The sequence below is a fragment of the Puma concolor genome, chromosome B3, assembly GCF_028749965.1.
Source record: "Puma concolor isolate L17-30 chromosome B3, mPumCon1.1.hap2, whole genome shotgun sequence".
In the NCBI taxonomy this organism is placed as follows: Eukaryota; Metazoa; Chordata; class Mammalia; order Carnivora; family Felidae; genus Puma; species Puma concolor.
Genome location: NC_141672.1, coordinates 128,183,323 through 129,336,755, shown reverse-complemented (window position 1 = coordinate 129,336,755; position 1,153,433 = coordinate 128,183,323). Strand labels below are relative to the sequence as shown.

General features: G+C 41.7%; 3 protein-coding genes, 3 long non-coding RNA genes, 1 other non-coding gene and 1 pseudogene across 20 annotated transcripts; 3 read left to right on the top strand and 5 right to left on the bottom strand.

The window, feature by feature from the left end:
- The first annotated feature begins 5,714 nt into the window (after nt 1–5,714).
- On the top strand, nt 5,715–254,923 carry TJP1 (tight junction protein 1). Of its 5 annotated transcripts, none has more exons than XM_086711384.1 (29): nt 5,715–5,902; nt 20,694–20,826; nt 172,836–172,892; nt 191,163–191,287; nt 191,911–192,013; nt 197,193–197,469; nt 200,708–200,811; nt 201,412–201,580; nt 203,101–203,248; nt 216,406–216,542; nt 217,648–217,753; nt 220,498–220,648; nt 223,353–223,461; nt 224,440–224,659; nt 225,104–225,288; nt 225,388–225,483; nt 229,106–229,188; nt 229,737–229,947; nt 230,485–230,585; nt 234,237–234,587; nt 234,920–235,159; nt 235,808–236,680; nt 236,835–236,932; nt 239,018–239,245; nt 244,258–244,418; nt 246,855–247,332; nt 249,069–249,286; nt 250,496–250,579; nt 253,376–254,923. In XM_086711384.1, exons 1-29 carry the CDS (start codon nt 5,730–5,732, stop codon nt 253,468–253,470), a joined length of 5,514 nt encoding a protein of 1,837 aa, XP_086567510.1. In that variant the 5' UTR covers nt 5,715–5,729; the 3' UTR covers nt 253,471–254,923. The 5 variants fall into 5 exon arrangements, with proteins under 5 accessions (XP_086567510.1, XP_086567508.1, XP_086567511.1 ...); XM_086711382.1 differs by having other exon boundaries at nt 250,496–250,639; XM_086711385.1 differs by lacking the exon at nt 234,920–235,159 and having other exon boundaries at nt 250,496–250,639.
- Nucleotides 77,831–130,396, top strand: LOC147580372 (uncharacterized). Its single transcript, XR_015252835.1, has 2 exons — nt 77,831–79,026; nt 129,202–130,396. It is a non-coding gene; the product is annotated as an uncharacterized LOC147580372 (long non-coding RNA).
- LOC147580373 (uncharacterized) lies at nt 82,341–84,811 on the bottom strand. Its single transcript, XR_015252834.1, has 2 exons — nt 84,580–84,811; nt 82,341–82,752 (listed from the first exon to the last, which is right to left on the bottom strand). It is a non-coding gene; the product is annotated as an uncharacterized LOC147580373 (long non-coding RNA).
- Nucleotides 254,924–275,356: 20,433 nt separating the features above from the next.
- On the bottom strand, nt 275,357–300,234 carry LOC112855489 (3-oxoacyl-[acyl-carrier-protein] reductase-like; annotated as a pseudogene).
- A 38,158-nt stretch (nt 300,235–338,392) lies between these two features.
- On the bottom strand, nt 338,393–338,528 carry LOC112856764 (U4 spliceosomal RNA). Its single transcript, XR_003223289.1, has one exon. It is a non-coding gene; the product is annotated as a U4 spliceosomal RNA (small nuclear RNA).
- Nucleotides 338,529–377,568: 39,040 nt separating this feature from the next.
- On the top strand, nt 377,569–852,808 carry ENTREP2 (endosomal transmembrane epsin interactor 2). Of its 5 annotated transcripts, none has more exons than XM_086711377.1 (12): nt 377,569–377,802; nt 573,097–573,153; nt 711,788–711,898; nt 767,524–767,658; nt 791,199–791,285; nt 821,570–821,677; nt 831,013–831,173; nt 831,780–831,915; nt 840,611–840,686; nt 846,294–846,500; nt 848,238–848,312; nt 849,424–852,808. In XM_086711377.1, the coding sequence occupies exons 1-12, from the start codon at nt 377,584–377,586 to the stop codon at nt 849,744–849,746; spliced, it is 1,695 nt and encodes a 564-aa protein (XP_086567503.1). In that variant the 5' UTR covers nt 377,569–377,583; the 3' UTR covers nt 849,747–852,808. The 5 variants fall into 5 exon arrangements, with proteins under 5 accessions (XP_086567503.1, XP_086567506.1, XP_086567504.1 ...); XM_086711380.1 differs by having other exon boundaries at nt 849,398–849,541; XM_086711378.1 differs by lacking the exon at nt 791,199–791,285.
- LOC147580371 (uncharacterized) lies at nt 682,099–684,174 on the bottom strand. The gene is made up of 2 exons (XR_015252833.1): nt 684,064–684,174; nt 682,099–683,717 (listed from the first exon to the last, which is right to left on the bottom strand). It is a non-coding gene; the product is annotated as an uncharacterized LOC147580371 (long non-coding RNA).
- Nucleotides 852,809–853,840: 1,032 nt separating the features above from the next.
- APBA2 (amyloid beta precursor protein binding family A member 2) lies at nt 853,841–1,129,692 on the bottom strand. 6 transcript variants are annotated; one of them, XM_086711372.1, is made up of 15 exons: nt 1,129,671–1,129,689; nt 1,082,383–1,082,489; nt 980,185–980,238; nt 920,253–921,258; nt 898,296–898,376; nt 896,927–896,963; nt 877,184–877,329; nt 876,166–876,201; nt 873,032–873,118; nt 870,142–870,327; nt 865,848–866,027; nt 864,592–864,804; nt 862,933–863,052; nt 857,509–857,649; nt 853,841–855,116 (listed from the first exon to the last, which is right to left on the bottom strand). In XM_086711372.1, the coding sequence occupies exons 4-15, from the start codon at nt 921,216–921,218 to the stop codon at nt 855,045–855,047; spliced, it is 2,265 nt and encodes a 754-aa protein (XP_086567498.1). In that variant the 5' UTR covers nt 921,219–921,258; nt 980,185–980,238; nt 1,082,383–1,082,489; nt 1,129,671–1,129,689; the 3' UTR covers nt 853,841–855,044. The 6 variants fall into 6 exon arrangements, with proteins under 6 accessions (XP_086567498.1, XP_086567497.1, XP_086567500.1 ...); XM_086711371.1 differs by lacking the exon at nt 1,129,671–1,129,689 and adding an exon at nt 1,129,080–1,129,245; XM_086711374.1 differs by lacking the exon at nt 1,082,383–1,082,489 and having other exon boundaries at nt 1,129,671–1,129,692.
- Nucleotides 1,129,693–1,153,433: the final 23,741 nt, after the last annotated feature.

Sequence of the window (1,153,433 nt, the reverse complement as noted above, 5' to 3'; positions counted from 1 at the left end):
ATTCATGAAGAGTTTTTTTTTTTCTAATTTCTCTCCTGGTTTCCTTGTTTCATTGGTTATTTAGGGGTGTTTCATTTAATTTCCACGTATTTGTGAATCCCCAAATTTTCTTCTGTTACTGGCTTGTAATTTAATTCCATTGTAGCTGGAGAACATACTTCATATAATTTCAACACTTTAAAATTTATTAAGGGCTTTTTTGTGGCTGAATGTATAATATATCCCATAGAATGTTCCATGTGCACTCAAGAAGAATGTGTATTTTTGCTACTGTTGGGTGTGGTACAGATGTATTGGGTCTACATGGTTTATAGTGTTGTTCAAGTCTTCTATTTCCTTACTGACCATCACAGAAAGTGGGGGTATTGAAATCTTCAATTATTATTGTTGAATTCCCTATTTTCCCCCCTTCAATAATGTTAACTTTTGCTATTTTGGTGCTCAGTTGTTACATAAATATATGTGTCTACTTGTTATATTTTCTTGATGGACGGACCCTTTTGTCAGCATACAGGTCTTCTTTGTGTCTAGTAACAATTTATTCTGAAAGTCTATTTTGTTTGATGTTATCATAGCCACTCCATCTTTCTTTTTTTAAATTTTTTGCATGGTACATGTCTTCCTTCCATCCTTTTACTTTCAACACATTTGTGTCCTTAAAGTTGTCTTTCATAGACAGCATACAGCTAGATTATGCTTTCATATCCATTCTGCCAATTTCTTGTCTTTTGATTGAAATGTTTAGTGATTCACATTTAAAGTCATTACTGATTAAGGTAGGATTTATGGCTGTCATTTAGCTATATGTTCTTTTACATGTCTTAGGTCCTTTTTGTTCTTCTATTTCTCTACTACTGCCACTTTTGTGCTATATATTTTCAAATGTACCATTTTAACTTTCTTCTTGTCCCTTTTTCTATATTCTAAAAAGTTATTTTCTTAATGGTTGTCCTACAGATTACAATTAACTTTTTAATTTAAAATAATCTAATAATCTAAGCAGAATTAGTACCAACTTGATTTCAATAGTACACGAAAACTGCTCCGATATAGCTCCATTCTCAACCTTTTTTGTGCTAGCCATTATATTACATACAAATTACATTTTTATTTTTTTAATGTTTATTTTTGAGAGGGGGAGGGGCAGAGAGAGAGGGAGACACAGAATCCAAAGCAGGCTCCAGGCTTGAGCTGTCAGCATAGAGCCCAATGCAGGACTTGCACCTAAGCCAAAGTTGGGTGCTTAACTGACTGAGCCACCCAGGTGCCCCACAAATTACATATTTATACACTATAAATATATATTCAGTTGTCTTTTAAATCATATAGAAAAAAGTTCCAAATAAAAATATTTTAATTAAAAGATTTTAAAAATAAAAAATATTAAAATATTTTATACTTTCTTTTATATTCAACTATGCAGTTGGTGCTCTTTATTTCTTTGTGCAGATTCAAGTTACTGTCTAGTATCCTTTCATTTCAGCCTGAAGGACTCTTTTGGTATTTCTTGTAAAGCATGTATGCTGGTGATGATTTGTCAGTTTTTGTCCGGCAATGCCTTTATTTCCTTCATTTTTGAAGGCTATGTTGCTAGATGTAGAATTCTTCACTGATAATCTTTTTCTTTCTGTCCTTGAAATGTGTTCCCTTCTGACCTCCATGATTTCTGATGAGAAGTCAGATATTACTCTTACAGAGAATCCCTTGTATGTGATGAGTTGCTTTTTCTTGCAGATTTCAAGATTCTCTCATTGTCTTTGGCTTTCAATAATTTGACTATTATGGGTCTAGGTGTGGACTGCCTTGAGTGTATCCTACTTGGAATTACTTGAGTTCCTTGTATGTGCAGATTAATATAATTTCATAAAATCTGAGGATTTTTCAGTCATTTATTCAAATACTTTTTGTATCCCTTCTCTCTCCTTTATTTCTGGGAATTTATGCACATGTTGGTATGCTTAATGGTTCTTCATAGTTCTCAGAGGCTCTGTTCATTTTTTCTTCATTGTTTTTTCTTACTGTTCCTCATACCAGATAACCTCAATTGATTTATTTTCAAATTCATTGACTCTGCCATTTCAAATATGTTGTTGAGCCCTCCTAATGAATACTTTATTTCATTGTAGTTTTCAACTCCAAAATTTTTAATTTTTAAAAATTTCGATCTCCTTTTATATTATCTATTTGGTGAGACATTGTTTTCAGACTTCCCTATGAATCTTAAGAAATGATTTCCTTTAGTGAACCTATTTATAATAGATGATTTAAAGTCTTTGTCCAATAAGTCTAATGCCTGATTTTCCTGAAGGACAGTTTCTATTGTTCCCTCCCCCCCCCCCCACACTGGCCATATTTTTCTGTTGCTTTCGAAGTCCTATAATTTTCTGTTGAAATTTGGACATTTTGAATAATAGAATGCGGCAACTCCAGAAATTATATCCTTCCTGCTCCACTCCAAGGTTTGTTGGTGGTGGTGTTTGTTGTTGTTTTGTTTGTTCAGTAACTCTGCTGGGCTAATTCTGTAAAGTCTGTATTTTTCTTCATGTTTGGCAGCCAAAATTTCTTCTCGGGCATTTAGTGTCAACCAAGTATTAGAGATTTCCTTAAATGTTTTTGAACCAATAAGTGTCCCAGCCTTTGCTGAGAAGGTGTGTGTGTGTGTGTGTGTGTGTGTGTGTGTGTCAGAACACACCTTCAACATTTTGATAGTTTACATCTCTTCCCTGGCCTTCACATTCTGCTTGCCACTGAACCTCAAGGTCAGCCAGATGTCAGAGATTAGGGCCTTATCAGGTGTTTCCTGAACATGTGCACAGACCTTCATTCCCCATTTGTTCTTTAATTTTGGGTGGGAGGGGGTTAGTCTCTTGTTAGCCCCAACTAGTTTCACTACCTCAGGCAGCTGTAATGTTAAACAATTGTTACTGATTGTTTCTGAACAAATGCCCTAGGAATAGAGCTGTTTGCACAAAGTGAGTTCTGAGCCAGGTCAAATAAAGACAAGCTTTATGAATGGAGCTTTTCAAGGTGCTGCCAACAAGTCAAATAATGACAGTTCTCTGAGGATGGGGTTTTGGAGGAGCTCTAAACCCATTATGTCACCTCCAGTGGCTGCTAGTATACCTGTTTTAAAAACCAATGTAGTTATAAGATTGTTGTTGGTATACAAGGTTACCATTCAGCTGGAGAGGAGATGGGAATTGGGCAAGTCAAATGCTAGAAAGCTCACTGTTCTTACCAAAACTCAATAGTTTTTCATGTCTATGTACTTTTTAGATAGTTGCAAGCCTTTGGTTAATTTCTCAAGTTCTGAGAAGGTTGATTTTGACAATTATAGCCAGTGTTCCCTTTTTATGGAGAAGCAGATTTTCTGCCATTCTGGAAGTGCTTCTACCAGATTTATTTTTGTCTTTCATTATCCTGAATTGATCCCCTCAGCCTCTAGTTGTCTAAATCCTTGAGTACAGCGCGGTATTTTCATCAAATGTCTTACAAGCAATATGAGAAGGTGGTACAAAAAGCCATAGAAAATGATGAATACATAAGTACAGACCCTGACGCTTTTTCAAAGTTTGGCTCCAAGGTCCTCTTCCGTGTGTGGAGATACATTTGAAATGTCAAAGATCTGCCAATTCTTCATTTTATGTGAGAGACGAAACTTCTGGATAAATAAAAGTGAAGTAGGTTCAGACTAGGTTTCCTACCAAAGTGACTATGAAATCATGTTGGGAGCCCCCAGAAGGAGACTGTTTTGGTCTAATATTCTTACATGCTAATTAACTTGAAAATGTAGTGTTTAAGTAGAGGTACAAGAGGGATGTACTGTGGAGGGAAGTCATTAACATTTGATAATTCTGCCTGGTACGCAGGTACTTGTTATCTGTACTCTTTATACATACATGTTATACACACACACACGTGCACACACACATACACACAGAGGTAGTCCTTGCTTTACAGGTTCAGATATGCTGGATGTTAGCTACTCTGGCTTAAATAACACCAGTGTTCCACAATATGGTTCAAATTTCAGTTATCATAGCATATTAAGTGTGAGAAAATGCATAAACCTTGCATGGTAGCTCCTTAGTCCACAAATCACTATGTAAATAACATGTGCATCATGATCAATGAGCAATCAGAGCAGTTCTTTCAAAGTTTGTCAGTTATTGGTTATTGCACACCTGTTGTACAGTTTAGGTAATGACAGCAAAGTGTGCAGTTGTGTTGCCTCCTTTTTTCCCAGTGATAAACCCATGCAGCATTGTATAAAAATGGGTAACTGAGAGAATTGATCAACAAAAGTGATAGTGCAGCAAAGAAACAAAGAAATGATAAAGATGAAAGTGAAGTGAAATTTGAATGGAATATAAATGGTATTATAGAAAAAAATAGGCTACTGTCAAAATACTGACACGGTTGTCTTTCCAGAGACTAGATTTGCAGCCAGAAGAACTTACTGAATATGAACCAGGAGGAGGAAAGTGGTTGTGACAAAAAGAATAAGGATGTCCCAGAATGACACGTTAAAGGAACTCCTATATTTCACAACATTGAAAGCATAGAGGATGAAATGTTGAAAGTGATCCAAACATAATGCATTACCAAGGCTCAGACAAGATGCTTTCTGGGTATTTAACAATTCTATCAGGAGAAGACCGGCATTATTCAAATTACTCTTGATAAGTTTCCCTTACAAAGAAATAAGTTTAATTATCAACGTTTTTAATGTTTCAAACTACAGGCTATTAAATGATTAGTTTTTCTTTCCCCCCGCCCCCTTTCATTTCTTTATACGTTTACAACCATCAGTGAAGGGAGTTTGGAACGTTTTGACAAAATTTTTAAAGATCACGAAACGATCTTAATTTTTCCCATTGATTATTAAGATAGTTTTGCATGGTTCACATTCTCACAGTTTCAAACAACCGTGCAAGCTAGGACTGCATATATATGCTACATACATCATGTATATAATAATATCATATTTATAGTATGTATATGTACTCACGTACATGCACGTATATATCACATTATAGTACGTATATGTACACACGTGCATGCATGTATATAATATATATCACATTATAGTATGTATATGTACACACATACATGCATTTTGTAGAGATGCATTTTATGTAAACAAAATCTTCAAACACTTAAGGCTAGAACCCGTAAATGATCTTGTCCCCGCTCCGTTACAACCATTAACTGGTAACTATAAATTTAAAATTTTTTTTTTTTCTGTCCTGAAAGCTTGTCATGGGATGTTCTTAGACTCTACACGGTTGAAAACGAGTTCCCGTCGGCCGCTGGGGAAACTGAGTCACTCGCGGCGCAGGGCCAGGAGGCGCCAGTGGGCGGGGGCGACAACCGGGCCGCTCCTGAGCTCTGGGACAGGGAGTCCCACAAGGCCCGCCGCCCGCCCAGGACTCACGCGGGGACTGCGTTGGCCGGGCGGAGGGGGCGGAGGGGGCGGAGGGGGCGGTGCGGGAGGCGGCGGGCCACGCACGGCGGCGGCGGCCGCGGCGGCGGGAGCGGCGGGCCACGCACGGCGACGGCGGCGGCGGGAGCGGGAGCCCCGGCCACGCGCGGCCGTAGCGGCAGAGGAGGCAGCGGCGGCGGCGGCGGCGGGAGCGGCGGCAGCGGGAGCGGGAGCCGGGCGCGCACGGCCGCGGCGGCGGGAGCGGCGGGAGCTGTGGCGGCGGCGGATGGCCCAGAGCTGATCTATGCGGCGCTTGGAGGGGCTGTGTCTGCGGCGCCGGCGGCGGCGGCGGGGCCCTGCCCGCGAGCGGAGCGGGGACAAGATGAAGTACCAGAAATACCTGACGGTGCTGCAGATGGCCATCGGCGTCACCCCCTCCAACCGTGGCAGCCTCCTGCCGCTCAAGAGAAAGCTGTGGTGAGGGCGCGGCGGGCGCGGCGGACGCGGGTCGGGGCCGGGGCGGGCGGGCAGCGAGGCCGCCGGCGGCCGGGCCCGACGGGCGCCGAGAGCGGGGAGCGCAGCAGCCATTTCGGAGCCCGTGGGGCCCGAGCGCCGCCGCGTCCCAGGTCCACGCGAGCTCGTGCCGCCGCGACCCTCGGCTGTGCTCCGTGACACGTAGAGCGGCGCGCTGCGGGGAAGGAGGGGCGGGGACCCGGAGGCTCACGGGCACCCGGGCACCGGTCTCCCGCCCGGGACTGTCCTTTCAGCCCCGTCCCCGCCACTTCTGGCTCAGAATTTCCAGCCACGCTCCCTTGGAGGCAGCCAGCAATTTATTAGCTCTGTTTGTGTTTTCTGTTATTTCTCAAAATCCATCTGCTGTGGGTACAGAGTGAAGGGCGAGCCGCTCCCACTGTAAGGGGAGTAAGTTGCGAGATTATAATTGCATTATCGGGGACTACGTTTTATCTGCACGCGTTCCAGTTCCTCTGACCTGGAAACTGTTATTGGGGTAACGGGAAAGGATCGCCCTTAAAAGAAAAATGCTTGGAGGTTTTCCAGATCTGGTTTACACAGTTGATTATCTATCGGATTGTATTGCAGTTTATTAGCGTTAAAATGTGGTATATGGAATCCCCGTGTGCTGCCCTGGCATTCCATTGCCTAGAGACTGAAGTGTAAGGTTCTGTCACGAAAGAAATAGTCCAGAAAAGGGATGGGGGACTATAGAAAAATTATGCCAGAAATTTTGGTGTTCAAGTGGCTATTTTAATTTTAAAATTTGTGGTCCATAGAGATTTACTCACTTCAATTTGAATTTAATTTCAAGGTTATAGAGAAAAGGAAGTGAGGCTACTTTTAGGCATTTGAGAAAAGTAGTTTCTGCTATCTAAGACGAAATGAAAGAGTGATCCAAGGAATAGAAAGATTGAGCAACCAAGAAAAAGTTAAAAAAAAAAAAAAAAAAAAAGAATCCCAGTAACGGAGAATTTTGGAGGTAAGACAAAAATGCATGGGCAGCGAAGTTCAAATTTCAGCTGTGCCACTTATTGTGTGACCTTAAACAAGTCACTGGAGTATCTGTTTCTTGGTGTGTACGGTGTGAATGATGCTATCTACCTCATGGGGTCATACCGGGATCAACTGAGATACTGAATACAGAGTGTCTGCCACTGCCACTATGCCTGGATGAATAATGTGTGCTTACTGAATACTAGTGTCTTCCTCTCTGCCCCACTCCCATGTGTTTAAAAAAAAAAAGAGAGAGATTTATTCTGCAAAAGGTATTTTAATTTGATGCACAGCAAGTGACAGCACATCGAAGACTAGGCTGGCTGGTAAAAGTTAGCAGTGATTAAGAAATGTCCATGGAAAGGCTGGCTTAGTCGGTAGAGTATGTGACTCTTGATCTCACAGTCTTGAGTTCAAGCCCCGTGTTGGGTGTGGAGCCGCTGAAAAGGAAAGGAAAGGAAAAGGAAAACAAAAAAAGGAAAAGTCCGTGGAAGCACGGAAAAATATTTTAGCAAATATATGAAGACTGTGTCTCTATTGAAGCAAGAAGCGGTAACATTTGAAGATGGCTTTTCAGATTGATGGTATACAGGAAGAAAAAAGAAGTCAGCACTAATGGTCTTACCTTCCCACTCTACTTTTCTCCTGAGCACTTACCAATATCTAATCCACTTCAAATTTTACTTAATTTTCATACTCTTACCTCTCCCACCCCTCACTGGAATTTAAGTTGCATGCGGGCAGGGCTTTTTGTCTGTTCAGTTCATTACTAAATTCCCTTTAACTAGTTTCTGGTACAAAATAGGTCCTCAAAAGATACATATTGAATAAATGAATTCCTTAAAAAAATTTTTTTAATATGAAATTTATTGTCAAATTGGTTTCCATACAACACCCAGTGCTCATCCCAACAGGTGCCCTCCTCAGTGCCCATCATCCACTTTCCCCTCCCTACCACCCCCCATCAACCCTCAGTTTATTCTCAGTTTTTAAGAGTCTCTTATGGTTTGGCTCCCTCCCTCTCTAACTTTTTTTCCCCCTTCCCCTCCTCCATGGTCTTCTGTTAAGTTTCTCAGGATCCACATAACAGTGAAAACATATGGTATTTGTCTTTCTCTATATGACTTATTTCACTTAGCATAACACTCTCCGGTTCCATCCACGTTGCTACAAAAGGCCATATTTCATTCTTTCTCATTGCCAAGTATTATTCCATTCTATATATAAACCACAATTTCTTTATCCATTCATCAGTTGATGGACATTTAGGCTCTTTCCATAATTTGGCTATTATTGAAAGTGCTGCTATAATAAACATTGGGGTACAAGTGCCCCTATGCATCAGCACTCCTATATCCCTTGGGTAAATTCCTAGCAGTGCTATTGCTGGGTCATAGGGCAGATCTATTTTTAATTTTTTGAGGAACCTCCACACTGTTTTCCAGAGTGGCTGCACCAGTTTGCATTCCCACCAACAGTGCAAGAGGGTTCCCATTTCTCCACATCCTCTCCAGCATCTATAGTTACCTGATTTCATTTTAGCCACTCTGACTGGCATGAGGTGATATCTCAGTGTGGTTTGGATTTGTATTTCCCTGATGAGGTGTGATGTTGAGCATCTTTTCATGTGCCTGTTGGCCATCTGGATGTCTTCCTTAGAGAAGTGTCTATTCATGTCTTCTGCCCATTTCTTCATTGGATTATTTGTTTGTCGGGTGTGGAGTTTGGTGAGTTCTTTATAGATTTTGAATACTAGCCCTTTGCCCAATATGTCATTTGCAAATATCTTTTCCCATTCCGTTGGTTACCTTTTAGTTTTGTTGATTGTTTCCTTTGCAGTGCATAAGCTTTTTTTCTTCATGAGGTCCCAATTGTTCATTTCTGCTCTTAATTCCCTTGCCTTTGGAGATGTGTCAAGTAAGAAATTGCTGCGGCTGAGGTCAGAGAGGTTTTTTTCCTGCTTTCTCCTCTAGGGTTTTGATGGTTTCCTGTCTCACATTCAGGTCCTTTATCCATTTTGAGTTTATTTTTGTGAATGGTATGAGAAAGTTGTCTAGTTTCATTCTTCTGCATATTGCTGTCCAGTTCTCCCAGCACCATTTGTTAAAGAGACTGTCTTTTTTCCGTTGCATATTCTTTTCTGCTTTGTCAAAGATTAGTTGGCCATACTTTTGTGGGTCCACTTCTAGAGTCTCTATTCTATTCCATTGGTCTATGTGTCTGTTTTTGTGCCAATACCATGCTGTCTTGATGATTACAGCTTTGTAGTAGAGGCTAAAGTCTGGGATTGTGATGCCTCCCGCTTTGGTCTTCTTCTTCAAAATTACTTTGGCTATTCAGGGTCTTTTGTGGTTCCATACAAATTTTAGGATTGCTTGTTCTAGCTTCGAGAAGAATGCTGGTGCAATTTTGATTGGGATTGCATTGAATGTGTAGATTGCTTTGGGTAGTATTGACATTTTAACAATATTTATTCTTCCAATCCATGAGCACAAATGTTTTTCCATTTCTTTGTATCTTCTTCAGTTTCTTTCGTAAGCGTTCTATAGTTTTAAGCATACAGATCTTTTACATCTTTGGTTAGGTTTATTCCTAGGTATTTTATGATTCTTGGTGCAATTGTGAATGGGATCAATTTCTTTATTTGTCTTTCTATTGCTTCATTATTAGTGTATAAGAATGCAACTGATTTCTGTACATTAAATTTTTATCCTGTGACTTTGCTGATGAATTCCTTTTTTTTTTTTTAATGTTTATTTATTTTTGAGAGAGACAGAGCATGAGTGGGGAAAGGGCAGAGAGAGGGGGAGACACAGAATCTGAAGCAGGCTCCAGGCTCCAAGCTGTCAGCACAGAGCCTGGTGTGGGACTTGAGCCCATGAACCATGAAATCATTACCCGAGCCGAAGTCGGACACTTAACTGACTGAGCCACCCAGGAGCTCCTGAATGAATGAATTCTTAATAATGCATAACTGGGAAGGAAATTTTTCTGATATTAAATGTAAAAATTAAGATGTGGGAATAATATTGGAGGAGCTATTAGACATGAATATTAGCATCATTTGGCCACCAAGTCTGGAAACTTAGGTTTATTCTTTTTCATCACTGGAATGCCTCTTCTGAACATATATTCCCCAATACATTTAGTGAGGAGAGGACACGAGAAAATAAAATTCAGATAGTTTAGTACTCTGGAGATTCATATTTCAGGCTGGCAGTGAACTGGGGCCAGCATTAAAAACCATCTTACTAAGAGATGGCCTGGAAGAGGCAGGGGGATTTTGTTTAACTTTTCCACAATCTTAAATGAGCATGTCAGAATTTCTGCTCAATGTTATGTGAGTTTGCAAATACTAATGTAGTTTCTGCAGTGGCAAAGTGAAGAGCATATGCTACAGAAACTCTAGAGTGGATGGTACTTTTTAATGTTTACTTTGAGAGAGAGAGAGAGAGGGAGAGCGAGTGCACATGCACACATGGGGGAGGAGCAGAGAGATGGAGAGAGAGAATCCCAAGCAGGCTCTGTGCTGTCAGCATAGAGCCCAGTGCGGGGCTTGATCTCACAAACCGTGAAATCATGACCTGAGTGGAAATCAAGAGTCAGACAGTCAACTGACTGAGCCACCCAAGTGCCCCAAGTGGATGGTATTGTTAAATATAACATACGTATATAGTTTTGTGGGTTTTTTTAAGTTGAAGAATATTGTGCTGCCTGATCCATCTATCTTATATCTTCTGGAATTTATTTTCTAGATTAACCTTTCATTTTGTTAGTATCAGAGCAACTGCACATGGATAATTGAGACAGAACGCACCTTTACGTAGCAAGAAGATATATAGATATGGGTTATGACTCCTGAGTGGTGGGCGGGAACCAATAGCAGACATCAGAATGGTTGTCAGACCTTGGGATGCAATAGCTTATAGCTGTTTACAAGATGTGAGAGCATACTATGATCATTGGATGTGCTATGTATAAGAATTTATATGAAGGTGCTTCTGAAAGCTTATATGCTATCTGTGTTCTGTTTAAATTTTTGCAGTCTCTGTGGAAAAACTGCATGCCTGCAAAGCCTATGCTAGTGTAAGTAAAGGGTAGGGCTGAATGTTTCAGTGTTTTGGCCCCACACTTCTATCTAGTTTGACCTTTTGTGCTCATCAGCTTCCTTTTGTGCAATATCTTTCTTTCTCATTGACTCTGCAAATCCATTAAGGAATATTATATTTACACACAATTTAAATGGACACTAAAGCAGAAAAACAGCCAGACCTGCATTAGTGGCATCTGCAAAAACCCTCTTCTCCAAGAAATTTAGGAAGTAGGACTGTTGGCAGTGTTTGGTTCTGAATCACTACTGTTTAGGAGCCCGGAACTAAGGCCTGTTAGCTCTGCCTGAGGTGGGTGTGAGTTTGCTCAGCTTGCTTCCTTTGGGGGGTTTCTTCTTATAACTGCTGGTGATGAAAGCACTAAGCTCTATTTCCTAGAGCTGCTACAACATTACCACTAACTCACTAGCTTAAAACCGCAGAAATTTATTCTCCCTCCGTTCTGGAGGCCAGAAGTCTGAAATCAAGGTGTCTTCAGAGCCATGCTCCCTTGAAGGCTCTTGGCAAGAGTCCTTGCCTCTTCCAGCTCCTGGGGGCTCCAGGCATTGCTTGTGGCCAGATCACTCCCATCTCTACATCTTCACATAGTCTTCTTGGTGTGTCTGTGTCTCCTCCTCTTCTGCCTCTTCTAAGGGCATTTGTCATTGGATTTAGGGTCCACCTGGATAATCCAGGATGATCTGATCCTGAGACCCTTGACTTAATTACATCTGCAAGGACCCTTTTTCTAAATGGGGTCACATTCACAGGTTCCTGGCTTTAGGAAGAGTGGAGAGAAAGGGCACCATTCAATCCAGTACAGGTACCAAGGCCAGCTCCTTGCTCTCCAGTGGGTGTGAAGCCCAAAAAATTGTTAACTCCTGTCTATTTTATGTGACATGTGAAAAATATTTTCACAATAATTATATTGTTGTCAGTCTTGATTTTTGCATCGAGTGCTCTTAGGAATATTTATATGGATCTTAGCGGGGGAGAAAGAGTATCATTTCATTTTCTTCAGGCTTCTAAATATATTTCTCTTGGCTATTTGATTCAGTAATTATTGAAGGCCATGTGACATCAATTCACTCACTCATTAAAAATTTTTTAATGTTTTTTTAATTTTGTGAGAAAGAGAGACAGAGTGTGAGTGGGGGAGGGGCAGAGAGAGAAGGAGACACAGAATCTGAAGCAGGCTCCGGGTTCTGAACTGTCAGCACAGAGCTCGACACAGGGTTCAAACTTAGAAACCTTGAGATCATGACCTGAGCCGAATTCAGACACTTAACAGACTGAGCCACCCAGGCAGCCCTCAATTCACTCATTCAAATAGTTGTCCAGTAATCAGATTGTGCAAATAAGAAGAACTGCCATTCATTGAGCTTAGTGCCTGCTGGGCCCAGCATAAGTGATTTCCAAGCATCCTCTCATTAACCTGTAGCACCCCTGTGAGGTAGGTGCTGTATTTTCCCAGTTTTACAGATGAGGTCATTGACCTGCCCAGAGTCACAAATCAGGTCTTACTTATACCAGTGGTTAGGGTTAAAAACACATTTGAGCAGGGACATGACAGTCTAGAAATGAAGAATGATTGAAAACAGGTACAACATGACTGAAAAGTGCCCTATAGGATGTTGTTTCTCCCAGGGTGGCACATAGCCCCCTCATGAGTCATAGAGGTTCCCCTGATGAGGCGGGAATGTCTCTAATATCCAAGTCCTTTCTCACTGTGTTTTGTTTTTTTTCACTTTTTAAAAATTTATTGAGGTATAATTGACATATGATGTATTACTTTCAGGAGTACAGCATAATAATTCAGTATTTATATATATAGCCAAGTGATCAGTACAGTAAGTCTAGTTAACATCCATCCCTTTCTTCGTTTCTTTAGTGAGCAAATTGTAGCCAATTATGCACATTATTATTTACAAGTACAGGTAAGGGCCATTTAGATAAACCTTTTAAGTGAACTCTTCAGGTTTTTGAAGTCTGATACTTACAGACAAAAAATTAGGATTTTACTAGCTTTTACTTAAGTGTCCTTCACAAAGATTCAGTATCCTAAAGTCAACTTCCCTGCTGTACTTAGGCACCTGTTCTTATACCCTTGTTTGGGGGGAAGATACTTTGCTATCACCAATTAGTGTTAATCTTGAAATGGTTTGTGGTGTCAATTGGTGATATATTAAAATTAATACCTTGTAGAAGAATTGTTAGATGTTACCTTTGTTGGTAGTTTCTTCTTGCGTAACTACCTTGTTTTTACCATCTTGATGGTTTTTGCTCAATATTTTGTTATTATTGAGATCTTTTCCACTAGAAATTAGAGATGGGCGAGGTAGATAAGCTTGGGAGTTGTTTGTTCCAAGTGAACCATGGTCAAAAATGATTGTGAGCCAAAGCTCCCGAGTTATAAACAAAGTGAGAGGGTGGACCCTGGGTTTCTGCCTTTCAAGCATGCCAGCCATGCCCACAAAAATTTTCTTCCCAGTAATCCCCTAGGGATGATTAAATGGAATTCGGAATTAGGAAAAGAAAAAACTTCATTGGAAGCTAAATACTGATTTCCCCAGAGTTCAAGGGAAAATATCTAAGATGCCTGTATCTCAGTTACTAACTTTATTTTCCCTACCATCAAGGGCCGTTCTCCTAAGTATTTAGGAAATGAACTCCAAAGTCTGATTTATTCAGTTCAGACCACACCATCAGGTTGGAGGAGAGTGGGGCCCTGGGACTAAAAAATACTCCTTATACTCCAGATCAGGAAGAACTGTCCTTGGTGGGCGTTTTGTATCCAAGTACAGCCCTTCTTACCTGAGTTGTAATATACCTCTGTATTATTATTATTTTTTTTAAGTAGGCTCCACACCCAGTGAGGAGCCCAACATGCGGCTTGAACTCACGACCCTGAGATCAAGACCTGAGCAGAGATCAAGAGTCAGATGCTTAACCGACTGAGCCACCCAGGTGCCCCTATACCTCTATATTCTTATGAATGTCCAGCAGAAATTTGATTTGAACGCACATATCCCTGCCCCAGGACAAATATTAATTCTCAAAAACTGTAGTAAAACAAAGGAGTAGTGACATCTTAAATTCCCTAAACCTCAAGACCCCTTCTGCTTATCTATGATTTGTTATTTACCCTCCCAAACAAATGCTGTCATCTTCATTGATGTTAACAAATAAGTCCTCTTGTTAACATCCTTCTTCAGGCGATGTCAAACTGTATATCACATATGGACTAGATAACAACTGTTGCTGCATAGAAGTAGAGAAACTATAAAACTAAATTGCGCTGTATCACTCAGATTAAATAAGTATTTCCACATGAGTTACTACTGAAATATTCGCTATCTCTATGATTAACAGTCTGTATTGTTTTTTCTTTTTTTTTAATGTTTGTTTATTTTGGGGGTGGGGAAGAGCATGAGCAGGAGAGGGGCAGAGAGAGAGAGGGAGAGACAGAATCCAAAGCAGGCTCCAGGCTCTGCACCATTCAGTGCAGAGCTTGACGCAAGGCTCAAACCCATGAACTGTGAGATCATGACTTGAGCCGAAGTCAGACGCTTAACTGACAGAGTCTCCCAGGTACCCCACCATTCTATTTATTACCTGGAACTGTGTTTATTCCTTTTCTCTTTTTCCCACCAAACAAAAGGGGGTCATTACCGAATCATATGCTTTTTAACAGTTGACCTCCTAGCTTCACAAAGACCTGGTCAAAACTTTACAGTTACTGAAATTACTGGGTAGGAGCCTGGTTCTATGTGTAGACAAGGCACCTTCCTTCTGCCAAGTCTGTGGGTGGGGTGGGTACAGACCTGATGTTCCCCTGCTATGCCCAATTCAGCTTTACTCCTTAATAAATGTTTTTATTATGATCCTGGTAGGGAAGGGAAAAAGCCATCCTTCTAGTTATATTTAGGATGTTGTTTTTTTTTTTTTTCTGTTTTACATTGTCACTGGCCTCAGTATTACATTGAGGTAAGTCTGATGAATTTCTTGGCTGTCATTTATAAATTTGGTATATGTAAATTCTTCTCATAGGTTTTAGATTTGGACAAAAGGTAAATAGTGATGTCTTTCTAAGTCAAATGAGAGGAAAATTTGTGACAGATGTCTTTTGTCAGAAAAGCTTATATTAATATCTTGTAATATGATTATGCCACATAATCAGTGCTATCAAAGTTAAGTGGGAGAAAGGAGACAAAGAAAATTTATGACTTATACAATGTTTTACAACTATTTTTTTTCCTATATGCCCTCTTTTCTTAAGTGAAATTCTTTGTTTTCATGGAAGCTTTTACTTTGCAGAGAAGAGAACAAAACTGTACAGCATACCACTTTTTTTTTGTATTGAAAATAATGAAAGAGACATCATCAGAATTTTATTCTGGGAGGTGACTTAAAAGGTGTTTTCATTGGCAATTCAGTGAAATAACAAATATATGAATTTAAAAAGCCACAAGAAAAATAATAACAATCTGAGCAAACAACAACGAATACCATCAGTGGACCAGCATTTTTGAGGAATCTCTGAAATGTACTTAGTAGATCGGATGAATCTACTAAGAGAAGCCTTGCAGGAACCACAAAGCCTATAGGACTTTTGCACAAAGAGAGGTTGATAGCTTGAAGCAGCATTCAGGGATGGAGGAAGCAGAGGACATTTGGGGAATTAATCAGATTCAATGCACTAGGTTGGTTGACCCCTTTGCCTCACTAATTTGTGATAAGTTGTGGGCAGCAGTGTGGCTTTCTTGCTTACTAAAGCAGTGAATGTGGGCTCTTGGTCCAGGGAGACTGTACCTAAGATGGCTACTGAATCCTTTGACCCAGAAGAGAAGTTGCATGTCCCAGCAGCATGTCCCGTCTCCCTGCCAGAGTTTCCAAAGGTAGGCCACGGTAAATGCTGCAGTATGGAAACAGATGTTCTAGAATAGAAATATAAGTGGGCAGTAAAAATCACCAAACAGTTGGAGGAAGCCAGTATTAACAGAATTACCATACTCAACAAACAAAAGAACTAATCCCTGAGAAAATAGAAAAACCTTGGATTAACATGGTTATTTTCAGAAAGATGCAAGAGAGTACTGTATTAATAAAAAAAAAGCATACTAGACACTTTAGAAATTTAAACTTGACTCACTGAAGTGAAATAAAATGGCTGAATTGACAAAATTGAAAAGCAAGTTAGCAATCTGGAGGAGTAAGCTAAAGAATCCCAAAAGAACAAAGGGATCAAAAGTGTGAAAGAGAAGTTAGGAGACCTTGAAACTATTTCCAAGAAAAGGTAGGGCTTTTGGTAGGGTTGTAATAGTGCTGTAAAAGAAGAGAAGTGAAGGTGTGTTAAATGTCATTTCTTGTGTGAGAGGAGATGAGAATACCAATGAACCCTAGATGTTGATAGAAATATTTCAGATTAAATATATATGTATGTACATATATATTTATGTATGTATGTATCTACATGCATATAAATATGTAAATATTATAGTTAGCTAGAGTCAGAGTTGCCCTAATAAGATGTAGGACTTTGAAATTACTAATTGGAAGGGAGAAGGTCTAGGGGTGGGTAGAGACTAAGAAAACTCAGTCATACTAAAAAGGTAGGAAAAATATGGAAATAGGAAAAGTAGGAAAGAAGAAAGCATTTAAATTAAAAACAAAAACAAAAACAAAAACAAACCAGGGGTTCCTGGGTGGCTCAGTCGGTTAAACGGTCACCTCTTGATTTCGGCTCAGGTCATGATCTCACGGTTCATGAGATCCAGTCCCAAGTTGGGCTCTATGCTGACAGCATGGAGTCTGCTTGGAATTCTCTCTCTTCCTCTCTGTCTGCCCCTCCCCTGCTTGCACACTCTCTCTTTCCCTTTCTCTCAAAATAAGTAACTACAAAACCAAACTAAACCAAACCAAACAGAACAACAACAACAACAACAAACCAAAATTGTGTCTTGATTTCAGCTCAGGTCATGGTCTCACAGTTGTGAGATGGAGCCGCATGTAGGATGGAGCCTTCTTAAGATTCTCTCTCTCCCTCTTCCTCTGCCCCTCTCTCTCACTCACATTCTGTCTCTCAACAATAGCAATAACAACAACAAAATAAAAAACCACCACAAACCGTAAAAGAACATGGCAGGAATAAATCTAAACATGAATAAATTTGAATGGATTCAGTTTCTCTCAAAAGATACTTATTCTTAGATTTAGTAAAAAAGAAAACAGACCCCTGGGTGGCTCAGTTGGTTGAGCATCTAACTTCCGCTCAGGTCATGATCTCAGAGTCTATGAGTTTGAGCCCTGTATTGGCTCAGAGTCTGCTTTGGATCCTGTGTCCCCTCTCTCTACCTCTCCTCTACTTGTGCTCTCTCACTCTCAAAAAATAATAATAACACTAAAAAGAAGAAAGGAAACAGTCCAGCTACATGCTGAAAAGAGTTAACAAAAGTTAAAGTATAAGTTAAAGGAGGAGGGGTGGGGAGAGACAGGCAGATACTTGTCAAGGTTGAAAATATGAGCACAGAAAAAGATAAGCCAAGAAAAGGGTAATATAAAAAATGTAGATGTGGGGGTCACCTGGGTGGCTCAGTTGGTTAAGTGTCCAACTTTGGCTCAGGTCATGATTTCACAGTCTGTGAGTTTGAGTCCTGCTGACATCTCAGAGCCTGGAGCCTGCTTCAGATTCTTTGTCTCCCTCTCTCTGTGCCCTCCCCCACTCACACTCCGTCTTCTCTCTCTCTCTCTCTCTCTCTCCCCCCTCTCCCCCGTCTCTCAAAAATAAATAAACATTTAAAAAAACTTAAAAATATAGATGGGGAAATTATTAGACAAGATAGCATTTAAGGTAAAATCTTTAATTGAAACAGATTTAAAAAAAATTTTTTTTAATGTTTATTTATTTTTGACAGAGAGAGAGAGAGAGAGACAGAGCATGAGTGGGGGAGGGGCGGCAAGAGAGGGAGACACAGAATCTGAAACAGGCTTCAGGCTCCGAGCTGTCAGCACAGAGCCTGATGCGGGGCTCGAACTCACAGACTGCGAGATCATGACCTGAGCCGAAGTCAGACGCTCAACCGACTGAGCCACCCAGGCACCCAGAAACAGAGACTTTTTTTTTTTTTTTAACGTTTTATTTATTTTTGAGACAGAGAGAGACAGAGCATGAACGGGGGAGGAGCAGAGAGAGAGGGAGACACAGAATCGGAAGCAGGCTCCAGGCTCCGGGCCATCAGCCCAGAGCCCGACGCGGGGCTCGAACTCACCGACCGTGAGATCGTGACCTGAGCCGAAGTCGGACACTCAACCGACTGAGCCACCCAGGCACCCAGAAACAGAGACTTTTAATATGTTAAAAGGTTAAATCCCTAAAAAGATATGAATTATAAACATTAAGGCATCTAATAAAACAGATTTGAAATATATAAAGGAAAAACCAATGTATAAAGGTCAGTTGTCAGATCCATATTCACGTTGGGACTGTGTAATGGTCTTTTTTTTTTTTTTTTAATTTTTTTTTTTTCAACGTTTATTTATTTTTGGGACAGAGAGAGACAGAGCATGAACGGGGGAGGGGCAGAGAGAGAGGGAGACACAGAATCGGAAACAGGCTCCAGGCTCCGAGCCATCAGCCCGGAGCCCGACGCGGGGCTCGAACTCACGGACCGCGAGATCGTGACCTGGCTGAAGTCGGCCGCTTAACCGACTGTGCCACCCAGGCGCCCCGGTCTTTTTTTTTTTTTTTTTACAGAAAGCAGCAATTCAGCAAGACAAATATAATGAAGGACATGGAGAAGTTGAGTTATAAAATAATAAAATAAAATTATTAAATCACCCTTATATTTAAGGACAACTGCCCCCCACCCCCCCATAGGAACATTCTTGTATACTGTTGATGGAAGTGTAAATTGCTAAAGCCATTTTGAAAAGCAGTGCCTAGCAATACCTAGAAACCTCTGACCCTGCATTTTACTTCTAGGAGTCTTTCCTAAGTAAATACTGTGTTTGTACCCAAAGATGTAAGATATGTTCATTGCTTTATAATTTGATAGCAAACATTTGGAAACTAAATTAAATACCCATTGGTAGAGGAGTGGTTGAATAAATTGTGATACACCTATACAATGGAATACTGTTTAGCCATTAAACAAATGAAATAGAGCTGGGTTATTATGGGAAGAGCCTCAAGAAAATTAAGTGAAAAAGTAAGGTGCAGGACAATGTGAACAATTTGGTCACTTTGCTGAAAAGTTTTGAAAGGAGATTAACACATATGTGGATAAGCAAGAACATTTATTTGGGAGGTTATACAAAGAACTGTTAATGGTGATTGTCCTTAGAAAAAGGGGTGGGGAGGTGTGCCTGGGTGGCTCAGTCGGTTAAGTGACTGACCCCTGAAATAGTTGGTTAAGTAATTCTTGATTTCGGCTCAGGTCATGATCTCACTGTGAGATTGAGCCCTGAATCGGGCTCTGCACTGAGCGTGGAACCTGCTTGGGATTCTTTCCCCTCTTCTCCAGCCTCTTATGCATGCGTGTGCACACTTGTGCTCTCTCTTTCAAAATAAATAATCAGTTAAAAAAAGAGATGGGGATTTGGGATGGGGGGGGAGAGGAAGGCTTTACTTTTCACTTTTGTATCTTTTCATACTCTTTAAATGTCATAACTATAGGGATATGGCACTTTTACTTTAAATGCAGTCATACCTAGAATACTCTATTTTATGATATTTACTCCCATCTTATAAGTCAAATTTACTTTGCTGATAGTTCATTCTCTGTGTTCTTGTCAAGCAACAAGAGGCCTATTTGATCTCTTTCAGACAACAAAATCTTAAATACAAAATATTAAGTAGGTCAGGAAAGTTAAAAAGTATATGAACATAGGATGTATACAAGCAGGAAACCTGACCATAAAATAAGGAAACTGATTTTGATAAGCCATACTTACCAGTCGGTCTTACTACTTAAAACCTTTGTCATCTCTAAGACGATAATCCACTAAGCAGTTTCCTCCCAGGTTCCCAGGGCACCTGCTAAGGCTGCCAGCAGAAGTGGCACAGAAACGATTGAACACATGACAGTCTTGAGTGTGTGTATACATATACAAGCATGTATGCTGATGTGCATCTGTAGATAACTTAGATTATTTACCACTTCTTTTTATCTGTATTTTCGTTGTTCTGTAATCACGGTGAACTGAGTGTTGACTGTCAATGTTTAAAAATTTTAAAGTAATTTTCCTGATTAAAAAAGCATGCTGAACGGTGTCTGTGGTTGTACACAAGGAGAGCTGACTTGCATTGGGCGTGCCAGGCGCTGGGCTGAGCGCTCCATATAAAGAACTACCCAGCAGGAAGCAGATACCTCCCAGTTACCTAGGAAACTTCAGTCTGGCTTTAATTGCTTCTTTGATGGTCACAGCGTTGACTTTTAGTAAATCTTAATGTAGAAACGTTTGAACACTGTCAAGAAAAATTTCTAAACCAGCAAACTGCTGAGAAATACTTAGAAAGGGTATCTGATGGAAGGTAGCTCGGCTGTGGTTCTTAGCTTCTTGGTTGAAAAAAAGGAGCCTGAGGTTTCCAAAGCTGTCCTCAAGTAAATACTTATTTCATACCCGAGAAATGTGTTTCCCTGTAAACCTAAATGTGTTTCCTCTTCTTTCAGGGTAACGCCATCCTCTGAAAATCCGAATGGTGCTACTTCTAGCGTCAGCCAAGGAAAACCTTCTTTAAGACGAATAAAAGGGAGACTCCACAGAAGCAAAAGCCTTGATAGCATCGATTTCTGTGAACTCACTGTAAGTGGACTGTTCATTAATTTTTTTTTATTTTTCAAAAAATATGAAAATTTTGATTCCATTATTTTTATTTTCATAAAAAACACAACAGTCTTATTTGTTGTGAGCATTTTTTTAATAATGAAAACTGTTTTATCCAACAGGTTACCAATCAGAACGCTTTGTTAACTGGTATCCTTTTGAAACATTTATAATAAATGATTCTGATTCAAAGACCAAGATAAAGAAATACTCCCTGAACTCTACAGCAAAAATTAAATTAAGTTCAGTGGACTGTTAATGTAAATGTCTTAGGAATTTTCAAATCCACAGGTTGGCATAAGTAGAGATCTGAGTATTTGATTAACCCCAGACACCCAACTTCCTGGCAGTGCCAGAAAATAGTGTTACTTTGATATTGTTAGGACAGATCCTGGTTTAGTTAATCCTGGTGCTTTCTATTCTAAGTGATTAACATTAGTGGATACATATATATATATATATACATATATACCTATATATATGTGTGTGTGTATATATATGTGTATATATATATGTACACACATATGTGTGTGTACATATATGTACACATATGTGTGTACATACATACACACACGTGTGTGTATATATATGTACACACACTATATATGTGTGTATATATGTACACACACCTATATATGTGTGTATATATATGTACACACATATATATATGTGTATATATATTCCAGGCCAAATGACAGGTTTTCCTGTGGGTATGTGGTACATTCATGCATGTTTTTAGAAGAACACACGGGCACTGTCAGCCCCCACTGTCCTTTGCTATTAGTTATATTGTCTTACTCCATAAGAGATACTGCAGTGCTATAAAGGACATAGAATTTTCTTTGCAATAAGAAAATTTCAAATTTATGTATTGTAGGGTTCAGTGGCCAGTGAATGGATGTTTATGATGTTTAGTAGACCAGATGTGTTCACTTCTTCCCTTTGAGCTCTGACAGTTTCTGAATTGTAAAAGTACCAGTAACCATACCTGTTTCAAACAGTGGTAACAAGGCCTTTCTTTCTTGAGGATGAGACTTCTGCATCTTTTATCTATAGTTCATGAAAACAAAAGTTCAGTAAATGTGGATACTCTATTTTTTTATTTTAATAATTGCTCTTATTAAAATAATTATACTTGATTTTGTCTGAAAGTGTTCTTGACCATTTTATCACACAAGACATCAGAAGGTGAAACGTGACCTATCAGAAGACATAAAGCAATAACTGAGAAAAGGAATAAAAAGACAGTAAATTTTTGTTAAGTAAACCTAACAATTAAAATGACTGAAGGAAACATAATTATAGTTTAAAATAAAGCAAATTGCTTTTCAAAAGTGAAACACTGAGTTGAGAAGCAAATTTGAATTACTTGTTGGAATATAAAAATGAAAATTGGAATTTCATCAGGTTCTTTTTTATGGTATTAAACATTGTCATTACTGAAGGATAGTCCAATAACTAATAAATTTGGCATGTCATAAAATATGTTTGCTTGCTGAATCAGTCTCTGTGGTTGTGGAAGAGGTTAAAACATCTGTAGAATGTGACAGAAAAAAAGCTTTACTTCATGTAATATTGCTTTCAGTATCCCAGAAATAGAAATAGATTATTTCAGCTATAAGGAAAAGTTGGCAAGTAGAGTTATCTCTTTATCATGATGAATACGTTTTAAAATTATTGATAATTCATTCATTCCCTGCCTTATTCGATGGAAGAGTTGATCTGGCTCAAGTGAGTACACAGTTCAAGCAAGGAAAAATAACACTACCCAGGTGCAGTTAACATCTGCAGAATTAATTTCTTTCTTTTTGATGATCTTTCCTATTTGACTTTATCTCAAAAGTGAAATGTCTTAGTATCCCCAGAGGGAAGGTATTTGACTTTGAGGTTAAGAGAAAGAGGTAAATTGAAGTTTACGGAAGGTCCATTCCAGGGAGGAGCATGTGTTCTGGTGTAATAGTTTATTCAGCTTCAAGGACTGTGTTTGTGGTTTTTGCCTTCTGGAGGGTACATTGGAAGGTCGTGGACTGGACTTTGGTATACTGATATTTCATCTCAGTAATGAGTTTATATTAATGAAATGTAATTACAGTTGGCCCTGGACAATTGCAGAGGTTAGATGCGTCAACCCTCTATGCAGTCGAGAATCCATGTATAACTTCACTCCCCAGAAACTTAACTACTAATAATACCCTACTGTTGACCAGAAGCCTTACCAATAACACAAATAATCCATTAACATGCATTTTGTATGTCCCATGTATTATATACTTTATTCTAATAATAAGCTAAGCTAGAAAAGATGTTATTAAGAAAATCATAAGGAAGACAAAATATATTCATAGTACTGTATTGTAAAAACTGCATGTATAAGTAGACCCATCATTTCACACCTGTGTTCAAGTGTCACCAGTACTGCAATCAATTAGACTTTTTTACAATTTGAGTTCATTTTCCTTCTCAGGTTTTTGCAATAACGGGTGATAGGATAGCAATCTTTGAAGATTTTTAGATTCTTAGAAATTTTTACAATGATCATGTTCCATTTTTAGGAAAGCAATAAACTGATTTTCCAAACAATAAAGAAATTTAAAAAAAAAAGAGCTTAACAGCTTGGCTACTCCCACCCACTGCCTACCATAAGCTATGGCAATTAATATTATAATATCCAAAATACATACGGGCATAGAGCATCTTTGGCATGGAGATGAAAAGGATGTTTTTCCCCTCCACTTTTAAAATTCTGTCTTTTTAAAAGAAGGAAGTACACTTAAGTAGATTAGAAGAGAGTGTCATGGGAGGTGAAAGGGATTCAGATCTGATCCTCTAACACAGTTGACTGTAATGTGATTGTAGAGAACCACATTTTAAAGCCTCAGCCACAGTGTCTAAAGGACAGTTATTTGGTAAATGATGTTCAGTTACACAGGAATAGATAATTCTTGTCCCCTTTAGAAAATAGTTTAGCCACTGTAGGTATCTCTAGTTCAAAAAAGACTGAAAACTTTGTCATACACTATTTTCAAGTTGTAAAACTTTTTATTAGATGTATGGCTTCCTTTGAAAACCTTAAACTAGAAAGACTTAAGCTTAGTGCATGATCTCCTATCATGGGCAAAGATCAAATTTGCATGACCAACTGAATAATATTTATATTTTTATCTTTGCATTTTACTTTTAACTTTGCCTAAGAAAAAAAATACAATTTTTATTGCTTTTGGAAAAAACATAACAAATGGAACAAGAGGTTCAGTTGCTATGCATTCAAGGTTCCAGTTTCTGGCTGAGAAGCCTCAGGTTCCAGCTGAGATGGTTGGCTTGGGTCCCGGGTGTCAGATTGATGCCATTTCACTCCTGGGGAGAGGTGATTGTTTCAGCTTTCTCTGTGGGGATTAAATGGGATGGGCATTCTAGTTCGTTTTGTAAACCCTACAGCATAAATGACTGACTTCCTAGCTCACTGGAGGAGACTGGAATCCATCCAGTCTCACTAGTTCCATGAGACAGTGTCCCAGAGAGACTTGGTAAAATTTTCTTAGGCAAGGCCTGGACTAGACAAGTCTGTTATGAACACATGTTTTGCCTGGAAGACCTGTGCCTTTGTTTAACACTTTAATGGGTGCAATGCTCTAAAACCATGTCACAAGCTCCTTTTTTTTTTCCCCTGGAGGTAATGGAGTGATATATTGATAATCAATATGAAGAAGAAAATAACCATTTGTTTTTAGCTTCATTTAATGTTTAAATGCTTAGCTATTCCATTCCACTCTGGTGTTATTGCCTATTTGTCTTTTTTTAAGTTTATTTATTTGGGGGAGGGTTGGGAAGAACATACAAGTTAGGGAGGGGCAGAGAGAGAGGGAAAGAGAATCCCAAGTAGGCTCCAAGCTGTTGGTGCAGGGCCCGATGCGGGGCTTAATCCCACAGACCATGAGATCATGACCTGATCTGATATCTACAGTTGGACGCTTAACTGACTGAGCCACCCAGGCGCCCCTGTTGTTTAGGGTGATCAGGTTGCCTTTACTCTTCTGTCCTTTCCTCCCTCTCAGATTCTAAGTGTATAGTCAAAACATTTTAAGTGATAATTTAAAAATTCAACAGATTGCTTGAAATTTTACAGCTTCTCTTGATTATACATCCTCCCTAAAACAGGAAAATGGAGCCAGTTGAGTAGGATTCATTCAGTGGGGGAAAGCTATCTTGAATACAGACTTAAGCAATTTATTTCCTGCTTGTGGGTGTAAATCTAGACTGCTAATTTTCCCTGTCTGCCAACAGACAAATACTACAAAAAGTTTTATGCACAATAAAGAGAAACAGTGAACCAATTAATAGTTTATGGCTATGTTCCCTTAGCCTTGGATGAAAGACAGTTTCAGTCATTACTGAGTACTATTAGGCAAAAATGATACATTTCAAAATCTTTAGAGGATTTTTTTTCATGAGAAGAAAAATATATGATAATAAGATATTATTTGGGGTATTATATTTTTGTACATTTCTGGGCTAATAAGTCCCATTTCACTGCTGCCTGAATATAAGGTAGTTCTAAGGTGTTTTTGATGATCAGTGATTTTTCACATTTGAAAAAAAGTACTTTTTCTCATGATGAAGAGGAGTCTCCAATTAGGCCCCTAGAAAATATGTATAGCCTATGGAGATATCAATGATAGATGTTTTCTCCTTCTCCCTCTACCTTCAAGACCTCTTTTATGATCTGTGGGACACTGAGAGATTCTGGAGCCCTGTTTTATAACTAAATATTTATTTGACTTTGAACATATACCAAGTTTGCTTTCTTCTTGGCATTATTGAGTACCTGACTGGTGAATAAGTAGCTGGGTGCTACAAGGTGAGAAAATGGTAGAGGGTGAACATGTGAAGGGACACTGAACACCTAGTTATCCTGCCTCCTACTTTGTTGGGAGGGGACCAGCCACTTCTCCTCTTTCTCATTCCCACTTGATTAGCACTGCCCACATCACCAGTTGGTATGAAAGCCTAGAAGGAACAGCAGTGAGCACTGGAAGCCCCTTTTGTTCTGGGTGCACAGATGTTCTTTCCATCCTGAGCTCTAGTGACTTGGGCATCTTTCTGTTCACTTTTACATATCTCTGTGTCATTACAGGTGCTGGCCCCAAGACCATTGACACATCTCCTCACTGTGCCCTCAACTCTTATTGCTTGTTTTGTTCCTGACTGTATCATGGGCTTCAACTCTGCAGAGACCGGGAACATTTCTTTTATGTTTCCCATAATGCTAAGCATATCAGATTTTATGCCCATTAAATATTTGTTGGTTGACTGACTACTTCATTACTGTAGCAGCTCAGTAAAGAAAAGTTTAGAGACCATTAAATGTTAAAAGTGGTGGGTATTGAGAGAAGTAAGAGGAGATATAAAATAATGTAACTCATTTGATATGGAGTCAAATAAAGTAACCAACTTCCTCTATTCACTTTTCTTTTGGGAAACATGCCTGAATACCAAGGAATAAAGGGGAGCTTTTTTGAATAGCCAAAGTAGATACTGTGGTCCCATTAGAAGTAGTGGAAGTGGAGGTGGAGGTGGTGGTATTGGCGATGGAGGTAGAAGTGATGATGGAGATGGAGGTGGTGGCAGTGGTACTGGTGGTAGTGGTGGTGGGCGTGCGGAGGTGGCAATACTGGTGGAGGTGGTGGAGGCTTTGGTGTTGCTGATGGTGGTAGTGATAGAGGCAGAGGTGGTGATGGAAGTCAAGGCAGTGGTGCAGGTGGAGGTGATGATAAAGACAGAGGTGGTGGAGGTAGATGTGTACACACTCACTGTCACTAGTCTTTTGTTGAAACTTTTTGAAAACAAACTGTAGACATGATGACCCACAACCCCTAAATTTTGAAGGGTTCAGTTCCCCCAAGCATTGTCATTCTCTGCTTAACTACCATGTAACCAGATCAGGAAATCAACACTGACACAAGGATGCTGTTCAATCTATAGTTCTCATCCAACCTTCACTACTGCCCAGTGGGCCTCTCTTTCCTTTCTGTCCCAAGGTGCCATACGGGAACATGCATTGCTTTTAGGTGTCATGTTTCCTCCTTGACAGTTTCAAAGAATCTTCAAACTGGAGCTATTCAGTGTTTCTCATGACTAGATTCAGGTCATGTGTTCTTGGCAGGAACAAGGGCCTGCCCTCACTAGTCCCAGTTCACCAAGCATCTGGCTTCCTTGCTGGTTTGGGTGTTGGTGAACTGGACACCAGTGTGTTCTGTGGCCCGCTCCCAATCTTTCCTCAAGATATGCATTGCTGTAGGTGACAGGAATCTACCAAAATTATCACCCTGATTAATTTTCCAATGTGAGAGGAATCAGGTAGAGTATTGAGGCTCTTCTGCAGAACAAAGGAATATTTAGCTATTTATTATCTTTAGGACTTCCAGAGGCCAATCTGAATCTAGTTTTCCAGTTGATGGCCAATTAATTGTAGATGGTTTGCCTTTAATGGTTACTTTCTTCATTAAACTGAATATCCGGATATTTCTAAGGGACTCTTACAGACAGCCTTGCAAGGACTCTTGTTTTTTGAAAAGGTTAGAAGCACAGTGGCTGTGAGCTGTCTATTCTTGTGGGTATAGTCAGCCTCCATCTTTATCTAACAGGATTTTTGGATTGGTTTTGCAGGTCAGAATTCTGTCTCTGTCTTGGACCTGTGCCAACATCTTCCCTCTTTAGTTTCTTTTCACTAGCAACTGCTGCTTGAGAAGTTTGTTGGCTCAGATTTTAGGTAGGATTTTATTCATCAACACTGAAAGAAAATACAAGCCTTTTAGAAACTTAGATCTTAATGAAAGCAATAGAGAAATATTTCAAAAAAGAGAATGAGGTCTTCAGTATTCTGCCTTAACTCACATTTCATAATCTGTTTTGAAAGCAGTTCTTTGATTTTACCTGACTTTTTAGGGCTTAGACTCCATCCTTGTTGGCCAGGCTGGAGAGCCACAGCCATTGTTCTTTCCCTCCCTCCAGCCACCGCCTTGCTTCTTTTCATGCAGATCAGGGCACTGTCCCCACAGCAAGAACACACCCAGGCCTCATTGTTGATCATCTGGGACCCCTCTCCTTCATATCTGTGATATCTCCTTCATATCACACCACCATCACCACCACTACCCTCCTCTTGTCTGCCATCGCAGTGGTCAGATCTAGTAGGGCAAGCAGGATTGTAGACAGTGTTGCACAATGAACAATAGTGGAGGCAGTCCAAGGTACCTCCAGGGAAAATGGAGTGCTCATCTCAGGCTGGAACGGCAAAGAATCACAAGGAAGGTGCCCCCTGAACTGGATCTGGAAAGAATGCATCTGACTTTGTTGGGTGGAAAAGTGAGAAGGAGGTCATTGGATTGAAGGAGCAGAGAAGGGAATGGAGACAGAGCTGAGAGCTACCAGGGGTGTGGAAGGAAATAGTTTGTTCAGAGCCCTACAGGTCTGCAGAGATGCCCTAGGCTGGACTGGGTGGGTGTTGAACCCCCATCCTTCCCTCCAGCTGAAGTAGCTCTGATTTGTTCTGTTCTCCTGGAAGGTGGGAGGGACACACAGCATTTCTTCTGGAGGGGAGGGGGAGATTTTACCCCTAGGACAGCTTTGTGTACTAAGAAGGCTAATGCTCCAGAGAACCAGAACCAGGGAACACTAGTTCAAGGGCAGTCCAAAGTAGAGGAGTATGCCGAAGAAGTTCATGGATAGATATTAGAGAAGCTGAGGAGGGCGGTTTCCAGAAGGGAGTGAGTGATCCACAGATATATGTGGCCTCAAATAGCTGGGGGAGGGCAGAGGGAACTTGGGCCTGCCGGTGATCAAAGAAGATCATTCAACGAGCAAGAACTAGAATTTATCTTTTCCTTTGTTTTTTATGTTGTAAGGAGGAATAATGTAATTTCTTCAGAAAGTCACAGAACAAAGAGCCATCACCACTTCCAAATCTACAGAGCTGATGTCATGGACTCTGACAGTTATATCACATTTCTGACAGTTACAGCCGCCTCCCCCCAAATTTTTGAGCAGGGCACCCTCCGGATGTTCTGCTTATGGGGGTGAGCAGGCATGAGGGTGGGAGGGGACGTTTAGAGGTGGTTGGCGACATTAGCCAAGGGCAGTGGGGTGGGCGGGCAGGCCTGAAGAGGTTGAAAATATAGAAATAAAAAGAATGCGTTCATGTGTGCTGAATGAGTAAATGTATGGAAATGATTCTTCTTTATCTAAAATGGATCTGCTTCAGGTTCTCAGAGATGATCTTTTTTATTATTTCATGTTTATTTATTTTGAGAGAGAGCGAGAGTGTGAGTGGGGGGAGGGCAGAAAGAGAGAGAGAATCCCAAGCAGGCTTCACGGTGTTAGCTCAGAGCCCACCACGGGATTCGAACTCATGAACCACGAGATCATGTCCTGAGCCGAAATCAAGAGCTGTGTGCTTAGCTGACTGAGCCACCAGGTGCCCCTCTCAAGGATGATCTGATATTATTTCATTATTTTTCACTCAATGAACAGAATCATTCGATTTGCATATTTGTTATTGAACAGAACAACCTCTGAGGAATGTCACAGATCTGTGTCTATGCATGCACACACGTAATTTCCAGTGTACATAGAAAACTGGGCACATTTCTTTTTGGAACAGACATTGTGCTCCTGGATTAAAGCTCCACATGTTAACTCATCTGGTTATTTTGTGACTTCTGAGCTTTAGAACAGAGGTAGAAGTCTCAGAATGTGTTGTTTTCCATCTCCGTAATGTGTCCTATTTTGGGGAAGCTGCACATGTCGTAGTAGCTAACATTTAGCATGGGCTGACTGTGCCTGGCAGAGAGGCGAGTGAGGGCCACACACACACAGCAAGAGCGCCTGCTCTTCACACCGGCTTCGGGGGTCCTGAGATAATAAACCAGGAGGAAAGGAATCCTTCTATTTCCTCAGTGCTTTACTGTTTCCATCTCTGAGGCAAATGGGGGCATGAAATATTGATTTCTCCTCAGTGGTGACTTCATAGCCTGCAGGAAGGCTCTGTCCTCAGAGCCTGATTTGGGTGCTGTCACGAGACCCAGTGTTCCCCAGATGTCCTTGTGGCCTTTTGGTTCTGGATGTCTCTCACATTCTGCATGTTCTGGAAGTCCCACTCTGAGAGTCAATAATGAGCTTGGACAGTGGCTCTGTTTCCAGATTATCAGGGCTAGCTTTCCCCTTCAGAGGCACTGAGAGCCTGCCCCTGAGGTTGGGAAGTAGCCACTGATGGGCAGCCCTGTGTGGGGAAGTCCATGGGGTGGGAACCAGAGAGAAAGGGGACATTCCAGGACAGACTCCAGGCAACTGGGGCTGGGAAGGAATGGTCCCAGACCACAGAATGGGTACCAGACACAGAAGGAGTACCAAGAGCCCAGAGTGCCAAGATGCCCTGTTTGCCCCAGGACGAGAGAACGACTTATGTGATCTTTAAGTACAACTTTAATGTTAGCTGATGGGGTGCCTGAGTGGCTCAGTCAGTTGAGCGTCCGACTTCGGCTCAGGTCATGATCTCACAGTTCATGGGTTCGGGCCCCGTGTCGGGCTCTGTGCTGACAGCTCAGAGCATGGAGCCTACTTCGGATTCTGTGTCTCCCTCTCTCTCTGTCCCTCCCCCACTCATGCTCTGTCTCTCTCATTCTCTCAAAAGTGAATAAACGTTAAAAAAAATTTTTTTAATATTAGCTGAAAGATCATACGTAGTGAAGCATTACCAGCAAAACATAGTCGTGACCAGGGCAGATGTCATTTAAATTGGGCCTCAGCATCATCTCAGAACGTGAATTGTCCCTATTTGTACAAGCCACATGTGAGAACAGCCTCAGTAAGGCACATGCAGGTACCACATGAGTTGTTGGAGTTTCTGTTCTCCAGCAGTTAGTTGTTGCATATCCACATTGTCCAAGACACCATCCCTGGGAAACGTATAGTTTCTGCTTAGGAGAATTTATCCTGAATCTCTTAACAGCCAGAAGTGGGCACTTCATGTGATTGTTTTAGGTGGGAATCTTCCCACTCTGGGCCCCAGGGCAGGCAGCCCGGCCACACAGCAGTTCAGCCGGCCACATGGGGGCAGGGCTTTCTAGCAAGTGCACTCTGGCAGCCTGGGCAAGGCTGTCCAGCTGGGGTCCTCCGTGGCGAAGAACTTCACTCTTTGTGCTTGTCACCCATCGTAACTCTACTTACACTTATGGTGCTTGGACTTCCATGTGGAAATGAAAGTGGCAAACCTGTTACAATTTGAAGTTATTTTGGATGTTTGAATTGCTGGAGGCGATTGGTATTTGAAGAGGTGCAGCCTGGTGGACTTTTGAGCCGCTCTTCGCTTGGAAGGTGATTTCTATGTCAGGGGCTTTGATGATTGGAGGGTTTCTGACAGTCGTGGCTCTGCTTTATTCTTCGGGATGAGTAACAAAAGTGCCCCTACCCTTCAGTAAGGACTTCGGTGTTATCAGAAAGAAGCCTTTTCTGTTGATTTTTTTTTTTTTTTTAAGGAATTTGGTTGAAATTCTTTAAAACTAGCTATGTTCCTGTACTCCAAACGTGATTTTAGTTTTTGATTATAATTTTAAAAATTATGTTTTGGTATTCATTTCCATGTTTAATATAACTAGAGCCAGCTTTGTAAGCATTTATTAGCTTTGTTTCTCCATTTTCTGTTATGTACTAAATTTTGAAAGATTTATTATAATTCGAGAATGAAAACCGTAAACTGGCTTTTAAGGAATTTTACTTTTCTCCTTCTGATCCAACTGTATACTTTGAGTTGCTGCAGTTTATTTAGGTCACTCATAGTCACTGGCATTTTCCTACTATTTTGGCATGAAAATTCATTTTCAGCATCTTGGAAATTACATAATTCAGTATATTCTTGTTGCTACTATTTACATTTTAAAAGTCTGTTTCACCTTTGTCTCCCAGTGTATGTTCCATGTACACAGGAGAATGTTTACAGCGGACTATTTAATTTTAAATGATTTGCAAATGTTAATTTTTTTTCTCCCTTAAAGATGTTAGAAAGGCATGCTAATGCCTTGAGTCAGGGCCATATTTTAATACATCTAAATTTTGTTTTAGTGGAATATTAGATTTACCATTTGATAATTAGATTTTTTTCTGGTAAAGAAACATGTTTTCCATTGTTCTTTCCCATATCTAGGTAGTTTTGGACCAGGGCAAAAGAACAACCTAACTAGAACTACTGAGTTGGCAAGAATGTCATGTAGGAAAGGATTCCAGAGTCATATGTTGCCCCTCCAGACTTACTCTGTCAGTGATGATTGTGTTAAGTATCTTTCTGAATGTCATTTTCTATCTTGGACTCAGTCAGTGTTGTCTATGTTAGGTGGCATGCAGATAGTCTCCAACTTGCAGTGGTTCAACTTAATAATTTTTCAACTTTACAATGGTGCAAAAGTGATGTACATTTCAATAGAAGCCATACTTCAGATTTTGAATTTGGATCTTTTCCCAGGTTGGAGATATGTGGTACAATATTCTCTCCTGATGCTAGGCAGTAACAGCATCGGCCACACGATCACACGAGTAAACAACCAATGCCCTGACCAGCATTCTATCCCTATACCACCATTCTGCTCTTCACTCTCCATATAGTACTCAATAAATTACATGAGATACTCAGCACTTTATTATAAAACAGGCTCTGTGTTAAATGTTTTTGCCCAACTGCAGGCTGTTATAAGTGTTCTGAGCATATATAGGTAGGCTAGGCTAAGCAATGATGTTGGTGGGTTAGGGATATTAAGTGAATTTTTAACTTAACGATATTTTCAACCTACAGTGTGTTTATCGGGATATAACCCCACTGTAAGTCAAAGATCTATACTTGCTTATTACCTTTGCTCATCGTGTGCAGATGGGTATCTGATAACTGCTTTTCAAAGTTATTAAGTACTTCTCTGTTGTACATTCATGAGGAAAATTTTAGTACCAGTTGGTTTTAGCATGCCATCTTTTCTTAGTTTTCATTTCAGAAGATACAGTATATAAATGTACTACTATTTTTTGGTGTGTGCAGATTCTTTTTGGATCACTTCTTTACAACATAATATCAGTTCCTTTGTTTGGATGGTATAAAATAAGAAAGTCAAAAATTTATCTGGTAGAAACCAGCACATTTGTAAGCCTAAGGATCCCCAAATCTTTGTTTAAGATTTGATTTTCCAGTATATCACTCCCTGATACTAACCTTTTTTTCCTTGGTTTTTGACTGAACAGTTTCAGAAATTACTTTCAGAAATGACTTTACTCTTAAAATGCTGATCTTCTCTGAGCCTAAATCTTGGAGCACTCATGTTATATATAATCTCAAATTACAGAATATTATAGGGTCTGTAATAGTTTGGTGACCACTGAAAGAGTTGTATAAATTTCGGAATTTGGTTCTAGTGCTTAAAACAACTTAAAATAAGTTATAAATGAAATGAACCATCTGTTACAACATGCGTGTTTGTCCACAGGTTTGATGAGAGATCTGTTGGAGATTAGTAGAAGATGAGAGGAAACCATAAACAAGGGAGCCAGGGGGAAGGGGGACCGGCCTGCTATCCCGTCAGAATCCAACACAGCAGCCAGTGTTCCTTGTGGGTTCACTGCAGTTCCTGGAGTACAGATACCCGGAGTACAATCTGAAACTAAGCCAGGAGCTGGGTGATCAGAGCTGCAAGTGTGAGAAAGAAAGCCTTAGCTTGGGGGAGCCAGCGGGTGGCCCTCTAGATCCAGACATAGGAAGGCCGGAGGCTCCGTCCGAGTGGCTCAGGAACTTATTGGAGCTGAAGCAGCAGGAATGAGCATCAGGGTCTACAGTAAGATGGACCAGGAGGCAGGTACTAACAATATAAAGTAATATAACGAAAATTTAGCAGACCACTCACTGTGTTCAGGGTGTAGTCATGTATTAACTGTACTGTATGGAAATTTGTAATTTTTAATATATGCCATTTTTTTTTTTAATGGAAGCGTATTAAGCATCTTTATGTGCCTAGGGAGACCTTTGAAGATGCCAGAGGGAGAAGGAAGTGGATGGAGTGTTCTGCTGCTGGGGGGGTGGGGAGTGAATGGAAACCTCCTCCCAGAGGAGGAACTGCATAGTTGAACATAGAGATAAATTCTGGGTTGGGAGGCAGTTTCATTTCTAAGTGGGCTTTGAGACTGCCACTTAAGGAAGAGGTGAGGATTCTAAAGAGGGGTGACTATGTAGAATTGCAAAGGGGGGAGGAAATGACTGGTAATGTGATAGGGACTGCCAGGCCTGGTTGAGGGGCCAGCAGAGTTCTGAGACCATGACTCAGCCTGGGACTGAGCAGTGGAGAGCTGGCCTGGCTACAAAATGAAGGGTGTATACAGCAAGACAAGGAAGGAGAGGCTTTTGAGGGGTCCAGACTGAGAATGCAAGGCAGTGAAATCAGAAGGGCTTGATGTAGAAACCCAGAGCTTTGGCCTGAGTGCTGGAGGCACACGTTTGAATTGTCGGGGGAACAGTGCTGACTTTGGGAATGAACTGATGAAACTGAGTGGCGGGAGGTGGGGGGAGGGTCAAGGTCATTCCAGGATTGGTGAAGCCAGGAATTTTGAAGTCATTTGGAATGACCATGGGTGAAGAAGCAGGGATTCTTTCCAGTTTTCCTGACCTCCTGCTATCCTTTCCTGGGCCTTACTGTGCTGCTTTGGGAGGCCCCTGTAAAGCCACAGCACCCCACAGAAGACAAGAATTTTAAGAAAATGCCTAACAATCATTGCCAAAAGAGATAGGGACTTAGAGAGTCATGTAGTTACTGATAATTGGAACAGAGGAGGGGAGTACAGAGTTTAAAAGGTAAAGATAAAGAATTTAAAATTAAACGAAATTCGAGGAGAGACTGGAGAATAAGAAACCTTTGAAGGATGAGAAAAACACTTTGTGGAGGTAGTTTGAATTAATTGGAGAGTTAAATGCTAAATATTAAAAACACCTAGGAAATCTGCAAGTGTTGTTGGGGGTATGCCAAAGAGCAAATGCTTCCTGTAAGCAAATAGAAGAAACATCTGTGGAATGTGGAAGAATGTGGGTATAGTAATTTCTCTGTGACTTCATTTCTGACAATCATTTTCCAGATACTTCTGAGAAATTAACAGTTTCCTGTTGATGGCATTGCTTTGATATTACCTCAAAGACTTCCACATTTAATTTACTAATTTATTTTAACCTTTACAGGGAGATAAAAAACGATTTCAGAAAATAGAATTGTTGAACGTTTTGTAAATCCACAGTCAAATGAAAATCTCTGCCAGCTCTGCTTCCTCAAATCACCATTAACTCTTCACACACTGCTTACAACAAGGCTAATTAGCTTTGCCTGTAATAAATGTTTGTATTTGAAGTTGAAAACCACTTTAGAGCTTCCAGACATTTCAATGTAGGCTTTAGTTACGCACATACTTAGAAGGTAAACCTCTCAAAAAATTTTTATTACTCATAAATTTTAGATCTCTTTTTAAGGAATAATTAACGAGGTCAGTAAGCATTCTTGTTTCTCCAGTTTGGTGGGTTTGTGACACAAAGAAGTCTACATTCAGGTTTTAATGTGGCATCACTCAAGGTGGGGCTGACTTTTGATGGCATTTGGATGTTGAAGGAGTTGAGAGATCATAGTGACAGCCCAGCCCTGCTTTTCTGTGACAGAGAAACAGCCTCAGTGTAACTTAACAGTACCATGAATCATCACATTTCTTGTTTAATCACAGATGTTTAGGAAAACATGCGTTGGATTATTTCACCTTGAATTGTTTTACCTTTAATTCTATAGGTTAAACTAGCAATTGCTGAATTGACCATGTCGCATGGGAATGTTCATTAGATGCAGCATCCCCAATATTGTGGATAGACTTTTGTGTTATCAGAGAATAACTTTAAAATATATCAACCTTTTCCTCCTTTTAAGGAAATAAGAGCTTGTCAGTCATTTGGGTCAGTGGTTAACTTGTTTGAGAAATTCCCCTTAGCGTCAGTTTGTATGCCATTTCCCTCAAATTCGTATCTTGGTTCTCATGCCATGAATGACTTGAAGTAAAGATGTAATGAGGGATTTATTTTTTAATTTGTAGTAAACTCTCAGAGACAGCTTAATGGAGATGATTCTTGATATAAATACAGAATTTTGTCCCACGCCAGGTGCCAGGTCTCGGTACTGAACTCCCACCCATACCAGAGGTTCCCCCTCTTGTCATTAGCTTGAAACACCAGTTCTTTTCTCCTGTGCTCGGCCACAACTCATGTTTCTCTTTTCCCAAGCACACTGTCTCCCACTGTCTTCAGGCTTTTGTGTCCTTGTTTTCTTCTCTCCTCCAGCGTCTTCAGTCTTGCAGTGTGTTGGGCTTCACTTCCTAGAGAGAAACAGATTTCTGCCATCTTGAAAAACACTTCCACTGATTTGTCACCTTCCTGCCACATTTGTTGACCCATGTGGTCCACACACACATGCCTTTATCTCCTATTTTCTTCGCATTCCAGTAGTCTGATATTTTCACCACAATGCTCTTGATTGCCTTTTCTTGGCACTTATTTGCCTGCAGGCTTTGGCAGTTGAGCTGTATTCTGGCCTTGAAATTCTTCCACAATATCCCGATATTCCTCCCACCTCTATGATTGCACCTTTTCATTTTTAGAGAGTTCTTTAACCCAAAACCTCAATATAGTCTTCATTCCAACATTTAGTCTTCACTCTTATTTTCCTCTTACAGTCTCTTCTTCCTCCAAAGTGGTCCATTTGTGGCTCAAAGAATAATCTGTCCACTCCCCACTCAGCTAACCTTTTTAGGTATTAGCTTACATCTCCAATGTGATGGATGTCACTTCAATGACCCGCCTTCACTTTTGATCCAACTTGTCATGCATATGTACATATGTATACGTTAAGATACATGTACATTTCTGTATATAGTAATGGAAACAAAGTATAGAAAAAAATTCCAAAATATTAACAAGAATGTATGTGCATGAAGGATTATTAATGATTTTCCTATTTTTCTATATTTGTTTCTTTTTAATTTTAATGTTTTAATAATTTAATATTTCAAGTGTATATTTTAATATCTTTACAGGATTTCTACAATTATTTTATAATCATACAACTGTTAAAATACTTGATTTTTAAATTTTTTTCAACAGTACTGTTCAAATCAGCTTTAAATTTTGTGTTGCAAATAACAAAAAGAGAAAAAGAATATTTTCAGAGAAGCCAAATACTTATTTTTCAAAATGGAAACAAAATATGGAGACTTTTCAGACATAGCTTTATTTGGAGAGAAGATTGATTATAGATTTGTAGGAGTTCTTTTTTTTTTTTTTTAAATATTTATTGTCAAGTTGGCTAACATACAGTGTATGCAGTGTGCTCTTTGGTTTTGGGAGTAGATTCCTGTGATTCATCGCTTACATGCAACACCCAGTGCTCATCCCAACAAGTGCCCTCCTCAATGCCCATCACCCATTTTCCCCTCTCGCCCACCCCCCATCAACCCTCAGTTTGTTCTCTGTATTTAAGAGTCTCTTATGGTTTGACGCCCTCACTCTGTGTAACTATTTTTTTCCCCTTCCCTTCCCCCATGGTCTTCTGTTAAGTTTCTCAATTTCCACATATGAGTGAAAACATATGATATCTGTCTTTCTAGGAGTTCTTTGTATATTGTAGTTATTAGTCCTTTGATGGTAAGATGTATTGCAAACATCTTGTCTGTGGTTTATCTTTCACTTTCTGTTTCAGGTTCTTTTAATGTTGTCATATTTAGCAATCTTTTCCTCTGTGATTTTTACTCATTTAATGTCTTGCTTAAACCCTTTCTTCATGGGCACCTGGTGGCTCAGTCAGTTAAATGTCTGGCTTCAGCTCAGGTCATGATCTCACAGTTTGTGAGCCCAAGCCCTGCATCAGCTTTGTCAGTGCAGAGCCCGCTCTGAATTCCCTGTCTCCCTCTCTCTCTGTCCCTCCCCTGCTCTCTCTCTCTCTCAAAAGTAAATAAACATTTTAAAAATCTATTAAAAAAAAAAACCCTCAAGTCATAAAGATGTTCTGCCTTGTATTTTTAAAAATGTTTTAAAAAATAATATTTTAAGGTTTACTTTTCATGTTTGGTTCTTTAATCTTGAAATTTGTTTTTTGGGTGTGGTGAGAGGTAGAGATTGCTTTTTTATCTTCAAGGTGGATAATCAGTCATCTCAGGACCATTATATTGAATGTTTCAACCTTTCCATATTAATCTCTTATACTTTGTCGAATGTAAAGTTTCCATACATGTGTGGATCTGTTTTTCTTTTCTTTTCCACTGCTCTGTTTACCTATTCCTGTGTTGTAACTACAGTGCTTTAATTACTATAACTTAATAACAAATTTTACAAACTGGTAAGGCAGGTACCTTCCTTCCCCACCCTGGTTATTTAAAGTTGCCTTGGCTATGCTTAGCCCTTTGATCTTCCTTGTATATGAATCTGTCAGATTCCAGACAAAACACCCTAGCAGGAGTTCTATTGGAATTACATTGAAGTATAAAATGAAAATGGGGGAGAATTAATATCCTTATAATTTGGACTCTTACTATACTTGGATAGAACACATCTCTCTATTCTATTCTTAAAATTACTTTTTTAAAAAAATGTTTATTTATTTTGAGAGACAGCAAGAGGGAGAGAGAATCCTAAGCAGACTCCACACTCTCAGCATGGAGACCCATGTGGGGTTGGGTTTCACGAACCATGAGGTCATGACCTGAGCTGAAATTAAGAGTTGGACACTTGGGGTGCCTGGGTAGCTCAGTCGGTTGGGTGTCCAGCTTCGGCTCCTGTCATGATCTCACGGTTTGTGGGTTCGAGCCCCGCATCAGGCTCTGTGCTGACAGCTCAGTGCCTAGAGCCTACTTCAGATTCTGTGTCTCGTTCTCTCTCTGCCTCTACCCCACTTGTGCTCTCTTTCCATCTCTCAAAAGTAAATAAATGTACAAAAAAAATTAAAAAGAGTCAGACACTTAACCAACTAAGCCACCCAGGTGTCCCTAAAATTACTTTCAATAAAGTTTTATCTCGTAACTTATTAAATTTGTTATACAGTTAGTTTTTGGCCATTGCAAATGGCTTATGTTTTCTTTTCTTTTCTTTTTTAATGTTTATTTATTTTTGAAAGAGAGAGAGAGAGCATGAATTGAGGAGGGGGAGAGAGAGATGGAGACACAGAATTCAGATTGAAGCAAGCTCCAGGTTCTGAGCTATCAGCACAGAACCCAACATGGGGCTTGAACTCATGAGCTGTGAGATCATGACCTGAGCTGAAGTTGGATGCTTAACCAACTGAGCCACCCAGGCCTCCCTACTTATATTTTATTTTCATTTTCTAACTATGCTAATGTTTACATATGTAATTGACTTTTGTGTTTCCATGTTATAACCAGGAACCTGCCATTTAATTCTAATAACTTGATTATTTCTCGATTATTTTGTATACTTTCCTAGTCTCTGCATGTACAAAAACAAATTTTTCTTGCTTTCTAATCCTTATACCTGTCTTATTTGTCTTACTTCCATTCCAGTAGTATTGAATGGAGGTGGTGATAGTGAACATTCATATCTTCTAATGTTTCATTGTTTAGTATGGTGTTTGCTGTATATTTTTGTAGGTCATCTTTATTAGGTTAGAGAAACCTTTTTCTGGTCTTAGTTTATTAAGAGTTTAAATCATGAATGACTGTTAAATTTTTAAAAATGCCTTTTCTACACCTGTTGAGATCTTAATTGATCTGTGCATGTCAATGTGGTGAATTACAAAATTATACTAATGGGGGTACCTGGGTGGCTCAGTTGTTTAACCATCTGACTCTTGATTTCTGTTCAGGTCATGATTTCATGATTTGTGAGTTCAAGCCCTGCATCGGACTCTGTGCTGCTGACAGTGCAGAGCCTGCTTTGGATTCTCTCTCTCCCTCTCTCTCTGCTCTTCCCTGGCTCTGTCTCGCTCTCTCAAAAAAACAAAAAAAAAAAAAACTAAAAAAAAAAATAGGGGCGCCTGGGTGGCTCAGTCAGTTAAGCGTCCGACTTCGGCTTAGGTCATGATCTCACAGTTCGAGGGTGCAAGTCCTGCGTCGGGCTCTGTGCTGACAGCTCAAGCCTGGAGCCTGCTTCGGATTCTCTGTCCGCCTGTCTCTCTGCCCCTCTGCAGCTCACACTCTGCCTCTTTCTCTCTCTCAAAAATGAATAAACATTAAAAAATAAAAAATAAAATAAAAACAAACTTATACTAATGGATTATTAATTCTTTTTATTGTTTTTAGTTTCATTGTTCTACTTGTTGTTCCTCTAATTTTTTGAGTTGCACAGTTAGATTGTTGATTTTCAGTCTTCTTTTTTGTTTTGTTTTGTTTTTTTTAATTCACTTAAGTAATCTTTACACCCAATGTGGAGCTCGAACTCACAACCCCAAGATCAAGAGTCACATGCTCTTCCAGCTGAGCCCGCCAGGTGCCCCCAGTCTTTCTTGTTTTCAAATATACTCTTAAAACACCACATTTTTCTCTAAGTAGTAATTTAGCTGTATCTCATGTATTCCTTTTATTTTCCCCCTGTGTATGTCAATATTTAGTGCTTTCATTGCCACTAAAGTTTTAAGCATTTTCTAATATCCTTTATGGTTTTTTCTTCTGACTTAACGATTACTTACAACTCTTAATAAATTTCCAAGGAGATGGGCACAAATTACCTCTTCCCTTTTGATTTCTGATTTCATTGTGGTAACAGAAGACAGTCTGATAATAATTCATTGATAATTGTGGAAATTTACATTATTGTCTAGTGGAGTCATTTTTTTTAATGTTATCTATAGGGTTGAAAATAATGGATTCTCTAATAAGATCTTATATTTCCTTTAGGCTTATTACTTGTTATTCAGCTTTTTTTCTATTTGATCAATTAATTTACTGAAATAAGTGTGTTAAAATCTATAATAGTGGTATTACCATTTTTCTTTCTACTTTTCCTTTCTACTTCTACTTTCTTTCTGTTTTTTTACTTTTACTTTTAGAAGTTTTCTTGTATGTGTCTCATGGCATACATGTGCATGAGTTTCTGTGGGATGTATAACCAGCTGTAGAATTACTGCATCTTAGGTTATGCATATGTTCAGTTTTATTAGATAGTACTAAACAGCTTTCTAAAGTGGTTTAAACAATTTATAATCTTAACCAGTGGTACACAAGAGTTCCTGTTAACTCTGTTTGTAGCAACACTTGATATTGGTATTTAAAAAAAATTTTAGCCATCAAGTTGGGACGTAGCAGTAAGCACATTGTGGCTTTAGTATGCATTTCTATAGGTAATGAGATTGGGCCTTTTTGTATATTTATTTGTTCTTCTTTATAGTTTTCAGTGCTCTGCCAAAACAATCAATCTTTTCTTTTATCTTGTTGACAGAGTAAGCAAGATTATTTGAAACTTTATGCCTCATTCTCTAATATCTAGAGGTATTGAGGGTATTTTATTGTTTATGATTTCTTTTTCTTTTATAGAGTCTTGTCTTTTTGTGTGGTCAGTTTTGAGTACCAGAGAATGAAAAAATTAAAAATAAATTGACGTCTGGGATAATGTAGTCTTCCTCCCAAATAGTTTGGTGTTTGTTTCTGCTGGCTACTTGTCAACCATAGCAATCTGGGGTCACTTTGGTCCAATTTCCAGGACTGAGATGATTCAGGCCCTAGCTATAGTGCCTACAGAGACCTGCTGATTTCAGGTTCATCTTCAGAAATGCTCCTTCAGAATTCCAATCCAAATTAAGGAGGATTTGCCTCCTGAATTTGGTGGGCCTTGACTCAAAGTTTCTGAAACTCAAGAACTCAAGTTTCTGACCTTAAGAATTCAGGTTTCTTGAATTTCAGAACTCAGGTTTCTTTCCCTTAATTCCCTGATGGAGTCATAGTGCTGCTTAGTCACACTCTCCAGAATCAGGGGACACCCCTGTGGGAAAGTGGTCCCTGTATGCTTGACTCATTTCTTGGACCTCCATTTTCCCAGCATTTAGCTTGGCAGTACTTTGTTGGTTCTGTGATGTCTTCAAGAAAATGTCCTATATATTTTTCCAGTTATGTTCAGAGGGAGGCTAGGTCTGAATTACTAGTCCATCATTCCTAGAATCTAAATTCCTCCCATACATGTATCTTTCCTCTTTTTATCTTAATCTATGTGTCTCTGTGGATTTTATGGGGTTTTCCTTATTACACAATCTAAATTTTTATCCAATTAAATTGACACATTTCTTATATTCTGATTTATGATATATTCAGATATGTTGCTGTATTGTTTTTTAATGCATTGTTTACCCTGCTTTTTCCAGGATTTTTAATTTTTGGGGGGTCTTTCATTGTCCATCACACATATGGATTTTTGTCTTGTCCCAAATGATTATTTACTATTTGATGGGTCCATACAGTTGTTTATGGGATTTTGATTATTTGTGGGAATAAGGGCAAAAATTATGCAAGAAAGCTCTTTTTAAAAATAGGTCTCAGCTTTTGCTTATAAACACTCAGCTTGGCACCTATACTTTAAAAGTGCACAAAAATGTTTTATTTTTTTCACCTCCTTTTTACCCTTGTTTCTTTGGTTTTCAGTAAAATCATATATTCTGAACCTAGAGCTTGTTCCTCTTGGGGGAGTGTTGGGGGTCATAGTGTAGTGAACTAAGCCTGCTTCCCTAGCTTAAGGCTCCCTCCCAGACTTACTACACCACCAGGTGCTCCTGAGGGGCCAAAGGTGGCCATGGGTTAAATGGGGTGCCTAGGAAAACACAATAGAGGAGGGGAAATTGAAAATGTGGCTGAGAACAGAAAATGCTAATTTACGTTTTATCTTCTTCTCCATGCTGGTCAAGATCTGCCTGTCAGTAATAGACACCACTGAACTTTACCCTTTAAATAGGTGAATTTTATGGTGTGTGAAATACACCTCAATAAAGCTATTAAAAACAAGGAAGATCAGCCTGTCAGAAGAGTTAAAGGAGAATGTGTCAGAAATTGCTGACCTGCTCATAGGTTCCAGAAGCCTGCTGACTCCATGTGACAGGTATTTCCAAGTAGAATTTCCAAGAAGAAAAGTATGTACATGTATATAGGAATGATTTCCTGGGCTTTTGGTGAGTGCCATGGCTTATAGGTTGTATGTCTGCAGCAGCAAGTCGGCATTTTGTTTGTTTGTTTGTTTGTTTGTTTAAAAAAGAAACACCTTTTTTTTTTTTAATAGAAAAGGAAGTAGCACAGAAGAGGGACCAGAGGTAACATTTGATGAATGGCTTCAGTGAGGTGAATGTTGTCCCGCCTCCACATTACAGATGAGAAAACTTGGGTGTGGAGGTGTTGTACAACTTGCTTGAGTAAGCAGGGACAGGAGAGGAGCAGAGCCTGGTCGAAGGGGCCTGAGCACCTGCCCTCTTTCCCTTGCTGTGCTCCTGGGGCAGATTTGTGAGAGCTCTTAGGTCCCCCTCTAGCCTCAGAAGATTTGGGTGCTGTCAGAGAATGTGCTCAGCTCAGAGGATATTGAGAAGACTCAGCTTGATGGATTCCCCTTCACATTTTGTGGTGTTGCTTGTTGTTTCTGCAGTGGTGTCATCTGTGTGCCAGGACACAAGGCAGCTGATAGGAGGCTGGATAGAGTGCAGCCCTGAAATACTGAGGGGGCAGCCCCTGGGTCAGGGAGTGCTTGATTCTCTCAGTCTGCAGGAAATGCAGCAGTAGTGCTGACTGGGATCCGTGGCTATACCTACGAACAGTGCGATTAGAAATTCTAGACTGGCCCGTGTGTATTAGCGAGATCGGCTCTTAGATTATTTACTGTGGTTGGAGCAGGTTAAACAAGAAGATGCTACAGGGAGCTGCTGGCACAGGTGGCCACCAGCCAGCAGTGCTTCCATGGGATTAGCTTTGCTGTTTTCAACCAGTGTGTGCTGGGAGAGTCCCTGCTTCTGCATTCCAGCCAGTTAAGAATGATAGGATTTAGATGCAGCGAGGAAGAGTCAGAGCTGCCCTGGTGGGCCTGGATTTCAGCAGCATTCCTCAGATAACTACAGTCTGCCAGGGACTTGCACTTGCAAACCAGGCCTGGGGTTAGAGCTCTTCAGCTCAGGAGAGCAGCCAGGTTGAATCTCATGGTTTCATTTGCACATTTCTAGGGAAGGGACTGTGATTGCCCACCCATCCCCAGATCAGTCTGTGTCCCTCTGGCTAGGCAGTGTAGTCGTATCACAGTAACATAGTGGTTCTCAAGGAAGGAGATGGTATTTCCAGAAAGCAGTGGATGTCCCCCATTCCCATGTTATAGTTATATATAATGTACATAACAAGGATCACACTCTATATACACTTTGTGTTCTGATTTGTTTCCATGCATAGATCATGAGCACTTTTTCTTTATATTTCTGTGTTCATTGAAGACATTTGAATGGCTTTTCACTATTCCTTACTGGACATATTATAGCTTATTGATTTTTCAGTTATCTGTAATCTGTATCTGTAATGTTTAGATTGCTTTCATTTTTCCCCAAATTGAAGTATTTCTTTGAATATAAATTTCTAAATTAAATGTCCTTATAATAGATTTCAGAAAGATAATATCTGACTCAAGGTAGGAGTTGTTATTTTAGCTGTTGGTATGTTTTGTCAGGTGACTTTCTAGAAAGGTGGAGTAACAGATGAATATAGAGCTGGCTTGTTGTGTACAGGTGGTGAAATTCACACTGTATTTAGCTTTAAGAATGGGAGTATTGAGGTGACAAAGGGGCATGCAAAGATATTCAGCAGTTGGGAGGGCTTTTTATGTCTTTTTTGGGATATAATTTATGTACCCTATACAATTCACCCATTTAAAATGTAGAATTCAGTGGCTTGTAGTATATTTACAGACTGTGCATCCATCATCACAACTAATTTTAGAATATTTTCATTAACCCCCAAAACCCCACTCCCTTTAGCTATCAGTCCTCTGTCATCCCCCCAGCCTCCCTGTATTCTCCCATTTCCAACCCTTCTCCCCAGCCCTGGGCAACCTGTAATCTGGGCTGTTCCTGTTTGCCTATTTTTAGCATTTCTTGTAAGTGGAATCATACAGTGTGTGGTCCTTTGTGACTGCTTTCTTCAACTTAGCATGATGTTTCCAAGGCTCATCCTGTAGACTGTGTCAGTGTTTCATTCCTTTTTACTGCCAATAAGAGGGTTTTGGCTGTGTTAGTAGAAGGGCCTCTAAGTCTGTTTAGAGAAGTTGAGGGCCCATTCGGGAGCAAAGATCATGAATTTATAGTGGCACTAAGTTTCTTTGTTATGTGACTTTCTCCAGCATCCTTATGTTTTTAATGGCAGTAGCAGCAACCCTTTTTGCAAATGTTTATTTGCAAATGTTTATTTTAGTTTATTTACCCTATCCATTGTTAACGGATATTTCAGTTTTTCATGATTTTCACTCTTTTGTACACTGCTTCCGTGGGCATTCTGATGGATGTATCTTTGAACGTTTATTTTCTAGAAGTAGATTGTCTTCTAGACGTAGATTTGGTGGCTGAAAAGGTATGGTCAGGTTTCATTTTGAGCAGAGTACCAACTGCTTTCCTAAAAGGCAGAGAGAATTTACCCATCAACCAATGGTGCAAGAAAGCATTCATTTCCCGTCTTCATGACAGTGAAATAGCCTTCTTAAAAGGTAGTGATCTGACGAGTGAAAAATAGCTCATTAGACTCCTTGTTGACATTTCTTGGCACTTTCCAGGTTGAACAGTTTTGTTTTGGTTTTTTGCCATTTATGTTTTTTCTTTTAAAATATATAAGTTTAGAAGTTCGTAAGAATTTTTAGATAGGTTTTTCAGTATTTCAGGATTTTCTTCTACTGCTTTAAATTTAATTAAGATTTTAATATCTTCTAAATGTCTTCTTTAATATCTTTTTATTACTATTAATTATCATTATTCTACTGTTAACCTGTTTATTATTCCATTATCCTTTTCTTTGATTGTTCTATTACCATTTCCTTTCTGCTACTTTTCCTGTGGCTTTTAATAACCATTTAATTTCTTTTAAAAATGCCACCTTCAGTGTTACTCCTCAAAATATTTATTCTTCTCAAGATACAAGAAACTTACAACCCTCAATTAGACATTTTCCCACACAGCTAACCCTTGCATTTTCACACCAATTATTTCTTTTTACTTTAACTAATTTTAGAAGACTCTCAACTGCTAACTGAAGATTTTCTTAGAAACGTAAAAAGCATGGCCCTTTACAAATGCAATGTTTATGCGTGGCCTATGGGTTAATCTGTTAATTTACAAACTAAATGTCAGATTCGTAGACTAACTTTTGCTGACCTTTGCTTTATTTTCCCTACTTCTATATAGTTCCTTTGTCTGATTTTCCTAATTCCTCTCTTAATTTTCCCTAATTTCCTTCTTACCCCTTCTTTGGAAAGAAGGGAAAGTAACATTCTTTTTATTCTCCCTAGAAAATCTTCCTTTTTATTTCGTGCATTACTTTTTCATGAGTAATCATGGTGAAAAGAGCCTGTCTTTGCAATCAGAGGTAACTCTGGCTTTGAATGATAATTCTGGAATATTGTGATTGTGAAGACAACAGGTAAGAGCTGAATGAGATGACTAAGAATATCATATAGAGGTATCAGTATAATTTACAATGAAGAAATGATAGTTTTCCATATGTGCTCTAAATAGCACAGAAGTGGCTTTCCCAAAGCAGAAACTGTAGAAGATGAAAAGAGAAATAGATAGGCACTAATAAATAGGGGTATTTGACATATCACTCTTTGATTTGTGTAAATCAAGGTGTAAAAAATTAGTAGGGATATAGATGGCTTAAGTGAATAATCAGTAAGGGGATCTGTAGATCTATATTGAGCTGTGTACCCCAATAATAGAGACTGTACCTTGATGTTAAGTGCACATGGATCATTTATACCAGTCAGCCTTGTATTAGTTGATGGTAAAAAAAAACTTCAAGTAATTTTATTGAGAATTGACACACTTAACATTTTATATTGTGGTAAGAACACCTCCCATATCTACCCACTTAACCATGTTGCGCAGTGGATCTCTAGAACTTATTCATGTTCTACAGCAACTGTTACCATTTAAAAATTTTTTCAGTGCACCTGGGTATCTCAGTCAGTTAAGCATCCAATTTCAGCTCAGGTCATGATCTTGTGGTCGATGGGTTTGAGCCCCACGTTGGGGTCTGTGCTGACCACTCAGATCCTGGAACCTGCTTCAGATTCTGTGTCTCCCTCTCTCTTTGCCTCTCCCCTTCTCACACTCTGTTTCTCTCTCTCTCAAAAATAAATAAACATTAAAAAGAACAACAACAACCTTCATTGGGGCACCTGAGTGGCTTAGTTAAGCGCCTGACTCCTGATTTTGGCTCAGGTCATATTCTCATGGTTTCTGAGATCCATCCCTGTGTTCGGCTCTGGGCTGACAGCGCAGATCCTACTTGGGATTCTCTACCTTCCTCTCTCTGCTTCTCCCCTGCTCTCTCACTCTCTCCCAAAATAAATAAATACAAACTTTAAAAAAAGTATATATTAAAATTTTTTTTCTTTTATTTTTTTTAGCTTTGATATATAAGTGACAAATTGTAAGGTTTATTATTGAAGTATAATTGACATAAAATATTTTATTAGTTTCAGGTGTACAGCATAGTTACTCAACATGTATATGCATTCATTACGAAGTGACCACCATGATAAATCTAGCTATTTGTCACTGTACAACGTTGTCACATATTAACTATAAACAACTTCAGATAATTTTGAAAAACAGAAATCAGTCAACATTTTCTGAATAAAATAGAAATTAATGAAAACAAAAGGGTGTTTACACAGTAGTGTAAATATACTTAATATTACTGAACTATATACTTAAAACTGGTTAAAATGGTAAATTTTATGTTACATGTATTTCACCAGGGTTTTTTTTTTTTTTTCTTGAAAGGCCTAACAAAAAAAAAGGGAATAACAACAGCAGAAGAAAACCCAACTACCTTGGGTTTTCATGGTAGAATACATGGTCCACCCTTAATAGATAAGTAGTGCAAAATGGGGCTGACTTTGCCACCATACAGACTTGGTTCAAATCATGTCTAGTTTCTTCAAGTGGCTTGGTATATAAGCAAAGCAATCACCTTTAAAATTTACTCACCTGGGTGTCTGGGTACCTCAATTGGTTAGGCATCGGACTTTAACTCAGGCCATGATCTCACAGTTTGTGTGTTCGAGCCCCACATTTGGTCCTGTGCTGAGAGCTCAGAGCCTGGAGCCTGCTTCGGATTCTGTGTCTCCCTCTCTCTTTCTGCCCCTCCCCCCCCCCCCCCCCCCCCCCCCGTCTCTCTCAGTCTCTTAAAAATAAATAAACATTAAAAAATATATTTTTTAATTTATGTCCCTAATTTCAAAGTGGGTAATATCACTTCCCTTTACAGTGAAGATTTATTTAGAATTTATGTAAAATGCTTGGTGAATTCACATTAAAAAAATAATAGGTTCTTCCTTCAAAGTTTTTGTCATTAAAATAGTTCCATGAAGTGAATCTATAATTAGCAGTCAACATGAACTCATAATTTTCATGAACATTTAAAGAAGATACTAATATGGACGGCAGAGGGAAATGCAAAATGTGGTCACAAGACTCCAGATTTCTCTGCTTTAAATTCAAGAACAGGTGAGGAGCAGCATTTTTACTTGAGTGCCAATTTATTCTAAATAGAAAACAGAAGTAATTATCACTTACAGTGCAGCTATGGAATAGAATTTAGACCTAAAACCTTAGAGTCAACGCCCTACTTAAACAGATGAGGGTATTGAAGCCCAGAGAGGTTAATTACAGCTGATTAGTGATAAAGCCAGGATTTGACTTTGTTTTGTATCAGGAGGGTAGACCAGAAACAGAGGAAAACTAACAGCACCAGACAAAGAGGGATAACAGCATACAAAGAAAACAATAAAGCAATTACAAATAAAAACAAAACTTCCTTAGAATATGTAAATTTTTAGAGTGGAACACCCCTTCGCTCCAAAGTGCAAAGTCTTAAGTAAAAGGTTATTTTATTCATTAAAAAAAAAAAGAAAGCCTCTAAATCTGGTACATTTAAAACCCTATTAAATAATTTTTGGAGCAAAGGGAAAAATGTGAACAAAACTACAAAATTCTGAGAGAATAACAATATTGAAAACATGCTATAGCAGAGTCCGTGTGATGTAGTTGAAACAATGTTTAGGAAGATTCATAACATAAATATCTGTAGAAATAAATTTTAAAAATGAACTAAGCATCAAACTCAAAACACTGGGAGAATAAACAAACAACAAAGTAAACAAAGTAAAGATAGAACATAAGGGATTCAGTAACATAAAAACTGAAATTAACTGTTAGTAAACGTAAAAATAATAAATCAAGAATTTCAATATTGAGATAAAGATCAAGAAAAAGAAAACTACTAGCCCACCTAATTTTTAAAAAACTGGGGAAGAAAATAATATATACCCAAATGAGAGGTGACAAGAGGGAAATAACCATAAAAACAGGAAATTTAAAATAAAACAGGAGACTACATTGCAAAACTCTGTGCAGATATATTTGAAAACCTAGATAAAACAGGCCACCTTTTATGAAAATATAATTTACTAACAGTGATCCCAGTGGAGATAGAAAATCTAAAGGGCCCAAGAATACATGTAGTAGGAAAAATTGCAAAAGAGTTTGGTTAAGCACAATGCCCAGATAATCTCATAGGGGAATTCTTCCGTATCTTCAAAGCTCAGATAATCCTAATACTACTTTAACTGTTCCAGAGCATAGAAAAAGAAGGAAAATTTCCAAATTTTTTAACAAATTAAGATTAATACTAAAATCTGATAATAGCTTTACAAAAAAGGGAAAGTGAAGAACAATATTATCAATATCAGTGCAAAAATTTTAAGTAAAATGTTAACAAATATAATCTGATGGCACAAAAAAAGACACATGATGATCAAGTAGTTTATCCCAGGAATTCAAATGTGACTTATTAATCCATTTGTATGGTTTGTTATACTAAGTCAGTGGATCTAAGAAAAAAAATTAATTATATCGCCGCCTTCTTAGAACCAAAAATGTCATTTAGCAACATTCAACACTTATTCCTTTAAAACTGCTCAGCAAAGTAAGACTCAGTGCAAAGTAGTTTAACATGATTAGACATTCTCACATGTATATATATGTGCCCCAAAAGGAGCATCTTACTTAATGGCAAAAATCTAGAGGTCTTCCCTTTGTGGTCAGGAACATGAGAGACATACAATTGAGAAAGGATTAAAAATCTCCATTTGCATGTCTTAGGTAAAAACTCTGTAATGCTAAATCTTAATTGGAAATAACACAGTATGAGCTGATTTTTTTATTAAAAAAGAAAAACATATTTCTGGCCCTGACCTCAGAGCAGTCCTGGTAGCAGGGATAACTCTAATAACTCCAACTGTAATGTCTAACCAGGGCTACTTAGAAGAATGGCCAGTTCCAGATTTGGCAAAAAAAACTTCCATGCTACTCCTCCATCTTGGCCCCTCCCCCAGTTCCAGATTTGGGGCAGTAAATATTTAAGATGAGCTTGAACATTTTACTGTGCTGGAAAGCAAAGAGATCACCAAAGTCCATTGGGACCATATCCGGAGACACAGGAGCCCGCATGAAAGGGCTGTCATTGGCCAAAGTTAGGAAGATTAGGGAATTACACGTAAAAATGTGACTAGTTGAAACACAAGCATATGTATAAACTTGTTACTTTATAAGAACACTTTAAAAGAGAAAGTCAGAAAACTCATTGAACCTTCTTGGGTGAATCCAGAATAAGGGTCCTAGTCTTACTGTGAAGTTAGCGATTAAAAGGTAAGAATTACATACACACCTATCCTGCCTTTTGTGTATCACCTAGAATATAGGTAGACAAGTAACTGGAGCTCATGCGGAAAAGTTCCTCTTTATAAAGGAATGTCAGCTCATAGCTGTGGAAAGAATGATAGAATTAGAAAATCGTCATTTTACAACCCTTGATGAAGTGGCAGATTGAGGCATTGACTATCAGTGGGTGAAGCCATTAGACAGAAGGGGGAGGGGCATTACGATGCAGAGTTCAGGCTATCAGCACAGGCTATCAGCACCTCTGTCCACTGATGGCTTCCTAAAAGAGGGGCCAGCAAATGCTGTGGGCCTCCTGAGGTACAAGGTAGAGGCACTGGGGAGGACAGTAGACTGGATGACAAGGAATTTGATTTGAAACATTGACTCTTTTATAGGCAGCCCTAAGTAAGGGTAAGGTGTGAGAAGTGAGGGGACTCCCATGGGTATCGAGGGTTAGGAAGCTTGAGGCTGGCCTGTTGAATGCATCATTCACATGGGTATTGAAATTCTCCAAGATGATGGGAGAGCCCCCTGCCTGCATTTTATTATGAAATTTTTCAAAAATACAACAAAGCTGAATGTTATAGTGAATACTTCTATACCCAGTACCTGGATTCTACTTTGATCATTTTGTTTCACTTGTTTTATCACGTATCTGTCCATCCCTCTATCCATCCATCCATCCATCCATCCATCCATCCATTTTACATTTTTGACTCATTTTAAGTTAATTGCAGACATGAGTGTGCGTCTTTCCTGCAGGAGTTTTGAGGATTAAATGCGAGAGTATCCTTTAAAGAGTTAGATGCTGTAGAAATACACAGTATTTTAAATCTGGCTATGAAGAAGTTGCCTGACTTCAGGTTTCAAATGATGACTCAGTTCTTGAGTCAGGTCTGGGAGCAGAGCCAGACCCAGATGGAGACAGGGCCACCCCTACATTTCCTTGCTCAGCAGGAGCATCAGGCCCCATAGCTGCTGACTCCACATGTTGGCCCGCAGCAGCCACTCCTCCCGGCCTGCCCCTCACACGCCCCTGCCTGCGGATGCAAACACTGCTCTGCTGTCAGGTGAAGAAAGGCAAATGCAGTGTTTGCAGTGGAAAACTAAGGTGGCATATTCCAGAAGGGACCTAGCAGTGATGCCAGTAACCCAGCCATTGAAACATTCTTCTTCTTGCAGGTTGAATTTATTCCATCTTTTATGTGCATTTCTTTCCTGAATTGTAGTTGTTTCTAATCTGAGAGGGACTAAGTCTAGCCTACTTTTGGTACTTGTCTCTTACCACGGGTAGCTAGAAAATTACAGCTCGAGGAGAAGTTCCAAGACGACTAGACTTATGTTTTATTACATGCTAAGCTAAAAGATCTTTTGTTCTCTTGAACCAACTTGAGCTTTATGTTCACTTGCATGGATAAAGTGAAAAGTAACAGGAAAAACATTTTAAAAAAGTTTTTTTTAACATTTTTTTATTATTAAGAGACAGAGAGAGACAGCATGAACATGGGAGGGGCAGAGAGAAGGGGAGACACAGAATCTGAAGCAGGCTCCAGGCTCTGAGCTGTCAGCACAGAGCCTGACACAGGGCTCAAACTCACAAATTGTGAGATCATGGCTTGAGCCAAAGTCGGACGCTTAACCGACTGAGCCACCCAGGTGCCCCAAAAACATTTTTAATAGGTCATGTTGACGGGTCTCTGAAACAGGCCCAAACTTACAGTTTGGACTCTGTAAACTAATGTGATCTGTGACCCTGGGCACGTTCCTTACCTGGTAGTGCCTCAGTCCTTTGCCTCACTCTTATTTTGTGAAAAATACACATACAAAGTGACAGAAGTGTAAGGTGGCCTGTCTGCCTTGGCCAGTTTGGAGGCCTGGACTTAGCACGTTAGCATTTAACCTCTTGTGTCCTTTCTGTCTGTCTGGGGTCCCATCTCCCTTGTAAGGTTTCCGCTGGGGAGAGAGAGGATGGATCTGACAGGGCCCCACCCTTGTGGTGGCTGGGGCTGCTCAGCCCTGCTTCTGGGCTGCAGGCAGAGTTACTTCCCAGGGCATCTGGAAGAGATGAGATGGCTGGAGCAAGCGGAAAAGCTTGTCCTTGGAGAGCGCCTGCCAAGGGAGTAGACTGAGGGGGGCTGGGGGGAGGTGTTGGAGTCTCTGCCTGACCGGCTTCCCCCAGAACTCCTCAGGGCTCTGTGCCCCTGCTGCACTCAGATCCCCAAGATGGCCTCCACTCTGTCTCAACCAGCAGGGTCACACTCTGTCTCTTATACTGCTGATTTTGCTCAGCGTTTACCCAACAGGATGTAATGGTTTGTTTGTTGTCCTTCCCCACCTTAGAATGAAAGCTCCATGAAGACAGGAGCTTCATTTTTATCTATCGCGTACTCCCAGCACCTGGAACAGAGCAGTGCCTGGTACATGTTAGACACTCAGGAAAGACTGTGGGGAGAGTGAATGAGTCAGAGGCAAAGCCACAGGAACATAATACAATGCAAGGGCAGACAGAAGCTCCCCATGCCCTGCTCTGACCAGCCATGCTCTCTGAGTCAGCTGACTTCTCTGCCCCTCTCTGAGGGAGACCCTGTTTGCCTCTGGCCTGGTTAGTGGTTTGCTTAGGTATAGAATTCTAACTTGAAAAATATTTTTCTCTGAATTTGGAAAACGTGTTCTATAGTCTACCTTTGAGTGTTGCTATTGAGACCTCTGACACTATTCCACTTTTTTTTTTTAATGTTTATTTTTGAGAGAGAGAGAGAATGTGTGCACGCACAAGCAAATGGGGGAGGGGCAGGGTGGGGGGGCGGGGCCGGCGGAAGTTCTAAAGCAGGCTCTGCACTGACAGCAAGATCTCTACCCTGGGCTTAAACTCAGGAGTGGTGAGATCATGACCTGAGCCAGAGTCAGATGCTTGACTGAGCCACCCAGGTGTCCCGACACTGTTCCACTTTTTAAACATTTATGTAACCTGCATTTTTCTATGAAAGCTTTTAGCATCTTCTCTTTATTCCTGGTGAAATTTCACCGTGATACGGCTCATGCTGTCATGTTTTCCAGGCACTGGGAAAGCCCTTTGAGTGTGGAAGCCAGTATTTTCTAATTTTGAGACCATGTCTTCTGTTTCTTTGATAAACAACTTTCCTCTTTTCTCTCTTGGAATCCTGTTAATTTGATGTTGGGACCATCCGTATTGTCTTGCAATATTTGATCTCTTTTTTTATACAACTCTTCTTCTAAAAATTTTTTATTTATGCTACTTAAACATTTTCTGGATCCCTTTCTCATTATTTTTGGTTTGTCTTTAATGTTGGAAAGTTTTCCTGAAATGTTTCCTAATCCTTAGTTATCACATTATATGTACATGTAAGTCACTAACAAACAATTGGAAGCCCTTGAGCAAGCTGGCTCTTTCACTGGGAGAAAGTCTCTGTGCAGGGTGGGGGTTTGGGCGGGGAGAGACCGAGGGATCCAAGCGCTCCATATAATGGCATCCACTGACTCCAGTTTTCAGCCCTGTACCTGCTTGCCCTGCCCTTTGCAGTTGGTATCAGTGCCTTGAGCCTAGAGCCTTTCCTGGGGCTCAGAGCAAATCGGTTTCTGTGTGGTGGACCCTCTGCAGGCAAGAGGCTGCAGTCTCTGCTTTTTTCGTTTCCTCATTTCCCCGCTCCCAAAAAGTGTTGCCACCTTCCATACACTGGGATCTTTTTTCCTTGTGGCTTTATATCTTTTTTTTTTCTTTTTTTTTTTTTTTTTTTGTCAGTGATTCAGGAGGGAAAGGAGATAATATGCATGTACTCTCCACCTTTTTAATGAGAAGTTTGCAGGTAGATTTTAATAGTTCTAATCATATAATTATGGACATACCACTTTAATCGTTTTAATCCACTCACATGCAAATGAAAAGCAATTCACTTGATCTAACTGTCCACACTGGTACCACCATCACCTGGGAGCTATGATCAAAATACTGAGTCAGCTTTCAAACCCAGGCTGCAGTGTGCAACAGGTCCCTTCAGAGAAGTGTCCGTTCATCTGTAGCTGAAGTGGCATGGCTCTGTGTCCTGATAGCACAAGGCAATTCTTTTTTTTTTTTTAATTTTTTTTTTTTACATTTTATTTATTTTTGAGAGAGAGAGAGAGACAGAGCACAAGTGGGGGAGGGGCAGAGAGAGAGGGAGACACAGAATCTGAAGCAGGCTCCAGGCTCTGAGCTGTCAGCACAGAGCCCGATGTGGGGCTCGAACCCACGAACCGTGATATCATGACCTGAGCCAAAGTCAGCCGCTCAACTGACTGAGCCACCCAGGTGCCCCCCCACAAGGCAATTGTTAAAACAGAAAACAACAATACTGAAACCTGTAGAGAGTTAAATCCTGTATGTCTTATCTTTTTGTCAGCTATTTAAAGAAGGCTAAAAAAATACTTCCAAACTTGTCAAGAGAAATTATCGTTAATTTGGCTAAATTTAAACCACAACTGTATGGCATGAAAAACTAGTATGTGTGTGTCTGTGTGGGTTTTGTGTGTGTGTGTGTGCATGTGGCAGTTGGAAGGTAGATTAAGGAGAGAGCTCGAAAGGAAATGTCACATGATTTCACTTCTCACTGTTTTGTTGATGGTTTAAAAATGGTTTATCCAAATTGCTTAATTGATATTATAGAATGATACACTAAAATAAATTAGTGAGTTGCTTGTAAACCTAAGTTGTGATAGCCACATGTTAACATTTAGGTACATCTGCCCTATTCAGTGTGATTCATAAGGTAGAACTTGTCTTCATCCTCAAACTGACAACAAACCTCAGGATTGTAGGAGCTGATTGTTAACTGTAAGCAAGACTTTGAGCACCAGAGGAAGATGAATTTGTACAAATGAATTTGAAATTCACACAGTTGTGGTAATTTCTAATGTAGCTACCTATCACACAAAGTAAATGTAATTTTAGTAAGACCATTTTTTTCTTTTCTAATTAAAGGTGAAGTTAGTTGGCCTCCAGTGGATTAAATGTAAGGGATCCCATTGCCCATTCAGGAAATTCAGTTCCATTTTCTCAGGTTGCTCTACTACGTTGAATCTTATGTATGAAGACCATCCAGGACATCCCACCCTGCTCCTGAGATCTTACAAATATTCCAGAGTATATTGGATAATAATATAGTGACATTTTAACACATTATGAAGAAAGAGCTACTGCATAGGTGGTATTCGCTAACAGCCTTCTGATAACATGGATTTTAAAGCATCAGTTTTCATTTATTTTATTATTTTTATTAATTTTTATTTAAGTAATTACTATACCCTATGTGGGGCTTGAACTCACAACCCAGAGATCAAAAGTTGCAAATCATCAGTATTTAAAGGACAGCGTTTCCAACTGAATACAATTTTCAAAAAAACACAAGGCAGTTATTCAGCAAAGTGACAGATTCTGTATCAAATTTTAATGTCAGTAGTTACAACTTGAATGTTTTTGTTACTGTATAGATTGTCAAACTGAAATGTGCTAAAACAAAATAACCACATATTTTACATCCAAAAATTAATTTTAAGTTTTTTTTAGATAACCTTCAATATTTGAAATTCTGCAACTGGATTACAGATGATAACAGGCACTAAGAAACTGCTTTGACAGAGCGCGTCACAGAGCTGTTTGGCGTCGACCTCCTTGTCTATGTTACATGAAATCCTATTAGACAAGTTGTAGGAAGATTTGGCGGCAGTTAACGTTCAAGTCTTAATATGAAATTCCTTTTATCAAGGGAAGCCAAATGCAGATTACATAAATGAGATTGTATGGTTTGTGAATCATCTTTGATAATGTCCAGTAACAGAGCCAAGGATTTTCCAGTTGAAAGGGAGTGCAGATGGTCATGGGTTGTGTGGGGCGATGGTGGGTGATTGTGGCACTGATAGCTATTCTGGTTAACTTCACATTGGGGAGGGAGGATTTGGAGAATTGTTGGCGCTTTTGGTTAACTCCTATGGCAGCTGGCCAGCAAATTCCAAAACTGCAAATCAGAGAATCATAAAAAAAAGATCCACATAGCCCTTTAACACTTTTTATTAATTAAACACACATAGATGCACATTCACTTACTGACGTTTGGATGTAGATCCCAGGCTTTTTCTCTGAATATGGATTCGTTCTTCTAACCACACAGCCATGTTGCAGCTGGGGTTTCTTCAAAGTGGAAAGAGCTGGGTAGTCTGGGTGGAAGATTCACTATGACTTTTAGTAATTTCCTTTCTTCTTTTTAGAGGTAATGTCTTCCATACCAAATTTGACACCATTTTTTTCATTTTTAGTAATTTGTCTTCATCAAATGCTTCCAAGGCATTCATTGAACAGGCTTTTTTTAAAAAAATTTTTTAATGTTTATTTATTTTTAAGAGACACAGAAAAACAGATCACAAGTGGCAGAGGGACAGAGAGAGAGGGAGACACAGAATCCCAAGTAGGCTCCAGGCTCTGAGCTGTCAGCACAGAGCCCAACACGGGGCCCGAATTCACAAAGTGCAAGATCATGACCTGAGCCACCCAGGAGCCCCCAAACAGGTTTTTTTAGTAGTTGTTCATCAGTTACATTAAAAAGTACAAGTGAAACAGTACAATTGACTAAGATTTAAGATTGTCTTGTCCATAGAGCTCAGTCGGTGAGAGCAGAAGTGTGTGCATGTGTTTGTGCATGTGTATGTGGTGTGTGTGTGCATGCGTTTGCAAGTGTGTATGTGTGCAAACATGCCTGTGCTTGCCTGTGTGTGTTGCGGAGTGGGGGAGAAGCCTGAGGGCCTTGGGTGGGTGTGGGTCCTCAGTGGGTGTGAATACTTTATGAAGATGAAGAGGGGTAGTGGATCCGGCAAAGCAGCGTTCGTAGCATTCAGGTAAGAGCACCTTACTGTTTAGATACAAGCATTTAGGAAGCCTTGGATGCTCTTCCAAAAGGCCCTGTTCTCAGTCACTGTCATTTCCATGTGGCAGCCATCTCCTTCCTGGAGCTACAGTCCCTGGCCTCCCAGGCCATCAGGTTCTTCTCCACAAGACTGCTGCTCCACATGGCTGAGCATGACTCTACAAATGGAGGGCCCTCACATCTTCGTTTTTTCTGACACCATCATAGCGTCTGGCTCTTGATACCTGTTGGATGAACACAGTTCTCACAGGCCTTCTGCTGTTGGGCTTTTACCAGGCTTCTGAAGGCTAGTTTGAAGCTCTTTGGATTTTGGGTCCCCTGGAGGTGGGTCGGACAGAGCAAGCAGAGCAATTGGAGACGCTCTCTGTAGAACACCTCTTTCTTCTTGGAGATGCTCTCTGTAGAGCACCTCTTTCCGCTTAGGCCACATGAGAATCTGAGGAGTGGGGAGGCTCTTAGAGGTAGGAATGGCCAGGACAGTTAAATCAGAGTGCTGGAGGGCTGCTGGCTTTTGATCTCTAGAAGGCCTCCATCTTCTGGGGTGGAGCATTCCTATTGTCCAGGGCAGGAGAGGGGGATCTCCAGTGTGGCTTGGGGCCCTGCCACCTGGCCAGATACACCATCTGCTTCTGCCCTGTGCTGGGGGGGGGTTTGGCTCAGAACAGAAGAGCACAAACTTTTCTGGAGGTACAGACCCTGGATGGTGTCACGAAAGCTGTGCACTCTTTAACAGGAAAAAAAAAAAAAAAAAAAAAAAAAACAACTCCAGGATCAACAGCCTTTTTATCCAGTTTCACAGAGTTGAAAGACAATAGGAGTAAAAGGAAACCACTCCTAATAATGTCTGCTCTTCCCAGATCCATCCTTTCTCCCATTCTTACCCATCTCCAGCCCACTCTGCTTCTCCTCTTTCCCCTTCTCTTCTACTTGAACCTTACATGTGGACACTGCTGCCTTGACCCTTGCTGACTCCTTTAGCACTCAGGGCTAAAGTGGTTTTACAGCTCTAGAGCTACATGTTTCCTTAGCATGTGCCAGAAAACTGCCTGCAAACAAGCTGTTCTGTGGTAGAAAAGACACTTCAGCAGAGGTGATAATGCAGCCCAGCGCCTCTCAGAACCCTGGCTCTGAACCAGCAGAGCAGTACTGGACACATGGTGGACGTGCAGAATCTCAGGCCCCAGACCTGCTGAATCTGAAACTCTGGGGGTGATGCTCACCCTCTGGGTCATGTTTATTCAGGCTAAAGTGTGAGTACTGCTCACAGAGTGAATGAGGGCTCCACTCCCCCAGTTTTAGTGAACTTTTCCCGGGTTGTGTGAAGTTCTTCGCCAACTCAGCTTCAAGCCCCTTTGCAATCAGACTGTAGCCCCGCAAAGGCCTCTAGAAAGGAACTGTGGACCGTATGGATGCAGTGGCAGGAGATGCCTCCTCTAAAAGGAGTTTCAGTCTCTGGCCCTGAGAATTGGTACGGTGACAGCAGAAGTCCACTACCATCCCCTCCCTCACTACTGCTCGGAAGAGAGAGGGGAGGCCGGGGCCTGATCTCTGCAGGAGGCTGGCAGGTAGCAGTGAGGGGGATGACGGAAGGGTTGCTGTGCGGGCCTCTTCTCTTACAGTCTTTGAGAGATTTTTAAACTTCAGAGCCATGTCTGAGTTAATGGAATCAGAGAAAGTCATAGAAGAGCCATTTAAGAACAGTCTGGAAGGAAAACTGTGTGACCAGTTTCCTTGAATATCGCTAAAGTCAACGTTTTGGCAGTATCGTAACCCCATTTCCTCCCATCAGACATACAGAGGAGTTTGATGTCTTTCTGTCCCTTTCTGAGCCTTATTAATTTTACTATTAGCCTTATCTCTTTGTGTCTCTTTACCACTCACTTCTTAGACCCCTGGCTTTCAGACTTTCTTGCAATCAAGAACCACGTGGGAGACTGTTAAAGTTCAGATTCCTACTCCACTGCAGAGATTCTGATTTAATAATCTAGGTGGGACCCCAGAATCTGCCTTTCTCATACACCAGGACATGTTGATCCCATGGCTGTGGACTGCTTCGCTGGCCCATGTAATGGAATATGTGCCGGGATAATAGTGATTTATTTAAAAAAATGTAGAGTGCTGTCATGCATTAGATAGGTAACAAAAGACGATATTTTAAAAATTGTGTTTTAACTAAAGAAATTTTTGTTTTACTTAGAAATTGAAATGCCAGGGGCTCCTGAGTGGCTCAGTCAGTTAAGCATCAGACTCTTGGTTTTGGCTCAGGTCATGATCTCATGGTTTGTAAGATTGAGCCCCATGTGGAACCTGCTTGGGTCTCTCTCTCCCTCTCTGTCCCTCCCCTGTTCATCCACACGTGTTCTCTCTCTCCCTCTCTCTCTCTCTCTCCCTCAAAATAAATAAATACACTTAAAAAGAAATTGAAATGCTAGATGTGAGCAATTAATTACATTGTATTGGACCCAACTTTTGAGTGCTTCTGTGTATCACTTTTAACTTTGGAGAGAGAGAAAGAAACAAATCAAAAAGAACTTTAAGGCTCTGCTTAACAAATGTTTCACCACTAAAGATATGTAAATTTGTTCCTCGATATATGGTATGTATATAAAGACATGAAAGATGAAGCTATATTAAAGGGTAATCCACACTGGTGGATTACTTAAAGGGTAATCTACACTGGTGAGTCAAACTAATTAGTAAAAATCTCAAGTCCTAGGAAATGTTTTGAATATTTGAAAAAATTATCACTGTCTGTATTGCTATCTTTAGTTTACCTAACTCATATATGCTAAATTCATTGGCTTCTGTCACTGAAGCAAATGCCATGTCCCGAGGTTTTCTGATGCCTTGAGAGTATGGAAAGCAGGCCAACGTAGAGAGGAAGGTCACTGTGAGAAAGACTTTGAAGATTGTTTTCTCATCTGCTTCTTATTTTTATATGCAAACAGGGTCTTCTGTAGTTCATCTTAGCTCTGTCTTTAGCCAGAAATACTTTGGCCCATAAAAATGAGGAAAAAAATCTCCGGCTCAAAGTGACACAGGCGAAAAGGTCAAGTATTTGATTCTTTGAAGTAAAATAATTTATTTTTGTTCTTAGTGTAATGATACCCTTTTCTGTCCCTTTCCCCCCTCTCTCTCCTCCCCACGCTTCCCAGTCACCAAGCTAGAACCTTTATTGTCATCTTTAAATCCTCCTCCTCTCTCACTCCCTAATTAATGGCAAGTCCAGAAATGCAATCCTGATGAAGTGTCTCATGGGTCACTTACATTCATTTTGCACTTACTGCTTCTGCCCCACCACTATACACTTGAACATTAACTTTTTCCTCCTTAATCTTTCTGAGGTTATGGACCCTATGAGCATCTGGTGAAAACCACAGGCGCTCTTCCTGAGGAAATGTGTGTACTCACATGCGTGTGCACACACGCACACAATTTTGCAATCATCGTGAGAGATCTGCAGACCCTGATTAAGAAACCTTCATCAGAGCCATTTTCATGCCTCTAATATATCTCCGGCAACAAATAAATTTTTCATATTTTTACCAAAGTTATCTTCCCAAAAGAGATTTAATTAGGTCACGACCTGCTTAAAGTTTAGTGACTTGTCTTTGACTATAGAATAATGGGCCTCCATAATCTAATTCTGCTTCATTTGACTTCCCTGCTTTCACAGACTTCCTGTTGCCTGCTTTACTGTTCTCCAGATACATGCTGTGGGTTTGTATAACTTTTTGCCTGCTACTGCTGCTCATGTACCTAGAATGCCGACATCCTCACCCCCTCTTCATCTTTTGAAAGCATCTTTCTTTTTCAAGGCTCCAATGAAACAATGGCTGTTCAGGAGACCATCTGTTAGTCCCTTGTTAGTCTCTGCTCACCTCTGCTTCCGGTGCTCCCACAGAACCATCTGCCTGTACTAGAGCATCTGTTAGTTTGAACGATGTGAAATTGCTGATATTCAGCTGCTTTTCACTTTTTACTCTTGAATTTACATACAGCAGAATTCACTCTGGTGTACGGTTTTGAGAGTTTCAACCAATACTTAACTTCTGTAACCATCACCAGTCAAGACCCAGAACAGTTCCATCACCTGCCCCCAGAATATTTATTCCTTCATGCAACCCCTCTGGAGTATTCTATTTTTTAATGTAACTTTTAGTGTTTAATCCATAATGAAATAGTTGTTTATCTTTCTCATTGGATTGTAAACTTTTCAAGAATCCAAGCCATGGCTGTTTTCCCATAGTTCCTAACATATAGCGTGGTGCATTTTGAGTTCCCAGGGCCTGAGTCTTAGTTGCGTCAACACATGAATGCATGGTTAACACAAACAATTAGGAGAGTTGTTTTAATTATGACATTGAACTTTCCTCACCCTCATTTTCCTTCTTCAGCTGAATCTACTAATGGGTTCCACCATGCCCTGTGCAGTTCTTGAGTCAGTCATGATAGAAACAGCAGCCTTGGAGTGCCTGGGTGACTCAGTCAGTTAAGTGTCCAACTCTTGGCTTCAGCTCAGATCTGATCTCACGGTTCATGAGTTTGAGCCCCATATAGGACTCTGTGGTGACATCATGAAGTCTGTTTAGGATTCTCTCTCTCTCCCATGACTCTCCCCTGCACAAGCTTGCTTGCTTTCTCTCTCAAAATAAATAATCATTAAAAGAAAAGAAAAAGAAAACAGCAGCCTTGACCCCTTCAGTCTCCAGATTTTGGAATGAAGTTATGAGAGTAGCCAGGGTACAGGGATGTCAGAGCACCTGGCTCTGAGGGGTCCCAAACAGACCAGGTTCAGCCACTTACCAAAAGTGTCAACATAGAAATAAGTGGTAAGTGAAATAAGAAAAGAATTTAGTGAGGCCAGCACTGGGAAGAGGGCAGACTAATGTCTCAAAGGCAGTCTCCAAAGTGCTAAAAATACTTCCAGGTTTACATAAGGAGAATGTGGGACAGAGGTCAGTGGATACCTGCAGGTGGGCAGTGAAGGCCAGGTCATCATTGTCTCAGGGTCAGTCCTGGGCAGGGTCTTGCTGGCTCAGAGCAGTCCTTATTGCTTGGGGGGGGGGGGGGGACAATAGGGGGAGGTAGTTTTGGTTCCCATCAGGGGATGCTTTGCACTTAGGATCTTTTGCCTTAGTTAGGAGAGAAGCTGGAAAGAAGAACTTACCAAGTAGCAAGTTTGAGGTCAAAATAGAGGTAGTTGAAGTCCTCTTTCAAGATCTGGTGTGCTTCATTCCTGCTCTGGGCCAAGGCATCTGGACAACGTCTCAGTGGCCCTGGTTAGCTGCTGGCTTGGTAGCATGCAGGTAGCTTTCAGGAGACACTCCACTGCAGGTAAATGTTCCGAAGAGGGAGAATATAACTTTATCATCACCACACTCTGTTTGCCTCTGTTCTCTCAAAAATCATCATGGCACAACTTACTTGCCTCCCATGCTCTGAAAGCAACAGAATTATCTGGAGCTGAAAGTGCCGGCTAGTGACCAGACTCCCTTTGATCTCCCATGTCTCTATTACTATGCACATGTGTGCTTTCCTTTGCCTGTCTTCCAGGGTTCATGGCCCATCTGATACCACCTCTGGTCATCTCTTATTCCCTCTCACTTTGCCCCACTAAATATAATTGATGATCTATAATCTGTGTTTGAGCTGGGGCCTCTCTGTTCCTGTAAGATGTTCTTTTCAAGACAGGAGTGATAAGTTTCCTATCTTTGGAGCTCTTAGACCAGGGTTGATATTACTTATTATGCATATCAATCATTATAAGAACTGATTCACAGGTCCATTTTTTACTAGTCTTATTAGCACAGTTTGTTAGAGCTGGAGCATACTACAAGTATTTTTAATAAAATATTATAGAATCGCCTACATGCAGGTAATAAGCATAATCTCTCTTGCCTGATTTAATTAAAATATTTTCCTTCCTATAAACTATTAAAATATAAAAGCAAACATAATATCAGAAAATATTTTAGAAGTGGAAAGGTTAAGGGAGGGTGAAAGTGCTCAAAAACAGGGCTGTGTTTAGGACTTCCTAGCGATAGGCCAAATACTTTGGCAAGGATTCAGGTATTGTAGCAATGAAGTTGGGTGGAGTGAACATATTAAAGTCACTCTTTCCACTTTACTGTTTAAAAATATAAGCAGGCTTTGATGTTAAGGGAGAAAGTAAGTGTACATAGAACATAAGTAATGTATTTATTTTTCCTTGGGTTTCTGTGACATTATAACATTTCTTAGTATAAAAGGCTCTGTCTCCACTGCCTGCTATTGTTTTGCAAGGAAAGCAGGCGTTAGATATCAATTTAGATTTGGGGAGGTGAGTAATAGTTCACATTGTTTTTCCAGATAAGGCGTTTTCTCCAGTGGTTTTTAGTAGTACAAATAAACAAATAATCACGTTGCTTTTTAGAGTGTTTTCCAATTTCAGTGCAGATATCCCAGCCCTTTGTGGAATATGAATCTGGATGATTCTAGAAACTCTGCTTTGACTGAGCTAAATGATGACTTAAAGAGTTAAGTTAGTTTCCCACTACTGCCTGCTGCAGCTTAACCCATACATGGGTTCCAGCTAAAGCCCATGGCTGGCCCTGGAAGGGTTTAGCCACCCCCCATGCCTTGGGGGCCTGAGTTCTAATCTACAGACTCCAGTTTGGCACCATTGTACAGAGATAATTGTATTTTCTGGGAAGGGGCGCTCGGCTCCCCTCAGAACTTTGTGTAAGCATGGTGTGCAAGTGGGAGGTGCCAGGGTGCAGGGTGAGTATCTTGAGAGCAGTAGTGGGTCTTCACATGGTGGGAGACCAGTCTTAAAGCCAGAGCTGTTGAAGACCTAGGCACTGGGAAGGGCAACTTTGTTTTTGACTCCTAAGTATTTTGTTAAGAAATTGGTTTAAAAGCATTAGAATCTCCTTCTCTCTGGTTTATCATGTTGAAATATCGTTTAAAAAAGTATCCGGTATTTTCTTTTAAATGTTTAACACCTCCATAAGGCAATCGCTTGTTTTTGTTTGGGAATTAGTGAATCACTTTTCTGGTACCAGATAGCTGAAACCAGGTCTCTGAGGTTTAGAGGTGAGCAGATATCAGAGGAAGGGAGAGTCTGGAGTAGAGGAAAGAGGGGCCTGGAGAGGGCCAGCTCAGTGGGTTTGGCTCATATGGGTGCTGAGGTGCCTGCAGGGTAGAGAGAGGAAAACTTGAGAACAAAGGATGCTAAGAATAAACTTCGCTTTGCTCACTTTACCTTTGACCAGCTCCAACCATAAGGAAGCTATTAGATACTTGTTTTGAAGAATGTGGAATTAAATGTCCAAGTTCACAGTCTTCCCTGATGGAAATCTTCCTACTCTGGGATAACATTTTAATAGACAAGTCCCAAGAAACCTCCCTTTCTTCATCCTCAGGCAGAATTAAGGTTCCCCATGCCTACATCCCAGGGACAGCTCCATGCTAAGTCCTCTCTGGCCATCTGCAGCACCACCATCCTTGGGGTGGGCCTTCAGACACCCCAAGGATGATTAAGATGATGAGATTTCCTCCTTTCTCCTTTAAAAAAAATTAATTTAGCCAAGTAATTATTCTCTACCAAATCCGATGGGGTATACTGCAATGCCACTTTGGCACTGACCACCCAGAATTGGTGCAGACCCCACAAAGTTAGAGTACCTGGCTCCCAACATAACTGGTCCTTTCCTCAGATGCCAGCTACACTTTGGAGGTCCCAGGCCACCTGCACTCCTGACCAACTGGCTATAAATATGAGGGTTCTCATGGCCCCCTAGGGTTTCATAGCTTGCTAGAGCAACACACAGAACTCAGGAAAGCACTGTACTTACGATTCAAGTTTTATTATAAAAGATGCAAATCAGGAGGACCGCTGAATGAAGAGACCTATAGGGCGACCCCACATTGGGGTCTGGGAAGGAACACCAAGCTTCTTTGCCCTCTCCTGTTGCATCAGGGTGTGTGGCCACCGTGGCAGAGTCATGTGTTCACCAGCTGCACTGAGCTTCAGTGTCCAAAGTTTGTATCAGGGCTTCATCACACAGGTGAGATTGATGAAGTCATAGGCCATGTGACTGAACTCAACCTCCAGCATCTCTCCCCTGGAGATGGAGTGGCTGAAATTCCCAACCTTCTCATCACAAGGTCAGTCTTCCTGGTGGCCAGCCCCTGTCCTGAAACTCTGTAGGGGACCACGACGAGTCCCCTCATTAACATAACAAAGACACTCCTATGATTCCAGAAAGTCCAAGTGTTTTAGAAGCACGGTGCTGGAAATCTCAAAGACAGGACAAATTCTTTATTACACTACAGTAATGTATTCATATAGTTTGCTAAGATAGTATTACAGGATTTAAATACCTTCAACTTTTAACTTTTTCAGGGTGCCTGACTGGCTCCATAGGGAGAGCATGCGATTCTTGATTTTGGGGTCTTGAGTTCAAGCCCCACTTTGGGTGTGGAGATTATAAATAATAAACTTAAAAAAAACACTTTTAATTTTTTCTTTGGAATTTGTTTCCATATTGCTAAATAATATGCTTATTCTGATTTCTCTTGATTCCTCTGCCTTAGATATTTATTATCCATTGACTGTCTGAAAGATGGGGAAGTAGCCTCTTCACCCTGTGCTCTCCCTCCCTTCCACTTCCCTTCCACCCCAAATGCTGAGTTCATATATTGTAACTATATGAATATTGTTCACTGCTGGGCCAAGTAGTATTCTATGACCACTCTTTCTTTCTTGTACAAATTTTCATTTCTCTTGGACTTAAAAACTGCCTCATTTTGTAATTTGCTTAATTTTCTTTGCAGCTATTATTAATGTCTTCTTAAACTGAGAGAACTACAGAATACTTCCTTTAAAATTTTTTTTTATTTTAAAAATTTGGCGGGGTGGGGGGGGGCACCTGGGTGGCTCAGTTGGTTAAGTGTCCAGCTTCGGCTCAGGTCATGATCTCAAGGTTCGTGGGTTTGGGCCCCGCATTGGGCTCTGTGCTGACAGCTCAGAGCCTGGAGCCTGCTTCAGATTCTGTGTCTCCTCCTCTCTCCGCCCCTCCTCTGCTCTCGCCCTCGCTCTCTCTCTCAAAAATAAATAAACATTAAAAAATTAAATGTATTTATTTATTTATTTTCTTCCAGATTTTATTTAAATTTGAATTAGTTAACATATAGTGTAATATCATTTTCAGGAGAAGACTACAGAATGCTTCTTAATGTGATTTTTCACGTCATCACAAAGCTGGTGTCTCTTTTTCCTGGAGGCCGCCTTGGAGCCGCGTGCCCCAGCTCTCGTCTGCAGGTCTTTGCCCAGCTGTGTCCCTTGCTTGTCCTTTTATGGTCATCCTCGGTATTGCCTTCACCTCTCCCATTTCTTGGCTCCAGGGAGGCCTCCTCCATTAAATGTCTGAGGAAGAGTGTATATCTGTTCATGATGCTTGTAGCTACAGGTGATCTCCAACTAAAAGTGACTTAAACAGAAAGGACATTTCTTATATCAGGTAAGTCTGGAATTAGGATGGTACGGAGTAGGTTAATGGTGTTTTCAAACTCAGATCCTTTTAAACTTCCAACTCTTTGAGTCACCCGCCATGTGAGGATTTGGCCTTGTGGGCTAGCTGTGGCGTGGGTGCCTTGCTGCAGGTGTCGTATGCAGACAGCAGTTGTCTGGAAATGAAAAATGAGCCATTTTCTCTAGTGAGCCTCATCTGAATCGTTTCTTTAAAGCCTCCTTCCTAGCCGCCCCATATCACATCTCAGGCCATGGCGAAGGGAATGGAATTACTGTAACTGAATTCTAATAAGGATTCGGCCTTTTGGGGCTTATGCCCCACCTCCTTCAGAACAGGTGACAGATGATCACTTGGGGCACCTGGGTGTCTCAGTCGGTTGAACGTCCGACTCTGGATTTCGGCTCAGGTCGTGATCCCACGGTTATGGGACTGAGCCCCACATCGGGCTCGGTGCTGAGTTTGGAGGCTGCTTAAGATTCTCTCTCTCTGCCCCTTTTCCCCCATCACATCACACTCCCTCTCTCTAAAGTAAAAGAGAAAAAAACAGATGACCACTTAATAAATGAATGAAATTGGGGTTTTTCAGCAAGGAAGAAAGGGGATGGCTGTTGGGTTGGCCATTAACAGTGGCTGCTATGGTGCAAGGGAGTAAACAATGTCTGAGACCATCTATATGTCACCTGCCCACTAGATAGTTTCATTGAGTATAGTATTCTAGATGGAACATTAGTTCCTCCTCATTTTGCAGCAACACTTCCTATCCTGGTTTCCAGTATTGTCACTGAATCCAGTGGCATTCTGATCTCCTATCCTTTATATGTTCCTGTTCCTCCCTTCTCTTTGGAAAAATTCAGGAAACTCTCTTTATCCCAGGTGTCCTGATGCTATGACGTCTGTCTTTTTTTTAATGCTGATGGGCACTTGGAACTAGATAATGCCTTCCAAATTTGGGGAAATTGTTTAGTGGTATTTTCTTTCTCTCTTGTTGGGCCCCTTGGACTGATCTTTTAATTCCCTTTTCTTTTTAATCTTCTATTTCCCACCTCTTTATCCTTTTATTTTTTCTTGCTATATGAGAAAATTTCTCAATTTTATCTTCCAAATTGCCATTTTTCCCCTGTTCTCCCATATTTTTAATTTTCAAGAGAACTTTTGTTCTAGGGATTTTTTTTTTTTTAAGATCAGTAAATGACAAGAGGAACAAATGGGTGATGTGATGTGATGGGTGAAAATTCCAGGAAACTTTATTACACAAGCAAGGGAATTAGAGGTGGTTCATGTGAAATGAATTTCAGCATCCCTGAATAGGTAGGCAAGTTGCTTAGTAAAAGAAAAGGAAGTAGAAGGAACCTGTGGGGATATTGGGAGGAATGGAGAAGTTACAAAGGCCATGAACAGGAGTGTGATGGATAAATGCAAACAACAAAACAGGTGGCATCGAGAGGTTCATTAACGCAGTTTGTTATTTTTTTGTCTCACATTAATGTTCTTTGGTTTTTCAGACCCCTGCATTTGTTATTACTTTTATTTTTTATTTATTTATTTATTTTTTAATGTTTATTTTTGAGACAGAGAGAGACAGAGCATGTACAGGGGAGGGTCAGAGAGAGAGGGAGACGCAGAATCTGAAGCAGGCTCCAGGCTCTGAGCTGTCAGCACAGAGCCCGATGCGGGGCTCGAACTCACGGACCATGAGATCATGACCTGAGCCGAAGTCGGACGCCCAACCGACTGAGCCACCCAGGTGCCCCTTGTTATTACTTTTAAATGACATTAACTCTTTATTCCTGATTATGAAACAACCCACTAGTTTATTGTAGAAATCTTGAATATAAGAAATCACAAAGAGAAACATAAAAATTGTGTATAGTTCCCCCCACTCAGAGATAACAATTATTAATATTTTAGTGTTTTCGGTGGTATATCTAATAATACATGAATATCCTGTATGTTGCTATATAATACTTAAAAACAAAATTAGAATCACACGATAGGTCGTTTTTTATTCTTTGCTTTTACCCATTAATAGTATATCACATCTCTTGAGTACTCTTGATGTCAGATTTTTTTGGAGATCGTTTTTTTCTTTTGAATTCTTTTTAAATTAATAGACTTTATTTTTTAGAGCAGTTTTTAGGTTCACAGCAAAGTTGAGCAGAAAGTACAGGGGGTTCCCATGGACTCTGGTCCAGAGACCTGTTCCAGAGACCCACAGTCCTTTTACACTCATAGCCTCCCCGACTATCACCACCTGTACCTGGGCAGTGTGTTTGCTACAACAGACAAATCTACAGCGACACATTATCACCCAGAGTCCATAGTTTATATTAGGGTTCCCTTGGAGCTGTGCATTCTGTGGGTTTGGACAAATGTATAATGACATGTATCGGCTGTTACAGTACCAAGCAGAATGGTTGACCATTCTAAAATGCCCTGTGCTCTAGCTGTTAATCCTTTCCCACATCCCCATGAACCCTGGCAACTGTCTTTATAGTTATTACTGTCTATATAGTTTTGCCTTTTCCAGAACGTCATATACTTGGAATTGTACAGCATGTAGCCTTTACAATACTGGCTTCTTTCACTTAGTAATACACATTTAAGTTTCCTCCATGCCTTTATATGGCCTTACAGTTCATTTCTTTTTATCACAGGCTAATATTCCAGTGTATGGATGTACCACAGTTTATTTACCCATTCACCTGTTGAAGGACATCTTGGTTGCTTCCTGGTGTTGGCAATTATGAATAAAGCTATTAAAACATACGTGTCAGGATTTTTTTATGTTTATTTTTGAGAGAGAGAGAGTATATCAGGGGAGAGGCAAGAGAGGCAGACACAGATTATGAAGCAGGCTCCAGGTTCCAAGCTGTCAGCACAGAGCCTGATGCGGTGCTCAAACTCATGAGCCACCCAGGTGCCCCTGGTAAGCCTTCTAAAATCATCTTTTTAAAATCTTGTATGTTAACTTCGGCTTCTGCCAGCTGGGTATTTGGGTACGCAGGTATGCGAGTATGCGAGTGACTGCTTCCCACATTATTGATAACACCGTATTGTTACTGTATTCGTTTCCCAGGGCTGCTGTAACAAATAACCTCAGTGGCTGAAAACTACAAATTTATTCTCTCACAGTAATGCAGACTGGAAGTCTGAAATCAGGTGTCAGCAGGCTGGCTGTGTTCCTTCCAAAGACTCTAGGGGAGTATTCTTCCTTGTTTCTTCTTAGCTTCTGGTGGCTTCTGGCAATCTTTGGTGTTCCTTGACTTCTAGCTGCATCAAGTCTCATCTCGCCTTTGTCATCACATTGCCTTCTAACCCACCTGTGTATCTTTGTGTGCTCCGTCCTCTTATGAGGATGCTGGTCTTTGGATTTAGGGTCACTTTAATCCAGTATGACCTCATCTTAACTAATTATATGTGCAAAGACACTATTTCCAAATTAGGTCACATTCTGAAGTTGCTGGTGGGGCAGGAGTTTTGGAGGATACAATTCAACTCACTACAGTTATCTTCAAAAAATTTTTTTCTAATCAGAGTGGAGTGGGGACATCCTATTTTTGTCTTCATTTCTGTAATTACTAGTGATGTCGAAATCTTTTGATAGGGTCATTTGTATATGTTTCTTGTTTTGAAAATTGTTGGTAGCCCTCACCTGTTTTTCATTTGAATAGTTTATCCTAACTCCTCAAGCTATCTCATAGGAATTTATTTTTATTTACAAAAAGAGGTGAGAGCTGTTGCCTTCCTCTGGCACCTGGCATGCTCCCTCTAATTGTGTACCAAATCTGGTCACCCCTCTGCCTCCTCCACTGCCTGCAAGGTCTGAGCCACTCTTGTTTCCCACAAGAATCACTGTAGGACCCTTGCCTGACTCCACCCAGTCTGATGGCCACACAGCCACCAGAACAATCCTTTTCAAATGTAAATCAGACCCTGTCAATCCTCTGCTCACACCCTTCAATGGCTTCAGCTCACAAATGGAACAAAAGCCCAAGCCCTAACTGCCCTAATCGTGGCCTGCAGGTCCTGTGTGATAGGCAGCCTCTTCCTGGTCCTTTCCATCCACTCCCCCCAGCCTCCCTCCCTCCTGTTTATCCAAACACATCTACTGATCCAGACTTCAGGCACTGAAGCCTCCAAGGAGTTCAACTTTGCTGAAATCTGCTCTAGTTATTTTAGGCCTCACACCCAGCAGTAAGAAGTCAAAGAACTGATAATGGAGCTGTCCCCAGGCACTTCTGTTTCCCTACTCTGCCGCTAGTTTTGTGTAAGCCTGGGATTTTGTCTTCAGGTTACCTGTTACAAAAGCATGTGTTTATTTGGTTCCCATGAAAGAATTTCCCATTGCTAGGATCCAGTTAGATTGCTGCCTTACACAGATGTTCGGCTCTGATTTCTGAAGGAGAAAGGACAAATATCTTGAAGACTGTAAAAGGATATTTTCTGATTTTACATTTTAAATATTTTTGAAAACTTGGTAAGATTAAACACATAATATTGAACAGTTACTAATTTCTCAGTGACTAAGGCTTTAATCTCTATCTGCTCTTTTACCAAATGGCAAGGAGATCCTTCTAGATAAAAATACTTACCATGCTATTAGAAGTACATTTGATCCTGGAATAAAACTAAATATTACATTTATGGCATGCTCGGTTTATGCCGTTGTAAAATATTCATCTCGAGCTTTATATAGAACAGATGATACATAGATCAGTTAGAAAGTTTTGCTTCATTCAGCCTCACCCCTGTATGGAGATGGGAGATGGGTGAGAAATGTGTGAAGGGGGCCTGGTAGATGTATTTGTGAACAACCTAGCCTTTACAGAGGCTGGGCTCGCCTGTAAATCACTTAGGTCAAAACCTGGCCTGTTAGAAAAGATACTTTTCATAAATGAGGTTCACAGTTGTGTTGTTTTTCCTCAGAAGCGAAAAGCACATGACAACTGAGATGTTAACTTGCTAAATTGTTGGTTTCTACATCTCTGGTTCTTACTAGTTTCCTTTGACTCAAACTACTCCTTTAGGGGGGAGGGCAAGTGGTACCTCCGAGCAGTTTATTAAGTAAGAAATTCTGTCTTAACTGGTTCATGGCAAAAAAAGGAACATTAATAAAGACTAATTTCTGTGTTCCTGATCCTTTCTTAAAGGTGTTTGTAAATAGGACTAGGACTCTATTCCCATAAACCTAAATCAGTGTTATGACTGGAGAGGAAGTTTCTTTTAAAAATTAAGCCTGACCCTTAATTGTTTTCCATATAGTTAACTGAGTTCATCTTATCCTTAGTTAAGTAAAGATTTCTTCCTCCCTGAGTACGCAGTTAGAATAAAAAACAAACTAATAACACTATTAGTTTATATTTTCTCTGGCTGTGGAATCTGTAACTTTCAAATAACCAGGAAGCAGAAAAAATGGTGTTGCATTTTTTCAGTGGAAAGGTTTTAAACATTGCACTTCCTTATGGGCTATTTCTGTTTGTTTTCCATTTTCCAATTTTTAAGAGATGTTTATTTATTTATTTGGGTGGGGAGTGGCAGGGGCACAGAGAGAAGGAGAGAGAATCCCAAGCAGGCTCTGGCGACAAGGGGCTGGATCCCACCAACAATGAGATCATGGTTGAAATCAAGAGTCAGACGCTTAACTGACTGAGCCACCCAGGCGCCCCTCCAATTTTCTTATAAGATAAAACTTCAGAGATCTTTATGATTCAAGTTAAAGAAACAAATGTGACACTGTCAATAATTTCATTTAATATCTGGATTTTTTTTCCTATTTGTCTTCTGACTTTGGGAAATAAAGTGGTATTCGGAATTGACATGAACTAGGGTAATGCAGAAATTAGGGGCTTATTTTCCCATATTATTTAAAAATTTTTGTAGTTTTAGGGGCGCCTGGGTGGCGCAGTCGGTTAAGCGTCCGACTTCAGCCAGGTCACGATCTCGCAGTCCGTGAGTTCGAGCCCCGCGTCGGGCTCTGGGCTGATGGCTCGGAGCCTGGAGCCTGTTTCCGATTCTGTGTCTCCCTCTCTCTCTGTCCCTCCCCCGTTCATGCTCTGTCTCTCTCTGTCCCAAAAATAAATAAACGTTGAAAAAAAAAAATTAAAAAAAAAAATTTTTGTAGTTTTAAAAATTTTCCCCTTACTAAGAAAAAGCAAATGAAATACAGAATTATTGAGGCTCTTAAAAACTGAGAACAAACTGAGGGTTGATGGGGGGTGGGAGGGAGGGTAGGGTAGGTGATGGGTACTGAGGAGGGCACCTTTTGGGATGAGCACTGGGTGTTGTATGGAAACCAATTTGACAATAAATGTCATATATATATATAAAAAGAAATACAGAATTATAGGCTGGTACTAAATCTGTGTATGGTATAAGAAGATCTGGCTCATGATTGACCAGTAAGCAAACGTGTCACCAATTTAGTAATGTTATTCAGAGTGATACCTATTCACTGCAGAGGATCAGAATGCCCCAGAGGGTTCTGTGATTCTTGGAATCTAGGAAAGAGTAAGCCTAAGGGCATGGATTAGGGATCAGGCAGCTGTAGGCTTCTTTAGTGTTTTGCTTTGGAGGTCTGTAATGCAGTTACACTGCTGATTAGCATAGACTGAAGCAGGTTATAATTGTGAAGGCAAGAGCAGTCAAACCAAATAACAACTTTGTAGTCAAGGAACATTCAGAAGGACTGCACTGCAGTAGTCAGAGACCCACATCTCAGTGTTGTGGTTCACAGAGGACACACTGTTTCTGTTTTCAGTAGTAGATGGTCATTATTCAACATGGGGCAAAATTCTTTCAACATCCTGTCCTTCTCTGTAACCTCTCCCCCAGCTGTAATTCTCCTAGGTTCTTCTCTTGTGAAGGCCACCCCTTACTCTGCTGTCACCTACTCCGGGAAGCCCTCTTAGACTTCTCCCATCAGAGTCAGTCACAGCCTTTCTGCCTGACTTTCATGTCTTATGTGCTTTCCTGTGACTGCTGTTGAGCCTTGAAGTACAGAGGAATATTTCTTTCTCTCACCAGGTTGTGAACTCCTCCTGGAGGGTGGATTCCACATTTTACCCCATTTGTAGCTCTAAACTTAGCAGAGTCAGAGCCAGGCACAAAGTAGACATTCAGTAGGGTGTGCTGATTTGAAACCAAATGTAAGTTGAGAGCTCCTGTACCAGGCACTGGGCTGTGTGCTTACATATAATCATTACTTATCTGATCCTCAGAGGCGGAAGTTGTCCCACGTATGGTGTAGGCAGTAAGTAGAATTTGAATCCCATCTGACTCTCCTACCTTACCACCTCATTAAATGATGGGGCCTGCAACATAATAACATGGCTAAAGACTTGAAGGTTATTAGTAATAAAGGCCATTTTGTACTAAAGGCTATTAAAAAAAAAAAAAAAGGCCCCAAATTCTGTCTTTGACTTTATTTTGAAGGGTTTTGCATGGTAGCCTCTTGTCTTCTGGACTAGACCATTTTGTGTATATAGTTGCCAGTTTTTCCAAATTATCTGTGGTGATTACCCTGGAATATAGAAATTAAAAGTGGATCACACTGGTAGAGGGTGTCTCTTTAACCAGAGTCTCCTCTTTCCGCCTGCACCCATTTATCATAGCTAATCCACACTATAAATATGGATCAGAATGAACATGTCTATAGTATATTTTGTAATGAGTATGTTATATAAAACTTACTTTTGTTTTTCTGAGATCATGGGTCAGTAAATTTTTGTGAATATCAAATAGCAATTATTTAAGGTTTTGTGGACCATGTATGGTCTCTGTTGCTTCTCTTCCTCCTCTTCTGTCTGTCTCCTCCTCCTGTTCCCGCTTCTCCTCCTTCTTCATTAAACCCTTTTAAAAAGTAAGTAAAAAAAAATTCTTAGCTCTTGCTCACAGGTTGTAGTTTGCTGACATTGTTTCTAGATTAAATGAGCACTTTAATTCATTTATTATCTCTTTTAAAAAAATGTTTGTATACTTATTTTTTAAAGAGAGAGAGAGAGAGAAAGAGAGAGAAAGAATCTTGAGCAGGCTCTACACCACCAGCAAAGAGCCCAATGCAGGGCTTGAACTCATAAATCATGAGATCATGACCTGAGCCAAAGTCAAGAGTCAGACACTTAACCAACTGAACCACCCAGGCACCCCTATTTATCATCTCTTAAAGGATATGAGGAAAGATAAAAATGGATCATAGAAAAATAACAAACAATAAAAATTATTCACAGTTTTAAAAAACTGGTGTTGTTTCACAGAGTAGGTTAAATATTTGATTGCTATTTTTTTATAACCATTCTGTTGAGATTATTATTCACATTTACCCATTTAAAAAAATTTTTTTAACGTTTATTTATTTTTGAGACAGAGAGAGACAGAGCATGAACGGGGGAGGGTCAGAGAGAGAGGGAGACACAGAATCTGAAACAGGCTCCAGGCTCTGAGCAGTCAGCACAGAGCCCGACGCGGGGCTCGAACTCACATACCGCGAGATCCTGACCTGAGCCGAAGTCGGACGCTTAACCGACTGAGCCACCCAGGCGCCCCCACATTTACCCATTTAAAGTAAACATTTTAGTGGGTTTTTTAAAAAGACTTATTTATTTTTGAGAGAGAGAGAGAGAGAGAGAGAGAGAGAGCATAAGCGGGGAAGGGGGACAGAGAGAGGGGGACAGAAGATCTGAAGCAGACTTTGCTCTGACAGCAGCGAGCCTGATACAGGGATCAAACTCATGAACTGTGAGATCGTGACCTGAGCCGAAGTTGGACGCTTAGCGGACTGAGCCACCCAGGCGCCCTTCAGTGGTTTTTAATATATTAACAGAGTTGTGCAGCTATCACCACAGTCTAATTTTAAAACTTATCACCTCAGAAAGAAACCCTGGACCCACTGGCAGTCACTCCCTGTTCCCCATCCTAATCCCCACCCCAGCCCTAGAGAACCACTAATCTGCTTTCTGTCTCTATAGATTTGCCTGTTTGGGTGTTTCATTACAATGGAATAGTATAATATGTGTTCTTTTGTGATTGTCTTCTTTCATTTAGCATACATTTTTCAAGGTTCAGTCCTGTTGTAGCATGTATTAGTACTTCATTCCTTTCTATTGACTGATTATATTTCATCCTGTGGAGATGCCACATTTTATTTATTTATCAGTTGACAGACATTTGGGCTGTCCCATTTTTTGGCTATTATGAATAATGTTGCTGTGAACACTTGTGTATGGATATATGTTTTCATTTCTCTTGAATATAAATCTAGGAGTGGAATTGCCAAGTCATATGGCAGTTCTGTGTTTAAGTGTTTGAGGAAATGCTAAACTGTCTTCCACAGCAGATGCGCCATTTTACATTCCCACCAAGCAATGCATGAGGGTTCAATTTTTTCACCTCCTCCCCAACACTTCTTATTGCTTGTCTTTTATTTTATAACCATTCTGGTGGCTGTGAAATGATCTTCCATTGTGGTTTTGATTTGCATTTCCTAGATGATTAATGTTGTTGCGCATCCTTTCATGTGCTTGTGGCCATTTGGGTATTTTCTTTAGAGAAATATTCAGATCTTCTGTCAGTTTTTCAATTGGGTTATTTGTCTTTTTATTATTGAGCTATAAAAGTTATTTCTATGTTCTGGATAGAAGTCTTTTATTAGATATATTATATGTAGATATTTTCTCCCATTCTGTAGATTTTCTTTTACTTTATTGATGCTGTCTCTTGAAACATAAATTTTTATAAGTTTTATGAGATTCAGTTTATTTGCTCTTTCTTTTGTTACTTGTCCTCTTGGTGTCATATCTGAGAAATCATTGCCTACTCTGAGGTCACGAAGATTCACTCCTTTGTTTTCTTCTAAGAGGTTTATAGTTTAAGCTCTTACATTGCAGTGAGCGGTCTATTTGGAGTTAACTTTTTGTGTGGAGTGTGAGATACGGGTTTCCAAATTCATTCTTTTGCTTGTGGGTATCCAGTTGTCCCAGCACTAGTGGTTGAAAAGAATTTCATTTTCCCTATTATATTGTCCTGACACCTTTGTTGAAAATCAGTTGATTGTAAATATGTCAATATAAGGGTTTAACTTTGGACACTAACTTCCATTCTGTTCATATATATGCCTGTATTTATGTCAGTACCACACAATCTTGGAAACTTTGAAGTTGGGAAGTGTGAGTTCTCCCACTTATTCTTTCTCAAGATTGTTTTGGCAGTTTGGGCCCATTGTGTGTCCATATGCATTTAGGAAGAGCTTGCCAATTTCTTTTTTTAAAAGGCAGTTGAGACTTTGATAGGGATTGCGTTGAATCTGTACATTTGTAGAGTGTTACTAACTTAACGATATTAGGTCTTCCAGTCCTTGAACATGGGATGTCTTCCTTTTGTTAGGTCTTCTTTAATTTCTTTCAGTGATGTTTTGTTGTTTTCAGGGTACAAGTCTTGCATTTGGCTTTGTTAAATTTATTCCTAAGTATCTTTTTTATGCTGTTATAAATGGAATTATTTCTTATTGACTATTTAAAAAAAATTTAACGTTTATTTATTTTTGAGACAGAGAGAGAGTGAGAGAGAGAGAGAGAGAGAGAGCATGAACAGGGGAGGGTCAGAGAAAGAGGGAGACACAGAATCTGAAACAGGCTCCAGGCTCTGAGCTGTCAGCACAGAGCCCGATGTGGGGCTCAAACCCACAGACTGCGAGATCATGACCTGAGCCGAAGTCGGACGCTTAACCGACTGAGCCACCCAGGCGCCCCTTATTGACTATTTTTAAGTATATAAAGTGTAACAGATTTTTGTACCTGTTAGAGAAATACAGATTTTTTTTTCTTCCAGTTCATAAAGGACAAAATACAAGGAAATGGAGTTTAGCTGGAAATGAGGAAGTACTTCCTGAGAATTAAGATTAAGGGAGCCTCTGGAGTTTCAGTGTATGGTTAAGAAGAGAATAGACTGGAATGCAGAGGAATCAGCTGAATCTTCACATTCTCTTTTCAATTCACTTAAATTAGGCTCTTACCTCCACTCCTTCCTTGGAACCACTCTCCTGGAAGTCACCAGTGATCTTCATGTTGCCAAATCCACAGTCCTGTTGGTCAGGTTGTTCAATTCACTATCATCCTGCTTGACCGTCCTCATGAGCTTCATCAGCACAAACAAAACTCCCTTCTGGGACATATTCCTAAAACTCTACAGTCCTCTGGTTCTCCTTCTATCCCACTGTGGCTCCTTTTTCGTCTTCCAACATCTTAATTTGGGTCTAGGATTTCATTTTTCTATCTGTACTCATTTCCTTATTGACTTTATCCAACCTCATGGCTTACCAAATACCATCTAAATGCTGTTGACCCTCAAATTCACATCTCTAATATAGACCTCTGCCTTGAGTTTCAGCATTATACGTGTCTAAAACCAAGCTCTTGATCTTCTTCCTACCCCATATCTGTTCTGCCACCCCAGTCTTTCTTATCTTAGTTAATGGTAACCTCATCCTTTTACTTGCTCAGGTGAGAAACCTTGGGATCATCCTTGACTACTTCCTCTCATGCTCTGCTTATATCCCGCTCATCATCAAATCTCACCTTGGCCACACCTTTGGAACAGATCCAGTATATATGACTGCTTCTTACCGCCCACATTTACCACCCCAATCTAAACTGTCATCATCTCTTTCCTGGTTTGTTGCAGTAGCTTCTTAGTAGCTTCTTGCTTTCACTCTTACCCCTCCTACAGCCTATTCCCAGCACTTTCTTCAAAGAACCCGAAGGATCCTGTTGAAAGGTAAGGTGTGTTATGTCTCTCCTCTGCCCAGAACTCTGCCAGGGCTCCCATCTCACTCAGAGGAAAAGCCAAAGTCCTTATCATGGCCTAGAAAGCCCCTTACCTGTCTTTTCCCATCATTTCCTTCTCTTCCCCTGGGTAACTGCTCTAGCCACACTGACAGTCCTGACTCACTGGTGCAAGCTGCTCCATTTGTCTAGACAGCTGCATGGTTCCTCTCCCACAACTTTGCATCACCTTTGTCTGAAACTGTTAAAATTGCATTTCTTATCCCCTCTGAGTTTCCTCCTTTCCCTTTTTTTTTTTCCTCACAGCACCTACCACCATTAAATACACATTTTTACTTATTTGTTGATCATGTTTTCCCTATGAAGATATAAGTGTCACAAGAGCAGGAATATTTGCCTGTTTAAACTGCTGTATCCTTAGTACCTATAACAGAGTCTGGCACAGAACAGAAGGTTAATAAATAAATTTTTAATCGGCGAATCAGCTAGTCCAGCTTCCTGCTAGTAGGTGAGTATTTGTTGGTTTTGTTTTTTGTTTTTTCTTTTGGAAGATCCTCTTATCTATATGTATGTATAAGCTCTTAATGGGCCTTCCAGTGGCTTTAAACCTCACAGCAAACCTGTGGTGATGTAGACATCATTATTTCCATTTTACTGAAGAAGAAGGTGCAGGTCAGAGGGTTTTCACAGGTTGACCATGATTACACTTCTGGTCAGATGGGCCTTGAGTCCCTGTCAGGTGGCCTCCAGCACACTGGTGCCTGTCCCAGGGGGTGCCCTCACAGTTGGCAGGGTAAGGAGGGCCACCAAAGCTCCCAAAGACGATAGTGAGGAAGCAAATGAAGTAAGGAGCTAGATTGGAGAGTAACTTAGCATCATGATTGAAGGGAATACATTGAGTTGTCTTTTTTTTTTAATTTTTTTTTTAGAGAGAGAAAGTGTGACGTGGGGAGGGGCAGAGAGAGCAGGAGAGAGAGAATTCTAAGTAGGCTCCGCACTGACAACACAACCTCATGCAGGGCTCGAAACTATGAGCCATGAGCTCATGACCTGAGCCAAAGTCAGTTGTTTAACCAACTGAGCCACCCAGGGGCCCTGACTTGTCTTAATAATTGAGAACAGAGAAGGCAACAAGACTAAGTTGCAATATAAAAGGAATGATTAAAGTAGAAGACATAAAATAAGCATTTTTAACTTTTCTGTCCATGTATAATTAAAAACAGAAGAGACCTTCACTTCCTCATGCTGGTAGAGGGCCATTTTTCCTTAACAGTTGGGAACATGATGGCTTTTGGGCCTCTTTTCTTTAGGTCATTTTCTGTCTCATGAGACATTGGCTTCATGTTTTCAGGGCTGCTGATTAAGTGTACAAAATAACGCATAGAGGCTTAATAGAATCAGTATCATCCCAGTAATGCTTTACATTTCTGTCCCACAGACCAACCCTAACACTTGTCTTTGTCCTTCCTTTTTCTATACATACTTCATTTCAACCAACTGTTCTAGCTGAAACCTAATCAAAATAAACCAAAAGATTCAAGTATATCTTGTTTTCATATAGTTAATGAACATGTCATCTATTCATCATTTTCTCACTTCAAGAGAATTGGGGGTGCAAATAATTCTTTCAGTTTGAGATGATATTGACATTATGTAACAAATAATGCTGTATTTCTTTTATTGGATAGATATTGTCTGAAACATTATGAGACATAATTAAATATAATTATTCATTGAAATTAAAGAAATTTTTGCTTGTAAAAAATATTTGAAGGGGTTCTGGATAGCTGTTCCCTGTGTTCACATTCCTTCATGTACATACGTTTACAAATTTAGAATCTTTTCTAATCAACCATCCATGGAGTGTGTGGACAGAGTACGTCTTTCATTATGTGTCCTACAAGTGATTTCTATTCATTCATTTCTATTCATCTGGCCCCAGACACAATGTTAATGAAGCTACCAGTGAAAAACTTGCTTCTCAAGACATGATCAGATAGGATTCCTTCCCCCTCTTCCTCTTTTGCAAAAAATCTACCTGTTACATAAATGTTGCTTCATAGAATCTGTTAAAAGTGAGAGGAAAATTGATGGGAGTGGAGCAGAGGATGACTTTATGACTTTTCTTTCACAAGGGAACAAGTATAATAAATCTGTTACTTCAGAAGCTTCTGTTTTATACTCCACTTTACAAAATGGGGAGAACAGAAAACTAAAATACTGTTCAGAGAATGCTCTTTTCTCAGTAGTTCGCTACTGAGTAAGTGAGTGAACAGAGTGAACAGTAAGTTCATTACTGTTGTAAATTGTAACTGCAACAAACAGTTGATGGCCAAAAGGATCTGAGCCAAGAATTTCTGATTTTCAACTCTGGTCACAAAATCTCTGAATTGGAGATCTGGACCATAAAGATCTGATTTGATCCCTTCCAGGATTTTCCCAACATGGAGACAAACACTGTGTTCAGTGCTCCTCATACCTGTTGGCATTTAGTCCTCGCCATCAATCTTGATGCTGACTCACACCCGTGCATAGGAGGACTGAAGCCCAGGGATGGTTTCAAGTTGATGAGTAGAGGATGTAGGATTTGAACTGCAGGCTCTTGACGTCAGGTGTGCATAGGGCCACAAAGCATTGTGGGAATAGATGCTGTCCCTAGGATGACATGGATCTTGCACCAAAGCACACCGTGTGGAGGTAGAGCTTGGGTTGGAGGCTAGCATGCTCTCAGTCCCTGCCCCAGTTTGGCACCTCTGTGCAGGGCACACATTGACCCAAGTCTGAAGCATAGGCTTCAGCAGTGCTACTGTAGAATAAGTAGACATTTTCCCTGGCAGGATCTGTCCTTATTCATAGCTTTTGCAGTCTTCTGTTGCATTGATTTTCTCACGATTCTGCTTTTTTGATGAGGGAGCAGACGAGGGAGCAGTAAAAGAGAATTCTCTTTCCTCTGTTAGCAGTTGTGTAGAGATTTGCTACCACATCAGGTTCTCTGTGAAGGACTAAGAGGGGCCCAATAATTTTCAACATATTTTGTATTGAACATAATATATATATATATATATATATATATATATATATATATATATATATATATATATATATATATTATTCCTTTCACAACAGAACATTTGCCCAACAGTCTGTCCTAGAATTTTGTTAGGGATCGATGCCATATTTACCAGTTTATAATTTTCAGAATCTTACTCATTGCTCTTTTCTAAAAACCGGGGAAATATTCCTCTGGTTTCTATGACCTAACAGCTATCCATTTTTTCCCACTTAGGAACCCACACCAACAATCGCTCCACAGAAACATATGTAATTGCTTTTCATTGCAGTGGGAGTAATTCACTTGGGCCTTGAAGTTGTTAAGAATACCCTTCTTTATCTCCAGCTTTTCTAGTTTGAAGATCTTGCTGAAGGTGTTACAAATTAAGCAAAATAGTGAAGTGGCTCTACTTCTGTTTTCTTAGTCTGTTTCCCCTTAACTCTCGTTTTGCTTCAGATGGCTTCTAACAATCATTTCATTTTAAATGATATGAGAAAAATCTCATTTCCCTGGCAGCGGGATCCTCTCAGTAGACCCAGTTTTGTTGGGCATTTTCACTCAGAGTGGTAGACTCAACATGGGTGAGGCTGCACGGCCACTGTCTGGCCCACTGTGGAACTTCTGTTTTGCTGAGTGGGGTGGGGCCCCGGAGGGTCAGAACTGTATCTGAAGAGAGGAGAAAAGAGACATTAATGAAGCTGGCAGAAAGGGAAGTTGTGAGCAGAAAAGAGGAGATATTTAATGGAAGATAGTATTTTTTTTTCCTCTGTGGTATATATCATATATGGTATATGATTTCCTCCTGAAATCTTTAATAAGACGACTATGCCTTAATAATGCCGTGACATCAGCTTTCTCTGGAGGATGGGACGAATTATTTACTAAGTGTGACCTCACAGTGGGAGAGGGCTGAGGAGGGGCCTGCCCTGCCATTCACAGGAAAGTCTCCCATAGGTGTGGTTTCCAGAGCCTGGGGAATGAGTAAATGATAAGTTGTAATATCCAGGAGGGCCTACCGTCCTTACAAAGAACTGTTGTAGTTACTTGTGTTTAAAAATAATATCTAGTTTATGGAAGTTACACTTTTTAAAAGCCAGTTTTCCTTTTCAATTTACAAAGCTTATTGTTCCATTAACGAATGTAATTATTTTGTATAAAATAAGACGGATTGTTGAATAATTTTAGTTCATTGGGTTTCCACCGAACATTTCAAACTACATTTACAGGTATAGTATATTTTGTTTTTAAGCATTGAAAATGTCTGAGAGGCGGCCGTGCAGGAGAATTAGGTAAGAGGTGGGAGTGTCTGGCCCTGTGGAGCAGGCTCAGCCTGGAGGGTCCCCACATGCCCAGCTCATCACGTGGACCAGGGTGTCAGGCAGCAGTGTTGGCACCCCCCTCCCCCACATCCCATCCATCCATCATTGCAACCTGCACTTCTGCCTTGTCCAAAACTTCTGGTGTTTTCCACTCCCTGCTCCTCCCTGCCCTCAGCCCCAGGTCCTCCTGAACCAGTGTGGATCACAGCTCAGCCTCCCCTTTAGACTCCAGGCCTCCAGACCCCAAAGTGGCCTCGAGTGGATCCTGTCCCTCCCTCTGGAACTTCTCTCTAGTGCCCCTGTCACTCTCAGCCATGGATGTATCTCACCCTCCCATCAGGAAAAGCAAAAGTGATGCAATCTAACCAATATATGCAATTATTTATTTATAAATTATTACATATGCCACTATACGAATATATTGGATAAATCATAAAATACATGCCAAAAAATGAAAACTGAAAAAAGAATGAAAGAAAGAGTAAATAAATATTTAAAAATACAAATAAAAAATAAAAAAAATAAAATGTCTGAGGAGCAAACTTAATCCCAGAAAATAACCCCTAATAAATTAAACTTCTAAGTACAGTAATCAGATTATATCAGACATAACAGTATTTACAAACTTAATACATTTCTGATACATCTTGCAGCTTATAGATGACAAGACCATTATGACAGGTTTCCTAAAATATTAGAAATATAGAAAATACTATATATTAGATTTAATATATTATTAAAATATTAGAAATATTTAAAAAATTTTTTTTCAACGTTTTTTATTTATTTTTGGGACAGAGATAGACAGAGCATGAACGGGGGAGGGGCAGAGAGAGAGGGAGACACAGAATCGGAAGCAGGCTGCAGGCTCCGAGCCATCAGCCCAGAGCCTGACGCGGGGCTCGAACTCACGGACCGCGAGATCGTGACCTGGCTGAAGTCGGACGCTTAACCGACTGCGCCACCCAGGCGCCCCCTTTTTTTTTTTTTTTTTTAATTTTTTTTTTCAACGTTTTTTATTTATTTTTGGGACAGAGATAGTTTTTTTAAAAATTTTTTTTCAACGTTTTTTATTTATTTTTGGGACAGAGATAGTAAAATATTAGAAATATTTTAAATGACAATCACTCAAACATTATCTTGTACTTCACACTAAGATAATACATGTACATACATGCTATGTGTTTGATTTACTTTGAGGCCTCTCCACTTACTTTCTTTCCAGGACTGGTTATTCAACTAAGGGAACAGATTGACCATCTCTTGGTCTTGGGGAGCAGGCGTCCTTGGCCTTGCGCAGAGCATGTTTTCTGGGCATTTTTCAGCTAAAGCACTTGATGAGCTCCAGTCTGTGTCTGCTGCCTGCTTGGGTCCTGCACTGCCTGTTATTCTTGCCGGGCCTTCAGCCCCAGTCCATAGTCCTTTTAATAACATCGCATTGCATCCAGCATTCCTCCCGTGCTTCTGTAAGGGTGTCACTCTGATGACAGGAGTGACAATGCTCGAAGGTGCCATTGGAGCTCTGGGAACCCTGAGCCAGAGCCATTCCTCACGTAGGCAGAGAATGTTGTTTTCAGACGTACGCTGGGGGAAGCAGAAACAATGAAGTCTTCTTACGCAGACTGTTATGTGCTACTCACTCATTGTAGGAAACTAATTAGTTTTACTTGAGCTTAAATGGCTTGTCGTTTTGAATATGAGTACTGTTTAATATATGCTTAATTCATAATGTGTTTCTTTTATGACTGGTGAAAAAAAAATGGGAATTTAGAATACCCTGGAAATTAATTATATTACTCTTGAAATGAGTGGTAATGCTTACGTTAGTGACTTTTGGCCTTACACCCAGTTTTTTTTTTTTTAAGTTTATTTATTTATTTTGAGGGAGAGAGCTAGAGAGGGAGCAGGGGAAGGGCAGAGATAGGGAGAGAGAATCCTAAGCAGGCTCTGTGCTGTCAGTGTTGAGCCTGATGTGGGGCTCAAACTCATGAACCATGAGATCATGACCTCAGCCAAAATCAAGAATTGGACACTTAACCGACTGACCCACCCAGGTGCCCCTACATCCTGTTTTTTGAACAAAGTAAAGATATTAAGCAGGTGATGTGTGTGTGTGTATATATGTATGTTTATTAAAATATATAATATATGTGTACGTATACATACATCATATACGTACATACATAATGATGGGTATATTTGGTATTTTAGTGAAATATTTTAATATTTTATAAATAAGTCTAGATTTTAATGTATTTTTTTTTAATTTTTTTTTTTTTAACATTTATTTATTTTTGAGACAGAGAGAGAGTATGAACAGGGGAGGGTCAGAGAAAGAGGGAGACACAGAATCTGAAACAGGCTCCAGGCCCTGAGCCGTCAGCACAGAGCCTGACGCGGGGCTCGAACCCACAGACCGCGAGATCATGACCTGAGCCGAAGTCGGCCGCTTAACCGACTGAGCCACCCAGGCGCCCCAAGTCTAGATTTTAAAGTAAAGTTATATTCCTCATTAAGTATACAATTAGTATCTTGATTTTTTTACATTATAAAAATTTAAACATTATTACACGTAATTTCTAAGCATCATTTTAAACTTTTTTTTTAATGTTTATTCATTTTTGAGAGACAGAGACAGAGCGTGAGCTGTCCCCACAGAGCCCAATATGGGGCTCAAACACACAAACCTTGAGATCATGACCTGAGCTGGACGCTTAACTGACTGAGCCACCCAGGTGCCCCATAAGCATCATGTTAAATGATTGCATAGTTTACTTAACTGCTCTTTAATGTGTTTCTAGATTGTCTCTGCTTTCTTTTTAACTGTCATGAGCATCTCTGTTTACAGAGAGTATTTATTATTTGTGATTATTTTCTTAGGCTGGATTTCCAGAAATGGAATTACTGGGTCATGGGTAGGAATATATTTAAGATTCCAGTTACATATACTGCCAAATTGCCTTCCCAAAAGTTTGTACTAGTTTACTAGCTACTAGCAAATCTATTACAAATGTTATATCTCTGTTTATTGGAAAGTCTTTTTTTTGATGATCATGATTAACTACAAATATTTATTCCTCTTTGGTGTTTCTTTTCCACAAGTATTTTCTTTTTCTTTTTCTCTTTGTTTTTCTTTTTCTTTTTTAGAGAGAGAGCACGCCAGTGGGGGAGAGGGGCAGAGGGAGAGAGAGAAAGAATCTTAAGCAGGGTCCATGCTCAGCACAGAGCCCAACGTGGGTCTTGATCCCATGTCCCTGGGATCATTACCTGAGCCAAAATTAAGAGTCGGATGCTCAACTGACTGAGCCACCCAGGCACCCCAACATAAATTCTTTTAAGGTAGAAAAATCTATTGGATATTTAAACTACTTCTGGGGGTGCCTGGGTGGCTCAGTTGGTTGAGTGTCCAACCCTTGATTTCAGCTCTAGTCATGATTTCACGGTTTGAGCCACATCGAGCTCTATGCTGACAGCACAGAGCCTTCTTGGGGTTCTCTCTGCTCACGCACATACACTCTTTCTCTCAAAATAAGTAAATAAACTGCAAAAAAAAAAAAAGAATTTTTGTTGTTAAAGTCTTTATTTCACGTGGAGTTTATTTCAGTATATGGAATTGGATGAGGGGGCCTTTTTTTCTGCCTGACTTACTACCCAGTTTGCCTAATCCTTTCCCAATTTTATTTGATTGATTTTTTGATTTTTTTTTTAATATATGTAGGTTTTATTTCTGGGTTGTCTACTCTGGTTTGTTGTTCTGCTTGTCTGTGTTTCCACCACTGCCACACTGTTTAAATAATATAGTATCTGATAGGCGTAATCCCCCCTCCGGATTCTTCTGCAAGTGTTCTTTGTAATGCTTGCCTGTTTGTTCTTTCAGATTAACTTTGGAATACTTATGTTGAATTTACAAATTATTTTGGGAAAAACTGGGTATTTAAACATGTTTAGTCATCCCAGTCAAGCACATGGCATGGCCTGTGTATTTACTCAAATCTTACTTTTCATATTTCTCACAGAATTTTCTAGTTTTCTTTAAATAGGTCATACGCATTTTTCATTATGGTTATTACTACTTATTTTATAGTTTGTGTTTTCATCTCCTTTTTCATGTTTTTGGACTGATGACACCTGGTATTTTGATTTTGTGTATCCTGTGTTCACTCACTTTTAAATTAAATCTGATAGTTTCCCCTGTGATTCTACATCATCCAAAAATAAATATTTTATTATCTTCCTTTGTAATATTTAAGTGGCGGTGTCTGTCTCATGTCTTTTAGCATTGCCCTGAATTTCCTGAAAATTTTTGCAAGAACAAAACATTTTAAATGACAAAACAGTAAAATTTTAAATGAGTAAAAATGTATTGAATGTTGATAGCGGCATGATGTGCTTGAAGTCTTACAGACATTCCACAGAACTTTTATTAAACAGCACCTTTTGACACAACCTGGTTTTCTTGCACTGCTGTTTAAATTTACTAAGAGCACATAGTGGTTTAACCTGGGATCTCATGCAGCTTGCTCTCCTGACTGAAGGATCAGTCAATGAGGGGTTTTTAAATCTGAACCTGGCCACTGGAACTTTTGCATGTTGTCATGTCTTGAAAAACTACAAATGCTTTTGCAAACCTCCTTTGCATTCTTTGAGTCTCTGAGACATAGTTTACATTTCTCAGCTGTAGTCATTCCTAAGTACTACACAATGGGCCACATGATGCAGTTGTTACTAGTCCAGGCAAAACCATAAAAACAAAAACAAAAACAGGTAAAATATGTTTTTCATAATCTGAATTTATTCTGCTTAAAGAATTGCTCTTTTTCTGAAACAGTGGCTTTCCTTCTCTGTATAAACTATAGATATATGCTAGGCTTTGTACTCTAGAAGCATAAGATGCTTTTTTTCTTTTCCCCCAAATATTCTTAGATGCCAAAATAAAAGGTTGACAATTCTAGGTCAGTTCTTTGCTTTCCTCCCTCCACTTCTTTTTTTAATTTACTGGCCCAAGGCTGAAAAGAAAAGCTGATTGTTGATCAGGTTTTTGTTCTGGTTTTAAAGCTTGAAAACACAGGCAGTCTTGTGCTGACTGTCCTCAGCCTCACTGGGGGCATTTGCTGATAAAGAAGCAGGAAGAAGGGACAAAGCTTCACAGGCTGAAGCTCCTCCCCACAGCTTTCAGAAGTGCTCCTTTGTTTGGATTTCCATTTCCCTCCTAGTACTACCTCAGGGAGTTCCCTGACAGCCAGATGCTCAAAGGGAACTTTGTAGTGCAAGAACAGTGGCTTAAGAGTCAGGATATCTAGATCCAAGCCTGGTAGCTGCCGCTCACTTACTTACCAACCTCAGGGAAGCCTTGCTTCCATCTCTAAAAGATAACCTACAAGACACTGCATGTTGGGTTTCCTATCAAAATTGTGGGGTTTGGGGGCAGGATCCACATCAACAACAGAGCCTGAAAAGGAGCAGAGTCTGAGGAGTGAGGAGTCAGGAAAACAGTCCCATCGTGGCCAGCCTGGCAGCCCTGGAGGTGAGGGAGACACCATGCCTGAGCGAGGATCTTGTTTTGTGTCACCTACTGTTCACATTAAACACTTTTGTACAAAGCAGTACCTTCCAAGGCTGCAGTCCCAGTATGATGGAACCCTTCAGTGTTTACTAAACTTGGTGGTGAATGAGAATGGTTAGGTGAGTTCCTCCCCTGCCCTTAGCTGTCAGTCCCTTGCGCAGCCCTCCTTCCTGCCAGGCCAGATCTGCCTTCCTATATGAAGTCTCTTTATCATCTGAAAGAGAAGTGAGGGCTTAGCTACTTAGATCTCTTGGTTCTCTTTAGTTAACCCACTCCTGTGGTGTTTATCACAGGCTGTCTTGAATTGCATCCCCTTGTGTGAATGGTTCACCTCTGCTCACTTGTAAACTACCTGTGGGCACTTCTGTAGCGCCTACTGCTATGACAGCGATGCCTTATGTAATGTGGGCTTTCTGTAAAGATTTGTTGAATAAATGAATAAGCAAGACCTAATATACTACTGTAAGATAGTCGCAGAAAATACAAGTGTTTTTTCTGCCTTTCTATAGTTTGGTTTTTAGTAAATGTTATGTTACAGAATGGTAGTGTGATATTTTGATTATTGGATTAAGTTCTACCTAGCTCTGTCACTCTACTCTTGGACAACCTAGGTTTGAGTTTCTGTGCTTGAAAAGGGAAGAGACTTAAAAAAATTGGGGGGTGCAGGGTGCCTGGGTGGCTCAGTCAGTTAAGTGTCCAACTCTTGATCTTGGCTCTTGATCTCACAGTTGGTGAGATCTAGCCTCAAGTTGGACTCTGTGCTCACAGCACAAAGCCTGCTTGGGATTCTCACCCTCTCTCTCTCTGCCCCTCCCCTGCTCTCTCTTGAGTGTGTGCATGCTCTCTCTCTCTCTCTCTCTCTCTCTCTCTCTCTCTCAAAATAAATAAATTTAAAAAAAAGAAAAGAGAAGAAATAGGATAGCAGAGGTTCTCACAACTTAGTGGATAATAGTATGAAATAAGGTACTTATTAACAGTAGATGTCTTTGGGCGCCTGGCACTCAGTTGGAAGAGCATGCAACTCTTGATCTCAGGGTTGTAAGTTTGACCCCCATGTTGGGTATAGGGATTACTTAAAAATAAAATGTTAAAAAAATGTACATGGCTAGTCTCTGTCCCCTGAGATTTGCCAGGCTTGGGGTAGGGCTGAGAACCTGCAGGTTAAATCTAACCCCCAGATGCTCCAAAGAGCACCTATTGAGAACTAATAAAGAAGGTGATCTCTATGGTTTCTCCAGTGTTACTTTAAAAGAATACTTAAAACATTATAGACATCTATTTGTAAAATTACTTTCTTTCAAAAGATGTTTAATTTTTCCTATTGTGAGTTCAGTGCAGTGGCAAGGACAAATAATGAGCACATGCCACATACTTTAGTAGAAAAGGCATGCCTTCAAATTCTCTACAAGGAGAGAACAGTCAACAGGCTGTCCTTGTTTTAGTAAGGGATGCCCTTGGACAGCTTTGGGACTACAGACTTTTTCCCAGGAATTTTTATCTTTTAGGAATTTCCGTATTTAACATGTGTTTACTTTGTTAATAGCATTATAGTGCTGGAACATGGTTGTGACAGTGCCACCACCAAATACATGAGGCTATCAAGCTCCATGTATAACTTGTCTATTCCTTCATAAATTTGAACTGTTAATATGTTATGAGTAGAATATATCCACACATTCTAAAAGATTTATGAAAACTTACCATTCATTGAAATGCAGTTCTTTTATTGCTAGAGACTTTTTCTCTTTAAAAGAAGGAGGAGGAGGAAGGGAAAGAGGTAAAGGAGGAGAAGGAGGAGGAGAAAACCCCATCTTCACAATTAAAGCCAGAAATGAAAAAAGAAACCCTTCCTAAAAACACCTCTTTCTCTTTGTCATTTGATCCAACATTAAATGGCAGCAATAGAATAAATGATCTCGGGATTAAAAAGGAAAAAAATACCATGTCACCCCTAAAAACTTGTGCGTGGAGGGTGATAGGGAGTTAGTCACTGCAAGGAATGTATGAGATTATATTTATTTTATAATTTTTTCCTCAGTCATGATACAAAAGTTACTCTCCAATTGAGCAGCAAATATAGGTTATTTAATAAGCAAGTGTAAACAACTCAGAATAAAAAAGAACACAGAACATTCTGCATTCCCTGCATTCCCTGAGCATTTTGTGCAGAACTGTCACCAAGCCCTTCCTTAAGAACCTATCTCACCAGCTTTCCAAGTCTGCAGGAAATGGACCCAGCATTACCCTAAGTCCCAAGGCAAGCCTAGATCTTGGCAGAAATCTTTGACTTTATTAGATTCCAAATTAAATTTATTTGACAAGAATTGAAGGAAGCAGACAGATTCCTAGTGGACTTCAAGCTGTATACAGAGGTCTCCACATTTTAGCATGGAAGAAATATTTGTTAGATGTTCCTTTCTAGCAAGAACGATAGTTCTAAAACTCAAGTAGGGGCATATTTTTTCCCCATTAATTAGATCAATTCTTTCAAACAAGTATTTTATTTTTATTTTTTAAGTTTTTATTTAAATTCCAGTTAGTTACCATACATGTAATATTAGCTTTGGGTGTACAAAAGAGTGATTCATCACTTCCATACCACACCTGGTGCTCATCACAAGTGCACTCCTTAATCCTTATCACCTATTTCACCCATCTCCCTACCCACCTCCCCTCTGGAAATCATCAGTTTGTTCTCTAAAGTTAAGGGTCCATTTCTTGGTTTGCCTCTCTCTTTTTTTTCCCCTTTGCTCATTCGTTTTGTTTGTTCAATTTTACATATGAGTGAAATCACATAGTATTTGTCTTTCTCTGACTTAGCATACGATTCTGTAGCTTCATCCATGTGGTTGCTAGTGGCAAGATTTCATTCTTTTTTTGTAGCTGAGTAATATTTTATATATATATAATATATGTATGAAAAATTATATTTATATTATATATATACGTGTGTATATATATATGTATATGTATGTATACGTGTGTGTGTGTGTGTGTGTATATATATATATATATATATATATATATATATATAATTTTTTTTTGTCTTCCCAGATGTATGGTTAGGGTAAGGGTTTTATGACCAGGGTTAGGGTTAGGGTTCGGGCCAGGGTGAGAGTATATGCCTGGTATCCTACAATTTAGAGAACTCTCCAGAGGGCTCTCCAGTAGCGTTAGTTCAAACAACCATTTTAAAAGAATTCAACTGCTTTAGATATTTTTGTACTCCTTCCAGCTAAAAGTCAGTCATAGGACTGGCAGAATCAAAAGGGGCAGAAAGAAAGCAAAGACACAAGTCAGAAGGTATTACTGAGTAATGAAGTCATCACCAAGACCAAATAGGTAAGCAGCCAGCTGGTCAGATTTTGGGTCTATTTAACTTCATCTAGTTACTCTCAAAATCATCCTCTGCCAGATTTATCCAACAGGTTTTTAGGGTTATTTATTTATTTAAGTTTTGGGTTGTTTTTTTTTTTTTTTTTTTTTTAACCTTTATTGATAACCTACAGGGTCCCTCAAGCTGAATTGAACTAATGACTCTGGATTTGGGAAAGGTAATTAGAGAGGGACTTCCTCTGTTACACATGTAGGTATTGTTGTTTTTCATCTGGCCCAGCATGTTTAATCCAGACATCTCGGTCTCTTAGGAATTTCGTATTTAAACCTAGTTACAGATTTAATTTTGGTCCTGTTCCCTCTTCTGTGCATGATATCATGTGCCTCCTGGTCATTTTGTGGCCCATTTTCTTCAGTCTATTGAGTGAGTTGTTTGCCTAACAATTTAGAATGAAAGTCACAAAATCATTTTTAGAAAGGTTATTAATGTCCCTAAAATCTCCATGCACTCCCAGAGAGTCTTTTATTGTTGATACTGGTAATGAGGACATGAGAATCATTTCATGTTTTTGATCTGCCTTGTAGTCTAGCTTTGAGCCTACTGACGTCCTTTCTCCTCTTCCCCCAAACCAAAACACAAACAAACAAAACATATAGTAAAAATTCAAGCCCCAGTGCTTGCTGGTGGGGAGATTGTGTTAGTGAGGGGCTTACTTGGTCTCTTTAGTCAGTGCACTGGAGCAATTTAAGGTTAGCTTGGGCTAATGCTATGAAATATGATGCAAAACACTATTTCATAGTCCAAAAACACTTTTTTAAAAGTCATTTAGTTGACTTTCTGGAAATTACTACTGAATATCCACACAGCTTCCTGAATAGAGGTGAAAAGTTTCTATCCAAAGTATGGGTCAAATTTGAATATGATATAACACACGATGAACATTAGTTGGATTTGGTCTTAATTAATAGATGTGATCCTATGTCTTTCAGTTAATATTATCCCAGATTAGAGAGAGAAATAAACCAGCTAGAAAGAGTAAATTACTTGCCCAGTGTTCAACAGTGAGAGCAAAAGGATTTGAACTCAGGTAATGAAGCTGTAAGCTTCTCCTACACTGGACTACCTGCCTCCAAATGGCACACCAAACCATGGACAAGGACATTTAGTATTATCACAGCTTTGGTTTTAGAGACAAAGCAAAAACCAAAGAAACAGAAAATTCTGAATGTGCATATACAGAAAAATGGTGGAATAAGTTGTAACATATTATATCAAGAAAAAATTATTGAAGATATAGTGGAAGAGGACAGCAATAAATATAATAAAAGCTTGAGTAATTTTGAAATTTACTTTATATTTGTGAGAAACAATTGTTTTCTTAAGGCAATACTCAACATACTTCAAAGTAGCTACCAAGATGAAGGTATTTTTCACTATCATTAGGATACATTCATTAATATTATCACTTGGTCCAAACCACACATACAAGAGTACACTTCTGGTGTCACAATTCTGTTGTTGTTAAAGTCCTAGCAGGTCAGAGGAGTGGGATTTTCTTCTTTCTTTCTTTCTTCTTCTTCTTCTTTTTTTTTTTTATGTGTATTTCCCTGATGAATAATGATGTTGAGTCCCTTTGCACATGCCTATTGGCCATTTGTATGTGTTCTTTGGGAAAATGTCTATTCACACCTTTTGCTCATTTTAAATTTCATTTAATTTTATTTATTTAATTTATTTATTTATTTTAATTATTGAAGTATAGCTTCAGGAGAGTAGGATTGATGGTGATTATGATAAGATTGCCATCTCTGAGAAGGACATTTCCTAGAATTTCCGGACTGAGCTTTTTTTTTTTTTTTTAAGTTTTTATATAAATTCCAGTTAGCATACATACAGTGTAATACTAGTTTCAGGCATACAGTATAGTGATTTGGCACTTCCATACCTAACCCGGTGCTCATCATAAGTGCCCTCCTTAATCTCCATCACCTATTTAACACATCCCCCCACCCCTATACTGAGCTTTTAAACCACTATAAAAACTGAACTGATTGTATCATTAATACAGCATTAGAAATAGAAACCTATGAAAATATTTGAAAGAAAAAAAATACCACCAACAGATCTGGCCCACAGGTCTTGGCTCTGGGGAGGCTCCTGGAGGCAGCTGTCAGGGAAAATGCAGGTGGTCTGAACATGGGCGCAGACAACTAAAGGAGGGGACAGACAAACCTTGAGACTTCTCATCAGTGTCTTCCCAGCCTCAAGACAGTGTGCTGCCTTTCTTAGAAGTTTCTTCCCCACAAACACTGTGTCTGATACTCTCTTTATCCTATTTTAACCACTTGTGTGCAGATGTATGCAGGGGAGAGGAGCCAGGGGGGTAGTGTGGGCATTAACTAACGTGAAGGTGGTGTTTTCTCCTATACTAATTGCAGGCCTACCCTGCCTCCTAAATCAGCTTCCCTGCTGGTCTAGGCAGAATGGGAATATTATACAAGCAAACGTGGATACAAATACATACAAAAGGGAAATAATTTTTTTATTTGAGCTGTTTGCATGCATGATTAGAAATTATACAGAGCTATGGAACTCTAAAATTGTAGGGATGGCTTTTAAAGAATGCCTCTAGAGACTTCCCTTTTTTTTGCAGATTTATTTCTGTTCTAAGGACAGATTGTTGTACATTCTAAGGACAGACAGTGAACATGGTCTGTTTTTCTAAAATGAGATTATATCTGAATGATCTGACGTACAAAAATGAAGTGTTTATTTGAGAATATATGTTACTTCCAAGGAATTCATAATGGTTCTCTTGGGGCAAAGTCCAGAGCTTAATGATGGAAATCAAGTTAGTTAGTTTATTTATTTTAATGTTTATTTATTTTTTGAGAGAGAGAAAGATGCACAGAATGCAAACAGGGAGGGGCAGGGAGAAAAGGGGAGACACAGAATCCGAAGCAGGCTCCAGGCTCTGAGCTGTCAGCACAGAGGCCAACACAGGGTTCGAACCCACAAACCATGAGACCGTGACCTGAAGTCAGACGCTTAACTGACTGAGCCACCCAGGCACCCTGAGATCAAGTTAGTTTAGATTGCACTTGACTAGTCACTGTTAACCAACTTTTAAAAAACTGCACTTAACTATGGAGAGCAAACTGATGCTTAGCAGAGGGAAGGTGGGTAGGGGATGGGTTAAATAGGTAATAGGGATTAAGAAGGGCACTTGTGATGAGCACCGGGTGTTGAATCACTCTTTTGTACACCTGAAACGAATATAACATGTATGGTAATTAACTGGAATTTAAATAAAAACTTAAAAAAAAAACTATACTTTTAGGGAAGACAGTCAAACTGTCTTTTTTTTTTTAGTGAAAAAAGTGTAAATATTATTTTTAAAGACATAATCATACATTTTATGTCCTTGAGTCAAATATTAAGGCAAATGTTCTAAAATCTTTTGCATCTGTCATTGCTTTACATGGAAGTATAAAAACAGTGAATCAGATCTGAATTAGTAAGGATTAGGTGTAGTAGAATGCTGCTGTTATCAGAGCTGCAAAGTAAACTGATGTCACACAGAAAATTGTAACAGAAATGAGGAGAAACTGAATGGACTTCAAACTTAACTGAAATACTTCCATTTTGTGACTTAAGAATTCTAGTTACTTAAGGCTTCACTGTGTTCTCATAAGTGTTTGATGTAAGCACTTGCGAGGTGGTATTGAGCTATCACAGGAAAAAGATGATTTCAGGCTTCAGACCAGAGGGTCTGGTTTCTCAGGTTCGTATTCACAGCTTGGCCGGGTATTACACTGCCCTTGCATTCTTCGGAAAAATGAGGGGCTGTAGCAGTCCACGTCGTTTTTACTCATTTCAGTCTTCTCAGCTGTGTAGGTCCTGGTAGAAAGTGTTTCGTCTTATCCAGGAGTGTGAACAACCTACCTTTCTTCTTGTAGAGCAACGCTGCCCACTAGTATTTTGCACACTGTTCACTATGGCTGCCACTCGTAACACGTGACTGTGAGTCGCTTGAAATGTGCCTTGATTGTGTCTGAGGAACAGGATTTCTAATTTCATATCATTTTAATTAATTTAATAGTCACATGGGGCTAGTGGCTGCCACATTGGACGGCACAGGTACAGAGTTTTGGGTGAAGTAATGGCCTTTTGCCATTGGAGATGCAGCCCACAGGGAAGATGGTAACACTTTCCTCACAAAGGCAGAACCAGAACCCACAACCTGGACTGGGGGCAGAGTTTATGGACTTGTACATAGCATCTCCAGGAAAATGTAGTCCTCAGATACTTGCACGAGTGTTTTGCTTTAGGAATTCCTGTAGCAGGTGGAAAAGGGGACTCCACTAAGTTAATAAGGTCAGCAGCAACTTTCAACTGCAACAAGGTACTTGAGTGAAATAAAATCAAACCAATGAAAATTAAGTTGAAATTACCCTTTAAAAACCTCCCAGGTTGTTGAAGGCACAGTACAGGCTAGAGGCATGCCTTCATCTCCTTCTGTGGATGGGCACGGTGCCTCTTACAGCGGCACACTTACTGGGGAAGGGTGCAAAGTTTGCTTGAAGTCCCCAGTGAGTTCCTAAGCTTAGATTTCCTACTCCTTATTGGGGTCTGCTACATGACTGACGGATGTGGGCACGAGGGGAGTGGGTCTATATTTAAAAGAAGAAATCCTTGTAGAATTGATCTCATCATTCCGTCAGATGAGGTTTTGCTTACTACAACCCAAGAAAGATGCAGATATGCAATAAATGTGACTTTCCACTGAGGAAGAGAAGGAACATCTAACAACTTTTAAAAATCATTTTAAATGGTATTATTTGTTTCTTATAATCCTGAACTCTGTCTTTACCCAGATGGTTCTACTTTATGTTTATGCATGTCAAAATCAATCAGGCAACACTTTTCACATGACGTGTGTGTGTGTGTGTGTGTGTGTGTGTGTGTGTGTGTGTGTTATTAGAAGCATCCAGTAACACTTGTAATATTGATACCACTGTGCATTCAGGTTGTGGTGTTTAAAAGCCATTCCTCATTAAATAAGGAACTAGACTTCTTTGTCTCAAAAGCTCACAGTCAAGTTTGCAGACAAAAATGTGAAATTCTATATTTGCTTAAAACAGTGGTTTTGCTAGTTTGTACTTGTTTTAGGGAATGCCATTAACATGGATTTTTTAGTAATGCCATTGCATCAGCCCAGAAAGAATAGAGACAACGATTCGCTGAGGTTTCTCTTATTTCATAATAGGGGGGATTCCTGTTTTCACCCGGGCATTGTCCCTCTGACTGCCGTCTGTGGCAGGCTTGTCTCACAGTTGACGATGCCAATCCTGATGGTGTCCTGTGACTGAGATAAGCTGTTTGTGAGGTTGGCGCTCCCCACCCCCACCCCCCCCACCCCCTGCCACTGCTGTGTGGACCAAGTTCCAATGATCCAAGTGCCTGATTGATTCCGACAGAGCACAGTGGGGCCTTCACGGGGTTCTCTGCAGCCTCAGCCCTGACACGCTCCCTGCTGTCACCCTGCAGGTCTTTTTTGCCTGTCACCCTCCTCAAAGAGAAAGGACACACGTTACCTCTGAACAGACCCTCCTTGTTTTATTAATGTGGTCGTCCCTCTGTTACTGTTATTTTGGTGTGATGGTGGTGACAGGCATAAATGGGAAACCTGAAAGAGAACATGCAGTATCGTCTGTGTCTAAACACCAAACCGCGTGACTGAGAAGATCCCTGTGGGCTGTACATTTTGGGGGAGAGGATGAGGAGGAGGAAGTGGAGGAGGTGTGAGAGAAGAAAACTGTTTTTCTTTCTGTCCCTTAGTTTTTTAATTTCGATTTTTTAACCTACTAGGTAGGAGCTCTGTCTAATGCTCTACTTTGTGCAATGTCAAATGTTTTTCTTGTTCTCAGCAAAATAAAAAGTTACGATCTGCCTTCCATTTACACCACAAAGATTTCTAGATTTATCTGGAGAAAAATACCTATTTGTTACAACCCCTAAGAAGTCCACCAAAGCCACAAAGCCCAGGGTCTCATCTAGGCAAGTGGAGTCAGCTGAAAGAAAAGGAGTGCCCATGCTTGAAATCTACCAGATGAGAATATGAAAACTTGAAACTGACAAAGAGTATCAAGTATAGAAAATATTGCCATGATCATAAGTGAATAGTCCTCTACGTTTTCTTTACGTTTCTGACTTGATTCCAAAAAAGAAACTGATTCATGACAACAAACAGTTTGCTCTTATACCAAGAAGTATGGCAGGCCATGCTGGGGTCTGGGGAGCAGGGTCCCAAAGAGTAAATTCCTGCAGCAGGGCCTTGGTGATCTTCTTCCGCAAGGTGTTTCCAGCACCTGGATTTGCTGGTTTTGGCTGCGAGGGATGTCACCTTTGAATTTGGGAACAAGTAATATCCAGAATTAGCATTTTATTTCTTATTGAAGTATAGTTGATATACAGTGTTGCATTAGCTTTAGTGTACAACAGTGATCTGGCAAATCTGTACCTTACTCAGTACTCCCCATGGTGGGTATAGTCACCATCTGTCACCTTACACACCACTATTACAGTATTATTCACCATAGTCCTTACGCTGTACTTTTCATCACCATGACTTATTTTGTAACTGCAAGTTTCTACTGCTTAATCCCCTTCACCTATTTGCCCCTCTCCCCACCCGCCTCTTATCTGGCAACCGCCAGTTTGTTCTCTGTATTTATGAGTCTGTTTGTTCATTTGTTTTGTTTTCTAGATTCCACATATAAGTGACATCATGTAGTATTTGTGTTTCTTTGATTAATTTCGCTTAGCATGATACTTTCTAGGCGCATCTGTGTTGTCACTAATGGCAGGTTCTCATTCTTTTTTATGGCTGAGTAATAGCCCATTTATATACATACCACATCTTCTTTATCCATTCATCTGTCGGTGGACACTTACATTGCTTCCATAGCGCGGCTATTATAAATAATGCTGCAATAAACACAGGGGTGCATATATCTTTTTGAATTAGTGTTTTCATTTTCTTTGGGTAAATACCCAGTAGTGGAATTACTGGGTTGTATGGTAGTTCTAGTTTTAATTTTATGAGGAACCTCCATATTGTTCTCCCCAGGAGTTGCACCAGTTTACATTCCCACCAGCAGTGCATGAGGGTTCCCCTTTCTCTGCATCCTCACCCAACACCTGTTATTCCTTGTTTTTTTGACACTAGTCTTTCGGACTAGTATGAGGTGATAGCTATCTCATTGTGGTTTTCATTTGCATTCCTCTGATGATGAGTGACGTTGAGCATCTTTTCATGTGTGCGTTGGCCATCTGTATGTCTTCTTTGGAAAAATGTTCAGGTCCTCTGCCCATTTTTAATCTGATTTTTTTTTTTGTGTGTCGAGTTGTAGTTTTGTTTTTATTTCAGATATTAACCCCTTATTGTATATATCATTTGCAAATACCTTCTTTTATCCAGTAGGTTGCCTTGTTGTTTTGTTAATGGTTTCTTCAGAATTATTTTAAACCTGAAAGATAGAGGGACTCTCTCAGAGGTGTTTAGTATATCTGGCAAAATACAGTGAGTTGGTCTATTCAGTAAGAGTTTTTTTTTTTTTTTTCTAAATAGATATCAAAAGAAATGCTGAGAGCTGCTTGAAATTTCCCAAGTTCATGCTACTCTCAGGACAGAGCGTCACCCATCACCCACAGGTGGCCCCTGTGTATGTGCTCATAGAATGACATGGCCTCTGCAGTTTCCTGCGGCATCCATTTCTCCTGGAAGGTCCATTTGAGATGCAGCTTTGAACCTCAGAAATGACTGTTGAAATGACTGGTGTTCACATCTGCTTGTTAAGGATGAGACATCCGTGGGACTCAGCCCCCTATCGCAAAGTATCAGCTTTCTCCATATCTGAAATATGTTTTTGTTATACTGTCCTTGAATTGTGTTTTTTTTTTTTTTTATTTTCTGTTCTAGCCTGTGCTTTCATCTTTGTTTTATATTTTCAATTGGAATTTGAGTTCAAGGCACTCCATAATCATCTCTGATTGAGATACAGTAAGATTTAAATGTAAAAATTTTTTTAGTTCTAGAGAAAATAAAGAATAAAAGGACATTCCTACATAATCTAGGATAGTACAAGTAATTCTGCATTTATGCTTACCATATAAATACCTCTTTAACCCTAGAGTTTGTAAGAGAAATAACCAGTAGGGCCAAACATGATTCAAATTGAAAGCTAAGTGCTGTTACTGAGTCCTTCAGCTGACAGCCTCCTGGACCCCACTGTGTTCATCATTGTTCTGTTCCCTTCGCATAAGGTTTGTTCTCTCACAGAGGACCCTGTTAACCACCTGCCTTCCTTTCCACAGCTGTGAGCCGCTGTACATTCAGACCTACCCTCCTTCAAAATACCTCAGAAAATAGAGATGCATTTTTTTAAGTTTATTTATTTATTTTGAGAGAGAGAGAGTGAGCAGGGTTGGGTCAGAGAGAGAGGGAGAGAGAGAATCCCAAGCAAGCTCTGCACTGTCAGCACAGAGCCCAGTGTGGGGCTCGAACTCATGAACCGTAAGATTATGACCTGAGCCAAAATCAAGAGTCAGATGCTCAACGGACTGAGCCACCCAGGCGCCCCTAGAGAAGCATTTCTAGGGCTTTTCATTCAGAGAAGCGGCACGAGAACTCAATAATTGTTTATTAACCTTTCTGGTTCACTTTCCTCATGTCTCATAGCAAGAAATCCAGTCAAATATTTTTCCACAGTTTGGTTAGCTAAGGTTTCAGTGATGTATTCTTGAATAAGAAGCCACCCCAGAAATGAGTGGCTTATTTATTATTCCCTCTCTCAGTTCTGGTTCTGTGAGCTAGTGGCTCTCACCAGGGGTCTGTCACAGAACTGCAGTCAGATGGTATTTGGTCTGGACTCCTGTGAATGCTCAGCTGGTCTGTATGTCCAGGATGGCTTCTTGGTGTGTGTGTCTGGTGCCTCAGCTGTGGTGGCTGGGCCAGCGGGGGGCCGACTGGCACCTCTCTCCAGGCTGCTTTCCCATGTGACTGGTGTGCATTTCCTCATGAGGGAGCCTTTCGGTAGTTGGGCTTCTCCCACGGCTGGCTAGCAAGCAAGGGTTCCAAGGGACTCAGGTGGAAGTTGCAAGGCTTCTTGGGAATCCAGTCTCAGAAGTCCCCACGGCTTCCACTTCTGCTGCATTCTAGGGGAAGGGACTGCAGGGGGTAAATGTGGGAGGTCTTGCTCTCCATGAGAACAGTAGAAGTTGAGGGTGTCATCTTGAAGATTAGCTACAGCAGCCAGAAAACCCACTATATATATGTCCACATTTTATAATGTTTTGCACTTTTATTAAAATCTTCGACTTTTACTGTTACTCTCACAGTATTTGAAGTGTCCCTTTTGGGCCTCATTTTCTGCTTTGCATCCTTTTTTAGAAGTGTATGGGAAATAACCTAAAAGTTGAGTAAATGAACCTTAAACTGCAGACCAGCTTCAATGACCAGCTGTAAATGAATGTCCAGTGTCTCCTTTAGAGGAGTATCTTTCATTTCCTTTGTCTAGTAAAAATACTGCGAGTATTCAGGGGAAACTCTTGGAAATGCCTCCTCCTGGCTACTCAAACCAGTATTTGAGGAGGTGGCTGGAGAAGGCCCAGCTGGAGGAGGAAAGCCCTTGATCTCCAGGGCTGGCCACAACTGAGTTCCCTTGTGACTTGGGCAAGTTATCACACATGCACAACCTTGGTTCCTCTCTTTGTCTGAATAGATCAGCCAATAAACTTGTAGGTTGTATTATTTTCCCCATTCTTTCTTCTCCTCTTTGCATTTGCCCTCAATTTAAAATTGTTCTCTCTAGTCTTTGAGCAGGTGTAGGTCGGCTTGTGTTTGGCTGCAGGGTCTTGGAAGCACAGGATGCCTTCCTGAGGCAGAACTTGTTAGGTTTCCTCACATCCCTGTGAGGGACAGTTCCCCTAACAGGAATTGATAAGGGCACGTTATGTAAAATCTGGAGGGCAAGCCTTTCCCTTTTAGGTCAACATTCAGCCGCAAGCTAAAAGGGCTAATCAACAGAAGCATTTTCTGTGTTCATTCCAGAGAATTTCCCAGGGGCACAATAAATCGAGCCTGCCTGTTTACAGGAACATGGTTATTTAACAAGCTAGTCTCCAAAGCTTAAGAGTCTTTGGTTTCATCCAATCTAACCCAACTTGCTAAATTTGTGAGATTCATCACTGTCTACCCTGTTCCTCTATGTATTGTAAGATAATTTTGCATACTTAATATATAAACGGTTTTTACACACAAGACCCATGTTACATTTATTACAGAACTGTTTTAAAGTTTCATGTCTCTCTTTTTTCATCTTTCACCTGTGTTTCAATCCTGTCTCTAATCTGCCCACTGGTATTTCCAGTTAGCTAATTAAACTTATTTACACATTCATTCATTGGATCATTTATTCAGTAAATGTTATTTTTCATACCTGTGCGGGCTGTATAAATATTATATCAGAAAGGTGGTAGGACAGCATACTGCCTTCAACTTGCTGGAGCCTAGGCATCTTTGGCCAAGGCAAGTCAGTAGTGCCACACAGTGAGCTTCATAATCATTTGGTGTCAAGACAGTGCCCATTTGATTTGGCATCGAGGGGTATCATTGGTGAGTATAATCAGCAGTGTGAGTGGGTTGTGGGAAAGAACCTGATTACAGTGTGATGATGACCTGGAAATAGCACTGCTCCTTCTGCAACCTTGACCTCAGAGCGGAACCTCAGACCATGGGAGTCTATTTATAGGGTAAATTCTTTTTGGCCCAGGGATTGCTGAGATTCAGGTTTCCTAAATTTTGATAAACATTGCTAAATCCCCCAGAAATACTGCATGTAATGTTTACTCCCCTCAAGCAGTATCTCAGTGACCCAGGCCCTCCCCAGAGTTTTGCAGTGGGGTGCGGAAAAGAAATAGTATCTCATTATTTGATTTTACCTCTTCAAATATATGTGAAGTTGAGCATTTTTTAATGATTTTTTTGTTTTGTTTTAGAGATTTGTATTTCCTTCCTTCAGATTTTCTGTGATTCATTATTCTGTTAGTTTTTTTTTTTTTTATTTTTTTGTTTGTATGAGCACTTTCTAAATTAAGGAAGTTAGCCCTTTGTATCTGTGGTACAAATATTTTCCCTATTTGTTTTTTTATTTTTGTGTTATGTGTTGCATAGAAAGAGACCATCCTGTCCATCTTTGAGATACTCTGTTCATCAACACTTTCTCTTATAGCTTCCTTTTTATACTTAGAAACTTTGATTCATCTGAAATTAATTTTGGTATAAGGAGTAAAAGAAATCTGGCTTCATTTTTTTCCAGATAGCTACTTAGTTGCATTGAACACTTTGAGTAATCACTTTGATATGCTACCATTATAGTATAAAATATACCTTTACCATGTACCTTTATAGTAAATTAAATTCTCCTACGTATTTTTAGTCTTTTGTTTCTTGTTTATTTCTTCTCTAGTTGCAAACTGCTCTAATACTGAAGCTTCATAATATGTTTTATTATCTGCTAGGACTAGTTTCTACTCATTATTCTTTTCTGGGGGGGGGGGTTCCCTTGATAAAAATCTTTCTTGTCAAAATTTTACAGAGTTTAATAGCACCAGCAAAATCTTTCTCTTATGTCCTCAGAACCAGTCAAAAAACCTTAAATTTGAGCCATTTTGCATAGAGGGTTTATTTTCTCAACAAATACTGGGAATCTGGAGTATGCCAATGCCAGACATGATTAGCCATTTTATTCTCTTGATTTGTTTCTTCCTTCCTTTTCTTCCTTTCCATCAGCCTTTAGTACATGTTGCCACGTGCTGGACACTGTGCTTGGCTGGGGCTTTGAGAGGACAGCCGGCCATTCCCTGATGCACTGATAGTGCGGCAAGCTTAGCCTGGCCTTGTGACTGAGCCGCATGCAGATTCGAGCTCATGTAGATTTTATAAGAAGTCAGAACGCCCAAAAGGGAAAGAAGCCTCCTCAGCAATTTTTTCTACATTTTATCCTAAACCTTTCTGTACAACCACTGGCCAGAATTGGCAAGCTTACAACTGACCAGTTATTTTTAATTCCTGGAAAATTACAAAGAGGGAATTAGGAGCTATTGCTCTAATCCTCTGCTAATTCTTAAAAATGTTTTTAAAACAAATTTTTTACACACTGAGATGATTTTTGAGGGAATATGCATACCTGTATGGAGCCTGTGGAAAGAGGCTGGAGAGCTCCATTCAAAATTCCCACATGGTGGCAAGGGAAAAAAAATGTTTCTCCCCTGCCATGAGTGGACATAGGCTCTGTTGGGATATGCGAAAGGAAAGCAGGCTGCCTTCTTCCAGGGATGCCTGCTGTAACATTTGAACAGACAGGTTTACAGCTTCGCCCTTGGCCCTTCTGTGATGGCTGTCACATAGATGATCCCCACCCCCACCCCCGCAGTTGATTTCTTGCTCACAAATTGCCATTTGCTTTTATAAAACGGCTCCATTCTACTGTTGGCCACAGACAACACATCTGATCTGGGCATTGCTCAACTTTGATGGGTTGAAGTTTCTTATGTCCAGGAGAGTTTGGGTGCCAGTCAGAAATGACTCTTTCCACTTTGTACATTTAGTATAATACATACTTGATTATATTTGTTGTTAATAAGTGTCATAAAAGTCCAGTTCACTGTATTTTGCAGGAAAATAGAGGGAACAGAGAAGCAATAAGAAGCGCAGACACCTTTGAGCATCCATGCTAATAAAATAGGAACCAAGGGACAATGTGATCAGGCTCAGTTGCGTGTTCTCCTTTTCCCAGAAGGCTCAGGGCTACTGGTGGGGGGTTGAGGGGTGGGGAGCTCCCTGCTGCATGTCCTTGTGCACCCGGGGCCCCTGCTGTCTTCCAGGCTGTCTCCAGTTAGGGCAGCCACTGGAGAAAGCCCATGGATGGTCTCTCCATCCACATTCCTTGATAGTTCAGTTCCAACCAGAAGGCTTCTGTATTTTTATGAAGCATACCTTACCCCTTCAGTTAATTTGTTGCCGTGAAAGGCAAATGATATTTTTCAATGGATCAAAAGCATTGGAATACTTTCCAAACATTCCAGAGCACTATTTTCTGATGTGACATTTGACTTACATAAAAGCAGCCTGTTTGTTTCCTGCATAAAATATACACTAAGGACAGCTTTTGTAATATAGTAAATAAGATCCCACACAAATTCCACTTGACATACTGTGTGGGGAGTTCACATAATAAAATGAAGAATGCTGCCTGTTTGTGTTCTAACCAGTGTGGAGTTTTCATCCAACCCCGCATCTGTCAAAACCATGTTCAAATACAGAAATGATGTATTTCAACATACTGATTAAAAATGGACACTTTTTCTTCATCAAGCAAAACACACACGTTATTGCAGCTATCCTTTATATTTTAGTAAGGGTGAAGGCAAGTTCTAAGTATAGCTAATGACTTAACCTAATGCCAAATTTGTGAGAGAAAATGTGTTGAAATTCAGGTGGGTGTTGCCAGAAGGAACAGGAATGTGGGGGGGGGGGGCAGGACTAGGTGACATGGGGATAAAATCATGCCAGACATAGGCACACATTTCAAAGAGAAGACTTAACAGAGAATTAATATGCTGCTATTTTTGAAAAGGAGAAGGTGTCAGATCACTGAAAGAGAAAGAAAAAACGCGGAAAGCTGTATTTACATCAAAGTTTATGTCAGCTCTATGTTTCCTTGCTTCCAAATGCCAATGGTGAAAGTATGCTTTCGCAATTGCTGTTTGCAAATTTATTTCTGTCTCCTTACCGAACAAGGGCAAACAGCTTCTCTTCTTGTGTCCCCCAGTTCTTAGCGCAGTGCCTGGCAATTGGAATTGATCTGAACAGGACTGGGCATCGGTTTCTCTTGAACACTCTGCTTCTATTTCTTTAGCTATTCTGTTTATCTCTCTGATAGAGCCCCTCACTTCTTTTTTTATAAGTCATTTCTCCAACAGCTTTGAGGCTTCTGAGGGCCAGCCACATTTATTGTTTGGAACGAGTGATGATGTCTAGCTCAGACCTTGCATGACACATTTTCAGACGTGTGTGCATCTCTACTAATCCTTGAGGCCAAGGCTCCTATGTGTATTCCTGTTCCTCTTGGTGCATGTGAGAGGTTTTCAGATGCTTCACATATTTATGCATGCCCGTTCATTCATTTGTTTGATAAATATTTATCAAAACAATACTTACAAATAAAAAATGCACTACTAAACATGATATTTTAAGTTCTTTACAGATATTTCAGATTTCTTTCCGTGTAAAAGGCTCTCTAGGGGCCCCTGCGTGGCTCAGTCAGTTGAGCGTCTGATTTGGGCTCAGGTCACCATCTTAGGGTCATGGGATCGAGTCCCACATTGGGCTCTTCTCTGAGCATAGATCCTGCTTCAGATTCATTCTCCCCCCCCCCCCCCCCCACAATGTTCCTCTCCCCTGCTTGTGCTCTGTCGAAAGAAGGAAGGAAGGAAGGAAGGAAGGAAGGAAGGAAGGAAGGAAGGAAGGAAGGAAGGAAGAAAGAAAGAAAGAAAGAAAGAAAGAAAGAAAGAAAGAAAGAAAGAAAAAGAAAAAAGGCTCTTTGAAGCTGAAGGGAGGTGCAGTCCATTCTTTTGGGAAAATGGTGTTTTGAGGTTGCACTGGACCTAGTAGAGTAAAATTTTCAACATGGAACGGAATAAACTGCACGGTTTACATTAACATTGTAAAAATCACCTGTTTCATTCCCATGCACTTAGGCTTTAAATCCATGTTCTTTGTTAATATCTTCTTGGCATTAGCTGCTGTCAGTAACTGCTGAAAGAGTAATTCTTACCCTATTGGAGAGATTGTTGTTGATTTGTGTAGTTAAAACCAAGAAAAACAGCCATCTAATCTTGTCCTTGAATGGTTTCCTGGTCTTGTTACATATTGCTTATCCTGTTAAAATTCACCTGTAGATTCCAATTCAAGCAAATTATGAAGATCTTGGCTCCCATGAGTGGTCATGGTTTCCTGAACCTTCAGATCACAGTTGGAAGGGCCCTCTTGTTGTGTCACTCCTGGGGAAGGAGAAAGAGAGGTTATTTTAAGACTTCCAAATTTAGCTAAATATTTGCTTTTTTATTATATAACTTTTGTTAGTTTAGAAAAGAGATTTGAAAACAAAATACAGGTGTTTTTAAAGCAAAAAATTAAAAGGAGTAAAAAAAATCAGCATACCACTCAGTACTCTGTAAATCAAAGGAAAAACACTGCCATGTATAAAAGATCTGTAGGAGAGAAAGCACCCTGCATAGCTAGCTGATAAGAATTATGGGGATAGTGATAAGACAGGTAGGAAGTCAGACATAATACCAGCACCACAAGAAAGATCTGGAAGCCTTCAAGGTCAGATTCTGGGTTCCTTCTCCTCTGCCTTTTTTCCTCTTATTTGGATGAAGGCCCCATGGAATTGAACCTGGCCCAGAGGCCTGCAGGTAACCCGAGCAAACAAGAGTTTGTAGGTAACAGTCCTGACAATTGGAATCCTGTACAATTCTCAGTAATAATTATCTCCTGAGGACCAGGAACCTCGTTAACTCTTGTGTTAGTAAAACCAAATGAAACATATAGTCTCTCAGAGATTATACTCTGAGAGAAGGATGGGGTGAAGAAAGTTCAGGAGAAAACAAAGGACTATATTGGATCTAGGGTGCAACTTTTTAACCTGAAGAGATAGAAATATTCTGAGAGATATCAACTGAAGACAAAAGGAAATACCACCTCACTGACTAGCACCAGAATCTCCAAACAACTTTGGAAGTTGCAGCCTGTAGTTTAAAAGAACCTTGGCCTCCCAGGGAACTGCAAGTCTACTTGCCAAAGCTTTCTGCCTTAAACCTTCAGTATTTAAAGAAAACACAGTTAGACAAGACATTTTCAAAGACTTTATTTTTGTTATTGCCACAGGAGGCCAGGAACCAGCAGTGCAAGCTGTTTAGAGTAGCAGGTTCAGCAAAAGCTTTGTGGCCACCCGGGGAGATGGGGGTGGGGGGGTGAGTTAGGCGCATGGAAGTGCAGAGATTAACTTCTCTCTGTGTTCTTTCACCACCAAAGAGCCAATAGCAGCCCACTTTCAATTTATCCTGTGGGTTTATGTTTTCTCCTCTCTCTCCCTCTCTCTCCATTATTGCTGCCCTTAGTTTGGGTCCAGGTGGCAAACTCAAATGGCCACAGGGTCCAGGGAGTAACATAAATTAAAAAAAAAGCAAACTCAAATGGCCACAGGGTCCAGGGAGTAACTTGCTCTGCCCCGGGCAAGTCTAAAGAGGGAGTGTTGGGGCGGTGGCAGTCCAGAGGGAGTTTCCCTCTCCCTCCTCCCTAATCAGGTATTCAAGTTCAAGATGGTTTAAAAACATTCTTCTAGCCAAACAACACACAATTGCCACCTACTTCTGAAAACTGATGGTAGGCGGAGAACTCAACTTTGGGCCTGGTCATGAATTGTTTCAAGAGTCTCCTAAAGCCTTCCTCCAGGCTCTACCTCCTATGGCCCATCATCCATGTTGTCAACAATAAGTTTCTAAACGACAGATCTGGTGGTGGCACTTCTCTGCTAAAACACTGGGAGTGACTCCCCATTGCCCACCTGAGAGGGGCAAGCTTAGCCTGGTCCTCAGCATACAGACCCTTTGCAGCTTGGCCTGTTCTCCTATCACTCCCTCCCCCTTTTTTGCTCCCAGTTTATTGACTATATATGCTTTTGACAACATTCCAGTGTCAATACTTTTGTAGTTGAGCTTTTTTTTCTGCCTGGAATAACCCTCCCTGTGAATCTAAAATCACCAGGCAGTTAATCAGTTCCTTCTTTGTGATCCCACAGCACTTTGCATATTTCTGCTCTTGTTCCTGAACATCCTGCATTGTAATGTGTGCCTCCTTTACTAGACTTCAAAATTCTAAGAAGTAGGAACCAAGTGTTCTCCTTTTCTATAACTTCCTTTATTTCAAATGCAGAGCAATTTTAACCTAATCTCTCTGGGCCTAAAACTTCTATCTGAAAAACAAAGATTTTGGAGGCGTTAGACTGGAATTCAGTGGTTCTTGACTAGAGGTGTACATCAAAATCACTTGGGATTTCAGCAAATGGTGCTGGGACAACTGGATATTTACATGGAAAGGAGTGAAGTTGGATCCCTACCTCACACCATAAACAAAAACTAATTCAAAATGAATTATAGACCTAAATGTAAAAGGTAAAACTATTAAACTCAGAAGAGAACAGAAATAAATCTTCATGACGTTGGAATAAGCAATGGTTTCTTAGATATGACACCCAAAACACAAGTTATAAAAGAAAAAATAAATTGGACCTCATCAATAATACAAACTTTTGTACTTCAAGGATATCATTAATGAAGTGAAAGGACACCTAACAAAAATGTGAAAAAGTTCTTGCAAATCATATTTAATAAGAGCCTAGTGTCCAGAATATATAAAGAAGTCTTACAAGTCAACAATTAAAAGGCAACCCAATTAAAAATGGCAAAGGACTTGAATAGGCAGTTCTCCAAAAAAGATATTCACATGGACAATATGCACATGAAAAGATGCTCAGCATCATTAGTCACTAGGGAAGTGCAAATCAAAATCACAGTGAGATACCACTTCACACTCACTAGCATGGCTATAGTCAAGATGAACAATAACAAGAGTTGACTAGAAAGTGGAGAAATTGGAACCCTCAGGTCTTCAGGCGAGAATGTACAATAGTGCAGCTTTTGTGGAAAAAAGTTTGCAGTCCTAAAAACCAGAGTCACTGTATGGCCCAGCAATTCTGTTCCTAGGGATAAATATGTAAGAAAACTGAAAACATCTCCACACAAAATTTGTACATAAACTTTCACGCAGCATTATTTCATAATAACTCCAGTGTCCATCAACTGATAAATGGATAAGCAAGTTGTAGTGTATCCATACAATAGAATATTCTTCAGCCATGAAAAGGAATGAACTACTGATACATGCTAGAACATGGATGGACCTTGAAAACGTTATGCTGAATGAAAGAAGTAAGTCACAAAGGGCCACATATTGTATCATTCCATTTATATGAAATGTTCAGAATAAACAACTTCATAGAGACAGAAAATGTTCATTAATGGTTACCAGTGACTAGGAGGTTGATGAGGGTGTTAGAATGGGGAGTGACTTTTAATTGGTATGAGGGTCTCTATGGGGTCCTGAAAGTATTCTGGAATTAGATAATGATAATGGTTGTGAACAACCTTGTGCATATACTAAACTGCACTGAATTGTACACTTTAAAAGGGTGACTTTATGGTATCTGAATTCTATCTTAATGAGGCTGTTATTGAAAAAATAAATCCCTTTGAGAGCCTTTATGAAATACACATGTAGTACCTACTGTCCTCCAATCTTGATTCAGATTCAGAAGGACTGGAAAGTATCTAGGATTCCACTTACAATACTCTTCTGTGACTTGACAAACCAAAAGTTGTACCAACAATGCACATACTTGGGTTATTCTGTAGCAAATGTGAAGTGTTTTTTAAATATCTAAGTATAGATGTGAAAATCTTTAAAAAATTTTTTTTAATATTTATTTGTGTGTGTGTGTGTGTGTGTGTGTGTGTGTGTGTGTGTGTGAAAGAGAGAGAGAGCACGAGGTGGGGAGGGACCGAGAGAGAGGGGGACAGGGGATCTGAAGCAGGCTCTTCACTGACAGCAGCAAGCCAGATGTGGGCTTGCACTCACAAACTATGAGATCATGACATGAGCCGAAGTCAGATGCTCAACCGACTGAGCCACCCAGTCATCCCTAGGTGTGAAAATCTAAGGGTACCTCTGCATGACTTGAAGAGGGAATGAAAGCAGAGGTGTTCTGTAATTCTGCAACCAGGCAACAAGAAGGAGGAGAGGGAGGCATGTAAGACTGAACAGTAACCTAGGACTCCCAGGGAGAGCGAGAGAACAGAGCACTCTCTCCTGGGATCAGAGTGCAAGATGTGGTCAGGTCTGGGGCAGGTCCCAGGGCAAGGACTGTGATGCAGATAGTAGGTATCATCGTCACCTTCAGTGATGTCTGACACAGGGTTCTGGGTTGGGCACAGAAGGGTGAGACAGAGGGTCTGGTCTGCCTTCAAGGCACATATACCTGTAGTTTCATTTAGTTGGTGGCCAGAATATCTTTGGAGAGGTCCTGCAACTGAGTTTTCCCCCTAATATATTTTCTTTTGAGACATAAAATCATTGGGCATAAATGTAAAAATAAAAAACTAGCCATATAATTCATTAATTCATTTATAATTCATTCTCCCCAATGTAGGGAGAGATGGACAGTAGGAAAAATTGTTTGCTTTCTAAGTTAGACGGTCATTTCAGACCCATAAGCAAGATCATCATAATAGCTGTATGTTACATCTTTTGAATGTAATGTTGGAGCTGATCTTAATGGTAGGGCTTTAGCAAAAGGACACATTTTTTCATTCTTACCTTAAAAATTAAACACTTCACCTCATAGTCACTCATATTTTAGGTATACTGTGATATTGCTGTAAATAAAACCCAAAACTCAAAGATAAAAATGGAAAAATCATGTTGACTATGAAACTGAATTTTTATTGGCCATCTTGTTTTGTCATTTCATACGCTCTGCCAGTGTCTCAGCCTTGAGTGTATCTACTATCTTTGAAAGCTGGGTTTTTTCCCCCACACATTCAGAATCTTGTCTTTTTAAGTTTATTCATTTTGAGAGAGAGAGAGCATGTGCAAATGGAAAAGGGGCAGAGAGAGAGGATTAGAAAGAATCCCAGGCAGACACCATGATGTTAGCAGGGAGCCAGATGTGGGACTCAAACCCACGAACCATGAGATCATGACCTGAGCCTAAATCAGGAGTCAGATGCCCAGCTGACTGAGCCACCTGGGCGTCCCTCAGAATCTTTTAAACAGTTCTTATGGAAACTAGGTGGACTACAGCTCGTATACATTTGTTTCCAACTGAGATGTTAAAATTGGACTGCTAATATGGAGACACTGAGCAAAAAAAAACCCAAAGGCATGAACACTGTTAATAGGGAGATTAAAAAAAATAAAGCCATTGTTGTTAACAGAACATTTTCTAATAATAATAATCTTGGAAATGAAGCAGCATTTGGGAAGAGCCCGCTAACTGAAAAGGCAACATATTATAATTTGTATAGTAAGAGTAAGAGAAGACAAGTCTTATCCATCATCTTTTGCCCTTCTCAACAGAATAGCCTCCTGAGTGGTGTAAGTAGGTGTCTTTAAATGATAACGTACTAGAAAATAGTCCAGTGCTTTGTGGCTACAGCACTCAGAACTTTCCTGAGGCAGCTTTGCCTAAAAACCCTGTCTGTAAAATGATCGCAGTGGTTTTTTTCCTCTGATATTAGCATACATTTTTATTCTGTTAGATTCTTTAAATGATTCGTATATTTTACAATACTATAGTAATAAAATACACAATATGTAATAAGGATTATAACCAAATTGGGCAAAATAGCCTAGATCTGACATGATGATGTATTCCTCGATAAAGGCCATGTTATAACAGGAGGCATATTTTAATGACTGATGGGGTGGATGAACTGAGCTACCTTAAGCATATTTGGGTATAAAGAATGCCTTTGGAGCAGTGTGGCATCATGATAACCAGCATTTATTGACCATCTCTTACATACATGCCAAGGTTTGTATCAGGAGGCTATGTTATTTCTAATCCTCCAAAAAAGGCTTAAATGGTAGATAGTTCTGGTCCCATTTTTCAATAAAAAAACTGATGCTCAGAGTTTAAGCCCATGTCTGCTAGGATCCAGACCCCACATGGGTAAAATATGGCATAGTCCAGAAGTTGAAGGATGCTGGGTTCTAGTCTTGACTTTTCCATTGTGACGTTGGGTGAGTCATTTCACCTCTGGATCCTTTTGTCCTTATTTGTACAATCAGGGATGTGGATTCTACAACTTCTGAATTCCTTCCAAATTTCAAAAGCCTGTGAGAATAAGGAATATTTAAAAGATAACTATTGAAGTACCCTATCATTATTTATATATATATATATATATATATATATATATATATATATATATATAATTTACACATAAAATCTTGGTTGTTCAAAGTCATCAGGAAATGATTAATTATGAACTGCCAAGCACTGAACTTAAATTTTTAATTTCATGAATTCACATTTTTTTAAATGTGTCCAGTGCTTCCTTGGCCTTTTTGAGTGGCATGTACTTTGTGTAACTAGACTTTTGATGTGCGAGAGCATTGTGAACACCTCTTACTGGGGATGTGGGCAGAGGAGGGAGATCTGTACCACAGCTCTCAGGAGCCAGCATGCCCCATTGTCTTATACCTGCACTTTTCCCTTCAAGTTACTGTGAAACCTGAGCAGTATCTAGGTTGTTTTCTACAAACTCTGAGTGCAAAATGAAAACAGCTGCTCCCTGAGAATTCTCCTTGCCCTTTGGAGAATTTCCTTCCCTGATGCTCTTCATATCACTTGACCGGAAGGAACCGTACAGAGCATTCATTAGTAACTCCTGAATCACCTCAGTGATTTGCAGATACTCTAGTAACTGGGTCTCTTTCCTTAAATGAAGTCTCCAACTGTAAAACAGGAGAGGCTCTGGAGGGAAGAGACAAGGAAAAGAGCTTTTGAGCTGCTCTGATTTAGAGAATCAGGCCCAGAAGGTGCTGGAAGCTGGACCTCTGTTCACCTCCTCCCCTGCCCTTTCCAGGTGACCTCCACGGAACCCTGAGGGCTCTCAGGAACACAGACTTAAAGTGACTTCCTGGAACAAGGGCTGGGGTGGGAATCCCCAGGAAGATTGTCACCCCCTGCGTTTTTTCTGGTGCTTTGTTATTCATGGGACAGGAGAGACTATCTCTTTTGCTCAGAGTTGCTGGTGGACTGTGTGGGGTAAGAGACCGCAGATATTTTGTGATCAGATAACACATACCTCTGCTGCCTTGCCTCCTGATTCAGTTTTCTTAAAGTTCTTCTTCGTTTTATTCACTCCCCAAAGTAAGCTTGCTCATTATAGAAAATTTGGAACTTCTACAGCAGAAGATTACTACCATAGCCTCACCATTCAAAGATAGTTAACTGTCAACACTCTGATCCTTCCAATCTTTTGTCTATACATAGGTTTAAAATGTTCTTATATAGTTGTGATTAAGATATATGTTAATATTGGGGAGCCTAGGTGGCTCAGTTGGTTAAGTGTCCGCCCTCAGCTCAGGTCATGATTTCACAGTTCATGAGTTCGAGCTCTGCGTCGGGCTCTGTGCTGACAGCTCAGAGCCTGGAATCTGCTTCAGATTCTGTCTCCCTCTCTTTCTGTCCCTCCTCCACTTGTGCTCTCTCTCTTAAAACTGAATAAAAGTTTTTAAAAAATGCTAAGATGATTTATTTCACTTAACAAAATAATATACTTTTCATTGTTATTACAAATAGCATTTTAATAAGTAGTTTTAATGGAAGTAATGTCCATCAATCCCTGGTTATTGGACATCAACCTTAGGGATTTCTGCTATCATGAATAATCTGTCCATCTGTTTTAGGAGACACTGTACCCATCTTCCATTAAACTGCCTGACAGGTAGTAGAGACTCAATGTATAGTCAGTCACTGGATTAATATTTCTACCTGTAGCTGTTTTTATATTTAACATTCTGGAAAGCAGAATTCCTGAGTCAAAGCAATGGAAACATCTTTAATATAATAAACTTTATTCATTTAGACATCTTTTGTTGTTTACCAAGGCCGGTTTAAGTACTGGAGTATCTCCCAATCCCCAGAAGGAGAATGCATGTACGCCTGGGATAAAGCTAGAAGAGGGAACTTGAATGACATTAATACTCAGTACTGCATAATTTATGTCCTCCCTCTGTGTGTATATCTTTTATTTTTCTTGTTTGTCTGAAGAAAGACCTGCTCTGCTTTTCTTGTCCCCATGTCAGAAGGCATGACTGGTGGATGCATGTGATAGAAGAGGCAGAATGGTTGAGTTGGGGGACTACCCAGAGGGCGTCTGCTACTTTGGCCTTTTAAAATACGTGAATGGAAACGTCTTCTGTGTTTTGTTTGTTTGTTTGTTTGTTTTGTTTTGTTTTTAACCCAGCAGTATCCATTTAGGAAGTCTCTTGCATTGTCTGAGTTTGTAAATTTTATATACTCAAGTCTATCCATCTTTTATAATTTCTTTCATCCGTGCCATGCTTAAAAGTAGCCTTTCCCTTGGGGCGCCTGGGTGGCGCAGTCAGTTAAGCGTCTGACTTCAACCAGGTCACGATCTCACGGTCCGTGAGTTCGAGACCAGGTCACGATCTCACGGTCCGTGAGTCGAGCCCCGCGTCAGGCTCTGGGCTGATGGCTCAGAGCCTGGAGCCTGTTTCCGATTCTGTGTCTCCCTCTCTCTCTGCCCCTCGCCCGTTCATGCTCTGTCTCTCTCTGTCCCAAAAATAAATAAACGTTGAAAAAAAAAATTAAAAAAAAAAAAAAAGTAGCCTTTCCCGATTAAAGATTATAGCAATATTTTTCTGTATTTTCTCAGATATACCTTCATGGCTTTATTTTTTATTTTAAAATCTTTAATCCAACTGAAGTTTATTTCATGACATGTTACAAAGTAAAAATATAACTTTATAATTCCAGAACATTTCTATCGCCTCAAAAGAGCCTCATACTAATTGGTAGTCACTCTGCATTTTTCCTTCCCTTAAGTCCGGCAGCCACCAATCTTCTTTCTGTCTGTATGGATTTGCCTATTCTGAACATTTCATAAAAATGGAATAATGCAATATATGGCTTTTTGCATCTGGCTTCTTTCACTTAATGTGATGTTTTCAAGACTTATTCATGTTGTAGCACGTGTCAGTATTTCATTTCTTTTTATGAGTGAACAGTATTCTATTGTATGAATATACTATCTTTTGTTCATTTATTCATTGATCCATTTAGCTGGTGGACATTTGGGTTGTTTCTGTACTCTTTGGCTATAATGAAATAATGCTGCTATGTATGTTTGTTTACAAATTTTTGTAAGGATATATGTTTTCAATTTCTCTTGGGTGTGGAATTGCTGGCAATTCTATATTTAACATTTTGAGGAACTGTCAAACTATTCTTCAAAGTAGCCAAACCATTTAACATTCCCACCAGCAGTATATGAGAGTTCCAAGTTCTCTGCATCCTTCCCACCCTTGTTTTCATTGGTCTTTTTGATTATAGCCATCCTAGTGAGTGGGAAGGGGTGTCTCATCCTGGTTTTGACCTGAATTTCCCTAGTGACTAATAATGTTGAGCCTCTTTTCATGGGCTTATTGGCCATGTGTACATCTTCTTTGGAGAAATGTCTATTCAAATCCTTTGCTCACTTTTAAATTGAGGTGGTTTTTTTTTTTTTGTCTTTTTATTTGAATTGTAAGATTTATTTCTCATACTAGTTATTAATATCTTTTTCCTGTCTTCTCTCTTTTCTGGTGCCCTTTTCACTGTGAGTGAGTTTATTAGATATTGAGGATATTAATCCTTTTTTCTTATTTATTGTAAATATTTTCTCCAGCTCATTTTTTTCTTTTTTTTTCCACCCTAAAAATTCGGCATAGTACAGTGTATCAATCTTTTTCTTTTTTGGCTTATTCCATTGCATTTACAAGACCTCCTCTTTTCTCACTCTCCCTCCCACCACCCTTGCCTCCAGGTCAGGTCAGTTTTCTCTTTTATATCCTTCTGGCTTATTTGTTGTTTAATTTTTGACACTTAAGTCTTCAGTTCATTTGTAGTTTATTTTCATATATGGTGTGATACAAAGATTTGATTGCTTCCCTACTGCCACTTCACCTTATTCCTATAGAGTTCATTCATTTCATATTACCTTTCCTGTTGCTGGTTTTACATACATTAACTCTCATATAATAAGATTTATTTCTCTGTTATCTATTCTGCTTCATTTAGCTTCTTCCTTATTTTAATAACTATAGCTTTATGTTATGTTTTAGTATATGGCATATCTTGTCATGTTTTTACCCATTAGTTTATAGATCTTTTTTTCTCACTAGAATTTTATACCGTAGGTATATTGGACTCATTTTAAATATCCTCCAAAAATACATGTTTGCATTGTGTCAGACCTGTCAACAAACTGAGACTAACGTGTGTCTTACAGTATTTAGTTATCCACCCAACAACTGGACGTGTTCTACTTATTAAAGACTTCCTGAATAAATTAAAAATTAACAAGTAATAATAAAATAATAATAATTTTTGTTTTTTATAGGTTCATGCGTGGTTGGTTAAAGTTATTTCCTGATACTGTGTTTCGTATTTGCATACTTCTGTGGATGCAATGTTTCTCTATTATATTTTAAACTAGTGTTTCTAGTGTATACAAAAGATACCAATTACCTCGTATTCACCAATTTTATGCTTATTTTTTACAGAATGCTTATTAATTCAGGGAATCACTTATTTGATTTTTCTTTTTTTGGTGGTGATGGTATTGTTTCCCTTTGAACAGAAGTAAAAATTGTTTCTAGGGGTGCCTGGGTGGCTCAGTCAGTTAAGCATCTCACTTTGGCTCAGGTCATGATCTCACGGTTTGTGGGTTCGAGCCCCATGTTGGGCTCTATGCTGACACCTGGAAGCCTGGAGCCTGCTTCAGATTCTGTGTCTCCCTCTGTCTCTGCCCCTCCCCCACCCACACTCTATCTCTCAAAAAATAAATAAAAACATTTAAAAAATTGTTTTCAAACTTTTTTCCCTCCTCCTAATACCTTTCCGTTCAGTTGTTTCTTATTTGTTCTGGATTCAGAACCAGTTTGGAGGTCTCATAGTTATGTAAGTTAGGTTCTGGATCTGTTCTATCGTGAATTTAAAAGAGTGATTCTCATGTTTTGCTTTGATTGGCAAGTATGTGAATTATATTCTCTAATAAAGGGAGTATACTACTTTTCTGTGGCTGTTGTAACAAATTACCATACAGTTTTGGAGGATGGAAGGCCAAAATTTATCTGTTTTCAGAGATCTAGGGGAGAATCTGAGCTCTGTCTTCCAGTTTTTGGTGGCTGTCCAGCATTCCTGGGCATTCTTGGCTGGTGGCCTTTTCAGTCTTTTGTCTTCACCTCCCCTCCTCCTCTTGTGTTTTTGTCAGATCTCTCTGTGCCTCATTATTATAAGGACAGTTGTCATTGGATTTACGGTCCATTGGGATCATCTAGGCTGGTCTCTATCTCAATCCTTGACTTACATCTATAAAGACACTTTCCAAATAAGGTCATATTCACAGGTGCTGGAGGTTAGGATGTGGCCATATCTTGTTGGGGGACACCATGCACCCTACTACAGAAGCCATGGTTTAATTGCCAGTACATAGACTCTGTCTCTTGTTTGTAGTTTTTGATAATTCTCTCTATGTATTTGTCTTTCTGTATTTTCTACATGGTATATAAAATGTGATATTTTGCACATGGTTTTAATTTGGTTAAATGTATATTTTCCAAGTAATCATGGGATTTCCTTTGACAGTACCATGGCAAGAGAATGGCCTTGTCATTTTTCCATGTATTCTACAACTTAGTAAAAGTGCTGTGACATACTGATTTTCTTAAAAATGATTCATTGAAGTCTAGTGGTGATGTGGTGAAGGTAGAAATGCAGATGTACTGTTGCTCCCGTGATGTGATGTGCATCTGTTTGGTGAAAGAAAACCCCCTATCATTTCATTATTACATAATGCAGAACAGCATTATGTAAGTCATTCTCTACAAAGGATATTCATTTCAGAGGGTTTGGGTTTTGATCTAAGGAAATTGCTTTCATGATCCTGAAAATAAACACATTTAGTAACCTTGTAAAATTAACATTTTATAGAGCTTTGAATTTTTTCAATACAAGAATTTACTTGTATTTATTTTAGTTTTGATATATTGATAAATAACCACAGGGTACCAGTTCCTCCTTAGTTTTGATAGCGTGGCCATTGTGTTCATTATGAAGCTCGTGGGGGTAAAAATAGAGCCTTTAAAGTGTATATTTATCCTTACCTAACTTTTATATATTTTTCTCTAAAAAATACTCCAGGAATCTCTCATGTTGCCTTTTTATAACCACACGCAGTTTTCTCCCTTCCCCTAACACATCCGGCTAATCTATCCTCTGTCTCTAAAATTTTATCATTTCAAAGTGTTATATAAACAGGATCAAGGATTCAGTACAGAATGAACCTTTTGGGGTTGGCTTATTTCACTCAACATGATTTCCTAGAGATCCATCCAGGTTGTTGCTTATATCAATTGTTTGTTCCTTTTTATTACTGAATAATATTCCATGGTATGGATAGATCACAGTTGTGTGTGTGTGTGTGTGTGTGTGTGTGTGTGTGTGTGTGTGTGTGTTTAACTCACCTGTTGAGGAAAATCTGGGCTGATTCTGATTGGGGGGGCTATTATAATAAAACTGCTGTTAACATTTGTATACAGGTTTTTGTGTGAATATGAATTTTCATTTCACTGGGATAAATGCCCAAGAGTGTAATTGCTGGGTATGGTAATTGCATGCTTCGTTTTATAAAAAACTCCCAAACTGTTTTTTAGAGTATCTCTACCATATCACATTTCCAGCGGCAATATATGAGTGATCCAGTTTTCCCACATCCTTTCTAAAATTTGATGTTGTCACCAAATAGGTATGTAATTGAAAGATATGCAGGTGATAGCTCATTGTGGTTTTAATTTGCATTTCTCTGAGGTCTAATGATGTTGGACATCTTTTCATATGCTTATTAACCATCTGCATATCACCTTCAATGAAATATCTGGTTTTTGCCCATTTTTAACTTGGATTGTTTGGTTTTTTTGCTATTGACTTTGAAGAGTATGTTATATATTCTAGGCTTTTGTCAGATGAGTGGTTTGCAGATATTTTCTTACAAACTGTAGCTGGTCTTTTCATCCTCTTAACAGGGTCTTGGGCAGAGCAAAAGTTTTTAATTTTGATATTGTCCAATTTGTCAGTATTTCCTTTGGTGAATTGTCCCTTTGGTGTCAAGTCTAAGAAATCCTTCCCTAGATCCTGAAGATTTTCCCTTTTTTTCCTCTAAAGATTTTATAGTTTTACATACAGTGTCTGATTTATTTTGAATTATTTTTTGTATAAGGTATGAGGTTTAGATCCAGGCTCATTTTTTTCTGATGGATATCCAGTTATCCAGTTGTTCAATATCCCTCTTTCATTGAATTGCCTTTGCTGCTTTGTCAAAAATGAGTTAGACATATTTGTGTGGGTCTAATACTGGATTCCACTGATCGTTGCTAATACCATAGTTTGGATTAGTGTAGCTATATAATAGGTCTTAAAATCTTGTAGACTGACTCCTCCCATTTTATTCTCTTTTGTTTTTCAGAGTTGATTTAGCTATTCTAATTCCTTTGCCTTTCCGTGTATACTTTAGAACAATTTTGTTCATTTTAAGTAGGCTTCATGCCCAGCATAGAGCCCAACATGGGGCTTGAACTCACCACCCTGAGATCAAGACCTGAGCTGAGATTGTAAGTCAGGTGCTTAACTGACTAAGTCACCCAGGTGCCCATAGAATAGTTTTGTTTGTATATACAAAAGTCTTGTGGGGATTTTGATTAGTGGTAATTCTTCCTTAGATGTTTGGTAGAAGTGTGCAGTGAATCCTTCTCGCCCTGTAGATTTATCTTTTGGAAGCTTTTAAATTAGATGTTCAATTTTTAAAAATGGTAATAGGCTATTCAGATTGACTATTTCATTTTCACTGAGTTTTGATAATTTGTGATTTTGTAGGTATTGGTCCATTTCTTCTGAGTTATCAAATTTCTGAGCATAAAGTTATTCATCATATTCCCTTATTATCTTATTAATGACTGTGGGATCTGTAATGATACTGCTTATTTCATTTATGATAATTTTTTTGTTTTCTTTTTATTCTTTTTATTCTTGCCAGAAGTTTATCAATTTTATTGAACCTTCTCCCCACCCTCCACACTGAACCAGCCTTTTGTTTTTTTGCTTTCTTCTTTTGTTTTTCTATTTTCAATTTTATTAATTTCTGCTCCTATCTTTATTACTTCCTTTTGCTTGCTTTGTGCTGCTTTTACTCTCTTTTTTTCCCTTCTAGTTTCTTGAGGTAGGAAGTTAGGTTATTGATTTGATACCATTCTGCATTCTTCATATAAGCATTTTTAGTGCTATACGTTTGCTTCTCAGCCACTGCTATAGCTGTGTCCACATGTTTGATACGTTGTGCTTTCATTTTCATTTAGTTCTATATATTTTTAAATTTCCTTTGAGGTGTTTTTTTGCACACTGATTATTTAGAAATGTTTTATTTCCACATAATTATTCTTTTCTCGTTTGATTTCATTATGGTAGCGAACACACTTGTGTGATTACAGTTACTTTAAATTTTTTGCAACATGGTTTATGGCCCAACATAAGGTCTCTTCTGATGAGTGTTCCATGAGTGCTTAAAAATAATTTATATTTTACTGAGATTGTTTAGTGTACTGTATATGTCAGTAAGATCCTGTTAGGTTGTGTTGCTCAGATCTTCTCTATCCCTGCTGATTTTTTTATCCAGTAGTCCTCAGTTACTGAGAGGGGGATTGCAGTCCCTAACTATAAATGAGGATTTAACCTGTTTCTCTTTTCAGCTTCATCAGCTTCTGCTTCATGCATTTTGAGGCTCTGTTGTTCGGTGCATACTAACATTTATATTCAAGTTTACATTATGTTAAACATATCAAGAACTGACGTTCTAGCTATTATTAATTATCTATTTAGACTGCCTTTATGGAGTCACAGAGTAAGCCAACTAGAAACAAATTTAAATGTAACTTTCCAGCATAAGTAATATAGCAACTATTCTCCTAAAAGATTGCTTTTAACACTTTTCTTACATGTAGAGAATTGGTGGTGCTTTATTATTTTAACATCTTTTTTATATTACAGTAAATAAAATATGTGATTTATAATTACATAATAAACTGGGCAACTTATATCATCAGTAAGAAAGGCTTCCAAATAATACTGCAATCGTGAAATGTGATCCTTATAAATAAGGTTTTTTTTAAATTTTTTTTTCAACGTTTATTTATTTTTGGGACAGAGAGAGACAGAGCATGAACGGGGGAGGGGCAGAGAGAGAGGGAGACACAGAATTGGAAACAGGCTCCAGGCTCTGAGCCATCAGCCCAGAGCCTGATGCGGGGCTTGAACTCACGGACCGTGAGATCGTGACCTGGCTGAAGTCGGACGCTTAACCGACTGTGCCACCCAGGCGCCCCGATAAGTTTTTAAAAGATAGAACCAAAATAAAACTTCAGATTTTATCAAATGGAGTCTCTTAGACTTAATATCTTGAGGAGATTTTGAGGAACACCTCAAAGGTTTGATCCTTGGCTAAATTATTATTTTCTTCATGAAATCTACATATGGCACATCTACCTTTCTTGTATTTGTCACATTCTGATTTGTGTTATACTTATTTACATGTGTGCTTATTTCAACAGTGTACTGTAGTCATTCCTATGGAACCAGATATGCAATGTGCTGGTTTTAAAAATCTCTGATCTTCTTCCCTTCAGGTCAGCTTAATTCCCTCCCCTTGAATGTGGGCTGGGCTTAGTGACTGGTTCCTAATGAACAGACTAAGGCAGAAGTGATGGTGTGTACTGTAGACCTGGTCATACACAGCACTGTGGCTTTCTCCTTGTCCTCTGCCCGATCAGCCATTCTGAGGGAAGTCAGCTGCCTTGTCATGAGGGCATTCAAGGAGCCCTATGGAACAGTGTATGTGGTGGGGAATTGAGGTACTCCAGACAGCAGCCATGTGAGTGAGCCACCTTGAAAGTGGCTCAATCCAGCCCAATCAAGCAGATGACTGCATCCCTGGTCAACATCTTGACGGCAACCTCATGTGAGCCCCTGAGCTAGAACCACTCAGCACAACCGCTCCTGGATTCCTGACCTGCATTAAATAATAAATGTTTGTTGTCCTAAGTCACTATATTTTATTATGTAGCAGTAGATAACCAAGGCACATAGCGTTTTGTAGCATGTTGCTTTGCATATAGTATGTACTAAAAAAATATTTACTAATTTCAGGGCACCTGGGTGGCTTCAGTTGGTTGAGCATCTGACTTTGGCTCTGGTCATGATCTCGCAGTTCATGAGTTCGAGCCCTGCATTGGGCTCTGTGCTGACAGCTTAGAGTCCAGAGCCTGCTTCGGATTCTGTGTCTCCTTCTCTCTCTGCCTTTCCCCTGCTTATTCTCTCTCTCTCTCTCTCTCCCCCTCTCAAAAATAAATAAATATTAAAAAAATATATTTACTAATTTCTTCAAGAGGCATTTATTTGAATTGGCATTTATGTGTTTTCAGACACTTTTCTATAACCCTAACCCTTTTATTCCTCCTTGAACCTCTTTCTAGGTCTGACCTTGTCGACTCCTAGCTCTTTGCTATCTCCACTGTTTGAGATCCCCATTTACCTTGACATGGCTAATCTCATGTCTGAGATTGCAGTGTTCGAGTGTTGTGATTTTGGAGAGGAGGCAGTCTGGGGTGATGGAAAAGCCCAGTGTGTCCCCCTGGTGTGTATACCTGAGAAGGAGTACAGATTAGGAAAGTGCAGGGCTTGAGAAGCCAGTGGTGAATGTTGACGTCCTACCTGCCACAGGTGGGCATTGGGCAGGAGAAGAAGTCTGTGAGCTGGCATTCTCTGCTGTTTTATAATAATGAAAATAGATTATAAGTACATTTTATTTTGAAGTTTGCCATTTAAATGTAATGCTTTGTCATTATTTTTACCTTACTTATTACGTATTTATTCTTGTCACTCGCCAAGGTTGTCATCTCCTTACATATCTGCTCTAGTCTTGGGAGGTTTCTGTGTTTCCTTTGCTGTCTCTGGGGCTTCCATTCCTCTGGAATGCCTGAGGAGACCAATTAGACCTAGCTGAAGAATCCATCTTTGAATAGATTCCGGGATGTGTTTAGAGTTTAGGGGAGCAGGAGGGGAAGGAGACACATCCTGACCTATATTGTCTCTTTGTTCTTATGTGTTACAGCTTTCTTATCTTTAGTGTCATTTTAGGATTTAGGAAAAGAGATAAATATGTGTGGAAGCTCTCATGTTTAATTGTAAGGCCTTCTGAAAACATTGAAAACTGAATTTAAAAAATGTCTTATGTTAAAGACTAGCTTAACATAATTTTTTTGAAGATTTTGGAGTATCAGTTTTGGTCAGTTTTTGGTTATCTTCCTCACCTAGCAATAGCCTTTGACACAGTTCACAATTAATCAGTCCCTTCTTGAAATGTTTTCTTCACTTGGCTTCTAAGACACCTCCTGTATCTTAGTGGTGGTCACTTACTCTCAGTTGCCTTTACTCCTTCTCCCTAACCTCTCAACATTGGCATGCCCCAAGCTTGGTTTTGGTTCTCTTCTCTGCATTTACAACAACTCTTTTGTGAGCTCATGCACCACTGGCTTAAGGCGTCTTAAATTGATGATCATCAATGCTTCCAACCTGGCCCTCTTCCCTAAAGTCCATATTCACATCTCCAACTGCTGACCCAACACTCCTATATGGATGTCTAACATGGGACTCACATATAATGTGTCCAAGACTAGCTCCTGATATCAGTCTTCAAAATCTGCTTTTTCTAGTCTTTATGATCTTATTTTATGGCATTTCCATCCTTCCAGTTGCACATATCACAAGTCTCGGCATTAACCTTGACTCCTCTTTTTCTCTGTACTCTGTATCCAGTCTGTCAACACACCCTGTCAGCCTTCCCTTCAGACTACATCTGGAATTCACAGACAGCACCTCCAGCCATGCTGCCTAGTCCAGACCAGCAGACCTCATCTTTAGGCTGCATTAGGTGCCTTCCTGCCTCCACCCTTGCCCTCTCACTTCATTGTCTGCATACAGCAGAGTGTTCTGTTAAAACAATTGCTCCATTTCACTTCCTGTTCACATTCCTCCAGTGGCTGCCATTTCACATAGGAAAAAAAGCCTCTGAGGCCCAGTGTGACCCACCCGCCCTGCTATAGTTCCTTTACTTCCTTGACATGCTTCCCTTTAACTCTGCTCCAGTATGCTGGCCTCCTTGCTGTTTCTCAGACACACCAAGGCCTCTCCCATCTCAGAGACCCTGCAGTTGGCATCCCTTCTGCCTGGAAGGTCTTCCTCAGATGTGTACATGGCCCACTCCCTGCGCTCTCATAATGAGACCTTCCTGAACCCACAAAATGAACTGTCCTCTGCCTTTCCTAAGGATTCCCTATCCTTCTTCACTTGATTTTTCTCCCTAGCACTTTCTACCATTTAACGTGTGTTTTTCTTACTTATTGTATTTGTTTCTGTCTTTCTCCACTGCAGTGGAAGCTTTTGGGGGAAGGGCTTTTCGTCTGCTGAGGGCTTCTTAACTGCTGAGTCCCCAGCATATAGAACATGATAGATACTCAGTAATTGAATCTGGCCTAGAGAATAACTTTTTTCATCTTCAGAATGGTTGCTTAACTCTTCTGACCTTACACTGATAAAAAAAATAAGAACAGTAAATATCAAATAGCAAGTCAAAATTAAAAATGGAAGCAAAGAATAATTTAGCAAAAGCAATAAGCAGATATTTATTGAGTGCCTGTGTGCTATCTCATATGTGAGCCCATTTAATCCTCAACACACCAACTTGTAAAAAGCAGTGATTTTCATTTTTATTGATAAGCAACTGATGCACATGGTCAGGATATATCTGGCAAAGCAAGGACCATTATGCAACTTTGCTTGTCTCAAACCACAGATTAATTTAGCATTTCAGAAGTGATATTTTCTTCTCACATGCAGAGAAGAAATGTGTAACTTAAGAAAACATCATTCTTGTTGCTTGGGCAGCAGATGTTAAGGGACCCGCAAAATGGTCCTTCTATATTTCTTCATCAAAGATTTGCACTCCTGATCATAACATTCTTTCTTCCTTGTATACTTACATATGGAAGTTCTCCCTTGCCCAAATTTTCACCCCTTCTCAAAATAAAAAAGTTTAACTTGAGCTTCCTAGTTAAAATTTTACCAGCAGATGAAAACACCTTTCTCTATCCCACCACCTCAGGAAATGCCCCTAGTTATGGGAATTCTTCATAGGTCTCCAGGCTTTGGAAGTCCCATTAATGGCGTTGAACCCAACTTTGTTATGTGTCACACTTCAAGAAATCAGAAGACAGAGACCACAAACTCAAATTTGATTCTCAGCCATATCAGCTATGGTCAAGAAGGATATAGATTATGGGGCACCTGGCTGGCTCAGTCGGTTAAACGTCTGACTTTGGCTCAGGTCATGATCTCACAGTTTGTGGGTTCAAGCCCCACATGGGGCTCTGTGCTGACAGCTCAGAGCCTGGAGCCTGCTTCAGATTCTGTGTCTCCCTCTCTCTCTTCCCCTCCTGCCACTTGTGCTCTATCTCTGTCTGTCTCTCAAAAATAAATAAACGTTAAAAATTTTTTAATTAAAAAAAGGATATAGATTATATTTTTGGTGATAACTTTTACTTTCCCAATGGCTTACAGTCATTTAAAATTAGTAAAGGAGGGGCGCCCGGGTGGCGCAGTCGGTTAAGCGTCCGACTTCAGCCAGGTCACGATCTCGCGGTCCGTGGGTTCGAGCCCCGCGTCAGGCTCTGGGCTGATGGCTCAGAGCCTGGAGCCTGTTTCCGATTCTGTGTCTCCCTCTCTCTCTGCCCCTCCCCCGTTCATGCTCTGTCTCTCTCTGTCCCAAAAATAAATAAACGTTGAAAAAAAAATTTAAAAAAAATAAATAAATAAAATTAGTAAAGGAGAAGAAGGGCTACAGTTTTGAGCTTTTTAAAATCTTGAGAATTTACTGATCCTGCTACTTCTTGCTGGCAAGTTGAGAGACAAGTCAGGACTTCACAGCTTGTACACGACAAAACTTCACTAAGTCAGACTAATTGAGCACAGAGAAAGTTGGAATTAGTCAAAAGTAAAATTATAGCATGTAAAGAAATGCAGCCTTTTAATATTTTGCTTATACTGTAACTCCCATTAAATAGTACCTAAGTGTTGCAAAGTATAGGTCCCAAAGGGTGGGCCTCCTTTTAATGAGTAGTTAAGAATCATTTTTAATCAGCAGGTTGTTTGTACACAAGTATAAATTATTTTCAGTGGGTTAAATATTTTTGCTGAAATATTTTCCCCCTGCCCTTCTGCTTGGTAAGCTTTTTGTTGTAGATTAGCCAAACTCAACTTCAGACTACATTGGAATGCTGGCTCAGTGCCCTACCACCACGTTTAAGGCCCAGCCTTCCAGGCAAGTGGGGAGGGGATAAGACTCCTTCCCCTTGTCAGCCTTATGCAGTCACATTCCCCTCTTGTGAGTTCTTCTTGCTGCTCTGGGGAAATGTCAATGTCCTATTTTTAGAGGAGCAGTCCTCAAACTGGTGGTACCCTTTGAAACATACTTCAAGGACTTTGCAGTATAGGAACTCTGATTCTGAGGTTAGCGATTTTCTGTTTAAGATAGTCACACTTCCACCAAGTTCTCTCCTAGGAACACCTTCCCCCCCAAACCTCCATCCAAGTTTTCCTTTTCTCTGCTTGCTTAGTTCCCTCTCTGTGTTCTTAGCCCTTGCTCTACTGGTTCTCCTTTTATTTGTCTCCCTCTCTAGACTGCAGATTCTTTGAAGACAGAGACCTTCCTTTTATTCTTTCTCATATTCCAGACAGCACCGTGAGTGACATCTAATAAGGAAACAATTAATGAATTATGGAGAAGAATGCTTTGTATTTACAGCAGGGCGATAATGGTGCAGCTTTACTCCACGGCATTGGAGTGGAAAAACTGGAAAAGTTTGGGAGCATTCATACTGCAGCCTTCCTATTGTGGGGTTTGCCCCTCCAACTTCTGTCTCTTCCTTTCCTGGAAAGGGGAAAGTGAGGAGACTATATACAGTTTTAATTTCTGAACCAAGAGTGAACTGGGGACATGGCAGAGGAGGAGGAAGAGATGGAGACCAGCCCATGTATCTGCTCTCCAAAACTTCCCTCTCTGGTCCTCTGGAATGAACGTAATCAGGTCAAGGGATGACCAGAGCCAGTAAGAGGGGCAATTGTACTCTGAGGGCTTTCTAGAATAACTCTTTTACATTTCACGCTAGGGTGACTAGTTATTCTAGGGCTTTCTAGAATAACTCTTCTGCATTTCACACTAGGGTGACTAGATGTCTTCTGTTGCCCAGTGTCCCGATTCTAGCACTGAAAACCCTTTGTCACAGGAAACCACTCCCTGGCTTTTGGTGGTGAGCACTGAAGATTGAGGGAAAAGTATGAAACCCGTGAGGTGGCCTCCAAATAGGGGCCAAAAGCAGGGGCGCTTTACTGCCAAAATGTACTGCATAGATGATCTACTCTCTGTAGTTGCTGTCACCCTTTTTACTCTAACACTCATGGTATCTGTGATTTACAGTTCATAGTAATGGATCATCATCCATTGTTGCATCACTCCGAGCAAGGAGATTTAAGTGTGTAATTAAGGATGTTGTAATCATGAGTGTTAAGAATATGGCTTTGACGTGGCCCGTTGATTAACTGTTGTGCTTTAAGATAGTGCTTGTTAAAATGTTAACATTGTGAATATTCTGATCATGTCTTCAAAGAATTCAGATAATTAACGATTACAATAGCAATGCCAGCATGGCCCACATCTCATTGAAAAAGAAAGCTAAATGACTGGTGTTTTACTGACAGATGGAAGGACGCATTCAACTGGATTGGGGAATCAAATCAGCAAAACAGGTCATGCTACACAATACACAGAATGGACATTGGAACTGGGCATGGAGAAGGTGATGTGAAGGCACATTTGGAAGCCGAATCCCACCAGTTTGGGCTGAGATCCGCGAGTACTTCTAAATCAATGAAAAGTTTTCTCATCTCCCCAAAAGAGATCAATAATCAGTTGGAAATAGCTGCTGCTGAACAATCTTAGACATACCACACGAATGAATATGCATTATGGTTTTATTTCCTGTTGCTCTATGGAGCTTACATTTTCTGATTCACAGGTTACAGTAATGCACCCTTGTGGGCAAACAAGGAAACCTAAATGCCAGATACATTTGCCCCTTATGGTATAGAGCTAATTCTCTCAGGTCTCTGCAACCATCCTGCTGTCCGTAGCACATCAGATCAAATGTTCTGCTCAGCTGTATTTTGATTTATAATTAAAATTTTGAATCATCTTCTTGATTTGTGTGAAGATTTTAATGAAATCTGAAGACAACAAAAAAGGCACAAAGATTGTTGACATCTCATTCTACTTTGCTTACTTGTTTGCAGATCCAGGATAGTTCAAATGTAAATTTTGGAAGTTCCATTCAATCTACAAACTTCTCACCAAAGAAACTGAAATGATCTTACCTATTAAATGCCTACATGCCTCATACACATACTCTTTTTAAAAAAAGCATTTAAAAACAGAAGCAGTGTGATTGTTTACCTATGAAATTGAGGCTTTCATAATCCAAGTTTTGAGTCACTTTTCCATTTCCTCAAAATGTGCAGAAGCATTTAATGAGATGTTTGAATTTATAGAAATGCAGGGAGAGAGCCTCCTAAGCATCTTTGCCTTACAAGATGATTGTCATTGTTGTCAGTATAAAATGATACTAACGAATTGGCCGGGTGTAAAATCGTATTTTCAAGTGTTGTGGGACAAAAGGAATGTCCTTCTCTAATTTGGAGTAACACTGAAGATGAGAACGGAGGGAAAAGGACAGTAAAACAGACATTTATATGCTGTTTCTTCAGAAGTTTTTAGTGATCTTTGATGAAGCCCTAAGAAGCCTATGAAAGGATAAAGTGACTGATTCTGAGTCATTTGGTGTTATATATAGGTTGTGGCAAAAACTCATATGGTAATAAAATGACTCCTTTTTGGAAATGACTGTTTCAATTTTTTTTTAAATTATTGGAAAAGGGAAAAATTTCATTAGAAAAGAGTCACGAAAAAATATTTTGCAAACTACATATCCAACAAAGTCCTTATATCTAGGCTATATAAAGAACTCTCAAAACTCAAGAGTAAAATAAATAAATAAATAAAAATCCTGTTAGAAAATGGACAAAAGACGTAGACATTTCCCTGTAGGAGATATACAGGTGAATTTCTCATTAGCCATTAGAGCAAGGCAAATTAAGATTACAATGAGATACAATTACACACCTACCAGAATGGCCAAAATGAAACACAGTGAGAACGCCATATGCTGGCAAGGAAGCAAACTGCATTACTCATACATTGTTGGTTGGAATGTAAAATGGTACAGCTACTCTGAAAAATATTTCTACAGTTCTTCTCAACCCCCCCACCCCCAAATAGGATTTACCATTGGACCCCGCATTTGAATTTTTGGGCATTTGTCCCAGAGAAATGAAAAGTTATTTTCAGGCAGGGATTTGTACACAAATATTCAAAGTAGTTTTATTCATGCTATTCCCAAGTTGGAAAGTACTCAAATGTCCTTCAACGGATAATAGTTAAACTATGATACCTCCATAAGGTGGAATAAGGAAGGAATTAGTATTAGTATTAGTATTATTTTTACAAAGGAATGAATTAATGATACATGCAACAGCTAGTATAAACCCTAAGGAAAACATGCTGAGTGAGCAAAACCAATTCCAAAAGGTTATATACTGTATGACTCCATTTATGTAACATTCATGAAGTAATATAATTATAGAGATGGGGAACAGATTATTAGTTGCCAGGGGTTAGAGATTGGTGGGAGAGGGAACATAAGAGATTCTTGTGGTGAAAATACAGTTGAGTATCTTGGTGGTGGTGGTTGTGGCTATATAAGACCACAGCGATCAAGTTGCATAGAGCTACACGCACATGCACAACACAAGCCCTTGTATAACTGGCGAAGTCTGAACACAGTCTTTGGAAAGCACCACTGTCAATTTCTTGGTTTCCATATTGTATTAGAGTTGTGTAAGATGCTAGCATCAGGGAGCTGGGTGAAGGGAGCATGGGATTTCCCTGAACATTTCTTTGCATGTTCTTGTGACTCTACAATTACTTTAAAATAAAGTTTTAGGGGCGCCTGGGTGGCGCAGTCGGTTAAGCGTCCGACTTCAGCCAGGTCACGATCTCGCGGTCCGTGAGTTCGAGCCCCGCGTCGGGCTCTGGGCTGATGGCTCAGAGCCTGGAGCCTGTTTCCGATTCTGTGTCTCCCTCTCTCTCTGCCCCTCCCCCGTTCATGCTCTGTCTCTCTCTGTCCCAAAAATAAATAAACGTTGAAAAAAAAAAATTAAAAAAAAAAAAAAATAAAATAAAGTTTTATAAAATAGATATTTTAGACAGGGATAGCCTATGTGATGAATTTATAGGTGCAAACAACCTGATTAACAAGCCTTTAGGTACAATGTGGTTGGATGTTTTTGGAGAGGTGGGAATGAATTCCCACAAGTCTAAAAACCTGTCCTTGCTAGTAAATGAAATCCTAAGCATTCCACCCTCAAATGGTTTTGTTGAGAGGATATTTAGCTTAATGTCATTACATTGGGCTGACACCAGGGATCCGTGTCACGTGGGTTTGAGCTGAACAGAGCTGCGAGTCAAAATGAATTTTACATATGACTATTCAGTTTTGGGAGCACATAAACAAAGGATGTCTAAACTGCTACAGGTGGTTCAGACAAGTGTTATTGAAAAAGGAAACAGAAAGAATAAAAATATCCTATTGTATCATGGCACTGAAAGAAGCAGGGCATTATTATTTTTGTGGGCGGTGGTAGTTAAATGTATCTGTTTAGCCCTGTTGTATTTATATTTTCCTTTTAAGGAGTCTTAAATTTATATATCTTAAAAATATACAATATAAAGCCTACAAAATTTAAATACCCAATAAATATTTTTTAAGAGTTAAATTGTTATATCAGAGGACAGAAAAACATAAAATCTTGTTACATTTTTCTAATACATTGTTCAAATAGTCCTATTAATTACTACTGATTGCCACTATTAACTGGTTCTTCTGTTGTTTTGTTAACATTTATGCACAGAGAAGGAAATAATGCAGAATAATATATAATCTCCATCCACATAAAATATTTTTATGTTAAAGCAATCACACATGTTTATAATTACTTACTATATATTATAAAGTCTTTTGTCTGTTATTTCTGTCTCAGATTCACTCTGTAAAAGTAGGTCACCACAGGCATAACTTCTCTTTACAACAGAGGAAGAAGCAACATTAAGTGCAGCCAGAACTGTATTTCTCTTGAGGTGGGAGGGGGAGGGTAAAAAATACCGAATTGCTCATCTATTTATCTGCTCCTCCTGACCCATGTATGTGGATTGGGTTTTTCCCTTCATAAGAGAGCATTCTGCTTTGAGTACCACAGTTTAAATGTGCTCCTGGGTAGTGTGAACATGGCATCATACCTACCAAAGACAAGAGAGAGAGTAAAGGAGTATGAAGTTAAACAAATAAACCTGGAAGGATTTTAAAAGAAGTGGTTTCTGGCACATAGTAAGAGTTCTAAAAATACTTGTTTAATAGGTGAAAACTGCACTAATGAACAAGTGAGTGAAAAGTATGCTAAGTGTTGCTAAATTTTCTAGTCCAGCCAATGGCAGATACTATCTCTACAAAAGGAATTATGAGAACACAGATTAAAAATCTTATGGGCGTCTGTCACATTTTTTAGTTGACTTACATTGATTACATGCATAGGAATATCATGTTTTATGCTATTTTAGGCACGAGTTCCTTGCTGTGTTCAGATATCAGAGAAATGAATTTGGCTTTATCAGAATATTTCCAAACAATCCAGAGTCAGGAAACCACACCCTTTCAAAACATACTCTCTTGCACACAGATTGAAGCTTAGCTGGATATTTGCGTGTTTTCTAATTTGTCCAGCTTTTATAAAATTTTTCACTTTCATATATATACTCTCATGTGGAAATATTCATCATCTTTAAAATTAGATCCATTTAAAATTAGAGCTGTTCATAGAAGCAGAGTCTATGGTTTTATCATCTGTATTTTCCCTGAACTTGTAAAACCTACAAATAACCACATCCGATATTAGCCTCATAGTGTCAGGGATCAAAAGCTTTTGACTTTTTAGATCACTGAAAGTTATGGCTGGAAATGGTCTTAGGATTAATCCAGCATCCCCCTCCCCCCCGCCAACACACCCCAATCTCCCAGGTCACTCCCCTCTGTTGTACAGATGAGGAAACTTTAGTCCCAGAAGACCTTTCCCAGATTATTTCCATTATGTTTTTTCTGATGCTTTCAGCATATGTGTCCACACTTTGTTAACAGGAGAGAACATTTATTTTAGTATTAGGTAGAATGATAATGAAGCTAATGGCTTTTCCTCAGCTCTTTGTGTTATGCTTTCATTTTTAAAAAAATTTTTAACTGTTTTTATTTTATTTTTGAGAGAGAGACAGAGACCGAGACAGAGCATGGGAGGGGCAGAGAGAGGGAGACACAGAATCCGAAGCAGGCTCCAGGCTCCGAGCTGTCAGCACAGAGCCTGATGTAGGGCTCCAACTCACAAACTGCGAGATCATGCCCTGAGCCGAAGTTGGAGGCTTAACTGACTTGAGCCACTGACTGAGTGCCCCTGTTTTGCCCTTTCAATAGGAAAAGGCAGGACTGTCAGGAGCAGGAAATCAAAGTTCTGTCCCAAGTTAAGGAGGCCGAGTGGGGCCCTGGCTTCTGCTGCACCAACCTTCAGCTCAGCTGCAGGTTCTTCATTTGTCCCCTGTAGGTAGTTCCATAGATAATGAAGCTGCCACCAATTTTTCTTAGCTTTTAAAGTCCAGTCTTCCCAAATGCCATATTTAATGATCTTTTTTTGTTGTTAGGCTTTTTTGAATAATGTTAATTCCAAATCCATACATAGTCCAAAAAGGCATTTGCAACGTTTACTAAATAATAGTTTGCTAATTCAAAAGAGTATAAAATATGGCCATTTACTTATAAGATTCTGTGCTTTAAAAAATATACTTAAAAATTATATTGCACCTTTAAAAATATAAATGAAGAAGTTGGATAAATTAACATGTAAATGTGGGCGGCATTTGTGAGAAGAGTAATTCTAATGTACTGAAAATAGCCATATTCATTAAAAATTAAAGTATCAAATTGATTTTAAAATAGTTGCAAATAGGGGCGCCTGGGTGGCTCAGTCAGTTAAGCGGCTGACTTCGAGTCAGGTCATGATCTCGCGGTCCGTGAGTTTGAGCCCTGCGTTGGGCTCTGTGCTGACAGCTCAGAGCCTGGAGCCTGTTTCAGATTCTGTGTCTCCCTCTCTCTGACCCTCCCCCGTTCATGCTCTGTCTCTCTCTGTCTCAAAAATAAATAAACGTTAAAAAAAAAAAAGTTTAAAATAGTTGCAAATAAATAGCTAGTATTATGGAGAAATACTTAACTGTCTTGAATTTTTTTATAGGTTTAATATTTTGCTGATGATACTAAGAGGAGCCATACAGTCCTCTGGAGGATTATTTTAAAGTTATGTGATTTAGCTAAATTAATCAGTCATGATTTAAAACCCTTTAGGGGTGCCTGGGTGGCTCAGTTAGTTAAGCGTCCAACTTCGGCTCAGGTCATGATATCATGGTTCGTGGGTTTGAGCCCACACTGGGCTCTGTGCTGACAGCTCAGAGCCTGGACTCTGCTTCAGATTCTGTGTCTCCCTCTCTCTCTGACCCTCCACTGCTCATGCAGCTCTCTCTCTTTCTCTCAAAAATAAGTAAACATTTAAAAAGATGTTTTAAAATCCTTTAATATTTTTCCTTTAGTAAAAAATACCTTGGTTAAAATATCCATATGCACCTCAGTGACTCCTGTGATCATTTTTTTTCCTGTGGTACTTTAAACACTCTCTAATTAGTCCTTATACCTGAGTCCAGCATTTGCAGGTGGACATCTGTGGTAAGTAGGAAACATGATTTGTTCTTTCAGTATGAAGGGTGCAATGTGCCCTGTTGGAGAGTGCCCCAGATGTGTTCATATATGCTAGCATAGCCCCAGCTGTGGTGCTTAGAGGAGGGAGGGTCAGCCAGACTCTCACAGATGTGTGCTCTCTTTATGCACTGGCTACTTGGATTGCAGAATTGTGAGGGAAGAAAGGCGGTGCCATCTGCCAGCAATCTCAAAAACTATTTCTCTTTTGTCTGGGATTGGTGACTGGAGGCAGAGCCAGACCTCTGTAGTCCTCAAAAGAAAAAAGTTCTCCATGGTCCATCAGTCATACCTGCCTCTATCAGTGAAGTGACTACTCGATTTGATAGCCCTCACTGTACAGACAAAAGGAGGCCATCTAGCAAAGCCTCCATTGTCTTTACAGTGGTTTCCATGTGTACATTTTCCTTTTTAAAAAAATTTTTTTTTTTAATGTTTGTGTTAGAGAGAGAGAGAGAGAGACAGAGTGTGAGTAGGGGAGGTACAGAGAGAGGGAGGGAGACACAGAATCTGAAGCAGGCTCCAGGCTCCGAGCTGTCAGCACAGAGCCCCACGTGGGGCCCAAACTCATGGACTGTGAGATCATGACCTGAGCTGAAGTCAGGCGCTTAACCAACTTAGCCACCCAGGCGCCCCCCCATGTGTACATTTTCTAGTGTCATGTGAATTCATAGTGAGTTCCCAGTCAGATACCTTTATGGATTACATGCCATGTGCCCCCACGGTACTTAGAATCTCCTCTTTTGCATATGTTTGTGTAGTACTCCTGGATATTTAGCCATACACATGAGTTTGACCTTGCTGTGTAACAAAGCACCCAGTACTTAACATCTTAAAAAACGTTCATGATTCTGAGAGCTGCCGACTGGTTCTTTTGCTAGACTTGCCTGAGCTCACTCATACAGATGCAGTCAGTTTGTGGCTTGGCTGAAACTGGATGGTCTAGAATTCCCTCGCTCAAATGTCTGCAGGTTGGCACACTGTGAGCCAGGGTGTCTCATTTCTTTTCCACATGACCTCCAGCCCCTGCCAATTGGGGCTTCTTCCCATGGTGGTCTCAGGATTCTTAGCAACAAGAGAAACCACACCCTATTGCCCAAGTGTTTTTTAAGCTTCTGCTTGTGTCATATTTTTCTTTTAACTAAAACCGGTCACATTGCTGCCCAGATTCAAGGGATGGGGGAAAAATATTCCAACTCTTGATGAGAACTGCGATGCCATAGTGCAATAGGGTCTCCAAATAGGGATGGCTGCAGTGTCTGACAGTTATCTATAATATACCCACCTTTGCTGACAGGAATATTTGTTTTTATTGTTTTTGTTTATTTTCATGATAAAAAATTTCAAATGTATATGAACATTCCAATATACTCCAAAATAGAAAGAATAATACAAGAAACTTCCCATATGCCCATCACCTGGATTCACCAATTTTCAATATTTTGCTACATTTCTGCCTCTACTTTTTAACTTTTCTCTTTGCTTAAATGTTTTTAAAGCAAATCCCAAGCATTGTGATATTTGAACTCTAAATGTTTCCATATGCATCTTTTTTTTTTTTTTTTTTTTTTTTTTTTTTTTTTTTTTTTTTTTTAGTTTTTGAGTGAGTGTAAGCAGGGGAAGGGCAGAGAAAGAGGGACAGAGGATCTGAAGCAGGCTCTGTGCTGACAGCAGTGAGCCTGATGTGGGGCTTGAACTCGCCAACCATGAAATCCTGACTTGAGCCAAAGTCAGATGCTCAACCAACTGAGCCACCCAGGTGCCCCTCCATATGCATCTCTTAAAAAGAGATACTGTCCTGTGTAGCTGCAATACCATTATCACATCTGGGTATCATTGCACACTCAGTCCATAATCAAATTTCCCCAAATGTCTGAAAAATGTCTTTTTACAATAGGTGGATCTGAAAAGGAATCCATCCACAGATGGTCCATATCAGTCCCAACTTGCTTTTCTTTTTTTCTAGTGATTTGTTTTGAAAATTGGGTCCATTTTCCTATGTAGAACTTCCTTCATTCTGTATTCATCTGTTTGCTTCCTTGCAGAGTCGTTTAACTCCTGTATCTCTATCTCCTGTATTTCTATTTATGAAAGTTAACCCTATAGGCTGAATTTCATGCAAGTTCCACTTTGGGGGCAGACATCCTCTGTAGATAGTACTGTTTGCTTCGGTTGTAGCACATGGAGGCATAAATGTTTGTTTGTCTTAGCTTTTAATGATGCTAATCTTGATCAGTGACTTGATCCTTTGATGATCAATTGCCTAGGTCTATTATTTCAAGTGTTACAAGATGATTTCCTTGTTAGCTGGGCTTACTTTATTTTATTTTTTAAGTTTATTTATTTATTTGGGGGAAGGGGAGGGGCAAAGAGAGAGGGAGAGAGAATCGCAAGCAGGCTTGACACTGTCAGCATGGAGCCCGACGTGAGGCTTGAACTCATGAACTACGAGATCATGACCTGAGCTAAAATCAAGAGTCAGATGCTTAACCAACTGAGCCACCCAGGCGCCCCTGTAGTAATTATATAAGGAACATTTTTTTTCATCAATTAGACTTATTTGATCATCTGAAATAACTCTCATAGTAAATATATTCTTTCCTTTAAATTGATGGCTTACAGAATAAGAAGTTGGTGCCCAAGTTATACCCAGGGCTATTCAATAAGTAGTTGTTTGGGGGTTCTGTCACTTTCCTTTTTGTTGTTATTATGAATTCATGGGATTTGGAAATTCAGTGTGTTTCAGTTAATTGCCTTTTTTTTTTTTATATTGGGGAGCTCAAGTTGTTTTATCTTTGGCTAATGGGAACTCCTGGTTGTTGACTTCTGTATCCCTTTGAGAATTTCCTTGCTTTCTGGCACAAAATACCCCAAGATTATCTTGTATATTTCTTGCTCCAGACCTATAGCCAGGCATTCCTGTCTGGAGATTACAGTATGCACACTAGATGTGCTTGTTGCTATTGGGTTTTCATCCTTTCTAGTCTTTTTCATGGGTGAGAGCTAGGAAATCTCTACACACACACACATACATATTTATATTTATATATGTTTTAAAAGACACTATAAAAACTAAGTCACACTGATTTTTAAAATTTAAATTAGAATTGCAACATTTTTATTTAGCTTCTTTGATTTTATACTTAAGTAAAAATCTTGTTTATAAGAATGTTAATATACCCTAATATATATTGATGCATTAACTAATATGTAACCAATGTATAAGCATACATTATAATATTAACATTATTAGCATATACTAACATGTAAGCATTATTACTTTGAAATTGTTATATATTTATATGTAACTTTGAAACTATCATATATAATATAATGCTAATATTATAAATTATTGTATGTTAATGCTAATATATTAATATACTAATATATTTGTTAAAACACATAAATAGCAGCTAATTATTATATATAGCTTAATATGCAAATGAATATATAACCGTTTTATATTAGCTAATGCACACATACACATGTATTAATAGTTTCAAAGTAATAATGCTGATATTATTACTAATAATTTACTGAATGAAATTTAGGATTTCTTTGGAGTGCTGTTTTCCTTAGAATATATTATACAAAGAATCTACAATCTACAATTGTGCAAGAGGCATTGGTTAGGTCACCAACTTAATGTATATTTTCTTGCTTCAGTTCCTTTTCAGTTTTAACAGATTTTTTTTTCTTCTTCATTTCATTTATTTTCTTAAAGTGTGTAAAACATTTTTATGTTTCCAGAGTTGCAACTATGTTATAGAATATATGTAAAAAAGTTATTATTGATATCTCCTCCCTGTTCCAAGGTAACTGCTTGTATTTATTCTTAATTTTCCTTCCAGTGTTTCTTTTACAAGCATATGCAGCTATTTTATTCCCTTTTAAAACTTATTTTAAACATAAAAACATATTTACCTTTTTAAAAATGGAGTTTTACTCACATTTCTATATTTTATGTTTGTTTTATTTATTATTTTTTTTAAACATTGATTTACTTTTGAGACAGAGAGAGACAGAGCATGAACGGGGGAGGGTCAGAGAGAGACGGAGACACAGAATCCGAAACAGGCTCCAAGCTCTGAGCTGTCAGCACAGAGCCCAACGTGGGGCTCGAACTCATGGACCGTGAGATCATGACCTGAGCCGAAGTCGGACGCTTAACCAACTGAGCCACCCAGGCACCCCTGTTTATTTGTTTTAAAAGAGTATTATTATAAAGATTTATCAGACACTCAAGCACATACAAACACACACACATTGTTAAAAAAAAATCCAAACATACTCTGGGGGGACTCGATCATTCAGCTTATTTTAAGGAATGTCTTTTTTTTTTTTTTTTTTTTTTTTTAATCCAGTGAGTTTGGGACTCCCTGCCATCTAGGGAAGACAGAATCCAAACTAAAGTGAAGTCAATAGATTTTTTCTTATCTCTGTTTACTGTTTGAGGCTGGAAAAATATCCCATGGCAATTCTTTCACAAACAGGAGTCTGAGAAAAAATATGTCCCTTGAACATAAGAACTGTGAACCTCCAGGTGTACCCTGTGTATTGTCCTCTGTGACTTTTTGGTTTATACTCTGACTCATTCGTAGTTACGTTCACAAACCTGAACTTAAGAAAAGTCTAGAGGCTCAAAATGATTATGTCTAAAATAATTACCTTAAGATTTGGAAAGGAGGAAGAACTGGCAAAATTGGAAGAATATCAGAGTTAAAATTGGCAGAATTTGATGCAGTTAGTAATCTTGTAACAATGTTAATTTTTTTAGCTTTTAACAAATCTACCATAGTTATGTAAGATATTAACATTAGGGTATGGTGGGTAAACTGGGTACTATCTTTGTAACTTTTCTGTACATCTAAAATTACTCCAAAACAAATTTTACTTAACACTCACACACACAAGCTGCTGATTAAAAAGACTTAGGTGCATTCAATAAAAAGTTTACTTGAAGAGCTTCAACAAATCAATAACAAAAATAACAGAAGGAAAAGGGGGGGGGGGAGTAAATGAGATAAACAGATAAGCAATGTACATTTTTTTGTCTACTAGATGGGCAGAAATCTAAAGGATTAATATTATCAAGTGTTCATATGGTGGGGGAAACAGGATAAGTTGGTCTGGTATTTTTCGAGGAATGGTAGACTGTATCAGTTAAAAAAAATTTATTTTAAATAAGCATATACTTCAACCTAGAAAACCTCCTTTTGGATGTCTCTCCTAGAGAAATACTTACACATGTGCACAAGAAGATATAAATAAGGGTTTTCATTGCAGCATTATAATATCAAAACCATCTTACTGAGACAAATTACGGTATATCCATATTATGGAGTACTAGAGAGTCATTTTAAAATGGTGACGTAGGGGTGCTTGTGACTCAATTGGTTAAGAGTCTGACCACAGCTCAGGTCATGATCTCACGGTTGGTGGGTTCAAGCCCTGCATTGGGCTCTGCCCCTCCCCTGCTCGTGCTTGCTCTCTCTCTCAAATAAATAAACTTTAAAAATAAATAAATAAAATAAAATTATGATTTTCATTGACATAATCTCTGACAAAAATATTAAATAAAAAATTGCAAAATAGTAAATATTAACTACCATTTGTTTTTAAAAAAGAATATATATTCCTGTATAACTACACACACACTTCTCCCCCCTTTCTCTTTGTTTTCATACAGATGTGTAAAAAAATACACAGAAAGTGATCTGGAAATACACTGTCTGATTCAGTTTAAATAGTATTCCTGGGTAATAGGAATGAGAATGGGGGCATGTAGTCCAGTTGGACTTTTATTTTTATTTTTTTTATGTTTGTTTATTTTTCAGAGAGAGCGCAAGTGGGGGAGGGATGGAGAGAGAGGGGGACAGATGATCCGAAGCAGGCTCTGTGCTGAGAGCAGCAAGCCTGATGAAGTGGGGCCCGAACTCACTAACCTGGAGATCATGACCTGAGCTGAAGTCAGAAGCTCAACCGACTGAGCCACCCAGGTGCCCCCAGTTGGACTTTGAAAAATACCTGTGATTTCTTTCTTTCTTTCTTTCTTTCTTTCTTTCTTTCTTTCTTTCTTTCTTTCTTTCTTTCTTTCCTTCTTTCTCTTTCTTTCTTTCTTTCTTTCTCTCTTTCTCTCTTTCTCTCTCTCTTTCTTTTTTTCTTTCTTTTTTAATGTTTATTTATTTGTTTTGAGAGAGAGAGAGCATGCACACGCGGGGGAGGAGCAGAGAGGGAGAGAGAGAACCCCAAGCAGGCTCTGTGCTATCAGCGAAGAACCCGACCCCGGGCTCAATCTCACGAACATGAGCAGAAATCAGGAGTCCAACACTTAACCAAATGAGCCATCCAGACAATCCCCCGCCATTGCTTCTTTCATGGAAGGAATGTACGTCTGCATTCGTTGTGAAATTGTGAAATTAAGATGAGAAAGAAAGAATGCCAACAGACCTAGGCATGCCTTGACAACAGACAGACCTAGAGGCTAAAGAGAACTTGTGAGAAGCTTGTCACCAAGTCCTAGACTGTGATCTAGAGAGAGAGGAGGTCTCAGAGCTAATGCCCACATAATTTGTGGGGTACAGTAAAAAATGAAAGTGTGGGACCTTTTATTCAAAGAGCAGAAGACAGTGCCCTTAAAGGTACATACAATTTTACTGTTTATCTTTTTTTTTAAGTGAGCTCCACACCCAACATTCAGCTTGAACTCACAAGCCTGAGATCAAGATGCTCCACCAACTGAGCCAGCCAGGCACCCCACCATTTATCTTTATATTGAGCAGTGCCAGTTTTAACAGCAAAGATCAGACTTTAACTTGTATGAGCAATCACTTAAATTACACAATCTGTATTTTGCTGCTTGTCCCTGGAGTTTGTCCCTTAAGCTGGCCAGAAGAGACAACCACAGGCAGACTCAGGGTGGAAGGAGAGAGGACCCCATTCCTGGGAGGAGCACATTGTAGCCAGTAGAGACTCTCATAGGGTCCTGGGGGTTCCACTTGCCTCCTGGGCCTACCGGGACCCCCTTCTCACAAGCCACGTGACCTAAATGCCCTAGCTGAGGGCAGGTCCTAGGGAAGCTGAGCTACAGGACTGCTAGCTCATGGCAGCCCCTAGCAGATGGCAACTACCAAGGATCCTTAAACCTCCACCCCTGACAGCTTGGTCCTCCAGTGGGGGCTAGGCGGAAAGCTCACCCCCACCAGGATATGGCCTCCTGTCAGCCTGGGGCTCTTGCCCAGCATAAGGTGCTATGGGTACAAAGACCTGACCCAAGCCTGTCCCAGATCTTTGTGAGGGACAGAGGGTGGTGGAGCAGGGAGAGAGAGTGAGCCCTGACAGGGACTTCAGGAGTTGGGGAATGGGTAGCCAAGAAACTCTCTGCGGATTCCAAAACAAATAGGACCACATGTGAGCTGAGGTCCCCAGTGCATGCCCATTGCCCCATCACCTTCCTTTACAAAACAGATTCAATGCAAAAACTGTTAAGATTCAAGACAGCACTGCAGAGCATTAAATCCCGTGTGGATTCTGAGCACTAGGTTCTGTATAGCTGTGCTGGCTGCATCCCTTTGAAGGTAGCCTGGGGAGGGTCAAGGGTTGCCCCCTTGACCCCACCCCCACTCCCAAACCTCATTTTTAAGTTGGAAGACATCAGAGAAGCTTGAATTCTGAGAGGTAGAATCCTTTGGCTGAAAGAAGATGAAGATGATGGTGAGACAAAACATAGCTGATGGGGCCGGCCAGCACCCCTCTCCCCACCCCAACCGGGATGGGATTCACAGCACAGGGGAGGGAAAGAGAAGAAAAACAGGTACCCTCGGTTTGTAAATATGTCATTGTTTGGCAGGAAGAGAAGGGAGTTTCCATGCTTCAATTTCTATTTTCTGTATGCATTACTGTTTTCACTGGGGAGGAGGTCTTTGAGGGATCTTAGCAGAGTGTGGAAGATGGGAAATAGGAACTATAGAGAAGGGGAGGCAGACTGCTCAGAGATGAGTTAAAGCCTTGGCTTGCCAGTTAAAGCCTGGCTGGGGTCATGGATTCTATGGAGTTATGGAACTAACCCTCTGCCCAGTTGTGTGACATTCTGGACCCTACACAGAGAAAGCTCCACCTTGGCACAGTCAAGGGAAGGGTGGCCCCACTCTTCTTTTAGGAAGGACTGTACTTTATTCTGAACTGAATAAAAAAGGACTTGTTTTTAGTGTTTGTATGTCCTTTTAAAAAGAAATGTACATTGGTGATAGTGACATTCTTTTGGGTTTTTTTTTATTGTGGCAAAATGTACATTATATAAAGTTTACTATTTTAGCCATCTTCAGGTGTATTAATGTTTGTTTTTAAATGTCACTACTTTGCAAAATAAAATGAGTGAAAAAGTTGGTAATCCTATTCTGTACCCTTAAAGTGTTTTTTCTTTTTTTGAAATTTTACTGGTCTGTGAAGTCTAGAAACTTTATAAGCCTTAGAAAGTTGTTTCTTATTTAACCTTGTTATATGACTTTATTGGTAGAGGAAAACTCAGAAGCAATTTATAGAATTTTTTGAAGTTTATTTATTTTGAGAGAGAGAGAGCATGTGAGTGCATGTGTGTGGGGGAGGGGCAGAGAGAGAAGGAGAGAGAGACTCCCAAGCAGGCTCCATGCTGACAGCACAGGGCTTGAACTCAGGAGCCCTGTGATCATGACCTGAGCTGAAATTAATAGTTGAGTGCTTAACCCACTGGGCCACCCAGGCGCCCCTGCAATTTACAGAGTTTTTAAAGACATGGCATAAGAGTAAGGTTAGGTTCGCTTTTTTTTTTTGCTGTTGTTGTAGTTATAATGCTTCATAAAGGTCTCCTAATTCTCCTGTTTTGTATATATATTCTCTTCTGTACCATTATCAACACTGTCTCATGTTCTACCATAGTTTTATAATACTTCCCCTTTGCATTTCATATGTAAATTAAGAGCTCATACCAAAAATAACATAAATATGCCTTTCTAAGGATAAAGTTTTCTGTAATGAAAACAAAATATACATGTTTAAAATGTGGGCATAGATATAGCTGTTCATTTGGTCAAGGCTGTTTTAATAAACGGTTCTAAAATTTATAACGATTTTGCACAGTGGTTTTGTTTTTTTTTTTTTTTTTTTCGTTTTGAGCCGCAGACACCAAAAATCCCACAGGAAGTTCTCTTTGTAAGTGTTGTGGTTTTTTAGTTCCTGTTCAGTTTGTACTAGATGATCAGAAATAAGATAATCTGTGTAATCAGAAGAGATTCTTGGTTAAACTTCATTGTAATTCTAAATGAGAATCTCAAATTTGCTTGTTTTTCTTCCCATGTAATCAGTCTAGAGGAGCTATAACCACATTCATACCTAGCATTAAAGTTGTGGTATAACTTGAACATTTTTTGTTGTTCAATGGATAAACTCTTCATTGTTAAAGGGGCAACTATCTGAGATTACGCTCTATCCTTTCTACTTCTTATCAAAGCATCTCCCCAAAAATAAACCATAGGAATGGAGATGTGTTTCTCCTTGACAATACTTGACATTAGTATTTTACTTTTATTTTTACAGATGACAAAAACTTTCTCTTGTTTCTTTGGAGAAAAGGAAATATATAAAATATAGGTTATACAGTTTACTTTAGATATTACAAATACCATTGAAAAATTTTAAAGGGTACTATTATTCATTGAGATATTTTTCTTAATGTAATTTTTAAAGCAAGATATTCTCAAAGTAAATTTTTTTTTTATTTCATTATGTTTCAAACTATGGCAAAAGTAAAAGAAACTAAAATTGTAATCAGATGGATTAGATCTTTGACAAATCACGTAATCTAGCATTTATTCATATATATATGTTTTAATGTTCACTTATTTTTGGGAGAAAGATAGAGCCCTGGTTAGGGGAGGGGCAGAGAGAGAGGGAGACACAATCCAAAGCAGGCTCTAGGCTCTGAGCTGTCAGCACAGGAGCACAACCTCGGGCTGGAACTCAGGAACCATAAGATCTTGACCTGAGCCGAAATTGGACGCTTAACCAACTGAGCCACCCAGGTGCTCCTGTAATCTAGCATTTAAATGATATATGGGAGACTTGATGAAAAGTGACAAACGAGAAAAAAAAGGGTTTCTGTGCATTTTTAGGTATGTCTCTAGGTTTAAGTGCTATTAAAGACACAATGCCTAATTCTAGGCAGGTTATGTGAATTGCACATCTAATTAAATGGTGAAAGTAATGAAGATATGAAAGGTATTTTATTACTATAAAAAAACTCCCCAGATTTTTTTTTAAAAAGAGTGGTTACTCATGAGTACATTTTAATTACGGTTCTTAAAAGAATAAATAATACTGTGCCTCCAAACAAAAAAAGTACACACACCATAAGTTTAAAACAAAAGTGAGTTCAACCATTTCTATGCAGGGGGGGAAAAAGAAAAGAATGAGGGTTTGATTTGCAGAATATTTTTTCTACTTCAGATAGCTTGGCTGCAAAATATATGAAAAGGTTACTTTATAATCTGGGTAGATATTTATGTATGATATACAGATATTTCTTGGTTACGAGAAGTTTGATCTTTCCATAAGTTGAAGTTACAAACAGAAAACCATCGTTTAAAACCTGGTGTTTATGCTTTTTCCCCATTTCTTGTGTACCTTTTGTGGCACTATGTTAGGTACTTTTAAGAATGTTATTTATTGTTACTAAGAATTTCGGACATTTGTGGAGAGCTTTACATTTTACAAAGTTTAGAAAAGTGAGGCTCGACATGATTTCTTACATATCCTTTGGTGTGTAGCAAGGCGGTCAGCACTGTGGGAAGTATATGCAGTGGCCGATTTAACTTGGACCATGGGCTTCAAGTCTTTACCTCCTTGTCTGCCCAACATGAGCTGGAGAACTGGCTTTAGAAATGCAGGGCGGCCTGATCCCTTCACTTGCCACTAAGAATTTAAGCATTTTGGATGCCAAAAAATAAAGTTTTGAGATCCCTGCCTAGAAGGGTGAGAGAAGGAAGACTTTGGATATATCATCAGGCCTAATGTCGGTGGACCATGATACCACAGTTCTTTCGAGTATTTCCTAGCTTGCCCAGGAGTGCCCATGACCTCCTTCCCAGTTTTAGTTAGCACAATCGGTTTGAATGAGAGCAATTATTTAGACCGTGTTCTGAGCGCCCTAGAGATGAAAGCCAGGACATGCTTTACCGAAAAACGCATTCTGCTTTCAGTGGGGCAGCAAGGCCCAGGCATGTGGTGACGGCTGTGACAATCGATATTTACTAGGTTAAAGAAACTATTGCCAGGTATTTGCTGTATCAGCCTTTCCAGCCGCCTTTCTGCGTGGGGGCTGATCCGCGGTGGCTTGCTGAGGGGCAAGCGGACACGTCTCTGTTAGAAGTCGAAAACGCTTTGGTACACAGGGCCTCTGCCCTCGGGGGCGATTTCTGCCGGACCTTTGATTAAAAACAAACAGGAAGACTCGCATGCCAGCGGAAACTGCCCCCAAGTACTTCGGAAACTGGGCTTTTCCTTCCGCGACGGGGGTCCGACCCCTGGAGGAAGCGGGCCGCTGGGCGCTCGCCCCGCCCCGCTGCGACCCCGCCCCCACATTGGCCCCACCCCCATCGTGGCCCCGCCCCTCCCAGCCGGGCATGCTCAGTGGGCCGGGCCGGGCCGGGCCGGCAGGTTTGCGTGGCCACCCGCAGTTGCCGGCGCCGGCTCAGCCTGTCGACGTTGGATCCCTTCTCCGCGGCTGGTTCCAGGGAAGTTACGTGCGGAAGCCGGCTTCTAAAGAGCCATCGAACGGGCTACAGGGACGGCGGGAGGCCCTTGGTGCTGCCGAGTGGCGAACAGGCGGGGCCGGCGTGTCCGGGCTGTGAGAGCTTCGGGAGGCCGAGCGAGTGGCCGCACTCGGAGAGAGGCGCCGGCCGGGCGCGCCCCGCGGAGAAGACCCGGGCGGGGCGGGCGGGCGGGCGCTTCCCGGACTTTTGTCCGAGTTGAGTCCCCTCCCCGTGGGCCGGGCCTCTGCGGCCGCCCCCGCCCCCAGCCCCGCTCGCTCCCGGGAGATGTTTATCTGGTCTGTGGCGTGAGGAGCCGGCGGGCTGGTGGCGCGGAGTTTCGGGTCCGAGGAGCCTCGCGCGGCGCAGGAGAGAGACAAGATGTCCGCCAGAGCCGCGGCCGCCAAGGTGAGCGCCTCCGCGGCCGTCAGGGCCGATCCCGAGCGAGCGCGGCCGCCTGCGGGCGTCGGGCCCGCGCCCCGCCCTCCTCCCCGCGGGCTGCTGCCCCGGCGCCGGGGGCGGCGGCGGGTGGGCAGGGCTGCCTGTGGCTGTGGGCCGCTCGGAGCCCCGCGGGTAGGCGGGCAGGCGGCGGGCGGGGGCCCAGGAGGGGGCGGCGGGCGCGCCGGGCTGCTGTCCCGGGCAGGTGCATCGCTGCCGGCGTCGGTGCCTGGCTCGGGCTCTCCGCGGGCGGGGACGCGCAACAGGTCCTGCGCGGGCAAACTCTGTGCGTGGAGTGGGTCCTGCGGCCACCCGACGCGAGCGTGCGGCGGGCCGGAGGTCGGGGTTTGGGGTGCTACCTCCAGCCAGCCGGTGACTGCTGTCTTTGGAGGAGTGGTTGGTCACCGGCGAAACCGTGTAGTTTCGATCTGATGTCACTCTTCGTGGTATGCGCGCGCCAGCGATAAGACATTGAGACAGCAAAACAGTGTTTTGTGTGTAGTAGGTTGGAATTTTTTTTCACGGTGTCATTTGTTTGAGGTGGCGTTGAAAAAATAACTCCTTAACACTTCTTAATAGTTTAATTTGAACTAAACTTTCAGAAGTAACACAAAATACTCCTACAAATGGACAGTGAAATGAAGTCTAAAAAATAAAAAAGACTTGTGGGTGCAGTAAAAGTAACTTTTTCCTATCAAGTTTTACACGTGCTTTGAAGTATGCTGTTTTTCTCAGTGCTGTGAAACCAACGTGTATGTTACATCAGAAAGCTGAAGTTAGTAATATTCCGTTAAAATCCTCTTTTCCTTTTGTACATTTTAATCTTTCTCATCATAAAGTAGTATCTGCTCTTTTTAACAGTTACAGACATACAGAAATTTGAAGAGTAAAAATCGCTCCCATTTAAAATCAACTCCTTACTTCAAACGGTATCGAAGTACTTAATCAGGTAGTGGTTTTATGTATTTATTTTTCTTTTGGAAATGTTTATTCGTAGCATCTGGAACAACGTATGATATGGCCCTGAAGTTTCTGAACTCAGGACCTTGTTTTCTGGGAGGCAGAAGTTACCGGTTATACTTAGTAGTGTGTATATTTTTTAAAGGAATATAGTATTCGTTCTCTATGAAAACTTTAATTTTCCCCTTTATGACCTTACCTTGATGACGAACAATCTGAAGATGAAACTTGAGCCAATAACTTAGAATAAAAAGCAAAATTTTGCTTTGATTTTAAAATAAGTTCACATTATTTATCATTTTGGGGGTTTCCTTTCCGAGGAGGAAAGGCTTTGTTTTCATATTGGACATAATGTCACTTTGTTCCTGAGGTGTAATCTTTGGTGCTTGATATCCAAGACAACACACTTTAAAAAGGTTATTTCAAGTTAGAGTAGGATGATTTAGAAGAAATAATATTTTTCCTCCCGAGTTATGGGATTGAGATTTTATGGTATATTGAAAAGCATCCCTGCACACTGTAGGGATGTGTGTATTCTTAAATATTTATGAGTAAAATGTGAGTTGAAAACTTATTTTTTTAAATGCTGTATTATGAGACTACCACAAAATCTTTTATACAACAAGGCAGGCCATAACAAAATAGGTGAAATGAAAGAATATTCAGCCGTTTCACTAAGTCACATTTAATTTCTTAAGGTGACTGAAATGCTACTACAAGCCAGACTGTATACTTAATACTTTACATGTGATACTTTTGTTCCCCTACCCTAACCCTCAGTTAAAAAAAAACAAAAAAACAAGACATTAATTTGCAGCTTGTTTTCTTGTTTTAGCAGAGTGGTTTGTAGAACTCCTCTCTAAGCAAGTACCTGTGATTTTTATATTCTTTGTAATAATATCCCAGGAATACGCTGCAGATCACCATTTCTTTAATGACAGACATTTAACTTGTTTGGGGGATTTTGCTATTGTACTAAGTAGCTTTATATTTTTATATCTGTGAATGTTAGAGTGTGTTAAATCCTTAGAAATGGAATTTCTGGGTCACAGGGAATGTGCTTTTAAAATTCTGATAAATTCCAGTAAATTTTTCTCCCAAAAGGTCACACCTAGGAATAAATATAACAGTTGTTGGTAAATTACATGTATTTTAAAGGACATAAAATGTGAATAAATTAGATGAGGGAGATGGGGAGAGTCAGTATTACAGAATATATCGGTTTCCCGAAGGTTGATATACATATAAAATGTAATACGGTTCCAAATAGAATTTCATTGTGTTATTATAGAAAACTTGACATATTAATGAGAAAATTTATCTGATAAAATGATCGATAGCTATGAAATTTTGGAAAAAGGAGGTCCTACTAGAAAACCTAATGTGTTATAAATTCAGAGGAATTTAAAACGGTCTGTCAGCTCAGGAATAGTGGAACCACAGAATCCAAGAACAGCTTTTTATTTATAAGCTTTTAGTGATTATCATCGTCAGCATTTAATGTGTCAGGTATTGTTATAAGGGTTAAAATAAACTGATTTAATTCATAGAGTAACTCTGTGAAGTGAGCATTACTATTATCCCCACTTTCTGGGTAAGAAAATTGAAACACAGGTAAAGTAACTTGCCTATCACTTATCCAGCAAGAGGGAAAATTAAGAATATGTATATGTTAGGGGCGCCTGGGTGGCCCAGTGGGTTAAGCGTCTGACTTCGGCTAAAGTCATGATCTCGCAGTCTGTGAGTTCGAGCCCTGCATCAGGCTCTGTGCTGACAGCTTGGAGCCTAGAGCCTCCTTCAGAATCTGTGGCTCCTCTCTCTGCTCCTCCCATGCTCATGCTCATGCTCTGTCTCTCTGTCTCTCAATAATAAAAAAAAATTTTTTTAAAAGAATATGTATGTGTTAAAAGTAACATTGTAGATTACCTTGGAAAAGATGGGTTATTCAGTAAATAGTGCGGGGTCAGTTGGTTATCTTTAATTTTTTAATTTTTTTTATGGTAGTTCTCTGCCTTAAACCATAGAGTAAATAAATAAATAAATTCAAGTGTTTGAATAAGAGCAAATAAAATAAATCATAAAACTAGAAGAAAGTGTAGGATACTTTCTAAAAAACTATGCCTGAATTGGAAAGGGCTTCGTCGTATGTGACATTAACCTAGAAATAATAAAGGAAAAGGTTTTCATATGTATAACATACATCTGAATTGCACACAGAATTACTAGTGTGCCTGATAATGAAATTATTTTAAAGTTGAAAACAGGAATTTGAGGGTGGTTCTCTGTCTCATCACGGAGTTAATTATGTAAGAAAATGGTGTGAATAATTATTAGGAACATTTCCATTGGTTGAATCACAGAAAGTGGCTGAAGGAAATTGCAGTGGCTTCTGGATTTTCAAGCTGTTTCACTTTTGAGGAAGCAATAATATTTAAGGTTATACTATCATTTATGCTTATTAGATTTTGCTGCTTAAATGTTTCCATTATGTTTCAGGGACAGTATTTTTCCCCCCTTCTGGTTATCTCTCAAATTCTACCATAGTTTAGTGTGGAAATTATTTACATCTCTTCTTAGGAATTGATTTATTGTATCAAGTAAGGCACAATGTACTTTGCTTAGTAGCTGCACATTTCAAAGTTAAGAACTGTAGAAATTAGTCTTTATGGGTAGGAATTCTGTCCTGAGTGGTGGGTATGATGTAGTTTTAATTTTGGTATTTATTCATCAATGCATATTTGCTGCATATTGCTTTAAAAGTAAAGGAATAACTCACTGCACTTTATGACAGTTCACTTGGGCCTGCCAACTTCTAATGAGCTTCACTGTATTAGTATTTTTCTGGACATCCTAAGTTTATACAATATTTTTTACTAGGAATATTTTTACAGTGCTTAAGGCAAAGGGCTTTTAATTTTTTATGTTAGTATTTTAGATATTTATGGTTAAAACTTTAATTTATGTTCTTTGTTGATAATCCTGACTATATTTACAACTTTTAAGTGCATTTTAGGACAGCTCTGTAAGACAGTGACTTCAAATCATGCTGTGCCTTTTCTCTCAAATTGTGTAATGGCACAGATTCCACTACACTGTTAGGAAGGCCCTTTTTTCCTTCTTTTCTTAAATACTGGTGTTTCCATGTTAGGATCTTACAACCTTTATTTTATATTTAAGAAAGACTTATGGTGTCATTGATTGCTGTCAGTTTGTGACAGAGATCAGACATGTATAGCCAACAAATAATGAGTTTGAAACCAATCTGTGGCTTTGAGGGCTGTAATGCAGTGTAGATAGTACTGTTCTCTGTTTGGTTTGAAGGAAAAAGATTACAGTAGTTTCACTCATTTTTTTCAATCCTGGAGACAATGTACTGGCTCTTGACTTTCACTTGCTCTTTAATCTTTTTTTCTATTTAGAGACCAAATGTAAACTCTGTACAGTTCTAAGAATAAAACAGTATAAATAAGACAGATCACCATGCTACTAAGGAAAACCTCTTAAAAAATAATTTTGGAGAAAATTTGTAAATGTAACCATTTCTTAATATAACCCTGACATGGTAAAAATTCAGTCTGCTGGAAGACTTGTTAGTCTGACTGTAAACTCGTGTGTAGGACCACCCACCCCTGACTGCTCAGTCATAGCTCATTCCAGGCTCCTGTACGCACACATGCACTGGGTAGCCAGTACTGACTAAGCATTGTTGCTGAAGACAAGCTAGTTATTTTTTATTAGTAGAGTTTCTAATCAAATGTTAAATAAGATTAAGAAATAGTTGATTATGACTAGTTTGATATTTCTGAAATACTTGACTGGAACTTGCTTTGCATCTCTGAATTTTGATAGACAGTCTTGAAAAACCTTACTAGTTTAACAACTTTTAATCTTGTAGGAAGAGTGAGGCATTAGGATAGTTTTCTGAAGTTTTTGTTTGTTTTTGACAGTATTTAATCTAAAATTGGTGGGTTTCAGAACAGTATTCCAGTATAAAGCAGCAATAAATATAGCCCTTTTGGTATCTCTGACCTAGAGTTCTTCTTAATTTATTTATTGCAGAGAAGAGTAGCTTCAGGTTGCTCCTTTATGGGTTAGCCAGGTGCTTTATTTCCATTCCTTCTCAAACAGATAAATTGTTAATAATGAGAAGTGTATGGTGAGTATATGAGTAGGGAATTTCATTTTATATCTTAAAAATGATTGCCTGTATCATGGAAACACTGCTTTAGAACAAGAGAAAACCAGTGTTGCCAAAATTTGTACTGTAAAACACACCATTTGAGACTTAAAAACAAAGCCCTGGTTGTTACATTTGTAGTGTTAAATACTGAATCTCAGATGGCCCTTAACTTTGGGATAGATCAAAAGATAAGTTTTTATTAGTTTGTATTGTAGGTGTATATTAGAACAGCCTATAACTCTTTCATGTTGGTGGAATGCTGGGAAGTGAGTTGACTGATGAATGACCTCAAATCATTCTAGTTTATTGTACCCAAAAAGGATGTGAAAACAGGAGTTAATATTACTTTATATGGATACTAATTAGGAACATGAGGTTAGCATATGCCTTCTTTAATTAAACACTTTTTTGACTTGCTGAAATATTTTTTATGTTTGGTTTTTAAAAATTTTTATTTTATTTACTTTAGAAACAGAGCATGAGCTGGAGAGAAGGGAGAGAGAGAAAGAAAGAGGGAGGGAGGGAGGGTGAGTGAGTGTGAGTCAGCCTTAAGCATGCTGAGCGTGGAGCCTGACGCAGGGCTCAATCCTATGACCCTGGGATCATGACCTGAGCTGAAATCAAGAGATCAAGAGTCAGATGCTTAACTGACTGAGCTACCCAGGAGCCTCTGTTTTTTGTTTTTGTTTTCTTAAATAGTATACATTCCCAAGGAGTGAAAATTATTTTTTCTTGGTTGTTTTAGGAATTTTCACTCTTTTGGAACTGCCAGTAGTAATCTTTGGGGTTTGTACAATTTCTGATGACTGAATTAATTTTAATTAGCTCTCAATTCAGTTCATAATTATAAAATCCAAGAGAATTTTAGTAATGACTATTTTGTTGTTGTTAGCCCAACATTCATTGAGTACATTTTGTTTTGGATCCCTGTCCTCTAGAAGCTTACAGTTTTCAAACTGCTTTATACTGTAATGATTGTGAAATGTGTAATTAAGTTTTAAGATGCAAAGGATTTATATTAATATAAGAGCACACTTATGGTCATCTTATAATAACATCATGTGTGCTTTTTTTGGTTGGAGAAAATGTTGGAGTCCTATCTAGAGCCTGGGCTGGCTGTAACACATGAGTTTCTGTGTTTTTCCTTGTTAATTTTTAAAAAATGTTTTAATTGAATCTGGACATATCCATATAAGTGTTATATGCATGTATTTGGTTAAAGCATCTCAAAAGCAGAAAGAGGTTAAGGATTATAAAGTAATCAGAATTTACTTATATACTTACAACTTCTTGAGGGTACTGACATGGAAAATGCACTATATGCTAGCAATTACTGTTATATTTAGAGTCTGACAAGTTGTGAAATATGGAACAATTTGAATTTTTGAAACTTTATTCTGCATTCAACACATATTTATTGGGAACCTGGTATTGGGAGTCAGGCACTGTTGTAGATTCTGGAGATAGAACAGTGAACATATTTCTGTACTCAGGGAGCATTTTAACAGTGTGAGCAGACAGCAACAAACAAAATACTGTACACGATGATAAGTTCTAGAATTCCTAACATGCCATTTCTGAATCATAACCTCCTTCTCCCAAAGATTACAACTATCTTGTCTTCTGTGGTACTCATTTTCTAGCTGTTCTTTATAATTTTACCACTTAATTATGCATTCTGTGGATACTGTAGTTTTCCCTGTGAACTTTATACAAACAGAATCTTCCAGTGTGGATTCTGTTGTACGTGGCTTCTTTTGCTCAGCATGGCTTTTGTGAGATGTGGGCAAATAGTTCATTAGTTTTCATTGTATTCGTGGATCAAATTCATCCCATTGTATGAAGACTTAACTGCCAAACTGGCTTGGGTGGGTGGGGGACGTTTGGGTAGACTTTTCTGGTTTTTATTGGAGAAAAATACTGTATACCAAATTCAATAAGCCTGGTGAGTGGTCATTGGAACATAACAGCTCTGTGAGAGATGTAAGCTGCTTTTGGTGTTCAGATGAAGTTTACCTTGAAAAGTCAAAAGTCAAAACTAAAGTCTTTAATTTTGATTGAGGGTATTGTATGACTAAGGTCTTAAAATTCGTCATCTTAAAGTATATTTTAGTAGGTGCCCACTTACCTGACTCTGATCAGACCAACAAAAGCCACAATCTGGTGATATACATCTTTTGGGAAAACAGGCCTACTTTTCAGAGTTTAATTGTAGGAAATCTTTACCATGGTGTCATGTAAAGGAACTTTGGAAGATTTATTTACTGGTTGTTGTTTTTTACAGTGATACATTTTGGAGTATCTGATTAAACAAATGTATATACCAACTCATATTTTTCTGCTGTATTGTCAATAAAATCAGAAGACAGTGGCCATGGCAAGTAAATTTATATTCTAGTTGTAAATACAAGAAATGTATGTCTGTAATAAATATTAGTCCCCTAATATTGAGCACTGATTCTATGACAAGTGCTAAGCTAATGTTTTGTGTGCATTGTTTCACCTTAATCTTAACAACACTGTTAGGTACTACTATAACCTCTATTTTATTTTTTTTTTTTAATTTTTTTTTCAACGTTTATTTATTTGTGGGACAGAGAGAGACAGAGCATGAACGGGGGAGGGGCAGAGAGAGAGGGAGACACAGAATCGGAAACAGGCTCCAGACTCTGAGCCATCAGCCCAGAGTCTGACGCGGGGCTCGAACTCACGGACCGCGAGATTGTGACCTGGCTGAAGTCGGACGCTTAACCGACTGCGCCACCCAGGCGCCCCTATAACCTCTATTTTAAAAGTGAGGAATGTGAGGTTAAATTTACTTGCTCTAGCTAGTATGCTTTATAATTCATATACATGCACATGCTTATATGTTGCTGTGTTCTAAAGGAGTGTCATGGAGATGGATGTGGAATGGTGTTAGGTGAGTTTTAGACCAGATAGACAGCATGAATCATGAAAGCTGGGAGGCATAGGGTACTGTGGCTGTCAGAGAGCACAAGCTGACCTAAAGGAAGTGTGTAGCTATTGCTTAGCTTTAGCTGATTGTTGGCATGGAAGAAGGCAGGCCAGATCTTCCGGTTTTTCAAAACAGGTTGTAAATCTGGATTTTTATGTAAATAATCTTGACTTAAATGCTGTCAGCTGATGCCATTTTTATGTGTTTTTATTGTGAAATATAATACCTATATAAAAGTACCTAAAGCAGATATACATTAATAAATAATTATAAAGTGAGTACCCATGTAAACGCCATGCAGGTCAAGGGAATACAATGTTGCCAGCTTTTCAGAAGCTTCCCATCTTGCTTCTTCTCAATAACATTACCCTAGTAAGGTAGCCACTGTCCTGACCATAAGATCCATAGGTTGTGACCTTCCTAAATAACACCTTTACTCCCCTAAGTCAGTTGCTGTTCTGACTTTTAAAGATTCAGATGTTGTTGCATATGAATTCATTCCTCTTCATTGCTGTATGGAATTCTATTGCATGAATATGCCACAGTCTATGCATTCTCCTGTTGATGGACTTTTGGGTTATATCCTAATTAGGGCAGTTAAGAGTAATGCTTCCATAGAAACTTGTACATTTTTCTTGGTAAACACACATACATTCCTCTAAGATACGTACTTAGGGATGGAATTGCTGCTGGATTGTTTAATGTATCTTCAAAATAGTAGATAATGTGTTTTCCAAAGAGGTTGTACTAATTTATACTCTTCGTCATCAGTGAATGAGAGCTTCTTTTGCTCTGCATTTTTACCAGTGCCTGGTGTTATTAGACACTGTAATTTTAGCTCTTCTGGTAGGTCTTTAGTACACTCTCATTGTAGTTTTAATTTGCATGTCCTTGACTAGATGAAGTTGATCAACTTTTCATGTTTATAGCCTGCCTGTTAAGTTTTTTGTCTGCTTTTCTGTGGGACTTTTTCTGTTGATTGGCTTTTGTATAAAAGCCAGTTGATTGTATGTGTTGTAGACATATTTTCCAACATGGTAGTTCTCTCTTAATGGTCTTTTCATGAATAGAAGGGTTTTTTTGTTTAAGTTTATTCATTTGTTTTGAGAAAGCATGCGAGTGGGGTAGGAGCAGAGAGAGAGGGGGGAGGGAGAGAATCCCAAGCAGGCTCTGCACCATCAGCACAGAGCACTGTGCAGGGCTCGAACTCACTATGAGATCATGACCTGTGCCAGGATCAAGAGTCAGATGCTTAACTGACTCATGAACAGCAGTTTTTAATTTGAATGTGGTTTGAGGGTAGTGGCACAGGGCAAGGCCAGCAAAGAAAGAAATTTCAAGAGAGAGACCTGCCAGCATGCCAGATCCTGCAGAGTGGTCAAGTGAAATAAGGACTGGAAAGGTTAATTGAATAACCGTAAGTTTTTGTAGCTTCACTATATGAGTTTAGGCTCTGGAATCTGAATCTTGAGTCTACTACTTAATAGCTGTTTTCTCATCGTGAAATGCAGTAATGATGACAGTACCCATCTCAGAGTGGTTGTGCACCCAGCACAGTACCCAGCACTGTTCTGTTCTGTTAAGCTATGCCTTTTAAAAACATTTTAAATGAAGTCCATCTTAATAGAAAAGAGACCCAGCACATAGTAAGCTGTTTGTTAAGCTATACCTTTTAAAAACATTTTAAGTGAAACCCATCTTAATATCAGAGAAGAGGCATGTATTTATGTATACATTTCTTTGATATTGGACAGAGGCTAGCCTGTAGATAAGGAGTCTCAGCCCAGCAAGATGCGCTGTGGAACAGAAGTCCTTGGGCTCTGAGACACTTTTGAAAAAATTATTACAATAGCATTAAGACATGCAGTCTTTATTCTGATGGATTAGAGAATAGAAATTAAAGACTATTCCAGATCCAGTGCACAGTTGGAATATCTACCTGATCTGAATGGTTGATTGGCAAATTCTGTTTAGTTTTTAACTCTTGAGCACTTTGTAGTTTTCCCCTTATTCTATCTGTACCTTCTATCATCTCCTATGTCTCCCCTCCCCCTGTGCACATATACATATATGTGCATACATCATAGTTGCTCTGGATTCCTGTAATAGCTGCCTAAGTATAATATACCCCTTCTTTCTCCTTACTCTTTTTCTAAATTGATTCTCAAAATCCAAGTTGTATTAGTTTCCCACCCCAACACACACACTCTTCCTAAAACTCCTAGGCTTCTTACTGCCATTAGAAGTAGAAGACCAAAGTCCATACTGTATGGTCAATAAACTTCTGGATTATTTGACCCCTGCCTATCCCTCTAGACTCATCTTCCATCTTGTTCCTTCTTGCTGTGTTCTCCAACTATGCTGTCCTCTTTTTGGTTCCTAGTAGAAGTTGCACTTTCTGCCAAGTTTCTGAGCTCCTCTCAGTGGCACTGTTTTCCTTTTTAGTACTTATTTAAGCCTATGATTATATATTCAGTTGTGAATTTTTTCTTCCACTGGACTGTAAGCTCCATGAGAACAAAGGTCAATACTGATTGATTATTCACAGAACTTAACACAGTCTCTAGCGTAATAAACTCTCAAATATTATTTGAATGAATGAAAGAAGGAAGTACTTTTTTTCTACCCGGAAAGCTTCCCTACCTTCATCCCTCATTCCTCTAGCATCTGTCCCAGTTCTGTTCCTCAAGAACCATGTCCTCAGCCCAGAAATTAGGTCAGAATTCTCTTTTAAGCTCTCAGTACTTTCTCTTTGTTACACTACAATAACTTATATTATCGGTCTGCTGGTTATTTGATTAATATCTGATGTCCTTCCTAGAATTAGAATGGCCTTTTTAATACTCTGTTATTGACTCACTGGTAAGTCAACCTAGAAACTCCTAGAAGGTACTAGCACATCTCCAGATCTAGTTGCATTTTTCTAGGGAGGGAGCTCCTAGAGTAGTCAGTCCATGGAAAATTTACTTAGCTCCCTGGCGTCTTGGTAGCAGTATTCTTGGTGTAGGTTGTTCCTAGATCAGTAATTAATTTCTGGTCCCCTCATTAAGGAGTGCACTTGTTGTGATGAGCACCGGCTATTGTATGGAAGTGTTAAATCACTATGTTGTACAACTGAAAATAATATTACACTGTATGTTAACTGGAATGTAAATAAAAACTTAAAAAAACAAAAACAAAAGACATACAGCTGGCCAACAGACACATGAAAAGATGCTCAACATCACTGATCATCAGAAATGCAAATGAAAACTACAATGGGATAATGCCTCATACCTGTCAGAATGGCTAAACTCCACAACACAAGAAACAACAGGTGTTGGGGAGGATGTGAAGAAAGGAGAAAGAACCCTTTTGTACAGTTGGTGGGAACACAAATTGGTACAACCACTTTGGAAAACAGTATTGGAGGCTCCTCAGAAAGTGGAAAATAGAACTACCCTCCAATCCAGCAGTTGCACTACTAAGTATTTATATACCTAAAGAATACAAAAATACTAATTCAAAGGGATACCTGCACCCTGATATTTATGGCAGCATTATCTATCATAGCCAAATTATGGAAGCAGCCCATATATATCCAGTGGAATATTACTCAGCCATAAAAAGAATGAAATCTTACCATTTGCAATGACATGGATGGGACTAAGTGAAATAAACCAGAGAAAGACAGACACATGATTTCACTCATGTGAAGTTTAAGAAACAAAACAAACGAGCAAAGGAAAAAATGACCAAGAAATGGACTCTTAACCATAGAGAATTGATAGTTACCAGAGGGGAGGTAGATGGGGGGATGGGTGAAGTAGGTGGGGATTAGGAAGGGGCCCTTTGTTGTGATGAGCACCAGGTGTTGCATGGAATTGTTGAACCACATACTGTATTGGACACCGGAAACTATACGCTATAGTTTACACTATATGTTAGCTGGAATTTAACTAAAAACTTTAAAAAAATTCTAGTCCCCTGAAGTTATCTTCTTTTTTTAAAGTGGAAAAATTTCAAAACCATTCAGAAGTAGATGAAGATTATAAAGAATCCCCACATCACCATCACCAGGTAGTTATCAAATTATGGCCAGTGTTGGTTCATTTATCCTTCCAATGCATTGTATCCTCACTCCCCCATTATTTTGAAGCAAATACCAGACTTGTCTTTTCATTATTATTGAGTATATATCTCTAAAAGATAAGAATTCTTTAAAAAAGAACTAGACCATTGTCACACTTTAAAAATAAATTCTAAATCCAAAATCCAGTGTTTAGTCAATGTAAAGTTTCCAATTGTTAAAAATACGAACTTTCCTTTTTAAATATATTTTTAAAAAATCAGGATCCAAACAAGGTCCTCCTGTTGTGGTTGTTTGGTATATCTACTGATAATCTTAGACTGTAAGGTCCCCCCATGTCTCTTGGTCTTTATCCTCCTCGTCCTTCTTGTGGTTTTATTGGTGAGGAACAGTTTTGTTTGTCCTCTTAGAATTTCTTAATCTGGATTTTGATGCTTGCTTCCCCACAGTGGTTACAATGTTTCTCTGCCCTCTATTTATTAATTGGTGATATAGCTAGAGCAGTTCTAATAGAAATATGTGAGCCACACATGTAAAATAAAATTTTTATTAGCCACATCAAGAAGTTAAACAGGTGAAGTGAAGTTAAGGGGTGTCTGGGTGGCTCAGACTGTTGAGCATCTGACTCTTGATTTCAACTCGGGTCATGATCTCACAGTTTGTGAGATCAAGCCCCACATCAGGCTCTGTGCTTACAGTGGGAAGCCTGCTTGGGATTCCCTCTCTCTCTCCTCTCCCCCGCTGCCCTTTACCCCACTCACACGTGTGTGTGCATGCTCTTTCTCTTTCTCAAAATAAATAAATAGATAAAAACTTAAAAAAAACCAGATGAAGTTAATTTAACGTTTTATTTCATGCATATACCAAAAATATTGTCATTTTAACTATGATAGTACCTTCAGTTTCTCTTTCCTTGTCTTTCACAACCTTGACACTTTCAGTGAACACTGGTCATTTATTTTTTAGAATGTTTCAATTTGGGTTTATGCGATGATATCTCATGATTTGATTGAGGTTGTGCAGTTTTGACAAGACTACCACAGATATAATGGCTTGTCTTTCTCAGTGGAGAAAGTGTCAGAAGAAAGTATGTCTGGTCTACTTCTTTTATTCTCTCTTCATTTACTAATTGGAATTCCTTTGTAAAGAAGAGTTGCCCCTTCATTTATTTGTTTGTTTATTTATCAGTATGCATTCACAGATAATTTATTCCATGGGTTACAATGTATTATTATTATTACTTATTTTGTTGCTTGTATTGTTAACAGCTTTGGCCATTGGAAGTCCTGTTTTGAGCACTTTTTATTTTTTATTTTTTTTTTAAATTTTTTCTAACGTTTTATTTATTTTTGAGACAGGGAGAGACAAAGCATGAACAGGGGAGGGTCAGAGAGAGGGAGACACAGAATCTGAAACAGGCTCCAGGCTCTGAGCTGTCAGCCCAGAGCCCGATGCAGGGCTCGAACTCACGGACCGCGAGATCATGACCTGAGCCGAAGTCGGCCGCTTAACCGACTGAGCCACCCAGGCGCCCCACTTTTTATTTTTTTGGTACATGATTTATGTTGTATTTTCCCTACCCTAACCCTGGCTTCTCTCACTTATACAAGAAGACCTGATTCTTTTATTGGAGAATGGAATTTAGATACCTGGATCTGTATATCCAATTGGTACGGCAGTGGTTGTTCCTTTCAGCAGTCACAACTAGACAGACACATAGGTTAGTTTTTTCCCCATCCTTTTCAGTTGTGGTATTCATTTGAAATGGGTTTATTTGTTTTTTGAGTTTATTTATTTTATTTAGAGCAAGTGAGGGCTGGGGGGGGGGGGGAGAGAGAGAGAGAGAGAGGGAGAGAGGGAGAGAGAGAAAGAGAAAGAGAGAATCCCAAGTAGGCTCCGTGCTCTCAGCACAGAGTCTGATGCAAGGCTCGATCCCACAAACCATGAGATCATGACCTGAGCCAAAACCAAGAGTCAGACCCTCAGCCGACTGAGCCACCCAGGCACCACATGGAATAGGTTTATTTGTTAACTCTGTGTATTCTATTTTGGGTCCCACCTCCATGACCATCCTTGTTGATTTTAATTATTTATTATTTTGGGGTATGTGAAACATTACTGTAGTTCAAAGCTGTACAAAAATATATGCTCAGGAGTGTTAATTCTTCCTCATTCCTACAACCCCAAACCCATTTTCTTTTCCTTCCCACCCCTTTCCCACTTAACCTTGTAAGGTAGTTCCTTTAGTTTCTGGTTTATCATTTCTATATTTCTTTTTCACAGAGGAGCAAGTACATGTGCATAATCTTACATTACCTTCTTTCTTACACGAAGGGTAGCATACTATAGATATTCTTGTACTTTGTTCACTTAAAGGTATGCCCTTGAAGTTGTTCCATATCAGTTCATAGAGATCACCATTTCTTATAGCTGCCAATACTCCCATTGTATGGATGTACCATAATTTTCTCATTTACTAGCCCATATGTAGTCGTTTAGGTGTTGCTGATACGTATTTGCAACAACAAACGTTGCTGCAATGAATGACCTTGTACATATGTCTATTCACATTGTTGGAGGTGTATTGTAGAAGTAGAATCTCTGGGTCAAAAAGTAAGTGTTAGTTTTGTTAGGTATTGCCAAATTCCTTCCAGAAAGGCAGTACTAATTCCCATTAGAAATGTAAGGGAAAGTCCATATCCTCACAGTCTTGTGAACAGACTGTGTTGTCATATGTTTTATATTTTTGCCAGTTTGGTAGGTGAAAAATGGTATCTTGGAGTTATTTTAATATGCATTTCTCTGTGAGTGAGTTTGAACATTTTTTCAAATATTTGAGGACCATTTTAATATTTTTGTGTGAAGTATTTTTTTTCCTTTTTTAAAATGTTTCTTTTTTTCTGCATTTCTTTCTTTACATATTAGAGATATTGGCCCTTTGAGGTATATTTTGCAAATATTTTCTACCAGGCTGTACCTTGTCTTAAGACTGGTTATGGTGTTTTGTGTGTGTGTGTGTGTGTGTGTGTGTGTGTGTGTGTGTGTGTGTGTGTGTGTGTGTTTTGGTCATGTGGGCTTTTGTTTATGTACCCAGTTCCTGAGAACTTTTAGTTATGGTTAGGAAGCCTTTCCCTACACCAGCCTTAAAGAATTCACTTGAAGGGTGCCTGGGTGGCTTGACAGTCAGTTGAGTGTCTGACTCTTGTCATGTCATCATCATCCAGGGTTGTGGGATCGATCCCCATGTGGAACTTGCTTGAGATCCCCCCCACCCCCACCCCACTGCCCCTCTCCCCTACTCACATTCTCTCCCTTTAAAAAAAAAAACAACAGGAATTCATTTAAGTTTTCTTCTAGTACTTTATGGTTTTATTTTTTACATTTAGATCCATAATTCTTTTGGAGTTTATTCTTATGCACGATGAGATATAGATCTAATTTTATGTTTTTTCCTAAATGACTGCCCAGTTTTTCCAACACTATTAATAAGTGACATCCTTTATACCAGCGATTTGACAGGTTACCTTTCTCATATCCTAATTTGCCATTATTTACTTTGAGCTCTATTTCTGGATTTTCCATTTTATTCCACTGGTCTATATGTCTAATCATGCACCAGTACCACACTTTTAATTATAGAAGCCTTGTAGTATGTCTTAATTAATTAAGAGCTCTTTAACTGATAGGGTCAGTTACCCCCTGGGAGTTTTTCTTTTGCAGTGTTTTGGTTTTTTTGTTTGTTGTTGTTGTTGTTTTAACCTGTTATTACAGTCAAATGAAAACATTGTATGTGTTCTTATGTCTGGCTTCTTTTGTTCAACATTGAACAACATTGTAAGATTCATCCATATTGGTTTGTATAGTTGTAGTTTATTCATTTCATGGCTATATAATATTACATTGAGTGAATGTTGTAAGCCCTTAGCAACTTCTGTTCTATTAGGCTGTCTTTATTCATAAGAATTCTTTGTGTATTCTGGATATGAACACTGTGTTGGATATATAGATATTAGCAGGTTATTTTTTATTTTTTGACAACAGATCAAGTTTATTAAACTCTTATGCGTCTGCAATTAATGTTACTTTAAAAACTCAGTTTTACATGAAAATAAGTGATGTTGCTCTTTGTTGTGTATGGGAAAAGTCCTAAGTTTACCTAAGTGGCTTGCATTAAAACTGATGTATTTACTCCATTTCTGTTGAACTTTGATCAGTTACTGTTGCCCAGTTCAGTGGTAAGATTTTTAGCCTGGAGATGCCTGATTTTATTAGAAACAGGAGGGAGTGCCCTGATGGAGTGTGCCTAAGGAAGTCTTAGCAGTTGAAACACAGCTTGTCACCTTTTTGCCTTAGACTTTTTGTGACTCGTTTAAAGCAGTTTGAGGGTTTAAGGTGAAGGAAGAAGGCTAATTTTAAAGAAATGTGACCTGTTGAATCTGCTAATTTGGTCTGTTTTTCATTGAGTGCTTTGTTGTGTATCATGTTTTCTCATATATCTTTAGAAACCAAAAAGATTTTTTAAAGTTTTTTTATTTTGAACTAATGTTAGAGAAAAGCTTTAAAAATATTGGTTTGCTTATAATCCCTCATCCTATATGTTTTATATAACCATAGAACAGTTATCAAGGATAAGAAATTAATATTGATAAAATAATAAAATAATATTAACCAAACTGCAGACTGTACTCAACTATTGCCAGCTTTTCCTCTTTCTGTTTCAGGATTCCACATTGCATTTAGTTCTTGTTGGTGTCTTGGAATCTGCAACAGACTCTCAGTCCTCCCACTGTGTTTTATGACCTTTATATTTTTGAAGAGAATTGATTTATTATTTTGTAGAATGCCCCTCAATTTGCTTTGCCTGATATTTTCTTTTATTAAATTTATGTATGTATGTATGTATGTATTTTAGAGCACAGGAGCAGGGGACAGGGGCAGAGGGGCAGAGAGAGAGAGTGAATCTCTAGCAAGGCTTCATGCTCAATGCAGAGCCCAACAGGGTTCAATCCCACGACCCTGGGATCATGACCTGAGCTGAAATTAAGAGTTGGACACTCAGCCAACTGAACTACCTAGGCACCCAATCTTTTTTTTTTTTTTTTATCTTTATTCTTCTTATTTTTATTCTTCTTATTTTAAGAATGCTCCATACCCAAGGTGGGGCTTGCATTCACAACTCTGAGATCAAGAATTGCATGCTCTACTGACTGAGCCAGGGAGGCATCCCTGTCTGATATTTTCTTACCATTAGAATGAGATGATGCATTTTTGGCAAAACACTATAAAAATCTTGATGGGTCTTGGTGCATCATATCAAGTGGTTTATAATGTTGGTATGTATTATTGGTGATGTTTACCTTGATCACTAGGTTAGGGTGGTAATTCTCCACTTTGTAAAGTCACTATATATTTTTTTAACTGATAAATATTTTGGAGGAGGTAATTTGAGACTCTGCTAATCCTGCTGCTTCTCAAACTTTCACCCACTAAATTTAGCATCTATTGGTGGATCTCATCTGCAACAGTTTGTGGGGTTTGGCTGATGGTAATTTTTGTTTCCCTTTTTCCTTCCCCATTTGTTAATTGGAGTTCCCTTGTAAGGAGTGCTGTCTCTTTCTTATTCATTTATTTGATTATATTGGTATAGGCTCAAGGATATCTGTTTTCTTCTATGGGTTAAAATTGAATAGTATCATTATTTACTTGGTTGCTCAAGTTATTCCAGCTTTGGCCATTAGAAGCTCCCTCAGATTGGTTCCTGTGTTCTTTTGACAAACTTACTTTTTTTTTTTTTGGCAGTCCTTTAATTTCTGGTATCACATGATATTCGAGGTTCATTTTATATTTTCACCCTGAAAGCAACCACTTCTCCAAGGATTCCTGATTTCTTTTATTAGAGAATCCTATTTAGAAATTTAGATCTTCATGATGGTGGCTGTGCTCATTGCAGTGGAGGTTTTTGTTTGTTTGCTTCTAGGCTTTTTCAGCAGCTAGAGCTAGGAAATAGATATATGTATAGTAATCTGTGCATATGTACGTGACTCTTTCTGTATCTGTGTGTATAGATGTCTAAAACCAAGGGTTTGTCCTGATACTTAAGATTCCAATCTTATTTATAACCTTCCTCCTTTTCTTATTTATAACTTTTTTCTCCCAGCAGTAGAAATCCAGCTTTCATTATCTACAGTGTATTTGCTTCTTGGTTTACTTCTGATATACATACAAAATAGTTTCAAACTTATACCCATACCTCCAGGAGAAAGACTAACTAGGCTACAGAATTTCTATACAATTCTTTTTGTCTTTGGCTTTACAGCATTCAGTCAGGATACTGTTTTAAAACTACGGTTTCTTACTTGTGTTTTCTCCTTGGCTTTCTTCATGTGATCTCAACATTATTCATTTATAATACAGTTAGATTCATACTTGTTATTATTTGTATTCCATTTTGGATAATTTCCCATATCTCCATATCTGTGTTTTAATGTGTGTGTGTTTTGTTTTGTTTTGATATGCAAGGGTGTGTGTATATATATGTATATATTTACATACATATAGATATATATTTATAGAAAGAATATTGTGGTTCTGAGAGTCAGAGTTACACAAAAAGATACACTTAGAAATATCACTCCATAGTCCTCCCTGCCACTTCAGTCCCTTTCCCCTTTCTACCTGAAAAGAATTTGAAGTCTTTTTATCCATCTTCAGGCCATTAGAAAATGTCTACCTAAAAATAGTTTTATTTTTGATAACTGGAAAGCACTCACAGTTTTCTAGAGTGTCTGTAACTGTCCCAGATGAGAAATTGTCATTTTTAATGTGCATATAATGGTAACTTCGTTAAGTTGATATCCTTTCACATTGATCTTAGGACAGGGAAAAGATTTATTTGTAAACTTATATTTTACAGAGACCTCCAACTTTGATCAACCAAAAAATTCCATTTATACTTTATGTCTTCTAGCTGTTAACGTTTTCTAATCATATCTATCATCATTTGTCCCCTAAGTTGCCAACCAAAGAGTGGACAAAATAAAGTATTTGAAAATTTAACTCTTGTTGAGTATAGTTGGGTGTTAGCTACTAAATTTTCTTCCTTTCTATGGAGACTGTCATCCAACTGTCATCCAACTCAACATCTATTGAGAGACTGCACTCTTACTTTGATCATTATTTGAATTCTTAAGCTTAGTGAATTCTTAACTTGTATTTGAGAAGTTTGTTGAATCCCTGAGTGTCTCCAAGACCTCTCTTCATTTGGCTTTAGATTTGTCTCTTTTACTACTTGAAGGACATTTTTTACTACTTCTTGGACATCTCTATTTTGAGAGTTCACATGACAGCCCTTCAGATTAATCCAAATGCTTATTTTCCCTATTTTTTAACACATACTCTAGTCTTTTTCTTTGTATTTCATTTGTATATCAGTGATCACAGTTGAAATTAAATAATTGATAAGGCCAAAGAGGTCAGGGGTCATCTATCTGTTTTATTCGTTAAAACTTAGGTTGTATTTTTTAAGTTCCTGGCTCAGCCTGATCTCAGTAGATGATCTTGTATTTTATTTTGGGTGGAAAATAACTCAAAACAAAACAAAAACACTTTGGAGAGCAGAAGAATTCAGAAATAATTCAGTGTAGCAGCTCTGTTCACAGAAGGACTCCAGAGAAAGCACCTTCCTTTACTACTTGATTTTCCTAATGGAGGACAGCAAGTTGTCAAGAGTGTTCAGCTGCCTCATTTAAGAGATAGTACTGACTAAACTAGTCTAGGTATATATTTAATATTTAAAGGTCATAGCTTCCATTTTTATATTTTGTTTTGGTGTACTCTCCGAGCAATAAATGATGTTTTGTGTTAGCTCATTGGTTTTCCTCTATCCTCATTGGCTGTTCCTTTGGTCCCCGCCCCCCCCCCCCAAATACTTGTAGTCCACAGGGTCATCTTAGTCCTTGCGTAATTGGATCTTTTCTCTTGGTTTCAACACTACTTTGTTGATTACTTCTAGATCCTTATCTACTCACGATCTCAGTCTTGATCTTCAGCCCTGTATATTTAGCTTCCTATTGCTTATATCTCTGCTTCAGTATTTCCACAGGCACCTTCCATTTAGGATGTCTAACACTGAATTTATAATCTTTTCTTCTTCCTGCTTTTCCACTCAGCTGTCCATCTAAAGATGCCAGTTGGCCATCTTTAGCTTCTCCCTCTTTACACCTTAACTTTCTAACTGGTCTCCTTACCTCAAATCCATCTTCCACAGCCTTCAGAATGAGTTTGGGCTATGTCATGTGATTGCCTGAAATTTCTTAGTGTTTTCCCACTGAGCTTAGAGTCCTTAGCATTATATTACAAGGCCTGTTGTAAAGGAACTTTTGCAACTTCTCTTTTTACCCTTTCCTCATCCACACATCGTACAACTCAGCCATCCCACAGCCAACTTTATGTGCAGCATTAACAACCTTGCTGATGCGATGTTTCTTCTGAAACTTGTCTCCCCAGTTTTTTTTTTTTTTTTTTCCCTGATCATTCTCCAAGCTTGAACTTGAACATTGTTTTCTCAGGGACTCCTATCTCTGATCTTCACAGCAGGCAGAATCTTCATTCTTTTCTATACCATGTATGTAGTGTTATAAACTTTCTCCTTGAGCCCTTTAGAGAGGAAGAGGGACCTATTTTTGGCCTCCACACCACTTGCATATCTGATAAATATTTGTTGAATGAATGAATGGGTTGCTTTTAAAATTACAGCTATAGCAGTAAAATTTAACTGACTATAAATCCTGCTATGTGTCTAGATAATGTTAAGGAGTAAGATTTTTCCTTCGTTTGTAGAATAGTTGCCTTATTTATCGTTTTGGATTTGGTTTTCTCCCAGTTATAGGTTCATCTTGTTTTGTCAGTTTTTGTGTCCTCCTGTCTATTCCCCATTTAATCTGTAATCATCCCTAAAGGACAGCAAAACTGCCTAGAATGGGGATCTGAAGTTTGGCAGGAAGCCCTTTAGAGTTGGTGATCTGAGTAGTGTCTTTGCCAGCTGGATCTTAGAACAAAGAAACCAAACAAACTCTTGGCAAATTCTGAAATGCAGCTTTTTGCTTCTTCAGAAATTGTGATTCTAGTCAGTTGATACTGACTTAGAAATGTACTCATAACTCAGAATCCAGTAGTCACAATTTGCAGTCACTCCTGATGTCTGCAGTACTCCACTAATAATTGAATTTGCGGCAAGTTTGAAATTGGAATTATAATTGGACTACAATTAGAATTATAGTCCAATAGAATTTTGGAGGTAGAAAGAACGTTTTACTTGAGATAATTTCATCCAGTTCTTTAATTTTATAGGTAAGGAAAACTGAGGTCACCTATCCAGTATGGCAGATTTGGGCTCTGATCTCAGTATTTCTCATCTAGTTCATTTTCCGTGTAACAGCATCTTTCCAGGTTACTAGGGAATAATAGTGCTGGTATTGTGCTTAAAGGAGTAACACTTTTTCTTTGGTCTCCTAAAGCCCAGGGAATGAGACTGTAGATTTCTCAGAAGATCCATGTCCAAGTTATGCAGCTTTGCATTGTTTTTAATAAGAAACGAGAAGCAACTTTACAATAAGGATGTTGAGTTTAATCATCATGTATTTGTATAGGTAATAGATGAACTTGATAAAACACTACAGAAGGGGTCATAGTGAAAACGTAAGGTACTCTTAGGTATTCTAACAAAAGAAACCTTCTGTCCCCCCTTTTCTAAAGCATCAAAATTCTGTTATTAGTGAACTTTTTTTTTCTTTTAGTAGCGCTTACAAAAATAGTGTTTAATAGGGGTGCCTGGGTGGCAGAGTGGGTTAAGCATCTGACTCTTGATTTGGGCTCAGTCATGATCCCAGAGTCCTGGGATTGAGCCCTGTGTCAGGCTTCCTGCTGAGTGTGGAGCCTGGTTAATTAAGATTTTCTCTCCCTCTCTCTCTCTGCCCCTTCCCCACTTGTGCATCTGTGTGCACGCATGCACTCTTTCTGTCTCAAAAAAAACCCAACAGCACAAAAGTTGTGTTTATTAGTATAAAAACTGTTTCATATCACTTTTAGCCTTCAATTTTGAGTGATTCACTGTAAGACACCCCCCCACGCCCACTTTATTATTATTTTTGAACATAGTAAAGTCAAAAGAATTTTGCAGTGGATACTTGAATCCTGACAAATAAGAGTCTTCCATTATATTTGACTATATTTGCATTATCATAAACCCATTCATTCATCTATTCTCTTCTCTATTCATTGAGAACTCCTTGTAAGGTCTACCTGGTAATGTAAACAAACATGGATAGAATTTGGCTGCTTCTGCCACTGAAGGAAACCAAAGGCTAGAGAGTGGAGAGGAGAGGACATGCTTCCTGATTTAAACTAGGACTACATTTTGTTGTTGTTTTGTGGTTTAAGTGGTAGGATTGGCAAGGCATAATAACTCATTCATATTGTGGATTAAATTGGTTTAATGTGCTGGTCAAGAGCCTGACTAATCACCTTTTTTAAATGTCTCAATCTCTATTGCATACGTCTCCCTTGTGATAAATCAAGCTAATAAGGCTATGTTTGGCTTTAACAGAGAATGAGCAATTACTACCCTTTTTTGGGAAGCCATTGAGTTAGTTGAGATGTGTACTTTTCTAATCCCTCCGAAGAAATATTCATTTTGATTGGAATGCCAGACAGTTGTTGTAGTATTTTTAGTTTTTCCCTTATCTGAACAAAATTAATTTCTCTTACTGCAGTTTTCTTCAGGCTTGTACATTAAGACCTTACCAACAGATCCCTTACCAACAGTTGAATAACTACTTTTTATAATTAACAATAAAACAAAATAATTTCCTTAAATATTACTTGGTTTCCTAAAACAAAGTTAATAAAGATATTTGAAGTTTCCAAGGGGATTTGGTGAATGTGGTTTAAAATACACTGGCAGTTTATTCTGATTGGGAATAAAGAAAGGAAAGCAAAAAGATACAATACCTAATGAAAAATGTTCTTCCTAATCCCTTCACTTTGAAGATGATCAGTGTTAACACTTTGTGTCTTTTCAGCCTCCTTTACTACTCACGTTTAAAATTAGAATAACAATATATGTTGTTTCATAACCTCCTTAACATTAACCCTTGTTAACCTCCTTGTTAACCCTCCTTAACATTAAATGAATTCCTTGTTTGATTAATACTCTTTTGAAAAATGGAAAACTTGTGGTGATTAAAATCATATGGAGGATGATAAGCTGCTTCATACCAAAGAATATGTTATCAAGGTACTTGTCTGTTGTCAGATCACTTTCCCTTTGCACTGATATGAAAGGGATTGAAAAGGCAGTTGAAGCAATGCTGCTGGTTAAAGTGGATTGAGAATAGATGAGTTTAGAGCCATGCAAGCAGTTCTCATTTTTAATAAGTCAGCTAAGATTGGACAAACTGGCAATTATTGCAGATATTTTTATCATGTATATTTCAGTAGGACTCTCGATGTTTAGCAGAATTACTCATATCATCGTTACTTCACATTGATGGAGGAATTTTTTTAAATACATTAAATCCTGGTCAATTTTTGTGAAAAAACAAAACAGCTTTGTTTCTAGCAGAGTTTCATTAAAGGGAGGTTTTGCTGCATTTGATTGGAAGATTGAAACAAAACTCTGGTAAGGTTGGTAGTTCTTATCTGTGGGAGTGAACAGAGAGATCCTTTCTCCCTCTTTTTTCATCTGGCAGGAAAGTTAATCTAGTTGCTTTGAATTTAGGGAAACAGGCTTTCCTTAAAGGGATTCATTTTCTAAAGTGGCATTAATCTTCGATTAAAGATGTTGTGGGAAAGGAGAAATGGGTCCGTGGTACCTTGATGGGCATATTCTCACGATGCTAAATGACAGCAGTGTGATAGAAGACGGATCTCACTTGTGAAATCAGCATTTCTAACAGTGGGTAACCTGTGATGTTCTGAGAATGTCATACTCAGCATTTTCCCCTTCTACCCAGCTTTTTGTTAATTCTGGAAAGGACTTTGTTAAAAAAAAAAAAAAAGTTTGTAAATATAATATATTTTTAGTAACCCCAGTTCCATAAAATGGTAACATTAAAAGAGACTGAATTATTTAAGCCTCTAAGAGCAATTAACCCAATTTCTAAGAAATTTTTTTTTAATTCTTTAGTGCTAATGCCTTGAATAGTAACTTATTTCCTGCTTTACTAAGAGGTTCTTGACAGGAGGTGAGCCTGAGCTACACTATGGTTTGAGTAGTACCTGGATTGAAGGTGTGTTGTTTTAATTTAATGGTGATTCTTGGGGATACTTTGTAGTTAATTTGTTTTTTTGTTTTGTGTGACCGCGATACATATACTAGAAAAAACTTTTTTTTTTCTTTTTACTTAAGGGTTATAGCCAGAGCTTGAAAAGATAATTCTGTAGCAAAACTGAAACTAGGTGGTGCAGTAGTGTTTAACTATGTGATATTAAAGCAACCAATGTCCAAACATATCTAATGGTCTTATCTAGTTTCCGGTAACATGTATATTTATACTTACTGAGTTAAAAAGTATTTGACTTTTCCTTCCTTTGCACAGTTACACTGCGCAATGCTTTTTAATGTTTTATGTGTCATCAGATATTTTAAAATAGTACTATTCCAACTTTTATTCTTTTCTATCTAATGTTAAGTATAAAGTTACTACAAAATTAGCTTGAATGCCAGTTTGAGCTGACATGAAATGAATGTAGAGCAGCATCTGTCCAAATTAAGTTAAAAACAAAGGAAGTTCCTGTGTGTAGTTTCCTGTCTCTTACAACAAAAACAAAAAGCAAACAAAAGCCTTCCATAATTATTAAACTCTTTTCAGAATATCTAATATTAACAGCATGAATTTTGGTATTTCAGTGTGCGAATTGTTTGCTGGATTATCTCACTCACTTTATTAAAGACATTTTCTTAACAGAGAAATGATTTGTTTTTCTTTTCCTTTCTCAGAACACAGCAATGGAGGAAACAGCTATATGGGAACAACACACAGTGACGCTTCACAGGGTAAGTTTTCTGTTGCACTAAATAATCTGTGTATAACTCAGGATACTGGCAACTTTGGAAAACAATAGAGGAAAGCCAGATGTCAGGAAGTCAGAAGAAAGGGGAAAAAACTTTTCTATATTCCTTTGTTTAAAATTAGAGTTGCAATAAATTCTTTATTAAGGTTAGAGGTGAACGTGATTACTTTTTCATATATCCTTTTGGTGATTATTTGTATATTTGGTTTATTTTATTCCTGACTTGAGAAAGTAAGTGATTTATTTTTAAAAATTTGAATCATCAGATAAAACACATTGCATGTTGATATAAACTGTAAACTCCTTCAGACTTTCTGAATATATGTGCAGGTATTATAGGGTTAAAATCAAAACAGATTGTGTGAGTAATAAAACCTTAAAAGATATTTTTGATTTGAAACATGTAGATCCAAGCTATTGTTTAAGCAGTTGCAGATGGAAAGAGAGCAAATAGCAGTAAACTGGGTAAGATTAAGAGCTTTGGGGGCCCCTGGGTGGCTCAGTCAGTTGAGTATCTTTGATTTTGGTCATGATCCCAGGGTCATGGGATTGAGCTCCACATCAGGCTCTACGTTGAGCATGGAACCTCCTTGGGATTCTCTTTCTCCCTCCTCCCTTGCACTGGTGCATGTGCACTCTCTCTTTCCCAAATTAAAAAAACTGAGGGGGGCACCTGTGTAGCCCAGTCCATTGAGCATCTGACTCTAGGTTTCAGCTCAGGTCATGATTTCAAGGTTTCTTGAGTTTGAGCCCCGTCGGGCTCTGTGCTGCCAGCATGAAGCCTGTTTGGGATTCTCTCTCTCTCTCTCTCTCTCTCTCTCTCTCTCTCTCTCCTCCCCCCCTCTCTTTCTCTCCCTCTCCCTCCCTCCCTCCCTCCCTCCCTCCCTCTCTGCCCTTCCCCCACTTGGGCTGTCTCTGTCTCAAAATAAATAAACTTAAAAAAAGAAAATGAAAAAGAGCTTTGTGTCTGAAGTGAGACTGCTCTGAATTTGAATCCTAGTTCCTTCCTCTTTTCTTTTAGAAAGGAGTAAGTGATCTAATAACCCCCTGCTGGAGCCTGGGTTTTCATAGGTTTAAAATGGGGCTAATGGGACCTATTTATGCTTACCATGAAGGAAGTGCCTTCCATAATTCTCCCCAGTCCTGCTTTGAAAAGAGCTAACTCTTCAGAATGAATAGAAAGAGATTAGAGAATATTTAAATACTTCACACTACTGTTTCTACCAGCTGTATCCATTACTAGGAAAATAGAAAGGGGTATGTAAATTAAGTTCCTGAACTCTGCCCCTGATTATCTTGTATATGTTTGAATCTGAACATAATAGATAATGGGTAAATTAATTATTAAAAAACAGTGATTTCAGATAAGATATGGTTGACTTTTTTTTTTATGTCTCCCTAAGTGGTAGAAGAAATCATTTAAGTAACAATAACCTTAACTTTTAATTGTTAAGGCTGAAATATAGCCACTCTGTTTGAAACGTGCTATTAGGTAGCATTTTTAAATCAGATTAAACATGTTATAAAATAACTTCATACCTTATAAGTGTTTGGTTGTGATATAATTTTGTATTATGTATTTTATTTTTATCACATTACATTTTCTTAACACCTTTATTGCTTTTATTGGTATAATTTGCATATAGTAAAATTTATCCTCTGTGTACAGTTCTCTGATAAATTCGTATAGTCATGTAAGCACCAGCACAACCAAAATACGGAACTGTCCCATCACCTGAAACTTTTCTCTTGTACCCATTTGTCATCAACTTTGTTCCCTTACCCCGGCACTTGGTAGCCACTGGTGTGTTTTTTTTCCATATAGTCACATAAATGATTTCATACAATATATAGTCTTTTAAGACTAGCTTCTTAGACTCTCAGCACTTACTTCTTATACTCTCAGCCTGATGCATTTGTGATTTCCCCATGACGTTGCTTGTATCAGTAGTTTCTCTTGTTGCCATTATTTTTAGTTCCTTATTGCTTGAGTATTATTCCATTGTATGGATGTAGAATTATTTGGATATTTTGCAGTTTTTTGTGGTTATAATTCTGCATAGTGTGCAGGTTTTTGTATGAACATAACTTTTCATTTCTCTTGGGTAAATATTTAGGAATGGGCTTGCTCTGAGTCTTATGGTAAGTGAACATTTATAAGAAACCACCAAATGGTCTGTACCATTTTGCATCTCCATTGGCTGTGTATAAGAGTTCTGTTGCTTTTGTATCCTTATCAACACTTGATATTATCAGGGGTTTTTTGCCCCCCTAACTTTAGCCCTTCTAATAGTTGTGTAGTGTGTTTGTCATTGTGGTTTTAGTTTGCATTTCTCTAAAGACTAAGGACATTAAGGTCTGTATGCTTGTCATCCATATATCTTCTTCGGTAAAATATATTTAAATCCTTTGCCCACTTTTAATGGGGTTGTTTGTTTTCTTAATATTGAGGTATTATGGGGGTTTTTGTTTGTTTTTGTATTGGTTGCAGTAAAATACACATAAAATTACCATCCATTCAAGTTCTTTGCCCATTTTTTAATTGGGTTATTTGTTTTTTGTTGTTGAGTTTTAGGAATTCTTTATATGTTCTGAATATTATTAGCTCCTTAGCAGATATATGACTTGTAAATATTTTTTCTCATTCCAGGAATTGCCTTTCCCTCTGTTGATTGTGTCCTTTGGTGCACTGAGGTTGTTACTGAGTTTTGAGAGTTATTTATATATTCAAGGTACAAGTTATTTATCAGATATTGTTATGCACATATTTTTCCCAGTCTACAACTTGCTTTTTTCCTTCTCTTAATAGTGTGTTTTGCAGAGCATAAGTTTTAAATTTTGAAAAGTCCAGTTTGTTAGTTTTTACTTTTATCAATCATGCTTTTGAGATGTTTTTGCTAAGCCCAGGGTCACAGGATTTTTTCTGGATGTTTTGAGTTAAATTTTGTGTATGTTATCACATGTGGGCAGAGGATTTTTTTTTTTTTTTTTTTTTAATACGGATGTCCACAAACTTTTGGGCCATTGTTTATGAAAAGATTTTCCTTTCTTCATGAAATGCTTTCTACCTTTGTCAAAAATAGGTCTTTCCCTAGTCTGTTCTGTAGATCCTGTGTGTCTATCCCATCTGCCAGTCACTTCTGCATTTGTTATTATAGATTTATATTAGGTGTAGGAATCAGGTAGTGTGAATCCTCCAAATTTATTTTTTTAAATTGTTTTGACTATTTTAGTTCTCTTGCTTTTCTACACAAATTTTAGAGTAAGTTTGTCAAATAAAAAAATCTGAGATTTTTATTACATTATAGATTAATTCAGGGAGAACTGACAATACTGAGTCTTCCAAACTTTGAACATGATGTATTTTTCCATTCTTTTATTTTCTTATTACTGTTTTATAGTGTTCGGCATGCAGATCTTACACACATTTTGCTAGGTTTTTAGTTAAGTACATATCATGTTTCCTGAATCTATTGTAAATGGTATTTTTTTCATTTAAATTTTTGATTGTTCATATGTAGAAATACTATTGACTTTTTTTTTTAATAAATGAACTTACAACTTTTCTTCTATATAGTCATGGCATCTGTGAATAGAGGCAGTTTTATTTCTTCCTTTTGATCTGATCTGTATGCAGTTTCTTTTTCTTGCCTTATTGCACCAGCTAGGATTTCCAAGATATTATGGTGAGCAGACCTCCTTGCCTTATTCCTAATTTTAGATTAAAATATTCTGTCTTTCACCATTAAGTATGATGTTAACTGTCAAGTTATTGTATATGCTGTTTATCAGGTTAAGGTCAGCAAAGAGCTAAACACAGGGCTAGAACTCACGAATCGTGAGATCACGACCTGAGTCAAAGTCAGACGCTTAACCAAGTGAGCTACCAAGGTGCCCCGCCAGTACTTTGTTTTTACAAGTAGTGCCTGAGGTTAGGAAATGAGTATTCTTACTAGTTTGTTGGTGTAATCATTGTCTTGCTTTTTGAATACTCAACAGTTTTGCATTCCTAAGATAAATTCTATTTGGTTGTGATTTATTTTCCATCTTATATATTAATAGGTTGATTTGCTAGACTTTTCTCTTATATTGTTTTTCTCTAGTTTTAGTATCAGGGAAAGCTACTAGCCTCAAAACCAGCTGTTGGAAAGTATTTCTTCCTATTGTGTTTTCTGGTAGAGTTCTTGTACAGTTGATGTTATTTCTTACTTAAATGCTTGATAGAATTTAGAATTCACCAGTGTAGCCATCTGCTCCAGGAGGGATTTTTGTGTGTGGGGTGTGTGTGTGTGTGTGTGTGTGTGTGTGTTTGTTTGTTTTTGGAGGGGGAAGGCTTTTAACTTTAAATTCAGTTTCTTTAATTTTATATAGGATTATTCAAGTTACATATCTCTTTATTAGTTTTTTGGGTAACTTTGGTAATTTGTATGTTTCAGAGTATTTGTCCCTTTTATCTAAGTTGTCAAATTTATGGATATAAAATGGTTAATATTCCCTTATTCTAATGTTGTAGGATCTGTAATAATGTCCCTTTTTTCATTCTGATATTGGTAATTTATGTCTTTTATTTCCTGGTCAATCTAGCTAGTGATTGAACAATCTTACTTATTGATCTTTTAAAAAACCAGATTTTGTTTTCATCAATACTCTTTATTTTTTGTTTCATTGATTTCTGCTCTTATTTTAATATTTCCTTTCTTTTGCTTACATTGGGTTTAAATTGCTGTTCCTTATATAATTTCTTTAGGTAGAAGCTAGATCACTCAAAACCGTAGAGATAATTTGGCATTATCACGTTTGTTTTTTCCTCATACCTTTTAAGTGTAAATAAAAGAAGACACAAATCAGCTAAGTTTGTTTCTCCTTTCTGCTGCTTTGCTTGGTTTTGTTAGGTTTTCAAATGTGGGGAAATGCTAAGTCATTTTACTACAGATCTGTATTTCATTAGCTCAGGTAAAGAAGGAAAAGATCTCGAATATTGAGAAAACAGAATCCAGTTTTCTAAATGTGTTAGAAGTATCATACCAACTCGTGGTAGGTGTAATAATCAGGCAAGTCTGAGTTTTCTATTTAGAAAATGAGTGTAGTTCTGTTCTGTAGATGATCTCTTCTCATACTTCAGTTTTCTTTTGCTATGAGAAAGGTACCAGCCCAGGCGCCTGGGTAGCTCATTCAGTTGAGCATCCAACTTCGGCTCAGGTCATGATCTCACAGCTTGTGAGTTCGAGCCCCATGTTGGGCTCTGTGCTGACAGCTCAGAGCCTGGAGCCCGCTTCTGCTTCTATGTCTCCCTCTCTCTCTGCCTCTAACCCACTCGCATTCTGTCTCTGTCTCTCTCAAAAATAAACAAACATTAAAAAAAAAAAAAAGAAAAAAAGAAAAAGAAAGGTACCAGCCCAGAAAAATGTCATCAGAAGATACATAGAGATGAGTTTATAATTAATAATTCTTTGGTTTTAAACATGTTCACTGTTAAGCTGGGAACACAGACCTGTGTTGCTTCTGGGCCTCATCACAGAGACTATGACAGAATGGAAGTCTTCAAAGACCATCCCTCTAGGAATTGTTTTTTTGTTTTTTGTTTTCAGGAGTTGTTTTTTGAAGGTTTTTTTTTTTTTTTTTGAAGGTTTTTAAAATTAGCCCTGTCAGTGCAAATTGAGACATATATGCCAAAGCATAATTCAGTTGACTTCATTCTCTGAGGCCACAGAACAGTACTTTCAAATCTGACAGTCTTTTGGTGTTCTGAGTTGATCCAGAGTAGTAAGATTTAGACTATTTTAGAGCATTATCAGCACAATGTATTTTGAAGTGCTGGATGATAAGTAAACATTTTACATGTTGTAGACCATAAATTTGTCACAGCTACTCAACTCTACAGTTGTATTGCAGAAGCAACCACAGACAGTAGGTAAACAAGTGGGTATGGCTATATTTCAGTAAAACTTTATTTACTTATTATTTCAGCCTGGAGGCTATAGTTTGCTGACAACTGACTTACAGCAGTGGCTCTCCAGGTTTATTATAAAGAGAAGTCAACTTGGTCATCCCCCAGTGAACAGAGGTTCTGATTCATTTGGTTTGGAATGGGGCCCCTAATACGCGTTTTTAAAATGTTCCAGTTTGAAATGGAGGACCATGGCCTCTGGCGTCATATTTTTTTTTTAGTGGTTTTTTTTTTTTTCATTAATGTTTGTTTATTTTTGAGAGTGGCAGGGAGGGACAGCAAGAGAGAGGGACAGGATCTGAAGCAAACTCTGTGCTGACAACAGAGAGCCTGATGTGGGGCTTAAACTCATGAACCTTGAGATCATGACCTGAGCCAGCATCAGACACTTAACCGACTGAGCCACCCAGGCAGTCCTGGCATTGCATGAAGGAGAAAGTCACTCTCCTTGAGGTGAGCTCATGGGTTTTTGGCAATCATGGTGAGTAAAGAAGATAATTTGAGGGTGTATGCTTTCGGCAATAACTTGTAGTATAGATACTGAGTATTGCCAAATACGGTCAAATCATATTCTTTGACATCTGACAGTCAGTGATAAGAAAGGTGGAAGTAACTTCTTTTGAAAGAATAAAATTACTGTGGACTAAAACTCTTAGTTTTCTCCTATTTATTGTCAAGAATAATATATGATGTGCTTCCATATTGTCTCATCTGTTTGTGTTCTCAGAGGAAACTTTCTTCACCTTAGAATGCTAGAAACCACTGAAATCCTATTTAATATTCAAGGCTAAGTAATTTTTTGGTATTTCTGTCTATTGTAAGCGTAGAGAACAAAAACAGGCAGAACTCCTTGCCTCATGGATTCTGGTCTCCCCATTGAGCCTCAGTGACAGATGAATATATTCCTTTGGTTGTTGTCTATCCCTTCTCCTACTGCATTATAATTTTCTTAAGGGTAGGAAATCTTAATCAATTTCCTATCCCTTTGGTGCTTGGTACTTGGTTATGCCCAATAAAACTTAATTCCCTAGAAGGCCAGCCTGTTCAATAAAGTCACTCTTAGGGAAAGTCTGTATAGCAACATTGTCCAGTAGCAATACAATGCAAATGCAGACCACATCTATAGTTTAAAACTTTTTAGTCTTCACATTAAAAAATGTAAAATATAGGTGAAGTTAAAATATTTTATACACATTGAGTTAAATAAGATTATAAAATTTTGTTTAAAATGTCATTTTCTATATGTACTCAATATTCAAAACGTGGTAAACTTTTCTAATTCTGACTCTTACACAACCAAAGTACATTTTGCAATTTCAGCACAATTTCAGGTAAGACTAACCACGTTTTAAGTGCTCACTCATGATGTGTCTAATGGCTGTCATTGGGAAGTGCAGGTCTGTAGCTTGAGATGCTAATGGCATTCAGAGGGTCCTGTGTTCCACCCCTCTTGCCACCGTGACCCACCTACACTTTCTTTAGCTTCAGATGTTCTCTCTTAGAAAATGCATATGTATTTTTATGATCCTTTGAACAATTAAGCAAATTCTTATTTAGGAATTTAAAGGAATGAGTTGGTCATCTTTTTTATTTTCTTAAAAAGCATTATTTAAAGATTATCTGAGTATTTGTATATTAAAGAATTAGGGTAAAAGTTAAAAGAAAGGAACCTAGTTAGGAGATATTCTAAGGGTGAGCAGTCAAATGTGTCAGCTAGTGAGGTGACTGAATAAGAAGTAAATTTGGAACAAGGTGCCAAGACAGTATGTATGGTGGGGGGAAGTACAGTCTTTCTAATACATGCTACACTGATACATGCTACACTATGGATAAATGTTGAAAACATTATACTAAGTGAAGGAAGCCAGTCAAAGGACCATATATTGTATAATTCCATTTATAAGAAATGGTCAGAACAGGTAAATAGAACATAGACTAGTGGTTGCTTAGGATTGGGGACATAGAGGGATGATGGCTATAAAGAGGTAAGGAATTTCTTTTTAGGGTGATGAAAATGTTGTCAAATTAATTGTGATGGTTGTACACCTCTGAATACATAAAAACATTGAATTGTACATTTTAAAGGGTGAATTTTATGTTATGTGATTATATCTCATTTAACTTGTCCCAAGTTGAGCAGGTAGCAGGGGAGGGGGGAGAAATCCTTCATATCTGGTAAGTAGCGCCAAATTGGTATAAGATGGGTATAAAGTAAGCATTTACACTGATGTAAAAATGTAAACTAAGGTAGGCTTGTTTTAGCTGATTGAAGGCCATTGTTTACCTTGGTAGAGTGCATTGTAAGTGTTTTGAACTCTTCATTTTAACGTTCTGTGAAGAAGGTGTTCATAGCCACACAAAGTAAACTGAGTGTCAGATAGGTCTTGTGAAATGCTGCATAAAAGCGATAACTTGAGCCCAGGTCATTGGACTTAGCATGTAATGCTTTTTCCATTTATATGTCAAATTAATTTTAAATTTAAAAAATGTGTATGGAATGTAATTTCTGAAATTCAGAACTCCTATAATTCTGTCACATAAGCTACCTATACATGCAATAAATAAAAAGAAGTAAGTTTGGTAAGGAAGCAGCCCAAGTTTGGGTCTTGTTGTTTTTTGGTGTTTTTGTTTGTTTTTTGGTGTTTTTTTAAGAGTAGAACATAGGTGGCGAGGTCAGTTTTGTGGAGAAAATGACAGTTTTGGAGAAGAGCAGTTGGAGGTGTCCTGTAAGAAGCTGGGAGTAAGAAAATAGAATAGGAATTAGAAATGGAAGCTACAAATTGAGAATCAGAGTTGTTAGAGAGTGTGAGAATAAATGGGGACACATACACACACAATTTGAGTAGCCAGGGAACTGTTTAAGGACACAAAGATAAAAAGGAACCAACCTAACAGTCAAGATAATTTAAGCAACATTCTGAGAACTACCAAGATAGGTAGAAAAACTGCTTTAAGGGTCTTTTTGATCTCTCTTTTTTAAAGCTTAATTAATTAATTTATTTTTTGAGATTGAGAAAGAGATAGAGAACATGAGCAGCGGGGGAGGGAGAGAGGGAGAGAGACAGAATCCCAAGCAGGCTCCATGCTGTCAGTGTGGAGCCCTGACATGGGTATTGATCTCATGAATGGTGAGATCATGACCTGAGCTGAAATCAAGAATCAGACACTTAACTAGCTGAGCCATCCAGGCACCCCAGCACTAACTAATTTTGAACAGGCCTTTAAAACCTCATAGAATCAAAGTGTATCAGAGTTAATAGAATCCTAATCTCTTTTAAGTGAGGGAACTCAAGTCCACAGAGGTCCTACATAAAGTCATAATCTGAAAGTAGTAGAGGCACACATAGGACCCCCGACCTTCTGCCTTCATTTGTAAAAAGGAAGTTGAATCAAATGATTGCTGAGAATCTATTTGGTTTTAAAATTCTGTGATCCCAGTGTCCATTGGGAAAACAATTAGAATAGGTTTCATAGAATTTTTTTTTGTTATTAAATTTATTTATTTTTGAAAGACCGAGTGGGGGAGGGGCAGAGAGAGGAAGGCACAGAATCCAAAGCAGGCTCTAGGCTCTGAGCTGTTAGTGCAGGGCTTGATGCGGGACTTGAACTCATGAACTTTGAGATCGTGACCTGAGCTGAAGTTGGATGCTTAACCAGCTGAGCCACCCAGGCGTCCCAGGTGTCATAGAATGTTGAGGATTGATTGGAAGAACAAGTGAAGAGTTAAACTGTAATTGGCAAAAAAAGTTAGGAAAGATTAAGTTAGCTGATTGTAAAAATGTGGCATGGAAAACCAGGAGGAAAAATAGACAGTAACAAGGGAAATCTGTGACTAGAAAATTGGGCATCTTTAAAGAGAACAGAGAAGAAGGGCGCCTGGGTGGCTCAGTCAGTTAAGCATCCAATTTCAGCTCGAGTCATGATCTCATGGCTCGTGAGTGAGTTCAAGCCCCGCATCAGGCTCTGTGCTGACAGCTCAGAGTCTGGAACCTGTTTCACGTTGTGTCTCCCTCTCTCTCTGCCACTACCCCATTCTCGCTCTGGCTCTCTCTCCCTCAAGAATAAATAAACATTAAAAAATTTTTTTAAAGAGAACAGAGAAGAATGTTTGGAAAAGAGATTATCCAGATGTTTCTGCAGCTAAGTCAACTTTTAGGAACTACTCCTCCCCTCACCTCCCTTTTTTTTAAGGAATCAAAAAATGCTTTAATACACATGACTGGGCAAACCTTTTCTGTAAAGGGTCAGATAGTAAATTATTTCAGCGTTGTGGGCCATAGATAGGATCCCTGTTGCAACTACTCAAGGCAAAAGCAGTCATAATGATATATAAAGGAATGGGCATGGTTAATGTTCAGTAAAACTGGACAAGAAACTGAACAGATTTCAGGCCTCTTATCATAAATTCAGTTTCCCTACCAGGCAAAGATAGAAACATTTAAGCTATTGCTGCTCATGGGTGCTTATGGTCTCAAAAGGATAAAATATGGTGAAAGTACAATTCTTTGATTCTCTTCCATCCAAAAGCTATAACTGTATATGTGTGTGCACAAATACATGAGATTGTATGTATTCTCTTTAATCCCTTCCCTCACCACCATAATAAAAAACATTATCTGGACATTTTCTCATGTAAGCGTGTAAAAGTCAGCTATCTTTGGGCACACCTACAAAGTGTTTATTGTAAAAATACAAGAGAAAAAAATGGACTAATTTGCATTTCTTTTGAAAATCCCTTGGGAAGGCAACCATGTTAGTCATTTAGTAAGTCCAGTACAGAGCATATGATTGTGAAGAATAATAATCATTCTGCCACTGGCAATTTTGATTACTGAACACAATGCTAAAAATTTTTACACATGCTATCCTTATTCTTCTCCCCATTTAAAAAAAAGATTTTTACTATATGTAGCTCATATAGCTGTTACATACTTTAATCCTTTCACCCCTTAATCCTCATTTAATCTTAGAAGTAAGTATGTATTTAATGCTTGTCACCAGTGCTCTCTGTGTGTCTCTTATTTTGATTGTCAGAAAGTCATTTTCTATTAGATTCTTAAGGAAGATCATGAAAACGGTATTCTCTGTTTTTGCATGTTTATTAGCTCATGTGTGCCTTTTATGCTTTCCATTCTGTCCATTCTAGTGGATGTAAAATCCTTGGCTTACTGTTTCCTTTGAGTATTTTATTTTATTAAAAAAATTTTTTTTTGAATGTTTATTCATTTTTGAGAGACAGAGACAGAGCACAAGAGGAGGAGGAACAGAGAGAGAGGGAGACAGAATCCAAAGCAGGCTCCAGGCTCTGAGCTGTCAGCACAGAGCCTGACGCGGGGCTCGAACTCACAAACAGTGAGATCATGACCTGAGTTGAAGTCTGACGTTTAACTGACTGAGCCACCCAGGCACCCCATGTTTCCTTTGAGTATTTTAACTGTGTTATCTTTGGCATAACATTTTGCTATCCAAGTGTGATGATAATCTAAGTTTCTTTATAAATTAGGAGCTTTTTTTGCCTAGATGTCAGAGAGTCTTTTTCCTTAAAATATAATCATTTTATTTGGGTAGATCTTTGGTGTTAGTCTTTCTGAATTGATACTCTCAGATAACTCTCATATCTACAGCAGTGTGCATCCTTTGAGTATGTAGTTTAATTAAAAAAATAATAGTATTGGTTAAGTTTTTTTTGTTTTTGTTTTTTACCGGTTTTATTGTTCTTTTCCCTTATTTTGGTTTAGTTTTTTAGGGACTCCCGCTGTACATATGTTGTATCTCTATTGCCTATCTTGCAATACTTACTTTCTTTCAGAATTTTAAAAAAAATCTTATGCCTCATTTCTTTTTTGGTTTTAAAAAGATTTCTCTGTTTTTGCTTTCTTTTTCTCTTACAGTATTTATTTGGTCTTGTGTTCCTATCAAAAATGACTTTCAAATTTATAAATTAGCTCTTGAATTCTGTCAACTCATTTTTGAGTTTTTCTAATTCTTATTTATGTTCTTTCATGCCTTACCTATTTTCCTTATGCCTTTTAGTTTTTTAATAGTAACAGTTTTGGTCGTTTTTTCCTCTTTTTTTGAACACTCATTCTGGCATGCTTCCCTTTTCTGTAGGGATATTATTCTGCTACTCACTATATTTATAGTAATTTTGTAAGGGATTTGATCCTGTTAACTTTTTTTTTGCTCATTTTATATAAAATTAGTTCTTTTGAGTTCTTTAGAAATTGGCTGTTTTCCTGTGTGTGTTTGTACACGTACTTGCATGTATGTCAGCCAAAAAACCTTACTGCTGCTTTCTGACATTTCCTAGCTATTTGCCTTTTGCACACTTTTATCTGGACCTTCTCTTTTGTCTCTGTTATTCCTGTCCCGCCCAACTTTGATTGCACTGCCAAAAGTTTCTCCACAATGTTGGGCCCTGTCCAGAAAGGCCTGATAGGTCAGTGTTGAGAATTCCTAGGGGTCACACTGCTCCAGTTGATTCAGGCTCTGCTGCCTGATTCCTTGTTTTCACCCACTATTAGAGCAGGGGAAATCCCTCCCAGTTTCCACTGCTGTTCTCAAATTGTTCTGCCATTCTTTCCAGTGAAGAATACCTATCAGTTATTTGGGGGTTCTTCAGGTCTTAGGTATGTCAGACACTGTATGGCTTTCCTTCCACGTAGGTATTGGGAACACACAAGTCTCATAGCTGGTTGCTCAGCCCTGACTGCTTGTGTTTTATACCTGAAGAGCATTTATTGGTTACCTGGATTTGTTGTAAATGTCTGTGGTTTTTTTGTTTGTTTGTTTATTTATCATGCAGTTGCCCTGCTTGTTTTTATTTGAGAATTCAGGAAGGTTCAGAATCCATGATACTATGGCTGTTTATTTTTCTAGAAATCTGAGCTGCTAATGCTCAAATTAGTGCTAGTTTAAAAAAAGACAGCTTTCTATAAAGGGGAATTTAATTAAAATTAAATTGAATAATTAATCGTATACTTGTTTTAGTTTGTTATTGTTTTTTTGTAATTTTTTTTAATGTTGATTTATTTTTGAGAGAGACAGAGAACGAACAGGGGAGGGGCAGAGAGAGAGGGAGACACAGAATCCGAACCAGGCTCCAGGCTCTGAGCTGTCAGCACAGAGCCCAAAACAGGGCTTAAACTCACCTGAGCTGAAGTCAGACGCTTAACCAGCTGAGTCCCTAGTTTGTTATTGTTGACAAATCACTTTGTGTTAGGCCCTTGCAGGGTTGTTCTTAGCTGGAATATGTAGATGAGTATGTGAATCCCTTCCAGGCTGGGCCTTGATACCCCAGGCTTTTTACAGTGCCATTTGTTAAGTAGAAGTGTATATCTCTTCTACTAGTGGAAAAGTGGTTTGGTTTTATGAATGGGATGACACCAAACTTGGATTTTAATGAACTGAAACTTGCAAGACTGATGAGATGCTAAAGGAATCCTAGGTGTAGAGAGTAGATACAAAATAGAGTTTGCTAATGTATGGCATGCTTAAGCAGGTATTTGTGGTTCTGTGTGTTTAGAGCAAAGACTAGGGTGCTGGGAAGCAAGTTGGAGTTGTTTTTCACAATGCTTCATACTAAAGAATTTGAACCTATGGCCAATGGAATGACAGGATTAGATTGTTTTACAATGGTAACTCTTCACGGATGTCTGGGTGGTTCCATTGGTTAAGTGTCCACCTCTTGATTTTGGCTCAGGTCATGGTCTCACGGTTTGTAGAATTGAGCCCTACGTTGGGCTCTATACTATCTGTACAGAGACTGCTTGGCATTCATTCATTCTCTCTCTCTCTCTCTCTCTCTCTCTCTCTCTCTCTCCTCCTTCTTCCCCTCCCCCTCCTCATGCTGACATGCATTCTCTCTTTCTCTCTCTCAAAATAAATAAACTTTAAAAAAATGATAACCCTTCAAACATGAGGGAAGGTAAATTGTAAGTAGGTGGAGGTAAGAAACCTATTGAGAAGGTCAAATAAGACAATGGTGAAGGTAGAGGGAAGGGGAAGTGTGGAATAGTTGAAACCTTTGAATTTTTTTTCTTAATTTATTTATTTTGAGAGAGAGGGAGAATGCACATGCCCGAGCAGGGGAGGGGCAGAGAGAGGGTCCCAAGAAGGTTCCATGCTGTCATCACAGAGCCTGATGTGGGGATCCATCTCATGAACTGTGAGATCAGGACCTGAGCCAAAATCAGAAGTCAGACACTTAATCAACCAAGCCACCCAGGTACCTCAGAGAGCTTTGAAGGTTCTTGATTACCAACCTGGTCTGAAGTTCACAAACCATTTAAGGCTGGGATTCTCAGCCCTGGTTGTCCATTAGAATCACTTTTTAAAAAATGCTTGCCAGCTCCCCTCTTCCGGTTTTATTTAATTGGTATGAGGTGGGGGGTTGTACATCAGCAAGCACTTTGAAACTGTTCTCAAATGATTCTCATCCCCAGCCAGATTTGGGGATCACAGACATCTGGGTAATCATTAAATGAACTGTAGCAAGCACTAATCCAGGAATTCCCTGCCTTACTAAGTGCTAGAGCTGCACAGAAGCAGTGGTGCAGGCCAGGTTTTCGACCCTGGTTCACTGCAGCCAAAAACTACACTTAGACTGGCTCACAAGTAAAACCTTAAGGAAAATATCTTCTCATCTCTTTTCTCATTGAAAGTTCCTGATATTTTCAGCATTTCTTTATAATTTTTTGTGTTTTTTTAAATTTTTAAATGAAAGAATTACCAAGCAAGATGTAAATGAACAATATAAAAGTACATAGAATAAAAGATTAGGGGCGCCTGGGTGGCTCAGTCGGTTGAGCGACTGACTTTGGCTCGGGTCATGATCTCACGGTTTGTGAGTTCGAGCCCGGCATCAGGCTCTGTGCTGACAGCTCGGAGCCTAGAGCCTGCTTTGGATTCTGTGTCTCCCTCTCTCTCTCTCTGCCCCCCCCCCCCCCATGCTCTGTCTCTGTCTCAGAAATAAACATTAAAAAAAAAAAAAGATTAGTCTGAGCCTCTTCCAAGGAGAAACAAAAAAAAAAGCAGAAGAATAATTTGCTTTAAGTACTTTTCAAATGACTAAGGCATCCTGTTATAAAATCATGATGGGTGAAATATCCATTGAAAGTGTAAAACTGGCCAATGGATATTCATGTAACAGTACAAAATATTTATTGGTATTCAGATTGTGCATTGCGACTGTTAAGAAACTGATACCAAGTTTTGGTTTAAGATCAAACAATATCCATAATTACCTAAAAGGGCTACTAAAATAACTCTTCCTTTTTTAAATTGCATATGTATATGAAACTGGATTTCTTCATGTAATTTACTAAAAAGCAACATGTTACAATTGAATGCATTTTCTTTCATTTTTTTAAAATTTCTTATTAGTGAATGTTGGATTTTGTCAAAGTCCTTTTCAGGATCTTTGGATATAATCATAAAAATTTTTTCCATTGAAATTTAATAATAGGATATATGATACCAGCGAATTTCCTTATATATCAATCTTGCATTCCTATAATAAATCCCTTTGTCATGGAGTATTTATATGCCCCCTGTTTGCTCTTTTTTGGCTTAATACTTTTTGTATAGATAGATATACATAAATCATGTTGGGCTTTAATATTTGTAGTGGGGCTCTGTCATTATGGACAGTCACTATCAGAGTTAGATACCAGTATTCTAGTTGCTTTTTAAAAAGAGTTTAGAAGCTTTCCTTCATTTTCAGTGCTCTGGACGAGTTATGTGGAGCTTTGAGGCTATGAATTCTATGAAATCATCCTATGAATTCTCTTATGAATTCTTCCATGAAGTTGGTGGAATTCTCCTATGAAATCATCTTGTTCCTGGTGCTTTTTTTGTGGGATAATTCCCTCATAATGTTCTCTATTTCTTCTCCAGAAATTACATTGTTTAAATTGCATTTTTAATTTCTGATGGAGCCATTTCAATAATTGTGTATTTCCCTAGGGAATTGTCTGGTTCGTGTAGGTTTTGAGATGTATTTGAATTTGTTCTGTAAAGTAGTTTCTTATATTTCTAATGCTGTGCTAACAGGTGTTTCATGCTAATCATTTATTTTTGAAATTTTAGGCCTGTTTCTGGCTGTTTTGAAATTTGGATATTGTCTGTCTTCAAGTTATAATAAGGGAATGGTTTTGTGTAGTGATTTGTTCTTATATTATTTTGGGAAGATATATAAGGAGACAGATTCAGACAGATGCCGTTGTTTTTGGCTAGCTAGATGTTTTCCCGTTTGTTTTTTTTTTTTTTTTTCAGCATTAACCATTTTTTGCATTAGCTTTATTGCAATATAATTTGCATACCATCCAACTCACCCTTTAAAGCATACAATTTGATGGTTCTTAGTATATTCACAGAGTTGTATGACCATCACCAGTCTTTCCTTCAGTATTTTTATTATCCTAAAAAAGAAATACTGTACCATAAGCTATTACTGCCCAGTCTCTCCATCCTTTCCCATCCCTTGTTTTAGACAACACCACGTACAGATTTGAATTTGTCTTTTCTGAACATTTCTTGTGAATGGAATTATACTGTATATGGTCTTTTGTGATTGGCTTCTCTCACAGCATGTGCTACTACTTCATTTCCTTTTACTGCAAATACTATTCCATTGTATGGATGTACACATTTTTATTTATCCATTTGGATAAATAAACATCCATGTTGATGGATATTTGGGTTGTTCTTCCCTTTTTGGCTATTATAAATGATGAGGCTATGAACATTTGGGTTTAAGTCTTTGTATGGGCATATGTTTTCATTTTGGGGGGGTATATACCTACAAGTGGAATTACTGGTGTTTATTCTTTTTTAAGGAGTTTTTCTTTTTTCGTTCTTGTTACTTCAGTAGGCTTTGGGGTAGGAAGGGGGGAGGTCATGACATATACCTAGTCTGTGGTGGATATAGTCTCCTCTCTTGTGGACTAGATAGCCTGTCTCCTCAGGTGGTTTAGATTGTAGTACATAGTGTAATACAGTGTTATATGAAAACATACTCCTCTGCTTTAGTGATTCTGGAACCCTAGGAAAATATTTGATGTATCTTTAGACAACTCTGAATACTTCATTTAATTTCAAGGGAATGGTGTGGATTTCTTTAAGATTAGTTAATTTTTTTTTATTTTATTTTTTTTAATTTTTTTTTTTCAACGTTTATTTATTTTTGGGGCAGAGAGAGACAGAGCATGAACAGGGGAGGGGCAGAGAGAGAGGGAGACACAGAATCGGAAACAGGCTCCAGGCTCTGAGCCATCAGCCCAGAGCCCGACGCGGGGCTCGAACTCACGGAGCGCGAGATCGTGACCTGGCTGAAGTCGGACGCTTAACCGACTGCGCCACCCAGGCGCCCCAAGATTAGTTAATTTTTTAATAACTTGGAAATATTTTGAATTTCTTTTTTGTATTGGTATGGCTTTAGTCATTGTGACTAAGATTTTCAGTTCATTTAGAAGTATGTCATGTGTTATTTCCTTTAATTAAAAACATTTTAAAAGGTTTGATATGGTTCTACTTTCTGTTATATGCAATGTGCATGTAAGACATGATTATAATGTACTACTTCCTAAAGATATTTTTAGCATAATTTAGGGAAGGTGAAATAACATATTTGATTTTCACAGGTGTTGATTTATTATACAAAATGGCATCAGATGTTTATACTAATTGTTTATTCTGTAAGTTAGTTGCCAGTGTTTGTGATGGTCACACTAGTATACTGCCAATACCTTCAGGAACCCTTTTGATAATCAAAAATAAATTCCAGGATTTCAGTGTTTGAGAATTTTTAAATGTATTTTAGTACTTAAAAAGCACTCATGTAATTGTCAGTTTTTAATATTCTTTTATGTCCAGCATTTATTAGAACATGCATTCCCATACCAGGATAGATCATTCTGATATGAATCTACCCAAGTGTTTGGATCATAGGTGTAAGGTGTAATAAGATTGTAATTTTTAGGGGCGCCTGGGTGGCTCAGTCGGTTGAGCATCCGACTTCCGCTCAGGTCACGATCTCGCGGTCCGTGAATTCGAGCCCCGCGTCGGGCTCTGGGCTGATGGCTCAGAGCCTGGAGCCTGCTTCTGATTCTGTGTCTCCCTCTCTCTCTGCCCCTCCCCCGTTCATGCTCTGTCTCTCTCTGTCTCAAAAATAAATAAATGTTAAAAAAAAAAATTAAAAAAAAAAGATTGTAATTTTTATATCTAAACTTTTTTAGATTATAGAGTGTGATAGAATGAATAGTTATTTTTCGTACTGGCATTGTTTTCCTATAATTATTACCTTAGGCTCCTGGATTTGGATTTGGAATTGCAATATCTGGTGGAAGAGATAACCCTCATTTTCAGAGTGGGGAAACGTCAATAGTAATCTCAGATGTCCTGAAAGGGGGACCTGCTGAAGGACAGCTACAGTAAGTGCATTTGCTCTTTTGGGTGCCTATGTTACAAGCACCATTCCTACCCATAGCGCTAGTGCATTCTTTAATATATATTTCCATTTATGTCTATCATAAACGGAAAGCTAGTCACTGTAAAAATAAAAATGGTGAAAAAAAAACTTGCTACGCAGTTTGGCGTGGAATTTAGCCTTCAGGAACCTCTTACCCTTAATCTTGTACTTTTTTTTTCAGTTAAGATAAGCAAGAGAAAGAGAGGCAAAAGATTACCAGCTAGCAAAAAGTGAGCATATAATCAGGATTGAAAGAAAATTGGAGTGAGAAGGACTTTATTTTTTAAAAGGGAGTAACTTTTCCAGCTATGCCCTGTAATTGTACTACCAAAAATCATTTTTTTGTATTGTGGTACCTGTTTACTCTTATGTAAAAACAAAAGATTTAAAAAACATTAATGACCTGTGATTAGTGACTTCCTAAATGTTGTTGTAGGAGATGGGAAAGTAAATCATTTGACATTATTGTAACATTATCTGAAAGTATCCACAAAATTGTGGAACTATCCATCTTGAAAGTATATTCATAAACCTGTCTGTATGTTTTTTTCTAATATGTAATTTTGGTGGCCTTTTTTTCCTTAGGGAAAATGACCGAGTTGCAATGGTTAATGGAGTTTCAATGGATAATGTTGAACATGCTTTTGCTGTTCAGCAACTAAGAAAAAGTGGGAAGAATGCAAAAATTGTAAGTATCTTTTACCTTTACTTTAGTAAGAGTATCAATTTTATCATTGAAATGTTTCTGGTGTTTGAATTCCTCTTTCCCCTTTAAGAAAACGAAAACTGGATCAGTACTTATAAAGTTAGCTTACAAAAGTGTTTCTTCTAATACTGGTGGTATGTTTTATCACAGAAAATATATTTTCTCAAAGTTTAGATACTAGGATTTTTTTTCGATTGAAAAAGAAAGGCAGTGATTGAAAGGTGAAAGGTCACCTCTTTATGGCTTAATGTTCCCTTCTCTTTTAAGTTCTAAAGTTAGACTGAATCTTGGCATATAGTCTTTTTGAAATATTTAGCCCTGTTTTCTGTTACAGGATTTGTTTAATGGGCAAGTTTTACATTGTCCCTTGAACACATACATCATCAACCACTTTCCTTGTTACTGTGATACAGTTTGAGGAGAGAGAAAGTGGTAAGATTTTCTTTGTAGAGTTGTTGAGGGTGCATTTTAATGTTACTGTTTTAGTATATAGCTAGAATCTTTCTTCTATTTCATTATTTCTCTAAGTCCACTTTTTTTTTTTTTTTTAAGTTCAGTTAACTCTTGATAACTGGTCTCAAATCACAGTTAAAACTAAGCAGATGTGGCACAGCATAGATTTAATGTAACAGTTCTGTTTAAAATCATATCCATGTTTAGGAACACAGTAGCTACTTTACCCACTTTGCTCCTTTCCCCCATTCTGCCCATCTAGCCTCTGAAAGGACTTATTAAGGCACTGCTTTAAGCCCTTAGTTCAGGTATAAAGAACAGGAGGATGAGGCTGGGTAGGCAGCTAGATGGATCGTCCTGCCTTGTCTGTTGAGAACTTTGCTACTTCCCAGCAGACACTCAGAACCACAGTGGACCCAACAGAAGGGAGAGGGCTGGAAGTGAGGGGAAGGCCTGCCCTGTTTTGACTTTGGGGATTGGGTGAGAGCTAGGAGGTGTATTCCCTGAGACTGTGCACTTCACAGTTGCTAAGCCCTCTTCCATCGTCTAGGCTGCTGTGCCATATGGTTTATTTCTGCAGCAGTATCTTTGCTGATGAGGTGAGAGTTTTCTCAGATTGCAGTAGACCCACTATTTAGTTACTGCATTCCAAATGACAGACATCTTCTTTTGGGTATATATTTTCACAACGTCATTGTAGTCGTATTTTTACACTTACAGTGTTATTTTTAAATCACAGTTCATATACTTACTGGCTAGTGTGTGGTAGAGTTTTTAAAGTTTTTATAACATGAGATTGTAATATTTATAGAAGCAAATTGCTAATTTTTATAAATTGAGTAAGTTTTAGCATTCTTGCCTTAGCTGCTGATGTTGAACATTGTTACTATTTTTCAGTATTTTTCAGCTGCATATTCAAAGGTGAGCACCTTAGGTAAATTGGGTGTTTTCTTCCTGTATCTGAGTTGTGAGCTTCACCTGTAACCTCAACGTTTTAAGCTCTGTTCCTCTGAAATGTTGAGCTGTTTTGTTCACCATGCAAAATATTCAATATACATATTCCACATTGATAATGCATCTAAGAAAGTTGTATTTCTGCACTATAGACTTCTCCCCATAGAAATCATTTTATGAGAAGTAGGTCCAAAACCTGTAGTGTATTTGAAATAGGAAAAGGATTTGGGGCAGCTCAAGGATGGATTTTGCTCTGATTGGACTTAGCTACGTGACTTGGAGAGGCAGAATAAAACCCCAGTGTCTTACAATGTGGTCTTTCATTGTGAGGTGTCTTTCTAAACTCTTAACGCATCCCCAGCCAGAACCAGAACCTCAAGGTCATTATATACATTGTTTTTGCTTTGTTTAGTTTTGTTTTTTTCATTTCTGAATAATCAGCTCCTCTTCCTTCCTCCCCAATCTACTGATCTGTTTTCCTCCCTGTGTTCTTACATTAAGGTGGTTGGTTGTTTATGTGATTTTCTTTCCATTAACGAAGAGCTCCCTGGGTATTAAATAAACTGTTTCTTTTCTGTTAAATTAAAATGTTAGAAGTCCTTTGATAATATAACTATCATAAATAGGTTTAGTTTAGTTTAGTTTAGTTTAACAATAAGTGAAGTTAGAAGTAGTTTATGACACAGTGAGCGTGTATAATTTTTACTAAAATTCTGAACATCTTTAAAAAGCATTATGAAGTGTATGAGCAGAAACACCTCCTAGAGATAATGTCTGTGAGCACTTCAGTGTATCTCCATGTGGTTATGTAGCATTTCACTGTGTGTACGTGCTTACCTAACCCATTCATTGGTGGGCATTTCAGTGTCCAGTTTCCACAAGTATTAAAAAAAAAAAATACTGTGTTGAAGATCATTGTGTTTCTGCCTACTTGTTCAGTTACTTTTTAGGAATAACTTCTTGGGAGTGGCTTCTCAGTCAGAGGGCATGAATGATATACGCATCACCAGCCCTTCAGAAAGATGATAGGGCATTGAGAGTCCAATTTCAGCAACACTTTTTAAATCTTTGCCAAACAGACTGACGTAGTATTTCAAATGAACTATTTTACAGTACAAATGAGTTTGGTCATGTTGTAGTGTACATACTGCCCATTTATGTTTCTTCTTTGCTTATTCCTTAGCATTTATATGGTGATGATTGTTGTACTAGGGTGTGGTATATATTAGGATTATTAGCCTTTTGTTATATATACTGCATATATTGTGTACCCATTTGTTTTTTTGAGTGTAGGTTGTTGTGATTGTTTTGGAGGGGTTTGTTTTTATATCACTTTGTTTCAACATTGAAATGTTTTCATTTTTATGTTGTCATGTCTGTCAGATGTTCACTTGGTTGGTTCTGCCTTTGGTGTCAGGCTTATAAAAGCCTTTTACCTTTTACCAGTTATAAAAGTGTATAACCTATATTTTATGCTAGTACTTGTATAGAATTCATTGCTTTATTTTACATTTGAATCTTTATGTCAGCTAAACTGTCTTGAAGTAGGCATTTCCCCCTAAGTTTGTTTCAGAGTTTTCAGTGTTAAAATCAAGGGTAGTTGCCAAACCTTCTAAATCTCTTCTTGTAAGTTTACAACCATTAACGATAATATAAACGGAGAATTGTAACAGGATTGGATATTTTTCAATAAGTTAAGCACTTACTGGTTGCAAATATTTCATTATATGTACAGTTAAATGCATGGCAAGGACCTTCTCTAAACAACTTGAATCTTAATAGGATAGACAGGTACCCACAATCATAACCATAATGCACATCTGAGAATGAGAGGCGTTTCAGGTACAGTAGATTTCCAGAGAGGTGGTAGGCACTCTCTTGGGGGAAGACATGGAAAGCTCAGAGTGTTCATCTGGTTACTTTGTTTTTGTTTGTACATAACTAGGGAGGAATTGAAGATTTAAAGTAATACAGCAAAAGTATTGCTTCTAAAACAGTATGTTGGAGATTGAAATAGAGGTGAGACTAAAACGCAGAGTCGGGTAGGAATGTTTATAGTAACTGCTACTTGCTAAGGGCCTGAGCTGTGGAAGGACAGGCAGCCTTCTCTACATTCACAACAGGGCATTGGCTGTCTGACCTTGCCACATATAGGCATCTTGCTGCTGCTTCAGCTTCAGTGTTGTTTCCTCAGAAGGGCCATCTCTGATGACTCTTGGTAGTAGGCAGCAACAAGCACTATTAAGGATACAGCAGCCCTTTGAAGAAAGGGAGGAGATAAGAAAACTTGGAAATGAATAGCAAGACAGAGGAATAGAAGATTAATTAGCAGATTAGTAGTAGAGGACAAATTTGAGGGAGAGATTAAAGTTGTAAGTACCCTGAGGGGGTGTTGTTGATGAGGACAGTCTTGGAGGTGGGTAGGGATAAGAATAAGAACTCATTTGGGAGAATTTCGTTTGTACAGAAAGAGGTTCGACTTGGTCTTTGGACCCTGAAGGAAGGAAGACTAAACAAATAAGGTATTGAAAACCATCTGGAATATAGGGGATGTGAAGTGGCACTGAGCTGTGTAAGTCAGGCTGAGTGATTGGGATCTTGAAGAATAGTTTTGGAATACCTGTGTTAGCAAATTCCATAGAGAGGCAAGAGGTGGAGGAAAGGATTACTGACAAGCAAAAGAATTCTGTAAAGTAAAATGAATTTATGGAGGACCTAATCAGCAAAGTTTGGAAATGCAGCCATCTGAAGGTAAAGATAATACAGGACTGAAGTTTGTCATGGCAGGTGATTGAGAGGTCACAAGAAAGTTATTTAAATACCACAGCATGACGTCTCACACAAACTTGGGAGCAGCACAAGTGAAACCAGGAAAGAATTGGTGGACTGAGAGAACAGAAAATGGAGGAATCATAAAAAAGATGGGCATAGAAAAGTGTCAGTAGATCAAGGAGTGTTCCCCAAAAAGATCTTGCAGATCTCTGATGAGATTGAGGGTGTACCAGAATGAGACAGTCAAGTGCAGTCCAGGGATTAAGAGGCCACACAATCAGAAGGTAATGCTTATAGATCTTGAACTTGAAGAAAGTAAAGGAAATAAATGGCCAGGGAAAATTGAACCACATAGCAGTCATTGAGGAAAGAAGGCCAGAAGAAGGGATTTATACCAGCAATAGAAATTGGAGAGATACAGAAACTGAACAGTTTATATTGGTAAAGTATTAGCTCCAACTTAAGAAGTTGAATGTTAATGTGGAGGAGGTACAGTAAATTTATCCATTAAGAGTTTTAGTAGGATAGTTGTGGGCCTTGATACTGATGGATTCTGAAAATTTCAAGGAGTCAAGTTGGGCTTACAAGTTTGTGATGGTCTTGGTAGCAACTAACGGTGTATTTGATGGTATTAGAGTACACTGCCCCATCCTTTATCCAAATCACTAACAATTACTAGTTTCTCTTTAAGCTTGTGATTATTACACCTAAACAATCTTTCTAAATTAAGTAACTAAGGACTTTATTAGGCTCACTATTCCAAATTTGGTTCTTAAACAGATCTGTTTGTCAAGAGAGCAGAAAACATAACCATTATGGAAATGTATTCTCTAGTAATTTCTTACAATTTTTTGTGTATTTTGTCTCTCTGATTCATAATTAATTTATTTGACATAGGACCAGAAAAACATAATTTTCCTTTCTCTTAAGAACTAAAAGTGTGTAGAAATCAATCAGCTTTTTTTGTAATCTTTATTTGTAGACCATTAGGAGGAAGAAGAAAGTTCAGATACCAGTTAGTCGTCCTGATCCTGAACCTGTATCTGAAAAAGAAGATGATAGTTATGATGAGGAGGTCCATGATCCGAGAAGCAGCCGTGGAGGTCTGGTCAGTAGAAGAAGTGAGAAGAGTTGGGCAAGGGATAGAAGTGCAAGCAGAGAGAGGAGTTTGTCCCCACGGTCTGATAGGCGATCTGTGGCCTCCAGTCAGCCTGCCAAACCCACCAAAGTCACATTGGTGAAATCCCGGAAAAATGAAGGTATTCTCTACCAACTTGTTTATCATTTTCACATGAAAATGTTAACACTAATTTTGATGAGTGAAATTGCTGCCCTTTCCTATCCTCGTGTTTGTTGTCTTTTGTTATCTTCATTGTTGTGTCCTGTTGCCATAAGTCCTATCCCGTTATAGCAGGCTTCAGGGATCATCTACTTTTCTCTTCATGAATTAATTTGGTGCAGCAGATCGTACTTCAAATAAATTGTCCAGTAGTTGGGATTTTGAATTTCTTGTTGTGGTTAGAATAGCCAAATACAAATTATGCTAACAAATGTCACACCAGTACCAAGCTGAATTTCAGTGTTTTACTTAGCTGTTAGGATCAGTAGTAGCATAACCATTGGAAGAAATCTTGGGGCTTTTTGGGAAGGGGGGCAGACTTCTTTTTAAATGAAGAGATTAAGGGGAAGGAACCCCTGATAGGGCATTTCTCTATAATGCAGGACTTCTTTAAACCGAAGCTAGCCGCTTCCCCTTACTTAATCAAATTTGATAAGAAGAATGCGATTGTGACCTCGTCCTGTGGACATGTCTCTCAAATGCAGGCAAGCATCTGTGACTGATCATTTTGGTGAAAAGGTGTTCTAAGAATATCATGTAGGCTTGCTTTGATCTGCTATACCAGCACCTGACAGACCTTTTTTCTAGTTCTTGCTCCCCACCCCACTCTGTGGTGGACATCTCAAACTGTCTACCCTTGATGTTTCTACTTCATTTTGCCACTCATTCGTCAACCCTCTCTGACCTGGTATCTGTTACACCTTGCTCCCAAAGCTGTTAAAACTAAATAAACCCAGTAGAAATTTTCAGTCTTTATTTTACTTGCCTTTTCAGTACCATTTTCCATAGTGTTAACCACTTCCTATATTTTGAAATAACGTCTTCTCTTGGCTTCAGTAATACTGTGTTCTTTTGGATCTCTCACCCCCTTATGTATCCTTTGCAGGCTCCTTCTCATCCTACCCTTTAATCTTCCATAGATTTCTATTCTAGAATCTCTTTTTTCCCCTCAGCGTAACCTCTTTAGGCAATTGCATCTGCTCATTGTCTCAGTTAGCTGCTGCTGATGGCAAAACTTATTTCTCCAGCCCAAGTCTGTGTAGTTGTGCGTGCCAGCTGTTAGGCATATTGACTTCAGTATTTCACGTAGCTCCCTCAGACTTAACACACCTCAAGCAAAACTCCTACCTTCCTCATAAAATTTTTGTGTTTTCTTATGAAGTTGCTCATTAGATATATTCTCATCTACCCAGTTTCTCATGCCAGTTATGGAAAACATTGTACTTATCCTTGACATCTCTTTTTTCCTCCCTTCCCTGTACCCAGTTAATATATCGTAACTTCCTCAATACCATTCTTAAATAACCTCCCACTTCTGCCTTTCTCCACTATCACCACCACCTCCCTCATCCATGCTACTGTAATCTTTTTTTCTTTCAGCTTTATTGAGGTGTAATTGACATTATATATAAATATATAAAGTTATATATATTTAAGGTATATAACATGATTTGATACATGTATACATTATAAAATGATCACAGTCAAGTTTATGACATCGGGCATTTACGTGCATTGACATGTATTTACTTAGTTACCTCAGAGTTACTTTTTTTTTTTTTTTTTTTTTGGTGCGGTGAATAACTATCATCTCTTAAGTGGACATAATGAGTCTCAGAAACTAGTCTCTGGATCCCTTCCAGTCAATTCTGCAGACACCTTCATAGAGTTAAAGGATCTTCTGTGACATTTGTTATTCTTTCGCATCTCTCTTAGTTACTCCTCAGCCCTAGCTACCCTAACAGTTATGACTGTTCCTTCATACCTTTTGGGACATTTGTTTGTAACCATTCTGTCTCTACTACCTCCCACCCCACAGACACATTCACAGGTGTACCCTAATCCTTCTGGTTTAGTAGTATTTCTGCTTTAGTATTTCTTCCTCTCTGGCTCTGTACTGGACACTGAATCCTATATTGCCTTTGTATGAACTCTTCCTCACACTTACATTTGCCCCTACTGACTGTTGCCAGAGTGTAGGGCCTCTGTCTCATTCGCTGCTTTTTAGCCATAGTGCCTGGTGTATAGTTAATATTTACCCAAGGAAACACTTGGAGTTGATGAATATGTGAGGATTACTTTGAAGTAATCTCTATATTGATTATTTATAACTTTTTAATCTTGAATAAGGACATTTTTGTCATTTGTACTATATTCTTCTGTGATATAACAACCATTTCTCAAGCACATATATTTGACTGCCTAGATCCCCTGAAAAGTCATTTTCTCTTTTCACCCTGATTCTTTTCCTGTTTGAGCACTCTGTGTGTATTTGCCTTAAGTTAAGCTGCAATTTAGGGTTTTTTGTTTTTGTCCCCCCTTCCCCCCACCTTTTTTTTAATGCAGTAAGATGCAGAGTCCTTTCCTCTCTCCTGACAGAGCCAGGAGTGTTCCTTTTCCTATTGATGTGCTCTTGTCGTCATTGTTCTGGTTTACAAACACACAGAATTCTGCGGTTTTGCAGGTCCCTGGACAGTTTTCTAGACTCTCCTGGTACTTTCCTCATTTTGACCATTTCCTCATCCACAGATAAAATTAATGTTGCCTCACATTTGGATACCTGGTTGGTTGTTAAAAGGAAAGGACTGGCCTTTTTAACTCCTGCCTGTATCTGCACAGCTAGTTGAAGCCTTTGTTCGCACCAACACAGAATGTATATAGTAATGTTCTGCATGTCTCTCTCCATGGTTAGAGGTGTGTAGAATCAGAAAAAGTTTTGCTCTGGGAAATTGGGGAAAACAAAACAGTGTATGCTTAGTAATACAAGTCGTCATTAAAATTGTCAACCTTTCCAGAGTTTTTCCAACCTCAAGCAGTTCACTTTTTAGAAGTGTATTCATTAAACCTTCTGAGAAGCTAGTTTAATACAACATAGGAAGAAATGGTCTTCTCTTCAGGCTTGGGTTTTTTTTTCTTCCTTTCCCCTTTCTGAGTAAAAATTGGAATAAGTATGTCAGTCTTCTGCTTGGATCATAGACTTTCTTTACTTTCACATTGGCAGTGTACACTTTTTGATGATTAGAGGAAATGACATCTTTGCAGGGTGACCAAGAATAATTTCTTGCTGTTGATCGTACTTAAAAACTCAGTGTGGTGATGATTATTATACTTTTAAAGTGTGTGGTTTATGCTAAAGACATTTAAATATGTTATTTCAGAATATGGTCTTCGATTGGCCAGTCATATATTTGTGAAGGAAATTTCACAAGATAGTTTGGCAGCAAGAGATGGCAACATTCAAGAAGGCGATGTTGTATTAAAGGTATAGTCATATTCTTACATTTTAATGAACTGAAGTAGAAAACAAATTCTAGTGTAACCATATAGTTTCTGCTCATGTTTGAAGCAATTTTGCCAAAATTAAAAATCAATGTTTGGGGCACTGGATGGTTTGTCATTTTTAATGGACAAAAATGGTTTGTCCGTTATTATGTGTCAACACTGATATTTTTCTTTAGGCATGGAGTCATTCTGAGCAAATTAATCATTACAAATGAATATCCTTCACTGCTAGGAACTACTTTGTAGGTAGATATGTCTAGTCTTACACAATAAGTGGTTTTGATAACTACTCTAAATATTATTAAAATGTTTGTTTTGTTTGTTTGCTTATAAGTAATAGAAAGTGACAGGCTTTTGGGGATTGGCTCAGAGATACTAATTTGGGTTTTCTGACATAGCAACAGCGTAGTAAAGATTTTATTTCAGGAAAGAGGAGTACTTTGATATTATGAAAGGACTAATTTTGGTTCTTACAGCAAGCCAAGGAGTAATTTAAATATTCCTGTTTCATAATATTAAGTTAACATTTGTATTTTTATCATTTACTTTCAACTTAGAGGTTTTTTTTTTTCTGTTGCAGATAAATGGTACCGTGACAGAAAATATGTCACTGACAGATGCAAAGACATTGATAGAAAGGTCTAAAGGCAAGTTAAAAATGGTAGTTCAGAGAGATGAACGAGCTACTCTGTTGAATGTCCCTGATCTTTCTGACAGTATCCATTCTGCTAATGCCTCTGAGAGAGATGGTGAGTATAGTTCTGTTTGGAGAGTCCCTTTAAGTAACCTGTTAAAGTAGTAGGAAGATTTGATATGTTGTTTTTTTTTTTAATATATGAAATTTATTGTCAAATTGTTTTCCATACAACACCCAGTGCTCATCCCAAAAGGTGCCCTCCTCAATACCCATCACCCACCCTCCCCTCCCTCCCACCCCCCATCAACCCTCAGTTTGTTCTCAGTTTTTAATAGTCTCTTATGCTTTGGCTCTCTCCCACTCTAACCTCTTTTTTTTTTTTTTTTTTTCCTTCCCCTCCCCCATGGGTTTCTGTTAAGTTTCTCAGGATCCACATAAGAGTGAAACCATATGGTATCTGTCTTTCTCTGTATGGCTTATTTCACTTAGCATCACACTCTCCAGTTCCATCCACGTTGCTACAAAAGGCCATATTTCATTTTTCCTCATTGCCACGTAGTATTCCATTGTCTATATAAACCACAATTTCTTTATCCATTCATCAGTTGATGGACATTTAGGCTCTTTCCATAATTTGGCTATTGTTGAGAGTGCTGCTATAAACATTGGGGTACAAGTGCCCCTATGCATCAGTACCCCTGTATCCCTTGGATAAATTCCTAGCAGTGCTATTGCTGGGTCATAGGGTAGGTCTATTTTTAATTTTCTGAGGAACCTCCACACTGCTTTCCAGAGCGGCCGCACCAATTTGCATTCCCACCAACAGTGCAAGAGGGTTCCCGTTTCTCCACATCCTCTCCAGCAAGATTTGATATGTTTGAATGAAATAATTTTCTACAAGCCAGACACCTTCAGAACCTAAGAATTACAAATATATATACTGGGAGTGGAGGGCTTAATTTTAATTACATTTTTCCTAGTTTTATTGAGAAATGTGGAAGTTTAAGGTACACAGCATGATGGTTTGATTTACATCTATTGTGAAATGATCACCACAATATGTTTAGTTAACATCTTTTATCTTCTGTAGATAAAAGAAAAAAAAAGAGATTTTTCCATGTGATGAGAACTCTTAGGATCTAGTCTCTTAACTTCATATATCCTATAGCAGTGTTAGTCATTATCATCTATTGTACATTTCTTCCCTGGTGCTCATTTATTTTATAACTGAAAGTCTGAACCTTCCTCCAGTTTCCTTTTGCCCCTCCCCCCACCCTCTCTGGTAACCACAAATCTGATTTCTTTTTCTGTGAGTTTGGTGGTTGTGTGGGTTTGTGTTTTTGCTTTTTGTGGGTTGTTTTCTGGGTTTTTTTTTGTCTTTCTCTGACTTATTTACCATATGCCTTCGAGGTCCACATCCATGTTGTCACTGTCCTTTTTGTTTTGTAGGCAGCTCACCATTATTAATCAGTGGTTGATGAAGTTAATGCTTAAATCAACCATTTTATATGAAATTATATTTAGTAGCTTATATTCATTATTGGAGTATCTTACATTTTACATTATTGTAATCTTACATTTTACATTATGATCATTTCATGGGAAAATAAAAAGCACCCTTTTACTTAACAGACATTTCAGAAATTCAGTCACTGGCATCAGATCATTCTGGTCGATCACATGACAGACCTCCCCGCCACAGCCGGTCACGATCACCTGACCAACGGTCAGAGCCTTCTGATCATTCCAGACACTCTCCACAGCAGCCCAGCAGTGGCAGGTAATCACACTCTGTTGTTAAAATAGTTACGTGTGCTTGATACATGTTTCTGGTATTGCTTACAAATAAAACTAGAAGATAGATTTTCTTTTATTAAGATTAGGTTGGAAGTTTTTGGTTTTTTTTTTTTTTTTAATTAATTTAGGGATTACCTAGAAAAACATAGGTCAGTTAATCTTCCTAAAGGGTGAAGTGGTAAATATTTTAAGTATGTAAGCCATATGATTTCTTATCACTACTCTGTAGCACAGAAGTGTAACTGTAGATAATATGTAAATGAACAGACAGGGTAGTGTTCCAATAAAACTTTATGAAAAACACTTGGCCATACAGCTGCAGTTTGCTGATCCCCACTGCATAAGAAGATGCTGGCCAGCGAAAAGAATATACTGCTTGGGAAAGTTAAACGTATTAGCAGCCCTTTCCTAGACACTTTAACCTGGACTTTGTTTTCCCTCTTAAAAAAACAGTCTGGTATTTATGCCAGAGAGTCTGGTATGTTAGTAGTATGTGACTTACCTGAGTTTACATGGTCTTTGGGGTTGCATATACAGTTGAGAATCTGAAAATTTTGACCCTTATTTCTAGAATAGTACACATGTACACATAAACATTTGGCATTTTACATAAAATTTGTGGATATTCCCAGGGTTCTGTAGGCCACCAACTGATTTATGGTTCTGTAATAATCCATATGAAGATCTTCTGGAGGCACTTGAAAATTTGAGCTGAACATTTTAGGGTTAGAGATTAATTTGGGACTTACTTGCATGGAGGTGTTAGCTCAAGCCATAGAAGTCATTAAAGTTACTAAGAAAAACAATGTGGAGGGAAGGCCAAGATATTAGACTGGAGGCAGTGTATTCTTTGAGGAAGGTGAGGAGGCAAGGAAGAAGTAACCAGAGAAAGGGAGGAGTGTGTAGCCAGAAGAAAACTTTTTTGAAGATCTTTAAAAACCATAATGATCATTATTTTGCACTGCTGGTTTTAGAGATTTATGAAGCGAATTCTCTTTAAATTTCAAATTTTAGTTTTATGAATTATATTAACTCTGATCTTTATTTTAAGATTGTAATAATTATTTATTTATTTACTTACTTATTTTAATGTTTATTTTTGAGAGAGAGAGAGACAAGAGCACAAGCATGGGAGAGGCAGATAGAGAGGGAGACACAAAACCTGAAGCAGGCTCCAGGGTTTGAGCTGTCAGCACAGAGCCCGACGCGCGGCTCGAACCCACAAACTGTGAGCTCATGACCTGAGTCGAAGTTGGATGCTTAACCAACTGAGCCACCCAGGCGCCCCATAATGATTTTTTTAAAAAATATTATAGTACATCATGTGCCATCCTGGCTTATCTTATAACTGATACAACTGATTGTTATTTTTAACTGCTTCAAGTTAATATATTAGTTCTAAAACTCTTCTTGACATAGCATAGATGTTACCTGGGAAAGGATCGCTGCAACCACACACACACACACACTGTGATATAAATCACACCCTTGGATGATTCATGGGAGTAGCTATAATTTTAACACATTTCTCTCACCTAGAAACCATGCTGGTGTCAAGAAATTTGGATATGATTTTCCTTAAAAAAATAAAAGAATCATCTACATTTTGGCCGTTAGTTTTTTTTGTGAGCAAATTCTAAATCTTAAAAAGTTTTTTTGATGCTGACTTTTTTTCATTTAGATTTCCTAAACACTTGGCATTCGTAACTTAAAAGTTAAAGAGGTTTGTTTTGTTTTGTTTTTTTAAACATTTTAATATAAAAGTACGTTGAGGTGTTTTAATTGGGAACCTCAGGTATCCTTATGGGTCACACGAATTATATGAGATCTTTTAAAAATACAGAATCCTAGGCTCTGTTCTCAGGTGGAGGTGGAGAATACAGTTTGTTTGTTTGTTTGTTTTTAGGTTTCTGATATCATCCTCTACTGTGCACTACCAAATTTGGGCACTTCTGGTTAGGACATGTGGTACATACTAAAGAAAAGATAGTACTTCACATACAGAAGACCAGAAGTCTTCAGATTATTTCCAAATTCTTGTGCTAAGAATTTAATTTCTGAAAATTCAGTGACCTTCACACATTCAAGATGTACAATAGTACCAGTTGCTTAAAGATTTCATTTTTTCTCCTAAAGTTCATGTTAAAATACAAATAACTGTGGAGTTGTGGAGGATTATCCTGTGTTTTGAGAAACAGTTTAGGTGTTCTTTAAAAGTAAAATTCTAGTAAAAACACCATGGGTTCTGTATTCCATTATTCTCATGACCTACTTGAGTTCTGTGTGATGTTCTTTTCTGAGAGAGCAAATGTTGTGGACAGAGCTCTTGAGAAAAGCCCATTAGCTTGTTTCTTCATAAGTAGATGAGCAATGCACCCTTACTGTTATCCAGAACAGGGGTTGGCACACTACAACTTGCAGGCCAAATACAACCTGCTGCTTGATTTTGCAAATAAAGTTTTATTGGAACCAATCATATAATGGCATAATTGAGAAGTTGCAAGAGAGACTGTATGGCTCACAGAGTCATATAAGGAAAACGTTTGCCAATCCCTGGTCTAGAATGTTAAAATAGGCGTTATTGAACTAAAAAATTATATATAGAGAGAGAATTACTACAGTGATTTTCTTACATCTTGATGCGTGTTGCCAGGTTTGTTTTATATTTTATTCAGTGATGTTTCAGAGCCCCTTCTGGGCCAAGACTTGTTCTAGGAACTCGGGATACTGAGAGAGCCCAAAACTTGTGCCACTGTTTCATGCTCACAAGGTAGCTCTCACAGAGAAGATTCTTTTCACTGATCTCACTGTGGTCCCTACATAACTGAGTATTTGATTTGCAGGGTATGTTCTAAGCCTCTCTTTGGTCATATAGTTTACTGTCCCTACTAACATTTAATTACACCAATCCATTTTATGATTTTTCTCCCTAGAGTGACAACATATGTTTACCTTTTTTGTTCTGTTCTATCAGCTTTATAATAAAGGTGACTGTGCTGCTACTGATTATCATAAGCAGGTTCAGTATTGAAAAAATTCTACTGTAGTAAAAGCGGAGACTAATTAAAATAATGTTGAATTGTGGAACATTTGGATTATAAAGATTATGTTTTATATTAGACTCAGTCATTCCATAAACTAAGTTTATTTAAGGCCTAAGTTGTCTAAAGTTTTTAGGGAATGTATTATAACAAATAGAAAAGGTTTAATTTATAGTTAGCATATTCATTTTATAAAAATGGTTGCTTTTGAGGTACTTGCAAGCAGTGTCTTAAAAAGATTGAAACTTTGTAAAATTTTCAAATATTCTCTTTATTCATTATTTCTCCTGAGAGAAAATGCTCCCCCTAAATTCTGAAAGTTAGTGGTATCAGTATTGATAATGGGTTATGATATAGTAAATATGTGATAGTAAAATTGAATTTTACAAATGAGAAATTTGTAGACAAATCCAAGTGTTGAGCCCCATTAAGCTGATATATTTGGGATAAAAACCTTTTACCTATACAGTCCACCTTTTCTGTCAGCCTTTGACTATACAGGGTTGAATTGAGCTCATGATCTGTTTCTCCAAGAGTGCCAATAAATCCTAATACCTATGCAAATAGGGCATATAATGTATCCACTTAAATACCTTAGAGAAGTATTGACTTTTAAAGATCTTTTTTTACATATTTTACATTTTCCGTTATCTTCCATAATTATTTTATTTGATTCTAGAGGACTGTAAATATTCTTTAATTCTAGAATATATAGTCTCTTTCAGATACTGCTTGGTTCTCTGGAACTTTGCCAGTTGGCTAAAAGTTATTGAGACATTTACATGTATCAGTTGTACATTTTTTTTTTTTTTACTATTGTAAAATGTGGAGAAGTGCCCATTTTCTGATTAGCGAATTTCGGATTTTGTTTTCTGATCTTTGGTTTTAGTTCTTTAAAAACGTTTTATTATCTCCAATTTAATAGATGCTTTATTCAGGACAAGATTTACATGTGATAATATTGGCAATTAATTTGGTATAAGTACTGCTTTATTTTTCATTTGAAGTCCTTCATGTTTATTTGTTTGTTTTTGGTTTCTCCTCTGTGAAAGATAGAAAGGGCCAGGTAGAAAGATAATTCTTGAAGTATCTCAATGAAATTAATTGATCACTTCTTTCCCGTGGATTCTATGCCTTCCAGCTGGACTAAGGGAGTTGGTTGTGAGTTGATGCAGCACAGTGAACTTTCTACAGTAGAGTGAATGTTGAAAGATCTTTTTTTTGCCAGTAATTTTGACATTATCCTGCTGATTCTTACCATATTATATATTTATTGATACCATGTATATGTTATCAGTATATGGTTATAAATTTTCCCTCAACAAACTAGGCAAGATCCCTGCTGTCCTAGAGCTTTAGGCTTATATCAGAGTGAAAAAAGCAGATAAGTAAGTTTGAAAAATACATTTCACTTTCCATCAGACTAATGGAAATTATTCCATTAGTGGTAAGTACTATAAAGAAAATGAGGGTAGTACGATAGTGAAGGCGGAGGGGACGATATTAGATAACATGATCAGAGAAGAAGGCTTCTCTAAAGTGACCTCATCTTGAAATGAGTAAGAAAGAGCCCTCCAGATGAAGATTATTGTAGAATAAGAAATAACGTGCCGTTTCTCAACTTGTTGGAATAACAGCTGGATGCTGGATCACAAGAGTAAAGGAGACAGTGATTGGAGTTCTAAGAAGTATTTTCTTCTGTTTTGGAAAAAATTGTTTCATGAGAGAAAATGTGAAAGTTTTTTAAGAAGTTGTTTATTACTTGAATTGGTTTTGGGGTTTTTGGGTTTTGTTTTGTTTTGTTTTGTTTTGTTTGTTGTTTTGCTGAGATTCTTTGTCTAATGTTTCGAAATGAGTGGAATATTGATGACCCATCCTGAACTTCTGTTACTTAAATAAGAGCCAACTTGTTTTCAGTCCTTGGGAATTTTAGGTTACCAGGTTAAAATTCCAATCTGAAGTTTTGTTTTTGGTATGCTTTCTAAGGAGACCAGGCCAAGGGAAGACCATAGTTGATGCACTTCTCTAGTAATTAACTAGCAACCCAAGTGTAATAATATGTGTGCTCATCAATGATTGCTGAATAATTTTAACTCCTAAGAGAATATGAATCTAATGGCATAAAAGCAAGCTTAAATATTATACTTGATCCCACAATTTAAAAAGTAAAAGTATGAATTTTGTTCATCAGCTCTTACACAAGTACAATATAAAACATAAAATATGATATTTAAAAATAGACTCTCCACTTGGTAACGTATTAAAAATAGTAAATGAATGAAAAATCTTACTTCCAGATAACGATCTTCTCTTGTCCTTGGGAGAGAACCTTAGTAAAAAATGAAGAGAGTGTTGCAACATTGATCCCTTGTTATAAATCAACCAGACAGGGGCGCCTGGGTGGCGCAGTCGGTTAAGCGTCCGACTTCAGCCAGGTCACGATCTCGCGGTCTGTGAGTTCGAGCCCCGCGTCAGGCTCTGGGCTGATGGCTCAGAGCCTGGAGCCTGTTTCCTATTCTGTGTCTCCCTCTCTCTCTGCCCCTCCCCCGTTCATGCTCTGTCTCTCTCTGTCCCAAAAATAAATAAACGTTGAAATAAATAAATAAATAAATAAATAAATCAACCAGACATTCCACTCAGTCAGAAGATTGTTTGACTCTAAATATTAATCTAAGTACCTGATAATCATTATACCACCAAAGATGGCCTAACAAAGCTATCCTTAAATTTTAAAAAGCTCTTTCTTAGTCTTTCTCATTATTAAAAATTACACATTTCTGCAAAAATCATACTGTCTGAAATCAGATGCACTGGGTTAGTCATCATCATAATAAATGAACATGTAAGATGGGAGAGAAACTCTGTACAAAATGATAAACTTTATAAAAATAAGTATCTGGATTATTACCTAAAAGCCATTTGCCAAAATGAGCAATATAGATACTCAGATTTTCTTCAAAAGCATATACACACACACATGTATTTCTAGAAAGTAGATTATAGTGTGTAAAGAATAAACTTAAGTTGTGGGAAATTAGCTTATAAATATGGCAAAATTGGTATAAAGTAACTATTTCTCGGCATACTACCCTTAATTTCTGTATTCCAGGACCAGGTTAGAGTCTCTTCTCTGCGTCTCTCTGCCTTTGTCATCCCTAGAATTCTGTATGTGCCATGCAGAGAGAGATCATCAATTTTTTTTTTTATTGCTATGAAGGAGGAACTGCAATGTATAAATACCTATTTGTTTCCATATAAAATTTAGAAAATTAACAGTGGTTGCAGCATTCTAAATAGTCAGAATGATTTGAGTGTGCCTTTAGTTTTTCTTTCTCAGGTGTCTTCCAACCCTCCATGCTGACCTATTCTGTCAATGGAGAAAAACTGTGGGGTATGGTTAGGTTAGTTTCTTAACATGTCTTTATTGTTAATTATGGCTGAGATAGTCCAGTAGCCTCTAAAGGAATTAGTACCTAGTTTTTTGTTTTCATCCTAAGTTCTGAAGGTCTTGCCTCCCTTTATGCAATAAATGAGTTTCTGAAAAGAAAGTATAACTTCATTTTTTAGGATGAGTCATATAGTATGTAATGGGAATTTGGAATTGGTGTGATAAAAGGATGTTTTACTGGAGTGACTGTTCACCCTCAAGTTTATTTCCTATATTAAGGTAATTTTTAAAATAAGGCATTACTGAACAGTCATTTGGGAAGGTGTTTGGGAGCCAGAAGTATGAAAGAAAGCTTCATGAAGAATGGGCCATCTGGCATGTTTTGTCAGACAGGGTCCAATCAAGACAGCAAGTCAAGCTTGGAGTGAACCTAGCAAGTTTAATGTAAATAGATTAAATAGAAAAGGATTGGAGTAACAAAGGATTAGCTAGTAAGAAGCTGAGAGAACTCTAAATATCAGAATCGGGTGTGAGGAGCAGCCACTACCCCTGGTGCTAATATGGAGTGCCCAAGGAAGAGGCTCCCCCACCCATCCCTAGGGTGAGAGCCAGCCTGCTTGGAGAGTGCACACCCATGGCTTACTGAATGGCAGAGAATTTGGCTGTGGTGTGTTCTCAGAAGAACTGGGCAGGGAAATTTTCCCTCCAAAATGTTTGGAAAAGGAGTTCATGGGCAAGTGTCTTATTATATAGAGACCTTGCACACAACTATCCTAGGGAGTCACTGGGGGAAACTGCTGACTGCTACTATGTGCTGGAGGGGCCTGCTGAGGAGACACACCCCAGAACCCACAGGGGGAGCCCCTGACCAAGCTGCCTGTCCTCTGCCCTCTGCCCATAGGCCTTAACAGTTGTGATTTTACACCTGAAGTTTTTCACTTAAAACAAGTTGTTGCTCCTTGCTGATCTGACAGTGTGTATGTTAGTCTGCCACCCTATTTACACAGTTAACTGGGTAAGACTTAAAGAAGGCTCTGTTTACAATGAGTTCATTTACGTGAACTGTAAAAGCTCTTCAGAGACTGTTTCACTTTGTCTAACAGCTGTCTTCCATAGGGTTTTTAATCAACCCAAAATTTCTAGACCAGGGGATCACTACCATTAGATTGATGTACAAATGAAAAATGCAGAAAATAAACCCCATATCCTACCCTCCAGGAGAAAACAAAAATGCTCTTAAGAGGATCTTCAGGTCCAGGGGCGCCTGGGTGGCTCAGTTGGTTAAGCATCTGACTTCGGCTCAGGTCATGATCTCACGGTTTGTGGGTTTGTGAGTTCAAGCCCCGCATCGGACTCTGTGCTGACTGCTTGGAGCCTGGAGCCTGCTTCAAATTCTGTATCTCCCTTTGTCTCTGACCCTTCCCTGCTCGTGCTCTGTCTCTCTCTTTCTCTCACAAATAAATAAACATTAAAAAAAAAAAAATTTAAAAAAGGATCTTAAGGTAGAATGTTGAAATGTCTGTCTAGGCTACTTGGAGCCAGAGTGTGTAGATAAACATGACTCTGACTCAGGACAAAAATGTTTTTTGTATAAAGATAGCCTTCCTCATAATAGCAAAAAAAAAAAAAAAAAAAATGTTTTATAAAACTTAGATAACCATTTCAGAGCCATGGTAGTGTCCTGTATGGAAGATTTGAGGAAAGTATATTTTCTTTTAATTGTCACAGCTTTACCAGTTTCTTTCAATAACTGCCACTGATTGTAAACTAATCTGGGGTGTCTAAATTTGGTTTTTGTCTTGCAATAGACTTAGTGGTCACATCTCATAATAGAACTTTTCAAATGATTGGAAAATTTGATGATTCTGTACCATAACCATGCGTCTGCATTGCCCAGTGTCGTTGCTGCTAGCCACATGTGGCTACTGAGCATTTGAAATGTGGCCAGTCCAAATTGAGATGTATTGTTAAGTTTGAAATAACACATTGGTTTTTAATGACAAAAAAAAGATGTAAATTACCTCTAATAATTTATGTTGATTACATAATGAAATAATATTTGGATGTAATGGGTTAATAAGTAAAATGTGTTAATTGATTTTATCTCACTTTATTTAATACAGATTCTAGAAAATTTACAGTTAACATAGATGATTTGCTTTATAATCCTGCTAACAGTGCTGCTCCTACTCTGCATGTATTATTGAATAATGCCTCCATCTTTTGGTAGATAACAGAAATGCACTAAAAAGAGCAGTGATTCTCCCAAGTATTAGTTATGAAAAATTTAATAGAATATGAATTCTATCTATCTGAAATGTTATTTAATTCATAACAGTTGTGTTAGAGGAAAAATAAAGGTGGTGGTCAGTACAGTATGGAAATTAGGCAAGATGAAAATGCTAGCAGTTTTATGTGATGGGGCAAGAGCACAACAATTGACACCCTTCTAGTTATCATCATGGAGGAGGTTTCCATCAGAAGGTTATAACTCAGTCAGGATGGGAGTTATCATTAGTATCAGTCTTTTTCAATTTAGAAAGTTTAAGTTCGAAGAAATAAAATCAATTGTAAATGTTTTTAGATCTTTTTAAAGCAATTTAAAGTTTGCTTGTTACAGAGCAGTAAGTCTATAGAACTATTAAAATTATGCATTCTTTAATCTCATTCTTTTTCTTTAAAATGTATATATTTATAACAGTTTGCATATTTTATGCAAAGAATGTAAGGGGAATCTTCTGTTTTGTAAGGCCCTTTACATTCTGAGGTACCTAGAGCACTTTGGGGATAAAGCTTAATTGTGCTTATTTATTCTTGGATTAATTGTGAGATTTTATTACCTAAGCTGTGGCTAAAAATTTTGACCTTTTATGATTTAAAAATACCTTGACTTTTATAGTTTTGCCTAAAAGACTGTTTACCTCCATGCAGCTCATAGTAATTTAAAACTAAAAGTACACCCCCACAGAATAATTGACTGTGAAAATAGAAACTGTGAAAAGTGCTTATGTTTTATCCTTTCAGAAGGGTAACAGGTAAGAAACATTTTCTTCATAAGACTGCTAATAGTATGCATTAATAGAACCAAATTCTTTGTTTAAAGTTAGACTTAAAAATTGGGGTATCTGGGTTGCTTAGTTGGTTAGGCGTCCAATTTTGGCTCAGGTCATGATCTCCTGGTCCTTGGGTTCGAGCCCCACGCCTGACTCTGTGCAATGTATGCTTAATTAGAACAAGTAAAATAGGTCTATTCTACCTCACCTACTTCCCACTCCTCTTGAATTAAGCCTTTCTCCATATTTCTGCGTAATTTATTTAGCATCATATAGAGTTTGTGTTTTTAATAATTAAAAAAGGTCACACTCTGCACATTATTTTCTAGCTAGCTAATTTTACTTAACAATACAATGTGACCATCCTTCCAGCTTATTCTTTTGATGAGAAATTTTACATATTATGGAAATTCTGTTTCTAGGTCTTTGCCTGTGCAATCAATGTTGCATAAGCATCTTTGTCCATGATTTCATATACTAGCTTTTTATTTCTGAAGTCATTAAAGAGTGTGTTGGTATTACTTTTAAATTTTCACGGATGATGCCAGATGACTTTCCAAGAGTAATATTTGAGACTACACTTGTTTATTTCTCAGAATTCCATGTTTACCTATCTGATCATTGTAAATTGGCAACTCCGTATTTTATTTTTAAAAAAAAATGTTTAATGTTTATTTTTGAGACAGAGACAGAGTGAGAATGAGGGAGGGGCAGAGAGAGAGGGAGACACAGAATCTGAAGCAGGCTCAGGCTCAGAGCTGTCAGCACAGAGCCCAGTGCAGAGCTCGAACTTAGGAACCCTGAGATCATGACCTGAGCCGAAATCGGACACTTAACCGACTGAGCCAACCAGGCGCCTTGGCAACTCCTTATTTTAAATTGATGGTTTCCAGATTAGTAGCAGAGCTGAGCATCTTTTTATGAGATTATTGACCATAGTATTGCATCCTCGTAAATTGCGAGGTTAATTTCTGTTGCTCATTTTCTGTTATATTGTTCTTTTTCATTTTCCATCAGCTAGTAGTAGCTCTTTTGGTGAGTGTGTTGCAAATATAAATCTTTATATCTTTTCCTGTGCAATTAAACATTTTTAATTGGGGCGCCTGGTCAGTTTTTAATTTTAACATTTTTAATTGGGGCGCCTCAGCCAGTTGAGTGACCGACTTCGGCTCAGATCATGATCTCATGGTTTGTGATTTTGAGCCCTGCATTGGGCTCTGTGCTGACAGCTCAGAGCCTGGAGCCTGCTTCAGATTCTGTGTCTCCTTCTCTCTCTGCCCCTACCCCACTCATGCTCTGTCTCTGTCTCAGAAATAAACATTAAAAAAAATTTTTTTAATAATAAAAAAATAAAAATAAAACCATTTTTAATAGTGAAATATTTTCATCTTTATGGTTTTTGAATGTTTATCACATTTAGGGAGATCTCCCCCAATCTAAGATTGCGCAGGTTTTATCTAGGAGTTTTACAGTTTTTAATGCTGTTGGTGCTGGCATATTTTTTCCTTTTCATTGTCTTCTTTCTTTTTTTTTTTAATTTTATTTTTTACATTTATTTTTGAGAGACAGGGCAAGACCTAGCACGAGTGGGGGAGGAGCAGAGAGAGAGGAGGGACAAAGAATCCCAAGCAGGCTCCAGGCTCTGAGCTCTCAGCACAGAGCCCAACGCGGGGCTCAAACTCACGAACCAGGAGATCATGACCTGAGCCAAAGTCAGCCGCCCAACTGACTGAGCCACCCTGGCGCCCCTCATTTTCTTCTGATTGTAGAGGACATTGAGGAAAATAGTTGATTTTTTAAAAATTAAAATGTAATTATAATTCTCTTTATATAATTTTTATAGTATTCTTTTATACTCACTAAAATTCTCCCCAATATTTCAAGCCAATCATCTATCTCATGATTATATCATCTGAGTCTTCAAAATAGTGGTAAATAACGATAGTATTGGCAGGTATCACTGTGTTGTTACTGATTTTGGTGTAAATACATTCAGCATTTCCCTATCTAATATGGTATTAATTCTTGATTTTGGGAACTAGTCTCATAATTAATTGTATTTCCAGTATCTTTGCTTTATTTGTGGTTTTTATTAGGAATGGCTGTTGCATGTTTTCACATGCCTGTTTGATAGTTTTTTCTTGTAATATTTAGATGTCATAATGAATTCTGTGATAAATTCCTAATGTTAAACTAGCCATATACTTGTGAAATAACCCTGCTATGGTCATTGTAGAATAATCTTTTACTACATAGTACATCCCCTTAGCTAGTATTTTATTTAGAATTTTTTCCTCCACTCATAATTGAAAATATTTATTGTTTTCTCTGTCCCATCATTGTCATGGTTTGGGTGTTAAGGTACTGTTAGCTTCAGATTGAATTTCTGATAGAATGTTGAAAATTTTTGAAATACATGGTATTTTTATGATACTGTTTTCTGTGTTATTAGATATGTTTGGAATTTTCCATAAAAAGTTTGAAGAAAATTAAGTTAGAGACTGTTCTATTTCAGTGTGTGGTATAGAGTAGTTAAAGACACAAATTATTTGTTGCTATTACAACTGATAACATAATAAATATTCTTAAAATGTGTTCTTGGACAAAAAAACAAAAACAAAATGTGTTCTTGGACATGTATGTATTTCTCTAGGATAAACCTAGAAGTCAGATTGCAGGTTATTGCATGTTTGCATTTTCTGTTTTGATAAATGACTTCCATTTTGCCCTCAAGTAGTTATACTTATTTACACTTACTTTACCATCCTTGTATGAGTGTATCTCCATGTCCCTCCTTACAGTTGATGTTATTGTGAAAACTCTCATGAGAAGATGATTTCAAGTTACTTTAATGTGCGTTCTCCTAGTTACTTGTGAAGGTGAACGTATTTTCATGTTTATTGTTATTTGTATATTTTTTCTGAATTGTCCCTTCCTGCTACTCATTTTTTCCTCAGTTGTCTCTTTTAAACTGATTCATAGTTCCTTATATGTTCTAAATATCAAATTCTTGTATGTGTTGTTAGGTCAGTATATAAATCTTAATATTGAACTCATTACACATGTTCTTTCAAACTATGAAATTTATTCAGTTTGAACTTTTTAGTTGTTTTAAACCCCATTTCATTTGGTTCAACCAAAAAAAATATATACTATATTTTAATTATTTACATCCTTTTTAACTTCTTATGTAATCACTGCTGTTGATATATGAGGGATTTTGTGCCTTGAACTTTAACAGTCCTCTATTTTTGATGATACAGATATTTAAGAAATATATTATGGTTTGGAGTTTGTTCCATCTGAAATTGTATTTTTGTCATTGATATGCATAGAGATCTAATATTTCTAAATCTGTAGACATTTGTCCTAACAGCATTCATTAAATAGCATGCTTTTTTCTGACAGCTTGGGGCTGCCACTTCATTAATAAATTTTACTACTGTGGATAGATTACTCCATTTTCTATTTTGTTACTTTGATCTGTACTACTCTAGTTTTCATTATTAGGTTTTTATAGTATTTTGATAACTGTTAGAGTGTCATTGTTTTTCAAAGTTTGCTTGGCTGTTCTTACACTATACTCCTACAAATGATTTCACAATCATCTTTATGCTTATAAGTTTTTTCTTTTTTTTTAAATTTTACCAATGTGTAGTCTCCGGAGCAGAGAGGAAGAGAGAATTTCTAAACCTGGGGCTGTCTCAACTCCTGTAAAGCATGCGGATGATCATACACCTAAAACAGAAGAAGTTGTAGTTGAAAGAAATGAGAAACAAGCACCCACTCTTCCAGGTAAGCCTAGCAAAATACTACATTCGGAAAACATTTGCAGTCAGACTAAATAAAATAATTGTCAGAATTTATAGAAGACTTAAAGATGCTTTCTTGATTGTGATGATTGTTATTTCTATTACTACTATTACTCCTACTTCTGCTACTACCTATGTTTGAATTTTTCTGTATTTGACTTCCAGAATATTCCTTATGGGTATAATGTTGGCATGAATCAGTAGGCTTTCATGAATTTTTAAAAAAAATTTCTGGATAGAAATTATTCATAGTTGGGGTGCCTGAGTGGCTCAGTCAGTTGAGTGTCCAACTCTTGATTTCAGCTCAGGTCATGATCCCAGGGTTGTGGGATCGAGCTCCGTATCAGGCTCCACGCTGAGCATGGAGCCTGCTTAGGATTCATTCTCTCTCTCTGCCCACCTCCCACATGCTTACTCTCTCTAAAATTTAAAAGAAAAAAATAAATAATTCATAGTTAACAACTATTCACAATTGAGTAAAGTTGTTCTCTAACACTTCTCATTTAGGAAAATTGGCATAAGTTTTTTTAAGTTATTTTGCCAATTGAAAATGTTTTCATAAGCACTGTAAGTTATACCCTGTGAAAACGTATGAGATCAGATATAAGAATCTGCAAGCCTCCTAGATCCATTTCCTTGAAAGGCTGGGAGATTTTGCTTCTCATGTCTCAGTTCCTTTGCTCAGATCTTTTTGCTCTGCTTGTTTAGTGGCAAAGAATGTGGTTATTTAAAAACAAATTTTACCACAGTGAAGAAAGATGGCTGCTTTGACAGTCTGAGAGAAATGTAGTGATTCTGTCTTGTTCTCCTTTTCCTCATCTACCTCTCCCCTCCTCCCCCAGAGGATTTTTCAGAACCTAACAGCATACTTGGTGTAAAGACATCAGAATTTGTAACTGTACTCTGTGCTTTAACGTATATATAGTATATATGTTCCTTACCAATTTCTCTGAGCTTATATTTTGCTGATGAATTTTTACATGTATTTTGTGGACTCTTTATTGTTTGAATATTTTCCTGACTGCTTACATTATTCTAGTTTTTAATAAAGTGATTCTTGCACGATTTTTAAATTTTCTTTCTTTTAGAACCAAAGCCTGTATACGCTCAAGTTGGACAGCCAGACGTGGATTTACCTGTCAGTCCATCTGATGGCGTCCTGCCTAATTCAACTCATGAAGATGGGATTCTGCGGTAATGTGATTTTAAACTTGTATTGTCTTCTCTGTCCATTATTCAGCATGATTTAAAGTGAAAATTCAGTCGCAGACCATATTTCATATCCTTTTTAAAATAGTGTGTACCACTTAATGCTATGGTTTTTTATTTTAAATTATTTATATGACAGAGATTAGAGAATAAAAAAGAAACTTTTTGGATGTTGACTTTCTCACCATTGTCCCTGCCTAGTTTTCAGGTCGGGAATTACAAAAGTTAAAAATTGTTTTCTACTTAAACATCAAAAATTTTCACAAGCTTTCTAATGCCCTAGCATTTAAAAAAAACAAAGAAACAACAACAACAAAACAGTGTTTCTCCATTTTAACACTATTGACATTTTGGGTTGGGTGCTTGTTTATTGTGGTAGACTGTCCTTCTCATTGTGGAATATTTAGCATCATCCCTGACCACTAGCTGCCAGTGGCACCTTCCAGTTGTGACAACCAAAAATATCTCCAGACATTGCCACATGGTTTCTGGGGGCAAAATCACCCTTGGTTGAGAACCTGTTCTCAACCTGTTAGCAACTCAAAAGTAAGTTTTTTATATTCCACACCTTTTATTGCTATATGTTTTATACTTTATGGGATTGAGATATAAATTTTATAACCAGATTGCAAACCATCATGATCACCAAATTAGTCTTTTGTTGCCTCTGTGGTAAAGGGGCATAATGTTAATAACTGAAAATAACCAAACTTTTTAAAGTGGGTTAGATCTAGACCCCTGCTCTCATCTGTTTTCTTTGCTAAAGGGAATTGGGTTGTCACTACAATACCTAGCTAGCTAGAGAGAAAACTCCTGAAATAGATGGGTTTGACACAGATTAAAATTGTATATTGCTAATATCAGATAGCTGATAATTCAAAATACAGATTGTGAAGGAACAGTTTCCTTCTTTTTTCCTTTCTTAAAAATTGCTTGGAAGCTTTTATAACTCTAAAGTTTAAGAAAAAGTAACGATGTGATTCCAGAGACCTATTTCCCAGGAGAACCCTCAAGAACAGATACCAAAGAAGATTGAGGATGCGGGCAGGATTTGTAGTTGAGCCAGAAAACAGTTCATTCACATCCAGTGACTGGATTTGGGGCAGAAGTAGTTAATGGGTTTACCTTTTGTTATTGTTGCAAGAAGTTGATATAATGCAGATAAAACAGAGTATAAAATGTCAGTCCTATAGGCCACATGACAATGAGACTGGGCCTAAAGCTGTCCTCATAAAAAAAAAAAAAAAAGCTGTTCTTTAAAAAGGCCTATTTTGCTAAGGGATGCAGACTAAAAAAATCAATGATTTTTAGTTTTTGAGGCCTGTAGGTCAGTCTATGTGATAAAAGAACTACCAAGGACCTGGAGTCTCAAGGACTTTGAGGAAGGGTTTCCAAAACCTCTCCTTACAATTGGTTTGGGAGAGGAGTCTGTAAGCAGGCTCTGGACTCAACCTGGCAAAGTAGGATACCACCATGCCAGGTGATTGACATGGTCCACGATAATACTGGCTACTAGTTTCATGGAGGGACCAAGGGTGCCACCAGCCCTGGGAGTAAGTGACCTTATCTAACCTACAGGCTCTGATGTTTACATCTTAGTAATTGTTAGCTCCAGGTGAAGAAGTGGGATCAAGTGTGAATACCTTATAACATCTAAAACTTAAGGTGGTCTTTAGTTGGATTAAAAGAACTAGACTCCTCTCTCTTTCCTCAACTCATTCATTCATTGATTTGATTTGTATTTTTTACTTTCTGAGTTTCTAATAATTTTTTCATTGTTACTTAATGAATTAAAAGAAAGGGACTTTTCTATCCTTCGTGTCAGAATAGGTAATAGAATTGTGTGTCTTCTTGACTAGAAATTGTGAGAAAGTTCTAGAAACCTAGCTGGGTAATTTGTATTTAATTACCCTACAGGGTAGTTTGTAATTATGATCCGTTTCTGCCCACTCATTCTTCTAAGACATCCTTTAGTCTTTGTTTCAGGAATATCATGGTGATGGTACACTGATGATAAAAGAATGTGCATACATTTATTCCTTCCCATTCTCTCTCTCTCGTAAGAAAAGGGCAGAGATTGAGTATGGGGCTAATCCAGAAAGGCTGATTGATGATAAGATTTTTATTTAAAATCCAGAGAGGCTGCAGAGTAAGTGATCTGTATGAACTCAGAGTCTACCAACTGCAAAGTTTAAAAACCATTATCTATTGGATGTAAAGATCACAATGCTTGGAGCCTCATTTTGGTTCCCTGGTATTAGGAAAATTTGTCAATTTGTGCTTCAGTTTCTACCTTTGTAAAACAGTACTTTTCAGTTATTCCATAGAGATGATATGAATGAATTGGGGTGGAAAAAAATGGAAGTTTTTTGTTTTTTGTTTTTTGTTTTTTTTTTTTTTTTACCATTGTGAATGTACCATGTATATCCAAGACTTTGAGTTGGGAAAACATTGTTTTTATAAACTAGTTTTAGAAATTAGTTGTAAAGCAGTAATTGCATATTAAATTCAGATATTTTAAAACTTATTAATCAGAGAATAAAAGAAAGTACCATTAAATCTGACTTGGAATTCTAGCACTAAATTGTATTCAGTAAATTAGTGGTATGAGGGAAATTTCAGAAATGATCGTCCTTTGTTTCATTCTAAATATAGTTCTCATTGTATCAGTTTACTATAACTTTTCAAGCTTCTCTTAACCATTTCAAATGAAATATTTGTTTTAACAGGCCCAGCATGAAATTGGTAAAATTCAGAAAAGGAGATAGTGTGGGTCTGCGGCTGGCTGGTGGAAATGATGTTGGAATATTTGTAGCTGGTGTTCTAGAAGATAGCCCTGCAGCCAAAGAAGGCTTAGAAGAGGGTGATCAAATTCTCAGGGTATGTTGGTATATCAGAAATGTGATTTGAAAGTACTTAGATCTTTAGAGAAAGACCTCAAACACAGCAAACCTATTATAATTCAGTTGTAATCTTCTGTCACAGCCTATTGAACCAGACAACCATTCAGATGAATCCGTCAAGTCTTGGTTTTACTGGCCTCATCCCTTCCCATTGCTGCATTCGTTCTTGTTGACTGCTGTGTTATGTGTTACTACACAGTGTGATGCTCTGGTTTCATTTAAATCTCTGGCGTTCATTGAACCTACCAAAAAAAAAAAAAAAAAAAAAAAAAAGGTCTTAGATCCCTATACCAAGTAGTCATTTTAAGTTCAACTAGACCTTCAGGCAGGCAAGACTGTCATGGGCCACAACTTGCCATCTGTCGTTTCTCTCCCATGGGATCAGCCCTTGCAGCAGTCCTCTGGGGCTTTCTTCACCCCGGTGTGATGGCTTATGTGCAGGGAGATGGGATTTCCATCAGGCAAATGTGTAAGCTGCCCTGGCTCCAAAGCTTCATGGCCCACAAGAGACAGGACCAGTTACAGGAGTCGGAAAGTCCACTTCAGACGTGGTCTTTTCTTCTGTTGTTGTTTTTCTGTCTTTTCTATAAGCAATGCTATCTAGTCACATAGGACCATCCATGTCTGTCTCTTCTTAAAACATCCAAACCTCATGGCAGATAAACTATGTCCCATTTTAACAAAAAGATCATATCTATTAAATGTGAATTCCTGGGGCGCCTGGGTGGCGCAGTCGGTTAAGCGTCCGACTTCAGCCAGGTCACGATCTCGCGGTCCGTGAGTTCGAGCCCCGCATCAGGCCCTGGGCTGATGGCTCAGAGCCTGGAGCCTGTTTCCGATTCTGTGTCTCCCTCTCTCTCTGCTCCTCCCCCGTTCATGCTCTGTCTCTCTCTGTCCCAAAAATAAATAAACGTTGAAAAAAAAAAAAATTTTAAATGTGAATTCCTATTTGCTCCACCTCTCCACCTCATATTGTCATCACCACCCCTATTCTGCTCTCTTCCTGCATTCAGGCTACCTCCTGGCCATGTGCTGGATTCAGTCTCCTGCTCAGAATCTTTCTGCTTGTTCATGTTTTTCTCTTTCCCTCTCCCCCGCCTCTTCATTTATTCTGTACTGTCTTCTTTCTCTCCTTTTGCTGTTGAACTTGTCAGTATGGTGGAGTCCCTTCCCTGCTTTGTTTTCAGTCATTGCTGTCATAAAATTTTATAGTTCGGCTTCTACCTTAACCACTGCTGAATCTGAATTTTCATAAGCCATCATTGACCTAATGGCATCCTCAGTTCTCATTTTCCTTTATTTCTTAGCAGTGTTTTGACTATCTTAAGTGCTTTCATGAAGTGCTTTCTTCCTTGGATTCCATAACATTGCCATTCTGATACTCCTTTAATCTTTTAAATTCTTTTCCCAACCATCTTTAATGGTTCTTCTAAAACTTGGGGAATATAAGCAGCTCTGTGCTTCTCTCTTGCTACTACGCAGTCTCCATCTTGGGTTTGATGACTCATGTCAGCAGCCCACTCTCGGAATCTTCACTTTGAGCTCTTGCCTGAGTTTCCTCACACTGGGCCAGCTGCCCATGGCCATTTTCCTCCTCTGCTTTCTGTCTTCCTTTCCCTCCAAACTTAGCATAAAATCAAGGTATGATCTTTGACTTACTGGTTTCCATCTCACAGTGTACTTTGATTCTTCCTGGTGATATTTACATTGTGCTCAGACACATCATGGATAATAATGTTCACTGTATTAAAGAAATTAAACAGACCTATCTCTTATCTACTGCATATCCTATTTGAAATAATCAGGGCATACATACATCATTTTATCTTATCTTATGTTATGTTATTTTTTAAAAGCTCTTTCTTAATTTTATTTTTTAAGTAAGCTCTGTCCCCAACATGGTGCTTGAGCTTACAATGCTGAGATCAGGAGTTACGTTGCTCTACCAACAGAGCCAGCCAGGCACCCCTACATACATCATTTTTAATGTATTTCCTAAGAGTTTGCTCTTGTTTTGTATCATAAAAGTAGCGCATGTTAATAGTTTTTAATCTGGAAAATTTTCAAAAGGTAAAAAGAAAATCTATCTGTAATCCTGCATGCACTTAGTAACATCATTTTGATATGTGTCCTTTGGTTCTTAAGAGCTTCAAGTATAAGTAGATATTGACTTGGCAAACCTTGACTTACATCATACAAAAACTCTTACAGAGATGCCACAATGTATACACTTATTTTTTTTTTTACCTCATTTCCTTCTGATTTCTTTTTCAGAAACTATTAAAAAGTAGGATTCTATTATACATTCACAGAATTTTAAAAAATCTTTTTTTATTGAGGTATATTGGTATACAACATTATAACTTACAAAAATTTAAAGACAGAGAGTTGTCTTTTTTGGTCTAAATTGGTTAGATTTTGCAGTAGATGATCTTTAATGTCAGCATGCATTGTGGCTTTTCTTTAAATGAATTTACACCTTCACTCAGTTTACTTGGTTTCTACTTATTTTAAAGTAAAGTATATTAATTTCTTCCAAAGGAAAATCATTTTTTCCCTCTTAAAGAGGTGATATTTTCAAATTAGCTCAAGTCTGAAAACACTTGTTCTCTATGTAGAGAAGTATTTTCATAATTTTAAAATATATGACCAAGAGTAATTTATGAAATACATTTTAACAGGTAAACAATGTAGATTTCACAAACATCATAAGAGAAGAAGCCGTTCTTTTCCTGCTCGACCTCCCTAAAGGAGAAGAAGTGACCATACTGGCTCAGAAGAAGAAAGATGGTGAGATATTGCCTGAAAATGGAGAAAATCTGTAGAATTTTGAGAAATTAAATAGGGACTTGAATTTCCATTTTTTAATAAATCACTCAAAGTTGAGTGATAAATGAATTTGTTAATGTCAGAGGGAGTTTAAATCACTTAGGGGCACATAGTGTTACATTATGCTTATTTGAAAGTGTGATAATACCACCAGCCTTTCTGGCATTCTAATTTAGATAGAATGCTGTCCAGACCTTCACATGGCATAGAAAAATCCTGGTTTTTATTAGCCATCAGAACCATGCAGAAGCATATGGTTAGCTTCCAAAGTTTTTACTGATGTTTTCTAAGCAATACATTTTTGTTAGCATTAATTAAAGACAGTGGCTAATTGTCTTTGATTAAGCAAATACACTTTTCACTTAAAACAGGATTTCTCCACCTCAGCACTGCTGTCACTTTGGGCCAAATAATTGTTTTTGTGGGAGCTGACCCATTCATTGTAGTATGTTTAGAAATGTCCCTGGCTTCTATCCACTAGATGCCAGTTGCACACATACCAAATCAAAAATGTCTCCAGATATTGCCAAATATCCCCTAGGGGAAGCAGAGTTACCATTATTTGAGAACCATTTATTTAGAAAATGTGAATATCTGTAATAATTTGCAGCAAAATTAAGTTAGATGACTTAAATAGAGAGCACATGCGTGGTTTTGGACAAGTTGCTTGATCTTGCATTACTCAGGCAAGAGCTCGAGTTTCTGCATTACTTTCCTTATCTGCAAAATGGAGATGCTAACCTAAGCATTCCTGTTTCATGAGGTCATGGTGATATACATGAGCTAGAATACTGTATACAGCACCTCATAGTAAGAATTCAACATATGTTGAGGGCTATTTTTATTATTATTACCAATAGCATCTTCACATAATCTGTTCTTTTCAGATTAATTTATCTCACTAGCTATTGATACTGTTTTTGTTTTGATTCCTTTTAGTTTATCGTCGCATCGTTGAATCAGATGTAGGAGATTCTTTCTATATTAGAACCCATTTTGAATATGAAAAGGAGTCTCCCTATGGACTTAGTTTTAACAAAGGAGAGGTGTTCCGTGTTGTGGATACCTTGTACAATGGAAAACTAGGCTCTTGGCTTGCTATTCGAATTGGCAAAAATCATAAAGAAGTAGAACGAGGCATCATCCCCAATAAGAACAGGTATGAATATTTGGATACTTCTCATAGAACAAGTTAAGTAAATGATGATGGAAGACTTTAATCCCGCTGGGAAATTTTGGCAATGTAAAGAGTTAGTTTTCATTGTATTTACTGTGTCTATGATTGACTTAGTTGTACAGACTCCTTTATTTTAGTTTAAGCATTGAGATTTATTTTTTATTTTGTTTTCAATATATGAAATTTATTGTCAAATCGGTTTCCATACAACACCCAGTGCTCATCCCAAAAGGTGCCCTCCTCAATACCCATCACCCACCCTCCCCTCCCTCCCACCCCCCATAAGCATTGAGATTTAAACTGCATGTGAAGAGAATTCTATCCAGTATTTTGACATTTTATCTATGAGTCTTTTTGTTTTGTTTTGTTTTTAAATGTATTTATTTGTCTACCTGTCCTCTGTCTATTCTGTCTTTTTTTATCCAGGGCTGAGCAGTTAGCCAGTGTACAATACACACTTCCAAAAACAGCAGGAGGAGACCGTGCTGACTTTTGGAGATTCCGGGGTCTTCGCAGCTCCAAGAGAAATCTTCGAAAGAGTAGAGAGGATTTGTCAGCTCAGCCAGTTCAAACAAAGTTTCCAGCCTATGAAAGAGTTGTTCTTCGAGAAGGTTATTTTCTGTAGACTAACCTTAATACCCTTTAATGTCAATATGCTAAAGAAAGAAAAAGTATAAACTATGTTGTTTTTTCTTTGACTTTCTCTCCAGCTGGATTTCTGAGACCTGTAACTATCTTTGGACCCATAGCTGATGTTGCCAGAGAAAAGCTGGCAAGAGAAGAACCAGATATTTATCAGATTGCAAGTAAGTAGCCTTAAGACTGACTTAAGATCAGGGCGCCTGGGTGGCTCAGTTGGTTGAGCGTCCAACTTCGGCTCAGGTCATGATCTCGTGGTCTATGAGTTCGAGCCCCGCGTCGGGCTCTGTGCTGACAGCTCAGAGCCTGGAGCCTGCTTCGGATTCTGTGTCTCCCTCTCTCTCTGCCCCTCCCCTGCTCATGCTCTGTCTCTCTCTCTCTGTCAAAAATAAATAAACAACAAAAAAAAAAGACTGAAGATGAGGTTGAGGGTGTTACTTAATTAGTTATTTCTCTAAAGGGTGTATCTGATCCATTCACTTAATAGAAATAAAACTTTCTGGAAGTGAAAATTTGCAGTTTACCTCATGTATTTAATTTGAAGGGAAACTTGAGTGATTGTGTTCTTGTTATACCAATTCCCTTTAATAATAAAAAGAATCACCATTTATGAAGCCCTGGCCTTCATATGAAAATTGCACACAATCTTGTTTAATAAATCCTGACAATATTACAATGGGGTGTCAGTATCCATTTACCAGCATTATCCATGCTGAAGTCCAGTAACTTGAGCGTTAGAGTGGTAGGGACCATCACAACCTGTTTACTCCAAACTTTCCTGATGACACCCAGCTGATGAGTCACAAAACTCAACTTTGAACCCAACCTTTCCTGGCTTTAATCCAGTGCTTTCAGTCATTGAGCTAATAGAAACACTCAAGTATATAAAAAGGGTAATGAAAGCATGATTCAAGCGATCAGTTATTATTGTAGGCATTTATAGTAAGTTAGTGTTAAATATAAATATTGAAGATGTAGTGCTTTAAATGCCTTGCAGAGTTTGCTTGCAGATTTCTTTTATTAGTTCATTAGTTTAGCTATGGTGGTATTTAAATATACAGACTTAGTTATGACCACTGTAGCTTGCTCTAAACTATATGTAAACACTTGAAACTGGTTTTTTACTCCTAATTATAAAAATATCATTTTCTATTTGGAAAGGTTAGAGAATTAGTTTTGACATACATCATAATCATCCTAAATTTTATCCTGTCATATTTTATTCCACCCTATCACCCTTTGTAAGCAGACTTTTGTGGAGTTTTATTTATTGTTTTCTTTCTTAATAGATAATACCATATTTTTTTATTATCCATTCTGCAACCAAAATTTGGTTGAACAGCCTTCTGTTGTTTACATAATTTTTTCAGTGTTATATTTTACTGTTATAAAGGATACAGAAATCTGTCCATATTTTTATTTGCTTGTTTATGCTCTGCCTTCTTTCCCAAAGGATTTAAATACTCAAGAATATAGCTTTTTCCATATTTACGGTAATTTTCTTAGAATTTTCAAAGACAGGAAGGAGTGAACCATAGGATATGAACATTTTCTGGCTACTGCTATTTATAATCCTATTGCCTTCCAGAGGGTTGTGCCATTGTTTTTGTTGTTTCTACCTACTATATGAGATCTGCGTTAATATTTTTAACTTCATAAGTGCTAATTTAAAGGATCAGAGCATTGCCTTATTATATTGCTTTTTACTTGGTTTTTGGTAAAGTTGAATGAGGATATTTTATGAAACTAAGATTTGCAGACACATAATAATAAAATTTGAGCAAGTAAGAAAATGTTTATTTCTGATTCCCCATTCAGTTTGATTTTTTTCAGAAGAGGTTTTTTTGGGTCATTGTTATAGGTAACATTTAACATAAAGAATTTAATGGTGGGGCGCCTGGGTGGTTTAGTTGTTTAAACATCCTACTTAAGCTCAGGTCATGATCTCCTGCTTTGTGAGTTCAAGCCTTGCTTTTGGAGAGCTCAATCCCCACTCTGGGCTCCACACTTTCCCTCTCTCTGCACCTTGTGGGATTCTCTCTGCCCCTTGCTCACTGGCACACGGGTGCTTCTCTCTCTGTCTCTCTGTCTCTCTCTCAAATAAATAAGTAAATAAATAAATACAATTTTTAAAAAAAGAAAAAAAGTTAGTGGTAACCCCACCCATAACCAAACCTTGGGTTTTTTAAATTTAGGAAAAGTGTGAAGACTTATAAAGCCCTACCTTAGGGAGCAATTGATTGATTTAATTGGGTTTACTCTACACTATAGCCAGACTCTTATAAAAGAGATTCAAATAGCTTAGTTAGTGTCCTCTCTGAATCTAATGAAGGTCTTTTGAGTTAAGGAATTAGTAGCTTTTCTCCAACCAAAACTCCCAGTTGATCTCTCTCTCTAATTCTCTGTTCACCAGATTTGAAATTCTGCTCTCTTTGTCCATGGAGCTTTTACCTTATGATAGTCTCATTCTCTAGAGTCATTCCCCCTATCATTCATTGTGACCTTTGTCCTTCCAAATCTCTTGATTTTTGTCTGATCTGAAACACCAGAGTTCCTTTTTGTCTTTGAAGCTTTCCATGTGACCAGAGTCACAAACATTGCTGTACCTTTTTAGGGAAGAACTTCATATAAATTGGACCTCTGAGATAATTTGGTTAGTAACCATCTCAAGCTGCACTTGACATACTGTAGATGAGTAGAGAGAGATAGGTTACTAGTATGAAACCATAGGCTGTCTCACAGTTAGAAATCAACTGCTCCTAGGTTCCCCTTCTACTATTATAGAAAAGATCTCTAACCCAGAAGTCTCCAACCAGTCTGCTATATAGCATTGTTGCTGATGGATCTGCCCAGGTATTGATTTTGTCAGTCCCCCTTGGCTAGATGGAGCTCTACCCAGGAGAGGCCTCCTCAGTTTATCTCTGTTGGCCATACAAATAGTGCCATTTTCTCTGCATGTCACAATGTGTAAAACATTTGGAAGTAGTGCCATGTCAAGCCATTTTAAGCACAAGGCAAAAGAAAAAATGTGGGTCCATACATACATGTTTTTACATCTTTTTCAATGGCTGTTTTTCCCCAGGACATTGAAGTAGTTAGAAAAATTTTGGAAAACATGAAAAATACGTGTATTAAAACTCATATTATTTCAAGTTTAAATATTTTATTTGTATCAAACACAGAATTTATAATTTTCTTTTCCTGGCTTTAATGGAAGCAAGCTCATCAATATTTTTAAATCCGCTTTTTAAAATCATATTTTCAATGGGAAGAATTGCCATATTTGATCATTTCTCTTGACCAAGTGACAGTCTTAGATATTTACTCATGTTTCACTTAACTGGTTCTATTTAAAATTTTGGTATGCTGTTTATTGTGGGTTACTAATTTTGATATTTTGAACATATTGTAGCAAAATATTACTTGATTGCAGAGTTTTTGTAGTACCCCTTAAATATTGCTCCTGAGGCAAGCGCCTCACTTCTCCTAATCCCGGAATTGTTGGGAAGCATTAATCTTAACCCAGTGGTGCTCAGCCAGGGGCAGTTCTGATCTATTGTGGATATTGGCCACTCCTGGATACATTTTTATTGGTCCCAGTGTGGACCGGAGGCATATAGCAGGAGGAGGCCAGAAATGCTGCTGAACTGGCCATGGTGCACAGGGCAGCCCCTATAACTAACTATTGCAGAGCCCAACATGTCACTAGCACCCAGTAGTTGAGTTGAGAAACTCTGGTCTAACCAATAGAAATTTGATGTTTTGTTTTTGTCCTGACGTCATGAATAGAAAGTGAACCACGAGATGCTGGGACTGACCAACGTAGCTCTGGCATTATTCGCCTTCATACGATAAAGCAAATAATAGATCAGGTAAGTTCTTAAAAATTGCCCTATTTCATTATTAACTGTGAATGTTGTGTTTTGAGTGGTATGAAGTTTAGTTAATTTGGAAGTAGAAAAGTAGCTTTTCTAAGATTATTACTGATATACTATAAAAAAATTAAACCTCTACTGAAAGGCATTCCAGTAACCACTTTCAAAGAAAGTGCATTACATGCATCAAAAGATATTTATATGCATAAGGAATATGTTGTTACTTGACAGGGTCATGTTAGGAACATTAAATTCTTGTACTCTCTTCACTTTACTGAACATAGATAATGCTGTCAACTTGTAAGTATTGGGGCTGTCTTAAAGTGAGCTGGTTAAGAAGTTTTAAAAAAAATTTGGGCTAGAATTTGTATTGAACTAAGTTCTGATTACAGATTTTTCTAACATATACTCTGGAGACATTTTGGAGCCCAGTTAAAGGTCTATTACCATTGGAATGTAATCTAGGCTGTGACTTTTTTTGAAGGTGATGATTCTTAATTAACTGTGGCTTGTGTCCTTATTTGTTTTTTGCTTTGTGTCTCCAGGACAAACATGCTTTATTAGATGTAACCCCAAATGCAGTTGATCGTCTGAATTACGCCCAGTGGTATCCAATTGTAGTATTCCTTAACCCTGATTCTAAGCAAGGTGTGAAAACTATGAGGATGAGGTTATGTCCAGAATCTCGGAAAAGTGCCAGGAAATTATATGAACGGTCTCATAAACTTCGTAAAAATAATCACCATCTTTTTACAAGTGAGTATATTAAAGGCCTTCATTTAGTTTAAAATGTCTAGGCAACAATATGTAGACAAAAATGTGTTGTTTAGATGCCAAAAGCTATATAACTTTTGCCTTGGAAAGCTTCTTGTTAGTATTAACGGCTGCTGTTGGATTGAAAGAAAATGTACAAGGCTGCCTTGTTGGCTCAGTTGGTTAAGCATGAGACTTCAGCTCAGGTCATGATCTCACCGTGCATGAGTTTGAGCCCCACGTTGAGCTCTGTGCTGACAGCTCAGAGCCTGGAGCCTGCTTTGAATTCTGTGTCTCCCTCTGTCTCTGCCCCTCCTCCTCTCACCCTCTGTCTCTCTCGGTCTCTCAAAAAGAAAGAAATGTTAAAAAAAAAATTTTTTTTTAAATGTGTAGCACCAAAACAAATTTCAAAGATGTGTGTCCTCAAATATTGTATTTCAAATAATTAAGAAATGATGATTGAGCTCTAAGCAGATTTGAATGAATTCTGGCTTTTGACGGTATTCTAATCGTTAAACAATGTTGTTAATTTATTTTCAGCTACAATTAACTTAAATTCAATGAATGATGGTTGGTATGGTGCATTGAAAGAAGCCATTCAGCAACAGCAAAACCAGTTGGTATGGGTTTCTGAAGGAAAGGTAAGAAATTTCCTGTTATTTTTGAACCCTTTCAATAAATGATATAACAAATCAGAAAAGCCTTTGAGTTACCATTGTTTCTAATTAGATCAACATATTAGAATAATTTGGGGAGAGTTTGTTTTTGATAGTAAAAGATTCGGAAATTTCCCTACCTATTGAATTACCACTTCAGTGGTGTCATCTCAGAGAGTTCTTAAATGATAACTAAAAGAGTAAGTTTGAGTTCTGGCTCTGCTCCTGTCTGAGGAATGACTTAGAACCTGGCTTCACTTTCCTTCTCTGGAAATGAGGAGAGTTGGGTGGGTAGGTGAGTGTTGCCCAGAGTGTTGTCCTCTGCATACAAGATTTAGGACTTGGTCAGAAAGAAAAAGGCACTGTGAAGGCAAGTAACAGATGAGAAATCTGCAACCACACCCCCTACATGGGGCAGTGGGACCCACCAGCATGGTAAAGGCTTTGAGAAGCCTTAAGTAAAGAACATGTGTTATTTTGTTTACCTAGGGATTTTTTTTTCACTTAGCGGCTGTTAATATTGTTTTAACTTACTAGGAAATGTTGGACAAAGCAATTCATCATTTTTAGATTCAAATTTTGATTTTATATACATCCAAATGGCCAGCTCTATTTTTTTTTATTATTATTATTATTTTTTTTTTAATTTTTTTTTTTCAACGTTTATTTATTTTTGGGACAGAGAGAGACAGAGCATGAACGGGGGAGGGGCAGAGAGAGAGGGAGACACAGAATTGGAAACAGGCTCCAGGCTCTGAGCCATCAGCCCAGAGCCTGACACGGGGCTCGAACTCACGGACCGTGAGATCGTGACCTGGCTGAAGTCGGGCGCTTAACCGACTGCGCCACCCAGGCGCCCCTTTTTTATTATTTTTTTAAGTTTTATTTCAAGAGAGAGCATGAGCAGGGGAGGGGCAGAGAGAAAGAGAATCCCAAGCAGGCTCTGCAATGTCAGTGCAGAGCCCAGATGTGCGGTTCGAACTCTCTAACCGTGAGGTCATGATCTGAGTCAAAATCAGGAGTTGGACACTTAACCAACTGAGCCACCTAGGCGCCCTGCAGATGGCCAGCTTTAAAATAGCTACTATCTATTGTATTGTCAGTCTCTCTGGTTTTATAGCAGTCTTCGATGGGAAAAAAGTGTTCATTTTGTTTGGCAAGTTAATACAGCTGAAAGAGCCTTTTGTTTTAATATCTTTTACCTTCAGTATAATATTATTGATGTTTTGGTTACTAGAGAAAATTGAGAATATCTCTGTTGTTTTTTTTGTGTGTGTGTGTTTTATATTTCCTTGTTGGCTTGGTTCTTGTTGTGTTTTGCGCCTGCATGGCCTCTACTTTCCTCTGCCTGGCTATGGCTACAGCTGCTCTGGCAGTGCATGCTGCATGCTTAGGACCACCATGCCCTTTGTCCAGGAAACACAAACCTCTGCAAGAAGAGATGTTACAGTGCTTACATCTAGAGGTAGTGTCTGCTCTGCTATTCCCACCTGTATTCATGTCAGAATCATGGTTTTTCTCATCAGTACCACTTGGGGGATGGACTGTGCATATGAGATCATCAGACCACTTTGAATAACTGATATATCAGCTGGGACACTTGACAGACAAATCCAGGTGGAAAAAACCTACTGCACCACTTTATAAAAACACACTATTACTAATTTTCTCTCATGTGGCATTTGATATAAAGGATCGCAGTCCCTGTCATACTAATCTGTAAAAACAATTCTTTCAGCAGCCTTTGTCCACTCGAGTGGTTAATAGCTTGCATTGGTGATTCTCAAAATGAAGTTAGTTTATAAATACACAGAATGTGCTCTTTGCCTATCTGAGGGATTTTCTTTATCCACAAATCTTAATATTGTGTAAATTTCTTTTTGTGGTATTATTGTGTGCTTCCTGTCTTGCTTGGGTTTTAAAATGCAGGTCTCACTCCCCCCAACTTTTTATGTGAGGAAAAATAGATCATTTGTTACTAGGATAGATGGATGCATTTTGTAAATCATAAAAGGTTGTTATAATTTAAATGAAGCTTGCTAGATCTCCTGCCCCTTCTATTCAAGTATATTTTATCATAATAGACAAATTCTTAAACTAAAACCACATCATTTCACATTGACTTTCCTGAGTGTACTACTTTGGTCTAATTGCTAGGAAGAGATCTTTTTTGCAAGATCTGACATGGTCTTGTGTGTTCCCTACTAAACCAAGAAAAGTCATCCTGAGGCTTTCTTAACATGTAGGCATATGTCATTTCTTGGTTCAGAGCAACCCATGGTTCTTGCTCACTAGTGCATTTCACAGCACTGAAAGCGAGGTGGATTGGTGAGTTCCAAGTTAATTCTTCCCCAAGAACTTAAATATTTCCCTGGCTGGCTGATGGGTTAGAGTCTTACAGAACCCTGGTGAGTTAAAGGTTAGAATAGATAGCAAAATGGCTTCTCTTCTGTAGCAGCCATTAGGGAGTTTAGACACCGTTGAGATTTCTGTGGGGGAGAGTCTGCTCTAACATAGAGAGAGCCCTGGGATTCTCACTCCCTGAGCCCAGCAGGTACTTTGTTGAAAACGAGAGCCCCTAGGAGGCCTGACATACCCTAGTCTTTCTTATCAGGAAGGCGGTACTCAGGCTCAGGCTCATAAGAGAGCCAGGCATAGGACTGTGTGCAAAGTCCCATTCAGGCAGCTCAGGCCTTATGTTTCTCCTTCAGTCTGTGCTACAATGGAAGGAGGATTGTCTGAATTCTGGATTCCAGATCATTCAGCTCTCTTGCCTAACTGGGCACAATGTCCAGGCAAGCTCTTCAGGGACTGTTCTAATTAATCCAGGTACTAATTTCAAACTAGTATCTAATGGCAGCCTGTTGATGCAACTCTTTAGATTCCTTTCCCTCAGGTACTTCTCATTATCTTTCTAGTCTACTCAGAAGGTAAAGTAGACTAATAAAAACCAACTCAGTTCTTAACTACTTATCAAAGAGAAACATAATTGCATTTCTCCCTCAGCATCCATTGGACACTACATCTATGAAAAAAAATGAAAACAACAATTCTTAATTTAATGAGGCAACCGGCACTTAGGCGATTCTTTCCCATTTTGTTTTATAAAAACTTAAAGGGCCAAATACCAACTTTTTAAACAAGTTGTTTTCTCTATGTATATGTATGTAAGCTCTTACTCACCTTGAACTGTGGCATTTATTTTCATAGTTACTCTTACATGCGCTGTTCTGTCAGTGTGTCCTTGTTTCTGTCAGCTTGGTTTGGTAGCATTCTCCCTCTTCCCCTGGCTTTGGGGCAGTAAAGTAGGGACCTATTACGTTGATTAGGTTTTATAAACCCTGAGTGGTGTCAGAGTTTCTTCATGGACTCCTGGGGCTGAGCCTCGGAGTCCAGCTTTGTCCTGGCTGGCCAGCCAGCCTTTCATTCTTCCAAGCCCCTTCAGATCTCAAAGGATGTTCTGTGTGTCTGCATGTGTGCTTGTACAATCTTCTTGACCTTTCCTTGCCAGAAGTTTCAAGAAATAGATGTGCTTTCTCCAAAGAAAAATGCCCTTTTCAATCTCCCTTGTAAAATAAAGGCCATCTCTTAAAGAACTACTGAATAAAATTTTTGATTTACTTTTATTTGACCCAGGCGGATGGTGCTACAAGTGATGACCTTGATTTGCATGATGATCGTCTGTCCTACCTGTCAGCCCCAGGTAGTGAATACTCAATGTATAGCACGGACAGTAGACACACTTCTGACTATGAAGACACAGATACAGAAGGCGGGGCCTACACTGATCAAGAACTAGATGAAACTCTTAATGATGAGGTTGGGACTCCACCGGAGTCTGCCATTACACGGTCCTCTGAGCCTGTAAGAGAGGACTCCTCTGGAATGCATCATGAAAACCAAACATATCCTCCTTATTCACCACAAGCGCAGCCACAACCAATTCATAGAATAGACTCCCCTGGATTTAAAACAGCCTCTCAACAGGTAAGCAGCAAGCATTCAACGTTTTGTAGTTAGAAGTGAATTATTAAATCTTAGAATGTGGTGATTGAGTTGAAGAGTATATTTTGTCCTTTCTTCAGATTAAGAATTGATCTTTAATTTCAATTTGACAATACCAAGGACTTAATTCTAAGCTTTGTGTGTTTGTCTTACACAGCAGTATACTGAAGTTCTTTTAAAAAATTGAGGACATGAGGTCATAGTTTTGTTATTCAGCACACTTAAAATGTATGTCTACCAACCCCTATAAATGGAAGTGGGAAGTTAGAAGTAAACAGAAACACTATATTTAAAATATTTTAAACACTTCACAGAAAGCAGAAGCCTCATCTCCAGTCCCTTACCTTTCGCCTGAAACAACCCCAGCATCATCAACCTCTGCCGTTAATCATAATGTAACTTTAACTAATGTAAGACTGGAGGGGCCCACCCCAGCTCCTTCCACATCTTACTCACCACAAGCTGATTCTTTAAGAACACCAAGTACTGAGGCAGCTCACATAATGCTAAGAGATCAAGAGCCGTCATTGTCGTCGCATGTAGATCCAGCAAAGGTACCTGTGCCGCAGTGTTGCCCTCATTTGTTGCTCTCCATCAGTCTAGCACACGATCATTTTTGCTTTGCCCTTTAAGTGTTCCTTTTGCTTTTTTTCCTGTGGGCTTACACACCATGGTGCTTTCCAATCAATATGGATCATTTCAGTTTTGTAGTGTGCATGGCTTCCGGTGGTATACTACTGATAATGTGGAGATAGGCCTTTTAATTGGGATTTGTGCTAATGTTTTTATTACTTTTATTTTTTGGTTTTCAGTACCCTCCAGAGTTCCTTGTAGTATGTAGCTGTGACCCATCATGAACATTTTGTGTTTTATGAATTATGGTGTCCATACTTTTCTTTATGATTTTTATTTACTCTGTCCAAATCAAATGGAATCAGTAGTTCAGTGTATTAATTTTCTACTAAATTTAGTAATTATCTTTAGCTCACTTTCATTTAGAACATGCTAAAACATAAAAGCCCTATACCTGCATTATAAATTTTGAGCTTTCACTTAAACTAGCTTTCTCACTAATCTCTTTCTGTCTTGATAATAAATGGTGGAACATACCATTTTCACATACTAAATTATATTTTTGTGTATTAAAGTAGACTAGAATTGAAAACCAGCCGTTGTATTTACACATGAATTTTTTTATACAGGTGTATAGAAAAGATCCCTATCCTGAGGAAATGATGAGACAGAATCATGTTTTAAAACAGCCACCCGTTGGTCACCCAGGGCAGAGGCCAGACAAAGAGCCTAATCTGAGCTATGAATCCCAACCCCCATATGTAGAGAAACAAGCCAGTAGAGACCTTGAACAGCCCGTGTACAGATACGACTCCTCTGGCTACCCAGACCAGTTTTCTCGAAACTATGACCATCGTCTACGCTATGAAGAGCGCATTCCTACATATGAAGAGCAGTGGTCGTATTATGATGACAAACAGCCCTACCAGCCTCGGCCTTCTTTTGATAATCAGCATCCTCGGGACCTTGACTCCAGACAGCATCCTGAAGAGTCCTCAGAACGAGGGTATTACCCACGTTTTGAAGAGCCAGCCCCTCTACCCTATGACAGCAGACCACGTTATGACCAACCACCTAGAACCTCCACCCTACGACATGAAGAGCAGCCAACTCCTGGATATGACATGCATAACAGATACAGACCAGAAGCACAGTCCTATTCTTCAGCAGGCCCGAAGGCATCTGAACCCAAGCAGTATTTTGACCAATACCCACGAAGTTATGAGCAAGTACCATCACAAGGATTTACCTCTAAAGCAGGCCACTATGAGCCTCTCCATGGTGCTGCAGTCATCCCTCCTCTAGTACCCACATCTCAGCATAAGCCAGAAGTTCTGCCTTCAAATACCAAACCACTGCCTCCACCCCCATCTCTGACTGAAGAGGAAGAAGATCCAGCAATGAAACCCCAGTCTGTGCTCACTAGAGTTAAAATGTTTGAAAACAAAAGATCTGCATCGATGGAGAACAAGAAGGATGAAAACCACACTTCTGGTTTTAAGGTAAGCATGTAACCATGCTTTTCCTGCCTTGGACACGTGGGCACATTCAGTGAAGGAGCACTTCAGAGTGCTTCGTGGCTCTCCCTCTCCTGCTTAAATGAAACCTGTTGTGTAACTATCTGTTCCTGGGGCATGTTTGTCTTCTTTTTTGCAGCCTCCAGAGGTAGCATCTAAACCTCCAGGTGCTGCCATCATTGGTCCTAAAGCCACTCCTCAGAATCAATTCAGTGAACATGACAAAACACTGTACAGGTGGGTACACTTGGTGGTGTTTGTGGTATGGAACTGACCAAGAATCTGACCTAGTTAATAAGCAAGCCATTTACTGTGTTAGAAGAGGAGAGGAAGGAAAAGGGAGAGGATCTTGATTGTTGTCCTTAAACGGAAACTACTAGCCTTTCTAATTAAGATAGTGGCCCTAGAAAGAAAAATAAAGGTCTTGAAAATGCCTTCTGTAACAGATCTTTGTTAGCCTTCAGTAATCAAGTTTTTCAAAGAGATATTCTTCTAGCAAGCAATTAAAATAAAAATTTTAAAGCCCTGCATTTGTATTATGTTTTTTAGTTTTTAAAGTGCTTTCAGACATGTAAACTCTTAGTCTTCAGGGGTAAGGAAACAGAGTTTCACTAAAATAACAAAAATTAATTATTTAGGGAGCATACTCGTATGCCAGTGTGCTAAGCACTTCAGTGCAGTGTGGGTCCTTTCCTCCATTTTAAAGAGAGGCACTGAGGGGGGTGACTGGGTGGCTCAGTTGGTTAAGCATCCAACTTTAATTCAGGTCATCATCTCATGGTTTGTAGGTTCGAGCCCTGCGTTGGGCTGACAGCTCAGCGCCTGGAGCCTGCTTCAGATTCTATGTCTCCTTCTCTTTTTACCCACCCCCCCTTCTCTCCCTCTCTGTCTCTCAAAGATAAATAAACATTTAAAAAAAATTTTTCTAAGAGAGGCACTACGGCTGAGGGTTTTGAGTAGCTTTTAGGATTTAGTGGAGCCAGGAGAGAAACCTGGCCAGCTGCTCTCTTAACAGTGGCCTCATCATACTGTGAGTAAATGACAGACTGGGTTTGAATAGTTTTTCTGCCCAACTAATGAGTTTTATTTGCTTACATTTGTATTTGTAATAAAGAGAAGCTGCTATCTGACATTACGTTTTCTTTTTAATGATGTCTAGTGCTTTTCATGAAAACGTAAACTACTGTTGGGTCTTCTTTAGCCAGTATCATTAGCTGTTTTCCATAAAATAAATATGTAATAACTGAAAGCTTAGGCCCTTTTTTGATGTGAAACCTATTTATTTTTGTTGGAAAGTTTCTAAAATTCACTTAAGCAGAGTGTACATAACAATGTATAGACAGACGGTCCTCAACTTAATAATGGTTTGACTTAGGATTTTTCAACTTTACAAGAGTGTGAAAGCAATATGCATTCAGTAGAAATCATAAAAGACCTTTTCAAAATTTTTAATTTTAATTTTTTTTCCCCCCAGGCTAGTGATATATGGTACAGTACTCTCTCCTGATGCCGCTTAGAGGCAGCTCCCCGTCAGCCATGTGATCACGGGGGTCAACAGCCAGTACACTTAAAACCACCCTGTATCCTTACAACCATTCTCTTGTTCACTTTAAGTATAGCATTTGATAAATTACATGAGGTACTCAATTATAAAATAGACTTTGTGTTAGATGAGTTTGCCCGACTGTAGGCTCATGTATGTTCTGAACACACTTAAGGCAGGCTAGGCTAAGCTAGGGTGTTTGGTAGATGAGGTGTACTAAATGCATTTTGGACTCCTGGTATTTTAACCTGACAGTGGATTCATCATGATGTAATCCCATCATAAGTTGAGGAAGCTCGGTATTAATTTGCTTAATAACTTACTTTCTTCCCCACTGCTTCCTGTGCCTTGTAGAACTTTGGACTATATAGAGCTGTTTCCTTCTATGAGAATCCTTTATTGATCCTGGATTAAAGTTCTTAAATTCTCTCAGTTATTAATTGTTGCTAACATAGATGTATATACTTTGAGAAGTTCTCCACTGTCTTAGTTAGTGCTTCCTATTCTCTAATTAACTGCTTCTAACCTGCTGTTAGGCTCTGACCAAATAATTATCAAGCTTATTAGGTTATGTCAAAGGACTCATGAGCCAGAAGAGGGCTGCCTTCTGAGTGTAAATGTATGAAGACATGGGATTTGGAATGTCCATTTTGACTGTTGGATTGTTCAGCTAGATGCTGAATAATCATAGCAGTAAAAGGTCAAGATAACATATTTGTGTATTCCATTTTCTTTGTAAAATTAACATCTAAAAAGTTCCATTTGTCATTCATTGTCAGGATCCCAGAACCTCAGAAACCTCAAATGAAGCCACCTGAAGATATTGTTCGGTCAAATCATTACGATCCCGAGGAGGATGAAGAATATTATCGAAAGCAACTCTCCTACTTTGACCGAAGAAGTTTTGAAAACAAGCCTTCTACACACATTCCTACTGGCCATCTCTCAGAGCCTGCCAAGCCAGTTCATTCTCAGAATCAACCAAACTTTTCTAGTTACTCTTCAAAGTAAGTTATTTCACCTGAGACTTACTTTTAAAAATAAGAAGAAACATAAACATTCAGTTGCATAAAGTAATCATGTGAAGTTCAGTGTATTTGGAAGGAATATAGTTAAGTCCATATTTAACACATGATTTCTGTTGGCTCCAGTGGTTCAGCACTGTGCATAGTCTGTAGCTCTAGAATATGTGTGTGTGTCTTTTGTCCTTAAACCCTGATATCTGATACATGAAATTTTTGCATTAGGAAAGTTGTTAAAATCAAAAGGTTTTGAGGTGAAGACCCTGATTTTTAGGTGAATCATAAGTCTCCCCTCTCTCTGTGCAGCATATTTCATGCTGGTTCTTTTCCTTCTTTTCTGTTTTTATTTTTTAAGTATGAAAATAGCAAGGGGGGTGACATTATTTGAGGGAAGATAATAGTTTGTTGTTTTTTCTTCAAGGTGAGAAAGAGCTATCTTTTTTTAAATGTGGGAGCTTGAGACGACTTTAAGTATTCTGGTCCAGTTTTACACTTGGAAACGAAAGGAAAGTTTTAACACATGAGGTGACGTGATGGGCAGGCAGAGCTAGGACTGAACACCCAAGTTTCTCCACTCCCAGTCGTTTTCCCTGTTCTGTGCTCTTCCCTTTTGTTGACTTGTCTATTGGAGGTTTTGTTGATTTGTTTTTCTTTCTTGTGGTTTTGTTGGGGTACAAATCCAACTGAGAGTGAGGTAGAAACTCACATAGGCATAGGTGGGTTTATACTTCAGCAAAACAAACCCACAAGAATGAGAAACATGTGGATTTATTACAGGGAATTCATTTACACCGTTGTAGGACCCTGCTAATAAACAAGTTGTGAGTTCACAGGACAGGAAGAGAGAAGATCCAGAGCTGTTTGAGAGTCTCTGAGTTCAGGAAAGACCTAAGTTCTTTTTAAAAGGGTCCATCCAGATAATCTCCCTTTTGATTAACTGAACTCAACTGATTTAGAGGCATTACATCTGTCAGTCCCCCTCACAGCAGCACCTACATTAGTGTTTGAATGAATGATGGGGACTATAGTTTCACCTACCCAAGTTGACCTACCAAGTTCCAAAGCACCCAGATTTTTACTGAATTAGATGCTTGGGATTGTCTGAACTTAACTATCATTTGTCGTGTACTGTTGAGTGAAAAATTTTTTTTAAAAATACTTTAAAACCTCTATTGTTAAAAATCTAATTATAATTACCACTTTTTTCTTAGACATCATTTGAAGTGAAGATTTAAAACTTTTTTCCCACTGTCCTCTATTTCAGTCTTTGTCTAGAGAAGAAAGCCCTTTATGTGAAATGCAAATGCAAACTTTGGGTGCTGCAGTGGGGGTTCTGTTAAATACAAACGGTGTCTTATACCAGTATTGTGAGCCTCCCCCAACACAACGCTAGAGAGGTGCCCAGTACATCTGGGGAGGGTGTCCAGACTCCGGTGAGCCTTAGTAGCTCACCTCTGGTAAGGTAGGAGGGTGTATCCTTTTGTAATCATCTCTACTTAAGTCATTAAACACATTCGTTCTTGTTAGAAGCAGGTCCAAGGGTATAGTTTAAGGAGAGAGATTTTATTCATCCTTTTATATACTCGGTAAATAGAATGCAGTCTTAAAAGAACACATTTAGATCTGAAAAGTAAGAAGTCTCATCAGAGAATCAACTGACAAGGCATTTTTGGTTTTGGGTTGAGTTTTCTACAAAGAAGACTTAACGTATTTGTGACGTATAATTTTCATTCAGGGTCTAGAATGCTGCCTAGTATTTGGTGGGTGAGGACCCAGCAACACAGGGCATAGTGTGCTAGGTGTGTCAGCTGCCCACCTTTTCATTAATGCAGCTCTGGGAGGAATGAGTCTTAACTGGTCAGAGGTTTCTCAAGGGTAGATTGCCTTTGACAGAAACACATAACATCTGTCTTTGTGAATAGGCCCCAGACTCTGAATGTTTGTGTTTCCTGCCATGAGTGTTATGGAAGCCGGAAAGTGTGACTTGAGATGCACATTTTAATACATTTCCTTCCTTTGTGATAGAAATCAAAAACTCTTTGTAGTTGTGCTTCACGTCCCCATGTGGGTATTCGGTGGATAGAGCTTTGGGAAGGAGAATGAGGAGTGAGACATGATGGCTAAGACATAAGGGGTCTCTGTGCCTTGCCCTTCTAATGCTGTTGTACTGTTGTGCCCAGTGAATACGGCTTTAACAATTAGAAAGTCATTTAAAATATACAGCCCTCTTACAGTATTTCAAAACTGCTTTTTGTTACCAGTAGACTGCCTACAGGCCTTCATTTTCTAAAGTATAATATAGAAATAGCAAAGCTCTTTTCTTCTGGATAATAATAGGTGCTTCTGTTCCACTTAAAAACATACCTCCGAGGGGACCTGGCTGGTTCAGTTGGTTAAGTGTCTGACTCTTGATTTCATTCAGGTCATTCATCCCAGGGTCGTGGGATCAAGCCCCACATTGGTCCCTGAACTGGGTGTGGAGCCTGCTTAAGATTCCCTCTTACTCTGCCCCTCCCTTGCTTGTTCTCTCATGTTCCCCACCCTCCAACAAAAACTCCATACCTGAGAAATGATGGGAGTTGAGAAGGGAGAATGGTAGCACAGGACAGACGCCCCAGAGAGCAAGTGGATATCACCTTTCTTACAGCTCTGGAGAGCTGGGTTGGAATTGGGGAGATTAGGAGATCAGTGACTCAGACATTGATCTTCAAAACAAGTAAGGAGTTTCCGGGATCCTATGACAGGGCTAGAAGAGCCCTGTGCATGTGTCCCAGCCCAGAAACTGAGCTTCTTCAGGGCAACGAGAGTTTTTGTCACTAAAATATCTTGTCTCTCAAAAGTCAACTTACTGTGAGACTTTTATGTCTCAAAATAAGTGTTAGTAGTTTTCAGCTTTTTAAGAACTTAGTAAGATTAACTTGGTTTCTATGTGCATGTGGCATTCACTGAGAGAGGCTGTGAGATTCAAACATGGAAGCTTTGCAAATAGGCTCCCCCCCATCCCAGGACTTACTTTAGGACTGGTAATGGATTCAGGTCTTGCCAGGAAAGAGCACAGGTTAATCATAGTCAGGTTTCAAAGGCATGCATATTTCAGCTTGCCTGTTCATCATCACCCCCACTAGGGATCAGCACAGCTGTTGTGTTGTACGGCTTCCTCCTACATTTTCACTTAGAGGATTTCTTTTGCCCAGCCCTTTTTTTTTTAATGGAGCATTTCATTCTTACTTCTTCAGAGTCTGCTGATTATTCTTAGTATTGCTTCTTTATTTAGTCCGTTTCCTTGCTCACCACTAGCAAGTGAAGCCAAAGTGGGCAGAGATGGAAGAGTAATAAAGCTCAAGCACCTTGCTACTCACTAGCAGCACAGTTAAAATACGTGGAGGGCCGGGACACCTGAGCAGCTCAGAAGGTTAAGTTTCCGACTCTTGGTTTTGGCTCAGGTCGTGATCTCATGGTTAGTAGTGCAGAGCCTGCTTGCAATTCTTCCTCTCCCTCTCTCTGCCCTTCCTGCGTGCATGCATGTGTGCGCTCTCTCTCTCTCTCTCTCTTTCTCTCTCTCTCAAAATAAATAAACATTTTTAAAATGTATGTGGAAAGTGGGCAGGCAGTACCTAACTATATTAACTGTATTTTGATTTATTGGTGATTTTCCAAACTTGAGAGCTAGTGATATTTTCTTTTATAGATCAGATGATTCTGAAATGGTGGATGTGTATTTTTTTGGTTGATATTTTAAAATGACATTTGAGTTCCATTTGCTGCAAATGTACTTAGTTAGATTGACCATTTTCTTTCATTTTTCTATTGCGCTTTTGCTTTGCCATCACCTAGATTTCTTGGCTCTTATCCTAGCTATGACTACTTGAAAAGGACCGTCAAGTGGTAAGACTGGCATTAATGTGAGGCTGTTACATGAGGTGTCCCTCACTGCGTCACTGGCATTATGTGCACTTTTAGATTTTAAAGTCATCTTCAAATGTTTAGCCTAAGTGCCTGAAAGCGACAAAACCACATAGTTTTAAAGCCAATCACTAGAGTAGATTTCCCCAATGAAATTTTCTGTGAAAATACATTCCAAATGTGTGTTTTGTTTGTGCACATAAAACCAGTGCAGCTTTGGCTCTCTGCAAAGGTTTAGATGGCAGTGTTGTAATTATGGGTCTATTTTAAAGATTTCTTTTGTTTGAATTGTACGTGTTACGTATTAACAATTGGCGATCTGAAAAATAAGCATACATGGCACAATTTGACTTAAAAGAGCCTTATAAAATCAAGCAGTGTCTGCTACTCTAGCAACTATTTAAACAATTAAAAATGGATCTAGTAAATCAAGGGCAGTTTCAAAGTGAAAGATGTCCAGTGTGTTTAGTGTTACTGGAACACAACCACACCCATTTCATTTACATATTGTCTATGGCTGCTTTGGGGCAGAGTTCGAATAGTTGTGACAGAGACTGTATGGCCCAAAAAGCCAACAACATTTACTGTCCAGCCCTTTACAAAAAATTTGCCAACCTCTGGTCTATAAAAACATTTTTTGTGGTGCTCTGAGTGTGCCAGAAACCAAGGATTTGTACTTTAGATACCAAATCAGTAGTGAATCTAAGGAAGATTTGGGCCAATAAATATTTTTCAAAATATTTGCAAGACTTTCTTAAACCTCCCAACCATTACTGCCTTTTTGTAAGCAACACAATTAATATTACAAGTATACCCAAAATTTCATCTGCCTTTGGTTGCCATCTTCTGGATGTTTTACTAATATTCTTTAAGTATCTGTCCTGTCTTTACATTTCTTGTGCTGATGAATGATTGAATTTGTTTGTATATTTTGGTAGAGTTAGCCATTTATACTCATAAGAATAAATTGTGAAATTTCCAGTTTTTTGTTGTTGTTTTTTTTAGCTCAGGGATAATTAGAAGAATGAGAACTTGCTTTTTTGTAAATGTGAATCCATATTCATAAGTTGGCATTGTCTTTGTTTTTTTCATAGGGGAAAGTCTCCTGAAGCTGACACTGCGGATAGATCATTTGGTGAGAAACGCTATGAGCCGATCCAGGCCACTCCCCCTCCTCCTCCATTGCCCTCCCAGTATGCCCAGACCAGCTCCTCTCTCGCCCTCCACACGCATGCCAAGGGGGCACATGGTGAAGGTAGGAAGTTTGGTTTGGAAGTTGGCATTACTGCTGTAATAGAGTAATACTTACAAAATTGTATTCTTGCAGTTTGTAAGCAAAAGTGTTTTTCATTTAAAAATACATACTTGGGAGCCTGAGTGGCTCAGTTAGTTAAGTGTCCAACTCTTGGTTTCAGCTGAGGTCAGGATGTCACGGTTCGTGAGTTCAACCCCTGCATCAGGCTCTGCACTGACAGCACAGAGCCTGCCTGAGATTCTCTCTCCCTCTCTCCCTGCCCCTCCTCTGCTCTGTCTCTCAAAATAAATAAATTTAAAAACAAATTTTTTTAAAAATACATACTTGAAACATACAGGCTGGGAACAGTGAAACTAAGTGTTTTGTTAAAAGTACATCTCCTAAAAAAAAAAAAAAAAAAAAGGTACGTCTCCTGTTTTTATAACTATAACCATTATATCAGAAAAGACTTTTAGCTAAATAGATGTTAATCTGTTTTACTATCACAGCTCAATTTTTGGAAGTAGTATTTGTTTGCCGGTATGTCTGAATCTAAATTTTTGATTGGTGGTTTGTAAAAATTACTGTTATATTCCATTAATATCCATGGATATAGGAAAGCCATAAAGTCCCACATAACCTGCAGCCCTTAGCACCTCACAGTTATGTGCTGTGGCAGAATCCCAGCAGAGTAGCCAACAGCTCCAGGTGATTCATTTTAACAGCTGTACCCCTGCGTTTTTCCCATCTTCTCTCCTTCATGTCTCCCTGACCAGGAACTATTTTCCTTTACCCATGCCGCCTCTCTTCCGGGGCCATTGGCGTGGCTCCTCTCCTTCATTCCTGCTTGCTTCATCTTTCTCTCTGGCCTCACACAGGTGCAGCTCACTTCTCCGTTGTTCAGAGCACCTGTTGTTCCTGCTGCCTCCTCAAACTGTCCTATGTCTCTTTGCCTTCCACCAAACACTCTGAAAGGGAGACTGTTGCCTTCACCTCCAAATGCCCCTTTTTTGGCCCTTTCAAAAAAAAAAAGATTGTTTATTTTACCCTAAGAGTATACCATGATTTATCCATTCTCCTGTTGGCTTTTTGCTACTACAGACATTTCTCTGTTATTTACAAGAATCAAATTCTAGGCCAGCTGTAGAGGTGTACTGGTAGATTGATCTTACCCCATGTTTAGGATTTTCTTTCCACACTGTCATGTCTGCAGGTAAAGTTTTAATTCTTTCCGGTCCTTAAATGCCTTTTCTTTTTCTTGCCTTCTTGTGCACTGTCAGGGACCTCCGGCAAATGTGTCAGTTTGGAAGTGATGAGAGCAGACATCTCTGCCTTCCCCATCTTAGGGAGAAAGGATTTAATGTTTCACCCTTACGACATTAGCTCTATGTTTTTTATGGCTTGTTATAGCTACTCTTTATTAGGTTTTAGATATTCCTTTCTATTCCCCTCTAGTTTGCTGAAAGTATTAGGTCACATGCTGTTTCTGCATGTAGTAAGATTACCGTAACACTTTCCTTTTTTAGTGTGTTAATGCAGTAAATTATATTGCTGTGTTCACAAGGAATTTGGGTTTATTTTTTCCTTTTTATGTAATGTCCCTGTCTGGTTTTACCATCGTTGTTGTGCTAGTTCATAAAAGAGAGCCTAAGACATGTCCCCTGTTTTCTTTCTAAAAGACTTTGTATAGTGTTGGTGTTATTTTTTCTGGAATTATTTCCTAGAATTCAGTTAGTACTTCTTTACCTTGCCGCCAGCCATGCATGGAGATTCCTGTTCCACATCTTTGCCAACTCTTGGCATTACTGAACCGAAGTGTTGCCAATCTAATGGGTATGAAGTGTATTTGGGGTTTGTTATGTATTTGCATTTCCCTGGTAGTGAGGTTTTCTGTCTTGTAAGGTAACTGAGCATTCTGGCCTTCACTTCTGTTGTTGCCTCTGCACAGCTTTCCCCATATTCCTATTAGTAGCATCTTTCTGGTGGGTGTATAGGGGTTCTTTATAGGTTTTAGATCCTAATTCTGTACAGTTATGCAAATTGTGCTCCCAGTGTGTGGCTCCTTTTGACTTCATTTAGGTGAGTTCTGTAGTGTTGATTTTTTTTTCTTTTTTTTCCTTTTTTTAACATAGCTCTACTGTCATTCTGTTTCTAATTTGATACGGACAGTGGGAGAGGGTACTCAGACAACCAGGCTCTGGAGGCCTGGACCCTGAGCAGCATGACCCTGACTCCACAGTCACAAGATACCCCAGAGTACCACATGTGTCCATGCCCCCTGGTCCCTCGATGTCACAGGTAGCCACCAGGGTTCAAGAGTCACTTTCTAATTGTGGGGACCCTGACTTGGGCCTTGACTTCAGCACCGAGACAAGTTAAGATGGGAGAGACATCATAGGGGCTATTAAAACTTCTTTGAGGAAGTTTTTTAAATGCTTATATATGTTTATTTTTCAGGTAATTCGGTGTCATTGGATTTCCAGAATTCTTTAGTGTCTAAACCAGATCCACCTCCGTCTCAGAATAAGCCAGCAGCTTTCAGACCACCGAACCGAGAAGATACTGTTCAGTCTACTTTCTATCCCCAGAAAAGTTTCCCGGATAAAGCTCCAGTTAATGGAGCTGAACAGACTCAGAAAACAGTCACTCCAGCATATAATCGATTCACACCAAAACCATACACAAGTTCTGCTCGGCCATTTGAGCGCAAGTTTGAAAGTCCTAAATTCAACCACAATCTTTTGCCAAGTGAAACTGCACATAAACCTGATTTGTCATCAAAAGCCCCTACTTCACCAAAAACTCTTGTGAAAGCGCACAGTGTGGCACAGCCTCCTGAGTTTGACAGTGGAGTTGAAACTTTCTCCATCCATGCAGATAAGCCCAAATACCAAATGAATAATGTCAGCACTGTGCCTAAAGCTGTTCCTGTGAGGTAAGATTTTTGCCTTTTTCTTGGCTCTGTGATTTGTCTAATGTGAGTTTGGTGTAGTTTATGTGATTTGGGACTTTTAAGAATCATTCTGACATAAACTTTTTTTTTTTTTTTAATGTTTGCTTATTTTTGAGAGAGAGAGAGCACACATGCACGAGTGGGAGGGGCAGAGAGAGAGGGAGACACAGAATCCAAAGCAGGCTCCAGGCTTTGAGCTATCCGCACAGAGCCTGATGCGGGGCTCGAACTTGTGAACCGTGAGATCATGACCTGAGCCAAAGTCAGATGCTTAACTGACTGAGCCACCCAGGCTCCCCTTAACTTAAACTTTTAAACTGAACAGTTTTGTCCAAAAGGTTGTTGCAATGAATGCTGTTATATGAAAGGTCCTGCAAGAGGTGTAAGAGAATATTAATAAAATAATAAAGCTAATTGATCATGTACAGTCCATAGATACTGTCAATATCCCCATTTTACTAAGAACTGAAGTCAGGTGACACTGCATGTTGCCCAGTCACACAACTAGGGTGAGGGAGCCCCGGTTCAGCTGCTCCTGGTCATCTGAATACAGAGCCCGTATTCTGAACCAAGCATAGCATTCCATAACCTCTAACCTTGGCCTGCTTACATTTGGAAAATATCTCAGAAGCCTGAGCACCTGTATTCCCTGTCTACTCTCTGTTCAACAGTGATACTAGAAAATGTAACAACCTCAAAATGGTTGCTCTTTTTATGGTTTTAGTGAGTAATATATTTGAGCAAATGAGACTGGGAAAGCCTCATATACTCCTTTCTCTAGACCTGTTCTGGCCTCACATAAGCTCACCTCAGCCTCCCAAATCCACTTACATTGTCAAGCCACCTGCTGAAACAGAAGCACTTGCAGCCAGAACCCAGGGCCAGGAGGGCCACCTGCTAGCTTCCCAAAAACAGGGATGGTCATGGAAATGTGCTGCCTTCTCCTCTTTGTAAGCCTTTCCTGTAGTGGGGGATGGGGTGCTGCATCAGCATTGTCCCTGCTGCTCTGGTCATGCAGGAATCATCTGTAGCTTCCCTCCACACACTTACTGTGTCGGTCCATCTTTCTGCTCACTTTTAGGTTGTGACTCAAAATTTTACTCCAAGCAGTCTTGGTAGCCTATGCTTTTGAAGCAGTCTTTGATACCACATCCCCTTGGCTTCTGATATTCTTTGTGTACTAAGTGAATATACTTTTTTTTTCATGGGTGCTTGGGGTGTACCCATACCAAAGTATTGTAGAAAGCTTTGACAGCGTGGGCCATAAGTGTGCATGCTCAAAATCCTAGGGAGATAGAGAACCTAATTAGTACTCATCAAGTCTGAGATGCCATAAGTTGCAAGATGCACCATTGTCTTATATATCACTAAGAAGAAAAGAAAAGTGCTATCAGTTAAACCATGACTTACCGTCAATTTTAAAATACGAATTTCATGGATGTTAAAATGCTGTTCTTAAGACCAACGTATTGTAGTAGTTGGGTGAGCAAGGTATTAGGCTTTGTACATTCAGTAATGAAATTGATTAGTTATCTTCAAAAATGAAATCGATTTCTCCAGGAAGAATATGATTTATTACTCCTGTGAGTAAAATGTGTCACCAAAAACTTACCTTTTTGATTAAATGGAGAAATAAAATGAAACAACCTGTTAGAGTCATAATGGAAACTCTGCTATATTGTTGGAGGTTTATTCATTAGCTGTTTCTGGATTCTCAGCCCTTCAGCTGTGGAAGAAGATGAAGATGAAGATGGTCACACCGTGGTGGCCACAGCCCGAGGCGTGTTTAACAGCAATGGTGGGGTGTTGAGTTCCATAGAAACCGGCGTTAGTATAATTATCCCACAAGGAGCCATTCCTGAGGGAATTGAGCAGGAAATCTATTTCAAGGTCTGCCGAGACAACAGCATCCTCCCACCTTTAGATAAGGAGAAAGGTAAATGGTTTTATTTTTCTGCTTGGTTTTTAGTAACTTGAGTTGTCCTGTGTGCTCTTCAAAGCTTGTAGTGTTCAATTGAGAGGATAATCTGGACCCCTTTTCTGCTTTGCCAACCCCAGCACGTTTCTCCCATCAGGGCAGGCCTCTCCATTGGGCACTGTGGAGGGGGGTGCCCTGGGATGGCATCATAGGCAGGCACGGGGTGTCCCACAGGAAGTCCAAGCTGGTGGAGGTGAGCACACAAGACCTTCCACTCATTGGGCTTTACTTTCACTGTGAAAATGACAGTGACAGCAGATGACTGGCCTTTGGGCATTCCTCCCTTGGTCTGCTAGGTGGTCTTAGCTGACCTCACCAAATCTGTCTTTGCGTCATTCATCCCTTCCATGTCTAGAGACAGGTTAGATAACACCCACTCAGAAAGGCTTTGCTCCATGCCTGTCACCTGACTGTAAGACAGAAGCTTCTCGGGGCAGGTGCTCGTCACCCCAGCTCTAGCACTAGTAAGAGCTCCACACGGCGAATAAAATATCCCTCTCAGGTATCACCATGTGTGTTTCTGAACTTAAGGAATCCAGGAAAGCTGTTATTTTTCGTAATCTTCCTGGATATGTCAGGACGATACGATGAACTACGTGATGACTTCTTTTGGAGTCTTATAGCAGTTGCTTTACTTCCTTAAATATGTTACTCGAGCTCATTTTCTTAACATTTTGCTGGAACACTAACATATGTTGGCCCTGTGTGAATCCCTTAAACCAAGTCTGTAGCAAATACAACATTTAAAACGTAAGATCTAAGTAACATTTACAAAAAATACATTTGAATATACAAGAACCCCATGATCGAATGGTGTAGCCACTGGCTACCTGTGGTTGTTATGAATTGAAATGTGCTGGAAGTATAAAATACACACTGATTTCAGAGATTTACTATATTGGTTACATGCTGAAATAATGTTTGGGATATATTGGGTTACATAAATATTAAAAATTTATGTCCCTGTTGTTTTTTCTTAATGTGGCTACTAGAACATTTTAAATTACACATGTGTCTTGCATTATGTTTCTCTCGGTCACTGCAACTATAGAGAACTAATGGCATTTGGCTTTAAAGCATGTCATTAGAAGGGAGGATGAGGAGAACTGTGGGCTAGAAAGAAGATGGTCATCTAACCTCTCACTCCCACCCCCTCCTTGACTGCAGGCGAGACACTGCTGAGCCCCTTAGTGATGTGTGGGCCCCATGGCCTCAAGTTCCTGAAGCCCGTGGAGCTGCGCTTACCACACTGTGCGTCCATGACTCCTGACGGTTGGTCTTTTGCTCTAAAATCATCCGACTCCTCGTCGGGTATGCTGTCTTCACTCTGTCCTTTGGGGGCTTTGGGTACTGTCATTGATTAATCCCTGGGCTGTTGGAGCTACACATGCTGTTTGTTAGCACATCTCTACCTCTGTTGCTGTGGCCTTGTAGGCATCACCAGTGTTTTGAAATTTCTTTGTGGTTCATATATAAATGAATATGGAAAAGTATGGGAAGTTTCTGCCTTTTAAACATTGATGATTTGGCCAAAGGTTGGCTGTTTCTTGGTGTTCAACAAAATTATTTGTTCTGTCAAAATTTTTAAGATGCAGTGGGAGAATTTTTGTTGCTCTACGTACATGGGCATTTCCATCTTCTTATTAAGATGATTCCTTTATATAATAATTTCTTTATATAATAAAATTATATAATAATTTCTGTTATATATAAATAATTCCTTTATATAATAATTACCAGTCTTTAATTCCTCAATCTACAAAGTATAGACACCAGAGAAATCTGCAAGACAAAAAATACCTTCCACTGGGATCATACTTGGCCACGGTTTTCAGTGCAAAACCCTGAATAACTGCTGTTGTACACACTACTTTTAAATGGCTTTTTTTGCTCTTAAGATCATAATTTCAAAATTTCCATTGCATTTTCACATTTCTCACTTCTTTGGGTGACTACATCAGTTACCAGTTGAAGCATTCTATATTTTTTGGTATAGATCACTTTAATTAAACCTAATATAGAGAAATAAGAATTTAAAGTTTTGCTTCTGAATTTTTAGTAAATCAGGTGAACATAATGCAGTTTTAATATGAAATAGAGCTTTAGGGTATTAAAATTGTAGGAATATACTTTAATACTACCCAAGATTAAAAATTATATATAAATATGTATTTCCTGATATCTGCAGGTACATTTTCTGGAAAAAGCTAATAAATTAATTTTAATACACTGGATAGTAAAGCTGTTTCCTCAGGGACTCCACTGAGAAGCATTTTATTAGCCTAGTTTGAATTAATGAATTAACATTAATAGAACTGCACTTAAAACGTGATATTCTGAAAGTCAAGTTGTAGCATGAGCTCTGATTGTTTTCTAAACCAAATTAGGATGAAAGTCTTTAAAATAACTGTCTATTGTAGTTAGTTGTTTTAGAAATGATTTTCTTCCGGGATATTATATGAAGCATAAATTATCTATTTGTTATTCCTGCTTTTTATGCCACAGAACAAAAGTTATTTTGTTAGATTGAAACAGCTTTTTCCTGTGTTAAATTTTGAGTGCGTTCACATAGAAGAGAAATGTTCCTCTGTGTAATCCCATATGGCTCTAGAATGCTTTGCTACTATAAATTTCTGTTTAGAAAGTCAGGGATAGCTTTTTTTTTTTTTTTTTGTCTCCAATGTTTATTTTTGAGAGAGAGAGAGAGAGCGCGCACGCCAGTGAGGGAGAGGCAGAGAGGGAGAAACGGAATCCAAAGCAGTCCCCAGGCTCTGAGCTGTCAGCACAGAGCCCAACACGGGACTTGAACTCATGGATCGCGAGATCATGACCTGAAGCGAAGTCGGGTGTGTTCAACCCACTGAACCAGCCAGGCCCCCCATGGGGGGTAGCTTTTGATAAGTACTAACTTGATCCCAACAAAAATTAGTATAATAAGTGGGGGTTTTTTTGTTTTCTTTTTTTACTTCCAAAGAGTTGTTTTCACTCTACCTCATGCCTGAGCAGGCTGTTCTCTGCAGTACTGCCCATAGAGATCTGTGAAGTTAGATCACTCGGTTTTAAACTGCTGAGCCCATGATGACTCAGAGACCATTTCGGTGTACGGCTTGCTGTGCATAGCGTCTCTCAACCTTGGCGTAATGTGGACGTTGTGGCCAGATGAGAATTGTTTGTAGGGGCTGTCCTGTGCATCGTGGGCTGTGTAGTGGCATCCCTGGCCTCTGCTCACCAGATGTCAGTTGTGACAGGCCAAAACGTCTACAGACATCATCCCACAGGGGTGCAGAATCGCTCCTGGTTAAGAACTATTGTGTAAGGGAGGCAAAAGTCAACAGCTTCGAGTATCCCTTACCTTGGATGCCACAGAGCATACAGTCATGCCAGCCTTCTTCACACTAGGTGTCCAATACTGGGGCTTCTTAGCTTCAGCTGCAAATCTCAAAAGCAACAAGAGCTTGTTAAAAATGGAAATACCCAAGCCCTGCTTCAAACTCAACAGACAGTGAATTTTCAGAATTTCACAAGTGATTTTGTTGTACCGCCAAGTTCAGGGCTGAGAAACTCTCGGCCCAGACTTGCTGATTTTGCGGGGGTAAAGGGGAGGAAGGGTCTTCCTTCCAGAAGAAACCAGATTCTGCAGAATTTTCAGGCATTCATTCATTGGCGTGTAGTTGAGTGTGAGAAATGTGTTCTCATATTCAATTCAAATGGGGTCCCAACTTTCAGAAGTGCTGTCAGTAGTTCTGTGGAGCCAGGCACTGGAACTATACCCCAGGCGTATTTGTCGCCCCAACTTGTATTCACTGTTTGAAAAGGCATACACTTGAAAACATAAGGAATAAAGGAGAAATCTGAAACCACTTTGAATCCTTAGATGCTAGTGGGTCCTCAATGGAATATAGCACTTAGAGCTTTGATAACAAGTGCATATGCTGAAGAACGAGAAGAAGGTTGTATGGAAGTATATGTGTTTATGTTTGTCCCATGACCATTAGGGCTGGCACTTTAACCAACCACAATTGATATGAACTTCTTTTTCTCTCATAGGTGATCCTAAAACCTGGCAAAACAAGTGTCTTCCTGGAGATCCAAATTACCTTGTTGGAGCAAACTGTGTTTCTGTCCTGATAGACCACTTTTAATTCTTAAAATATAGGAACTTGTTAAATAATGTGAAACTGGGTTAAACTTACTAAATCTAAATGGAAGCACTCTATCAAGTATTACACTTTTCTTAGAATTGATACTGCGATTTGTTAGTATTAAGCATTTTGTTTGAACAGATGAAGATTAGTGAGCATGCCCCTGCCCATGGTCAGAAAACATGCTGCAAACTGCGTGTTTATAATTGAAAAACTATTGGTATTGGCTGGAGGGTCAAAGATGGTTTGCTTTGTAATGATTTTTGTACTTTTTTATGGTCACTGCTTAACTTCACATATTGATTTCCGTTAAAACACCAGCCAGTAAATGGGGTGCATTTGAGTTCTATTCTTTCCAAAGTACATTGTTTCAAACTTTATTATGGCCCTAGCCTCGCATACACATTTTATTTTATTATGCATGAGGTAATATGCACACATTTTAAAAATGTACCTGGAACCATATAAACCAGTGTAGTAGATTTAACAGAAATGTACAGCAAGGGGAATTTATAGCTCTTTTTGGCAGGGGGTGGGGGGAGTCAAGTGAAGACAATTACTTATTGTATATGAAAACACATTTTTTTAGGGAAGGACACCAAAGCATGTGAGACTGGTTATGTGGCTTCTTTGGATCTATAAATTAACCATATCACCACAAACATACTAACCAGCAGGAATGCCTTACCCTCATGTTTTTAATTCTTAGATCATTCTCTCCGTGTATTACTAAGTTTTTATGGCTTTTGTGCACATCTAGATACTGTATCATGAAAAAGATTGAGTAAATTGTGGATTTGGTGGTTTCAGAAATGTATAATCACCCAGAAGAAAAAAATGGTGTGATTTGGGGATTTTTCTTTTCTTCCTCCAAGGGGCAGTGGTGGTTTTCTGTTCTTTTTGGCTATGCATTTGAAAAATTTGATGTTTCAAGGATGCTTGTACATAACGCGTGCATACCACTTTTGTTCTTGGTTTGTAAATTAACTTTTATAAACTTTACCTTTTTTTATACATAAACAAAACCGAGTTTCTTAAGGCTACCTTTGTATCTCTCTCCTGTACCTCTTGAGCCTTGAACTTTGACCTCTGCAGCAATAAAGCAGCATTTCTATGACACCTACAAGGTCATTTTTAAAAAAAAAAAAAAAAGAATGCACAGAGTTGTTACATTTTTAAAAGTGCTGCATTTAAAAGATACAGTTACTCAGAATTCTCTAGTTTGATTAAATTCTTGCAAAGTATCCTGACTGTAATTTGTGATACCATGCTGTGCCCTAAAGTGTATTTTTTTACTAATAGACAATTTATTATGGCACATCAGCACGATTTCTGTTTAGATAATACACCACTACATTCTGTTAATCATTCATTAGGTGTGACTGAATTTCTTTTGCAGTTATTAAAAAATCTCAAATTTCTAAATCTGCAGAATAAAACTTTTTAAAATAAAGTGCTGGTTTGGTCTGTTTCCCCCCAGTTTCTAGTTTCATGCAACTTTATAATCCTGTTAAAAGTCCTGCATCCTGCTGCACATCACCTAGTCCCCTTCTACTGCATCAGGTAGGGTGTCTGTGGAGTACGTCCCTGCAGCCATTGCACCCAGATAGGTGAGCAGTGCCAGTCACTGAAACCTCAAGACAGAGTAAGAAGAGAAGGAGGCTGACTTAGAGAGTTCTTGGCAGTGTTTCCACCGCTTCTGTAAATATACATATATTTATGTGTGCATTCGTGTCTTGTATCCTGCTTTTTCCCAAAAACGTAACATGGACATTTTCTTATGTTGTAACATTTGGGGGTAGAAAGTGATTTTAATGGCTTTAAATATTCCATCACGATTGCCATATTTATTTAACAACCCCCCTATTGACATAGAGGTGGTTGGTTGGTAGGAAGTGCAGGTCTATGTAGATTCAGTCTATTTTATTTGTTGCATCTTTTTTATGTACAGTAAAAGTATCCGTTTTAGTGTGCAGTTCTCCAAATTTTGAGGGAGGTACATAGTTTTATAACCATTACTACAATTAATACATCAGTTTCATCATCCCCCAAAAGTTCATTATTTCTCCCTCTTTATACCACCCCCCCCGCCACACACACACACACACACACACACACACACACACACACTTCTCCAGCCCCTGGCGGGCAATGATTTATACCCTATAGTTTCTCCTTTTTGAGGGTGTCCTGTAAGTGGGATCCTGCAGTATATAGCCTTTGAGTCTGGCTTCTTTCACTTAGCATAAAGCGTTTGAGATCCATTTATGAAGTTGCAAACATTAGTAGTTCTTTGTTATTGTGAGTAATGGCCCACTGTGTGAGTGCACCACAGTCTGTCATCCCCAGGTGAACTTCAGGTGAACCTGTCTCCAGGTTTGGAGATTCTGAATAAAGCTGCTATAAACGTTTGCATCTAGGTTTTTGTGTGAACGTAAATTCTTCTCTTACTTGATTTAAACACTAGGTGTGGGATCACTGACTCCTATTGTGAATAGAAGTTGAGCTTTGCAAGAAACTGCCATCCAGCCTGCAGGAGTGCTGTACTGTCATGCATCGGCCATCTCTGAGGGGCCAGTGGCTCCTCGTCCTCACTAACAGTTGCAGTTACCAGTGTTGTGTTTATCCACTGTAATGGGCCGTCTCCTTGTGGGTTTCATTTGTGTTTGCCTGATGACTTAGGATGTTGAGTATCTTTTTACTTATCTGCCATGCATTCTTTGGTGTTTCTAGCTTATCTTGTTTGTGTAAATTGCCTTGTTATTATTTTGAGAATTCTTTGGTTTTTTTAAGTTTACTTATTTTGAGAGTGCATCAACAGGGGAGGTTCAGAGAGGAGGAGAGGCAATCCCAAGTAGGCTCCGCGCCATCAGCACCGAGCCTGATGCAGGGCCCGAACTCACGAACTGTGAGGGGATGACCCGAGCTGAGACCAAGGCCTGAGTGCTCAACCAACCGAGCCATCCAGGCACCCCAAGAGTTCTTTCCATAATCTGCATGCAGATTTATTACCAGATATGTGGGTTGCAAATATTTTCTCAGTCTGTTCATTTTCTTAATGTCCTTTGAAGAGCATAAGATATTAATTTTGACAAAGTCCAGTTTATTTGTTTCTTTTATAGATCTGGCTTTTAGTGTCATATCTAAGAAATCTTGGCCTAATCCACAGCATGGAGATTTTTCTGTTTCAAAAGTGTCTTTTAGTTATAGGTTTTACGCTTATGTCTGTGATCCTTTTGAGTTAATTTTATACATGGTGTGAGATCTATGTGCCATTGAGTCTGTTCTCTTATTTTAATTGAAGTATAGTTGACACACGATGTTACTTTAGCTGTTCAGGTGTACTAGTCTCTTCTGTTTTAAATGTGTCCTTATTGTGAGCACAGATCCACATACACAAGGCCTAAACAAGACTGCATGTTTCCATATATATCAGTTTGTTGTTTGTACCTACCTGCCTGGCTTTTCCATGTATACACTGCATGGATGTCAGGCAAGGTTTATATACCTGGTGTTTTATCATGTTTACAGGAGTGAGGGTGTGTTGTTCCCTCAGACCACCTTCCTGTAGCACTGAGCATCATACACTGAAATGACTCAGACGGTCAGGTTCTGGTGCCAGAAGCAGAAGGCTGTTTTTGCCTTTTGCCATATGACTAATGTTCTCCTGCTAGAAAACCTAGTGAATGAATGTCCACTCGTGTTACGTGAGTCTATTCCTCCTCCGTTTGACTTAGTGCATTTTCACTTGGTGCAGCACACATCCGGCATCACCCAGGTGGAGGTCCAGGTGAGGGGATGCGGATCTGGAGGCAGTGGCTCTGGCCTGGATGGGGCCGCAGTGGCCAGGAAGGATGTGGCAGCATATGCAGGCAAATGGAGAATCCAGGGTTTGTCGTTTGCCTTGACTGGCAGCTTGAAGATTGCTTAGTGGCTAGGAAGCCGGCTCCCGTCACAGAGGTGTCCCAAGGTGGGTCACGGAGGAAGACTCCCAAGCACTCTGTGCTAACCAAGCTTTCCCAGAGAGAGAGCTGGGGAAAGCCCACCGTAATGTGCAAACTGACAGAACCATGTTGTCATCCCAATAAATTGGGTCACAGTTAAAGTAAGATCTGTTAATGGCATTTTTAACTTTGCTTTCAAACCACTTGACAGCAAAGGGACAGTTACCCGGGTGTAGAAAATTTGGTGTTTTCAGAATTCACAAAGAATGTATGTATTAAACTTGTTCCAATCCTATTTTGTAGGAAACTGCGGCTTTACAAATTGTCTTTAGGGCTTACCGTAGAGCCTCTTTCTTCCGGGCCATGGGTGAGCATTCAGGTCCGCTGGAAGCTGGCACACAGGGCTCACACAAGACCATCCTGAGCCCTTGGTCTCTGCTCTCTCTTCGCAGGTTAGGCTCTTCTGAGGGAGCTCTGTTTCCAGTTGTCTTAGAAACCATATACCTATGAAGGCTAAAAATTGAGTTCTGTTACCGTATTTTCCCTGCAGGGAGGATGTAAGCCAGTTTTCACTTGGTGCCCCCTGACAAGTGGGGCTAACGGAATGCACAGGAGCCCCCCACGGCACAGCCCATCTCTGCTCTGCATGGGGAAGGTCACACACAAGTGTGTGGGGGTTTTGGCGTTCGTGTATTTACATGAAGTGTGAAGTCACAATTTTTTTTTGAGACAGCGACAATACCATTCATCCACAAGCGTCCTCCTAGTGTGAAGTGGATTTGAAAACCTAACGGTCATAATTCTTTCTTTTTTTCTTTTACGAGAAACTGAGATGGAAAATGTAAAAACAGACTGGGAACCAGTATGCTAATAAGATCTAAATGTTAGGGAGAAAAGCACAGTATTCACACTTAAAACCGTTCAGTGCTTGGCCGCTGGGTTTATGACAGAAATAAGCCTCAAATCAGGGCAGAGGGTACCGTTAGCTAGAACCCTGGTGGTGGGGCTTCTTGCAGGGGATGTTGAGGACCTGGGATTTCCCAGAGCGTCTGGAAGAATGAGTCCCTTTCATGTTGTATGAGGACAACTTGAAGGTGAGGGCAAGTCCGGCGGAAGATGAAGCTTGTCTTTGGGCCCTGGTCTTGGTGCTCACCGGTCGGAAAGAGTCATGAGGGGGGGCAGCTGTAGGGTTTCAGAAATCCTTGAAGCCAAGTGATTTAAATCAAAATTGACTTTCTCAGCAGACTGTTACTTACCAGACACTGTAATGCAACAGTGCCAGGGTTTCACTGGGTTCATCCCGAGCGACCCAGGGAGGAGGGTGGATGTGCAAATGGAGGCTCCCCAAAAAGGGGCCAGTGCCCCGAGAAGCTGGGGCCCCCCACCCACCCCTGCCTTCATGCCTCTGCTCCTCGGGAGAAGTGTTGTTTTTTTTTTTTCCTCTTTGTTTTTGAATATTAGAGTAAACGTAGTTCAAGTGTTGTATCAGGCCTTGGGGACCTGCCCCCTAGTTGTAGCAACTGTTAATGCGCCACATTTGTGACAGCACGGACGCTGGGAAGCATCCAAGTGGGCGTGCAGGATACTGGTCCTTTCTCCCCTGGCTTGTGTGCGGACGTTGTGGGGACACAGCACAGTACTGAGAGCAGATTGAAACCAACAAGGCCAGAGCAGCTTTCCGCACGTCCCGGCCTCAAGCCCCCAGGCAGTGCCCCTCAAAAGAGTTTTTGTGAATGTCTCCCCAGAAGTGAGACCAGAAGTTCAAGTCCATGACCTGCAGGGTCAGAAGTTGACAGTAAAGCTGGGAATGTTCTGCTGCTCTGGGACAAATAGGGTTAATGAAGGGATGTGGCCATTATCTTGAAAACTGCCCGAAACTGAATCACCCACTTGCCTTCAGGAATCGACCCCAAATTGCACTTAGTTCCTCTTTCAAGTGCACCCCTGTTTCTTACGCACAAACTTCTCAATCATCTCAATTAGAATTTGGAGGAGGCATGAAGTGCATTTTGTCTTGGGAGAGAACACTTGAATACCCAGGGCCATGCCAGTATCAGGAAGTCTGGGTGATAGGGAAGGTTCCAGCCCACTTGCCTTCAAAGAAATTCACAGCGGTTACCTGTTTACAGCGTGGCAGAGGATGCCTTTCTCCCAGGTTCCTGGCACCCCTTCTTGGTCCTGGCACCCTCCAGCCAAACACCCTCCTCCTCTCTCTCGCTCTCAGTGACCTTTGCCATCCCTGGACGTGCCACACTCCTATCCCAGCCCAGAGAAAGGCTCTCACACTGTCCCCTGACAACACACCCACCCTGGGACAGAGCAGTAACTGTTCAGCTTGCTGGGGCTGCTTGCTGGAGCAGTGAGTCCGTCCTGACATATACACTGATTTCCTCAAACTGGAGTCTCCCGGCAGGTGTCACCCTGGAGAATGGTCTGGGACGCGGCTGAGAACAGCTCAGCACAGAAGGGTGTGCATGGCACGTGCCCTGTGAACAAATGGCAACAGTCTCTAGTCAAAACCCCTCCCGGTAAAACCTAACTGCTGGTTCCACCCAGAGCTCTGGCCTTATCAAGGGCAGGTTGGAATGTCAGTGCTCATTTCCTGGTGACCCTTAGCAGCACTAAAACTGTAACTTGAGGAAATTGGCAAATGGGAACGGGCTCACCCAGCCGAAAGCTACTCCTGCCTGACTGTGGACGGAAAGGACTCCAGTGTGTATGGCTTCCTGCCCTGCAAAGCCACACAGCCTGCATTGATGAGGGCTGCTGGAACTGCAGAAGGATCTGGAGCGTCCGTGTGGACAGAGGATGCTAAGTCACCTTTCAGCTCCACTGCAGTACTTGGGGGAAAGTCACACAAGACCAGCCAGCCTTTGTGAAAGTGACCACTTGTTAACTTTAGGCAGCACTGGGTCCACAGACCTAGGGAGGGGCTAATTCTGGTGTCTGTGATGGACAGGAGGATCTGGGCCCACTGCCACGTAAAGAGAGGACAGTATAAACGATCCACACACGCTCAGCCTTTGCACAAAGAATTTGGAGCCTAAATGGTTTTAGCTTTAGAGGGCAAGGAGGGACTTAAAAGCCATTAGAGCTAAAATGAGTGTTTAGGGCAGTTGTCAGGTTGCAAATGGGCAGCTGCATTTCCCATTTGCCTTTGCCGTGATGCCGAACAACTGGGATCCACAGGAAGGTTCCTTTCCTCCTGCTGCCAGGTCATCCGTCTCCCGGGACCTGTGACCAGGTCACAGGCTGAAGGCCCGCCCAGGCTCATTGTTTATGGGATGAGTAGGGGTGTTATTGGGGACCCCTTTAAGAAAACCATCCTGTTTCCAGAAGGCGAGAGAAACATCCCCTCCAATGCATAACTGATTTGGCAAGAATTCTGCCTACTCAGCTGATAATTTGTGGAATCATAACTCTTATCTGCAAAGGCGCTGCCCCACCTCCCTTTTTCTCCGCCTTATTTTATGTTCAAGAGCAAGAAAGTGCAGGAAAAATTACCAAGCAGCCTCAGTCCTGTCCACCCTGGGCAGAATGGTCAACCCGCACGTGGCCCGGTCCGCAGGGTCTGGACCTGCCTGCCCTGCGGTGACGGCAGCCATTTTTCTCAGGCAGCCAGGCTGCTGCTTTCCACATGATGACTTTCGCCTCCTAGATGAGCTTTTCTGCAAACATTATAATTCTTGTCAACTTACTGCAATTTGAATTTCATGGCAGTTCTACATTTTATGCTAAAATTACTCATTTTCCCCCATTGCGGCAGGATGATGAATACTGTACAGATGGCAACTGCTACTGTTCTCATGAGCCTTGCAATTAGGAAGCAAACGATAAAAACCCCAGACTTGTTACCTACTGAACGATTTCCAAGTTTGAAATGCACTGAAAAGAAAACGTTGTCACCAGCCCTGCTGGGAAGGGAGCAGGGGCTTCATGAGGACAGAGTCCTACCCTGACCAGGCAGGGCCTCTGACCTTCTGGGTCTGGGTCTGGGTCTGGGCCTCTCTTCCTCCTCCTTTCCTTCCTTCCTTCTTCCCTCCCTACCCCCTCCCTCCTCCCTCTATCTCCTCTTCCTTCCTCTTCCTTTCTCTCCTCTCCCCCTCCTTCTCCTCTTCTTCTTCTCTTCACCTTCTCTTCTGCCTTCTCTACATCCTGGGTTTCCTGAGGAGATAAACAAATACCCATGGTACTCAAGGCAAGTGACTTTAACCAACACTGCTGACCACGTGCAGGAGCCCTTGGCATGACCTGATGGGAGAGGCCAAGGCAAGTGACATGTGGCCCCGCTCTTGCTGGGAGAGATGAGCCACATCCACAAATACCCATTCCTGCAGGGGCCAGCCTCTCCTGCTTGCACGACCACCAGCAACCCTGAGGCCACGGCTCCGTCCCCATCCCCCCGGGCTTGCTCCGGCTGGGGCTCCTCCACAGCCCCACACACCAGGGCGCTGCTCTTGCTGCAACGTGGGACAGCAGGCTGGCCTCTCCGACCTGCATTCCACACAAACCAGAGCAACTTTCTACACTGCAGCCCTTCGGCCTCCTCATCGTCCATGTCCATTGTCCAAATTCTAGCCCCTTCCCCTTGGTGTCCCAGCCCTGGCTTAGCTCAGCCCTCCCGGCCGCACCTTGGCTCATCTGCAGGAAGTTAAATTACCTGTTGCTCACCCACCCATTTTGAAAGTGGGGACTTCATTTCTATTCTCACATTTATCTCTTTTTAAATTTCTTTTATGTTTATTTTTGAGAGAGACAGAGCATGAGTGGGGGAGGCACAGACAGCGAGGGAGACACAGAATCTAAAGCAGGCTCCAGACTCTGAGCTGTCAGCACAGAGCCTGACGAGGGGCTCAAACCCACAAACTCCGAGATCGTATCCTGAGTCGAAATCAAGAGTTGGATGCTTAACCCACTGAGCCACCCAGGCGCCTGCCCGTCTGTTAGATTTTCTTTTTTAATTGAAATAATGGTTTCAGGAGTACAACATAGTGATTCGATGAGTCAGTACTTCACTAGGTGCTCATCTCCATAACTGTAGTCCTCATCCGTCACCATACAACGTTATTGCGGTATTACTATGTTTCCTACACTGTGGTTTTCATCAGCATTATTTACAAGAGCTAAGATAATGAAGGTAGCGTGAATGCCCATCAGTAGATGAATGGATAAAGGTGGTGTGTACACACACTCACACACACACACACACACACACACACCACAGTGGAATATTAGCCATAAAAAAGAATGAGACCTTGCCATTCACAACAACAGGGGTGGACCCAGAAGGTATCAACCTAAGTGAAATAAGTCAGAGAAAGAAATACCATATGATTTCACTTCTATATGGCCTCTTTTAGATATTTTAAACACATTTTATTATGACAAATTTTAGGCATACAGGAAAGTCGGAATAGGGTAATGATCTATATACTGTCTTGATTCAACAATTGCTATGCTAACTTTTCTCCATGTTTGCTTTATATCGATCTATACACACACAGTTGCAGACATGATAAATGTGACATTTCTTATAGACAAAGGAAAGATAGACTCTTTAATAAGTGACATTGGGACAGCTGGCCAGCCCCTTAGTGGGGAGTTGTGCCCACTGCAATCTTTGGCTAAACTAAATTCCAAATGAAACAAAAATTTTAATCTGAAAAATTCTATCATGTAAGTACTAGAGGAAAATATGGGTAAATATTTAATAATTTGGGGACAGGAAAGGACTTTTTAAATGTGCTGTAAAACTCAAAAGCAATGAAGAAAAAGAGATAAATATGACAACACAAAAATAAATACGGTAAAAGCATGCCTCATGAGCTGACTTTAAAAGAATAAGAAGGGCGCCTGGGTGGCTCAGTCAGTTAAGCATCCCACTCTTTGATTTCAGCTCAGGTCACCATCTCGCAATTCATGGGATCAAGCCCGATGTTGAGCTCCATGCTGATAGTGTGGAACCTGCTTGGGATCCTCTCTCTGCCTCTCCCCTGCTCGTACTCTTTCTGTCATTCTCTCTCTTTCAAAATAAAGAAACTTAAGAAAAGGTATGGGCAGCAAATCAGAAGTCAAACAGAAAATTTTCTCCTAGTCACATGACTATTTAAATTTTGACTAATACAATTAAATCAATAAAAAAATTCAGTACATTTGCTCTTGTCACAATTCAAATGCACGTAATTCACAGTCACGCAATGCACAATTCACAGTCACGCAGGGTCAGTGGCTACCATACTGAACAGTGCAGATTATAAGTCGTTTCTATCATGGTAAAAGAAATTATTTGCACCACGTTGTACAAACAGGTCTTGCAGCCCAGTTTTAAAAGGAAGACAAATCCAAGAGCAGAGCTCAGTAATTGGCAGTTCCCAGAAGTGTAATAGCCAAGAAACATGGAAACACGCTCAATCTCGACCACCACGTGAGAAATGTCAAAGAAAACACCAAGGTCTTGGTGTCCTCTTGGGTCTCATCAGCTTGCAGAAGACTGAAAACCGAGATGACACTTGGAGCAGGGCCCGGCCTCGGGAAACACGCACTCACACAACAGAGTGGCTCTACCCTCCCCAAGGACAAGCACCTCTTCTGGTGAGCCAGAAACCTTGAATTTCAAACTTCCAAATCCTTTGGACCCAGCAATTCTGCTGCTAAAAATTTATGTCCCAGAAAAACAAGCGTGCAAAGTCAGATCTACAAGGATGTTGGCTGTGGCGCTCTTTGTAACAGGGTGGGCGGGAGTAGGGGGAGAAGCTAGAAAGGATCCACTCTCCATGAATATGGCAATAGGGGACAAATGGCTGGAAACCCAGCCTGGCTGTGATATGGTCACAGTGAACAATGCAGACACGCAAGACCTGACAGAGAGCTGACAGAGAGAGACAGAGACAGACCAAGAAATGATGAACCCAGAGGCTCTGTGTGGCGGGGAGCCGCGTTCCCAGGTGAGCCCGCTCCTCTGCGCACCCCGGCACCTGTCATGGGGTGGGGAGGGGCTTCGACTCTGTGCCTCCACCTCCCCATCTCTAGGACAGGACTGGTGACAGCATGGAGCCTGCTGTGGGCTGTGTCCTCCCCAATTTCATTCCATGCCGCCCTCAGCTGCAGTGGGCTGGTATTCAGAGGTGGGCCTTTGGGAGGTGATTAGGGGTAGAGGAGGTTATGAGGGGGAGGCCCCATGATGGGGTTAGTGCCCTCACAAGGAGAGACACAGCGACACTTGTGTTCACACTCTCTAGAGCTCTCTCCCCTCAGATCCCCCAACGTGCTGGAACAAAGGAGAGATCACTTGAGCCCCGTGAGAAGGTGGGTGTCCACAGAGGGAGCCCTCACCAGCAAGCAGCCCTGCTGCCGCCTTGACTTAGACCCCCAGCTTCCAGAGCTGTGAGAAAATGCCCACAGCCTGTGGCACTGTGCTGTGACCGCCCGGGCTAAATCAGAGCCAGTAGGATCACTGCTGTTTAAATGAATAAATCCACAGGAAGCCCATGGTCAATCTTCAGCAAATGTTATTGTTATAACATATCCATTCTTTTGTTCTGTTTTGTTCTGCAAGAAAATGTAGTGTCTTTCTTTCTTTACAACTGACCTGACCTTTTTTATTGTGGTAAAAAACACAAAAAATTAAATATACCATCCTCAAGTCTATATTGTTAAATGGACATATCTATCCGTGATGTATACGTATTGGCATAGAAAAGATTCTTGAGGAGTATATATCAAACTTACCAAAGCTCATCTCTGGGACTGGAGAGGCGGCAGATATTATAAGGGTTCTCTCTCTCTCTCTCTCTCTCTCTTTTGAGAGATACAGAAAGAGGGAGAGAGACAGAGCTTGAGTGTGTGTGCACATGCGTGAGCAGGGGAGGGGCAGAGGGAAAGGGAGAGAGTCCCAAGCAGACTCCATATCCAGCTCAGAGCCCAACATGGTGCTCCGTCTCACTTCCATGAGATCAAGACCTGAGCCAAAATCAAGAGTTAGACACTCAACCCACTGAGCCACCCAGGTACCTTTAGGGGCTCTTAATAAATGCCTATAAATTTTACATTTTTTCATAACAAGGATGGTTCATTTTTATCATTGGGTAAAGGATAAGAATAGAAAGGGGTAACCCTGGCTGTCTTAGTTGGGCTGTTGTAACAAATTATCATAGACTGCGTGGGGAGGGGTGGTCTTTAAGCCACGGAAACATAGTTCTCACAGTTCTGGAGGCTGGAACAGGGTACCAATATGGCTGGTTCTGATGAGAGCCTGTTTCTTGGTTTATAGATGGCCATCTTTTCATTGTAGCCTCACCGGGTGGAGGGGCAGGGGGACTCTCTGGGGACCCTAATCCCATTCTCTCTGGGGACCTAATAATCACCTCCTCCAAACCCTACCTCCTAGTTCCATCAGATTGAGGGTTATGAGCTTCTGCATATGAATTTAGGGGGACACATACTTGCACTCCATGACTGTGTAAGCCAAAGACCTCACTTCCAGATTCGTGGTCATGCTGGCTGTATGGGGACCTCACGATGTAGCAGTGCCTGTCTGCTGGCCTCTGGCAAAAATCACATAAAGGGGCACAGGCACCAGCCCCCCCCCCCCAGCAGCTTGCCAAGGCTAGGTGTCGGGAGGGGTAGTCTGGAACCAGCAGCATCCCCCAGTCCTGTGGAGGGACCATCCAGGCCACCAACTGCCCAAGAAATAGGTTTCCCCTCTGCAAAACCTGTCACTTTGAGGTTGCCCCAAAAATTCTCCCTGAAGCAAGCCTGCCATTCACCAGTTCTAGTTTCCAGACTTCAAGGAATCTGACAAAGCAGTGTCCCCCTACTGGAAGAGCGGACTCCCTTGTGCCTATGGCATGCCACAGCCTGGCCTTCGGTGAGTGGGACTTACCGTCTTCATTCTGTCACCATCAAAGCCGAGATGTAGGAACTCACCATTTTCAGGAACAAGGAGGGCTTTTTCCTTCTCCTTGCATAGCAGAAAGTTACAAAACAGTAAGTTCAAATTTGAGAGGGAAAATGTGTTTCAAATACATTTGGTTTGTTAAACACAGCCAGCTAGCATGCTGACTTACTGGTGAAGGCTGGCTTTTAGTGTTAAAGGAGAAACTCCATGTTTCTGATTCCTTGACATTCCTTCTGAAAGAGAGAGCATGTAAGTTTTTTTCTCACACCACAACTGGACTTGTAGATTTCTTTAGCTTTTCGCCCCAACTATTTAGTGAATGGTTCCCTCAGCCTGTGGGGAAATGTACATTGATTTAATAAGTTCAAGTGTCTTTTTTGAGTGGCTGTTTCTTTGTTTACAAACTTGGAGCAATGAGAATACAGGAAAGGGACAGGTTCCTGGAGAGGGACAGAAAGACATGACAAATATCTCCCCTCGTCCCCAACCAAGCCCTGAGTGCACTGCTGAACCATGTGGAGATTGATGATGGGTAGATGTGATGGGATAATTCATATCAGTGGGCTGTGCTCTATGAGAAACATCTAGAGAGCATCATAAGAGCAGTCCTAAGAACGAAAAGGTTCAGAGCTCAGTTGACTTTATAGAATTCTCACATGCCTTGTTTCCTAAGGAGTCAGATAAATGTGGTGACACTGAGCTCTTCCTGCAGCCTGCTTGAAGTCCTTCCCCAAGCCGGTGCAAGGTCCCTTTAGCGACAGCATAGACACCAGGAGAGAGCGGCTGCTCTCTTCTCTGTGGTTATGTCAGGACCCATCCTTGTCTAAAAACAAATCTAATACCTAGTGAACAAGGAAGCAGAGCTCCAATAATACCATTTGAACACCTGGATCCAGCTGTGACCGAAGCATCCCTTGAATGTTCTGCAGGATAGTCCTTTCCTCTTTGGGGGTTGGATATCACTGAGCTCCAAGCAACTGGACATGAAACCCAATGGCCACCCAAAACTCTGGGCTTGGGAATCAACTCTGCTCCCCAGTCTCTGTCTTGAGGGTTCTGATGTGGAGACATACACAAGGTTTATCAGTGACTTGTCATTCCTCTAATAAGCTTTAATTTTTCCTCCTCCCTGAGGGGCCACCATCCAGGAGGGTCACTAGCATAGGTAAGGGCATGAGTCCTCAGCCACCTGAGCATGCAATTACTCCCACAGCACAGTGGATATTTAAGCTGGGAGTGTTTACCTTATGGCGGCATTCACTGCCCCCACCTGCTGATCTGGCAAATGGCAGGAGTTCTGCCAGAACAGCATCCCCCGATGAAGCTACTCTTCCAGGGTCCCTGCAACCTCTTGTCTCTCCAGGGGACCGGCGTTCAGCCATCTCCTTGCCTCAGCCCCTGTTTTTGCTGCAGAAACTCTGGATAACTCACCTGCTGGCTAGGCGGTACCCTGGGTCGGCAGCCATCACCCAACCTCCAAACCAAACCAAGTGCAAACCACCTCCAGAGCACGTCCACCGGTCCAGGGCTCCCTTGGGAAGCTTCCCATAAGGTCTTCCAACTGGCTGGCTGTGATTGTGGCCCTCTGCGATGTGTCCACAGCTGGAACCTACCCTCACCTCTCCCTGTCTTCCCCTGCCACCCTGCCTGCCTCCTGAATTTCACCTCCTCCATGGAGCCCCCATGATCACTGATTCCCCAAACACTATATAACCTGGCTTATGACTTTGGGGCCAGAACATCTCAACTTTTAACACCTCAGATGAAGGAGCAGGACTCATCTTAACACAAACAGCTCAGAGTCACCCGGAGTCTGACATTTCCTGTGTGTTCCATGATCTTCCCTGGCTAGAGAAAGAAACCCACTACTTCCTATTTGCTGTACTGAGAAACCCTCTTCTAGGGAGAAGGAGGACCACTACATAGGAGGGCCACCAGGCAAAATCCATCAAAAGCACACACCGGCTGGCCCAGCAGTGCCCTTTGGGATCTAATTAGTATGTACTCACGGGGAGGTGGGGGTGACAGCCAGGAACCCTCTGCCTGCCACATGGGATGGAAAATCTCTCCACCACCACTGCGTCCACATCTGAACCAGGCCCAGAGCAGCCCATAAAACCCCCTCGACACCAGCTACCAGGGCAGGACATGGAGGGGGCGTGATTTGGGGTGGCCAGAGAAGAGGGTCTGTGGGAGATGAAGAGAGGGGTGGAGAAAAGCCCCAGGAGAGGGGGACAGGACTGGGGAATTAAAGGAGAGCTCCTGGGAGCAGAACCCACAGGGCTTAATAAGGGAGCAGAGATGGGGGTCCAGAGGTATCTGTAGGGTGGCTCATGGGAGGTGAGCCAACAACCAGGAGACAGACCCTGGGAGGGGTGCAGGAAGGGGATACTGAGGACACAGTGAGAATGGGGAGTTGTCAAGGGCTCCTGGGTCATATGTGGTAGGAGCCTTGCAGTAATCAGGCTGGAGACCCTGAGACACACTCCTGACCAAGAGAGAAGGGCCTGGGGGAGACTTGGGGAGGTGTTGGAGCTGAGGCAACCTGAGTGCCCAGTGGCCAGGTGAGGCCAGGGTGGACATAAGGGTGTGGCCCTCTCTAGACAGATGGCATTTGAGGAGCCCCGAGGGGTTGGGTGAACTCAGGGTAGGCTGTGAAAGACCTCCAACTACTGAAGAGCCAAGAAGGAGGCCGTGTGGGAGGAGGAGAAGGAGCGTGGAGGAGGTGACAGCCATGGAGGAGGCCATTGGAGCAGAGCAGGGGACAGGAATTGTGAGGGGTTTGGCCTCGGGATGGAGGCCATTCCCAGGGGTCTCTGTGAGGGGCGGGAAGGGGCAGGAAGTGCAGGGAGGGGTGTCCAGTGACAGGGTCCCCCTCTCTCTCTTCCTCCCTCTCCTCATGCCTCCTTTGCCTGTCTTGTTTTTCACTTGAAAGATTTACATATATTTATATGCTGAGAGGAAAAACTGTCCCTGCTTTTCTTCTTCCTTCCATTCCTCAAAATTCTTAATCCCTCAAAGCAGTCCATCTCATGGGGACTTAGAAGAAAGAAAAATCTGATTAAAACTTTGCTCAGCCCAGCAGGGAGAACAGGGGAGCATTTGCTGACTCTGGGGTGGGGACAGGCGGGTGAGGAGAGGGCTTTCTTGGCCCCCTTGGTCTTATCCAGTGTCGCAGGCCCCTGAGTGAGTTGAAGTTTCTCCTTCAACTTCCATGCTTTTTACCCAGAGCTGACACCTAGGCAGCCTACAGCCCAGGACACCACCTCTGAGAGCCAGGGAGGGCCTCCTGTGGCCAGCCAGGCCAGCAGGGAGCCATGACACCATTTCCTTAGTGAGCCTCCTGCCTGGCCCACAGGGGAGTAAGTGGCCATGCATGCTGGTTTTTCCAGATTCCATTAGAGCAAAACAGTCACAACCGAATTCTCTGAACATACACACAGCAACTGGACATGGGTCCCCATGTCCCAGGAAATGGGACAAACTTGCAGGTCAACCTACCCCCAATTCTGCCTGTGAAAGCATGCACTTAATGATAAGCCTTCACAAAATGGCACCTGTGGGCCACGTGTGGTAACTTCTGATCAACCTCAGTGTTCCAGTGGCTAAAAAACTCCAGTCATCCTGGATAACTGGAATTTCCCAGATTTGATTTGATTTTTAAGACGGGGAAACAAAAAGAAGGCAGCAGTGTTTTTCTTAAATTTTCACCTGGAAATCTTTGAACTTTATGGGGTGGTTAAAGACCCTTTGAAAGCTTATGACTGACTTCTTCAGAAGAGCAGGACCTTAAAAGAAACACTTGAGGCCGCACGAATGCTGTGGTGAGGTCTCCTCAGAACCTCACAAAGCCATGGTGGGTGCTGCATCCACTGCCAAAGCTGATGCCACTGTGGGTGGCACTCGAGGAAGATGGGGCTCCTCTGGGACACCAAGTGCTGCCTTTGAAGGGGGCCACAGCCTCATGGCCTCAGAAGCTGGGAGGCTCGTTGGGGTCACCTGTCCAAACAGAGAGCCCACAAGGACCCCAGGGTGCATGAGGGGACTCATATCTGGAGCCAGCTTTTATGTTAAAAGGAGTGTCTTTCTACCTGGTGAAAATTGAAATGTCGGAGCAGCAAATCAAAAGCTGCCTTACTGACAAATGGAGAACAGCTTCCCATCTTAGTCTTCCATGGGTGTGAGGCCTTGGGCTGCTGAGTGTCCTCTGGGCCTGGGGGACAAAAGTCCTTGCCTTGTAGAACCCTTCCCTGGACCCCTGAGGAGGGCCCCAGTAATTTTGTGTCATCATTTTGTATTCTTTCAACTCTATTTATTTTGAGAGAGAGAGAGAGGGAGAGAGAGAATCCCAAGCAGGAGTTATGCTGTCAGTGCAGAGCCCTACGCAGGGCTTGAACCCATGAACTATGAGTACAAGACCTGAGCCCAAACCAAGAATCGAATGCTTAATGGACTGAGCCACCCAGGCGCCCCCTATATTCTTTTTCTTTAAGAGTACTCCCTAGTCTTATAAACTCTGAGCCCCATAAATCTTTTTCAGAGTGTCGTGATTCAGTGTGGCTTTTACTATCACAGAAGTTCCACAGAGTCTTGAATGAGTAAACCCAGTCCAGCAAGTTCATAAAGTGGTGGTAGTGTGGGTCAGAGTATATGCCACCTCAAAGGGCTGGCCCTTGTCCACAAATACCTAGTCTCCCCAAAGACTTGACTCAGTAGGTCATCCCCAAACAAACCGGTGGCTGGGAATGGATGCTGGAACCCCCGTTCTGTGCTCCCAACTAAAGTCTTCACGCAGCCTGCTCGAGGGTCACTGCACTTCTAGCAGAGCAAGTCTGGCCCTGGTGCCCTGTCCAGGGACTCAGCACTTTTTTCCCGTCACCCACGTTGCCTCTCCCCTGCCTGCCAATCCCACTGTCGTCCTCTCCCCCCAGCCTCAGGCCCCCAATGTGGCTCTGTCTTGAAGGTGAATTCCACAGGCTGCATTTAGCCCAGATTAAAATTGCTGCAAAATGAGATATTCAAAATCTGCGTGTCGCTCAAGTTCATCACAAATGAGAGATGCAATCAAGTCCTTTATCTTGACAGCAGAGCTGACGTGGCTTTGCAGTCAGTGGCATCTGGAAGCTCTGCCTTGATGTGGCAAGAGCTTTCGGTGAACCCCGGGCTGGGCTGGAGTGACAGGCGCCCCAAGGACTCTGCTCCTTGCCTCTTCCAGGCAGCAATTTCCAGGCTAGCACTTACTTTTGGCAATGGGGGATGGGGATGAATGATGGGGAGCGCTGAAATCAGCACATCATTCAAAATGGGACGTACATGGGGAAGTGACTAGATCTCTGCTTCCCAAGGCCCTTCTGAGGAAGCTTCTAGAAGACCTGAAACGGGCTGCTCTGGGCCCTGCTTGAGCCGAGCAAGGCAGTGAGCAGCCTTCATCTCCTCCTCGAGGAGCCTGACAGGAACCAGACAGGCCTCTGGGTCAGCCTTGCACGCGATGAGCAAGTTCCTTAAGATCCAAGTTTTCCTCCTGAAGTAGTTCTAGTGAAAAGTGTCTCGAGCCTCAACGCCAGTTTGTTCGCAGGCAACTTAACTCTGCTTTGGGCGCCAGTGAAAAAGCATCGGGTGCCCTCCTGTGGGGGTGGGACTGGAGGGTGGGGGTGTGAGTGGGGGTGAGGCTGGGGGGTGGGGGTGAGGAGTGGGGGTGGGGGTGGATAAGCATGAGTGCGCAGATGTTTGTGTATAAACGTGAATGTGTGAGAATGTGTGTGAAAGTATGAGAGAATGTATGCATGTGTAAGAGAGTGGGTGAGAGGATATGTGTATGTGAGTGCAAAAGTGTGTGCCTGTGACAGAAAGGATAGGAGTTGTATGTACAAGAGAAAGCGTGCATGTGTGTGTGAGAACGCGTGTGATGGAGTGTATGAGTGTATATGTGTGTGTGAGTGTGTAAATGTGTGTAAGAGTATGAGTGTGTGTGCGTGTGTGTGTGTAAAGCTGTTTCATTAACTGGAGAGTGAGGAGCCTGAGCCCTGGGGCCGGCTCACCCGAGGGAGGGAAGCGCCTGCACACTTGGGCACCAGGGTACCCGGGTGGTGCCTCCACTTCCTGCAGCCCTCCCTCTGCAGCCACCCTGCATACCAGGCTGGCTGGTACCTGGCGTCCTGATTCCAGCAAGTTCATCCTGAAATCCACCCAAGTATACTGGGCAATTTTTTTTTTTTTGTCTCAAAAAAGCACTTATTTTTCTGACTTCAAAATATGACACTTTGAATAAAAACATAAACAAAAAAAATTACAGTGTGTGAATCCACTTCCTTCAGATACCATGGTTAATATTTTAGTCTATTTACACTGAGTTTTTTAATGCCCATTTTTATGACATGGGATCATAATGACTATATTGCTTATTAGCCCACATTTTCCCACTTTGTGACTTCAAGAATTTCCCCTGATACTAAATATGCTTCTATTTTTAAAAATGTTTATTTATTTGAGAGGGAGAGTGACGGAGCGGGGGAGGTGCATAGAGGGAAAGAGACAATCCCAAGCAGGCTCCACACTGTCAGTACAGAGCCTGATGTGGGGCTCAAACCCATGAACCATGAGATCATGACCTGAGTTGAAACCAAGAGTCAGACGCTTAACCGCCTGAGTCCCCCAGGCGCCCCTGATATTAAATATGCTTCTAGACTCCAGTGTTCCTCACAAGATTCATTCATGTGGGCAGGTCATGATTCAACGAATTGAGTACATTTTTTTCTCAGTTTTATGAAAGTGTCTTCTATATATTCCTGAGGTAAATTCCTAGAAATTAAATTACTGGGGCAAATATATAACCATTTAAGATTTTGGTTCCTGGAAATGTAAAGGATGAAATGTGAAATAGGTACTTGATCTACCATATAAACTTTTACTATTACAGAAATTGCTACTTAATCCTTTTTTTTCCTGTACCTCATGTCTAGAAACAGGGTCTCATCATAAAACAGTGTACACGAAGCAGGTTTGGAATGACCTCAAAACCGGCACAGCAGCTACATTTGTGTGGGTGGCTTTTTATCTGCCCCGGCTTTTTTTTAATTGATAATTTTTTTTCGATGTTTCTTCTTATACATTATTTATTAAGATAAAATTCACATATCATAAAAATCACTTTTAGGGTATTCTCTTCAGTGGGTGTGAGTATATTCACAGATTTGTGCAACTTTCACCACTATCTGATCCCAAACATTTTCTTCACCCTCAAAATTAACCTACACCCATTAGCACCTGCTACCCATTCCCCTTCTGGCCCAGCCCATGGCCACCACTAATCTACTTTTTGTCTCTGGAGTCGAAACATTTCGTATTAATGGCATCATAATATGTAGTCCTTTGTGACTGGCTTTTCTCACTTAGCATGGGGTTTTCAAGGTCCATCCATGTTCATGAATCAGCATTTCCTTCCTATTTACAGTCTTCCGTGTGTGGATATACCCCATTTTGTTTATCCACTCATCAGTTGATGAGCATCTGAGTTGCTTCCACTTTGGGGGTATTATAAAAATAATATTGCTATGAACATTCATGTACAAGTTTTTGTAGGGACACATTTTCATTTCTCTTGGGTCTATTCCTAGAAGCGGAATTTCTGGGTTACGTGGTAACTCCATGTTTAATTTTTTGAGGAACTGCCAAACTGCTTTCCGAAGTGGCCAAAAGTTTGGGTTCTCATTTTTGCTTTTATTTTTATCATTACTTTGCATGGCTGCTAGGTTCCTTTTTCCTGGACCAGCAATAGCAGATCACGGGGTATGCGCAGTCTACCTGGTTTTGCAGATCAATTGCTCCCTCTTCTGTTGCCAGAGTGAAGGGCACTTTCTTAAATAAATGACACCTTTTTCTTCTACCATATTTTGGGATGGTGCAATCTTGCTTCACGCTTTTGCTTAGTTTTTGCTATTTTCTTCTTCGCCTGCCCCTTAGGTGTGCCATAGACATGAGCGATGGGTGGTTTGGTTTTCTCTCCTTGCTCATCTGTACAATTTTTAGGAACATGGGTGGAGAGGGTTGAATTTCAACAGCTGCCATTGTTCTTTGGGACAGCCAAATGCATTATTTTTAGACAGTGGAAAATGCCACAGGGAAAAAAAAGCAGGCAGAGATGATAGAGCAAATCAGTATTCTACGTAGACAGGATGTAGTTACAAGTTACCTTGTGTCCCTTAAAAAGATGTGTTGAAATCCTAACCCCTAGTACCTGTGAGTCTGACTTTATTTGGAAATAGGGTCTTTGTAGATGTAGCTGAGGTCATACTGATTGGGGGAGGGGGTCCCCTAATCCAACATGACTGGTGTCCTTATAAGAAGAGGAGAAGGTACACCGATGTAAAGGGTAAACTCCAGGTGACAATGGAAGCAGAGATTCGGTGACTCATCTACAAGCCAGTATTCTGTTGGGGACCCCAGAAGCTAAGGGAAAATGTAGAACAGATTCTTGCCTTGAGCCTTGAGAGAGATCTTGACCTGGTTTGACCCCTTGATTTTGGACTTCCGGCTCCAGAACCTTGAGGGAATCTAGTTCCCTCACAGTCACCCAGCTTTAAACCACCCAGTTTGTGTTTCCTGCAGCCCTAGCCAACTAATACTGACATCAAGCAAGGGCCACTCTACTGGCTTACTTCCCAGGGAAGAGCTTTTCCCTGCGGAGGACACAGCCAGTGCAAAAGTTCTGAGACAGGAGTTTGCCTGGCAGGCTCAAGAAGCAGCAAGGAACATAAGGTGATCACGACCAACCTTAGTGTGGCCACCATTCTCACTGTGCACTTGAATCGAAACCATCGTGTTTTACATATTCCATTCACACCATGTTATTATATTAACGATCCTGCAATAAAACTGGGGGGAGGGGAAGCAGCAAGGAGGCTGGGGACAGAGCTCGCAGGGCAGCAGACTGGGGGGAACACCTGGCCACCCGCTAGGCTCGGCACCCAGAGGACTTCAGATCTGATTCCAGAAGGGCTAGAGGGCCGTTTTCAGCAGGGACAGTGCAGAGTTTCATGATGCAAACCGCCTAGCTTTCCTGTGGCGAGCAGAAGCGACGAGACGAGAGTGGAAACAAGATGGCCACCGGAGGAAAAATGGTGGCTCTTGGGGCCACAGTCGGGGTGGGAGGGGGCAGAAGTGGTGCGGGCGGGCGTAGCTGGAAAGTCAAGCCAACAATATCGCGATGGGTGGGATGTCGGGTGAGCGAGAACCAGAGGCCAGTCAGGCTGAATTTTTGGCCTGCACCGCTGACACCCTGGGGGAGATGGAGCCGGCTGGAGAGAAAGGAGAAAGACAATTTCGGGTTCGACGCGTTACGTTCGAAATGCCTTTTAGACATCCAAGTGTATAAACAGCTTCTGTTTTCTCTCTAAAGAGGATTGAAACACGTTCCCGGCGTTTCTTAAATGCACACGCCTAGGCTTTGCAAAATGCAGATGGGTCATCGCTTGAACATTTAGACGTTCGGAACAGATCCCGTGATACGCTTACCCATCCTGTTAGAGGAACGGAGGGCGCCTGTGCCAGGAATGGCTGTGGGTCGAGCCTGTGCTGCTCAGGGAGACAGACTATGCTCAGCCGGCGCTCCCGCGGCCTGTCAGTGCAGTTCCCCACAGACTCTACGCCTTTAATGGCAGCTTTTTATAGCGCAATCCAGTTTCCTCCCATGAGGAGGGAGTCGGAGGGGTGTAAGTGTTCCCTGGAGGGTCTCCATTACCCCCAGCAGGAAAGCAAGTGGTAGCAACCCATGTTGTGTGCCCCCCACAGAGAATGATCTGTGCCACCCCTTTTAGAGAGAACCTTTTCATCTAGGGGGAGCACAACAGTTAGTTAAGAGAGAGAGAGAGAGAGAGAGAGAGAGAGAGAAGGAGACCAGGATAGTTGAGCAATATTTGCATTTGGGCTAGATTGAAAGTACTCAGCAGCTGCTCTGTAAGCGGTGTTTGAGGCATTAAGGCCGCTGTGTGTGTGTTTACTATTGAACTAGGCTCTGCTTATAGAGAATTCATCATACCGAGCCCAGAGCACAAAAACAGGCTCTAAGAGAGTGGAAGACACAGGAGAGAAAGGGCATGAGGTAAGGCAGTGTCCCTGTGGAGGTCAGAGGCTGGGATCCAGTGCCCTGGGAAGGGCTGGGGTGTGACTCACTGGCAGGACAAGAAGATGGAAGGATGGGCGCAGATGTGGGGGGGCTCAGAGCAAGTTCCCAAACCAATGGCTGAAACTTTTTCTTTGAAGTAGGAAGGGAGAATGAGAATCAAGGGCTTCAGGAAACCAAAGACTTGAAATAGTCACAGCAGAGGGTGGTAGAGGGAGCTGACTTGGGGGCACCTTAGGTTTGCGGGGCATGCGGCATCCCTGCTGAAGGTGAGATTTCTCTCTGGCAGTGCCCCACAGTGCTGATGTATAAAGACAGGTAGATGCTGGTCCATTTAGCTCAGGTTTACCCAGGTAAGTATAAAAGGATAAAGGCACAAGGGAGTCCAAATGTTGGCGAGAAGACCCCAAGATTGGTTGAGCAATTTGTTAGTGGAGCCCAACTGTGATAACCATCAAAATGCCTGCGTTTTAGTGAGTTAACACTACAAACTAGATTTCACAGCCCAGTGTGGGGTCAGGTCAGTGGGACACTGACAGCACCCAGCCTGAGCACGGGGAAGGAACACCAAGTACTGTGGGTCAGACAGAAGTGGAGGCAGCATGGCCTCATCTAGCTGCAAGGGATGCTGGGAAATTGTTGGGAAAAGTTGTATGTGTATGTTGTATGTTGGGAAAAGGGGGAAAGGGGGTTTGCCAACAGCTTCAGTCTCAGCTGTTCTTGATGAGATAGACCATGGAATCCAATGGCACAAAGGAAGTGAGAAAGCCCCATGGGAGTTAGAAGAAAAAGAATCTCTTCCCACTAGAGAAAAGTATGGCAGGTTTGAAAAACAACCTGGAGTGCTGCCCAGACCTGCTGGGACAAAGCAACTGTGGGTTCTCCACTTTGGTGCGGGGAAGTTCAAAGAGACTGAGAAGCCATCAAGCAGGCTTTGGTAGATGAAAAAAGGAGGTAAAGTTTGGCATCACAGCTGCAGCCCCCAAACCAAGGAATACTCCCCACCTTTGAGATGCAGAATGACCATGTGTACATTAACACAGTTGTCCTTAGTTCTAGTCATAGACTGTCACCACAGCTTCAAGAAAATATGGCCCTTAACTTTTATAGTGTAAAAGAATTCACATGTAAGAATTCTTTAGATTTTAAAATACGTTTAAATCAATAGGTGCTGATTGGCAAAATGTAAGGCTACCCCCTGTATCCAGTGCTGTTATTAAAAATGATTCTTAGAAATGACTCCCTCTCATTCTCCCCGTATCCCTGTGAAGCACACTGAACATGTGTGTGACAGATGGAGAGGCTGAGGCTCAGAGTATTAGGACTCAGACCCAGTGCCCATGGGGGTTAAGAACTCCACTGAGCTGGGCAGGGGTCGAGGCAATTATGGATCTACGAGAGGGTCAATCTTGTGGATGGAGTGGGCAGCAGGGGCGGACAGAGAGAGATGTGCTGGAAGGTCTGGGTGGAGTACCCACCCCCATGAAGGGAAGCAAAACTCCCCCCTTCCAGGCCAGGCAGCAGAGCCTAAGCCAGTAAAAGTGGCCCTGTCACAAGTGTCACAAAGCCCAGGCAGTGCCATGAAGAGGATTGCCCATGAATATCACTATGCTGGGACATGTGTTACCCTATTAAAAAAATTGTTTTTATTTCAGGATACATCCTCACAAATCTGATTTTTATTTAGTTTTTAATTTAGTTTTCTTTTCCTTTTTATTTTAGGAGGAGGGAGGGGGAGAGAGAGAGAGAGAGAGAGAGAGAGAGAGAGAGAGAGAGAGAGAATCCTAAGTAGGCTCCACACTCAGCACGAAGTCCGATCTGGGGCTTGATCCCACAACCCTGGGATCATGACTTGAGGCAAAATCAAGAGTCCAACACTCAACCGAGCCACCCAGCTGCCTCACAAATTTGACTTTTTAAAAAATACACACAATAAGCAGGAAAACCAAAACTACGACTCACTTGTCTTTTTGACCTATCTACTGGTTCTTCTCTCTGGAGGCTCCATATTCCCAAGTAACCAGAATAGGGGATCTTTGTGAGCATTCAATCAGGCATCTATATTTTCTTTAGGTAGTGTTCTGATCTCTTAAGTAGATGTGGACACAGAAAAAACATCCATGTTTAAAGGTTAACGAATGTGTCATTGCTCACATTTGTATTCAAATACTTTTTACACTAGTTTAACAATGGTGCTGAGAGTATCCATTAACAGTGAAATGGAGACTGTAAGCCATTAATGGTTTTATGACTTCTGTGTATTACAGCCATGGAGTCTTGTAAATTTGTGTACATGTGTATAGCTCATTAAAAGTTCTACTGAATTGTAATATTCAGCCTAATATTAGGTTGTTTATAGTCAGGTCTTAAAGTAAAATCTCAGAGACAAATTAGGTCAGCTAAATTAAAACACAAGGAGGTTGTCTGAATTCTATTATATAACCTTTCTTCTTCTTAAAGGATATAATTCTCTGCATTCTTCTGAATGGAATTTTAATTTCCTTTTTCAATTAAAACACTAAAGAACACTTTTGGCTTTGTTTGCAATTTACATTAAAAAAAGGAATTCTTTACAAATCAGTGAAAAAAGAAAATGCTGCCTTTACGACCTACCATACTCTTTTTTTTTTAATGTTTATTTGTTTATTTGAGAGAGAGAGATAGCATGTGAGCATAAGTGGGGGTGGGGCAGAAAGAGAGGGAGAGGGAGAGAATCCCAAACAGGTTCCTCACTGTCAGTGCAGAGCCCAACACAGGGCTCTGTCTCGTGAACTGTGAGATCATGATCTGAGCCAATATCAAGAGTTGGATGTTTAACTGAGCCACCGAGTCCCCCCACCATGACCACATTCTTAATCCATCTAAATATTATTAATGTTTCAGAATAGGTTTATTTGTTTATTTATTTATTTATTTTAATGTTTATTTATTTTTTGAGAGAGACAGAGCATGAGTGGGGAAGGGGCAGAGAGAGGGTGAGATGCAGAATCCAAAGCAGGCTCCAGGCTCCACAGTGTCAGCACAGAGCCCGATGCGGGACTCAAACTCATGGACCTGACTGTCAGGAGATGATGACCTGAGCCGAAGTCAGATGCCTGACTGAGCCACCTATGCACACCCCAGAATAATTTTAATAACTGGATTCTAATGGCAAAAGAAATAAACAAACATTAAAAACTTTTACATGCAAGTGTGTATTTGCACAATTTGTCAGCAAGAAATCTGAAGAAATACTGATTGAATTTGTTCATTACTTCAAAATGTAATTTAATTTTAAATTAGGAATACATTCCATACTTCAAAAAGTATATATCTAAAAGGCATATAATAGAATGCTCCTTACAGCATGGTTTATAATACCTCAAACCAGAAACAACCCAAATGTCCCACAGTAGCACATAGATAATTATAGTGTGATATATCCATGCAGTGGAATATCATATAGCAATAAAAAATGAACAACTACTTACGCAGCAATGTGGATTCCTGCAGCCATAATGTGGAGGGAAAGAAACCAGTAATAAAATTATCCATATGATTCAGTATGATTCTATTTCTGTGAAGTTCCAAAAAAGGCAAAACTAATCCATGGTGTTAGACGTATGATAGTTGTTACTTTCAGGGAGGAGAAACAGGACAGTGTTTGAACAAAAGCATCCCTTCTGGGGTGCTAGTTATGTTCTATTTCCTGATTGGGGTAGTGGTTATCCAGCTATGCTATTAAAGAAAGAAGGGCTACTTTGTTATTAAAATGTGAGTGCGGCATTTATGGATTTCACTGACTGGTTCCCCAAGGGGAAAAATCAGGGATTTTACATGCTAGAAAAGAGAGGTTCATTATGGTTTTGCCAATTATGGATTGCAGCTTGTACTGAGGATTGGCCGGGAGGAGTCCCTATGGATGTACATCTTTGTGTGAAGCCCATCTTGTTCTGTAGCCCAAGAATTAGGTTGGGTGACCCTAACAGAAGTCATTCAGACTCTTGGTTGTTTATCAGCTTTGCTAGTGCACTGCTTAAAGTTTAATTATTAGCTTATTTATCAAAGTCATTTATCAGCTTGGGCTGGTTAGAACAGCATTCAGATTTGATAAATGCCAGGCAAATGTTGCAATGATTGTAAAGTTGTTCTTTCACAAGTACTTTCTAGTGGCCCTGCCTTACCCAGGGATAAAAAGTTGAACTCAAAGGATAAGACAATTATCAAGCTTTCCTATCCATATTAGGTTCAGATCAGTTTTGAGTATTGTATCAAATAGATTTTTTTGTTTTATTTATTTGTTTTATATTTAATGAGGTGTGATGTATACACAGGACAATTCTTTCTTATTAGTATACAGTTCTCTGAGATGTGACAATCACACATAGTTGTGTAACCACTGCTACCACCACCCACACAATCAAGATGCACAAAGATCCCCTCACCCATAAAAATTACCCCCTTTCCTAATTCTCAGTCATTGGAAACCCATGATTTATTTTATTTCCCTATAATTTTGCCTATTTTAGCATGTCATATGTCTTTAAAAAATTTTTTTAACATTTATTCATTTTTGGGAGACAGAGCATGAGTCGGGGAGGGGCAGAGAGAGAGAGGGAGACACAGAATCCAAAGCAGGCTCCAGGCTCCAACGAGCTGTCAGCACAGAGCCTGATGCGGGGCTCCAACCCACAAACCGTGAGATCATGACCTGAGCCGAAGTCGGCCGCTTAACCGACTGAGCCACCCAGGTGACACAATGTCATATGTCGTTTGAATCTGACTTCTTGCATACAACATGAGGCATCTGAGATTCATCCCTGTTGTTGTGTTTATCAGTAATTCAGTCCTTTTTTTTTTTAAAGTAGGTTCCATGCCCAGCACAGAGCCAAATGTGGGGCTTGAGCTCACAACCCTGAGATCAAAACCTGAGCTGAGATCAAGAGTCAGATATTTAACGGACTAAGCCACCCAGGCACCCCAGTAGTTTGTTCCTTTTTATAGCTGGGTTGTGTTCCATTATACTGATGTACCACAATGTGGTTATGACCTTTCCCCAGTTGATGACCAAACAGGAGATTTCCAGTGTTTGGTGATTATGAATAAAACGGCTTTAATCACTTGTATACAAATAAAGGTAAGTTTTCATTTCATTTGGGTAATACCTAGGAGTAGGATTATTGGGTCATATAGTAAGTATATGTTTACCTTCATAGGAAACTTACAAGCTCTTTCCCAAAGTGTCTGCCCCGTTTTGCTTTCCCACCAACAATGTGTAAGAGTAAGTTGCACTTCATCCTCACCAGCAATTGTTATTGTCCGATTCTTAGAATTTCAGCCATTCTAATAGGTGTGCGGTGGTATCTCATTGTGGTTTTGTTTTGTTTTCTCTAGTGGAAAATAATGTTGGGCATCTTTTCATTTTTTGTACTGATCTAAGTTTCTGTCTGCTATCAGAATTCTTCTACCTTAAAAACTTCCTTTAACATTTCTTATAATGTAGATCCGCTAGTAATGAATTTCCTCAATTTTTGTTTGTCTGAAAAAGCTTATATTTCTCCTTAATTTTGTAAGATATTTTCATTGGGTATATATAGCATTCAGACATGAGAGTTCTGTTCTTTCTGCACTTTAAAAATGTTCCATTGTCTCTTGGCCTGTATAGTTTCTGAGGAGAATCTACTGTAATTCTTACCTATTTTCCCTTTATCTTGTGTATTTTTCCCCCTCTGGCCTCTAAGATATTCTCTCTTTCTCTCTCTTTCTTCTTGTATTTGACTCTTTGAATATGATGTGTTTAGATGGATGGTTTTGAGGAAAGGCAGTATTTATCTTGCTTAGTATTCAACAAGCTTCTTGCATCTGTGGTTTATTTCTTTCATTATTTCTATAAAAATCTCAGCCATTCTCTCTTCAAATATTTTTTATGTCCCTTTCTCACTCTCGTCTCCTTCTGAGATTCATATTATATAGTGTTAGACTGTTTGATATTGTCTCACAGCTTTTGGATTGTCCTCTTTTTTTTTTTTTTTCCTGTTTGTGTTTTGATTTGGATAATTTCTGTTAACCTCTTTTCCAGTTGATTGATCCTTTCTTCCATGGTGTCAAGTCTTTTTTTTGAAAGTTTATTTGTTTATTTTGAGAGAGTGAGAAAGAGAGAGAGACAGTGCAAGCAGGGGGGAGAGAGAATCCCAAGCAGACTCTGTGCTGATAGCAGACTATTCTGATAACGCAGAGCCTGACATAGGGGTCAGTCTCACTAACTGTGAAATCATGACCTGAGCTGAAATTAAGAATTGGTCACTTAACCAACTAGCCACCCAGATGCCCCTGGTGTCAAGTCTTCATGAGCCTATTCAGGCATTCATCATTTGTTTTAACCATGTTTGCTTTATTCTCAATTCCTATTTGATTCTTCCTTACAGTTTTTACTTCTTTGCTGAAATTCCTCATCTTTTTTGCATATTGTCAACTTTTCCATAAATCTTTAACATATTAATTGTAGTCATTTAAAATTTCCTATCTGATACTTACAACATCCAGTCATATCTAAATCTGCCTTTGTTCATTGTGCTGTCTCTTGAAAAGAGTTTGCTCTTTCTTGACTTTTTGTCTTGTAATTTCTGGTTGAAATCCAGACATGGTGTATTGCTCAGTAAAGGCTGAAGTAAATGGTATTTGCACTGAAATAGCAATGGGAACATCTTCTTCTACTAGGCATTTAGGGTGGGAAGTTTAGTCAATATAAGCAGTAGCTTGGTTTGGTTTATCTTGTTTCTATGGTTACTCTCAGTACACCTTGGGCTTCAAAGTTCTCTGGTTTTACCTTATGCATAGATTGGGGCTGTGATGACAGAGTTTTTCTCTTGTTCCTGTTACATTCTCAGCTTTATGTTTTTCCTATGGTCCCATGCTTCAAAGAGGACATATGGAAGAAGCTAAGGACACAGAGAAGCATGAAGAATTGGGGCCATCACACTCTATCATAGGTACCAATCTCTCAGAAGTTGTATTTATTAGAATTGCTTTAGAATCTTTTTGATTCAGGATCATGATGTTTGATGAGATGTAAGTATGCTACAGCATTTTAGAACCTGTTTATATATAATTTGACAACCCTACTGATTAGAAACAGAGGTAGAAAATGCATAACTAATATTTACAAAGCACTCTTCCCTTTGCCAAATTCAGGCCATGTGAAAAGATCCTATGGTAACTTTTGTCAGATTTTGGATAACCAGTTGGCTTTTTCTTTAGTTTTATGTAAGGAACTCTCATTTATCCAGTTTTAACAGGAAGTTTAGCCAGCAAGCAAATATTGCCTTATCATCCTAGTGTATAATCTAAAGCATTTCTGTTATCTAGCATCACTTCTTCAAGAAAGTTCAGGCTTCAAGTTTCTTGGATTGGCTTCTTCTGCCTTCTGTAATATATATATATATATATATATATATATATATATATATAACTCATACATATAACATATGTTAATATATATTTTATATATTTATATATGTTATATATATAATATATATAATATATATAATATATATAATATATATAATTTCCCCAAGTGACCAATGTTGACCCATAGGCAGGGACATCTCTATGCCCCTATTCAGCAGGAAGAAGTTACAGAAAAGAAGACCTTCCACCTTCAGCAACCTTAAAGATTTAAGGGTCAAAATTGTTCACAGGGGAATGATGAGGGAAACAAAGGTAGAAAGAAATGTAGATAAAATGAAATTTCCTTATTGTGCAACCCATTGACAAATACTTGAGGCAGGCAGAGTATGATATTCTTACAGGAACTCCCAGCTGTTTTAATGTTATCATCATGATGATGAGCATAAGATCTTTATGGGAACATGTCTTAAAGAGATTAAAAAGCATAAAATAATTCATAGTATATTAAGTATCAACAAGGTTAACTCACAAAAATAAATCAGTATCTATAAGGATTAGACACAGAAATGGAAAGCATAAAGAAAAAGAGTTTAAAAAGAAGGAAGGAAGGGGAGAAAAATAGTGGTTTTGGGTATTTAGTCTTGTTATGGTGATCTTGGGTAGAAGCTGTCTACTTCAAGTATTCATCAGCTTGGTTCAAAGTACTTGGGTAGCTACTGTCAGCCATAAAGTAGTTTACTTCATCTGGATGTAAATTTAAGGCTCAGTTTGAGACAATATTCCCAGTTGTCCTCTACTATCAAATCAATTTCTATGACCTCCTTTTGCATAGGAGATAGACACATGGATCCAGAATAAACTCTTTGTAGTTTTATGACAGTATCTGTTGTTAAGACGCCTTCATAGGATCCTTTCCAGCATTGTACCAGAGAAGATTTCCAATTGGTGTCTTTTCCAATTAGTACCTAAGTTGAAGCAGTGAAGAGGTTCTAAAGGTGAAATTTTTGAAAATCCAGCTTGTACCCATGGAAGATAAGAGTAACTATTGAATTTCATTTTGACAGCACTTAGCTAGATCTGTATGATGCAAGGTCAAATCAGCGATATGTGCTAAGACTTACAGGTTCATAGTCTTCTAGTTATCGTCCCAGAAGTTTATAGTCTATGAGTTTCAGAATGGGCTGACCTGATGGCCACTAGGGGTAAAATTCTCAGCCAGGGATGTTCAAGAGTTTCAGAGAACTTGACCAATTTCAGTTTTTTCCCCTTAATTTAGAGCTTAGATTTGACTTATTTTTTATTTTTATTATTTTTATTACATTATATTTATTTATTATATCCTATTCATATTTTTGCATTGACTTGAATTATAAAATCAAATTTGTTTAAATAGGGGTACCTGAGTGGCTCAGTCAGGTAAGTGTCTGACTTTGGCTCAGGTCATGATCTCACAGTTTGTGGGTTCGAGCCCTGTGTCAGGCTCTGTGCTGACACCTCAGAGTCTGAAGCCTGCTGTGGATTCTGTGTCTCTTTCCCTGCATCTCCCTGGCTCGTGCTCTCTCTCTCTCTCTCTGTGTGTCTCAAAAATAAATAAACAGTAAAAAAATTTTTAAATAAAATAAATTAAATCTGTTTAAATAAAATAATGTTCAGCTCTAATAAATCTATAAAAATGCAGTAAATGTTTAAAACAATTAAAACATCAAAATCTTAGAGGAGAACACAGGCAGCAACCTCTTTAACCTTGGAAGTAGCAACTTCTTACTAGACATGTCTCTGGAGGCAAGGGGAAAAAAAGCAAAAATGAACTACTGGGACTTTATCAAGATAAAAATCTGCACAACAAAGGAAACAATCAACAAATTTAAAAGGCAGCCTATGTAATGGGAGAAGATATTTGCAAATGACATATCTGATAAAGGGTTAGTATCCAAAATCTGTAAAGAACTTACCAAATTCAACACCCAAAACCAAATAATCCAGTGAAGAAATGGGCAGAAGACATAAAAAGACACTTTTTCCAAAGATGAAATCCAGATGGCCAACAGATACATGAAAAGATGCTCAACATCACTCATCATCAGGGAAATACAAATCAAAACTATGATACCACCTGATACCTGTCAAAATGGCTAAAATGAACAACTCAGGCAACAACAGATATTGGCGAGGATGTGGAGAAAGAGGAACTTTTTGCACTGCTGGTGGGAATGCAAACTGGTGCAGCCACTGTGGAAAATGGAATGGAGATTTCTCAAAAAGTGAAGAATAGAACTACCCTACAACTCAGCAATTGCACTACTAGGTATTTATCCAAAGGATATAAAATACCGATTCGAGGGGGCACATACACCCCAATGTTTATAGCAGCATTATCATCCACAGCCAAATTATGGAAAGAGCACAAATGTCCATCCATTGGTGAATGGATAAAGAAAGATGTGGTATGTATGTATATACAATGGAATATTAACCAGCCATAAAAAGGAATGAAATCTTGCCATTTGCAATGTTTTGATGGAGCTAGAGTGTATTATGTGACACAAAATAAGTCAGTCAAAGATAAATATCATATGATTTCACTCATATATGGAATTTAAGAAACAAAGCAGATAAAATAGGGGAAAGGAACAAAAAGAGATGCTGGCAAACTATAAGAGATTCTTAACTATAGAGAACAAACTGAGGGTTGATGGAGGGGAGGTGCTGGGGGATGGGCTAGATGGGTGATGGATATTAAGGAGGGCACTTGTTGTGTTGAGTATTGGATGTTATGTGTAAGTGATGAATCACTAAATTCTACTCCTGAAACCAATATTACACTATATGTTAAGCAACTAGAATTTAAATAAAAATTTGAAAAAAACGTTTAAAAATGATAAATAAGAAAAATCAACACGAATCCAATGACATTTATTTATTTTTTTAAACTTTTCTTTTTAATGTTTATTTACTTTTGACAGAGAGAGAGAGACAGAGTTGAGCGGGGGAGGGGCAGAGAGAGAGGGAGACACAGAATCCGAAGCAGGCTCCAGGCTCTGAGCCGTCAGCACAGAGCCCAACGCGGGGCTCGAACCCACAAACCATGAGATCATGACCTGAGCCGAAGTCGGTTGCTCAACCGACTGAGCCACCCAGGTGCCCCAACATTTAAATATCACACTATTCCCCACAAAAGAGTTCAATGCAAAATAGGTGTTGCCTGACATTCAGTTTGTGTCTTTATCTTTATTCTCAGACAAATATTTTCTCTTAAGACTAATGCTTTAACTGTTCCTTGTAAAGATATTTAATTTATTCAATAATTCATTCATTATTTACATTATCATCTATGACTGATCATAAGCAATTAGCTATTATCTTTCTAAACTTTTAAGTTAGGAATCATTATTATATTTATTAATAAAAAATACCCTTAATTTTAAAAATGTCATTATTTCTTGTACTGTTTTTAAGTAGTTTGTTTTACTGAGTGTTTTGTGGATTAAAAATAAATAAATATTTCTATTTCCTAAGTTGATGAGATCTATGCAGCTCTTTATTATACCAGATATTAAAACCTTAAAAGTTAATCCTCATCATCATTGAAAATTTTTATAGGGGTCAATTGCACCACACTTATATTTGTAGGATATTTTGCCCAGCTGCTCAATCCGGAGTAATGCAACTCAAAGAAACCAGACTGTAAATTAGTATCTGTGTCTAACTGATACTGATACTTTTTTTTTTCAACCTGTATAATTGATCTTCCAAGGCATATGGAAAAAGAATACAATATTTAACTTTAGCAGGATTGCTAAAGTATTGGCAACCAACCAATGCCCTGTAAACACTTTTATTTTGGCAATGGTCCACAAGGTTAACTTCTAGAGAAGTTACAATGAACTTCCCAATACAATGAAACAACTCAAGACAACTAGACTATATAATTTTGAGAGAAAATATATAAATTAATACTTGTTTATAATCACTTACAAAATGTATGTATACTAAAATTGCTACAGACAATAAGGTACATACCCTTTAGAAAACACAATTGGTCACATATTGTTCTTTTTAGAAATGGTCATATAAAAATGGAAATAGACATTTGTAGCATCAATTCTTTGTTTTAAGTTTCTTTATTTTGAGAGAGAGAGAGAGCAGAGGAGGGGCAAAGAGAGAGGGAAAGAGAGAGAATCCCAAGCAGGCTCTGCACCATCAGCACAGAGCCTGATGCGGGGCTTGAACTCAAAAACTATGAGATCACAACCTGAGCTGAAGTCAGATGCTTAACTGACTGAGCCACCCAGGCACCCCCATTTTTGTTTTTTTAAGCATCAATAGGTTTGATTAGCAAATATCATCCACGTAGGTATGACTGCCAAATCACGAGCCAAACAAAGTATGTCTTTGATTCTAATCATTATTGTAACTTAATAAACTGTAAATTATATCGTGACTTGTAATCCCTATCCACTACCAGATTTTGTAATATATGGCCATTCTAACTCACAACCCTGAGATCAAGAGTCAGATGCTCAACCAAGACAGCCAGGCGCCATATATGGTGATTCCAAACCCCCCCCCCAAAAAAAAACAAAAAACAAAACAAAACAAAAAACCCCACAACACCATGTGCACACCAATAGGTTTTCCAAAGCTCCCAACAGAGATATTTTTCTTTAAATGTTCAACTACTTCATCATATCTGTGTGAACAAATCCTGGTGCAACAATACTCACTCTGATTTTCTTTCTTGTTACCTTTAGTAAGAATATGTGAAAATCCAACTAATCCTCCTTTACCAGTGCTATGCACAAACTGGCCAGAGTTGCCTTTTAAACCAAATATGTGCTATATTAACAAGAGACCTTCTTGGTTGTTGAATCATAGTCTTCATGGCAGCTTTACAAGTCAGCATGGAACCCAAGAGATTAGTATGAGCTGAGATGTCATATCTTCAGGCTTTGTTCTTGCTAAAAGGCTATCCCTGTTCATTCTAGCTGCATTTACCAAGAAATAAACTCGATCTACGTTTTTCTCCATCTCTTCAAATGTATTTTGAACCTCATGTTTTTTGGCAGCATCATAGCTAAATACCAAAAGATCTCCACCAAGGTCACCAGGGCCAGTGGCTTTGGCCACTTCCAGATTCCTGGAAATGATGGCCAATCAGTAGCGTTTCTGGGCCATTAATCGGGCCACTGCCCTGCCAATGCTCTGGGAGCCTCCTGTGCATCTTGGACCTGTCCATCTTGCACCCTGTCCATCTTGGACCTCAGAGTCACAAACTCAGAGGGAAGAGGTCTAGGAGTGGCAGCTCCCTTCCAGATTCCCTCGGTTCTAAAAAAGCCAAAGTGCCACAAAAAGCTACCATTGTACACCTCCTCCTACTGCCACCCCAATATAAAGTTTTTGATAGTTGCATTTTACCTCTACTTTTCTCGGAAACTGTGGTGAGTAGGAGCAATAAGATTTTTGATTAAACGAGAACACCTTATCAAGTTCCTTTATGACTGTCCCAGTACCTAGGGAGTAGGCATGGTATCCCCCAGGTGGGAAAATTACTGTCTAACAATTTGTGTAGTTATTTCAGTGCTCGGAGAAGCTTTTCTGCTAGAGAAGTCTTCACCATCCAGAGAATTTATAAATGATCCCAAGTACATATTCATAATCTTGTGACTTGGGTAACTGGATAAAGCCCATCTTTATGTGTTCAAAAGTCCTCTGGGATATGGCTCAGACCCATATGTATCCCACTTTTTAAGTTTTATTTTTTCCTGGGTTATGATGGTACAGATGAGGCCTAAGCCCTCCACATCTCTAGCTACCAGTGAGAAATTTCCCCACAAACTCTTATTCATGGTGGAAGCAGTATTTTTACATTTTGGTCAAACTTTACCTCGTTTTTTGGGTGCAACCACATGGCCATCTTAGCTGCATTAGAAACCATTGAAATGGACAGAACAACTTTATTTTAGCAAATGTTTCTTTTGTTTCTCAATCTGAGGCTGAATATCCTATGTCTGAAACAGACCTTATGCATAAATATATTCATTTTCTTACATTCGTCTCATCATAAATGAGTTCTCTCAGCAAGGCCAAAAGTGCCACTTATTTTGTTTAATGATCTGCCAGTGCATTCCCTTCATCTTCTTTTTTTTTTTTTTAATGTTTATTTATTTATTTTGAGACAGAGAACAAACATGAGTCAGGGAGGGGCAGAGGAGAGAGAGTCCCAAGCAGGCTCCATGCTGTCAGCGCAGAGACTGACTTGGGGCTCAGTCTCATAAGCCATGAGATCATGACTTGAGCCAAAATCAAGATTTGGATGCTTAACAGACTGAGTCACCCCAGGTACCCCACCCTTTCCCCTTCTTTATAATTGCTCTTACTATGTGCCTTAATGGCTATTAATTCCACCACTTGGGCTGACCCAGCTTTGGTCAGTTTTATACAAACTCTTACACAGTTTTATGTAGTCTCTGTCTAACCTCGATGGTATTGACCTCAATCATTTAAAAAGAGCATTTGTTCTGGTTGCCTGTGTGGCTCAGTTGGTTAAGCATCTAACTTCAGCTCAGGTCATGGTCTTGTGGTTCATGGGTTTGAGCCCCGTGTTGGACTCTGTGCTGACAGCTCAGAGCCAGGAGTTTGCTTTAGATTCTGTGTCTGCCTCTCTCTCTGCCCCTCCCCCGCTTGCTTTTTGTCTGTCTCTCAAAAATAAATAAACGTTCAAAAAAAGTTAAAAACAAAACAAGGAACATTTGTTCCCCATTCCATAGGGTAACATCAACTCAATCTTCCTCTTGGACATTCAATTTTACAGTTGCTGTTATATAGACATGAGGGTCTCCTTCATCAAGTAGTGGAAGCAACATGGCAGGATTAAGATTATAACAATGACAAATGGTCACACAAGAGACAAACAATAGGGGTCAGTCCTAGTTAATCGGTTGGCTGAGCAATGCTGGATGTTGCTTGTTAGTAATCAGGACTGAACAGCATGTAGAACCCATGAAGTTAGTGGTGTGGCAAGGATGTATCCACAGATGCATCTACCAGTTTTGCATCCGTGATCATGGCACATAACAGGAAGGAAGACACTAGCCATTGAATCTAGAAAAATATGTGAACAGAAAGTGGTTCTTCCCATGTTGTTGAGCCAAAGCCTCTATAATTGATACCTTCCTGCCAACCCTTTTTTTGCTTCAGCACAAGGAAATGTACAGAAAAGACATAAGATGTGCTTTTTCTGTTTTTGTTTGTTTGTTTGTTTTTGTTTTTATTCCAGTAGACCTGGGGTTGCAGGCTCCTGTAATTTAGATTTCAAAATGACAAAGTCAGTTCCAGCTTTTCAACTAAATTCTGGTCACCTATTTTTGGTTAAGTTCTTGAAGGAGTCAAGTTAGTCTGGAAAAGTTGGGAATCCATAGCCTAAACTTAATACCTGTTAAGTTTTGCAAATCTTACCAATTTCTATCTGGTTGTTGGGTTTAGATTTTGCTGGACCATCTAATCCAATTTTGGGGTAGAGTGCTCTCTTTGGTGGAGAAGTCACCTCCTAACTAATGTACTACCTTTTGGCAAAATTGTGAATTTTCTTTAATGCTTAACCATATTCAGCCACTTGCTCTTTCAAGAGGTAGACTGAATCCTTGTTTTCCAGGAGAGGTAAGTATGAGGTAACGTCTTCAATATTGAATGAAATCTTAACTTTTTAGGAGTGTTACCTTTTTAAAATAATTACTTAAAGAATAAAAAAACAAAAAAACCATAAAGGTTCCTGTGTGAATCCCCAAGGCATTACTGCCCAAATATATTGTTAGTCTGTTCCAAATAAAGGAAAACCTATCAACTGTCTTTATTTACAGAAATGCTAATGAAGATGAGCCAGGCCACTACTGTGAACTATTTTCCTGTTAAGTGGAACTGAAGAGAGAAGAACATTAGCATTAGGCACTCTGGAAACCTAAGAATGACTCACTGAATGGCTCTTAAGTCTTGCAGAAACTGATATCGCTTTCCACTAGGTTTGTAGGAAGGCCATGCTTAGACTTGTACAAAGAATTTTATGTTGTTGCTGTTGTTGTTGTTGTTGTTCTGAGGATCTATGACTGGTTTATTCCTTGAATACCTTCTGATTTCAGAAGACATTAGAATGGCTTAGAAGGATACACCTGTATCTCTATAGGTTCTGTTCTCAGCATTTTCCTTCCATCAATAGAGCTTTTGTTCACAGATTGCAATGTACCAGTTGAAGTAAGGGCTCTAAAGTTCCAAAAGTCATTGTCTAGGACAGTTTAAGAAAGTTAAAGGCACAAACAGCATGCTGTGAAATTGTGTTTCTAGTGATTCTTTATTTTCTAAGAATAATCTTTCCAGTGAGCAGTTAATCTGACAGCTGCATTTATATAAAAGGCTTCTGCCAGGTAGTTGAAAGGTATGGGAGCACAAAGGAGTAATCAGTGTTGTTCTGTTGGTCTTAATATGGTAGCCAAAGGCTCAATATGTGTAGAAAAGGAAGTGGGTTTTAAATACCTACTGTAACACATCAATTTATCTGACTGGTTGTTGTAATGCAGTGTGGCTCAGGATAGAAAGGGTAGCACTTATGTCAACTAGGAATTGGCCTTTTTGTCCCTTTATGTTTACAGAGGTGTAGGCAGGGTCCTAACAATGCCCCCTTGCTCCAGGAGTCCTAGTGCTGGTTATAGAATCAAACATTAATGTAGGTGCTGCCAAGAAGGGATTTCATAGTTGTAATTAAAGTTCCAAGTCAGATGACATTAAGATTCAGAGGTTATCTGCATGTACCTCATCTAATCACAAGTCCTTAAAAGCAGAGGACTTTTTCCAGCTGATGGGAGAGGAGTAAGGTAGAAGACAAAGGTAAAAAGGGAAGTCAGAGAAATTCCAAGAATGAGAAGGAATCCAGGTGCTAAGGCTGGTGCAAAGATGGAGAGGCCACATGTGAAGGAGTGTGGAAAGCCAGTCCCTGGTCCCTGACTGACAACCAGAAAGAGAACCAGGACCTCAGTTCCTACCACTGCATAGAACTGAATTCTAACAGCTTCCTGAATAAGCTCTGAAGTAGATTCTTCCTCTGAACCTTCATATAAAAACCCAGCCTGGCCATCACCTTGGTTTCAGCCTTGTGAGACCCTGAACAGAGAGCCCAGGTGAGCCAACTGCGTTCTGACCTACAGAGCTGTGGAATAATAAATGGGTATTGTTTTAAGTTGCTAGGTTTGTGATAATTTGTTAAGCATCAAAAGGAAATGAATACAATAATTTTTCTGAAAGAGGAAAACAGGAAGCATAGCTGAGCACTTTTATGGCCTTTGGAATTAAGTCTGTGGAGCTCTTTTGGTTTCAACTAGCATTTTGTTTTCAAGACAAGCCCAGTATGGAAGCAGAAACCTGATATTTTGCCCCACCTCCACAATGACATGTCATGGTCAGGAAGAATACCACATAATTCACTCTGAGATAAACCAAAAAAAGCAAGGTCTTAACCTTTTATTCTAGCCCCGTCAATAGATAAAATATCAAGCATGTCCCACAAAACTACTGTGATGTTTATGAATATGACAATCAATGAGAAACATGTGAGCAAGTTTCTGGTTTCTCACCAGAAACAGACAGGTGTTGTATACGGGGCGGCCTTGGCAATATTGCAAGAGTTTTGTATGTGTTGGGGGGATTTGTTTTTGTTGTTCTTTTAAACTTTTGTGCTTTATATTTAATGAGTAAATGCTTCTGAAGTCTGACCCCCTTGCTCTTTCCCTATAAACTTGGCCTTTTCTTTCCCCAATACTTTTGCCTCTGAATCTTCCTTTGATACTGGACACATTTTCTTTTTCAAAGTCCCTGCTGTTGGCAGTATCTCCATCTATTTTTTTCACCATTTTAGACTTTATTCTGGATTAACTGAGAACAAGAATTCTCACATGTCTATTGTCCCTGGGGTTCAGGTTTGGTGTTAGCTCCCTAGATTGGAGGGCCACGGATTTCTTTCCTTTTCTATATTCTTCATCTCTAAGTGTTCTCTGATAATGTCCTACTCTCTTTGGCAGTTCCTCTAAGTTTGTGATCCACCCAATTTCTTCTTATTGATGTAGCAACTTGGGGACTCAATTCTATCATGACTTCTTCAGATTTCTGGTTTGCTTCCTTGGCTATAGCTGACTCATAATAAGTAGTTTTATTGAAATGTAATTCATACACCAGACAATTTATCCATTTAAAGGGTATGATTAAATTTGCATTCATATATTCATGGAGTTGTATGTCTATCACCACAACCCATTTTAGAACATTTTCATTGTCTCGAAAAGAAACTGCATCCCTTAGCTATTACCCCTCTCCCAGCCCTTAGCAACCACTAACCTACTTTCTATCTATAAAGATTTGACAATTTTGGACATTTCATATAAATAAAATCATACAATGTGTGGTTCTTTGTGACTGGCTTCTTTCAGTTAGCAAACGTTAATCCATATTGTAGCATGTAACAGTGCTTGATTTAATCTATTTGCCAAAAAAATTGCATTGTACAAATGTACCACATTTCATTTATCCACTCAACAACTGGTAGACATTTGAGTTGTTTCTACTTTTTGGCTACTATAAATAATGCTGCTATGAACATCAGTATACAAGTATTTGTGTAAATATATGTTTTTATTTCTCTTGGGTATACATGTAGGAGTGGAATTACTGGGTCATACGGTAACTATTTAAGGAACTGCCAGACTGTTCTCCAAAGCGGCTGCACTATTCTACATTCTTACCAGTAGTGTCTTAAGTTATGAAATTGGGAATTGGAAATCCTACAACTCTGTTCTTTTTTCAATATTTTTGGGTTATTTTGGGTCTCTTGAATTTCCTTAAGAATTTCAGAATCAGCTTGTCAGTTTCTGAAAATAAGCTTAGATTTATTATTTTCTGAAATCAGCTGAGATTTTCATAGGGATTACATTATTTCGACAGATCAATCTGGGGAATATTGCCATATTAACAATATTACGTTTTTTAATCTATAAACATGGGAAGTCTTTCCATTTTTTTAGGTCTCCTTTAATTATTTTCTTTCTTTTTAAAAAATGTTTATTTTTGAGGTGCCTGGGTGACTCGGTTGAGTGTCCAACTTCGGCTCAGGTCATGATCTCACAGTTCCTGGGTTTGAGCCCCACTTCGGGCTCTGTGCTGACAGCTCAGAGCCTGGAGCCATTCAGATTGTGTCTCCCTTTCTCTCTGCCCCTCCCCCACTCACGCTCTGTCTCTCTCTTTTTTTTAATAAAAAAACTATTTTTTAACGTTTATTTGTTATTGAGAGACAGAGAGAGACAGAACGTGAGCAGGGGAGGGTCAGAGAAAGAGGGAGACACAGAATCCGAAGGAGCTCCAGGCTCTGAGCTGTCAGCACAGAGCCCGACAAGGGGCTCGAACTCACAAACTGCAAGATCATGACCTGAGCTGAAGCCTGTTGCTTAACTGACTGAGCCACTCAGGCGCCCCTGTCTCTCTTTCAAAGATAAGTAAACATTAAAAAAAATATTTATTTTTGAGAGAGAGGGAGAGAGAGCAAGAAAATGTGCACAAGAGAGCATGTGAGTGGGGGAGGGGCAGAGAGTGAAGGGGACAGAATATCTGAAGCAGGCTCTGTGCTGACAGCAGAGAGCCTGATGTGGGGCTTGAACACACAAACCACGAGATCATGACCTGAGCCAAAGTAGAATGCTTAACTGACACAGCCATCTAGGCAACCCTTCCTTAATTTCTTTCAACAATGTTTTGTAGTTTCCAGAGTACAAATTATGCACTATTTGGTTAAATGTCTTCCTAAGTATTTGCATTAATTTTGATGCTCTTAATAGATGGAATTATTTTCCTAATTTTATTTTTGGATCATTCACTGATGGTATATAGAAGTACAGGAGCACCTGGGTGGCTCACTCTGTTAGGCAGAAGACTTTGGCTCAGGTCATGATCTTGTGGTTCACAAGTTCAAGCCCTACATCAGGCTCTGTGCTGACAGTTCAGAGCCTGGAGCCTGCTTCAGATTCTGTGTCTCACTCTCTGTTCCTCCCCTGTTCATTCTCAGTCTCTGTCTCTCAAAAATAAATAAACATTAAAAAAATTTTTTGAAAAGAAGGACAATTGATTTTTGCATATTGATTCTGTATCTTGAGACTTTGCTGCACTCATTTATTGGTTCTAATATTAATTTTTTTTCATGAACTCTTTCAGAAATACAAGATCATACCATCTTCAGATAGTGATAGTTTCATTTCTTTCTTTTAATTTTGAAGCCTTTTATTTCATTTTCTTGCCTAGTTGCCTTGGCTAGAACCTCCAGTACAAGGTTGAATAAAAGTGAAAAAAAACAAACATCTTACCTCATTCCTGATCTTAGGGAGAAAGCATTCAGTCTTTTCCAACTTAGTATGATATTAGCTATGAGATTTTCATAGATGCCCTTTATCAGGTTTAAGAAGTTCCCCTTTATTCCTAGTTTTTAGAGCATTCTCTTTTTTTAGATAATGAAATAGTATTGAATTCTGCTGAATGATTTTTCCACATCTATTACAATTATCATTTGTTTCATCTTTTATTCTTTGATGTGGTATATTACAGTAATTGTTAGATATTTTTGAAAATATTTATTTATTTATTTTTGAGAGAGAAAGAGAGAGAGGGTGGGGGTGGGGAAGAGAGAGAGGGAGACAAAGAATCTGAAACAGGCTCTATGCTGTCAGCACAGAGCCTGATGCAGGGCTTGAACTCACCAACCCTGAGATCATGACCTTAGTGGAAGTCAGATGCTTAACTGACTGAGCCACCCAGGTGCTCCAATAATTGTTGGATATTAAGCCAACATTACATTCCTGGGATAAATCCTGCTTGGTCATGGTGTATAATCCTTTCTATACGTTGCTTGATTCCTTTTACTAGTAATTTGTTCAGGATTTTTGCATGTGTACTCATAAAAGATATTGGTCTCTAGTTTTTGTTTGTTTGTTTTTTCCCTTGTAATATCTTTGGCTAATACTGACCTCATAGAATGAGTTGGGAAGTGTATCCTCCTCTTCTGTTTTTTGGAAGTTGTATGAAAGATCAGACCCCATTAAATGGTAGAATTCACTAGTGAAACCATCTGATCCTGGTCTCTGTGGGAAGTACTTTTTTTTCTCAGTTACTAATTCAATCTCTTTTCTTTATATACGTATATTTGGATTATATATATATTTTTTTCTTGAGTCAATTTTGGTAGTCTGGGTCTTTCTAGGAATTTTTCCACTTCATCTAAGTTAATCTAAGTTGTTGGCACACAAGTTTTTTATAGTATTCCCTCACAATTATTTTTTATTTATGTATAGTGGTAGTAATGTCTTCTCTTTTATTTCTGGTTTCAGTAATTCTATTCTCTTTTATTCTGGAGCAATCTAGTTAAAGGTTGGTCTATTCTGTTTGTGGAATGATCTAACTTTTGGTTGTATTGATTTTCTCTATAGCTTTTCTGTTCTCTATTTTATCAAATTCTTCTCCAATTCTTATTCCTTTCTTCCTTCTGCTTGCTTTGGGTTATTTTGCTCTTCTTTTCCAGTGTCTCCAGATGGGAGGTTATGTTATTGATCTGAGATTTTTTTCTTTTCTAACATAGGTGTTTACAATTTTAAAGTTCCCTCTAAGCACTGATATAGTTGTACCTTATAAGTATATGCCTGACTTTTTTTTAAGTTCATGCAGCCTGAATTTTATTGTGTTATTGTAGTAAAATATACATAACATTTATCTTTTTAAAAAATTTATTTATTTAAATTCAATTCATTAATACACAGTATAGTACTGGTTTCAGGAGTAGAATTTAGTGATTCATCACTTACATATAACACCCAGTGCTCATCCAAACAAGTGCCCTCCTTAATGCCCATCACCATTTAGCCCATTCCTCCACCCACTTCCCCTTCAGCAACCCTGTTTGTTGTCTGTATTTGAGTCTCTTTGCCTCCCTCTCTGTTTTTATCTTATTTTTTCCTTCCCTTCCCTTATGTTCATCTGTTGTGTTTCTTAAATTCCACATATGAGTGAAATCATATGATATTTGTCTTTCTCTTCCTGACTTATTTCACTTAGCATAATACACTCTACTTCCATCCATGTTGTTGCAAATGGAAAGATTTCATTCTTTTAGTTTTTTAAGTTTATTTATCTATTTTGAGAGAAATAAAGAATGAGTGGATGAGGGACAGATAAAGAGAGGGACAGAGGATCCAAAGCAGGCTCTGTGCTGACAGCAGACAAGCCAAGGCAGGGCTCAAACTCACCAACTGTGAGATCATGACCTGAGCTGAAGTGGGTCATTCAACTGACTGAGTCACCCAGGCTCCCCAAGATTTCATTCTTTTTGATTGCTGAGTAATATTCCATTGTATGTATATACCACATCTTCTTTTTTTTTTTTAATTTTTTTTTCAACGTTTTTTATTTATTTTTGGGACAGAGAGAGACAGAGCATGAACGGGGGAGGGGCAGAGAGAGAGGGAGACACAGAATCGGAAACAGAATACCACATCTTCTTTATCCATTCATCAGTTGATGGACATCTGGGCCCTTTCCATAATTTGGCTATTGTCGATAGTGCTGCTATAAACTTTGGGGTGCATGTGCCACTTCAAATCAGTATTTTTGTATCCTTTGGATAAATACCTAGTAGTGCTATTGCTTGGTCGTGGGGTAGTTCTATTCTTAATTTTTTAAGGAAACTCCATACTGTTTTCCAGAGTGGCTGCACCAGTTTGCATTCCCACCAGCAGGGAAAAGGTTGGGAAAGAGTTCCCCTTTCTCTGCATCCTAACATCTGCTGTTTCTTGAGTTGTTCATTTTAGCCATTCTGACAAGTGTGAGGTGGTATCTCATTGTGGTTTTGATTTGTATTTCTTTGATGATGACTGATGTTGAGCACCTTTTCATGTGGCTATTAGCCATCTGGATGGCATTTGGAAAAATGTGTAGTCATGTCTTCTGCTCATTTCTTCATTGCATTATTTGTCTTTTGGGTGTTCAGTTTGGTAAGTTCTTTACAGATTTTGGATACTAATCCTTTATCATATATGTCATTTGCAAATATTCTCCCATTCTGTAGGTTACCTTTTAGTTCACCATTCTTTTTGATGGCTGAGTAATATTCTATTGTATATCTATATATCACTTCTTCTTTATCCATTCATCAGTCAATGGGCATTTGGGCTCTCTCCATAGTTCGGCTATTACATGACTCTACAGGCCCACTGGGCTCAGCTGGGCTCTGATGTGCTCTAAGGGTCTCTTATCTTCTTTTTTTCCTTTCCTTTCCTTTCCTTTCCTTTCCTTTCCTTTCCTTTCTTTTCCTTTCCTTTTTAAAATACATATAGAGAGGGAGCATGAGTGGGGGAGAGGGGCATGGGTGAGAGAGAGAGAATCCTAAGCAGGCTTGGGATTTGTGGAGCCCCACTTGAGGGGGATCAGGAACTGAGTTGAAAGCAAGAGTCAGACACTCAATGAACTGAGCTACCCAGGCGCCCCTAGGGTCTCTTATCTTGTGACTAGCAGTGACTGGGACATGTGCTTCTCATGGTGAATGGCCAGAGCCCACGCACTGAGCCAAACTGCACAAGCTCATTCAAAGCCTTTGCATTTGCTCATAATCTGAATAACCACAGATGACAAGATTGCTTTCACATCTGTTAAGAACTATAGTTTTGGTGAGAGATGTGGCAGCAGGGTTTGAATGTGTAGTGATTTTCAGCAAAGGGCCTGCCTTAACCCAAAGCAGTTTTTGGTCCTTTCTCTCCTTGAAGTAGGGACGAGCTCCACTTCTTCTATGCCTGCATCTCTGGCCTCCTATATAGTAGGGTCTGGCTCACCATGGGAAGTAGATATTTGGTGTCAAATAGATTTATGTTCTGAGGCATTTTCCTTCCCAAATATCCTTACATCATCAGAATGCAGATGGGACCTGGCCCAAGAACTCCTGGTATCGATGACACCAGCCAATATTTTAGATAAACCTTTTCCTTGCATCAGCAATGGCAGCTTCATCTGACTTTATAGGGAATGAGTGGGGTTTCAATTAATGCCCATAAATCACACTGCCTGCATCAGACTTCTCTTTTTTGATTCCTCAATATATTGTGGACTCATCAAAAGGGCTCAGCTAAGACTTGGTAAGTGAGTCTCATGTGACCAGACTCAAAACGGGGCAGCTCAGTGTGACCCTGAACACACAGTGACAGGCCCTTGCCCTACAGTGCTCGGCCATGTGGACCCCACCAGGTTGTGCTTTTGGCTTCACCTCCCAGGGTAGCCTCATGTCTTGTTATTCCCCAGTGGCAGCAGACTATGGGGACACAGTACAGCCCTGTGGCACTTCCAAGCTCCTTCATGTTATCCATGTTCTCATCCCATGCACATCCCTCCCTACAGCCTCTACAGCACAGGACTCCTAAACACATTTGGATGAGGCTGGGTGTGCCAGGCTCACAGACCCCTAAGGACATCTCCAAACAAAGGGAGGGCATTGGATGGAAAATGTGGCCAGAGCTGGCTGTGAGTTACAGGTTTAGGCCCCAGCAGCACTAGGCAGAGATCCTAGCCTACTCTGGGAGAAATAAAATGGATTTCTGGCCTTGTCCCAGACACAACAACCAGCACTGAATTGTGGCAGTTATTACCCTTTAGCTTTCCAGGCAGCTCCCACCTGTCTGGAAAACTGGCCAAGCTTCATCTATGCTGTACCCGGGGGCCTCTCCCCCCCCCCATGATAAGCATCTATATCTGTTGCACATGAAGGGGCATCTGGAGGCCACATCCTTGGAGCATCTCTACTCACAGCACCAGAGATTGCTGGGTGTGGCCAGTCTGGGGCAGCCAGGGGCAAGAAGTACCATCCATGCAACTGGGAAGGCCCAGGTTAGACACTGAGCACTGAGACCACAATAGAACTCTTACCCCATTTGACAACATGGCTGCCTTCTGAAATTTCTGCCTGCAAAATTTTGCATAAGCTTATTGAGGTTGTGCTTTTCCTTCCCTACCTTTTTATCTTTGTGTCCTGCTTTCCTGGTTTGCCTGTTTTTTATTTAAACACTAATGACCACACCCCCAACCCTACCCCATCATATCAAACACATTAAAATGTTCCCATCTCCAACATCAAATGCAATTTTTATCTTACTATATATCAGTTGAATTACAATCGACTATTTGACATTAAAAATACATGTTATAGATATTTAACTAAAATTAATGTTGATCTTGTTATTTTCTTTCAGAAGTTGGAATCAATACTCTCCCCTTCCACACCCTCCTCAGGCTGCAGGCCCTTGGAAAGCTGGTACTTGTGCTTAGCCTTCTGGGCCCTCCAGTGGGACTTGCAATGTGCTGTCATCCAGCCCTGGAGAAGGGCTGACAGTTGGTTGTTCCAGTCTCTGCACTGTCACAGAATCCTGGGGTACCCTGAAGGCAGATTTCCAGAGAACTTACTCCCATGGGAGTTTGCAGTTGCAATGTTCCTCCAACTGCAAGTTTACTTATTCAGCAATCAGAATTCATTCACATTGTGTGCGATCCTAATGCCGATGTCTGTTTTATTCCTGACCCTGTCCCTGAATTGGGAGCCTGGAGTAAAGCAGGCCAGGTATGTCAAGTCTCATCCCCATGTAGATGACCTCCTGACAGCCAGGTGGGCCAAGGGCAGAGTGGCTAGCCTTTCTGTGTCACGTCCAGATCACCAGTTGTCCCCTATAAGACTGGGATCCCCAGGGAATCTTCCACCTGAGTGCCATGGGTGCCAGGATGCCGATCCTGAAAGACAGGTGGAAAAAGCAGAAACCAGGCAGGAAAGCAGAAGTAGAAGTGACAGACTGAAGCACCACAGGGTGATCCAGACCAGGTGCCCCTGCTGGGCTGCAGTGTATGCATTGCAAAGCTTGCTCTTGGGGCCTGCCCATAGCAGCCATGGCTGCAAGCGGCTCTGGACAGAAGTTGCTCACGTAAAAGGTGATAGGTCCGTGTTCCACCTGCATGGGTAGGTCAGAGGGCTGCAGGTCTTCTGAAAACATAAGTCACATCTCAGGGAGCACATAGCTTTTATGCACAGGATAACCAATGAAATGGTTGGGCTGGACTCTTGGATTATTATTGGCAAAGTGGCAAACGCATTGTATTTATGTTGGAGATGATTATGGAAAGAGTGCATGATTTAAGCTGTGGGATTTTGTGTTTCTCTTGTCCAATTCCTTCCAGCCCCTCTTGTGGCACTGTTCTGGGACCTGTTCCTCTGTCATGGTGCTGCATGGGGAGGTAAACTTCTGTTAAGTGGTCTGTAATAGCAAACACTTGGGGGTGCTCTGCAGCAGTGTCATTTGTCATAGTTAAGGGAGAGTGAGACAGTTCTTGATTTGAGGTTATGGAGCTCACAGAGACACCTGTCCACAGGAGAGCCCAACCTCTCATTTCAATACTGCAGAAAGTTAAGAAACAAACCAAAGAAATCTTTCCTCCAATGACTCTATCATGTAATGCACAAATGCATGTATTTCTCTGGCACAGAAATTACAATATACTTTCAGCTAAAATAAAATTTTCTCTGTTAATCTAATTCTTGATCACTTTTTTTAGACTCCAATTCATGATTATTTAGGCATAATAAAAGGAAACAAGTAGATGATATTAAAAAAGAGTGTGTAGTTCAAAGTTTGCTTTGTACAAAGTGCTTGTACAAAGTTGCTAAAAGAAAAAAATATATTTTTAAATACACTTTATGTTGACCAATACAAACTGGGTGTTTTTAACAGTTTTAACTAAAATGTAGTTGACATACAATATTACATTAGTTTCAAGTTGTACAACATAGTGATTCAACATTTATATACATTATGAAATGCTTGCCATGATAAATATAGATATCATCTGTTACCATGGAAAGCTATTACAGTATTATTGAATATATTCCTTATGCTGTACTTGATCACATTTTAATAAGCATATTATAAGACATGTATATGTTTGAAAAATACACTGATTTATTCTGATATTAAAAAAAACAAATTCCAGGAATTTTAGCTACAAAATAAAAGGGGGGAAAACCCCTAGTATAAAAAGAAACAGTTCTAGAAAAGCTTATAGAGACTCACTTCTCTCAGCTCCTTTCTGCTAAGAAGAACTAAAAGCCCTGGATATAATTCTTTACCCATTCAACTATGGATAGACATTTACATGGCTTCCATATCTTGGCTATTGTAAATATGCTGCAGTAAACATAGGGGTGCAATTATCTTTTCAAATTAGTGTTCTCATTTTCTTTAGGTAACTACCCAGTAGTGGCATTACTGGATCATATGGTATTTTCCTTTTATTTATTTATTTTTTGAGGAACCGCCTTACTGTTTTCCACAGTGCCTGCACCAATTTACATTCCCACCAACAGTGTGCAGTGGTTCCTTTTTCTTGACGTCCTCGCCAACACTTGCCATTTCTTGTCTTCTTGATTCCAGTCACTCTGACAGGTGTGAAGTTATATACCATTGTGTTTTTGATTTTTGCATTTCCCTGATGATCACTGATGTTGAGCATCTTTCCTTGTGTCTGTTGGCCATCTCTATGTCTTCTTGGGAAAATGTCTGAATAGGTTCTCTGCCAATTTTTTAATCAGATTAGTTTTTGGTGTGGAGTTCTATAAATTTGTCATATATTTTGGATATTAACCCCTTATCTGATATATCATATGCAAATATCTTCTCCCATTCAGTAGGTTGCCTTTTTGTTTTGTTGACCGTTTCTTTTGTGATACGGAGGTTTTTTATTTTGGTATAGTCCCAATAGTTTAATTTTGCTTTTGTTTCCCTTGCCTGAGGATATATACCCATAAATACATTGCTAAGACTGATGTCCAAGAGATTATTACCTATGTTTTGTTTTAGGAGTTTTATGGTTTCATGTCTCACATTTAGGTCTTTAATCCAGTTTGAGTTTATTTTTGTGTATGGTATAAGAAAGTGGCCCAATTTCATTTTTTTGCATGTAGTTGTCCAGTTTTCCCAGAATCATTTATTGAAAATGCTGTCTTCTCTTCATTGTATATTCTTGCTTCCTTTGTGGTAGATTAATTGACCATATAAGGATGGATATATTTCCGGGCTCCATATTTTGTTCCATTGATTTATGTGTCTATTTTTGTGCCCCTACCATATTGTTTTGATTATTGTAGCTTTATAGTATGTCTTTAAATCTGGGATTGTGATACCTCCAGCTTTGTCCTTCTTACTCAAGAATGCTTTGATTATTGGAGATAATGATCTTTGATATAATCAAAGTTGATACAGTTATGGACAAGATTCAACATCATTTTATGAAAGAGCCTCAGCAAACTAGGAATAGAAGGAAACTTCCTAAACTTGATTAAGAGCATCTACAAACAACCTACAGCTAACAGAATACTCAATAGTGAAAGACAAATTTCTTTCCTCCAAGATCTAGCGCAAGATAAGTATGTCTGCTTTCCCCATGCTTACTCAGTATATACTGAAAGTCTTAGCTCCATAAGGCAAGAAAAAAAAAACATACAGGACAAAAAAGAAGAAATAAAACTGTCCCTGTATGCAGATGATATGATTCTCTATGTAGATAATCCAAACTATCTAGTAAAAAAACCTTAGATCTAATAAGTGAGCATAGTAAGGTTGTGGGATCCAAGACCAACACACAAAAATAAATTGTATTTTTATAAGCAACAACATGAAGAAATAAAAATTTAGGAATATAATACTATTTGCAATTACTTGAAAAAAAGAGACAAATATTTAGGTATAAATCTAACAAAACATGTTCAGAATCTGTGTGCTGAAAGTACAAAATACTGGTGGATGAAATCAAAGAAGATCTAAAGAAATGGAGACATACTGTGTTCATGGATTGGAAGACTCAACACAGTAAATGCATCAGTTCTCTCCCAAGTTATTAATTTCCAGCCTTTTTGACATAGACAAGCCTATTTTAAAGACACATCTTAAGAAAGAAGAATAAAGTGTGGGGAATCACTCTAGCAGATAGTAAGTCTTACTATAGAGCTATTGTAATCAAGACAGGGTGAAGGGAGAGACATAGTTCACTGTAACTGAATAGAGAACCCAGAAATTGACTCACACAAATAAGCTCGACTGACAAATGCATAAAAGCAATTCTATGTAGGGAAGATAACCTTTTTGATAAAAGATGTTATAGCAATTGAACATCTTAGGGGGGAAAAAAGAATCCCAACCTAAACCTCACATCTTATACAAAAATTAACTCAAAATGGATGATAGATTTAAATGTAGAATACAAAACTATAAAACTTAAAAAAAATTTTTTTTTCAACGTTTATTTATTTTTGGGACAGAGAGAGACAGAGCATGAATGGGGGAGGGGGCAGAGAGAGAGGGAGACACAGAATCGGAAACAGGCTCCAGGCTCTGAGCCATCAGCCCAGCGCCTGACGCGGGGCTCGAACTCACGGACCGCGAGATCGTGACCTGGCTGAAGTCGGACGCTTAACCAACTGCGCCACCCAGGCGCCCCAAAACTATAAAACTTTTAGAAGAAAACAGAGGACATCTTTGGGATGTAGAGCTAAGCAGACTTAAGACTTTACCCTCCATACCACAATCCATAAATAAAAAAGCAATACATTGGACTTCATCAAAATGAAAACTTTTAGTTTGTCAAAGACAATGAAAAAACAAGCTATGGATGAGGAGAAGATATTTGTAAAACACATATCCAACAAAGGACTTGTATGTAGAATACATAAAGAACACTCAAAACTCAACACTAAAAACAATAATAACAGCAACAAAAACAAAATCAAACAAAAAAGACCATTTAGACAAATGGGCAAAATATATGAATAAAACGTTTCAACAAAAGGAAATGCAGAGGACATATAAGCACACGAAAATATATTCAACATTATTAGCTATTAGGGAAATGCAAATTTAAGCCACAATGAGATATTACCACACACCTATTAGAATGACTAAAATAAAAATAAGGATAACACCTAATATTGGCAAGGATGTTTAAAAACTGGAACTCCCAGACTTCGCTGGTGGAAACATAAAAATGATATGGTTACTCCTGAGAATAGTTTGGCTGTTTCTTAAAATACTAAATGTGCACTAACCATATGATCTTATGGTGAAATGAAAAGTTATGTTCACATGAAAGTGTGTACATGAATGTTCATAGCAACTTTATTCATACTAGTCAAAAAATGGAAACAACCCAAATGTTCTTCAAAGGGTGAAAGGTTTAACAGACTCTGGTGCTTCTATAGAATGGAATAATACTCAGCAATAAAAGGAACAAACTATTGATTTATGCAATGGCTTGGATAGAACTTAAGGGCAGGATGCTTTGTGAAAAAAAGCCAATCTAAAATGGTTACATATAATGGGTCTATAAGCACCTTCAAAAGACCATAGAGTTGGGACACCTGGGTGGCTCAGTTGGTTAAGCGTCAGACTTTGGATCAGGTCATGATCTCATGGTTTGTGAGTTCAAGCCCCACATCAGTCTCCATGCTGACAGCTCAGAGCCTGGAACCTACTTTGGATTCTGTGTCTCCTCTCTCTGCCTTCCCCCGTTCATGCTCTGTGTGTGTCTCTCTCAAACATAAATAATCATTAAAAAAAAAAAGCTACAGAGTTGGAGAAAGGTTAGTGGTTATCAGGAAACCAAGCCAAGAGTTGGGCAGATAGGTGAGATTATAAAGAGATGGGATGAGAAATTTCCTTACCGACCATGATGGAACAGTTTTGTGTCCTGAGGATGGTGTTACATGAATCTGTACACAGAAGAAAACTGCAAAAAACCACACACACACATACGCACACATGCATATGCATACATGCACACACACAAACATAGGTTAAAAAAAAGTAAAACTGAATAAGGTCTGTAGTCTAGTTAATAGCATGTGCCAAATGTTAATTTCTTGGTTTTGAGATTGTACTATGGCTACGTCACCATTTGAGGTCTCCAGAAACTCTGTATTATTTTTACAACTTCTTGTGAGTCTACAATTATTTCCAAATAAACAGTTAAAAAAGAAGTCAGCACTGATGCTTGGGTTTTTTCCCCTTTAATGTAAATTTTCTTAGATTCTATAGTTAGATCTCACTCAGTTCTCCAAAATAACATCACTAAGTTACAGCAAAATCATGTGCTGTTCTGGTTGGAGACAGAATGGCGTTTACATAAATCTAACATTTTGTGGGAACACAACTCTGATCAGGTGGAGACATGTCGCCTTACACATAGCCCAAGGCCAAGAAAATGTATGGTTACACCACCCACACATTTGATTTATGGCCAGAAACTTGAGTTAGAGTGTTTTCTAGATACTACGTTGCCTATATGTGCGCGTGTATGTGCACCCTTTATTGGGGAATAGAAGAGAAGAGATAAATTCTTGCGACTTTTCTGCTATAGCAAAGCTAGAAATGTTTAAAATTGCATTTGATAATAAGAAATGAGAGAATGGGTACCATTGGAATTTTTAGAGAATTGCATGGTGGCATGTGGACCAAGAAGACACTGAAAACCCATCAAAAGGTGAATAACAAGTAGAAGTGCTGATGGGCAAAGGGAGTTCATATCCTGCATAGCTCATGGTTTATAATTGGTACAAAACTAATAATGATAACTACAGATGAAAAAAAGAAGGACAGAAGGACAGAAATATGGAAGGAAGGAAAGGAGGGAGGGAAGGACAGGGAGGGAAGGAAGGAGGGAAAGAGGGAAGGAAGGAAGGAAGGAAGGAAGGAAGGAAGGAAGGAAGGGGGAAGGAAAGCAAGCATAATTCTCAGGCCACAGGTCGAAAGACAAACAGGAAGAGGGATGAGGTAAGGTGAGGGAGCTAGGGCAGAGACCCTCCCCTACATACACACATACACATACACACATTCCAGCCTGTATTGACTTTCTTTCCTACCATCTGAGTTTTTCCTTTCAACACCTAGATTTAAAACCCAAAGCAGTCATCTGTTCAGGTACCAAGGCATCTTTGACCTCCTCCTGGAATCTGGATTTCCAGAGTTCTGCACTGTCTTGTTGTGGCTTACACCTCAGTCTACCAAAATCCAGGCTGCATGGTGGAGAAGCCTGTGGGCCCTATGCCCCTTCCCACCTGGGTGCATGCCTCTTGTCTTCCAATCACTGGCTGTGACCCTGGAACAAACCTGATTTTGTTGTCTTGAAGGATTAGTTCTCCAGCTGGAAAATGGAGAGAATTTCAGTCTTGAAGTGTGTAAGGATGAAACTGGATCACAATTTGCTATTGTAACATCCTAAGCTTTGCCCTTAGCTTGAGTACCACGGCTTCAGGACCCTACACTGGAACCGATGAGGGCAAGGGGTGCCAGGCCATTCCTTGCTCAGATGTTGGTACTGCAAGGATATGTGTGGTTTGGTGCTGAGTGCACCCTCAGGGGAAGATGGCCTCAGGGCTCCTGAGGAACGGCAGGTGCACCTGTTTTCACTATGTTTCAGAAATGACTCTTCCTTCCTCACCTTCTCTCATAACACTCTGTCCAAAGTTAATTTAACAAAGCATAAAACAGCAATACAGGTACTGAAGAAGATTCATATATTTTTAATAATTTTTAAATTTTTAAAGTTTATTTATTTTATAAGAGAGCACAAATGGGGTAGGGGCAGAGATAAAGGAGAGAGAGAGAGTATCCCAAGTGCTGACAGCACAGAGCCCGATGCAGGGCTTGAACCAATGAACCGCAAGATCATGACCTGAGCCAAAACCAATAATCAGACATTTAACCAACTGAGCTACTCAGGCACCTCGGAGAGTTTATAAATTTCAACTGCTGCAGCAGAATTGCAAATGTGATCATAAAGCCATGGAAAATGCTGTTTGGGGTGAAAGTGTTTATGAACAGTCATCCGGCCCCACAAGGGAAGTGCCTAACTTCAAGGTTCAGGGACATTCTTCATCACTGTGACCAGCTTCAGCCTCACACTGTTCTCTCCCATGCAGAAAGACTCATTTGCCTCCACGGCTACCATGCCAGCTCTGGTGTTATTACAGCAGAGCCAATGAAGACAGTGGATGCCTGGTTACACACTTAGAGCAAAAGAAAACGGATGCCTGAGTGGCTCAGATGGTTGAGCATCAGACTCTTGGTTTCAGCTCAGGTCATGATCTCATGTTTGTGGGTTCAAGCCCCACATTGGTCTCTGCAGTGACGGTGTGGAGCCTGCTTGGGATTCTCTCACTCTCTCTCTTCTTTCTCTGCCCCTCCCCTGAGCACTCTCTCTCTCTCTCTCTCTCAAAATAAAGAAATAAATTTTAAAAAATAGAAAATACACATTGTGGTGTAAGTAAATTTCCATTTTAGTTTTCCCAGATGTGAACACTGAAACAGGAAAAGGAAGACTGGAGGTCAGGGTACCCTCTCTCTGCTGCTCCAATTTATCAAAGAGGATAAACATGTTTTAGTTTGGCACATGCACCCCATGTTTATAGCAGCGCTAACAACAATAGCCGAAGTATGGAAAAAGCCTAAATGTCCATCAACTGAAGAATGTATAAAGAAGATGGGTATATGTATACAATGGAATACTACTCAGCAATCAAAAAGAATAAAATCTTGCCATGTGCAACAGCATGGATGCAACTAGAGTGTATTATGCTAAGCGAAATAAGTCAGGCAAAGAAAGACAAGTATCATATGATTTCGCTCATATGTGGAATTTAAGAAACAAAACAGATGAGCATAAGGGAAAGGAAGGAAAAATAAGATAAAAACAGAGAGGGGCGCCTGGGTGGCTCAGTCGGTTGCGCGTCTGACTCGGGCTCAGGTCGAGATCTTGCAGTCCGTGAGTTCGAGCCCCACGTCGGGATTCCTACCCATCGCTTGGCGCCTGTTTTGGATTCTGTGTCTGCCACTCTCTCTGACCCTCTCCCGTATGTTCTCTGTGTCAAAAAAATAAATAAAGGTTAAGAAATTTTTTTTTAAAAAAGATAAAAACAGAGAGGGAGGCAAACCATAGAAAACTCTTAAATACAGAGAACAGACTGAGGTTGCTGGAGGGGAGGTTGGTGGGGGATGGGCTAAATGGTGATGGGCATTAAGGAGGGCACTTGTTGGGATGAGCACTGGGTGTTATATGTAAGTGATGAATCACTGAGTTCTACTCTTGAAACCAAACTGCATATTAACTAACTTGAATTTAAATTTAAAAAAAATTTTTAAAAATTACAAAAAAACATGTTTTGGTTGATGAAGACACGGAAATTAAATATTTTCAACAAACACTTCCCTGTTTCAACATTCTTCCTCACATTAAAAAATTGTGGCAAAATATATACAACATAAAAGTTACTGTCTTAATCATTTTTAAGTGTACATTTTGGTAGTGTTAATTATATTCACATGTTGTGCAACCACTACCACCGGTCTTCCCCAGAATTTTCATTTTGCAAAACCAAAACTCAGCATCCGTTAAATACTCACTCCCCATTCCTCCCTCTTCCCCATCCCCTGGAAACCCCCATTCTACTTTCTACCTCTATGAATTTGGCTACTGTAATGCCTGAAATAAGTGGAATCATACAGTATTTGTCTTTTTGTGCCTGGCTTATTTTATTTAGCATAATGTCCTCAGGTTTCGTCCTTGTTGTAGCAAGTGTCAGAATATCTTTCCTTTTTAAGGTTGAATAATATTTCATTGCTTTTATAGACCACATTTTGCTTATCCATTCATTTCTCAACGAACACGGGTTATTTCTACCTTTTGGCTGTTGTGAATAATACTGTATGAACATGGGTGTAAATATCTCTTTGAGTCCTTACTTTCAATTATTTTGGATAAATACACATACATGGAATTTCTAGATCATATTATATTCCCACTTTTAATTTTGTGAGGAACTCTACACTGTTTTCTGCAGTGGTTGCATCAATTCACATTCCCACCAACAGTCCGTGAAGGTTCCTGTTTCTCCACATCCTCGCCAGCACTGTCTTTTTCTGTGTTTTTGACAGTAGCCATCCTAATGGTGGGAGATGCCTTCTTACATTTTAAGCAAGAGTAACTACTGCCATGACCATTCCTCAAGTGTAGTAAGGGTGGGTCCTAAGGTAAGACTTGAGGTGGGAGAGCATGATGAGATACTTCCTACATGACCTGGGATCATCTGTTTACTCTTTGTGTTCCTGCTATACTGTCTATCTTCTGAGGGTAAGGCACATCTTTTACATTTACTTTCAGCTTCTAACAAGAAACATCCAATCAATGGTGAACTGGTTGAATGGAAGGGATTCATTCATCAGTCCTCCCTTCCTTCCCGTCCTTTTCCTAGCCTCTCAGGAAGCCCCTATCTGCCCAAGGGAAGCCTCCATAACAGGCACAGTATCCAAGACAGAGCTGGGCAGGTTCCAGGGACTCCTCCAACCTAGGTCTTTGGGTCTTAGCAGCCACTGTGGACAAGAGCTGAGCAGTCCCCTTGTCAAGATTTCCAAGTAGAAGGGAAGAAGCAGCTGCATCATTTTTATGCTTGGAGCAGGAGCTCTACAGCCCAGGCACACTGTCCCAGATGCTCTACATCACCTCACTGGCACAGGACAGCAGCTGGGCCTGCAGGAGTTAGCTACCACCAGTTCCCCTGCTCCAGCCTGCCTGACCATGGGGCCAGGACTTTGCTCATGTCCATAGTGAAGGTTTCTGCAGGTAGAGGTTTGGAGACAGGGAGAAGCCAGGAATGGTTCCAAGATCATCTTTGAGGGTTCCAGCTTGGATTCCTTGTCCTCCCCATTTCATGACCATCCATACTTCCTAATGGCCAGTCCAGGAGCAGACTTCAGCTCCAGCATCAGACAGAAGCAGCAGCTGTACATTAACCTTTATCCAGTTCCCATAAATGTGTGAGGTCAAATCCCTACAGTAAATCCTACATTCCATATCATTCTTTGTGGTTCTGCTTCCCTGATTGAACCCTGGCTGATACAGACTCACCCACTAGGACTGAGGACACTGGGGAAGTCAAGATCAGTCTTCTAGCTAGAGTCTGAGGGTTTGAGTTTCCTGGGATCTTTGCATTGCAGAAGCAAACTTTGCATGACGGGAGAAGAGAGAAAGCCTCAGGAGATGGTCCAAGATCAGAAAAGCCACCTGGAACAGAGACAGGAGGGCCTCCTAGCTCACAGCCAAGAGGAGAAGGACAAGCCTGGCAAAGAGATGAATGTGAAGTGGGAGGATGGCCAACAGGATTATTGGTATCAGGTAATCTTTGGTGTCTGTCCTGTGATGGTCAGTGGAAACTCAGAGAGCACCAACCGATTCTTTCCTGAGCAATCAGATCTCCACTTGACATTATTGCAGTGAGACAGTTGACACTTTGCCCTTTGCAGGCACTGTTCAATGTTGTTTCCTTGTCCCTCAGGGGGCAGTGTGCTTGATGGGGAAGTGAGTGGGTCCTAGAGTTGATAAGTCTAGGTTTGTGTGTGTCCCAGCTGTGCCATGACCAGAAGTGTGATCTTCAGAACCTATTTAACCCTTGTGCCTCAGTTTCCCCACCTGTAGATAAGGATATCTACATCACGAGTTTGTTGTGAATGTTTAATCCATGTCAAACACTCAGCACATGCCTGACAATGTAGTAAGTGCTCAGAAGATGTGATTTGGCTTTAAAATTCAGATGGGCTCCTGCTTGGTGCCTCACCACTGGGAGTATGGTCCTTCTCCAGCACCACCCATGAGAATCTTTCCCAATTCTCATCCATTCAGATTCTGTCTCCTACATGTAACTTTCTTTCCTTAGTGCCTACAGGGGCTGTCTTAGCTGATTCCCTGCTTTATCACCAAGAGTACTGTGGTTCTTTCTTGAGGACGGGGTTAAGCTACTCTCTTCTGTGTTTTTCCTAACATTGTGTAGACCCCTGAGCAGGACAAGTCTCTGTTAAGTCCATGGGGACTGCCACCCTGGTATGGGAGTGCCATGTGACCAGACTAGAAGAGAGAGTTCCTTTTTCAGGGGATCCTGCCTGCAGCCACCATCCATTAGGGTAGCCTCTAGGGACCTGAGGTTTTCCTACATTGTGTTTCAGAGAAGAATTGTACTAATTTTCATTAGGAGATAATGTAATTTCTTCTTTTTTTAATGTTTATTTTTGAAAGAGAGAGTCAGAGTGTGAGTGGGAGAGTGGCAGAGAGAGAGGGAGACACAGAATCTGAAGCAGACTCCAGGTTCTGAGCTGTCAGCAAAGAGCCCGAAGCGGGGCTCAAACTCACAAACTGCGAGATCATGACCTGAGTCGAAGTCAGCCACTCAACCGACTGAGCCATCCAGGTGCCCCAATGTAATCTTTTCTTTTACCTGGATCATGTCTGTAGTTTTTATTAAAAGAATATAATAGCAAAGCTCTTCTCATGGGTTTCTCTATTTCTCTATTAAAACACAATGAAAAACAGATTTAGGGTTCCTTCATAGATGGTTTCCTGGGTCACCTGTAAAAAAAATAATTAAAAGCAAAAGCATACCACTATGGCCATAGCTACATATATATGAACTGTTATTTCTAGGATGTGGAGGAAAAGGAACCCTTGTGGACTGTTGGTAGGAATACAAACTGGTATAGCCATTGTGGAAAACAGTATGGAGTTTACTCAAAAATTTAAAAAGTAGAACTACGCTATGATCCAGTAATCTCACTGGGTATTTAGCCAAAGAATGTAAAAAGATTAATCTGAAAGGCTATAAGCACCCCTGTGTTTACTGCAGCATTATTTACAACAGCCAAATTATGGAAGCGGCCTAAGTGTTCACTGATAGATGAATGGATAAAAAAGATGTGGTATATAAATATAATGGAATATTATTCGGCCATAAAAAGAATGAAATCTTGCCATTTGCAGTGAAACAGATGGAGCAAGAGTATTATGCTAACAGAAATAAGTGAGAGAAAGATAAATACCATAATGATTTCACTCGTGTAGTTTAAGAAAAAAACAAATGAACAAAGTGATAAAAAGAGAGACAAGCCAAGAAACATATTCTTTTTAAAATTATTTTTAAATGTTTATTTTTGAGAGACAGAGAGAGAGAGAGAGGGAGGGTATGAGTGGGGGAGGGGCAGACAGAGAGGGAGACACAGAATCTGAACCAGGCTCCAGGCTCTGAGCTGCCAGCATAGAGCCCAATCGGATGGTGAGATCATGGCTTGAGCTGAAGTCAGATGCTTAACAGACTGAGCCACCCAGAAACAGACTCTTAACTATGAAGAACAAATTGATGATTACCAGAGGGGAGGTAGTCGGGGAGAATGGTGAAATAGGTGATGGGCATCAAAGAGCATCCTTATCATGATGAGCACTGAGTAAAATGTAGAATTGTTGAATCACTATATTGTACACCTGAAACTAACATAACACTGTATGTTATCTATAACTAGAGCTAAAATTAAAAACTTAATAACATTTTTCAAAAATAAAATAAAAATCTAGGAAATAGGGAGGTAGTTCACAAAAAATGGAAAACAGAAACAGGTAGAAGTGGAAAAAGTCCAATCCTAAACTGACAGGAAATAGCCGGTTGGTTAGAGAATGGAGACCCAGATGTGAGACCCCGGGAATTTGTGCAAAGAACTCTGGAAATGAAGATATCAGCTGCAGGTCCTTCGTCTCCCACCTGATAGGCTGAACACCCAGATGTGTGTCAGACTGCCCAAGGGCCTCCAGCTTACCTGGCCCCCTTCCCACAGCCATGCAGCTCCCAGCTGACAAGCTGCTGCAGGCTTCTCTGAGGGATGCCACACCACAGTGTTCCCTACTGAGCACTTACCCCACTGATCTGTATTCCTATGCTTAGTGACTAGGGGGCTTGGTGGTTTCAGTATCTTTCCCCCAAAGCCTTTTCAACTAAAATGCACCTGTGTTGATGAATTGTGCTGAGGTGGTTTAACGGATTCAGTCAGAGTTATTAAGGCATTAGCTAAGAGTTGAGTCATAGAAAAGTATTTAGTTGTAAAGGGGAGATGAGATTCAAAATATTTTAGAAGTTTTCTTTCCCTCTTTGTTATAGTTCGCATAGCACAAAGTGAAAAACGAATATTCAGGATTAATGATGCCAGCAAGATGATGAAGTAGGAAGTCCCAGATCCTCCTTATCCCCACAAACACACTGATTCAGCAACAATTCATGGACTGATTTTCTTTGTGAGAAATAAACTAATTGAAAGGCTCCTGCATCCTGGGAGAACATGAAATCAGGTTCGTTGAATATGGCAGTGAGATTTGGGACACTTTGTCCCCAGAGACCCTGTCCTTGGCACAGTGCCAACAATCAAGAAGGGACCCCTTAACTCCCAGGTTCACTCAGTGGAGAGAAGGGTTTGCTTCAAGTGTCTAGTGCCCCAACTTTTGAGGGCAGCTGCCCAAAGAACTTGATTCTGTTTTGCAGGTCTTGGAGCTCTAATGGGTCCAGCACAATCCAGCCACCTGGGGATAAGAGAGGTAGCTGCTTAGGCTGGTAGATTCCAATGATTCCCCCTCCTGCTTAGCACAGACTGAAGGATGAAAAATCCCAGCTCTTAGCTTCCCCTTGGCTTCCTAGGGAGGGAAAGAGTTGATCTTTGTATTCAATACCCTAACTTCTCTGGAGCTGCCCCAAAACTATACCTGCCTCACCAGTCCACTTATGGGAATATATCAAAAAAATAATAATCAGAATCCTAAACATATATTAGCACTACAATGTTCATTACAGGATTATTCCCAATAGCTGAAATATGGAAACAACCCAAGTATCCAACAGTAGATAAATGGATAAATAAAATGTGGTATATACATACAATAGAATACTATTTAGTCCTTAAAAAGAAACACTCCAATATGCAACAACATGGATGAAAATTGAGAACATTATGCAAAGTGAAACAAACCAATTACAGAAAGGCAGATACCCCAGGATTCCACTCATATATAGTATCTATAATAGTCAAATTCATAGAATCAAAGAGTAGAATGGTGGTTACCAGGGGCTGGGGACAGGGGTAAATGGGAGCTACTGATTAATGGGCATAAAGCTGCAGACAAGCAAAATAAATAAACTCCAGAGATATGCTGTACAACATTGTACCTATAACCAGCAATAATATATTGCACACTTAAAAGTTTCTTAGGAAGATATATCTTATGTTAAGTGTTCTTATTGCAATAAGTTTAGAAAATTAAAAAAGAAAGAAAAGTTCACCAATGAGCACAGTCACAGAGATCTAACTGGTATTATTACATAAATTATGTGGCAACACAAAAATATAGACAAAATGGACAATTATCTTATAAAATGGGTGCCATTTGTTGTTTCTAATGAGTTATACTCAAAGCTTGGTATGCTTTTTAAAAAATGTTTATTTATTTTTGAGAGGGACAGAGACAGAATGGGAGTGGTTAGGGGCAGAGAGAGAGGGAGACAGAATCTGAAGCAGGCTTCAGGCTCTGAGCTGTCAGCACAGAGCCTGACGCGGGGCTCGAACTCATGAGCTTTGAGATCATGACCTGAGCTGAAGTCGGACGCTCAACTGACTAAGTCGGACGCTCAACTGACTAACCCACCCAGGCGCCCCATAAACTTGGTATGCTTTTAGATATTATTATATCAATATACCCATTAGTATGGCATAATTACATTAGCTAAATTGAATCACTTGTGAATCTGAAACAATGCCTTTTGCACAAACATACACACATAGGGAAGCAAATGTAAGAATCTACCTCAGGTCTCTCTTCTATATTTTCAAACTAATCCAAAAAATAGAAGAGGAAGGAAAGCTTCCAAATTCATCCTATGAAGCCAGCATTACCCTGCTACCAAAACTAGATAAAGACACTACAAAAAAAACAAAAAACAAAAAAACAAAAAAAAAAAACCAAAAAAAACCCCTAAAGGCCAATATCTCTTATGAACATAGATGCAAAAATGGTCAACAAAATATTAGCGAACTGAATCAAATGGCACATTGAAAAAATCATTCAGCACAATCAAGTGGGATTTATTCCAGGGATGGAAGGGTGGTTCAATATTTGCAAATCAATTAACATAATACATCACATTAACAAGAGAAAGGGTGAAAACCATCTCAATAGATGCAGAAAAAGCATTCCACAAAGTACAACATCCATTTATGTTAAAAACTCTCAACACAGTAGGTTTAGAGGGAACATACCTCAGCACAATAAAAGCTATTTACTAAAAACATATACTAACATCATACTCAATAGTGAAAAATTGAAAGCTTTTCCTCTAAGATCAGGAACAAGACAAGGATGTCCACTCTTAAAACTTTTGTTCAACATAGTACTGGAAATCCTAGCCACAGTAATCAGACAACAAAAGAAATACAAGGCATCCAAATTGGTAAGGGAGGAGTAAAACTTTCACTATTTGCAGGTGACATAATACTATATATATAAAACTCTAAAGACTTAACCAAAAATCTATTAGAACTAATAAATGAATTCAGTAAAGTCACAGGATACAAAATCAATGTACAGAAATCTGTTGCATTTCTATACACCAATAATGAGGTAGCAGAAAGAAAAATTAAGAAAATAATTCTATTTACAATTGCACCAAAAAATAATAAAATATCAAGCAATAAACTTAACCAAGGAGGTGAAAGACACTTGCTCTGAAAACTATAAAACACTGTTAACAGAAATTGAAGATGACACAAGCAAATGGAAAGACATTCCATGCTCAAGGATTGGAAGAACCAATACTGTTAAGCTTTCCACACTACCTAAAGGAATCTAAAGATTTAATGCAATCCCTACCAAGATACCAACAACATTTTTCATAGAACTAGAAAAAATGATTATAAAATTAGTATGAAATAAAAAGACCCCAAATAGATCAATAGAACAGAACAGAAAATCCATAAATAAACTCATCCTTGTATGGTCAATTAATCTACAACAAAGGAGGCAAGAATGAGGAAACAAATGAGGAAAAGACAGTCTTTTCAATAAATGTCACTAGGAAAACTGGACAGCTACATACAAAAGAATGAAACTGGGCCATTTTCTTATGCCATACACAAAAATAAACACAAAATGGATTAAAGACCTAAATATGAGACCTGAAATCATAAAACTCCTAGAAAAATATACAGGCAGTAATTTCTCTGACATTGGCCATAGCGATATTTTTCGAGATATGTCTCCTGAGGCAAGGAAAACAAAACAAAAATTAAATTACTGGGCCTACACCAAAATAAAAAACTTTTGCACAGTGAAGGAAGCCATCAGAAAAACAAAAAAGCTACCTACTGAATGGGAGAAGATATTTGCAAATGATATATCTGAAAGTGTTAATATCCAAAATATAAAGAACTTATACATGTGGCACCAACCCCCCCCCCCACCATAATCAGATTTAAAATGTGCAGAGAACCTCAACTGAAATTTTTCCAAAGAAGATTATATAGATGGGAACAGACGCATTAAAAGATGCTCAACGTCACTAATCATCAGAAAAATGCAAATCACAACCACAATGAAATATCACCTTACACCTGTCAGAATGGCTAAAATAAAAAACACAAGAAATGACAAGTACTGATGAGGATGTAGAGTGAGAGGAACCCTCATACCCTGTTGGTGGGAATACAAACTGATGTGGCCACTGTGGGAAACAGAATGGAGATTCCTCAAAAAATTAAAATAGAATTATCATATGATCCAGTAATTCTACTGTTGAGTGTCTATACAAAGAAAACAAAAACTCTAATTTGGAAAGGTACTCACTCCATGTCTATTGCAGCACTATTTACAACAGCCAAGACACGGAAGCAACCTGAGTGTCCATCCACAGATGCGTGGATAAAGAGGTGGTATACACACACACACAATGGAGTATTACCTAGCCACAATAGCCATGATCTTGCCATTTGCAACAACATGGATGGACCTAGATAGTATAATGCTAAGTGAAATAAGTCAGTCAGAGAAAGACAAATGTAATTTCACTTATATGTGGGATTCAAGAGACAAAACAAATGAACAAACAAAAAGAGACAAACAGGAAAACAGACTCTTAACTACAGAGAATAAACTGGTGGTTGCTAGAAGGGGAGGCCGGTGGGGGAAATGGTGAAATAGATAAAGGGGATCAAGAGTTCACTCATCTTGATGAGCACCGACAAGGTATAGAATTGTTGAATTATTATATTGTACACCTGAAACTAATTCACACTGTATTAATTATATTTCAACAAAAATTAATTAATTAAAAAATTAAAATAAAAACATCAAAGGGTACAAACTTACAGTTAGAAGATGGATAAATTCTGGAGATCTAATGCACAGCATAGTGATTATAGTCAACTATACTGTATTATACACTTCAAAGTTGCTAAGAAAATAGATCTTAAATATTCTAACCATAAAATACATGGTAATTATGTGATATGATAAAGGTGTTAGCTAATGCTATGTGGATAAGCCAATTGCAACATAGGAAAGCCTCAAATCAATGCTCTGTTCACCTCAAACTTACACAATATTATATGTCAATTATATCAAAATAAAAATGTAAAAAAAAGAGAATCTATCTCAGGCATGTCAGGAAAAATGAAGTCATGTGTTGTGATGGATTTATACTTTTGAACTTTGGCTCCCCCACCTTTTTTTTTTTTAAGTTTTTAAAAAGAGTTTAACAAAAGGATCAGTTATAAGTATGGAAATAATATACATTGCGATATAGTTTAGGGGATCCCTGAAACCTTAGTGCTTTCTAGAGTAGCAGAAACCCTGGTATATTTTCATTATGTTAAAAAATTAATAGTTTCAATTACTTTTTACAGTTTGCCTAGACTACCACATTAACATTTGTTGCATTGCTCAGGACTAACGGCAACTTGGGGTGACAACATGGTCATCTCATGCTACTCAGAAACTCTTACTGAAAGATCTCTGATTCATTCAAAAGAACAAATAATAATGATAAAAATAAAGGCAATTTGAGGTCTAAAATCTTTCAAAATGTGGCATCTGTGAGGAGACTAACAAAAAAGACATATCTAGTGATGGAATATAGGACTCATTAGTTGAGTGGAATCTTAATCTGTGCATATTGTATGAGGAAATGGTGATCTGTGACTGGACCAGCCCTATTTAGCAGATGATACTGATACTTGCTCAAAGAAAGTGTAAGTTTTATTCATTAATGATGAGCTTTTAAGCAGGTTAAAGCACATATGTGCTCATCTTTAGCTCATTCGTGAAGAAAAAATTCAAGATTTTATTTTAGTAAAATTTTCATGTTCCCTCGTCCCCAAACTATGGAGTAATACAACTCATAAAATGAGTGAATCGGGGGGGTTGTGCTTGAAATATCACAGAAGGGAATTTCTGTCACCATAAAAGGGACCCCTCAAGCATTCTTTAAATAGAAAATTGATTCATGTTTTGGTTGTTCCCAAATGAATTTCTTTATTGAAAGATTAGTTACATTTAATCTATTCTTCCAGAATTTATGCTGTAAACTCTTACAGGCAAGCTCTGTGTCTTTTTTTGTAACATTATAATTTTCTTTGTGCCTGGTAGTTCTATGAGATTTATTTATGATTCCTCAAGTAGCCAATGTTACAAATGAACAGCCTGCATTTTTATCCACCATTTCCCTTTGGCAATGTCCACTCCATTCCACTCAATACAAATGCCCTTCTTTTCAGCCTCTGTGCTTGATTTTAGGGATACAAGCATGAATGCCATGGTCTTTGCTCTCAAGAAGTTAATTGAATGTCAAAAAATGAACTATTAATTGTAGAGTTGCAGTAAAAAAAATGGATGTTCTACTTTTGGCTAAAGGGCATTCTCAATGTCCTATACATAATAGCACCATAAACAATGACCAGTGCTTCTACATATGGCCACTCTGGTCCTAAGATATTTAGTACATTTATTAAACATGAATAACTATGTACCAAGACTATGTTGGCTTCTGTATGATATGATATTCCATATGACAGAAATTCTTTGATCACTGTTAGAATAATTCCAGGTGCATTGCAGGCTCTCCAGTAATATTTATTAAATAAACAAATAAAAGCACAAAAAGAGAAAAATTAATAATAATAAAAATGCAGCCAAATTAACACTTTGTGAAGCAAATGTGAAGCTTTGTAAAAGCTTCCATGACTTTCTTTCTCCTTTCCTTCCTTTCTTTCCCCCTTCCTTCCTTCCTCTCTCTCTTTCTTTTTTTTTTAATTTTTTCTTTAACGTTTGTTTATTATTGAGAGACAGAGCATGAGCATGAGCATGGGGAAGGGCAGAGAGAGAGAGGGAGACACAGAATCTGAAGCAGGCTCCAGGCTCTGAGCAGTCAGCAGAGCCCAATGCAGGGCTTGAATTCGCAAACTGCAAGATCATGACCTGAGAAAAAGTCAGACACTTAACCAACTGAGCCACCAAGGTGCCCCTCTCTCTTTTTTTTTCTTTTTCTTTTTCTTTTTTCTTCTTCTTTTTTTTTTTTTCTTAACTTGACAGTGTGACTGCCTCACAGAGCAGGGGGATTGAGAAAATAATCTTGTGTCTGAGTGCTGAGATGTTGGTCTATCACAGTCTCTTTATCTGGTATCAGAGGCTTCATCTTTTCACATGGCAGGCTAACTTCTGCCACGTACTAGTAAAAGAAAGTCTGACCTAGGGGTGGTACTCTCTGTTAGTTCGTTCACAGATATTCCTTAAAAAGGAGCTTTTTGTGAATAACTAAGGGAATGCTCTGCGTCACCAAGGATTTATTCCAAACTGAGGGATAAGCATTAAAAATGACTTGCCTGCTCTGGAGGTTGAAGAACTACTGTATCTTTCTGTTGTTCAAGGTACATTGTCTAGCAACAAAATATGTGTAACCCTCCAACAGATGCTGCAGTGTGTGTGTGTGTGTGTGTGTGTGTGTGTGTGTGTGTGTGTGGTGCGGGGGGCGGGGGGTGCGGTCCAAGGAAGCTTGTATGATGGTAGCTGCTCTCTGGGCTCTGGTGGGAGTTACATGTGAAGGGAGTTGCCTTCACATCCCTGTGCTCAAGTGACAGGGCACATGAAGGAGACCAGCTCTCTGGGCACCTGCTCTTCAGGCTTCTGGGCCATTAACAGAGGCAGCATTGACCTCTGCTTCTGTGTGTCATGCCATTAAGAAAGGTAAGAAGGACAGTCTTTGCACACTGGAGTGTTTTTCCCTCTCTAGCTTTATTGAGATATAACTGAAAAAAAAATATTTAAAGTATACAATGTGATGATTTGTTAGAGCTATACTTTGTGATTACCCAAATCAAGTTAATACATGTATCCATCACCTTACACAGTTACCTTCTTTTTGTGTGGTGAAAATGCTAAGATCTACTCTCTTAGCAAATTTCAAGTATGCAATACAGTATTACTAACTACAGTCTCCACTCTGTACCTTAGAGACCTAGAACTTATTCATTTTATAACTGAAGTCTTGTACCCCTTGGTCAGCATCTCCTCCACTCCCTAACCCTGGTAACCATCATTCTACTCTGTTCCTATGTATTCAACTATTTTTTGGTTAGATTTCACAATAAGTGAGGTCATAAAGTATTTGTCTTATTTCGCTTAGCATAATATCCTCCAGGTGCATTCATGTTGTTGCAAATGGCAGGATTTCCTTCTTTCTCCAAGCTGAATAATATTTAAGTGTGTGTGTGTGTGTGTCTGTGTGTGTGTGTGTGTGTGTACATACTAGGCATATATATATAGATGTTATATATAGAGAGTGATGTTATATATAGAGATGTTTTATATGTCTATATATATGTTATCTATCTATCTATCTATCTATCTATCTATCTATCTATTCCCATACATTTCCTGAATGCCAGGAAACGTATGGGAGTGCAGGTATCTCTGAGATACTGATTTCATTATACACACATGTACATACATACATACACACATACATACATACATATATCCATACATACCTAGAAGTGGGATTGCTGGATCATGTGGTAATTCTACTTTTAATTTTTGAGGAAATGCCACAATGTTTTCCATAGTGGCCATACCAATTTACATTCCCACCAACAGTATACTAGGGTTCCCTTTTGTCCACATCTTTGCCAATACTTGTTATCACTTGTCTTTTTGATAAAAGCCATCATAACATGTGTGGGGTAATATTGTGGTTTTGATTTGCATTTCCCTGATAATTAGTAATGTTGAACACTCTTTTGCTTGTGGATATTCAGTCTTTCCAACACCATATATTGAAGAAACTACCGTTTCCCCACTGTGTGTTCTTGGTGCCCTTATCAAAGTTTTGTTGACTGTATAAGCATGGGTTTGTTTCCCTATTCTGCTTCATTGGTCTATATGTCTGCCTTTATGCCAGTACCATGCTGTTTTTATTACTACAGCTGTCTAATAGTATAGTATTTGTATAGTTTGAAATCAAGAAGTGATCATACTCCAGCTTCATTTTCTTTCTTAAGGTTGCTTTTGCTTCTTGGAGGTGGTTTATATGGAGGTGGTTCCATATGAAGTTTTGGTTTGATTTTTTCTATTTCTGTGAGAAATAACAGCAGAATTTTGATAGGAATTGCATTGAATCTGTAGATGACTTTGGGTAGCATGGACATTTTAACAATATTAATTCTTCCAGTCCTTGAACACACATTCTTTCCATTTGTTTGTGTCTTCCTCAATTTCTTTCATCAAGGTCTTGTAGTTTTCTGCACACTGGAATGTTGAAACAAGAAATGCAAACTCAGAACCAAACTCATGCTATCTCCTCTCTACCTGATCATAGACCCATCTGAGCAGTTTCTCCCTGGTGGTGAGCTCAAGAAAATGGCTCAGAATTTTATCAGAGCTGATAAACCCACAAAATATTCCTATGGCAGAGCCTCATATTATACAAATTGAGAGTACAAAGTATTATGAGTATGAACTGCACGTGAAGTGGATGGCAAAAAATGTCAAAAGTCAAGGACCATCATCAATGACATGAAGTAAAAGGCCATGCCAATTGCCTCTTAAGGAGAAGACAAATGACAGATGTGTAGAAAATCTGGCATCTGTTTAAAAATTCCACAGAGCAGCCACATTTGCAAAGTAAGAATGCAATCTTCTCTTTTACACATATTTTGGGAATTTAATTGTCCAAATAAAATTAGAGAACAGAGCTCATGAATACAAGCTTAAAAGTGTGGAGTTATGATGATGGAGACAGAAATGGCAAACTTGATTTAAAAGAAACAAAATAAGCTAAGGAAACCCTTGGTAGTTGCTCAAAGACGTTTCCTGAACAATGAGATTTTCATGCCAGAGAAGGACAAGGAAGGAGATAGTCAACTCTTCACCCATTCAACATTTATGAACAGTGTGAAATCTTGGGAAGGTTTGAACGCAGCAATGAATGCCAAGGCACTGGGGTCAAGACACTGGAGCTGAACACAGAAGGAAAAACAGGAAATAGACAAGTGGAGAGGGACCAGCATGCTGGGATGTTTGTAACATGCTCAGAGACAGCAGAGTAAGTGGCTGGGAAGGGCAAAATGAAGATCAGAAGGCAGAAAATAAGGTTGAGATGTGGATCGAGGCCACACTTTCAATTGTCTTCTTCCATGCCCAAGGGTGTTGACTCTAGCCACTTGACACTGGGGAATTATGGGCAAATCTATGTCAAGGAGCAGAAAAAAAACAAAGTGGTGTTCTTTTTTATAACATTTTTTATTTTATGAGCTCTAACCTACCTCCATCTGTCTGATAAAGACAGTCTCACCACTGTTTCTTCTTCCCCAGGTCCCAGGAGGGGTGGGTCATTTCCGTGCTGACTGTGAGCTTTTGTGATGCAAGGTTCAAAGAAAAGGAGGTGTGGAAGAGTCTCAGAGTCCAGAGCTGGGGGCTGGGAGAGTTTAGAAGTGAAAGAGCACAGGAAAAGCTGGAGGAAGTAACATGAGAGGGGGATAGACAAGTAGGGATTTTGAGAAATGTTTCTGCGGGCACTGTGTCCCCTGTATGGTGTGAGGAAACACAAATAAAGAACCTGAGTGATTTTGAAAAATACAATGTCTGCTGAACTGCATATTTTTAAACATCCCATTGGTCTGAGAGCAGCCCATGTGAATCAGGCTTCAAAGGGGTGACAGGTTGATCTGGAAGCAGAACTTATAGAAGATAATCAGAAAGAGTAGAGAACATAAAAAGATGATCATGGAATGGCAGCAATAGAATGGAGTTTGGGGATTGATTTGAATGGTGTTTTATGCAGTGTTGCTTGATTGTGAGTCTGAGGGATAGTTATCATTTAACTATCAAAGTTGTCCTGAAACAAGGAATGCATCTCCCTTCTGCACAGTGAGCTCTGCCACGGCAGAGACCTCTGTTATATCTCCACGCCCCATCACAGTCAGATGCATATGCCGTCAATACATAATTGCTAACAGCCAGTATGTAATTGCTAACTGGAAGAATAAGTCAATGTCTTTTCTGTTTCCCTCTTCTACTCAAGGGGTCCCAGAATTGTACTTAGTAGAGTCTGTCTTAGTTACATTTCTCACAATAGGAATCTACCTGAGCTATAGACTAGAACAAATTTTTATTACTATTGTAAAATATATTGTGAAATATATTTCAATAAATGTTTTTAATCAAAACATTTTGAACACCTATTGTGGTTGTATCCTTTGACTTTACTGCTCCTCCTCTAGAAATTTATCCTACAGATATGCCTGTAATTGTGCATCAATTGTGTGCAAAAGGTATATTGATTGTCATAGCCAAATTCACACTTTACGTGTCCATCAATAGGGGACTAGTTAAATAAACATAGTGCCCTGTTATATAGAATGAAGCAAGCAGGTCCTATCCAAGGGGCATAATTTTTCATTATTCTCCAATCCCCACACAGACGCAGAGAAACCACATAGCAAAACCTAAAACCCACAGACAATATTAACAACAAAACTAGATGACAAATGATTCCCACTAACCCCAACGTGTGTAAGCTACCAGTAGCCTCAAGACCTGTATGGTATCCAATTATGAGGGGTTGAAAGAAGTTAGGAAGCAAGGGGTGTGTGTGCCTGATGACCTGAGAACAGAAGAACCCCCAAACAGACTAGGTATTCACTAGAAAGCACTGTGAGCCAATGTGAGAAGCAGAGGTGGCATCAGGACAGTGGACTCTCTAGCATAGGGTGGTATTAAGGGCTCACAGACCAGGCAGCAGCAGTTGGGCCCAAGGAACACTTAAGACTAACCAAGATGAAGCCTCACACTTGGGAAGAAGTGCTGGGAGAGGAGTCAAAATTGAACAGGATGAGAAAAAGGAAGGAAAAAAGAAGTTTCACCATGAATTGGGGAAGGGAACAACCAGGGAGTCCAGGAAAGCAAGTGACCATATTCTTTGACACAGAAATAGTGCCTTGTGAAATTTGAAAAGCTCTCCTAAGCTTTGCTTCATTCTAAAAGTTCAGGAAAACAGATTTCACATGAACAAACAAGCAACAAAATAGTATCAAGGTCAGTCCTATACAAAGTTATCAAAAAAAAAAAAAAAAAAAAAAAAGGAAGAGCAAAGCAACTGCAACTGACAATAAAGTTGCAACAGAGAGATGTAGTCATAAAACATCAAACTTCAGTTTTGATCTATTTCAGAGGAAAAAAAATTAAGCAAATGATAGACATGAAAGAATAACATCAATCAGAATTAGAAAAATTCAGAAATAAAGTGACAAAACTTGGGAAAAAAATAGAACTAAAAGAAAAGTTCACCAAGGAAGGAAGCCTTAGCCTACAAGGAATATGAGAGCAAATAAACAACAGATTTTACCTCAGGAGGAATACAAAGTGAAAAAAGAGAAAAAAAGTAAAAAATGAAATAAAGAGATAAAAAGGATTTAAGAGGAGGGGCGCCTGGCTGGCTCAGTCGGTTAAGCATCTGACTTCGGCTCAGGTCATGATCTCATGGTCTATAAGTTCGAGCCCCATGTCAGGCTCTGTGCTGACAGCTCAGAGCCTGGAGCCTGCTTCAGATTCTGTGTCTCCCTCTCTCTCTGACCCTCCCCTGTTCATGCTCTGTCTTCTCTGTCTCAAAAATAAATAAACATTAAAAAATTTTAAAAAAAAGGATTTAAGAGGAAGTACTGAACACTGAAGGGTATTGAACATAGGATTAAGAGATGTTCCTCAAGAAGAAAACCAAAACAAGAGCCATAATTCAAGAAAACTTCTCTGAAATAAAAGACTTGAAAATATATATTTAATTCGTGCAATGCATAATTGACAATATTAGCCCAGAATGACCAAATCAAGACATAGCCTCATAAAATGACTACAGTTTAAAGAAAAAGAAAAAAAAATTAACATCTAGAAAAAGAGAGAATATGACTTATAAGGAAAAGAAAAATAGACTTTGTCCAAGATTTCTTGACAGTAACACTTTATGCCAAAAGAGAATGGATTAACATGTTTAAGATAGTAAAAAAAAAAAGGAAGCATAAGCCGAGGGTTTTATACCCCGAAAAACTGACCTTCGACTATAAAGGACATAGCAAATTTTTACCAACATGAAAGAACTCGTGGACTATTATTCCCATTGGCCCCTCCTGAGGAATCTTCTACACAACAAGCCTCAGAAACTGAAAGGGTCAAAGATGCATTAGTATGAGGACTGGAGGTGAGCATTAAATATATAGAACGAGGCTCCTGGGTGGCTCAGTTGTTAAGCATCTGACTTTGACTCAGGTCACGATCTCACAGTTCGTGAGTTCAAGTCCCACATCAGGTGAGCTCATGCCCTGCTTCAGGTGAGCTCATGCCCCACTTCAGGTGAGCATGAGCCCCACATCAGGTGACCATGAGCCCTGCTTTGGGTGAACACAAGCCCCACTTTGGGTGAGCCCCACTTCTCTCTCTGTCTCTGTCTCCCTCTGCCCCTCCTGGGATTCTCTCTCTCTGCCCCCTCACTTGTGCTCTCTAGATAGATAGATAGATAGATAGATAGATAGATAGATAGAACCTGTAGAACTAAGAGTAGATGAAGCCCAAGAGGAAAAGAACAGAAGGTAATAACCATGTGCTCTGACAATGAGGACATAATACAACCATTATAAAATGAAATGACAATGAGGAAAGCATATGAGCAAAATTCTTTAATATTTTCAGTTAATCATATTATTGGTATTATTCTATTATTCTGAGCATGTTATGTTTGTGATATGAGATAAAACAAATGATTTCAGGATGCTTTAGTTCTACCATCACTTGTGTCCTTGAGAACCAGGGTTTTCTAGATGAAAGGAAAGACATACAGATGTAAGAGAGAGAGTTTTGTGAAAGCCTTGTGGTATCAAATTTAAATTGGAAATACTAATATTGTGATGGTTAATATTAACCATCAACTTGCATGGGTCATGGGATGACCAGATATTTGGTTAAACATTATTCTGGGTATGTCTGTGAGGGTGTTCCTGGATAGGATTAACATTTGAATTGGCAGACTGAGTAAAGTAGATTGTCCTCCCTAATGTGTGGGGGCCTCATCCAATCAGTTGAAGACCTGAGTAGAACAAACAGGAGCAGTAAGGGAGAATTTGCTCTCTCTGCCTGTCTCTGAGCTGGGACATCAATCTTCCCTGCTTTCAGACCTCAGCTGGAATTTACACCATCAGCTCTCCTGGGTTTCCAGCTTGCTTGCTAACTTCAGAGTTTGGAACTTCTCAGCTTCCATAATAATGTGAACCAATTCCTTATTATCTATCTATCTCTATTTATCTATCTACATACCCACAAATGTTTTATCTACATTCTATCATCTATCTATCTATCTATCTATCTATCTATCTATCTATCTATCATCTATCCATCTCTCTCTCTCTCTCTCTCTCTCTCTCTCTCTTATTGGAGCTATTTCTTTGGAGAACTCTAACTAAAACAAATATAAACTTAGGAGGTATTTTATTTATATATTTTGTGTGTTTGTTTTTCTAGCTTGGTCCACTAAAAAGGCATAGAAACAATGGTACACTCAATGGCACTGAAATATTACTTCTTCACACACACAGAAACAAGGGCTTCAAAATGATTGATTTGAGGCCTGGAGCAGGAAATGTACAAGATGAGCATAGAATATCTTGTCACACCAGATGGCAAAGAAGCTATCAAGGACCACTACAGTCAGATCAAAAGGACCCAAGAACCAACTCGAAGAGGCTCCCATTGACCCAGATTGAATAATTTGAATTCCATTAGGATAATAACTGAAATGTGTTGAAACCCATCAGATAAGTCAAATCCATGAATTAATAACAACATTAAAACAAAAAAAATAATCACTATCAGAAGATGTGTGGGCACCAACTTTTTACCTTGGAAACTGGGAAATAAAAGGAAAGATTTCAGAATTTTCATGTCCTTCCTACATGAGCCACATCACTGGGTAACCAGATAGTAGATGATAGAAAGTGAGTCTTTATAAAAAAGCCAAATTATTGGAAATTTTACTTATCAAACAGCCCAGATTCTTCAACAGATAAATTATAAAGAAATGTAAGGGAGAGAGAAGAAAAATATAAATTAAAAGAGATTAAAAGACATATCAAAATATTTTTTAAATAGGTAGGGCTGAAGTATAGGGTTTATGGAAGCATATTTGGGTAAAAGATGAAAGGAAGGCATTAGTATAAAAGTCAGATTAACATTTCTTATGGTGGGAAGAAGGAGACAGTGGTCAGTATGGGGTCAGGGCAGGGCTTCTGGGGCAGCGGGCAAGGTTCTATTTCTTGCCCTAGTGTTTGTCTTATAATAATTCAGTAAGACAACATGCTTGATTTGTGTAGTATTCTGTACCTGTATTTTATTTAAAATAGCATGATTTAAAAAATGAGTGACATCTAACATAAAAGCCATGTGGGATTTATCCAATTAAAAAGAATGCTTTGTGAACTAAGTTATTATTCAGTGATGTAATATTTGCTGTCTTTGGCATGTGAAGATTTTTTATGTATTAAAAAAAAACTGAGTGAGATCCAGATATACTGAAATGGACCAATTTCCAAAATATATGGTCAAGTGAAATAAGCTAAAATAAAAGAGTGTGCATAATATGATCCATACATTTATGTGTCTGGGCAATATTTGTATGCGCATAGACTATTCCATGGAGGACACTCAGGAACTGGGGAGCCAGGGACTGAAAAGCAGACTTACTTCCACTATATACCTTTGAAACTTTCACCATGTCCATGCTTACCATTCGAAACAGCACTTAACTATCTTTTTAAAAAGGTATTATTCCCAAAGAGTCTGAACAGCTCTTCGCTCTAATTTTATATCTGTCATCCACATCTTGGTCCCTGGTCATTGAAGAGGGTACACATGCTGACTGGTGGGTGGGCCAGTCAGGCTTTACATAAACTGCAGGGCTTTTCCTCAATTTAAACATTATCTCTTATCTGTATGTTTGTCAGCTGACAGTGTTTGAGTCTCACCTGTATTTGAATACCCTGTAAATATTGTGGTACATACCACCCTGTGTAGGGCACACAGAATAAGGACTGTTCTACCTCCTCTGCAGGACCACCCTCTACACACCCATGGCATCATTTCTTCTCTCTAATCAGCTTCTTTAAATGTTTTATTATTATTATTATTATTTATTTTTCAGAGAGAGAGAGAGTGAGTTGGGGAGGGGTAGAGAGAGGCAGACAAAGGATCCAAGGGGGCTCTGGGCTGACAGCAGAGAGCCCCAAGTGGGCTTGAACTCGCAAACCAGGAGATCATGACCTGAGCTGAAGTCCGTTTCTTAACCAACTGAGTCACCCAGAGTCTCCTCTAATCAGCTTCTTTAGAACAGACTGGATCTCATAGGGAATGAAAGCTTTTTTTTTCTTTTTCTTTTTCTTTTTCTTTTTTCCTGGTGAAAGAGCTCTCTGTTGAGATGCTTGGCTGAGAGAAAGGAAAATATTCAGCTTAAATTCCAGATGGAAATTCAGAATAAAATATTTGAAATGTTCTGAGTCAGTTATTCCTTTTGAATTTTTTTGTTATTGTTAGATATTATAATTCCTTGGGTGAGATGCATAATGACCTCAGGGATTTATAACATAATTACTCTGAAAGTAAACTGAGAATTACTTGACATAATACATTATGAATAAGAAGGTATCTACATAGAAACTAAACTGTCTTATAGTTTATTTCTTTCAAGAATTACTGTGGTATGTAACTCATGGGATTTTTTTTTCCTGGTTCACAGAGAATGTGCATTTTGAAGTTTTAAAAGATACTATCAAATTATCATAACCAAAGTTTGTACCAATTTATATTCTCACTAATAGTGTACACTGTGATCTATTTGCCCATTTCCTGAAACTCTAATACTGGATGTTACCTATCCTAAAAAATTCTTATGCCTTTTTGACAGGCAAAAAGACCTATCCCGTTGTCATTATCACACTTCTTTGATTACTAATATGACTGATTATCTTTGCATTCATTATTAGCCAGTGTTTCTTTGTTTTGTTTCTTCTTTTTTTTCTTTCCACTCACACCTGTTAACCAGTTTCCTATTGAGTTCTTTGCATATTAGGGATACTGACCTTCCCCCCCCCCCTTATAAATGTTAAACATATCTTCTCTTCCTCTGTTAGTCATCTTAATTTTGGATTAGAAATCTTACTACATAGAAATATTTAATTTTTAGGTTGCAATATGTGTCCTTCAATCAGAGTTTCAAATTAATTAGAACTTAAGAAGGGCTTTTACTGTCTTTTTCCTTAGTGTTTGACAGGGGTTTTTTTTGTTCTTGTTTTCTTAAATCCAGCCCTGGCAGAGTGATAGCTACCACTGAGGCCCTGGGCAAGAACCTCCCTTACTCATACACTTCTGTTACAATTTCTTCTCTCTGTTCTATTACCTAGTCCAATAGATTCACACTTAAATGAGAGTCAGAATCTCCCACAGGGCTTCTGAAAACCCCGATTGCTGGGGGCATGCCTCCAGAGTTTCCAGCTTAGCAGGTCTGGGATAGACCTATGAATTTGTATTTCTAACAAGTTCCCAGCTGGTGCTGATGTTGTTCCAGAACCAAACTTGGAGAACCACTACTCTGGAACATTGTTTTGATATCTCGATATCTCTGGAATCTATTCACTTGTCCCTATCTTCATTGGTTCCACCAGGAGCCAAGTCACATCATCTCTTTTCTGGGCATTTGCCAGAGCTTCTTCTCCCATAGCCATTATGACTCTCCTTCTATCCACAGTGCAGCCAGAGCAATTTCAAAATTGGATCATAGTATTCTCTTCCTTACGATTCTTTCCCTGTGGTCTCTGGACCATCTCGTGATACTCTCCACATCTTTCTGCACTTTCTGCTCTTTGGCACATTGGCCTTTGGTAGCTACATAATACCATGCTCTTTCTTGTTCCAGAGCCTTTGCACATGCTGTTATCTCTGCTTGGAATCCTCTTCTCTTACTCTTCACAGTGGTATTTGGTCATTTGGATGACCAAATGGAGATTCCAATTCCATTTTGAATTTATAATTTGAATTATCTTTATAGTTAGGCTGCTCTATAGATCAGATCACATAGCTCTTTTTTTTTTTATTTTTATTTTTTAAAATTATTTATTTTGGGGACAGAGAGAGACAGAGCATGAACGGGGGAGGGTCAGAGAGAGAGGGAGACACAGAATCGGAAACAGGCTCCAGGCTCTGAGCCATCAGCCCAGAGCCCGACGCGGGGCTCGAACTCACGGACCGCGAGATCGTGACCTGGCTGAAGTCGGACGCTTAACCGACTCTGCCACCCAGGCGCCCATAAGATCACATAGCTCTTAATGAACCCACATGACTGCCAACATTCATATGTCAAAATGACTTTGTGTTTTTGACTCATTAAGGACTCCTAGGAACACTGCAAGGAGCAATACATCCTTTTCTCTAAGAAAAAATGGCCTTCAAAAAAGGCATTTTCTAACAATGGTGATTAAAGTGTTGAGAATATGAAGTCTAAGAATCCATAGTTAGAATATGGAGTTTTAGATAACCATTTGTAAATTGAATGAGCTTGCCACATGCTTTATGTGTGTGTGTGTGGGGGGAAGCATCATCAGCATTTTTACAACTTTATTTTGTTTTGCCATCAGGTAAATTAATGACTAATATTACTCAGCAGTGATATAGCATAGGGTTTGTTTTATTAGTAGAATATTTTAGTGGCTTTATAAAAATGTAAAAAGTTTCATTCCCACATTTAGAGACTCGCTAAGGGTCTGAAAGAGTCGTTTACAATTTCTAGTTGTAATTTTAACATTTTGGGGGTCAATTTTTTGCATGAGCATCAGTTTTGGCACAAAACCAGAGATCTCTAAAGGTTTCAAGCTCTGTGCCTTGTGAACGTCAGAGGTCTAGACTGAACAGAACTCTTTTCCTTCTGTACTAGGGGAAATGGAGTGACATGTGATATAGTTAACAGTGTGGGGAGCGAGAGACTAGGTGAGTGACACAGAATCAGTGGAGAATGGAAGGGGACCAAGTTATATCTTTTCCAAAGCTCAGGTTCACACATATGAGCATGCAAAAAAGAAAGGGATTCCACCAATTACCATGGCATAGTGACTGTTAATTCCTTAAGCACAAACTCTGGTGCCAGCTCTCAAGTCCACAAATCACTGTGTAAATAACATGTGCATCATGACCAGTGACCAATCACGGCGATTGGTCCCTATGCACCTCTTGCTCAGTTCATGCACTGACAGCAAAGTGTGCAGTCGCATTGCCTCCTTGTTTCTTGGTGATAAGGCCATGTGACATTTTATAAAAATGGATAATCAAAAAGAAGAATTGGCCAATAGAAATGAAAGTGCATCAAAGAAATAAAAAGTGATAAAGATGGAAGTGAAATTTTAATTGGACATAAATGGCCTCATAGAAGAAAGAGCTGACTATGGAAATGTTAACACTGCCACCTTTGGAATGACTGCAGATGTGCAGCCAGATGAATTTACTGAAGGCAAAATTACAGACATAAATGAGGAAAGTAGTTGTGATAAAAATAAAAAATGAAGGTGTCCCAAAGGAAGTTAACACCAGCAAAAAACCACTTTGTGTTTTAAAAACTCTGAGATGAATTTTACAACATTTGAAAGAATAAGGAGAAAATGTTGGAAGTCACCCAACCTTAGAAAGGAGGAGACAATTCACCAAGGCATAGAAAAGTTAGTTTCTCCATATCATCAGTTCTAAATGAGAAAGAAATTACTGTTCAAAATATTCTTGATCAGTCTTGAAAAAAACCCAGCACTTTAATTATCAATATTTCTAGTGTTTTACATTATAGTGTACTAAGTACTTAGTTTCACTACTTCTTTTCCTGTGTATTTGCAACTGACAGTAAGAGAATTTTAAATGTTTTGACAAATATTAGTAAATGTCATTGAAAAATCATATTTTTCCACTTATAATTAGAATTACTTTGCACGTTTCAGGTTGTACAGTCATTTTTACTGTCCTACACTACCATGCAAAGTGAGGACTACGTGTACATGAATAATTAAATTTTAGATTATTCAGTAACACATCATGATACAACAGGAGTCAAAATAACACATGATTGTCATTAATTTTTACAGATGCTAATTTCCCTAAAAGGCCGAGAGAGAGAGAGAGAGATCTCCAGGCTGGGATGATAATGACAATGATGATGATGATGATGACGACGACGATGATGATGGAAGTCCTGGGATGGGCTTTGGAATTTCCACTTTGGAAATTCCAGACAAGTGGAAAAGTGTGCAGAATAACATAGCAACCCATGCAATATTATTGTCATAGGAATAATATCAACAAGGTGAAGTGATTGGCTATGGAATTTGTTCTTCTTCAAGCAGCTTTCCTGACAAATCACTTGATGTCACTGTGTGTATCTGTAAAGACTAAAGGCACAAAGAACAGAATAAGCAGAATATAGATATTCTAGTGGATAAAGTTGTTTCTTGGGGGTATGGGTTAACTAGTCTGAAGCCACTCTACATGTATACTGGAATTAAACAAGTAACTTAGGTAAATGGCAGAAGTTAGGTTTCTCACTGTAGGAGTAGGAGGTTACAGATAAGCGAGATAAGGAGGCTAGAAGGATCTATGTGGTAATGGATTGGAATTGGAGACCTCAGTATGAACTCATGTTTCTCTTAAATATAGTTATATATAGAAATATCTATAGATAGGAAATGCACTCAGGTTAGTGTACACACATGTATTTCCTTTCCCTGTCAGCTGAGAGGGACTCCCAGCAATGGCTCCCAGTGACAACAAGCACACCCACTCTTTAGATTTTGCATTCTAATATTCTTCAGTAGAAGGAACCAGAGATCCTGGAGAATGGGTGAATCTAGGTCTCAAATTGGAAATATACCAATGAACCTGGAACATCTTGTAGTGCCATAAAGTAAGGAAGTGCTCAAAAAAAAAATTCTCCACTATAATGGAGATAAGTCAAAGGGACACAAGAGCCAACTGAAAGAATTCCCAATGGCCAGAGCTGGAATCATTTGAGCAACAAAACCATGTTATATATAATCCCAAACATAAATACCCACAATCCATGTTTATATAAATGGTTGAATATATAAGTAAGTAAGTAGTGGAAAAGATATAAATCTCTTAAGCAGAAGAATTCCAAGTAATTTATGTAGATAACTCTGCCTTTAAGGAAAGGGAGCACAACATTTACTTCCTATGTGTGGGCTGCATATAGTGATTTTCTCCCAAAGAGCATAGAATGGAAAGTGTGGGGAGTAACTTTACAGTATAAAAACCTGACAAACGTTCCCTGTGCCCAGATGATCAAGGTCAACATCAAGAGTGATAAGTCATGTTGATATAGGTATCCTTGATGTGATGTGCTGAGAATGTGCTTTACCTCTGTGGTCTTCCTCCCCCCAAACTATATTACCCAGTCTAATCATGAGAGAAATATTTTTAAAAGTTCCAGTTGAGGAAAACTCTGCAAAATATCTGACCAATAATCTTCAGAACTTTCAAAGTCATTAAAAACAAAGAATGTCTGAGAAACTGTCACAACCAAGAGGAGTCTACAGACACATGACAACTAATTGTTAATGTTGTGTACTGGAAAGAATCCTAGAACAGAAAAAGACATTAGGGAGAAAAACCAAGGAAATCTGAATAAAATAGTGACTCTAGTTAATGATAATGTATCAATATTGTCTCATTAATTGTGACAAATCTACCATAGTAACATAAGATGTTAATAATAAGGGAAACTGCATGTAGAGCATATCAAAACTCTTTACTACCTTTGTAATTATTCTGTAATTCTATAGATACTCTAAAATATAAAAAATTCATTTTAACAAAGGTGATTCAGACTGTTTCCTTCTTGTACTTAAAGCTCTTCCAGTCATTTGCTCATTTAAAAAATTCAGACTGAGAGACTCTTAGGTTCCAGCCACTGTGTGTGGTACTGAGGATTTAATCATGAGTAGAAAAAAACATTGATTCCCATAATATGATAGGGAAGATTAGCTATGTTTCACCTCTGAAGAAAAGGTTTAAGGTGGCAGGAAAGCCTGTAAAAGGGGGCTCGATGAGGTCTAGGACTCACGGGAGACTGCTCAGAGGTGGATGAGTTGGAGGGCACGTCACAGCGGAAGCCTATTGCATGCTAAGGCATCTGGGAAAGCCAGCATGGCTCGAGGGCAGCGAATGAAGGCGAAGGGTGGTAGGAGGTGAGGTTTTGGGGTTGACAGGGACCATCAGGGAGACTATAAGGCCTTGTTCAGAATTCTGGCTTGTTCTAAGAGTGATAGGAACCATGGTCAACTCCCAACTGCCCTTTCTCAATGATATGAGGTAAGATATATGGTCTGCTTTGCTCATGACTCTGTCTTCAACTTCTAACACAATGCCAGGAATGACAGCTTGATATATTTTTTTTTAACTTTTTTTGGGTATATAATTATAGATTCAAAAGAAGTTCCCCCCAAAAATGTACAAGAAAGTCCAGTGTACTCTTCACTCATTTTTCTTCAACATAACATGTTCCTTAACTATAGTACAATATTATAATCAAGAAATTAACATTGATACAACCCAGAGAGCTTGTTCAGATATCCAGTTTTATATGTACTCATTTGTGTGTGTCCCCCCAGTTCTGTGCAATTTGATCACATGTGTAGACTCACTTGACAACTACAATCAAGATACTGTCCCAATACCCCCAGGCTCTCTCAAACTACCCCTATATAGCCACACACTCTAACCCCCTTCCCTAACCTGGCAACCATTATTCTGTTCTCCATATCTCTATATTTTATTTATGAATTACTTTTAGGAAGAAGGTTGACATGTTCAGAGTGACCTGAATTGTGAAAAGCGTTCCCTGCTGTTGTGTGGACTGGATTGGAGGGGGGCAAGGACAAATATTAGTCCAGGGGAGAAATGATGGTGGAAGGGTAGTTACAGTTGAGCGATAAATCCAGATGCAGTGAAGCAGAACATGGAGGTGGACCTAAGAGGACCTAAGAGGCCAAGGCTACTGGGTGGGTTGTCATAGGATATTGAAGTTATTCAGGATGATGGCATTGCTTGAATAGAGAAGCAAGCAGGAATGAACAGCAGGACACACAGAACAGAGATTACAAGGGGAGATTTGTGGCTGACACTAGCTTGTTAACCAGTATAGGGAGTAGGCAGGTGATAAAGGTGTGACAGTGTATTATAACCAAATGGTAGGAGCCTCTATGTTATAGCCAGAAAAACACAAGGAAAAAAATGGAGCAAAGTCTGGAGCAGCTCTAATAATGACAGATTTGGGTAGGAGAGAGGAGAGGGATCTCCCTCCCACAACCTAAATCTTTAGGACTTTTCATGACTCTGATTTGCCTGGTTTTGCCACAGGTGAGAGCTGTATATGAAAGGTGAGACTTGGTCAGAACAGAGCTTCACCATCCCTGGTTTCAAGAGGCAGATGGAGGAGGAAGAGAGAGCAAGGGTGGCATACTGGCTTGCTGGGATCACTGCAATAAACTACCACAAACTGGTGGCTGAAAACAGACCTTTATTCTCTCATAGATCTGGAGGCAAAATGTCCAAAACCAAAGTATCAGCAGGGCCATGCTTTCTCTGAAACTTGCAGGAGAGAATCCTTCCTTACCTCTCCTAGTTTCTGGTGTTTGCTAGGAATCCTTGGCATTGCTTGGCCTGTAGATGCATCTGTGTTTCTTCTCTTCCTATGAGAACATGAGTCATATTGGATTAGGGTCCACTCTAATGACTCCATCTTAACGCGACTACCTATGCAAATGCCCTATTTCAAAATAAGGCCACATTCACAGGTGTTGGGGGTTAGGACTTCAATTCATCTTTTTGGGAGACATGATTCAACCCATAACAGCTGAGATGGGGATCAGTGCTCTCCAGGTAATGTGGTCCAATTATGGATCAAGTAAGTCATTCCTCTTTTATAGGGAGGAGCAAGTGAACTGAACTGTGCATGCCACACTGCCCCTTGTGGGGCATGAAGATGAGGAATAAGTTTCCCTTAACAAAAGTCTTCGAAAATTGACTGAATACTTTCAATTAGCAATAATCGCGCCTCGGATAAACCTCATTGGCTACGATACTGCCACTGCGCAAAGCTTGACTGAATACTTTAAAAGAAGATGGAAAAACTAATTAGGCACTGATTTCAAGGAGTTAATTCTTTTAGAAGGATTGACTTGCCACAGCATCTTCTAGCAAAGACAGAATTTTCTGAAGTCTTTTGGTATGTTCCAGAATTTGTGAAAGGTTTAAAAAAAAAGGTATGTTTTCAGGAAGAAAGAGATGAGAAATTGTATTTAATAATGACTGAAGGGAGACTGGCAAAAGAGCTGACAGTAAGGTTTGAAGATTGAATTAATGTATAAGATTAATATAGAAAGTATTAATAGCTAATAATTTACAAAGCAGTTTGTTAAGCTTCTGAGGCAAAGCACATTATAGGTCCCCTGGGGCATTATTTGCATATTATCAAGAATTTATGTGAGAGCATTTATAAAGCACAGTCATTCTTACCATGTGTTTATGAATATTTGCATCCATTAGAAACCTTTTGGTTGCATCTTTAAACATCCCATTATATCAATCATGCAATTTTTTCTTCTTTCTTTCTTTCTTTCTTTCTTTCTTTCTTTCTTTCTTTCTTTCTCTCTCTCTCTCTTTCTTTCTTTCTTTCTTTCTTTCTTTCTTTCTTTCTTTCTTTCCTTAAAATTTATTTTTCCTGAAACTTGAAAGGCTCTGGAATGCTCTGAAAGCTTGTATCCATTCATGTGGAGCTATAGCTGTTCAAGAAATCTTTCCTTAAAAATGCAGGGAGGACCCTTTCACCTCCTAAGGACCCTTGGTCTTTCCCTTCTTCATGAATTATAATTAAACTAGACACTTCTTTCCCAACACAGAAGATTTCCCCCTTGTCCAGGCTCATCTAGAAGGGGCATTAAAGATTTTAGGTCACTGGGATACCATTCACTAAGTTCTGTGCAGTAAATTATTCCAACCGCCCTGAAACACTAATTTACTAAAGAGTAGCCTACTTTTTACTAAATTACAACTGTAATTTACTAAATTTTACTGAGGAAGTAATTTCCTTAATGGTACCCTAGTGGCCTGGACAAGCAATTACAGTTTCCTGTCTTATCTAACTTACTTTGAGGACACAGACTACTGGAAAAACTGTCAGGCGCCACAATTCTACGGATGTGCTTCATCAAAAACTCACTGGTCTGCACTGTACCCACCAGAGCTGAGATGAGGCTGAATTGGGAGGAGGACCTTGAAAGAGTCAGAGGAAAAAGCAAGAGAGCCTTGGCACACAGAGTTTGTCATACTGGTGGCCAGGGCTAAAGCCAGCCCACAGCATGGTATTTCCAAGTAGAAAATACCAAAAAGAAAAGCCCCAGGTCAGGGTACCTGGCCTTGATGGGGTGTCCTTGTGCAAGGCACAACCATACCCAGTTGCTCAGCTGCTGGTTCCATTTCTTATCCATAGGGCTAAGACAGAGCCTGGGGGCACCACAGAGAGAGATTTGGTAGAAAGGATGGTGGCATAGAATCCAGAAGAACTACATTCCTCATGGTTCTGCCTGTCACTAGTTCAAAGAGCCTCGACGAGAGAGGTTGGAAGACGGTGGTGGAGTAGGAGAACCCCAGGTTCATCTCATCCCACAAATACAACTAGATGGCTATGAAATCATTCTATTATCCCAGAAATTGACCTGAAGACTGGCAGAACAAATGCCACAACTAAAGGGAGAGGAAAGACTATATCAAAGAAGGTAGGAAGTGTGGAGACACAGTTTGGGAGAGAAATGGATCATAGTCTACACAGTGGGGAAAGAGCTGCGGTTGTGGAGAAGGGCAAGAAACAGAACAGCACACAGGAGAGCTCACAGGGAAAACAAATCTCCATAGCAATTGGCTTGGAAAGTGAGAGGGGCTGAATTTTGTGACTTCTAGTGACCAGCACAGCTTAAAGCCTTGAGTTTAAAGATCACCAGGTTGGCTAGGATAGAGCCCAGAAGACATTGTGCTTCTCTTGCAGAGAAGGCAGGCAAACAACCCGTGCACATACAATGTGGAAATAACAACCTGAAGAGCACCTGGGGGACATAGTGGAGAGGTAATTTAGAGTGTCCCAGAGAAACAGCATTCACAGAATGACCTCCAAGAACAAAGGAACTGGCTAGTGCCATTTCCCTCCCCTGCCTCTCAGCACAAGCACGGGGCCTCCTGTGGGAACCAATGTAGTGCTGACACTGGTTATCTAACTTGCTTGCACCAAGCCCCACCCTACCATGCTCTGGAGGATCTGCCCCTCCCAGTCACACTTGCCTCAGTCCCAGCATGGTGGGCCCCTCCTTAAGAAGACTGGCCCAAATCCCCGTTCACACTGCACCTCCCTATTCAGAAGTTTTGCAGAACCTCCATTCTGGCAGCAGTGGCAACAGGTCTCATTTCACAAGCAGACCAGAGCACACCTAGTTAAAATGCACCACATTCAGCACAGGGAGGAAACACTGCCCACAACAGGCAAATAGAGCCTCTGAAGATGACTGGTCTGAAGGATAAAACAGCCAGAGCAAAACAGCAGCGAATATGCAGCACACATTGGAGACATTCATGGAAGTGTCAGGCCCTGGGGAACAGGGGACACCAAGTGGCAGGGCATTACAGGATCTATTCTTCATAAGGTCATTACCCTCAAGAACAGAGACAGAGTTGACTTCCCTAACACACAGCAACAGGTACAGAGACTTAGGCAGAATGAGAAGACAGAGAAATTTATCCTAAATGAAAGAAGAGGACAAGGCCACGGCCAGAGATCTAAGCAAAAAAAATATAAGTAACATGCCTGATGGAGTATTTAAAGCAATGATCATAAAGATACTCACTGGACTAAAGAGTGGGAGACATGAGTGAGATCCTTAACACTGAGCTAAGGAATGACACAGCAAAGACAAAGGACTCAATAAAGGAAATGAGAAACATGCTGGATGAAATGAACAGAAGGCTGGAAGAAGCAAAGGAATGAATGAATGACCTAGAAGACAGAGGAATTGAGAGTAATGAAGCTGAATAAAAGAAAAAGAAGTATTATACAACATGAAAATAAAGTTAGGGAACTCAGTGATCCATCAAACATAGTAACATTCGTATTATAGAGTCCCAGAAGAAGAAGAGAGAGAAAAGAGGGCAAAAAATTTATTTGAAGAAATAATAGCTGAAAATTTCCCTAATCCGAGGAAGTTAAAGATATCCAGATCCAGAAGGCACAGAGAACCCCCAATAAAATCAACAAAAGCAGATCCATACCAAGATGTATTGTAATTGAATTGGCAAAATACAATGATGAAGAAAAAAAATTTAAAGCAGCAAGACAAAAGAAGACAATAACATATAAAGGAACTCCCATAAGGTTAGCAGGGGATTTTTCAACAGAAACTTTGTAAGCCAGAAGGGAGTGCCATGATATATTCAAAGTGCTGAATGGGAAAAATCTGCAGCCAAGAATACCCTATCCAGGAAGGCTATCATTCATAACAGAAGGAGAGATAAAGAGTTTCCCAGACAAACAAAAACTAAAGGAATTAATGACCACTAAACCATCCCTGCAAGAAATATTAAAGAGGACTCTTTGAGTAGAAAGGAGAAACCGAAAGTGACAGTATAAAGGTAGGAAACACTAGAAATGAATATTTCTATAAAAAATCAGTCCAAGAACTCACAAAATAAAAAAGATGTAAAATATGTCAACATGTACCTAAAGTAAGGAAAAAGAGGAGTAAAGAATGGGTTCAAACTTAAACAACCATCAACTAAATATAGACTCCTATATGCAGAAGATGTTATACACAAACTTAATGGTAACCAGAATCAAAGAACATTAATAAATATGCAAAGAATAAAGAGAAAGAAATCCAAATACATCACTAAAGAAAATCAGCAAAGGGGCGCCTGGGTGGCGCAGTCGGTTAAGCGTCCGACTTCAGCCAGGTCACGATCTCGCGGTCCGTGAGTTCGAGCCCCGCGTCAGGCTCTGGGCTGATGGCTTGGAGCCTGGAGCCTGTTTCCGATTCTGTGTCTCCCTCTCTCTCTGCCCCTCCCCCGTTCATGCTCTGTCTCTCTCTGTCCCAAAAATAAATAAAAACGTTGAAAAAAAAATTAAAAAAAAAAAAAAAAGAAAATCAGCAAACCATGAAAGAGAGAAAAACAAGAAAGGATCAGAGAAAATCTTCAGAAACAACCACAAAATAATTAAACAGCAATAAGTACATATCTTTCAGTAATTACTTTGAATTTAAATGGACTGAATGCTCCAATCAAAAGACATAGGGTGACAGAAGGAGGAAAAACGCAAGATTCTTCTATATGCTGTCTACAAGAGATCTATTTTTAGACCAAAAACACCTGCAAATTGTAAGTGAGGGGATGGAGAGGTGCCTGGGTGGCTCAGTCGGTTAAGTATCTGACTCTTGGTTTCAGCTCAGGTCATGATCTCCTGGTTCATGAGTTCAAGCCCTGCATCAGTCTCTGCACTGACAGTGCAGAGCCTGCTTGGGATTCTCTCTCTCTCCCTCTCTTTGCCCTTCCCTTGCTCATGCTCTCTCTCTTTCTCTCACAATAAATAAATAAACTTAAAAATAAAAGAAAGTGAGGGGATGGAGAAACATCTGTCATGCAAATAGATGCCAAAAGAAAGTTGAAGTAACAATACTTATATCAGACTTTAAAGCAAAGATCATAACAAGAGACAAAGAAGGACACTAGATAATAAAGAGGACAATTCAACAAGAAGATAAAATAATTGTGAATATTTATGCACCTAACACCCAAATACATAAAACAGTTAATAACAAACATAAAAGAATTAATTGATAATAATACAATAATAGTCGGGGACTTTAATACACCACTTACATCAATGGACAGATCATCTAAACAGAAAATCAACAAGGAAACCATGGCTTTGAATGACACACTGGACCAGATGGATTTAACAGTTATATTTAGAACATTCCATCCTAAAACAGCAGAATACACATTTTTTTTTTCAAGTGCACATGGGACATTCTACAGAACAGATCACATCAAAACAAATTCAAGAAGATAGAAGTCATATTATGCATCTCTTCTGATCACAACACTATGAAACTAGATGTCAACCATAAGAAAAAACCTTGAAAGGCCACAAATACATGGAGGATAAATAACATTCACCTAAACAATGAGTGGATAAACCAGGAAATAAAAGAAGAATAAAGGGGCGCCTGGGTGGCTCAGTAGGTTAAGCATCTGACTTTGGCTCAGGTCATGATCTCATGGTTCGTGGGTTCCAGCCCCTCATGGGACTCTGTGCTGACAGCTCAGAGCCTGGAGCCTGCTTCAGATTCTGTGTCTCCCTCTCTCTCTGCCCCTGTCTCATATGCACTCTGTCTCTCTTTCTTTCTCAAAAATAAATAAACGTTAAAAAAAAAGAATTAAAAAGTACATGGAAACTAATAAAAATGAAAATACCAATTGGATGCAGCAAAAATGGTCATAAGAGGGAAGTATACAGCAAAACTTGGCTGACATTAAGAAGCAAGATAACCTCAAGTAAACAATCTAACCTTACATCTAAAGGAGCTAGGAAAAGAACAACAAGGAAAACCTACATCCAGCAGAAGGAAAGAAATAATAAAGATTAGAGCAGAAATAAATGATATAAAAACTAAAAATACAATAGAACAGTTCAATGAAACCAAGAGCTGGTTCTCTGACAAATCAATAAAATTGATAAACTTCTAGCCAGATTTATCAAGAAAATAAGAGAAAGGATTCAAAAATAAAATTAGAAATGAGAGAGAAGAAATAACCACCAACACCACAGAAATACAATTATAAGAAAATATTATTAAAAACCATATCCCAATAAATTGGACAACTTAGAAGAAAGAGTTAAATTCCTAAAAACATATGTTACTAAAACTGAAACAGGAAGAAATAGAAAATTTGTATACACCAATAACCAGCAAATAAACTGAATCAGTAATAAAAAAATCTCCCAACAAACAAAAGTCCAGGACCAGATGGCTTCACAGATGAATTCTATCAAACGTTTAAAGAAGAGTTAATAGCTATTCTTCTCAAACTACTCTAAAGAATAGAAGAAGGAAAACTTCCAAATTCATTCTATGAGGCCAGCATTACCCTGATTCCAAAACCAGATAAAGACACCACTAAAAAAGAGAACTACAGGCCAATATCTCTGATGAATATAAATATAAAAACCCTCAAAAAATATTAGGAAACCAAATCCAACAATACATGAAAAAAAATCATTCACCATAATCAAGTGGGATTTATTCCTGTTGCTAGGGTCGTTCAATATTTATACATCAATCAATATGATACACCACATGGAACCATATGATCCTTTCAATAGATGTTGAAAAAGCATTTGACAAAGTACAACATCCATTCATGATGAAAGCCCTCAACAAAGTAGGTTTAGAGGGAACATAACTCAATATAATAAAGGCCATATATGAAAAATCCACAGCTAACATCATTCTTTTTTTTTTATTTATATATGAAATTTATTGTCAAATTGGTTTCCATACAACACCCAGTGCTCATCCCAAAAGGTGCCCTCCTCAATACCCATCACCCACCCCTTCCTCCCTCCCACCCCCCATCAACCCTTAGTTTGTTCTCAGTTCTCAACAGTCTCTTATGCTTTGGCTCTCTCCCACTCTAACCTCTTTTTTTTTTTTTCTTCCCCTCCCCCATGGGTTCCTGTTAAGTTTCTCAGGATCCACATAAGAGTGAAACCATATGGTATCTGTCTTTCTCTGTATGGCTTATTTCACTTAGCATCACACTCTCCAGTTCCATCCACGTTGCTACAAAAGGCCATATTTCATTTTTTCTCATTGCCACGTAGTATTCCATTGTGTATATAAACCACAATTTCTTTATCCATTCATCAGTTGATGGACATTTAGGCTCTTTCCATAATTTGGCTATTGTTGAGAGTGCTGCTATGAACATTGGGGTACAAGTGCCCCTATGCATCAGTACTCCTGTGTCCCTTGGATAAATTCCTAGCAGTGCTATTGCTGGGTCATAGGGTAGGTCTCTTTTTAATTTTCTGAGGAACCTCCACACTGCTTTCCAGAGCGGCTGCACCAATTTGCATTCCCACCAACAGTGCAAGAGGGTTCCTGTTTCTCCACATCCTCTCCAGCATCCATAGTCTCCTGATTTGTTCATTTCGGCCACTCTGACTGGCGTGAGGTGATACCTGAGTGTGGTTTTGATTTGTATTTCCCTGATAAGGAGCGACGCTGAACATCTTTTCATGTGCCTGTTGGCCATCCGGATGTCTTCTTTAGAGAAGTGTCTATTCATGTTTTCTGCCCATTTCTTCACTGGGTTATTTGCTTTTCAGGTGTGGAGTTTGGTGAGCTCTTTATAGATTTTGGATACTAGCCCTTTGTCCGATATGTCATTTGCAAATATCTTTTCCCATTCCGTTGGTTGCCTTTTAGTTTTGTTGGTTGTTTCCTTTGCTGTGCAGAAGCTTTTTATCTTCATAAGGTCCCAGGAATTCACTTTTGCTTTTAATTCCCTTGCCTTTGGGGATGTGTCGAGTAAGAGATTGCTACGGCTGAGGTCAGAGAGGTCTTTTCCTGCTTTCTCCTCTAAGGTTTTGATGGTTTCCTGTCTCACATTCAGGTCCTTTATCCATTTTGAGTTTATTTTTGTGAATGGTGTGAGAAAGTGGTCTAGTTTCAACCTTCTGCATGTTGCTGTCCAGTTCTCCCAGAACCATTTGTTAAAGAGACTGTCTTTTTTCCATTGGATGTTCTTTCCTGCTTTGTCAAAGATGAGTTGGCCATACGTTTGTGGGTCTAGTTCTGGGGTTTCTATTCTATTCCATTGGTCTATGTGTCTGTTTTTGTGCCAATACCATACTGTCTTGATGATGACAGCTTTGTAGTAGAGGCTAAAGTCTGGGATTGTGATGCCTCCTGCTTTGGTCTTCTTCTTCCAAATTACTTTGGCTATTCGGGGCCTTTTGTGGTTCCATATGAATTTTAGGATTGCTTGTTCTAGTTTCGAGAAGAATGCTGGTGCAATTTTGATTGGGATTGCATTGAATGTGTAGATAGCTTTGGGTAGTATTGACATTTTGACAATATTTATTCTTCCAATCCATGAGCAGGGAATGTCTTTCCATTTCTTTAAATCTTCTTCAATTACCTTCATAAGCTTTCTATAGTTTTCAGCATACAGATCCTTTACATCTTTGGTTAGATTTATTCCTAGGTATTTTATGCTTCTTGGTGCAATTGTGAATGGGATCAGTTTCTTTATTTGTCTTTCTGTTGCTTCATTGTTAGTGTATAAGAATGCAACTGATTTCTGTACATTGATTTTGTATCCTGCAACTTTGCTGAATTCATGTATCAGTTCTAGCAGACTTTTGGTGGAGTCTATCGGATTTTCCATGTATAATATCATGTCATCTGCAAAAAGCGAAAGCTTGACTTCATCTTTGCCAATTTTGACGCCTTTGATTTCCTTTTGTTGTCTGATTGCTGATGCTAGAACTTCCAGCACTATGTTAAACAACAGCAGTGAGAGTGGGCATCCCTGTCGTGTTCCTGATCTCAGGGAAAAAGCTCTCAGTTTTTCCCCGTTGAGGATGATGTTAGCTGTGGGCTTTCATAAATGGCTTTTATGATCTTTAAGTATGTTCCTTCTATCCCGACTTTCTCAAGGGTTTTTATTAAGAAAGGGTGCTGGATTTTGTCAAAGGCCTTTTCTGCATCGATTGACAGGATCATATGGTTTTTCTCTTTTTTTTTGTTAATGTGATGTATCACGTTGATTGATTTGCGAATGTTGAACCAGCCCTGCATCCCAGGAATGAATCCCACTTGATCATGGTGAATAATTCTTTTTATATGCCGTTGAATTCGATTTGCTAGTATCTTATTGAGAATTTTTGCATCCATATTCATCAGGGCTATTGGCCTGTAGTTCTCTTTTTTTACTGGGTCTCTGTCTGCTTTAGGAATCAAAGTAATACTGGCTTCATAGAATGAGTCTGGAAGTTTTCCTTCCCTTTCTATTTCTTGGAATAGCTGGAGAAGGATAGGTATTATCTCTGCTTTAAACGTCTGGTAGAACTCCCCTGGGAAGCCATCTGGTCCTGGACTCTTATTTGTTGGGAGATTTTTGATAACCGATTCAATTTCTTCGCTGGTGATGGGTCTGTTCAAGCTTTCTATTTCCTCCTGATTGAGTTTTGGAAGAGTGTGGGTGTTCAGGAATTTGTCCATTTCTTCCAGGTTGTCCAATTTGTTGGCATATAATTTTTCATAGTATTCCCTGATAATTGTTTGTATCTCTGAGGGATTGGTTGTAATAATTCCATTTTCATTCATGATTTTATCTATTTGGGTCATCTCCCTTTTCTTTTTGAGAAGCCTGGCTAGAGGTTTGTCAATTTTGTTTATTTTTTCAAAAAACCAACTCTTGGTTTTGTTGATCTGCTCTACAGTGTTTTTAGATTGTATATTGTTTATTTCTGCTCTGATCTTTATTATTTCTCTTCTTCTGCTGGGTTTAGGCTGCCTTTGCTGTTCTGCTTCTATTTCCTTTAGGTGTGCTGTTAGATTTTGTATTTGGGATTTTTCTTGTTTCTTGAGATAGGCCTGGATTGCAATGTATTTTCCTCTCAGGACTGCCTTCGCGCTGCGTCCCAAAGCGTTTGGATTGTTGTATTTTCATTTTCGTTTGTTTCCATATATTTTTTAATTTCTTCTCTAATTGCCTGGTTGACCCACTCATTCGTTAGTAGGGTGTTCTTTAACCTCCATGCTTTGGGAGGTTTTCCAGACTTTTTTCTGTGGTTGATTTCAAGCTTCATAGCATTGTGGTCTGAAAGTATGCATGGTATGATTTCAATTCTTGTAAACTTATGAAGGGCTGTTTTGTGACCCAGTATATGATCTATCTTGGAGAATGTTCCATGTGCACTCGAGAAGAAAGTATATTCTGTTGCTTTGGGATGCAGAGTTCTAAATATATCTGTCAAGTCCATCTGATCCAATGTCTCATTCAGGGCCCTTGTTTCTTTATTGACCGTGTGTCTAGATGATCTATCCATTTCTGTAAGTGGGCTGTTAAAGTCCCCTGCAATTACCACATTCTTATCAATAAGGTTGCTTATATTTATGAGTAATTGTTTTATATATTTGGGCGCTCCGGTATTCGGCGCATAGACATTTATAATTGTTAGCTCTTCCTGATGGATAGACCCTGTCACTATTATATAATGTCCTTCTTCATCTCTTGTTACAGCCTTTAATTTAAAGTCTAGTTTGTCTGATATAAGGATGGCTACTCCAGCTTTCTTTTGGCTTCCAGTAGCATGATAAATAGTTCTCCATCCCCTCACTCTCAATCTAAAGGTGTCCTCAGGTCTAAAATGAGTCTCTTGTAGACAGCAAATAGATGGGTCTTGTTTTTTTATCCATTCTGATACCCTATGTCTTTTGGTTGGCGCATTTAATCCATTTACGTTCAGTGTTATTATAGAAAGATATGGGTTTAGAGTCATTGTGATGTCTGTATGTTTTATGCTTGTAGTGATGCCTCTGGTACTTTGTCTCACAGGGTCCCCCTTAGGATCTCTTGGAGGGCTGGTTTAGTGGTGACAAATTCCTTCAGTTTTTGTTTGTTTGGGAAGACCTTTATCTCTCCTTCGATTCTAAATGACAGACTTGCTGGATAAAGGATTCTCGGCTGCATATTTTTTCTGTCTAGCACACTGAAAATCTCGTGCCAATTCTTTCTGGCCTGCCAAGTTTCAAAAGAGAGATCAGTCACGAGTCTTATAGGTCTCCCTTTATATGTGAGGGCACGTTTACCCCTTGCTGCTTTCAGAATTTTCTCTTTATCCTTGTATTTTGCCAGTTTCACTATGATATGTCGTGCAGAAGATCGATTCAAGTTATGTCTGAAGGGAGTTCTCTGTGCCTCTTGGATTTCAATGCCTTTTTCCTTCCCCAGTTCAGGGAAGTTCTCAGCTATTATTTCTTCAAGTACCCCTTCAGCACCTTTCCCTCTCTCTTCCTCCTCTGGGATACCAATTATGCGTGTATTATTTCTTTTTAGTGTATCACTTAGTTCTCTAATTTTCCCCTCATATTCCTGGATTTTTTTATCCCTCTTTTTCTCAGCTTCCTCTTTTTCCATAACTTTATCTTCTAGTTCACCTATTCTCTCCTCTGCCTCTTCAATCCGAGCCGTGGTGGTTTCCATTTTGTTATGCATTTCGTTTAAAGCGTTTTTCAGCTCCTCGTGACTGTTCCTTAGTCCCTTGATCTCTGTAGCAAGAGATTCTCTGCTGTCAGCTATACTGTTTTCAAGCCCAGCGATTAATTTTATTACTATTATTCTAAATTCACTTTCTGTTATATTATTTAAATCCTTTTTGATCAGCTCATTAGCTGTTGTTATTTCCTGGAGATTCTTCTGAGGGGAATTCTTCCGCTTGGTCATTTTGGATAGTCCCTGGCATGGTGAGGACCTGCAGGGCACTTCCCCTATGCTGTGGTGTATAACTGGAGTTGGTGGGCGGAGCCGCAGTCAGACCTGATGTCTGCCCCCAGCCCACCGCTGGGGCCACAGTCAGACTGGTGCGTGCCTTCTCTTCCCCTCTCCTAGGGGCGGGATTCACTGTGGGTTGGGGTGGCCTGTCTGGGCTACTTGCACACTGCCAGGCTTGTGATGCTGGGGATCTGGCGTCTTAGCTGGGGTGGGTAGGCAAGGTGCACAGGGGCAGGAGGGGCAGGCTTAGCTTGCTTCTCCTTAGGTGATCCACTTCAGGAGGGGCCCTGTGGCAGCAGGAGGGAGTCAGATCCGCTGCCGGAGGTTTGGCTCCGCAGAAGCGCAGAGTTGGGTGTTTGCGTGGAGTGAGCAAGTTCCCTGGCAGGAACTGGTTCTCTTTGGGATTTTGGCTGGGGGATGGGCGGGGGAGATGGCGCTGGCGAGCGCCTTTGTTCCCCACCAAACTGAGCTGTGTCATCCGGGGGCTCAGCAGCTCTCCTTCCCTTTGTCCTCCAGCCTTCCCGCTTTCTGAGCAGAGCTGTTAACTTATGACCTCCCAGACGCTAAGTCGCGCTTGCTGTCGGAACACAGTCCGTCAGGCCCCTCCGCTTTTTGCAAGCCAGACTCGGGGGCTCTGCTTGGCCGGCGAGCCGCCCCTCCTCCCCGGCTCCCTCCCGCCAGTCCGTGGAGCGCGCACCGCCTCGCTGCCCCTCCTACCCTCTTCCGTGGGCCTCTCGTCTGCGCTTGGCTCCGGCGACTCCGTTCTGCTAATCCTCTGGCGGTTTTCTGGGTTATTTAGGCAGGTGTAGGTGGAATCTAAGTGATCAGCAGGACGCGCGGTGAGCCCAGCATCCTCCTATGCCGCCATCTTCCCTCCCACACCTAAATGAGACTAATTTAATAATTATTAAGAATTTAAAACACACATATATTTTTAACTTAAGAATATCTGAAGCTCGCCTGGATAGCTCAGTTGGTTAAGCATCTGACTCTTCATTTTGGCTTTGGTCATGATCTCACGGTTCCTGACTCTAACATCATTCTTAATGGGAAAAAACTGAAAGCTTTTCCTCTAAGGTCAGGAACAAGACAAAGATGTCCACTCTTACCACTTTTATTCAACAAAGTACTGGAAAAGTACTGGAAGTCTTAGCCACAGCAATCAGATAACAACAACAACAACAGCAAATAAAAGGTATCCAAATTGGTAAGGAAGAAGTCAAACTTTCACTATTTTCAGATGACATCATACTATAACCCAAAACTTCACCAAAACACTGCTAGAACTGATAAATGAATTCAGTAAAGTTTCAGGATACAAAATCAATGTACAGAAATGTGTTGCATTTCTATATACCAATAGCGAAGCAGCAGAATGAGAAATTAAGAAAACAATTACATTTACATTTGTATCAAAAATAATGAGATACCTAGGAATAAACTTAACCAAAGAGGTAAAAGGCCTGTACTCTGAAAAGTATAAAACCCTGATGGGACAAATTGAACAAAGTAATGCAAAGACATTCCATGCTCATGGATTGGAAGAACTGTTAAAATGTCTACAGTACCCACAGCATTCTATTGATTTGATGCAATCCCTATCAAAATACCACCAGCATTTTCCATTAAATTTTTTTTAATGCTTATTTATTTTTGAGAGGGAGAGAGAGAGAGAGAGAGAGAGAGAGAGAGAGAGAGAGAGAGATAGGGCATGAATGGGGAGGGGCAGAGAGAGAGAGGGAGACACAGAATCTGAAGCAGGCTCTGAGCTGTCAGCACAGAGCTTGACATGGGGCTCAAACTCATGAACCCTGATATTATGACCTGAGCCAAACTTGGACGCTTAACTGACTGAGACACCCAGGTGCCCCAACACCAGCATTTTTCACTGAGTTAGAACAAACAATCTTAAAATTTGCATGGAACCACAAAAGGCCCTGAATAGCCAAAGCAATCTTGAAAAAGAAAAGCAAAGCTGGAGTCATCACAATTCCAGACTCCAAATTATGCTACAAAACTGTGGTAATCAAAATAGTATAGTACTGGTACAATAGACACATAGACACATAGATCAATAGAACAGAATATAAAGTCCAGAAATAATTCCAAAAATATATGGCCAATTTATCTTTGACAAAGCAGGAAGGAATATCTAATGGGGCAAAGACAGTGTGTTCAACAAAAGGTGTTGGGAAAACCGGACAGCAACATGCAAAAGAATGAAACTGGACTATTTTTTAAAGAAAATATACAAAAATAAATTAAAATTGATGAAAGCCCTAAATGTGATACCTGAAACCATAAAAATCCTAGAAGGAAACACAGGAAGTAACTTTTTTTACATCAGCCATAGCAACTTCTTCCAAGATGTCTCCAGAGCAAGGGAAACAAAAGCAAAAATAAACTATCGGGGCTACATCAAAATAAAAAGGCTTCTACACAGCAAAGGAAATAATAAAAAAAAAAAACTAAAAGGCAATCTACAGAATGGGAGAAGATGTTAGCAAATGACATATCTGATAAACGCTTAGTATCCAAAAATATATAAATAATTTATAAAACTCAACACCCAGGAAATAAATAATCTAATTAAAAATGGGCAGAAGACATGAACAGACATTTCTCCAAAGACATACAGATGGCCAACAGAAACATGAAAAGATGTTTATTATCACTCACCATCAGGGAAATGCAAATCAAAACTACAATGAGAAATCACCTCATGCCTGTCAGAATGGCTAAAATCAACAACACAAGAAACAACAAGTGTTGTCAAGGATGTGGAGAAAAAAGGAATACTCGTGCACTTGTTGGGAATGTAAACTGGTGTAGTCACTCTAGAAAACAGTATGGACTTTCCTTAAAAAGTTAAAAATGGAACTACCCTATGATCCAGCAATTGCACATTGGGTATTTACCCAAAGAATACAAACCACGAATTGACAGTGACACAAGCAACCCTATGTTTATAGCAGTATTATCTACAGTAGCCAAGATATGGAAGCATCCCAAGTGTCCATCAGTTGATGAATGGACTAAGAAGATGTGATATGTGTGTGTATATATATATATATATATATATATATGTATATTATATATATGTATATATATACATATATGTATATTATATATGTGTATATTATATATATGTGTATATATATACGTATATATGTATATATATACGTATATATATATAATATACGTATATATATATTCCCCACAATGGAATATTATTCAGCCATAAAAAGAATGAAATCTTGTCATTTGCAATGATGTGCAATGATGTGGAGCTAGAGAGTATTATGCTAAGTGAAATAAGTCAGAGAGAGACAAATATAGGATTTCACCCATATGTGGAACTTAACAAACAAAACAAATGAGCAAAGGGATCAGAGAGAGAGAGAAATCAATAAACAGTCTTGGGGCACTTGAGTGGCTCAGTCAGTTGAATGTCCAACTCTTTATTTTGCCTCAGGTCATGATCTTATGGTTTGTGAGATTGAGTCCCATGTCTGACTCTGTGCTGATAGCACAAAGGCTGCTTGGGATTCTCTCTCCCTCTCTCTCTGTCCTTCCCATCTTGTGCATGTGTATGTGCAGGCTCTTGCTCTCTCTCAATATAAATAAATGAACTTTAAAAAAAAAAAGAAAGAGACTCTTAACTATAAAGAACAAACTGATGTTTACCAGAGGGGAGGTGGGTGGGGAAATGGGTGAAATAGGTGATGAGGATTAAGCAGAGCACTTGTGATGAGCATTGGGTGTTGTATGGAATTGTTGAATCACTATATTATACACCTGAAACTAATATAACACTATATGTTAACTAACTGGAATTAAAATAAAAACTTAAAAATGAGAATTAGGACAGATACATTTCTGTTGTTGTTTTGTTGTTTTTCAAAACCTGTAAGATGAACTCTTACACAGAGCACCAAGAAATAAATTGGATGATGTAGAACTGCTCAGAAGGAAATAGCAATTGGGGTCAGAGTCTTGTGCTTCTCTTCTTCCTGGCCCTGAGGCAGCTGTTGAAGTTGGGCATGGAACCCTGGAGATCCTTAGAAGGGACACAACATGCCATTCAGGTCAGATGGCCCCAAGACCCCCCTTGAGGCCTTCATGTTCCAAGACTACATCTCTAATCCTTGGCTTACTAGTGGCTCTGCCACAAGGCCATCCACAGGGTACTTGAGCTCTTTTGGTCATTACTTTGCATTTGATGGGGCAGAGTCCTGATGCGACCCATTATAGGGTCTAGATGATGACAGAGAGAAAGAAATTCATTGCAAGTGAGCTGTATAGGAGTAATGAAGACACAATAGAGTTGTAGAGTCCACAAGTTGCTTTTCTATTTATCACCTCACCAAAGCCTTATAACACCTTGTGGATAACCCCCGCTTTCCAGATGAGGCAACAGGTGCAGGAATATCAAGTCGCCGGCCCCTGATCACATAGCTAGGAAGAGTCGCTGGTTGAGCCAGGTGTTTTTATTCCAAGCCTGCTGTTTTTTTTCCATTCTCTGCATCACAGCTGCCTGTTTTGAGTAATCTGCTGCAGATTAGGTCTGGGAGGAATAACGAGTTGTCATCCAAATAGCAATAAATCCACAATGGGGCAGACAGTCTACACTAGCATCTTAAAAGCTGCAGTGGTAGCAGAGAGAAAGCTGAATGAGGTGTTCATTGCCACAGTTTCCTTTCATTATATAAAGGGTTTGCTTGTCAAGCACCATCTGGAAGATGATATGCAGCCACTTACCCAAGATGAATGAAGATGCACAGAGGCATATTCCAGGAGAACAGGACATACATCTTTGTTCTGTGATGTCAGATGCAAAATTGAGTTGTTTAAAAACTTACTCTCAAATACAGGCACAGAAGTCATGGTATAGAAAAGGCATGATGAACTTGGACAAACCAAGAATGTGAGCTTTTCATCTGAAATTGTAAATAAACATGCTTTTGGGGTGAGATTATAAAAATCTTTTTACGGTGTGGTAAAACAGATATAGAAATCCACGCACATCAAGTGCAGAGCTAGATAAATTATTTTAAGGAGAGTGGCCTTGCAACCATTCCTCCAGGTTGAGAAATTAAACTGCCAGCTATCTCAGACTTCCCTCCATATACCCTATACCAGTGACAACCCCTTCCTTCTCCTCCAAGCAACCGTTATCTGGCTTACAGTAATCATTTCTTTCATTTCTTTATAGTTTTATCACTCAAGTATCTAACCCTAGACACTATAGTTCATTCTTGCCCATTTTAAAAAATGTGATGTGTCTGTCTTTTAATCTTTAGGTTTCCTCTCCATCTTTTTCTTTTCCCTACAATTTATCTATTGACGAACCCAGGCTGTCTGAGAGTCCAGGTTTCGCTGAGTGTGTTCTCACGGTGCAGTTCAACCATATTACCCTGTGTTCTGGGTTTCCTGCAAATTGGCAGTTGGATCCAGAGACTAGATTGGAGTCAGGCTCAACACTTTCTCAGGATATAATTGATGTGTTCTTTCATCAGGAGGCACATTGTGTCTGTTTTTCACTGTTTGGGGGTCAGGAGCTGTTGGTGCTCACTGCCTATATCTAGTCATTGTGAGTAGCAAAATGGTGATATTTAATTCAATATTTCTTTTTCAGCTACTGGTTGTAATATTATTGTAAAATGACACATCTTGTCTAGTATCTGGTTGCCTAATAGGATACTTCATATAGGAAAGTCAGGACAAATGCTTAATTATTTTCTTGTTATTTTCTAGTTTTTAAGATAATGAGTTGTTTCCCTATCATTGTTAACAACCAATGAGTTATTTTAAAAATACCATTATGAACTTGTGAATTTAAAACATATTGGATAGTTTTAAAAGCATTTCAGTGAGTATCCTTATTGACACTCAAACTTCCCCATATTTAGCAAGTAGGAATATCTAAAATTGACTCCTCAATCCTTTTGACATCACCCTAGTAGTCTTTCATAGCATTTTTGCTATCTGATATGATCTCAAGCCTGGAATCAGCCATTTCTTGCATTGAAAAATGGGATTTCAAGACAATAATTAGGGCCCGAGGGATGTTTATTGTTCGGGGTTGATTATTGTTTCTAGAATTTTTACTGGACAGAGTTAAGAAATGCACACACACACACACACACACACACACACACACACACACACACAACTATACAGATAAACAAGATATCTCATGAATTCATACTGCTCTTTCCCATTCCGATTCAGGACTATAGGAGTTTTATGTAACTTAGCCTATATTCTATCTCTGACTTCTTTCCTCTAGGAAAAGACACAAGGGATGGTATAATTAGAATAACTCATAATTCTTCATTTGCTTAATCCAGAATTATGCAGCAAGAAGTCTCATAATAATTATGTGAATACTATCACAACCAATTAATTACTGAGAGAAGTTAAAGTTTTTGCATTTGTTCCCTCCATTCAACCCCAGCTTAAAAAAATAGCTGCATTATATCTACATTGTCATGGCATGTCTTAGTTTGTTTAGGTTGCTATAGCAATATCACAGACTAGGTGGCTTATAAACAACAGAAATTTATTTCTTCCAGTTTTGGAAGTCCAAGATCAAGACACCAGGAGATTTAATGCCTGGTGAGGGCTTGCTACCTAGTTCATAGATGGCCATCTGCTTGCTGTGTCCTCACATGGCCAAGGGGCAAGGGAGCTCTCTGGGGTCTGTTTTATAGCAGGCCTATGAGGACAGAGGCCTCCCAAAGGCCTCATCTCTAGATATCATCACAGTAGGGATTAGGTTTCAGCAATATGACTTTTGGAGGGACACAAACATTCAGTCTATAACAGAGCACAAAACCAGTACATACTGTACTCTTTTTAACACTCATTTAGTCTTTTGAAATATAACAGCTTGTTTGAATATAATTCATATAACCACAAAATTTACCCTGTTAAAGTATGCAATTCAGTAATTTTTAGTGTGTTTACAGAGGTGTGCAACCACCACTACCTAAGTTTAGTACCTTTTCTTCATCTGACAAAGAAATCTGTACCCATTAGCAGAAACTCCCATTTCTCCTTTCCCTAGCCCCTGGCAACCACTAAGCCATTTCCTGTCTGTATAGATTTGCCTCTTCTGGACATTTCATATCAATGGAATGATACAATATACGATAACTTTTATGATTGGCTTGTTTCACATAGCATGTTTTCAAAGTTCATCTCTACTCTAGCACTTATCAGCACTATATTCCTTCTTATGCCTGAAAATGATTTCATTGTTTGGATATACCATATTTTGCTTGTCCAGTCATCAGTTGGCGATTTTTAGGTTGTTACCATTTTTTGGTTACTGTGAATAACAACACTGTTATCAATGTTCATGTACAAGTTTTTATGTAAAAAATATGTTTTCAGTTTCTCTTGGGTATATACATATGGATGGAATTGCTGAGATATATGGTAACTTCAAGTTGAACATGTTGAACAACTGGCAAGTGTTTTTTCTAGAGTGGCTGTACCATTTAAATTTCCACCTGCATAGATGACATTTCCATTTTCTCCATATCCTTGCCAAGAGTTGTTATTGTCCGCCAGTTTGGTAAAACCTTTTTAGTGGCTATAAACTGGTTTCTCATTGTGGTTTTGATTTGCATTTCTCTAACTACTAATGATATTGAACATCTTTTTATACATTTATTGGCCACTTCTCTATGTTCTTTGGAGATATGTCAGTTCAGATCCTTTGCTCATTTTTTTAACTGGATTGTTTTGTTATTGTTGAGGTGCAGGAGTTTTAAAAACATACATGTGTTCTGGATTCTAGATTCTATCAGATACATGACTTATAAATACATTTCCTCTTTCTGTGGATTGCCTTTTCATTTTCTTGATCTGTCTTTGGAACAATTTGTAATTTTGATAAAGTCCAACATGTCTATTCTTTCTTTGGTGCTTGTGCTTTATTTTTATTTTTATTTTTTTAACGTTTATTTTTGAGAGACAGGGAGAGACAGATCACCAACAGGGGAGGGGCAGAGAGAGGGAGACACAGAATCTGAAGCAGACTCCAGGTTCTGAGCTGTCAGCACAGGGCCCAATGCCAGGCTCAAACCCATGAACCCTGAGATCATGACTTGAGACGAAGCTGGATGCTCAACTGACTGAGCCACCTATTGCCTCATTCAAGGTCATGTAGATGTATAGCTATGTTTTCTTCAAAGTGTTTCAGTTTTAGTTCTTATATTTAGGCTTTTGATGCATTTTTTTCATAGCTAAAGAACTTTATTTTTCATTTTTACTTTTTAACATAGTGTTATATTAGTTTCAGGTGTACAATATAGTGATTCAACAATTCCATATATTACTTATTACTCAGTGCTCATCAAGATAAGTGCCCTCCTTAATACCCTTCACCTGTTTCACACACACCCCCACCTCCCCTCTGGTAACCATCTGTTCTGTATAGTTAAGAGTCTGTTTCTTGGTTTGTCTCTTTTTAAAAATTGTTTTTTAATGTTTTTATTTATTTCTGAGACAGAGGGAGACAGAGCATGAGCAGGGGAGGGGCATAGAGAGAGGGAGACACAGAATCAGAAGCAGGCTCCAGGCTCTGAGCTGTCAGCACAGAGCCTGACACGAGGCTCGAACTCACAGACTGCGAGATCATGACCTGAGCTGAAGTCGGTCGCTCAACCAACTGAGCCACCCAGGCGCCCCAGGTTTGTCTCTTTTTTTCTCTTTGTTTTTTGTCTTAAGTCCCATATCAGAGTGAGTGAAATCATATGGTATTTGTCTTTCTCTGACTGATTTTTCTTAGCATTATACTCTCTAGCTCCATCTGCTGTAAATGGCAAGATTTCATTCCTTTTTATGGCTGAGTAATATTCCATTATATAATATATATATATATATATATATATATATATACACACACACACACACACACACACACACCACTTCTCCTTTATCCATTTATCTATCGATGGACACTTGGGTTGCTTCCATAATTTGGCTATTGTAAATAATGAAATAATGCTTCAATAGATATAGGAGTGCAGGTAATACCCATTAGTGTGATGACTGAGCCATAGGGTAGATCTATTTTTCATTTTTTGAGGAACTTCTTTACTGTTTTCCACAAGTATTGGCAAAGTGTGGGGAAAAAAGGAACCCTCATGCACTGTTGGTGGGAATGCAAAGTGCCTCTTTAATGCATTTCTGAGTTAAGTTTTATATATGGTATGAGATAACAGTTCTCATTTAGTCTTAGTTCTAAAAGGAACTATGTATTTAATGTGTTCCACCTGTATTTATATTAATGTCTCTCCAGTTACTTTGGTTGTTTGAAGTTCACGAATTAATAAGATTCTTCAGAAGGGGTTCATGGAAATGCTATTCTCCAAGTTCTTGCAGTTCTTAAACTGATGACAGTTTATTTGTTATCTTTATACTTGAATTCAGTTTTACTAGATATGAAATCCTTGGGTGACATTTTCTTTTTTTTGGTTATCTTAAAAATATTTCGGAAAGTGGAGCTGGGTGCCAGGAGTAGCGGGCATGGTGGGGCCAGGACCGAGCAGGGGCAGATGGACCCCAGACGGCAATGGAATCACTCTAGATGCCTGGGAATCCTCATTGGATCACTGTGTTTCATATAAAGACCTGTGAGCAGTCTTTCACCTTCATCCAGGAGGAAGTCACCATTGTGTTCTCTCCTCTTGGGCCGCCAGGGTGAGCAAGGAAGGGGAGGGGATTCTCCCTTTGGGTCTGTGGAGATCAGGACAGTAATTTTCTGGGAAGATATTTTGTTGTTTAAAAAGTAAAGTCAGGAGGAGGAGCCAAGATGGCAGAACAGCATGGAAAATTTTTTTGGGTCTTATGTCCATGAAATACGCCAGATCAACACTAAACTATCTTGCACACCTAGAAAACTAATTTGAGGATTAACACAACAATCTGCACAACCTGAACCACAGAACTCAGCAGGTACACAGCCTGGAGAGGTGAACTAGGGGAGAGAGAAGCCGCAGAGGGTGGGGAGCTGTTTTTTATGTGCTGAAAGAGGATGGAGATGGGGGAGGAACAATATGGGAAAAGCCCCCCCCCCCACACACACACAAAGCAGCTGGAGAGATAAAGTGGAAAAGTGGAAACAGCTGCAGGGACTGAACTAAAAAGGGAGATGGGAGAAAGGAGAGGGTTTAAATTCCATGAAGATTCTATAAACAGGGGGAGTGCAGAGTCTGAAACTCTGCAGATTGATACCTGGCGGTGCTCTGGTGAGAAGGGCAAATCCCCAGGAGCAGAGTGAAGTCCGGGGCTCTTTGGTTACACAGGGAGAGGCGGTTCTCCTGCTGGGAGGACATCTGGTAGAGGCTGTGTGGCTCCCTCATCAGCAGAGGTCCCAGTGGCCTCTGGAAGACAACCACCACTGATGCTGGGACAAGGTCGTGGGGACAAAGCCTGGTGCTGGATGCATGTTGTGATTTGCCATAATCCCTGAAGCTCTGCTGCTACACGATCTTGTGAACTTTTTCTGGGGTGGACTGGCACCCAGCCGCAGTTTCCGGGCATTGGCAGCAGCACAGTCCTATGAATGTTCCTGCGTGCGGCTGGCACATGGCCGTTGATCAGTGAGACCCTCCCACAGAGGGGCAGAATGGGTCAAAGCTGCAGTCCCTCAGAAATAAGGGGTTGGGAAAAACAGCCGCATCTGAGATAAAACTCAGGAGTGAGGTGCTGTCTGGGGCTTGGTCACAGACCATGTAAAAGCAGGGAGTGGACAGAAACTGAAGATAAAGGACAGGTGCACGATTGCTGATTGGGGAGAAAACAGAATTCCGATACTAGAGATGGGGTAGCTGGGTGACACCATTTTCACTGCTCCTGTGCAAGCGCATACACACCTACAAGCGCCACAACAATCCGCCCCAGTTAGCTAACCAGCGCCATCTAGTGGATAAGGAGCAGTTACACAAAGCCCTGCCCAATGGGGCCTACCTTCAGGAATGTGAGTCTCACTGACTGCTTAGTTTACAGACTATAAAGCACTTCATAGTGTGACTTTTAGAGGAAAATGAGGTAATTTCAATTGTATTTCAGTCTGTTTGCTGGTCCATCTATTCAATTTTCTTTTTTTTTCCTCTTTCATTTCTTTTCTTTTTCTTGAACACAGAAAGAGAAAAAATATTTTCAAATTTTAATAAAAAATTTTATTTAATTTTTTCTACTGTATTTTTTACTTTTGTGTAAACCTTTTCAAATTCTTTTCTACTTCCATCATTTCATTTTATTCTATTTCAGTGTATTCATTTTTTCAAACTTTCAAACAATTTCCTTTTTATCTTTCCCCTTTTTTCTCTAATCTATCAAGCCCCTTTCAACACCCAGAACAAAACACACCTAGGATCTAGCATAATTTATTTGATTTCAATCAAATCAAATTGTGTGTGTGTGTGTGTTGTTTTTCATTTTTTAATTTAAAATTTTTTAATTTAAAATTTTTTGATTTTAATTTTTTTTACCTTTTAACTCCTTTTCTCCCTTCAAAAGATGAAATGAAGGAATTCACCCCAAAAGAAAGAGCAGGAAGAAATGACAGCCAGGGACTTAACCAACATATACAGATACATCAGACACAAGCAAGATGTCTGAACCAGAATTTAGAATCACGATAATAAGAATACTAGCTGGAGTTGAAAATAGATTAGAATCCCCTTCTGCAGAGATAGAAGAAGTAAAAGCTAGTCAGGGTGAAATACAAAATGCTATAACTGAGCTGCAATCTCAAATGAATGCCATGATGGCAAGGATGGATGAGGCAGAGCAGAGAATCAGCGATATAGAGGACAAACTTATGGAGAATAATGAAGCAGAAAAAAGAGAGAGACTAAGGCAAAAGAGCATGATTTAAGAATTAGAGAAATCAGTGACTCTTTAAAAAGGAACAACATCAGAATCATAGAGGTCCCAGAAGATGAAGAGAGAGAAAATGGGTAGAAGGGTTATGTGAGCAAATCATAGCAGAAAACTTTCCTAGCCTGGGGAAAGACACAGACATCAAAGTCCAGGAAGCACAGAGGACTCCCATTAGATTCAACAAAAACTGACCATCAACAAGGCATATCATAGTCAAACTCACAAAATACACAGGCAAGGAGAGAATCATGAAAGCAGCAAGGGAAAAAAAGTCCTTAACCTACAAGGGAAGACAGATCAGGTTTGCAGCAGACCTGTCCACAGAAACTTGGCAGGCCAGAAAGGAGTGGCAGGATATATTCAATGTGCTGAATCAGAAAACTATGCAGCCAAGAATTCTTTATCCAGTAAGGCTGTCATTCAAAATAGAAGGAGAGAGTAAAAGTTTCCCAGACAAACAAAAATTAAAGGATCTTGTGACCAGTAAACCAGCCCTACAAGAAATTTTAAGGGGAACACTCTGAGGGGAGAAAAGATGAAAATACATACATACATACATACATACATACATACATACATACATACCAAAAGCAACAAAGACTAGAAAGGACCAGAGAACACCACCAGAAACTCCAACTCTACAAGCAACATAATGGCAATAAATTCATATCTTTCAGTACTCACTCCAAGTGTCAGTGGACTAAAGGCTATAATCAAAAGACATAGGGTAACAAGAATGGATAAGAAGATAAGATCCATCTATATGCTCTTTACAAGAGACCCATTTTAGACCTAAAGACACCTGCATATTGCAAGTAAGGGGATGGAGAACCATCTATCATGCTAATGGTCACCAAAAGAAAGCTGGAGTAGCCATAGTTATATCAGACAAACTAGATTTTAAAATAAAGACTGTAACAAGAGATGAAGAAGGGCATTATATCATAATTAAGGGGTCTATCCACCAAGAAGACCTAACAATTGTAAACATATATGCTCCAAATGTGGAGGAACCCAAATATATAAATCAATTAATCACAAACATAAAGAAACTCATTAATAATAATACCCCACTTACAACAATGGACAGATCATCTAATAAGAACTTCAACACCTCACTTATAGCAATGGACAGATCATCTAATCAGAAAATCAGCAAGAAACAATGGCTTGGAATGACACACTGAACCAGATGGACTTAACAGATATATTCAGAACATTTCATCCTAAAGCAGCAGAATATACATTCTTCTCCAGTACACATGGAACATTCTCCAGAATAGACCACATACTGGGACACGAATCAGCCTCAACAAGTACAAGAAGAACGAGATCATACTGTGCATATTTTCAGACCACAATAGTATGAAACTCAAAATCAACCACAAGAAAAAATTTGGAAAGGTAACAAATACTTGGAGACTAAAGAACATCCTACTAAGAATGAATGGACTAACCAAGAAGTTAAAGAGAAAATTTAAAAAGTACATGGAAACCAATGAAAATGATAATACCACAACCAAAAACCTCTGTGACGCAGCAAAGGCGGTCATAAGAGGAAAGTATATAGCAATCCAGGCCTTCCTAAAGAAGGACGAGAGATCTCAGATACACAACCTAACCTTACACCTTAAAGAGCTGGAAAAAGAATGGCAAATAAAACTCAAAACCAGCAGAAGACAGGAAATAATAAAGATTAGAGCAGAAATTAATGTATAGAAACCAAAAAAACAATAGAACAGATCAATGAAACCAGAAGCTGGTTCTTTGAAAGAATTAACAAAATTGATAAACCACTAGCCAGTTTGATCAAAAAGAAAAAGGAAAGGGACCAAATAAATAAAATCAAGAATGAAAGAGGAGAGATCACAACCAACACAGCAGAAAGGAAAACAATAATAAGAGAATATTATGAGCAATTATACACCAATAAAATGGACAATGTGGAAGAAATGGACAAATTCCTAGAAACATATATGGTACCAAAACCGACACAGGAAGAGATAGAAAATTTGAACAGACCCATAACCAGTAAAGAAATTGAATTAGTAATCAAAAATCTCCCCCAAAACAAGAGTCCAGGGCCAGATGGCTTTCCAGGGGAATTCTACCAAACATTTAAGGAAGAGTTAACACCTATTCTCTTGAAGCTGTTCCAAAAAAAATAGAAATGGAAGGAAAACTTCCAAACTCTTTCTGTGAAGCCAGCATTACCTTTATTCCAAAACCAGACAAAAACCCCACTAAGAAGGAGAACTATAGACCAATTTCCCTGATGAACATGGATGCAAAAATTGTCAACAAGATATTAGCCAACTGGATCCAACAATACATTAAAAAAATTATTCACCATGATCAAGTGGGATTTATACCTGGGATGCAGGGCTGGTTCAATATCTGGAAAACTATCAGTGTGATTCATCACATCAATAAAAGAAAGGACAAGAACCATATGATCCTCTCAATAGATGCAGAGAAACCTTTGACAAAACAGCATCCTTTCTTGATAAAAATCCTCAAGAAAGTAGGGATAGAACGATCATACCCCAAGATCATAAAAGCCATATAGGAAAGACCCAACACTAACATCATCCTCAATGGGGAAAACTGAGAGCTTTCTCCCTAAGGTCAGGAACAAGACAGGGATGTCCACTCTCACCACTGTTATTCAACATAGTATTGGAAGTCTTAGCCTCTGCAATCCGACAACCCAAAGAAATAAAAAGCATCCAAATCAGCCAGGAGGAGGTCAAACTTGCACTCTTTGCAGATGACATGATACTCTATATGGAAAACCCAAAAGATTCCACCAAAAACTGCTAGAATTGATTCATGAATTCAGAAAGTTGCAGGATATAAAATCAATGCACAGAAATCGGTTGCATCCCTATACACCAACAATGAAACGACAGAAAGAGAAATCAAGGAATCAATCCCAATTACAGTTGCACCAAAACCCATAAAATACCTAGGAATAAATCTAACCAAAGAGGTGAAAAATCTACAAGCTGAAAACTATAGACACTCAACCGACCGAGCCACCCAGGCGCCCCACACTTTTGTACTTTTAGTTAGCCTCAATTTATGAAGTCCTTTCTTCTCTCTCTGTTTTACATTTAAGTCCATAATCAATTTTTATTCAGTTCTTGCATAAAGTTGAAGTTCATTTTTTGTTGTTGTTGCTTATAGATGTCCAATTGCTCCAATATCATGTATTGGAAAGGCTGTCCTTCCTTCTGCATTGAATTGCTTGTATGTCTTTCTCAAAAACCAGTTGCATATATTTCTGGGTTCTATTCTGAGTTCTCTATTTAGTTCCACTGATCTATGTATATATATCTCTGCCAAAACTACAATATCTTGATTAGTATAGATGTATAGTAAGTTTCAGTATTGAGCAGAGTGATCCCTTCCAGTTCAATCTTCTTTTTCAAGATTGGTTAGCTATTCCAGGGCCTGTGCCCTTTCACATAAATCTAAAAATAAGTTTGTTTATGTCTAAAAAAAGGTTTGCTGGGAGTTTGATAGGAATTTCATTAAAATGATAGAGAAATTTAGGAAGAATTGACATCTTTACTATGTTGAGTCATCCAGTCTGTGAACACAGTATGCCTCTCCATTTTTTCAGGTCTCTTTAAAAAAAATTGTTTTTAATGTTTATTTATTTTTGAGAGAGAGAGACAGAGAGAGACATACAGACAGACAGACAGACAGACAGAGCATTAGCAGGGAAGGGGCAGAGACATAGGGAGACACGGAATCCGAAGCAGGCTCCAGGCTCTGAGCTGTCAGCACAGAGACCGATGTGGGGCTTGAACCCACAAACCGTGAAATCATGACCCAAGCTGAAGTTGGATGCTCAACCGACTGAGTCACCCAGGCACCCCTGTTCAGGTCTCTTTTGACTTCATCACTGTGATAGTTAATTTGATGTGTCAACTTGGCTGGGTCATGGTGTCCAGATATTTGGTCAAAAAATATTTTGGATGTTTCTTTGAAGGTGTTGTTTTGAATAATATTAACATTTTTAAAACGCTGTACCTTTCATTCCTGTGATTTATTCATTCTATACCTAGAATGAGGTATCTCCCTCTCCCCTTCACTCAGTCTTCCCATCTCCTCACATCTCTTCCCTCTGGCAGCCATCAGTTTGTTCTCTGTATTTATGGGTCTGTTTCTGTTTTTTTGTTTGCTTGCTTATTTATTTGTTTTGTTTCTTAGGTTCTACATATAAGTGCAATCATACAACATTTGTCTTTCTCTGACTTATTTCACTTAGCATAATACCTTCTAGATCCATCCACGTTGCTGCAGATGGCAAGGTCTCACGCTCTTTTATGGATAAGTAATAGTCCATAATGAAGTAGCAGAATGAGAAATTAAGAAAACAATCCCATTTAAAATTGCACCAAAAAGAATAAAAATTATCCAAATTATTAAATTAAATTTAACCAAGGAGGTGAAAGGCATGTACTCTGAAAAGTATAAAACACTGATGAAAGAAATTGAAGATGATACAAACAAGTGGAGAGATATTCCCTGCTCATGGATGGAAGAACTGATATTGTTAAAACATCTATTACCCAAAGCAATCTACAGATTCAATGCAATTCCTATAAAAATACCAACTACATTCTTCACAGAACTAGAACAAATATCCTAAAATGTGTATGGAATCACAAAAGGCCCTGAATAGCCAAAGAAATCTTGAAAAAGAACAAAGCTGGAGTTATCACAATTCTAGATTTCAAGATATACCACAAAGCTATAGTAGTCAAAACAGTATGGTACTGGTGCAAAAACTGACACATAGATCATTGGAATAGAACAGAGAGCCCAGAAATGAATGATATTAACATTTAAAGTAGTGGACTTTGAGTTAATCAGATTACCCTCCATAATGTGGGTGGGCTTCATTCAATCAGTTGAAAGTCTTGCTAGAACAAAGACTGAATTTCCAGAGCAAGAAGGAATTCTGCCAGCTGACAGGCTTTGGATTTGAATTACAATTTTTCCTCAGGTCTCCAGCCTGCTGGCCTATCCTACAGACTTACCAAGCCTCCACAATTGTGTGAGCCAATTTCTTAAAATTCTCTTTCTTGCGCTCTCTCTCTCACCATCTGTGTATACATCTTATTCTGTTTCTCTGGAGAACTCTATACAATCATCATTTTGTAATTTTCAGCATACAGATTTTTTACCTTTTTTTTAAGTATAATTAATATACAGTGTTGTATTAGTTTTAGATCCTTTACCTTTTTTTGTTAAATGTTTACCTAAGTACATAATTTTCTTTGGAGTGATTGTATATGGTTTGGGCAATCTGTTTTTAATTTCAGTTCCTATGTGTTCATTACTAGTTACAGAAATTCAGTTGAATTTTGTGTGTTGATATTGCATCCTGTGGACTTGCTGAAGTTGCTAAAAATTTTTTTTGAGTAGATTCTTTGGGATTTTCTACATTGGCAATCATTAATATCTGCAAATAGGAACACTTTTATTGATTCCTTTCCAATTTGTCTGTCTTTTATTTCTTTTTCTTGCCATATTGTAGTGGCCAGGACTTTCTTCAAACATGTTAAATAAAGTGAGAATGGATATCCTTGCTTTATAGTCCTGATCTTGGAGGGAAAGCACTCAGCCTTTCACCATTAAGTATGATATAAACCTTTAAGTTTTTTTGTAGATGGTCTTATCAAGTAGAGTTTTCTTTTTATTTCCATCTTTTCTGAGTTCTGTTCCTTCTTTTCTATATTTTACAATTTTTATTTATGTTTTTCTTGCATTGTTTTTAAATGTCTATTACCTTGTTTTCAAACAGTATGTCTATTACCTTGTTTTCAAACAGTATGTTACAATTTTGATCTATTTTGTAGTTACATATGTCTGGTATGTTTTTATTGTCTATAGGGATGTTACTGTGTTCCTTACTCTCTCTTTTTTTAGAATATCCTCCTTAAGAATTTAATTCTTCTTCATCCCTATGAGAAAAGAGTAGGAAAGGGACTTCCACATCCATGCCAGGTAAGAGAATTATGATAATCAAGTGTGGAACTCCCCTAGAAAGTGGTTTTGGACCAACCCTCATCTCCCTTCCTTCCTTCCTTCCTTCCTTCTTTCCTTCCTTCCGTCCTTCCTTCCTTCCTTCCTTCCTTCCTCCCTCCCTCCCTCCCTTCCTCCCTCCCTCCCTCTCTTTCTTTTTCTTTCTTTCTCTTTCTTTCTTTCTTTCTTTCTTTCTTTCTTTCTTTCTTTCTTTCTTTCTTTCTTTCAGTTTATTTATTTTGAGAAAGAGTTTGTGTGTGAGTGGGGGGAGTGGCAGAGAGAGACGGAGAGAGAATCCCAAACAGGCTTTACTCTGACAGCATGGGGCTCAGTCTCACAAACTGTGAGATCATGACCTGAGCCAAAATCAAGAGTTGGTTACCCATGGGGCGCCTGGGTGGCGCAGTCTGTTGAGCGTCCGACTTCAGCCAGGTCACGATCTCGCGGTCCGTGAGTTCGAGCCCCGCGTCAGGCTCTGGGCTGATGGCTCAGAGCCTGGAGCCTGTTTCCGATTCTGTGTCTCCCTCTCTCTCTGCCCCTCCCCCGTTCATGCTCTGTCTCTCTCTGTCCCAAAAATAAATAAACGTTGGAAAAAAAAAAAAAAGAGTTGGTTACCTAACCAACTGAACTACCCAGCTGCCCCCAAGCCCCATATTTATTTTTTTAATGTTTATTTATTTTTGAGAGAGGGAGCCAGCAGGGGAGGGACAGGGAGAGACACACATACAGAATCTGAAGCAGGCTCCAGGCTCTGAGCTGTCAGCACGGAGCCCAACATGATGCTAGAACTCACAAACCGTGAAGTCATGACCTGAGCCAAAGTCAGACGCTTAAGTCACTAGGCCACCCAGGTGCCCTACCCACAGGCCCCCAGGCCCCATATTTAAATCACTAAATGATTTCTGGTTTCATTTCTTGGCCCTTTTATTAAAAGGCTATTGGAATAATTATATAATTGGAAGACTAGAATAAAGGAATTTCCATAATGCCTGTTGAATTATAGATGGGAATTAATCTATATGAGTTATGATGTCTGGCATAGCATCTTATTGCTCTTTACATGTTTAGGGCAATGCCTTGTACATAGTATCACTCAATAGATATTTACAGAATAGATAGATAAAGTTAGGAACAGAAGAAAAAAATAAAAAAAAATTCTTTAAGAAAGCCATATCAATATCAAACAAAAAATATTTACTATATCTTTTATTCTAAAAAGGCACTATTTTGAGCATTGTAGGAAATCCAAAGAAATATTCATTGTGGAGTCTCTCTTCAAAGTTATGCTACATTTGAGGAAATAGCTTAGTTTGCTTTTTCTTATGGTAGCCTGGAAGATGGCTTCCAGATACCAAGTCACCTTGGCTGGACATCTCTAATCTGCTCTTAGTCTACCAATGGTGTCAAAGTTCACCTGTCCTATTTTTGTTTGGTTTGGTTTGGCATTTGAGACCTAACCTGTCTTTACCCTCTGGTTGCAAAACCTGTGTATTTAACCTGCTTTTTGGTCTTTTCCGACCTAACTTGCTCTGCATGGGCCAGGAGAAGCAGAACCTAACAAGAGTGCCTTCATATAGCTGTGGTGTTAGAATAATAGAAAAATAATGAGCACTTAGCATTTGCTGTATGCTGGTGCTGTTCTAAGTACCCTAGAGAAATTAAATCATTTAATCCTCATGAGGAGCTTATAAGGCAGGGACTATTACTATCCTCAGTAGGAAGTGGTGAACTAGGGTCTGAACCTAGGCAGTATAACATCTGAATTTGTGCCCTAACTACCTGCTGGCCTGCCTCTGAGATGTGAGAAAAGACCTAGAAGAGAGACAAAGTTTGCATAGGTGATGAAGTAGGCTGTTCTCAGCAGGAATGGCTTACCAATGTCCAGAAGCTAAAAAAGGAAAGGCCCATGTCCTAGTGGAGTAGAAGGCTAGAGAAACATGCTGGAGAGGGCAGAGAGAGAAGCTGGGTTTGCTGGATGGTCTGGGCTGTGATGTATACTTACTTGCATATAGCATACAGCTTAGTTGCATGAAAAAGGCTAATGTATCCCTGAAGAATTACATCTTAGCAATGTACTGTTGCTGTGAAAAGTGGGCCCAATCATCTAACTGACACTAAAGATTAGTGAGTCTTAATGTTTATTTTTCCAAAGACTTCCCATTTATCCATGAGCCAAGTGTTTCACTTTTGTTTCCTACTTAAAAAAAAAAAGCTATTCAAGGAGTTCTAGTTGAAGGTGACTCTCATACTTCAAAACCAAATGATAAATTTTACTCCATTATTTTCTGTTTGGTTGATGGATGAGAATTCTTAAGTTTCATGTGGCTTGACTCATAATTTTTATACATTTTCCCTAAAGGCAAAACATTACTTTCATGCATAATTTTGTTTGAGTCAGTGTGTATGAATATGAATAACTGCTTATTCTAATGAAATCATTACAATATATGTTCTAATAACCTGATTTAATAGCGCTAGTTGAGTTAATCTAAGTGGAACTTACTTCTTAGCCTCATTATACTACCTGACTAATCCAGCATCATTCATTTCTCAGAGGCTTCTCACAAAATTCTAGTCAGTAGCTCAGAAGTATTAAAAACTTCAATTTCAACATAGAGTGTAGGATATAGAATTCAATTGAATAAATAGTAATCGAATACCGCTATCTGCTAAGGACCATGCCAGGTGCATTAGGGGATTGCAAGCATGAATGAAACTATGTTTCTGTCTGTAAGGAACTCATTACTAATGAAATAATGTCACCTAGAATTCATAAAGTGCTTTAATGTTTGCAAAATACTTTTATATATTCACGATCTAATTTAAATCTCATCACAGAACCTATGTGGTATCGTAAGTGTTTCAAGTCCTGTCAAAATTAGATCTCTTTCCTTCCTGCACTAAATTGTACTTTAATTAGTTTAAATGTAGAACACTTGGGGTATAGACATCTGAATGTTGTCTTCTTATCCACGAACACAGTGCCTTTCCATTTATTTAGGTTTTCTTTGATTTCTTTCAGCAACGTTCTGTGCTGAAATGTTTGTAGAATTTTCAGTGTACCAGTCTTTCACCTCCTTGGTTAAATACTTAGATAGCAATGAGCCAGACATTTTATAACCCAATGAATAGAGACAAGTCAAAGTTTTCATACATGCATTATTCTCTATTAAAGTCCAGTGATGCACACACTGCTTCCATCCCTGCAGTTATAATTATCTAAACAAATATGCTCCAGAGCTGGTGGTGATGACTAGAGGACATGAGGAAACAAGTTCAAGTTACTGATTTTCAATTTTATACCTAGACTTGGAATTACTGGTCATGTGATAATTCTATGTTTACCTTTGAGAAACTGCCAGACTGTTTCCACCTGCACATTTTGCCTTCCCACTAGCAAGGAACAAGTGTTCCAATTTCTCTACATCCTTTCCAACACTTGTTATTTGCAGGCGTTTTATTATTATTATAGTCATCCTAGTGGATGTGAAGTGGTATTTTACTGTGTTTTTTTATTGTGGTAAAATACATATAATGTAAAATTTACTATTTTAACTATCTTTAAGTGTGTAATTTGGTGGCATTAAGTACATTCACATTGTTGTGCAACCATTGCCACCATCTGTCTCCAGAAGTTTTTCATCTTCTCTTTTTCATCTTGAAACTCTGTACCCATTAAACACTAATTCCCCATTCCCCTCTCCTCCCTGGTTACCACCATTCTACTTTCTGTCTCTATGAACATTACTACTCCAGGTACCTCATATAAGTGGAATCATACAGTGTTTGTGCTTTTGTGACTGGCTTATTTCACTCAACATAATGTCCCAAAGGATCTTCCATGTTGTAGCATGTGTCAGAATTTCCTTCCTTTTTAAGACTGAATAATATTCCATTGTGTGTGTGTGTGTGTGTGTGTGTATAAATGTGGCATATATATATATATATATACATATATATGTGTATATATATATATATATATATATATATATATATATATATTGCTTACCCATTCATTTGTTGATGTACACTTGAGTTATAGCCTTTTGGCTATTGTGAATAATGCTGCTATAATCATTAAAGTGCATATTGCTCTTTAAATCCTTGCTTTCAATCTTTCTGTATACATACTCAGAAGTAGAATTGCTGGATTAAGTGGTAATTCTGTTTAATTTTTTGAGGCACTTCCATACTGTTCCATAATGGCTGCACCATTTTACATTCTCACCAGTAGTGCACAAGAGTTCCAATCTCTCCATATTCTCTCCAACACTTGGCTGTTTTCTGTTTTTTAATTAATTTTTAATTAATTAATTTTTAATTAATTAATTAATTTTTATAATAGGCATCCCAATGGATGTTAAGTAGTATCACATTGTGGTTTTCATTTGCATTTTCCTAATCAGCAATGTTGAGCATCTTTTCATGTACTTCTAGGCAATTTATAGATCTTCTTTAATATATACATATATATATATATATATATATATATATATATATATATATATATATCTTCTTTGGAGAAATATCTACTCAAATCATTCACTCATTTTAAGCTGGGTTGTTTGCCTCTCTGTTTTTCAGTTGTAGGAGTTCTTTATGTATTCTTGATAGTAAAACTTTATCAGATATATAATTTGCAAATATTTCTTTTCAATTCTATAGCTTGTCTTTTTACTTACATGATAGCATTATTTGATGCACAAAGTTTTTAATTTTGATGAAGTACAAATTGTCTATTCTTTCTTTTGTTGCTCATGGTTTTCGTGTCATATCTAAGACTCCACAGCCAAATCCAAAATCATGAAGATATATACCTGTTTTTTTTCTAAAAGTTTTATGGTTTTTCCCTTATATTTAGCTCTTTGATCCATTTTGAGTTAATTTTTATATATAGTGTGAGGCTGGGGTCCAAGTTCTTTCTTTTGCATGTGAAAATCCAGTTGTCTCAGCCCTCTCTGTTGAAGAGACTATTCTTTCCCCATTGAACAGACTTGGCAACTTGTGAAAACTCAGTTGGCCTAAGATAGATGTATTTATTTCTGGACCCTCAATACTATTCTAATGGTCTATCTGTATATCTGTACCACACTGTATACTGATTACTATAGCTTTGTAGTAAGTTTTTATATCTGGAAGTATGAATCTTTCCAACTGTTTCCTCTTTTTCAAGACTGTTTGGCTATTTGGGGCCGTTGCAATTCCATATGAATTTGAGGATTGGTTTTCCCATTTCTGCAAAAAAAAAAAAAGTCTATTGGAGTTTTGATACGGATTTCTTTGAATCTGTAGAACACTTTGGGTATTGACATCTTAATATAAAGTCTTCTTATAGAAGACCATGAACACAGTGTCTTTCCATTTGTTTAAGTCTTTAATTTCTTTCATTAATTTCTTGTGCTTTTCAGCATCCAAGTCTTTCATGTCCTTAAATTTGCCAGGTGTTTTATTCTCTTAGATGCTATTGTAAATGGAATTGCTTTATTCTCTTTTAGATTGTTCATTGCTGGTCCATAGAAACACAACTGATTTTAGTGTGTTGATCTTATACCCTACAACTTTGTTGAATTACTGCTAGTAGCTTTCTTGGGGATTCTTTGGGATTTTCTATAAATATAGGATCATATCATTCTGCAAACAGAGATGGTTTTAATTCTTCCTGTCCAGTTTGGATACCTTTTATTTCTTTTCTTATCTAATTGCTCTGGCTAGAATTTCTAGTATGATGTTAAGTAGCAATGTTGACTGTAGACATCCTTATCTCATTCCTGATCTTGGGGGAAAGCTTTCAGTCTTTCACCATGGAGTATGGTATGATCTGTGGGTTTTTCATAAATTCCCTTTATCATGTTGAGGGAGTTAAAATGAATTTTTAAGATGCTATTTGTAGAAATAATTTGAGGCCTGGGGTGAGATTGTCATTCTCCAGAGTGATTTGCTATTGCTTTTGCCAGCTCCTCGTGGCCTAGGCAATGAAGGATTACTTTAAGTCAAATTCAGGTTTGGGACTTCTGGGCATCTGCAGATAGAGCAAAGGGTGGCTTATTCCCTTACTCCCTGGGTGCAGCCATCTAGGGTTCTATCACAAAGCAGGGGACTGATGCACTGGGTCCTTATTTTTCAGGGTCCTGGACTCAAAATTTGTCTTTCTAACACTGTTTGTCTGCCAAAGCCAGAAGTATAAGTGTCCAGGGCAGAAGATTCCCCGATGGTGCACACACCTTTCTGGATTCCTTCTCTTTAACCTTTGCCTAGTTTTTCCTCATTGTCTCCATACTTTTTTTTGATACTTTAAAGGAGATATGGTCTCAGTCTGTTAGTCTCATCTGATCTAGCGAGAAAAAAAAGTTGTTATACGTGGTTTCAGGGATCTCCAAGAATCTTCCATAATACTAGGACATGTACTATTGTAGCCTTTTGTAAGAGAAAAACACTGAGGAGCAAAGAAGGCCAGTGAGTTGTTAGGATCAGAGCTAGGGCTAAGCCATCTCCCTCCCTTCCTCCTTCCTTCCATCCATCCTTCCTTTCTGATTCACTTCCATGAAAATGACTCTGTTTATATCTCCAAATTCCAATTGTTTATCAAGAGAACATTGGCTATTGCATTAACTACAACAGAATTTTAAAATTCTCTACAATTCAGAAATCATTTTTAAAATGGTGAAGTTATTTTAATTTCTGGATCAGTCTCTCCCTTTGCCCCCAAATCACATTTCACAGAGAAAGTAGATCCCTCCCCTAACCCACCAACACCAAAATCTTCTGCTGTGCCGCCTGGAGCTCTCTTTCCATGTCATTTATAAATAGAAGGTACTGATTTCCATACATTTTGGAAGCACATCTAATACATAAATGGGAATTCACTGGAGGTTTCTAACATTCGGTACTCTCCCCATGATGTGCCAACTGGCACCACACTATATTTAATTCATCACTGATACCTCCCAAGTAGCTCAAATCCATCCAGTTCTGGGTATCTCCATCATCCCTACCTTAATCCAAAATACTGTCATTTCCTGACAGCAATAACATGTAAACTCTACATTCTCTTGGGCATCCCTCAATCCATTTTCTGTAGAGGTTGCTTTTAGGCAAACAGACTTGAGTAATGGAAAGGTCCCACAGTGACCACCTGGCTGGATACAGACAGGCCCATTAGGCAATTCACCTCAAAATATCCATAGGCCTTAACTGACCAATGGGCTACTTACAACTAGGCACAGTTACCAAGACAGAGAAAATTCCATTTGTAGCCCTACCTCCTTGCCTTCCCTCCTTAAAAGCAGCACCTTCCCACCACCTCTCCTCAGCTGTCCTGTCCACTGCTCCCTTCTATCTCTTTTGTTCTGCCTCAGGTGAGAGGCACCTCCCTTGCCAAGGGCTTCCACCTGACCATCACCCCATATTAGGGGACCCCCAACGGATAGGACAGATACCCTAGTTAGGCACCACATTTTCTATATTGTGGTCAGAAAGCTCTTTCCAAAGCTCCTTATTATCTGGTTTTTGGCACCATGTAGAACTCTCCGTCACACTGAACCCAGCTGCAGTAGGTCTTGGAACAATGATCTGTGTACTGTCAATCTAACCACTAGACTGAACATTCCTTACCTTGGTGGCTTTTGCTAATCCTTACATCCTCAGTGTCTGGCACATAGTGGGTGCTTAACATAATTTTGGAATATTACATAATTCAATAACTCTGTAATTTACTTATTTATTCTGTTTACTGTCTGTTTCTCTCCTACCCAGAAGACATGGATTTTGTCTGTTTTGTTCACTTATGTATTTTAGGAGCCTAAGAGGGCCTGGTGCTAAGAATCCCTTGTAAACTATTGTGGAGAAATGGATGAAGGAGGGAGGTGACTCCAGTGAGAACCTAACATCCTGGCAGTCCAAGGATCTTGCTTTGGTATTGTGCCAAGACCTTAAAAAGTGCTGCCTGAGAATTTCTAGATAGAGAATGTCTCCAGGAAATTTGAATTTGTACTCCAGTGCTCTAAATGACGCCAGCCTGAGGCTCAGCCATGTTATAGATAAAAACTGGAGGAAAAAGCAGAGTTTGGCCACAGTCCAGCTTTTTGAGGTCAGCCACTTTATCTGTGGAATTCCCCACCCCCAGTTCATCCCTTGGCCATCCCTTTAAATTGGAAAATAAATCCCATTCCTGCTAAGGTGTTGGCTGATAAAGGCTTGAGCTATTGCCCCTTCAAGAGGAATTTGCATTTTAATAGAGCCTCGTCAAGCCCCAAAGGAATCAATATCTCTAACGGTGAAATTTCAAGCACCAGCAACTGAGATGTTCCGGGCGAGACTCTCCAGTGTTTCGGGTCCAGCAGGCGACTCCTTCAGTTCCACAGTACAATTGTGAAAAAATGGCCTGGGGAATGACCTCCCATTGCCCTTTATTACTATGAACTTTGCCTTTTTAGCTTGATTCCTTCAGACTTCCTAACACTCCTGGGTCTCTTAATACGTGAACACATCCTTTTCAACACCAGCGGTCTTAAAGTTGTCACATCAACAGGGCCACAAAGCGAATTATGACAATCAGAACTTCCAAGTTTTCTTGGCATCTCAAAGAAGCTGATAATCAATTTAAAACCTTATACTCGCTAAAGGGAGTAGGGACGATTTAATAGGCCCTTACTGACGTTGTTCATTTAAATTCGTTTTGTGCAATTTGTTTTAAGCCCAAACTTTTCATTTGCATCAGGAGCCCTGCAAACTAAAGGTGGGTAAGAGACGTCCGTTTGTGAACTGGGAATGTTTTAAATGCCGAGTCCTCCCGGGCCCAGTTCTCAGACGATGGCTTGGGAAATTGCGGAACTGCAGAAAAGCGGCATCTTGGATCTTGGAATTCCGCATTTGGTAGGCGCTGCTGCGCGCCACACCTGGGGCAGCGCGCTCGGAATTCACCTCCTCTCCTCTCCCCGACTGGCCGCGCGGTCTCCCCCTGCACCCCCCGCCCCCGCCGCCGCGGAAAGCCCGGGTCCCGGGCTGGCCCCGGGCTCGGTCCCTGCGGCTCCGGCCGGCCCTCGGGGCCCGGCTCCCGCGGACTCAGGGTTCGGTCGCGGAGGCTGCTGCCCTCGACCTTGACGCGCCTGCGGTCCCCACTCCCGTCCCGCGCGGGAGGCGAGAGCGCCGAGGCCCGGCCGCGGGGACCGCACCTGCGCCCACCCGCTGCCGGCTCGCGCTCCGGCCCCCCGTCCCGGCCAGGCGCGCGGCAGCGGGGCTCGCGCCCGGGGACGGCGGAGGCTCGCCCCCGGCACGCGGCGGCGGCTCGCGCCCGCGCTCGGGCGAGAGAACGCGCGGGGCGGGCGGGAGAGGGCGCAGCGCGGCGCGGCCGGCGGGCGGGCGGCCCTGCGGAGCGGCGGCGGCGGCATGGGCGCGGGCACGGGCAGGGGCAGCGGGCGCCCGGCTCCCCGCCCGGCCCGGCCCGCTCCCGGAGCGCGGCCGCCGCAGCCCCCGCGGCTCGCGGGAAGGCCGTCCCCTCACCCGGCGCAACTTGCCTCGGACCCTCTGTGAGGAGAGGCGGCGGCGGCGGCAGCGCGCGCCGAGGCCGGGCGGGAGCGGGGCGAGGCGTGCGGGCGCTCGGCGCGATGCCTCGGGCCGGCGGTCCCCGCGCGCCGCGCCCCGCCGCGCTGCCCCGCAGCCTGTCCCGCCTGCGCGAGTGCCCGGGCCGCTCCCGCATCGTGCTGGCGCTCGGGGCCACGCAGATGGCGCTCGGATGCCTCATCGTGGCGGTGAGCTTCGCCGCGCTGGCGCTCACCACCTCGGCCCGCGTCCGCCACTCCTGTCCCTTCTGGGCTGGCTTCTCGGTGAGTGTCTTCGGCCGGGCAGGGGAGGTGTGTTCCGGGCCCCGAGGCTGTGGCCGCCCGGGACGGCACCGAGGGCTCGAAGTTCGGGGCGCGAACACCCGGGCCCGAGCTGCTGCAGCGCGGGGTGCAGTTCAGAAAACTCCGGGCTGAATAACTCCGGGGACCTTACCGCTCTCGGAGCATCGCTTTTCCTTTCCTGGAGCGCTGATCCCCGAGTTACTTTTCTTGGAGGGAACCTAAGCCAGGCGCCCGCCCTCCTCCGGGTGAGGGTGGGCAGCGCGCGCGCGACCGGCCGCGGGGTCTCCACTGGGCCCTCGGGGACTCTGCGCTCTGGGGACCCGCGACTCGCGACGCGCCCCGGCCAGACTCGGTGCCGGACCCAGCAGCCAAGAGGCCCTGACAGAAGCGGGGAGGCGGGGTCCGAACCGGGTGCGGGGCTGCGACTCTGCGCGCGTCTCGCCTTCGCGGCGGCCGGAGCTGGGGCCTGGGGCGGGGCGGGGGGGGGGGGGTGGTGGTGCGGCGCGCTGGGCGCGTCCTGTCCGGGTGCTGGTCAGTCCCGGCGCGGAGAACGGCTGGTCCCCCTGCGGCCATTCAGAGACTTGGCGTTGGGGATTTCGCGTTTCCCGCGTGCGTCTGGAACGCAGTGCTCTGGGGGCGGCGGGACTGTGCAGGCGACCCGAAGCCGGCGTCCGGGGGCGTGTTTTCTGAGCTTCAGACCTCCATGGTGCCCGATTTTCAGGCTGTTGACCCCCAAATTAGAGAAGCCAGTGACTAAGAATCCTCCACAGGAGAAAGCCACCAGGAGAGCTCTATTTTAAGGAAGTGATTGTCCGTCCCCAAGAGTTAATTGGGGGGGGGGGGGGGGGGGGCATTTTATAGCCTTTTGATGAAAGTTGTGTTTTCCTTACATTAGTAAAGAATGGACTTACGGAAATGGAAGAAATACACGCAGGGCATTTGTGAAGAGAAGCACTTGTTCTGAGAACTCTTGACATCTGTAACTACATTTGGTTTATGGTGCTGGAGTACATTTTATAGGCTTAAGCTGCACACTCAGTATGTTTTAATTCCATCTCCAGAAATCCAAACTAAGCCTTTGTAATGAACGTTTGCTGTTTGTTCTCGAATGTTGAAATTTAACAATTCTACCCAGCTTTGCTTTTTTCGTGTTGTTGCTCTTTTGTAATGGCCTCTGGTCTCCCAAGTTCACGCATGGTTTTTAAAATGGGATCTGAGTAAAACTGACTGTGAGACACCCTGATCGATACAGGTGTGGTCCTTCATCCTAATGGGGGTATTAATTTTCAAAGCTTATTTCAGACCACAGTTGAGTCTTGGAGAGCTGATTAGGAACAACAGTATGTGTGGCCACAGCTCAGAGTGTTTAAATCAGAGAGAGGAGGTTGGAGGCAGGAACCGGGGAGCCATGATTCAAACGGACCACTAAATATAGTTTTCACACATCTGTTGCTCAGTTTTTAGCATTATTTAATATGCATTATTTTCATGTCGTCTGTTTTGTGGGCACTGATGTTTATGTCTGCTGCAACCAGCCTACAGGTGGCAGACTGGTAAATTAGCTTCACTTCCTGGCTCCTCCCTGAGCCTCCCTTTCTCCCACTTAGCCTTAGCTATGATTTTGGTACTCCCAAAGGGCAATGAAAAACAGCTGCCTTTTAAGAATAAAGCCAAAAGGGAAAACATTACCTGGACACGGTGGTAAAACTATTCATGTGAAAAATTCATACTCCAGTTTAGTCTAAAGAGGCAAGTAAGTATGTAAAACAATAATTCACTGTGCATTTCCGGTGTTATTCCTTTCAACGACTACAACCTATTCGTTTTAACTTCCCACAATTCAGAGTGGTTCTGCAATTGTGTCTATGTGCAGGCATTTCTCTGGGTTCTGGGGACAACAATGAACACAACAAACTCTGCCTACATTTTTGAGATTTTAAAGTAACCTCCACCCTCCATCTATCTCCTACCCTACCCCCTCACATCCACTTTCTCATTGCCTTGTTTTCTTTCTTCAAACTTAATCTGCTGCAAGCACCATTGAAATTCTTTTAATACAGTGTATTCCATTTTTCACGTATTGCTTCTGTCCTTTGTAGAAGTGGTGGTTGATTCTAGTTATGCTGGGACAGGTTTGCATGTTAGCATGGCTGTGAGTGGTTAACATTGGCCCCTTACCTTATGTATGCCTATCCCCTGAGACCTGGAAACTTCCCTGAAAGGGTATTTTTCATTTAAGAACAGTGACTGGGGTATCTGACTTTATACTGAAATCAGATTGTGGGGTTAGGGCCACACTCTGGTTCCTCTGCATCTTCTGTAATGAAATATGAGGGCTCTAGAAATCTCTAGATTTCTAGGCCTTCTCTATGCTTTGCACGTAATGAAGACTCACTGTAAAAATGAGTTGCCTCTATTTAAGAAAAAGTAATGAATCAGAAAAAGAGCTCACATTTTTTGAGCCCGTACTGCATGCCAGACGTTAAAGCTTAGTGTCTTATATGGTGTGATAGCACATTTCGTCTGTGGCCCTCGGTGCTCACGCTCTTGTGCAGTTCCCTCCACTTGAATTTGGACCCGGCTTCTGACTTGCTTAGCCAGTAGAATCCTGATAACAGAGGCAGTCTCAATGCTGGGCCTGAGCCCTAAGAAATCTTGGCAGCCTCTGCTGAGCACACTGAGATGAAGGGCGATTAAATCACTTGCTGTATTTATTAGTCGAGGTTCTGCAGAGAAAGAACCAATAGCTTGCTCCTTCATTCACTTGAACTGGCTGACATGGAAGCCTAGAAAGCCCGTGATCTTGCCATCAGGAAAGCCGGTGGTATAATTCACTCTGGGTCCAAAGGGCCAACAACCAGGGGTCAGTGGTTTAATTCCTGGTGCAAGTCTGAACATCTGAGAACCAGGAGTGTTGGTATCTAAGGGCAGGAGAAGACGGATGTCCCAGCTGAGTCAGAGAATGTGAAATCACCCATCCTCTGTCTTTTTTGTTCTCTGCAGGCCCTCAAAGAATAGGATGATACCTGCCCATCTTGGTGAGGGCCATTAGTCAGTCTACTGATGCAAATGCTAATCTCTCCCACACACTCACAGAAACCTTTTACCAGCTATCTGGGCATCCTCTAGCCCAGTCATGTGGACACATAAAATTAACCATCACACCTGCTTAAGGTTACCCCGCTAAGAAGTGGCCATTGTTGGGTTTGAACTTAGTTGCTTTGAAGTTAGAGGCCATACTTGCAGCCCTTAGACTTAAACTGCGCACCTCACCACCCCCCCCCTCCCGCCCCAGGCAGAGGCAGAGGGGATGGAATAAAAAAGCACAGTAGTAAAGAGTCATAAAGGCCTCAAGGAGGTCACACCTGTTTCTTAGGAAAAACACAAAACATGCATGGAAAGGTGAAGATTCAAGAAAAATTTGGCGAGGCATCACATTCGGGATGGATATGTAAGGTTTAGGGAGTACCTTGGCAAAGGTGGAGAGAGGCAGCGGGGCAGTTGGTATATCAATCACCTGCAGACCACCTTCAAATGGCATTCCTGCTCTGGGTCCTTGCTACCCAGCGGGGAGTTGGGGGGTGGACTGACTCCCTCATAGATGAAGGTCCAGCCCATTTTGAGAGCTGGTGATCTATAAGGAGAGTTTCTAAGACTCACGGAGCTAGGTCTTGAGTAGTTACCCTTTAGCAGGGAAGCTTCATTATGTTTCTTTGAAAATTTCGTAAGTCCCAGGACATCAGAGACAAATTCACAATGTGAATTATCCACATTACCAGTTACATAGTTGATAAAGATATAGTCATTGGGAGCTGACTGTGTAACTGTGTATGTATGTGTGTATGTATATTTTTTTTTCTGTAAAAGCAACACTGTTGGATTTTTTCATAGCCCAAAGGCAGTATATACTTGTTGCAGTAACTGAAACAAAGAAAAAATGAGAGCAGTGCCTCCTTCTATCCCAATTCTATACCTAGAGGTAACCTGTGTTACCAGTGTTGGGTAATGTTCCATGCTTTTCTTTACAATCACAAAAGTGTGAAAATTTATGTATATGTGTGGAATATGTTTCTTTTCTTTTAAAAAGATTTACAAAAGGATTGTACTGTACACCTTACTCTGTGACTTTTTAAGTCTAGTATATACTAAATATCCCCAGCCATAACCCATTATTATCATTATCCCCATTATTTGTAATGACTGTATTAGAGTCCATAGTATGAATTATCATAATTTATTCCATTCTCCTCCTGTTGGAGATATTCTGGTTGTAGCAGTTCTCCGTCTCTACAAACATTGCTGCTTATCTAACCTTAGGGGCCAATCCTTGTTTTTGAATGCAAATTCCCCAAAGTGGAATTGCCACAGGGTATTCAAATTTAGAATTTTGTTGGACGTTGCCAGATTAACTTCCACAGAAGATTGTAGTCATTCCTAACCACAGGAGCATTTTATAAGTGTGCCCTTTGCCACCCTCTCCCCAGCACAGGATGTTACAAATACAGGATTTGTATTTACCCTATGGGAGAAAAAAGACATTTCCTGTTTTCATTTGATCTGCATTTCCATGGTTCCTTTGTTATATGCAAGTATTTTCTTGCAATATTTTCACTTCTCATTTGGCTTAATTTTTGGCATCTTTTGCCCTATAGAAAATTTAAGGACTTTTTATGTAGTCAGTTTCATTTGTTTTCTCTTTTACAGTTTCAGGGTTCTTTTCTCTGAGTTAAAGGGGTCGTCATTACAGAGGTCACACAGATACTTCTTTTCAACTTCCTTCTGATGTTTTCAGATTTTAACTCATCCAGAATTGCTTTTGCATATGGTATGAAAAAAAGGGCATAACTTTATTTGCTTTCAGACAAATATCCTATGTGGTTCTGTTTTGGGGCTCTACTCAGTTTTACTTTTTAAATTGTCTATTACAAAGTCAATGCAGCATCATTATTTTGATTATAGTAACCGCATGTTTCACTCTGGTAAAGCATGAGCCTCCACACTCTTTGCTTTTTCAAAAGTGCCTTAGCTGTTATTCCATATGAACTTTAAAATATCTGTGTCCACTTATTCTTTACTTTAGGATGCCTTTATTTCATCTCTGTTCCTGAAGGGCATTTTCACTAGGTATAGAATTCTGGGTTGGCAATTCTTTCCTTTTAGGGTTTAAAAACATCCTAATTCCAAAAATAATAATAATAAAAATATCCTAATCCCTTAAAAAAAATCCCCATTCCTGCTGTCCTCCATGTTTTCTGATAGAAATCCATGGTGATATAAATTGTCATTGCCAAGAAGGTGACAGACATTTTCTCCTGTCATTTCCATTCTGCCATTAAACTCATCCAGTGAGTTTTTATTTTACTTATTATCTTTTCACTTAAAAAATTTCCCTTTGGTTCTTCTTCATATCTCCTATTTTTTCCCCCTTACTTTTGTGTAGTTTTCTTTCATTTCCAAAATAGTGACCCTTACTCATTGGAGCATTTTTATTATTGTTGCTTTAAAGTCTTTTTGTTTGAGAATTCCAAAATCTATCATTGTTTTCCCATGGAAGTTGACATTTTTCCTGAATCTGTGCATGCTGAATAATTTTGGATTGTGTCCCAGACATATTGAATATTATGTTGTGAGTCTCTGGATATTGTTTGAACCCTAAGGAGACTGTTGATGGTTTTGTTTTTAGCAGGCTCTCTTTCCTCCTGAGTTTAGACCACAAGTTGTGACCAGCTTACTGTGGGTTGTGGTTCTAACGTCAGTTCATTTTTCAAAATCTCTGCAGTCCTATTCAGATCTGTCCTGCACATGTGCCACTCAGTGGCCAATCTGGTGATTAGATGGTGATCTGTCCTGTAGATCCATTCCCAAAGTTTGTGTTTTCTGTTTAAGGGAGTATGTACACATGCATACCTTGCAGGTGAGCCCATGAGTTCATAAACAAACTTCAGGGATCTCTTTCCCTGGCTCCTTCCTCTCTGTGGTATGGGTGTCTTCTATGTTCCTGGGGCATTCCTTATCCAGTCCTCCAAGGAAGCTAGGGCTTTACCTCGCTTTGCTGCATAATTCCTGTACCTGCATTTGGCTAGGGGACATACAGTAGGAGGACAGATAGAGAATCAGCAACAAGGCTTTTCCCTGTCTTCTTGGGACCAAGCTCCCACACTCAGAGAGGAAGATTCTTCTGTGCCTTGCCTGTTCTTGCTGCTGCTATGGTATTGTGTGGGGGCGGGGGTGTGAGAGAAAGAAGAAAGAGAAATCCAAAAGAGAAGACAATGGCTATTGCCTTACTCTTTTATGGCATTGGGAGGCATATTTCCAAATCCTTGAGCCAGAACTAGAGGGCTTCCAGGTTCTCTGGTTGCATGAGTGTTCAATTTTGGGTTTCAGGCTGTGCTGAGCTTTGGCTAGGGGGTACTGAAGAGGGAAAAATGATAAAGTACTGCCAATTTGGTGGTACTTTGAATTGTATTGTTCTTCCCTAGTCCACCTGGTACTTTATTTTTCAGAGTTTTCAAGCTGTTTATTCTATGCATTCCGTTAGGTCTTACAGGTGTAATCAGTGGGAGACATAGGGTAATGTGTGCTTGCTGACTCACCTGGAATGAGAATCTCAGTGTTTTTAATATACTTACTACTTGAACCAAACATCCTATATTCAGATAAGTGTCCTTTTTAAAAGTCCACAGACACACAGTTTTCCATTTGCAATAACTGGTAATATTGAACCCAGGAGGAGTTTACTAAATAATGAGCTTCAGAAAACGATATGATGACTGTCAAAGATTTTCATAAATCATAGGGATGAACGTTGACTATATTTAACTGGAGAACTAAAACATGACAGGGCACCTGGGTGGCTTAGTCGGTTAAGTGTCTGACTCTCGGTTTCTGCTCAGGTCACGATCTCACAGTTTTATGAGTTCTAGCCCTGCTTCTGGCTCTGCTCTGACAGTGCAGAGCCTGTTTGGGATTCTCTCTCTCTCCCTCTCTCTCTGCCCCTCCCCTGCTCACACTGTCTTTGTCTCTCTCAAAAATTAATAAATAAATTTAAATTAAAAAAAAAACCCTAAAACATGACAATAGGGGAGCAAATCAATGCATAAGTGTTACGTGCTTTGATTATCTAGAATTGTGCAGTTAAAAAAATAAATGGTAGGAGATGAGGGGAAAGTAAAGAGAAAGTAGCATACACTCCTTGTCACATTAGCTAAATTAACTAGGAGTAGAAAATGTCTCTTGAGGCCAACGAAGCAAGTAGGAGAAAGTTAAATTTATTTAAGACTATAAAGATTAGCACCAAATTAATACTAGAGACTCAAGCTGATGTTTTGAGAAGAGTGAGGGAGGAAGAAGCATCTCCTGGCTACTTGCATTATTGCTTGTAGCAGTGAGGTCATAATATTAAAAGAAGAGGTTACCGAGGGGGTTATACAAGGTACTAATATAAAAGCGATAACTAGAACCCACATCCTTCTTGCATACCTAAAGAAATGCAGAGAGAGATAGAGAAAGCAAGCAGAAACTGCAAGCCCACATGCCTGAAGACTTTGTGTATGCATGTAGGTGTTTTAAATGTAAGGTTAAAAAAAATCTGCCAAAGCTGATGCCAAATATATAGACTGTATTAATATATGTAAATGGGCTTAATTAACTTAGTTAAAAAACCTTTTCAGGTGACTAACAAAGCAAGATCCAGAGATATACCTAAAAAAAAAAAAAAAGCTGGAAAGGCTAAAAATAAAACAAAAAACTGGAAAAGATACACCAGGCAATTTCAAATAAAGAGAGGGCAAGTGGACAGACAAGGTGCAGTTCATCTATTCTTGCTTACTCATGATACAAGATAATGCCATTTTCCTATTTTTATTCTCCTGATGAACATTTGACAGTACTTATTGCTCCTTTATAGAGAAATGGTTTATTTCTTTTATTTAGAAATTTTCTTATTCTGTTTATTTTATTTACTTATTTTCTTAAGCTCATTGTTTTTAAGTTTATTTATTTGGAGAGAGAGTGTGCACATACGTGTGCATGAGCACAAGTAGGGGAGGGGCAAAGAGAGAGAGGCAGAGAGAGAATCCCAAGCAGGGGTGTGAACCCATGAACCATGAGATCATGACTTGAGCTGAAATCAAGAGCCGGATGCTTAACCAACTGAACCCCCCAGATGCCCTTTTTTTTTAAAGAGACAGAGCACGAGCAAGGAGAGGGGCAGAGGGAGAGGGAGAGAGAGAATCCCAAACAGGCTCCGTGCTCACTCAGCAAGGAGCCCAATGTGGGGCTTGATCCCACAACCGTAGAATAGGACCTGAGCTGAAATTAAGAGTTGGATGCTCAACCAGCTGAGGTAGCGAGGCGCCCTTTACCTATTCTATTAAAAAAATTTTTTTTAATGTTTATTTTTGATAGAGACAGAGTGTGAGCAGGAATGCGCAGAGAGAGAGGGAGACACAGAATCCCAGCAGGCTCCAGGCTCTCAGCTGTCAACACAGAACCCAACGCAGGGCTCAAACTCATGAACTGTGAGATCATGACCTGAGCTGAAGTCAGACTCTTAACCAACTGAGCCACCCAGGTGTCCCATTACTTATTCTATTTTTAAGTAACTTTGGGCTTTCTATACCTACATTCATGTCACCTCTAAATAATTTTATTTTTTCATGTCCAGTATTTCTCATATTTCAAGATATGTTTTCTACTGCTTATTTCTTTTAGTTATTGCATTGATCGAAACCTCAATAATTTCAAAGCATAGTTTAAAAGGAAACACCGATGTCTTATTTTTCATTTTAGCAGGAATGGCTTTCGTTTCATTGCTTTAAGCCGATGTTTGATTTTATTTCTTAGTAACTAGGTAAGTTTGAATACTTAAATTTTGCTACAATTTCAAACTTGTGGAGAAGTTCTAAGAAAAGCCCTAAGACTCCTTAATCTAGGGTATGTTAATAATTCACCAATTATTAACATTTTTTTTTTTTGCCTCATTAGCTTTATCATTTGCAGATGCCCAAACGTCTGATTGACCAACGGATCCATCAGTAATGCATCTATCTACATATTTTTTCTAAACCACTTGCAGGTACATTGCAGACCTCATGCCTCCTTTCCCCTAAATACTTCAGTCTTTCCTTGTAAGGGCATAATGTACACATGGGGCACTAAGTCAGGAAACGAACAGTGACACAACAGTCCATATTCAAGTTTTGCCAATGTCCCCAAAGTGTTCCTTATAAATATTTCTCCTGCCTGCTCTCTAGTCTAGCATTCACACTAGGAGTTTATTTATTTATTTTTTTTTTAATTTTTTTTTTTCAACGTTTATTTATTTTTGGGACAGAGAGAGACAGAGCATGAACGGGGGAGGGGCAGAGAGAGAGGGAGACACAGAATCGGAAACAGGCTCCAGGCTCTGAGCCATCAGCCCAGAGCCTGACGCGGGGCTCGAACTCACGGAGCACGAGATTGTGACCTGGCTGAAGTCGGACGCTTAACCGACTGCGCCACCCAGGCGCCCCTCACACTAGGAGTTTAAAATTCATACGTAGGTAGTTAATTTTTCAGGTATTTTCAGTTGTGTATTTATATAATCCCTTGGTTTTTCTCCTTCAGTAATCGATAAACTGAAGTACGTTGATAGATTTCCTAACATTGAATTATCCTTGGATTTCTGAAATAATCCTTATCACTTATTCTCTTAACATAGTATTGGAATTCATGTGCTAATGTATTATTAGCATTAAGATGTTTAATGTTTAAGATGTTTGCTTCTATGATTACATACAAAGGTGGGCTGGAGTTTGTGTGTCCATGCATGTTCACTGGCACACACTATCTTTATTAAGTTTTGTTAAGTTGTGCTGGCTTTGTAAAATAAATTGTTGAGTTTTCCATATTTGTCTGTGGATTAGCATGGGAAAGAGCTGTTCTTTGTAAAGTTAGCTCATCTGTAAAGCCTATTGCCTATTTTAAGTGCTAGATTAATAACCATTAATTGTCTTACATATTGGTCTGTTCAAGTTGTCATCTCAGCAAATTTTGGCTTTTGGTTTTATTTATTTTTTTCTACTTGAAAATTGTCACTTGCTGTCTATTATAATCATTTCTAGTTCATTAAGTTCCACTTTTATCCTTATTACATTCCTCCTCTATTTTGTTTTATTTTCTTAGTTTTGTATATTTTTAAGTTGCATATTTGACATATTCATTCTTGTTTAAATAATAAAAGCAATTATTTACCATTTTATTCTGTGTATAGGTATATTTGTAGCACACAGATTTTTTTCATTTTTTTAATGTTTATTTATTTATTTTGAGAGAGACAGCACAAGTCGGGGAGGGGCAGAGAGAGAGACAGAGAGAGAGAGTGTGTATGTGAGAATCCCAAGCAGGCTCTCCACTGTCAGTGCAGAACCCCGCATGGAGTTTGATCTCACGAACTGTGAGATCATGACCTGAGCTAAAATCAAGAGTCGGATGCCCCTGAGGTGGCTCACAGATTTCAGTAAAGTGTTCTTCCACTTATATTCATTTTTAGAAGTTTATAATTTTAGTCTTGATTTTTATTTTGATTCTGGGGTTCTGTAAAATAATTTTTCTTAATTAGCAGATAGTCTTTTTTGAGAGGTGGAGGTTGGGTGTCATTGTTGTGTTACTGATTTCTTGTTTTACTTAATGATATTCAATGCAGCTTGCCAAGTTTCTTTTTGTTATTTAGTAGTTTTTAAAATCATCAGTACATTGTTACTTTTTCAAAGTTAAATATTTTACTTTTTTTTTTGTCTGTGTGATTTGTCACATTGTTTGACAGGTGTGTCAAAGTCATCCCCTGTTTTATGTTTTGAATTCTTGTATTTCTATGACTTTGCTTTATGTTATTTATTTATTTATTTATTTATTTATTTATTTATTTATTTATTTAAAATGTTTATTTATTTTTGAGAGACAGCATGTGTGCATGCCCACATGCACATGAGTGGGGGAGTGGAGGGGGGTGGGGAGAGAAAGAGGATCTTCACTGACAGCAGCAAGCCCAGTGTGGGGCTTGAACTCACAAACCACAAGATCATGACCTGAGCTGAAGTCAGACGCTCAACTGACTGAGTCACCCAGATGCCCGCATTGCTTTATTTATTTATTTTTACCTTGATGTTGTTTTGTGTGTGTTTATGACTATGCCTTATTTATTTATTTATTTAATATTAAATTATTCTCAAATTGGTTTCCATACAACACCCAGTGCTCATCCCAAAAGGTGCCCTCCTCAATACCCATCACCCACCCTCCCCTCCCTCCCACCCCCCATCAACCCTCAGTTTGTTCTCGGTTTTTAAGAGTCTCTTATGCTTTGGCTCTCTCCCTCTCTAACCTCTTTTTTTTTTCTTCCCCTCCCCCATGGACTTCTGTTAAGTTTCTCAGGATTATGCCTTATTTATTGATGATACCTTCTGTCATAACATAGTATACATCTTTGTTGTGAGCTTTTGGTATTGGATTCCACTTTATCTGATATTAATATCACCACTCCTGCCTTAAAAAATTACTACAACATTAGAGACTTTTATTGTCCCTGTAATTTTTGTAGTCAACACCTTTTTGTAGTCAACACATATTTATCAGTTTCTTTGGCTTACCATTGCTTCTTATATCCTGTTACTTTCTTGGGGCTTTAATTTATTCTTTAGTCGAAGTCATCTTTAGCAATTCTTTCAGTGAAAGTTTGTGAGTGTTAATTTGTCTGAAAAAATTCTCTATTTCACTCTATCTTTTGAAAGATTGTTTATCTGGCTGTAAAATTCTAGGTTGACAGTTATTTTTCCTCAGTATTTTGAGGATGTCTTCTAGCCTCTGGTTTTGTAGAAATTCTGTTCTTATAGTCGGCTTGTAAGAAATCTTCCTTTTCTTGGGTTGCTTTTTAAGTTATCTTCTTGACTTGATGGTCTGCACTTTCAGTGAATGTGGATTTACAGCATGAATCCTGTTCTCAAGTTCAGCCTTTTGAGGATTGATCATGTCTTTCCATATGTATCCTGGACTTCCTTCTACCTTGCCAGTCTGTTTTCCTCTTGTTCAGATTGTCTGACTCTGTCTTTCTGTGCTGCATTCTGAATACCTTCCTCATGTTTCTTCCATTTCATGAGCTCCTTTTAGCTGTTTATTATCAGCTTTTGAACCTGTCCTTTGAGTTTCTGAACTCAATGACTATGTTTTTTATTTCCAAACCTTCTATTTTTCTCTTTTCTAAGTCTGCCTTTTCTTCTGTCTTAGTACTTCGTTCTTAAGGTCTTGATCCTCTCTTTTATGTCTTTAATAAATTTAAGCAAAAATGGTTTTATATGCCTTGTCCTTTGGTATTTCCCTTACCAGCAGTCCTGTGGACTACTCCTGTGTGTTATCTGCTCATGGGCAGGGGATGTGGTTTCTTGTATATTTTGTAATAGGGTTTTGTAGGGGGCAGAGGGGTTGAGCACATCTTCAGTGGCCTTTTGCTGTGGAAACCTCACGTGATCTAAAATGAGCATTCGTTCCTTCAGAGAGGCTTTACAGAACTTCTGTTAGGCTCCAGATATCACCATCCTGGGACCAATTTCTGTGAATTTATTTGCTTGAGAGTTCCTTCCTCATGTGGTTGCCAGAAATGTATTGAGTGTTTATTCTTTGAGCTTTATGCTTTGATTTTAGTTCTGGTTTTCCCTACCTCTTGTGGACCAGAGGTCCTGACTTTCCTTCCAGCTCAGGCATTAGCTAAGCCCCTGGCCATCACATCTGTGACTCCCCACCCAGTTGCACTCAACATGAAATGTTTTGTTGCTGCCTGTTCAGTCCTTCTAGCTCTCAGAGGTGGGAAGGTCTCTGTCTCAATAGAGGCTGCCATCTTGCCTGGATTGGAAGCTGATCTCTTTTTAAAACTTGTTTTCTGTGTGCCTCTTGTGAATAGAACATAGCTGGACTTTGATTTTGAATCTAACCCGTAAATCCTTATGATCTGATAGAGGGAATTCAAGGCATTCCCATTTATTAAGATAAGTGGATTTAGTTTTATTCTTTTTGACTTAATTTATTATTACACATTGTCATTTTCTGTTTTTTTTTTTTTCCTCTTCCTTTGGCTTGGTTGGTTTTTTTAAAAACATATTTATTTTTTAAAATTGTAAAATGTACATAACAAAATTTAACATCTTAGGCATTTTAAAGTGTATTTTTCTGTGGCGTTAAGAACATTCCCATTGTCTACAGTTGTCACCATTCATGTCCAGAGCTTCTGCCCAGCTGAAGCTCTACATTCATGAAACACTAACTCCTCATTCTCTTCTCCCCCAGCCTCTGGCAACCACCATTCTGCTTTCTGTCTCTATGAATTTGGCTATTCCATGTGCCTCATGTAAGTGGAATAATATGATATTTGTCTTTTTGCTATTGGCTTATTCTACTCAACATCCACAAGGTTTATCCATGGGGTAGCATGTATCAGAATTTCCTTTCTTTTTAAGGCTGAACAATATTCTCTTGTGTGTACGTACCACATTCTACTTATCCATTCACCCTTTAGTGGACACTTGGGTTGTTTCCGTGTTTTGGCCACTGTGAATAATGCTGTGTGTGGCTGTGTAAATATCTGTTCTCAAGTTGATTTTTATTCCATTTTCCAACACTCCTCACCTCTGCCTCTCCATTCTTTGGGTGGTTCTTATTTTCATCTTGGACAATCTATTTCATTTCCTTTCTTTAAAGTTAAGTTTATTGATTTATTTTGAGAGAGAGAGCATGCAAGTGGGGAAGGGGCAGAGAGAGAGAGAGGGAGAGAGCAGTGCACAGCACAGAGCCTGATGCGGGGCTCAAACTCGGGAACCATGAGATCATGACTTGAGCCAAAGTCACATGCTTAACCGACTGAGCCACCCAGGCGCCCCCTGGACAATCTATTTCAACCTGAATTTTCTTTTTTCTTGTTAAAAAAATTTTCTTTAACGTTTATTTATTTTTGAGATGAGAGAGACAGAGCATGAACAGGGGAGGGTCAGAGAGAGAGGGAGACACAGAATCTGAAACAGTCTCCAGGCTCTGAGCTGTCAGTACAGAGCCCGACACGGGGCTCAAACTCATGGACTGCGAGATCATGACCTGAACCGAAGTCGGACGCCCAACCGACTGAGCCACCCAGGCGCCCCTCAATCTGAGTTTTCTAATAGCACACCAAATTAAGTGAGTGATATGATCACTATCCTTTTCATTCAAGCCAAACTGTTTCTTCACCCTTTCCCACCTCCCAGTTCCACTAACTCCTACCCCCTGACCGGCAGCCCCTCAAGAATAAGCCTCTGGAACCTTTCTCTGTCCCTGATTCAGTTTTAAAGGCTAGTTCAAAAGGAAATGGATTTTGAACATTATACAGTATACATACTTTGAACATGTGAGGGAGAATATTTTTTGCTTCGTATGTCAGGCTTTTACTGGGGAACTTGGAATTTGAATCTTGAAAAGGTCAAAAAGTACCATATCCTATGGTTTTATTGAAGAGTAAAGAAAATGTAATAAAGCCCTTGATGGTTTCCTAGACTACTTGATATTGTTGCCATATTTGCTGATGAATTCAAACCATGTCTGAGGCACTTTGCCCTTCCAGAGCTGGTGTCAGGGTGACAGCAACAGGAGAGATGTTGATAGACACAGCAAAAGCTAGGATAGGGCTTCCTCTCAGCCCCCAGCACCCTACCCTTCTTTGTTCTCCACAGGCACCTGCTGCTGAGAACACTACCCGTTGAAGGGAAGACCTTCACAGTCCTTGGAGAAACCCGATGTGTCTTTCTCACTGGGGTAGTCTGTGTAATGGCTCCTGTTAGCTTTTCTGGAGGCTCTATAGGGGTTCCTACCCATGTGCCCACCTGGGGTAGCCCTGGGGCCTTTCTTTGAGAGACCAGGTGTGATTTCTTTCTTTTTTTTTTTTTTTGAATGTGTATTTATCTTTGAGAGAGAGACACACACACACACAGTGTGGGTGGGGAAGGGGCAGAGACAGAGGGAGACAGAATCTGAAACAGGCTCCAGGCTCTGAGCTGTCAGCATGGAGTGGGATGCGGGGCTCGAACTCACGAACCATGAGATCACCACTTGAGCCGAAGTAGGACACTTAACCGACTGAGCCACCCAGGTGCCCCAGCCAGGAGTGATTTCTAGTAAAGGTCTGATTTCTAGGTCCACCATCCCTGCCATGCCTAGGTTCAGGGTACCTGAATTCTGTTTCTACATTTAGGCACTTAAACTTACCTGACCTAACGTGAATAACATGTTTTGGAATTGTAGTTTCAATTTATTATCATGACCTGCTTTTATCTCCTCTACTGTTGATGAAAACATCATATTTTACTTAATGGGTAGCATAGTGAAGTGGACGGTGATTTAAGGAGCCTACAGGATTTGGGGATACTGGCATTTTTGACAGAGAGGGAGGTGTCAAGTCAAGTATTCAGGGCCTGGCAAATGTAAAAAAACAACTTCTTTGTATCAGCAGCTACCAGAACCTATTACGTACTTATCTACCACATAGGCATGAGGTTGAATTGTTGTAAAATAAGTTCTTAAGATCCAAGCACATTCTTTTATGGAGAAAATGTAGAAAATTTGAAATTGATGAGAAAGTAAATTTTTAGTTGAAAAATGCTAAGGTTATCTAATTATAAGTGAAGTGTTGGCTTGTCATCCATGATGAGAAATTATAGATAATGGCTTTGATAGTGAACATGGATGGTGATTTTGAAATAGATATTTGGAACACTCAGCAAAATTTGAAAGGACTATGATAATGACACCTACTTAACATGTTAATAAGCAACTTAGCCACAATGAGCATATACTAATCAGAATCATCTGATTAAAAAAAAAAAAAACAGAAAGTTCTTTTCAGCTATTCACAAAGGGACACTACCTTTTTAGAAACTAATTTTTGACCCAGTCTCTGAAAAAGGCAGGGGCTCCTGGGTGGCTCAGTCGGTTAAGTGTCAGACTTTGGCTCAGGTCATGATCTCGAGGTTAGTGAGTTCTAGCCCTGCCTCGGGCTCTGTGCTGACAGCTCAGAGCCTGGAGCCTGCCTCAGACTCTGTGTCTCCCTCTCTTTCTGCCCCTACCCTGCTCACACTCTGTCTGTCTGTCTCTCAAGAATAAAGTAAAATAAACATTCACAATTTTTTTTAATTAAAAAAAGAAAAAGGCAAAGAAAACATGGCATCTTCTTTTCACCTGCCAGTTTATTGATTGAGCATTGGTGTTCTCCATATCCACTCTCCATGTCCTTGATTGCCTTTTGGTGTCGCTAGAAGGGGGTGAGGCTCAGTACCCACTCTTTTCTCTTAAAAGGAAATAACACCTAAGAAGTGCTAGTGGATTAATAGAGCCTTAAAGGGCACCTGGGTGGCTTAGTTGCTTGGGTGTCTAACTCTTGGTTTCAGCTCGGGTCATGATCTTGGTGGTTTTGTGAGTTCAAGCCCTGCATTGAGCTCTGTGCTGCCAGCACAGAGCCTGCTTGGGATTCTGTCTCTTTTTCCTCTCTCTCTCTGCCCCTCCCTCATTTGCACTGTCTCTGTCTCTCTCAAAATAAATAAATAAACTTAAGAAAAAATCGAGCCTTAAGTCTCCTGTAACTGGTGGTAAATAACTTCTCCCAAGATTGACTTTCTTTTTTTTTTTTTTTTTTTAATTTATTTGTGGGACAGAGAGAGACAGAGCATGAACGGGGGAGGGGCAGAGAGAGAGGGAGACACAGAATCGGAAACAGGCTCCAGGCTCCGAGCCATCAGCCCAGGGCCTGACGCGGGGCTCAAACTCACGGAGCGCGAGATCGTGACCTGGCTGAAGTCGGATGCTTAACCGACTGCGCCACCCAGGCGCCCCTGACTTTCTTTTTAAAAAAGAGGGTGTGGGGACACCTGGGTGGCTCAGTCAGTTAAGTGTCTGACTTTGGCTCAGGTCCTGATCTTGCCCTCTGTGAGTTCAAGCCTTGCATTGGGCTCTGTGCTGACGGCTCAGAGCCTGGATCCCACAGTGGATCCTGTTTCTCTCTCTCTCTCTCTGCCCCTCACCTGCTCACACTCTGTCTCTGTCTCTCTCTGTCTCTCACTCAAAAATAAATAAACATTAAAAAAAAAAAAGAGGATGTGTAATATATATATGTATCATGGTATATATATTCCCTGATACTTTATTTTTTGCTATATAATAAATAACAACAACAACAACAAAAAACCACACACATACACACAAAAGAAGACAGAGAGCCAGGAACCCCTTGAGCAAGGCACTGCCCACTGACTTCAAGAGTTATGCCAGTGGCTGTTACCTGTAGTCCAGATGGCACGTCTCAGGTGAGGGGAATAGAATCAGAGTTTAGGAGAAAGAGAGAGAAAATGTTTCTGCATTGGAGAAACAGCCCTGGGAGTGCATGTTCTCTAGAAAGCACATATTTGTCTCTGTATAGTTTATGATGGTGACGGTGATTATGATGATGGTGACAAAAAAGCATTGGCTATTTAATTTTGTGGAAATTTAAATTGAAATAGTGTGGAATGATACAGACTGAAATGCAAAAGCCATCATCCCTCAGCCTCTGCCTTCCCCATTCCTCAAAAAGTTAAATATTTTCCACCTTTCTGTTGTTATTTCTTTGGTGGCAGGCACCCTGTTGTCTTCCTGTCTCATATGTCACTGAAGAAAGGTCCGATTCCTATCTGGCTCATTTTCTTTTGTTGGCAACCCAGCCAGTTTCTCCTTTGTGGCAGCTTCTAAGGTCTACTCTTTGTTCTTGGTGTTCTGATATTCTGTAGTGTTTAGTGAAGAGACTTAGCCATTCAATGTGCCCCTTCTTTAATGTTGGAAATCTTGTTCTTTGATTATCTCTGCATCTCATTTTTTTTTCCTGTTCTTCTTTTATGGAACTCCTGTTCACTGGATGTTTGACCTGGGTTGATCTCCTAGGCTCCTTAGCTTTTTCTTCCCTATTTTACATGCCTTTGTCTTTTGTTTTGTCGTCTGAAAGATTTCTTCAGCTTCGTCTTCTGGATCACCTATTGAAATTTAAAAAAATAATTACAGCCGTGACACAGGGATGGACAATTGAAAGGATTCTGGAGACTGCAGGGTGTACTTGGGTAAGGCTTTAATGAAGGGAGAGAATACAGTGCAGCAACAGAAAGAAACACAAGCAAATATCAGAGAGGTCCAGGCCACCCGGGGCCAACTCCCGGGATCCTTTCTCTGTCACACAGGATATGCTTGGACTAAATTGTGAACTGTCATGATATTTGAGAGCGACAGTCTTATCTGAAAGTGCATCTTTTCTACCCTTCCTGGTCATGTAGCCAAAGCCAGGCTACACAGCCAGGTTCAAAAAATAAAATAAAATAAAATAAATCTAGAGCAACCAAGTGCACACCATCAATCTAAACATTTTCTATAAACGATCTGGTGAGTTGGTGCTGGTTGCCCTGGTCTGTCTGGGACCCTAGCAGAGGTTGATGTTAATTGCTGGTTGGTGCGTTTCATTCTGGTTTGGCTAACTGTCTGCACTGGTGGTTCCAAGTCTCCCTGGAGACTAGCATAGGTTGCAACAGACCGGGTGAGATTAACTCTATACTTACCCAGCAATCATAATTAAAGTTGCAATGATTTCTTTCATATTTTCAGCTGATTTTTCTCAGCATTTGTCTTCCTTTCTGATTGTGTTTCTTTTTCATTTCCTACCTGAGAGTACTAATTAGAAATAAGTTAAATATGTTTTCTTCTTATTCTTGAGTTCTGTTTGCTCTAGGGTCAGTCTTTTTATTTTCCTAAATCTGCCTGTTTTGTGTGTCTGATTTTTCTTATTGGTCTGGGGGTTCTTGGTTGTCCTTTTATAATGTAAGGAATATGAAAGTCGATTAAAAGATGTGCTTGGCATGTTTTCCTTTACATTCCTCTCCTCCCATCAAATGAAGGCCCAACTTCACTTTGTCTCGATGTGGGCACCTGTAGGCGCTTGGGCTGTGACCCAGCTGGCTGCCTCTTCCCCTTATCTTGGGCTGCTCTGAAGAGTGTCTACTGTGAGGGATGACTTCTCTCTGTGGAAGCAGATGAGGCAGAAAGCTCATTTCTTTGGTGCAGACAGCATTCTTTTGATTTTTTCCTGCAAACACATACCAGTGTTGTACATGTTGGGGTGAGTGCCTGGGGGCCTGGGGCCTGTGGTCCATCTGTAGTTCTGCAGTCAGCCTTTGGGCACCCACTTTAGGTCTCATTTCTTCATTTTGCTCCTGTGACCTGTGGTCTGTGGGCTCATTGATACACATTAGCTTATCTCTCTAAAGCCTTCTCTCCCGGATGCACGGATCTGAGACTCTTCCATCTGATTCCTCTTGTTAACTTGTTTTGCATTCCTTTAAATGGTTTTCTCTTTCTCTTCTTCCACCCAAAATATGTGCATTGGTGGGAGAATGCCAGCGGATCAGCTCACACAGTCTGAGACTGGATAGCAGAGCCAATGTCCTGATGGCTCTCCCTTGAGTCCTGCCCCAGTTTCCCAAGCTGTGTTCCATACCCCTCTTTCTACTACTTGGTGCCAACTTTCTGGACCTCACTCTAGTTATTGCAAGAATAATGTTTTTGATCATTTAAATTGAGCCATTTTTTTTAACTTCCTGTAAATCATGTTACCCTGCAGCTCTTCCACCCATTAACTCAAGGAGTTGCTTTGGGGGAAGCGCAGGTGCTCCCTAGAACAAAGCACTCATTACTCAGCTTTGAGTCACAACACTTTCTTGAGTCTCTAGAGAGACTGTAGTCATGAAAACCATGCTTTGTTTCAAGTAAAAAGGAATCTCTGAATTCTAGGAGCCTTCCTTTATACACGGAGAACAAAGCTTAAAGGCCTGAAAATTCTTTTACCCTCATGTTCCATGTTGGTAGGACAAAGGATATGATGGGAGGGAAGTTCTCATCCAACAGGAATCAAGGAGGAAGGGGAAGCAGAAAGCCCACTGGGGCTGGAAGGAAGAGTTTTCAGGAGTTGGAGTTCCTGAGGAGAAGCTTCTTGGATCCCTGGGCATAGCATGATGGCACCCCATTACACATGGTAGAAGCCAGATGGGTGAGTAAGAACCTGACCACTTAAGCTGGTGGTCCCCTTACCCTTCATGCCCTCCAGCCTGGTGCAGGAGCATTAAGGTAGCACTTATGGAGAAGGGGAAGGAAATGTCTAGAGCGGGGGTTGGAAAACCTGTTCTCTACAGGGTAGTATTTTAGCCTTTGTGGACCAGATGGTCCATGTTGGAGCTATTCAACTCTGTCATTATATCATGAAAACAGCCCTAGTGAGTGGGTATAGCCATGTTCTGACAAAAATTTACTCACAGAACACAGCAGGCCAGATTTGGCCCAAGGGTTATAGTTTTCTGATCTCTGGTGTAAATGATTAGGCTTGAGATTTCCCACAGTTTGTGTGTGGAATAAAGACTTCTGGAAGTTTCTGTGTGGATGTGAGACATGTTAAAGGGAGCCAGAAGAGAAGAGTCAGGTCTCCTCAATGGTGAGGAAAGATACTCCCCTAGATGAGTATCTAGGGTAGACTATCCATAGCTGGGGCCTGTGGAGACCATAGCCCAGTATCAAGATCTTCAGGACCACCCAAAACTGAGGTGAGGTAGGTCGGAGGCAGTGAAAGGCAATGTCATGCTCCCTGTGAGTGATCATGTCACGTTGCCTTGTGAGCTGCACCTCTGCAGGGGACACACGAAGGGCTGGACTGACTCTAAAGAGATGGAAGGGGCAGAATGAGCTACGTTTCACAGCGGGTCATTATGTGACTCAGACTACTCTCTCCCTGCACTAGTGGGCACTTGTGTGACTCACAGAGTTCTTCACACTTGAGACGGTTACCTCCCTCCTCCCCAAACACCCTACTGCCAGCTTCCCATCTGCACTTGGACATGTTACAGATACCTCAATTTCAGGATGTCCCAACCTGAAATTTCTCATCTTCTCCTGCATACACATTTCTTCTCTTCTGTTCTTACCCATTTCTCAAACCAGTTGACCCAGTATCTTCTTGGTCACAAAGTACTGTTGATTCTTCCTCTAACATATCTACTTCTACCTACCATATGTATCTCTTACCCAGAATATTTCTGTAGCCCCCTAACTGGCTTCTCCACTTCTACTTTGGATCCCCTCTCCCCCCACAACAGTCTGTCTTTCACACATTGGCCAGAGTTGTGTTTAAAAATGCAGATATGGGGGGGGTGCCTGGGTGGCTCAGCTGGTTCAGTGTCCAACTTCAGCTCAGGTCATGGTCTCATGCTTCATGAGTTCGAGCCGTGCATCGGGTTCTGTGCTGACAGCTCAAAGCCTGGAGCTTGCTTCGGATTCTGTGTCTCCCTCCCTCTCTGCCCTGCTCATGCTCTGTCTCTCTCCGTCTCTGAAAAAAGAAATTAAAAAAGTGCAAATATGGGGGTGCCTGGGTGGCTCAGTCTGTTAAGCGCCGACTTCAGCTCAGGTCATGATCTCATAGTTTGTGGGTTCAAGCCCTGCATCGCGCTCTGTGCTGACAGCTCAGAGCCTGGAGCCTGCTTTGGATCCTATGTCTCCCTCTCTCTCTGCCCCTCCCTGCTCACACTCTGTCTCTCTCTCTCAAAAATAAAATAAACATTAAAATTTCTTTTAAAAATGCAAATATGTAATGTCATACTGCGTTCCAAAATGGTGGACTAGTCAATTTGGACCAACCCAACTTCTCAGAATGAGAAAAGCTGGATATGTCAAATGTGTTAGGCCAGTGTGGTTGGCTGAAAGATGGTCCCCAAAGATGTCCATGTCTTAATCCCTGGAACCTGTGAATGTGTGCCTTATGTGCTGAAAGGGGCTTTACAGGTGTGATTTAGTTAAGGGCCTTGAGATGAAGACCTTATCCTAGATCATTTGGGTGAGCCTGATGTAATCGCAGGGATCCTTATCAGAGGGAGAAGGAAGTCTGAGTCAGTATGAGGAGATGTGATGGAAGCAAGATGTTGGGAGTGATGTGGGAAAGGACCACAAGCTGAGGAATGCTGTTGGCCTCTAGAAGCTGGAAGAGGCAAAGAAATGGATTCTCCTCTAGAGCCTCCAGAAGGAATGAGGCCAGCTGATGCCTTGACCCCCAGCTCAGAGAGGGTAATTTTACACTTCTGATCTCCAGGACTATAAGATAATACACTTGTGTTGGCTCTTAGTCACTCAGTTTCTGGTAGTTTGTGACAACAGCAACAGGAAATGAATACAGTGGAGAAGTCTGGTGGGCGTAGGGGTAGCAGGAGAAACAGAGGGATGAAGATTGTTTACATTCTGATATGGGCCAAGGATGATGAGCCACACATACAGCTGGGCTTTAGCCAGACAGAACACAGGTCTGTCCCAGGTAGAATGGAATGGGTGTTACTTTCCAGTTCCAAGGACCCCTTCTCAGGTGAGTGCCAATAGAATGGGCGTGGCTGCGTGTACGTGATGTTAACTGTAATCAGAACAATCTCAAGAGGTAACGTGTGTTGAGTGCTTGCTTTTTGGCCAGACACTATCCTAAGGTTTTACACATTAACTCATTTACACCTGCAGCTCTCCCATGAGTAGGGAGAAGTATCTTTTCCCATTTTGTAGATTGAAAATTGTCTGAGAAGTCCTCCTGGGAGGAAGCATTTGAGAAGGTTGGGAGGGATGTGTGCATAGGATAGAAATGAGATGGTGGGAGAGGTTTGTCTTGTACTGTAATGGAGAGGGCCTATAGTGAGCCAGGGCCCTGGGGACTGGCTCTGGTCCCGTGGGCCTGTGTTATCTCCTGTGGCATGGTCATAGTTGGCATGGATTGAGTGTGTTTGGAGATCCATATTGCTTTCCCTGTTTGACCTGGTGGACCTGGATGCCTGGGGGTGTGGGGGAGGAGTATCAGACCCCAGGTGTGGGAAACAGTAGAACCATTCTCCTTGTGGGGTGGCTTCAGCAGGCTGCTGAGCAGTGAGAGCAGTAATCACACAGGTGGCAGCCTGCTGTTCTCTGAGTATCTGCACCCCCCTCTTCTCCTCTGCTCCTCTTGCCAGAAACCTCCCCACCCACCTCCATCTTTCAGGGAATGGGTGAATTTATAAGGGCCCTTCATCACCTGGCACAGGTGGCTGTTCAAGAAAAGTTTGTGCAATGACCAGAAGAATGACTTCTCTGAGACTTACCTTTATCATTTGTGGAAAGTGGGGCTGGAACCTGAGTTCTTTCTCCAAACCAGACTGTGCCATGGACAGGCAGAAATATAGAAAGTCGTCATTTTACCCATTCAGACTATCCAAGTATATAATGGTGTAACATTCTAAAATAAACAAAAGCGATTGGCACAGATTTCTAGGCATTGTGGCTGGGCTGTGATTTCTGGGTTCTCAGGTAAGGGGGAAACAGTAGGAACTTGGTTGTTTAGGTTGAGCTTGAGGAGGGAGTGGGCTCCTTTCTCATGGTCCAAGCCATGGAAAAGGTCACTGCAGGTGTACTTACATCACAGATCCTGTAAATGAATTGGGATTTATTCCCTTGTGGCCCCCAGTGCTTGCTATGTACTGCCTGTCGAGGTGAACATTAAGTGCGTATGGTTGAAAATAGTCCTGCCAGCCCCTCCTGTCCTGTGTGTCAGAAGGGGACACTGGAGCCCAAGGACAGCTTTATTCCACCAGGAGTCTCTTGAATGGACTCCCTTAATTGCCTAGAGCAAGCCTGTGGGTGCCTTTGGGGGGCAGTGGGAGAGGGGCCCGTGATGGGAATTGTTTGTGTCTCAATTGCAGCTCTGTTCCTTGTGACCCTTGACCTCGAAGCTGGTTGCTGGGAATAGAGCAGATCCGTTTGTAACCTTGCTTTGGGCTTTTATTTTTTGTTTTCTAAAAAAATTTTTTTAAATGTTTATTTTTGAGCGACAGAGACAGCATGAGCAGGAGAGGGGCAGAGAGAGAGAGACATAGAATATGAAACCACGAGATCATGACCTGAGCCAAAGTCAGATGGCTAACCGACGGAGCCACCTAAGCACCCCTACCCCTGGCTTTGGGCTTTTAGAGAAAAAACCCAAACCCCAACCCTGCCCCCTGAGAGTCAAAGTTAGGGTCACCTAGGGTGGTATTGATCTAAGTCTGCTGGCCTTAGCTGTGGGAAGCCCAGTGGGAGCTCACTCTATAGGGAACCTGGGCCAGGGACCCCTCCTTCAGAGGAAGACCCAAGATGAGGGTGGGGGGTAGGCATGTGTGGGGCTGGTGCCTGCCAGGTGTGGTAATGAGGACCTATGACAGATTTCTGACATAATATAAGCCGTGTTGTAGAAAGACTAATCCTTTACATGTGTGTTCTTTATAAGTGAGGTTAACTCTTGATGTACTGGCCTGCCCATGGTGAGGAACCGGTGGGTTATTTGCAGGAGGACAAACTTATAAGCCCAGAGGAAGGAAAACATTGTGTGCTCCCCACTGTCAGGTGTTCAGGAACAAGTGGCCAGACCTTTGGCCATGGGATGGAGGGCTTCAGGGCCTGAGCCGGGTGTCCCAGTTTGTACCCTATGATGGCACGGCCTCTCCAGTCAGCCTGGGAGTGGCTGATGAGAGTTAACACTCACAGGCACTCCATGTAGGGAACTGACATCTAGGTGTGGGACTAGGGAGCCACCTGTGTAGGCCTGAAGCCAGGGGACAGAGAACTTCAGAGGACAGAGCCTTGAATGGAAGAAGACATTGTGACAGAGACAGGAACATTGGAAAAGGTAGGGGAGCCGGAAATGTGCAGGAGTCAGCCAGGTGGGTACCCTGAAAGATCTTGCAGGAAAGGCTCAGAGTAGATGTTTATTTTTATTACTCTTGGCAAAAGTATTTCCTGACATTTTGCAGTGATGAAAATACTGAATAAACCAACGACTTAGGAAATTTGCATTTTCTCTCCGCCTTGGGAACATTGATTCTTTCCTTGGGGGAAAGCTATCACATGCATGCAAGAGATTTGGGGGGACTGTGGTAAGGAGTGTGGGAAGAGGCAATGGTGAAGAACGAATTGTTCCGTTTGTGACCTGGGGTGTGTCTGACTTACTCAGGGCCACCCAGGTCATACTGAGCTCTGGAAGGAGGAAATGTTGGAGAAGTATGCAGGCCTCAAGAGGGCTTAGTGCACATCTTTTCTTCTCTGGTTCTGAGCTGATTTGGCATGTGCCAGCTTGGCTGGAGGGCGTGATCTGAGAATAGGTGAATAACCAGATGACCAGGGTGGTACCAGATAACCACAGTGGTGTTCCTTGGAATGGCGTGCTAGGTTCACATAAAGCATTACTGATCATGGTGGTGTTTGCAGTGGGATTCTGTAGGTTTCATACACTTACCAATAAATAGAATGTATTTTAAACCAGTTTCATATTTTCTTGCTAGAGCGTTTCTTCTTAAAAAAATTTTTTTTTAAATTTAAAACTTACCATTGAGTTAGTTTTAGAAAACACAAAGACTACCAAAAGAGAAATCAAACCTTCCTGGCAACCTTGATTCCTTCTTTGGAGAGAAGCTGTCACAGCCCAGAGAACCCCTGTGGGCGTTTATAAGACAAAAGTGAAACTTGTACAGCAGCTTGTTAGAAAAAGTGGTTCGGAGAAGTGCAAGATGAGAAGTCACAGTCTTCCTCCTCTCCCCAGAGGTGTCCCCAAGGAAAGAGGCTTTCTTTCAGACCAGGGGTGAGTCAGAAGGATAGATGCTGTTTGCACTGTTCTGACTCTTCATATTGTCACTTAACCATGTATCTTGCAGCTCTTTGCTGATACGGCTCATCTGCTTTTCCTGAAGTCGTCACGGTGCTCTATCGAATGTCTAAAACGTAATTTATTTAATAAGCTTCTATCGATCCCACACTGTGGTGATTTTCATTTCTGTTAAAACATCCTTGAGAGGAAATGCTAGCTTGTGTAAGAATCTTCATAGGGTGTTTCCTAGTCAACAAGTTTCTAGGTCGAGGGGTACCTACATTTTGGATTGAGGTAGATTTTGCAAATTGCCTCCAAAACAGGCTGTACGATTCACAAACCCAACATCAGTGAGAAAGCTCCAAAGCCTTCAGTGTTCTCTGCTCCATCATTATCTCCTCAGAGAGCCTGTGCTGACCCCACTATTTGAAGAGCAATTACTACTCTGTTATCTTGATTTTTATTTTCCTTCAAAGCACCTAATATGACCTGAAATTAAATTGGCTTATTTGTCTAACTAAAATCTAAACACCATAAAGGTAAGGGTTTTGTTTATATACCGCTGTGTGGTATATATACCACTGTTTTGTTTATATACCACTGTTAAGCCTGGCCTGCAGTAGAGCTGTGGACATTCACTATATATTTGTTAAATGAATTAATGAATGGACTTTGAGTCATTATGTTTCCAAATGTGATAGGGCTTTTTTTTTTTTCTTTTTCTTTTTCACGGAATTTCCCAGCAATTCCAGTTACTTTTACTACACAACAAATTATCCCCATAGTTAGCAGCTGAAAACAGGTATTTTATTTTGCTCATGAGTTTTTCAGTGAGAAAGTTGGACTGGCTCTGTGGGGGAGATTCTTATCTTCTGTGATTGTGTCAGATGTCAGCTGGGGCTGGAATCATCTGAAGACTTGACTGGGCTGGATGTGGTTGCTCACATGCTGGCAGTTGTCTCTGGCTGGCTGCTAGAGGGGAACTGAGACATGTGTCTACTTGTGGCTTCTTCAGCCCTGTGGTCTCAGGGTTGTTGGACTTCCCAAATTATGGCTACTCCCTTCAGAGTATATGTCCCAAGAGCACTGGGGGGAAGCAGATGTCTTTTTCTAGCCTAGTCTCAGAAATCTCACCATGTGATTCCTTCTGCACACTCTTGGTTAAAGCAGCCACAAGCCTGCCTGCATTCAAGGGGAGGGACACAGCCCCCGAGTCTTGATGGAAGGTGAGGCCGGGTCACGCTACAGAAAAGCATGTGGGATGGGTGATATCGTAGTGCCCATCATTAGAAAACATAAACTGTCACACCTGGTAATTATCACCTGTTTGTTTTTTTAGATCTACAATTGATTATCATTTTGTCAAGTTCCAAAACAAGTCCCAAATACTCCTGGTAGTTTGATAGGTTTGCAGTGAATTTATGAGTTTATGGATTAATTTTATGAATTTATGGATTAATTTAAGGGGAATTAATAACTTTACAGTATTGGATCTTCCTATACAAGGACATTTTTTTAATTTTTAAAAATTAATCAATTAATTAATTTTTAAATTTACATCCAATTTAGCATATAGTGCAACAATGATTTCAGGAGCAGATTCCAGTGACTCATCCCTATACGTCACCTAGTGCTCATCCCAACAAGTGTCTTCCTTAATGCCCCTTACCCATTTAACCCATCCCCCTGCCACAACCTCTCCAGCTACCCTCTGTTTGTTCTCTATATTTAAGAGACTCTTATGTTTTGTCCTCCTCCCTGTTTTTATATTATTTTTGCTTCCCTTCCCTTATGTTCATCTGTTTTGTATCTTAAAGTCCTCATATAAGTGAAATCATATGATACTTGTCTTTCTCTAATTTCGCTTACATTATACCCTCTAGTTCCATTTAGTAGTTGCAAATGGCAAGATTTCATTCTTTTTGATTGTTGAGTAATACTCCATTGTGTATATATGTATATATATATATATATATGTATATATGTATATATATGTATATATGTATATATATGTGTATATATATGTGTGTGTATATATATATGTATATATACACATATATACACACTACATCTTCTTTATACATTCATCTGTTGATGGACATTTGGGCTCTTTGCATACTTTGGCCATTGTCGATAGCGCTGCTATAAACATTGGGGTGCATGTGCCCCTTCAAAACAGCACACCTGTATCCCTTGGATAAATACCTAGTAGTGCAATTACTGAGTCATAAGGTAGTTCTATTTTTAATTTTGAGGAACCTCCATATTGTTTTCCAGACTGGCTGCACCAGTTTGTATTCCCACCAGCAGTGCAAAAGAGATCCTCTTTCTCCGCATCCTTGCCAACATCTGTTGTTGCTTGAGTTGTTAATTTTAGCCAATCTGACTGATGTGAGGTGGTATCTCATTGTGGTTTTAATTTGTCCTGTACAAGGACATGTTATTCCTTTCCTTTAACTTTCTTTTTTGTGCCCCATGTGAGAGCTGTCTGCTTAAGTTTAGCCTGTATCTGCTTAAGTCAATTCCCCACTGTTACTGTGAATGAGCTCTTTGCAAGCCTGTGTTTTCTGTTTTTGTTTGTTTATAGGAAGGGAAGATATTTAAAAATTTTGCATGTTGTCAATTTGCTAAATACTCTGTTTCTAATAGTTCTTAAAGTTGGATTCCATGTGCTTTATGGGTATATCTTGTTATTTGCCAATAATACTAATTTTGTGTTATCTAAACTTGTTGATATCACAGATATATTTGGTCCTAATTTTGTTACCCTGGCTGCTGCATAGTTTATCTTTGTAATGCATTTTTCCTTTTTTTTTTTTTTAATTTGGGTGTGTCTATGTGGTATTCCTTTCTGGTGCATTGGATTGTTTAGAGTCTGCTTTTAGTTTTTCCAGTGATTACTCATCTAATCCTATGTATTTGTGTGTTTTTTTTTTCATTAAAAACAATTTTTTTTTTTATTAGAAAGAGAGTGTGAACAGGGGAGAGGGGCAGAAAGAGAATCCTAAGCAGGCTCCATGCCAGGAAGGAGCCCAGAATCAGGGCTTGAATCCCAGCCCAGGACCCTGGGATCATGACATGATCCAAAATCAAGAGTTCAACTCTCAATAGACTGAGCTACCCAAGCACCCTTAAACCTATGTATTTGTTATATATAATGTTCTACTTCTTGATTTAGCAATTCTTTTTTTGGGGGGGAGGGGAGAGAGAGAGAGAGAGAGAGAGAGCGAGAGAGAGCGCGAGCATGAACGGGAGAGGGACAGAGAGAAAGCCAGACTCAGAATCTGAAGTAGGCTCCAGGCTCCAAGCTGTCAGCAGAGAGCCCTACATGGGGCTGGAACTCACGAACTATGAGATTATGACCTGAGCCAAAGTCAGACGCTTAACCGACTGAGCCATCCAGGTACCCCTAGCAATTCTTAAATTATATCTACTGTTCACATATTATGAAAATGTAAAAAAAAAAAACCCACATTTTCCCTTTTATCTCCTGAGTTTTATTTCTTATATTCTTATTTTTAGGTGTTCTTTGTTGTTGTTATATTTCACCTTTACAGACCAACTGGAAATCTCTGTGTCTGGGTTTGCCAATGTGAGGCCCTATTTTAACGACTCCCCTCTAAGACAGATGAGGAAATGAATGCATTTCTACATCTTCCCCTTTCTCACTTCATACCATCCAATTCAGAAGACTGCTGCTTTTACATTGTCATGTTTAAACATTTCCCATCTGTAACCATAGGAAAGAGTTTCTTACTTTCCTCTCTGCAGGAGTCACAGCATTATTTTCATCTCTGGGGTGATGTGAGGTGTTGAGGAAAATTCTGTCTAGTCTCTGGAAGTTACTTTCAGCTGCTTCCCTTTTGCTCCCCTCGAAGTTGGTGGCTGTTAGTGAGAACCTTCAGGACTGTTTTGACTTGCTTCTCCCTTGCTTTCTGCTTCCAAGAAGGGTGGGGCTGGGGGCTGCGAGGACCTGGGGTGCGGTGCAGAGGCTTGACAGCAGCTCTGTTCTGTTGTTAGATTTTAGGGGAAAAGATAATTTTATTATTGCTTTTCACTGTGCCATCTTCCTAATGTTTTTTTCTGTAAAGAGGCATGTGACAATTCAGTTCATGTTGCCATAAGTGCAGTAGTCCCATCATTGTCTTTTTACTTATTTATTTGTTTCTATTTTTTAATGTTTACTTATTTTTGAGAGAGAGAGAAAGCAGGGGAAGGGCAGAGACAGAGTGGGACAGAAGATCTGAAGTGGGGTCCGCGTTGACAGCAGCGAGCCCCATGTGGGGCTCAAACTAACGAACCATGACATCATCACCTGAGCCAAAGTTGGACCCTCAGCCGACTCAGCCACCCATGCACCCACCCATCATTGTACTTTTATAGAAAAGAACCATCTAGATTTAAAAAAAAATTAAGACTTAGATAGATAAGCACTAGTATCCTGTGGTTCATAGTGAAGTTTCACTTGATCTTAGCCAGAAGGCCAAGAAGTGATTCATAGTGAAGTTTCAGGCACAATCTCTCTTTACTTTGAATGTAGCCCCTAGGGACATCTCCTGAGAATGTGGATAATAAAGTACCTAAGTGGGATATGAGTCAGGATTCTTATTTGCAGAAACGAGAGTCCATTTTAGCCAGTTTCAGAGAATTCCATGTAGTGAGGACCAGTGCCAAGACCAAAGCACTGGGCTTGGACAAGTGAAGACAACTCTAACCACCACTCAGCAAAGATACCCCAGCTCCCTCAGGACTGAATGCCAGCAGTGCTGTCACTGCTGCCTCCTTCCCTCCTCCACTCCTGCGCACTGTCTCACGCTGCTCACCCATTAGCAAAGCCGAAGCACGAGCCTAAGCGCTTGCTGCCAGGAGGGCTGGATGGGGTCTTTCTTCTACCTTGGGGATGTTCTCCAGACATAGGAAGGGTGTTCAGAAAATGCTGGGTGGAAACAAATTTAACAAAACAACTAGTAGGGTAGTGCTCTCTGCTGGGGGGAGGACCATGTTGGAGGCATGGTGTAGTCCTAGGGAAGGGAGTGTGCCAGGAAGGAGAAGGCATCAGGCTGGAGTTGAGGAAACTTGATCGCTCACATGTTTTCTCATATTGATTAGCTCTGTGGCTATGGGCAGGTCACTTACTCTCTTTGACTTCAAGTTCCTCATCTGTAAAAAAGGGTTTAGGAATGGCACCTGGGTGGCTCATTCGGTTAAGCATCTGACTCTTGTTTCCTGCTCAGGTTATGATCTCATGGTTTGTGAATTCACGCCCCCCACCAGGCTCTGCACAACGGTACACCATCAGTGCAGAGCCTGCTTGGGATTCTCTTTCTTGCTCCTCTCCCACTCCTTTTCTATGTCTCTAAAATAAATAAACTTAAAACAAAAAAGGGCTTAGGAAGTGTGGTGTTTCACATCCCTTCCAGCATGTGTAAGACACTTAGTAAATGTTTGCTGCATCATGCATGCATGAATCAATTTGTTATCGGATGGCCTTGGAGAAAGATAAATGAGCGCAAAGAGACATCATGGTTAAGTGGGTTAACTTTTGGTTACGAATTTTGTTTTAAATTAGAGTGGTTTGAAAGTTCCGGAAATTCTTCAGATTTTAGCTTTTTTTTAAAGTTAATTTATGGCAAGAACAAGGAAGCAAAAAAGTTATCAAGAAATCTTCAATGAAAATGAATTATTAATGATTATCTTAGCATTTAGAATGTTAGAATTTTTATTTGCTTTGGTAACTGTCAGACTTCAAGATGATAACATCCAGATAAAATAATAGGATAGATCTTTTCCTAAGCAAGTTAAATTATTTATAACACTTGCTTTTGCAGTACATGGAATAAATGGTATTTATCGAGTGAGTACCCAGAGGAACTTCTCAGCCTCTTCGTCATCTTTGGTAGGGTGTGTTCATTGAGTGTGAACTCTATTTTAATTATATGCCAGATCTTCCTTAATTTTGTTTTTCTTGGTTAAGATTAGGAGAAAGTGAGGGATGATTATTTCTAATTTGTTCTGTCTTCCTCTGATGAGTGTTATAAAAGTTGTCCCATCTCTAATGGACCGTGTGATTTTTACATAAAAGTTGTTAGGTATATATAGCAGGGCAAGGGTCTAGATATGTCCTTGTAGCAAATCTGGATGTGTCTGATGGTTTCATGCAGGTTAGCAGAGAGATAGTGTCTGTGAGGCTGAGAAGTGACTACAGGACTGTGTTCTCTGCTGTAGATGCCTCACAGAATCTGTTTCTCCTTTGTTGCTTCCATTTCCCTTTTCTGTTCTCTACCGCTAACTCCATGAGAGGGTCCTGCTCAGTTTGACCTAATCATTATATCCCACTATACCAGCAGTTAAAGGAATGTGCACCCAATTTCAGTCAGTGTGAAAGAGTGAATTCCAGGACCTGAATGGAAGTTTCTAGAAGAAATGCTCTTGCTTCCTTTAATATGAAGTTAGACTGGAAACTACCACAGACATTTAATCATCATAAGAGGGAAGTCTGAAGGTTTCTATGTGAACCCCCAGGATGAAGCTGATGCCACAGAGGCAGAGCAGAAGGTAGAAAAGAGTTAGGACTCTAGTGACATTGAGTTCCTGGTTCAAGCATGCCCTGAAGACACCACTCATCTTTAAATTTGTCAGTTGTGGGAGCCAGTAGTTTCTTTTTATTTTATGTGTGAATGTGTGATTAAATATTTCAAGTGTGCAGATGAGTGAAGAGGGTATTATAACAAATTCCCATCTTTTATAATGAAAAATCTAACTTTTTTCACTTGTATCAAAGTGCAGTTCTCCCCCCCTCACCCCCAGAGAACTAAAGCATAACAAACAGTGTTGGAAGTACCTTCTGCTGCTTCTGTACAGACAGCCCCCAACTTATGATGTTTGAATTACCAGGTTTCAGCTTTATGATGGTGGAAAAGTGATCTGCATTTAATAGACAGCTTGCTTTGAATTTTCATCTTTTCCTGGGCTAGCCATATGTGGTATGCTTCTCTGAGAGTGGCAGGGGCCACAGCTCCCGGTCAGCTAGGTGATCATGGGGGTACACAGCTGGAGCACTACCACCAGTCTGCTCCATACAGCCATTATGTTCTATACTTTCAGTACAGTATTCAGTAATTACATGAGATATTTAACAGAAAATAGGCTTTGTGTTAGACAATTTTGCCCCACTGTAGGCTAATGAAAGGGTTCTGAGCACATTTAAGGTAGGCTAGACTATGTTATGATGTTTGGTAGGTTAGCTTTATTAAGTGCATTTTTGACTTAAAATATTTTCAAGTTACGATAAGTTTATTGGGACAAGCACCACTGTAAGTTGAGGGAGATACATGGTCCTATTTATTATCCTTTCTCCTTTAATGATTTTGCTAGAATATATCTTGGTGTGGCTGCTGTGGTATTTTCCCCCCCTTTTTTTCCAGCAATATAGTGTGCCCTTTCAATATAGTAGTTAATTTAATTTATTTTTTTTTAATTGTTGTTAGATACCCATAATATGAAGTTTACCATTTTAACCATTTTTGGTATACAACTCTATACAACTTCCTTCCTTCTTTACCCTCCTCTCAGTCTCTACCAACCACCATTCCACTTTTTGTCTCTGAATTTGACTACTCTAGGTGCCTCATATAAGCAGAATCATACATATTTGGCCTTTTGTGACTGACATATTTCCCTTAGTGTAGTGGCCTCAAAGTTCATCCATGTTGAGCATGTGTCAGAATTTCCTTCGTTTCTAAGCCTGAATAATATTCCATTCTATGGATGTACCACATTGTGTTTATCCATTCATCCATCGATGGCACCTGGATTGTTTCCACCTTTTGGCTGTTGAGAATAATGCTGCTGTGAACATGAGTGTACAGGTATGTTTGAGTTCCTGCTTTTACTTCTATTGTATATTTACTCATAAGTGAAATTGCTGGGTCATATGGTAATTCTGTTTTTAATTTTTTGAGTAACAGCCTAGTGTTTTCCACAGTGGCTGCACCATTTTATATATCCCCACCAGCAGGGCACAGGGTTCCTGAGTCTCCATGTTCTTGCCAACACTTGTTATTGATTGATTGATGGCAGCCATTCTGATGGGTATGAGGTGTTACCTCATAGTGGCTTCAGTTTGCATTTCTCTGATAGTTGGGGATGTTGACCATCTTTTTGTGTGCTTGTTGGCAATTTGTATATCTTCATTGGAGAAATACCTATTCAAGTCCTTTTCTTATTTTAAAAGTGGAATCAATATGTAATTTTAAGTATTTTATTTTTCTTTCTTTCATTTTTAATCTTTGGGAATGTCTGCATGGATTATAATTTTTGGAAGTTTTTCTTTTCTTCCCCTCTACTCAGGACTCTTATTATACACACGTTGGACCCTCTTTGCCTATCTTCTCTCTGGCTTTATTTTCAATGTTCTTGATCTCTTTTTCATTTTCTTTTATTAAGTGTTTTCCTCTTTTCCATTTTCTAATTTTATTATTATCTGTGATTGTAGAAAGGATATGTTTCTAGTTGTAGTTCTGGCATTTTTTGTATTTTCACAAAGTGACGAACACTTTGGCCATGTATTTGGTGAGATTTGCCTCTTCTCCAATATGCAACTTGTATCTGGCCCTTCTCCTTCCTTTGCCCCTATTATTTCTACTTCCAATTTTGTTTCTACTCCCAGTGGTCTTGTATTGTAAATTGGAGCCTGAAGAACCCCTGCAGTGTTATTGTTGTTCTTATACTGGCACTAGTACTTCCCAGGTATTATCTGTTGGTGATTTTGGAGTTCTCTGGCTTCCATTGTCCATAGATGTTTTATTGCTTTTCTCACACTGCCTTATACCTTACATTACTTTTATCTTAAGATGGTTCCTTTACTTTTTCAGTGTCATGGGCTAGGGCTTTCCCTTTGGTATTAGAGTTGTTAATTTTGGTACTATTTCAGGCTTTCTAGTTTGAATTTCCAATATCAAATGATCCCAAAGCTTGTCTTATCAGAAATGTTTAAAATTCCATTGTTGGCATAGATAACATGTGTCTGCAGTAAAGGCAGAAGTAACCTCATCAAGTTGTTGATTCTGTTTGTGAAACTTCAAGGTCTGGTAATGATATAGACTTATTACATATACTTCCATTGTTTTCCTAGGTTGAATGTATTTCCTTCTTGGATGAGCATAGTCAATGACCCCAATTTTACACATGTTAAACAATGGTTGGATATACTTAGGATTACCATTGGTAGCTATTTTCAGTTGTTTATTAGTAGGAGGTTTGAATTTACAGTACCCATATACAACTTAAAAAAAAATCTGTATTCTGTCTCCATCAGAAGAATTTGCAATGAGTTTATAGTAAAAAGTGAGAGACAAGGTGGCCTTCAGCAAGTACCTTCATTGTGGAAAAAAATGACTTGGTTCATCACATAATAAGTTACTGTAGCATAAAACCTGTGCTGTTCCTTCTATTACAAAGACCATTCTTTATTAAACAGTATCTTTTTAGAAAAAAGAAATACTATATTAAATGTAGTTTCTATAAGGTATCTAACCTATGCCATCATAGTAACTATGGTTACATAGTTGGTAGTTACATTTATTGCAGTGTCATACTGTTTCATCTTCAATATCACAAAGTTTGAGTTTTAAGCTCTCTTCTCATTCGTAGTATAATTGTTTCTTATCTCTTTGGCCATTGATGGTTGTATTGGCAACCTTCATCAAAAAGCTTTTCTTTTTCCATGCTCATGTTCTTGACCTGTTGTACCCCTTGGGATTGACAGCATAATGTCAAGACATATTGAAAATTACTGGATGCATGCATTTCCTCTTTGGTTAAGCTCTGAATTTTTACTTTTTCCATAATTGCCTTATGTATCTGTGGAAATTAAACAGCTGTTCTGGAAAGTCAGCTGGAACTTTGGACAGAGAAATGTCACAGTGCATCAGTCACTCCCACCAACCTGTCCTGACTTTGGGTAGTTGATGACGTACCCAAAAGATTTCGCGGTTGTAGCTTATTTTAATTGTACAGTTTAGCCATGTGAAAGGCAACCTTCTGCCCACACAATAATGCTTAGTTTTAGTCCTGTATCATTGTATAATCTTTTTGAAGACATTGTTGGGACAGTAGGTATTCAAATTTAAGTTCAAATTCAACCACCTGATACCACCAATGCAGATGTGTCACTAGGAACTGATACCTTTTATGCCTGGTTAAGTTTATACCTGCACAGGCAGTCATGGCTGTTTCTCAGCTTACACTTCTGCTTGGCAGGTAGCAGATTTCTTTTGAGAGGAATTGTGTGAGGCACCTCAACATCAGGACTGTTAACATGTGAAGAAATGTTGGGGTTAGACTTAGGGAAATTCATTGCTGTGCCTCTTCTGCTCCAAAGCAGACATAACACCTTGCTCCAAGAAAGGTTTCTTCTGCTAATTTTCCTGGGGAATTAATAGCAACTATAGTGAAGGTTTTCCTTAATCTGAGCCAACCCTGGAACAGTCTTCTCCTGCTGACCAGTGGCCAGTCCTGGCTAGCATTACTTATTCAAAACAAAATGTATATTTTTTAATTTGAAAAAATTAAAAGCAATTTAAAAATTATGGTAAAATATACATAACATAAAATTTACCATCTTAGCCATTTAAGTGTATAGTTTGTAGTGTTGAGTACATTCACACTGTTGTGAAACCAACCACCAGAACTCTTCTCATCTTGCAAAACTGAAACTCCATACCCATGAAACAACAACCCATCATTATTCCTCCCTCCCCCAGCCCCTGGCACCCACCATTCACTTACCATGAGTTATTTTGTTCCATGTGTCAATTAATACTTAATGTGCAAATGTCCTTTCTCTAATATCTGTTTATCTGGCTTGGAGAATGTTCTAATTCTTCCTTCTGCAGTACTACTGTATTTTACAAAATTAATAGGTTCCTTAAAGGGCCATGTACCAATTTTTAATATTTAATTGTACTGAATCAAGTTATTTAGAATAAAACATTTTAATAAGGCAAATACAAATTTATATAAAATATATGAAATATAAATATTTAAAAGTTTTTTTTTTTTATTTTGAGAGAGCAAGAGAGAGGGAGGGAGAGAGAGAATCCCAAGCAGGCTCCACACTGTTATCATGGAGCCCAACACAGGGCTCAATCCCATGAACTGCAAGACCATGACCTGAACCAAAATCAAGAGTCAGACACTTAACCAACTGAGCCACTCAGACACCCCTAAAAGTTATGTTTAATAGAAGGTGTCTTGTAAACACCTCTAATGAAGTTAACCCCCATTTATACAAAATCTGAGTAGTAATAAAAAATAAAGAACAAAGAGAGGGATGGAAATTTGAGACTATTTTGATACTGGAATCAAGACAGCCTTGTTGGTCACCTTCATTATGAAATTTAGACAGATTGCAGATTTGAAAAAAAAAAATTGGAGGAGGGAATTTTTGGTCTCTTTTGGTCTCTTTTCTGAGATGTGTAATAGGTTTCTAAAGCTAAATTTTAAATTCTTTGAAAAAGTCAAATGGCATTTTATTTTCTCCACTAGATAACTTGAAAGGAAACGAAAACTATCTCCTCATCAAGTTTCCAAGACCAGGTATGTCACGTATTGGAATCAAGGCCATGACCTATGTCATTAGCAGTGTGAGCCTCTGGCAGTGTGCTCTGGGAGCAGGGGTCTACTTCTGGTTCAGAGGCATGGTGGGAGTCCTCTGGTTTATACAGCTTTAACGGACATGGTCATGATTTGCTCCACCTGCACTCAGATTTTATTGTAAAACGCATATGACCAAGTGTAGAGAGTATCTTTAAAAGTAAGAATTTACTTTGGTGGGGGATGCCTGGGTGGCTCAGTCAGTTAAGCATCCGACTCCTGATTTTAGCTCAGGTTATGATCTAATGGTTCGAGTTTGAGCCCTACACCAGGCTCCATGTTGACATTGCAGAGCATGCTTGGGATTCTCTCTCTCTCTCTCTCTCTCTCTCTCTCTCTCTCTCTCTCTCTGCCCACCACCCCTCTCAAAATAAATAACCTTAAAAAAAAGAAGATATTTTTGGGTCTGTACCCCAAGGAACTGAAAGCAGGAACTTTAAGAAGAGGCGTTTGTACCTGCTGTTCATAGAAGCATTAGTTACAGTAGCCAAAAGGTGGAAACATCCCAGCTGTCCACTGATGGATGAATGGCTAACAAGATGTGATCTATATACACAATGGAATATTATTCAGTCTTAAAAATGAAGGAAATCCTGACACCTGCTGCAACATGGGTGAACCTGGAGGACATTATGCTGAGTGAAAGAAGCCAGTCACAAAAGGACAAATACTGTTATGATTCCACTTGAGGTTCCTAGAGTTGTCACATTCATAGAGACATCAAGTTGGGGATTGGGGTGTGAGGGGACTGGGGCATTAGTGTATGAGGGGTTCTAAGTTTCAGGTTTTCAAGATGAAAAAGGTTCTGTGCATGGATGGTGGTGATGGATACACAACACTGTCCATGTCTACTTAATGCCACAGAAGTGTACATTTACAATTTTTTTTTAAATTAAATTTTAAACAATTTGAAGAATGAACAGTTAAAAAAAAGCAAGAAGTTAGGAACATTATGTGAATGAAATAAAAATATAGTGCACCTTACCAATTGAAAGCAAAGAATAAAAGATGAATTTTGCTTTCAGTATGTGTGATCATTCTGATTGTGTCTGCCCCAGTCAACAAGGTAACACCTACTTTTCTCAGTTCCTGATGTTCCTGGATAAAGTACTTGCTCTTTAGCTGGTCTCTGAGGCCCCTCTGGTTGGGACCTGTGGCCCACCCCTCAGACCATCCTGTGCAGCTCCTGTGTGGTTTCTGTGCCCAGCCACAGTAGCTTCCCAATGACTACCCCCCTCCCCCAAACCTTGCCCGTTCCCTCCAGTTACAGGACACTTATGCCTCTTCTTTCCTCTGTCTAGAAAACATCCAATTTCTCATTTCTAAGACTGAGGTATGTAATTCTCCTCTGAACCTGGACTCCCAAGTTCTCATAACTCCTTTTTATGCTTCATGTCTCACCCTTTGGTTGCTTTCAGAGAGGGCTCTCCTTGACCTCTGTCCCCTCCTCTTGCTATTATAAGAACCCCAGCCCCCAGTCCTAGCCTACCCAGCCCTGTTCTCCTGCATCGTCCTCTCTTCTTGCTTGCTTTATCTTCTGTTTAAACTGTTTTCACTATCTGAAATTCAATTTCACTGATTCTTTGTCTTTCCCCGTGGAGCACAGACAGCCTGAGGCAGGGGTCTAGGTAGGTGTGTCTACCCTGCCTCTAGGACCATACTTGGCCCACAGCAGGTGCTCAGCAGGGATTTACAGAACAAGCCAGTGAACAGATGAAATGAGCCTCGATTCCTGAAGACATACAGCTCTGTGTCCACTGGTTTTCAGAAGTGGGTCTGGTGGGCCTTTGCCAATTTGTGATGCCTTTTATAGTCAATGTAGGTCTGTGAATACCTGGTGGTTTATGATCATCAGGCCAGGGGTCATGTTGATGTCCAAGAACTGCTCTGGCTATGTCATTTTGAGATGCCAGCTGGATTCTTTTTAATGGGCTTTGTTATTTAAAAAAAAATATTTTCCTTGTATCTTCAGATAGATGCTATGTCTAGTCCAGTGGTCTCTAGAATATCATTTAAGGTAACTATTCAAGGTCGTAGGACTAATTTGCTGTCTACCTTTCACTTATTTTTCAAATGTTTTTTAATTTATTTTTTAGAGAGAGTGTGAGTGGGGGAGGGGCAGAGAGAGACAGGGAGACACAGAATCTGAAGCAGGCTCCAGGCTCTGAGCTGTCAGCACAGAGCCCGAAACGGAGCTCGAACACTGGCACTGTGAGATCATAACTTGAGCTGAAGTCAGATGCTCAACCAACTGAGCCACCCAGGCACCCCTACCTTTCATTTATTTTAAAGGTTGCTTTTTTTATGTTTCTGTTTACAGAAGACTGCTAAAAATTCCAGTGGTATCATCTCTATGAGCCCTGGTTGGCCTTGGCACTTTCTTGATCACACTATTTAGGGGAGATCCCATGTGCAGTTTATAGGGTTACATCACTTTATAAATGCATCTTAAATGCTTAAGAACAAGATGATGGAAGAGTTGGCAATTACTTTTATGATGTCAAGTAATTATAGGTAGCAAGAAAAGTCTTAGGCCTTTCTCTCCTGACATGCTGTAGGTCTCTTGATACGTTATTTTAAGATGGCCATATTACCATAAAAGTAGAAACATATCTACCTATATTGGCTTGGTTCCCCCCTTTGAGCATGATGTTTCCCCTCTCTCTTGGCTGGTGCCTAGAAACAGTTTCATTCAGCCCTGGTGAGTGAAAACAGAGTTGACAGGCTTGCATTTTAATGCTCTCCAGTGGACTCTTTGAGGTCCCTCTCTCTTTTCGTCTAAAGACTGTGGGTATGGCTCCCAGAAAAGCTAGGGTGTCAGGAAGGGTGGGGTGCAGGTAGCCAATGGGCCATGGGCTTCAGCTGTCAGGTGTGGCTCAGACCAAGGAGTACCCTTGAGGCCCTGGTGTATTTGCCCACACTTGCCTAGACCTTTTCTTGGGAGTCTGTGCCTCAGGGAAAAGTAAGAACAGTGGTGGCAGCAAGCATCTGTGGCATGGTGTACTTCCTGGGAAGTACTGCTGTGGTGTGAGGGCCTGTGTCCAGCTCCAGGAGTACCATCTATAGTCTGCTGCTCAGAGTCAGCATGGAGCCCCCTCCTGCTCTGGGCAGGACTGTGGGCATTGTTCTTGGTTTTCTAGTCCTCAGGATTTCCTTTTGCCTTCCTAGGGATTTTGTAAGCCATCCAATATTATTTAGACAAATTACATTTTCCACTTTGCTCAGCCAACCTGTATTCTGTTGCTTGCAGACAAAAGCCCAGAATAATACCAGGTGGGAGTAAGAAGTGGACACGGGGAGTCCACAGTCTGGTCAATGGGGGCAGGGCATCTGCGTCTGGGAATTCACCCAGGTTAGGGCAGAAGGCTGGGAACTTCAGCCAAGACTGAGTGATGGGTTTCTGGCAGTCTGTGGCAGGTGGAGGGGTGGCAGGTATTCAGGTTGTTACTTCTGATCTTCCAAAGCAAGAGGTGAGCCTAAAGGCACTCACTGAAGGCAACCGTAGGGGGATGGAAGAGTAAGAGGTGCCTGAGGAAGTCAAGGACTGGGTCATTTTGGAGAACAAGGAGGGTGATCCCAGAGTCTTCAACTTTCCCTTTTCACCGTAGCCTGAGCATGAAAGATTTCCGATGATTGCACTGAGAGAAAGGGTGTGTGTGTGTGCATGCTAAAACAGAGGAGTGGGGAGATTCAGAGTGTGACCCCTCTGGTTGCTGATCACATTAGCAGGTGTGTTCACAGCCTTGCCTGGCTCTTGGTTGTGGAAGACCGTGTTGGCATGTGGAGGAAGATTTGAAAGATGATCCCCACAGTCAATCCCCACTCAGTTGTCTTCACCAACCCAAGCAGATCTCGGTGGCTCTCACTCAAACACCTCACCTGGGAAGCCAGTTTCCTCATGCTTATATCCCACCTCCCCTTATCATATCCAGACTTGAATCAGACCCCAGAAGGGCAGGTTAGTGTAGCCACTGTTACAGAGTCCACAAGGAGAGAGCTTACATACCAACTGAACTTGGATTTTGCTGATCTACATAGATGCAAGTTTGGCTAATGTATGCATGAGTGGATTCCAAGGGTGCTAAGCCAAGGAGAGACAGACATAATTTTAGATTACACCAAATTTATCAGTGTGGGTGTACTTCCTCCAAAAAGAGCTTAAATCCCACATTGATCTGTAATCCATTGATTCTTTATCTTTCCATGTCCTTTGTTCTCTCATGTCCTCATCTCCTTCCTTAGGCAACCTCATTTCTTCCCACTTGCTTGAAGAGTCAGTCATTATCATACTTCTGTTGTTTGCCTCTTTACCTTCCTTGCTCTTCTATTCATCAAACTCTTTTGGCAAAACCCCAACCATGTTGGGTCCAACTCTTTGCTTACTCCATGTGTGAATCTGCCCAGCCTATGTATGGCTGGTACAAAGCAGGAGACCATGTTTAGTGGTCTCTAAACATGGTCTAAATACCCACATTCATGACCACCTCTTCTTTCCCTCATTCACATATGTGAGAGACCCTCTCCTAGACACTTCTGTGGGATGTAGTAGGGTAGGCAAAAATCCCTGTCCTCATGGAACATACATGTTAGTGGAGGATACAGATAATAAACATGAAAAATAGGTAAAATGCATAGTGATAAGTGTTAAGAAGAAGAAGAAATAAAGCCAGGAGAGAGGGGCTGAAGGGTCAGTGGGAGGGCCTCCTTGATGAGGTGATTTTTCAGTAGAGACCTGAAGAGGTGAAAGAATGAGCTAGGCAGATACCTGGAGAAGGGCATTTCAGACAGGGGCAGAGCAAGTGCAAAGGCTCTGAGGCTAGAACCTCCTTGGTGTGTTCAAAGGACAGTATGACTACAGTGGAGTGAAGAAGAGGAAGAGCAGTAGGAAATTATTGGTGGACTAGGAATCCTGGTCATCTGGGGCCCTAAAAGTCATTGAGAGGATTTTGGCTTTTTCTCTTGGAGAAATGGGAGCTACTGGAGGTTTCTGAGAACAGGAGGAGAATGACCTGACCTAGGTTCTAACAGGATCATACTAGTGGTTCTATTATGAATACTTTGAAGGAGGGGGAGCAGGGAGACCAGTTAGGAGGCTATTGCCTTGACCCAAAGAGAGATGACTGTGTCTTGGGCTTGAGGAAAAGTAATTGGATTTTTCATATATTTTATATAAGGTGCATTGCTGGTCCTCAGTTTATGAGTTAATCTCTAAATTAGTCTTAAAAGAGGAATCAGGAAGAAACTGAAGGAGAGATAGACATTATTCAAGACCCTGAACTTGGACTAGAGTTTATGTGGTGTGCTTTTGGTTGCAGAAGAATCATGGCATGCTCTGTGAGGCAGCAGTCTGTGTTTGTGTGTGGAAGTGTTACGTTAGGCACAAGGGCACAAGTGTTAGGTTGGGCACAAGGTGCTGATGCTGGGTGGTTACATGGGTGGGTGTAGAGGACATTTGCTCCTTGTGGATGCTTTCTCTGTTTGGCAGCCCCCTCCTTTTTGGGACCAGTACCAATGCTAAGTACTCTTATTGGTCAAGTTGCTTTCAGTTGCACATACAGGCGTCTTCAATTCCAAATGGCCAAAGCAGAAGGAAAATGTTGTTTCAGAGTAAGAAGTCTAGACAGAAGAAGGTCTATTCGTTTCCTGGGGCTTCCCTAACACAGTACCACCAACTGGGTGGCTTAACACAGATTTGTTCTCTCACAGTCCTGGGGGCTAGACGTCTGAAATCGGGGTGTCAGGAGGCCATGCTCTTTCTGAGACTCTGGGTTGAACCCTTCCTTGTGTTGTCTCCACTTCCAGTGGTGCCTGTCCTTAGTATTCCTGGATTTGCAGCTACATTGCTCCAATCTCGGCATCCATCCTCACATGGCCTTCTCCTTGTGTGTATTCACATCATCTTCCCTTTGTGTGTGTCTGTGTCCAAATTTCCCCCTTTTAGAAGGACACCAGACATCCTGGATTAGAGCCCAACCTAATTACCTCATTTTAACTTGGTTAAATCTGCTAAGGTTCTCTTTCCAAATGAGGTAACTTTCTGAGGTCCTGGAGGTTAGGACTTCAACATATCTTTTTTTTTTTTTTTTTTTGGAGGACACAATCCAACCCATAACAGATTTCCCACTTGTTAATGTAGTGCCTGAGTGACATCATCAGGGACCCAAGTGCTTCTCATCTTTCTGCTTTGCTGTTAAGAACAGCTTGGCTTGGGGCACCTGGGTGGCTCAGTCAGTTAACTGTCTGACTTCGGCTCAGGTCATGATCTCACGGTTGGTGGGTTCGAGCCCTGCGTCGGGCTCTGTGCTGACAGCTTGGAGCCTGGAGCCTGCTTCGGATTCTGTGTCTCCCTCTCTCTCTGCCCCTCCCCAGCTCATGCTCACACTTTGTCTCTGTCAAAAATAAATAAACCTAAAAAAAAATTTTAAAAAAAGGAAAAAGAACAGCTTGGCTTGTCTTCAGGCTGTATGGATGCTGTAGCTCTAGGTATTGCAATCAGAGATGACAGTGTCCAATAGGAGAGAGAGTGCTCATTTCTGTCTCTCTTCTTAATGGCAAAGAAATCTTTCCCAGGAGCCATTTATCAGATTTCCCCTCATGTCTCAATGGTCAGACTTCAGTCACATGCTCATCCCTAAACCAATCACAGGCAAGGGGACTGGGCTAATTAGTAACCCTTCCCTGGATCTAGAGGTAGATTTACTTGACCCTGAGTCACATGGGAAAGGAATGGACAGCCCACACAAAGCTGAGGATCTGTCCATGAGGAAGAAGGAAACATGGTTGTTGGGCAGGTTGCCTACCGGGTCTGAAACCCTGTATTTAGGGGCTGTTTTCTGGCTAGACTATGCGTCTCTGATTCCAAATCCTCTTAGAAGTGTTATAACTGGTGCTCCAAAGCAGTGACTCCCACACTGTCAAATTTTGTTGTATAGTAAAAGTTCAAGAATATTTTGGTGTCCAACATAAGTCTGCTAACTTTGTTTTTTCAGAATGAAACTGTGATCTTCTATCATATCATTTCATTACATTAAAAAAGTTTATTTTAATAGGAGGAAGTTATAAAGGACACTTAGGTTAAAGGTTAGCTTTATTTTTAAGGATCGTTCTTTACATGTAGTAAGTTCATCTCCTGACTTTTGATAAGTAGACAGTGTACTTTCATTCATCCATTTGTTCCATCATTCCATCAGGCTACAGATAGTTACTGGTGCTTCCCCCCCGCCCCCGGGAATTGCTTTTATTTTTCTCATTTTGTCTGGGCCAGTGAAAACTTTGACTCTGGCCTTGGTGTGGTACCCATGCCTCAGAAAATTTAACTACCATTGAGGTACAGTTAAGGTTCCTTCTCCATGATGCCTTGCAACATGCTTACCATGTTTTTTTTTTTTTTTTGTATGGGAATCTCTGATGGACTAAGACTGCCAGAGATTTAACTCATCTCCTACTAAAAATAAATAAGCCCTCAGCCCTTAAAAGAATTTGGGGGATTTATTCTTACTGTCTTGGCATTTCATTGCTGAAAGAGATTAAATATCTTCCAAACTTGGACACCTAATCTGGGTCATTTATAGACATTTAAGAAGTATAATTTTTTATCCTTTACTTCTGTTGCTAAAGCATCCCTTTTATTCATGGCGAAATAAAACCCCTTAAATATTTTTAAGAGCAAGAAGGAATATAAATAAAATAGTGGAGTAAAAACAAGTAATCATAATATCCTGGAAGCTTAGTTTTCCATTTTAGGTTTTGGAACTCATGAGCCACATTTATAAAGTCTAACATGTTATTGCCATGAAACCCGTTTTAGTCAGGTGAAAATCCATCCTCCTAAAGACTCTAATGCAGAAATCAGTTCCTGATATTTAGGATTATAACAAGAGGGTTGGAGCCAGAGTTTAGTCGGCTCAAACATTCTCATGAAAGCACCTTTTTTTTTTTTTTTAACCCAGGGGCACCTGTGCTACTGTGGACTTGGGGTTAATGTACAAAGTTTACGTTTTTGCCGGTCACATATGGTCCAATTTGGGTATAGCATACAGTTCAGCCTAATGCATCTTAAGTGCCTGAGTTATGGAGAGTCCTAGGGCCCTGGCAGAGCACAACTGAGGAGATATAAAACAGGCCCAAATGCTGTCCTGTTTCTCATTGCTTGGGCCCACTGTGATCTGCTGGTGGCTCATTGCTGAGGTAAGAGTGATGTTTTCCTTCTTTTTCCTTTCAAAGAGAACACTGAGCCTCCGTCTGCCCAAGTGAGAGGTTCTTTTTCTGTAGGGGAGAAATGCCAGCCTCTTGTTTTTTTACTGGGTGTCAGACCAGCTCATTTGAGAAGGGTGGGTTCCATGGTGAGGATGACCATAGGTGTGTGAAGATGGAGTTTCTGCCACAGTCCCTTTGGAATGGACCATCTGGACCTGGAATACAAGAGACTCAGTGGTGACCATGATGGACATCTCCCCAGATTTTCTGGCTGCAAAAACTGCTTAGGATTTTTGTACTATGTGGCAAAATTGATTTTTTTGCCAGGTGGACGGGGCAGGGTTGTACGTATTTCATTTAGGAAGGAATGAAGAGGTATTTCTTGTCCCTGAGTCTAGTCTGGCTGTGTCCCTGGTCACTTCTCTAGCTACTGCTTCCTTCCCCACTGGTTACCAGTACATCAGCAGTCTAGAGCATCTCTTTAATGGTCCTGACGTCTGATATGTTTAAGGTCACTCCTGCTTACTGCAACCAAAATGCATAATTTTTATGATACGAGAAAAACAGGTTGGTTCAAACATTTTTGGAGAATTGACGTTTGGTGTGCTGTGGATTCGGGAGCTGACAGACATGATACACCCAAAAAGAGTGGAGGCCTCTTTAGACCCGCTTAGCACTTCCTGCCTGCATAGCCTTGGGCGAGTTTCCGAGTCTCCATTTCTGCAACTGTGGAGTGGTGATAAGGAGCCTATCTGTGGGAAATCCACAGGCAGAGAGAATTAACTGAAATAGGCTGTAGGCAGTACATTGAACATGTACTCAGTGCATGTTAATCTCCGCTTGCTCCTACAGATGTCAGAGTAGTATGGAAGGGTCTGCTGTCTTTGGGTGGTAAATGTGTAACCGAGTTTCAATTGTATAGTTGAGAATCTTGGCTGTAATTTTGGTCCTTCTGCTTAATGCCTTTTATTCATTTATTTTTCCTTTGGTAAAATGCTAGTGGAATTTATGTATTTTATAAGTATTTCAATCTGAGCATTGCTTTTAATTCTTGGGAATACCTTAGATTCTGTAGGCTTTAAAATCTAGTAGGGTTAAATCCTATGGGCAGGCTCTCCAGTTTTGTTAAAACAACATAAATCCTTATTTGCTATTACAGCATATATGGAAAGCTTTCAAAATCAAAACTCAGGCTTAAGCATTGGTTTGGCTAACTTAATTGGTCAGCCCATTTGTCAAGTTGAGATTTTAGTTTTAGGTTAGAAGGTGATTCTGTTTGACACATCAGTGACCAACAGGCAGTCCGTGATTGCAGCTTCTCTTAGAAGTTGCTAGAACAGCCGGTGTTGGAGCTACTAAAACAAGTGTGTGGGATGCATCAGTTTTGTGTGTCTGCCAGCAGGAAGGTATGACCATGTTTCCTGCCTACGATCCTGAATGGATGCCTAAATCATCAAGCAATTTTTTTTAGTAGTGTATCTGGGCTGTGAATACCGCAAGTTAGGAACCACTGTCTCTTTCTTGTATAACTACATTTTATCCTCGCAGAATATATTAAAGTGTACTTGAAAGTTTTCGTAAACGCAGATCACTTCTTTAGCTTTTTGTTCCGTGATGATTTCTGAATAAAATATTTTCTCTAGATTCCAGTGTAGTGAAATAAATTTAGGACTCCTCTCTGTAATATAGGATAAACATTAAAAATGGGACATTTCAGACAACCTTTTGATCCCATGGCCCTTCCTACTCCCATGTTTGGCTCTCCTCAGATTGGCCTTGCTTTTTTTCTTTCAAGTTCCAGACCCTTGATCTCCCAGTCTCTCCTCAATGTCGAAGATGCTATTACCCCACAGTGGCCTACTTTCCATGTAGTAAATGCTTCTAATGTGAAATTCTGAATTTATTTAAGTTCCATGGTTAGTTTCAAAGTTTGGAATGTCTTTGAGGAGTACTGGTGAAAAAAGTAGGCTTTTCAAATATGTTTATTAAATGAATCATTGGTAGCTAAAATTGTTTCATTCCCCCTCTAACTACCCATCTCAAGAAGAGCCACGCATAAAAAATTTGCAAAGGCAGGAGTGATAAAGAGCCACTGCAGGTAAGAAGAAAACTTAGAGGAATGTAAGACACAAACAAACTGGGGCAGAGGATGTGCATAGGGGCATCCACTTCTCCACCTGTGGCTGGAGACACTAAAGGAAGAATAAAGAAATGCACTTGTCTCTTTTCCACTTTGTTCTTTCTCTAGCATCGATACCAGGCCTGTTGGGGAAGAGCCATTTTGGAGATGGGTCTTCATTTGAACTCTGAAATACTGACAGGATCTAGGGTAGAGCCCAGAGGAAAGGCTGCAGGAGGCATTTGGCCAGAGCTAGTTCTGGGCTTGTGGTCCAAACCCATCAGACAACACAGCACTTGATTATAACAATATTTTTATTGTATCCCAAAATGAAAGTCCTAGAAAATCCAACTACTTTCAGTTAGGATTTCAAATAGCTTTATAAAGCCCTAAGGATAGTGTAAAAAATAAATGAAAGTAATTTTCAATAAAATAATATGTATTTTGGTGCTAAGGCATGTCTCCCACTAAGACACATAATGACCAGATACTTGGACCTCTACCTACCATCACCATGGATGTGACAGTTGCCCCTTGAGGCCAGGATGGGATACTGTGTTGGAATGGCCTTGTCATTATGGCATGATTTTCTAAGATGATGACCAGCCCTGGATAAAGGTCTGGACACACTAAAGTTCCCTCAGTTGACCTGGTAGCTGCGGTCCTGGGTAACTCAGTTGTATTAGAACAATGGAGAAACATCTTGAGTTTAAGCATGAAAGAGAGTCTTAGACTGAGATTATTATATAAACAGACATTTCACCACATTAACATTTAAAGGTTAGCACCTCTTGTGTTGAAGATGGCTGCCATTCCTGGCCTGGCCATCATTCCCCAAATGCCAGGAACAACACAGTCATATGATAGCCCAGAGTGCCCACAGGTGCCTTGAGAATTGCCATAGAGCGAGGTTCAGGGAACTGTAAGGTTGTCTGGTCCTGTTTCGTGGTGTGAGGAGACCTCTCAAGACTGAATCTGAAGCCTTGTTCTGGAGCACCTCCTCCCCACTGAGCTATATTCAGCATATCTGGATGTGGGAGATGTGAGCAGGAAAGACAGCCAGACTGAACTCTTACAACAGACAGGGACCTAATATACCCTGGGTCCTCATATATCATATGAGCTTTTCTGGTGGGGACTGAAGTCTACAGAGGCTGTGTGGTAAAGAGCTCAGGCAAAATGCTGGAAGAGAAGGTCTGGCCTACTTTTACTCTGCCTCTATTTAGTCAGGTGACTTAAGGAAAGCTCCTTAGCCTCTCTGAGCTTCTATTTTCCTCAGATTCGGAATGGGCACAGAGCCACCATGCTTCAGAGTTCCTGTAAGGTCTAAAACGAGGTGATGTATGTAAATGCTGTGTAAACTTTAAGGTAGGATTTCTATTAGCCCACCTGAACGTAGTCAAATCAGTGAATGTCTCTGGATGTCATTCTGTGTAAGACAGGGAATCAGTGTGTATTAATCGTGTCTTTTTATTTTATACATTCTGATGCTTTGACATTTGGGGACTTGCTGACCCTGCTGGGATGCCCCTCCCAGTGCTAGCTAATTCCTAGAGTTAGCAAATGACTTGCCTGCAACTGCCTATCAAGTACAAAGTAACCAATCCAGAGTGCAAATCCCCAACCACCCCGTGTATTGGGCTCTCATACTGTGGGCCACTATCTACCTATCCACCTGCTTTGTCCATCTGAGGGTCAGTTACCAGACAGCTAGGGATAGCCCCTTCACTTAGGGCCCACTGAAATCCTTCGAACTAGCTATTCCTGTCTGTTTACTCTGCCTCACCTGATCCTTCCTGTGGAAACCACAACAAAGGCTCATGCCCACTCTTCCCTCTCTCCCACTGCCCCCTGCCTGACCCTGGTGCTTCATCACATGGCTCTGTGGTGTGCTCTGCCTTTTGTTTCCAAGCAACTCTGAGTCAAACTTCTTCCTTGATGATAGGCACTTTGTGTCTGCATGTCTAACCACACCTGATCAAAACAAATTCTGGATGCTCTTAAAACACGGTGCCTGTTCATGCCTGTCCACAGGTTTTCAGTGAGGCATAAGGAGGAGAGTGCACACGAGAGGGCCTGGAAGTCTGAAGACTAGTGTGATGATGGTCATGTGGCCTTTCTAAAACACGTTAGGAACAGAGCCAGGAGGAAAGGTTGGGAATCAATCTTGAGTTCATCTTGGGATTGTCAGAACAGAGGCACCAGAGACTCCTGAGGTGAACACGTGGGTCTTTCTTGGTATGTTCTCGGTAAAGATGTGGGAATCTTTGCTTCAGTAGTGATGGTTAAGGCTATGGAAGTAGACACAGTTACCCAAGAAATGCATGTATGGTGAGAGTAACTCGTGGCTGAGGACAGAACTCCAGACAACCATGGTGTTGTAAGGAAAACCGGAAGAGAAAATGGGAATAGATGGAGGAGTGGTCCAAGAAGTGGGAAGAGAACAAGAGGAAAGTGTCACAGGAGTCAGTGGAGTGCGTGGGCAGCAGTATCTTTAGTTGTGCAGAGGTCAGAGCATTTGGGGACCAAAATGTGTCCACTAGGTTTGGCAAGGAAAGGATCAAGGGTAAATTGTCTAGAGCAGTGGGGACAGAAGCTGGATGGTGTGAGGAGGAATTAAGAGGTGGAGATGGGTGGGAAGGTGAAAGACAGGTAGGTGAGAGTGGAGGCTGACTTTAGGGAGAGGCAAGATGGGGTTTAATGGTGTTGAGTGGTTTTGTTCAGATAATTAGAGAGAGAGAGAGAGAGAGAGAGAGATAATGAAACCAGTGGAGAACCAGGATCCAGAATGCACATGGAGAGACTCGTCTCCAGCAGAAGGGAGCTCTGCTTTCTCTTCCCCTTGGGACTCTTAAGTTGGGAATGTCATAGTTGTAGGTATGTTTATGGTGATGGGAGAAACCAAATGAAGACCCACCCTGAAACTCTAGGGGGCAGGTTATCACAAGCCTTACAGCTGCCTATTTCAGGAAATAAAACCCCATCAGGGATTGTTTTGAGAAAGAAATGAGTTAATGTTTTTGGAAGACATACTGTCTGGCACCTAGGAAGGACTTTAAAAAAATGTAGTTTCCCAAAAGTAAATTATGGTTTAAATAGGCATTTATGGGTTTGGCTTGTAATCTAACCTCAGCTGTTTATAGCATGGTTTCTTTGGAAAAATATGTTCCTAGTTCCAAATAACTGACTCATAAGCAAAATTATGGAATGCAACTTGGGGTATTGTCAGTGATAAACTGTGGTACCCTTCCTTCAATTTGAAACATATAAAGGAGAAAGAAAAATATCACCAATAATCCTAAAACTTCCTTTGAATTTTATAAACTAGAATCTCCTCTTCCTTTGCCTTCTACCCTATTATAAACTATGTGAGCTATAGCCCTTGTGTGTCTATATTACTAGGTGTGTGCTCATGCGTGCGCGCACGCGTGCGCGCGCACACACACACACACACACACACACACACCCTACCTTTATGTGGAGTTTTGCTACTGGAAGCTCTTGGGAGCTCATGTGCTCACAGCCATTTAACTGGACATATGAGAGGCCTTTGCATTGCAGGTTGGAAAATCCTAGGGGAGACTCTAATAGATTTATTTCATGTTATGATTCCTATCCCTGGAAAAATCACAGTGGCTGGGGGTGGGGGAGCATGTAGAAAGAGTATGATTGGAAGTTTGAAGTAGAATCACCTGGGATGAAGGAGAATTTATAAGAAAAATGGAGTTTTAGGCAGATAAAACAACCACATATCACTTGAGTAACATAATATAGTGTTTTTAATGTTTATTTTTGAGAGAGGGAGAGAGAGAGAGACAGAGGGAGAGAGAGATGGACAGAGTGTGAGTGGAGGAGGGGCAGAGAGAGAGGGAGACACAGAATGTGGAGCAGGCTCCAGGTTCTGAGCTGTCAGCACAGAGCCTGACCTGGGGCTGAAACTCATGAATTGCAAGATCATGACCTGAGCTGAAGTTAGACGTTTAACCAACTGAGCCACCCAGGCACCCCATTAATATAATATAGTTTACCCAGTTATTTTTAATGGCTGCATATTATTCTATTTAATGAATATAATATATGTAACCATTTTCCTATTGGTAGAGCTTAGATCCTTAATTTTTTTTTTTGTTTTTGCTATTTGAAACACAAAAATGTAATTTGCAAGTGTGGAGGTCTGTACTTAAGTGAATTACAAAACAGATTTGGCATATAGCCTTTCATCGTGGAACTAATCCTCCTACTATCTAGCATTACAGTTCTTTGTAATGAGACTTTTGGACTTGATTTACCATCAGAGGATGGGTTTTCTGAGGAAGTATAGTTTGGCTCATTTTTAGGGGCTCTGTTTTTATATCTTTATTTTTGGGTTTCTTTACCATTTGAAACTGGCTTGTTATCTTTTGAGTGGGCACAAGGCCATCATACCAGATGGCTGTGACTGTAGGCATGCTGGGCAGGAATGTGTGACTCTCACTTGGGTAATAGAGGCTAGATTTCTCCTGGGAGTGGTGAGCCAAGAGGATGAGCATCCCTTCATTCGTTTAGGAGGACATGTGGCTTCTCTTTCAAGTCCTCCTCCTCTTCTTCTTCTTCTTCTTTTTTTGTTTTTTTTTTTTTTTTTTTTTTTTTTTTTTGGTCAGCCCTCACATTGAGACTGTAGCTTCTAGTTTCAAAGGGTGTAGAGGTGTTGTAAAAATCTTGATGTTTGGAATGGAGTCTCGAATGCTATAAAATGATACTGCTGATCACCCAATATCAAGGATATCCCTACAGTAGGGTATCTACTTCCTGAGGGAAGCGATCATGGAGTTCTGTCTTCTTCAAGCAGAACAGCACTTGGAAGGTAGGATGAGCTCAGGAAATATTTGTTCAGTGAATGGATCTGTGGCTTCTTCAGGGCTGCTCTGTGGGCTGAGAGGTATCAGTTATGATGTGCACTTTTCATTATCATTGGGCCTAATTTGTTGTAATCCTAGTGGTGAATGTGGGAAACCAGAGAGGAAGGAGGTCTCGGTAAGTCAGGAGGACCCCCCAACAATCCACAGTATGGGGTGTTTTGCTTGAGTCCATGGGCTCGGCAATGAGCTTGAGGGGTTGGACCTTGAAATTTTACACAGAAGCTTGGGTCTTGTGTATGTGTTCATTTTTCTGAGGAGGGGATTCCATTTTTCATCAGTGTCTCCACGGCCTGTGAAAAGAGGTTGCAAGACTAGTGAGTCTGCAGACCCTGTCTCATCTTGCTTCTCTGATTCTGCAGCCTGGTAAGGAAATGAGGCAGGCATTCTTGGGAATTACCTAGGAGTAAAGAGGTAAATTCTGTGTTTCATATTATCCAGGACTAAATTTCAGTAAGGGAGGAAGAACAGAAGGTGGTACAAGTCTTGTGAAATAACTGGTGAAAAAAGGGAAGAGAACTAGCTGACTGGTTTATTTTTCCTAAGAATGTTTCAGACATACTTGTTTTTCTGCTTAGAAGTTGAGGAGAGGGTCATGTTTCTCAAGCTGGTCTTCCCACAGAATGTTCTTTTTAATGCAGTGTTAACTCAGATCTCATGAACCAATTAGAACTAAGCGTCCTGAAGCCCAGAAGAGGTTGGGTTGGTGAAACAAGGTGAGCAGGTACGTACATATGGTGTTGGGAGCAGGAAGACTAATGGGCAACAAATGGGGACAGTGTGGAGAAATTAGGGGCTTTGCCTGGACCCCGAGGAATTCTATTTAGAAGCCCAGAAGAGCAGGCAGAGCCAGTAAAGGAAACCAACAGCATGTGGCTGGATCAGGGGAAACCAGGAGAATGTAGTTAAGGAGTTTGAGAGTGGAAAATATGATGAGAAGGAGCATGTGTCCAACTGGGTTGATGACATCTGAGAAGTTGAGCAAAAGAACAGAAATGCCTCCTTTGGATTCCACCACATGGAGATTGTCAGGGGCCATCGGAGGACAGGTTTTGTGGAAAATAGGTGAAAAAGTCAGATGGGGTGATGGAGGAGAGAGTGGAAATGTGGGAGCACATGTGGTTCTCTGGAGGTGTTAGGCTGGCAAGGATAGAAAAATGGGGAGGCACTGGAAGGGTGTGGGTTTCACATGCTGGAACATCCAGGAGAGAGGCGGTACTTGCCAACTGGCTGTTCTCAAGTTTCTGCTCAGGAGTCAGTTAAGAAGTAGCAGACTGGGGGCTTCTGTCTTGAAACCAAAGTTTGTCAGTGGGGATTGGGGAGAATGATACGGAGGGGCTAAGATAGAAACACCATCTTCTAGAAGCTTGAGGGGAGCATTTGGATTTTGAAAGAGGGACACTTTCACTGTGATAGAATGGAATTGTGATCCTATTTTTTCCTCTTTTTATTTTTTCTTTTACCAGGTGATTGAAATGTTTGCAAGCATCTTTCAATTCAATCTACAGGAATGCTTTTTCCCTCCAAGCGTGACATTATATCATAAACATGGAATTTTAATTTTCCTTTCTGCATCCAAGCTTGAACAATTAATTCTTGTACTTCAGTATATAGCATGCACCTCTCTCCCTGGCACAGCATATTAAATCTTCCCATTGGAAACGTTTGGATTTAATAAATACAGGATTGATTAGCTCAGTTTTGAAATAAGTCTCCGTTAAATTGTTCTTTTTTGAGTTGCAAAAAGTTTTTCTAATCAATTACTAAAATAATGTGCACGTTAGGAGAGGAGGGATTTATTTTTGTTTCTTTACTTTCTGTTTGTGGTAAGGTTTTTGTTTCTGTTTTGTGGGTGTACATTCCTATGAATTTTAACATGTGCGTAGATTCCTGTAACCACCGCCAAAATCAGATAGAGAACAGTTCCATTACCTTAAAAAAACTCCCTTATTTCACACTACTCTTTTATAGTCACTCCCCCCCAACCCCTGTCCAACTACTAATCTGTTTTCTATCATTGTAAGAGGTTTTGTTTTTTTTTTTTAGAATGTCATGTAACTGGAATCATACAGTAGGTAACCTTTTGAGACTAGCTTCTTTTACTCAGCACGTTGCCTTTGAGATGAATCCATATTGTTGCATGTGTCCGTTGTTTATGTTTTAATTATTATCTAGTAGCATTCCATTGGGTGTATACACCAAAGTTTGTTATTTATTCACCTGTTAAAGGATATCTTAGTTTTGGACTTTTGTGTCTGGCCTCTTACCCTTAGCAAAAGGTTGTGGCATGTAACAATACTTCATTCCATTTCATAGCTGCATAACATTCCATTGTATAGATATGCCACCTTTGTGTATCCATTCATCACTTGGTGGACATTTGGATTGTTTCTACTTTGTGGCTACTGTGACTAATGTGAACAGTCATGTACAAGTTTTTGAATGAATGTATGTTTTCAGTTCTCTTGGGTATGAACCCAGGAGTGGGATTACTGGGCCATGTGCAATTCTGTTTAATATTTTGAGGAACTGTTAAACTGTTTTCCAAAGCCACTGCATTGTTTTGTATTCCTGTCAGCAGTGTTTTGGGCTCCAGTTTCTCCACATCCTCCTCAACACTTGTATTTTTCAGTTTTTTGTTTTTATTGTTGCTATCCTAGTGGTTGTGAAGTGATATCTCGTTGGGGTTTTGATTTACTTTTCCCTAACAACTAAAAGTTTTGAAAATGTTTTTGTGTGCTTATTGGTTTTGAATATCTTCTTTGGGGAAATGTCTATTCAAATACTTTACTCATTTTTCAGTTGGGTTATTTGTCTTTTTATTACTGAGTTATAAGAATTTGCTTTATATTCTGGATACTAGATCTCCATCAGATACATACTTCACAAATTTTTCTCTAATTCTGCTGTCTTTTCACTTTCTTTTTAAAAAATTTTATTTATTTTTAGAGAGAGAGAGAGAGAGAGAGAGAGAATAAGAGCGCATGGGAGGGGTAGACAGTGGCGGAGAGAGAGAGAGAGAGAGAGAGAGAGAGAGAGAGAGAGAGAGAGAGAGAATATATCCCAAGCAGGCTCCATGCTGTCAGCGCAGAGCCTGATGCGGGGCTTGAACCCATGACCTTCGAATCATTCATGACCTGAGCCAAAACCGAGTTGGATGCTTAACTGACTGAGCCACCCAGGCGCCCCATCACTTTCTTGATAGTATCCATTGAAGAACAAAAGTTTTTAATTTTGATGAGATCCAATTTATCTGGTTTTTCTTTGCTTGTACTTTTGGTATCACACCTAAGAAACCATTGCTTTTAATCCAAGATCATGAAGATTTCCATCTCTGTTTCATTCTAAGAGTTTTCTCTTCCAGCTCTTATATTTAGATCTTGGATCCATTTTGACTTAAGTTTTGCATATGATATCAGAGAGAGGTTCAGTTTTATTCTTTTGCATGTGACTGTCCAGTTGTATCAGCGCTGTTTGTTGAAAAGACTATTTTTCCACATTGAATTTTCTTGGTACTCCTGTTGGAAATCAATTGACCATAAATATATAGGTTTAGTTTTGGACTCTTAGTCCTTTTCCATTGATCTGTGTATCTGCCTTTATGCCAGAACTACACTGTTGATTACTGTAGCTTTGTAGTAAGTTTTGAAATCAGAAAATGTAAATCTGCTATTCTGGTGCCTAACATTTCCATATAAATTGTAGGGTCCGTGTTGTCCACTTTTGCAGAAAATCTAGTTGAGGTTTTATTGAATTTGTAGATCGGTTTGGGGAATATTGCCCTTTAAACAATATTAATTCCTCTAGTCCAGGAACTTGGGATATCTTTTTGCTTATTTCAGTGTTTCAATGATGTTTTATAGTTTTCAGCATACAAGTCTTATATCTCTTTTGTTAAATTTATTTCTATTTTATTTTTTATGCTGTTGTAAATGGAATTGTTTTTTGAACTTATTTTTGAATTGTTCATGCACATTTACAGAAATATTATCAAGTTTTCATATTGATTTTGTATCTTGAAGCCTTGCTGAACTAATTAGCTCTAATAGTATTTTTGTGGATTCCTTGGGATTCTGTATCTAGAAGATCATGTCATCTGCAAGTAGAGTTTTAATTCTTCTTTTTCAATCTGGATGCCTTTTATTTCATTTTCATGCCTCATTTTCCTGGCCAGAACTGCCAATATAATGTTGACTAAAAAGAAGTAAGTGATGAGAGCAGATATCATTGTTTTGTTCTTGATGTTAAGGTGGAAAGCTTTCAGTAAGCTGTATGTTCTTGGTAGATGTTCTTTATCAGGTTGAGGATATTTCTTTTCTTTCTTTTCTTTTATGTGTGGTTTTTCTATTCCTTTCTATTTGAAGTTTGTTTTTTTTTTTCCCAGTCATGAAAGGGTATTGGAGTTTAAAGTTTTTTTTTAAATATTTATTTATTTTTGAGAGAGAGAGAGAGAAAGAGGGGGGGCAGAGAGAGAGGTAGGCACAAAATCCAAAGCAGGCTCCAGGTTCTGAGCTGTCAGCACACAGCCTGATGTGGGGCTTGAACTCACAAACCACAAGATCATGACCTGAGCTGAAGTCAGAAGATCAACTGACTGAGCCACCCAGGCACCTCTGGGTGTTGGAGTTTTTAAATGCTTTCATTGTGTCTATTGAGATGATCATATGATTTGCTCCCCCTCTTTTTAATTGATATTTTCTTTTGTAAGTTGTATTTGAGAGAGAGAGAGAGAGAGAGCAGGGGAGGGGAGGAGAGAGAGAGAGAGAGAGAGAGAGAGAGAGAGAGAGAGAGAGAATGAATCTTAAGCAGGCTCCGTGCTCAGTGTGGAGCCTGATGTGGGATTTGATCCCACAATCCTGGGATCATGACCTGAGCCGAAATCAAGAGTTTAACGCTCAACTGACTGAGCCACCCAGGAACCCTTAATTGATATTTTCTATTATATTGGCTGATTTTTGTATGTGGGATCAACTTTTCATTCCTGGGATAAATTCCACTTGCTCATGCTGTGCAATCTTTTTCATATGTTGCTGGATTTGGTGTGCTGATATTTTGTTAAGTGTGTTTTCAGTCTTATTCATAAGGAGTGCTATTCTGTAGTTTTCTTGTGGTATCTTTGTGGATTTTGGTATCAGAGTAATACTACTTTTACAGAGTGAGTTGGAAACTATTCCTTTTCCTTTTTTTGGAGGCTTGTCAAGGATGGATGTTAATTCCTCTTTAACGTTTAGTTGAAGTCCCCAGTGAAGACATCTGGTCCTGGGGCCTTTATCTCCCTTCTCTTCCCCTTCCCTTCCCTTCCAAAATGTTTTAGTTATTTATTTTGAGAGGGGGAGATGGGCAGACAGAGAGGGAGAGAGAATACCAAGCAAGCTCCATGCTGTCAGCACAGAGCCCAAAGTAGGGCCTGTGAGATCATGACTTGAGTCAAAACCAAGAGTCCTACACTAATCAACTGAGCTACCCAGGCACCCCTTTTCCTTACCCCCCTTCTCCCCTCCCTCCCTCCCTCCCTCCCTCCCTCCCTCCCTCCCTCCCTCCCTTCCTTCCTTCCTTCCTTCCTTCCTTCCTTCCTTCCTTCCTTCCTTCCTTCCTTCCTTCCTTCTTTCCTTCCTTCTGAAGCTTTTTGACTACTAATTCAACCTCTTGTCTATTCAAGGTTTCTATTTTTCTTCATAGGAATTGGTCTATTTCATCTATGTTGTTTAACTTGTTGGCATTCAGTCATTTGTAGTAGTCCCTTGTAATTCTCTCATTTCTGTGATGTTGGCAGTAATATCCTCACTTTCATTCCTGACATTTGTGATTTGAGTCCTCTCTCTCCTTCCCTTTCTTTTTTTCTGTCTTTCCCTGCTCTTCTTCTCTCCCTCCCTCATCCTCTGTTAAGTCAGTGTAGCTAAAGGTTTGTCAACTTTAATTTTTTTAAACTTTTATTTATTTCTGAGAGAGAGAGACAGAGTATGAGTGGGGGAGAGGCAGAGAGAGAGGGAGACAGAGAATCTGAAGCAGGCTCCAGGCTCTGAACTGTCAGCACAGCGCCCGGCGCCGGGCTTGAATCCACGGACTGTGAGATCATGACCTGAGCCAAAGTCGGATGCTTAACTGACTGAGCCACCCAAGCACCCCAAGGTTTGTCAACTTTAAAACTTGGTCTTTTTAAAGAACCAACTTCTAGTTTTATTGATTTTCTCTATTTTAAAAACTTCTCGATTTTTTTTAATGTTTATTTATTTTTGACAGAGAGAGACAGAGCTTGAGCAGGGGAGGGGCAGAAAGAGAGGGAGATACAGAATCCGAAGCAGGCTCCATGCTCTGAGCTGTCAGCACAGAGCCCGACGCGGGGCTTGAACTCACGAACTGTGAGATCATGACCTGAGCCAAAGTCAGACTCTTAACCAGCTGAACCACCCAGACTCCCCTCTCTTGTGATTTCTTATCTGACACATTAGTTATTTAGTAGTGGACTGTTTCATATCCATGTATTTGGAATCTTACAGTTTTCCTTCCATTATTGATTTCTAATTTCTTTTCATTGTGGTCAGAGAACATACTCTATATGGCTTCAGTTGTTTCAGATGTATTGTTTTATGGCCTTGCATATGATCTACACTGGAGAATGTTCCATGTGCTCTTCAGAATAATACATATTCTGCCGCTGTTGAGTGGAGTGTTGTATAGATGTCTGTTAGGTTCAGCTGGTTTATAGTGTTGTTCAAGTTTTGAATTTCCTTATGGATCTTTTGTCTAGTCTGTCCATTTTGGAAGTGGGTCATTGAACTCTGGAACAATTATTGTTGAGTTGCCTATTTCTGCATTAATTTCTTCCTGCTTTTGTTTCAAGTATTTTGGGGTTCTGTCGTTAGGTGTGCATGTATTTATAATTGTTATATTTTCTAATTAGAGTGATATTTTTATCATTATTAAATCTTTGTCTCCAGTAATATTTTTTGTCTCAAAGTCTATTTTGTCTGATATTAGTGTAGCCATCCAGCTCTCTTTTGGTTACTGTCTGTATGGTGTATCTTTTTCCATCCTTTTCCTTTCAGTCTGTATGTGTTTGAGTGTAAAGCATTTGCCTTATAGACAGCATATAGTCAGATCATGTTATTTTTAAAAAATCCATTATGTAAATATCTGCCTTTTAAAATTTGAGTAAACACTAAATGTCAATGTTTAATCCATTGATATTTAATATAATTATCAATGAGGTAGGATTTATGTCTGCCATTTTTCTGTTTGTTTTCTGTATGTCTTAATCTTCCTCTATTCATACATTACTGCCTTCTTTTGTGTTAAATACATATATTCCAGTATACCATTTTATTCCCTTGTCTTTTCTTTACTACATTTTTGAGTTATTGAATAGTGGTTGCCCTGGAGATTAAAATTAATGTATTAATTTATAAGAAATACTTCAGATTAAAACTTAATTACAACAGTATACAAAAACTTTGTTTATATGTATCTCCATTCCTTACCCATCATACAAATTACATTTTTAAACATTATATTCTTGATCAACACAGATATTTAATTATTTTTTTTAACATTTGTTCATTTTTGAGAGACACAGAGAGACAGAGCATGAGTAGGGTAGGGGCAGAGAGAGAAGGAGACACAAAATCCAAAGCAGGCTCCAGGTTCTGAGCTGTCAGCACAGCCTGATGCAGGGCTCAAACTCACAGACTACAAGATCATGACCTGAGCTGAAGTCAGATGTTTACCTGACTGAGTCACCCAGGCACCCCTTATATAAATGTCTTTTAAATCAGATGTTAGAAGAAAATAATTTCAAACAAAAAAATACATTTATCATCTTTTGTATTTACCTTCCTGGTGCTCTTTTTTCTTTCATGTGGATTTTAGTTATCTAGTGTTCTTTCATTTCAGCCCAATGGGTTCCTTTCAGTGTATCTTGCAGGGTAAGTTGGCTAGTGATGAATTATCTCAGTTTTAGTTTCCCTGGGAGTGTCTTAATTTCTCCTTCCTGAAGGATAATTTTTGTATATGAAATTCTCAGTTTAGAGTCTTTCTTTCAACACTTTGAATATTTCTTCCCACTGCCTTCTTTTCTTTCTTTCTTTCTTAAAATTTTTTTAATGTTTATTTATTTTTGAGAGAGAGACAGAGTGCGATTGGGGGAGGGCAAAGAGAGAGGGAAACAGAATCCGCAGCAGGCCCCAGGCTCTGAGCTGTCAGCACAGAGCCTGACTCAGGGCTTGAACCCATGAAGCATGAGATCATGACCTGAACTGAAGTTGGACATTTAACCGACTAAGCCACCCAGGCACCCTCCCACTGCCTTCTGATGACAAATCAATTGTTAGTCTTATAGAGGATCCCTTGTACGTGTTGAGTTGCTTCTCTCTTGCTGCTTTCAAGAATCTTCTTGTCTTTCAATAATTTATTATGCTTTGTCTAGGTGTACATGTGTTTGAGTTCATCCTAATTGGGGTTTGTTGAACTTCTTTGATGCTACTTCTCATATTTAATGTTTTTCATGAAAGCTTTTGCCATTAGTTATTCAAATATTCTTTCTGTTTCTTTGTGTCTTTTCCTTCTGAGGCTCCCATTATGTGTATCCTGGTATGATTGGTAGGGTCTTACAGATTGCTGAGGCTGAGGCTGTGTTGATTTTTTTTCATTCTCTTCTGTTCCTTACAGTGCATGATCCATTAACCTTTCTGTAAGTTCACTCATTCTTTCTTCTACCTGCTCAGATCTGTAATTGAACCCCTATGTAAGTGTTTTATTTTAGTTATTATACTTTTTCTAACTACAGAATTTTCATTTCATTTTAGAAACGTAATTTCTATCTCTTTATTGGGTCCTCTATTTGGTGAGACAACATTCTTGGTCTATTTCAGATACTTTATTTGAAGTCTTTTTCTAGTACGTACAACATCTAGGCTTCCTCAGGGAGTTTCTGTTAATAGCTTTCTTTCCCCTTTGTATATGGGCCATATTTTCTTGTTTCCTTGGATGTCTCATAATCTTTTGTTGAAAATTGGACACTTTAAATAATATAATGTGGCCACTCTGGAAATTTGATTATTCCCTTTCCAAGGGTTTATTATTATTGCTATTTGTTGTTGCTTATTTAATGACTCATAAACTAATTCTGTAAAGTTTGTATTTTTTGTTATGTGTGGCTACTTAATTCTCTTCACAGTTAGCTTAGAGATCAACTAATGATCAGACAGAAATTTCTTAAATGCCTAGCATCATTTAGACTTTTGGAAGTCTTTACAGAAGGGCTGTGTGTGCATATGGGGACATATGTTCAACACTTAGCCAGTTAGTTTATAATTCCACTTTAGCCTTTGCTTTCTGCTTGCACAGAGTCTCAAGGTCAGTCCAAGATGAGAGCTTAGGACTTTCTCAGGCCTTTACTGAGCATACACACAATTCTTGGCATGTTCATAGCATTTTGCATGCTCATGGCCTTTTTTGGATATTCAGAAGTATGTTGGAGCTTTTCAAAGACCCTGTGTATATCTCATATTTCATGGCTTTTTCCATTAAGCTTTTTGGTCACCCTGTTTTTTGCCCTTTTGTTATCCATTGCTTCTAGTAGCTGTGATTGTTAATAATTGTTGTCAATTGTTTTCCACAAATATCCCCAGGAAAAAGACTTCATACTGAGCAAACTCTGAGTCACGTCAAGTAAAAAGAAGTCTTCTGAGTGAATTCTTTAAGACAACAACCAGACAGTTCAAATAATGGCAGTTCTCTGGGAATGGGACCTTGAAGGAACTTCAACTGTGTTTTGTCAGGTTGCTGGTATGCATCATGATTGTGGGCTGTTGGTTTTCAAGGCTGTAGCAGAAAATGGGAAGTGGCATGGGACTAGGGCAAACTCAAATGTCATAAGGCTCATTGTTCTTACTCAGATACAGCCATTTTTATTTAATAAACACTCATTAGATTGCTGCAAGCCTTTTGTTTATTTCTAGAGTTCTGAAAAAGTTGATTTTGACATTTTTTGGCCAATTTTCTCATTTCTTTTATGGCAGAGAGAATTTTCATTGGTCCTTAGTCTGCTTTTTTTTCCTTTTGCTGACATCCCTGTTTTTATTAAAGTTTGAGGGTTCTTTTTATATTCTAAGTACAAATCCTGTATGAAATATGTGCTTTCCAAATATCTTATCCCACTATGTTGCTTGTCTTTTCATTCTCTCAGCAATGTTTTAGTGTTTTTAAAAAGAGATGTAAAATTTTATGAATTCCAGTTTTTCAAGTTTTTTATTTTATAGATAGAGATCATGCTTTTAGTGTTTTGTCTGAGAAATCTTTGTCAGATCCAAGGTCACAAAGCTTTCTCTCTTTGTTTCTTCCCTGCAAATTTTACAGTTTTCATTTTTATATTTAGGTCTGTGATTCATTTGAAATGAACTCTTGTGTGTAGTTTCAGATCTGGATTAAAAGTTATTTATTTTTGGGTGCTGGGTAGTTCCATCGGTTAAGCCTCCAACTTCAGCTCAGGTCATGATCTTGCAGTGTGTGGGTTCAAGCAGCGTGCCGGGCTCTGTGCTAACAGTTCGGAGCCTGGAGCCTGCTTCAGATTCTGTCTCCCTCTCTCTCTGCCCCTCCCCCTCTCACACTCTGTCTCTCTCAAAAATAAATAAACATTAAAAAAATTTTTTTAAATAATAATAATAAAAAAAGATCCATATGAATATCTAGTTTTTCCAGCACCATTTGTTGAAAGTCTGTCCTTTCTTTGTGGAATTGCCTTTGTACATTTCTCAAAAGTTTTTTTTTTTTTTTTTTTTTTTTCTGGTCTATATGTGTAGGGCTATTTCTGCAATGCTCTGTTGGTCTATTTGTTTATCTTGATGCCAGTACCACACTGCTTGATTAATATGCTAAAAAGAATGTGTGTGTGAGTGTGTCTGTGTGTGTGTCTGTTTGTGTTTTCTGGTAGGAAATGAGGTGTCTGTATCAGAGAAGAAACATTTTATTACCCATAGTGCATCAGTTTCCTTAGGAGAAACATACTGCATGCCAGTTTTTCACCTGTGGGTACAGTGGCATTGCCTGATAGCGGAGGGACTGTGAATTCAAATAAGATGGTTGGCATGTTTGCCCTTTTTCTCTTCTACAGAGAGAGAACAGACTCTTACTCTGCAATGTAAACAAATTCTTTCTAATAAAGGGCCATTTCCTAGGTTCATTACACTGGAATATAAGCAAATGGCTGTAGGGGAAGTAAGTCTCTTTATCTCTCCTGAGCAATACATTTTTGCTACCTTTCAAGGCATTCAAATCACCCTTTAACTGTGTATTCCAGTGCTGCTTGTCCAGCAAGTCCAGACTTTGGAGAAATTCATGGAGAATTCTCTCTCAACATACTGTAACTTTTATATTAAACCTTGAAATCAGGTTATGTTAGTTCTCCAACTTTGATCTTATTTTTCAAAGTTGTCTTGGCCATTCTATGTCCTTTGAATTTTCATGTGAATGTTAGAATGAGTGTTTCAGTTTTACAATGAAGCATGCTGAGATTTTTATTGAAATTGCATTAAATTTATAGATCAGTATTTCTCAACCTTGACACTAGAACTCTTGACATTTTGGGCTGGATAATCCCGTGTTATGGGGGCTATTTTCTGAACTGTAGGATGCTTAGCATCATCCTTGGCCTTTAACCACTAGATAGCAGAATTATTCCTTGCTCACAAATTACAACTAATAATGCTTTTAGACATTGCAAATATCACCTGGGGGAACAAAGTCATCCCTGGTTAAAATATCACTAATATAGATCAATTTGGAGAGAATTGATGTTGTAACAATATTTAGTTTTATGTTCTGTGAACAAATTATACTTCTCTGTTTATTTAGGTCTTTAATTTTTTCAGCAGTGTTTTTTTAGTTTTTTAGTTTTCAGTGTAGAGGTCTTACATGTCTTTTGTCAGACATACCTTTCTCTATTCCATGTTTTTTTTTTTTTCATGTTTAATGCTATTGTAAATGGTATTGTTTAAAATTCAGGTTTCTGATTACTTGTTATTAGTATCTAGAAATTCATTTGCATCTGGGGTATCAATCTTATATTCTGCAACAGTGGAAAATTCTCTTAGTTTTTGTAGGTTGTCACTAAGGCTTTTCAATTTTGTTTTTAATTTCAATGCTATTTCTTAGGTATAAGTTGTATGTGGATTACTCCTTTAGTTTTCCAATTGCTTTTTTTCATAGGAAACATGGGAAGTGTTCTGTATAATTGGTGAGTACAACTTAATATAGGGTCAGGTTGCCAAATGTGGAATTCCATTTTTTTTTTTTTTTTTTTTTTTTGGTGAATGCTGTAGTATTTTTAAAATTGAAGTATAGTTAAAATACACTATTATATTGATTTCAGGAATATAACATAGTGATTTAATATTTATAAACTTTATAAAATAATCACAATAAGTCTAGTTACCATCTGTTACCATAACAAAGTTATTATAATATTAGTTTTTAAAAGTTTTAAAATTAATTAATTGATTATGTAATTTATTTTGGGTGGAGGGGCAGAGAGAGAGAGGGAAAGAGAGAATCCTAAACAGACCATGCTGTCAGTGCAGAGCCTGATGCAGGGCTTGATCTTATGACTGTGAGATCATGACCTGAGCCAAAATCAAGAGTCGGATGGATGCTCACCAACTGAACCACCCAGGCACCCTTAAATATTATTGACTATATCCCTTATTCTGTACTTTATATCCCTGTGACTTACTTCTTTTATAACTGGAAGCTTGTATTTCTTAATTTTTTTCACCTGTTTTGCCCATACTGTCACCTCCCTCCTTACCCTCTGGCAGCCACCAGTTTGTTCTCTGTATTTATGAGTCTGTTTTTTGTTTCTGTTTTCTTTTGTTTGTTTTTAGATTCTAAATGTAAATGAAATATTATGGTATTTGTCTTTTTGTGACTTATTGCATTTAGAATAACACCCTCTAGGTCCATCCATGTTGTTGAAAATGGCAAGATTTCATACTTTTTATGGGCAAGTAATATTCCATTGTATGTGTATGTCCGTTCATCTATCAATGGACTCTTATGTTATTTTCTTATCTTGCCTATTATAAATAATGCTGTATTATTTGTATTATGTGATAATTTGATATACCTATTCAATTGACCCTTGAACAACATGGGTAACTGTGAAGGTCCACTTCTGTGTGGAATTTTTTACGGTATAGTACTGCAAATACCTTTTTTCTTCCTTATGACTTTCTTAACATTTTTTTTCCCCTAGCTTACTTTATTGTAAGAATATAGTAAATTATACATATAACATGCAACATATGTGCTATTCAGCTGTTAGGCTATCTGTAAAGCTTCCTGTCAACAGCAGACTATTAGTAGTTAAGTTTTTGGGGAGTCAGAGTTACATGCGTGTCTTAACTGCATGGGGGTTGGTGTCCCGACTCTTGTATTGTTCAAGTGTCAACTGTATACTGTAAAATGATTATCACAATTAAATTAACACAACATTTACCTTATATGGTTACACTTTTTTTTGTGGTGAGAATGCTCAAGATTTACTCAGCAAATTTCAAGTGTATATACAGTATTATTAACTGCAGTTACCATGTTGTACATTAGATCTCCAGAACTTATTTATCTTATAACAGAAAGTTTGTACACTTTGACCAACATCTCATTTCTCCCACATTCTAGCCCCTCATAATTACCATTCTCTGTGTTTCTATGAGCAATTAAAAAAAAAAAAACAGATTCCACATAATATGAGTGATAATGGTGCAATTTTCTTTCTGTGTTTGGCTTATTTCACTTAGATTTCACTTAGTATAATGTCCCACAGGTTTATCTATATTGTTGCCATGACAGTATTTTCTTCTTTTTTATGGTTGAATAATATTGCTCCGTGTGTGTGTGTGTGTGTGTGTGCGCGCGCGCACATGTGCACGCACGCACATGCATGCACACACACACGTATTTTCTTTGTCAGTGGACACACAGGTTGTTTCCATATTATGTCTATTGTGATAATGCTGCAATTAACATGGGAGGACAGATACCCCTTTTGAGATACTAATTTTGTTTCCTTTGGATAAGTAGCCAGCAGTGGGATTTCTGCATTGTATGGTATGAGATGATAGCTCATTGTGGTTTTGGTTTGAATTTCCCTGATGGTTAGTGATATGCAGCATGTACTTCTTGGCCATTTGTATGTCTTCTTTAGGAAAATGTCTATTCAGCCACTTGATAATTTTTTATTAGATTATTTGTGGTGGTTTTGTTTTGTTTTGTTTTTGTTTGTTTTGCTATTGAGTTAAGTATGAGTTCCTTCTATAGTTTAGACACTAATCCCTTACGTGATGTTTTGCAAATGTTTTCTCCCATTCCATGGTTTGCTTTTTCATTTTGGTGTTTCTTTTTTTGTTTAGAAGCTTTTTAGTTTGATGTAGTTCCACTTATCTGTTTTTGCTTTTCCAGGGCTTTTAGTGTCATTACTAAAAAGTCATTGCCAAGGCGAGTGTCGAGGAGTTTTTTTTCCCATGTTTCCTTCTTGAAATTTTACAGTTTGTCTTATATTTACATCTTTAATCCATTTCAAGTTAATTTGTGTGAGCATTGTAAGATAAGGTGCCAGTTTCATTATTTTGCTTGTGGATATTCAGTTTTCCTTGTACCATTTATTGAAGTGACTGCCCCTTCTCCCTTGTGTGTTCCTGGCACCTTGTCCAAGGTTAGTTGACCATACATATAGTTTGTTTTTGGGTTCTGAAGTTTGTTCTGTTTGTCTGTGTGTCTGTTTTTATGCCTGTACCATACTGTTTTGATTACTATAGCTTTATAACAGTTTGAAATCAGGAAGTGTTATGTCTCCAGCTTTGTTGTTTTTTGTCAGGATTATTTGGCTATTCAGGGTCTTTTGTGATTCCATACAAATTTTAGGATTGTTTGATCTGTTTTTGTGAATAACATCATTGGGATTCTGATGTGGATTGCACTGAATTTGTAAATCACTTTGGGCAGTATGGACAATTTAATAATATTAATTCTTCTAATCCATGAACATGGGATATCGTTGAATTTATGTGTGCCTTCTTCAGTTGGCTTTCATCAATGTTAGTTTTCATTGTGCAAAATTTTCACCTCCTGGTTAAATTTACACCTAAGTATTATATTGTTTTTGATGCTATTAAAAATATGATTATCGAGGGGCGCCTGGGTGGCGCAGTCGGTTAAGCGTCCGACTTCAGCCAGGTCACGATCTCGCGGTCCCGGAGTTCGAGCCCCGCGTCGGGCTCTGGGCTGATGGCTCGGAGCCTGGAGCCTGTTTCCGATTCTGTGTCTCCCTCTCTCTCTGCCCCTCCCCCGTTCATGCTCTGTCTCTCTCTGTCCCAAAAATAAACGTTGAAAAAAAAAATTTAAAAAAAAATATGATTATCGCCTTAATTTCTTTTTCCCATAATTCATTGTTAGGGTATAGAAACACAACTGATTTTTGTATGCTGATTTTGTATTCTGCAACTTTACTGAATTTGGTTATTAGTTCCAACAGCTTGTTTTTGTGGAATCTTCAAAATTTTTATATGTAAGATCATATCATGTCCAAACAGATACTGTTACTTCTTCCTTTCTGATACGGATGCCTTTTTTGTCTTTTCATGCCTGATTGCTCTGGCTAGGACTTCCAGTACTACGTTGAATAAAAGTGGTGAGAGTGGGCACCTTTTTTTGGTTCCTGTATTTGAAGAAGCAGTCACCTCCTGTAGTCTTTACTGACTGACTTTGGACTTTAGTCAGTCCATGTAGTGATTCTGATGCTTTTTCCAACCCTCTATGGGTATGCCTACTGCATAGTTTTCTGTTTTGCTCATGGAGGGGTAGTCCTTAAGATTGTATGCTTTTTCTCAAGCCCACAAAGCCAGGGCAGGTTCTGAGAGCTGTACAGATCCCCTCATTATTCCAGGTGGAACAAGAAAGAAGTAGGCCTCTTGGGTAGTGTCCTGTACAGCTAGGGAAGCTGGGCAAAGCTCTTCCATGTTTTCACTTTCCCCATGGGAGACATCACAGTTTGAGGGGTCTCTCTTGGCACCGAGCTGTGCTGCCTGTGGGAGGGCTGATGCAGGCAAAGTGAAACTGTTTCCCTTACTGTCTTCATTGTGTCTGTTTTTGGATTTTTTTGCTTCAACGCTGTGTTGAAACTTCTCTGATGGACTCCCACAGAGATACTTTCATCCATGGGTGGTGGTCAAAATTGATATTCTGTGGGAGATGACAGTAGAAAACTGTTGTACCATCTTGCTGGCATCACTCCACCATTGCTTCTTTTAAAGATATTAATTTTTATTCATGTGACACAATTATATTTATTGATACTCTTCAAGTTATACTTTAGCTGTTTAAGTTACCTTAAAGAGAACTTTCTTATCTAATGAGTGTGAGAGTAGGTGTATGTGAGACAAAGAGACAGATAGACAGAAAGAGGGAAGTGTATATTAGAATACCAAAGAATTTGGTGCTCCAAATAAATATACAGGCTTGGTTCTCTGATATCATAAGGCAAATTTGTCCCTTTACTATGCACAGCTCAGAAAGCATTTCAGGCAGTATCTGGAGTACTTACTGGTGGAGAGATATTTTATTTAATAAAATAAATGTCTGCTTTTGTATCACAGTGGTGCACATATTTCTTTGGAACATAGTTAAGCAGTTCATCCCCAAACACCTTTTATCTATATATGTTGTCCTCCTATTCTGTGACCTCTCCTCTTTTTTCTCACTGTACTAGACTTTGTCAAGTGGTGTTCTTTTATGTTTTTGCATTCTGATAGAATTTCCGAAGCTTTCCCCTGTATCACTAGTTTGGCTTTCCAGGGTATAAGTTCTGATCTTTACTTCCTTCAGTATGAACTCTTCTTCTGTGCTTATATTTTTAGTCTCTGTGGCATTCCTTCTTGCTTCAAGCACATTGCTTTTCATCCTGTCCCTTCCGAACACAGTCTGCTCTCTCCTGGGCTCCGTGCCCTTGGCTCACAGAGGCTCTGTCTGCCTGCAGTCCACCCAGGATGCAATCTTCAAAAGACGTTTCTGATCCTACACATCATTTTTACAGATAGGCTCTCCCTCTTAATGTCTACAGTCTCCCCCTTTTCCCTGTTTCTATGGGAGGCACTTTGATTGGCACTTTTTTACTTATCCTTTTCAAAATATTACATGGACATTTTATTTAGAATAATTTTGTTGTGAAAAATAACAAATACAATACAAACATTCACGCAATACACATTGGTGTAAAAAAAATAAAGGAGAAAGCCACACACAAAATGCCACCTCCAACAAATAGCCCATCAATGTGCCATCTGGCGAACAGCATTTCAGGCATCCCTCTGTTTATGGATATAAATAGAGAATATGTGTATAAAGAGTTTTATATACATTTTACTGTAAGGATGAGCACTGAAATTTAAATTTATTTTTGTTATAATTTAACAAGAAGCTGAATATAAATATGCTTCACAGTCCAGTGGAAAATGTTATGAAAAATTTTAAGTGGTTGGAGTCATTCTTTTCAAGAACTAGAAGTTCCAAGTTTATGGTTTCTCTTGACTGCCTGTTTAAGTGCAGAGGAAATTAGCAGACACATACTTAATTTCACAGAACAGTATAGGATGGGGGTTAATACTTGGTACTCAGACAGCGTGGGTTCACATCCCAGCTCTGCCACTTGACCTTGGGCAAATCGTGGAGCCTCACTATGATTTAGTTTCCCTTGTTGGTATGATAGAACTAAGAACAGTATCATTCTCACAGGGTTGTCATGAACATTAAGTGAGTTATTATCATAATTTATAATTTATGGCACTTAGGGCAGTGTCTGGCACATTAATATCATTATTTCCCCTCTCTGATTTTTCTTTAGTTAGAGTGGTAAGTTCCTAGGGCAGGGTTTGTAGCATTTGTATTCTCTCCTTCCCACTTCCTTCAATATTTCACCTTTGTCCCATACTCAGGTACATTTGGTGCACCCCAGCAGCCCGGCATCTTAGCCTCTATTCCTTCTAAGCTCCTTTCTTTACTGAGGGAAGGCCTAGCTTCCTCATTTTGGCCAGCATGAGCTGTGGCCATGAGCAAAATCTGTGGCCAGATTTTGTTGTCCACTAGTTTTTTTTTTTTTAATGTTTTATTTATTTTTAAGAAAGCACAAACCAAGGAAGGGTAGAGAGAGGGGGACAGAGGAACTGAGGCAGGCTCTGTGCTGACAGCAGTGAGCCCAGTGTAGGGCTTGAACTCATGAACTCTGAGATCATGACCTGAGCCGAAGTTGGAAGTTCAACCAACTGAGCCACCCAGGCGCCCTTGTTTTTTGCTTTTATAGAATGGTTCATAATTACTTTGTCTGTTAAATTCTTTTTTTTTTTCCCCTAAAGTGATCTCTGCACCCAACATGGGGCTTGAATTCACAACCCTGAGATCAGGAGTTGCAGGCTCTACCGACTGGGCCAGCCTGGTGCCCCATCCCTTAAATTCTTAAAGATAATTTGTTCTTCACTTGAAGGAAAACCTACCTAGGAATAAGTTTCTTTCACTAAAGACAACATGGTCCAGCCAACCCCCCGAGAGACACCCTCCCTGGTGCTGCCCTCCGTGGGATCTACTTATTCTTCCTAGAGATTCATATGTTGGTCTCTTCTGTTATGATGTAAAAAAATTTTTTTAATGTTTATTTATTTATTTTGAGAGAAGGAGAGAGAGAGAGAGAGAGAGAGAGAGGGAGAGAGAATGAACAGGGGAGGGGCAGAGAGAGGGAGAGAGAGAGAATCCCAAGCAGGCTCTGCACTGTCAGCACAGAGTCCAATGTGGGACTTGATCTCACAAACCGTGAGATCATGACCTGAGCCGAAATCAAGAGTTGGACACTCAACCAGTTGAGCCACCCAGATGCCCTTGTTATGATGAAAAATTTAACGCACCCAGAAAAGTATAGAAAAAACACATATAATGTACACTTGTGTCATAACAGCTATGTATAACAAATAACTTTTCGCCATAATTGCTTCATCGCTTTTTAAATGAAATAAGTTGCTATGTACAATCGAAACTCTTGGTACCCATCCTCTAGCGCCCCACCCCCACGGCATCCTTTTCACTCCCTTTTTGGCAGTTCGCCACCGTCTTGCAGTTGGTGTGTGTTCTTCCCGCCCACACTTTTATACTTTCTATTATACACGTGTCTATAATCAACACAGAACACTGTTTGGTGTATTTTAAAATTCACATAAGTGGTATTGTGTTGTCACTTGTCAGTGCTGTCTTCTATTAGTCAGTGCAGTGTTTTCTATACTTACCCATGTTGATATGTGTAGACCTTGTTGTTTACTTCAGTTGCATACGTAATGTTTCATTGCATGAATGGAAACCTCAAGAGTTTTCCACTTTTTAGTATTACAAGCAGGCAATTCAGCTACTATTCGTGTATCTGACTGTGTGTGCTTTTGTGTGACCATTTCCCTGGGAAACTGGGTTTCAAACTTGCCTGCACATTTGGAGTCCTTTGGAGAGTTCAAAAAAAATGCTCGTGTCTAGGTCGCACCCCAGGTATTGTGATTTAATTGGTCTGAGAGGTAGCCTGGGCATTAGCATTTAAAAATCTCTCCAGGAAAATTCTCACAATGTAGCAGTGTTTGAGAACCTCTGCTTTAGACACTGCTGTCCAGTCTAGGAGCCACAGATCATATGTGACTATTCCAATTTAAGTTAGTTAAGATGAACTATATTGAAAATACAGTTTATCACTTGCAGCTTTCAAGTGCCTAATAGCCCCAAGTGGCTAGCGCATCGGACAGCACAGATGTAGGGCATTCCCACTGTTGCACAAAGTTCTGTGGGAGCACTGTTCTAGGGTGCATACCTAGTCAGGCACTTGGGGCCAGGGGACACCTGCGTGCTAGCTGTGGATGTGCTGCTTTTTAAAGCAGCTGTCTTTGTTTTTTACTGCTGCTACCACACACCGCTACATGTTTAGTTCTAGGAAACTGACCTACCTGCGATGTATCGTCTCCCTCTTCTCTGTGCTGTGTGGATACTTCTGTGCTTCCATTCCTTGCTGGTTCTTTTCTTTTGAATGGACCAGTTCCTTGCTGAGTGACCTGGGCCTGTGCTGGGAAGGTGAGAGCAGAGTGCTGGGGTGGGCATGGCTTCCATTGAGTGTGGTGTCTGGATCTGCCTCGCCATCATGTGATCCCTGAGATCCCTGTCTCTGAGCTCCACTGTCTTGGGCTTTAGTCCTTCTCCACCTCCAACTCTGCACCCCCACCTGGGCCAGAGTCTTGGCTCAGGGCTGGGTTTCAAGTGATGGCTGACACCCTCTGACCTCCTCCTGCTCCCTGCTCTGCTGGACTGAACTGACATCTGGGTCTCTCCCACCCCCAGCCCTGTGCTGCCACCACTCCCCACCCCATCCCCCCAAGGGCCTGATGGCATTTCGAGAAGAGGGGATACGTGTGTCCCAGCATCTCCTCATGTTTGGCAGGGATACTACCTCACGTGCTTTGGGCCTGATCATAGCTTCGTTTCCTGACCCTGCACTTCTCTTCATTTCACTCTTCTTTCGGGTGGAGTTTGGGACTGGGAGTTGGGTACAAGTGCCCCCACCATTACCATCTTTGTTGCTCGAGTGCTGTCTCTCTCTTTGGACCAGGAGCAAGCTCAGGCTAGACTAGGGACTTCTCAGTCAGCAGGACTGGAAAGGGCTCACATGGGCCATGGCAGTGCCGTCTCAGCATTGGGTAGTGGAGGGGGGGTGGCTTGGTTTGGTGTGAATTCTCAGCTTCTGGCAAGCTCTCTTCCAGAGTCCACACCCCTTCTGTGGTGGCCCAGAGGCCTGACTCTGATGGAGAATGAATACTCCACGGTCACCCCAGGTACTGACATCAGGGTCCTGTTCCCACTTGCCCAGTTCAAGGGGGAGCTGCACCTCCCAAAAGGTCGTCAGCTGCAGGGCTAGGGTCTCACTGTTTTTGGAGAGGGGCTGTGCTGTCTTGGGCATAAGGAAATGGTAGGGGCAGGGAGGAAGGGGACAGTACTGAGGCTGCTGGGGTCAGCATCTGGCTAGCATTTAGGAAAACCAGAAAAGAGGACACCTCCTTCCTGCCATTTTCCAGAGTTCAGCCTGGCCAGGTACTCATCAGCCAGGGTTTCCTGCCTCCTCAGTTACCTGCTGCCCTGAGTTGGACGCTTGAGTGCGGTGCTCTGGTTCTCCTCTTTTTCTCTGTCTTCTTCGCCGATATTTCAGAGGAATGTAGCTATTATCTTGCCCTGCTTTGTGAAATGGGACTCTTTCTCATTCTTTTTTTTTTTTTTAACTTTCCAGTGGATGCCATGTTCTATAAGGTTTAAGTGATCTCTCCCAAATTCTGTGTCCAGCTCGGGTCCCTCACCTGAGCCTCTAGCCTTCTGCATCTGGCTGCCTCCCTGACCAATGTGATTGGCTGTCTAGTTGACATTTTACTTATTTATTTATTTTAATATAATTTGTTGTCAAATTGGCTTCCATATAACACCCAGTGCTCATCCCAACAAGTGACCTCCTCAGTGCCCATCACCCATTTTCTCTTCTCCCCCGCCTGCCCTCAGTTTGATATTTTAAACTCAGCATCTGCAGAGTGAACTCCTAGGCTCCCCATACCTGCTCCTCCCAGTGTCCCCCACCCCCCTGAGCTCACCGCAGCCTTGTCCTTCCAGACCTTCAGGCCAGAGATCTTGGAGGTATCCTTGACTTCCTTTTATCTCTCTGACCAACCCATTGGCAAATACTGTTGACTCTTTCAGGATGTATCCAGAAAGCAGCTCTTTCTCAACGCTTGTCACCATGGTTCCAGCCACCACTGTTTCTTGAGGGGGCTATCAGGGCAGCCTCACTGCGGGGCTCCTGCTTCCACCTTTGTCCCCCAACATGCTGTTCTCAGCATGGGATCCCCATCAAAGCATGAATAAGATCACATCCCTCCCTGCTTTGTACCTTCCAGGGGCTCCCCACTTTTCTCTGTGTCTAAGTGCCCCACAGTGGCTTCCGGGCCCTAGATGACCTACCCAGCCACCCCCTGCCCCTCTGCCTCACCTCCTTCTCACCTCCTTGCTTTCTACAGCCACACTGACCCTGGCTCTGTTCACTGGAGCCCACAAGGCATGATCCTGCCTCAGGGCCTTTACAGGAGCTACTCCTTCTGCTGGGAATGCTTTTCTCCCAGATATCGGCATTGCTCACTGCCTCCCCTTGTTCAGATCTTTTCTCAAGAGTCACCGTCTCCATGAAGACTACCTTGACCACTCCATTTGAATATCCTTCCCCACCCCTTATCCCCACAGCCTGCTCTGTTTCCCTGACACTGCCCATCCCTGTCTAGCACACTGGAGTATTGATTTGTTTATTGTTTTTATTCATTGTTTATTGCCCACCCCTCCTCTACAAAGGCAGGAATTCTTGTCTGCTTGTCTGCAGCACCTAGACCCATGGCTGGCACATGGTAGGTGCTCAGTAAATCGATAGCAAAGAAAGGAAGGCATATGTGAAAGAAGATTTTGTGCTGAAATGAAACCTTATGAGATTTAATCTGACACATTTAATGGGAAACATATTTAGTATTACAATATAGGCTTATTAATCAAGAATGATCCTTTTTCTCTGATTAATATATCCAGAGTTAAACCAGGTATTTTGTGTTTCTCCTTCTCGATTGCTAGTACAATATATAAAGATAGCTTGAATGACAGTCAGTAATAATACCGTCTGCAAGGCCAAGGGGGTACTGGACACGATAGCTTGGCACCCTGAGTTTTTAGCAACTTTCTACCCCTCAACACACTCACTTACCTGCCCCACCAAAACTCTGTTCTGTGGTCACAGCTGCAGGCCACACTGTGTGTCCCTTCCCTTCACAGGGAGATGGGAGGGGAAGGGAGATGAGGAAAGTCAGACTGTCTTTTGATGAACTCCTTCTTCAAGCACGTTGCCTTCAAGGTAAACTTTAATATTAGAATCAAATAAAAAATATATAAAACTTTTGAAATGAGAGCCCTTAGGAAAGAGGTCTTCTGGAATTTGAAACCCTCAATGGGTTTATTGATTTCAGCTTTCACCCGGGCACACACGGCCACCTTCACAGATCAGACAGCTAACTCATCCCAATTGCTTCTCTCTGTGGACGCTGTCACGAACCAAATGAGGGGCTGGAGGAGCCACTGGATAGGCGTCAGTGCTAATCAGCGGTGGCATCAGGGTAATTCTTAGCATGCAAGTGTTTTATTTTCATATGCTGCCTAAGAAGCAGGCTTGGGCCTCTCTGCTTCCTATATTTTTCATTTGTAATAGATTTAGTAAGTCACCAGTTGGCAGATAGCCAGGACGGGTTTGCTTTTGGTGGAGTGAGGAACTCACATCGCTCTGTGATGTCTCCCTGTGCTCACCTGTGCACCCTTGTCCCGCAGGGCATGAGTCTTCTGTGAAATTGTGGGGTGTCCTTTCTCGGCTCTGCTGCCCTTCTTGGCACCATGGACACACACATCACATTCCTCATTCACATGACCTGAGCATCAGTCACAGGGATTCAGTTTCTTAGTTGCTGTGTGCTAATTACTCCCCTTGATTGACGTTGTCTCCTATATATTTGCTGATGAGTGTAGTACTGGACACGATTTTTTTTCTTCAATATATTTTTAAATTCTTATTTATCTTATTATTTTTGAGAGAGAGAGGGAGAGACAGAGTGTGAACAGGGGAGGGGCAGAGAGAGAGGGAGACACAGAATCCAAAGCAGGCTCCAGGCTCTGAGGTGTCAGCACAGAGCCCGACACGGGGCTTGAACTCATGGACTGTGAGATCATGACCTGAACCAAAGTCGGATGATTAACCAACTGAGCCACCCAGGTGCCCTAGTACTGGGCATGATTTTAAGTGTTCATCATTAAAATTCATTATAAATGTACCCCATAGTGAGTCTTATTGTTTGTATACAGGATCTCTTGTCTACTGCCAGTAGGTGTGGGCTGCTGGTCAGCACTCAGGTATGATCCGTCCTGACCAAGTTCCCTGCACTGTGTGGCTGGCTGTCTTGCCACATGGTCAGGATTTGTAGGGTGGTTGAGTGGGTTGTGTCTGGATTATTCAAGACTTCAGGAAGTCCCTTCTCAATTATGAATTCTTAGGGTTCCTTAAACGTGTCAGAACGTTTCTTTCCAAAATTCTGAAGGAAGGGGCACTTGGGTGGCTCAGTGGTTTAGCGTCTGACTCTTGGTTTCAGCTCAGGTCATGATCTCATGGTTTGTGGGATTGAGCCCCACATCAGGTACTATGCTGACAGTGCCGAGCCTGCTTGGGATTCTCTCTCTCTCTCTCTCTCTCTCTCTCTCTCTCTCTATTCCTCCCCCACTCGTGCTCTCTCTCTCTCTCTCTCTCTCTCTGTCTCAAAATAAATAAATAAATTTTTTAAAAAATTCTGAAGGAAGCCTTTAAGGTGAGTTTTCCTGCTGACCCTGCAGTTTTACTGGGGGGCTGTTCTTTCTTAGGAAATAAGGACAGCGGGGCCCTGAGGTCATGGGCAACATTGTGCTGTCACTTTAGCCTTGTAGATGCAAATGGCGAGGGAATATCTTTTGGGCAAACTGACAGGTGCCTGTGAAGATGTTGTGCCATGTGCTTGCTTGTATCCATAATTTATTTTTAATTCTCCATTTTTACTCTTTTTTTTTAACATTTTTTTTTTTATTTATTTTTTTGGGACAGAGAGAGACAGAGCATGAACGGGGGAGGGGCAGAGAGAGAGGGAGACACAGAATTGGAAACAGGCTCCAGGCTCTGAGCCATCAGCCCAGAGCCCGACGCAGGGCTCGAACTCACGGACCGCGAGATCGTGACCTGGCTGAAGTCGGATGCTTAACCGACTGCGCCACCCAGGCGCCCCTCCATTTTTACTCTTTTAATGCACTTTGGCCCAAATGGCCCCCTGCTTTGACGAAATCTGTCTTCAGAAAATAGGTGATTGTGAAGTCTGTGTGGGGGGGGGGGTGGTTCTGACCATGCAGGTATGCATTGTGTAGTTACTGATAAAAGAGTGACAGGAAATAGATTAAAATTGGCGAGTTTCACCTGCATAGAAGATGGACAGAGAGCCACAGAGACCAGGCAGAGGAGAGAAGTGTGGCTCTCATGGAGGCAGGAGGGAAGGAGGGTCTGTGAGGTGCATGGCAGTGGGAGAGAGAGTATCCCAAGCAGGCTTCATGCCCAGCGTGGAGCCTATTGTGGGGCTCTATCTCCCAAACCGTGAGATCATGACCTGAGCTGAACTCAGGAGTCAGATGCTTAACTGACTGAGCCACCCTGGCACCCCTTGCCTCTTTCTTCCACTGCCAATGCAGGCCCAAGCCACTGCCATCCTCTTTTGGTGACTGCAGTGCCTCCTTGTGGCTCCCCACTCAGCTCCTTTAATATGGAGATTGGCATGTCACCCCCCCCCCCCCCCCCCGCTCAAGATCCTGCCCCCTTTGTATGATCTGCCCCCTCTGACCTCAGCACTGTCTTCCCCCTGGCACTCTTGGGCTTGCTCCCCTGCTCAGCAGTTTCTCAGGCCCCCTGGTGGTCTTCCTGCTACACAAGGATGCTCCCAGCACAGCACCTTGGCTCTGGCCTGTCCCACTCCTCCTGTCCCCAGATGTTCTCATGGCTCCTCTCTCGCCACCTTCTATTTTCCTCAGATTCCAGCTTCTAACAGAGAACTACCTGGACCACTCTGTTTAAAACAAGGCTTTTCCTGATAGGATCTTGAAGAGATAACTGTACTCCCATGTTAATTGCATTATTCTCAACAGACAAAGACGTGGTATACCCATACAGTGGAATACTATTCAGCCTTAAAGAGGAAGGAAATCTTGTTATATGCTACAATGTGGATGAACCTTGGGGATATTAAGTAAAAGAAACGGCCACAAAAGGATGAATACTCTATGATTACACTTACATTTATATGAGATCCTTAGTACTGGGGAGGGAGTGGGCAGTTGTTTTGTGGGTAGAGTTTCTGTTGCACAACAGTGCATAGAGCTAACACCACTGAACTGTACCCTTAAAAATGGTTAAGATGGTAAATTTTATATTATGTGTTCTTTACCACTGTAAAAAAAAAGCAGAAATAAAGAAAAAACTAGGCCTTCTCTGTCACTCCCCATCCCCCCATTTAGTACCTTTTTTTTTTTTCCCACACTGGAGCACCTGCCACTCTCTTATGCACTTAACTTACTTACTTAGGATGTCTCCTCTGGAACATAAACCACACAAAGGTGAGATTGTTATTGATTTTATTCACTGATTGTCTAAAACAAAAACAGACACTTCATAAATATGTGTCAAGTACATGAATGTGCCCCAAATGTCAGCACAGCCAGACCTCAGGGACCAGGACATGGACGTGGGGGTGCTCCCAGTGATGAGTTGTGTGCCTGTTAACCTGAGGATTTGTGTTCAGGTAGGAATGCTCCTTGCAGAATAGGGATAGATGAGGCAGGGTCTTGAGGCGGGGAGGGGCAGAGAGAAGGAGAGAGAGAATCCTAAGTGGACATGGGGATCCATCTCACGACTGTGACATCATCATGACTTGAGCCGAAATCAAGAGTCGAATGTCTAACCAACTGAACCATTCGGGCGCCCCAGAAGGTATGCTGCATGTTTTTAAGTTGGAGCTAATATTTACCATTTCTAGCATTTACCAATGCTGAAATGAGAATTTCCTGTTCGTCCCGCATGCCTCAAGCTGTGTGTCGTGCAGTTTTCTTGTGGTATGGTGGGGTATATGCATCACAGCAGGTATAGGTCTCCCTCCTCTGTGGACAAGGTAGAGGAGACCTGGCTTTTGCAGAGGGAAGAATCCTGCATTCTGTTTGCTTCTCGCTTGATGGTAATGTAGAGCAATGGTTTTCAAACTAGATTCCAAGGAACCTTAGGGGTTTGTCATTCGTTTTCATTTTTTTTAATTAAAAAAATTTTTTTAATGTTTATTTTTGAGACAGAGAGAGGCAGAATGCAAGTTAGGGAGGGGCAGAGAGAGAATCTGTAACAGGCTCCAGGCTCTGAGGTGCCAGCACAGACCCCAATGTGGAGCTCGAACCCATGAACCGCAAGATCATGACCTGAGCCAAAATCCAGTGCTCAACTGACTGAGCCACCCAATCTCCCCTTGTCATTCCTTTTCAAAGAGAGCACTTTAACTTTTAGTGGCTTTATGTGTTGGTGCTCAACCTAATGGCTTATTTGGCAGAGAGTTCTGTTGCATATGGCTTTAAGGTCCTTGGGGCTAGGTATTCTAACTGGGTTTGTCAGTTGGCCCCTCTACTGTTGGGTAGTTCAAAGCAGGTGGCACTGAGATTCTTTCTTTTGCCATTTTCAAAGGGCAGGGAGTGCATATCTAAAAGAAGGCAATGAATGGAAAACAACTTTTCTTTAAGGTTCAGTACTTAAGGCTAAGACATCACACAAAAGGGGATGTTTAAAGAGGGATTTAAAAAGAAAATCTCACTGCAGATGAAAAGAGGCTGACTTTCTAAAGAACCTGACAGATTCCAGAGAAAAGAGAATCCTTGGGTGCATATTTCTGTAGCATGTATAAAATGCTGGAGCTCACCATTTATGAAGGGCAGTGGCGTAAATTGATGAGTTCATCAGTGGGGTGGGTGCATGACCAGGTACGATCATTAGAGGGACAGCAGGTGTATTAGTTTGGATGGCCAAAACAAAATACCACACATTTCTGGAGGCTGAAAGTCCAAGATCAAGGTGCCAGCAGAGTCATTCCCTGGTGACACTTGCTTCCTGGCTTTCAGATGGCCACCATCTCGCTTTGTGCTCACTTGGTAGAGACCACTCTCTCTTCCTCTTCTTATAAAGGCTTGAATCGCATTGTAGGGGCTCTACCCTCATGACCTCATCTACCCTAGTCACCTTCCAAAGGCCCCACCTCCCAATACCATGACATCACAGGCTTAGGGCTTCAACATTTGAATTTTGTGGGCAGAGCAGCAGCATTGATAATTATGAAAAGGAGAGGGAGGATACTGATTTTGTCACCTGGATGTGATGGTCTAGGCTTGGTTTTGTCCTCACCTAAGTGGAAAATGTTTCCATCTCTTTTTTAAAGCAGTAAGCACAGACTTATTAGATACTCCGTATGTGTTTATTCTAAAGCAGGTCATAGTCTTATTTATTTTTATTTTTTATTAAAAAATATTTTTAATGTTCATTTATTTTGAGAGAGAGAGAGAGAGAGCACTTCACACAAGTGAAGGGGGGAGGGGCAGAAAGAGAGAGACAGAATCCTAGGAAGACTCTGTGTTGTCAGCGCAGAGCCTGATGTGGGGCTCACGAAACCGTGAGATTGTGACCTGAGCCAAGATGAAGAGTTGGATGCTTAACCAACTGAACCAACTGATCTGAAGGCAGATCATAGTTTTATGGGGCCTGAAGCATATACATCTTGGAGGGCTCTTTATCACAAACAGTGCAAACCCCAAATACAGACAAGCTGGGCCCTCTCCCAGCCTGGAGTGTAAGAGGCCCAGAAGCTTAAGCTTCTTTAGGTTCACAGTAAATCCAATTGTCTCATTTTTTTTTCCTTTTAAAATATTGTTTATTTGTCATTTTTGCTAATCTTAGTCATAATACCGTTCATTGTAGAAAATTTAGAAAATACAGATGGGCCCAAAAACCTGCCCTAATTTCATAACTCTCAAATAATCGCTGCTCATATTTTATTATGCATAAGGTATTTTGATTCCAGGATGTGCATATTTTCACTTTTCAACACTTCCAGAGCCTGGATGGGTCTGCACAAATACACGATGTGTCAGCACGTGCCGGTGCGTGCCTTTTCTCCTGCGGCATGACTGGTTGTTGTTGACATCTTCGATGATGCTGGCATCACTAACCTCTGTGAGCATCCACCCAGGTTGGACGTGATGGAGGACCAGAATCAGCGGTGTGCATGACTGAGTGGGAACCATGCCCCGCTGCTTACTGTCGTGTGCCTGTGGATGGAGGTAAAGTCCTGTGATGTGGCAATGAGAGCGCTTACCCTCACAGGGTTATTAGGGGATGAAATGAAACTGTCAGGCATTAGACTGTGCTTGTGCTTGGTATTTTGCTTGCACAGGTCAGTTCATAGATCTTTTGGAAGAGGTCTGTGAGGTTCCAGGCTGCAGGCCATGGCTAGGTACTTGGGAGAAGTTTGGAAACTCTTGACGCTCCAGGGAGGCTGCCCTTAGAGTCCCCATGACAAAATAAGCCCATCTCCCCACTTCTTCAGAAAGCCCACCGGACACACCTGAAAAAAAAATTGTTTTTAAATGCAAGCTCTAGCATGTGTTGGTGTTATAGTGGTAAATGCAAGCTCTATGCCCAATGTCAGGCTTGAACTCACAACCCTGAGATCAAGAGTCGCATGCTTTACTGACTGAGCCAGCCAAAGTGCCCCGTGAAAGTGGTTTCTAAATACTGAAATATTCATCTACACATCACTTTGCGTGTCTGCATGCACATCTACCTTAGAGTCATGGTTTATTTAATAAATCCCCATTTACCCAAAGTTGTTGGGCATTTTGGTTGTTTCCTTTTTATCTACAAGGTGACTGGACACTGTACGTCTTTGTATCAAAGTGTTTGCACAACCTCAGGACAATCTAATTAGGATAAATTGCCAGATTAGAACTGCTCCCACCTAAGGAGATCTATGTTTTCAAGGTTTTTAAAGGGCAAAATGTGACCGTGCTGCTGTCCCCAAACCTTTGTCAGCCTGGGGTACGGCTGTGGGGGGCAAGGTCGGCCAGGGGTGGGGCCAGATGCCAAAGCTTCCAATTCAGTAGCTGAAAGCTGTTAACACATTATTATTAGCATTTCCTGATTTGCTCATGACTGTGTTTACCCCCTTGTTGGCAAGTATTTTTTTTTAGTATTCAAATATTTCTTCCACTCAGGTTCTTAGCCTCGCCTCAGAGAAGAAAGGCCAGAGAGTGGTCCTAACTATAAGCATATATGCACAATGCAGCATTTAGATGCCTAAACTCTGAAATATTTGCGTCCGTTCATCACAGTATTCTTAAAGAATGAAAACATTGCAGAGCCAGTTATAATCTTGTTTGTATCCTCCCCCAGCCTGTCTGTCCCTTTCAAAAACCAAAGAGAGCATTGCTTTTTTATTTCATTTTTATCTGCAGAACAAACATGCAGTGCCTATATGTGTGCTTAAAAAAAGCACACAAGTGGGATTAGCTGCATGCATCATTCTGAAACTTGCGAGCAGCATTTTGTGTTGTTTTCTTTGTCCATCCAGGTTTTCTGGATTCCTTTACCACCTCTTTAGAATTCCTTTGTGAGAATATGTCCTTGGTCATCTGCATTGTGCTGTGGTGATCATTCAGCTTGTGTCTCGTGTTCTGCTTTTACGATATGGCTATGGAGAATGTCCTCCCCTGTGTCCCCTGTGCTGAGGTACAAACATATTGACAGAGCATATATTTAGAAGTGGAATTTCTGTGTCATGGGAATGGGCACCTTAATGTTACTGAAATTGTCAAATTTCTCTTCCAGTTGTTCAGATCAATTTGTACTCCTGGTAGAGGCCAAGAAGCGTTACGTTTTCCCACTTCTTCTGTAGATGTTGTGGGACCCGACTTCTATAGTTCTTTTAACAGAAAGAAAATAGGGCACCTGAGCGGCTCAGTCGGTTGAGAAGCAACTCTTGATTTCAGCCCAAGTCATGATCTCACGGTTCGTAGGTTCGAACCCCACATCGGGCTCTGCACTGAGAGTGCACAGCCTGCTTGGGGTTCTCTCTCTCCTCCTTCTGTCCCTCCCCAACTTGCACGTTTTTGTCTCTCTCAAAATAAATGAGTAAACATTTAAAAAAACAAAAAGAAAACAATGTTATAAATACAAATTTAGTCATGAAAGTGGGTATTTACTTAGAATGAGACAATAAATCACAAGTTACAAGTTTAAAAAAATGGTTTGAAATGTACCAAATAAATCACACGATCCAGAAAAATAACATTTGAAACGATTTAGGAATTGCATGGCACAGCTCTGTAATAGTTTTCTGTATTATGAGACCACATATTCTTTGATTTGTCTATTCATATGACAGTGATTTTGTAATTTCCTTTTCTCCAGATTCTCAAAAGATATTTAGTTGTTTCTCTCTAGCATCACTGATTAAAATGATTCTGTTATTTTCATGTTTTATTACTGAAATAGTCACATAACAAAATTCACCATTCTAAAGTGTACAATTTAGTGAGTTTCAGTATATTCCAGTGTTGTGCAGTCATTACCACTAGTTCCTGAACATTGCCATGAACTCCAGAAGAACTTCCATACCTGTTAGCAGTCACCTCCGGTTTTTCACTTACTCCCAGCCACTGGTGACTACTCATCTACTTATGTTTCTATGGTTTTTCCTGTTTCTAGACATTTCATATAACAGGATTCATGCAATGTGTATCTTCCGTGTCTGGCTTCTGTTACTTTGCATAATGTTTTTGAGGTCCATTCCTGTTATAGCATGAAATAGAATTCCTTCCTTACAATGGCAAATTATTTCTGTATATCTGGAAGTAGAATTGCTGAGTTCAATGGTAATTCTGTGTTCAAAATTTTGCAGACTTTTTTTTCAACTTTTTTTTTTTTTTTTTTTTTGGGGACAGAGAGAGACAGAGCATGAACGGGGGAGGGGCAGAGAGAGAGGGAGGCACAGAATCGGAAACAGGCTCCAGGCTCCGAGCCATCAGCCCAGAGCCTGACGCGGGGCTCAAACTCCCAGACCGCGAGATCGTGACCTGGCTGAAGTCGGATGCTTAACCGACTGCGCCACCCAGGCGCCCCTCAGACATTTTTTTTCAAAGCATCTGCACAATTTTGCATTCCTACCAGGAAGGTATGAGAGTTCCAGCTTCTCTGTAGCCTCACCAACACTTGTTATTTTCCTTTGTTTGCTTTTTGTTTGTGTGAATTGGTATCTCATAGTTTTGATTTGCATTTCTCTAATGATATTGAACATCATTTCATGTGCTTACTGTCCACCTGTCTATCTTCTTTGGAGAAATTTCTAGTCCAGTTATTTGCTCATTTTTAAATTGGGTTATTTATCTTATTGTTGAGTTGTAGCAGCTTTTTATATATTCTGGATATTAAACCCCTATCAGATATATGACTTGTAAATTTTATAAATGTCTTTAGTTCTGTGTGTTGTCTTTTTACTTTCTTTTTTTAAAGTCATTTTTAAGCAATCTCTACACCCAACATGGGGCTCAGACTTACAGTCCCAAGATCCAGAATCACATGCTCTACTGACTGAGCCAGCCAGGTGCCCCTGTCTTTTAACTTTCTAAATAGTATCCTTTGATGCACAGAACTTTTAAGTTTTGATGAGGTCCAGTTTATTTATTTTTTCTTCGCTTCTCTGTGCTTTTGGTGTCCTAAGAAATTTTGTTTAACTCAAAGTCATACAGATTTATACCTACGTTTTCTTCTAGGAGTTTTATAGTTGTAGCTCTTACATTTAGGCTTTTGATCCATTTGGAGTTAATGTTGTGTTTTTTTTTAAGTTTATTTTTTTTAGTAATCTCTACACCCAACTCATGAACCCAAGATCAAGAGTCACATACTCTTCCAACTGAGCCAGTCAGGCACACCTGGAGTTAATTTTTATGTATGGTGTAAGATAAGGGTCCAACTTCATTCCTTTGCATGTGGATATCTAGTTGGAAAGATTTTGTGAGAAGATTTTCCTTTCCCCATTGAAGGTCTTGGCCCCCTTGTTGAAAACCAATTAGCCATAGATCTATGGGTTTATTTCTGGATTCTCAGTTCTATTCCATTGATCTGTTCAGCTGTCCATCTGTCAGTACTACACTCTTTTGATTACTGTAGCATCACAGTAAATTCTGAAATCAGAAAGTGTGAGTCCTTCAAGTTTGTAGTTCTTTTTCAGAATTGTTTTAGTTAGTTTGGGTCTCTAGCATTTCCATATCAATTGTAGGATTCATTTGTCAGTTTTTGGAAAATATCTAGCTAGTATTTAGATACAGGTTGCATTGAATCCATTAGCAAACACACGCTGTCTTCCCATTTACTTAAGTCTTCTTTAACTTTATTTAACAATGTGTCATAGTTTTCAGCCTACAGGTCTTGCGCATCACTGGTTAAATTTGTTCTTGTTGCTGCTATTGTAATGGGATTGTTTTATTGATTTCATTTCAAGTTGTTCATTGTTACTGCATGGAAATACAACTGACTTTTGTATATTGAACTTGTATTCTGTCACCTTGCTGAAGTTGTTTACTAGCTTTAATAGGTTTTTTTTTTGGTGTTTTTGTATATTCTTTAAGGTTCTCTAGATAAGATCATGTTACATGACAATGGAGATAGTTTTACTTCTTTCAAACTGCATACATTTTATATAGTTTTATTGCTTACAACTTCTTTGCCCTGGCTAGAATCCCCAGTATGATGTTGAATAGAAGTGGACATCTCTGTCTTCTTCCTAATTGTAGGGGAAAGGTTTCATTCTTTCCTCATTAAGTGTGATGTTAGTGAAGAGGACCTGAATAGACACTTTTCCAAAGACATATAGATGGTCAACAGACATAAAAAGATGCTCAGCATCACTAATCATCAGGGAAATACAAATTAAAACTGCAATGAGATATCATGTCACACCAGTTACAGTGACTAGTATCAAAAAGACAAGATGTAACAAGTGTTGATGGGGATGTGGAGAAAAGAGAAGCCTTGTGCACTGTTGGTGGGAATGTAAATTGATGAAGCCACTATGGAAAACAATATAGAGGGCCCTCAAAAAATTACAAATAGAAATACCATACAATCCAGTAATTCCACTACTCAGTATTTATCCAAAGAAGATGAAAAACACTAATTCAAAAAGATACATGCACCACTATGTTTGTTGCAGCATTATTTACAATAGCTGTGACATAGAAGCAACCTAAGTGCCCATCCATAGATGCATGACTGAAAAAAGATATGGTGTATATATACAATGGAATATTAGTCATAAAAAAAGAATGAAATCTTGTCATTTGTGACAACATGGATGGACCTAGAGGGTATCATGCTAAGCGAAATAAGTCAGACAGAGAAAGACAAATATCACGTGATTTCACTTGCATAGGGAATATAAAAAAGAAAACAAATGAACAAACAAAGAAACAGAAACAGATGTAGACTTATAAATACAGAGCATAAACTGGTGGTTGCTAGAGGGGAGAAGGTAGGGGGATGGACATGACAGGTGAAGGAGATTAATAGGTACAAATTTTCATTTATAAAATCAATAAGTCATGGAGATGAAAAGTATAGCATAGGGAATATAGTCAGTAATATTATAATAACATAGTATGGTTGCAGATGGTAACTATGCTTATGGTGAGCGTTGCAGAATGTATAGAATTGTGAATTCACTATGTTGTACACCTGAAACTAATAAAATATAATGTTAATTATACTTCAGTAATGAAAGAGTATGATGTTAGCTGTGAGTTTTTCAAAGATGCCCTTTATCATATTGAGGAAGTTCCTTTGTATTTCTAGTTTGTTAAGTGTTTTTATCATGAAACGATGTTGGAATTTAGCACTCTTTCTGCATCTATTGATAATGTAGGCTTTGTGCTTTATTCTATTAATATGGTATATTATTTTTTATTGATTTTGATATGTTAGACTAACCTTATGTTTCTGGGACAAATCCCACTTGGTTATGGTGAATAACCTTTTCTATTTGGATTCAATTGGCTAATATTTTGTTGAGGATTTTTGCATCTATATTCACAAGGGATATTGGTCTGAAGTTTTCTTCTGATGTCTTTGTCTGGCTTAGGTATCAGAGTTTTACTGGTTTCACAGAATGAATTAGGAAGTGTTCACTCTGCTATTTTTAGAAGAGTTTGAGAAAAATTATTGTTAGTACTTCTTTAAAGTTTTTGTAGAAGTTACCAGTCAAGCCATCTATCTGGTCCTGGGCTTTTCTTGTTGGAAGTTTTAAAATTCCTGACTGTCTTAGTCAGTTTGGGCTGCTATAACAAATACTGTAGACTGGGTGGCTTAAACAATGAACATTTATTTGTCACAGTCCTGGAGGCTAGGAAGTCGAAAATCAAGGTGCTAGCTGATTTGGTTTCTGATAAGAGCTGTCTTGCAGATGGCTGTATTCTTACTATTAATCTCATATGGCTGAGACAGAGATAATCTCTTTCATGTCCCTTTTAATAAAGGCACTAATGTCATTCATGTGGGCTCCCCTAAGGCCCCACCTCTTCATACCATCACATTGGGATTGGGGTTTCAATATATGAATTTGGAAGAGACACAAACATTCAGTTCATAGCACTGACTCATTCTCTTTATTTGTTACTAGTCTATTCACGTTTTCTATTTCTTCTTGAGTCACTTTTGATAGCTTGTGTATTTCTGGGAATTAGTCTATTTCATCTGGGTTATCAGATTTTTATCAATTTTTTATACTTTTTGCTTAGAATCTTACTAATTTTTGTTTGGTATTAATTGTGTTTGCTATTATTCTTTTGGTCAGTCTAGCTGAAGTTTGTCAATTTTGTTGATCTTTTCAAAGAATCAACTTTTGGTTTTGTTGATTTTGTCTTTTGTTTTTTTTTCCTCTCTTTCATTTTTTTCCATTATTCTCTTTTTCTTCTGTTTGATTTAGGTTTTTTTTTCTCCCTAGTTTGTTATGATAGAAGATTAGAAGAAGAAGATTATTGATTTGAGATATTTTTTCTTTTTTAGCATAGGATTTTCTAGGTATAATTTCATTCTGAACATTAATTTCATTTAGAGGGAGGAAACTCTTATGAATGATTAAATTTTGGTATGTTGCGTTTATTTTTTTATTTACCTCAAAGTACTTTCTAATTTTCCCTGCAATTTCTTTGACACATTTGTTATGTAGTGTGTTGTTTATTTACACATATTTTGGATTTTTCCAAATTTCCTTCTATTATTTTTTAACTTATTGTGGTCAGAGAACATACTTTGCATGATTTGAATATTTAAAAATTTGTAGAGACTTGTTTTGTACCTTAATATATGTTCTATCATGGAGAATGTTCTATATCCATTTGAGAAGAATGTATATTCTGCTGTTTTGGGGTTGAATATTCTATAGATGATTGTTAAATCTAGTTGGTTTATAGTGCTGTTCAAATATTCTCTTTCCTTGCTGATGCTCTGTCTAGTTGTTCTATAACTAAAACTGAGATATTGAAGTCTCAAACTATTGCTGAATTGTTTATTTCTTCCTTTGATTCTGTCATTTTTTTATATATCCTAAGGTTATGTTGTTAGATATATGTATATTTATAGCTGTTATATTTTCATGATGGATTAACCTTTTTCTTATTATATCATGTTCTTCTTTGTCTCTAGTAGCAGATTTTGTCTTGAAGTCTATTTGGTCTCATACTTTAGCTGTTCTTTGGTTCCTGTTTGTATGGGATATCTACTTCTATCCTTTTGGTTTCAACCTATTTCTGTCTTTTAATCCAAAGTGAGTCTTGTAGGCAGCATATAGTTTGATCATGTTTTTAAGTCCGTTCTGCCAATCCCTGCTTTTTGGGGGAGGATTTAATCCATTTATATAGTGTGTAATTACCAATAAGGAAGAAATTACTTCTACCATGTTGCTGTTTATTTTCTGTACATTTTATGTCTTTTTTGTTTCGCATTTCCTCAGTTATTTTCTTCTTTTGTGTTAAAATATTTTATAGGGTACCATTTTCATTCCTTTGTTGCATATTTCGCTGTATATTTTGAGTTATTTACTTAGTGGTTGCTCTGGAGATTACAATTAACATATTAAGTTGTAACAAAATAGTTATTATTCATACCTACTTAATTTCATTTGTGTACAAAAACTTTGCTCCATTCTCCTCTCTCTTACTGCTGTTATTGTCACAAATTGTATCTTTATACATTGTCCATCAGCATAGACTTATAATCATCACTTCATGCAGATGTGTATCAAGTAAGGTAGAAAGAAATGAGTTACAAACAGAAATCCATTTATATTGTGTTTTATACTTAGCCATGTAGCACCCTTACTCGTGTTCTATATTTCTTCTCATGGATTCGGGTTACTATTTAGTGTCCCATCACTTCTGCCTGAAGAACTCCTTTTGGAATTTTTTGTAGGGCAGCTATGAACCCTCAGTTTTTGTTTGTCTGGAAATGGCTTAGTGTCTTCTTCATTTTTGAAGGACAGGTTTTGATGGATAGAGAATTACTCCTTGCAGCTGTTCTTGTCTTCTTAATTTCAGCACTCTGAATATGTCATCCCATTGCCTGATGGTCTCCATGGTTCCGATGAGATATTAGCCTTTAGTCTTATTGAGGATAACTTACACATGATGAGTTGCTTCTCATTTGCTGCTTTCAAGATTCTGTCTTTGGTTTTTGCTAGTTTGGTTATGGTATGTTTTTAGGTGAGTGAGTTTATCTACTTGAGTTCCTTGCTGAACTCTTACTAGGTTTGTATAATCTTTGAATATTGTAAGTAGACAATCATTCTGTTAGTAAATAATAATAACATCTCTCTCTAATCCTTTCTTTTTGTTTCTCTTTTTTACTTCCTTGTCTTTACTAGGAATACTTCTAAATAATCAGCATTAAGTGTGCTGCTTGCATCAGGATTTGCAAAGTTCTCTTTATCAGTTGAAACAAGTTGTCTGAGAACATGGGAAACACTTGTTGTTGAATTGTTAGTAAGTTCATTAATTTTGACTTCAACTGAATTTGTTGTCATTTAAAATAACTTATTTCTACATAAAGTAGAAATACTATTTTAACAGTGGGTGGTATGCTGGATAACACATAGAAAATAATCATTGCCTTTTCTTTCCCAGCAGGAAGCTATACCCCTATATTAATATTTTCAACACTTGAAGTCATAATGCAGATTGTAGACTTTTAGTAGCCTTTCTCCGTGCCCCCCATGGCCTTCAAAGTACCTCTCCGTGTCCTTAGAGTTCCATAAAACACTTTGACAGCCTGATCTAGAACATACTCCTCTCCTTTCTCATAGAGGGAGATTGGGACTCACCCATAACATATGGAAATTGTAGAGTCATAACTAGAACCAAAGTATGTTAGAACAAGGTGCTTCCCACTAACAGGTGTGAACTGAATACTGCATCTAATTACTAGCAGGTAGTGATCAGTGAATCCTTATCATACTTTTAGTCTTCACAACAACTTTGCAGTCTGGGTATTATTTCTCCAATTTTGCAGGTGATTAAATGAAGAGTTTGAGGAATTAAGTAAGTTACATGTGGTGAATGTGGGTTTGGTGTAGGCTCTACTTGAGATTGTTTTCTCCTGCCTGAGAATTTTAGCTGCCCCTGCCCACCCAGAAACCCACAAACTAAACAAAATTCAAACCACCAGTAGAAATAAACGTATTGTGCCAGATGGTTAGCACACTATAACAGGTTTGGCCTTGCTATTTGATTGTAAAAAATATAAGTTTGAAATCCTGAGTTTTTGATTCTTTGGTTAACTAGTGTAAGAAATGAACAGTCAGATAGCTAGTGTGGGAAGCATTTTGAGTTTACTTTGTTCTTCCTTTAAATCAGAGGCTACATGCATTTAAAGGGCTCTAGAAGAAAAAACCTGGGGGACCTTAGGGTTCACAGGATTGGAAATTAAAGTTCCAGGGAGCAAATTAATTGAATTTTCTTCTAGAAAGTGTACATAGTCAGACTCAGCAGACCCAGACATGTTCACTGACGAGACAAGATGGACAGCACTCGACTATACTCATTTTCCTTTGTTAAACTTCTTTGGACTCCGTGGAATCTTTGAATTTTTTAGTACTGTAGAGCTATTTAGAGAAAGTGACATCATAATTTCAAGAGAATTAAAATATTTTGACGAGTATGACATGCGTTAACATTTTTTATGATGCTCTTTACAGGAAAATCCTCAGGAAGTGTCTAAATCATCAGCTGTCTACTCTTTTGGCATGGTGTCGTTGGAAGAAATATGCCATCACAGGCTCTAATTGTGGAGCTGAGTGATGAGTCCCAGAATCTGCACATGTTTCTGGCTTCGTGGGCTGCGTCAGGCAATGGCAGATCCACCTGGAGCGGTGATAGACGTTCTCTCCCACAGAACTGCAGACACTGATGGAGGGTTACCCTTTAGGCTGCATACAGGATATCCAGACAGATGCAAGGTTCTCTGTGTGAAATACTAATGTTCTCGTTAACTGAATCAGAATTGATACCAATAATTGGCATGGGGGCTGCATTTATAGCATAAAATTGGTTAAACCAGTTTGTAACTGTTTTTTTTTTTTTAATTTCTGTGAAATATCCACACACAAAACCAAAGAAACGGTAAAATGTAGGACAGCCCTTGAATGTGAGATTCTATCGTGTTGCTGGATGCCAATAAAAGTTGCCCTCTCTGTTGCCTGTTCATGCCCAAGGGTAAGGTCTTACTTGGAATAGCAACTCACTAATTATGCTAGATGGCTCTTAGCTCCATAAAGCATAATGTATATTGTGTTGCTTTTTGGTGTTTCTAAAAAAGCTTGATTAGCATATTATCTTAAACCAAGGACTGCCTCTCAGATGCCCGTGGGGCCAGTCCCGTAACTAAGGAGGAAAGTGAGCAGGGGGCAATCAATGCTGCTTCTGCTGATAATGCTGATTCAGCACTTCTGCCAGTTTGACAGAAGCCAGAATTTTGTGCAATTTTCAATTTTTAGTTTATTGAGGTGTAATTTACATAACATAAAATCAATCATTCTAAAGTGAGCAGTTCACTGGCATTTAGGACATTCACATTGCTGGGCAAGCACCACTTCTATTTAGGCCCAAAACATTTTCATCACTCTGAAAGGAAACTCCATATGTATTAACAGGTGTATCTTCTTTCCTTGTTCCCCAGCCCATGAAAACCACCTGTCTGCTTTCTGTTTCTGTGTACCTACTGCGGATACTTCAGATAATTGGAATCATATACTATGTGGTTCTTAATTTCTCCTTTATTGTTGAATGATAGCTTTATAGGATACACAATTCCTGGTTGACAGCTTTTCTCTCTCTCTCTCTCTCTTATAACAATTTGAAAATGTTATCCTGGGGCTCCTGGGTGGCTCAGTCGGTTAAGCATCTGACTCTTGATTTCAGCTGGGGTCATGATCTCGTGGTTCATGAGTTGGAGCCCCACCTTGGGCTGTGCACTGAGAGCACAGAGCCTGCTTTGGCTTTTCTCTCTCCTTTCTCTGCCCCGTCCCTGCTCATGCTGTCTCTCTCAAAATGAATAAATAAACATTAAAAAATTGTTATCCTATTACCTTCTGGACTGCATGGTTTTTGATGATAAATTAGCTATTAATTTTTTTTTTTTTTGAGGATCATTAGTATGTAAGGAGTCACTTTTCCCTTGCTCTTTTTAAGGTTCTTGCTGTCCTTGGCTTTTGACAGTTTGGTTATAATGTATTTCTGTGTGGATTCCCCTGTGTTTATTTTTTGTGGCGTTCACTGAGCTTCTTGAGTGAATAGATCTATACCCTCTATCAAATTGGGACTTTTTGGCCATTTATTCTGATGTTCCTTATGCTGCTTTATTCCCTGCCTTTCGTTCTGAGATTCCTGTTATGCAGTTGATTTGGTCCTCCTGATGGTATCTCGCAGATTTCTTAGGCTCTGTTCATTTTTCTTAATTCTCTTTGCTTCTCAGAGTAGATATTTTCCATTGTCTTATCTTTATATTTACTGATTCTTTCTTCTGCCTACTCAAATTGAAGCCCTCTGGTGAGTTTTAAAAATTTCAGTTAGTGTACTTTTCAGCCTCTATTTACTTGGCTGCTTTTTTAAAATTTCTATTACTGTCTTCTAATTGTTAACACATCATTCTCCTGGCTTCTTTGGCTCTTTGTCCATATTTTCTTTAAGCCTTTTAGCATATTTAGGACGGTTGATTCAAAGTTTTTATGTGGTAGGTCCAGTGTCTGTTTCCTCAGGGACAGTTTCTGTTAATTTCTGTGAAGGGGCTATGCTTTCTTGTTTCTTTATGTGCTTCATAATTCTTTTTTGAAAGCTGGACATTTTGAATATTGCATAGTCGTGATTTGGGAGGTCCGGTGACTCCTTGGGGTTTGGTGCTTCTTGCTCTCAGCTCTGTTTGTTTAGTGAATATTAAAAATTTATTTTGTGAGGCCTGTTGTATATAATCTCTGTAGGTTCTGTTAAATATTTCTTTAGCTAGTGTTGCCACACAGATTTCCTTGAGTTCCAGGAGGAGAGAGGGAGAGAGGGAGAGACAGAGAGAGAACATCTCTCCTAGTCTTTGCAGAATGCTGTGTGTTGGGGCCCTCCTTAACTACCTAGCCAGGCTATTTCAAACTCTTCCTTAGCCTTCGCTTGCTGGGAAGACCATCCAGAGGTGAAAGATCAGTGTCTTCTCACGTCTTTTCTGAGCATGCGACCTGCTGTGAATATACACATGGCTGTCTGACCTTCCCAGTATACATGGGTGGTTTTGAGTGCCCAAACTACCCAGAGAAGCTCCCTCCCCAGCTTCTCCTTTTAGGCTTTTGGATCTCTGTTGTATGCTTCAGTGGTAATCACCTGTCCAGGATTGCTGCCAATAGTTTATTTGCCTTACTGTGTTTTTAAGGAGGGCTTGCTGATCTTCTACCCTCAGAGAGTTAGTTCCATGTTAGATGAGCCCCTTGTGCCAGTTTTTCAGACAACCTCCGGACAGGTTAGAACAGACACAGTTTTTTTGTGAATCGTGTCTGCTCTGCTGCTTCTGGAACAAGGGACCCGAGTCCTGCACTGGGAACATGGGCTGTATCTTTAACCGTTTGCACCATTAAGCTGGAGAGGAGGGTGTCAAAATGCACAGAACTTTCCTTCCATTTTTATGTTACCTTTCTTTTGTTTCAGTTCCTTTGGTTGCTGTGAACCTTTTACTGCTTTCCAGAATTCTGACAGAGTTGATTCTATTTTTGCTTGAGTTTTCAATGTTTCTGTGGAGGGATGGGACCTTGGAGGTGCCTACTGTGCATTTTTGCTGATATCCCAGGCCGGAAGCCAGAAATATTTAGTTATTGGCAACAAAGCATGTTGTGGCCTTGCAGAGTGAGGTTTAGGATTATAGCTTTAAGGCCTTAAACAGGCTAAGTGCTCAATGAAACCCAACAAGAAATAGAACAATAGAAATTCTGACTCACAGCTTTATGGTTTCTCCCCCTGCTATGACCCTTAGCTTCTTTTGTAACTTTTGGTGTAAGGATGCATTCTTTTAAAAGGATTTTTCTTTCATATTTTAAGCAATAGATACTTTGTTACATCATTTCATATTTCATTCAGTGAAGAATTTATTCACGTGAGCCATATGTGTAAGCTGTGGCAGGCCCCTGGGAAGCAATACATTTATAAATCAATGGGGCAGCATATTAGGGGAGTCTTTCTTTTCTTAATCAATTAAAAAAATTATTATTTAAGTATGGTTAAGATACAGTGTTATATTAGTTTCATCAGAGTGATTCAATAATTGTATATATCACTCTGTGCTCACCACAGTGATTCTAGTCATTGTGCAATGTCATTACAATATTATTGACTGTATTCCCTACGCTGGACTTTTCATCTCTCCATGACTTATTTATTCTATAACTGCAAGTTTGTACCTCTTAATCCCCTTCACCTGTTTCACCCATCCCCTTAATCTACCTACTCTCTGGAAACCACCAGTTATTCTCTGTATGTAAAAGTCTGTTTGTTTGTTCTTTTGTAGATTTTACATATAAGTGAAATCATACAGTATTTGCCTTTCTCTGAGTTAGTGGTGTTTCTTTTATTCAACTTTTTTTTTTTTTTTTTTTTTTTTTTTGGGACAGAGACAGAGCATGAACGGGGGAGGGGCAGAGAGAGAGGGAGACACAGAATTGGAAGCAGGCTCCAGGCTCTGAGCCATCAGCCCAGAGCCTGACGTGGGGCTCGAACTCACGGACCGCGAGATCGTGACCTGGCTGAAGTCGGACGCTTAACCGACTGCGCCACCCAGGTGCCCCAGTGGTGTTTCTTTTAGCATGACCACTTACAAACCTAGATTTGTTTGCATGTATGGTAAGCCTTTTTCTTAGCAAAAGATAAGCAAATAAACATTGTGGGTATGTGTGTCTGATAGACAAATGATTATTTTCTGTTGGCTGTATCTGTATTTGTTATAGTATATGTTTATACTGTTAATAGCTTGTGGTTTGATACTTAAAACGCATGAAATTTTAACCTTCATGCAAGAATGCTCCCGAGCCTCCTAAGCCTGTACTGTTGGTGCTGTGATCAGAGATGTGTTCTGAAGCCAAAACAGACTCCCACAAATATAGTCAGCTAATCTTTGGAGCCCTGGGCTGCCTTCTGAACAATTTTGGTTGCTCACGTGACGATCTTGAAAGGGGTCCCCACCCCCACAGGTAATCCAGGTACACAGGTAGATGTTGTGAACAGGGAGGGCCATGGGGTAGCTTTCCATTTTAACTAAATATTTGTATTACTAGGTGTGAACAACTCAAGTTGTTCTAGTTTGTGAAGGAGCATTCTTGCTGTCAGCCTGTACTGTAGCAAATTAATAGATTAAAAAAATCATGAAAACATTTTATCTGTTTCTTCTGAGCATTGGCATCCTGGGAGAGCCCTGGCTGTTCCCCTCCAGTTTGTGTAGTGTGTGTACCTGTCTATGCCTGTGTGTCCTGCAAGAACTCTAGGACCATCAAGTACCTAATTAGCAGTGAAGTAATCGTAGCATGAATGCTTTAAAGGAGGAATCACAGATTTTATAAAAGCTGAAACTTAGGAAAAAAAAAAATTAAAAAAAAAAAAAAGCTGAAACTTAGGATCTAGCCAGATCTAAAATTTCCAATGAATTCATAAAACCACTTGTTTTATAATTACTTGAAAAGTAGATAATGATCAGCAATCCCAGCACATTGTTTTGTGGATATTGATAAACTTACTCTAAAGCATAGATGGAGAGGCAAAAAACCTGGGGTAGCCAATGTAATAACAAAGGAGAACAATCAAGTTGGAGGACCGATGCTGCCTGACTTCAGGACGTATATAAAGCCCTAGGAGTCAAGATGTTGGGGTAGAGGCAGAATAATATACTAATATATTGATGGAATAGAATAGAAGTCCAAGAAACAGACTCATGCAAATGTAGTCAGCTGATCTTTGACACTGGAACAAAGCCAGTTCAGTGGAGAAAGGATAGTGTTTTCAACAAATGGGGCTGGAACAAGTGGATATCCACTTGCAAAAACTCTTTGTGAAAATAAACTAAAAATGGATTATGGACCTAAATGTAATGTAAGATGTAAAATTATAAAATTTGTAGTAGGTCACGTAGGAGAAATCCTAAATGACTTTGGGTTTGGTTATGACCCTAAACACAACACCAAAGGTGTGATCCGTGAGAGAATTGACTTCATTAAAATAAAAAACTTCTGCTCTGCAGGAGACGCTGTCCAGAATATGAGAAGACAAGGGGCGCCTGGGTGGCTCAATTGGTTAAGTGTCCGACTTTGGCTCAGGTCACGATCTCATCATGGTTGGTGGGTTCAAGCCCTGAGTTGGGCTCTGTGCTGACAGCTTGGAACCTGGAGTCTGCTTCAGATTCTGTGTCTCCCCTTCTCTCTGCCCCTCCCATGTTCATGCTCTGTCTCTCTCTGTCTCTCAAAAATAAATAAACATAGGGGCGCCTGGGTGGCTTAGTTGGTTAAGCATCCGACTTCAGCTCAGGTCATGATCCTTCAGTCCGTGAGTTGAAGGCCCATGTTGGGCTCTGTGTTGACAGCTCAGAGCCTGAAACCTGCTTCAGATTCTGTGTCTCCCTCTCTCTCTGCCCCTCCCCCACTCACACTCTGTCTCTCTCTGCCTCTCAAAAATAAAGAAATGTGATAAAAATTTTTTTAAAGAATATGAGAAGACAAGCCACAGACGGAAAAATATTTGCAAAAGTCATATCTGATAAAGGACTGTTATGCAAAATATTCAGAGAACTCTTAACACTAAGAAAATGAACAACCTGATTAAAAAATGGGCAAACTATCTGCACCGACACCTTGCCAAGGAAGACATACGGATGGCAAGTAAGAACATGAAAAATGTTCCCACATCATATGTTGTTAAGGAATTTTGCATGAAGACAACAGTGATGTGCTATTACACACCTATCAGAATGGCCCAAATCCAAAATACCAACACCATCAGAGGCTGATGAGGATGTGGAGTAGCAGAAACACTCATTCGTTGCTGGTGGGAATGCAAGATAGGAGAGCCTGTCTAGAAGACAGATTGGCAGTATCTTACAAAACCTAACGTTCTCTTACCACATGATCCAGCAGCCATGTGTCTTGGCATTACCCACATGAACCAGAAACTTTTGTCCACACAAAAACCTGTACACGAATGTTCTTGACAGCTTTACTCATAACTACCAAAACCCGGAAGCAACCAAGATGCCCTCCAGTAGGTGAATGGATAAACAACTTAGGCACCTCCAGGCAGTGGAATATTTTTCATCACTAGAAAGAAATAAGATATCAAGGCAAGAAAAGACTTAGAACTTTAAGTGTAGGGTGCTTGGGTGGCTCAGTCGGTGAAGCATCTGACTTTGGCTCAGGTCATGATCTTGCTGTTTGTGAGTTCGAACCCTGTGTCGGGCTCTGTGCTGACAGCTAGAACCTGGAGCTTGCTTTGGGTTCTGTGTCTCCCTTCCCTGCTCACTCTCTGTGTCTCTGACTCTCAAAAATAAATGTTAAAAAATTTTAAAAGTAAAGAATTTTAAGTGTGTATTACTAAATGGTAGAAGGCAACCTGAAAAGTTACATACTGTATGATTCCAAAAAAAAGCAAAACTGTAGAGACAATAAAAAACATTGGTGGTTGCCAGGGATTTGGAGGGAAGGAGGGATGAATAGGTGCAGTACAGGGGGTTTTTAGCACAGGGAAACTACTCTGTATGATACCATAATGGTGGATACATGTCAGTAATTTGTTGAAACGCATGGAATGTAGAACACCAAGAGAGAACCCAAATGTGGACTGTGGTCTTTGAGTGATCCTGATGTGTTGATGCAGGTTCATGCATTGTAGCAATGTTTTATTCTGGTGGGGGCATCAGTGATGGGGAAACCAAGTGCGTGTGTGTCTGTGGCGAATATGTGGGAACTGTACTTTTTGCTTGATTTTTGTTGTGAACCCAAACTGCTATAAATAGCAAGAATCCACTAATGAAATAGAATTTAACTTAAAAATTTTTTAAACATTTTTATTTATTTTTGAGAGACAGAGACAGAGTGTGAGTGGAGGATGAGCAGAGAGAGAGGGAGACACACAATCTGAAACAGGCTCCAGGCTCTGAGCTATCAGCCCAGAGTCTGACACGGGGCTCCAACCCATCAACCATGAGATCATGACCTGAGCTGAAATCAGATGCTTAACCAACTGAGCCACCCACACGTCCCTGAAATAAAATTAAAAAAATTTTTTTCCCAATGTTTATTTATTTTTGGGACAGAGAGAGACAGAGCATGAACGGGCGAGGGGCAGAGAGAGAGGGAGACACAGAATCGGAAACAGGCTCCAGGCTCTGAGCCATTAGCCCAGAGCCCGACGCGGGGCTCGAACCCCGGGATCGCGAGATCGTGACCTGGCTGAAGTCGGACGCTTAACCGACTGCGCCACCCAGGCGCCCCTATTTTTTTTTTTTTATATTTTTAACATGTTGAAATGATAATAATCTTGATGCATTGGTTTGGAGAAATATGTTATTAATTCCTTTTTATTTTTTTAATGTGGCTATTAGATTTTAAATTCTACCCAAGGCTCGGATTATGTTTCTATTGGGCAGTGCTGCCTGGAGGCAAGTGGAATGTGATCCACAGAGGAGTAATTGTCCAGGGAAGTAGAAGCAATGTTTAAAACAGGTCATACCTTTCAGCCACCTAAGGTCTACATGGTCCATTCTTCTGGATATGTACCTTAAGAATGCCTGGAAGTAGAATTAGTGGATCATATGGTAATTCCATTTTTTATTTTTTAAGGAGCCTCCATACTGTTTTCCACAAATAAAATGAAAACACTAATTTGAAAGGATATATGCACCTGTATGTTTATTGCAGTGTTATTGGCAATAGCCAAAGTGTGGAAGAAACCCAAGTGTCTATTCATAGATGCATGGATAAAGACACACACACACACACACACACACACACACACACACACACACACACACAGGAATATTCCTCAGCCATAAAAAGAATGAGATCTTGCCATTTGTAATGGCATGGATAAATCTAGGGGATATAATGCTAAGTGAAGTGAGTCAGTCAGAGAAAGACAAATACCATATGATTTCACTCAGATGTGGAATTTAAGAAACAAATGAACAAAAAAAGAGGCTAACAAAAACAGACTCTTAAATACAGAGAACAAACTGATGGTTGGCAGAGGGGAGGTAGGTGAGGGATGGGTGAAACAAAGGAGATTGAGTGCCCTTATCCTGATGCATACTGAGTAATGTACGGGAGTGTTGAATCACTATATTGTACAACTGAAATAAACACTATGTTGATTATGCTTAAATTAAAAAAAGGAAAAAAGGAAAAAAAAAAAAGAAAAAATAGAATGCCCTTAAGTGCATTCACCTCCTCCCCCAGAGGTTGGTACCTGGAGGCTTGCCCAGCTCAGGGTCTGGGCATGATTCGCAGGTACCTTGGTCCAGTGAGCCAGGAGATCTCCCTAGACCACTGTTCCCCACTGTGTCTGAGATGGGGCTGCAGCTCTTTGACCCCCACATCCTGTGGTCTAGGGGCCAGAAGCTGGCAGATGCTGGCCAGGCTTGGTGTTTCTCTGGTGCTAAAATTCTCTGAAACATGTCATAGGCTTTAGCGTGTATCCATACTGTGAGTTCTAAGGGCTAATAGCCAAAGCCAGAATTCTGGTGTCTTTGTCTCCTAGCAACAGATTCTCTCCCAAGCTCCCCCCCCCCTTTTTTGAACTTTTTGTTGAAGTCTAACATACATGCAGAGAATTGTACAAATTGTTGAGTGCACAGCTCAATGTGTGTGTAGTGTGGTTTTTTAAATTTAATTTAATTAAAAAAATTCTTTTACGAAACGAGCATCTCTGTGTAAGCAGCACCCAGATCAAGACGCAGAACCTCTCCTGTGCCCCAAGAATCCGTTGGGCTCCCTTCCAATTGCTCGCCTCCCCAAGGTTACTCTAATTCTGATTTTTAGCATTGCATGTCAATATTGCTTATTATTTGAACTTCATATAAGTGCAGTCATACCTTAAGTATTGTTTAGTGTCTGATTGCTGAGTGTAGTTGTGGTTCATTTGTATTCACTGCTGTGGCATGCTCTAGAGGAGGAATATGTCATGTTTATTTATCAGTTTGGCTGTTGATGTGCATTTGGGTGGTTTCTCATTTGGGCTAGTGGGGTCAGGTCTGACAGGTGCATTCTTGTACGTGGCCTTTGGTGAACACATGCTCCATTTGGACGGGTGTGGGTAAGCAAAGGGTTGCTGGGCACAGGACAGGTATATGTTCAACTCTAGTAGTTACTCCAGCTTTCCAGGATGTTGTCCTGGTGTCCACTCCCTCCAGCAGTGTGTGAGACTTCTGCTTGCTCCTTGCTGGCATTTCTTGGCATTTCTTGGCCCTCATTTTGGTGACCCTTGCATGGCTTCTGCCCCAGAGAGGATTGAGACACTCACTGTCCCTTGCCTCCCTTCCCCTCCCCCACCCCCGCCCCTACCCCCCACCCCCAGGTGGCATTTCTGTTCCATCTTTGCCATAAATATCTCCACTCAGGCAGGGGGCCAAGTAACAGGGTTTGCTTGGGACGGGCTTCAGGCATCCTATTCCTCCTTGTGGCCCAAACTCTGGGTCCCCTTCACTGCCACGGTTTGTGCTAATTTTAGATTGGTGTGAGAAGTCAGATTATCCACTTTTGGAAATGTAAGATTGCTAGATTCTGAAGCACATTGGATTTCAGGCTACAGGCTGAATGGGCTTTTCTCAGTGAAGCTCTTTTCTCTATTTTCTCTTCATTCTGATGGTGCAGTTTCATCCTGAAATACTTTGAGGGTCACAGAATATAGCCCATGAAGGCCAGCATACAAAATTTACCCTACATGTGTCCAAATGTTGCAGCCTTCTTAGTTCATGGGTGAGCCCCAGAATAAAACAGGGGACCAAGCAATAGTGGTTGTGCCTCTGACTTCCCAGCTCTGAGGAGAGAGATTCTCTCTGCTCTCCACCCCATCCTGACCACCCAGGCTAGAGACACAGGCGTGGAACCCGGACAGGACCCAGGCACTGCTCCACTTTGCAGAAGTGTTGCTGTTGGGATGCATGGGTCCCTCCCACTCTTTCCATCCTCACGTCACTTTGCCTGAGATTGGAAGTCCAGAGAAAGCCCCTGTGAACAGACTTGGGTCACAGGTCTGTGCCTTGACCATTGAGTGCTGTGGGGGGGATGATATACCAGCCCTCAGGACTACCAGACCCAGTATACACACAGACTGCAGCGAGCAGGGAGAGGTAAACACAGGAAGGGGCAGTAATGTGTTGCAAATGGCAAATCTAAGAAAATAAAAATAATCAAGGTGACAGAAGGAAGACAAATCCATATAGATGTCCCTACAGTTAATGGTTTAAAGTCCTCTATTAAAATAGATGTGGTCAGAGAATAAAACTCAGCTGTGAGTTTCTAAAATGTCACATGGGTAAACCAAGAAAGGTTAAAAATAGTGGGCAAAGATACACAAGACAGGTACAGATGAAAGGAAGTGATATTAAATCAAAGCAAAAGGCATCAAAAAGAATGAGTAAGGTTGTTTTACAGTCACAAAAGGTAGATTGCACAGTGGAATTGAAATTGTTCTGATCCTTTACAAAAAAATATACCCTCAAAATACATAAAATAAAAATTATTAAAAATGCAGTGAGAAATTGACAGAATTATAGCCTGTAAGTTGCTGATTTCTTTGACAGATAAGATAAAATGAGTAAAGATATGAAACGATTTAATAATATAAAGGAACAATTTAGTAGTTCTGCCCAATATTCTGTTCTTCTAGAAGAAACTACCCATTTATTTCAAATATTGATGAACCATTTAAAAAGTTGATTATATTCTGGATCTCAAGGAAAAACATCAGCTTATCCAAAACAGGAATTATATATCTATGACCACCAGGTTATAATTTAGAATTTAATAAAGAAGATAGATAAGATAGCTGGTTGTAATTTTTTAAAAGGCAAACAAATAAAAATGAATAGTAAACACAGCCACTAGGCCCATAACCTTTCAATCAAAGGGGAAATCAAAAATGAAATGTCAGACCCTTTTAAAAAAGCCCAAATAGTACACCATTTATATAAAGTTTTAAGATACAGAAAACAATATCATTTTAGGGAGGCTTCATTTGCATTGTAAGTATAAAGTGCATAGAAATGACACCAAATACTGAATGAAAATTAAAAATAACAGCAATACTCTCAATCAAACTTCTGTACATGTTCTTACAGGAAAATTTATAGTTTCAGTGCTTTTATTGTTAAACAAGAAAAAAAAAATTAAATTGAACTGAACGCATAGGGGCACTTGTACCCCAATGTTTATAGCAGCACTTTGAACAATAGCCAAATTATGGGAAGAGCCTAAATGTCCATCAACTGATGAATGGATAAAGAAATTGTGGTTTATATACACAATGGAATACTACGTGGCAATGAGAAAGAATGAAATATGGCCCTTTGTAGCAACATGGATGGAACTGGAGAGTGTTATGCTAAGTGAAATAAGACAGGCAGAGAAAGACAGATACCATATGGTTTCACTCTTATGTGGATCCTGAGAAACTCAACAGAAGACCAGGGGAGAGGAGAAGGGGGAAAAAAAAAAAACTTACAGACAGGGAAGGAGGCAAACCATAAGAGACTCTTAAATACTGAGAATAAACTGAGGGTTGATGGGGGGGTGGGGGAGAGGGGAAAGTGGGTGATGGGCATTGAGGAGGGCACCTGTTGGGATGAGCACTGGTGTTGGATGGAAACCAATTTGATGATAGATTTCATATTAAAAAAAATTGAACTGAACACACCACTTGAATAGAGTAGAAAAAAACCCCACAATAATCCACATCCAAGTAAAAATAGGAGGAGGGAATAAAGATAAAATTGGAGATGAAAAATTGGGAAACAGAAAAATAGTAGAATTGATGGATAAACCTAAGAGTTCATTCTTGGAAAAGCCCAATAAGATTTTTTAAAAAATTGTGTGATAAGAATAATCTTCCAAAAGAAGAAAAACAAAGAAAATATATTGAACAAAATGAGCATGTAATGCAGAGATAAGCATTTAAATGTAATAAGTGTGTGTGTGACTCTGATATACTTGAAAACTTTATTGAAATAAATGTTCTTTGAGGGAAAGATACCATCACATTTTCTCAAGAAGAATCAAAACCCCAAATGGGCTAGTGTCCAAGGAAGAAATAGAAAAACAACATTCAAGGACATTTTTATAAAGGAACAGGAATGAAAGATGTTTCCAGCTAGCTATTAAAACGTTATTACTGGTTCAATAAAATTAAATGCAAACAGAAAGCTCAGAAAAAAGTTTGCCTGTGGTAGGAAATGTATTAAAATATTTGGACTTTATTTTTATTTTTAGTTTTTAGAGAGAGAGCATGGGTGGAGAGGGGCAAGGGGGAGAGAGAATCTTAAGCAGGCTCCAACGTGGGGATTGATCCCACGACCCTAGGGCTGACCTGAGCTGAAATCAAGGGTCAGACACTCAACCCACTGAGCCACCCAGGTGCCCCAATGTATTAAAATATTTAACGTGTTGAATCTAACAAATCAATATGAGAAAAAAGTCCAGTAGAAAATCAGTAAAAAAATAATGAATGAAAAGCATATAAATGGCCAGTCAATATAAGATGCATGATTGGAGTCCTGATAAACCTCACTAGTAATTAAATCAGTAAGATTGATGATAACATGGTGCTTTTTGGTTTTGCAGGCAGCCTGGACTTTGGAGTTTGGTACTCAGGCTCATGGCTTCCCTGGCAGTCTTTAGCATGTGATTTGGGGCATGATGCTTTAATTTCCCAAGCCTCAGTTTTCTTACCTATAAAGTGGGTATCATAGAGCGTGTGACTCTTGATCTCGTGGTCCTGAGTTGTAGCCCCATGCATTGAGCGTAGAGATTATTTAAAACAAAAACAAAAAACAAAAACCACAATAAAGTAGGCATAATAATTCCTGAGTCTTTGGATTGTTTAAAGGTTAATAAATAGGATAATTTATGCAAAACTTTTTACTATTACTATGTCTAGACCGTGATAAGCAGTTAATAAATAGTTGTTGTTATTACTGGTATGTTATGTCAATAAATAAAAAAAAAAAGATTTAAAGAATGGTAAAACCCATTGTTGGTGAAGATATGAAGAAACGGGCCCTTATACACTGCCCCCTTGCCCTGAACATGCTCTCAGAGATCAGGGCCAATGTCTGGCCTGTTTATTGTCACATCCCCAGCACCTGGCACAGCACCTGGCTTGTCACAGGTAGTGTTTTTTTCTGAATGAGTTGCACTGAATGCTGGCAAGTATTTGAGGGCTGTTGGCAGTATGATCCCAAAGCCTTAAAAACATGCGTATTTGACTCAGCAGTTCCATTTTTTTGAAATTTATCTCGAGAGAATGGCCCATCATTAATGCAAAAATATGCATATAACAGCAATATAAATGAGAACATAAATGTCCTCCTCAAGGGGATTAGCTAAGTCAGTGTTCTCACAGAGGATGCTGTTAGCATTTTGGGCAGCTGTGCACACAAGAGCCACACATGCCTGGGCCCATCCCCATCAGTACCAGTAACACTCCCCAGTCCTGTAACAACCCGCTGACAACTGAAGGATTCTCTTTACCTATGCTGTGAAATCACATATGGTCATTACATATTATTTTGTAAAAGCATATTTGTTGATGTGAAAAATGTTTATGACATATCAAAGAAGAATGAACAATTCATAAAAGTTCACAAAAGAGTATGTACAGAATGACTTTTTGGTTCATGCACATTTATGTAGATGCATGTCTCTAAGAATGTGTGTACATCAAGAAATTAATAGTGCAGTCTGGCACTCCTGTGACGATGGTTTGTTTTTCTTCCTGGTGTTTTCTGTATTTTCTACAGTGAACATGCCTTAAGGCTTGCTCCACAGCATACAGGAAGGGTACGAAGCAGCAAAGTGCCCCAGAAAGGAGCTGATATCACACAGCACTCTTGGCCTTGAAGACACAGAGGGAGGTGATAGGACAGCAGGCTGAGATAGCTATGCTGAACCCCAAGTGGCTGGACCTGAGTGGGCTTCTGGGATGGTTCCTGATAGAATGGGGGCTGCCTGACCTCTGGGGGAGGCTGCGAGCAGCCAAGTTCAGGGTGGGCCTGCAGAAGGACAGGCCTGAGGAAGGGCAGGAGGCAGACCATGTGAGAAGCATGCTCCCTGTGGTTTCTGGTGAAAACATCCAAGGCCTGGAATCTGGCTGGGGAATTGGAGAGTGGACAGGGATGGAGGTGAGGGAATAGGGACACATGTCCAGCAGACCCGCCTGGATGGCTGTCGTGGCTAAGCCACGAGGACAGACATGCCTTTCCTCTTTGTAGACCCCGTGCTGACTTCCTTGGTGCCTGGGGACAGTAGGCACTCAGTAGCTGTTTAGTGAATGAAGGTTCTAATGTCATTTTCTTCTTGTGTTTTACTTCAGAGAGCCTTCTGAAAATGAGGAAGGGTTATTTAACTGCTCCCCTGCAATTCCTAACAGATGTGAATATAGACTTTTTCCTTTTAGGGGATGGTGGGGTAGTGGGAGGTGAACTTTACAGTGGTTCCTGAAACTGTAAGCATATACTATCATACGCAAAATGCTTTTCAAAATATTAACCCCTTATGTAAATAACCAGTTTCATTTTACTTTTATTTTTTAAAACATTTATTTATTTATTTTGAGGAGAGAGAGACAGCATGAGCAGGGGAGGGGCAGAGAGAGAGGGAGAGAGAATCCCAAGCAGGCTCCATGCTGTCAGTGCAGAACCCGACACAAGGCTCTAACTCACAAACGGTGAGATTGTGACCTGAGCCAAAGTCAGGAGTCAGATGCTTAACCAACTGAGCCACCCAGGCACCCCCAGTTTCATTTTAAAACAACATTATTTTAGGATAAAAAGAATTGCAGATTTTAGCTGTAAAAATTACAGAGCCAGAGTTTTATCTGGAACAGTATAATTTGCTGTCTAAAATTTTTATGTAAGTATTATGTCTCTAGATTTCAGACAGTCATCCCTTGACATTTTATAAGTTTGTTTTCATTTACAGATCTGTCCCATTTTCCCTGAATAGGATTATTTTGTCTGCGAGTATTTCTTAATGGGCTATTATCTCATGGATGGATATTAATGTGAACAGGAGACAGATGCCCACTGTTGGTCAGGGACATCACTGAGAAGTGAAATAGAATACCTGTTACCATGGGTCAGTCCGGCTTTCTGTTGGATCTGGTTTTCCTGGAGCCTGGAAGACATGCCAGTAGAGGTTAGATGGTTGGCTAGGTTGGGTGGAAAGTAGGAGAAGGCATCCAGAGTGCTAATGAGTCTCTCAGGACTCCCATTCTGTTCTGTGATGGCTTCATTCCCCTCCTCTGGGGGACAGTGTGGACCCTTCAAAGAAGCCGCCTTCTCTTCATCTTCTCTCTGTTTGAACATCTAGGGCTGCATCTTGCCTTGGAGTCCCCTCTCTTTGCCCTGGCTGTGCCTTCTGTCAGCCTTAGTGAGAGTCAGCTTCAGACCTCCTTAAAGTTAATCGTGCTCTACAGAACCTGGAGCGGATGGGCCCTCCACATCCTGGTCTGAGTTTGGGACTGCAGATAGTTGCCAAGGGAGCCAGGTGGAGTGTGGCACGTTTTTGAGCAGCCCTGTGACCCCAGCCCTGCATGGGAGAGCCATTGTGGGGGGCACTTTACTGCTCAGTTCAGTGGTAATAACAGCAATATATAGAGCTTGCCTGCTGTGAGCCTGGTGCTGGCCTAACATTCTTATCAGTCCCCAGCACAGTCCTTGGAAGCAGTAATTATTATCAGCATCATGCATGTGAGCACTGGAAGCACAGACTGGCCCCCAGACCACACTTGTTGCTTTCACCCCCACCCTGCCTCTCTGTCAAATGCTGCATGTGTGTTGGCATATTTTGGCATGAATCTGTGCTCTTTATGGAGGGTCAGATTCTATTCTGGTTTGTATAATTTAGGACTTACAGGATTCTCTAGGATAATAACAAGGAGATGCTTCTATAATGGGAAAACGGGTTTCCTTCCAAAGTAAAATGAGGAAAAATCAGCATGTAATGAATGGGACCAGGTGTCTACAGATATCATCCTCCTGAGAGATGACTTTGAACTCTGTGGTCAAGGAGGTTTAGGGACACCCAAGTCCACATTTGGTACCACGACGTGTAGATTGTCGGGGTGGGAATGGCCAAAAAGATTGGACCTAACTATGAAGCTGAAATGTAACCATTTGTGTTTTGTTTGAGAAAAAGTTTGCACTTACTGAAAGACTCATCTCTGTGGACTGTTTCTGCTGCCCTGGCCCAGGAGGGTTGCCCCTGCCGGCTGGACATAGCCTTTCTGGATGACAGAAGTGATGGCACTTGCCAGGCCAGAGCTGGCAGCATTAGGAAAGCCTGGTTTGTCGTGGTGCTCAGTCCTGTGCTTTCCAGGCAGCCTCCTGGCTACCTTTTAATGTGCCTTTTCCTGTAGGGTTGTGTTGAGTGGCCAGGCTGCTGGGAGGTTCTCCTCGTCTGGTAACCAGCTGGTTGGCTGGCATACTGGCTGATAGATCAGCCCCTTGTGGAATTTTGAAGGAAGACCCAGCAGGAAGTGGTGACTGGATGGGAAGGGACAGCTTGGGGACTAGGTGACATCCCATCCCTTCCACAAGGGGGATGTCCTGGCTAGTGGGCAGAAGCCAGGTTACAAGGAAGGAGTGGATGAATTACAGGGAGATGGAGAATACTGATGGTGGCCATGGCCTGCTGACCACACTCGGGTGGTCAAGTTTGGTGCTGACTTGTTTTCGAGGGTGGTGCCCACCAAAGGTGGTGGTCTCAGGTGTGGTGGACTTAGACCTGTAGGCTGGGCCATCTGTCTCTGGTCACGGGCAACACTTGCAGTTAGGCATTTTCCCAAAGCCCCTGGCCACTAAGGTCGCAACCATCTATGGGCTCCTGAGGGGTGGGAGCCCTGGAGGACAAGGACCATGGCTGGCTTTAGCACTGGTGGCCATGCACAGCCAGCCCTTTCCATCTGAGATATATTTCAGGGATGGGAGTGGGAGCCTCAACCACATACAACCCTGGTTTTGCTGCTTGAGAACTCTGATGACCATGACACAAGGATCCAACACCGAGGGAAACAGTTATAGATGGTTTTTCTTTGCCGGCTTCCTGGAATCTTTGGTAACTTCCTTCTCTACCCACCAGTTCTGAGCTTGGTGATTTGGACTTTCCCTGAAAGTTTCAGTGAAGTGAACACTGGTCTTTATATGATGTGGGCCTTTGCTGCGATTTCTTTAACAGCTGGAGTATGCCCCTAATTAGGGCGGATGGGAGAGAAGTGAGTTTTCATGGACCACAGCATTTTTCTTTAAGGTCCTAATGATGCCCAGGCTCCAGGTGGGTGTTTAAAGGTTGTCAGTACTGTCCAGACGCCTGGCTGGCTCAGTTGGTTAAGGGTCTGACTCTTGATTTTGGCTCAGGTCATGATCTCATGGTTCATTAATTCAAGCCCCATGTCGAGCCCCACTGACAGTACACAGCCTGCTTGGGATTCTCTGTCTCCCTATCTCTCTGCCACTCTCCCACTCATGATCTATCTCTCTTTCTCTGTCTCTGTCTCTGTGTGTGTCTCAAAAATAAATAAACATTAAAAAAAAAGGTTGTCAGTACTGTCAACCAGGAGACCCAGCCTTGACATGGGAACCCTGTGTTTGGTCCTGACCATCCTATGTGCTGGGTGGTCTTGAGCCAGGTGTAGAAGCCCTTGGACCTCAGGTTTCTCATCCATTTGTTAGATGAGGGTGTTGATGAAGGCAGTAACACCCCTCTCGAGGTCTGGGGCCCCTTTCAGAAGCGGATGGAAGCTGTGAGCCCATCACAGATGGGCTCACAGTTCTTAGGGCTTCTGGGAGCCTGTCGGGCCCTCCTGGTCTTGAAATTGTCAGATTGTCATGAATGAATGCTGGAACACCAGCACGCACCCAGGGAGACGAGAGCTGGGGGCTCAGCTGACGCCCTGAGGTCAATCTGCTGTGAGCCTGAGGTGGGTACTTACATTTCCTGTTCTCAACTGAAGCCAACCTGTGCTTCCTTGCTGAATCAGACATAGCATCAATCAGTATAGTAGACTTTCTGACAATTATTATTATTATTATTTTTAACATGTATTTTCCTGTTCACCCTGAACACAGAAGGATAGCTTTTGGTTCATAAAACCAAACCCGCAGGTGTTCATCTGCCACTCCCAGATGTGTTTTATTAGCTCATGCAGTGTTTAAAAATGTTTAATTACTTCCTAATACTTAGAACTTGGGAGACTTCACAGTAAAATATGGATTTTGAGTTCTTTTGCAAAATTGGAAGATCTGGCCCCACTGGGTGTAAATTCTCTCAGGGCAGCTGCCTTCCCGTGAGGGAAGCTTTCTGGCAGCCACGGGCCCCCTTTGTGGCCTTGTCTTTGGCCTCGTCTTTGTCACTCCTAGCGAGGGCTTGGGAACCTCGTGTCTGAGAGGGGATGCCTTCTGCAGTGCTGTGTACTTCTTGTCCATGTGCCCTCTACTTTGTACACACAGCCATTGTTTCAGTGCCCTTCTCTAGCAGGTGGTGGGGAGCACGGAGTAGGACATGCTGAGCAGCACAGGATTACAGCGGCTTTAGCATTTCACCTAAAGGAATGCTTCCCAGTCTGATGATGCTGGCTTTTTAAAAAAAAAATTTTAAGTTCATTTATTTATTTTGAGAGAGACAGAACAAGCAGGGGAGGGGCCGAATGAGAGGGAGACAGAATCCTGATGTGGGCCTTGAACTCAGGAACCGTGAGATCATGACCTGAGCCAAAATCAAGAGTTGGATGGTTAACTGACTGAGCCACCCAGGCACCCCAGTGTTGGCTTTCTTAATTTGCTTGAAGTAGTATGGATTTTCCAGGGAAAGAGATGCTGACATTCAGCTGCAGAAGAGTGCAGACCGCCTTCAACAGATATTTGTAATGTGTTTTTAAAAATTTATATATTTTGAGAGAGAGAAAGAGAGAAAGTGGGGGAGGGGCAGAGAGCAAGGGAGACAGAATACCAAGCTGACAGTACAGAGCCTGGCGCTGGGCTTGAACTCGTGTACTGTGAGATCATGACCTGAGCTGAAACAAAGAGTTGGACACTTAACTGACTGAGCCACCCAGGTGCCCCTATAATGCATTTTTATTTCCTTTCTAATAATCATGTGTAAGTGCTTGTAAGCTTAACCCTGGAACCTTTAAAAAGTAGAGAAAAGGGGATTCTTTTTTTGTTCTGTTTCATTTTATTTTTGAGAGAGAGAGAGAGAGACAGAGTGTGAGCGGGGGAGGGGCAGAGAGAGAAGGAGACACACAATGCGAAGCAGGCTCTAGGCTCAGAGCCATCAGCGCAGAGCCCGACGTGGGGCTCGAACCCGTAAACTGTGAGATCATGACTTGAGTCGTAGTCGGACACTTAACTGACTGAGCCACCCAGGTGTCCCAAGAAAAAAGGGGATTCTTATGTGTGTATATGTATATGAGTGTAGTGTGTACTTGTATGTGGATATATGGATGTATTTGTATATAACGTGTATATGTGTATATATGTGTGCCTGTGTATATGTGTATATACAGGTGTGTATTTATATGTGTATAAATGTATACATGTATATGTGTATATATGTGTGTATTCATATATGTATATGTGTACATATGAATGCATGTATATGTGTGTGTATGTGTATTTGTGTATATGTATGTATTTGCATGTATATATGGGTGTGTGTATACATATATATGTATGTATGTGTATATGTATATGTGTGTGTTTGGGCATGTATATGTGTGTATATATATTTATGCATGCATGTGTGTATGTATGCATGTGTATTTGTGTGTGTATTGGGGCACATATATATGTGTATATCTATGTGTGTGTGTACTCTGAAGCCAGAGATTCCTTGTTGAAAGCGGTCATCATTTGAGACATTTTCAAGGTGGGTTTGGATATTCAACAGCTGCCCTTCAGAGGCTGTTCTCCTCTTACATCCTCTGCTGAATTGTCACCGCTGACCCTGGAAGAATTAGATAACAGAGTATGGCTTTAGCCGTTGAGCTGTCTCCAGAGATGGAGACAAGGTAATGCAGCTGGTGCCATCAGAAGAGCGTTGTTCTATAAAATGTAAATACCAGGGTCACTTATGATCCCTGTTTTGCAGTTCTTGGTGAAAAGATAGAGCACAATTAAAGCGGCTGCTCCACTCGGCTCTGGCTGCTACCCCCCTTCTGAGGTTCTTCTTTTGTTATGGGGTGCTCCTTGGCCCTGTGCTTGCCTGTGCCCCATTTCTCCTGCTCACAGAGTATGCTCACCATCCCCACCCTGTAGGGCTCCCGTCTTGTGCTGCCCTTTGTGCTGTATCGGCTCTGTTCCTGCTTAGAAGTGGCCTCTCTAGGGCTTCTCAACCTCAGCAATCAATTGCTGGAATTGCCCCCAACCAGACAGAATACTGTGCCCATGGCCTGGGCCCTCTGGTTCCTACCTTGCTGCCTGGAGCAGTGCCTCTGAATCTCTGCATATACAAGTGTGTGTACAGCTGGGTAGTAGCTCTTTTCTCAGAAGAAGGCATTGGGTGGAAACACTGTGTGCAGTCCCTCTGGGACAGCCTGCCGTCTTGCTCTGTTGTATCTGTGCTGACCCTGGGGACCCTTGGCCACTTTTCTGCTATGCAGGTTATGCTGGGTGGGCAACCAGGCACTGAACAGCAGAGGTCTGGTCCTTCCTTTCTTACTAGTAAACCACCAGTCCTTCTAGCTGTTTCTTCGAAGCTCCTGCTTCTGTGCTCCCCGTGTCTCCAGGCTCTGTGCCCCTTGCCTTTCTGTCTGCCTTCCCCAGTGCTCACCCTCTCCCCAGCCTGTGCCTTCACTTCACTGTCTGCCTCTGCTCCCTCTGTCCTTCTTGTTTCCCTTGCAAGGTATATCATTCTGTCACTGCTGTTTTCCAAAGCCACTCTCATTCGTGGTTGGTGGTTTCCCTTCCTTTTGCAGAAGACTGGCTCCTCAGCAGTGCTGTCAAGAAGTCTCTGCCCCAGAGCCTTTGCCTTCTTTCTTCAGTACAACCTTCTGGTCCCTTCCACTTGTTCCCAGCACGGCTCAGACCCTGGGATCCAAGTAGCACACACTTGATCCTTCTGGCTGCCCCTGTAGCTGCAGAGGCCCCTGGGCTGTCAGGAGAAATGCCTGGTGGAGATTTTCACATCAGTGTGTGCCCTCTGTGTACGATGCTCCACCCAACAGTTGGGAAATAATCTGTTGATAGCAGAGCCTTTTCTTCCCCTGAAAGGCTCAAAATAGTTTGCTTTCGTGAAATGTGAACATGGAGTTGATCTGGATGAGGGTGCGGGCCTGGGCTCATGCCCTCTCCCCTTGGCAACACCCCCACCTGGGAAGACCCTGATCCCCCTTCTAGATCCTTCTGGGCTCTGTGCAGCGCCCGTTGAGATCCACTGCACTGGGCTGAGCTCTGCCAGGCGAATTCCGGAAAATGCAGAGTAATTCCACAATCCTCCCCTTGGTTTACTTTCAAGAGGCAGTCACTGGGGGCCAAAGAACAGCAGCCAGTATTTTATAACATTATAAGATCACACCCAACAGTGGTGGCTAATGTAAAACAAGATATGATGTTTGTCAAATAACTGTGTGAGCTAGAATGATTTTTAATGGTGACTTGGTACCAAGAAATGAACACTAACTAGCAATCAAGCAATGAATTAATCTAACAAGAGGGTCAAAGGAAGGGATTTTTCAGCATCAGTAACTTTGTCTGCTAATGCTCATCATTTGATTGTGGCTTCCAGCAGCTTCTGGAAGGATGGAGAAGGATTTTGAGGTGCATCCAGGCTTCCACGTGGCCTGTTAGCAGTGTCAACCATGGCTGAGGGGAGGGGCCTGTTGCCCTGGTGACAAGTATTTGATACCCCTGGATTGACCTGCAGGAGGAGGGAGGGAGTATGTGAGAGGGTGGCAGTGACTTGACATGAAGTTTGCAAAGTTGCTAGTGGGCAGGTGTCTTGAGATGAAGCCTGAGAACACGCTTATCTGTTCACAGGTGACGTGCACCCTGGGAAAAGGGCATACAGACCCAGATGGGCAGTGCCCACGGTGAATTCAGTGCACCGGAAAGCAGCCAACATGACAATTGTGGTGGTCCCCTGGCAACCCTCAACCCCCACCCACTGGCCTTGCCCTGTTCTTCCAGAGTTCATGGGCATGTTGTAATTTTCTGTGGTATGTTTGTGGAGGTTCATTTAATTCAGCATCCGTTCTTTGATCTTGTCTTAGGCTCTTTTTAGTGATTTAAAGAAATCCATTCTATGGTTTTTAAAGCTGTGTTGAACATACATAATATTAAATCCCTGCTGCTTGCAGGAAATCTGTGGTTTTAGCTCTTACTTGTGAGTACCTATGAGCATTGATTTTGGAAAAGGAGAGCAAAGTGCATCCATGGTGGTAAAGGGAGGTATGTGTTGAAGGCAGCCATTGGGGCTGGAAGGGAGACCCCTTTTTCAATTTTTTTTTTTTTAAATTTTTTTTTTTCAACGTTTATTTATTTTGGGGACAGAGAGAGACAGAGCATGAACGGGGGAGGGGCAGAGAGAGAGGGAGACACAGAATCGGAAACAGGCTCCAGGCTCCGAGCCATCAGCCCAGAGCCCGATGCGGGGCTCGAACCCACTGACCGCGAGATCGTGACCTGGCTGAAGTCGGACGCTTAACCGACTGCGCCACCCAGGCGCCCCTCAATTTTTAAAACATTTCAATTGTGTGTGTTAAATACACATAACATAAAATTTACATCTTAACCATTTTTAGTACATAGTCCAGTACATTCATGCTGTTGTGCAACCAACCATCTCCACTCTCCATCTCCAGAATTCTTTTCATTTTTCCCAAACTGAAACTCTGTCCCCATTAAACATTAACCCTTCGTTCTCCCCACCCCCAGCCCCTGGCAACCATCATTATGCTTTCTGTCTCTAAGAATCTGACGACTCTCAGAACCTTCTATAAGTGGAAGCATATAGTATTTGCCACTTTGTGACTGTCTGATTTCACTTAGCATGATGTCCTCAAGGTTTGTGCATGTTGTAGCAGGTGTCGGAATTTCTGGAAGGGAGACAGCTGCAGTGGGGTGGGAGGTGGACATCTTGGACGCTCTTCCCTCACCCACCTCAAGGGCCAGCCTCATCCCTGAGAATGAGGGGGAAAACTATCTCCCAATATTTGGCCATGAAGGATTTCTCAAATGGCCTTTGTGCTGGTTCTATGAAAGGTATTACATTAAACTAGAAGAACTTTAAAAAAAAATGGTATTTATACTTTTTCTGCATAGCTTAACAGTTGCTGTAGCCACCCTCCCCCCAAACTAGGGTTATGTAAGAAGCTCTTTACACATTCAAGAGCTTCAAAAACATATTTACTCATCATAAAATTATTTTAAAAATGATGTATTTATGGGCTAATGATTAGGATTGTATTTTAACATAATATTCAGAAGCTTAATAAAAATGAGTCCAGGGGTGCCTGGGTGGCTCAGTCGGTTAAGCATCTGACTCTTGAGTTCAGCTCAGATCATGATCTCATGGTTTGTAAGATTGAGCCCGCGTTGGGCTCTGTGCTGACAGCATGGATACTACTTGGGATTCTCTTTCTCCCTCTTTCTCTCTGCCCCTCCCCTGCTCATGCTTTCTCTCTCTCTTTCAAAATAAATAAACTTTAAAAAATTTAAAAAAAAGAATCCAAAAAATAATTGAGGAAAAAACTTCAGACATGATTGAACTTTACTAATTAGTTTAGCCAAATCTTCAGATGTCCATTTGGGTTATTTATCCATGTTCCTTTTTATTAATTACTCACTTTTGAGTATGATTGGTGGTCCAGCACTGCAGATTAGATCCCACCTCAAGGACCACCTTGTAAAATGAATATTTGCTAGATTGGAATTTCTCAGTTAAGTTCAATATATACTTAGAAATATTTATGACTTCATAACTTTGTAAATCTCCACTAGTTAATCAGTATTGTGTGTATGTATCTGGGGGGGGGGGAGAGCACAGGTGCTCTCTGTGCTAAGAAGCACTGTTTTGTGTTCTTTGGGGGCAATAAAAGCAATGCAGTGGTGGTCTCTGCTTTCATACAGCTTGCATTCCGTTCAGCACATGCCATCTGTACTCAAGAGAAGGAGCAGTGAATAGTCCACTCTGATGCGGGATCTCTAGGCGTCGGTTCAGTCAGCATCTGGATGCAGGTGAATGTTTTGGAGGCAGGAACAATCAGAAGAGGCTTCAGGGAGGAGGAGAGACAGACCTATGGATGGTAGATAGATGGGGTTTGTCCGATGGAGAGTGGAGAAGGGCAGTGGGATGTGGGTGGGCAGAAACAGACTTAGTGTATTTTTTTTAGAGAGAGAGAGTCAGAAATAGAGCAGGATGGAGGAACTGAGGGAGAGAGAGAGAGAATCCTAAGCAGGTTCCATCCATGGAGCCTGACATGGAGCCTAACATGGAGCCTGACATGGAGTTTGGCATGGAGGCGGACATAGGGCTGCATCCCATGACTGTGGTATCATGACCCGAGCCAAAATCAAGAAGTCAGATGCTCAACTGACTGAGCCACCCAGGCTCCCAGGCAGAGTGTATTTGAGGGCTGATGAGTCACACTGCAGAATGGGCAGTCTGGAAGTAGAGCAGGGCTGGACACTTCCTTCTGTGCCTAGCTGTAGGTGGTCATAATCTGGGCTACCGATGTTCAACTTCAAACCTTAAGGGTAACGTGTGTGGTCCTATAAGGAGTGATGTCATGATACCAGGACACTGGTCATTTCACTGTGTTGTTCCCACATTTAATCACTCTGACACAGCCTCAGGAAGTGCCTGTAACTGGGACAGACCAACCACAAAGGCATCACAGCCTTCAAAAGCATCCTTGTTAACCTGCATGTCACACTGTGCTCCCATTGAATGCTCAGGTGTTTTTTCTTTTTTCCTTAGCATTTTAGTGGAGGCACTTCCCTGCAAATGGGATCATATTTTATTCTGGACATTTAGTCTCCATGGTGAGTGATGTTCTGCCTTTGTTCATCCTTGTTTAGTGGGAGATGAACAGACCACAGGTCTGGCAGTTACTGTTTTGGCAACTGCTGGGATTTGAACTTTGGCTGGGACACTGGTTGGGCACATCTCCAAAAAGTGGCTTCTCCACTTGTCTGTCATTCATGTCAGAAGCCTAAGAGGCATTCTTGATTCCTCTTTTTCCTTCACGCTTACTCCTCACCTCTGCTGTAGGACACAACCAAGTTTGCTTCCCTCTCCCCATCCTGGGGCTCCTTCTCTGGGCTGAGCCCCTGCTTCTCACCTAGGGGCTCATCTGTGGCTCACTTGTGGGCCCTGCATCTGTGGCTCACCTGGGAGCTCTGCATGTGTGGCTCCCCTGGGGACCACTACATCTTCCTTGCTAGTCCCTTCACTGTCTTCCCTGCCTGTCCACTGACCACGTCTGTCCACCATCCAGAGTAATCACTACAAAAATATAAATCAGGCCTCATCATCCCCCCATGTAGATTCTCTCAGTGCTTTCTCTCCCTTCCTCACCACCCTTTTTCTTTCCACCTGGGTGGATCTGGCCCTCCTATGTCTTTCCCCGATTCATGTTGTTTTTCCTGATCCTCAAACCAGATTTTTCCCTCTCCCAGGAGTCATTGCCCTCTCCACCTACAGCTCTAGAACCTCACATAGCTGGTGGGGTGCCCCCCGGCCCTGCCCTGTTCCTTCTCAAAGCTCCCCTTCCTGCACACTCAGCCTAAAGGGGCCCTCAGCATCTGCTCCCTGTGTTCCATTTGTCTGTTTCCTCCTGTATCCTGTAGTACCTGTTTCTCCTAGTTTCTTGGCGACCACACGGCATCTATCTTGTTTATGGCTGACTCTCCAGCACATAGAACAATGCCTGGCACTTAGTAAATGTATGTTGGATAAATGAATGAACTTAATTCATCAGTATTGGGAGGAGCAAGGCCTGGCCTAACCTAGCTTCAGTGATCCAAGATCCCATGGAACAAACAAAGGAAATGTCTACTTCCATGGGAACCTACTGCCTCTGAAAATTGTTAGGTATGTCACTGATGTCTCTAAAAGAAGAAGCTTGGTGGGTATTAATATTAATTAGGTGTCAGTATTAAGCAATTAGTTTCTCATTTAAACTGGTAAAATTTTTCTTTTAAATGTAAAGAATTTTGAAAATCATTTAGATATGACTGTCACCCTAAAGAATTCATGATTTACATCAAATATCTTTATTTACTTATTTGTTTTGGTTTGCTGATTACAGGTATAATGGACCACAAAGTTCAGGAATCACGGAATTGCAGGGTAAAGATGCATTTAAAGAACACCCAGCATTGCCCAGCTCTGGTGAAAACTTAGTAAATGTCAGATGGTCTTTTCATTGCTGCTATAATTATGATGGCATATGGTATTAGAAGGTGTTTTGGTTCATTTTAAATCACCTCTCTGCAGAAGGCTTCCTTCAGTGGTATTCATGGGTTCTTGGTCTCCTGGAGCCAGAGATGGGGAGCTCACCACATCACATGCTCCATCAATAGGAAGAAACAAATAATTCTGCACACCAATTCTACTTCTCCAGTTCTTCCTGCAGAATTAGGAAACGTCCTTATTCCCCTTCCCATAGTGATGTCTTCCAAGTGGGAGACCACATCTGCACCCTGTTCCCTACAAAGCTTTTTGTTCTACTCATACATTCAAAGGCTTGTCACCCAGCTTTCATCTGGTGGTTGCTGGGCATTTTGTCCTTCTGGACCAGCTGGGGGGACAGGAGGTGGACCATTTCCACTGCGATCTGGGCAGCTCCTGACCACATAGCCCACTGCCTTAGGTCACAGTGATGATCACCTAAGACCCCATGCTTTCTTCCTTTTTCCCCTGTGGTCTACTACTCATGGCATTTTATGAAGTGTGGCACCAAAATGCAAAACATTTGTAGCATCTGTTTACTTTGAAAGTTAGCATTCTAGCCTAAGGAGATAATCTGATCTTAGTTTGGTGTCCTACTACTTTTTTTTTTAATGTTTATTTATTTATTTTGAGAGACAGAGGGAGACAAACAGTGAGCGGGGGAAGGTCAGAGAGAGACAGGGAGACAGAGAATCCCAAGCAGACTCAGTGCTGTCAGTGCGGAGCCCAACCTGGGGCTTGAGCTCATGAACTGTGAGATCATGACCTGAGTCAAAATCCGGAGTCATACACTCAACCGACTGATGTCCTGTGTCCTACTTCTGAGGACACAGGCTCAATGTTGTAATCCTCGTGATGTTAAACAAGTACCCATCATTCATCCAGGTCTGGCCGGTGCTCTGTGCCCTGGACCCCCGCCTGTGTCTCTCAAGGCCATGCAGAGGGTGGCTGTGCCAGCCCCAGTGTGTTAATATCTTGCTGAAATAAAGGTCCTCATCTGCTTAGCATTCCTCTAATATGCCAATCTCGTAACCTTATTAAAAGAGAAAACGAGATGAATTTGCCTGGCACTTCCTTCCTGAGTACTCACGAGCCTGCTGCTCAGGTAATCCACTCCCCCCACCTCCCGCCCGACGATCTGGCCCATGATTGACATTGGGCTTATTGGTGTGCAGCTTCCTCAATTTGCTTTTCTTTTCATCTCCGCTGCTTCCCATTATGTTTTAAAATTAATATTAAAAAATCCACCCAGTGCACAACAGAGTTAAAACCAAATAGTGTTGAGAAGCTGGTAATGAAAACAGCCGCCCCTGCTTCACCCTTGTGCACATGCACCCCCAGCCTCAGCCCCAGGACAGCCACTTCCAAGTGTCTTAGCTAGCCTTGTTTTGATTCTTTCCTTTCTTGGTGAAAAGATGTCATTATTGGGGTACCTGGGTGGCTCAGTCGGTTAAGCATCCAACTTCAGCTCAGGTCATGATCTCATGGTTCATGAACTTGAGCCCCACATTCGGCTCTCTGCTGTCAGCACAGAGCCAGCTTTGGATCCTCTGTCCCCCCTCTCTCTACCCCTCCCTGGCTCGAGCTGTCTCTCTCTGTCTCAAAAGTAAGTAAATATTAAAAAAGGAGAAAAAATGACATTATTTATTAATTTTGTTTTACTTTGGTAAAAATACCCATCAGATAAAATTTACCATCTTAACCATTTCTATGTGTACAGTTCAGTGGTTTTAAGTACCTTCACACCGTTGGGCAGCTATCATCACGACCACTCATTTCCAGGACTTTCTCATCTTGCAGAACTGACGCTCTGTACCCACTTAGCACTAACTCCTCATTCTCCCCCTGACCCACCCCTACTCCAGCCCCTGGGAACCACCATTCTACTGTTGGTCTCTGTGAATTTTACAATTATAGGAACTTCATTTCAGTAGAAGCAGACAGTATTAATCCTTTGGTGACTTGCTCCTTTCACTCGGCATAAGGTCCCCGAGGTTCATCTGTGCTGTAGCAGGTGTCAGAATTTCCTTCCTTCTTAACGTGGAATAATATTCCGTTGTGTGGAGAGCCTACATGTTGGTTATCCATTCATCAGCTGATGGACACATGGGTTGTTCTACATTTCAGCTTTTTTGAACAATGCTGCTGTGACCTTGGGTGTACAAATATCTGTCCGAGTCCCTGCTTTCAATTCTCTTGGGTGTATTACACCCAGAAGTGGAATTGCTGGATCACCTATGGTAATCATTCCTTAAGTTTTATAACTGACCTTATCTTGTGCTCAGACTCATATTCTGCCAGGTCACAGGAGAAAAAAATGGAAAACTTGTCAGTTGATGATATCTTGGTATTTTGGTTACGTCTGTCTGTCTGTCTGTCTATCTATGTATGTTTTCTTGAGGTTTATTTACAAACCATACTATTCACTCATTGTAAGTATACAATTTTATGATTTTTAGTAAATTATGTAGTTGTGTAACCAGCACCACAACCCACTTTTAGAACACTCCCATCCCCTAAGCAGCTCCCTCCAGCCTGGTGAAGGTCAGTCCCTGCACCCAGCTCTCCTCGAAGCCCTGGGTCTCTGGACCTTATGTGGGACTAGTCTTCAGGATCCTCCTGGGCTGTGTGTGTGTGTGTGTGTGTGTGTGTGTGTGTGTGTGGTTTTGTGGCTTCATGAGACAAGTGTAGGGATCTAGGGCCTGATGAAACATCCCTATTTTCTACACATGCCCTGGTATCATCCTGGTGCACCTGAAGCCTACCTTCCTGACACCTGGTAGCTTTGACCCCACATAGCCTTCCAAGTTCTGCAGGGGGATCCACCTGTACCTCCTCAGCTCCTTCTCCCTGCATCTGCCAGTTTGGTCACCCTTTTGTGTCCATGTCTAGGTTTCTAAAAATGCATTGGACCCTCTTACCCATGGTCACACCTCCCCATCCCCTTGTCCTTGTGGATCTGTACCTGTGAGCTTTCAAGGGAGAAGAGAGATGGAGAAGGTTATCACTTTTTTTCACATTTTGAATATTTATTTATTCTGAGGGGGGGTGGAGACAGAGAGTGAGTGAGAGAGAGAGAGAAAGAAAGAACAAGTTGGGGAGGAGCAGGGAGAGAAGAAGAGAGAATCCAAAGAAGGCTCCATGCTCAGCACAGAGCCTGATGCAGGGCTTGATCTCACAACCATGAGATCATGACCTGAGCCAAAATCAAGAGTTGGGAGCTTAACCCAACTGAGCCACCCAGGTGCACCTCAAGTTATCACTTTTAGCCAGAATTTCCTAGTTTTCATTGTTTTCCAAAACTATCAAGACGATCAGAAACTGTATATTAGAATTCTGTTACTGTCTTATTGTAAAGTGTTGTAGTTAATTGGAATTTCTTTTTTCCCAGGGTAAGCTGCAGGCACTGTTTGCCCAAAGCTTGCCTGCAGTGGGGACACCAAGAGGTCATGCTCCAGAGAGAAGGATTGCTTTGCTAAAGAGATAGTGATAGAATTCTTTTCTTTTAAGTTTATTTATTTTGAGAGAGATAGAGACAGACAGACAGACAGATGGGGAGGGACAGACAGAGAGGGAGAGAGAATCCCAAGCACTAGCAGAGCCTGATGATGTGGGGCTCAAACCCACAAACCGTGAGATTTTGACCTGAACTGAAATCACAAGTCAGACACTTAACTGACTGAGCCACCTGGGTGCCCCGATAATGATGGAATTCTTAATGGTTCCAAGAACTTGCTACTGAGTTCACCATCACTTGCCCTCTCGAACTATCTAATTGTATTATTAAAAAACACCAAATGAAAATGGCATGGGAATTTCTTAAAACATTAAGCAGAATTATCATATGATCTAGTAATTTCAATTCTGAGTATGCATCCACAAGAATTGAAAGCAGAGACTCATAGAGATCTTAATTTGCCTGCCCACATTCACAGCAGCCAAAAAGAGGAGGCAACCCAAGTGCCCATCAACAAATGAATGGATAAGCAAAATGTGGCATATACAAACAATGGAATATTATTCAGCCTTGAAAAGGAAAGGAATTCTGACATGTTACAACATGAGAACACTATGCTAACTGAAATCAGCAAAAGGAAAAATGCTGTATGGTTCCACTTCTATGAGGTACCTAGGACAGTCAAGTTTATAGAGATAGAGAGTAGAATGCTGGTTGCCAGGGTGGGTGCTGATGGAAGGAAGGGAGGGGAGTTGTCTGATGGGTATGGATTTTCAGTTTTGCAAGATGAAAAAGGTTCTGGAGATTGGTTGTACAACAGTATGTATGTGCTTAATGTTATTGAACCATATACTAAAAAATGGTGAAGATGGTAAGTTTTATATTATATGTATTTTATCACAACTTAAAAAGTGTACCAAATGAATAATTAGCTCCTTTTGGGATAAGATATTGGGATACTTTTGGATCATTAAACAATTTGAGAACTAACTTGTATTTTCTGACTTATTGAAATTGACATACACCTTGGTTTAGAACACAGTCTTAACTATTATATTTGGCTGACAAACTTCCGTGATAGTAGGAGTTAAATAAACTTGGCATTTATAAAATAAGGGGAAATAAAGGATAGTCAGCAGGGTGCTCTGTGACAATACATTTATCACAAAGATCACTGAGAACAAGGCAATAAATTTACAAAATAGGGTAGTGTCAGGCATGTCCAACACCCATGAAAATAGGTAAAAATAGATTTCTTGCAATCAGCCTAGTGTTGTCAGGATAGTTATTGTCTTGAGAAAATCCCATTTGTAGAAAATAAATGCTCTGTAGTGAGTCACATACAAAAGTTGTAACTTGACAAGTTTTCCATTAAATGAAAACTAGAAAGAGATCAGAAAATAACTGAAAAGCTGGCTGGCTTTTTTTTCATGTCAATTTAGAGCTCATAGAAGACTGACTTCTAAGTTTTATTCACCACCAACTGCGTATTAATTGGAAAAGAGGGACAGTGACCTGGATTGGTGGTGTCAGCCAGTCTTTAGTTTTTCTGTATCTCAATTGTTAGCTTAGAAGAATCCTAATAATCTTTTTGTGATTGCTAAATTTCTCAAATATGTTATGACTTGAGCCTAGTTCAACATGAAATTTAAGAATTGCAACTGACCCATGGATTGTTTCATCTTTTTGGAATTAAACTTTTACTCTGAAAATGTCTTTAGGTGTTTATACTTAAGATTAGAAAGTAGATCACTTTACAGCCTTTAATGAAGTATGGGCATATTAGCATAGCTGTAGGTAATGGCATTTATACTAACAGAGGGAACTGACTTACCCAGTCAAGTAATGAATTATGACTAATGCTGATGGAAGAGTCACTACATACAGGTCGGATTCCCTAGCACAGAGCATGAGCTGGGGGCTAGTGGGCTTCCTGGTCCAAGGGCTTTGATGCATGGGGGACTCATTGGAGAAAGCTGTCACCATGGAACACCTGGCTTTGCTACCTCCTGGCCTTTCCCAAGTCTGCATTCCAGTCTCTTAGGGGTTAGGAATGATAACTCCTTTCTCTTCATGATATTCCTCACATAACCTAGTGGATGATTTCTAGTTTGATTAAAATAGTGTACATAAAAAACTTCAAGATATGAGGCTCTCTTACAGTAACAGTGAAAGATACTTTATAAATCTCATGGAATTGTCCCAACTCCCTTCACCTACTAGATCAGAGTACCTGGCCTCAGGGAAAACGATGAGACCCACTGTCCTCCCCCGAAGAATGTCATACTAACAATTGTATAGGGATTCCACCCCACCAGAGCCCATGAACTGGGTTTCCTGTTCCTTTCCACCCCAACTTTCTAGTCTGTTCTGAGACTATATTCTTAGAAAATGACTGGATTGACCAGAAGGACAAGGGCTGGTACTTTTGGATGGGAAAACATGGAGAGATTGACTGAGTCCCATGGTAGTGCAGGAGGGGAAATCATAGTTTCTTGAGAGCCCCGTTGATTGACAATATCAGAGAGAAAGGGAGTGGGTGTAGAATCATCCCAGCTATGGATGGCAGCTGGTTGGAGAGAACGCTGCCTCATTCTGGGCAGTTCCTGTAGTTTTGGGACTGGCCCCACTAGCTCTGCACCTGAGAAAATGTGAGAATAAGTATCAGACACCTTTGGAAATCTACATAGTTCATCTATTAGCAGACTCAGGGTCTGGATCAGTCTTCTTCATTTGAGGAAGAGCAACCTGAGGAAAAGCACTATTGGGTCTCTGAAAAAGAAAGTATTACTGCTTAAAAGAAAGGGGATGTTTTCCTGAACAATTGGAGGAGAGATATTCCTCTGAAAGTGAACAAGAGTGTGACCCAGAAAAAAAAATTGCATTAAACAGTTTGTTACTCTGAGTAGAGAATTTCCCCTTTTTATGTATAGGTAAAATGTATTTCTAGCTTTGGTTGTTTAAACATAATGGTACTGGGGGAAGTTGGACAGACTCGGCATCCAGAGGAGGCATGACCATGACTTTGGCTCATCTCAAGTGCACCACTCCTTGTAAGTGGGACACATACGAGGTTGGGAAGGGGAGATCAGGTGGGCTCCTGATTGCTTTCCTTCTCCACGGTGCCCAAGACTCCCCACTCCTGGCTCAGGCCTGGGCTTTGGGGCTGAGACCCAACACCCTCTTCTGCAGGTTACAGGTGACAGGTTATGACCTGGCTGCAACATCATTACCCAGAGTTTGGGGTTGTATATAGGAGTTTCTGCAGTGAGGCACATGGCAGTCAAACTGGGCCCTGACAGCAGGTGTCAGCACCAGCAGGACGGGTACAAGTCAAGGCTGTGGACTCCCTCTGATCTCTGCTGAGCCTCTGCCTTGAGTACCCACTGCTTCCCATTGTGTGATGTCTGCCAGTGACCAGGGAATGGTTTGTGCCCTTGCTGACCTCAGGGCCATGAGCAGGTCCTATAGCTCAGGGCTCTGTTCATTCTTAGATTTTCATTTCTAAACTTTTAGGATCAAAACTGATATTCAGTATAATTTAAAAATAAAGAAATAATTTTCTTAGTGTACTCATGCCTGCTCTTTACCAATTAATGAGGGGGCAGGAACATCTTGATGGATGTGTGAGAGAGCTGGAGTCTGGTTGGCCACCTGGACATCCTCTGCTAGGAATTGTCCTGCTTTTGACATCGCCTTGTCCTTGGGAATCATGCTCCTCCTGCCATTTACTGAGTTCTTGGGATAGGCAGGTCTTGGAGCAGCTCCTGCATGCCAGGGATGTTACAAAACTGTTTCAAGAGCAGAGTGATTCGTCCTTGGTCTGTGGTCTCTTACTCTCCTTACCTAAGAAAATATTGTTTGCTCATTTTCTTTGATGACCTAGCACTGAGGGATTCTTCATCAGATCAATCCTTACTCCTTCATCAAACTTACCTCTTAGTGTACCTATTTGGCCTTTCTATGTTTACCAAGTAAATCTGCTTACTGTACATGAGTTAGTTATTCCTGTTTCCTGCCTTTACACACACCCTCTCTTTGTTAAATCTTATTCCTCAAATTCTGACTTCCTCCAGGAAGTCTTCCGTGATTGCCCACAGGAGCTTCTAAGCTCCCCTTCGCCATTATATGTTCTGTATATTTTATCAGCTTGTAAACTGATGGATTACTGTGGATCCGTACATAACAAATATGTGGATTTGTATATGTGATTTGCAGAGATTTTGTACGTGAGATTGTCTCTCCACTGAGGCTGTGAACACTTAGAGAGCTGGCACGAATAATCTCTGTTTATACTCTGCCCATCCCTTCTCAGTGCCTAGTACTACACTCAGAAAGAGCTTGTGAAATTCTATCACTGACTGACTTCAAGACTTGGGACAGGTTTAGTTTCAATTACAGAGGAAAATTGGCCTTGGAACCATCCTTTTGGTAACAGTAACTCTCTCTGCCTCTTCTACCTGCTTGTCCTAGATTGCTATTGTCATTCTTCCCTCTTCTCTGGCACCTTTCTGAGAAACCTCACTGCTTCCTCCATGCAGTCAGATTAGTGCATATTTCTCTTGGCATGTCCCAGTAGAAGAACATATAAGATCCTGGCCCAAATTAAAACAAAACAGCTATGGTGTTGGTTCAAGACTTGCTAATATACTAATAGAAGTGATCAGTGACACACATTAGATTCTAATATACAAAAACAAGATATTACAGTTTTATGAAGAAGGGGAAATTGGCCATGTGGCAAAATGTTAAGTTAGATCTTCACCTAATATCATATACCAAAATAAGTTTTCAGTAGATTGGTTCAATGTAAAAAGTAAAAACATAAATGCAGTGTTAGGAAATATGTGTGACCATTTAACTGATCCCCAGATGATGGTGACAGTAGTAATAAGAATGGCAGCTGTGTCTGTTATCACAGGCTGTGTGACAAAACACCCCAGAACTTCCCAACACCAACTTATTTTGCTGAGGAGTTGTGTTGGAAATTTAGGTTGGGTATGGCTGGTGGTTTTTTTAGCTGGGCTCATATATGAGTCTGCAGTTGATGGCCTCACACATCTGTAGTGGCCAGCTATTATGCACAGAGTGCGACAAGGAAAGCAGGTACAGCAGGCTCCAGCAGACTGGGCTTCTTCAAATGGTGGCAACACGGCTCCAAGAGTAAGTAGCAAGCAGGTGCCTTTCAGATTTCTGCATTGCGTTTGCCTCTGCTCTCTTGGTCAAATTAAGTCACACAATCAAGTACAGTCAGGACATGAAAAAGGATTCCATCCTTTCATGGGGAGAGTGGCAACATATTCGACTATTTTTTGCAATCTGCCATAGGCACTATTTGAAGTACTTTACATATATCTTGCATTAGTTATCTCCTGCTGCATAACAAATCAACCTTAAACTTAGCAGCTTAAAATAGCAAAGGCTCTTACTTCACAGTTTCCATGAGCTAGGAATCTGGGCATAGCCTGTGTGGGTCCCCTGGTCAGGGTCTTGCAAGGCTGAAGTAAAGGTGTCAGTAGGGGAGGACTGTATTCTAAGCTCACTCCATGGCTGTGGACAGGTCCCTAGTCCTTGCTGGCCCCCTGAGGGGGATACATGTGGACACCAGGAGACGGGGTTATTGGGGGCCAGCTGGGAGGCTGTCTGCCAATTACTAATCTTATGTATATGAGAATACACTCAATTATCCTTCATTTTCAAATGAGGAAATCGAGGCAAAGAGAGGATCACCTGGTTAGCAAGTGGGGAAGCTGGGGTTGGATCCCAGGCTGAAGGACCTTGACACTCTATTTGCAGTGGAAGTTATAATACGGGGAAAGAAAGACTGATACAATTGACCACAAATCCATTAGTGTCCCTTGTGTGTCAAACACCATCACCAGAATTGGCAAGTCAGGACATAACGCTGTCTGCCTGCCAATCCATCCCTATTATACTAAAAGCAGTCATAAATCAATAGGAAAACATTAACATCACATGGAAAAAGTCTGCCACAGACTCTCACTGGCAAGTCACTGAAGAAATATGAAAGGCAAATAAACAGAGTTGCTGAACCTCAGAACTAACCAGAGACATGCAAATTAAAATAATTTTCTCTCTCTCTTTTTCTCTCTCTCTCTCTCTCTCTCTCTCTCTCTCTTTTTGGTCCACCAAACTGGTCTTTTAAATATTAATTCTCAGTGTGGGTGATTATGTGTGAGGATAGATAGATTCTCTCACTCCCCACTGGAGGAAATGTCAGTGGGTGTAACCTTGCAGAAAACAAATGTTTATGTCCTTTGACTCAATCATCTTATCATGAAGGGTTTATACTAAAATTAGAGATAAATTTATGTGTGAAGGTATTCACTAGGGCTTTGCTTATCTCAGTTGGAAATTGGAAGCCTCCTGAATCTCAAGCGATAGCAGGATGGTTACATCATGCCATTCTTAGATTATATGATCATTAAAACCCTATTTTCAAAGAATATTCAGTGCCCTATTGAAATCCTCCTCTCACATTAAACGGACACAGCAAGATCCTTGCTGTACAGTAGAATTCTAATTCTGTACAATATGTGTGCAGGGTAAAAAATTCCAAATGGAAACAGGTCACAATATGAATAGTGGTTATCACCAGGTGGTCATGTATATTATTTCTTTTATTCTTTTCTGTTTTCTTCACTTCCTTCCTCAGTCTTATATTAACTGTCATAACTGGACACAAAAGCAGCCTGAACCATCCAGACCAACCTGAAGCATCCATGGGCCAGCAGGCGTGTCCCCCACCCTGTATTCCCTGGGGACAAAGCTGGCCAATCCTGTCCCTGGGCATCCTCAGCAGTGGGCTGTGACGAGGGGTAGTCCATAGATCTCTACAAAGATTCTGCTCAGCAGTAATGATATTCTGCATTTCCCTGTATTTTAAAATTAGGGCCAAAACCATGGGTAGCATTTCAGTTAGGTAAGTGTGTGTTTTTCATCCCTTCCCCCAAAAGATGAGGTTGGTAAATCAGCTTGTTGAACCATACCTTCTCCTGGCCTATGAGGACATGGTTATGAAATTGTGTTGAGACTCACCAGAATCTCTGCCTTTTGGGGAAGCTGTTCAGTTTCTCTCCTTGTACCGGTGTGTCCAGTGATGGCTGGTGACTGTGGCTGTCTTCTCAGGGATAGCTTGCTATGTCATTTAAAATTTGGTATCTTATTGTCATAAAAGGCCATTTGTGGTCAGTATCTCCATGTGAGTTTTAGAAGGGACAGGAAACAGGGAGGCATTTCCTTTTATGTTGTCTCATTATTTGTGTCTTACTCCTCTAGTTTAATTTCCTCTCGGCCCTTCTCTGCTTTTCCATTCATTTCTGCTCACCTTTCCTGCACCTCCTGATACCCCTCCAGCCTGGCCAGACCTCTGGGTTCATTTCCTTCTCTACCCTTCCACCTGACCCTGCTTCCACTGGGCTATAACTGCCCTTTCCTTTCCATACATCCCCTGCCTCCAGTGCTTTAGGGGTTTGCTTTTGGGTATTGTTAGAGACACCAGTTAAATATATTCCTTTAAATCGAAGATATATAGTCTGTGTCTTAAAGATGTGAGGCAGAAAAATATTGAACAAAATAAGACATGTGGAGATGGACAGCATTCTTTTGAGAACATCACTGAAGTGGGGAGGGATCCGGTAACACCATTCCCTGAGCAACAGTGGGGTTTCTTTCCTTTCCTCTTGGAAATCTCTCTGGAATCAGAGGCAGGTAGGAGTGCTAGATGGTGCAATGTAAGCATCTCTGATAAGCCCGATACTACCTACAAACATGAAACCGGTGACACGTAATGGCCACCTGTGTTTCGGGGCCATGGTCTCCTTATTAGTCTAACAGTTACTTGAGCCCGACTCCTCAGAGTGTGGCAGGTAAACCTCTTTTTGGTATTTCTGAGGCTTCTGGCTGGTAAGGTCCTCGGGTTACCTTCTCTGATGACTTCTTGCTCAAAATCTCTCCTCCCTGGGATTCCCATTATCAGTCCTCTGTACTGCCTGTATGGAGATGGGAACTGAGCAGGGTGGGTGGGTGTATGGATTCCTGAGCTTCTGATTTTGCTGCGAAAAGCAAACAACCCGGGTTGTGTGTGGGGGTGCCTGGGTGGCTCAGTCTGTTAAGCATCCAACTGGCTTAGGTCATGATCTCACGGTTCATGGGTTCAAGCCCTGTGTCAAGCTCAAGCTCAGAATCTGGATCCTGCTTTGGATTCTGTATCTCCCTCCCTGGCGTGTGCTTGCACTCTCTCTCAAAAATAAATAAATAAACTTAAAAAAAAAAAAAGCCAGCAACCAGGTAAACCACTCATTGTTTATGCCTTGGTGTGAATGAAGCATGCATTATACATTTCTAGTTTGGGTTTGGGGAATTAATGGAGAGTTGTCCCTATAGGAAAATCTACAAGGTGAAGCTAGAAAATACGCATTTTATTTATTTATTTAAAAAAAATTTTTTTTCAACGTTTATTTATTTTTGGGACAGAGAGAGACAGAGCATGAACGGGGGAGGGGCAGAGAGAGAGGGAGACACAGAATCGGAAACAGGCTCTAGGCTCTGAGCCATCAGCCCAGAGCCTGATGCGGGGCTCGAACTCACGGACCACGAGATGGTGACCTGGCTGAAGTCGGACGCTTAACCGACTGCGCCACCCAGGCGCCCCTATTTATTTTTTAAAAAATTTTTTTTAACATTTATTTATTTTTGAGACAGAGAGAGAGCATGAACAGGGGAGGGTCAGAGAAAGAGGGAGACACAGAATCTGAAACAGGCTCCAGGCTCTGAGCTGTCAGCACCGAGCCTGACGCGGGGCTTGAACTCACAGACTGTGAGATCATGACCTGAGCCGAAGTTGGACGCTTAACCAACTGAGCCACCCAGGCGCCCCTAGAAAACATGCCCCTAGAAAATAGGAGCCAAGGTAACAATATAGAAAACAGGAATTTTATATTTGAACTCTTCCTTTCAGGAAGCATTTTTTTAAACTCTTAATGGAAGACTAAACTTCATGATTGTCTTTTTGAGCACTGCCTCTGAGCCATCCTTGCTGGTGAGCAGGACTCCTGGGGAGCAGGGCCTCAGCTAGACACTGGGATGGGCAGTGGGTGGCCCCTTCAGGGAACCCTCCAGAGTCTGGGTGGGGAGGGTTCTTTGCCAGTCAGCAGTCTCTGTTCTTCACAGATGGTAAGGACCCTCCCACCGTGGGCAGGGGGACTGCTGGGTTGTTTCTAAACCTTCCTTTCTATTCATTCATGCTCTGAGTCATCCACAGCTGTCCTGGCCCCTTCTTTGCCTCTTTGTTTGGACATGCCTGGCTTTTTACCAGTACCACCCCCCCCCCTTCCCTTGGTCCTCTATGATCCCTGCATCAGCTTCCTGTGGTTGAGGTCTCCTATTGACCCTCCCTGAGTCTGCGTGCTATGTTTGCAGGAGGCTCAGCTATGAATAAATAGAGCCAGCTGCTGGCTTGGTGCTGTAGACTTTTGGAGGAAGGGGCACAAAGGGTCAGGGGGAATGTGGAGAAATCCCATGTCCCTAACAGGGCAAAGAGTTTGGAGGGGTATGGGGGGAGCTGCGGCCTCCATATCATGTGCACTTCAGTCCGGCATCTGCGAGACCCTTGGGCTCTTTCCAGGTCCCGTGGAGATTGGGGCAGGGCCACTGGGGGCTCAATGGGAATGGCCGGGGGGATTGGGCATTTGGGCATGTGCTGACAGTTTCTCTTATTTATTTGAGGCTGTTAATACTCCTTATTAGTACAAATGATTTCACCATAATTGGAAGTATATTTAAAAGACAAAGAATCATCTTCCTTATTTGTAATACTCTAGAAAATGCATGGCTAATTAAAACCATAAAGTGATCTAGGGTCTTTGAGGATGGCAAAAATAATAAATAAAAGTCTTGAGTCTTAAGTCAGCATATTGTTTTGGTTAGTGGTTTGAAGTGTAACTGTTGATATTATAAGATCCATTTTCTTCTTTATTATTAAAATTTTTATCACCTGTTATCTTAACTGTGCATAGTCTTCTCTGCTTTTGGGTGGTACTTGAGCATGGCTGATGGCAGTGCTGATTTATTCTGCTGAATTTCTTTCCTACAGAAGAAATAAAGGGTAATTATTCATATTCGGCACATTATGAATGTAGAGAATGATAGTTATTTGTGTTTACATTTCATCTGCCAAGCTCCTTCCTCTTTCTCTTCTCCCTTGTTCAGTTGGTAATGAAGTCCTTCATCTTCTGATGAATGTTCCACCTTCCCTGGGCGTCCCCATCACAGCACCACTGCTGGATCCTGACTCTGGCTGCCCACCCCCTACCCCAGCCCTGACTCAGATGTCTGTGAACATTGCCCTCCCTCATTCCATCCCAGACTTCATGTCTTTCTCCTCTTCAGTCTGACCCCTCTGCTTCTCTCAGGTTGGTTTCCTAGATAAAGGGAAAAGCCAAGTTGGCAATTACAGTTTTAATGGCCGGTGCTCTTTTTCTTCTGGTTCATTCTGCAGCTGAACAGTTTCATCCATGAACAGTGTTCCCCTCCCCCCATGAAGGAGAGCTGTATTCTAGTTTCCATCAAGTCTTGTTCAATTTAGTGATTTTTTTTTAAAGATTTAAAAAAATGTTTTTTTGTTTTTGTTTTTTTCAGTGAGAGAGAGAATGAAGGGAAGGGGCAGAGGGAGAGACATCAAATCCAAAGCAGGCTTCAGGCTCTGAACTGTCAGCCTAGAACTATAACTGTCAGCCTAGAACTCACAAACCACAAGACCATGACCTGAGCTGAAGCCAGATACTTAACTGACTGAGCCACCCAGGTGCCCCTAATCTAGTAATGTTTAAAATTGAAGACTAACTGGACAAGATTAGGGAGCAGTGCAGGAAGGGAGGCAGCCTGTGTCCTTGCCAGCCTCTCCTTTAGTGGCCAGGATGGAGAATGTGGACTGCTGGGGGCCTTGAGGGCCACTGGGATGGGGAAGAGCATCAAGAGAACTGTGCTCTTGGAGGTAAGTGTCCCTGGACCATCTTCTCTGGAAAACTCAGCTTGTATTTGTGTATTTTATATTTTCAAAGTTGTTTTCACATTACTTTTTCCAAAGCTGATTTCGAATAAGGCAAGATACCTGGAAAATAGGATGGAAAAAAGCTAGAATAAATTTGATTCACCTGGTTGAGCAGTCTCCTTTTCATCTTTACTGATGTCATGCAGCATTTATCATGTGGGAGAGTTTACAAAAGATTGCATGTGAACTATTTCATTACTGATTAAAAAAAACACTCTGCAGTCTTTGTTCATCCTGATTTGTTCTTGAAACGAACATCATCATTGTTGATTGAGTATCACACGTACATTACATAGGTTGATGTGAACACTCAGTGCCAGGATAATGGAGGATGGAGTCATTAAACACATTTAGGATGGAGTACAGAGTGCATTTTGTGACCTGGGCTAAATTGCACATAGCAGGCAGTCAGACCTGTCCAGCTTGGTGCCTGTGTACCCATCCTGAAGTTCCAGAAGTAGGAAAAATCCATCTTGGGAAAATGTCTACGAGGGCTGAATGATCAACAGATGCCAGCCATAGGGAATCTTGAACAACCACTGTATGTCTTTGTTTCAATCCACAAAACCCCACTATCCAGAAGGATGTTGTTCCCTCCCTTTGTGCTGTTTCAGAGAGAGCTTATGTCTGGACAGAAAAACAATCCACCTGCAGGCCAGTGTTTTTGTTTTTGGTTTTGTTTTTGTTTTAAGCACACCTGATAGCTTTAATTAGAAAGGAGAAGGATCTCATTAAGTTTATTACATTAAAAACCTAAGTAACTAGATGTTGCATAGGACTTATTTATTTTTAAGTAAACTAAAAAAAGTATTCAAGAACCTGCATGCTTTTTGGAAGGGATATGAAGCATTATCTCAGACAGACATACAGGGTGTAGGGAGCAAGGGGCCTCAGCTTGGTAAAGACTGTGAAGGGATGTGCTGTGTAAAACTCCCCCTTACTCTGCATTTGGTGAGTTTTAATCCAGGCAGGGAACCTGCTAGGTTACATGGCAGACGGGGTATGGAAGGAATTAAAGTTGCTATATATGCTGACCTGGAAAAGGGAGATTATCCTGGATCATCTGGATGAACGCATGGTCCTTACAAGTAGAAGAGAAATGCAGAAGGAGGAGGGTTAGAAAGAGGCATAGCTGTGGAAGAATGGCACAGAGTGGCCTCCAGAAGCTGGAAAAAGCAAGTAAGTAGATTTACCCCTAGAGCCTCCAGAAAGGAACATAGCTCTACTGACACCTTGATTTTAGTTTAGTAAGACCTATGCTGTACTTCTACAGAACTTTAAGATGACAGATTTGTGTTGTGTCAAGCTGCTATGTGGTAATTTGTTACGACAGCCATAGAAAACAAATACAGAAGCAGAACAATATGAACTCTAAAGAAAAAGCCAATCCTACCCCATTCCCCACCCCATGGTGCTACTGGGGATCCAGGCTCCTTTTCCTCTCTGCTTGCCATCTTCAGCATGTCGACTCTGCCCCATGTTTCTTGTCTCAGGGTTAAAATGGGAATACTGCCTCTCCAGGTAACATGTTTATCTTCCAAGCAAGTATTGGAAACATAAAGGGGTAGCACCTGTCTCAGGAAAGACAAAGTCTTCCAAGAACCCCCAAGGAGACTTCCACATACATCTCATTAGGCAGAATTGCGTCACATGCCCGCTCCTCAGTGAAAGCAGTCTGGGAAAGCAGTGTTAGTTGGGTACATTGGCACCCCTGCAGATGGGTTCTTTTGTGAAGATGGAAGATATTGACATTGATCCACAATTCTGTCTTTTGTAGTCTTTGTCCAAAGTCTGATATATCCATGCTTCAACCTTACTGGTACCTACAATTTCTCCCTCTTCTAGAGTCAGGGTCTCAGAGTGGTCAGTGGACAACCACAACCACATGAGTTCCCATTTTAAAGACTGTTGGCTCTCCAGCTGTATTTACCTAAAGGGTGTGCCCATTATATCTTGTATTCAAGGCTGGTTATCCAGCCTTTATTGTGCAAGAAACACCCATCAGAATTGTGATCATCACATTATTTTCAGCATAATCATTGCCCCAGTCTGTTTTGATGGGCTAACATATGCATAGTTAATCCTGCTACTTGATTATTCCTAACTCACTCATTCCCAAGGCATAGCCTTTTCCCTGGATTTCTGGTGTTTGCTTTTAAAGGGAGAGAGGGAGTGGAAAAAAGGAAATTATTGGCAAAGAATCCATTGTTTTAGGCAAGGTGACTCTCCTATGGCGAATGCAGGGGGGTCTATCAATCAGTTTTCTAGTGCTGACCAGAAAATTCCATGTTGACTGTTAAAACTTACCTTCCAGAGTGGCAGAAGGAGGGATTGAAACTGCAGTCAGGTTAGGTGTTAAATCTGGGTTTGTTGATGTGGAGCCCTTAACATAAGAGACTCTATTTTGGGCTTGTGTGTGTGTGTGTGTGTGTGTGTGTGTGTGTTTTAAACAAGTCTCTCCTTTTGATTGGACTTTCAGTTTAACTGAAAGATGTGATCAGAATTCAAGACTTCAGTGCCACTTCCAGCTACCACTCTGTGGTCCTCACAGCCATTGTTGGTCCTCATGGTGGCGTTCATAGGTCATGATGTTTTTGCTTAATCTTTGTGATATTCATGGGTTATAACCTTCTGTTCACAGTTTTTATGTTGGCCATTTTCTTTGTTCCTTTTCTGATGTTCGAGTCTTAGGGAGATCATTTGTTTTGTGGTTAGCAGCTAAGAACACACATTCAAAGCTGTTGAGAGAATACAGTGCATCAGGGAGATTATTATGATTTTATAAGCAAGACAATTCCCCATGTTTGGAGTACATTTCAGAGCTATGGTTCCCAAGACCCAAACCAACCATAAAAGAAGTCAGAGAAAGACCCTGCTGAAGGAGTCACCTTTCTAAGCCAAGTGGCCTGCTCAGTGATTTTATATAATTGAGTTTCAACTGCCCCAGGTGCAGCAGCTGGTGTTGGTCACAGCACAGGCAACTCTCTTCTCAGATAGAAGATAATCAGGGGTGTCCTATTATCAAGGACAACTTGGCCAGAGGATATAAGGATCTCTGTTGGGCAGCTGTTGACTTAGCAACAGATTCCACAGTATCTACAAGAGTTAAGGAGAGGTTTCTGATCACATTCTTATGTATCTTTACTCCCAACTGGGAGAGAATAAGCCTTGTCAAAGGAAGTGAATCTTGAGTTGTGAATGCCTCTTGGTAATTCCTTTCTAGCTCACTGACATAAATCCAGGGAGTCAACCAATGAGGTCCAACAGTTAGGGGCACAGCTAGGTAATCTAGGAATCATTTCCTGGTTATACACCAGCCATCTAGGTTTTCATGGGCCCAAGGAGAATAGTAAGAACTGTAGACAAAGATCAATTCTGTCAGGGCACAGGCCACTTTCATTAAGGTGGCACTGTTAACAGATAGGACTTTTTGATGACAAGTCCAGCTATCTGAAAGACAAAGCTTAACCCTAACTTTGCCCCTCGCCTCCTGCCTACTGCCCCAGCAGTGGCCTGGGAGATAGGGATGTTGGCATTATTTTCCCAGACCAGTGCCAGAGTAAAGGAAAGAAAGGGAAGAAGAGAGGGTCTCATGTTTAAGGTCTTGATCTGGCGTCTTGGGAGGAAGCAGTCCACCTCAATGTTGACTACTTCTCTTCTTTGACAATTTGATTTGGACTGCTTCCATCATCTGTATGGGATTAGATGTCAGGTGAAGCCTTCTTTAGTTATGAGATGCATATTCAACGTTCAAGTCCCTGACAGTTGGCTCCCATCTGGCTAGTAAGAAGGACCTGGTATAGTCCCTTCCAAGGAGATTCAAGGGAAGTCTGTTTTTACTGATACCAAATTTGAAGGGTAGGAGGAAACTGGAAATATTAGTTTGGAGGGTCATAGCCAGATTTTTGAGCAAACTAGAAGAATTCAGGATTCAGTCCAATTTATAAGTATATAAAAGAGATATAAAGACAATCAATAGGATTAGAATCTAATCTAGACAAAGCTCTAAATATAATTTCTTCTCTCTACAGTTATCTCAACTTTATATAGTACAATGCATTAAACTTTGCCTGATTATTTATATAAGTCTAGCAAGAAAAGTGATTGACCATATAAGCTCTTTTAAAGAATGCTTTGCTTTGTAAGCAAGTTACCAAGCCAATTTTTACATCTCTCTCAAACATGACAATCCAGTCAAAGCCTTTGTATTATGGCCTGTATTTCTAATTGTGTCCTGTTACCAGCAGAACAGATTCTCACTGAACTTATGTAAATAACTATTTTTCCATGAAAAGAATACTCAAGAGTTTCTGAATTTTGGAGGGATCAAGTAGGAAGAAAAAGTACACATTTCATCTTTGTTCACAACGGTATATCGTACCAAATTTTTAATAGCTTAAGAGAAAAGAGAAAAAGATTTCTTAAAATTGAAAAAAAGCAAAACATTAGTGATGTTTTATTATTTTTTAATTTTTTAATTAAAAAAATTTTTTTAATGTTTATTTTTTTGAGAGTGAGAGACACAGAGTGCAAGCAGAAGAGAGGCAGAATCTGAAACAGGCTCCAGGCTCTGAGCTGACAGCACAGATCCCGACGTGGGGCTCGAACTCACAAACCGTGAGGTCATGACCTGAGCTGAAGTCAGATGCTTAACTGACTGAGCCACCCAGGCACCCCTAGTGATGTTTTAAATAAGAGTCATAAATATAATCATCCTTCCCAAAGTTCATGTATTCCTGTTACTGATTCTTATTATGCTTGAGTCCAATTTTCCTTCTAGTTCCAGAAATTCTTACCCAGTTGAGTTGTATAATCTGAAAGTGATCAGAAACCTACATCCTAGAGTACTTGTCAGATTCTCTTCCATGAATTTCTCTGAAGATGAAACACATTGACAGGAAGCTTTGTAATAGCATCTGAGTAAAGCAATAACTGTCTGTAAATGACAAGAGACGTGAAATGGCATTGTTAAAGGCCTGATTAGAGTTCATTACAGTGCAATTGACAATGAAATTTGGTTATTTCTGTGACATAACAAATTTTAAGATAATAACTGGAATTTTGACTGATAACATTAAACCAGGACATATTGGATTTCCAGGAATTTCACATAATTTTCTGGAACACTTATATAGCCACATAACATAAAGAAGGCTTAATATTACTTTTTACTTGATAATGCTTCCTATGTAATTTAACATAGCAAATAAGCCTATTAGTTTAGCATCTCCCTTTTTATAAGGAGAGACAACAAATCCTTTGAGATGTCCCAGGGTCCCTCTGAAACACCTCAAAGTCAATTCAAGGTCAAAAGACTGCATTTAGAATTTGATTTGGGGGAAGTTTGTCAAAAATATCAAAAGGTTTGGGGAGGAGCCAAGATGGCAGAACAGCATGAAAGTTTTTTGTGTGTCTCATGTCCATTAAATACAGCCAGACCAACACTAAACCAATCCTGCACACCTAGAAAACTGATCTGAGGATTAACACAACAATCTGCACAACCTGAACCACAGAATTCAGCAGGAATTCACCCCAAGAGAAAGAGCAGGAAGAAACGACAGCGAGGGACTTAACCAACACAGATACAAGCAAGATGTCTGAACCAGAATTTGGAATCACGATAATAAGAATACTAGCTAGAGTCAAAAATAGATTAGAATCCCTTTCTGCAGAGATAAAGAAGTAAAAGCTAGTCAGGATGAAATAAAAAAATGCTATAACTGAGCTGCAATCTTGAATGGATGCCGTGACGGCAAGGATGGATGAGGCAGAACAGAGAATCAGCAATATACAGTACAAATTATGGAGAATAATGAAACAGAAAAAAAGAGGGAGATTAAGGCAAAAGAGCATGATTTAAGAATTAGAGAAATCAGTGACTCTTCAAAAAGGAACAACATCAGAATCATAGGGGTCCCAGAAGAGGAAGAGAGGGAAATATGGGTAGAAGAGTTATGTGAGCAAATCATAGCAGAAAACTTTCCTAACCTGGGGAAAGACACAGACATCAAAATCCAGGGAGCACAGAGGACCCCCATTAGATTCAACGAAAACCAACCGCCGACAAGGTGTATCATAGTCAAATTCACAAATTACCCAAGCAAGGGGAGAATCATGAAAGCAGCAAGGGAAAAAAAGTCCTTAACCTACAAGGGAAGACAGATCAGGTTTGCAGCAGACCTGTCCACAGAAACTTGGCAGGCCAGAAAGGAGTGGCAGGATATATTCAATGTGCTGAATCAGAAAAATATGCAGCCAAGACTTCTTTATCCAGCAAGGCTGTCATTCAAAATAGAAGGAGATGTAAAAAGCTTCCCAGACAAGCAAAAATTAAAGGAGTTCGTGACCAGTAAATCAGCCCTACAAGAAATTTTAAGGGGGACTCTTTGAGGGGAGAAAAGATGAAAATACATGCATACATACATACATACATACATACCAAAAGCAACAAAGGCTAGAAAGGACCAGAGAACACCACCAGAAACCAACTCTACAAGCAACATAATGGCAATAAGTTCATATCTTTCAGTACTCACTCCAAGTGTCAGTGGACTAAATGCTCCAATCAAAAGACATAGGGTAACAGAATGGATAAGAAAACAAGATCCATCTATATGCTGTTTACAAGAGACCCATTGTAGATCTAAAGACACCTGCAGGTTGCAAGTAAGGGGATGGAGACCCATCTATCATGCTAATGGTTGCCAAAAGAAAGCTGGAGTAGCCATAGTTATATCAGACAAACTAGGTTTTAAAATAAAGACTGTAGACAGAGGAGGAAGATGGCGGCGTAGGAGGACGCTGGGCTCACCGCGCGTCCTGCTGATCACTTAGATTCCACCTACACCTGCCTAAATAACCCAGAAAACCACCAGAGGATTAGCAGAACGGAGTCGCCGGAGCCAAGCGCAGACGAGAGGCCCACGGAAGAGGGTAGGAAGGGCGGCGAGGCGGTGCGCGCTCCACGGACTGGCGGGAGGGAGCCGGGGCAGAGGGGCGGCTTGCCGGCCAAGCAGAGCCCCCGAGTCTGGCTTGCAAAAAGCGGAGGGGCCTGACGGACTGTGTTCCGACAGCAAGCGCGACTTAGCGTCTGGGAAGTCATAAGTTAACAGCTCTGCTCAGAAAGCGGGAAGGCTGGAGGACAAAGGGAAGGAGAGCTGCTGAGCCCCCGGACGACAGAGCTCAGTTTGGTGGGGAACAAAGGCGCTCGCCAGCGCCATCTTCCCCGCCCATCCCCCAGCCAAAATCCCAAAGAGAACCAGTTCCTGCCAGGGAACTTGCTCGCTCCGCGCAAACACCCAACTCTGCGCTTCTGCGGAGCCAAACCTCCGGCAGCGGATCTGACTCCCTCTTGCTGCCACAGGGCCCCTCCTGAAGTGGATCACCTAAGGAGAAGCAAGCTAAGCCTGCCCCTCCTGCCCCTGTGCACCTTGCCTACCCACCCCAGCTAAGACGCCAGATCCCCAGCATCACAAGCCTGGCAGTGTGCAAGTAGCCCAGACAGACCACCCCACCCCACAGTGAATCCCGCCCCTAGGAGAGGGGAAGAGAAGGCACGCACCAGTCTGACTGTGGCCCCAGCGGTGGGCTGGGAGCAGACATCAGGTCTGACTGCGGCTCCGCCCACCAACTCCAGTTATACACCACAGCACAGGGGAAGTGCCCTGCAGGTCCTCACCACGCCAGGGACTATCCAAAATGACCAAGCGGAAGAATTCCCCTCAGAAGAATCTCCAGGAAATAACAACAGCTAATGAGCTGATCAAAAAGGATTTAAATAATATAACAGAAAGTGAATTTAGAATAATAGTCATAAAATTAATCGCTGGGCTTGAAAACAGTATAGCTGACAGCAGAGAATCTCTTGCTACAGAGATCAAGGGACTAAGGAACAGTCACGAGGAGCTGAAAAACGCTTTAAACGAAATGCATAACAAAATGGAAACCACCACGGCTCGGATTGAAGAGGCAGAGGAGAGAATAGGTGAACTAGAAGATAAAGTTATGGAAAAAGAGGAAGCTGAGAAAAAGAGGGATAAAAAAATCCAGGAATATGAGGGGAAAATTAGAGAACTAAGTGATACACTAAAAAGAAATAATATACGCATCATTGGTATCCCAGAGGAGGAAGAGAGAGGGAAAGGTGCTGAAGGGGTACTTGAAGAAATAATAGCTGAGAACTTCCCTGAACTGGGGAAGGAAAAAGGCATTGAAATCCAAGAGGCACAGAGAACTCCCTTCAGACGTAACTTGAATCGATCTTCGGCACGACATATCATAGTGAAACTGGCAAAATACAAGGATAAAGAGAAAATTCTGAAAGCAGCAAGGGGTAAACGTGCCCTCACATATAAAGGGAGACCTATAAGACTCGTGACTGATCTCTCTTTTGAAACTTGGCAGGCCAGAAAGAATTGGCACGAGATTTTCAGTGTGCTAGACAGAAAAAATATGCAGCCGAGAATCCTTTATCCAGCAAGTCTGTCATTTAGAATCGAAGGAGAGATAAAGGTCTTCCCAAACAAACAAAAACTGAAGGAATTTGTCACCACTAAACCAGCCCTCCAAGAGATCCTAAGGGGGACCCTGTGAGACAAAGTACCAGAGACATCACTACAAGCATAAAACATACAGACATCACAATGACTCTAAACCCATATCTTTCTATAATAACACTGAATGTAAATGGACTAAATGCGCCAACCAAAAGACATAGGGTATCAGAATGGATAAAAAAACAAGACCCATCTATTTGCTGTCTACAAGAGACTCATTTTAGACCTGAGGACACCTTTAGATTGAGAGTGAGGGGATGGAGAACTATTTATCATGCTACTGGAAGCCAAAAGAAAGCTGGAGTAGCCATCCTTATATCAGACAAACTAGACTTTAAACTAAAGGCTGTAACAAGAGATGAAGAAGGACATTATATAATAGTGACAGGGTCTATCCATCAGGAAGAGCTAACAATTATAAATGTCTATGCGCCGAATACCGGAGCGCCCAAATATATAAAACAATTACTCATAAGCACAAGCAACCTTATTGATAAGAATGTGGTAATTGCAGGGGACTTTAACACCCCACTTACAGAAATGGATAGATCATCTAGACACACGATCAATAAAGAAACAAGGGCCCTGAATGAGACATTGGATCAGATGGACTTGACAGATATATTTAGAACTCTGCATCCCAAAGCAACAGAATATACTTTCTTCTCGAGTGCACATGGAACATTCTCCAAGATAGATCATATACTGGGTCACAAAACAGCCCTTCATAAGTTTACAAGAATTGAAATCATACCATGCATACTTTCAGACCACAACGCTATGAAGCTTGAAATCAACCACAGAAAAAAGTCTGGAAAACCTCCAAAAGCATGGAGGTTAAAGAACACCCTACTAACGAATGAGTGGGTCAACCAGGCAATTAGAGAAGAAATTTAAAAATATATGGAAACAAACGAAAATGAAAATACAACAATCCAAACGCTTTGGGACGCAGCGAAGGCAGTCCTGAGAGGAAAATACATTGCAATCCAGGCCTATCTCAAGAAACAAGAAAAATCCCAAATACAAAATCTAACAGCACACCTAAAGGAACTAGAAGCAGAACAGCAAAGGCAGCCTAAACCCAGCAGAAGAAGAGAAATAATAAAGATCAGAGCAGAAATAAACAATATAGAATCTAAAAAAACTGTAGAGCAGATCAATGAAACCAAGAGTTGGTTTTTTGAAAAAATAAACAAAATTGACAAACCTCTAGCCAGGCTTCTCAAAAAGAAAAGGGAGATGACCCAAATAGATAAAATCATGAATGAAAATGGAATTATTACCACCAATCCCTCAGAGATACAAACAATTATCAGGGAATACTATGAAAAATTATATGCCAACAAATTGGACAACCTAGAAGAAATGGACAAATTCCTGAACACCCACACTCTTCCAAAACTCAATCAGGAGGAAATAGAAAGCTTGAACAGACCCATCACCAGCGAAGAAATTGAATCGGTTATCAAAAATCTCCCAACAAATAAGAGTCCAGGACCAGATGGCTTCCCAGGGGAGTTCTACCAGACGTTTAAAGCAGAGATAATACCTATCCTTCTCAAGCTATTCCAAGAAATAGAAAGGGAAGGAAAACTTCCAGACTCATTCTATGAAGCCAGTATTACTTTGATTCCTCAACCAGACAGAGACCCAGTAAAAAAAGAGAACTACCGGCCAATATCCCTGATGAATATGGATGCAAAAACTCTCAATAAGATACTAGCAAATCGAATTCAACGGCATATAAAAGGAATTATTTACCATGATCAAGTGGGATTCATTCCTGGGATGCAGGGCTGGTTCAACATTCGCATATCAATCAACGTGATACATCACATTAACAAAAAAAAAGAGAAAAACCATATGATCCTGTCAATCGATGCAGAAAAGGCCTTTGACAAAATCCAGCACCCTTTCTTAATAAAAACTCTTGAGAAAGTCGGGATAGAAGGAACATACTTAAAGATCATAAAAGCCATTTATGAAAAGCCCACAGCTAACATCATCCTCAATGGGGAAAAACTGAGAGCTTTTTCCCTGAGATCAGGAACACGACAGGGATGCCCACTCTCACCGCTGTTGTTTAACATAGTGCTGGAAGTTCTAGCATCAGCAATCAGACAACAAAAGGAAATCAAAGGCGTCAAAATTGGCAAAGATGAAGTCAAGCTTTCGCTCTTTGCAGATGACATGATATTATACATGGAAAATCCGATAGACTCCACCAAAAGTCTGCTAGAACTGATACATGAATTCAGCAAAGTTGCAGGATACAAAATCAATGTACAGAAATCAGTTGCATTCTTATACACTAACAATGAAGCAACAGAAAGACAAATAAAGAAACTGATCCCATTCACAATTGCACCAAGAAGCATAAAATACCTAGGAATCAATCTAACCAAAGATGTAAAGGATCTGTATGCTGAAAACTATAGAAAGCTTATGAAGGTAATTGAAGAAGATTTAAAGAAATGGAAAGACATTCCCTGCTCATGGATTGGAAGAATAAATATTGTCAAAATGTCAATACTACCCAAAGCTATCTACACATTCAATGCAATCCCAATCAAAATTGCACCAGCATTCTTCTCGAAACTAGAACAAGCAATCCTAAAATTCATATGGAACCACAAAAGGCCCCGAATAGCCAAAGGAATTTTGAAGAAGAAGACCAAAGCAGGAGGCATCACAATCCCAGACTTTAGCCTCTACTACAAAGCTGTCATCATCAAGACAGCATGGTATTGGCACCAAAACAGACACATAGACCAATGGAATAGAATAGAAACCCCGGAACTAGACCCACAAACGTACGGCCAACTCATCTTTGACAAAGCAGGAAAGAACATCCAATGGAAAAAAGACAGTCTCTTCAACAAATGGTGCTGGGAGAACTGGACAGCAACATGCAAAAGGTTGAAACTAGACCACTTTCTCACACCATTCACAAAAATAAACTCAAAATGGATAAAGGACCTGAATGTGAGACAGGAAACCATCAAAACCTTAGAGGAGAAAGCAGGAAAAGACCTCTCTGACCTCAGCCGTAGCAATCTCTTACTCGACACATCCCCAAAGGCAAGGGAATTAAAAGCAAAAGTGAATTCCTGGGACCTTATGAAGATCAAAAGCTTCTGCACAGCAAAGGAAACAACCAACAAAACTAAAAGGCAACCAACGGAATGGGAAAAGATATTTGCAAATGACATATCGGACAAAGGGCTAGTATCCAAAATCTATAAAGAGCTCACCAAACTCCACACCCGAAAAGCAAATAACCCAGTGAAGAAATGGGCAGAAAACATGAATAGACACTTCTCTAAAGAAGACATCCGGATGGCCAACAGGCACATGAAAAGATGTTCAGCGTCGCTCCTTATCAGGGAAATACAAATCAAAACCACACTCAGATATCACCTTACGCCAGTCAGAGTGGCCAAAATGAACAAATCAGGAGACTATAGATGCTGGAGAGGATGTGGAGAAACGGGAACCCTCTTGCACTGTTGGTGGGAATGCAAATTGGTGCAGCCGCTCTGGAAAGCAGTGTGGAGGTTCCTCAGAAAATTAAAAATAGACCTACCCTATGACCCAGCAATAGCACTGCTAGGAATTTATCCAAGGGACACAGGAGTACTGATGCATAGGGGCACTTGTACCCCAATGTTCATAGCAGCACTCTCAACAATAGCCAAATTATGGAAAGAGCCTAAATGTCCATCAACTGATGAATGGATAAAGAAATTGTGGTTTATATACACAATGGAGTACTACGTGGCAATGAGAAAAAATGAAATATGGCCTTTTGTAGCAACGTGGATGGAACTGGAGAGTGTGATGCTAAGTGAAATAAGCCATACAGAGAAAGACAGATACCATATGGTTTCACTCTTATGTGGATCCTGAGAAACTTAAGTAAAACCCATGGGGGAGGGGAACAAAAAAAAAAAAAAAAGAGGTTAGAGTGGGAGAGAGCCAAAGCATAAGAGACTGTTGAGAACTGAGAACAAACTAAGGGTCGATGGGGGGTGGGAGGGAGGAGAGGGTGGGTGATGGGTACTGAGGAGGGCACCTTTTGGGATGAGCACTGGGTGTTGTATGGAAACCAATTTGACAATAAATTTCATATATAAATAAAAAAAAAAATAAAGACTGTAACAAGAGATGAAGAAGGGCATTATATCATAATTAAGGGGTCTATCCACCAAGAAGACCTAACAATTGTAAACACATAAGCTCCAAATGTGGAGGAACCCAAATATTTAAATCACTTAATCACAATCATAAAGAAACTCATCGATAATAATACCCCACTTACAACCATGAAAAGATCATCTAATTAGAAAATCAACAAGAAACAATGGCTTGGAATGACACACTGGACCAGATGGACTTAACAGATATATTCAGAACATTTCATCCTAAAGCAGCAGAATATACATTCTTCTCCACTGCACATGGAATGTTCTCCAGAACAGACCACATACTGGGACACAAATCAGCCTCAATAAGTACAAAAAGATCGAGATCATACCGTGCATATTTTCAGACCACAATGCTATGAAACTTGAAATCAACCACAAGAAAAAAATTGGAAAGGTAACAAATACTTGGAGACTAAAGAACATCCTGCTAAGAATGAGTGGGCTAACCAAGAAGTTAAAGAGGAAATTAAAAAGTACATGGAAGCCAATGAAAATGATAACACCACAAACCAAAACCTCTGTGACACAGCAAAGGTCATCATAAGAGAAAAGCATATAGCAATCCAGGCCTTCCTAAAGAAGGAAGAGAGATCTCAGATACACAACCTAACCTTACTCCTTACAGCTCTGAAAAAGAACAGCAAATAAAACCCAAAACCAGCAGAAGACTGGAAATAATCAAGACTAGAGCAGAAATTAATGGTATCGAAACCAAAAAAAAACCCAAAAAACAGTAGAACAGATCAATGAAACCAGAAGCTGATTCTTTGAAAGAATTAACAAAATTGATAAACCACTAGCCAGCTTGATCAAAAAGAAAAAAGAAAGGGCCCAAATAAATAAAATCAAGAATGAAAGAGAAGAGATCACAACCAACACAGCAGAAATGAAAAAAAATAATAAGAGAATATTATGAGCAATTATACACCAATAAAATGGACAATCTGGAAGAAATGGATAAATTCCTAGAAACATATACACTACCAAAACTGAAACAGGAAGAAATAGAAAATTTGAACAGACCCATAAACAGTAAAGAAATTGAATTAGTAATAAAAAATCTCCCCAAAAAACAAGAGTCCAGGGACAGATGGCTTTCCAGGGGAATTCTACCAAACATTTAAGGAAGAGTTAGCACCTATTCTCTTGAAGCTGTTCCAAAAAAATAGAAATGGAAGGAAAACTTCCAAACTCTTTCTGTGAGGCCAGAATTACCTTGATTCCAAAACCAGACAGAGACCCCACTAAGAAAGAGAACTATAGAACTATTTCCCTGATGAACATGGATGCGGAAATCCTCAACAAGGTATTAGCCAACTGGATCCAAAATACATTAAAAAAATTATTCACCATGACCAAGTTGGATTTATACCTGGGATGAAGGGCTGGTTCAATATCCACCAAACAGTTAATGTGATTCATCATATCTATAAAGAAAGGACAAGAACCATATGATCCTCTCAATAGATGGAGAGAAAGTCTTTGACAAAATACAGACTCCTTTCTTGATAAAAATCCTCAAGAAAGTAGGGATAGAAAGATCATACCTCAAGATCATAAAAGCCATATAGGAAAGACCCAACACTAATATCATCCTCAATGGAGAAAAACTGAGAGCTTTCCCTCTAAGGTCAGGAACAAGACAGGGATGTCCATTCTCACCACTGTTACTCAACATAGTATTGGAAGTCTTAGTCTCAGCAATCAGACAACACAAAGAAATAAAATCAGACAAAGAAATAAAAGGCATCCAAATTGGCCAGAAGGAGGTCAAACTTTCACTCTTTGTAGATGACATGATACTCTATATGGAAAACCCAAGATTCCACCAAAAAACTGCAAGAACTGATTCATGAATTCAGCAAAGTTGCATGATATAAAATCAATGCACAGAAATCTGTTGCATTCCTATACACCAACAATGAAGCAACAGAGGAATCAAGGAATCGATCCCATTTACAACTGCACCAAAACCCACATAATATCTAGGAATAAATCTAACCAAAGAGGTGAAAAATCTATACACTGAAAACTATAGAAAGCTTATGAAAGAAATTGAAGAAGATGCAAAAATGGAAGAAGATTCCATGCTTCTGGATAGGAAGAACAAATATTGTTAAAATGTTGATACTTCCCAAAGCAATGTACATATTCAATGCAATCCCTATCAAAATAACACCAGCATTCTTCACAGAGCTTGAACAAACTATCCTAAAATTCGTATGGAACCAGAAAAGACCCCAAATAGCCAAAGCAATCTTGAAAAAGAAAATCAAAGCAGGAGGCATCACAATCCCAGACTTGAAGCTGTACTACAAACTGTAATCATCAAGGCAGTATGGTACTGGCACAAGAACAGACACTCAGATTAATGGAATGGAATAGAGAACCCAGAAAATGGACCCACAAATGTATGGCCAGCTAATCTTTGACAAAGCAGGAAAGAATATCCAATGGAATAAAGACAGTCTCTTCAGCAAGTGGTGCTGGGAAAACTGGACTGCAACATGCAGAATGAACCTGGACTGCTTCTTACACGATACACAAAAATAAACTCAAAATGGATGAAAGACCTAAATGTAAGACAGGAAGCCATCAAAATCCTTGAGGAGAAAGCAGGCAAAAACCTATTTGATCTTGGCTGCAGCAACTTCCTATTCAACATGTCTCCGGAGGCAAGGGAAACAAAAGCAAAACTGAACTGCTGGGTCCTCATCAAAATGAAAAGCTTCTGCACAGCGAAGGAAACAATCAGCAAAACTAAAAGGCAGCTGACAGGATGGGAGAAGATATTTGCAAATGACATATCAGATAAAGGGTTACTATCCAAAATCTATAAAGAACTTATCAAACTCAACACCCAAAAAACAAATTATCCAGTGAAGAAATAGACAAAAGACATGAACAGACACTTCTCCAAAGAAGACATCCAGATGCCCAACTGACACATGAAAAAATGCTTAACATCACTCATCATCAGGGAAATACAAATCAAAACCACAATGAGATACCACCTTACATCTGTCAGAATGGCTAACATTAACAACTCAGGCAACAACAGATGTTGGAGAGGATGCGGAGAAAGAGGATCTCTTTTTCATTGTTGGTGGGAACGCAAGCAAGTGCAGCCACTCTGGAAAACAGGATCGAGGTTCCTCAAAAAATTAAAACTAGAACTACCCTACGACCCGGCAATTGCACTACTAGGTATTTATCCAAGGGATACAGGTGTGCTGTTTTGGAGAGACATATGCACCCCCATGTTTGTAGCAGGACTATCAACAATAGCCAAAGTATGGAAAGAGCCCAAATGTCCATCGATGGATGAATGGATAAAGAAGTGGTATGTATATACAATGGAGTATTACTTGGCAATCAAAAAGAATGAAATCTTGCCATTTGCAGCTACGTGGATGGAACTAGAGGGTATTATGCTAAGTGAAATTAGTCAGAGAAAGGCAAATATCATATGACTTCACTCATATGAGGACTTTAAGAGACAATGATAAAATGATAAAAGGTAAAATGAGAATCTTTGTTTTTCTAAGCAGATTACGTTAAAGTTAAAAACCTTTTGTTTACAATTTGGGTTTTTTTCAATTTTTTAATGTTTGTTATTTATTTGTGAGAGAGAGAGCACGTGCAGTAGGGGAGGTCAGAGAGAGGGAAACACAGAATCCAAAGGGGGCTCCAGGCTCTGAGCTGTCAGCACAGAGCCCGATGTGGGCCTCAAACCCACGAACCATGAGATCATGACCTGAGCAGAAGTCCGACGATTAAACAATTGAGCCGCCCAGGTACCCCTGTTTACAATTTCTTATTAATAGCAGACCAGTAATCTGAAAAACCTTTGTCCTTTTAACAGAGAGAAAAACTAAAGTCTAATTTTATACCAGTGTACTTTTTATATTAAAACTCATTTAAAAAAATTCATTTTAATCTTAGCCAGATTCCTTTTCCACAGACCTTCTATAACTTTCTTTTTTACATTCAGATTTTGGCCTATATTTTTCCTCTTTAAATAACCAGCCTTACTTTAGGACAAAGTTACTTTCTTTTCCCTTAACAAAAATATACTTCCATTCTCCATACCTTCTTTTACCCAAACACACAGTCTCCTTTTTTTTTTTTTTTTTTTTTTTTTTTTTTTGGGATATGGAGATGTTTCCCTTATTCTAGTTGCTTTAACCATATATATTAGAAATCTTAACCCTTAGGAATCTTAACTAAGAAGTTGGCTTAGTTGTGAACTGTCAGTTGGCAAACTTAACATTTTTCTTAAGTGATTTCTTGGAATTTCTCAGTGTGGCATAAAACATGTTTACTGAGAGATCCAAACATCTTTAGTTTCACTGTAATATGAAAACAAAAGTAGGTAAACTTAGACTTGGTTAGCAATGAATTTTTCAGTATTTTATCTTAATTTGGAAATGATGTGGATATTCAGTGATTTTTAAAATTTATTTAACATACTTTGACAAAACTCTAAAGTTTCAGGTTACCAAAAAGGTTTTGGAAACTTATTTTTTAGTACACATACCATAAAACATCATTTTTGCAAAAAAGTTCACCTAAAAGCTTATCTCATATCTGTTCTAAGTCATTTGCTCCCAACAATTATGTTTAGATTACCACAAAGACTTCATGAGACATTAGGCAAGATTAGCCATCATTTGTCTTGTTAATGAATTTTGTAAGTGATAAAACATGAAATGATTTGATTGGCAAACTTAGGGAGAATAAAAAGTATATTTAATATTGATAACTCTAAAGATACATCTGTTTTAATTAAAACAACAATCTTACATTAGCTTTAATACTATCTTTCCAAATCATGTGAACCTGAAAAGCATTTGGGTTCATTTCTATTATATTTCTGAGATTTAGGGATATGTAATTTATAAATGTTCATTTTAAGCCAATTAAATAGAGCTCTTTACAAATTAATTTTAGCAATACCATCTGGCAGTAGGAAATGTCACACATCTTCAACAGACATGCATAAACGTATAAACAGAGACCTTATAGGTATTGTTTTAAATTTTCTAGCCATGAGACAGGTTTGATAACACAAAATTCACTAGTACATAAAAGAACAGTGGGATGCAGATTGTTTTTCTGGCAAATGGAATAAGTTAAAGTTACCTGCTCAGATGGCTAATGTGTTTTCTACTAATACTTGTGGAGAAGACATTTAAGATTTGTCATTAATCTCCCTTTCAAATGACCATTCCCCCTTTTGTTCTACTCCTGGTAAGAATTACCTCTCTGAGGCTGGCATTTTTAGGATTTTCATCTTGAAAGGCACAGGGAAAAGAATGCAAGTTTCTCCAAGAACTTTGGTTTCCTAAGACCAATAACTTACAAACCTTTTGAGATAAATAGGGGAGATTTTAGAATTGTTAAAAATAATAGGTGAACTCTGAATTGGTAAGATAAGGACAGTGGCTTTTAATTTTTCAAAGAATTGGGTCATAGCCTGGATGTTAAAGAACTGACATATGTACCCACCTATGTTGGAATTACATTTTTTTGTTTGTTTTCCCTTGGCTGTTTAAGGGAATTGGGTAGCAGTGTATCAGAAAATCCCTCAGAGTCTTGTCAGTTCTGGAGGAGTGCATAGGCCGCCCTTCTTTGAAGGTGGATATGGGGGTATCTGTAACATCATTAACTTGGTGGACTTTGTTGCCGGTCATGTATAGGCAGTTCAGAAAGAGAATAACTAGAATGAGTATTTGAGTAAAGGAAGATTAGGGAAACAGTAAGAATTACATCATTCCTACAGTTTTTGTCTTAGGGAACTCTTGTGTCTTTCTGATTTTTTTATCAGATTTTTGTAACAAAACTTTCAGTGAAGCTCTTTTTGGAATTTTGAAGCCTTTGTTTTTCAGTGCACTTCTGAAATAGTCTTATCTAATTGAAACATTCCTCATAATGGCTATTGTAATTCCAGGTTGTAATTCCCCTGAGGGCTGACCACAGTTTGGTAGGATCCTAGCCACAAATGGAGTTTAACCCACATCCAGTGGCCATATCTAGTGGCACATGGGATGTAACTCACATTTCTGTCTGACCTTATTTTGCGGCCCCCAAACTGATAGCTACCAAGCCAGATTCTTCAGGACACAAAACAAGCTTAGTAAGATTTTGCCATCTTTGCTAGCTATCTGCAGCTTCCAGGACTACAGTTTTTAGACATAAAACAAGCAGGTGTGCTGGAAGGTGAGGGGCTCAACTCTTTGGATTTAAAGGATTCCATTTCTTTTTTAAGTTATCTTTTTAATCTTTTTAAAGTTTATTTATTTATTTTGAGAGAAAGAGAGAGAGAGAGAGAGGAAGGGAGAACGAGCTGGGGGAAGGGGCAAAGGGAGAGAGTGATGCACAGAGCCGGATGTGGGGCTCAAGCCCGCGAACTTGATCATGACCTGAGCTGAAATCAAGAGTCAGACGTTTAATCGACTGAGCCACCCATGCACCCCTAAAGGATCCCATTTCTTTTAGCTACTAGGCCGTCAGGTTTTCAGAACTGCACTAACATCTAAGAGGGATGTGCCATGGGGTTTGGGAATTGTGGGAGGTTTTATAGTGTACCTTGTTGGCACAGAAGTTTTCTTGAGGTTGGTGTCAATCTAACCCATTCTGTGACCAACTTATTTTATCAACTGGAGTCTTCAGGTGGTGAGCTCAAATAACATTTAAATGCTTGACCCGTTCCCACTAATGTTTATAGCCTTTTTTTTTTAACTTTTGAGGTTCCAATTAGCACTGGCCTTTATCTAAAATAAAGTTTTATTCACTCAAGGCTTTGCACTGGACCCAGTACAGCTTAAATTGGAATAGCCTGATCCCAGACCCAGTCCGATTCTGGACCCAGTCTCATTTTCAAGTCAGACCCAGCCTGACTCTAGCCAGTGTCTACCAAAGTTCCCTATGGGGAATCTGGGGATTCAGGAAAGGATTGGGGTTTTCCACTCAAAATAGGGAACTGTGCGAAGCCAATTAGATCTGGAGCTCAATGCAAAGACAGCAGAGCTCAGAATTGAAAGGAACTTACCTACAGCCCATGGAAATGGCAAGAAAATGAAATGAGAGGATTCATGGGGTGCTACAGCTGTACTTCTCATCTCCAAATGCCACCAGAAGTTCACTTTGAATTCTATCCCTGCCACCAAATCTGTTAAACAACAGAATTCAAGTGAGTAAATTTGAAGATCGAATTGGCTTTCTTAAACAATCCATCTAGCAAATAGAAAGAGCTCCATTGAGTTGCAGAAAAGGAAAGATTTTTAAAGGTAGACAGGAAGTGGAAAAAAGGAAATTATTAGCACAGAAGCCATTGCTTTAGCACAGGTTGCCCTCCCAAGGGGAATGGAAGGGGCCTCTCAGTAAATTTCTTAATGCTGACCAGGAAATTCTATGTTGACTGGTTAAAGGTTACATACCTGGGGGTGGGGAGGTGTTGAAACTGTGATTAGGTTAGGTAGTAAGTCTTGGTTTGTTGACATGGAGCCTTAACAGAAGTGACTGCATTTGGGGCCTGTAGTTTTCTTCTTAACACCACCCACCTAGCTTCTCCTTCCTGTCCTCCAAGTCTTTGCTCATCTGCTAGCTTCTTGTGGACGCTTACCCTGACCACCTGTTAATACTGCCCTCCCCATGCCACAGGTGTTCTGACCCCTCTTACCTTTTTCCCTTTTACCCTTGTTTCCTGTAGCACCTGTTACCTTCTAACATACCTTAGAGTTTATTACATCTTTCACTTTGCCTCTTCTTGCTCAGACATAAGCTCTGTATAGGAAGGGATTTTTGTAATTTTCATTCATGTGTTCCAAGTGCTTGGAATGCTGCTGGTTGCCTCTCAATTAATATGAATGAATGAATGATCTCACACCAGTGAGATCTTTCCATAGACATGCAAGAAGGCTTTACTGTGGGCAAAACGTGGAGCACCGTATGCCTGGAGGAGCTGAGGATGCTTCCCAGGGCAATGGTGGGCTGGGTCTCTGAGGATGAATGTACATCATTTCTGAGCAGAAGTCCTGAGAGCCAGCCCCTGGCTCACCCTGTCTTGCCCTTTGCCTCATGATCCGCCACGTTGCAGGAATGGCTACTCCATCAGCCTGTTCTAGAGGGTGGATAGCATGACCTGAGCCACAGCAGACCCCCATGGACTAATTAGATGGATGGGAAATAAAATGTTATTGTTATAAAGTGCTAAGATTTTGGGGTCATTTGTGACTGAGTCACAGAAGCAACTGTGAGACAGTAGAGGTTCTAAAACAAGGAACATGGATCTTAGGGTGGATCTGAGAGGATGGGGCTGGTGCAGGCTTTGTTGCATTTGAGAGGCTGTTGGGTGTCCAGATGCAGATGTTGGGTGAGCACATGGTGTCATTGTCAAGCTCAGCAATGAAGCCTGGTCTGGAGGAGACTTGGAGCCATTGATGTGGAACCGGGCAGAGAGTCATCAGAGTGCATGAGCTCACCTGCTCACATGACAAGGAAAGAATCCCAAAGAATCCATCATATGAAAATGCCAGAAGAGAAACCAAGGAGGAATCATTGGAGGTGTTGGTGGAGAGTCAGGAAGCAACTAAGATAATTTGAGGGAATTCTGTGAAATGATATATGTGAATACCTGCATGGTGCCTAGTAGTAATAGTAAATCTTCAATAAATAGAACTATACAAACATAGGATTCATGCATATGTGTAAATAAATGCATATCCATCATTATTTTTTAATGCTTATTTATTTTTGAGAGAGCACAAGATGGGAGGAGTGGAGAGAGAGGGGGACAGAGGATCCAAAGCATGCTCTATACTGACAGTAGCCAGCCTGATGCGGGGCTCGAACTCATGAACTGTGAGATCATGACCTGAGCTGAAGTGAGACGCTCAACCGACTGAGCCACCCAAGCACCCCATATCCAGCATTATTTACAATGTATAGTCGCACCCATCTGCACATACAACTGTCCCTTGGTGGATAAGGTAAGATCCAGGACAGCAGTGGGCTCATAGCTGTAGAACATGTTGGCAGCATCAAATCCTACAGATTTCTGAGACTGTGTTACCTGACAAAGGACTGGTTGAGATGGGGGTTTGACTGCTTGCCATTCGAAAGTCAATACTCAAGAGACAAACATTGGTGGGAAAGGAAAGGTTGCTTTATTTAGGAAACTGGCAGCCTGGGAAGATGGAATATTAATACCCCAAAGACCATACTCCCCCTTCCAGGCTATGCAGGAGGTTTTCAAAGGAAAAGATGCAGGAAATGTTGAGGGGACTACGTGCCAGAGAAGCTGGTGTTCAGCAGTTAATCATTCATCCTTGCAAGGCTTACAGATTCCTCCGCTAGGCTAATTATCAAGGTTCCCAGGTGTCTCTCAGTAAAGGATTCCACTGCAGCACCACAAGCTGCATCTTGGTAAGGCAGTCCATACTCCTCCCCCTGCAAGAATCAGGGCTCCCATGTGACTCTTTTTTTTTTTTTTAACGTTTTATTTATTTTTTTGGGACAGAGAGAGACAGAGCATGAACGGGGGAGGGGCAGAGAGAGAGGGAGACACAGAATCGGAAACAGGCTCCAGGCTCCGAGCCATCAGCCCAGAGCCTGACGCGGGGCTCGAACTCACGGACCGCGAGATCATGACCTGGCTGAAGTCGGACGCTTAACCGACTGCGCCACCCAGGCGCCCCTCCCATGTGACTCTTAATGAGGACACCATGGTCAGTGGCGGCTCTTCTCAAGTGCAATAAGGACTTATCTTCCAGAAAGTATGGTCCTTTATTCCTCAAGACCAGCAATCTGCAGGATCTCAAGGAAAGTAGGTTAATTCTGCTATAAACTATGGAGTTTAGATCAGCAAGCAAGGAGTGCATAAGCTTGAAACAAGTTAGCCCTTAAAAGAGTGGGTTGGGGGCACCTGGGTGGCTCAGTCAGTTGAGCATCTGGCTTCAGCTCAGGTCATAATCTCATGGTTCTTGTGTTCAGGCCCCGCATCCAGTTACTGCTGTCAGCATGGAGCCCACTTCAGATCCTCTGTCCCCCTCAATTTCCCCGCCCCCACACTGCTTGCACTCTCTCTCTCTCTCTCTCAAAAATAAACAAACATTAAAAAAAAGGAGTTGGTTGGAGTGCACTGACAAATGGGCTATTGGACTGGGCAACTGGGGGGATGGTTGATGAGTCACTTTAGTATATAAGATACCACCATCCATCCATGGAACTCTTTCCATCCTCCCAAACTGAAACTGTGTATACATTAAACACTAATTCTTCAGTCCCCCACCCTGCAGCACCTAGCAACTACCATTCTGTCTGTGGCTATGAATTTGACTGCTCTGGGGAATCTCATATAGGTGGAATCCTACAGTATTTGTCTTTTTTATGACCAACTTATTTACTTAGAGAATGACCTCAAGGTTCATCCATGTTGTATCAGGTGTCAGGATTTCCTTCCATTTTAAGGCTGATTCCTCTGTATGTATAGACCACATTTTGCTTTCCATTCATTTGTCCAATGGACACTTGGATCACTTCCACCTTTTGGCTGTTGTGAATAATGCTGCTATGAAGACTGGTGTAATTTAGTTCAAGTCTGTGCTTTCAGTTCTTTTGGGTACATACCTAGGAGTGGAATTTCTAGGTCCTAGGGTAATTTTATAGTTATTTTTTTTTTTGAGTACCAAAGGGAAGCTTTGTTTTTAGGAAGGGGAGACAAACTGTTTGCTGATGGTGGAAGGACTAGGTGGAGAGACTGAAGGGACAACCTGCAGAGCTGAGCCTGAATGGAGGGGGCATGGGACGAGAGAAGGGAGAACAGTGATAGTGGTTCTGAGGCAGAGGCAGGTGGAGGGGAGGTGGCAGGGGAGAACTGCTTATCATCCAGGGCTGGCATAACCCCCTAGTGAGAGGCCTGGCAGCAGGTCTGGCTGAACCTTATGGTTGGGAAACGGGGACTCACAAAATGGCAGCTGAGCTAAAGTTGAAAACTAGATACTTAGGGCAACATCAGTGTCACTGTTTTTCTCCAGCAAGACGTGGAAACTTGAGAGTGAACTTTTTCTACATGTTAATGTTGGAAATGAGGGGAGGTTGTTTAATTTTACAAATGTGGTGTTAACTCAAGGTTACTGCTGAAAATTTTTATAATTAATGCATACGGTTCCATTATAGGCAGAATAAAAAATGTTTTCTCTACATATAGTGTTTTATGCAAAATGACATGTGTATTAGCTGGTGCTAGGCATTAAAAAAAAGAAAGGGAAATTAGATCACTGCTGTAATAATTATTTGACTCCTTTGGGGGGGGATTTGTTCAGAAATCACTTTTAAAGAACTATAGTGTTTTATGAGTCCATTAACAGAAAGTTCAAAAACAGGTAAAATTCATCAATGGTGATGGAAATTCTAATAGGTTGCCTATAGAGGTGGGGATTCACTGGAAGAGGTACAGGAGAACTTTTTGGGATGGTGGAAATGTCCCATATCTTGACTGGGATGTTAGATAAGGTGTATGCATTTGTTAAAACTCATAGAACTGCACATTACAGCCTATGAATTTCACTGTGTGTACATTTTACCACAAATAAAATAAATGTGGCATAAAATAATCTTGTAGAGTTATGGTACATTCTAGGGATTGACACACATCCACAGAAATGAGAATAATGATGTTTAAAAACTGTATAGTCACAAAACCTGAACTGTCTGCAAGGTAAAAATTGTCTGGAAATCTCCTGACTTTGAGGTTAGTAACCTATGGCATCAAACAGGGCCTTGGAAACTAATTTCTGAGGTGAAGTGGGAAAGGGTGTTTTATGTATATATATAAAAATCAACGTACTTATGTGGTTATCCCATGTGCAATAATAAAAAGCACACATATATGGCATTATATGGTATTATGGACTGAATTGTGTGAAAAATGTGGCACTAAATAGACTGTTAAAAGTATATTTGTTTAAAGTATGAGAACTGAAACAAGAGACAGTTGCCTTGTTTGACTTCAGCTGGAAACCTCACCTGGGAACGTGTGCCTCAAATCATTTGCCATCCTGCACATGGGTATGTCTGTGAATGACTGCAAAAGCACCAGGAGCATTCATTCTGGGGTATGCATACGTTTTCGTGAGTGGATGAATTTGCAGATGTAGAAGCTGTGAATAACGAGGATGGTCTGTATGTATACAAACCCAGGGAGACACACATGTCTGTATTTCTGTGTTTCTCTCTCCTTCACTCAAGCTAACCCTGAGTTTGTATTGGTATCTCCAGCTCTAACCCAGCACCACTGGGTTCAGTCAAGGGTTCAATCCCCCCGCCCCCACCACCTTGCTTATTGTAACTTCTTTCTCTGGCTTCATTAAATCCTTTTTAATCTAGTAAAATTCCCATTTTATTTATTTATTTATTTATTTAATCTATTTTGAGAGAGAGACAGAGAGACAGAGAGTGGGGGAGAGAGAGAGAGAGAGGAAGAGAAAGAACCTCAAGCACTCTCCGCACTCTCAGCACAGAGCCCAAAGTGGTGCTCAATCTAAGGAACCCAGAGATCATGACCTGAGGCAAACCAAGAGTCAGATGCTTAACCGACTGAGCCACTCAGGCACCCCTCACCCATTTTATTTATTTATTTTTATTTTGATGGTAATGACTCATTGAAGAGGTCATTTGTCCTGTAGAATTGTCCCACATTCTGGGTGTGTCCTATGGCTTCCTCATGGTGCTGTCTGACCTGTTTCTCTATCTCCTGGCATGCATTTCAATCCTCTGATTCCACTTTCCCTTACCAGGGAAATTGCCTCTCTGATCCTGGTAAAAGTGGCCATTGGTGGAGGCCTTGTGCCAGGGAATATGTGAGGCACTGCTCCTTAATTATATTTGTTATCTCTCCACTGCCATTGGCAGGGACTGTGGGTTACCATCTTCTTTTAAAGATGAAAACACCAAACTCAGCTTGTGATGTGCAAATCTATGCAGCTGCCCAGGGCTAGAGCCAGGATTTGGATCCAGGTCTGTTGTGTTCAGTGAAGGCTGTGCTGGTCCCAGGACTGGGGAACTTGGCTCTCCAGGACGGGGCTCAGGCAACTGTATTTTTAGTTTGCTGGCTAGGTTATTCTTTGGCTTTTAAAATTTGTATTGAATTCTTTGGACTCTTACTCCTTGTTCCTACTTAAGTAACAACACATTTTCCTACATGTTGAGGCCAGATCTAAGAGGAAGCCTAATGTTGTGGTCACTGGCTTTTAGGATTGATGTTCAGGCCTGGATGGGAGTGTGAGTTCTGCCATTCAGGAAGACACTGCTTTTTTTTTTCCTACTATAAAGAAACAGCATCTTCAGGGGAACTGTCTTACTTGAAAACATTCTGGGAATTCAATTCTTTGCTGCAAATACCAATGCGATTTGCATTTACTTTGGAAATTCAGGCACATTTTATCCAACCTACAAGCACTAATGAAGAGCTGATGAACCACAGAGACGCTGGTTCAAATAAATGATTACAATTGGCAAGAGAAGTATAAACATGACCCTGATGAATTATAATCAAGAGTGAGTAGAAGGAGTGAGTTTATTAATTATCCAAACTCTAAATCTAGTTGCAGAATTGTGAATAATAATAGAAATTAGAGCTGGAATATTATATAAAGTGTTCAGTCACTTTGAAAACAGGCCACTTGAAACAGAAGACTGTTTTTAGGTTCATCCTGTGGCATTTATTTATTTATTTGTGTACTTAGAACTGGATACTAATCTCCTCTTAGAATCCAAATAATCAGCTTAAGTTAGTAATTAAACATTTACTTAATTTCATATTTTATAGTTAGTTGCAAAAACATGACAGTGGAGATGCTGGGAAGTTGCAGGATAAGCCAGGGATGTCTTCCTGGGCTTCAGTTTGGATAATTAGTGAAGTAGAATGTAAAAGACAAGTTAAAATTACAGTAAGGTTTTAGTAACATTTTGTTTGTCTGGCCCCAGCTCCTGTCAGTTCGCTTTCTTTGGGCCTTATGAGTCCTTGGAAAGGAGGTTTGTAGTCATCAGGGAAAACAAAGTAAATTGAACTGAAATTTTGTCTAAAGATTAGGTGTGTACAAGGGCACCTGGGTGGCTCAGTTGGCTAAGCGTCTGTATTCAGCTCAAGTCATGATCTGGCAGTTCATGGGTTTGAGCCCCTCGTTGGGCTCTGTGCTGACAGCTCAGAGCCTGGAGCCTGCTTCAGATTCTGTGTGTGTGTGTGTGTGTGTGTGTGTGTGTGTGTGTGTGTGTGTGTCTTTCTGCCCTTCCCCCACTCATGCTCTCTCAGTCTCTCAAAAGTAAATAAATGTTGGGGCGCCTGGGTGGCGCAGTCGGTTAAGCGTCTGACTTCAGCCAGGTCACGATCTCACGGTCCGTGAGTTCGAGCCCCGCGTCGGGCTCTGGGCTGATGGCTCAGAGCCTGGAGCCTGTTTCCGATTCTGTGTCTCCCTCTCTCTCTGCCCCTCCCCCGTTCGTGCTCTGTCTCTCTCTGTCCCAAAAATAAATAAACGTAAAAAAAAAAAAAAAAAGTAAATAAATGTTAAAAAAATTAAAAAAAAAAAGATTAGATATGTACCAAAATAGCATGTTTTAAAATATAACACTGTTGGAAATTCCATAATGTTACAGATATATTTGAAAATATTTTCTACTGAGTAATTAATATTTAAACTGGTGGATAAGCTATGCATTAGTTCATTTTAATGATTGAACACTGAATTCATCCATTCTCTTGAATTTTGCTTGAAGCTTCTGGATTCATTTAATTTAAGAGTCTACTAAAATTGTAAAATCAAACTCATCTGTATTCAAAATTTTCTCTAGACTGGACAACCGAAATTAAATTCAGAAGTAAATCATCTTCATAGGCAGTATCGTGACTTCGGGTGCCCTTTATAGTGCCAATTTCCAGCTTTAATGTCCTTTTGGCTGAATCTGTAATAAATATTTTAAATGTGAACTTATAAGATAAATCTCTGATAACAACACCACTTTTGTCTGTTAATTTAGGAATTTTTGGGGGGGAATAAAAGTTCTCTTAAAGTTTAAAAACTATTGACCCTAAGTTCATGTTCCCTGTAGGCTGTATTACAGGCATTTCCTCAGGAATAAAGTCCATGGCTCTTTGCACATGTAAGTGCACTTAGATAAGATCTATGGAATATTGCTGACATATAAAAGATAATTTGAGTATGTTGTAAAAGAATCAAACAAATACATTTTCTCTCCAGGTGAATGTCAGGTGTTTTACAATGTAATTCCTATGCATGAACAGAAAGTGACAAATGGCAAAATATGTGACGTCTGAATGCCTACTGGACTGAGTGGTGGGAATTTCACATGCTCTCACCCTGTGAGTGACATGGATTGGATCCATGGGCACACGGGTTCTTCCTAGCCCAGATTCCCTATCTAGCTTTGTCGCCATTGGCCTCTCTAGTATATTGGTTGCCTAGTCAAGAGCAAAGGGTTTTATCATTCTCCCAGTAGGTACATATACTGTACTCTGCTGTAATGTTGGATATAATTAGGCTGACCAACTAGAACTGAGGAGGTGCCCAGGATGTAGGACTTCCAGTTCTAAAATCCAGGAACTGCCAGGCAAACTGGGACATGACATTTTTGTAGTGACATTTACATTTTTGTATTTTCTTTTGGCAACATTATTTTGAAAGAAGCTGAGGGCTCTTATTTTTATGTCTGCTTTTCCTTTTTTCCCACAAGGCAGCTTGACCAGAAGCAAAGGACAGCTTTTAAAATTACACCACAAAGAATGCTTTGAAGACTTGGGTCGTTTTTATCATCCAATAAGAGAGAGATAATATCAATGAATGTTAAAAGTTAAATAAGCAGTAATGAAAACTTTGTCCCAAGCACCATCCAGGATGCATTTTCTTGGTAAAATAGTTCCTCATTCCTGGAGGGTATCAGGGCATGTACCCAAATCTGGGTCTGGTTCCATCTGCAAGTTGTTGAAGAGCCAGGGGCTTTCCTCCTCTGAAATTGGCATTATTTCTTTCTCTTTGCAGACTGGAAAGTCCATTTCCACCTTGGAACAATTTGAGAAGCTACAGATCTCTGAGCTCACGGTTTTGCAGGCTTATTAACACAAATGCTAATGGGATTATGGCTCCTTGTTTAATTAGATTCCATACACTCTTTTTTAAAAGGTTGTGTTCACAGATCTTTTTTTCCCTGAAGAAGGAAGAAATCTTTGATTTTTAAGTTACTTTTATTTTTTAAATTACGGTACAGTAAAATTGCCTTTTTGGCTGTACAGTTCTGTGAATTTTAACACATGTACATCTTATATGCTTCAGAATACAGAATAGTTCTGTCACCCCAGAAAACTCCCTCAAGCTGGCCCTGTATAGACAAACCCACCCCCTACCCCTGACTGCTGGCAACCACTGATCTGCTTTCTATCACTATAATTTCATCTGTTACATATAGTCATGTAAATGGAGTCATATAGCAGGTAACCTTTTCAGACTGGATTCTTTTGCTAGGCATAATTAATGCTTTAGACATCTATCCAAATTGTTATTGCATAAATACTTCTTTTCTTTTCATTACTGAGTGGCATTCCATTATATGAATGTACCACTGTTTGTCCACTCATTTATTGAAGGACATTTGGGTTATTTCCAGGCTTTTGGGCAACTATGAATGGAATTGCCATATCCTGTAGTGTATACATTTTTCTGTGAATATGTTCCTATTTATCTAGACTGCGTACTTAGGAGTGAGATTGCTGGTAAGTATATATTACAACAAACAAATAAACAAGCAAAATGCAAATTCCAAACAAAGGCAAACTCCCCAGAAAGGAAAATGGGGGGAAACACTACAAGGAAATACCTGTTTGTCAAGTAAGGCACAGTAAGTGGGAGAATACTGGAGAGTGTCTGGAAGAGGGAGAAAATGGGGAAGAAAACAACCAAGCCATTCCAGCCCCTTGACACAGGCCACAGCAAAATGGCCGCAGGAAACAAGCCTCATTGAAATGAGAGCAGTTTCTCAACCTTGCTCACATCTGAGATTCCCTGGGAGCCACAAGCTCCCATTTGAGAAACGTGGTGTTGGACTCGCATAACGGTTGTCTTATGTCTGCTGTGCTCTCTTGCTGATTCTTTTACCAGAATTCTACTTTGGAATATTCATTGGCACACAAGCCTTTTTCACAGTGTGAGACATCCTTTCTCAGACCTCAGCTTGACAATCATGGGATGAGCTGTAACATTTCCTTCCTGTGGAACTAGGGTCACTTATGCTTTAGGTTGAACCCATCAGAGCAAGACTTTTTTCTCTTTAGCTCTTTGGCAATATATGGATATATCTTGTGTTCATTTGGGCATTCTGTGATTTGTAGCACACTAGCCTTTCAGGGACACCAGATCTTATACTCCACTGTATAGCTGTGGATTAGCATGAGACACAGGTGAAGGAATGTTGATGAAAGGCAAGAATGTGCTTTTAATCCCACAAGTAATCATAAAACTTTTTACACGAATCTTGTTTTGGAAGACCAAGGAAACAATATACAGTGGGGCCCTCTGCACCAGAGAAACACATCTTTTTGTTGTTATTATTGTTAATGTTTATTTATTTTTGAGAGAGAGAGAGAGAGAGGCAGAGCGAGAGCAGGGGAGCAGCAGAGAGACAGAGGGAGACACAGAATCTGAAGCAGGCTCCAGGCTCCGAGCTGTCAGCTCAGAGCCTGATGTGGGGCTCAAACTCACGAGCGGTGAGATCATGACCTGAGCCGAAGTCAGACACTTAACTGACAGAGCCACCCAGGTGCCCCAGGGAAACACATCTTTTTTTAAAGCCTTCATGAAGGGGTGCCTGGGTGGCTCAGTCAGTTAAGCATCTGACTCTGGATTTCAATTCAGGTCACAATCTTGCAGGTTGTGAGATTAAGCCCCACATTGGACTCTGCCCTGAAAGCATGGAGTCTGCTTGGGATTCTCTCTTTCTCCCTCCATCTCTCTCAAAATAAATAATCATTAAAAAAAAAAAAAAAAGCCTTCCTGAATACCAGACCTATCACAGATCACCAGTCCTCTCCAAAGCAGAAATAATGAAGTCCATGGACCTTCACTCGTGGATTGCTGAATTCTGTGATCAGGGAAGCCCAAATGATTGCTTTGAAAGATTGCAGGGAATTCTTGAATGCCTAAAAATCAGGACATATGCTAAAATGGCATGCTAGCTGGAACTACAGCAATCATACAATCATTAGCTCATTCAGCACATTTTGTTGGTCATCTATTTCTAAGTTCAGATGTACAAAGCTTATAGGCTCTAGGAGAGACAGAGTAAACAGACAAACACATAAATCTGCAATGGAAAGCCTGGCCATAGTAAGTCTTATGATGACAAATACAGTAGGATGTGGGGCTAGAGTGATAGGTTGGTGGTTCTCAATCAATCATTAGGTAAATGGATTGCCTTTGGATTCTGTTTTTTGTTTTAACATTTTATTTTTTATTTTTGAGACAGAGAGAGACAGAGCATGAATGGGGGAGGGTCAGAGAGAGAGGGAGACACAGAATCTGAAACAGGCCCCGGGCTCTGAGCTGTCAGCACAGAGCCCGACGCGGGGCTCGAACTCACAGACTGTGAGATCGTGACCTGAGCTGGAGTCGGGCGCTCAACCGACTGAGCCACCCAGGCGCCCCTGCCTTTGGATTCTTTATGAAAAGGTGAGGGTGGTACAGTTTAGGTAAGAAGGATATAAAGGCCTTAGGATCAAAAGGTAGCTATAGCTTCTTCTGTGTCAAGGTCCCCAGATTTGCTTATTAAGAACTTCCTTTGGTGTCTTTGAGGTCTCCCCATGAGAAGCAGACACTGGAAGACAAGGGCTCTGGGGCAGGCTTCCCTCCTGGGAATCTCCACCAGCCACCCATGGACTGTGGGGCCAGCCTTTGAGACCTGTGATTGGGGGATTTCCTCTTGAGTTCATCAAGAGCCAAATTGGGAGAAAAGGAACTTTCTTGGAATTATTTTTATCTTGATTCAAAAGAATGCATTTTTAACTAGCTATGTTATGTGATGGGAAGTAAGATTTATACTATTAGATAAATTGGCCTTTCTTTGTGGATATGTGAATTAATATCAGCAGCCTTAAGAAAAAAAAATGTAAACAGGGAGCCTGGGTGGCTTAGTTGGTTAAGCATCCAACTTTGGCTCAGGTCATGGTCTTATAGTTTGTGGGTTTGAGCCCTGTGTTGGGCTCTGTGCTGACAGCTCAGAGCCTGGAGCCTGCTTCGGATTCTGTGTCTCCCTCTCTCTCATCCCCCTCCCCTGCTTGTGCTCTCTCTCTCTCTCAAAAATGAATAAACATTAAAAAATTAAAAAGGGGCGCCTGGGTGGCTCAGTTGGTTAAGCGTCCGACTTCGGCTCAGGTCACGATCTCGCGGTCCGTGGGTTCGAGCCCCGCGTTGGGCTCTGGGCTGATGGCTCAGAGCCTGGAGCCTGTTTCCGATTCTGTGTCTCCCTCTCTCTCTGCCCCTCCCCCGTTCATGCTCTGTCTCTCTCTGTCTCAAAAATAAATAAACATTAAAAAAAATTTTTTTTAAAAAGAAAAAAGAAAAAATATAGGTAAATTGCCATTGGAAGTTTAGGATTTCTAACAGCCAAGGAGATTTCTGACCATTAGTTCAACAAAGAAAGGTGCATCAGAAAGGGAAAGAAAATCACATTTGTGATCCTTTCAAGGCAGGCACAGCTTTTAATTTTGTGACTAGATTCTGGTTACTCACTGTGATGAAAATGCATCCCAAAGGCTCAGTTCACTGGGGTAGGTTGGAACCTACCCTATTGGGCTAGAAACCCACCCAAATGATGTGAGGGAAGGGTACTGTTCCAGATACTGGAGCTGGGAGTGGTTCTGACAGTTCCAGTGCACAGTGTCAGAACCCTGAGGAGGGAGCATCCCAGAAGGCCCATGTGGGCACCTCAGGTTCTGAGAGGACCAGCATGGGGAGCTGTGGGTGTGGCTGAGCTTTGTTTATGCCGGGAATTCAGTCATAAATAGGACATGATCTCCATTCTTATGGAACTTCAGTCAGTGCTGAAGGATAGATGTTCCCACACCATGATAGAGGCCTGCCTGGGAGTACAATGAATGGGTGGAGACCAGGTGAATATACTTGGGTTACCCTGGGGGGGGGGGGGGTGGGGGTGGGACAGGGATGCAGGAGGCAGGAGGTCAGTGCTGGACCAGCAGTCGAGTTGGCCTGATTTCAGGCCTACAGGGATAGCAGGGGCTTGTCCCATCAGTGTGGATCCCAGAGTCTGAGGCTGCAGCTTGGGGTAGAGGGAAGGGCTGAAAGCAAGGCCAGGATGGAGCAGGGCCCACCACACCCCTGTAGGTGTGAGCTGCTATGTTGCTTCTAGCCCATCTACAGAGGTGCCATCCTGTGTGTGACCCCCACAGTCTTGGTCATTAGCTGTCCCTGGAGGCCTCCTGTGTGTACTGAGGACTCAAGAGTCCTGGCTCCAGTGGATTTTACAGTTGGGGCTGGGCTGAGATGGTCAGACTGGAGATACCTCATAAAGGTTTGAGGGAGATAATGTAACATAATGCATATGCAAAGACAATAACACTAGAGCAGTTCTTCGGGGCAGATTGTCTGGAGGAGGTGAGGTTTGAACGGAGACCAAAGCAGTGAAGACCATTCTAGGCAGGACAGATAAACCAAAATGCAAACCAAAAACATACAGGGAGTCCTGAATGATTGGTGTGCTCATAGGACAGAGGACTGGTATGGCGGGGCTAAATGCATGGGGGGAGCGGTGGAGGGAGCCAAAGCCTAGGGCTGGAGGCAGGTTTTATTTTAATTGCAAAGCATTCCAATTGAGGTTATAAACAGGAACATACCGGAGTTACCTTGAGCTTACAGAAGTCTTTAATTTAGAATTTGAGTTGATGCGTTGAGAAAACATGTCACTAATTTCATATTTAACACGATACACTTTGCCTCCTCATTTGAAGGTAAGTGCGTTTTGCAATGATATGGCATATTATGGCCAGAGAGCCATTTTAGAGCAACAAAGGATGAAATCTTCTGCAATTTGTCATGGCTTTTCTAACTATCAAAATAGCCTGTTCACATTGAAAGAAAATGCAAATGTGTTGGCATTCCATTATTTTCAGACTTCCTAATCATAGTGGTCTTGTGTTCATTTCATTAATTTGAAGAATAGAAAATGAGGATTTTTAGACCTGGAGTAAGAGGAAAATGGATTGATCTCGTTGCTTCCACCTCCCACCCCTTGTCCTCATAAAAATGGTATTAAAAATTTTTTTTGTAGGAAAATAGGCTTATAAGATTTATTTTACTTTTTAATTTATTTACTGATTTTTCCCAGGCTATGCTGTCTATGTTCTGTGTCTAGAGATGCCAGGGATTATAAGATTACAATCAGGCTAATGAGTTTACCACTGCTTGGGTTTAAAAATAACTGTAACAAAAATGGTTATATATATATTATCTAAATTTGGGGAGAGGCTTCCACAAGATAAATTTTACTTTGTGGGTTCCATTTTTGTTAAAAGCATGCCTGTAAGATCTCTCTGGGGGCAAGTTCTAAAATGATAGTCAGGACTAAAATGATATTGTCAGGAGAGTGATTCCAAGTATTGTCTAGCAGTTGTAAAATATTCAGAATGACACATAGGTAGACCCCTCCCCACCCCTGTAGACCTGTTTCATAAACATTTAGATTCATAAAAAAGGTAAGTAACGTGGAATTCTTTAAGTATGGACCACTAGTTCCATCACAATAAAACCATACCTGCAGGGGCCTGGAGTGGCACAGCAGGAAGGTAAGTACAACTGGCGTTTGAACAATACTTAGGTTGGGGAACCAATCCCCTGTGTAGTTGAAAATCCGTGTATAACTTCTGAAACTTAACTACTTAACAGAAACTGAACTACTTTTAGCCTACTGTTGACTGGAAGCCTTACTGATAACAGAAATAGTTGATGAACACATTCTGCATTGTATATGTATTGTATGCTGCATTGTTATAATAAACTAAGCTGGAGAAAAGAAAATTGTATTGAAAAAATAAGGAAAAGAAAATAGATTTGCAGTACTGTACCATAGTTATTGAAAAATGTCTGCATGTGCATGGACCCGTGCAGTTCAAACTTGCGCTGTTCAAAGGTCAAATGTATGTGGTGGTCCAGAACACAGGTACTAAAGCTGGATGGCCTAGGTTCACACCCTAGCTCCTCTATTGCCACCAGTGTGGCCTTGCATGAGGTTCCTGACCACTTGACCTGTTTTTCTTCTTTAGAATATCAGATCTTAACAGTACCTCCCTCTTCAGATCTTTGTGAGCATTAAACAAGTGGAGTGTGCAAACATAGATGCACATAAAGTGTGAAGAACCGTTTTGGCACATAGAATGCATCAGTAACCCTTAACTATAATTTACGCTTCTGGAATGGAGTGTATTGTGGGCCAGCAGCAGAAGCCAGTTTTGGCTAACAAGCAAAAAGGAGACTAGCAGAAGGTTGTTGGGGAGGCGGGAGCTCACAGAGCAGGGTCAGTCAGTAAGACGAAGAATGGGACAACCCTGATGCTGTCTAGCTCAGTTTCTTCAGATACTGCCCATTTTGTTTTCTTATGCTCTTTTGTCAGTTCATCCAATACTCAGAGTGGGTCCTTGGCCATTTTGAGGGAGGTGGTTATCTAGGAAAATTAAAGCTAGATTAGATCAGGCCTCGTGCAGGGTGATCCTTCTCTCCTTCCTTCCTCCTTCACTGCCTTCCTTCTTCTTCTCTCCCTCTCTTCCTCCCTTTTCCATCAGCCCATTCATTCAGCCATCCAGCCATCTACCCACCCATAATAGTCTGAGTTCCTGCTGTGTGCCAGGTCCCATGCTAAGAGACGGAGATATAGTTTGGATAGGACACACAAGGCCTTTGCCTGGTGAGCTTACATTCTGGAGCAGGGGGACAGGCAATAAATAAGTAAATCATTTCATATAGATACATGTGTTGAAAAAGAAATAAAACTGCAATGCAATAGACAGGGTCAGGTCTCTGCTATGGATGGGGAACTCAGGGAAGGCCTTTCTCTAAGCAGGTGACATTTGAACTGACACCTCTGTGATGGATAGAGCCAGTCATGGGAAGAGCCTTCTATCTCAATGCAGAGAGGCAGTCATTATCTCTAACTTACCCTCTGAAAGAGAAAAAACTTCCTGCCTCTTCCTACTTTGTATGTTGCTGAAATCATATGCAAATTTAGTTCCACATTACTATTGGTTTTGCCTCATCATCTCTTGGATCTAGGGACATCAAGGGCCTTGTTGCCTGGCCTTGACCTTTGTCTCCTCCCACCTTAGCCTGGGGTGACACATCCATATCTGCGAATTTCCATGGGCTCCTTGCCAACTCCTGAGCAGGCTTGGGGCTTGGGTAGAGTGGTCAGCAGAAGTTTGCACTTTCTATTTCCCAGTCCTTTCCCTCAGAGTTGATTTCTCCTTAGAGACAGTGTGTCCATGATGGTTGGGGTCTGTAACAACGGCTTCTGGGCATCAGAGAAGGTATAGGTTAAATAGAATTGGAAAGTCTGTCCAGCTTCTCCTGTGCAGGTAAGGGTTCATGGCCTTACATCAGGCATGGATGACTAAAGCAGTCCAGCTGGTTAGGGTGGACTTGTCATTTTGACTTCTTTAATTGGAGCTCCTTCCTTCACCTGTCACCTCCAATCATGGAGGTGTCCTCACTCTAGCTATAGGATTGGGTATTGCTTCATCCAGTTGGCATTCTAAAGCTGATTACCTGGTTACTTCTCTGAGAGTCCTGAGAAATACAGTTTCAGATCATTGCCATCTGTAGGTTTCAACCACAAACTTACTTGTTCCTCCCACCAGATCTTGTCAGAATCAGGACAGGTGAGGAAGGACTGAAACCAACAAAGAAGGTGACATTTTTAATGGGTTATATGTGACAGAGTATACACATAAATATAAAATCCCAGCTTTAACATAGGATACCCAAATCCAGCAAAGTAAATATTAACAGTGCTGGCATAAGATAGAGAAGACCTATCATTTTGGCAGTTAATGTGAAAACAGATCTGGGTGTCTCCGTTGAGAGCAAGTTTAGTGTGAGCCAATGTGATAAGCTACCTGACAAATCCTAGAGTCTTTCAATAATCCTGGTACATCTCTGTGCAGTGAAAGTTGTTGCTTATAATTCTGATGACCCATGACTATATTTAAACCTTTTTATTTGGCAAGCATTAGGGATGACTGATAGCTCTATTTTTGTATTTCACGGTTTCTAAATGTGATGCTGTTTCTTGACATTTTCATTATACTTTTATATCAGCTGGTGAGTGTAAGCTCAGGAAACTCCCACTTTATAAAATCTGTCAATTCTGGATGCTATTTATAATAAAAATAGTGACACATTTGGAAATCTGGGTGGGCATGTACTAAGAACATTGGTCATTTTAAATTCTGTTTTCTAATAATGTATTTCAACAATTCAGAAATTTTTATTTTCTTTTGGTAAAATAGCTAAAGAAAAATTGGAAAAATGAAGCTTTAAAAAATGAAAGTATATTTTTTGAGTGTATGAGAGTCTAGCTGTCCAAAAGCTTGGTGTGAAAGAACTGATAAGGAATTTATAAGGCTAGCCACAGGGGCTCTTCTTGATTTAGTTGTGGAAAGCAGACTTCTAGTGATTCCACGAATGTTCCATACCAGGTTTTTGATCTGACTGTTATTTTACTCTACTGACTCTTCAACATGTCTGTTGTCTCATTTGATATCCCATTTAAAAATTAATTCTTATAATAAGTAGGTTGGCTATAGGTCACAATATTTAATCTTAATAAATAGCCAGGGAGTATTCTGTTTATATTATGATCAATTTCTTTATCTCTGTGTCAGTTTTGCACTTTTAAATAAAAAGGACTGGGGCACCTGGGTGGCTCAGTCAGTTAAGCGTCCGACTTCAGCTCAGGTCATGATCTCACAGTCAGTGAGTTCGAGCCCCACGTCGGGCTCTGTGCTGACAGCTCAGAGCCTGGAGCCTGTTTCAGATTCTGTGTCTCCCTCTCTCTCTGCCCCTCCCTGGCTCATGCTCTGTCTCTCTACGTCTCAAAAATAAATACAAACATTAAAAAAATTTTTTTAAAGTAAAAAGGACTTAGAGAAGGTCCTAATTCCAATGACTATGTGATGACCTCTAGTTTGGTATTCTCAACACATATTCTGTTAGTTCTGATTAAAAGTGCAGATTCCTGGGTGTGTAGACAGAATAATGCCTCTGCCTCCAAGATGTCCATGTCCTAATCCCCCGAACCTGTAAATGTGTTACTTTTACTTTGTTGATGTGATTAATTTAAGAATTTTGAAGTGGGAGATTATCCTAGATTATCTGGGAGGGCCCAATGTCATCATAGGGGCCTTCATAAGGGAAAGAGAGGGACAAGGGGGTTAGAGAAGGAGGTGTGAGGATGGGAGGAGAGCTCAAGAGTGATGCTGGACCACAGGCCAGAGAATTCAGGAAGTCTCTAGAAGCTGGTAGAGATAAGAGAACAGATTCTTCCCCTTGGAACCAGAAGGAATGCAGCTCTACCAATCCATTTTGGACTTCAAACCTCCATAATTGGAAGACAGTACGTTTATGTGTTTTAAGCCACTAAATTTATAGTAATTGGTTACATCAGCCATAGACCTTCCCAAGTTGAATGGTCTGGGAGTTGAGACTGAGGTGGTTTGCCCTTCTGTCCTCCCCCCCCCCCCATACACACTGCAGGATTCTTATGAATTGTGGATCAGGGGAAGTTATTTACTCATATTAATTTGAAAGTAGCTGCAGGGTAATGATTTAGGCCTTGGAAGCTTTGAAAATAGAACCATCAGAACAACAATATTACACATAATGTTTATAAAGACACACAGATTACAACAAAAATGTCTAGTTTGCTTTAAATCTAAGCCAATAAATCACCTATAAACATGTAACCTAGGGTTAAAGAACAAAAAGAAAGTACTACTAAGGTATAAGAATCCACTCTGACATCTTGGAAACCCACATGCCTACATGTTTCTTTGGCCTTCCCTCATCATTTACTCAAATACACAATGATAAGTCAAAGCCTTCATGTTTAATCCTGATGGCACAATTCTCTTCTGCTTCTTTATATAATGCACACATACATATATGTACTGTGTGTGTGTGTGTTTATATACATATATATATATATATATTCTGGAAATTTTTCTGAATCTCAATGGTTAAACAAATCAACAATAAGCATTAAATAGGAAAAAGGCCTATATTCAAGGGAAAGAGAACCTGACTGATACTAGATTTTAATCCTCAAAAGTAAGTGCTAGAAGATAATGCAGCAGCATTTATGTTTCATAAAGAATAAGGTTGTTAAGTAAGATTTTGTAGGCTTTCTATATGCAAGATTTCTAAGCTCATTCATGTAAATGGGCAAATAATAGTTATCTTCAGAAATACAATGGATTTAGTGTCTGCATCCCATTTCTGAAAGAAAAAAAAATTCTTGAAGTGCATAAGCCAAATGAAAGAATTTATGAATAAAGATAAGGCAAGAAATGAGAAGCATTGGTGTAAATGATTCAGCAGTGAGCCATTGAACCCATAAAATATAAAGTAGGAGTAGTTGATCTAATGTGGTTGCTTCAGTAAAATCTGGGAGGTAGAGTGGAGTAGAAAATCTTGCCTTCTTGCATAGAGCCTGTAGGTATATATTCCATTGATATATAAATGTTAGATATGTAATTTTAAATAGATATTAAAATTTAAAAAGAAAAGCTATGTATAAATTCCAAATGACCAGAAAAAGAAAATAGCAAATAGAAAAGTTGACCAAAATAAAAAAAGATGGAAAATTAGAAAAACAAAAGATCAGAAAATACAATAAACAAGCATAAACATAAGAGCAGGAAAAAAAAAATCAGATATGTCAGCTATCACAATAAATATAAGTTGCTTAAATTCCTCTATTAAGAGACAGTGCTTTGGAGTGAGACCAAAAGCAACAATCAGATGGATGCTATTGAGCAAAAAATGTGTTGAATGAAAAGACCCAAGGCATATACAAGGAGATACCTGGCAAGGGACAAAAAAAGAAAAGAGAGAGAGAGAGAGTAGGGCTATCAACAATATAAGATCAAATAGAATGTAATACAAAAAATAATTAAACAGTAAAGAGGCTTTAGAACTATTAGTAAAGTGTAATCATCATCAAAGATGTTTGGGAATACATTGTCTGATGGGTTTTGATGACAGAAATAAAATGTACTAAGTCAGTAGAATTGGTAGAACATGACCTTGTTGATAAGAGCAAGATACTGATAGACACAGACATGATAAAGACTTATTTTTGTGGCTACCAGTGAGTGAGGAACTGGGAGGGATGTGGCAGGAATTTTTTCAGAACACTGCTTTCAGAAAGACTTGAGTTATAAGTAAAAGGACATGTATTGAAACTGTGAGCTTGAGAATACCTGGGGGTGGGGGACTGCTTGACATTTAGGCTTCACGGTCATGACCAGAATAAAGAAACTGAGAGTTCACAGAACCACTGTCCTTCTTCTTCTTCCTGCTATCAGTGTTCTCATGTTGGGCTACAAGTGGTGCAGGCAGACTGTAGCCTCTGTTTCATTCCCTTTACCTGAGAGCATAGAGCCTGTCCAGAAATGGTAGTAGGGGGCCAACAGTGACATTAATCTCATCTTTTTTCATAACAGACAAATTCTTGAGACAGTCTAAGTGTCTATTATAGGAGGATTGGTGTCCACAGATGTCCACAATACCTTTTTAAATGAAAAACTGTACTGTGAGCCTAACCTTTATAAAAAAAATCAAATGAACTTAATAGAAAAAAAAAAGCTAGATATAAATACACTCAAATATTGCCATTGGTTTATCTCTGCATGCAGTAGTATAGGTAATTTTTACTTTCTTCTCTATAATTTTTCATATTCTCTAAATTTGGCAACTTGAGTATACATTATTTATCTAGTCAGGAAAAGCTATTTCCATCTTGAAAAAAAGGTACTCTACCTTATCTTTCTCCGAATTCCCACTATAATTTCCTATGCCAACATTTCCTCTAAGGGTGCAGTGAAAGATTGCTTATACAAGATGTTAAATATGTATTTTGAATGAAAAAGAGATTCCAAGGTCACATTTGGGGAAGGCCTAGTTATTCAAGGTTGAAATGTTTTCTTTCTGTACTATGTATTAGAACTTGCAGAGTGTTTGTTATTCTGATGTGCACTGTCACTCTTCATGAAAGGGATATACTACTGTATCATGTTTTCAGACCTCATTGACTATGGAACCTTTTTTTGATATGTGTCCCTTGAGAAACTAGTACTCTGTGGGAAACACTCCAAGACACACTCATTTATCCCAAAATTATTCATTTGATCATGTATCTCAGATTCCATGCAGGCACTCCTTGGCCTTCAAGATCTGGCATTATTGACTGGGACCTGCCTGGTTGTTCTATTCAGGATGTCCCAGGCAGTCCCCATACTTTCTTCTAATTCCCACAGATTATGTGCTCCATTCTCTGGAATCTCCATGCTCAGGGACTACTTCAGCACTGCCCTGTCTTATTCAAATTTGACAGTCAAAAAACCTTTGTGAGTTTTTGTCAGCTTCCCTCTACCCTGGTCTACCCATACAAAGGCATTTTTTTCTGAAGCATTAAAAAAAGATTACTGATGATTTTGTAGGGGAGGTGGTAGAGGGTAGCAGATTTCTCTTGCACAGTTGAGTGCCAACAACTTTCAACATGTATATATACCAAGAATTCTTTGGTCTTAAGAGCCAAAAAGGATCTTTCTCTGTTATTCTTCTCTCATTTAATGTACAGATGCTGGCCATTCTCTTCCAAACTCCTGGAGTTTATCTTGTTGTCCCTTCTTTTCAAATCCAAGAATTAAACATTTCTTTTCCTGCTATAATTCAAGGGCTTTTTACTTAGCCCTGGCAGCCTCTCTGAAACTGTCCCAGGGTTGTTAAAACTTACCAAGAGGCAGAAGAGGAGATAATATGTCTGTGGGGCTCTTACATAGGTGAGAGGTCACTTGCTCAGTGCCATTGAGCTGGCATGTCTTCTTGTGTCTCTCATGTGTTTTTCAGGGCTCCCCCATGCCATCTTCAGCATCTGGAATGATGTTGGCTGCTGTCCAGTACTTAGAGCCCATTGCTCATGAAATAATAATTGAAGAAATTAACTGATCTTAATCCTTTTGGTGCTTTGTGGGCAGAAATGCCAGATTTACTTTTCCCCACAGTACCATGAAAAATAGGGCAATTTGGGAGCTTTGGTACAATTTAGGAGAGTTTCAACTCTTAAACTAAAAAAAATTAAATGTAAAACGATCAGCTGTTTTTTCACAGGTATGATAGATGTTGGCGTTATTCAGGTGGCTTGAGCATTTCAAATTTTATGTTAGTAAAAAGAAACATATTCATGTTTACCTCTTTTTAAAATTAATTTTTATGTCATCTAACAAAATAAGGACATAGTTTAAAAAGTCAAATAGCAAATAGGAATACTTAGTAGTTCTCTGCCCTAACTTGTCCAGATACAATTATTTTTGATTCTTAGTTTTTTTCTAAGCACTTACAACATTTCTATAGTAAGATCCTGTTTTCTTTGATTAATCAGTTTTAGACACCATTTTAGACTTCTTATTATGGTAACCAGTATTTAGCTTTTTAACCTCACTGTCCCTTCTGCTTTCCTTATCTTACTCCCCATAGTGGGTGTATAAGTTAAGTCAGTATTTGGGTTTAAATTACTGCATATGTAAATATTATTTATTCCAGAGCCATGTAGTGAATTATGAATTATTGACTAACTTACCTTTTTTCCCCTCAAGTTGATACTTGCCTTCCTTTTTCATTTGCTTTATCATTCAGTACCTCCCCTTGCTGTAGCTTCTCATGCAATTTTATACAGTCAGTTCCAGCAAGTAATCTTCCTGTTCCCTTTTTCTTCTTGGATACCTCATTTGCTTACCTTGGGTTGATGGCTTTCCGGGCCTGCTGTACAGCTGTCATGTTGGAATATGCTGTTATTTTTGGAATTCTCTTTACCCATTTTCTGGATCTCAAGTCTTCTTCATTCTGGCCTTGCTCCCTTGTTTTGGTGGAGTACATCCTATATTAATTTCATCTAAAAAGATGCCGCATGGTTTCAACATACCTTCTCTTAGCTCACTCTGCTGTAATGTGAGCTAGTGCTGGTCAGTCCCTACACCACAGACCTTTTGTTTTTTTTCTTTTCAGGGAATAGGCCTGCAGAATTCTGCTAGGAGGAATTTATGGATCTGTTTCAATTGGCCTTCCCAATTCTTTTTCCTTGTTTTAGCTCCTCCTTCCCAATTGTTATATAAATGGCAAAGATGCTCGCACTCTGTTTTGTGTATTGGCCCCTAGGTGGTTTATTTCCTCACCACATGTTGAAACCTATTAACTTAAAAGCTTGCTGGTGCTTGGGCACCTGGGTGGCTCAGTCAGTTAAGCCTTCGACTCTTGGTTTCAGTTTATGTTATAATTTCATGGTTCATGTGATTGAGTCCTATGTTGGGCTCTGCACTGACAGCACAGAGCCTGCTTGGGATTTTCTCCTTCCCTCTCTCTCTGTCCTTCCCCTGCTTGCTCATGTTCTCTGTCTCTCTCAAAATAAATACACTTAAAAAAAAAAAAGCTTGCTGGTGCCAAACTTGAAGTTTTAACACATCCAATCATTTTAAAGAATAGCATGAGTAAACAGATCTTTAAAAGATTTTTATTTTATTAAAATTTTTTTTAAGCATTTAGAGCCTCCTTGCTTTACATAATCTGAAAGACCTCCCTCAGCATCTGGTGGCTGTTGATAAGATCCAACCTTGTAGTTAAAGGCCCCATGCTGCTGCTGCCCCTTAAGCTGTCTGACCCAGAGGCTTCTCACTGTGCTGCTGAGTGACATCACCTAGATGTATGCGCCCCTCTCTGATGCCCCTCTACCTCTACTCTAGGAGTTCCCTTGCCCTCCTTCCCTCTGGATGGTGGCCAGCTGGCCTTAGGCCCCTGGACAGTGTCATGTTATAAGGCATTTCCATTCTTATGAAACCAGGCATCACCTGATAAAGCGCATTGTGGATTACTGCCTTTTTTGGCCTTTTTCCTTGATCAGCTCCTCAAATCTACATTAACTCAGCTCTGGCTCCAGGGATGTCCAGAGAGGCCCGTGCCTGAACCTTCTGGGAATTCTGAGAATTCCCAACTGGTTGTACACCTGGTTCTGTTTTCTGCTGCTTTGGAATTCATCTTTCTCAATTCTGCCAAATCAGTGCCATCTGTCTATCTTTTTCCTAGCTTCCAAAGTTTGTTTGCCATCAATATTTGTTTATCCCTTCCATCAGTCTTTATTCCTTCCTGTTTACCTGGGCTTCTCTCTGGGTCAGTGTCCTTTAGCTTTTCTTAGTGCAGCTTTGCTGGTGACAAATCCTGCTCTGATTGTCTGAAACAGTCTTTATTTCACATTTGTTTTTTGAAGGTTGTTTTCTTGGTTATAGAATTCTAGGTTTGTAGTTATTTCCTTTCAGGAAATTATAGGTGGTCTCCATGACTTTGCTTAGAAATTGACTTTCAGTTTTTTTGTTACTTCTTTAAAGGTAATGTGTGTGTGTCCAATTCACCCCTTTGCTGGAATTATTGAATAATTTGTGGTTTGTTATTTTATTTGTTTTGGAAAATTCTCAGCCATATGTCTTCCACACTCTTCTGGGGGTGTTTTGTTTTTTTGGTTGTTTGTTTTTGTTTTTTTCTCTCTGGGACTCAAATTACACATGTCTGGTCTTTTCATTATGTCTTATATTGCTCTAATATTATTTTTTACTTTTTTCTCTTTATCTTTTAGTTTGGGTACTTGTTTTAATTGACCTGTCTTGTAGTTTACTAGTCCTGCTTTCTTCAGTATCTAATCTGATATTAAACCCATCCACTGAATTATAAATTTTGGGTATTTCTTTTTTTAGTCCTACACTTTTTCTCTTTGATTTTTAAAGCTTTTAATTATCAAGTGAAATTCTTCCTTTCATTTGTTTTGTCCATCTTTTGTTTTCTTGGACATAATGATTCTGAAGGTGCCCAGCTAACTTCATTATCTGGATTGTTTGACAGCCATCCCCTTATGGCAGGTGGGGACTGATGTGTCAGAGGTAGTGTGTAGTCCAGGTGAGCTGCAGTCTTGTTTTGGTAAGTCCTGGCCTTGTGGGGTTTTCAAATGGTACTCTTTTGTATTCTTCATAGACCCTCCCTCTGGGGTTTCTGAATTACAATCTTTATCTTCACTCTGCTTTTCAGTGGCTTTTTGTTAAAGATTTATGTGCTTTACCCTCAGAATTTGGAAAATATCCCAAGGGGTAAGCCAAACCTGTGCTTGCATCCCAAGTCTCTGTGTAAAGCCAAGCCAGGGTTCTCTGGCTTCTGCTTGTGACACAAATTGGCCAATGCCTCTAGGGTAAGGAAGTTGCAGAGGTTAGCTTCACTCTAGGAGGAAAGTTTTCTCCTCAGTGCAACTGCTCTGAATTTCATTGCTCTCAGCTTCTTTCAAAGAGTTAGTTTCCAGATTTTATCTTATTTTTCCAGTTGTTCTTGATGGGAACATTGATGTGCTGTTAACTACTCCAGCCTACTTAGAAGTAGAAGACCTTAATGACTGTGAACTGCCTTTAAGAAGCATAAGTCAAGCTTCCCTTATGCATAAATAATTGCATCCCTCTAACTGCTCTGACTTATTCAGTAGGACCTTTATGTAGGTAAGACATAGCAATATAAATTTTAAGTAATGGTGCCTGGAACACTGTGTCAGGGAGGATTCTGCATGGTGTCCCCTCTGCACTTGGCCAGGAGTGGTGCTGTGATGGAGGAGTTTTGTCTCTTTTGGTTGTGGGAGGAGGTTGCCCCCTGTTTGCCTTTCCTGTTGAAGGATTCCACTTCAGTACTTGACAGACATTTGGACAGAGCTCTTAAAGAAAACGAAAGCACATTAAGTTAAATGCTGCTTTTACACTGGAGAGAGCTGGTGAGCAGGAAGTGTTTGATAAAAGCTCAGGTTTTTAGAGTGCTGTTATTAATGTTTTGATAAAATACTGTGCTCCCTGTGCATTTTTTGTTTGTGTCGTGCATAACTTAAACTTTGCAGTAGACTTCATGATAGCATGTCTTTAAAATGTGTTTGCTGTAAATTCTGAATAAATGATCCCAATCATTATTCTAAAATGTTCTAAATTGCTTCTATTCTTACAGTTGTTAGTATGCTGCATATTATTCCATTCTGATTTTTTGCTGAGCAAAACATAATTGCTTTTGTGGAATATAGCTCTATTGATGGTGTAATCAGATATTAAAAATAGTATTGCAGAGTTTTGCAGAAAATACAATTAAAGAAGCAGTGAATGTGTGTGCCTTTCCACTCCTGTTCATAACTATTCTTTTCAGACTAGAGCCATTAGAGAAAATCAAATCTTGATTTGAGATTATTTATATGGAAAATAGCCATGAATTATATTTGTAATATAATACATATTTTAACCATAGGAAAGTTTCTTTTTGTACTCAGATTATTGCACATGGGACTGGGGACTTAAAACAGTCTTTCCTAAGCATGAAATTTCTTCTGTAGTATGTCTTTGCTGTTCACGAGTGTTGACTCTTTCATGGAATTGGTTAGGCTTCTCAGTGTTGACTTTGAAACTTACTAGATCTGTTTCCTTCAACAGATTATTTCACATCTTGGAGACTTGGTTTCTTTGTCTGTAAGAAGGGAGACAGTGAGCCCCTCCTGAGTTGATGCATAATGAGGTACTCGTTGTGATAGTCCTTGGTGAGAGTTGTTCCTTGGGTTCTACTCTTTGAAGCTAACCAAATGCTCTCCATCTCTCCACCTTTCCATGTTTCCCTGAACCACCATTTTAGGCATCCAGGCAAAGGTTTAAAAGCTGTAAGGATGCCTGGGTGGCTCAGTCAGTTGAGCGTCCAACTGTTTATTTCACTTCAGGTCATGATCCCAGGATCATGGGATTGAGCCCTATGCCAGGCTCCTTGCTGAGTGTGGAGCCTGCTTAAGGTTCTTTCTCTCTCTCTCTCTCTCTCTCTCTCTCTCTGCCCCTTCCCTGCTCTCACTCTTTCTCTCTCTCTAAAATACATACATACATATATACATACATATATAAGTGATGATATTTTCATACAGTGGAATATCATTCAGCCATTAAGGTGATGTAAATGAATACTTACAGGATGTGATGTCATGATCATGATACATTATATGGTAATGATTATTGACAAGACTATGAGCCATTTTTTAAAAAATCTAGTTAAGTAGAATACAATAGGGTCCAATCTATAACAGAAGTTATGGAAGTGGTGAGAAATAAATTGTTTCCTTTTCTTCCTTTAGCTTGTAGGGCTTTCCAGAAAGCCCTATATATTTTTATATGTTGAACTTGCATTACCTTTGTTATAAAATACAGAGTAAAAGTAAGAACACCGCTGCTTAGGCTGTGCTGCCTCATTGTGGCTACAGAGGTGGACAGGTGTGCAGGTGAGGGGGATGGGTAGTCTTGGGAGGCTGAGTGTCTGCACACCAAGAGCCTTCAGGAACATCACTTATGCCCAGGCCCTTTGCTCAGTTTGGGGACTGCCCACATGAAAAAGGCATGTCCTCTGCCCCCAGGACTTGTTGCATGCCAGGAAAATGGGCACATGGATGGGGTGTGGGTCCTGGTGCCCTGGTACCATGGTTCTGTAGCTTTCTCCTGGGGGACTGCACATTCTGGTGCAGGAAGGGGGAGGCCCAAGCAATTCATTGTGGTGGAGGGACCTGGATGAGGCAGCACAGATAGGCAGGAACTCTCTGAGCCTAAAGATTTGGGACTTAACCCAAAGGCAGAAGAAGGGAAGAGTCTCAGAAGAGGAGAGGGCGTGGTCATATCTGAATGGGCATGTGATTCTGCAGAATGGAGAATAGGTTCGAGATGCAGTCAGAAGTAGGGGCAGGGAGACGTGTTGTAGAGCTGTTACTGTAGTTCTGGTGGTGAGGTGACAGCCAGGTAGCCAGTGTGGGTGGAGGGTAGAGGCATGGGCAGAAGAGGTGTATCCAGTACGAGTTGGACAGTGTGATGTACCTGCTTTGGATAGGATGTGAGCATGAGGGGGGTGTCAGGGAGGGAAGCGGCATAACTTCAGATTTCTGAAAGGCCTCAGACCAAGGTAGGAAATGTCCTGGCTGGGGTGGAGGTGTGATGGCATGGTTGGCACTATTGAGTCAGACCTGCTGATAAGGCATCCAGCAGGTTTCCATAGGCTTGGGGATGTGCACAGGGGCCTGGAAGGCAGAGAGGCTGGGGGAAGAGTTTGGAGACACTCAATGAAGGATGCAGCAGCAGTGAGAATAAGCTGTCCCAAGACAGATCACCTATAGAGGGAAGGAGAAGGGTTGAGGAGATGGGCAGGGGATGTTTCAGGGAGGGGTGGCTGCAGGGACCAGTGGCAAGGAAAGGGGAACAGGACTGGAAAATAGCAGTGGTCCTGACCCCTGCTACCCAGCCCTTGGGGAGGCCACTACATCTATCCAGGGCCATTAGGGGGAGATCCCCTGCATGCTGCCAGCATGACACAGTTGTGCAGGTTCCGCAGCCTCTGCTTGGGGGTCCTAGAAGTATCTAAGCCTGTGGGTAGATATAGACCATGAGTGAGGGGTGGGGGCCAAGGTGTCCCAGCATGAGTCCCTTCAATTGGACGGTCATCAGCAGGCATGGTCCTCACTCCCATGGGATGGTCAGCAGTATAGAAGTGCTCCTATGTCCTCTCATAGAAATCAAGTCCCCCTACCCCCTTCCCCTGTTATCCCAACCCTCTGCCTCCTCTGGGCACCTCACTAAGTTCCAGAAAGAAGACTCACTCTGCACCCAAGTCTCTGTGTATGGCTTGGACAGCTGAAGAGGACCAGGGTTGGTGCAAGGACATAGGGATGCCTGGGGTGGGGGGTAGCACCTGTCCCCCCTGGACTGCAAAGAAATCCTCCAAGGGGCAGCTGTGAATGTACAGGAATTCAGGGGACCCTGCAGGATCCAGTCTATAGGCTCAAGGGATTCTGAGAACGGAGTGTGACTTGGGACAAGTTTTAACTCAGAAGACACAGGGTTTAGGAGCATAGCCTCTGGCCCTGAGAATAGGCTGCCTCTAGGAAAACCCAGGCAAAGGCACCTTTAAGGAAAAGTCCTAGATTTTGGAGTTTGCATGAAGTGTGTGGTTTCTAACATTAGTACAGTGGGCCTTTATTCATAATCATTTGGAGATGAAGGAGCAATTTGTCTACCAGGCAGGTTCACTTCCTGTTGTAATTCCAGTGGATTTAAAAGTTGATGCGGGTCTGTGAATTTGCTTACATAATTATACTCTGATAGCTTTTCATTATACTTGATGTGATTTTAATGGAATTAATGTTCTGTATCAACAAATACATTGTTTTTATTGTGCAAAGAGGAGACTTTTAAAAGGAGAGAACCAAAATGATTTGCACATGGTTTCTATAGTATTCTTTTCCAAACTGGGCAGTATACCTGCCCACTTCATATTTTCTTCCCTGTGTTGGTTGAAGGAGGTAGAAGGGCAGGAGGCTTTTACACACGTTTGGGTACTAATTGGAATTCATCTTTGAAACTTGCATTTATGTCTTCAGTTCTTACTGTTCTTAAATTCTTCCTATTCTCCATCAAAGAATAGCAGCCATATGGAATTGCCTATGGCCACCTGCCTATGGCATCTTATCTGGCAGACCAGGCCTCCCCACACACACCTTGGATCCCTACCACCTTCTGGACCCTCATCACAGTGCTTGTGATTCTGGTTTCTTGTCTTCTTAGTAAGGCCATAAGTCTTCAGAGACCCTCAACATTTGTTCTGAAGTAAGGGGCCCTCAGTGCAAGTTGGAATTTGGCCCCATCCACCTCTCCCACCTGTGGAAGGGAGCATTAGAGGGAATTACGTCCCTCTTACCTGGGTATACCCATCCCCTTAGAAGGTAGAATCGGCTGTTGTTAGCTTGTATTTCAGTAAAGTATTTTTTCTATTATTTATAAAACATGGGAACCTAAAAAGTACAAGGAGGAAGCCAAAGTCCCACTCTACAGAGATGATCATGGCTGTCTTTGGGATCTAGTGCTGATTTCTTTATGTATTTTGTGTGTTTGCATTTGTATTTATTTACTTAATGCAAGGGAAATTATCCTCCCTCCATACCATTTCGTAGCCTGCTCTTTCTTTTCTTCTTTTTCTTTTATGTGGTGTGAACATTTCCACACAGCACTAAATATTCTTCTACAACATGATTTAGTGTCAGCAATTGGAAAAGACCTAATAAATATAAGCAGTTCTCTGTTGCTAAACACCCAGGTCATTTCCCATTTTCAAAATTATAAAGAACACTTTGATTAATACCTGGAATTCTTAGAAGTGGAATTACAGGTTCCAGTGGTATGCATAGTTTAAAATATTCATGATATAATGCATGCACAGATCAAAGGTTAGTATTTCAGAAAGTTACACATTTAATAGCAAGTGTTTCTTCCCTTCCTCTCTCTTCCAGTTTCCCATTGTTAAGTTCCTTGTGAATACTTCCAGAGAGAAACGTTTATGTATGTACTAGCATCCATCCATTTCTCTGTTTATACAAATGGGATGATTCTATGCACACTGGGCTATATCTTGTTTGTAAATTATTTATGCTTGAGATTTTCAGCAGTAGCATAAACAGATCTACCTCAAATTTCATAATGCATATATTCACTCTCTATGTAAATATCAAAGTTTATTTAACTAGCCCTTTATTGTTACCCACTTGTTACAGGTTTTTGCTATAAACATCCTTGTGCAAGTGACTTGCCATACCTCTGGTACTGTATCCATAGGCTGTGTTCCCAGTAGTGAAATCATTCAATATAAGTATATGCATTTCCTATTTTGAGAGATTTATGAAATTGCCATGAAATAAGACTACATCATTTTATACCAACACCAATAATATTAAAGAGGAACTTCTTTTTCCTCTGTTCTTGCCACCACTGGGTTTTATCATACTTCACCAAAAAGTTGGCAGCCTGATAAAAAGTATTTGTCGTATTGTTTTGGCTTGCTTTTAAAAAATTAGAGTAGGTTTAAGTATCCCTTTATATGTTTATCCTCCATTAAAAATGTGAACATATTTGGCCATATTTTCTATTGAGTGGTTCCCCTTTTGTAATGTTCATTTATTTAGAGAGCGAGAGAGAGCACACATGCACGCATGCCAGCAGGGGAGGGGCAGAGAGAGAGAGAGGAAGAGAGAGAATCCCAAGCAGGCTCCATGCTGTCAGCACAGAGCCCAATTCAGGGCTTGAGAACCATGACCTGAGCTGAAATCAAGAGGCAGTGCTTAACCAACTTAGCCACCCAGGTGTTCCCTTTCTTATTAATTTATATGAACTCTATAAATTAAGACAATCAACCTTTTGTCTGTTGTATGTATTTTAAGTATTTTTCCCATTTGGAACTGGTCTTCCATTTTATGTTCTTTTTAAACCACAAACGTTCATCGGCTCTTACCATGATAAGGCTGCATGAAGAAGCACCCCAAAACTCAGTGGTTGGCAGTATCCAGTCTTTGTTTTCTGCTCTGGTTTGCAGGTCATTGGGGTGGCCTCAATGTGTGCTATATGTCCATTCTGTGGCCCAGGCTGCATTTGATGTTGGGTGGCAGGCAACATGAGATGCCCCAGAAGCCCTGGGAGTGATGGCCACCTCCACCCTGTGTGGCCAAGCAAGTTCCATGGCCAAGCCCAGCATTGGGAGAGGATGAGTACTGTATGCACTCTCTTGGGAGGCTTCCATGTTACCCGTAAGAAGCATGGACTTATGCTTCTAATATGACGAGGCCCTGGGATTGAGAGCAAAGATCCAGTCTACTATTACATATGGATTCTTTTAATATAAACATTTGAAATTTACTAATCTTTTCTGTGAGGACTCTTGATTCTGTGTCATGCCTCAAAACACTGAATTCCTTTCAAGATTGTTTTTAAAAATGCTTCCATGTTCTTCTAGGTCTTCCAGGTTTTAATTTATGATTTACTCTTTGATTACTCTGGAATTTATTTTGGTATAAAGAGTAAGGTAGAAAATAAGTTTTATTTCTTTCCAAATGACTAACCCATTGTTCCAATGCTTTTTATTGAATAGATTTCCTTTTTCCCTTTATAGTATTTTAATTAGAATTTCATGGACTTTGTGCAATCTTTGGTCTTTCTATTTTAAAAAAATGATTTTGAGGGGGCGGTGCCTGAGCCTGGGTGGCTCAGTTGGTTAAGCATTTGACTCTTGATTTTGGCTCAGATCATGATCTCAAGGTTCATGAGTTCATGTCCCATGTAGGACTCTGCATTGACAGTGCAGAGCCTGCTTGGGATTCTTTCTTTCCTTCTCTGTCTGCCCCTTCCCCTTCATATTCTGTCTCTCTCTTTCATAATAAATAAACTTTAAAAAAATTTAAAAATGATTTTTTGTATCAAATATGAGGACTTTTATATTCTCAGTAGATATTTAAGATTTTGATATTGTTCTTCCTCATTTCATATTAGTCTTTGTGTTCTAAGTCATTCTGCCTTTTTCCTTGCTGTTATAAATGGAATATTTAATTTCATTCTCTTTTCTAATTAGTCTTTACATGCATATAGGAAAGCTATTTTTTCTGTAGTTCATGAGCTTATATCCTGACACTGTAATGTGGGCGAGTACTTTAATTTTCTCATCAGTGCAGTGGGGCACAAAAATCACACATGCCTTTTAGGGTTGTCAGGACACAAAGAATTAAAGTATAAAGCCTTAGTAAGTGTACGTCATACAGTCAGTGTTCACTAAATATAAGCAGTGTCATAATTTTTAAATATATTAATTTTCTAGCCATATGATTTACTGAATTCTTCTGATTGGCCTCTTATTCTTTTTGATCAGTTTGCTTCAGTGTTCTAGATGGAGAAGCATGGCATTTTCAGGTGGTAATAATTATGCCCCCTCTTTCCATATTTATAACTTTTTGTTTGTTTGTTTTGTTTTATTAGCTGGTTGTATTAGTTTTCTATTGCTATAGAACAAATTACCACAAGCACAGTGGCTTAAAACAGCACAGGTTTAGTGAGTCTGGAGTTTCCATGGGCCCAGAGTCTGGAATATTTGGGTTTCTGTTCAGGGTCTGAAGGCTGAAATCAAAGTAAGACCGGATGCATTTTCATCCAGAGGCTTGATGAGGGAAAGATCTATTTGCACAGTCCTCAGGTTATTGTGTGGCTTTATGACTGAGTTCCTATTTTCTTGCCAAGTGTGAGCTGGAAAAGATCCAGCTGTTAAGAGCTGCTCTCAAGACACAGCAGCTTACTTCCTCAGGCAGCAGCAGAATCTCCCTCGTGTTTCAATCTTTGATTTCACGAAGGGCCCAGACTCAGAGGGTTTGCCTGATGAGGTCAGGCCCACCCAGGAGAATCTGGGTTTTGATTAACTCAAAACCAAACTTAGTTTGGACCTAAGTATGCAGAAAAATCCTTTCACCTTTGTCAAATACTGTAACCTAACCACAGGACTGAAATTCAACATATTCACAATCCCCCCACACACTCAAAAATAGGGGATTCTATAGGAGGTGTACACCAGAAGTTAGGGATCTTGGGGACCGCCTCATAATTCTGCACACCATGCTGGTATTTTCATATTAATTTTAAATATAGGTGGCAATTGTGGGCATTTTTATTTTGTCCTATTAAACTAAGGTGTGTTTTTTTTTTTTTTTTCATAAAAAAACAGTGATTGAATTTTATCAAATGCCATTTATACCTCTTTGGAATGATAATTTTCAGTTTTGTCATATTAATATGATTAATTTTACTACTGTGTTTCCTCTTACTGAACTATCTTTTCATTCCTGGCATGAACCCCTCGCCTTGTTCTTTATTCTTCTAACTGTATTGCTGACTTCTGTTTTACAACATTTTATTTAAAAATCGTATACCTCTATTTATAAGTAAAATTGGTCTGTTTCTATTCTTGTGATATTTTACAAGTTTGTAACTATTATGCTGACCTTTGTAAAAAGAATTTGGAAAATTACCTTGTTTTTTCCCTCTGTGCCCAGAAAAAAATTAAATAGTGTTGGAAATCTCTATACTTTAAAGCTTCTGAAGAATTTGCCTGTGGCTGTTTGACCACTTTCCCAATTTCTTGGTGTTTGTAGGTACATTTGGTGTTTTGATTTTGGGGGGACTTAATTGTAGTAATTTATATTTTCCTAGACTTGTGATCATCTATGACATCCTAGGTGCTATTGATTGAATGTTTATGTCCCCCTAAAATTCACATGTCAAATCCTTATCCCCAGTGTGATGGTATTTGGAGGTGGAGTCATTGAGAGGTGATTATGTCACAAGAGTGGAATCCTCATGAATGGGATTATTGCCCTTATAAGAGAAACTCCAGAGAGCTCCCTTGTCCCTTCTACCATGTGAGGCCATATGAGAAGATGGCTATCTATAATCCAGAAAGTGAGTCCTCACCAGATGTTGAATCCACTGGCACTCTGACACTGGACAAAGGACACGATCCTGGAGGCATTGCAGGTCTCTGGGGTCCACTACCGCACCCTCAAACAAACAGCACACAATGAATCAAGGCCAGAGGGGCAAGTGGCTGGAGTCTGAGAGGCAGGGAGCAGGGTCAGAGCAGTATGTGGCTGGAGCAGGCATGTGCCCTGAGCATGAATCTGCACTCTAAGGTGAGGTGGAGTGGGGAGGGCTCAGACAATTTCCATGCTGAGCCATGAGCTGAGCCCCTTGGAGATCAGTGTTTCTAGATGCTGGATGCTTCTCGGTTACTGGCCGAAGCCTACCTCTCTTGGGGAAAATTTCTCCATTTTGGGTCCACAGAACGTCACTGATTAAGCAAGCAATGTGTTGACAACAAAAGACTTCCAAGCCTGCAAGCATCAAAGAAAGCAAACTGCAATAAGTGAGAGTCAACAGAAACAACAAGTGACAGACTTAGATGCCTTCTTTCACTATACATCTTGGACTCTAGACATCTGCATATGAAATATTTAAAGCAGTTATGGGCAGAATCATACAGATGAGCATGCAGTCAGAAACTATCTGAAGCAAATAGTCATATTTGGGGAAAGATAAAAGCAGAACTTGTAAATACATAAAATATAAACGTTAACATTCTCTAAAGAAATGCAAATGTTCAACAGCTGATGAAACATCCTTCAGGGAAAATTGGTCATCTGGAAGGCAAACTTAAGGAACTTATTCAGAACAAAATACTGAATGACATGGGTATGGAATATGTGAAGGGAGAACTAGGAGATTTGGAGGATGGAATGTGCATGAGGCTGTTGGAGTCCCTGACAGAGAGACTGTAGGAGAGGTAATATTTGAAGATATATTGGCTATATAGCTTCCATAACTAATGAAAAATATAAAGTCAGTTTCAGGGGCACCTGGGTGGCTCACTTAGTTGAGCGTCTCTTGATTTTAGCTCCGATCATGATCCCAGGGTCATGGGATCGAGTCCCGTGTTGGGTTCTGAGCTAAGCATGGATCCTGCTTAAAATTCTCTCTCTTCTTGTGTCCCTCCCTGGCTCGTGCTCTCTGTCTAAAATAACAATAATAAAAAAAACCCCATAGTTTCAGAAGCACAGTACATCCCAAAAAGCATAAATAAAAAGAAATCTGCACCTACACATATGCAAAAATCTCAGAACACTAAAGGCAGAAAGACAGTCTTAAAAATCTTCAAAGAGTAAGGACAGCTTCACATTTCAAGGAACAACAGTTAAAAGGACTGCTAGCTTCCTGATGGCAACAGTGGAGGCTGGGGTCACCTGAGTGGCTTGGTTGGTTAAGCGTCCAACTCTTTATTTCAGCTCAGGTCATGATCTCATGGTTTGTGAGTTTGAGCCCTGCATTGGGCTGTGTGTAGACAGTACAGAGCCTGCTTGGGATTCTTGCTCTCTCCCCCTCTCTCTCTCTGTTTCTCTCCTGCTTGTGCACTCTCTCTATCTCTCTCTCAAAATAAATAAATAAATTTAAAAGAAAAAAAACTGTGGAGGCCAGATGATGGTGCAATAGTATCTTCAGACTGTTGAGAGAAGAAACTGTCAACTTAGAACCGTATATACCCAAACTACTTTCCAAGCATGCAGGTGAAGTAAGACATTTCCAGATAAACAAAAAACTGGAGTTTACCACCAAAAGGTCTGCACTAAAGGAACTTCTGAGTCAAGGGTTCATACCTTGTGGGATTGCAGTCTAGGGAAGCCTGGGGACCCCATCTCAGATTAAGGTTTTTAAATGTGTACAATGAAATAGGATTACAAAGGAAACCAATTATTTTGAAGTTTTTAAAATCAAAATATTTTAGGGGGACCTGGGTGGCTCAGTCTGTAAGTGTCTAACTTTTTGATTTCAGCTCAGGTCACGATCTCACAGTTTGTGGTTCGAACCCTGCATTGAGCTCTGTGCTGACAGCACAGAGCCTGTTTGGACTATTTTAAAAATGTGTTGTAATAATACATTTGCTACTTTATTAACTCATTAAATAACAAAATCCAGTTGCAGGTGTAGTAACTACCCTAATTTCAGAGTAAAGAGCCCTGGTGAAAGGCTGCATCTCACAAGGCATAGCCAGGACAAATGAGTTTGGTACCAACCAGTATATGAAGTAATTTGCATCAAAGAAACATTCACTGCAGAACAGACTATGTTGCATTTCACTTGGATTTCCTTTTGACTCCTGGGTTATTTAGAATATCTTAAAACATTTACCTTTTTTCTTTTTTTCTTTCATGGGGCTATCTTTCTAATCATTTATAGTTTTGCTACTATACAGTGAAAGAATGAAAGCTATAGAATTCTTTTCTATTATGGAGGAAGTAGGCTGAGAAGGAGAGTGGCTTTCCTTGTTGACATTTTGAGTTTGATGTATTGATGCAGGCTCCAGTGGGAAGTGGCGTGGAGAAAGTCAGAACCACAGGTGAGCGTGATGGTTAGGAGAGAGAATGGTGGGTTGGGAATTGTTCTGAAGGAAGGAGGAAGAAGCCATGGATATGGGGTGGATATGAAGATGTATGTTTCCCAGAAGGGAGTTGAGATGGACATCGAAGGCTGAGGGTTTGCATGCTGGAGTGAGCCATGCCATGTGGCCCTAGGGAGACTCAGACACACAAAACCACTCAGAAAAGAAAATGTAAGTAGAATAAAGTAGGAGGTTCAGCCACTCCATGAATCAGAAGACTTTTGCATAGCACAGGTCTGACATCTGAAAAGCTTTGAGAGACGGGGTCAGTAGACTTTTTTCATTCAGGGCAACTCAGAATGTTATTTGTTTTTTACAACAACAGTTCTTTTGCTAACGCTGTGAACCCTGGCTTCTTAGTGGTAAATTGATACCACTGTAGCTATTAGGCACACCTGCCATATGTTTCGTGAAAGAATTTAATTGACTTTCAAGTCTGCATTCTAGAAGGACTTGCTTCCCTACCTAAAATGTTGCATTACCATTTGCCTTTGAACCAAGAATGAAGCTCCAAAGAAAATTCTTGATTTGGGGCAATGAAAGAGGACAGGATTTAAAGAGCTAATTTATTCCAGGCCTCTGTGTTCAGGCAGCAATACCAATCAAACAGGAAGACCTTTGGCTCTAAAGATGCCATTACTTCCTGGCAGTCTATTATCCCCTTTCATCACCCTCAACAGCAGGAAATTCTGTCTCATTTTTAATATTATCTCTTGCCTCTATTTAGGCTGGGTGGGAAGTGGAGAAAAAAGTGGGTTGGTGTCCTTTTAACAACTTGCAGGTGCTTGAAAAGTTAAGTCCCCCTCTCTCTCTGAACAATATCATGCCTTTCCCATTTTTTTTTTTTTGGTCTTTTCTTTCACAGCCACTTAATCATATGTTACTCTTCTCTGACCCTCTTAAATTTCTTCATATTCTGTGTAAACTGTGGACTTTGAATAACAATATTGGCAAATTAAATGGGACAAAGGTTTCACGAGCTGCAGTAATTTCACGGCTAACTAGCTCCATGACCCCGTTCCTCACCAGAGTGGAAAAAAATAAACCTGAGGAATTACTGAGCTGGCGGAACATGCAACGTAATTCTCACCAGTAGCTGGAATTGAGCAAAAAAATAGTTCAAACTCAGACCTGATCATTTCTGAGCAGAGGTACACTCCATTCTTCTCTGTTGCCAAGTGGACCAGGAGGCATCCTCAGGGAGGAGGCACTGTGGCACCTAGGCTTTGAAGACTCTCCTCCAAGCCATTCTCCATTCTCCTGTGCCTCCCTCCCTTGTTAGAGCGGGTACCGATGCTTCTAGGTCAGAGGAGCAGGGAAGTCAGCTTCTGGTGGGGGGAGACACGGGGAAAGAGTGGACATTTGAAAACAAGAATCCAATATTGCACTCTGGTTGTATTAGTGTATTAATAAGCTTGAGCTGCCATAACAAAGTACCATAGATTGGGCAGATTAACCAACAGTTAAGTTAACCTCACATTCTGGAGGCTAGAAGTCTGAGATCAGGGTTGAGTTCTGGTGAGGACCCCCTTCCTGTCTTGCAGACTGTCAAAACCTCACTGTGGGGGAGCTTGGGTGTCTCAGTCGGTTGGGCATCCGACTCTTGCTTTTGGCCTAGATCATGATCTCATGGTTTGTGAGTTCAAGCCCTGCCTTGGGCTCTGTGCTGATGGCGTGGAGCCTGTCTGGGATTCTGTCTCCCTGTCTCTCTCTACCCCTCCCCTGCTCGCTTTCTACCTCTCTCTCTCAAAAATAAACATTAAAAAAAAATACTTCACTGTGTCCTCACATGGCCTTTCCATGGTGTGTGCATATGGGGAGAGAGAGAGAGGGAGAGAGATCCTTCTCGTCCTGTAAGGCCACCATCCCATCATGAGGGCCCTACCCTTACAACCTAATCTAACCCTAATTCCCTGCTAAAAGTCCTACCTCCAAATACCATCACATTAGGGGTTAGGACTTCATGTGGATTTGGGGAGGACACAAACATTTAGTCCGTAGTAAGTAGTTTTCTATGTTGTGTAGCAAACTTCCACAAACTTTATAGCTTAACACAACACCATTTAGTTTCTTAGGTCAGGAGTCTGGACATGGCTTAGCTGAGTCAACTGGTCAGGGTCTTACAAGGCTGCAGTCAAGGTGTTGCCAAGGTAGCATCATTTTAAGAGGTGCTAGATAGGATCGCAGGAGTGTAAATTATATTGATAATTACCATAATTTATCATTGATTATCATATTGATAATCAAGGCTACAGGTCATCAGGGATCATCTCAGGATTTCCATGCCCCACTGAGTCTGATGATTTTTTTTCCTTTGTATAGGGGAATTGAATCCACCCTCAATTACAGTTATTAATGATTCTTAGAAATGTAGTTTTCCCCAGTAAAGCAAATTGTCCATATTTGTTGGAAATAAAATTATTTGAGGGAATTCTTAGAATGATAACTTTATTATGGAAGTAAGGAAAGTCAAGAATTCATACTGTGGCCTTAGTTAAGTGATATTCACTTCCTTTGTGTTTATAAATGCCTGCTCTTTGGAGGTTTGTGGGTTTCCAATAATATTTCTGTTACGAGTCACTTGGTCACTATAGACATTTGATACTTTTATAAACTTCAGCTTAGGAGAGATCAAAGAGTTCTGTCTGAGCTTATTAAACATGCCTTGAGAGATCTGGTCATAGTTTAGGGATTTAGTGGGGCCCCATGTACTCATGAATTCAGAGGCCCTTCCTGAGTGAGGAGGCATTGGGCCATGTCTTAAAGAATAGGTAAAATTTTATATGGTGGAAGTGAGAAGTAGAAGGCAGAGTATAAAAGGACATTTTCTGGGAGGCATGCTTTCCCATCCTCTATCCAGGTTTTGTCTGGATGAGGCTGGTGTTGGTGTGAAGGGAAAACAGAGGACACTCTTTGGAAGTCACATCCTAAGGAGATGGCAGGGTCAGAGCCAGCTGGGCCAAACCACCTCCAGGATTTGGGTTTTAGTGGCCAGGAGGAGGGATGCCACAGTGTCAGGAGAGATGACAAGAGGGAGACTGTGTTGGATACAGATGGGAAACAGAGAGGTCATAGGCATTGTGGAAGAAGAACGAGGGACTGGGCTCAACAAGACACAGGAGAACAGTAGTCAAGGGTTTCTGTACAGGTTGCAGCTGGGGGGCATCATGAATAGAGATTTGGGAGATGAGAAATGTTTGTAAATAATATTGTCAATATTGACGTATTTGCAGGATGCATGCATTGAAGAAAATATATATATATGACATGCTTGGGAGCAGAGTGCCCTGTTGAGCTCTCTCTGATTCATTTGTGTGTGTGTGTGTGTGTGTGTGTGTGTGTGTGTGTGTGTGTGTGTCTGTGAGAATAAGGTTCACAAGTCTTTCCTATGAAAGACCAGATGTGTTCCTATGAAAGACCAGATGTCCAGATGTGTTTGGAAACCCACCTGAGGCTGGTGCAGGGTGTGAGAGAGACTGTTGGGTCTAAGACTTGGCCTCACCCACTGCAGAAGTGTTTGCCAAGGGGACCTTGGGGGTCTATTCAGCCAGATACTCTCTTCTGGGGACTGATTCAGTCCTTTTGGAATTCCAGGGGGAAATGCACCAAAGCCCTCCATCCCAGGGCCCAACTGCCTGGTCCATACCCACAGCAGAAAGTTGGGGTGATTTATCTTTACAAAAGACCTTGTAAGAAAATCCCTTACTTGTAGTGGGGCCTCCCAGCATATTTCCCTGTCAAAGGGGGAGCTGCAGCCCTCTCCTCTTTATTGTGTGTGGTTGGTGTTGGCCTGTCTCTGGAATTTGCATCTGAGCGACCAGGAGGAGGGGTGCCATTGTGGGAGGTAGAGACGATAAGAGGGAGACTGGGTTGGGGAGGTAGAAATTGCCCATTGGTCTCTTCCCAGTATGCTTCTCTGTAGAATACAATAGCTCCAAAATGGTGATAGAAATGAGTCTTGACATGTGTGGGTTGAAGCCTGGTTGAGGTGGAGAGTGACACCAGGAGCAGTGCCCGGCAGGCAGTGTGATTCCGCAGTCAGGGACCGACCTGCAGGAGGTGTTGGTGGATAGTGTTAGAGGATCCCCAATGACAGATGGCTCAGGCAGAGCCGGAGCCTGAGTAGAGGTCTTGGGAAGTGGGAAGGGGAGGGAGATGTGGAAGGACAGCATGGAGCAGAGGATGGCAGCCAGAGAAGGGAGAGTGTCAGGGGAGTGACACAGAGCCTAGAGGACAGTGTGCCACCCATAGGTATATGTGGTCAGCCTCCTGTCTTCAAGCCGAGATCGCTGTACTTGTGTGTTGCACTCAGGGACCCCTTAGGTGACCTTGGGAAGTGTGTCTGCCAGTGGCAGGGCTGAAGCCACACTGTAGTGGGGAGAGAGCGGCTGTGTCTCTCTGATCTGTCTGCCCTGCCTGGACCCAAGGAGACTGGGAATTTCAGGATCAGCATCCAGTGACTGCCTCAGGGAATGTGGGCTTGGAGCAGCCTGAGGGAAAGGTTGGCCAGGAGCTGAGGGGTGGTTCCTCTGAGAACAGAAGACAGGAGGGTGTTCCTGTGGTTAGGGCTACCCAGAGGGGAGGGGCCAACAGAGGGGCGTGGCTGCCAGAAGATGTTCTGGAGGAGACAGCTCTGTGGGACCTGGGGCAGCAAAGCCTGGGGGGCTGGCCTGGGAAAGAAGCGAGCAGCTCAGAGTCAGCATGTGGAAAGCCGGGACCTCATCTGGTGAGGTGGGAAGCTGGCTGGGGACCAAGTGTGTGAAAGGGTAGAGGGGGGCCTGGTAGGTCTGCTGTACCCAGTACCCATGCACAGAAGGCATGCGCTCAGGTGACATGCAAGGGGGGTGGCTCTGCCTTTTCCCAAAGAAGTGTTTTCAGTCCTCTCTGTGATTTTTAAGTCACAGGGCTAAATGACTCACAGGACCAGAGGGGAATAAGTGCCCGATGGAGACACTTTCAGAAAGCACATTTGTTCTTGGGCCTGTCCATAAAGAACATAAGTGACCTGTCAGGACCTCCTGGTGGTCTCAGAGGCCCGTGTGCTGCAGGCTCTGAACGTCTGGATGGACCACACGCCTCATGGTCACCCAGCTCATGTATGTGGGCCATATTCTAGAAGTCATCCTTCTTTGGGTTGATCAGCTAATACTGTGTTTTGATCATCTGTTAACGGATTCCAAAGAGTCTTACCTTCCTGCACTGTCTGTCCTTCCAGGTGCTGCTGTCAGGACTCATTGGCGTCGTCTCCTGGAAGAGGCCTCTCTCCCTCGTGGTAAGTCCGCACGCAGTCTCCATGGTGGCCTTAGAGCAGGGCCCTCCCCGTGGAGATGTGAATACTTTAAGGGCAATGGCAAAGAATTCTGGCTCTGTGCAGAAAACAGGATGCAGACCTTCATGAAACTGGCACTTGTCAATGCAGATGGGCACGTAGTTAACAGCCACCATGCATCTTCCCTCCGTACATCTGAGGGTAGCCCTCAGGTGTCTGTCTGAGATGCTCATGTGCCATCTTCGCGATGGTTCTCTTTGGGTGCCCTCCTCCAAGGACGTGCCGGGAACAAAGACATTGTAAGAAGTGTAGATGCAAGCGTTTTCTCTAGGTGTGTGAACACGTTCATGCATATACATATGCATGCGTATGACCACAAAGGCAGCACATATTTTATCAGAGTTCAAGACATGTTGGCTGTTTGTATGTTTTGGAGACTGAAACTTGGGAGTGTAAGAGGAGACATTTATTTGAGTAGAAGAGTGCAGGGGTACCACTTGAACCCTTTCTCTCATTGCTATGTCACTGTGTTGGGGAGGAGGGGCAGGCCTCATGGGGGATGGAAAGGAAATGATGGTTTTTCTCTCTGAAAAGTACCCCAAGCAAATTCATGTCTATTGATTTGTATGCGTGTTTTTCTCAGTGTATGCATTAATATATTTATGCGTCCGTGTCAGGACCAGACGAAGAGGTTTTCTAGGTTTTGATGGATAATGAAAAAACATGGTGTGGCCTCTTTGTCTTTTGTAGTAATCAATTATTTAAAATCCCTTCTTTAAGTGATTAGATTTGGAGATAATGACATGTACTAAATATTAATGGAAATAGAAAAAACCCACAAGTCTGCCTGTTGTAAACACCTCCTCCTCATGAGAGTTACCAGGGCGTCCTGAAGAGGCATGGGGACGAGAAGGAGTGGCATTAATTCAGTGAGCCTCTTCTCCTATGACCCATCGAGAAATTTTCTTTGCAAAAAAAGGTGTTATTTTTTTATGTAAAAAGTTTCAAACATGCATAAAAGTAAGAGAGGCTAGTATAATAAATCCCCATGTAGCCCCCATCTGTCTTCCATAAAGATCAACACTGGCCTGTCTTGTTGTTCATCCAAGCCCCTTGCTGGAGTATTTTACATTTTTTTTTTCAACGTTTATTTATTTTTGGGACAGAGAGAGACAGAGCATGAACGGGGGAGGGGCAGAGAGAGAGGGAGACACAGAATCGGAAACAGGCTCCAGGCTCTGAGCCATCAGCCCAGAGCCTGACGCGGGGCTCGAACTCACCGACCGCGAGATCGTGACCTGGCTGAAGTCGGACGCTTAACCGACTGCGCCACCCAGGCGCCCCATTGCTGGAGTATTTTAAAGCTAATGCCAGCTAATGTATCAACAAGCTGACTCTTATGCAGAGGGAAATGGTGGTGGACACACCAGCTGTGGGGCCTGATGTCCTTTGGCTGTGCTTTTGGGTGTCCTTTAGGGACATGGAGGGACAGCTTGCTCCATTCCTCCTCACCTGTCCTCACAGTGCAGGCAGAGGAAGGCCTCTGACACTGGATGCCAAACAAGAAGAAGCCACAAATCCTTTGGGTGGGTGTATGGGCAAAAAGACAAGAGGAATGGCACCCATCACTCAGCCACCCTTCACGCCTGCCCCCACACCTGGCCCCAGGATGGAGATTCTCATGAGGTTGCGCATTTTATTCTGAAGGATGCTGTGCAGTTTATAGCTGACAAGAAGTCAGGACTCCTTATGGATGTGGCTCAGGTGTGTCCTGGGGAAGCCAGAGCAGTAGGGTGGGGTGTTAGGGACTCACCCTAGGAAGCAGGATAAAACACCAGACTGGGATACCACAGCAGAACTTTCAAAATGCCTGTCCACTAATCCCTGTCCGTTGGTGTAGAACCAGCTGCTCTCTGGGCAATGGTCAGCGTTTCCTCCCATTGATTTATTTCTGCCCAAGCCCCAGATAGAAGAAGGGGTTCCCCTAGTGTAACTGACCACTTTCCTTACTTAGGTTTGTAAGGGGGTGGCTTAGGATAACACTAGGTGCTATAATAACTCCCAGACTTTCAGTGGCTTAACATGACACAACTTTGCTTCTCGAGTGGGCATTCCAGGCAGTGGCCATTCCTCATCACGGGTGATCCAGAGACCCTGGTTGCTTTCATCTGGGGCTCTACAATTTCCTAGGCCTGTGGAGTCAGCTGCATTTCAGTGGAAGAGAAAATAGTGGAGGAGGCTCTGAAGATGACCTTCATCACTCAACACAGAGCCTGTCACATGGCCCTGTCTGGCTGGGAAGGAAGCTGGAAAATTAGTTCCTTCCCAGGCAGGCACTTCCCAGAGGCAGCTCCATACTATGAAGAGGAGGGCAGTGATTTTGGTAGACGGTTGGTTGTCTCTACCATAGGAACGTTCTTCTACTTGTGTTTACCAGGACAATCTAGTCTTGATTCATTAGTAAATCTCATTCTCTAGACTCAGCTAGAATGGCTTGAAGTCTTGATTTAAATAATTCTTTTATCCCAAGCTCCTGCTTCTGTCTTGTACCCTAATAATAGTGTTTCCTTCCTTCTGGGGGTATAAAGCTGAAGAAGCTACCATGAGTATTCTGGTTCATTTCCAGGGGATACATCACCCTCTGCCCCCACTAACAACCTCTCTGAAAGAGGCTGTCTCCCATGGGGTGGTTGGAAGAGGCAGTGCTGGGCCCTACTGCTCCAGGGCCTGCGTAGCCAATGCCTGACACCTTGCAGGGGTTGCTGGGTGAGTACAGCAATGCGTGGGCCATGCTGATGGTGGGATTTTGGTGCTGTCATTGGTTTGCTGGCAATATCTTTTCCTGTGAAGGGCTGGTGCATGTGTGCCCAACCTAATCTCTGCTGCATCTCCTTTCTTTTTCAATACGATCTTACATGACAGAATGGGATGAAGAAGGGTTTACTTCTTGCCCAGAGTGACTGATATGCTGGAGGGAAGCCTCAGTTAGGAAAAGGGAAGGGAGTGAGGCAGCAGGCTGTCTGAGAGCAAGGGGCAGGAGACTGCCCCTTCCAGGCTGGTGAATGTGATGCCAGAGAGAGGAGGATGAAAATTTCTGCCTGGTATTTTATAAGAGCTTTTCATATGCCGAAAACTAGTGATAGCTATCTCAGTAGAGAATATGTATTTTTGCATTACTGTGGTTCTTTTTTCTTTTTTTATTGAAGCATAATTAACATACAGCCTTTTTTTTAAAGTTTGTTTATTTTGACAGATAGTAAGAGAGAGCATGTGTGCGTGCAAGCAGGGTGGGGCAGAGAAATAGAGGGAGAGAATCCCAAGCAGGCTCTGCAGTGCCAGCATGGAGGCTGATGTGTGGCTTGAACTCATGAATCTGTGAGATCGTGAGCTGAGCTGACTGAAATCAAGAGTCAGATGCTTAACTGACTGAGCCACCCAGGCACCCCAATGTACAGTGTTAATACTAGTTTCAAATGTACAATATAATGATTCAACAATTCTGTATGTTACTCAATGATCATCATGATAAATGTACTCTGAATCCCCTTCACCAATTTCACCTATCCCCCCCCCCCCCGACTTCCCTTCTGCAACCACCCGTTCTCTGTTTTTAAGAGTCTTGTTTTTCGTCTCTTTTTTTTCTGTGTTCATTTGTTTCTTAAATTCCATGCATGAGTGAAATCATATGATATTTGTCTTTCTCAGTCTGACTCATTTCACTTAGCATTATATGCTTTAAGTCCATCTGTATTATTGCAAATGGCAAGATCTCATCCTTTTTTTATGGCTGAGTAATAGTTCTTTGTGTGTGTGTATACCACTTTTTCTTTCTTTGTTCATCTTTTGATGGACATTTGGGTTGCTTCCATATCTTGGCTATTGTAAATAATACTGCAAAAAACATAGAGATGCATATGTTTTTCTAATTCAGTCTTTTCATTTTCTTTGAGTAAATACCCAGTAGTGGAATTACTGGATCATATGTATTTCTATTTTTAATTTTATAAGGAACATCCATACTGTTTTCCACAGTGGCTGCACCAATTTACATTCCTACCAGCAGTGCACAAGAATTCCTTTTTCTACACATCCTCACCAACACTTGTTTTCACCTCTTTTTTAGTCTAGTCATTCTGACAGGTGTAGGGTGATATCTCATTATGGTTTTGATTTGCGTTTCCCTGATGGTTACTGATGTTGAGAATCTTTTAATGTGGCAGTTGGCCATCTATATATCTTCTTTTGAAAAATTCTATTCAGGTCCTTTGCCCATTTTTCAATCAAAAATTTTTTTGGCATTGTATATATAAGTTCTTTATATTTTGTTAATATTAACCCCTTACCAGATATACCATTTTTAAATATCTTCTCCCATTCAGTAGGTTGCCTTGTCATTTTGTTGATGATTTCCTTCACTCTGCAAAGGTTTTCATTTTGATGTAGTCCCAATAGTGTAATTTTGCTTTTATTTCTGTTGCCTGAGGACACATATCTAGAAAAATGTTTCTGTGGCTGATGTCAAAGATATTACTACCTAAGATTTCTTTTAGGAGTTTTATGGTTTCAGTTCTCACATTTAGGTCTTTAATCCATTTTGAGTTTATTTTTCTGTATGGGTAAGAAAGTGGTATAGTTTCATTCTTTTGTATGTAGCTGTTCAGTTTTCCTAGCATTATTTGTTGAAGAGACTATCTTTTCCCCATTGTATGTTCTTGCCTCCGTTGTCATAGGTTAATTGACCATATAATCATAGGTTCATTTCTGGGCTCTGTATTCTGTTCTATTGATCTGTGTGTCTGTTTTTATGTCAGTACCATACTTTTACTTTTGATTACTACAGCCTTTGTAGTATATCTTGAAATCTGGGATTGTGATACCTCAGCTTTCTTCTTCATTCTCAGGATTGCTTTGGCTAGTAGGGGTCTTTTGTGGTTCTATACCAATTCTAGGATTATTTGTTCTGGTTCTGTGAAATTGTTGTTGGTATTCTGGTAGGGATTTCATTAAATCTATAGATTGCTTTGGGTAATATGGACATTTTGACCATATTGGTTTTTCCAATCCATAAGCAGGGAATATCTTTCCATTCGTTTGTGTCATCTTCAATTTCTTTCATCAGTGTTTTTTAGTTTTCGGAGTACCATTCTTTCACCTCCTTGGTTACATTAATTCCTAGGTATTTTATTTTATTTTTTTTTTTGGTGCAGTTGTAAATGGGATTGTTTTCTTAATTTCCCTTTCTGCTACTTAGTTATTGGTGTATAGAAATACAACAGATTCCTGTATATTGACCTTGTATTCTGTGACTTTGCTGAATTCAGTTTTTAGTTCTAGTAGTTTTTTGATGGAGTCTTTAGAGTTATCTATATATAGTATCATGTCATCTGCAAATAGTGAGATTTTTACTTCTTCCTTACTAATTTAGATGTCATTTATTTCTTTTTCTTGTCTGATGATTGCAGCTAGGACTTCTAGTACTATGCTGAATGAAAATGGTGACAGTAGACATCCTTGTCTTGTTTCCGATCTTAGAAGGAAAGCTTTCAGTTTTTCACCATTGAGTATGATGTTAGCTATGGGTTTTTCATGTAAGGCCTTTATTACGTTGAGTTATGTTCCCTCTAAACCTACTGTATTGAGAGTTTTTAACATGAATGAGTGTTGTACTTTGTCAAGTACTTTTTCTGCATCTATTGAGGTGCCCATATGATTTTTATCCTTTACCTTACTAATGTGATGTATTGTATCAATTGATTTGTGAATATTGATTTTTGCATTCCTGGAATAAATCTCACTTTATCATGATGAATAATTTTTAAATGTATTGTTGGCTTCAGTTTGCTAATATTTTGTTGAGGATTTTGCATTTGTGTTCATCAGTGGTCTTGGCCTGTAGTTTTCTTGCTTTCTTGCTTTCTTGCTTTCTTGCTTTCTTTTTGTAGTCTCTTTGTCTGGTTTTGGTATCAGGTAATGCTGGCCTTGTAGAATGAATTTGGAGGCTTTTCTTTCTTTTCTATTTTTTATAATAGTTTGAGGAGTGTCTCCTATGATTGAGATAATCGTCTTTCTTACATTAAACTATGAAAGGTTCTACATTATGCTAGATTGCAATTAGGAATCAGATTATATAGCTCTGATTTAAGTAATTTTTGAAAGATTCAGTGAAATATCTTGTGATTGCTTATATATCAGTAATGGAACTAGTTTCACACATAATCACAGGCAGTATATATATTTTTTTTAATTTTTGAGTGAAGTAGTACTGAGATGGCCTTTATATTAATTGTGTCAACTAATACTGTTGGGAGAGTAATAAGCATGAGGCTAAAAACATTTTTTAGAATTCATTTTTATAAATAAAAAATTCTATTTATTTTGTTCAGTTTTTTTTAAAGCAAAGTAAATCTATTTTTAAAAGCACTGATTTCTAGGACATTGAGTATCATATGGATCCATTGATGTATTTAGTGCTGTTTGAATTTTGTATTATAGTTTTTGAGGAGTCTAGCTTTTTGATAGCGGTTTACTGTTGTGAAATTTTATCAACCAAGATGGGAATGTGTATCAGTGAAGGTTTAATTAAAGAAATAGAACTTCTAGGAGCCAACACCTAGCATCTCTATGAGTCATACTCTTCTAATCACTTCTTTGGCACCACTGTCCATTACAGTAACCACACTCACCTGGTCTTTGGTGATAAAGTGCTGCCACTTGGTCCCTGCCACCTTAGAATCCAATAATCCTTATTGCATTTAGGGAACCCAGTTTGATGGTACTGACATTGACACTCGGATTTCTGACTTACAGAGAAGAGTCACCACAAAGTTCTTCAAGGATGCTGGAGTTCCTCTCACAGATTTCTTATAGTTGTGGTGAAAGATGTATTCTCTGGATCTTCCGGGGTGGGTGAGCAAGTCTTATAGGATCAATGCACTCTTATCATTCCAGTCTCCCTAAGCCTTTAGATCTCTTCCTCTTGTGGTATACTATGGAAGTCTGGCTTTTCAGCTTCATTTAGTGTAGCCCACCTTTGGATTCATATGTCAGCTAACCAAACAAACTGAGCTTTTCTTAACTGCCGCAGCTAAACATTGAATGCCAGAATCTCTGCTTAGCTGGTATCAATAAATCTGGCCTGATTCTACTGTATATTTCTTCTATCTTGATCCTCCACCATTAAGAGTAAGTCCTAACATTGTCCCTAGCTGTGAGACAGTTTCCAGACTGCTGCACAGGTAGGGGAAACTTGGGCAGAACCTGGTACACTTGCTGAGTTAAGGAGAAGAAGGTGAAGGTCTAGGGATCCCAAGATGGCTAGAGTTCACAAAACAAAGTACCACAGAGGAGAGACTTCCATAGACAGAGAGTTTTGTAGGTCTGCAGAGGATCTCCAATGAGTATTTAGCTGACATTCATCAGCTCTTGCATGGGAGGAAACTACCTGAGGCTAGGAAAGAATCATCTGAGCAGATTAGAGGGAACAGAGCAGGCATAAAAGCAGGGTTTTCCTACCAGGCAGCCTGGAATACCTCATGATTCACTGGGGCAGTGAGTAGAATACTCAGAAGAATCTTGCCTCGGTATGGGGATTAATTAGCTCCAGAGTACATGTTGCTCCAGTCCTTTCTGACAAATCTTAAAAGCAAGATCCAAAATAATCAAACCATTTCCAAGTAATTTAACTGTGTCCCAGAACAAAGTTCAAGAATGTTCAGTACAAAACATCCAGCACCAACAAGATAATAATCACAATGTCTGGCATCCAATCAAAGATTACTACACATGCCAAGAAACAGGAAAATACAACCTGAAATGAGGAGAAAAATAAACCAATTTAAATTGATAAAAAAAAACTTACCCACATGTTAAAAATAGCAGACCAGGACATTAAAACAGTTATTGTAACTGTATTCCAGATGTTCAAAAAGTAGAGACAGGAAGGTATAAAAAATACCCATTTGAACTCTGAGTGATCAAAATTACAAGGTAAGAGAGAAAAGATTCCCTGGATGAGATTAACGGCAGATTCAATAAGAGAGAAGAAGAGTTTAGTGAACTCAAGACATTGCAATAGAAATTATACAAATGTAGAACATGGAAAAAAAAGAATTTGTGAAAAATGAAAGGAGCATTAGTGAGCTATATGGGACAATTTTAAGAAGCCTAATATATGTGAAATGGGTGTCCCTAAAGGAGTGGGGATGGACATAAAAAATATTCAAAAATAAGAGAGTAGATCTTAAAAGTTCTTATCATAAGAAAAAATATTTTGTGACAAGGTGTGGTGATGAATGTTAACTAGACTTACTGTGGTGATCATTTCATAACATACATATATCGAATCAGTATGTTGTATGTCTGAAACTAATATAATGTTATATGTCAGTTGTATCTTACTTTAAAAAAAGAAATAATAGCCATGTTTTTTCCCCAAAATTGGATAAAAACTATAAACTCACAGATCTAAGAAGCTCGATGTACACATAGAACAGGAAATATGAAGAAAAACATATCAGCATATTGTGGGATTTTTAACATATGTAGAAGAAAATTTGTGAAAAAAAGAGTATAAAGGTGAGGAGGAGGTATACAGTGTAAGACTCCTAAAAGATATGTGCAGAAGTATGTCACTTGAAGGCAAACTGCTATAAGCTAAAATGTATACTATAAACTCTAAAGCAACCACTGAAATAAAAAAATAAAGAGTTGGCTAATCCACCAAACATGGAAATAAAATGGAGTCATGCAAAATATCTAATTATCCCAAAGAAACCAGAAAAAAAAGAAAAAAGAATAGAGAATAAATGAGACAGAAATAAAACAAATAGTAAGATTTTATTACCCATTTGAATTTCTTTGAATTGCTTGTTCATTTGTTTTTTCTATTGTCTGTAAGACTGTTTGCTTGGTATTCAGAATTTCTTCACACAGTAATTCTTTTCTGCTTTAAGTGGCTAATATTTTATTCTGGCTTGTGGTTTGTCTTTGTCTTTTTAGTTTTAATGAAGTGTCTTTTAAAAAAATATAGAATTTTTAGCTTTTTATCTCCCAAACTCTGTTGGTTTTGTTTTCTTATGCGGTGTTTATGCTTGCTTACTTTCAAAGATCTCTCTTGCCCCACAATTCTGAAATTATTTTCCTATGTATTTCTAAAACACTTATAGTTTCACTTTTTTATGTTTAGGTAATAGATCCCAAACTTACTTTTATATATAGTACGAAGTAAAGCTCTAACTTTATCTTTTCCAAATGGATAATCATTCCTCCAGCAGCAATTGTTGAATGTTCAATATTTCTCCTCACATGTGAAGTGTCATCGTCCTCCCACTGCTGTGGACATGGGTCTGTTAATGAATCTCTGTTCTGTTTCATGAGTCTGTTGGCCCATTTTTTTTAAGTTTATTTTGAGGGAGAGAGAGAAAGAGAGAGCAGAGGAGGGACAGAGAGCGAGGGGGAGAGAGAGTGAGGGAACGCGCGCGCGAGAGAGAGAGAGAGAGAGAGAGAGAGAGAGAGAGAGGGGGGGCCGGGGGTGGGGGGCGGGGAGAATTCCAACAGGCTACTTGCTGTCAGTGCAGAGCCTGACACTGGGCTTGAGCTCATGAACCATGAGATCATGACCCGAGCCAAAATTAGGAGTCGGATACTTAACCAACTGAGTCACCCAGGCACCCATGTTTAAGCCAATACAATAATGTTTTAATTAGTCTAGCTTTATATTAAGTCACTCTTTTATTTTTTCATAATTTTCTTTGCTACTTCTGTGTGTTTTCTCCAGTAAATTTTTTAATCAGTTTGTCAGGTTTTACACTGATAATGGTTTGATTTTGGTTGTGATTACCTTGATTTTACATATTAGCTTCTGGACAAATAATATCTATATAATTGAGAGACGGGAATAGATTTTATGTGATAATTTCCGAAAGATATTGTGTGTTCATCTTCTGTCTGGCTGTAATACCCCATAGTGAGCTGTTGTTCTGGATCTCATTAGTTGTCTGTTGGATATTTCAAGAGAAATTTTCTCGGGAAATGTCTTCCATTAAGTTTTTGATTGTATCTCTTCTCATATTTCTCTGCCTTCTTGAATTTATCCCACTTGGAGTAGGCAGGAGGATATCCTATCTGCTAAATTGATGCCAAATAATTCTTAACATTTTTTTCAACGTTTATTTATTTTTGGGACAGAGAGAGACAGAGCATGAACGGGGGAGGGGCAGAGAGAGAGGGAGACACAGAATCGGAAACAGGCTCCAGGCTCTGAGCCATCAGCCCAGAGCCCGACGCGGGGCTCGAACTCACGGACCGCGAGATCGTGACCTGGCTGAAGTCGGATGCTTAACCGACTGCGCCACCCAGGCGCCCCAACATTTTTAATATTTTCCTCTTTTTTCTTACTTTTTGGGATATTTCTTCTGTTTGATTTTCTGGATCACTACTTTGGGCCCCAGCCATCTCTGTTCTACCGTTTGACTCTTCTGCTGAATGTTTCATTTTGATGGTGCATTATTTTCAGAGAACTCTCTTGTTATCTAATTGCTTCTTTTTCATAGCAATATGCTCACGGTTCATGAAGCATTCATTGTACGGGTGCAGTCTACTTCAGGGAAATTAATTAGAATTTTATTTATCAGGTTTCCTCGCTCCCCTGTATTCTCACCTCCCCCCATAGGTCAGTTGGTCTCTTTACTCATCTAGGGTTTTAGGAAATTTGTTTTCCTCATATGTCAGCCCCTCCTTGGTTATCTTGCTCCTATTTACAGAAGCAGGACTGTGTTGATGAGGGGAGGTTGTTGGTGTGGTTGGTCGCTTGGGGTCTTGTGTTTTCTTTTCTGGGGCAGCATGTAGCAGGACCTGCCCCGGGATGGGAAGGCTGTCTTTGGGATCTGTGAAAGTAGAGGCCCACATCGACTGGCAGGATCTACTTTAGGCCTCCTGGGAGAGGCACCCAGCTCAGGAAGGAGCACTAGAGTTTATTTTCCACCAGGCAGAGCTGCCTTTCCAATCTCCCTCTCCAACCTCAGTGTCCATGGTGAAATTTCAGAGGTTCCTCAAGCCATGCTTGTCTGGGGCTGATGATGATGACGACGATGATGATGACAACGGTAATTACTAATATTTATCAATCATTCTCCGTGTTCCAGACACTCTTCTAAAGACCATTCTATGAAGTGAGTACAACAAAGTTTAGTCGTGCCCAGCTCATCAGTGGCAGAGCTCAGGTTTAAACCTGGGTAATATGTTTCAGAGCCCATGCTCTTAACCTCTAGGCCAGCCTTCATCCTGCCTGCACATCAGAGCCACCTGAGGCACTTAAAAAGAAAAATACTAGTTTAGACACAGGGCATCATTTCCATTAACTTCTTTACTAACAAGCATGTATGTAAAACATACTATGTACCAGACCCTTTTCAAGTATTCTTACCACTTGATTCTTACGATACCCTGGTGGGGCACCTCCATTACCATCCCACCCAAAGGAGGAACTGAGACACAGGACAAAAGGAGGGGTCAGTAAACAATGGGCTGGGTACCGGATCAAGACGATGGGTCCCTGTGGGCTCTGCTCCTAATCATTGCTGCCTTACTTGAGATCTTTAAATTTAGCAACAACAACAACAAAAAAAACCTCTTTCTTTAGCTTACTGAGGCATAAATTCAGCTTCCTTAGCATGTCAGGCTAAGACTTAGACTGCAGCACAACATCAGACTAAATAAAATGCTTTTATGTCCAATTCATTATTTCATGATTCCCTTTTCATTAGAAGCTGCCAGATAGAGGAAGGTTTTGTTGTTGTTGTTTCTTCCATATTTTCTTTTCTCAAAAAAAGGCAGCTTCCATAGTTTTGCATTCATTCCAGCAGGTGTTTGGATGGTTCTTACACTGCAGGGGGCATTCCAGCCCTGATGAGCCCAAGTGTGTGGCACCAAGAGCTGTGATTAGCTCCCCCACTATGCTGGGCACTGGCCAGAACATCTCCAGCCCTTTGGAGCTTCATTCATTAGAACTGTCCCAGGAGTGGTACCAATAGGTGTTGAATAATCACTCCCAGGTTTAGAGAAACCAGCCCCATATATTTATACCTAAGTATAAATGACTGGTTTTTATAGTGTCAGTTTTATTGGAAACCTATACACAAATGATGAAAAAAGATAGCTTTCACCACCCTTCCATCCAGCTTGGATTCTGTTATTTTTGTTTTATCTCAGCTGCCATATTTAATGAAATGTGCAAATGCCAAGGAATTGGAAGTGTATGATGAATGAACTTCAACCTGGATTAGGGTGTTTTTTTTCTCTCTTCACATTGCTATGGCGATCATTTTCTAATATAAGAAATCTTAAAATCTTATGCAGCATCTCATGCGGCATATATATATTCACTTCTTTTTAAAAGTATCTTTGAATTTTTGTACTAACAGAAATGTTTCCTGCTGTGCCTATCAGAAATTCAGTTTTAATTTTACTACAGAGTCACATGTTTGGCCATATTTTGTGGAAAAAAATGTATGAATCACTTTAACCTTTAATATGAGTTATAGAAAGCCTGTAGGGCTTTCTTTCAAGCCCATGAATTGAGCTCAAATATAACTTTAATACGCGATTTAAAAATATAGGTGAGCTAAAAGGTTAATATATTTAATGTAAATGTATTTGGAGTCATTATTCAGAAAATTCGTTATAAATCCACTTTGGGGGTTTCTTACAGTCAAGATCATGACCTCTCTTTGAGAGAATGTATTTTGCTTGATTACATTAAAGATGAAGCCCTCCTTCATTCCTTAAGTGCTGAAGAGGAGAAGGAAGAAAGATGTGCACATATTTGTACAGGTTCTTGAAACAATGCAGACTCTTACTCTGCTAATAAAGCAGCTTAAGTATCTAAAACCCTCTATCTTGTTTATGAAAATAGACTAATACACTTGTCCTTAAATTTACTAACAGTATTAAATTTCATTAGGGAAAGATAGTCTCACTAGAAAACCAAGACAGAAACAGACTAATTAAAGTAGAGCATAAGAAAATCATTCAAGGCCAAGTGAAATTAAAAATGGTCAATGGTAAAATACCCATTTTTATTAAAACATGACAGCTTTATTTTTATATTTGCTTGAGTCATTTATTTCTCAATGAAAATTCTTTTATTTTGATCCATCAGGTACATTTGTAATAAATGTAATAAAACTTTTTACAAGAGACAATGTAATAAAACTTTTTACAAGAGACAATGAGTTTGGATAAGAAAATTACAAACAAGGTAGACAAAGACATCTATCTAGCAAGGTAGTCATATGCCTAAAAGCATAATGAATTAAATGTATTATTTTGAACTGTACCTGGAAAGAACTATTATAAGCCTTCCCCTGGTTTTTGTTTCTGAATTGCTGTTGAGAATCTTTTTAGAGAGCGGTAATTATTTCCATAGGCCAGTCTGGGGAATTTTGCTTTCTCCCACCGAGGGCAGAGAGTGATGAGTGATGAGGTCCATAGGAATAGCACCGAGGACAAGCAGGCAGTGGTCTTTGGGAGCTAAGGAGCCTTATGGAGCATACATACCTCTGTGCTACAGATGTCCAAGTATGTGCCTCTGCATGGAGTCCTGGGCTCTTTCTCTCTCTGTATCTGTCTGTCTATGGGTTGAGTGGTTTGCTTGTAATTCATGTCCATTGGTTAATGTGCTGGGAGATGAATTGCATGTAGCTGAACCTCCAGACCTTGATACGTTTCTTGATTTTGGTAAACCCAGTATGTAGTATCCCCAGTTGTGGGCATCACCAAAATTTACAGTGTTTCCAGAAGAGCAGAGTTTGCCCCGCTGCTGGTTACTGAGGCTTGGTTATATGTTTCCTGGTATGCTTCAGTAGATGACCTTCACATGTATAACCCTGGGTTGACTCTGACTTATAGCCAATTCTTTATTCTGTGTGTTCTGTACACATAAAGGACATGGTCAACAAGCAGTAATGCTCAGAATTATCATGTAATGAGGCTCAGAGTCTGTGGTACCACAGTAGTCCTCCAGATAACAAAATGCACTGTGCAAGGCACTGATCTGCAAGATAAGTTGGAAACCAGCATAAGATATGGTCTTGCCTTCAAAAGTTTGGATTCTAGGTGAGGAAATTATATGATTTGGGAAAATTTAAATAGCAATAAATGTATTAAAACAGTTAATATAAGATAATAGGAAACAGTTGCAAGTTAGAACTTAACAAATCAAGAAATGTACATAATTTTTATTTAGAAAGATGGAAGGAGATGATGCCTTGCTGGTGCTTTTTGTGTATCAGCTCATAACAGCCCTACAAGACAAGTGTTCACTATTACATGTGAAGAACACATTTCTTCCAAAAGCAATATATAACTGGCCAAGGTCACAGGGATGGTAATTGACAAAGTTTGGATAGAGAAACCTAGGTCCATCTGCTTCTAAAGGGTCTGCTCTTTTCATTAGGCCTTGCTGCTTCCATGAGGGTTGGAGTGGGGAAAGACTGATTCAGACTACATCTTACAGGAAGAATGGGATTCAGTCTATATATTGGATGGCTGGAATTTGGGCAAGTGAATTGCACAGTGCAATCCTTACCAGCCATCAGAACAACATCAACAAAATCCAAGAAGCAAGAAAAGCACAGGGCCAAGGGTCCAGGAGAAATTCAACTGCAGAAACTTTGGGAAGAAAGGGATGACAATGGTTGAGCCACCAGCTGGTTCTTGAATCTTCTTTCTAGCTTTCAAAGCTGTCCTCAGCCTGTGTTTGAACACTTCCGGCAATAAGACATAGGTGACTGCCCTATACCTGCCAATCTGTGGAGTTGTTTCTTAGAAGTGCTTCCTGGTGATACTTTACTAACTGGCTCCTGAACTCACAGGGCCATATGGACTCATTTTACTGCAGCACTGACCTAATCCCCCAGTGCTTATGGTATGGACATAAAGGTATGGTAAAGACAGAGTCAGCTGTCAGGGCAAGAGGAGTTCTGTCTGCTGATCTGAATGGTTTAAGCAGGGTGTTCTGGTGGGTCATAGCTGACCAGGGAGGAGGTGAGGGTTGATCCCTCAACTGAGTAGCAGTGGCACGGGCAGTGACATACTTAATGTGTGTTTTGCTGTGCTGGCAATTTAATTCACTGTATTAATGATGAGTCTTGCAGATTTCATAGCCTTTGTTTATAGACATTCATCAAAAGTGTCTATAGTTAAAGGAAGTGGGGGATCTCCTGTACAGTCTGTTTTTGACAAGAATTGTCAGATGTCCACCTTAGAAATTCTTGCTGCCTCTAAAATGCCTCTCTTTCCTAATGCACTTCCTTTGCCCTGGGGTCTTCATGGTCTCCTAATAGAAAAAAGTCATTAAGGAAAAAAAGTCTAATATGCTGAGGTAGCTCTAATATAAGAAAAGTAATAAATGAAGTGTCACTAGATTCAAACTGCATATTCTTTCAGAAAGAAGGCAATTACTGTTATAAAGATATAGCATTAGAAAAATTATTGCAGCTGAGAAGTATGTGGTATGTCTATCTGTGGCACAGTTAATTTTAAAAGTATTACCAAGCATACAAATCATAAGACTGAAATGCTGAACCATATTAATTGAAAGTGAATTTAATATGCAATTCGAGGAACTGTCTCTACTTATCCAGCTTTAAAAAAATTGTAACTTATAGGCTATTAGTTATCAGATTTTCTTTCAAATGTCCAACCTCTTTTAATGAAGAATATTAGTCACGGACCTTATCTTTGATTCCTGAATAATTTTTTGCTGTACAATAAGTAATGGTAATATTGGAACATCCATATTTTACCCTTATTTTTATGTGTATTGGGTCAAATTTCTGTAGGTTCCAATTTTTATTAAAATACAAAAATTCTGGTTAAGAATGAAAAGGAAACTCCAAGGTTTCAAATTTGATCGTTCTGCTATTCACTTTGCGTGGTTCAGCTATTGATAAAAAAAATTGATTGAAATTTATTTAAAATAGCACTATACATATATAGGCAGTGTTATCTAATGACTAGCAGAAGTTTCTAAAATCAGTCACACTGATTATTTGCAGGTTGACTTAGGAAGAAAGAAATTCTTTCTTATATGTGTGGTATTACTAAAAACAGGTCTTGATGCAATTTTCCCCCCACCCTATGTGAGTATTGGATATATATCCTAGAAAACCTGGAAGATGCAGGGACATAACTGAGGAAACACCTGCAGGGTTCTGCCCCCCCTGTCCCCACCCCCACCCACAGCCACTGTTAGCCTCACCTAGTCTTTTCCTCCCGCTATTTGCTCTATGATCCATATTAGTATCTTGCAGCTCTGTTTTTGCCAGTTTATCACTTCTGTCACTGTTTGCTCTCTTTGGATTTTTTGTTCTTAAGGATATTAGTGTTCATTATTTGTGGATTATGTCATCTGCTAATATAAAGTGGTCTTGCACAATTGAATGTTTTATTGCCTTTGAATTCTGCTTTGTCGAAAATTAGAGCATCACCCTCATTTCTCTTTTGTTCAGATTTGCCTATCTTTGCCTAGCATTTTTATTTTATTTCTCTGTGATATTTTATTTCAGTGTGTCTCTTAATACATATCAATTTGCTTAAACCTATTTATTTTAACTATTTATTGTTAAATCTCCTCTGTATGTGTGAATTATTTCAAGTTGTTCTTTCAGCTTTCTGCTTTTACATGGTTTTCATTGGTATTTGTGATTTGTATTGTTTTTTTTTTCTAAAAGCATTCCATTCAGTGTGCTTTACACTATACAAATGTTTATTTTTATTTTATTTTATTTTTTTAAATATGAAATTTATTGTCAAATTGGTTTCCATTCAAACATTTAAAAGGTAAGCAGCTAGCTTCTTATTCTGCTGGCAGTTACATTTTAAAATATAGTTCATCTCTTCAGTTTTAAACTGTGAAGTATTTATTAATAAAACAAAATATATGATACATACAATGGAATACATGTAAACTATGAAGCATAACCTTGAAGCAAACAATGGATAACCCCACCAGTCAACATAAGAAATGTAAAGTACCCACAATGGGACCTGCATTATGGGCCCCTCCCCATCTCATCTCCTGCTTCTGTGCAGAGGAGGGGTTTGAGGTGCCTCATTCATTTACCACATGGGTACATCTCCCTAAGTAATACAGTATTTTTATTTGTTTTTGAGCTTTATATAAACAGAATGGTTTTCTATTCTTCTATGACTGGCTTTTTTTTCATTTCATCATAATATTTGTGGACTCATCCATTTTGTGTGCGTAGCTCATCCATTTTATTGCTGGTATAGTATTTCATTATATGAAGATATCACAACATATTTGTCTGTTCTCCTTTAGTGGACACATGGGCCATTTATATAACTTTTTTGCCACTATGAACTAAGGTACTATGAATATTTTAATACCCATCTCTTCATATACATGAGAGCTTTTCTAGTATATGCACCTAGATGTGGAATTGCTGGATCATGGGGAAAGCTTATCTTCACTTTCATGGAATAATGTCAAATCATTTTTCCAAGGCCAACATAGACACCTAGCAGTGTCCCACATTTTTTCTAGAACTTCATAGGGTTTGACTTGAAAAGTTTGCCAATCTGGTACATGTTATGTAGTATTTCATGGCCTCAGTTTGCATTTATTTTATTCCTGATGAAGTTGGCCAACTTTTATGTCTTTATTGGCCAATGTGTTTCCTCTTCTGTATTAGGTGAGTTTGTGCTTTACTCATACTTTACTGGTGAATACAGATGTAAAAATTCTCAACAAAATCTAGCAAACCAAATTCAATAGCACATTAAAAGGATCGTACACTATGAGCAAGTGGGATTTATCCCTGTGATACAAGGTGGTTCAACATAAAAAGATCAATAAATGTGATATACCACATTAACAGAATGCAAGATAAATATCATATGATCATCCCAATAGATGCAGAAAAAAACATTTGAGAAAATCAATGTCTTTTCATGACAAAACCTCTCAGCCAATTTGGTATAGAAGACTGTATCTCAACATAATAAACACCTTATATGACAAGCCCACAATTAACATTATACTCAATGGTAAAAGGTTGAAAACTTTTCCTCTACAAACAGGAACAAGGCAAGAGTACCCACTCTCACCACTTCTCACCACTTGTGTTAGAGCAATTACATAAGAAAAAGAAATAAAGGGCAATCAAATCAAAAAGGAAGAAGTAAAATTGTATCTGTTTGTAGATGATGTTCATATATAGAAAGTTCAAATGACTCCACCAAAATACTGTTAGAACTAATAAGTGAATCCAGTGAAGTTTCAGGATACAAAATCAACATATAAAAGTCAGTTGTGTTTGTATACACTAATGATGACCTATTTGAAAAAGAAATAAAGACAATCTAATTTACGGTAACAAAAAATAATAACATATTTAGTAGTATATTTAAGGAGGTGAAAGATATGTACACTTTGAACTATAAGATATTGATGAAAAATTGAAGTGGAAAGATATCCCATGTTCATTAGAAGAATAGATATCATTAAAATGGCCATACTACCCAAAGCCATCTATAGATTCATTGAAATCCCTATGAAATTCCAATGGCTTGTTTCACAGATAGAAAAAGCAATCCTAAAACTTGTATGGAACCACAAAAGACCCTGAATAACCAAAGTAATCCTGAGAAAGAACAAAGCTGGAGGCCTCATACTTCCTGATTTCAAACTATATTACAAAACTATAGTAATCATAAAAGTATGGTATTATCATAAAAATAGACACATAGACCAATTGAACAGAATTAAGAGCCTGGAAATAACCCATGAATAAATGGGCAACTAATATCTGACAGAAGAACCAAAAATATTCAATAAGGAAAGGACAGTCTCTTTAATAAATGGTTTGGAAGAACTGGATATTTACATGTAGAAGAAATATATTGGACCTTTATCTTATACCTCTCAGAAAATTAACTCAAAATGTCAACACCAAAAAACAAACAATCTGATTTAAAAATGGGCAGAGGACCTGAGCACATATTTCTTCAAAGAAGACATATGAATGGCCAACAGACACTTGGAAACATGCTTAACATCACTAATCATCAGGGAAATGCAAATCAAAACTACAATGAGATATCACTTTACACCTGTCAGAATGGCTAGAATCAAACAGACAAGAGATAATAAGTGTTGGTAAGGATGTGGAGAAAAAGGAAGTCTCATGCATTGCTGGTGGGAATGCAAATTGGTGTGACTACTGTGGAAAACAGTATGGAGGTTTCTCAAAAAAATTAAAAATAGAATTACCATATGATCCAATAATTTCACTGTTGTGTATTTACCTAGAGAAAATGAGAAGACTAACTCAAAAAGATATATACATCCTATGTTTATTGAGGCATTATTTATAATAGGCAAGATATGGAAGCAGCAGTGTATACACACACACACACACACACACACACACACACACACACACACACACACACAAAGGAATATTACTCGCCATAAAAATGAATGATCTTGCCATTTGCAACAACATGGATGGACCTATAGGGTATTATGCTAAGTGAAATAAGTCAGAATGAGAAAGACAGTAATTTATAATTTCACTTGTATGTGAATTTAAGAAACAAAACAAAGGAACAAATAAAGAAAAAAGGAGACAAACAAAAAACCAGACTCTTAAATACAGATAAAAACTGGTCATTGCCAGAGGGGAGGGGTATGGGTGTATGGGTGAAATAAAGGGTACACTTATCTTTTTTTATAATTTAATTTTTTTAATTTAAAATTTTTAATTTTTTTTTGAGAGAGAGAGAGTACAAGTGGAGGAGGGGCAGAGAGAGAGGGAGAGATAGAATCTGAAGCAGGCGCGAGGCTCTGACCTGTCAGCACAGAGCCTGATGCGGGGTTCAAACACATGAACCATGAGATCATGACCCTCATCAGCCAAAGTCGGACTCTTAACCAACTAAGCCACCCTGGCACGCCTAATTTTCTTAATTTAAATTCTAGTTAGTTAACATACAGTGTAGTATTGGTTTCAGAAGTAGAACCCAGTAATTTATCACTTCCATATAATGCCCAGTGTTCATCATAACAAGTGCCCTCCTTAATGCCTATCACGCATTTAGCCCATTCCCCCCACCCCCTTCAGCAACCTTCAGTTTGTTCTCTATATTTAAGAGTCTCTTATGGTTTTCTTCCTTCTCTGTTTTTATTTATCTTTCCTTCCCTTCCCCTATGTTCATCTGTTTTGTTTCTTAAATTCCACATTTGAGTAAAATCATGATATTTGTCTTTCTCTGACTGATTTATGTCACTTAGCGTAATACACTCTAGCTCCATCCACGTTGTTGCAAATGGCAAGATTCTTTATCCATTCATCAGCCAGTGGACATTTGGGCTCTTTCCATAATTCAGCTATTGTTGATGTACTGCTATAAACATTGGGGTACATGTGCCCCCTTCGAATCAGGACTTTTTTATCCTTTGGATAAATACCTGGTAGTACAATTGCTGGGTTGTAGGGTACTTCTATTTTTAATTTTTGAGGAACCTCCATATTGTTCTACAGAGTGGAGGCACCAGTTTGCATTCCTACTAACAGCGCAAAAGTGTTCCCCTTTCTCTGCATCCTCACTAACATCTGTTGTTTCCTGAGTTGTTCATTTTAGCCACTCTGACAGGTGTGAGGTGGTATCTCATTGTGGTTTTGATTTGTATTCTCTGATGATGAGTGATGTTGAGCATCTTTTTATGTGTCTGTTAGCCATCTGGATGTCTTCTTTGGAAAAGTATCTATTCATGTCCTCTACCCAGTTTTTCTCTGGGTTATTTGCTTTTTGGGTGTTGAGTTTGGTAAGTTCTTTATAGATTTTGGATACTAATCCTTTGCCCGATATGTCAATTGCAAGTATCTTTTCCCATTCCATTGGAAGTTGTGAGATACACACACACACACACACACACACACAATGGAATATTACCTGGCAATCAAAGAAGAGTACACTTATCTTGATGAGCACTGAGTAATGTATAGAATTGTTGAATCATTATATTGTACACCTGAAACTAATATAACACTGTATGCTAACTATACTTCAATAAAAAAAGAAAAAAATTAACTCAAAATGGATTAAAGTGTAAATAAGACCTGAAACTTTAAAACTCCTAGAATAGTTAGGAAGAAAGATTATTGGTCTTGGCAATGAGTTTTTGGATATGACACCAAAATCACAAGAAAAAAAAAAGAAACCAGTGACAACATCCAACTAAAAAGCTTATGCACAGTTTTGAAAAAATTAAAAATGAAAAGATAACCTACAGAATGGGGGAAAACATTAGCAAGCCGTATATCTTATACAGAGTTAATATTCAAAATATAGAAGCAACCCATATAGCTCAATATCAAAGCCAATAATATAATTAAAAACAGGCAAAGTACCTGAACACATATTTTTCAAAGAAGATACACAAATGGCTAACAGGGACATGAAAATGTTTTGAACATCACTAATCAGGCAAATGCAAACCAAAACCATAATGAGATACCACCTCATACCTGTTAGAATGGCTATTAGCAAAAAGACAAGAGATAAATATTGGTAAGGATGTGGAGAAATGGGGACCATTGTGCACTATCAGTGGGGATGTAAATTGTTGTAGCCACTATAGAAAACAATATGAAAGTTCCTCAAAAAGTTAAAAATGGAACTAGCATATGATCCAGCAGTACCACTTCTGGGTGTATATCCAAAGGAAATAAAATCACTCTCTTGAAGAGATTTTTCTGTATTCCCAGTTTCATTGCAGCATTATTCACAATAACCAAGACATGGAAACAATCTAAGTGTCTGTGAATGGGTGATAGCATAGAGATAGTGTGTGTGTGCATGTGTATGTGTATGTGTCTGTGTGTGTGTGCGTGTGTGGACATACATGCACACACACACTGGAACATTATGCAGCCATAAAAAGAAGGAAATCCTGCATTTGTGACAACATGGCTGAATCTTGAGGGCATTGTGGTAAGTGAAATAAGTCATACAGAGAGAGACAAACACTGCATGATCTCACTTATGTGTGGAATCTACAAAAGCCAAACTCACAGAAACAATAGGTTGATAGTTGCCAAGGGCTGGGATGTGGGGTAATGCAGAGATATTGGTTAAAGAGTATGAACTTCGTGAACTTCCAGTTATGAGATGAATATGTTTTGGGGAATTCATGTATAGCATTATTACCATAGTCAGCAATACTGTATTGAATATTTGAAAGTTGTTAAGAGAGTGGATCTTAAATGTTCTCAACACACACTACAAAAAAAGTAATTATGTGGGATGATGGATGTGTTAACTAACATTATTGTGGCAATCATTTTGAAGTACATTCATGCATCAAATCATCATGTTGTATACCTTAAACTTACACAGTCTTATGTCAATTATATCTCAAGGTTGGAGGGGAAAAAAAACCTTTTCCTACCTTTAAGGTCGTATAAGTATTCTTTTTTTTTCTTAAAAATCTGAAGTTTTACTTTTCACATGTAGCATTTATTCCACTTGCAGTTGAATGTTGTGTATGCTCTGAGATAGGAGTTCTCTTTTCTTTGTCTTTTTAATGTGGATAACTGATTGTATCAGCATCATAGCTTATTCTTTACCCAGGGATCTGTAATGCCCATTTGTCATAAATGTTTCCATATCTCTGTGTGTGTGTGTGTGTGTGTGTGTGTGTGTGTGTGTGTGTGTGCCTGCCTCTGGGAAGTCAATGCTATTCCTTTGGTTCGTTTTGTTTGTTCCTGTGTTATAACATTCCTTTAAGAAGGAAAGATCCTCTATCTTCTTTTCTCCAGGAGTATATTGACTGTTGTTGGCCCTTGTTCTTCCATGGAGATTTTAGAATCAGCTCATGAAGTTTCCTGAAAATCTTTGTTGGGATATTTATTGGAATTTTATTGTATCTGTGTATTATCTTGACATCTTTACATATTGAATGGTCCTGACCATAAAATACTATATCCTTCCATTTGTTTAGGCCTTTTACAAAGTATTTTGAACTGGGTTTTGTGATTTTCTCTGTAGAGGACTTTGATATCTTTTTTTTTTTATGTTTATTTTTTGAGAGAGAGAGACAGAGTATGTTGGGAGAGGGGCAGAGAGAGAGAGAATGAGACACAGAATCCAAAGCAGGCTCCAGGCTTTGAGCTGTCAGTAAGAGCCCAATGCAGGCTTGAACTCATGTACTGTGACCTCATAACCTGAGCTGAAGTCAGATGCTTAACGGAGTGAACCACCCAGGCGCCCCTGATACTTTGATGGACTTATCCTTGATACCTTACTTTAATGTCTATGTAAATGATATCGTTTAAAAAAATGCATTTCACCTTTTCATTTCTGGACTACTTTTTGATTTTGTGAAAGTGTCCTCAATCCTACATTTACCAAATTACCAAAATCAAAGATACAATCCTCTCTTCCTCACATAGAACAGTTTGCATTTGTTTTAAGTATAAAGTTCATTGCATTTCAAGAAAAGTAAATACCTGGGTGACCATCACCATTGTGGAACTAGAGAACATTTCATCATAGAGAAATTATACCCGAAAAGAAGTTGTATTTTAAAATCTTCTCCTTTTGGAAAACGCATGTTAGCATTTTTTATTTTGTGCATATAAAACACCCTTCACATTTTCATTTTAAATTTAGACCTCAGGTTATAAATCTTTCTCTTTGTGGGACCCCCTTTATTTAACGTAGTGGTTTCACTCCCATGTTAGATGTCCAGTGACTGACTTAAGTACTACTGTATTCTGAATTTTCATTCATCTCTTTGGATTAGGTACATGAGGATATATGTTCCCCAGGCCATGTATAAACCAAAGTAGCCATCTGTTATTTTAACACAAGAGCAGTTGGGTTAGATTCAGTATTCTCGAGTAATCATTTTTTCTGGCACTAGTAATTTGAAGGAAAGTTCTGAAACCAATGTAAGTTTCATTCTGTAGTGAGAACATAATTATTTGTTTGGGATTCTTTTCGGGAATTTTATATTATTGGTCATTTTAATTTACTCTAAGTGAGAGATTTTTCTCTCTTTATTTTTATCTCTCTTTTTCTTTTTTGGCATCCTCATGAGTGCTTCTCAACGTTTTTTTTTATCAGCAGTTGTTTTGGAACTACTTTTTAAAAAAGCAGTTAGAATGCTTAAAAACTCAAATTATTGTCTAGAACCAAAATTTATTAAAGAGATAAAGAGGCTGTCTTAGGGGTTGCCTGGAGCTCTGCGTACTCAGTATTCTTTAGGGTCTAGCAGGGAATAGACGACATACTAAGTTTGGTAATGTAGAGTTTAATGAGAGACTATTTACAAAGGCCGGGGAGAGCTAAGGGAAGCCAGCAGGGGATGCTGAGAGCTGTGTAGCTGTGTAGGCCTGAAGGGCAGAGGGAAGAAGTGGCGCCAGAGCCTGGAAAGAGCAAATTCATTGGAGAGTACCATCTGGGAAGAGATGTGGCCTTTGGTAGAAGAATGCAGGCTCTTATACAATGGTCCTGCAGAGAGGGAACAAATACCCCAACCTTTCTCCCCTTCTCACTATAGTCTCCCCCCAGTGCCTCACATATCTGAATTCCTGGGAGAACAGGAGAGCCTAGTTCATGTGGGCCATCAAGGTCAGCCTACAGGTTGCAGTAGAAGGTGCACAGTGGATTTGGAGACAAGTAGAAAATCTAGCAAAATTTGGAAAAACATTTAAATGCTACTATATGGCAAATATTTTTTTAACAATTTTTATTTTATTGTTATTTTTGCAGTGTCTATAGCCTGCTCTTTACTGTTTCCAATGCAGAGTTTAATTTGGCATTTCTCTTTTTATGTTTTTTTCTTATTGTTTTTGTTGTTCACCTTCTTCTTGTCTTGGTGTATTTCCTTCTGGTCACCAGCTATTCTTATCTCTTCCTTTTTTGTCAATGCAGCCTGTTCGTGTTTCATAGAAACAATGCCTTTTTATTGTTGGGAAACTTATAGACAATTTCTAAGAATTTCTTTGGCTTTATTAAAATATTTATTTAAAAATTAGCCCTTTGCCCCTGGTGTCTTGGAAAATGCCCTCATTCTTTTCTGATAGGAAGGCCTTATTTAAGTTGTATATTTGTGTGCATATACATATGCATGTCTGTTTATACATTCTCGAAAGGAAGGTGATCTTTTCTTCAAGGGATAGCAGTATTACGTGGTAAAGAGCACAGATTTCATTTCTTAGTCACTGTATGACTTTCAGCAAGTTTCTGAACCTCTATGTTTCAGTCTCCCCTCTGATACTATTGGAATAGTAGGATTTTCTGTCTTGGTTGAATGACTCCATCTCCATGCAGGCTCAGCTCACTCAAGTGTACAAATGGGGAAAATGATAGAACCTGCCTCATGGTGAGCTCAGGGCACACAGTAACCAGTACATATGTGGTGGCCATTGGTATTTAGATTGCAAGGTTTGTGGGAATGACCAGTTAAGTACTGCATCTGGGTGCTGGTTATGGAGGTGGTACTGGTTACGGAGGCTTCCCTGTGGGAAGCACAGCTGGCATTCACTTGCTTACATACATACATACCTACCCTCCAGATATTTTCATACATATACACAATACACACATTCCCATACGTTCTTATATATACATGCATGTACAGTAGATAATTACATATACTGTGTGTGTATATATACACACATGTACACATATATTCATATCTCTATATATGTATATATGCATATATGTATATATGTACACATATGTATATATGTATATGAATATATATATATATATATATATATATATATATATATATATCCATGCATGCATAAATACATACAAACATAAACAGTCTGTCCAGGCAGGACCCTTCAGGAGCTCCTTTCATAATTTTTCAGGTATTTGGAGCTCATGTCCAATGTACCTGTGTTCTTCTCTTTTGTAGACTAGTTCTTTTTCGTAGGCAGTCCTTAGTACCATCTTTTTTTCTGAAGAATGTACTAACAAATGCACCAATTTGAAGGAGACTAAATAGAGAATCTTTTTCAGTTCTCAGGAGAGAACATATTGCCATTTTTATATAATGAGGGGAATAAATTATATATTTTTAATACATTTTTTAAGATGCTGCTGCGTGGTATTCTGTAAAATACTACTGAAAAATCAGATTTTCCTTCCTATAGAAGGAAAATGGGCATTTTAGTCCAGATTTCAGATGCCATAGTGAATATATGCTAATTTAAATGTCATTCTCATGCAAATTCTAAGTCGTTTTACACAGAGCAAAACCTGTATGCATTTCATCTAATAGAAATAAGAGATAGAATGTAAATGTTTATCTATCTTGACTAATGGAATCTAAAAAGCTGTCAAATGACAAGGGATGGATAATATCATAGGATAATAAGCAAATGAACTGAATGGTTCAGGAAGAAAAAAATCTAGGAAATATTCAAAGTCAAGTTAATATGAAAAAAGGAATAAAATAATCTGACAAATGAGATAATAGCAGTTAGGAGAAAAAGTACTGGCTTGGCTGGCGGACGGTGACAGGCGGTCGGCTTGTCAGAATGAGCGGCAGCCGGGGTGTGGAGGATGAATGCGCCAAAGGACAGGCTCATAAACGGCAAAATGATGAGTGAGTTAGTAAATCTGTCAGATGATGAATGAGCTGACAGTACACATTGGACGGATGACGGAGGAGAGGCCATGTGAAAAAGGCAGTCAGCAGAGACATTAAGGGAAGGAGGAAGGCTGCATTCCTAAAACCAAAAAACTTTCACATTTAATATCATAAGCAGGAAAAAAAGTGGTGCAATTAATCACAGTACCTGATCTGTTTTGACGACTGTTAAAAACATAACAAAACTTCCATTGAAGACACTAAGACTCTATATAATGTGCTCATGGCTATTAATAATTATTTGCATTATATACCTGTCACTTGCTAGTTGTTACCCTATCCATTCCTGGGGATTTTCATCTGTGAAATGGAATAATAATAATTATGGTACCTTTCATCCTTTCATATGCAGACATTTGAGGGTTCATTTCATATGAAATACTTAGAACAGTACCTTGAACATAATAAATAATGAAGAAACTATTGTTAGTTGCCATTGATATTATTAATCATATTATTATTACTACTATTAATTTTTTATTTTTGTTTTCTTCTTGGAGTGTAAATTTCCATCTTACACATCCTTGGTGCCTAATTTAGCATATGGATCTCCCTAAAGACTCCCACATCAGTCAAATAAATAAAATACTGATGAGTTCCCTTATCTCTTATTAATAAATATTGCAAAATTTTTTTGAGAAGGAGAGGCTTCTAGGTTTTTTTTTCAGAGTTTAGTTTTCAAACTGTATAAACACCAGAGATAAATTTAAACTCCTGTTTGTAATTAATCGAAGTAAATGCATAAATCCACAAAAAGAATAATTTAAGAAGACTAGAAGGAAAGTGATGAAATTGAAACCCAAGGAATAATAAAGGCAGTAAAAAAAAAACCAAAATTCTTTGAAAAGAGTTATAAGTACACAAATCTCTTATTATAGTTTAAGATAAAAACAGAGAAGAAACATGAATAGAGAACCAAGAAAGGAACATAGCAATGTAAAGAAGGGATTTTAGACTTTATATTATAATTAGAAACATTATGTACATATATTTGAAAATTTTAAACTAAATGGCTGGTCTTCAGAAATAATATCAAGAGCCACAATTAATGTGAGAAGAGTAAAAAACCCAAGCAGAGCAATAGCCATTAAAGAACTTGAATGAACTTGTTCAACTGATGGACACCTTGATGGACACCAGGCTTTGATGGTTATACAGGTGAATTTTAGCAAACTTTTAAGAAATAGTGGTAGAAAAATGAGGGGAAATTACTCAGCTTATTTTATTAATCTGTTTTAAAACAATAGCAAAACTTAGACAAGGAAAGTAGAGAAAAGAAAATTATAAGCCAGTTTCACTAATGAGCATAAGTAAAAGAGAAAACATCGCAAATCAATTCTAGGAATTTATATTGAAATGCGGTATAACTTAAACAGCTTATTTTAGGGAAGAACGAGTGGATTAACTTTTAAAATCCACCAACTTACATAATTAAAAAATTAAATATGACAACCATATTATTTTTCTCAGTAAAAGTTGCAAAAGTGTTTAATCAAAATCTTAATGTAAAAACAGAAAACTAGGATAGACTCCTTTAATCTAATAAAGCATATATCTACCTATATGCTATATAACTCATAGAATATACCATATTAAATTTTTTAAATGTTTGAAATTAGATTGGGAGCAATACAGGAAGCTTAGTGTCATCACTGTTACTCAGTTTTGTCCTGGGAATTCTAGCCAATGCAATTAGATAAGAAAAGAATAAATCATAAGTATAGGAATAAGAATGGAAAAAACATAATTATCTTTACAGACTGTTTGATTATCTACATAGAAAATCTATAAACTATTAGAACCAATAAGAAAATTGATTCAAATTACAAAAATAAATAGCATTTATATATAATAGCATAAACCAATATGAAAATTGTAATTCAATAATTTAATTAAAAGCCATGATTAAATTTAATGAATGATACAGAAGACTGTTCTTGAGGGACACAGAATTCCTGATTTAAATGAGGAAAGGGCTTATTGTAGACAGGGAAGTTTGGTGTCCTAAAGATGACAGACCTTCTAAAATCAACCCATAAATTAAGTGCAATTCTTATCAAACTCTCAGATTTTTTTTGTGTGAAACTAAATAAACTGATCCCATAATTTATACAGAACAGTAAAGGTCCAAAAATAGCCAAGTCAATTTTGAAGTAGATCTAACAAGTGGGACTCACTCTACCAGATATTTTTTTCATAAAACCATAATAATTAAAATTGTGTGGTACTGGTATAGGGATAATTGAATAGATCAGTGTAACACAATAATAAACCCAGAAACAGACCTGTGAATATTGGAATTTGATTTATCACAGAAATGATGTTATTTAAATTGACTGGACAAGGGTGGACAACTGTTCAATGAAAGCTGTCTGTACCACTGGACATCCACGTGAAAAAAGATGGGGAATGGTAGGAGACCTTGCCTTGTACAAGGTCTGAAAATAAATTCCCTATGGATTAGAGACTTAAATATGAAAAGCAAATCAAGACAAAAGCATAAAGAAAAGATAGACCATGAAGGAAAATATTAAAACTAAAAAGTTGTGTGCATCAGAAAAATACCATTAATGTAAAAGGTGAGCCACTGGTTGGGTGAAGATGCGTCCCAAATGTGTGATCAAGCAGGGGTTAGTGTACAGAATGTTTTGAAGAGCCACAGAATAGTAAGAGGCAAAGAACTCACTGGGAAAATGGGTAAAGAATCTGGTATAGGGGTGCTAACAGTGAGGTCACTTTCTTCTGCCTCTTTTTTCCCTGCCTCCACTACCTCCATTTCTCAGTGGCTGAAGTTGGTTTTTTTTTTAATGAAATTTATTGTCAAATTGGTTTCCATACAACATCTAGTGCTCATCCCAACAGGTGCCCTCCTCAATACCCCTCACCCACCCTCCCTTCCCTCCCATCCCCCATCAACCCTCAGTTTATTCTGTTTTTAAGAGTCTCTTATGCTTTGGCTCCCTCCCTCTCTAACCATTTTTTTCCTTCCCCTCCCCCATGGTCTTCTGTTAAGTTTCTCAGGATCCACATAGGAGTGAAAACATATGGAATCTGTCCTTCTCTGTATGACTTATTTCACTTAGCATAACACTCTCCAGTTCCATCCATGTTGCTACAAAAGGCCATATTTCATTCTTTCTCATTGCCACGTAGTATTCCATTGTGTATATAAACCACAATTTCTTTATCCATTCGTCAGTTGATGGACATTTAGGCTCTTTCCATAATTTAGCTATTGTTGAGAGTGCAGTTTTAATGATTTGATGTTAATTTTTCTGGTTGTTACATCCATGTCACCAAATAATATGACTGTATTACCATTGCTTGACTTACCTCTTGCTCATTTATCCTTGGCTTTTATTTGCCAGATGATAGACTGTCTTCTAATGTAGCTGTATGCTGTCTTTACTCTCACTGTTGGTGACATCCATAACATGAACACTATCTTTAAATCTCAATTTATGGGGCACCTGGGTGGCACAGTCGGTTAAGCGTCCGACTTCAGCCAGGTCACGATCTCGCGGTCCGTGAGTTCGAGCCCCGCGTCAGGCTCTGGGCTGATGGCTCAGAGCCTGGAGCCTGTTTCATATTCTGTGTCTCCCTCTCTCTCTGCCCCTCCCCCATTCATGCTCTGTCTCTCTGTCCCAAAAATAAATAAACGTTGAAAAAAAATTAAAAAAAATAAATAAATCTCAATTTATTAATCCATCAACCACAGACACTACATGTTCACACCTAATCTTGTAAAATGAGTAAGTTAGCTTGGTGTTTTAATTTGAAAACTTGTGTAAAATAGTAAATAATTTATCGCTTGGTTGGTAGTGTTTGTATCCCCAAACATAAGGAGGTATTAAACAGAGATGTCTCTGGTCAGGAGTAAGATGCTTTTGAGCATCTTCAGAAAATGGAAACAGTTCATAGTAATTTATTCTAGGTTGGTATGCTATTTCCTCTGTGCCTTGCTGTGAATTAATTGTGTCATCACTGTAAGTTTTTCATACTATAGGAAGCTAAAAACACTGCCTTCTTCCTGTATCTGGCAGCTTGGGATGTTTCTAATTTGTGTTATCTTTTGTATTGTTAGTTTACATTCCGGTTTGCCAGCGTGTATGTAAATAAGTCCCATGCACAAAATGTGAAAAGCCAAAATTCATGTATTCATGATTGATGCCGATTTGTATGCAATATAAGCTTGTATACTTCCCTGATTAAACTGTTCTGTGTATTTCAATGGATGTGTTAATCTGGGTTTCACAGTCCGGCTTGCATTTTGTCTTTGCAATTGTGTGGACATGACTTCATTTACTATGGGGATGCATGTTAGGAATTTGGGTTTTGTGTACCCTGTGGGAAGGAGCACACCCTCTGGCATTTCCTGGTGGAAGCAGGTTTTGCAGCGCAGAGGAAGTGATGCTGACCAAATGTGAAAGCCTGATACATGTTCAGGAGGGTCTGGGAAAGCAGACAGTGCGGTCGGGGTAGCAGCCCCAGCCAGTAGGCCTGGCTCCAGGGTGGGGAACATCAGCTGTGCATGTGACAAAATGGGAAGAACTTTGAGCAGCCAGATCTGCTGTGAATTGTCCCATCACATGGGCCCTGCTACTCCAACATAAGCTCTCAAATTATGTCTAAAATGCTGAATGATCTTGTTAGCTAATGTTAAAATATTTGATCAGGGGGTTTCTGGGTGGCTCAGTCGGTTAAACATCCAACTTCAGCTCAGGTCATGATCCCACGGTTTGTGAGTTTGAGCCCCGCATTGGGCTCTATGCTGACAGCTCAGAGCCTGGAGCCTGCTTCAAATTCTGTGTCTTATGCTCTCTCTGCCCCTCCCCCACTTGTACTCTGTCTCTCTCTGTCTCTCAAAAATAAATAAATGTAAAAAAATTTTTAATAAAAAATAAATAAATATTTGATTGGAAATAGATATTAGTTGACAATTATATGGAAAGAAAAAAATTGACTACTTTCATTTACACCATTTAAATTCCAGGAGGCATTTTTTCTAGCTCATCCTTATTTTATTTTATATATGTTTTTAATTTTTTTAATGTTTATTTATTTTTGAGAGAGAGAGGGAGAGAGAGAGTCAGAGCATGGGAGGGGGAGGGGCAGAGAGAGAGGGAGACACAGAATCTGAACCAGGCTCCAGGCTCTGACCTGCCAGCACAGAGTCTGACACAGGGCTCGAACTTATGAACCATGAGATCACCACCTGAGCTGAAGTTGGATGCTTAACCGACTGAGCCACCCAGGCGCCCCCGCTCTTCCTTAGTTTTATATGTAATTGTATTATTTTCCCTCCCCGGTTGTACTCCATATCACCAAGAAGTGGGTTTATGTTTCAGGTGAGACAAGATAGGCATGCAGGGGTTTGTCTGTGTTATTCATTCACCCAACCAGTGTTTTCACTTGGAGGCGCCTCTGAGTGAGACTCAGATGATAAGGATGTTAAGGACAAATGAGGGCTTGGAGCTAGTGGTCTGCTGGGAGAGTTAGAAAACAAGAACACCAACAGGGAAATAATCCAGGTGTCAAGAGGCCTCTGAGGCAGCCAAGTGGAGCATCATGACTCCAAGAATGCCCAGGGGCAGAGGCAAAAAAGCCCTGAGATGACAACAGCTGGTTGTGTTTTTTAAAAAATTGCGAAAGGTGCCTCTGTGAACTTTGGTGTTTTCTGGCTGCTCTCTGCCCTGAGCTGTTCCAGGTGACAATTAGAATTTCGTGTTACCACCACCCCCGACCTATCCTTCCTCCCGGCCTCCAGATCTTGGCTCAGTTCTCTGGTTCTTGTGTTCCTTTGTCAATACTACATCTTTCTGATGTTCTGGGTTTCAGACCTGGTTTTCTATTACTCTGACTCCCAGTGCTAATTCTCATATTTCTGTTCCTGGCCTGTAACCTAGACTTCATCTACTGATTGGCAGGCAGTTACCTTCTGGCAGATGTGTGTCACTACCCCAGCCCGTAGGTTCCAAGATGAGTTAAGTCCCAGCATCAAGCAGCTTACAGTCTGTGAGGAAAGATCAGACAGACAGACAGACAGACAGACAAGTGTAATTCTAATCAGAAGTCATAAATTGCATCAAAATGGGTTTCCATGCAGGAGAGTATAAAAATAACCCTAGTTTGAAACTTCACCGGGGCCTTTATGGATGTCCTCAACTAACTGTTCTTATAGAGTGCCATGAAAATTTCTTTATCCACTTGAAAATATCCTCTTAACAGTTGCAGAACTGATGTGTTTCCAGTGATGTCTCTGACTTTGCCATGTGGTTATAAGAACTAGGATGGCTGGGGTGTGAGGGGCTGTTGCTCTTTTGCAACATAAATTTATTAGGTAGGCTTGTCAAAATGTACTCTTTGCTCAGACCTGGGGTGATGGGTTTAGACTGAGGTTCCTACACTTGCAGTTAATAGCTTCCAAAATGTCACTGTGTCATAACTGGGGCCCCTTGTGGCCCAGCCTTAGGGTGGCTCCTGCAGGAACCTTGATGAAAACTATAGAATTAGATCATAACTATGAATCTCCTTAAAGTGGCAGCCATCACATAAAGAGTATCATAAAAATCCAGTTTGGGTCTCTCTCCCCAAATTTTATGCTAATTGTAAGCGGCTGACATCGTTTCTTTCATCTGACCTCTACACCTACTAGCTGACCACCTCATGGCTCTTTGTCTCTTTTCCTTATACCTGTCCTCACCCCATGCCACACTCTCCAGGCCAGAGGGCGTGGTGTCACCTCATTCTCCCTCCTTCTGAAAGCAGGTCTGGGTCCCCAGGGAGTTACATATTTTCTCTCACTCTGACTGCTTTTTTTTCTGTGAAATCCTCAAGGAAAATTTTCTTTTTTCTTTTCTTTTCTTTTCTTTTCTTTTCTTTTCTTTTCTTTTCTTTTCTCTTCTCTTCTTTTCTCTTTTCTCTCTTCTTTCTTTCTTTCTTTCTTTCTTTCTTTCTTTCTTTCTTTCCCCCCTCCTTCTGTCTCTCTCTCTCTCTCTCTTTCTCCCTTTCATGAGCAGGGGAAGGGCAGAGAGGGGTGGGGGGAGATAGAATCTTAAGCAGGCAGGCTCCACACCCAGCATGGAGCCCAACACAGGGCTCAGTCTCACACCCCTGTGGTCATGACCTGAGCCAAAATCAAAGGTCAGACGCGTAACTGACTGAGCCACCCAGGTGCTCTATGGAGAAAAAAATTTCAAATAAAATTTAATATTTGCATCTGAGCTGCAAAAGTTGGGTCAGGAAGCAGAACCTGAAATCAGATTTAGCGTGGAAGGAAAACCATAATGCAGGAGGCTGCTTTTCCCACACTAAAGCTGTATTTGTTTCTCAAGGTGGCCATAACAAATTACCACAAACTTGGTGACTAAAATAACTGAAATTTATTCTCTCGCAGTTGTGGAGGCCAGAAATCCAAGAGCAGAACTGGGTCCTTCAGGAGGCTCTGAGTGAGGATCCTTCCTTGCCTCTCCCCCAGCTGCTGGTAGTTGTGTGAATTCTTCTTATGTGGATTCTGCCATTTTCTATTGGGGCTGGATTTTTATCAAGATTGTATAAAGTCACAGGTCATGTTACAGAAGCCTGTTCACTGAGCTACTCTTGTGGCCACAAGGATTCTTTCAAATCCTCTGTCAAGCCTGTCACACCCATATTGGAAACTTTCCAAGGAGTCTCCAATTCTTCAGAATAAAAGCCAGAGCTCCCCATGTCTGTGACGACCTTCCTCTCTCACTCCGGTGCCCGTCTTCTGGACTCCCCTTGCTCATTCAGCTCTGGCCACACCCTTCCTCACTGTTTCCCGAGTCTAGAACATTCTGACCCTAGATAGCTGCAGTGCTTCAGGTATTTGCACAGATGTCAATATTCAATGTGGCCAGTCCCATTCAAAATTGCTGCCCTACCTTCTTGCCCCCTCCCCTGTTTCAGGTCCCCCCCCCTTTACCACCTTTTAATACCCTATATGATTTATTTAATTCCTTGTCTCCTCCCTCCATGAAGTTTACTGATCAGTTTTATTCACGGTTGTAGCTCCATACTGACAGTAGTGGCTGGCGTGGTGAAGACACACCACAGTGCTTTTGAACTGAATCAGTGAAGTCAGAATTCAGAAATTTAAAGTTGATTTTTTTGGAACCCAAGTACAAGATAAGCTGTTTATCCCCTGTAAATTTCTTTGCACTCATTTAGAGCCTATGAACCTCCCAGACCCCGATTCAGCAATATAATGATATTCTCCATTTGTCTCCAGTTGAGTTCTCTGTAAATTTGTTAAACCAGACTCCCCATGCCTCCCATTGAACACTGGTGATGGCGAACAGGAAGGTTGGTCCCCAGGTAGAATTCTTTTGTTAAGTCTCTGTACTGCAAGAGAGAATACAAAATGCAGCTGATCTGTGCCACCCACATACACTGTGTCTGCACCACCTTGGCCCAAACAGTGAAGTCTAGGCTGTTCTTATGAACTCCTCATGAGCCCCTCTAGGTGCTGACCAACTTCACGTGAAAGCCTTGTTCTAGTTATCCCTTGCCTTTTTTTTTTTTTTTTTCAGTCACCATGATACTTGTCCATCTTCTGGCACTCTCCTTTCTCTATGATTTTTCAGGTGAAGACTACTCTGTTGTAGCAGGGATGTTTTCTGTTTCTGATTCAGTTTAAGATGAAGCCCTTAGTCTCTCTGTGTTTCCTTGTATGTGTGTAAAATAAAGTGATGTCCTCACATAGGAAAAAAAATTGATAAAGATCTAAATTTTGAAAAAATATTTATATATTTTTTTGGAGAGCACAAGCGGGGGGTGGTAGGCAGAGAGGGGGGTACAGAAGATTCAAAGCCAACTCTGCGCCAACAGGCTGACATCAGCGAACCCCATGCAGGGTTCGAACTCTCGAGTCGCGAGATCATGACCTGAGCTGAAGTCGGATGCTCAACCAACTGAGCCACCCAGGTGCCCCAGATCTAAATTTCAAAATTAAGAACCCATAAAAAAGATGAGAAATGATTCTCTCTTTAGAATTCTGAGAACAAAGGAAGGTCTGGTCCAGGTCATATTTAAATGGGGCATCTCAAGAGCATTTCAGATGGTTGTGTGTGTGAAGCCATTCTGAGATGCATCCAGACTTTTCTGTGGACTGTAAATAACTAGAGATCAGATTGTAAGCAAATCAGAAGCTATAGTTTTAATTCTTGGCCTATGACTTAAAATTTTGAGTTATGCCCAAATAAGCTGGAAAAGACTAGATTTCATCAGAACTTGCCTTTAAGATGTGACTGGTCCCTTTTGAGTCTGACCTTAGCTTTCATTTGTGACCAAGAATCTTAACATGAAAACCACCAAATTGGAACATTCTTATGAAATTTACATCATCTTTTAAGGAAAAACAAACCCTACTAAATAATAATGGCAACATAAATCTCAGTTTACACAGAAGACGATAGGCTTTCACTGAATATAATAGGAAAGTGAAATGGTGAATTTGGAAGTCAGCTGGAAAGGACTGTTTGAAGCTGAAGAAAACTGCCTTTTGTGGAGCTGTTCTGTAAAATAGCAAAGACTTTTTTCAATGCAAATATTTGACTTTAATGGGATTAATTCATGGAGAAAATGGAAACCAAAGACCCCACCCACTGACTTCTGTCCCTCTATCTGTCTGCTCTGTGAGGCACCTAGGAGAGAAAGACAACTGGCTTAGGCAGCAGAGCCCAGTCTGGACTTTGGCTCCACGCACCTTCCTAATCCCTCACGGGGCCCAGCAGTTGACGTTCTGAGACCCTCTCACTTGGAGTGTCTCATCAGGAATTGGTGACCATTCTCTGTCTTCTGCCAATTTCTTTCCTGGTCTTTGGACTGGTTTTGTTTTCCGCTTTGGGCTTCTTCCCTCCCTTTGCTGGCTGTTCTTTTCCCTCTCGATTTCTATGTGCCTGGGTCCCCCAAAGCTCTCCTCTTGGTATTCCTCATGTGGGATAGCTTCTGCTAAAGAACACAAACCCTGGAGCTTACCTGTCCAAATTCGATCCTAGGCTTGGCTGCTTATGAGCTGGGTAACCATGGAAACTGAGTTACTTTCTCTGTGCCTCCATTTCCCCATTTGAGAATTAAAATGGTTAATAAGGTGCTTGGATCAATGTCTGGCAAGTAATCAGTGTCAATTATCACCGTTAATTTGCCTTACTAGGGAATGTGTTTTATAGGCCATGGTCTCAACTGAAGGATTTGGACAGGAGGTGGACATACTAACCACGCATGCCTGGGCATAGGTGTGACTGAGGCCTCAAGTCCTTGGTATCTTCTTGGATCGCAAAGAACTCTCCACGCTGGAGTTGTTTTTAGGTTACCCTAAAGCAGAGCCCAAGCAAGGAAGCAGGCCTGAGGAGCTGGGAGAGTGAGTGGATGGGAGGAAGGATCTCTATCAGGATGCAGCAGCAAGGTTGTCACTGTGGGCAGTTGGGACTGGATTGCCCAGGATGACCCCAGAACTGACACCACTGAGTGTTATGCCTGGGAGCGTTGACTCTCCTGTATTTGAGGAGGACACATGTGCTTCCATGGTTGAGGGGGGTCCTGTTGCAGAAAGCAGAGACACACTGTGGTGACCTGAGATGGGCTGCTGTCACTCTGGGCAACCCTGTCTACCCTACCCCAAATGCAGTTCTTTCCCAACCTCATGTTCTTCTCTCAGATTCTAGAATATTATATATTTTTAAATACAATATATAGTATTACGTTAAAAAATTATATCTTGGTGCTTTTAAAAAGTGCCTTCTTCCTCAGGAATACATCTTCTGAATAAAACCGGATAATTCCCTTTTTTGTGTCTTAAATGAAAACAAAGCAAATAACATGTATCCCTTCATTTATATGGCATTTGTTTTAGTTTGTATCTAAAAGTTGATTTTGTCCTAAACTTCACTTTCTATTTTGAATAGGTAATATATTTATATAGTTTAGAATTTCTTAACATAACAAAGTCTAAGTTGAGCATTCCTACTTCCATCCTATTCTAGCCACCTTTCTCTTATCTCTCCTATGCCCAGTTATTTCATTCCTTGTGGAAACCTGCCTGTGTTCCTGTATGAGTCAGGGTTCTCTGGAAAAACAATCCAGTGTGTGTGTGTGTGTGTGTGTGTGTGTGTGTGTGTGTGTGTGCACATATACATATGTGTGTGTGTATGTGTGTGTGTGTGTGTGCGCGCGCGTGTGTGTGTGTAGAAAGAGGGAGGGAGAGAGATTTATTTTAAGAAGTTGGCTTATGCAGGAGCGTCTGGGTGGCTCAGAAGGTTGAGCATCCAACTTTGGCTCAGTTCGTGATCTCATGGTTCATGGGTTCAAGCCCTGCATCAGGTTCTGCACTGACAGTTTGGAGCCTGGAGCCTGTTTCAGATTCTGTGCCTCCCTCTTTCTCTCCCCTCCCCTGCTTACACTCTGTGTCTGTCTTTCTCTCAAAGATGAATAAACATTAAGAAAAAATAAAAAGAAAAAAGAAGTTGGTTTATGCAATTATAGGGGCTGGCAAGTCTGAAATCTGTAAGACAAGCCAGCAGTCTAGAGATTCAGCTAAATGATGATGTTGCAGTCTTGAGACCAAATCAGTTAGGGCAACAGGCTGGAAACTGAGTCAGGGTTTCCATGTTACAGTCTTAAGAAGATTTCTTTCTACTTCAACAAACCTCTGTCTTTGTGTGGAAGGCCTTCAACTGATTGGATGGGGCCCAACCACATTAGCTTTACTCAAAGACTGCTGATTTAAATGTTAACCACATCAGGGCTCCTGGGTGGCTCAGTCTGTTAAGTGTCCAACTTTGGCTCAGGTCATGATCTCGTGGTTAGTGAGTTCAAGCTCCATGTTGGGTTTTGTGCTGACAGCTCCAAGCCTGGAGCCTGTTTCGGATTCTGTGTCTCCCCCACCCGCCCCTTCCCCCGGCTTGTGCTCTGTCTCTGTCTCTCTCTGTCACTCCCTGTCTCTCTCAAAAATGAACAAACATTAAAAAAATTTTTTAAATGTTAATCACATCTAAATAATACCTTCACAGCACCAGTTAGACTGGTGTTTGGCCAAACAATGGGGCACCATAGCCTAACCAAGCTGACACATAAAATTAATCATCACAATTCCCTTGATGAAAATATAAGCAAGTAGAAACATAGATTCCCACTTTCTCTTCTTTCTGACACAAAAAGAAGCATACTCTATACTCATTTGCTGTTCCCATTTAGCATTACATTTAGATTAACGTTACATTTAGATCTTTCTAAATCTGGGCCAAATAGCTTCCCCATTCCTTTTTTACCAGCTCCAAATAGTGTTCTTTGCAGCTATAAAATTTTGTAAATGTGACTGTTGTAAATTTAAAATGTAAATGTGACTACATAAAAGCACAAAGCTTTTGCATGGCAAAATAATTAATGAGTTAAAAAAGCAATTGGAAAAATGTCTCTTCAGGTCCTCTGCCCATTTTTAAAACAGATTGTTTGCTTTTGGTGTTGAGTTGTATAAATCTTATATATTTTGGATATTAACCTGTTATCAGGTATGTCATTTGCAAATGACTTCTGCCATTGGGTAGGTTGTCCTTTTGTTTTGTTGATGGTTTCCTTTGCTGAGCAGAAACTTTTTTTTTTTTTTTTGATGTAGTCTCAATAGTTTGTTTTTGAGTTTGTTTTTCTTGCCTCAGGAGAAATATCTAGAAAAATGTTCTTATGGTCAACATCAGAGAAGTTACTGACTATGCTCACTTCGATGGATATTTATGGTTTCAAGTCTCCCAGTTAGGTCTGTAATCCATTTTGAGTTTATTTTTGTGTGTGGTGTGAGAAAGCAGTCTGGTTTCATTCTTTTGCATGTAGCTGTCTAGTTTTCCCTACACCATTTATTTAAAAAACTATGTTTTTCCCATTTGCAAATTTTGCCTCCTTTGTCAAAGATTCATTGACTATATAATCATGCATTTATTTCTGGGCTCTCTATTCTCTATTCTCTGTTGATTTGTGTGTCTCTTTTTGTGCCAGCACCATACTGTTTTGATTACTACAGCTTTGCAATATAACTTGAAGTTCAGAATTGTCATACCTCGAGCTCTGTTCTTCTTTCTCAGGAATCCTTTGGCTAGAGGGGTCTTTTGTGGTTCAATACAAATTTTAGGATTATTTGTTCTAGTTCTGTGACAAATACTGTTGGTATTTTGATAGGGATTGCATAAATCTGTAGATTGCTTTGGGCACTATTGATATTTTAACAATATTTGTTCTTCCAATCCAAGAACATGGAATAAATTTCCGTTTTTTGTGTCATCTCCCATTTCTTTCAATAATGTTTTATAGTTTTCAGAGTATAGGTCTTTCACTTATTTAATCAAGTTTATTCTTAGATACATAGTTGGCCAACAGACACATGAAAAGATGCTCAACATCACTAACCATCAGGAAAATCCAAATCAAAACCACAATGAATATCACCTCACACCTCTTAGAATGGCTGAAATCAAGAAGACAAGAAATAACAAATGTTGGTGAGGATGTAGAGAAAAAGGAATGCTCATGTACTGTTGGTGGGAATGTAAACTCGTACAGCCACTGTGTAAAACAGTATGGAGATTTCTCAAAAAATTAAAAATATAAATACCACATGATTCAACAGTTTCACTCTTGGGTATTTACCCAAAGTGAACAAAGCATAGTGTATCAACTTGTCAAATCACTAAGTTGTACACATGAAACTAATATAATATTGCATTGTCAACTATATCAAAAATAAATAAATTAAAATTAAAAAGCAACTACATTCAAAAGCAAAATATCAAGCTGGGAGAAAAATATTTCCAACTTTAATCACAAACAGTTCCCACTTTGTGGAAGTTGATAAGATAAAGACCAGACATATCCAAGAGAAAAATGGACATGGAGAGAGAGTTCATAGAAAAAGAGAATCAAATGGACTTAACCTTATGAAAATACTGTGACTGTCACTGGTGGTCACTGGTGGTAACAGAAAATCTAATTAAAACAACATGTTTCACCTTTCAGATTGGACAGAAACCCACAATTTGGATGACAGAATCTTCTGATGAGGCTGTGGGGAAATTGGTCCTCTCCTCTTTTGCCAAGAGGAGTGTACAATGGTATGGCCCCCAGAAGGATTACTTGGCTGTATTAAACCAACTAGAGGTGAATTAACTGTGTCAGGAATCCCAGCAAATCCCAGGGATTTGATCCTGTGGGTAGACTTGCACATCCCTGAAGTGATGCCTCAGGGCAACATTGTCTGTGATGCAAAAGACTGAAAACAACCAGGAGTCCATCCACAGGGGAGCAGGTTGATAAACTATGGCATGTGCACAATGAAAAACCTGCAGCGTGGAGCATTTCTACAGAACTGAAAGCTTGCACTGGGGCCTTAAAAATAGTATATAAAAGATACGAGGCATACTTAACAATCTGTTTCTCTCACTGTCCTACACAAATGCATATTCAGTCCTGCCAGGTTTTCCTTCAAAAGCTATCTGCCATCCATTCTCTAATCTTGGTCTTTATAGCCACCTCTTTTGTTCCAGTTACCATCTCCTGTCACCAATCCCCTAATTTATGCAGCAGCCAGAATCAAGGAACCTTCTGCTCTACACAAGGGCCCTGGCCAAGAGGTGAAGGCTGGAATCTGCTACATCACCTAGAGGGAGTGGGGCAGCTTTTCCTACTTAGAAAACACCCCTATGGGCTCGGGGGTCTGATCAGTATGCTTCTTTAAAGATACACATAGGAACCAGTCAGTGGCTCTTCTAAAACTCTCCAGTGGCCTCTTATCACATGTAGGGAAAAAAAATCAAACTTTTCCCCTTGGCCTGAAGTGCTCTGCCCAAGCTGCTGACTGTATCCAATGATGCCCTGTGCACCAGCCCCTCTGGCCTCCTGACAGTTTCTAGAACACCCCAGCTTTTTCTTTATGTTTGGAATATTCTTCTCCTGGCTCCTTTCGTGTAGGCTCTGGGCCAACACGTCACCACCTACTCCACAGAAAGCCCCCAGGACTCCCAGCATGTCACCTGCTTAATTTCTTCCCGAACACTCATCACAAGATGCAGTGTCTTTGCTTCCTGCCTCTCTGCCTCCTGACCGTGACCTCTAAGAGGGCAGGCGTAGGGTCTGTGTAGTGCCTGGTGCATGTCAGCTTGCATTGCATATTGTGGAAGTGAGAACTCCTGCTCATTCTCTGGTTCTTTCGGGGTCACTTCTGAGAAGCCTTCACTGAGCCCTCCAGCCTCATTCAGCCTTCCTTCACCAGCAGATGCACCCATGTTCGACTCAGTGCAGCACCCATAAGCCTGGTATGATTCCTCATACCCCAGTACCTCTCAGCTGGACAGGAGGCCCACATCTTCAGTGCCTGCTCTGTGTATATTTGATGGATGAATAACTGGCTGAACGTTGAAAAGATGAATGGACAAGGGAACAAACGTACAAATGAATGAACAAAGGAATACACAAAAAAATGAATGAGCACGGTGAATGTGGTAGAAAAAGTGCTAGGCTGGAAATGAGGAATTCTATATTTTAGTTGCAGCCCCACAGCTAGGGAGGTGTGCTTGAGCAAGATTTGTCTACCACCTAGGCCTCGAAAGGCACCTTGACCTCTCCTTGGGAGTGTTTCTCACAACTGTACTTGAAAACCAGATGTGCGGGCGCTTGACTGTCTGCTTCACGGGAACGGCAGCCCCAGGTGCAGAAGCTGGTTCTGGCTAGTTCATTGCTGTGTATCTGCACCACACCAGCACGGTGCCTGGCATGTTTGAGTAATGAATAAATGAAGCATTAAATTGGAAAGGAAAAAATAGAGTGGAAACAAAACTCAGGGGCATGTAGAGAAATAGGAGTAGACAGTCCATGGCTCTGACACCGTGGAAATCTTGGAATGGGGCTGATGATTCTTGCAGGGGTTTTAGACTTTTCTATCACCCGATCCCTCACACATGTGATTTCCTCAGCCATATTGCCAGATCGTCATTGTTACTTTTATATTTCCATTTTTTAAATCAAATTAGCAACATTCTAGTCAACAAACGTGGGGTGGGAAACAGTAGAAGCTTCCCAGGGTAATAACTAGTTTTCTGTTAAAAAGAAAAATTTTAGAACTGTCAGAAATTGTAAAGATGTCTGTGTGTGGTGTTGCCTTCACAGTCCCAGTTATGCTTAACTTTATTGGAATGACTCTTGTCCCAGTTGGTTTTGGGTGAACTGATCTGACTCCGCTTTCCCAGTGAGGATGCAAACACATTTAACCAGAAAACATAGTGTTCTTCTAAGTATCTCTCCCCATCACTGGCCTTCTGACCACCCCTGCCTGGCTCCAGATCCATCCTGCTCACTATCGAAGATCTAGTTATTTGCTACCCTGCTCAGTGGCCTCCTGTGCCCCACTCCACACCCTGTCTGTAGAGGAAAATGCCAAATTTATTAGCAAACAGACACCTGACCAGACACCTGACAGTCTCCTGTGATGTTTTTGTCTCAAGGTTCCATGCATTGTACATGCTAACGTCCTCCTGAAATGCTTTCTTAGAGCCAGTGCAGCTGGAAAACTCCTGTTTATCCCACAGAACCCACCTGAAGCCTCGTTCCTGACCCTCCAGGCTGATTTCATGGAGTATTTCTTCATGCTACCACAAAATCTGGTGTATGAACTGAATTGGATGCAGCATGAGTCTACCTTAATTTGGGGCAAGGTTGAAGAATTATGGATATTTTACTGTCTTTTTCTGGCCACCATGATTGCATCTGACTGACAGACTTCATAATAATTTCATCTTGCAATAACTTTGAAACAACCCTTAAGAAAAACTGTTAAACACCAGTGCTTAAAGAGAATCTTAAATCTCCTACCCTAATACAAATTCTAATTCAGACCTAGACCAAGCTAGAAAACCAGGATATAATAACATGAAATAAAAAAGAATCTCTTATGGCAAAAATACTCATCGTCTGGCTATATCTAAAGGTAAGGGATGTCCATGGTCAATGACATTGGGGAGCACTGAGCAGACATTGTGCATCACCTTTTCTGTCACGTCCCACTTTGGGGGGAATACCAGGACCATGTTTTACATAGCCACTTTATTAAACGGTAACATTTTCGTATGTTAATGAATGACTTTGTAGTGATGAGATTACATGCCTTACAGTGACAGTTCTTTATATTTGAAAATCTTCCTAATTAGGCATCTTTCTCTGCAAGTCAAAAGATGTAATTTATCTTGAAGTTATGCATAAATTGGAGCACTGCTGGGTGCTGCTGCTGTTGTCATTAAAACATTATTTGGTAAATTAAATCTGTATTTAGTTCAGATCTAATGATTGAAATATTATTATGACATATGGTAGAGGAAGGGCCAAGCATGTTACAGTGTGCAAATCCCCTTTATGCCTTCACTTCAGAGATTGCCCCACATCACAAAGCCACAGGCAGACCTGTCCCAGCACAGCACCTATCCTTGGAGGGGCTCCTGTCACTCCCAGTCTGTCCCCATTAAGTCCTGTTTACTTTTTTCATCTCCACTTCCTTAGGCATTAGAAACCATTCTTATTTTTCCTTCTGGTTTTCCCTTTACTTTTCCCCTTTGCCCTCACCAGGCTCAGAATATCAATGGAATAATTCGGAAATGCAGCACTGGTCACAGATTTATGCAGGTGCTGGACTCACGTTAGAGCCGGTGAATCAGGAATTGGCCCAGTCCTGCTGAGATTGGCAGTATTCTTGAGGACACAGAAGGCTGTGTTCCTGCAGTCCCAAATGTGGAGGACAGGGTCAGACATGGGGTCTGAGGCGCAGTGAGAGCTAAAAATTTGAAACTGAGTGGGAGAGCATTGTTTGCTGGGAATCAGTAATTCATTTTATGATGTATGTTTTAAGCATTTATGATGCCTCACACAGTTATTTGGGAAGGGGCATTTAAAAAAACTTATTTGACAATTATAGACAAGGGCATAACATTTTTTCTTAAAAGTAGTTTACTCCTGTTGCTCTGCATAAGTGTTGAACAGGTATTAAAGGATGTCATCAGTTGGAGCATTTGGGACAAATGCTCAATAGGGAGCTGGGCTATGAGTCAGCCAGGTCTCATGGATGGCTAATGAGACAGAGGAATATCTTCCTGCCGAAGCTACACGAAGAAACAGTCCCTATTTGTGCTCTTTGTCCTGACTAGGAGCCAGGTGGCCATGTCCCTGGTCAATTTCTGCCAGCCAAGTTTCTTGGCCTTGTTTCTCGTTCTAAGCACCATCCCACCTCATAACCCCCTCCTCTGCACTCTTTAGATCCACAGGGGCTGTGACAGTCAGGCTTCTGTCTCTCTGAACAGTTCCATGCCATTGGCTTTGGTGTCTCTTTGTCACAGCCAGCAGTGCTGGCCCCATCCCTGTGGGATTCAAGCTGCACTGAGGGTAGTAAGGGCCACAAACATGGCAGCAACAGTGTCACCGGTTCTGCAATACCTCTCCTGTTCAAGCACCTGGCAAGATGCTTTACTTTTGTATATATAACACGTTAGTGTGTCCTTCAGAGAGGTGGGTATTAACATCCTCACTTGACAGATAAGGAAAACGACCCTCAAAGGCATTGAATGATTTACTACAAGTCAACACAACCATTAAGTACCACAACATATTATTGGAAGTGCAGGGTGGGCTGCCTGGGTCAGAATCTCAGCTCTACCATTGACTTAGGATCTAAGGACAATTACTCTCTGTGCCTCAGTTTCTCATCTATAACATGGGATAGCATTAGGGTTTACTCATGGGGTATTTGCGAAAATTGAATGACAACTCACAACAAACAGTTCTGGGAAAACTGCATATCCATATGCAACAGAATGAATTTATACCAAATACAGAACTTAATTTAAAATCGTTGAAGGACCTAAATGTAAGACCTAAAACAATGTAAAACTCTTAGAAGAAAGCATAAGACAAAGGCTTTACCACATTGGATGTAACAATGATTTCTTAGATATAACACATGTAACAAAAGAAAAATAGACAAATTGGACTCCAAGAAAATTTTAAAATTTTGTACGTCAAAGATACTACCCACACAGTGAAAAGGCAACAGGATGGAAGAAAATATTTGCAAATAATATATCTGAGAATGGATTAATAGAAAGAATATATAGAGAACTCTTACAACTCAACAACAACAACAAAACAAGCAATCTGATTCAAAAATAGGCAAAATAGTTGAATAGATATTTCTTCAAAGAAGATATGCAAATGGCCAATAAGCACATGAAAAGATGCTGAATATCATTAATCATTTGGGAAAGCAAATAAAAACTGCAGTGAGATACTACCTCAGACCCATTAGGATGGCTACTATATAAAAAACAAAAAAACAAAAAAACAAAAAAACACCAGAAAACAGTAAGTGTTTGTTCAGGACGTGGAGACATTGGAACCCTTGTACACTGTTGGTGGGAATGTAAAATGGTGCAACTCTTACAGAAAACAGTACAGAGGCTCTGCAACAAAATTAAACATAGAATTACCACAGGACCTGACAATCTCACTTCTGGGTATATACACAAAAGAATTGAAAGTGGTGTCTGAAAGAGGTATTTATACACCTGTGTTCACAACAGCATTATTCACAAAAGCTAAAACATGGAAGCAATCCAAACGTCTGTCTATGGATGAATGGGGAAGCAAAATCTGGTCTATACATACAATGGAATACTATTCAGCCCTAAAAAGGAAGGAAATTCTGACACTTGCTACAACATGGATGAACCTGAAGAACCTTATGCTGAGTAAAATAAACCGGTCACAAAATGTCAAATACCATATGATTCCACTTATGTAAGGTACCTAGAGTAGTCAAAAACATAAAGATAGAAAGCAAAATGATGGTTTCTAAGGACTGGGGAGGCAAAATGGAGAGTTCGTGTTAACAGGTACAGAATTCAGTTTTAGAAGATTTGAAAAGAGTTATGGGGATGGATGGTAGAGATGGTTGCACAACAATGTGAATGTATTTACACCACTTAACTGTACACTTAAAAATGGCCAAGGCAGTAAATTTTAGAAGAAAAACACAGAATGGCAGTGCATGTAAAGAGTGCAACCAAGGCCCTCAATGATATAAACTATTACTGGCCTCTGATTTTAAATTACTCTCCCCTTGGGTCGATCTCAAAATCTGCATGTTCAGCCACAGGTAATGTAATGCTATCTGTCCTCTTTAGCTGCATGCTGTACATAGATATTTATTTCTCTTCAATTTCTGCCTTACGCCCCAGAATTACAAGCACAATACAGTCTCATTGTGACCAGCCAAACAGTAGAGGAATGTCTATAGAAGGAGGGAGGCACACCCCCTTGCTCTGACCCACTCTCACTTGCTAACCTAAGTTGGATGTTTATGAGTCTCCACCCACACCATTCTGCTCCTTCCTACACACAGATATACACAGAGGGTTTTCTGTTCCTTGATTTTATTTGAATAGGAAATGGACTTACATGATACACAGTCTCCATCAGCTTTATACTTTTCACTTAGCATTTGCACATTCCTTCAGGTCAATAAATCAGACCTAGCCAATTTGCTTCCACCAGCTACTCAATACCCTCTTGGAAGGCTGCAGGAAATTTGTAATCTAAAATTAATTTTGCTTGCCTCACATAATTTAAAACACCTAACAACAGGGTAACTGAAAGCTAACAGCCCTTTAAACAAAACACCTCAGACCTGAGAATTCTGGCCATTTTGCCCTGGGATCTGTGGAGGAGATCTCTAGGATGCCCAACCAGATGCTGGGGGCGGAGTTGGGATGAGAAATGTTTAGATGTGTGTAGCGCATAGACGGGAGGACCTGAGCATTGCTGGAGGGGGTGGCATTAGGTTGGCATGACCCAGACCTTTTCCTTGAAGTCTCTGGCATCTGGTAGACCTGGATTTGAATAATGCTCCACTCGGGACTGGCTGTGGAACCTGGGAGAGCTGCATATAACATCTCTGTGAAAACGGGGCTGGCACAGGCTTGACCTGAGGCCTGAGGAGATGGTGTAGCTGTGTCTATGAGAACAGTACTCCTCAAAGTGCAGGCAGATTCCGGTTGCTATTAACATTGGATTGTTTGATTTTCATTTTATTTTTAATATTTTAATGTTTTTATTATTTATTTTTATTTTAAAGAGGAGAGAGAGAGAGAGAGAGCGTGCGCACAAGCATGAGTAGGGGAGGCACAGAGGGCGAGAGAATCCTAAGCAAGTTCTGCACTGACAATGCAGAGCCTGACACAGGACTTGATCTCACGAACCTTGAGATCATGACCTGGGCCAAAATCAAGAGTTGGGTGTTTAACTGACTGAACCACTCAGCTGCCCCTTACTTTTCATTTCAAAACAATGTTTTCGTTGTCCACTTGAAAATCATTTGGTGCAGGTTGTCTATAAAGCAGATACTACACATCCAATTATCATTGGTTGTAAAGTCAAGTTTAGAAAAATGTGGCAATAGGATTTACATTGTACCAGCAAGGAATATTTTTATGAGACCTGAGGAAGTTGTTTTGCCTCTAAAGCCAGGGCCACCAGCAAAGGTTGGGGTTATATCTCTGAAGAGACACAATGGGAAGACATCTCTCCAGTCATGTGGGGCTATCTTTATGGAGGTGATGCCTGGGTGTGTGACCTCTGGCCAGATGCATGACCTGTGGCCCTGTCGAGTAAGAGGAACCCATGTTTCTATAATCGTCCGCCACATTATCTTTGGAATGTCTGATGCCTTCTTGAAATGAGAGCTGTGAAGCCATAAATGGCCAGTTAAGTTCACTTTTACTGAGTTGAATCACACTTTGCTTCTAAGCAGTGTGGTAACACTCTTCTAATATCCTGTCTTGGTCTCCATTTTAGTTGGGCAGCTATTAGAGAGTATAAACCTGTGATACATATTTTACTGGGTAAGTTCACTGTGTAAGCTATGGTTTGACAAAGACAGTGCACTCCTTTATAATGGGAAGATGAATTTGTCTCGCTAGTTTGTTAAAGAGCATCTTTAATGGAATTTCAATTACGCTGTAGCCTCCAGACAAACCCACCTAACTCAGAACTAGAAAGAAAAAAAATACTTCATAGAAAGGCTGTTCCAGTTATCCATATTGCTGCGTGAGAAACCACCTTGAAACTTAGCAGCATTAAACAACCATCCTTTTATTATGTTCATGATTTGGGGAGTGAGGAATTTAGGCAGGGCACAGTGGAACTGTCTTACCAATGACTAGAACCTTACTGTGGCTGGGATGTCTGTACTGGGGCCATATGTCTGGGGCTAGGTTCTGGCTATCAGCCAGCTTGCCTGATTCTTTTTCATGCCCTGTCTGCTGGAACTGGAATATCTAAAAGGCTCCTTCACTCACATGAATGTGCGGTGCCTGGGCTGGGATGGCTGGAGCATCAGGGGCTAGCCTGACACCCTGTCTTTTCATGATGTCTCCATGTGGCTTTTTGGGCTTTTTTAGAGCACGGTGATCTTATGGTAGTTGTACTGATTACACGGTGGCTGGCTTTTCCCAGAGTAAGCATTCTAGGAGACTCAGTTGGAAACTGCCAGGCTTCTTATGACTCAGGCTTCTGTGTCCCAGAGTGTTGCTTTTGTCACATTTCTTGATCAAGGAAGTCACCAAGTCTGGCCCATATGCAAGCAGACCAGAATTACACTCTACTTTTCAGTGGAAGAAGAAGCCATCTGAATTTCAACATTGAAGCACTTTATTATTTTTTAAAATTTTAGTTATTTACTTTTGAGAGACAGAGAGAGAGAGCATGATCAGGGGAGGAGCAGAGAGAGGAGAGAAAGAAAGAGAGAGAGAGAATCCCAAGCAGGCTCCACACTGTCAGCACAGAGCCTGATGCAGGGCTCGAAGTCATGAACCATGAGACCATGACCTGAGCTGAAATCAGGAGTTGGGTTCTTAACCGACTAAGCCACCCAGGTGCTGAAACACTGAAGCATTTTAACAAATTAAGTTGAGATTCAACTTAAAGTCCTATTTTAATATCTAATATTTTATTCAAACGCTTAACCATAATAGCAGAAACTATATGATCAGAGGATTCCTCTGATGGTGAAAACATGCCTCTTAGAATTGATTGATGTGAGAAAGGAAACTGCTGTAAAATTCTTATCTTCTTGAAAAACTCAGCTGTGCATTCAAGATCAAGCATTGTGTCTGCAGTGGGCAGTGCACATCTCTGAGCTTGTTAGTAGGGTCATTAAGCTTCCGGTTGAAGGCCTGAGGGCCTCCCATGAGTCATGTGCAAGCCCCTTGAAGTGTGACAATGACAGCATCTCCCCAGGGCCTTCTTCCCTTGTTTTCTGGGTTATCATATCCCAGGGAAGTTGTGGGAACATCTGTGTAAGCTTATGTGACGGGCTGTTTTGGTTTGCTGGGTAGGGCTCCTATAGCAAAGTCCCACAAGGCTTAGCAGAAATTTAGTGTCTCATAGCTCCAGAGGCCAGAAGCCCACATCAGGATGTCAGCAGGGTTGATGTCTTCTGAGGGCCCTGAGGAAAAATGTGTTCCAGGCCTCTCTCCTAACTGCTGGTGGTTTCCTGACCGTCTTTGGCATTCCTCAGTTTGCAGACACATCACCGCAATGTCTGCTTGCGTGTTCACATGACATTGTCCCTGTGTCTCCGTGTTTCCAAATCGTCCCTTTTCATAAGAACAGCATTTCTACTGGGTTAGGGCCCACCCTACTTTAGTGTCCCTCATCTTAGTTCACAACATATGCCAAGACCCTACTTCCAAACAAGGTCACATTCTGAGGGACTGAGGGTTAGGATGTCAACAAGAATTTCAGGGGGATGCAATTCAACCTGTAACATAAGACAACCTCGAAAACTAATAATTTTGATTATATGTCCTTGGGAATAAGAGAAAACAGTTGAAGCTTTGGGGAAAATGTTATCACTAAAAAGTAATAGAAATCAGTAATAGACATCACTGCTAGGAGTGGGGCATATGTGCCTGTTGGCTGCACCTGTGCCTTGGCCCTGCCCCCACCCCCCCCCCAACACTGGTGCCCTGAATGTCCACGCGGTGTCAGCACAGAAAGTGAGGTGTTCTTTCTTTTCTTTCAATTTATTACCGCAGTATAATTGACATACAATGTTAGTTTCAGGTATACAACATACTGATTTGATAATTATATATGTTAGTGCTCTGGACCACAGTGAGTGTGGTCACCATATGTCACCATACAACATTATTACAATATTATTGACTATGTTCCATGGGCTGTACTTTTCATCCCTATCACTTACTTATTTTATAATTGGAAGGTTGTACCTCTTAGTGCCCTTCACCTATTTCACACATTCCCCATCCCCCTGTGTTCTGGAAAACATAGATTATTCTCTGTGTCTTGGAGTGTATTTCTGTTTTTCTTTCTTTGTTTGTTTTGAAATTTTTAATGTTTATTTTTGAGAGAGAGAGAGAGAGAGAGAGAGAGAGCGTGAATAGGGGAGGGGCAGAGAAAGAAGGAGGCACAGAATCCAAAGCAGGCTCCAGGCTCTGAGCTGTCAGCACAGAGCCCGACGTGGGGCTCAAACTCACAAACTGTGAGATCATGACCTGAGCCAAAGTCGGACACTTAACCAACTAAGCCACCCAGGCGCCCCTGGTTTTGTTGTTGTTGTTGTTGTTGTTGTTAGATTCCACGTAGGACCTAAAGGGTATTATGCTGAGTGAAATAAGTCAGACAGAGAAAGGCAAATACCATAGGACTTCTCTCATATGTGGAGTGAGATGTCCTTTAAGGAGGCAGTTCACCCTGACAGGCCCCCTGCATATCTCATCAGGCTGACTGCTTATTGGGGTCATTTTCTGAGAGGGGCATTTTTGGAACTTCTTCCCCATTTCCAGCAGTGAAACCTACCTCCCCGTGTGCACTATTAGAATGCATTTTGCGAAGACTCATGCTTAAAATCCAAGTATTAAGTGTTTAGAAAAATGTGGCACACTTAGTTTCCTGAAGATGGAAGGTGAGGGCAGTATTATCGTGTGCATTTCGGCTGCTGGCAGTCTCGCTTCTTGTCACCGCTATTTATTTATCACAACATTCATAGGCGGAAAGGGAATGTGAGAGACCACCTAACACTGTCCTCCCTTAAGGAAAAACTCTCTCAAAGCTCTTCAGCCAAATGAGAATTTATTCCTTGTTTTTTTTTCCTACTTAAAAATATTCAATATTGACTTCCATTAGATGCTACCCATAAATAACCAGTATAAATAATTGAGTGTCAGTGATCTAGAGGTTACCACAGATTTTGCACTTTAAATTCAGCATTTACATGTAAAATTATGGCTATAGAATTACATCAGAGTCCTGATTTCATGTTTCATTCTCTGAATTTTTATGCCACCTTCCTTTTACCATTTCCTGTTAACTTTCAGTAATTTCTTCAAGGATGGTGTGAGAAATCTGAAAGCTTTCTATGACCTCTTACATTTGCCGGTAGTAGTACAAATTTTATTAGGCACTTTTTTTTTTTTTTTTCAGTCAGAAGTTTTGCCCTCATGAGAAGTGCACTTCATCTCATTGTATATCTAAGTTATTGACATATATGATTGATGCTTTCATGATCAGATATGAATGGTATATATTTATGTTTATAGTAGATAGTTCCAAAATGCAATTTAGGTTTTTATATTAACTTAATCATTACAGAAGAACAGAGATGACAGTGTTGGAGAAGTTCTTCAAGAACATTTGATTGTGGTTTTGGGGGTTGAACAGAGCCTCTAGTCTTAGACTTTCCCCAGGGAAAAGACCTCAGTGGCACAGGTAAATGAATGCCACTGGTGTGATGCCTGGGGAAGCCAGATTCTTGGGTGGGCCCCTACCTATCTCCTGAGGATCCTGAACTGTCAGCCATGGGGGCCTCAAAGTTTTAGTGCTTTTGTTTTCTTTGCTTGTGTAGAGTTGCTTGTGAGGGAGGGTGGAGCTTATAAAGCTTGTCTGGCTTGTCTGGTGGATCAGCTTACATTCTTGCCACATTAGCAGTCATGCAATTGCTCAATGTAGGTACCCCAGGGTTTCTATTAAGTGTGCTTGCTTCATGGGACATCCTGAAATGTCACAAGGCAACCCTCTGACTATGGCAGTTGTATGCAAGGAGATGAGACTCTCCCTTTTTAAAAAAAATTTTTTTTAAGTTTATTTATTTTGAGAGAGAGAGACAGAGAGCACAAGCAGGCTCCACACTGTCAGTGCGGAGCCCAATGTGGGGCTCGAACTCACAAACTGTGAGATCATGACCTGAGCCGAAATCAAGAGTCAGCGGCTTAATTGACAGAGCCACCCAGAAGCCCCGAGACTCTCCCTTGTTAAGCTGCATTTGGAGAGTCTGCTTCCAGAAATGTGAATGAAATGGCGTAGAAGACCCTCATCTTGAGCCCTGGCACCAGTGACACCTGTGCTTCCTAGTGACTCTTGACAGGAACCCAGGCAGCTTTCCTGACTCAAATCCCAGGCTCCTGCTACATTGTGCTGTGGCCTTCATGACAAGGCAGCACGAGGGACAATGCCAGCCCATCTGGCTGTCTTCAGACATCTCTCTCCTGTGTATCCATGTGATTTTCTCGGCTCCCGGAGTCCCTGTTTTCTGGCACATAGGGGGGGCTGCTACCTGCTGCTAATTGAAAAGCCCTCTCTGGCCCTTCTGAAAATCATGCTCTAACATTGTTTGTGTCTACATCAAACAAGCAAGAGTTAAACCCCCCCTTTCAACAGTCTAAAACAGTCTAAACCACATGTAAATTAATTTGATTCGGGGATGGACTCCAGGGCCAATAGCTCACTGGAGGGCCCTGTGTGTTGTGAGGACACAGTCCCTGAGCCCAGCCCTTGGGGATTCTGCAGCAACCAGCCTCTGTTTGTTTGCAAAAGCAACCTGCAGTGAAGTGGATGTGGCTGACTGATATCTCAGATCTTTGCGCTGCATGATTGCTGTTTGGATTTTTTAGAATAAACTTCATCTTTTAGAACAGGCTTAGATTTACAGAAAAATTGCAAAGGTTGTATAAAGAATTCCCATAGTTTTCCATTAGTAACATCTGACATTAGTAGCACACATTTTTTTATGATTAATGAGCCAATATTACCGTATTATTATGAAAGCCCACAGTTTATTCAGATTTCCTTCCTTTTTATATAATGTCTTTTTTCTTCTCCAGGATCCCATTCAGGACACCATATAACATTGTCATTGTGTCTCCTTAGATGCCTCTTGGCTCTGGCAGCTTCTCAGTCTTGCCTGGTTTTTAATGGTCTTGACAGTTTTGAGGTATACAGGTCAGGTATTTTGTAGGATGACCTTCCATTGGGATTTGTCTGATGTTTTTTCTCATGATTAGACTGGGGTTATGGGTTTTGGAGAGGAAGCCCGCAGAGGGAGAGAACCATGCTCAGTGCATCCTCTCAAGGGCACATTCTGTCAACGTGACTCATCATTGTTGGTGTTGACCTTGATCACCTGGCTGAGGGAATGATTGTCAGGTTTCTCCACCATAAAGTGATCCATTTTTGTTCTGTCTTTTTGGAAGGACATCAGAATGCATAGCCCACACTGGAGGAGGGGGTAGTTTTATTCCTCTTCTTTGAGGGCAGGCTGTCTACATACATTATTTGGAATTCTTCCACAGAGATTTGTCTTTTTTCTCCCATGTATTTATTTATTTGATTTTTTACTTGTATCAGTGTGAACTCAGAGATTTTATTTTATACTTTGAGATATAGACCAACGGTAGTTTATTCTGTTCCTAAAACTGTTCCATTGGTACACACACTATATGTATATGTGTGTGTGTATGTATGTGTACATATTCTGTGTGTATGTATATTCTTACTTCCTGGCACTACAAAAATGCTCCAGGCTTATCTTACATATTTCTTGCCCAAGTCCTAGAATCAACTATTTCTCCAAGAAGACCTGGTTCCTTTTATTGGAGGATGGTCTTAGAAACCAAAATTAGGGTGTAAAGTGTGCTCACTGCTCCTGAGAGTCTTTGTGTCTAGGTCCTCTCAGCCAACAAAACCCAAAATATACATACATATACTAACACCTGTGTATATTCATACTATAAATATTTCTGTATGTGAAGGAATACTCTTCTGTTTCTCTCCACTCCACTCTCAATATTTCACTTCTGGTCACTAAATGTGTGTGGGGTTTTCCCATACCAACCAATTCTCTGGCAGTCCAGGCACCACTGGGTATCCTATACTTCAGTTCAATTCTAACATTATCGAGGTTAGTGCAGACCTTACAGGGTAAGGACTCAGTCCCACAAGACTGCCCCACCCACAGCTCACCCCACTTCAGATGCCAATTGCAAGTAATGAGTCTTAAGGTTACCCACAACTTATGCCTGATTGGGCTACACACCAGGGCTTCGGTGACCCCCTCCTCAGGTTTGGTAATTTGCTAGAATGCCCTACAAAACTCTGGAAAATAGTTTTACCTATTAGTTTACTAGTTTAATATAAAAAGATATAACTCAGGAACTCTCTTCCATCTGATGCATAGGGCAAGATGATGCATGGGGCAAGGTGATAAGGGCACTCTGTTTCCTCTCCAGGCACACCACCCTCCCAGCGCTTCTGTATATCCATCAACCTGGAAGCCCTCTAAACCCTTTTGGTTAAGAATTTTTATGAAGGCTTCATTACTTAAATATGACTGATTAAATCATTGGCTGTTGGTGATTAATTAGACCTCCAGGCCCCTCTCCATTCCCTAGAGGTCATGGGGTGGGGCTGAAAGTTCCAACCCTTTAATCACAAGGTCTCTTGCCCTGGCAGCCAGCCCCTATACTTAGGGGCTTTCCAAAAATTACCTCATTGACAACAACTCAGGTGTGTTGCAAGAGGATTGGTATGAATAGTAAAAAATGCCACATTCACCCTTATGTTGTACAGCTATTTCAGGAACTGGGGACAGAAACCAAATGTTACATCAAAAGATGCTCCTGTCACTCTAATCACTTAGGAAATTACAAGGGTCCTAGGCGCTCTGTGCCAGGAACTGGATGTAGACATAATATATATTACTATATTATAATATGTAACCATTGGTGTCTATATTAAACTAAATGTGAGGGCATAGTGATGTCTCCAACTTTAATCCAGTACCAGTGGATCCTTCTGTTGCTGGGTAAGTGTCCATTGCCCAGTGTGCAGTGAACTTAACACAGACACAGGCTTTTGCAGAGAAAATGGTTTTTATTGCAGGGTGCCAAGCAAGGAGACAGAAGGGCATTTCTCGTATCCTCCTCCCAGAGGAAGGGAGCTGAATATTTATGGGACTTTACTGGAAAGGGTGGTTCTTAAGGTGGTTGTAGTGATTGGAAGTTGGAAATAAGTGAGGCAAGGGGTAAGGGATCACTGCTTCTCTGCAGGCGCCATCCAGTGACATACTTGTACATATGTCATATGTACACAAAAATTGGCAGCATTGGCATGATGAATATGGGGGAGGGAGGTAGATGTTAGGGGTGTCATCACAGAACTTACTTTCTTTCACTTTTGGTCCCTTTTGCACGAGTGCAAGAATTCTTCCCAGTTTGCTCCTGTCTTAGCTGGTCTTATTGGTGGTTGGTCCGCTTTTGCAAAACAGATTTGTAAGTAAGTCAGGTTAGCAGAGTTTTCTTAGGGTACACCAGTCATACATTTGTTAACTTAATATGATGGTTTCACTTTTAGTCTCCCCTTTGCCCCCACTCCAGCAGTGAGAAGCTTGCCACTCGCTATCTACCATTTATTTACTTATTTGTTTACTTCCACTATACTTGCCTAGTGGTATCAGAACTGTTAACCAGTACCCCCATGAAAAACAGTTCTGTCAGCTAGAGTTCAATGCTGACATACAGTTTCTTTTGCCTTTAGTTTTACAGACTCTACTCATTTCCAGAGTTAATTGGGCTAGTCCCCTTCCCCCCACCCCTTTCAGTGAGATTGTTTCATGTTTTTGTAAAACAGATTGTTTTGCTACATTCTGCGTTCAGTCTTTGAATCTTCCAGCTTCCTAAAGACTACTTTTTAAATTGCAAACATAACTTAAAAAAAAAAAAGAAGAAGAAGAAGAAAAACTTAAGCCTGACTGGCTCAGTTGATAGAGTGTGCAGCTCTTGATCTCAGGGTTGTGGGTTTGAGCCCCACAGAGGGTGTAGAGATTACTTAAAAAAAATCTAAAATTGCATACATTGTACTGTACGATTCCATGGACTCTGACAAGTGTGTATAATTGTATCTGTAATTATAGTATCATAAGAATAGTTTCACTACCCTAAAAAACTCCCTATGCTTCACGTATTCAATCCTCTCTGCTCCTTCTAACTCCTGACAATTGCTCATTTTTTCACTGTTGCTATAGCTTTGCCTTTTCCAGAATGTCATGTAATTTGAACCATACAGTGTCTTAGTATTTTCAAGCCGCTATAACAAAATATCACAGACCGGGTAGTTTAATTTATTTCTCACAGGCCAGAAGTCTGAGATCTTGGTGTGGGGATAGTCTGGTGGAGGCTCTCTAGGTCACAGACTTCTTATATTCTCACCTGGCCAAAATGCCAGGGATCTGTCTAGAGCCTCTTTCATGAGATACCAATCCCATTCATGAGGGCTCCACTTTCATGATGTAAGCGCCTCCCAGAGGCCCCACCTACTGATACCATCACTTTTAGGGGTTAGGATTTCAACATAGGAATTTGCAGGGAAACAAACATTCAGACCTTAGTGTATATAGTAAGTAACTTTTTCACACTGGCTTCTCTCACTTAGCAATATGCATCTAAGATTCACTCATATTCTTTTTTGTGGTTCGAGTGTTCATTTATTTTGTTGCCAAATAATATTCCATTGTGTAGAGGTACCATAGATTCTTTATCCATTCACCTATTGGAAGATATCTTGGTTGCTGCCAGTTTGGGGCAATTATGAATAAAGCTGCTATCAACATTCATGTGAAGATATTTTCAAATAAGTGGGGTATGTATCTAGGAGTGTGATTGCTGATCATATGGTAAGACTATGTCTAGGCTTGTGAGAAGCTTCAAAACTGCCCTCCCAAGTGGCCATACCATTTTGCATTCCCACCAGTAATGGATGAGAGGAAGCTTCTGTTGGTCTGCATCTTCAGTAGAAATTCATATTGTCAGTTTTTGGATTTTAACCATTGTTATAGGTGGGTGGTGCTATCTTATTGTTATTTTAATTTGCAATTCCCTAATGACAAACGATGTTAAGCATTATTTCAAATGATTATCTGCTGTCTCTGCATCTTCTTTGGTGATGTATTTGTTCAGATATTTGCCCATTTTAAAACTTGGGGTAGTTTTTTGTTTTCTCATTGTTACATTGTAAATTTCTTTATACATTTTGGACAGAGCCTTTTGTGAGACATGTGTTTTGTAAATATTTTTCTTTCAGTCTGTGGCTTGTCTTTTCCTTCTCTTAACAGTGTCTTTTGCAGAGCAGAATCTTTTAATTTTACTAAAGTTCAACTTAGCATTTTTTTATGAAGATCATGCTTTTGGATGTTCTATCTAAAAACTCATCCTCAAAACCAGGATTTCCTTGATATTGTCCTATGTATTCTTTTTTTTTTATTTATATATGAAATTTATTGTCAAATTGGTTTCCATACAACACCCAGTGCTCATCCCAAAAGGTGCCCTCCTCAATACCCATCACCCACCCTCTCCTCCCTCCCACCCCCCATCAACCCTTAGTTTGTTCTCAGTTCTCAACAGTCTCTTATGCTTTGGCTCTCTCCCACTCTAACCTCTTTTTTTTTTTTTTTTCCTTCCCCTCCCCCATGGGTTCCTGTTAAGTTTCTCAGGATCCACATAAGAGTGAAACCATATGGTATCTGTCTTTCTCTGTATGGCTTATTTCACTTAGCATCACACTCTCCAGTTCCATCCACGTTGCTACAAAAGGCCATATTTCACTTTTTCTCATTGCCACGTAGTATTCCATTGTGTATATAAACCACAATTTCTTTATCCATTCATCAGTTGATGGACATTTAGGCTCTGTCCTATGTATTCTTAAAGGAGTCTTGTAGTTTTGCATTTCTCATTTAGGTCTATAATCCATTTTGATTTAATTTTTGTGTAAGGTGTAAGTTCTGTGTCTAGGTTCTTTGTTCTGCATATGGATGTCCAGCTTTTCCAACACCATTTGCTAAAAAAAAACTGTTCTTTTTCTATTGAATTGATTTTGCTTGTTTTAAAAAATCAGTTGACCATATTTGTGTGGGTCTATTTCTGGGTTCTCAGTTACATTAAATTCATTTATTTGTCTGTTCTCTTGCCAATGCCAATGCCATGTGACTTGATTATAGTATCTTTACTGTAAGTCTGTAACTTGGGCAATGTGAGTCCTCCAACTTCTTTCTTTTATCCTCCTCAGTATTATGTTGGCTATTCTAGGTCTTTTGCCTCAAAATAAACTTTAGTATCAGTTTGTCAATATCTAAAAAAATAGTTTTCTGGGATTTTAATCAAGATTGCATTGAATTTATATATATATAGTTGGAAAGAATTGACATCTTAATATTGTCTTCAAGTCTGTGAACACAAAATATCTTTGTAGAGCATCTTTGAACTTCCTTCATCAGAGTTTTCTAGTTTTCTGCTTTTAGTTCATATACATCTTTTGTTAGATTTATACTGAAGTGTTTCATTTTTGGTGCTATAGTAAATGATAGTTTTTAAATTTTCAAATTCTAGTTGTTCGTTGTTGGTACATAGGAAAGCAGATGATTTGTATATTAACATTGCATCCTGCAACCTTGCTATATTCACTTATTAGTTCAGGAACTTTTTTGTTAATTCTTTGGGATTTTCTGCAGAGATAATCACATTGTCTATGAATAAAGACCTTCCTTCCTAATCTTTGTTTTGCATTATTGCACTAGCCTGTGTATAATGTTGAATAGGAGTGGTGAAAGAAGACATCCTAGCTGTGTTTATTCTTAGGAGGAGAGTGTCTAGTCTCCTCACTAGACTCATCACTCTCATGATGTTAGCTGTAGATTTTTTGTAGGTGCTATTTATCAAGTTCAGGAAGTTTATCTCTATTCCTAGTTTGTACAGAATTTTTTTTAATGAGTAGGTGTTAAATTTTGTCAAATGCATTTTCTGCATCAATTGATATGATGATATGACTTTTCATCATTAGTCTATTGATGTGACACATTACATTGATGTTCAAATATTGTACCAGCATCCTATACCTGAAATAAATACCCCTAGTTAAAATATAAAATTCTTTTTATACATTGTTGAATTCAATTTGCTAATATTGTGTTGAGAATTTTTGCACTGAGGTTCATAAGAGATGGGAGAGTGACCTTTTTCTTTCTTTACTGTTTATATGATGTTGTCATTAGGATAATAGTGGTCTCTAGAATTCTCAGAGAATCTGAAAGGAAGTGTTTTCTCTGCTTCTGTTTTGTAGAAGTGATTATGGAAAATTAATATAATTTCTTTCTTAAATGTTTGGTGGGATTCACCAGTGCAGTCATCTGAGTCTGGTGCTTTTTTTTTTTTTTTTTTTTTTTTGATAAGATTATTGATTCAATTTCTTTAGTAGATACAGGCCTACTCAGATTGGTGTATATGTTCTTGTGTCAGTTTTGGTAATTTGTGTTTTTAAAGTAATTGGTCAATTTCATCTATGTTGTCAAATTTGTAAGTATACACTTATTCATAGTGTTCCTTTAATTATTGTTTTAATGTTCTTGGGATCAATAATGATGACCCTAATTTTCTGATATTAGTAATTTTTGTCTTCCCTCTTTTTTTCAGTCAGCCTATTTTCTCTATTGTTTTTCCTGTTTCAATTCTATTGATTTATACCCTAATTTTTATTATTTCTTTTCTTCTGTGTGCTTTAGGCTTAAATTGCTCTTTTCTACAGTTTCTTTTTTAAATTTTTTTTAACATTTATTTATTATTGAGAGACAGAGAGACACAGAGCATGAGCAGGGGAGGAGCCAAGAGATGGAGAGACACAGAATCTGAAGCAGGCTTCAGGCTCTGAGCTGTCAGCACAGAGCCCAACATGGGGCTTGAACTCACAAACCGTCAGATCATGACCTGAGCCGGAGTCAGACACTCAACCAACTAAGCCACCCAGGCACCCCTCTTTTCTCCAGTTTCTTAAGGTGCAAGCTTAGAGTATTGATTTTAGATCTTACTTCTTTTCTGATGTAGTCACTTAATACTATAAATTACCCTTAAACACTGCTTTAACTGCACATGACAAATTTTGGTATGTTGTATTTTCATTTTTGTTTGTTTCAAAATACACTTTCATTTCAATTGAGACTTTTTATTGTAGATGACATAGAATGTCTTCTTAGTTTCAGGTATACACCATACTTATTCAATAGTTCTGAACATTACAAAATGCTCACCATGGAAAGTGTAGTTACCATCTGTCACCATATAATGTTATTACAATATTATTGACTATGTTCCCTATGCTGTTCATCCCTCTGACTTGTTTATTTTATACTTGGAAGTTTGTAGCTCTTAATCCCCTTCACTTGTTTCACTTATCCCTCCATCCCCCTCTCTTCTGGCAACTACCAGTCTGTTCTTTGTATTTATGAGTTGGTTTCTATTGTTTTATTTGTTCATTTTTTTTAGGTTCTACATGTAAGTGAAACCATGTGGTATTTGTCTTTTTCTGTCTGATGTATTTCACTAAGCATAATACCCTCTAGATTCTTCCATGTTGTTACAAATGACAGGATTTGAGACTTCTTTAAACCATATAATATTTAGAATTATGTTTTTAAATATCTGTATATTTGATACATTTTCAGATTTTTATTGTTATTGATTTCTAGTTCAATTCCATTGTGATCTGGGAACAGACTTTATATGATTTCTATACTTAATTAAATATGTCAAGGTGTGTCCTTTTTAAAAATTTTTTTTTTTAAGTTTTTATTTATTCTTGACAGAGAGAGAGAGAGAGAGCTAGCGTGAGCTGGGGAGGGGCAGAGAGAGAGGGAGACACAGAATCTGAAGCAGGCTCCAGGCTCCGAGCTGTCAGCACAGAGCCCAATGTGGGCCTCGAACTCACGAATCATGAGATCATGACCTGGGCTGAAGTCGGATGCTTAACACACTGAGCCACCCAGGCGCCTCATCAAGGTGTGTTCTTTGGCCAAGAGTGTGGTTTTCTTGATGAATATTCCATGTGAGCTTAAAAAGAATGTGTATTTTGCTGTCATTGGGTGAAGTAGTCTGTAGAGGTCAATTAGATCAATTGATTGTTAGTGCTGTTCAGTAGCACCCTTACTGATTTTCTGCTGGCTTGATTTATCAATTACTAAAAGAAAGTGTTGATGTCTTCAACTACAGTAGTGGGTTTGTCTATTTTTCCTCTCAGTTCTATTAGTTTTGCCTCATATATTGTGACAACAGTGTCACAGGTTGTTAGGTGAAGACACATTAAAGATGGCAAAGTCTTCTTAGAGAATCCACCTTTAGTTCATTATGTAATGCCCCTCCTCTTCCCTGATAATCTTCCTTGTTCCAAAGTCTTTTTTGTTAGAAATTGTTATTGACACTCTAGCTTCCTTTTTAATTACCATAGCATGATATAACTTTCTCCATCCTTTTTCTTTTAACCTTTCTTGTAACCTAAGTCTTTACATTTAAAGTGAGTTTCTTCTAAGGGTGGATGGGAGGGCGGGGGAGAGGGAAAATGGGTGATGGGAATTGAGGAGGGCACTTGTTGGGATGAACACTGGGTGTTGTATGTAAGCCAATTTGACAATAAATTATATTAATAAAAAAATAAAGTGAGTTTCTTGTAGACAACATATAGCTGACTCTTTTTTATTCACTCATGGTTTTTGTCTTTTAATTGGGGCATTTGAGTCATTCACATTTAAAGTGATTACTGATATAATTGGATTAATATAGTTAAATACATATCTGACATGAGACATATCTAGCACATTGGTAGATTTTTCTAGTTTTGTTTGCTCTTTGTTTTTTTTTCTTATCTTTTCATGCATTCTGTGGTTTCAGTTGAGTATGTTTTTATGGTTCTATTTTATCTCCTCTTTTAGCACATCGTTTATACTTCTTTTACAGTTTTGTTGTGATGATTGTCCTAGGGTTTTCAATATATATTTTTAACTAATCTATACCTACCTCCAAATAACACTGTACTGATTCACATGTAGTACAAGTATCTTGTAAGAGTGTTCCCAATTTCTCCCTCCTGTCCTTTAGGACATTGCTGTCAGCCATTGCATTTATGCATGTACTATAATCACCCAACAGATTGTTACTATTACTTAAGCATTTACCTTTTTGATCAATGAAAAATAAAAGAATTTATTTTACCTCCTTTATTCCTCCTTTAGTGTTCGTCTGTTCTTTATGTAAATTTGAGTTTCTGACCTATTTCATTTTCATTCTCCCCAAAGAACTTCTTTAAACGTTTTTTAGGGCAGGTCTGCAGGTTAAATTTTCTCCATTTTTGTTTCTCAGAGAAAGTCTTTATTTCTTCTTCAATTTTGAAGGATAATTTTGTTGGTTGTAGAATTCTAGGATGGTGTTTTGGTTTTGGCTTTTTGGGTTTTTTTTTTTTTTTACCACTTAATTCTTTTTAATGTTTGTTTGTTTTAATGTTTGCGTTATTTTTGGGAGAGAGACAGAATGCGAGTGGGGGAGGGGAAGAGAGAGAGGGAGACACAGAATCCGAAGCAGGCTGCAGGCTATGAGCTATCAGCACAGAACCTGATGTGGGGCTCAAACTCACGAACTCAACTGATGCTCGACTGAGCCACCCAGGTGCCCCCCCCTTCTTTTTTAAACCACTGTAAATATTCATTCTGTTTATGCTTGATGTCTTGATGGGAAAGCGCTGAAATTCTTCTTTGTTCCTCATTAAGTATAGTGTTATTTTTTTCTCTGACTGCTTTCAAATTTTTCTCTTAGTTTGTGGTTTTCTGAAGTTTCACTATGATATGCCTAAGTATAGATTTTTTTTCATACTTACCCTGCTTTAGTGTTCTCTGAGCTTTATTTGTGGTTTGGGGTCTGTCATTAAATTTGAAAGTTCTCAGTCATTATTACTTTAGGCAATTTTGATGTTTCTTTCTCTCTTCTCCTTTTGGTATTCTGCATTTATTATACCCTTTGAAATTGTCCCATGGTTCTTGGATTTTCTGTTTTCTGTTTTGTTGTTGTTGTTTGTTGTTTGGGGTGGGGGGCAGGGGTTGTTTTGTTTTTTCACTTCAGCTTGGGTCATTTCTATTGACCTGTCTTCAAGCTCACTAATTTTTTCCTCAGCTGGGTCCAGACTACTAACAAGTCCATCAAAGGCCTTCTCCATTCCTGTTGCAGTGTTCTTGGTTTCTAGTACTTTCTTTGATTCCTTCTCAGAGTTTCCATCTCTCTGCTTACATTACCCATCCGTTCTTGCATGTTGTCCAATTTTTCCACCAGAGCCCCTTAGTATATTAATCATAGTTATTTTAAATAGCTCATGTAATAATTCCAAAATATCTTCCATTTCTGGGTCTAGTTCTGTTATTTTCTCTGTCTCTTCAGACTGTGTTTTTCCTTACCTTTTAAACATGCTGTGTAATTTTTTGTTGGAAGCTCAGCATATCATATTGGATAATAAAAACTGAAGAAGTTAGGGGCGCCTGGGTGGCTCAGTTGGTTAAGCGGCTGACTTCGGCTCAGGTCATGATCTCACGGTCCGTGAGTTTGAGCCCCGCGTCGGGCTCTGTGCTGACAGCTCAGAGCCTGGAACCTGTTTCAGATTCTGTCTCCCTCTCTCTGACCCTCCCCTGTTCATGCTCTGTCTCTCTCTGTCTCAAAAATAAATAAACGTTAAAAAAAATTTTTTTTTAAATAAAAAAAATAAAAAATAAAAACTGAAGTGAATTGCCCTTAAGTGTGAAGTTTTATCTTTCTATGGCTGGGACTTGGGCCCTGTTAACGTTTGCTCCTCCTGGAGGTCTCAGAGGCCTCAGATTCACTTATTTTCCTTTGTTTGTGTCATCTGCTTTCTTTAGACTTTCCTAAAAGCTGCTCTTCGTGTCTTGCAGCTCTTTTAGCTGTAATCTGCTGCCATTATACTGGGGCCCTGTTCATATGGTGGGAAGTTTTATGTGTGAGGAAACCATTCAATAATTGCAGTGTCCTAGGAGGCCAGTGTCCCTGTATTGTGTCCTTCCTAAGTGTTTCTTAGACTTTTAATCATTCTTTAGGTGAAAGCTAGAGGGACACAGAGTCAGGAAATGCCCTTTCCACAAGTGGAACAAGACTTGGTAAGGGATTTTTACCCGCAAAAGTAGGCCTTTCTTGTAGAGAAGCTTTTGTTCACATCCCACTATGATTACTCTTCCTCCCCCTGCCACTGCCATCAAGCAATCTTTCTAGGCTCTTTACCATGAGAATCTGGTGGTGTTCTTAAAGGTAAAACACACTATAATATGAGGATCTCCCAGAGACTGTGGCCCCATGCTCAGGCTAGCTCATACTCAGTTTCCAGCAGTTTGTCATACTTGACATGGTAAGTGTTCCTACCCCTTTGTGGCTCCAGCAGCTTCTCCAGGTGAGCAGACCTCCTCTGTGACTCTCTAGTTCCAACTTTACCTTCAGATTTCTAGGTTGCAGTTTGTTCTGAAATCTTTGTTCCCCAAGGAACCTGAGAAAAGTTGTTGATCTTCATTTTGTTATGTGTTTTTCTGGTTGTGAGGATGGGAGTGATGACTTTCAGGCTTTTTCCATGTCAGAGCTGAAATTGGATATCTCTGTTTAGATAATTAAAGAGAACTTTGTTACTCCTTATGAATTCCTTGTTTGTAGATACACGTGAATTAGTGCAGGAATATTCATGTTTGGCTGTCAAATGGATGGCAGTAATTAGTTTGGATAGTTGGGGATTCAGAGAGTTTTTCCATAATTGGCAGTCTTAATAGTTCATCTGATCTAAATGTCCTCATGTTACCACAGAGGCTCAGAAACTCAGGCTGTCTGAGCTTCTTGTTCAAAATAACTAGTTAGTCTTTAAATTACTGGTCTGGCTCAGGCTTTCTCTGACTCTCTTTTACTAGTCTGTAATGAAAAAAACCTGCAACTTAATGGAACTTATAAGACCTGTGTAATATAATAAATACATGCATTTGTTCTTTGTTTCTGATTCCTGGCACTAAGTGCCTAAGACCTTTTCAATCTCCTGAGTGACAAGAGTAGCTGTATCCTGCTGGGATGACTCTTGGCCCAGAGCCTATAGATAGTTTCAGGAGTGGAAGGTCTCCAGAAAGACCAACTTTTTATTAGAGGATTGAAACTTTCAGCAACCCCGCCATCCTCCTGGGGCAGCAGAAGGGTTAGGGAGGTTAGGTTTGATCACCAGCGACCAATGATTGAATCAAGTGTGACTTCATTAGAAACCCCTAAATAATGAGGTTTGGAAAGCTTCTAGGTTGGTGGACACATTGAAGTTCTGGGAAGGTGGTATGCCTGGAGAAGGCATGGACACTCCTGCTGGCACTCTCCCCAAACTTTGCCCTATGTATTTCTTCCATTTAGCTGTTCTGAGTTTCATCCTTTATAATAAAGCGGTAAACATATCTAAAGTGTCTTCCTGGTTCTGTGAGCCATCCTAAAAAATTATTGAATCTGTAGAGGGGATTTGGGGAACCTCTGATTTGTAGCCAGCTGGCCAGAAGTGCAGGTGGTCCCAGGACTTGTGACTAGCTTCTGAAGTGGGGGCAGTGGTGTGGGACTGAGTCCTTAATCTGTAGGGCCTGTATTGTGGCTAGTTAGTGTCAGAATTGACTTGAACACCCTGTTGGTGTCTGAGAATTGCAGAAAACCTCACACCACCTCATGGTTCCATTCATATTGAAATGAAAGAACAGGTAGGCTGCTCTTACTGTATTCTAATGCCTCCGGTATCCATGGAAGCAATGCCATGCTTTCTGGCACCTCCTCGCAGAACTACCGCTTGGCTTGAGAATATAACACAGATGTGGAAAGGAGGTAGTCTTACTTTCCATAGCTTTTTTTTTAATTGAATAGGTACGTTAGGTGGCATACAGTTAAATTTTAGGATTTAGCTTTATGTGTGGTTTTTAGCAAGTTGGCTTCTCTTTGGTAACAGCTTTATAGAGGAAAAGGCTGTGTGACGGTAGATGTTCCTGGCAAACAAGAGCATTCCACATGCAGACAGTGGTTTCCACCAACTCTTTACCACTTTGCCTCCATTTTACTAAGCCAATTGATAGGAAAACAAGCTTGTGTGTGGTTGAGAATTTGCCATCAACGTACGAACAACTGTCTGGAAACAAGAAACACTTATACCTCAAATCAGGAGTTGTTTGTTAACTTTGAGGGCCAAGTTTGGGTGGGCCTTCAGTAAACCCAGCCAGCACTCTTTTTCAAAGGAAGCCAGCTGCGAAGTGAATTCACACGGTTTCAGTATGGCTTTGCACCTACCAGTGAAGAAGCCACACCCAAGGCATCATCATTAGAGTCTGTCTGGTTTGGTCACTGGTTTATTCCTTTGACCTCAGCCCCACTTATTTTCTGTGGATCTGTGCTGAAAATTCTCTCCATCCCACGTATGTCTTTTCTGGGCTCCTGTGTAGCTTTTCTGGACTTTCCTTCAGTAACACTTTCTGTCTTTTTTGAGTGGGTTGGCCTCTAAAGCAGTAAGACAAATATTGTCGGAGTCTGTAGCATTTCTCATTGCTTTATGGTCAAACCCCATGTTTTCTGGGTTAGTACAGAGGCATTACTGGAATTACACAATACTGAATTTTCCTCTGGCATATCTAATACGCTTGAGTGTTTTAACAAACCAGCGGTTATGATCATTTTAATGGGAGATTCGTGTTCCATTTTGCATACATGATGAATTTAAATTTGATTGAGTCTTTGAATGTAAGTCCCTAGAGTACACAGATCTAGTTCCTTAATGCTTTGAGGTCTGTCCCTGCCTATTTTTATTAAAATATTTCCTCATTTTAAATTATTGTATTTACCAGAGTATTTTAAAAGGAGCAGTATTTTGCCTGTGGCTTTATAATTAACCTAATCTGATTACTGTGTGTGTGTGTGTGTGTGTGTGTGTGTATGTGTATGTGTTTTAATGGGACAGTAGGCATACTATGTCAGCGAGGTTTTAGGAACAGTAGGCTTAGCATAGCATCTGTGGTCCCACACATTATATATTATTTATGGCAATAGCCTGTGTAGTTTTATGGACTAGTTACTTAGAATAACTTCATTGCACATACCTGGGATTTGAGTTTTGCAATATTGAGCTATACATTCAGGCACCAGTTTGGTTCTATTCTAAAAAACAAGGCTTTTTTTTTGCATAATTATCAAACTGAAACAGCTTAATTCTTTATTTCTTTTTCAAAGGTTCTTTTGCAAAACCAATTTGATTTTGTGTTTAACAAAATACTTTATTTTTTTATTTTTTTTTTCAATATATGAAATTTATTGTCAATTGGTTTCTATTTGGTTCCCAGTGCTCATCCCAAAAGGTGCCCTCCTCAATACCCATTACCCACCCTCCCCTCCCTCCCACCCCCCCATCAACCCTCAGTTTGTTCTCAGTTTTTAAGAGTCTCTCATGCTTTGGCTCTCTCCCACTCTAACCTCTTTTTTTTTTTTTTCAAAATACTTTAAAAATTTGGCAGAGTTACATATTTATTTGTTTTATATTTAGGTAAATATAAAAAAACAACTAGACTTTGTCCAGTTTTGCTACACAACTGACCCTTTATTATATCATTAATTTGCCTTATGACTTAGGTTTATGTGTCCTCTTTTCAAAATGTAGGAACTGAGATTTCCCAAACATAGGGAGATTTTAAAATCTGGCTACATGACAAGGAGCTAAGGTCTGAACCGATATCTTTCCATCTCTCATCTTTATTTTTCTTTTAACTGTGGGTAATTTCAAATATATACAAAGGTAAAGAATGCAGTATATTGGGCTTCAAGCACCTGTCAATCAGCTGTAACACCCCTTGGCCATTCTTGTTTCACTGATATCATTTGTCCCACTTAGTTTTTTTTTTTTTAATGTTTGTTTTTTTGTTTTAATGTTTATATTATTTTTGAGAGAGAGACAGAATGCGAGTGGGGAGGGGCAGAGAGAGAGGGAGACACAGAATCTGAAGCAGGCTCCAGGCTCTGAGCTGTCAGCACAGAGCCTGATGCAGGGCTCAAACCCACAAACTCTGAGATCATGACCTGAGCCAAAGTCGGTCGCTTAACCCACTGAGCCACCCAGGCGCTCCTCCCCTGGATTATAAAAGCAAGTCTGAGACATCTTATCACTTCATTTCAAAATCCTGAGTATGCTATCTGTAAAGGAAAAGGATTCCTTTTACAAAATGATAAAGTCACAAAGCCATTACCACACCTAATGAATACCAGTAAATTTGTTTTATCATAAAATATCTCATGTTCAGATTTCTCAAACTATATCTATCTGTGTCTCTTAAGTCTCTTTCTCTTTTGTTTGTTTTGTTTTGTTTTTCCTGGACCTGATGAGGGGCTGCTAGAGCCCACACAGCCCTTGTTACCCTTTGGACATATACCACTAGAGAGATAGAGTGAAATTACTTATTTTAAGGTTACCTTAAAACTACTCTCTGTGGTTGAGCCACCAACCTAGATACTAATATGTCATTTTGCTTTTGATTTTAGGGATTTATTTTTCAAGTTTTGATTTAATTTTGTGTCATGATCATATAGAACATTTACTGTTACAAAGTCAGATCTATACAAGAAAGGATTTTTGGAGGCTTCTGGTTGTCATCCTGTCCCCTTTATCCTGTTTCTATTTCTGTCTTCCTCCTGTCCCCACCACCTCACCTCCACCCCCATAGCAACCAGTCTTATGGGTTTTTGCTTTATACTTTCATCTAAAAATTATAAATCTATGTGTGTACTCTATACATACTGCATGCACATTTGCATACTAGACACACCGTCTTTGCTCTTGGTTTGTAATTTAATGATCTATCCTGGGGACGAGTCTATAGCATTATATAGAGATGTTTCTCCTGCGTTTTACAGCTGCACATGTGAGGAGTATTAATCCTTGTCTCTGATACAAGTCACACACTCTGCCCTAATTTATCATTGCCTTTTTTATTTACTTCCGGTGGGTTTTTTTAATATGTAAAGATTCTAATTTTTACATACATAAGTTTCCTATTCTTTTTCCTTATTGCTTTGGATTTTGAGTAATTGGAAGTATTTCTCAAATTATAGGTTATAGAGGAACTCCCTATTTTCTTCTAATACTTAAATGGAATCTCTCTCCATCTTCTCTCTCTCTTTACTTTTCCACTTACATTTCTGATCAATTTAGAATAATCCTGATATAATTTGCATGAAACGAATCTATCTTTTCCCTTTTCCACATGACTATCTGGTTCTATCAATACCACTTATTTGAAAGTCCATTCTCCCCCCAGTGGTTTTAAACAACACTGTTTTCATATTCTAGAGTCCCATAGACAAATATGTCTATTTCTGGATATTTCAGTTCTATTCCACTGGTCAATTTGTACACCAATACTATGCTGTTTTGATAATAAAGGCTTTATAATATACTTTAATATCTGGTAGGTTAGCCTTCTTTGTTGTTACTCGTTTCTAAGATTTCTTAGTGATTCTTGCTTCGGTTTTCTTCCAAATGAACTGCATAATCAATTTACCTGGCTTTTAGGAAACAGTGATGGGATGTTTTTATTGATATGGTATTAAATTTATAGATTACCTTTGGGAAGAATGGTATCTCTAATGTTGACTCATGTCTAAGAACATGGTGCATCATTTCATTTATTTAAACCACTTTTTTCTTTTTTGAGTGTTTTGCAGTTTTCTTTATGTAGGCTTCAGATTTCTTGTCACGTTGAAAGTAATGGTACTTATCTGTTTCATTATTGTAAATGTGGTCTTTTTCTCTATTACATTTTCTATTTGCTGTGAATGAACACTGTTTTGTATACTAAGTTTTCTTTTTGTGTTTGGGTGTACTAGTTTTGCATGGATTCTTTTGTTTTACAAATATATAATCACATGCTCTGCAAATAAAGATATTTTTACCTCTTCTTTCACAAACTTTATGGGTCCAGTTTATTTTTCTTGTCCAACTGATGGGTGAATCACTTAAACTCAGTGTTTAAAAGTAGTTCACATTGTGGGTACCCTTTTCTTGTTACACACTTTAGCAGAAAAGCCTTTAATTATCTGTTGGCTTTTGCGGTGATATATAAGTTGTATATGTATATATTTTCTATTATGTTGTGTTGTGACTTTATTATTTCCCTTTAATTCCTGTTTTTTTGAGTGCTTTTCATATGAACGGATGCTGAGTTGTTTACATATCTTTGCTGTATCCTAGAGATGATCATATGATTTTTCTCCTTAGCTCTATTAATATGAGGAATGTATTTCCTAATGTTAAATCACTCTTGCATTTCTGGAATGAAATGCATTTGGATTAATCTTTGTCTTCCTGAATCTGCAGCCTTCCTTGATTGTATCTGCAGCTGGACAAGATCTTAGTCTGGTTTGTATCTTCAATGTCTAAAAATGCTGTGTGTGTGTGTGTGTGTGTGTGTGTGTGTGTGTGTTTATCTAAGGAATGTTGAATGGATTTTTTCCTTTTATAATAATGATTATATGTGTGTGTAAATAAATATATATATATATATATATATATATTTTAGAGAGAGAGAGAGTGGCATAGAGGGGCAGAGGGAGAGGAAGAGGGAATTTTAAGAATTTTAAGCCTCTACGCTTAGCTTAGCCCTAATGCGGGGCTCGATCCCATGACCCTGGAATCATGACCAAACTCAAGAGTCAGATGCTTAACTGACTAAGTCACCTAGGCACTCCAGTAATGATTATATTTTTAAAAACAAAAGCAATGCATATTTCTACTAAAATAAGCAACATAGAAAAGTAACAACAGCAGAAGCAATAAATTAACGGAATTACACCATCCAGAAATGATCTATTTTTTTATTTTTTTTAATGTTTGTTTATTTTCAAGACAGAGAGAGACAGAGTGTGAGCAGGGGAGGGGCAGAGAGAGAGGGAGGCACAGAATCTGAAGCAGGCTCCAGGCTCTGAACTGTCAGCACAGAGCCTGACGTGGGGCTTGCAACTCACAAACCCACGAGATCATGACCTGAGCCAGAGTCAGACACTTAACCAACTGAGCCACTCAGTTGCCCCAATCTATTTTTTCATATAGGTGGCCATAAATTCAGAAGTCTCTAAATGGGTATAGTGATAAAAGAAGAGAGTACAAGGGAATAACACTGTGTGTGTTTTAAACAATCATTTTTATTTGAAATTAACAGAAGAAGCACTGAGGTGAAATTAAAGTTAATTCTAAACTTCAGATTGGTGTTCCTTTATGGTAAGACACATTCGTTTCTAGAGTTAATGGAAAAAAAATACCTCCCAGCTGCCATTCAGATCCCCTTCATTGTAATTAATCACATATCACTTTCCACCTCCACGAAATTACTGTGGCGATCTCACGCTTTCCCCCATGCCGGTACTGTGATTTTCACTCTTGTCTACTATGTTCTTCACTGTTTTCAAATTATTTATTAGATGTGCAATGGTGAGGGTTTAATTCTCACTTTGTAATTGGTTTCCTGAGTTCTGTCCCTAGTGTCCTGTAAGAGCACTGTCTCCGTTTATCACCTTGAGTGCTTCTGGTGTTGGATTTAAATTCTTATTAGGATCTTAGGTTCCATGAAGCACTTGTGGGGAGCTTCTGTTTCTTGGTTTATGTTTTCTTCCTCGTTGTCAAGCTCTGTTTTCACAGCCCTTCTGCCTCTGTTTGTTTACTTGCTTGCTGTAGCAGTGGATGTTTGTACACGCACCTGCCAACACTCTGTCTCACTCATGTGCAGTGCCACTGGCTCTGTCCTTGTGTTCCTTGGCTCCCATCTGTGTGACTCCTCTCCTATAGCCCTTACCTGGCTTATTATCCCCTGTCAGGGACAGATGTTACCTGTCAGCCTTTTTTTCTAGCCTCCGGGAGAGGATGGGGATAGCCATGCAGGCTGAGCACTGCCCTTGCAAAGGCCCTGGGGTCTTGCTTTTCCTTTGGAAACCCCACAAAATGATCCCTTGGTGGAGCCCTGGTGGGTCTCACTCCTGTGAGTACTGGCTCATCCCTTCAATCTTGGCCCTTTCTTCCTCTGTTGAGCCATGAGATACACTGTATGGGCTTCTATTCCAAAGGGATTTTAAAACAAAATTTCCTAGAGCCAGCTACCCCCAACTCTGCTCACATTGTTACCAGACAGAGAACTGATTCTGAACTCAGGTTCGACCGCTCCCTCTGAGAGACAAGGATGTTGGGAAAGGAAAGGTTGCTTTATTCAGGGAGGCCGGCAACCTGGGAAGATGGTGGATTAACGTCTCAAAGACCATCTTCCTCATATGGGGGAAGCTGCAGGTTTTTAAAGGTGAAGGCATGGGAGAACAGAGGGTTGGGGAGCTGTAGGCAGGAGAAACAGGTGCCCTGGCAGTTAGTCTTCTGTCGACACAACCCTGAGCAGATTTGCTGGCATCGGTGGCAGCTGTTTTCAAATGTAGTCAGGGCCTTATCTTCTGGAAAGTGTGGTCCTTCGCTCCTCAAGGCCAGTGGTCTGCAAATCTCCAGGAAAGCAACTTAGTTCTGCTACAGATCGAGGGACTTAGGTCAGCCAGAAAGAGTGCATAATATTGAAGCAAGTTCACCCTTCAGACCAGCTGGAGTGCTGTTACAAGGTCACTTCAGACTTGCAGGTATTACTGGGAACTCTCAGGACTCTATTTACCTTCTGTGCTCACAGTGACTTTCGAAGGGGAGGGTGGGTAAGGAATCATATGCTGTTGGAACCTCCTCTTTCTTCACTTATTTCTGTACCCAGTGTCCCTCTCCAGTACAGATATTGTGCCTTTCTCTTCCTTTTTCTTTTTTTTTTTATTGTGCTGGTGAATTTCTTAAAATGTTTGTCCTGTGTTTTTCATGAAGAGCCGGAAGAGGGCCCTGTGGTCTTGCCTCATACGGGTATTTAGGTGAGCTCCCAGGCCCTGTGTTTCCTTCCCACGTTCCGTTACATACTGAGGCCAGTGTGGACACTTTTTGAGGGACACTGAGTGCTGGGAGTTCTGATGGGCTCAGCATGTATCACTGTCTTAATCTTTCCAATTGTGTTTTGGGATAGGCATTACTATTAAAAGTGTTTATAGACAAGGAAACTGAAGCACAGAGAAGTCAAGCAACATTGACTTGATTTGAACCCAGAGAACCCTGATGTAGAACCTGAAGTGTTTTGTGCGATGTTGCCTCTGGGTGAAAACACATGAAGGAATCTCGTGGAAGCCAGTTACTGACACAGTGATGGCAGTCCCCCAACGTGCGAGCAGGCGTTGGTATCATAAGAACTGAAAATGTTTTTTAAGGAAACTACCCTGGGAGCTGTCAGTATTACCACTCTCAGATTAATGACTTCTGAGTGTATTTCTTCTGTCATAATTCAGTCATTCTACAAATAGCTTTCTCTTAGGTGCCAGGAACTGCCTAGGGTGCTTTATGAATATGAATCTTTCACCCTTCCCCCTTCCCACTGACCTGCAGGAGGCTCTGATTTTTGTGTTACTGACGGAGAAAGTGGAGGTCAGAGTGAAATGAGGGGATTCCCCAGGTCACCTGGCTAGTGAGGGGTGTAGTAGCTGGATTCAAGTCCAGGTTCACGTGGTCGCTGAAGTGAAGCTCTTTGAATGATGCTCCCCTGCCGGGGGTTAGGTCATCAAACTTTTGTCAGTGAGTTTTGAAGAGCTCTCTGCTTTGCCTGTGACCAATCTTTACCATCCTTTTTTTTTAAGAGAGTGAGAGAGAGAGCATGCACATGCACAAATGGGAGTGGGGGACAGAGGGGAAGAGAGAGAGAATCTCAAGCAGGCTCTGTGCTCAGCATGGAGCCCAATGTGGGGTTCGATCCCACAATCCTGGCATCATGACTTGAGCTGAAATCAATAGTTGGATGCCCAGTGAACTGCGCCACCTAGGGGCCCCTAATTTTTTACCATGTTTAACGAAAGTGTCAAAGAGAGTCCTCACCCTTTTAAACAAGCATCAGAAGGGAAATTGTTGGGGCAGCAGTGTATGAAAGAAGTGATCTGTAGGCAGGAATCTTGGGGGAAGATATTGACTTAATTTTCAACTGTCTCCCAGAAAAAAATAATAAAAGTATATGAAAACATTATTACTTATTAGTTAACATTTAATCCAACATATTGTTTTCTCTTCTAAAGTAAAAAATAGAAGTAAAATCTTCTTCATAGGTATCTTAGCTTGGACTACCATAACAAAATACCATAGACTGGGTAGCTTAAAACCTGAAATCTATTATCTCTAAGCCCTGATTGGGTTCTGATGAGATTCTGCATCCTGACTTGTAGATGGCTGCCTTCTTGCTGTGTCCCTACATGCCTATTCCTTGGTGTACACATGGGGGAAAAGAGTGATCTGTCTTTTTTCCTATAAAGGCTACCAGTCGTATCAGATTAGAACCCTGCCTTTGTGGCTCATCAAACCTTAATGATCTCCTTAAAAGCCTCCCTCCAGAAGCAGTCACATTAGGGGTTAGAACTTCAGCATATGAGTTTTGGGAGGACATGATTCAGTCTATAGCAATAGACACAATAGAGAAGATGTTTTCATTTCTCTCTTTTATTTTTTTTTTGCTGTATTTATATTTTATCCAATTTTTCAGCTGGATTATAAACACCAGTGGGAAGGATGTGTCTCTAAATGTCTGATTTACAAACCACCCAGCATATTGTTCTTTTTTAAAATTTTTCGTTAAGTTTATTTATATACTTTGAGACAGAGAGAGAGAGAGAGAGAGCATGTGCACTAGTGGGGGAGGGGCAGAGAGAAGGAGAGACAGAATCCCAAGAGGCTCCATACCATCAGCACAGAGCTGGATGAGGGGCTCGAACTCACAAACCATGAGATCATGACCTGAGCTGAGATCAAGAGTCAGATACTTAACCAACTGCACCACCCAGGCGCCTCTGTTCTTAATTTCTTCCCGTCAGGTGATAATTATCATAGAAGGTAATGAGGGTGATCAGTGTTTGAGTAAAACTTTGAATATTTTATATGGTAGTTGAAAAATAACATTCAATCAACTTTTAAAAGGTGTGTCCATCCAGAAGAGGCTGTAAAGCAACTAAAGTATTTATTTGTGATTACGGTCCCAGAGACACAAAGTCTAGTGACATGGAAAGTTTGCTCCAAATTTGCTAGCAGGAAGGGTAGATTTGCAAAGGCAAAACCCAGGTTACATAACTTGTTTTGAAAGAGTTAAGATTGGTGTTGGCAGAGTTTAAACTAACAGGTGGTACATTATCTCCAGTTCGGTCCAAAGTAGAAGGATGTGTTCCAAGAAGTGGTGGAGTTGCAACTGATTCAAGGGAAAAGTTCATGGTGTTCCGGAAACTGAAACAGGAGAGGTGCATGGGGTCTACTTCCCCAATCTCTTTTTAACTCTATTTTGAGTGACTCTCTTCACAATGCTTATTTTATCTTGAAACTCCTTCCACAGGTGGCTGTGCATATTTTCATTCTACCGGATCAGGTAGACATCCTGTATGTTTTATATAAGAGAAAGGATAGGGTGCTCTGTATGGTTTTAGTGGAGAGATACATTTGGAATTTAATGCTCTCATTTAGTTACAGAAAACTAGAGAGAACCGCTGCTTTAAACAGTTGGGTTCTTGGCAGATGAACTTACAAAAGAATATTGCCAGTTTTTTTTTCCCTGTGGGTCGTAGGTGCCTTGATATAACTAGCTCTTAGGGGAAAAAAAAATATATGAGGCAAGTATAAAATGTGGCTCAGTGTGATTAGAAAGGAAAGTCTGTCTTTTTAAAAATGTGTTGAACTCTGAAAGTTTTAATTAAAACTCAGACATTGTCACATGATATTCTAAACTTGTACTTAGCTTTTCCCTTGAAAAGAGATACCTCTTTCTTCTCTGTAAATGTAACTATCCTGGTGTCTTAAATCTTCCAGCTATATAGGATCACCATGTCCCTTAAGATTCAAGTGAACCTGTTCACACCCCAGTGTCCTGCATTTGGGAAACCCAGCATGCTCTGTCCCTCTTCTCCTTCCCCAAGGATGGCTGTACCTGGCCCTGGAGATTTTCCTGGTCACCCTGACTACAGTTTCCTGCCTCTGCTGAATGTTCAGGCTCCCCTGAGCACTGGGTCTCCCACGACCAGCCTGTACCTATTCCACATGCTTCAGGCTGGGCACTGCTCCCCATCTCAAAGGACCTAACACAGATGACAGCAACCCATGGGGTACGAGCCATACTGCCTGGCAGTTCTGGAACACTTCCTGCATTCGTGTTGTGAGTCCAGTGGTCATCTTTGGCTCATCTATTTTTCCATGTGCTTTCTAGAGCAGTAGAGTCTCACCAGTCTCCCCTATATCATGGGCTGCCCCCTCTCAGCCTCTCTGGTGCCTCTTTCTCCTGAAAGGAGAAAAGGGAGAGCCAAGTCCATGCTCTCTTGCTATGGTGGCTTCAGCTAGACCCGTGGCCTGAAATACTAGCTCTAGTTCAACTTCTTTCTTGGACTCCTGCAGACTCATGTGTCCCACTGCCCAGTCACCATCTTTATATGGATGTCTGGTAGGCATCCCAAATGGAATACATCCAAAGCAGAAGTCTTCATTTCCCGCTCAAGTCTGTTCCTCTTAGCCCTTTTCCACACAAGTAACTGATACTTCCATTTACCCTGTTGCCCAGACCAAGCATTTAGCAGTCTTCCTTGACTGCTTTCTCTTTCTCTGCAGGTCCATCAGCAAGACCCATTAGCTCTCCCTCCGTGATATACCCAGAATCTGACTCCTTCTCACTCTAGTCGAAGCCACTATAACCCCTTGCTGCACTAATGCAGCCTCAGTACTATCTACCTAATTCCATTCTGGCCTCTAAGTCTGTGAGCCACACAGGTGCCTTGGCGGTCATTTAAAAACTTAAGTCACATGACGTCACTCCCTAGTTCAAAATCCTCATGGATGCTAGTCTCACCCAGAATATTAATCTGAACTCCTCATCATTCCCTGCAAGGCCCTGTATGATTTGCCCCTTGCCCACCTCCTGGACCCTCCCCTTCTGCACTAGCCACCTTCACCTTCCTGCTTTTCCTTGGGCACCCACATGCCTGCCTTTCTTAGGGTCCATGTGCATGCTGTTCTTTCCCCTGCCATGCTCTTCCATGAGATCTTACTCTGGCTTTCTCCTTCGCTTCTGTCAGGCTACTACCCAAGTGACAGCTCTACACAAAGGCCATCCCTGACCACATTACCTAAAATACTGTCCTTGCCCCATATAATTTTTATGCAACAAATTCTGGTTCTCACTCTCCTTTGCTTCCTTCTTCCAAAATGAGTACAGTTGATGAGTGGAAATGGAGAGGAGAATTAGGAATGGAGGGACTCTGTTTTCTAGTGTTGAACACTAGATAAAACCATTGGTTTTCTTAAACAAGGAACCAATTCCTTGAGATTAGCTTCCCTAATACCTGAGGACAGCTGAAATTATAAAGCTAAATTTTAAAAGCTAAAATATTAAATATTTAGATTTTTTTTCCTTCTGGCTACATAACAAATGGAAAGAAATATTGTTATATTGGTATTCCTACTGTGCTATCCAGATAATACACAGTTCTAGAATGCTTGTCAGATATTGTGGGTCCTGTATCTCAGGGTTAGCAGGGATTTTCATATTTATGGCAGAGTGAATTTTAAATATTTAAAAAATTTACATACAGTAAAATTCACTTCTTTTTGACATGCAGTTCCATGAGTTTTAACATATATACAGATCAGTATAACCACCTTCATCACAACCCCCCCCCAATATTCTCTTATATTGCCCCTTCGTAGTCAAACTTTGACCCTACTATTAATCCTTGGAAACAAATGATGTGTTCTCCATCCATCCCTAAGGTTTTTCTGCTTCCAGGATATCATCTAAGTGCACTCATGCAATATGTGCCCTAAGAGACTGGCTTCATTTACATTTGAGGCTCATCCGTGCCTTTGTATATATAAATAATTTTGTTTCTTTTTATTATTAGGCACTATTCATTCATATCGATGTAATACAGCTTCTTTATCCCTTAACCCATTAGAACACCACATTATTTCTACTTTTTGGTGATAGTGAACAAAGCTTCCATAAACATTTGTTTATAGGTTTCTATATGGACATACATTTTTGTTTTCAATAAAAATAGGTGGAGTCAGGATGGCTGGGTCATATGCAGAGGGACCCTCAACTTTGTAAGACATAGCCACACTGTTTTATCAGGGTGGCGGTACCATTTTCATTTCCTCGAGCTTGTATGACAGTCTGGTTGCTGTGCGTTGTCACCAACCTAGTTTGTTTCCTTTGCTCTGCCATTTAATAGGTGTGCACATAGTAGTATGTTACTATGGTTTTCATTTGCATTTCCCAACAACCAGTGATGTCCGGTGTCTTTCCATATGCTTATTTGCCCTCCGTGTATCTTTTCACATAGGAATATCTGTCAGCTCTTTTTCCATTTTTATAGGAGGTGATTGTTTGGAGATTCTTTACATATTCTAGATGTTGTTTGTCAGCCATATGATTTGAAAGTGTTTCCTCCAAATCTGCGGCTTCTCTTTCATTTTCTTAACAGTGTCTTCCTCCAAGTAAAAGCTTTTCATCAATTATTTCTCTTCCAGTTAATCAATATATTTTTTTCTTTTAGGGATCATGTATTTGGTGTTATAGCTAAGGATCTCTGCCTAAGCCAAGGTTCTGATGATTTCCTTCTATGTTTTCTTCTAAGACTTTTTTTTTAGTTTGATACATTACCTTTAAGTCTACCATACATTTTGAGTTAGTTTTTGTATATGATGTGAGGTGTACCTTGAAGTTTATATCTTTTGGCATCCAGGTACCAAATTGTCCCAGCACCGCTTTTGGAAAAGACTACTGCTTCTCCACTAAATTGCCATTGCACCTTTTTCAGAGTACATTTGGCCACATTTGTGTGAAAAGATGTTCTGGGCTCTCTGTTCTGCTCCGGTGATCTGTGTATCTACCCTTCGCCAGTCCCATACTATATCAATTACTGTAGCTTTATGGTAAGACTTTAGATCATGTACTGTGAGCTCTACAACACTGTTCTTTTTCAAAAGCTGTTTGAGTTTTCTCCTGCTTCCAAGAGGCACCTTTTATCAGTGATCTGACTATAAAATGTAGGGTTTTGCATTCCTCCACTCTCATGTACTTCCCATTACTGCATTTGCCTCAGAGCAGAGTGTGAGAGGAAAGAACCTGGTTGGGGGGTCAGTGTGGCCACCCTCCTCCCACCCCAGCCCACCTCCCACCACCCCAGCACCAGCTCCTGTCACTGTAGCTTCCACTGCAGGCTCTCCTCAGGAGGGCCAGGAGAATCCAAATAACTCGGTCTAACAGTTGCCCTTCCTTGTCCCTTTCCAGAGGACTCTGAACAAATAGAATGAGTTTTTTCTTGGAACTTTTATGTCTGTATGAACGTCTAAGAATCTAAGCCAGAGGATACTGGTGGGAGAAAACAAAACTAAAAACACAAAAAGTAGGGAATCCATCATCATATGATTCTTTTAGGTTCAGTTTTCTTACTCAGTCTACCTACTCTTATTAACTTTTCAGACTCTTAAGATCATTGTTTTGTACACTCTGCCCAGGGTTTTGAGTTGTAAACAGTTGGCGAGAGAGGGTGGAATGTGCTTGTCCCATCTTAACTGGAACCAAAACTCTGACCAAGAAATCTAGTAAGAAATGTATCTTTGTATTTTATAAGTCATTCGTTCATTCATTCATTCATTCATTCATTCATTATTCATTATTCATTCATTCAACAGCTATTATCACCTTCTAACTACTCGCACAATTCTGAGCATGTAAGATATATCAGTGAACAGATCAGAGAGCTGATATCTTAATGATGGTGTTGAGTAATAAAATTAAAAGAAGAATGTTGTATGTTTGAAAGTGATATGTGCTAGGGAAAAAGGAACAGGTGGAATATAGTACAGATATACTATACTCTCTGAGAGATATACTATACTCTGAGAGAGAGAGTGATTAGGGGAGAGGTTGCTATTTTAAATATGGTGGTGACAGCAGGACTCATTGAGCAGGCTATACTTGGACCAAGTGAAGGAATGAGGAAGTAAAAGAATTAGCCATGTGGCTATCTGAGACAGAAGGAATAGTCAGTGCAAAGGCCTTGAGTGGGAGTGACGGGTTCTAATAACATCCAGGAGGCCATTGTGGTGAGAGGCAAGTGAGCATGGGAGGAAGTAGAAGATGAGGCCTAGGGGAAAGGAGCAGAAAAGAAAATGTAGCTCCTTTTAGGTAACCTGAAGGACTTTGACTTTGTGTAAAACAGGGAGCCACTGGAGAATGTTAAGCAGGTAGTGACATGGTCTGATTTAACTTTTCAAAGGATCATCTGACTGCTGAGTAGAGATGAAATGCAGGGGAGCCATGCAAGGAAGAAAACCAGTGAGGAGGCCATAACGGTGTGATGGCTAATTTATGTGTCAACTTGGCTGGGCCAAAGGTATCCAGATGTTTGGTCAAACATTTTTCTGAATGTTTCTGTGAAAGATTTTTGGATGAGAGTAACATTTAAATTGGTGGACTTTGACTAAAGCAAATTCCCCTCCATAATGTGGTGGGACTCATCCAATCAGTTGATGGCCTTAATAGAACAAAGATTGACCTCCCTTGAGCAGTAAAGAGTTCTGTCAGCAGACTGCCTTTGGACTTGAACTGCAACTCTTTCTCAGGTCTCCAGCCTGCTGGCCTGTCCAATTTTGGACTTGCCAAGACTCAATGATCATGTGATCCTGTTCTTCAAGACAGTATCCCCCTGCTCCCCTCCTCTCTCTCTCCTCCCTACCCCCACCCTGTGTGTTTGTGTGTGTGTGTGTGTGTGTGTGTGTGTGTGTGTACACACAAATGTCTCCCTCTGTGTACACACACACACACACACCCACATCCTGTTGGTTCAGTTTCTCTGGATAACTGATTAATACAAATAGTAACCCAGATAAGAGATGGTGGTAGCTTGAATCACATGGGGGGTAGCAGTGGGGCTAATGAGAAATGATTTCATTTAGGGTAATCTGCATAACTTCCTGAAAGTTTGGACATGGGATTCAGAAAAAAAGAAAGGTTAAAGATGATTCAGAGGTTTTGTACAATTTCAACAGAATGACAAATGTGAGAATGCTAGAAATCAGGGTGATACTTAATTTAAAAAGCAAACTCCTTTAGGTACCTGGGTGGCTCAGTTGGTTAAGCGTCCAACTTCAGCTCAGGTCATGATCTCACAGTTTGTGGGTTCGAGCCCCACATGGGGGGGGGGTGATCTACCTTAGCCCCCACTATGAGTGCAGAGCCTGCTTGGGATTCTGTCTCTGTCTGCCCCTCCCCTACTTGTGCTCTCCCTCTCTCTCTCTCTGTCTCTCTCTCAAAATAAATAAATAAACTTAAAAAAGAAAACAAAACTCCTTAGAACATATACTGGAAAAGGAGATCCTTTTTTTAAGTTTTATTTATTTATTTTGAGAAAGAGAGAGAGAGAGAATGAGCAGGAGAGGGTCAGAGAGAGGAAGAGAGAAGAATCCGAAATAGGCTCCACACCATCAGCACGGAACTTGACACAGGGCTCAGTCTCATAAACTGTGAGATCACGACCTGAGCTGAAATCAAGAGTTGGAAGCTTAACTTACTGAGCCACCAGGTGCCCTGAAAAGGAGATCCTTTTAAAAAAATTTGCAAAACTGTAAAATACGTAGTCCTAAAATTAACAAGAAATATTAATAACCTATAGGAAAATAAAAACTCTGGAACTCTACAGAAAATCATGAAACGTATTTTTTAAAACATAAATAATAGATAAATACTCAATGTATTCAATACTATGAAGATGTCAGTGTTCACTGAGATGACATATAGATGTAATGAATCCCATTTAAAGTAACAACTGCATTGGAATAGGTATTGGTTTCCTAGGGCTGCTGTAACAAAGTACCGCAAATTGGGTGGCTTAACACTACAGCATTCATTAGTAGAGAATTGGCCAAATAAGAATTTACCAGCTGGTATGCTTTGGAACACTGATGTCCCATAAATGAACCTGTTATAGGTGTTTTCGGGTGGCTTGGTGGATTCCCATATCTCAGATTCCTTGAAGGGTGCCCCAAAAGAAGCTGGTTCTGAAAGGACATGTCATGGTCTCTGCAGGGAACAACATCGAGCACTCCCTCTACCATCACGATACTCTGAAACTGTGCTGCTCATGGAGGGCTCAGGGCCCATGGAGCTGATGAAGGAGTTTGTATTCCAGCTGTCCCAAGGTTGTGGGTGGTTGGGGTTTCAGAAAGGCCAAGTTCCTGGAGGGTGTAGCTATAGTTGGTGGCATCAAAATTCTGTCTTCATCTGTATCAGATACTTCTGGTTGTCTGAGCTAATGTGTCCTTTCAGTGCTGTCTTTACTAACCACAAGGCAAATAATCCCACAGGGCAAGCAGATTCTGCAAATTACAGTACCATGATCCTGTGGAAATATGAATAATTCTGAACAGATTTGAAATCCATTTGCATTATTAAAAGACATTTCACTATTACATTTATCAAGAAAAGCAAAAACAGAAGCAGCTTTCTATTCTGTAAGTATAATTTCATTTGTAAAGGTGTGTGGCTGGAAACACTGTTTTTAAAATTTTATCATCTACCTGTATATATCTCATAAATAAGACTATCAAGGGGCGCCTGGGTGGCTCAGTTGGTTAAGCGCCCGACTTCGGCTCAGGTCATAATCTCACAGTTTGTGAATTCGAGCCCTGTGTCAGACTCTGTGCTGACAGCTCGGAGCCTGGAACCTGCTTCTGATTCTGTGTCTCCTTCTCTCTCTGCCCCTCCCCCACTTGTGCTCTGTCTCTCTGTATCAAAAATAAATAAATGTAAAAAAAAATTTATAAAAACAAACAAATAAGACTATCAAAAATTTAAAGAACTCGTTATTTTAAAAGCCTTCTCAGAGACTTCTGCTGCCCACCATGGTGAGGTAACTGGAATTGAATTCATCCTCCCACTATGAACAGTTATAACACTGGACAAAATAAATGAGGCGATTGTTTTCTGATATTAGATAATAAGTGGTGCAAAACTACAATCCTTCAGAAAGGAGAAATTCATAAGTGAGTTCTATAGTCATCCTAGTTTTCTGCCTTAAGGCACTTTCCACGCTACAATGGAAGGAAATGGAGCCTAAGCAGAGAACAGTTGTCTCACTGAGGTTGGGGGACTGAGACCAGAGTATTGAGCTGCTAAAGTAAAAGGAGTTTGTAGGGAAGCATATTGGAGAGAAGAGAGCTGTACATAGAAGGAGCTCCCGAAGTCTTCATAAGAGTCCCCAGTTATTTAGCCAAATAATTTAGCTGTACATATGCAGGGTGAGATTCTGCAGGGCCTGACAGAGAAGAACTGCTAGAGGGCAATGAGCCGAACAGATTCCAGAAGTTGCACAATAAGGCAAGGAGTTCCAACCATGAGCAGACATCACTGAACAGCCTGAGCACTGAGCTCACAGCCCAGAAAGATCATGGCTTCAGAGTAGATCTACCTTAGCTCTAGAGTAAGGATTACTCTAGACCGTAGTTTGGCAATCTGTGGTTCATGGGCCAAATATAGTATGTTTGCCTGTTGTTCAACCCATGAGCTAAGAATTATTTTTACATTTTTAAAGTGTTATATTTTTAAAAATAATAATGAAAAAAATATTCAACAGAGAAAATACATGACCCACAACATGTAAAATATTTACTGTAGAGGAAAAGTTTGCCAATCCCTGCTCTAGACCCATCATAATAAATCTTAAAAAGACGCTCAAAAGGATTGAGCTTATCCACCACTAAATCAACTACTTGCTAGAATTAAATTCACTCTCTGAAGGAAGAAACTAAAATCCAGATTCTAACAGTATCATATCCACAATTTCCAGCATACAATCAAAACTTACTAGATGAATTCATTAGAGAACAAATTTCAAACAACCAAAATGACCTGAGACATTGACAAAAGACAATTGGAAAGCTTTTACTGGCCAAAATTGGGACAATATGTTCATCAAGAGGAATAAAATTGCAGAGGAGTGAAACATATTAAATGTATTTTGATCTATGAGTTCATAATGATCTTTACAAAAAGTGGATTTCTACTCCTAGATGATGCTAGAGAACCAATTTATTCTCTTGAAGACTAAATAAAGAGAAAGATTTAATCACAGTAGATAAATAGTTCCATCTCCATATGAAAGAATTCAGACTAATAAATGAGGAAGAAATAATATAATTAGAGTATCATTACTTTGCAACCTCCAGTATATTAATGAATCTGGGCATTGGCAGCCAAATTTGACAAGATTTCTTGTGATTGAATACAGTATGACCTGTCATCTTACCAAAGAGAAAGAACCTGAGTCCAATCAGGCCTCTAAATCCTGTCGCTTATTTTTTGTTGTTGTTATTGCTTATTTATAAGAAATTCATCTGAGAAATACACATTTTGAACTGCACCAGAAGTAGACAATCAGTGAATCCATACAGGAGACTACAGATGAAATTCCTGAGGTCCTTCAACAGATAAAGTATAAGGAAGAGGGAAGGATTGAGAGTAAAAGAGACAAAAAGTCATAACAATTTTTAAAATGAACAGATGAAACTTCAGTGTCTTGGGATGCACATTTAGTGTTGAAACAATAAAAGAATGCAGCAGCAGAATGCACATGGTTCCTAGAACATTTATAAAAATTGGCCATATGCAGGGCGATAAAGCAAGCTTCACCAAATGTCAAAGGTTTGAAACAGAAGAGAGTGTGGTCTCTGAGAACAGTATAATTGAGCTAGAACTACATAACCAAAAGCTAACTAGGAAAGCTGTGTATATGGGGCACCTGGGTGACTCAGTTGGGTGTCCGACTTTGGCTTAGGTCATGATCTTGCAGTTCGTGGGTTCGAGCCCTGTGTTGGGCTCTGTGCTGACAGCTTGGAGCCTGGAATCTGCTTCAGATTCTGTGTCTCCCTGTCTGTCTGTCCCTCCCCATCATACTCTATCTCTCTCTTTCTCAAAAATAAATAAACATTAAAAAAAGGAAAGCTGTGTATGCTTGGAAATTAAGTACTATACTTCTAAATAGCCTATGGATCAAAGAAGAAATAATAATCAATATTAGAAAATATTTTGAACTGAATGATCATATCAAAACTAATGAGATACAAGTAATGCTGTGTTTAGAGGGAATTTATAGCCTTGGAAGTATATATGAGAGAAGAAACAAAGCTGAAAATTAATGACCTATTCCTCTCAAGAATTTAGGAAAAGAACTTAAAATTACATGGAAATTTTGGGGCGCCTGGGTGGCGCAGTCGGTTGGGCGTCTGACTTCAGCCAGGTCACGATCTCGCGGTCCATGAGTTCGAGCCCCGCGTCGGGCTCTGGGCTGATGGCTCAGAGCCTGGAGCCTGTTTCCGATTCTGTGTCTCCCTCTCTCTCTGCCCCTCCCCCGTTCACGCTCTGTCTCTCTCTGTCCCAAAAATAAATAAACGTTGAAAAAAAAATGGAAATTTAATAAGGAAGAAATAATAAAGAGTAAAGATAAGTACAGAAAGTAACCAAATAAAATTTCAACATACAATAATAAGGATGAATAAAGGCCAAAGAAGGTTTGTTGCTAACTCGTAAAATTGATAAATCCATGGCAAGACTGTTGAAGAAACCAAACCAAAGGGATAAATTACTAATATCAGAAATGAAAAGGAAATATCACTTAAGATCCTGCAGACATTACAAAGACAATGAAAGATATTGTCAACAAATTCATGACAATTCATTTGAAAATTTACATAAGATGAGGAATGCATAGAAAAACACAAGCTACCAAAACTGACACAAGAAGAAATAAAAAACTTGAATTAACAGTTAAAGAAATTGAATTCATAATTAAATTCCTTCCCCATAATTAAATACCTCAGGCCTAGAGGACTTCACTGGCAAATTCTACTAAACACTTAAGGATGAAATTGTGTACATTGTACATGAATTCTTCCAGAGAATAGAAAAAGAGGGATTATTTTCCATTGTTTTTATTTTATTTTATTTTATTTTATTTTATTTTATGTCTTATTATTTACTTTTTTTGAGAGAGAAAGAGAGGGGAGGCAAAGGAAGGGGTGGAGAGAGAGGAAGTGAGAGAACATAAGCAGGGTCAGCATGGAGCCCAACATGGGATTCGAACTCACAAACCACGAGATCATGACTTGAGCTGAAATCAAGAGTCTGATGCTTAACCAGCTGAGCCACCCACATGCCCCTCCCATTGCATTTATGACGGCAGCATAACTTTAGTACCAAAGCTAACAAGGGCCTTATGACAAAGGGAAATTATAGGGCCATATCTATCTTGAATGTAGATCCAAAATTCCTTTAAAATTTTTAATAAACGTGACTCTAAAATGAAGGGGAAAAATCAAAGGAAATATGTATAGACATAAAATTGGCGGTGTTTTCTGGAAGGAGTCAAAAGATACCAATGGAAGTATGAAGACTGGAATTCAGGTGATACTGGAGATCTTACCTTCTCATTTAGTCTTTCTCTTCACAGTTTGAATTTTCTAACCATGCTATTCATATTTTTGCTTCAAAACATCAGAAGGGGTTTTCTTGGTGGCAAAGGAGTTTTTCTTTGCAGTGCTCATTGCTAAAATAATAATTGCTATAAAATAAAAAAATAAAGGTAATTTCATTTAACAAAATTCATGAAAAGCATTGCTAATCTTTAGGGACTTCCTTGAAGTACGGAGAGGTCTTGATGCATCAAATAAACATTAGTTGGCACTCAGTATTTTCTATTTGCTAAGGCTGAAAACTTTTACTTGTGTCCTTAAGGTATTCTTCAACAAAAATTTCAGGTCATCAGAGTGCTCTGTTCCCTATACTGTCTGCTCTTCTGTAATTTTATTCTAATTCATAGTAGATTGACAGGCTATTAGCATATGGGCAAAGTTTTAAAATTTTTATACTAAGTTTTATGTCTGAGTCTGTGGCTCCGGATGTTGCCCTTGACTCCATGGTTATCAATTAAATTATAGCTCCCTGGAGTTCTCCAGGAAAGCAGGACTTTTGAAGCCCTGGGATCTTTGTCCAACTTTGTGTAGTTAAGCTATAAACCGATGTCCGTTTTCTCTGTGCTTTTTCACTTTTGATGTTTGCTCAGTTTGTAGCATGTTTTCATTGTTCATCCTCACTACAAATATCTGATGTAATACAGCATTTTCTGGAGGCTCCTTTTCTAGTAAAATCCCATGAGGAGAATGAAAGACAAATATGTTTTTTGGAAAATTAAAGAAAGTCATTTTAAGAAATGTATATGATTACCAAGACCCACAAAAACGATTTCATTTATCATGATTACCTTTTCATCTATCTTTTCATCATAGGATGTGAAATGTAAGGTCCCCATTTACTGACTTTTTTTTTAAGTAGGGTGATGCTGGCTCAGAGAAGTGCAGACTCCAGTGTTTTAACGGGCCTATGCAGCTCACTTACACTGACGGCAGATAAGAATTAATTCTACTGGAACTTGATAAAGTTTAAGTCCATCAGCAGCCACACTACTTTATATTAGATTTTCAAATGAATGAAAAATTAATGAAGAGCTCTCACAATAGCTTAATAATGGGCATATTTATAACCTTATCCTGCTTGCCAAAAATAATTATATCCCATTTTTTTCCTGCCAACCACTTTAACGCCTTTCACAGAAAATGGGAAAAGGGAGTTGCTGCAAGTAGGGTGTTTCCTACAAGAAAGAAGAAAGGTTTTGGAATCTTTGAGCAACTTGTAAGTCTTTTCAATTCTGGAACACTCTGTTTTGGAATGTTTCCTATATTTATGTTTATTTGTTTACATATCATTTATCCTTCAAGTCAATTACACATCATTTGTTTCCAAATTCCATAATTATGAAAGTCTGGCACCACGATAGAAGTTGCTTCTTGTGGTGCATCAATTGTCTGCTGAGGATCCTGGATGTGTTTTAGGAGCTGAGGCTGAGCTCAGTGACCCCAGCTGACCTGATTCTGGGTCACCCCAGGGAGGAGCACACCAGTCTGACCAGACTTGGTGGGGAGAGAGGGAGAAGGGGGGACTTGCTTCTGCCTAGACCCATCTTGTCCCCACTCCACCCTAAGCCTCTGAGGGATTTCCTAACCCACCCAGCCCTCTTCCCAGGGGCTGCACAGTCTTGTCCACCCCTTGGAATATGAGCCTTTGGCACCTGATATTTCCTTCTCAGTCCTGGGGGGGAAGCCACTGAAAAGGAGACAAAAGGATCCATTTTTTAACATTATATGTTTTAGTATTATCGCTGCACCTTTAGTTCATAGCTGGGTGCATTTATTTCCCTTTTTAGATTTGTATTATACACTCTGAACAAGTTATGCTTGTTTCTTTTTTTTTTTTTTTTTTTGTCAGTGCCATCAAATTTACAGAAATGTGTAATGTATGATCAAAACAGTTTTTATTTTGACTCTAGAGTCTTAGAGAGTTTTTTCAGGTGGATCTTGGGCATTCTTAAATTAAGAAAATATGTCTAAGTGAACATAGCTTTAAAATGAGAGTTGAATTAATAAAGTTAGAATTAATTTAAAAAATGAACTACCCTTTTTAGAAAAAAAATGTTAAGTAATCATAAAAGTAAAAAGTGAGAATGGGCAGAACAGAGGCAGGGATCACTGGACAGAGCACAGAGAAGAGATGAATTTTATGCTTTGTATGTAAATTCCTTTTAAGAAAGTTATGATTTCTTAGCATGGTGATCGAGTCAGGGAAATTAGAGAATATGAATCATGATATCACTTAGAAAAATGATTATATACAACCTGGAACAAACAATATATATCTGCATTTTGTTTTCTAAGTATAATTACATACATTAGCGACACAAATTTTGAAGTATAATTTTAATAAAACCAGATTACTGTTGCAAAAAACCAGAAGGAGCTCTAGCTTTAGACCCATTCATTGGCTCATTTGTTGCTATAGAAGAAACAGTGTATCCTTCATATTTGAGAGATATATATTCTTCTCATGATATTTCCTTATTCAAAACCTCTTGCATTGAGTACAGATTACACCATTACAGTCATCAAAGAAATAATGCAGTTGTTAATTAAAAAACAACTTCCTCCAATTTTATTGAGATATAATTGACCTATAACATTGTGTTATTCCCAGGTGTACAGCATAATGATTTGATGTATGTATATATCACAAGACGATTACCACAGTTTAGTTAACATCCATCACCTCACACCATTAAAAATATTTTTTTCTTATGATGAGAACTTTTAAGATTTACTCTCTTAGCAAATTGCAAATATACATCACCGTATTGTTAACTAGAGTCACCATGCTGTATGTTACATCCCTGGGACTTCTCTTATAATTGGAAGTTTGTACCTTTTGACCACCTTTACCCATTTTGCCCACCTCTGATAACCATCAATATGTTCTCCATATGTATGAATTTGTACTTTTTAGATTCCACATATATTTGTGGGTTTTTTTTTTAGATTCTACAAAGAGTTGTCTTTTTCTGACTTACTTAGCATAATACTCTAGGGGTCTGTCCATGTTGTTCCAAATGGCAGTTTCCTCCTTTTTTACACCTGAATAATATTCCACTATATATACGTATGTATATTACATATACATTCATACATATGCAATTTCTTTATCCATTCATTCCTCAGTGGGCACTTAGGTTCACTTATCTTGGCTATTTAGAATATGTAAATATTCTATATTTATTTAGATATTAAGAAAATATATTTAGAAAATATAAATATATAAACTGCAGTGAGTGCAGGAGGGCAGATATCTTTTCAAGATAGTGGCTTTGTTTCCTTTGGATATATGTCTCTTCTTAACATTTTTTAAACTCAGGTGATTTCTGGTTCTGTACCTCTTCCTGCACAGTGGACCTCCCCATCAGCCTTTGTTTCTCCCACCTGGAGATGCCGTGGCTGCTAGCTGTTTCACTGCTGCCTAAGTGGCTCTGGGTGGGCTGCAGGGAGCCCCTCTCCTCTCTCAGGGCTATGGCCCTTGGTGGTCCAATTCTTTACCCTTGTACTCAGCACCTTCCAAGGACACCGGGTGAGAGAGGGTTGCAGGCTTCTGCCACTTCAGGGGGACCTTACCCCCCTGACCTCTTCCCAGTCTTGGGGAATGTAGCTCTCCATGGGGCCATGCAACTTTTCCCTGTGCCGTCCCAGCAGTCCCTGCTCCCTATTGTCCTTGTGAGACTCCAGTTCAGCACTCTGAAGATCTGACATTTCAGGCAAGGTAGAGGCTGGACTGTTCTTGGTTTTCCAGTGCTTTGGGAATGAGATCTAAATCTGAGGATCTTCATGTACTGGCCTTGTCATCTTGTCCCTCTTCTTTCCCTTCTGGTAGTTTGGTTCTCAGTGCCTGGGGGGCCAGTGCACCACCCCCTCCAACATGGCGGGGATCACACATTCCTCCACTTTTAGTGGAGGAGCTTCTAGGTTCCAGAGCTGCAGGAAGGCTGGCTGCAGCATTGCTAAGGACTTCCTCTCCCACAGATGAGAAATCATCCCTCAGCCAACTGTGACCTGTGCCCCAAGAACAGGAAGGTCCTGCCACTTCTGTTGTTTTCTGAGTAATTGTAAATAAGACACATTCAGTCTCCTTGGGGGAAAAAAAGCATGATGTTTTACATCAATCACTTCATTGGAACTCTTCAAAAACTCACATTATATAATTATATATAAAAAGTATATATATATATTATATATTAAAAAGTCACATATAATTATAATTAAAATAAATATATTATTTTAATATAATTTTGTACTTATGGAACTTTTATTACTGAGATCTGGCCCTTATCTTTTATATGTGCTTGTTCAGTTTCCCGGGTAATAAATAACAGTGACTGGATCTGCGTCTAGGAAATGTTCTGTGAAAGTCTCCGTATTTGTCAACCAAACCTTTAAGGTACTGCAAACTTGGTCTACATATCAGAAGAGGCACATGTTCTTCTCATTTCCTCACCAAGGGTGCTGAGGGCAGATTCCTTCCCCACCACTGACCTGTATAGCTGCAGCAGGACAGGTGCAGTTAGTGCCTGGGCTTCCGTCCCACCCCCCACCCCACCCCCACCCCCACCCCCACCCCCACCCCCGCCACCTCAGTGTACTTGTAGTTTACTAGCAGGGTGGGGGTGTGGCTGAAGGCAGACTTGGTTCATTCTTGGCGCTAGCCTCTAAATGTTAGGCTCTGCTCCTACATTCCACATGCGTTGAACTTCCAGAACCCTGGCGATAACGTGTTTCCAGGATTTGCCAGTCCTGCTTTGCCCTTCCTGATTCCACCTGTTTCTTCATTCCTGGTCTTCCATCCTCGCTGGATGGAAGGCTCTGAGCTCTGGTTTCCTTGGGTGGACTGTCCCACCAGAGGGCTCTCATTCTGATGTGATTCAGTATGTCCTTTTTGGCTCTGGGCACCTGGCCTATAGGTTAGAGGCTTTTGTGCCGGCCTTAGGCTGCAGGACTCCCTGGTGACCACATGAGGGGGGTGAGGAGTGGAGGTCAGGCTACAAGGAACAGTAGGATCATAGGCCCAGCATCTCTTTGCTGTTTTGCAGTTGCTGCAAGGCCCCCTGTGAGGACAAGATGAGTGTATTGATTTGGATATAGCAACTAGCGCACAGTAGGCTAAAGAGTTCTGCTCCTCAGGATATCTGGACTTAAATCAGGGTGTCCCACAGTCAGTGTGTCTCCATTGGCAGAGTTTGAAATGTGCTGCTCAGTGCCACCTACTTTTGTGCTCCCTGTGTGTGACAAAAGCCGTGCTCCAGGGAGAGAGCAACGCCAAGGACAGAGAGATGGATTTCTATCACAACCCAAACCTACGTACCTAGTACATATGCCCACCTCCGTGTTCTGTCCTCTGCAATAATGTTTGCCCCCCAGGAGGATTTTAATCCAGACAGGATGTCATGATAAGCAATGGCTGTCATGCTGTGAATCATACAGATCCATCCTGCTGGTGTGTTTCTGTGACAGCATCATTGACACAGGGTCTGTCAAACAGATTCTGTGTGCATTGCGGCAGAAGAGAGAGGGTCATCACTGTATTTTAATACTAAGTAGTATTGAGAAGCAGGAAGCTTTGCTTTTTATCTTGTTTTCCATGGCAAATTTATTTGACCTGCATCGGCATTTTTTAGAATCACATATTCTAGAAAATACGTAAGACTAGAAAAGAAGTGAGAAATGAAAGAAGCATTATCCTCCCCTGCTCTGTTCCTTTTTAAACCAAGATATGCAGTGGTGAACCTCTGTATTTTCCAATCCCAAAATATATCTCCCCATTATATTATTGTACATTTTTGTGTTTTGTGACCTAATCCTATTAAAATTCATATATGAAATTATGGAACCAAAGCCTGTGATGGTTGGTATTCATATATTGGTGAAATAACTTGTTAAGGTCCTGAAAGTATTGGCAAAAATTACAATCAGGCCTCAGCTAGGTATCCTTTGAGTGATACAGGTGAATTTTATTGAAGGTGGGAAAAAGGGATATAAAATATAGCACTCAAGGCAGTGTCTGGTAGTAGAAAATCAGAAAAACATGAGATGGGAGCTTAGATTGTGTCCCACTGTTTAGGTGGTAGACAGTTTCTAAGCTCTCACGGGGCTTCACTCTGTGTAGTTTTAAAAAGATAGCAATAATATTTCCTTTTGTTCTTTTAGCTTGACATTTTAAATGGACATTGAACTACTTGGTATTAAGTGAGGGTCTGGAGAAGGGTGAGGCTGCATCTCCATCTGCCATCTCAGCCTCCCTCTTTGCAACTCCCAGAGTGCTGACTGCTGGTCTGAACCATCCTCAGGCTGAAGCACAAGACTTCCCTTCCATAGAAATCCACTGTCCAAGGGGAGAAAAAGTCACAGGTTCAGAGAGGTAGGGGACCCCCCAGTGAGGCCTGCACTGGTAGATAAGCTCCTCCTAAGGATAGAGAGCATCAGTCATTTTAGGACCTTTTATGTGGTCGCTCTTAAACAGGATTTTATTGAGCACCTTCTGTGTGCCAGGAAATTTTCTGGATGCTGACGATATAGTGATGAAAAAAATAGACAAAATTCCCATTCTCATGAAGCTTTATTTTAGGTAGGGGAGATGGAAAAACATAGATAAATCCTATGTCACATGCAGGTGTTAGAGTGAAAAAGGAAAACCAGGAAGCAGATAGGGAGTGTGAGGACTGGGGAGCTATTTAATAGAGTGATGAGAGGTGCTCTCCTGTTGCTGGAGACCTAAGGAAGTGAGGGGGGGGGTGGTGGGGAGAACTTTCCAGGCAGAGGGACTAGCCAGTGTAGAGGCCTCCACATGTGGGCATGCTTGGCACACTCCAGGAACAGCAAGGAGAGGTGTGGCTGGAGGGGAGTGTGTGAAGGGAAAGTTAGAGGCACACCAAGGGCTACCTTGTGTGGAGACTGGTAGATGATTTAAAGGACTTTGCCTTTTTACTCCAAGTAAGGCTAGGACCACTGTAATGGTGAGGAGAGGAGGGGCTTTTAAGAGGGTCCCTCTGGTATCTTTGTCTTGGCAGGGCAGGGCAGAATCCACAAAAGCAATGAAGAAGGAATGAGATTAATTCATGTTGCATTTAGATGTGGTGCCTTAATTCTCCCTGCTGTGTTGTATTCCATTGTGTGTATGTCCCATATTTTATTTATGTATTTTATTGTGGATGGACAGTTGGATTATTTCAATTTGGTGACTATTGCAAATAATGCTGCTATGAACACTGACTTACATATCATTTTGTGCACCACTTAGGAGTGAAATTCTGGGTGCATGGATTCAATTTTAGTAGATAATGCCAAATAATTTTCTAAAGTAGTTGTTCCATTTACATTTTCTCCATTATCACCAATACTTGGTATTGCCACTTATTTTCCTTTGAGCCATATGGTGGGTGAGTCATGGTAACTCACTATAGTTTTATTCTGCATCTCCTTGATTATTAATTACACTGAATGCCTTTTCACATGTTTATTTGACATTTGGATCCCCTCGTTTGTGAAGTACCTATAAAAGGTCTTGCCCATTTTCCATTGTGTTGTATGTGCTTATTTGTTTTAAAGAGCTCTTTATATATGCTGGAGATAAGCCCTTTGTTCAGTTATTTGTAATTTGTCAGCTGTGTCTATATACACACATATATAGATTATCTTCTTGCATTCAGGAGCTTGCCTTTTCATCTCACAATGATCTTTTTGGTGTCTTGATTGAAATAAAGATTTCCTACCTCAAGGTTAAAAAGATTTTTGTCTTGTGTTATCTTTAAATAGTTTTATTACTTTTCCTTTTGCATTGGAAACTATAATTTACTGAGAGTTGATTTGATTTTTTTTATAATCAAAAAATATAGTTTCATTTTTCCGTATGAATATCCAGTTGACCTAGGTCCATTTATTCAAAAGACAGCCCTTTTCCTCACTGCTATGAAATATCATCTTTGTGATGTGGAAGTGTTCTTATATCCATGGGTCACCTCCTGGATTCTCTGATCTTTTGGTCTATTTGTCCATACCATACATTGTCTTAAGTAACTGAAACTTTATAAGTAAATCTTGGTATCCAATAAAGTAAGCACTTTTTTTGTTCAGTGTTGTTTGGTTATTCATGTCCTTTGCATTCTTGTATAAATTTTGTAGTCAGCTTGTCAAATTCTACAAAGAAACTCTGCTAGAATTTTTGATGGGTTATAGTGGATCTGTAAATCAATATAAAGACAGTGACATCTTTACCATAGTGTGTTTTCCATCCTATGAGCATTTATTTAGATCATCTTTAATTTGTCTCAATATTTTGTTTTATAATTTTCTGAGTAGAGACATTGCATAGCTTTCAAGAGCTATAAATCCTTGGCACAAAAACAAACACATAGATCAATAGAATAGAAAACCCAGAAATGGACCCACAGCTATATGGTCAATTAATCTTTGACAAAGCAGGAAAGAATATCTAATTGGAAAAAGACAGTCTTTTCGATGAACGGTGTTGGAAAACTGGACAGCAACCCGCAAAAGAATTTAACTGGACCACTTTCTTATATCACGTGGCCTTTCATTTTTAGGAAGAGTGACATAGGCTTCTGTACAGCATGGTCTTTTCAGATGCCTAAGGTCATAAAGAACTAGTTTCAGTGATCTTCAGTGAAGCTTGGGAATTCCAGAAAGGTGGTTCCGCCACATTCTATTAATTAAAGCAGTCCCAAAGACAGCCAAACTTCAAGGGAATGGAGAAATAATATGCAACTTTTGAATATAGGGGTAACAATGCCACATTGCAAAGAAGCATTCATATAGAGAAGATGGAAATTTGTAGTATAAAACACTCTGTTGCATTGATTCTTCTAATGAAATCATAAAACCAGACCAGATGCAAAGGTAGGGGAAATGGACTCTACCTTTATGGGAATCACTTCAAAGAAATGTGGCCATTTTTTTCGACAAACTGAAGTTAAATTCAGCTTATTCTTGATTTCTTCTAAAATATTACTTAGATTACTGGGGCGCCTGGGTGGCGCAGTCGGTTAAGTGTCCGACTTCAGCCAGGTCACGATCTCGCGGTCCGTGAGTTCGAGCCCCGCGTCAGGCTCTGGGCTGATGGCTCGGAGCCTGGAGCCTGTTTCCGATTCTGTGTCTCTCCCTCTCTCTCTGCCCCTCCCCCGTTCATGCTCTGTCTCTCTCTGTCCCAAAAATAAATAAACGTTGAAAAAAAAAATTTTTTTTTAAAAATAAAAAAATAAAAAAAATAAAATAAAATATTACTTAGATTACTTACCAAGTTATTCCACTTTAAATAATTCATCTGAAGTATTTTCATTTGAGTGACACTTTCCCCAGATATGAATTTTTTGGGTTGTTTTCTTATCTAATGGATTTTTTTGATGTTGCCCCACTGCCACTTCCACTTGTTTAATAGTTGGTGGTTTATTTCTGGAACAGTGCATGAGTGACCACTTAGGTTGGTACCCAGTGGGAACAGTATAGGTGACACCTGTCCACATTCTAGTAATGAAAACCCTTTCTCTAGGAAAGTGTTATTTTCTTATTTATCTTTTTCACATTTTCAACTTGAGTAAAATGAGCTAGTTTAGTTTGAAACAAAAAAAAAAAACAGCATCTTGGTTTTGAAAAGTAAACTATTTTTACAAGATGTAATAGCAAAGAATAGATCTTTTATATTCAAGTTAGCAAAGAAGGAATGACTAGGTAACAACAAGACTTAATATTTTAGGCAAGTCATAGAGTTATTGATATTATAACACAATCTGTAACTTAAAATATTTTTTATTTAATCATAAATTTCTGATATTGAAAGCAAGAGAAATCATTAGCTTGGAAAAAAGAGAGAGAAAGCAAGAGGGAGAGAGAAAACCCAAAAAGATTTAAGGACATGACAAAGGAGACAGTCAAGTTGGTTGGTAAGTTTATGTTTCAACTGGCAGGTTTAGTGGCTGGGATGGAGGCAGTAGAACAAATTAATAGCTGTGAATAGCTGTGGTTGTTGTCAGATACCTATTTTCCCTATGCAACCCTGCCTTATCAAAGCTTCTACTCCAGCCATGTCCTCCATGATTAAGTTTACTCACTGCTTTCTGGCATGCCAGAAGTTTTCTTTTGTTTCTTCTATTTTAGTTTCTGACTCCATATGCTATTTTGAACTTAGTAATGTTTCATTACTCGCAATTATGTTTGCTCTTGTTTAGTACATGGTGAAAAATTTTAAGAAAATATGTCTGTAATAACAGTGCACTGGTTTTGAAGATCATATCAGGCAATGATCTCTTTCTAGTAACTAACTTTACTCGTTATATGAAACATAGGATGACAAAATAAATAGAAGTCAAGCTTGCTTAGATACAGAGATTTGATGTTAATGTAACAGGACAAAAATAGATACTCTCAGTTTATTATTTCTCCCCTTCCCTTCCCTTCCCTTTTTATTGAATGGATGTTTGATCCTATAGAAAAGTCAATTGTTTTATCATTTCTAGGCAAAGAGGAGTCAATTCAAAATTCAGAAATTATAATGCAAAATCAGCCTTCAAGTTCTTAAAACAAAAGTCACATTATTTTTGAGGAAGGAAGCAGATCATCATAGGAGATAATTCAGTATATAAAAAAAGAACCCTATCTACATCATTCCATATTGCATCTTGAGATGCAAACTAAGTTCTCTATTAAAAATTGGAATATTTTTAGATGAACAGAACCTCTGGGATTCTTCTTATTAGTCATTTGTTTTTATTTTTAATGAAATCATGACAGAAATTTATTTCCCTCAATGGCTTGACAAATTACCTTGTCAAATAAGACTAAAACTCTGTTGAGTTGTATGAAATGACCTATGACTTCGATGACTGTGTTCCTCTGTTTGAACTGAGAAGATGTGTACACTTACAGAAACATGTAAATTAAAAGTCATATGTTGTAAAGTACATTTTAATTTGTACAACATGGCTCTCCATTCAGGTCTTAGTGCCAGGGAAAGATATATTGGGCAATAATAATTTACTATAAATCAGAATATTTTGCTGCAAAGAACATGCAAATTGGAAGATACTATTAATTATAGTGCACTGCTAGTTTAATTTTAACATAAGAGGTAGAGTTAGAGACAAATAAGGTCACAAAAATTCAAAAGACAAACAAATTTAAAAAAATCAAATAGCAAGTTATCTGTTAAGCCCAGCCAATCTAGAATTCTTTTCCCCCAGGCATAATTTTACCTTGGAGAATGTAATTAGACATTGGCTGTAAGAACTTACAGCTGGCTAGAGACTCCACAAGGAAGGGAAAAAAAAGTGGTTTCTGGTAAGAAACAAAGCAGTATATTGCTCTATGGTGATTAACATCACTTTCACAATCTACCACAATGTTTTTTTTTTTTTTTTTTTTATTGCCAGTATTGTTGAAAGGATACCATCCCAAATCCTACTTTGAACCACTTTCTTTATTGTTTTGTTGCTCTTTTTTTTTTTACTTCTATGTTTTAATTCCCTTTATGATATTAGAAATAAGTGTGTTTAGATGAACAAATATTAAATGTATAGATTGTAATTTTTTCCTATGCATTCATCTATGAAACTCTCACACTAATCAAATTATAAAACACTTATCAAACAAAATTTTCCCTTATACCACTTTGCAGTAAATATTCGCCATCAGAGCTAAGGACTATTCTCATTTCTGTCACTAAATATCAGTTTTGTCTATTTTTTAATCATTCAAATAAAACCTCATAATATGTATTCTTTTGACTGTCTTCTGGCTAGGGATGTTTTAGATCTATATTTTTGTTGTTTCATATATTTAAAAATGTTTTTTTAATTTTATTACTGAGTCATATTTCACTATGGATATACTCTGATCCCACTGGCATCTACTTTTCAGGTGACCTAAACTGGCATAATTGGTATTGGGAGTGGTCTGAGAAAACAGGTGATAAATGGGCTTTGTGGTTGTGCAAATAAGACTTATGTGCAAATAAGACTCTGTTACAAGTGGTAGATAAGACACAGGCAAGTCCTGGCATAATATAAATGCTTGATCGCTCAAGATTTCAGTGGTGGTGACCTGGGGAAACATCTTGTGGAAAGGAATGCTATTTGAGGTAAGTGATCCAGTCATTTGGAAGTCAAAGGGATCAAAATAACTACAAATAGTGGAGTTATTTGCTTATTGCTAAGTTGTATTGATGCCTTGGAATAATTAGAAACAGAAGACCATAACAAGCAGCTATCAGTTAAGTGTAGGGACCTTAGGAGCTCTTTGGTCATTTACAAAGAAGTCCTTATGTCCTGTAGTAGAAATACCTTAGACAAGGACTAGATTGAAGATCTAACAGACTTACACAGCTCCAACACAATATAAACACTCAGGCAAGGCATGTGTATTATGGTAAGGTCAAGGCACTAGAAGGAAAAAATTAGGACCCTGACATTGGGCATGAGTATATCTGGATAAATGCTCCTGAAGGCTTTGGCTCTGCAGACCCCTTCATTTTAGTAAGAGCTAGAACTTCCTCCTGTTCAAGGAAGTTTCAGAGCCTTTTCTCCTGTAAGGCAACAGGTGATCCTTTAGGCCTGGCCTAAGTTCCTCTCCAGTGAGATAACTACAGTCCCAGGATGACTCTTGGGACACACTGGGCCTCATAAAAAAAGGAAACAAACTGACACAAAACCAATTTCAAGAATGAGCTTTCATGTATAAGCAGGAATCATGGGACTATTATTGAAAGGGAATATTGAGTCTCCTTTACACATTGTTCTCTTGACCTCGATGAGCATCTTTATGATGGTTGTTTTTAATTCTTTGTCAGGTAAATCATGTAAGTCCATTTTATTAGGGTTAGTTTCTGAAGATTTATCTTTTACCTTTCTTTGGGACATTTGGTCTGGTTCTCCATTTTCAATTCTTTGTGTTGGTGTATGCATATTGGACAATGTAGGCACCTCTCCCAATCTCCACAGATTGGTCTTATATAGGAAGAGATCCCCACCAGTAAGCCTAGCCAGGGTATCTGGGGAGCTGTACAATATTTTCTGTCCCCAAGAAGAAACAGGCAGCTTCTTGGTAGTGATTTTTGTTTTCTCACTCTGTGCTGAGCTTGGGGTAGGGTGTGGGGAAAGTGCTGGCATCTATCAGCCCAAGCTGCATCTCTGTTCTCCCCCAGCTGGTTAGACTATGCTAGAACCATCAGAGCTTCGGGATTGGTGAGACAGATGCTAATTCTTGGGGAAGCCCCAGAAAAGTTAGGGTGCTGGATGCATGAATTAAGTCTGACTCTCCTGGCAGAAGCTGACAGCTGGGATTTTTTAATATACTCACTCTGTGCTGAGCAGTGGGCAAGATCAACAGCATGTACTGCCCCAAGCTACTGCCTCTGTTCTCCCCCAGGCAGCTAAACTGTGCCAGGCCTGTCAGAGCTCCAACACTGGCAAAACAGAATCTTGTCTTCAGGAAGCTGCCTCTGAAAATCTGGGATAGTATAAATGCAAACCCACTCCTTCCCTCCAATTGATGAAGTTGGGACATTGGGGGTATCTTCCTGATCCTGTGACATTGTGACAGGGGCAAGATTTCTGGTAAAAGGGTATCCTGAATCTCCTTAAAAGCTTCAGTGAGCCTGGTTTTGCATTTTCCTGGGGTGCAAGAGACCTTGAATTAGTTTTTGATTTTTCTCAAAAAGAATTTTTCCATGAATTGTCGATGATTGGTGTATTTGTGGATTTCCTACTCTGCCATGTTTCTGATGTGACCCCTAGCATTAAGTATTGGTGCATGCTGCCATGTGGATGAATCTTGAAAAAATTAGGCTAAACAAGAGAAAGCAGTCACAAAAGACCCCATCCTTTGCCCCTCCCCACACACCTAGATAACCAGTCTACTTTGTACCCATAAAAATTTGCTTATTGTGGACACTTCATTCAAATGGACTTGTGCTATATGTGGTCTTTTGTGACTCATTTCTTTCACATTGCCTTATGTTTTCAAGATTTGTGCATGTTGTAGCTTGTGTAAGTACTGGATTCTTTTATTGCCAGATAATATTCCATAGTGTAGATATACCACATTTGTTCATCCATTCATCAGTGATGAACATTTGGGTTTTTAAATATCTTTACTATTATGAATAAAGAAGGTGCTATAACCATTCATATTCAGGCTTTCATAGGGGCATGTGTTTTCATTTCTTTTGTATATTCATATTTGGCATGAAATTGATAGGTCACACAGTAACTCTGTGTTTAAAATTTTGAGGAACTGCTAAATTTTCTCCAAAATGGTTGTCCATTGTACATTGTATAAGGCCATGTATAAGGATTCTGACTGTTCTGTGTTATTGTCTGTCTTTTTGACTACAGCCATCCTAGTGGGAGTACAGTGGTATCTTACTGTGATTTTCATTTGTGTGTCTCTAGTGACTAATGATATTGAGCATCTTTTCATATACTTATTGGCCATTTGTGTATCTTCTTTGAAGACTTTTTTTTAGTTATACCCATGTCCCTTATCAAATCCATGATTTGTAAATATTTTTTTCTCCCATACCATGCATTGTCTTTCATTTTCTCCTCCCATTTGTGTTGAGATTTGTTTGTCTTGTGATTTTTGATTGTGAGTTTTTATCTGCAAAACCTTTCTGTGAGAGTTCACTGTAGCCCATTTTCAAGGAACATTTCTTTTCAGTGAATATTTGTGTTTACTTTTGCCAAACACCTAAACCTGTATCCTTAAATAGCAAGTTAAAATAAAATTCTCATTTTGAGGTGTGGGAAAATACAAAGAATTAAGTGACAAGTGAATCCTTGTTAAGGAAGCATTTAATTTCATCTATACCAAGAATCAAGTTTTGGTAACATTTTTTTCTTGCTGTCTGCTCTGCTAGGCAGGCTTTCTTCTAATACTCTCTTTTTTTCTTTTCAAAATCTGAGCACTCAGCATGGCCTCCAGTTGGTCTCTATCCCTGTTCAGGCCCAATTCCCAATCCATAGTACTCTCCTAAATTTGTAGGATCTCTGGGCAATAGCATTCTGTAGATGTTTTCAGAGTAGTAAATGGTTCAGTGCAGGTTTATCCTCCTGGAACGGAGCTCAAGCTTCATATTGGGCCTCAAATGTAATTTGTTTACTTTCTTTTAACATTTTGAATGGATTTTAATGGTTATTTTAGATGTTTCTAGCAGTCTTAGATGTTTTGTAAACAGAGGGGCTCAGGATTTTGAGTGTGCTATACTATAGACACAAAACTCTCATGTAATATTTTATCAGTTGGAGAATAATCCCATCTACCACTGGATGTATATTTTACCTTATAAATGGTTATGGTTTGTTTAATATAGGGTGTGCTACAATGTAAGACTGAGATTTTATGTTTACCATGTATGAAGAGTTGAATGTAATTGCATATAGCAAATATTCTGAACTTGCTTTATTTCTCCTCTTCCATTTAACTGAAATTTTTCATGTATTCCATTCTCCTTTGCTTTAATTACAAGGCTCTAATGCTTGTAATTTATTAAAATACATGAACACCATAAGCCCTTGTGTACTCTTAGTGTTTTTAACAGTTTCTGTCTTAGAAGAAGATAGAAGAAGTCTATGTATTGCTTAAGTGAAGGTGAAATTGAATAATATTCTACTATAATAAAATAATTCATATTTTCTTTAAAAAAAAAAAAAAAAAAGAGCTATAAATCCTACCTTTATTTATTTATTTATTTATTTAATTTATTAATGTTCAGTTATCAATTGCTATGCCACAAGCCACCTCAAAATATCACGGCTTAGGTATCTATAGTTTATCATCCCTGATGGTTCTATGGGTATTATGTCTGCTTGTCTTGCCTGGAGTCCCTCCTGTGATGGTGTTCAAATTATGGCTGGAAGATGCCTGATGGTCCCAATGGCCTCACTTACATGTATTTGGAACTTTGATGCCACTGAAGTTGGGCCTCTCCTGTCATCATTCAGTAATCTAGGTGGGGCATCTGTCCATGACAAAGAGAGCTCTGTGAACGGGAGTGTCCCAAGAGGTCAAAAGCAGAAGATACAGGCCTCTTCAGTCCTGGGCTCCAAAATCCACATGATATAACTTCTGCCACACTCTGTTGTTCAGGGCAAGCCATGAAGTCAGTCCACACATGAAGGGGTGAAACGATTTTCCCCACCTCTTGATGGGAGAAGCAGCCACTCACATTACCGTACAAAAGCACATATGGGATCCATCTCTGGGAAAATGTATCACATATGGCATATATTTTTTATTCCATTTTCTGTTTGCCATTGAAAAATGGAAATGAAACTGATTGATGCTTATTGACCTATACCCAACTACTTTGATAACTTACTAGTTCTAATGGCTGATCTGTACATTCTTTTCAATTTTCTACATATAGAATCATGTCATTGGAAAAAGAAAAGACAATTTTGTTTCTTTCCAATCTTCATAATTAAAAAAAAATTTTTTAGCATTTATTCATTTTTGAAAGGCAGAGAGAGACAGAGAGTGAATGGGGAAGGGGCAGAGAGAGAGGGAGACACAGAAACAGAAGCAGGCTCCAGGCTTCAAGCTGTCAGCACGGAGCTGGACGCAGGACTTGAACTCACAGACTGCCAGATCATGACCTGAGCCGAAGTCGGCTGCTTAACGAACTGAGCCACCCAGGCACCCCAGTCTTCATAATTTTTATTCCTTATCTCAGAGGGAACATTTTCAACATTTCACAATAAAGAGCGATGTTTACTGCATATTGTTTGTAGTGATCAGTTAAGTTCCCTTCTATTTCAAGATTGTTAAGTTTCTTATTTTGTTAGTATTTAAAAAAAATTTTTTTAATGTTTATTTATTTTTGAGACAGAGAAACAGCATGAGCAGGGGAGAGTGAGGGGTAAAGAGAGGGAGACACAGAATCTGAAGCAGGCTCTGGGCTCTGAGTTGTCAGGACAGAGCCCCATGCAGGGCTCGAACTCACAAACTATGAGATCATGACCTGAGCTGAAGTCATTCACTTAACCAACTGAGCCACCAAGGTACCCCTGTTTTTTTTAAGATCATGAGTGGATACTGAATTTTCTCCTATGACTTTTCTTTCTGTTTTGAGATGACCATAGGAAAGTTCTTTATTCTGTAATATAGTGAATCACGAATCACCTTGATTTTTGAATGTTCGCTTTCCTAGATTGAACTCTGCTTTCTCATGCTGAATCTCTTGATTTTGTCAATGTTTTGTTCAGGGCTTTTGATTATGTGTTTGTGAGGGAGACTGGCCTTTTATCCACACTTTTCAAAATGTCCTTGTCAGGGTCTTGTATACGTTTTATTTGGTTATGTTTTTCTAGGAATTTGCCCATTTCATCTGTTTTCAAATGTATTGGCAAACATTGTAATTAATATTCTGTTATCCTTCTAATATATATAGGGATGTCCCTTGCTGTTGTTCATACCTGTGTGAGAGCACAAGAAAGCTGTTTCTGGGAGTGTTAAAAGAAGTTGGAACCAATTGCTGCTGTCAGGGCAGAGGTATTGCTAAGACCTTACTGGCAGGAAGAACAAGCAAACAGGAAGAAGAAGTCCTACACCTTACCCCACTTTTCAGGCTACTCCATTGCCCCCTGTTAGAAGACTGCAAGATGAAACCACCTAACAGAAGAAAAACATAGCTTACAGAGATCCAACCCGAGTATTAGAGAGCAGTGGAGGGGCGCCTGGGTGGCTCAGTTGGTTGAGCGTCCAACTTCAGCTTAGGTTATGATCCCACGGTTCGTGAGTTCTGGCCCCGCATCGGGCTCTGTGCTGACAGCTCAGAGCCTGGAGCCTGCTTCAGATTCTGTGTCTCTCTCTCTCTCTCTCTGCCCCTCCCCAACATGCGCTCTGTCTCTCTCTGCCTCTCAAAAATAAAGAAAACTAATAAAAAATTTAAAAAAAATAGCAGTGGATTTGGACTGAGAGATCATAGCTTAATAAACAGCACACTCTCACACTAAAATATTTTCAGTACCCTCTTGACCTCACCCCACCTGGAGAAGACTCTTAGAGTCATTTTTCTTTCTGTTCCATCTCCCCACTCTTCTCCTTTTTCCTGGGGTATTCAGAGATCGTTTGGGTCCGGGTTCTTACCAAAATCTTCCTTCTTCTATTTCAAGAATCCTTATGAGCAACTGTAGTACAATTTACATTCACATTATCATTGTCCATTAAGATTTTAAAATAAGTATTACAAGATTTGTTCTCACTATTGCTTACTAAACTCTGTCTTCACCTCCCATGGGTGCTTGTTTGATTTGGTTCTTTGGCAAGACTGTACTGGAGTGTTCTCAGAGAGGACACCTGAGACCGCTGCTTCCCACTGTGCACCTCCCATAATCTGCTCCTTGGTACTCATATAATAACATGTTGCCTGGGTTGAGAATTTTTGGATTACAAGTGAAAAATGTGATGTTAAACTGATTGTTTCTAGAAACAACTTACTCGTTTTCTCTGGAAGCTGATAGGATTGTTCTTGAAATTTTAGCAGGATGGATCTAAATTCTGCCTTTTCAGAACCCTATCAAATCCAAAGCCTTGAGTTGTTTTTCCTTTGATATAGTTTCTTTGCTCATTCTCTGTCATATGTTTTGTTTTCTCCCCCAACTTCTGTGATTTACGTATTATGCCTTCTGTTTCTGCCCTTCATATCTTGATATTTAACTTATTATTTTTATTTCATTAACTTTTGTCGTGTATCTTTCATTAGAGCCTTCTAAAATAGTAATTTGGCTTTCAGCAGGGACCATTCTCTTTTACAGTACCTCTACTAGAATTTTACATTTAAAAATCAAGAATTACTCTGTTCCAGAAGTATCTTATTGTGCTCTAATAATATCTCCTTGTGTGTCCTCATTATGTTTTGATAGTCTTATTCTGTTTCTTCTATTGGTTGCACTCCATAGTAGCCATCTGTTCTGGAATTTGGCTGTCTCCTTCCTTAAAACCACCGTACTTAGGTGTATGTATGAGTTTACTTTGCCTGATCATTTTGCTTGGAGTTTCCCCAATGCTGGTTTGGGCTCAGCAGGTGGCCATGACAGGATCCCCTTAAGGCCATGGTAAATAGGAAGAGATGGAAGCAGATAGCGGAAGTATTTTCCCTCTGTGGGGAAGGGGTAACTGGGTCTGGCAAACTACATTGTCTTGCTTTAGATATGGCAGGGGGAGGGGGGAGGAAAGGGATAGTGTCTGTTTTCAGAATCAAATAGGGTTAGCTTATCTTCAGGCCCAACTTGCAACCTTTTTTTTTTTTTTTTGTAAACATTTATTGTTGAGAGACAGAGAAAGAGCGTGAGCAGGGGAGAGACAGAGAGAGAGGGAGACACAGAATCTGAAGCAGGCTCCAGGCTCTGAGCTGCCAGCACAGAGCCTGATGGGGGGCCCAAACCCATGAACAACGAGATCATGACCTGAGCCAAAGTCGTATCCTTAACCCACTGAGCCACCCAGGTACCCTGCAACTTGTCTTTCAACAGGACAGTGGAGTGACACCTCAGGCAAGCCTTACAGGCTCCCTCTCTGCTCAGAAGACCCCCTGGATCATTCCACTGTGGCTTGGAATGGCAGTTTCTCACTCTGAGCTCTTCCAGAAGATGCAGCCTTTCTCCATACTACCTGACCTTTGGCCTATAGAGTTTTACTGATTTGGGCTTCCTGTGCTGAGCATGCACCTCTACCATAGGCCAGCCATGGGGTGCAACTGTGAGTCAGCCTGTGGGCACATGTTATGCATCATCAGTAGCCACAGGATATAGGAGAACATGTGGCTAGCTGGCCAGCCTGGGGCTGTCAGAGCTCAACTGTACCCTGGTCATCATATTAGGAACACTTCTAGGCAGGAAACAGGGCTAGACTTGGGGGTGCTGCATGAGTCACTTGGGGGTGCTGCAAGGACACACTGGAACTCCTGAAAACCTCCAGAACCTCAGGTTATAACTTCCTGTCTTCTCTTTCCAAGAAAACTGGGGACCAAGTTTGTAGCATAGAGTAAGGTCTTAGGGGTCAGGGACCAGCTATAGGCCAAGTGGCAGTGAACGAAAGACTCAGTCCCCTCCAGGATGGCCTGGAGAAGCTAAAATTCCAAGTCCATCAGGTGGACAGAGAAATGATGACTTTGCTGGAAAGTAAGAGCTGTGGGGAGTTTGCAGTATCCCCTTGTTCTAGTGTATGGCCGGAGTAAACTCCTCAGTAGGTACTCACAGGGAACCACTGGCTGAGGATGGGAATCACTGAGGCTAGGGTGAAGTTCCTGAAAATGAGGATGCATCTTCAGTACTTCCAAGCAAATTCTGCCTTTCCAACTTACAGACTGTAAATATCTGGGCAAACCATAGATCCTCCCTGTTCCCAGATAACATCTAAATGTCTTTTTGCTCAGAGAGGGAGGCCGACAGCCAACTTGTGGGCTTGTACCACTACCTTCAGCAGTGCTTCAAGCTGATGTTCAAATGTCTATAGATCTCAGAGCTAGGTGGAGGGGTTGGCACATGGCTAGTGACTGGGAGCCTTGGCTTCACTAGGCAAAATCTGAACAACCAACTGATATATTCCCTTTGTTGGGATTCTCTCATCCACAGAAATCAGTTGGGATGTTTTGGGCTACAAGTGATATAAAGCCCAACTCACAAAAGCTTCAATGCCAAAGGAAGTAAATTATCTCAAATAACAAGTTCAGAGGTGGGCTGCTCCAGAGTTAGTTGGTTCAGCAGCCTAGAGAAGTCATCCGGGATTCAGATTGTTTCCAGCTCTTCATTCTGCCAATTTCAATATTTTGATGTGTTGGCTTAGCTCTACTCATGGTCACAAGATGATTGCCACTGCTTGAGGCATTACACACAGATGTAAAATGTGTAGAAGAGGATTTTTTTTCCTGTGAACCTCTTTTTGAGAGCAAGTAGACATTTCTCAGACTCCCCCCCACCCCCCCAACCCACACACACACTACCAAAATATTCCTCACATCTCACTGGCCAGAACTGGGCCACATGTCAACTCTTAAACCAGTCACTTGTTATTTTGGTTGTATAATTTATTTATAAATTTAAAAAATACTGCCCTTGAATAAGATTAATCAAGTGAACATGTGAATGGATGTTGATATTAAGTGGCAATAAGTTGGGCTAAATTTCTGTAATTTGCACCTAATAATCACACCTGGACACAAAGGATTAGCCATAAGCATAACAGATATATCCACATTAATCATTGTGTGAAATTTCTCAATATACAGTTTTTAAAGGCCCAAAGGAATAACCACACTGAATTAGGTAATTTGCTTAGAGGTGCATGTGAAAGGAAAAGAAAACATGCATGAGTAGTATGAACCACTTGGATAATTACAAACAACTGAACAGCTCAAGAAAATTTCATAAGCACATTTTTAATGACTGATTGGATCCTAGGAAGCAGTTAATTAGCTAACATTTGCTTTTCCCATGCCACCTCTCTCAAACCTGTGGGATTAATAAAATCTGAATTAAAAAAAAAAACAAACACCTCTTGTTTCTCGTGAAAGAAAGATACCCTGCTTTATCCAGCCAGATGAAGGGATGTTGTTGCCAGCTTCAGGAGGCAGGGATCCTTCAGGAAACCGAGCTCCTTGGCCTCTTGTGCATTTAGGGCTGGCTTTCCGACGGTGGCTTCCTGGTTGCTGGATGCAGCACTGAGGCCAAGCCAGCTGGGCGGGCACATAAGTAGGCAGCAGGTTCCCCTCTGCGCGTTCTTCCTTCCCTGATGCATGTGATTCTCACCCGATTTGCAGGGCTTTCTCTCTTCCTTGAATCACTTTCTCACGCACAGCACTGGTACGTTTGCTGTCCAACATGTTTGTATTTTTAAGGTTGCTACTTTCCCCTGGTGTTACAAGGTGTGTTCTGTTTTACCTATTCTGTTTCTTCCTTCTCCAGGCTTTGTGCCTCCTTTTGTCCAATTGAGGTCAAACTTGTTTATTCCCTGGAATGCCATTCTTTCTTATTTTCTCTGTTCACGGCTTCTGAAAGCTCCACAGAGCTGCCAAAACATCTCATGCACATGCAAGGAAAGCACTTAGAGGATCCGGGACTGAAGTTTCCTTTAGTATTGAGCTTCTGAGGGTATCTTCTGAGAGAACTAGGGACGAGTTGGTCAAATTCTCTTCTTAGCAGGGTCGTCACATATGCCCTATATGATTTACAAGTTTTCATGGAATTAGAGTAGCAATTGGTCTTTTAATGTTCTAAGACAAGTGGATAGAAGTGAGAGTTCTGGTTGAGCATAGGTTTTACTTATTTGAATGGTTTTCATACTAAGAAAGGCAATGATCATCATACCTTTTTGTCCAGGTGAGAGAGAGAAAGTCCAGGTAAGAGAAAGCGTTGCCCATGTACAAAGGACAGAGTATCTGACTTTCTTATTCCCTCCAGGGAGAAAGATACTTTACATCAATTCTTAATTTCTGAAAATATTTTTTGGGGGAAATATCACACTGCACTATATGAACTGAAAAAAACTATTGTTGCTGTTCTTCTCCTTCTTCTTCTTTTACAGTTAAGATTTTCTTTTTTCTACCAGATGGGCAGCTTCCAGAAGGTACACATGGAAATCTGGTCAGCCAAATTAGTGAGTGGACTGAACCCCATGGTCAATGAGGTGACATGTCTCACCTGAATCACTCTCACATTTCTAGATTTTTTTTCTCTAAATTTTATTAAGTTTCACGATCCTTGTATAGTTCTTGTATATAATCTCATTGTTCCCAGTTGTCGTATTTAAGAAACTGTAGGAGCTAAATTCAATTCAGTATAGTGTAGTAAAGATATGACATCAGGGTAAGGGAGACTATGTCAAAGTTTGGGCTAGATCAATAAGCAAGTTATGTATGTCTTCCTTATTAATTCATTGCATGTGTCTGAAAGGATACTTTGGGGGTGGGGGTGAGTGTTGCCTTATTTTTTATTGTAGATCTTGTCTTCAGTGTTGTATATGGAAATGAAAAATGAGCCTGTGAAGCAAGGGAGAAGAACTTAAAATCACATACCATAAAATACTTATACTTTTGTAGATGTTAACTTATTTTGCATTTTTTTGTGAATATCCTGCATTGAGTTATACATACTGCACTATGATTAACTCAGAGGCAATTTTCACAGTATAGGTTGATATGTTTTGATATGGTAGATCTCTTTGAGAGAACAGGTACTTGTTCTTGCTTGTGAGTGGGAAGATACAGTTTTGAAACCACTGGATCACAATGCATGCACAATTGACTTTATTACCTATTTTTGATTTTGCCCTTCTCTCAAAAATATTTGAGGGCCAAGGCTATTTATGCAGCCCCCAAAGCCTACCTTTGTCTGATGTCTCTGGTACAGGAAGCCAGGAAGCAGCAGGAACAACCAAAGCCCCCATTTCCTCAAGATATTTTGCTGCTGTTAAAGATTCATTCAACATTAGAGTGGTTTTTATTTTTTTTAATTTTTTTTAATTTATTTTTGGGACAGAGAGAAACAGAGCATGAACGGGGGAGGGGCAGAGAGAGAGGGAGACACAGCATCGGAAACAGGCTCCAGGCTCCGAGCCATCAGCCCAGAGCCTGACGCGGGGCTCGAACTCACGGACCGCGAGATCGTGACCTGGCTGAAGTCGGACGCTTAACCGACTGCGCCACCCAGGCGCCCCCTAGAGTGGTTTTTAAATGGAGACCTCCACTTGTCCTAGAAGTCACAGAATTGTGTCACTTAAAGAAAAAGAGAGCCAAGTTAGGAAATTTGTTGTCTTATGAGCAGATGCTCTGGGAAACTCAGGATGCTCCAGTATATGGACATCTAATAAATGAAGAACCAGGTATTTCTTTACATGTTACTTTCAGGATGGGCTATTTTCCTTCCAATATGTGTGTATGATTTATGATTTAGAATTCTTTCATATATTAATCATATTTTATAGCTGAAAGTTTGCCTAACTCAGCCCTGCCTTTCTGCAGGTGAAGAGGCTGAGGCCTAACCAGTGAGAAGTCTTCCAGGACCCAGAGGAAAGAAATTGGTGGCAGAGGAAGGATGAAATTGTGTTCCATAAACCATATAGCATAAGGATGTTCATTAATCACCTAAAATATAAACAAAAATCTTTGTGACAGTGGAGAAATCATTATTTCAACAGTAGACTCTCCTCCACTTTAGTTTAACTTTTTAATTAAAAAAAATCTTTCTGTTGGGGCGCCTGGGTGGCTCAGTCGGTTAAGTGTCCAACTTTGGCTCAGGTCATGATCTCACAGTTTGTGTGTAAGCCCCATGTCAGGCACTGTGCTGACAGCTCAGAGCTTGGAACCTGCTTTGGTTTCTGTGTCTCCCTCTCTCTCTCTCTCTTTCAAAAATAAACATGAAACAATTTTTTTTTAATTCTTTCTGATGCTATTGATCCAGAAAGTCTGGGTGCCCTAACTGCATCTACTTGATGGTTCTCATTACTGTTTTCTTAGTCTTCTTTTCTGATTTCATCTCATTACACTTCAGAAGGAACATCTTATTAAAGATTCTTCAGCTTGACCTTCTTCAGGTTCTTTTTTAAACAGGTTTATAAAGACATAATTAACATATCATAAAATTCACTTGTTTAAAGTATACAATGTCTTCTTAGCATACTTCAGAGTTATGCAGCCATCATTATCTAATTTTATCACATTTAATCACCCCCAAAAAAAATCATATACCCTTTAGCAGTCACTCCCCATACCCCACCTTCCCCACAACAAAACCGTGTTCCACAGAAGCTGTAGCGTGTTGCGGTCCCACCAGCAACATATGAGGTTTCTCTGCATCCTTGCCAAACTTGATATTATCTGCCTTTTTGTTTAAAGCTATTCTGGTGAATGTGAAGTAGTATATATGGTTTTGATTTTGCATTTCCCTAATGACCAATTGTGATGAACATCTTTTCATGTGATTAACCATTCTTACATCCTTGGAGACATGTCTACTTAAATCCCTTGCCCAGTTTTACAATTGGATTTGTGTCTTCTTATTGAGTTGCAAGAGTTGTTTATATGTTCTGTATATATGTCCCTTATCAGATACATGATTATTTGCAAATAATTTCCCCCAGACTGCATAGATTGCCTTTTCACTTTCTTGAGTCTCCTTGAACACACACAAATTTTTAATTTTTATGAAATCCAACTTCTCAACCTTCTTGTTTATCACCTGGGATTTTAGTGTCTTATCTAAGAAATCATTGACAAATGGAAGGTAATGAAAATTTGCTCCAATGTTTCATTCTAAGAGTTTTTGAATTTTAATTCTTACATTTGGGTCTATGATCCCCTTTGAGTTAATTTTGTATGTGGTGTAAGGTCAGGGTCCAGTTCATTCGTTTGAATGAGGATATCCATTATCCCAACACCATTTGTTGTTATTCTGCTGAATTATCTTGGTCCCTTTTTTGAAAATCTGTTAACCATAGATGCATGGATTTGCTTTTGCACTCTCACTTCTACTGTACTGCTCTGTATGTGTATCAGTTTACTAGAGTTGCCATAACAAAATACACAGACTGGGTGGCTTAAACAACAGAAATTTCCTCACAATCTGGAGGCTAGAAATCCAAGACCAAAGTATTAGCAATAGTGTAGTTTCCCCTGAGCCTCTCTTCTTGACTTGCAGACAGCTGCCTTTCCACTGTGCCCTCAAATGGCCTTCTTTCTGTGTGCACATATCCCTGGTGTTTCCTCCAAGGATGAAGAAGGATGATGTCCTTATGAGGGCATTAGTCTTATTGGATTAGCAACCCACCCTAATGGCCTCATTTTAACTTAATCCATTTAAAGACCTTATTTCCAAAATCAGTCACATTCTGAAGTAGAAGGAATTGGGACTTAAACTTATGAATTTGAGGAGGAGGAAGACACAATTCAGCCCATAACAATATGTCTTATGTTTGTGCCAGTACCTCACAGCTTTGATTACAATAGTGTTGTTCTGACATTATTGTGGAAGTATGAGGAAGTGGGACTCCTTCAACTTTGTAATTTTTAAAGAGTGTTTTGGCTATTCTGGGTCCCTGGAATATCCTTATGAATTTTAGGATCAGCATGTCAATTTCTATTTAAAAAAATGCAGCTGCGATTTTGATAAGTAGGGTCTTCAATCTTTATATATATATATATATATATATATATATATATACATATTACATATATATTATATATACATATATTATATATATTATGTATTATATATACATATTATATATATAATATATATTATATATGTATACACATTTGGTTTGCTACTATTTTGATAAGGATTTTTGCATCTGTATTTGTAAGAAATGTTGGTTTGTAGTTTTCTAATAATGTCTTTGGCTGGTTTTGGTATCAAGACAGTACTGGACTCAGAATGAGCTGGGAATCAGTTCTTCATTTTCTGGAAAAGTTTGTAAAGAGTCTTAATTCTTTTGTAAAGAATTTTGGTAGAATTCACCAATGAAACCATCTGGACCTGGATTTTCTTTATGGGAAGTTTTTAAACTAAGTCAATCTTTGTTTCTTTATATTTTCTATTTCTTCTTGAAATGTGTTTCTAGGAACTTTTCCATTTCACCAAATTTACCTCATTTGTTGGTATACCGTTGTTTATTGCTCATAGCATCCCCTTATAAACTTTTTTTTTCCTTTTTAAGGTTGGTAGTGATATACCCCCTTCATTCCTGATTTTTTTGAATTTTATTTATTTTGAGAGAGAGAGCATGCAAGTGGGGCAGAGAGAGAGAGAGAGAGAGAGAGAGAGAGAGAGAGAGAGAGAGAATCCCAAGCAGGCTCCACACTTTCAGCACAGAGCCCGACATGGGGCTCAATCTCACAAACTGTGAGTTCATGACCTGAACCAAAATAAAGAGTCAGATGCTTAACCTACTGAGACACCCAGGTGCCCACATTCCTCATTTTTTTTAATCAATGTGGGTGTTCTTTCTTGGTCAGTGTAGCTGTCAATTTTATTACTTCTTCAAATTCTTGGATCATCGTTGATGAGTTTTCTTATTTCACCTGTGCCAGGTTTGCACTTATTTCTTTCCTCTGCAGATCATGCTTTTGGGAGTTGCTGGTAAGGTATTAGGCTGGAACAAGTGGTGAGAGGCCCAGAAGTTTCTGGCACAGCTGACTTTGCTTTTATAAGCCATTGTGAATCAAAGAATACACTGTTTACGTGTCTCCTGAGGCACCATGAAGCAGCCTCTAGGAGCCCAGGCTTAAAAGGGAGCAAAACTGCTCAAGGCCTCGTAGCATTTGACCTGCCTGTAAGGCGTCTACTGTGGGCAATTAGTCAGCAGCCTGGGGCAGGATTTTGGAGAACTAGCCTCAGAAAGAAGACAGCTGTAGGCTCTCAGAAGGGAGACATGGGTTTCTGACGGCTGAATATCCACAAGTAAATGATCCTGGGTCTTCCCAGGCCTTGGAAAGGGGCAAGCCTTCTCCTTATCAGGTACCTAAGTTCTCATTTTCATCTCAGGGAGGAAGCAGCCCTGTACTAACTCTCTTCTCTGCAGACTTTGAAGAACCCATGGTCTTTGTGTACTCTCCAGCCTTGAAAGCATGCCTGCTTCAGTTAATTTAACTCAAAGGAGGGAACCAGGAAGAAGAGGGAATGAGAAACAGAGAACCTGTGCAAAATTATCATTTCTCCAGGATTCCTACAGCCACCTCTAAAGTACCTCGGAATATTATTTCTGGTTTTCTGTTTATAATTGTTGTCTCCTTCAGGACCACCAGTTATGCATAGGTGGGATCTTTCTTGTCTGCCTTCATTATTTCTGTATTTCGTTCCAATTCCCTTCTTTTATTCTTAACCCATTTCAATTTGCTCAGTTTTCTCAAAACTTACCTGTCTTATCCCTCTCTGGGTATTAGTTTTGTCCATTCTCCTTCTTGGTTCCCTTGCCCTGTGAGTTACCTCTGTTACAGGCTAAAGTGAAATCTAGAAGAAAAGAATGAGGCTTCTGTCATCTTGAACGGTGTGGCCTGTAGGGAAATGCTTTGGGTTAAATAGAACACAGCTACTCTAGAATAGCAAATGTTTTCAAATATGTTCTAAGTCATCTGAAACTTCTTTCTGCAGAGGTAAATCACCAGATTAGCTCACATGTACATTCTATATGGAAAAACAGTCTTTCCTGATTTTTACTTTGGCCTTATTGCCAGCAATTAAAATCATAAGTGCATCCCTCAACCACAGAATATGCCAAGAAACAATAAAAATATCAAATTATATTCAGATAACATCTGATTACATTCAGTAACCTTACAGGTAATATTAACTTTGTCTAGCCCCCTCCTTTTGAAACAAAGTCTCATTCCCTAATACCCTCTTTTCTCCTGCTTCATTGGGTTTGGATATTGCTTGGCCAGAATTTTTTCAGTTCCAAGTGAGGAGAACCAACTGGAAGCAGATAAAGCGAAAGGACATCTAACTTGCTTTAGTAAGTAGTTACCCCTAGTTTGACCTTGAACTCAGGATCCAGGAGTTGGCAGCATTAGGATTTCTCCATCTCTTAGATCTCCTTTGAGCTGGCTTCACCATGAAGCAGGTTATGCCCAAGCAAAGGCAAAGGAGGCTAGGCTTCCATCACTGTTTAGCTTGTTAGCTCAGGGAAAGAGAACCTATGTGAGCCTCTGAAAGGATGCTGAATAGACTTCCGAACCAGTCTCTGTGGCTGCCCTGAATCATGTGCACTCAGGAAAAAAAGGTAGAGCCTTACTAAGGTCTCCTAGAGATGGGAAGCAGTTCCTAAAGGGAAAAGATGCAGAACAAGTGGCAAAAACAAGCAAACAAAAAATTTTTGGCCACCACTGAGAGACCTTGTGTATTTGCAATTTTATAACTTAACAGACCTTAATGATTTTCATAAGTAAAAGGCTCCAGGTAACTGGAAGGTTTATATTTCTTGAAAAGAGTCTGAGAAGGTGCTTCTGGGCCAAATGGCTGCAATGCTTGGAAAGAGCTATCTCATCAAACTGCACCTCTCCACCACCACCCCCCACCCCCGCCTCTTCCACCAGTCAAGGAAAGCTCTCTTGCCACTTAAAAGTATCCTTTCAAGAGAGATAAAGTGTTTTCATGTAGTCCTGCTGTGTGATTTAACCCGTATGGATCTTTGTTATGAATGGACACAAGGGATTTTATTACAACCATTAAAATATCTGGAATCGTTTTCCTCCTGTCTACTCACCAAAATAGTATCTGCCTCCCCCGCTCCAACTCCTTTGCTCACATACTGCATACGGTCCCACTTTCTTTCACTGGAAAAGGCAGTGAAGCTGCTCATATATGATGGCTGCATGCTTTTATCATTGCTTTTCTCCCCCAAAAGCCCTTACCTGCTTTTTGCAGTAGGATGCTGGCAGAAAATTTTAAATCTTTGTCTGTTTCTGCAAGAAATACCAGGGAGTGAAGAGGAGAACCTAGTAAATAAAGATGATTAGAGATTGCTGGCAGTCATTTTGCTACCAAGGAGATGAAATAAAGCAATTAATTACTCAGACATCTAAAGAGCAAGTGATAGTAGGCATTTCTTTGTTCAATGCATTTGAAATCTCAGCTAGCTTAATTTTTGCCTCAAAGAATTTTTACTTTTTTGTCTAGTAATAAAAATATTAAGATAATTACCATAAACCATTTGAAAATGCTCTTCTTTTTAAACCACTTGTCTTTATTACTTCACTGGCTGAACAAAAAGTCATAAATGTCGTATTCAAGTCACACTGAATTTGCTGAAAATTTGAATGTGTATAACTGCTACGGCATGGTGTCACCATGAAGTCAAAATCATTGAGAATGTATTTCTCATTTATCTCCCAAGCAACACAATCAACATTAATTTCATTTTTAAAATAATTTTAATAGCACCTTAATATGTTTTTTCCATACTTTTTTCTGATTTTTGTATGTACTTGTGTTTCACTGCAGTAAACATCTTTCTATATACAGCTTTGTAAAGTCCTCAGACACTTTCCTTAACATACACCCTCTGGAAAGAAGCAATCTATTATCAACTACCCTGTCCCACCTTATGCGAGGTACTTGGCAAACCTCTCATCAGTTCCCTAATGCCTGGATTATTATAGTAGTCCCCCCCCGCTTATCTGTGGTTTCACTTCCCACTGTTTCAATTACTCTTGGTCAACTGTGGTCTGCAAGCAGATGATCCTCTTTCTGACATAATCTCAGAAGGTCAATAGCCTAATGCTACATCACGATGCCCGCGCTATCCCCCTCACTTCATCTTATCACGTAGGCATTTTATCATCCCATATCAGAAGGGTGGCATTTTGAGGGAGACTACATTTACATAACTTTAATTACAGTATATTGTTGTAATTGTGCTATTTTATTATTATTATTTTCCATCTCCTACTGTGACTAATTTATCAACTTTGTCATAGGTATATATATATGTATGTATAGGAGAAAACATAGTATATATAAGATTCAGTACTATCTGCAGTTTTAGGCATCCTTTGAGGGTCTTGGAATGTGTTCTACGTGGATCAGGGGAGACTACAGTAATCTCATTTCATTGATTTGGAAACAGAAAGGAGTGCCGGTAGCTGCCTTGATATCACAGAGGTTCCTAATCTAGGTCCATATGGCTCCATAACTTTGCTTTTTTAAGGACACTATGTTTATGTTCTGTCTGCTTTAACATATGGTTAAGGGGAGTCTCTGAAGGTGCACTGTCTTAATTCAGAACCGCCACTTACTTTCTATAGGGCAGTTAATATTTTCTCTGTGCCTGTTTCTTCCTTTGTGAGAAGAGAAACATAATAAACACACAGGCCTCACAGGGTTGTTGTAGTGACTGAAGTAATATATGTACACCACTTAGAATAGTCTGACCCTTTGCAATAATCATTAGCTGTTGTTTGTATTATTATTAATGTTTGTGTCATTATCATCACAAGTTTTTCTTCAAACATCCATGGCTTCCCATGTCAATCTAAAATGGAGTGTGGGTCTGGGTGACTTCTCCATGTGACACCTAAACTTCATTCTAGTATTATTATATGTCTGTCTTTTCTCATGTGCATTCTCCTGGACACAGTGTAGGGAGGTGTTTTAACTGAAATCTTTTCTGACTTTGAGTATGACAATCTGCTGAGTACAGATGCTGCTGAAGGACACTGCAGATTTACAATGAAAATGCAGCCTAATTGTTGACAGTGGCTTTCATCTCATTTTGCACTTCTCTGTTATCTGTTGGTTGCTGATTCTTCCTCCCTTCTTTCTCTCTTTCATCTTTTTTTTTTTTTTTAATTCACGTTACAGCTGATTCTATTGGAGGGAACTTTTGCAGAATTTTTTATTGTAGGAGGTTTAACATGAATCCCAAATTTGTAAGGAAAATGGAGATGAATTTTCTCATTGTAAAAAAAAAAAAAAAAATGAGTGCCTTGATGATATATTTGTTTTTCTTAGTAGGCTTCTGTCATTAAGACAGATGCTTGAGGATATATTGTTAGATCTTGCGTGGAACAGAGTTATTACTCATAGCTCACTAGATTTTAGCATACTTGCATCACAACATGGAGTATCATTTTACATTTAGTATTGCAGTTCCAATGCCATTATCAGATTGCATTTTCATATTGAATTACAAACAAAAATTTTATGTTACTAACACTTAATGAAATTTTAATAAGGTTGTGTTTTGATGCTATTATTCAAATAATGTGTTTTGAATTGCTTTCCATTGAATATATTTGCATTAAAGAGGAACTCAGTTTGATTTGGTTCTTTGAAGAGTTTTCCCACTTTCTAGGCGCTGCTTTCAATAAGATAAAGCAGGAAATTCAGTTTCTTCTCTGCAAGTCAGTAAATAGAAAAGGAACACATTTGCTAAGATCTGTAGAAGTAATGGCAGCAGACTGCAGATGGTTTGAGCTAATGAAATGACTCATGTTGGCTATTAGGGTTGCACATGATACCCCTGGGTTCTCTTTTCTTTGAGCCCTAAGGCTAATATATTAAAAATTAAGAAATTTAAGAGATTCGCATTATTGCAGTTCTTGATCAGTGATGCCCAAAATTAACTGAGAATCTCTTGAGAGAGCACGTTTCTGTTTGTAGCATTCTTACTCATTTCTGCTAAAATTGTGGTTGTGGGCCCAACGCAATTTACGTGAGCAAGTGCTTTCCAAGAGAAATAAGCAAGAACACTTGATTGTAACGTGCTTTATGTGCTGGTTTGTCCTGGTTGTCTAGCAGGGGGAGTTTAATGCATAATTATAAATACTGCAATAGCAAAAACATGGTTAAGAGTCCTGTTTACAAGGTAAGCCTGTCTTTATCAAACATTCGTTTTTAATAAACTCTTCAGGGCATTAGAGAAAAGTAACTGGTGGTAAATGTTTAGGCCGGTTTGAACCTGCACCGAGGGGTGGGGGTGGCAAAGGCAAAGCAAATTGAGTCATCTGGGTCTTTTATTTTTTCAACGTCGCTGTATGTAGAGAGAAATGCTTTTACTTCACTTTCACACTCTTACCTTCCTCCTCCCCTTACTTTTCTCCCACATTCGTTGAGTTCCCTCCATCTGAAAATACTCGCGATTTTAAAACTCGTAATACTTCTGCAGTATTTGCCGGAGTCCGTGTGGTCCTAAAACGAGCCGCACACTTGCTTAGGAGTTTTGGTTCCTGTCCTCTATTTGGGGGGCTTGGTAAGGACAACACTTTTAATTACAACAAAAGCCACTGCTGTGACTCGAGGTGAATCACAGACACCACCCGCTTCCTTCGGCCGACGCGCAGCGGCAAGGCAAACGCCCCTGACGCAACGCGCAGCCCTTGTGACGCAAGACGCAGTCTCCGCCGACGCAAGCGCAGTCTCCGTGATGCAACGCGCCCCGCCCCCCCCGGCCCCGCCCAAGGTCGCCCAGACGTGCCGTACGCCGACCCACAATTCCCTCTGCGTGCTGCTGTCCCGCCGCCGCCTCTGCCGCCGCCCGTTACGGGTTCCGCCGCTGGGGACATGTTGCAGAAACCGAGGAATCGGGGCCGCCCTAACACCCAGGCCGAGAGGGAGAGGGACTGGGCCCGCGGCGCCGCGGAGGAGGCCCCGAGCACCTCCCGCGGGGCGGGAGGCTCCCAGGAGGCCCGGGGCACGTCGTCGCAGGGCGGCCGCCGGGCCGAGGCCTCCCCCGAGGTGGGGCCCAGGTCCCAGCAGCAGCTGGAGCTGAAGGTGGCCGAGCTAGTGCAGTTCTTGCTGATTAAGGACCAGAAGAAGATCCCGATCAAGCGCACTGACATAGTGAAGCACGTTATCGGGGACTACAAGGACATCTTCCCTGATCTCCTTAAACTGGCTGCCGAGCGCCTCGAGTATGTCTTCGGGTACAAGCTGGTGGAACTGGAACCCAAAAGCAATACGTACATCCTGATCAACACTCTGGAACCGGTGGAGGAGGATGCTGAGGTGAGAGGCGATCAGGGCACGCCCACCACCGGCCTCCTGATGATTGTTTTAGGTCTCATCTTTATGAAGGGCAATACCATCAAGGAAACGGAGGTCTGGGACTTCCTGCGTCGCTTGGGGGTGTACCCCACAAAGAAGCATTTAGTTTTTGGGGACCCAAAGAAACTTATTACCGAAGAATTTGTGCGACAGCGTTACCTGGAGTACCGGCGGATACCCCACACTGATCCTGTAGACTATGAATTCCAGTGGGGTCCCCGAACCAACCTGGAAACCAGCAAGATGAAAGTTCTTAAGTTTGTGGCCAAAGTCCATAATCAAGATCCCAAGGACTGGCCAGCACAGTACTGTGAGGCTTTGGCAGATGAGGAGGCCAGGGCCAGACCTGAGACAGGTGGCCCCACTCCCTCCTCTTGAAGTCTGAGAGAGATTTGAGCTCCAGAGGAGGTGTCAAAGGCACTGGGTGATGGGGCATATTTCTGTAACACTCAAATGTGTGTGGCTTTAGGATGTGTTTGCAAACTTCTGTTCTCTTTTAATATTGTAAGTTATTTGGTTCCAGCTTTTCACTTATAAAAATATTAGGAGAGGATTTTTTGTTTTAACTTGTGTTATTGTCTGTGTATTTTGGCATAAAAATTTTGCTAGCTTTATGCAAGTAATTGGAAAACATTGCACCATGATCTGGAACAGGTGTTTAAGAAAGAACACATTGGTCAATTGCTTTGGCGCCAAGAAAGTAAAAGCAAAGTACTATCTGGTGTCTTAACTACCCAGTTTGTAAGTTAAAATAAAAGCCTTTATAAATTAAAAATAAAAATGTAATTGCTTATACTTTTTTTTACCTTAAGACAGCTATTATATATTTATATATTTTCTATGTATATAAGCATTACGCATCATCTAAGCAATGTGCATATTGTATTTTCTCCGAATAACAATTTTTTATATTCATAATTCTTACCTCTGTGGCCAACCATTTAGTTCCATTTAGGTTTTTTTTCCTGCTATAGTTGTAATAAATACAGTATCTTTGAAGCAGTTAAGCACTGTGCATTTTTCAATCGTGATTCATGAGATTAATTTCTTGACTCAAAACCAGCATCTTAAAAACAGGTTTTTTTCTTGCTACAGATTATTAAGGTAAAAGCGTTTTGTAGAAGTTGCTTTACTTTTGTGTGTGTATGTGCATATTGCATCACAATCTAAAATACATTTCCTACTGGATATAAAAAAGTTGATAAAACTGTTAGTGATTAACCATACTTGGGAATCTGACTACCTGGGTTTAGATACTGGTTTCACATAACTAGCTATATGAGCATGTTACTTATATACAGATGTTTTCTCACCTGTAAAACAAGCTCACGATGCCCATGTTATGTGTGGTAATGTGGTAATTTGATATTGGAAGTGTATGTCAAGTTCTTGGCACAATGCCCGGTGTGGAGGATTTTAGTTGTTAACTTTGTTCCTTAATTTTTTAAATTTGTTTTTTGTTGCTTATTTATTTATTTTGAGAGAGAGCAGGGGTGAGGCAGAGAGAGAGAGAGAGAGAATATCCCAATTAGTCTCTGCACTGTCAGCGCAGAGCCTGACCAGGGCAGGGCTCGAACTCATGAACCTTGAGATCATGACCTGACCCGAAACCAAGAGTCAGAGGCTTAACCTGACTGAGCCACCCAGGCACCCTAATATTTTAATCTTCTTGGTTTGGAGCAGTTAAATTTTTTTTTCAGGTTTTCTTTCATTATCTTCTAAATCATAGAATAGGAGTTACTGGTTCAAAAGTTACGACAATATTCTTCTAGCCTGATTCTATTGTGTGGTTTCGTGGGAAAACATAACTCATGGTATATTGTGAGTATAGCCCACATAAAGTAAAACAGGACAGTTAGACCTAAGATCTCCCCTGGGCTTGAGAGCTAATTTTTTAGTGGAAAGGATATGGGTTTTGAGGTTGTCTGACAAATGGAATTTGAATTCTGGCTCATACTATGTCAGCATGGTGACTTGGGGTCGATTTTAAGTTTTCTGAATTTCAATTTATCTGTAAGATCAGAAAAACAGTAACTATATTATAGTTATATGTATTAAATGAATATGAAGAAAAGAGCTCAGTCTCCTCTCATTCCTCCATAGCTTCTGGCAAAATGTTGTTTATATTCAGAGATTCAACAAATAATTATTCAGTGAGTGAGTAAATTTAATTGTTTGGGGGGAAGGTACTACAAATTAACCCCAAAATGAGATAAGTACTTCAGTTCAAAAAAATGTGGATTTGATCAACACTGGACTGCCATCTAGAAGCGTCTATGGTGGGTTTGTAGTGGTATGACAGAATGTGATAGGCTAATTGTTTTTTTGGTTTTTTTTTCATTCTGTTAAATTGGAATTTGCATTTATTTCATCAGTTAGAATATAATTGGTGCTTGAAGGCATTTCTCCTTGGTTTGCATTTTATTTCAGTGTATAAATTACCTCGCAACTAAGCATCCTGCTTACTGGTCCCTCACCTCACTGACTGCTTTCCCCTCTGGAGTGTTTTAACACTGGCATTTTCCTCCGTATGTGAAAATTATCATTACCCAGCACCCACTGTCGGTTATGTCTGAGGCAGATATCTTCTCCCAACACTTTTCTATAGAGATGTTAGCCATTTACCTTTAATGAGTTACCGTTTTTTTTCAGATTTTATTTTTTAAAGTTTTTGTTTATTTATTTATTTTAAGCAATCTCTACAGCCAACATGGGGCTCAAACTCTCTATCATGGGATCAAGAGTTGAATGCTTCCAACTGAGTCAGCCAGACACCCCCATTGTAAAATATAAAACATTACAGACCGGATCAAGCCCTTAGAGGTTCTACCCTTCCCAGAGGTGTCTAAAGTTTGTGGGTATCATTCCATTGTATGATTTAACACTTTTACCATGTATGTGTATATACATGAACAATATATAGTAGTATTTTGTAAGCTTCGATGACTTATATATGGGGTATCATACTGTACCCTTTTGCAACTTGGTGTTACAACTTACCCTGTTTTTGACATTTAGCTACAAAGATCTGATTTATTCATTTTAGTTGTTCTTTCATGTGGAAAAAAAGTAACTGTTTACTCATTTCCTAATGGTTAGACCAGTTCTTTCCAATTTTTTGCTATTTGCCTGCAGTATATAGTGCTTCCTTATACATGTGAGTTTCTCTAGCCAGAAATAAATTGAGCAATCATGGGGCATTGCCAAATTGCTCTTGAACTTGTATTAAGTTACAATCCACTAACATTTTATAGTTCTTTTTCACTGACCCACCCTCCTACTTCATATGAAAATTTGTCCCTTCCAGCTGTATAGTGGGTATGTAGTGATAGTTTATTGTACTATTAACTTGCACCTCTTGTTTACTAGTGACGTTAAGTATCTTTTGTTTGGGGTTTTTTTGCCATATTATTTTGCTTTTTATCTGTTAGACGTGTTTTTTAATGATTTGTAAGATTTCTTTATATGTTCTGTGTATATTACTCCATTGTCATATCGTGCAAATGGCATGTCACGTTTCATTTTTTCTTTTGTCATGCAGATGATTTCATTTTAATGTGTCGAAATCATCAATGTAGTGCTTTAAAAAAAAGTCTCCCTAATCCTGATAAGTGTTAAAATTAATAAGTTAAAATTAATAAGTGTTAAAATTTTTGACTTACATACACATTTTTTTTTAAGTTTATTTATTTTGAGCAAGAGATAGAGTGCACGCACTGAGTCAGGAAGGGGCAGAGAGGAGAGAGAATCGTAAGCAGGCTCTGTGGTGTCAGTGCAGAGCCCTTTGTGGGGCTTGATTTCATGAACTGTGAGATCCTGACCTGGGCTGAAATCAGGAGTCAGAGGCTCAACAGAGTCACCCAGTCACCTCACATTTATGTTTTTAATCTTTTTTTGTATCATGATTTGAGGTATGGATATAGTTTTCATATTTTTTCCTATACAGATTGCCTAGCATCAATTTCTCATAGTTTATCCTTTCCACACTGATTGATAACATGTTCTCTTATTATAAAGCCATAACTCATATAAATAAATTTATGTCTAGGACCAAATTGATTTATTTGCTATCTCTTTGCCAATGCCATGCTATTATAATTCTATAGCATCATAACAAGGGTTTTTTTTCTCCTTTTCCACTTCTTATGCCTTTTATTTTAGTCTTTTTTGCAGTGGCTGGAACTGCAATATGTTTTTAAAAAATTTTTTTAATGTTTTTATTTTATTTTAGAGAGACAGGGCAAGTCGGGGGAGGGGCAGAGAGAGGGAGACACAGAATCTGAAGCAGGCCCCAGGCTCTGAGCTGTAAGCACAAAGCCTGAAGCAGGGCTTGAACTTCAGGTCAGTGATCAACCTGAGCGGAAGGAAGTTGGATGTTTAACCAATTGAGCCACCCAGATGCCCCATGGAACTGCAATATGTTTTTGAAAAGAAGTGGCAACGTAGACTTTAAGAATGTTCCTGATTCCTTGTTCCTGATTTTAAAGGGAATCATATTTAAAGTTGTACATTAACTAGGTTTGCTTTTAATTTTTTTCCCCAACAAATATCTTTAATTGTGTTTTTATATTCCCCCTTTCTAGCTTGCCTAAAGATGTTTAAAAAACTTATGCATAGCTTTTTAAATTTGTATCATGCTCTTTATTAATCTGCTAATGTGATTAAATTTTTATTTTTACTCTCTAAGTTCAGTATACTTTTTGATACAGTTTAGTGTAACAACACTGATAGGTTTTTCTGATATCTGACCATCCTGCAAATCTTGTGAGTGATACATATAAAAGATAGTTTTTTTATGTGCTAAAAATTTCTAAATTTTATGTCTTTGGTCGTAAGGGGAATTAGCCTGTAATTTTCCTGTATTTTATTGTCATTATTGGCTTTGAGATTACACTTATTTATTTTAATTTTTTAATGCCCATACTTACAGAAAAGTTGCAAGTACAGAGCAAGGAATTCCACCCCCCCCCCAACTATTTGAATGCGTTAGTTATCATGTTTCTTTAGTCTCTTTCAATTTGCAAACAGTTCCTTAATCCTTCCTTGACTTCCATGATCTTGACATTTGAGGACTACAGGCCGTTATTTTGTGGAACATCTGCAATTAGGGTTTGTCTGCTATGCTTTGTGATCAGATTCAAGTTATGTATCTTTGGCAGGAATACCACAGAAGTGATGGCAGTGTTTTCGGATCCTATCAGTGGCACAAAATATTAATTTGTCCTATTATAATCTTGATCACTTTGGTTGAAGAGATTTTGTTTTTTGGGGTTTTTGTTTCTGTTTTGTTTGTTGTTTTTTCATCATTCCTCTCTACTGTGAAATTGTTTTGTTTCTCTCTATAATAAATCAGTAAGTTGTGTGGAGATACTTTGAGACTTTGTAAAATTGTATTCCTCACCAAATTTTCAGTTTATTCGTTGTCTATGTTTATCTGTATCTGTGTAGACTCATGGGTGATAATCTTGTACTATCATTATTTGATACACAAATCATCCCTGATTTGGCCAGTAATAACCTTTTTCAGCTGGCTTATGTGTCTTCAGCCCACCCCCATCATTCTGAGACTTCCTAACTTTCTGGATCTGTCCACTATCTACTGAAAACTGTGGGATTACATTAATAATATCATTTCCACTCTAACACCACAGTGTTTATTCTAGCTTTTCCCCTCTCTGTCTTTGTATTTATCTTCTCCAACAATGAGCAACTTAGATCCTGTTATTCTTATAATGCTTATTTGATCAATCCCCCTATAAATAACAAGTCTCCTGTTGTGGCTGCCATACCCTCCCACATGGGGATGCCCTTTGCCCCCCAGTGCTGAGCTGACATCCTGCAGGAACTACCCTTCTGGGCATGCACCCTCCTCACAATGTTTGAGCTCTGGCTCCCTCCTGGGGCTTTTGCCTTTCTTCTCCCATATATGTATCTTGCACTGTTACGCTTCATGGCTTTAGCACTGAATTGCCCAGGAAATAGGAAATATTATTCTGTTCTCATAAATGAGTTGGGCTGCTTTTCTTTTGCCATATTATATAAGGATTACATGTTTTTTAAGGTTTTGAAGAAATCCACCTGTAAAATTCTCTGGGCCTGGTGTTTTTGCTGGGTAGATTTTTACTGCTTTTATTTCATTAATAGGATGTTCAAGTTTTCTCTTCAGATTACTTCTGGTCACTTGTATTTTCTAGAAAGTGTTTTCATCAGTTTTCTGATGTATTAATATAGAGTTGTTCTTAGTATTTTCCTTTCATTTAAAAATAATTTTATTACATCTTCACTTAATATCCACTTTTGCATTCTCAGAATTATTTTTGCTTTCACTCTTCTTTTCTCCACCCCCCCCCCCACCCCAGCCAAAGCCAGTTTTGCCAGGAGTTTTGGTTATCTGGGGTCCATTGAGATTTCATATGAATTCTAGTAAGGGTTTTTTATGTTGATTTATTTTTGAGAGAGAGAGAGAGAGAATGGGTGTGTGAGCATGAGTGTAGGAGAGGCAGAGAGAGAGGTAGAGAATCCCAAGCAGGCTCCACACTGTGAGTGCAGAGCCCGACATGGGGGCTTGAACTCACAAACCGTGAGATCATGACCTGAGCCGAAACCAAGGGTCAGATGCTTAACCAACTGAGCCATGCAGGTGCCCCAATTTTAGTGTTTTTGAAAGAACATAAATTCTTGGTTTATGTCAGCACATGGCTTTACTTTTAGCATGTAAATAAAACATTTTCATTTATTCCATAACTATATAGAGAATTGTCAAGTATTCTAAGGATCCTATTATTATGAATATGTGATGAGAAAACTAGGATTTTTAATTATTTCCTTTCCATTTAGTGAACAGAACATGTATTGAATTGGCCATCTTGTGGCTCCATTGTAGTTTATCCAGCCTCGGGATACTCCAGAGTTCCTGAATGTCAAAATCATGTTCTCTGGTTATAAATTGACAAGTCCTAAGGGTAGTCAGGGGGAATACAGTGGGCTTCCATACACATTTGTTTTCTTTGTTCTGATTTATATGGGAGGAAGCAGATTTGAAAAAGTTTAAGTGTTATACCATATGAATAAATGACATAGAAACTTCTATAGAGTTACTGTAATGACACAGCTGATATCTAAAGATGAATTGGAAGTGAAATTTAAAGGAAAAAGATGGTCTTTTAGGGTAACAGAACAGCACAGTGACTTCATTGGCAAATCATTTTTCATGGTAGTTACTTCATTTTGTACATTTGTGAGCTTTTCTTGTTTTCTCACTGGGAAATAGCAAGCTTACACAAGTACCCTATAAAACTTAAAAATGCATTTTCCTTATTTGGCAAATTAGATTCTCATTTTAGCCATTTTTTTTAAAGTAACAAATGTGTCATTGTTTCTTGCCCTTATATAGGAGATGTTACAGTTAAAGTAATCAGCCATGTTATGGGCTTTGTGGAGGTAGCACTAATTCCTAATTACTGGGCTGTAATTCTTAAGAGAAATTACTGAGTTTATGACAACTGTAGTCATCATTTGTTGGGTTTTTCCCCATGTGCTGCCCTGCATTTGCATTTAGCCCATTACATACTCAGACCCACTTACCTATCTCGTTTACTAATACGTGATGCATTTTGTTTCATAAGTTATGCTTTAAAGGACTAATTAGCTCTTATAGTTTCAAAAAAATGTCATTGTTAGATCAATAATCTGCCTGAATACTCAGATCCCTGTTAACAACTTAATTTTTCTGTCTTGGTCTCAGATACTCAAAATTGTTTTCCTATTCTAGGGCCAAAGTTCATGGAATCAAAGTGGAATTTTAAATTATTCTGCCACAAAGTATCCATAGCTCTGTGGTCACGAAAATGTGTGTTCATTGCTTGCTTGAGATTGGACTGAAAGTTTTGAAAATCTAAGTAGAAGAGTTTTATATGGACTAGAATTATATCTTGATATCCATGTTTAAAAACTAATTTGGTTCTGTACTAAAGCTTGGAATTGGGTCTAGGAGAGCCACTGCAGCAGTACTGATCTTTGAACATGTAAAGGTAAAGACAAAGAACCTTTCCCAGGTCAAAGACATTCCCTAAAAAATTCCAGATTGTGGGCAGAGTCTGGGTGATTTAATTGGATCTTGACTAGAGAGGAGAATGTGCATCTATCCATTTTGGCATCCACACCACTTTTTACAGCTTCTGGCCCCTGGTGGAGGCTCAAAATATGCTGAATCAGTTAATGGATGAATGGTCCATTAGTCCTTACTTGCGTAGTCATATTAATAACAGCTGACATTTAGTAATCTTGTTCTCTGGCACTTATGCAATAAGTGTTTGATGAACTGTCAAGCTGATCCTCAGTGACATTGTTTTCTCCTCCTTACTTCTTGCAGATACTTGTTTTCATTTTGATCATTGTGCAGGAGCTGCTTATGTACTTCCTCACCATAACCTTTCTTGTACTTATTCGGTAAATATTTTTCAATACCTCCTGTGTATCAGTCACTGAGAATGCAGTTGTGGGCAGGATACACACAATCTCTGCTTCTGTAAATCCAGCCTCATCTACAGGGATCAATGAAGGCTTCTCAGAAGAGGTCAATATCATATGATGGCTGAGGGATGAGTAAGAATCAAGTGAAGGAACCAAAAGGGTAAAGCAGCATGTTTTGGGAAAAGAAAATAACATGAACAGAAACTTAAAGAATTCCTGGAATTAAAAGACCCTCACTATGGCTAGATGGTAGAGAATGTGGCAGGGACAGCTGGAGACAGGGTGAGGAAATAGGCAAAGGCCAGGTCAGCCATTTATAAGGTTTGTCAAGTTTTGGAAATCCAAGCCAAGGAGTTTTATTAAGGCAAGGAGATGCTACTGAAGAGTTTCAAGCAGAGGAGTGATGTCATTCATTCATTCATTCATTCACTTATCCAACAAATATATATTAAATGCCTAGCTGGGCTCTTGGGCTAACCAGTAAATAAAAGACATCCCTGCTCTTGATAATCCATTTATATTTTAGTAAGATAATGCCAGTCCCAGACTCAAGGAAGTCAAGACTGGAGGCAGGAAGAACAAAGAAAAGTCATCCATGGAGAAGATGGTGATCATTGAAATTATAGAGTGGCACCAGTAGGGGTGGAGAGAAATTTCTTACGTAGATTTAGTAGGACTTGCTGATTTATTAGATGTGGTCAGAGTAAGGGAGGGTGAGTGGAAAATGTCTCATGGCTCTAATGTGGGAAATTAAGGAGGATGGTGATGCTAGCAGTTGAACAGCATTTCAGGAAGATCTTCCTGGGTTTGATTTTCTATGCTAAGTGAGTATGAGGAGCCTCTGAGGTACACAGGTAGAATGTTGAACAGACAATTGTGTATATAATTGTACAATAGGTCTGGGAGGGAGACAAAAATAAGAACCATACATCATGTTCTTAGATAAAGTAACAGAGGGGATGTACAGTATAAGAACAATATATGGATGTTGTGGTTATTGGGGATGTTCACAAATAAGTTATTTCCTTTCAGGGCATTTGGTAGGACTGTATTTCTCCATCCCATTGGATGTTGAGTGTGGCCATGTGGCTTTTTTGGCCACTGAAATGTGAACAGATCTTGCATGTGACACCTCCAGGCAAGAACTTTAAGTTCTATAGCTGAAATGATTGTAGGAACATCACTGAACTGAAGCCTTCACTGACTTGAGTGCCTGGGTGAATTTGGGGCAAAACCCACTTGACCTGTTTTGGCCATATAATGCGAGCAAAAAACACACTTCTGTTGTGTTAGGCCACTGAGATTTTAGAGTTATTTTAAACCTATCCTATCCTGATTGATCCAGAAATCGATCCAGAAATCCCACCCTGATACAGAGGAGATTGGAAAATGACCATACACGTTATATAATGGAAAAACATTTGATAAAAGTGACTTTTGTGGCAACTTGAAGAAGCAGGCCATGCACCTAATGAACATATAACTCTAAAATTAAAGAAGAGAACCCTGGAATGAACATATACCTCTAAAATTAGAGAACAGAAACCTGGAAGTGTGAACGTTGGTGCCTGTGACTGCATCTAGAAAACTGTCAGGAAAGAGATGAAATTGGAAAACACTTGGTTGGTATGTATTCAGTGATAAATAGAATAGAGAGAATCCAGAAGTATATAGATATGCAAGTGCTTCTGAATCCCCAACCAATAAAAAATAAAAATGAGAGACAACGGCGAATTAAACCACATTCTTGAGGCAAAGATCAAATACATGGTATAGTTGTCCTTCCCATTGTCAAAATATGGGAATGTATTAAAGTGGTTTAGGATAAAGGCTTAACTATGAGTTGGATGTCCAATATTTTAAAAAGAACAAGATGAGAGAAAATAATTTAAATGTGGTCTGTCCACCAAAAGCATGAAGACCGGAAGTACACAATCAAGTAGAGAGAGAAAGAGGAACATGATGGGAGTGTATATATATACATACACATACATACATACATATATATATATATATATATATACACACACACATATATATGTGTGTGTGTGTGTGTATCAAATAATATTTCATATATTTTGATATATATCAAAAATATATATAGCAATACATTATACACACACACACACATACACACACACACATATGCATGCAAATCTAAAATGTATGCCTAATGCCTAGAAAAGAAGTATACAGGTATGGCTATTGGCACATGGCACCAAATAAAATCAAATTGTATTTAGAGATTTGACCTGTCAAAGAAACCCTAGCCTGAATTTGCAAAAGTTGATGACTGTTGGAGGCTTAAAATAACCCTTAGATCCCCACCTTTTGTGAGCCAACGCCTACAGTCCATGTGGCCCAGAAGGATACTGGAAAAGATAGAACCCCAGAGTGGAGTCAAGGTATACAGTTTCAAAATAAATGTCATTACTTTATTTACATAAAAATGATTAAAATCTTATTTTTTTCATCATGGCCAAGTGGGATTTATTCCTAAAATGCAAGGATGATTAAACACATGAAAAGCAGTGTAATATGCCACATTAACAGAATGATTTGAAGAAAACCAAAGCTTGGGGACGCCTGGGTAGCTCAGTCAGTTAAGCGTCCAACTTTGGCTCAGGTTATGATCTCGCATTTTGTGAATTTGAATCCTGCGTCGGGCTCTGTGCTCACAGCTCAGAGCCTGGAGCCTGCTTCAGATTCTGTGTCTCCCTTTCTCTCTCTGGCCCTCCCTCACTCACACTCTGTCTCTCTCTGTCTCAAAAATAAACATTAAAAAAATGTGAAAAAAGTTAAACAAAAAACAAAGATTGATCATCTTAGTTGATAGAGAAAAAGCATTTGAAAATTCAACAACCTTTCACTATAAAAACACTTTAAAAACTAGAAATAGAAGAAAACCTTTTTAGCATAATAAAGCCAGTATAAAAAAAAAAAAACCACCCACAGGTGACCTCACACTTAATGGTGAAACACTGAAAGCTTGCCAAGATCAGTAATAAGACAAGGATAACCACATTCACCACTATGATTGAGCACAGTATTGGAAATTCTAGCCAGTTAGGCAAGAAAATGAAATAAAATATATTCACACTGAGAAGGAATAAGTAAAATCATCTCTGTTACAGACGTAGATGTATCTTATATGTAGAATTGTAAAGGTTCCACTAAAAAACTCTTTGAATAAATGAATTCAGCACAGTTGCAGGATGCAAAATCAAAGTGCAACAATTGGTTGCAATTTTATACAACAGTTAACAATCTAAAAGGGGAGTTAGAATAACAATTTCATTTACAATAACACACAAAAAAGTACTTTAACCAAGTGCATGGAAGACTGCAGACTAAAGATGATAAATTTATTGTTGAAAGAAATTAAGGGATACATAAATACATGGAAAGACATCCCATGTTCATGGATTAGAAGACTAAATATTTTGAGATGTCAGTGGTGCCAGAAGTAATCTGTGGATCCTATGTCACCCATATCAAAATCCCAACATGTTTTTCAGAAATAGAATAACTCATCCTAATATTCATATGGAATCTTAAGCAATCCCCCCAATAACCAAAACATCCTTAAAAAGAGCAAAGGTGGAGGATTCACCCTTCTTGATTTCAAAGCTTTTGAAGCAATGTTAATCAAAACTGCATGGTACTGGCATTAATGACAGACATGTAGACCGATGGAATAGAATACAAAGCCAAGAAATAAACCCTCACATATATGGTCAAATGATTTTGGACAAGGGTGCCAACCATTCAATGGGAAAAAGACAGCCTTTGCAACAAATGGTGCCAGAAAACTGTATATCCACATGGAAAAGAATGAAGTTGGATCCTTACCTTACACTGTATATAAAAAATAGCTTACAGTGGATTAGAGACCCAAACATAAGCACTAATAATATATAACTCTTAGAATAAAACATAGAAATCTTTATGACTTTGGATTTGGCAATGATTTTTTGGATATGGCAAGCAACAAAGCAAAAATAAATAAATGGGACTTTATCAAAATTTAAAACTTTTGTGCATCAAAGGAAAATCAACAGAGTGAAAAAGCCCTCAGAATGAGAGAAAATTTTTGAAAATCACATATATGATAGAGGATTAATATCTAAAATGTATAAAATTAGTATTCAGAATATATAAAGAACTCTCACAACTCAATAACCCCACATAAATCACCCCAAGTAACCCAGTTGCAACAATGGACAAAGGACCTGAATGTATACCTCCAAAGACTTCCAAAGAAGATATGCAAATGACAAGCACCTGAAAAGATGCTCAATATCACTAATCAATTAGGAAGATGTAAACCAAACCACATAAGATACCATTTCACATCTATTTGAATGACTTTTATTAAAAAAAAACAGAAAATACAAGTGTTGATGAGAATGTGGGGGAAAAGCGGAACCTTTGCACATTGTGCATTGGAATGTAAAATGGTTGTAGCCATTCTGGAAAACAGTATGGTGTTCTCTCAAAAAATTAAACATATAATTACCATATATGATCTAGCACTTCCACATCTGGGTATATATCCAAAAGAACTGAAAGCAGTCACTTGAACAGATATTTGTACACCTATATTTATAGTAGCATCATTTACAATAGCCAAAAGTGGAAGTAACCCAATTGTCCTATGGCAGATGAAAAGGTAAAGGAAATGTGGTATATGCATAGAATACAATGTTGCTCAGCCTTAAAAATAGAAGGAGGGGTGCCTGGGTGGCTCAGTTGGTTGAGTGACCGATTGCAGCTCATCATGATCTCACCATTTGTGAGCTCGAGCCCTGCATCAGGCTCTCTGCTGTCAGCGTGAAACCTGCTTCAGATCTTGTCTCCCTCTCTCTCTGCCCCTCCCCTACTCATGGGCAGGTGCTCTGCTCTCTCTCTTTCAAAAATAAATGAACATTAAAAGCAAAAAAGGAAATTCTGACATGTGCTACCATGTGGATGAAACTTGAAGACGTTATGCTAAGTGAAATAAGCAAACACAAAAGAAAAAATTCTGTATGATCCCACTTATATGAGATCCCTAGAGTGGTCACATTCATAAAGATAGAATGCAAAACAATGGTTGCCATGTTCTGAGAGGAAGAGTGAATGAGGAGTTATTGTTTAACGAGTATGGAGTTTCAGTCTGGGAAGATGAAAAAGATCTGGAGATGGACGGTGGTGATGGCTGCACAACGATATGAACTTAATGCCACTGAACTGTATGCCAAAAAATCATTACAATGGTACATTTCATGTTACGTACACTTAATCACAATAAAATAAATAAAGCATGGTAAATTTTTTTGGTATGTGTTTTACTGCCATTTTTTAAAAGAGTAAACATGAAAAAAAATCTGTTTTTTTTTTGTTTTTTTTTTTTTTACTTCCTAGCATCATCTATATAGTTGAGCACTTCCTGTGTCTCAAAATAGCCTCTTTTCTTGGCTTCTGTGTAGATTGCTGTCCCAATGTTTTCAATAATAATTTTTGAGCTCAATTTTGAAACTTTTCAGGCCAGTTTATCTACAAATGATTTGAATGATATTATGGTACTGTTGTGACATCTAATATAGAAAATTAATGCTGACCTATTCTGTGAAGTTAAACCTTCCCAGGGGATGCTGTAAGAATCCATAGCTACTAGAATCATTGCAGAAATATTATTAACATGAACTTGAAATATTTCCTAAATTAACAAAACATCCTCTTTTTTTTCTATCCTGTATGTGTATTTTAAAGGAAAAATAGGGGTGCCTGGATGGCTCAGTCGGTTCGGCGACCGACTTCAGCTCAGGTCATGATCTCATGACTTGTGAGTTCAAGCCCCGTGTCGGGCTCTGTGCTGACAGGTCAGAGCCTGGAGCCTGCTTCAGATTCTGTGTCTTCCTCTTTCGTCTCCTCCTCCCACCTTGTGTTCTATCAAAAATAAATAAACATTAAAAAAATTTTTTTAAGGAAAAATAAATTTTGCTACATTTGGTGGAAATACACTACATTTATGGGTAATGAATGGCAATAATGATTTTTTTCTATATTTAATTTAGCCAAAACTTTTTAGGTACTAATAAAATATTAAGACTTTTTCACTTTTATATATTGCTGGTAGGGATGAAAAATGGTACCACTTCTGTGTTGGAGAATTTGGCAGTGTCTAGCAAAATTAAATATTTATCTTTTGATGCAACAATCCTACTTCTAAGAATATATCCCAAAGTCATACTGCAATCATTTAAAAGACGTATGAATATGGCTGTTTATTGCAACACCATAGTAAAAAATAAAAGACCAAAACAACTCAAATGTCCATCAGTAGGAACCTGGTTGAATAAACTGTGGTATATCTGAGCAATGAAGTACTGAACAACTATAAGAAGGAATAAGTATTTCTATGTATGCCTATTAAGTGTTCTTCACTGTACTGGGTCAAAAAAAAAGTAGATAGAGAAAATATTTATAGTATGCTATTATTTATTTACCTTTACTAAAAACCAAATAATGGAAGGATTAAATTTAAAAATAAATGGTTACCTATAGAAGAAAGGAGGGGGAACATAATGGAGATGATAGAATAAAAACTAGACTTTTTTGAGACTTCTTTTATGGATATGACTTCGGAATCCTTTTATACAATTCCAAACAAAGCTAAACTTAAAAAAAATCCCTAACAATAAAAAATGAAACCAATGAATCTGGGTTCCCAGTCAGTAGCATAACCACACATAAAAGAACCATGGTGACCCTATCACACCATAATTTGACTATTTTTTCTTGGTACAACCTACTCTAAGGATAGAAAGAAAAATCTTAAAGTGTTTTCAATAATCATGTTTTTGGTGCTAGTATTAGCATTGTTATTTTTAGACTGTTGTGTGGATATCACGAGATTAAATCAGATGGATAATTGTAATGAGAAATAAGGTTTTTGTCATGGCTGAAAGGAAATAGAGATATCAGGTTGATAGAATTAAGAGAAAACCCCGTAGTTTTGAATTTGAATCAGAGGCATTAGTATGATCTTATAATATATTGTATCTAACAACTGAAAATGTTTAAAACTATGACCAAGTGGCAAGGACACTTCTGGCATGAACTTCTGGCATGAAGAGTGTGGTATCTAAATACCATTCTCAATGAAAGGAACCAAGACCTACTGTAGAAATTGCTGATTCCAGATCTGGGGCAGGGGATATGTATGATGATTCTGGAACATCTTGTCATAGCTTTCTTGAAAGCAGGAAAACTTTCAAAGTCTACTAGAATTGTGTCAACTTGAATTGACTCTATCTTGTTAATGACTCCAGTGAATGAAATGTATCAAATTTGTTTGTTTTGGGCTCATAACAAATCAAACACACACAACCCCTAAACAAACAGTACCTTTGGAGGATGCCAAGGACCGAACTAATTTTTTTTAATAAACATATATCAAAGATTATATTTGACTCGTTATTTAATGAGGGAACCAGTAAAACTAACAACCAGTTCCAAGGAGAATTCAAGCCATGTGCACACATAGGCCATCAGCAATGCTGAAATAAATTTACAAATAGATGTGAAAGTGGTCAGCACCCATGGGATGGCGATCATTGCATTCTACCAGACGAAATTCATTTATATTTATATTATCAAAAATAATTTACATTACTAGTCTTATTCTGTAATTTAGAGTTGTAAAATAGCTTAAAGACAATGAAAGGCACAAATAACTCAAAAGAGTGTACTAGACGGGATATCCAGTATTTTTTTTCCCATTTCAAAGTCTTTAACAAGTTTTCGTGACACTCTCTCCCCTCTTGATCATATTAATATTAAAGATTATTCTTGATTACAAGAAAATTTTTGTTTAAAGTTTTGTTTCATTAGAGTTAGCCTGATTATTTACATAGGTGCAGCAAGAATATTAACTAACCATTATAGGCCCAAGTTTATTTAGTAAATATAGCACCATATCAACTAATTATTTTGAAATCTGGAAAATAAAGAATTGAACATGCATCCTGGTTTTCCTATGTGAACTGTACTCTAGAGTGACAAAACAATTGATGAGGAAAAGTATTCTATATACTGATCTCTGGGAATAAAGAAAGAAGAAATGATGGCATTATAGATAGCGTTTTGGAAACACTAACAATTTAATGATCTAAGCAATCATTAAGAATGGCTGCCAACATCATAGAGAGACACATTATTTGCCTTCTATTAGTCTGAATGTTATCAAATCTCTGTGTGTAACCACCAAATTACAAGATATCCAGAGGATATGGAAATTTTAACTAATAGGAGGAGACAATCAGCAAAGTTAGGCTGTAGAAAACTCTATGGGACAAATAAACTGGTCTCTTCAATAACTTTCTTGGAAGAAAAAAAATACAATGGAGGGGAAAACCCATAAATTAAAAAAAATATCTTAAGATTTAGAACAATTAGTTTCACTATATGGAATTCCTTGTATCCTGTGTAAACTGATTCAAAATAAGATAATTAAGGAAACTTGAACTGTGAACATTTGATATTAATGAATGATTAATTTTTCTAGAGGTGATGACATTATTTTGGTTATGTTTTCAAAACCAATCTTATTTTAGAAATATTCGCTGCCATATTTAAGGATGAAATCATACAGTGTCTGATATTTACTGCAAAGTAATCTAGAGTGGAGAGAGTATAAATGAAATGCAACAGACCATTTGGTTAGTTGTTGAGTCTGGGTGATAGGTATGTGGGACTTGATTAAACTGTCTTCTCTGGTTTTGCATCAGTGGGAAGTTTTCCACAAAGAAGTTAAAAGAAATAAATTTAAAGGCCTTCTAATAAACAAACTCCTTCCATTGGTTTTCTTTAGTAATTTGTAACTTGTTATTTTCAAGACTGTATAAAACTATTTTGTAGTTTTATAGTATTTTCAAGTTTAGCCTCTAAGATATTTTACAATGTAATTCAAATTAAAAAATAATACTGCCCTTTAAAAAATATAACTGTTATTCATACAGTTTTTTGATCAACTGAAAGCTTTTTTAAAGCCAAATCACTTTTCCTTCAAACTTCTCCAAGTGAATAATCAATTTTTTGTTTGGTTTGTTTCCAGATAACCTTTTTCATGCTGCTCTCTGCAGTGTGCGTAATGCTGAATTTGGCTGGTTCAATTCTCTCCTGTCAGAATGCTCAGCTAGTCAACTCCCTAGAAGGCTGTCAGTTGGTGAGTAATGAAATGCAAACCTTTTGATAAAGGTCATAGGCTTTGATTTTACCTGAAAGTAATTTTAAAGATAAATTTTGTTATATCCTTGGATTTATTGTGATATTTTATAATTGTGTAAGGAATTTAAGTTGACTCATTTCTAAAAACTACCTTAAATTAAAAGCTGTCCTCCTTGTAAATCAGTTACGAATAGGATATTTTTAAGGATCACAGTGTAATGCTGTTTTAGAACAAGTGTCTTTAGTAATGATTATATTTTGGCATTTGTTGCATTGATTTTTATCTCCACTGAATTTTTAAAAAATCAATTTTACAAGTCAATCTTAAGTGCTAAGATACATGTAAGCTTGATAATGGGTGCTAGTTCACAGTTTTTTCAATTAAGAAAGTGGATTATCTTTTAGGAATAGATCTAGGAAACTTGTAGACAGTGTGCTGTGTACATTGTAGGGGATCAGTAGATGGTTTGTTAGCTAAAACCTTCATTCCGTATCACGAGTTAGCTCCTGGTACGGTAATATGTGCTTCTGGGTGGGGCAGAAATCGAAGTGTATCCAGTCACATTCAGTAAGGGTATAGTTTGACTCCCAATGTGACCATGGCTGCTGGATGCGAACCATTGGTATTTGTTTATTTACCTTGGAGACAACACAGGGCTACCTTTTAGAGCCATTCTCCTCCACAGCTGCCTGTGTACGTACTGGGCCCATGGTGATTATTTCTGGGAGGTCAGGAGCTATACTGAATTACCTAAAGCTTTTCTGTAGCAAGGCCGTGCTTACTTTTCCTGTGGCCATGCTGTTTGTGTTCAAAGGAACAGCTGTTGCGAAGTGCTGCTCTCTACAGTTCTTAGCAGCAAAGCTAGAAGGACTAGTGTAAGTTGGCACAGTTTCGATACAGAGGCACCTACTGAGTTCCCAAAACTAACTGTGAGAGCTTCATCTTGCTATTTTCTGTTCGGTATGGCCTAGACCACCTTGATCAGATTTCACCCCAATATGATGTACAGAGTATCCCTTGGTATGATGCAGTATTGCTTGTGACTAAGAAATGATAAAACCTGGAGTGCCTCCATCATCAGAAAGGGTCTCTTGTCAGCTTGCATCCATAACTGGGTCAGCCTCTTTATTCCTAAATACAGGGTGCTGTGAATATGATAACATCTGGCAACTGACAAGAGACTGCCCATTTTTCCTCTGATCCCCATTTTTCAATGCAAGGCCTTGTGTTTGGGAGACAGTGTTTGGGGTGATGAGACATGCATGGAAGTCTATATCAAGCAGAAGGCCCACACCTAGTGTCCCATCTCAAAAGGCTGACTCCTGTGGGTCTTAATCCCAGACCCCATTTTCCTACATCACAAGCAGCATGAAAGGATAGAACAGTAGATTTGGTTTCCTTTATTCCTTTCTGTCTTCAGTACCCCCCTGAATAAATTTAATGGACATCATGTACACTCATGCACTTTCACATACATCTTGGTTATAGAGCACTGTGGAATCATCAATATTTATCTGACTTTAGAGCTTAATCCTAAGCATCGCTCTGCCCTGGCTCATACATGGCAGGTAATTCCTGAATGAGATCAGTGTACCTGCTTACTGAAATGCAGTGTGTATAGTGGAGAGAGTAGTGGATTTGGAATCAGCAAACCAGGATCAAAGTCATGGCTTCATAACTGACTACTTATATGACTTAGGACAAATCACTTTCCCTGTATCAGCTTTACTTCTCTTTCCTGTTATGTGTGGGTATTACCTGCCTTGAGCTTTTCATGAGATATTTAATAAAATAGAATGTATAAAACACATAAAAAGTATACTTCTTATTAAAAATGTATAATTATAATATATAATTACTATATATAAAATATATAATTATAATGTATAATTACTATAGAAAATTAATAATAACTATAGAAAACTTAGAAAAACAAAATACACTTGTCACCCTACAATCCAGTCTTTCCAGTCTTTTCTGTTCATATGTGTGTATGTGTATGTATTGTGCATATGTACTTGTATACATATGTGTGTGTATTTAATGTACATTTAAATGTGCTGTACTCTTCATGGAGCTTCGTGATTTGGTTTTTTATTGATTGTGAACATTATTTCATGCTTTAAATTTTTCCTACAACTTTACTTGTAGTGGCTGCTCAGTATGAATGAATATAGCATTATTTATTTAACCAGTCTCTCTCTGCTTTTCTCATGTATGAAGGTTGCCATTATCTTTAAAGCTTTTGTTACATATTGACCTACTGCCTTCTAAAAGAGTTTACCAATTTATAATCCCAATTTATGAGAATGCTTTTCTTCCCACACCCTTCCCAGCCCTGAAAATTGTTACTTTTTAAAATTTATGCTAATTTGAAATGACATCATTGCTTTAATTTGAATTCCTTTAATAAGATTGACCTTTATTTATAATTGTATATATGTAAGTTTATGTATGTACATGCATATATGCAATTATATATGTGTGTATACACACCATTTATATTTCTTGTTCAGTGAGTCGACTGTAACCTTTACCCATTTTTAGAATGGGTATTCTAAAATACTAAAATGGGTATTAGTATTTATATTAGTGATTTGTAAGAACTCTTTATATATGTAATTGTATAATTCATTTATTTTATAACCGTACATACATATATATATGTGTGCATGTACATATATGTAATTTTATATGTATACAATTTATATTTCCTCTATGAATTGACTGGGGCCTTTACCCATTTTTAGATTTAACTATCTTATTGATTTTTTTTTTTTCAACGTTTATTTATTTTTGGGACAGAGAGAGACAGAGCATGAACGGGGGAGGGGCAGAGAGAGAGGGAGACACAGAATCGGAAACAGGCTCCAGGCTCTGAGCCATCAGCCCAGAGCCCGACGCGGGGCTCGAACTCACGGACCGTGAGATCGTGACCTGGCTGAAGTCGGACGCTTAACCGACTGCGCCACCCAGGCGCCCCTCTTATTGATTTTTTTTTTTTTTTTTTTTTTTAAATTTTTTTTTTTCAACGTTTTTTTTTTTTATTTATTTTTGGGACAGAGAGAGACAGAGCATGAACGGGGGAGGGGCAGAGAGAGAGGGAGACACAGAATCGGAAACAGGCTCCAGGCTCCGAGCCATCAGCCCAGAGCCCGACGCGGGGCTCGAACTCACGGACCGCGAGATCGTGACCTGGCTGAAGTCGGCCGCTTAACCGACTGCGCCACCCAGGCGCCCCCCCTCTTATTGATTTTTAAGAGAGTCTTACATTTTGAGTCCTACAGCTTGTATTGGTCAAATGTATTTCCTGGATTGTTAGTTGCCTTTTATGTTTAGTGTTTTTAAATCTATGAATGTTTTCCTTTGTGATCTTATCTTGGAACCAATAAAAAGACATTCTTCCCAATATCATGTAGCACCTCCCCCCTTTTTAAATATAGTTAACTCTTTTATATTCTGGAATTTTTTTAATGAATTTAGCTATTTTCCCCAAATGAGTAGCTAACTTTCCTAAAATGATTCCCTGAGTAATCTAATAATTTCCTGATTAGTTGAAATGCCACCTAAATTCTAAGAGTCCTTTGGTGGCAAGCTACAAAAACTGACAAAGCCATAGGCTACTTATTGCAAAGACGATAGAGCCTATAACCAAGAGAATTAAAGATTAGGCTTGGGAACTGGCTGGTTCCAGGGAAGCTTCTGTGGATGCAGAAGCCTGTCCCAGACCGGCTACAGACACCCTGAACTCACCGGGGTTTTGTTCTGCACAAGTGAACAATTCCAGTGCTTTATAATCTCTGTCCCATTTACTCTAGAGTCAGAACCCAGAGAGAGAAAGCATTTGATAGGCATTTCTGTCAAGACAGAAATCTGTGAAACTGTTCCACTAAACTGAATCCAAGGCAATTTAAGAGGTAATTCCCAAAAATGAATTTAGGTGCTATTAGGAAGGGTAGGGAGTAGGAGGAGGCAAGAAATGTATGGTAGGTGGTCAAAAAACAGCCAATATCTATTCTACCAGCATTATCATATATATGTACACATACACGTAGATACTAGTGTCTATTTGCGTATGATTGAATTTTTCATTCTCATCTCCTCCTATGTCCATTTATTTATATTCCAAACAATATTACTTTAATTACACACACACACACACACACACACACACACACACACACACACACACACACACAACAAGAACTTGTAGGGCAAGCCCTACCCCCACTGGCCTTCCAGACTTTAACCTGCTTCTTAAAAAATATTCTTACCTATTCTTAAAAGTTCAGTCTTCCAGATGAGTTTAAATTTTTTTTGGTCAAGACTCAAAAGGAATATATTTAAGAGTTGAATTGGAATCACATTAAAATCATAGATTGTCTTGGGGTAGAATTGACATGTTAACATACCATGTTTTCCCATTCAGGAACATTGTGTGTGTTATGGTTTATCCAAATTGTTTCAAAAATCCTCTACTGCAGTTTTTGTTTTCCTTTAGGATATCTAGTATATTTCCATATCTGTATGTGTGTTTGTCTTTTTCCTCTGCATAATTAAAAATTAACTCATTTTCTCTGCATATATATAATAAAATAAAATATAAATATAGAATATAAATATATATATTTATATATTCTAAATTTCTTTTCTATTCCAAACTCCCACCTCCTTCCAGAAAGTTTTTGGTAGCCAGACATTTTGTATGCTTATTTTGTATATTATCATTTTTACACACATGCAAAGTCTATTCTATAAATCATTATTCACACTGCTTTTGTCAGCCAGCCATGTAACTTGGCAACACATTGTATAACAGCACTTGGAGATCTTCCCAGCTGTTAAATAGAGAGCAGCAGAGAATTCCACTGGATAGATGGATGCAGGATGACTTATTCAACCGCCACTTAATGGACAGGTTAGGGGTGTTTCTAATGTTTTGCTAAAACAAACATGGCAGAGATCACCCTTTGTGCACATTCCTTACTCAACAAATAGAAAGTGGTTATTATCGCTGCTGTGGGGACCAGACTAGAGTAAAGGGTACCGTGGCCAACCAGAGAGGGATATGCAAGTAGATCTCGAGAAGAAATTACTAAGAGCGTCCTTTCAGACAAAGTATAAGAACTCACTTTAAATTTAGAATGTTATTCCTACTTTAACCTCCAAAGATGGGACACTGGACTCTTGCCAACAGTATATGACTGTGCCCGATTATCCAGATGCATGCAAACTTCTGTGTGTCATCAGAGATTTTTTTAGTCTTTGCCAATCTGACAAAAATGTAAGATCTTAATCTGCAATTTGGATCTCTTTAATTAAAAGCAAAGTTGAGCATCTTTTACGTTTGTTTAGAAGTTATTTCTTTAGGGGCACCTGGGTGGCTCAGTTAAGTGTCCACTCTTGATTTTGACTCAGGTCATGATCTCACAGTTGGTGAGATCAAGCCCCATATTGGGCTCTGTGCTGACAGTGTGGAGCCTGCTTGGGATTCTCTCCCTCTCTCTCTGCTCCTCTCCTGCTCTCTCTCTCTCAAATAAATAGACTTTTTTAAAAAGTTATTTCTTTATTTGCTAACTGCAGTTCATTTTTATTGTCTATTCTACTGTCATGTTGTTGCTGTTCACAATTGATTTGTAAGTGCACTTTCTATATTAAGGAAACTGCCCATTTTTTCTGTGTTGCAGGTATATATTTTTCATAGATTTTTTATTCATTTCTTGACTTTTTTTGGTATTCTTGTGTGGAAATTTCATACACTCAAATTTCTTTTATTCGTTTATATATTTTTACCCTTAATGACTTCTGGTTTATATGTTTTCCCTAGAAAAGCTCCAAAATTATAAAATTATAAACAGTTTTTCCATTTTCCTTCCAGAATTTTAGGGTTTCATTTTTAAAATATTTATATGTTTCATTAATCTTAGATTTATTTTGCTATAAATATCATTATAAAATATTATTTAAAAATAATATCATTAAAAAAACACATGTGGACGTTCCATATTTCCTTAAAATTTTAGTGCTAGATATTTTAAATACCTTGTTGCTCTGGTGGGTGCATTTTTAAAATTTATTGTTTCATATTAAAAGAAGACCCTAGTGGTGTATAAGACTTTCAGTGATTTTTTTTATTATTTACATTTAATGGTATGTGACACTGAATGTACAATTCAGTCTTTGATCCATAGTTTGTCAGAAGAAATAATTATAATATTGTCTCTGCTTTCCAGCGTTTTACTTGTTTTTTTGTCCTGTCTACTTATTTTGTTTAAAATTATCAAAATAACATTAGATATTAATGGTGATTCATCATTTACTTTTTGTTCCTGAATATAATGATTCACTGTCAAACATGGTACTGAGCTATAGTTTCAGATAGCTTTTTTGTAATGTTAAGGTGATAAAATTCTATTCATATTTTACTGAGAGTCTTTTAAAAATAAAATGGAGGTTAAATTTTATAAAGTTCTTTTGACATCTGTTAAGATTATATATTTTTTATTTTGATCCATTGGCGTGGTAGATTACATTAATACTCTCAAGATTAAGCTACATGGAACATAATTGGAATGAAATCCCCATAGTCTTTTAAAATATTATTGGATTCTGTCTGCTGATATTTTATTATGATTTTTCATTTGTATTCATAAATGTAATTAATTTGTAGTTTTCATTTGTCTCCTACCCTTCCATATTTTGTTTCCTGATTATAAGTAATTTTTTATAAAAATTAGTTGAATAAATGAAATCTAAGGAATTTTCTGTTCCTTGATGAATATTGATACTCAAATGTATAATTCTCTGGGTCCAGCACTGTTTCATAAAATAATTATTTAAATGTAATTTTCTATTCCACCTTTTTTTCTATTTCTTTCTAAGCTTTTGACAGTGTCTGTATTATTAACATTTTTTCATTATGTTGGCCTTTCCACATTTATTAATATGAAGTAATGCAGCGAATTGTCTCAAAAATATCTCTTGTAACATTATGTTCTTATTCCTTTTATGTGTATTCATTCTGCTTTAAATTTTCTATTTCTCTTCCTTTCATGTTATATTTTTCCAGAAATGTATCTATTTTATTTATTTGATGATTCAAACTACCAAAGAAATGAAATTTTGAAAAATTTCAAAACTACAGAAGTATAAAAAGTCCTCTTTAATACCTCTTTAATGCCCTCCATAACAGCATGTACCCTTATGGAAGTTTCTATATGTAAAATCGAGAAATAGCCTCCGATCCAGTCCTTCTTTTTGACTCCTGCATTAGGTTCAATGGTTGCAAGTTGTACCAGGCCCTAACCTACAAGGCACTTAAATGGTCTCTAACTTCTAATGTCATAAATAATCCTGGAGTTCATTGTCTTATAAATAACTCTGTGGACAAGTCTGTATGTATTTATGTAGGACATTTCCTAAAAGTTGGATTGATGGCCTAAAAGGTAAATGTATTAAAATTTTTGACTGGTAATGCCTTCCAGAAAGGGTTACATTCATACACACTTCCATCTGCAGTCTGTGGGAATGAGTGTGCCCCACTCCTGTGCCAAAGTTACATACTACCAATGTTGAAAACGTTTACCAGTCTGAAGGATGAAGAAAGAGATCTCCTTATTTTAATTTTGCATACCCTGGTCATTAGGGAGGTTGAGCTTTTTTTTTTTTTTTTTTTTTTCAGAAGCAGAATTGAATGTACATTGGGAAAGATTCTCTCTTGTTTTCAGGTCTTTCATGCCTTGAGGAAAGTCTTACACCTTTGTCAAGTGCTTAAACATTTTGTATTAACTTTATTCCTAGTTTGTTTGCAGTTTTTGATGCTAATGTCAAGGGTATTTTTCATCATTTTTTAAATAAATGATTATTGCTGTAATATAGGAAAGCTATTGATTTTTTTAAATTAAAACTTTCATTTTGAGATAATAATGGATTTGTGAAAAGTTGCAAGAAATTATGCAGACAAATCTTGTAGATTTTCCCAGTTTCCTGCATTGGTAACATCTTACAGGGTTACTGACATTGATATAGTCAAGATGCAGAACATTTCTACCACTATGAAGTTCCCTCATGTTGCTTTTTTATAGATATACTCACTTCCCTTCTACCCCTTCTCCCTCCTTAACCCTTGGCAGCCACTAGTCCACTAGAATACTCCATTTCTTTCTTTCTTTATTTTAGAGAGAGAGTGCATGAGTGAGGTAGAGGGTGGGAGAGAGAGAGAGAGAGAGAGAGAGAGGGAGAGAGAGAGAGAGAGAGAGAGAGAAAGAGGGAATCTCAAGTAAGCTCCATTCTCAGCACAGAGCCCAACTTGGGGCTTGATCCCACGACCCTGGGATCATGATCTGAGCCGAAATCAAGAGTCAGTCACTTAAATGACTGAGCCACCCAGGTGCCCCTCTGTTTTTGTTTTTTTTTTTTAATTTTCAAAACGTTATGTAAGTGGAATCATACAATATTTAACCTTTAGAATTGGGTCTTTTTATTCAGCATAATCCTCTGGAGATTCACTCAGGTTCCTGCACAGCCTAATAGTTTTTTCCAGTTTACTCCATAGAGCAGTATTCCACTACATGCATATGCCATCGTTTGTTTGACCATTTACCTGTGGAAGGACATCTGGACTAATTCCACTCTATTACAAATAAAGCTGCTATGAACATTCATGTAAAGTTTTTTGCATGAACATAATTTTTCATTTCTCTGAGATAGATACCCAGGAATTGCTGGGTTGTGTATGGCAGGAGCATGCTTCTTCTTCTTCTTCTTCTTTTTTTTTTTTTTTTTGAGACACTGCCAAGCTGTTTTCCAGATTGCCAATATCATTTTACATTCCCACCAGCAGCGTACAAGCAGAGATCTAGTTTCTCTGCATCCTTGCTAGCATTGGTGTTGTCATTTTTTTTTTAACTTGAGCCATTCTCATGGTATGGAGTGATGTCTCATGGTGCTTTTCATTTGTATTTCCCTGATGAATAATGATGATAAACAGCTCTTCCTGTGTTTCACTACCATCTGTATATCCTCTTTGGTGTAGCATCTGGTCATATTTCATATCTTCCCCAATTTTTTTAATACTATTGAGTTTTGAGAATTCTTTGTATTCTAGATCTAGTCATTTGTCAAAGATGTGCTTTGTGAGTTGTTTATCCCTATTTCATCCTCTTAATAGGGTCTTTGACAGAGCGAAAGTTTTTGATTTTGATGAAGTCTGAGTTATCTATTTTTGCTTTTATGGAGCATGCTTTGGGTGTCAAGTGTAAGAATTCTTGACTTACCCCTAGATCTTACTAATTTTCTTATAAGCAGGGGCAGAAACTGCATTTCCCCGGTAGGCCTCTAATTATACCTGCCTGGCTGGGAAGAGTGGGGGTGCCTCACGACTGCTCCCCAGATGGCTTATACTGACAGGGGGTGGGAGAGGGCCTCATTATTACTGTGGGGTAGAAGCCCAAGCTCTCTGTGTCGTTTCCCTCAACACTGTGGGTGGAGGGGAGCTTAGCCTTCATCTCCAAATATGGGATATATGAGGCAAAAAGAAAACCCAGGAAACTCATCGCTGTTCCCTTCCCTGGGTCCTGAGGTCCCTAACCAGTCTATGCTTTTCAGAGTGTTTTAATATACATTTTATATATAACATAGGGGTTTTGGGTTGTGTTTACAGAAATAAGAAAAGGTATATCTCTTATTTTCCAGAAGTAGAAATGCTATTGATTTTTCTTTTATAGAACTTTTTTATTCACTCTAATAGTTTTTCCAATATATCTTTTTCATTTCCAGGTGGACTACCATATTTCTGTGAAAATAAGGGAAGGGTGTTGTCCATTTATTATGAATATTTATGTCCATATATTTTTTCTTGGCTTTTCACATTGATTGACATGGGTTTAAGTTGGCATTCAGTACCCTGCAACATAATATGCTTTTAATCTAACCACTGAGCATCATAGACACAGGGTAGGAGACATGGCAGAAAGAAGGGAGAGAGCATCTTCACACCATTAGGAGGTGCAACAGCTTAACTTGTTCATTAGCTACAAAGCTGTTTACTGCTCTCACAGAAGAGGTTCAAGTATGCACAGGCTACTTGACTCAGAGAAGCCACAGCCTCTTTCCAGCAATTGATTTTTTGTTTGTTTGTTTTGTCTAACATTTATTCATTTTTGACAGCCAGAGACAGAGCATAAGAGCAGGAGGGACAGAGAGAGGGAGACACAGAATCCAAAGCAGGCTCCAGGCTCTGAGCTGTCAACGCAGAACCCAATGCGGGACTTGAACCCACAAACCATGAGATCCTGACCTAAGCCAAAGTCAGAAGCTTAACTGACTGAGCCACCCAGGTGCCCCTCCAGCAGTTGTTTTTAATCACACGTTTGTAGTCACAGAGCCTTAAGGCCTGCCTGCCAGAGTTCTCCTGATCAGGTGTCTCCCGGAGGGCAAATGAAGCAGACAGAGCATTTCCACATTGGTCTGTGGTGTCCAAGAAAGCAGTGACACCGGAAGTCAGAACTTTCAGGTCACTTTTCCCTAAGTTAGTCTGGATCAGCCCAAACCCTATGTCACCTCCTACTCATGATGAGGATTTACAAGGGAAAAAGTTTGACTAATAAGAGACCTTTTTTTTTTTTTTTTTTTAATTTTTTTTTCAACGTTTTTTTTTATTTTTATTTTTGGGACAGAGAGAGACAGAGTATGAACGGGCAAGGGGCAGAGAGAGGGAGACACAGAACTGGAAACAGGCTCCAGGCTCTGAGCCATCAGCCCAGAGCCTGACGCGGGGCTCGAACTCACAGACCGCAAGATCATGACCTGGCTGAAGTCAGACGCTCAACCGACTGCGCCACCCAGGCGCCCCGAGACCTTTTTTATACCATGTTTTATTCCTGACTTTCACAGGTTTGAAAGTGAAAAGGGTTGACCTGAGAGGTCACCCTTTAGTGTAATGTTTGCTGTCAGCTTACGAGAAAGGTGCCCTTGATAACTTAACGGCACTTCTGTCTAGCCTGGCTGGCTAAGATTTTTATTTTAATCAAGAATGCATGTAAATTTTATCACCATCTTTCAACATCTGTGAAGCTGATCATACGACTTTCCTCTTTTAGCTTATTAATGTAGTGATTTGAATTAATAGGTTTTCTAATGCTGAACCAGCTTCCCATTATGGAAATAGGCCCTCCTTGATCCGGGTGCTTTTAAGGCATACATATTATTCTGCATTCAAATTGCTAATATTTTATTTAAGAGCTGTATGCCTAAATTCATACATGGGATTGACTTACGGTTTACCTTCGGTCATAGACTTGTCCAGTTTTTGTATTGGAATTAAGTATTGGATTGGAATGCTATACTTGGAGGCATTTGGTTCGATCTGTGTTCTGAAATGGTTTAAATAACCAAGGAATTATTCAAGTTTGTTACATCTTGGGGAGTTGATTTGGCTGCTTTTAAATTTTTTAATAGGGTCATTGTGTTATTTACATTTTCTTGGTAATTTTTGTTAATACATATCTTTCTAAAATTGTGTATTTCATCTGTTTTCTGATGTATTCTTATAAAACTATGGGTAATGTTCTTTTATAATTAAAACAGAACTGTTTAGCAAATCTATAGACATAGAAACTAGAATGATAGTTGCCTAGGGCTGGGGCCTTAAAGGAAAGTAGGGAGTTTGGGCAGAGCTTAAGGTTTATTTTTGAAGAGATAAAAATGTCCTAGAATGGATTGTGGCTGCACAACTCTGTCAAGATATTAAACACCAATGAATTGTAAACTTTTCTTGAATTGTATGTGATTTGTCCCTCAATAAGGCTGTTATAATTCTAAAAGTCTTTTGGTTGATATGTTTTCTCTGATTTCTTTTTTTTATAATGTTTATTTATTGAGAGAGAGAGAGAGAGAGAGAGAGAGAGAGAGAGAGAGAATGAGCAGGGGAGGAGCAGAGAGAGAGAGACAGATTCCTAAGCAGGCTCCATGTTCAGTGCGGAGCCCAATGTGGGGCTCGATCTCACCACCTTGAGATTATGACCTGAGCCAAAATCAAGAGTCAGACACTTAACTGACTGAGCCACCCAGGGACTCCTATTTTCTCTGATTTCTAATGCCAAATTATATTTCCTCTCCCTTGATTTAAAGCTTTTTTTTTTAATGCTTATTTATCTATTTTGAGAGCATGCATGTGCACACCCCAGCATGGGACAGAGAGACAATTCCAAGCAGGCTCCAGTCCACACTTCCAGCACAGAGCCTGAAATGGGGATCAAACCCACAAACTGTAAGATCATGACCTGAGACAAAACCAATAGTCAAAGCTTAACCAACTGAGCCATCCAGTTGCCCCAAGTTTATCTTTTTTTTTTTTTAGTTGTTTTTCCTCAAAGACCCAGCTGCTAGTTTTGTTAATCAAGATGGGTTGTTTTGTTGACTGTGCTTTTTTTTAAGTATTAGCATTTTTTTTTTTTTTGAGTGAGAGAGAGAGAGAGAGAGAGAGAGAGAGCAAGATGGAGGGAGAAAGAGAATCCCAGGCACACTCCACACTCAGCACAGAGCCTGATGTGGGCTCTATCCCACGATGCTGGGATCATGACATTAGCCAAAATCATGACTTGGACTCTCAGTTGACTGAGCCACCAGGTGCCCCTACCATCTTTATTTTGTTAACCCCCTTCTGCTTTCCCAAGGAATATTATGTTTATTTTCTACCTTTTATACTTAAGTGCCAGGGGTACTACTGATAACCCAGTGCTCTCACTGAGTTTCACTGAATTACACTGAAATTGTAATTTCATTTTTGCTTTGCTATTTAAGCATTACTTAAATTTATGTTCTTAAGTTCTAGGTAGCTAGAGTTTCTTTCTTTCTTTTTTCTTTTTTTTTTTTTTTTGCTGTTTTTTTTTTACTGTTGATTTCCAATACTATTGCATGCGAACATGTGTTTTCTGAACATATATATGTATGTATGTATTTTCTCAGTGTGTAGGATTCAAAATTCATTCACACATTTTTGTGTGGAGAGCCTCTTAAGATATAAATTCAATCACATGCTTTCCATCACACATAGGATGCTGTGCAGAGAGCCCTCCTTGTGGCCTGTGAGCTCTTTGATGTGACCCCTCCTGCTTCCTATTCCTTTGGAGCCCTCCTGCCCCACTCCTCCTCCATGGAGCCTCTAGTGATGCCAACCCCCCAGCTTCCCACTCTTCCCCTAGGCCTCCCGCATGTCCTACAGCCTCCTGTGGTGGTCCTTAACATCCCCTCACCCTCCCTTACAGCTTACCCTGGTACAACCCCCCCCTCACTATATTTCCCCCCAAACTTCCCATGCTGTCCCTGGGCTTCCCCCACTCCTCACCCCAGCTTTCCCAGGGTGCCCTTCTGTCCCCCCACTGCACCCCGGGCCCAGCAGAGGGAGTCCTGGGCTCTTGCTCACCTGGGCTGCTCTTAGTGCTGCACTCTCTGCATGGGCTGTTCTTCCTCCAAAGTGGCCAGTGGGAGGTTCCTTTTTATGCTCTAGATTCCAGAATAAGCAGTATATCCCCTGAAGGGCCTTCCTGGACCACCCAGAGGTTCCCCACCTGTGTTATTCTTTCCCTAGGGCATTCTGTTTTCCTCTAGAGACTGGCCTTCCCCCCCCCCCCCCACCCCATCATTTCCTACTTCGCAAAGCAACAGAGGGGAAACAGCCACAGCTGTGTTGTGCCTTGTCCTACATCCAGGGCCTGGTGCCGTGCCTGGCCCAGAGCGCCTGTGAGGGAGTCAATCAGTGAATGTCTCCCGGCTGCTATTTTCCTAAGAGCCCGGGGGGAAGATAAAAAATCATTTTGGGATTTTAAGTAAACATGCTGTTTTAGGTTAATTACAAGAAAAAGCATTGTTGGTTTCAAAAGCCTTTTAAAATGCCTCATCACGTTTTGTTTCATTGGAGGCTGTTCATACAATGAAATATTACAGAATCAAACATTTGCTTAAAGATCTTTTTCTAGGCCTTTTTTTTTTTTTTTTTTTTTTTTGGTTCATTCTGCAAAAGTTTTGGATTTAGTTTCACACTTTTCTTGCTCTTTTTTTTTTTTAATTTTTTTTTTCAACGTTTATTTATTTTTGGAACAGAGAGAGAGACAGAGCATGAACGGGGGAGGGGCAGAGAGAGAGGGAGACACAGAATCGGAAACAGGCTCCAGGCCCCGAGCCATCAGCCCAGAGCCTGACGCGGGGCTCGAACTCACGGACGGCGAGATCGTGACTTGGCTGAAGTCGGATGCTTAACCGACTGCGCCACCCAGGCGCCCCCCTTGCTCTTTTTTAAAATGTATTTTTGGGGCCTCTGGGTGGCTCAGTCAGTTAAGCATTCAACTTCGGCTCAGGCCATGATCTCACAGTTCACGAGTTCAAGCCCCGTGTCTGTCTCCGTGCTGTCAGCTCAGAGCCTGGAGCCTCCTTCACACTCTGTGTCTCCTTCTCTCTCTGCCCATCCCCCTCTCCCGCTCTGTCTCTCTCTTTCTCTCAAAAATAAATAAACATTTAAAAAAATAAATAAAAATGTATTTTTCATTGAAGTATAGTTGACATACAATGTTGCATTAGTTTCAAGTGTAAAACAGTGATTGACAGCCCTGTGTGTTAGTTCTTACATTGCTTTTAAATGAAAGCATAACAGAATGCTCTTCAAATGCAGATCAGTACAACATAATGCATTATGTGTGTTGGTAAGTATTTCGTCTTAAATGAGAAGACACTGTTTGCCTTTTTTAATATGAAATAAAACATTAATAGATTCTTGTTATAAAAGATGCAAGCAATACATAAATTAGAATAAAAATGAAAGTTCCTCCCTCACTCTCTGCCTCCCACTCCCTGCCACACTGGGTAATTACTTTATGAGGCATCTAACTCTCTTTTTGTGCATTCATATTTATGTGCATCTGTGTGTACATGTACGTGCACAAACATACAGTTTTTTTCACATAGTTTTTTTTTTTTAACGTTTATTTATTTTTGAGACAGAGAGAGACAGAGAGAGACAGAGCATGAACGGGGGAGGGTCAGAGAGAGAGGGAGACACAGAATCGGAAACAGGCTCCAGGCTCTGAGCGGTCAGCACAGAGCCTGACGCGGGGCTCGAACTCACGGACCGTGAGATCATGACCTGAGCCGAAGTCGGATGCTTAACCGACTGAGCCACCCAGATACCCCAGTTTTTTCACAGAGTTTTAAAAAATAAACTTACATACTTAAAAATTTTTTTAATGTTTATTTATTTTTGAGAGAGGGAGACAGAGTGTGAGCAAGGGAGGGGCAGAGAGAGAGGGAGACACAGAATCCAAAGCAGGCTCAAGGCTCTGAGCTGTCAGCACAGAGCCTGAAACGGGACTCAAACTCAGGAACCGTGAGATCATGACCTGAGCCAAAGTCGGACACTTAACTGACTGAACCACCTGAGAGCCCCTAAACTTACATACTTTTGCCTCATTTCCCTCCTTGGTAATATTTAGACATTTTCCCTGCTCAATGATATTATTTCAGACATTTGGGTGGAAGTACATAATTGACCCTTGAACATCATGGGTTCATTTATACAAGGGTTTTATTCAATAGATACAGTACAGTACTGTAAATGTACTCTTCCTCTTCCTCATGATTTTCTTAATAACATTTTCTTTTCTCTAGCTTACTTTAGTATAAGAATACAATATATAATTCATATAACATACAAAATATGTGTTAATCAATGGTTTCTATTATTGGTAAGGCTTCTGGTCAGCAGCAGGCTACTGGTAAAGTTTTGGCAAACTTAAAATTTTCATGTGAATTTTGGACCATGAAGGGTGGGTGTTGGCACCCCAACCTCCCTGTTGGTCAAGGGCCAACAGTATAAAGGGAGTTCCTCATTCTTTTAAAGGCAGCTGTGTGCACTTCCCATAATGCACCATATTTACCTGTGCTGAGAGGCAGTTAATTCATGCCCACTGTTTTGCTATCACAGACATGACCAGAGTAAACATGCATTTTTCTCCCTGTTTTTGATAAATTTAAATATAGTCAGGTACTAACTTTATTAAGAAGAAAATAGGAGTGTTAGTTGGCTCAGTCGGTTAAATGTCGGACTTCAGCTCAGCTCATGAATTCAAGCCCTGTGTTGGGCTCTGTGCTGACAGCTCAGAGCCCAGAGCCTACTTTGAATCCTGTATCTCTGGCTTCTCTGCCTCTCCCCTGCTTGTGCTCTCTCTCTCTCTCTCTCTCTCTCTCTCTCTCTCTCAAAAATAAACATTAAAAATTGTTTTAAAAAAGAAAACAAACGTAATCTCCATCACTGTAGTACAGAGTGGATTAAAATATTTTTCCTACTTAGAATTGCCACAGGAACTAGACATTTAAGTGGAAAATTTCATAAAAGATCTATATTTAACTCATTTTAATAGATGTTTAGATATAATCTTAAAATGTGCTCTTTGTTATTTTTATACAAAACAAGTACTGATTGCTATGTGATGATAGCAATGGAGGTGATCACTGAGTTTCTTGAGCACTTGTTATGTTGAAGGCACTGCTCTGAGCACATTATATATGTTTCATTCACTTATTCCTGACAACTAGGAATAGGGGACAGGTACTATTTTATCTCCACTTTACAGGTAGGGATATTGAGACCTTGGGAGTTAGATCATAGAGGTAGCTGGTGCTGGCTTCAGTCATCCAATGCCCATAACCACTGGCAAATCATTACATTTCTGTTTTACATAACATTTTTGCTTTAGACTGATACTAACAGCTAAAAAAGGAGGAGAGGATGAGAAGCACCAGAAAGTGGAGGTAAAGCTTATGTCTTATTTATTTTTGGTCAAGTAAATCATTGACTACATGGGAAATACTTTCCTATATAGACAAGAATTTCAAGGAACCTAAAGCATAGTTTATATGTCACAAGAAAGAGAAGTGAAAACTGCACACTTTTATAAGAACTGTGAGCTCTCCTCCAGCCACATCAAGCATGTAACTGGGAGAAGTATCTTTCCCTGTAAGTACACAGTAACATGAGTTGTGTTGTGCTTATCCATGATCACACCACTGTTTTTCTGACCCTAGGTCCTTTTTAATTAGATCCATCACACTGCAGGGACAGTGGGATATATTCTTGTCAGCTGGAAAGCCTGGCTATCCCTGATCCTGCTGTGCGTGTTATCTGCACACTAATTGGACATCTCTCATCTCTGCCCTGTTATGTACCTGTAACGCCAAGAACAAAATAAAAGGTGGCCTCAGGAGATATGACACCTGGGCAAGTGTTTTGATAGGAAGCAGATCTCTACCTTCTTATTTCTTGTTTGTTTGCATTTCTGTTTGGAGAGCTTGATTTCAGCCTCTCCCCTGTGAATGCCTCCCAGGTATGATGAATGATTTCTGGTAGGTGAAGCCAGAGTACATCCTCTGTTCCTAAAAGTAATGAGCAAAGAATATTTCATAGAACCCAGGAGAACAGGTGATAAAAGAAAAAGCATTTGATAATGAAGGAAGAAGTCATGATATACTTGGGAATTATAATTTCCATCTTATCCTTATTTCCAAGTCTACCTAAGAGATGTGGAAGGGATTATGATTTTGTTAAGAGACTGTTTCCTGCATTTGTGTGCAGAAAGGATGTGCTGGAGTAGGCTTGTATTGACTTGGGAGAATGGTTTATTAAATTACCAGATTTTGTGATCTGGTTATAGCCATTATTAAAAATTATATTACATAAATTACAATTAATTGCTTTCTATTAGAAACAAAGATAATATATAGGTATATTCAAAATTCACCATTTTTTTAATAAATACACTTTTCTGCATTCATGATCATAAGGTTATTTACATCTATTATATCCTTATGCTAGAAATACTGTAGAATGTATTATATTAATAAGGTTCTCCAGAGAAACAGAACCAGTAGGAGATATGCAGCTGACTCTCAAACAATACAGGTTTGAACTGCTTGGGTCTACTTATATGTAGATTTTTTTTTCATACAGTACAGTACTGTAAATGTATTTTCTCTTCCTTAAAACTTTCATAGTAACATTTTCTTTTTTCTGTCTTACTTTATTACAAGAAATAATAAAATTAGCAAGAACTGAGGGGCTCGTGGGTGGCTCAGTCAGTTAAGCATCCAACTCCAGCTCAGGTCATGATCTCACAGTTTGTGAGTTTGAGCCCTGCATTGGGCTTTGTGCTGACAGCCCAGAGCCTGGAGCCTGCTTCAGATTCTGTGTCTCCCTCTCTCTCTGCCCCTCGCGCTCTCTCTCTCTCTCTCTTTCTCAAAGATAAACATTAAAAAAATTAACAAGAACTTAGACTGATATTCTTTCTGTATCTGATAAACTATAATAGAAAAAGTTAAAACACATGGGTGTTTAATATTCAAAATAAGAGTTCTAAGAAAGAGAATTCAGTGTCTTGAATATAATACATATGACATACAAAATATGTGTTAATTGACTACTCATGTCATTGGTAAGGCTTTTACTCAACAGTAGGCTATTAGTAGTAAAGCTTTTGGGGAGTCAGAAGTTACAGGCAGATTTCCAACTGTGCAAGGGGCTGGCACCTGTAACCCCTGCATTGTTCAAGGGTCAACACATATATACCTGCATATGTAAACATAGATTCATTCAGTCATATGTGAAATTTATTATATACGAAGAGGTCTGTTATGAAGAATTGGCTCACATGATTGTGGAGGCTGAGAGGTCCCATGATCTGCTGTCTGTAAGCCGGAGACGAAGGAAAGCCAATGGCATAATTCAGTCTGAGTCCAAAATCCTGAGAAGCAGGGGAGCCTACAATGTAAATCCCAGGTGAAGGGCCAGAGAAGGTGAGGTGAGATGTACCAGCTCAAAAATGAGGTAGGAAAACAGGGAGTGAATTCCTCCTTATTCCACCTTCTGTTCCATTCAGGCCTTCAGTGGATTGGATCATGCCTATACACTTTGGGGAGAGCAGTCTGCTGAGTCACCGATTCAAATGCTACTCTTATCCAGAAATACCCTACAGACACACCCAGAAACAATGTTTAATCTGGGCACCTGGAGTTGACGTGTGAAATTCATCATCACATGTGGGCTTCTCCTGCTTCTCCTCACAACACTTTCACCAATGTCCTGCTGGTAGCTTAAAACTGGCGATGGTGGGAGTAGATATATTTTTTCATCATGTTGCTTTTACTAAGACATTGGATTCTCTTTCTTAGAACTCTTATTTAGAATGTTAAACATCCATGTGTTTAAACTTTTTCTATTATAGTTTTTTTTTTAATTTTTTTTTAACATTTATTTATTTTTGAGACAGAGAGAGACAGAGCATGAACGAGGGAGGGGCAGAGAGAGAGGGAGACACAGAATCAGAAGCAGGCTCCAGGCTCTGAGCCATCAGCCCAGAGCCTGACGCGGGGCTCGAACTCACGGACCGCGAGATCGTGACCTGAGCTGAAGTCGGACGCTCAACCGACTGAGCCACCCAGGCGCCCCTCTATTATAGTTTTAAAGTCATAATTATTTATAGTTTATCAGATACAGAAAGAATATCAGTCTATCTCAGTTCTTGCTAACTTTTTAGCACTTCAGTGTTAATTTGACTAAGATGCATCTTGGAAATCAGCAAAGACCAAAAATCAGGGGTTTATTTATTATCTTGCTCATTGTCCATGTCAGGTATAGATTTTCTTCTCCCCCTCCCCCTCCTCCCCCTCCTCCTCCTTCCTCTCCTTCTTTTTTTGGAAAGGCCAAGTAGTAAATATTTCAGACTGCAGGACAGGTGGTGTCTACTGCGACTATTCAACTCTAACATTGTAGCACAAAATCAGTCACAGACTATAATTCAATGAATGGGCATGGCTGTGTTTTGATAAAACTTTATTAAACCAGGCAATGGACTGGATTTGGCCCATGGATGACAGTTTGCCAACTCTGGGTATAGATTTAAGAAAGTAGTGGAAAAAATATTAATAATGCAGGTTAAACATTTAGGTGTGTTGTGTCTATAGGCATTACACTGAATATAGCACAAAAAGTTGAGGGCATACTCTTCCATTATCCAAAAGTGATATGATTCAGCAAAGAAGTTTCTCATTTCAGGTAGATTTCCAAAAGTCTTTTTTATTTCATTTTTACCATTTTGGTTAACGTATACAAAAAAAATTACCCATCAAGCATTTATTCATAAACTGATTTATTTGAATAATAAAAATGGATAATGAATTTTATAAGAAACAGCAAGTCAAAAAGTTGCTCCAGATAAGAGGGCCAAATCATAATGATTAAAATGTCTAGACAACAGGAAGATATGGCAATTGTAAACATATATGTTCCAAATAAGAGAACACTAAAATATATGAAGCAAAAACTGACAGAGTCACCTGGGTGGCTCAGTTGAGGGGTGGCTCAGTTGAGTGAGCATCCGACTCTGGAGTTCAGCTCAGGTCATGATCCCAGGGTCATAGGATTGAGCACCGAGCACCGTGTCAGGCTTCGTGCTGAGCATGGAGCCTACTTGGGATTCTCTCTTTCTCCTTTTCTTTCTCTCTCTCCCTTCCCCGCCTCTCTCCCCTGCTTGTGCTCTGTCTCTAAAACAAACAAACAAATGAAATATCTGACACAATGAAGGGAGAAACAGTTGATTCCACAGTAATAGTTGGAAGCTTCAATACTACCATTTCAGTGATCGATAGGACAACTGGACAGAAGATCAAAAAGAAAGTAGAAGATTTGAACCACACTATAGACCTGACAAACATTTATAGTACACTCCACCTAACAACAATGTACTCTATATTCTGTTCATTTGCACATGGAATATTTTCCAGGATAGACCATATGTTAGACCATAGAGTTCACTGACTACAGTGAAATAGTCAAGAAATAGCAAGTCAAATTGAAGTTATGGTTGTATAAATCATAGTTATGTATGTAGAATATACTTATGTATGGTATATAGATTTTTGTATTTTTATTATTATAAATTGCTTGTTACAAATCCTTTGTGCTATTAAAATTTATAATTAGTTCATATATGTATACAGTTTTGTTCAGAAGAATCTATTGTTAAACATTTATTAGCACATCTCTGTACTGGAGTTTTCTCCTTTGATTCATTTTCTTCTTGCTCCTTTCATTAATACATAATTTCTTCTTTACCTGAACAACTTTTTTTTTCTTTTCCCCACCTTGCTTACTACATTCCATTCCAACCTGGATGTTTTATTTACCCTTTTGTTCATGTTTCCTTTGTTCCAAATTCTGGCACTGAAAAGAGAAAGAAAAGAAAGAGGAAAGAAGGGAGGGAAGGAGGAAAAAAAATAATGAATTAATGATGAAAATAAAGCACATTTTGTCTTCCATGTATAAATACCAAAGTGTACTACACCTTACTCAGACATTATCTCTGGAGTCAGGACAAAAGTATTAGGCAAGAGCTTCATCATCCACTATTCCTAGGATGTTATATCATAGACTTGTTTTGTATTTGATGCTACTTGACAATGAGTGTTATCACAGTGGTTCTGCCTTTCTTTGTATATGCATCTGCCTCTATTTTGTTATTGCTCATGTATTTTAGGGCACTTGGTAAAATCATCTAGACCCTTTATTTAAGCTCTTTAGTTATTCTCTCAGCTCTTAACTGTTAGTGGCTAACTTAAGGAAGCAGCGATGTAGTTAATTCAATACAATATGTCAGTCCCAAATTTACTTACTTTGGACAACAAATCAGTTTTACAGTTTATAATTGAGTGTGGCATCCACTGTTTTTGTAGGAATTTTTAATTCAAAAAGGATCATGCATTTATTCATATTTTCATTCCATTCCTGACCCCAATCATCTCATAAGTTGTTACAAAGCAGTTTTTCAGGGATAAGAAAAGAAATGAAATGTTTTGTTTTAAAGTGTGGCTAAATCTGGTTGTTAAGGACTTTAAAATGCATCCATACATTTAAAGAAGAGTTAGTACCTATTCTTCTCAAACTGTTCCAAAAAATAGAAATAGAAGGAATGCTTCCCAACTTATTCTGTGAAGCCAGAATTACCTTGATTCTAAAACCAGACAAAGACCACTTTGGTGTTCTACACAACAAAGGAGAGTTACAGGAAAATATCCCTGATGAACCTGGAAGCAAAAATTCTCATCAAGATACTAGCAAATTGAATCCAACAGGACATTAAAAGAATTATTAACCATGGTCAAGTGGGATTTATTCCTGGGCTGCAGGGCTGGCTCAGTATTCACAAATCAGTCAATGGGATACACCACATTAATAAAAGAAAGGATAAGAACCATATGATCATTTCAATAGATACAGAAAAAGCATTTGACAAAATACAGCATCCTTTCGTGATAAAAATGCTCAAAAAAGTAAGAATAGAAGGAACATACCTGAACATCATAAAGGCCATATATGAAAGGCCCCCAGCTAATATCACCCTCAATGGGGAAAAACTGAGAGCTTTCCTCCTAAGGTCAACAATACCACAGGGATGTCCACTCTCATCACTGTTATTCAACATAGTACTGGAAGTCCCAGCCTCAGCAATCAGACAAAAAGAAAGAAAGAAAAAGAAAGAAAGAAAGAAAGAAAAGAAAGAAAGAAAGAAGAAGAAGAAGGAAGGAAGGAAGGAAGGAAGGAAGGAAGGAAGGAAGGAAGAAAGAAAAGGCATACAGATTGGCAAAGAAGTCAAACTTTTACTCTTCACAGATGACACGATAACTCTATATTGAAAACCTGAAGATTCCACCAAAGAAAAAAAACCTGCTAGAACTGATACATGAATTCAGCAAAGTCTCGGGATATAATATCAATGTACAGAAACAGTTATATTTCTATACACCAATAATGAAGCAGCAGAAAGAGAAATCAAGAATTTTATTCCATTTATAATTGCATCAAAAACCATAAGATACCTAGGAATAAACCCAACCAAAAAGGTAAAAGATCTGTATACTGAAAACTATAGAAAGCTTATGAAAGAAATTGAAGAAAACATAAATAAGTGGAAAAACATTCCATGCTCATGGATTGGAAGAAGAAGTATTGTTAAAATGTGTATACTATCCAAAGCAATCTACATATTCAATACAATCCCTATCAAAATAATACCAGCATTCTTCACAGAGCTAGAACAAACAATCCTAGAATTTTCTTGGAACCAGAAAAGACCCTGAATAACCAAAGTATTGTTTAAAAAGAAAACCAAAGCTGGAGGCATCACAATCCTGGATTTCAAGATGTATTACAAAGGTGTATTCATCAAGACAGTATGGTACTGGTACAAAAACAGACATATAGATCAATGGAACAGATTAGAGAATCCAGAAATGGACCCACAAATATATGGCCAACTAATCTTTGAAAAAGTAGGAAAGAATATCCAATGGAAAAAAGAGTCTCTTCAGCAAATGGTGCTGGGAAAACTGGATAGTGACATGCAGAAGAATGAACCTGGACCACTTTCTTACACCATATGCAAAAATAAACTCAAAATAGTTGAAAGACCTAAATGTGAGACAGGAAACCAGGAGAAAACAGGCAGCAACCTCTTTGACCTGGGCTGCAGAAACTTCTTACTAGACATGTCTCCAGAGGCAAGGGAAATAAAAACAAAAAATACAATTGGGATCTCATCAATATAAAAAGCTTCTGCACAGAGAAGGAAACAATCAGCAAAACTAAAAGGCAACTGATGGAATGGGAAAAGATATTTGCAAATGACAGATAAAGGGTTGTATCTAAAATCTATAAAGAACTCATCAAACTCAACACCCAAAAAACAAATAATCCAGTGAAGAAATGGGCAAAAGACATGAATAGACACTTCTCCAAAGAAGACATCCAGATGGCCAACTGACACATGAAAAAATGCTCAACATCACTCATCATCAGGGAAATACAAATCAAAACCACAATGAGATACCACCTCACACCTGTCAGAATGGCTAACATTAACACCTCAGGCAACAACAGATGTTGGCAAGGATGTAGAGAAAGAGGATCTCTTTTGCATTGTTGGTGGGAATGCAAGCTGGTGCAGCCACTCTGGAAAACAGTATGGAGGTTCCTCAAAAACTAAAAACAGAACTACCCTATGACCCAGCAATTGCACTACTAGGCATTTATCCACGGGATACAGGTGTGGTGATTCGAAGGGACACATGCACCCCAATGTTTATAGCAGCACTATCAACAATAGCCAAAGTATGGAAAGAGCCCAATGTCCATCAGTGCATGAATGGATAAAGAAGATGTGGCATATATATATATATATATATATATATATATATATATATATATATATGATACTCGGTGATCAAAAACAATGAAATCTTGCCATTGGCAACAACATAGATGGAACTAGAGAATATTATGCTAAGTAAAACAAGTCAGAGAAAGACAAATGTAATATGATTTCATTCATATGTGGAATTTAAGAAACACAACAGGTGAGCATAGGGGAAGGAAAGGAAAAATAAAATAAAAACAGAGGTAAACCATAAGTGACTCTTAAATACAGATAACAAACTGAGAGTTGCTGGAGGGGAGGTAGGTGGGGGGATGGGCTAAATCAGTGATGGGCATTAAGGAAGGCACTTGTTGGCATGAGCACTGGGTGTTTTATGCTGGTGATGAATCACTGGGTTCTATTTCTGAAACCAATAGTACACTGTATGTGAACTAACTTAAATTTAAATAAATAAATTTTAAAAAATGCATTCAGACTTAGAGCAAAATAATACATGCTAGTGTGGAGAAAGAAGGAAATTACAAATCAACTTCCTCTTTTTTCTTTTTCTAAATTAATACTTTTCATATAAACAAGTAAATTGGAAATTGGAGGAGAATGAACACAGATATAGAGCAAGAGTGAAATTTAGAAATTATTTATGGTTAATCCTCTCATTTTAGAAATGAGCAAGGTGAATAGTTCTATATATATTGATCAGATAACTTATGTAAAATTAGAATAACTATAAATCCCCCTGTTTTTACTCCCTATAGATACTGGATCTGAAAAATCTCAAGAACCCTGTGAAAATAGGTACAAAGACTTGTTTTGTATTTAATGCTACTCTACAATGAGCATCTATAGAATTGTCACCTACAAATGCTTTGTTTCTAGAATGGAAACAGAGGAGGGTTAGGATTGTTAATATATAATTTAAACTTTTTCCATTGAAATTTTTACTAAGAAATTTGTAGATTCACATGAAATTGTTAAAAATAACAGAGATCAACTGTATTCCTTTTCCAGTTTCCCCCAATGGCAACAATATCACAACCACAGTATTGACATTGATACAGTCAATTCATCTTATTCACATTTCCCCATTTTTGCTTGTATTCATTTTTCTGTCTGTATGGGTGTTATAGAGTATGTGTATGAAGTTTCATGCAATTTTGTCACCTGTGGACGTTCATATATCCACACCACGGTCGAGATACTGAACCACATATTTCAATACCACAATACAAGTATTCCTCATACTAGTCTTTTTATAATGATACCCACATCCTTTCCACCTCATCCTAGGAACCACTAATCTGTCCACCATTTTGAAAATAATGTCACTTCCAAAATGTTACATAAATGAAATAATACAGTATGTAACTATGTGGAATTGGCTTTTTTCATTCAGCACAATTCCATGGAGATTCATCTAAGTTGTTGTGTATATCAGTAGTCTGTTTCTTTTAATTGTTGTGTAGTATTCCATAGTACATATATATGACTATTGAACCATTTATCTGTTGAAGGACATCTGGGCCAACTCCAGTTTTTGGCAATTATGAATAGGATGCAATGAACTTTCATGTACTGGTTTTTGTGTTATCATAAGTTTTCATTTCTCGGGCATGAATATCTGAGAATGCAATTGCTGTATCATATAATAATTATCTGTTCAGTTTTATAAGAAACTACCAAACTGTTTTCAGTATGGCTGTATCATTTTACATTTCTATCAAAAATGTATGAGTGATCCAGTTTCTCCATATCTTCATCAGCACTTAGTGTTGTCAATATTTTTTTTTTGTTTTTAAGCATGTAGTGATATGATTGTGGTCTTATTTTTCATTTCCTTGGTGGCTAATAATGTTGAACATCTTTTTATGTGCTTCACTGACATCTCTGTATATGGTTTAGTGAAATAAATGTTCACATGTCTTGTCCATTTTCTAATTTACTTATTATTTTTATTAAAATTTGTATTTTACCATTGAATTTTGAGAGTTCCTCACATAATCTAGAAATGTCTTGTGTCAAATGTATGGCTTGCAAATATTTTCTCCAAGTCCATAATTTGACTCTTCAAACTCTTCTGAGAACAAAAGGTTTTGATTTTAATAAGGCCCAATTTGTTAATTTTTTTCCTTTCCTAAATGATGATTTTGGTGTCAAGACTAAGAACTAGTCTGACAATTTTTCTCTGATGTCTTTCCTAAAGGATTTTTAGTGTTGCATTTTAAATTTAAGTCCCAATTGAATCAGTTTTTGTGTAGGGTATGATGTTTAGGTCAAGGTTCATTATTTTGCCTGTGATTACCTGATTGCTCCAGACCATTTATTGAAAAGGCTATCCTTCCTCCACCAAATTGCTTTTGCACCTATGTGAAAATACCAGTTGACAATATTTGTCTGGGTCTATTTCTCTGTTTTCTGTTCTGTTTCATTGATCTATGTGAAACTGGGAGCACTGTCTGCCAATATTACATTGTCTTGGTAGAGTGATTCTTCCTCCTTTATTCTTTTTTTCAAGATTGTTTTAGCTATTGTACAGGCTGTGACTTACATGTAAATTTTAGAATGTGCTATCTCTGTCTTCAGAAAGTATTGCTGAGATTTTAATAGGAATTATATTAATTTTATATAGCAGTTTGGAGAGAATTGACATCTTCCTGTGTTGAATCTTCCAATCCATGAATATGGTATATCTCTCCGTTTATTTACATCTTTTTAATTTTTTCAACAGCATTTCATAATTTTTACCATAGAGATCCTCTACATATTTCTTAAATGTATATTTAAATATTTTGTTCTCTTTGGATTGATGGTAAATGACATTTTTTTTTAATTTTAGTTCTCTGTGTTTATTGTTACTATATGGAAATGTGAATGATTTTTATGTGTTGATTTTGTATTCTGTGACCTTGCTGAATTCATTTTTTAGTTCTAGGAATTTTTTTGATAGATTTCCTGGGATTTGCTTCCAATATGTGTGCATTTTATTTTTCTTTCTTTCCTGTTTGTAATGACTAGAATTTCTAGTATTATGTTGTATAAATGTGGTGAGAATGGACATGTTTGCTTTGTTTGTAATCTTAAAGGGAAAGCATCCAACATTCCACCATTAATGTAATGTTAGCTACAGGATTTTTTTATACACTGTGTGTGTGTATGTGTGTGTGTGTGTGTGTACGTGTTTCAGAATGAGATCATTTCCTTCTACTCCTAACTTGCTGAGAGATTTTTAAATGAATAAATTTTGTCAAGTGTCTTTTGTTATTAATATGATCACATTATTTTTTCTTATTTGGTTTACCAATGTGGTGGATTATATGCATTGATTTCTAATGGTAACAAGTTATATATATCTAGAATAAATATTTCTTGGGCATGGTGTACAATCATTCTCATACATTTTTTGGACTTAGTCTGCTAGGGTTTTGTTGAGGATATTTTGCATCTAAGTTCATGAAAGATGTTGTGTTTTGTTTTGTTTTGTTTTTTTAATTGTCTTTATCTGGTTTTGGTATCAGGGTAATAATGGCTTCATAAAATGAATTACAAAGTTTTCCCTTCTCTTTTCTGGAAGAGATTGTGTAGAATTGGTGTTAATTTTTCTTGAAGTGTTTGATAGAATTTTTTAATGAGTCCATCTAGACCTAGAGGTTCCTTTTTGGAAGGTTTAAAATTATGAATTTAACTCCCTTGATAGTTATAAAACTATTAAAATTATCTATTTCATATTGGTTGAGTTGTGGTAGTTTGTGTTTTTCAAAGGAGTTGATTCATTTCATTTAAATAGTGAAATTTATATATGTAGAGTTCATATTACTCTATTATCATTATTGTAATGTCTTCAGAGTATAGCGATATCTCCATTTTCATTTCTGATATTGTCATATGTATGTGCCTTTTATTTTTTTCCTTGTTAGAGATTTTTCAGTTTTCTTGCTCTTGTCAAAGAACTAGTTCATCAAACTAAAAATGGTGGTATTGAAGATAATTATTTGTCAATTTTTGTATTTTTTCATATTTGTGATTAATTTCGGCTTTGAGTCATTTTTTAAGTCATGAATATAAAGTTTATAATATTCTTTTATAAATATTTTATAATTTTTTGTATTTTTTATATCTCGTGTTCCTCTGTATGCAAGATTTTATCATATCATTGCTAATTTCTGCATCTTTCTTTTTTTCTTCTTCATTGTGTTTAGGTGTTAATAATTAAATGGTATATTAATCTGCTTATAAAGGCAAGAGTCTTTTTTCTCCTTTTTTTTTCATTATGGTAAAATACACATAACATAAAATTTACCATTTTAACCATTTTTAATTATATAATTCAGTGGCATTAAGTGCATTCACATTGCTGTGTAACCATCACCACTAGCCATTTCCAGAACTTTTTCATCCTCCTGAACTGAAACTGTGCCCATTAAATAGTAACTTCCCGCAGCCTCTGGCAGCCACAATTTTTTCTGTCTCTGTAATTTTGTCTACTCTAGGTACCTCATATTAAATCATACAATATTTCTCTTTTTGTTTCTGGCTTATTTCACTTAGCATAATATTTTCAAGGTTGCTTTTTTTTTCTTTTAACTGGTAAGTTTAGCCTATTTATGAGAGTTTGGGTGTAATTCCTATTGACTTATATGTGATGTGTTTAAATTTTCACAATATGCCTCAGAACTGCAGAAATGCAATCCTCGTTTTCTGTAATGCACCTTGACTTGGCATGTGTCCCCTGATTTGGGAAAAATAAATTTGATTCTTATCACTTCCCGGTGATTTAGTCTCTATCAGTTTAAAACAGTCTCTCCTCCAAAATTAACTCTATCTTTTTTCAGAAGGTATTCAGCCCTTCAGCACTTCTTCCCTCTTCATCTTCTTCTTTTCTGTCCCTGGTGTTAATCTGGGTTTGGGAGACGCAGATTTAGCATCACAGCAGTGGGGGTGGGCAACATGTCACCTGTTCTGTCTGTCCTCCGAGCCCTTTCTGGCCTGCGCGGATGATGACCTATGGCCCACCCAGCTGGATGGTCTGTCCTGGCATCTTCTAGGGATGTTTGAGGCCCTTAGCACGGTCTCCATGCAAGACCTACCTGCTTGGGATTCTCCTGTCTCTCCTTAGGACCGCCTAGGGCACAAAGGAATTCTGGGACCCCCTCACGTCCTACATGTCCCTTATGAATGTAGATATGAGGGCAACATCTCAGATCCTCTCACCCTAAATATGTGACTTCTTTACTTTTACTTCCTTGCAGCTGTCCCAGGTTAGCTCCAAACAAAGGACACTGACCCACAGATGCACACCAACATGTTTAGGGTTTCTGCAGGCTCGTAACCCTTCTCCCTTATTCTCAGCCTGATGTCAGAGGCATGAGCGTTCTGGGCCTCTAAAAAGGGACCCTGGGTGAATTCTGACCTTCCAGTTCTTTTCCTGGCTGGTCAAGGCATTGCTGTCTTTCTTTTTGGAAACTCTACCCTTAGGCCATATCCTTGGTCATCTTTCCTCTAGCCAGTCCTCCACACTGCTGCTCCCCGAAACTCCTCCTTCTCTTGGGATCCAGCACAAGGCTGTGACAGGAGCTCAGGAAACATTTGCTGAGTGCTGGTCTGAGCAGGATCTTCACAGGAAACCTCACATCCTGTGTGTGACAATCCAATTCACTTAGCCAAAATAATCAAATTAATAGTTTCTTGATTCAGTCTGTTACTGTTTTTAAAAAGTCGTCTATAATTTTTATGAACCAGTTTTCTTCTATCACTGGGGTTTCTCAGGACCCTAGGTTGAGACCCTCAATGGCCCTTAATTTTGTGACAATCTCATTCTTTCCAAAGCCTGTTAGAATTTTTTCTTGAGGCTCCTAGCTGCATTTATTACCACCACTCCAATCTCAGAATTGAAAGCATCCAGTAACCAAGCCAACACCAATTATGTAGCCACAGCCCTCAGAAGATCCCCACAGTAACCAGGGCAACCCTGATTTAGCTTCATCGTGATGAATAATAAATTACGAGAGGACAGGGCCATAGGCTGGGGCTGTTGGAAATGCCTGGCTTTAAAGATGAAGGGAAAGTTGGCAGAAAGTACACAGTGCCTCACGAGGTCTTATGGGCCTGAGCTCCTTCATAATTTACCCTATTGCCAAGGGGCGTAGCTTTTATTCTACTAATCAGGGGTCAAGAAGAGTCATGGTGTTGTGGCCTCTCTTGGCTTCACAAGAAATTTAGCATTTGACTGCTCTTTGTGGTTTGTCGTGATGACACAGAATCTTTCCCCATGTAGCAATGTAATTCTGTTTTAACTCATCTTCATGTGAGTGTGCCATTATCCTGGCTAAAGCTGCAATTTGAAAGTTGATTCCAAACCCCAAAGTTTTCTAGCAAAGAACACATTCTCGGCAAAATAAAAACTGATATGTTTAAAGGAGGCCAACAGTGCAGTTCCATACAAATATTTATCTGCCCTGTGTACATTCCTTTACTCTTTAATTCATTGGGTCAGTACAGTTTTACAGAGGCAGAGCCGTGTATCTGGACAGACAGGTCCTGGCTCTGTGCCCTCCATGCGTGCAGCTCTCCTTCTAAGATGAGGAGTGAATGACAAACAAAGGAGACCATTTCCAACAACTGGAAGCACTACAAGGAAAGAGGCAGGGAAGGGGCACCTGAGTGGCTCAGTCAGTTAAGCATCAGACTTCGGCTCAGGTCATGATCTCACAGTTTGTGAGTTTGAGCCCTGCATTGACTCTGTGCTGACAGCTCAGAGCCTGGCACCTGCTTCAGAGTCTGTGTCTTCCTTTCTCTCTGCCTATCCCCTGTTTGTGCTCTTTCTCTCTCTCTCTCAAAAAGTAATAAACATCAAAAAAAAAATTTTTTTAAGAGAAAGAGGCAGGGAAGTGTTAGAAGGAAGCCCTGTGCTTCTCTGAGCATGTTACTTGTGACCTGGGGCCTGAGCAACTGAGGAGCAGAGAGGAGGATTTCAGGAGTGGGCGCAGCATGGAGGAGGCCTTGAGGCTAACTGGATGAGTTTGAAGAACAGGAAGGAGGCCATGCAACTGGAGCCCTGTAGGTGGAGAGAGGCACAGGGACTGAGGCTCCCAGAACTTACACCTTAGCCCTTGCTCTATGTCCTTCTGTGTGTCCCATGTACTCAGGCCCTAAGACTTCTATCCACTGAGATCACTGGTGGTTTGTGACTTCTTGGCTGGGGCACTTTGTGACCTTTTCACTCTGTCTTTCCAGTGTCCTGCCACCTGCTAGGTGATGCTTCCTCATCCCTGTATGGAGATATGTGTAAGCTGTGGGTGGGACTGTTTCATTGCCCTGACTCCTACAGTTCATGGAAATGTGAGAAGAACTTGAAGGTGAACCATTGTCTGTCCCAACAATGTGGACTCCAATAGAACATCTAGCACTCTTTAGGAGACCCCCAAATGTCAACATGTGTACGTGTTTCCTCTTGGGCATGGCCCCCTCTGGTTCTCTGAGCATACAGTGGGGCTACCTGTGTTTGAGGACAAAGCAGGAAGGGAGCTCGGAATGGGCAGCTTCAGACTTGACTTAATCCTTTTTGGGACTTTTCCAGCCTCCCAGCTCTCTGTCAGCTGTGGCTTCTCTGGAGGAGGGTCTTCATTCTCCTGAGATGTCCAGGGTATGGAGGGATGAGGCCACCTTGCAGGGGCTGGAGATGGAGCTGGAGGTCTGGGTGCTCCAGGACCAGCTTCTCAGGTGATTTTTCTGTCCCCTCCGCCTCCTGGCCCATGGGTCTAGCGTTGTATTTATCAGGCCTTTAATATCTGCTTGAAGCATGGTCTCTACAGGGAAAAAATAGTAATTAAAACCAGCTCATTCTCAAGGTAGCTGACTCACGGACTGCTGAGGGAGAAGCCAGGTACAGACTCAATCCAGCCTGCAGCCTTGCCTTGAGGAAGCAGCTCCCACCAAAGACCTAGTGAGCCTGAAAATGGAAACTTTTCAAGAAAAGCTAGAAATTTTATGTGAAGTTCCTCAGTTTTACTCTCAAAATTTTTTATGTGAAGTTCCCCAGTTTCACTCTCAAATGCTAGGTGAGTTCCCCCAAGAATAAAAGAAAGTTTAAAAAATCACCGTCCAGTGCCCTGAGGGTGACTAGTCCACAGCCTTGCCTACATTCTTCCTCTCTTGGTTCTTCCACAATACTGTCATCAATACCCAGGATTCCATCTCACTGCTTCAAAGACTGAAGAGGTGGACACAGAATAAAATAAGCAGCAGGCAAAAGTTTATTAGAGTATAAGATCATAAAGGAAGAATAGTTTGAAAAGTCTCTTTACAGAGAGGGGACATTCGAAAATGAATGCCCATGACTATAGGCAAGGAACTTTATTTTATAGGGTTTTGGTTGGCCCCTTCCCTCCCCCGCCTTGTTCCTTCTCAGGTCCTACCCTTATTTTTGTGTAGGTAACTCTAAATGCCTGGTCATGCCTTTTTGATTCCCTCCTTTCCATTGGATAAGGGGTGGTCTAAGGCCATACAGTTCCTTGTGGGTCATAAGTTTTATGGTCTAACTATTTTTAGTCAGGTTTTTGTCAATTTCCTAAGGGACACCTGAGGAGGAATAGGTGGTGTCTGTTATATTTCTTAAGAGGAACTTTATGCCTGAGGGAGTTTGCTAATGGTTGGATGCTCCCAGCATTGTTTTAAAATATGTTTTCCCCACTCAGGGACCTCAGGTCCTAACCTTTCCCTCTCTGCCTATTTTATCCTATATTTCCCTATCATAATGCCCTCTCCCCTTGCTGGATATGCTCACACCACTGAAATTGATGAGCAGATCGTCATTTGTTAAGGGCCAATTAGAGGTCTAGTTCTGTAGTAGTAGCAGTTTTGGTTTTACCTAGAAACATACCACAACACTGTGAGCAGTGCATTTTTGTGTATGACTCTAAAAGTTGTGAGAATATCACATTCTATTAGGTGAGAGACCAGAAGGAATTTAAAACTAATAAAAATGCTCTTCTTTACTGGTTAATATTTATGTTATGTTCTAGGAATGAACAGATACTAGCTGACAGGCATTTGCGTCCTCTAAATCCTGATTCCAAGTGGGAAGAGCAGGAAGGAGTTGTCAGCCCTGAACTTGCCCCGCTAAAGCAAGGGGTATGGAGGGTAAAGGAGGCCCCCAGCTGCCCCTGAGCATGAGTTGCTGAGATGTGAATGGATGTTCTTTCTTCTTATTTATGTTTAGTTATTTATTTTGAGAGAGAGAGAGCATGCCAGCATGGGGAAAGGCAGAGAGAGAGAATCCCAAGCAGGCTCCATGCTGTTAGTGCAGAGCCCATCCCGAGCCTCTATCCCACCAACCGTGAGATCATGACCTGAGCCGAAATCCAGAGTCAGATGCTTAACCAACTGAGCCACCCAGCCACCCCTGAATGGATGCTCTTTTAAAAAGAACGACCAATGGGGCGCCTGGGTGGCGCAGTCGGTTAAGCGTCCGACTTCAGCCAGGTCACGATCTCGCACTCCGTGAGTTCGAGCCCCGCGTCAGGCTCTGGGCTGATGGCTCAGAGCCTGGAGCCTGTTTCCGATTCTGTGTCTCCCTCTCTCTCTGCCCCTTCCCCGTTCATGCTCTGTCTCTCTCTATCCCAAAAAAAATAAATAAAAACGTTGAAAAAAAAAATTTAAAAAAAAAAGAACGACCAAGAGGGACTACACGCCCTAGATTAGTAAAACTCTGAGAAGCCATGCATAGAGGGAGCCCCCTTTAATTCTTTAACACACTATTCTGCAAGTTAATTTGACCACAGAACCTCATTTAGCTTCTTTCCAATTTTTCTGTTATTCCAAACACGGCTGCTGCAAATACTTGTTTGGGCCTTTCTGGAAGAAAAGCATTAAATGCTTCTCATTTTCCTGTTAACCAGCACCATTGTTCCAGCCTTTTCTCCCTTTCTGCCAGCCACGTGGAGCTCTGCTTTGATTACAGTGCTAACTAATGAAATTTCAGTCTGGACTGAAAATGCAAGTCTATGTATGTAATTAACCAAACGCGTCTCAGAAGGAGATGAAGGCATGGCCCCTCCCCTGCGGGTCCAGAAGAGAAATCTCTGTGTTCAACTAGTTCCACGCTTCTCCAGTGATGAGAACATCTCAGGAAGAGCGGTCTCGTTTTTATGTGCATAGGGAGGCTGGTGTGAAATATTCATAGCTTTCCAACTTATGCTGTCCTTGAAAGTATCATTTGAACAAACAGGTCTTGTAAAAATTCCCAAGACTGTGGAAATCATTGCCATGTCCTGTGAAGATAACCTTCAAAGAGGGCTGGGAGTCTGGGTTAGTGTTCTCATTTGACCACTGCTGTCTGGCAGGAATGTTGCAAATGGCACCTTCAAATTTCCACACTCCCAAGATTCTCTCTCTTATCAGGATGGCAAACACATGATGAAAATTTTGAATAGGCAGAGTATAACTACACAAAGACAAATAAAAATAAAATAGCTGATGACAAGGAGGTATTTTTTTTCTCCTAAAAGATCAGGGAAAGTTATAAGTCTTAATTCCATGATTTTATATATATATATAGATATATATATATATATATACACACACACACACACACACACACATATAGTTATACATATATATGGCATATATATAGTATATAGTTATATATATATATATATATATATATAGTTTTTTAACAAAGAAAGCAGAAACTTTCTTTTTAAAATTTTTTTAATTCTTATTTTGAGAGAGAGAGAGAGAGAGAGAAAGAGCACAAGTGGGGGAGGGGCAGAGAGCGAGGGAGACGCAGAATTGGAAGCAGTCTCCAGGCTCTGAGCTGTTTGCACAGAGCCCGACACAGGGTTCAAACTCACAGACCGTGGGCTCATGACCTGAGATGAAGTCCGATGCTTAATCCACTGAGCCACCTGGGCACCCCTGGTTTATATTGTTAAAAAACAAAGTCTACTGAGTGCATATGAAGATCTAATTGGTGTTATTACATGATTCTTGAATCAGGCCGCACCCCTTCTGGCAAGTAGAGGGAGCCCTGAGTTGTTGTGCAAAACTTGGGAAGTTTTCCAAAGGAAGGAGGGTGAGGCAAAGAGTCAATAGGAAAAGAAGAGAAAGGACTGTTCCAGGTGTGGTCACTTTCTCCTTCTCAGGGGGAACAGCAGGGGGTCCTCTCCTGCAGATGACCTCATCTTCCTTTGGGGGATGGAGAGGGCCCCGTGACAGATGAGCTCCTTGGTACTGACCAGAAAATTGCTGACTGACTGGGTAAAACTACATTTCTTCAACTGCAGTTAGGTTAGATAGTAAGCCCTGGTTTACTGACTTGGGGCTTTAACCTAAGTAATGCCATTTGGGGCTTGTGGTTTTCTTTTTTAACAACATAAGCTGCAATAAAAGTCCTATCTTGTGGAATTAGATAACTTTGTCCTTAATTGTTTTGTATTCACATACACATGTGCACACACATATGGAAACAAGAAAACAAAAACTAGGGGCACCTGAGTGGCTCAGTCAGTTGAGCGACCGACTTTGGCTCAGGTCATGATCTCAGGGTTCATGAGTTCAAGCCCGGCATCAGGCTCTGTGCTGACCGCTCAGAGCCTGGAGTTTCGGATTCTGTGTCTCCCTCTCTTTCTGCTCCTCCCCCCTCACACTCTGTCTCTGTCAAAAATAAATACAATGTTAAAAAACAAACCACCTAGATTCTCATCAGCTTTGGGGTTTTAAAAGAATACTTTCTATACTGTCCCTTTGATGCTTGTTCCAAAGCACAATTAAAGAATGTTACAGCTCTTTGCTTTCATCAGCATCATGAGTGCACTTCCTGTACCACCTGTCTGTGTTGTAATGTACTTTCATTATACGAAAAGTGGAATTTGAGAACAGTGACCCGTGGTAACTGCCAAGCTTCTTTGATGGTGTAAAATGTCATAACGAAAGGTGTAGGGACTAAAAAAACTCTGTCAGTGTAAAGATGGAGATTTAAATTCTAATGAGTTTGGAGAGATAAACCTAATGGAACGTTCATGGTGCTAGATTAACCTGGTCAAGCCCCAGCTATGGGGCTCACCAGCAGGCCCAAGCGCCCTGGGGGTGATCTCTGGGGGTAGTTTAGGGCAGGAGGAATATTGCCCTGGAGTGTGAGATATAGATGCTGGATGGTTGGGGGTGTGCTCCACTGTGGCTGGTTTGCATATGAAAGGCAGATTAGATTCACAGACAAGTTGTTTACTATTTTGGTATTAACTAGCCCTGGGAACAGCAGTCCCTCCAGGATCTACAAGGCCCCAGGATGTCAGAGCATCAGATAGTGCAAAACATAAACAAACATAATTAATACAGAACCTCTTTGAAGCTTCTAAAATCTGACTTAATTAACCCAATGGACACTTTGCGTCCATCTTTTTTGTATACTAACTCTTCATGCATGCATTTATGTCAGTCGGTCCTGCCAGACCCCAGCACTGGGGTGGAGAAGGCAGTGCTTATCCTAGTATGATAGGGAAAGGATGGGATCAAATAGGTGGAGAGGGAAAGGCCTAGGACCTGAGGTCCCTAGGTGGGGGGAAAACATATTTTGGAACAATGCTGAGAGTGTCTGACCACAGCAAAACCCCCTCAGGTGTAAGGTTCCTCTTAAGATTGTAACAGACACCACCTACTCCCCCTCAGGTTCCCCTCAGGAATTTGACCAAAGACCTGACTAAAAATAAGTAGACCATAAAACAGATGACCCACAAGGAACAGTATGGCCATAGACCACCCTTCATACAACGGAAAGGAGGCAATCAGGAACGGACAACCCAGCACCTAGAGTTATCAAGCCAATAAGGGTTAGAGAAGGGACAAGGGGGAAGAGTCTAATAAACTTTTACCTGCTGCTTGTTTTGTGTCCAACTCCTCATTCTTCAAAGCAGCAAGACAATGAACCCCAGGTATTGAGGTTAAAAAATCCTGCAACACTGGGGCAGTTTACACTCTGATGGGGTGTCAGTGGGCAGTGTGCACAGTGCCCTGAGAGACACTCGCACATGGGGTGCAGGGGAACTCGAGCCTTAGGGTACTGGGTCCCACTGGGGCAAGCAGAGGCGGCTTCCAGAGTGGGGGATGCTTTTGCCAAGTCTTAGAAAATACAATCCTGTCTTTGTATTCTTCGCCTTGGGTGACGGCAACAGTGTGAGGTGGGAAACAGAATGTGTGGGAGGAACCAGAATCAAAATGCAACTTTCTAACTGGTTCCCATCATCACTTGAAGGTGTCCCCCTGACATATTGCAAGTGTCCAGCTCCGTGACTTTGCATAAACCCCTGGAAGCAGCACCAGGTGCAGAGATAGCATGGCCAAAATCCCCAGGAGGCCCCATCTTACCTTCTCCTAGGGGCTCACCCTCCGCAAGAGCAGCCCTATCTTAACCTCTGTCAGCTTTCCTAACTTTCAACGTTTTATAAATAGTATCCTGCGTCAGAATATTGTTTCCTGCGTTTTTCATTCTATGTATCCGTTGAAGTCCATCATCTCATTGCAAGTAGCTCTGGTTTCTCACTGTATGGACATACCACAGTTCATTTTCCCATCCTTCTCTTGATAGACATCAGGGTATTTCCAGAGACGCTGTGGAGGAGGGTGCTGCTGTGAATATTCCAACATGCATCTTATGATGAACATCCCATCCCCATGCCTTTCTGCTGGTCATGCCTACAAGTGCGGTCTCTGGGTCCTGGGGTACACATGTGTTTGACTTTGGCAGATGGTGACGAACAAGTTTTCCAGAGTGGTTTGCGCTGTCTTCACTTCCACCAGGAGTGTACATGCATCCATTTGCTGAGGAATCTCACGTCTATTGTGTGCTGGTGCCTCCCCCAAACCTGGGCTGTAACTTGGGGCGGAAACACCGGGGGCAGAATCACTTCTCCCAGCTGCCAGGCAGAGAGGCAAGGAGAGCACTTGGGAGCCTCGTTATGTGCCAACATTCCTTAGCCATTTCAGAGTAGACTATCCATGTTTAAGGAATAGGCTAATTCTCCCTTAGCTGAGCACCAATGTTTTATCCTTATGTACTTCAGTTGGAAACAGGTTTTTATTTTTTGTAGCCACTATCTACTATGGCATGTGGGTTTCACCCATGTGCTAGTTTTCATCATCTGGCACTAAGTGCCAAGAGCAGTGTGTTAAGTAGGAATCTGAGGCTGTGTCTGGGCTCCATGGGGAGCAAGCATGAAAGCTGTTTTTACCACCAGCCAAAGGGGGAAAGGATGGGATGTGTGTCTTGTGTTCACCATCCCTTCTGAGGAGGACGCACCAAGTAAGTCCCAGCTCTCAAGAATTCTAACAACAGTGTTTTAGGAAGAAAAAAAACAGGTAGAGTTAAAAAATCATCATAAAGCAAATTAAAGTGAGTGCTATCATTAAGAAATGAGCTGCCATGGGGTGCCTAGGTGGCTCAGTCGGTTGGGTGTCCGACTTTGGCTCAGGTCATGATCTCATGGTTCATGAATTCAAGCTCCTCATTGGACTCTGTGCTGACAGGTCAGAGCCTGGAGCCTGCTTCAGGTTCTGTGTCTCCCTCTCTCTCTGCCTGTCCCCTGCTCTCAGTCTGTCTCTCTCTCTCTCAAAAATAAATAATCATTAAAAAAAAAATGAGCTGCCAAATCTGGGAGAAGAGAAGACAAAGGTTTTAGACATACTGTGGAGATCAGGAAAGTTTACACAAAGGAGGGCAGCTGAGCTGGGCCTTGAGGGATGTGTTTCCTGGAGGGAGTTGGTTCAAGGGGGCAGTCCAGGGAAGAAACACTAGTAATAAGGGGCAGAATGAGAATGAAAATGTCTCAGCTATGGGGTGCCTGGGTGGCTCAGTCAGTTAACTGTCTGACTTGGGCTCAGGTCACGATCTCGCAGTCAGTGAGTTCAAGCCCCGTGTCGGGCTCTGTGCTGACAGCTCAGAGCTTAGAGCCTTCTTTGGATTCTGTCTCCCTCTCTCTCTGTCTCTCCCCTGCTCATGCTCTGTTTTGTCTCTCAAAAATTAATAAACGTTAAAAGTTTTTTTTAATAATAAAAAAAAAAGAAAATGTCTCAGCTTGTCCTGGGAACGTAAGCAATTTGGTGTGTCTGAAACACAGGAAAAGTGGAGAAAGGATGATGTGTACTTAGAGCACAAGTTCTGGATTCAGTCCTCCTCCGTTGCTGACCAGTTCTGTAACCTCAGGGAAGCCACTCTCTGAGCCCCATTTTCCTCATTTGTAAAGATAGTAGAGATACAAAGTTCTTAACACAGTTCCTGGCTCACACAGATTTCAGTAACTGTCACATCATAGACACCAATTATTCATCACAACACAGTGGTTTTGTGTCCATGTATAGTTAAATGTAAATATTAATGTGTATATATCAACATATATGACAGCTGGAAAATTTCACTTCAAAATATTTATGTTTATTTTAGTGCTGAACAAAAGTCATTTTTTTCAATCCTTTTTGTCTTATTTTACCTATTATTATTATTATTTTGGAGACAGAGCACAAGCAGGGGAGGGGGGCAGAGGGAGAGAAAGAGAGAATCTTAAGTAGGCTCCATGCTCAACACAGAGCCCAGTGTGGGGCATGATCCCACAACCCTAGGATCCCCCAACCCTGAGCCAAAATCAAGAAGAGTCAGACACTCAACCGACTAAGCCACCATGTGCCCCTGTATTCTCCCTTTTGTTTTTTTTTCTTTTTATTTATTTTAAATTTTTTTAATGTCTATTTATCTTTGAGAGAGACAGAGTGCAAGTGAGGGAGGGGCAGAGAGAGAGGGAGACACAACCCGAAACAGGCTCCAGGCTCGGAGCTGTCAGCATAGAGCCCCGACGCAGGGCTCGAATCCATGAACTGTGAGATCATGACCTGAGCTGATGTCAGATGCTTAACCGACTGAGCCACCCAGGTGCCCCTCCCTTTTCTTTTTAATACTTTTTTTTAATGTTTATTTTTTAGAGAGAGAGAGCATGAACCGGGAGGGACAGGGAGAGGGAGACAGAATCTGAAGCAGGCTCCAGGCTCTGAGCTGTCAGCACAGAGCCCAACACAGGGCTCGAGCTCACGAACTACAAGATCATGACCTGAGGTGAAGTTGGACACTTAACTGACTGAGCACCCAGGTGCCCCTATATTTACCCTTTTAAACCCTGTAGGAACATAGGAAATTTCACTTTATATTTCTTAAGAATGTAGAAATTTCTAACTTTGTCATATTTTTAGATTATTTGAAAAATGTATTTGAAAAGGTTTTCTAAGGGTAAATCCATCTTTATAATGTATCACGGTAACTGAGTTGGTTTAAGAATTAACTTTGCAGGGTGCCTGGTGGCTCAGTCAGTTAAGCATCTGACTTTGGCTCAGGTCATGATCTCACGATTCATGGGTTCAAGCCCTGCATCAGGCTCTCTGCTGACAGTTCGGAGCCTGGAGCCTGCTTCGGATTCTGTGTCTCCCTCTCTCTCTGCTCCTCCCTTGCTCATGCTCTGTCTCTCTCTCAAAAATAAATAAACTTTAAAAAAATCAACTTCGCTAATGAAAAAGGTGTTCCCATTTCAAAGTCTTAAGGTGAGGTAGAATCAGTGTATCCTATATGTATATACCTATTTACTTGACATTCTTTGCATTTTTCTTTCAAAATATTCAAGATTCAGGCTGTGAGTTTTTTAAAATCCCAAACATTTCCCAAGAAATAAAAAGTGGTAGGAAATCTATAACTAATTATTAATAGTTTTTGTCATTACTTATTGCTCTCTTGGCAAAAATGTTCTAAAATAAATTGTTTGATTACATGGTTACATTTTAAAAGGATCGTTTTCTCTTTAAGAAAAAAATATCAGCCAAGGCCCACCTATGTGAAACCCAAATCACAAGAAAGCAGAAGCCATCCACATCTGGAATGTGGTCAGCGGGCTGTAGAGGGGGACACAGTTCTATATGCTGTGGCATCTCTTCTAGGCCATTAGATGTTGACTTGGCTTATGGTCTCAGAAAGTTAGTTAGTTAGTTATTATGGTCTCAGAGAGTTATTTATTTATTTATTTATTATTTTTTTGTCTGAGACCTTATAAGCTGATGGGAATTGAAGATACTGGCTTTTTAAACTCCCACACAAGCCATGGTCTGCAGGTTGGACTTGGGTTCCTTCCTGGCTTCTCTGCGTGGGTCAGTTGTGTAGTAACTTTCTCATGAAGCTGTTGTCCTTGCTCCTGCTTGGCCAGCAGGCTGGTTCTGCAGAAGCTATTACATCTCTCTTCCCCAGGGTGGGTGACCAACGGAGGCAGAGTCATGGATATACCAGAACTACTGCTGAGATGTGGTACACCTTAAATTTACACAATGTTAGATGTTGGAGGTATTTCAATTTTAAGAAATACAGCTGAGACTTAGGTGTTTCTGTATTTTCTTTTAATGTTTATATTGGGAGGTGGGGGCAGAAAGAGAGGGAGACAGAGAATCCGAAGCAGGCTGTGCCATGACAGTGCTGAGCCCGATGCGGGGCTTGAACCCATGATTGGTGAGATCATGACCTGAGCTGAAGTAGGATGCTTAACTGACTGAGCCACCCCGGTGCCCCTATTTCTGTATTTTCAAAGTCAGAATAACAGGTTACAAGCCATGATTGTAAGGACAGTCTACCCTAACTCATCTCAATCCCATCCCTGCCTAGGAACAACTTACTAAGCCCCTGAAGGAGAACCAGGTCAGGAGGGGTAGCATGTGGGGCTGTTTCACTGGCTTGGCAGGGAAGCTGGAGTGATCGTGATGGGCTGGCTGGATCCCCAAGGCTGGCAGGAACCCTCTGCCTCTCACGGGAGCAGACGCTCCAGTCCCTACTGCCTCCGGAGCAAGGAAGAGCCTAAAAGGCCAGGAAGGGGTGCCAGCTGCAGGGGCTCCTGTGGCAAATAGATTCAGATGCTTGGGAAGGAAGGGGGTAGTCCTGCTGTCACCAGCCCAGAGAGTCCCGCTAATGCTGAACTCCCAGCAATGTCACATTCGGGAGGGAGACAGTGATGGAGAAGGTAGAGTTCGTTGGTCTTAAACTTTCTGTGTTCATGGCACTCTTGTGAATATTAAACATTTTGGCAGAACATTGAAGCTAAGTCAGTAATTATCACAATGTGATGGTTATTGTTTCTCTTTTTCAAACACCTTTATTGTGATATAATTCATATATCACACTAGTTACTCATTTAAAGTGTACAATTCAGTAGTTTCTAGTGTATCCACCAATATGTGTAACCATTACAATTTTAGAACATTTTCATTACCTCGAAAAGAAACCCCATATCCTAAGCATCATCCCCCTATGTCCTTATTCCCACCTCCACCCCCAGCCCCAAACAACCACTAATCTACTTTCTGTCTATTGATTTTACTGTGCTGGACATTTCATATGAATGGAATCCTATACTGTGTGGCCTTTTGTGTCTGACTTCTTTCACTCAGCATAATGTTCTCAGGATTTGTCAGGTTGTAGCATCATTACTGGAGTTTCTAGGGTCTTGTCAGTGTCATTCAGTGTCCTGAGTGTCCACCAGTATGAGAGTTAGCTAGTCCTACATCAATAGGGCCTGTGTTTTAGGAGCCCTCCACTGTCAACATCAGGGTGGCCACAGGACAACAGAGGGGTCACTCAGAATAAGCAGGACTGGGATTGGCTGAGCCGAGTTATTGAGTTTGGCAGATTTGACAGATTAATGAGAATGTCTGCAAAACTGATGTAATGCTAAAAGTATTCAAAAGTAGTGGTGAATTTTTGCAAACCTATTCTCCAATTAAAGTAATAAAATGAAGGGGCGCCTGGGTGGCGCAGTCGGTTAAGCGTCCGACTTCAGCCAGGTCACGATCTCGCGGTCCGTGAGTTCGAGCCCCGCATCAGGCTCTGGGCTGATGGCTCAGAGCCTGGAGCCTGTTTCTGATTCTGTGTCTCCCTCTCTCTCTGCCCCTCCCCCGTTCATGCTCTGTCTCTCTCTGTCCCAAAAATAAAATAAACGTTAAAAAAAAAATAAAAAAAAAAAATAAAGTAATAAAATGAAAACAATAACAACTAACAATATTTGCACTTTGCACTTTTACCCCAAGAGCGCGAAGCTCAGAGAACTTCTGTGACTTGTCCTGGGTCATTCTTTAGCAGACAGGACCCTGAATGGATCTGACTCTGTCCCTCATGCTTTGCTTTTCTCTGTGGCTCAGCAGGCTCGTCACCCTCAAGGACGGTCTGCCCAGTGAGCGTCCCCAGGGTCCGTGGGCTGCCCCCAAGGTTCAGCCTTCCCCACTGCGTTCCTTTTAGGAGTGTCTGAAGGTCACATATCTGTCTCGTTTGTGCTTCTTAAAAGAATCCAGGGGCATCCTTCTCTGTTGTCTAAGCCCTTTGTACTCCCAGACAGGCTGATGGACCATAAATAAGGGGTGGGGGGGGGGGGCAGGCTGGCTGTTAAATGCTCCAAAGAGATTCATGAAAAATTACTGCAGCTTCATTTGCAAAGCTCTGCTGTGTTGTTCCCAGTGACCCGAACACTGTGGGGGCACTCCTGAAATAAATCTGTCAGCCTTCCGCACACCCAAGATGTTGAGGTCAGAGAACTGATCGGGAGGTTTCCAGAATTTTTCTTACAATTAATCACAAACTCAGTGAAACAACTGAGGGAAAAGATTTATTTTGATGTCTATTCCCCGGGGTCACTGAAGGGTTATTTGACGTGATAATCTCTGCTTCCCAGCCAAGCCAGGCCTCTCCCTTCCTTTTTCCCCACCGAGGAAGCAGTCTTGCCATTTACATGAGCTCCTTCAGTCTTCGTACCAAGGTAGAGGCATGATCATGTGAAATAATTCCTTGCATGTTTTTGAGATGTGAGAAAGCAGACTATATCAGAACTCTGGACACTTTGTCCAGTTGATCAAAGTGGAAGGACACATCAGAGCCAAAGGCCATGCTCCCAGATCCCAAGGTTGTGAATCCCCAGTGGTGCCTGTTAGCCAGTGGTCATGGCATGATGTGAACTTGCCAGACTGTAATTTGACTCTCGTGTATTAATATAGTTACATGGGTAGAAGAAAAGGAAAACAAGCATTTGATTCATTTCTTATAGTTTCTTTTTATGAGTTGATTAGACTCTAAACCAGATGCGACTTTCTGGAGGACCATTTGGCCCACTTGCTTTTGGGCAACATGTCTCCCTGTTATGTGCATTTCTGGTGCCCAGCACCTACTCAGCCATGAGGCAGGCCTGTGAACCAAGCTGCTCCAACTGGAGTTCTTCTCCAGAACTTGGGATCTTTAGGAAAGTCACCAATAAGTGAGGGAAATGAGGGACCTTATCCCAGCTGTGCATCCAAAGAAGATGGCACATGTTTTAGGCCACTTAGATGTCCTTAGCTGCCGCCTTGTAAGATTCCTTCTATGGTTCATAGTCTGTTCATGTTTTTGCAAACCTGGCTGTTCCAGTCAGTTTTGTTTTTCACATTGCCAATTTTATCAATTGATGTTTGCATAGAAAATCATCTATTTTTTCTAGATTTTCAAATTTGTTGGCGCAAAGTTATTCCTAGCGTTTTCTTCTCCTTTTTAATCCTCTCTGCATTTGTATTTATGTTCCCTTTCTCATTCCTAAAGCTATTAGGGATATTAAGTCTTTGTTCATCTCCCGAAAACATATCTAGGAGCTCTAGACCCATAACCTAGAAGGTTAGCAGCTTTGGTGGACATTGTGTGTATTGTGATTGCTTTGTACTCCAGGCCTGGCTGGCCAGAGCCTTTGTTCTTATCTTTTATTTTGAGACTTTTCTAGCTTTCTGAGATTCTTGGTTTGCCGTTAAAAGGACTCTGCACCCCATGTTTGTGCAACCATCCTTTTACATTTTCCTGAGTTTTTATTGTTTTAATTTAGATTCTTAGTCAAATATATTTTATTTTTATGTTGAGACAATTATAGATGAATAGCTTACTATGCCAGCACTATTATTAAGCAAACTGTCTTTTTCCTACTGAATTGAAATGCCATGTTTTTCATTTACTAATTTCCTATAGATTATCAGTCTGATTTCTGAAATTTTTCTATCCCATTGAACTCTTTATTTATTTTTAAGCCATGACTTTAGTGTTTTGATTACAACATTAATATCTGTTAAGACATCCACTGCTCTCCCATTATCTCTTTTGGTTTCCAAAAATTTTTTGGATAATTCTTACATGTTTGTTATTTTCTAAATCTTTAAAATGATTTTGTCTGGGTGCCTGGGTCTGACTCTTGACTTTGCCTCAGGTCATGATCTCATGGCTGTGAGATGGAGCCCCACTCTGAGCTCCATGCTGAGTGTGGAGCCTGATTGGGATTTTCTCTCCCTCTCTCTCTGCCTCTTCCCCACTCATGCTTGCTCTCTCTCTCTCTCTCTCAAAATAAATGAATAAACATCAAAAAATTATTTTGTCCAGTTCTATCCACTCCATTGGGATTCTGATTGGAATGCCAGCACAAGTGTGCATTCCTTGGGAAGGATCGGCAGTTTGTAGGATATTACATCTTTCCATTTAGGAATAGGCTGTGCACCTTCATTGATTCAGTCAGTCAGGACACATAGTGGAGAAGCCAACTCAAGCTAGTTTTCACCTAGAAGGGACCCAAAGAGTTCACAGAGTCTCCAGGACAGCCAGAAACCAAGTTTGGAGGCTATAAGGCCAGGAAAGGAAAGATGCTTCAAATTATACTCAGGAACTGCTTTGAGGAAGACCCCATCGTCACGGGGCCAGTAGTGTGACCCTGCTGACCCTAGGCTTTGGATACTGTCTCCAGAACCTCACTTCCTGCCTCCTCTGGAAACTGGCTGTGTCTGCTGCCCCCTATTTCAGAATGGAGTCCGTGCAGTACATACCTGTGTCCCAAGCTCCCACCTAAGTCCTGTGCAGGAGTGTCTCATAGTGGAGCCCTCCTTTAAGGGCTCCCTCCCAATTAGGCAGGCCTGGAAAGCATTTCTGGAGAAGGTAGACCGACTTATAAGGTGAGTATTCCCCAAACTGAGGAGGAAGGCTTAATGGCATTGGGCGGCCAGGTAGAATGACCCATATCTGTTATACCTGAGTTATTGCTACATAATAAGATTTTATATATAGCTTCCCATTGGTCATTTTATTTTCATATTTAATTTATTTTATGTTAATGTATTTTTAGGTATTTTGTATTTGTTACTATTAACTGAGTACAATACATTTGTCATTTTTATTTTTTAATTTTTTTTAAGTTTTCTTTATTTTTTTTTAGTAATCTCTTCACCCAGCATGGGGCTCAAACTCATGACTCCAAGATCAAGAGTCACATGCTCCTCTGACTGAGCCAGCCAGGCCCCCTGCCATTTTTATTTTTATTTGGTTGTTACTAGTATCATATTTTTAATAATCAGTATAACAAATAATCTTAATTCCAGTTTTTTTAGTATATTCTCTTAGGTTATTTTAGATAATCAATCATATAATTTGGAAAGAAAGACAATTCTGTCTTTTCCAATATTTACACAACATACAATATTTTCTTATTGCATTAGCTAAAACATAGGAATTATCTTTCCATTAAAGGTCACAAGCAGGGGTGCCTGGGTGGCGCAGTCGGTTAAGCATCCGGCTTCAGCCAGGTCACGATCTCGCGGTCCGTGAGTTCGAGCCCCGCGTCAGGCTCTGGGCTGATGGCTCGGAGCCTGGAGCCTGTTTCCGATTCTGTGTCTCCCTCTCTCTCTGCCCCTCCCCCGTTCATGCTCTGTCTCTCTCTGTCCCAAAAATAAATTAAAGAAACGTTGAAAAAAAAAAATTAAAAAAAAAAAAAAAAAAAAGGTCACAAGCAACTCAGCTTGAAATACCATTTTGGACTTCCCAGTATCTTTTATGGTTATTGGACTTTGGGTTTACTGCATCTTTTGGATTCAGTACAGTAGTTTATATTTTGCTATGAAATTATCCAGGTTCTCTAGATTTTTGGATTTATGGCCTTAGACCTGCCTCCATTCTCTAAATCTCCAACATTCTATATTTAAAGCTCCTTTCTCATTTCTAATCATGTTTACTTTGGCTTTTGTTTTGTTTTCTTTTGTTTAGTCCTACCTGGGGTTTGTCTATTCAAGAATTATCTTTAGGCTTTATTATCCTAATATCTTTATTCCTATCCTCTATTCCATTACTCTCACTTTTTATGGTAAATTCTTTTTTGCTATTTTCTGTAAACTTGGTTTTGTTCTTTTCCTGATTTAAGTTTTACATTTTATTTTCAAGCAGGCCATTCATTTTTAACCTTTTTCCTTGAGAATATAAAACATATTTAAGAAAGTCTGCAAAACAAAAATATAAAGCTCAGCAGTTTATCATGAGGCAAATATGCACGTGACCTCCACTAAAATCTACAAATAAAGCATCTCCAGAAACCCAAGGCCCTCCTTATGCACTCCCAATTCACTGCCTCTCTGTTCCCAGTGAGGATAGTCACTAGGATATTACAATTAGGATATTGCATTAGATTGGGTAGAAATCTTTAATATAAATGGATAATGCCAAACTGTACTCCAAAGTTGTTGTCCCAGTTCACAACCCTATCAGCAATGTATATGAGTTCCTGTTGCTTCACATCCTTATCATCATTTGGTATTGTCTATTGTAATTATTTTTCAATTTTAGCCATTCTGGTAAGAGTGTAACCAACATCATATTGTAATTTTGATTTCTATTTTTCAGATTACTGTTGTGGTGGGGCTCCTTATCACGTTTCACATTGGGTTGTCTTTTCCTTAATGTTTAAGTGAGGGGTTTTTTGTTTGTTTTGGATATAAGTTTTCTGTACTTGCATGTAATGCAAAATCTTCTATTTTACTCTCATTTGGGTATTATTTTATGAAAAGTTTTTCATTTCAAATACATTAGTCATTTGTTTATGATTAATACATTTTGAGTCATGCTTAAGAAGTGTTTTCCTACTCCAAGGACATGAAGGTATTCTTATCATCCTCTCACAGTTTTATTGCTTTGACTTTCATATGTTCATCTATAGTCCATGATAAAAATGCCTCCATGAGCAATTATGAACATTCCTGAAATAAATGAATTAATAAAAAGTCTCAGTAAAAAAATAGAAGATCTAAAGAGCCAAATGAAAATTTTAGAACTCAAAAATGAATGAAATAAAAAGCTCCATAGCTGGGCTCAATGTCAGAATGAAGGGGAATGAGAAAAGAATCAGTGAACAGAAAATGGAACAGTAGGTAGAAATTACCCAAACTGAACACCAGAGAGAAAATTGACTAGAAACAAAAATGAAGAGAGCCTCAGTGGTTTATGGTCTAACATTCATGTCACTGGAGTTACTGAAAGAAAGGATTAAAAAAGCAAGGCTGGGGCACCTGGGTGGCTCAGTTAAGCGTGGGCTCTTGATTTCAGGTCAGGTCATGATCTCACAGTTCATGAGTTTGAGTCCTGCATTAGACTTCACGCTGCCAGCTTGAGTCTCTCTCTCCCTCTTTCTCTGCCCCTCCCCCACCCATGCTTGCGCGTGCTCTCTCTCTCTCTTCCCCCTCCCTCTCTCTAAAAAATAAATTCATAAACTTTTTTTAAAAAGTAAGGCTGAAAAATACTTGAAGAAATAATGGCTGACAATGCCCCAAATTTGGCAAAAGACATTAACCTAAAAATTAAAGAAGCTGAGCAAATCCAAACAGGATGCTCCCAAAGAAATCTGCACCAAGACACACCATAGTCAAACTTAAGAAAACTAAAGACAAAGAAAAATCTTGAAGTAAGCCATTAAAATAATGATAATTTACCCATGGGGAAAAAAAAACAATTAGGAAGAAAAGATTCTCTGTTTTCTAAAACCATTATAATAGTTGGGGCGCCTGGGTGGCGCAGTTGGTTAAGCGTCCGACTTCAGCCAGGTCACGATCTCGCGGTCCGTGAGTTCGAGCCCCGCCTCAGGCTCTGGGCTGATGGCTCAGAGCCTGGAGCCTGTTTCCGATTCTGTGTCTCCCTCTCTCTCTGCCCCTCCCCCGTTCATGCTCTGTCTCTCTCTGTCCCAAAAATAAAATAAACGTTGAAAAAAAAATTAAAAAAAAATAATAAAACCATTATAATAGTAAGTGTCCTGTTTATAGTTTATAATTCCTTATTTCCTCCTTAGAATTCTTTATTTATATAAATGCTTTATTTCCTGTCTCTATTCTTGCCCTAGGGTATTTACATGGTTGCCATAATTTACTGTTTCATCTTACTCATCTTACTCATAGTGTAAGTTTCCTTTGCTATTATGGGGAATATTTCTAAACATGTGGAAGTTAAAGAGCACACTTCTAAATAATCCATGAATCAAAAAGAAGCCTCAAAGGAAATCCAAATATATTTAGAAAGGAATGAAAATAAAGCATGACATATCAAAATATGTGGGATGCAGCTAAAGTAATACTAGGGAAATTTGTAGCACTAGTTGCTTTCATAAGAAACCAGGAAAGGTCTCAAATCAATAACCTAACTTCCTACCTCAAGATACTAGAGAAGAAAGAAAATCAACCCAGAGCAAGAAGGAAACAAAGAAGATAAGAGCACAAATCAGTGAAATCACAAACAAGAAAATAATTGAGAAAACCAATGAAACAAGGAGCTGATACTTTGACAAGATCAACACAATTGACAAAGCTCCCCTAAGAAAAAAAAGATAAAGGACACAAATTACTATGTCTGGAATGAATTGGGAATGTAACTTCAGACTCTGCAGACATCAAAAGATAATAAGGGAATAATATGAACATTTTTACACAAATAAATTTAACAACATAGATTAAATGGATCAACTTCTTAAAGAACACAAAACTACCATAACTCACACAATATTAAACAGTTTCAATGACACTATAACTATTAAGGAAATTAAGCTTTTAATTTAAAAACTCCCCAAAACAAAATCTCTAGGCCCAGATAGTTTTCACTGGATAAGTCTACCAAATATTTAAAGGAATTAACACCATTTCACATACTCTTTCCCAGAAAATAGAATAGGAGTGAATACTTCCAAGTTGATTTTATGAATCCAGTATTATGATCTACCACAACCAGAGAGAGAATACAGTAAAAGAACACTAGAGACCAATATCCCTAATTAACATAGATGCAAAGATCCTTAACAAAATATTAGGAAGTAGAATTCAGCATATATAAATAAAATTACATATCATCTCCAAGAGGGGTTTATTCCAGGGATGCAAGGCTGGTTCAATATTCCAAAGTCAATCAATGTAATCTATGATATTAATAGATGAAAGAAGAAAATCACATGGTCAGATCAACTGATACAGAAAAAGCACTAACAAAATTGAATATCCTTCCATGATAAATAAATCCTTAGAAAAATGGACTTAAAGGAGAACTTCCTGAACCTGAAAAAGAGCATCTACAAAAACCCTACAGTGAACACGATACTTAATGGGAAAAGACTGAAAACTTTCCCAATTTCAGAAACAAAGCAAGCATGCCTGTCCTCACCACTATCGTTCAATGTAGTATATATAGTGCTAAAAGTTCTAGTTAATGCAACAAGGTAAGAAAAGCAAATTAAAGCATACAAATCAGAAAGGAAGAAATAAACCTAACCTTATTTGTAGATGACATGAGTGTATACATAGAAAATCCCAAGGAATCTCCAGAAATAATCCCTTAGAACTAATCAGTGAGTTCAGCAAGCTCACAGGATACAAGATAAACATACAGAATTCAATTGTATTTCTCTATATTAGCAATAAGTGTATGGGCACCGAAATTGAAAACACAGTCCTATTTATAATCACTCAGAAAGTGTGCAGGGGTAAATCTAACAAAATATGTACAGGACATGTACACTGAAAAACTACATAATGATGATGAAGTAAATCAAAGAATTCTAAGTAAGTGGAGAGACATACTGTCCTCGTGAATTGGAAGAATCAGCATAGCAATGTTATAAATTCTCCTCAAATTGATATGCAAACATAATGCAATTCCTATCAAAACCCCAGCAAGTTTTTTTTTTGTAGACGTAGACAATTTTATACTAAAATGTATACAGAAAGGCAAAGAAACAATTTTGAAAAAGAACGAAAGGGGAGGAATCAATTTTATTTCAAGACTTATAGCCACAGTAGTCAAGGAAGAGAGATAAGTAGATAAATGGAACACAACAGAGAACCCAGAAATATGCCCAACTGATTTTTGACAAAGATCAAAAGCAATGGAGAAAAGATAGCCTTTTCAACAGATGGTGTTGGAACAATTAGATATCTATGGGTAAAAATAACAACTTCATCCTAAGTGCCATAGTAAAAAGTAGACAAGGTCTAACCATTCTTCGAAGTGGCTGTGCCAATTTACACACCCACTAGACCTGCCTGAGGGTCCCCAGTGCTCCACATCCTGGCATATTCTTGGGAGTTTCAGTCTTTGTAATTTTAGACAGGAAAGTACTAAAGGAACTTACTTCCCCCAAAATGAGATCATAAGCCAAGACACAAGAGAAGAGGGGATCTAACAAAGGAAAGAGAATTCGAGGTGATAAAAGAAAAATGTCCCAGCATGTACATGACTAGTGTAGACAGACCACTTATAGATTGACGAGTCCAGATTAAAGCAGGACAGAGAGGCTCCATGGAACTGTCTCTAAGAAGAAAATAAAGCTGACAGAACATCTGATGAGTAGGATTACACTCAGGGTATATTTTCAGTTCTCTTGGGGACATTGGGGGTGAATTAGAGACAAGCACATAGGACACTAAACAAGCAATAAAACAAAAACAGTTAAGACTTTAGAATAAAAGACAAAGATCATACATAGTACATGGTTTATTTGACTATGTGGTTTGCACATATTTTCTCACGGTCGATAGTTTGTCTTTCATTCTTGTAACGGGTCATTTGTAGCACAAAAGTCAATTTTTGCTCATTATATTTTTGGTGTTACTCCAAGAACTCTTTGCCTAGCCTTAGATCCTAAAGATTTTCTCCAGTGTTTTTTTTCTAAAGATCGTATAAGTGGGTTTTTTTTATATTTAAATTAAATTAAAATTAAAATACATTAAAATTAAATTAAACCCCAGCCACAGCACAACAGAGTTGGTCACAGTAAATTGCTGGGATGTGCATTTACTCATGTGGGTGATGATTGGTCTTGGGCATTACCTGAGGCACTAGGTACTTACTGTAGCTTAAATAGATTTTCCCTGATTATAGAATCTTAATTCTTCAGTTGGAAAAAATCGTTGTGTGCTCTGTAGCAAGTACTGGGCTGTGGCTTTGAATTCAGAGCAGGCATACTTTAACAAGTATCTAGCGTGAGACACCATTTCAAATTTATTATGCAGACTTGGCGGTGGGTGCCTTGAGAATCTTGTTTCAGGCCTTTCTGTTCCATTCAAGGAGACTTACCTAGACCTGTCTGCTCCCCGCAAATTATCTCCTCCTTCCTCTTCCAGCGTTAGGTTGTTTTATCCCCACAGAGTGTGATGTGATAAGCTATTTACATGAGTGTAGCTAGTGGACTATTCGATGTGCTGCCTCTTTCCAGGGATCTGTTCATGCCAAACAGGCTGCACCTCATGTTGTTCAGCCAGGGCGGCAGGCAGCAATGGAGAGATTGGGAGAGAGAGCCATTCCCAGCCAGCACTGTTGTAAGTTCTGCGTGCATCTGTGAATAAGACAGACCCAGATCCTTCGCTTACACTCTGATGGGCGGAACAGAAGATAAACAGAATGAGTCCATCTCAGGGCATGTGAGAAGGTGGTAAATGCTATGGTCAGGGGAGAGAGCAGAGGAGAGTGAGGGGGATCCAGGGTGGGGCGGAGGGAGGGAGGGAATAGAGAAAGGCAAAAGTGGGACATCAGGGGGAATAGAGTGGATCTCTGGGGAAAGAGTTTCTACAGTTTAAGCGCCTGACATTAAGCTTTTGATTGTCAAGGTATTCATTTCAAAGACCTCCATCTCAAATAAACACATTGCCCAGAGTTACAAGCCACACAACAAATAAGGAGCCAGGCTGCCCCAGCCATGAAGTTTCCCTCCCTGCTGGGCGACCCAGATAACTGACCTCTTGAGTTATCCTGCTTTTCCCTTCCCATGCCCTAATTCCTGCTCTTAGGGTTTAAACTCACCAATAAAGAACAAACCCGTGAAGCCCTAAACACCCCACCCTGGACCCAGTAAAGGCAGAGCCCCAGGCCCCCTCTACCTTCACCCCCTATCATGACATCACTACATGGCCCTGGGTATGCTGTGTCCCCTCCAGGAACTGCAGCCAATAAGCTTTGTTTTGTCAAAGTTCCCTGACAGTTGTTGCTGAGGAGTGTTTTGCAATCATTTCAAGAACCACGGGGCTGGTCTAGCCACAAGTGTCTGTGGGGAGCTCATCACAGGTAGCGTGGGCCCAGGTGAGTGCCTCCAGGCATTCCTGATCAATAGCATCACTATCAATAGGCTGAGACCATCACAAAACAGTTCCCATTGCAAGAGCAATGACTGACTTCTCAGTCCTTCTTCATTTCATGGCATCTCTAGTTGGAGGAGAACCTGTCTGAGGGGTCTGTTAGGGAACAAAGTCCCCACAGCCTCAGCCCAGCCCTGGCCAGCCAGCAGGAAGGGGCCTTGCCCAAAGCACACATCTGGTGTGTGGGATTGAGGGGCCCAATCCCAGCTGTCCCTGAGTTCTGTGTGTTCTGTGGGTTAGCAGCACAGGCTGCCTCATACAAAGGGGGGACTTGTACTGAATGACCTGGCCCTGCACACCTCCTGTGCACCTCCACTGTGGAATGTTGTTATGGGTGATAGTGTTGTTAGGGCTCCCTCAGCTGGACTCCATGCTCAGGGTGGACTTCAACTCCGGAGACTGGAGACATCACTAAAAGCATTAAAAGCAAAAGCAACCTTCCCGACCTCCGGCCCATAGGTGAGGTGGCGGAGGCTCTTGGCAGTGGTTGGTGCGGGTATGGCTCTCCTCCTGCTGGCCTCCGCCCTCAGTTCTCCTCCTCCAGTCTGTCAGTCATCATTTTAGATCAAATTAAAAGAGCAGAAATTGAAGCATAAAGTAGGTAAAGGATAAATTAACTTGAGGTTTAAAAGATGAAAATTTGGCCCTGGACAATACCCTTGACCTATGGCTATCCCTTTTTATTTCACTTCCCTGGAAGTCTGTGTTAGTGAGCAGTTGGGTGTGTAGGTGACAGCAGCTAGGCGTGGAGGACTCAGCCAGCAATGGGAACAAGTCAGTGAGGGTGGGTGCCTAGGGCTGTGAGTTGCAGAAGGCAGTGACTTCTCATTTCTGCAGGCTGGCGATACCCGGTCCACTTCAGGCTGCAGGGGGGTGGGGGGGCAGGCGTGCTCTGAGGGTTTCCTCCTGGGCTCCAAGCTTTCAAAACACTTGAATTGCATTTTTTCCTTCCCTGGTTTTTAATTTTCCAAGACATGTTTATTTACACAGCATTTATTGAAATGCCACACCTTACACATTGTGAATCCTGTGCCTGTAACATGTGGTGGTTGCCCTCGGGGAGCACACAGGACATAAATAACTACAGCTAGATAAAATAAGTCTCCAGCAGATCTGGGGGTGGAGTGCGCTGCCCAGAGAAGAAGCAAGCAGCTCCGGAGAGGGAAAACCAGACAAGGCCTCAAGGATGACATGGGAGTTGGGTCTTGACAGATGAGTAGGAGTTTGATAGGCCATGACATTATAGTCAGGAAATTGCTGACCCTGGGAGCAGAACATGCCAAGACACAGAGCTATGATAACATGTCTCCATACATAACTCAATAGGAGTAGCATTCTGTTCATTTCCTTTTGTTTTTAGTGTTTATTTTTAATTTATTTTTGAGAGAGAGAGAGCAGGAGAGAGGCAGAGAGAGAAAGAGTGACAGAATCCCAAGCAGGCTCTGCAATGTCAGCACACAGCCCGATGCAGGGCTCGAACTCACAAACCATGAGATCATAACCTGAGCCAAAATTAAGAGGAGTCGGACACTCAACTGACTGAGCCACCCAGGAGCCCTTCTGTTCATTTACTTTAATCTCTTTCTGTGACTCCTCTGTAACTGTCTGTTACTATCGCTTAGGTTTCTTCAAGCTTATTTTTTTTCTTTTTCATTAATTGCTTTGAAAATCGGAATTTGAAGTTATTCCTCCTGGTGTGTGTGTGTGTGTGTGTGTGTGTGTGTGTGTGTGTGTTTCCATGGCTTTTGTCAAGATAAATCATTTGGCTTTATTACTTAAAGAAAACTGAACCAGGGTGCTCTGAACTGAGGCATTTTCACGTGATCTTAATTGTGTAGCTCAAGTGTACCTGCCAGGGCAGAATGCCGTTTTAATTGTGAGATCTGTCTGTGTTCCTCTGTCTAGATTAAGTTTGACAGTGTCGGGGTGTGTGTCTGCTGTGAAATGCAGCACCAGTCATCCGGCTGCAGCAACCTTGGGGAGACGCTGAAGCTGAATCCGCTGCAGGAGGACTGCAACGCCGTGAGGCTGACGTTGAAGGTGATGGCCAAGGGCACTGCTTATTCATGCATTCCATCCCATGCATTTACAGACATTTTAGGAGGGCTTTACTCATGTATCTATTCCTTCCACTTCTTAATTCATCTCTGTAGCTGAAATGCAAGAGGGAATATCTTTCCGGAGAACATTTTATAGGATTATAGATTTTCACTTTAAAGGTGTTGCTTTCTGGATCTCGTTTTCCATTTTTACCATTTCACTTTCCTGCCTCTGACATATGTGGAGTAGGATATGAATGGTTGAAACAGGTCTTTACAAATGTGGATGTGATGCATTCTACTGCTTTTCTAACATTTTTGCTGGTACACCATCGGGGAACAGATGGGCATTTATTTTGCCTTTTTAAAAGATATTTGGAGAAAGACATTTTACAATTTCCCACAGCAATCTATTCTTGTGTACAGCATCTGATTTTTTTAAATGACATGGAAAATTGTTTATATTATTCCTTTCTTTTTCTTCCTGCAAGTTTTTTTTTTTTCTCCTGAAAACCAGAATTGGCTGCTTAAAAATGCATATGAACAATGAACCCAGTTCTTCTCTTTTCCCTGGGTGAAAATGTGCTAAGACTTTTCTAAAAGGATGCAGCAAGGTCAAAGGAATGCTTTATGGTGATAAAATTGTATTTACAGTATGTAGGGAGCTCTAGAGTATGTCCATAGGGAACACAGTATGTGGGGAACTGGAGACTCGAAGAGTCACCCTGGAATCGGGGGAGAAAGGAGCAAAGTGTTGCCCTCTGGAATTGAGTACCTGGGTGTCATTTCAAATGCTGGCAACAATGACCTGTTGGTCTGGGCAAGCTCCCTATTAGTCCAGGGCACTGTGAAAACATGTGGCAAATGGGCAGTGACATAAGAGAGATAGGAAATGTGCCTAAAGTACAGGGTGGGACTGACTTCCTCTCGCAGAGTGGTTCCAGCAGCCCTCCAGAGTAACAGATCCAGGAGGCTCAGAGGAACCCAGACTGCAGCACTCAAGGGCCTGTCCTCTTACGTGCAAGGTGGTTCTTGCCACCTCACGTTGCATACAACCATGGTTTCTCTTACTATGGGCTTGCACAGGGTCAGTGTCTGAGACCCACCGTGGCCTTTCACAGCCCTCCTGGAATGGGGACATGGGCAGCTAGTGCTCACTCTGAGATCTCATTCTGACAACTCCTAAGTCACCTCCTGACTTTGTCTTTCCGTATTTAAAAAAAAAAACAAAAACAAAAACAGGGGCGCCTGGGTGGCTCAGTCGGTTGAGCATCCGACTCTTGATTTCAGCTCAGATCACGATCTCACAGTTCATGGGATGGAGCCCTGCTTCAGGCTGTGTGCTGGCCATGCAGGGCCTCCTTGGGATTCTGTCTCCCTCTCTCTCTCTGCCCTTCCCTGGCTGGCACTCTCTGTCCCTCAAACTAAATAAACATTTTTTTTTAACTTAAAAAAATTTTTTTTTAATTAAAAAATTTTTAAAGGGTATTTCTTGCTGCCTATAACAAGACAATAGGTAATTATAATTAAATTACAGTGCAGTCACTGCCCCCTGGAACAGTGGACAAATCCCCCAGGGAATCTCGCAGTCTGGAGGCCACATGGGTGCGTGCATGCAGTTAAATAGCTATGTCATGTCCCACTCAGTTGATGGGCTAGAGGTATTTGGTCTGAAGTCCCAAGACCTTGGAGTCCTTTATGACACCTGTACTCAGTGGGACCCTCCCAGGACCTGTCTTCTTGACTCTCTATCCCCTGAGGAGTGGCTGTGGCCTGAAAGATGGTGCTGGAACAACAGTGCTCCCTCTAAGAAGGCCCAGGCTGGGCTGACAAGCCTGCAGTCCCACCCACCCTTTCCCAGTGCCCCTGGCTCTGGTGCCCTGATGAGGAAACCACTTGGGGGGGGGGGAGGGGATAACTACAATGAAACAAAGTGAAGGAGAGCTAAACAGTTCAAGTCAGTGCAGGGGAGTCTTCTCAAACGGCTCATCCCCATGGGTGTTCAAATTGCCCAAGACAATGGTGAGAGCTGAAGGCCTGAGAAAGACTACACCAAACTTCTGAATAAATTTGTTTTAAAAAAACTTCTCCGGGGGCGCCTGGGTGGCACAGTCGGTTATGCGTCCGACTTCAGCCAGGTCACGATCTCGCGGTCTGTGAGTTCGAGCCCCGCGTCGGGCTCTGGGCTGATGGCTCAGAGCCTGGAGCCTGTTTCTGATTCTGTGTCTCCCTCTCTCTCTGCCCCTCGCCCGTTCATGCTCTGTCTCTCTCTGTCCCAAAAATAAATAAACGTTGAAAAAAAAAAAAAAAACAAACTTCTCTGGATGTAGGAACTGTCAGAGCTGGTGGCATGAGGCTCAGAATAAGGAGGATTTATGATTGAAAAAGAGGGAGCAGTGAGCAGCCTGCCCCCCAGCTGAGGGCCGGTAATGAGATCAATGGCCTTGAGTGTATAGGGTGGGGAGCTGAGTTTCATCTGGAATCTGGTAGATGAAAGACACTTGGAAGGGAGGGTCTGTTTACTGCTGTCCTCTAGCTTTGTTATTTTCCCAAATCATTTTGGCTATCCTAGTTCCTCTGCATTTCTCTGTAAATTTTGGAATCAGCTTATCAGTTTCTCCAGAAATCCTGCTGGGGTTTTGATTGGGGTGGCATTCGCTCTGTATCTCAGTTTGGAGAGAATCGACATATTCGTGATATAGCTCTCCATTTACTTAGGTCTTTAAACATTTTTTTTAATGTTTATTTTTTATTTTTTGAGAGACAAAGAGAGACAGAGTGTGAACCAGGGAGAGGCAGAGAGAGAGGGACACACAGAATCCAAAGCAGACTCCAGGTTCTGAGCTGTCAGCACAGATCCCAACATGGGGCTCAAACCCTCAAACCATGAGCTCATGACCTGAGCTGAAGTCGGACGCTTAACCAACTGAGCCACCCAGGCACCCCAGTTCTTTTTATATTCTACTAGTGTTATACAGTGTTTGAGATATCGATCTTAACATATTTTCTTTAATATTTTTGCTTATGGTATTTCATGTTTGTTAGTGCTATTTTAATGGTACTTAAAAGATTTTTAACCATCTCTTCTTCATTGCTAGTATATAGAAATTTGATTTTTGTTACTGATCTTGTATCCTGTAATCTTGTTAAACTCACTTAATAGTTCTGGTAGCTCCATTATAGATTCTTTTGGATCTTCTCTGTAGGCAGTCATGTGAAATGCAATGAGAGGCAATTTTACATCTTCCTTTCCAGTCTGAATACCTCTTCCTTCCTTCCTTCCTTCCTTCCTTCCTTCCTTCCTTCCTTCCTTCCTTCCTTCCTTCCTTCCTTCCTTCCTTCTTCCTTTCTTCCCCCCTCCTTTCTTTCTTTCTTTCTTTCTTTCTTTCTTTCTTTCTTTCTTTCTTTCTTTCTTTCTTTCTTTCACCTCACTGCAGTATCGGATAGACATGGTGAGAGCATACATCCTTGCTTTCCTGATTTTAGGAACTAAATATAGTGTTAGCTCTAAGTTTTTCTATAGATGCCCATTATCAGGTTGTAGAAGTTATCCCTGGTTTTCCTAGTTTCCTGAGAGTTCTTTTTATCATGGATGAACGTTGGATTTATCCGTCTTTTTCTGCATTGACTTAATGTTCATGTACTTTTTCTTTTTTGGTCTGCTAACATGGTGAATAACACTGATTGACTTTTGACAGTGAACCAGCCTTGCATCCCCAACATAAACCACACTGGGCCATTTTCCCTTCAGCTCTGCTGAGTCTGTTGATGCCTCAGAGACATCCTTCATGTCTGTGATTGTGCCTTTCCATTTGATTCTTCCATATAGCCTCTGTCTCTATGCTGAATTACCTACATGACCCTGCACACTGCTCACCTTTTCACTAAAGCATCTGTCCCAAGTGAACACATGCTCATGTTTCTCAACATGGAGATTCCCATGTCCTTAGAATTTGGGTTGGTTGGTTGCCGTGTGACCTCAGCTGTCTGATGGATTCCAATTAAGTTGTGAATTTGCAGAGTGTCCAGCATTTGGTCATTTAAATGGTAGGGGCAATGCTCTTTTTAGCTTTCTGCATCATTATCCATAATTGAATATTGAATATTGCTACAGAGAAAGACCTTAAAGTCAGCCTAATGCTTTCTCCCTTTTGGTCATGTGGTGGTCATTAATTCTGTTTAAAAATACTTCTAGCTCTCCAGCTTCCCTCAATGTGGTAAGATCGTACTTCCTAGTCTCCTTGTGGTTGTTCAGTGCCATGTGAGCAAAACTTCTATGTATCACTTCCAAGCCTGAGTATCCAGCGCTCTCTTTCCCTCTGGCATGGTAATAGGCGAGTTATAGATGGGGGCTGCACCATTAGTCTAGGTACTACAATGGGTAGAGCCCCCATAACTCACCCACATTTACTCACATTGGACATTTTAGCATGAGTGAGAACTAAACTTGTTGTTTTAACCCACTGAGATTTGGGGGATACTTGTTACCACAGCATAACCTAGCCCATCCTAGCTGATATAAGGCATCATTTTTTGTTTTTTGTTTTTGTCTTTGTTTTTTCTTGGTTTTCTTTTTCATTTCTTTTTTGGTATAGGTGTCAGTAATACTTTTAAATTATCAAGTCCATTTGCTTCACTGTGATACATCTTGATATTGATCAACCTTTCTCAAATTTCTTATGGTACCATGTACCCTTTGCACAGTGAGTTTTCATCTTGCTTTATTTCAGCAAAGGTTTCTTAAAGTATAAATCTGAATTTTTCTCTGTTGTCTTTGTTTTAGGATAGCTGAATCTCTTGGACTGCTTTTATCCATCCTTCCTATCATTCCCTCCCCCCCCCCAATTGTTTTCATTCTTCCTTTTCCATCTCGTTTTGCTCAATTTCTCTTAAAGCTCTCTTCCCACCTTGTTTTCTGCAGTGAATATTATCTTTGTGCTCTGCTTTTGATGCGATCTTGAGCTCTGGGCAGGCCACTTCTCAAGTCTTTGCTTCTCTATCACTTTTTCCTTACTTATTCCATGAGCACTTGTGTCTTTGCTTTTAGCCCTTGGATTACAGCAACCTTCTCTGTTTGTTCCCAGTTGTCACCACAGATGTCTCTAGCTGGTTAATTACAGTGGAATTTTCAATGTGTTTCATATCTTTCTTAGATCTTTTCTGATGTGTATGGATACTTCAAAGCACAAAAGCCTATTCCTAACCTATATCAAGCATTGTGCTCTATTTAAATTGGCTTTAGCATAATGAAGATTTTATACTTCCTTCTCATAAATATAGGTACTCCTTCCTCTGAGATTCTTATAGATCTAAGTGCCCCGTTCTCTAGTTTTCTTATAATTGCTGGTGCAGTCATTTTTAATGTGATCATTACTCTTAAAGTCATTCAAGCCACGCTGTGTTGGATGACACCCCTGCAGTAAAAGGCTTTGCAGCAGGCACCTGGTGTTTCTTCTCCGCATTAAAACTCTCAGAACACACAAGGGTGGTAGGAAAGAAAGGCACTCTTGTAACAAGGAACAAATTTCTGTGGGAGCCCCTTCCTGTAGCCTACAGATGTTCTTAACCCTTAGCCAAAGGAAATGCAAAAGGGGGATATTATTTTCATTAGTTTCTCTTGCTCATATTTTTTTGGCCAGCAATTAGAGCAGGTTCACTGGTCTCTTAATAGTCTGATTTGAGGTTCTAGCTATCTGATTAGTAATACTTCATGCCTAAATTTCCATATTAAATTATGGATTATCCATACTTTGTATCTAATGAATTCAGTTTGTGCTGGGGAAATCTCATGTAATTGGTTTAGGAATCAAAGCGCCTTTGATTTTAGTTGTGTTTGAGTTAGCTGATAGGGACTTAATGAGATTGGTCTAACTACTCACTTACCATTATGCCACCCTCCTTCCCCCTCCCCCGCTACTACCCACCAATACCAGAAAGTTGTACAGGCACAATCTGTCATCAGGGAAAATGAACAGAAACCAGTCTTCTTCCTGGCTAATGAAGAATATATTTGGAATCCAGAAAATGACGCAGACACTGCTTCACTCACCCCTAAGATTGTTTTCTATGGCTTGGAGGCCTGGAAGCCCTCTGTCCCTTGGTCTCTTTCCTGCCCTTCCTGACCACTCCTACTCCTGGATTCTCTTGTTCTTCAGCAGAGAACCCCCGGGGGCACACAAGCCTCTCGGTTAGGGTATTGATTGCCTCTTAACAGGTAATATCTCATGTCCTACCAAAGTTTACTGCTCCACCCTGATAGGAGTGAGGGCAGGGCAAAGGACAGAGGCACAGAGGAGACCTAGAACTCCATTGTGCCATGCAGGGATCCCAGGATTGCAGAACCAGAGTCATGGACCGTCCTGTTGTCCAGCAGCTATTGTGTGGGTAGAGTGAGGTCAGATGGCTCTGCAGGGGTCCCTGAACAAGTCCAGTGTTGGGCAGCACTCCTCAGAGGGTCTAGTTCTCCAAGACTCAAGTTTCGGCTCCCTGATGACAGGACCTGGCTGTGGACGTCACATTATGAATAATCTGTAAAAAGGGCCTGAAATTTAGGATTTCATAAGCTATTTTTCCAAACCATTAGACAATGGTGGGCAATTTTACCTAAAGATGAAGTCTACACAGATCCCCTCTACTGATAAAATAATATCAAGGCTTTTGTAAGATAAGATGATAAAATAAATGATAAAGGATGTTTTAGTAGTGTAATGTTTGCCTTTGCCAAGCCAAACCCAGCACAAGATTGTGACATATTTCCTGATCAGTATTAACAGAATTTTTAAAAGGTTACAAAAATCAGAATTGTTAACTGGTAGAATATGCTTCATCATATGCTGATATGATATCCATCCCAGCTTTAATTCTTTCCTAGATCCCAGAATGTCATTATGGTTTTATTATAATGATATAATTCTAATTCAGAACAGAGTTAAAAATCTATTTCTTGCTTCATCTATCTGGATTTAATTTATTGAGCCATAGGAAACCAAATTACCCAAAGAAACATTATCAATGGACAAGGAGATAAAAGTTTCCCAAGAAATCAGTTATTGAATTTATGTGCTTTCTTGTCTTATCTTACAGATGGTTTACCTTTCTCTCTAAAAACGTAAAAAAAATGGGGGGTGGAGAGGGTGACAAGATAATTTAAAAAAAAAAAAACTAGGGACTTGGAAAATGGACTCATCATTTAGTATCTAATCTTCAGTAAGTTCTTAACCATGCTAAAGAAATAAAGATTATTCTGAGGATAAGTGAATGGTCAACATTTTGTGACAAAAGTCACAGCATGGACTGGCATTGTGCAACACCACACACACACACACACACACACACACACACACACCTGCTAAATGTGATGTTTCCATTTTGGAACTGGGCAGCTACATAGAGTAAGGCAGATGTATCATATCTCTGTATAGCTTTCTTCTCACCTCTGGACTTTTTTAAAGTTTGTTTACTTATTTATTTTGAGAGCAGAGAGAGCGAGAGAGTACAAGCTGGGGAGGGACAGAGAAAGGAGACAGAATCCCAAGCAGGCTCCATGCCATCAGGGCAGAGCCCATTGTGGGGCTCAAACTCATGAACCATGAAATCCTGACCTGAGCCAAGATGAAGAGTCAGACGCTTAACTGACTGAGGCACCCAGGTGCTCCTCTCACCTCTGGATTCTTAAGGGAAACACTAATGAGTCCTTCTGGCCAGGTGGGATCCTCTCAGAGATGAGGTACTATCACACTTAAACTAGCAACCATGGGACCCATTCAAGGGAATGTCTAGAAATAGTGAGTTCTCCTGGCCACTGAACACAACTCATGTCATGATGTCCCTTGAGTGGCATGTTCTGTCCCCTCCAACACCACTGGAAGCCTGCCTTGCCACCCTCCGATCTGGTGGCATCACTTTCTGTGCACGGCTGTAATACTGAGTCTGGTGGGACATCTGCAGTTACAGATCCATTTAGCATCAGTACAATTAAACGCCCTTTGGAATAATCCTATGGATCAGAGGTTCCACCCAGGAGGGCTGTGACTGATCTGTACCTGCTGAGTTAAAACAAGGTCCAGGATACTCAGCATTTGAGGTAGAAGTATTTTGAGTGATATTCACAGAAGTCCCCTCCCAGGCAGGCGGCCTTGCTGGACTGGTTCCCTCCCAGTGTCTCTTGGCACTTGTAGCCCCACTCAGGACTGGTGGATGGGCTTGCAGGTGCACCCATACCTCCTCATGCAGTCAGTTAAATGAAGGCCCAGGCATGGAGAATGCAGGCCCCAGAGGGGCTCGCTCACTGCTGGGGAGCAGGACACTTTCAGTGGTGCCAGTCCCTTGCCTTTGTCCCTCCCTTCAGTGGTTTTCCCCCAAAGTCTCCTCTTTCTTGGGAAAGTACATGGCATTTCAGGGAGATGCCTCATGCAGAGCCCTGGCATCTCATGCTCTTAACCTCCCTGCTCCAGAACCCACCTTCTGCACAAGCCCAACAGCCCTCTCCAAGGTCACTACACAACCTGATATTTTCCCTGAACCCAGCCACCCCTCAGGGAGGCTTGGCAGGGCACCCCAGTTCTCCAGCCCAGGCATTGTCACCTTGGGCTTACTTGTCCAGCTTCTACTCCCACCAAGCCTGCTGTCTGGCCTCAGTTGGACTCCACTGTGCAACACCACCCTTCTCCCTGTCCTTGAGACATATTCACCATCTCAAGGAAACAGGGACCAGTGCTCAGGCCTCCTGCACTCACTTTTCCTAGCTCCTCTCTGGCTGGTTGGCCCATACTCCCTGCACGGTGTGTGCTCTCTCCCTGACTGCACCCTGACCAGCAAGACCCGCAGACCTTGCCACGAACCCTGTGCCTTATGCCTTAAACTCATGGTCACCAGCCTCATCCAGCAGTCTGTGCTGCTCAGCACTTCTCCTGCCTTCCTCCTCTGGCCATCCCATTGCTCAGCTCTGAAATCTCCTCAGTATTAGTCAGGGTTCGCCAAAGTAACAGAACCAGTGAGATGTGTGAAGCAGTACACACACATGCACGCACGCATGCACACGTATACTATACACACAGACACACATATACACACTATATGTATATTTATATATGTATATGTAGACACACATATATAAACACAGAGACAGAGAGATACCTTAAGGAATTGGCTCATGTGATTATGGAGGCTGACAAGTCCAAAATTGCAGGGTGAGCCAGCAGCCTGGAGACCCAGGGAAGGGCCATCACTGAGTTCAGGTCTGTAGGCCATCTGTCTGTGGAATTTCTTCTTGCTCTGGAGAGGTCAGTCTTTCATTCTCTTTATGCCTTCAACCGATTAGATGAGGCCCACCAACATATTGGAAGGCAGTCTGCTCTACTCTGAGTCTGCTGATGTAAATGTTAGTCTCCTCTAAGAACACCCTCGTAAAAAAATCCAGAATGTTTGATCTCGTATCCAAAGACCACTCCAACCAAGTTCACACATAAAATTAACTATCACATCCTCCTCCACCCTGGTCCAAGTACATTTTCTGTCCCCTGCATCACACCATCATACATCGATGTTAAAATTGCACAACTGATTGCGTCACCACTTGCTTTTAGGGCAAAGCTCTAAATCTTGAGCGTGTCTTACAGAGTCATTATCTCCTCTCTGGCTTCATTTTTTGTGACATTCTTGCCTCTCCCCTTCCCTGCAGTCACACTGGCTGCCTTTAGCCTCCAGGACACCCCTCAGGGGTCTCTCTGCACCATAGTCTTGGCACACAATGCTCTCTGGTCCAGAACATTCCTTCTCCTCATTTTGGTGAGCTTATTCCTCCCCACCCTTCATCTTTCACCTTCCCCCTCAGACTAGCCCTGGCCATCCTTGTGCTAAATTCTCATAATTCCTTGTACTTTATTTTCCCATGAAGCTATCACAGATTGTAGCTATGCATTTGTGTAATTTCTTTATTAATACCTGCCCCCTCTCCAGACTATAAGCTCAGTGAAGGCAGAATGGTATCTTTGCCTTACTGTGGCTTCCAGAGAACGACATGGCATGACCAGCACTCTGTAAATGTTTCTGAAATCAATGAGTTTTTCATTCATTCATTCAGGAAGGTTTGTTTAAATATTTTATTTTTTTAATGTTTTTTTTTTTTGAGAGAGAGAGAGAGAGAGAGAGAGAGGTGGGGGAGGGGCAGAAAGAGAGGGAGACAGAGAATCTGAAGCAGCCTTCAGGCTCCAAGCTGTGAGCACAGAGCCCAACATGGGGCTCGAACTCAGGAACAGCGAGATCATGACCTGAGCCAAAGTCAGACACCCAACCAACTGAGCCACCCAGGTGCCCCGAAGTGGTTTTTTTTTTGACGTTTATTTATTTTGGAGGGAGAGGGGAACAGAGGGTCCAAAGTGGGCTCTGTGCTGACAGCAGAGAGCCTGACTGATACAGGGCTCAAACCCACGAACCGTGAGATCATGCCCTGAGCTGAACCAACTGCCCTGAGATCATGCCATGGCTTAACCAACTGAGCCACCCAGGCACCCCCTCATTCAGGGAGTTTTTTAAGCATCTTTTTTTTCATGCCTGAGTTGGACATCAGATGTGCAGAAATAAATAAAAGGCAGACTCTTCCCACCAGGTCTAATGGGGAAAAAGTCACAAGCACAATAGCAATTTCAGTGCACTATCTTATTTCCACTGTGAGAGGAAATAAAAAATATTAAATTATAAAAGAATTTTCAATCCTCCACTCTGTCCTAAGGGAGGGCCATTATTTTGCTGAGTGGCCTGATGGATAAAGTGTTAGGTATACACAGGAGATGGAGGTGGTTTAGCTATAAGGACAGAATTGGTGGCACCTGGGAAACTGAGGGAGTAGGAAGATAGGAAAAATATTTTGGATTCTGTCACTGAATGATACCAAGCACACCCAGCTCTAGGTGCAGTGATAATGTGACCACAGGCCCCACCTAACCCTAACTGAAATAACTGAATGTCTATAAAAATAGATGTGTTCGTTCTCCAGAAAGAACCAGCAGGATAGCTACAGTTATAGGTATAGACATAAATACAGATATATGGAGATTTATTATAAGAAATGGAGACCAAGATGTCCCATGGTCTGTCATCTGCCAGCTGAAGTACCAGGAAAGCCCCTGGTAAAATTCAGTCCAACGGCCTAAGAATCAGTGGGGAGGGGGGATGGCGATGGTGTAAGCTGTGGGCTGAGTTTGAAAGTTCAAGAAGCAGGTGCACCAGAATCCAAGAGCAGGAGGAGTGGAGAGAGAGAATTCCTCCTTTCTCCCCATATTTGTTCTATGCGGGCCATCAGTGGATTCGATGATGCCCATCCACATAGGTAAGGATTATCTTCTCTACTGAGTCTACTGATTCAAATGCTTCTGTCTTCTGGAGACACCCTCACAGACACTAGAAATAATGTTTTACCAGCTTTCTGGGCATCCCTTAACCCAGTCAAGTGTGCACATAAAATTAACCATCACGATAGGGAAAAGCCTGCATCACAGTGGACATTAAGGGTATCAACCCATCCTTTTTAGAAAGTTCCAGAATTTTTTGCCAGGTATATTGCGTGCAAGACCAAAACAAAGACAGATAGGGGGGCACAGCTCACAACTGAGCTTACAAACTCATCTCTGTGTGATCTTCCTGGAGGTCACTGGAAGCCATCTTCCACACTTTAGGAATGTATCCTAATTTTTTTTAATATTTATTTATTTATTTATTTTGAGAGAGAGAGAGAGAGAGAGAGAGCAGGGGAGGGGCAGAGAGAGAGAGAGGGAGAGAATCCCAAGCAGGCTTTGCACTTTCAGCATGGAGCCAAATGTGGGGCTCAAACTCACGAACCATGAGATCATAACCTAAGCCAAAACCAAGAGTCAGATGCTTAACCAACTGAACACCCAGGAGCCCCAGAATGTGCCCTAATTTTGAAGAGCCAGGACTGATAGGCGAGGTGGTTGGTGGGGCAGATGTGGAAGCAACAGTGGTGACAAGGGGTATTTTAGACCCTCACCATCTCCATAGGCTGCACTCCCATTGTTTGAAATGGACAACAGACATTTTTAAGGTCTGATGCAATGTGCTTTGTAAACACAGCTTCAGGATTCCACCACCACCCAATTCCACCTAGATTACTGCCCTTGAGCCTTCATCATGTAGATGTTCTGGAGTCACCACCAAGGGATGTGCTTGCTGCCTTTGGAGTCCTTTGGCTGTTGTGGTGAAAGCAGGATTACAGGCAGCTTCTTAGGGAGACACCAAGACTGGGGTCCTATGCCACACAGGTGGATACCTCTCCACCCCCCACACTGGGACCCAGAGTCCTTGGCACATTCAGATAAGGAACCACAAAGAGTTATTGGCCCAGTTCCTTCCTCTGTCTGCTATAGGATTGCTTCAGTGCTAGCACAGACTGGATTTAAAGATCTGAGGGGAGCATTCTGACAAGGGCGAGCAACACACTGTCTGGGACAGTCGCAGCACAAGTAATAATAGACAACCTTTTCACTCGCAAGAGTGTCCCAGTCACTCTGGTGTCCAAACAAAATCAAGGACTACAGGAGGAGCACTATTGCTTTGTCTGGGGGCAAACAGACTGGTGGAAATGCTAAGGATTGATATAAATGAACGGGAGGAGACAGCGTGGGGACCACTGTTGGAGATGAGAGGCTATTTCTAACGCCTTTAGTTATTTCCAGGGCTCTAAATTAATATAGGGATGCTCGGAGGAGGAGGGTGTGAAGAGGAAAATAAGCAGTATGGGAAATTTTTCAATATAATTCAATGATGAGGCCATTTGAAGGAATGCACAAAAATGGCAAAAGGGAACATGAATGCACAAAACTACTTATAACGAAGGAAGGAGCCAGATGCAACTTTTGAGTTCAGGACGTAAGTTCACTGTCTCAATTGTGGTTCTGGCTACACAGGTGTATGTGTGTGTCGAAACTCATCACATTGTCCATTTAAAAATATGTGCACTTTATCGTATGTCAGTTACACCTTAATGCATCTGTTAAATGTCTTTGTGACAGGTTAAGCGAGTAGGGGAAGACGAAAAGGATTAAAGCAAAGACAGGGAAGGTAGAGACGGGATGATGCAGGAATTCAAAGATGAGTTCAGGGCATTTGACTTGATCCAGAAATCAATAAGCAACTGGTTGCCGAAACTTGGGGAAGAAATGACATAATCCTGGCAGGGCTGAACAAAAATGTGTTTGAGCCACAGTAGAAATGGGCGAGTTGACAGGGTCACAGGACAGAGTGCATTTGACTTAGGAGCAGAAGGGAGGAGAAGGAAACCGCTCAGCAGAGGAATAATGTATAATAGTTTACATTGGGCTCCAGTAGGGCTTTTCTGGGTGGTCATCCTCTGTGAACTAGTTTGCAGTCTGTTTAGATCTACCTCACTGTTGTTTTTTTTCCACACATTGTCCCAGCTCCAGTGAGGTCTTAAAAGGCAGACTTTATCATTTACATTTCAGAGACGAGAAAATGGCTCCAGAGTATGCAGGGACTGAGCTGTGGTCTCCTAACTGGTGGTGGATCCAGATTTCTGTCTTTCATGCCCAGTCTGGTGCTTCCTCCCCCACCACAACCATGATCTGCTCAGGAGGAGGCGGACACAGAGCAGCAACAGGCACAGGGTCATTTCTGTTCAAACAGAGATGCCCTAGGCAGACCCTGCACTGTTCTTCTGCAGGCACAGGAACTGACCCCTCTGCCATGCAAACATTAGGAGCAAGTTCAACATATTGGAACATCTGAGAATAATGTAGCGAATACCATTCAGACGGGCCCAATCTTATTAGATTTACAAAATTTGCTTCTAATATTTCTAAAAATAAGACATATGTTATTATATATTATTACAAACCCAGCTGAGTGACCCCGCCCCAGCTATGGCTCCCCACTCTCTCTGTCTGAAATTAGAAGGTGCCCAGGGTTAGTTTTGCCATTCCCATACACGTTCCATACTTCACAAACATTGTAGCCAAAATGTGACATAATCAGTACCATAAGCAGTTTTCTGTCTTCACCCACCATCATGATGTTTATCCATATGGATATATGTAGCTTTAATTCTGTCTTGTCAACTTCTGCATAGGTTTGTAAAACCCTAATATTCTGCAACTCACTTATCCGGTTCATGTTAACGGACATTAATATGTTTTCAGGTTTTCGCTGTCACAACAGTAATAGAATGAAAGTCACGCACTCATCAACGTGCGCTCATGGGCTAGATTTCCTCTAGCATGCATACTGTAAGGGTGCAGTGATGTGCACCTGCGCTTTTACAGGACATTTCCTATTTCCTTGCAAAGAAATTGCACCTGCCTGCTCTTACGTCCGACGGAGGAGATGTCTTTGCTCGGTCCATGTCCTTGCCAAGAATTCTTGACATTCAGACTTTTTATATGATCATTTCCTATTTGTATTTTTCACCAGTGAACTGCCTGTTTTGTCTGTTTGCCTGTTGGGTTATTTGTCTTTTGTTCCAAATGATACCCTTAGTCATAAAAACCTTGCATGCAGTCTGTGACTTGTCATTTCGTTATGTTTTGGATGGCATTTGTCAGAAGTTTTCAGTTTGAATGCAGTCAAATTCTTTTCTAAATGATGTGTCCTTTTTGTGTTGCATTTAAGAATTATTTTCCCCTCTGGCACAGAAAAACTCTGATTCTCCCAGGATAAAATATAATACAGTTCAGGGATGCCTGGGTGACTGAGTCGGTTGAGCGTCTGACTTCGGCTCCGGTCATGATCTTGCGGTTCATGAATTTGGGCCCCACATTGGCATTTGCTTCTCTCACTGCAGAGCCTGCTTTGGATCATCTGTCCCTCTCTCTCTCCATTCCTCCCTGTTTGCACTGAGTCTTTCTCTCAAAACTAAATAAATATTAAAAATTTTTTAAAATGTATAATACAACTGTATTATATATTGTATATATTGTGTCATTGTAAGTATTTATTTGAACATTTAAAGTATCAGTTTAAAATCAGTGAAATTTGGGGGTGCCTGGGTGGCTCAGTGGGTTAAGCATCTGACTTCGGCTCAGGTCATGATCTCACGGTTTGTGAGTTCAAGCCCTATGTTGCACTCTGTGCTGACAGCCTAGAGCCTGCTTCAGATTCTGTGTCTCCCTCCCTCTCTACCCCTCCCTTACTTGTGCTCTCTCTGTCTCTCAAAAACAAACATTATAAATAAATAAATAAATAAATAAATAAATAAATAAATAAATAAATAAAATCAATGAAATTTGGGTGCCCAGGTGGCTTAGTTGGCTAAGCATCCAACTCCTGATCTTGGCTCAGGTTATGATTTCATGATTAGGGTGTTCGAGCCCTGCTTTAGGCTCCTGTCAGATGGTGCGAAACCTCCTTGGGATTCTCTCTCTCATCCTCTCTCTCTGCCCCTCCCCCATTCGCACTGTCTCTCCTCTTTCTCTCTCTCTCTCAAAATAAATAAACTTGGGGTGCCTGGGTGGCTCAGTTGGTTAAGCGTGCAACTTTGGCTCAGGTCATGATCTCATGGTTTGTGGGTTTGAGGCCCGTGTCGGGCTCTGTGTTGATGGCTCAGAGCCTGGGGCCTGCTTCGGATTCTGTCTCATTCTCTCTCTGCCCCCACCCCCACCCCACCTTGCTCCCTGTCTCTCTCTGTGTCTCTCAAAAATAAATAAATGCAATAAATAAATAATAAACAAACTTTAAAAAATAGAATTATTTTCCCCTCTGGAGGTCATATAAATATCCTATTTTTTTTTCCTGTAAGTTTTGAAACTTGGCTTTTCATATTTATTTAATCCATTAATCCACTGGGGTTTAATGATGCATTTGTTATGAGATATGGATCTAATTTTATTTTTTACATATAATCATCAGTTACTACAGCACCAGCCTGTGCCATTTATTTGTATGGTCATATCAAAGACATCTATTTCTGAGGTTTCTTTTCTTTTTCATTGGTGTATGGCTTGCCTCTTTGTCAATACCACATCGTATTAAGTGCTCTTTATTAGTCTTATATCTAGTAGAATAAGCCCCCACTTTGTTCTTCAAAATTGTCTGGGCTATTTTTGGTCCTTTGTCTGCCTTCCCTTTCCTCTCACCACCCCCCGATACAAAAAAAAACAAAAAAAGGTTCATAACTGCATTGCATTTTTAGGTTAATTAAGTCAGAATGGTCATTTTTACATATATCTCCATTTATTTAGCTTTCTGTTATGTTTTTCAATAAAAATTATATAAATTTCAGTATACAGTCTTGATCATCTATTGTTACATATGTTCCTAGATGTCATATAGTTTTGTTGCTGTTGGAAAAGGAGAAAATTTTTAAATTACATTTTCTGATTTTTAGATTTAAAAATGTAATGCTTATTTATATTTGAGAGAGAGAGAGACATATGCAAGCAGGGGTGGGGCAGAGAGAAACGAAGACAGAATCTGAAACATATCCAGGCTCTGAGCTGTCAGCAAAGAGCCACACTCAAGGCTCCAACTCACCAGCTGCAAGATCATGACCCGAGCCAAAGTTGTTCGCTTAACTGACTGAGCCACCCATGGGCCCCTCTGATTTTTAGATTTTTATATAGAGAAATCCATGTGCTTTTGTTCATTGATCTCACATCCAGTTACTTCCCACTCCATTTGCTCCAGAAGTTTGCCTGTTTGGTATTGTTTGGTATTTTCTATTTAGAAGGTTATATTGTTTGGGAATAACTTTGCTTCTTTCTTTCCAATCTTTACATTTATTACTGATTTTTCTTATTTTTTCTTGTCTTCCAGAACTGGCAAGGACTTCTGGTACATTGTTTTAAAGTTTTTATTTTAATCACCTGGTGCTCATCCTGACATGTGCACTCCTTAATCCCCATCCCTTGTTTCACTCATACCTCCTCTGGTAATTATCAGTTTGGTCTCTAGAATTGAGTCTGTTCCTTGGTTTGCCTCTCTCTCTTTTTTCCCCTTTGCTAATTTGTTTTGTTTCTTAAATTCCACATGTGGGTGAAATCAAATGGTATTTGTCTTTCTCTCACTGACTTATTTCACTTAGCATTATACGCTGTAGCTCCATCCACGTCATTGCAAATGGCAATATTTCATTTTTTATGGCTGAATAATATTCCATTGTATGTATATACTATGTCTTCTATATCCATTCATCAGCTGATGGACATGTGGGCTGCTTCCATATTTTGGCTATTGTAAATAATGCTTCTGTAAATGAGGTGTATTTATATCCTTTTGAATTAGTGTTTTTGTATTCTTTGGGCAAATAGTCAGTGGTGCAATAGCTGGTTTATAGGGTAGTTAGTTCTATTTTTCACTTTTTGAGGAACCTCTATACTGTTTTCCAGAGTGACTGCACCACATGGCATTCCTACCAACAGTGCAAGAGGGTTTCCCTTTCTCCACACCCTCACCAACACCTGTTGTTTCCTGTGTTGTTGATTTTAGCTATTCTGACAGGTGTAAGATGATATATCATTGTAGTTTTGATTTGCATTTCCCTGATGGTGAGTGATGTAGAGCATCTTTTCATGTGTCTGTTGGCCATCTGTGTGTCTTCTTTGGAAAAATGTCTATTCGTGTCTTCTGCCCGTTTCTTAATTGGATTATTTGTTTATTGGGTATTGAGTTTTGTAAGTTCTTTATTTATTTTGGATAATAACCCTTTATCAGCTATGTCATTTGCAAAATTTTTCTCCTATCCTATAGGTTGTCTTTTAGTTTTGTTGACTGTTTCCTTCATTGTGCAGAAGCTTTTTATTTTGATGTAGTCCCAGTAGTTTATTTTTGCTTTTGTTTCCCTTGCCTCTGGAAAAATGTCTAGTAAGAAGTTACTATGGCCCATGTCAAATAGGTTGCTGCCTGTGTTCTCCTCTAGGATTTTGATGGTTTTCTGTGTCACATTTAGGTCTTTACTTCATTTTGAATTTATTTTTGTGTATGGTGTAAGCAAGCGGTCCAGTTTCATTCTTTTGCGTGTTGCTGTCCAGTTTTCCCAACACTGTGTGTTGAAGAGACTGTCTCTTTCCAATTAGATATCCTTTCCTGCTTTGTTGAAGATTAATTGACCATTTAATTATGGGTTTATTTCTGGGTTTTCTATTTTATTCTCTTTATCTATGTGTCTATTTTTGTGCCAGTACCATACTGTTTTGATTACTACAGCTTTGTAATATAACTTGAAGAAGTCTGAAATTGTGATGCCTCCATCTTTGCTTTTTAAAGATTGCTTTAGCTATTTGCAGTCTTATGCTTCCATACAAATTTTATAATTTTGTTCTAGTTCTGTGAAAAATGCTTTTGGTATTTTGATAAGGATTCCATGAAATGTATAGATTGCTTTGGGTAGTATAGACATTTTAACAATATTTGTTCTTTCAGTCCATGAGCATGGTATGTCTTTCCATTTCTTTATGTTGTCTTTAATTTCTTTCATCAGTGTTTTATAGTTTTCAGAGTACACACCTCTTTGATTAGGTTTATTCCTAGGTATCTTATTATTTTTGGTGCAATGGTAAATGGGATTGTTTTCTTAATTTCTTTTTCTGATGCTTCATTATTGGTGTATAGAAATGCAATAGATTTCTGTACAGTGATTTTGTATCCTGTGACTTTACTGAATTTATTTATCAGTTCTAGCAGTTTTTTCGTGGAATCTGTCAGGTTTTCTATTTATAATATCATGTAATCTGCAAATAGTGAAAATTTAACTTCTTCCTTACCAATTTGGATGCCTATTCTTTCTTTTTGTTGTCTGCTTGTTGAGACTAAGACTTCCAGTACTGTGCTGAATAAAAGTGGTAAGAGTGGACATCCTTGCCTTGTTCCTGACCTTAGGGGAAAGGCTCTTAGTTTTTCCCCATTGAGTATGATGTTAGCTGTGAGTTTTTCATATATGGGCTTAATTATGTTGAAGTATGTTCTCTCTTGACCTGCTTTGTTGAGGGCTTTTTATCATGAATGGATGTTGTACTTTGTCAGATGTTTTTTCTGCATCTGTTGAAATGATTGTGTGGTTCTTAAACTTCCTCTTATTAATGTGATGTATTCTTGCATGTTGTTGAGTGGAGATTGAGGCAGCAGGCATCCTTGTCTTCTTCCTGATTTTAAAGGAAATGAACCCAATAATTAAGAATAATATATTCAATAACATTTGTTGAAAATTTCTGGTACTAAATAGTATTTGCCAGGTTAAGTTTATTACCAGTTTGCTAAGAGTTTACCACTATAGAGTTTCAGGGCGCCTGGGTGTTTCAGTTGGTTAAGTATCTGACTCTTCGTTTTGGCTCAGGTCATGATTCTACAGTTCATGAGTTTGAGCTTGGGATTCTCTCTCTCTCCCTCTTTCTTTGCCTCTCTTTCTCTCAGAATAAATTTTAAAAGATTTATTAAAAAAAGAGTTTTAAAAAATTTAGCAAATGCTACATCTCTTGAGATGAGTATGTATGCATGTGTTTTCATATACATACATATACATATACATTTGAATATACAAGCACACACACATATATATATATACACTGATCTCAATAAGATACAATGCTCAGACACAGCATTTGCTAAGACTTAAAACTCTAATGTGTATTTAATATATTACATAAATAAATGTGAATGTATATCACTCATATATATATAACTTGATTCTGTTGATATAGTTAATTACATTAATGAATTTCTAAAGTGGAACCATTCTTGCATTTCTGGGGTAAAACTCAGTCACACTGTTTTCATATGATTATGAAAATCCACTTTGCTTACATTTTATTAAGGATTTTTCATTATTACTCATGTCATATTCCTCCTTCTTGAGATAATCTTAGTATATTTTATTTTTCTGGAAGAATTGTCCATTTTGATTAGATTTTGAATTCACTGATATGTGAGTACTGTGCTTATAATTATGTCTCTATTAATTTCTCATCTTTGTAATTTATTCATTCTCTTTCTTTTGTTATTCAGCCTTGCCAGAGACTAACCCATTTTATTAGTTTTTTTTTCCTCAGAGAACAAACTTTAGGTTTATTGATCCTGTCTACTGTTACTTTCTTCAAATTTCCATAATTTCTGCTTCCATCTCCATTGATTCCTTCCTTCTTAATTCCTTTTCCTTTTTTTCCCTTCTTGTATTGTGTGTTTTGTTAATAAATTTCAATCCTTCTTCATTTCTCATATAAGTATGTAAGATTTTAGTGTCCTACCTGCATACTCCAAAATTTGCTGTCTTGTCATTTTTTTTCAGTTCCAAGGATTCTCTAATTTTCATTATGATTTATTTTTCAATCCTTGAGTTTCTTAGCAATATATTCTGAATCGTGCAGATATGTGGAGGGTTTTCTTGCTTCTCTTATTAATAGCAAATGTAATTGCTCTGCAGTCAGGTAACTAATGTGCCTATGTTTTTGATGTTAGTTTGCTGAACTTCACTTTGTGCCCAAGTTTGTGTCAAGTCTTTGTAAAAGCCCCACATATCATGTTGGGTACAGGTTCTGGTATGTGTGTATTAGATCTGGCATGTTCAGCTCTTCGTCCTTACTAATTGTCTGTTGGACATGTTGACACAGGTGGTGTTAAAACCTCCACAGCAGTGGTAGATTTGTCCACGTCTACTCCCAGCTGCTCTTGGTTTCTGTCTTCTCTCTGCTTGTTCGCATCTTGAGAGGCTCCTCTTCTCCCTCCAGAATCATGACCTGATTCTGGGTTCTAATACAAATGTGCTTCTGGCATTTAAGAAGTGTCTCCTCTGGCCAGATAGGAAAAGAGACATGCCTATACCTTTAAAGAAATGCTAGAAGATAGTGAAGTACAGATCAGAAATGTTACTTCTGGTTATAAATAGTTCCAAGTACACAAGAGGCAAAGGTTAATGAGATCATTTCAATTACTTTTGCATATGATTTGTATTTCCCACGAGTCCCTCCATTCCTTTTAACTTCATCTTGATCTCCCTGGGCCTCTAATCAAACTACATTCTCTCACCCTTAACCTTGAAGTTGAGGGTTAGGGGAAAGGGCGGCAAAGAAGCAGCCATGGGGCAGAGCTTTAGGGACACAGAAAACTTTCAGAACAATGAAAAGTGGACAGACATAAAAAATTTTTTCCCATCAGTCGAACAAAAAGTGCAACAATATAGGAGCAGTTTAGAATACCGAAGTGTAGTATTGGGTCGGCACCCAATAATTTTTGGTGCTATTTTTTCCTGAAGCTTTCATGGATGAGGCTTAAAGGTCCTCTGCTGAAATTATGTCTCGGACCTGTGTTTTCAGTCGGATGGAGGCACTCACATGGCCAGCCATGTATAATAATCACAACCAGAGTTGATTGAACCTTGCCGTGTGGCAGGCATTGCTCCAAGCACTTCACATTTATGAGCTAATTTAACCTTCACAACAGCCCTGTGAGGTGTAGATATTGTTATTCCCATTTTACAGATGAGGACACTGAGGCACAGTGAAATGAAACAACTTCCCAAGGTCATGCAGATCATAAAGGTGGAGCCAGGATGCCTGGCCAGGCAGTCAGCTCTGGACACCCAGCTCTCACTGCCATCTGCAGGGGACAAGTAGACCTGCTACCCAGGACCATGGCCATGGGACAGTGAGCACACATGCTCAGAACAAGCTGAGGCCCAGTGGGGGGAAAAAAAAATTGCTTTGTAAATTACCAAAAAATTAAATTATGCTCACTCTGCTTTATGGTCAGTGCCTTAAAAAAAATCCTTTGAAAATTGATAAACCACAAATTCATGTACTACGTGAGTGATAATACTCTTGGAACAGAATTTTTTGTGATGCATAAGTTCCCTCTCCCAAGCAGGCCAGGTGAAAGGCCTTAGCATGTTGTATATTCTGCCTCTGAACTACTCTGTGAAGAGAAGTTCTTGCTTTACAAAGCAAAGCATTAGGGCTCCCAGCATAAGGTGTCTCTAGTTCTGACAGACTCCTGGTGAAGTCAGTGTATCCCTTCCTTGCCAGCTGAGTAACATGTCAGTGAAGTTACCCTGCAGTTCCATTCTCCTGAGATGCAAGGAATAAACTGTCATTTTGGTACACAGGGAAAAAATGATCCTCCACGAAATCAACAGTGACACGCAAGTGATGAATGACTCATGGGGATCTCCTAGGGAGTGAGGACACATCCCAGATCTCAGGGCCAGTGCCTATAACCAAGTCGTATCTGCAGATGTCTTCATTCAGGAAATCGCAATCTTAACAAGTTCTCATTTGCAGATTTTTCTTGAAGGGTTATGACTGTCTTATTTTTCCATTGAAAATAATGCCTGAAATAAGGTCTGCTACATTTTCTGAATCCTGAATATTTCCCCATTCATCTAAATGAGTGGCATTTTCTTCCTTTCTTTTCTTTTCTTTCTTTCTTTCTTTCTTTCCTTCTTTTCCTTCCTTCCTTCCTTCCTTCCTTCCTTCTGGCTGTCAAGAGATTAAAATATTTTTTTATAGTTTCTGTATTTATTTTGAGAGAGACAGTGAGCATGAGTGGGGGAGGGGCAGAGAGAGAGAATCCCAAGCAGGCTCCACACTATCAGCATGGAGCCCAACGTGGGGCTTGAATTCAGAAACTGTGAGATCACGACCTGAACTGGTCACACTTAACTGACTAAGCCACCCAGGCACCCTGGCTATCAAGAGATTAACTTTAACTATAGAGCTTTCATTTATAAATACTTGTAATCAATTTTTTTTCTACTTGCTAAGTAAGAGATTCCAAGACATTTTAAAGCAACTAAAAATTTAATTAGCATTAGAAAGTAATGCAAATGTGGGTCATTATTATAAGTGTTAAATACCTGGAAATGCTTCATAATGTTCATAGGTGAGTTCACAGCTACCTAAGAGTTGGCCTGTGGAGATATTGGTCTCTCCAAGGATGTCCCCATGGCGATGAGGCAGAGAGGAGGATGGAGAGAGCAGCAGGACAGGGAAGCAGCATAAATTTTGTTCAGCTGCCTGCAGGCATCCTTTGCAGACTTTAAACTGGGAGGGACAGGAAAAGGTACCCAGGAGGCTCTTGGAGGGACAGGAACTGGTGCCAAGGAGGCTCTCAGAGGGGGCACTGCAGATGGTGGGAGAGGACCCTGGGGAATTGGGAGGCCCCCAACAGTCTGAGGACAGGATGAAGGCTCTGCTGAGGGACAGGCAGAGGACAGATTCTGGGGACCTTGCTAGACACCATGGAAGATTTGGACGTGGGGGTGCAGGACAAGTGGAATCAAGGATGACTCTAGGATTTTAGCTCCACCAACAGCACAGATAGCATTTTGGTTAAGCGAGAATAAGGGACGTTGTAGAAAGGCAAGGGGGCCTGTGTTCCTCTTATCCTCTCCACTCCCCCTATTCCTTCTCCCCCCACAGATTCTGTGGTGCCTTGGTAATGGGGTGCCTACTTGTTTCCTCTCTCCTCCCCACTGCCCTGCACCTGTTGAGACCTCACTGCCCTTCCCTGAGGATGTGGCCCTCTGTGTACTTACCGTGATGTAGGACTTTATGTGTCCAGAGCCCCTCATCTTCTGACCTCCCTCTTCAGCTGGACCCCCTCCAGATGGCTCCGCAGCCACTCTCCATGGAATATAACAAGAGAGGCACCAAGTGGATTAATATGGTGCCTACCCAGGTAAATGACTCAATCGGTTACTGTCCTTCATAATCAAAATGAATTCAATAAATAATGATGGAGTAACAATTTACTGCTTTGATCTGATCCCCATAGTCCAGGCCTCATGACTGTGTAGATTTATAGGGCCAACTAATTGATTCCTAAAAGATTTCCTTTTAAGCAGGCTCGAATCTAATTGGTCTTCAATTCCTAAGCAAAAGAGGTACATTAAGAGTACTTTCATGAGTTGAAAACACTCCACTGCTCTTGGTCTCCTTGGAGAATTGTTTTGTGGGAGGAGATGAACCACACTAATTGAAGCCAAATAAAGTTAACCAAAATGTGCCCGGCAGCACCGCATGAGGGGCCTTTTGTACACTTGGTCAGCATTGGTTTCTAGACCTTCACAATCAGGGTTATATGACAAGAGTGGTTCAACACAAGATTCTAAATGGCTTTCCAAGAAGTGCACAATGGAGTGTCTAAAGCTACTATGTTGTTAGTCTTTTTCTGTTCTTTTTTCTTTCTTTTATTTTTTTTAAATTTTTTTAAAAATGGTTTTATTTATTTTTGAAGGAGAGAGAGAGAGACAGAGCATGAACAGGGGAGGAGCAGAGAGAGAGGGAGACACAGAATCCAAAGCAGGCTCCAGGCTCCAAGCTGTCAGCACAGAGCCCAATGCTGGGCTCAAACTCACAAACCTGAGATCATGACCTGAGCCGAAGTCGGACGCTTAACCGACTGAGCCACCCAGGCACCCCTCCTGGTTCCTTTTACTAATTCCTTTTATTGGAGAATGGTATTTAGAAACCAAAGTCTGAGTGTTGAGAGGGCTTGTTGCTACCGAGGTGACATTGTTTCTAGCTCCTCTCATTGGACAGAGATAGGAAATCGAGTGTGTATACTAACCTGTGTGCACCCAACATACCTCCCCTTGCTTTTTGAATGCATGGCCCCATCTAATAGCCAAGACCTGGACCCAGTGTCTTTTTCTATTTTAAAATTTTCCTCCAGGGGCACCTGAGTGGCTCAGTCATTTGAACATCTGACTCTTGATTTCAGCTGAGGTCATGATCTCACGGTTTTGTGAGACTGAGCCCCATGTTGGGCTCTGCACTGTCAGTGCAGAGCCTGCTTGGGATTCTCTCTCTCCCTCTCTCTCTGCCCCTCCTCCACTCAAAATAAATAAATAAACTTGGGCCACCTGGGTGGCTCAGTTGGTTAAGCGTCCGACTTCAGCTCAGGTCATGATCTCGCGAGTTCAAGCCCTGCATCACACTCTGAGCCTGGAGCCTGCTTCAGATTCTGTGTCTCCCTCTCTCTACTCCCCTCCGCTGCTCACACTGTCTCTCTCTCAAAAATAAATAATAAACATTTAAAAAATTAAATAAATAAACTTAAAAAACTTTCACTTGCAAATCACTTTACATGGAAACACCTCATGGGGCATTGTTTCAAGCAATGACTGATTGAGTTGGAGTCCTTGAGACATTTTGTAAGAACCTAATCACCCCCTCTGAGCCACCCCTCACGCTGCCTCCATAGGCATTGAGTCACATGACTTACAGAGCTCTTTCATGTGACTTGAGTGTTTGGGTGTCCATCACTGCCTCCAGCAGTGTCTTGTGGACTCTCCTTTCTTAAATGACACTGCTTGGGCAGTTTCTCTAACCTCTGGTCACTTTCAGCTTTTGACATTGAGTTTGGTCACCTTCAAATCTTCACATACAGTTTAGTGCCCCCTTCTCCATGGTCCCTCTCGACTCTCTCCACCCTAGCAGCTGTGGAGCGAGACCGGCTCCATCCCCTCCTTCTGGGGGCTGGTCTCTCTGGGGTATCGGCAGGTGAAGGGATGAGGGAAGTAGCCTTGTTCTTCTTCTTCTATCAGGGCTGGGCCTGCTCTGCCTGGCTTTGACGAGGCTGATTCCTCAGCTTTTGTGGTCGCCTCTGTGTATATGGTGGGGTTGGTTTCCCATGCCATCACCTGTCCTCTCCCTTATTCGGAGGGTCATCCATGCTTTCTCTCATCTTGACAGCAGTCCATGCCCCTAAATTCATCGCCCCCCCCCCCCCCCATTGCTCTGTGGCTCTGTGGCTCAGGAGCCATGAGGATGCTAAGTTCCAATAGCCAGGATGTGACCCCAGAGTGTCTGTGTCCCTTCCTGGTGAGGAAGAATTTGCCAGCCTCTGGACGCTGGCTTAGCACCCTCATGTTACCAGTGGAATTGTTTTCAGAACTGGACATGGTGTCAGGAAGATGGCAAACTTCTACCACCACCAAATAGATTTGACAGACTCTCAGTCTTTGAACTTCAGCTCAGCCGGAAGCCCTGTGTCTGAGGAAGGCAGCTTTGCTCTGCATTGGCTTTCTTGTCCCAGCTTCACCTTGAGTAGCCAGTGACAAACCATCGGTTATCAGTGCTTTTCTTCTCAAAGCATTTGTTGTGAAGTTATTATTGGTGGACAAAACATCTAAAACGGATCATTGCCAATAAAACTTCTCTTGCCTGGAAGGCTGGTTTAAATAATTTGTAATCCATTGGTTTTTCTTTTCCCTGTCAACTATTTTTACATTATCTTGGCATTTATTCAAGAAAATTTACAGCATTAGGACTGACTGAATGTAGTCTCCAGAATGTAGAGAGTTATGACAGTTCCCAAAATTATTCCAAGAGGAATTTTATACAGTAAATTTTAGGGCTTTTCCTCAATATTCCGTTGATTTAAAAAAGAACTTCACTGAATGTTTTTCATTGTAAAAGCAATACCTCACCATTGTGAGAGTTTTAAAAACTAGACAGATAGGTGATTGATAGATGATAGATAATACTACAATGGATACATTGTCTTCTAGACTTTATTCTGCACAACACTCATTTATATATGTAAATATTTTAACACATAGCAGGAGCTGTATTAATAGTATATTAGCAACTTGGCTTTTTTCAATTAATATATCACATAAATAGATAACAGATATGCTAGTTACTGATTATTGGTTATTTCTCTTTATCCCAGCCCCTCCATCCATTATCCGCTCTCCCTCAGCCTTGCGTTGGCCCCTCAAGGATGACCCCCTATGTCCTTCAGACTCCGTTCCTCTGGCATCTGGTTGGGTTTGCCCAGTGAGAAGCACCAGCAAGATATTGGAAGGTGGGAAGAGAAGTCAGGACATCTATTTCCATCCTCCCCTGCTCAGAGAGAAACTGTCGGCCTTTACCTGTAGCCCCAGGTCTTGTGCAGGGGCTCCCTCTCTTGGCTACACTTTTGCTGGGTCCAGCTAACATGGCTTCCTTCCTTCGTAGCCTGGGGTACTAACAGCTCCCTATTGTTGCTCATTGCTGGATGATGTGCCTTTCTTCATCAATTTAATCAACCCTGTCCACAGAGATTATTCATTAAATTTTCTCCAGTCAGTCTCAATACTTAGTACTCAAGTATGCCAGCTGTGTACTGCCAGGACCCAGACCGACAGAGATGGATGGATGCCTGCATAGATATGTGTGCAGGTGGACCTCATTCTTATAGTGCTGTAGAGGGTTCCACTGTATGGGCTCCTTACTGACATTTTTATTTACTAGGCAATGCTTAAGATACACAGAATGGTTTAGAAAATGATACAGTTAATTCCCATGTGGCAGTCATATGTATTAGAAAAGAAGGGACTCTCAGTTCAGTAAAAGCACCTCTCCACAATTACATCTTGTGTCCCCCATCCTTTTGTTCATCACAGTTTTTCTGCATGTATTTGTGTCCCTAAATGATGGTTTCAGTTTTTGCATGTTTTGAGATTCCCATACATGGTGTTTAATATATCTGTAGTCACCTTTAACTTATGTGGAATATGGTTTGTGGAAGTCATCTATGTCGGTGCGTAGAGCTCTATTTTGCTACTGTTCAGTCTTCTACTGTGTGGATATACCAATACTTATTTACCTTTCCTCTTGTTGAAGGAAATCTGGACTCTTTCCAAGATGTTTTCATTAAAGACAGTATTACTCTACACACCCTTGAACATGTGTCCCTGGGCTCCTGTGTGAGCATTTCTCTAGGAAATGTTTCTAGGGGTGGCATTGCTGGCAGGCATCTTCCACTTTGCTAGGTATTGCTGAGTCATTCTCCAGAGTGGTTGTGCTAACGTGCACTCCCGCCAGTGCTCTTTCAGGATCCCCATTTCTCTATGTCCTTGCCAAGCCTTCTATTTTTGCCATCACGAAGAGGAACAGAATATCTCATTAAGTATGTCATGTGCATTTTTCTGACCACAGAGAGGTGAAACATTCACATGCTAAGGGCCATTGTGTTGCCTCATATGTGTTCATATCTTTTGTTGTTTTTATATTGGGTTGTCTTTTCATTTTTAAAAGTTTTTTAAATATCCTGAATACTGATCCTTTCTTATTTGTGTGTTTGTAAGTATGCATGTATTCTCATTCTATAGAGATAGGTAGGTAGGTAGGTAGGTAGACAGATTTTTTTTAACCTTTTTATGATGTCATTTGTCATAGAGAAGTTTTAACATTTCAATGTAGCTGAATTTATCAATCTTTTCCTTATGGATTGTGCCTTTTATGTCTTGTTTAGCAAATACACTTGATTCTCGCTATTCATAGTGCTGATGTTCTATAAAGTCATTGCAAACACTGAATGAGTGAATACCGAACCTTTGTTCCTAGAGGAAATATGGAGTTCCCATGAGCCTCTGGTCAAGACATTTTGATCAACCCATCAGTACAGATCCTTGTTTTATGTGTGTTTCTGTTTAAAGACATCTTATTTAATACATATTGTGGATTCACTAACATTGAACTCAAGGCTAACAGCACTATAACTCATGCCTGAATAAAGCTCATCCAGCACTCATATTTTCTCCATAAGGCACATGATCACAGCCTTCCCGCACTTTAGAAATACCAGACAGCACTTTAGCACCTTGCTTGGGGTACATTTTAAATAGCAAAATCACCAACATGAAGCAGAAACAAAAAATGTGGCACTATTTAGGCCACAAAAAGAATACTTGTTTACAGTGTGAGAACTGAAACAAGAAGATGGAATGTCTCCTTGGTCAACTTCAGCTGAGAAATATGCATGGCAGGCAACTCAAATTTTGTGCATGTCCTCAAATGACCAGAAAAGCCCTGCAGATGATTTTTGGGGTTATAAATAAATTTTAGCAAGTACATGAATTTGTAAATATGGAATTTTTTCCATGAAAATTGAGAATTCAATGAAATGAGAATTGACCGGGGCACCTGGGTGGCTCAGTCAGTTAAGTGTTTGTCTCTTGGTTTTAGCTCAGGTCATGATCTCAAGGTTCATGAGTTCAAGCTCAGAGCCTGCTTGGGATTCTTTCTCCCTCTCTCTCTGCCCCTCCTCCACTTTCACACTGTCACTCTCTCTCAAAATAAATAAATAAACTTTAAAAAATGAGTATTGACTACACTTTCCTTTCCCAAAGATATAACAATAATCTCTTACTTTTTCTTCTAATAGTTGTAGAGTTCTGTTTTTAAGATTTAGATTTTTTTAAATTCGCATTTGTGAATGGTTGTGAAATTAATGATGATTCTGTATGGATAAACAAATATCCTAGTACCATTTATCGCTCTATCCTTTTTCTACTGATTTGCCATATGTAAATTTTCTATATACACGTAGTTCTTTTTGTTAACTCTTCTGTTCCCTTAGTTTATTTTTCGGCATTTTATCACTCTGCTTTTATAATAGATCTTGATATCTTATGAGGGCATATCCTTTCACCCTGTTTTCTTTAATTTCCATTTAATATCTTTTAATGCAATAATGGATACAATAGAGTATTATGTAGATTATAATGCATAATAATAAACACTAGACTCACTAGAATGTCACCAATCCTTGGCATCTACCTGTGTGCTTCTCCAGCAAAGGGAACTACCATCTTGAATTTTGTGCTTTTTATTCCTTTGTTGATTTTTTATAATCACATAGGTACATATGCCTACATATAATACTGTTTATAGTTCTGTGCTTTGCTTTATAAGTGACATAATGTTGTATAAGCATTTACTACTTATTTATCCATGTTGTTGTGTATAGTTGTACTTCATTCATTTTCGTGGCTGTGGAACATTCTTTCTGTGAATGTCCATGTATTCCTCACTTCCCCTGTGGAATGACATTGGGTGGGTCTAGTTGTTTATTCTTAGTAACCATATTTGTCTGAATGAACACCTGTGCATATGTCTCATGGTACATATGGCAAGAGCTTCTGATGGCAACAGTCTCAGGAATATGATTGTTGCAAATATTCAACTTAAGAAGATGATGCCCAGTTATTTGCCAAAGTGATTTTAGCAATTTTTACTCCCATAAGAAATTTGTTTCCTCATCAGAAATTTGTTTACCATCAGAAATTTGAGTCCTTATCAATCCACATCTCCAGCATTTAGCATTTTTAAATATATTTTGTCAGTCTAGCAGTTGTAGGAAAGGTACTTTATGACCTCAATTTGGATTTCTCAGTTATTACTGAAATAGATAATCTTTTTAGATAGTTATCATTTATGTTTCCTCTTCTAAGAATTGAGTTTCATGTCTATTGCCTGTATTTTTATGGTTATTTGTCTCTAATTGATTTGTATGAGATTTGTTTTTTTGTTTCGCTATAGAAACCCATCCCTATTTTGAGGACATAAAGCTGTTCTCATATATGTATTTTACTTAATTTTCCCTTTCACATTTATGTCCTTCATCCATATGGCAATGATTTTTGAGTATGATGTACGAATAGCCAATTATTTTAGCATTGGCTATTGAATAGTGCATTCTTTTCACAAAAATCTTTGCTTCATCTGTTATGCTTCATTTTAATATTTATTTGCATCTTTTTCTAGGCTTTCTACTCTGTTTAGTTAAACAAATCTTTTATTTTTCCTCTTTTGGTACCACACTGTCTTAGTGGCTATAGTTTCATGATAAGTCTTGATAGGTGGTAAGAATTTAGGCTTATAAACTTACCCCAAAGTGAAGCTGTTGTTTCCTCCCTTGAGTGTTAATATGTAGTCCTTACATTTGATATTTATCACTCCCTCTGCCCTGAGCCTTTCCCTGAATCCCAGGACCACTAGGGCATTATGGCTGGCACCCTGGGGCCACTGGTGTTAGTGCCGGGCTCTGTCTGGTTGGCTGGTGCTCAAGCTGTACCAGAGGTTAAATCTTTGAAATCTTACTTCTGCCCTTAGCCATCAAAACTAAGCAAATCTGTTGAAACTTAAAAAAAAATGTTTATTTATTTTGAGGAGAGAAAGAGAGGAGTGGGAAGGGGAGGAGCAGAGAGAGAATCCTGAGCAGGCTCCACACTCAGCTTGGAGCCTGACGTGGGGCTCCATCTTACCACCGTGAGATCATGACTTGAGCCGATACCAAAAGCCAGACGATTAACCGACTGAGCCACCCGGGAGACCCTCTGTTGAAACTTTTAAAATAGTTTTTAAATCTACCTGTTCATTTTTTTGTTTTTTCATAATTTATTTAACACAGGTTTGCTTCGTGAATTTCACAAGCCAATAGCATACTGGATAATGACTCTTAATAAACTAATAAAGTATCAGCATACTCCAATCAATGATAGAACTATTACTCCATGCAAGTGGAGATAAAAGAAATAAAGTCCAAATTTATTTCAGTTGTATCTGGATAAGAGTTGGTACTCATGACCTCCAGCTGAAAAAAATCTACCTGTCCATTCTAGATCATCTCTATTCATTATTCATCATTGTGCTTCCATTTGTTAATATTTTCTTAAACATTTTATACATAGCTATTCCATGTACTCCATGTCTAATAATCCTGGTATTTGAAGTCCTTTAGAATCTAAATCTGTAATTTATTCTTTCTATGCCTCCCACTGGTAGATGGCTCATACCCTCATATACAGGATGATTTCTGATTGAGAATTTCATCTTTCCTCTCTTGGAGGCCAGGAACTGCTGAGCACTTTAGTTTCTTTTGAATGTCTGAACTTCATTCTGAAGTCTCTATTCAACTGACACTTCTTACTGTTAGCCCAAGGAACCAAATCTCGATGTTGCTGTTAGCAGTTACTCTTAGGACAATCTTGTTTCTACACTTGCTCTCTGCTCACATTTTGTAGCTCCAGGTTTGGTTCACAAGTTGGTCCTTTAATTTGGAAGGAGGAGTGAAAATGAGGAGACCTTTGGAGATCGCCTCTGTTTTCTGCAAGGTCAGCAACGTATCAAGAACAATGCATTGTTCAGAATCTGTTCTGTAGCAGGAGGGACCATCTCAGGAAATCTTCCAGCAGTACTACCTGAAGTGGAAGTCTGCCATGGCGATTCTTGGTCTTATGCTCTGCTATCTAGATTTTATTGTCATCTTCTTAGTCTGCACACACATACACAGAACCTTGTTGTGATCTTTATTGGGATTCCATTAGATATATAAATTAATTTGCATAGAATTAACATATTACTGAAAGTGAGTCTTTTTTGTTTTGCTTTTTTTGTGATCAGACAGAATGTTTATTTTTTATATTAAATATAATTTATTGTCAGATTGGCTTCCGTACAACACCCAGTGCTCATCCCAACAAGTGCACTCCTCAATGCCCATCACCCACTTTCCCTCTCCCCCACAGCACCTCAACTCAAACAATAGAACAGATCAATGAAACTAAGAGTTGATTTTTTGAAAAAAATAAACAAAATTGATAAACCTCTAGCCAGGCTTCTCAAAAAGAAAAGAGAGAGGACCCAAATAGATAAAATCATGAATGAAAATGGATTTATTACAACCAATCCCCCAGAAATACAAGCAATTATCAGGGAATACTATGAAAAATTATATGCCAACAAATTGGACAACCTGGAAGAAATGGACAAATTCCTAAACACCCACACATTACCAAAACTCAAATGGGAAGAAATAGAAAATTTGAACAGACCCATAAGTAGTGAAGAAATTGAATCAGTTACCAAAAATCTCCCAACAAATAAGAGTCCTGGACCAGATGACTTTCCCGAAGAATTCTACCAGACATTTAAAGCAGAGTTAATACCTATCCTTCTCAAGCTGTATCTCATTGTTTTTTAGTTATCAATATGCTATTTATCATTTATTCCTTTTTTCTATATTCTTTGAGTATATTTTGTTGCTATTATGTCATATATTTTTTAAAAATCATACTTGCTGTTTGTTGCTGGTGTATGAGAATGCAATTAATTTTGCACTTTGCTCTTCTATCCAGCAATATTTCTCAATAGTCTTATTTAATTTAAATATTTGAACATGTTCTTGGGTTTTATATGTAAATAATCATTTGGGAATAATGGAAATTTTTCTTCTTATTGTATACAGTTTACTTCTTTTTAATGACTTATTCTAATGGTTGAGATCTGCTACATGGTGTTGAATAGAAGTGATAATGCTAGCCATCCCCATCTCCTTCCTGATATTTGCTGTAGGGCTTCTTAATCTAAAGGAGCATTCATCTATTTCTAGTTTATTAGGAGCTTTTAAACTTGTGTTGAAATAAATAAAATAGCAACTGCTATTCTGCATCTATTGAGATTAAATATGATTTTCTCATTTATATGTGGTAAATTCCATTAATATATTATCTTATGTTAAAACATCCTTATAATACAGGAATAGGGTGCCTGGATTGCTCAGTTGATTGGGCATCCAACTCTTGATTTCAGCTCAGGTCATGATCCCAGGGTCATGGGATCACAGCATGGAATCAAGCCCCACTTTGGGCTCCACACTGAGCATGGAGTCAGCTTGAGATTCTCTCTCTCTCTCTCTCTCTCTCTCTCTCTCTCTCTTTCTCTGTCTGTCTTTCTCTCTCTCTCCCCCTCTGCCCCTCTCTCCCACTCATGTGGTCTCTCATTCTCTCTCTCCAAAATAAAAAATAATTTAAAAATACAGGAATATACCAAACTGGGTCATAATGCATTTTTTAATATGCCATTGGATTTAGGTTTCCAGTAATTTGCTTAGCGTTTTTGCCTTTATGTTCACAAGAACGAATTTTCCTCTCTCGTCCTTTTCATATCTAGATTTGTATTATTTGTTTTTTTAAATAGCCAGTTATTCCAACATGGGTTATATAATGCACCATCATTATTACAAGGATCTGCATCTGTACTCTTCTGTTCCTTATCAGTGTCACATTATTCTGTGATCGTAGATGTATCGTACATTTTGATGTGTGCAAAGACCTTCTTCTTGTCCAAAGATTTCTCGACAACACCTGTTTATTTTTTCTTTAATATAAATATATGGTAATGTTTTGTTTGACATTGTTTTAGAGCTAAAGGCTAATTAGAATCACAGTGAGTTTTTAGAAATTCAGAATTTATAGGAAAAATATATGTTATAAAGGAATATAAAGAAAGTTATATTTTATAAAATATATAGACTGTTAATAACTATATTTTATGTAAGCCTCTTGGTAACCACAAAGAAAATACCTATAAAAGTTAAACAAAAGTAAAAGAAAAAGGATTCAAGACCTATCACTACAAAACAAACAAACAAACTGGAACACAAAAGAAGACAGTGGTGAGAGAGGGAAAAAAGACCAGAGGCCTTCAAGACAAACAGAACACAGTTAACAAAATGGCAATAGTAAATCTTTCCCTATCAATAATTACTAAATAGACTAAATCCCCAGTTAAAAAAAAATACAGAATGGCTGGATGTACAAAAAAAAAAAAAAAAAGCAGTATCTAACTGTAAGCTGCCTACAAGAAACTCACTTTATATTCAAGAACACACATAGGCTAAAAGTGAAGGGATGCAAAAGGTATTCCATGCAAACGGTAACCAAAAGAAAGCAGTCTGGCTATACTTATATCAGACAAAGTAGACTTTAAGTCCAAAACTGTTTATAGACAATGAACGTCATCGGTAAAAAGTGAATTCAACGAAAGATAAAGCAGTTGTAAATATATATGCACTCAACATCAGAGCACCTATGTATATAAATTGATATTGACAGCTTTGAAAGGAGAAATCAGCAAAACAATAATAGCAGACTTCAATATGCTACTTTCAATAATAGAACATCCAGACAGAAAATCAATAAAGAAGAAGTGGACTTGAACAAAATAGACCTAACAGATACATACAGAGCTTTGCACCCAACAGTACAAGAATACATGGAACATTCTCCAGGATAGATTACAAGTTAGGTCATAAAACAAGTCTTAAGTCAAAACAAGTCTTAAGAAGATTGAAATCATACAAGGTATCTTTTCTGACCACAATAAAATGAAACTAGAAATCAATAACAGCAAGAAAACAGGAAAATTCATTTTATATATATATATGTATATATATATAAAATGAATGTATATATAAAAATATATACATATATAGATATATAGATATATATATATATATAGAGAGAGAGAGAGAGAGAGAGAGGGAGAAAGATACACATATGGTGCATGCAACACACACAAAGAGAGAAATTTATTTTTTACCTGATTATCCTTCCTTAAATTTCAGAAACATGGCAAAGAGTTTTCTTGATCTTAAAACTTGATAGAATTATAAGAAAATAATTAGTCTATAAATTACAATTATTTATATAGTTATGTAGGCAATTTACATCCACCAACTAAAAACTAAAAGCTATTGCTTCAGAGGGCAGAGAGCAGGTTTTGAATTGCCAAATAAGGTGCAGTTCTGCACCATTGTGGAGAGTGTAAATCTCCTCATGAGTCCTTGCTCAAAGTTAAAAGTGCCATTGAACAAACAGCATATATTGTATGAGAAGCAAACCTGTCCTCTCCTGGTAGCATTTGTGTTATTGATGGTGCCTGAGAGACTAAAGCAAGGCCAAAATTCACTTAAATTTGTAGGGATCCTAAGTAGAATGTTTGCATCTTGAAATTACAAGTTTTGCAGATTCCTCCATGAATCACTTACCTTCTCCATATGACAGCCTAATTTTAGCTCCTTTTCTAAGACCAGTATTCAAGCCAGCCACGAAAACCTCTGTCTGCAAGAACTGCTTTCTACAGAGACAAATTAAATGGCCTGGGATCTGTTCCAGGATGTAACTCGTCACTTGAGAAATTTTATGGAAAATAGAAGTCACAAATTTTACACACACACACACACACACACACACACACACACACAAAGATCATACTACCAACAAAAGTGTTTGTACAGGTAGAGTCTTGCACATCCATTAATTTATTTTGGTGATGATGAATTTTTCTCTTTGTGTGGTTGGAAATTTGGAAATTAAGCATAACATTTCCTTCCAGTCTGAACTTTAAATTCAGAATAGAATAATGAAATATCCCATACATTATCAAACAAATGTTTACCAGTCATTTGTTTTGAATGAGATATTCTACTATAGAGAACAGCAGAAGACTCGTTCTCTGTTCATGATGCCCTCTCAAAATGAAGACGGAAATATACTGTCAGGAACTGTGCAGAGTCTGAGATTTTACTTGCTTTCAAGCTAACAAAGTAGCCTGTTAGAGTTAACTGTTACTTCTCTGGCAGAAGACATGAGACTCATGGTTCAGAGACAAAGGACTTTCTATTCATGGTGAAAGCAGTAGCCTGAGCTTCATGTTGGTTTGTGTGAGTTCCCTGTGCCCAAGTCTTCAGGGATGATACAAAGGATCCATCATGGATGCCTGCACATGCAGTGAGCTACATTAGGCAGAGAAGCACTGAGCCTGGGGAATTTGATGCATTTGTAATAAACCCATCCTTTGTCTAGGGGCAGTGTTACCTCCTTCCTCAAGCTTGCTTGTTGCAAACACAACCCTGGGAAATAGGCAGGGTAAAGAGCTGTCAAGGTTTATCTTCTTGGCATGCCCAGCAGGAACTTGCAGGCATGCTCAGGACCCAGAGCAGACTAGCTCTTCCAACACAGATCACATTACATGTCAGGTAACAGTCTGTGACCAGTGTCTAACATCACAGTGCAATAGAAAATATATGGTACAGGTTGCCCTGTGGGTTCAAAAGAGGAAAAATTTTCTGTGATATCAGCTGTTGGAGAAGAAGATACTGAAGGAAATGAGATTCAACCTGGCCTTTGAAAACAGAATCACATTTGGATCCAAGAGACAAAGAAACATAAGAAAGAACTGTAATGAGAGAAGCCCTTTAAATACTCCTCCTGGGCAAGGTGGGTCAGAAGAGGAAGAGAGTGGTTGTGAAAATGGGGTAAGTTGTCCAGGGACATAGGTGTTAATGAAGGTCTGAGCTGGATAGGCACTGGATTTGGGAGGGGAGGGACAGATGGGAAGGACCTACGGAGAATACGTAAGTTCAAGCTGGTGACGTGAGAATGGTGTTGAGAGTTTTGAAATCTTCACATATTTGCTTTGTTCTCAGAGCAGAGCAGCCCAGTAATGAGTGTACCTTGTGCTTTAATGCAGAAGGTTCTAAGCTCTGGAAGTCACTGAGCTTGGCCGTCCCCACCTGGAACACAGAATGGGATGGCAACACGTGTAGTTTCTGGTCATACTCTCCATCACTCCCACCCAGCTTTTCTAACATCCTTTTTTTCCCAACATTTGAATCCCTTTCCTTCCATGAAAGACCCGCTGATATAGTTATCCCTGCATCGAGTAATTAGGAAGCTTCAATAGGATAATTCTGATAAAACCCAACTCCCAATTATAACACACTTACAATTACTATTGGCTGTGGTCTCATTGGCTATGGTATAGTTTTTATACCATGAGCCTTTCCTTACCTTTTGTCATTACACTTTGGCTGATAATGGGATCTCTTTCTTTATTCAAATTTAAAAAATGTTGAAAAAAACTGGTCAAGGAGCTAATAGAAATGAATGTAAGATCATTTGGCCTCTGGACAATGGTATTTCAAACAACCAAAGGAATCAAACTCCTGGATTTTTAATGTTTTTTAATGCATAATTTATCATGGCTGTCACCTTCCTCTGTTAATCGTGTTATTAATATTCAGAATTTACTTGGATTGGAGAGAATTTTAAAAGAATACATCACATGTAAGTTTACCTAAGTATTTCCTCTTTGTTTTGTTTTATACATGATTTGTTATATACATGATTTCCTAGTTTTATTAGAGGAAGTATGCACAATGGCTGACAGCAAACTTAGTATCCACAGTGAAAGACGCACCCTGTTTTAACACTTGCCATTTTGAATGACCTTATAAAAATATTTTATAGAGCACAGCTTTCAGTACTTATAGAGGATTCTTGATAAAGCTGTCAAAGAGCAGAAGTAAAGGCATTACTTAAGCCAGAGAGAGAATTCCAAAGAAACACATAAACGTAATTCCAGGTGATGTACAGTTATCTAAAAAAAAAAAGAAAAAAGAAAAAAAAGCCAAACATTTTAACAGCTGGAAGAAGAAGAAGAAGAAGAAGAAGAAGAAGAAGAAGAAGAAGACGTCTTTCTGGTGTGTGTTTCAAATGAATATACGCCATGAGACATAAAGTGGCATTTGCCTCCTGATGCATATTCAAAAAAGGTTGTGATTTGTGGGGTTTTTTGTGTGTGAGTGGTTTTATTTGGTTGCAAATGAGAGTATATACAAAATTAGTGTTCTTTTTAAAAGGGCATTTATTTTAATGACAGTGGAATATGTGGTCAATAAAGTTGAAATTTTTAGATTGAGGACCAAATTCAGGTACTGTTTATATTTTTGGTTATGGTACATTAAGAGATGTCACTATATTGGTTCTAATTTTGAATTGCCCCCTGAGAGATAAAAAATATATAATTAAGATTTATACATACTATCTGAGGTTATTCTCTGGTGTGTCTTTAAGGGGAGGATGGTAATTTCATCCAAGAATGCCCTCTTCTCCAGGGAGTCTGGAGCAACCTAATCCCCTGTGGTCTGGTAGGTCTGGAGATGGGAAAGAGTGAACCCCAGGCCATCAGATACATCAAGGGCACCCACAGGTGAAGGCACATCTTGATTCTGTAGGGATGACACCTAGTCCACATCTTCAATCCTGACCTCCATCATGTGCTCCAGACCCGCCTTTCCAACTGATCACTAACGTCTCTGTGGGCAGGCTTCTGGTAGCTCAGCTTTTACATGTCCCAGACCACATTGGTTATTCTCCTTTGAAGATTGCTGCTTTCTCACAGGTCCCTGGCACAACTGCTGGCATCTAATGCTCCCACTCACAATGTATGCCTCAGAATCATCTCCTACCCATTCTTCTCCCACATTCCAGTCTGTCCCCAACCAATGGCCATGCCCTGTTGGTTTTAGCTTCAGAGTCACTCTCAGACTCCCGGTCTCCATGCTTCCTCCATGCACTTTGGTTTCATTCCTCTGCAGCAGTGACAAAATGGTTACCCCCATATTTCTAGTCTCTCATTTCAACACATATTTACTGAGCACCTGCTACATCCCAGTTTCTAGGGTAGTAGGCCCTGCAAAAGGTGTTTCTCTCCATTGTTTGTGAAAATAGCTTACATTATCTTTTTCCCAACATCACACATCTTCAGAGGTATCTCATCACTTAGGACATAAAAAAAAAACCTCCTTAGCCTTTTTCCAACCACATCGTTGTGTGCTCTTTTCCACAACTGAGCTCCCATCCTTAATGGCTGCAGGAGCAGGGAGGACACTTGAGATGGCCATAGTAATGTTGCACAGAAGACTTAAGGCAGATGTCTAAGCCCTGCTACAGCCGCTGAGAAAACTGAAACAAAAAAAAAGCCACCAAGAGCTTTTGGCCAAGACAGAATTACAGGAACTGGATTTAGTCTCCCACCTGAAACAATTCCCCATGCCGACTCCCCCCCACCCACAAAAAAAAAAAAAAAAAAACAGACAAAATATGAAGACATTGAACATCAGGCAATGAAGGACAGTGATCCCTGCGATATGGTCAGTAAATGTCCCAGCTTACAGCCTCAAAAGACTCCAGGTCACAGATCAGGGAAGGGGGACTCAGGAGGATCCCTACAGACTCCCTGAGTTGGGGACACAAAGCTGAAAGTCCTAGGGAGACTAAAGCCTAGGGACTAGAGTTCCCAGGACATGATAGTGGAGGGGAGAGAACTCTGGAGTCTTTAGAGGTTCCCTCTGGAGTATTCAGTTGGATAATGATTAGCCCATGCACGTAAAGAAACTATTGGAGTCTAGGGAAAGAACCATAGAAAAGGTTTAGAGAACAGTGTCTATTCTCAGATGTGCTCACACAGGTCTGAGAGTAGCACTTGTTCCCACATTATTCAGAGTAATCAGCACAGCTTTCCCTCAGGAGTGAGGAATAATTAGCCCTAGACTGAGCCCTGCTCATTTCTGCCTAACAAATCTGAAAAACGAGACTCAGTTCTCTGTCTTCACATTGTCATTGAACAGTTAACCTTGGGGATTTGTTTAAACATGGTATGTTAACTTTGTCCCCTATACTATCATAATCACCCTCCTTTTTGGCTATTTTACAAGTCAGCTTTGAGAACAAATGAGTGGGAAAGGGATTGCAGAAAGACTTTGTGATCATAATGACTTACAGGAGAGTGGGAAACTTTCTTAAAGGATGAGATAGATAACACGTGGGTTCATGTGTAATGGGAATTACATTCTGGGAATGCTCCCAGAATAGAGTCATGTGGAACCATACCTCATGCATGTATGATGCATGTCAGGAAATGCAATACTTCCCACCTCCTCTTGAGGATTTGTCAATCCCTTGATTAGAGCAGTGAAACTAACCTCATTAGTGCCATGGTCTTTCAGGTGAAAGATCCAATTTTCCTGATAGATTTTTGAGTATGTACAGTATTTTGTACATTTTTGAATGAGTAAACTTGAATTTGAGGCCATATCCTTACAGGTAGACCTTGTTTTATTGTGCTTCATTTTACTGCACTTCTTAGATACTGTATTTTTTACAAATTGAAGGTTTGTTTGCATCAAGCAAGTCTACTGGCAACATTTTTCCCACAGCACTTGTTCACTTCATGTCTCTGTCACCTTTTGGCAATTCTCATAATATTTTGACTTTCATTATTATTATATTTTTTATGGTGAGCTGTGAGCAGCGATCTCTGATGTTTTACTGTTAAGATTGTTTTGAGGCACCATAAACCATACCCATATATAAAATGGCAGACTGAATTGATAAATGTATGTGTTCTGACTGCTCCACTGACCAGCCATTCTCTGGTGTGTGCTATCTCTCTCTCTTTCTCTCTCTCTCTCTCTCTCTCTCTCTCTCTCTCTTTGGGTCTACCTGTTTCCGGAGACATAACAATATTGAAAGTAGGATAATTAATAACCTTACAACAGCCTCTAAGTGTTCAAGTGAAAGGAAGAGTTGAATGTCTCTCCCTTTAAACCAAAGGCTAGAAATGATTAGGCTTAGTGAAAAAGGCATGTTGAAAGCTGAGATAGGCTAAAAGCTAGAGCTCTGGTACCAGTCATCCAATTAGTGAATACAAAGAAAACGTTCTTGAAGGAAATTGGAAGTGCTACTCCAGTGAACACATGAATGTTAAGAAAGAAAAACAGCCTTAATGCTGACGTGGAGAAAGTTTTAGTGGGCTGGATAGATGATCAAACAACCACACATTCCTTTAAGCAAAAGCCTAATCCAGAGCAAGGCCCTCACTCTCTTCAGTTCTACAAGGACTGAGAGAGGTGAGGAAGCTGCGGACAGAAAGTTTGAAGCTAGAAGAGGTTGCTTCATGAGGTTTAGGGAAAGAAGCTGTCTCTATAGCATAAAAGTACGAGGTGAAGCAACAAGTGTGGATGTAGAAGTTGCACTAAGTTATTCAGAAGATCTAGGTAAGACCATTGATGAAGGTGGCTACATTCAATAGTAGATTTTCAATGGAGAAGAAACAGTTGCCTATAGGAAGAAGATGCCATTTAGGACTTTTATAGCTAGAGAGGAAAAGTCAATGCCTGGCCTCAAAGATTCAAAAGACAGATCGACTCTGATGAAGATGCACAATGAAAGTAATGTCATTTTCATGCCTGATAATATAACATCTGTTTTGCAGCCTAACAATCAAGGAGTAATTTTCAACTTTCAAGTCTTCTTATGTAAGAAATACATTTCATTCAAGCCAAAACTGAAGTGAGAAATCACCTGTAAGAATGGCTAAAATCAAAAGCACAAGAGATGACAAGTGTTGGCAAGGATGTGGAGAAAAAGGAACCTTCTTGCACTTTTGGTGGGATTGCAACGTGGTGAAGCCACTCTGGAAAACAGTATGGAGGTTCCTCAAAAAATTAAAAGTAGAACTACCCTATGATCCAGTAATCACATTACTGGATATTTATCCCAAAATTACCATAACAGTAATCCAGGGGAGAGTGGTTAAGATGGTGGAGGAGTAAGGTGACCCTAAGCTTGCCTCATCCCTCAAACACAGCTAGGTAAATATCAAATCATTTTTAACACCCAAGGAATTGATCTGAGAACTGAGAAAACAAGGCTGAACATCTACAAGTAGAAAAATGACCACCTCATGGAAGGTAGGAACTGTGGAAGTTGATTTGAAGGAGAAAAGAACTGTGGGTGCTGTGGAGGGGAGGAAACCCTGATCATTGCGAGAAGAGTGAGAGAGAAAGAGTGAAAAAAGAGTGAAAATGCAGAGGGTACTGCACAAGAAAACCCTTCCCAAAAACCATTGATGGGGAAAGGAGAGGGGCTGAATACTTCAAGTCTTTATACGCAACAGACTAAAGTTTTAGAGATCCATGCTGCTGCTGGGGTTGTGCCTGGTTGGCTTAGCAGTGCTCTGGTGGGGAAGGAGGGCAGAAACCCGGGAGCAGGCAGCATGGTTTAAAAATGCACTAACCAAGATGCAAGCCTGAATGATGCCAAGACAAGGAGGATGGACGAATCAGAGGAACAAATCAGTGATATAGAAGATAAAATTATAGAAAATAATGAAGCTGAAAAGAGGAGGAAAATAAAGGTATTATATCATGAATGTAGACTTAGGGAACTCAGTTACTCCTTAAGGCATAATAATATTCATATCATAGGAGTCTCAGAAGATGAAGAGAGAAAAAGAGGGGCAGAAGGTTTATTTCAGCAAATTATAGCTGAAAACTTCCCTAATCTGAGGAGGGAAACAGATGTGAAAATCCAAGAAGCACATGGGAGCAAGAGAACTCCCAATAAATTCAATAAAAGCTGGCCATCACCAAGACATATCATAGTCAAATTCACAAAATACACAGACAAGGAAAGAATCCTCAAAGCAGCAAGGGAAAAAGTCCTTAAACTATAAGGGAAGACAGATCAGGTTCACAGCAGATCTGTCCACAGAAACTTGGCAGGCCAGAAGGGAGTGGCATGATATATTCAGTGTGCTGAATGGGAAAATATGAAATATGCACCCAAGAATGCTTTATCCAGCAAGCCTGTCACTCAGAATAGAAGGAGAGATGAAGAGTTCCCCAGAGAATCAAAAACTAAAGAGTTTGTAACCACTAAGCCAGCCCTGCAAGAAATATTAAAGGGAACTCTTTGGGGAAAGGGGGAACAAAGCCAACAAAGACTAGAAAGGAATACAGAACATCACCAGAAACACTTACTTTAGAGGTAACACAATGGCACTAAATTCATATCTATCAATAATCACCCTGAATGTAAATGGGCTAAATGCTCCAATCAAAAGACATAGGGTATCAGAATGTATAAAAATAAAAACAAGACACATTTATATGCTGCCTACAAGAGACTTATTTTATAAAGACCTAATGATACCTGCAGATTGAAAGTGAAGGAATGGAGAACCATCTATCATTCTAATGGATGTAAAAAAAAAAAAAAAAAAGCCAGAGTAGCCATACTTATATCCGGCAAACTGGATTTTAAACCAAAATCTGTAACAAGAGACAAAGAAGAGCATTATACCACAATTAAGGGGTCTGTCCATCAAGAAGACCTAACAATTGTAAATATTTATGCCCCCACCTTGAGAGCACCCAAGTATATAAATCAATTAATAACAAACATAAACTCATTGATAATAATAGATAATTAATAATAGATAATAGTAGGAGACCTTAATACCCCACTTACAACAATGGGCATATCATCTAAGCAGAAAATCAACAAGGAAACAATGGCTTTGAATGACACACTGGACCAGTTGGATTACCAGTTATATTCAGTTATATTACCAGTTATATTCAGAACATGCCATCCTAAAGCAGCAGAATACACATTCTTTTCAAGTGCATATGGAACATTCTTTGGAATAGATCACATATTGGGTTATAAATCAGTCCTCAGCAAGTACAAAATGATGGAGATCATACCATGCATATTTGCAGACCACAACACTATGAAACTTGAAATCAACCACAAGAGGTCTTGGAGGAAGATGGCGGCGTAGGAGGACGCTGGGCTCACCGCGCGTCCTGCTGATCACTTAGATTCCACCTACACCTGCCTAAATAACCCAGAAAACCACCAGAGGATTACCAGAACAGAGTCGCCGGAGCCAAGCGCAGACGAGAGGCCCACGGAAGAGGGTAGGAAGGGCGGCGAGGCGGTGCGCGCTCCACGGACTGGCGGGAGGGAGCCGGGGCAGAAGGGGCGGCTCGCCGGCCAAGCAGAGCCCCCGAGTCTGGCTTGCAAAAAGCGGAGGGGCCTGACGGACTGTGTTCCGACAGCAAGCGCGACTTAGCGTCTGGGAGGTCATAAGTTAACAGCTCTGCTCAGAAAGCGGGAAGGCTGGAGGACAAAGGGAAGGAGAGCTGCTGAGCCCCCGGACGACAGAGCTCAGTTTGGTGGGGAACAAAGGCGCTCGCCAGCGCCATCTTCCCCGCCCATCCCCCAGCCAAAATCCCAAAGAGAACCAGTTCCTGCCAGGGAACTTGCTCGCTCCGCGCAAACACCCAACTCTGCGCTTCTGCGGAGCCAAACCTCCGGCAGCGGATCTGACTCCCTCCTGCTGCCACAGGGCCCCTCCTGAAGTGGATCACCTAAGGAGAAGCAAGCTAAGCCTGCCCCTCCTGCCCCTGTGCACCTTGCCTACCCACCCCAGCTAAGACGCCAGATCCCCAGCATCACAAGCCTGGCAGTGTGCAAGTAGCCCAGACAGACCACCCCACCCCACAGTGAATCCCGCCCCTAGGAGAGGGGAAGAGAAGGCACGCACCAGTCTGACTGTGGCCCCAGCAGTGGGCTAGGAGCAGACATCAGGTCTGACTGCGGCTCCGCCCACCAACTCCAGTTATACACCACAGCACAGGGGAAGTGCCCTGCAGGTCCTCACCACGCCAGGGACTATCCAAAATGACCAAGCGGAAGAATTCCCCTCAGAAGAATCTCCAGGAAATAACAACAGCTAATGAGCTGATCAAAAAGGACTTAAATAATATAACAGAAAGTGAATTTAGAATAATAGTCATAAAATTAATCGCTGGGCTTGAAAACAGTATAGCGGACAGCAGAGAATCTCTTGCTACAGAGATCAAGGGACTAAGGAACAGTCACGAGGAGCTGAAAAACGCTTTAAACGAAATGCATAACAAAATGGAAACCACCACGGCTCGGATTGAAGAGGCAGAGGAGAGAATAGGTGAACTAGAAGATAAAGTTATGGAAAAAGAGGAAGCTGAGAAAAAGAGGGATAAAAAAATCCAGGAATATGAGGGGAAAATTAGAGAACTAAGTGATACACTAAAAAGAAATAATATACGCATCATTGGTATCCCAGAGGAGGAAGAGAGAGGGAAAGGTGCTGAAGGGGTACTTGAAGAAATAATAGCTGAGAACTTCCCTGAACTAGGGAAGGAAAAAGGCATTGAAATCCAAGAGGCACAGAGAACTCCCTTCAGACGTAACTTGAATCGATCTTCTGCACGACATATCATAGTGAAACTGGCAAAATACAAGGATAAAGAGAAAATTCTGAAAGCAGCAAGGGGTAAACGTGCCCTCACATATAAAGGGAGACCTATAAGACTGGTGACTGATCTGTCTTTTGAAACTTGGCAGGCCAGAAAGAATTGGCACGAGATTTTCAGTGTGCTAGACAGAAAAAATATGCAGCCGAGAATCCTTTATCCAGCAAGTCTGTCATTTAGAATCGAAGGAGAGATAAAGGTCTTCCCAAACAAACAAAAACTGAAGGAATTTGTCACCACTAAACCAGCCCTCCAAGAGATCCTAAGGGGGACCCTGTGAGACAAAGTACCAGAGACATCACTACAAGCATAAAACATACAGACATCACAATGACTCTAAACCCATATCTTTCTATAATAACACTGAATGTAAATGGACTAAATGCGCCAACCAAAAGACATAGGGTATCAGAATGGATAAAAAAACAAGACCCATCTATTTGCTGTCTACAAGAGACTCATTTTAGACCTGAGGACACCTTTAGATTGAGAGTGAGGGGATGGAGAACTATTTATCATGCTACTGGAAGCCAAAAGAAAGCTGGAGTAGCCATACTTATATCAGACAAACTAGACTTTAAATTAAAGGCTGTAACAAGAGATGAAGAAGGACATTATATAATAGTGACAGGGTCTATCCATCAGGAAGAGCTAACAATTATAAATGTCTATGCGCCGAATACCGGAGCGCCCAAATATATAAAACAATTACTCATAAACACAAGCAACCTTATTGATAAGAATGTGGTAATTGCAGGGGACTTTAACACCCCACTTACAGAAATGGATAGATCATCTAGACACACGATCAATAAAGAAACAAGGGCCCTGAATGAGACATTGGATCAGATGGACTTGACAGATATATTTAGAACTCTGCATCCCAAAGCAACAGAATATACTTTCTTCTCGAGTGCACATGGAACATTCTCCAAGATAGATCATATACTGGGTCACAAAACAGCCCTTCATAAGTTTACAAGAATTGAAATCATACCATGCATACTTTCAGACCACAACGCTATGAAGCTTGAAATCAACCACAGAAAAAAGTCTGGAAAACCTCCAAAAGCATGGAGGTTAAAGAACACCCTACTCACGAATGAGTGGGTCAACCAGGCAATTAGAGAAGAAATTAAAAAATATATGGAAACAAACGAAAATGAAAATACAACAATCCAAACGCTTTGGGACGCAGCAAAGGCAGTCCTGAGAGGAAAATACATTGCAATCCAGGCCTATCTCCAGAAACAAGAAAAATCCCAAATACAAAATCTAACAGCACACCTAAAGGAAATAGAAGCAGAACAGCAAAGGCAGCCTAAACCCAGCAGAAGAAGAGAAATAATAAAGATCAGAGCAGAAATAAACAATATAGAATCTAAAAAAACTGTAGAGCAGATCAATGAAACCAAGAGTTGGTTTTTTGAAAAAATAAACAAAATTGACAAACCTCTAGCCAGGCTTCTCAAAAAGAAAAGGGAGATGACCCAAATAGATAAAATCATGAATGAAAATGGAATGATTACAACCAATCCCTCAGAGATACAAACAATTATCAGGGAATACTATGAAAAATTATATGCCAACAAATTGGACAACCTGGAAGAAATGGACAAATTCCTGAACACCCACACTCTTCCAAAACTCAATCAGGAGGAAATAGAAAGCTTGAACAGACCCATAACCAGCGAAGAAATTGAATCGGTTATCAAAAATCTCCCAACAAATAAGAGTCCAGGACCAGATGGCTTCCCAGGGGAGTTCTACCAGACATTTAAAGCAGAGATAATACCTATCCTTCTCAAGCTATTCCAAGAAATAGAAAGGGAAGGAAAACTTCCAGACTCATTCTATGAAGCCAGTATTACTTTGATTCCTAAACCAGACAGAGACCCAGTAAAAAAAGAGAACTACAGGCCAATATCCCTGATGAATATGGATGCCAAAATTCTCAATAAGATACTAGCAAATCGAATTCAACGGCATATAAAAAGAATTATTCACCATGATCAAGTGGGATTCATTCCTGGGATGCAGGGCTGGTTCAACATTCGCAAATCAATCAACGTGATACATCACATTAACAAAAAAAAAGAGAAGAACCATATGATCCTGTCAATCGATGCAGAAAAGGCCTTTGACAAAATCCAGCACCCTTTCTTAATAAAAACTCTTGAGAAAGTCGGGATAGAAGGAACATACTTAAAGATCATAAAAGCCATTTATGAAAAGCCCACAGCTAACATCATCCTCAACGGGGAAAAACTGAGAGCTTTTTCCCTGAGATCAGGAACACGACAGGGATGCCCACTCTCACCGCTGTTGTTTAACATAGTGCTGGAAGTTCTAGCATCAGCAATCAGACAACAGAAGGAAATCAAAGGCGTCAAAATTGGCAAAGATGAAGTCAAGCTTTCGCTCTTTGCAGATGACATGATATTATACATGGAAAATCCGATAGACTCCACCAAAAGTCTGCTAGAACTGATACATGAATTCAGCAAAGTTGCAGGATACAAAATCAATGTACAGAAATCAGTTGCATTCTTATACACTAACAATGAAGCAACAGAAAGACAAATAAAGAAACTGATCCCATTCACAATTGCACCAAGAAGCATAAAATACCTAGGAATCAATCTAACCAAAGATGTAAAGGATCTGTATGCTGAAAACTATAGAAAGCTTATGAAGGTAATTGAAGAAGATTTAAAGAAATGGAAAGACATTCCCTGCTCATGGATTGGAAGAATAAATATTGTCAAAATGTCAATACTACCCAAAGCTATCTACACATTCAATGCAATCCCAATCAAAATTGCACCAGCATTCTTCTCGAAACTAGAACAAGCAATCCTAAAATTCATATGGAACCACAAAAGGCCCCGAATAGCCAAAGTAATTTTGAAGAAGAAGACCAAAGCAGGAGGCATCACAATCCCAGACTTTAGCCTCTACTACAAAGCTGTCATCATCAAGACAGCATGGTATTGGCACCAAAACAGACACATAGACCAATGGAATAGAATAGAAACCCCAGAACTAGACCCACAAACGTACGGCCAACTCATCTTTGACAAAGCAGGAAAGAACATCCAATGGAAAAAAGACAGTCTCTTTAACAAATGGTGCTGGGAGAACTGGACAGCAACATGCAGAAGGTTGAAACTAGACCACTTTCTCACACCATTCACAAAAATAAACTCAAAATGGATAAAGGACCTGAATGTGAGACAGGAAACCATCAAAACCTTAGAGGAGAAAGCAGGAAAAGACCTCTCTGACCTCAGCCGTAGCAATCTCTTACTCGACACATCCCCAAAGGCAAGGGAATTAAAAGCAAAAGTGAATTCCTGGGACCTTATGAAGATAAAAAGCTTCTGCACAGCAAAGGAAACAACCAACAAGACTAAAAGGCAACCAATGGAATGGGAAAAGATATTTGCAAATGACATATCGGACAAAGGGCTAGTATCCAAAATCTATAAAGAGCTCACCAAACTCCACACCCGAAAAGCAAATAACCCAGTGAAGAAATGGGCAGAAAACATGAATAGACACTTCTCTAAAGAAGACATCCGGATGGCCAACAGGCACATGAAAAGATGTTCAGCGTCGCTCCTTATCAGGGAAATACAAATCAAAACCACACTCAGATATCACCTCACGCCAGTCAGAGTGGCCAAAATGAACAAATCAGGAGACTATAGATGCTGGAGAGGATGTGGAGAAACGGGAACCCTCTTGCACTGTTCGTGGGAATGCAAATTGGTGCAGCCGCTCTGGAAAGCAGTGTGGAGGTTCCTCAGAAAATTAAAAATAGACCTACCCTATGACCCAGCAATAGCACTGCTAGGAATTTATCCAAGGGACACAGGAGTACTGATGCATAGGGGCACTTGTACCCCAATGTTCATAGCAGCACTCTCAACAATAGCCAAATTATGGAAAGAGCCTAAATGTCCATCAACTGATGAATGGATAAAGAAATTGTGGTTTATATACACAATGGAGTACTACGTGGCAATGAGAAAAAATGAAATATGGCCTTTTGTAGCAACGTGGATGGAACTGGAGAGTGTGATGCTAAGTGAAATAAGCCATACAGAGAAAGACAGATACCATATGGTTTCACTCTTATGTGGATCCTGAGAAACTTAAGAGAAACCCATGGGGGAGGGGAACAAAAAAAAAAAAAAAAAAGAGGTTAGAGTGGGAGAGAGCCAAAGCATAAGAGACTGTTGAGAACTGAGAACAAACTAAGGGTTGATGGGGGGTGGGAGGGAGGAGAGGGTGGGTGATGGGTACTGAGGAGGGCACCTTTTGGGATGAGCACTGGGTGTTGTATGGAAACCAATTTGACAATAAATTTCATATATAAATAAAAAAAAAAATAAAAAAAAATAAAAAGAAATCAACCACAAGAAAAAATTTGGAAATCCCACAAATACATGGAAGGTTAAAAACATCCTACTACAGAATGAATGGGTTAACCTGGAAATTAAAGAAGAAATTAGAAAATATATGGAAGCAAAGGAAAACTAAAACATGAAAGTCCAAGCCCTTTGGATGTAGCAAAGGCAGTCCAAGAGAGAAGTATATTGCAATACAGGCCTGTATCAAGAAGCAAGAATAGTCTCAAATACACAACCTAACTTTACACCTAAAGGAGCTAGAAAAGGAGCAGTATAAAAACCTGAATCTAGCAGAAAGGAACTAATAAAAGCTAGAGCAGAAGTAAACAAAAGAGAAACAAACAAAAACAGAACAGATCAATGAAACCAAGAGCTGATTCCTTGAAAAGATTAATAAAATTAATTGATAAACCCCTAGCCAGACTTGTCAGAAAGAAAAGAGAAAGAACTCAAATAAATAAAGTCATTAATCACAGAGGAGAGATCACAACTAACACCACAGAAATACCAAAAATCATAAGAGATTATGAAAAAATATATGCCAATAAACTGCACAAGCTGGAAGAAATAGACAAATTCCTAGAAACATACAAACTACCAAAATTGACACAGGAAGAAATAGAAAGTTTGAATAGACCCATAACCAGAAAAGAAATTGAATAAGCAATCAAAAATTTCCCAACAAACAAAAGTCTCCAGATGGCTTCCCAGGGGAGTTCTACAAGACATTTAAAGAAGAATTAATACCTGTTCTTCTCACACTGTCCTCCCCCCCCCAAAAAAAATGGAAGGAAAACTCCCAAATTTCTTCTAGGAGGCCACAATTACATTGACTCCAAAACCAGAAAAAGACCCCACTAAAAAGCAGAATTATAAGCCAGTATCCCTGAACATGGATGCAAAAATTCTCAACAAGGTACCAGCAAATTTAATTCAACAGTATTAAAATAATTAGTCACCACAAGTGGTATTTATTCCTGGGCTTCATTGATGGTTCAATACTCACAAATCAATCAATGTGATATACCACATTGATAAAAGAAAGGCTAAGAACCACATGATTCTCTCAATAGATGCAGAAAAAGCATTTGACAAAATACAGCATCCTTTCTTGATAAAAATTCTTAAGTAGGGATAGATGGAATGAACCCCAACATCATAAAGGCCATATATGAAAGATCCACAACGAATATACCCAATTGGGAAAAAAATGAGAGCTTTTACTCAATGGTCAGGAACAAGACAGGGATGTCCACTCTCACCATTACTATTTAATATAGTACTGGAAGTCTTAGCCTCAGCAATCAGACAACAAAAAGAAATAAAAGACATCCAAACTGGGAAGGAAAAAGTCAAAATTTCACTATTCAAAGGTGACATGATACTCTATGTAGAAAACCCGAAAGACTCCACCAAAAAATTTGCTAGAACTAATACATGAATTCAGCAAACTCACAGGATATAAAATCAAGGTACAGAAATCTGTTGCATTTCTATACACCAATAATGAAGCATCAGAAAAAGAAATCAAGGAATCAATTCCATTTTACGATTATACCAAAAACCCTAAGATACCTAGGAATAAACCTAACCAAAGAGGTAAAAGATCTATACTCTGAAAACTATAGGACACTTATGAAAGAAAGTGAAGAGGACACAAAGAAATGGAAAAACATTCCATGCTTATGGATTGGAATAACAGATACTGTTAAAATGTCTATACCACCCAAAGCAATCTACACATTCAGTGCAATCCCTATCAAAATGCCACCAGCATTTAAAAAACAATCCTAAATTTTGCATTGAAGGACAAATGACCCTGAATAGCCAAAGCAATCTTGACAAAGCAAAGCAAAGCTGGGGGCATCACAATTTCAGACTTCAAGCTGTGTTACAAAGCTATAGTCATCAAAACATTATGGTACTGGCACAAAAACATACATATATATCAATGGAACAGAATAGAAAACCCAGAAATCTTCACAATCTTGGATTAGACAGAAGTTCTTAAACTTGACACCAAAAGCATGATCCATAAAGTAAAATTGGTAAGCTGGATCTTGTGAACATGAAACTTACAAAACTTGTGTTCAGTGAAAACTTGTGTGAAGAGGATTAAAAGACAAACTATGGACTGGGGAAAAAATGTTTGCAAACCACATATCTGACCAAAGAGCAGGATCTTAAATGCAAAAAGAACTCTCAAAACTCAATAAAAATGCATCCAGTGCAGTTGGGGAATGGGCAAAAGGTATGAACAGACACTTTACCTAAGAGGGCATAGATATCCAATGAGCACACATAGGGTTGCCTGGGTGGCTCAGCTGGTTAACCGTCTGACTCTTGTTTTCACTTAGCTCAGGTCATGATCTCACGGTTCATGAGTTTGTACCCCACATGGGTTCTGAGCTGACAGTGCAGAGCCTGTGTGGGATTCTTTCTCCCTCTATCTCTCTGCCCCTCCCATGTTCGTTCTCTCTCTCTCTCTCTCTCAAAATAAATAAACTTAAAAAACTGAGCACACATGAAGATGTTTAGCAGCATTAGCCATCAAGGAAATACAAATTAAAACCATATTGGTATATCACTACACTCCCTATCAGAATGGCTAAAATAAAAATGGTGATACCAAGTGTGGGCAAGGAAACAGAGAAGCTGGATCATTCATACACTGCTGGTAGGAACGTAAAATGGTTCATCCACTGTGGAAAACAATTTGGCAGTTTCTCATAAAACTAAACATTCAATTACCATGTGACTCAACAACTGTACTCTTGGACATTTTTCCCAGAGAAATAAAAACCTATGGTCACACAAAGACCTGTACACAAATGTTAATGGCAACTTTATTTGTATAAGCCAACAAACTGAAAACAACCCAGATATTTCTCATCTGGTGCCTGATTGAACAAACTGGGTACATCCAAGCCATGGAATACTGCTCAACAATAAAAAGGAATTAACTACAATACGTGCAACAGCGTGGATGAATCTTCAGGGGATTATGCTGAGTGAAAAAAGTAAGGTTACATGCTATATGATTCCACGTGTATATGGTTCTTGAAAGGACAAAATTATAAAAATTGAGACCAGATTAATGGTTGACAAGGGTTGAGCTGGAACAGGGGGAAGGAGGTATGTTGGTCAATGAAAGGGCAACACGGGGCAGGGAGCCTTGTGATGATGGAAATGTTCTTCTTGACTGCATCCACATCAATCCTGGCTATGATATTTCACTATAGTTTTGTAAGATGCTACCATGGGGGAAACTGAGTAAAGAGTATGCAGGATTTCTCTGTATTATTTCTTATATACCTGCATGTGATTCTACAATTAACCCAAGGTAAAAAGCTTAATTTAAAAACTTGGCGTTTTAGGGGTGTCTGGGTGGCTTCCTCAGTTAAGTGTCTGACTTCGGCTCAGATCATGATCTCATGGTTCATGAGTTCGAGCCCCACGTAGGGTTCTGTGCTGGCAGCTCAGACCCTGGAGCCTGCTTCAGATTCTGTGTCTCTCCCTCTCTGCCCCTCCCCTCTTCGTGCTCTGTCTCTCTCTGTCTCTCAAAAATGAATAAACAGTAAAAAGGAAGAAAGGAAGAAAGAAAGGAAGGAAGAAAGCAAGCAAGCAAGCTTGGCATTTTATTAAATACTTAAAAATTTTGAGATACATTTTATAATTAATAAAGATTGCCCACCCACTTAAATGCTGGTGATTCCAAGATTTTCTTAGACAGTGACTGCCTAATCATGATCAAAATTGTGAAATATATCATTTAGTATCTAATAATTCGATCAGCATTGTAGAAGAATAAACAGATGTGTCTCTATTAAAGTCCAGTTTTGATTATGAAGCAAACAAAAAGCTACAAAACAAAACCTCCACGAAGTGGGTAACAATTGGCCACACTTTTTCTGGACCTTGATGGAAATGCTAAGGATCTGCCTTCTGGGTTGTCAGGATGAGACTGACTTTCTTCTGCCTTTTTCTCTCTCACAGGATCTCCTCTTCAGCGTGTGTGCCCTCAATGTCCTCTCCACCATCGTGTGTGCATTGGCCACAGCCATGTGCTGCATGCAGATGGTCTCTTCTGATGTCCTGCAGATGGTGAGTGGCCCCCTTCCTTCCCAAGCATGCTCAAGATGGCTAGCCTGACCCCCTTCTCCTCCAGCCAGTTTGAAACCAACATAGAGTGGACACTTCTAGCTTCCAACCAGAAACCCCAAGGATGATAGGCCCTGAGGGTCCATGGAGGCCACCTCATGCTGCCCTCTGGAAGACAGAGAACCTGTACATTTGGTGCCACTAACATATTTATTTTAGGCATTGAATGCATGTTAACAGAGCTGCATGTTAACAGAGTCCGGCCACCCTCATGCCCCTCTAGATGGCCTCTACTGTGTGCCCTGAATAATTTTAGTGACAATCCTGTAGCCCTAGACATCCTCTGGGCCCAGCACCTCCAGAGCGAGGTGGCTTCTTCAAGCTTTAATGTTCTCTTTTAATAAAGGGAGGTTTTAGAAGATGAGTTCTTTTCCAATTGAAAAACTGCTCATCTGTGCTTTTTAGACTTCCTAATTAACCCTGAGCTCATAATCTGCTGGCAGGTCACTGGCTGGCCCTAATGACCACCCTGGCCAGGGTCTTACAGTCGAAGAACTGCTGCTCCCAAGGGAGAGAGATAAGAACAGGAGCAAGGGTCATACACATATTAATACACGTTTATAAGTACATGCTTAATAAATAATGAAGGCTCTTTATTATTCAGTGTAAATGAAACACAGCCCACTGTTTGCTGTGTCACCACTAAAGTCAGTACGATAAAGAGAAACTAATGGGAAGATATTGTTCTCTAGTGCTCAGGGTAGGAATCATCTGTGTGTGCGTGCATCTGTCTGTCTCTGTGTCTCTGTCTCTTGTGTTGCTTCTTCAAGATCCATCTGCCTCCCCCTCAGTGTTTTATGCATCTCACGAAAAGAAAAGCAAGTTATTCTTGTAGTAGGCTGTTTTATTTGCTCTTTCTTATCCACCCCATGGCAATACATCAGTTCATCAAGATACAGGGCCAGAGAGCATCATTACCAAGATGTTAAAAATTCATTGGTTCTAATCATATGCAACATCCGCCTCTTTGTCCCAGTGTATATCTACACAGCTGTCACAGCCAGGGCTGACCTTTCTGAGAAGTGGCAGTTCTCCGAAAGGTATCTAATTAAGCAGTTATTCAGCAGCGATGAACTTTTGGCCCTGCTCACCGAGGCCTCATGTTGGTGATTTTCTCCGGCATGTTGTGTAAAGGAAAGGTTAAGTACCATGGGGTTCTATTCACCTCTGCATATTTTACTATTGATCTGTAAATATCACACCAATTTGACCAAACTCACAGAACCAAAGGGCTATAAATGTAAACGTTTGCATTTCCTGGTTTGAAGTGTTAGAATGAAACCCACCAACTAAACAAGCATCGGGCCTATGGAAGCGGTGATAGATATACAACTGTAACATCAAGAGCAGGGTCATTCTATCATTCTGCCACAGGGAACCTGAGCGGGCCTGGAATCCTGGGCCTGACGACAGCCATGACTGGGTCGGAGTCCCACCTCTTCTGCATACGAGGCAGGGGACTCTGGACATGTCACTGAACCTGCCAGAGCCTCAATTTCCTCAACTCAAATAAACCTAATGGTATACCTGGTGAACATTCAAGAAACATGACCTAGTCGATCCATAAATGTGGGCAGAACATTAGTTACTGGGCTATCTCAGCCACGACTGTGAATGCCATGGCCCTTGATGTACTTTGCCAACTGTAAAACACCAAAGGGAAATAAGGTGTTTTTACAATTAACACAGCCACCATCACAACCTCTGGTTGTTTCACAGCTGAGTGTTTGCGGGTAAGTTTGCTTCTTACCCCTGGCTTAGAAGTAGAAATCAGTTAAATTCCTGCAGGTGAGTCCTTTTCCCTTTGTGTCTATGGGCTATGGGACCAGACAAGGCTCAAGGGGAACAGGTGGTATATGACCATGGTGCATTGTGGAACCAGTGCATGATCTTGGGCACATCCCTGCCTATTGGTCCCAGTTTCCTCTGCTCTATGTGAGACTGTTCATGTTCTGCTTCCTCTTGGGTCCGCTGACAGAGGAATCACATAATGCATGTGTGTGACTTTGAAAAACCCTGGTGGCCATGTGAAGGAGGTGGGCTTTTACCACATGGATCAGAAGCTGGGTGAAGCTGGCCACACAGGCTGCACCCGTGAGAAAGGAGAAGTGGGAAGCCCAGGGGCTCATGGGTACGCCCTGCAGGATGGAACCTGGTACTATTTATTCATGAAAATGCCTCAGGCTCTTTTTACTTTTTTAGAAAAGTCTTCTCCTTTTTCTCCAGCTCTACTCCATTGCAATTGACTTTAATTTTCTTACTTCATTTCATTAGACTGTTTAATTAAAGAAGTAATGTATGATCACTGAAACAAGTAAAACATAGAGATAGATAAAGGCATAGTTAATAATCTACCTTCTCCCATCTTATTCTCTTGAGGAAACTTTGCATTAAATCCTTCCATTTCTTTATTGACTTCTTAGTGTTTATATTAACATATATATAATCTATTTTCCTTGTTCCTCCTTCCCTTCTTCCCTCCATCCTTCCCTCTCTTCTTCCTTCCATTATTTCTTCCTTTTAGCCAAATAGGATCGTACCATTCATTATCACTCTGCAGTGTGATTTTAATAGCTGAAACTCTCATGGACATCCCTGTAGGTTAATCTACACAGAAATGTATTCCTGTCTACATTGATCCATAATATGGATGTAGCGTCAGTCAGTTGGCTATTTATCTATTCGATCCATGAATGCTTGAGTTCTTTCTTTCTTTTTTTGAGAGAGGGCATGAGTGAGCAAGGGGCAGAGAGAGGGAAAAAGAGAGAGAGGGAGAGAGAGAAGCAGGGCTCATGCTCACCCAAAGTGGGGATAGAACTACGAGATCATGAACTGAGCCTAAGTCAGATGCTTAACTGAGTGAGCCACCCAAGCGCCCTTTTCTTTTCAAAAAAAATTTTTTATTAATGTTTATTTATTTTTGAGAGGGAAAAAGAGAGGGACAGAGCACAAGCGGAGGAGGGGCAGAGAGAGGAAGACACAGAATCCGAAGCAGGCTACAGGCTCTGAGCTGTCAGCACAGAGTCCAATGCAGGGCTCAAACTCACGAACTGTGAGATCATGACAGGAGCTGAAGTTGGACACTTAACCAACTGAGCCACCCAGGTGCTCCATGGCACCCCTTTCTTATTTTTGATTTTGGTTTTGTTTATGTCACTGTGATCATATAGTGGTTAGTACTCTGCGTTGTGGTTTTGTTTATGCCTGTGCAGATGGTGCTTCAGTAAGCACATATAGTCATAGCTCCCTTAGCCCACCTGTGCTGACCCCACTGGCCGGGTAGCCATGGTCTCCATCCCACCGATGATGCACTGCCTGCTCCCCGCAACACATTTGTTCACCAGCAGCCTCTGTGGTTCACCCATGTGCCTCCTCTGCTCCCAGTAGTTGGGTCACAAGCTTTCCAAAGGACAGTTGTATCTGTCCCCAAACCAGTCTATGTCAGTGGTATTTGGATTAAGTGCATGTCCTAGTGCTATATAAGCCGATGAAATATGAGTGCAAAAAAGAGAATTGTTTATTTTACAAAAAAGGATGGAGTTCTTTGGGAAGATTCAGAAAAAAAAAGGGGTCCCTGGATATACTGCTCTCAATTTTTGGTGTGGGTGAGATAATTATAAGAGGTTGAGATACAGAATTTTAAAAATCTAGGAGGCATCTGCACACACATTGTTTCACAAGTACCTTTAAGCTCCAGCCCTGCTCCAAAAGCACAAAAATGGGAAGTGAGTTAATTCTCGTAGGTGTAGTTTACACAACAAAGAAGACCACGGGGTGCTCTAGACAACAGACTGAGACTCACAGCAAGAGCCTTAGCCTGGCATGGAAGGAACCCGCAGTTCCTTTCTTATTTCTGGGGATCAGCATTTTGGGATAAATAACCATTTGGGGAACTCATATAATGAATGCATGTATACATGAGATGCCTAGCGTCAGGATTTAGAAAGCTGAAGTACTCTAATATGTTTGGAACTAGTAGCAAAAGGCGATCTGAATATAAAATTCAGTTTATAGATATGGTTTTATGGAGAAAGCTTTTACCTCCAAAGTGTCTCTAATCTCACATTTTTAGTTTTATTTCTTGAGCATAATCTCATTTTTCCATTCAGCTCTTTTCCTCCCCACGTACTTTATTGCCAGCCACTTTAGCCCAAGAGACATCATCTGCTATTGCACGCATCTCCATTAGGAACTTGCCTGTGAACTTCATCTTTTATTATTGTCATTTATGTTCTCAACACTAGTCATGTGCCCTGTAAAGCAGAACACCTCCAGAAAGTGCAGACAGAGCATCGTTGCCCACAGAGCTAGCAAGGGGTGTCGCAGCCAGGGACGGTTGGGACACCACCTCCTGGAAGCCCCAGAATCACTCAAGTTCACCAGTATCTTCACCTCTCTGGATTACTCCACTGCCGGTTCAGCACCCCACGGAGGCTGGCCCTCTTTGGACCCACAGTGGCCTTCCTTGAGGTTTGGGTTTACCAGAAACGTCTCTAGGTAGTAGGTGCTACTTATGTAGGACTAGGGGACTAGGACCAAAGGGTGTCTGACTAATCTTAAAATCTAGTTACAGCAGACAATCCTAAAAGTGATACAAGCTACAAACATTTTATTTTTACTTTAAATATGCAGATGAGCATTTATCCATCAGGGTTTTGATTTGGGGCCAAGATCTTCTGTTCAATTATGGGTCTACACATTGCTGTACTGAGTTGCACTTCTTTTTTTTTTTTTTCTTAATATTGATTTATCTTTGAGAGAACGTGAGTGGGGAAGGGGCAGAGAGAGGGGGACAGAGGATCCAAAGCGGGCTCTATGTTGACAGGCTGACAGCAGCAAGCCTGATGTGGGCCTCAAACTCATGAACTGCAAGATCATGACCTGAGCTGAAGTAGGACACTCAACCAAGTGAGCTGCCCAGGTGCTCCCAAGTTGCATATCCTGTATAAACTTCATAAAAATATCACTATCTGTAATTTCCAGATCCTTGAAATTGGCATGAGCCAGGCAAAATGAGATGCACGAACTCCCCTGAATATCTTCTGACTCCTCTCCCTCCCTTACAGCTAGCTGCCTTGCCAGTTCCCACTTTGGCAGTGGTTTCTGCTCAGCTGCTCTCCTTTGTCAAGTCTTTCCAAAGCGTTCAACTTGGTTCTCGTAGAATGAGCATGTTTTCCTGCCTGCATTCATATTTCATTATGAATTACAGTAGTAACTAAAACTGGCCTTTAGCTGTTCGGGAATGCGCCCTTGTGTCCTGGGTAGGCAGGAAACACACATGGTACACCTGGCATGGTGGCAGGACTGGAGAGCAGCAAGGTGCCTCGGGCAGGCGTCACTCCAGGGTCTGGAGCATGGAGGGAAACCCCAGCTCATCAGATCGGTTGGCCGGGAGAGGTGGATTAAGAAAACTTCTACCATAGTAATACTAGAGTATTTGTACCAAGTCTCAGGAAGGGTAGAGGAAGAGGCCTATTCCTCTGTATTTCTTAGCCCCTGAGGGAAGTCTCAAAGGTGTGTGTGACCCATTCAGGAGCCAGAATGTGTCAGGGAAACTGGGAAAGTGTGCTGTTCCCAGCAAACTAGAGAGGCAGCTGCTGGTCAGGAGCCTGGGGAGGGTGTAAAAGGAGGCTGGCAGGCTTGTCCTGGGGCCTGGAGGAGACGAGTCTGCTCAGAACTCAGAGGAGTTTGTGGAAATTCCAGCCCCTTGTCTCCAGACCCCTGCAGGCCTGTCCTGCCCTCCATTCCTTACTTCTCCCCCTTCCCCCGTGGCCAGAGATAGAGGCATAGGGACTGAAGAGCTAATATTTGTGATGTGGTCTTGTTTAAGCCCCACAACACTACCGTCTGGGTCTGTGACCTAGAAATGGTGTTTCCCAGTGTGACCCTGTCAGGCCAGTTGGGGTGAGGAAAGGAGACCGAAACTCAAAGGGGTCAGTAATATGCTTATAGTCTTGTGGGCCCTCAGTGGTCAAGCAGGATCACCTGAGGCCTGCCGACCTCTTCACCCTTCATCTCAGACAACAGACTATGCGCTGTTCTCACGGAGCCAAATTTTAGGGTCTCTGCTAAGTGGGCCTCGGGAAGCCCAGCCCTCCACCCTTGTTCCCAGGCACGTGTAAGGACAGCCCATGCCTAAGTTGGGATTCCCTCTCCAGGGCAGACGTATGAGAAGAGACTTCCCTCCAACAGGGTCTAAAATACACACTCCTCTTTTGTGGATGATGAAGGCTGGGCAATAATGAAACTCCCATCAGGTGTGTGAACCCCTTGGGCTAGAGGAACACAAGGGTAGGAGTGGGGAAGGAGCAGGATAATGTAGTTCCCTTCTTCCAGACTCCCCCCCCCCTCTAGCACCCCCTGTTGGCAGAACCCAACAGTTAGCCAGCTGGCAAGGGAGTCTGGGAAATGTGGTTTGCAGAGGTCTAGCCCCAGCATCTCAGAGCAGAGTCCAGAGCAGGTGACCTTGGCCTTGGAGACAGCCCTGCCTCATTAAACCGATACTGGTTGGGGCAGGGGGAATATGTCAAGTGTCACTTGCAGCCTCCCCTTGGGGAGGCTGAGAAACCTAGGGGAACAAGCTCAGTTTGCAATGGACTCAGTCTGAGTTGGTTCCATAAAGGTGGAGCCAACACACTACTAGAAAGGCAACGTAGAGTTTAGAGCAGAAGTGGTTAAACCTGTTGTTTAACCTTTAAAAAGCCTCGGGTGTATGGCAGCATTTAAACCTCCTAATAGGGTCATCTGGGGTGCCTTGCCTCTCACTGAAAATGCTCCTTGTCCTCATTCCTGGGGGGATTGTACCTTCAGCAGGAAAGCATTTTGGCTTTTGCATTTCCTGCTTCATTGTTTTATTGATTTTTCTAATTTCTGATACACACCAAATCAGAGTATGTCTCAATTAGACCTCAAGGACATTTGGCCTTATCCTAACTGCTCAGCTTTGTGCTATAAGCATCGGGGCTGACAGCTGTCCAAGGTGGAGGATGACAGACACACATTCGACCTGCTCATAGCCAATGACTCATCTCTATTTCAGACAATTAAAGCCACGGTTCAGACCCCTTGGAAAGGCAAGGAACGTGCTCTGTGTGTTAAGAAAACCCACACGAGACAATTTCAGTCTGTGATGTTGCATGTGTAGACATGGTCACTATTCTTTCTCTGTTAGTCTGGAACAGGCTAGTTTCATGGAATTTGACCATATTCAAAATTGTGACCTGACTCACACTTGGGCAAAAATGTCCTATCATCCCAGCCTTTTTTTCAAGTCCAGACCACCCTACCCACGGCTGCCAGAAGGCACTTCCTACCACACAGCTTTAATAGCACTGCTCCCTAGCTCTAGCACCATCACTGGCTCCCCAGTGCCCCAAGAATTAAGAATTAATTTCTAGAGCCTTACATAAATTTGCTTTTCTTAAACACATCTTTCACTAGCTCACCTGTTACCTTCTTGCAGGCCCACCTGTTGACATCCTACCAATCTGCAGACCCATTCAAATGTCATCTTCATTAACCCTTTGTAGACTCCAGGTCTCCACACAGTGCTTGGAGAGCACACTGACTAGTGGAACTGTCCTTGCTTGGCCGTGTACACTTGACTGTCTCACGTGTCCCTCACCCCCCATGCAGTGGGAGGTCCCAGAGCCTAGCATTCACATAACACAGAGTCTTGTTGGCCCTACAGGAGCTCACAGTGAGGTGTTGACTGGCACTGCAGCAATGGCCCAGGCATCTCCATGCCACAGGTAACCTCTTGGGAGCAGTGGCCAGAGGGTGGGAAGTTATTGGCCATTGCTTCCCAGGGGAATAAATGGAAAGCTAGGCAGAGGCAGAGTTCTTTTTGCTTAAGAGATTTTACCTCAGTTTGCTCAAGCAGCATCTCAGTTTTAAGGTTGCCTCACAGAATGTTCTGGAGCTCATCAAGGATTATTTTCCCTCAAAGCAGTGTTTTTACAAAGTTTATGAATTCCCTAGGACTGCAAAACACTCATCGATACTCTGTGTCCAAAGGGATCCATAATGAAATATTTGAGAAATGTTCCACTAATGATTTGGGGGTGCCTGTGTGGCTCAGTCAGTTAAGTGTCCAACTCTTGGTTTTGGCTCAGGTCATGATCTCACAGTTTCATGAGTTCAAGCCCCATGTCAGGCTCTGCACTGATGGCACAGAGCATGCTTGGGATTCTCTCTCTCTCCCTCTTTTTCTGGCCCTCCCTGCACTTGCACTGTCTCTGTCTCTCTCAAAATAAATAAATAAACTTTAAAAGTGGGGGGGGGGGCGCACTGGTGCAGACCTTCTCAGGGCCTTTAACACTGTAATATACATTATAGGGCTCCAAGAAGGGAGTACAATATGTGGCATTTCCCAGTACTTTTTTTTTTTTTTTTTTTGCTGCAGGAATTTGGGAGGGGGTGGAGAAGAACATCTTGAGAGTTTGGTGTTTTCTCATGAATGAACTTCAGGAAGTACTGTCTTAAATCGTGGACCTTAGGCACCATTTTTGACTACAGGTTTTAGTTAGTATAATCTGAAGAGAAAGAGTTAGTGGTGGGGATAGAATTAAAGACTTCCTAGATTGGAGGTGCCAGGGTGGCTCAGTCAGTTAAGTGTCTGATTCTTAATTTTAGCTCAGGCCATAATCTCAGTGTGTAGGTTTGAGCCCCGTGTCAGTCTCTGCACTGAAAACACAGAGCCTGCTTGGGATTCTCTCTCTTCCTCTCTCTTAAAATAAATAAACAAACATATGTAAGAGAAAAACAAAAAACAAAACAAAACAAAAAGGCTTCCCTGGGGGCATCTAGGTGGCTCAGTTGGTTGAGCATCTGACTTCAGCTGAGGTCATAGTCTTGAGGTTCCTGGGTTCCAGCCCTGCATTGGGCTTTGTGCTGACAACTCAGAGCCTAGAGACTGCTTCGGATTCTGTGTCTCCCTCTCTTTCTGCCCCTCCCCTGCTCACATTCTCTTTCCCTCTCTCTCTCTCTCTCAAAAATAAATAAACGTTAAAAAAAAAAAAAAAGACTTCCCAGACTGTGTTTTTCCTTAGAACAGAGGCATTCTGCATAGCAGTGTAAGAAACAAAGCCTAATGAAGCTTTGGAGGCGAGGCGTTCCTCACGGAGCCATCATTTTAAAGTGTGTGTTTCGCCGTCACAGCCCGACGGTTTAAATTACATAAGTTCCAAACGGATCATTAAAGCTTATGTGTAATTAGATTAATTAGACACAAGCCACACAAGATGTCCCAAATAACTGTGAATCTCTCTGTTTTCCAGTTCCTTCCACAAAGGGCGCATTCCGCCAGCCCTGCCTGCGTGACCCCCCATGGCACCGTTCTCCACCAGACCCTGGACTTCGATGAGTTCATCCCCCCTCTCCCACCTCCACCTTATTACCCTCCAGAGTACACCTGTACTCCCACAGCCGAGGCCCACAGGTGGGTCTTTCCGGAGATGGTGGTGGTGACTTGTATTGACACCAGGAAGATAGGAGGCAGTCTGGGAGGTGGGACTGGCAGGAGCCATGCTCATTTTCAGTGGGGCAGTTGAGCCAAGGAGAGCAACCATACGAAAGCATGTTTGATTAGAGGGCAGAGCGCGAGCAGGGAAAGAGCTCAAACCCTGGCTTAGATAGAACATGTCTACTGGGTATCGCTGCCGTGCAACAAAAGAGAACCTAGCCCGACGTGAGCGGCTCTATTATGTTCTCATGAAACGCAAAACTGCTATTGAGTAGTGGCCATTAACATAACATGTAAAATGTAATTAAAGATTTAATCGGCTCTGTGATTATTTTCATTTTAATGGACAGGGCCATAGAGTTTATTGAAAATGTCGATATCTTTCCAGAAAAAAAAAAAAAAAAAAGAAAGAAAACACAAGAGTTAAAACTGCCTAGCAAATTAGACTTTTATTTCACAAGCACGATGAGTAATTGACCAGGGGAAACCCTGACAAGTGACGTGCTGATTGCCTTGAGAGAAATGTCAGCCATCCAGGCTCCTTCCCCCAGGAGTGACAGTGCAATGGTTCTGTCTTTTCAGGGGCCTCCACTTGGACTTTGCTCCCTCTCCATTCAGCACTTTGTATGATGTTGCCATCAACAGCCCTGGCCTGCTGTACCCCGCCGAGCTCCCCCCACCCTACGAGGCCGTGGTGGGCCCGACTGCCACCAGCCAGGTGAGGCCCAGGCCCCAGACAAGCCAGTTTCCTGTACTAAGGCCTGCTCCTTGCATTTGGTTTTCTAATGTTCTATTTATTTTTAAGAGGGCACAAGTCGAGGAGGGGCAGAGAGAGGGGGATAGAGGATCTGAAGCGGGTTCAGGCACTGACAGCAGTGGGCCCGATGTGGGACTCAAACTCATGAACCACAAGCCGAGGTCGGACACTCAACTGACCGAGCCACCCAGGTGCCCCTGCTTCTTGCATTTGTATTTCTCTCTAAGCCTTAGAACAAACCTGTGGTCTTATCAACACTCATGAAGAGCAGGCAGCAGCCTCAGGGAGTAGAAACTGCAGAGGCCCCACCCCAGGCCTGGAGATGCCACCCCAATATTTATGTATTGCCCCCTGGGCTCTTGTCAGATGCATGCGAGCTAGTGTGTCTGGGGACACAGTGCTGAAGGAGCTGGTACAGATTCAAACGCATGAGCAGGGACAGAGCTCAGGCTGTGAACCGAGAACCCAGGGGACTCTGGCCTGTTCCAGCTGCATGCCTCTGTCGCTGTCTCCTGGGAGGTGAGAAAGCAGTGCTGGATCCCTGGTCCTGTCTGAGGCCTGGCAGCTACAGGCCAGGGAAGTGCCAGAGCCGCAGGTAGGAGTAGCTGGCTTTCTCTGAACTGGGCAAGCCAGGTGTTCCCACAACCTCCCGGTGTCTGACCCACAACAGGCACACACTGGGGATGTGTTGGTGGAGCCTCAGTTTCTTCATCTGTAAAATGGGGATCATAACAGTACCAAGCACATGGGGTGGAACGGGATGTTTGTAATGGACCCAGCACAGTGTTTGACATAGAGTGGGCTCTGATTCGCAGAAGCCAGTTGCCCTTTTCAATGGCATCATCCTCATCATGGTTATCATCACATGTGTCGCTCCTGAATATCCAAGGCCCCTAGCCAGGGAGGAGAGATGTGAACACTCAGAAGGTCACACAGCACCCGCGTGTGGGACAGGCTGTGGGGAGGCCACAGGTTGAGGGGTGCACATGGGGAGCACAGCAGTCCAGCAGAGAATGGGCACATGCAGGGGAGCTGAGAAATCCTGCCAAGAATGGGGGCTGCAGCCTGTTCTGGGCCCCGAGCCCCAGGCAGAGGAGAGTGGGCAAAACCATGACCAGGAGCAACCACAGGGCACCAAGACACAGTCCTGGGCCCGTCCAGATGCACACACCTTTGGGCTTCTCCCCTGGCATCCCAAGTCACCTGCCAGGAAGTGGTGCCAGCCTCAGACCTGGCCCAGACCTTCTGTGTCCTCACAGCCCCTTTGAGATCTGGAGCCCACATGGTGAGAAGGCCAGGAGGCAGTGCCTGTTCTCCTCTGGGCCACCCCCTGGGGAGCTTCTGACCCTCAGGGACCTCTGGGGGTGCAAACCTAAAATGGGTGTTCAGACTCAGCCTCCACAAGCTTCCGGAGATAATTGCACCCACAGGGGAGACCACATTCTGCAGGCTGGGTGTTGTGGGACAGAAAGGGAAGGTAAGACCTATCCACCTCTGTGCCCAGCGGGACCTTGGCTACACGGTTTTTGCAAGAAGGATTCTCCACGAGGGTCACTTGCGCGGGTCTGCTCAGCCCATCCCCAGCCCACCCTTGCAGAGGTGACAGCCTGGCCAGCTGAGCCTCTGAGTCTCCCATCTCTGCCTACTCTCGCCCTGAAATGTCCTAGCCCAGCTCACCAGGCTGCAGACAGCAAACAGGGACTCGGCCAAGGACTCTTGGCCTTTTTTTCTGTCCACAGATGTGTAGGAACCGCCTGAGGTCCGGGTGCAGAGGTGGAGGGGAGGGGATTCATTAGTGAGGGGGCAAAGTGTGACTGAAATCTCATTTCTAAACTTACAATGATTGAAATCCTCTTGAATTTTTTAAAAATCTGAGTGGAGAATTCTACCTTTCCGAAATGATTTCTTTTCTTCTTGATGATAAAAATTATTCAAATCAGGGGCGCCTGGGTGGCGCAGTCGGTTAAGCCGACTTCAGCCCGACTTCAGCCAGGTCACGATCTCGCGGTCCGTGAGTTCGAGCCCCGTGTCGGGCTCTGGGCTGATGGCTCAGAGCCTGGAGCCTGTTTCCAATTCTGTGTCTCCCTCTCTCTCTGCCCCTCCCCCGTTCATGCTCTGTCTCTCTCTGTCCCCCCCAAAAAAATAAATAAATAAACGTTGAAAAAAAAAAATAATTCAAATCAATGTTATCAATGGCAACTGTGTCCTGTGAAGAGAGTCAGAAGTACTCTGAGGGGAGCCCCCGTGCACTGCTGGAGGGTGCTGAAAAGGGGCATCCAATCCATTTTTGGGGGACCCGGGGAGCCTCTGTGAGCTGAAGGCTCAGGCTGAGTGGGGTGGCAGGTGGCTAGGCTCACAAGGAGGGACCACGCAGCATGCGTATCCTCAAAACACAAAGCCACTCAGGATGAGTCTGAAATGAGTGCAACATGGGTGGAGGGTGACCTCAGCGAGGCTGGTTGGATTCTGGGGCCATCAGGACATCCAAGCAAGTGTCCACGAGATGATAGGGTCTATGGCTTGGAGCCTTGGAGAGATCAGAGTTAGCCACAGAGGTGGTCACCAAGTCAGGGAACCAAGTGGGGAGAGCTCTATGGAATAACAATACTTTGGGATGCTAGAGAAAGAGGCTCCCCCAGCACAGGCTGCAGAGTAGAAAGAGGGCCTGGACTCACAGACACATGGTTCAGGAAGGGAGAGAGGGGCCAAGTGCTGCCCAGAGACGGTGAAGGGCTGACACTGGTCCCCCGCTGGCTCACCATCCAGATTACTGGTGACTGCGGCAGGAGCAGCTGCAATGGGGCAGTGGGGCAGGTGCCAGCATTGGCTAGAGGCAGGGATGGGACGTGGGGAGGTGTAGCAGTGGTCTGTCCCCATGGTTTTTGGATTCCAGTGGGCATCCCAGGCTTGTCAATCAAATACAGATGGCTGAGCCCACCCCAGAGTTTCTGAGTCCATAGTTGGGGAAGGGGAACCTGCCAAGAATTTGCATTCCAGGGGTTTCTGGGTGGCTCAGTCGGTTAAGCGTCTGACTCTTGATTTCAGCTCAGGTCAGGATCTCAGGGTTGTGAGCTCAAGCCCCATGTTGGGCTCTGTGCTGATAACACAGAGCCTGGTTGGGATTCTCTGTCTCTGTCTCTGTCTCTCTCTCTGTCTGTCTGTCTCTCTCTCTGTCCGTCTCTGTCTCTGTCTCTGTCTCTCTCTCTCTCTCTCTCTCTCTCTCTCTGCTCCTCCCCTGCTCTCACTCTCTCCCTCTCTCAAAATAAATCAATAAACTTAAAAAAAAAAGAATCTGCATTCCTACCTAAGTTCCAGCTCCTGCTGCTGTGTTCCTCTAGGGACATGCTTTGGGAACTGGAGTGGATCACTCTTGTGAGATGCTTGGCAAAGAGGAGAGAAGATAGGAGATAGTTAAGGAGACTGTGGGCATAGGGCATGAGGATGTTACCAAAGGGACGTGGAAGGGTCCAGACAGTGGGAGCACCTGAGCCGGGGTTGGGGAGGGAAGTCCCTCGAAGGCGGAAGGGGGATGCTGAGCCAACCTCAGATGGTCTGCTCCACCCTGTAACCAGCAGGGGCACCAGGCAGGGCAGCAGATGGGCCTGGAAACCCCAGCAAGCCCACAGGGGTGTGTGATTCTCCATGGCTGCCTTGGGGAGAAGGAGGAACTCTGCCACCATCCCCCAGCTGCTGCCAGTTGCCATCACAGAATTTGAGCTCCGTCCTGGGGCCGAACTTCGGCCTGCCCATCTGTCCTCCCATTTGTGAACGGTTACTCCCATTTCTAGAAGAGAAAATGCCACAGAAGGGTGAGTGACTGTGCACACTGCCCTGTAGAGAGCAGCAGGACTTCTCAGAGCCCTTTGCTTCTCAATCCTGATGACAGGGAACACCCACCCCCAACAACACTCCTCATGATGAGTGTGGAATGCCCATGTCCAAGCCTGTCAGGGACCCTGGATGCTGGAAAGTGGCCTCTGCATTTGGGTGTGACATTCGATGCACACCATACTGGCATACCAGAAGGCTACTGAGGAGTGTTTTATCGCTGATTTACTCTTTTTTCTGAAGCATATAGAATACAGGTCTTCCTTGACTTACAGGGGGATTTTCAATCCAAGAAACCCATGTGCTTTGAAAATATCCTTAATACCCCTAACCTACTGAACATCGTAGCTGAGCCCAGCCCAACTTAAGTGTGCTCACAACACTTCCATTAGCCTGCAGTGGGGCAAAAGCATCTAATACAAAGCCTGTATTTTAAAAAATATTTATTTATTTATTTATTTATTTATTTATTTATTTAGAGCAAGGAGGGGGCACAGAGAGAGGGAGAGAGAGAATCCCAGAGAGAGAATATGCACTGTTAGCACAGAGCCCAACATGGGGCTTGAACCCATGAACCATGAGATCATGACTTGAGCCAAAACCAAGAGTTGGATGCTTAACTGACTGAGCCAACCAGGCACCCCACAAAGCCTATATTACAATAAAGTGTTGACTATCTCGTGTAATTTATGGAACACTGTACTGAAAGCAAAGAACAGAATGGTTTTGTGGGTGCAGAATGGTTTTGTGAGGGTGTCCGTTGTTTACCCAGTCGAGTGGCTGGCTGCCTGGGAGCTGTGGCCACCCACCTCTGCCCAGCATCATGAGAGAGTACCATACTGCATATCACTATCCTGGGGGAAAAAAATCCAAAGTCAAAACTCAAAGTACAATTTCTTTCTAACTGAGCATGTATCACTTCTGTACCATCGTAAAGCCAAAAAATCCTAAGTCAAACCATCAAAGTTGGAGACCGTTTGTATGGGGGAGGATAATACTGGTTCTAATATGACACCGTTCTCCAAAACTATTGAGAATTCTCTAAATGGAGATTTCTTTCACATGATTTTGGTGAGAAAATCCTTAAGGGCAAAGGAAGGCCTGTCTCCTATTGCGTTGGCTCAGAACCCACCAGCTTACAAGTGCCTGCACAAACATTATGTGTGCAAGAAGTACGTGTCTGAATGGCCTTTCTCTGCGCTGGCTCTTCAGGGAGGGGGGCAGCATCTGGTGATTATGGGGCCACTGTAATTCTCCCCTCAAGGGGAAGCCTGTGCCTTGCTGGGCCCATTCTCTTTGACCCTGTGGTCTGGCAGCACTTTTCAATTCCACAGACACCTCTAGGAGTCTAGAAGCCAGTGAAACTCGTTCCCATCCACAGAGGGAAGGCTGTGCCAGCCAGCTGCCCCCCTCCCCTGGGGCAGTCCCCCCACCTGAGGACAGCAAGGAGCTGCCCCGCCTTTACGGCACAATCCTTTGTCACAGGGCAAGGCAGAGGTTAATTACTTCCCCTTATGGACAAACAGCACATAAACTGTCTATCAGTACTCGTTTGGATAAAGAGAGGAAGACAGACTGACAGAGGAGCAAAGCAGGCATTGTGTGGGCTCTGGACAGGCGGCAGGAGGCCGCTCCTTTGGGAGAACTTTTTGATGCGGGAAGGAAAAGCTCCCTTGACTGAGCACATTCATTCTGATCCATTCACTCTCCTGGATTGGCCACAGGCACGTTCTGTTCTCTGTTTGCAATGTCCTTCTCTTTCCCATGGCTTAAGACCGTACCTTGAGGGCAAGATCAGAAGGAGTGCATTTCTTTCTATAGCCAGAAAGTTACTGAGAATTTGCCAGTGTGCTATTCCTGTGGATGACAAGCTTACATTTCCAAGGACCATGGAAAACTGTGCTATATTCTATAGAACACAGAGCCATGAACTGAACAGAATCCCTTCCTTGTGGGACTCACAGGCTGGCATGGTAACAGGACGGCCTCCAATGAACTTTGCTGGGACTTCAGGGGAAAAAGGTAGAGTGGGATTGGCGTGTGAACAATGGAAAAGGTCTCCAAGGTGCAGTGTAGACAAACAGTGCTGCGACAGCCTGGGACCCGGCTGGGGAGATTAGGGTAATGAAGGAGGTTCATTGACATCATTTGGGTACAGATTTCATGACCCTGCGTGTCAAACTATAGCAGTGCCTTTGACGAGTTTGATATTTGGAGTTGACACGATCCAGCAGCACCTTGGGAATTTGAATTTGGTGGCAGTCTGGTGAGTAGGAGGGCAGCCTGAGGTACGAGGCTAGAAATGCTGAGGCAATGGACACAGGAGAAGCGCAGCCGACCACAAGTCCTAAAAGTCAGTATTTATATTTTCAAACAAAATCACTTTTGCATTTAAAAATCTGTAAGCAAAGTAGCTTCAAAGATTGCCTTGGGACACTAGGCTAAAATCTTAATTCACATTTTCTGTGATTACAGCCAATTGCCCCCAAAGAACAGCTCTTTATAGTTCTGATACTAGCTGGTTGACCTGACCCAGGAGTGGGGAATTTGCTACCAGAAATAGGGGAGAGTTTTCACGTGGTGTGTCTTAGCCACAGAGCTTCCCAAAAGAAAGGGAGATGAGGAGATGCGGCTTATTTGCATAAATGCCAACTGACTTTTTAATCACAACTGGTCACTATAACGTGTCTGGGAACAAATAAATGCAGCCTCTGAGTGTCCCATGTGAGGCCATACACACAGCATCTCCTCTCAGTGGCCCTCTCCTGCAAGAGCTGTGTTATAAACTTTTATTGCTAAACTAGAGTTTCACTTTAAATTCTGTGCCACAAGTATGTTTCTTCTCCACCCTTTTCCGCCGCCCTTATATTTAATCGAAAATGCTGTGTGAACCTCACAGCTATTTCCTCCACAGCTTTCGTGTGGCAAGGTGGCGTTGGCCATGAGGGAAGGCCAAATTCAAATTAAACCCTTGACACCCTGCTTACCAGATGTGATAGATACACTGCCAGGAGCCGTCTCCTCTCAAAACCAGATTTGACCGGGAGCCAGAGGGAAGCCAGTGATGCTTCTATGAAATATGAAATGAATCCAATTTCCTCCTGACCTTGTCCCATGGTGCATTTTATTCCTCTTGTTTTATTTATATTTCTTTATTACCAGAAGCTTTTCTTCAGGCATCAGGCCTCCAAGTTGCCACCCATCCCTGCAAAATTTAAAAAAAAAAAAATGTTAAGGGTCAGGAGGAGTATGGAAGGAAACGCACCTTGAGGATATTGTTCCTTTTTGTGTGATTTCGCAGAATATTCTCAACAGAGATTTCCAACATTGGTTGTAGGCATAGAGTGATTTCAGTGAAAAGGAAGGTGAGTGTTGGTGGCCGTGTGAGTCTCCCTCCCCCGAATTCCTCCCCAGCAGAACGGGATTGTGCTGAGGAAGGAAAATAGTGCATGCAGTATCACACATAGTTGGGATCAAAGGGAACATTTAGGCAGCTCTGGTTCTTCCCCACAAGTGCGGTTCTTGCCCCCCAAACCCTGTCGCACATTCCCCGCCCCCGGGGGCACGGTTCACCTGTTTTGTGTTGGTGAGAGGCCTGCAGCCTGGTTGAAAGAGCCGAAGGTGATCAGCTGTCTGATTGAAGTAGCAGGAGACAAGGGAGGCAGAGACATAATTACCTGAGCTGGAATGGGACCAAGCTGCAGGGGACCCCCTGAACTTCCCAGGCCTCCCCCTGAGCTCATTATTTGCAAGCAAGTCCCCAAAGCAATTCTGAAATAATACAAGGATTCAGAAATCATTTTCTGAGATAGCACAGGGGCACATGTATGTGGTATTTGTGACACCCAGACACATGGCCCATGTGGGACCATTGTGCCCTACAGTAGGGGTAGAACAGATGTGGTCACAGTGGGAACCGAGTGTGCGAGCAGAAGATGGGCAAGTGAAGACAGGGCAAGAGAGCAGATGTGCCCTACCCTCACCCAGCCAAGGAGGCCTGGTCTTCCCCTGCTTGTCCTCCCGATGGCCTCTCTGGGCTGAATGATCTATTTGAGAAGAAATATGCAAGAGCATGATAACTTCCAACATGATGCAAGCTTCACAGCCACTCAACATGACAGGACAGGACAGTATGCCCAGGGCCACGGGGCCTGCGCTCAACCCGGCACATGGCCTGAGTGGATCTGGACCTTGAACCCAAGCTTGGACAGGGAGGAAAGCCTTCTGAGTAACCTCTTGATTCCATCTGCAGAAGGCAGGAGGGAAATGGGGCAAGCACACGCTATGGGGGAGTGTGCGAGCTCACCGAGGCCAAAACTGTCTACTAAATGCCCACCCTGTGCCCAAGCCGTGCTGGCCCAGAGCATTACAGGTCTCTTGACTGTCCCCCTGTGGCTTTATTCTTCCTGGTGTGGAATCAGGGAAAAGAGTTGTTGGGAGGAAGGGGTTAGAAGTGAGGCCAGGGGCTCTCCTACCTCCTGCAGTGACTCTGGAGGATCCTATGTGGCCTCTTTCAGTCCCAAAGAGTGCTCCCTAGAAGTGGAAAGTGAGTGGGCTGAGGGTGGCTGGTGCCTGGCCCTGGTAGGCTCTTGGGGACTGCTTGGCACTCTGATTTCAGAAAGAGAAACAGGCTTTGGCCTTGGCAGCAACCCTCTGGCCTTGGCATCCTCACAGCCCGACTCCATAAATTTAGGGGAGAATGGCAGACGTGTAAGTACATGTCACTTAGTACTTCTTTCTAGAAGATGAGCTTTGAAGTCAGCCTTGATTTCTGGAGTCTGTTGTGCTGTGCCCTTCAAACTACCTGATGACCTGTTTCTTGCTGTAGCTTACGAGTGTAGATCAGCCGGCGACTGAGCCCAGCCCCGGGGACCCAGATGCCACTGCTGGCTTCAGCACACAAGGTAATCTTACCCTTTTGATCATTTGAAATAAGTTTATACTTCTCAAAGCATGTTTCCTTCCCTCCTACTTCCTTCTCTCCTCCTTCCTGCAACTGCCTTCCCACCATTTCTTATTCTTTAAGGGGATAGAATTTGCTACAGCTTCTGCTGTTTAGTACCATATTAGTTCTCCACAGTTCCTCCCTTACTGGCAGCAGTAGTAAGTCAGTACAGCTGGGGGACCTCATGCTTTCTGTGGCGGGATTTGCCCCCCTCTACTCCAGCGCCTTTCTCCTCGACTTGAGGGATATGGGTTTGAAGGAGCGCTTGACTCAGTCTGGGACGGACACTTCCCTGAGCAAAAACTGTACCAAGCTCACATCCACTGGGCTCCTCCCTCAGGAAGGGGCCAGGCCTGGGCCCCTGGGCCCCTGGGCCCACTGGCTTTGAGGGGGGGCACTGGGGAAAGGACACTACCAGTTGTGTCGTGGAACGCATTGAAGGAAAAATGTGGAAGGTCCGATCTCAGATGTGGGGTGGGAGCCGCAAGGCAAAGCCAGAGGTGAGGAGGTAGTTGAGGTGTCAGGAGAGCAGACAAGCCTGAGTAGCAGAGGGACACATGGATGAGGGTTGGGTGTTTCCATCTTCTTTGGGTCCCCAGGTGGGCTCATGGGGGCAGGTTTGTTCAAAGACAGAACTCAGCTAATTCGTGAGAGGACTAAGGGTCTCAGAAAGGACACCCATTATAGTCCCAGGGCTGTCTGCCCTTGACCCCAACTCTTAGTTAACATCTGAGAAATATGAAGGGGCCATCCTTCTGTGAGGACGCCTCTGGGTTGTAGGAAGCCTGGTCTCTGCAGTTGTGGGATTTGGAAGTGACCTTGTCCTTTACCTGGTGGCTCCAAGCAGTCATCAAAAGCTGTGTCTAAGAGGTGGTGTCCTGTGACCTTCCTAGAGACTACTTCAGGGCACAGTGTGTCTCAGTCCCCCAGTGCATTCTAGACTTTGGGCTGAGGGGGCTCCCCCTTCTCCATCCCAGCCCCATCACTCCTGAAAACACAAGTTCTGGAGGAAAACATGGTTGGAAAGGCCGAGCAGCCTGGTGGCTCCTGGAGTCCAGGGCAGATAGTGATGGACAGAGGAGTCAGGAATTCATCCGGGCTAGGCCTTCCTCACTGCTCAGGCTCCAGACAGTTAACTGGGCTTGACTGAGAAGCTCGGGGCTGCTTCCAGCACTGACTTCTGGCAGAGGGGCCAGGCCTAGAAGTGGGCAGGAATATATGGAGAAGTACTGACAGAGGCTCATGGGATGGCAGGCCAAGCAGGATTCACTGTAGAAAAGATTGCCCCCCCCCCACTGGGTAATTTCTATATGGGCTGAGGTTGAGGTCAATGTCATTTTTGGGGCTATGCATATCCAACTGTCCCAGATCATTTATTGCTTTTGTTCCTTTGTCAAAACCCAGCTGGACATAATGGCATGGGTCTATTTCTGGGCCCTCTTATCCTGTTCCATTAATTTGTGTGTCTGTCCCTCTGCCACTAGAACCCTCTCCTGATGACTGTTGCTCTGTGGTGAGCCTTAATATCAGGCAAGCCCGACCTCTGCTTTGCTTTTCTTTGTCAAGATTGTTCTAGGTACTCTAGGGTCTATGTATTTCCATGTCAATTTTAGAATCCACTTGTCTGTGTCTATAAAAACTCTAGCTGGGAATTTAATAGGAATTTCATTCAATTTGGGGGGGGCGGTATTTATTGTTTGAGAGAGAGACAGCGACAGAGCATGAGCAGGGGAGGGATAGAAAGAGGAGGAAACACAGAATCCAAAGCAGGCTCCAGGCTCCCAGCTGTCACCACAGAGCCCAACAGGTGGCTTGAACTCACCAATCATGAGATCATGACCTGAGCTGAAGTTGAACGCTCAACAGACTGAGCCACCCAGGTGCCCCGGAATTGCATTCAACCTATAGAGCAATTTGGGTAGAATTGCTATCCCTGCAAAGCTGAACATTCTTGTGTAGGAACATAGTACATCTGTCTCTCTGTTTATCTGGATCTTCTTTGGTTTCTTTCATCAGTATTTTATCATTTTCAGAATACAGATCCTGAGCATGTTTTGTTAAGGGCATACTTAGGAATTTCATTTTCTGTGGAGCATCTGTAAATGGTATTCTGTTTTTACTTTTGGTTTCTGCCTGCTCATTGTTAGTACATGTGCCCAACCATGGGACAGATGTGATTCATTCTTGTGTGATTTCTCTTGCATCCTACAACCTTGTCGGACTCACAAATTTAGCTCTAAAATTTTTTTTGGGGGGGGGTGGGAGGGAGATAAATTCTAGTATTATTTTTCACCTATTGAAATAAAATAGTAATGGGGATATGGATGCTGGCAAGGCCGCAGGGAGGTGCTTTACCCAGCCCTGACTGGCAGCTTGGAACTCAACCCTTTTGACAGAGCATCTTGATAAAGAGCCATAAAATGTTTATGCCATTAGATGTGGTGATCACACTTCTAGAACTGCCCGAGGGAAATAATGCAAAAAAAAAAAAAAAAAAAAAAAAGAAGAAGAAAAAAGAAGAAAACAAAAAATAAAACCATAAGCATGAAGATAACTTTTGTTTTTCATAAGAATAAAAACTTACAGGGACAATGAAGTCCATTGGTAAGAGTTAAGGAAAATATGTTATGTATGCTAAATATATCATCATACATTAATTAGGAGAAATTGTGATCTATTTAGGTGAAAAACTGCAAGTCCACTGGGATTATTACTACCATACAGTCTCACAGCACAAGCCAGTGAGGGTGTACAAGAATGAGTTACTGTCTTGGCCTATGAGCTTTCCCTATAATGCTACCCTAATCTTATCTTTCCATTACTTATAGATATTCAGAGCTAAGTCACATTTCTCTCTCTGTGACTCTGTTTTCCTGATGAACTCAGCCATTGGATTATCACAGACTTTAAGAAAATTGGGACTGAGGCACCTGGGTGGCTCAGTCAATTGACTGAGTTTCTAACTTTTGATATCGGCTCAGGTCATGATCTCACAGTCATGGGATCGAACCCCGTGTCAGACTCCACGCTGACTAAGGAGCCTGCTTGGGATTCTCTTTCTCCCTCTGCCCCTTTCTCTCTAAACAAACAAACAAACATTATTAAAAAAAAATTGAGACCAAGGGTATATTATTATGTCCAGTCTCATCAAATGGTATATATTAAATACATACAGGTTTTTGTATGTCAATTATACCTCAATAAAGCTGTGAAAAAGCAAGAAAGCTGAGTTCAAGGAGGATCAGCAGGAAATAAATATTCTTCAAAATAGTTTTAATATACTTCTGTGTAATGTTGATAGAATTAATAATTATGCTTTCTGGTTTGAAGTGTTCTAATGATACAGGGAAGTATTTCTTCTCTACATTTATACATTCACCTTTGAGTGTTTGCCCAATCAATTCCTTAGAATAAATTCCTAAAAGTGAAATTGCTGAGGCCAAGGAAATGTGTATTTTAGGTTTTGATGTGTTGGCCACATTGCATTCTAGGAAGGTTTTCTTGCTGGTTTGCACACCCAGCAGCAGTGTTTATGACACCCCAAACATCGTCATTCCTGGTGATCTTTGTCACTCTTGCAGGTGACTGTAGTACACACACAAGATTGAGTGTGAACAGCTTTTTACACATTTAGTACCTAAGTGTAGGTCAGTTTAGGGTCCACTTTTTTGCAGTGTTTTGTGGGGTTATTTCTTTCTTTTTTGGTAGATTTGTAAGAAAACTATCACTTAAATAGAGACATTTTCTCACTTTTCCTATTCACTGTAGGGATGCTTTCCCTGTTAATGATGCCTGTTGCTATACACAGTTTTAGAATTTTTCTTGCCAGATTTATCAAACTTTTCCATTCTGGTTTCCGTCATGGTGACAACGTCTTTCTCCACCCTAAGTGTAGACTTATTCTCCTATTTTCTACTACTATACTTCTAGTATTTTAAAAAAGAAAAGGATTAATCATTCTGAAGAATGTTTAAAGTTTATTTTGAGAGAGAGAGCATGTGCAGGGGAAGGGCAGAGAGAGGGAGAGCAAGAGAGAATCTCAAGCAGGCCTCACACCATCAGTGCAGAGCCCAATGCAGGGATCGAACCCACGAACCGTGAGATCAACACCTGAGCAGAAATTAAGAGTCGGACTCTTAACTGACTGAGCCACCCAGGCACCCCTGAAGATTTTTTTTTTTTTGCATATGATTTGTGAGGTTCAGTTCATCTTTCTGTTTTCCAGAAACAGCATCTATTGGGAGGGCAAGGGTAGACAGTGCAGGGCTGGGGAAGCAAGAGCACTCTAGAAGTGGGCTGCTTCCAACCAGCTCCACCACTTGGCGGCCTCACAACCCTCTTCCCCTGAGGTCGCTTAACCGTGTTTCCGGAGTGGTTAGCTGGTGGGCCATGAGGATTACGTGGGAGGTCACCTGTAAACCTCGTGGCAGTGGGGAAGCTCTCAGAAACAGAGCGCACTGGCAACAGAGAGGCCTCCCACAGGACCCACAGAAAGGGATGGATGGGACAGACCCCAAAGCTTCCCACCCTGGAGTTGTTCAGGCTCCTGTGAGTCTTACAAAGCATCCCCCAGGTGAGCTGCTCACCTCAAAAATCTACCCCTGTGGAGTGATTTGCCTCACAGCAAGCAGCTGTGACGTTGCCTGGTGATGGGATCAAAGAGCAGAGGGAGCAATGCTTCTCAAGCTTTAAAAAAATGTGCACACAGGTCCCTGAGATTTTAAGACAGATTTTGATCCAGTACCCCTGGGTAAGGAAGGCCCTTGGAGTAGTGAGGGGCTAGAGCCCGATCTGACCAGCATCACAGGGATATAACAGTGGGTCGCACACTTAAGGGGCATCAGAATCCCCTAGGGGCTTGTTTGAACCCCCATGGCTGGGCCCACCCCCGAGTTTCTCATTCATTGGGTCAGAATTCTGCCATATCCCCAGGCAATGCTGATGCTGCTGGCCTAGCCCACACTTTGAGAATCAGGTGGGCATCACCGGGCTGGTTCCTGCACCTGCCTGACCAGTGCACGGCTTGCACTTGAGGCCCCAGGCTGTACCCTTCTGTGTGGGGCAGGCAGGTTCTCAGGCCCATGAGGACCTGGCTAGGATGCCCTGATGTCCCCCTGAGCCCTGCCCTTCTCTACGTGGACCCTGTTCATGGAGCACCCTCTGACCTCCACCTTCCTGTACTTCAGATCCCCCAAGGGATACCCTGGATAGGAGATGGGGCTGGTTTCCAACTTTTAGTCTCTTGTGGAGTGTGAAGGGTGTACATGCCCCCACCCTATATCCCTCCTGGGAATGATTCTTGAGAGATCATCTGGTGTCCCCCAAAACCTTTCTAACACCACAGAGCATCTGTAGACCTGTTCGGTGTTCACACGCCCCCAGGATTACAGGTTTGTCTAGATTTGGCATTGAAGAGCAGACTGCTCAGGCCCCCTGTGGGGGAGCTCCAGGAGGCTGAGATTTTCACTCTCAGCTCCATCAGGGGTGTGAGCAGTCACTGTGCCTGTCTCGGGTGGCTCTGTGGTGGCCCATTGCCAGTTCTAACACTAGGTCCCTTGCCTTGCAGAGCCCGCAGATAGCTCGAGCCTCCTGGCATCCGAGGGTGCCACCGCACCAGGCCTAAGCCCTGAGGGCCCTGTGGGTGCCTCACAGCCCCTGCCACCTGACCTCGAGTCCCCTGAGGGCCCTGACCAGGGCACGCAGGCACTGCCAGGTCCCGGGCGTGTGGCCCGCTCCACCAGCGACCCCACTTCGTGTGCATCCAGTGTGGCAGGTACGACTGGCCCAGCCCCCTTGTGCCCCCAGCGTGTGCCCTACTCTGCCCTGGACACTGCAGGCCTCAGTGAGCTGAGAGTCAAGGCCAGGCCTTGGGACCTCGGCTTAGGGGCCACTTTGGGAATGTGGTCTTAATGCCCTAGGGCTCTAGGGAGGGAGAGACAGTCAGGGGCCCCTGTTGTGTACCCACCAGGCTTTCCACTTTCTGGCTGGGGAGTAAGGAGAGAAAGGATGGAAGGCTTGGGGTGATGAGAGCCCACTCGGGGTCAGCCAGCCCCTGATATTAGCCTGCTGGTTGTACCCCAGCTCTGGGGCCCAGGTGGGCACTCAGGTCAGGCAGATGACCACAGGCTGTATCCATCCATCAGCCAGGACTAGCCTGGGCTCCACCCTTTTGGAAGTGCCAGTGCCTGCTGAGTGGTCTGGTGGGACCCAGGGCCACATAAGGTATGTCTGTGTCTCAGTGATGGCTCTAGGTGGGTGGGGTGCCCTCTAGCTGGAGCTGCCCCCAGCAGAAGGGGTGTGTCTCCAGTAGCATTTCCTGGGCACCCTTGGCAGCACTCCATGTGTGTGGCTTGGAGCTGGGGTCAGAATCACCCACATGACTCTTGAGTTGGGCGGTGCCTTCCCTGGGCTGCAAGACATGGCATCAGAGTTCCTGGATTTGCACTTCACACCAGCTCCCCAGGTGGTCTTGTGCATCCTGAGGTTGGAGAACCCGTGCTTCCTCCCATGATGCTAGGTTTTGAGGGGGGAGGACAGACGTGTCTTTGCCAGTAGAGACTAGTGGGTATCATGGCTTCAGGGCCATTGGCCTGCACGCTTCGTCCAGTGAAACTGTAAGAACCCTGAAGAGGCCCCCTGGCTGCCTGGACTCAGTGGTGTTGGGCCAGCTGACCTCCAAATAGACAAGACCCATGCCCCAGGAGAAGTGTATCCCTGGAAGGAACTAGGAACCCACGGAGGTCATTGCCTACCAGGGCCCTGCTGGTGGAGACGTCAGAGTTTGCACCTGGAAGCTCTTTGGCCTGCAGTCCTCTATCTCGCTACCTCCCCTCCCACATTCAGTTACCAGCTCACTAGACAAGATCCCATAAGACTCTTCTCCTGAAGCAGCCCCCCACACACACACCTCCTTCCCCTGTGCTGGGCTCCTCTGAACCCAGGCTCAGCCTTCTCCCTGCTAGGGCTATTACACGTGCATGTTTAGGGGAGTGTCTACTCTGTGGCCCCCTGATGGCTTCCTTTGGCCTATCCTCCCCTCAGGGAAATTTGGACTCCACAAATCATTACATTTTAGGGGTGAGGATGGAGAGAAGACGAGTCACAGTGCCTTCTCTGCGTCCCCACACCACCCTGTTGGCACAGCCTCTTTGCAGCTCCACAGGACAGTTACTGTTCTATGTGTCAAAAGCATGTGGCTTCCCGCGGTCTCTGGGGACCTTCAGACATGGGATGGGGCGGAGGGGAGGCATTCTGATGAAATACACTGGGTTTGCTTGTGGCATTGGCTGCTGTGCTGTGCCCAGCCAGGGGACACTGCCTGCCCTGTGGCAGATGCCGGCTGTGGGGCTGCTTCTGTGTGATCCATGCACAGGTTTGTTTAAGTTCACGAGTTTTCCTCTGCTTATCCAGCATCTAAAATCTATCTCTTACCTGAGGGAGGGTGATTATAGTGTTACGGGGAATGCCTTTTTCCGTTTCATGTGTTACCAGAGTTCTCTCTCTGATTAAGGCAACACCTCTTCGCATCCGCCCTCCTGCAGCCAGGACCTTGAAGCAGGACTGGCCAGGGCTGCTCTGGGGACCGGTGAGATACTCTAAAACGCTTTGACACCTGCTGCGAGATGGGGGGCTGGGGGGTGACTGGTGGGCTTTGTCTGAGCCCAGCCCTCCCGTTGTCACCCGTGAACATGGGCTCTGCAGCCCTGTGGGCTTTGAAAGGACAGCCTTCCCTTCCCTTCTCTCATGAGGACATGTTAGAGCCTATAACTGACAACATGCATGCAGCCATTTGTTTCACTGTATTTATGAGATGCTATTTTGAGGGGAGATTGGCCTCATGTGTGAGGGGTTTTTTTGTTTTTGTTTTTTTGTTTTTTTTTTTTTACAGTTTCTCATGCTTAATTATCAGGCTTGCTCCATTGCTATCAAAAATAGGCCAGACCACCCAGAATGTGTTTCCTCTGTGTGACCAGACACATGCTGTGAGCAAGTCAGGCCTTAATCTGGTCCTTGGTGAGTTGGTCACAGGAGACTGGCCAGGGCTGGCTTTCTCTGGAGGCACCATCAGACCAGGGCCTGCTCCTTGGGTTATCCAGAGCAGCCACATGGGCCCTGTTGGGAGCTACTTCCAGGTCCCCTGGCCTTGGGCCTGTGGGTACTAGGAGCAGGGCCCTGATGCATCTGAAGTGGCTCCTGTCCACCCTTGACCTGGTGGGGGGTGCTCTCATTGCCCCTCTGGCACCCCCAGTTCTGATCTTGAGGCAGACCTGTCTCTAATGCCATTGGACCCACAGGGGCAAAGGTCATTGAGGGAGGGAAGGCTGAAAAGGGTCAGTGCCCTGTGAGCTCAGGAATTCTGGCAGAGAGACAAAAGAAAGGGGGATCCCTACCCTGCACCTGTCCTTCTCTCCCCGCCCACTTCCCATTTTGCTGTCCCATCCCCAGTCCTTCAGCTCCAGGGGGGCTGTGGGCCTTCTAGGTTAATAGCAGCTCAACTCAGGGCTGAGAAGGGCCAGGCCACACCAGGGATGAAGGGACACAGGACACTCCCAGGGCACCAGCCCAGGACCATGGAAATGCCACCAAAAAGCTTGTCTCAAATAGCCTTGTGTTTGCTTTGTAAAAAATTCATTTAACAGCTGCCTTCTGTTTTGTTTTGGTTGTTTTCAGATTTTATCTTTTCCCTTGATTTTTAGTTTCCCTATCTCATTCCTCCACGGCCTCCTGTGCTTGTCGGCACCGGCTCTCGCCACCTGGGCAGCTAGATCCCCAGAAAATGGACCACCGGTTAAAGCCAGAGGCCTTACAGACGGTCTTCAAAGAGCAGCCACACTCATTAATGGACGGCAAGGCCCATGCAGACACCAGGGTTTTGGTGGCTAAATTTTTGGAACACTCGAACTGTGCCCTCCCTCCCGAGGTACGGCATGTGGTGGGCACCTTTCACCCGGCTGTCACGTCCGATGAGCACCACGTGGACGAGGCCATCTTCAGTGCCAATGTTCTGGACCAGGTGTGAACCAGTCACAGGTCTTGACATGGACACAGACAGGCCTGGGCCAGAGTGTCCTTGCTGGAGTCCACTGTGCGTGCAGGGAGGGGCTGAAGCCCAGGAGTATCTCTGGGTGGCTCAGATGGGGAACTGCTGTCCCTCTCTTGCGGAGGATCCAGTCCATTGTTTTCTTGGGGATGACACTTCCTACCTATTCCAGTGATGCAGAAAAATGACTCTCGTGGCCATTGTGAACTCTTTGGGTTTTTATCAGGCATGTAGCACCTGGAACTGGAGACACTAAGCATCTTCAAAATCATGGCCATCAAAAAGCAAAATTCTCCCTCACTTCTGATTTAGTTGAGTGTTTAGTGGATAGAGGAGGACAAGTAATGAGACCATTTTCTTCTATGGTTTGTATCACTCGCTAGTCAACCCTTTATCATGTGCTGACTGGAAAGAAAATGGGTAATTCTAGGACGGATGGCAGCCAAGGCCCAGCTCTCTGCCCGCAGGAAGCAGGGCTGTTGTGGGAACAAATCATTATAGGGGGCCTCGGGCCACCTCCAGGCAGCAAGACGGTATGACAGGAAGCTTTCCTGGACGCGTTCCCCCCCACCCCCCGCCACCTCTGCCCCACCGTCACCTAGTCTCCTGGGCCTCCCCTCTCTACCCTCCCTCCATGGGGTGCCCTCCCCACTTCCCTCTCTGGCTCTCTGTCCATGGTCTCCTATTCTGTAGATACTTTTGGGGACCCCCTTTGGGGGTTTTCCCTGTGTCTGCCCTCCCCAGGATGGCCTGGATGGGTGAAGGTCTGGGGAAAGAGGCCTGTGTCCCAGGATCTGTGCACCTCTTGAGAAAGCAAGTCTCTGATGACCCAGAGCAGTCCCTTCCCAGCCAGGCAGTGGCCACATCTGCATTGGAGCTTGCAGGTTGTAAGTCATGTCTTTCTATAAAACACACACTGAGCTGGGGACGTGGGGCAGGCAGGCCCAGCCTCTCTGCAATGGCAGCTTGGGCATCTCTGACTTTCTTGGTCCCCCTGCCCCTCATGTTCTGGCAACATTACCAGCTGCCACTTCTCAAAAATGACCCTGGAGCAGCACGGTCTTCAAGAACTTTCTGCGGCAGTGGGAATGCCTGTATCTGTGCCATCTACAACAGTGGCCACTAGCACCTGAGCTGTGGCTGCATTGAACAAGGCAGCCCAGAGCTGACATGTCTGAACCAAGAGCCCAAGGGCCTGGCATGTGGAGCACGGGGGGAGGACCTGACAACTGCCACTGCTGCTTGGTGTTCAGCAGTCTGGGGTCTGCGTGCTGTCCTCTGCCTTGCACCCCACTGTAGCCAATGTGCGGAGGGCACGTCCTTGTGATTGGAAGCTGGGGAGGGAGGGGCATGGAGGGTCTGCAGCCCAGACGCCTGGAGCCCCCAGGAACTGAGGTGTAGGAAGCCTGCAGGGACAGCTTCGAACACTCTGCTTTAGTGATGGTCTTGGCCATTGCCTCCCTCACCTCTGGGTGAGGCGAGAGAGCTGAAAAAATACCCATCAAGGCCTTTTGATGCCAACCGGAACATTTCCATCGGAAAACCCCAGAGATGAATTATGAGCACTTTATCCAGACTATAAAATGGGAAATCCCTTCTCTAATTTTTCTCAGCTGAGGGCTTTTGAAGTCCCTCAAAGCAAATCCCTTCACAGGTACAGTTAATTGATGGTTTTTCCAAATAGTCTCCCCTGAGCCTGCCAGCAAAGTGTCCATGGCTGTCGATGCCCTGGCCTCTGAATTCAGGGCATTTTCAGTGTCTCTGGGGTGGGGAGCCAGAGCCTAGCAAGCTGCAGGGGTTTCCACCTGCATGTGGGGGGCCCACACTTGAGCCTGGGGGCCTGCACACAGCAGTGTCCCTGGGCTGAGTCCTAAGCCTGCAGTCTGAGGCCAGCCCCTTTCCTTCCCACTCCCACCTCTGGGCTGGAGCTGGGGCATCAGTATTATGCAGCCATTGTGAGTGGCCACTGGGAGCCTGCCCTGCTGTTCTGTGGCTTTTGCTTCTCCTCCCTGCGGCGGGACACTGCTTTCTCCACCATCTGGGTCTCTTGCTGCAGCCTCTGTCTCCATGTGGGTACAAGTGGGCGCTCTGGCCCGAAGTCCAGAGGCCTGGACATTCTCAAGGACTCTGCCCTTCTCTCATCCTTTCATGCTCAGTTTTGCATTTGCTCTCATAGTAACTCTATCTTGCGATTGAGGAAACTGTACCCAATTTTATACCACTCAGCTAGAACCTTCTGCCCATTCGTTCAGGGCCCCAGCTGGCCCACATGGGCTCTGGCGGGGCCCTGGGTCCTGGCTTCCAGCAAAGGTCCCGGGAAGAGAGGAGTACCAGTTAGAGCCACCAGGAATGAGCCAGGAACCCTACTCGCCAGTTCCAGTACCCAAGACCCTGCTCTGCTCAGCGGCATGTGAGAGCCAAGAGCCCCAGCAGCAAGCGCCCCAAGCCCAGACCACATGGGTGCATGGCCAGGGGGAAAGCTGTTTTCCTTCCCTCGCTGGTGCACCCTCTCCTACCCCTCTTGTTAAAGCATCAGCAGGCCAGGGAAGAGCTTGACGGGCTGTGCCAGAAAGCTAAGGCATGGGACCCCCACCTGCAAAGGCCTGGGTCCTGGGCACTCTCCCTGCCTTTTCCCCACCACCCAAAGGAGGTCAGCTTGGTGTGGGGCCACAGCCTGTCCAGACACTGCCATTTGCCTGGGGGCCAAAAGAACACCGAGGTGGGGGAAGCTCTGGACCCCATCTCTGTGGCAAACAAGCAGGGACTCATCCTTCACAAGGACTTAGTCTCCTTCAGCTGGTGACAATGCAAATTAAATGCTTGTAACAAACCGTGTAACAGAAAGCTTATTTCAGATGGATGTGTTTCCCCTCCCCCCCTCAGCTGTATTGATTCACAGATGCTGCTATTAGGCAGAATTTATAGGAAATTGTTTTCAAGCCACAGGAGACCTGTTTGTACAACTTGAAGGTTGTATTTATTTAATGTACCTCAAGGTGTTTTCATAATGATCAGTGTTTTAATAAAAACTATTTCTGGCCTCTGTGTCTCTGGATCTAATTGGGACAGAGGCAGCCCATGTGTGCCTCTGAAGGATCTTGAGGAGGCAGCAAGGAGCGTGAGGCATCCGTGGCCGCCCGTGTCTCCCAATATCCTTCCAGAAAAGGGCAGGGGTGAGGGGGCAGAGGGCAGGTGACTGCACACATGTAGGTACCGCCAGTGCTGGCCCAGAGCTGCCCCTCCGTCTGTGCATGTGACATCCGAGGGTTCCAGGAGGAATGCATGCCACTGGCTCAGAGATCTCTTTCAATCTGAACTTTTTATGTGTATCATTTGGTGGGACCCCCACCCCCCGTGTCATCTGCCCACAGATTTCCTCTCCAGAGTCTGTTCCCCTGCCTTGTCTTGGACAACACAACCACATACCCCTGGCTCTCCTGAGCTGACGCCCTTTGCCTCCAGCTCCAAGGGCATGGGCCATTTCTGGCTAGATGTGAAGAGCCTCATCAGTAGCTCACAGCATGGAGAGCAGATCGCTTGTCAGCAGAGAGAGGTGGGTCCTACCAGGCCAGGTTCCCCAGATCAACAGGGGAACACCCATCACCAGGCCTTCTGACCAAAGCCTATGTTGACCCCTGCCTCCCCATGCCAGGGGACAGGCCACAAAAGACCCTAGAGGTAAGCAGACACCACTGGGATGTGTGGTCCATACACACATGGACTCACAACTCACCTCTTCTGGAGATCACTGAAATTTAAACCAAGAGAAGCAAAAGGTTTCTCTCCCTTATTAAATTAGCAGCCCGTGTCCTCCCTGGGATGGGATGGGCCGGCAGACCTGGTGACCTGTCTCCGTCACTGACCCTGTAGTCACTGCACGGCCAGCCCGGACTGACACCTGGTGCCTGGAGCATCTACCTCTCCAACCTCACTGGAAAGGGCCCCCGGAGGCCCCGGCCTGGAAGGGGATGCCGTCAGCACATGGCACCGTTGTAGAGCCGTGCTGTGAGGTGTTGAGGTTGAGGGAAGCTGGGCATCCATTTCTCAGTTGACAAACCAGCCACGCACACAGCTTTTTTATTATGACTTCAGTTTATTAGTGATATTAGCGAGTCTTCCTAAGGTCGGCTGCATGCAACACACAGGTCACTCCTTGAATACAGTAATCCTAAAGCTTTAGTTACTGCATGGTAAGGCTTCTTAAGTCACAGTGTATTCTTCAAGGCCTGGGCCAAAAAAAGAGACTTCCAGACAAAATGACGTCGGTTAACATTGACCTCGAAGGAACTGAACTAGACTACGTTTCACCGTATTTACACACGCTGTAATACTTCTCGCGGTGATGCCTGGCTCGCCCAGTGATCTGCGCTCACCACTGGCTGCCCCTGAAATGGCAGAGATTCCCAGGGTGGTTTTGGTTTTGGGGGGTGGGGGAGGGAGCTCGTGTGTGAATGCGTGTGTGTAGACAGAGATTTTTAAATAGAGGGCAGAAGCTGTGCCCCCCGTCCCTGGGAGAAGGAGCCAGTGTGTCCTGGCAGGTGGGGTCTGGGGGGGAAGGGGTGGCCTCGAGGGGAGGACAGGAGCGGCAGGCGTGGCGACCGGTCATCTGAAAACCCTGGAGTCTGAAGAATGGCTTGTCAAAGTCAAAACCGTGAGATTATCTAAATAAATATGGAGTTTCTGTGTTGTAGCCATCATCTTTTATTTAACTCAGGAACGTCTCCCTCCTCTTTAAATACAATCACATGTTCCCAGACGTCACAAGTCACACCCCGAGAGCCGGCCGCAGCGGCAGAATCGGCCCATTCAGGGCTGTTCAGGACTGTCAGGGTGCCCTCCCCCGAGGCACCCCGGGCCCCCAGACGGGGGGGGGGGGCAGAAGGGACGGTCACTGGCCCCCCAGAGCTTGCTGTCCTCGCGGGGCCCCTCCAGGGCCGTGTCCGCAAGCGCCCACGTCCGCTCTCCACGGCTTCAGGGAGGAAAGACACACTCCACACCACACAGAGCTACAGACAAACACCCTTGTCCGTCGCAGTGAGGAAACGGGTCAGAATGCGGCAAAACACTTGACTGTTCTACACAGATTGGTTCCTGTGACTCTCCTTGGATGAAAAGATACCCCTTTTTGTCCAAAAAAAAAAAAAGTGGGTCGTGAGGGCACACCCTTCAGAGAAGCCAGTGTCCTTGGGTGGGCTGTGGGGTCAGGGGTCAAGTCCTGGGTCCAGCCTTCCAGCTCCTCTGAACCCAGGTGGGCTGGGCGGTGCAGGCTGGGTGGGCCTAGATGTACAACGGGGTCTCCTGGCCCGTGAGGAGCCTGAACATGGCCGCAGGCATGGTCTTCATGTGGATCTGTCAATGAGAGACAGGGGCTGAACAGACTCTCGCTGCTCCCGGCTCTCTCCTCCCCTTGAAGGCCTCTCTCCTCCCCCTGATGCAATCAAGTGAGAGCAAACACTCCAGGAACTGGCTGGCTGCAGAAACCCCCTGAGGGTTTTCTGTGCAAAGTACCAGCTTTCAGAGTGCAGGCAAAATGACGTCGTCAATGAAGGTTTAGAAAGCATTTCCTGACACTGTATACTCTTACTGGACCTCCCCATCCGGGTCTTCAGAGGGTTTCACACAAGCTCAAGTGCTAGTTTTTTCTGCAGCTCAAGCTGACAGCAGAGGGGCAAAAAATCAGATTTTTAATTGTGACTATGATTTGCCCACTCAGCTGGAGGCAGGCTGGGGGGTTCCCAGGCCTCTGAAGCCCTTCCCACGCAGCCAGGGAAAAGTGAGGGTTCAGGGGTCTGAGAATATATGGAGGAGGGCCAAGGACCTCGGGCCCCTCCATCCTTTGGGGTTCAGTTAGCAAATGAGCCTTTGGGGGCCTGGCCTCCCTCCCTGGATCCAAGGGGACCTGGGGGGCACAAGCAAGGCACAAGATGGCCTCCCAGGGAGACTGCCCTTGTGGGGCACATTCCCCCAAATCCTGTGAGGGCACTGGGAAGAAGAATGAGACCAGTGGATGCACAGAAAAGGTGGTTTCTGCTCCAGCAGGGCCAGCCCAGGGCTGTGCCAGGCTCAGGCCTTGGGGCTCTGGGAGGTGTGGCTGGCACGGGTGCCACTGGCTTCACTCTCCTGGGTGCCCAGCAAGAAGTGACCTAGGGCAGGGGGGCATGGCGCATGGTGTGGCCTTCCCGGGGGCCGCCCTTCCTCAAGCAACCAGGTCTCAGGCCCTTGGGTGACCAACCCAGAGAAGCCAGTTGTGCAGATGGCTTTTACAGTGTTACCTGCCCCCTGCCTGTCCCTGCCCCCAGGATATGTTTGATCAATTTAGATTTTAGTGCATCCACCACGCCCAGCATGGCTTTTTCCACCAGAAGAATATTCTGTGTAATTCCTCAATCTGAAACCCACCCCAAACCTCAAGTCTTGTTATCGAGGAACTAATTTTCCAAATGTGCTCAGGGATGGTGGAAAACACAGGCAGATACTTCAGTCTCCTAGCCACACCCTTGGCCGCTTTTGTGCCTCTTTGAATATCAATTCATCTCAGGTCTGAAGAGCTGAAAACATTTCTCCTTCACTCCACTGGCTTCTTCATAGGTGTTGAGGCTGATCGCCCCAGCGGGGTGGCCATTTCAAACATCAGATTTTCCTTCCTGGGAAGCCCTTTGTAAAAAAGGACACTAATGGTGCCAACCTGGCCCCCTCTCCCTTTTGAGAGCCAGCTATCAGCCACCATCAATCTATGGGAAAATAGGATTCCTCCCCCAGCCTGGTAGTTTCACAAAAAACCGAGCAGACCTCAGGAATTGTGGTCAGAAACCCCCTCAGAAACAGCATCCACCCAGGGACTAAGCTTTACCCCCAGTGGCTACCAAAATGGAAGCCGCACTCTTCCCCACATGGCCACAGAGCCTGAGAGGCCCAACAGCCCTCAGAATTAAATGCAAACTCCCACCCAGCACGGGCCCCTTTGCAACAGACCCCTCTTCCGACCCACCAGACACACTCGTGCTGGGTGAGGCCTCCTTCCATTTCACATACTCTGAGCACCTTACTTCTCACCCCAAATTACCCTGTTCACCTGTGAACTCCTTGAGGAAAACTGTGCCCCTCTCCTCCTACCCCCGTCTACCTCAGGCTGGCATTGCTCTGATGCCAGAAAGAAGTAGAAGAGGAGGAAGGTTAAAGCCAGAGAAGCAGGAAAGGGTGCATCAGCCACGGCTGGCCTGCTCTGTGGATGGGAAGACGGCAGGAAGCAGGCGGAGCAGTGACCCCACTTCCGGGGTGGCCAGAACCTCGTGCCCTGGAAGGGCAGGGGTCCTGCAGAAGGAAGAGCTCCCAGACTGAGCATGCACATCCAGTTCTAGAAAAGGCATCAGCCACCTTTGCCCTCCTGTTGGCTGCACAAACAGAGTGAACAGCCAAATGCAGCCGTTCAGCCTCGTCACAGGTACTCCCTGGGTGAGAGGCCCAGCCCAGCAGCTCAGTGGGTGCCCAGGGCTCCCTAGAGAGGGGGTGGGTCACACAGGTCAAGGTGGAAGCACATGACTAGCACAGACACGCTCCAAGATTCCAGCAAGGATGGCTCTCCTAAGAAGGCAGGTATTCCTGAGGGGCGGGGGGAACCAGTGGCTTTCCTGAGCACCTCACATACCCCACTTGGGGCACAGATGTCAGTCATGGAAATGTAGGGCCCAGATGGCCTTGGACTCAGGTTCTGACTCCAGCAAAGTGACAGGCATGGCCTTACCTCTCCAACTGAGTTAGAAAGAGCCTGGACTATCTTCTCATGGGCTGTGGCCACCACACTCTGCCCGTTGATCTCAATGATGCGGTGGCCGACTCGGACGCCTCCTCGCTCTGCGATGCCCCCTCTCATGAGGCTGCAGATCTAAGCAGACACGCAACAGGTCAGCATGCAAGTCCTCACCATGCCCACAAGGAGCTCACTGCTGTCCCCAAACACGGAAGCAGGGAAATTAATCACGCAGAAAAAGAAACCCACAGGACAACTGCTTATGTATGCAATCTGCTGACTCACCAACGGGCACATTTATGATTTGGAATAGGCTAAAAACAATAAAGTCAACAGCTTGGCCTGTGGGAGACCCTTGCAGGCCCTCAGATTCCCTACAGTGGCTCTGCCCCCTCAGCCATCCCAGAGCCTCTATTCCTGGGTCAGGGGAGTGTAGAGTACTGGTAGTGTGTGCAGTTGAAGCACATCCTACAAGATTCTCCACCAGCCACACTCTGCTCCTCTCTGAACTGAAGAAATCACTGTTCCCACCTCAAGAGGAGGTGATGAATTCACGAGCCAACAAACAGAGCTGGGGGAAATGATGAGGGCCCTAAGTTTTGTGAAATCCACCCACTTGGGGATTCCCTAAAGATGGTGGCATCAGAAAGGCGGATGCCCGCCCAGACAATGCAGAGAGGGCAGCAGGTCCCAGATGGGAGCTGCTGGCTCAGGGAGAGGACACGCTCTCATCAGAGAGCTGCACCCTGATGGCTTCACAGGAGCAGTGCCCAAGTCCTAGAGATGCGGAGGCAGGCGAGGGCAGAGAGGACTCCAGGTGCCTCTCCACCACACTTTCCAAGGACCCAACGCAGGGGTCCAACAGCAGGGACCCTGGAGCTGAGGCTTTCTGAGAGTCTGCTGGCCACTGGAGGTCTCTCCTGCCTAACCCACCCTGGCACCTGACCACAGGCACTGCGGCTGGCACTGCCTAGACCCCGGCTGCCCCTTCCTCAGCATTATCTCAGAAGCCCTGGAAGGCTGCACCCCACCACCCGTGCTGGAGACTGAGCCAGGCAGCAGAGGCCTAGGCTGCCAGAACCCTGTCCCCAGAGTGCCCAGGGGCCACCCACGTCATCTAAAGGCCTCACAGAATTCACGGTGGCCCTTTATCCTCATGGTCTGCTTTCCTTAATCAGGAAACACTACCAAAACAGCTTTCATCTCATTGAGGATTTTGTGACATTTTGGGGCATCTTTAGACTTGAAAAGGCAGGGAACCCCAACCCAGAGTCAGGAAGGGTCATTCTGGTCAGCACCCTAAGAGGTCAAGGGCCAACCTGCCAGCAGGAGGCATAACCACAGGTGGTGGAAGATGCAGGGGGACAGCCAAGCCCTTCTTCCTGACTCACTGTTCTTTTCATTCCATAGCAAGGCTCTACATGACCCAAGACTCTCCTCTATGCCTTGTGGTACACACCCCCTGCCCTCATCCCAAGGACCCCTGCCTTTGTTAGGCCAACTCCTCATCCAATCCCTTGCCAGACCTGCTCATTCAGCTGGGCCCTCTGATTTCCAAGGTTGCTGGGGGGATGACCATCCCCTTAAACAGGACAGCTCTCCCCCACTTGCCTGCCTCCCCTTCCCTCCCTTAGGACCTGGCATGGCAACTTTTTAAGGCCACCATAGGCTTACAAGGCCACTGACCACAGGCTGGCCCTGGCACCACATGCAAGATTCCCATCTGTCATTTGTTTTGTGGATCATGTCTTGTCACTAATGCCACAGGCCTTTCTAAACCAACTTAAAAAGTGGGTCCCTCCCAACCTTCAGGGTCCCTGTCTTTCTGGTAGAGGACATATATACAGACTGATGTCACAGTCCCAGGCCACCACTGCCCAGGCAACTGGACTCCTGCCCAGAGCTGGTCACAGTACTGGAACCTGAGCACTCGGTACAGTCCAGGCTCAACCGGGGGGTAGGCAGAAGGAGAGAAGCAGGGTGAGCCGTGGCCACCCATTTTCCAGAAACGGGGAGCTCCCTGCCTGACTGACTGCCCAAATTTTCCATACAAGAATTAAGGAGTAACTTCTATTCTTTTCTTCCCCCCTCCCAAATGATTTAAGGGCATTTTGTCCCCACTGTAACTGTTTCTCTGAAGATCCTGAAGAAGGTGCTTCGGGGTGACCTGGTTCACTTCCCAGCCTTACCAAGAAGCACCCAGTTTGTTCCCGGCCACAGCAGAGAAGGAGACACACCAGAGAAGGTGCAATCTTCAATCCCTGGTGGCAGCTTCCTCCATAGTCACGGAGATTCAGGACAGAAGGTGAAGAGGGAGGAGAAAACAGCTCTGTACCCTCAGAGGGAGTTGCCGGGAGGATGGATCCCCACCCTGGCAGGTGACCCCGGCTGGAATCTGGGGGTCAGGCAGATGGAGAGGACAGAAGGGAGCAGGAAGTGTTGAGGAGAAGGCCATGTGCACACACAAGCACACACATGCACACACACACACTGGTCCCAGCCTTCCCAAACGAGGTGCCCACAGGAACCAGGGTGTGGGGCATTCCAAGTTCACGGGGTGCACTTCTGTGGGGGAGAAGGCTGGTGTCTCCCAGTGGGAGACATCTTGATTTCTTGAATGGTGGTGTGGAAAGAGAGAGGAAGGATCCGTTTAGAAACAGTGCTAAGTGGGTCATCCGTGGCCTGTCTGCAAACTAATGCACTGTATTCTGGGTGTAATGAAGCTGAAAATGGAAAAAGCACTTGTGCAAGACTAACTCAGATGTCAGCAAACTTTTCCAGAGGATTCAGGGGAACTTGGCTGCGTGGCACACCACTGTCAGCGGGCACAATGGTCCCTGCAGTCCTAGTCAGAGGAGAGACTGGCTGGCCCACCACCGAAGCCCTAATCAAGGCTTCAGGAGCACTTACATTGGTTACTAATGCCCTGGGCCCTAGATACAAACTTATTGGCCCCTGCACTGCTCGTAAATGGTGTCAAATCCAAGCACACGCTCCCCCTGACACCCTCCCACTGCATACAAGTGTCTGAAGGTGGGCAGTGGGAGTGTGGGTCTGCTCTTCCCAACAGCTGGCCTCAGGCCCAATCCCTGCTCTGCTCCAGCTGGGAGTGTGGAGGGCAAGTTACTTCACCTCCCTGTCCCTTAGTCCTCTGTGAAATGGTGACAGAAAATGCCATTCCCTAACCGGACCAGCCTTGCAGACACCAGCTCCACAGGGATGCCCTGTGGTTGTGGCTCCATTTCCTGGTTCCTAGAACTGACAGACAGATGGACTGACACCCCAGACAGATGGATCAGGGGGCCTCCGAGTACTGGCAACAATGAAACTAGATAGACTGGAAAAATGGAAGTCCTGCAGTCCCATGTTTAGAGCAGCATGAGTCACTACAGTCAAAAGGTGGAGGCAACCCAAACCCATCAATGTCCATTGATGGATGAGTGGAAGACCACATGGGGTCTATTCCTACAATGGAGTATCATTCAGTCCTAAAAAGGAATGAAATTCTGACACATGCTACGAGGTAGATGAACCCTGAGGACATTATGCTGGGGGTCAAATAGGCCAGTTGCAAAAGGGCAAGTGCTGTCTGATCCCACTTATTTCCATAAAGCACCTGGAGTATTCAAGTTCACAGAAGCAGAAGATAAAATGGTGGCTGCCAGAAGCCAGGGGCGGGGGGGGGGGCGCAGGAATGAGAAGTCAGTGTTTGGTGGGTGCAGAGTTCCACTTTTGCATGATGAAGAGCTCTTGAGATTGGCTGCCCAACAGTGTGAATGTACTGAGCACTTGAAAATGGGTAAGATTATAATCGAGGAGCTCCTGGGGGGCTCAGTTGCTTAAGCGTCCAACTCTTGATTTCAGCTCACGTCATGATCCTATGGTTCATGGGATCGAACCCCTCTAGGCTCTGTGCTAACAGGGCAGAGTGTGCTTGGGATTCTCTCCCTCCCTCTCTCTTTCTCTCTCAAAATAAATAAACAGTGTTTTAAAAGATGATAATCAATTTTATCACAATTAAAACAAAAAACAGATGTCCTAGGAGACAGCTGGGGCTAAAGAAAAGGGGGTGAGAGAGGCCGATTCTACGACATAATGTAGCTTCTTAGCCACATGGGCCTCTCATTCTGAAGGAAAGACAGGGTCACTAAGCTCCAGAAGGAGGCCAGAGCCCAGGCTAGCACGCCCCCAAACACACGTGTGCACACACGTACAAGCACACACATATGCACATACACATATGTGCACATGCACACTGACAGCTGTGCAGAGGACCCCTCCTTCTCACCTCTCATGGGACAGCACCGAGATTTACCGAGACGCCCCAGTGCTGGGACGTCCTTCAGCTAACTGCTTACCCTGCACATTAACCACTGCCACCTGGTGCAGGAAGTGCTTCTGTAGTGATCAAGGCAGGAAACCACAATGGGTCTGCGCAGGAGCTGACTGATGCCGGTCCCAAGCCAGGCATCCTGCCACCATCCACCCAGCTGTGGTTAGGTGCTGTGGAGGCTGAGGGACTCCCTGGTCACTGCTGGCCTGCTTGGAGGACACCAGATGCCTTGTGGCTACCCCAGGCCAGCTGGAGCCAGGTCTCCTGGTGGGGCTTGGTGAGGGGAGAAGGGCACATCTGAGAGCCTCACTGGCCCTGGGGACAGGAGGCTGGTGGTCATGAGAGAGGCGCCACCCAGGGGAGAGCTCCAGTACTGCAAGGCAGCAGGACACTACATGGAGGGAAAAGTTACCAGGCCAGGCCCCTGTGGGGAGGCTGGGTGAAGCCACTCCAACCTGAGCATGCTGTGAGGGGTAAAGGATAGCTCTCCTGTCCTCAGAGGAGGCCGAGGGTGCGGGAACTCTAAATCCAGAGCTTTGGCCTAAGGAACACGCAATGTTTGGGCAGACCAACACTCACTCAAGCCCAGAATCACCTCCTCCTGGAAACCCTCCTGCTTCCTCAGTGCCTGACATGGTGCAGACACCTCACGAATGGCTCTGGGTGGGTGAATGAACGAGCAAACGATTGAGTATCTGTTTGTTGAACACAGGGAGTCAGATGTTGCCATTGGCTGTATGTGTCCACACTGCAATGGGGAAAAAACTCCTGCCTCTCCTCCAAAGCAGGTGTTTGCTGAGAACAGCCATGACAGGGACAAGGATGCTTCACGTAGGGCCTGAGGACCCATTCCTAGGCCACACGTCAGCCCTCCCTCCCGGCTCAGGCCTGCCCTGGGAGCTGCTGAAAACTCCTGCCCTGTGTGGCCTGGCTGCTGGCCACTGTGCCCACCAGCCAGGGCCTGTCCCATCAGATGGGAGCAGTCCCAGGGACAGAGTGGGTAGAGAGCGGCCACCCCCCAGCCCCCTGAATCTGGGCCCACATGTGCACAACGAAGGTGGCCAAGGTGGAGAGGGCAGACTCACGATCCCATTCTGCACGCTGAAGCCCAGCTGGTACTTGAGGTCAGGCCGCTTGATGAGGACCGTGGTGACTGGCGGACAGCTGACGATGTTGAGTTTCACCTGCGTCTGGTTCTTTAGACCCTGCAGAGCGGGGAAGGGGTCATGAGGCAGCCTTAGATGCCACCTACCAGCACACTCTCACAGGCCTAGACAGAGGAGGAGTCGGCTGGCAGGGGGGTGGCCCTGGATCCGATGGGTCAGTCACCTCTCGGCCTCTACGTCCCTCTGTGCTACCTGTACATGGGGCCACTGGCTTTCCCACGCATGTGGGCCCTCTGACCCATGTGAAGACAAGCTACTCCTGGAGCCGGAGGCCAGGCCCTGAGAACCACTGTACACAACCGAAGAGACAGCACCAGGGTCACCCTCCGAGGACTGCGGGAGAGGGGCCCTCCCCACACTGCATGCAGAGGAGCACTTTCTGTCTGGAAGGACCATGGGGAAGCCTTCCTCCAGACAAAACTGCTGATGGGTCAGGAAGTGACAAGCTCAGTGAAAATCTGTAAGCCGGGGGATCTAGCATCCACACAGAGACTGGGCCAGCTGCAGCCAAGGGTGACCTCAGGCCCCAGAGAGGATGTACCCCAGGCCCCTATTGTGAGGTTAAATGTGGGGGTGAGGTGAGGATGGGGCGGGGGGCAGGCCTCAATGTGGCTGCAGTTTCAGCTTGTTCCTCTGGCCAGTCATGAGCCTTGGATGCTGCTCAGAGCTGCCTGGATATAGTGGGCACCCTGCTCCCTACACAGCCCCATCAGAGCCTGGGTGACCAGGTACCCCAGGAACTGCAGCCCTCGGAGAGAAGCTCCAGGCAGACAAAACCTCTGGTACTGCAGACTGAGGCCTTTCCTGTGTCTACCATCTGTCTTCCTAGGTGGTCACTCATCAGGCACATGCTCTGCTGGGCTGGCTTTGAGAGCCGGCTCATGGGATGCTCGGACCTTGAGAATGCCCTTTATCTCCCAGGTTGACAAGGGAGGGCAGAGCGGTGTCCTCCAGCACCAAGACCATAGCAGATGAGGAGGGAACAAGCCACAGGGGCTGGGGGCAGACCACAAACAGAAGGCCACAGGATGGCCCCCAAGCAGGCAGAACCGTCTGGAGACCCTGGACAGAGCAAAGGCAATGCTGTGCCAGGCCTCCTGGTCTCTCTGTTCTTTCTGTCCTGGGGCTCTTGGAGACCTGGTTTAGGTGTGAAGACCCCCCCAGTCCCTGCAGGGGCCAGCAGCTCAGCATCTTCCAAAAGCCCAAGCTCATGGGTCAGACGGTAGGAGCAGCCTCCCGGCTCTCACACCCATGCAGGGTGACCATCCCTCTCAGTATGCCCCAGAAACGGGACTCTTGGAGTTAACCTGAGAAAGTCCCATGCAAACCAGGTCACCTTGCATCTGTGGGTCCTCGGCCCTTGCCGGGGGTCCATGTCCCTCAGAACTGGCATAAGTGAAACCAAACATCCCCTTTTCACCCCCAAGGGCAGCCCAGGTCCTTCTCTGATTTCAGTGATATGGTGTAGTCTTGGGGTCAACATCACTGGGTGGGTCTGTCTGCACCTGTCTCCTCATGTGTCAAGGGGGGATTACAATGCAGTGAGAATAAAACAAGGCAGGGGCCCTGTGTGCGCACCTTGATGATGCCCTGGCAGGTGGCGAGGGGCAGCCCCACCAGACTGGTGCCGTTGATGGACATGATCTGGTCCCCGATGCTCAGCTTCCCTGAGCGGGCAGCTGGGCCGCCATTCATCATGTTCGCCAGGATCACTGTAGGCAGGATGGAGCCCCAGCCTGACTCCACCACCACCACGCCCAGGATCTCCCCCTTGTGCTTCTCCAGCTGCAGCTGCAAGGAAATCAGCAGTGAGAGGTGCCCGTGATGGGGGCCGGGGACCTGCCCGCCTACCCTCCAGCCTCACCCAGCTCTGGCTCCCAAGCCCTTCTGGGGTGCCCCCAACAATCCTGGAAACCAGGAGCAGACTCCCTCCCGCCCATGCCCAGCATGGACTCCCCCAGGCCCAAGCATGGCTCCAGTATCCTGCCTCCATTCTCCTCACCTCCCACATACCCATGGAGGAGGCAAGAAGAATGTTCTCAGACTCCAGGCCTCATATCTGCCCCTGGCTCTTGCTCTTGTCTAGAAAAGTCCTACGTCCCATCCATCCCAAGGGTCACTTTCTCAGAAAGCTGCCCGTCATGCATTCCGCAAGAAGCCAGGATCATTCATTCATTCAATCATTCAATAAGCAGTCTGATTATTCATTCATTCACTCATTCAACAAGCAGCCAGGGTCATTTATTCACTCAACAAACAATAAGGGTCATTCATCCACTCATTTGCAAGCAGTCAGGGTATGGGTCATCCCCAGGGTATTTGCTCTTGTGTCTTAGGATAACTTTCTAAGGCCCTCCCCCTGCCCCCCCACCCCTGCCCCCCAACAGCACACACAGGAACCTGCTGAGGCCTCCACTCCTGGCAGCTTTGAAACTCCCCTGGGCAGAGCACCCAAGTTCCCTGTTTTAAAGATGCTTCTCATATGCTTTTCAGAAACACCTCCTGGGTGCTGAGCTCCAGTAGATGATAATAGCAGCATTAAAAGGCACATTTTCAAGGTCATTAAGACTGATTGTAATCAGCTCCTTTGTTACAACAACACCTCATTTAACACACAAGCGCTCAGCTCTGAAGGCAGGAGCAAGCATTCTGGGCAACACTTCATTCTGCAGTGAGGACAGGGATTTGAGGAGCCCTTCTAGGGCTCCAGTTCTCTGGCAGTGAGCTGGTGTGGGGCAGTGCCGGCTGGCCCCAGCTCTTCAGGGACCCAACATGGGTGGCAGAGGCCAGTGCAGCATGGTGCCCGGGGCCTGCCGAGGGTGCATGGGGCTCACCTCCTTGCGGTTCTCTGAGTTCGAGAAGTGGATGAGATCATCGTTGTACATCTCCTGGGTATTGATGATGTCGCTGTACTCTTTCTGGCTCAGGTCTTCTGGGTTGATGCCGTTAGCCCGCAGGAACTCCTGGTAGGCCACGCTAAAGGCCTGGCCGATGGACTGTGCGATCAGCTGGGCCTGTGGGCAGGGAGAAGCCCACTGGAGACACCAGCACAGGCTCCATGCTGCCTGGAGCAGAGTGGCCGCGGCAGGGCTGGGAGCAGAGTGTACACAGAAGCCTACAAAGGACCCCTGTCCGGGCTTAAAGGAACAAGTGGGGGGTGGCGCCCGAGCGGCCCCATGGGTAAGGCATCCAACTCTCAGTTTCAGCTCAAGTCATAATCTTGCTCTTCTGGAGTTAGAGCCCCGCATTGAGCTGTGTTGACAGTGTGAAGCCTGCTTGGGACTCTCTCTCTCAGCCCCTCCCTTGCTTTTTCTCTCAGAATAAATAAATAAACAACAACAACAAAAAGAGGGGTGCCTCGTGGCTCAGTTGGTTTGGCTCAGGTCATGATCTCATGGTTCGAGGATTTAAGCCCTGCGCTGGGCTCTGTGCTGACAGGTCAGAGCCTGGAGCCTGCTTCAGATTCTGTGTCTCGCCCTCCCTCTCTGCCCTTCCCCGACTTGCACTGTCTCTCTCGCAAAACTAAACATTAAAAAGAATTTTTTTTAATTGTAGGCTCTCTTCTGGTGATAGCTGTCTTCCCACTAACGCCCCCTGGTCGGCTGACTATCTGCTGTCAGGGACCAATCCTGACTGCTCCCACCTGAGCTGTTTAAGTCCCAGACCATCCAGAACAAAGCACAATTTCAAAAAGTCTGAGAAAATTATGAATTGTTTGCTAAATATCATATTTTTGTTGCTTCCATTGGTGACTGTCCTATATTTTCTTTCCACCCCTCTTATTTCCAAAATAGACTAGAGGTGTGTTCTTCAGGGAGTGTCACAGAGACTGTCAGTTGTCTCCCCAACATTTATGTCTCCTCAACAACTGAACCCAATGGCAACTGGGGAGGCAGGTGTGTGTTCAGCTGTTCTGGTCGGGGGTGTGGCTGTTCCAGGCTGAGGTCGATATGAAGCACCAGACCTAGGGACACCAGCACAGACCCCACAGAGAAAATCACTTCTTTCCACTTCAGGGAACCACTTGTGTGGACATTACTGAATCTCTGACACTGCAGAGCCCTGGACATTGAAAAGTCATTGTCAGGCATTCCCTGTCACCAGCCAGTGTGCAGATGGGGGACAGGTGGGTGGCAAGAGCTAAACCCCGAGCTCCCAGAAGGATGCCAAGCACACTAACAGCTGTGTGGCCCTGGAGAGCAACAGGGCTCCCAGCAGCTTGGCTCACCACAGGGCCTCCTCCCCCAGCCCTGGAGTGAGGGGACCCCAGTGCTGGTCTACCCCCTGCCACCACCTGCCTCCCCAACAGCCATCAAGGGGGCCTTCTGCATGGGTGCCCTCAGCAAACCTCAGGACTGGGAAACAAAGGATTTGACCTAAATGCCTAAATCCCTTCCTCCTTCTACACACTGCATGATTTAAGTGCCACAAATGACTATGTCTCTGTAACGAAGTGGGCTGGGCTAGGTAATAATGGCAGAGCGTGGAAGGCTTTCCTGAAATAGGTGCAGATTCTAGATTGAACTGCCCTCCTACACTGGGCCCTCAACAGTTTACAGGAAGGACAAGCCAATGTTCACTGGAGTAAGCCCTGCCCACTCCCAAGATCAGTATTTTGGTATTTTGGCAGTGCTGTTTGGGTGGACCAGGCAGAGATGCTGTGTCCTGGGGACCACTAAGTGACACCCCAGCCTGGACATGCGTGGATCGGAGGGTAGGGAGCCCAAGAGAGGCACATCCGAGAACAGCAGAGCAGCAGCCAAGGCCAGAGGGTAGAAGGTGAGGGTAGGGGGGACAGGGAGCCTGGGAACTGTCCTGCCCCCCCCTGGGGTCTCAGAACTTGCTGCTGGTTGCCCCGAGGCCTCCAGGTCTGTCCCCAGCTGACTGAGGTCCTGACAGGGTGGGAGTCTGAGAGCAACACTCCCTTCACAGCTGCACTTGTAGTCTGGCAGGGCTGCCCAGTGCCCTGGGATCCACCTAGGGTTCTGCCTGGGTGCCCCAGCCCAACCCATAGGAGCTCCTAGGGACAGTGGGTTCCCTGGGGTGCCATCCAGGAGCCCTTGGCATCTCCCCGCCAGCTGCTGGTGGCAGTCTCCTATTTCCCCATCCACCCTGTGTCCTGGTGTCTCTCCCAGCTGGACTGGGGGACATGCTTGGAGCCCTTCAGACAAGGGGTTCACCTGCCCCCCAGTTCACAGCCTGGGCCTGTGGGTGCTCAATGCTGTGAGACCAGGAGTCCCACCCAGGAAGGTGGGGAGTGCAGGGGGCCTCAGCCAGGGGCTGGCATTGCCAGGGTGGTGCCCAGAGGTGACCGACCTCCTGCAGGAGGTGAGGAAGGGAAAAGGGAGCTGCTATACCTCCAGCACTCCTTTGTGTGGCTCATCTACACTGGCCTCAGCCCAGGAGCAACTGTTTCTAGAGGGAAACTGAGGCTCAGAAAGAGCCCTGGTATCCTTACTGCCACTCCTGTTTTCTGCAGGTGTCCCACACCACTGTCACCAGACCCTCAGAGATCCCTTACTCATCCCCAGCAGCCCCCCTGGATGGAGCCACCACCCAGGTCATATGCTCTGGGCAGCTGCTCAGCATCCCTGGACACACCCCAGGGGGTGGGTCCTTCCCCTCCCTCCTTCAAGGACCACTTGGGAATCCTATTCATGCCCACCTTTATTGGCCCTCAGCCTCCTCTCCTTGCACTGAAAACACTGGGCCACAGCAGCACCCCTCTACAGCAGTATCCCTTCTCTACCCCTTGGCCCACAGCCATCCACAGGGGCGGCCACTTCCCCTTTGTGCCCCCTGCTCCTCATGACTTCTGTGCCAGCAGACCATTCATCCTCCACTGCTGGCCTGTTCCTTGTCTTACCCTGCCTTTCACTCATAGCCCTTCCCAAGGGCCCATCTTTACCAACCCCCCCCCCAAGTCTCTATGACATCCTCAAGCCCTGAGTCACACAGAAGTGCCCAGTTAGGTGTCCACGGATACCTGTATTGTGGCGAAAAGAATATGTGTGTGCACCAGTGGGTGTGTTTAAATTTCTTCTCCAATCAGTATGCCATTACTGCAAAGCACTTCTAGCTGTCTTCAACTTCTTAATAAAGATGGCTGCCTCCCTCCCTACAGTCTCCAAATGTAAAAACTGGGGGGCCGTTCCCCTCTGCTTCAGGTTTCTGACCTGCAAGTCCATATGTGAACAAGAATGATCCTTGCCAAGTGTCCACGGAGAAGAGATTGCTTTTTAAAAATTCTACTTTGGGGGTGCCTGGGTGGTTCCATTGGTTAAGCGTCTGACTTCGGCTCAGATTATGATCTCGCAGTTCACAAGTTCAAGTCCCGCATCGGGCTCTGTGCTGACCGCTCAGAGCCTGGAACCTACTTCAGATTCTGTGTGTATGTCTCTCTCTGCCCCTCCCCCACTCAAGCCCCCCCCCCTGCCCCCCATCTCTCATAAATAAACATTAAAAAAAAGTTAAAAAAAAATAAAAATTCTACTTTGGCAACAGCCACAACAAGATCTTCCCGCCAGGGGGCAGCAGAGAGACCCGGGCCCATTCTCTCCTGTTCTCACCTCCTGGCCCTGGGCTCCCTTCTCCCATCCCTATTATCCAATTCCAGGCTCAGAAAGATTCTCTCATCCCATTGAAGGAAAGAGTGAAAGGGTTCATGGTCTCCTAGCGAGCCTGCAGTATTTAAGCTTCAGAATTGTTTTTCAACTTATCATGATGTGAAGTGGTCACGAGTGAAAGCAGAGCTACTCCCCAGACGCGGATGCTGCCTTCCTTGTGTGCAAGCCCCACATGTGAAAATGTGCATCTTAACAACAGAAAAAAGTCAAGGAGTATTCTCTTTTAGGAGGATAAGGTTTTGTTAAAGGATATCTTCAGATAGCTAGCCACCAATCCCCCCGCCCCCAGCCTATTTAACTATGGTTCAATTTATAAACAGCCCTGAAGTGAAGTAGAACTGTGTTCACCATCTCTGCAAACTCTGAGTGTTAGAAAATACATCAATGACAGTGCATGGGATTTCTACCTGAGACTTGGCTTCCAAAAAGCCTGGGATGCCAGAGCCCTGGTGAAGTCTGGGCTGTTGGGAGAGGGGTGTGGCATGCCTGTGCGGTTACTTACATCCTCAGACTCGAACACGTGGCAAATCATCTTGTACTGCTTCTTCCCCTCCTGGGCCCCAGGGGTGGTCTCAATGCAGTCCTGAGAGGCCGACCGGGGCATGCGGCGCCTGGCCATCAGCACCACGATGTTCCCAATGTCTGCGATATAGGAGATGGTGCGCAAGGCATGGTCCATCATGGTTTCCTGTCAGGAGAGAGAGGAAGGGGTCCACGTTAGGAAACGTCAGGGAGAACAAGCCATTAAAAAACACTCAAATGAAACACCTGGGTGGCTCAGTCGGTTAAGTGTCCAACTTTGGCTCAGGTCATGATCTCGCAGTTTGTGAGTTTGAGCCCCGTGTCAGGCTCTGTGCTGACAACTTGGAGCCTGAAGCCTGCTTCGGATACTGTCCCTCTCTCTGCCCCTCCCTGACTCATGCTCTGTCTCTCTCTCTCACTCTCAAAAATGAATAAATGTTAATAATAATAATAATAACAATAAATAAAAATAAAAATAAAAAACACTCAGGTTCAGAACTTCTCAAACTTGACACTGATGATGTTTGGGGTGGGTCATTCATTGTGAAGGGCTGTCCCATACACTGTAGGATGTTCAGCAGCATCCCTGGCCTCTACCCACTAGATGCCAGTAGCATCTCCCCCTTCCTAAGCTGTGACAACCAAAGATATTTCCAGCCTTTGCCAAGTATCCCCTGGTTGAGGATACACTGCTCCAGTGAACACAGAATTTCAGGGGAGTGATTCACAGTCAAGGTGAATCTGCCTTCACCTTCAGCCGACAGCACTCTTCCACGCTTCTTGGAGGCACGATGTTGGGGTGGAGCTCATGGTCCCTGCTGGAGGGAGAGCAGGGAGGCTGCCGGCAGTGAAGCCTGTCCCCACCTGATCACAGGTAGTCTGTGGCTCTGGAGAAGGGTTCCTTCCCTGGAAGACATGTGTTTCTCCCTAGCAGATAAGGAAGGCTCCAAGGCCAACATTTTCCACAGATAAGTTCTTCCCAGAGAGCCCAGGCCCCGGTCAGGGGACACTGAGGCAGCTCCCCTGACTGATGGATGGGTCTCAGTAGCCATTCAATTCCCTGGGCTCCTGGAAGGTCCATTACTCTTGATGGCTTTTGTTGTCTGACAGGACTCTCCACTGAGTGTCTTGCTCGTGACCCCTGCCTAACAGGCTGCGCAAGAAGGCTCGGAGAAACTAATCAGTTGTTCTTTTATGCATTTGTGCTTTTTGCACAAAAGAAAACTGGGTGCTTCGACAGCCTCTGAAGCCCCTTTTCTTCCTCACGAATCCATTTTACAGCAGGTATTGCCCCACGTCTGTCTTCTGGGAGCTGAGCTGTTTTCTGGCCAAGGCTAGGTTTAAAACCACCAGGGCCACTTTTCAGAAAGGGGGACTGGAGAGGGGACAGTGGTGGTGGCTCCTCAGCATTTCCCGATTTCTGCCTGCATGTCCAGGGTAGAGCCATTGTCCTCCCAGACGGAGGGGCACCTAGGAACTCACAGCCTTCTAAAACACATGTATTGTCTAGCTCTGCTCGTTGCAAGGGCCCAGGAGCAACGACGCGCCCACAATGCTGAGCACGGCCAGCACGCAGGTCTTTGTTGCTGTATGTCATTCCCCACGCTAAAAAGAGCTATGTGTGGCTCCCTGAAGAAATGGCTGATTCCAGGTCTGGGGCAGGGCAAGTGTAAGGGGAGCTCAGAATACCTCACTGTCTCAGAAAGCAACGACATGAGCAAAGACTAGAGGGAAGATGTTAAAACCACACAGGACCCAGTTTAAAGGTCTCCGGCCGGCTGAATTTGGGATCACTGGAGCACCAAAAAGAATAAGGAAGTTAACAGAGGTAACACAAGTTAAAAAATAAACATCAGTCCACAGTGAAGAGAGAGAGAGAGAAAGAAACAAAAGGTCTTCTGCACAGATAGAGAGAGGTCTGATAATACAAGTGGAGAGCGTGACATGATTAGAAAATCACCATTTTGCACTTCCAATGTTCGAACCAACTCAAGCAAGATGATCACTGGATGCTAAAACCTTCAGGCGAAAAAGGGTGTGAGGGAACAGGGTACCCACACATCCAGTGACACCACACAGATTACTCGCTGATGACAAAGAAGCAAAGGGGTCATTACCCCGGCATCTGGCCGTCCTCAAAAAGGCCCAGTAATGGAGATCTGGCCCCAGAGTGAATGGGGCCTCCCTCTCAGCAAACCTCAAGCACACAGCATTGCCTGAGGCCTTCCCGACCCCTCCCTCCATCTACCCCTTGCCCTTGGCCTCCTTCCCTCTTTCTCCTTCTCAGCTCATAGGCGTTTATATCCTGCATGGCTCACTTCCTCCTCATGGATCTGTCTTTTCCACCAACAGCAGTGTAAAGCACAGGAAAAATGAGAAGACGCTGGCCACAACACATGGTTTACAGGTAGAAAATCTTAAGACAGCGCCCCCCCCCCCCCCCCCCCCGAACTCTGGCCCCCTGATGGAGGACCACCCATTCAGAGGGCAGAGGGCTGCCACAGGATTTCCACCCTCCAGCTCCATTCCCCGGACCCGGCATACGGAGGTTTCAGGAAGGCCATTCTAGAATCCTGACAGTGAGCACACACAGCTTCCGAATCCCGCTTCCCCTTCATTTCGTCTATTTAATTCAGCTGCAGCCAGCACACCTACATCCCCGGCGTCTGTATCTTCCCGGCCTGATGCTCCTCAGTCCCCTGCAGCTTACTCTAGAATTCACAACCCATTCAAGACCCAAGGTCCGGAGGAGCAATGGTCCTTGGGGACAGCCATTCAGCTCATCCCAGAGGGAAAGTTCTCCTGCGATTAGAGGTGGGACGTTAGGGGTTTAATGACAGGATTTTAAACAATGGTCTTTAAAACCTTACCTGTGTGTCCGCATTTAACACCTTGATCCTCTGGGTGGAGATGAAGAGATCCACTTCGGTCAGAGTCTGGGCATCCCCCTCCGAATTCTAAGAAAGGACAGTGGATACTGTTACAAATTAAAAAAAAGAAAGAAAGAAAGAAAAAAGAAACAACTAACTTGAACAAAAGCCTGACAATTTTACTAATGACCCTGAGCGCCCCTAGAGGGAAATGCTGCCCCAGCTTGGAGCAGCCATGGGAAATCTAAATTGCACACCGCCTTCCAGCGCAATCTGTAGCGAAGTGAGTTCTAAAGGCAGTTTGCACAGGGCGTGAAGGAGGAGGGAGGAGACAGCTTCCGGAAGCTTGAGCATGGAGGGGGGCTGGACGCCTGGGGTCTTATGTCCCAGCATCCAAAGCGCAGCCCTTCCACTCCCTAAAAAGTAGGCCTGCCTGCCGACCCTTATCAAGCCCGGTGAAGGTACGGGGTCTCTGTACTCAGGCTACATGCGTTTCCTGGATTTGGGATTCCAAATATCCCCAGGAAATGGGGAAGAAATTTTCAAAGAAGTTGGATTAGATTGTCAGCATCTTCTTCTGATTTAAATAATCCTAGTCATGTCAATCGCCCCAGCAGGCTTAATGCCGGTCTTCCAAAAACCCTAAGGGAACTAAGACTCCAGCCAGACTCAGTGCTGCCCTCCCAGCAACATCAGAGAAACCAGAAGAATCTGTCACACAAATGCCCCTGCTTTGTCAGCTCCTGGAATACCTTCATCATATGGTCAATTCTTATGTGTACATGGAATGTTCTAGAAGCTGAGTGCACTATTTATTTAGGGTCTGCCCTCAACCAAGATAGCTTGTCATTGGGTTTTACATCCATGGGAATCCTAACTGCTGCTGCACAGTGGCAATGAAATACAAATTCTTCCGGTGTACACACTGAGGTAAGTAATTCTTTGTGATCACTAGGAGCCCACAGTGGCATATCTTCCACTTCAAACGAGCAGAAAGTGTGTTTTAATTCTTCACTAAAAAATCTGAAATCAGAAATCCCCCTGCTGACGATTCCTCAAGAATTCAGAGTCACAGAGGGGCCCTGTATAATATTGATAAATTCGTATTTTAGCTCTGTTTTCAAGGGAAGCAGTCTTTGGGGCTTTCAGCCCACCACGAAATGACACTGCTTTTAACTGATTTTAAAGAGAACACAGTTCTGGGGCACCTGGGTGGCTCAGTCGGTTGGGCGTCCGACTTGAGCTCAGGTCATGATCTCACAATATGTGGGTTTGAGCCCCACGTCGGGCTCTGTGCTGACAGCTCAGGGCCTGGGGCCTGCTTTGGATTCTGTGTCTCCCTCTCTCTCTCTGCCCCTCCCCTGCTCATGCTTGGTCTCTCTCTGTCTCAAAAATAAATAAAAACATTAAAAAAATAATTAAAAAAAAAAAAAAAAACACAGTTCAAAATAATCCAGGTGAAAATACTTTGCAGGAATGTAGAAGAACTAGTTTTTCTCTGATTTGAAAAACCGGGTTATATCCTACATCCACATGCTTCTAAACATTATAGTGTGGGGCTGTTCCTCAAAATCTTTTTGCTAAAAACAAAACAAAACAAAACAAAAAAACAAAACAAAACAAAAACAGGTTGGGCCAGGAGCAAAAAAAAAAAAAAAAAGTTTGCAGGAAGTTTGAGCGCTATGATGTACTTGATCAGAGAACAGGGACACACACATAGAGCTGAATGAGCTCAGACGGGGTTGGGTGAATGGATTAAGCCAAAACCTGATCACTAATGGTGAACAGCAAAGCTTGCCCCATTGTACTCTCTGCTGGAAGAAAGGGGGAGTGCACCATGCATCCAACAGAGGACCAGCAATCAGGTGGGCATGTCTGTGGATGGGGGCACCATGACCCCACAGTCAGCAGCACGTCAGCTGTGTGGGGATGCTGCTTACTCCTGGTCCTGGGCTCCTATCAGCACTTGCCTGGCTAGATGTGAGCACACCAGAAAAGGAGCCCTCAGCCACGATCCTGAACATCCCCTTGCCCGAAGGGAAGAACAACTCTCCATGGATATAATCAGGTGAGCCAGCCGCAGAGGCTCTTCTGAGCTGGGTCTGCCTGCTCCCACCCATTCGGGCTCTCTGGACTACAGATCTGAGGACCAGGCACAACAGAGCCCTGTTCCAGCTGCCTGGTATTTGGGCACAGGGGTGTAGGGGTGCACTGGGCAACTGCAGGCAAGGGACACCTCCTCCTTGGTGGGGTGGGGGAGCACACCCCAATTACAGGTCTGCAAAGCCAACCCATCTGCACTGCCTGGAGGCTCCCAGCAGAAAGCCGGCTTGGTCAGAGGGAGATGGCTGAGTTCCTTCCTCTCCTACAGATCAGGGAATCCAAGGAAACACCGAGGGACAAAGAGCAAATGTCACGGGGAGAGAAGTCTCACCGCAGGAGGAAGGGAGCCACCAGACAGGCTCCTCTGGCCACACAGACAGAAAACAGGTGTTCTAGGTGAGGGTGGAGGACTAAATCTCTTGCTGTCAAAGCACCAAGCCTGCACCTGCACCAAATGAGCGTCTTCCGATGCCAAGCATTTGAGATTTCCTGTATCGGGAGGACCCAGCATTTACTAAATGACCAGTTTTACAAACAAATGACCAGGGGGTCACCTCAATTTTTTTTTAAAGTTTTCTCATGCTCCAGAAACTCTTACCAGTGGAGAACGCAACTCATGGACAAGCTGACCTTCTCATCATCCTGATTTAGTAAATTAAACTTAATGAGTCTTTAAATATCAGAACAATTTAATTAATTCTGTACAGGAGGCCGAAGCACTCAATGTGTCACATGGTCATGTGAAATGCTACATGTGAAAGCCGTTGATGGGAAACAGTAACGTCACAGCATTAACCATGTTCTGGCATGAGAGACTGAACAAAAACGTAACAAGGGCAATGATGAGGTTCTTCTATAAGTGGGTGATTAAAAAAAAAAGTGTCTGTGGTTTTGTTCAAAAATCTATCTACCAAGGGAAGAGGAGGAAAAAGCTGTTTGCCACATGATTTGTGTTCCTACAAATAGGACCGCCCCCCAAACTGCATAGGACAAAGCCCAGAAACACCAGCAAACCCCTTGGTCCTACACACCGCTTTTTTCTTGATTTTAGCAGCCTTTTGCATCCTCTGAGCAGCATGTAAGAGAAAAGAAAAACAGACAAAGGAAGAAAGAAAGGAAGAGAAGGAAGGGCAGCAAAGTTATTTTAGACTTATGGTTAACACCCTGGGACTCAGACCTTGTGCTCAGAGGAAAGGGGCAGGGGCAGGATGGGTGCATAGCCATCACTTCGGGGAGCACACACACTGACTAAGAAAAGCCCACACACGTCCCCCAAGCGCTGGAAATTACCAACAGCCACCCAGATCTACGAGGGTAAGACTAAGGACAGAGAGATGCAGAACTGGCAGAAAAGCGTCAGGCTCTAGGCAGGGGAGCAGGACTGGGGTCTGGGCAGGAGGGCCCGGGGCTCTGTGCATCTCCTCCCCTGACCACCATGGGCTCACACCACAGACCCCTTTGCCTCTATAAAAGAGGGGGGGGGAGGGGTCTGACACGATTTCTCACCTCATAGAGGCCAGCAGCATCCACAGACCCTGAACTGCCCAGAGAGGCACCTCCTCAAGCCACCACGCCCTTCTCTCCTGACCCCCTTAGTTTTGCTGACTTGGCCTCATCTTTCTCCTGCCCGTCTGCACCCACTGTTCAAAACCAGGCGATTCAATGGGTACCCAGAGCAGCAAATATGTCAGAAATTTCTATTTAAACGAAAAATGTGATTCCTTTGTTTCCCCTTCTGCAAGCACTTTGGTGCCAAAGATATACAGACCATCAAAATGGGATTTGAGCCTCCACACAAATGTGTTTTATGAATGGAATGTGGTGGAACCTTTAAAAATTGTGTCTCCAGTGGCCCGGTGGTGGCTCCTCATTAAGGAGCCAGCAGCCTCTGTCCCTAGCCCAGCATTCTTCTAGACAGGCCAAAGTCTCCCTTGGCCTCTCCAGGTGCCTCAGGCATTCCTGCTCTCCCTGCTGAGGGTGGTTGCATCCCCCTTCCCAACTCCAGTGCCTCCCCACAGTGAACCAGGGCTCTGCTGAGCCCACCAGTACCTTGACCCGGCTGACGGCCTCCTGTGCCTGCATCATTCTGATGTTTTTGGAAGGGTTACGTTCTGAGAGCAGCTGGGTGGACCCCAGGTAGTTGGCAGCAAAGATGATCCCATCAATGAGGTCTTCTGGTTCGCAGGGCCCTGGAACTGAAGAGGGCACAGTTAGCATCTTCCCAGAGGACAAAGGAACAAGGCAGCAGGGACAGGGGACAAAGGAGAAGGGCTGAACCATTGCCCATCTGCAGCCAGCAGAGGGAGGCCAGTCTGCTTCCCTCCTCACTACACAGTGCCTGGTATAAGTAGTTTCACAAAATCAACACCCCGGTCAGAAAACTCTACATGCATGATACAGGAGGACAATTCCAGGTCACTCAAGGCACCTCAGCCTCCATGGTGACAGCCACTTGCTACAATCCCAGAGATGCCCTGTCCCCAAGTGGGCAGCATTTCCATGCCTGCCCCAGAGCCCTCTGGAACTCAGGACAGTGAGCAGACACTGCCTGCTACCCTACAGTTCTTCTGGGGCTTTCTCCTCCACTTCTGCACTGTAGGATTCTGGCCCTGTCACATGCCTGGGTGGGCACCCCCATCCCATACACCTCAGGTCCAGGCTGGGTGACATGGTGCTTGCTCCACCTGCTGCCTCTAGGCCAGCGCTGTCAACAGAATTTCCTGCCATGATATTGAATGTTCTATCTTCGTGCGGTTCAGTACAGGAACTGCCAGCCATGTATGGCTTTGGGGCACTTGAACTGTGGCTACTGCAAGAGGAACTGAATATTTTTTTAAGTTTATTTATTTATTTAGAGACAGAGAGTGTGAGCAGGGGAGAAGCAGAGACAGAGAGGAAGAGAGAGAGAATCCCAAGCATACTCCACACTGTTAGCACAGAGCCTGATGCGGGGCTCGAACCCACAAACTGTGAGATCATGACCTGAGTCAAAACCAAGAGTTGAACGCTTAACCAACTGAGCCACTCAGGAGCCCCAGAGGAACTGAATTTTTTAATTTTATACAACCTAACTAATTTACATAGAAATAGCCACATATGGCTAGTGGCTCCTGTCCTGGACAGGCAGCTGGAGGTAAGATCAGCAAACCTTTTCTAAGGGGCTAGATGCAAAATATCTTGGGCTTTGCGGTCTGTCTGTCCTAGTCACCTCTGCACCTGTAGGACAAAAGCAGGCACAGGCAATATGTCTAATGAGCAAGCACAGTCCTGAGTCCGTAGTCTGTAACCATCACTCAGCTTGCCTCTGAGACCCACCCACCTTCCTTTCCAGGTCACACGGCCTTCTTCCCTCTCTACCTGCCTGCCTCTGGCCAGATCCCTCCTTGTGAGGGCCCTTGGCTCTGGTTCTCAGGCTCCCCCTCGCTCCAGTGTCCCCAGGGCTGGCTATCCTGTGGCTCCCCAGGCCCCAGGGCCAGCAGTCCCCTCCACCAGCTGTTTCATGTTCTCACCTCTGACCCACTCTGCTTCTCAAAGTATCCACTCGCCTAGCCCAGATGCCACTGTTCACCAGTCCCATAACATCTGCCCACTGCCCTTGAACCTCTGCCCCCGCCCCAAGGACTCAACAGAACTCCAAACACCCATTCTCTGGGAGGCCTGAAGCTGGAAAGAGAGCCGCCCAACAAGGCTACTTGGTTCCATTACAAATTCATGGACCAAAATGCCCTCAAAACTTGTTGGCAACCCTGAGAGGTTCCTCTGAGAAGTGCCTCCTCTCCCACTGTGCAAGCACCATTTCATAGCTTCCCCCATGTTCTGGAACTTCCAGTTGCCCCTCCCCCTTCACTGTACCTGACAGAGTGTCACCTGTGCTCCCTGAGGGACAGGCAATCTAAGCAGTCTTCCTTCCCAGGGTTCTGTGAGGCAGTGGGTCCCCACTGGGGGCTGAGGATCACCTGTGACCCCATCCCTCTCAGAGTCAAGTCCTATGAGTTGGGTCTTCTCAGGGCTTTTAAACACCCTCCAGTGTCCCCTGGTGGGTTCCAAAGCCTCCTTCACCCATCCCCACCTCCAGTGGGCCCCCTCCCTCCTCCCTCTCGAAGGCAAATATCTGGAAAGAACTGCCTCAGCACATCCCAACCTAGCCGCTGTGTCCCTGCTCCAATGTCCCCCACACTAAAGCTGCACATGACCTCAGTGCCCTCACATTCAGTGGGCCTTCTGGTCATCGTGTCACCTGCCTGCTTCTTGAGACATGTCTTCCTCACTTGCCTGTCACTCAGTGTCCTCCTCCGTCTCTGGCTGTTCTTTCTTGGCTCTCTGCAGGTACCCCTTCCTCCACGAGGCCACAGAATGCTGACATCCTGGGGACTGAGTGCCTCGGGCTTCCATGACCACTTGCTTGCTGACGAGGGGTACTGTAGTTCTCCAAACCCCAACCCCATGTACTCAGCAGCCTGCTTGCTGGCTCTCCTGGGATGGCCCCATCTCAACACGTCCAAAGCAAAGTCCCAATATCCCACCGCCATCCGGGCACTGAGCCTGGTTCTTCCTCTTGGACACCACCACCCTCCCAGCTGCATGGCCTTCACATCCATATCCAACCCATCCCCTGAGTGCTGTCCACTTTGCCACCACACCTATCCTGAGTCTTTCTCCAGTTGCCCATTTGTGTCTCTTCATTTCCTATGTTGAAGCCCTAAGCCCCAATGTGATGCTATTAGAAATATGACGTCTGGGAGGTGATTAGGTCAGGAGAGTAGAGCCCTCATGAATGGGGTCCGTGCCCTTATAAGAGGGACCCCAGAGAACACCTTGCCCTCTTTCTGCCACAGGAGGACATAGAAAAATACCATCTGCAGCCTGGAAGGGGGCTCCCACCAGAACTCGACCATGTGGGCACCCTGACCTTGGAGTTCCATCCTCCACAACTGTGAGAAATCAATGTCTGTTGTTTATAAACCACCACAGCCTCTGGTGTTTTGTTACCATGGCAGGACTAAGACCTGAATCTTCCACACAGACCATGCTGCCACCAGAGGTCCTTCTAGATGGGAGATCTGATCTTTTATCCTCCCCTGCTATAAACTTCACGGGGCCTCTGCTTGCTCTCAGGATACAGACAGAAGTCCCTGAGCCCCCAAAACACAGTGTTCCCATTCAGAGGTACGTGCCGGTGAGGGGACAAGGAGAGTTTCACTGGCCTCATCCCGACGTCAGCAGACCCCAGAGTCTGGGGCCCCGGCTCCAGCCCACACGCCCACCAGGCCACTCAGGTGCCAGGAGCCCAGTGTGTGGCCCGTAGTGAGCAGGCTTTCACCCTGAGAAGTGATTGTGCAACTTCCCGGAAACCAGGCCCACCGTGGGTTCAGGGCAAGTTTTCTAAATGATTCTGAAACTTTAGTTCTCTTTAATCCACAGGAGAAAAGGGCACACAAAGCTGAGATGCCCCAGGAGGGGGAGCGTACATCACGCTTTCACTGGAACAAACCTCAGCTCTGTGGACATGAAATTAAAGCTCCAAAGCGGGTCATAGCATGTGTGCATTAGTCTACATTGTCTGCCTGAAGATCCATACCCAGGGGCACACACATCAGACTCACACACATGTGGGGAAACCACAGATACAGAACCGCTGTCATCTCTTCCACAGCAGTGCCACGGCTCCTGCACTAAAGCCAATTTTATAAGGTGCTTTATTTTTTTTTAACGTTTATTTATTTTGAAAGAGAGACAGACAGAGACAGAGAGAGACAGAGCATGAGCGGGGGAGGGGCAGAGAGAGAAGGAGACACAGAATCCGAAGCACGCTCCAGGCTCTGAGCTGTCAGCACAGAGCCCAATGCAGAGCTCAAACCCATGAACTGTGAGATCATGACCTGAGCTGAAGTCAGATGCTTAACCGACTGAGCCACCCAGGTGCCCCTTATAAAGTGCTTTAGAACAAGGTGAAGTGTTCTGAAGTTTGAAAGAAACCTATTAGTAATACCAGGCCCTGGCAGGTTCCAACTTAGGAATGCCCCAGGTCATGCCCCATGGAACGGTGGGGGCCCTCCCATCCTGACCCCACTGTCCTGGGGACCCCGCCCCTTCTCCCCACTGACCTTGAGAGCCTCCGCAGAGCCCCCAGATGATGTACCCCTTCCTCTTGGGTGCTCAGTGGTTTACTCCAGGGATCTTTGATAACACTTGTGGAAGCCTCTAGCAAACCCTCAGGGAACCAATCCCAAGGCTCCAGCCCTCAGCCCCCCAGCACTATCTGCAGAAGCCACTGATGCCTCAGGACCTCCCTGGCTCTCCCCATAGATGACACTCTGGAAACTTCCACAGGCTGCTGGCAACACCTCTCAGCAAGCCTGAAGCCCCTCACCCGGCCCCAGCTCTGTCGTCCATGTCTGGAGGAAAGAAGCATCGCCTGCTACAGAACCAAGAGAAGGGGTCCCTTCAGGAGACTTGGGCTGGGGGCTGGGTAGGGGGAGACATGACAAAGGGGGTCCCCTTTCCTCCAATGTCCATACTGTGGGTCTGGGCCCTTTGGGATGGCCTCCCCACCACATCTGTGTCTCTGGAAAAGTTCTTCCCACACAGGTGACATTGCTGGGTCTGGAGGAGGCTGTCTGTGACAGCGAAGGTGGGTAGCCAAAGCGTTCAGGGGGTCAGTGAGGGCAGAATGGGAATGGGTGCAGGGGGTCTCGATGGGGTGGGGGGGCATGAGGGCCTGGTGGTAGGAGGGACTGGGGTGGAGGTTGGGAGCTGAGGGAAGGTGGGTGGGAGGGTCCGGGGGTTATCCTAGCTTCTGGTAGGTCTATAAGCTCCCTCTTTTAGTGCTTAAAAGACACCGAAGAAAAGCATACCGACCCCTGATGCATGTATAGATCAAACGTTTTTCATGCCACTGTTACCACCACCTTCCCCAAAAGTCAGTGCCAGTGGCAGTCCTCTGTTGTGGGATGGTGACTTCTCCTCCAGCCCAGCTGACCCACATTCCTCCCAGGCCACCCACTCTGGCCTTCAGTCCAGTCGGCACTGGCTCTGGTGGGAGAGAACCAGCCCATCACAGGTACCTGGGTGGTAGGACCTCTGAGGGCTCCTCCCAGACTCTCCTCACCAAAAGTCCAGCACAGATCAACAAGCCCTCACCCCCCCACACACACACACAACACACAGGTATGCACACACCCACCCACGCACGTACACACACACACACACACACACACACACACACACGAACGCCACACAAGCAGCGCTTGCGGCTCTGACCCCCCAGGGCCACACCTCATAACCGGGCCTGTGCACCCAGTGGGGAGTCGAGATGAAGTGGCCACCACGGCACCTGGGCCCGCAGATACAATGTGGTGCTTTCTGTGGGCAGGCACTTTAAATTCAAGGTAATAAAGCACCTATATTACCACAAGCCCAAACACAAGAGAAAGAGGAGTTGAGACCCGAGAGGAAGATAATCCTGGCAGCAAGTGGCCTGGCACCCCGCATCCCCCGGAGCGTGGCCCTGCTCCATGACCAGCGTCTTCACTCTTGTGCGGAGAGTGACAGGGGAGACCCATGGCTGAGGCCTCTCAGAGACCTGAAGACCAGAAGGGCCACCCAGGAGAGGGGCCACACCTCTGAACCCACAACTCCCCAGGCCTGTGACCCCAGGACCACTCACCCCAGGGCCCACGCATGGTGCAGTGAGGCAGCGCCAGCCAGGGCTTAGTAGCCCACCAGGCACAGAGAAGGGCTCACCAAGTTACGTCACCGTCATGACTGTTTTAATATTGCAACAAGGCCTGAGGGATCTGTGCTGGGTGGGGCGGGGAACTGGCTGGTCCTCCTGATTCGGCAGAGAGGGAAGGCACCTGCCTCTCCCCCTCCTGCCTGTCAGTGTTGAGGGCCAGGCTGTGTCCCCAGGGCTGGGATAGCCATGGCAATGACTGGGACAAGGCTGGGAGGTGTCCTCTCTCAGACGGTTGGATAAACAAAGCAAAGGAAAAAGTAAGGTTTTTTCAGACAGGAAGTAGGAGGCAGGAAGTAAAACCCGGTGTGAGGTGACAGGGACTCAGTCCGGATCTGATGAGAAGGGGAAAGGCTGCTCGCAGAAGCTAAGGGGCACAGGACCCAAATGATGGGAAGGGAGATACTTGAAAAGGAGTGTTTTCTGGGGTGTTCTGGGAAACTGACACCCTCCTTTGTGCCCTTTGGACAGTCCTCTTCCTCTCCCTCTCTCCTCTCACTTCCTCTCTTTTTGTTTGCCTCTATTTTCTCACCAGCAAAATGGGCTGAGGGGGAATTCCTGATTTCTATCTCCTTAGGGTTTTCACAAAAATAAGATTAATAGGATAAGCTTCATAAACACTAAAAGCATATAAAGTACAACACATTAATTGCTGAATTCATAGCTTTTATTTGCACCTAACTCAAAACAGAAGTCATACATGGCACTTAGCTGAGGCAGGGCCTCGAGCACCAGATGAGGAGGGAGGCAGCAGCGATGACAGCAGGCAGTGTTCAAGGCCAGCTAACGTGCTCACATGGCCTTGTGAGCAGGCTGCAGGACAGTGCACCGAGGCTCACAGGACAAAGGGATGCTGTGACCAGGCTGATATTAAGTGACAAAGTGGGGACCACACCCAAAGGCAGCCACATCCCAAACGGTGGCCTCCACCATCATCAACATGAGGAACCTCCCGGCTGCAGATACAAAGTGGTGCAAACCTTTTCCAAACCCTGTACCGGAGGGGGTAGGGGGATGTGGCAGGTCATTTAAAACACCTGAAGCTGCAGCACATGAGGACAGAAAGAGGGAGAGAAGAAGATCCCAAGCAGCTCCTTCTGTGTCTGGAATCATGCTCAGAGACCAAGGGGCCTGCAGAGTCCCCAGCCCCATCTGAGAAATTCTGCCTCGGTGGACCCGGAGTGGGGCCTGGCAATCTGCACTACACCCCTGCCCCCCAGGTCACACTGAAGAGCAGTCAGTGTGGGGATACCTGATCTCCAGCACACAAGAACTCACCCTCCCCGCCATCTTAGAAGCAAAGCCCTCTGGGAGGCCAGGCCAGTGTCAGCTTTCTCACGCAGCCCCAGGTCCCAAGGGCGAGACTCCCACCTGCTCCTTCCATCTCAGGTGCCTTGGTCCTCACTCTGGAGATGACAAATTTTCTCCAGCTGGCCAGGGCTGGGGGCACCAAGGGAGGGGAAGAGGGGACAGGAGAGGGGTGGCTGCCGAATGGGGAGGGGCATGGAGGGAGGAACCCCTCCCTGTCCATCCATCAGCAGCCCTGGTGTGCACTGCAGGCGCACAGGCACCTGTCACCAGCTAGGGGAAGCCAGATGTCACCCCCACAGAGGGCAAGGGGACTGCCAATCACATGGCAGCACCTTCCACCCTGACCATCAGGGCTTCTGACTGAAGTATGTGCATTTCTACTATCTCAACCCATCTTCCCCTCAGGCCTCATTCTCTCCAGTGAGTGTGGTTCCAAGTGCCCATCATTTGCCCAAGGTCACCCCATAGCTGGGTCCAAGCCACCCGTCCTCCCTGCAATGACCATTACTGACCACTAGATGGTGCCTCTGAGTTCTGTGGGAAAGTCTGGGTGGTCCTTGCAGCCTGGGGTAACCACCCACCCACACCCTCAGCCAGCACTCAGGGAGGGATCTGGGCCTGGGCAAGGGTCTTCATGCCCTATCTGTGGGGTGGGAGTCGAATGGCACTCTGTGGAGCCCATCCCTGGGGCAGGGAGGTAGGCCTTGCCTTTTGAATTGACTCCCACCCTCTGAGGCCACTTTTACCAGTTCCCGGGGTGAACATGGGCAGCTCGTCAGACCTTTCTGAAGCTCATTTCCTGTTTAAATCTATGTCCCTAAATAGATATATTAAAAGCTGGCCCCGTCTCTCCCACCACTCGAATAAGCCCTGCCGGATCAGGGGGCACAGACTCCTGTGTTGTGAGGACACCCCATCCCGGGCAATGGGGTCTACCACCAGCACCTATGGACGCCTGCTCCCTGGGAAGAAGCCAGTGAAAAATTCAGGTCTTTGTTACAACACCGACAGATGCCATCCTCCGCCGCCTCCCTCTGCGGTAGGCTCTTGTCATTCCTGCCTTGTTCTTTTTTTTTTCAAAAAGGAAACAATACAAAACAAAACGGTGCCTCCAGCGTCCTGCCTGTCAGACCCACTCCTACCTGCACATTTATTAGGAAGCTGAGAAGAGCGGCCGGTGTGGGGAGGGGGCGTATTTCAGTTCACAGACACTGCTCTCAACTCCAATCATGAAATGCAGAACCAAAAATCAAACAGCTTCATTACGATACTAAAGCAGCTGGCCCTACATGTTTGAGCACAAATTGCTCTAATTTGGCCCAACTCTTGAACTAACACTATGCCAAGACCACCAGAGGGAGACAGAACAACAAAAGAATAAAGAGAGGTTTAAAGGAGATCCCATCTCCCCAGAGAGTGATTTCTCCTTTTTAATTTTCTTGTTATGACATATATTATACAAACATAAGTGTATGTAGAATGTATCTGCCAAGTTTGGACAAAGAAGAATAGGGGGCAGCAGGCTCCTTCCTGCTGGGGGAAGCCTCCATATGAAAACATGTTGGAAAATCTAAGCTCTGCCAACCTCTCTAAACAGGGAAGGGGGGGGTCCCATAGAGTCAGGCCTTGGAGGCCCCTGTCCCTGACACCTTTGGGGGAAATGATCATGAGGTGGGTGGTGGACAGAGGCTTCGAACCAGTAGCCTGGCCCAGGTGATCACATGAACTCCAAGGCCTGTACCTTTTTCTGTCTTGGATCCAGGGGGCAGCTGGGTAGAGCCAGAGCACAGCCAAGGATGGGAGTGTGGGTGTGCATCTGAAAGGTCACTGAGTAGAGCCCCCACCCCCTGACACACCGCACCTCTGTGTGTCACAAAGGTATAGATCTACTCGGTGCTCAACAACTCATGAAGCAGATCTCAATGTCCCAATTTTACAAATAAGGACAGTATGCACAGGGTCAAATGGCTTTGCACAAGACCACTGCCATTGATTCAGGTACTACGCATTTTTGAGCGTAAGGATTGAAAACATGGAGCTCACAGGCTGACATCACTCCCACAGTCAGCAAATAAATGCATCAGGATGACCCATGATGAACGCCATGGAGGAAGGACACTGTGCCAGGGAAGAAACAACAGGGAAGCCTGCCCTCTAGAGGAATTTGGGGCAGCTGCTCTTTGCACTCAGGTCTGAAGGATGCAAAGCAATCAAAAAAGCCAGAGACAGAAAGGAGAAGAGAGCTTTCCAGGCTCAGGCAAGAGCAGTGCAAAGCCCCTGGGGTGGCCAAGTACAGCATCTTACAAGAACTACGAAATGTTCAAATTGCCCAGGTACATGGGTTGGGCCAGCAGTCAAAACAAGTTGAGGCTGCAGAGAGAGTGCGAGCCAGGCCTGAGGGTCCTGGAGCTACACCAAGGACTGTCACTAAAGAGTATCGGTCAGTGGCCTGACCACTGTTTTTAGAAAGCAACTCTGGCTGCATAGAGGCAAACCACAGAAGGGAAGAAGGGAGAGCAGCTGGGAGGCTACTACAGCTGTCCTAGCAAGTGAGTGATGGTGATGGTGATGGTGATGGTGATGGTGGTGGTGATGATGGTGATGGTGATGATGATGGTGATGTGATGGTGATGATGGTAGTGGTGATGATGGTGATTGTGATGGTGATGATGATGGTGGTGATGATGGTGATGGTGATGATGATGGTGGTGATGATGGTGATGGTGATGATGGTGGTGGTGATGATGATGGTGATGTGATGGTGATGGTGATGGTGGTGGTGATGATGGTGATGGTGATGGTGATGATGATGGTGGTAATGATGGTGATGGTGATGATGGTGGTGATGATGATGATGATGGTGGTGATGATGGTGATGATGATGGTGGTGGTGATGATGATGGTGGTGATGGTGATGATGATGATGATGGTGGTGATGATGATGATAGTGGTGATGATGGTGTGGATGAGGGTAATGATGGTGCCAGAGAGACAGTGATAGACTGAGTCCATTCTGGAGGTTCAATTCACAGTCTGGAATATGAGGTGAGGATGAGGAGTTCTGGAAAGCAGGTTGTGTGACTAGATGGACAAAGCTCATCTCACTGAGGAGGGGATGCTGGCAGGGGGCTGGGCTTGGGGATTCTGGGCACATCTAGATGCAGGAACCTGAGCTTCTTCCAAAGAAGCTCAGGAGACAGCTGGACTCAGGAGTCCTACTGAATTCCTGGTGGCAGGTGAAGATGCAGACACAGAAGAATCCTTGGGAGAAGGGGTGGGGTGGGTGGGGAAAGGGCCCAGGACCCAGCTCTATCAAGCTCTGGCACTCTGTCCCCAGCTGTGCCCAAGCTGGCAGGAGGAGAAAGGATCCTCATGCTTCTGGTGCACAGTGACCAGGAAGCCAGCGGTGACCTTAGAGAGCTGCTTTGGAGAACACCAGGGCAGGGCAGGAGCCAACCAGGGGGTTGTGGAGTGTAGGAGAGGTGTGCAGAATGAGACAACCATTCCCAAAGTCTGGTGTAGAAGAAGAGGAAGGCAGATTGGTGGCTACAGACACATGCAGGTTGGGACAGATGCACTCAGAAGCCAGCAGAGGGAAGAATGGAAGACACAGGAGAGAAAACACGTCAGATTCAGTGAGTTTCAACAGCACATACAGGATGTTCAACAGTCTCAGCTGGGGTGAGGGGCCACAGCCCTCTGAGGAGAGGCTAGGAGCAGGCAGAGTGCCAAAGCCACATGCCAGGCAAGCCACGGAGATAAGCACAAGAGCTGGCCCAGGGAAGGTATCAAGAATAGGAGAGGAGGCAGGAGGGGATGAACCTCAGAGCTGTGAAATTGAACCTCAGGTTAGACCTTCTCCCCGCAGACCTGGGGCATGGTCTCCAGGCTCTGGAAGGGTTCTTCCTTCCCTGAATACCACCCCCATTCCCGCCACCACACCAGCGTGTCCCAGAGCCAGACATGGGCTGAGCTGTGCCTCTATGAAGCCTCTGTTAAAGGTGACCCTGTAAGAAGGCTGATATAAACAAGAAGACGCTGAGAAACCAGAGCCCTGGAACATTCAATGGGGAGACGACATGCCTGGGGCTGCAGGACAGGTTGGGTCATCACTGAAGGAAAGGATTTGAAAGTTCCACAGTGTGGAACACTGGACACCCAATAAGCGAGATGAAGTCACTGGCTGCCAGGAGGAAGAGAAAGAGTCAAGGAAGGCCAAAGCCAAGCTCAAAATAGTACACAGATCTGCCCAAGGCAGGTCCTAAGCATAAGCTTGTACCTGAGGAGAATTATAGCGCAGAAAAAGGAAAATGAATACAAAAACTGGCAAAAATGGGGAAAGGCATAGACAAAGCAGCTCTCTGCAGCAGTATTTATAAGAGCAAAGCCCTGGAAACCATCCTAACATTCCCACATAGGGGATATCCATCCACACAGTACAGGTCTACAGAACAGCACAGAATACCTCTACTTACTGGTCTGCCCTGTGTGGAACTTTGGCAAAATCTCCAGGGTTTAGTGTTAAGCATAAAGAACAAGATGGAGAAAAGGGTATCTCTAACTCATTACCTTTTACCTAAGAAAGGGGAAGATTTACCTAAGATAAATCTTGGAATGTTAAAACTGGTTATCTCTACTGGAAGGAAAAGATTCGGGGTGTATCATAAAAGGGTAAGAAACTAGACATCTTTGCACACACCCTGTTTTGCATACTTGACTTTAGAACCATGTAATTATTTTATATAATTATAAAACCAAATTCAGTGAAAAAAAGCAAACTCCTAAGAATTAAAAGAAAAATCCATCTAAATATGCATGCAGTATGCATTTGTGACATAATAATGGAAAGAAGAACTATTCTGAATGATTTTAAAACACAGTAAATTGATGGCACATCCCTCTTGGGCTATCCTCTAAAGACCAAAGTCAATGCAAATGATCTTGAATTGTATCTATAATCACATGTCCTTGGCAATGTTGGTCTTGTTATTCTGAGACTATTGTATGATTGAAGAAATAAAACAGATGCAGAATTATGTTGATGTCCTTGAGAACAGGGATTTGGGGCATAGGAAAAAGAAGGTGCAAATGTAAAAACACAACAGTCCTGGTAATATGAATCATGATGCATTTTATCTGAAAATCAGTAAGAATCATGATGCACTTTATTTTAAAACATATAGTATATTAGTTATCTATATACATGTAACAAATGATCCCAAAACTTAGCCTGAAAACAACAAATATTTATTATCTTAGTTTCTGAGGGTGGGGAATCGAGGGGCAGCTGAGCACTTCTGACTCAGGGGCTCCCCCAAGACTACAGCTGTTTAGAACAGAGAAGGCTCCACTTCCAAGTTCACTGATGAGGCTGTTGGCCAGAGAGACATCAGCAGGATCTAGATTTCCCAACCAGTGTTTCAAAGGGAGGCTTCTGCCATTTCATATACTAATATAAATGTAATACGTGCCAAATAAAAATGCCAATGGGAGTTTTTGTAACTATATAAGCTAATTCTAAAGTTTCTATGGAAAAATAAATATGCAAGAGGATCTAGGGAAGTTCTGAACAGGGATGACAGTGACAGAAGACAGACATCAGCCTTCCAGGTAATAAAATGCATGGTAGGTAAATCCCCAGTCAAATAAAGCAGCCTGGTTCTGGGACCTCAGTGGAGATCCAGAAACAGACCTAGATGTATATGACAATTTATTATATGACAAAGGCAGCATTTCATTTCAGTGAGGAATGAAATTCATGGAATAGTTTTGGCACAAATAGCTGTTTGGAAGAAAATGCTTAAAATGTAACTCCTTCTGGATCCATATACCAAAATAAATTCTGGACAAATCAAATATGTAATTCATTAAAGTCATAAAAGTTCTATAAGGAAAAAAAATAATGGTAAGAGTGTAAAGGTCATACTAATCCCAAAAACCTAGTAACTTCAAAGGAAAAAGATGCATACAGTTGCCTAATAAAATGTTCAACAAAGTAAAAATATGGAGGGTCCTCAAAAAGTTAAAAATAGAACTACCCTATGATCCAGCAATTGCTCTACTAGGTATTTACCCCCAAAATACAAAAGGACGAATTGAAAGGGGGTACCTGCTGGCACCCAAATGTTTATGGCAGTATTATCTACCATGGCCAAATTATGGAAAGAGCCCAAGTGTCTACTGACTTGATGAACAGATTAAGAAGATGTGGTGTGTGTGTGTGTGTGTGTGTGTGTGTGTGTGTGTGTAAGGAATATTACTTAGCCATAAAAAGAATGAAATCTTGCCATTTGCAGTGATATAGATGGATAAGCTAGAGGGTATTATGCTAAGTGAAATAAGACAAAGAAAGACAAATACCATATGATTTCACTCATATGTGGAATTTAAGGGAAAAAAAAGGAGCAAAGGGAAAAAAAGAGAGAATTAAACCAAGAAAAGACTCTTAACTATAGGGAACAAACTGATGGTTACCAGAGGGGAGGTGGGGAGGATGGGTTAAAAGGTGACGGGGATCAGGAGTACATTTGTGATGAACATTGAGTGTTGTATGCAAGTTCTGAATCACTATATTGTACACCCGAAGCTAACACTGTGTGTTAACTAATTGGAATGTAAATAAAAACTCTACTTTTTAAAAATATTTTTTAATGTTTATTTTTGAAGGAGACAGAGAGAGTGTGAGCAGGGGAGGGGCAGAGAGAGAGAGGGAGACACAGAATCCGAAGCAGGCTCCAGGCTCTGAGCTGTCAGCACAGAGACCAACACAGGACTTGAACCCACCAACCGTGAGATCATGGCCTGAGCCAAAGTTGGATGCTTAACCAACTGAGCCACCCAAGCGCCCCAAATAAAAACTTTAAAAAATGCAAAAAAGCAAAAGATGACAGTAGCTTAAGGAAAACTTTTACAATATAAATCAAAGGGCAAATATCCTTTATATGTAAAGAACAGTGCAAATCAATAATAAACACCAAAAATCCAACAGAGGAGTGGGCAAAGGAGACAAACAGACATCACACAGGAAAATCAACACAAACAGCTTGTAAACACATGAAACGGCATTTGGCTTCACTTCCAATGGAAGACGTGCACATAACATCAAGAATATATCACTTTTCATCCGTTGGCCTGGCTAAGACCAAACAGTTGGATGGCATGCAGTGTTGGTAAACCAGCATTCTCACACACAACCCTGTCTTCCTCTTGGGCCATTTCTACCCAAATTGACATGTGGCAGGCTGTAACACTGCTCTATCTAGGAACGGCTTCTGTAAGAGAACTCATACATGGACACAGAGACATATCCATGAAGCTGCTCACTGCTGCACTGACTAAACACAACCAAATAATCCACGGAGGACTCATTAATACCCATCATATGTCCATGAACCTGAATCCTGGGCAGTCACTTAACAATTAGGTGGTTCTAGAGCTGTTATCTCCAAGATGTAGCAAGAAATGAAAAAGCAAAGTACAGACCCATTTGTCCCAGTGTAATATCTATTTTTAAGAAAAGAGTCTATAGTTTTATATATGTCCAAGAAATTTCTGGAAGGATTCACAAGAGACTTAACAGTAACTTCTATTCCAGAAAGGGATCGGGGGTCTGGGATGGGCAGATGGAAAAGGGAAATAAGGATTTCCAGGGTAGAATGCATTTTTAATTCTTAGGGATTTTGGCTTGATCTAAGCACTACTCAGAAATATCTTAACAAACCTCCAGTGAATAGAAGTTCCTATTTTAAAATCTGTCTAATCCCTATTCACGACTCCATTTGGAAAACTGGAGACAAGATCAAATAATGTTTGTAAAAAAGGAAAGTCATTTTTTTTAACTTTATTTATTTTGAGAGAGAGAGAGAGAGAGAGGTAAAGAGAAAGGGAGAAAGAGAATTCTAAGAAGGCTCCTCACTGTCCATCTCATGGACTGTGAGATCGTGACCTGAGCTGACATCAAGAGTCAGACACTCAACTGACCAAGCCACCCAAATGCCCCCCAAAAAGGAAAGTTATTTTGGCTTTCACAACTTCCCTTTGGAATGCTCTGGGCCCCTACAGCCCAGGTTTACCTTACTCCCATCCTCCCACCAACAGCATCCCAGACACATGCCCACCAGTCCCCCAGGCCTGTCCGCTCTGTGATTCAGGAGCCTGGCCCCTCTGACAGGCTGGAGAAGAAGAGATGTGAGCTGCCTTCATTTTAGGAGTCTTAATCTGAACAGGTTCACCGCAAGTGCTCATTTTAAAAGGTCAGATCATAAGTTCCTACTACATGAAAATAACCAAGGGGCGTTATCATGGTGAGGACCCCTAAAAGGTGTGAGGGGCAAGCTCAGCAGGGCCAGGGGCCCCCATGTTCTATGAGTGGCCAGTGCACAAGGGGGAAGTTGACACGGTAGAGACAGGTTGTAAGGGACCCCAGGGCCCTGGCACCTGAGGACAAGCAACGTTCTAGCATAAGCCTAGAGCTGCTGGTGGGGTGGGGTGGGGTGTGTCTTAGGACATCTTGCATAAGCTTTGGCTGTTGGATTAGGAGAACAGTGTAAGGAACAGAATACAATCTATCAGCCTCTGTTGTTTTGTCCTGAAGCTGCCACTGTCAGACTCCATTGCTTTGGGGTCAGCACCAACTTTTTGGTTTTATGGCAAAGCCTTTTATGTATACTCATTTGGAGGTGGGCAACCACCTAGTCCACTTGGACTTATGACACTGCCAGCCTCCATGTCCCTCAGAAGGGGTTATCCTGGGGGTCCCGCCATTCCTTGCCACTCCAGGATTCCTCCCACAGGGAAGGCAGTGGGTCCTCCATCCAATGGGCCCTTGCACAAGATTCACCCTGCAGCATCAACCTTTCTGGTCTGAGAGGAGCCAAGAGGATCAACAGATCCTGGGGTATTTTCCTGCAGACGGTGGTCATGGGGGCCTCTTCACTCAGGTGCCTCTGATGAGAGAGGGCTGTGACTCTGAGCCTGAGAGGGGCCAATGGCTCTGACCTCTGGAAGGTTCTCCTGTGGACTCCCTGGAGTCTGAACCACATGTCTTCTCCATTCTTTTCCTATTCTTTTTCCTCACCTGCTGCATGCTAAGGGTTGCTCAAGCAGTACAGTTTGGGGACAATGAGCTCAGACTCCCACCTGGGTTCCAATCCCGCTCTGCCACATACTACCTGGTGATCTTGAGTGAATGACTTACCCCCTCTGAGCCTCAGTTTACTCATCAGGGACAGCACCTACCTCTTAGTGATATCAGGAGGACTGCTGAGTCAGTATATTTAAGAACTGTGCCTGGCTCAGAGTAAGCCCCCAATAAGAATTCCCTGGCCTCAAGAGCACCTGGGTAGCTCAGCTGGTTAAGCATCCAACTCTTGATAGCAGCTCAGGTCATGATTCGTGGTCCGTGATATCAAGTCCCACGTTGGCTCTGCTTTGACAGTATGGAGCCTGCTTGAGATTCCCTCTCTCCCTCTCTCTCTGCCCCTTTCCCACTTGCTCTCTGTCTCAAAATAAATAAATAAACATTAAAAAAAGAATTCCCCGGCCTCATTATTGATGGTAGTGGTATATGAAGGCATGTCAAGAAGGCAGAAAACCAGCCTGGTGAGGAATTTATGCTGCTAAGTACCCAGATATGGGTCTTGTATCAGCAACCAAATGACCTCAAATGAGTTACTTGAACCTCATTTTTCCTACCCTATAGAATGAGGGGAAGCATCTGCCCTTCCTGTGGTGGCTGACCTGAAGCAGGTGCACAGCACACATCCCTGGCACTGGTGCACACTAAGCCCCCAGTCGATGTTAAGATGGTGTCTGTTGTCATTGTATAGTAACTGTTATTATTTTTCATTACTATTAACAATTATTAGGTGTGAAATAAGGTAGGACTGAAGGCCATCCCTCATAAAAACTCCAAGGAGCTTTTCTTCCAGTGTGATTTCTCAGACCCAGAGGAGGTGGGAGGTCTGTTTTCCTGTCATAGTTATACTGGGTCCTCTCAGCTAATCAGACTTTCAACCAGAAGACTGAACAAGCCCTGGAGGTTCCCCCACACTTGAAATGCTTGTCAGCTGGATTGGGTGTAGCACTGGGGTAGGCACTGGGGGCTTGTTACCCCAATACTCATTTCTAGACCTTCTCCCCTGCCCTCCTGGAAAGCCAAATACTTGATCCTCCAGTCAACACTGAAGTTGACCAGGGCACTGGTCATATGGTACAGCTCTGGCCAATGAGAGACAAGAAGGAGTCTGTTGAGTAGGTCTTCAAGGTCTTTTAAGGTTCAACTAAACATACAGATTCACAAGGTCTCCTAAGTATAAGTAGACATGGGGCTTCTTCCTCAAAAAGAATAAGGCAGGAGCCACAGTTTGCCAGTGGCATTCTTCTGTGAGTGTACACACAGCTGTATAGGAGCTAGGAAGGAGCCCAAGGGTGTGAAACATCCATCAAGGAAGATGTGTGGAGCCATCCCAGTTGAATTCAGACCCTCATATTCTCACGGGCCAATATCTCTGACAACCATTGCATGGGCATAGCTAATAGGAAATTCTACATTAAGGCTATCCACACTGGTTTGAGCTGGTCACAAGCAGCTTTAGCCAAACTGAATTGGTTTGGGGCATCCAACATTGTTTTGATTTTATATATAAGCTGGTACAGAGAAGTGAGTTTTCTGGAATGCTAGAAGTGAGAGGTACTTCTCAGAGCACCTGGGCATTGATACTGCTTCCTGATCCTTCTCCATCTGCCTCCTCTGTACCTAGGGTGCTGACTCAAGAGCCAGGGGAATCTAACATCTGAATCATTCCCCTAAGCAGTTTGAGGGAGCTCTGCCCGGATGACACCATGATACTTTGAAAAGTGAGCTTCTTGGACCCACAAGAGTCCACCTCACTGAAACACTTTGACTGGTACACCCCGTTGCAGCATTCTGACCACCGAGGAAAGTGTACATCTTTCCCTATTTATGAGATGTCGAGTCCTCTGAATCAGGAACCCAATCAACCCTACAGTGGGGGCATGGAATGGGTGTTGTCTCTTCGTGCCAGTCATCGGGTCCTGAAAAAACCACAACTAGCCAGCTGGACCAGAATTATCATAACCTATTGTGCCCTGAAGAAAACCAGTTTGATCTAGTTTTAACTTGCTAAAACTTACCTAGAACCACATGTAAACAGCTGGGCAAAACCCATTTGAGCCTACCTCAATTGGTCGAAATGGAACCAAGTCTATTTGAACGATATAACATTGATTCCAACAGTTCAAAACTGTTTTTAATATCCAGTTTGAGCCACACTGAGCCAATACAATGTTGAACCAGTTGAAATTGGTTTGAGCCAATAAATTCATTTTCAACCAGTTTGAATTGTGTTAGCCTGGTTCAAATTAGTCCCTTGAAAGGGAACTGGAGGGGCCTCAGTTTCCCAGGTGTCACTTCTTTACTAAAAAAGAAAACCAGGGTAGGAAAGGTTTTAAAGTTACTTATCTCTGAAGACTGATTTACCTTGCACTTTTAAATTTTCATAAAAATTAATTACCAGCTTATTGAAAGAATTAATAAAATTCACACTGTTTATTGTAACATTAGCAAGAGCAGGAAACACCCTCCTGGCTGAAGAAAGATCCTATTTAAAAGGCTCCTTAAAGGGGTGCCTAGGTGGCTCAGTCGGTTGAATGTCTGACTTTGGCTCAGGTCATGATCTTGTGGTCTGTGAGTTCAAGCCCCACGTCGGCCTCTGTGCTGACAGCTCAGAGCCTGGAGCCTCCTTCCGATTCTGTCTCTCTCTCTCCCTCTCTCTCTCTCTCTCTGCTCCTCCCCCTCTCATACTATCTCTCTCTCCTTCAAAAATAAACATTAAAAAAATTTTTTAAAAATAAAAATAGGGGCGCCTGGGTGGCTCAGTCAGTTAAGCGTCCGACTTCAGCTCAGGTCACGATCTCGCGGTCCGCGAGTTCGAGCCCTGCGTCGGGCTCTGGGCTGATGGCTCAGAGCCTGGAGCCTGCTTCCGATTCTGTGTCTCCCTCTCTCTCTGCCCCTCCCCCGTTCATGCTGTGTCTCTCTCTGTCTCAGAAATAAATAAACGTTAAAAAAAATTAAAAAATAAATAAATAAAAATAAAATAAAAATAAAAAAATAAAAGACTCCTTATAGTGGTGTTGGAGGGCCTTTGAAAGGGAGGGCCCAAGGTTCCCTGAAGCCCTTCATACAATGCAAAGTTGGTTATGCCAAAAGGCAAGCAGGCATTCTCCCCACACCAACAAGTGGTACAGAACAGATTGGTTCTGGTTTTTTGATTGAATGCTGAAATGCAGTATTAACCCCCCTCAAAAAAAAGACAGGAGAGCGGAGGGAAATGAAGAGTCTAAAAAAGGAGTAACAGCCTGAATTTGGATGCAATTATATCCACTGTAATCAAAAGTGTTAGATCATAATTAGCTGCTTATACAGACACATTTCAATCTATTAATTCAATCATCAGTGTCATGTGTGAGGCCATTACTGAGGGTGTAATTAAATGGGATGGTCTACCGTTCCCTAATCAACTGAATCCCCCTCCCTCTATAACAATATGGGCTTACAAAGTGCTCAAACAACAAAATGCCTAAGCACCTTTTCTTATTATAATATTGTTTTCATCTTGAAGGTGTGCTTTTTTAAACAAGCTTTGCAGGAGAAAACAAAAGTAAAAATACCATTTGCTTGGAGAAAAAAAATGCAACTGTTTCCAAACATTAAATTCAAAGTCACTTACCAGCCACAAAACTTGGAAATGATGCCACCTTCTTTGTCTGTTAGGAAATATGAAAAAAAAAAAAAAGAAAAGAAAAACAAACACATGACAGTTTTAAATAGATGGCCCATAAGATCTAGGCTGAGTACCATATGTGAAAAGTTAAACCCCACTGAGTAACTGATGTTCCTTAAAAGTCAGCTCCATAAAGCAAACCAATGTCATTTAGGCACCATGGTGTTTAGGCAGGACATATGGAATCAATTCCCATGAGAAAACATGGGGTACAAAGGCCATCATCTAAAACTTAGGGACCCCCAGATTAGCCTGCCACTGCTAAAAGAGAGACTAGAGACCATACAACCAATGGTTCTCCAACTGGTAGGCATGAGAATTACCAGAGCTTGTCTTTAAAAGTAAGATAAAGGAGATTGGACACCACTCTATGGGGTGGCCAGAGTTATTTCACCAAAGCTGGAAAATCCCATCCAAACTATGTTCTACAGAAAAGGGAAATAAATTATTTATTAAGGCCTCATTTTAATAACCTCCATCAAGGCAGTGTTTGTGTATACAGGATTGTTTTTCAAAATCATGTTGTTGGTTTAGAACAGTGGCTCTCAACTGGGATGATTTTTGTCCCCAAGGGGACATTTGGCAATGTCTGTAGACATTTTTGGTTGTCACAGCTTGGGGAGGGGGTTGTGAGCTACTGGCATATAGTGGGTAGAAGCCAGAGATACTTCTAACCATCCTACAGTGAAAAGGACAGCCCTTCACAACAAAGAATGTTCTGGTCCAAATGTCAATGGTGCCACAGTTGAGTAACGCTGGCTTAGAACATAACTGTCTGATAGTGGAGTATAATGAGTTTCTGTCAAACCAGGGGAGCACAAATGACCCCCCGCCCCCCGCCAACAAATATACCATTAGCAACACATGAACACACAGTGGTATGAGCCTGAACAGGAAAGAACCTTTCCTTCCTCCTCCTACAGAGACACCCAACTTTGTTTGACTTGAACCCCCCACCTTCCCAGGCACTGGGTGGCATGAGAACATCATGGAGAGGCCGAGAAGACCATGATGGGGTATGCAGGTCCAACATCAGAATCCTAAGCCACAACTCTTATCCTTAGAGAAAATCACCTCTAGGGGCGCCTGGGTGGCTCAGTCGGTTAAGCGTCCGACTTCAGCCAGGTCACGATCTCGCGGTCCGTGAGTTCGAGCCCCGCGTCGGGCTCTGGGCTGATGGCTCAGAGCCTGGAGCCTGTTTCCGATTCTGTGTCTCCCTCTCTCTCTCTGCCCCTCCCCTGTTCATGCTCTGTCTCTCTCTGTCCCAAAAATAAATAAACGTTGAAAAAAAAAAATTAAAAAAAAAAAAAATCACCTCTGGGATGTTGTTATTGTCCACGGGTCCATTGAGATCAGAACGCTGCTGCTTCCTTGGCTGCTCCAAGCCATTGCAAACCTGGAAACCGGGAAGCGAAAGATGAGATGGTGCTTTTACACATTAGAGAAATAAACCAAGATACAGTATGATACAATTTTGGGAAATGCGTAGGTAGGCATGTGTGTGTACATGTATGTGTGCACATATGGACAAAATTTAAACTCTTCTGCAGTTAACATGTATTCTTTTATATTTATAAAATGTTTTTGAATCATATTTTCTCTTTTTTTTTTTTTACCATCTGTCACCTTTATTACAATATTATTGACTATATTCCTACGCTGTACTTTTCATCTCTGTGACTTATTTTATAACTGGATGTTTGTACCCTTTAATCTTCTTATTTTGCCCATTTCCCCCTCCTCATTACTCTCAAAACCACCAGTTTGTTCCCTGTATTTCTAAGCCTATTTCTGTTTTTTGTTTGCTCATTTGTTCTTTTAGATTCCACATATAAGTGAGGCCATACAGTATTTGTCTGTCTGGCTTATTTCACTTAGAATAATACTCTCTAAGTCCACCCATGTTGTTGTAAATGGCAAGATCTCATTCATTTTATGGTTGAGCAATATTTCATTGCATACACATACCACACCTTCTTTATCCATTTATCTCTTGATGGATACTTGGGTTACTTCCATGTCTTGGCTATTGTAAATAATGCTGTAAAAAACATCGGATGTACATATCTTTTCAAATTAGTGTTTTTGTTTTCTTTGGGTAAAGACCCAGCAATGGAATTACTGAATTGTATGGTAGTTCTATTTTTAATTTTTTGAGTTCTATTTTTAATTTCCATATTGTTTTCCACAGTGGTTGCACCAATTTATATTCCCACCAAGAGTGCACAAGAATTCCTTTTTCTCCACATCCTCACCAATGCTTATTTCTTGTTTTTTTGATTCTAGCCATTCTGGCAGGTATAAGGTGGTATCTCATTGTGCTTTTGATTTGCATTTCCTTGATGATAAGTGATGTTGAACATCTTTTCATTTGTCTGTTGGCCATCTGTATGTCATCTTTGGAAAAATGTCTGTTCATGTCTTCTGCCCATTTTTTAATCTTTTTTTTTTTGGTGTTGAGTTGCATAAGTTTTTAATATATTTTGGATATTAACTTCTTATTGGATATATCATTTGCAAATATCTTCTCCCATTACGTAAGTTGTCTCTTTGCTTTGTTGGTGTCTTCCTTTGCTGTGCAAAAGCTTTTTAGTTTGGTATAGTCCCAATCATTTATTTTTGCTTTTGTTGCCCTTGCCTCAGGAGACATAGCTAGAAAAAATGTTGCTATGGCCAATGTCAGAGAGAAATTACTGCCTGTGTTCTCTTCTAGGATTTTTTTGGTTTCAGACCTCACATTCAGGTCTTTAATTCATTTTGAGTTTATTTTTGTGTGTGGTATAAGAAAGTGGTCCAGTTTTCCCAGCACCATTACTGAAGAGATTTTCTTTCAATCATATATTCTTGGCTTCCACGTCGTAGATTATTTGACCATGTAAGCATGGATTTATTTCTGGACTCTATTGTGTTTCATTGATCACTATGTCTATTTTTGTGCCAGTACCATACTGTTTTGATTACTACTGCTCTGTAGTGTATCTTGAAACCTGGGATTGTGATACCTTCAGCTTTGTTCTTCTTCCTCAAGATTGCTTTGGCTATTTGGGGTCTTTGTGTTTACTTACAAATTTTATGATTATCTGTTCTAGTTCTATGAAAAATGTTATTGGTATTTTGATAGGGATTGCGCTGAATCTGTAGACTGCCTTGTGTAGGATGGGCATTTTAAAAATATGAATTATCATTCTATGAGCATGATATATCTTTCCACTTGTTTGTGTCATCTTCATGTTTTGAATCCAATTTTCTAATTTTATTATCATTTTTTAATTGTGGTAAAACATACATAAAATTTGCCACTTTTAACTGTGTAGTTCAGAGTCATGAAGTACATTAACATTGTACAACTATCACCACCATCCATCTCCAGAATTCTTTTCATCTTGCACAACTGAAAATATGTATGCATTAAACATTAATTTCCCATTACTGTCTCACTCCAGTTACTGGTCATCTCTATCAATTTAACTACTCTAGGTACCTCATATAAGTGGAATCTTACAGGATTTGTCTTTTTGTGACTGGCTTATTTCACTCAGCATAATGTCCTCAAGGTTCATCTATGTTGTAACATGTGTCATAATTTCCTGACTTTTTGAGGCTGAATAATATTTCACTGTTTGTATATATTACATTTGATTTATCCATTCATCTGTCAATGGACACTTGGGTTGCTTCCTCCTTTGGGCTACTGTGAATAACACTGCTCTGAACATGGGTACAAATATCTCTTAAAGTTCCTGTTTTCAATTCTTTGGGTATATACCCTTACGTGGAATTGCAGGATTACACTATAGTTTTATTTTTAATTTTTGATGAACCACCATACTTTTTTCCATGGCAACTGTACCATTTTACATTCCCAACAACAGTGTCCAAGAGTTGACACCATATTTCTAAAAAATATAAATTATTAGTTTAATGCAAATTCTAAACTCTAGGATCTAAATTCTTTAGTTAATGCAAATTGGTCAATCTACTACTAGAAAAAACAAAATGCCCCAAGGACAAGTCACAGGTATTCTCTTAAAGAGGACATCAAACCAAAATTTATTTTACTTCAATTAACAAAATTTAAAGTTTAGGTATCTCTATTTAGTGCCTTGTACCATCCAGAAGATAAAGGCCAGATCCACAGCACTAAAATCACTGTCCAAATCCCAAAGGAGATGTAAGCCATCATGTGAAGTTTCAGAACTTTCTAGAAATAAAGTATCAAGTAGTAACAATATAAGGACGAGGATGATGATAACAATGACATTAATAAGTTATAAGGAAATAAGTTTATATTTATATTATAAATATACACTATACTTGTGTTTATTTATAAATTTATTTTCACTTTATTTATAAAGTTATTTATAACTGACATTATTCCCTCTCCTTGTTTACAGCTGAGACGACTGAGGCTCCAGGTGTTGGCACTAATGGCTAGTTCCCACAGGTCCAGGTGGCACAGTAAGAGGCTGTTGCCAGTCTTCTCTATCTAGATTGTCACTGCTGTGTTCTTTGATGTCATTCAATCTCTCTGGGAGGGTTACAGAAAGCTCAAGAGACATGGGCCCACCATCCTGGCACTGATGACACCAAGCAGACCAAAGATTCCTAGCTGAGCATCTCCTCTGTGACTAAAAACACCACCGCATTTCAGAGGCATTGGGAGGTGAGGAGGACAGGGATGGTTCAGATGGGAGGTGGAAAAAGTGGGACTGGGCTTTAAGCATGGGGAAGATTGCACACAAAGGGGAAAAGGAAGGTGTTGCCATATCCTGAGAGAAATCAGAACTCAAGCTACAGGAAGAAATGAGGCTTTCCTGGAATAGAGGGGATGCAGAGGTGCAACTGGGGCCAGGAGGGTCAGATGTCTGGTAGGTCCCTGCATCCTTGGCTGGAAGCCCAAAACACTGTCTCTATCCCAAGCCCTGTGAACAATCAGACCATCACATGGATGCTGGCCTCCCTCTGCTGCCCTAGTATGTCCCCAAGTTGGGGGGCTCTGGGGCTCAGGCCTGCCTGGGACAACTGGCATGCTCCTCTGCCCTCCTTCTGGGACCTGAACCCATCCTTCCCTAGATGAGAGGGCTGTGATGAGTGGACCCTATGCTGAGCAAGCCAAGCTGACAGTGTCCCTTCTTGTAGGGCTGACCCTGGCTTGGGGACCACTGTCACCAGGGTCCTACTGGAGTCAGGCTTGTTTCCCAAACTCCTAGTTTAGGTCTTCCCTCTGCCCTACTGGCTCTATACCACCCACTGTGGCCAAGGTATGCCAGGCAAAATCTCCCAAAGGGGATAATGGGAACTCTCACTGGAAATGCTATTCCCATCCACTTTACGTGAAACTCAAATTTGCGACATCCTCCCAGAAAACCTTCTGTCGTCTTTCATGCGTGGCTATTTCAAGGTCCACTTAGAGCATATCTGTGTTTTCCCTCTTGTTCGTAAGGTCTCTAACCTGGTGACTTTCCCTAGGCTGAGTTCACCGACTTCATTTCCTGAAGGCCCGCACTACCTTACTAGGAGCTGAATGGACACTAGTCATCTCCAAAAACCCTAAAGAAACAAACCAACCACTGACAACTGAAAATGGGTCAACTACACCTATTGTAGACTGAATGTCTGTGCCCCCACCAATTTCATATATTGAAACCTAACCCCCAAGGAGATGGGGCCTTTGGGATATAATTAGGATTAGACGAGCTCATAAGGATGCCACCCTCATGAGTAGGATCACTGTCCTTATAAGAGAGACTCCAGAGAGCTCCCTCGCCTCTTCCACCATGTGCAGACACAGTGGGAAGGCGCTGGCTATGAACCAGGAAGTGGCCCCTCACCAGACACCAGATCTGCTGCCGCCTTGATCTTGGACTTCCTGCTTCCACAACTGCGAGAAATAAATGTCTGTTGTTTATAAGCCACCCAGTCTATGGTGTTTTTGTGATAGCAGCCCAAACGGACTAAGATAACACCACATCTACAAATGTTACAGCTTGGGGTGGAATCTAAGTTTTCTGCCACAGATGTAGGGCGACAGTCTCTCGTCCCAGTGCCAAATCCATTGTGAAGAAAAGACTGCTGCTTGTCTTGTCTTATACTGGGTGCCTTTGGCAAATGGAAGAGGTGCCCCTCTGGGGGATGCAGCCCCCATGGGGTTACAGCTTGGCCAGGTGGGCATAAGCTGGCTGCCTACACCTGTCCATGGGACACCTGGCACGGAGCCACGGCATGTGGTGACAACAGGCAATACAGGGTCTCAGATCCACTCATAGAGGCAACTTCTCCCCAAAGCTTCTACAGGCTCGACCCTATCCTCCATGTCAACATTCTCTCCACTCATCACCATGACAACCACAGTTCATAATAAACAGCTGGGGTTGTTTTCAGAGAGGTGGGTTTGGGAAAGGCCATCTGGTGCTCTAATTTCCATCTTGAGGGCAAGGCGGGGGCGCGCTTGGCAGCATGGGGAGCAGCATCTGAAATTAACATCATAGAGGCCCAGGTGGATTTGGGGCTCCCAGCATCTTAGATGAAGATGCTACTTAAATCCTTTTGTGCACTCCCCAAGGTACAGCAGCCAGCCACACCTCAAAAAAAGATGCCAGCCAGGGTTACCTCAGTTCTTTCCAGCCAACAGGAACATGAGGGCCATGTCCCTCACCAAGTAATTGCCATGGAGTATTCCCGCTGCCATGGGCTGGAAGCCACATCAACCATCCACTGAGAGAAGATGGTGAGTGAGACAAGTTAAATGAAATCTGGCGTAGGTGGTGGGACACCCTCCCCAGAGTCCTGAGAACAGAACACGGACCTGTGGCACAGACTGGTCCTAACATGTCAGGACCAGAGACTGCTGCTCAGGGCAGAGATGATTTGTCTGCAATAAAAGTATACTAATTTGAATAAATTGCTCTAATAAGTATCTTGGCTCCAGTTGGTGAAACTAAAGCTAGGATTTTTTAAAAGTGTCAATTCTGATTTCGTCTGCTTGATTAAATGGAAAATAAGCAATATAACCCACATTACTTGAGATGAAACAATAGCAAATAAGTGCACACACACTCACGCTATCTGTAATAAAAATCAAATACAAGCATTCTCCTGAGTGACAAGCATGTTAGTGACACGTGGAGGGACACAACATCAGCTCAAAGCCAGGCAAGCCACAACCTTCCCACTGACCTGTCCTATCTCCCCTTACACATGACTTCTTGTCAGAGAAATTCCAGGCTTGCAAATAACTCAGGGGGTACCTGGGTGGCTCAGTCAATTAAGCTTCTGACTTCAGCTCAGGTTATGATCTCACGGTTCGTGAGTTCAAGCCCTGCATCGGGCTCTATGCTGACAGCTCAGAACCTGGAGCCTGCTTCAGATTCTGTGTCTCCCTCTCTCTCTGCCCCTCCCCCACCCCCTCAAAAATAAATTAGGTGACAGCCTTCTCTGGTGACAGCACCTCATGCTCCCTGTTTCCAAAGGCATCAGTCACCCCTACTGGTCCGATGTTCCTCTGTCCCCACTCAACAGGGGTCAGCCAGAATTTGCTGCATGTTGGGTGCTCCATGGCCGGGCTGAAAGCATAAGCCACCATGGTCCAACTGAAGATCTGACTTAGCACACTAAACATACCTCACTTCTGTCCCCTGACATTCAGGTGGCTCAGAAAAATGACAATATTGTTCTTCTTCTGCTCCTCTTACAATTCTGATCACTCCCATGGTATTTGTCTGGAGGAGAATGAGAGCTTGGATGAAGTATTTATTCTTATAATGGTCATCCCCATGGGGGTGATCATATCTTTCTAAAGCCAATCTGTGGCTTAAAAGAATCATGACAAGATCCATTAGGGAAACCAGCCAGTAGGTCTATCTTTTAACATCTCCTGGCTGGGCCTGTGAATGGGAGGGGGAAGGAGAGTTCCCTCCTTACACTCCCTCCACCCTGCCCCCATCCATATTTCATGGAACATACCAATACTAAAAAATTATTCACCATTTGTCTGAAGTTCAAGCTTAACTGGGTATCCTCTTGTTATTTACTAAATCTGGCAGCCCTACCTAGGGGTAGGCTGATGAGCTGCCATTTCCACTGAGCCCTACGTTGCACACTCAGGGCCTGGTCATGTTCTCTGTGTCTGGTCTGCTAAAACATCCCCTACTGCTGACCACAGGACCACCTGGCACGTCTTTGACTTTATCATTCACTCTCTTCACTGAAGCTTCATAAAGGGTAAGCGGTGCCTGGGGTACCTCTGCAAGCCAGAGAATGAGAAAACACACGGGCAAACAAGGGCGGTTCCTGCATGACCAGGCCTGAGGGGCTCAAGAGGTGAGCCCAATGGCTCAAGAGCTGAGCCATTAAGGTTTGGGGGCTATTAAATCTCTGCCATTTGAGAGCAGCCGGGAACCCAGGGCATTGCTGGTGGAAACATAAAATGCTCACCATGGTGAAAAACAGTTTGTGAATCCTTAAAAAGTTAAACACCACCCATGTGATCCAGGAATTGCACCCCAAAAAAGGAGCGAGAACAGCTATCTGCACAAAGCCTTGTACCCAAATGCTCACGGCAGTATTACGGACAATAGTCAAAAGGCAGAAACAACCCACATGTCTATCAACTGGTGAGTGGATAAATAAAGTATGGTGTATCCCTTGAACGGAATATCACTCAGCCATGAAAAGGAACGAAGTCCTGATGCGTGCCATAACACAGGTGAACCCTGAAAATATTATGCTAAGTGAAAGAAGCCAGACACAAAAGGTCACATACTGTATGATTCCATTTGGATGAAAATGTCCAGAAACAGGCACATCTGTACGCAGAGAAAGCAGACTTCGCATTGGCAGGGGCTGGGGGGAGGGGAGGATGGGGAGTAACTGATTAGTAAGTATGGGCTCTCCTTTTAGGGTGATGAAAATGTTCTGGGGCTAAATAGTGATGGTTGTACAATGCTGTACTAAATGCCACCAAACTGTACATTTTAAGACAGTCAAAATAGTATATTTTATTTCATGGGTATACCACTACAATTTGAAAACAATGTGGAGGGGCGCCTGGGTGGCTCAGTTGGTTAAGCATCCAACTTCAGCTCAGGTCACAATATCACGGTTCATGAGTTCAAGCCCCACATCAGGCTATGTGCTGACAGCTCGGACCCTGGAGCCTGCTTCTGATTATGTGTCTCCCAATCTCTCTGTCCCTCCCTGACTCACACTCTGTCTCTGTCTCTCAAGAATAAATAAACATTGAAAACATTAAAAAAAATAAATAAAAACAAAAATAAAAATAATGTGGAAAGAATAACCTGAAGGTCAACTGCCAGCTTGTGCAGGACTAACCCTCTCCTTGGGCACAAAAGCCAAGAGAAAGGAGGGTGGGCCCAGGGAAGAAGGTGGGCGATCCAGATGGCACAGACGTTCTTCTCTCCCGGTTGCCTGCCTCACGCACCAGGATGTCACCCTTGGATTCATTTTTGGAAAAGGAGGTAAATCTACCTCTTAAAGCAGAGTGTGCTATGGAACTAGGGAGTCTTCCATTTGGTTGTGATCAATTATCAAAGGAGAAAACCTACAACCACCCCTTTCTAAAACTGTGGCTGGCCACCATCATGGCTGCTCCTCCCATATGGTCTATAAGTTTGCTGCAGACATTGGCACATTTTCCCATCCTTCTGCTTTAAAGATGAGAAGCCCTGTGTGAGCAGAGTTTCATGGCAGCAGCCCTCCAAGGCAGAAGAACAGTCTCTTGGATTTCTGGCAGGCTCCTGCATTTGCTCAGGAGACCCGAGGCCTCTCCTACACCCAGCCTAGAGTCCTGCACTCACATTCTGAGAAAGCTAGCTTGACAGCTGAAAAATGAAGAAAACAAAGGTCCATAAATTGAAAGGAAATCAAATGACCAATACTAAGTCAATGTTAGAAACCCATTCCCAGGGCATTTCTTTCTTTTATTTCAAGTTTTTATTTAAATTTTAGTTAGTTAACACGTATGGTAAAATTGGCTTCAGGAGTAGAATTTAGTGATTCAGCACTTACATACCAAACCCAGTGCTCACCACAACAAATGCCCTCCTTAATGCCCATCACCCATCGGCCCATCCCCCACCCACCTCCTGCCATCAGCCCTCAGTTTGTTCTTTTTGTTAAGAATCTCTTATGGTTCGCTTTCCTTTCTTTTCTTTCCCTCTTCCCCTATGCTCATCTGTTTTGTTTCTTAAATTCCACATATGAGTGAAATCATATGGTATTTGTCTTTCTCTGACTTATTTTGCTTAGCATAATACACTCTAGCTCCATCCACATTGTTGCAAATAGCAAGACTTCATTCTTTTTGATGGCTGAGTAATAATCCAGTGTGTGTGTGTGTGTGTGTGTGTGTGTGTGTGTATGTGTGTGTGTGTGTGCCACATCTCCTTTATTCATCAGTCAATGGACATTTGGGCTCTCTCCATAGTTGGCTGTTGTTGATAATGCTGCTATAAACATCAGGGTACACATACCCCTTTGAATCAGTGTTTTTTGTATCCTTGGTAAATATTCAGTAGTGCAATTATTGGATCATGGGGTAGTTCTATTTTTAACTTTTTGAGGAACCTCCATACTGTTTTCTAGAGTGGCTGCACCAGTCTGCATTCCCACCAACGGAGTAAGAGGGCTCCCCTTTCTCCATATCTTCACTAACATCTGCTGTTTTCCAGGGGCATTTTCTAGATTTGACTTCTACACATCTATACAGGCCACCATTCCCAGCATGGACCTGCTATGACCCGCTTTCTGTTCTCCTAACATAAGGGCTTCTCTGTTTCAGTCAATATTATTAGTCCGAAGTAATAAACAACTCAATGGAACTGCCTAAGGCGGCAAACACTAAAACAAAGTGCTATGATTCATAATTTGAAAACTAAGTTTAACCAGCTAATAATACATAATGAAGATACCAGCGACCCAGTTAGCTTTTATTAAATCCACCTGTTCAATTTCTATGATTATACAATGTAGAATATTTGGTTTTCCTAACACTGAGAATAAGGAGAGAGAGTAGAATTAGCTGTTGTTTTAATAATACATTTGACAATACATTTTTATTTGAATGATACCAAAAATGTAGGACTTCAACTATTTTACTTAATGATGTGCAGACCCACTGCCTTGTGACCACATGCACCAGTGTCCACAGGCTCAAATGAGTGTGGTCAGCTCACCTCTACTGTGACAACACCAAACAGGTGGTGATTGGCCAAAACGTGTGTCTGTGTTCATCTGATACTGGTTACGCAAGTTCAGATTGGCTCAACTTGGTTTTAGACGATTCAAGTTGGCTCAGGTGAGTAAATGGGCCAAGAGGCTTTTCCTTCTTTCTTTTGTTTCTTTTCTTTCTTCCTTACTTCCTTTCTCTCTTTCTCTCTCACCCTTCCTTCCTTCCTTCCTTCCTTCCTTCCTTCCTTCCTTCCTTCCTTCCTTCCTTCCTTCCTTCCTTCCTTCCTCCCTTCCTCCCTCCCTCCCTCCCTCCCTTCCTTTCACTGTGGTAAATATACATAATATAAAATTTATCATTTTAACCATTTTTAAGTGGACAATTCAGTGGCATGAAATGCATCCACATAGTTGGGCAACTGTTACCACCATCCACCCACAGACCTTCTCATCCTCCCCAACAGAAGCTCTGTCCCCATTAAATACTAATTCCCCATTCCCCCTTCTCCCAGCCCCTGGCAGTCCCCATTCTACTTTCTGTCTCTATGAATCTTATTACTCTAGGAATCTCACAGAAGTGGAATCATACAGGATTTGTCTTTTTGGCACTGGCTTACTTCACTAACTGTAGTGTCCTCGGGGTGCATGCATATTGTGGCAAGTGTCAGGATTTCCTTCCTTTTACAGGCTTAATAATATTCCACTGCATGCCAACATCTTTTCTTTTGTACTTTATCACTATGACTGTGGCACAGTCCTCCCACAAATACTGAAAAAAGTACCATGCCATGATTTCTGAATATAGGCCAAACTGCCCATAGTTTAGATGACTTGGGATTCTTTGGTTAATTCATTATGTTTCATTCTTCTTGGCATTTAAAAGAGGGTTGGAGATTAAATATTAATGAAATATTAGGCAAGAAAAACCTGGGACAGCAATTTCACTTCCTAACATCTCCCATAATTAGCAAATTCGATGCAGCAAAAAGAGCCCTGACCTGCCATTGGTCTGGTTTCTGGAGCAGGTTTTGAGGACTGGTGGTGGCTAGATTATCCCTTCTCTCTTGAAGATTAACATTCATATTTCTCAAAGTGACTAATGTGCTATTTTTACATACTTGGGCCCGAATGAGTGAATAAATGAATGAATGAACAAAGCAGAGGATAGATCACAGTGAGGAAGAGCTTCTATTTTCATGACTAGAAACAAAGGAAACAGCAGCAGCAGTGGTCAAAAGAACCCAAAAACCTCTGAGATACCTGGCGTGGGTGTGGTATGGTCCAGGCCTAAGCCTGTTTGAAGAAGACACGTGGACAGGTGAGTCTGCATCACGGTGCATCATGGTCAAAGCGAGCAGACTCAGAGGCAGTGGGAGTGAAAGGAACAGATGTCTCCCAGGTGGCACCAAGAGCTGGTGTGAGGGGAAGCAAGAGACCCAAGGCTGGGTGGGAAGTGTTGGGGTAGTGAGGGGGCTGCATCGGAAATCTGAGTGGGCAAACAGATCTCAGAGGCAGAATCAGAGGCCACCTGCAAATGGTATGGGCCAATGGAGAGGGAGACTGACCAAGGAGGGTGAATGGGAAACTTCCCTAAATAGCAACATCCCTCCAACTTTATGCCATGCCCAAGCTGCTCTCCTGGGCGGCAACCCCACATCCAGAGTCTAGTTCAGGCACCTGACCTATAACACCTGACTGCACCCACAGCAGGACACAATGGCCAACCATGGGGGCAGACCCAGCAGCACAATGGCACTGAAGACAGCATAAGGCCATCTCTGGAAATGTCTCTTAAATGGAGACAGGAACCAGATGCAGGTCTGGACCATGTGCCCCCTGCTAAAACCAGAGGAGCCAAACAAATAGATTCTGTAAGTCCAGTTCTATAAATCCTTCAGCTCCAACAGTTTGGGCCTTGGCTTGGTCTCAGGTGGAAAGAGACCAGCTTCTCTAGTGTGAAGGATGGCTGTGGAATCGGCTAACAGACCCAGACCTGGCAGGTTCTAGAATGCACCAGCAGCCCTGGGGGCACCATTCTGTCCCATACCTCCTTTCTCAAAGTTCCTGAGATGTGCTTAGTCTTCTCCAGTTGCCCATGGTCTTATTGATACAGAGTTGGGGGGCATTCTTTGTTTGCCTCCTGTGATCATAGTCCCATGACGTTTTTAGTAACTGATTAGCATTGGTCACAATCTGAATGCTTTGGGTTGAAAACCCCGTGCCCTCCATTGCCATGCTGTCACATCTCAGGAGCGGGCACCATATATTACATTACACATCTCTGAGTCTCATGTTCAGCAATGTGGTCTTTCTTCCTGAACAGCAGATGTTTCTAAAAATTCTTCCATGGAGTCTTGTGCTTCCTCGGGGTTGTCACGTGACAGTTTTGTCAGCTGGATGCGTCTCCAGCCCCTGGAACATGTGAAGGACCATGGGAGGTGCTGCAGGGGCCTGAGGTCGGGAACTGCATGTGGGCCAACCCCCTGCCTCAGTCCCATGCCCACCCTTCCCATTCCCAAAATCTGCCCTAGACACGTCACTGGCAAACTGGTACTACTCAGATCAGTGCAATTCAGTTCAAGCTCCATGTGTACTGGGCACCTCGTCAGGCCCCTTGCCTCTCATCCTTATAAACTCTCCTTCAGTTCCCACATGTGAACCTCTGCCCTCACAATCCATCCGAGCTGCTCAGGGGCTCCCCAGAAACATCTCCCCAAACTGCCCTGCTGGGGCTGGCCTTCCAGATGTTCCTGCCCCCTGCCCCTAAGCTCCCTCCTGGCTTCCCCCTCCCAACCAAGGGCCTTTCTCCCTCTCTCCTCTCCTATTACCATCAGAATCCCACGTGACCTCTCTCAGGGCTCTCAGCCCCCATCATAATCCCAGCCCCCACGCACCTTTACGTTCAGCCTCACCTGGTTGGCTCACTTCCTGAAGCTGCCCTCAAAGTCCCAGAGCCTCTCGGCTTATCATCCTTGCTGCAGCCAGCTCCTCTCCTGAGCACCCAGCCCCATCTGGACTGGGAAGCATCTGTGGTCTATCTCCCTCTAGAAGGAGGTTCGCAATACAGACTTACGCCATTTTTAATCTTTGCACCTCTGGTGCCTGGTACATCGCATGGGCTGTGCAGAAAGGAACACAGGGGCCAGCAGCCCCGGGAATCTGAGCAGCCTGGCTGGGGCCAGTTGGCTTTGAAGGAGAGTGGGAGTTATGTGCAGAAACTCGAGGTTAAGGAGAGACCCTCGGACGGTGATTTGGAATTAGTGAGAGATCAGTGCGCCAGAGCCCAGCTCATCTGGGTGGGGTTCTTGGTTAATTTCCAATTGGGAACAGAGTGTGAGAAAATCAGGGCAGCCCTTGGAGATGCATAGGTATCACCTTGTTGCCCAAAATTAGAGACCCCAGTGAAGAAAGGGACTAAGGATGTCCCCAGGAGGGCATGTGAGAACTATCCCTCCTGGAAGTCCCTGCAGGAGCAAGAGCCCACCTGAGGAAGGCCTGCAGAGAGAGGAGAGACTGAGGACATGTGGGAGCTGCCCCCACCTCACTTGTCACCTCTGCTCCCTCAGGTTTCAGGCTGCACACACACTTCCTCTGTCTCCAGTGTGTCCCTGGCCAGTTGGTCCTCCTCCCAACCTGCCTTATAGTGGTGGCTTTGTCCCTCCCTTAATGGCACTCCAGAAGGCAGTGATAACAACTTGCTCATTGGTGTCCTCAGCCCTGCAGTGTGGCCCTGGACCTAAACTGTTTCCAGAGCCTCAGCCAGCTGCCTCCCCCATATCCTGAAAGAGGCTCCTATGGATTTGAAATCATCATTGTCACCATCAGGGCAAGGGCTCCACACCCCTTACATCCACTGCAGACTCGGATCCATATCAACTCTGCTCCCTGCCACCCCAGGAGATAGACAGTTGTTGGCGCAGATAATGTGTCCAGAATGTTCCAGAACTGGGAGCCAGATGGGGTGCAGGCTTCTTGCCACTGCCATTTGCTTTCCTAACCACTGCACCTTGCTCTCTCTTCAAGGGCTAGAGGTGGGGAAGTTTCTTTCTAGATTATTGTTAGTGGAAGGGCTCTCCGTGATTTTCTTGGACAATAAAACAGTGTTTTAGAGACCCTGCCTTTAACTAGATTTTAAAAGCACTGAAGCCATCCCAGATTCCTGCTAAATAAGCTGCTCTGTGACAGCAACCGCCACCTCTGGTCACAGGTCTTCAAGAGGCCTCATAAAAATCAAATAAGGCCATTGTGCTGACTTGACAAATAGGCCCAGAGAAATCAAGTTTGGAAGCCTGAACACATCAAGTGAGGGGCTGACAATGCCAAGGCAGTACCCTCCTGGATTTTGTTTCTCAGGGTGGCCCCAGGAATTAGTTATGGCAGGTGCTACAGCTACTCATCACAGCACTGGGAGCAGAGGAGGCTGGGGAAGAGCACAGGACCCCTGGGAACTCTCCTGTGCTACCTCCTCATGTGCACACAAAAAAGGCAGGACCTGATGCCAGAAGAGCCAGAGCACCTGCAGAATCAGGGTCAGGGCTGTGGGAAGAAAGAGGCCACCTGCACTCGAGAGAGGCATGGGGGTGGGGGGTGAGGACCTTCCTCTTCCCCCGACTGGGCCATGCTCTGTGTCTCCCAGAAACTCCTGTCCTCAGCGCCTACCCATGAGGTCTTTCTCCAGCCCTGCCCTACCTATAGCCAGGTTTGGATAGACCGCTCCCTCCTGGGCACAGTGCGAGCACCAGATACCTTTGCATACCTGCTGCCCTATGACATGCCAATGGAGCTTACCTGAGTGCCAATGATCCCAGGGTACTCCTCTCTCAGCCCCTCGGGGCCTCTTAAGACATGGTACCCTTTACTGCAAAGCAGGTGCCCATATTTACTTCCTATGACACTGAACAGGGCATGTAAGAGAGGCACCAGCCCACAGGAAGCACTCACAATGCCACTGCCCACCCCACCCCCCGGGAAGGCCGAGGTCACCCATACACTTAGCATCGTCCCTCCCCATCTGGTGCCAGCATTCCTATCACAATCTCAAAAGGTCCTTCACAGGGGCGCCTGGGTGGCGCAGTCGGTTAAGCGTCCGACTTCAGCCAGGTCACGATCTCGCGGTCCGTGGGTTCGAGCCCCGCGTCAGGCTCTGGGCTGATGGCTCGGAGCCTGGAGCCTGTTTCCGATTCTGTGTCTCCCTCTCTCTCTGCCCCTCCCCCGTTCATGCTCTGTCTCTCTCTGTCCCAAAAATAAATAAACGTTGAAAAAAAAAATTTTAAAAATAAAAAAAAAAAAAAAAGGTCCTTCACAAAGCAAGCATAGACTGAATGCGAAATCACAGCAAAGCCATCTCCACAAGGAACAAGGATAAACACTTGTATGTTTGATGTGGTCTCAGGGCCCTGTATCATGCCTCCATTTAACTGTTGTATTAAGTTGACTATGATGTATTGACTTTCCTTTTTTTCTATTGTCAGAGGGCCCTTTTAAGAAAGTGCTGGCTGGACCGATGATAAACAGAAATCATGAAAACCCCCAATAATCAAGAAATGCATTTGGTGTGCCATCCTAGCACACAGCACTATTCCGTGCAGTTGCCACATAAATCAAACACCTTGAACTAGATGGCCGTTGAAGTGCTGACGTGCGCCCAGCCCACAGAGTGCATGGAACAGGACAAGGCATGCCTGGCCGCTTGAGAAATCTCCAGAGCCCAAAGGAAAGGAATAAATCTATTAAGGGAGAATTTCAGGCACAGAGAAGATATTTTCAGAGTACTTTTTCTCAAGATATATGTCACAGGTTAACACATGAGAAAGAGGGGGATTCCAAAAGAGTCAGTCCAAACCAAATCCAGTCCTTGCTGAACCCAGATGCACAGAGACTACAAGAACCTGCTATCCCAGGCCACCACCAGATCTATGGAACTATGATCTCTGGTGCTAAACAAACATGTTCTTACAGGAGCATGGAGAAGCAGCCCCCAGGGGAGCACTGATCAGCAAGTCCCTGCTCCTAGGAGGTGTACTGATGACCCGCCAAGTCCCCAAAGCTCACTCCTGAGCTGTGAGACCAGAGTCCCACTGAGGTCCTCTCTCTACACACACAGCAGAAGTAGGTGCAGAAATGGCGATTCAATCTGGATATTCAATACAAACTAGGCTGGATGCAACTCACATAGTCTTCAGTCACTGTATGTAAACAACAAAACATATCAACAAAGCTCCATAAAAGTAAGGAAAGTGGTGCATGAATGATCTCTACTTGACTACTCTAGGGCCTGAGCCCTCATGAACTCGGCATGTTGGGATGATTTTACAGACTGGAGGTCTTGTGTCCACTGGTCACCCCACTGGTGTCATGACACATGGGCTACGAACAACGGAGCACGTCAAGCCCTCATAATACCAACTAAATAGGGACAAAATAGAAGAGATGGCCACTCTCTGGGAGGAATACTGCCCAATTCACCTACGTGGACTCACTCACCAGCAGGCAGGTTCAAACACATCCTGCCACAGAAGTCAGCTTTACCTCTTCTAGAGGCCCTTCTAGAACTGCACAGTGCAAGGGCACCTGGGTGGCTCCATTGGTTAACTGTCCAACTCTTGATTTTGGCTCAGGTCATGATCTCATGGTTCATGAGTTCGAGCCCCGCATCTGGCTCTGCGCTGGCAGCCCCAAACCTGGTTGGGTTCTCTCTCTCTTCCCTCTCTTTGTGCCCCTACCCTGCTCATGCATATGCTCTCTCTCTCTCAAAATAAATAAATAAAATTTTTAAAAATTAAAAAAAAAAGAACTGCACAGTGCAGTAGTCAAAGGCATGAATTTTGGTGCAACACAGACTGCTTACCCCTTGAGCTGTGTGACCATGGGTGTGGTAGTTATCCAATGTAGGTCTTAACTGCCTCATCTGTAAAACAGGAGCAACCCTAGTCCCTATCTCTTCTAATCATTCTAGGATTCACTTAGATCATACACATGAAGTCCTTCACATAATGTTGGCCATGACCACCAACACCAGGGTCAGTTCCACCATCACCCAGGGACTCCCCACAAACAGCAAAACAAGAAACATTAACTCCTCAGAAGCCAAGAGTCCCAGTGGTGAAACAGGTGACCACTTGTCCCCCATCAACTTTCTGGGTTGATGTTGAATCATCCTGGGATTGAGACATGAAGCAGGGAGATCTCGGGAAGTTGTGTGATCTGGCTTTCTGTCCCCTAGGATATGCAACTGTGGTCAGTAGCTTCCTGATAGGCCCTGCCTGGGGAGAAAAGGGACTAATAACCAAGATTTGGGGGGAAACATTGGCCAAGCAGGGCCAGGGGTATCTTTGTTGCAGTTAAGTCTGGGACTTCACACAGCACATGTACAACCAAAGGAGTGAATCTCTGAGATGGGAAATCTTTGCCGTAAAGTTTTTCAAGCTCATCTGCCAATCAGATACAGTCAGTTCTCCTTGTTCAGGGCAGTTACATTCTCTAAAAATGCTGTGAACTCTGCATGTATGAATACTGACCCACTTACCTCCTAGGAGAAATACAGGATGAGGTTCCTGCAAAGCCTCTGCTCACCATTTTTGTCAACTAATCAATACATAACCTTGTTTTCCATCTGTTTCTTTTTTGTTTTTGTCTTATGTGTGTTTCTCCCTAAAGACACCTTATTTAATGTGTATTCCTCACAGATGATTACATCCTGTATTTCCTTATAATAAAACTAGCTAAGAAGAGTCTAACATTTTCCTGACCCTGGATAAAAAGACCGTAAATTTCTTTGGCTCCCAGCCTCATCACAGTGCCTTCACCATGCTCTTTTTATTAACGGTCACCTCATGAATCCATAAAGTAACCCCCTTTTCCAATGCTTCCTCACACACTATAGATGTTACTTTAGCGCTTTCCAGATCAACCTCATGTACAGATTGGCGAATTTCCTCTTCCTCTTTCTGGCTGTACCATATTGTTGACTCATGGCCAACAGCTCTATCATTCACACCTACATGAAATATCCAACACAACTTTTTTTTCTCCATAAGGCACATCATAGCCTTCTCATACTTAGAAACATCAGAATGCACTCCAGCACTGCAAGTGGGGGTCATTTTATCACCAAACAGAAAGCACAAAAATGCAAAAAACATGGCGCTAAAAGGCCCATGAAAAGGACACCTGTTTGCAGTATGAGAGCTGAAACAAGAAGGCAGAGTGTCTCCTTGTTCAAACTCAGCTGGGATCATGCACGCTGACTGACTCACATGCCTCTGCCTCTCTGTGAGTGTCCACAAATGCTTGCAAAAGCACCACGAGTACTGATTTTAAGCTTACACATAAATTTTAGCAAGTAGGCCAATTCACAAATATGGAATACATGAACAATAAGGATCAGTCAGGATTACCTGGGTGGCTCAGTCGGTTAAGCAACCGACTTTTGATTTCGGCTCAGGTCATGATCTTGGGCTCTACACTGGCAGTGCAGAACCTGCTTGGAATTCTCTCTGCCTGCCTCTCTCTCTCTCTCTCTCTCTCTCTCTCAAAATAAATAAATCAACTTAAAAAAAAAAAAGAACAAGGATCACCTATGCTTTGTTTACACATCTAACAGGATGCTAGTTTGCCTCTTTGATTTGAAACTCTCAGCAACAGAATTTGGCCATGCCATGTGACAAAATATGCTTTTTTGCTTATATTTTCCAAATTTTCCTCAATAAACATGGATTGCTTTGAAATAGCTCTTTCTTCTCTAGAAATACTCATGCACAGATCTCTGTTCCCCCAATCACATGTGTCTTCCTGCAATTTGAGTTTATTTCCTTTGGTTTCTCTCACATCCTGCCCTCCCTCCCCCACCCCCATCGCAGACCTCTTGGTCTCATCAGCATTACACAGCAGAGAGGTCTACCTGCAAACTGGAGCCTTTTCAAAAGCAAACACACTGAAGGAAACATCTGTAACAACAAGCAACATCTAGAGCATATAAAGTTCTCCTAAGATATAGAAAAGCACTCAGACTCCACATGATAAAGAGCACAAATCAAACATTCATAGAAAAAGAGTAGCAAAGGGTGCCTGGGTGGCTCAGTCCGTTAAGCATCTGACTTCAGCTCAGGTCATGATCTCTGTTTGTGGGTTCAAGCCCCACACCAGGCTCTGTGCTGACAGCTCAGAGCCTGGAGCCTGCTTCGGATTCTGTGTCTCCCTCTCTCTCTGCACCTCCCCCTGCTCATGCTCTGTTCTCTCTCTCTCAAAAATAAACATCAAAAAAAAAAAAAAAAAAAAGAAAGAAAAGAAAAAGAGAAGTAGCAAGATAACATGAGGAGATGGTTAAAGTTCATACCCAGTATGGGAATTTATTTTCAGGCAATAAACCAAAAGAAAACTTGTACATAGATGTCTGTGCCAGTCCAATGTGTAAGAAACAATCCCATCTGTAACCTGTATGCTTGGTGGCAGGGTATGTGCAGATGAATGAATTAGATGGCACGTGGCCTAAATGGAACATTCAAAGGTCAGTAAAAATGATCATGAAAATTATAAGGCAACACAGAGAAACACTTGTAACATGTCAGATTTTAAAAGGTGGATGGCAAAATTACATCTGGACTGCAAAGACAACCACATGCATTATTCATATTCAATGCTAGAGTCTGAAAAGTAACACAGAAAAACCAAAAGAGCTCATCTGCTAAGGCAGCGGGAACCATAGAGGATACTTTTTCTGTCTTCCCATTTCTAATTCCATTGTAATACTGTTGTCCACACAAGGACGAAATAAAAGGCTATGCAATACTCTTCAAAGTGTCCATGATGTAACTTTTCAAGCTTTAAAATGAGGATCAGAGAGGTGAGGGATGCTATGCAATTCTTCCTCCAGCAGAAGCCTTCCACAGTATTGCCTCTCGAACTTGAATGTGGCCTCTTGTCACATGTGGATTCAGTGGTTCTGCGGTGGGGCCCTCCAGTGGGGCAACACTGCTGGGCCATGGATCACACTTCAGAAAGCAGACTCCAGGTAGCCACCATTGCCCTTTGGCCGTTAGCTATTTTGTTTTGCTTTGTTTTGTTTTACTATAGCCTTAATCCCAGGCTATGACACACTAACCGTAGAAGGCCCAGGGAAAGGCCAGCATGGGACTCAGGCACCCTGTCCACCTATTTGAGGCTACTCTTTTGTTGGCTCCTGCCACACAGTCTGGCTGTCCTGGAGGGAGTAAGGGATTCCTTTTAGGAAGCAGGCTGTGATCTGAAGCAAGGAGTCACCACATTTCCCACTGGACCTCCTTCACACACTCTTGCTTTCAAGATGATTCTATCACAGTGGCTCTTTTTGGTCCAATTTCAAAAGGGTCCTCATCTGGAGAATGGGTCACCTGCGTCTACAGGATGGGAAGACCCAGGTCACATTCACCCAGGCATGGCACAGTCCCCCAAAGGAATCCTTAGGCCCCATTTTCATCAGGAGCCCTTGTCAGCACTGAGCTTGGCATCATCAGGTACTCTCTTTGATGGAGTTAATTTGTGAATGAATGAGTGAGTAAACCAAAAAAGCTATGCAATAAATAACCCGTTTAAATGAGCTTCTCTAGAGTGTCTCAGATTCGCTTTGAGGAGACACTCTATTTAGGGAGAGAAGTTACCTGCTCTTTCATTCAATGCCATGACTCTGAGGAACAGAGCTCCTACTGGGTCTCCAACAATGGCTCAGGATATCTCCCACCTCCACCTGCCCTTTGAAACCACCACCACCACCCCCATTCATTCCATCCTATTCATCCATCCCTCAGGCTCTCCAACCCAAAGTCTGCATTTTTGCTCAAATTAGCATCTGGTACAGCACAAAAACAGCAAAACGTCAGGTCTTGCCCACTCCCCGTCATACTCTAAAGATAATGTTCTCTTTATGAGAACTTTGTCAGGGAAGTCATTTGTTACAAGGTGCAGTATGCCCTGTGTAGCCCACGTTAGTCCCTGTGGCGCCATAGCCACTGTTTGGCAATGAGTCCAACTCTGCCAAGGTGAAGAAGGCTGGCAGTGCTTGGGCTTAAAGCCCAGACCTTGGGCCCCGAGCCACCTGCCTTTGGGGGGAGCTCCCCACATCCACTCGTGCAACAGCAGTTTCTCTACATCCCAGAGCCCTCGGTGCAGGCACAACTGCCGTGAATGACAAGAACACCCCAAAAGTGAAGTCAACCTACATTTAATGGTCTTTAAAAAGAACAAAAGACATCAACATGCAAGTAACAGAAACCAGCAGCAAGTCATATGACTTATATCCCAAACACACGTCCTTAGTGTATAAACTCATGGACTCCTCTGGGGGAAAAAAAATACTAATTAAAGCTTTAAAAAATATAAAAGCATTTCATTGTCATTTGCCCACAGAATTGGCCAAACAGAAGTTCCTTTACACAAGTGTAATAGTCACATCTTCTTTATATATTCACAGAGGTGTGTTGTTTTTCTTTTGTTTTTGAAAAGCAGCTTTTCAAATGTAGCTATCAAAATATATGCTCACTTTGATACAGTTAAAAGAAAATAAAGTTATGCTTAAATCCATTGGCCTCATTAATATGCATTTCTTCTCCAAGACTTTGTCAAACCTTCAAATAATTATTTTCAAAATAGTTATTTACAGCTAATGGCCCATAATGCCAAGCCCCTGAGCTTTCAGAAAAGTGTCACTGGGATACAATGGTCCCTGTGAAATGCATGCAGGTCACTACCCCTTGTCACTGGGGCATCCAACCACTGCCTGCCACAGTATGCACTCCCCAGCAACCTCACAGCCTTGTCAATGTCCCATCAGCCTGAGGAAAAAAACCTGGTAGGGGGATGGTAATCACAGGGGGCCACCCCCAACCATGAACAAATCCAGCACAAAGAGGCTAGAGACTCAATCTCTTTTAGGTGGGAGGGGGGTACCTTCTGGAAGGCACTAGAATATCCACATACCTGCTACATAACTGAATTAATGCAGAACTAAACATGCCCTTGAACTATGGGCTTTGGCACCTGTGTGGGCAATACCAGAGTATCCTTTGCTCTCTGGGGCCCTCCACCCCCTTCCCTCTGGGGACAGCCAGAGTCCTACCTGCTCTTGGGGCCACTTTGGCCTCTCCTCTGGAGTTCTGGACTTGGTCTTGAAGCCTCTCTGGGGGTCTCCGGAGTGCTTGGCCTCAGGAGGGAGGTTCAGTGATTTGGGCCTTCCCTCATGTCTGCTAGGGCCGTGGCTGGCCTCACTGGGTGGGCAGGCCTCTGTGGAGTCCCCGGGCCCCGGCTCGGGTCCCCGCACCAGCGCGTGTTCAGGGCTGGCCTCACCGGCGCTGGTGATGCTGGTCATGCTCAGACTCATCTTGATCTCAGCCACGATCTGGTCGATGTCCTCCTCCTGGTCCTCCAGGTCCCGGTCCCCACGCCTCGGGTGATAGGGGGAGGCAGTGCCCGTGTTCCCATTGGCCTCCGCAGGGTAGTAGTCCTGGTAGCCCTCTTCACTGGGACAGTAGTGGACACCTTCTTCCTGGTCCTGGGCCTCCAGGACGGAGGCCTCATCCTCCGGGATGGGGAGGTGGCTGTCCCGGTAGTCCGGGCTGCCTTCGTCCCCGTGGCCATGCGGATGGGGGCCTGCCGAGTCCGTCCACTCCTCCACGGCCTCCTGGCACTCATCCGTCTCCAGGTGGCGTGTGCCATGGGCCAGATACCCCTCCCCGTTGCAGTCCATGCCCTCCAGGTAGCTGTCATCCTCGGGGCAGTAGCGGATATAGTAGGTGATGCCCTCCTCCTCCTCAGGGAGGCCCTCATCATAATCCTCCTCCTCAGAGGTGTTGTTCACATAGTCAGAGCTGGAGTCCCCATCGGGGCTGTGGTCGTGGCACGCCTGGTCTGGGGGTGTGGGGCTCTCGGGTTGCAGGGTGGACAGCTCCAGGCCCTTGGGCACATACTCTGCCAGGGGTAGCTCTGCGTCCTCGCTCTCAGGCTCCTGGCCATGGGGGACGGGGCCAGGCCTTGCCCTGTGGTCCAGCATGCTGCTCGCCGTGCTCTGACGCTTCCGGTTGGCCATGGCGGATGCTCACGCAGCCATCATCACCTGCAGGCAGCCACTGTGGGGAAGAACGTTGAAGAGGACAGTCAGAACCCCACAAAACATGGCTGACCCAAGGCTCCCGCCAGGCTGCCAGCAGCAGGACCCATGGGAGTGTTCCACCACCATGTTTTCTCAGAGCAAAGTTAATGCACATCTGTTCAAATAATGTGATGTCCCCACTGCAGCTGACTCATTTGTGGAGAGCAACGCATGCCCATGCCACAGAGAAGGGGGACACGCAGGGCTGAGGGGAAAGGAGGCAGGGGCAAGGCGAGGCACCTGCCATTCACCAGGATGACTGCCTCTTTCCCAGAACCTCACCGGCTCATTCATGACTTCTTAAGAATGCTCACCCCGTTTGGGTAGCCAAGGTGACAAGACAAGGAGTCATCAGATCAAGTTATTTTGTCTCAAAAAGCAAAAGAGAAGCTTTCATTCAGAAGACATGAGGAGGTCTAATGAGGAGGTAACACTACCTTCCAAGTCTAAATCCGCTGCTCCTCAAAGGCCTCAAGTCCCCTCCCCTACCAGCTGTCTCGCCCTCCCCAGTGCATAGAAGCCTCTCCTTCCTCCTAGCTCCAAACCAAGAGGATTCCCCAAGTGACCAGACTTGCCAGGGACTGTCCAGGCTGAGCCCCATACAGAGAAGCTGAACCTGAGCCCTAGCCTCACAGGCTCAGCAGGGTGAGGGGACAGGAGAGGGGGACGCCAGGGGGAGGACAGCACTGCCTAGCCATGGAGAGAGGGCAGAGGGTGTGGCCACAGCTTGCAGGATGTGGATCATGGCATCACGGGCACTGCGAAGATCCTGTAAGTCCAAATGGGGGAGGTCCTGGGGTGCCTGGGTTGCTCAGTCTGTTAAGCGACTGACTCTTGATTTCAGCTCGGGTCATGATCTCAAGGTTCGTGAGTTCAAGTCCTGCAACGGGCTTCACGCTGTGTACATCCTGCTTGGGATTTTCTCTCTCTCTCTCTCTCTCTCTCTCTCTCTCTCTCTCTCTCTCTCTCTCTCTGCCCCTACCCCACTCGCTCTGTCTCTCTCTCAAAAGAAATAAACTTTTTAAAAATGGAGAAGGACCTTACCCACCCCCCAGGACTCTGCATTTTATCCCACAAACCATGCAGAGTCATCAGGCAACTTTCAGCAGGTGCATGACACGCAGGATTCCTGTTTTAGTCTCATCTCTCTGAGCCCAGGGTGGAAGAGATGCTGGAGGACAGAGAGCTGCAGGGAGGGAGACCAGTGAAAAGTCTATTCCAGCTCTAGGGAATGTGAGGGGCCAGCATCAGGGAAAAGCCATAGGGGATATTCAAACGGATCATTAATGTTTTATCTCTTCAGCTGAGTGGTGACCCAGATGTTTGCTTTATTCTTTAAATGGTACTTTGACATTACTTATGCCTTGTTTTTGTTTACATCATAGTTCATTTATTTTTAAAAACTTCTTCCAGTGTCCAGAAAAGAAATGAGAGCCTGTACACACGAAAATAGTTACAATGGTAAATTTCATGTTATGTATATTTTACCACAATTAAAAAAATTATTTTTTTTTTTAATTTTTTTTTCAACGTTTATTTATTTTTTGGGACAGAGAGAGACAGAGCATGAATGGGGGAGGGGCAGAGAGAGAGGGAGACACAGAATCGGAAACAGGCTCCAGGCTCTGAGCCATCAGCCCAGAGCCTGACGCGGGGCTCGAACTCACGGACCGTGAGATCGTGACCTGGCTGAAGTCGGACGCTTAACCGACTGCGCCACCCAGGCGCCCCTAAAAAAATTATTTTTAAGTGAGTGAGAGCTTAAGGCAGTGGAAATGAGAGAGGAGCTGTGGAAGCAATGGGCTCAGCAGGATTAGACAGCAGAGACAGAGACTCTCATGCCAGTTCCTGGCCAGGCTCTGAGCTTCCCTGGCTATACATCCTGTTTCTTCTACCTTATCTCCCCCTAAAAGTCCTAAACTAAAGACCCTTTGCATTCTGTATTCCCCAGAGCACCCATACAGCATTTTGCTTATAGTGGTGACTAAAACACATTTTTCTATGAGACTGGGTTTACCAGATGGCCACAGTCACAGCATTATGAATATTCCCCAAAGAACGGAAGAGATAATTATATCATCTGTCCAGACACTCAGAGTGCGAGCATCATTACTGATTGAGCCACATGCTTCTGACATGTGAATTCACTCCAAGAAAATTTCCTATTACAAGAGGCTCATGAATGTCTTGGTAGCATCACTAGATGCTGAAAGATTCACAGAACCTTCTCCAGAGCAGCCCATGGACTAGAAAGATACCCCACCAGGAATATTATCACTGAGATGGACGCTGTAGGGTATGAATGTCCTCACAAGTTACCCCATCCCCAAGCCCCAAAACTGACAGGATAATCCCAGATATTTATTCCCAGGTAGGGATCGAGGTGCTCAGTGTTCACTATAATACAGGTGACCAGAGGATGCATCAAAAGCACTGACCTGCCTCACAGCCATTTATCATTTTACAACAGACCTCTTACCTGCACAAAGGATAGCTAACCACCAGGGACATGCATATGCTGTAGGACTGACGGAAGGAACTTGGCAACCACTTTTTGTGGACACAATCTCTAGAAACAACCCCCAAAATGGTTCCTAAAGCATGCAGTGAATGCAGTGGCTAAGAGATGGCCAGATTCCTACACTTTGAGAGTCAGGATGGTCAAAGGCAAATGGAGCTGGTGGTCAGTTGCCCCTGAACACTCAGTTCCTATTCCTTGGGAGTAACTCTATCTCTATATCTCCCCAGGTCATACACATCCACATCCTTGTTAACAAACAAACTAAGGTACACCGTACCTCTTAACTTCAGATTCCATCTTAACCTCAAATTCTATGTCATTTGAGGGATAAAATCTGTATGCAAATACAGACGTGTGTATGCCCACATCTACATATGACACCATCTAGGCCAACATAAGACTCAAAGATGAAAGTACATATATTACAGTAATGTGGGACAGTCCCTAATCCCATAATTTACCCAAGCAATCTACAATGTGAGGCTACTCCAGCCAAAATTTCAACAGAATATTGGGGAAACTGTGGCCCAATAATTCTTAGGTTCATTTGGAAGAATAAATTCGTGAAAATAGCTCAGAAAGTTCTAAAAATGAGAGTAATTAAGAACTTGCCTTATCAAGTATGTAAATATACTCTGAAGTTTGGGGCCTGAACCCATGACCCTGAGATCAAGACCTGAGTCGAGATCAAAAGTCAGATGCTTAACCAACTGAGCCACGCGGGCACCCCCATTTATTCAAGACTTAAAAGGTCTTTCAACAGCATTACAGGATTCTTCACAGCAAATTTATTCTTAGATTTTATTATTTTCTGGTGGCTGCAGTGTCTGCCATTATATATTTACCTGGCTATTGTTGGTACATAGAAAAATATCTATATTGATCTTGCAAAAGTCCATGTTCAAATTCTAATAATTTTTAGTTGGTAATTTTGTTTCTCTCATTTCCAGCATTTTATCACCTTGTCTGGATGCACTGCCCTGGAGTGCTACTACACAGTTAAATGGTGGAGCTACTAAAAGACAGCCTTGACTTATTCTTAATTGCAATGAAAATGTCTTTCTTTACTTTACTTCTTACCAGGGCCAGTCCAGGATAAAGCACATATGGCACTCACCTCAGTCATGAAATTTAACAGGGAAGGGGCCCCTGGGTGTCTCAGTCAGTTAAGTATCCGACTCTTGGTTTCAGTTCAGGTCATGATCTCCCAGTTTGTGAGTTCAAGCCCCATGTCAGGCTCTCTGCCCCCCTACCCCACGTTTCTCTTTTTCTCAAATAAATAAGTACACTTTAAAAAAAAGAACAGGGGCGCCTGGGTGGCGCAGTCGGTTAAGCGTCCGACTTCAACCAGGTCACGATCTCACGGTCTGTGAGTTTGAGCCCCGCGTCGGGCTCTGGGCTGATGGCTCAGAGCCTGGAGCCTGTTTCCGATTCTGTGTCTCCCTCTCTCTCTGCCCCTCCCCCGTTCATGCTCTGTCTCTCTCTGTCCCAAAAATAAATAAACGTTGAAAAAAAAAATTAAAAAAAAAAAAAAAAAAAAAAAAAAAAAAAAGAACAAAATTTAACAGGGCAACAAAAAAGAGACTAGTTTAATACAATACTTTTAAAAAAACTATGCAAAAATAGATGATAAAAAATACCAACATGTTAATAGAGACAAGATCAGTATTATTGATTTTTCTCTTTGCCTCAGGTTCCCATAGGGCTCCGGCTGGACACTGTGAATGAGCCAGTTTTTCAAAAGTTTTCACCATGAAATACCATGCTAGTTGTTGGCTTTTCTAGAGTTTGATAGAGTGGACCTTCTGATCCGGTTCTCTTTTCCATGGATACAAATGGAAAGGGACCCACAACAGAATCCTGGACGGCAGCAGCCTCGTCTTTGAAGGTCTGCAGAATTACATTTAACCTACCGGGGCACTTTTGGTATAAGAGAAAGAACCCTCCTATTAAAGATGAAGACAGAAGGTCTGTGTTTAAATTCAGACCTCCATTTGCTGTCAGGCCTTGGGCAAGATATTTAACAGAGCGATGGTCTTCTGCCCTTGGTAAATTGGAAATGATAGCACCTGCCTTCAGGGCTTGAAGCGGGTTAAATAGGAAAATAACCAGCGGAGGCTTCAACTCCTTAACGTTTGTTTTTTCCTACTATATACAGGGAACTGAGGAAAATTTTAAATGAAATGTGAACGGAGAGAATGCCTGACAAGGTGTGTGTCTTGGGTGGGTGATGGGAACTCTGCCGACACAGCTAGCTGGAAATGGCTGTTGTCAAGTGACAGTTACCCTGGCCAAGGACATAATGTGCATGTCTGCAGCAGGACATAGGTACCTAAAGGCAGGACTGCAGGAAAGGAGGAGGTGTTGGGGAAAGCCAAGAGCTGCTCCCCAAAGCAGTGGTTCAGTCACTTTGTTGGGTAGAAAGCCCACCTGGGGAGTATGCAGGTTCATGCGCTCGAGATTCTGAGCCAGTGAGCCAAAAGCCAGGCCTAGAGCTGCAGGTGGTTCTGATGTCTGGGGCTCTAGGACTGCACTCTGGGAACTTTCCAGAATGGATTTGACCTCCTTGCCAATAAAATACAAGGCCTTTCCCTAGATGCCCAGGCCATCATGCTCCACGCATTCTCTATTCCTTTTCAAGATCCCACTCCTGGGTCACCTATACTCCCTGCCAGTATGACAAAGGTGGGCGGCCTGGTTCCACAAGGGCTATTCAGAGAACAGCAGACACCTCCCAGACCAGGAAGGTGTGGTAAAGTCAAAGGGATGGGAGAAGGAAAGGTGGGGCGAAAATATCCGTGAAGCAAAGTGGTTCCTGAAAAAAAAGGAGTTCTGAGTTTATAATATCCAGTATAGTCCAATAAAGGTGTGTTTGAAAGCACAAGGCACTAACACACTGCCTTTGCATGGGAGGGCTTGCAGCTCGATGACAAAGGATTCCAGTTATAACACCTCAGTGACAAGCAGCTTTTTCAGCACCCTTCATGTCTACAGGGAGGTCCCACACAGCTGCCAAACCTCACCTTCCTGGGCCCCAAGCTCATAGGCAACAACTCATGGAAAGATCTGCAGTCACTTCAGTGCATTCTCCTTCTGGGGGTGCAACTGTTTCAAGGGGACAGCTGCCCTGTAGGAGGCTATGAGGAGCTTCACTCCCCTTGGGAGAGGGGAGGACACGTGACTAATCTTAGCACATCATTTGTTAAACGAACACGGGCAGATTTTTGTACCCAGAGGTGACAGCTTCTCGGGGCATGATACTTCCCAGAGATAAGGATCACAATTTGTTCTGTGGTGTATTTAAATAGGGAATATAGAGAAGAGATACTCTCTCATAGCTGTTCCATCCACAGACAGCCATCGTTGATTTTGTCCTGTATTGCCTTCCATTCTCTTTTCTATACATCTCTTTTGTGTGGCTGAAGTCTTGCTGTAAACACTGCCATGTTCTCCTCTCCTAACATAATATATGAGCAGTGGGAACTCTCTATAATTATGATTTTAATGGCTACATAGTATTTCCTGGCCGAATAGACAGAATCTAACTATTCTCTATTGATACATGGATGGTGTCCTATTTTTATATGAGAAGTAATGTCCTGATGGTTCCCCGAGAATATACTCTAGGCCTTTTACCCCCTTTTATCCAGAATCCTTTAAACTTTCCTCCAATCCGAGGTCCAGGTTCTCAGAAAAGCTCCAGGAGGACTGTGGCCAGGAGAGAGTTAACCACCCCTACCAGGGGCTGGGCGGTTTCACATGGGAACATGTGAACAAACATATTGAGGTCCTCTGCTTCTGATTAATCATATTAAAGATAAATCCTTCACAACAGACCATCTGGAAAGCAATTCAAATGTACAGAAGAAACACGATTACCTGCTATGCATCCAAGAAAATGAAAATGAGGCCCTGTGTCCAGACTCAATTAATTCTAGAACAGCAAGCACATAAATCAGTAGAAAATGCAGACCCTGATTCAGTGCTTACCACTCTCCTCCTGAAACATGCTAATGAGATGTGGGAAATAAAGGCTTATTGTCAACAATGAAGAGCCCCAGTGTCCTTATTCTAAACCACATTTTTCTTGTGCATGGGAAAACAACATTAGCCAGTTCTTAGAAGCACTACTAATACAGCAGACCAAGATGAAAAAGAGTGATTCGGTGGCCACACTACAGACCAGGTAAAATGTTATCATACAAATGAGATATTTACTCAACCAAATGGCTACTGCCCACAATCTTGTTCCTCAGTTCAGTCTCACAGGTTGTAAAGATAATAGCCTTTTCTTCCCTTTCAAGAATTTAGTTGTTTTGACCACACACAATCTGAGTTTACACAGCCCTAGAGTACACCTGTATAATCAGTTCAAGCAACCCAGGCAAAAGTCATCAATAATTTCCCCAAAACCAGGCTGAGTTCTAACACTGTCACACAAGACACTGCAACCTAGTTCAGCTCACACAGGGATATGCTTCTCTTTGAACTGGCAGGAAATAAAGGGCAAAAATGTCGAACCTTCAATAATAGGCTCTTAGTTAAGCCAATGTTAGCACATCCATAAGACAATTATGCAGCGATTAGAGTATTTACAAAGAGTTTATCATATAAAATGCGTTATTATAATTTATTCACAACCAAATAAACATAGAATAAACTGTGAAGAAATACATTCAAACACCAGCAAGGGTTTCCTTTGAGCAATGGTGCAAAAATTGTATTTACTTCCTTTCCTTCTTCATTTCTGAGTATGGTACTTCTATAGACTAGTAACATATAAAAAGACAAGTACCATGGAGTACAGCCCTCTACAGCCACAGCTGCCAAGTGATACTTCTGCATAGGAAGGGCGTAGGTCTCAGCATCCCTTGAAAGAATCCTGGGATGCGGGTGAGGACTGATTTGTTCCATCTGGGCCTTTCAGTATGCCAGGATATCTGCCCCACTGCATCCTTCAGCTTAGAATGAGCAAAAGGGGATGATCTAACCCTGAAATACAATTTAAAAATGCTGTCAGCCCTTCACCAATGGCAAGTCCCCAGGAGCTGGTATTTGTATCCCACAATGTAATCTACACCTGAAACCAGCATTCACACCATAATGCATGGCAGTATGGTACCCATGTGTATGTGTGGGCCAGCAGACACTGCTCTTGTTAGTTACCCCTAATTGTAAGAAGTGAACTTGCTCCCACAAGAACTCCCGGAAGTGTTTGGCTTACCCAAGTCAGTGCCTGTTCTTATTTGCATTCAGGAGGAAATCAAGGGTCTGGATAAGAAGGCAATGAAACAACACGAAAATTATCAGCAACATGCTTGAGAATGTTGAGAAAAACACATAATGTCTGCATTGGCCAAGGCCTTGTGCCAGGAAGGACATTCTAAACACATCCTTTACCAAATCCATCCTCAGAGACAAAGGACTCAGTACCCCCACAGAAAGCAGCCACAAGACCAGAGAGAAAACCAGAGTCGTTTGTGCTGGCTGTCCAGCTATTTTTGTATTTTCCTAATCACTTCCAAACACATGCATCACTCACTGTGCAGATTTAAAATAAGCCATTATGGGCTGAACTGTGTCCCCTCCACCTCCAAATTTATACCTTCATGTCCTAACCCCCAGTGGCTCAGAATGTGGCCTTGTTTGGAAATGGTCATTGCAGATGTAATTAATTAAAAGAAGGTCATTAGGATGGGTCCTAATCCAATATGACTGATGTCCTTATATAAAGAGGAAATTTGGAGACAGACCTACACAGACCTACATCATGTGAACATCACCAGAAGCTCTGAGAGAAGCAGGGAACAGATTCTCCCTCACAGGAACCAATACTACAAGCACCTCCATCTCAGACTCCTGGCCTCTGAAACTGTGGAATAATAAATTCCTGTTGTTTAATGCCACCCAGTTTGGGCTACTTTGTTACAACAGCCCTAGCAAACCAATATGATCCATAAAGATTATGTGTACATTACTCAAAGGAACTCCTTTGTTTTTTTATCTTCTGGAGAATTCTCCAGCATGTAATCAGGGATGTGTTTCCACCTTGAGTCCGACCATTGTGTCAATTATTCAAGTGTCCTTCCTTGCCTTTCCACCATATGCATTTTAGAATCATCTTATCAATACCTTTAAGTTTATTTATTTATTTTAAGAGAGAGAGAGAGAACGTGCATGTGTGCACAAGTCGGGGCAGGGGATGGGCAGAGAGAGAATCCCAAGCAGGTTCAGCACTCTCAGTGTGTAGCCCGATTCAGGGCTCGAACCCATAAACTGTGAGATCATGAGCTGAGCCAAAGTTGGACGTTTAACCAACTGAGCCACCCAGGTGCCTCTAATACCTGTATTTTTAATTTTTTTTTTTAACGTTTATTTATTTTTGGGACAGAGAGAGACAGAGCATGAACGGGGGAGGGGCAGAGAGAGAGGGAGACACAGAATCGGAAGCAGGCTCCAGGCTCTGAGCCATCAGCCCAGAGCCTGACGCGGGGCTCGAACTCACGGACCGTGAGATCGTGACCTGAGCCGAAGTCGGACGCTCAACCGACTGAGCCACCCAGGCGCCCCAATACCTGTATTTTTAAAAATCTTGCTGAGAATTTAATTGGGAGTGCATTAAATCTATAGATCAACTTGGTTACAATTAATATCTAAACTATACTGAACTTTCCAATGCATAAATATATCTTTCCGTTATTTAGGTCCTCTTTGATTTCTCTTATCAGTATTTATAGCTTTTGGCCTACAGTTTTTGTACATGCTTTGTTGGAATTATATACATTTCTTTTGTTTTTGTTTTTTTTTTTTTTTTGGTGCATTGTAAATGTTCTTTTTTACTCACAATTGCTTTATTTATATAATATAGAAATTTAACTGTTATATAGTGAACTTGCTAAATTCATCTATTTATTTCAGCTTTCTGTAGATGCCATTGGACTTTGCAGACAATGATGAAGTCTGCAAGTAAGAATTGGTTTTATGTATTCTTTTGCAATCTACCTCCCTTTTATTTCTTTTCTTTGCCTTACCACACTGGTGAGGACATCTAGTATAACACTAAATAGGAGAGATGACAGCCACCAGACCTTGCCTTGTCCCTGATCTTGGTGGAAAACATTCGATCTTTCACCACTCGTATGATCTTAGCTGTAAATATTCTGTAGATGTCCTCTTTCAGATTGAAGAGGTCTCCATTCCTATGTGCTGAGTGTTTTTTAAATCATTAATGAATGTTGAATTTTGTTAAATGCTTTTTTCTACCCCTACTGAGATGCCCTTGTGGTTTTTATTCTCTATTCTGCATAACACACTGGCTTAGGTTTGACTTTCGAAGCAGTCTTGCATTCCTGAGCTATCCCCACTTGGCCATAATGTATTATTGTTAAGTATTGCTGGATTTACCTTGCTCATATATTATTGAAGCTTTTTCTACCTCTACATTCAGAATTATGTCAAATTACTGTGCATTCAAGCTTTGACCTCCATGCCAATGGTGTTGCTTTTTATTCTGTCCAGAGTTTTTAGTTCTAACGAATGAGAGAGACAGGCTTCAGTGGGCTTAATCTTGGCCAGCACCATATATCCTCCATTGATCTGCTCATAGATTTTGAAAGGTACATTAAGTAAAAACCTACTTATTTTTATTTTGTTCAATTCATCAAACATGTACAACTGCAATCAATGATACTGGCTCAGCCTGCTATCATCAGCACCATCAGCAGCAGAGAAGCCAGGCTGGAGGCAAACAGACAACTTGTACCAGTCCCAGGGTCCTCAGTCCCAGCGGCATGTTAGAATCACCCTGGGGAGCTTTTAAAAACTATCATTCCTGGGGGCGCCTGGGTGGCTCAGTCGATTAAGCATCTGACTTCCGCTCAGGACATATAATATCTCATCTCATATATCCTCATATAATATCAGGACAATAATGATCTCATGGTTCATGAGTTCAAGCCCACATCGGGCTCTGTGCTGACAGCTTGGAGCCTGGACTCTGCTTCAGATTCTGTGTCCCCCCCCCCCCGGCCCCTCCCCCACTTGCACTCTCTCAAGAATAAATAAAAATTAAAAACCATCATTCCTGGACCTGTCCCAGTCCCATGAAGTCAGAATTTTGGGGTGAGGCCCTGATACCAGTATTTTGACTATCCCAGTGACTGAAATATGGCCAAGGCTGAGAGCACTGAATTGGAAATATTGAAAGTATGGTTGATGGCCCTTCCAGGAAGACCCTATAACCCTCAAGGTTCACAGTCATTAGATAAGAAGCTCTGGGCCAGGAGAATAAGGGGCAACCGTGTAGGGAAAGGGAGCTTCATGTTGCTGAAGGGTTGGCCGTAGCCTCTCCTCTACCACCCACTGCTGCAGGCATCTGAGTCTTTGGGGCCTTTGTCTAATAACACATACAATCTCTAGGGCTCTCCTGACCCTGGTCCTTCATAGCCATCTTCCCCTTGGTCCTCAGGGAAGCAATGCTGCTCTTCAGCACAGGCCCTGACACACACAAAGTGGCTTTCTCTTTTACACCCTGGCATGAAGCTGAAATAAAGTGATATGTTTAGAGGACATTTTTAAGACTGGGGATCTCCCTGCTTCTACCTCCTACTTTTGCCAATAAGGTTCAATCAGCTCCAGCTCCTTCTAGAAAATGCACACAGGCAGGAAAGGGGCTAGGAGGGAAGTGTGCATGAGGCCCCTAGGGCCCCCAAAGCAGACAGGCGTCTAGGGCTTCCTTCCCTTAACACAATGCTTTAGCACTGACCTGGGGGCTCCAATTACAGGACTGAGATGCTGGACTGTCAAATTTTCAAAGTAAAGCTTTGCTGATTTGGCTCAGCATTGTATAAACAGGATATGAAACCAACCTCTAGCATGGAAAGATGTCAGTTTCCAAAGCTAACCATCCAAGGATAACCTGCGATTTAGATTTCCGTACCTCTGACCTCCTCCCCAGCTGGGGTCCTCTTAGTTCTCAAGTATCCCTCTGAAGCTTTGGGGCTGGAAAAGGGGGTTCCCCAGGGCTATTGGAGAGGGCAGTGCCTGGAGAACAGCTCTGTGGGAAGCCACAGTTCACTACTACCAAAACCAAGGGGGTCTTAGAATTCAGAAAGTACTGGGCAGAGGCTGTCAAAGCACAGGGCCAGCCATCAGTGCCAGCAGCCCTGGCCAGAGCAGAGTGCCAGCAGCTGGCCCAGAGATGGTAGCTGGAGCACAGATCCAGCGCAAGACGTAGGAGCCCAGGATCCATGGGGAAGGACAGCCATTCCAAAAGGGAGAGACAAAAGTCCCACTCACTCTGGCACTGATTTCTCCCCAGTCCTAGCTCATTCAAACAGGAAATAACCAGGCCAGAGAGGTACCATCCCTGCCTGCCTTGGGCCCTCACCCACAAGGGGTGCCTATAGACCCTCCTCTCCTGTGAGGCTCCCACCCCAGTTCCAGAAAACTAGTGAGGCACCAGCTCACTAGTGATGGCCCACCTGTGATCTCACGCAATTTTTCATTCACTTCACCCTTCTGGCAAGCCCCCCCAAACCATCTGGTTGGCCTTCTGGAACATTCTTTAACTCTCTGCAGATGGTGCCGACACACCCACCTGGTTCATAAGTCAATGGAGGCAGGGGCTGGGTCTTGTATTTGGGGGTCCTCCAGTGCCTAGGAAAAGGGGCTCAATGAAAGCGGCTGAAAGGGTGTAAACGAAACTCGATGTGGAGATGAAGCTCCGGAAATGGATATAAATTGTCGGCTACTCAATCACTTTGTCAAATGATTATCTTCTGAATAAAAGATCTCCCACAGGAATTTCTTTAAATAGCCAGCTTCTCCTGGCTCATTTAAAATGACTTTATTTATGTATAACTCTTTTACAAATGTTTCCACTGTGGGAAGCAGGGAACTTGGGTACTTAGCGGAAGCTAGGGAGGTGTTGCAAAAGAGAAGATGCACAGTCGCCTGCGGGCCTGTGGCCACCCCTCCTCAGGGGTGCACCGTGGTCTCCATGCCCCCAAGCCCCCCACACAGGCTCCGGAGCTCGGAGTGAGAAAGCCCCTCATCCTTTGCTGGGGAAAAGCCAGCTCCACCCCATTCCCCAGTTTTGGGGGTCTGCTGACAAGCAGCTCACCAGATTTCTCCAGAGCTGCTCCCAGCCACCTCCTGGGTTGAGCTGTTAATCCACCCTCCTAGGGGACATTTTGATCCTTTCCACAAGATACCCAGGATAACTTTTTCTCCTAAGTAACATTTTCTTCCCCTAGAAAAGTGTGGTAAACAGAGAGACGGTGGGTATTTTCAAATTAGGGCCCTGGCTGTAGCTTTTCAAGACAAAAATAAAAAACAGTATCTGGTGGTCGCGAGGCTGAAGCAAAGCAGCCAAGTGTGGCTGGCAGGTAATGGAGAAGTCTGGGGGCAGAGGCTCACAGCTGTCAGGACTCCTGAGTAAGGGGCAGCATGGCCCCTGGCAATGGCCCGGAGCACTTCTCCAGCCTCCTAGGGCCCCTGGGGTGTCCCAGATGGTGTAGCCAGGGCAAGCTGGCAGGGGACCCCAGAAGCTTCTGGGCCTTGGCCTCCAACTGGGGACAAATACCCCAGAGCTGCCCTGGGTTTGGGGGCTCCAGAGCCCTGCCTCCTTTGTCCCCACATGGCATCTCTGGGCTGCTTTGCTTCCTGACAGCCCCTTCACAAAGTGGCCCTCACACTTTAAGTCACTGGGGTTAATGGAGAGATTAGTAAAATCCAGAGTGCCACACCTCACTCTCAGTGCTTCTGATACAGGAGGTCTGGGGTAGGACTGAGAATGTGCATTTTTAGCAGGTGCCAGGTAAGGGTGATGCTGCTGGTCTGGGGCCAAATGTGAGGCACCACATTTGGTGAGACACCAGGCCCCCCTGTCTCGCCTTCAGCACCTGCATCTCTGGAATCTATAATAAAAAACCCAGGAAAAGTAGCATAGCAGGTTCCAGATCTGAGAGGGGCTAAAATGCCATCATCACAGTATGCTCCTGAGGCCTCTCTTCTCAAGATACGGCCCCCAGTCCCACCACCCTAAGCATGAAAGAGAAAACAGGATTTCAAGGCCACACTCACCCATTTAACAGGCCTGCAGATTCCTGAGCTCACAGGAGCCCCTGCTGGAGATAACAGCCGATTCACCCTTTCCTGCCAAAATCTGAGTAAATACACCTAATTGCTCTCTCAGGCTGTTGACGAACCTATTTTTCAACACCTGATGGCTATTTATTACAATTATTCTAATTATCCCTCAACAGTAATCCATTAAATGTTCATTCACTACTTCACTGGCAAATCCTCACTGCTCAGCTCCTCTGGCTCATGGGCTCCTAGCAGTGAGGGAAGGTCAGTGTCCCCAGGTGACAAGGCCCAACAACCAACGCGGAGTCAGCCTATGGCCTCATAACAAGCTTTAAGAGCAGAATGGAGGTCGCATGCCCTCCTGGAAGTCGGGGCTCCAGAACCAAGCTTTACTGACACCCCTATCCAGAGCTGAACACTCACTGCAACCCTCAGCTATCTGAGGCTACAGTCCATACAGGAACTTCTACATGAGTCCAGCAATTTCCATGAAAGTCAACCCAGTCATAAGATCCAGTGTCTGAATGCAGCTGGCAGCCGGGCAGAGGCACCACGGCAGGAAGAACCTCCTTGGGAGCCTGTGTGTATAAAGTGATCTCTATTCCAGCCAAGTTTTCCATCCTGTCACTGCAGTTGAAAAACGATGGCCAAGAATCCAAAGTGACAACACAGCAAGAGGATCCACTTTGGTGGTTCTCGAATCGTGGCTCCTGGACCGGCATTGTCGGCATCACCTGGGGAGCTTGTCACAGATGAAAACTCTTGGCCCCAGACAGACTGAAACTCAGGGTGTGGCCCAGCAATCTGTGTTATCTGATGCACGCTCAGGTCTGAGAACCACTACCCCTCATTACTGTGAATTTGGATTTAGAGCAGCTGTGCCCTAAGAATTTTAGGGCAGCCAAAGAAAATGTGGACTAGTTCTAATCATGCTTCGCTCTTCAAGGCAAACAAATGACATACATACATCCTTCTTAACACTTTTTTTTTTTCATATAGCCTTCATCAGAGTGGTTGGAATCTGGCCTGAAACTTAAAGGAACTCCAAGCCATTCTTTGTTAGCTACTAAACATGATAGCAATCCGTGGGTGTGTAATAAAGAACTTGGCTGGCCCACATCCCTGGTTCCTGGGAAGGAGCCTCCAAACACTTGGCATTCCTGAGTGGTAGGAATGTCTTATCAGGTGAGCTTCCCTTTATCTGATTCCTGTCACACTTCCATGCTGGGAGGAGAACACATCCCTGAGGACTACAGAAGCTTCCTGTTTTGGAACCCTCCCCGTCTTTGTCCTGTGTGTCTCTTGGCTGGTTTGGACTTGTATCCTTTTGCTATAATAAAACTGTCATTGTGAAGTATAGTCCTTCCTGAGTTATATGAGTCATTCTAGCAACTTACCAAACCTAAGAGTGGTCTTGGGAATCCCCCAAAATTGTAGTCAGCTGGTAAGAAGTGAGATAGTCCTGGGGACCTGAGGACAATAGAATGTGGCTAACCTTGGGTGGCTGCTTAAACAGCTCTCTATGTACAGAGCATGTGCAGAAACAAAAACAACCTTTAGGAAAGGCCATGGCCCCCAAGGAGCTTCCAGCCTAGCTGGGGGTGATAGGACATGAGTAGGAGGCAAAACAAACAAAAAAACAAAACAACATCCAAAAATGCTAAACATTTGCAAAATGGTTAAGTAAACAGTTACACCCATACGATGGATCACTTGCAGCCATTTAAGGTGGTAGAAGGTCTCAGACCCATGTGCACATTAGCGTTCTCTGGACAGTGTTTTTAAAATGCCAATGCCCCACAGTCAAAGCATCTGATTTAATTGTCAACAAGGAAAAAAAAGGGTGGGAAGGGGGAGGAACACTGGATCTCTCTCTCTCTCTCTCTCTCTCTCTCTTACTATTCTGCCTTCCTCCAAAGAAGTTTCAGATGCTCACTGAGTCTATTCTCTTCTTCGTGTTTTTCTGCATCTTCCACATATTTGGCGATAAACACGCTGTGATGGTTAATTTTATTTTTATTTTTTTTTTATTTTTTTTAATGTTTATTTATTTTTGAGACAGAGAGAGACAGAGCATGAACAGGGGAGGGGCAGAGAGAGAGGGAGACACAGAATCTGAAACAGGCTGCAGGCTCTGAGCAGTCAGCACAGAGCCTGACGCGGGGCTGGAACTCACGGACCGTGAGATCATGACCTGAGCCGAAGTCGGACGCTTAACCGACCAAGCCACCCAGGCACCCCTGTGATGGTTAATTTTATAAGTGTCAACTTGACCGGGCCATGGGACACCCAGATATATGATTAAGCGTTATCTCTGAGTGTGTCTATGGGGATGTTTCCAGAAGAGATTAGCATCTGAACTGGTGAACTGGTGCCCCAACATGGGTGGGCATCATTCAACTCGTTGACGGTCTGAATAGAACAAAAAAGCAGACGAAGGATGGACTGGCTTTCTGCCTGAGTGATCTTTTTCTGCCTTCAGTGCTCCTGACCCTCAAGCCTCCACACCTTCAGACTTGGGATAGAATCTCTACCATTGTGTCTCTGGCTCTTAGATCTTTAAGTTACTCTACTTACTGGCTTTCCTGGGTCTCTAGCTTACAGACGGGGGATCACAGAACTTCTCAGCATGTGTGTATGTCCTGTTTCTCTGGAGAACCCTGACTCATACTTATGTAATCAGAACAAAATGAATCTCCTAAGGCAGTGATAGGGTATCTTGCCAAAATTCAGCATCCTTTCTTAATAAAAACCCTTGAGAAAGTTGGGATAGAAGGAACATACTTAAACATCATAAAAGCCATTTATGAAAAGTCCACAGCTAACATCATCCTCAATGGGGAAAAACTGAGAGCTTTTTTCCTGAGATCAGGAACATGACAGGGATGCCCACTCTCACCGCTGTTGTTTAACATAGTGCTGGAAGTTCTAGCATCAGCAATCAGACAACAAAAGGAAATCAAAGGCATCAAAATTGGCAAAGATGAAGTCAAGCTTTCGCTTTTTGCAGATGACATGATATTACACATGGAAAATCCGATAGACTCCACCAAAAGTCTGCTAGAACTGATACATGAATTCAGCAAAGTTGCAGGATACAAAATCAATGTACAGAAATCAGTTGCATTCTTATACACTAACAATGAAGCAACAGAAAGACAAATAAAAAAACTGATCCCATTCACAATTGCACCAAGAAGCATAAAATACCTAGGAATAAATCTAACCAAAGATGTAAAAGATCTGTATGCTGAAAACTATAGAAAGCTTATGAAGGAAATTGAAGAAGATGTAAAGAAATGGAAAGACATTCCCTGCTCATGGATTGGAAGAATAAATATTGTCAAAATGCCAATACTACCCAAAGCTATCTACACATTCAATGCAATCCCAATCAAAATTGCACCAGCATTCTTCTCGAAACTAGAACAAGCAATTCTAAAATTCATATGGAATCACAAAAGGCCCTGAATAGCCAAAGTAATTCTGAAGAAGAAGACCAAAGCAGGAGGCATCACAATCCCAGACTTTAGCCTCTACTACAAAGCTGTCATTATCAAGACAGCATGGTATTGGCACAAAAACAGACACATAGACCAATGGAATAGAATAGAAACCCCAGAACTAGACCCACAAACGTATGGCCAACTCATCTTTGACAAAGCAGGAAAGAACATCCAATGGAAAAAAGGCAGTCTCTTTAACAAATGGTGCTGGGAGAACTGGACAGCAACATGCAGAAGGTTGAAACTAGACCACTTTCTCACACCATTCACAAAAATAAACTCAAAATGGATAAAGGACCTGAATGCGAGACAGGAAACCATCAAAACCCTAGAGGAGAAAGCAGGAAAAGACCTCTCTGACCTCAGCCGTAGCAATCTCTTACTCGACACAACCCCAAAGGCAAGGGAATTAAAAGCAAAAATTAATTACTGGGACCTTATGAAGATAAAATGCTTCTGCACAGCAAAGGAAACAACCAACAAGACTAAAAGGCAACCAACGGAATGGGAAAAGATATTTGCAAATGACATATCGGACAAAGGGCTAGTATCCAAAATCTATAAAGAGCTCACCAAACTCCACACCCGAAAAACAAATAACCCAGTGAAGAAATGGGCAGAAAACATGAATAGACACTTCTCTAAAGAAGACATCCAGACGGCCAACAGGCACATGAAAAGATGCTCAATGTCACTCCTTATCAGGGAAATACAAATCAAAACCACACTCAGATATCACCTCACGCCAGTCAGAGTGGCCAAAATGAACAAATCAGGAGACTATACATGCTGGAGAGGATGTGGAGAAACGGAAACCCTCTTACACTGTTGGTGGGAATGCAAATTGGTGCAGCCACTCTGGAAAACAGTGTGGAGGTTCCTCAGAAAATTAAAAATAGACCTGTCCTATGACCCAGCAATAGCACTGCTAGGAATTTACCCAAGGGATATAGGAGTGCTGATGCATAGGGGCACTTGTACCCCAATGTTTATAGCAGCACTCTCAACAATAGCCAAATTATGGAAAGAGCCTAAATGTCCATCAACTGATGAATGGATAAAGAAATTGTGGTTTATATACACAATGGAGTACTACGTGGCAATGAGAAAGAACGAAATATGGCCCTTTGTAGCAACGTGGATGGAACTGGAGAGTGTGATGCTAAGTGAAATAAGCCATACAGAGAAAGACAGATACCATATGTTTTCACTCTTATGTGGATCCTGAGAAACTTAACAGAAACCCATGGGGGAGGGGAAGGAAAAAAAAAAAAAAAGAGGTTAGAGTGGGAGAGAGCCAAAGCATAAGAGACTCTTAAAAACTGAGAACAAACTGAGGGTTGATGGGGGGTGGGAGGGAGGGGAGGGTGGGTGATGGGTATTGAGGAGGGCACCTTTTGGGATGAGCACTGGGTGTTGTATGGAAACCAATTTGACAATAAATTTCATATATTGAAAAAAAAAAAAGAAAGAGTGTCTTGAACCATTCATTGATTCTTTTGCTAATTCAGATTTAGCACTTCCTGTACCAGGCACCCAGGTCAACTGCTCTGGGGATGGAGTCCTTGCCCTTCAGAATACCCACTGTGAGGGGTGTGTGGGCAATAAGGGTCTGAAACAAACCCCACTGGCACTGGGGTTCCTAGAAAGGCAGGTGTCCCAGCCACACAGCACTACAGATGTGGGGGCCCTCCCAACAGAAATGGAACTTGAAGGAGAGTGCATAAGACTTTGCAGGGGAGTGCAGACAGCAAGAGGAAAGAAGGCAGGGATGGATCACCAGTGACACCAACAATGGAAAGGGTGGTTCTGCATTGGGGCTAGGCACTGAGATCATATATCCAGTTGGGCTCTATATCACTGGCCCTAAACACTCTGATTCATTAGAAAATTTCAGCATTCCCAATTACCCAAAGCTCATCCAGGTTGAGAACCATGGATTTAGGGGCAGGGAAAGATGTGGTTGGTGAAGAAGACTGTAAGACCATTCCTGCTGCCAGGAGAGAGGTGTTACCACATAAACCAAGGAAAGAGGACATCAAGAGGCAACATCAGGTCAGGAAAGCTATAAAATAGGAGCAGGCCCCAAGCAGCGGATGCAGGTCTTGTCAAGCCCTGGGTCACAGATCACCCTTCTGCAGCCTTTCCAGCACACAGCTTCTCAATGTGTCAAGTGCACCAACTACCTGGGCACCATGCTGCTATGCCAACTCAGAGAGATTGGAGTGGACCCATGGCACAATCTCGGAGGGGCCGGCCCCAAGCAGCACTGCTTGGATAAAGACAGAAGATGCCCCCAATACACAGTGGACAGGAAAGCCAGCCTCCTTGTTGACCCATCGTATCAGAACAGCCCATGGAGTGACACTGCTGTGACTGGACATTCAGTGCATTTGTCTTTCTGACTGGTCTGCATGTATTGTCCACCCCCTGTGTGATTCCCATTGCAGGGTGGAGCAGGCTGGAAAGAAAGGTTCCCTGACCTCAGGGCTCGGGCTGTGGTGTCAGAGGGAAGATTAACAGAAATGAAACAGAACACCACCCAGCACCACATGAGGCCAAGTGTGAAACTCTAGTCTTGTGTGAACTGGGCACAAAGAACAGAACAGGGCTAGTCAGTGCTACTAAACAGAAGGCAGAATTTGGGGATGGGTGATATAGCACTGACACTGGGGATGAAGAGTCTAAGAGACAGATGGCTTATCTCCGAATCTAAGGCTGTCCCATGTCAGAAGTTAGTAAGATAGCCAGATGGATCACCTAAAGATTAAAAACAAAGAAACAAACAAAAACAAAAAACCTGCTGCATCAGTCAGGGTTCTCCAGAAAGAAAGAACCAATAGGATATATAAAGAGAGGCAGATTTATTTCAAGTAATTGGCTCAGAGAATTCTGGCAAGTCTGAAATTTATAGGACAGGCCAGCAGACTAGAAATTCTGACAAGAGCTGATGTTGCAGTCCTGGGTCTGAAGGTGATTTGGAGGCAGAATTATATCCTCTTCAGGGGACGTCAGTTTTTTCCCTTAAGGCTTTCCACTGATTGGATGTGGCCCACCCACATTATGGAGAGTAATCTGTTTTCAAAGTCTACCGATTTAAATGTTAATCACAAGCTAAAAAAAAAAAAAAAAAAGAACTTTCACAGCAACATCTAGATTGGCACTTGACTAAGCAACTGGGTACCATAGCCTAGCCAAGATGACACATAAAATTAACCATCACAACTACACAAGTATTATTCTGTTCCTTCAACACACACCAGCCACCGGTACCGGGGAAACAGAGGCAAACAAGACAATGTCTTTTTTCTCATGGAGGTGTCACCTCTTCCTGTTCTCTCAACAGTTGGACATTCTTCCTCTCTATGGCCCTTCCAAGGACAGTCCTCTTTGCCACATACTTATGGTTCCTACCCATGATCTTCTCCTGTTAACACCACTTCTTTTTCTCAGTATCAAGACAGCATCCTGTCCATGGCTTCCTCTCTACCCACAACCTCCCCTGGGGTAGCTGTGGACACCCTGGGATTCAGAACTTAGGTATAATGTGGCCTGGTTGGCAGAGTCCTAGGCAGCTATGCTGTGGAAATGAGAGCTTTATAATTCCAAGCTCAGTTGTCAGGCTCACCTGCTAACTGAGGAACAGGGTCCTTCCTTCAGAGATTTTTTGGAGGTATCAGACCTTCCCTCCACCAAACTAGAGGACTTTATCAGAAATCAATTTTCTCATCCTATATTCAAGTATACTCAGAAATTTTTGCCATCCAGACACTACAACTCATTCACCAGAAACTCCAAAGGACCACCTTCTATGTAATTTCTATGTAGAATTGGGTCTCATAATTATAAAATGGTAATATGTATCATATATTGACTTTCACACATATCTCAGAGTCTTTTCCACTTATCCCAAGCCCTTTGGAATTCCCCACCTTCTCACAGCAACTAAAGCTACTTTTTCTTTTTTTTTTTTTTTTTAATTTTTTTTTTTTTCAACGTTTATTTATTTTTGGGACAGAGAGAGACAGAGCATGAACGGGGGAGGGGCAGAGAGAGAGGGAGACACAGAATCAGAAACAGGCTCCAGGCTCCGAGCCATCAGCCCAGAGCCTGACGCGGGGCTCGAACTCACGGACCGCGAGATCGTGACCTGGCTGAAGTCGGCCGCTTAACCGACTGCGCCACCCAGGTGCCCCATAAAGCTACTTTTTCTTAAAATAACTCATTAGTAGACAGAAATGTGTGCCAAAATGTATGCATAACAGAGGGAGTTCTGGGGAAAGTGAACAAGACTCCAAGGTTGCTCTAATACAGCAGATTGAAGGGCAGCAGGAGCCTTGAGCAAACAAGGGTGACTAGGTAGAGTTACTAGAGTAAGGATCAGCAATTCTTACCCTTACAGGTAGAGGCATTCAACTCTACCCATGCCAGACCGCCATATAGTATTGGGGTTTTGTCAGCAAGGAAGAAAAAGAGTGAAGAGAATGAATGTTAAGATACTGACCAACAGTTGTGCCGCACACATTCATGGTGAATTTTCAGGGTGGCAAGGATGAGAACAAATCCTAAAAGCTTTGAAAGGCAGCAGTGGGGATTACAAAGAAGCAAAAACCAGATTATTGGATGGATAGCAGACTTTTCATCAGCAACACTGAATGCAAGAAGACAATGGGAACAGAGCTCTAAAGGTATGAGTAGGGGCACCTGGGTGGCTCAGTGGGTTCAGCATTTCAACCCTTGATTTCTGTCATGATCTCATGGTTTCATGGATTGAGCCCTACATCAGGCTCCGCACTGGCAGTATGGAGCCTGTTTGGGATTTTCTCTCTCTCCCTCTCTCTGCCCTTCCCCCATATGTACTGTCTCTGTCTCTCTCAAAATAAATAAATAAACTTAAAAAAAAAAAATAAGAGCAAAAGAAAATTGGTCAGAATTTATATCCGGCCAAACTATCATTCACGTGAGAGGTTAAGATGCAGACGTTTCCAGCCATGCAAACAGAATATGAATTCATAATGACAGTCCTGTCACTAAGAGGAAGCACAAATACAAGAGGAACAACAATGATGGGGAGAGGGAAGGTGAAACATTACTAATCATAAATAACTGATGAGCATGAAATGGTTCAGTAATCTGGCATTCTAAAAGGAAGATCAGAAATTATATCAACACGGAGGAAAGGGCAGGGGGAAAGTGGAGGGAAGTGGGAGTATGCCAATATTTTTGTTTTGTAAGAGAGGAGGACATATTCCTTTTCTCTGAATGGCAACACAAGATTGCAAGTTTCTCTTTGATCTCTGGAAGAAAGACTGAATGCAGAATTTCTAAAACAAATGGAACTCAGAACACTCAATCCACTCAACAAAAGGTAGAAGAGAGTCAAAACAGAAACAATAAGAAAGTATCAACAAACTACAGTGTCAAGAATAGTCTGAACATGTCAGCATCATCTGATTAAATTCACTTAATAAAAGAGATTTTCAGATTAGTCTGAAAAAGCAACACAAAATTCAGTTATGTGCTTGGTTGGGCTGAATCATGTGCCCCCCAAATTCCTATATTGAAGTTCTAACCCTTGGCACCTCAGAATATGATTTTATTTGGAGATAATTACCTTTAAAGAGGTAATTAAGTCAGGGCACCTGGGTGGCTCAGTCAGTTAAGCATCTGACCCTTGATTTCAACTCAGGTCATGATCTCACAGTTTGTGAGTTCAAGGCCCTCTCATCAGGCTCTGCACTGACAGCCTGGAGCGTACTTGGGATTCTCTCTCTCTCCTCTCTCTCTCTCCTCTCTCTCTCTCTCTCTCTCTCTCTCTCTCTCTCTGCCCCTCCCCCAGTCTCTCTCTCACAAAATAAATAAACATTAAAAATTTTTTTTAAAAGTTACCTTTAAAAAAAAAGGAAATTAAGTCAAAATGAGGCCTAATCCAATGTGACTGGTGTTGTCCTCATAAGAAGCAACTACCAGTTAATTCTTTTTATTTATAGGTCTGATTCTGCTTTTTGTTTTATTCATTTAGTGTTCTGTTTTTATAGATTCCACATATTAGTGAAACTATCACATGGTATTTGACTTTCTCAGTCTGACTTACTTCACTTAGCATAATACCCTCTAGGTCAATCCATGTTTCAAATGGCATGATCTCATTTTTGTATTTTTTTAAGTAGGCTTCATGCCCACTTAAGATGGATGTGGAGCCTGATGTGGGGCTTGAACTCACAACCCTGAGATCAAGACCCGAGTTGAGATCAAGAGTCAGACGCTTAACTTTATATCTCTCTGGACATACAGGGAGACACCAGGGGTGCACAGGCACAGAGGGACAGCCACGTGATGAGGCAGAAGGGAGTAGCCACCTGAAAACCGCAGAAAGAGCTCTCAGAAGAAACCAATGCAGTGGGCCTTTCAGGCTCCAAACTGTGCGAAAATAAATTCCTGTTTTTTAAGCCCCCAAGTCTGTGATGTTTTATTATGACAGCCCTAGGAAATTAATACACTATTCTTTACACTCTCTTTTAGTCTGTCTCTTTGAAAAAGATAGATTTTCAGATTGTTTTAGAAAATCCAACCATGCTGTCTTAGTCCATCCAGCCTGCTATAACATAAATACAATAACCTAGGTGGCTTATAAATGACAAACACTAATTTCTAACAGTTCTGGAGGCTGGAAAGTCAAAGATCAAGACACCTGCAGATCTGGTGTCTGATGAGAACCCTCTACCTGATTCACAGACGGCTGTACCTTCTGTGTCCTCACATGACAGAAGGGGTGAGGGAGCTCTCTGGGGTCTCTTATAAGGGCACTAATCCCACTCATGAGGGCTCCACCCTCAGGACCTAATCACCTGCCAATGCCCCAGCTCCTCACACCATCACACTGGGGGATTTCAACATCTGAATCTGTGGGGAGAACAAACATTCAGACCATAGCATCAAGTTATTTATGGTCTCTTGCATCATTACACCTAAAACAAAATGACACAAGACTTCTAAAGATAGAAGTGGATAAAAAGATATGCCAGACAAATGTCAACAAGAAGAAAGTAGGTATGGCAATATTAATCAGACAAAATAAATATGAACAGCCAAGTATGGAAAGGGACAAAAAGAAAATTTCTATTAATACGAGGAAATAGGGGCATCTGGTGGCTCAGTCAGTTAAGCATCCAACTCTTGATTTCAGCTCAGGTCATGATCTCAAGGTTTCATGAGTTCCAGCCTCACATCACGCTCTGTGCTGACAGTGCAGAACCTGATCAGGATTCTCTCTCTCTCTACCCCCCACGCCCCTCCCCCTCTTGCACTGTCTCTGTCTCTCTCAAAATAAATAAATAAATTTAAAAAAAAAGGAATACTACACCAAAAACATCATGCTCTTGTATCAGTTTAACAGCATTCCTTCAAAATATAAATAAAGTGAATAACAATAAAAGGTAAAATTAGTACTCATGATCATATTGGAAGTCTGTTAACAGAAGTAAAAATAACTAGATGAAATTAAGTACATAAAGATTTAAATCAAAATTAACAAGTATGACAAAGAGATTTACTCACAATTTTGTACCCAACAAAGAAAGCAGAGTTAAATATATATATGTATACACACACACACACACACACACACGCACACGCACACACACACACACACACACACACCAGGTGTGGCTCCTCCCCTGATCTTGGTGTGTGTAAATACAGGTGGCCTGTATTTACTGAACTTGAAATATCAGAGCTTCCCTAGCATGACCTGGAGGAGGTAATCCAAAGCCTCAGAGGGACACAAATGTTGGACTGGATTTATCATGTGTGACCTACATATTCAATGATTCTTCCACTATGCTCCAAGAGAAAGCCCAAAAAATACTCTATTCACCATGGTTTTGATAAATGCATTAGTGAAAGGAGAACTTGTACCCCTGAAAAGTAATGAGGTTGCTCACTTTTCTAGGCCAGTGTGACAGTAGGGGATGCCACCACCAAGATGAAATCCATGATGCAAAGGGAAAGACAGGATCCCAGAATATCAAAGGCCAAATGGTGGGCATGTTAGCCATAGAGAAAAGCAGAAGTGTGTCAGTAATCCAAATGCTTTGGCCTTCAAAGATCTTTGGTGGTGGTTGACTGGTCATGGTATCCCTAAGGAATGAAATAGATGGGCAGCCTTCTAGAGTATGGCTTCATCTACATGATAGGAAAATCTCAAAATACATGACTTGAGTTGCCAAAGTAGAAAATCATAATTTCTCATTCAAGTTTCCAGAGTAAGTCAATTCACACACCCAGGGCCCCTTGACTGAAGAAGAGGCTGAACCCTCGTGATGAGGAACTCCATGTGCTATAAATCTTCCTTGGTCTGGCCATTCTTTCAGTGCAGAACCCAGAACCCCACACAGCCTGCCTGACAACCCCAGCAAGTCCTGGTGCAGGGTGCAGTCTGGTGCATACAACTGCCTGCCTATGTGTGTCCCTCAGCAAGCACCCCTGCAGAGCCTACACACAGCTACCTGTCTGGGCTTGGCTGGCAAGCCCCTGACAGCCTGCATGCAGCAAGGATAGTCACACACCAAGCAGTCATTACTTCCGCATGCCCCCATGTGTCTTCTGCCCTGGCAAGCATCTGAGCTCCCAGAGAGCCCAAACCACCAGCTGCCGATCACCTGCCCCTACCTGCACCCTCAGGGTGGCCTACTGTTACAACACAAACTTCCCTGCTCTCAGGTGACTAATCTATACCTTCTCCAAGGAGAGCATGTCCTTCCTTAGATCTCTCCCAGGTTTATCCTTCTTTGGGTACTCTCCATCATTCCTAGGGTACCATAGAGGATTTCCTATATCTTCTAATTATTATTCTAAAAGATTTAATAATTCTTGCGGTACCTGGGTGGCTCAGTTGGTTAAGCGCCTGACCCCTGGTTTCTGCTTAGGTCATGATCTCACAGTTCATGGGGTTCAAGCCCTGCATCGGGCCCTGTGCTGACAGTGCAGAGCCTCCTTGGGATTCTCTCTCCCTCTTTCTCTGCTCCTCCCTGCCTATCTCTCTCTCTCTCTTAAAATAAATAAACTTGAAAAAAACATTTAATAATTCTTTTTTTTCAAGTTTATTTATTTTGAAAGAGAGAGTGAGCAAGCAGGGGAAGGGCAGAGAGAGAGGGAGAGAGAGAACGACAGACAGGCTCTTTGCTGTCAGCACAAGAGCCCTATGTGGGGCTCAAATGCACAGACTGTGAGATCATGACCTGAGCCGAAACTAAGAGTCGGACACTTAACGGACTGAGCCACCCAAGTGCCCCTTATTAATTCTTTAAAGAAAGCTCTCCCCATTTAACCTACTGCATGATTTCTATCACCTGGATGGACTCAAAATGCTACATGGATAGTAAAAAACAACAACTACTACATACCTTAGGTTTAAAAAGTATGCAAAATGTAAATTATAAATTTTTAGAAATGAACAAAATGTTGGATATCACAGCTATGGGATATGGCCAAATTAGCACTCAGTAGGAAATACACACATTTACTAGAGAGTTTTTTTTTTTTTTTTTTAAGTAGAAAAGATGGTCAAAGGTATAAAACAAGCTTAACGAAAGGAAAAGTGAATATTTAAGATAAAAAGCAGAAATCAGAAGAATGTTAGGTAAAAAATTTTAAAAGACAAAGTCCATCAAAAGTTGGCTTAATGTGAAAAGAACATACACTAAGGCAAACATGATCAAGAAAAAAAAATGAACAAATATATTTGGAAAAGTGGCTATAATTATAAGTGAACAAAAGTTTTAAAATTATAAGCGTATGCTTTTTAAAACTTTATACTCATAAACTTACAAATCTAACTGAAGGAAAAGAAATATTTTCTTAAATATAAAAATTACAGGGGCGCCTGGGTGGCGCAGTCGGTTAAGCGTCCGACTTCAGCCAGGTCACGATCTCGCAGTCTGTGAGTTCGAGCCCCGCGTCAGGCTCTGGGCTTGATGGCTCAGAGCCTGGAGCCTGTTTCCGATTCTGTCTCCCTCTCTCTCTGCCCCTCCCCCGTTCATGCTCTGTCTCTCTCTGTCCCAAAAATAAATAAAAAACGTTGAAAAAAAAATTAAAAAAAAATAAAAATAAAAATTACCACAACTGGCTCAATAAGTAGAACACATGAATAACCATAGAAGATATTTTAAAATAAATAACAGGTGTAACTTCATAAAGGCACCAGATCCAGATAAATTTATAAAGTAAGATTCATCAAATTTTCAAGGAACATCATCATGTCAGATCCCAGAAAAAGATGGAAAACTAAAGCAACTTGTTTTATGAAAACAAGATCAATCCAGTCTCCTATGTGGACACAGGTGCAAAAACTCTAAATAAAACTTCAACAAATAGGTTGAATACTCAGTGTAAGTATTAAAAGATTAATACACTATGACAAAAAATGGTTATATCATAAACAGGAACATGGTTTGACCTCAGAAAATCTACAATGCCATTAAAATTGGCTATTATACCAACTTCGTATTTTGAAAATTAATAATTGAAGGAAAACAGCCAAGCATTTATTCTGTTTTAACAACAGAAATTATATTTCAGGATGGTCCAGTTGATGGGAGAAATCTATTTTTTAATGAAGAATGCCATAAATGCCATAAATGCAAGTGGTATGAGAGAATTATTAAATACAATTTATAACCATTAACAAGTTAATTGGTTCAGGCCAGGATCATCAATGGATAATGCAACGTTAAATGAACACCCAATATATATGGTACCAACGAGTCTCAAGAGGAATAAACAACTTTACAACAGATGACCAAGCTGTCATCATCTTAAGCCAGTGGTTAATCATAACCAGTCAGATCAATTAGTAAAAGTGAGACAACCATACACCATGTGTGAGTTGTGATATGTTACAATATGAAACACACAGCATCACTTATAAAATATTCTTGCCAAGAAATTTTCATCTGAATCCAAACACGATTTAGATTTATCTAAATTAGATTAGATTAGATTTATCACTGAATACATACCCCTTCCTCCATGGGAGAAGGATCCCAACCCCCGACCTCCACCCACTCCATTGATATTGAGCTTGGCAATGTGACTTGCCAATGGAATGTGGACAAAGCGACAATATGCAAGTTCCAAGACTATGCCGTGGGGGGCCATCTCGTATTTCCACTCACTGCTCTCGTTTTCCTAGGATCCACCATGAGCCGTGCATGCCCTAGGCAGTCCCTGGGGCTGTGTCTCAGAATAACCAGGCTGTCTCAGACCAGCCTGGGTCTCAGATTAAGCATGTGTAAGGCAGGGCCACTTCGGCACATCTGCAATCTGAACAAACTTGCAGTAACTGCCCCATAGACTGTGAATATAAAGAAAAATCCTCATTGTTAAATGTCAGTTAGATTCTGTTGTTGTGATGCAGCAAAAACTAACACACAAGTGTATGGATCTAAATTCCAGTTTACAAGAACCACAAGAGATGAAGAGAAAGTTAAACGATACCACAAGAAAACAATCAAAGATGGGACTTGATACACAACAATTGGTCTGGTTCAGTCTTTACAATCAGTAAATATAATGGAAAAGGAAGCAGGGTTGGGGGTGGTGCGCCTGCGTGGCTCAGTTGGTTGAGTGTCCGACTATTGATTTCTGCTCAGGTTATGATCTGGTGGTTCATGGGATGGAGCCCCACATCAGGATTCATTCTCTTCCTCTCTCTCTCCCCTCCCTCACTTGCACTCACTCTTGCTCTCTCTAAAAATAAGTAAACTTAAAAACTTAAAAAAAAAAAACAACTGGAAGAGCCAAGATGGCAGAACAGCATGGAAATTTTTTGTGTGTCACACATCCATGAAATACAGCCAGACGAACACTAAACCATCCTGCACACCTAGAAACCTGATTGGAGGATTAACACAACAATCCTCACAACCTGAACCACAGAATTCAGCAGGAATTCAACCCAAAAGAAAAGAGTAGGAAGAAACGACAGCTAGGGACTTAACCAACACAGAAATAAGCAAGATGTCTGAACCAGAATTTAGAATCACGATAGTAATAATACTATATGGAGTCAAAAATAGATTACAATCCCTTTCTGTGGAGATAAAAGAAGTAAAAACTAGTCAGGATGGAATAAAAAATGCTACAACGGAGCTGCAATCACGGATGGATGCAGCAGCAGCAAGGATGGATGAGGCAGAACAGAGAATCAGTGATATAGAGGACAAACTTATGGAGAATGAAGCAGAAAAAAAAGGGAGATTAAGGCAAAAGAGCATGATTTAAGAATTAGAGAAATCAGTGACTCATTAAAAAGAAACAACATCAGAATCATAGGGGTCCCAGAAGAGAAAGAGAGAGAGATAGGGGTAGAAGGGTTATGTGAGCAAATCATAGTGGAAAACTTTCCTAACCTGGGGAAAGACACAGACATCAAATTCCAGGAAGCACAGAAGACCCCCATTAGATTCAACAAAAAACAACCATCAACAAGGCATATCATAGTCAAATTCACAAAATACTCAGGCAAGGAGAGAATCATGAAAGCAGCAAGGGAAAAAAAGTCCTTAACCTACAAGGGAAGACAGATCTGGTTTGCAGCAGACCTACCACAGAAACTTGGCAGGCCAGAAAGGAGTGGCAGGATATATTCAATGTGCTGAATCAGAAAAATATGCAGCCAAGAATTCTTTATCTAGCAAGGCTGTCATTCAAAATAGAAGGAGAGATTAAAAGTTTCCCAGAAGAACAAAAATTAAGGGAGTTTGTGACCACTAAACCAGCCCTTCAAGAAATTTTAAGGGGGACTCTCTGAGGGGAGAAAAGATGAAAATATAAATAAATAAATACATACATACATACATAAATACATACATGCATACAAAACAAAAGCAACAAATATTAGAAAGGACCAGAGAACACCACCAGAAACTCCAACTCTACAAGCATCATAATGGCAATAAATTCGTATCTTTCAGTACTTACTCTAAACGTAATGGACTCAATGCTCCAAACAAAAAACATATGGTAACATAATGGATAAGAAAACAAGATCCATCTATATGCTGTTTACAAGAGACACACATTAGCCCTAAAGACACCTTCAGATTGAAAATATGGGGATGGAGAACCATCTATCATGCTAATGGTCAACAAAAGAAAGCCGGAGTAGCCATACTTATATCAGACAATCTAGACTTTAAAATAAAGACTGTAACAAGAGATGAAGAAGGGCATTATATCATAATCAAGGGGTCTGTCCACCAAGAAGACCTAACAATTGTAAACATTTATGTGCCAAATGTGCAGGCACCCAAATATATAAATCAATTAATCACAAGCATAAAGAAACTAACTCATCAATAGTAATACCATAATAGTAGGAGACTTCAACACCGCACTCACACCAATGGACAGATCATCTAATCAAAAAAATCAACAAGGAAACAATGGCTTTGAATGACACACTGGACCAGATGGACTTAACAGATATATTCAGAACATTTCATCCAAAAGCAGCAGAATATACATTCTTCTCCAGTACACATGGAACGTTCTCCAGAAAAGGCCATGTACTAGGACACAAATCAAATCTAAGCAAGTACAAAAAGATCAAGATCATACCGTGCATATTTTCAGACCACAATGCTATGAAACTCAAAATCAACCACAAGAAAAAATTTGGAAAAGTAACAAATACTTGGAGACTGAAGAACATCCTACTAAACAATGAATGGGCTAACCAAGAACTTAAAGAGGAAATTAAAAAGTATATGGAAGCCAATGAAAATGATAACACCACAACCCAAACCTCTGGGACGCAGCAAAGGCAGTCATAAGAAGAAGTATATAGCAATCCAGGCCTTCCTAAAGAAGGAAGAAAGCTCTCAGATACATAGCCTAACTTTACGCCTTAAAGAGCTGGAAAAATAACAGCAAATGAAACCCCAAACCAGCAGGAGACAGGAAATAATAAAGATTAGAGCAGAAATTAATGCTATTGAAACCAAAACAAACAAACAAACAAAAAAAAAAAAAACCCAAAAAACAGTATAACAGATCAGTGAAACCAGAAGTTGGTTCTTTGAAATAATTAACAAAAGTGATAAACCACTAGCCAGTTTGATCAAAAAGAAAAAGGAAAGGGCCCAAATAAGTAAAATCAAGAATGAAAGAGGAGAGATCACAACCAACACAGCAGAAATAAAAACAATAATAAGAGAATATTATCAGCAATTATACAATATACAATTATACAATAAAATGGGCAATATGGAAGAAATGGACAAATTCCTAAAACATATACACTACCAAAACTGAAACAGGAAGAAATAGAAAATATGAACAGACCCATAACCAGTAAGGAAATCAAAGTAGTAATCAAAAATCTCCCAAAAAACAAGAGTCCAGGGCCAGATGGCTTTCCAGGGGAATTCTACCAAACATTTAAGGAAGAGTTAACACCTATTCTCTTGAAGCTGTTCCAAAAAATAGAAATGAAAGGAAAACTTCCAAACTCTTTCTATGAAGCTAGCATTACCTTGATTCCAAAACCAGACAGAGACCCCACTAAAAAGGAGAACTATAGACCAATTTCCCTGATGAACACGAATGCAAAAATCCTCAACAAGATATTAGCCAACCGGATCCAACAATACATTAAAAAAATTATTCACCACGACCAAGTGGGATTTATAGCTGGGATGCAGGGCTGGTTTAATATCTGCAAAACAATTAACGTGGTTCATCACATCAATAAAAGAAAGGACAAGAACCATATGATCCTCTCAATAGATTCAGAGAAAGCATTTGACAAAATACAGCATCATTTCTTGATAAAACCCTCAAGAAAGTAGGGATAGAAGGAGCATACCTCGAGATCATAAAAGCCATATATGAACGACCCAACACTAATATCATCCTCAATGGGAAAAAAACTGAGAGCTTTCCCACTAAGGTTAGGAGCAAGACAGGGATGTCCACTCTCGCCACTGTTATTCAACATAGCATTGGAAGTCTTAGATTCTGCAATCAGACAACACAAAGAAATAAAAAGCATCCAAATCAGCCAGAAGGAGGTCAAACTTGCACTCTTCACAGATGACATGATACTCTATATGGAAAACCCAAAATATTCCACCAAAAAACTGCTAGAATTGATTCGTGAATTCAGCAAAATTGCAGGATATAAAATCAACGCACAGAAATCGGTTGCATTCCTATACACCAACAATGAAGCGACAAAAAGAGAAATCAGGGAATCAATCCCATTTACAGTTACACAAAAAACCATAAAATACCTAGGAATAAATCTAACTAAGGAGGTGAAAAATCTACACACTGAAAACTAAAGAAAGCTTATGAAAGAAATTGAAGAAGACACACACACACACACACACACACACACAAAAAAAAAAAATGGAAAAAGATTCCATGCTCCTGGATAGGAAGAAAAAATATTGTTAAAATGTCGATACTACCCAAAGCAATCTACATATTCAATGCAATCCCTATCAAAATAACACCAGCATTCTTCATAGAGCTAGAACAAACAATCCTAAAATTTGTATGGAACCACAAAAGACCCCGAACAGCCAAAGCAATCTTGAAAAAGAAAACCAAAGCAGGAGGCATCACAACCCTGGACTTCAAGCTATACTACAAAGCTGTTATCATCAAGACATTATGGTGCTGGCACAAGAACAGATACTCAGATCAATGCAACATAATAGAGAACCCAGACATGGACCCACAAACGTATGGCCAACTAATCTTTGACAAAGCAGGAAACAATATCCAATGGAATAAAGGCAGTCTCTTCTGCAAGTGGTGCTGGGAAAACTGGACAGCAACATGCAGAAGAATGAACCTGGGCCACTTTCTTACACCATACAGAAAAATAAACTCAAAATGGATGAAAGACCTAAATGTAAGACGGGAAGCCATCAAAATCCTTGAGGAGAAAGCAGACTTTGATCTTGGCTGCAGCAACTTCTTACTCAACACATCTCCAGAGGCAAGGGAAACAAAAGTAAAAATGAACTACTGGGACCTCATCAAAATAAAAAGGTTCTACACAGAGAAGGGAATAATCAGCAAAACTAAAAGGCAACCAAAGAATGGGAGAATATATTTGCAAATGACATATCAGATAAAGGGTTAGTATCCAAAATCTATAAAGAACTTATCAAACTCAACACCCAAAAAACAAATAATCCAGTGAAGAAATGGGCAAAAGACATGAATAGACACTTCTCCAAAGAAGACATCCAGATGGCCAACTGACACATGAAAAAATGCTCCACATCACTCATCATCAGGGAAATACAAATCAAAACCACAATGAGATACCACCTGACACCTGTCAGAATGGCTAACATTAACAAATCAGGCAACAACAGATGTTGGCAAGGATGCTGAGAAAGAGGATCTCTTTTGCACTGCTGGTGGAATGCAAACTGGTGCAGCCACTCTGGGAAACAGTATGGAGGTTCCTCAAAAAACTAAAATAGAACTACCCTACGACCCAGCACTTGCACTACTAGGTATTTATCCAAGGGATACAGGTGTGCTGTTTCGAAGGGACACATGCACCCCAGTGTTTATAGCAGCACTATCAACATTAGTCAAAGTATGGAAAGAGCCCAAATGTCCATCGATGAATGTACACACACACACAAAATGGAGTATTATTGTGCAATCAAAAACAATGAAATCTTGCCATTTACAACTACGTGGATGGAACTGGAGGGTATTATGCTAAGTGAAATTAGTCAGAGAAAGACAAATATCATATGACTTGACTCATATGAGGACTTTAAGAGACAAAACAGATGAATATAAGGGAAGGGAAACAAAAATAATATAAAAACATGGAGGGAGCAAAACATAAGAGACTCGTAAATACGGAGAACAAACAGGTTACTGGAGGGGTTGTGGGGGGGGATGGGCTAAATGAGTAAGGGGCACTAAGGAATCTACTCTTGAAATCATTGTTGCACTATATGCTAACTAACTTGGGTGTAAATTTTAAAAAATGAAAATTAAAGGGGCGCCTGGGTGGCTCAGTCGGTTGAGGATCCAGCTTCGGCTCAGGTCATGATCTCACAGTTTGTGAGTTCGAGCCCCACATCGGGCTCTGTGCTGACACCTCATAGACTGGAACCTGTTTCAGATTCTGCGTTTCCCTCTCTCTCTGCTCCTCCCCTGCTTGTGCTCTGTCTCTCTCTTTCTCTCTCTCTCAAAAATAAACATTAAAAAAAATTTTTAATGAAAATGAAAAAAAAAAAAAAACCTTAAAAAGCAGGGAAGGATCCTAGTTAAAAGAGAAGACTTAAGAGACTTTACAACCCAAAGGCCTATCTGGTCCTTGACTGGGTCCTGGTAAAGAGATCAGCTATAGAAGACATTCTGGGGATGACTGAATATTTAATACAGACAGGGTATTAAGTCATATTAAGGAATTAATGTTGACTTTGTTAGTATGATAATGGTATCAGATAAGTTAGGAACATGTGCTTCTTTTTAAAGTGCATACTGACTTTTCATGGGCAAACAATGACAGCTTTAATTTACTTTAAAAACTTCAGCAGAAAAGGCAGAGGGAACAAATGTGAGAAATAATCAGCAACAAAAACCAAGTGAATATGGCAATGGATATGCCTGTGTATTACGGCTTTCTCTCTTTTCCTATAAATTAGAAAATCTTTAGTTCAGTGAAAAAAAAAGTATTATGACAGTTAAAACTTATCACCACTACCATCACCTCCTCCCCAAAGCTATCAATGCCAGACAATGCCATTTGATCACGACAAAAAAAATAAAAAGGAGCTTAATGACATCCATGAATCATTCTTTTTTTTTTTTTTCAACGTTTATTTATTTTGGGGACACAGAGAGACAGAGCATTAACGGGGGAGGGGCAGAGAGAGAGGGAGACACAGAATCGGAAACAGGCTCCAGGCTCCGAGCCATCAGCCCAGAGCCTGATGCGGGGCTCAAACTCACGGACCGCGAGATCGTGACCTGGCTGAAGTCGGACGCTTAACCGACTGCGCCACCCAGGCGCCCCCCATGAATCATTCTTGATTGAAAATCAACCTTAAGAAGTAGATCAAGAAGCAAATTTCTTAACTTGATAAAAGATATCTAGCAGCAAAATGCAGCAAATATTTTATGACAGAACAACAAGAGTCCTCCCTTTCACCTGAGGAACAAGGTTAGGATGCCTGCTATGGCTAGCATGATTCGATTGTGTGCTGGTAACCCCAGACAGGGCTGCAAACACAAGGAAAAGTCTTGAGAGGGGGGAAGCTGAGAAGGGGCATTTTTGCCAACAGTATGGCTATCTTTGGAGAAAAGCAAGAGAATCAACTGACCAATTACTAGAACTAAGAAGGTTAGTGAGGTGACTGTGTGCAAGTTCAACATCTAAAACTCAACGGCTTTCCTAAACATTAGCAATAACCACTGAGAAAATGTAATAAGAAAAAGATTTCAGATACAACATCAACAAAACTATGAAGCATCTAGAAAAAGAGCATAACAAAAATGTACAAAGCTTTTATGAAAAACATAAATCATATTCCTGGATGGAGACAACAGATAATATTGTAAATGTAATAATAAGATAACAATATATATTTATATATATGTCATATAAATGTATAAATATACATATGTATATGCACAATATATATTATAATATAGTTATTATATAATTATTATACCAATGTTACAAATATTTTGATTTGGTCCAAATCAATTCATAAAATCTACACAATTCCAACAGAACATGAGTACAAATAATAAAACACAGAAGGCAGAGAAATCAACTGTGGAGACACTGCAGAACAATGAAAGATATAAAAATTTAAAAATAGCAAATTTTTACCAGAATAGGAATACACAAATGAACCAGTAGGAGTGATGAGTGTCCAGAACAGCCCAACATCTATGATAACTTAAAACACAATGAAGGCAGGATGCTTGGGTGGCTCAGTCAGTTGAGCATCCAACTTCGGCTCAGGTCATGATTTCATAGCTCGTGAGTTCGAGCCCTGCGTTGGGCTCTGGGCTGAAATCTCAGAGGCTGAACCCTGCTTCAGATTCTGTGTCTCCCTCTCTCTCTGTCCACCCCCAACTCCCATTCTGTCTTTCTCTCTCAAAATATAAATAAACATTAAAACACACACACACACACACACACACACACACACACACACACAAAATGAAGGTAACATCGCAAATCACTGGGTTGGGGTGGGGGATGGGTACAATCATTGCAACCCACTGAGGAAGAAAGATATGCCTGCTTCATACTACTCATGAAAGTAAATTCTAGATGGACCGGTGATCTTAGTATAAAAGAGATGACTCTTCAATATTAAAGAGTCCAGGTAGGGAAGAAGGCCTTCTTAAATAAGACGTAATGAAAAATCATTAAGACTTATAAATTTCCCACATTAAAATTTTAAACCTGCATGAGAGAAGAAAAAATCCACCTAAAACAAAAAAGACAAATTTACAGACCAGAAGAAAATAATGGGAGTATATGAGATAAAGGATTCATATATAGGATGTGTTACATTGTTTGCCTATGCACCACAGACCCAAACATTCACACCAACACCAAAACACGTCCTATATATTGATAGGAAAAAGACAAATTTTCCAGTGGGAAACAAAGAGCAAAAATAACAAAGGGGAACTGACCCAAGAGAAAACACAGATGTTCTTAACCTCACAAATAATCAGGGAAAATGACAAAGTAATACCATAATCTTCCTTCCATTATATCAGCAAAATTATAATATCCAGAACTGATTACACTGTAGGGACAAAACCACTCTGTAGCCACTCAGGAAAGAACAGTAGAATATACTATTACTATAAATCCCACTCCTTTCAATGCACTCTAGAGAAACATGAGCCCACAAACATCATTGTTTATACACCAAACGTCAGGAACAACCCAAAAGTTCATCACAGGAGAGTGTTCATACAATACATAGTACACGCAGTCACTGGAAGCCTACGTAGCGGTTAAAACAGAGGTGGTAGCTCTCCTAGGCAGTAAGTACTGTATGTAAGTTCTCCGAAATGTGCCATGAGACACTCAAGGGGCAGAACGATGCACAGACTCTGAGATACGCTCCATTTGTGTAGAAACAAAGTGTAGCCACATGCTTGTACAAATACATATACACTTGTGTAAGTGTGTGATAACAGATCTAGAGGGACACATTCTAAACCCCTTAGCATAGTTCTCTCCGGGGAGAAGAAGAATACTCTAGGTGGTCAAGGAAGCATCTAGCTTTATCTGTGATCTCTCAGTTTTGTTAAAGAACGCACATCTGTGGGGCACCTGGGTGGCTCAGTCGGTTGTGCGTCCGACTTCGGCTCAGGTCATGATCTCTTGAGCCCCGCATGAGGCTCTGTGCTGACACCTCAGAGCCTGGAGCCTGCTCTGGATTCTGTGTTTCCCTCTCTCTCTGCCACTCCCCTGCTTGCAGTCTCTCTCTCTCTCTCTCTCTCAAAAATAAATGAACATTAAAAAAAATTTTAAGTAATAAAAAAAAGAATGTACATCTGTGTTGCACAGATCGTCAAATGTTTTACAAAGAAAATACAATTTTGGCCTTTCTAAAATATCCTTAATCAAAATAAATTGTCCCAAGACAACAGGGAATGCAGAAGGCCACCTTCCTCCTTGGAAGACACAGCCCCACCCCAGGGGAACAGGACGGGTAAAAGGAAGACATGAGGCTAAGGAACGGGGTTCCCTGGGGCCCTCCCACCCAGAGGCCAGCACCTCTCTGCCCAATGCACTGCAAGTAAGAGGACAGCCTAGGGAGTGTCCTGGTCTTCTGCTTATTCCTTCTCCCCTCCATCTTCATGCCTTATCCAGTCTAAAAGTTCAAGAGCAAACTTGATCTCTGCTGCATGGGAGAAGGTTATACCATAAACACCAAACTGGCCTCTTGTGCTGCAGCCTCCGTAGCCCATCCCCCAACACACACCAGCACATTTACTCTCTTGCTAGGCAGGGACCATCATGATCCTTCCTTCCTTCCCAGTGGGACAAGCCAAGGCTCCAAGAGGAGGTATGGCTAAGGTGAGGTCACAAGGCAATGAGGGATCGTGGCCCAGGCCTGACCACCTGTCTCAACACTCCTGTGCTGTCCAGTCCTTCCCATGCTGCGTCTTCACTCTCAAACCACAGCTTCTTTTTATTATTTTGTAAAGTTTATTTTTATTTATTTTCAGAGAGAGAGAGAGAGAGAGAGAGAGAGAGAGAGAGAATCCCAAGCAGGCTCCACACTGTCAGTGCAGAGCCCAACATGGGGCTCAATCCCGCGAACCATGACATCATGACCTGAGCCAAAATCAAGAGTCAGAAGCTCAACTAAATGAGCCACCCAGGCACCTAGCTTCTTGTTATTACTGATGTAGATGTATTGACACTTATATACCATAACCTGCCACACCTGGCCTCTACTGTTCGCCCAGTGGTAAGGAGAGGGAGGACTGACCTCACCAGAGCCCAAGGGCCAAACTCTCTGGACTCAGTTGAAGCTTCCCTCACAGGTCCCGTCCCATCCCCCAGACAGGGCTGCTCCCTGGCCACATCTGCCTCAGATTGGCCCCTCCTGGATCCCACTCTTCACAGCTGGGCTGATCTGCTTTCTTCCCACATTTCTTATTGTAGCTGCATAGACGCCTTTGGCAGATATGAGCTTATCCTTCCTGCCCATGGGTTCCTGAAACTTAAGGCACTGAAAAGTCCCACTCTGCAATCTGCCAAAGGTGCAGAAAGACAGAATATCATATGGAGGTAATCAGAGTCTCCTAGGTACCCAGTGCATTAAAAGGCCCTAAAGTGGTTTCAACACGTGGTTATTATGCCAACTCTAGAAAGAACCAGCATTGTCACCCAGATGGCATCCAGCTAAGGAGTGGATCCTGGCTCTGGCTGAACAATAGAATTACTGGTGAATTTAAATCTATGTCTCCATCTCTATATCTCTATCTAACAATCTGGTGAATACCCAGACCACACTCTGAAAGATCTTGGTCCAACTGGCCTGGAACTGACCCCCAGGACTGATACTTTTTAACACTCCCCAGGTGACGAATGGGCAGTCACAGTTGCAAACACAGACTCCAATCCACTTTTGGGGCTTTCCTCCTAAATGTGACTAAACAATCAAGGATCATAGACTGGGGAGGAAAGCCTCACACAGGAAAAGGAAAATCCAGATTAAATGAGTGCAAGGAAACCAAAGGAGACAGGAGACACTGTCAAAAACAAAAAAAGTAGTAATTAATACCTTCAACAAATGTAAGAAGTTACTGCTCCCCAAACAGGAAAGCAGAGCTACCAAAAAAAAAAAAAAAAAAAAAAAAAAAAAAAAAAAAAGATGACAGACTAAAAAGAGCTCTTGGAAATTAAAAGTAGAAGAAAGTATAAACATTTATTATGGGAATTCAAAGATAAAGTCAGAAGTATCCTAAAAAGCACAATAGAAAGGAGTTGGAAAAATACAAAAATACACAAGACAAGAGAAGCATATAGGATGAAATCCAGAGGTCCAATGTCAGATAAGTGGGAATCCCAGAAAAAGAAAAAAGAGAGAAGGAAATTATCAGTGAGAAAATAAAAGGAAGTTTCTCAGAGCAGAACAGAGTGCTGGGTGAATCTGCTCTGGGTTCTGATTCTCTCTCCAGCACAACCACTGAGATGCACCAGCTTGGGGAGCAAAAGCATCAAACTCTGAAGTTTCTCATTTGTACACAGCAAGGCACCACGCTGCACAAACATATCACTGAAACAGTTTGCCCCAGGACCCAGCCCTCCTTCCTCAAAAACTCTGTATACAGCTCCTGGCACATAAATGCTTCTGGTCATCACAATAAGTCTGTGCAAGTAGAAGAGGCAAGGGAGGAAATCGAGACTCTGCAAATAACCTGCCCTAAAGTCACACCGCTGGTGTCCCTGTCTCCCAGCCCACAGCTCCTCCTTCCATTCTTGCTACACCCTTGTTCCCTCACATACCTGACTCATGATCTGCTCCTTGGGTGCAGACATAACAGAGCAAGCAAGTATTCCAAACAGTGGGTGGATCTTCCTAAGCTTGCCTGATGACTCCTTTTTCAAAAAAAAAAAATGTATTCTCTCAACTAAGAAAGGATTTTCTTCTTCCTGACATGACAATAAACTCCACCACTAACAATGCTGTCCAGGACCTGGGCCCTGAGAGATTTCCATCTGCCCCTCTCCTCCTTACCATCCACCAGCAAACCAAACTGGTGGGTGTAGATCCTGGGGTGGCAGCCAGGCACAGGACAGAGGTGCTACCCACTAGCAGCTGACACTGTCACCCCAGGACAGCTGGGGGCATCTTCTATCTTTTAAAAAACAGGAAAATTTCTTCTGGGGCCCCTCGATGTTCAGATGGTTAAGCGTTCAACTTCAGCTTAGGTCACGATCTCACAGTTCATGAGTTCAAGCCCCGCATCAGGCTCTGTGCTGTCAGCACAGAGACCACTCTGGATCCTCTGTCCCCCTCTCCCTGCCCCTCTCCAGCTCATGCTCGTGCTCTCTCTCTCTCAAAAATAAATAAACATTTAAACAAAACAGGAAATTTTCTTCTATTAAAGATGTTGTACAAGGCATAAATGAGGGACCCCAGACACTCATTTTACAGGGTCCACATGCACCATAATTGCCCTCGATGGCATCTACTGAAGGAATAAGACAACCTGGCTGATTCTCCGAGTGCATGCCTCTATTCTCTCTCTGATTAGAAACAGACATTCTGGACAAGCAATACAGATCACATTCTTTTCCCTTAGCAACCATAGCAGTCACATGAACACCAGCAAGATGGACGGTGCTCTTCCTCAGGTACAAATCCTCAGTAGCAGATGTGACTTAGTTTCATTTCTTATGCAACCTCCTTGAAAGCCAAAAAGGTAGTCCCTATCCAAGATCCTCCTTATAGACTGAGCTGGGCAACAGAGGAATGGAGTTCCTTTTGATGCTGATTTTGGAGGAAATGTGGGAAAAAAGACAAGTGAGAAAGATTGACTACAGGAAAACACCATGTCATTGTGTGTAAGAGTCAAATGATGACAGGGCAATCTGCAGACCAGTGGGCTCAGATCTGATGCTAGAATCAAGATTTTAGGACAGCTGTTCAATAAAACTTTCTGCAATGTTAGAAGTGTTTTATCTGCCCTGCCCAAGACAGAAGGCTTAGAGCACTTGAAATATGGCTAGTTTGGCTGAGAAGCTGAAGTTTTAACTTGCTTAATTTTAATTAATTTAAATTAAATATAAATCGCCATGTGTGGCTAGTGGCGGCCATACTGGACAGCGAAGTTCTAAAATGCACTTTTTAATGGGTTGGGTTATGATCACCTTTAAGAAAAGCAGCCACTGCAAGAGCTAACCATGAGTTTGCAAAATTACTCCCATTCTCTCTCTGATAGAGTATGTACAGAGAGGTACACGAAAGAGATCCTGAAGTAAGAATGCACCTGGATTTCAACAAGATACATGCCAGGTCCTTCCCAACATTCTTGGGAATTATGTTGAAATGGATGTGACACAATGAGATGGATTTGTGCCTAACTGAATGATCATACTAAAATGGCATCAATTTGTGGATAACTCAATCTGTGGGGACTTTCCCAATGATTTGGCTGTGTTCCATCATGGGTGATGAACAAGGAAGACAGCTGCTCTTCAGAACTGCAGAATACACAAAACTGGAGAGGTAGGGAAATACAAATGTATTTTCCCCAAGTGTAGGGATGGCAGAGGCAAGCTTAGCCAGAGCATGCTTGGAAGACCTGTTATATACCCTGTTCAATCTAGTTAAAGGGACGCTTTCACTGCCAGACACCCTAATGTGAGTCACAGACTTCACCTCTGAGTGATGTTCGTACACAAATCCATCCTTAACCATATAGAGAGACTTAATTTCTTTAAGGTCTAACCAAAAACTTGCATCAGTAATTGTACTGTTGCTAGGTCCCCAAGATCAAAGAGCCTATTCCACAGAGCCCTCTCCACCTGTTCCTTTCATCAGAAGCTTTATGATGAAGGCTATCTTCTTCCAAGATCATTATTTTTTCCCTTACCTTGAAAAGAAGTCAGCAGAGAATCCTTTTTCATAGCCCTTGTGACTAAGGGTATAGATAAGGATATGTAAAGAATGATTCATTCTCCTACATAACATATAAAATATGTATTACTGAGGATACTGGATGACTGGGAGCAAAGTATTAGGTCTTCAAATAATATGAGGCACCATTAAACATGACATAGTGGATGAAGAAAACAAACAATGTTATTATGCCCGATGAATCTTACTTCAGGCTATGACACACCAGCTTGTGCCAGACTAAGCCTTCCACTAAGAACAACCAGCAGCTCTTGATGACTTTTTAAAAAATCTCTATGGAAGCATCAGAGATCTGCCAAGGCAACTAGGACTTGAGGGGCTGAGATCCTGACAACCAAGAAACTATAACTGAAATAAGCCGAGCATTTTGTGTGGCTTCTCTAAGGCATTAGTGGGTCCATAACTGGTAGGAGCCAAGAGGTTTAAAAACCAAGCAGAAAATAAAGTTAAAAAAAATTAAAAAAAAAAAAAAAAAGAGGGGCGCCTGGGTGGCTCAGTCGGTTAAGCGGCCGACTTCGGCTCAGGTCGTGATCTCGCGGTCCGTGAGTTCGAGCCCCGCGTCGGGCTCTGTGCTGACAGCTCAGAGCTTGGAACCTGTTTCAGATTCTGTGTCTCCCTCTCTCTGACCCTCTCCCATTCATGCTCTATCTCTCTCTGTCTCAAAAATAAATAAACGTTTAAAAAAAAAAAAAAAAAAAAAACAAGCAGAAAGTGGTGGTCAAGAAACAACAGGGCTAAGCAGAACTCTTGGCAGTTTTATGAGGGATATAAGAAATTATAGTTTCAAGCTCCTAATGCAGTGAGAACCTGAGTAGCCAAACTCCTGGAGAGAAGAGGGAACAGAAAAGTGAGGCTGATATTCAGATATGTTAAGAAACAGTGAAAGGTGAAACAATTTGAAAGACAGCATAAATAACACAGTACTGAGTTACAGCCCAAAGTACAAGAAAAAGATCCACAAATCCACATGGACATAAATAAATGAATGCGTGTATCAATAAATGAAAGAGAAGGGACAAATCTGTGGGTTAAGAATTCCATATAATCTGTTAGCTACCGCCCCCTCATGGAGATGAAAGATAATTTACAGGTGATGTAGGTGAGTGAGTATCAAGGGATGTGTTATGTACCCTTGATTTGATATGATGGAAACGGTGCTCTTCCCTATGCAGTCTTTTGACCCAGAGCCTGTAACTCCTGTATAACCATCAGAAAAAAATCAGACAAACCTAAACTGTAGCATATTCTATAAAATACCTGAGCAATATTCCTCAAAGCTGTCAAGGTCATCAGAAACAAGGAAAGCCTAAGAAGCTATCACAATCTAAAAGTGTCTAAAGAGACATGAAGGTTGAATGTAATGTGGATGCCTGGAACAGAAAAAGGATGTGAAGTAAAAAATAAAAAATAAAAAAAAATGAAGGATGCACTGTAGTTAATTATGAAGTATTCAGACTGGTTTATTACATGCAAGAAATGTACCATGCTAATGTAAGATGTTAATAGGGAAAAATGGGTGTAGGATACATGAGAACTCTTCTACTATCTATTTGACTTCCCTGTAAATCTAAACAGTAAAAAATATTTTAAAGAAAGTTGTTGGTGTAGTTACACTGATAGTCAGACAAAGTACACTTTAGGAAAAGAGACATTTCTAAAAGAGAAAAAGAAATAATTCATAATAAAACATAGGGCAATCTGCTAGGAATAAAGTCTAAATTTAAATTCCAAATTTAAAGTCTAAATTTAAATTCTAAATTTATATGTATTTAGTTATATGCTCTCAGAATGTATAAAGGGGAAAACTGACAGAACTATAAAAAGACAAATCTAACATCACAGTGGAATATTTTAACATACTTCTCCCAGTAAATGATATAACAAGCAGAAAAGAATCAGAATGGAAATAGACATGAACACCATAATTACCAAAATTTTCCTCGTTGATATATGTAAATTACTGTACCAAGAAACCACATACAAATGCACACAGAAAATTTATCAAAATTAATCCTATGGTAGGCAAATCTAAAATGAGTCTAAAAAATTTTGAAATGTTAAAAACCATAAAGGATGTATTTCTGACTATAGTATAATTAAGAAATAAACAACAAAAATATGACTAGAAAATATGCAGACATTTGGAAATTGACCACTTTGAAATAACTCGCATATCAAAGAAGAAAATAATCATAAAATTTAAAAACATTTGAAGAGATTAATAATGAAACTACAACATATCAAAAAATAGTGGGGTGCCCTGGGTGAGTCAGTCGGTTAAGTGTCTGACTCTTGATTTCGGCTCAGGTCATGATCTCACAGTCGTGAGATGGAGCGCCACATCCAGCTCCAAGGGAGGCATGGAACCTGCTGAAGATTTCCCTGCCCCTCCCCCACTTTCATGCATGTGTACTCTTTCAAAAAATTAAAAAATAAAAAATGAATAAATAAAAATGAAAATACTTTTTAAAAATAGTGTTGCATACTCATATTCATAGCTGCACTATTCACAACAGCCCAAAGGTGAAAGCAACCCAAATGTCCATCAATGGATGAATGGATAAAGAAAACACGATATAAACATACAATGGAATATTATAGAAGTGGAAGGAAATTCAAACATATGCTACAGCATGGATGAAACTTGAAGACAATATACTAACCTAAAAAAGCCAGTTGTAAAGACAAATACTGTATGATTCCATTTATATAAGGCACCTAGAGTAGTCACATTCATGGAGACAGAAAAGAACGGCAGTTGCCAGGGGCTGGGGTAGGGGAAAAAGAGAAGTTACTGTTTAATGGGTACAGAGTTTCACATTTGCTGGATGAAAAGGTCCTGGGGATAAGTTTCACAACAATGTGAATATAGTTAACACCACTGAGCTATACACTTTAAAAGGGCATATTTTATGTGTTTCTAACCATAATAATTAAAAGTAGTAGATTACAGCTAAAGCAGGCTTATGGGGAAATTTATAACTTTAAATTTCTTTATTAGAAAATTTAAAAAGGCTACAAAAATAACCTAGATATCTATTTATTTTCAATTATTTTGAAAATAACAGCAAATTAAACCCCAAATAAAGTTGAAGGAAATAATCAATATGGGGGCAGGAAAAAATTGAAAGAGAAAACAAATGTATAATAGGGGAAAAGCAATAAACCCAATGTTGGTTCTTAGGAAGAATATTAAATTTGTAAATCCCTAGCATGATAAAAGTGGGAGTAGGAGGTAGGAAGGGGGAGCATGCACAAATTACAATATCAGAAATGAACAGGTAGATATCATTTGTAAAAGATAATAATAGACATAATAAATGACTTAACACAAATAACTGTCACAGTTTTTATGAAATGCACAGCTTCCTGAAACACAACTTAGTGAAACTGACACCAGAAGAAAAAACATCCAATGGTCCTGTATCTATTAAAGACACTGAATCTGTAATTAAACTTCTCAAATAATTTCCAACCTCAGTGGCTTCCCAACTCTTCCAAACATGAAAGAAGGAAGGAAGGAAGGAAGGAAGGAAGGAAGGAAGGAAGGAAGGAAGGAAGGAAGGAAGGGAAGAAAGGGAGGGAGGGAGGGAGGGAGGGAGGAAGAGAGGGAAAGGGAAACACCAATATTGCCCAAAATCTTCCAGGGAACATAAAAAGAGGTACACTTTATAAAATCATCACTACTTTGATGCCAAAACCTGACCTTGACATTATATGAAAATAAAAGTAGGGGCGCCTGGGTGGCACAGTCAGTTAAGCGTCCGACTTCAGCCAGGTCACGATCTCGCGGTCCGTGAGTTCGAGCCCCGTGTCAGGCTCTGGGCTGATGGCTCGGAGCCTGGAGCCTGTTTCTGATTCTGTGTCTCCCTCTCTCTCTGCCCCTCCCCCGTTCATGCTCTGTCTCTCTCTGTCCCAAAAATAAATAAAAACGTTGAAAAAAAAATTAAAAAAAAAAAAAGAAAAGTATAGGCAAATCACTGTTAAAGACAGCTGCAAAAAGAGCTGTTAAAAATTATTAAATCAACATAAAAATTATATCATATCTCAAATCAGTTGTAGTCCAGAAATGCAAGGTTGGTTTAATATTCGGAAATCAATCATATAATTCACATTAATTAAAGGGAAAATAGTCTTTGATTAATTAGAGGCAGAAAAAGTATTTGATAAAATTCAACCCCCACTCATGATAAAGCTGTAGCTAACTAGAATAAAAGGAAATTTTTTGTTCTTATAAATAGTATGCACACACACACAAAAATGAGAGCAACCAGCTTAATTCAAAGTGAAATACTGAAAGATTTTCCCCCAAGAGGGAAATTATTGAACTGGGGTTTGCAATCAGCACAAAAAGGAAAAAAAAAAACAACTCTCATTATTCATAGACAGCATGATTATGCATGTAGAAAATCTAAAAGATCTTACAAATAAACTACCACAACTAATAAATGAATTTAACAAGGTTGCTAAAATAAGGGAAACATTTAAGAAACAATCACATTATAAGTACCCATGAAAAGGAATTATAATATAGAATTAAAGAAAAACACTTATGATAGCAATAACAACAGAAAACAAAACAATACCCAAATACCTTGGAAGAAATCTAACAGAAGATGTTATACATACAAAACTATAAAATATATCAAGAAAACTTGCATTAAGTCCAAAGAGAAAGAAATTACATGTTCATGGGTTAGAAGACAATAGCATAAAGTCTCCCTCTTAATGGAGCTATAATTTGAAGGACTCTCATCAAAACCTCAGTAGTATTTCACAAGCAAGTGTTTATACAGAAATTGACAGAATGATTCTAATTTTTATATGAAAATGCAAAAGGCCAAATATAGCAAGATAATATTGAAGAGCAAAACTGAAGGACTTAAAACTAGCAGAAGTAAATACTTACTATAAAATCACACTAATTAAGATATTGTGGTATTGATGGCATTCTTGGGTTCTAGTGATGCTTTATTTCTTCATCTGGGTAACAGTTTACATGGATGTGCTCACTTTGAGAAAATTCATGGCAATAATTTGCACAAGCAGAAAAGTACACCTCAATTTAAAAAGCTTATTTGGGGGCACCTGGGTAGCTCAGAGGGGTTGAGTGTCCAACTTTTGATTTCATCTCAGGTCATAATGCCAGGGTCATGGGATCGAGCCCTGCATCAGGCTCTGCACTTGGCGTGGAGCCTGCTTAAGATTCTCTCTCCTTCTCCCTCTCCTCCCCACCCCCTGCTCACGCTCTCCCTTTCTCCCTCTCAAAAAAAAAAAAAAAAAAAAAAAAAAACAATTTAAGGGTTTCCTGGGTGACTCAGTTGGTTAAGCATCTGACTTCAGCTCAGGTCATGATCTCAGGGTCCGTGGGATCGAGCCTCGGGTCAGACTCTGTGCTAATGGCTCAGAGCCTGAAGTCTGCTTCAGATTCAGTGTCTCCCTCCCTCTCTGCCCCTCCCCAGCTCGTGCTCTGTCTCTCTCTCTCAAAAATAAACAAACATTAAAAAATTTTTTAATTTAAAAGAATCAAAAAATAAAAAGCTTATTTGAAAAAAACATAGTATGGTCTATATTGCTGATCTTGCACACTATGCAATTAACAACAGAGGCCTTGAAAAGGTGAGTCTCCAGAGCCTCCTTCTGCTTTCTATCACTTTGTAAGTCCAAGTGGTTGTTATGCGGTGTGGACTGTGACAGGGAAGGAAGGAGAACACAACTCAGATGAGACTAGAGAAGCCACTATATTATGGGCAAAGGCTCACTTTTTAAAGTTTTCTTTCAGATTTTATTCTGAGCCAGGGGCTCCGCCTGCTGTCATGGCACTGTAAACACTGCCCTCATTTCTGTGAGTCAGGCTTCCTGGAGCCTCCTCTATGATGCCCTGGTGCGCTACGGGGTTAAGGGCACCTGGGGACGATCCCCAGGCTAGGCTCTCTTTTACTAGTCCAGCATCTAAAAGGAGGATCCAGCCTGCTTCCCCTACACATACACCCACACCCCCCCACACACTCAGAGACTCACTCACATCACTCTCACCCACAGACACACAGACTGATACACACACTCTCACATAGACTGAGACACTCACACTCACAGATTCACACACTCTTCAAACACAAAGACTCATACACACACACACACACACACAGACATAGATACAGACTTATACATACACACAGATTCGCACATCTCAAACACATAGACACATACACACACACTCATACACACTCACAGACACTCACACATAGACTCATATCCACTCACTCACACTCTCTCACACACATTCACACGCTTTGTCCTGACAAAACCACCATAGAGAACAGCTTCCCACCTGAGCCAGACTAGAAGAAGGACAGAGACGTGATCACGATGACATTTGGAGCAGAGTAACAGGAGAGAGGAGAGACTGGAAACCAAGTCCCTGAATGATGGGAAGGCTCAAACTCAGGGGTGTGAAGAATAATTGTAGATAGAATCTATACATGTTAAGTGTCTCGGTGATGGGCCCTGTGCTTTTAATAACAACATTCAAGAATATGGTGCTGTGTTCCTTCTGTTTTTTACAATGTGCTAAAATATAGGGTGGCTCAGTTGGTTAAGCGTCTGACCTCAGCTCAGGTGATGATCTCATACTTGGCGGGTTCAAGCCCCGCATCGGGCTCTGTGCTGACAGCTCAGAGCCTGGAGCCTGCTTCAGATTCTGTATCTCCATCTGTCTCTGCCTCTCCCCGCCCTCAAAAATAAACATAAAAAAATTAAAATGTGCTAAAATAAACATAACAAAATTTACCATCTAGACCATTTTTAGGTGTACAATTCAGTGGCATTAAGCACATTCACACTGTTGTATGCCCATCCATCCCCAGAACTCTTTTCTTTGACAAAACCGAACTCTCTCCCCATTAAACTCCCCCATTCCTCCTCCCCAAGTCCTTTGTTGGATAAGAAAACAAAGAGGCATCAGGTCACAAAGCAACTTTCCCCTCAGAGCAGGGCTGGGCTCAGGGCCACTGGGGGTCCTCCCCCTGCCCAGAGGCAGTAACTGCAGGAGGTAAGCAGGCGCCTCTAAGTCTGCAGGGGAGGTGGGGAGAGGTGTGCTACATGCTTCATTCACCATGCTGTGCCCCACAGCGCCCAGCTCAGTTGTATACTGTCTGGCCATGCCTAAGATATCCTGTTTTAAACCTATCTTCTCTGTAAAACAGAAATCATGACATCCACTTACAGAGTTTAAGGAGCTCTGATTAAGCCTGATTCTACCTTTGTCTGGTGCACAACTGTGCTCAATAAAAGAATGCTACTGTTTCATACCTCTGGATCTGAGGCGTAGGGAAAAGGAGTGCACTGGTAGAAGTGAAATCATCTGCAAGGTGCCTTCCATCCAGGGACTGCCCCTGCACAAATATAGGACCTCACCAAGAAACGGAGGCAACCAGGGCCTCTCAGAGCCTAAAGGAATCCTTGGCTTCATGACCTGGTGACTAAAAGAAGTCACCCAGGGAGCAATGAATGTGGGCGCAGCTAGGGTGCTGTGAACTCCGGCTTGCACCCGACCCCATCCCCCCAGAGCCCTGAGAAAGGAGAGGAAGTTATGATTTATCTCAAAGCTAATTGCTCCCCAAAGCTGATGGGATTTTCTGATATGAAGTCTCAAGTTATCACACACAGGAGCTAATTTTCTTTGGCAACTGACAGGTCTCTCAGTCTGGAACAACACCCTCGCTCTCCTGTCTTTGCTGCAGGACCGTAAACAGGACTGTCAAAACTGCGTATAGACAAAAAGCCAAACACTCCAATGAGTGTCATTTTCCTCAGGACCTGGGGAGACCACACAGATACTCCAGTGTTCTCATGGCTAAAAATAACAGTGGAGGCCGGTTGTCTTTGGGAATGACTTTCAAAATCAGGATGAGTCAAATCCACCCTCCCAAAGTACACTTGCCACTACTGGAGATATTTGCTCAAAAGATTAACGCAGGTGCTGAATGTATTTCCATCCTGGTGACTCCTTTCTGCTCTTCACAGACTTGACTCCCGCCTCCCAGAGAGAACAGAGGTCACAGCTAGAAAGGCCCAGAGTCTTCTCCTCCAACACTTCCTCCAGGAAACAAGAAGCTCTCTTCATTGGCACCCAGGCCCCACTCCATTCTCCCTCCTCGCTGTGCGTGTTACACGCACCGCTTCTTTCCTCATCCGTAAACTACACTGAACAATCAATTTTCCACCTCCACAGAAAAATACCTTGTTCCCTTCTGTTCCCACCCCCTTCTCTTCTCCCCTTCTTAGTCTGTGCTCATGAAAAAGAAAAATCCCACAGCCACATTCTCTGCCTTTTAAAACTCCTATTTGGTCTTCCAGCAACCCCCACCCAGCCGATGAAAATCCTCAGCCCCCTTCCTTCCTGGTTTCCACCCACTTTCTGGCCATTCTCCTCAGGCTCCTTACTCCCCGTGGAGGTCACCCCCACCCACAGCTTCAGCCAGCCTGGCTAAGAGACTGACTCCCCAGCCCCACCCCCACGCCCTCAAAAGCTCCTTGGCCCTTCATGAAGTAGGAATTCAATAATTCTATTTCCACCTCAAATATGGTCTTCTCTCCGAGTTCCCAACTCCTGCTCCCTCCACATGGCTCTGCTACCTCTTCCTCCTTGGTGTCTGTCACCTCAGTCCTTGTCTGCACACTCTACCAGCCTTTACTCAGGACACAGCATCTTTCCCCAGGAACCATGTGAAGAGCCTCCAGCACCTGGGCCTTCACCCCCTCTGCCTGCCTTCCACAGTCACCTATGGCGTCAGCCCTGTTAGGCTTCTCTGTGGCCATGTGAACAGGACAGTCTGGCCCCTCCTACTGCATCTTCTGTCTACTCTGTCAAGCCAACTGCGGCTGGCCATTGAACAACATGGGTTTGAACTGCTAGGGTCCACTGAGGTGTAGATTACTTCAGCAAATGCAGTGCAATACTATAAATGTACTTCTTCCTTATGCTTTTCTTAATAACAGTCTCTTTTCTCTAGCTTACTTTACTGTAAGAGTGCCGTATATAATACATATAACATACAGAATGTGTTCATCAGCTGTGTATGTTATTAGTAAGGCTTCCAGTCAACAGTAGGCTATTTATTAGTAGTTAAGTTTTTGGTGAGTCAAAAGCTATACACAGATTTTTGACTGCATGGTGTGGGGGGAGTGGGGGGTCAGTGCCCCTAACCCCCACGTTGTTCAAGGTCAACTACATCCCCTAGGGCCTGTCATGCCACTTCATGTCTCCATGCTTGAATCATACACATACTTCTGTTTGCCTGGAATGCTCCACCTTTCTCTGTGTCTGTCTGTCTGTCTCTCCCCCCACCCCCCAGAGAAATGTATACTCCCCCCTCAAGATGAAAGGTTAAACCTCACTCCTCCTGCATAACCTACAGGACTGATGAGTCACCTCTCCCCAAAATCATCTCCTCTAACACTCTACATTCTACATCACAACATTCTACACTTCCCTGAAGTGGCTGGGAAACAAAATGGAGGGCAGTTGTCCCCTTTCAAACCTCCGACAAAGACCTTGCCAGGAGGTGAGTGGTTCTCTCTCTCTGATCCCTGAGGCCAGGACATGCTCAGTAACACGGCCTCCTTTGTAAATGAGGGTCTCTGCCAAAACTGGTAACCACTATAGGAGCCCTTCACAGGCCAGGAGTGAAGGAGGCCACTTCTAAGTACTCTCACCTTGACAGCCACCCTGAAGGGCCAGCAAGTCACCACCATTTTCCCCTACAGATTGACCAAAGGAGATTAAGTGATATACCCATGAAAAGAGATTAATCTGTACCAGCCCCGGACTCTGAAAGAAAAACTCTTGGCAGTATGGTCTGCCACAATACAGACCCCAGAAGTGCTACCCTGGAAGACTTAAGGAATGTCCCCATCAACATATATGTTGCTTATCAACCAGTCCGAGCACAAGCTATGGCATAAGAACTGTTCTGACTTCAGTTAGCATTTTCTTATGTATCTAGAAGCACCTGTAGTCAAAATCAGTTTGGAAAATGAGGAGTTAAATAGAATTAAATAAGCAGCTTTCTTGCAGGACTTCAAAAGGTCTTTAATATGGTGCTCTGGGACTCTCCAAGAGGGGGCAGTACAGACAGCGTGTCCCAGCCTGATCTGAATGCAGATTACTATTTTCAGGAACATCTCCTGGGACTCCACAGAACACAGTTTGAGAATGCCAGCTTACACACTCATGTAATTAATTAGAACTTGGTATAATTAATTAGATCTGAATATCATGAATAAAAAGTTACATACAGTAATGGCTAACTTCCTTCAATTTAATCACACTAATTATGTGGAGCTCAACCTAGTAGCAGCTCATACTGCTATTTTCTTAACATGTTTTTCATCCGTTAAAAAAGGTGTTGATGAAATCTTTTCTCTCTTAACACGTTGCAACTTTAAGAAAAAGAAAGTTAGGTGTCAGAGCAGATATTTTCAAGTATTTGAAAACACACATACCAAGCCTGAAAGCAAATCATAATGGCCAGCCTCAGATCCTCTCCTTGCTTCCTCCGGGGAAGGACACCAATAATATTGGGCAGCAATTACATGCCATGCACTCTCCATCCACGATGTGGTTCATTCTCACAAGTAGCCCCGAAAACCACAAGTCCCCACTTACAGATGAGGTCAATGAGCTTCTGGAAGTTTAAGAAACTAGAGCTACACAGTGAGCACAGCCTTCTGGAGCATCTACTATCCATGAGGTAACTGGGATGGACATTTGAAGGATGCAGAAGAAGCAGGCATGCAAGTCCATGGAGAGATCGGCAGTGAGGCAGGAGAGCACAGAACAGGCTCACCTGGGGCTTAAGTGTCCAATGAAGACCCCAAAAAGGGTGGCCCTTGAGCCTTGTCTATCAAGATGGGGAGAAGCCCATGGAAGAGGGATCAGCCACACAGAGAAAAAAAAAAAAAAAAAAAAAAACCTATGGGGACATTGCTGTTGAAATAACAGGGCAGATCAGTGTGCAAAGCCTGGCTCATTCAGCCAAGACATAGAAACAAACCAAATGTTCATCAACAGATGAACAGGTAAAGAAAGTGAGGTATATACGTACAGTGGAATATTATCCAGGTTTTAAAACAAAGGAAATCCTGCCATTTGCAACAACACAGGTGGACCTGGAGGACATTATGCTAAGTGAAATAAGGCAGTCACGGAAGAACAAATATTGCGTGATTCCTCTTACATGTAAAGTCCTCAAAGGTATAGGAGTAGACACTAGAAGGGTGGTTGCCAGGGGCAGAGGGGAAGGAGAAATGGGAAGTTGTTCAATGGGTAGAAAGTTTCAGTTACGCAAGACGGGTAAGTTCTAGAGAACTGCCATGAAACATAATGCCTATAGTTAAGCGAGGTATTACGTACTCAAAAAAAATTTTTTAAGAAGGTACATCTCATGTTAGGTGTTCTTCCTATAAAACAAACAAAACACAAAGGGACACAAGGAAATTTTTGGAGGTAATGAGTAAGTCGTGGTGATAGTAACATGAATGTATGTATATGTCCAAACTCCCTAAACTGTATGCATAAAATATGTGCACTTTGTTTACCAGTTACACTTCAATAAAGCTGGGAAGAAAAGAAAGAAAGAAAGAAACCCTAACCAAAGAAAGAAAGAAACCCTAACCATTTCAATGACAAGACGGATGCAGAACTACCCATAAGAAGGGGAGCCTAAGAAGTCAGCAGTTCCAGTCGAGTCAAAGGATTAGCTAGTACATAGGAGCAAGATTGCCCTGCCAGACAGACACAAGAGCAGAGAGGTTTGTGTGGGTCTACAGTGAGTTGTGCACTAGAACCTATTCTTTTATCAACTTTCTCAAATACACAAAAGTGAGTGGACAGAGTAACGTGACAAACATCCATGAACACACCATTTAGGCATCCCCAACGTTATCATCCCACCTCCTTCTTCTTCATATCAGTTGCTCATTTTTTTCAATTACATTGTCTTTTTCTAATTGATTTGGAAGAGTTCCTTATTATACAGACAGAATGCTAATCCCTTACAGTAAATACATCTCAGATATTTATTCCAGGTGATAGTTTGTTTTAAGCCTTTAAAAAAAAAATTTAATGTTTTTTATTCTTGAGAGAGACAGACAGACAGACAAAGAGCAGGGGAGGGGCAGAGAGAGAGAGGGAGAAACAGAATCCGAAGCAGGCTTCAGGCTCCGAGCTGTCAGCACAGAGCTCGATACAGGGCTCAAACCCACGAACCACAAGATCATAACCTGAGCCAAAGTCAGACACTCAACTGACTGAGCCACCCAGGCCCCCCTAAACCTTTATATGGTGTCCCTGCTCTTAAAGAAGCTGCTAACATTGCTGTTTAATTAACTGATCTTTTCTGTGCCTGTGTGTATGTCTTACCTGTTCCTACCTCAGGGACATATAAAAAAACTCTCTTGTATACAATTTAACATCTTGTCCTTTATAGTCATTAATTCTACTGGCATTTATTTGTGTGTATGCTGTGAGGTAGGGATACCATTTTAGCTTCTCCCATGTGGACAACCAGTTGTCCTGCATCACTTCCCACCTTGTCAATAATATATCTCTGCCACCTCCTGTGTTCCTGTACATGTGAGAGTTTGTTATTAGGCTCACCATCCGGTCCCACTCATCCCACAAATATCACACAATCTTAATTGCAACCTTCTATCAGGAACCTCACTGCCCCACCTTTATGCCAGCTTCCCCTTAACATTCCAGTTTTGTGTTTTCTTTTAATGTCTAGTAGCTGGGAATTTCACTGCCTTTCTTTGGATCTTATAATTTTTGTTAATGTGTGTTTATTTATTTAAGAGAAAGACACAGCAAGCAAGCAAGCACAAGCAGCAGAGGGACAGAGAGAGAGAGAGAGAGGGAGAGAATCCCAAGTAGGCTCTGCACTGTCAGTGCAGTGCCTGATGCAGGGCTCGAACCCACAAACAATAAGATCATGATATGAGCCAAGATCAAGAGTCAGATGCTTAATCGATTGAGCCATCCAGGCTCCCCCCTGGATCTTGTATTTTAAAATAATTCTTGGTCAGCTTTTACACAGCATTTTATGTGTTTACACTTGGGCAAGAGCATACTGACATTACCAAAAATCGTAAAAATTTTTGCAAATGCAACATCTTCTAACTTAACATATTTTCTGAGACTGCCCATGATTTAAACACACCTTATTAATCTTTCCACCATTCCTTCAGGAAATGACTAAATTTATATACAATTGGTCTTTGAACAACATGAGTTTGAACTGCACAGTTCTACTTTTAGGCAGATTATTTTTTTCATAAATACGACAGTACTGTAAGTGTACTTTCTCTCATGATTTTCTTAACATTTTCTTTTATCTAGCTTATTATAAGAATACAGTATATAATACATACAACATAAAAAAATTTTACATACGTGTTAATTGAATGTTTAAGTTACCGGTAGGACTTTCAATCAACAATAGGTGATTAGTGGTTGTTTCTGGGGAGTCAAGAGTTATATGCAGATTTTCAACTATATGAGGGTCAGCATCCCTAACCCATGTTGTTCAAGGGTCAACTGTAATTACAATCCAAACACTATAGAGATCAACAGCCTGTAGGATTGATATCCTAGAATACTGAGGCCTAGGATTTAATCCCCCCCAGGGGAAAAAAAAATGGAACACAGCCCCCAACTTTTACCATAAGTGGAAGCATATTCACCAAATTATTTTAGAAGGAGATGTCAGGCATAGACTCTGGGTATTAGTATTCTGATGCTACAGAGTGGTTCATTTGCAGTAGAAAAATAAATAAACCCCAGTCTCTTCTCTCTATAGCTCGCCTCACAGAGATTCATTCCAGCAATAATTGACATTTAAAAATATCCATCTCATTGCCACTTTTCTCTCACAGAAGAAATACGCTTTTCTGCAGGGAAGCTGCAGAGAATCATGACGAGTGTATTCACTTAAATGGCAGTCCCATTACACTGCAGATGAGCGAGCACAATCGGAAAGAGAGCGAGACGTCTTGTCTATTGCAGCTGACTTTGATACTCTAATAGTCTTTCAGGATACGTAAAAATCCCACTAGGTCTTTTTTGGGCTCAAAAGAAAAAAAAACATTATACCTTAGAGGCACAAACAGAATTGCCCTGCGGTTCCATCAAAAAGCAACGACAGCCCCAGTTTCATTTAGATAAAACTTCAAGAGGCCAATTTCACCCTGGACAGTTCTGAGAGGCTGGATAGACTGCACTGGCTGGTTGACCCTGGGCTCCCAGAAGATCGGAATGTCACCACAATTTGTGAGACCCATTCCCCATAAGAACATCTCTCTTCACAAGCTACCCTTGCTGCCAATTGCAAAAAAATCTCCTCCCTTCCCAGTATCCCCTAAAATTCTTCAGTATTTTCATAGCTAAGGGTAGCTGAGAAATCTACTATATGGGATGGCTCAGTCAGTTAAGCATCTGACTCTTGATTTGGGCTGACTCTTGATTTGGGCTCAGGTCATGATCTGACAGTTTGTGGGTTTGAGCCCTGCATCTGGCTCTGTGCTGGCAGTGTGGAGCCTGCTTGGGATTCTCTCCTCTCTCTGTCCCTCCCCTGCTCGTTCTCTCTCCCCCTCCCTCTCTCTCAAAAATAAATAAATAACCAAAAAAATGAGTCTAAACAGAAAATCAAACAGGGGGTGCCTGGGTGGCTTAGTCAGTTAAGCATCTGACTCTTGATTTTGGATCAGGTCATGATCTTGTGGTTCATTTGTTCGAGCCCTTCATCAGACTCTGTGCTACTGGCAGGGCCTGCTTAGGATTTCCTCTCTCTCCCTCCCTCTCTCTACCCCTCCCCTGCTCACATTCTCTCTCTCTCTCTCTCTCTCTCTCTCTCTCTCTCTCTCTCTCCCTCCCTCCCTCCCTCAAAATAAAACAAATAAACATTTTTTAAAAAAGCAAACGAGATCTAAAAGGCCTCGTTGAGAGCATAGAAGTAAATTCATAAACATTAAAGACTGACAATTAAGGAAAAGTTAGAAAAATATTCATTTATTCTTCTACCCAAATGCATTACAAGTCATGCAGTTCCTGCAACATTTCCCCCTCTACTTCCTTGGAGAGGGGCTGATTATTCTAACTCTTAAATGCCTTATGACTGTGCCACCCTCCCTACCCCCAAAGTGACCACACAATCCAGGACATGCGTGACAAGAAAAATCCCCAATACAATGTGAGGTGAATTCCTGCCCATGAACAGCACAGTGCTTATGGGGAGTTACCTAATGTAGGATAGAGGCTGGATTAGCAAGTAAAATAAAGGCAGCTGCCTTGACTTACAAAAGAAGGCTCTTTCGGTAGCTCCAAACAGCAGGCCTTGTGTCTTCCTACTGCCCCAGAGGCAAAACGGTGGTTTGGGACCCGGTCTTGAGGCTCTGGTATCCCAACTCTGCCCCCTCTGATCTTCATCTTTATCCTCAGATTGGCACAGAACTTCCCCACTGGGAAATCCCAAATTACTTCTCTCATTTGGAAGTCCCCAAGCCACTACTTCCCTCCATATGACACTCTGGACTGCTGACCAGTGCTGCCCTATCCAAGCCCATGGATGCATAAGAACCCACGGAATCCATCAGAAGCTCAGACCTGCTCTGGCATCAAGACACAGAGACAATTCCTGGTCCCCAGCTGCCTAACCTCCAACAACAGTCTCCTTTCCACCCTGCTCTCCAAACATACCCCAACCCATACGCCAGCTTCTCCACAACCCAGCCACTAGGGTATCTTTGGTCCAGGAAAAAGAACACCTACTCATCTTTAGTCAGAACAAATCTCCTACAAGTGTCCCCTCTACCAGGCAGCCAGCTGGCACTGGGGCTACAAAGACCTATGCAAATCTGCTGCTACAGGTCCTATGGGGCAAGATCAAGCCAAGGGCTGACCATGGGTCAGGGGGATCAGGGCCGCAGAATAGCTTCACCCACAGGGCAATAGCAACACGGAGCCATCCCTCATCCCTGAGAAGATTAGGAGGGCTCTTTCCGATCAAAGTTAGAGTCTTCCTCTCGGCGTCCTGATATTTCACAGTGGTGCACTTCTAATTAGACACAATGTCGCCCAAGTTTGATAGTGAAAGGTTGCAAATGGCGTTTATTGTTGGTGATATACATTGATTTTTGATATAAATAGGAATCTAGATAAGAGTTTCACAAATAAATGACTGAAGCTGGTTTGGACTACAGTTTTCAGAAGCACTAGTATAGTGAGGAGGGGATGGGGGGGGTTGTGATACTGCTGTCTCAGGGGTGATAGGGAAAGACGTCCATTCTAGGCAATATAAGCACTCTGCAGTGAGCCCAGTGCTCACGGGCTCCTTGGCTGTGAATCAAGCCCCAGCCTCAGACTCCCTGTGTGGAGGCTCGCACTGAATTACACATCCCAGCATCCCAGGAAATAAAGAACCATGGCAGATGCCCAGATCCACCTGAAGTGTGGCATCCCTCGAGGAAAATAATTCCATTTCACACATGTCAGAAGCAAAACCGCACTCCATGCAAGGCGACCTCATATTTCTTACCGAAAACAAGTGGGTTGGTAATGTCCCCCAAAACCTCCTGGTGATGAAATCTTTCTGGAATAAAACAGAAGGAAATAGAGGAAATTACTTGGGTTTCAGAAAAGATACGGGTGATCACATAGCGCTCCTGCAAGTATAGACATCTGAACAAGTGAGAGGTTTTGAATTACCTGTAAAAGTGAACCGGTTCTCATTCTAATGAGACCATCACAAATGACCAGAAACAAATAATTAAAATGTTTCTGTAGCCATTCCTCACATAATTATTGCCTTAAGAACATCATGTTGGGCAAATAAAGCAATGGCTTGTGTATCACTCTGGAAGAAGAGGCCTCTGCATTTTAATGAAGCTCCTCAAAGCCCTCATGAATATGCATTTCCCCACAACAAAGCTTGACCCCACTAGTGTGCAGAACCGGTATTCTGGGACACTTTCAGAGGGAGGTAGGTGTGCCTGTGGGGGCTGGGGAGATGAAGACAGATTAAAAGAAAGAGAAAGGAAAGTGGGCCACTGCTTATTTCCTCTGCCCAGATTCACAGCCCACCCCTCCTCATGGGCAACGGGGTGTCAAAAAGAGAACAGAAAACAGGCCATCAGGTTTCACACTCCTCTTGGACAGAGAGACAGCTTTGCAAATGAAAGCTGAAGAGAAAGTCTAATAGGTTCAAGGGCTCAAGGCAAGGCCCTGGGTTAGATCAGGAATTCAAGGTAGGGGCAGCAGACAACCCAGAGAAGCTGGAAGCCCAGGATGGTGCAAGAGGAGGGGGATTTATTGGTCTTATATATCAAATCAAAATTCCTCTTTTCCCAATACTGTATGTTAACCATACTGGAATTAATTTTTTTCTTTAATTCCTCTTCTCCCTCCAATTTGGCTAAAGCAGAATGTGTTATAAAGGAACATCTTTGTTCCTTTCAAAACCACAGCAATGGCAGCCTCTTCCCCAGGTCCTTGTCTGCTGGGAACAGAAGGTCTAAGAGCATAGCATTTCATGAATAGCTGTGCTGGCTGGACAGTTCACCTTCAGTCTGGTCCTGAAGTCACAGGGGATGACATCATTCTTAGGGGGGAAGGTAATATGGTCTTGCTATTGGCACAGGCAGACACTGGCTTCTACTTTATCACCAAGGTCTAACCTGGAACCAGGGTTGACACTTTTTTAATGAAAACTGACAGTCATTCTCATTTCCCTAGACAGACATTTCTAGGAGTGGGTTTTAATTAGGGAATTTGGGGGAGTTCCCTACCACCCCAAACTGGCCCACTGCAGATGCCTCTAGTTCAGACATTTTTAAAAATGACTAGCTATCCCTTAGAAGGCCGCAGGTACCTCCCTTTTGGCCAAGCCATTTGTATATCTGTAATCTGCTGGTCTCTGCTCAGAGGGAACTTGACATTCACACAGTTGTTCAAATTCTTCCAAAGGGTATGGTGCTTTCTGCTGTCTTTTTTTTTTTAAGTTTATTTATTTCTTTTGACAGAGAGAGAGAAAGCATGAGTGAAAGCAGGGAAGGGACAGAGAGAAAGGCAGAGAGAATCCCAAGCAGGCTCTGCGCTGACAGCATGGCTGCATCCCAAGAAGTGTGAGACCATGACCTGAGCAGAAACCAAGAGTCAGATGCTCAACTGACGGAGCCACCCAGGCGCCCCTTCGATCGCCTTTCAAATCCCCTTACATTGTCGGCCTCAGCTTCTTCATGTGCAAAAGTAGACAGTAAATTCGATCTTAAACGTGGCTGGGAAAGCGCAACAAAGCCCCCAAAACACTGCCTGGGAACACATTACCATCAAACGGTATTTCCTTTTTTACCCCCAAATCCCACCATCCCAGGACTTCCAAAAAGAGGTGATTTCAGGGTCAGAGCACATACTAAATGCTATGTCCAGAGGCAAGAACACTTCACTGGTGGTCCTAAGACAGGGCCTCCATTCTGCACTCTGCTACAAGTTGGCTCTGTGAACTCAAGCAGGTCAGTGAGAAAGACCTTGGTCCTCTCCCAGAATCCCCCACTCTAGCAGTTTTGATCAAGAGGGCTGCATGGAAGAGCCTAGAAGCCTTGGTCTACTAGCACAGGCTGGAATTCTCCCCACATGTCCACGGTGTCCTCCCCTCCCCTCTCAGAGGTCTACAGCTACCTGCATTGTCCAGAGCCACTGTGGGCCTATGGAAGTGTCCTTCTGCCCACAAGTCCAGCTTCTGCAAGCTTCTGGGAAGCTGTCCAGCTTCCCAGCCCAGAAGCAGCTCAGGGAAACTCGGAGCCTGCCTTCAGGCTCAGCTGGGCTTCCCTGCTCCACCTGGAGGAAGGAGCCCCAGCTCACTCGCTCGCTCGCTCGCTCTTTTTCTCTCTCTCTGCTGCCCTCAGTCTGCAAGTCTCCCAAGAGGACAGAGTCTCATTCATAGGTAGCCCGAGCATCCCCCACATGCTCCACACAGATTCCCAACAGAGGCACAGAATCGCCAAACTGCCTTGGAAAAAAGGCAGAGCTCTGCACTTTACATAATGCTTTTCCATAGGAGGAAACAGGCCCACATCTTAATTCAATTTTGAATCGGTTTTTAAATGTCTATTTATAGGCATCACACAAGTACCCCTTGTGGACGGTGGAGGAATCAGGGCTCCGGGCTCTGGTCCACCACTATTCATTAGCATTCTTTTCATGTCTGTCTTCTCTAATTTCCCCAGCAGCTTTTTAACTCAATAGCAAGGTCACCTACCACTTGGACCCAGCACCACTTTCCATTTTCTCCGAAGAAAAATATGAATTTTCTCTTCCGTGCAGCAGTGCCCTCTCCCTGTCCTCTCAGGGCCCCTTGCCTGCATTGGCTGAAGCAGGGTTGTGTTATTTTGGTGAACTGTGTCTCTGGACAGACAGTTTACCTTAAAAAAACCAACAAAGTCACGAGCACCGAGAGCTGGGAAGGTCCTTGGGGGTCAGCTGGTCCCTGCAGGCTCTGAGTCCCTCACCTGGCCAGGCACATCCAGGGAGGGCCTGCTCCATTCCAGCAGCTGGAATGAACACAAAGGGTCACCTACAAGTTCCGAACAGCCACGCTTTTCTTCTCAGCCATGTTTGGCCAAACACACATCCCATCCTCTTTTCTAGCCTCTCTGGAGGCATTGAGGGCTAGGTTACTTCCCCTGTTCATCTTGGCCGTTTGTGATTAGACAGAAATCTGAGAGTCTGCTCTTCTTCAGGCAATGCACAATCATTTTTGGAATCATCTCCTACTTCTTAGCAAGCCTCAGGGTGGCAATGAAGTACACAGGTCTCCCTGTAAGATTTAAACACTCCACTTTCCAAGTTGTTGGCCCACCCACAAGTTATTTCGGGTGGGTGGGGGGAGTAGGAGAGGGGGAGGTTATCATGTATTCCAGCTTCCCAGGGGAGATGTGAAATACAAAGCCACAGGAGCCTGGGAGATGCCATGAAGGCTCTTTCTGTCTGCATGCTGACAACTGGATTCTCCAGGGTCCAGAGACCCCAGACCTTGGAACCAAGTACAGAAGGAAAGGCAGGCCCTGGCCTGAGGCATTGAATCCACAGCAGAATTCAGGCACAGAGAATACTTCCAATAAAGAGCCCTCCAGCAGCCTGACTTCAAATACCACAAGGCTCGGCTCTCTTATGACTGCTGTTGCTGAGGCAGTTGGTATTTGGTTTCAGGATTAATTAACTTTCTCCCAGGATGCCCACTGCAACCTGCCATTGTGGGTTCTCTATTATGCGGCATGCACATTCCTGGCAATCAATTGGATCTCTGACCAAACAGAGCCTTTGAAATGCCACGTTTTCAGACACTCAGGAGGTAAACAGAAATCCTAAATATTGCCTAGAGTGGACGGTTCATAAATTTGATGATTGCCTTTGATATTATGTCAGGGGAGGCGATGGGAGGCCCCAAATCCACAAACCATCCTCAGGGCTCCTTAGTGACTCAGGTGGTTGGGGAGGAGGCCCGAGACAGGAAGCTACTTAAGAGAACCTCGATGAGCCTGGATAGAGCAGCACGTGCTAGCCTCCACCCAAAGCAGGAGATGCGAGCCCTGGAACACACAGGCCGATGCTGTGCTGGGGGAAGCAGGTGTCACAACCAATCTGTATAAGCACTTTCTTGGCAAAGTTAAGGCAACACTCACAGTTTCGTGGACTCTCAGACTTGGAAGGTGTCCTGGGAGGATGCCTGGCTCAGAGGCGGACAGAGGTGGATGTGTCCAGCACAGAGGCAGGAAGGCTGATCTTAGAGCCTTACAAACTGGCCAGGGACCTGCACAGCAGTATCACCACCCCACTGTCATAGTAGCATTTCTTCCTCCAGCAGACCTGAGAGTTACACCTACAGTTCCTTGAACCAAAGAGGCAACCCAGCGCTTTGCAAGAGGCTGGGCCCTGGGTACACGGGTTTGGGGATCTTATGGTATGTTGGGGTTGGGTTGTAGAACAAGTAGAATTTGATGAGCAATAATAACCCAGATTCAACAAAATACATGCTGATGGAAGACTATGGTCACAGTGAGCAGAGGACCTGGGAGAGGGCTGGGAAGGGTCTGCACAGAGCACAGTGGCCAGAATAATAGGGGAAGGGTCAGGGTGTATCACAGGCAGAGTGCACCAGCTGCACACTGTAGCCAGCTTGAGTGTAGCTCTTTCTAGTACCAGCCCAGTGGCTGCAAAGCCAAGTATTCTATGGGACTGTCAACACCTCTGCATAACAGAGAGCACGTGGCCTTCATGGGCTAGCCCAGGTGACCATGGGGCTCATCTCCACTGGGCTGTCTCACAGAGCGGAACAGGCAGCTGGCAGAGGTCAGCATCTGGCAGATAAGCTGCTGAGTGAGGAGGCCTCCTGGGACCTGGGACTGTAGCTCCCCCAAGCTGCCCTGAGGGGGATGTGGCATGAGACAGCCCAGCATTCCCACAGGTATGGCTGGAACCACAGGATAGGACTTTGTGGGGGTGAGGATGCTCCCCAGGTTTAACGTGAGGCTGGGGCCAAGGGGGTCTGCCACTTCCTGAAGAGAAGGACACACAGGGACAATGCTCAGTTGGGCACAGCAGAGTCCTTCCAAGGGAAAGTAAGAGGTCCCTAAGGAACCATTTCAAGTACTGGCCCCAGACCAATTACAGTGAGAAAACAGGAGCTGGGCTCAGAGAGGGGCTCCAGGTCCTCAGAGCCAGATAACAAAAGGATGTAGCCCAGGTTATGGTGGGAAGGGGGCTGGGGAAGGGGAGGGGGGTGGGCAGTGATGGTAAGGTTGGAGGATTTTCCAGCTTGAGTGGACATGAATAGACTGTTTACAAATAAAAAATCTCAAAATTCTGAATAACTGAGCCCCCTACTAGCTGCAAGGTAAAGTCTTCAAATGCGACTAACTCCATTTATAAACACCAGCATGTATTATTTTTCTCCTGGGCAGGAAGCTGCATCTTTAGAATAAAGAGCTCAAACCTTGGGATTCTTGTTTGAGCAAATGTTTTGGGAACAAACTGGATTTAAAACTCTATCTTCAAAGGTCTTGAAGTTTTAAACAACAATGGTTTCATCTGAGAAGGTGGCTTCTAAAAATGCTATTAAAAAGAATTAATTATTAGGAGTCACCTACAAATTGCTGCCAATGAAATGGCCAAAACTCTCCATTCATGTAAGCTTATCTTTCAGTCTGGAGGTGACAGGCCACGGAGAATGAGCCACATTCTACCACCAGATTCCTTGGTTTGGGAAGATCCTCATTCCCTGCTCGATTCCAACACAGAGACTCTCTATACGTGATTAGTTTCCACAATAGGGACTGTTCTTTCAAGGTGATTATTTGTTTCCTCTCTGTGGGGCCCGTGAGGCCACCCCAACGGCAGAGTTGGGGGTACAGACATGGATTATTTCGATCCATTTCAAAACTAGAAATTTGCTCTAAACTAAAACTGGCTCTAACATCCAATATCGCTAACTTAATTTTCCCACATTTGCTTTTATGTAAAATCCTCTGAGGCTCTACCAAATAAACCTGAGAGTTCCTTACATCAGTATTGATCTAATTTATTCATGTTGGGGTTGAAACTAAAGGTGACCAGATCCAACCGTGTTTTAATCTCAATAGATCTGCCCTTGAGCAGCTGATGGCATTCCGTGGACAGACACATGGCTCCCAGGGCTCCCAGATTTACCCTGTAACATCTGACCTGTTTCTCTGATGATTCTTGGTATTAAACAGAGTCCTGTGTTTGGAGTTCTTGTCTGGCTTTGTGGAATGAGAGAAAAGTGCAACACTGAGGTATGAAAACCAGAACGCAGTGCCAAGGCTGTCCATGTGACAGCCAAAAGTGGTGCCATAAGAGACAAGGGTGAAGGGCAAAGGGAGGGCTGGCAGGGAGGGTTCAGGCAGGTCTGCACAGACCCAAGAGATGCAGGGGAGGGTTCAGAGGCGCCTTCCAAGCCTGCATCTGCCGGGCTCTCCTCATTATTATTCTCTCCTAGGCAAATGAGGCTTCTATTTTTGCTGCAAGGAGTCTGCTGCCTTCCAATTCCCCCACGTCCCCTGGAGGGAGGCTGGGATTTCGTGTTCTATTCAAGCAGCTCAGGGATGCTGAAGGGAGGGTCATCCAGATGGCTGAGAGCCAGAGAGAAGCACTGCCTGCCAATCTTATCAAATGAGGACACAGTGCTTGAGAAAGCTCTGGGCAAGGTGATGATGCATGTACGTGGTCTGGCATGACCATGCAGGGCACATCCGGGTTTATTTGGCCCATACCATGCTTACTGAAATAGGCACTAACTGTTTCACAGATGTGAATCTTTTAATCACCCCCATTTTACAGATGAGGAAACTCATCTGTACACAAAAGGCACACAAAAGTTATTAAGTGGTGTGCCTAAGGCCACACAAGAAATTCTGCAGCTGGGACTTCATCCTGGCAGCGTGGCCCAAGAACCCATGCTCTTAGCTCCCACATTTTGTTGGTAGGAAGAAATGGGAAAAGATGTTTACAATACATAAATCAGATGAATGATGAAATGATGGATAAGAAAATTCAAAAAAAGGGGGCGCCTGGGTGGCACAGTCGGTTAAGCGTCCGACTTCAGCCAGGTCACGATCTCGCGGTCTGTGAGTTCGAGCCCCGCGTCAGGCCCTGGGCTGATGGCTCAGAGCCTGGAGCCTGTTTCCGATTCTGTGTCTCCCTCTCTCTCTGCCCCTCCCCCGTTCATGCTCTGTCTCTCTCTGTCCCAAAAATAAATAAACGTTGAAAAAAAAAATTTAAAAAAAAAAGAAAATTCAAAAAAGGGACAAAAGGTATGAACCAGTAATTCATAGAATAAAAAATACATGAAATAAATATACATCAATATAAGAAAATAAATCCATGAAAAGAGGTGCAACCTCACTGATAGGCAGAGAAATGCAAATTAAGACCCCCTGCAGAGGCCACTTTCACCCATCAGACTGACAAAAATTTAAAAAACATCTGATAATACCAAGAGGTATCAAGGACGAGGGGAAGGGGAGCCCACACACCACTGGTGGGAACATTCATTAGTAGGCCCACTTGGGAAAACAACGTGGCCACTTCCAGAAAATGTAAAGATTCATACGTTCTATCCTGTGGCAATTCCACTCCTTGCTACATATTCTAGACAAATCCAGCTCCTGGCCACATAGAGACACACACATGAGTATTCCTAGCAGCCTTGTTTGCAGCAGCAAGAAACTGGAAACCATCTGAACATCCACCAATGGAGAAAGAATAGAGTGTATTATGTTCCTACAATGAAATGCCACACAGCCGTGAAAAGGGATAAGGTCCAGCTACATTTTCACGTGGATGAAACTCACAGATATAATGTGAGGCAAAAAAAAAAAAAAAGGGCAAGCTACAAACACACACACACGCACACAATTTGATATGATTTACACAATGCTTAAAAACATGCAAAAAGAATTGGCATAGTGACACTGACTAATGCAGTAAGATAAAACATGCACCAAAACTCTAATAACTCTAATACCTCTGCATGGGAGACAAAGAAATGCAATCAGGAAGGGCCTCCAGGTATACTGGTAATTATGACAGTTTAAAGTATGTCCACTCTTTTTCACTCCCTTCAAAAGGTGGAGCCTAATTCCCCTCTCTTTGAGTGTGGACCGGGCTTAATAACTTGGGTCTAGAGAACAGAACAAGGCAGAGATGATGATGTGTGGCTAAGGAGTCTAGGTCATAAAGGCACGGCAGGGTTCTCAAGACTCTTGGATCACTTGCTCTGAGGCAAGCTGCCCGCCATGTTGCAAGAGAGCACTGTGGAGAGACCCCATGGAAAAGAACAGAAGCCTCCCGCCCACAGCCATGTGAAGTAATCTCAAAAGTGGATCCTCCACGAGTGCCTGGGTGGCTCAGTCAGTTAAGCTTCCGACTTCAGCTCAGGTCGTGATCTCATGGTTTGTGAGTTCGAGCCCCACACTGGGCTCTGTGCCAACAGCTCAGGGCCTGGAGCCTGCTTTGGATTCTGTGTCTCCCTCTCCCTCTGTCCCTCACCCCTCAAAAATAAATAAACATTAAAAAAAAATTTTTTAATAAAAAAAAAAAAAAAAAGTCATCTCATACCTCAAGATGACTATGGCCCTGGCCCACACCTTGACCCTGAGACAGAATCATCCAGTCACACTGCTCCCAGATGGACTCTATGTGTGAAGTATCAAATGCTCACTGTTTTACACTGTAAGTTTTGGCATAATTGGTTACACAGAAGTACAACCAATATAACAATATTCTTTACTTTAACTGGGTTGTGGATACACAGGTGTTCAGGTACATAATTCTTTTTACCTTTCTGTATGTCAGATATTTTATAATGAAAATTTAATCCAAAATTGCTGAGTTAGGTCAACACTGGCTAACAGGCAGAAACAGTGGATGGTAAAAGACAGGGAAGATGATAGGAAGGCACATCACCCTCCTGGGTGACCAAGGAATAGCTTCTCTCCTCAGGAGCATAAGGAACATAGAAAAGTGCCATCTAAGGTGGAAAATCATGGGACGTTGTCAGAGGTGGGGAGAGGAGGCAGGATTTGCTCTATTCACATTAAAATAGGGAGTCTTGATAGGCTAAGGGAGAATATGCCCTGGGGCCCTTGGGCCCTTGGGTGGCTCAGGCCTGGGTTAGGCACCCAACTTTAGCTCAGGTCATGATCTCACGGTTTGTGGGTTCAAGCCCTGTGTCAGGCTCTGTGCTGACAGCTCAGAGCCTGGAGCCTGCTTCAGATTCTGTGTCTCCCTCTCTCTGGCCCCTCACGCGCTCTCTCTCTCTCTCTCTCTCTCTCTCTCTCTCTCTCTCAGAAATGAATGAACATTAAAAAGAAAAATTTTTTAAATAATTTTTAAAAATATGCCTGAGCCTGAGAGGCAGGCCAGCAGGGATAAGGGGGATGTGGGAGCAACACCCAGGGTGGTCCACCTCCTCAACTGCTCCTCCCAGGTCTTGATGCCACCAGATAAGGGCAGGATTGCCCAGAAGCCAGGATCTGGGCCCCATCACGTCTCTCTGTATCTGTCTTCCTCTCTCTGACTTCAGCTTCCAGAAAAAACAAACGTGCATTCCTTACAAGCAGTTGGGCTGGTCAGAGTCAAAGTAAAAGCAGTCAGAACCAGTTACATCTGGCAGAACCAAAGCATATCAATCCCCAGGAACCACCATAAGTACTTCAGACCACTTATTTTCAATCCTCTTTAAGAGCCTAAATCCCCCATCTCACAACCTGTGCTGTTTTCTGCAATTTACTCATTCAAAGAAGTCTGTCCAAAATCCATTTTAATTGAAGCAACCACTTTTCTTGCTATGAAGTGACAGCTGAAGCAACAATAATGCTTAATATATATTCCATGCTTGCTTTCCTTCTTAAAAAAAGCAACAACAACAACAAAAACCACTGTCAAGATGACAGAAGGGCGTAGCGCTCTCCTTTCGACCTTGACTTGTTGGGAAAATGGCCACTGGGAATCTGGGTCTGCTGCGCTTGTGCTCAATACTCACCACTCTCTGCCTGGCCCTTGTGGACAAAGGGAGGGAGACGACGTGGTGAGAACTGGAAGAAGCGAGGGAAACGTGTGTGGTGTTGGAGGCGCCGGTGAAACCATCAGAGATGGTGTAGGACAGGCAGATGCCCCCGTGTGTCAGCTGTCACCTTGCAGGGCAGGCAGACTGGACAGGCCAGGCTCGGCCACTCAGGACCAGGACACCCCAGGGCCTCCCTCTTTCCCCAGCCAGTTAAGGCCTGGCTCAGACAGGAGCCCACATGGCGTGATACCCCCCAGGTTTCCCTGCCACAGCCACCTCAAGCTCGGCCCTGAACCCCACTAAAGAGGTATCAGAGCACCGAGCTACACAGCATCCCAGGCTGTTCTTCCATGCCCCAGAGATGGCAGGGGACAGTGAGATGGCCAGGCTTCTGAGTCTTGAGGCCCAACTTCAGATCCTGCCTCTGCTTACGAGCTGTGACCACAGTGTGTCCCTCCCACTGCTCTGAGCCTCAGAGGCCACATGAGAAACAGAGAAGGCCTCATAGGATCATAAAGCTCCCTCAGTCCCTCCTCAGCCTTCAGGACAGAAAGCAGCCCTCCCTGGGAGGAAATCAAGACAGAGGCCAACTCGGGGCCCGGGGGTGCGTGCTGGAGCAGGACTCAGTAGCTCTGTAATCTTAAGCCTCAGTGTCCTCGGCCATGAAATGGGGATAATAAGAATTGCCTATAAACCTGCATGGTGGGATTGCTGTGTGGCTTACAGGAGGTGCCAGCAGGTACTCAGTGAGAAATTCATGCTGGCTCTTGTTATAAAGCCATTGGAGCCCTGCTGCCCTGGAGCCAGCCCCACTCCCTCTCTCACCCATCCCCCAGTGCCCCCAGAAGGAATGTATCAGGTACGTGTTTACCACCCACTGTGAGCCCCTCAGAGGGAGGACCCCAGACCCAGGTCTGCCTTCACGGCACCCAGCACAGCACCTGGTACATAGGAAAGGTTCCAGAACCCCCACCTATGCGTCCTCTGCAGCCCTTGGCGGCCCTTCTGTAATGAGCTGGCAGCATGCCTCACAGCAGAGCATGAAAGTCGGGGTGCTCTCCGAGGATGTGGCATGTTTCAGAGAGAAAGCTCAGTAACTCAGAGAGAGGCAAGTTCCTGGGGCAGATCAGGGGCTCCCAGGACCCCTTATACCTCAGCAGGACCCTGGCCCAGGGGTAGAGGCTGCAGAGTGGCCTGGGTGCTCTGGGTCACAGAGTCCCACATTACTACTCTGAAACCCCCTTGTGCACATCCCTCCCCAGTCATGGGTTTCCCAAAAGACAGGATTCTGTTGTGGTGGCACTGGAGAGAGGTCCTCCACCTCGTGGGTGAAGGAGCTCAGCTGCCTCAGAGCTGTCCCCAGACCAGGCCCCTCCAACCCACCCTGGGTTGCTCCCTCACATGCTACTGGTGAGGACTGAGTCCTCATGGAGGTCACCTGTTCTCTGTACCACATACCCCGGAGGCTTCCGCACCCCACAGCAGCCTCTATGAGAAAAGTTAAAGTCGAGTCTGGGTTTTTAAGTATGCTAGAAGAGATTCTAGAAAATAATATATCAGCAGAAGCTGAAAGGAAACAAAACTGGCCCCCAAACTGCACATCAGAACAGGATCCTTAGCAATGTCAACACTAAAACCAATGACTCACCACACATACACCACCAACAACCAGCCTCTCATCTAGAAAACAAATGCAAAGAAATGAATTTCAATTTCAAAATAGGGCTCTACTCAAGCAAGGATCATCCTGCATCTCCCTCCCCACACAACAGCTGAGCAAAACACACAGGGAGATGGGGGCTGGGCTGGAGCTGTCTGCAGACATGTTCTACCAAACCTCAGACTTCTGGCAGGTAATCCAAGCCCACCAAAAGACGGGAACAGTGTGGTCACTACAGGGTCTGTACAAGGGAATCCCACAACCAGGTTGCAGAGTGAGGACACGAGTAGGCAATGGGCAATGACTTCAGTTTCATGAACTTCTCCCCGACCCTGATAAACATGCTCTTTAGGTGCCAGGACTTTAACCCACATGCAAGGCTGCCTTTGGTTTAATGATGTCTTTCATTATCATTTTCATTCTTACCTAAAGAACACTACAACCTGGACTCATCATCAAGGCTGATCGATTACTGAGGTCTCTAATTGTGCTTCTATGGAGCAGACTGGATGCTGGCCCTACAGGTGGGCATGCAATGTTCCCAGGCAGCCTGGTGAGAAAGCTTGCTCTCAATACATCAGCAAAGTGTCCTTCAGATGGTGGTGGTTGTCAAACACCTCTTGATATTCTCACTTTATCATAGTAATTTGCTGTTTTGTTTTGGTCCCACCTTATCAATTTATTTTCCAAAGGCTAGTCTGTAAATAAGACAGGAGTACTACGGGAACCTAATATAAGTCCTCTATTGTCAAAGCAGAAATAGACACAATCAGAATATTCTTACTACACCAGCCTTGGGATGAAGCTGATGTAAAAGAAGAGAGGGCTGAGAGAAGGAAACTGGACCCATGATACCAAGGTCAAGCTGCTAGATCAAGCCTTGCCTAAAACCATGCGTCCAGACTTTCCAATTACACAACAAAAGTTTATGTTACCATGAGATGGGTTTTCTGTTACATCAAGTGTCTTAACGGATAAGGAAACTGAGGCCCAGGGGCGTAACATGACTTTGCCCAGCCCACAGAGCAACAGAATGAAAACTCAGGTATGTTGCAGTAAGTCTTGCCTTGTGTCAAAATCCTAGGCTGTGTTCATTGTGATTTACACAAAATCCTCAATTCTTTACAAGTGTGAAGACAGGTCAGCTAGTCAAGCCTTACATAATCCAAATCTAGCAGAAACTACATTTAACTCAACCAGATCTTTTTTACTTTTCCAAAACCAACAGGGCAGGCCTAAATGGTCAGTGGGATTCTACCAAGCATGCAAGATAAATAGCATAATTTACATCTAACATTTCTGTACCACCTCCCTCTCTCAGACAGCTCTGACCCTGGCTCACACTTTTGTGCTTACAGAAAACCTCAAGGCAGCTCTCAGACAGAAGTGTTCTCTTAATTGACCTCATTAATATGCACTGCTCTGGTGATCGGCTGGCTATGGTTGTGTTGGCTTGCCTTTTCTTTCTCTTTCCTGTCTTCCCTTTCTTCTTTCCCTCTCTCTCCACCTCCTCCTCCTCCATCTTCTTTTCTGACTCTCTCTTTTTTCTTTTTCTGATGCAAAGGCCCAAGGAAGTATTAGCAAAACCATGTCTTAACACCCGTCTGCTTTAGACCTGACAATCCAGAGGTAGGTGACTTTCTCAGAGTCACAGCCTGAGCCAAGCCTACAAGGTCAGAGAACCCTGGTTCATTTCACCCTACACTGAGCCTCCCTCCCAAGAAACCGTGCCACAGAGAACACCATCTGCTCACCCAAGCCTGGTGACCAGACACAAGTCTGGCCTCTGCCCAGGACCCGGGTGACGTCAGGGAAGCAGGAGCTCCCAGTTGCCCATGGCCCCTCCAGGTCTCCACAGAGCAGTCATCTACACTGAGAGGAGCCCACCACACTTGGGACACATGCAGGGGAGGAGGAAGGTTCCAGAAGAGTTTTCTGCTTCACAATGGCCCCACAGGAAAAGTCCACAAGCAGCAATGATGAAGGTTCTGGAAACCCACAAGGAGTCATAAGCAACCTTGGGCAGCTGTGCCCTGAAGTCTCTTGAGTCTGCCTGTCCTCCTTCACAGAGTGTCCGTCCTGCTGTCTCCCCCATCCAGTTGCCCCTTGTACCTCACTAGCCTTTCCACGGGCTCAAACTGGCTGGTTGGAGTCTGGCCCACTCCTGGCCACATCCCTGCCCACCCTGCCACCTTAGCCTCACCTCTCCTGAGCCACCCAGGACTGTCACCCACTCCTCCCACAGCTCTGTAGCATATGCTAGAGCTGTGTGTAGTCCCCCCAAACCCTGGGGTGGGTAACACAAGGAGACGGTATGTCTCCCCCTTCCGTGTCCCAGCTCTTCCCTGATGAGGCCTTGGGGAGATGCTCGTCCTGTTTCTGATACAAACAGGTAACTCGCTTTCCATCCTTCTTAGCTGCATTGGAAAGTGATGCTGAAGGTGGTCTCCCCAAAATGAAGAGCAAACATCTCACCCCTGAGGAGAGAAGGTGGGCCCTGCCAAGACATCCCCCACTTTGTGCCAGCACCTGAGCCCAGCCCAGGCCTCCCACACACTGACACTATTAGCAGCCACTTTTGTTCAAGTGTGACCCTCAGGTGGCACAGCTGTGGGGGCTGGGCAGCAGGTACTGAGGGTGGGGTTGGCCCTCCTGACACAGACAGCATATGCCCACCCACTAGAGTTTGATGGACAAATGGATAGACCAACCAACACAAGACTTGCTCCAGGAACTGACATCCAGGGAGGGCTCGCATGGTAAGGCAGGAGTCAGCCCAAGACTGCCAAGTGAGGACCCACACTGGACCCACACAGCCATCTGCCCACAGAGATGGGACGGGGTATCAGGAGGATTTGACAAGAAGAAACACAGGGCTCCCCCTTAGGAGAAGAGTTCCCCCCAACTTCCCCACCCTGCACTCCCAGAGAAGCCATGCTACCCTGACAACGGCCGGTGGTCCTGCAAAGCTGAAGGGCCCTGTAACCCCTGCCACGGGCAGGTGCCAAAAACACTTGGCGGGCAAATCAAATGATATACGCCTGGCCAGGTAGGGGCTGTCTGACTCAAAACAGACAAAGGCCCAAAGGAAATTCCATTAGACATTCTCAACGTTGAGAGAAATGGACCAGGGCTCAGGAGGGCCACTTGATGCTGAGGGACAGGGGGCGGGGGGCAGAGCAGAATGGCCAATAACAGAAGAGGGCTAGTGAAAGGAAAACTGGGGCACAGGCAGGACCCACAAAAGAAGAGCTAAGGAGAGATCAGGAGAGGAGAGGGGATGGGTTAGAGGAGTAAGAGGCCAGAAGTCCCAGGGCCAGGCAGGAAGTATGGATAGGGAGATATGGGCAGTGCACCCTGGCAGGCGCTCAGAGCTCTCCTCTCGAATTTCTGGAAAGTTGAGCAGACTGCAGCTCTTGCTCAACCCCAGGCACAGTGAAGCCATGGTGGCTGGAGGGGGTCAGGGCCACAGGATTTTAAGATCTTAACATCCCCTGATTTGGCAAGTGAGGAGCCTTTGCCCTGATCAAATGCTTTGCACCATTAAGCAGTTCAAGTGTTTGGGAAGATGTATCCCAAACTCCCAGTGGGAGCAGAAACCTCTCAACCGCCTGCTACATTTCAGGTTGTAGAAAAGGACACCACATGCTGCTCCATTCCACAGGACAGACCTGCTGGTTATCACAAAGGGACACGAACCTCACATCCAGACCACAAAGATCCTCACAGTTGATGCTGTTACATCTCACAAGCTATCAAATAGCTTTCATGATTTAAAGGAAGGTGGGAAGAAAGAATCTTAGAATGTTACAGAACATTAGCAGTCATGGCTCACTGTGTGGGCTCAGAATGGGCTTCATGGCCCAACAGCTGGACTTGAGGGTCCCATCATTAAAATACTCCAAGCACCCTTCCAGGGTGTACCATGTGCCCAGAGGGTGTAGGAAGCCCTGTAGCTGTCCCTGGCCCCATGAACTTTGGGTGGCATCCCCTTCCCAACAGTTCACAACACTCAGCTGTGTTTCAGAAAACTCCAGAGCTCAGAATGGTAGGCCACCCTGAATAATGGTGGCCACAGGTATCTTCTTGCTCTCTGTGATGGTGAGGGTGAATGATGCTTACAACTCCCACTCTGCAGCAAGGCAAAGATAAGCTGGGTAAGCGACATGACCAAGCTGGTGGCATACCTGAACCTTCCCTTGGCAAACACTCAAGAGGGACAAGGTTCTCACCTTTGAGTGAGATGGAAAGGGGGCCAAAGAAGGGAAAAAGATGCTAACCCACCAAGCCAGGGCACAGCAGCCCTTCACAAAAGCCTCCACAGCTTGGCCTCACCAGACCCTTTGAGACAGATCTATTTTGTTTCGTTTTCCTAGTTTGTCAGCTTTAGATGATGTGGCTCAGAGCAGTCACACAGCCCCTAAGTGTCAGAGCTGGCAACTGAACTGAGGTCTGCCTGAGACCTGAGACCACAGCCCAAGCTATGGATGTGGCAGACTGAGGATGGGGCAGACTGGTAAGTGGGTCCAACCACCCCAACTTTCCACTGTTTAAGAGATACATGGCAGCCAGTCAGTAACATTCTCCTTTCTGTGTGCTTCTCAGCATTTCTGTGCTAGGCACCAAGGCATTTTCTAGAAAGGGTATGTGCCTGACATGCACAAGAACAGAAAGGCAAAACATGCCCATGTCTGGAAGATAGCTCACTTTCCCCAATTCCAGAATGTTCCAGGGACTTGATGTGCTGGACAGAACCTGGAGGTAGCCCCCAGCATCCTGGAAGCTAAGCATGCCCTATGCTTGTTTTCTTAATGAACCAGTGTCTCTCACACACGGCATTCACCACCTTCACAGGATAGTGGAAAGGCTGAATCCCAGGGGACAGAATCATGCTCCCACTTTGAGCATCCAACACAGGGAGCAAGGCCAGAGGGCTATTTATTATTTATTCACTTAGGAGAATCCTGGGGTGGGGCTCACACAGTCACAAATAAGAAAAATGGTAGTGTTGAAGGAAACCCACCAGTGAGGCAAGGTTTATTTCTGCATTCTGAATAGACTTTATTAAAGTCAGAAACTGCCCACCAAGTAACCCACCAGGGCTCCAAGGTGTTACAGGTGAGCTTTAACGAGACCATCAAGGAACAGATCATCTGTCTTATGTGTCCAAAAACTGAATATTACGAGTCCAAAATAACCTCTCTACTAAAGCCAAAAAATAAAAAATAAAAAATAAAAACTAAGAATGAGAATGGTAAATTTTGGCCAAACTCACTTATAAACATAGATGCAAAAATCCTAAATGAAACAGTAGCTGAGTGCACCCAGTAATTGCCAAGCAAACACCTCATGATGAAATACTGATTCATCCCAACAATGTCAAATTGGTTACTATTAGAAAAGCTGTTAATGCTATCACATAAGTCACCACATGAAAAGATCATCTCAATTGTGTAGAAAAAACATTTCAGAAAATTCACTACTCATTCATAATTAAAGAGGGGGGAAAACTCTAAGGAAATGAGCAGAAAAGGTGTTCGTGAACAGAAGAGTGTGTCCACAGAAAATATCATAATGTTGGATCATTAGATATGGCCCCACAGGAAGGAACAAGACAAGAATTCACAGCCTCACTGCTTCTGCCTAACACCGTCCTGTCACTCCTAACCAAAGAAATAAGAAAACACAACAAATCAAAGAGTGAGGATTGAATTGGATGAGATCCACCTGGAATTATTTACAGGGGACATGCTGTCCATGGGGAAAATCTAAGAGTCTATAAACGACTCAGGAAGGTTGCTGAACAGCAATACACCAACTCAACAACTATCACAAAAGGTCATTTCCAAAGAAATGCCACTTGGACAGTCGCCAAAAATAGATACCTAGGAATCAACCTAATGTAAAAATACAAGACCTTTATAGAAAAAGACCTATTAACTATTTTTTTAACGTTTTATTTATTTTTGAGACAGGGAGAGACAGAGCATGAACAGGGGAGGGTCAGAGAGAGGGAGACACAGAATCTGAAACGGGCTCCAGGCTCTGAGCTGTCAGCACAGAGCTCGACGCGGGGCTCGAACTCACAGACCGCGAGATCATGACCTGAGCCGAAGTCCGCCGCTTAACCAAGACTGAGCCACCCAGGCGCCCCTGAAAAAGACCTATTAACTTATTGAAGGATATAAAAGAAAACCTATTAAAATCAGGTCTCTATATGCTATGAAAAAAAAAAAAATGTGTGTGTGTGTGTGTGTGTGTGTGTGTGTGTGTGTGTGTGTGTGTGTGTGTTTAGGTGCTGTCTTCCAAGTAAATTCAGGGAAGTAGATGGCTGGGGCAGGGTCAAGGCAGATCCACTGGGGTCCAGGCTGTCCATCCCCTCAGGGGCTTGGAGCATGTTGTTGTTCTCCACAACCTCACCAACAAAGAGTGCTGTCAACCTTGGATTTATGCCATTCTTGGCAGTGAGAAATGGTATCTCAGGCTAGTTTTAATTTACATTTCTTTTACATCTTTTCATACACTTAAAAGACCATTTGAGGGGCGCCTGGGTGGCGCAGTCGGTTAAGCGTCCGACTTCAGCCAGGTCACGATCTCGCGGTCCCGGGGTTCGAGCCCCGCGTCGGGCTCTGGGCTAATGGCTCAGAGCCTGGAGCCTGTTTCCGATTCTGTGTCTCCCTCTCTCTCTGCCCCTCCCCCGTTCATGCTCTGTCTCTCTCTGTCCCAAAAATAAATTAACGTTGAAAAAAAAAAAAAAAGACCATTTGCATGTATTTCTCTGTAAACCCTCTGTTCACATCTTTTACCTATTTTCTATTTAGATTTTGTGCCTATTATTCCTTTCAATTTTTATTAATTCCTTATATTTTAGGAAAAATAAGCTTTGTTCATGATCTAAGTTGCAATTACTTTTTCCTGGCTAATTATTTGGTTTTTCCCTTTGCTTATGGTGTTCCCCACCCCCCATCTAAAAGGGATTTTTTTTTTCCTAATGCACTTGAATTTATCAATCTTTTTCAATGATGTTTTTGGATTGTGAATCATAATTTCCCTTACCTGCATGTATAAAAGAATTCATGTATAAAAGAATTCCAGTACTTGTGGTAACTAGCACCTAGAGCCATTTGAAATACATGCCTGTAGATAAATTTTATCTTTATCCAAATAGCTATTCTGAGATAATGAAACTATATGTTAGTCTCTGCCCAGATTCCTGGCACAGGGCTCCAAAACCCCTTATAATTTCTTAAATGATAGGAGCACTAGAGACCTCTTTTGCTAATTTGATCTCTGACCTCTATTCCTGACACAGGGCTCCTGAAAACCTTGGAATTCCCTGAGTGATTGGAGTGTCTTTGTTCTGAGGGTGCCTGAGTGGCTCAGGTAGTTAAGCATCTGACTTTGTCTCAGGTCATGATCTCATGGTTTGCAGGTTTGAGCCCCGCATCAGGCTCTGTGCTGACAACTCAGAACCTGAAGCCTGCTTCAGATTCTGCGTCTCCTTCTCTCTCTTCCCCTCCCTGGCTCTCATGCTCTCTCTCTCTCTCAAAAATAAACATTAAAAAAAAAAGAGTGTCTTTGTTCTAATGGGGGAACTCGTGGTGGGCTCCCAGATGGCTGTTGGATGGGAGGCTGGTCATCAAAAAGTACAAAGCGTAATCCTCATTCTCTTGAGAGGGGAGAGGGGCTAGAAATAGAATGCATGATTCATCATGGCCACATGAGGAAGCCTTAAAATCCCAAAAGTATGGGGTTCAAAGAGCACCCACGTTAGTAAACACATCTATACTGGTAGGGTGGCATGCCCCAACTCCGCGAGGACAGAGGTTCCTGTGATTGGGACCCTGGCAGACCTCGTCCTATGTATTTCTTCATCTGGCTCTTCATCTGTATTCTTTATCATACTTTGTAATAAACTGATAAACATAAGTGACTATTTTCCTGAGTTCTGTGAGCTGCTGTAGCAAATTAATTGATTGATTAATTCTAGGAGGAGATCAGGGAAACCTCAGATTTATAGCCAATCTGTCAGAAGGACAGGTGACAACCTGGACTTGCTGTGGGATGTGACGCTACCTCCAGGAAGACAGTGTCAGAACTGAGTTAAAGTGCAGGATACACAGCTGGTGTGCTAAAGAACTGCTTGGTGTAGGAAAAACCTCACACATCCGGTGTCAGAAGTGTTGTGAATGTAGTAGCAGTGCGTGTAAAGGAGAAACACAGGGAGGAGGGCAGGGATGCGGGCTGGGTGTTTTCCTACTCAGGAGGAAAGATTGCGTTTCTCCCATTCGGTGATGCAGTCGTCCCAAAACCAATTTTTACAAGGTTCTCTCTGCTGACATTTTATTTAGGAATTTTACATCAATATTCCTAAATGAGATTGGTGTGGAAGCTTCTTTTATCAAATAATCTTGAGGTTTCCATTTTTTTTTTCTAGGCAGTAGAATAAGTAGCATCGAGATTATCCATTATTTTAAGATTTGACAGAATTCTCCTGTGAGAAGCTATATAGGTCTGGAGATTTTTCTGTTTTTTTTTTCCAGTGGAAATTGGGTTGTTTAAACGTTATGTGTCTACTGGGGTCCATTTGGGTAATTCCATTTTCCTAGAGAAGTACGCTTTTTATCCAGGTCTTCACATTTATTCGCACAGCATAGTAAAAAATAACTTCTAATGATTTTTTTAACATGCTGCATTTTGTTGATTATTTTCCTATTATAATTTCTTATTGTGTGTATTTGTACCCTATCTCTCTCATAATTAGGTTAGTGGTTTATTCATTTGATTTTTTTTCCTAAGAGTCAGCATTTTGTTATTACTTCTTTGTTTTTCTCTGTTCTAATTCATTGGTTTCCAACTTACTCTTATTTGCCATTCTGCTCACTCAGTTTATTTGGTTGTTTTATCTAAGATTTTCAGTTGCATGTTTAATTCATTTTTTTGAGACACAGTTTTATGTGCATCCCATAGATTGATGTATTTATAGAGTTTAATCTTGTGATTTTCCAAGTTGAAAGGCCTTTTTGTTTTTTATCTTATGATTAACTTCTAGTTTTATTGCATTGTGATGACATATCATTGTTTATATCATTTCTATGTTGCAAGAACTTATTGAAGTTTTCTTTGTAACCTAATAGATGTCAACTTTCATAAATGTTCCATGTATTCTGGAAACAAAGTTGTATTCTCTATTATCATGGTACAAAGTCTGGTATGTCGGGGCATACTTCTTTGTCTACTTCACATGTCTTGGATACAGAGTGGCTATCATGGTCTCCAGAATTAGTACACTTCTTTCCACATCTCCTGCCTCACATGTGGTCTCTGCTTGATGGAGGTTCTATCAATGTTCAGTGTAGCATTCATAACCACAATTATCATACTTCCTCTGCAAATTGCAGCCTTTTGTGTTATACAGTATCCCTTTTTGTTTCATTGCATGTTTTTGGTCTGAATTCTACCTTGGGGATGTTGACCTTAAAAACAAAAACCAAAAAAAGAGCCAGCCATTTTACCTGCAAAATGAGTTTATTCGGGAACAGCAGAGGAATTACAGTGCAGAAGAAGCAAACCAGGGCAAACCATAGGCAAGTCCAGAGACTAGCAGAGCGGGGCTTGCATTTAGGAGGAAAGGAGGAAGGTGGGAGGGGCTGTTTCATAAAGTCGAGGGTGGTAACTGGTTTCTCATTGGCTACATGTGGCAGTTTCTCATTGGCAGGGCTGTTGCTGGGCAAGGGAGAAATTCTTCATTCTTCCTGTGTGGAAAGTAAGCCTCCTCCTGCAGGGATATGGATAGCAGTATTTGAGAGTTCCTCTTCAGGACTTCCTGACTTTGTTTTTAATGAGGTTTCCTTTATTTTCACAGTTGAAATCAGGATTAAAACCCTTAATTTCTTTCTCTTCCCAGTGGCTTCATTTCTATACACCCTCCCATCCTTTCCAGCTTTTCTAATTACTTTGTTTTAGGTATGACTCTCTTAAACAGTAGAGCTGGGTGCCATAGCATGAACCAATCTGAAAGTCTTTTAATCAGTGGATTAAATCCATGTACACAGAGAAGGAAAAAATCAGCAAAACTAAAAGGCAAGCAATGGAATGGGAAAAGATATTTGCAAATGACATATCTGATAAAGAGTTTGTATCCAAAATAAAGAACTTATAAAACTCAACAACCAAAAAACAATCCAGTGAAGAAATGGGCAGAAGACATGAATAGACATTTTTTTCCAAAGAAGACATCCAGATGGGCCAACAGATACATGAAAAGATACTCAACATCACTCACCATCAGAGACACACAAATCAAAACAACAATGAACTATCACTTCACACCAATCAGAAAGGTTAAAATTAACAACACAGGAAACAACAGGTGTTGGTGAGGATGTGAAGAAAAGGGAATCCTCCTGCACTGTTGGTGGGAATGCAACATGGTGCAGCCACAATGGGAACAGTATGGAGGTTCCTCAAAAAGTTAAAAATAGAACTACCCTATGATCCAGCAATTGCACTACTAGGTATCTACCCAAAGGATGCAAAAATACTAATTCAAAGGGATATATGCACCCTGATGTTTATAGCAGTATTATTAACAATAGCCAAATTATGAAAAGGGCCCAAATGTCCATCAACTCATGAATGGATAAATAAGAGGTGGTATATATGTATATATACACACACATACATACACACACAATGGAATATTACTCAAACATAAAAAGGAATGGAATCTTACCATTTGCAATGATGTGGATGGAGCTAGAGAGTATTATGCTAAGCAAAATAAGTCAGAGAAAGACAAATACTATATGACTTCACTCATATGTGGAATTTAAGAAACAAAAGAGATGAACATAGGGGAAGGCGGAGAAAAAAAAACACAGAGAGGGAAGCAAACCATAAGAGACTCTTAACAATAGAGAACAAACTGATGGTTACCAGAGGAGAGGTGGGTGGCACAGTGAGTTAAACAGATGATGGGAGTTAAAGAGTGCACTTGTGATGAGCATCAGGTGTAGTATGGAAGTGTTTTACGCCTGAAACTAATACTAGACTGTACGTTAACTGTAATTTAAATTAGATATAAAAAATAAAAAAGATGTATTAATCACCTCATAAGTAGAAGGAAATATAAATACATACTCTTTAAATAGAATTTAAAAATAAAGAGAATTAAAAGAAATAAATCCACTTAAATTTTATTAGTGTTGGCTGGTGTGTTTGATTTCAGCTGTCACACTATTTTGTGTTGTAGCTACTGTATTTCACGCTGTAGTCTATTTTCTTTTTTTAAATATAATTTATTAGCTAACATATAGTGTATACAGTGTGCTCTTGGCTTCGGGAGTAGATTCCCATGATTCATCACTTACACACCACACCCAGTGCTCATCCCAACAAGTGCCCTCCTCAATGCCCATCACCCGTTTTCCCCTCCTCCCACACCCCTCATCAACCCGAAGTTTGTTCTCTGTATTTAAGAGTCACTTATGGTTTGTCTCCCTCTCTGTTTGTAACTATTTTTCCCCTTCCCTTCCCCAATGATCTTTTGTTAAGTTTCTCAAACCACATATGAGTGAAAACATATGATATCTCTTTCTCTTACTTATTTCACTTAGCATTAATACCCTCCAGTTTGATCCACATTGTTGCAAATGACAAAATTTCATTCTCTTTCATTGCCAAGTAGTATTCCATTGAATATATATACCACATTTTCTTTTTTTTTTTTTTTTTTGGCAGGGAATGGAATTCTATTTATTTTTTCAATATATGAAGTTTATTGTCAAATTGGTTTCCATATAACACCCAGTGTTCATCCCAAAAGGTGCCCTCCTCAATACCCATCACCCACCCTCCCCTCCCTCCCACCCCCCATCAACCCTCAGTTTGTTCTCAGTTTTTAAGAGTCTCTTATGCTTTGGCTCTCTTCCACTCTAACCTCTTTTTTTTTCCTTCCCCTCCCCCATGGGTTTCTGTTAAGTTTCTCAGGATCCACATAAGAGTGAAACCATATGGTGTCTGTCTTTCTCTGTATGGCTTATTTCACTTAGCATCACACTCTCCAGTTCCATCCATGCTGCTACAAAGGGCCATATTTCATTCTTTCTCATTGCCACGTAGTACTCCATTGTGTATATAAACCACAATTGCTTTATCCATTCATCAGTTGATGGACATTTAGGCTCTTTCCATAATTTGGCTATTATTGAAAGTGCTGCTATAAACATTGGGGTACAAGTGCCCCTATGCATCAGCACTCCTGGATCCCTTGTATACCACAATTGCTTTATCCATTCATCAGTTGATAGACATTTGGGCTCTTTCCACAATTTGGCTATTGTTGATAGTGCTGCTATAAACATTGGGGTACATGTGCCCCTATGAATCAGCACTCCTATAAACTTTGGATAAATTCCTAGTAGTGCTTTTGCTGGGTCATAGGGTAATTCTGTTTTTAATTTTTTGAGGAACCTCCATACTGTTTTCCTGAGTGGCTGCACCAGTTTGCATTCCCACCAACAGCGCAAGAGGTTCCCCTTTCTTCACTTTCTATTGTCTCCTGAGTTAATTTTAGCCACTCTGACCAGTGTGAGGTGGTATCTCAATGTGGTTTTGATTTGTATTTCCCTGATGATGAGCGATGTTGAGCATCTTTGTCTGTTGACCATCTGGATGCCTTCTTTGATAAAGTGTCTATTCATGTCTTCTGCCCATTTATTCACTGGATTATTTGTTTTTTGAGTGTTGAGTTTGGTAAGTTCTTTATAGATTTTGGATACTAACCCTTTATCCAATATGTCATTTGCAAATATCTTCTCCCATTCCTTTGGCTGCCTTTTAGTTTTGTTGACTGTTTCCTCTGCAGTGCAGAAGCTTTTTATCTTCATGAGGTCCCAATAGTTCATTTTTTCTTTTATTCCCCTTGCCTTCGGAGATGTGTCAAGTGAGAAATTGATGCAGCTGAGGTCAAAGAGGTTGTTGCCTGTTTTCTCCTCTAGAATTTTAATGGTTTAGGTATTTCTCCATTTTATTCTGGTGTATATGTGAGAAAGTAGCCCAGTTTCATTCTTCTGCATGTTGCTGCCCAGTTCTCCTAGCAGCATTTGCTAAAGAGACTGTCTGTTTTCCATTGGATACTCTTTCCAGCTTTGTCAAAGATCAGTTGGTCATACATCTGTGGATCCAATTCTGGGTTCTCTACTCTATTCCACTGATCTATATGTCTGTTTTTGTGCCAATACTATACTGTCTTGATGATTACAGCTTTGTAGTACAGGCTAAAATCCGGGTTTATGATGCCTCCTGCTTTGGTTTTCTTTTCCAACATTACTTTGGCTATTTGGCCTCTTTTGCAGTTCCATACAAGTTTTAGGATTGTTTTTTCTAGCTCTGAGAAAAATGCTGGTGCTATTTTGATTGCGATTGCATTGAATGCATAGAATGCTTTGGGTAGTATCAACGTTTTAACAATATTTGTTCTTCCAATCCATTAGCATGGAATGTTATTTCATTTCTTTGTGTCGTCTTCAATTCTTTCATAAGTTTTCTATAGTTTTCAGCATACAGATCTTTTATCTCTTTGGTTAGGTAAATCAATGTACAGAAATCAGTTACATTTCTATACACCAATAATGAAGCAACAGAAAGAGATATCAAGGAATCAATCCCATTTACAACTGTACCAAAAACCATAAAAAAATATGTAGTCTGTTTTCTTCATTCCCTTATTTAGTTTTAGTTTTTTCCCCCCAACTATCTTTTAACTGAATGAAATCTGTCCTCTACCACATGGCATGCATATATATATATATATATATATATATATATATATATATATATATTCAACACCCATAGTGGATCATTTTAATACCTCCACCATCTATATGACAAAAATATTTTCAGTAGTCATCATAATAATAACCAGTAATTGTCATTATTTCCTTAACATGATCTGTAACTTAAAAAACAATTTAAAAGAAAAATCTCTGGGGTACCCAGGTAGCTCAGTTGGTTAAGCATCCAACTCTTGGTTTTGGCTCAGGTCATGATCTCATGGTTCACAGGTTCGAACCCCACATTGGATTCTGCACTGACAGTGTGGAGCCTGCCTGGGATTCTTTAACTCTCTCTCCCTTTCTCTGCCCCTCCCCTACTCGTGCTCTCTCTCTCAAAATAAATAAATATTTTTAAAAATGACATTTACATTTTTGGGGCACCTGGGTGGCTTACTCAGTTAAGCATCCAACTCTTGATTTCAGCTCAGGTCATGATCTCACAGTTGCGAGATCAAGCCCCGCATCAGGCTCTGCACTGGGTATAGAGTCTGCTTAAGATTCTCTCCCTCTCTCTCTCTCTCTCTCTCTCTCCCCGCCCCCAATTTTGCCCCTCCCCGCTCGTGCTCTAAAAAAGATACACACACACACACACACACACACACACACACACACACACACACACAAAGAAATTTCCATTTTAAAGATACAATTCCAATTCAACACAGTATTTCCTATGTTGATTATTTTGTTATCAAACAAAAATACTACACTTTATAGTTTACGCTGTTCTACTGTTTCAATTTTAAACACAAATGAAACTGCCAAGCAGTCACACAAAATGATGGAATTAAAGAAATGAAAATTCTGTTTCTTTGTCTTCACAGTTGCTGTGCTAGCATTATTTATTTCTAAGTCTACTATTTAAGTGCAGAAATATGTAGTCCCACAGAAGAAGGCTCTACATGAAGGGAGCTTGGGTGATTCTGAACAGTTACGAACTTAACTCTCAAAATAATCCATGTGTACCTGAGCCTATGTATGTCAGAGGATGACTAATGGGGAATTCTTCAAATTAAGTGCCATGCAGAATGCAATGTTTATTTACAGTTGTGCTAATTTGAAGCTGATGCATGGTACTAAAAGGAAAAATTGCTTAGAAAGTAGACCAAAAAGAGATTTTTTTCCCCAGGAGATTTTCATTTTCACAACTGATATTCTTTAACAGTGCTGGAGCACAGTGATAATATAAAGCAACTTTTTAGTAATTTTTACTATTGTTTTTAAATTATCTGCAGATGAAGCAACTTCTAATTGCCTGCATCCAGGGCAGACCACTTCTGCCACCCCAGCCTACAACAGATTCTGGTAGATTCTTAAAATAGGACTGGTGGGTACAATATTATTTCACTTCTTGCATTTTTTTTTTTTTACTATTTTACTAAAACCTTGACACTGAAAGGCCAGTTGGCTGAATATAAAATCCTTAGTTTACATTTTCTTTTCTTGAGTTTCTTGAAAATGTTGTGCCACTGCTACCTTTCTTTGGATGTCATGGTCACAAAGTCTGATCGTTACTTGGCTTTCTTTCCTTTGTAAATAACTTGGTCATTTTGCCTGGAGGCCCAGATTATGGTACATTTACCTTTAATGTCCAATAGCTGTAGAGCAGAAGTTTGAGTTGATCATTCCCAGAATGACAGTGGATTACAGTTAGCCCTTGAACAATGTGAAGATTAGGGGGGCCCATCCCCACACAGTTGAAAATCCACATCTAACTTCTGAATCCCCCAAAATTAAACTACCAATAGTCTGCTGCTGACCAGAAGCCTTACTGATAACATAAACAGTTTCAATTAACACATATTCTGTATATCAATTATATACTGTATTCTTACAGTAAAGCAAGCTAGAGAAAAGAAAATCTCATTAAGAAAATCCTATGAAAGAAAAAACATAGTTATATGGTACTGTATTATTCTTTTAAAAATCCACACAGAAGTGGACCCATTCAGTTCAAACCCACATTGTTCAGGGCCAACAGTATTTCCATGTATATTCAGATATTTTGTTTCAGGAATTTGCTCTTGAATTCTTTTTAAATTTTAGTTCTGTTCATTGCTTCTCTTTTCTACATCAAGGTCTCCAGCTATAGGTATGTTGGATCTTCTTCTATCAGTATGTTTGGGGCCTTTCTATCTCTTTATTTCTGTTTCATTTTCTTGCAGCTGTCCACTTCTAACCTTACTGTATTTTTGTTTTGAGAAAGAGAAGAGCACACATGACTGGGGGAGAGGGGCAGAGGAAGAGAGAAGGGGGAGAGGGGCAGAGGAAGAGAGAAGGGGGAGAGAGAAAGAGAGAGAGGGGGAGAGAGGGAGAGGGAGAGAGAGAGAGAGAGAGAGAGAGAGAGAGGATGAATGCCAAGGAGGCTCTAGGCTCAGTGCAGAGCCCAACGTGGGGCTCAATCGCAGAACCCTGGGATCATGATCTGAGCCAAAATCCAGAGTCAGACGCTTAACTGACTGTACTTTGAGTTGCAATTACTGTCCCCCTGGACACCTTATAATATTCTAGTAATTTAAGAAATACTTTTTTTTTCAGAGATACTTCAATTCCTTCCCTTAGTTTAATAAACTCCCATTTTGGAAGCCATCTTGGACCCAGCTTGTCCCCATCTAGTGATCAGCAGTGCTGGGCCAGGCTCTGTGCAGTGGGTTGGGAAGCACAAAGAAGTTAAGTAATTTGCCCAGGTTGACACCAAGATTATAAGCCAGGTAGTCTTACTTCAGAGCCTATGTGCTCAGCAAGATCCAATGCTAGCCTCATCTTCATTTGTTTGGAGGAGTTAAGATGGTGGAGATTTAGGGGGACCCTGGGCTTCCCACATCCCTCAAACACAGCTGTATTGAGGTCAGATTCCTTGGAACACTCAGGAAATCAATGTGCAGAGAGGCAGAAAGTCTCTGCTCACAGCTGGAAGGAGACACCTTAGCAGGTGCAAGGTACATGGATGTGAGTTGGGGGAGAGAAAAATGGTGGAGCCATGAAGGGGAGGATAACCACTTCTGTGGAGAGACAAAAGAGAGAAATAGAGAGGGACTGAGATAGTGCGGCATCGAGTTAGCACAAGAGGAAAACCTCTCTGGACCACGAACTGGGGAGTGAGAAGCAATGAGTGCACCAGTTCTTTTTTGCAATCAGCGTGTAGAGCTCAAACCCTGAGGTTTTGGAAATGTGCAACTTACTCCTGAGTGGAGTTGCAGCATGTGCTCCTGGGAAGGAGAGAGCTGTCCCAGAGTGCATAGCATGGTGTAGCAATCACCAGGGTACACTGGGAGAGAACAGTCCCCTTCCTGGAGTACTTTTGGAAGAAGGTTTATTAGCTCTCCAAGGACAAAAGACCCTGCAGGTGCCACCCAAAGGCTTTTCATCAGAGGTTGGAGAGGCTCTACCACAGAGGAGGGGAGTGGATCTGCACCATGCCAGGTCCTTTAAGATTTTGGGGTTTTTTTTAATGTTTATTTTATTTTTTTTTCAACGTTTATTTATTTCTGGGACAGAGAGAGACAGAGCATGAACGGGGGAGGGGCAGAGAGAGAGGGAGACACAGAATTGGAAACAGGCTCCAGGCTCTGAGCCATCAGCCCAGAGCCCGACGCGGGGCTCGAACTCACGGACCGCGAGATCGTGACCTGGCTGAAGTCGGACGCCTAACCGACTGCGCCACCCAGGCGCCCCCTTTAATGTTTATTTTTAAGAGAGAGAGAGAGAGAGAGAGAGAGAGAGAGAGAGGAAGGGGCAGAGAGAGAAGGAGACACAGAATCTGAAGCAGGCTCCAGGCTCTGAGCTGTCAGCACAGAGCCCAGCGTGGGGCTTAAACCCACGGACTGCGAGATCATGGCCTGAGCCGAAGTTGGATACTTAACCAACTGAGCCACCCAAATGCCCCAAGACTTTGGGTTTTGAATCCTAGCCACAAGCCAAGGAGAAGTCGCAGGATAGTTGTGGCACAGGGCCACCTGACTGCCCTCGCTATTCTTTGAGGGCTGCCTGAACAGCAGGGGCTGAGATCCTTAATACAGGGATGAGAGATTGGGGTAGCAACATTTTTTCTCCCAACACCACTCAGGGTGGTACTTCAGAGAGCAGCACAGTGACCCCCAGTGGAGGCAAGACACACTTACACCAAACCCCGCCCCTCCGTGCCCTGCAACTGCTTATTTACTGGGGCACAAAGGACTCTGAGCCAATGCAGCCAGCCTCTGTTCCACACCAGCATAGACACCACCCTCCAGGCACCAATGAACAACTGTTTTTTTTTTCTTCCTCTTTCTTTTCTTTTGTAATCAGGCTCATAGTTTCTGACTGGTTTGGGGGTTTTTGTAATTTTATCTTTTTTTCCCCTTGGATCAGGCTTTCTTTTTATTCATTTCTTTTCCTTCTTTTCTCTTTTCTTCTGATTTTTCTTTTTTTCTTCCTTTGTCCTTAGAATTAGCCTTATAGTTTTTTGATTCTCTGTTTTGTTTTTTGTGTGTTCCCTTTCCTTTTCTCTTTTTATGGGATCAGCCACTCCCCCCATTTTTTCCAGGATTACATCAACAGACAAATCAAAGCACACCCAGTTAAAGGTTCAAACACTCCACCACTGCAAGGAAGGGGGAGCCCTGCAGAGGACTGACCTTAGGCTAAGGGCAGCTAAAATGCAACAGCAGAGTGCATACAGCATACACCAGAAACACTTCCTGGAGTACCAGCCCATAGACAATGTATGACCATTTTTAATAAAGTAGTACTCTCAGGGCAGGACACATAATAAACTTTTAAAACATGCAAAAGATATGGGGCTCCTGGGTGGCTCGGTTGGTTAAGTGTCTGACTTCATCTCCGGTCATGATCTCGCAGTCTGTGAATTCGAGCCCCACATTGGGCTCTGTGCTGACAGCTCAGAGCCTTGAGCCTGCTTCAGATTCTGTCTCTCTCTCTCTCTCTTTCTCTCTCTCAATCTCTGCCCCTTCCCTGCTCACACTCTGTCTCTCTCTCTCTCTCAAGAAAAGTAAACATTAAAAAAAATGTGTTTTTAACACACAGAAGACAGAAACTTAACTAAAATGACAAGATGGAGAAATTCTCCCTAAAACAAAGGTCAGGAAGAAATCACAGCCAGGGACTTGCTCAAAACAATAGAACAATATATCTGAACAAGAATCGTAAGACTACTAGCTGGGCTTGAAAAAAGCATAGAAGACACCAGAGAAACCCTTGCTGCAGAAATCACAGACCTAAGAACTAGTCAGGATGAATTTAAAAATGCTATAACAGAGATGCAAAATAAACTAGATACAGTAACAGCGAAGATTAAAGAAGTAGAGGAGAGAATAGGTGAAATATAAGATAAAGTTATGGAAAATAATGAAGCTGAAAAAAAGAGGGAAAGGAAGTTACTAGTTCATGAGGGCAGACTCAGAGAACTAAGTGATTCTATGAAGCAAAACAAGATTGGTATCGTAGGAGTCCCAGAAGAAGAATGAAAAAAAGGAGCTGAAGGTTTATTTGAACAAATTATAGCTGAGAACTACTCTAGTCTGGAGAAGGAAACAGGCACCCAAGACAAAAAGGCACAGGTGACTCCCTTCAAAATCAACAAAAACAGATCAACACCATGACATATAGTGAAACTTCCAAAATACAAGGTTAAAGAGAGAATTCTGAAAGCAGCTAGGGACAAAAGGTCCTCAACCTACAAGGGTAGACACATAAGGTTAGTGACAGACCTGTCCGCTGAAATCTGGCAGGCCAGAATGGAGTGGCAGGAAATATTCATTTTGCTGAACAGGAAAAATATGCAGCCAAGGATCCTTTATCTAGCAAGGCTGCATTCAGAATAGAAGGGGAGATAAAGGCTTTCCCAGACAAACAAAAACTAAAAGAGTTCATGATCACTAAAACGGCCCTGCAAGAAATTTTAAGGGGGGACTGAGTGAAGGAAAAAAAAAACAGCATAGACTACAAAGGATCAGAGAACATCAGAAGAAACATCAAATCTACAGACGACACAATGGCACTAAATTCATATCTTTCCATAATCACTCTGAACATAAATGGACTAAATGCTCCAATCAAAAGACACAGGGCATCAGAATGGATAAAAGAACAAGATCCATCTATATACTACCTACAAGAGACTCATTTTAGACCTAAGGACACCTGCAGATTGAAAGTCAGGGATGGAGAACCATCTATCATGCTAATGGAGGTCAGAAGAAAGCCAGAGTAGCCATACTTATATCAGACTATATTTTAAAATAAAGACTGTAACATGAGATGAAGAATGGCATCATATCATAATCAAGGGGTCTATCCATCGAGAAGATCTAACAATTGTAAATATTTATACCCCGAACTTGGAACAGCCAAATATATAAATCAATTAATCACAAACATAAAGAAACTTATTGATAATACCATAATAATAGAGACTTTAATACCCCACTTACAACAACGGAGAGATCATCTAAGCAGAAAATCAATAAGGAAACAATGGCTTTGAAGGACACACTGGACTGGATAGACTTAACATATATTCAGAATATTTCATCCTTTATAAAGCAGCAGAATACACATTCTTCTTGAGCACACTTGCAACACTCTCCAGAAGAGATCACATACTGGGTCACAGATCAGCCCTCAACAGGTACAAAAAAATTGAGATCATACCATGCATATTTTCAGATCACATTATAAAACTTGAAATCAACCACAAGAAAAAATTTGGAAAGTCCTCAAACACATGGAGGTTAAAGAACATCCTACTAAAGAATGAATGGATTAACCAGAAAATTAAAGGAATGAAAAAATACATGGAAGGCAATGAAAATGAAAACACGACCATCCAAACCTTTTGGGATGCAGCAAAGGCAGACCTAGGAGGAAATTACGTTGCAATTCACACCTATCTCAAGAAGAAAAAAAGGTCCCAAATACACTACGTAACCTTACACCTAACGGAGCTAGAAAAGGAGCAGCAAACAAAGGCAAAAGCCAGCAGAAGAAGGGAAATAATAAAGATTAGAGCAGAAATAAATGATATAGAAACAAACAAAAAACAGTAGAAAAGATCAATAAAACTAAAAGTTGTTTTTTTTTAAAGAATAAACAAAATTGATAAATGCCTAGCCAGACTTCTCAAAAAGATAAGAGAAAGGACCCAACTAGATAAAATCACAAATGAAAGAGGAGAGATCACAACCAACACCACGGAAATACAAACAAATTATAAGAGAATACTATGAAAAACGATATGCCAACAAACAGGACAATCTGGAAGAAATAGACAAAATCCTAGACACCCACACACTACCAAAACTTAAACAGAAAGAAACAGAAAATTTGAATAGGCCCCTAACCAGCAAAGAAACTGAATCAGTTACCAAAAACCTCCCATCAAATAAGAGTCGTAAGCCAGACAGCTTCCCAGGGGAATTCTACCAATTTTAAAGAAGAATGAATACCTATTCTTCTCAAACTGTTCCAAAATAGAAATGGAAGGATGGGGCGCCTGGGTGGCTCAATCGGTTGAGTGTCTGACTTCGGCTCAGGTCATGATCTCATGGCTTGCAGGTTCAAGTCCCATGTCAGGCTCTGTGCTGACAGCTCAGAGCCTGGAACCTGCTTCAGATTCTGTCTCTGTCTCTCTCTCCCTCTGCCTCTCCCCTGCTCATCCTCTGTCTGTCTGTCTGTCTCTCTCTCTCTCTCTCTCTCTCTCTCGCTCAAATATAAATAAACATTAAAAAAAAATTTTTAATAGAAATGGAAGGAAAGCTTCCAAACTCATTCTATGAAACCAGCATTACCTTCATTCAAAAACCAGACAAAGACCCCACTAAAAAGGAGAATTATACGCCAATATCTCTGATGAACATGGATGCAAAAATTCTCAACAAGATACTAGCAAACCAAATTAAACAGTACACTAAAAGAATTATTCACTATGGTCAAGTGGGATTTATGCCTGGGCTGCAGGGCTGGTTCAATATTCACAAATCAATCAATTTGATGCACCACATTAATAAAAGAAAGGATAAGAACCATATGATCTTTTCAATAGATGCGGAAAAAGCATTTGATGAAATACAGCATTTTTTTCTTAATAAAAACTCTCAAGTATAGGGATAACAGGAACATTCCTCAACATCATAAAAGCCATATATGAAAGGCCCACAGCTGATATCATCCTCAATGGGGAAAAACTGAGAGCTTTCCTGCTAAGGTCAGGAACACAACAGGAATGTCCATTCTCACCACTGTTATTAACATAATACTGGAAATCCTAGCATCAGCAATCCGACAACAAAAAGAAATAAATGACATACAAATTGGCAAAGAAGAAGTCAAACTTTCATTCTTCACAGGTGACATGATACTCTATATGGAAAACTCGAAAGACTCCACCAAAACACTGCTGGAATAGATACATGAATTCAATAAAGTCATAGGATATAAAATCAACATACAGAAATCAGTTGCATTTCTATACACCAATAATGAAGCAGCAGAAAGAGAAATTAAGGAATCAATCCCATTTACAACTGAAGCAAAAACCATAAAATACCTAGGAATAAACCTAACTAAAGAGGTAAAAGATCTGTATGCTGAAAACTATAGAAAACTTATGAAAGAAATTGAAGAAAACACACAAAAAAAATGGAAAAATATTCCATAATCATGGATTGGAAGAACAAATATTGTTAATATAGTGATACTACCCAAAGCAACCTACACATTCAATGCAATCTCTATCAGAATAACAACAGCATTTTTCACAGAGCTAGAACAAACAATCCTAAAATTTGTATGGAACTACAAAAGACCCTGAATAGTCAGAGTAATGTTGAAAAAGTAAACCAAAGCTGGAGTCAAAGCTATAATCATAAAGACAGTATGGTACAAAAAAAAAACCAGAACAGAACAATAGAACAGAATAGAGAACCCAGAAATGGACCCACAAATATATAGCCAAGTAATCTTCGACAGAGTATCCAATGGAATAAAGACAGTATCTTTAGCAAATGGTGCTGGGAAAACTGCACAGTGACATGCAGAAGAAGGAAACAGGACCACTTTCTTATACCATACACAAAAATAAATTCTAATTGGATGAAAGACCTAAATGAAACAGGAAACCATCAAAATCCTACAGGAGAAAACAAGCAGCAACCTCTGTGACCTCAACCACGGCAACTTCTTATTTGACATGTCTCCAGAGGCAAGGGAAATTAAAGCAAAAATGAACTATCAGAACTTCATCAAGATAAATAGCTTCTGCACAGAGGAAACAATCAACAAAACCAAAAGGCAACTGATGGAATGGGAAAAGATATTTGCCAATGACATACTGGATACAGGGTTAGTATCCAAAATCTATAAAGAACTTATTGGGGCACCCAGGTGGCTCAGTTGGCTAAGCATCTGACTCTTGACTTCAGCTCAGGTCATGATCTCACAGTTTGTGAGTTTGAGCCCCATATCCTGCTCTATGCCGACAATGCGGAGCCTGCTTGGGATTCTCTCTCTCTCCCTTCCTCTCTTTGCCCCTCCTGCACTCGTGCTGTCTCTCTCTGTCTCAAAATAAATAAACTTTAAAAAACCCTGTATATATTTTTTAAAAAAAGAATTTATCAAACTCAACACTCGAAAAACAAATAATCAAGTGAAGAAATGGGCAAAAGGCATGAATAGACACTTTTCCAAAGAAGACATCCATATGGCCAACAGACACACGAAAAGTCGCTCAATATCATTCACCATCAGGGAAATGCATGTAAAAACCACAATGAGATACAACCTCACACCTGTTAGAATGGCTAAAATGAACAACTCAGAAAACAACAGATGTTGGTGAGGATGCAGAGAACTTGGAACCCTTTGGCACTACTGGTGGGAAAGCAAACTGGTGCAGCCACTCTGGAAAACAGTATGGAGTTTCCTCCAAATGTTACAGATAGAACTACCCTACGACCCAGCAACTGCAATACTGTACAGGTATTTATCCCAAGGATACAAAAATGCTGATCCAAAGGGACACAAGCACCCCAATGTTTATAGCAGTGCTATCAACAATAGCCAAATTATGGAAAGAGCCCAAATGTCCACCGACTGATGATGGACAAAGAAGTGGTATATACATACAATGTAATACTACCCTGCAATCAAAAAGAATGAAATCTTGCCATTTGGAACAACATGGATAGAGCTAGATTGTATTATGCTAAGCAAAGTAAGTCAGGCAGAGAAAGACAAATATGATATGATTTCACTCATATGTGGAATTTAAGAAACACAATAGACGAACATATGGGAAGAGAAGCAAAATCAAGATAAAAACAGAGAGGGAGGCAAACCATTAGAGACTATTAAATACAGAGAATAAACTGAGGGTCTCTGGAGGGGAGGTCAGTGGGGGATGGGCTAAGTGGCGATGGGCATTAAGGAGGACACTTATTGGGATGAGCACTGGGTGTTATATATGTAAGTGATGAATCACTGGGTTCTACTCCTGAAACCCAAACCAAACCAACCTGTATGTTGACTAACTTGAATTTAAATAGATAAATTTAAAAAATAAAAAACTAATAAACTCCCATTTTGTATCCCCTGGTGTTTATCCATTTTCAGTCTAATTTTTTTAATTTCTACACTCATCATGTTTTTTTCCATTTGCAATTGCTTGTTAATTATACATGTCTCTTTACTTCTTGACTCTTCATATGCCTATTTTGTGACTCAGTTCTTTTTTTTTTTCTTACAGTAACATTGTATGGACTCTATGTTTGTTTATTTTTTTATTTATTTATTTTTTCTATTGTTGAATACCTGTATTTTCAGAAATACTAGTGGGAGTTCTTTCTTTTTTTTTTTTTTATTTATATATGAAATTTATTGTCAGATTGGTTTCCATACAACACCCAGTGCTCATCCCAAAAGGTGCCCTCCTCACTACCCATCACCCACCCTCTCCTCCCTCCCACCCCCCATCAACCCTTAGTTTGTTCTCAGTTCTCAACAGTCTCTTATGCTTTGGCTCTCTCCCACTCTAACCTCTTTTTTTTTTTTTCTTCCCCTCCCCCATGGGTTCCTGTTAAGTTTCTCAGGATCCACATAAGAGTGAAACCATATGGTATCTGTCTTTCTCTGTATGGCTTATTTCACTTAGCATCACACTCTCCAGTTCCATCCACGTTGCTACAAAAGGCCATATTTCATTTTTTCTCATTGCCACGTAGTATTCCATTGTGTATATAAACCACAATTTCTTTATCCATTCATCAGTTGATGGACATTTAGGCTCTTTCCATAATTTGGCTATTGTTGAGAGTGCTGCTATGAACATTGGGGTACAAGTGCCCCTATGCATCAGTACTCCTGTGTCCCTTGGATAAATTCCTAGCAGTGCTATTGCTGAGTCATAGGGTAGGTCTATTTTTAATTTTCTGAGGAACCTCCACACTGCTTTCCAGAGCGGCTGCACCAATTTGCATTCCCACCAACAGTGCAAGAGGGTTCCCGTTTCTCCACATCCTCTCCAGCATCTATAGTCTCCTGATTTGTTCATTTTGGCCACTCTGACTGGCGTGAGGTGATACCTGAGTGTGGTTTTGATTTGTATTTCCCTGATAAGGAGCGACGCTGAACATCTTTTCATGTGCCTGTTGGTCATCCGGATGTCTTCTTTAGAGAAGTGTCTATTCATGTTTTCTGCCCGTTTCTTCACTGGGTTATTTGCTTTTCGGGTGTGGAGTTTGGTGAGCTCTTTATAGATTTTGGATACTAGCCCTTTGTCCGATATGTCATTTGCAAATATCTTTTCCCATTCCGTTGGTTGCCTTTTAGTTTTGTTGGTTGTTTCCTTTGCTGTGCAGAAGCTTTTTATCTTCATAAGGTCCCAGTAATTCACTTTTGCTTTTAATTCCCTTGCCTTTGGGGATGTGTCGAGTAAGAGATTGCTACGGCTGAGGTCAGAGAGGTCTTTTCCTGCTTTCTCCTCTAAGGTTTGGATGGTTTCCTGTCTCACATTCAGGTCCTTTATCCATTTTGAGTTTATTTTTGTGAATGGTGTGAGAAAGTGGTCTAGTTTCAACCTTCTGCATGTTGCTGTCCAGTTCTCCCAGCACCATTTGTTAAAGAGACTGTCTTTTTTCCATTGGATGTTCTTTCCTGCTTTGTCAAAGATGAGTTGGCCATACGTTTGTGGGTCTAGTTCTGGGGTTTCTATTCTATTCCATTGGTCTATGTGTCTGTTTTTGTGCCAATACCATGCTGTCTTGATGATGACAGCTTTGTAGTAGAGGCTAAAGTCTGGGATTGTGATGCCTCCTACTTTGGTCTTCTTCTTCAAAATTACTTTGGCTATTCGGGGCCTTTTGTGGTTCCATATGAATTTTAGGATTGCTTGTTCTAGTTTCGAGAAGAATGCTGGTGCAATTTTAATTGGGATTGCATTGAATGTGTAGATAGCTTTGGGTAGTATTGACATTTTGACAATATTTATTCTTCCAATCCATGAGCAGGGAATGTCTTTCCATTTCTTTAAATCTTCTTCAATTACCTTCATAAGCTTTCTGTAGTTTTCAGCATACAGATCCTTTACATCTTTGGTTAGATTTATTCCTAGGTATTTTATGCTTCTTGGTGCAATTGTGAATGGGATCAGTTTCTTTATTTGTCTTTCTGTTGCTTCATTGTTAGTGTATAAGAATGCAACTGATTTCTGTACATTGATTTTGTATCCTGCAACTTTGCTGAATTCATGTATCAGTTCTAGCAGACTTTTGGTGGAGTCTATCGGATTTTCCATGTATAATATCATGTCATCTGCAAAAAGCGAAAGCTTGACTTCATTTTTGCCAATTTTGATGCCTTTGATTTCCTTTTGTTGTCTGATTGCTGATGCTAGAACTTCCAGCACTATGTTAAACAACAGCGGTGAGAGTGGGCATCCCTGTCGTGTTCCTGATCTCAGGGAAAAAGCTCTCAGTTTTTCCCCGTTGAGGATGATGTTAGCTGTGGGCTTTTCATAAATGGCTTTTATGATCTTTAAGTATGTTCCTTCTATCCCGACTTTCTCAAGGGTTTTTATTAAGAAAGGGTGCTGGATTTTGTCAAAGGCCTTTTCTGCATCGATTGACAGGATCATATGGTTTTTCTCTTTTTTTTTTTGTTAATGTGATGTATCACGTTGATTGACTTGCGAATGTTGAACCAGCCCTGCATCCCAGGAATGAATCCCACTTGATCATGGTGAATAATTCTTTTTATATGCCGTTGAATTCGATTTGCTAGTATCTTATTGAGAATTTTGGCATCCATATTCATCAGGGATATTGGCCTGTAGTTCTCTTTTTTTACTGGGTCTCTGTCTGGTTTAGGAATCAAAGTAATACTGGCTTCATAGAATGAGTCTGGAAGTTTTCCTTCCCTTTCTATTTCTTGGAACAGCTTGAGAAGGATAGGTATTATCTCTGCTTTAAACGTCTGGTAGAACTCCCCTGGGAAGCCATCTGGTCCTGGACTCTTATTTGTTGGGAGATTTTTGATAACCGATTCAATTTCTTCGCTGGTTATGGGTCTGTTCAAGCTTTCTATTTCCTCCTGATTGAGTTTTGGAAGAGTGTGGGTGTTCAGGAATTTGTCCATTTCTTCCAGGTTGTCCAATTTGTTGGCATATAATTTTTCATAGTATTCCCTGATAATTGTTTGTATCTCTGAGGGATTGGTTGTAATAATTCCATTTTCATTCATGATTTTATCTATTTGGGTCATCTCCCTTTTCTTTTTGAGAAGCCTGGCTAGAGGTTTGTCAATTTTGTTTATTTTTTCAAAAAACCAACTCTTGGTTTCATTGATCTGCTCTACAGTTTTTTTAGATTCTATATTGTTTATTTCTGCTCTGATCTTTATTATTTCTCTTCTTCTGCTGGGTTTAGGCTGCCTTTGCTGTTCTGCTTCTATTTCCTTTAGGTGTGCTGTTAGATTTTGTATTTGGGATTTTTCTTGTTTCTTGAGATAGGCCTGGATTGCAATGTATTTTCCTCTCAGGACTGCCTTCGCTGCGTCCCAAAGCGTTTGGATTGTTGTATTTTCATTTTCGTTTGTTTCCATATATTTTTTAATTTCTTCTCTAATTGCCTGGTTGACCCACTCATTCGTTAGTAGGGTGTTCTTTAACCTCCATGCTTTGGGAGGTTTTCCAGACTTTTTTCTGTGGTTGATTTCAAGCTTCATAGCATTGTGGTCTGAAAGTATGATGGTATGATTTCAATTCTTGTAAACTTATGAAGGGCTGTTTTGTGACCCAGTATATGATCTATCTTGGAGAATGTTCCATGTGCACTCGAGAAGAAAGTATATTCTGTTGCTTTGGGATGCAGAGTTCTAAATATATCTGTCAAGTCCATCTAATCCAATGTCTCATTCAGGGCCCTGTTTCTTTATTGACCGTGTGTCTAGATGATCTATCCATTTCTGTAAGTGGGGTGTTAAAGTCCCCTGCAATTACCACATTCTTCTCAATAAGGTTGCTTATGTTTATGAGTAATTGTTTTATATATTTGGGCGCTCCGGTATTCGGCGCATAGACATTTATAATTGTTAGCTCTTCCTGATGGATAGACCCTGTCACTATTATATAATGTCCTTCTTCATCTCTTGTTACAGCCTTTAATTTAAAGTCTAGTTTGTCTGATAGAAGTATGGCTACTCCAGCTTTCTTTTGGCTTCCAGTAGCATGATAAATAGTTCTCCATCCCCTCACTCTCAATCTAAAGGTGTCCTCAGGTCTAAAATGAGTCTCTTGTAGACAGCAAATAGATGGGTCTTGTTTTTTTATCCATTCTGATACCCTATGTCTTTTGGTTGGCGCATTTAATCCATTTACATTCAGTGTTATTATAGAAAGATATGGGTTTAGAGTCATTGTGATGTCTGTATGTTTTATGCTTGTAGTGATGTCTCTGGTACTTTGTCTCACAGGGTCCCCCTTAGGATCTCTTGGAGGGCTGGTTTAGTGGTGACAAATTCCTTCAGTTTTTGTTTGTTTGGGAAGACCTTTATCTCTCCTTCTATTCTAAATGACAGACTTGCTGGATAAAGGATTCTCGGCTGCATATTTTTTTCTGTCTAGCACACTGAAAATCTCGTGCCAATTCTTTCTGGCCTGCCAAGTTTCAAAAGAGAGATCAGTCACGAGTCTTATAGGTCTCCCTTTATATGTGAGGGCACGTTTACCCCTTGCTGCTTTCAGAATTTTCTCTTTATCCTTGTATTTTGCCAGTTTCACTATGATATGTCGTGCAGAAGATTGATTCAAGTTACGTCTGAAGGGAGTTCTCTGTGCCTCTTGGATTTCAATGCCTTTTTCCTTCCCCACTTCAGGGAAGTTCTCCGCTATTATTTCTTCAAGTACCCCTTCAGCACCTTTCCCTCTCTCTTCCTCCTCTGGGATACCAATTATGCGTATATTATTTCTTTTTAGTGTATCACTTAGTTCTCTAATTTTCCCCTCATACTCCTGGATTTTTTTAGCTCTCTTTTTCTCAGCTTCCTCTTTTTCCATAACTTTATCTTCTAGTTCACCTATTCTCTCCTCTGCCTCTTCAATCCGAGCCGTGGTGGTTTCCATTTTGTTATGCATTTCGTTTAAAGCGTTTTTCAGCTCCTCGTGACTGTTCCTTAGTCCCTTGATCTCTGTAGCAAGAGATTCTCTGCTGTCAGCTATACTGTTTTCAAGCCCAGCGATTAATTATGACTATTATTCTAAATTCACTTTCTGTTATATTATTTAAATCCTTTTTGATCAGCTCATTAGCTGTTGTTATTTCCTGGAGATTCTTCTGAGGGGAATTCTTCCGCTTGGTCATTTTGGATAGTCCCTGGCATGGTGAGGACCTGCAGGGCACTTCCCCTGTGCTGTGGTGTATAACTGGAGTTGGTGGGCGGAGCCGCAGTCAGACCTGATGTCTGCCCCCAGCCCACCGCTGTGTCCACAGTCAGACTGGTGTGTGCCTTCTCTTCCCCTCTCCTAGGGGCGGGATTCACTGTGGGGTGGGGTGGCCCGTCTGGGCTACTTGCACACTGCCAGGCTTGTGATGCTGGGGATCTGGCGTCTTAGCTGGGGTGGGTAGGCAAGGTGCACAGGGGCAGGAGGGGCAGGCTTAGCTTGCTTCTCCTTAGGTGATCCACTTCAGGAGGGGCCCTGTGGCAGCAGGAGGGAGTCAGATCCACTGCCAGAGGTTTGGCTCCGCAGAAGCGCAGAGTTGGGTGTTTGCGCGGAGCGAGCAAGTTCCCTGGCAGGAACTGGTTCTCTTTGGGATTTTGGCTGGGGGATGGGCGGGGGAGATGGAGCTGGCGAGCGCCTTTGTTCCCCACCAAACTGAGCTCTGTCGTCAGGGGGCTCAGCAGCTCTCCTTCCCTTTGTCCTCCAGCCTTCCCGCTTTCTGAGCAGAGCTGTTCACTTATGACCTCCCAGACGCTAAGTCGCGCTTGCTGTTGGAACACAGTCCGTCAGGCCCCTCCGCTTTTTGCAAGCCAGACTCGGGGGCTCTGCTTGGCCGGCGAGCCGCCCCTCCGCCCCGGCTCCCTCCCGCCAGTCCGTGGAGCGCGCACCGCCTCGCCGCCCCTCCTACCCTCTTCTGTGGGCCTCTAGTCTGCGCTTGGCTCCGGCGACTCTGTTCTGCTAATCCTCTGGCAGTTTTCTGGGTTATTTAGGCAGGTGTAGGTGGAATCTAAGTGATCAGCAGGACGCGCGGTGAGCCCAGCGTCCTCCTACTCCGCCATCTTCCTAATGGGAGTTTCTATGTTTGTTTAAATTTATATTTATTTTAGTTAGACTCTCCAGTTTGCCTGGACCAGCAATAGCAGGAGATGGGGGTGGGGGGAGGAGTTGGGGGGAAGGTCCAGTAAGAGGGATCTGTGTGGCTTGCTTAGGCACTTGGCTCAGTTATAGCCTCCTTTCTTACAACTCTCAAGTATAGTTTCTTTAATAAATAATAGGATTTTCCTTCTCTCCCCCCTCCCCTTCTTCCTCCTTCTTCTCCTCCTCCCCTCCCCCTCCTCTCCTTCCCCTCCTCCCTCTTACTCTCCTCCCCCTTACCCTTTTCCTCCTCCTTCTCCCCCTCCCTGGATCCTCTCCCCCTCCACTTCCTCCTCCTTCCCCCACTTTTTGGTTTTTCTCATTCTCATTCCTTGATGCTTTGTTGTTTCACTAAATTCCTTACCTCCAGCTGATTCATTCCTTCTTTTACACCTTGCCTCCAGGATGCACTCTGCTTCCCAAGCTGCATCCCTCTCCCAGAAGCAGAACCTCTGATTCCATGCACTTTCCAAGCCCCTCTTTTTCACTCCCTCAACAGTTATCACATCTCAGACCTACTCTTGGCATTTCCCCACTGATGGCAGGCATTCTCTCTCTCCCTCATACTATAGGAAGTTTTCTGAAAGTAGGCTTCCTGATGACTTAGAATTACAAGACATTAGGATGGATTTTACAGGACACTTTAAATATGACAAGCGGTAGACCTGGACTTTGCTACACCGAGACAGTGAAGTACATGTCCGAAATGTTCCTTTAAAAATAGTAAGTAGTACTGATGCTAATAGAGATCAGAAAATACATGTCTCTGTGTATTACTTTCAAAACTAGTGGCATGTATGTTTGTGGTTGCTGCATACTAGGCTGTGTTGTGTACATTGTATGATTTTGGTTCTGCAGAATAATGAGAAGGGTTTAATATTACTCTGCTGCATAAAGGAAAACATGAGAAGAGAAAAGATGCAAAGTCACCCAGCCTCAAAAATCACATTTCAACTTGAACAAGCAGTGAAAAGCTCTAGCGCATTTCTGAGACACATAAATTTACAAAGCCAGGCAGGCCTTTAGGACGTTCCTCAACTCTTGCCTCACTTGAGAGATGCTGGTGTTTCCTTGGCAGACGCAACACCTCAGACAGGCTTCGTGAGGAAGTGTTGTACTCTCTCCAGGTCTGGCTTAGATACCTAAGTGGGAACATTCCAGGAACTACAAAATGATTCAGACAAGTTTGTCACCATCCCCATCTGGAATTTTGTAAGCTTTGGCCCCTTCATTCCTCTCCATTTTTAGCCTTTTCATTTCCATCACATGGGAAATCTACACACTGGATGATGTCACCTTCCTTCTCTGGACTTCTCCCCCCCAAACCCTCTCCTGGACAACCCAGGGGTCAGAAAACTAATGACTGGTACTTTACTTGCCAGAATGCAGGTTGATTTGGGAGGTAAATGTTTTCAAACCATCCTCTCTGTTTCCTTCTATCTCTACACTCAGGGCCCAGACAGAATATTCAGTTGTTTCGTTTTTATTTATTTTAATAAAGTCAAGGGGCACCCGGGTGACTCAAACAGTTAAAATCCAACTTCAGGTCATGATCCTGTGGTCCATGAGTTCAAGCCCCATGTCGACCTCTGTGCTGATAGTTCAGAGCCTGGAGCCTGCTTCAGATTCTGTGTCTCCCTCTCTCTCTTCCCGTCCCCCTATCCTCTCTCTCTCAAAATAAAAAATAACAATAATAATAATAAACTTTTAATAAAATAAAATACATGAAGTCAAAATTGCTTTATTACCTAAAAATCTGCTTCAGTTCTGTCTGGTCCAGTTTGCTAGTCAGAACTGACTTGGTAAAATCAGAACCATCTAAGGGAGCATCATGTGTCTATCTATACAGTCAGACCTTGTCATAACTAATCAGAACATAAGTAGATTCAATATGAATACCACAGCTCTCCAGATACTGTCCTAAAATCAATCTTTCCACGCTAGGCCCAGGTACACAAACCTTCCAACTTTTCTCATTCCCTACAAGGACAGAACCCAAACTTAAATCACCTTCTCTTACTTCTTTTGCCTCTCATCATTACACATGTGTGTGAATACATGTGTCCACATGCATGCGCGCACACACACACACACTCATCCTTGGTCACTGCCATACTAGGCCATCAGTGTTCCATGGCCAACATGGAGTCACCAACAGCTTGGCTCAGACCCACACAGGTGACAGCTGCCCATGTCCTCTACCAGCAGACACTCCTTGGTCCCACTGATGACTCTCCATTCATGCTTCAGATCCAGTCTAATTTGTGACTCATGACGGACTATAATTACCCCCTCGGTCTATGAGGAACTGTCAGGATTTCACCCCACAGCAGCCATGTTGACAAAACTCCTTCCCATGCAGACCTTCTGCGTATCCTATGCTCCATTCCTGTGTGAAGTTCTTAGACTTCCAGCCTCCAGAACTGTGCAACAAGACATTTCTGTTGTTTAAGCCCCCAGTCTATTACAGCAGCCCTGGCAGACTAACACGGTGCCATTCTGCAGCTCTCTGTGTTTGTCTCATATGTGAAAGTCTGTTGGAGAAAAAGACCTAATGAAAAGGCCAACCAGCCAGTAACAGTCCTTAGGATGGCCGCCACCAGAAGAGTGGGTAAGGTCTTAGGTGGGTCATTCTAACCAACCTGCTGAAGAAGACACTCAGCCCAAAGCCACATGGCACTGCCTGGTGACAGGGGAATCCATACCACCACTCACCAAGTCATGGAATTGGCTAGAACAACAGTAGACCAAATTCCCAGGGTCTGTGCACCCCAGCAGCCCATCACAGCCTCTCCTTTGCTATGGTGTCTAAACCTGCCACTTGGCATCTGTAGAGTACATTCCACGTAGACGTAAATGTTGTTTACTTTGTTCTTTTTGCCTAAATCATATTTCTCTGTGATACAAATAAGGGAAAGTTGCAGGATCTTGCCCTCCACAAGGCGTTCTCCCACCAGCAATGCACAGAGGCATCTCTTCCCTTCCAAATCTACCTTCTAGTGCCATCTGGATATGAACTAGTGACTTCGCAGAACCACAAAAAAGAACAGATGTGCTCCAATGCTGATATTCAGCAGTATCATATTGACAGCACAGGCAATAAGCAAAACCTAGAGGCAGGGTGTGGGGAGATTTCAGTGTTGTTAGTGGCATGGTTTTGAAATCTCCTGAAATGCCCACATAAAACAAATATAGCAACTGTAGATTCAAACCCAAAAACCACAGACAACATTTATAACAAAACTAGGTGTCAGTGTTTTCCCACAAACCAAAAATACAAGCAGGTGGGAAGAGACTTCCAACAGCCTCAAGACCTGTGTGGTCTTGACATCTGCAGAAGAAACTGGGAAAGCAACAGGGTGTCTAAGAAACCTGACAACGGGGAAGCCCCAGAATAGCCAGTAAACATTAACAGAAAAACCCAACAGATAATCTGGGAAGAATGCTGTCCACAACAGTAGTGGGATAAAGAGTCCATAGTAGATAACAAGGTGTTCTGAGTGCTCCAAAAGGAAACCAGAGCTCCCTTTCAACTCAGGGCCCACACGGAGGACACCCACTGGGAGTGGCATCAAAGTTAAACAGGACTGGGGCACCTGAGTGGCTCAGTCAGTTAAGCATCCAACTTTGGCTCAGGTCATGACCTCATGGTTTGTGGGTTCGAGTCCTACATCAGACCCTGTGCTGACAGCTCAGGGCCTGAAGCCTGCTTCAGATTCTGCGTCTCCCACTCTCTCTACCCGTCCCCTGCTCACAGTCTCTCTCTCTCAAAAATAAACATTGAAAAAAAAAGTTAAACAGGACGGAGACTACAGAGATGAAGGAATGAGAAGGTCCAGGTACAAGTGGGGAAGAGAAATATTGACTCTCATTATGTAACACTGCATATAAATAACAGAAGAAATAACAAAACTGTATGCGCACAGAAAAGCTCTGCTAAACCATGTACCCTCCAAAAGTTCAGGAAAACTAATTTCACATTAAAAAAGAATAACAACAAAAAATCAAGATCAAATGCCATGACATGAGACCATGAAAAGGAAAAAAAAACGAGGGGGGTCAGAGAATAAGGAGCAAAATAACACCCTTCCAGAAAATAAAAGCATGCCAACAATATATGCCCACACAGATCAACAACATCAACTTTGTTCCAAATTGAGCTAAAAGAAATCTTTAAAAAACATGAAACAACATGAATCAAATTTAGAAATACTCAGGGGCACCTGGGTGGCTCAGATGGTTAAGCGTCTGACTCCTGATTTCAGCTCAGGTCATGACCTCACAGTTCACAAGACTGAGCCCTGCGTCAGGCTCTGGGCAGACAGTGCAGAGCCTGCTTGGGATTCTCTCTTTCCCTCTCTCTGCCCCTCCCCTCCTCCCACTCTCTCTCTCTCCCTCAAAATAAATAAGCAGACATTTTTTAAAAAATACTTAGAAATCAGATGACAGGACTCAGGAGAGAATTAGAAGTGTTTTCATTAAAAGAAAATAATTATTTCAGAAATTAAGACTAAACTAGAAAGAATGCAAGAGCAAATAAACAGAATAGAAAATCCCATTAAAAAATAGAAGATGAGGGGCGCCTGGGTGGCTCAGTTGGTTAAGCGGCCGACTTCGGCTCAGGTCACGATCTCGCGGTCCAGGAGTTCAAGCCCCGCGTCGGGTTCTGTGCTGACTGCTCAGAGCCTAGAGCCTGTTTCAGATTCTGTGTCTCCCTCTCTCTCTGACCCTCCCCCATTCATGCTCTGTCTCTCTCTGTCTCAAAAATAAATAAACGTTAAAAAAAAAAAAATAGAAGATGAAGAGGAGGAAAGTGTTAAAAGCCAAAAGGAAGGTAAAAATGAATCCTAGAGGAGCACCTGAGTGGCTCAATCAGTTAAGCATCCAACTCTTGATTTCAGCTCAGGTCATGATCTCACAGTCTTGAGATCAAGCCCCAAGCTGGGGTCTTCTCTGACAGCACAGATACGGAGCCTGCTTGGGATTCTCTCTTGCTCTCTTTCTCAAAATAAATAAATAAGATTTAAAAATGAATTCAACGAGCCCCGCGTCAGGCTCTGGACTGATGGCTCGGAGCCTGGAGCCTGTTTCCGATTCTGTGTCTCCCTCTCTCTCTGCCCCTCCCCCGTTCATGCTCTGTCTCTCTCTGTCCCAAAAAATAAATAAACGTTGAAAAAAAAAATTAAAAAAAAAAAAAAAAAAAAAAAAAAAAAAAAAAAATGAATTCAAGAGAAAGTGACAGCTACTGAGGATGGGCCAAGAAGATGCAGCACATCCATAACCAAAGTTCATAAAGAGAAAAACCAAAGTAAGGGAAAAAAACAAATACTGAAAACTTCAAGAAATTTTCTTAAAATTTAAAACATAAAAGTGTCATTACATATTGAAAAAGAAAAGGGTCACCATATACATGAGAATGCTGACCCAACATGACCAACATCAAGACATACTCCAGTAAAATTACTACACATGTGTGCACACACACATGGAAACAATATCCACTAAGCGTATAAAATAAAAGAGGACACCATCACACATAACAGAAAGAAAATTAGATAATCATCAGACTCTTTGATAACTATGATTACCTACAGAATAAAATAGAGTAGCATATTTAAGACACTCAAGGATCTACTATCCAGAAAAACTGATTTTCAAGTATGAAGGGCATAAGCAGACTGATACCAAAATGCAAGGACATGAGGATTTCCATCCCATGAGGTCTTCCTGACCTATTGGGAGGCAAGCATCAGAAAACCGAAATGACCAGCAAGCCACCAACATAAGAACTAGTAACCATAGGAGTTTGCTAGAGCTGCCATAACAAAGTTCCAAAAACTAGGTGGCTTAAACAACAGAAATGTATTGTCTCACAGTTCTGGAGGCTAAAAGTCTGAGATCAAGGTGCTGGCAGCTCTGGTTCCTTCTGAAGGCCATGAGGGAAGGATCTAGTCCAGGCCTCTCTCCTTGGCTTGAAGACAACCATCCTCATCTTCATATGGCATTCTTGTTTACATCATCTTCCTTCTACATATGTCTGTATCCATATTTCTTCTTCTCCTAAGGACACGGTTGTATTGGATTTGGGCCCACCCTACTGACTTCATTTTACCTTGATTACCTCTGTAAAGACTGCCTATCCAAGTAAGGCAACATTCTGAGAGACCGGGGCCTAGGACTTCAAAATATGGACTTGAGGAGGACATAAATCAACCTATAGCAGTGGTGCTGAGCACTAACAGTTGCTACACTCACAGAGATGATGTGCTTCCTCTAAACTTGTCAAAAATCTGGAGCACCTGGGTGGCTCAGTCAGTTGAGCGTCTGACTTCAGCTCACAGTCGGTGAGTTTGAGTCCCTCGTCAGGTTCCGTGCTGTCGGTGCAGAGCCTGCTTGGGATTCTCGCTCTGTCCTCTCTCTCTGACCCTCCCCCACTTGCACTTTCCCTCTCTCTCAAAGTAAATAAATAAACTTTAAGAAAAGAGAGAGAGATAAAATCTAAGTCTGACAAAGGTACTGGATCCAGCTGCCAATGTGCACAAGACAGAAGATGAACGCACATAGTGAATTGCCTCATAGGTATAACCATCCAAAATAAGACTGTAGGACATTCTACAGGTCAAATATCCCAGAATCTTCAATAGATATTTTCTAAGGAAAAGAAGAGGATAGATAGCATGGCAATTCCTCAAAATGTTAAAAATAGAATTACCACATGATCCAGCAAGCTCACTTCTGAGTACATATCTAAAAGAACTGAAAGCAGAGAGTCTCAAAGAGATATTTGTCCATAACATGTTCATAGCAGCATTATGGGCAACAGCCAGAAGATGGAAATAACCACATGTCCATTAACAAAGCCATTAATGGCAGTGATGTATCCATATGATGAAATATTATTCAGCTTTAAAAAGGAAGGAAATTCTGACACATGCTGTAACATTATAAAGACATTAAGCTAAGTAAAATAAGCCAGTTACAAAAGAACAAATAGTGTAATGATTCTACTTATATGAGGTACCTGGAGTAGTCAAATTCACAGTCATAAAGTAGAATAGTGGTTGCCAAAGACTGTGGAGGCAGGGAATGCAGAGTTGCTAATAGGTAGAGAGTTTCGTCTTGCAGGAGAAAAGAGTTCTGGAAATTGGTTGCATAACAGTGTAAGTGTACTTGACACTACTCGACTGTACACTTAATGGTTAAGATAATAACGTCTAAGTTATAAATATTTTATAACAATTTTTCAATTTTTAATTAAAGAAAAAATAAAAAGACGAAGAACCTCTTTTTACAAAAGATGTGAAAAGATACATTAACTTCTGGCTCAGAAACAAGATCACATAGTGACAACTGGGTGGCTCAGTTGGTTGAGCGTCCAACTCTTAATTTCCACTCAGGATACGATCACGTGGTTAGAAAGATTGAGCCCCATGTCAGCACAAAGCCTGCTTGGGGTTCTCTCTCCCTCCCTCTCTACCTACCTCTCTCTCTCTCTCTCTCTCTCTCTCTCTCTCTCTCTCTCAAAATAAATAAAAGAAACATTTTTAAAAAAAGGGGGTGCCTAGGTGGCTCAGTTGGTTAAGCGTCCAACTTCAGCTCAGGTCATGATCTCATGGCTCATGAGTTCGAGCTCTGTGCTCACAGCTCAGAGCCTGAAGCCTGCTTCAGATTCTGTGTCTCCCTCTCTCTCTGCCCCGCTCCCACTCACGTTCTGTCTCATTTTCTCTCTCTCTCAAAAATAAACAAGCATTAAAAAATTTTTTTTAAAGAAAGAAACAAGATCATGTAAATTACTTTCCTTCTCCTCCTTTCCATGATATGCAAAAATTCAAACTTAAAAATTTATTACATGTTCTAAAATTAGATTGTGGTGATGGATCACAATTCTGTGAATATACTGAAAACCACTGAGTTGTACATTTTAAAAGGATGAATTACATGGTATGTGATTTATATCTCCATAAAGCCATTACCCGAGGAAAGGAAGGGGAAAAAACAGACATACTCAAAAAATAAAAACTATGAGAATTTGTTATTAGCAGACCTACCTTTAGAGAATGGTTAAAGGAAACTCTCCAAATAGAAAATAATAACAGAAGAAGACTAAAAATATCCTAAGCCCTCATGAGTTACTTTAATCTTATTTTTAATTTTTTTTAACGTTTATTCATTTTTGAGAGACAGAGACAGAGTGTGAGTGAGGGAGGGGCACAGAGAGAAAGAGACAGAATCCAAAGCAGGCTCCAAGCTCTAAGCTCTCAGCATGGAGACCAACACAGGGCTTGAACTCGCTGACCATGAGATCATGACCTGAGCCGAAGTCAGAGGCTTCACCTACTGACCACACAGATGCCCCACTTTAATCTTATTTTAAAGCTGAAGCAAAAGTCACAGCTTCATCTGGTATGATACACAGTGAATGTGGAGGAAATACTTAAGACAGTTATATTAGAAAATTGTGAGGGTAAAGGGACTACTGTGCTCAAAATGGTAAAACTCTGATACCAGAATTCTGTGACAATATCTACAGTAGTAACAAAGAAAACCATACATAGTGGTATGCTCAGACATGTCATAAATATGGAAAATGGGATGCTAAAATATGTTTAAGTAACCCACAGGAATGTAAGGAAAATTAAACAGTAATAAAAAGAGGGAACAAAAAAAAACAAATTATAAAATGCAGACATAAGTTGTAACATATCAATAGTTACTTCCAATATAAGAAAGTCATTGGCAGGGTCACTTAAAAAAATATAACCCACTTATACGCTATCAATAAGAAATTCACTTCAAACATATGACATTGATAGACTGAAAGTAAAGAGATGGAAAAAAGTTTTGCCATGCAAACATTAATCATGAGAAAGCAAAAATGGGGCACCTGGGTGGCTCAGTCATTTAAGCATCAGATTCTTGACTTTGGCTCAGGTTATGATCTCATGGTTCATGAATTTGAACCCTGCATTGGGCTCTGTGCTGAAAGTGCGGATTCTGCTTGGGATTCTCTCTCTCCCCCTCTCTCTCTGCCCCTCCCCCTGCTTGCACTTACACTCTCTCTCTGTCAAAAAATAAAAATAAAAAAGAGAAAGCAAAGTGGCCACAGTAATATCAGATAAAATAGACTTCAGAGTAAAGAAAATTAATAAAGACAAAACAGTATATTACATAATTATAAAATTATCAACCTATCAAGAACATAAAGCAATCCAAAATGTATACTTACCAAACAGCAGAGCATCAAAATACATTAAGAAAAAACTGATCTAGCCAAAAGGGGAAAAAGACAAACTCACAATAATATTTGGGAACTTCAGTATCCTAGCTCTCAGAAACTGAAGGAACTACTAGACAGAAAATCAAGGATGCTGAAGAACTGAACAACACCATCAACCATTACAATTAACTGACACGTATAGAGCATTCCCCCCAACAACAGCATGGTACACATTCTTTTCAAGAATCATGAAACATGCAGTAAGATACATTCTTTTCAAGAATCATGAAACATGCAGTAAGACAGATCATATCCTAGTCACAAAATAAACCTTAATCAATTCAAAAGAATTGAAATTAAGCAGAATAACTTCTTTGACCAAAATGGAATCAAATTAGAAATCGGTAGCAGAAAGACTACAGAAAAATCTCCAAATACATGAAAACTAAATGACACAGTTCTAAATAATCCATGGGCCAAAGTGGACTTCTGAAAGGAAAATTTTAAATACACAGAAATGGATTTTTAAAAACCACAACAGGGACGCCTGGGTGGCTCAGGAGGCTAAGTGGCCAACTCCTGATTTAGGCTCAGGTCATGGTCTCATGGTCCGTGAGTTTGAGCACCACATTGGACTCTGAAGATTCTCCCTCTCCCTCTCTCTGCCCTTCCCTTCCTCTCTCTCTCTCTCTCTCTCTCTCTCTCAATAAATAAAACTTTAAAAAATTAAAAATAATAAAAGTAAATAAAAAATCAAAAACCACAACCTACCAAATTTGTGGGATACTGCCCATAGTGCTTAGAGGAAAATATATAGTTCAGAACAAGGCTTAAAGATATAAGATCAATACACAAAAATCAATTGTATTTCTTTTTTTCTTTTTTAAATGTTTATTTATTTATTTTGAGAGAGAGAGACAGAGAATATGAGCTGGGGCTGGGGAGGGGTAGGGGGTGGGGGTGGGGTGGCAGTGGAGAGAATCCTAAGCAGCCTCCATGCCTCTGTGCTGTCAGCACGGACCTGGAATGGAGGGCTCAATTTCACAAATCATGAGATCATAACCTGAGCCATTTCAATGAACTGAGCCACCCAGATGCCCTCAACTGCATTTCTATATAATGACAATAATAGAAATCATGATTTTAAAAAGAAATACCATTTACAATTGCTTCAAAGATAATGAGGTATCTATGAATATTTTTAAATGTACAGGATATGTATGATGAAAGTTATAAAGTGCTGGTGAAATAAATCAAGGAAGATCTAAATACGTGGAGAGATATACTATGTTCATGAATTGGAAAACTCAACAAAAAAATGTCAACTCTGCCCTAAAGAGATCTACAGGTTTAACAAAAGTCCTATCAAAATCTCAGCATGTTTTTTTTTGTTGACACAGATAAACTTATTCTACACCTTATTTAGAAAAAAAAAAGAGCCCTTGAATAGCTAAATATTTTTGAAAAATAAGAATAAAGTGAGAGAAATCACTCTACTCAATATTAACGCTTATGGTAGAGCTATAGCAATCAAGACTGTTTGGTATTGGCAGAGGGATAGACAGATCAGTGGAACTAAATACAGAACCCAGAAAAAAATGATCTACTCAAATATGCCCATTTAATTTTTGAAAAAAAGAGCAAAAGCAATTCAATACATGAGAGATAGCCTTTTCAATAGATGGCACTGGAACATTTGGACATATATAGGCCAAAAAAATTTTTTTTGTCCTATACCTCATAGATTGTACAAAAATCAACTCAAAGTATGTCATGGACTTAAATGTAAAACAAAAAAACATAAAACCTCTAGAAAGAATACCATAGGAGACAACTGTGAGACCTAGGATTTGGCAGAGTTCTTAGATTTGACACTAAAGACAGTATCCATAAAAGGAAAGTTGAACAATTGGGCCTCATCAAAATTTAAAACTTTTCCCTGCCTGGGGCGCCTGGGTGGCGCAGTCGGTTAAGCGTCCGACTTCAGCCAGGTCACGATCTCGCAGTCCGTGAGTTCGAGCCCCGCGTCAGGCTCTGGGCTGATGGCTCAGAGCCTGGAGCCTGTTTCCGATTCTGTGTCTCCCTCTCTCTCTGCCCCTCCCCCGTTCATGCTCTGTCTCTCTCTGTCTCAAAAATAAATAAACATTAAAAAAAAATTTTTTTAATAAAAAAAAAAACAAAAAACTTTTCCCTGCCAAAGGTCATGTTAGGTGAATGAAAAGACAAATTACAGACTGGGAGAAAATATATGCAAATCATCCATCCAACAAAGGACTTGAATCTAGAATATATAAAGAACCCTCAGAACTCAACAGAAAAAAATATAATTAGAAAATGGGCAAATGACACAAAAGACATTTCACCTAAGAAGATACACAGGTGTCAAAAGAATCACATGAAAAACTGCCTAATATTATTAGCCATTAGAAAAATGTAAAGTAAAACACAATGAGATATCACTACACACCTATCCGAATGGCTAAACTAAAAAACAGTAACAACACCTGGCAAGGACGCTGAGAAATTGGACCACTCATACATTGCTGTTGGAAATACAAAGTGATGCAATCACTCTGGGAAATAGGTTGGCTGCTCCTTTAAAAATAAAAGTAGATTTACCATATGACTTAGAAACTGCAGATACTTGGGCATCTGTCTCAGAAAGAAAACTTATTTTCACATAGAAACTTGTACATGAATGCTCACAGCTGCCTTATTCATAATAGCCCAACACTAGAAACTACCCAAATGTCCTTTGATGGATGATAGGTTAAAATAGGGTACCTGCACACCACAGAATATTATTCAGCAATAAAAAGGAATGAACTATTGACACATCCAACAACATGGATAAACCTCAAAGAAATTATGCTGAGGGCTAAAACCAAATCTCAAAAAGTTACATATCTTAAGACTCCTTTTACACGACCTTGATGAAATAATACAGATATGAAGGACAAAACAGATTAGTGGTTGCAAGAGGTTAGGAATGATGCAAGAGGGGTGTGTGTGTGTGTGTGTGTGTGTGTGTGTGTGTGTGTGTGTGTGGCTACAAAGGAGTAGCAGGATTAAGTTTTTGTATGATGACACAGTTAAATATCCTGATTGTGGTGTTGAACTCAGAAGCTAGCAACACATGTGATCGCATCAAACTACACACGTACGCACACATGCACACATACATTTGTACATGTATAACTGGTGAAATCTGAATAAGTTCTATTGTTTACAACAATGTCAATTTCCTGGCTTTGCTATTATTGTGCTATAGTTATGCAAGATGCTAACACTGTGGAAGATTAGGTGAAGGGTGTATGGGATCTCCCTGAACATTTCTTTACACCTTCCTGTAAATCTAAAGTTATTTCAAAATAAAAAAGTAAATTGAAAAGAGTATATCAATTCACCCCAAAAATATGATAACAGTTAAGACAATGCTTCCTTCAAATTTATATTCTAAATCAATTAGAAGCCCAGTTTAATAAATAAACTTAAAAGGGGGGGGGCACTGGTTGGCTCAGTTCGTTAAGCATCCGACTCTTGATTTCAGCTCGGGTCATGATCTCACAGTTGGTGGGTTTGAGCCCAGCATCAGGCTCTGTGCTGACAGCCCAAAGCCTGCTTGAGATTCTCTCTCTCCCTCTCTCTCTCTCTCTGTCCCTGCCCCACTCACAATCTGTCCCTCTCTCTCTCTCTCTCTCTCTCTCAAAATAAATAAATAAGCTTTAAAAAAAAATAAAATAAAATAACAAAATAAAACAAGCCTATTTGGTCAGAATATGTTGTCAATGAGAACTGATCTCAGCCAGACCCTTTCTTTTGGCTGGAAACAGAAGTCAGACAGACTTAAGTTCAAATCCCAACTCTACTACCTGCCAGCTGTGTGGCTTTGAGAATGTGTCCAGAAGGCTCTCGTGAAGCCTCCACTTTCTCATCTCTCAGATACTTGAAGAACTAACTCACCACACAGGTAAGACCCTCAATAAAAGGTCAGATGCAGGGGAAGGCCTCCCACCTAGGGAAAAGTTGGTGCTTATGAGCATTCAAACTCTCATGCTGAGATTCTTTAATGAATCCCCCTGCCAGCCCTGGGTTGTATAATTCTCACTTCAATTCCTATAGCACCTGAATGACAGGAGCATCTCTGACAAAAGGGCATTCCTCTTTCCCAACCCTTAAAGGATCTATACACTGAAAATGCCACATCATTATATCAGGTCACACCAAACAAACAAAACAATAAAAAATTCTTAATATATGAACTTGATAACCAACTAAGAAATTCACACTGGTCCTTATTCACTGAAGACTTTTGGTAAACCCCACCCATTCAACCCTGGATGCCACAAAACTCTCCTGCACAACTCTCAAAAAAAAAAATACTCATGTAAATTCTTTGTATTGACCAGGAAGTGACTTAAAGAAGACTCAATAATCACTAGAGTTTAGAAGTAAGGCTGCAAGTCATAATGTCTAGGATAACCACTAAAAGAATGATAAAGGAGTGTGTAACTAAGAAGCTGGTGGGAAGGGATGGAAAAATAAAATTACTTCATTTAAAAAAAAAAGGCAAGGAAGCTATCAAAGAGAACTAGGATTATATCAAAAGGTCTCAAGGGCCAAGTTGAAGACACTCCGTTGGCCAAAGGTAGAACAATTTAAATTTCAATAAGGTTTAATGAGAGCAATGGTTTGAAACCTAAAAATATGTTCAAGTCCATGAGTTCATAATGATAGTTTAAAAAAACTAACTGATCAACTTTGGAAGATTATGGGAAACACAATCATCATTTTTGAAACTGGTGAATGAAGTGAAAGAATCATGTGTGCACCCTGCCTTGTCTCCATGAATTGTCCCCCTGTGTAAACACAGAGGTGGGAGAAAGGTATCTACAGAATCATTCTGGCTGATATGTGAAAAAGAAATATAATGAGAATATTATTTCATTCAAAAAAAAATTTTTAACACTAACGTCTGAAAAAAAAAGACAAAAACAAAAAACCAATGTCTAAGATCTATCCCAGACCAATGAAATCCAAATCCCCAGGAAGGGGGCCCAGACATCTGTGCTTTCCAGGTGGCTGGAACGTGGCCGGAATGTGCAACCAGGGTTGAGATTTCAGAGTATCCCTTCAATTCCCTGATGCTATCACCTGCGACAAGCTTCTTCCTTTCACCTCAATCATCTACCCATAATCTCCCCTAGGATGGTGTTCCTCCATCTGGAATCCCCTCTAGCCATCCTTCCTTACCCAAAGACACTCAGTCCTTCACATCCAGCCTACTTCCTCCTTGGAGGAAGGGAGCCTACTTCCTCCAAGAAGACTCCCTTGATTTTCCATGGAGCTGAACTGAGTGTTTTTTACAGCTTCATGGAGGTATAATTTATATACCATACAATCCACCTATTATAAGTGGTGACAATTTTAGTGAATGTATTCAGTTGCTCAACAATTACCACAATGCAGTTTTAGAATGTTCCCATCACCTCCATGTCTGATTGCAGCCAATCCCCACCTACATCCCCAGGCTTAAGCAACCACTAATCTTCTTTCTCTACCTATAATTAGGCCTCTTCTAGAGGCATCATATAAATGGAACCATGCAATACGTAGACTTTTGTGTCTGGCATCTTTCACTCAGCATAATGTTTTTGAGTGAACTTGGGTATTTTTAAATGTAACATGGGACTTTGGTATTTAAAGGAATGCTGGATGAATCCATCTGTAAGCAAATGAATCACTTCTCAGTGTGACTCCTCATCCCCATCTTTATTGTATAAGAATGGTGTTTGCATCCTGGCTCCTCTTGAGGTCAGCTGGCTCCCAGAGGTAGCCTGAGTCCCCATCCACATGACAGGTTTGGCTTGACAGAGGCAAAGCTGCTTGGGCCATACTTACTCCATTTTCATCCAATTTACACCATAAACCCATCTAATATCTGAAGCCTTGGTCCCTAAACATTGATGCCAGGAGAGCATTAAGTGTTGAAGGGCTCTGAGAATTCATCTGTATCCCCAGCACTGCTGGAAGACAGACTGCATTCTGTGTTTTGGCAATGGTTTCTGAGGTATACAGATGTTGTGGAATTACAAAAATTCTAAGTGCTATTAATTACAACTTTGCCTCATGAATTTTTCCAGTTCCTATAGATGGCAAGCTTCACAAGAGCAGGTGCTATCTCTCTCTGCTGTATGTATGCCCCATGCTCCTGGCACATCAGAGGCAGCCCATGAAAATTCAATATTGAACATGCAGAAGCTGGAGGATATTATATAGGGAACTTATGAATCTGCTAAGGCTGGCATAACAAAGTAAAAGTCTGGATGGTTTAGACAACAGCAATTTATTTTCTCACAATTCTGGAGGCTAGAACTCCAAGACCAAGGTGTCAGCAAGTCTTGTCTCTTCTGAGGCCTTTCTCCTTAGCTTGTGGATGGCTAACTTCTCTCTGTGTCCTGACATCATCTTCCCTCTGTGTGTGTCTGTGTCCTTATCTCCTCTTCTGATAAAGACATCAGTCAAATTGGATTGGGACCCATTATAATAAACTCATATTAACTAACTTACCTCTTTAAAGACCCTATCTCCAGGGGTACCTGGGGGGCTCGGTTGGTTGAGCATCCATGACTCTTGATTTTGGATCACGATTATGATCTCACAGTTCTTGGGATTGAGCCCCACATCAGGCTCTGCACTGACAGTACGGAGTCTGCTTGGGATTCTCCCTCTCTCTCTCCCTCCCTCTCTCCCTCTCTCTCTCTGCCCTTCCCTCTCTCACTCGCTCTCTCTCAAAATAAATACATCAACTTAAAAAAAATAAAATGGATGATTGGGCAGCTCAGTCAGTTCAGCATCCAACTTCAGCTCAGGTCATGATCTCACAGTTCATGAGTTCAAGCCCCACATCAGGCTTGCTGCTGTCAGTACAGAGCCTGCTTCAGATGCTCTCTCTCTCTCTGCCCCTCTCCTGCTCATACTCTCTCTCTCTCAAAAATGAACAAACATTTTTAATTAATTAATAAATAAATAAATAAATAAATAAATAAATAAATAAATAAAAATACCCGGTCTCCAAATATAGTCACATTCTGAGGTCCTGGGACTTCAGCATATGAATTTGGAAGTGGGGTGGGATGATGGAGTGGGAAGACACAATTCATCCCATAACAGGAACTGATGATGTAATTCTCTCTGCTTTTGTGGGTATATGGAAAATTCTATCATGGAAAGTTAAACTTTACAAGATTTGTTCAATGAATAGTTACTGAATGACCAAAACAGTATTAAAAATGTGACTACAGTCAAGTAAGGAAGGTCTGTCTGGGAAATGTTTTGATGTTAAAAAGGCATTTCCACTTTCAAAACCAGCTGGCAATAATTACTAAAAAGAATGACCCTCCTGCTTTGGAAGTATAAGGAGGTCCACAGAGTTTGGGGTTGTTTCCCAAAAATCTAAATTGGCTCTGGATTTGCTAAGCCCCAGAAAACACAGAAGTCATTAAACATAGGTGGAGCTGCTCCCGTGTGAGCTCCCATCAGCTCCCAGCCCCACCTGGGGCGGGCTGAGGGCCACGGCAAGCCAGGGCTGTGTGCTGCTGGCAAAATCAAACCATTAACATCCGATAATTAATGCTTTAGCCAGAGACTTACCTACAGGAAACCGCAGCCCACTAGATGTTCTGCTACATCTGAGGGGTTCATTACCTCCAGGTATGCAGAAAGATATGGAGTTACCCCCAATGCTACATCTTCATCTTAACCTACCTCTCTGTATGTAAAACACTTTGCAGGTTCCTCCTACATCAGTCAGGATAGGCTAGGTTGTGCTGCAGTAAGAAACAACTCCTAAATCACAGTGCCATAGCTTAGTAATCGTTTCTGTCTTGCTCACTCAACGTCTACTGTGGGTCTGGTTTACTCTGGAGGGCAGACACCAGCCACTTGGATATTATGGCAAGAACTTACTATATGCTTCTAGGATTGATGTGACTGAGGAAGACAGAGCATGGAAAGGCTCTTAAAGCTCCTACCTGCCCACCACTTCTGCTCCAATTTCATTGGCCAAAATAAGTCACATAGCCATCTCTAACTCTGAGGAAATGGAGAAGCAAAATCCTCCCATGTACCCAGGATGAGGAACAGTGAAAATACCAGATGGCAGCACTAATGCCCACCACTCCCACAAAGGCACCCACAGCAACAGCCATGGCCTTCAAATGCTCTCCCAACTGTCTCAGCTCCTCTGCCAGTAATAGCAGGAACAGAGTCTTGGAGCAATCGTAGTGGGTTGAGTGCACACAGGCCACCTGTCAAAATAAACAATGCTCCTTCCTGGTTTGGGGACAGTATCCTGGACACACCATGTTCCCACAGAAGCCACCAAAGCAGCATGTAGGAGGCTTGATCTGCAGGTGCAAGGAAGCAGTATCACCTCCACTCTACACCCCCCACCACAGAACTGCTCAAAGTTCCCACGGTTCTCCCACATGAGGGAAGACACTCCACACCACTGACCATCAGGGAAATGTGATCAAAGCCACAATGAAATACCACTTCACTCCCATTAGAATGGATACTATCAAAAAACAATCAACAGAAAACAACAAGTGTTGGAAAGGACGTGGAGAAACTGGAACCCTTATGCATTTTGGAAATGTAAAAGTACAACCAATGGAAAACAGTATGAAAATTCCTCAAAAAATTAAAACTAGAATTAGCATATGATCCAACAAGTCCACTTCTAGGTATTCACCCAAAGGAATCAAAAGCAAGAACTTGGGGTGCCTGGGTGGCTCAGTCAGTTAAACCTCTGACTTTGGCTCACGTCATGATCTCACAGGTCATGAGTTTGAGCCCTGCATCAGGATCTGTGCTGGCAGCTCAGACCCGGAGCCTGCTTCGGATTCTGTGATCCCCTCTCTCTCTGACCCTCCCCCACTCACACTCTGATTCTCTCTCAAAAAAAAAAAATAATAAACATTAAAAAAAATTTTTTTAAAGCAGGAATTTGGATATTTGTTCACTCACATTCGCAGTATGATTATTCACAATAGCCAAAAGGTGGAAATAACCCAAGTTTCCACTGACAGTTGAACAGATAAACAAAATGTGGTGTATTCATATTATTCAGCCTTAAAAAGGAGGAAAATTCTAACACCTGCTACAACATGGATGAACTTTGAGGACATCATACCAAATAAAGTCACAAAACATAGTTATGTGATTCCACTTAAATGAAATACCTAAAATAGTGAAATTCATAGAGACAAGGGGCACAATAGTGGCTGCCACTGGGGGAGGAGGGGAATGGGGAGTTATTTTGTAATGGGTACAGAGTTTCAGTTTTGCAAGAGGAAAAGAATTCTGGAGATGGATGGTGGGGATGATAGCACAACAACGTGACCGTGCTTAATGCTGCTGAACTAATGATATGCTTGAAAGTGATTAAAACGGTAAATTTTATGTTTTGTATAGTTTACTATATGATATGGTCTGAAGGTTTGTGTCCCGCAAACTTTATAAGTTGAAAATCTAATCTTCAATGGGATAGTAACAGGAAGTAGGGAACTTTTGAGAGACGATTAGGTCATGAGTGTAGAGCTCTCATGAATAGGATTTGAGTCCTGATAAAAGAGATCCCAGGGGGCTCCCTCACCCATTCCATGATATGAGGACACAGGGAGAAAGCGCTGTCTATGAACCAGGAAGCCTTCACTAAACTCCAAATCTTCTGGTACCATGATCCTAATTCCTCATTTCTCATCCTGATTTCCAACCTCCACAAGCATAAGAAATAAATGTTTGTTTTTCCTAAGTCACTCAAACTACGTTATTTTGTTATAGCAGCCCAAATGACTAAGATACACCACAATTTTTAAAAATTTGAATTTTTTTTTAAATTAAAAAAATTTTTTACATTGGCTCCCATGACCTACTGGATAAAGTCCAAATATCTTGAATTAAGATTTAAAGAACATGTGGTATATATATATATACACACACATACATACACACACACACACAATGGAATGCTACTTGGCAATGAAAAAGAATGAAATCTTGCCATTTGCAACAACATGGACAGAACTAGAGTGTATTACACTAAGCAAAATAAGTCAGAGAAAGACAAATATCTTATGATTTCACTTATATGTGGAATTTGAGAAACACAACAGATGAACACAGGGGAAAGGAAGGAAAAATAACAGTGAGGGAGGCAAACCATAAGACTCTTAAATACAAACAAAAATCTGAGAGTTGCTGGAGGAGAGGTACATGGGAGGATGGGCTAAATGGGTGATGGGCATTGAGGAAGGCACTTGTTGGGATGAGCACTGGGTGTCATATGTAAGAGATGAATCACAGGGTTCTATTCCTGAAGCCAAGACTACACTGTATGTTAACTAACTTGAATTTAAACTAAAAATATAAACATATTATAGCAGTTCTTTCAACAATAGCCAAATTATGGAAAGAGCCCAAATGTCCATCAAGTGATGAATGGATAAAGAAGATGTGGTTTATATATACAATGGAATATTACTTAGCGATGAGAAAGAATGAAATTCTGCCATTTGCAACAACGTGGATGGAACTGGAGGGTAATGTCCTAAGTGAAATAAATCAAAGAAAGACTGATATATGTTTTCACTTGAGAAGCTTAACAGAAGACCATGGGGGAAGGGAAGGGGAAAATATAGTTTCAAACAGAGGGAGCGGCAAACCATAAGAGACTCTTAAATACAAACAAACTGAGGGTTGATGGGAGGGCAGGGGAGGGAGGAAATGGATGATGGGTACTGAGGAAGGCACTTGTTGGGATGAGCACTGAATGTTGTATGTAAGTGATGAATCACGGGAATCTACCCCCAAAACCAAGAGCACACTGTATACACTGCATGTTAGCCAACTTGACAATCAATTAATTATATAAATATAAATAAATAAACACACACACACACAAAATAAAACAAAAGAGGGGAAAAAATAAATAAATAAACATAAACATAGATTTAAAGCCTTCCAAAATCTGGCTATCACTGCCTCCACTGCACCCGGAGCAGTCCTGCCTCCCTATCATTCTTCATGCAGCTCCCCCTGCTGGGGACACCCTCCCCTCCTGTTCTCCCTCATGCATCCACATCCTGCCTGCCTCTGGGCACCCACAGCACTCCTGCTTTCTAAAACACCATGATTTATGACTGTGTAGCTCGCCCTTCATTCCCACTAAACAGCAATGCAGGGAGAGCTCTGCCATAACTCTTTCTTTTTTTTTAAATGTTTATCTTTGAGAGAGCACAAGTCGGGGAGGGGCAGGGAAGTGGGATAGAGGATCCCAAGCAGGCTTTGCACTGACAGCAGCAAGCCTGATGTGGGGCTCAAACTCATGAACCACGAGATCGTGACCTAAGCCAAAGTCTAACAGTCAACCAATTGAGTCACCCAGGTGCCCCTGCCATAACTCCTTCTTATCCTAGCACCTAGCATGGTGTCCCAAACAGGTAGCCAAACCCTAATAACTCTGAGTTTTGGAGGCACCTGGGAGGCTCAGTCGGTTGAACATCTGACTTCAGCATAGGTGGGTTCAAGCCCTGCATCAGACTCTGTGCTGACAGCTCAGAGCCTGGAGCCTGCTTTGGATTCTGTGTCTCCCTCTGTCTCTGCCCCTCCCCTGCTCATGCTCTGTCTCTCTCTCAAAATACACATTAAAAATTTTTTAAATAAATAATAATAATAATAATAATGCTGATTTTTTGAGGATGACCAATTAGATGATAAAAATCTACAAACCAAAAATCCAAATCCTCAGATTTGCTCCAACCATGATGTGCATATAAATCCTGGGCCTTGTTAACATGGAGACTCTGAGTCAGCAAAGCTGGAGTGGGGCCCAAGATTGTATTTCTCGTAGCTCCTGGCTGGGTCCAACAGCCAAAAACAGCCAAAAGTCAAAAGTAACACCTACACCCAGGGCCCAGTTTTTGTCCCAAGGACACCTAGCAATATGGGGCTGTGATCCCTACCCACAGCCCTGCACCTAGGGCACTATGTGGGAGCTGGTCCAGAGTCCTACAAGGGCTGGCATACCTCCCAAGGTGAACACCTTTCTAATTCAAATCACTCATATGTTGCTATAGATGAAACCAACTTTCTTACTTAACTTCATTGTTGTCTACAGTTAAATCAATGACTATAAAACCAGCTTCTTAAACTCTCTTAATTACCAAGAAGAAATCCCACAATAGATGCCATTTCCCTGAATAGAGCAGGTGGGCAGCTACAATAAAATTTCTTTAATAGAGCTGATGTTCCTCCTGGAGTAATTTAAATAAGCCACAATGGCACAATCATTAAAATTAATTATAAGGGCCTAAAAAAGCCACAGGATGGGAATCTAAGGATGGGGTTCTAGTCCTGGTTCTTTGGCAAATTAACTGATGTGACCTTAGCTAGACTCATAGCTCTTTAGGGCTCAGAAGTCTCATCTATAAGACGATAAGCTTGGTGGAAAGAGCCATGGCTTATAGACTGCTGGGAACCCACAGGCAGATCATAAAGTCCATTTACTGGGAAGCAACCAGAATTTTCAAAACAAAGAACACTACATAGAATGCATCACCTCTCATGAGTGCAAAAAATTGTTTCCTGAAATTTCTGTTTGAGATCTATAATGTATGGATGTCCTACACGGTGAAATAAGGTGTTTTTTATTGTGATTTAAAATAAAAATGTCTGAAAAAGACCTACAATCCTAGCTCTGTTCAATGCAACAAATACTCACAGAGAAGTATTGTTGGGAAGGCCCAGGGACTGAGTCACCCTGTGGGTGACAGGCATGAAGGGTGGGGTGGTTGTGCCTCTGGCCCAGCCCTCTCTAGAGGAAACCAAGCCCAGCAGTCAGTGTCTACTTGTATGCCACCATGGTGCCCAGAGTGAGGGACCCCTCCCCCCAGATGGACACCCACAGAGGCCAAGCCACCAAGAAAGGTTGGTTCTGGGGTTCTGAGGACATTGGGGGCAGACTGGGGCAAGAAGTTACCTGACTTTGCTCCAAGTAGGATCAGGACTAGGGTGAGCCAAGTGAGGGGCCCAGACTACAAAATTTAAGGAGGCCCTTGCTGCTGAGTGAAGACTGTCACCATACCAGCCTGCCAACAAGTGCCTCCTTATGTCATGTGTCAGGCCCTGGGGACCCAGGGCTGAATGAAGCCAGCCAAGCCCCTGAGCTTCTAGGCTTCCACTCTGGAGGGGATGCAGGCAATAATCAATATGTTACAGAGTTGACATGAAAGGTGCTCATGCCTGGTGAGGGGGATACCAGGATTAAATAGGGTGGTCTGCAGAGGCCTCATGGAGAAGAAAATGTTGACCCAGCATGTAAAGAAGGCGATAAACTTAACCAGCTAGATTTTTGCAGGGAAGAGTTTTAGTAAATAAGTCAGAGAGAAAACAGTTGAGGGGAGCCACCAGCAATTACTGTGAGTGAGGGTTTTGGATTGAGGAGTGCCATGATCTGATTTCAGATGTAAAGCCAATAACCCTGATTTAGGTCTTAAAGCTGCAGCAGAGACAGACCTGGCTAGGCAGATATGTGGCCAGGGTAGAAACAGGAAACTGGAGACTAGTACAATAATCTGGCAGGGAGATAACTGGGGCAGTGCAGGTGGCGACCAGGGATGGAATTCTGGAACAGCTTAGATGTAGGACTTGAGAGAAAGATGAGAGTCAAGGCTGACTCAGAGTCTATGGTCCAGGCATCTGGAAGGATGGAAGTGCCATCTACTGCAATGCAAAACTCGTGTTGGGAGGGACAATGGGGGACAGATGGCACCTGTTTCTGCAGGATGTCCGCTAGACCTCCAGGGGGAAGCGTTGTGTGGGCTTGGGTACACGAGTCTGGCGCTCAGGAGAAAAGTCTGAGCTAAGATATAAATTCGAAGTTCTTCAGCATATGGATGGACTTAGTGTGACAAAACTGGATGAGACTAACCAGGGTGTGAGTATGGATCAAGCAGAGAAGAGGTACACGGGTTGATCCCGAGGACACTCCAACACCCAGAGGTCAGTAAGGTCACTGAGAGAAGTGAGAAGAAAATCTCAGGCATATGGCTGCCTGAAAGGCAAGGCAAGAAGCATCTCCTGGGGAAGGGAGAGGATAAATGCCACGACAGGTCAAGTAAGAAGAGGACAGAGAAGTGACCGCTGGATGTGGAGTCTTGGAGGTGCTTAGTGAGCTTGATGGGCACAGTGTGGGCAGGGTTGGTACATGTGTCAGCAGAAGGGGCAAACAGCTGACCAGCGCAGGTTTAACAGAGAATGGGAGGGGAGGAACTGCAGAAAGCCAATAGAGACAACTCTTTCCAGAAGTTCTATAGCAAAACAAAGCAGAAAAATAGGACAGTAGCAGGAGGAGGAGGTGGAAGCAAGAGACTTTTTTCTCCTTTCTCAGATGGGAGAGAAAAGCGGCATGTGTGAATGTGCAGAAAAGGATCCAACAGAGACAAGGGAATGGCACTGGGGGGGGGGGGGGGCAGAGAGAAGTTCCAGGCACGGCATCTGGCGCTAACATAAAGAGGGGGTGGCTTCGAGCCGGATACATTATTTCCAGTCTCAGGAGGAGTGCAAAGGATATAGGCACAGATGCTGGCAGGGAAGGATGTGATGAGGGGGTGGGGGTCTGAACCAACCATACAAGTCCTTTTTTCACCAAAACTTCTGGAGCCTGCAAAACCCCAAGGGAGGCTGGGATTCCAGGTGAAGGGAGATGTTAGGTCCTCAAGGCCACAGGGCGCAACCAGGTCATGAAGGGACCATGGAGACTAGTTTCATCTTCCCTTCCCTGATGAACTTCAACATGTATATAGTACAATGAGCACAGACTTGGTTTCTGAAGATACACATTTGAGCCCATTTTTATTAGCCGCTAGAGGTTGGCAAAAAATCGTATCATTACTGGAAGTTCTGCTTCTCTGTCAGAACCATGGAGACAGTTACTCTCATGTTTCTCAGGATTGCTGAGAAGATAAATACAAGAAGATAAATAAAAGTTCTCAGTTAATGAAAATTCAAGTTGCAGGAACACAATAAAATATCATTATAGTTGTATGACCTACATAATAAGAGATATCATTTATGTATATGCACAGAGTAAAAAAATTAAAATGTGCCCCCAAAATACTAAACAGTAGCTTCGTTTTAGTAGGCTTCAAAAGGGTGATTGTGTAGAGGCATTCACAGCAGCTTGAACTGCACATACTTTATTTCTTAAACTGCATAGTAAGTACCCAGATGTTCACCTTATCATTCTCTGTATTTTTTCTGTACCTTGAAAATGATCTTTTGTTTTTTCATGCTGTATTCAGCCACCTGTCTAACATTTCCTTTCCACTCTGGGATGTGTCGGCATGGCACCCATGAGTGATCAGGACACTGGGTCCAGGGCTTGGCTATTAGATGGGGCCATGCATTCAAAAAGCAAGGGGAGGTATGTTGGATGTACGCAGGTCAGTATACACACTCAATTTCCTATCTCTGTCCAATGAGAGGAGCTAGAAACAATGTCACCTCAGTAGCAACAAGCCCTCTCAACACTCAGACCTTGGTTCCTAAATACCATTCTCCAATAAAAAGAATTAATAAAAGGAACCAGGGACCCTTAGAGAAACAGCTGATTCTAGGGCTGGGGTATGGAAAATGCAAGACAAGCCTGGAGCATCTTTCTGGGACAGTAAGGAAGTACTTAAAAAATAAAATTTAAAAAAAATAGGGGCATGTCAAAGAGACAGGTGCCAACCTGAAAAAGCTTCCATTGGTCAAAGCTGGAATAATCTGAACAAAAAAATAGTGTAGGACTATATTATAAATACCCGTGAGTCCATATTGATATAAAGAAAGGTTTAAATAAATGGGAAAGAATAGACAAGTCTCTGATACAGAAAAATTGCAAATAATTTATGTAGATACTCTCCCATCAAGGAAGTGGAACATAACTCCCCACTCCATAAATGTGAACTATGCATTGTGACTTCCTTCCAAAGTGGAATACAGAAAGGGGGTTAGGGTAACTTTACAGTGGAAAAACCCAGCAAAGACCACCTCAGCTGGGTGAACAAGGTCAACCAATGGCGATGGCGATAAATCATGTTGACAGATGCACATCTGAGATGATATGTTGAGAATGGCACCTGACCTCTGTGGTCCTCCTTCCAAAGACCTATAACATAGTCTAACCATGAGAAAAATGATCAGATAAACACAAATTGAGACATTCCACAAAACACCAGACCAGACCAGTATATCTCAAAACCATCCAAAAACTGCCACAGACCAGAAAAGGCTAAGGAAACATGATAACTAAATATAGTGTGGTATCCTGCACGGGCTCCTGGAATAAAAAGAGGACACTGGATAAGAACTCAGGAAATCAGAAAACACTGTGGAGTTTAGTTAGTAGTGATGTACCAAATGTATCATGTTGATGCAAGATGTTAAAAAGAAGAGAAGCTGTGGGGTGCCTGGTTTGTTCAGTCACTAGAGCGTGTGACTGTTGATCTCAGGTGGTGAGTTTAAGCCCCAGTTGGGCATGGAGCCCACGAAAGAAAGAAAAGAGAAAAGAAAAGGAAAGAAAAGAAAAGGAAAGAAAGAAAGAAAGAAAGAAAGAAAGAAAGAAAGAAAGAAAGAAAGAAAGAAGAAATTTTTTTAAAAAGAAAACTGGGCAAGGGGTACTTAGGTACTCTCTATACTATCTGCACAACTTTTCTATAAAACTAAAACTGAAAACAGTTCTAAAACTCAAAGCTTGTTAACAACAACAACAGGGGCGCCTGGGTGGCTCAGTCAGTTAAGCGTTTGACTCTTTGTTTCAGCTCAGGTCATGATCTCACAGTTTGTGAGTTTGAGCCCCGCATTGGGCTCCGTACTGACAATGCAGAGCCTGCTTGGGATTCTCTCTCTTCCTCTCTCTCTGCCCCTCCCCTGCTCATGCACACACGCGCGCGCTCTCTCTCTCTCTCTCTCTCTCTCTCTCTCTCTCTCTCTCAAAATAAATAAATAAACTTGGGGCACCTGGGTGGCTCAGTTGATTAAGAGTCTGACTTCAGCTCAGGTCATGATCCCACAGTTTGTAAGTTCGAGCCCTGCATCAGGCTCTGTGCTGTAGGCACAGAGCCTGGAGTCTACTTTGAGTTCTGTGTCTCCTTCTCTCTGCCCCTCCCCCACCCACACTCTCTCTCAAAAATAAACATAAATTCTTTAAAAATAAATAAAACAGGGGCGCCTGGGTGGCGCAGTCGGTTAAGCGTCCGACTTCAGCCAGGTCACGATCTCGCGGTCCGTGAGTTCGAGCCCCGCGTGGGGCTCTGGGCTGATGGCTCAGAGCCTGGAGCCTGTTTCCGATTCTGTGTCTCCCTCTCTCTCTGCCCCTCCCCCGTTCATGCTCTGTCTCTCTCTGTCCCAAAAATAAATAAAAAACGTTGAAAAAAATAAAAAAATAAAATAAAACATACAGGGAAATGATTTAAAAATAAATAAATAAATAAATAAATAAATAAATAAATAAATAAATAAATAAATAAATAAAACAAACTAAAACAACAACCACCACAAAAGCCAACAGGAAAGGCATCCCTCCTCAATGAGGGCAGGCACCTCTCCTGAACAATCCAGAGACTTCTGGTTTACACACCTTTCCACAAACTGTGCAAAGCCCCCAAGACTTCTGCAGAAACTCAGGTGGCTTCCATTCCTGAAGCTGCCGCGACTTGCTGCCTCCACCAAATCCTGGTCTTCTAAAAGTTCTACTCCTTGTAAGCATTCCTTCCTCTCTTTTCTGCCTGATGTACACACTTGCACGCACACACACACACACACACACACACACACGCTACTCTGTGGGTGTGGCAGCCTTACTGAGGGTTCCAGGGCACAGCACTCTGTACACAGACATGCAAAGACAGCAGCTTTACCACTACCGCATGCTGCTGAGCCTCCAATCCCTCTCCTCCCTTCTCCCTCCCTTCTCCGCACTTGAACAAGAAACCAAACAGGTAAGACAGACAACAGCCAAATCAGTGCTGTTTCTCAGGCAGAGCCTTTGGGCAACCATATTAAAAAGTGGACTTGCTGACTACCCCCAGGTGACGCTTGCTCTCTGCCGCCTGGAACCTTATCGCCCCCCTGCTCATGCCAACCTCACAGACCACCCAGCCTCTCCTCCAGCAGTATTCACTAAGCACCTACTGTGTTCCTGGCACTGCACAACACATAAGGGACTCAAGATTTTCCCCATAATTTGGGTCATTCCCCTATAGTTCCATCCTCTGCCAGTTTGAAGTGAGCATCACCAAACGTGCCGTGAGCCCCCTTAAGAACGAAGATCACACGCCACAGTTTGTATCCACGTTTACAACGTCCCACCTCTAACAAGAGAACAGGTGCAGTAAGCCCACAACACAGGGACACAGGACAAAGACAAGAACAGAAACATCCTTATTAACTTTCACTGGGCACAGGTGTAGGCAGGCACCACTGCTGGTAAACAGAATTAAGCAGGGCTGCTGACCATTATGAGGCTGGAAGGAGAAAACTGGGGCCGCTCTTGCCCTCAGACACACAGCTTCCCCCCTCACCTGCCCAATTCTGAAGGTACACAGGGCAGGAAGCTCAAAAGTCAAACCAAAACAATCAATCAATCAATCAATCAATAGCAGACTTTTCTTCAATCTCAGGGTCCAAAAATTTTAATGCTTTTTTCCAAAACTAATCAGAGTCCCCTCGGGTCAAAGGGAACAAGAATATTGGGGAGAAAGAGGAAGGATAAATAGCCACGATGGCAAAGAAACAAAAAACGTACACCCTGGAAGAGCCGGCAACACAGGGGGGGCACCAGCCTCGGCACAAATGCCAGCACCCCCTTTTAGGAGTAGGGTCCCCCGGCAAAACCCTGAACTCTTTTGAGTCTTGGGGTCCTCCTCTGTACAAATTAATCCCCACTGGGCTGTTCTGAAAAGCAAATGAATCCACATATGCAAATGTCCCATTTTCCCAATGGTGTTAGGACCCAGATTTCCATGCCCCCACATGCAGAAATGGGCTCTCCAGAACCCTGGGGTGTCTCTGCATCTCATCGTACTAATTATTGTTGAAATTTGCGGTGTTCCTTGAAAAGCTGTTATTTATAAATAAGTTGCCTGAAAGCAAATCTTGAACCAGAAGCATTAATCAGCATCGAACGTTTCCACTTCAAACATCAGCAATTTAGAGGAAAAACCCATAAACAGACTAGAGTATAATCCGAGTACTGAATAATAAATCCATCATTAGCTCTGAGCACTATTTACGATTGAGCTTTCTTAATCTCGGGAGGCGCATTTTTGAGGCTAAAGCAGCTCTGATTTTAAGGCTCATTTTATGATGACACAGGACGGGGAGGTCTGGTCCCACAGCAGCTACACAGACAAGCCTTTCTATCCTTCATGGCAGGGGCCAGGCTGCCAGGCTCCGAGCTCCCAGCCGCAGTTGTGGAGTTGGTCAGAAGAAATGAAGAAACCTACAAAGCCCAGGCTGAGGGCAGCCATCTCATCCCCAAGACTAACAGGCAGGCAGCTCAAGGGACCCAGTGCTGGTAGCAGGATAGGACAGGACCGTGAGGACCACTTCCTGACAGCTCTGGCTCTGGAATAAGCAGGGAGAAGGCACTGTCCCTCAAGAACATCTCAGTTCTTGGGGCATCTAGGTGGCTCAGTCAGTTGAGCATCCGACTGTGGCTCAGGTCATGATCTCGAGGTTCATGGGTTCGAGCCCCATGTCTGCCTCTGTGCTGACAACTTAAGAGTCTGGAGCCTGTTTCGGATTCTGTGTCTCCCTCTCTCTCTCTCTCTGCCCCTCCCCCATTCACGCTCTGTCTCTCTCTCTCAAAAATAAAATAAACGTTAAAAAAAATAACTTGGTTCTCTTCGTCCACCTGCATACACACCTGGCCATGCCACGAGGATGGACAGTTGGTGCAGTTGGCAGGCAGCCAACACATAAGCCTAAAATACCCAGAGGGGAGCACAGCTCAGGTGCTAGCTCTCAGGGACACCCTGCAGGTCTCTGTTCATCATCCCCCCACCCCAGGGAGCTGACTTGCATTTCACCAGATGTTTCCCACTAATGGCCCAGCGTATATCATTCCAGAAGAGCAGCAGGCAGAACATCCACCTCCCAAAAGGCACAAGTACATCCAGGCAGGGCAAAGAAGATTTGGTGCCCAAAATAAGCTCCCATTACTTACAAAAGGCAGGCCAGTGCTGCAAGGAGTTAGCAAAATGACCAGGACAACTGGTCAACCTTGCCACCCCCTTCAAAACTCAGCCCGGGTGTCTTAGTTTCCTATGGCTCTTGTAACAAAGTATCACAAAGTTAGTGACTGAAAGTAACACAAATCTACTGCCTCACATGGGTCTCACCAGGTGAAAGCCCAGTTGTTGACTGAGCTGGTTCCTTCTAAAAGCTCTAGGGGAGAATCTGTTTCCTTGACTTTTCCAGCTACTAGAAGCCATCCACTTTCCTTGGCTTGTGGCCCCTTCCTCCATCTCCACAGCACATCACCGCAACCTCTGTTCCCATAATCCCATCATCCCACCACCTCTCCTCTGACTCTTCCAGCCTCTCTTAGAAGGACCCGATGATTTCATGGTTATCCCTAGATAACCCAGGATATCTCTCCGTCTTCGTTCCATTCACTCAGTCACATCTGCAAAGTAACAGACAGGATCCAGGGACTAGGGTGTAGACATCTTTGGGGGACCATCTCCTTAAACTGGAATCCTATCGGGCCACCCGGGCGGCTCAGTCAATTAAGTGTCTGACTTGATTTCGGCTAGGTCATGATCTCACAGTTTGTGAGTTCGAGCCCCATGTCTGTCTCTACACCGACAGTGCAGAGATTCCCTGGGATTCTCTCTCTCCCTCTTTCTCTACCCCTCTTTCTCTACCCCTTCCTCTCTCTCTCTCAAAATATATAAACTTTAAAATAAATAAATGAATGAGTGAACGAATAAATAAGTAAATAAATAGGAATCCTATCTACAACAAAACCAAGATCATAAGTGGCTTTTTTTAAACAAGCAAGGCTCATGAGGCAGAAACACATGACAAGGGTGTGCTCGGCTTCTCCTCATCTGCATAATGGTAATAAGCTCATTACCCATCTACTTCACAGCAGGTGTGGCCAAAAAAGCCAAACAGCCTTGTTCGGTGAAAACCTTTTATACTGCAGGCCCAGAATCCCTCTCTATCATGACTCTATTCAAGATGGCCTGTAAATAAAGTGCCACCCTCTTGACCACACTTTCTGCCTCCAACCATCTTCTTGGGAAAGCAACACAACAAAAATCAATGAGTATGGATCATTACTTTAAGACAGCTAGCCACTGGCAACACTAAACACACACTGAAAATCTCACTTCCCCCTTTATTTTGCAATGTGAAATTTTCATTATCAAACCCCCAAATCCTCAATGCTGACAAAACAACCCTAACAGCACCACCCGGCGTGGCTGTTTCAGGCACCTTGGGAAGATGCCAGAATCGACACGCTCATAAACATTAACGGTCAGCGGCCAAAACCACCCCGAGATCACCTTCTGCATTATTACTTATGTTGCTTCCCACGTTAACTTTTTAATATTGACATAAGTACTTATGCTCTGCTAGTCTCCTTGCCTCAGGCCCTCCCCACCCCAAACAAAACTTCATTTTTTATATATGTTTATTTATTTTTGAGAGAGACACACACAGAGCGTGAGCAGGGGAGGAGCAGAGAAAGAGGGAAACACAGAACCTGAAGCCGGCTCCAGGCTCTGAGCTATCAGCATAGAGCTTGATGAGGGGCTCGAACTCCTGAGCTGCAAGATCATGCCCTGAGCCAAAGCTGGACGCCTAACCGACTGAGACCCCCAGGATCCCGAAAACTTCATTTTTCATGAAGTCCCGACAATCATACCATGGCAAGACAACAAGGTACCACATGGGCCCGTACGTTCCCTGCCTGCGTGGCTGTGGTGTGCTTGGAAAGCATGATGCTCCCCAAGATGCCTCTAAGAACAAGGCTGTATCCTTCAGGGCAAAGTGTGAAAGAAAGATGAAGCCCACTGCTTCCCTACAAGAGGTGGGAGGGGTTCTCCGCCCCAGCCCAGGGGCCTCACACTCCAACCTTCCTGCCGGCCTCCAGGCTGCTCTTCCAGAGTCCACAAAACTCCAGAACCTCCACAAGGCAAGTAGCCTGGCAGGACGGCAGACTCTGTCTACTTTTCTCCGTGGCACCATCCCAAAGCAGGAAGGGGCTCCTGATGACCACCTCTCACATTCTTCCCCATATTCACAACTGAGGCATGAAGCAGTGGCTCTTTCCTGCCCCATCTCTGCACATGTCTACATACCTTAGAGCTTTGGCATTCATTCCTCAAATATCCACTAAGCTCCTTCTACATGCTAAGTACTACATTAGGTTACAAAAGGCACAGGTCATTCCTGCCAGGAGCTTTCACCCCCCGGGGGACATCAAATCCAGGGAACAGACAGGCTGGAAGGTGTGTGACCAGTAGTGTGAACAGTGGTACACAGGGTGGTCCCTCACCCAGCCTGGGAAGGCCTCCTGGGAAGAAGAGTAGCTGCCACATGCAGAAGAGAAAGACCACTTGGAAGAGGAGGACATGGGGAGGCTTCCAAGGCCAAAGGCATAGGCCACGGTGCCTGGGCGGTTCAGTTGGTTAAGCGTCCAACTTTGGCTCAAGTCATGATCTCTCATGGTTCATGAGTTCAAGCCCCATGTTGGTAGTTGGTAGAATGATAGTTGCCAGGGGCTGGGGGAGGGGGAATTGGGGTATTTCTATGAATGTGGTATATAACTATATATCTACAGGCATACAGTTTTAATTATGCAAGATGAACAGGTTCTAGATATCTGCTATGCAATACTGTGCCTACAGTTAAGAATACAGTCAACAATACCGAATTATGTGCTTAAAAATGTGTTGGGGGGCACCTGGGCGGCTCAGTCAGTTAAGGGTCCAATTCTTGATTTTGGCTCAGGTCATGATCTCAAGGTTCATGGGCTCAAGCCCTGCTTCGGGCTCTGTGCTGACAGCATGGAGCCTGCTTGGGATTCATTCTCTCTCTCTCTCTCTCTCTCTCTCTTTTAAAATAAATAAATAAAATTGTTGGAGAGCTAGAGCTCATGTTAAGTGTTCTTACCACAATAAAAAATAGAGGAAACTAAATGGAAAAAAAAAAATGATAGGAGGCTGGTCTGGACATCCGGGAGAAGTAGTGGGGGTTACGAGCAGGGGGAGCCCTGGCTGCAGATGGAGGCAGCTGAGGGAGTGTGCACTGGGGCCAGCAGAGCACCATGAGGGACCACCCCAGCCTCCCCAAGCAGGCATGTGAGGCCGGCAGAAGGGGGCTCTCTGGGATCCATAAAGAACCTATGGGCGTTTGGGTCTAGAATGAGAAGTGAGGGGTGGCTGGAGCTCAGGTGCAGCTACCACCCAAGGTGGGGATGAAGGAGGCAAGGCAGTAAATGAGAGCCCTGCAGAGCAGGAGCCCTTGACTCAGACTCAGGTCGGAGAAGGTCTCACATGAGTGCCAAGGGACAAGTTTACCTCCGTCCAGATGGACATTCTTGGGATGTCTGCAGCTCTGAGCTCTTACCTCCCAAAGGTAGCACCGAAAGCATGCCCACCTCTGAGCCTCGGTTTCCCAGCCCATGAAATTAGACCACCTGAGCCAAGAAGGCCTTGTTGTGAGGGCCCACATGACCAGTGCTCTCTGGAAGCCTGAAGGTGCTGTGCACACACCGGGGCTGGCATGGACAGCTGCTGCTCATCAAATAGGCTATGCGTCCCCCACAGGTGTTTCCCAGCCTCCTGGGGTTGGGCCAGTTCTGGCCCATGAGGATAAGCAGAGGGGGCCTGTGTCACTCCCAGACTGAGGCAAGTAAGCTCCAGAAGCTTCCATGGGTCCACCTAGGAGACGGAAGGGCTGCCTGGCCCAGAACCTAGGCACAGGGGCAGGAAACAGGTGTTCAGTGCAAGGCCCCAAGAGTTCACCCACACAACCAGGCAGACATCAGCAAGGCCCCAGACACATCCGAGGCCTTGGTTAGAGGACCGTCTCATTCTGAACTGGATTTTCCCCAAACTCAAGTAACCGCATGAGCAAAAGGAAATCTATAAATTCTCAATTCCATATTAGCTTGGCTCTATAATCTTGGGTGAGTCACGGTATTTACAAATTAGACAGTTGAAACCATCACAGAGATGCTCCAACAGAAGCTCCACTTGGCAGTGAGCACACTCACGGGCTGCCCCACGGCTCCACGGCCATGCGACGGGGAAGGCTGGGCCGAGGAGGACCCTAGCCTGACATTCACTCTCTCCTCAGAGGGAAATCCTAGGGGAAAGACGAAGCAGCCGCCCATGTGGATGTGTCCTTCTGGTCTGCACACCTGGGTCTGTTCAACAGCAGGTCACTCCAGTTCTGGGGGTGAGGGCACCTCATGGATCACCTGTTGGAGGGGGAGCCGCCCATATGCCAGGGTGCTGGTGGGAAAGAGACAAAGACAGCAGGAAAATCCTGGACTGGCGCCAGTGTGTCCAACTGCAAGGCTGGGTTTGCTGGCAAAACACTGCACCAAGGAACCCCCAAGAAATACCAAAAGTAACAGCAAAAGCTTACACGTGCTTCTCCCACAAATCCTCATAAGGAAGGCCAAGAGGCACTGTAACCAAATCATCAGATGAATGTCTCCTGAGCTCCCCAGGAAGCTGGCTGGCTGGGCCCAGCTCTGGAACTCACATCGCTGCAGCTCTGTGCAATCAGTCATGCATTCCTCCTGTCCTGTGGGGCAGCTCCCAGCACCACCTCTATTCCACAGGTAAGGAAACTGAGGCACCGCACAGCCACATAACTTGGCCGGGGTCATACACCAGTAGGGGGCGCCGCCAGCATTTGAACCCTAGCCATGTGGCTTCAAAGCCCTGCTCCTAACCACCGCACCACACTGCCATCCACAGGGAATTCTTGTAAAGTCCCGAGGCAAAGCCAAATGGCAATCTGCCAGAATCAGGGTTTCAGTGATTCGCTCGGTCACCCTGAGATGCCACACAGCAGTGTCTGCACAGGCCCCACATCCCAGGACTGAGCACAGAGGGGACACTAATGCAGACCCCTCCTTGGGAGCCACAGGGCTCCCCCATCAGCACTTCTGGCCCAAAGGGTATATAGGTATCTGTGCCTTCCTTGGACTGATGCCTGGAAGCTTCCACCCACCCACCTCTCCTTCATGTCTGATGGCTCCCCCTGCCCACCCTCAGGCAGTTCTCCCAATAAAATCTATACATATCTAATCCTGCCTTGGTGTCCGCTTTGCAGAGGGCCAGCCCCTAACACAGCTCCTTACAAGAAAGAAAATGGAATAAAAATCACAGAAACAACATCCAAAACACCCTTTGTAAAGCACAGAACCAAAAACAACAAACAGGGACGCCTGGGTGGCTCAGTCGGTTAAGCGTCCAACTGCAGCTCAGGTCATGATCTCACACTCTGTGAGTTCGAGCCCCGCATCAGGCTCTGTGCTGACAGCTTGGACCCTGGAGCCTGCTTTGGATTCTGTGTCTCCCTCTCTCTGCTCCTCCCCCACTCATGCTCTCTCTCTCTCTCTCTCTCTCTCTCTCTCTCTCTGCGAAAAATAAATAATTTTTTAAAAGTTTAAAAAAAAAAGACAACAAACAGATTTAACGGTAAGTTTACAATAAAAGATCCGAGATACAAAATACTAGAAATGACAGCAGTCAGCTGCCTGTGCTGTAGGAAGGGGCAAAAGGGATTCAATGATGGGATATTTCACACTGCCAGGACAAAGCAGGGTCAGAGAGTAAGCAGCCCATACGAGGCCGTTTCTCCCCCGGCCTGACCCCCAGCCCTGCCCTCTCAGAGCAGCCACGCTCCATCTGACCCCGCCAACTGTGGTCATGGCCACACACCAAACACATTCAGTGATGTGTGAATTCAGCCACGGCAAAAAATCGCCAGGAGGGGCTTCTCTCCTATGGAGGAGAGCATGACCTTCCCACCTAAGAATGACCTTCTCAACATATCCTTGGTCATGGCCAAGCCCGCACAGATGGGGAAGGAGACAAGATGGGAAATGCCCTGCCTCCCAGCCCAGCCCCACACACCTTCACTGCAACAATGCCTCTGCTGGGCCTGCTGGCCATACTCTGCCTCTATGGCCAAGGCAGGCGTGCATCTTCTGCAACAACAGGGGTAACTCTCATGGAGGTAGAGCCAGGAAGACCTGAACAGTGCTTTGCTGTCTGTCAACTGCTTTCTCTTTCTGCACAAACAGATTTCCATTACACTAATTTCAGAGACTGGAAGGAGGAGAGACTCAAAGAGTCTCAAAGAGGCCTGGGGCTCCCACTGGGCACCCCAGTCAGCGAGAGGATGAGTCAGGGCCCGTTTCTGCCTCTGGTCCCATTGTCCTCTCTCTGCTTTCTTGGGGACTCTTGTCTCCCCACCCCACCTGCTCTCACCTATCTTCACCAAATCCCCCAATGTGCACCCTGTCCAGGCCCTTCTGCTTCCCTTTTGCTTTCCTTGGGGTCCATCTGCCCGTCCTTGGGTGGCACAATCTGCTGGGAGAGCCCAGGACCTCCATTTGATGGGCTGGAAATGGCCAGGTGAACTCTGGCCATTGCCAGCCCACTCTCTGAGCCCCCTCTCTCCTCTGTAGGGGAGCTCAGCCACAGAGAGGAACACATAGACATCAGGCACCCAAGTTCTCATCTCATGCATGGGTATCATCTTTCAGCTGGAGCCATAAGTGACTCCTGGGGGGTGAGCTGGCCACTCACCATGTCCACACACACTCTGCCAGGACGCTCCACTCCCAGCTCTCCAAGGATGCTTTTCCTGCCAACGGCTTTGCATCCTGGGGGGCAAGGGGCCCACAACTCCCAGCATAGAGCTGGTCTGGAAGGTCACAGGGCAGCAGATGGGAGACTGACAGCCCACAGCTTCCACCAAAACATCTTCCTCAAAAACGAAAACGTACAAGAGGGCTGGCAGAAAGGGAGCCACGTCTCAAAGCTGGAGGGGCAAATGCAAAACCACCAAACATCACACACGTGGGAGGCTCCCAACACCTCCAACAGACCCACTGCTGCAGTTATTGGAGATGCTAGGATCACTGCAGAACCAAATTCTGTATCTACTTTCAACTAGATTGAAATACCTCTGGGGGGTGGGAGGGTGGGGGGGGGGGGGTGGGGAGAGAAATTCCAGCAAGCCAAAAGCCTTCATTCCTCCACAGGCAATGGAATCAACAGGCAACAAGACAAAATGAGGGTCTCAAAAACTCATCCAAATGCACATTCTCCATTTCACATTCCGGTTTGGGAACGGCAGCTCTGCCTGGTCATGTATCCTGGTTCATAGCAATGTGCCCTGCCTCTATAACTGATGGTTAAGGAATAGGACACAGCATAACACTAAACTAAAGAGAAATTAACTGTTTTCTTCTCTTGGATAAGTAGGGGTCACGCTAACCAGGGACATGCTCACTGGCTGCTGCCTCCACTCCATCCTCATGCTCTACACCATCCTCACACCAGAGCAGGAAGCTAAAGGAAGGCGTGTCAGATGGCAAGGGGTCCTGAGGGCTCAGGCCACTCTTGTTGTGTTCTGGGAGACCTGTGATTTAGGGAAGTTTCAACCAACATAAAAATTCAAAGAAATATGGTATAGGAGAACTGCCTCTCCCACTCCCAGTTCCCTGCGGGGGGAACAAATGGAAAATCCCTGCTTTTATCTTTTATAATAACAATAATGGCTATACCAAGTGTACCGGGACCTATGTGGGGCACAGTTTACTGTTATCCACTCAATGCTCACCATGCCCTGGGAGGACCAAGAAACCCTCACTTTATGAGCACACGGCTAGTCAGTTCTACAGAGTGGATTACAGTCTAGATCTTCAGACTCTGTCCAGTTCAGCAGCCTGCCTCCCCTGCCACCCGCTTATCTTTTAAGGACACGTTGCAGAACCAACCACAGCAGTATCCAAGCAGCAGAGCGGGCAACAGCTGAGCCTGTGAGGTCCATGACTCCTCTTCATCTTATTCATCTTTGACCACCAGTGCCTAGCACATGGTGAGCACCAGCAAATGCTTGGGAAAGAGGTGGCAGAGAAAGGAGAGGCAGAAAGAAGGCAGGCGAATAGGCTGGCTTGCTTTGGAGCAGAACAATGCCATTGGGCACATGTTTCCGGGAGGGCTGGTACTCTGGAAAATAAAACTCATACTTTAATCTGAACTGTATAGCCTCCCCCATTTAGCTAATCGGGGCCATGTAACTAGCTTCTGGCCAAAAAGACTTTTTAAAAAATGCAACAGGGACTCCCAGGAAAGATCCTTAAAGGCAGCTTACTCAGCACGGAGGCAGGCCCCATTTGCTCACCCTTCCTCCTTCTGCTGCTTGGAATGCAAACCTGATGGCTGGAGCTCCAGCAACCACGTAGGACCATAAGATGCTGTGCAATGCAAGCCATGTGTTAAGACAGTGGAGCAAAAAGGCCTAAGGGTCCTTGTCTCTGATGATCCCATGGAGCTGCCTACATCTAGGCTTCTTTCAAGTGAAAAAAACATTAACCTCTTTCTTGTTAAAGATACTGTTACTTTGCCATTTCTGCTTTATGTAGCCAAACTTAGTCCTAGCTGACATTACAGGATGAAGCTACTACTTCATAGAGCAGGTCCTTTGGTTAAACATTTTTTTCCTTTTCCTGACCTCACTCTCTGACAGTAAAGCTACGACAACAGCCCTAGGCAGCCAAGCTACCAGGAGCAGCATGGGGAATCTTTCTTTCTACGACTATGAAAATCCTCTCTGGCTCTGGGGATGCCCCTGAGGATAAAGCACTGAGGCTGACAAGCGACAGCCCAGAGCCACCACGAGCCCCAAAAACCCACAGCCAAGGCAGAGCTCACACAGGCGCCCAAGAAACCACGCCTGCCTGGGCCCCGGGGATCTCACTGGTCACTGCACGACCTGCACTCTGCCTCCAATGTGTTTCCCTCTTTGTTATCTCACAAAGACAAGCATTTTAGCTGCCAGGTCTCAACAAGGTCTACACAGCAGACAAGGATGACTGAACCCCAAGCAGACAGGCACCTGCTTTTGCAAAATTGGGGACAATTACTGATCCCTGGTCCTCCCCTGTGGAAAGGTGTGCACAGCCATTAGAGGCATCTGCCATCCCCCACATTCAGAATCACAAACAGCAAGTTCTGTCCGGTCTCCCCCAACCCCTGCTCAAAACCCTACAAAGGTCCCACTGCCCCAGAACATAGTCCAAGCTCTTTAACTTTGTTCTCGAGGCTGCAGGGGTCTGGCCACCCACCTGTTCAACTCACCTCTGCTCCAGTCTCTTCTACCCAGAACTTCCTTTCCTTCAATTTATAGGCCAGTAGTAAATAGCCCTGCACTCCCCACCTTGTCCCCACACACGGGCAACTCTCTCTGCCTGGAAGCCACCCCCCATCTCCCTTTCTCCTGGGCTGATCTTCTCCTACCAGCCTCAGCTAGTAATCACATCTTCCTGGAAACTTCCCCAGTGCCCTTTGCTCCAGCTCACCATGGGCTGACCCTCCTTGAGCTCCAGCATCATACCCCAGACCATGGGCTCCTTGGGGCAGGAAGTGTGTCTGTCACGCTTCCCCCTTCCACAGAGAGCCAAACTGGCACATGGCACAGAGGACAGGGTGCACCTGAGAAAATGTCTCCACAGGCTGACTGTGTAGCCTGTCAGCACCCGCAATGGCCCCTCACTTCAGGCCAGCAAGCTGTGGGCTCACAGACTCTGCTTCCAACTCAAAGGTAAGATCTTAACACCTGAGGTTGCATTCAGGGCTTGCACTTGGCTTTAGTGACTGCTAACCAGCACACAGGGCCTCACCTGGCATTCCCCACGTCTCTTTCAAGGAGCAGGATGTAGTACACTTGTCTGAAGGGCCTTGATGTTCATTCCCACTGCAGGTTGAGACAGAGCTGGCTTTAATCTGTCCAGTGCTGAAATTCATACACTGGCCATTGAGGTTGTGGTCCCTTCTGCTGGCGAGACAGGACTAACCTGCTTCGGGGGAGGGCCATTCACCGACCATTAGAAAGCGATAGTCATCCGGCTAACAGCCCCTGCAAGAAGCTGAGGCATTTCTTTTACTGTCCAGGGGGATAATGAGAGTGTGGTAAAACTCACATGCACCTTCGTGGCCACGAAGGCAGGTGAACTGCAGAGAGCACACGCTGGCCCAAAGACCCTCAACATTGCGTGTGGGCACGCTTCCCTCATGGTTGCACGGTCCACCCACTGGTCTCACCTCACAGACTGGCTCTCTGCTGTTCAAGAGGTTTCCTGCTCTTAAAACTGCCTGAGGCAGGGAGGCAGGGTCTCTCCACGCCCATCACTGCACAAAGTGTGGCCTCCTGCCCAGATGCCGTCACTGCTCATCCGCACATCCTGGTAGGCTCACTGGGCTCCAGAGTCTGGACAACACCTCTGTGCCAGGGCCTAGCCCAGCCTAACCTGGGGCCTAGAAATTCCTGAGGGGCTGGAAAACTTCTGTGCCCTGAACGGAGTGCTCTGAATGGGACCTCAGGGGTAAGGTGTATTAAGGTGCTGAGTAAAATCCTCTGTGCCAGGAAGTGCCACAAACAAGCATTTGCAAGTGTCACTGTGAGTCATGCCCCGAGCTCTCATACAAGATGCCTCTGGGGCATGGAAGACATGGTGGAAGTACCCAGCAGGTCCTGCCTGGAGAGCATGGTGAGGGGCTCTCTTGTCCCTCATCTACCCCTGCCCAGCTGCTCTGTAGGACAGCAGGAAGGAAGGGGGCATTCGGGGACTGTCCCAGGACCGACACTTAGAAATCAACAAAGACAAAGGGAAGAGGACAACTGGGTGGCTGCCAAGGCCTCCTGGGACACTCCCCCTAGGTCAGCAGCCCCCAGCGCTCTGGTCACAGGAGCAGCTCCCTCTCATGACTGCCCAATGGCCAGCAAGCACCCACATCCTATACACGAGCAGGGGAGAGACCCTCGGAGCTCCTCGGGGACGTCCTGTGGGATGAGCTGTCCTCAGATTTTAAACCCCTCTATGGCTGGGTCAGCTATTCACCATGCCCATGACTCCTGGGCACAGGAGCCAGTAACCCCACACAGTGCAGGGTGCAGGCCCACCTGGGGACTCCAGAAACGAAGTCCTGGTGAACCTGAAGCCCCTCTACCAGCACCACCTCTGATGCCTGCCCTCATATACTCTCTCAGAGTTTTAAGGGTATACCTCACACTTTTACCCCTCCTGCTCTCCCCACCTTGGTTTCTCCCCTCCCTTCTCACCCATGCCTCACCAGAAGCAGAGACATCGACTGACCCAAGTTCAGGCCGTGCCACAGTGACAATGCAGCCTCTGTTTCCTGGCACCTGACAGCAGCCAAAAGGAGGGCTGGATCCAGCCAATGCTGTGTTTAAAGGGGCTTCACCTGCAGCCTTGCCCAGAGGCAGACCAAGGCGGAGGTGGAAGTCACCTGTTTCCCTGCCGCGGAAGCCGTCTTGCACACCCTCTCCCCACCAGGGCTGAGGCTCACCCACAGGGACCTTTCTTTCCTCGAACATCTGTGCATTTTAATATAACTTCCCAAAATATTACTCTGCAATTATTTCCAGGGACTTAAATGGGATCCCCAAATACATACAATTAAGACTAAAATTGTAATTTTAAATTAACTGCTAATTTGAATAAACATAAAGCTTTCCCATCTCCAAACCAAATGCAGACAACAACATCCCAATTAACCCTTAGACACCAACAAACTCCCGAAAACAACCACTCTGGAACCCTCCCAGGGAGAAACCGCTCCTAAACCATGTGGACCCCCATCCCTACAAACCCTGGAAATAGTCATTTTTTTCAGCTTTGCAAAATGAGAGTGTGTCTCCAGCCAGCAACTAGAGGAGAAGCACTGCCCTGTTGAAAAGGTGGCAACGACTTGATCTCAGGTCTCCAGCACCAGGTCTCTGCAGGCAGGGGACAAGGATGCAAGAGTACTCCTCGCCAATCCTCATTTACTGGGTGGAGGCACAGAACTCCCTCTGAATCACAGTGCCCTTTAGCTCTCTGTCCTCACTGTAACTTAAAATTTGGGGGCCCCCTTGAAAGTCCAGGAGCTCCAGAGTGACTGACTCCGGGCTGTCTCTCTTGGGAGGCTACCAGCTGTGGGACAACACACTGTGAGAGCAGTCCAGCTGCCCCTGGGCACCGGCAGAGGTGGCAATCATGCCCATGTCCTGCATTGACAGAGGCCCCCTGACCACATCCCCAAGCCAGTTTTCCCAGGGTTCTGGCCCACAGGAGACCAGGAGAAAGGCAGAGGCCCAACCCTGGCCAGCAGGGACAGAGGTGAGAGAAGAGAGCAGGGGACACACACAGCCCTCTTTCCACCGCCCCTTCCAAGACAAGTCAGGCTCCAACCACCTGAAAGAAGCTCCAGAGATTCTATGATTACTCATTTTGTTACTGAAATGAGATTCCTAGGACTGAAAGTAACCAGAGGAACATTTTATTGCCTTAGACCAACGGAAAGTTCCAAGACTTCCCTGAATGTTCAGTTGGGCAGGTTTGAAGTGACAGCAGTGGTAGAAAGAAAAAAAGAAAAAGAAAAAGCTATCTTTCACTCATTTCTTCCACACCCCAAGTCATTCAACGTAGCGGATATAGTGGCATCAGGCTCTGATGTCTCGGTGGACAGCAGCATTACCACACGTTGGGTATGAGACTAGACACACTTCTCCAATAACATTCTCCTGGTGTCCTCCAACTGCAAAACTCCACATGTGCTGTATGTATGCACATTTTGTTCCAAGTGTTTGGCCCAAACCTGATTCAGAAACACAGAATATGTTGCCCACATCCACATGTGGGGTTATGATAGGGAAAGATAGGATTCTGTAGACAGAAAGGGAGAGGCTGGGGTTTGAAGGTCCCTCCCTGGGGGGGGGGGGGGGGGGAAACACATATTTTAAAACATTTCTTCTGGGGAAGATGGTGGCGTAGGAGGATGCTGGGCTCACCGCGCGTCCTGCTGATCACTTAGATTCCACCTACACCTGCCTAAATAACCCAGAAAACTGCCAGAGGATTAGCAGAAAGGAGTCTCTGGAGCCAAGCACAGACGAGAGGCCCACGGAAGAGGGTAGGAAGGGCAGCGAGGCAGTGCGCGCTCCACGGACTGGCGGGAGGGAGCTGGGGCGGAGCGGCGGCCCGACGGCCAAGCAGAGCCCTGGAGTCTGGCTGGCAAAAGCGGAGGGGCCGGACGGAGTGTGTTCCGACAGCAAGCGGGACTTGACATCTGGAAGGTTATAAGCTAACAGCTCTGCTCGGAGAATGGGAGGGCTGGAGGACAACACGAGAGAGAGTTGTTGAGCCCCGGACGACAGATTTCAGCTTGGCGGGGAACAAAAGCACTCACTAGCGCCATCTCCCTCACCCATCCCCCAGCCAAAATCCCAAAGGGAACCGGTTCCTGCGAGGGAACTTGCTGGCACCGCACAAACACCCAACGCTGTGCTTCTGCGGATCCATCCCTCGGGCGGGTCTGACTCCCTCCCGGTGCTGCAGAGCCCCTCCCGAAGCAGATCTCTGAAGGAAAAGCAAGCTGAGCCTGCCCCTCCCGCCCTGTGCACCTTCCCGATCCACCCCAGGTAATACCCCAGATCCCCAGCACCACAAGCCTGGCAGTGTGCAAGTAGCCCAGAAGGGCCACGCCACCCCACAGTGAATCCTGCCCCTAGGAGAGGGGAAGAGAAGGCACACACCAGTCTGACTGTGGCCCCAGCGGTGGGCTGGGGGCAGACATCAGGTCTGACTGTGGGCCCGCCCACCAATGCAAGTTATTCAAGACAGCACAGGAGAAGTGCCCTGCAGTCCCACACCACTCCAGGGACTATCCAAAATGACAAAACGGAAGAATTCCCCTCAGAAAAACGTCCAGGAAATAGCAACAGCTAATCAACTGATCAAAAATGATTTAAACAATATAACAGAAAGTGAATTTAGAGTAATAGTCATAAAATTAATCGCTGGGCTTGAAAACAGTATAAAGGACAGCAAAGAATCTCTTCCTACAGAGATCAAGGGACTAAGGAACAGCCAGGAGGAGCTAAAAAAATGCTATCAACAAGTTGCAAAATAAAATGGAGACAACTACGGCTCTGATTAAAGAGGCAGAGAAGAGAATAGGTGAACTAGAAGATAAAATTATGGAAAAAGAAGAAGCTGAGAAAAAGAGAGCTAAAAAAAATCCAGGAGTATGAGGGGAAAATTAGAGAACTAAGTGACGCTCTAAAGAGAAATAATCTATGCATAATTGGTATTCCAGAGGAGGAAGAGAGAGGGAAAGATGCTGAAGGTGTACTTGAAGAAATAACAGCTGAGAACTTCCCTGATCTGGGGAAGGAAAAAGGCATTGAAATCCAAGAGGCACAGAGAACTCCCTTCAGACGGAACTTGAATCGATCTTCTGCATGACATACCATAGTAAAACTGGCAAAATACAAGCATAAAGAGAAAATTCTGAAAGCAGCTAGGGATAAACGTGCTCTAACATATAAAGGGAGACCTATAAGACTCATGACCGATCTCTCTACTGAAACTTGGCAGGCCAGAAAGGAAGGGCAGGAGATCTTCAATGTGATAAACAGAAAAAATATGCAGCCAAGAATCCTTTATCCAGCAAGTCTGTCATTTAGAATAGAAGGAGAGATAAAGGTCTTCCCAAACAAACAAACACTGAAGGAATTCGTCACCACTAAACCAGCCCTACAAGAGATCCTAAGGGGGATCCTGTGAGACAAAGTACCAGAGACTTCGCTACAAGCATGAAACCTACAGACATCACAATGACTCTAAACCCATATCTTTCTATAATAACACTGAATGTAAATGGACTAAATGCACCAACCAAAAGACATAGGGTATCAGAATGGATAAAAAAACAAGACCCATCTATTTGCTGTCTACAAGAGACTCATTTTAGACCTGAGGACACCTTTAGATTGAGAGTGAGGGGATGGAGAACTATTTAACATGCTACTGGAAGCCAAAAGAAAGCTGGAGTAGCCATACTTATATCAGACAAACTAGACTTTAAATTAAAGGCTGTAACAAGAGATGAAGAAGGGCATTATATAATAATCACAGGGTCTATCCATCAGGAAGAGCTAACAATTATAAATGTCTATGCACCAAATACGGGAGCCCCCAAATATATAAAACAATTACTCACAAACATAAGCAACCTTATTGATAAGAATGTGGTAATTGCAGGGGACTTTAACACTCCACTTACAGAAATGGATAGATCATCTAGACACATGGTCAATAAAGAAACAAGGGCCCTGAATGATACATTGGATCAGATGGACTTGACAGATATATTTAGAACTCTGCATCCCAAAGCAACAGAATATACTTTCTTCTCGAGTGCACATGGAACATTCTCCAAGATAGATCACATAGTGGGTCATAAAACAGCCCTTCATAAGTATACAAGAATTGAAACCATACCATGCATACTTTCAGACCGCAATGCTATGAAGCTTGAAATCAACCACAGGAAAAAGTCTGGAAAACGTCCAAAAGCATGGAGGTTAAAGAACGTCCTACTAAAGAATGAATGGGTCAACCAGGCAATTAGAGAAGAAATTAAAAAATATATGCAAACAAATGAAAATGAAAATACAACAATCCAAACGCTTTGGGATGCAGCGAAGGCAGTCCTGAGAGGAAAATACATTGCAATCCAGGCCTATCTCAAGAAACAAGAAAAATCCCAAATACAAAATCTAACAGCACACCTAAAGGAAATAGAAGCAGAAGAGCAAAGACAGCCTAAATCCAGCAGAAGAAGAGAAATAATAAATATCAGAGCAGAAATAAACAATATAGAATCTAAAAAAACTGTAGAGCAGATCAACGAAACCAAGAGTTGGTTTTTTGAAAAAATAAACAAAATTGATAAACCTCTAGCCAGGCTTCTCAAAAAGAAAAGGGAGATGACCCAAATAGATAAAATCATGAATGAAAATGGAATTATTACAACCAATCCCTCAAGAGATACAAGCAATTATCAGGTAATACTATGAAAAATTATATGCCAACAAACTGGACAACCTGGAAGAAATGGACAAATTCCTAAACACCCACACTCTTCCAAAACTCAATCAGGAGGAAATAGAAAGCTTGAACAGACCCATAACCAGCAAAGAAATTGAATCAGTCATCAAAAATCTTCCAACAAATAAGAGTCCAGGACCAGATGGCTTCCCAGGGGAGTTCTACCAGACATTTAAAGCAGAGATAATACCTATCCTTCTCCAGCTATTCCAAAAAATAGAAAGGGAAGGAAAACTCCCAGACTCATTTTATGAAGCCAGTATTACTTTGATTCCTAAACCAGACAGAGACCCAGTAAAAAAAGAGAACTACAGGCCAATATCCCTGATGAATATGGATGCAAAAATTCTCAATAAGATACTAGCAAATCAAATTCAACAGCATATAAAAAGAATTATTCACCATGGGATTCATTCCTGGGATTCAGGGCTGGTTCAACATTCGCAAATCAATCAACGTGATATATCACATTAGTAAAAGAAAAGATAAGAACCATATGATCCTGTCAATCGATGCAGAAAAGGCATTTGACAAAATTCAGCAACATTTCTTAATAAAAACCCTCGAGAAAGTCAGGATAGAAGGAACATACTTAAACATCATAAAAGCCATTTATGCAAAGCCCACAGCTAACATCATCCTCAATGGGGAAAAACTGTAGGAACACGACAGGGATGTCCACTCTCACCGCTGTTGTTTACCATAGTGTTGAAAGTGCTAGCATCAGCAATCAGACAACAAAAGGAAATCAAAGGCATCAAAATTGGCAAAGATGAAATTAAGCTTTCACTTTTTGCAGATGACATGATATTATACATGGAAAATCTGATAGACTCCACCAGAAGTCTGCTAGAACTGATACATGAATTTAGCAAAGTTGCAGGATACAAAATCAATGTACAGAAATCAGTTGCATTCTTATACACTAATAATGAAGCAACAGAAAGACAAATAAAGAAACTGATCCCATTCACAATTGCACCAAGAAACATAAAATACCTAGGAATAAATCTAACCAAAGATGTAAAAGATCTGTATGCTGAAAACTATAGAAAGCTTATGAAGGAAATTGAAGAAGATATAAAGAAATGGAAAAACATTCCGTGCTTATGGATTGGAAGAATAAATATTGTCAAAATGTCAATACTACCCAAAGCTATCTACACATTCAATGCAATCCCAATCAAAATTGCACCAGCATTCTCGAAACTAGAACAAGCAATCCTAAAATTCATATGGAATCACAAAAGGCCCCAAATAGCCAAAGTAATTTTGAAGAAGACCAAAGCAAGAGGCATCACAATCCCAGACTTTAGCCTCTACTACAAAGCTGTAATCATCAAGACAGCATGGTATTGGCACAAAAACAGACACATAGACCAATGGAATAGAATAGAAACCCCAGAACTAGACCCACAAACGTATGGCCAACTCATCTTTGACAAAGCAGGAAAGAACATCCAATGGAAAAAAGACAGTCTCTTTAACAAATGGTGCTGGGAGAACCGGACAGCAACATGCAGAAGATTGAAACTAGACCACTTTCTCACACCATTCACAAAAATAAACTCAAAATGGATAAAGGACCTGAATGTGAAACAGGAAACCATCAAAACCCTAGAGGAGAAAGCAGGAAAAGACCTCTCTGACCTCAGCCGTAGCAATTTCTTACTTGACACATCCCCAAAGGCAAGGGAATTAAAAGCAAAAGTGAATTACTGGGACCTTATGAAGATAAAAAGCTTCTGCACAGCAAAGGAAACAACCAACAAAACTAAAAGGCAACCAACGGAATGGGAAAAGATATTTGCAAATGACATATCGGACAAAGGGCTAGTATCCAAAATCTATAAAGAGCTCACCAAACTCCACACCCGAAAAACAAATAACCCAGTGAAGAAATGGGCAGAAAACATGAATAGACACTTCTCTAAAGAAGACATCCGGATGGCCAACAGGCACATGAAAAGATCCTCAACGTCGCTCCTCATCAGGGAAATACAAATCAAAACCACACTCAGATATCACCTCACGCCAGTCAGAGTGGCCAAAATGAACAAATCAGGAGGCTATAGATGCTGGAGAGGATGTGGAGAAATGGGAACCCTCTTGCACTGTTGGTGGGAATGCAAATTGGTACAGCCACTCTGGAAAACAGTATGGAGGTTCCTCAAAAAATTAAAAATAGACCTACCCTATGACCCAGCAATAGCACTTCTAGGAATTTACCCAAGGGATACAGGAGTACTAATGCATAGGGGCACTTGTACCCCAATGTTTATAGCAGCACTCTCAACAATAGCCAAATTATGGAAAGAGCCTAAATGTCCATCAACTGATGAATGGATAAAGAAATTGTGGTTTATATACACAATGGAATACTACGTGGCAATGAGAAAGAATGAAATATGGCCCTTTGTAGCAACATGGATGGAACTGGAGAGTGTGATGCTAAGTGAAATAAGCCATACAGAGAAAGACAGACACCATATGGTTTCACTCTTATGTGGATCCTGAGAAACTTAACAGAAACCCATGGGGGAGGGGAAGGAAAAAAAAAAAAAGGTTAGAGTGGAAGAGAGCAAAGCAGAAGAGACTCTTAAAAACTGAGAACAAACTGAGGGTTGCTGGGGGGTGGGAGGGAGGGGAGGGTGGGTGATGGGTATTGAGGAGGGCACCTTTTGGGATGAGCACTAGGTGTTGTATGGAAACCAATTTGACAATAAACTTCATATATTGAAAAAAAAATAAAATAAAACATTTCTTCTGGGAATGTCTGACCTTGAGCAAACTCCCTCAGGTGGAAAGTTCCTCCTGAGAATGTGACAGACACTACCTACTCTCCCTCAGGCTTCCCCCAGGAATTTCACAAAAGACCTGACTAAAGACAAGTAGACCATAAAACGTATGACCCACAAGGAACAGTATGGCCATAGAACACCCCTCATACAACAGAAACAAGCCAATCAAAAAGGCACGACTAGGCATTTAGAGTTCCCTAGACAATAAGGGTAGGACCTGAGAAGGAACCTGTAAATCAAAGTCCCTTGCCTATAGTTGCGGGCATTCACTTTCAAATGCCCCCTCTCTGTAAAGAGAGCTTTCAAACTATTCTTACTTTCTGGTCTCACGCTCTACTAAACTTTTGCCTGCTGCCCATTTTGCTTTGTATCTACCTCTTCAGTCTTCGAAGCCACAAGACAACGAACCCTGGGTATTGAGGTAAAAAGTCATGCAACAGAATGGGAGGCACAGGTCTGCCACTGACACAGGGGCTCCCCACCCAGTGCCACAGCTTGGTGGTTAGCACTACCAGCTGGGCACGGGCCTGGCACAAACTCACAAGAGCTTCTGAGGGCAGAAAACAGCCCCCAAACTTGGCCTTCTTCCGGAAACATCCCCAGCAGCAGCTGGCGCCATGTATCACTGCCAGCCCATTCTCACCCTGTATCCTAGAGGGCTGAGGCCTCAGAGAGGTGAAGAGACATGGTCTTTGGGCCTTTGCATTGTTAAAAAGAAAACCCCAGGCCCAAAATGGCGTCACTTAGGCAAAGTCACCAAACAGGGGCTTAATATCTAACCCAATTACAGTTTCAGCCTCCCCCAGAAATGTAGTCTTGCTCAGTTGGTGTAGAATTTTCTGATCAGCATCAGTGAGGTCATCTGTCACAGGGCCCTCTCCATTCCCCAAAAGAAAATTATATAATCTACATGATATGGGCCACCTAACTCTTACCCCAAAGGGAAAGTGACCCTGCCTGAGACAATCCTTTCTTTTCTTTTGCTAACAACTTCCTTGCTTCACCCTCCTTCCTATAAAAACCATCCATTTTGTACAACTCCTCAGAGCTCCCCTCTACTTGCTAGATGGGGTGCTGCCTGATTCAAGAATCATTTAATGAAGCCAATAAGATTTTCAAATATCCTCAGTTGGATTTTTGTTCTTTAACGGCATCAACTTGGCTACTTCTACCTTTCTCCAAAAGTTCGTTTTATACAGAAGTAAGTGGGCCAATATTGTCCTTTCAGTAAAATAACTGTTGTGAATGCCTCAATTTGGGGCAGAGGCAACCCTATCTTTAGTGAGTGGGTGCCAGAGCCACACTTCCTCCACGAGAACTGTGGTCTTTAAGAATACATATCCCTCCCCCTTCCCCATTCCCCTGATGAAATCGGGATAACAATATTTCTTACACTCGTAATTAAGAGCAGAACAGATGGCAATGGTTGAAAAATCTGTTCATGAGAAGTGATGCTGGCAGCAGGATCATCAGCAAGATGGGGAGCACGGGGGCGATTTTGTTTTTCTTGATGTGCAGAAGGCCTACCACTGTAATCCCAAAAACAAGGTCCTGGGAATGGAGGGGAAAGGGTGGAATGCAAGATTCATCCACAATAAGAGGGCAAAACAGCTGGGCCATTTAGAAGCAACCACAGAAAAGTCACCTGCTTCTGCACTGGCTGGGCCGACCCTGCTTCCCAGGGAGCTCAGCTTCCAGAGCCACCATGATAGACCATCAGCACCTGTGAGAGGCAAACAATAGCCTCCTGGGCCTTTTCCTCTGTCTGGTGAGGACACCTGGACACCTCCTCTACGTAGTCACATTCATCTCTGCTTCAAATCTACCAAAACCACAGTGCACAGGAGAAAATGTACAAATGAGCAGCCACCCATGCCCAGGTGGCCTGGCAACATACTTTATCACTTTTATTCATTCAGAATGTGCCAGGCACTCTTTTGGGTGTGGGGATGGCAGGGAATAGACGGACGATGTTCCAGTCTTCCGGGTTTTATGTTCTAAGGAGGAAGCCAGGCAAAAAATGACTGAACCATCAAATAAAGTACAGTAAAACCCTGGATTGCAAGTAACTTGTTCTGTGAGTGCTCCACAAGACGAGCAAACATTTCTAATAAATTTTAATTTTAACTTGATAAAAAGGAGTGATGTCTTGCAATACAAGTAGTACATGACGCCAAATGTCACATGATCACAACTGAGCCAAAGGTTCTTGAAATTCGCTTTGATATACAAGTGTTTTGGATTACAAGCATGTTTCCAGAATGAATTATGCTCGCAAACCAAGGTTTTACTGTATGTAATTCTAGGTGGTGACAAGAGTCATGAGGAAAACTGAAGCCCGGGGAAGGACTCTGTTTCAGCTCGAACACGAAAAGAGCTTGGAAGTTGCCACTTGAGCCCTTACAATAAGAAAGAGCTGGACAAAGCGAACAATCAGTGACTTTTCTTGGACCCATCAATGAACTAAGTTTGCAGACATCCCCCTGAAATCTGAAGGACCAAGAAACATCTCTTGATTCTGGCAGAGGGAGGAGGAAATAACCATTGTGAAACACCCAGAAACTTCTCCGTAACAAAGGCCTGCTGTCCAGGGGGAAAGACTTAGCCAGAATCTTGTCTCAAAGCCACCAGGGAAGGGTGGGGAGGGCATTTTGCTCACTGAAGCCACTCTAGCCTCTCTCTCTAGAGTGTGCCAGGCACTCTAAGGGGGCTGGAAGAGCCATGTGGGAAGAAACTCTGGCGAAAGTCACAGGCTGGGAGCACAGGCCCACCTAAAGATGGAGATTTCCTCATAAGATTACAGAATACTTCTGCTCCCCCACAGCTTCCACCACACCACAGGGCTCCAGTATGACACCAGTGGATTAAGCTAAAAGAGCTACCCCAGATTCTCTAACCAGAAGCGCCAAGGGAAGGCCACAGTCGAGGTGGGACAGACAAAACCAAGGAAGACATGACATATAGCCCAATCCCTAATGAGATTTACAAACACTCACACTAAAGGTTTCCAAAATAATATGCCTGGCTTTTAACAAAATATAAGGCATATCAAAGGCAAAATTAGTAAGTAAATAAATAAATAAATAAATAAATTTTTAAGCCCATGTTTAAAAGAAGTAAAGCAAGCATTATAACCAGATTCATATGATAGTTTTTGGAATTATCATACTGGGAAATTAAAGTAACTATGACTAATGTGCTAAGGGTACTAATGGGAAAAGTAGACAACACAGAAGAACAGATTGGTAATATAAACACAAGGATAGAAAGTCTGAGAATCAAAAAGAAATGCTAGAAAAAATTTTTTTTAAAATAATCTATAATAGAAATGAAGACTACCTTTGAAAATGAAGAATACCCATCAGTAAATTTGAGATGGTTGAGGAACAAATCAGTGAGCTTAAAGACAAGTCAACAGAAATTTCCTCAACTGAAACACAAACAGAAAAAAGAATGGGTGCAGGGTGGGCCAAACGAGTATCCAAGCATGGTGGGACAATATCAAGAGATGTAACATACATGTAATTGGAACATCAAAAGGAAACAAAAGAAATAATGGAGAAGGAAAAATATTTGCGGTAACAATGGCCAAAAATTTTCCACACGAGGCTCAAAAAACACCAAACAGAATAAATATTTAAAAAAAAGAAAACGAACAAAAACAAAAACAAAAATACCTACTCAAACTGCAGAAAACCAAACAGAGAAAATCATGAAAGAAGCCAGAAGGAGGTGTGGAAACATTTTATCTAGAGAAGAACAAAGAGAAGAGTTAACAGCAGATTTCTCCTCAGAAACCAAGTCAGCAAGAAAAGAGTAAAGGAAAATCTTTAAAAGTTTTAAAAGATAAAACCACCAACCTACAAGTCTATGTCCAAGCACAGTTATCTTTCAAAAGTGAAGAAGAAATAAATATTATCTCAGACAAACAAAAACCAAGGGAATTTGTCACCAGCAGCCAGATCGAGAGAAATGTTCAAAAACTCTTCACACAGAAGGAAAAATATATAGTTGGAAACTTGAATCTACATAAAGAAAGAAGAATATCTGAGAAGAAATGAATGAAGGTAAAATAAAATCTCTTATTTCTGTTACTGTTATTTGATCTAAAAAATATTTTTTTATTTAAAGCAATAATAGTTACAACATGTTGTGTAATTATATCTTATGGGTAAGTGGAATGAATAATAGCAATGTCATGAGGAATGGGAATTACTAATACTCTGTTTTTACTCTGTTACTTGCACTAATATGAAAAAGTATTCTTAGTATTATTTGAAGATAGACTTCAATTATTTTAGAATGTATATCGTAAACTCTGAGGTCAGAACTGAAAATTTTTAAAAAGAAATATAAATGATAAACTAAGAGAACATTATGGAATCATATAAAATGGTCCATGAAAACCAGAGAAGAAAAAAGAGGCTGTTGCAAAAATAAAAGCTATTAAAAAGTTCGATATTAATCTAAATACTCCAACAATAACTTTAAATGTGAATGGTATAAAAATACATCAAGTAAAAGACAGAGGTTATCAGAGTAAATAAAAACACAAGATCCAACCATATGCTGTCTATAAGAAACCCATTTTTTTCTTTTCAAGTTTTTATTTAAATTCCAGTTAGTTAACATACAGTGCAATATTGGTTTCAGGAGTAGAATTCAGAAATTCATCCCCTACATACAACACCCAGTGCTCATCACAAGTGCCCTCCTTAATACCCATCACCCATCCCATCCCTCACCCACCTCTCTCCTTCAACCCTCAGTTTGTTCTCTATCTTTAAGAGTCTCTTATGGTTTGTTTCCCTTTTTTTCTTTTTTTTCCACCTCCCATATGTTCATCTGTTTTGTTTCTTAAATTCCACATGAGTGAAATAATACGGTATTTGTCTTTCTCTGACTTATTTCCCTTAGCATAATTCACTCTAGCTCCATCCACATTGTTGCAAATGGCAAAATTTCATTCTTTTCGATGGCTGAGTAATATTCCATTGTGTGTATATATGTGTGTGCATATATATGATATATATATCATATACATCATATACATATATGTATATATGTATACATGTGTGTATATATCACGTATACATATATCACATACACAAACATACACACACACACACACACACACATTGATATATATATATCACATCTTCTTTATCCATTCATCAGTCAATAGACATCTGGGCTCTTTCCATAGTTTGGCTACAAGAAATCCATTTTAACTATAAAGATTCTGGGGTACCTGGGTAGTTCAGTCAGTTAAACATCCAACTTTGGCTCAGATCATGATCTCACAATTCTTGAGTTTGAGCCCCACATCGGGTCTCTACTGTCAGCATGGAGCCTACTTCAAATTATCTGTCTCCCTCTGTCTGCCCCTCCCCTGCTCATGCTCTCTCTCCCCAAAATAAATAAACATTTAAAAAAGGAATAAAAAAATAAAGACTCTGATAGGTTAAAAGGAATGGAGAAAGATAAACCATGCTAACTCTAATCAAAAGAAAATTAGAGTACCAATATTAATTTCAGACACAGCAGACTTTAGAACAAGGAAAATCATCATGGATAAAGAGGGAGCATTACATAATGATATGTAATTCTATTCAATTATTCAAGAAGATATTACAATCCTAAACAGCTATGCACCTAACATCAGAGTATTAAAATATATGAGGCAAAAATTGATAGAATTGAAAAGAGAGACAAATTCATTATTATAATTGGAGGCTTCACCATCCTCTGTCAGTAACCGATATAACAAGCAGGCAGAAAATCAACAAACATAGTTCACTCAAACAGCCCTATCAATCAACTGCTTCTAAATGACATTTATAGAATATTGTATCCAACAACAGCAAAACACACATTCTTCTCAAGCTTGCATGAAACATTCACCTAAGTGTCTTAGCCCACTGGACTGCTATAACAAAATACAACAGACTGGGTGGCTTGTAAACAACAAACATTTATTTCTCATAGTTCTAGGGACTAGAAGTCCGAGATCAGGATGCCAGCATGGTCAGGTGTGGGTCCCCTTCTGGGTCTCAGACTTCTCACTGTGTCCTCATACGGCAGAAGAGGATAGGGAGCTCTGTGGAGCCTTCTTCATAAGAATAGTAACCCCATCCCAAGGGCGCTGCCTAATCACCTGATCACCTCCCAAAGATGCCATCTTCTAATACAATCACTTTGGGGGGGTATGACTTCAACATAAGAACTTGTAGGGGCTGGGGAGATACCAATATTATGATCATAGCACAAAAAAAGACCACATTTGGGACCATAAGACACACCTTAACAAGTTTTTTACAAAACAGGTATCATACAAAGTATTTTCGTAGACTAGAATGGAATTAAACCAAAAAGCAATTAACAGGAAGACAGGTGAAATCTCCAAATACCTGACAATTCAACAACACAATTCTAAATAACACATGGGTCAATGAGGAATTACTGACAAATTTTTTAAAAAATTTTTAACTAAACGAAAATGAAAATACCAGTTGTCAGAATTTGCAGAAGGCAGCAAAAGCAGTATTTAGAGAAAAATTTATAGCACTAAATGTATACATTAGAAAAGAAGAAAGATCTAAAATCAATAACCTAAGCTTCTACCTCAGAAAATAAGATAACAATTTTTTTAATGTTTATTTATTTTGAGAAAGAGAGCATGCATGCACATGTGCAGGGAAGGGGCGGAGAGAGAGGGAGAAAGAGAATCCCAAGCAGGCTCCATGCTTAGTGCAGAGCCCAACACAGAGCTCGATCTCATGACAGCGAGATCATGACCTGAGCCAAACTCAAGAGTTGGACACTTTACCAACTCAGTCACCCATACACCCCGAGATAAAGAACAATTTTAAGTCTAAATCAAGCAAAAGAAATATAGTGAAAGAGTATAAATCAATGAAATCAGGAATATGATAGGAAAAAAATCAACACACTAAAAGTCTGGTTTTTTGACCAAGCTAACCAAGAAAAGGAGAGAAGACACAAATTACTAACATCAGAAAGAAATACTGATCCCACAGACATTAGAGGCATAATAAAAGAATACTACAAAGAACTCTATACCCCCAAATTTGATAATTTACATAAAATGGGCCAATTTCTTAAATGATACACACTACCAGACTCATACAAGGAGAAAGACAAACCAGCTATCTGTGTTAAGGAAATTGAATCAATAATTAATAATCTTCCCCCCAAAATCACGAGGCCCAGATGACTCCTCTTAGGAATTCTACCAAATGTTTAAGTTAGATAGGATACCAATTCTCTACAATCTACTTCAGAAATTAGAAAAGGAAGGAACCCTTCCTGACTTATATCATAAATCCAGTATGACCCTAATATCAAAAACAGATAATTACAAGATAATTACAAGAAAGAAAACTAGAGACCAGTATCTCTCATGAATACACACCTAAAAATCTTCAACAAAGTATTAGCAAATAGAATCCAACAATATCTGAGAAGAATTATGTATCACAACCAAGTGAGATGTATTCCAGGGATGCAATGTTGGATCAACATGAGAAAATAAACTGATATAAGCCATCACCACACAGACAAAAGAAGAAAAAATATATGATCATATTAATTGATGCAGAAAAAGCATTAGGCAAAAGACAACACCAATTCCTGATTTAAAAAAAAAAATTCACCAAATTAGTCATTGAGGAGACCATCCTTAGCTTGACAAGAGGAAATACAAATCAAAACCACAATAAGATACCACTTTACACCCGGATGGTTGGCCATCACTTTAAAAAAAAAAAGAAAGAAAACAATAAGAGTAGGTAAGGCTGAGGAAAACAGGAACCCTCACATCCCGCTGGTGAGAATATAATAAAGCAGTAGTGGAAAACACATTGGTGGTTCCTCAAAAATTACCATGTGATCCAGCAATTCCACTCCTAGGTATATACACAAAAGAACTGAAAACATGTATTCAAATACCTGTACACACACGTTCATAATAGCATTATTCATAACAGGCAAAAGGTTGAAACCACCCAAATGTCCATCAACAGATGAACGGATAAACAGGACGTGGTATATAAATATACAATGGAACAGTACTCAGTCGTAAAAGGAATGAAGTTCTGATACCTGCTACAACTTGGATGAACCGCATAAACATTATGCCAAATCAAAATCCATTTGGGCTGCTGTAACAAAGTACCAGAGATTATGTGGCTTGTAACAATAATTCTCACAGTTCTAGAGGCTGTGACACAAAAGGTCACATACTGTATTATTTCTAACTGTATAGGAAACATCCATTATAGGTAAATCCACAGAGACTGAAAGCTGAGTGATGAGGTTGGGGGGTGGGGGAGAGGGAATGGGGACAGAACACTTAACAAACATGAGCATTTCCTTCTGAGATGATGAAAATGTCTTGGAACACAATCAAAGGGATGGATCCCCCACGACACAGGAGAGGCATTAAATGTTACTAAACTACACACGTTAAGCTGGTTACTGGTTAATTTCTGTTATGTGAATTTTACCTCAGTTTTTTAACAATGTGATCACATCATATTTAATGGTGAGAAACTAGAGACTTTCCCCCTAAGATGGAGACCAAGGCAGAAAGAGAGAGAGGAAAAAACAACAACAACAACAACAACAACAACAACAACAACAACAACATCCAAACACTGCAGGGCACTCAGGATGTTGACAGAAAATCATGTGTTGGATTTGTCAACACTGGGTGTTGGTGACCTGGATGAGAATTCTCAGTGGGATGAGAGAACGGGAAGCCAACCAGGGTAAGCTAAAGAACAATTGGACTGACTTCTGGTGTTTAGGAAACAGGGTTAGAAACCTTTCTTCAAATTCTCTTGAAACTGCTCAAAAACAAAAGGAGAGCCAGAAACATAAATAAACACTACACCTGCTAATCAGAAACTGAATTTTTTCAGATCTAGGGGATGTGTTTTAACTGTCTCCTGATTTAGTCTATCCTGACTGATACACGTTTTATAGGGATTTAACCCAAAATGATGAAATAACTATACTGGTTAAATAGAGCATCCCTACGAAATGAAAACTGTGAGTTAAAATCATTTTCACCACCATAGGGAGTTCAGAAATAAGAGTGCATGCATAATCTTTACAAATGTGTGATAAATCGCAGAAGAAACAGCTGAAAGCTGGAAGTGGTGGTCCACAGGGAGCAGGATAGGGCAGGGGTCGCGTGGGGATAGTAGGAGCAATAGCCAAGAATCTGCTGTTTTTTCACAAACCTTACAGAACTCCTGACTTCTTAAAACATGTATGTGTATAGGATATCGATAAAATAAAAATAATATTTGAAAAAGCGAACCCAGGGCTGTCAGGGGGGCTAAGGGCAGGTGGGGCATGTCATGTCACAGCCTGAAAGGACCTGGCCGAGAATGCTGTGTAAGCACACCTGTGCACAGGGCTGGGTCCTAGCTGCCTCAGTTTCCACAGCACCCAGAACAGGACCCAGCATAGTGTTGGAGGTGTGGCTGAGGCTTTGGAACTGCAGCCGTGATTTTAAATCCCAGCTCTGGCACTTTCCAGGTCTGTGCATGTGAGCAAGAACCTCACTTTCCTCCCTGGCCTTCAGCGAGCATTCAGGGAGTCACTCTGTGTGGCTCCCCCAGCACAGTGCCTGGCCCACTATGTACAGAACAAATAGTGCTCTTACTGCTTTTAAGTTCTCAACATATACTTGAAGGAGCTGCCGTGCTGCCAGGTTGAGAGGCAGGAGGGAGATATAATGGGGTGGGTCAGGATGTTTCCCGAAAGACGGTGTAAAGTGGGGTTGGCACTGAGCTGCTCAGTGGGGTCTGGATTAGGGACCAGATGGTGGAGAGTGAAGCACAGCAAGGCTTTGGGGGGAGGGCAGAATGGGAGCCAACGAAGGTGCTGTATAAAAACAGGGAGCCGGAAGGCCAGGCAGACTGGCCACTGAAGGACGGAACGTGGGCTGGGAGCTGTGGCTGGCTGTAAGCTGCACTTGGGGACCCTGCTAGGAAAAGGTCTCTTGTGGGATGATTACACAGCTGTTGATGTCCCCTCCCCTTTGCAGGACAAGCTGGGCCGCTCCACTGACCAGACCCCACAGGCACCCGGAAGATGGGCCCTGTCCTGGGAGGGGACTTGCTATGGGTTGAATTATGGCCCCGGAGGCAATATCCAAGTCCTAACCCTCAGTAGCTGTGCATGTAACCCTAATTGGAAACAAGGTCTCTGCAGGTGATCACGAAGATGAGGTCATTGGAGTGGGCCCTAATCCATTTTGAGTGGTGTCCTTTTAAAAGGGGGAAATTGGGAGGCACCTAGGTGCTTGGTGGGTTAAGTGTCTGACGTGTGGTCTCAGCTCAGGTCATGATCTCACGGTTCGTGAGTTCGAGTCCTGCGTCAGGCTCTGCACTGACAATGTGGAGCCTGCTTGGTATTCTCTCCCTCCGTCTCCCTCTCTCTCTCTCTCTCTCTCTTCCCTTCCCCCACTTGCTCACTCTCTCTCAAAATAAATAAATAAACTTTAAAAAAAAATAAAAGGGGGAATTTTGGACACAGAGATAACGACGCAAGGAGAAAGCTATGTGGAGGTTACAATTATAGCACCACAAGTCAAGGAAGGCCAGAGACTGTCAGCAAACTACGAGAGCTGGAGAGAGGCCCGCAACAGACTCCCCCTTGCAGTCCCCAGAAGGAGCCATCCCTGCCAACACCTTGATTTTGGACTCCAGAACCGTGAGAAAATAAGCTTCTGTTGTTTAAGCCACCCGGTCTGTGGTACTTTGTCACAGCAGCCCTAGATAGCTAACACAGGCTTGCGGCTCTCACTGCCAACAGGTGACACCCTCAGACACAGCCTTATCTAATGCCTCAGTCACAGCCTGAGTGCCCGGCTCCATTCACTTGGGGAGACTTTCCACAGTGGCCCCCAGTCCCCAAGCTGCCCTGCCCCCACCTGGTGACCCTGGAGAGAGCCCCTAATGGCAGGACCTCAGGTCAACCACCTGGGTCGATGAGTAGCCTGGAGTTGGGCAGGGTTGGGCGGGGAGACCCTGCCCACATCCTGCTGGCCCTGTTGCACTCCCAGGGAGAGCCACTCACTTGGATGTCCCTGGCCCATGTGCACCTAACTGGAAGGGGGGCTGCCTGGGGAGGCAACACAGTGCCACGCAGAACACAGTGCAGCAGAAAGCACCCTGGTGAGTCTGATAGGGGACACAGGCGGGGTCATAGGAAACAGTCTACTGTGTGGCCATTGGTCCTCTAGGGACACCCTGCACTCTTCCTTGCCTTTTTCTGCAAAATAAAGGTAAATTTGTAAAAACAGAAAGCAATGAAAAATTTTAGTGTAGGTGCATTTAAGCTTTTCTTAGAGAGAGGTGGGGGCCACAGGACACAACACTGTTCTCTCAGCTCCCATTCAGCACGGGAGCCGAAGTGTATACGAAACGGCAGGTGGGGCCCAGCACAGTGGTGACTATCACCCAGTGAGTGGTGAGGTCCTACTCACTCGCAGTCGCCAGGCCCAAGAGGACTCTCAGCCATCCGCAGGACAGTCCTGGCCTCAGAGGCTGGTTTGCCCACACGGGATTCAGCAAAGCTTAAATCTTCCAGAGACTGAAACAAGAGAAAACAAATAGGGAATCAATGGGCTGCAAGCAAGCTGCTTATGTATGAACACATGGCAACTCTCTTATCTGAACGACGGACCACACGTTTAAAAAAAAAAGAGGCTAACAGCTCCCTGCAACAAAACGTCAAAGGCGGCTCGGAACTGCGGGATCAGAACTCCAAGGTTCTGCAGAACAGCTGAACATTTTGAAAATCAAAGAGCTGCAAATAGATCGTGAGTCTCTCCAAGTTTTCAAGTGAGCCCTCCTGCTCATTCCCAAAGGTCAGCACACACAGACAGCTAACGATTCTGAGGCCACCAGCGGCCGGGCCTCGGTAGAAAAGAGTGGGGAATGTATTTCTCTAACCCTTTTGGAAGAAGACACGGGAAACCCTATAGCATTAATATTTCAGGTTTCACTTGCTCTAACAGGAAATGAAGCACATTCTTCAAAGTTCTGTTACCAATTTGTTTTCCAAAGAAGCAAAATGCTACACAGAATACAGAGCTTCATGTCACCTGCAGTATCTTAAAATCGTATGTGACATACATGGCTGGGAGTTCTACAAAATACACTGAAAAAAGCCTTTTCAAAGACAGAGTGATCATATATGCATATGTGGGGGCACAGTGCAAGTCATCCCCTGTGCAAGTGACATCATTTCCTCCCTGACACACGGGGGCGCAGCGTCCAGCCTGCAGCCTGCAGACCAGGGCCACCCTGGCATGGGCCATTGCCTGGATCTGTGCAAGGAGGTGGACTACGGAGGCACCTTGGTTGACATCCTAACTCTGCCTCTTACAGCCTGGGAGGACTAAGGAACCTACCCATGCCTCAGTTTCCCTACTTCAGAGGAGGATGGAAGCACTAAGATATTGGGGATCAGGCCTCACCTCCAGCACCAAGACCTTGGTCTCCCTATCATGTCAAATGAAGGCATGACTTACAAGGTTCCTTAAGCTTTTTTTTTTAATTTTTATTTTTTTTTTTTAGTTTATCCATTGTTTGAGAGAGAGAAAGAGAGAAGAGGAAAGGGGCAGAAAGAGAGGGAGAGAGCATCCTAATTAGGCTCTGCACTGTCAGCACAGAGCCAGATGCAGGGCTCAAACTCACGAACCGTGAGATCATGACCTGAGCTGAAATCAAGAGTTGGACACTCAACCAACTCAGGCACCCTAGGTTCCTTGGGCTTCAATGTCGATGGCTAGTGCCATGTTCCCTGTCCACAGAACAGGCCATCCAGCTGAAGGCCTCCTAAATCCAAACATGGAGCCCACCCCCAACCATGGGCCCACTCCAATACCAATGGACGAGGGCATCACTGTCCATGCAGGTAACAACCAGGCCAAACCACACCTGTGCCTGCCCCAACCACAGCCAGGGACACTAATGGGGTGCATGGAGGCATGATACTGCATGACATGGTCATTGACTTGACCACAGCATGCAAAGCAGCCAGCTCCCAGGCCTCAGCCTTGACCACTGCTTCAGTCTCCCCTCATCATTCCCCAAGGCCCCATGCCACTGGGGCTTCACCCCTTTCCTGCCAGTGTTCGAGTCATTCCTTTTTTTGTTCCTCCAGAATCTTATTGACAAACTCCTATTCACTCTTCAAAACCCAACTGGGAAAGGCATCCCTGAACTCCAGTAGTAAGCACACTCTTCTCAGTCTGTCCGGTTTCTGCAGTTTTCATTCTCAACCATATCCCTGCTCCCTCTAGGAGCCTACCTGGCCTCATGAAGGCAGCACTCCAGACTACAGATGCCACAGCAGCCAGCGAACCAAGGACATGGGCCTCAAACACAGCCTTCAAGAAAGGGGAGGGTCAATGCAAGGAGCTACAAAGACCGGGAAAGGGCTCTGAACGGGAGCACTGGGTTGGGGTCACAGACACCAGCCACAGCAGAAGCGGTGAAACATGCCACTGAAACCATACTGAGCACTCAACACCAAGCTCTGAGGCCACCAGAAGTTTCTGACTGTGGAGGGGGGTTATCAGGTCAGTTTGGTGCAGGATGACCTGGGAAGAGAAGGGCTCATCCACGAGTCCCCAGAAGAAATGCAGAGGTCCCTGTAGGGGTCAGACTTGCAAAGTCCCTTGGAGAGAAGTCCCCCAAAGGGTATGTTTATGGAGCCATTCAGAAGAGGCTGCACAGAAAAGCTCCTTCATGACTTCCCCCTGCTCTCTATGACTCCAGGCCCTGCATTCTGTATGGAAAGCCTCCTGCCAGCCCCCAGAGCTGCATAATTACCACACTGCACAAAACTGCCTTTCACCAACTTGCTAACCACCATGGGCCATAGGCTGCCATGTGCAGCATGTCCCTGAGGCTAAAAATACAACGACCTTCTCAGGGACACTCCTCCTCCAGAGGTCATCCACAGAGGTGGAGGTGAGGCTGCCTGGGAACCAAAGAGTCTTTCTTGGTTGCTTATCTCCCTCCATTCAAAAGCCAACTGTGGAGCCGACCTACTATGTGCCCAGGTTGGGTCCTCAGCTCTCTGCCTTCTGCAATGTCTGGCAGACGACCCTCCCTGGTAAGAAGCAGGTGACACTGTGCCCCTCCACACTCCCCCCTGCCCTACACTCAGCGGCTCACAAGGCTCACCCAGAAAAAAGGTTCACAAGGAAATGGTAAACACTCCAGAAACTCATATATCCCCCCAGTCACGAACTGACTGGGAGTAAAGTTCAGCGGTGCCCTCCATGACTCCTCTTCAACCCCAGAAAGAATACGGGAAGACACGGGGGTAGACAGGCATGCCAGGCCAATGCTAGTGCTCTGCTCCTAACAACCAGCCAGCTTGGTCCACCTCACAACGAATGGTGACTGGTGGGATGAAGTGACCCTGCTGTGAACAGACAAGCTAGGGTTGGGCCGGCACAGGGAAGCTGCCTGGCCTGTTGGGAGGGACACGATGCTGGCAATGTCACACCAAGCTCCACCAGGTCCACCCTGACACTGGGCCCCTGGACAGCAGAAAAATGACCAAACTCAGGAAGGCAGAGCTCACAGGGTCAGGCCTGTCCCCAGGGTCAAGGGCAGCCCTAACCTTTGTAGCCTGCTAGAGTCACTTCTTGCCTACGGCCCTCTATGTGCAGTGGCTGGACTGCCCATTCCTGCCCCACCCCTGCTCACACTTCAACAGACCACTGTGCACAGAGCATATTGTCTTCTCTCAGTCAGAGGAAGGTCCCACCATGTCCCCTCCCCCAGGCCAACAGCGCAAGTGAGCTTGGTGAGGCCTTTCTCCACCCAGTCCCTAAAGAATCTGAGACAGAAAACACCCAGATGACCAACAGGTACATGAAATGCTTCACATTGCTGATCATCAGAGAAATGTAACTCGAAACCAGAATGAGATATCACCTGACACCTGTCAAAATGGCTAGTATCAAAAAGACAGGAAATAACAAGTGTTGATGAAAATGTGGAGAAAAGAGAACCCTTGTGCACTGTTGGTGGGAAGTATGTTGGTGGAGCCACTGTGAAAAACAGTGTGAAAGTTCTTCAAAAAATTAAAAATAAAACTCCCATTTGACCCAGCAATTCCACCGGCGGGTATTTATCTGATGAAAATGAAAGACTAACCCCAAAAGATATCTGCACTCTTATGTTCATTGCAACATTATTTACAATAGCCAAGACATGGAAGCAACCTAAGTGCCCACTGACAGATGAATGGATAAAGAAAACATAGTAAAAAAAGTGTATATATACACACAGTAGAATATTATTGAGCCATTAAAAAGGGGGTGCCTGGGTGGCTCAGATGGTTGAGCATCCAACTCTTGATTTTGGCTCAGGTCATGATCTCACTGTTGTGAGATTGAGTCCCATGTTGGGCTCCACGCTGCGCATGGAGCCTGCTTAAGATTCTCTCCCTTCCCCCCCGCTCTGCCCCTCGCTCCCCTCTGTCTCAAAAAAATTAAAATTAAAATTAAATTAAATTAAGCATTTAAAAACAGGAAATCCTGACATTTGCAACAATATGGATGGACCTTACCAGCATTATGCTAAGTGAAATAAGTCAGACAGAGAAAAACAAACACCATATGATCTCGCTTATATGTGGAATCTAAAAAAAACAGAAACTAACAAACAAAAACCCTGAATTCATAGATGCAGAGAACAGATTGGCAGAGAACAGAATGCCAGAAGCGAGGGATGGGGGTTGGTGAAATGCGTGAAGTGGGTCAAAAGATACAAACCCCCAGCTATAAAATAAGTCCTGGGAATACGATAGAGACCATGATGACCATAGTTAATAATATTGTATTGCATATTTGAAAGTTGCTTAGAGAGTAAATCTTAAAAGCTCTCATCACAAGGAAAATAATTTTGTAATCGTGTGGTGATGGCTGTTAACTAGACTTAATGTGCTGATCATTCCACAATATATACAAACATCAAACCATTGCTCTGTATACCTGAAACTAATATAATGTTATATGTTAATTATACCTCAACTTCAAAAAAAAAAAAATCTGAGAAGGAAAAAAGATCAAACCTAGGTCTGAGAAGACAGAAATGAGAATGTACAGACCAGGGACAGGGACCCAGATATGCAAGCCAGAAGGTTCTGCCCTGAGGCTCTGCCCTGCACAGACACGGCCCAGCCTCGAGGTGGCAAACAGCAGCTGGGGCAGCCATATCCTCCTCACAGCCCTCAAGCAAATGGCACACAGCCCTGGCAGGTATCCTGACACAGCCCAGTCAGTGTCCAAGAAGCCCTTCATATTTCCTCTACCTCCAAGAACCGGAAAATCAGGGGCTGCTGTAGGTGTCTGTCTGGGAAGCCAAACATGGGTCCGCTGATAGAACATGGAGAACTTGTTCTCAACATCTCCCAAAGCCTTCCCATCTCAGCTGATGGCTACTTCCTTCAAATTGCTTAGGCTGAAGCCTCAGAGCCATCCTGGGCCCTTCACCTTCCCTCGCCCTCACACTAATCAGGGAAATCATGCTGGCTCTACCTCTGAAGTCAACACAGACTCCCAGCACTGCTCCCCCATGACCACTGATGCCTGGGCTGAGCCCCCATGCCCTGTATGGCACCTAACATCTCATTGCCTCTATGCTGGCCCCTGCAAATCTAGCCCTGGTGCACCAGACCAAATGATCATCCCCAGTGGTAAGTCCTCACCACAGTCTCTGAGACCTTACACAATCTGGCATGCATCCCTTCCACCACCCCTCATGACCTCTCCCTCTATACCTGTGCTCTCGCTCATTCAGCACCAGCCACCTGGCCTCCTTGCTCTTCCCTCGAAGATAACAGATAGATGGTACCCCAGGGCCTTTACAGGGGCCATGCCCCTGGCTATCCACATGGCTCCCTCCATGCCGCTGCTCATACCTTACTCTCCCTAACCACCCTACTTAAAACCATGATACCATCCACCAGCCTTCCCCAGCCTCCTCCCCTGCTTTATGTTTCTCCATAGCTATTGCCACCATCTGACACCTGATATGTGTCTTTTATTTATCTTGGTTATTGCCTGCCTGCCCTCCCTGGAAAGCCAGCTCTATGAAAGCAGATTTTTTCAACCAACATTCAATAAAAACACATGGAATGAATGAATGAGTACATCCTCCACCCAGGAAGAAAGCAGGACATGCATATGCCACAGCCAGCACCAAGTGGCCCAGGGAGCTGATGGGGACACAGCACTGCTGCCCACTTCAGTGACAATGACATGACTCCAGCACCACCAAGCGGCCCAAAAGGAAGAAGAGGAAGCCCTTCTTGGGTCCAGATAAGCCCCAAAAGGATGCTACCTAGAGCCTAGAGCTGGAAGCACCAGCTCCGCCCTTTCTTTTTGCAGGTGAGGAGCCGAGGCTCAGAGGCCAACACAGACCCTCCGCGCCCCATCCCAAGCTTTGCTATAGTCTGTGCCTTGACCCCGGTAGCAGTGAGCACAGGGCCCAGACCCAAGGCTGGCCACAAGCACCCCCCAGAGGCAGTTGCAGAGTGGTGAAGAGCCCATCTGGAGCCAGACTGCCTGGGCTTGCTTCCTGAGAATCCCAGAAAACTATTTAACTCCCCTGGCCCCTCCTGTCTCTTCTAGAACATGGGGGACCTCAGACATCTCAGAAAGAACATTAACATGCACCAAACTTCCCAGAGCAAGATCAGCCAGGGATAAGTAAGCACTGTGACACTCTAAAGCAACACCTTCAATACGAGGCTGCCCTGGGGCATGGGGAAATGAGAAACTAGAAAAGCACCCTGAAAAGATGGAGAGGAACTAGAACTTTAAGCAAAATAATGAGAGGAAATAGAATTAAATGGTCCACATATCTAATGGCTCTGTCCTCAATACCCTCCCAGAATTCTCCTTACTGATCTAACGTGAGCATGCTCCACAAGGTCTTCTAGAGAACACTTTGCAGACAGGAAACACCAAGATTCACCATAATTTTCCTGAAAAAAAAAAAAAAAAAGTTCTTCCTATGATGGTGTGGAGTAGGGGGTCTGGAACAGTAGTCCTGGCTCGAGTCCACGGCTGGATGACAAGAGCCTACTCCCTGTTGCTGGGCTCCCAGACACAACCCACAACAGATAAACCCAGACAAAGACAGGCACCTCCATGTCCTGCTTTCCCAGGAAGGGCAAGCTGGGTAGAGAAATGACACCACCCTGTGCCCTCATGCTCCAATCCTCTGCAGAGAGCCCTGGTCTCCCAGAGCACAGACAAGTAAACGGGACTTGAGTCCACCCCAGCCAACAGCTGGCAGGCAGAGGGGTGCTCCCTAGCTTTGGGGGACCATGCTGGGCACTAGCTTCAGGGAAAGTCTTGGGTGGCCACTTCTGCAAGACTAGCCATGGGGGCGTAGGGCTGTGCTCTCAGGTGGAGTCCAGGCCCAGGACAAAGGTAAAGGGGGTCCACTCCCCTTCACAAAATTTCAAACCCACAGGTACACCCCACCTCAATGGCGCCACACTAGGAGTCAAGGTGTGTTCTAAAAACATCTGTGCCTGGAAAGGTACTCTGCTCTGTTACATGTGACAATGGCCATATAAGGCCATATAGGTCTGCCATATGCAGACTCCTAAGGCAGCAGGGCCACCCAGTCAAGTGAGTGGGATCAAAATAAAAAAAAAAAAAATCAGGATCGACTGTGAAAGACCCAAAATGGTGACTTTGTTTTTGTTTTTAATGTTTATTTATTTTGAGAGAGAGAGAGAGAAAGCATGAGCAGGAGAGGGACAGAAAGAGAGGGAGACACAGAATCCAAAGCAGGCTCCAGGCTCCAAGCTGTCAGCACAGAGTTCGACGCGGGGCTCGAACCCACAACCCATGAGATCATGACCTGAGCCAAAGTCAGACGCTTAACCGACTGAGCCACCCAGGTCCCCCTAAAATGGTGACTTTGCAAAGCAGTGACCACAGGCTCCATGTATCTCACAGAGTGGTGCCGGGGGTGAGAGAGATAGCAAGACACAGGCCCCAGCAGAGAGAGCAGAGGGGCACACAGTGGTTTAGGGCAGAAGGATCAACACAAATCCAACCCACTGGCCCAGAGTGGAGGGTCCTGGTCCTTGTCAGGGAGCCCCTTGTCCTGCAAAATACACCAGGGAAGGCCCGCCTTCCAGGAAAGACTCCAGGTCCATCTGCCCAGCAGGAAGGAAGCCAGTGAGTCTGGAGCCTCACCCCCAGGGAGTCAGCACAATAGCCCTGAGGGAATTCTATTCTTATCCTGCACGACCAGGCCAGCAGAAGCTAAGGAAGGGCAAGTAAGTCACTTGCTCAGGATGGTAGGGCTAAGTTCCAGGAGAAGTCAGGGCCCACTGACTTCTCGGGGCCCAACCCTGGGGTGACCACATTCTGAAACCCTCTCTTTTCTTATGCCCACTGTGCTGCCTTCCATCTGGGCATCAGACACGTAGCATCCAATGCAAGATATGATGATGTGGCCGCACTGAAGCACTTGTAGGTATACTGTTGTACTTTGCCAACTTTTGAGAGTGTTATCATTTTGTTCTTTGCCAAAAGGACACTTCTCTTTGACTGTCACAAAAATCTCAATATGATCAAACAGGGTAAGTAAGATGATGGAAATCCCACTAATTGTGTAAAAATTCTCCAAATGGACTAAATTTTCTGCCTACTATATGAGGTATTCTTAATTTGATGGATCTGAATTGGGAGGAAATTTGAGGGGAATCTGGCACCTGACTGGATCCCCAGATAAGCAAAAACTAGAAATAGGTGCTAAGCCCCCGAACAGCTCCCTCGACTTCTGGTTAGGTCACCACACCTGCTACAGGAAGCTGATGCCCCTGAACTGCACCCCAGGCCTGCCATGACTTCAATAGTCTACAGCTGTGGCTGGGTGGGCTGTCCTTTGATGGATGTGCAGACACCAAGTACAGGACCATGGACTGAGACCTATCTAAGCTGAGCACTCCCTCGTGTGTAACTCCAGCTGAGTTCTCTGGAAGTCCACACCGGCCATCCACCTCTCAGGACCTCCAATGCGTGTCTAACAGGCATCTTGACCTCAGCATGTCCAAGGTGGGCCAAACTTTCCCTGCAAAAGATCCAGCTCCACCCACAGCCTCCCCCACTCCCAGGTGATTACAATTCATTGCCCAGTTGGGGACACCCTTGACTCCTCTCTCACCAGTGCCCAGTACTGGCTTGAGCTTCAGGTGCCTCCAGAGCTCTACCTCCTCTGGTCCTCCCCACCACCCTCCCCAGCCATGGCCTCCATGATCTTGTGCCTCCTAACAGGGCTGCCTGCTGCAACCCTCACTCTATACAGCACCCTACCTTAGCGGCCAGGGTGGTCCTGAAACACAACACAGAGGAACTACATAGTGTCTCAGTTAAGCTTGGGCTACTAAAACAAAGTACTACGGACTGGGTGGCTTAGCCACACAAATTTATTTCTCACAGTTTTGGAGGCTGGAAGCCTAAGATCAAGGTGCCAGCATGGTCAGGTTCTAGTGAGAGTCCCCTTCTGGGACCAACTGTAGGGCACCAACTTTTTGCTATGTCCTCACGTAGTGGATATCCTCACAGAGCTGTCTGGCCTCTTCTTATAAGGGCACCAATCCCATCATGAGGACCCCACCCTCGTGACCGAATCACCCACAAAGGCCTCCCTCCTGATATGGGGACTGGGTATTTATTTCCATAATGAATTTGGGGGGACACAAACATTCAATCCAGGATGTGTGCGCATGCCCTTATGGTGGGTACACCTCAATAAAATGTTCACTTAAAGAAATCAAAAAAAGGGGGGGTAGAGGGGTGCCTGGGTAGCTCAGTCAGTTAAGCGTCCAACTTTGGCTCAGGTCACGATCTCACAGTTTGTGAGTTTGAGCCCCTCATTGGGCTCTGTGTTGACAGCTCAGAGCCTGGAGCCTGCTTCAGATTCTATGTCTCCCTCTCTCTCTGCCCTTCCGCCACTCACACTCTGTCTCTGTCTCTCTCTGTCTCTCTCAAAAATAAACATTAAAAAAATGTTTTTAAATAAAAATTAAAACAAAAAGAAATCAAAGGCATTGTAATAGAGAAGGGGAAATGGGGGGTGCCTGCTGAAGGGTATGGGTGATGGGAATGTACCAGGATTACAGGGTGGTGGTGGTTGCATAACGCTGTGAGCATATTAAAAAACTCTGCACTGTAAAGGAGTGAATTTTACAGTATGGGAATTATATCTCAATAAAGCTGTTATAAAGCTTTTTAAATCATAAGTCAGATCACATGTTCCTCTTCTCAACCTCTTTCTTCCTCCAACAGCCCACTGCCACTCAGAGTAAAAGCTCTCACAATGGCGGAGAAAACTTCCTCTCCCGCATCCACACCCTCTGGCTTTCCACCCAGTCACTTGCTCTGCCCCTGCCTCACAGGCTCTCTCCTGTTCCTCAGACACATCCAGCCTGACCTCCATGGTGTCCCACTCACCCCGAGGCTGCATCCCTTGTCCTGTCCTGCACCCATCCTGATCCACCTCATCTGCTGGGGTGGACACCCCTCAATTCCCACCTGCTGTGGTCTATGAAATACTCCCCTACCTACAGCACCTACAGAAGTGCTCAATGGCAGCCCCTTGGATGTTGATTCAATGACAGGACTGTCCCCAGGACACACACAGACTGATGCTCAGGGAGACCCATGGCCAGGTGGGCAGAGTGGCCACTTCAACCAGGGTCTGAGGACTTCACCTATAGCTTGCCTACCAGCCCCACACCATGTTTGGGACCAGCTCACTCATCAATACTTCCTATGTGCCAGGCACAGGCTAGGGGTGAGCAAAGGCCCCAGAGGTAGGACCTGGAAACACAGCTCCCATCTGTGACTTGAGGGGAAACTGCCTTCCCCACTCAAGCCTCCAGCTACAAGGGCTTGTGAGGCCTAGAGAGCCAGGCCTGCTGGGGAGGAGGGCCACATCCCCACCAAGCACACAGAGGGGGACACAGGCTCTGCCTTATGAATGGTCACAGTTGGAAGGATGCCGTTAGGGAAACCTCCCCTGTAGGACTGTGGGAAAACAGCCTGTTCCAATTGAGACACCCACATCCAGGCTATTTCCTGTTCTAACAAAGAAAGGTATCAGTTCTCATATGGAAGAGACCTCAAATCCCTTCCCACCTTCCTCTATATTCACATCCTCCCCATGAGCCAGCAGGGACAGGAACACAGACTTCCCTGGGTACACGTGAGGCCACAGCAGCAGAACAGTGGCCCGTGTGTCTCCTGGCTGTGCCATGGCATCAGCCCCCACAATACACCACACTGCTGCCCACTCTCCACCCACTATAGGGACAAGGCCGGGCAGCGGCCACCCTGATTCCTGCCTCCAAAGCCTAGCTCCTGCACAGGCCCCACATCCCCACCCCCCACGCACACCCATCCCCACCCCGATATTCCTTTAAAATCCTACATCTTGCCAGAACACTATAAGACAAACAACACAGAATCCAAGAGGGAATAAGGAGCAAAAACTGATGAAGAGGAGCATTGGGGGGGGGTGGGGGGCGGGAGGAGTGCTTCCTTGCAAGGCCACCTTGCCTCACCTTGCTGCAAGTTCAGAATCTCACAGAGGCTCCCAGTGATTATTATTATTGTTATTTAGGCTGAGTAGTCAGGGACCAATTAGGGCAGCCAAGTCACCAGCCCCTCTTTGCCCCACAATGGCCCATAAGCGGTGGGCAGCTGTGCTGAGACAGGTGGACGCAAGTGGACATGGGAAAGAATTGAGGAGTCGGGGGACCAGGCCACCACAGGAGCACCAGTCCTCAGACACAAGCCAGCACCGCAGCACCCCGGCCCTCCCCCACGTCACAGAAAGCAAATACTCAATGGGTTATCACAAGGGGCGCCTGGGTGGCTCAGTCGGGTAAGCTTCTGACTCTTGATTTCAGCTCAGGTCATGAACTGACAGTTCATGAGTTCAAGCCCCACTTCAGGCTCCATGCTGACAACACAGAACCTGCTTAAGATTCTCTCTCTGCCCTTCCCCCAACTCATACACATTCTCTCAGTCTCTTTCTCAAAATAAATAAGCTTAAAAAAGAAAAAAAAAAAGGCTATCACAAAAGGCTAGTCCCAAAACAAGTACACAACTAGTTGAGTCAAAACATTTGTCAAAACCCATGAATGCACAACACAAAGAGCGAAACTTCCCCTAATTTATAGTAACAATAATATATCAGTATTGGCTCATCGATGGTTAACTAATATGCCATATTAAGACTGTATGTGAATAATAGGGGAAAGCAGGCATTTGAGAGTGAGGAGGCAAAAGGAAACTCTGAACTTTCTGCTCAGTTTTTCTATAAAGCCTAAAACTGCTGAAAAGCATTAATCCTGCTAACTTTTTTAAATGTAATGGCTGATTGAGAGCTAAATGTAAGAATAGATACCACTGAGGAGCTAATGGGTAAACTGGAAGATGAGGTTTAGGGATTCTCCCAGAATGCAATGCAAACAGACCCTAGGAAGCAGCCCTACAGGAGGCCAGGTTTCCCCTGACTTTGCTGAGAGCCATTAGGCTCCAGGAACGTCCTCCCCAAAGCCAGCCACCACAGCCTCCTGCTCCCCAAATTGAGGAATGTTAGTAAGTTCTCAGGGTTTCAGTTATTCACCTTCTTCCCCACCCCCAGACTGGTTTTTGTAGGGTGGGGGGAGGGGTGGTGGGCAGCAAGTGTGGAGACAGCAAAGGAGCCTTAGAAAACACGCAAAACCTTAGCCTGCGTCCTTGGCCTCTCCCAAGCTGCTGCATTTCCGAGTTCATGGCCTGAGGGAGTATTCTCTCTTTATTTGGCTGTTGGTGGTGAATGACCTTTTTTGCGGGCTTTCTCTTTTAAAAAAAAAAATATTTCTTTAGGAATCCCAATGAAGCCTTTCAGAAAAGCATTTCAGCACTCTCTTTTCAGAAACTTAAATATGCACATCCTTTCATGCAACAACGCCATTTCCAGGAGGACTCACACAGATCTGAAATGATGTCTGTATGAGGGTTTTTCATTGCAGCCATCTTTTTAAAAAACTTAGGAAACAACCTAAGTGCCCATAAATAGGAGAGCAGTTAAATAAATTATGGCAGAGTCCACACTGGAATACTCTGAGGCATTTTTTCTACAAGAGTACAGACCAGTATGTACTGACAGGGAGAAATCTTAAGGCCTACTGTTGAGTGAAAAGCGGAAAGATAGCTGGAGGCTGAGCGTCTGTGTACAGATCCCAGTTAGAGATCCATCAAACCAGCTAGAAAATGTATACGTATCTGCAAGTTCATGTATGGGTGCAAAGGCATCCAGAACAGACCAGAAAGGGCAGAACACTTGTCAGCAGTTTCCTCTGTGGAAGGGAGCAGAAGTACGGGAGGGAGGCTAAGGGGGTGTTCACTTTTAATTTATTAAATATGTGTGTACTTGTTGGGTCTTTTGCCCAAATACATTTATTATTCCCCAGCACTGTAATGACACCCACAGCCCACGCCTTCCAGGATTTCATATTATAGTCGGGGAGCTGTCTGCAGTAAGAAAAATGACCAAGGGGAAGGGGAAGGATCGACGGGAAGAGAGCAAGTGGAGCTTCCCACGCAGAAGCCACTGCTCCTGAACATCAGGAAAGGGTGGAGGGGAGTCGGAGTCTCTTCAGGAAGGCAACCCCTGGCACAGAGATGCAACCCTCCCAATTGATCAGAACATCCACACACATCACAGGGTGAGCCCAGAGATGACAAAAACACACGAGGAGGCCGTGGCCCAAGAGGGAAATAAAACAAGGGCTGGGGGACCCTGGGGACTAAGATGTTCTAGGCCAGAACAGTGGGTGATGCTGGAGTATTAATCTGGGCGGGGGAAGGTAAGGAATTCAGTTCCATTCACTGAGCGGTTTAGGCACAAGTGTGTCAGGGGTGTGTGGATGTGTGTGGTGGGTGGTGCGTGTGCGTATGAGGGGGTGGACATGGGAGTGTGCACGAGCATGGGTGGTGTGTGTGTGTGTGTGTGTGTGTAGGAATGTGTATGTTGTGTGTGCCGGGTGTGTGTGCAATGTGTATGTGTGGTGTCTGTGGTGTGCACGGGTGGTGTGGGCTTATACATATGTGCTGGGTGGTGCGGCTGCTGTGTGTGGAGGACTGGGGAAGACAGGCAGGCCGGCAGCCTGGGACACACCACAGTGACCTGCTGTGCCTGGGCAGGGTTCAGGGCCAGGGGGTGCAGAGCGGCAGCCCCTCCCCTACCCCACACCGTGACAACCCCAACAGCTCGGGCATCAGGCTGTGGTGCTGAGCCTCTAGGTGGAGAGAACGAGAAGCATCTCCTTCTCCCAAAACAGCATTCACGAAGGGCAGACCCCAAGTGCTCTGGATGCTTGTTTTCTTTAACCTTCTCTGGGGAGGGGGAGGTCGGGGATAAGCTCAAAGGGAGAGCCCCGTGAGGGGGACTGCGCCACGAGGAGGAGCAGGTGGCAGACACACAGAGTCCCTGAAAGTGCCCCAGGGAACATGAGCAGCTTGTCAAAACAGCCACCCTTCTGAAATCTGGGCAGCATATCTTCTCCCACGGTGCAGCGCGGGCCTCACGGGCGTCCACGGCACAACAAAAACATCCAAAAAAGAGACTTTGCTGCAAGATGGCCCCAAAACCCCAACCTGCTTCAAACTTCTGCTGCAATGTCGAATCCTTCCTAGGCTCAAAAGCAAACATACGTATCTTCCTGTGTACAGATCTTCCCTTTTAAAGCCACCTAATAAAAATTAAATTCTCGGGGCGCCTGGGTGGCTCAGTCAGTTGAGCGTCCGACTTCGGCTCAGGGCATGATCTCGCGGTCCGTGAGTTCGAGCCCCATGTCAGGCTCTGTGCTGACCGCTCAGAGCCTGGAGCCTGTTTCAGATTCTGTGTCTCCCTCTCTCTGACCCTCCCCCATTCATGCTCTGTCTCTCTCTGTCTCAAAAATAAATAAACGTTAAAAAAAATTTTTTTAATTAAATTCTCATACAGACCATGCGTGGAAGAGAGCCAATTTCCCAGGGTGCAGAGGCCCTGGATGCTGTGGGCAGACTGCCAGATTCACCCTGTCTCATCTGCACCATCCCAGGCACTGATACCCAGAAGGGCAGCAAGGAGACTCTCTTCCAACCCTGCTGTTAGGAGGTACTCTCACATCATTAAAAAGCCAAGAAGTAATTCTCAGACCAGACACAATGGAAACCTAGAATATTTTCTAAAAACCAAGTTTCTTCTAAAGTTTCTCTCCTCAGGGCACCTGGGTGGCTCAGTCAGTGAAGCATCTGACTCTGGATTTTGGTTCAGGTCATGATCTCACGGTTCATGGGATGGAGCCCCGCATCGGGCTCCACTCGGACAGAATGGAGCCTGCTTGGGTTTCTCTCTCTCTGCCCCTCCCCCCTGCTCTTGCTCTCTATCTCTCTCTCTCTCCCTGTCTCTCTCTCTCTCAAAATAAATAAATAAACTTTAAGAATAAATAAATAAAGTTTCTCTCCTCAAGGACTTCCACAAGGAGAAAGGAATACCAACCACATGGCTAGCATAGTTATCCAAGACAAAGTGATTTTATGCCACAACTAATGGAACTTCTTCCAAACTTTTGATAACTGCTAAAGTTGTAAAGACCGCGAGCCACACGTGGTGGGAGATGCCCTCTCCCATCTGCTTCTGTAACTCCATCACCTGACCCAGCGCACACTGGGCAAGGGCCACTGCTGAGACCCCAGCCTCAACCTGCTCTCCTGCCAACCCCGTGGGCTACTGTGAAGACAAAGCAACTAACAGATGTGAAGGTGTTGGTATCACACACAAATGGCAGGGATGGCAGTATTAGTAGGGGTGGACCCACCTGTTTTAAAGTCAGTCACTGAGCAGGCTGCCCCAAGCCCGCCTCCAACTGTCCAGAAGTTCTTGCACTCAGGCCTTGTATGTTAACACACGCACACTGTGGTGCGGAGGTGTTCTGCTTTATATGTGAAAAAACTCAAAAGTCCTTGCCCCAGACAGTGCTGATGTGGGAAATATTAGAATGCAAGGCTCCATGCAACAAGGAAGCCCTCAGCTGGCCCACCGCGGTGCTTGGCAGTAGATGTTCAATAAGTATTTGCCGAATGATGAATAAGTGGATAAATGGATGGATGTGATGTGTCTTTGAAATCTTTTCCTTGCAAGTTTTTAAAGGTGTATTTTTAAAGTAAATACACACACAAGATATCTTCAAGTAAAAGGCCCAGGGAACAAAGGATAAAAATCAGGAAGCATTAGGGCCAGGGGCCTGCCCTCTGACATCCTTGCAGCTTGAAAGGATTTCCCGATAACTGCATAAGAGTGCCTAGAAGAAATGAGGCCAGCTCTTCTTTTGTTTCCAGAGAATCTGAAGAGTAAAGAGGGACAGCCCCAGGAGGGTGTCGAGTTTTAGCCTCCCACCAACCAGCCATCCAGCCTCCTCACTCCGCTCCTGCCCAGTTAAGTGACCAGCAGCCTGGAATTCGGGGCTTTGCATTCGGGGCATGCATCATCTTAACAGCCTGTCTAGAGCTCCATGTGGTTCCCGGGGAAAAAAAAAAAAAAAAAAAAAAAGCCAGTCCTGAATGAAGGCAAAAGCCTAATCACAGATTCTAAATCTCCATGTCACTGAGGCCCCAGTTTCTCCATTTCAGATTTCAAAGCATAAGAGGACAAATCTTTGAATAACCCATGCTTCCTAGTCCATAGTATATCCTCAGAAATAAAAACTCTCTCTTCTGGCCTTTCCTTGAAATAGCCTGGCTCTTACATGTGACAAAATGATGCAAAGTGGCATTTCCATGACCCAAATACGAATGCTAGAAATACCCCCATGTCTTCCGAGTGGCAAAAAAAGTATTTAACATAATTTAATAACAAGCCCATTTAACAGAATTCAAAATAGCTTCAGCAAATACACTATTAGAACGGATATGGAATGACAAATTCCAACAGATACAGCTATGTAAGTAGGATTGAAAAAAGAAAAAAAAAAATCACTTCATAGCTATATAGGATTTCCAAAGATGACGCTCTTGAAATCTCTTTTAAAACAATATGTTCCAACTTCCTACTAATCCAAATTACTCTAGTGACGTCTGGCTTCAGCGCTAGCTGCAAATATGCAGCTTCATTATTGTACTTGGAATGGCAATAACAAGGAAGCATCTATTTCCATCCTGCCATCACTAAAGCTAACATGCATCTATAATCTGCACTGTTACAGCTCCCTTTCTGAGGAGAATCAGAAACACTTTCATCTGGGCTGGGAACAGTCCAGGGGACTGTCCACAGGGCTACGGTGTGGGGGTGGGTGAGGGGGTCACCACGACAGCTACCTTTTGTTTGTTTTTTAATGTGAAACGTTTCTGGATAGCTTAAGCACAATGTATTTTGATTTAAAAGCTCTACTAAATTGAAGAGAGAAAACCCATACACAGCCCCTGACAGAATGAGTGAATATCATCAGCCCCAAAACTGTAAATGAAATGCAGGGAAGTGCACTGAATGAAACCCCCTCCCTGACCCCAGCATAGGTCCGGGCATCTTATCTCCACCAAGCAGGCCAGCAGACAAGCCACAGCCACACAGTCCTGTGCAAGCCCCAAACGCCAGCATAACACTATCTTATTTGTTCAGGGGAAGCAAAATGGTCCAGTGCTGGTGGCTGTGTTCTTTTTTCCCGACAAGGCCTAATTGCTATTGTCCTTCTCTGGGATCCAGTCTCCCTAGATAAAGAGCAGGAAAGCAGCCAGCAGAATTCAAACCATTCACTCACAGGCTCTTCCCTCATAACCAGAACTCAGCGCACCATAGTTTCCAAATCAAAAATGCAGAACCCATGAACAGAGAACCTTCTGTTCCAGAAGGTATTTATATGAAGTCAAAATCAAAATCACATCTTCCTATGGCTGTTTTTTCTTTTAACACAATTAATCAACGTTTCTTACTGCAAAGCCTAGAAGAAATTTAACATTTATAACCAGAAGCATTGTTCTTATTGGAAAACAAGAAAATGTAAGTTATTCATATAGTGATCCTTGTTTTTGGAAAAGAATCACATTTAAGAAATTGGGACATGCCCCAAAAATCACGACTTTATGATCCTAGAAACTCAAAATATCCTAATTTCTAAATAATTTCATATCAAGCCCAGGGAATAGAATGCAAACTATCTCTAAAGCAGATACACTACTAAACAGAACTGATACAAAACTAAAATTTCAAATAGATACAGCTACATAACAAAAATGAAAAGATAAAAACCGGTTCATTGCTATGTAGGATTTCCAAAGATGATGTTATTGAAACCAGTCATGGTTTTGATGTTCTTGAAACCAGCCATGGTTTTGACATCTATAAAAGCAAATCACTGCAGTGCGATGGGACAAGTGTTCTAAGAGAAAATGGTGGGCACACACATTATTAAAAAGAACAAAGTTGGAGGGCTGATATTTCCAGACTTCATGACTTACTATAAAGCTACAGTAATCAAGGCAGTATAGTATTGGTGAAAAGAATAGACAAAAAGATCAATAGAATAGACTAGGAAGACCAGAAGTAGGTCTACATAATAATTATCAATTGATTTTCGACAAAAAAGTCAAAGGCAAATACAATAGAGTCATTTCTACAAATGGCACTAGAACTGGACATCCACTTGCAAAAATATGAATCCAAACACAGACTTCAGATCTTTCATAAAAATTAATTCAAAATGGGTCACAGCCCTAAATGACAAACACAAAACTACAAGACTCTAAGAAGAGAACATAGGAGAAAATCTAGATCTAGATGACCTTGTGTTTGGCAATGACTTCTTTTATATACAACACCAAAGGCAAAAGCCATAAAAGAAAGAATTAATAAGCTGAACTCCATTCAAATTGAAAGTTTCTGCTCCGTGAAAGACACTGTCAAAAGAATGAAAGACCAGCCAAAGACTGAGAAAAAATATTTACAAAAGACATATCTGATAAAAGCCTCTTATCCAAAATATAAAAGAACACTTAAACAATAAGAAAACAAACACTCCAACTATAAAATGGGCCAAACGTGTGAACAGACACCTCACCAAAGGAGATATAAAGATGGTCAATATGCATATTAAAAAATCCTCCACATTGTATGTCATCAGAGAAATATATTAAAACAACAGTGAGGGGCACCTGGGGGGCTCAGTTGGTTAGGCGTCTGACTTTGGCTCAAGTCATCATCTCACGGCTCATGAGTTCGAGTCCCGTGTCGGGCTCTGTGCTGACAGCTTAGAGCCTGGAGCCTGCTTTGGATTCTGTGTCTCCCTCTCTCTCTGCTCCTCTCCCGCTCATGCTCTGTCTCTCTTTCTCTCTCAAAAATAAATCAACATTAAAAACAAAAACCAAAAAAACAGTGAGATACCACTATACAACTATTAGAATAGCCAAAATGTGGAACACTGACAACACCAAATGCTGGCAAGAATGGAACTCTCATTCATTGCTGGTGGGACCACAAAATGGGACCGCAAAATGGGACAGCCAATTTGGAAGACAGTTTGACAGTTTCTTTTTTTGTGTGTGTGACAGTTTCTTAACAAAAATAAGCATACTACTCTTACCATACGGTCCAGCAATTGCAATCTTTGGTATTTTAACCCAAAAGAGTTGAAAATGCATGACCACACAAAAACCTGCACATGAATATTTATAGAAGTTTTCTTCATAACTGCTAAATTTGGAAGCAACATGATGTCCTTTGGTACATGAACAGAGAAACTGTGGCACACCCAGGCTATGGAATATTATTCAGCACTAAAAAGAAATGAGTGATCAAGCCATGCACAGACATGGAGGAACTTTAAATGCATACTACTAAGTGAAAGAAGCCAAGCTGAAAAGGCTACTTACTGGATGATTCCAATTACGTGACATTGCGTAAAAGGCAAAACTATAGAGACAGTAGAAAGATCAGGGGTTGCCACGAGTCTCTGGGGTATGAGGATGAATTAATAAGAACACAGGAGACTTTTAGGGTGATGAAACTAAGTCTGTTGGGCTGTACGATACTCTAATGGCAGACACACATCATTATACATTTACCCAAACCCACAGAATATACAACCAAGTGACTCCTAATGTGATCTATGGGCTGTGGGTGATAATGATGTGACAGTGTAGGTTCACCGATTATAACTAATGTACCACTTTGGTGGGGATGTTGATAATGGGGAGGCTGTGTATATGTGGGGACAGAAGGGATATGGGAAATCTCTTTACTTTGCCCTCAATTTTTCTGTGAACTTACAACTTCTCTAAAAATAGTCTACTAAAAAAAGAAGACAGTAGAAACTTTCTTTCCCAACTAACCCTGTTGAGCATGACATGGAGGCTTTAAGCACAGTCTAGGTGCCACAGATTGAAAACTCCTTCACCAACCCCTTCATGGACTAGAAATGCTCCAATCCTCATTCCTCTGACACAGGACAATACAGGTTGCTGTCAAGATGCAAGTAACATCCAGCTAGGGCAGGACGTTAATTTATTGCTCACCATTAACTTCATCAGGAATTACTGTGCCAGATACTATTACCCCACCAATCACTGAGCACTTCTCATTTCCTGCCTTCTGCTGTTGGGCATGTTATGCTGTGGCCGCCGTCCCCGCCCTACCCACCTGCAGACAGACACCTCTGTCTCAGCCTTACCAGGTAAGCAGGCAGATCGGTCAGTCTCAGGCTGCTGCAAGGCTCTAAAGAAATGACATGATTCTTTCACTCAGACTAAATAATCAAAGGAGGAAAGGGCTTATAAAGAAAAGCCACATTCCCTGACCCAGACTTCCCCACTCCATGGCCAATCTTTTTCATCATTTCTGATTCTAATTCTCCTGGTAGCTGTTTCCACCCCTCCAGATAATGGTTTTAAACTCTGTTTTAAAATAGACACAAGAGGCACATGGGTGGCTTAATAAGTTGAGCATCTGACTCTTGATTTTGGCTCAGGTCACAATCTCACAGTTTGTGGGATTGAGCCCCACATTTGGCTCTGTTCTGAACATGGAGCCTGCTTAAGATTCTCTCTCTCTCTCTCTCTCTCTCTCTCTCTCTTCCAGTGCCCTTCCCTCTCAAAAACTAAATAAATAAACATTAAAAAAATAAAACAGACACAATAAGGGGCACCTGGGTGGTTCAGCTGGTCGAGCATCCAACTCCTGATTTCAGCTCAGGTCATGATCTCACAGGCTCTGCACTGACAGTGTGGAGCCTGCTTGGGATTCTCTGTCTCCCTCTCTCTCTGCCCTTCCCCTACTCACTCTCTATCTCTCTCACAAAATAAATACTTTTTAAAAGTGAAATAAAATAGATACAATAATATATATTCTGAATATATTATTGACTTTAGATAAGATGTATTGACATCCTTATATGAGAGCTGACACTTGAAGGACCTCCCACACTCTGGTGCAACTGACCATGATCATAGTACCTACTATAGAACACACAATGGGAGTTCCCATCTGTGGTGGGAGCTCTGGGAGAAACACATCCTTCCAAGAAGCTCCCACCCAACTCTGGGAACAGATAGGCATCCTTCAGATGGCCTATAATCATGCAGCCTTCAGGATGAATACAGGCTCTTTTCAAAAGCCAAAACAAACAAACAAACAAAAAACCCCAAAACCTTTAAAAGCCCTAGATAGGAGCTGGCATTAATTTGGTATGTCCCTGCTGATCACTGTGAACAGGAACGGACTCCTATCACATGTGCATTGCCTGCACTCAGAACCAGGCTCAGATGCCTACAGGGATACCGTGTTTGTCTGCTAGGGGGCAGGAGTGAGCAAATACCACCTCAGCCAAGTCAGTGCCTCCTGACTCTGACAGCAGAGGGTGTGAGTAGCTGAGACCAATTACCTAGTCCTCGCTTGTTGCTTCATTCTTTCTACTATGTGAGATACCGTTGATGTCTGATGGAAAAATGGATAAACAAAATGCGATGTATACTTACAAAGGAATATACTCAGCCTTAAAAAGGAATGAAATCGGGGCGCCTGGGTGGCGCAGTCGGTTAAGCGTCCGACTTCAGCCAGGTCACGATCTCGCGGTCCGTGAGTTCGAGCCCCACGTCGGGCTCTGGGCTGATGGCTCAGAGACTGGAGCCTGTTTCCGATTCTGTGTCTCCCTCTCTCTCTGCCCCTCCCCCGTTCATGCTCTGTCTCTCTCTGTCCCACAAATAAATAAGCGTTGAAAAAAAATTAAAAAAAAAGGAATGAAATCCTAAGCATATAAGGAACTCACACAACTCAGCAAAAAACAATAATAAACTGATTTAAAAATGAGCAGAGGACCTGAACAGACATTTTTCCAATGAAGACCTACAGATGACCAACAGACACAAGAAAAGGTGCTCAACATCACTTATCATCAGGGAAATGCAAATCAAAACTACAGTGTGATATTACCCTGCACCTGTCAGAATGGCTAGTGCCAAAAAGATGAGAGGTAAGTGTTGGCAATGGTATGGAGAAAAGAGAACTCGTGTGCACTATTGGTGGGGATGTAAATTGGTGCAACCACTATGGAAAACTGTATAGAAGTTCCTCAAAGTATTTAAAATAGGACTACATATGATCCAACAGTCCCACTTCTGGGCAAATATCCAAAGGAAATGAAATCAGTAACTCAAGGAGATATCTGCACTCACATGTCCATTACAGCACGATTCACAGTAACTAAGGTATAGAAACAACCTACATGTCCATCAATAGATGACTGAACACACGGAGACATACACACACACAAACATACAAATGAAATATTCAGCCATACAAAAAAAGGAAATCCTGCCATTTGCAACAACCTCAACGAATCTTGAGGACACTATCCTAAAGGAAATAAGCCACACAGATAAAGACAAATACTATGTGATCTCACACACAGAATCTTAAAAAAGTTAAAACAGAACCAGAGAACAGAACGGTGGTTACTGGGGTGGGCAGTGAGGAAATGGGAAGATGGTGGTCAAACGATACAGACTTTTAGTTACAAGATGAATAAATTCTGGGGACCTCATAGTGACTATAGTTAATAACACTGTATTAAATACTTGAAATTTGCTAAGAAAGTAGATCTTAAGAAGGCTACTGTATAAGGTGATAGAAGTGCTATTTTGACTGAGGCGATCGTTTCACAGTGCATACCTACGCACTATCATCATGTTGTACACTTCATGAAAACACATCACACTGTACAACCCAAATATAGAGAATTTTTATATATTAATATTATTTGGATAAACCTGGGAAAAAAAGGGAAGGAAATCCTGACACCTGCTACAGCATGGATGAACCTTGAGGACATTATGCAGAGTGAAAAAACCAGTCCCGAAAGGACAAACACTGTATGATTCCACTTCTATGAGGTTCCTAGTGCTGTCAAATTCATAGAGACAGAAAGTAGAATGGGGGTTGCCAGGGACTGGGAGGAGGAGAAAACAAGAGTCTGATGGGGGCCAAGTTTCATTGTGGGAGGTTGAAAATATTCTAGAGGTGGATGGTGGTGATGGGTGCACAGCAATGTGGATGTATTTAATGGCAATGAAGTCTACAATTAAAAATGGTTAAAATGGTATATTAGGTTACATATATTTTGCCACAATTTAGAAAACTAAAAAAAAATAATTACAATATCCTGGATATTGGAAGACAGAAGAGGGGTGATACTCCCAAAGCATTTCCTCTGCCCACAGAGTAGCCCCAGGTCTGAGGTCACCCAAAGGGATGCCTCAGTCTAAGAAACAATAAAAGCCTTGGTGGAGTGGCTCTGGGCAGGAAGCACACAGCAGCAAGACAGCAGAGGAGGGGAGGCAGGGGCTACAGAAGATACTCTACTCCCATGAGGAACTCAGAGGACCTTCTCAAAATCAGGGAGAAGTGCCTTTTCTACAGTACAAGCAGTTCACAGCAAGTCACCAGGACAGTGAAAATATGGAAAATCCAGGAGGTCTGGCCACGCACGGGCACCATCATGTGCTCAGGGGGGACCAGAGAGAGGCCGGAGGTGTAATTTGCAAACTACATAAGAGGTATTTTTTTTTTTTTTTTACCGAAGGTAAAGTTAATTTTTGTTAAGAACCCTAAGAGTTTTTAACAGACTTTCGAAATGAAAGGGCTCCCCTCTGCATGTGTCAAGAAAGACATTTTCTTTCTGACACTTCAGCAGGCCTCGTCAGGGTCAGTTCAAAGTGAAAACACACCTTCGGCATCTGGGATAAGGCAGACTTAGTGGCCCAAAGACACTCACTCCCTCCAGAACATGTCAAGGGACAGCTACAGGGAGAGGTAGTAGGCAGTCATGTGAATGACAGGGCAGGGGGACTTAGAGCATGACCCGATGTCTACAACAGCAAACAATTTTGGTGCAGAGAATGGCCAGGCCCTGCCAAGCTCCTAGGGACCTGAGCTTCCATCCCACCTGGGTGCATGCCTGCCTCCTCATCGGGCCACTGTCTCTGGTCTTCACGCAAGCCCGTGTACTACTGCTCTGCCTTGCTCCTGCTGAGGGCTGACAACAGCACAACTCTGCCCTGAATACAAATGTTTCTAGGCAAAACACAGTGAAATAAAAGCCACATGGGTCCCTGAGTTGGATCTGGGGCCCCTCTTCCGCTGCCCTCCCCTCCCCTTCTGGCTGTGGCTGGCCTGTGTGACCACACACGCAGGTGGCCTCAGAGATGAGCTGGGATCTGCCCAGGCCACTGTGGGGAACAGAACTGTGAAGCAGGATTTGGCTACACATTTCCCATTAAAAGAAAGAAAAATGGGCTATTGTGAGCAGGCATATGAATGCAGTGAAATTCTGTCACAGTCCACTCATTTGAAATAAAACCCACCCGATTGGGAACACCGTAATTACAGCCCATTTCCACATTCTGCTCTATGAGGCCGACTGTCGGAAGATCAGGTTTAAAACTGCATATCAAAGAGCTATTCCTCAGTGGTTCCCAGGAAATGAGGTGCACATGAGCAGATATTAAACCCGTCCCCACACACAGCAGCCCCCGACCAAGGTTCCTAAAAGTTACCTTACAGATTTCCAACTTTCAAGCAAGACATAATTAGGTATGTAAGTCCTTACTAATGGTGCACAAGCTGAGTTACTGGATTTTAACAACACCACCTCTCTGGTTCAGGAGCACCCGACAAAGCTAATCCCACTATCATGAAAGGCTGCCTGTGCCTTTTTCATCACTTAGAATTCCAGAACCCATCCCAAACTGCAGGGAAAGACTCAAACAAAAGAGAAACCGTGTCTAGCTAACCAGGGAATAAGTAAGTCCTTCTCAAATAATGGAGACCCACTGACCCAAGACCCTCAGATTTGCCATCTATCTTCCTGTCTCCATATCCGTCCTTCTCAAATAATGGAGACCCACTGACCCAAGACCCTCAGATTTGCCATCTACCTTCCTGTCTCCATATCCCACGTCCTGGGGGCTACCTGCTCTCCACAGGGGACTTCCTGTCCTGACTCCCGGCCATTCCTCTCACCAGAGTTTCTTGAGCCACAGGCAGAGTGGATTTTCTTGCTAGTTTCTCTTCCAGTGGGTTGTGACATGGCTGGCCTAGTTTTGCCTCCATCAGCTCTGAAGACAGCATGGAAAACCATGCAGCCTCCTCCCGCTGTGCACCCTCCTGTGAGCAGAGGAAATGAGCCTGAATGAGGCTGGAAATGGGGTGTCAAGGGGCCTGAAGGAGAAATGACTTCCTGCCTGATGGGATGCTAAAAAACAAAAACACCAGGTCTCGAGGCCACACTTCCAGGCAGGCTGCCTGTCTTCTCCATCAGACTTCCACCCTCCTGGGCCTGGATCTCCCATCCGGGAAGTCTCAGACCCCCCACCCCGGCCTGCCACCAAAGGAAGGCGTGGGTCATGCCACGGCACAGCTCAGTCCCCTCTGGAGGCTTAACCTGCACAGTCAGTGCCCATCATACTCCAAAGTGCCAAGCATCAGCACCACCTCCTAAAGGCACTAGGTGGCTGGTTAACCTCGTAAAAGGAGGAAATAGTGTCCATTATCCCAAACATGTTATTAACAAGTATTGATAGCTATAATATGCTCAACAAACATTCTACATGAAACTGGTGAAAAATAATGCAAAAATTCCATGGCGTGCAAAATAAATTAGGAAACCTAACTTGCAAGAGCAGTTCTCTGCCATTTGTCAGAAAGAAGCACCAAGAACTGGACAATGTGATGCACCAGGGCCAAGGCTACAGCATAAACAAGAGGAATCAATGTTTTTTTTAATGGTTTGAACAAAGGGATTCGAGCAAGGGGATCCCATATTCAACTCATCTCCTCCTCCCCTCCAACCCCGACCCCTCCCCCCGGCCACTGCTGCCTGGACTCACTTCCTAAGGGTGACCCTGAGTGACTATCACCACAGATTCTAGGGCCTGCCCCAAGGATCCAGGTAGGAGTTTTGTAACCTTAGCAACACACTCTTGGCAAAGTTGTGATGGGGCATTCTTTGGGCAGTCTTGGCCAAGGCCCACACTCCCCTGCTGGGAGCCACCTCACTGGGCTCCCCCAGCCTCTGACTTCCATATGCTGGCCCACCATCTGAAAAGGGGAGCTTCAAGAACCCGGGCTATATCCTACACTCTTCACCCCACCTCACCCCCAACTTGTGCACCCACAGGGCCACCACTATTGACCGGGAGGGCCTTACCAATTCAGGGGAGGAGCAGATGCCAGGCTGGCATGGGAGCCCACAACATCCCCCATTAGTCTGCCCCTACTTCAGGACCGAGCATGTGGCCTGAGGGGCTGTGAACCCACTCGGGTCCCATGAAAGGGCCAACCCCAGTGACGTGAAGTAGACAGGCATCCTGAAGGGGCCATGACAGCCCAGGTGCTCACAGAGCTGAGTAATCAACACTGCCTACAACAATGAGCCAGTAATAAAAAGGCACAGATCAGGAAGGAAAGGTCAACATTGGCAAATGATCCCCCAATTAGAAATCCAAGAGGAACAACTAACCAACCAGGTAAGCCAAAGGAGAGATTTAAGCCAGGTGGGCAAAGAGGCCAGCTCTTCAGAAGTCAACAGCTTTCCTGTATACCAGCCACAATCAGTTAGGAAAGGAGGCCAGAGGAGGGGATGGCCCCACAGACAGCAGCAACAGGAGCCACAAAATGCCTAGGAATAAATGCAACAGGAAATGCTTCAAATGTACACTAACAAAGAAATGAAACACTAGCAACAGATATAAAAGGCCTTCTGAATAAGTCAAAATATCCAGATAAGAAAATATACAGATGTCTCTTCTCCCTCAAATAAACCTCTAATGCAATCCCAACTGAAATCCCAATCAGATTTTGGGATGAATTTAATTTATTCTAAAGTTTGTCTGGTCAAGGAAATGTACGAGAAAGGTTAGAAAAACATGGGAAAAGGAAAATAATGAAGAGGCAGTGGCCCTTTAAGGTCACAGAGTGTGTATATATATATATATATATATATATATATATATATATATATAGTAGTATATATATAACAAAAGCCACAGTAACTTAAACAGGAGATGTTGGCAGAAAAATACACCAGGGGCACCTGGGTGGCTCAGTCGGTTAAGCATCCGACTTCAGCCTAGTTCATGATCTCACCATTCCCAAGTTCAAGCCCCGTGTCAGGCTCTGGGCTGACAGCTCAGAGCCTGGAGCCTGTTTCAGATTCTGTGTCTCCCTCTCTCTCAGCCCCTCCCCCACTCATGCTCTATCTCTTTCAAAAATAAATATACATTTAAAAAAAAATTTTTTTAAACGGACAGTCCAGACACACAGGACAGTCCCACAGCCCGGAACACAACAACAACTTCACACATGACAAACATGCATCACAAAACAGAGACAGAGATGGGCTATTAATAAATAATGCAAGAAAACTGTGTGAAAAACCTCCATCTCCAGCTTACACCATACCTAAAACTAAATTCCAGATGAATAAAAGATGTAAATGTCAAAAAATCTGAACTGTCAATATTAAAAGAAAATACACCTGTGCGGAAGATACTTATATAGACTTAGGGCAGAGAATTCCTTTCTCTAAGTAAAATACAAAATTCAGGAGCTCTAACTTAGCTTGATAGATCTGACAACATAAAACTTCCACATTTTTTGACCATCAAAGATGACTTTAAAATGAAGTTGAAGAATAGAAAACAATGGGGAAAAATAATCTACAATGTATATAGCAAGGGAGAAATAATGCTCATTATTCAGGTACGAAGAATGCCTTTTAATCAACAAGGAAAAGATGAACAGGTCAACAGAAAAACAGACAAGGGTGTGAAGCAATTTAGATTCCTATTAAGCACCTGAAGGGAAGCTTGTTGTTAAAATTCATAATTTTAAATAAGTGATAACTTTATACCAATACAACTGAGTGAAACTACAAAGATCGTCTTCATCTGTTGGGGAGGACATGGAGAAACAGCTGTCCTACACAACTAACATACTTTAAAATGGTCAGAACTTTGGTGAGATCTATTCGTGCTGGAAATGCTCAAACCATTCGGCCCCACAAGTTTGCCCCCGTAACCCTTGCTACAAAGACGTCCCAAGGCATGTGCAAGGATATACGTGTGAGACGCCACATTTCAGCATGACCAATGTGTGGACAATGGGAATGACCCAAAGGTCCATCAGTAAGGAAACAGTCAAGTATCGTGCAATGTTTTAGGAAGGATAACATTACTATGCACAGCTGACAAGGAATGTCTAAGACACATTGCTAGGGGGTGGGGGGAAGTCTAGATACAAATCACATTGATAATCTAATCTCAGTTCTTTGAAAAATATTAAAAATAATAAACAAATATGTATTTGTGTAAAATCTAAATAAAAACATTTCTATAAACAAACAAACAAAAAGGAGGAATCTGTACCAAACCTCAACAATGGTTGTCTTTACGGGGCTTTCATTTTCTACATTATGGATCCCTGTAAAGTTTGAATCTTTATAATGAATGCATATTAGCTTTATAACCAGAAATAAAATTAAGTAAAAAATATATATATATATATATATACACCTGTATAATATATATTATATGTATGTACCTATAGGTACATGTGCCTATATAGTACCTACATAGGTATATACATACATATATAGGTATATACATACAAGTATATACATACCTATATACACATATATATACACCTGTTTCTGCAAAACCAAGACCAAAAGAATCCCAGATCTACAGTATGTCAGACATCTTCCTCGTCAATAAGGCCAGGGTCCTTCTCAATTTCAAACTCTGCTGTCAGAAAAATGGCTCTTTCGTCCTCTAGAGATACAAGATACTTGTTAGAAGGCACTGTTTTAAAAACAGAGATGTATCTATTCATTTTAATTATTAGCTCTTTCACCATTAGCTAATGCCACTGCACGCAATCTCTGAGTATCACCAGGCAGTATATACCCAAAACAAGTTCAGTGTCACTCCAGTGTTGCATCTCACCCTTCTGACTTCTTCCAAGATCTTTAGGAGGGGGTGGAAGGAATATTTACCCCTGGTTGCAAACAATGCTGCCGACCTGGGGAGAGGGGAACTGGGGCAGAGGAAGGTAGGTTTCCCCAGCTGTCCCCTACTCAGGGTGGGGGAGTATTGCCTTGCAGGCCTTGATGGGGCAGCTTCTGGTTTTCAAGACTCCCAGTATTTGAGAATGGGACTAATAGACAAGCACTTTAAAATTCGTTACCAGAAGGCTCCCACCAAATGTGCTTCCACACATAGAAAACAGTTCATTTTTCCAATAACGTGCTTAAAAGTCCAATTTTGGGGAATTGATACAGATTGTCCCATATGAGGTTCTTCAACCAGAGGAAATTTCAAAATTCTTCCTTCCAGCTCAGCAGAGAGAATCCATGAGTCTATTGTTTCTGCAAAAGGAGGACAAAGATCCTCCTGGGGCCGCAGAATTCAGCAGATTTTCCTTGGATTCTCAGGGCAGCCAATGGCTCCAGGACAGGACACCAGGCCAAGTGTCCCACAATGGCAACCAGCCACCTGACTCACATGCAGTCTGAGCAGTCTCAGGCAGTTCAGGAGGAGAAGGCTTGGCATCACTCCACTTGCCGAATTACCAGAAAAATAAGATGTTTTTTTTTAAATAATAATGGCTCGTGAGCTCAGGGTTTGGGTCTAGCCCACGAGGCCAACACCCAGTGCCCCCCACATGGTGGGGGGTGGGGGCAATCAGGAAAGGAATGTCTCCCTGGAAGAAATGGTACCACACCTGAGTCATCAGCCCCACGCTGACTGGCCACCTGTGTGTCATTGGGAAGTCTCTGCAACTCTCCAGAGGCTCCCCCACAAGTTATTGGTTTCCTCTTGAAGCACCACAAGGAAATCCTGGAAGACAGGCCACAGGGAGCCAGTGTGCCATGAGGCACCAGGGGGTGGCTGGAGTGCTATCCACTGGACTGCTGTTCAATGGGGTCCCATCCAATGTGGAGGAGGGGAAAGGAGAGATGGGGGAGAAGGGAAGGAGGAGAAGGGAGAGAGAGGGAGGGAAGGCAGCCCCCTCCCTCTCACACCATCAGTGAGCAAAGAACCTTTCTTGAGATCAGTCTGAAGCTTTCACATTTGGTCCAGAAATTGTACTAGAAATTTATCACCAGGAAAGAAACAGAGTTATCTGCAAAAAAAAAAAAGAAAAAAGGAACTGCACGAATATTTATAAACAGCATCATTCATAGAAGAAGAACATTCAAAATAGCTCCGACGTCCAAGCCTGGGGGCCTGGGTCAATGAATGATGTGCAACAGCTATCACAGCCAGGTGTAGAAAGAAACACGATAGCCAGGGATCCTGACAGGGAGAATCAAGTCAGCAGCCAGGCAAGTGCCCAACTCGATGGGAGGAACCCAGTGTGAACAACAGTCCCCTGGCAGGGAGACCTGGGTGTTACAAAGTTTCTTCTGCTTGCTTACCTCTATTTTCTTTAAGTTTATGTACTTATTTTGGCAGGGGGAGGGACAGAGAGAGAGATAGAGAGAATCCCAAGCAGGCTCCAGGCTCCTAGCACAAAGCCCCACACAGGGGCTCGATCCCACAAACTACAAGATCATGACCTGAGCCAAAATCCAGAGCCAGACGCTTAGCCAACTGAGCCACCAGGCACCCCAACTTATCTCTACTTTCTTACACAATGAATTTGCAGGTATGGAATAACTAAAAATAAACTTTTTAAGATAAAAAGTATTCTCTCTTGCCAAAAACTGCTTTAACACTAAACTATTGAATTGAACCATAGGAAATTGTTTATATTTGACCACTTCTGACTTAACAAAAACAGCAGGTTCACACAGTTCAACTTGATGTTGTCATAAAATCCAGGTGAGTTGTAAGACTCACTTGGGAATCATTTCCTCTGGCTCCGGGACACGTGAGGGGCCCTGACTTGCACAAGGTCCTCAGAGGTGTAGGTACCCTTTCCACAAGCCACAGCACACAGCCTCACCCACCCCACCCCAAGCACCTCCCGTGTGCCAGATCCCACAGTGACTGCACACATCATCTCTCTCGTGACTCGTGCCATCTTGCAAAGCAGGTGTCACCTCTGGCTACAAGTGGAGGAGCTGGAAGATGCGCCCACCACTGCCCAGCTGGGCTTCAGGGAGCAGACTAAGCCCCAGGGAGGCCCTTACAATTCTCCATAAACCACAGCCATCCTGGCTGGCTGTGCCCATTTACAGGACAGCAGGGATCCTAACCAGGCTTTTCCCTCCCCCTGGGGACTCCTCCTTTCCCTGTCTCCTATGCCTCCTCCAAACATATAGGAAGTGATGCTTAAGTACATTAGAGAAGATGAAATTACCCAAAACCAGGGGATCGGCTGCAAGGCAGACCTGTTCTCCAGCATCCCTGCCAGCCAGCCCTTCCTACGGGAAAAAAGCCATTCCTACCACCTACTTGGTGTTGGCCATGAATCCTCAGCACCAGCTCAGCCCAGAGACACCCGGCTCCTTTCGCCTCCTCACTGGACCATCAACCACACACACATCAGCTTTGGTCCACATTGCCTTCTGTGACCAATGTTACCCCTGAAAAATGGCCTCTGGTCACTAACTGTAGGTGACCCAGGGACAGATTAGGGGAGGGCGGCAGCTCAGGAAATTTACACTTGGAATGCTTTCCTTTTCCAGCACACATAAGAAGGAACCAGAAGGAAACTCTGCTGTCCAGTCGTCGGACCGAGGGAAGCTGGCCTTCCTGGCTGGGCTTGGCTCACATGGGGGAGGTCCCCAGCACCCAGGCAGACCACATCTGAGACACTGTTATTTTCAAGCACCCAGAAATGCAGGGGCATACAAAAATATATATTCCAAGTTCTACACTGAACTTTCCCCCCAGTTTTCCTGCAGAAAGTAAAGAAAGAAGACCAGCAAGGACGACAAAGCCAAGAGGGTCTGAGCTGGATAAGGAGCAACAGCAAGGCTCAGACTTTACTTTTTAGAACAGTGTGAGGCCTCCAGGAAAACTGAGCGGGGAGCAGAGTTTCCAGATACCCCAACATCCCATTTCCCATTAATGTAAGATCACTAACATCCTACATTAATGTTCTACATTTGTTACAGTTAAGGAACCAGTATCAATGCATTACTGTTAACTAAAGTTCACGCTTTATTGATATTTCCTTAGTTTTTACCCATTGTCCTTGTTCTGTTCCAGGTTCCTAACGAGGACACATCACAGTTCATCATCATGCTTCCTTAGGCTCCTCCTGGCTGTGACGGAGTCTCCGTTTTTGATTCATCAGTGTTAAGGAGTCCCAGGCAGGTATTTTACAGACTGCTCCTCTGTTGAAATTCAACTGCCATTTTCCTTACAATCAGATGGAAGTTATGGGTTTGGGGGAGACAGACCACAGAGGTAAAGTGCCATTTCCATCGCATCCTATCAAGGGTGCATACAGTCAACATGACTCATCACCACTGGTGTTGACCTCAACCACCTAGCCAAGGCAGTGATGGTCAGGTTTCTCCACTGCCAAGTTACTATTTCCCTTTCCATCTGTGCTCTCTGGAAGGATATAACCCAGTACAGTCTCGTCTTGGTATACACACCCCCTTATCACCTTCTGATTTTTATTAGCCACCATCAGAATGACCACCTCATTCAAGTATGCATCTTCCTCCCTGATGCCTCCTTGCAGGACCCCTTTTGACCCTTTATTTTTTTAATGTTTATTTATTTTTGAGAGAGAGGGAGAGCACAAGCGAGGGGAAGGGCAGAGAGAAGGAGACAGAGGATCCGAAGTGGCCTCCACATTGTCAACAGCAAGCCCAATGTGGGTTCAAACTCACAAACCATGAGATCATGACCTTAGCCAAAGCCGGATGCTCAAATGACTGAGCCATCCAGGCACCCCTGACCCTTTATTCTTATATCCATTGATGATGACATCCCCCCCTCAACAACAAACTCACCAAATCAAAAGCCCCAAGGGCAGCATCCAGTCCTCACCACACTGTTTCCTGTGTGTATCAGAACCCAGCATGATGCTTTGCATACCACACACATGGAAATACTCGCCCCTGAGCTGTGCCAATGTCCCCAAGGTGGCCAGGCCACCAGGAGTAGTCCTTGGGCCAACACAGGCAGGGCATGCTTCTGGCAAGAGTCCAGCTCCATAGCTAATTGTCCAGGGCCAAAACTGCTACCGGCCCAGGCCCGCCCCCAACTCCTCCCACCCTCCCCCCACAATGGAGCACCCCCATCCTCAGCGGGCTCTTCATGCAGTAGGATGAGAAACTCATAGTATGATGCCAGGTGAATGGTAAGTGCCAAGAGGGAAAACAACATCAAGTAAGAGGAGGGGAGGGGAAATGCATTTCAGACAGGGATACCAGGGACGTGTCTTCACTGGGAACAGGTCTCAGAAGCAGCACCGAGAGAAAGGAGGGAAGAGTTAGGAAGCTATGTCTGGTCCAGGAGAAAGGGGACAGGGGGCATGAGGAGGCGAGGGAGGTGAGGAGGAGCTGGGTTCTGGGCCACCCAACTCTCTCCCCAGCCTCATAAACAAAGCTTCCACACACACGCTGGGATGGAGATACAGCTAGAGAGCACCCATCAGGGACTCGGAGAATCCATGCTTCTAGATGTCTGATGTACACCACCATACACACTAAACACGTTCCTAAAATCACAGTGACGCCCCCCACAACAAGCAGAAGTGCTCCCCACATCACAAATACCAGCCAGAACCAGGGCCGCAGGGCCCCACTGCACCAGGCTGGCTCCAGATGGGCCCAGGCCCCACAGATCCCCCAGCCTCTGCCTGCCTGGGAACACCCCTCAGGCATCCCTTCCAGCCCTCTGGCCATGTGGAAGAAGCCACCATGATGTCCCTGTGCCAAGTCAAGGCTGACAGTTCACCAGAGTGAAGCCAGGGACACACAAGGAACCCCCAAGCCTGCACAGTGACTCTGTCACATGTCACCACTCTGCCTCCTCCTTTGCCATCTCTGGAGAGAAACCGTGGAAAAGACCACTGGAGCAGGCTGGTTATGTAATGCAGTCTCAGGGACAGAGCCTCCCAGCACAGCAGGGGTACCACCCATACAAGGCCGAGAGGGATGAGAAGGAATTCACAGGCAGAAGGGGTAGGAAAAACAGACCAGGGAGAGACACAGGCAAAGACAGCAGGGACCTCTGGGGACCTCTGTGTGATGGGCAAGATGGCCTGAAGGGTGCATGGGGTGCATGATGGGAACCTCTACCTGGATTTCTGGGCTGACCCAGAGCTCATACACACCATTTCCCTCTACTCTGTCTTAACACTCTTGGATTTCCTTCATGCCCACCTGAAAGCACACAGCATCTGATGCTCACAAACCTGGGTTGTTTATTTGCTTGTTTCTTAAAATTCATTTATTTTGAGAGAGAGCCTGTGCGCAAGCAGGAGAGGGGCAGAGAGAGGGAGAAAGAGAATCCCAAATTGACAGCATGTAGCCCAACACAGGGCTCAATCCCATAAACCGTGGGATTGTGACCTGTGCTGAAACCAAGAGTCAGACGCATAACCGACTGAGCCACCCAGACGCCCCAACACCTGGATTGTTTGTGTCTGGTTTTAAGAGCACAGCTGCCTTCACATACAGGGATTAAAACTCATTCCATCTAGATAACTTACCCATGATAATTACATGCATATAGATCTTAACATCTTACTTAACATCTTACTTCTCTGATTTCATTTAGAAAGTACAGTTGGAATCTAAATATTAATAAGCACTTGTTGGAATAGCAAAACTTCATTATCTCACATTAAATGTAATCTTGATTTTGATATTATTGTTCCAGCAGTAAAATAAGCCATGAGTCAGTCAATTGAAAGTTCTTCTTGAAAATCTCAAGATGATGCACTGCTCTTTTTTTTTCCAGCTTTTATTGAAGAATATGTACTGAAAAGTTTCGTATCATAAATTGGAACTCACCCATGCAAACCACCACATGGCATGTTTCCAGTACCTCCAGAAGCTCTGCCTGGCCTCACCATGCCTTCCCTGATCACCATCTCCCAAGGGCAACCTGACTTCCAGCCCCACAGATGAGAGTTGTCTGTTGACCTGCCTATCAATGGAAACATGCAGTAAGGGACTCTGAGCTGTGGGTTTTTTTCACTCAACAGTAGGTGGTAAGACTCATCCATACTGTTGCACACACTTATAGAATATGCACTCTCAGCTTGCTTGATGGCGTTCCACCTGTGAGTAAACCTCGGTGTGTTGGGTGAGTCTTGGTGTGCTGGGTGAGTCTGCTGCCAATGGCATCTGGATTGTGTGCAGTTTGGCAATGACAGCCATGCTGCAGTGAACACTCTCGCGCATGCCTCTTGATGGCCGCCATAACAAATCACCACAAAACTGAGTGGCTTAGAACAACACACATGTATTCTCTCACAGCTGTAGAAACTAGAAGGCTGAAAGCAGTTCCACTGGGCAAAAACCAAGGCCTCAGCAGGGCCATGCTCCCTCCAGGGACTCAAGGGGAGAACTCATTCCTCTCTTCTTCCACTTTCTGGGGGCCATCAGCATTCTGTGACGTGTGGCCACATCACTCCAATCCCTGCCTCTGTGGTTACATAGGCTCCTTCTCTCCTCAAATTTCCTCCTGCCTCTCTCTTAGAAGGACCCCTATGTCTGCACTTAGGGCCCACCAAGAAGATCCAAGATTATCTCATCTCAAAATCCTTAACACATCTCCAAAAGCTTTACCATATAAGTTAATGTTTATGGGCTTCTGGGATTAGAACCTGATTATCTTTAGGGGCCAGCAAACAGCCCAGGGGCCATACGCATATTTCATGCAGCTTCATTCAGAGGCGGGTTGCTGATCAGAGAGATTATGTATTTTTAACTTTAGTAGGTACTATAAAACAGCCTCCCAAACTAGTTGTACAAATATATACCCCAGTCAACAGCGAGAGTTCCAGTTGCTGCCCAACACCTATTTTCTTTTAACTTTAGCCACTCTGGTGGGTATATAATGATATCACATTGTGATGGTTAATTTGATGCATCAAATTGACTAGGCCACAGGGTGCCCAGATTGATCAGTGTAGTATCTCTGAGAGTGTCTGTGAGGGTGTTGCTGGATGAGATCAGCATCTGAATCAGTGGACTCAATATAGTAGATGGTCCTCCCCCATGTGGGTGGACACCATCCAATCCACTGAGGAACTGAACAAAAACAAAAGGTAGAGGGAGGTAGAATTCACCCCTTTGTCCTGCCTCCTGGTAGAGCTCATTTCTTCTCCTGCCCTTGGATTGGGGTTTATACCCCTGGCTCTCCTGGTTCTCAGGCTTTCAGACTCAGACTAAACTACACTACCAGCTTTGCTGGGGCTCCAGCTTCCAGACCATGGGGCTTCTCTGCCCCCACAATCACATGAACCCATTCCTTATAATAAACACACACACACACACACACACACACACACACACACACCCGTATCCTATTGATTCTGTTTCTTTGGAGAACCCTGACTAATGCACATGTTTATAATTTATTTTGCATCTCCCTGATGACTAATAGAGTCAAGTATCTTGCCATATGCTTACTGGGATCTTTTTCAGGTGAAGTGTCTTTTATCCCCTTTTTCTACTCAGTTGTCTGCCTTTTTCTTATTAATTATGTAGTGCATTACTTTAAGGTGAGTAATTTGTTAGACTACATTCCACGAAGCACATGTGTCTGAAGGGAAAAAAACGTTTTTGGTGTCAGGGCCTGAGATGTGAGGTCCACCTGTGTCCACATGATTAGCTGACACGAATTCTGGACAAACGAACACCCATCATGGACTCCAGGCCTCTGTGAGCTTGCAGTTTCTAGAAGGAATATGCAGGAAAGCCTGGGAACTGGGGTGGGTGAGTTAAAAATAATCAGCCCTGAATTCATGACTTCTCTATTTACCTCCTGAAACCAAAGCTAATTTCACTGCAAGGATGGTCATTAAGAAAGTAAACTCTATTGTACCTGGGTGGCTCAGTTGGTTAAGCTTCCAACTCTTGATTTCGGCTCAGGTCATGATCTTGCAGTTCATAAGTTCAGGCCCCACATCGGGTTCAGCACTGTTGGTGTGGAGCCTGCTTGGGATTCTTCCCCTGCCCCCCCCCTTCTGCCCCCCCTTCTCTCGCTCAAAATAAATACATATACTTTATTAAAAAAAAAAAGAAAGTAAACTCTATTTGTACTTCTACAAATATGTGTGGATTTTACAGGACTCTTCTGGCTCAGGAGACAGTGACGGCCAGTCCCTCAACAAAGACATTCATTGGTTCCCTGCTGTGGATGTCATGCATAAGCATGGACAGGCTGCCATGCCACCAACATAATTATTTGATTTCTGCTGTGTAACATCAGACATTAAATATGCTATGGGTTGGTTTCTCTACCACGGTAAAGGAAGAAAGCAGCTTTGGGAATCAGTCGAAATGAACTGCAGTGTGGTATCAGGTGCTTGATAAAATCGTCAGAAGAGTGAGCCCTGAGACCCCCTCTCCAGCACAGTGCTCAGTGCTGCACCACACTCTTGCTTGCCTAGTGCAACCTCGTGGCCCATGGGCAGGATAAAGGTCAACACACAGGTACCACCCCCCCAACAAAAAAAGCTTTCTCTCAACAAATCACAATTTCTAAATAGCCCAACAACCAGCAAGCCACTTCCAGACTCTGTGTTTGACAGTAAGTAAAGGAGAAGACGTCAGCTAGTGCCCAAGCCTGGTCTGGCAGGCAGTGACAAGGGCCATGCTACAGGCCTCAGCGGGGAGAATGGCGCTCACTCCCATGCTGTGCCAAAGCAGAAAACAGGCTGACCATTCTCCAAAGAGGAAAGCAACTGTAACAGATGTTTTTGGAGCCATCACAACCCAGAGGAAGAAGAGCCACTGCAGCCACTGCAGCTCTAATAAGAGCCTGAAAAGGGAAGCAAGGGCACGGGGTGTGGGTGCCCTGGGGAGTCAGGACCACTGACAGGAGGCGTCTGGAAGCCAGCCCCCTGTGTGCCTCAGCACATCTGTCCAGCAACTGCACCTCCTCCTTCCTTCCCCATTCCCTCTGCCCTCTGCAACAGGGGTCAGTCCCCCTCCCTACAGAAGGCCAGAAAGCCACCAGAAGCCCTTGCAATGACCACCAGGCTGCCCGGACAGGGCAAAGATGGCCATGTGGCAGGCAGGGCGGCCACTGCAACCAGGCTGAGGCAGCACCTGCCACTGTGACCTGTGTCCCTCTGGTCTTTCAGTGCTCGCTGACAACTGGAAACTAGGCTCCTCTGTTTTCACGACCGTCCTTCCAGTAAGTCAGCAGAGCTGCAGAGGTTAACTCTATGTGAGCAAATTAATAATGTGATTTATGGTTTGTCATGGATTTTGTCGTTTTTGTAGAAGAACAGTGGCAATTTAATCTAGAAAGCCTGTAAATCTCTAAAGGGTAAAATTAAACATCCGCGCCAGCAAGGCTGGGACTTGGCAGCAGCAGCGGCCTCCTCCTACATAAGACGGTAGGGAGTGAAGGCCCTGGAGCCACATGGCTCTGAGAGGTGCCAGGATGCGGCCTCGGCCTTCTTCAGCCACGCATGGGCTCCCACACCCTCCGCACATGCCTCTCCACGCGCCCGTCCCAGCATCCTCTTGGCGCCCCTCCTGAAACCCCTGCATGGGCCCTCCACATGCTTTCAATGAGCCCCTCTCCCATGTTCCAACTAGTTGTGAAGTCTGCTGATAGAAAACACTGTCCTAAAGATCTCTCGGCAAAGTGCATGTCATTTTTATCCCACCTCCTCTGCCCCCAACCCACAGCAAGGACACCCCAGGGCCTCAAAGGGCAGCTCAAGGCCCTGGTGGTCAGGACATCCCTTCCCCCATCTCCAGCTCTGATTGGCACAAACCACAAATGCCTGGTGCCAACTACACAGTCCGTCCCTCCCCCCATCCCGCCCGCCGTATGCCCCACTCCAGGCTGCCCCCCTTCTGTCTGGAGGGTTCTTCTGGCCTGAACTCTGGAGAGGCAATCCCACACAGTCTTCCAGGATGGGGTACATGACCACTCCCACCCATACTGGGGCTCTCACCCTCCAATCTGTGCTTTGGACCCAGAGCCAGAATTAAGGCCTCTGATGCCATCCCACATTCTCCAGCAACCCCTCTTTGCTCCTTCTCTCCTGACTTCACCTAGCTCTAGACAGGGCTTGGGAAAGACAGGACAGAGCAGTTGTTCAGAAAATACCTGTTGAGTGGATGGATGGATGGATGGATGGATGGATGGATGGATGGATGGAGCTCCCAGCAAAGAGTTCAGAGGTATCTAACATGGAGGCACCTGTCCCCAATGCCTGCACTGCAGAGGCCCCACTTATCAAAGGGGGGTGAAAGACAGGTGAATGGCAGGGCAGGGTGAGGGGCTGCCATTTAAGTGCCCAGCACCCCACTGTTTCCATCAGTAGTAAGCCATGGATACAGGCTGGATAAAAAGAATGGATAAAAAGAATAACACATACAGAGAGTTAAGACAGGGTTCCCATAGCTAGCAGGGGGAGAACACTGCCACATCCAGGGGTCCCCCCAAGGCAGGAACCGACACGAAGCCGATGCAAGTCAGAGGTGCCTCTGCAGGCATCACATCAAGTCTAGAGGCACCAGCTCATCACTGATTAAGCACAGACCAGCCTGTGATCAAGAAGAAAACCATTACTTAATGAAATGCAATTAACTTAGAAGCCGAAATCTGTTAAAGCCCAAAGGACAGACACAGTCAGGAGTTCTGGGTCTGGAGGGGCTTCTGCTCTCAGAGTTTCCGACCCAAGAAACACCTCAGAGACGTCCCCGCAAGAACCAAAGGCAGATGGCACATCCATGCTGCCATACGTTGGCATGCTCCTCTCCAGCACCCAAAGGGCAGAGAAAGGCCATAAGCAGAATCTTCACAGTACATACACAAAGAAAGGCGCAGCTGGTAGGGGCTGTGGGTCAGGCTTAGCCCACCACCGCTCCCTGGAGAAACAGCCATCCACACAAGCAGGCTGTGTCAGGGGCGCGGTCTAACAGGCCAGGTGGGCAGCATCAATTACCCATCCACTGGTCAGCTGCCCACTTTCACTGTTACCAGCCAGCACCAGTTAGGGACCCAAGGAGTTCCTGGTGTCTGAGGCCCATCGGGCAGGCTGGGGAGAAACACACACACACTCTCTCTCTCTCTCTCTCTCTCTCTAACCCTGGTGACTGGCACTGATCAAGCAAGCACTTTACTGTAACAAAACGCTCGCCCACATCTTACCTCACTTCATCTGCATAACTCGGTGTAACTCAGCGGCTGGTGCGGAAGGAAGCGCAGACCTACGTGTGCCCTTTTAAGAAGGATTTAAGTCTGAGCAGCGGGGATCGCTGGCTGTTTGGAGGCAGACCAGGGCTTTCTAGAGCTTCCGATTCCCAACACAGGCCCCGCTCCTACTCTACCCCACCCATGACAGCTGTCACCAGCTCTGGATAATACGGACAGATGTTAGAGCACATGGCTCACTTATTGCACCAAAAGACCGAGAAACGTAAAGTGTGTTTTATTTGAACAATGCACACACTTGCTGCCGGAGGACCTGAGAAATCCATCATCACTAAATGCATGCACTCAGTCAGTAAATGGGGCTCCTGTTATTGAAACAATGGATTTTTCCAAGACAAGTGATAATCAAGCCAACAGGGAAAAACAATACATTATATATTTTTTATTAAATTAACGACGCATACAACAATTCAGAGAAATTCATATTTAGGGCTGCCTTGCGGGGGGAATCAATTCCAGGAATATAAATTTTAAATCAATTTTAAAATAGATAGATAGATACAATGTATACATACATATATATATATAAACGTGTATTATATATAAATATATCCCAACCGAGAATTCTAAATGCAAATATTGTTCTCCTCACTATTTACTTATTAGAATTTTCAGAACAAGGGCCTGAGCATTTCAGAGCCAAGTGACTCTCTGCACAGTTAATTCTTGGGGCAGGAAGTGCAAAGAATCCGTGTTAGCTCCAAGTGCAAAAAGGAAAACACCTTACAGACCCACCAACAGTGTTAGCTATTTTGCTGGATGGCAAGCTCCCAACCCTCTCTCTGTCCCCATGAAGGGCCCCCGGGCATCTGTGACATGTCCATGACTCTCCAAACACCAACCAGCACTCACGTCCCACTGGTCACAAGCTATCAGAGTCTCTAAGCACATGTTGAAAATTAACCCTTGTATGTATCACATGAGTGGTCATAAACCCTACTCACACCCACCCAGTTTAAAAACTTAGTATGATAAGAACTAAGCTGCAGTGGGATGGGAAGTTTGGGGGAGAACACGGGCCTTGTGCTCTCTCCAGCTGAGGCCAGAATCCCAGCTCTAACTGCCCTGAAGGTGCTCTCGAGCCTGTCACAGTCGCCTGTCTTCAGCCTTCTTGCTGCCAAGATGAGACAACAGATCTGCCTCTCAGGCAGATTTGGGATTAAATGGGAAATTATTAAAAATAGCAAACACCGAGGAACAGAACTCAACACACAGAAGTGCCCACCAACTGGGTGTTTAATTGGGTTGGTTTCTCCATCAAAAACCATCTTCAGATGGAGTGCTTCAGTTTTCAGAACCCCACCAGACGAAAACATTTTCTCAGTCGGTAGATGCAGGAAACTCAACCGCATGTTTTTTTCCTTCTTCATTTTGATCTTTCAGACACAAAACAACAGATGTAGCACTTAACCTGAGAACAGCACTTTGGAGTTTACAAAACACCTACGCTACATTCTCTTACAAGGCTGTAGTTGAAACTACCAAAACCTGACCCTTCAAACTCCCCAGTAAAATAGGAAAAACCACAACAGGCCTGCAGGCCACAAGGGACTCCATGAAGCCCTAGCCGTGGTAAAGATACCTCGCATCAGTTCAATCCTGGGGCTCACCTATGCCCCCAAAACAACCACAGGCAAGAGCTATAATGTAAGTATGACAGATGCGGAGAAAGACTCCCAAGGCCAGTGACCTGTCCAAGGCCCCAAGGGTTAGTGGCAGAGGCAGGTTCTCTGAATCCAGTTCTCAGTACTCCAAACCCCATCCTCTTTCCCAATCTCATGCTGCCTTCCTCCTTGTAAAACCAACACACCTTCCCAGGCAAGGCCACGGCACAGGCACAGAGAATCAGGTTGGGGGAGGCTTCTGGAATGGAAGGCTGGCAAACAGGGGCAGGCAGGGCTGCTGGGAGCCCTGAGATGTCGGGTCTGACGTAAGGTACAAGACAAGTTTAGAAATATCCAGATGGAGGAAGAAGGCAACCTGGGCAAGAGGATGCCTCATTCCCAGCGCCTCTATCTCCCAGGTGACTGTAGGGATAACGCAGGGCTGGCTCTGGCAGTAGGAACAGCCCTAGTGCACACCAAACAACCAAGAATCCAAAACGGAGTTTCTGTGAAGAATCAGAACACCCACTCCTTGGGCCGGCTTGCCTTTCCAACCGTGTTGTCTCCTGGCCTATGTGAAAACACGCCTGCACTGTATAATTCCCCAGCTCTTTCCTGTCTGCCCACTGAGCACAAGGTTCTGTGCAGAGCTCTAGGAAGGATCCACCAACCGTGAATACAAATGTGACTAATGTGACTACAGCTCAGTTCCAGCCCTGGGTCTTAGAAAAAGGATGAGCTCCCTGCTGAAGGGAAGAAGACCCCACTCCTGGGGGTCTCATTCATTCATCCACCACATAGCACTGAGGGTCTACGAGGTGCCTGGTACTGTTCTAGCTGCCAGGAATACAGAGGAGAACAAGGTCTTTACATTGGAGTGGTAAGAAGCAATTAAAAAAAAAGCAGCAGCAAGGGGTGCCTGGGTGGTGCAGTCAGTTAAGTGTCTGACTTCAGCTCAGGTCATTGTGAGTTCAAGCCCCACATCAGGCTCCATGCTGACAGCGGGGAGCCTGCTTGGGATTCTCTCTCCCTGTCTGCCCCTCCCCCACTCATGCTCTCTCTGTCTCTCTCTCTCTCTCTCTCTCTCTCTCTCTCTCTCAAAAATAAATAAATAAATAAACTTTAAAAAAAAAACAGTATGGAAATAACAAATCAAAGGTTAAGTACTAAGATGAAACACAAAGCAAGAAGAAAGGGGGAGGTGATGGAGGGAACCGGTACAGAGACAGAGATCTGTGAGGGAGAAAGCAAGGTGGACACCTGGAGGCCATGCCAAGGAGAGGGAAAAGCAGGTGCAAATGTCCTGAGGCAAGTATGATCTTGGCAAATTTGAGAACCAGGGGATAAGAGGAAAGCAGTCCACATTTAGCTGGGATCATCAAGGATGGACACAATGGCCGCAGGCCAAGGCGGCAGGCAAGCACAGGGTGGGAACAACCCAGGACAAGCCTGGGCAGTGATCCTGTCTGCCTAGAGGAACCAGACCAAGGGAGGTGCATGTGGAGTAGGCACTGGGAAGCCACTGAGGACTTGAGCAAGAAACACCAGACCTGGCCTAGGCCCCATCTGCTGAGAGGCAACCCTGCAGCCCAACTTAAAAACCCCAGAGCCAGCCAAGAAATCCTAATTCACAGAGCAATGGCACCCCACCAATATGTAGGGCTCCCAAGCAGACTGGGGAACCGTAAGCCCCATGGAGAGAGCCTGGCTTTGTGACCTTGAGGTTACTGTCCTCCCTGGGCTCCCTCGTGTGTCCGAGAGAGGACAGGGAGAGAATGAACTGACTTCAGGAAAGGCGAGGGAAGACAGCCCACGCCAGCTGACTCAGCCTATGCCAGCAGGCTCCTCAGAGACACAAACTGGACCCAACCCAGGTGGTGGGCGGGGGACACAGAGAGGGGGATGGAGCCACAGAATCCTCCCTGTGGGCACATGGTCCAACCACCAACAGGCACCTGGGCTGCCTTTTGGTGAGCAATCATCAGATGGGACTTACATTAGGGACTGAGCTGCATGACAGTCCATGCCTACACCTGCCCATTCGTCACGGCCACCTGGCAAGGTCAGAAGTATTGGCACCTGGGCTCTCCCTCTCTCCATTTCTCTAAGGCCGAGTTGCAAGGCAGGCATGCTCCTTTCTGCCACTTGTTCCAGAAAGCCCTTAAGGTCAGCAGCTGATGTGTTCAGGGCCTCTGTGCCCACCTGCCCTCCCCTGACAACAAAGGTCTCTCCAAGAGTTCCAACTGTGGTGTCACCAGAGGCCCTTACCTGTTGAGTCACCAGGTCCAGCAAGCCGAGCCAGGATAGGGAGAAGCCGAGGCCTAGGGGGTCCCCTGTGTATCTCTCCCCCGAGACAAGCCACACAGTCACCCAATCCAAACAAAGTCCAGCCCGATGCCAACCTCCCCATCCAATGTGTCTTTCCTCTGAATTCCTCAGTTGTGTCTAGGAAACATCAAGGTGTTGTAGCGCTCCCTCTCAGCTTCCAGGGGTGCGACTGGTGTCTTTTACAATTATCTTTTATTTTTATCCAGCATTTCTTAGCTCGGTTGGCAAATTGAATTATTTATGCACCTCCATTTCACAATCCATCCCCACCAATTATTCCTGTGAAACTAATATTTTATATTTAAAAAGGTGGCAGGGAGGGAGACAACTACTCAGAGGATGATCATGCAAACAAGTTAACGAGCCACACTCGGCCTTGGGTGTCCGAGGAAGCACATACCGGGGAAGAGAGTAAGAAGTTGACCACCACAAGCTTCACTCTCCTGACAGGCCTACCCCACCTCTCTCTCTCTCTCTCACACACACACACACACACACACACACACACACACACACACATACACACACACACACACACACACATACACACACACCCCATCTGGTTCAGCCTGCACATCTCCCAGGCGCAGAAGCCCAGTACTGGCTGGACGTGGAAAGGCAGGCAGTGGGGGGAGGGGCACCACAGTGCCCCCTAACAAACGACAAGAGGTCTGGAGAGAGAGCTGCCCACAGAAGACCCCGGCAGTGCCCCATCACTACTGCCATCACCAGACGCAAGCCCCGCTCTGGACACCACTCCAAGGGTCTCCTGGCCAGTGCTGGGGGCACCCCCTGGAGAGGCTGCCAGCTCAGGGAGCTGACCTCCAGCAAGCTCCAACTGGTCCACTAACTCCCTGGACACTGCCCAGAGTCCCAGCAGCTCCCAAGCCGATGTGGTCCTTCATCCAGGAGACCCACTCCAGCCCAGGCTGCAGACGCAAGCAGTGGAGATCGCCACCCTGGAGTGAGGACACAGGGCAGGACATCCTGGCAGCTCTGGACTAAGAAACAGGACCGTGTGCCTTGCATGGTGGCGGCTGCCCACAAGAGGAGAAGCCCCCGCTATCACCTCAGGAGGAGGAGGTCTAACCCGGAGGCCGGGTACCCACGGAGCACCTCATATGTGTACTTCAGGAAAAGTTGTCCCGCTTCTTCTCCAGAAGCTTGAGGGTCATCATTTCTAAAACCACTGTTGTTTCTTAAACCGACATTGGGTGGGGGGCGGAGTCCCAGAAAAGAGGGCAGAGGCTGAAGAGGCCAAGGACCACCCCACCCACAGGAAGAAGTGCTGGGATGGGATTCCTGATTGGGGGTACTTCACCGTCTGCATGGCCATTTGTGAGTTTGTTTTAACCGCAGATTTGAGTCCGGTCCCTGTCAGGCAGTGAACGAACTGATCTGAAAGAATTAAGTCCTCCTCCTGCAAGTAAATACGAAGTTAAGACCAGCAGGCTCAATCTCAGCCTCCGAGCACCGGGAGGCTCAGACAGGGCGGGCCCCTCGCGGGCGCCCTCCGGACCTTTCCTCGGCGCCCGGCCCCGGGCAAGTTCGCCCCCAGCCTCGGCACACCAAGGCCCGCCACCCGACCCGACCCGCGCCGCGCAAAGCCCGGCTTGGGGGCCGGGGGCTCGATGTCCGCCCGGATCGTCGGTGGCCCGATGCCCCAACAGCAACCTGGCCAGGCTGTGCCCTCCGTGAGGCAGGGGCCGACGCGAGTGGCGGGTTGCGCCGCACCCCCAGCCCCGTGCCGGTGGCCCAGGGGAACCAGGGGGTGGAATTTTTAATTGAGGAGTTTTTCCCTCTGGGCCTCATTATAAAGGGAAATTGGGGGGGGGGGGGGTGGCGAAGACCGGGGCTGGCCTTCCCGGGAGGCAGGGAACCCATAAGCGACCCCAAACTCAGGACTTGCTCTGCACGGGGACTTGGTGCCAGCGCCAAGCGGGGCCGCGGTACGCACCAGCGGCCCGGCCAGCCCGGCGGGACCGGAACGGGCAGCCACCGCCGGCCAGCGCCCCTTGTCCGCGCAGGGTCGTCCCTCACCGCGGCGCCCCCCGCCGGGCATGCGCTAGCCTCCGGCTCGGCCTCGCCGCGCCCGCCCGCCGGTCGGAAGGGGCGCCGGTCCTCACCCCCAGACTCCAGCGGCGCCCGGTGGCGCCGCAGTGCCGCCGGGTCCGGGGGGCAGCGCTCGGGCCGCGGCATCCGCGCCCCGCCCCGCGTCCCGGGTCCCCCCACCCCCGCGCCGCGCCGGCCCGGGAGCCCCCAGGCTGCGGCCGCGGCCCCCAGCTTACCTGGGCCGGGCGCCGGGCTGCGCGGGTCCACGGCAGCCCCCGCCCCGCCGCCTCCGGCTCCGTCCGCGAGGCCGAGCGCCCGGCCGCCGCCGCAGCTCTTTGTGAGCCCGCGCCGAGCCGCACACCGAGACTGCTAATGAGCCCGGGAAGCTGAATAGCGGCGGGCGCGCCCCGGACGCGGCGTACGGCACGCAGGGCCGCCTCTGCCGGGCGCACGCGGCGCGGCCGCCCGGCGCTCCCCGCACCGGCCTGCGGCGGCCGCCCGGCGCCCGCACCACCGCCCCGCCCGGCCTCGCCCGCCGCCCCCCACCCACAGCGCCGGCAAGCCGCGCGGGTCGGAAAACGCCCGCGGGCGAGACCGTGCGGCGGGAAGAAAGGGAGGACAAAGATGCGTTAATGCCCAGCCCCCTCCCCGAGCCCGGCGCCGGGACAGTCGGCGGGGCGGGCGGGCGCACCTGGGGCCCCGGGCTCTTCGGGGCTGAGCTCGAGGACCGGGACCGGAGCCCGGGCTCTGGAAGCCGCGGCGCTCCGACACCCCCCCCCCCCCACGGGACCCTGGGGAGCACACAGATTCCCGGGAGCGCCCCGGACCTGCCGGATCGGGAGCCGTAGTGGTCTAGTCCTCTGGCAGGTCGAACAGGTGACGGCGAGCTCCACCGCGCCCGCACTCTGCCCCCGGCGCCGCGCTGCCCCCTGGCGGGCTCGGGAGCTCGTGCCGCGTCGTGGGGCCGAGGCGACCGCGCCCTGCTCGGCCCCGCGCGGCCGCGTGCGGAGGCCCCAGGCGAGAAGCCCTCGGGGATCACAGCCTCTAGGGAAAGCCCCATCTGGGAGGGGAAGCTCCCCCACCGCAGACCCCCCAGTCGTGAGCTGCATTCCAGGTCTCCAGTCTCTTGTAACCACCCATCACCCTTGTTTCTAATGCCCAGTGAGACCTGAGCCCTCCACTGCTGACCTCCCCTACCTGGGGCCTCGCCCGAGCCTCCTCTCTCCTCGCTGTCCTGAATGCAAAGGGCCCTAACCTCGTCCATTTCCAGATGCACACACACATCCCAAACAAAGTCGGTGATGCCCCCCCCCCCCCCCCCCCCCCCCCCGCCCAGAATGTGAATAATCCCCCCTGAAGTCCTTGAAGGTTGTGCTGGAGACGCTAGTGTCACCTTTGACCCCTCTGGCCTTTTCATTCAGTCCTGGGGCAGATGTAAGCTGTGGGCTATACCTGGATGCCTTGTGCACAGGGTGCCTTGTATGCTCACGGCAGAGGCTCAGGTACCTCCTCCCCCATATCCTGCTTATTTGCCTTCTGTTTTCTTTTCTCCTTTGGCTTGATTAGGGTGAAAACGAGGAGGGCCGCAAAAGGAAGAGGAGGCCTGGGTGGGGGGAGGGGTTCCTGCAGCTCTGAGGGGCAGAGCTGAGACCCTGAGGAGAAAGAGCTGGGTAAAGCTAAATCCTGAGCCTGACTGGCACTAACAGCAGACTTGGTGTGGACTTCCTGTAGCCTTGGGCAACCTTCCACTCCCCAAACCTCTCTCCCAACCCAATAAACACTCACAATGACCCAGAGGGCCAGAGCCTCCCCTTAGAGGAGAAGCTGGTCCTGGCAGGGCAGCTTTGTAGCCCAAGTGCCAAACAAAAGCAGAAACGGCAGAGCCCAAAAGCAGGCCAGGGGCAGATTCCTGACCTACCGCCCCTTGCCGCTTGAGGTGGGCTTGTCTCCACTGTTTGTGTTCCACCCACTTAAATATGCTGTTCATCTAGCCAACAAAAAGTTCAGCTTCATCTAGCCTTCTAGGGGCCCAGCTTCCCACCCCACCCCCCACCCTGAATGTCAATCACTGGATAGCAACAATTGGGAGGAAATGATTCCATAGCCTTAAATGTCAAGTATGGAATACAAATGCTTTCATCTTCTTGCCTTTCTCCCATGTGGTCAAATCCTGTAGGAAACCAGACACCTATGCCTAGAGATGATCTGCACAGCCTTGTGCATCTGTGGATAGGGGTGGGTGGCTAATTCTGACCTGTTCCCTTCAACAACTCTCCTGAAACTCTTCCCATGGGCAGCCTCTGGGCTAACCCTGGTGTTGGACCCCATCCCTTCACGCAGGAGCAGTAGTGGCTGATGTCCACATTCCACAGGGTCAAAGGCACAGGCCTGCCTCCACCTAACTCAGGACTCCTAAATCTGGTGAGCCGTAGCCAACCGTCACTATTGAGAGAATTTTGAAAGAATTTTGGAGCAGAAAAGGCCTCTGTGTCTTCCACAAAACTAAAAAGCCATAACATAAAAGATGCTAAATTTGACTTCAGAAAACTTCCTACATAGCAATCATCACCATAAGCAAAGTCAACACAAATAAGGAACAAAATACTGTATTTGCAACTCAGATCACTAACAGTTCATTTCCCTAATATATACATAGCATCAAAAATAGATAAGAAAAAAGAACAATTCAATAGAAAAGAAACAGACAAAGATATGGAGCAAACAGTTCACAGGAAAAGAAATACAAATGACTTTTAAACATCTGAAAAGGTATCCTTCTTATTCATAATTAGAAATGTGAGTTTAAAAATACACCTAGGGGCACCTGGGTGGCTCAGTGGGTTGAGCATCAGAGTTGGCTCAGGTCATGACCTCAAGGCTTGTGAGTTCAAGCCCTGCGTCGGGCTCTGTGCTAACAGCTCAGAGCCTGGAGTCTGCTTCAGATTCTGTGTCTCCCCCCCCCCCCCCGCCTCAAAAATAAACATTAAACACACACACACACACACACACACACACACACACACACACACACACGCCTAAACACCATAATTTTTACCTATCAGAGACCCAGGAGTGCATCAACACAATATATCCTGAGGGCGAGGGGAAATTTTGGAAGCCTGCACTGCTCCTGGGAGTAAAAATTGGTACAACTTCAATAGAGGAAAATTAGATCACTTCTATTGAAATTACAAGTGCACAAGCCCTTTGACCTAAAAATTCGGTTCCTAGGAATTTTTATACACATATACTACACACATGGAAGATAGCCATGAGCAGAGTTGTGTTGTTTGTGTGGTAAATGCCTGCAAATAGCCTTGATACCCATGAATGGGGGACTTTTCAAAACGTGAGGGCACATCTACTCAAATTATATGCAGCCATAAAAGGAGGGAACAAGGAAATATGATGAATTAACATGGAACATTCAAGATATATTGTTTGAGAAAAAAAGAACAAAGAGAAGAAGGTGTATGTGACATGCCCGTGTGTGTAAAACAGACAAGAAAAAAGAGCATATGCATGTGTGTAAGCAATCATAAAGCCTCTGTTGAAGGATCATAAGAAACTAATAAATGTTGGTCAACTATGGAAAGGAAACTGGTGGCTAGAGCAGAAATGACAGAATGACCTTTTACTGATTATATTTTTTGAAGTATATAATATTATTTATCTTAAAACAAAAATTTAAATTATCTCTCATAACCATGATTCTTAACCCTTTGTTTTTTAATGCTTTATTTTCGAAAGAGAGGGGGAGAGACAGAGCATGAGCTGGGGAGGGCAGAGAGAGAGGAAGACACAGAATCCGAAGCAGCCTCCAGGTTCTGAGCTGTCAGCACAGAGCCCCTTGCAGGGCTGGAGATCATGACCTGAGCTGAAGTCTGACACTCAACCAGCTAAGCCACCCAGGTGCCCTGATTCTTAACCCTTTAAAGGGTAACAGATTTTTGAAATCTCTGGTCCTTTCCCAAAGGGAAAAAATAAATAAATAAAATAAGACACTCTGATCCAGAAACTAAAGTACATACACTGCCATGACTCCAAGATTGGACCACAGGGCCATGCCACCTACCGCCACTTGGTGGCATCATTCATGAATTGCAAGCTTGGTGCCAATACCATTCAGACCAGAGGATCTCCTTGCCAGGACAGATTTCCTACAGGGCATTTATAAAGTGGAGCCAAAAACTTGTCAATTCCTCAGCACTCACCATAACTTAGTTGTAAAAAACAACACACGCCTTCCTTATATAGGGCAGAAGATTAATGCTCTGCCTTGTTGGCTGGGGAGGACCTTCCCTTATAAAACTCCTGCATGACAGAATATTAATTTTTCTTCCTAAGCTGAGTGTATAAATGGGTTTGACTGATAAAGACATGTCCTCTGTCTGTGGGAGGGTAGACTGATAAAGACATGTCCTCTGTCTTTGGGGAGGGTAGAACAATTCATCTCCCATAAAGCTACCACTAGGCCATGTTGGGTCTCCCCTCTCTTGTAATTCTGCACACTTGAGCTTTTCTTCCTTACCCCTTCAACTCTTCATCCTTGTGTGGTCAAAATACCTTGCACTGGCAGCCAAGGGTCCTCAGTTCTGACACCAGCTAAGGCACCAGCCAGGACAAGGCCTCAGGTAGATCACCTGGAGCCTCAGTGGTATAGTTTCCTCCTCTGTTCAGGTGAGGAAGTTGGCCCCCCAAATCCCCAAGGTTCCTGATGTATCAGAAGAAATGTCATCTAAACTACCCCTGGAGAATCTCTTCATTCTTTTTTTTTTCAGGATTTAAGTCAGTGGGAAAATTCACCAACCACAACACACTCTGGTTCTTCCAAGACCCAGTGCTTTACTTTAGAAAACACAGAGATAGAGTTGCCTGGGTGGCTCAGTCAGTTAAGCGTCGGCTTCAGCTCAGGTCAAGATCTCACCATTGGTGAGCTCAAGCCCCTCATCAGACTCTGTGCTAACAGCTCGGAGCCTGGAGCCTATTTCAGATTCTGTGTCTGCCCCTCCCCCACTTGCACTCTGTCTCTTTCTCTCTCAAAAATAAATAAACATTAAACAAAAATTTAGAAGACACAGAGACACATAGCATGAAAATGCCTTGACAACCGTGGAAACAAAATATCTTCCTAAAAAGGAAATACCATTGATTTTTTTTTTTTTTTTACCGATTTCAGAACACAGATTCTGCACCAAATTCCAGACTTTTATAGCAATAAATGGATTATTATAAACAATGAAACCTCTGCCTCCTGATCATCCAGATCCTGGCCTTGGGAGCTACAGAGAAAAGGATCCGGGAACGTTGGAGCACAGTGCTTACCCTTGCATTGGACCTTTGAAGAGGGACCCATCGTGTGGGTGCTGGCATGAGTCTGGGAAAAGCAGTGGTCTGTTGTTTCTATGAGAGAAGATGCCCATTGCGTTTTGATAACAGCACAGGGCAAGAAATCACCACAGTGCAGACCTTCTTTATCGTATAGACTCTCTAGTGTAGATAATGGAGGGGAGATAGTAGAGACCGTGAGGTATGAATGTGGGTAGTATGTTGGTGAAGATGGGAGGTAGATCGTGCAGCAGAGAGAGCAGAGTGGACCAAGTGTGATACAGTGTGGACAGTCACTTGAGCATGCCTACTTACAAGGAATGGGACATGTCACCACCAACAATCTCAGTGGGGTACAGAGGATGGGCCAGATCATGACAGGCACGAGGCTTCTCTGAAACCCTTTATTACGTGATCTTGATCAAGGGGGAAGGGCATTGGAGGTAGGTCAGTCTTCCCAAGGAGGTGGGGCCTCTTGGTTGGAAAGGACTGTGACTCCAACTGCTGTTCTCTGAGATGCAACAGGAAGGAAGTCTCAGGGGGACAGGATGACCCAGATTGAAACCTGGAGGGGCATCTGCGACAGGACTCCAGGACCCACCCTGACAGTTCTAGAGAGGTCTGCTTTGGGCGTGTCCAGAGGGCATGTGTTTGGGGATCAGTGGCCAGGCATGGCCATAGACTGGGGGCAGAGCCCACTGCACAACTTCATCAGAGGGGGGACCAAGCGGGGCCAAGAGGACCGGCAGGACCCATCTTGAGGGCTCTTGTTGGTATCGAGAAGCTTCTGCCTTCAAGGTCTGACTGCACCTGTTCTGGATCTGCTGAGCATTTGTAAGGGATCTGCACCCCTTCAGCAAGAACAGTTTCAAACAAGATGCTGATCATAGACTGAGCATTAACAATTAACAAGAAAAGGTAAAGGAGCAGTAGCCTCGATTTGTAACTGGTATTTGTGAGGCGGGTGGTATGATAGGGTAACACATCCTTGGCTCTGGGCTATGGGGTTCATCTTTTTGCTTTTCCCTAAGCACCAAGACCATCAGATAGTTTGTGTAGCAATGAGTTGCCCTTTTTCTGGTAATGGCCACACAGATGTTCCTCTGAGGAACTGCACTTCCCTTACCCTCAGTCCCTGTAGCTTAGGAGAAGGGGCCCCTCCGGCCCACTCACCCCTCCCATGGAATGGGTACCTGGAACGGGCATGAGTTGGGTCAACCCAAATCTGTATGTTCTTTCCCCCTGACTTTGGGGCTTTGCTCAGGGGTAGGTATGCGACCCAAGTAAGTCCCTTAAGATTTAGTCCTGGGGCACCTGGGTGGCTCAGTCAGTTAAGAGTCCAACTCTTGTTTTGGCTCAGGTCATGATCTTTCGGTTTCGTGAGTTTCGGCCCCACATCAGGCTCTGTACAGTGTGGAGCCTGCTTGGGATTCTCCCTCTCTCTTTCTCTCTCTCTCTCTTTCCCTCTCTCCCTACCCCTTCCCCCACTCATGCTGTCTCTGTCTCTTTCAAAGTAAATAAGTGAACTTTAAATTTTTTTTTAAATAAAAAACAGGAAGATTTAGTTGGAGGACTTTTGCTGAAAGTACTGTGAAAGAGACACACTTTCCACTGAGATTGTACACAGTGAGGATAATGCAAGCCTAGAGCTGTCAGGGCCCCCACGTGAATGGGGCCTGCCACAGACTAAAGCTAAGACAGAGGAAAGCAGGGCTGAAGGGAGGAGTAGGCCATGATGACCTCATTTGAAGCTCAGGATCCAGCCATGCCTGATCTCCCTGTTGCTAGACTTTTCAGTTATGTAAGTCAGTTTAAGCTGAGTTTCTGTCTCCTGTGACTTTAATCGTCTTGTCTGATACAATGAGAATCATGAGGGTTATTCATGGTAGCTTCCACCAAGTACTAGGAAGAAAGAGAACCAAGACATTCCAGAAAAAGCAGCAGCATTTACTGTCACAGGGCCTATTTCAGTTCCAAAAACAGTCTCACTTGAGCACCCGGAGAACCTTGGAACCATGTCTTAATAGGAACTTTGAAAACTGGGTACATAAAGCTTGCAGAAAGAGAGCTTCGGGGAGGTCTTCAGAGAACCACTTCTGTAGCTGGACCAGTTATCGTACGGGGAAGCACAGACCCATGCTGGATCACAATGGGGTCCACGGTGGGGGTGTTGCTGTACAGAGCAGCTTTGCAGTCACTGGTGCTGGGCTCTGCAGGGACCTTCAACATTTGCATGGGCTCATGTGGTGCTCAGATGAGGGCTCCAAGCACAGCTGTACAATGTGGCTTTTCCAGGGGCAGGACCCCCAGCTGAATGACTTCACTCCAGGTTCAGAGTCCACCTTGTCTCCAAACCTGCTGTCCTTGGTTTACACAAGATGAACCACATTTCCCAGTCACACATCAGAACTTGGAACCTAACCCTGGCAGTGTCTGGAGACGTTCTGAGTTGTCACAGATGGGGCCAAAGTTACTGGCATCCAGTGGCTAGAGGCCAGGAGTGCAGCTAAACAGCCACAATGCTCAGGACAGCTCCTCACACAAAAAGCAATTTGGTCCAAGCCCAGATGTCAGTAGTGCTGAGACTGAGAAACCCTGCCATGTTATCTTCTAATGTGCCCATTTATCTACATGAAGAAAATCTTATGAATACCTAAAAGTTAATCACATGCAGAGAATGACTTAAAATAACAAAAAGCCATTACTATATTTCCATGACATGGGAAGATGCGGAACCAGACAGTGGCAGGGCTGTGGCCCCAGACTTAAGTCCTTGTCTGAAAGAAGCCTGACCCACAGTTAGGGCAGGGTCCTCTTCATAGCCTGTTGAGTCGTCGTGACTGGCCACTCCAGACCTGAACAGTGGCCCTTGTGAAGAGCTGCCCCCACGCCCAGACAGAGGGCTAGAGCCCACCATCCCACATCTAGGTACAAATGAATGCATGGGGCGCCTCAATGGCTCAGTCAATTGAGCGTCTGACTCTTGGCATCAGCTCAGGTCATGATCTCACAGTTTATGGGTTTGAGCTTCACATCGGGCTTTGCGCTGACAGCACAGAGCCTGCTTGGGATTCTCTCTTTCTCTCCCTCTCTCTCTCTGCTCCTCCCTCACCTCTCAAAATAAATAAACATTTTTTTTAAAAAATGTAGGCCCAGCACCAGAGGAAGGGACTGGTTCCTGGCATGTTCATTGGCTCCTCTTCCACAAGCATGATTGAGCTCCTGCTCTGCTGGTGGAGGTCCCAGGGCCTCAGTCTGGCAAGGCCTGATGACAACCTTGACCCCTACATTAGGGGCAAGGTAACAGATAGATGGTTCCCTGGTGAGGAGAAGGGCTGTGGGGAGGGCTTCCTGGAAGGAGTGCATCAAGCCCACAAGGGGCTGCCTTGTACCTTGGTTCCCTCCCTGCCACAGCCCTCTAATTCCCCATTTCCCCATAGGTACCCTGCCTCAATCACTGGGCTGGATCCCCTTTGTTTCTTTGGGTCAGTCTTAGAACACTTTACACAGAATGCAGTTACCCCAAGAAGCCTCCTCATAACTTCCAGAAAGGACTTTGAGATATTGTTCCTTTGCAGCAGGGTTCCTTTCTCTCTGGAGTGGGCTCTTTGATGCTTTCTCAGAGAAGCTCTTGTTAAAGACACCCCAGGCAGAAAGCCCAGCCTTCCTGGCAGTGCAGGGCTCCAGGGGACTGGCAGCTTCCCCCACACCTCTGCCTGACAACTGTTCCATTTTCTCAGCTGCCTTCTCTCCCCACAGGGGCCTTGGCAATGTGGGTGCCCCCCTTGAGGGCCCTTCTTACAGGGCCCCTTCGCTCTCCAGAAGAGTCTGCTCTCACCATTTCTTTGTATGATCGCTGATACTGGAGGCTGTACATGCTACTGATGCAATGAAGCCGCTCAGATCAGCTTTTGCACTTGAATTGTTGCCATCTCTATCTAATGGATAATCATGGGGCTCTATCCTATTTGGGAGTATTTCGTGGGTTTAGGAGGCCACGTCTTGGCCAGTAAGGCAGATAAAGATACATGCCCACAGCTATCCAGCTCAAGAGAGCCCAGAGCATGCCACATTGCATCAACTTTAGCATTTCATATTTTAGCATCCGTGATGGGCTGAGTTGTGATCCCCAACAATGTTAAGGTCTTAACCTTTAGTACCTATTGATGAAGTTTTGGAGTGATGGTGGGGTTCATGGGGTCTGGAGCCGATGGCCAAGAAAGAATTCTTGAAGATGTCTTTGGAGCAAAAAGGTGATTTTACTAAAGCATGGGATGGGACCTGTGGACAGGAAGAGCTGCACTGGGGTGGTGAAGAGTGGCTCCTTCTTTACTATGAAGTTGGGGAAGTACAGTCAAAAGGGAGACCATCAGAAGGACTTTGATATGCTAAAGAGGAGTCCTAACACACCTAAGGCCTTGCTATTGTCAAGCTAAGGCTGTTTTCCCTCTATTAAAGCATTAGGACGGTAGGGGGTTCCTGGAGAAATGTTATAGTCTGTATTTACCTCAAGTATTTGTCAGTGGGCTGCAGGTTGTAAGGAAATTTAATTTTACCTGCAATTTCCTTCTTGCCTTTGTTCCTCACATCATTATGGAGGGGTGATATTAGGGGCTCCAGGAAACTGAGGCTTTAGGTTTTTGGAGATTAGGCTATTTGATAAGATTGCCTTTTTCTTGTAATTTACCAAGACATTTGCAAACTGATGGAGATTCATGTCCTGTATGACTGTGATCTCTATTAGTTAACCATTTGTTTTCTTTCCTTTCCTTTGTCCTTGGGCAGCCAGGAGTGCCTGGGGAATATCACACATATCCCACTTGGGGGGGTGGGGTGGGGGAGGATGGCTAGCTTGCACTTTGTCCTCAGCATGCCCCATACTCCCTCATCACCTGTGAATGTGACTTATCTGGAAATAAGGTCTTGGCAGATGACCAAGTTAAGATGAGATCATTAGGGTGGACCCTAATCCAATATGACTGATGTCCATACAGAAAGAGCGTATTTGGGGGTGCCTGGCTGGCTCAGCCAGCAAAGCATGTGACTCTCGATCTCCAGGTTGCAAGTTCGAGCCCCACATTGGTGTAGAGATTACTTAATAAAATCATGGGGCATCTGGGTGGCTCAGTTGGCTAAGTGTCTGACTTCAGCTCAGGTCATGATGTCACAGTTCAGGCCCCTCATTGGGCTCTGCACTGAAAGTACAGAGCCTGCTTGGGATTCTCTCTCTCTCTCTCTCTCTCTCTCTCTCTCTCTCTGCCCCTCCTCTGCCCATGCTCTCTCTCTTTCTCTCTCAAATAAATAAACTTTAAATAAATAAAATCTTTAAGAAAGGGGGGGAGGTATTTGGGGGTGCCTGGCTGGCTCAGCCCACAGAGCATGTGACTCCTGATTTCAGGGTTGTGAGTTTCAGCCCCACATTGGGTGTAGAAATTACTTTAAAAAATAAAATCTTTACCAAAAAAAGAACGGGGATATTTGGACAGAGACAGACATGCACAGAGGGAAGATAATGTGAAGACACAGAGAGAAGACCATCTATAAACCAAGGAATGCCTGAGGCCACCAGTAGCAAGAACAGGGGCCTGGAAAAGATTCTCCCTCATGGCCCTCAAAGGGAACCAGCCCTACCAACACCTTCATTTCAGACTTCTAGCCTGGAGATAATACATTTCGGGTATGTAAGCCACCCAGGTCGTGGTACTTTGTTATAGCAGCCCCAGGGAACTAATACATCTTTGAAATTAGGATGCTTCAGCGACACATTGCAACTGACACCAACTGTGCCCACCTGATCCCATGAGCACCCTTCCGCCAGCTTTGATGGGCTTTCCGTCTAGGCTGGTCCCTCCTCTGCTGTCCTTGGAGAACCATCTTCACACCACTGGAGGGCTGGAACTTTCTGGGAGTAAACATCCCCCAGGACAGCAAGTGGTACAGAAGTTGGAAGTTCTCTTACCATGGAGTGGGACAAACCCAGAGGGGTATATTGACCCTTCCCAGCCCCACATGGGATGGACCTGATCTGGGAATTCACCTGAAAATTCACCCTTCCTCAGCTTCTTCCAGGGCCTTGTCCTGCTTCTCCCAACCCCCTTGCCGGGCTCTCCTGGGAGCGGTTTCCTAGAAGCCACCTCCACAGGCACATCCATCTCAGGCCCCCAGACCTAAGAACAAGGGTGCAGAGTAGCCCTAGGGTGCCGCCCCTGGGGCTGGGACTCTGGAGACAGATGCCTTACCAGGCAGAGGTGAGTGGAATGCCAAGAAGCCCACAGGCTCCCCTTCTAGAGCACTGCAGTTCTAAGACTCTCACCTGTGTTGAATAAGACTAGAAACCAAGAGGAAGGGGATGCACTGATTGTGTGGTTCCTGGTGACCCAAGTAAGTGGGAAATGACAAGAAACCATCTGCTCAGGTTGATCAATTACCATTTCAAGGCACATAGCAGCATTTGAGCAAACCCTCCTCTCCTGCATCAGAGAAGAATTGGTCAGGTCACCTTAGAGGAGATGGCTGCATTCAGGGCCTCAGCAATTCTCCTGGAGCAGAGGCAAGGCCCTATTAGCAAAGGAGTGAAGCCCCACTCAAGGAGGTCCCTGAAAGACAGTGCTGAGGAGGAATCCTCCCATAGTCAGACTTCAAGCAGTGTACCTGGTCAGCCACTCTGAATGGTGAGAGAAATGACCCATATTTACATAAATTGAACATACTTATGAGTAGTAGTAAATGTCTTGGCTGGTTGGTCAGTACCTAAGGAGCAAGACTGGAAGCTCTGTGTCATGGTGACCACATGTGGATGGACCTATGGGAGTAAGCACCCCGTGGAGGGATCTTGGCATTGCACATTAATGCCCACCTGACAACACCCAGTGCAAAGGAAGTATGACATAACCAGGTAAACAAAGGGACTCATCTGAGAGAAGTCCACCAATGTCTGTCCTCAGCCAGCCCAGGGTTTGTACGAGGGGCCTGTGAAAAGTAACCATGGTGGCAGAGAAGGCTATGCATGTCCCAACAGCATGGACTTCCTCTCAGGGAGACTGATCTCTAGCTACAGCCACTGCTGAATGTCCCACCTGTCAGCAACAGAGACCATGCTGACCCCCCCCCAGATATGCCACCACCCCTAACAGAGACCAAACAGCCACTTGGTGGCCAATGAATTACCCCTTCTGTTCTGCAAATTCCAACAATTCATCCTGATTGGGAATGTTGCATATTCCAGGGACGGATTAGCATTTCCTGTCAGAACCACTATTTGAGTACTTATATTGTCTGATACGAGGTCCTGCACATTACCTTGGACCAAGAGACTTACTTTATGGAAAAGGAGGCATAGGTAGCAATGAGCACATGGTCCTAAGATCCAGGTTCCTACAAGATTCTACACCAGCCAGAAGGTTTTGGCCTAGTGGGGCATGGGAACAGCCTCCTAAAGTTTAGCCTCCTAAAGTTGCAGCTAAGTTGCCAACATAGAGATACATCCTGCAAGGTTGGGCACTGCTCCTCAGGCTGGCACATGCCTTCAACTAGAGGTTTACGATGACTGGATGCACAAGCCGAGGAACAAGCAGGGGTCCCTTGTGGGAATCATCCTGCTCATTATCGTTCCAAGCAACCCACACAGGGAACTGGTGCTTCCCACCACCACAATTGTAAGTTCTGTGGGTCCACTGAGGGTCTAGGTGTCCTCGTTGCCAGAGGGGGAGGGATCTTCCACTGGAGATCCAGTAGGAGTCACACTGGACTTACATGTACAGTTACTACCTGGTAATTCAGGGTTCCCTGTGCCAGGAGACAAGTGGGTAAAGAAAAGAGTTGCCATCCTGTAAGGGGATAGCCCTATTCATCATGTAGAGAGAGGAACAGGAGAACTGTCCTCGAATCGGGGCTCCGTTGTGGCATCTCTGGATGCTGTCAAGTCCAGTTTTAACCCTGACCAGACAGCACTGCAGCCATGACCTGGTAAGTGCATGGTAACCAGGGGCTCAGATCCCCAGAGATGGAGGTTGATCCCGCTGGGCATACCACCCAGACAGTAGTGCTGGCCAAGCATGAGAGGAGTTTAGGACAGATGGTAGCAGTGTGTATTAGTTTCCTGGGGAGCTCATAGCAAACTATCATAGACACTTACATAAACAACAGAAATGCCTGACAGCCCTGGAGGCCAAAATCCCAAAATCAAGGTGTCAGTAGGGCCGTGAAGGAGAATCTGTGCCAGGCTTCTCCCTCCTTGGCTCGTACGTAGCCATCTTCTCCCTGTGTCCTCACATTGTCTTCCACATGTTCACATCTGTCTCTCTGTCCAAGTTGCCCCTTTTTTACAAGGACACCACGCCTAGTGGATTAGGGCCACCCTAACAGCCTCATTTTAACTCAATCACCTCTGTAAAGACCTTCTCTCCAAACAGCCACATTCAGAGATATTGAGGGCTATGATATAATATATGAATTTGAAGTGGGGGATGAGGGGGAATTTGGTGGGGGACACAATACAGCCCATAACACAGAGGAAGATATTGAATATCATTTATGGCCTCAGGACCAACTGCAGCTGTGGGTCTGAAGCTCATCCCCTGACTCTCCCTGGCAAGATCTCCCTCAGATAATATGACCAAGCAGGATCCCCAAGAAGCCAGGACAGGATTAGTAAATTTACTAGGAGAAGGAAGCAGCGCCAGAGAGGTACAAGGGCTGGGCTTAGCAGACACTGTGGGAGTTCCTGTCAGATCACTAGTATTCTTTTCATCATTGTGTGCTCCTGGCTACAGCTTGCAACACACTTCTCTCTAGAGACCTGACATTGGGTGACTGAAGTTGCTGTGGGTGGAGAGCTGGACATGTTTGTCACTTTGTAGACCCTCAGAGCAGCCTGAAGACAATGACTATTGTGTATAATGGTAGAAAAATGATAATTGCAACAGTAATCATTGGTAAGGATGGGTGTCTTCTCTGCTTAATCACTGGACATCTATGTATGTCACTGAACGTCTGAGCTAATTTGGCAAAATGACTGAGCCATTTCTAGAGAAAAGTTGCTCAAAGGCTCATACCCAGTGTGCTGTTTCTGGGTATGAGGCAGATTCCTATCCAGCAGTTGAAGCAAGGAGCCATCTACTTAGCTTCAGGGGAGGGTGCATGTATTAGTTGGTATTGCTGCCATAACAAATCACCACAAAAGTAGTGGCTTAAAACAACACGTTGATTTTTTTTAATCTTTATTTATTTTTGAGAGAGAGAGAGAGAGAGAGAGAGTGTGTGTGTGTAAGTAGGGGAGGAACAGAGAGAGAGGGAGACACAGAATCCGGAGCAGGCTCTGGGCTCTGAGCTGTCAGCACAGAGCCTGACACAGGGCTTGAACTCAAGAACTTCGAGTTCATGACCTGAGCTGAAGTCGGACGCTTAACCGACTGAGCCACCCAGGCGCCCCCACAGTTGTTAATTTTAACATATCTGTAGGTTAGAAGTCCTACAGTGATCTCACTAGGCTAACATTCAAGGTGTTCACAGGGCTGGTTCCTCCTGGAGGTTCCAGAGGAAAATCTATGCCTTGCTTCTTGCAGCTTCTAGAGACTACTCACACACCTTGACTCATCACATCCTTCCTCCATCTTCACAGCCCAGAAAATTGTATTTCTCTGGCCTTGCTTCTGTCTTTGCATGTCTCTCTCTGACCACAGGTGGGAGAGGTTCTCTGTCTTCAAGGACTGAAGTGATTAGATTCTGCCCACCCAGATAATCTCCCCATCTCAGGGTCCTTAACAACATCTGCAAACTCTCTTTTTCCTGGAGGGTAATTATTCACAGGTTTCAGAGATTAGGATGTGGGCATGTTTGGGGGGCTATTGTTCTGCCTACCACGGCACACAGCTGCTTAGAAATGTCTGTTGAAAGGAAGCAGTGTGCATCATGATGAAGCAACCAGACAGTCAAGCCAAAATTCTGGGCTATGACCCCAGGTAAGTGGTCCTCCTCTACACAGCCTCAGTTTTCTCAGCTGTAGAATGGGGGGAATATCATTACCTGCCTTAGAGGTTTGTTGTAAGAGTTGAATTAGGTGGCACATGTCTCTTAACCCAGAGCCGAGCATATAAAAAGAGTCAATTCAGGTTGGTCAATTATTTTAATCATCATTGCTGTAAAATGCACATGTCCATCTATGATGGCTTGTTGCCTTCTTGACATTTTTTTAACCTCCACCTGAAACTTCAGGTCCATGGGGTTCCAGGTAGGGCTGGGATTCCTCAAATGCAAGATGGGATCATCGTTTCTTCTTTAGAAAGTAGTTGTAAGAATTTATTTCATCATTAATCGTATGTGTTAAAAATACTCCTGTGGGGCACCTGGGTGGCTCAATTGGTTAAGCGTCCAACTTTGGCTCAGGTCATGATCTTACAGTTCATGGGTTCAAGCCCTGAATCGGGCTCTGTGCCAACAGCTTGGAGCCTGGAGCCCTGCTTCAGATTCTGTCTCTCTCTCTCTCTCTCTCTCTCTCTCTGTCTCTCTCTCTGTATGTCCCCTGCTCACTCTCTGTCTCTGTCTCTCTCAAAAATAAAATAAAACATTAAAAAAAAATATTCCTGTGCCACACACTGACCTGGAATGTGACCTGAGGCCTGGAATGTAGCAATAGCAAACTGGCTTGAGCCCTGTCACTGGCACACTGATAATAAAGGCCTGACTGGGAGCAGACAGCAGGGTGGCCTCCTTGGGCATGGATGCTCAGACTGAGAAAGATGGATCAGGAGGTTTGGCCATGCAGGATGTGCTGGCATTGATGCACTCATCTGAGATTTGGCAATAGTAGCTTCAAGTGACATAATAGTCAGCTGAGTTGGCTGAGTCCTCCAATGCCTGTTTAAGCAATTCTATATGTTAACATCTCTCTTTTAAAATAGCCAGAGTGGGTTTTGTTTCCAAGCCTAGACCCTGACAAACACAGTGGCAACACTTGTCATGTTCCCTAGAAACAGACCCTCTAAGACAGATTCTGGAATTGGTCTGGTCATGTCCCACGGCTTGAGCACAGTGGGAAGGAGCACAGCTCCTTGACAGTGGGAAACATGGTGCTGGTAATCCATGCCATGCTGGGCATTACAACTCGTCAAATTATTGCCCATGGTTGCTTTGGGTGAAGTCCTTACTAAAGCCAGAGCCCTGGGGGACTAAGTAACTGCCACCCTTACATACAGTAATGGTGACTTCAAGGGCTATGGAACTGGCTGGGTTTTCTAACTATACCAGAGATCCTACAGAAAGAAAATGACAAATTTGGAGTTTAAACTTAGAGCTCAAATCACAGTCAGGAAACCAGAGAACTTCTGTCATCCTCTGTGTTATAGCCATAGGGTTAACTTTGCCTAACTTTGTGAATATTGCAGAATTACAATGTCGGTTGAATTCAAAGACTTGACAGATATCTAAGCGAACATGGAAAGGAACATGGCCTTGAGGTTTGGAATGCAACATGTTAGGAGACTCAGATGAAGGTGAGAATCTTGAACCATGAGTCTGTCTGAATCTGAGTCTGTGTCCAACTAGTGGAAATGGCCTGCTCTACTGTGTCTAAGGATACTAGCCTTCTCTGGCTTAAAGACTCTGGGCTTGGTCTCCTGTAGACCAGGTCTGATGGTGGGAAATGTCACTACTGTTCTCCTTTGTGTTGGTGGGACTGCACAACAGCCGAAACCAAGTGGCACGTGCTTAACAACCAAAGACAAGGGAGTATATTTGTTGTAATGAGCAATAAGACAGAAGTCAGCAGAATGCTTCGACCCACATGACCTTTGGCAATGGCTAATGGACCCTTGAGAATGAAATTAATAGCAGCCACATTTTCAGACTGAAGCCAGTTCCCAGACCCAGAGTCCTTTGATTAAAGGGGAGACCTAGCATCCTGAGAAAAGACCCTGCAATTGCCACAAATATGGGCTGTAAATCTTCCTCCAATTCTTCCCTGTTGGGACTTATGGTCATGTATAGGGTGGAAAATTGGAAATGGCCAAGACCTTTTGGAGATTTCTGGACATTGGCTCCAAAGTGACATTAATTCTTAGGTACTGCTATGAAAGTTTTTCAGAAATCAGAATGCCACACACTCTACCAGTCAAAATGGGGGCGTGTGGGGGCTTGAGTAAATGGAGCTTGGGCCCAAATCTGACTCATAATGGGCCTAACAGCCTGCAGACCTACCATGTAGTTATTTTCCCACTTCCAGAATGTATCATTAGAAGAGACATTGCGGAGTCCCCAGATCGGCTCCCCTGACCCATGGGATGAGGGCCATTGTAGGAAGAAATGGTAAGGAACTGCTCTTGCCTCCTGGGATAGCAAACCAGAAGCAGCACTGCATCCTGGGAAGCTGAAAATATCACAGTCATAATCAGAGACTGGAAGGGGTGGGAGGGGGCAGATGTTTCTCACAGCCCCATTTGATTTGCCTCTTTGGTCTGTGTAGATGGCATATGGATCTTGGAAAATGACAATGGATTGTCATAAAACTTAATCTGGCAATGACTCCAACCACTGCTGCTATTCTAGATGGGGTTTGGAAATATTCCAGATGTACATCTAGACTGGAGCAAAACAGAGTGCCTGGCACCTGGTATGCTTTAAGTTAACTGGCTGTTTCTTTTCCCCTCCCCCGCTCCCACTTCCCCAAATGAACAAACTGGTTAACATTTTAGGTTCCAACTGAGAATTTGCCTGAGCTGACATGATCCTACAATAATATTGTGGCCAATGAGACATCTTCATCCAGGCAAAGAACAGGAGGGTAAAACAGCGGGCTGCAAGGGATATCTCCTTGCCTGCCCCTCCAGACTCACTCTGTACCCTTCCTGCCCTGCTCTGTGCCTAGGAAGCTGACCTCTGTAAACTGTGTCCATGGGGTCCCTGGCCCTCTAGCTTCCAGTTGGGCTTACCTCTGATGGGAGATACTGGCAGGAAATTGGAGGGAGTAAAAAGGGTGATGTTGGTGGATTTCCCCCAGCTCTCTTCCTTCCAGACCACCATGAACTGGCCATGTTGTTTAGCAAAGACTACAGCTCCTACCTCACAACCCTTTCCTACAACTGCATGTCTCACTAGATTGCCATAATTGCTCCCTCAACTTGCTCCTGGGGTACTAACGGCTCCCCAGTGTTGCCAGCCCCAGAGTACTAGATTGTTGATTTCTCTTAACCCTGCCCCACCTTTGAGACAGTTCTTTCCCTAAACTCTCCTCATTTATTTCTTATGAAGATACCATCTATTTCCTACTAGGACCCTGACCAATTCAAGGAAAAGACTTAATTCATTCACCTAATATTTATGGAGTAGTTACCATGTAATTTAGGGGTAGGCCTTGGAGAAACCATTGAAACAAAACCAGACACACTCTCTGCCCTTCCAGAGCTTTCTGAGAGAGACAGGCATTAATCCAACAGACACAAAGGGGAAGGTAAATTAAACAGAGGAAAGGATGGGCACATGGTCCTACAAAAGCTCATAGTGGGAGAAGGTAGTATTTTCCCCTTATATTTGAGTCAACATTTCAGGTAGTGAAAACAGCATGTGCGAAGGCCTCAGGACTGGCAGGAGCACAGCATGTTTGAGGAATTTAAGAAAGGTTTATGTATAGGAGACTGAAGGGGTTTGGGGGCGGGGGGGGGCGGCATGCAGATGGCAGGCCAGGCTTACTAGGCCTTATCAAAGTCTTTGTCTTAATCAAGAACAAGTAAAACCATCGGAACATGTGATATGTGGCCTTTTAGACAGGCTCAATGATCCACACCTCCTGAGATTCATGCCCTTAAGATTCCTCTCCCTTTGAGTGTGGGCTTGACTCATTGGCTTGTTTCTAATGAACAGAACGCAGGAGTGATGGGAGATCACTTCTGGGACTAAATTATAAAAAGACTGGGGCTTCTATTTTGGATGCTTTCTCTTTTTCTCTCTCTCTTGGTTTACCAGCTGCCATGTTGTGAGGACACTCAGGCAGCTTATGGGTGACCCATGTGGTGTGGTCATTGTCAACATACACATAACATGAGCCTGCAAGCAGGTTCCCCAGCTCCAGCTAAGCCTTCAGGTAACTGTAGCTCAACCATAGCTTCACAAGAGATGGTGACCAGGGTCACCCAGCTAAGCCATGCCCAGATTCCTGACTTACAGAAACCAGGGAATAATAAATGTTGGTTGTTTTATGCCAGCAAGTTTTGGGGTAATTTGTTACATAGCAAAAGATCATTGATACAGAGCATATTCCTTAAGGGGCTGGCATATTTCCATCATTTAGCAAATACTGGGGAGCTACCATGTGCCAGGCCTGTTTTAAGCGCCGACATGATACATTTTATAAATTTCTATGCACTTTTTGGAGTGGGTAACAACATTGTTAACACTGTTTAAAATTCCAAAGTAAGGATAGGGGACAGAAGGAAAAATCTCTCCCTACAGGCACTCATCTCCTTTGCCATGGCTTACTTAATGTTATCCATTTCTGGATACTTCTAAAACTCTTCTAGAATACTGGTACTCTTCTAGAATACTAGTATCTTCTGGATACTTCTAGTGTACTCCTCTAGAAAGATTTTATGCACATACAAACAAATATACAGTTAACTCTTGTACAACATGGGTTTGAATTGAGTGTATCCACTTATTTTTTTTAAATTTTTTTAATGTTTATTTTTGAGACAATGCCAGAGACAGAGTGCAAGCAGTGGAGGGACAGACAGAGGGAGACACAGAATCTGAAGAGGGCTCCAGGCTCTGAGCTGTCAGCCCAGAGACCTACACGGGACTCGAACTCACGAACTGTGAGATCATGACCTGAGCTGAAGTTGGATGCTTAACCGACTGAGCCACCCAGGCGCCCCGAGTGTATCCACTTATGTGTGGATTTTTCTAGTACACTACTGTAAATGTATTTTCTCTTATGATTTTCTCAATAACACTTTCTTTTCTCTAGCTTACTCTATTGTCAGAATACAGTATATAATACATACAACATACAAAATATGTGTTAATCAACTATTTGCATTATTGGTGAGGCTTCTGGTCAACAGTAGGCTACTAGCAATTAAGTTTTTGGGGAGTCAAAAGTTAGACACAGGGGCATTTGGGTGGTTCAGTTGGTTAAGCATCAGACTCTTGATTTGGGCTCAGGTTGCCATCTCATGATTCATGGGATTGAGCCCAGGCTCTGCACTGACAGCTTAGAGCCTTCTTGTGATTCTCTGTCTTTTTCTGTCCCTCCCCCACCTGCACACACAACACACACACTCTCTCTCTCTCTGTCTCAAGATAAATAAACTTAAAAAATTAAAAGGAACATTCTATGACTATACATGGGGAGTTGCCTCATTGTTTTTCATAGCCATATAGAATTCCATTATATGAATGTAACCCCTTAGCCTGTCCCCTATTGATAAACCCTTTGCTAGTTTCCAATCATTTGCTATTACAAACAATGGTGCAACAAATAATCATCACCATACAACATTTTTCCCTATAGGATAAATTTGTAAAAATGTATCCAAAACTATGCAAAAGCATAACTTTGATAAATATTGCCAAAGTACCATGGCCGTGGTACAGCTGGATAGAAGCTTCCTAGTGTACACGTCCATCAGCAACAGTAAGAGTTTCTGCTTCCCCACGATTGTCGACAGTGTTATCAAACGTTTTCATCTTTGCCCATCTGATCAGTAGGAAATGGTATCTTAGTGAGGCCTGAAGTTATCCTTTCTGTATTATGTGTGAAGTTGACCTCTTTGACATGTTTAATAGCTGCTGCATGATTACGGGTGTTTTGTAAATAATAGCAACAATAAATATCATTAATGATAATAATAGAATCAAACAAAAAACACTCTTGCTGCCAGAGTGTAGAAAGACTATGGGGACCAGAGCTGATGCAAGGAGCCCAGACAAAGGAGGAGGGACTGCAGCAGATGGACCCTGGGGTCTTTCAAAGACTAAATAAAGAGGACTTTGTGAGCGCTGTGTGTGTGTGTGTGTGTGTGTGTGTGTGTGTGTGTGTGCAGACGCGCATGCGCACTTTGGGAGCCATTGGTTGGGGAGAGGCTGTGCCAGGATTTATTTTCAGTCTCTGGCTTGTGCAACTTGAACAAAGATGGTACCCTTCCCTGAGACAGGCAATGCTGAAGGAGGGCCAGGTTTGTTGGGGAAGATCGAATATGTTTTCCACTGTTGCTATGAGAACCACTAACTTCTTGCCTTTACTGAATGCTGCGCATTACTCCTACACCTTAGTGGAGTTTTAAACAGCAACACGTATCTTGGATTTAAAATACCAAGCTAGTAAATCACATGTGCAAAGAGGTATGTCAGTCCATCTATAAAATGTTAATTCTTTCCCTCGTCTTCTGCAATGTGCTGGGGAATCGGGTGCGGGAGAAAGTGGCCGAGGCTGGGAGTCGCCTGGAGCTGTGTTCAGAGCAGGACGTGGCGGCTCAAATATAAACTCAAGCAAATGATGCAGGTGAACAGGCTTCCCTGAAATTGGTTTTCTCCCGCCTGTGGCCTGTGAAGCCACTTGAGGCATCTGAAGCTCTTCAACTTTTCACTTCCCAGGAGCCTTCTGATTCAGAGTGTATAACATTAATGTTCTCCCGGTGGCTGTGCTAGATCCCATTCAGTTCCTAGTCTGTCATTCCAGGTGGAGGAGGAAGTAACTACCAAAAAAAAAAAAAAAAAGAAAGTATTGTTTACAGTGACATATGTATATATCTTCTTGGAGGGAAAAAAAAGACTATCACCTTAAAATACCAACTAAACTGGACAGATGATACTGTGATAATCCATGTTATTTTTTTACCACCCTTCTCCTAACCTTCCAGCTCAGGCTCCTACCTGTAAATATTGCCCCAAGCCACCAAAATCAGAGACTATGTCACTCAAATTCCTGGCTCTTCTACTTCTGAAGCTAAGGTCTGGGGATAAGAAAGAAAGAACAGTTCCTGCTCCTCTGTCCAGGACAGTGATTTTCAAATTGTGGTCTCTTAACCAGAAGGATTGGCATCATCTGGCACCTAGTTAGAAATGAAAATTCTCAGGTTTCGCCCTAGACCTACAAAATCAGAAGCTCTCATGTGTAGGGCCCAGAAATCTATATTTTTAACACCCTTGGGGTGATTCTGATGCACAGTGAAGTTTGGGGACCACAGGCTGAGAGAGTTACCAGGTCCCAATGTGGAACAGTAAAAACAGTTGAAGTGCTACCTGAGCAGTGGGAACTGAAGCATCAGCCTCACAGAACTCCCTGGAGAACAGCCAAATGCTTCGCCATGAGGCCTGGAGGCTTGTTGGATGTAGATGGTCCACACCCCACTTGGTGCCCTGACCCATGACAAATTGAGCTGAGATGTGGAACCTGACCAGAAATCCCCAGGCCAAAAGGGAATCACAGACACCTCAGCCAACACCAGCAGGAGCGCTGAGTAGGCACAAGAGAAGACCATACACCATTGCCAGCAGGAGACAGAGGACCCCTGATGAGGCCCAGATATTGCTCTGCTGCTCCAGTCTGGTGCCAGATTTGGCTAGATATAAACATCTACTATCAAGCAGCAGCTTGACCACATGCTAAAATTTCTTCCTTCTACATAACATCTTTAGATGTGGTAGAAAATACATGTAAAAGCAGAATAATAAATTCATAGCTAAGACTGAAGTCAAGAAAGGGAACTTCCTTGGATTTGAAATGGTAAAGCTTTTCTTTAAAAAAAAAAAAATAAAAGAGAGAGAGAGAGGAAAATGCATATGGGAAATAAGAGAGGCTGTAGCCATCTGTATGTAGCCTGGAGGCCAAGACTGATACTGGCTGTGCAGAGATGCCTCCAGCTGGCTGCCTACAAGGAGCAGTTCACAACTCAGAACACACTGGGGAGAGTTTTCTCTTAGAAGATAAGTGCAGAACCAAATATTAACAAATACCCAAGGAAGTTTTATACTATAAATGCAAAACAATACAATTGATGGAAGAACCAAGGGTATAGTGATAGTAGAGCATCTGAAAAAAAAATCTTTAAAATACATATACCTTAGAGAAATAAAGGAAGAAGTCATACTAGAACCAATTTTGACCTTTCAAAATTAAAAAAAAAAGCAATTACTAAAATTAACAATTCAATACAGGGGCTGGGCAGGCAAGGTGCTGAACAGAACTTGCAAAGAATCATGTGAATGTGTGGCCACGTGCATGCACACACACACACACACACACACACACACACACACACCATGAAACTTCAACACATCAAGGATAATGAAAAAAGAGATAAGCTTCTAGAGAGAAAAAAATAGATTATAAGCTAGTTACAGAGAAATAAAAATTGGACTAATCAGATTTCTTATTAGCAAACTTTGAAGCACAAAGATGATGAATAAGAGTTTCAAAATGCTGAGGGAAAATACTGGCATAACTTGGAGCCCAGAGTACCATACCTAGGAAAATTATCTTTCAAGAGTGAGAATGAAACAAACTTTCAGGCACATTTAGAAAAATTTCCACCCAGGTATCTTTGCACAAAGAACTACTAAAGGATAATGCATGAAGAAAAGTGAACCCAGGAGGAAGTAATAAAATTCCAGAAACATTAATGAGCATATAAGTCAGTAAAACACTTTAGTAAATTTAAGTGAATTTTGATTTGGTGGAATTGGGAGAGTGCTTTTGAACAACAGGCTGGGAGTAAAATTCATTGGGCGGGAACAAAAGAACCTCTCTTGGCTACTTGAAGTAGAAAAGGAATCTATTAAATGAAATTAGATAAATTAATGAATCTGCAGGTGGGCCAGAGACTCTTGGCAGGAGCTAGATGGTAGAAATGGTGCTCAGATTACACTGCAGGACACTACAGGTGAATTCCTGCTGTTCCTATTGACACCTCTACGAGTCACAGGTAAGTTGTCTCTCCATAGTTCATGCTACTACCACTGCAGCCCTGGGAAGCTAGATGTCTACCACTACTGAGGCCAGAATGGATTCTGCATAATACTTACTTCTTATTCTTTCTCTCTTGAATAAAATGTTATGGAGCCTCACTAATGGCATGTTTGCACCCTGGATGCTATGGAGGCTGAGATGTCAGTTTCTGGTTCCTGCCTTGGGGAGACATAAGCTCAAAAGATAAGAAATTCCTCCAAACTTAGAAATTTATGAAGAGGTTGAGTAGCCCCCAAAAGGATGACAATTTTCTGCTATGAGCAAGAAAAGATAATTTTAAAAAAGAGAAACATAGATAAGGCATAAT

Coding starts and splice junctions, on each gene's coding strand:
- TJP1 (XM_086711382.1), top strand. CDS start 5,730: ATGCGGCGCTTGGAGGGGCTGTGTCTGCGGCGCCGGCGGCGGCGGCGG. Junction 172,893..191,162: donor ACACAGTGACGCTTCACAGG/GTAAGTTTTCTG, acceptor TTATTACCTTAG/GCTCCTGGATTTGGATTTGG. Junction 247,333..249,068: donor CCTAAAGCTGTTCCTGTGAG/GTAAGATTTTTG, acceptor CTGGATTCTCAG/CCCTTCAGCTGTGGAAGAAG.
- ENTREP2 (XM_086711381.1), top strand. CDS start 693,733: ATGTTGCAGAAACCGAGGAATCGGGGCCGCCCTAACACCCAGGCCGAG. Junction 711,899..767,523: donor CCCTAGAAGGCTGTCAGTTG/GTGAGTAATGAA, acceptor TCCTCTGTCTAG/ATTAAGTTTGACAGTGTCGG. Junction 840,687..846,293: donor TGCTGGCTTCAGCACACAAG/GTAATCTTACCC, acceptor CTTGCCTTGCAG/AGCCCGCAGATAGCTCGAGC.
- APBA2 (XM_086711374.1), bottom strand. CDS start 921,218: ATGGCCAACCGGAAGCGTCAGAGCACGGCGAGCAGCATGCTGGACCAC. Junction 873,119..876,165: donor CTAAAATCAAGAAAAAAGCG/GTGTGTAGGACC, acceptor GTCCTTTCTTAG/AATTCGGAGGGGGATGCCCA. Junction 866,028..870,141: donor ACGTGTTCGAGTCTGAGGAT/GTAAGTAACCGC, acceptor CCCTGCCCACAG/GCCCAGCTGATCGCACAGTC.